Source organism: Bombus vancouverensis, unplaced genomic scaffold (genome assembly GCF_051014615.1).
Source record: "Bombus vancouverensis nearcticus unplaced genomic scaffold, iyBomVanc1_principal scaffold0018, whole genome shotgun sequence".
NCBI lineage: Eukaryota > Metazoa > Arthropoda > Insecta > Hymenoptera > Apidae > Bombus > Bombus vancouverensis.
The window spans coordinates 2,531,307-3,684,739 of record NW_027468910.1 but is presented as its reverse complement, the minus strand read 5'-3'; positions in this window follow the sequence as shown (position 1 = coordinate 3,684,739).

Below are 1,153,433 nucleotides of genomic sequence, written 5' to 3'. Positions count from 1 at the left end.
GTAATGCGTTATATGGTATGACGTTATAACGTCATAGGTTATACGGTATGACGTTATAACGTAATAGGTTATATGGCATGACGCTATAACGTAATACGTTATATGGTATGACGTTATAACGTAAATAGATTATATGGTATGACGTTATACCGTATTACGTTATATGGGATGACGTTATAACGCATTACGTAATATGGGATTACGTTATAACGTATTACGTTATGTGGGACGACGTTATAACGTATTGCGTTATATGGGATGACGTTATAACGTCTTACGTTATATGGGATGATGTTATAACGTATTACGTTATATGGGATGACGTTATAACGTAATAGGTTATATGGTATAACGTTATAACGTATTACGTTATATGGTATGACGTCAATACGTACAAAGGTTATATGGTATGACGTTATAACGTATTACGTTATATGGGATGACGTTATAACGTATTACGTTATATGGGATGACGTTATAACTTAATAGGTTATATCGTATGACGTTATACCGAATTACGTTATATGGTATGACGTTATAACGTAAATAGGTTATATGGTATGACGTTATACCGTATTACGTTAAATGGGATGACGTTATAACGTACTACGTAATATGGGATTACGTTATAACGTATTACGTTATGTGGGACGACGTTATAACGTATTGCGTTATATGGGATGACGTTATAACGTACTACGTTATATGGGATGACGTTATAACGTATTACGTTATGTGGGTCGACGTTATAACGTATTGCGTTATATGGGATGACGTTATAACGTACTACGTTATATGGGATGACGTTATAACGTACTACGTAATATGGGATTACGTTATAACGTATTACGTTATGTGGGACGACGTTATAACGTATTGCGTTATATGGGATGACGTTATAACGTCTTACGTTATATGGGATGATGTTATAACGTATTACGTTATATGGGATGACGTTATAACGTAATAGGTTATATGGTATAACGTTATAACGTATTACGTTATATGGTATGACGTCAATACGTACAAAGGTTATATGGTATGACGTTATAACGTATTACGTTATATGGGATGACGTTATAACGTATTACGTTATATGGGATGACGTTATAACTTAATAGGTTATATCGTATGACGTTATACCGAATTACGTTATATGGTATGACGTTATAACGTAAATAGATTATATGGTATGACATTATACCGTATTACGTTATATGGGATGACGTTATAACGCATTACGTAATATGGGATGACGTTATAACGTATTACGTTATGTGGGACGACGTTATAACGTATTGCGTTATATGGGATGACGTTATAACGTCTTACGTTATATGGGATGATGTTATAACGTATTACGTTATATGGGATGACGTTATAACGTAATAGGTTATATGGTATAACGTTATAACGTATTACGTTATATGGTATGACGTCAATACGTACAAAGGTTATATGGTATGACGTTATAACGTATTACGTTATATGGGATGACGTTATAACGTATTACGTTATATGGGATGACGTTATAACTTAATAGGTTATATCGTATGACGTTATACCGAATTACGTTATATGGTATGACGTTATAACGTAAATAGGTTATATGGTATGACGTTATACCGTATTACGTTAAATGGGATGACGTTATAACGTACTACGTAATATGGGATTACGTTATAACGTATTACGTTATGTGGGACGACGTTATAACGTATTGCGTTATATGGGATGACGTTATAACGTACTACGTTATATGGGATGACGTTATAACGTATTACGTTATGTGGGTCGACGTTATAACGTATTGCGTTATATGGGATGACGTTATAACGTACTACGTTATATGGGATGACGTTATAACGTACTACGTAATATGGGATTACGTTATAACGTATTACGTTATGTGGGACGACGTTATAACGTATTGCGTTAAATGGGATGACGTTATAACGTACTACGTAATATGGGATTACGTTATAACGTATTACGTTATGTGGGTCGACGTTATAACGTATTGCGTTATATGGGATGACGTTATAACGTACTACGTTATATGGGATGACGTTATAACGTATTACGTTATGTGGGTCGACGTTATAACGTATTGCGTTATATGGGATGACGTTATAACGTACTACGTTATATGGGATGACGTTATAACGTACTACGTAATATGGGATTACGTTATAACGTATTACGTTATGTGGGACGACGTTATAACGTATTGCGTTATATGGGATGACGTTATAACGTCTTACGTTATATGGGATGATGTTATAACGTATTACGTTATATGGGATGACGTTATAACGTAATAGGTTATATGGTATAACGTTATAACGTATTACGTTATATGGTATGACGTCAATACGTACAAAGGTTATATGGTATGACGTTATAACGTATTACGTTATATGGGATGACGTTATAACGTATTACGTTATATGGGATGACGTTATAACTTAATAGGTTATATCGTATGACGTTATACCGAATTACGTTATATGGTATGACGTTATAACGTAAATAGATTATATGGTATGACATTATACCGTATTACGTTATATGGGATGACGTTATAACGCATTACGTAATATGGGATGACGTTATAACGTATTACGTTATGTGGGACGACGTTATAACGTATTGCGTTATATGGGATGACGTTATAACGTAATAGGTTATATGGTATAACGTTATAACGTATTACGTTATATGGTATGACGTTATAACGTAATACGTTATATGGTATGACGTTATAACGTAAATAGGTTATATGGTATGACGTTATAACGTCTTACGTTATATGGGATGACGTTATAACGTATTACGTTATATGGGTTGACGTTATAACGTAATAGGTTATATGGTATAACGTTATAACGTATTACGTTATATGGTATGACGTTATAACGTGTTACGTTATGTGGGACGTCGTTATAACGTATTGCGTTATATGGGATGACGTTATAACGTACTACGTTATATGGGATGACGTTATAACGTATTACGTTATATGGGATGACGTTATAACGTAATAGGTTATATGGTATGACGTTATAAAGTAAATAGGTTATATGGTATGACGTTATACCGAATTACGTTATATGGTATGACATTATAACGTAAATAGCTTATATGGTATGACGTTATACCGTATTACGTTATATGGGATGACGTTATAACGTATTACGTTATTTCGGATGACGTTATAATTATTACGTTATATAGGATGACGTTATAACGTAAATAGGTTATATGGTATGACGTTATAACGTCTTACGTTATATGGGATGACGTTATAACGTATTACGTTATATGGGATGACGTTCTAACGTATTACGTTATATGGTATAACGTTATAACGTACTACGTTATGTGGGATGACGTTATAACGTATTACGTTATATGGGATGACGTTATAACGTAATAGGTTATATGGTATGACGTTATAAAGTAAATAGGTTATATGGTATGACGTTATACCGAATTACGTTATATGGTATGACATTATAACGTAAATAGCTTATATGGTATGACGTTATACCGTATTACGTTATATGGGATGACGTTATAACGTAATAGGTTATATGGTATGACGTTATAAAGTAAATAGGTTATATGGTATGACGTTATACCGAATTACGTTATATGGTATGACGTTATAACGTAAATAGGTTATATGGTATGACGTTATACCGTATTACGTTATATGGGATGACATTATAACGCATTACGTAATATGGGATGACGTTATAACGTATTACGTTATGTGGGACGACGTTAAGACGTATTGCGTTATATGGGATGACGTTATAACGTATTACGTTATATGGGATGACGTTATAACGTAATAGGTTATATGGTATAACGTTATAACGTATTGCGTTATATGGTATGACGTTATAACGTAATACGTTATATGGTATGACGTTATAACGTAATACGTTATATGGTATGACGTTATAACGTAAATAAGTTATATGGTATGACGTTATAACTTATTACGTTATGTGGGACGACGTTATAACGTATTGCGTTATATGGGATGACGTTATAACGTACTACGTTATATGGGATGACGTTATAACGTATTACGTTATATGGGATGACGTTATAACGTAATAGGTTATATGGTATGACGTTATAAAGTAAATAGGTTATATGGTATGACGTTATACCGAATTACGTTATATGGTATGACGTTATAACGTAAATAGGTTATATGGTATGACGTTATACCGTATTACGTTATATGGGATGACATTATAACGCATTACGTAATATGGGATGACGTTATAACGTATTACGTTATGTGGGACGACGTTAAGACGTATTGCGTTATATGGGATGACGTTACAACGTATTACGTTATATGGGATGACGTTATAACGTAATAGGTTATATGGTATAACGTTATAACGTATTACGTTGTATGGTATGACGTTATAACGTAATAGGTTATATGGCATGACGTTATAACGTAATACGTTATATGGTATGACGTTATAACGTAAATAGGTTATATGGTATGACGTTATAACGTAATAGGTTATATGGCATGACGCTATAGCGTAATACGTTATATGGTATGACGTTATAACTTATTACGTTATGTGGGACGACGTTATAACGTATTGCGTTATATGGGATGACGTTATAACGTACTACGTTATATGGGATGACGTTATAACGTCATAGGTTATACGGTATGACGTTATAACGTAATACGTCATATGGTATGACGTTATAACGTATTACGTAATATGGGACGACGTTATAACGCATTACGTTATGTGGGATGACGTTATAACGTATTACGTTATATGGAATACCGTTATAACGTATTAGGTTATATGGTATGACGCTATAACGTATTACGAAATATGGCATGACGTTATAACGTAATGCGTTATATGGTATGACGTTATAACGTCATAGGTTATACGGTATGACGTTATAACGTAATACGTCATATGGTATGACGTTATAACGTATTACGTAATATGGGACGACGTTATAACGCATTACGTTATGTGGGATGACGTTATAACGTATTACGTTATATGGGATGACGTTATAATGTAATAGGTTATATGGTATGACGTTATAAAGTAAATAGGTTATATGGTATGACGTTATACCGTATTACGTTATATGGTATGACGTTATAACGTCATAGGTTATACGGTATGACGTTATAACGTAATACGTCATATGGTATGACGTTATAACGTATTACGTAATATGGGACGACGTTATAACGCATTACGTTATGTGGGATGACGTTATAACGTATTACGTTATATGGAATACCGTTATAACGTATTAGGTTATATGGTATGACGCTATAACGTATTACGATATATGGCATGACGTTATAACGTAATGCGTTATATGGTATGACGTTATAACGTCATAGGTTATACGGTATGACGTTATAACGTAATAGGTTATATGGCATGACGCTATAACGTAATACGTTATATGGTATGACGTTATAACGTAAATAGATTATATGGTATGACGTTATACCGTATTACGTTATATGGGATGACGTTATAACGCATTACGTAATATGGGATTACGTTATAACGTATTACGTTATGTGGGACGACGTTATAACGTATTGCGTTATATGGGATGACGTTATAACGTCTTACGTTATATGGGATGATGTTATAACGTATTACGTTATATGGGATGACGTTATAACGTAATAGGTTATATGGTATAACGTTATAACGTATTACGTTATATGGTATGACGTCAATACGTACAAAGGTTATATGGTATGACGTTATAACGTATTACGTTATATGGGATGACGTTATAACGTATTACGTTATATGGGATGACGTTATAACTTAATAGGTTATATCGTATGACGTTATACCGAATTACGTTATATGGTATGACGTTATAACGTAAATAGGTTATATGGTATGACGTTATACCGTATTACGTTAAATGGGATGACGTTATAACGCATTACGTAATATGGGATGACGTTATAACGTATTACGTTATGTGGGTCGACGTTATAACGTATTGCGTTATATGGGATGACGTTATAACGTACTACGTTATATGGGATGACGTTATAACGTATTACGTTATATGGGAAGACGTTATAACGTATTGCGTTATATGGTATGACGTTATAACGTATTACGTTATATGGGATGACGTTATAACTTAATAGGTTATATCGTATGACGTTATACCGAATTACGTTATATGGTATGACGTTATAACGTAAATAGGTTATATGGTATGACGTTATACCGTATTACGTTATATGGGATGACGTTATAACGCATTACGTAATATGGGATGACGTTATAACGTATTACGTTATGTGGGTCGACGTTATAACGTATTGCGTTATATGGGATGACGTTATAACGTATTACGTTGTATGGGATGACGTTATAACGTATTACGTTATATGGGAAGACGTTATAACGTATTGCGTTATATGGTATGACGTTATAACGTATTACGTTATATGGGATGACGTTATAACGTATTGCGTTATATGGTATGACGTTATAACGTATTACGTTATATGGGATGACGTTATAACGTATTGCGTAATATGGGATGACGTTATAACGTATTACGTTATATGGGAAGACGTTATAACGTATTGCGTTATATGGTATGACGTTATAACGTATTACGTTATATGGGATGACGTTATAACGCATTACGTAATATGGGATGACGTTATAACGTATTACGTTATGTGGGTCGACGTTATAACGTATTGCGTTATATGGGATGACGTTATAACGTATTACGTTGTATGGGATGACGTTATAACGTATTACGTTATATGGGAAGACGTTATAACGTATTGCGTTATATGGTATGACGTTATAACGTATTACGTTATATGGGATGACGTTATAACGCATTACGTAATATGGGATGACGTTATAACGTATTACGTTATGTGGGTCGACGTTATAACGTATTGCGTTATATGGGATGACGTTATAACGTATTACGTTGTATGGGATGACGTTATAACGTATTACGTTATATGGGAAGACGTTATAACGTATTGCGTTATATGGTATGACGTTATAACGTATTACGTTATATGGGATGACGTTATAACGTAATACGTTATATGGTATGACGTTAATACGTAAATAGGTTATATGGTATGACGTTATACCGAATTACGTTATATGGTATGACATTATAACGTAAATAGGTTATATGGTATGACGTTATACCGTATTACGTTATATGGTATGACGTTATAACGTAAATAGGTTATATGGTATGACGTTATAACGTATTACGTAATATGGGACGACGTTATAACGCATTACGTTATATGGGATGACGTTATAACGTATTACGTTATATGGAATACCGTTATAACGTATTAGGTTATATGGTATGACGCTATAACGTATTACGTTATATGGCATTACGTTATAACGTAATACGTTATATGGTATGACGTTAATACGTAAATAGGTTATATGGTATGACGTTATACCGAATTACGTTATATGGTATGACATTATAACGTAAATAGGTTATATGGTATGACGTTATACCGTATTACGTTATATGGGATGACGTTATAACGTATTACGTTATATGGGATGACGTTATCATTATTACGTTATATGGGATGACGTCATAACGTAATAGGTTATATGGTATGGCGTTATAACTCAATAGGTTATATCGTATGACGTTATACCGAACTACGTTATATGGTATGACGTTATAACGTAAATAGGTTATATGGTATGACGTTATACCGTATTACGTTATATGGGATGACGTTATAACGCATTACGTAATATGGGATGACGTTATAACGTAATAGGTTATATGGTACAACGTTATAACGTATTACGTTATATGGTATGACGTTTAACGTAATACGTTATATGGTATGACGTTATAACGTAAATAGGTTATATGGTATGACGTTATAACGTCTTACGTTATATGGGATGACGTTATAACGTAATAGGTTATATGGTATAACCTTATAACGTATTACGTTATATGGTATGACGTTATAACGTAATACGTTATATGGTATGACGTTATAACGTAAATAAGTTATATGGTATGACGTTATAACGTGTTACGTTATGTGGGACGACGTTATAACGTATTGCGTTATGTGGGACGACGTTATAACGTATTGCGTTATATGGGATGACGTTATAACGTATTACGTTATATGGGATGACGTTATAACGTAATAGGTTATATGGTATAACGCTATAACGTATTACGTTGTATGGTATGACGTTATAACGTAATAGGTTATATGGTATGACGTTATAACGTAATACGTTATATGGTATGACGTTATAACGTAAATAGGTTATATGGTATGACGTTATACCGTATTACGTTATATGGTATGACGTTATAACGTCATAGGTTATACGGTATGACGTTATAACGTATTGCGTTATGTGGGACGACGTTATAACGTATTGCGTTATATGGGATGACGTTATAACGTATTACGTTATATGGGATGACGTTATAACGTAATAGGTTATATGGTATAACGCTATAACGTATTACGTTGTATGGTATGACGTTATAACGTAATAGGTTATATGGTATGACGTTATACCGTATTACGTTATATGGGATGACGTTATAACGTATTACGTTATATGGGATGACGTTATAATTATTACGTTATATGGGATGACGTTATAACGTAATAGGTTATATGGTATGACGTTATAACTTAATAGGTTATATCGTATGACGTTATACCGAATTACGTTATATGGTATGACGTTATAACGTAAATAGGTTATATGGTATGACATTATACCGTATTACGTTATATGGGATGACGTTATAACGCATTACGTAATATGGGATGACGTTATAACGTATTACGTTATGTGGGACGACGTTATAACGTAAATAAGTTATATGGTATGACGTTATAACGTGTTACGTAATGTGGGACGTCGTTATAACGTATTGCGTTATATGGGATGACGTTATAACGTACTACGTTATATGGGATGACGTTATAACGTATTACGTTATATGGGATGACGTTATAACGTAATAGGTTATATGGTATGACGTTATAAAGTAAATAGGTTATATGGTATGACGGTATACCGAATTACGTTATATGGTATGACATTATAACGTAAATAGGTTATATGGTATGACGTTATACCGTATTACGTTATATGGGATGACGTTATAACGTATTACGTTATATCGGATGACGTTATAATTATTACGTTATATGGGATGACGTTATAACGTAATAGGTTATATGGTATGACGTTATAACTTAATAGGTTATATCGTATGACGTTATACCGAACTACGTTATATGGTATGACGTTATAACGTAAATAGGTTATATGGTATGACGTTATAACGTCTTACGTTATATGGGATGACGTTATAACGTATTACGTTATATGGGATGACGTTATAACGTAATAGGTTATATGGTATAACGTTATAACGTATTGCGTTATATGGTATGACGTTATAACGTAATACGTTATATGGTATGACGTTATAACGTAAATAGGTTATATGGTATGACGTTATAACGTCTTACGTTATATGGGATGACGTTATAACGTATTACGTTATATGGGATGACGTTATAACGTAATAGGTTATATGGTATAACGTTATAACGTATTGCGTTATATGGTATGACGTTATAACGTAATACGTTATATGGTATGACGTTTTAACGTAAATAGGTTATATGGTATGACGTTATACCGTATTACGTTATATGGGATGACATTATAACGCATTACGTAATATGGGATGACGTTATAACTTATTACGTTATGTGGGACGACGTTAAGACGTATTGCGTTATATGGGATGACGTTATAACGTATTACGTTATATGGGATGACGTTATAACGTAATAGGTTATATGGTATAACGTTATAACGTATTGCGTTATATGGTACGACGTTATAACGTAATACGTTATATGGTATGACGTTATAACGTAATACGTTATATGGTATGACGTTATAACGTAAATAAGTTATATGGTATGACGTTATAACTTATTACGTTATGTGGGACGACGTTATAACGTATTGCGTTATATGGGATGACGTTATAACGTACTACGTTATATGGGATGACGTTATAACTTATTACGTTATGTGGGACGACGTTATAACGTATTGCGTTATATGGGATGACGTTATACCGAATTACGTTATATGGTATGACGTTATAACGTAAATAGGTTATATGGTATGACGTTATAACGTAATAGGTTATATGGCATGACGCTATAACGTAATACGTTATATGGTATGACGTTATAACTTATTACGTTATGTGGGACGACGTTATAACGTATTGCGTTATATGGGATGACGTTATAACGTACTACGTTATATGGGATGACGTTATAACGTATTATGTTATATGGGATGACGTTATAACGTAATAGGTTATATGGTATGACGTTATAAAGTAAATAGGTTATATGGTATGACGTTATACCGTATTACGTTATATGGTATGACGTTATAACGTAAATAGGTTATATGGTATGACGTTATAACGTAATAGGTTATATGGCATGACGCTATAACGTAATACGTTATACGGTATGACGTTATAACGTAATACGTCATATGGTATGACGTTATAACGTATTACGTAATATGGGACGACGTTATAACGCATTACGTTATGTGGGATGACGTTATAACGTATTACGTTATATGGAATACCGTTATAACGTATTAGGTTATATGTTATGACGCTATAACGTATTACGATATATGGCATGACGTTATAACGTAATGCGTTATATGGTATGACGTTATAACGTAATACGTTATATGGTATGACGTTATAACGTAAATAGATTATATGGTATGACGTTATACCGTATTACGTTATATGGGATGACGTTATAACGCATTACGTAATATGGGATTACGTTATAACGTATTACGTTATGTGGGACGACGTTATAACTTATTACGTTATGTGGGACGACGTTATAACGTATTGCGTTATATGGGATGACGTTATAACGTACTACGTTATATGGGATGACGTTATAACGTATTACGTTATATGGGATGACGTTATAACGTAATAGGTTATATGGTATGACGTTATAAAGTAAATAGGTTATATGGTATGACGTTATACCGTATTACGTTATATGGTATGACGTTATAACGTAAATAGGTTATATGGTATGACGTTATAACGTAATAGGTTATATGGCATGACGCTATAACGTAATACGTTATACGGTATGACGTTATAACGTAATACGTCATATGGTATGACGTTATAACGTATTACGTAATATGGGACGACGTTATAACGCATTACGTTATGTGGGATGACGTTATAACGTATTACGTTATATGGAATACCGTTATAACGTATTAGGTTATATGGTATGACGCTATAACGTATTACGATATATGGCATGACGTTATAACGTAATGCGTTATATGGTATGACGTTATAACGTAATACGTTATATGGTATGACGTTATAACGTAAATAGATTATATGGTATGACGTTATAACGTATTACGTTATATGGTATGACGTTATAACGTCATAGGTTATACGGTATGACGTTATAACGTAATACGTCATATGGTATGACGTTATAACGTATTACATAATATGGGACGGCGTTATAACGCATTACGTTATATGGGATGACGTTATAACGTATTACGTTATATGGAATACCGTTATAACGTATTAGGTTATATGGTATGACGCTATAACGTATTACGTTATATGGCATGACGTTATAACGTATTACGTTATATGGTATGACGTCAATACGTACATAGGTTATATGGTATGACGTTATAACGTATTACGTTATATGGGATGACGTTATAACGTATTACGTTATATGGGATGACGTTATAACTTAATAGGTTATATCGTATGACGTTATACCGAATTACGTTATATGGTATGACGTTATAACGTAAATAGGTTATATGGTATGACGTTATACCGTATTACGTTAAATGGGATGACGTTATAACGCATTACGTAATATGGGATGACGTTATAACGTATTACGTTATGTGGGTCGACGTTATAACCTATTGCGTTATATGGGATGACGTTATAACGTACTACGTTATATGGGATGACGTTATAACGTATTACGTTATATGGGAAGACGTTATAACGTATTGCGTTATATGGTATGACGTTATAACGTATTACGTTATATGGGATGACGTTATAACTTAATAGGTTATATCGTATGACGTTATACCGAATTACGTTATATGGTATGACGTTATAACGTAAATAGGTTATATGGTATTACGTTATACCGTATTACGTTATATGGGATGACGTTATAACGCATTACGTAATATGGGATGACGTTATAACGTATTACGTTATGTGGGTCGACGTTATAACGTATTGCGTTATATGGGATGACGTTATAACGTATTACGTTGTATGGGATGACGTTATAACGTATTACGTTATATGGGAAGACGTTATAACGTATTGCGTTATATGGTATGACGTTATAACGTATTACGTTATATGGGATGACGTTATAACGTATTGCGTTATATGGTATGACGTTATAACGTATTACGTTATATGGGATGACGTTATAACGTATTACGTAATATGGGATGACGTTATAACGTATTACGTTATATGGGATGACGTTATAACGTAATACGTTATATGGTATGACGTTAATACGTAAATAGGTTATATGGTATGACGTTATACCGAATTACGTTATATGGTATGACATTATAACGTAAATAGGTTATATGGTATGACGTTATACCGTATTACGTTATATGGTATGACGTTATAACGTATTGCGTTATATGGGATGACGTTATAACGTCTTACGTTATATGGGATGACGTTATAACGTATTACGTTATATGGGATGACGTTATAACGTAATAGGTTATATGGTATAACGTTATAACGTATTACGTTATATGGTATGACGTTATAACATAATACGTTATATGGTATGACGTTATAACGTAAATAGGTTATATGGTATGACGTTATAACGTATTACGTAATATGGGACGACGTTATAACGCATTACGTTATATGGGATGACGTTATAACGTATTACGTTATATGGAATACCGTTATAACGTATTAGGTTATATGGTATGACGCTATAACGTATTACGTTATATGGCATTACGTTATAACGTAATACGTTATATGGTATGACGTTAATACGTAAATAGGTTATATGGTATGACGTTATACCTAATTACGTTATATGGTATGACATTATAACGTAAATAGGTTATATGGTATGACGTTATACCGTATTACGTTATATGGGATGACGTTATAACGTATTACGTTATATGGGATGACGTTATAATTATTACGTTATATGGGATGACGTTATAACGTAATAGGTTATATGGTATGGCGTTATAACTTAATAGGTTATATCGTATGACGTTATACCGAACTACGTTATATGGTATGACGTTATAACGTAAATAGGTTATATGGTATGACGTTATACCGTATTACGTTATATGGGATGACGTTATAACGCATTACGTAATATGGGATGACGTTATAACGTAATAGGTTATATGGTATAACGTTATAACGTATTACGTTATATGGTATGGCGTTATAACGTAATACGTTATATGGTATGACGTTATAACGTAAATAGGTTATATGGTATGACGTTATAACGTCTTACGTTATATGGGATGACGTTATAACGTATTACGTTATATGGGATGACGTTATAACGTAATAGGTTATATGGTATAACCTTATAACGTATTACGTTATATGGTATGACGTTATAACGTAATACGTTATATGGTATGACGTTATAACGTAAATAAGTTATATGGTATGACGTTATAACGTGTTACGTTATGTGGGACGACGTTATAACGTATTGCGTTATGTGGGACGACGTTATAACGTATTGCGTTATATGGGATGACGTTATAACGTATTACGTTATATGGGATGACGTTATAACGTAATAGGTTATATGGTATAACGTTATAACGTATTACGTTGTATGGTACGACGTTATAACGTAATAGGTTATATAGTTTGACGTTATAACGTAATACGTTATATGGTATGACGTTATAACGTAAATAGGTTATATGGTATGACGTTATACCGTATTACGTTATATGGTATGACGTTATAACGTCATAGGTTATACGGTATGACGTTATAACGTAATACGTCATATGGTATGACGTTATAACGTAAATAGGTTATATGGTATGACGTTATACCGTATTACGTTATATGGTATGACGTTATAACGTAATACGTTATATGGTATGACGTTATAACGTAAATAGATTATATGGTATGACGTTATAACGTATTACGTTATATGGTATGACGTTATAACGTCATAGGTTATACGGTATGACGTTATAACGTAATACGTCATATGGTATGACGTTATAACGTATTACATAATATGGGACGGCGTTATAACGCATTACGTTATATGGGATGACGTTATAACGTATTACGTTATATGGAATACCGTTATAACGTATTAGGTTATATGGTATGACGCTATAACGTATTACGTTATATGGCATGACGTTATAACGTATTACGTTATATGGTATGACGTCAATACGTACATAGGTTATATGGTATGACGTTATAACGTATTACGTTATATGGGATGACGTTATAACGTATTACGTTATATGGGATGACGTTATAACTTAATAGGTTATATCGTATGACGTTATACCGAATTACGTTATATGGTATGACGTTATAACGTAAATAGGTTATATGGTATGACGTTATACCGTATTACGTTAAATGGGATGACGTTATAACGCATTACGTAATATGGGATGACGTTATAACGTATTACGTTATGTGGGTCGACGTTATAACGTATTGCGTTATATGGGATGACGTTATAACGTACTACGTTATATGGGATGACGTTATAACGTATTACGTTATATGGGAAGACGTTATAACGTATTGCGTTATATGGTATGACGTTATAACGTATTACGTTATATGGGATGACGTTATAACTTAATAGGTTATATCGTATGACGTTATACCGAATTACGTTATATGGTATGACGTTATAACGTAAATAGGTTATATGGTATGACGTTATACCGTATTACGTTATATGGGATGACGTTATAACGCATTACGTAATATGGGATGACGTTATAACGTATTACGTTATGTGGGTCGACGTTATAACGTATTGCGTTATATGGGATGACGTTATAACGTATTACGTTGTATGGGATGACGTTATAACGTATTACGTTATATGGGAAGACGTTATAACGTATTGCGTTATATGGTATGACGTTATAACGTATTACGTTATATGGGATGACGTTATAACGTATTGCGTTATATGGTATGACGTTATAACGTATTACGTTATATGGGATGACGTTATAACGTATTACGTAATATGGGATGACGTTATAACGTATTACGTTATATGGGATGACGTTATAACGTAATACGTTATATGGTATGACGTTAATACGTAAATAGGTTATATGGTATGACGTTATACCGAATTACGTTATATGGTATGACATTATAACGTAAATAGGTTATATGGTATGACGTTATACCGTATTACGTTATATGGTATGACGTTATAACGTATTGCGTTATATGGGATGACGTTATAACGTCTTACGTTATATGGGATGACGTTATAACGTATTACGTTATATGGGATGACGTTATAACGTAATAGGTTATATGGTATAACGTTATAACGTATTACGTTATATGGTATGACGTTATAACATAATACGTTATATGGTATGACGTTATAACGTAAATAGGTTATATGGTATGACGTTATAACGTATTACGTAATATGGGACGACGTTATAACGCATTACGTTATATGGGATGACGTTATAACGTATTACGTTATATGGAATACCGTTATAACGTATTAGGTTATATGGTATGACGCTATAACGTATTACGTTATATGGCATTACGTTATAACGTAATACGTTATATGGTATGACGTTAATACGTAAATAGGTTATATGGTATGACGTTATACCTAATTACGTTATATGGTATGACATTATAACGTAAATAGGTTATATGGTATGACGTTATACCGTATTACGTTATATGGGATGACGTTATAACGTATTACGTTATATGGGATGACGTTATAATTATTACGTTATATGGGATGACGTTATAACGTAATAGGTTATATGGTATGGCGTTATAACTTAATAGGTTATATCGTATGACGTTATACCGAACTACGTTATATGGTATGACGTTATAACGTAAATAGGTTATATGGTATGACGTTATACCGTATTACGTTATATGGGATGACGTTATAACGCATTACGTAATATGGGATGACGTTATAACGTAATAGGTTATATGGTATAACGTTATAACGTATTACGTTATATGGTATGGCGTTATAACGTAATACGTTATATGGTATGACGTTATAACGTAAATAGGTTATATGGTATGACGTTATAACGTCTTACGTTATATGGGATGACGTTATAACGTATTACGTTATATGGGATGACGTTATAACGTAATAGGTTATATGGTATAACCTTATAACGTATTACGTTATATGGTATGACGTTATAACGTAATACGTTATATGGTATGACGTTATAACGTAAATAAGTTATATGGTATGACGTTATAACGTGTTACGTTATGTGGGACGACGTTATAACGTATTGCGTTATGTGGGACGACGTTATAACGTATTGCGTTATATGGGATGACGTTATAACGTATTACGTTATATGGGATGACGTTATAACGTAATAGGTTATATGGTATAACGTTATAACGTATTACGTTGTATGGTACGACGTTATAACGTAATAGGTTATATAGTTTGACGTTATAACGTAATACGTTATATGGTATGACGTTATAACGTAAATAGGTTATATGGTATGACGTTATACCGTATTACGTTATATGGTATGACGTTATAACGTCATAGGTTATACGGTATGACGTTATAACGTAATACGTCATATGGTATGACGTTATAACGTAAATAGGTTATATGGTATGACGTTATACCGTATTACGTTATATGGTATGACGTTATAACGTAATACGTTATATGGTATGACGTTATAACGTAAATAGATTATATGGTATAACGTTATAACGTATTACGTTATATGGTATGACGTTATAACGTCATAGGTTATACGGTATGACGTTATAACGTAATACGTCATATGGTATGACGTTATAACGTATTACATAATATGGGACGGCGTTATAACGCATTACGTTATATGGGATGACGTTATAACGTATTACGTTATATGGAATACCGTTATAACGTATTAGGTTATATGGTATGACGCTATAACGTATTACGTTATATGGCATGACGTTATAACGTATTACGTTATATGGTATGACGTCAATACGTACATAGGTTATATGGTATGACGTTATAACGTATTACGTTATATGGGATGACGTTATAACGTATTACGTTATATGGGATGACGTTATAACTTAATAGGTTATATCGTATGACGTTATACCGAATTACGTTATATGGTATGACGTTATAACGTAAATAGGTTATATGGTATAACGTTATACCGTATTACGTTAAATGGGATGACGTTATAACGCATTACGTAATATGGGATGACGTTATAACGTATTACGTTATGTGGGTCGACGTTATAACGTATTGCGTTATATGGGATGACGTTATAACGTACTACGTTATATGGGATGACGTTATAACGTATTACGTTATATGGGAAGACGTTATAACGTATTGCGTTATATGGTATGACGTTATAACGTATTACGTTATATGGGATGACGTTATAACTTAATAGGTTATATCGTATGACGTTATACCGAATTACGTTATATGGTATGACGTTATAACGTAAATAGGTTATATGGTATGACGTTATACCGTATTACGTTATATGGGATGACGTTATAACGCATTACGTAATATGGGATGACGTTATAACGTATTACGTTATGTGGGTCGACGTTATAACGTATTGCGTTATATGGGATGACGTTATAACGTATTACGTTGTATGGGATGACGTTATAACGTATTACGTTATATGGGAAGACGTTATAACGTATTGCGTTATATGGTATGACGTTATAAGGTATTACGTTATATGGGATGACGTTATAACGTATTGCGTTATATGGTATGACGTTATAATGTATTACGTTATATGGGATGACGTTATAACGTATTACGTAATATGGGATGACGTTATAACGTATTACGTTATATGGGATGACGTTATAACGTAATACGTTATATGGTATGACGTTAATACGTAAATAGGTTATATGGTATGACGTTATACCGAATTACGTTATATGGTATGACATTATAACGTAAATAGGTTATATGGTATGACGTTATACCGTATTACGTTATATGGTATGACGTTATAACGTATTGCGTTATATGGGATGACGTTATAACGTCTTACGTTATATGGGATGACGTTATAACGTATTACGTTATATGGGATGACGTTATAACGTAATAGGTTATATGGTATAACGTTATAACGTATTACGTTATATGGTATGACGTTATAACATAATACGTTATATGGTATGACGTTATAACGTAAATAGGTTATATGGTATGACGTTATAACGTATTACGTAATATGGGACGACGTTATAACGCATTACGTTATATGGGATGACGTTATAACGTATTACGTTATATGGAATACCGTTATAACGTATTAGGTTATATGGTATGACGCTATAACGTATTACGTTATATGGCATTACGTAATAACGTAATACGTTATATGGTATGACGTTAATACGTAAATAGGTTATATGGTATGACGTTATACCGAATTACGTTATATGGTATGACATTATAACGTAAATAGGTTATATGGTATGACGTTATACCGTATTACGTTATATGGGATGACGTTATAACGTATTACGTTATATGGGATGACGTTATAATTATTACGTTATATGGGATGACGTTATAACGTAATAGGTTATATGGTATGGCGTTATAACTTAATAGGTTATATCGTATGACGTTATACCGAACTACGTTATATGGTATGACGTTATAACGTAAATAGGTTATATGGTATGACGTTATACCGTATTACGTTATATGGGATGACGTTATAACGCATTACGTAATATGGGATGACGTTATAACGTAATAGGTTATATGGTATAACGTTATAACGTATTACGTTATATGGTATGGCGTTATAACGTAATACGTTATATGGTATGACGTTATAACGTAAATAGGTTATATGGTATGACGTTATAACGTCTTACGTTATATGGGATGACGTTATAACGTATTACGTTATATGGGATGACGTTATAACGTAATAGGTTATATGGTATAACCTTATAACGTATTACGTTATATGGTATGACGTTATAACGTAATACGTTATATGGTATGACGTTATAACGTAAATAAGTTATATGGTATGACGTTATAACGTGTTACGTTATGTGGGACGACGTTATAACGTATTGCGTTATGTGGGACGACGTTATAACGTATTGCGTTATATGGGATGACGTTATAACGTATTACGTTATATGGGATGACGTTATAACGTAATAGGTTATATGGTATAACGTTATAACGTATTACGTTGTATGGTACGACGTTATAACGTAATAGGTTATATAGTTTGACGTTATAACGTAATACGTTATATGGTATGACGTTATAACGTAAATAGGTTATATGGTATGACGTTATACCGTATTACGTTATATGGTATGACGTTATAACGTCATAGGTTATACGGTATGACGTTATAACGTAATACGTCATATGGTATGACGTTATAACGTATTACGTAATATGGGACGACGTTATAACGCTTTACGTTATGTGGGATGACGTTATAACGCATTACGTTATATGGAATACCGTTATAACGTATTAGGTTATATGGTATGACGCTATAACTTATTACGTTATATGGCATGACGTTATAACGTAATACGTTATATGGTATGACGTTATAACGTAAATAGGTTATATGGTATGACGTTATAACGTCTTACGTTATATGGGATGACGTTATAACGTATTACGTTATATGGGATGACGTTATAACGTAATAGGTTATATGGTATAACGTTATAACGTATTACGTTATATGGTATGACGTTATAACGTAATACGTTATATGGTATGACGTTATAACGTAAATAAGTTATATGGTATGACGTTATAACGTGTTACGTTATGTGGGACGTCGTTATAACGTATTGCGTTATATGTGATGACGTTATAACGTACTACGTTATATGGGATGTCGTTATAACGTATTACGTTATATGGGATGACGTTATAACGTAATAGGTTATATGGTATGACGTTATAAAGTAAATAGGTTATATGGTATGACGTTATACCGAATTACGTTATATGGTATGACGTTATAAAGTAAATAGGTTATATGTTATGACGTTATAACGCATTACGTAATATGGGATGACGTTATAACGTATTACGTTATGTGGGACGACGTTATAACGTATTGCGTTATATGGGATGACGTTATAACGTATTACGTTATGTGGGATGACGTTATAACGTAATAGGTTATATGGTATAACGTTATAACGTATTTCGTTGTATGGTATGACGTTATAACGTAATAGGTTATATGGTATGACGTTATAACGTAATACGTTACATGGTATGACGTTATAACGTAAATAGGTTATATGGTATGACGTTATACCGTATTACGTTATATGGTATGACGTTATAACGTCATAGGTTATACGGTATGACGTTATAACGTAATACGTCATATGGCATGACGCTATAGCGTAATACGTTATATGGTATGACGTTATAACTTATTACGTTATGTGGGACGACGTTATAACGTATTGCGTTATATGGGATGACGTTATAACGTACTACGTTATATGGGATGACGTTATAACGTATTACGTTATATGGGATGACGTTATAATGTAATAGGTTATATGGTATGACGTTATAAAGTAAATAGGTTATATGGTATGACGTTATACCGTATTACGTTATATGGTATGACGTTATAACGTCATAGGTTATACGGTATGACGTTATAACGTAATACGTCATATGGTATGACGTTATAACGTATTACGTAATATGGGACGACGTTATAACGCATTACGTTATGTGGGATGACGCTATAACGTATTACGTTATATGGAATACCGTTATAACGTATTAGGTTATATGGTATGACGCTATAACGTATTACGATATATGGCATGACATTATAACGTAATGCGTTATATGGTATGACGTTATAACGTCATAGGTTATACGGTATGACGTTATAACGTAATAGGTTATATGGCATGACGCTATAACGTAATACGTTATATGGTATGACGTTATAACGTAAATAGATTATATGGTATGACGTTATACCGTATTACGTTATATGGGATGACGTTATAACGCATTACGTAATATGGGATTACGTTATAACGTATTACGTTATGTGGGACGACGTTATAACGTATTGCGTTATATGGGATGACGTTATAACGTCTTACGTTATATGGGATGATGTTATAACGTATTACGTTATATGGGATGACGTTATAACGTAATAGGTTATATGGTATAACGTTATAACGTATTACGTTATATGGTATGACGTTATAACGTAAATAGGTTATATGGTATGACGTTATAACGTATTACGTTATATGGGATGACGTCATAACGTATTACGTTATATGGGATGACGTTATAACTTAATAGGTTATATCGTATGACGTTATACCGAATTACGTTATATGGTATGACGTTATAACGTAAATAGGTTATATGGTATGACGTTATACCGTATTACGTTAAATGGGATGACGTTATAACGCATTACGTAATATGGGATGACGTTATAACGTATTACGTTATGTGGGTCGACGTTATAACGTATTGCGTTATATGGGATGACGTTATAACGTACTACGTTATATGGGATGACGTTATAACGTATTACGTTATATGGGAAGACGTTATAACGTATTGCGTTATATGGTATGACGTTATAACGTATTACGTTATATGGGATGACGTTATAACTTAATAGGTTATATCGTATGACGTTATACCGAATTACGTTATATGGTATGACGTTATAACGTAAATAGGTTATATGGTATGACGTTATACCGTATTACGTTATATGGGATGACGTTATAACGCATTACGTAATATGGGATGACGTTATAACGTATTACGTTATGTGGGTCGACGTTATAACGTATTGCGTTATATGGGATGACGTTATAACGTATTACGTTGTATGGGATGACGTTATAACGTATTACGTTATATGGGAAGACGTTATAACGTATTGCGTTATATGGTATGACGTTATAACGTATTACGTTATATGGGATGACGTTATAACGTATTGCGTTATATGGTATGACGTTATAACGTATTACGTTATATGGGATGACGTTATAACGTATTACGTAATATGGAATGACGTTATAACGTATTACGTTATATGGGATGACGTTATAACGTAATACGTTATATGGTATGACGTTAATACGTAAATAGGTTATATGGTATGACGTTATACCGAATTACGTTATATGGTATGACATTATAACGTAAATAGGTTATATGGTATGACGTTATACCGTATTACGTTATATGGTATGACGTTATAACGTAAATAGGTTATATGGTATGACGTTATAACGTATTACGTAATATGGGACGACGTTATAACGCATTACGTTATATGGGATGACGTTATAACGTATTACGTTATATGGAATACCGTTATAACGTATTAGGTTATATGGTATGACGCTATAACGTATTACGTTATATGGCATTACGTTATAACGTAATACGTTATATGGTATGACGTTAATACGTAAATAGGTTATATGGTATGACGTTATACCGAATTACGTTATATGGTATGACATTATAACGTAAATAGGTTATATGGTATGACGTTATACCGTATTACGTTATATGGGATGACGTTATAACGTATTACGTTATATGGGATGACGTTATAATTATTACGTTATATGGGATGACGTCATAACGTAATAGGTTATATGGTATGGCGTTATAACTTAATAGGTTACATCGTATGACGTTATACCGAACTACGTTATATGGTATGACGTTATAACGTAAATAGGTTATATGGTATGACGTTATACCGTATTACGTTATATGGGATGACGTTATAACGCATTACGTAATATGGGATGACGTTATAACGTAATAGGTTATATGGTACAACGTTATAACGTATTACGTTATATGGTATGACATTTAACGTAATACGTTATATGGTATGACGTTATAACGTAAATAGGTTATATGGTATGACGTTATAACGTCTTACGTTATATGGGATGACGTTATAACGTATTACGTTATATGGGATGACGTTATAACGTAATAGGTTATATGGTATAACGTTAAAACGTATTACGTTGTATGGTATGACGTTATAACGTAATAGGTTATATGGTATGACGTTATAACGTAATACGTTATATGGTATGACGTTATAACGTAAATAGGATATATCGTATGACGTTATACCGTATTACGTTATATGGTATGACGTTATAACGTCATAGGTTATACGGTATGACGTTATAACGTAATACGTCATATGGTATGACGTTATAACGTATTACGTAATATGGGGCGACGTTATAACGCTTTACGTTATGTGGGATGACGTTATAACGTATTACGTTATATGGAATACCGTTATAACGTATTAGGTTATATGGTATGACGCTATAACGTATTACGTTATATGGCATGACGTTATAACGTAATACGTTATATGGTATGACGTTAATACGTAAATAGGTTATATGGTATGACGTTATACCGAATTACGTTATATGGTATGACATTATAACGTAAATAGGTTATATGGTATGACGTTATACCGTATTACGTTATATGGGATGACGTTATAACGTATTACGTTATATGGGATGACGTTATAATTATTACGTTATATGGGATGACGTTATAACGTAATAGGTTATATGGTATGACGTTATAACTTAATAGGTTATATCGTATGACGTTATACCGAATTACGTTATATGGTATGACGTTATAACGTAAATAGGTTATATGGTATGACATTATACCGTATTATGTTATATGGGATGACGTTATAACGCATTACGTAATATGGGATGACGTTATAACGTATTACGTTATGTGGGATGACGTTATAACGTATTACGTTATATGGGATGACGTTATAACGTAATAGGTTATATGGTATGACGTTATAAAGTAAATAGGTTATATGGTATGACGTTATACCGAATTACGTTATATGGTATGACATTATAACGTAAATAGGTTATATGGTATGACGTTATACCGTATTACGTTATATGGGATGTCGTTATAACGTATTACGTTATATCGGATGACTTTATAATTATTACGTTATATGGGATGACGTTATAACGTAATAGGTTATATGGTATGACGTTATAACTTAATAGGTTATATCGTATGACGTTATACCGAACTACGTTATATGGTATGACGTTATAACGTAAATAGGTTATATGGTATGACGTTATAACGTCTTACGTTATATGGGATGACGTTATAACGTATTACGTTATATGGGATGACGTTATAACGTAATAGGTTATATGGTATAACGTTATAACGTATTGCGTTATATGGTATGACGTTATAACATAATACGTTATATGGTATGACGTTATAACGTAAATAAGTTATATGGTATGACGTTATAACTTATTACGTTATGTGGGACGACGTTATAACGTATTGCGTTATATGGGATGACGTTATAACGTACTACGTTATATGGGATGACGTTATAACGTATTACGTTATATGGGATGACGTTATAACGTAATAGGTTATATGGTATGACGTTATAAAGTAAATAGGTTATATGGTATGACGTTATACCGAATTACGTTATATGGTATGACGTTTTAACGTAAATAGGTTATATGGTATGACGTTATACCGTATTACGTTATATGGGATGACATTATAACGCATTACGTAATATGGGATGACGTTATAACGTATTACGTTATGTGGGACGACGTTAAGACGTATTGCGTTATATGGGATGACGTTATAACGTATTACGTTATATGGGATGACGTTATAACGTAATAGGTTATATGGTATAACGTTATAACGTATTGCGTTATATGGTACGACGTTATAACGTAATACGTTATATGGTATGACGTTATAACGTAATACGTTATATGGTATGACGTTATAACGTAAATAAGTTATATGGTATGACGTTATAACTTATTACGTTATGTGGGACGACGTTATAACGTATTGCGTTATATGGGATGACGTTATAACGTACTACGTTATATGGGATGACGTTATAACTTATTACGTTATGTGGGACGACGTTATAACGTATTGCGTTATATGGGATGACGTTATACCGAATTACGTTATATGGTATGACGTTATAACGTAAATAGGTTATATGGTATGACGTTATAACGTAATAGGTTATATGGCATGACGCTATAACGTAATACGTTATATGGTATGACGTTATAACTTATTACGTTATGTGGGACGACGTTATAACGTATTGCGTTATATGGGATGACGTTATAACGTACTACGTTATATGGGATGACGTTATAACGTATTACGTTATATGGGATGACGTTATAACGTAATAGGTTATATGGTATGACGTTATAAAGTAAATAGGTTATATGGTATGACGTTATACCGTATTACGTTATATGGTATGACGTTATAACGTCATAGGTTATACGGTATGACGTTATAACGTAATACGTCATATGGTATGACGTTATAACGTATTACGTAATATGGGACGACGTTATAACGCATTACGTTATGTGGGATGACGTTATAACGTATTACGTTATATGGAATACCGTTATAACGTATTAGGTTATATGGTATGACGCTATAACGTATTACGATATATGGCATGACGTTATAACGTAATGCGTTATATGGTATGACGTTATAACGTAATACGTTATATGGTATGACGTTATAACGTAAATAGATTATATGGTATGACGTTATACCGTATTACGTTATATGGGATGACGTTATAACGCATTACGTAATATGGGATGACGTTATAACGTATTACGTTATGTGGGTCGACGTTATAACGTATTGCGTTATATGGGATGACGTTATAACGTATTACGTTGTATGGGATGACGTTATAACGTATTACGTTATATGGGAAGACGTTATAACGTATTGCGTTATATGGTATGACGTTATAACGTAATACGTTATATGGTATGACGTTAATACGTAAATAGGTTATATGGTATGACGTTATACCGAATTACGTTATATGGTATGACATTATAACGTAAATAGGTTATATGGTATGACGTTATACCGTATTACGTTATATGGGATGACGTTATAACGTATTACGTTATATGGGATGACGTTATAATTATTACGTTATATGGGATGACGTTATAACGTAATAGGTTATATGGTATGACGTTATAACTTAATAGGTTATATCGTATGACGTTATACCGAATTACGTTATATGGTATGACGTTATAACGTAAATAGGTTATATGGTATGACATTATACCGTATTACGTTATATGGGATGACGTTATAACGCATTACGTAATATGGGATGACGTTATAACGTATTACGTTATGTGGGATGACGTTATAACGTATTACGTTATATGGGATGACGTTATAACGTAATAGGTTATATGGTATGACGTTATAAAGTAAATAGGTTATATGGTATGACGTTATACCGAATTACGTTATATGGTATGACATTATAACGTAAATAGGTTATATGGTATGACGTTATACCGTATTACGTTATATGGGATGACGTTATAACGTATTACGTTATATCGGATGACGTTATAATTATTACGTTATATGGGATGACGTTATAACGTAATAGGTTATATGGTATGACGTTATAACTTAATAGGTTATATCGTATGACGTTATACCGAACTACGTTATATGGTATGACGTTATAACGTAAATAGGTTATATGGTATGACGTTATAACGTCTTACGTTATATGGGATGACGTTATAACGTATTACGTTATATGGGATGACGTTATAACGTAATGGGTTATATGGTATAACGTTATAACGTATTGCGTTATATGGTATGACGTTATAACGTAATACGTTATATGGTATGACGTTATAACGTAAATAAGTTATATGGTATGACGTTATAACTTATTACGTTATGTGGGACGACGTTATAACGTATTGCGTTATATGGGATGACGTTATAACGTAATAGGTTATATGGTATGACGTTATAAAGTAAATAGGTTATATGGTATGACGTTATACCGAATTACGTTATATGGTATGACGTTTTAACGTAAATACGTTATATGGTATGACGTTATACCGTATTACGTTATATGGGATGACATTATAACGCATTACGTAATATGGGATGACGTTATAACGTATTACGTTATGTGGGACGACGTTAAGACGTATTGCGTTATATGGGATGACGTTATAACGTATTACGTTATATGGGAAGACGTTATAACGTAATAGGTTATATGGTATAACGTTATAACGTATTGCGTTATATGGTACGACGTTATAACGTAATACGTTATATGGTATGACGTTATAACGTAATACGTTATATGGTATGACGTTATAACCCAAATAAGTTATATGGTATGACGTTATAACTTATTACGTTATGTGGGACGACGTTATAACGTATTGCGTTATATGGGATGACGTTATAACGTACTAGGTTATATGGGATGACGTTATAACTTATTACGTTATGTGGGACGACGTTATAACGTATTGCGTTATATGGGATGACGTTATACCGAATTACGTTATATGGTATGACGTTATAACGTAAATAGGTTATATGGTATGACGTTATAACGTAATAGGTTATATGGCATGACGCTATAACGTAATACGTTATATGGTATGACGTTATAACTTATTACGTTATGTGGGACGACGTTATAACGTATTGCGTTATATGGGATGACGTTATAACGTACTACGTTATATGGGATGACGTTATAACGTATTACGTTATATGGGATGACGTTATAACGTAATAGGTTATATGGTATGACGTTATAAAGTAAATAGGTTATATGGTATGACGTTATACCGTATTACGTTATATGGTATGACGTTATAACGTCATAGGTTATACGGTATGACGTTATAACGTAATACGTCATATGGTATGACGTTATAACGTATTACGTAATATGGGACGACGTTATAACGCATTACGTTATGTGGGATGACGTTATAACGTATTACGTTATATGGAATACCGTTATAACGTATTAGGTTATATGGTATGACGCTATAACGTATTACGATATATGGCATGACGTTATAACGTAATGCGTTATATGTTATGACGTTATAACGTAATACGTTATATGGTATGACGTTATAACGTAAATAGATTATATGGTATGACGTTATACCGTATTACGTTATATGGGATGACGTTATAACGCATTACGTAATATGGGATGACGTTATAACGTATTACGTTATGTGGGTCGACGTTATAACGTATTGCGTTATATGGGATGACGTTATAACGTATTACGTTGTATGGGATGACGTTATAACGTATTACGTTATATGGGAAGACGTTATAACGTATTGCGTTATATGGTATGACGTTATAACGTATTACGTTATATGGGATGACGTTATAACGTATTGCGTTATATGGTATGACGTTATAACGTATTACGTTATATGGGATGACGTTATAACGTATTACGTAATATGGGATGACGTTATAACGTATTACGTTATATGGGATCACGTTATAACGTAATACGTTATATGGTATGACGTTAATACGTAAATAGGTTATATGGTATGACGTTATACCGAATTACGTTATATGGTATGACATTATAACGTAAATAGGTTATATGGTATGACGTTATACCGTATTACGTTGTATGGTATGACGTTATAACGTATTGCGTTATATGGGATGACGTTATAACGTCTTACGTTATATGGGATGACGTTATAACGTATTACGTTATATGGGATGACGTTATAACGTAATAGGTTATATGGTATAACGTTATAACGTATTACGTTATATGGTATGACGTTATAACGTAATACGTTATATGGTATGACGTTATAACGTAAATAGGTTATATGGTATGACGTTATAACGTATTACGTAATATGGGACGACGTTATAACGCATTACGTTATATGGGATGACGTTATAACGTATTACGTTATATGGAATACCGTTATAACGTATTAGGTTATATGGTATGACGCTATAACGTATTACGTTATATGGCATTACGTTATAACGTAATACGTTATATGGTATGACGTTAATACGTAAATAGGTTATATGGTATGACGTTATACCGAATTACGTTATATGGTATGACATTATAACGTAAATAGGTTATATGGTATGACGTTATACCGTATTACGTTATATGGGATGACGTTATAACGTATTACGTTATATGGGATGACGTTATAATTATTACGTTATATGTGATGACGTTATAACGTAATAGGTTATATGGTATGGCGTTATAACTTAATAGGTTATATCGTATGACGTTATACCGCACTACGTTATATGGGATGACGTTATAACGTATTACGTTATATGGGATGACGTTATAACGTATTACGTTATATGGGATGACGTTATAGCGTATTTCGTTATATGGGATGACGTTATAACGTATTACGTTATGTGGGACGACGTTATAACGTATCACGTTATATGGTATGACGTTATACCGAATTACGTTATATGGGATGAAGTTATAACGTATTACGTTATATGGGATGACGTTATAGCGTACTTCGTTATATGGGATGACGTTATAACGTATTACGTTATATGGGATGACGTTATAACGTATTACGTTATATGGGATGACGTTATAACGTATTACGTTATGTGAGACGACGTTATAACGTATTACGTTGTATGGTATAACTTTATAACGTATTAAGTTATATGGGATGACGTTATAACGTATTACGTTATATGGGATGACGTTATAAAGTAATACGTTATATGGTATGAGGTTATAACGTAATAGGTTATATGGTATGACGTTATACCGTATTACGTTATATGGGATGACGTTATAACGTATTACGTAATATGGGGTGACGTTATAACGTATTACGCTATGTGGGACGACGTAATAACGTATTGCGTTTCATGGGATGACGCTATAACGTATTACGTTATATGGGATGACGTTATAATGAAATAGGTTATATGGTATGACGTTATAACGTATTACGTTATATGGGATGACGTTATAGCGTACTTCGTTATATGGGATGACGTTATAACGTATTACGTTATATGGGATGACGTTATACCGAATTACGTTATATGGGATGACGTTATAACGTATTACGTTGTATGGGATGACGTTATAACGTATTTCGTTATATGGGAGGACGTTATAACATAATAGTTTATATGGTATGACGTTATACCGAATTACGTTATATGGGATGACGTTATAACGTATTACGTTATATGGGATGACGTTATAACGTATTTCGTTATATGGGAGGACGTTATAACGTATTACGTTATATGGTATAACTTTATAACGTATTAAGATATATGGGATGACGTTATAACGTATTACGTTATATGGGATGACGTTATAACGAAATACGTTATATGGCATGACGTTATAACATATTACGTTACAGGTGATGACGTTATAACGTAATAGGTTATAAGGTATGACGTTGTAACGTAATAGGTTACATGGTATTACGTTATACCGAATTACGTTATATGGTATGGCGTTATAACATATTACGTTAAATGGGATGACGTTATAACGTAATAGGTTATATGGTATGACGTTATAACGTAATAGGTTACATGGTATTGCGTTATACCGTATTACGTTATATGGGATGACGTTATAACGTAATACGTTATATGGTATGACGTTATAACATATTACGTTACATGGGATGACGTTATAACGTAATAGGTTATATGGTATGACGTTATAACGTAATAGGTTACATGGTATAACGTTATACCGAATTACGTTATATGGGATGACGTTATAACGTATTACGTTATATGGGATGACGTTATTCGAATTACGTAATATGGGATGACGTTATAACGTATTACGTTACATGGGATGACGTTATAACGTAATAGGTTATATGGTATGACGTTATAACGTAATACGTTATATGGTATGACGTTATAACGTAATAGGTTATATGGTATGACGTTATAACGTATTACGTTATATGGGATGTCGTTATGACGTATTTCGTTATATGGGATGACGTTATAACGAATTACGTAATATGGGATGACGTTATAACGTATTACGTTATGTGGGACGACGTTATAACGTATTACGTTATATGGTATAACTTTATAACGTATTAAGTTATATGGGATGACGTTATAACGTATTACGTTATATGGGATGACGTTATAACGTAATACGTTATATGGTATGACGTTATAACGTAATAGGTTATATGGTATGACGTTATACCGTATTACGTTATATGGGATGACGTTATAACGTATTACGTAATATGGGGTGACGTTATAACGTATTACGCTATGTGGGTCGACGTTATAACGTATTGCGTTATATGGTATAACTTTATAACGTATTAAGTTATATGGGATGACGTTATAACGTATTACGTTATATGGGATGACGTTATAACGTAATACGTTATATGGTATGACGTTATAACGTAATAGGTTATATGGTATGACGTTATAACGTATTACGTCATATGGGATGACGTTATAACGTATTACGTTATGTGGGACGACGTTATAACGAATTACGTAATATGGGATGACGTTATAACGTATTACGTTATGTGGGACGACGTTATAGCGTATTACGTTATATGGTATAACTTTATAACGTATTAAGTTATATGGAATGACGTTATAACGTTTTACGTTATATGGGATGACGTTATAACGTAATACGATATATGGTATGACGTTATAACGTAATACGTTATATGGTATGACGTTATACCGTAATAGGGTATATGGTATAACGTTATAACGTAAATAGGTTATATGGTATGACGTTATACCGTATTATGTTATATGGCATGATGTTATAACGTATTACGTTATGTGGTATGATCTTATAACGGAATAGGTTATATGGTATGACGTTATACCGAATTACGTTATATGGGATGTCGTTATGACGTATTTCGTTATATGGGATGACGTTATAACGAATTACGTAATATGGGATGACGTTATAACGTATTACGTTATGTGGGACGACGTTATAACGTATTACGTTATATGGTATAACTTTATAACGTATTAAGTTATATGGGATGACGTTATAACGAATTACGTAATATGGGATGACGTTATAACGTATTACGTTATGTGGGACGACGTTATAACGTATTACGTTATATGGTATAACTTTATAACGTATTAAGTTTTATGGAATGACGTTATAACGTTTTACGTTATATGGGATGACGTTATAACGTAATACGATATATGGTATGACGTTATAACGTATTACGTTATATGGTATGACGTTATAACGTAATAGGTTACATGGTATTACGTTATAACGAATTACGTTATATGGGATGACGTTATAACGTATTTCGTTATATGGGAGGACGTTATAACGTGTTACGTTGTATGGTATAACTTTATAACGTATTAAGTTATATGGGATGACGTTATAACGTATTACGTAATATGGTATGACGTTATAACGTAATAGGTTACATGGTATTACGTTATAACGAATTACGTTATATGGTATGACGTTATAACGTAATAGGTTATATGGTATGACGTTATACCGAATTACGTTATATGGGATGACGATATAACGTATTACGTTATATGGGAGGACGTTATACCGAATTACGTTATATGGGATGACGATATAACGTATTACGTAATATGGGATGACGTTATAGCGTATTTCGTTATATGGGATGACGTTATAACGTATTACGTAATATGGGATGACGTTATAACGTATTACGTTATATGGGCTGCCGTTATAACGTATTTCGTTATATGGGATGACGTTATAACGAATTACGTAATATGGGATGACGTTATAACGTATTACGTTATGTGGAACGACGCTATAACGTATTACGTTATATGGTATAACTTTATAACGTATTAAGTTATATGGGATGACGTTATAACGCATTACGTTATATGGGATGACGTTATAACGTAATACGTTATATGGTATGACGTTATAACGTAATAGGTTATATGGTATGACGTTATACCGTATTACGATATATGGGATGACGTTATAACGTATTACGTAATATGGGGTGACGTTATAACGTATTACGCTATGTGGGTCGACCTTATAACGTATTGCGTTTCATGGGATGACGCTATAACGTATTACGTTATATGGGATGACGTTATAACGAAATAGGGTATGTGGTATTACGTTATACCGAATTACGTTATATGGGATGACGTTATAACGTATTACGTTATATGGGATAACGTTATACCGAATTACGTTATATGGGATGAAGTTATAACATATTACGTTATATGAGATGACGTTATAGCGTACTTCGTTATATGGGATGACGTTATAACGTATTACGTTATATGGGATGTCGTTATGACGTATTTCGTTATATGGGATGACGTTATAACGAATTACGTAATATGGGATGACGTTATAACGTATTACGTTATGTGGGACGACGTTATAACGTATTACGTTATACGGTATAACTTTATAACGTATTAAGTTATATGGGATGACGTTATAACGTATTACGTTATATGGGATGACGTTATAACGTAATACGTTATATGGTATGACGTTATAACGTAATAGGTTATATGGTATGACGTTATACCGTATTACGTTATATGGGATGACGTTATAACGTATTACGTAATATGGGGTGACGTTATAACGTATTACGCTATGTGGGACGACGTTATAACGTATTGCGTTTCATGGGATGACGCTATAACGTATTACGTTATATGGGATGACGTTATAACGAAATAGGTTATATGGTATGACGTTATAACGTAATAGGTTATATGGTATGACGTTATAACGTAAGACGTTATATGGTATGACGTTATAACATATTACGTTACATGGGATGACTTTGTAACGTAATAGGTTATATGGTATGACGTTATAACGTAATAGGTAACATGGTATTACGTTATACCGAATTACGTTATATGGTATGAAGTTATAACGTATTACGTTATATGGGATGACGTTATAGCGTATTTCGTTATATGGGATGACGTTATAACGTATTACGTAATATGGGATGACGTTATAACCTATTACGTTATATGGGCTGCCGTTATAACGTATTTCGTTATATGGGATGACGTTATAACGAATTACGTAATATGGGATGACGTTATAACGTATTACGTTATGTGGAACGACGCTATAACGTATTACGTTATATGGTATAACTTTATAACGTATTAAGTTATATGGGATGACGTTATAACGCATTACGTTATATGGGATGACGTTATAACGTAATACGTTATATGGTATGACGTTATAACGTAATAGGTTATATGGTATGACGTTATACCGTATTACGTTATATGGGATGACGTTATAACGTATTACGTAATATGGGGTGACGTTATAACGTATTACGCTATGTGGGTCGACGTTATAACGTATTGCGTTTCATGGGATGACGCTATAACGTATTACGTTATATGGGATGACGTTATAACGAAATAGGTTATATGGTATGACGTTATAACGTAATAGGTTATATGGTATGACGTTATAACGTAAGACGTTATATGGGATGACGTTATAACGTATTACGTAATATGGGATGACGTTATAACGTATTACGTTATATGGGATGACGTTATAACGTAATACGTTATATGGTATGACGTTAATACGTAAATAGGTTATATGGTATGACGTTATACCGAATTACGTTATATGGTATGACATTATAACGTAAATAGGTTATATGGTATGACGTTATACCGTATTACGTTATATGGTATGACGTTATAACGTAAATAGGTTATATGGTATGACGTTATAACGTATTACGTAATATGGGACGACGTTATAACGCATTACGTTATATGGGATGACGTTATAACGTATTACGTTATATGGAATACCGTTATAACGTATTAGGTTATATGGTATGACGCTATAACGTATTACGTTATATGGCATTACGTTATAACGTAATACGTTATATGGTATGACGTTAATACGTAAATAGGTTATATGGTATGACGTTATACCGAATTACGTTATATGGTATGACATTATAACGTAAATAGGTTATATGGTATGACGTTATACCGTATTACGTTATATGGGATGACGTTATAACGTATTACGTTATATGGGATGACGTTATAATTATTACGTTATATGGGATGACGTCATAACGTAATAGGTTATATGGTATGGCGTTATAACTTAATAGGTTACATCGTATGACGTTATACCGAACTACGTTATATGGTATGACGTTATAACGTAAATAGGTTATATGGTATGACGTTATACCGTATTACGTTATATGGGATGACGTTATAACGCATTACGTAATATGGGATGACGTTATAACGTAATAGGTTATATGGTACAACGTTATAACGTATTACGTTATATGGTATGACATTTAACGTAATACGTTATATGGTATGACGTTATAACGTAAATAGGTTATATGGTATGACGTTATAACGTCTTACGTTATATGGGATGACGTTATAACGTATTACGTTATATGGGATGACGTTATAACGTAATAGGTTATATGGTATAACGTTAAAACGTATTACGTTGTATGGTATGACGTTATAACGTAATAGGTTATATGGTATGACGTTATAACGTAATACGTTATATGGTATGACGTTATAACGTAAATAGGATATATCGCATGACGTTATACCGTATTACGTTATATGGTATGACGTTATAACGTCATAGGTTATACGGTATGACGTTATAACGTAATACGTCATATGGTATGACGTTATAACGTATTACGTAATATGGGGCGACGTTATAACGCTTTACGTTATGTGGGATGACGTTATAACGTATTACGTTATATGGAATACCGTTATAACGTATTAGGTTATATGGTATGACGCTATAACGTATTACGTTATATGGCATGACGTTATAACGTAATACGTTATATGGTATGACGTTAATACGTAAATAGGTTATATGGTATGACGTTATACCGAATTACGTTATATGGTATGACATTATAACGTAAATAGGTTATATGGTATGACGTTATACCGTATTACGTTATATGGGATGACGTTATAACGTATTACGTTATATGGGATGACGTTATAATTATTACGTTATATGGGATGACGTTATAACGTAATAGGTTATATGGTATGACGTTATAACTTAATAGGTTATATCGTATGACGTTATACCGAATTACGTTATATGGTATGACGTTATAACGTAAATAGGTTATATGGTATGACATTATACCGTATTATGTTATATGGGATGACGTTATAACGCATTACGTAATATGGGATGACGTTATAACGTATTACGTTATGTGGGATGACGTTATAACGTATTACGTTATATGGGATGACGTTATAACGTAATAGGTTATATGGTATGACGTTATAAAGTAAATAGGTTATATGGTATGACGTTATACCGAATTACGTTATATGGTATAACATTATAACGTAAATAGGTTATATGGTATGACGTTATACCGTATTACGTTATATGGGATGACGTTATACCGTATTACGTTATATGGTATGACGTTATAACGTCATAGGTTATACGGTATGACGTTATAACGTAATACGTCATATGGTATGACGTTATAACGTATTACGTAATATGGGGCGACGTTATAACGCTTTACGTTATGTGGGATGACGTTATAACGTATTACGTTATATGGAATACCGTTATAACGTATTAGGTTATATGGTATGACGCTATAACGTATTACGTTATATGGCATGACGTTATAACGTAATACGTTATATGGTATGACGTTAATACGTAAATAGGTTATATGGTATGACGTTATACCGAATTACGTTATATGGTATGACATTATAACGTAAATAGGTTATATGGTATGACGTTATACCGTATTACGTTATATGGGATGACGTTATAACGTATTACGTTATATGGGATGACGTTATAATTATTACGTTATATGGGATGACGTTATAACGTAATAGGTTATATGGTATGACGTTATAACTTAATAGGTTATATCGTATGACGTTATACCGAATTACGTTATATGGTATGACGTTATAACGTAAATAGGTTATATGGTATGACATTATACCGTATTATGTTATATGGGATGACGTTATAACGCATTACGTAATATGGGATGACGTTATAACGTATTACGTTATGTGGGATGACGTTATAACGTATTACGTTATATGGGATGACGTTATAACGTAATAGGTTATATGGTATGACGTTATAAAGTAAATAGGTTATATGGTATGACGTTATACCGAATTACGTTATATGGTATGACATTATAACGTAAATAGGTTATATGGTATGACGTTATACCGTATTACGTTATATGGGATGTCGTTATAACGTATTACGTTATATCGGATGACTTTATAATTATTACGTTATATGGGATGACGTTATAACGTAATAGGTTATATGGTATGACGTTATAACTTAATAGGTTATATCGTATGACGTTATACCGAACTACGTTATATGGTATGACGTTATAACGTAAATAGGTTATATGGTATGACGTTATAACGTCTTACGTTATATGGGATGACGTTATAACGTATTACGTTATATGGGATGACGTTATAACGTAATAGGTTATATGGTATAACGTTATAACGTATTGCGTTATATGGTATGACGTTATAACATAATACGTTATATGGTATGACGTTATAACGTAAATAAGTTATATGGTATGACGTTATAACTTATTACGTTATGTGGGACGACGTTATAACGTATTGCGTTATATGGGATGACGTTATAACGTACTACGTTATATGGGATGACGTTATAACGTATTACGTTATATGGGATGACGTTATAACGTAATAGGTTATATGGTATGACGTTATAAAGTAAATAGGTTATATGGTATGACGTTATACCGAATTACGTTATATGGTATGACGTTTTAACGTAAATAGGTTATATGGTATGACGTTATACCGTATTACGTTATATGGGATGACATTATAACGCATTACGTAATATGGGATGACGTTATAACGTATTACGTTATGTGGGACGACGTTAAGACGTATTGCGTTATATGGGATGACGTTATAACGTATTACGTTATATGGGATGACGTTATAACGTAATAGGTTATATGGTATAACGTTATAACGTATTGCGTTATATGGTACGACGTTATAACGTAATACGTTATATGGTATGACGTTATAACGTAATACGTTATATGGTATGACGTTATAACGTAAATAAGTTATATGGTATGACGTTATAACTTATTACGTTATGTGGGACGACGTTATAACGTATTGCGTTATATGGGATGACGTTATAACGTACTACGTTATATGGGATGACGTTATAACTTATTACGTTATGTGGGACGACGTTATAACGTATTGCGTTATATGGGATGACGTTATACCGAATTACGTTATATGGTATGACGTTATAACGTAAATAGGTTATATGGTATGACGTTATAACGTAATAGGTTATATGGCATGACGCTATAACGTAATACGTTATATGGTATGACGTTATAACTTATTACGTTATGTGGGACGACGTTATAACGTATTGCGTTATATGGGATGACGTTATAACGTACTACGTTATATGGGATGACGTTATAACGTATTACGTTATATGGGATGACGTTATAACGTAATAGGTTATATGGTATGACGTTATAAAGTAAATAGGTTATATGGTATGACGTTATACCGTATTACGTTATATGGTATGACGTTATAACGTCATAGGTTATACGGTATGACGTTATAACGTAATACGTCATATGGTATGACGTTATAACGTATTACGTAATATGGGACGACGTTATAACGCATTACGTTATGTGGGATGACGTTATAACGTATTACGTTATATGGAATACCGTTATAACGTATTAGGTTATATGGTATGACGCTATAACGTATTACGATATATGGCATGACGTTATAACGTAATGCGTTATATGGTATGACGTTATAACGTAATACGTTATATGGTATGACGTTATAACGTAAATAGATTATATGGTATGACGTTATACCGTATTACGTTATATGGGATGACGTTATAACGCATTACGTAATATGGGATGACGTTATAACGTATTACGTTATGTGGGTCGACGTTATAACGTATTGCGTTATATGGGATGACGTTATAACGTATTACGTTGTATGGGATGACGTTATAACGTATTACGTTATATGGGAAGACGTTATAACGTATTGCGTTATATGGTATGACGTTATAACGTAATACGTTATATGGTATGACGTTAATACGTAAATAGGTTATATGGTATGACGTTATACCGAATTACGTTATATGGTATGACATTATAACGTAAATAGGTTATATGGTATGACGTTATACCGTATTACGTTATATGGGATGACGTTATAACGTATTACGTTATATGGGATGACGTTATAATTATTACGTTATATGGGATGACGTTATAACGTAATAGGTTATATGGTATGACGTTATAACTTAATAGGTTATATCGTATGACGTTATACCGAATTACGTTATATGGTATGACGTTATAACGTAAATAGGTTATATGGTATGACATTATACCGTATTACGTTATATGGGATGACGTTATAACGCATTACGTAATATGGGATGACGTTATAACGTATTACGTTATGTGGGATGACGTTATAACGTATTACGTTATATGGGATGACGTTATAACGTAATAGGTTATATGGTATGACGTTATAAAGTAAATAGGTTATATGGTATGACGTTATACCGAATTACGTTATATGGTATGACATTATAACGTAAATAGGTTATATGGTATGACGTTATACCGTATTACGTTATATGGGATGACGTTATAACGTATTACGTTATATCGGATGACGTTATAATTATTACGTTATATGGGATGACGTTATAACGTAATAGGTTATATGGTATGACGTTATAACTTAATAGGTTATATCGTATGACGTTATACCGAACTACGTTATATGGTATGACGTTATAACGTAAATAGGTTATATGGTATGACGTTATAACGTCTTACGTTATATGGGATGACGTTATAACGTATTACGTTATATGGGATGACGTTATAACGTAATGGGTTATATGGTATAACGTTATAACGTATTGCGTTATATGGTATGACGTTATAACGTAATACGTTATATGGTATGACGTTATAACGTAAATAAGTTATATGGTATGACGTTATAACTTATTACGTTATGTGGGACGACGTTATAACGTATTGCGTTATATGGGATGACGTTATAACGTAATAGGTTATATGGTATGACGTTATAAAGTAAATAGGTTATATGGTATGACGTTATACCGAATTACGTTATATGGTATGACGTTTTAACGTAAATACGTTATATGGTATGACGTTATACCGTATTACGTTATATGGGATGACATTATAACGCATTACGTAATATGGGATGACGTTATAACGTATTACGTTATGTGGGACGACGTTAAGACGTATTGCGTTATATGGGATGACGTTATAACGTATTACGTTATATGGGAAGACGTTATAACGTAATAGGTTATATGGTATAACGTTATAACGTATTGCGTTATATGGTACGACGTTATAACGTAATACGTTATATGGTATGACGTTATAACGTAATACGTTATATGGTATGACGTTATAACCCAAATAAGTTATATGGTATGACGTTATAACTTATTACGTTATGTGGGACGACGTTATAACGTATTGCGTTATATGGGATGACGTTATAACGTACTAGGTTATATGGGATGACGTTATAACTTATTACGTTATGTGGGACGACGTTATAACGTATTGCGTTATATGGGATGACGTTATACCGAATTACGTTATATGGTATGACGTTATAACGTAAATAGGTTATATGGTATGACGTTATAACGTAATAGGTTATATGGCATGACGCTATAACGTAATACGTTATATGGTATGACGTTATAACTTATTACGTTATGTGGGACGACGTTATAACGTATTGCGTTATATGGGATGACGTTATAACGTACTACGTTATATGGGATGACGTTATAACGTATTACGTTATATGGGATGACGTTATAACGTAATAGGTTATATGGTATGACGTTATAAAGTAAATAGGTTATATGGTATGACGTTATACCGTATTACGTTATATGGTATGACGTTATAACGTCATAGGTTATACGGTATGACGTTATAACGTAATACGTCATATGGTATGACGTTATAACGTATTACGTAATATGGGACGACGTTATAACGCATTACGTTATGTGGGATGACGTTATAACGTATTACGTTATATGGAATACCGTTATAACGTATTAGGTTATATGGTATGACGCTATAACGTATTACGATATATGGCATGACGTTATAACGTAATGCGTTATATGTTATGACGTTATAACGTAATACGTTATATGGTATGACGTTATAACGTAAATAGATTATATGGTATGACGTTATACCGTATTACGTTATATGGGATGACGTTATAACGCATTACGTAATATGGGATGACGTTATAACGTATTACGTTATGTGGGTCGACGTTATAACGTATTGCGTTATATGGGATGACGTTATAACGTATTACGTTGTATGGGATGACGTTATAACGTATTACGTTATATGGGAAGACGTTATAACGTATTGCGTTATATGGTATGACGTTATAACGTATTACGTTATATGGGATGACGTTATAACGTATTGCGTTATATGGTATGACGTTATAACGTATTACGTTATATGGGATGACGTTATAACGTATTACGTAATATGGGATGACGTTATAACGTATTACGTTATATGGGATCACGTTATAACGTAATACGTTATATGGTATGACGTTAATACGTAAATAGGTTATATGGTATGACGTTATACCGAATTACGTTATATGGTATGACATTATAACGTAAATAGGTTATATGGTATGACGTTATACCGTATTACGTTGTATGGTATGACGTTATAACGTATTGCGTTATATGGGATGACGTTATAACGTCTTACGTTATATGGGATGACGTTATAACGTATTACGTTATATGGGATGACGTTATAACGTAATAGGTTATATGGTATAACGTTATAACGTATTACGTTATATGGTATGACGTTATAACGTAATACGTTATATGGTATGACGTTATAACGTAAATAGGTTATATGGTATGACGTTATAACGTATTACGTAATATGGGACGACGTTATAACGCATTACGTTATATGGGATGACGTTATAACGTATTACGTTATATGGAATACCGTTATAACGTATTAGGTTATATGGTATGACGCTATAACGTATTACGTTATATGGCATTACGTTATAACGTAATACGTTATATGGTATGACGTTAATACGTAAATAGGTTATATGGTATGACGTTATACCGAATTACGTTATATGGTATGACATTATAACGTAAATAGGTTATATGGTATGACGTTATACCGTATTACGTTATATGGGATGACGTTATAACGTATTACGTTATATGGGATGACGTTATAATTATTACGTTATATGTGATGACGTTATAACGTAATAGGTTATATGGTATGGCGTTATAACTTAATAGGTTATATCGTATGACGTTATACCGCACTACGTTATATGGGATGACGTTATAACGTATTACGTTATATGGGATGACGTTATAACGTATTACGTTATATGGGATGACGTTATAGCGTATTTCGTTATATGGGATGACGTTATAACGTATTACGTTATGTGGGACGACGTTATAACGTATCACGTTATATGGTATGACGTTATACCGAATTACGTTATATGGGATGAAGTTATAACGTATTACGTTATATGGGATGACGTTATAGCGTACTTCGTTATATGGGATGACGTTATAACGTATTACGTTATATGGGATGACGTTATAACGTATTACGTTATATGGGATGACGTTATAACGTATTACGTTATGTGAGACGACGTTATAACGTATTACGTTGTATGGTATAACTTTATAACGTATTAAGTTATATGGGATGACGTTATAACGTATTACGTTATATGGGATGACGTTATAAAGTAATACGTTATATGGTATGAGGTTATAACGTAATAGGTTATATGGTATGACGTTATACCGTATTACGTTATATGGGATGACGTTATAACGTATTACGTAATATGGGGTGACGTTATAACGTATTACGCTATGTGGGACGACGTAATAACGTATTGCGTTTCATGGGATGACGCTATAACGTATTACGTTATATGGGATGACGTTATAATGAAATAGGTTATATGGTATGACGTTATAACGTATTACGTTATATGGGATGACGTTATAGCGTACTTCGTTATATGGGATGACGTTATAACGTATTACGTTATATGGGATGACGTTATACCGAATTACGTTATATGGGATGACGTTATAACGTATTACGTTGTATGGGATGACGTTATAACGTATTTCGTTATATGGGAGGACGTTATAACATAATAGTTTATATGGTATGACGTTATACCGAATTACGTTATATGGGATGACGTTATAACGTATTACGTTATATGGGATGACGTTATAACGTATTTCGTTATATGGGAGGACGTTATAACGTATTACGTTATATGGTATAACTTTATAACGTATTAAGATATATGGGATGACGTTATAACGTATTACGTTATATGGGATGACGTTATAACGAAATACGTTATATGGCATGACGTTATAACATATTACGTTACAGGTGATGACGTTATAACGTAATAGGTTATAAGGTATGACGTTGTAACGTAATAGGTTACATGGTATTACGTTATACCGAATTACGTTATATGGTATGGCGTTATAACATATTACGTTAAATGGGATGACGTTATAACGTAATAGGTTATATGGTATGACGTTATAACGTAATAGGTTACATGGTATTGCGTTATACCGTATTACGTTATATGGGATGACGTTATAACGTAATACGTTATATGGTATGACGTTATAACATATTACGTTACATGGGATGACGTTATAACGTAATAGGTTATATGGTATGACGTTATAACGTAATAGGTTACATGGTATAACGTTATACCGAATTACGTTATATGGGATGACGTTATAACGTATTACGTTATATGGGATGACGTTATTCGAATTACGTAATATGGGATGACGTTATAACGTATTACGTTACATGGGATGACGTTATAACGTAATAGGTTATATGGTATGACGTTATAACGTAATACGTTATATGGTATGACGTTATAACGTAATAGGTTATATGGTATGACGTTATAACGTATTACGTTATATGGGATGTCGTTATGACGTATTTCGTTATATGGGATGACGTTATAACGAATTACGTAATATGGGATGACGTTATAACGTATTACGTTATGTGGGACGACGTTATAACGTATTACGTTATATGGTATAACTTTATAACGTATTAAGTTATATGGGATGACGTTATAACGTATTACGTTATATGGGATGACGTTATAACGTAATACGTTATATGGTATGACGTTATAACGTAATAGGTTATATGGTATGACGTTATACCGTATTACGTTATATGGGATGACGTTATAACGTATTACGTAATATGGGGTGACGTTATAACGTATTACGCTATGTGGGTCGACGTTATAACGTATTGCGTTATATGGTATAACTTTATAACGTATTAAGTTATATGGGATGACGTTATAACGTATTACGTTATATGGGATGACGTTATAACGTAATACGTTATATGGTATGACGTTATAACGTAATAGGTTATATGGTATGACGTTATAACGTAATACGTTATATGGTATGACGTTATAACGTAATAGGTTATATGGTATGACGTTATAACGTATTACGTTATATGGGATGTCGTTATGACGTATTTCGTTATATGGGATGACGTTATAACGAATTACGTAATATGGGATGACGTTATAACGTATTACGTTATGTGGGACGACGTTATAACGTATTACGTTATATGGTATAACTTTATAACGTATTAAGTTATATGGGATGACGTTATAACGTATTACGTTATATGGGATGACGTTATAACGTAATACGTTATATGGTATGACGTTATAACGTAATAGGTTATATGGTATGACGTTATACCGTATTACGTTATATGGGATGACGTTATAACGTATTACGTAATATGGGGTGACGTTATAACGTATTACGCTATGTGGGTCGACGTTATAACGTATTGCGTTATATGGTATAACTTTATAACGTATTAAGTTATATGGGATGACGTTATAACGTATTACGTTATATGGGATGACGTTATAACGTAATACGTTATATGGTATGACGTTATAACGTAATAGGTTATATGGTATGACGTTATAACGTATTACGTCATATGGGATGACGTTATAACGTATTACGTTATGTGGGACGACGTTATAACGAATTACGTAATATGGGATGACGTTATAACGTATTACGTTATGTGGGACGACGTTATAGCGTATTACGTTATATGGTATAACTTTATAACGTATTAAGTTATATGGAATGACGTTATAACGTTTTACGTTATATGGGATGACGTTATAACGTAATACGATATATGGTATGACGTTATAACGTAATACGTTATATGGTATGACGTTATACCGTAATAGGGTATATGGTATAACGTTATAACGTAAATAGGTTATATGGTATGACGTTATACCGTATTATGTTATATGGCATGATGTTATAACGTATTACGTTATGTGGTATGATCTTATAACGGAATAGGTTATATGGTATGACGTTATACCGAATTACGTTATATGGGATGTCGTTATGACGTATTTCGTTATATGGGATGACGTTATAACGAATTACGTAATATGGGATGACGTTATAACGTATTACGTTATGTGGGACGACGTTATAACGTATTACGTTATATGGTATAACTTTATAACGTATTAAGTTATATGGGATGACGTTATAACGAATTACGTAATATGGGATGACGTTATAACGTATTACGTTATGTGGGACGACGTTATAACGTATTACGTTATATGGTATAACTTTATAACGTATTAAGTTTTATGGAATGACGTTATAACGTTTTACGTTATATGGGATGACGTTATAACGTAATACGATATATGGTATGACGTTATAACGTATTACGTTATATGGTATGACGTTATAACGTAATAGGTTACATGGTATTACGTTATAACGAATTACGTTATATGGGATGACGTTATAACGTATTTCGTTATATGGGAGGACGTTATAACGTGTTACGTTGTATGGTATAACTTTATAACGTATTAAGTTATATGGGATGACGTTATAACGTATTACGTAATATGGTATGACGTTATAACGTAATAGGTTACATGGTATTACGTTATAACGAATTACGTTATATGGTATGACGTTATAACGTAATAGGTTATATGGTATGACGTTATACCGAATTACGTTATATGGGATGACGATATAACGTATTACGTTATATGGGAGGACGTTATACCGAATTACGTTATATGGGATGACGATATAACGTATTACGTAATATGGGATGACGTTATAGCGTATTTCGTTATATGGGATGACGTTATAACGTATTACGTAATATGGGATGACGTTATAACGTATTACGTTATATGGGCTGCCGTTATAACGTATTTCGTTATATGGGATGACGTTATAACGAATTACGTAATATGGGATGACGTTATAACGTATTACGTTATGTGGAACGACGCTATAACGTATTACGTTATATGGTATAACTTTATAACGTATTAAGTTATATGGGATGACGTTATAACGCATTACGTTATATGGGATGACGTTATAACGTAATACGTTATATGGTATGACGTTATAACGTAATAGGTTATATGGTATGACGTTATACCGTATTACGATATATGGGATGACGTTATAACGTATTACGTAATATGGGGTGACGTTATAACGTATTACGCTATGTGGGTCGACCTTATAACGTATTGCGTTTCATGGGATGACGCTATAACGTATTACGTTATATGGGATGACGTTATAACGAAATAGGGTATGTGGTATTACGTTATACCGAATTACGTTATATGGGATGACGTTATAACGTATTACGTTATATGGGATAACGTTATACCGAATTACGTTATATGGGATGAAGTTATAACATATTACGTTATATGAGATGACGTTATAGCGTACTTCGTTATATGGGATGACGTTATAACGTATTACGTTATATGGGATGTCGTTATGACGTATTTCGTTATATGGGATGACGTTATAACGAATTACGTAATATGGGATGACGTTATAACGTATTACGTTATGTGGGACGACGTTATAACGTATTACGTTATACGGTATAACTTTATAACGTATTAAGTTATATGGGATGACGTTATAACGTATTACGTTATATGGGATGACGTTATAACGTAATACGTTATATGGTATGACGTTATAACGTAATAGGTTATGTGGTATGACGTTATACCGTATTACGTTATATGGGATGACGTTATAACGTATTACGTAATATGGGGTGACGTTATAACGTATTACGCTATGTGGGACGACGTTATAACGTATTGCGTTTCATGGGATGACGCTATAACGTATTACGTTATATGGGATGACGTTATAACGAAATAGGTTATATGGTATGACGTTATAACGTAATAGGTTATATGGTATGACGTTATAACGTAAGACGTTATATGGTATGACGTTATAACATATTACGTTACATGGGATGACTTTGTAACGTAATAGGTTATATGGTATGACGTTATAACGTAATAGGTAACATGGTATTACGTTATACCGAATTACGTTATATGGTATGAAGTTATAACGTATTACGTTATATGGGATGACGTTATAGCGTATTTCGTTATATGGGATGACGTTATAACGTATTACGTAATATGGGATGACGTTATAACCTATTACGTTATATGGGCTGCCGTTATAACGTATTTCGTTATATGGGATGACGTTATAACGAATTACGTAATATGGGATGACGTTATAACGTATTACGTTATGTGGAACGACGCTATAACGTATTACGTTATATGGTATAACTTTATAACGTATTAAGTTATATGGGATGACGTTATAACGCATTACGTTATATGGGATGACGTTATAACGTAATACGTTATATGGTATGACGTTATAACGTAATAGGTTATATGGTATGACGTTATACCGTATTACGTTATATGGGATGACGTTATAACGTATTACGTAATATGGGGTGACGTTATAACGTATTACGCTATGTGGGTCGACGTTATAACGTATTGCGTTTCATGGGATGACGCTATAACGTATTACGTTATATGGGATGACGTTATAACGAAATAGGTTATATGGTATGACGTTATAACGTAATAGGTTATATGGTATGACGTTATAACGTAAGACGTTATATGGTATGACGTTATAACATATTACGTTACATGGGATGACGTTATAACGTAATAGGTTATATGGTATGACGTTATAACGTAATAGGTAACATGGTATTACGTTATACCGAATTACGTTATATGGTATGAAGTTATAACGTATTACGTTATATGGGATGACGTTATAGCGTATTTCGTTATATGGGATGACGTTATAACGTATTACGTAATATGGGATGACGTTATAACCTATTACGTTATATGGGCTGCCGTTATAACGTATTTCGTTATATGGGATGACGTTATAACGAATTACGTAATATGGGATGACGTTATAACGTATTACGTTATGTGGAACGACGCTATAACGTATTACGTTATATGGTATAACTTTATAACGTATTAAGTTATATGGGATGACGTTATAACGCATTACGTTATATGGGATGACGTTATAACGTAATACGTTATATGGTATGACGTTATAACGTAATAGGTTATATGGTATGACGTTGTACCGTATTACGTTATATGGGATGACGTTATAACGTATTACGTAATATGGGGTGACGTTATAACGTATTACGCTATGTGGGTCGACGTTATAACGTATTGCGTCTCATGGGATGACGCTATAACGTATTACGTTATATGGGATGACGTTATAACGAAATAGGGTATATGGTATTACGTTATACCGAATTACGTTATATGGGATGACGTTATAACGTATTACGTTATATGGGATAACGTTATACCGAATTACGTTATATGGGATGAAGTTATAACATATTACGTTATATGGGATGACGTTATAGCGTACTTCGTTATATGGGATGACGTTATAACGTATTACGTTATATGGGATGACGTTATAACGTATTACGTTATATGGGATGTCGTTATGACGTATTTCGTTATATGGGATGACGTTATAACGAATTACGTAATATGGGATGACGTTATAACGTATTACGTTATGTGGGACGACGTTATAACGTATTACGTTATATGGTATAACTTTATAACGTATTAAGTTATATGGGATGACGTTATAACGTATTACGTTATATGGGATGACGTTATAACGTAATACGTTATATGGTATGACGTTATAACGTAATAGGTTATATGGTATGACGTTATACCGTATTACGTTATATGGGATGACGTTATAACGTATTACGTAATATGGGGTGACGTTATAACGTATTACGCTATGTGGGTCGACGTTATAACGTATTGCGTTTCATGGGATGACGCTATAACGTATTACGTTATATGGGATGACGTTATAACGAAATAGGTTATATGGTATGACGTTATAACGTAATAGGTTATATGGTATGACGTTATAACGTAAGACGTTATATGGTATGACGTTATAACATATTACGTTACATGGGATGACGTTATAACGTAATAGGTTATATGGTATGACGTTATAACGTAATAGGTAACATGGTATTACGTTATACCGAATTACGTTATATGGTATGAAGTTATAACGTATTACGTTATATGGGATGACGTTATAGCGTATTTCGTTATATGGGATGACGTTATAACGTATTACGTAATATGGGATGACGTTATAACCTATTACGTTATATGGGCTGCCGTTATAACGTATTTCGTTATATGGGATGACGTTATAACGAATTACGTAATATGGGATGACGTTATAACGTATTACGTTATGTGGAACGACGCTATAACGTATTACGTTATATGGTATAACTTTATAACGTATTAAGTTATATGGGATGACGTTATAACGCATTACGTTATATGGGATGACGTTATAACGAATTACGTAATATGGGATGACGTTATAACGTATTACGTTATGTGGAACGACGCTATAACGTATTACGTTATATGGTATAACTTTATAACGTATTAAGTTATATGGGATGACGTTATAACGCATTACGTTATATGGGATGACGTTATAACGTAATACGTTATATGGTATGACGTTATAACGTAATAGGTTATATGGTATGACGTTGTACCGTATTACGTTATATGGGATGACGTTATAACGTATTACGTAATATGGGGTGACGTTATAACGTATTACGCTATGTGGGTCGACGTTATAACGTATTGCGTTTCATGGGATGACGCTATAACGTATTACGTTATATGGGATGACGTTATAACGAAATAGGGTATATGGTATTACGTTATACCGAATTACGTTATATGGGATGACGTTATAACGTATTACGTTATATGGGATAACGTTATACCGAATTACGTTATATGGGATGAAGTTATAACATATTACGTTATATGGGATGACGTTATAGCGTACTTCGTTATATGGGATGACGTTATAACGTATTACGTTATATGGGATGACGTTATAACGTATTACGTTATATGGGATGTCGTTATGACGTATTTCGTTATATGGGATGACGTTATAACGAATTACGTAATATGGGATGACGTTATAACGTATTACGTTATGTGGGACGACGTTATAACGTATTACGTTATATGGTATAACTTTATAACGTATTAAGTTATATGGGATGACGTTATAACGTATTACGTTATATGGGATGACGTTATAACGTAATACGTTATATGGTATGACGTTATAACGTAATAGGTTATATGGTATGACGTTATACCGTATTACGTTATATGGGATGACGTTATAACGTATTACGTCATATGGGATGACGTTATAACGTATTTCGTTATATGGGATGACGTTATTCGAATTACGTAATATGGGATGACGTTATAACGTATTACGTTATGTGGGACGACGTTATAACGAATTACGTAATATGGGATGACGTTATAACGTATTACGTTATGTGGGACGACGTTATAGCGTATTACGTTATATGGTATAACTTTATAACGTATTAAGTTATATGGAATGACGTTATAACGTTTTACGTTATATGGGATGACGTTATAACGTAATACGATATATGGTATGACGTTATAACGTAATACGTTATATGGTATGACGTTATACCGTAATAGGGTATATGGTATAACGTTATAACGTAAATAGGTTATATGGTATGACGTTATACCGTATTATGTTATATGGCATGATGTTATAACGTATTACGTTATGTGGTATGACGTTATAACGGAATAGGTTATATGGTATGACGTTATACCGAATTACGTTATATGGGATGTCGTTATGACGTATTTCGTTATATGGGATGACGTTATAACGAATTACGTAATATGGGATGACGTTATAACGTATTACGTTATGTGGGACGACGTTATAACGTCTTACGTTATATGGTATAACTTTATAACGTATTAAGTTATATGGGATGACGTTATAACGTATTACGTTATATGGGATGACGTTATAACGTAATACGTTATATGGTATGACGTTATAACGAATTACGTAATATGGGATGACGTTATAACGTATTACGTTATGTGGGACGACGTTATAACGTATTACGTTATATGGTATAACTTTATAACGTATTAAGATATATGGAATAACGTTATAACGTTTTACGTTATATGGGATGACGTTATAACGTAATACGATATATGGTATGACGTTATAACGTATTACGTTATATGGTATGACGCTATAACGTAATAGGTTACATGGTATTACGTTATAACGAATTACGTTATATGGGATGACGTTATAACGTATTTCGTCATATGGGAGGACGTTATAACGTGTTACGTTGTATGGTATAACTTTATAACGTATTAAGTTATATGGGATGACGTTATAACGTATTACGTAATATGGTATGACGTTATAACGTAATAGGTTACATGGTATTACGTTATAACGAATTACGTTATATGGTATGACGTTATAACGTAATAGGTTATATGGTATGACGTTATACCGAATTACGTTATATGGGATGACGATATAACGTATTACGTTATATGGGATGACGTTATACCGAATTACGTTATATGGGATGACGATATAACGTATTACGTAATATGGGATGACGTTATAACGGATTACGTTATGTGGGACGACGTTATAACGTATTGCGCTATATGGGATGACGTTATAACGTATTACGTTATGTGGGACGACGTTATAACGTATTACGTTATATGGTATAACTTTATAACGTATTATGTTATATGGGATGACGTTATAACGTATTACGTTATATGGGATGACGTTATAACGTAATACGTTATATGGTATGACGCTATAACGTAATAGGTTATATGGTATGACGTTATACCGTATTACGTTATATGGGATGACGTTATAACGTATTACGTAATATGGGGTGACGTTATAACGTATTACGCTATGTGGGTCGACGTTATAACGTATTGCGTTTCATGGGGTGACGCTATAACGTATTACGTTATATGGGATGACGTTATAACGAAATAGGGCATATGGTATTACGTTATACCGAATTACGTTATATGGGATGACGTTATAACGTATTACGTTATATGGGATGACGCTATACCGAATTACGTTATGTGGGACGACGTTATAACGTATTACGTTATATGGTATAACTTTATAACGTACTAAGTTATATGGGATGACGTTATAACGTATTACGTTATATAGGATGACGTTATAACGTAATACGTTATATGGTATGACGTTATAACGAATTACGTAATATGGGATGACGTTATAACGTATTACGTTATGTGGGACGACGTTATAACGTATTACGTTATATGGTATAACTTTATAACGTATTAAGTTATATGGAATGACGTTATAACGTTTTACGTTATATGGGATGACGTTATAACGTAATACGATATATGGAATGACGTTATAACGTATTACGTTATATGGTATGACGTTATAACGTAATAGGTTACATGGTATTACGTTATAACGAATTACGTTATATGGGATGACGTTATAACGTATTACGTTATATGGGATGACGTTACAATGTATTGCGTTATATGGAATGACGTTATAACGCATTACGTTATATGGGATGACGTTATAACGAAATAGGTTATATGGTATGACGTTATAACGTAATAGGTTATATGGTATGACGTTATACCGAATTACGTTATATGGGATGACGTTATAACGTATTACGTTATATGGGATGACGTTATAACGTATTTCGTTATATGGGAGGACGTTATAACGTGTTACGTTATATGGTATAACTTTATAACGTATTAAGTTATATGGGATGACGTTATAACGTATTACGTAATATGGTATGACGTTATAACGTAATAGGTTACATGGTATTACGTTATAACGAATTACGTTATATGGTATGACGTTATAACGTAATAGGTTATATGGTATGACGTTATACCGAATTACGTTATATGGGATGACGATATAACGTATTACGTTATATGGGATGACGTTATAGCGTATTTCGTTATATGGGATGACGATATAACGTATTACGTAATATGGGATGACGTTATAACGGATTACGTTATGTGGGACGACGTTATAACGTATTGCGTTATATGGGATGACGTTATAACGTATTACGTTATATGGGATGACGTTATAACGTATTACGTTATATGGGATGTCGTTATGACGTATTTCGTTATATGGGATGACGTTATAACGAATTACGTAATATGGGATGACGTTATAACGTATTACGTTATGTGGGACGACGTTATAACGTATTACGTTATATGGTATAACTTTATAACGTATTAAGTTATATGGGATGACGTTATAACGTATTACGGTATATGGGATGACGTTATAACGTATTACGTAATATGGGGTGACGTTATAACGTATTACGCTATGTGGGTCGACGTTATAACGTATTGCGTTTCATGGGATGACGCTATAACGTATTACGTTATATGGGATGACGTTATAACGAAATAGGGTATATGGTATTACGTTATACCGAATTACGTTATATGGGATGACGTTATAACGTATTACGTTATATGGGATAACGCTATACCGAATTACGTTATATGGGATGAAGTTATAACATATTACGTTATATGGGATGAGGTTATAGCGTACTTCGTTATATGGGATGACGTTATAACGTATTACGTTATATGGGATGACGTTATAACGTATTACGTTATATGGGATGTCGTTATGACGTATTTCGTTATATGGGATGACGTTATAACGAATTACGTAATATGGGATGACGTTATAACGTATTACGTTATGTGGGACGACGTTATAACGTATTACGTTATATGGTATAACTTTATAACGTATTAAGTTATATGGGATGACGTTATAACGTATTACGTTATATGGGATGACGTTATAACGTAATACGTTATATGATATGACGTTATAACGTAATAGGTTATATGGTATGACGTTATACCGTATTACGTTATATGGGATGACGTTATAACGTATTACGTCATATGGGATGACGTTATAACGTATTTCGTTATATGGGATGACGTTATTCGAATTACGTAATATGGGATGACGTTATAACGTATTACGTTATGTGGGACGACGTTATAACGACTTACGTAATATGGGATGACGTTATAACGTATTACGTTATGTGGGACGACGTTATAGCGTATTACGTTATATGGTATAACTTTATAACGTATTAAGTTATATGGAATGACGTTATAACGTTTTACGTTATATGGGATGACGTTATAACGTAATACGATATATGGTATGACGTTATAACGTAATACGTTATATGGTATGACGTTATACCGTAATAGGGTATATGGTATAACGTTATAACGTAAATAGGTTATATGGTATGACGTTATACCGTATTATGTTATATGGCATGATGTTATAACGTATTACGTTATGTGGTATGACGTTATAACGGAATAGGTTATATGGTATGACGTTATACCGAATTACGTTATATGGGATGTCGTTATGACGTATTTCGTTATATGGGATGACGTTATAACGAATTACGTAATATGGGATGACGTTATAACGTATTACGTTATGTGGGACGACGTTATAACGTATTACGTTATATGGTATAACTTTATAACGTATTAAGTTATATGGGATGACGTTATAACGAATTACGTAATATGGGATGACGTTATAACGTATTACGTTATGTGGGACGACGTTATAACGTATTACGTTATATGGTATAACTTTATAACGTATTAAGTTATATGGAATGACGTTATAACGTTTTACGTTATATGGGATGACGTTATAACGTAATACGATATATGGTATGACGTTATAACGTATTACGTTATATGGTATGACGTTATAACGTAATAGGTTACATGGTATTACGTTATAACGAATTACGTTATATGGGATGACGCTATAACGTATTTCGTTATATGGGATGACGTTATTCGAATTACGTAATATGGGATGACGTTATAACGTATTACGTTATGTGGGACGACGTTATAACGACTTACGTAATATGGGATGACGTTATAACGTATTACGTTATGTGGGACGACGTTATAGCGTATTACGTTATATGGTATAACTTTATAACGTATTAAGTTATATGGAATGACGTTATAACGTTTTACGTTATATGGGATGACGTTATAACGTAATACGATATATGGTATGACGTTATAACGTAATACGTTATATGGTATGACGTTATACCGTAATAGGGTATATGGTATAACGTTATAACGTAAATAGGTTATATGGTATGACGTTATACCGTATTATGTTATATGGCATGATGTTATAACGTATTACGTTATGTGGTATGACGTTATAACGGAATAGGTTATATGGTATGACGTTATACCGAATTACGTTATATGGGATGTCGTTATGACGTATTTCGTTATATGGGATGACGTTATAACGAATTACGTAATATGGGATGACGTTATAACGTATTACGTTATGTGGGACGACGTTATAACGTATTACGTTATATGGTATAACTTTATAACGTATTAAGTTATATGGGATGACGTTATAACGAATTACGTAATATGGGATGACGTTATAACGTATTACGTTATGTGGGACGACGTTATAACGTATTACGTTATATGGTATAACTTTATAACGTATTAAGTTATATGGAATGACGTTATAACGTTTTACGTTATATGGGATGACGTTATAACGTAATACGATATATGGTATGACGTTATAACGTATTACGTTATATGGTATGACGTTATAACGTAATAGGTTACATGGTATTACGTTATAACGAATTACGTTATATGGGATGACGCTATAACGTATTTCGTTATATGGGAGGACGTTATAACGTGTTACGTTGTATGGTATAACTTTATAACGTATTAAGTTATATGGGATGACGTTATAACGTATTACGTAATATGGTATGACGTTATAACGTAATAGGTTACATGGTATTACGTTATAACGAATTACGTTATATGGTATGACGTTATAACGTAATAGGTTATATGGTATGACGTTATACCGAATTACGTTATATGGGATGACGATATAACGTATTACGTTATATGGGAGGACGTTATACCGAATTACGTTATATGGGATGACGATATAACGTATTACGTAATATGGGATGACGTTATAGCGTATTTCGTTATATGGGATGACGTTATAACGTATTACGTAATATGGGATGACGTTATAACGTATTACGTTATATGGGCTGCCGTTATAACGTATTTCGTTATATGGGATGACGTTATAACGAATTACGTAATATGGCATGACGTTATAACGTATTACGTTATGTGGAACGACGCCATAACGTATTACGTTATATGGTATAACTTTATAACGTATTAAGTTATATGGGATGACGTTATAACGCATTACGTTATATGGGATGACGTTATAACGTAATACGTTATATGGTATGACGTTATAACGTAATAGGTTATATGGTATGACGTTATACCGTATTACGTTATATGGGATGACGTTATAACGTATTACGTAATATGGGGTGACGTTATAACGTATTACGCTATGTGGGTCGACCTTATAACGTATTGCGTTTCATGGGATGACGCTATAACGTATTACGTTATATGGGATGACGTTATAACGAAATAGGGTATATGGTATTACGTTATACCGAATTACGTTATATGGGATGACGTTATAACGTATTACGTTATATGGGATGACGTTATACCGAATTACGTTATATGGGATGAAGTTATAACATATTACGTTATATGGGATGACGTTATAGCGTACTTCGTTATATGGGATGACGTTATAACGTATTACGTTATATGGGATGTCGTTATGACGTATTTCGTTATATTGGATGACGTTATAACGAATTACGTAATATGGGATGACGTTATAACGTATTACGTTATGTGGGACGACGTTATAACGTATTACGTTATACGGTATAACTTTATAACGTATTAAGTTATATGGAATGACGTTATAACGCATTACGTTATATGGGATGACGTTATAACGAAATAGGTTATATGGTATGACGTTATAACGTAATAGGTTATATGGTATGACGTTATACCGAATTACGTTATATGGGATGACGTTATAACGTATTACGTTATATGGGATGACGTTATAACGTATTTCGTTATATGGGAGGACGTTATAACGTGTTACGTTATATGGGAGGACGTTATAACGTATTACGTTATATTTTATAACTTTATAACGTATTAAGTTATATGGGATGACGTTATAACGTATTGCGTTATGTGGGAATGACGTTATAACGTAATACGTTATATGGCATGACGTTATAACATATTACGTTACAGGGGATGACGTTATAACGTAATAGGTTATATGGGACGACGTTATAACGTATTACGTTATATGGTATAACTTTATAACGTATTAAGTTATATGGGATGACGTTATAACGTATTACGTTATATAGGATGACGTTATAACGTAATACGTTATATGGTATGACGTTATAACGAATTACGTAATATGGGATGACGTTATAACGTATTACGTTATGTGGGACGACGTTATAACGTATTACGTTATATGGTATAACTTTATAACGTATTAAGTTATATGGGATGACGTTATAACGTATTACGTAATATGGTATGACGTTATAACGTAATAGGTTACATGGTATTACGTTATAACGAATTACGTTATATGGTATGACGTTATAACGTAATAGGTTATATGGTATGACGTTATACCGAATTACGTTATATGGGATGACGATATAACGTATTACGTTATATGGGATGAAGTTATAACGTATTACGTTATATGGGATGACGTTATAGTGTATTTCGTTATATGGGATGACGTTATAACGCATTACGTTATATGGGATGACGTTATAATGAAATAGGTTATATGGTATGACGTTATAACATAATAGGTTATATGGTATGACGTTATACCGAATTACGTTATATGGGATGACGTTATAACGTATTACGTTATATGGGATGACGTTATAACGTATTTCGTTATATGGGAGGACGTTATAACGTATTACGTTATATTTTATAACTTTATAACGTATTAAGTTATATGGGATGACGTTATAACGTATTACGTTATATGGGATGACGTTATAACGTAATACGTTATATGGCATGACGTTATAACATATTACGTTACAGGGGATGACGTTATAACGTAATAGGTTATATGGTATGACGTTATAACGTAATAGGTTACATGGTATTACGTTATACCGAATTACGTTATATGGTATGACGTTATAACATATTACGTTAAATGGGATGACGTTATAACGTAATAGGTTATATGGTATGACGTTATATCGAAATGGGTTACATGGTATTACGTTATATCGTATTACGTTATATGGGATGACGTTATAACGTAATACGTTATATGGTATGACGTTATAACATATTACGTTACATGGGATGACGTTATAACGTAATAGGTTATATGGTATGACGTTATAACGTAATAGGTTACATGGTATAACGTTATACCGAATTACGTTATATGGGATGACGTTATAACGTATTACGTTATATGGGATGACGTTATTCGAATTACGTAATATGGGATGACGTTACAACGTATTACGTTATATGGGATGACGTTATTCGAATTACGTAATATGGGATGACGTTATAACGTATTAAGTTATATGGATTGACGTTATAACGTATTACGTTATATGGGATGACGTTATAACGTATTTCGTTATATGGGAGGACGTTATAACGTATTACGTTATATGGTATAACTTTATAACGTATTAAGTTATATGGGATGACGTTATAACGTATTACGTTATATGGGATGACGTTATAACGTAATACGTTATATGGCATGACGTTATAACATATTACGTTACAGGGGATGACGTTATAACGTAATAGGTTATATGGTATGACGTTATAACGTAATAGGTTACATGGTATTACGTTATACCGAATTACGTTATATGGTATGACGTTATAACATATTACGTTAAATGGGATGACGTTATAACGTAATAGGTTATATGGTATGACGTTATATCGAAATGGGTTACATGGTATTACGCTATATCGTATTTCGCTATATGGGATGACGTTACACCGAATTACGTTATATGGGATGACGTTATAACGTATTACGTCATATGGGATGACGTTATAACGTATTTCGTTATATGGGATGACGTTATTCGAATTACGTAATATGGGATGACGTTATAACGTATTACGTTATGTGGGACGACGTTATAACGTATTACGTTATATGGTATAACTTTATAACGTATTAAGTTATATGGAATGACGTTATAACGTATTACGTTATATGGGATGACGTTATAACGTAATACGATATATGGTATGACGTTATAACGTAATACGTTATATGGTATGACGTTATACCGTAATAGGGTATATGGTATGACGTGATAACGTAAATAGGTTATATGGTATGACGTTTACCGTATTATGTTTTATGGCATGATGTTATAACATATTACGTTATATGGTATGACGTTATAACGTAATAGGTTATATGGTATGACGTTATACCGAATTACGTTATATGGGATGACGTTATAACGTATTACGTTATGTGGTATGACGTTATAACGTAATAGGTTATATGGCATTACGTTATACCGAATTACGTTATATGGGATGACGTTATAACGTATTACGTTATATGGGATGACGTTATAACGTATTGCGTTATATGGGATGACGTTATAACGCATTACGTTATATGGGATGACTTTATAACGAAATAGGTTATATGGTATGACGTTATAATGTAATAGGTTATATGGTATGACGTTATACCGAATTACGTTATATGGGATGAAGTTATAACGTATTACGTTATATGGGATGACGTTATAGCGTATTTCGTTATATGGGATGACGTTATAACGTATTACGTAATATGGGATGACGTTATAACGTATTACGTTATATGGGATGTCGTTATAACGTATTTCGTTATATGGGATGAGGTTATAACGAATTACGTAATATGGGATGACGTTATAACGTAATACGTTATATGGTATGACGTTATAACATATTACGTTACATGGGATGACGTTATAATGTAATAGGTTATATGGTATGACGTTATAACGTAATAGGTTACATGGTATTACGTTATACCGAATTACGTTATATGGGAAGACGTTATAACGTATTACGTTATATGGGATGACGTTATAACGTAATACGTTATATGGTATGACGTTATAACATATTACGTTACATGGGATGACGTTATAACGTAATAGGTTATATGGTATGACGTTATAACGTAATAGGTTACATGGTATAACGTTATACCGAATTACGTAATATGGGATGACGTTATAACGTATTACGTTATATGGGATGACGTTATTCGAATTACGTAATATGGGATGACGTTATAACGTATTAAGTTATATGGAATGACGTTATAACGTATTACGTTATATGGGATGACGTTATAACGTATTTCGTTATATGGGATGACGTTACACCGAATTACGTTATATGGGATGACGTTATAACGTATTACGTCATATGGGATGACGTTATAACGCATTTCGTTATATGGGATAACGTTATTCGAATTACGTAATATGGGATGACGTTATAACGTATTACGTTATGTGGGACGACGTTATAACGTATTACGTTATATGGTATAACTTTATAACGTATTAAGTTATATGGAATGACGTTATAACGTATTACGTTATATGGGAAGACGTTATAACGTAATACGATATATGGTATGACATTATAACGTAATACGTTATATGGTATGACGTTATACCGTAATAGGGTATATGGTATAACGTTATAACGTAAATAGGTTATATGGTATGACGTTATACCGTATTATGTTATATGGCATGATGTTATAACGTATCACGTTATGTGGTATGACGTTATAACGGAATAGGTTATATGGTATGACGTTATACCGAATTACGTTATATGGGATGACGTTACAACGTATTGCGTTATATGGCATGACGTTATAACATATTACGTTACAGGGGATGACGTTATAACGTAATAGGTTATATGGTATGACGTTATAACGTAATAGGTTATATGGTATGACGTTATACCGAATTACGTTATATGGGATGACGTTACAACGTATTGCGTTATATGGCATGACGTTATAACATATTACGTTATATGGTATGACGTTATACCGTAATAGGGTATATGGTATAACGTTATAACGTAATAGGTTATATGGTAAGACGTTATACGGAATTACGTTATATGGGATGACGTTATAACGTATCACGTTATATGGGATGACGTTATAACGTATTTCGTTATATGGGAGGACGTTATAACGTGTTACGTTATATGGTATAACTTTATAGCGTATTAAGTTATATGGGATGACGTGATAACGTATTACGTTATATGGGATGACGTTATAACGTAATACGTTATATGGTATGACGTTATAACATATTACGTTACATGGGATGACGTTATAACGTAATAGGTTATATGGTATGACGTTATAACGTATTACGTTATATGGTATAACTTTATAACGTATTAAGTTATATGGGATGACGTTATAACGTATTACGTTAAAAAATAATAGGTTACATGGTATGACGTTATAACGTAATAGGTTACATGGTATAACGTTATACCGAATTACGTTATATGGGATGACGTTATAACGTATTGCGTTTCATGGGATGACGCTATAACGTATTACGTTATATGGGATGACGTTATAACGAAATAGGTTATATGGTATGACGTTATAACGTAATAGGTTATATGGTATGACGTTATACCGAATTACGTTATATGGGATGACGTTATAACGTATTACGTTATATGGGATGACGTTATAACGTATTTCGTTATATGCGAGGACGTTATAACGTAATAGGTTACATGGAATTACGTTATACCGTATTACGTTATATGGGATGACGTTATAACGTAATACGTTATATGGTATGACGTTATAACATATTACGTTACATGGGATGACGTTATAACGTAATAGGTTATATGGTATGACGTTATAACGTAATAGGTTACATGGTATTACGTTATACCGAATTACGTTATATGGGATGAAGTTATAACGTATTACGTTATATGGGATGACGTTATAATGTATTTCGTTATATGGGATGACGTTATAACGCATTACGTTATATGGGATGACGTTATAATGAAATAGGTTATATGGTATGACGTTATAACATAATAGGTTATATGGTATGACGTTATACCGAATTACGTTATATGGGATGACGTTATAACGTATTACGTTATATGGGATGACGTTATAACGTATTTCGTTATATGGGAGGACGTTATAACGTATTACGTTATATGGTATAACTTTATAACGTATTAAGTTATATGGGATGACGTTATAACGTATTACGTTATATGGGATGACGTTATAACGTAATACGTTATATGGCATGACGTTATAACATATTACGTTACAGGGGATGACGTTATAACGTAATAGGTTATATGGTATGACGTTATAACGTAATAGGTTACATGGTATTACGTTATACCGAATTACGTTATATGGTATGACGTTATAACATATTACGTTAAATGGGATGACGTTATAACGTAATAGGTTATATGGTATGACGTTATATCGAAATGGGTTACATGGTATTACGTTATATCGTATTACGTTATATGGGATGACGTTATAACGTATTACGTTATATGGGAAGACGTTATAACGTATTACGTTATATGGGATGACGTTATAACGTAATAGGTTATATGGTATGACGTTATAACGTAATAGGTTACATGGTATAACGTTATACCGAATTACGTTATATGGGATGACGTTATAACGTATTACGTTATATGGGATGACGTTATTCGAATTACGTAATATGGGATGACGTTATAACGTATTACGTTATATGGGATGACGTTATTCGAATTACGTAATATGGGATGACGTTATAACGTATTAAGTTATATGGATTGACGTTATAACGTATTACGTTATATGGGATGACGTTATAACGTATTTCGTTATATGGGAGGACGTTATAACGTATTACGTTATATGGTATAACTTTATAACGTATTAAGTTATATGGGATGACGTTATAACGTATTACGTTATATGGGATGACGTTATAACGTAATACGTTATATGGCATGACGTTATAACATATTACGTTACAGGGGATGACGTTATAACGTAATAGGTTATATGGTATGACGTTATAACGTAATAGGTTACATGGTATTACGTTATACCGAATTACGTTATATGGTATGACGTTATAACGTAAATAGGTTATATGGTATGACATTATACCGTATTACGTTATATGGGATGACGTTATAACGCATTACGTAATATGGGATGACGTTATAACGTATTACGTTATGTGGGACGACGTTATAACGTAAATAAGTTATATGGTATGACGTTATAACGTGTTACGTAATATGGGATGACGTTATAACGTATTAAGTTATATGGAATGACGTTATAACGTATTACGTTATATGGGATGACGTTATAACATATTTCGTTATATGGGATGACGTTACACCGAATTACGTTATATGGGATGACGTTATAACGTATTACGTCATATGGGATGACGTTATAACGCATTTCGTTATATGGGATAACGTTATTCGAATTACGTAATATGGGATGACGTTATAACGTATTACGTTATGTGGGACGACGTTATAACGTATTACGTTATATGGTATAACTTTATAACGTATTAAGTTATATGGAATGACGTTATAACGTATTACGTTATATGGGAAGACGTTATAACGTAATACGATATATGGTATGACATTATAACGTAATACGTTATATGGTATGACGTTATACCGTAATAGGGTATATGGTATAACGTTATAACGTAAATAGGTTATATGGTATGACGTTATACCGTATTATGTTATATGGCATGATGTTATAACGTATTACGTTATGTGGTATGACGTTATAACGGAATAGGTTATATGGTATGACGTTATACCGAATTACGTTATATGGGATGACGTTACAACGTATTGCGTTATATGGGATGACGTTAAAACGCATTACGTTATATGGGATGACGTTATAACGAATTACGTTATATGGGATGACGTTATTACGTAATAGGTTATATGGTATGACGTTATACGGAATTACGTTATATGGGATGACGTTATAACGTATCACGTTATATGGGATGACGTTATAACGTATTTCGTTATATGGGAGGACGTTATAACGTGTTACGTTATATGGTATAACTTTATAGCGTATTAAGTTATATGGGATGACGTGATAACGTATTACGTTATATGGGATGACGTTATAACGTAATACGTTATATGGTATGACGTTATAACATATTACGTTACATGGGATGACGTTATAACGTAATAGGTTATATGGTATAACGTTATAACGTAAATAGGTTATATGGTATGACGTTATACCGTATTATGTTATATGGCATGATGTTATAACGTATTACGTTATGTGGTATGACGTTATAACGGAATAGGTTATATGGTATGACGTTATACCGAATTACGTTATATGGGATGACGTTACAACGTATTGCGTTATATGGGATGACGTTAAAACGCATTACGTTATATGGGATGACGTTATAACGAATTACGTTATATGGGATGACGTTATAACGTAATAGGTTATATGGTATGACGTTATACGGAATTACGTTATATGGGATGACGTTATAACGTATCACGTTATATGGGATGACGTTATAACGTATTTCGTTATATGGGAGGACGTTATAACGTGTTACGTTATATGGTATAACTTTATAGCGTATTAAGTTATATGGGATGACGTGATAACGTATTACGTTATATGGGATGACGTTATAACGTAATACGTTATATGGTATGACGTTATAACATATTACGTTACATGGGATGACGTTATAACGTAATAGGTTATATGGTATGACGTTATAACGTAATAGGTTACATGGTATTACGTTATACCGAATTACGTTATATGGTATGACGTTATAACATATTACGTTAAATGGGATGACGTTATAACGTAATAGGTTATATGGTATGACATTATAACGTAATACGTTATATGGTATGACGTTATACCGTAATAGGGTATATGGTATAACGTTATAACGTAAATAGGTTATATGGTATGACGTTATACCGTATTATGTTATATGGCATGATGTTATAACGTATTACGTTATGTGGTATGACGTTATAACGGAATAGGTTATATGGGATGACGTGATAACGTATTACGTTATATGGGATGACGTTATAACGTAATACGTTATATGGTATGACGTTATAACGTATTACGTTATATGGGATGACGTTATAACGTAATACGTTATATGGCATGACGTTATAACATATTACGTTACAGGGGATGACGTTATAACGTAATAGGTTATATGGTATGACGTTATAACGTAATAGGTTACATGGTATTACGTTATACCGAATTACGTTATATGGTATGACGTTATAACATATTACGTTAAATGGGATGACGTTATAACGTAATAGGTTATATGGTATGACGTTATATCGAAATGGGTTACATGGTATTACGTTATATCGTATTACGTTATATGGGATGACGTTATAACGTATTACGTTATATGGGAAGACGTTATAACGTATTACGTTATATGGGATGACGTTATAACGTAATAGGTTATATGGTATGACGTTATAACGTAATAGGTTACATGGTATAACGTTATACCGAATTACGTTATATGGGATGACGTTATAACGTATTACGTTATATGGGATGACGTTATTCGAATTACGTAATATGGGATGACGTTATAACGTATTACGTTATATGGGATGACGTTATTCGAATTACGTAATATGGGATGACGTTATAACGTATTAAGTTATATGGATTGACGTTATAACGTATTACGTTATATGGGATGACGTTATAACGTATTTCGTTATATGGGAGGACGTTATAACGTATTACGTTATATGGTATAACTTTATAACGTATTAAGTTATATGGGATGACGTTATAACGTATTACGTTATATGGGATGACGTTATAACGTAATACGTTATATGGCATGACGTTATAACATATTACGTTACAGGGGATGACGTTATAACGTAATAGGTTATATGGTATGACGTTATAACGTAATAGGTTACATGGTATTACGTTATACCGAATTACGTTATATGGTATGACGTTATAACGTAAATAGGTTATATGGTATGACATTATACCGTATTACGTTATATGGGATGACGTTATAACGCATTACGTAATATGGGATGACGTTATAACGTATTACGTTATGTGGGACGACGTTATAACGTAAATAAGTTATATGGTATGACGTTATAACGTGTTACGTAATATGGGATGACGTTATAACGTATTAAGTTATATGGAATGACGTTATAACGTATTACGTTATATGGGATGACGTTATAACATATTTCGTTATATGGGATGACGTTACACCGAATTACGTTATATGGGATGACGTTATAACGTATTACGTCATATGGGATGACGTTATAACGCATTTCGTTATATGGGATAACGTTATTCGAATTACGTAATATGGGATGACGTTATAACGTATTACGTTATGTGGGACGACGTTATAACGTATTACGTTATATGGTATAACTTTATAACGTATTAAGTTATATGGAATGACGTTATAACGTATTACGTTATATGGGAAGACGTTATAACGTAATACGATATATGGTATGACATTATAACGTAATACGTTATATGGTATGACGTTATACCGTAATAGGGTATATGGTATAACGTTATAACGTAAATAGGTTATATGGTATGACGTTATACCGTATTATGTTATATGGCATGATGTTATAACGTATTACGTTATGTGGTATGACGTTATAACGGAATAGGTTATATGGTATGACGTTATACCGAATTACGTTATATGGGATGACGTTACAACGTATTGCGTTATATGGGATGACGTTAAAACGCATTACGTTATATGGGATGACGTTATAACGAATTACGTTATATGGGATGACGTTATAACGTAATAGGTTATATGGTATGACGTTATACGGAATTACGTTATATGGGATGACGTTATAACGTATCACGTTATATGGGATGACGTTATAACGTATTTCGTTATATGGGAGGACGTTATAACGTGTTACGTTATATGGTATAACTTTATAGCGTATTAAGTTATATGGGATGACGTGATAACGTATTACGTTATATGGGATGACGTTATAACGTAATACGTTATATGGTATGACGTTATAACATATTACGTTACATGGGATGACGTTATAACGTAATAGGTTATATGGTATGACGTTATAACGTATTACGTTATATGGTATAACTTTATAACGTATTAAGTTATATGGGATGACGTTATAACGTATTACGTTAAAAAATAATAGGTTACATGGTATGACGTTATAACGTAATAGGTTACATGGTATAACGTTATACCGAATTACGTTATATGGGATGACGTTATAACGTATTGCGTTTCATGGGATGACGCTATAACGTATTACGTTATATGGGATGACGTTATAACGAAATAGGTTATATGGGATGACGTTATAACGTAATACGTTATATGGTATGACGTTATAACATATTACGTTACATGGGATGACGTTATAACGTAATAGGTTATATGGTATGACGTTATAACGTAATAGGTTACATGGTATTACGTTATACCGAATTACGTTATATGGTATGACGTTATAACATATTACGTTAAATGGGATGACGTTATAACGTAATAGGTTATATGGTATGACATTATAACGTAATACGTTATATGGTATGACGTTATACCGTAATAGGGTATATGGTATAACGTTATAACGTAAATAGGTTATATGGTATGACGTTATACCGTATTATGTTATATGGCATGATGTTATAACGTATTACGTTATGTGGTATGACGTTATAACGGAATAGGTTATATGGTATGACGTTATACCGAATTACGTTATATGGGATGACGTTACAACGTATTGCGTTATATGGGATGACGTTATAACGCATTACGTTATATGGGATGACGTTATAACGAATTACGTTATATGGGATGACGTTATAACGTAATAGGTTATATGGTATGACGTTATACGGAATTACGTTATATGGGATGACGTTATAACGTATCACGTTATATGGGATGACGTTATAACGTATTTCGTTATATGGGAGGACGTTATAACGTGTTACGTTATATGGTATAACTTTATAGCGTATTAAGTTATATGGGATGACGTGATAACGTATTACGTTATATGGGATGACGTTATAACGTAATACGTTATATGGTATGACGTTATAACATATTACGTTACATGGGATGACGTTATAACGTAATAGGTTATATGGTATGACGTTATAACGTATTACGTTATATGGTATAACTTTATAACGTATTAAGTTATATGGGATGACGTTATAACGTATTACGTTAAAAAATAATAGGTTACATGGTATGACGTTATAACGTAATAGGTTACATGGTATAACGTTATACCGAATTACGTTATATGGGATGATGTTATAACGTATTGCGTTTCATGGGATGACGCTATAACGTATTACGTTATATGGGATGACGTTATAACGAAATAGGTTGTATGGTATGACGTTATAACGTAATAGGTTATATGGTATGACGTTATACCGAATTACGTTATATGGGATGACGTTATAACGTATTACGTTATATGGGATGACGTTATAACGTATTTCGTTATATGCGAGGACGTTATAACGTAATAGGTTACATGGAATTACGTTATACCGTATTACGTTATATGGGATGACGTTATAACGTAATACGTTATATGGTATGACGTTATAACATATTACGTTACATGGGATGACGTTATAACGTAATAGGTTATATGGTATGACGTTATAACGTAATAGGTTACATGGTATTACGTTATACCGAATTACGTTATATGGGATGAAGTTATAACGTATTACGTTATATGGGATGACGTTATAATGTATTTCGTTATATGGGATGACGTTATAACGCATTACGTTATATGGGATGACGTTATAATGAAATAGGTTATATGGTATGACGTTATAACATAATAGGTTATATGGTATGACGTTATACCGAATTACGTTATATGGGATGACGTTATAACGTATTACGTTATATGGGATGACGTTATAACGTATTTCGTTATATGGGAGGACGTTATAACGTATTACGTTATATGGTATAACTTTATAACGTATTAAGTTATATGGGATGACGTCATAACGTATTACGTTATATGGGATGACGTTATAACGTAATACGTTATATGGCATGACGTTATAACATATTACGTTACAGGGGATGACGTTATAACGTAATAGGTTATATGGTATGACGTTATAACGTAATAGGTTACATGGTATTACGTTATACCGAATTACGTTATATGGTATGACGTTATAACATATTACGTTAAATGGGATGACGTTATAACGTAATAGGTTATATGGTATGACGTTATATCGAAATGGGTTACATGGTATTACGTTATATCGTATTACGTTATATGGGATGACGTTATAACGTATTACGTTATATGGGAAGACGTTATAACGTATTACGTTATATGGGATGACGTTATAACGTAATAGGTTATATGGTGTGACGTTATAACGTAATAGGTTACATGGTATAACGTTATACCGAATTACGTTATATGGGATGACGTTATAACGTATTACGTTATATGGGATGACGTTATTCGAATTACGTAATATGGGATGACGTTATAACGTATTACGTTATATGGGATGACGTTATTCGAATTACGTAATATGGGATGACGTTATAACGTATTAAGTTATATGGATTGACGTTATAACGTATTACGTTATATGGGATGACGTTATAACGTATTTCGTTATATGGGAGGACGTTATAACGTATTACGTTATATGGTATAACTTTATAACGTATTAAGTTATATGGGATGACGTTATAACGTATTACGTTATATGGGAAGACGTTATAACGTAATACGTTATATGGCATGACGTTATAACATATTACGTTACAGGGGATGACGTTATAACGTAATAGGTTATATGGTATGACGTTATAACGTAATAGGTTACATGGTATTACGTTATACCGAATTACGTTATATGGTATGACGTTATAACGTAAATAGGTTATATGGTATGACATTATACCGTATTACGTTATATGGGATGACGTTATAACGCATTACGTAATATGGGATGACGTTATAACGTATTACGTTATGTGGGACGACGTTATAACGTAAATAAGTTATATGGTATGACGTTATAACGTGTTACGTTATGTGGGACGTCGTTATAACGTATTGCGTTATATGGGATGACGTTATAACGTACTACGTTATATGGGATGACGTTATAACGTATTACGTTATATGGGATGACGTTATAACGTAATAGGTTATATGGTATGACGTTATAAAGTAAATAGGTTATATGGTATGACGTTATACCGAATTACGTTATATGGTATGACATTATAACGTAAATAGGTTATATGGTATGACGTTATACCGTATTACGTTATATGGGATGACGTTATAACGTATTACGTTATATCGGATGACGTTATAATTATTACGTTATATGGGATGACGTTATAACGTAATAGGTTATATGGTATGACGTTATAACTTAATAGGTTATATCGTATGACGTTATACCGAACTACGTTATATGGTATGACGTTATAACGTAAATAGGTTATATGGTATGACGTTATAACGTCTTACGTTATATGGGATGACGTTATAACGTATTACGTTATATGGGATGACGTTATAACGTAATAGGTTATATGGTATAACGTTATAACGTATTGCGTTATATGGTATGACGTTATAACGTAATACGTTATATGGTATGACGTTATAACGTAAATAAGTTATATGGTATGACGTTATAACTTATTACGTTATGTGGGACGACGTTATAACGTATTGCGTTATATGGGATGACGTTATAACGTACTACGTTATATGGGATGACGTTATAACGTATTACGTTATATGGGATGACGTTATAACGTAATAGGTTATATGGTATGACGTTATAAAGTAAATAGGTTATATGGTATGACGTTATACCGAATTACGTTATATGGTATGACGTTTTAACGTAAATAGGTTATATGGTATGACGTTATACCGTATTACGTTATATGGGATGACATTATAACGCATTACGTAATATGGGATGACGTTATAACGTATTACGTTATGTGGGACGACGTTAAGACGTATTGCGTTATATGGGATGACGTTATAACGTATTACGTTATATGGGATGACGTTATAACGTAATAGGTTATATGGTATAACGTTATAACGTATTGCGTTATATGGTACGACGTTATAACGTAATACGTTATATGGTATGACGTTATAACGTAATACGTTATATGGTATGACGTTATAAAGTAAATAAGTTATATGGTATGACGTTATAACTTATTACGTTATGTGGGACGACGTTATAACGTATTGCGTTATATGGGATGACGTTATAACGTACTACGTTATATGGGATGACGTTATAACTTATTACGTTATGTGGGACGACGTTATAACGTATTGCGTTATATGGGATGACGTTATACCGAATTACGTTATATGGTATGACGTTATAACGTAAATAGGTTATATGGTATGACGTTATAACGTAATAGGTTATATGGCATGACGCTATAACGTAATACGTTATATGGTATGACGTTATAACTTATTACGTTATGTGGGACGACGTTATAACGTATTGCGTTATATGGGATGACGTTATAACGTACTACGTTATATGGGATGACGTTATAACGTATTACGTTATATGGGATGACGTTATAACGTAATAGGTTATATGGTATGACGTTATACCGTATTACGTTATATGGTATGACGTTATAACGTCATAGGTTATACGGTATGACGTTATAACGTAATACGTCATATGGTATGACGTTATAACGTATTACGTAATATGGGACGACGTTATAACGCATTACGTTATGTGGGATGACGTTATAACGTATTACGTTATATGGAATACCGTTATAACGTATTAGGTTATATGGTATGACGCTATAACGTATTACGATATATGGCATGACGTTATAACGTAATGCGTTATATGGTATGACGTTATAACGTAATACGTTATATGGTATGACGTTATAACGTAAATAGATTATATGGTATGACGTTATACCGTATTACGTTATATGGGATGACGTTATAACGCATTACGTAATATGGGATTACGTTATAACGTATTACGTTATGTGGGACGACGTTATAACGTATTGCGTTATATGGGATGACGTTATAACGTCTTACGTTATATGGGATGATGTTATAACGTATTACGTTATATGGGATGACGTTATAACGTAATAGGTTATATGGTATAACGTTATAACGTATTACGTTATATGGTATGACGTTATAACGTCATAGGTTATACGGTATGACGTTATAACGTATTACGTTATATGGTATGACGTCAATACGTACATAGGTTATATGGTATGACGTTATAACGTATTACGTTATATGGTATGACGTCAATACGTACATAGGTTATATGGTATGACGTTATAACGTATTACGTTATATGGGATGACGTTATAACGCATTACGTAATATGGGATGACGTTATAACGTATTACGTTATGTGGGTCGACGTTATAACGTATTGCGTTATATGGGATGACGTTATAACGTACTACGTTATATGGGATGACGTTATAACGTATTACGTTATATGGGAAGACGTTATAACGTATTGCGTTATATGGTATGACGTTATAACGTATTACGTTATATGGGATGACGTTATAACTTAATAGGTTATATCGTATGACGTTATACCGAATTACGTTATATGGTATGACGTTATAACGTAAATAGGTTATATGGTATGACGTTATACCGTATTACGTTATATGGGATGACGTTATAACGCATTACGTAATATGGGATGACGTTATAACGTATTACGTTATGTGGGTCGACGTTATAACGTATTGCGTTATATGGGATGACGTTATAACGTATTACGTTGTATGGGATGACGTTATAACGTATTACGTTATATGGGAAGACGTTATAACGTATTGCGTTATATGGTATGACGTTATAACGTATTACGTTATATGGGATGACGTTATAACGTATTGCGTTATATGGTATGACGTTATAACGTATTACGTTATATGGGATGACGTTATAACGTATTACGTAATATGGGATGACGTTATAACGTATTACGTTATATGGGATGACGTTATAACGTAATACGTTATATGGTATGACGTTAATACGTAAATAGGTTATATGGTATGACGTTATACCGAATTACGTTATATGGTATGACATTATAACGTAAATAGGTTATATGGTATGACGTTATACCGTATTACGTTATATGGTATGACGTTATAACGTATTGCGTTATATGGGATGACGTTATAACGTCTTACGTTATATGGGATGACGTTATAACGTATTACGTTATATGGGATGACGTTATAACGTAATAGGTTATATGGTATAACGTTATAACGTATTACGTTATATGGTATGACGTTATAACGTAATACGTTATATGGTATGACGTTATAACGTAAATAGGTTATATGGTATGACGTTATAACGTATTACGTAATATGGGACGACGTTATAACGCATTACGTTATATGGGATGACGTTATAACGTATTACGTTATATGGAATACCGTTATAACGTATTAGGTTATATGGTATGACGCTATAACGTATTACGTTATATGGCATTACGTTATAACGTAATACGTTATATGGTATGACGTTAATACGTAAATAGGTTATATGGTATGACGTTATACCGAATTACGTTATATGGTATGACATTATAACGTAAATAGGTTATATGGTATGACGTTATACCGTATTACGTTATATGGGATGACGTTATAACGTATTACGTTATATGGGATGACGTTATAATTATTACGTTATATGGGATGACGTTATAACGTAATAGGTTATATGGTATGGCGTTATAACTTAATAGGTTATATCGTATGACGTTATACCGAACTACGTTATATGGTATGACGTTGTAACGTAAATAGGTTATATGGTATGACGTTATACCGTATTACGTTATATGGGATGACGTTATAACGCATTACGTAATATGGGATGACGTTATAACGTAATAGGTTATATGGTATAACGTTATAACGTATTACGTTATATGGTATGGCGTTATAACGTAATACGTTATATGGTATGACGTTATAACGTAAATAGGTTATATGGTATGACGTTATAACGTCTTACGTTATATGGGATGACGTTATAACGTATTACGTTATATGGGATGACGTTATAACGTAATAGGTTATATGGTATAACCTTATAACGTATTACGTTATATGGTATGACGTTATAACGTAAATAAGTTATATGGTATGACGTTATAACGTGTTACGTTATGTGGGACGACGTTATAACGTATTGCGTTATGTGGGACGACGTTATAACGTATTACGTTATATGGGATGACGTTATAATTATTACGTTATATGGGATGACGTTATAACGTAATAGGTTATATGGTATAACGTTATAACGTATTACGTTGTATGGTACGACGTTATAACGTAAATAGGTTATATGGTATGACGTTATAACGTCTTACGTTATATGGGATGACGTTATAACGTATTACGTTATATGGGACGACGTTATAACGTATTGCGTTATATGGGATGACGTTATAACGTTTTACGTTATGTGGGATGACGTTATAACGTAAATAAGTTATATGGTATGACGTTATAACGTAAATAGGTTATATGGTATGACGTTATAACGCATTACGTAATATGGGATGACGTTATAACGTAATAGGTTATATGGTATAACGTTATAACGTATCACGTTATATGGTATGGCGTTATAACGTAATACGTTATATGGTATGACGTTATAACGTAAATAGGTTATATGGTATGACGTTATAACGTCTTACGTTATATGGGATGACGTTATAACGTATTACGTTATGTGGGACGACGTTATAACGTATTGCGTTATATGGGATGACGTTATAACGTTTTACGTTATGTGGGATGACGTTATAACGTAATAGGTTATATGGTATAACGTTATAACGTATTACGTTGTATGGTATGACGTTATAACGTAATAGGTTATATGGTATGACGTTATAACGTAATACGTTACATGGTATGACGTTATAACGTAAATAGGTTATATGGTATGACGTTATACCGTATTACGTTATATGGTATGACGTTATAACGTCATAGGTTATACGGTATGACGTTATAACGTAATACGTCATATGGTATGACGTTATAACGTATTACGAAATATGGGACGACGTTATAACGCTTTACGTTATGTGGGATGACGTTATAACGTATTACGTTATATGGAATACCGTTATAACGTATTAGGTTATATGGTATGACGCTATAACGTATTACGTTATATGGCATGACGTTATAACGTAATACGTTATATGGTATGACGTTAATACGTAAATAGGTTATACGGTATGACGTTATACCGAATTACGTTATATGGTATGACATTATAACGTAAATAGGTTATATGGTATGACGTTATACCGTATTACGTTATATGGGATGACGTTATAACGTATTACGTTATATGGGATGACATTATAATTATTACGTTATATGGGATGACGTTATAACGTAATAGGTTATATGGTATGACGTTATAACTTAATAGGTTATATCGTATGACGTTATACCGAATTACGTTATATGGTATGACGTTATAACCTAAATAGGTTATATGGTATGACATTATACCGTATTACGTTATATGGGATGACGTTATAACGCATTACGTAATATGGGATGACGTTATAACGTATTACGTTATGTGGGACGACGTTATAACGTATTGCGTTATATGGGATGACGTTATAACGTACTACGTTATATGGGATGACGTTATAATTATTACGTTATATGGGATGACGTTATAACGTAATAGGTTATATGGTATGACGCTATAAATTAATAGGTTATATCGTATGACGTTATACCGAATTACGTTATATGGTATGACGTTATAACGTAAATAGGTTATATGGTATGACGTTATACCGTATTACGTTATATGGGATGACGTTATAACGCATTACGTAATATGGGATGACATTATAACGTATTACGTTATGTGGGACGACGTTATAACGTATTGCGTTATATGGGATGACGTTATAACGTATTACGTTATATGGGATGACGTTATAACGTAATAGGTTATATGGTATAACGTTATAACGTATTACGTTGTATGGTATGACATTATAACGTAATAGGTTATATGGTATGACGTTATAACGTAATACGTTATATGGTATGACGTTATAACGTAAATAGGTTATATGGTATGACGTTATACCGTATTACGTTATATGGGATGATGTTATAACGTATTACGTTATGTGGGACGACGTTATAACGTATTGCGTTATATGGGATGACGCTATAACGTATTACGTTATATGGCATGACGTTATAACGTAATACGTTATGTGGTATGACGTTATAACGTTAATAGGTTATATGGTATGACGTTATACCGAATTACGTTATATGGTATGACGTTATGACGTAAATAGGTTATATGGTATGACGTTATACCGTATTACGTTATATGGGATGACGTTATAACGCATTACGTAATATGGGATTACGTTATAACGGATTACGTTATATGGGAAGACGTTATAACGTAATAAGTTATATGGTATGACGTTATAACGTAATACGTTATATGGTATGACATTATAACGTAAATAGGTTATATGGAATGACGTTATACCGTATTACGTTATATGGGATGACGTTATAACGTATTAAGTAATATGGGATGACGTTATAACGTAATAGGTTATATGGTATGACGTTATACCGAATTACGTTATATGGTATGACGTTATGACGTAAATAGGTTATGGTATGACGTTATACCGTATTACGTTATATGGGATGACGTTATAACGCATTACGTAATATGGGATGACGTTATAACGTATTACGTTATATGGGATGACGTTATAACGTAATACGTTATATGGTATGACGTTATAACGTCATAGGTTATACGGTATGACGTTATAACGTAATAGGTTATATGGCATGCCGCTATAACGTAATACGTTATATGGTATGACGTTATAACGTAAATAGATTATATGGTATGACGTTATACCGTATTAGGTTATAATGGATGACGTTATAACGCATTACGTAATATGGGATGACGTTATAACGTATTACGTTATGTGCGACGACGTTATAACGTATTGCGTTATATGGGATGACGTTATAACGTCTTACGTTATATGGGATGACGTTATAACGTATTACGTTATATGGGATGACGTTATAACGTAATAGGTTATATGGTATAACGTTATAACGTATTAGGTTATATGGTATGACGCTATAACGTATTACGTTATATGGCATGACGTTATAACGTAATACGTTATATGGTATGACGTTATAACGTCATAGGTTATACGGTATGACGTTATAACGTAATAGGTTATATGGCATGACGCTATAACGTAATACGTTATATGGTATGACGTTATAACGTAAATAGATTATATGGTATGACGTTATACCGTATTAGGTTATATGGGATGACGTTATAACGCATTACGTAATATGGGATGACGTTATAACGTATTACGTTATGTGGGACGACGTTATAACGTATTGCGTTATATGGGATGACGTTATAACGTCTTACGTTATATGGGATGACGTTATAACGTATTACGTTATATGGGATGACGTTATAACGTAATAGGTTATATGGTATAACGTTATAACGTATTGCGTTATATGTTATGACGTTATAACGTCATAGGTTATACGGTATGACGTTATAACGTAACACGTCATATGGTATGACGTTATAACGTATTACGTAATATGGGACGACGTTATAACGCATTACGTTATATGGGATGACGTTATAACGTATTACGTTATATGGAATACCGTTATAACGTATTAGGTTATATGGTATGACGCTATAACGTATTACGTTATATGGCATGACGTTATAACGTAATACGTTATATGGTATGACGTTAATACGTAAATAGGTTATATGGTATGACGTTATACCGAATTACGTTATATGGTATGACGTTATAAAATAAATAGGTTATATGGTATGACGTTATAACGCAATACGTAATATGGGATGACGTTATAACGTATTACGTTATGTGGGACGACGTTATAACGTATTGCGTTATATGGGATGACGTTATAACGTATTACGTTATATGGGATGACGTTATAACGTAATAGGTTATATGGTATAACGTTATAACGTATTACGTTGTATGGTATGACGTTATAACGTAATAGGTTATATGGTATGACGTTATAACGTAATACGTTATATGGTATGACGTTATAACGTAAATAGGTTATATGGTATGACGTTATACCGTATTACGTTATATGGTATGACGTTATAACGTCATAGGTTATACGGTATGACGTTATAACGTAATACGTCATATGGTATGACGTTATAACGTATTACGAAATATGGGACGACGATATAACGCTTTACGTTATGTGGGATGACGTTATAACGTATTACGTTATATGGAATACCGTTATAACGTATTAGGTTATATGGTATGACGCTATAACGTATTACGTTATATGGCATGACGTTATAACGTATTACGTTATATGGGATGACGTTATAACGCATTACGTAATATGGGATGACGTTATAACGTATTACGTTATGTGGGTCGACGTTATAACGTAATGCGTTATATGGGATGACGTTATAACGTATTACGTTATATGGGAAGACGTTATAACGTATTGCGTTATATGGTATGACGTTATAACGTATTACGTTATATGGGATGACGTTATAACGTATTACGTTATATGGGATGACGTTATAACTTAATAGGTTATATCGTATGACGTTATACCGAATTACGTTATATGGTATGACGTTATAACGTAAATAGGTTATATGGTATGACGTTATACCGTATTACGTTATATGGGATGACGTTATAACGTATTACGTTATATGGGATGACGTTATAACGTATTACGTTATATGGGAAGACGTTATAACGTATTGCGTTATATGGTATGACGTTATAACGTATTACGTTATATGGGATGACGTTATAACGTATTACGTAATATGGGATGACGTTATAACGTATTACGTTATATGGGATTACGTTATAACGTAATACGTTATATGGTATGACGTTAATACGTAAATAGGTTATATGGTATGACGTTATACCGAATTACGTTATATGGTATGACATTATAACGTAAATAGGTTATATGGTATGACGTTATACCGTATTACGTTATATGGTATGACGTTATAACGTATTGCGTTATATGGGATGACGTTATAACGTCTTACGTTATATGGGATGACGTTATAACGTATTACGTTATATGTTATGACGTTATATCGTAATACGTTATATGGTATGACGTTATAACGTATATAGGTTATATGGTATGACGTTATAACGTATTACGTAATATGGGACGACGTTATAACGCATTACGTTATATGGGATGACGTTATAACGTATTACGTTATATGGAATACCGTTATAACGTATTAGGTTATATGGTATGACGCTATAACGTATTACGTTATATGGCATTACGTTATAACGTAATACGTTATATGGTATGACGTTAATACGTAAATAGGTTATATGGTATGACGTTATACCGAATTACGTTATATGGTATGACATTATAACGTAAATAGGTTATATGGTATGACGTTATACCGTATTACGTTATATGGGATGACGTTATAACGTATTACGTTATATGGGATGACGTTATAATTATTACGTTATATGGGATGACGTTATAACGTAATAGGTTATATGGTATGACGTTGTAACTTAATAGGTTGTATCGTATGACGTTATACCGAACTACGTTATATGGGATGACGTTATAACGTAAATTGGTTATATGGTATGACGTTATACCGTATTACGTTATATGGGATGACGTTATAACGCATTACGTAATATGGGATGACTTTATAACGTAATAGGTTATATGGTATAACGTTATAACGTATTACGTTATATGGTATGACGTTATAACGTAATGCGTTATATGGTGTGACGTTATAACGTAAATAGGTTATATGGTATGACGTTATAACGTCTTACGTTATATGGGATGACGTTATAACGTATTACGTTATATGGGATGACGTTATAACGTATTACGTTATATGGGATGACGTTATAATTATTACGTTATATGGGATGACGTTATAACGTAATAGGTTATATGGTATGACGCTATAAATTAATAGGTTATATCGTTTGACGTTATACCGAATTAAGTTATATGGTATGACGTTATAACGTATTACGTTATATGGGATGACGTTATAACGCATTACGTAATATGGGATGATTTTATAACGTAATAGGTTATATGGTATAACGTTATAACGTATTACGTTATGTGGGACGACGTTATAACGTATTGCGTTATATGGGATGACGTTATAACGTAATAGGTTATATGGTATGACGCTATAAATTAATAGGTTATATCGTTTGACGTTATACCGAATTACGTTATATGGTATGACGTTATAACGTATTACGTTATATGGGATGACGTTATAACGCATTACGTAATATGGGATGACGTTATAACGTATTACGTTATATGGGATGACGTTATAACGTAATAGGTTATATGGTATGACGTTATAAAGTAAATAGGTTATATGGTATGACGTTATACCGAATTACGTTATATGGTATGACGTTATAAAGTAAATAGGTTATATGGTATGACGTTATAAAGTAAATAGGTTATATGGTATGACGTTATAACGCATTACGTAATATGGGATGACGTTATAACGTAATACGTTATGTGGGACGACGTTATAACGTATTGCGTTATATGGGATGACGTTATAACGTATTACGTTATATGGGATGACGTTATAACGTAATAGGTTATATGGTATAACGTTATAACGTATTACGTTGTATGGTATGACGTTATAACGTAATAGGTTATATGGTATGACGTTATAACGTAATACGTTATATGGTATGACGTTATAACGTAAATAGGTTATATGGTATGACGTTATACCGTATTACGTTATATGGTATGACGTTATAACGTCATAGGTTATACGGTATGACGTTATAACGTAATACGTCATATGGTATGACGTTATAACGTATTACCAAATATGGGACGACGTTATAACGCTTTACGTTATGTGGGATGTCGTTATAACGTATTACGTTATATGGAATACCGTTATAACGTATTAGGTTATATGGTATGACGCTATAACGTATTACGTTATATGGCATGACGTTATAACGTAATACGTTATATGGTATGACGTTAATACGTAAATAGGTTATATGGTATGACGTTATACCGAATTACGTTATATGGTATGACATTATAACGTAAATAGGTTATATGGTATGACGTTATACCGTATTACGTTATATGGGATGACGTTATAACGTATTACGTTATATGGGATGACGTTATAATTATTACGTTATATGGGATGACGTTATAACGTAATAGGTTATATGGTATGACGTTATAACTTAATAGGTTATATCGTATGACGTTATACCAAATTACGTTATATGGTATGACGCTATAACGTAAATAGGTTATATGGTATGACATTATACCGTATTACGTTATATGGGATGACGTTATAACGCATTACGTAATATGGTATGACGTTATAACGTAATACGTTATATGGTATGACGTTATAACGTAAATAAGTTATATGGTATGACGTTATAACGTGTTACGTTATGTGGGACGACGTTATAACGTATTGCGTTATATGGGATGATGTTATAACGTACTACGTTATATGGGATGACGTTATAACGTATTACGTTATATGGGATGACGTTATAACGTAATAGGTTATATGGTTTGACGTTATAAAGTAAATAGGTTATATGGTATGACGTTATACCGAATTACGTTATATGGTATGACGTTATAAAATAAATAGGTTATATGGTATGACGTTATAACGCAATACGTAATATGGGATGACGTTATAACGTATTACGTTATGTGGGACGACGTTATAACGTATTGCGTTATATGGGATGACGTTATAACGTATTACGTTATATGGGATGACGTTATAACGTAATAGGTTATATGGTATAACGTTATAACGTATTACGTTGTATGGTATGACGTTATAACGTAATAGGTTATATGGTATGACGTTATAACGTAATACGTTATATGGTATGACGTTAATACGTAAATAGGTTATATGGTATGACGTTATACCGTATTACGTTATATGGTATGACGTTATAACGTCATAGGTTATACGGTATGACGTTATAACGTAATACGTCATATGGTATGACGTTATAACGTATTACGAAATATGGGACGACGATATAACGCTTTACGTTATGTGGGATGACGTTATAACGTATTACGTTATATGGAATACCGTTATAACGTATTAGGTTATATGGTATGACGCTATAACGTATTACGTTATATGGCATGACGTTATAACGTAATACGTTATATGGTATGACGTTAATACGTAAATAGGTTATATGGTATGACGTTATACCGAATTACCTTATATGGTATGACATTATAACGTAAATAGGTTATATGGTATGACGTTATACCGTATTACGTTATATGGGATGACGTTATAACGTATTACGTTATATGGGATGACGTTATAATTATTACGTTATATGGGATGACGTTATAACGTAATAGGTTATATGGTATGACGTTATAACTTAATAGGTTATATCGTATCACGTTATACCGAATTACGTTATATGGTATGACGCTATAACGTAAATAGGTTATATGGTATGACATTATACCGTATTACGTTATATGGGATGACGTTATAACGCATTACGTAATATGGGATGACGTTATAACGTATTACGTTATGTGGGACGACGTTATAACGTATTGCGTTATATGGGATGACGTTATAACGTACTACGTTATATGGGATGACGTTATAATTATTACGTTATACGGGATGACGTTATAACGTAATAGGTTATATGGTATGACGCTATAAATTAATAGGTTATATCGTATGACGTTATACCGAATTACGTTATATGGTATGACGTTATAACGTAAATAGGTTAAATGGTATGACGTTATAGCGTATTACGTTATATGGGATGACGTTATAACGCATTACGTAATATGGGATGACGTTATAACGTATTACGTTATGTGGGACGACGTTATAACGTATTGCTTTATATGGGATGACGTTATAACGTAATAGGTTATATGGGATGACGTTATAATTATTACGTTATATGGGATGACGTTATAACGTAATAGGTTATATGGTATGACGTTATACCGTATTACGTTATATGGGATGACGTTATAACGTATTACGTTATATGGGATGACGTTATAATTATTACGTTATATGGGATGACGTTATAACGTAATAGGTTATATGGTATGACGTTATAACTTAATAGGTTATATCGTATGACGTTATACCGAACTACGTTATATGGTATGACGTTATAACGTAAATAGGTTATATGGTATGACGTTATAACGTCTTACGTTATATGGGATGACGTTATAACGTATTACGTTATATGGGATGACGTTATAACGTAATAGGTTATATGGTATAACGTTATAACGTATTGCGTTATATGGTATGACGTTATAACGTAATACGTTATATGGTATGACGTTATAACGTAAATAAGTTATATGGTATGACGTTATAACGTAAATAGGTTATATGGTATGACGTTATAACGTCTTACGTTATATGGGATGACGTTATAACGTATTACGTTATATGGGATGACGTTATAACGTAATAGGTTATATGGTATAACGTTATAACGTATTGCGTTATATGGTATGACGTTATACCGTATTACGTTATATGGGATGACGTTATAACGCATTACGTAATATGGGATGACGTTATAACGTATTACGTTATGTGGGACGACGTTATAACGTATTGCGTTATATGGGATGACGTTATAACGTAATAGGTTATATGGGATGACGTTATAATTATTACGTTATATGGGATGACGTTATAACGTAATAGGTTATATGGTATGACGTTATACCGTATTACGTTATATGGGACGACGTTATAACGTATTGCGTTATATGGGATGACGTTGTAACGTACTACGTTATATGGGATGAAGTTATAACGTATTACGTTATATGGGATGACGTTATAACGTATTACGTTATATGGGATGACGTTATAAATTAAATAGGTTATATGGTATGACGTTATACCGAATTACGTTATATGGTAAGACGTTATAACGTAAATAGGTTATATGGTATGGCGTTATACCGTATTACGTTATATGGGATGACGTTATAACGCATTACGTAATATGGGATGACGTTATAACGTATTACGTTATGTGGGACGACGTTATGACGTATTGCGTTATATGGGATGACGTTACAACGTATTACGTTATATGGGATGACGTTATAACGTAATAGGTTATATGGTATAACGTTATAACGTATTACGTTGTATGGTATGACGTTATAACGTAATAGGTTATATGGCATGACGTTATAACGTAATACGTTATATGGTATGACGTTATAACGTAAATAGGTTATATGGTATGACGTTATACCGTATTACGTTATATGGTATGACGTTATAACGTCATAGGTTATACGGTATGACGTTATAACGTAATACGTCATATGGTATGACGTTATAACGTATTACGTAATATGGGACGACGTTATAACGCATTACGTTATGTGGGATGACGTTATAACGTATTACGTTATATGGAATACCGTTATAACGTATTAGGTTATATGGTATGACGCTATAACGTATTACGATATATGGCATGACGTTATAACGTAATGCGTTATATGGTATGACGTTATAACGTCATAGGTTATACGGTATGACGTTATAACGTAATAGGTTATATGGCATGACGCTATAACGTAATACGTTATATGGTATGACGTTATAACGTAAATAGATTATATGGTATGACGTTATACCGTATTACGTTATATGGGATGACGTTATAACGCATTACGTAATATGGGATTACGTCATAACGTATTACGTTATGTGGGACGACGTTATAACGTATTGCGTTATATGGGATGACGTTATAACGTATTACGTTATATGGGATGACGTTGTAACGTAATAGGTTATATGGTATAACGTTATAACGTATTACGTTGTATGGTATGACGTTATAACGTAATAGGTTATATGGTATGACGTTATAACGTAAATCGTTATATGGTATGACGTTATAACGTAAATAGGTTATATGGTATGACGTTATACCGTATTACGTTATATGGTATGACGTTATAACGTCATAGGTTATACGGTATGACGTTATTACGTAATACGTCATATGGTATGACGTTATAACGTATTACGTAATATGGGACGACGTTATAACGCATTACGTTATGTGGGATGACGTTATAACGTATTACGTTATATGGAATACCGTTATAACGTATTAGGTTATATGGGATGACGTTATAACGTAATAGGTTATATGGTATAACGTTATAACGTATTACGTTATATGGTATGACGTTATAACGTCATAGGTTATACGGTATGACGTTATAACGTAATACGTCATATGGTATGTCGTTATAACGTATTACGTTATATGGGATGACGTTATAACGTATTACGTAATATGGGATGACGTTATAACGTAATAGGTTATATGGTATAACGTTATAACGTATTACGTTATATGGTATGACGTCATAACGTAATAGTTTATATGGTATGACGTTATAACGTAATACCTTATATGGTATGACGTTATAACGTAAATAGGTAATATGGTACGACGTTATACCGTATTACGTTATATGGGATGACGTTATAACGCATTACGTAATATGGGATGACGTTATAACGTGATAGGTTATATGGTATGACGTTATACCGTATTACGTTATATGGGATGACGTTATAACGTATTACGTAATATGGGGTGACGTTATAACATAGTACGTTATATGGGCTGACGTTATAACGTATTGCGTTATATGGTATGACGTTATAACGTATTACGTTATATGGGATGACGTTATAACGTATTACGTTATATGGGATGACGTTATAACTTAATAGGGTATATCGTATGACGTTATACCGAATTACGTTATATGGTATGACGTTATAACGTAAATAGGTTATATGGTATGACGTTATACCGTATTACGTTATATGGGATGACGTTATAACGCATTACGTAATATGGGATGACGTTATCACGTATTACGTTATGTGGGTCGACGTTATTACGTATTGCGTTATATGGGATGACGTTATAACGTACTACGTTATATGGGATGACGTTATAACGTATTACGTTATATGGGAAGATGTTATAACGTAATAGGTTATATGGTATGACGTTATAAAGTAAATAGGTTATATGGTATGACGTTATACCGAATCACGTTATATGGTATGACGTTATAACGTAAATAGGTTATATGGTATGACGTTATATCGTATTACGTTATATGGGATGACGTTATAACGCATTACGTAATATGGGATGACGTTATAACGTATTACGTTATGTGGGACGACGTTATAACGTATTGCGTTATATGGGATGACGTTATAACCTATTGCGTTATATGGGATGACGCTATAACGTATTACGTTATATGGCATGACGTTATTACGTAATACGTTATGTGGTATGACGTTATAACGTTAATAGGGTATATGGTATGACGTTATACCGAATTACGTTATATGGTATGACGTTATAACGTAAATAGGTTATATGGTACGACGTTATACCGTATTACGTTATATGGGATGACGTTATAACGCATTACGTAATATGGGATTACGTTATAACGGATTACGTTATATGGGACGACGTTATAACTTATTGCGTTATATGGGATGACGTTATAACGTATTACGTTATATGGGATGACGTTATAACGTATTACGTTATATGGGAAGACGTTATAACGTATTGCGTTATATGGTATGACGTTATAACGTATTACGTTATATGGAATGACATTATAACGTATTACGTAATATGGGATGACGTTATAACGTAATACGTTATATGGTATGACGTTATAACGTAAACAAGTTATATGGTATGACGTTATAACGTGTTACGTTATGTGGGACGACGTTATAACGTATTGCGTCATACGGGATGACGTTATAACGTACTACGTTATATGGGATGACGTTATAATTATTACGTTATATGGGATGACGTTATAACGTATTACGTTATATGGGATGACGTTATAACGTAATAGGTTATATGGTATAACGTTATAACGTATTACGTTATATGGTATGACGTTATAACGTAATACGTTATATGGTATGACGTTATAACGTAAACAAGTTATATGGTATGACGTTATAACGTGTTACGTTATGTGGGACGACGTTATAACGTATTGCGTTATATGGGATGACGTTATAACGTACTACGTTATATGGGATGACGTTATAACGTATTACGTTATATGGGATGACGTTATAACGTAATAGGTTATATGGTTTGACGTTATAAAGTAAATAGGTTATATGGTATGACGTTATACCGAATTACGTTATATGGTATGACGTTATAAAATAAATAGGTTATATGGTATGACGTTATAACGCAATACGTAATATGGGATGACGTTATAACGTATTACGTTATGTGGGACGACGTTATAACGTATTGCGTTATATGGCATGACGTTATAACGTATTACGTTATATGGGATGACGTTATAACGTAATAGGTTATATGGTATAACGTTATAACGTATTACGTTGTATGGTATGACGTTATAACGTAATAGGTTATATGGTATGACGTTATAACGTAATACGTTATATGGTATGACGTTATAACGTAAATAGGTTATATGGTATGACGTTATACCGTATTACGTTATATGGTATGACGTTATAACGTCATAGGTTATACGGTATGACGTTATAACGTAATACGTCATATGGTATGACGTTATAACGTATTACGAAATATGGGACGACGATATAACGCTTTACGTTATGTGGGATGACGTTATAACGTATTACGTTATATGGAATACCGTTATAACGTATTAGGTTATATGGTATGACGCTATAACGTATTACGTTATATGGCATGACGTTATAACGTAATACGTTATATGGTATGACGTTAATACGTAAATAGGTTATATGGTATGACGTTATACCGAATTGCCTTATATGGTATGACATTATAACGTAAATAGGTTATATGGTATGACGTTATACCGTATTACGTTATATGGGATGACGTTATAACGTATTACGTTATATGGGATGACGTTATAATTATTACGTTATACAGGATGACGTTATAACGTAATAGGTTATATGGTATGACGCTATAAATTAATAGGTTATATCGTATGACGTTATACCGAATTACGTTATATGGTATGACGTTATAACGTAAATAGGTTAAATGGTATGACGTTATACCGTATTACGTTATATGGGATGACGTTATAACGCATTACGTAATATGGGATGACGTTATAACGTATTACGTTATGTGGGACGACGTTATAACGTATTGCTTTATATGGGATGACGTTATAACGTAATAGGTTATATGGGATGACGTTATAATTATTACGTTATATGGGATGACGTTATAACGTAATAGGTTATATGGTATGACGTTATACCGTATTACGTTATATGGGATGACGTTATAACGTATTACGTTATATGGGATGACGTTATAATTATTAAGTTATATGGGATGACGTTATAACGTAATAGGTTATATGGTATGACGTTATAACTTAATAGGTTATATCGTATGACGTTATACCGAACTACGTTATATGGTATGACGTTATAACGTAAATAGGTTATATGGTATGACGTTATAACGTCTTACGTTATATGGGATGACGTTATAACGTATTACGTTATATGGGATGACGTTATAACGTATTACGTTATATGGGATGACGTTATAAATTAAATAGGTTATATGGTATGACGTTATACCGAATTACGTTATATGGTATGACGTCATAACGTAAATAGGTTATATGGTATGACGTTATACCGTATTACGTAATATGGGATGACGTTATAACGCATTACGTAATATGGGATGACGTTATAACGTATTACGTTATGTGGGACGACGTTATAACGTATTGCGTTATATGGGATGACGTTATAACGTACTACGTTATATGGGATGACGTTATAACGTATTACGTTATATGGGATGACGTTATAACGTAATAGGTTATATGGTATGAAGTTATAAAGTAAATAGGTTATATGGTATGACGTTATACCGCATTACGTTATATGGTATGACGTTATAACGTATTACGTTATATGGGAAGACGTTATAACGTATTAGGTTATATGGTATGACGTTATAAAGTAAATAGGTTATATGGTATGACGTTATAACGTATTGCGTTATATGATATGACGTTATAACGTATTACGTTATATGGGATGACGTTATAACGTATTACGTAATATGGGATGACGTGATAACGTAATAGGTTATATGGTATAACGTTATAACTTATTACGTTATATGGGATGACGCTATAACGTATTACGTTATATGGGAAGACGTTATAACGTAATAGGTTATATGGTATATCGTTATAACGTATTACGTTGTATGGTATGACGTTATAACGTAATAGGTTATATGGTATGACGTTATAACGTAATACGTTATATGGTATGACGTTATAACGTAAATAGGTTATATGGTATGACGTTGTACCGTATTACGTTATATGGGATGACGTTATAACGCATTACGTAATATGGGATGACGTTATAACGTATTACGTTATGTGGGACGACGTTATAACGTAATGCGTTATATGGGATGACGTTATAACGTATTACGTTATATGGGGTGACGTTATAACGTATTACGTAATATGGGATGACGTTATAACGTAATAGGTTATATGGTATGACGATATAACGTATTAGGTTATATGGTATGACGCTATAACGTATTACGTTATATGGCATGACGTTATAACGTAATACGTTATATGGAATGACGTCATAACGTCATAGGTTATACGGTATGACGTTATAACGTAATAGGTTATATGGCATGACGCTATAACGTAATACGTTATATGGTTTTACGTTATAACGTAATACGTTATGTGGTATGACGTTATAACGTTAATAGGTTATATGGTATGACGTTATACCGAATTACGTTATATGGGATGACGTTATAACGCATTACGTAATATGGTATGACGTTATAACGTATTACGTAATATGGGACGACGTTATAACGCATTACGTTATATGGGATGACGTTATAACTTATTCCGTTATATGGGATGACGTTATAACGTATTACGTTATATGGGATGACGTTATAACGTATTACGTTATATGGGAAGACGTTATAACGTATTGCGTTATATGGTATGAGGTTATAACGTATTACGTTATATGGGATGACATTATAACGTATTACGTAATATGGGATGACGTTATAACGTAATAGGTTATATGGTATAACGTTATAACGTATTACGTTATATGGGATGACGTTATAACGTATTACGTTATATGGGATGACGTTATAACGTATTACGTTATATGGGAAGACGTTATAACGTATTGCGTTATATGGTATGACGTTATAACGTATTACGTTGTCTGGGATGACGTTATAACGTATTACGTTATGTGGGACGACGTTATAACGTATTGCGTTATATGGGATGACGTTATAACGTAAATAGGTTATATGGTATGACGTTATACCGTATTACGTTATATGGGATGACGTTATAATGTAATAGGTTATATGGTATAACGTTATAACGTATTACGTTATATGGGATGACGTTATAACGTATTACGTTATATGGGAAGACGTTATAACGTAATAGGCTATATGGTATAACGTTATAACGCATTACGTTATATGGTATGACGTTATAACGTCATAGGTTATACGGTATGACGTTATAACGTAATACGTCATATGGTATGACGTTATAACGTATTACGTAATATGGGACGACGTTATAACGCATTACGTTATATGGGATGACGTTATAACGTATTACGTTATATGGAATACCGTTATAACGTATTAGGTTATATGGGATGACGCTATAACGTATTACGTTATATGGCATGACGTTATAACGTAATACGTTATGTGGTATGACGTTATAACGTATTGCGTTATATGGTATGACGTTATAACGTATTACGTTATATGGGATGACATTATAACGTATTACGTAATATGGGATGACGTTATAACGTATTACGTAATATGGGATGACGTTATAACTTAAATAGGTTATATGGTATGACGTTATACCGTATTACGTTATATGGGATGACGTTATAACGCATTACGTAATATGGGATTACGTTATAACGGATTACGTTATGTGGGACGACGTTATAACTTATTCCGTTATATGGGATGACGTTATAACGTATTACGTTATATGGGATGACGTTATAACGTATTACGTTATATGGGAAGACGTTATAACGTATTGCGTTATATGGTATGACGTTATAACGTAATACGTTATATGGGATGACATTATAACGTATTACGTAATATGGGATGACGTTATAACGTAATAGGTTATATGGTATAACGTTATAACGTATTACGTTGTATGGCATGACGTTATAACGTAATAGGTTATATGGGAAGTCGTTATAACGTATTGCGTTATATGTTATGACGTTATAACGTATTACGTTATATGGGATGACGTTATATCGTATTACGTAATATGGGATGACGTTATAACGTAATAGGTTATATGGTATAACGTTATAACGTATTAGGTTATATGGTATGACGCTATAACGTATTACGTTATATGGCATGACGTTATAACGTAATGCGTTATATGGTATGACGTTATAACGTCATAGGTTATACGGTATGACGTTATAACGTAATAGGTTATATGGCATGACTCTATAACGTAATACGTTATATGGTATGACGTTATAACGTAAATAGATTATATGGTATGACGTTATACCGTATTACGTTATATGGGATGACGTTATAACGCATTACGTAATGTGGGATGACGTTATAACGTATTACGTTATGTGGGACGACGTTATAACGTATTGCGTTATATGGAATAACGTTATAACGTCTTACGTTATATGGGATGACGTTATAACGTATTACGTTATATGGGATGACGTTATAACGTAATAGGTTATATGGTATAACGTTACAACGTATTACGTTATATGGTATGACGTTATAACGTCATAGGTTATACGGTATGACGTTATAACGTAATAGGTTATATGGCATGACGTTATAACGTAATACGTTATATGGTATGACGTTAATACGTAAATAGGTTGTATGGTATGACGTTATACCGAATTACGTTATATGGGATGACGTTATAACGTAATAGGTTATATGGTATAACGTTATAACGTATTACGTAATATGGGATGACGTTATAACGTATTGCGTTATGTGGGACGACGTTATAACGTAATGCGTTATATGGGATGACGTTATAACGTAATGGGTTATATGGTATAACGTTATAACGCATTACGTTATATGGGATGACGTTATAACGTAAATAGGTTATATGGTATGACGTTATACCGTATTACGTTATATGGGATGACGTTATAACGCATTACGTAATATGGGATGACGTTATAACGTATTACGTTATGTGGGACGACGTTATAACGTAATGCGTTATATGGGATGACGTTATAACGTAATGGGTTATATGGTATAACGTTATAACGCATTACGTTATATGGTATGACGTTATAACGTCATAGGTTATACGGTATGACGTTATAACGTAATACGTCATATGGTATGACGTTATAACGTATTACGTAATATGGGACGACGTTATAACGCATTACGTTATATGGGATGACGTTATAACGTATTACGTTATATGGAATACCGTTATAACGTATTAGGTTATATGGGATGACGCTATAACGTATTACGTTATATGGCATGACGTTATAACGTATTGCGTTATATGGTATGACGTTATAACGTATTACGTTATATGGGATGACATTATAACGTATTACGTAATATGGGATGACGTTATAACGTATTACGTAATATGGGATGACGTTATAACTTAAATAGGTTATATGGTATGACGTTATACCGTATTACGTTATATGGGATGACGTTATAACGCATTACGTAATATGGGATTACGTTATAACGTATTGCGTTATATGGTATGACGTTATAACGTATTACGTTATATGGGATGACATTATAACGTATTACGTAATATGGGATGACGTTATAACGTATTACGTAATATGGGATGACGTTATAACTTAAATAGGTTATATGGTATGACGTTATACCGTAATACGTTATATGGGATGACGTTATAACGCATTACGTAATATGGGATTACGTTATAACGGATTACGTTATGTGGGACGACGTTATAACTTATTCCGTTATATGGGATGACGTTATAACGTATTACGTTATATGGCATGACGTTATAACGTAATACGTTATGTGGTATGACGTTATAACGTATTGCGTTATATGGTATGAAGTTATAACGTATTACGTTATATGGGATGACGTTATAACGTAAACAAGTTATATGGTATGACGTTATAACGTGTTACGTTATGTGGGACGACGTTATAACGTATTGCGTTATACGGGATGACGTTATAACGTACTACGTTATATGGGATGACGTTATAATTATTACGTTATATGGGAAGACGTTATAACGTATTGCGTTATATGGTATGACGTTATAACGTATTACGTTATATGGAATGACATTATAACGTATTACGTAATATGGGATGACGTTATAACGTAATACGTTATATGGTATGACGTTATAACGTAAACAAGTTATATGGTATGACGTTATAACGTGTTACGTTATGTGGGACGACGTTATAACGTATTGCGTTATACGGGATGACGTTATAACGTACTACGTTATATGGGATGACGTTATAATTATTACGTTATATGGGATGACGTTATAACGTATTACGTTATATGGGATGACGTTATAACGTAATAGGTTATATGGTATAACGTTATAACGTATTACGTTATATGGTATGACGTTATAACGTAATACGTTATATGGTATGACGTTATAACGTAAACAAGTTATATGGTATGACGTTATAACGTGTTACGTTATGTGGGACGACGTTATAACGTATTGCGTTATATGGGATGACGTTATAACGTACTACGTTATATGGGATGACGTTATAACGTATTACGTTGTATGGGATGACGTTATAACGTAATAGGTTATATGGTTTGGCGTTATAAAGTAAATAGGTTATATGGTATGACGTTATACCGAATTACGTTATATGGTATGACGTTATAAAATAAATAGGTTATATGGTATGACGTTATAACGCAATACGTAATATGGGATGACGTTATAACGTATTACGTTATGTGGGACGACGTTATAACGTATTGCGTTATATGGGATGACGTTATAACGTATTACGTTATATGGGATGACGTTATAACGTAATAGGTTATATGGTATAACGTTATAACGTATTACGTTGTATGGTATGACGTTATAACGTAATAGGTTATATGGTATGACGTTATAACGTAATACGTTATATGGTATGACGTTATAACGTAAATAGGTTATATGGTATGACGTTATACCGTATTACGTTATATGGTATGACGTTATAACGTCATAGGTTATACGGTATGACGTTATAACGTAATACGTCATATGGTATGACGTTATAACGTATTACGAAATATGGGACGACGATATAACGCTTTACGTTATGTGGGATGACGTTATAACGTATTACGTTATATGGAATACCGTTATAACGTATTAGGTTATATGGTATGACGCTATAACGTATTACGTTATATGGCATGACGTTATAACGTAATACGTTATATGGTATGACGTTAATACGTAAATAGGTTATATGGTATGACGTTATACCGAATTACCTTATATGGTATGACATTATAACGTAAATAGGTTATATGGTATGACGTTATACCGTATTACGTTATATGGGATAACGTTATAACGTATTACGTTATATGGGATGACGTTATAATTATTACGTTATATGGGATGACGTTATAACGTAATAGGTTATATGGTATGACGTTATAACGTACTACGTTATATGGGATGACGTTATAATTATTACGTTATACAGGATGACGTTATAACGTAATAGGTTATATGGTATGACGCTATAAATTAATAGGTTATATCGTATGACGTTATACCGAATTACGTTATATGGTATGACGTTATAACGTAAATAGGTTAAATGGTATGACGTTATACCGTATTACGTTATATGGGATGACGTTATAACGCATTACGTAATATGGGATGACGTTATAACGTATTACGTTATGTGGGACGACGTTATAACGTATTGCTTTATATGGGATGACGTTATAACGTAATAGGTTATATGGGATGACGTTATAATTATTACGTTATATGGGATGACGTTATAACGTAATAGGTTATATGGTATGACGTTATACCGTATTACGTTATATGGGATGACGTTATAACGTATTACGTTATATGGGATGACGTTATAATTATTAAGTTATATGGGATGACGTTATAACGTAATAGGTTATATGGTATGACGTTATAACTTAATAGGTTATATCGTATGACGTTATACCGAACTACGTTATATGGTATGACGTTATAACGTAAATAGGTTATATGGTATGACGTTATAACGTCTTACGTTATATGGGATGACGTTATAACGTATTACGTTATATGGGATGACGTTATAACGTATTACGTTATATGGGATGACGTTATAAATTAAATAGGTTATATGGTATGACGTTATACCGAATTACGTTATATGGTATGACGTCATAACGTAAATAGGTTATATGGTATGACGTTATACCGTATTACGTAATATGGGATGACGTTATAACGCATTACGTAATATGGGATGACGTTATAACGTATTACGTTATGTGGGACGACGTTATAACGTATTGCGTTATATGGGATGACGTTATAACGTACTACGTTATATGGGATGACGTTATAACGTATTACGTTATATGGGATGACGTTATAACGTAATAGGTTATATGGTATGAAGTTATAAAGTAAAAAGGTTATATGGTATGACGTTATACCGCATTACGTTATATGGTATGACGTTATAACGTATTACGTTATATGGGAAGACGTTATAACGTATTAGGTTATATGGTATGACGTTATAAAGTAAATAGGTTATATGGTATGACGTTATAACGTATTGCGTTATATGATATGACGTTATAACGTATTACGTTATATGGGATGACGTTATAACGTATTACGTAATATGGGATGACGTTATAACGTAATAGGTTATATGGTATAACGTTATAACTTATTACGTTATATGGGATGACGCTATAACGTATTACGTTATATGGGAAGACGTTATAACGTAATAGGTTATATGGTATATCGTTATAACGTATTACGTTGTATGGTATGACGTTATAACGTAATAGGTTATATGGTATGACGTTATAACGTAATACGTTATATGGTATGACGTTATAACGTAAATAGGTTATATGGTATGACGTTGTACCGTATTACGTTATATGGGATGACGTTATAACGCATTACGTAATATGGGATGACGTTATAACGTATTACGTTATGTGGGACGACGTTATAACGTAATGCGTTATATGGGATGACGTTATAACGTATTACGTTATATGGGGTGACGTTATAACGTATTACGTAATATGGGATGACGTTATAACGTAATAGGTTATATGGTATGACGATATAACGTATTAGGTTATATGGTATGACGCTATAACGTATTACGTTATATGGCATGACGTTATAACGTAATACGTTATATGGAATGACGTCATAACGTCATAGGTTATACGGTATGACGTTATAACGTAATAGGTTATATGGCATGACGCTATAACGTAATACGTTATATGGTTTTACGTTATAACGTAATACGTTATGTGGTATGACGTTATAACGTTAATAGGTTATATGGTATGACGTTATACCGAATTACGTTATATGGGATGACGTTATAACGCATTACGTAATATGGTATGACGTTATAACGTATTACGTAATATGGGACGACGTTATAACGCATTACGTTATATGGGATGACGTTATAACTTATTCCGTTATATGGGATGACGTTATAACGTATTACATTATATGGGATGACGTTATAACGTATTACGTTATATGGGAAGACGTTATAACGTATTGCGTTATATGGTATGAGGTTATAACGTATTACGTTATATGGGATGACATTATAACGTATTACGTAATATGGGATGACGTTATAACGTAATAGGTTATATGGTATAACGTTATAACGTATTACGTTATATGGGATGACGTTATAACGTATTACGTTATATGGGATGACGTTATAACGTATTACGTTATATGGGAAGACGTTATAACGTATTGCGTTATATGGTATGACGTTATAACGTATTACGTTATCTGGGATGACGTTATAACGTATTACGTTATGTGGGACGACGTTATAACGTATTGCGTTATATGGGATGACGTTATAACGTAAATAGGTTATATGGTATGACGTTATACCGTATTACGTTATATGGGATGACGTTATAATGTAATAGGTTATATGGTATAACGTTATAACGTATTACGTTATATGGGATGACGTTATAACGTATTACGTTATATGGGAAGACGTTATAACGTAATAGGTTATATGGTATAACGTTATAACGCATTACGTTATATGGTATGACGTTATAACGTCATAGGTTATACGGTATGACGTTATAACGTAATACGTCATATGGTATGACGTTATAACGTATTACGTAATATGGGACGACGTTATAACGCATTACGTTATATGGGATGACGTTATAACGTATTACGTTATATGGAATACCGTTATAACGTATTAGGTTATATGGGATGACGCTATAACGTATTACGTTATATGGCATGACGTTATAACGTAATACGTTATGTGGTATGACGTTATAACGTATTGCGTTATATGGTATGACGTTATAACGTATTACGTTATATGGGATGACATTATAACGTATTACGTAATATGGGATGACGTTATAACGTATTACGTTATATGGGATGACATTATAACGTATTACGTAATATGGGATGACGTTATAACGTATTACGTAATATGGGATGACGTTATAACGCATTACGTAATATGGGACTACGTTATAACGGATTACGTTATGTGGGACGACGTTATAACTTATTCCGTTATATGGGATGACGTTATAACGTATTACGTTATATGGGATGACGTTATAACGTATTACGTTATATGGGAAGACGTTATAACGTATTGCGTTATATGGTATGACGTTATAACGTAATACGTTATATGGGATGACATTATAACGTATTACGTAATATGGGATGACGTTATAACGTAATAGGTTATATGGTATAACGTTATAACGTATTACGTTGTATGGCATGACGTTATAACGTAATAGGTTATATGGGAAGACGTTATAACGTATTGCGTTATATGTTATGACGTTATAACGTATTACGTTATATGGGATGACGTTATAACGTATTACGTAATATGGGATGACGTTATAACGTAATAGGTTATATGGTATAACGTTATAACGTATTAGGTTATATGGTATGACGCTATAACGTATTACGTTATATGGCATGACGTTATAACGTAATACGTTATATGGTATGACGTTATAACGTCATAGGTTATACGGTATGACGTTATAACGTAATAGGTTATATGGCATGACTCTATAACGTAATACGTTATATGGTATGACGTTATAACGTAAATAGATTATATGGTATGACGTTATACCGTATTACGTTATATGGGATGACGTTATAACGCATTACGTAATGTGGGATGACGTTATAACGTGTTACGTTATGTGGGACGACGTTATAACGTATTGCGTTACATGGAATAACGTTATAACGTCTTACGTTATATGGGATGACGTTATAACGTATTACGTTATATGGGATGACGTTATAACGTAATAGGTTATATGGTATAACGTTATAACGTATTACGTTATATGGTATGACGTTATAACGTCATAGGTTATACGGTATGACGTTATAACGTAATAGGTTATATGGCATGACGTTATAACGTAATACGTTATATGGTATGACGTTAATACGTAAATAGGTTGTATGGTATGACGTTATACCGAATTACGTTATATGGGATGACGTTATAACGTAATAGGTTATATGGTATAACGTTATAACGTATTACGTAATATGGGATGACGTTATAACGTATTGCGTTATGTGGGACGACGTTATAACGTAATGCGTTATATGGGATGACGTTATAACGTAATGGGTTATATGGTATAACGTTATAACGCATTACGTTATATGGGATGACGTTATAACGTAAATAGGTTATATGGTATGACGTTATACCGTATTACGTTATATGGGATGACGTTATAACGCATTACGTAATATGGGATGACGTTATAACGTATTACGTTATGTGGGACGACGTTATAACGTAATGCGTTATATGGGATGACGTTATAACGTAATGGGTTATATGGTATAACGTTATAACGCATTACGTTATATGGTATGACGTTATAACGTCATAGGTTATACGGTATGACGTTATAACGTAATACGTCATATGGTATGACGTTATAACGTATTACGTAATATGGGACGACGTTATAACGCATTACGTTATATGGGATGACGTTATAACGTATTACGTTATATGGAATACCGTTATAACGTATTAGGTTATATGGGATGACGCTATAACGTATTACGTTATATGGCATGACGTTATAACGTATTGCGTTATATGGTATGACGTTATAACGTATTACGTTATATGGGATGACATTATAACGTATTACGTAATATGGGATGACGTTATAACGTATTACGTAATATGGGATGACGTTATAACTTAAATAGGTTATATGGTATGACGTTATACCGTATTACGTTATATGGGATGACGTTATAACGCATTACGTAATATGGGATTACGTTATAACGTATTGCGTTATATGGTATGACGTTATAACGTATTACGTTATATGGGATGACATTATAACGTATTACGTAATATGGGATGACGTTATAACGTATTACGTAATATGGGATGACGTTATAACTTAAATAGGTTATATGGTATGACGTTATACCGTAATACATTATATGGGATGACGTTATAACGCATTACGTAATATGGGATTACGTTATAACGGATTACGTTATGTGGGACGACGTTATAACTGATTCCGTTATATGGGATGACGTTATAACGTATTACGTTATATGGCATGACGTTATAACGTAATACGTTATGTGGTATGACGTTATAACGTATTGCGTTATATGGTATGAAGTTATAACGTATTACGTTATATGGGATGACATTATAACGTATTACGTAATATGGGATGACGTTATAACTTAAATAGGTTATATGGTATGACGTTATACCGTATTACGTTATATGGGATGACGTTATAACGCATTACGTAATATGGGATTACGTTATAACGGATTACGTTATGTGGGACGACGTTATAACTTATTCCGTTATATGGGATGACGTTATAACGTATTACGTTATATGGGATGACGTTATAACGTATTACGTTATATGGGAAGACGTTATAACGTATTGCGTTATATGGTATGACGTTATAACGTAATACGTTATATGGGATGACATTATAACGTATTACGTAATATGGGATGACGTTATAACGTAATAGGTTATATGGTATAACGTTATAACGTATTACGTTGTATGGCATGACGTTATAACGTAATAGGTTATATGGTATGACGTTATAACATAATACGTTATATGGTATGACGTTATAACGTAAATAGCTTATATGGTATGACGTTATACCGTATTACGTTACATGGGATGACGTTATAACGCATTACGTAATATAGGATGACGTTATAACGTATTACGTTATGTGGGACGACGTTATAACGTATTGCGCTATATGGGATGACGTTATAACGTATTACGTAATATGGGATGACGTTATAACGTAATAGGTTATATGGTATAACGTTATAACGTATTGCGTTATATGGGATGACGTTATAACGTACTACGTTATATGGGATGACGTTATAACGTATTACGTTATATGGGATGACGTTATAACGTAATAGGTTATATGGTATGAAGTTATAAAGTAAATAGGTTATATGGTATGACGTTATACCGCATTACGTTATATGGTATGACGTTATAACGTATTACGTTATATGGGAAGACGTTATAACGTATTAGGTTATATGGTATGACGTTATAAAGTAAATAGGTTATATGGTATGACGCTATAACGTATTGCGTTATATGGTATGACGTCATAACGTAATAGGTTATATGGTATGACGTTATAACGTAATACCTTATATGGCATGACGTTATAACGTAAATAGGTTATATGGTATGACGTTATACCGTATTACGTTATATGGGATGACGTTATAACGCATTACGTAATATGGGATGACGTTATATCGTAATAGGTTATATGGTATGACGGTATCACGTAATACGTTATATGGGATGACGTTATAACGTATTAGGTTATGTGGGATGACGTTATAACGTATTACGTTATGTTGGAAGACGTTATAACGTATTGCGTTATATGGTATGACGTTATAACGTATTACGTTATATGGGATGACGCTATAACGTATTACGTTATATGGGATAACGTTATAATTATTACGTTATATGGGATGACGTTATAACGTAATAGGTTATATGGTATGACGTTATAACTTAATAGGTTATATCGTATGACGTTATACCGAATTACGTTATATGGTATGACGTTATAACGTAAATAGGTTATATGGTATGACGTTATACCGTATTACGTAATATGGGATGACGTTATAACGCATTACGTAATATGGGATGACGTTATAACGTATTACGTTATGTGGGACGACGTTATAACGTATTGCGTTATATGGGATGACGTTATAACGTACTACGTTATATGGGATGACGTTATAACGTATTACGTTATATGGGATGACGTTATAACGTAATAGGTTATATGGTATGAAGTTATAAAGTAAATAGGTTATATGGTATGACGTTATACCGCATTACGTTATATGGTATGGCGTTATAACGTATTACGTTATATGGGAAGACGTTATAACGTATTAGGTTATATGGTATGACGTTATAAAGTAAATAGGTTATATGGTATGACGTTATAACGTATTGCGTTATATGATATGACGTTATAACGTATTACGTTATATGGGATGACGTTATAACGTATTACGTAATATGGGATGACGTTATAACGTAATAGGTTATATGGTATAACGTTATAACTTATTACGTTATATGGGATGACGCTATAACGTATTACGTTATATGGGAAGACGTTATAACGTAATAGGTTATATGGTATATCGTTATAACGTATTACGTTGTATGGTATGACGTTATAACGTAATAGGTTATATGGTATGACGTTATAACGTAATACGATATATGGTATGACGTTATAACGTAAATAGGTTATATGGTATGACGTTGTATCGTATTACGTTATATGGGATGACGTTATAACGCATTACGTAATATGGGATGACGTTATAACGTATTACGTTATGTGGGACGACGTTATAACGTAATGCGTTATATGGGATGACGTTATAACGTATTACGTTATATGGGGTGACGTTATAACGTATTACGTAATATGGGATGACGTTATAACGTAATAGGTTATATGGTATAACGTTATAACGCATTACGTTATATGGTATGACGTTATAACGTATTACGTTATATGGCATGACGTTATAACGTAATACGTTATATGGTATGACGTCATAACGTCATAGGTTATACGGTATGACGTTATAACGTAATAGGTTATATGGCATGACGCTATAACGTAATACGTTATATGGTTTTACGTTATAACGTAATACGTTATGTGGTATGACGTTATAACGTTAATAGGTTATATGGTATGACGTTATACCGAATTACGTTATATGGGATGACGTTATAACGCATTACGTAATATGGGATGACGTTATAACGTATTACGTTATGTGGGACGACGTTATAACGTATTGCGTTATATGGGATGACGTTATAACGTCTTACGTTATATGCGATGACGTTATAACGTATTACGTTATATGGGATGACGTTATAACGCATTACGTAATATGGGATGACGTTATAACGTATTACGTTATGTGGGACGACGTTATAACGTAATGCGTTATATGGGATGACGTTATAACGTATTACGTTATATGGGGTGACGTTATAACGTATTACGTAATATGGGATGACGTTATAACGTAATAGGTTATATGGTATAACGTTATAACGCATTACGTTATATGGTATGACGTTATAACGTATTACGTTATATGGCATGACGTTATAACGTAATACGTTATATGGTATGACGTCATAACGTCATAGGTTATACGGTATGACGTTATAACGTAATAGGTTATATGGCATGACGCTATAACGTAATACGTTATATGGTTTTACGTTATAACGTAATACGTTATGTGGTATGACGTTATAACGTTAATAGGTTATATGGTATGACGTTATACCGAATTACGTTATATGGGATGACGTTATAACGCATTACGTAATATGGGATGACGTTATAACGTATTACGTTATGTGGGACGACGTTATAACGTATTGCGTTATATGGGATGACGTTATAACGTCTTACGTTATATGCGATGACGTTATAACGTATTACGTTATATGGGATGACGTTATAACGTAATAGGTTATATGGCATAACGTTATAACGCATTACGTTATATGGTATGACGTTATAACGTCATAGGTTATACGGTATGACGTTATAACGTAATACGTCATATGGTATGACGTTATAACGTATTACGTAATATGGGATGACATTATAACGTATTACGTAATATGGGATGACGTTATAACGTAATAGGTTATATGGTATAACGTTATAACGTATTACGTTATATGGGATGACGTTATAACGTATTACGTTATATGGGATGACGTTATAACGTATTACGTTATATGGGAAGACGTTATAACGTATTGCGTTATATGGTATGACGTTATAACGTATTACGTTATATGGGATGACGTTATAACGTATTAGGTTATGTGGGACGACGTTATAACGTATTGCGTTATATGGGATGACGTTATAACGTAAATAGGTTATATGGTATGACGTTATACCGTATTACGTTATATGGGATGACGTTATAATGTAATAGGTTATATGGTATAACGTTATAACGTATTACGTTATATGGGATGACGTTATAACGTATTACGTTATATGGGAAGACGTTATAACGTAATAGGTTATATGGTATAACGTTATAACGCATTACGTTATATGGTATGACGTTATAACGTCATAGGTTATACGGTATGACGTTATAACGTAATACGTCATATGGTATGACGTTATAACGTATTACGTAATATGGGACGACGTTATAACGCATTACGTTATATGGGATGACGTTATAACGTATTACGTTATATGGAATACCGTTATAACGTATTAGGTTATATGGGATGACGCTATAACGTATTACGTTATATGGCATGACGTTATAACGTAATACGTTATGTGGTATGACGTTATAACGTATTGCGTTATATGGTATGACGTTATAACGTATTACGTTATATGGGATGACATTATAACGTATTACGTAATATGGGATGACGTTATAACGTATTACGTAATATGGGATGTCGTTATAACTTAAATAGGTTATATGGTATGACGTTATACCGTATTACGTTATATGGGATGACGTTATAACGCATTACGTAATATGGGATTACGTTATAACGGATTACGTTATGTGGGACGACGTTATAACTTATTCCGTTATATGGGATGACGTTATAACGTATTACGTTATATGGGATGACGTTATAACGTATTACGTTATATGGGAAGACGTTATAACGTATTGCGTTATATGGTATGACGTTATAACGTAATACGTTATATGGGATGACATTATAACGTATTACGTAATATGGGATGACGTTATAACGTAATAGGTTATATGGTATAACGTTATAACGTATTACGTTGTATGGCATGACGTTATAACGTAATAGGTTATATGGTATGACGTTATAACATAATACGTTATATGGTATGACGTTATAACGTAAATAGCTTATATGGTATGACGTTATACCGTATTACGTTATATGGGATGACGTTATAACGCATTACGTAATATAGGATGACGTTATAACGTATTACGTTATGTGGGACGACGTTATAACGTAATGCGTTATATGGGATGACGTTATAACGTATTACGTAATATGGGATGACGTTATAACGTAATAGGTTATATGGTATAACGTTATAACGTATTACGTTATATGGTATGACGTCATAACGTAATAGGTTATATGGTATGACGTTATAACGTAATACCTTATATGGCATGACGTTATAACGTAAATAGGTTATATGGTATGACGTTATACCGTATTACGTTATATGGGATGACGTTATAACGCATTACGTAATATGGGATGACGTTATATCGTAATAGGTTATATGGTATGACGGTATCACGTAATACGTTATATGGGATGACGTTATAACGTATTACGTTATATGGGATGACGTTATAACGTATTACGTTATGTGGGAAGACGTTATAACGTATTGCGTTATATGGTATGACGTTATAACGTATTACGTTATATGGGATGACGCTACAACGTATTACGTTATATGGGATGACGTTATAATTATTACGTTATATGGGACGACGTTATAACGTAATAGGTTATATGGTATGACGTTATAACTTAATAGGTTATATCGTATGACGTTATACCGAATTACGTTATATGGTATGACGTTATAACGTAAATAGGTTATATGGTATGACGTTATACCGTATTACGTAATATGGGATGACGTTATAACGCATTCCGTAATATGGGATGACGTTATAACGTATTACGTTATGTGGGACGACGTTATAACGTATTGCGTTATATGGGATGACGTTATAACGTACTACGTTATATGGGATGACGTTATAACGTATTACGTTATATGGGATGACGTTATAACGTAATAGGTTATATGGTATGAAGTTATAAAGTAAATAGGTTATATGGTATGACGTTATACCGCATTACGTTATATGGTATGACGTTATAACGTATTACGTTATATGGGAAGACGTTATAACGTAATAGGTTATATGGTATGACGTTATAAAGTAAATAGGTTATATGGTATGACGTTATAACGTATTGCGTTATATGATATGACGTTATAACGTATTACGTTATATGGGATGACGTTATAACGTATTACGTAATATGGGATGACGTTATAACGTAATAGGTTATATGGTATAACGTTATAACTTATTACGTTATATGGGATGACGCTATAATTTATTACGTTATATGGGAAGACGTTGTAACGTAATAAGTTATATGGTATATCGTTATAACGTATTACGTTGTATGGTATGACGTTACAACGTAATAGGTTATATGGTATGACGTTATAACGTAATACGTTATATGGTATGACGTTATAACGTAAATAGGTTATATGGTATGACGTTGTACCATATTACGTTATATGGGATGACGTTATAACGTATTACGTTATATGGGATGACGTTATAACGTAATAGGTTATATGGTATAACGTTATAACGCATTACGTTATATGGTATGACGTTATAACGTCATAGGTTATACGGTATGACGTTATAACGTAATACGTCATATGGTATGACGTTATAACGTATTACGTAATATGGGACGACGTTATAACGCATTACGTTATATGGGATGACGTTATAACTTATTCCGTTATATGGGATGACGTTATAACGTATTGCGTTATATGGGATGACGTTATAACGTAAGTAGGTTATATGGTATGACGTTATACCGTATTACGTGATATGGGATGACGTTATAACGTAATAGGTTATATGGTATAACGTTATAACGTATTACGTTATATGGGATGACGTTATAACGTATTACGTTATATCGGAAGACGCTATAACGTAATAGGTTATATGGTATGACGTTATACCGTATTACGTTATATGGGATGACGTTATAACGTAATAGGTTATATGGTATAACGTTATAACGTATTACGTTATATGGGATGACGTTATAACGTATTACGTTATATGGGAAGACGTTATAACGTAATAGGTTATATGGTATGACGTTATAACGTAATACGTTATATGGTATGACGTTATAACGTAAATAGGTTATATGGTATGACGTTGTACCGTATTGCGTTATATGGGATGACGTTATAACGTAAATAGGTTATATGGTATGACGTTATACCGTATTACCTTATATGGTATGACGTTACAAAGTAAATAGGTTATATGGTATGACGTTATAACGTATTACGTAATATGGGACGACGTTATAACGCATTACGTTATATGGGATGACGTTATAACGTATTACGTTATATGGAATACCGTTATAACGTATTAGGTTATATGGGATGACGCTATAACGTATTACGTTATATGGCATGACGTTATAACGTAATACGTTATGTGGTATGACGTTATAACGTATTGCGTTATATGATATGACGTTATAACGTATTACGTTATATGGGATGACGTTATAACGTATTACGTAATATGGGATGACGTTATAACGTAATAGGTTATATGGTATAACGTTATAACTTATTACGTTATATGGGATGACGCTATAACGTATTACGTTATATGGGAAGACGTTATAACGTAATAGGTTATATGGTATATCGTTATAACGTATTACGTTGTATGGTATGACGTTATAACGTAATAGGTTATATGGTATGACGTTATAACGTAATACGTTATATGGTATGACGTTATAACGTAAATAGGTTATATGGTATGACGTTGTACCGTATTACGTTATATGGGATGACGTTATAACGCATTACGTAATATGGGATGACGTTATAACGTATTACGTTATGTGGGACGACGTTATAACGTAATGCGTTATATGGGATGACGTTATAACGTATTACGTTATATGGGATGACGTTATAACGTATTACGTAATATGGGATGACGTTATAACGTAATAGGTTATATGGTATAACGTTATAACGTATTAGGTTATATGGTATGACGCTATAACGTATTACGTTATATGGCATGACGTTATAACGTAATACGTTATATGGTATGACGTTATAACGTCATAGGTTATACGGTATGACGTTATAACGTAATAGGTTATATGGCATGACGCTATAACGCAATACTATATATGGTATTACGTTATAACGTAATACGTTATGTGGTATGACGTTATAACGTTAATAGGTTATATGGTATGACGTTATACCGAATTACGTTATATGGGATGACGTTATAACGCATTACGTAATATGGGATGACGTTATAACGTATTACGTTATGTGGGACGACGTTATAACGTATTGCGTAATATGGGATGACGTTATAACGTCTTACGTTATATGGGATGACGTTATAACGTCATAGGTTATACGGTATGACGTTATAACGTAATACGTCATATGGTATGACGTTATAACGTATTACGTAATATGGGACGACGTTATAACGCATTACGTTATATGGGATGACGTTATAACTTATTCCGTTATATGGGATGACGTTATAACGTATTACGTTATATGGGATGACGTTATAACGTATTACGTTATATGGGAAGACGTTATAACGTATTGCGTTATATGGTATGACGTTATAACGTATTACGTTATATGGGATGACATTATAACGTATTACGTAATATGGGATGACGTTATAACGTAATAGGTTATATGGTATAACGTTATAACGTATTACGTTATATGGGATGACGTTATAACGTATTACGTTATATGGGATGACGTTATAACGTATTACGTTATATGGGAAGACGTTATAACGTATTGCGTTATATGGTATGACGTTATAACGTATTACGTTATATGGGATGACGTTATAACGTATTACGTTATGTAGGACGACGTTATAACGTATTACGTTATATGGGAAGACGTTATAACGTAATAGGTTATATGGTATAACGTTATGACGCATTACGTTATATGGTATGACGTTATAACGTCATAGGTTATACGGTATGACGTTATAACGTAATAAGTCATATGGTATGTCGTTATAACGTATTACGTAATATGGGACGACGTTATAACGCATTACGTTATATGGGATGACGTTATAACGTATTACGTTATATGGAATACCGTTATAACGTATTAGGTAATATGGGATGACGCTATAACGTATTACGTTATATGGGAAGACGTTATAACGTATTGCGTTATATGGTATGACGTTATAACGTAATACGTTATATGGGATGACATTATAACGTATTACGTAATATGGGATGACGTTATAACGTAATAGGTTATATGGTATAACGTTATAACGTATTACGTTGTATGGCATGACGTTATAACGTAATAGGTTATATGGTATGACGTTATAACATAATACGTTATATGGTATGACGTTATAACGTAAATAGCTTATATGGTATGACGTTATACCGTATTACGTTATATGGGATGACGTTATAACGCATTACGTAATATAGGATGACGTTATAACGTATTACGTTATGTGGGACGACGTTATAACGTAATGCGTTATATGGGATGACGTTATAACGTATTACGTAATATGGGATGACGTTATAACGTAATAGGTTATATGGTATAACGTTATAACGCATTACGTTATATGGTATGACGTCATAACGTAATAGGTTATATGGTATGACGTTATAACGTAATACCTTATATGGCATAACGTTATAACGTAAATAGGTTATATGGTATGACGTTATACCGTATTACGTTATATGGGATGACGTTATAACGCATTACGTAATATGGGATGACGTTATATCGTAATAGGTTATATTCTATGACGGTATCACGTAATACGTTATATGGGATGACGTTATAACGTATTACGTTATATAGGATGACGTTATAACGTATTACGTTATGTGGGACGACGTTATAACGTAATGCGTTATATGGGATGACGTTATAACGTATTACGTAATATGGGATGACGTTATAACGTAATAGGTTATATGGTATAACGTTATAACGCATTACGTTATATGGTATGACGTCATAACGTAATAGGTTATATGGTATGACGTTATAACGTAATACCTTATATGGCATGACGTTATAACGTAAATAGGTTATATGGTATGACGTTATACCGTATTACGTTATATGGGATGACGTTATAACGCATTACGTAATATGGGATGACGTTATATCGTAATAGGTTATATGGTATGACGGTATCACGTAATACGTTATATGGGATGACGTTATAACGTATTACGTTATATGGGATGACGTTATAACGTATTACGTTATGTGGGAAGACGTTATAACGTATTGCGTTATATGGTATGACGTTATAACGTATTACGTTATATGGGATGACGCTATAACGTATTACGTTATATGGGATGACGTTATAATTATTACGTTATATGGGATGACGTTATAACGTAATAGGTTATATGGTATGACGTTATAACTTAATAGGTTATATCGTATGACGTTATACCGAATTACGTTATATGGTATGACGTTATAACGTAAATAGGTTATATGGTATGACGTTATACCGTATTACGTAATATGGGATGACGTTATAACGCATTACGTAATATGGGATGACGTTATAACGTATTACGTTATGTGGGACGACGTTATAACGTATTGCGTTATATGTAATGACGTTATAACGTACTACGTTATATGGGATGACGTTATAACTTATTACGTTATATGGGATGACGTTATAACGTAATAGGTTATATGGTATGAAGTTATAAAGTAAATAGGTTATATGGTATGACGTTATACCGCATTACGTTATATGGTATGACGTTATAACGTATTACGTTATATGGGAAGACGTTATAACGTAATAGGTTTAATGGTATGACGTTATAAAGTAAATAGGTTATATGGTATGACGTTATAGAGTATTGCGTTATATGATATGACGTTATAACGTATTACGTTATATGGGATGACGTTATAACGTATTACGTAATATGGGATGACGTTATAACGTAATAGGTTATATGGTATAACGTTATAACTTATTACGTTATATGGGATGACGCTATAACGTATTACGTTATATGGGAAGACGTTATAACGTAATAGGTTATATGGTATATCGTTATAACGTATTACGTTGTATGGTATGACGTTATAACGTAATAGGTTATATGGTATGACGTTATATCGTAATACGTTATATGGTATGACGTTATAACGTAAATAGGTTATATGGTATGACGTTGTACCGTATTACGTTATATGGGATGACGTTATAACGCATTACGTAATATGGGATGACGTTATAACGTATTACGTTATGTGGGACGACGTTATAACGTAATGCGTTATATGGGATGACGTTATAACGTATTACGTTATATGGGATGACGTTATAACGTATTACGTAATATGGGATGACGTTATAACGTAATAGGTTATATGGTATAACGTTATAACGTATTAGGTTATATGGTATGACGCTATAACGTATTACGTTATATGGCATGACGTTATAACGTAATACGTTATATGGTATGACGTTATAACGTCATAGGTTATACGGTATGACGTTATAACGTAATAGGTTATATGGCATGACGCTATAACGTAATACGTTATATGGTATGACGTTATAACGTATTACGTTATATGGGATGACGCTATAACGTATTACGTTATATGGGATGACGTTATAATTATTACGTTATATGGGATGACGTTATAACGTAATAGGTTATATGGTATGACGTTATAACTTAATAGGTTATATCGTATGACGTTATACCGAATTACGTTATATGGTATGACGTTATAACGTAAATAGGTTATATGGTATGACGTTATACCGTATTACGTAATATGGGATGACGTTATAACGCATTACGTAATATGGGATGACGTTATAACGTATTACGTTATGTGGGACGACGTTATAACGTATTGCGTTATATGGGATGACGTTATAACGTACTACGTTATATGGGATGACGTTATAACTTATTACGTTATATGGGATGACGTTATGACGTAATAGGTTATATGGTATGAAGTTATAAAGTAAATAGGTTATATCTTATGACGTTATACCGCATTACGTTATATGGTATGACGTTATAACGTATTACGTTATATGAGAAGACGTTATAACGTAATAGGTTATATTGTATGACGTTATAAAGTAAATAGGTTATATGGTATGACGTTATAACGTATTGCGTTATATGATATGACGTTATAACGTATTACGTTATATGGGATGACGTTATAACGTATTACGTAATATGGGATGACGTTATAACGTAATAGGTTATATGGTATAACGTTATAACTTATTACGTTATATGGGATGACGCTATAACGTATTACGTTATATGGGAAGACGTTATAACGTAATAGGTTATATGGTATATCGTTATAACGTATTACGTTGTATGGTATGACGTTATAACGTAATAGGTTATATGGTATGACGTTATAACGTAATACGTTATATGGTATGACGTTATACCGTATTACGTTATATGGGATGACGTTATAACGCATTACGTAATATGGGATGACGTTATATCGTAATAGGTTATATGGTATGACGGTATCACGTAATACGTTATATGGGATGACGTTATAACGTATTACGTTATATGGGATGACGTTATAACGTATTACGTTATGTGGGAAGACGTTATAACGTATTGCGTTATATGGTATGACGTTATAACGTATTACGTTATATGGGATGACGCTATAACGTATTACGTTATATGGGATGACGTTATAATTATTACGTTATATGGGATGACGTTATAACGTAATAGGTTATATGGTATGACGTTATAACTTAATAGGTTATATCGTATGACGTTATACCGAATTACGTTATATGGTATGACGTTATAACGTAAATAGGTTATATGGTATGACGTTATACCGTATTACGTAATATGGGATGACGTTATAACGCATTACGTAATATGGGATGACGTTATAACGTATTACGTTATGTGGGACGACGTTATAACGTATTGCGTTATATGGGATGACGTTATAACGTACTACGTTATATGGGATGACGTTATAACGTATTACGTTATATGGGATGACGTTATAACGTAATAGGTTATATGGTATGAAGTTATAAAGTAAATAGGTTATATGGTATGACGTTATACCGCATTACGTTATATGGTATGACGTTATAACGTATTACGTTATATGGGAAGACGTTATAACGTAATAGGTTATATGGTATGACGTTATAAAGTAAATAGGTTATATGGTATGACGTTATAACGTATTGCGTTATATGATATGACGTTATAACGTATTACGTTATATGGGATGACGTTATAACGTATTACGTAATATGGGATGACGTTATAACGTAATAGGTTATATGGTATAACGTTATAACTTATTACGTTATATGGGATGACGCTATAACGTATTACGTTATATGGGAAGACGTTATAACGTAATAGGTTATATGGTATATCGTTATAACGTATTACGTTGTATGGTATGACGTTATAACGTAATAGGTTTTATGGTATGGCGTTATAACGTAATACGTTATATGGCATGACGTTATAACGTAAATAGGTTATATGGTATGACGTTGTACCGTATTACGTTATATGGGATGACGTTATAACGCATTACGTAATATGGGATGACGTTATAACGTACTACGTTATGTGGGACGACGTTATAACGTAATGCGTTATATGGGATGACGTTATAATGTATTACGTTATATGGGATGACGTTATAACGTATTACGTAATATGGGATGACGTTATAACGTAATAGGTTATATGGTATAACGTTATAACGTATTAGGTTATATGGTATGACGCTATAACGTATTACGTTATATGGCATGACGCTATAACGTAATACGTTAACTGGTATTACGTTATAACGTAATACGTTATGTGGTATGACGTTATAACGTTAATAGGTTATATGGTATGACGTTATACCGAATTACGTTATATGGGATGACGTTATAACGCATTACGTAATATGGGATGACGTTATAACGTATTACGTTATGTGGGACGACGTTATAACGTATTGCGTTATATGGGATGACGTTATAACGTCTTACGTTATGTGGGATGACGTTATAACGTATTACGTTATATGGGATGACGTTATAACGTAATAGGTTATATGGTATAACGTTATAACGCATTACGTTATATGGTATGACGTTATAACGTAATAGGTTATATGGTATAACGTTATAACGTATTAGGTTATATGGTATGACGCTATAAAATATTACGTTATATGGGATGACGTTATAACGTATTACGTAATATGGGATGACGTTATAACGTATTACGTTATATGGAATACCGTTATAACTTAAATAGGTTATATGGTATGACGTTATACCGTATTACGTTATATGGGATGACGTTATAACGCATTACGTAATATGGGATTACGTTATAACGGATTACGTTATGTGGGACGACGTTATAACTTATTCCGTTATATGGGATGACGTTATAACGTATTACGTTATATGGGATGACGTTATAACGTAATACGTTATATGGGAAGACGTTATAACGTATTGCGTTATATGGTATGACGTTATAACGTAATACGTTATATGGGATGACATTATAACGTATTACGTAATATGGGATGACGTTATAACGTAATAGGTTATATGGTATAACGTTATAACGTATTACGTTGTATGGCATGACGTTATAACGTAATAGGTTATATGGTATGACGTTATAACATAATACGTTACATGGTATGACGTTATAACGTAAATAGCTTATATGGTATGACGTTATACCGTATTACGTTATATGGGATGACGTTATAACGCATTACGTAATATAGGATGACGTTATAACGTATTACGTTATGTGGGACGACGTTATAACGTAATGCGTTATATGGGATGACGTTATAACGTATTACGTAATATGGGATGACGTTATAACTTAATAGGTTATATGGTATAACGTTATAACGCATTACGTTATATGGTATGACGTCATAACGTAATAGGTTATATGGTATGACGTTATAACGTAATACCTTATATGGCATGACGTTATAACGTAAATAGGTTATATGGTATGACGTTATACCGTATTACGTTATATGGGATGACGTTATAACGCATTACGTAATATGGGATGACGTTATATCGTAATAGGTTATATGGTATGACGGTATCACGTAATACGTTATATGGGATGACGTTATAACGTATTACGTTATATGGGATGACGTTATAACGTATTACGTTATGTGGGAAGACGTTATAACGTATTGCGTTATATGGTATGACGTTATAACGTATTACGTTATATGGGATGACGCTATAACGTATTACGTTATATGGGATGACGTTATAATTATTACGTTATATGGGATGACGTTATAACGTAATAGGTTATATGGTATGACGTTATAACTTAATAGGTTATATCGTATGACGTTATACCGAATTACGTTATATGGTATGACGTTATAACGTAAATAGGTTATATGGTATGACGTTATACCGTATTACGTAATATGGGATGACGTTATAACGCATTACGTAATATGGGATGACGTTATAACGTATTACGTTATGTGGGACGACGTTATAACGTATTGCGTTATATGGGATGACGTTATAACGTACTACGTTATATGGGATGACGTTATAACGTATTACGTTATATGGGATGACGTTATAACGTAATAGGTTATATGGTATGAAGTTATAAAGTAAATAGGTTATATGGTATGACGTTATACCGCATTACGTTATATGGTATGACGTTATAACGTATTACGTTATATGGGAAGACGTTATAACGTAATAGGTTATATGGTATGACGTTATAAAGTAAATAGGTTATATGGTATGACGTTATAACGTATTGCGTTATATGATATGACGTTATAACGTATTACGTTATATGGGATGACGTTATAACGTATTACGTAATATGGGATGACGTTATAACGTAATAGGTTATATGGTATAACGTTATAACTTATTACGTTATATGGGATGACGCTATAACGTATTACGTTATATGGGAAGACGTTATAACGTAATAGGTTATATGGTATATCGTTATAACGTATTACGTTGTATGGTATGACGTTATAACGTAATAGGTTTTATGGTATGGCGTTATAACGTAATACGTTATATGGCATGACGTTATAACGTAAATAGGTTATATGGTATGACGTTGTACCGTATTACGTTATATGGGATGACGTTATAACGCATTACGTAATATGGGATGACGTTATAACGTACTACGTTATGTGGGACGACGTTATAACGTAATGCGTTATATGGGCTGACGTTATAACGTATTACGTTATATGGGATGACGTTATAACGTATTACGTAATATGGGATGACGTTATAACGTAATAGGTTATATGGTATAACGTTATAACGTATTAGGTTATATGGTATGACGCTGTAACGTATTACGTTATATGGCATGACGTTATAACGTAATACGTTATATGGTATGACGTTATAACGTCATAGGTTATACGGTATGACGTTATAACGTAATAGGTTATATGGCATGACGCTATAACGTAATACGTTATATGGTATTACGTTATAACGTAATACGTTATGTGGTATGACGTTATAACGTTAATAGGTTATATGGTATGACGTTATACCGAATTACGTTATATGGGACGACGTTATAACGCATTACGTAATATGGGATGACGTTATAACGTATTACGTTATGTGGGACGACGTTATAACGTATTGCGTTATATGGGATGACGTTATAACGTCTTACGTTATGTGGGATGACGTTATAACGTATTACGTTATATGGGATGACGTTATAACGTAATAGGTTATATGGTATAACGTTATAACGCATTACGTTATATGGTATGACGTTATAACGTAATAGGTTATATGGTATAACGTTATAACGTATTAGGTTATATGGTATGACGCTATAAAATATTACGTTATATGGGATGACGTTATAACGTATTACGTAATATGGGATGACGTTATAACGTATTACGTTATATGGAATACCGTTATAACTTAAATAGGTTATATGGTATGACGTTATACCGTATTACGTTATATGGGATGACGTTATAACGCATTACGTAATATGGGATTACGTTATAACGGATTACGTTATGTGGGACGACGTTATAACTTATTCCGTTATATGGGATGACGTTATAACGTATTACGTTATATGGGATGACGTTATAACGTAATACGTTATATGGGAAGACGTTATAACGTATTGCGTTATATGGTATGACGTTATAACGTAATACGTTATATGGGATGACATTATAACGTATTACGTAATATGGGATGACGTTATAACGTAATAGGTTATATGGTATAACGTTATAACGTATTACGTTGTATGGCATGACGTTATAACGTAATAGGTTATATGGTATGACGTTATAACATAATACGTTACATGGTATGACGTTATAACGTAAATAGCTTATATGGTATGACGTTATACCGTATTACGTTATATGGGATGACGTTATAACGCATTACGTAATATAGGATGACGTTATAACGTATTACGTTATGTGGGACGACGTTATAACGTAATGCGTTATATGGGATGACGTTATAACGTATTACGTTATATGGAATACCGTTATAACTTAAATAGGTTATATGGTATGACGTTATACCGTATTACGTTATATGGGATGACGTTATAACGCATTACGTAATATGGGATTACGTTATAACGGATTACGTTATGTGGGACGACGTTATAACTTATTCCGTTATATGGGATGACGTTATAACGTATTACGTTATATGGGATGACATTATAACGTATTACGTGATATGGTATGACGTTATAACGTAAATAGCTTATATGGTATGACGTTATACCGTATTACGTTATATGGTATGACGTTATAACGTAATACGTTATATGGGATGACATTATAACGTATTACGTAATATGGGATGACGTTATAACGTAATAGGTTATATGGTATAACGTTATAACGTATTACGTTGTATGGCATGACGTTATAACGTAATAGGTTATATGGTATGACGTTATAACATAATACGTTACATGGTATGACGTTATAACGTAAATAGCTTATATGGTATGACGTTATAACGTAATACGTTATATGGGATGACGTTATAATTATTACGTTATATGGGATGACGATATAACGTAATAGGTTATATGGTATGACGTTATAACTTAATAGGTTATATCGTATGACGTTATACCGAATTACGTTATATGGTATGACGTTATAACGTAAATAGGTTATATGGTATGACGTTATACCGTATTACGTAATATGGGATGACGTTATAACGCATTACGTAATATGGGATGACGTTATAACGTATTACGTTATGTGGGACGACGTTATAACGTATTGCGTTATATGGGATGACGTTATAACGTACTACGTTATATGGGATGACGTTATAACGTATTACGTTGTATGGTATGACGTTATAACGTAATAGGTTTTATGGTATGAAGTTATAACGTAATACGTTATATGGTATGACGTTATAACGTAAATAGGTTATATGGTATGACGTTGTACCGTATTACGTTATATGGGATGACGTTATAACGCATTACGTAATATGGGATGACGTTATAACGTATTACGTTATGTGGGACGACGTTATAACGTAATGCGTTATATGGGATGACGTTATAACGTATTACGTTATATGGGATGACGTTATAACGTATTACGTAATATGGGATGACGTTATAACGTATTACGTTATATGGGCAGACGTTATAACGTAATAGGTAATATTGTATGACGTTATAAAGTAAATAGGTTATATGGTATGACGTTATAACGTATTGCGTTATATGATATGACGTTATAACGTATTACGTTATATGGGATGACGTTATAACGTATTACGTAATATGGGATGACGTTATAACGTAATAGGTTATATGGTATAACACTATAACTTATTACGTTATATGGGATGACGCTATAACGTATTACGTTATATGGGAAGACGTTATAACGTAATAGGTTATATGGTATATCGTTATAACGTATTACGTTGTATGGTATGACGTTATAACGTAATAGGTTATATGGTATGACGTTATAACGTAATACGTTATATGGAATGACGTTATAACGTAAATAGGTTATATGGTATGACGTTGTACCGTATTACGTTATATGGGATGACGTTATAACGCATTACGTAATATGGGATGACGTTATAACGTATTACGTTATGTGGGACGACGTTATAACGTAATGCGTTATATGGGATGACGTTATAACGTATTACGTTATATGGGATGACGTTATAACGTATTACGTAATATGGGATGACGTTATAACGTAATAGGTTATATGGTATAACGTTATAACGTATTAGGTTATATGGTATGACGCTATAACGTATTACGTTATATGGCATGACGTTATAACGTAATACGTTATATGGTATGACGTTATAACGTCATAGGTTATACGGTATGACGTTATAACGTAATAGGTTATATGGCATGTCGCTATAACGTAATACGTTATATGGTATTACGTTATAACGTAATACGTTATGTGGTATGACGTTATAACGTTAATAGGTTATATGGTATGACGTTATACAGAATTACGTTATATGGGATGACGTTATAACGCATTACGTAATATGGGATGACGTTATAACGTATTACGTTATGTGGGACGACGTTATAACGTATTGCGTTATATGGGATGACGTTATAACGTCTTACGTTATATGGGATGACGTTATAACGTATTACGTTATATGGGATGACGTTATAACGTAATAGGTTATATGGTATAACGTTATAACGCATTACGTTATATGGTATGACGTTATAACGTCATAGGTTATACGGTATGACGTTATAACGTAATACGTCATATGGTATGACGTTATAACGTATTACGTAATATGGGATGACGTTATAACGTATTACGTTATATGGGATGACGTTATAACGTATTACGTTATATGGGAAGACGTTATCACGTATTGCGTTATATGGTATGACGTTATAACGTATTACGTTATATGGGATGACATTATAACGTATTACGTAATATGGGATGACGTTATAACGTAATAGGTTATATGGCATAACGTTATAACGTATTACGTTATATGGGATGACGTTATAACGTATTACGTTATATGGGAAGACGTTATAACGTAATAGGTTATATGGTATAACGTTATAACGCATTACGTTATATGGTATGACCTTATAACGTCATAGGTTATACGGTATGACGTTATAACGTAATACGTCATATGGTATGACGTTATAACGTATTACGTAATATGGGACGACGTTATAACGCATTACGTTATATGGGATGACGTTATAACGTATTACGTTATATGGAATACCGTTATAACGTATTAGGTTATATGGGATGACGCTATAACGTATTACGTTATATGGCATGACGTTATAACGTAATACGTTATGTGGTATGACGTTATAACGTATTGCGTTATATGGTATGACGTTATAACGTATTACGTTATATGGGATGACATTATAACGTATTACGTAATATGGGATGACGTTATAACGTATTTCGTAATATGGGATGACGTTATAACTTAAATAGGTTATATGGTATGACGTTATACCGAATTACGTTATATGGTATGACGTTATAACGTAAATAGGTTATATGGTATGACGTTATACCGTATTACGTAATATGGGATGACGTTATAACGCATTACGTAATATGGGATGACGTTATAACGTATTACGTTATGTGGGACGACGTTATAACGTATTGCGTTATATGGGATGACCTTATAACGTACTACGTTATATGGGATGACGTTATAACGTATTACGTTGTATGGTATGACGTTATAACGTAATAGGTTTTATGGTATGAAGTTATAACGTAATACGTTATATGGTATGACGTTATAAAGTAAATAGGTTATATGGTATGACGTTATAACGTATTGCGTTATATGATATGACGTTATAACGTATTACGTTATATGGGATGACGTTATAACGTATTACGTAATATGGGATGACGTTATAACGTAATAGGTTATATGGTATAACGTTATAACTTATTACGTTATATGGGATGACGCTATAACGTATTACTTTATATGGGAAGACGTTATAACGTAATAGGTTATATGGTATATCGTTATAACGTATTACGTTGTATGGTATGACGTTATAACGTAATAGGTTTTATGGTATGACGTTATAACGTAATACGTTATATGGTATGACGTTATAACGTAAATAGGTTATATGGCATGACGTTGTACCGTATTACGTTATATGGGATGACGTTATAACGCATTACGTAATATGGGATGACGTTATAACGTATTACGTTATGTGGGACGACGTTATAACGTAATGCGTTATATGGGATGACGTTATAACGTATTACGTTATATGGGATGACGTTATAACGTATTACGTAATATGGGATGACGTTATAACGTAATAGGTTATATGGTATAACGTTATAACGTATTAGGTTATATGGTATGACGCTATAACGTATTACGTTATATGGCATGACGTTATAACGTAATACGTTATATGGTATGACGTTATAACGTCATAGGTTATACGGTATGACGTTATAACGTAATAGGTTATATGGCATGACGCTATAACGTAATACGTTATATGGTATTACGTTATAACGTAATACGTTATGTGGTATGACGTTATAACGTTAATAGGTTATATGGTATATCGTTATAACGTATTACGTTGTATGGTATGACGTTATAACGTAATAGGTTTTATGGTATGACGTTATAACGTAATACGTTATATGGTATGACGTTATAACGTAAATAGGTTATATGGTATGACGTTGTACCGTATTACGTTATATGGGATGACGTTATAACGCATTACGTAATATGGGATGACGTTATAACGTATTACGTTATGTGGGACGACGTTATAACGTAATGCGTTATATGGGATGACGTTATAACGCATTACGTAATATGGGATGACGTTATAACGTATTACGTTATGTGGGACGACGTTATAACGTATTGCGTTATATGGGATGACGTTATAACTTCTTACGTTATATGGGATGACGTTATAACGTATTACGTTATATGGGAAGACGTTATAACGTATTGCGTTATATGGTATGACGTTATAACGTATTACGTTATATGGGATGACGTTATAACGTATTACGTTATGTGGGACGACGTTATAACGTATTGCGTTATATGGGATGACGTTATAACGTATTACGTTATATGGGAAGACGTTATAACGTATTGCGTTATATGGTATGACGTTATAACGTATTACGTTATATGGGATGACATTATAACGTATTACGTAATATGGGATGACGTTATAACGTAATAGGTTATATGGTATAACGTTATAACGTATTACGTTATATGGGATAACGTTATAACGTATTACGTTATATGGGATGACGTTATAACGTATTACGTTATATGGGAAGACGTTATAACGTATTGCGTTATATGGTATGACGTTATAACGTATTACGTTATATGGGATGACGTTATAACGTATTACGTTATGTGGGACGACGTTATAACGTATTGCGTTATATGGGATGACGTTATAACGTAAATAGGTTATATGGTATGACGTTATACCGTATTACGTTATATGGGATGACGTTATAACGTAATAGGTTATATGGTATAACGTTATAACGTATTACGTTATATGGGATGACGTTATAACGTATTACGTTATATGGGAAGACGTTATAACGTAATAGGTTATATGGTATGACGTTACAAAGTAAATAGGTTATATGGTATGACGTTATAACGTATTGCGTTATATGGTATGACGTTATAACGTATTACGTTATATGGGATGACGTTATAACGTATTACGTAATATGGGATGACGTTATAACGTAATAGGTTATATGGTATAACGTTATAACGTATTACGTTATATGGGATGACGTTATAACGTATTACGTTATATGGGAAGACGTTATAACGTAATAGGTTATATGGTATATCGTTATAACGTATTACGTTGTATGGTATGACGTTATAACGTAATAGGCTATATGGTATGACGTTATAACGTAATACGTTATGTGGTATGACGTTATAACGTTAATAGGTTATATGGGATGACGTTATAACGTATTACGTTATGTGGGACGACGTTACAACGCATTGCGTTATATGGGATGACGTTATAACGTCTTACGTTATATGGGATGACGTTATAACGTATTGCGTTATATGGGATGACGTTATAACGTCTTACGTTATATGGGATGACGTTATAACGTATTACGTTATATGGGATGACGTTATAACGTAATAGGTTATATGGTATAACGTTATAACGCATTACGTTATATGGTATGACGTTATAACGTCATAGGTTATACGGTATGACGTTATAACGTAATACGTCATATGGTATGACGTTATAACGTATTACGTAATATGGGATGACGTTATAACGTATTACGTTATATGGGATGACGTTATAACGTATTACGTTATATGGGAAGACGTTATCACGTATTGCGTTATATGGTATGACGTTATAACGTATTACGTTATATGGGATGACATTATAACGTATTACGTAATATGGGATGACGTTATAACGTAATAGGTTATATGGCATAACGTTATAACGTATTACGTTATATGGGATGACGTTATAACGTATTACGTTATATGGGAAGACGTTATAACGTAATAGGTTATATGGTATAACGTTATAACGCATTACGTTATATGGTATGACCTTATAACGTCATAGGTTATACGGTATGACGTTATAACGTAATACGTCATATGGTATGACGTTATAACGTATTACGTAATATGGGACGACGTTATAACGCATTACGTTATATGGGATGACGTTATAACGTATTACGTTATATGGAATACCGTTATAACGTATTAGGTTATATGGGATGACGCTATAACGTATTACGTTATATGGCATGACGTTATAACGTAATACGTTATGTGGTATGACGTTATAACGTATTGCGTTATATGGTATGACGTTATAACGTATTACGTTATATGGGATGACATTATAACGTATTACGTAATATGGGATGACGTTATAACGTATTTCGTAATATGGGATGACGTTATAACTTAAATAGGTTATATGGTATGACGTTATGCCGAATTACGTTATATGGTATGACGTTATAACGTAAATAGGTTATATGGTATGACGTTATACCGTATTACGTAATATGGGATGACGTTATAACGCATTACGTAATATGGGATGACGTTATAACGTATTACGTTATGTGGGACGACGTTATAACGTATTGCGTTATATGGGATGACCTTATAACGTACTACGTTATATGGGATGACGTTATAACGTATTACGTTGTATGGTATGACGTTATAACGTAATAGGTTTTATGGTATGAAGTTATAACGTAATACGTTATATGGTATGACGTTATAAAGTAAATAGGTTATATGGTATGACGTTATAACGTATTGCGTTATATGATATGACGTTATAACGTATTACGTTATATGGGATGACGTTATAACGTATTACGTAATATGGGATGACGTTATAACGTAATAGGTTATATGGTATAACGTTATAACTTATTACGTTATATGGGATGACGCTATAACGTATTACTTTATATGGGAAGACGTTATAACGTAATAGGTTATATGGTATATCGTTATAACGTATTACGTTGTATGGTATGACGTTATAACGTAATAGGTTTTATGGTATGACGTTATAACGTAATACGTTATATGGTATGACGTTATAACGTAAATAGGTTATATGGCATGACGTTGTACCGTATTACGTTATATGGGATGACGTTATAACGCATTACGTAATATGGGATGACGTTATAACGTATTACGTTATGTGGGACGACGTTATAACGTAATGCGTTATATGGGATGACGTTATAACGTATTACGTTATATGGGATGACGTTATAACGTATTACGTAATATGGGATGACGTTATAACGTAATAGGTTATATGGTATAACGTTATAACGTATTAGGTTATATGGTATGACGTTATAACGTCTTACGTTATATGGGATGACGTTATAACGTATTACGTTATATGGGAAGACGTTATAACGTATTGCGTTATATGGTATGACGTTATAACGTATTACGTTATATGGGATGACGTTATAACGCATTACGTAATATGGGATGACGTTATAACGTATTACGTTATGTGGGACGACGTTATAACGTAATGCGTTATATGGGATGACGTTATAACGTATTACGTTATATGGGATGACGTTATAACGTATTACGTAATATGGGATGACGTTATAACGTCATAGGTTATACGGTATGACGTTATAACGTAATAGGTTATATGGCATGACGCTATAACGTAATACGTTATATGGCATGACGTTATAACGTAATACGTTATGTGGTATGACGTTATAACGTTAATAGGTTATATGGTATATCGTTATAACGTATTACGTTGTATGGTATGACGTTATAACGTAATAGGTTTTATGGTATGACGTTATAACGTAATACGTTATATGGTATGACGTTATAACGTAAATAGGTTATATGGTATGACGTTGTACCGTATTACGTTATATGGGATGACGTTATAACGCATTACGTAATATGGGATGACGTTATAACGTATTACGTTATGTGGGACGACGTTATAACGTAATGCGTTATATGGGATGACGTTATAACGCATTACGTAATATGGGATGACGTTATAACGTATTACGTTATGTGGGACGACGTTATAACGTATTGCGTTATATGGGATGACGTTATAACGTCTTACGTTATATGGGATGACGTTATAACGTATTACGTTATATGGGAAGACGTTATAACGTATTGCGTTATATGGTATGACGTTATAACGTATTACGTTATATGGGATGACGTTATAACGTATTACGTTATGTGGGACGACGTTATAACGTATTGCGTTATATGGGATGACGTTATAACGTATTACGTTATATGGGAAGACGTTATAACGTATTGCGTTATATGGTATGACGTTATAACGTATTACGTTATATGGGATGACATTATAACGTATTACGTAATATGGGATGACGTTATAACGTAATAGGTTATATGGTATAACGTTATAACGTATTACGTTATATGGGATAACGTTATAACGTATTACGTTATATGGGATGACGTTATAACGTATTACGTTATATGGGAAGACGTTATAACGTATTGCGTTATATGGTATGACGTTATAACGTATTACGTTATATGGGATGACGTTATAACGTATTACGTTATGTGGGACGACGTTATAACGTATTGCGTTATATGGGATGACGTTATAACGTAAATAGGTTATATGGTATGACGTTATACCGTATTACGTTATATGGGATGACGTTATAACGTAATAGGTTATATGGTATAACGTTATAACGTATTACGTTATATGGGATGACGTTATAACGTATTACGTTATATGGGAAGACGTTATAACGTAATAGGTTATATGGTATGACGTTACAAAGTAAATAGGTTATATGGTATGACGTTATAACGTATTGCGTTATATGGTATGACGTTATAACGTATTACGTTATATGGGATGACGTTATAACGTATTACGTAATATGGGATGACGTTATAACGTAATAGGTTATATGGTATAACGTTATAACGTATTACGTTATATGGGATGACGTTATAACGTATTACGTTATATGGGAAGACGTTATAACGTAATAGGTTATATGGTATATCGTTATAACGTATTACGTTGTATGGTATGACGTTATAACGTAATAGGTTATATGGTATGACGTTATAACGTAATACGTTATATGGTATGACGTTATAACGTAAATAGTTTATATGGTATGACGTTGTACCGTATTACGTTATATGGGATGACGTTATAACGCATTACGTAATATGGGATGACGTTATAACGTATTACGTTATGTGGGACGACGTTATAACGTAATGCGTTATATGGGATGACGTTATAACGTATTACGTTATATGGGATGACGTTATAACGTATTACGTTATATGGGATGACGTTATAACGTATTACGTTATATGGGATGACGTTATAACGTATTACGTAATATTGGATGACGTTATAACGTAATAGGTTATATGGTATAACGTTATAACGTATTAGGTTATATGGTATGAAGCTATAACGTATTACGTTATATGGCATGACGTTATAACGTAATACGTTATATGGTATGACGTTATAACGTCATAGGTTATACGGTATGACGTTATAACGTAATAGGTTATATGGCATGACGCTATAACGTAATACGTTATATGGTATTACGTTATAACGTAATACGTTATGTGGTATGACGTTATAACGTTAATAGGTTATATGGTATGACGCTATACCGAATTACGTTATATGGGATGACGTTATAACGCATTACGTAATATGGGATGACGTTATAACGTATTACGTTATGTGGGACGACGTTATAACGCATTGCGTTATATGGGATGACGTTATAACGTCTTACGTTATATGGGATGACGTTATAACGTATTACGTTATATGGGATGACGTTATAACGTAATAGGTTATATGGAATACCGTTATAACGTATTAGGTTATATGGGATGACGCTATAACGTGTTACGTTATATGGCATGACGTTATAACGTAACACGTTATGTGGTATGACGTTATAACGTATTGCGTTATATGGTATGACGTTATAACGTATTACGTTATATGGGATGACATTATAACGTATTACGTAATATGGGATGACGTTATAACGTATTACGTAATATGGGATGACGTTATAACGTAAATAGGTTATATGGTATGACGTTATACCGTATTACGTTATATGGGATGACGTTATAACGCATTACGTAATATGGGATTACGTTATAACGGATTACGTTATGTGGGACGACGTTATAACTTATTCCGTTACATGGGATGACGTTATAACGTATTACGTTATATGGGATGACGTTATAACGTATTACGTTATATGGGAAGACGTTATAACGTATTGCGTTATATGGTATGACGTTATAACTTATTCCGTTATATGGGATGACGTTATAACGTATTACGTTATATGGGATGACGTTATAACGTATTACGTTATATGGGAAGACGTTATAACGTATTACGTTATATGGGATGACGCTATAACGTATTACGTTATATGGCATGACGTTATAACGTAATACGTTATATGGTATGACGTTATAACGTCATAGGTTATACGGTATGACGTTATAACGTAATAGGTTATATGGCATGACGCTATATCGTAATACGTCATATGGTATGACGTTATAACGTAAATAGATTATATGGTATGACGTTATACCGTATTACGTTATATGGGATGACGTTATAACGCATTACGTAATGTGGGATGACGTTATAACGTATTACGTTATGTGGGACGTCGTTATAACGTATTGCGTTATATGGAATGACGTTATAACGTCTTACGTTATATGGGATTACGTTATAACGTATTACGTTATATGGGATGACGTTATAACGTAATAGGTTATATGGTATAACGTTATAACCTATTACGTTATACGGCATGACGTTATAACGTCATAGGTTATACGGTGTGACGTTATAACGTAATACGTCATATGGTATGACGTTATAACGTATTACGAAATATGGGACGACGTTATAACGCATTACGTTTATGGGATGACGTTATAACGTATTACGTTATATGGAATACCGTTATAACGTATTAGGTTATATGGTATGACGCTATAACGTATTACGTTATATGGCATGACGTTATAACGTAATACGTTATATGGTATGACGTTATAACGTCATAGGTTATACGGTAAGACGTTATAACGTCATAGGTTATATGGCATGACGCTATAACGTAATACGTTATATGGTATTACGTTATAACGTAATACGTTATGTGGTATGACGTTATAACGTTAATAGGTTATATGGTATGACGTTATACCGAATTACGTTATATGGGATGACGTTATAACGCATTACGTAATATGGGATGACGTTATAACGTATTACGTTATGTGGGACGACGTTATAACGTATTGCGTTATATGGGATGACGTTATAACGTCTTACGTTATATGGGATGACGTTATAACGTATTACGTTATATGGGATGACGTTATAACGTAATAGGTTATATGGTATAACGTTATAACGCATTACGTTATATGGTATGACGTTATAACGTCATAGGTTATACGGTATGACGTTATAACGTAATAGGTTATATGGCATGACGCTATATCGTAATACGTCATATGGTATGACGTTATAACGTAAATAGATTATATGGTATGACGTTATACCGTATTACGTTATATGGGATGACGTTATAACGCATTACGTAATGTGGGATGACGTTATAACGTATTACGTTATGTGGGAGGACGTTATAACGTAATGCGTTATATGGGATGACGTTATAACGTATTACGTAATATGGGATGACGTTATAACGTAATAGGTTATATGGTATAACGTTATAACGTATTACGTTATATGGTATGACGTCATAACGTAATAGGTTATATGGTATGACGTTATAACGTCATACCTTATATGGGATGACGTTATAACGTAAATAGGTTATATGGTATGACGTTATACCGTATTACGTTATATGGGATGACGTTATAACGCATTACGTAATATGGGATGACGTTATATCGTAATAGGTTATATGGTATGACGTTATAACGTCATACCTTATATGGGATGACGTTATAACGTAAATAGGTTATATGGTATGACGTTATAACGTAAATAGGTTATATGGTATGACGTTATACCGTATTACGTAATATGGGATGACGTTATAACGCATTACGTAATATGGGATGACGTTATAACGTATTACGTTATGTGGGACGACGTTATAACGTATTGCGTTATATGGGATGACCTTATAACGTACTACGTTATATGGGATGACGTTATAACGTATTACGTTGTATGGTATGACGTTATAACGTAATAGGTTTTATGGTATGATGTTATAACGTAATACGTTATATGGTACGACGTTATAAAGTAAATAGGTTATATGGTATGACGTTATAACGTATTGCGTTATATGATATGACGTTATAACGTATTGCGTTATATGGGATGACGTTATAACGTATTACGTAATATGGGATGACGTTATAACGTAATAGGTTATATGGTATAACGTTATAACTTATTACGTTATATGGGATGACGCTATAACGTATTACTTTATATGGGAAGACGTTATAACGTAATAGGTTATATGGTATATCGTTATAACGTATTACGTTGTATGGTATGACGTTATAACGTAATAGGTTTTATGGTATGACGTTATAACGTAATACGTTATATGGTATGACGTTATAACGTAAATAGGTTATATGGTATGACGTTGTACCGTATTACGTTATATGGGATGACGTTATAACGCATTACGTAATATGGGATGACGTTATAACGTATTACGTTATGTGGGACGACGTTATAACGTAATGCGTTATATGGGATGACGTTATAACGTATTACGTTATATGGGATGACGTTATAACGTATTACGTAATATGGGATGACGTTATAACGTAATAGGTTATATGGTATAACGTTATAACGTATTAGGTTATATGGTATGACGCTATAACGTATTACGTTATATGGCATGACGTTATAACGTAATACGTTATATGGTATGACGTTATAACGTCATAGGTTATACGGTATGACGTTATAACGTAATAGGTTATATGGCATGACGCTATAACGTAATACGTTATATGGTATTACGTTATAACGTAATACGTTATGTGGTATGACGTTATAACGTTAATAGGTTATATGGTATGACGTTATACCGAATTACGTTATATGGGATGACGTTATAACGCATTACGTAATATGGGATGACGTTATAACGTATTACGTTATGTGGGACGACGTTATAACGTATTGCGTTATATGGGATGACGTTATAACGTCTTACGTTATATGGGATGGCGTTATAACGTATTACGTTATATGGGATGACGTTATAACGTAATAGGTTATATGGTATAACGTTATAACGCATTACGTTATATGGTATGTCGTTATAACGTCATAGGTTATACGGTATGACGTTATAACGTAATACGTCATATGGTACGACGTTATAACGTATTACGTAATATGGGACGACGTTATAACGCATTACGTTATATGGGATGACGTTATAACTTATTCCGTTATATGGGATGACGTTATAACGTATTACGTTATATGGGATGACGTTATAACGTATTACGTTATATGGGAAGACGTTATAACGTATTGCGTTATATGGTATGACGTTATAACGTATTACGTTATATGGGATGACATTATAACGTATTACGTAATATGGGATGACGTTATAACGTAATAGGTTATATGGTATAACGTTATAACGTATTACGTTATATGGGATAACGTTATAACGTATTACGTTATATGGGATGACGTTATAACGTATTACGTTATATGGGAAGACGTTATAACGTATTGCGTTATATGGTATGACGTTATAACGTATTACGTTATATGGGATGACGTTATAACGTATTACGTTATGTGGGACGACGTTATAACGTATTGCGTTATATGGGATGACGTTATAACGTAAATAGGTTATATGGTATGACGTTATACCGTATTACGTTATATGGGATGACGTTATAACGTAATAGGTTATATGGTATAACGTTATAACGTATTGCGTTATATGGGATGACGTTATAACGTATTACGTTATATGGGAAGACGTTATAACGTAATAGGTTATATGGTATGACGTTACAAAGTAAATAGGTTATATGGTATGACGTTATAACGTATTGCGTTATATGGTATGACGTTATAACGTATTACGTTATATGGGATGACGTTATAACGTATTACGTAATATGGGATGACGTTATAACGTAATAGGTTATATGGTATAACGTTATAACGTATTACGTTATATGGGATGACGTTATAACGTATTACGTTATATGGGAAGACGTTATAACGTAATAGGTTATATGGTATATCGTTATAACGTATTACGTTGTATGGTATGACGTTATAACGTATTACGAAATATGGGACGACGTTATAACGCATTACGTTTATGGGATGACGTTATAACGTATTACGTTATATGGAATACCGTTATAACGTATTAGGTTATATGGTATGACGCTATAACGTATTACGTTATATGGCATGACGTTATAACGTAATACGTTATATGGTATGACGTTATAACGTCATAGGTTATACGGTAAGACGTTATAACGTCATAGGTTATATGGCATGACGCTATAACGTAATACGTTATATGGTATTACGTTATAACGTAATACGTTATGTGGTATGACGTTATAACGTTAATAGGTTATATGGTATGACGTTATACCGAATTACGTTATATGGGATGACGTTATAACGCATTACGTAATATGGGATGACGTTATAACGTATTACGTTATGTGGGACGACGTTATAACGTATTGCGTTATATGGGATGACGTTATAACGTCTTACGTTATATGGGATGACGTTATAACGTATTACGTTATATGGGATGACGTTATAACGTAATAGGTTATATGGTATAACGTTATAACGCATTACGTTATATGGTATGACGTTATAACGTCATAGGTTATACGGTATGACGTTATAACGTAATAGGTTATATGGCATGACGCTATATCGTAATACGTCATATGGTATGACGTTATAACGTAAATAGATTATATGGTATGACGTTATACCGTATTACGTTATATGGGATGACGTTATAACGCATTACGTAATGTGGGATGACGTTATAACGTATTACGTTATGTGGGAGGACGTTATAACGTAATGCGTTATATGGGATGACGTTATAACGTATTACGTAATATGGGATGACGTTATAACGTAATAGGTTATATGGTATAACGTTATAACGTATTACGTTATATGGTATGACGTCATAACGTAATAGGTTATATGGTATGACGTTATAACGTCATACCTTATATGGGATGACGTTATAACGTAAATAGGTTATATGGTATGACGTTATACCGTATTACGTTATATGGGATGACGTTATAACGCATTACGTAATATGGGATGACGTTATATCGTAATAGGTTATATGGTATGACGTTATAACGTCATACCTTATATGGGATGACGTTATAACGTAAATAGGTTATATGGTATGACGTTATAACGTAAATAGGTTATATGGTATGACGTTATACCGTATTACGTAATATGGGATGACGTTATAACGCATTACGTAATATGGGATGACGTTATAACGTATTACGTTATGTGGGACGACGTTATAACGTATTGCGTTATATGGGATGACATTATAACGTACTACGTTATATGGGATGACGTTATAACGTATTACGTTGTATGGTATGACGTTATAACGTAATAGGTTTTATGGTATGATGTTATAACGTAATACGTTATATGGTACGACGTTATAAAGTAAATAGGTTATATGGTATGACGTTATAACGTATTGCGTTATATGATATGACGTTATAACGTATTGCGTTATATGGGATGACGTTATAACGTATTACGTAATATGGGATGACGTTATAACGTAATAGGTTATATGGTATAACGTTATAACTTATTACGTTATATGGGATGACGCTATAACGTATTACTTTATATGGGAAGACGTTATAACGTAATAGGTTATATGGTATATCGTTATAACGTATTACGTTGTATGGTATGACGTTATAACGTAATAGGTTTTATGGTATGACGTTATAACGTAATACGTTATATGGTATGACGTTATAACGTAAATAGGTTATATGGTATGACGTTGTACCGTATTACGTTATATGGGATGACGTTATAACGCATTACGTAATATGGGATGACGTTATAACGTATTACGTTATGTGGGACGACGTTATAACGTATTGCGTTATATGGGATGACGTTATAACGTCTTACGTTATATGGGATGGCGTTATAACGTAATAGGTTATATGGTATAACGTTATAACGCATTACGTTATATGGTATGTCGTTATAACGTCATAGGTTATACGGTATGACGTTATAACGTAATACGTCATATGGTACGACGTTATAACGTATTACGTAATATGGGACGACGTTATAACGCATTACGTTATATGGGATGACGTTATAACTTATTCCGTTATATGGGATGACGTTATAACGTATTACGTTATATGGGATGACGTTATAACGTAATACGTTATATGGTATGACGTTATAACGTCATAGGTTATACGGTATGACGTTATAACGTAATAGGTTATATGGCATGACGCTATAACGTAATACGTTATATGGTATTACGTTATAACGTAATACGTTATGTGGTATGACGTTATAACGTTAATAGGTTATATGGTATGACGTTATACCGAATTACGTTATATGGGATGACGTTATAACGCATTACGTAATATGGGATGGCGTTATAACGTATTACGTTATATGGGATGACGTTATAACGTATTACGTAATATGGGATGACGTTATAACGTAATAGGTTATATGGTATAACGTTATAACGTATTAGGTTATATGGGATGACGTTATAACGTATTACGTAATATGGGATGACGTTATAACGTAATAGGTTATATGGTATAACGTTATAACGTATTAGGTTATATGGTATGACGCTATAACGTATTACGTTATATGGCATGACGTTATAACGTAATACGTTATATGGTATGACGTTATAACGTCATAGGTTATACGGTATGACGTTATAACGTAATAGGTTTTATGGCATGACGCTATAACGTAATACGTTATATGGTATTACGTTATAACGTAATACGTTATGTGGTATGACGTTATAACGTTAATAGGTTATATGGTATGACGTTATACCGAATTACGTTATATGGGATGACGTTATAACGCATTACGTAATATGGGATGACGTTATAACGTATTACGTTATGTGGGACGACGTTATAACGTATTGCGTTATATGGGATGACGTTATAACGTCTTACGTTATATGGGATGGCGTTATAACGTATTACGTTATATGGGATGACGTTATAACGTAATAGGTTATATGGTATAACGTTATAACGCATTACGTTATATGGTATGTCGTTATAACGTCATAGGTTATACGGTATGACGTTATAACGTAATACGTCATATGGTACGACGTTATAACGTATTACGTAATATGGGACGACGTTATAACGCATTACGTTATATGGGATGACGTTATAACTTATTCCGTTATATGGGATGACGTTATAACGTATCACGTTATATGGGATGACGTTATAACGCATTACGTAATATGGGATGACGTTATAACGTATTACGTTATATGGGAAGACGTTATAACGTATTGCGTTATATGGTATGACGTTATAACGTATTACGTTATATGGGATGACATTATAACGTATTACGTAATATGGGATGACGTTATAACGTAATAGGTTATATGGTATAACGTTATAACGTATTACGTTATATGGCATAACGTTATAACGTATTACGTTATATGGGATGACGTTATAACGTATTACGTTATATGGGAAGACGTTATAACGTCTTGCGTTATATGGTATGACGTTATAACGTATTACGTTATATGGGATGACGTTATAACGTATTACGTTATGTGGGACGACGTTATAACGTATTGCGTTATATGGGATGACGTTATAACGTAAATAGGTTATATGGTATGACGTTATACCGTATTACGTTATATGGGATGACGTTATAACGTAATAGGTTATATGGTATAACGTTATAACGTATTGCGTTATATGGGATGACGTTATAACGTATTACGTTATATGGGAAGACGTTATAACGTAATAGGTTATATGGTATGACGTTACAAAGTAAATAGGTTATATGGTATGACGTTATAACGTATTGCGTTATATGGTATGACGTTATAACGTATTACGTTATATGGGATGACGTTATAACGTATTACGTAATATGGGATGACGTTATAACGTAATAGGTTATATGGTATAACGTTATAACGTATTACGTTATATGGGATGACGTTATAACGTATTACGTTATATGGGAAGACGTTATAACGTAATAGGTTATATGGTATATCGTTATAACGTATTACGTTGTATGGTATGACGTTATAACGTAATAGGTTATATGGTATGACGTTATAACGTAATACGTTATATGGTATGACGTTATAACGTATTGCGATATATGGTATGACGTTATAACGTATTACGTTATATGGGATGACGTTATAACGTATTACGTTATATGGGAAGACGTTATAACGTATTGCGATATATGGTATGACGTTATAACGTATTACGTTATATGGGATGACGTTATAACGTATTACGTAATATGGGATGACGTTATAACGTAATAGGTTATATGGTATAACGTTATAACGTATTAGGTTATATGGTATGACGCTATAACGTATTACGTTATATGGCATGACGTTATAACGTAATACGTTATATGGTATGACGTTATAACGTCATAGGTTATACGGTATGACGTTATAACGTAATACGTTATATGGCATGACGCTATAACGTAATACGTTATATGGTATTACGTTATAACGTAATACGTTATGTGGTATGACGTTATAACGTTAATAGGATATATGGTATGACGCTATACCGAATTACGTTATATGGGATGACGTTATAACGCATTACGTAATATGGGATGACGTTATAACGTATTACGTTATGTGGGACGACGTTATAACGCATTGCGTTATATGGGATGACGTTATAACGTCTTACGTTATATGGGATGACGTTATAACGTATTACGTTATATGGGATGACGTTATAACGTAATAGGTTATATGAAATACCGTTATAACGTATTAGGTTATATGGGATGACGCTATAACGTATTACGTTATATGGCATGACGTTATAACGTAACACGTTATGTGGTATGACGTTATAACGTATTGCGTTATATGGTATGACGTTATAACGTATTACGTTATATGGGATGACATTATAACGTATTACGTAATATGGGATGACGTTATAACGTATTACGTAATATGGGATGACGTTATAACGCAAATAGGTTATATGGTATGACGTTATACCGTATTACGTTATATGGGATGACGTTATAACGCATTACGTAATATGGGATTACGTTATAACGGATTACGTTATGTGGGGCGACGTTATAACTTATTCCGTTACATGGGACGACGTTATAACGTATTACGTTATATGGGAAGACGTTATAACGTATTACGTTATATGGGATGACGCTATAACGTATTACGTTATATGGCATGACGTTATAACGTAATACGTTATATGGTATGACGTTATAACGTCATAGGTTATACGGTATGACGTTATAACGTAATAGGTTATATGGCATGACGCTATATCGTAATACGTCATATGGTATGACGTTATAACGTAAATAGATTATATGGTATGACGTTATACCGTTTTACGTTATATGGGATGACGTTATAACGCATTACGTAATGTGGGATGACGTTATAACGTATTACGTTATGTGGGACGTCGTTATAACGTATTGCGTTATATGGAATGACGTTATAACGTCTTACGTTATATGGGATGACGTTATAACGTATTACGTTATATGGGATGACGTTATAACGTAATAGGTTATATGGTATAACGTTATAACGTATTACGTTATATGGCATGACGTTATAACGTCATAGGTTATACGGTATGACGTTATAACGTAATACGTCATATGGTATGACGTTATTACGTATTACGAAATATGGGACGACGTTATAACTCATTACGTTTATGGAATGACGTTATAACGTATTACGTTATATGGAATACCGTTATAACGTATTAGGTTATATGGTATGACGCTATAACGTATTACGTTATATGGCATGACGTTATAACGTAATACGTTATATGGTATGACGTTATAACGTCATAGGTTATACGGTAAGACGTTATAACGTCATAGGTTATATGGCATGACGCTATAACGTAATACGTTATATGGTATTACGTTATAACGTAATACGTTATGTGGTATGACGTTATAACGTTAATAGGTTATATGGTATGACGTTATACCGAATTACGTTATATGGGATGACGTTATAACGCATTACGTAATATGGGATGACGTTATAACGTATTACGTTATGTGGGACGACGTTATAACGTATTGCGTTATATGGGATGACGTTGTAACGTCTTACGTTATATGGGATGACGTTATAACGTATTACGTTATATGGGATGACGTTATAACGTAATAGGTTATATGGTATGACGCTATAACGTATTACGTTATATGGCATGACGTTATAACGTAATACGTTATATGGTATGACGTTATAACGTCATAGGTTATACGGTATGACGTTATAACGTAATAGGTTATATGGCATGACGCTATAACGTAATACGTTATATGGTATTACGTTATAACGTAATACGTTATGTGGTATGACGTTATAACGTTAATAGGTTATATGGTATGACGTTATACCGAATTACGTTATATGGGATGACGTTATAACGCATTACGTAATATGGGATGACGTTATAACGTATTACGTTATGTGGGACGACGTTATAACGTATTGCGTTATATGGGATGACGTTATAACGTCTTACGTTATATGGGATGGCGTTATAACGTATTACGTTATATGGGATGACGTTATAACGTAATAGGTTATATGGTATAACGTTATAACGCATTACGTTATATGGTATGTCGTTATAACGTCATAGGTTATACGGTATGACGTTATAACGTAATACGTCATATGGTACGACGTTATAACGTATTACGTAATATGGGACGACGTTATAACGCATTACGTTATATGGGATGACGTTATAACTTATTCCGTTATATGGGATGACGTTATAACGTATTACGTTATATGGGATGACGTTATAACGTATTACGTTATATGGGAAGACGTTATAACGTATTGCGTTATATGGTATGACGTTATAACGTATTACGTTATATGGGATGACATTATAACGTATTACGTAATATGGGATGACGTTATAACGTAATAGGTTATATGGTATAACGTTATAACGTATTACGTTATATGGGATAACGTTATAACGTATTACGTTATATGGGATGACGTTATAACGTATTACGTTATATGGGAAGACGTTATAACGTATTGCGTTATATGGTATGACGTTATAACGTATTACGTTATATGGGATGACGTTATAACGTATTACGTTATGTGGGACGACGTTATAACGTATTGCGTTATATGGGATGACGTTATAACGTAAATAGGTTATATGGTATGACGTTATACCGTATTACGTTATATGGGATGACGTTATAACGTAATAGGTTATATGGTATAACGTTATAACGTATTGCGTTATATGGGATGACGTTATAACGTATTACGTTATATGGGAAGACGTTATAACGTAATAGGTTATATGGTATGACGTTACAAAGTAAATAGGTTATATGGTATGACGTTATTACGTATTGCGTTATATGGTATGACGTTATAACGTATTACGTTATATGGGATGACGTTATAACGTATTACGTAATATGGGATGACGTTATAACGTAATAGGTTATATGGTATAACGTTATAACGTATTACGTTATATGGGATGACGTTATAACGTATTACGATATATGGGAAGACGTTATAACGTAATAGGTTATATGGTATATCGTTATAACGTATTACGTTGTATGGTATGACGTTATAACGTAATAGGTTATATGGTATGACGTTATAACGTAATACGTTATATGGTATGACGTTATAACGTAAATAGTTTATATGGTATGACGTTGTACCGTATTACGTTATATGGGATGACGTTATAACGCATTACGTAATATGGGATGACGTTATAACGTATTACGTTATGTGGGACGACGTTATAACGTAATGCGTTATATGGGATGACGTTATAATGTATTACGTTATATGGGATGACGTTATAACGTATTACGTTATATGGGATGACGTTATAACGTATTACGTTATATGGGAAGACGTTATAACGTATTGCGATATATGGTATGACGTTATAACGTATTACGTTATATGGGATGACGTTATAACGTATTACGTAATATGGGATGACGTTATAACGTAATAGGTTATATGGTATAACGTTATAACGTATTAGGTTATATGGTATGACGCTATAACGTATTACGTTATATGGCATGACGTTATAACGTAATACGTTATATGGTATGACGTTATAACGTCATAGGTTATACGGTATGACGTTATAACGTAATAGGTTATATGGCATGACGCTATAACGTAATACGTTATATGGTATTACGTTATAACGTAATACGTTATGTGGTATGACGTTATAACGTTAATAGGTTATATGGTATGACGCTATACCGAATTACGTTATATGGGATGACGTTATAACGCATTACGTAATATGGGATGACGTTATAACGTATTACGTTATGTGGGACGACGTTATAACGCATTGCGTTATATGGGATGACGTTATAACGTCTTACGTTATATGGGATGACGTTATAACGTATTACGTTATATGGGATGACGTTATAACGTAATAGGTTATATGAAATACCGTTATAACGTATTAGGTTATATGGGATGACGCTATAACGTATTACGTTATATGGCATGACGTTATAACGTAACACGTTATGTGGTATGACGTTATAACGTATTGCGTTATATGGTATGACGTTATAACGTATTACGTTATATGGGATGACATTATAACGTATTACGTAATATGGGATGACGTTATAACGTATTACGTAATATGGGATGACGTTATAACGCAAATAGGTTATATGGTATGATGTTATACCGTATTACGTTATATGGGATGACGTTATAACGCATTACGTAATATGGGATTACGTTATAACGGATTACGTTATGTGGGACGACGTTATAACTTATTCCGTTACATGGGATGACGTTATAACGTATTACGTTATATGGGACGACGTTATAACGTATTACGTTATATGGGAAGACGTTATAACGTATTGCGTTATATGGTATGACGTTATAACTTATTCCGTTATATGGGATGACGTTATAACGTATTACGTTATATGGGATGACGTTATAACGTATTACGTTATATGGGAAGACGTTATAACGTATTACGTTATATGGGATGACGCTATAACGTATTACGTTATATGGCATGACGTTATAACGTAATACGTTATATGGTATGACGTTATAACGTCATAGGTTATACGGTATGACGTTATAACGTAATAGGTTATATGGCATGACGCTATATCGTAATACGTCATATGGTATGACGTTATAACGTAAATAGATTATATGGTATGACGTTATACCGTATTACGTTATATGGGATGACGTTATAACGCATTACGTAATGTGGGATGACGTTATAACGTATTACGTTATGTGGGACGTCGTTATAACGTATTGCGTTATATGGAATGACGTTATAACGTCTTACGTTATATGGGATGACGTTATAACGTATTACGTTATATGGGATGACGTTATAACGTAATAGGTTATATGGTATAACGTTATAACGTATTACGTTATATGGCATGACGTTATAACGTCATAGGTTATACGGTATGACGTTATAACGTAATACGTCATATGGTATGACGTTATAACGTATTACGAAATATGGGACGACGTTATAACGCATTACGTTTATGGAATGACGTTATAACGTATTACGTTATATGGAATACCGTTATAACGTATTAGGTTATATGGTATGACGCTATAACGTATTACGTTATATGGCATGACGTTATAACGTAATACGTTATATGGTATGACGTTATAACGTCATAGGTTATACGGTAAGACGTTATAACGTCATAGGTTATATGGCATGACGCTATAACGTAATACGTTATATGGTATTACGTTATAACGTAATACGTTATGTGGTATGACGTTATAACGTTAATAGGTTATATGGTATGACGTTATACCGAATTGCGTTATATGGGATGACGTTATAACGCATTACGTAATATGGGATGACGTTATAACGTATTACGTTATGTGGGACGACGTTATAACGTATTGCGTTATATGGGATGACGTTATAACGTCTTACGTTATATGGGATGACGTTATAACGTATTACGTTATATGGGATGACGTTATAACGTAATAGGTTATATGGTATAACGTTATAACGCATTACGTTATATGGTATGACGTTATAACGTCATAGGTTATACGGTATGACGTTATAACGTAATACGTCATATGGTATGACGTTATAACGTATTACGTAATATGGGACGACGTTATAACGCATTACCTTATATGGGATGACGTTATAACTTATTCCGTTATATGGGATGACGTTATAACGTATTACGTTATATGGGATGACGTTATAACGTATTACGTTATATGGGAAGACGTTATAACGTATTGCGTTATATGGTATGACGTTATAACGTATTACGTTATATGGGATGACATTATAACGTATTACGTAATATGGGATGACGTTATAACGTAATAGGTTATATGGTATAACGTTATAACGGATTACGTTATATGGGATGACGTTATAACGTATTACGTTATATGGGATGACGTTATAACGTATTACGTTATATGGGAAGACGTTATAACGTATTGCGTTATATGGTATGACGTTATAACGTATTACGTTATATGGGATGACGTTATAACGTATTACGTAATATGGGATGACGTTATAACGCATTACGTAATATGGGATGACGTTATAACGTATTACGTTATGTGGGACGACGTTATAACGTATTGCGTTATATGGGATGACGTTATAACGTAAATAGGTTATATGGTATGACGTTATACCGTATTACGTTATATGGGATGACGTTATAACGTAATAGGTTATATGGTATAACGTTATAACGTATTACGTTATATGGGATGACGTTATAACGTATTACGTTATATGGGAAGACGTTATAACGTAATAGGTTATATGGTATGACGTTACAAAGTAAATAGGTTATATGGTATGACGTTATAACGTATTGCGTTATATGGTATGACGTTATAACGTATTACGTTATATGGGATGACGTTATAACGTATTACGTAATATGGGATGACGTTATAACGTCTTACGTTATATGGGATGACGTTATAACGTATTACGTTATATGGGATGACGTTATAACGTAATAGGTTATATGGAATACCGTTATAACGTATTAGGTTATATGGGATGACGCTATAACGTATTACGTTATATGGCATGACGTTATAACGTAACACGTTATGTGGTATGACGTTATAACGTATTGCGTTATATGGTATGACGTTATAGCGTATTACGTTATATGGGATGACATTATAACGTATTACGTAATATGGGATGACGTTATAACGTATTACGTAATATGGGATGACGTTATAACGTAAATAGGTTATATGGTATGACGTTATACCGTATTACGTTATATGGGATGACGTTATAACGCATTACGTAATATGGGATTACGTTATAACGGATTACGTTATGTGGGACGACGTTATAACTTATTCCGTTATATGGGATGACGTTATAACGTATTACGTTATATGGGATGACGTTATAACGTATTACGTTATATGGGAAGACGTTATAACGTATTGCGTTATGTGGTATGACGTTATAACTTATTCCGTTATATGGGATGACGTTATAACGTATTACGTTATATGGGATGACGTTATGACGTATTACGTTATATGGGAAGACGTTATAACGTATTACGTTATATGGGATGACGCTATAACGTATTACGTTATATGGCATGACGTTATAACGTAATACGTTATATGGTATGACGTTATAACGTCATAGGTTATACGGTATGACGTTATAACGTAATAGGTTATATGGCATGACGCTATATCGTAATACGTCATATGGTATGACGTTATAACGTAAATAGATTATACGGTATGACGTTATACCGTATTACGTTATATGGGATGACGTTATAACGCATTACGTAATGTGGGATGACGTTATAACGTATTACGTTATGTGGGACGACGTTATAACGTATTGCGTTATATGGAATGACGTTATAACGTCTTACGTTATATGGGATGACGTTATAACGTATTACGTTATATGGGATGACGTTATAACGTAATAGGTTATATGGTATAACGTTATAACGTATTACGTTATATGGCATGACGTTATAACGTCATAGGTTATACGGTATGACGTTATAACGTAATACGTCATATGGTATGACGTTATAACGTATTACGTAATATGGGACGACGTTATAACGCATTACGTTATATGGGATGACGTTATAACGTATTACGTTATATGGGATGACGTTATAACGTAATAGGTTATATGGTATGACGTTATAACGTATTACGTTATATGGGATGACGTTATAACGTATTACGTAATATGGGATGACGTTATAACGTAATAGGTTATATGGTATAACGTTATAACGTATTAGGTTATATGGTATGACGCTATAACGTATTACGTTATATGGCATGACGTTATAACGTAATACGTTATATGGTATGACGTTATAACGTCATAGGTTATACGGTATGACGTTATAACGTAATAGGTTATATGGCATGACGCTATAACGTAATACGTTATATGGTATTACGTTATAACGTAATACGTTATGTGGTATGACGTTATAACGTTAATAGGTTATATGGTATGACGCTATACCGAATTACGTTATATGGGATGACGTTATAACGCATTACGTAATATGGGATGACGTTATAACGTATTACGTTATGTGGGACGACGTTATAACGCATTGCGTTATATGGGATGACGTTATAACGTCTTACGTTATATGGGATGACGTTATAACGTATTACGTTATATGGGATGACGTTATAACGTAATAGGTTATATGAAATACCGTTATAACGTATTAGGTTATATGGGATGACGCTATAACGTATTACGTTATATGGCATGACGTTATAACGTAACACGTTATGTGGTATGACGTTATAACGTATTGCGTTATATGGTATGACGTTATAACGTATTACGTTATATGGGATGACATTATAACGTATTACGTAATATGGGATGACGTTATAACGTATTACGTAATATGGGATGACGTTATAACGCAAATAGGTTATATGGTATGATGTTATACCGTATTACGTTATATGGGATGACGTTATAACGCATTACGTAATATGGGATTACGTTATAACGGATTACGTTATGTGGGACGACGTTATAACTTATTCCGTTACATGGGATGACGTTATAACGTATTACGTTATATGGGACGACGTTATAACGTATTACGTTATATGGGAAGACGTTATAACGTATTGCGTTATATGGTATGACGTTATAACTTATTCCGTTATATGGGATGACGTTATAACGTATTACGTTATATGGGATGACGTTATAACGTATTACGTTATATGGGAAGACGTTATAACGTATTACGTTATATGGGATGACGCTATAACGTATTACGTTATATGGCATGACGTTATAACGTAATACGTTATATGGTATGACGTTATAACGTCATAGGTTATACGGTATGACGTTATAACGTAATAGGTTATATGGCATGACGCTATATCGTAATACGTCATATGGTATGACGTTATAACGTAAATAGATTATATGGTATGACGTTATACCGTATTACGTTATATGGGATGACGTTATAACGCATTACGTAATGTGGGATGACGTTATAACGTATTACGTTATGTGGGACGTCGTTATAACGTATTGCGTTATATGGAATGACGTTATAACGTCTTACGTTATATGGGATGACGTTATAACGTATTACGTTATATGGGATGACGTTATATCGTAATAGGTTATATGGTATAACGTTATAACGTATTACGTTATATGGCATGACGTTATAACGTCATAGGTTATACGGTATGACGTTATAACGTAATACGTCATATGGTATGACGTTATAACGTATTACGAAATATGGGACGACGTTATAACGCATTACGTTTATGGAATGACGTTATAACGTATTACGTTATATGGAATACCGTTATAACGTATTAGGTTATATGGTATGACGCTATAACGTATTACGTTATATGGCATGACGTTATAACGTAATACGTTATATGGTATGACGTTATAACGTCATAGGTTATACGGTAAGACGTTATAACGTCATAGGTTATATGGCATGACGCTATAACGTAATACGTTATATGGTATTACGTTATAACGTAATACGTTATGTGGTATGACGTTATAACGTTAATAGGTTATATGGTATGACGTTATACCGAATTACGTTATATGGGATGACGTTATAACGCATTACGTAATATGGGATGACGTTATAACGTATTACGTTATGTGGGACGACGTTATAACGTATTGCGTTATATGGGATGACGTTATAACGTCTTACGTTATATGGGATGACGTTATAACGTATTACGTTATATGGGATGACGTTATAACGTAATAGGTTATATGGTATAACGTTATAACGCATTACGTTATATGGAATGACGTTATAACGTCATAGGTTATACGGTATGACGTTATAACGTAATACGTCATATGGTATGACGTTATAACGTATTACGTAATATGGGACGACGTTATAACGCATTACCTTATATGGGATGACGTTATAACTTATTCCGTTATATGGGATGACGTTATAACGTATTACGTTATATGGGATGACGTTATAACGTATTACGTTATATGGGAAGACGTTATAACGTATTGCGTTATATGGTATGACGTTATAACGTATTACGTTATATGGGATGACATTATAACGTATTACGTAATATGGGATGACGTTATAACGTAATAGGTTATATGGTATAACGTTATAACGGATTACGTTATATGGGATGACGTTATAACGTATTACGTTATATGGGATGACGTTATAACGTATTACGTTATATGGGAAGACGTTATAACGTATTGCGTTATATGGTATGACGTTATAACGTATTACGTTATATGGGATGACGTTATAACGTATTACGTAATATGGGATGACGTTATAACGCATTACGTAATATGGGATGACGTTATAACGTATTACGTTATGTGGGACGACGTTATAACGTATTGCGTTATATGGGATGACGTTATAACGTAAATAGGTTATATGGTATGACGTTATACCGTATTACGTTATATGGGATGACGTTATAACGTAATAGGTTATATGGTATAACGTTATAACGTATTACGTTATATGGGATGACGTTATAACGTATTACGTTATATGGGAAGACGTTATAACGTAATAGGTTATATGGTATGACGTTACAAAGTAAATAGGTTATATGGTATGACGTTATAACGTATTGCGTTATATGGTATGACGTTATAACGTATTACGTTATATGGGATGACGTTATAACGTATTACGTTATATGGGATGACGTTATAACGTAATAGGTTATATGGAATACCGTTATAACGTATTAGGTTATATGGGATGACGCTATAACGTATTACGTTATATGGCATGACGTTATAACGTAACACGTTATGTGGTATGACGTTATAACGTATTGCGTTATATGGTATGACGTTATAGCGTATTACGTTATATGGGATGACATTATAACGTATTACGTAATATGGGATGACGTTATAACGTATTACGTAATATGGGATGACGTTATAACGTAAATAGGTTATATGGTATGACGTTATACCGTATTACGTTATATGGGATGACGTTATAACGCATTACGTAATATGGGATTACGTTATAACGGATTACGTTATGTGGGACGACGTTATAACTTATTCCGTTATATGGGATGACGTTATAACGTATTACGTTATATGGGATGACGTTATAACGTATTACGTTATATGGGAAGACGTTATAACGTATTGCGTTATGTGGTATGACGTTATAACTTATTCCGTTATATGGGATGACGTTATAACGTATTACGTTATATGGGATGACGTTATGACGTATTACGTTATATAGGAAGACGTTATAACGTATTACGTTATATGGGATGACGCTATAACGTATTACGTTATATGGCATGACGTTATAACGTAATACGTTATATGGTATGACGTTATAACGTCATAGGTTATACGGTATGACGTTATAACGTAATAGGTTATATGGCATGACGCTATATCGTAATACGTCATATGGTATGACGTTATAACGTAAATAGATTATACGGTATGACGTTATACCGTATTACGTTATATGGGATGACGTTATAACGCATTACGTAATGTGGGATGACGTTATAACGTATTACGTTATGTGGGACGACGTTATAACGTATTGCGTTATATGGAATGACGTTATAACGTCTTACGTTATATGGGATGACGTTATAACGTATTACGTTATATGGGATGACGTTATAACGTAATAGGTTATATGGTATAACGTTATAACGTATTACGTTATATGGCATGACGTTATAACGTCATAGGTTATACGGTATGACGTTATAACGTAATACGTCATATGGTATGACGTTATAACGTATTACGTAATATGGGACGACGTTATAACGCATTACGTTATATGGGATGACGTTATAACGTATTACGTTATATGGAATACCGTTATAACGTATTAGGTTATATGGTATGACGCTATAACGTATTACGTAATATGGGATGACGTTATAACGTAATAGGTTATATGGTATAACGTTGTAACGTATTACGTTATATGGGATGACGTTATAACGTATTACGTAATATGGGATGACGTTATAACGTAATAGGTTATATGGTATAACGTTATAACGTATTAGGTTATATGGTATGACGTTATAACGTATTACGTTATATGGGATGACGTTATAACGTATTACGTTATATGGGATGACGTTATAACGTATTACGTTATATGGGATGACGTTATAACGTATTACGTAATATGGGATGACGTTATAACGTAATAGGTTATATGGTATAACGTTACAACGTATTACGTTATATGGGATGACGTTATAACGCATTACGTAATGTGGGATGACGTTATAACGTATTACGTTATGTGGGACGACGTTATAACGTATTGCGTTATATGGAATGACGTTATAACGTCTTACGTTATATGGGAAGACGTTATAACGTATTGCGATATATGGTATGACGTTATAACGTATTACGTTATATGGGATGACGTTATAACGCATTACGTAATATGGGATGACGTTATAACGTATTGCGTTATATGATATGACGTTATAACGTATTACGTTATATGGGATGACGTTATAACGTATTACGTAATATGGGATGACGTTATAACGTAATAGGTTATATGGTATAACGTTATAACGTATTACGTTATATGGGATGACGTTATAACGCATTACGTAATGTGGGAAGACGTTATAACGTATTGCGTTATATGGTATGACGTTATAACGTATTACGTTATATGGGATGACATTATAACGTATTACGTAATATGGGATGACGTTATAACGTAATAGGTTATATGGTATAACGTTATAACGTATTACGTTATATGGGATGACGTTATAACGTATTACGTTATATGGGATGACGTTATAACGTATTACGTTATATGGGAAGACGTTATAACGTATTGCGTTATATGGTATGACGTTATAACGTATTACGTTATATGGGATGACGTTATAACGTATTACGTTATGTGGGACGACGTTATAACGTATTACGTTATATGGGAAGACGTTATAACGTAATAGGTTATATGGTATAACGTTATAACGCATTACGTTATATGGTATGACGTTATAACGTCATAGGTTATACGGTATGACGTTATAACGTAATAAGTCATATGGTATGACGTTATAACGTATTACGTAATATGGGACGACGTTATAACGCATTACGTTATATGGGATGACGTTATAACGTATTACGTTATATGGAATACCGTTATAACGTATTAGGTTATATGGGATGACGCTATAACGTATTACGTTATATGGCATGACGTTATAACGTAATATGTTATGTGGTATGACGTTATAACGTATTGCGTTATATGGTATGACGTTATAACGTATTACGTTATATGGGATGACATTATAACGTATTACGTAATATGGGATGTCGTTATAACGTATTACGTAATATGGGATGACGTTATAACTTAAATAGGTTATATGGTATGACGTTATACCGTATTACGTTATATGGGATGACGTTATAACGCATTACGTAATATGGGATTACGTTATAACGGATTACGTTAAGTGGGACGACGTTATAACGTATTACGTTATATGGGAAGACGTTATAACGTATTGCCTTATATGGTATGACGTTATAACGTAATACGTTATATGGGATGACATTATAACGTATTACGTAATATGGGATGACGTTATAACGTAATAGGTTATATGGTATAACGTTATAACGTATTACGTTGTATGGCATGACGTTATAACGTAATAGGTTATATGGTATGACGTTATAACATAATACGTTATATGATATGACGTTATAACGTAAATAGCTTATATGGTATGACGTTATACCGTATTACGTTATATGGGATGACGTTATAACGCATTACGTAATATAGGATGACGTTATAACGTATTACGTTATGTGGGACGACGTTATAACGTAATGCGTTATATGGGATGACGTTATAACGTATTACGTATTATGGGATGACGTTATAACGTAATAGGTTATATGGTATAACGTTATAACGCATTACGTTATATGGTATGACGTCATAACGTAATAGGTTATATGGTATGACGTTATAACGTAATACCTTATATGGCATGACGTTATAACGTAAATAGGTTATATGGTATGACGTTATACCGTATTACGTTATATGGGATGACGTTATAACGCATTACGTAATATGGGATGACGTTATATCGTAATAGGTTATATGGTATGACGGTATCACGTAATACGTTATATGGGATGACGTTATAACGTATTACGTTATATGGGATGACGTTATAACGTATTACGTTATGTGGGAAGACGTTATAACGTATTGCGTTATATGGTATGACGTTATAACGTATTACGTTATATGGGATGACGCTATAACGTATTACGTTATATGGGATGACGTTATAATTATTACGTTATATGGGATGACGTTATAACGTAATAGGTTATATGGTATGACGTTATAACTTAATAGGTTATATCGTATGACGTTATACCGAATTACGTTATATGGTATGACGTTATAACGTAAATAGGTTATATGGTATGACGTTATACCGTATTACGTAATATGGGATGACGTTATAACGCATTACGTAATATGGGATGACGTTATAACGTATTACGTTATGTGGGACGACGTTATAACGTATTGCGTTATATGGAATGACGTTATAACGTACTACGTTATATGGGATGACGTTATAACTTATTAAGTTATATGGGATGACGTTATAACGTAATAGGTTATATGGTATGAAGTTATAAAGTAAATAGGTTATATGGTATGACGTTATACCGCATTACGTTATATGGTATGACGTTATAACGTATTACGTTATATGGGAAGACGTTATAACGTAATAGGTTATATGGTATGACGTTACAAAGTAAATAGGTTATATGGTATGACGTTATAACGTATTGCGTTATATGATATGACGTTATAACGTATTACGTTATATGGGATGACGTTATAACGTATTACGTAATATGGGATGACGTTATAACGTAATAGGTTATATGGTATAACGTTATAACTTATTACGTTATATGGGATAACGCTATAACGTATTACGTTATATGGGAAGACGTTATAACGTAATAGGTTATATGGTATATCGTTATAACGTATTACGTTGTATGGTATGACGTTATAACGTAATAGGTTATATGGTATGACGTTATAACGTAATACGTTATATGGTATGACGTTATAACGTAAATAGGTTATATGGTATGACGTTGTACCGTATTACGTTATATGGGATGACGTTATAACGCATTACGTAATATGGGATGACGTTATAACGTATTACGTTATGTGGGACGACGTTATAACGTAATGCGTTATATGGTATGACGTTATAACGTATTGCGTTATATGATATGACGTTATAACGTATTACGTTATATGGGATGACGTTATAACGTATTACGTAATATGGGAAGACGTTATAACGTATTGCGTTATATGGTATGACGTTATAACGAATTACGTTATATGGGATGACATTATAACGTATTACGTAATATGGGATGACGTTATAACGTAATAGGTTATATGGTATAACGTTATAACGTATTACGTTATATGGGATGACGTTATAACGTATTACGTTATATGGGAAGACGTTATAACGTAATAGGTTATATGGTATAACGTTATAACGTATTAGGTTATATGGTATGACGCTATAACGTATTACGTTATATGGCATGACGTTATAACGTAATACGTTATATGGGATGACGTTATAACTTATTCCGTTATATGGGATGACGTTATAACGTATTACGTTATATGGGATGACGTTATAACGTATTACGTTATATGGGAAGACGTTATAACGTATTGCGTTATATGGTATGACGTTATAACGTATTACGTTATATGGGATGACATTATAACGTATTACGTAATATGGGATGACGTTATAACGTAATAGGTTATATGGTATAACGTTATAACGTATTACGTTATATGGGATAACGTTATAACGTATTACGTTATATGGGATGACGTTATAACGTATTACGTTATATGGGAAGACGTTATAACGTATTGCGTTATATGGTATGACGTTATAACGTATTACGTTATATGGGATGACGTTATAACGTATTACGTTATGTGGGACGACGTTATAACGTATTGCGTTATATGGGATGACGTTATAACGTAAATAGGTTATATGGTATGACGTTATACCGTATTACGTTATATGGGATGACGTTATAACGTAATAGGTTATATGGTATAACGTTATAACGTATTGCGTTATATGGGATGACGTTATAACGTATTACGTTATATGGGAAGACGTTATAACGTAATAGGTTATATGGTATGACGTTACAAAGTAAATAGGTTATATGGTATGACGTTATAACGTATTGCGTTATATGGTATGACGTTATAACGTATTACGTTATATGGGATGACGTTATAACGTATTACGTAATATGGGATGACGTTATAACGTAATAGGTTATATGGTATAACGTTATAACGTATTACGTTAGATGGGATGACGTTATAACGTATTACGTTATATGGGAAGACGTTATAACGTAATAGGTTATATGGTATATCGTTATAACGTATTACGTTGTATGGTATGACGTTATAACGTAATAGGTTATATGGTATGACGTTATAACGTAATACGTTATATGGTATGACGTTATAACGTAAATAGTTTATATGGTATGACGTTGTACCGTATTACGTTATATGGGATGACGTTATAACGCATTACGTAATATGGGATGACGTTATAACGTATTACGTTATGTGGGACGACGTTATAACGTAATGCGTTATATGGGATGACGTTATAATGTATTACGTTATATGGGATGACGTTATAACGTATTACGTTATATGGGATGACGTTATAACGTATTACGTTATATGGGAAGACGTTATAACGTATTGCGATATATGGTATGACGTTATAACGTATTACGTTATATGGGATGACGTTATAACGTATTACGTAATATGGGATGACGTTATAACGTAATAGGTTATATGGTATAACGTTATAACGTATTAGGTTATATGGTATGACGCTATAACGTATTACGTTATATGGCATGACGTTATAACGTAATACGTTATATGGTATGACGTTATAACGTCATAGGTTATACGGTATGACGTTATAACGTAATAGGTTATATGGCATGACGCTATAACGTAATACGTTATATGGTATTACGTTATAACGTAATACGTTATGTGGTATGACGTTATAACGTTAATAGGTTATATGGTATGACGCTATACCGAATTACGTTATATGGGATGACGTTATAACGCATTACGTAATATGGGATGACGTTATAACGTATTACGTTATGTGGGACGACGTTATAACGCATTGCGTTATATGGGATGACGTTATAACGTCTTACGTTATATGGGATGACGTTATAACGTATTACGTTATATGGGATGACGTTATAACGTAATAGGTTATATGAAATACCGTTATAACGTATTAGGTTATATGGGATGACGCTATAACGTATTACGTTATATGGCATGACGTTATAACGTAACACGTTATGTGGTATGACGTTATAACGTATTGCGTTATATGGTATGACGTTATAACGTATTACGTTATATGGGATGACATTATAACGTATTACGTAATATGGGATGACGTTATAACGTATTACGTAATATGGGATGACGTTATAACGCAAATAGGTTATATGGTATGACGTTATACCGTATTACGTTATATGGGATGACGTTATAACGCATTACGTAATATGGGATTACGTTATAACGGATTACGTTATGTGGGACGACGTTATAACTTATTCCGTTACATGGGATGACGTTATAACGTATTACGTTATATGGGACGACGTTATAACGTATTACGTTATATGGGAAGACGTTATAACGTATTGCGTTATATGGTATGACGTTATAACTTATTCCGTTATATGGGATGACGTTATAACGTATTACGTTATATGGGATGACGTTATAACGTATTACGTTATATGGGAAGACGTTATAACGTATTACGTTATATGGGATGACGCTATAACGTATTACGTTATATGGCATGACGTTATAACGTAATACGTTATATGGTATGACGTTATAACGTCATAGGTTATACGGTATGACGTTATAACGTAATAGGTTATATGGCATGACGCTATATCGTAATACGTCATATGGTATGACGTTATAACGTAAATAGATTATATGGTATGACGTTATACCGTATTACGTTATATGGGATGACGTTATAACCCATTACGTAATGTGGGATGACGTTATAACGTATTACGTTATGTGGGACGTCGTTATAACGTATTGCGTTATATGGAATGACGTTATAACGTCTTACGTTATATGGGATGACGTTATAACGTATTACGTTATATGGGATGACGTTATAACGTAATAGGTTATATGGTATAACGTTATAACGTATTACGTTATATGGCATGACGTTATAACGTCATAGGTTATACGGTATGACGTTATAACGTAATACGTCATATGGTATGACGTTATAACGTATTACGAAATATGGGACGACGTTATAACGCATTACGTTTATGGAATGACGTTATAACGTATTACGTTATATGGAATACCGTTATAACGTATTAGGTTATATGGTATGACGCTATAACGTATTACGTTATATGGCATGACGTTATAACGTAATACGTTATATGGTATGACGTTATAACGTCATAGGTTATACGGTAAGACGTTATAACGTCATAGGTTATATGGCATGACGCTATAACGTAATACGTTATATGGTATTACGTTATAACGTAATACGTTATGTGGTATGACGTTATAACGTTAATAGGTTATATGGTATGACGTTATACCGAATTACGTTATATGGGATGACGTTATAACGCATTACGTAATATGGGATGACGTTATAACGTATTACGTTATGTGGGACGACGTTATAACGTATTGCGTTATATGGGATGACGTTATAACGTCTTACGTTATATGGGATGACGTTATAACGTATTACGTTATATGGGATGACGTTATAACGTAATAGGTTATATGGTATAACGTTATAACGCATTACGTTATATGGTATGACGTTATAACGTCATAGGTTATACGGTATGACGTTATAACGTAATACGTCATATGGTATGACGTTATAACGTATTACGTAATATGGGACGACGTTATAACGCATTACCTTATATGGGATGACGTTATAACTTATTCCGTTATATGGGATGACGTTATAACGTATTACGTTATATGGGATGACGTTATAACGTATTACGTTATATGGGAAGACGTTATAACGTATTGCGTTATATGGTATGACGTTATAACGTATTACGTTATATGGGATGACATTATAACGTATTACGTAATATGGGATGACGTTATAACGTAATAGGTTATATGGTATAACGTTATAACGGATTACGTTATATGGGATGACGTTATAACGTATTACGTTATATGGGATGACGTTATAACGTATTACGTTATATGGGAAGACGTTATAACGTATTGCGTTATATGGTATGACGTTATAACGTATTACGTTATATGGGATGACGTTATAACGTATTACGTAATATGGGATGACGTTATAACGCATTACGTAATATGGGATGACGTTATAACGTATTACGTTATGTGGGACGACGTTATAACGTATTGCGTTATATGGGATGACGTTATAACGTAAATAGGTTATATGGTATGACGTTATACCGTATTACGTTATATGGGATGACGTTATAACGTAATAGGTTATATGGTATAACGTTATCACGTATTACGTTATATGGGATGACGTTATAACGTATTACGTTATATGGGAAGACGTTATAACGTAATAGGTTATATGGTATGACGTTACAAAGTAAATAGGTTATATGGTATGACGTTATAACGTATTGCGTTATATGGTATGACGTTATAACGTATTACGTTATATTGGATGACGTTATAACGTATTACGTAATATGGGATGACGTTATAACGTCTTACGTTATATGGGATGACGTTATAACGTATTACGTTATATGGGATGACGTTATAACGTAATAGGTTATATGGAATACCGTTATAACGTATTAGGTTATATGGGATGACGCTATAACGTATTACGTTATATGGCATGACGTTATAACGTAACACGTTATGTGGTATGACGTTATAACGTATTGCGTTATATGGTATGACGTTATAGCGTATTACGTTATATGGGATGACATTATAACGTATTACGTAATATGGGATGACGTTATAACGTATTACGTAATATGGGATGACGTTATAACGTAAATAGGTTATATGGTATGACGTTATACCGTATTACGTTATATGGGATGACGTTATAACGCATTACGTAATATGGGATTACGTTATAACGGATTACGTTATGTGGGACGACGTTATAACTTATTCCGTTATATGGGATGACGTTATAACGTATTACGTTATATGGGATGACGTTATAACGTATTACGTTATATGGGAAGACGTTATAACGTATTGCGTTATGTGGTATGACGTTATAACTTATTCCGTTATATGGGATGACGTTATAACGTATTACGTTATATGGGATGACGTTATGACGTATTACGTTATATGGGAAGACGTTATAACGTATTACGTTATATGGGATGACGCTATAACGTATTACGTTATATGGCATGACGTTATAACGTAATACGTTATATGGTATGACGTTATAACGTCATAGGTTATACGGTATGACGTTATAACGTAATAGGTTATATGGCATGACGCTATATCGTAATACGTCATATGGTATGACGTTATAACGTAAATAGATTATACGGTATGACGTTATACCGTATTACGTTATATGGGATGACGTTATAACGCATTACGTAATGTGGGATGACGTTATAACGTATTACGTTATGTGGGACGACGTTATAACGTATTGCGTTATATGGAATGACGTTATAACGTCTTACGTTATATGGGATGACGTTATAACGTATTACGTTATATGGGATGACGTTATAACGTAATAGGTTATATGGTATAACGTTATAACGTATTACGTTATATGGCATGACGTTATAACGTCATAGGTTATACGGTATGACGTTATAACGTAATACGTCATATGGTATGACGTTATAACGTATTACGTAATATGGGACGACGTTATAACGCATTACGTTATATGGGATGACGTTATAACGTATTACGTTATATGGAATACCGTTATAACGTATTAGGTTATATGGTATGACGCTATAACGTATTACGTAATATGGGATGACGTTATAACGTAATAGGTTATATGGTATAACGTTGTAACGTATTACGTTATATGGGATGACGTTATAACGTATTACGTAATATGGGATGACGTTATAACGTAATAGGTTATATGGTATAACGTTATAACGTATTAGGTTATATGGTATGACGTTATAACGTATTACGTTATATGGGATGACGTTATAACGTATTACGTTATATGGGATGACGTTATAACGTATTACGTTATATGGGATGACGTTATAACGTATTACGTAATATGGGATGACGTTATAACGTAATAGGTTATATGGTATAACGTTACAACGTATTACGTTATATGGGATGACGTTATAACGTATTACGTTATATGGAATACCGTTATAACGTATTAGGTTATATGGTATGACGCTATAACGTATTACGTAATATGGGATGACGTTATAACGTAATAGGTTATATGGTATAACGTTGTAACGTATTACGTTATATGGGATGACGTTATAACGTATTACGTAATATGGGATGACGTTATAACGTAATAGGTTATATGGTATAACGTTATAACGTATTAGGTTATATGGTATGACGTTATAACGTATTACGTTATATGGGATGACGTTATAACGTATTACGTTATATGGGAAGACGTTATAACGTATTGCGATATATGGTATGACGTTATAACGTATTACGTTATATGGGATGACGTTATAACGCATTACGTAATATGGGATGACGTTATAACGTATTGCGTTATATGATATGACGTTATAACGTATTACGTTATATGGGATGACGTTATAACGTATTGCGTTATATGATATGACGTTATAACGTATTACGTTATATGGGATGACGTTATAACGTATTACGTAATATGGGATGACGTTATAACGTAATAGGTTATATGGTATAACGTTATAACGTATTACGTTATATGGGATGACGTTATAACGCATTACGTAATGTGGGAAGACGTTATAACGTATTGCGTTATATGGTATGACGTTATAACGTATTACGTTATATGGGATGACATTATAACGTATTACGTAATATGGGATGACGTTATAACGTAATAGGTTATATGGTATAACGTTATAACGTATTACGTTATATGGGATGACGTTATAACGTATTACGTTATATGGGAAGACGTTATAACGTATTGCGTTATATGGTATGACGTTATAACGTATTACGTTATATGGGATGACGTTATAACGTATTACGTTATGTGGGACGACGTTATAACGTATTACGTTATATGGGAAGACGTTATAACGTAATAGGTTATATGGTATAACGTTATAACGCATTACGTTATATGGTATGACGTTATAACGTCATAGGTTATACGGTATGACGTTATAACGTAATAAGTCATATGGTATGACGTTATAACGTATTACGTAATATGGGACGACGTTATAACGCATTACGTTATATGGGATGACGTTATAACGTATTACGTTATATGGAATACCGTTATAACGTATTAGGTTATATGGGATGACGCTATAACGTATTACGTTATATGGCATGACGTTATAACGTAATATGTTATGTGGTATGACGTTATAACGTATTGCGTTATATGGTATGACGTTATAACGTATTACGTTATATGGGATGACATTATAACGTATTACGTAATATGGGATGTCGTTATAACGTATTACGTAATATGGGATGACGTTATAACTTAAATAGGTTATATGGTATGACGTTATACCGTATTACGTTATATGGGATGACGTTATAACGCATTACGTAATATGGGATTACGTTATAACGGATTACGTTAAGTGGGACGACGTTATAACTTATTCCGTTATATGGGATGACGTTATAACGTATTACGTTATATGGGATGACGTTATAACGTATTACGTTATATGGGAAGACGTTATAACGTATTGCCTTATATGGTATGACGTTATAACGTAATACGTTATATGGGATGACATTATAACGTATTACGTAATATGGGATGACGTTATAACGTAATAGGTTATATGGTATAACGTTATAACGTATTACGTTGTATGGCATGACGTTATAACGTAATAGGTTATATGGTATGACGTTATAACATAATACGTTATATGGTATGACGTTATAACGTAAATAGCTTATATGGTATGACGTTATACCGTATTACGTTATATGGGATGACGTTATAACGCATTACGTAATATAGGATGACGTTATAACGTATTACGTTATGTGGGACGACGTTATAACGTAATGCGTTATATGGGATGACGTTATAACGTATTACGTATTATGGGATGACGTTATAACGTAATAGGTTATATGGTATAACGTTATAACGCATTACGTTATATGGTATGACGTCATAACGTAATAGGTTATATGGTATGACGTTATAACGTAATACCTTATATGGCATGACGTTATAACGTAAATAGGTTATATGGTATGACGTTATACCGTATTACGTTATATGGGATGACGTTATAACGCATTACGTAATATGGGATGACGTTATATCGTAATAGGTTATATGGTATGACGGTATCACGTAATACGTTATATGGGATGACGTTATAACGTATTACGTTATATGGGATGACGTTATAACGTATTACGTTATGTGGGAAGACGTTATAACGTATTGCGTTATATGGTATGACGTTATAACGTATTACGTTATATGGGATGACGCTATAACGTATTACGTTATATGGGACGACGTTATAACGTATTACGTTATATGGGAAGACGTTATAACGTATTGCGTTATATGGTATGACGTTATAACTTATTCCGTTATATGGGATGACGTTATAACGTATTACGTTATATGGGATGACGTTATAACGTATTACGTTATATGGGAAGACGTTATAACGTATTACGTTATATGGGATGACGCTATAACGTATTACGTTATATGGCATGACGTTATAACGTAATACGTTATATGGTATGACGTTATAACGTCATAGGTTATACGGTATGACGTTATAACGTAATAGGTTATATGGCATGACGCTATATCGTAATACGTCATATGGTATGACGTTATAACGTAAATAGATTATATGGTATGACGTTATACCGTATTACGTTATATGGGATGACGTTATAACCCATTACGTAATGTGGGATGACGTTATAACGTATTACGTTATGTGGGACGTCGTTATAACGTATTGCGTTATATGGAATGACGTTATAACGTCTTACGTTATATGGGATGACGTTATAACGTAATAGGTTATATGGTATAACGTTATAACGTATTACGTTATATGGCATGACGTTATAACGTCATAGGTTATACGGTATGACGTTATAACGTAATACGTCATATGGTATGACGTTATAACGTATTACGAAATATGGGACGACGTTATAACGCATTACGTTTATGGAATGACGTTATAACGTATTACGTTATATGGAATACCGTTATAACGTATTAGGTTATATGGTATGACGCTATAACGTATTACGTTATATGGCATGACGTTATAACGTAATACGTTATATGGTATGACGTTATAACGTCATAGGTTATACGGTAAGACGTTATAACGTCATAGGTTATATGGCATGACGCTATAACGTAATACGTTATATGGTATTACGTTATAACGTAATACGTTATGTGGTATGACGTTATAACGTTAATAGGTTATATGGTATGACGTTATACCGAATTACGTTATATGGGATGACGTTATAACGCATTACGTAATATGGGATGACGTTATAACGTATTACGTTATGTGGGACGACGTTATAACGTATTGCGTTATATGGGATGACGTTATAACGTCTTACGTTATATGGGATGACGTTATAACGTATTACGTTATATGGGATGACGTTATAACGTAATAGGTTATATGGTATAACGTTATAACGCATTACGTTATATGGTATGACGTTATAACGTCATAGGTTATACGGTATGACGTTATAACGTAATACGTCATATGGTATGACGTTATAACGTATTACGTAATATGGGACGACGTTATAACGCATTACCTTATATGGGATGACGTTATAACTTATTCCGTTATATGGGATGACGTTATAACGTATTACGTTATATGGGATGACGTTATAACGTATTACGTTATATGGGAAGACGTTATAACGTATTGCGTTATATGGTATGACGTTATAACGTATTACGTTATATGGGATGACATTATAACGTATTACGTAATATGGGATGACGTTATAACGTAATAGGTTATATGGTATAACGTTATAACGGATTACGTTATATGGGATGACGTTATAACGTATTACGTTATATGGGATGACGTTATAACGTATTACGTTATATGGGAAGACGTTATAACGTATTGCGTTATATGGTATGACGTTATAACGTATTACGTTATATGGGATGACGTTATAACGTATTACGTAATATGGGATGACGTTATAACGCATTACGTAATATGGGATGACGTTATAACGTATTACGTTATGTGGGACGACGTTATAACGTATTGCGTTATATGGGATGACGTTATAACGTAAATAGGTTATATGGTATGACGTTATACCGTATTACGTTATATGGGATGACGTTATAACGTAATAGGTTATATGGTATAACGTTATCACGTATTACGTTATATGGGATGACGTTATAACGTATTACGTTATATGGGAAGACGTTATAACGTAATAGGTTATATGGTATGACGTTACAAAGTAAATAGGTTATATGGTATGACGTTATAACGTATTGCGTTATATGGTATGACGTTATAACGTATTACGTTATATGGGATGACGTTATAACGTATTACGTAATATGGGATGACGTTATAACGTCTTACGTTATATGGGATGACGTTATAACGTATTACGTTATATGGGATGACGTTATAACGTAATAGGTTATATGGAATACCGTTATAACGTATTAGGTTATATGGGATGACGCTATAACGTATTACGTTATATGGCATGACGTTATAACGTAACACGTTATGTGGTATGACGTTATAACGTATTGCGTTATATGGTATGACGTTATAGCGTATTACGTTATATGGGATGACATTATAACGTATTACGTAATATGGGATGACGTTATAACGTATTACGTAATATGGGATGACGTTATAACGTAAATAGGTTATATGGTATGACGTTATACCGTATTACGTTATATGGGATGACGTTATAACGCATTACGTAATATGGGATTACGTTATAACGGATTACGTTATGTGGGACGACGTTATAACTTATTCCGTTATATGGGATGACGTTATAACGTATTACGTTATATGGGATGACGTTATAACGTATTACGTTATATGGGAAGACGTTATAACGTATTGCGTTATGTGGTATGACGTTATAACTTATTCCGTTATATGGGATGACGTTATAACGTATTACGTTATATGGGATGACGTTATGACGTATTCCGTTATATGGGAAGACGTTATAACGTATTACGTTATATGGGATGACGCTATAACGTATTACGTTATATGGCATGACGTTATAACGTAATACGTTATATGGTATGACGTTATAACGTCATAGGTTATACGGTATGACGTTATAACGTAATAGGTTATATGGCATGACGCTATGTCGTAATACGTCATATGGTATGACGTTATAACGTAAATAGATTATACGGTATGACGTTATACCGTATTACGTTATATGGGATGACGTTATAACGCATTACGTAATGTGGGATGACGTTATAACGTATTACGTTATGTGGGACGACGTTATAACGTATTGCGTTATATGGAATGACGTTATAACGTCTTACGTTATATGGGATGACGTTATAACGTATTACGTTATATGGGATGACGTTATAACGTAATAGGTTATATGGTATAACGTTATAACGTATTACGTTATATGGCATGACGTTATAACGTCATAGGTTATACGGTATGACGTTATAACGTAATACGTCATATGGTATGACGTTATAACGTATTACGTAATATGGGACGACGTTATAACGCATTACGTTATATGGGATGACGTTATAACGTATTACGTTATATGGAATACCGTTATAACGTATTAGGTTATATGGTATGACGCTATAACGTATTACGTAATATGGGATGACGTTATAACGTAATAGGTTATATGGTATAACGTTGTAACGTATTACGTTATATGGGATGACGTTATAACGTATTACGTAATATGGGATGACGTTATAACGTAATAGGTTATATGGTATAACGTTATAACGTATTAGGTTATATGGTATGACGTTATAACGTATTACGTTATATGGGATGACGTTATAACGTATTACGTTATATGGGATGACGTTATAACGTATTACGTTATATGGGATGACGTTATAACGTATTACGTAATATGGGATGACGTTATAACGTAATAGGTTATATGGTATAACGTTACAACGTATTACGTTATATGGGATGACGTTATAACGTATTACGTTATATGGAATACCGTTATAACGTATTAGGTTATATGGTATGACGCTATAACGTATTACGTAATATGGGATGACGTTATAACGTAATAGGTTATATGGTATAACGTTGTAACGTATTACGTTATATGGGATGACGTTATAACGTATTACGTAATATGGGATGACGTTATAACGTAATAGGTTATATGGTATAACGTTATAACGTATTAGGTTATATGGTATGACGTTATAACGTATTACGTTATATGGGATGACGTTATAACGTATTACGTTATATGGGAAGACGTTATAACGTATTGCGATATATGGTATGACGTTATAACGTATTACGTTATATGGGATGACGTTATAACGCATTACGTAATATGGGATGACGTTATAACGTATTGCGTTATATGATATGACGTTATAACGTATTACGTTATATGGGATGACGTTATAACGTATTACGTAATATGGGATGACGTTATAACGTAATAGGTTATATGGTATAACGTTATAACGTATTACGTTATATGGGATGACGTTATAACGCATTACGTAATGTGGGAAGACGTTATAACGTATTGCGTTATATGGTATGACGTTATAACGTATTACGTTATATGGGATGACATTATAACGTATTACGTAATATGGGATGACGTTATAACGTAATAGGTTATATGGTATAACGTTATAACGTATTACGTTATATGGGATGACGTTATAACGTATTACGTTATATGGGAAGACGTTATAACGTATTGCGTTATATGGTATGACGTTATAACGTATTACGTTATATGGGATGACGTTATAACGTATTACGTTATGTGGGACGACGTTATAACGTATTACGTTATATGGGAAGACGTTATAACGTAATAGGTTATATGGTATAACGTTATAACGCATTACGTTATATGGTATGACGTTATAACGTCATAGGTTATACGGTATGACGTTATAACGTAATAAGTCATATGGTATGACGTTATAACGTATTACGTAATATGGGACGACGTTATAACGCATTACGTTATATGGGATGACGTTATAACGTATTACGTTATATGGAATACCGTTATAACGTATTAGGTTATATGGGATGACGCTATAACGTATTACGTTATATGGCATGACGTTATAACGTAATATGTTATGTGGTATGACGTTATAACGTATTGCGTTATATGGTATGACGTTATAACGTATTACGTTATATGGGATGACATTATAACGTATTACGTAATATGGGATGTCGTTATAACGTATTACGTAATATGGGATGACGTTATAACTTAAATAGGTTATATGGTATGACGTTATACCGTATTACGTTATATGGGATGACGTTATAACGCATTACGTAATATGGGATTACGTTATAACGGATTACGTTAAGTGGGACGACGTTATAACTTATTCCGTTATATGGGATGACGTTATAACGTATTACGTTATATGGGATGACGTTATAACGTATTACGTTATATGGGAAGACGTTATAACGTATTGCCTTATATGGTATGACGTTATAACGTAATACGTTATATGGGATGACATTATAACGTATTACGTAATATGGGATGACGTTATAACGTAATAGGTTATATGGTATAACGTTATAACGTATTACGTTGTATGGCATGACGTTATAACGTAATAGGTTATATGGTATGACGTTATAACATAATACGTTATATGGTATGACGTTATAACGTAAATAGCTTATATGGTATGACGTTATACCGTATTACGTTATATGGGATGACGTTATAACGCATTACGTAATATAGGATGACGTTATAACGTATTACGTTATGTGGGACGACGTTATAACGTAATGCGTTATATGGGATGACGTTATAACGTATTACGTATTATGGGATGACGTTATAACGTAATAGGTTATATGGTATAACGTTATAACGCATTACGTTATATGGTATGACGTCATAACGTAATAGGTTATATGGTATGACGTTATAACGTAATACCTTATATGGCATGACGTTATAACGTAAATAGGTTATATGGTATGACGTTATACCGTATTACGTTATATGGGATGACGTTATAACGCATTACGTAATATGGGATGACGTTATATCGTAATAGGTTATATGGTATGACGGTATCACGTAATACGTTATATGGGATGACGTTATAACGTATTACGTTATATGGGATGACGTTATAACGTATTACGTTATGTGGGAAGACGTTATAACGTATTGCGTTATATGGTATGACGTTATAACGTATTACGTTATATGGGATGACGCTATAACGTATTACGTTATATGGGATGACGTTATAATTATTACGTTATATGGGATGACGTTATAACGTAATAGGTTATATGGTATGACGTTATAACTTAATAGGTTATATCGTATGACGTTATACCGAATTACGTTATATGGTATGACGTTATAACGTAAATAGGTTATATGGTATGACGTTATACCGTATTACGTAATATGGGATGACGTTATAACGCATTACGTAATATGGGATGACGTTATAACGTATTACGTTATGTGGGACGACGTTATAACGTATTGCGTTATATGGAATGACGTTATAACGTACTACGTTATATGGGATGACGTTATAACTTATTAAGTTATATGGGATGACGTTATAACGTAATAGGTTATATGGTATGAAGTTATAAAGTAAATAGGTTATATGGTATGACGTTATACCGCATTACGTTATATGGTATGACGTTATAACGTATTACGTTATATGGGAAGACGTTATAACGTAATAGGTTATATGGTATGACGTTACAAAGTAAATAGGTTATATGGTATGACGTTATAACGTATTGCGTTATATGATATGACGTTATAACGTATTACGTTATATGGGATGACGTTATAACGTATTACGTAATATGGGATGACGTTATAACGTAATAGGTTATATGGTATAACGTTATAACTTATTACGTTATATGGGATAACGCTATAACGTATTACGTTATATGGGAAGACGTTATAACGTAATAGGTTATATGGTATATCGTTATAACGTATTACGTTGTATGGTATGACGTTATAACGTAATAGGTTATATGGTATGACGTTATAACGTAATACGTTATATGGTATGACGTTATAACGTAAATAGGTTATATGGTATGACGTTGTACCGTATTACGTTATATGGGATGACGTTATAACGCATTACGTAATATGGGATGACGTTATAACGTATTACGTTATGTGGGACGACGTTATAACGTAATGCGTTATATGGTATGACGTTATAACGTATTGCGTTATATGATATGACGTTATAACGTATTACGTTATATGGGATGACGTTATAACGTATTACGTAATATGGGAAGACGTTATAACGTATTGCGTTATATGGTATGACGTTATAACGAATTACGTTATATGGGATGACATTATAACGTATTACGTAATATGGGATGACGTTATAACGTAATAGGTTATATGGTATAACGTTATAACGTATTACGTTATATGGGATGACGTTATAACGTATTACGTTATATGGGAAGACGTTATAACGTAATAGGTTATATGGTATAACGTTATAACGCATTACGTTATATGGTATGACGTTATAACGTCATAGGTTATACGGTATGACGTTATAACGTAATACGTCATATGGTATGACGTTATAACGTATTACGTAATATGGGACGACGTTATAACTCATTACGTTATATGGGATGACGTTATAACGTATTACGTTATATGGAATACCGTTATAACGTATTAGGTTATATGGGACGACGTTATAACGTAATGCGTTATATGGTATGACGTTATAACGTATTGCGTTATATGATATGACGTTATAACGTATTACGTTATATGGGATGACGTTATAACGTATTACGTAATATGGGAAGACGTTATAACGTATTGCGTTATATGGTATGACGTTATAACGAATTACGTTATATGGGATGACATTATAACGTATTACGTAATATGGGATGACGTTATAACGTATTACGTTATATGGGATGACGTTATAATTATTACGTTATATGGGATGACGTTATAACGTAATAGGTTATGTGGTATGACGTTATAACTTAATAGGTTATATCGTATGACGTTATACCGAATTACGTTGTATGGTATGACGTTATAACGTAAATAGGTTATATGGTATGACGTTATACCGTAATACGTTATATGGGATGACGTTATAACGTATTACGTTATTTGGGATGACGTTATAACGTATTACGTTATGTGGGAAGACGTTATAACGTATTACGTTATATGGGATGACATTATAACGTATTACGTAATATGGGATGACGTTATAACGTATTACGTAATATGGGATGACGTTATAACTTAAATAGGTTATATGGTATGACGTTATACCGTATTACGTTATATGGGATGACGTTATAACGCATTACGTAATATGGGATTACGTTATAACGGATTACGTTATGTGGGACGACGTTATAACTTATTCCGTTATATGGGATGATGTTATAACGTATTACGTTATATGGGATGACGTTATAACGTATTACGTTATATGGGAAGACGTTATAACGTATTGCGTTATATGGTATGACGTTATAACGTAATACGTTATATGGGATGACATTATAACGTATTACGTAATATGGGATGACGTTATAACGTAATAGGTTATATGGTATAACGTTATAACGTATTACGTTGTATGGCATGACGTTATAACGTAATAGGTTATATGGTATGACGTTATAACATAATACGTTATATGGTATGACGTTATAACGTAAATAGCTTATATGGTATGACGTTATACCGTATTACGTTATATGGGATGACGTTATAACGCATTACGTAATATAGGATGACGTTATAACGTATTACGTTATGTGGGACGACGTTATAACGTAATGCGTTATATGGGATGACGTTATAACGTATTACGTAATATGGGATGACGTTATAACGTAATAGGTTATATGGTATAACGTTATAACGTATTACGTTATATGGTATGACGTCATAACGTAATAGGTTATATGGTATGACGTTATAACGTCATACCTTATATGGCATGACGTTATAACGTAAATAGGTTATATGGAATGACGTTATACCGTATTACGTTATATGGGATGACGTTATAACGCATTACGTAATATGGGATGACGTTATATCGTAATAGGTTATATGGTATGACGGTATCACGTAATACGTTATATGGGATGACGTTATAACGTATTACGTTATATGGGATGACGTTATAACGTATTACGTTATGTGGGAAGGCGTTATAACGTATTGCGTTATATGGTATGACGTTATAACGTATTACGTTATATGGGATGACGCTATAACGTATTACGTTATATGGGATGACGTTATAATTATTACGTTATATGGGATGACGTTATAACGTAATAGGTTATATGGTATGACGTTATAACTTAATAGGTTATATCGTATGACGTTATACCGAATTACGTTATATGGTATGACGTTATAACGTAAATAGGTTATATGGTGTGACGTTATACCGTATTACGTAATATGGGATGACGTTATAACGCATTACGTAATATGGGATGACGTTATAACGTATTACGTTATGTGGGACGACGTTATAACGTATTGCGTTATATGGGATGACGTTATAACGTACTACGTTATATGGGATGACGTTATAACGTATTACGTTATATGGGATGACGTTATAACGTAATAGGTTATATGGTATGAAGTTATAAAGTAAATAGGTTATATGGTATGACGTTATACCGCATTACGTTATATGGTATGACGTTATAACGTATTACGTTATATGGGAAGACGTTATAACGTAATAGGTTATATGGTATGACGTTATAAAGTAAATAGGTTATATGGTATGACGTTATAACGTATTGCGTTATATGATATGACGTTATAACGTATTACGTTATATGGGATGACGTTATAACGTATTACGTAATATGGGATGACGTTATAACGTAATAGGTTATATGGTATAACGTTATAACTTATTACGTTATATGGGATGACGCTATAACGTATTACGTTATATGGGAAGACGTTATAACGTAATAGGTTATATGGTATACCGTTATAACGTATTACGTTGTATGGTATGACGTTATAACGTAATAGGTTTTATGGTATGACGTTATAACGTAATACGTTATATGGTATGACGTTATAACGTAAATAGGTTATATGGTATGACGTTGTACCGTATTACGTTATATGGGATGACGTTATAACGCATTACGTAATATGGGATGACGTTATAACGTATTACGTTATGTGGGACGACGTTATAACGTAATGCGTTATATGGGATGACGTTATAACGTATTACGTTATATGGGATGACGTTATAACGTATTACGTAATATGGGATGACGTTATAACGTAATAGGTTATATGGTATAACGTTATAACGTATTAGGTTATATGGTATGACGCTATAACGTATTACGTTATATGGCATGACGTTATAACGTAATACGTTATATGGTATGACGTTATAACGTCATAGGTTATACGGTATGACGTTATAACGTAATAGGTTATATGGCATGACGCTATAACGTAATACGTTATATGGTATTACGTTATAACGTAATACGTTATGTGGTATGACGTTATAACGTTAATAGGTTATATGGTATGACGTTATACCGAATTACGTTATATGGGATGACGTTATAACGCATTACGTAATATGGGATGACGTTATAACGTATTACGTTATGTGGGACGACGTTATAACGTATTGCGTTATATGGGATGACGTTATAACGTCTTACGTTATATGGGATGACGTTATAACGTATTACGTTATATGGGATGACGTTATAACGTATTACGTTACGTGGGACGACGTTATAACGTATTGCGTTATATGGGATGACGTTATAACGTCTTACGTTATATGGGATGACGTTATAACGTATTACGTTATATGGGATGACGTTATAACGTAATAGGTTATATGGTATAACGTTATAACGCATTACGTTATATGGTATGACGTTATAACGTAATAGGTTATATGGTATAACGTTATAACGCATTACGTTATATGGTATGACGTCATAACGTAATAGGTTATATGGTATGACGTAATAACGTAATACCTTATATGGCATGACGTTATAACGCATTACGTAATATGGGATGACGTTATAACGTATTACGTTATGTGGGACGACGTTATAACGTATTGCGTTATATGGAATGACGTTATAACGCACTACGTTATATGGTATGACGTTATAACGTATTGCGTTATATGATATGACGTTATAACGTATTACGTTATATGGGATGACGTTATAACGTATTACGTAATATGGGATGACGTTATAACGTAATAGGTTATATGGTATAACGTTATAACTTATTACGTTATATGGGATGACGTTATAACGTATTACGTTATGTGGGACGACGTTATAACGTATTGCGTTATATGGGATGACGTTATAACGTCTTACGTTATATGGGATGACGTTATAACGTATTACGTTATATGGGATGACGTTATAACGTATTACGTTATGTGGGACGACGTTATAACGTAATGCGTTATATGGGATGACGTTATAACGTATTACGTTATATGGGATGACGTTATAACGTATTACGTAATATGGGATGACGTTATAACGTAATAGGTTATATGGTATAACGTTATAACGTATTAGGTTATATGGTATGACGCTATAACGTATTACGTTATATGGCATGACGTTATAACGTAATACGTTATATGGTATGACGTTATAACGTCATAGGTTATACGGTATGACGTTATAACGTAATAGGTTATATGGCATGACGCTATAACGTAATACGTTATATGGTATTACGTTATAACGTAATACGTTATGTGGTATGACGTTATAACGTTAATAGGTTATATGGTATGACGTTATACCGAATTACGTTATATGGGATGACGTTATAACGCATTACGTAATATGGGATGACGTTATAACGTATTACGTTATGTGGGACGACGTTATAACTTATTCCGTTATATGGGATGACGTTATAACGTATTACGTTATATGGTATGACGTTATAACATAATACGTTATTTGGTATGACGTTATAACGTAAATAGCTTATATGGTATGACGTTATACCGTATTACGTTATATGGGATGACGTTATAACGCATTACGTAATATAGGATGACGTTATAACGTATTACGTTATGTGGGACGACGTTATAACGTAATGCGTTATATGGGATGACGTTATAACGTATTACGTTACGTGGGACGACGTTATAACGTATTGCGTTATATGGGATGACGTTATAACGTCTTACGTTATATGGGATGACGTTATAACGTATTACGTTATATGGGATGACGTTATAACGTAATAGGTTATATGGTATAACGTTATAACGCATTACGTTATATGGTATGACGTTATAACGTAATAGGTTATATGGTATAACGTTATAACGTATTAGGTTATATGGTATGACGCTATAAAGTATTACGTTATATGGGATGACGTTATAACGTATTACGTAATATGGGATGACGTTATAACGTATTACGTTATATGGAATACCGTTATAACGTATTAGGTTATATGGGATGACGCTATAACGTATTACGTTATATGGCATGACGTTATAACGTAATACGTCATGTGGTATGACGTTATAACGTATTGCGTTATATGGTATGACGTTATAACGTATTACGTTATATGGGATGACATTATAACGTATTACGTAATATGGGATGACGTTATAATGTATTACGTAATATGGGATGACGTTATAACTTAAATAGGTTATATGGTATGACGTTATACCGTATTACGTTATATGGGATGACGTTATAACGCATTACGTAATATGGGATTACGTTATAACGGATTACGTTATGTGGGACGACGTTATAACTTATTCCGTTATATGGGATGACGTTATAACGTATTACGTTATATGGTATGACGTTATAACATAATACGTTATATGGTATGACGTTATAACGTAAATAGCTTATATGGTATGACGTTATACCGTATTACGTTATATGGGATGACGTTATAACGCATTACGTAATATAGGATGACGTTATAACGTATTACGTTATGTGGGACGACGTTATAACGTAATGCGTTATATGGGATGACGTTATAACGTATTACGTAATATGGGATGACGTTATAACGTAATAGGTTATATGGTATAACGTTATAACGCATTACGTTATATGGTATGACGTCATAACGTAATAGGTTATATGGTATGACGTTATAACGTAATACCTTATATGGCATGACGTTATAACGTAATAGGTTATATGGTATGACGTTATAACATAATACGTTATATGGTATGACGTTATAACGTAAATAGCTTATATGGTATGACGTTATACCGTATTACGTTATATGGGATGACGTTATAACGCATTACGTAATATAGGATGACGTTATAACGTATTACGTTATGTGGGACGACGTTATAACGTAATGCGTTATATGGGATGACGTTATAACGTATTACGTAATATGGGATGACGTTATAACGTAATAGGTTATATGGTATAACGTTATAACGCATTACGTTATATGGTATGACGTCATAACGTAATAGGTTATATGGTATGACGTAATAACGTAATACCTTATATGGCATGACGTTATAACGCATTACGTAATATGGGATGACGTTATAACGTATTACGTTATGTGGGACGACGTTATAACGTATTGCGTTATATGGAATGACGTTATAACGCACTACGTTATATGGGATGACGTTATAACTTATTACGTTATATGGGATGACGTTATAACGTAATAGGTTATATGGTATGAAGTTATAAAGTAAATAGGTTATATGGTATGACGTTATACCGCATTACGTTATATGGTATGACGTTATAACGTATTACGTTATATGGGGAGACGTTATAACGTAATAGGTTATATGGTATGACGTTATAAAGTAAATAGGTTATATGGTATGACGTTATAAAGTAAATAGGTTATATGGTATGACGTTATAACGTATTGCGTTATATGATATGACGTTATAACGTATTACGTTATATGGGATGACGTTATAACGTATTACGTAATATGGGATGACGTTATAACGTAATAGGTTATATGGTATAACGTTATAACTTATTACGTTATATGGGATGACGCTATAACGTATTACGTTATATGGGAAGACGTTATAACGTAATAGGTTATATGGTATATCGTTATAACGTGTTACGTTGTATGGTATGACGTTATAACGTAATAGGTTATATGGTATGACGTTATAACGTAATACGTTATATGGTATGACGTTATAACGTAAATAGGTTATATGGTATGACGTTGTACCGTATTACGTTATATGGGATGACGTTATAACGCATTACGTAATATGGGATGACGTTATAACGTATTACGTTATGTGGGACGACGTTATAACGTAATGCGTTATATGGGATGACGTTATAACGTATTACGTTATATGGGATGACGTTATAACGTATTACGTAATATGGGATGACGTTATAACGTAATAGGTTATTTGGTATAACGTTATAACGTATTAGGTTATATGGTATGACGCTATAACGTATTACGTTATATGGCATGACGTTATAACGTAATACGTTATATGGTATGACGTTATAACGTCATAGGTTATACGGTATGACGTTATAACGTAATAGGTTATATGGCATGACGCTATAACGTAATACGTTATATGGTATGACGTTATAACGTATTACGTTATATGGGATGACGCTATAACGTATTACGTTATATGGGATGACGTTATAATTATTACGTTATATGGGATGACGTTATAACGTAATAGGTTATATGGTATGACGTTATAACTTAATAGGTTATATCGTATGACGTTATACCGAATTACGTTATATGGTATGACGTTATAACGTAAATAGGTTATATGGTATGACGTTATACCGTATTACGTAATATGGGATGACGTTATAACGCATTACGTAATATGGCATGACGCTATAACGTAATACGTTATATGGTATGACGTTATAACGTATTACGTTATATGGGATTACGTTATAACGGATTACGTTATGTGGGACGACGTTATAACTTATTCCGTTATATGGGATGACGTTATAACGTATTACGTTATATGGTATGACGTTATAACATAATACGTTATATGGTATGACGTTATAACGTAAATAGCTTATATGGTATGACGATATACCGTATTACGTTATATGGGATGACGTTATAACGCATTACGTAATATAGGATGACGTTATAACGTATTACGTTATGTGGGACGACGTTATAACGTAATGCGTTATATGGGATGACGTTATAACGTATTACGTAATATGGGATGACGTTATAACGTAATAGGTTATATGGTATAACGTTATAACGCATTACGTTATATGGTATGACGTCATAACGTAATAGGTTATATGGTATGACGTTATAACGTAATACCTTATATGGCATGACGTTATAACGTAATAGGTTATATGGTATGACGTTATAACATAATACGTTATATGGTATGACGTTATAACGTAAATAGCTTATATGGTATGACGTTATACCGTATTACGTTATATGGGATGACGTTATAACGTATTACGTTATGTGGGAAGACGTTATAACGTATTGCGTTATATGGTATGACGTTATAACGTATTACGTTATATGGGATGACGCTATAACGTATTACGTTATATGGGATGACGTTATAATTATTACGTTATATGGGATGACGTTATAACGTAATAGGTTATATGGTATGACGTTATAACTTAATAGGTTATATCGTATGACGTTATACCGAATTACGTTATATGGTATGACTTTATAACGTAAATAGGTTATATGGTATGACGTTATACCGTATTACGTTATATGGGATGACGTTATAACGCATTACGTAATATGGGATGACGTTATATCGTAATAGGTTATATGGTATGACGGTATCACGTAATACGTTATATGCGATGACGTTATAACGTATTACGTTATATGGGATGACGTTATAACGTATTACGTTATGTGGGAAGACGTTATAACGTATTGCGTTATATGGTATGACGTTATAACGTATTACGTTATATGGGATGACGCTATAACGTATTACGTTATATGGGATGACGTTATAATTATTACGTTATATGGGATGACGTTATAACGTAATAGGTTATATGGTATAACGTTATAACGCATTACGTTATATGGTATGACGTCATAACGTAATAGGTTATATGGTATGACGTTATAACGTAATACCTTATATGGCATGACGTTATAACGTAAATAGGTTATATGGTATGACGTTATACCGTATTACGTTATATGGGATGACGTTATAACGCATTACGTAATATGGGATGACGTTATATCGTAATAGGTTATATGGTATGACGGTATCACGTAATACGTTATATGCGATGACGTTATAACGTATTACGTTATATGGGATGACGTTATAACGTATTACGTTATGTGGGAAGACGTTATAACGTATTGCGTTATATGGTATGACGTTATAACGTATTACGTTATATGGGATGACGCTATAACGTATTACGTTATATGGGATGACGTTATAATTATTACGTTATATGGGATGACGTTATAACGTAATAGGTTATATGGTATGACGTTATAACTTAATAGGTTATATCGTATGACGTTATACCGAATTACGTTATATGGTATGACGTTATAACGTAAATAGGTTATATGGTATGACGTTATACCGTATTACGTAATATGGGATGACGTTATAAAGCATTACGTAATATGGGATGACGTTATAACGTATTACGTTATGTGGGACGACGTTATAACGTATTGCGTTATATGGAATGACGTTATAACGTACTACGTTATATGGGATGACGTTATAACTTATTACGTTATATGGGATGACGTTATAACGTAATAGGTTATATGGTATATCGTTATAACGTATTACGTTGTATGGTATGACGTTATAACGTAATAGGTTATATGGTATGACGTTATAACGTAATACGTTATATGGTATGACGTTATAACGTAAATAGGTTATATGGTATGACGTTGTACCGTATTACGTTATATGGGATGACGTTATAACGCATTACGTAATATGGGATGACGTTATAACGTATTACGTTATGTGGGACGACGTTATAACGTAATGCGTTATATGGGATGACGTTATAACGTATTACGTTATACGGGATGACGTTATAACGTATTACGTAATATGGGATGACGTTATAACGTAATAGGTAATTTGGTATAACGTTATAACGTATTAGGTTATATGGTATGACGCTATAACGTATTACGTTATACGGCATGACGTTATAACGTAATACGTTATATGGTATGACGTTATAACGTCATAGGTTATACGGTATGACGTTATAACGTAATAGGTTATATGGCATGACGCTATAACGTAATACGTTATATGGTATGACGTTATAACGTATTACGTTATATGGGATGACGCTATAACGTATTACGTTATATGGGATGACGTTATAATTATTACGTTATATGGGATGACGTTATAACGTAATAGGTTATATGGTATGACGTTATAACTTAATAGGTTATATCGTATGACGTTATACCGAATTACGTTATATGGTATGACGTTATAACGTAAATAGGTTATATGGTATGACGTTATACCGTATTACGTAATATGGGATGACGTTATAACGCATTACGTAATATGGGATGACGTTATAACGTATTACGTTATGTGGGACGACGTTATAACGTATTGCGTTATATGGGATGACGTTATAACGTACTACGTTATATGGGATGACGTTATAACTTATTACGTTATATGGGATGACGTTATAACGTAATAGGTTATATGGTATGAAGTTATAAAGTAAATAGGTTATATGGTATGACGTTATACCGCATTACGTTATATGGTATGACGTTATAACGTATTACGTTATATGGGAAGACGTTATAACGTAATAGGTTATATTGTATGACGTTATAAAGTAAATAGGTTATATGGTATGACGTTATAACGTATTGCGTTATATGATATGACGTTATAACGTATTACGTTATATGGGATGACGTTATAACGTATTACGTAATATGGGATGACGTTATAACGTAATAGGTTATATGGTATAACACTATAACTTATTACGTTATATGGGATGACGCTATAACGTATTACGTTATATGGGAAGACGTTATAACGTAATAGGTTATATGGTATATCGTTATAACGTATTACGTTGTATGGTATGACGGTATAACGTAATAGGTTATATGGTATGACGTTATAACGTAATACGTTATATGGTATGACGTTATAACGTAAATAGGTTATATGGTATGACGTTGTACCGTATTACGTTATATGGGATGACGTTATAACGCATTACGTAATATGGGATGACGTTATAACGTATTACGTTATGTGGGACGACGTTATAACGTAATGCGTTATATGGGAGGACGTTATAACGTATTACGTTATATGGGATGACGTTATAACGTATTACGTAATATGGGATGACGTTATAACGTAATAGGTTATATGGTATAACGTTATAACGTATTAGGTTATATGGTATGACGCTATAACGTATTACGTTATATGGCATGACGTTATAACGTAATACGTTATATGGTATGACGTTATAACGTCATAGGTTATACGGTATGACGTTATAACGTAATAGGTTATATGGCATGACGCTATAACGTAATACGTTATATGGTATTACGTTATAACGTAATACGTTATGTGGTATGAAGTTATAACGTTAATAGGTTATATGGTATGACGTTATACAGAATTACGTTATATGGGATGACGTTATAACGCATTACGTAATATGGGATGACGTTATAACGTATTACGTTATGTGGGACGACGTTATAACGTATTGCGTTATATGGGATGACGTTATAACGTCTTACGTTATATGGGATGACGTTATAACGTATTACGTTATATGGGATGACGTTATAACGTAATAGGTTATATGGTATAACGTTATAACGCATTACGTTATATGGTATGACGTTATAACGTCATAGGTTATACGGTATGACGTTATAACGTAATACGTCATATGGTATGACGTTATAACGTATTACGTAATATGGGATGACGTTATAACGTATTACGTTATATGGGATGACGTTATAACGTATTACGTTATATGGGAAGACGTTATAACGTATTGCGTTATATGGTATGACGTTATAACGTATTACGTTATATGGGATGACATTATAACGTATTACGTTATATGGTATGACCTTATAACGCATTACGTAATATGGGATGACGTTATATCGTAATAGGTTATATGGTATGACGGTATCACGTAATACGTTATATGGGATGACGTTATAACGTATTACGTTATATGGGATGACGTTATAACGTATTACGTTATATGGGAAGACGTTATAACGTAATAGGTTATATTGTATGACGTTATAAAGTAAATAGGTTATATGGTATGACGTTATAAAGTATTGCGTTATATGATATGACGTTATAACGTATTACGTTATATGGGATGACGTTATAACGTATTACGTAATATGGGATGACGTTATAACGTAATAGGTTATATGGTATAACGTTATAACTTATTACGTTATATGGGATGACGCTATAACGTATTACGTTATATGGGAAGACGTTATAACGTAATAGGTTATATGGTATATCGTTATAACGTGTTACGTTGTATGGTATGACGTTATAACGTAATAGGTTATATGGTATGACGTTATAACGTAATACGTTATATGGTATGACGTTATAACGTAAATAGGTTATATGGTATGACGTTGTACCGTATTACGTTGTATGGGATGACGTTATAACGCATTACGTAATATGGGATGACGTTATAACGTATTACGTTATGTGGGACGACGTTATAACGTAATGCGTTATATGGGATGACGTTATAACGTATTACGTTATATGGGATGACGTTATAACGTATTACGTAATATGGGATGACGTTATAACGTAATAGGTTATTTGGTATAACGTTATAACGTATTAGGTTATATGGTATGACGCTATAACGTATTACGTTATATGGCATGACGTTATAACGTAATACGTTATATGGTATGACGTTATAACGTCATAGGTTATACGGTATGACGTTATAACGTAATAGGTTATATGGCATGACGCTATAACGTAATACGTTATATGGTATGACGTTATAACGTATTACGTTATATGGGATGACGCTATAACGTATTACGTTATATGGGATGACGTTATAATTATTACGTTATATGGGATGACGTTATAACGTAATAGGTTATATGGTATGACGTTATAACTTAATAGGTTATATCGTATGACGTTATACCGAATTACGTTATATGGTATGACGTTATAACATAATACGTTATATGGTATGACGTTATAACGTAAATAGCTTATATGGTATGACGTTATACCGTTTTACGTTATATGGGATGACGTTATAACGCATTACGTAATATAGGATGACGTTATAAAGTATTGCGTTATATGATATGACGTTATAACCTATTACGTTATATGGGATGACGTTATAACGTATTACGTAATATGGGATGACGTTATAACGTAATAGGTTATATGGTATAACGTTATAACTTATTACGTTATATGGGATGACGCTATAACGTATTACGTTATATGGGAAGACGTTATAACGTAATAGGTTATATGGTATATCGTTATAACGTGTTACGTTGTATGGTATGACGTTATAACGTAATAGGTTATATGGTATGACGTTATAACGTAATACGTTATATGGTATGACGTTATAACGTAAATAGGTTATATGGTATGACGTTGTACCGTATTACGTTATATGGGATGACGTTATAACGCATTACGTAATATGGGATGACGTTATAACGTATTACGTTATGTGGGACGACGTTATAACGTAATGCGTTATATGGGATGACGTTATAACGTATTACGTTATATGGGATGACGTTATAACGTATTACGTAATATGGGATGACGTTATAACGTAATAGGTTATTTGGTATAACGTTATAACGTATTAGGTTATATGGTATGACGCTATAACGTATTACGTTATATGGCATGACGTTATAACGTAATACGTTATATGGTATGACGTTATAACGTCATAGGTTATACGGTATGACGTTATAACGTAATAGGTTATATGGCATGACGCTATAACGTAATACGTTATATGGTATGACGTTATAACGTATTACGTTATATGGGATGACGCTATAACGTATTACGTTATATGGGATGACGTTATAATTATTACGTTATATGGCATGACGCTATAACGTAATACGTTATATGGTATGACGTTATAACGTATTACGTTATATGGGATTACGTTATAACGGATTACGTTATGTGGGACGACGTTATAACTTATTCCGTTATATGGGATGACGTTATAACGTATTACGTTATATGGTATGACGTTATAACATAATACGTTATATGGTATGACGTTATAACGTAAATAGCTTATATGGTATGACGTTATACCGTATTACGTTATATGGGATGACGTTATAACGCATTACGTAATATAGGATGACGTTATAACGTATTACGTTATGTGGGACGACGTTATAACGTAATGCGTTATATGGGATGACGTTATAACGTATTACGTAATATGGGATGACGTTATAACGTAATAGGTTATATGGTATAACGTTATAACGCATTACGTTATATGGTATGACGTCATAACGTAATAGGTTATATGGTATGACGTTATAACGTAATACCTTATATGGCATGACGTTATAACGTAATAGGTTATATGGTAGACGTTATAACATAATACGTTATATGGTATGACGTTATAACGTAAATAGCTTATATGGTATGACGTTATACCGTATTACGTTATATGGGATGACGTTATAACGCATTACGTAATATAGGATGACGTTATAACGTATTACGTTATGTGGGACGACGTTATAACGTAATGCGTTATATGGGATGACGTTATAACGTATTACGTAATATGGGATGACGTTATAACGTAATAGGTTATATGGTATAACGTTATAACGCATTACGTTATATGGTATGACGTCATAACGTAATAGGTTATATGGTATGACGTTATAACGTAATACCTTATATGGCATGACGTTATAACGTAAATAGGTTATATGGTATGACGTTATACCGTATTACGTTATATGGGATGACGTTATAACGCATTACGTAATATGGGATGACGTTATATCGTAATAGGTTATATGGTATGACGGTATCACGTAATACGTTATATGCGATGACGTTATAACGTATTACGTTATATGGGATGACGTTATAACGTATTACGTTATGTGGGAAGACGTTATAACGTATTGCGTTATATGGTATGACGTTATAACGTATTACGTTATATGGGATGACGCTATAACGTATTACGTTATATGGGATGACGTTATAATTATTACGTTATATGGGATGACGTTATAACGTAATAGGTTATATGGTATGACGTTATAACTTAATAGGTTATATCGTATGACGTTATACCGAATTACGTTATATGGTATGACGTTATAACGTAAATAGGTTATATGGTATGACGTTATACCGTATTACGTAATATGGGATGACGTTATAAAGCATTACGTAATATGGGATGACGTTATAACGTATTACGTTATGTGGGACGACGTTATAACGTATTGCGTTATATGGAATGACGTTATAACGTACTACGTTATATGGGATGACGTTATAACTTATTACGTTATATGGGATGACGTTATAACGTAATAGGTTATATGGTATGAAGTTATAAAGTAAATAGGTTATATGGCATGACGTTATACCGCATTACGTTATATGGTATGACGTTATAACGTATTACGTTATATGGGGAGACGTTATAACGTAATAGGTTATATGGTATGACGTTATAAAGTAAATAGGTTATATGGTATGACGTTATAAAGTAAATAGGTTATATGGTATGACGTTATAACGTATTGCGTTATATGATATGACGTTATAACGTATTACGTTATATGGGATGACGTTATAACGTATTACGTAATATGGGATGACGTTATAGCGTAATAGGTTATATGGTATAACGTTATAACTTATTACGTTATATGGGATGACGCTATAACGTATTACGTTATATGGGAAGACGTTATAACGTAATAGGTTATATGGTATATCGTTATAACGTATTACGTTGTATGGTATGACGTTATAACGTAATAGGTTATATGGTATGACGTTATAACGTAATACGTTATATGGTATGACGTTATAACGTAAATAGGTTATATGGTATGACGTTGTACCGTATTACGTTATATGGGATGACGTTATAACGCATTACGTAATATGGGATGACGTTATAACGTATTACGTTATGTGGGACGACGTTATAACGTAATGCGTTATATGGGATGACGTTATAACGTATTACGTTATACGGGATGACGTTATAACGTATTACGTAATATGGGATGACGTTATAACGTAATAGGTAATTTGGTATAACGTTATAACGTATTAGGTTATATGGTATGACGCTATAACGTATTACGTTATACGGCATGACGTTATAACGTAATACGTTATATGGTATGACGTTATAACGTCATAGGTTATACGGTATGACGTTATAACGTAATAGGTTATATGGCATGACGCTATAACGTAATACGTTATATGGTATGACGTTATAACGTATTACGTTATATGGGATGACGCTATAACGTATTACGTTATATGGGATGACGTTATAATTATTACGTTATATGGGATGACGTTATAACGTAATAGGTTATATGGTATGACGTTATAACTTAATAGGTTATATCGTATGACGTTATACCGAATTACGTTATATGGTATGACGTTATAACGTAAATAGGTTATATGGTATGACGTTATACCGTATTACGTAATATGGGATGACGTTATAACGCATTACGTAATATGGGATGACGTTATAACGTATTACGTTATGTGGGACGACGTTATAACGTATTGCGTTATATGGGATGACGTTATAACGTACTACGTTATATGGGATGACGTTATAACTTATTACGTTATATGGGATGACGTTATAACGTAATAGGTTATATGGTATGAAGTTATAAAGTAAATAGGTTATATGGTATGACGTTATACCGCATTACGTTATATGGTATGACGTTATAACGTATTACGTTATATGGGAAGACGTTATAACGTAATAGGTTATATTGTATGACGTTATAAAGTAAATAGGTTATATGGTATGACGTTATAACGTATTGCGTTATATGATATGACGTTATAACGTATTACGTTATATGGGATGACGTTATAACGTATTACGTAATATGGGATGACGTTATAACGTAATAGGTTATATGGTATAACACTATAACTTATTACGTTATATGGGATGACGCTATAACGTATTACGTTATATGGGAAGACGTTATAACGTAATAGGTTATATGGTATATCGTTATAACGTATTACGTTGTATGGTATGACGGTATAACGTAATAGGTTATATGGTATGACGTTATAACGTAATACGTTATATGGTATGACGTTATAACGTAAATAGGTTATATGGTATGACGTTGTACCGTATTACGTTATATGGGATGACGTTATAACGCATTACGTAATATGGGATGACGTTATAACGTATTACGTTATGTGGGACGACGTTATAACGTAATGCGTTATATGGGAGGACGTTATAACGTATTACGTTATATGGGATGACGTTATAACGTATTACGTAATATGGGATGACGTTATAACGTAATAGGTTATATGGTATAACGTTATAACGTATTAGGTTATATGGTATGACGCTATAACGTATTACGTTATATGGCATGACGTTATAACGTAATACGTTATATGGTATGACGTTATAACGTCATAGGTTATACGGTATGACGTTATAACGTAATAGGTTATACGGTATGACGTTATAACGTAATACGTCATATGGTATGACGTTATAACGTATTACGTTATATGGGATGACGTTATAACGTCATAGGTTATACGGTATGACGTTATAACGTAATACGTCATATGGTATGACGTTATAACGTATTACGTAATATGGGATGAGGTTATAACGTATTACGTTATATGGGATGACGTTATAACGTATTACGTTATATGGGAAGACGTTATAACGTATTGCGTTATATGGTATGACGTTATAACGTATTACGTTATATGGGATGACATTATAACGTATTACGTTATATGGTATGACCTTATAACGCATTACGTAATATGGGATGACGTTATATCGTAATAGGTTATATGGTATGACGGTATCACGTAATACGTTATATGGGATGACGTTATAACGTATTACGTTATATGGGATGACGTTATAACGTATTACGTTATGTGGGAAGACGTTATAACGTATTGCGTTATATGGTATGACGTTATAACGTATTACGTTATATGGGATGACGCTATAACGTATTACGTTATATGGGATGACGTTATAATTATTACGTTATATGGGATGACGTTATAACGTAATAGGTTATATGGTATGACGTTATAACTTAATAGGTTATATCGTATGACGTTATACCGAATTACGTTATATGGTATGACGTTATAACGTAAATAGGTTATATGGTATGACGTTATACCGTATTACGTAATATGGGATGACGTTATAACGCATTACGTAATATGGGATGACGTTATAACGTATTACGTTATGTGGGACGACGTTATAACGTATTGCGTTATATGGGATGACGTTATAACGTACTACGTTATATGGGATGACGTTATAACTTATTACGTTATATGGGATGACGTTATAACGTAATAGGTTATATGGTATGAAGTTATAAAGTAAATAGGTTATATGGTATGACGTTATACCGCATTACGTTATATGGTATGACGTTATAACGTATTACGTTATATGGGAAGACGTTATAACGTAATAGGTTATATTGTATGACGTTATAAAGTAAATAGGTTATATGGTATGACGTTATAAAGTATTGCGTTATATGATATGACGTTATAACGTATTACGTTATATGGGATGACGTTATAACGTATTACGTAATATGGGATGACGTTATAACGTAATAGGTTATATGGTATAACACTATAACTTATTACGTTATATGGGATGACGCTATAACGTATTACGTTATATGGGAAGACGTTATAACGTAATAGGTTATATGGTATATCGTTATAACGTATTACGTTGTATGGTATGACGTTATAACGTAATAGGTTATATGGTATGACGTTATAACGTAATACGTTATATGGTATGACGTTATAACGTAAATAGGTTATATGGTATGACGTTGTACCGTATTACGTTATATGGGATGACGTTATAACGCATTACGTAATATGGGATGACGTTATAACGTATTACGTTATGTGGGACGACGTTATAACGTAATGCGTTATATGGGATGACGTTATAACGTATTACGTTATATGGGATGACGTTATAACGTATTACGTAATATGGGATGACGTTATAACGTAATAGGTTATATGGTATAACGTTATAACGTATTAGGTTATATGGTATGACGCTATAACGTATTACGTTATATGGCATGACGTTATAACGTAATACGTTATATGGTATGACGTTATAACGTCATAGGTTATACGGTATGACGTTATAACGTAATAGGTTATATGGCATGACGCTATAACGTAATACGTTATATGGTATTACGTTATAACGTAATACGTTATGTGGTATGAAGTTATAACGTTAATAGGTTATATGGTATGACGTTATACAGAATTACGTTATATGGGATGACGTTATAACGCATTACGTAATATGGGATGACGTTATAACGTATTACGTTATGTGGGACGACGTTATAACGTATTGCGTTATATGGGATGACGTTATAACGTCTTACGTTATATGGGATGACGTTATAACGTATTACGTTATATGGGATGACGTTATAACGTAATAGGTTATATGGTATAACGTTATAACGCATTACGTTATATGGTATGACGTTATAACGTCATAGGTTATACGGTATGACGTTATAACGTAATACGTCATATGGTATGACGTTATAACGTATTACGTAATATGGGATGACGTTATAACGTATTACGTTATATGGGATGACGTTATAACGTATTACGTTATATGGGAAGACGTTATAACGTATTGCGTTATATGGTATGACGTTATAACGTATTACGTTATATGGGATGACATTATAACGTATTACGTTATATGGTATGACCTAATAACGCATTACGTAATATGGTATGACGTTATATCGTAATAGGTTATATGGTATGACGGTATCACGTAATACGTTATATGGGATGACGTTATAACGTATTACGTTATATGGGATGACGTTATAACGTGTTACGTTATGTGGGAAGACGTTATAACGTATTGCGTTATATGGTATGACGTTATAACGTATTACGTTATATGGGATGACGCTATAACGTATTACGTTATATGGGATGACGTTATAATTATTACGTTATATGGGATGACGTTATAACGTAATAGGTTATATGGTATGACGTTATAACTTAATAGGTTATATCGTATGACGTTATACCGAATTACGTTATATGGTATGACGTTATAACGTAAATAGGTTATATGGTATGACGTTATACCGTATTACGTAATATGGGATGACGTTATAACGCATTACGTAATATGGGATGACGTTATAACGTATTACGTTATGTGGGACGACGTTATAACGTATTGCGTTATATGGAATGACGTTATAACGTACTACGTTATATGGGATGACGTTATAACTTATTACGTTATATGGGATGACGTTATAACGTAATAGGTTATATGGTATGAAGTTATAAAGTAAATAGGTTATATGGTATGACGTTATACCGCATTACGTTATATGGTGTGACGTTATAACGTATTACGTTATATGGGGAGACGTTATAACGTAATAGGTTATATGGTATGACGTTATAAAGTAAATAGGTTATATGGTATGACGTTATAAAGTAAATAGGTTATATGGTATGACGTTATAACGTATTGCGTTATATGATATGACGTTATAACGTATTACGTTATATGGGATGACGTTATAACGTATTACGTAATATGGGATGACGTTATAACGTAATAGGTTATATGGTATAACGTTATAACTTATTACGTTATATGGGATGACGCTATAACGTATTACGTTATATGGGAAGACGTTATAACGTAATAGGTTATATGGTATATCGTTATAACGTATTACGTTGTATGGTATGACGTTATAACGTGAATAGGTTATATGGTATGACGTTGTACCGTATTACGTTATATGGGATGACGTTATAACGCATTACGTAATATGGGATGACGTTATAACGTATTACGTTATGTGGGACGACGTTATAACGTAATGCGTTATATGGGATGACGTTATAACGTATTACGTTATACGGGATGACGTTATAACGTATTACGTAATATGGGATGACGTTATAACGTAATAGGTTATTTGGTATAACGTTATAACGTATTAGGTTATATGGTATGACGTTATAACGTCATAGGTTATACGGTATGACGTTATAACGTAATACGTCATATGGTATGACGTTATAACGTATTACGTAATATGGGATGACGTTATAACGTATTACGTTATATGGGATGACGTTATAACGTATTACGTTATATGGGAAGACGTTATAACGTATTGCGTTATATGGTATGACGTTATAACGTATTACGTTATATGGGATGACATTATAACGTATTACGTTATATGGTATGACCTTATAACGCATTACGTAATATGGGATGACGTTATATCGCAATAGGTTATATGGTATGACGGTATCACGTAATACGTTATATGGGATGACGTTATAACGTATTACGTTATATGGGATGACGTTATAACGTATTACGTTATGTGGGAAGACGTTATAACGTATTGCGTTATATGGTATGACGTTATAACGTATTACGTTATATGGGATGACGCTATAACGTATTACGTTATATGGGATGACGTTATAATTATTACGTTATATGGGATGACGTTATAACGTAATAGGTTATATGGTATGACGTTATAACTTAATAGGTTATATCGTATGACGTTATACCGAATTACGTTATATGGTATGACGTTATAAAGTAAATAGGTTATATGGTATGACGTTATAACGTATTGCGTTATATGATATGACGTTATAACGTATTACGTTATATGGGATGACGTTATAACGTATTACGTAATATGGGATGACGTTATAACGTAATAGGTTATATGGTATAACGTTATAACTTATTACGTTATATGGGATGACGCTATAACGTATTACGTTATATGGGAAGACGTTATAACGTAATAGGTTATATGGTATATCGTTATAACGTATTACGTTGTATGGTATGACGTTATAACGTAATAGGTTATATGGTATGACGTTATAACGTAATACGTTATATGGTATGACGTTATAACGTAAATAGGTTATATGGTATGACGTTGTACCGTATTACGTTATATGGGATGACGTTATAACGCATTACGTAATATGGGATGACGTTATAACGTATTACGTTATGTGGGACGACGTTATAACGTAATGCGTTATATGGGATGACGTTATAACGTATTACGTTATACGGGATGACGTTATAACGTATTACGTAATATGGGATGACGTTATAACGTAATAGGTTATTTGGTATAACGTTATAACGTATTAGGTTATATGGTATGACGCTATAACGTATTACGTTATATGGCATGACGTTATAACGTAATACGTTATATGGTATGACGTTATAACGTCATAGGTTATACGGTATGACGTTATAACGTAATAGGTTATATGGCATGACGCTATAACGTAATACGTTATATGGTATGACGTTATAACGTATTACGTTATATGGGATGACGCTATAACATATTACGTTATATGGGATGACGTTATAATTATTACGTTATATGGGATGACGTTATAACGTAATAGGTTATATGGTATGACGTTATAACTTAATAGGTTATATCGTATGACGTTATACCGAATTACGTTATATGGTATGACGTTATAACGTAAATATGTTATATGGTATGACGTTATACCGTATTACGTAATATGGGATGACGTTATAACGCATTACGTAATATGGGATGACGTTATAACGTATTACGTTATGTGGGACGACGTTATAACGTATTGCGTTATATGGGATGACGTTATAACTTATTACGTTATATGGGATGACGTTATAACGTAATAGGTTATATGGTATGAAGTTATAACTTATTACGTTATATGGGATGACGCTATAACGTATTACGTTATATGGGAAGACGTTATAACGTAATAGGTTATATGGTATATCGTTATAACGTATTACGTTGTATGGTATGACGTTATAACGTAATAGGTTATATGGTATGACGTTATAACGTAATACGTTATATGGTATGACGTTATAACGTAAATAGGTTATATGGTATGACGTTGTACCGTATTACGTTATATGGGATGACGTTATAACGTAAATAGGTTATATGGTATGACGTTATAACGCATTACGTAATATGGGATGACGTTATAACGTATTACGTTATGTGGGACGACGTTATAACGTATTGCGTTATATGGGATGACGTTATAACGTCTTACGTTATATGGGATGACGTTATAACGTATTACGTTATATGGGATGACGTTATAACGTAATAGGTTATATGGTATAACGTTATAACGCATTACGTTATATGGTATGACGTTATAACGTCATAGGTTATACGGTATGACGTTATAACGTAATACGTCATATGGTATGACGTTATAACGTATTACGTAATATGGGATGACGTTATAACGTATTACGTTATATGGGATGACGTTATAACGTATTACGTTATATGGGAAGACGTTATAACGTATTGCGTTATATGGTATGACGTTATAACGTATTACGTTATATGGGATGACATTATAACGTATTACGTTATATGGTATGACCTAATAACGCATTACGTAATATGGGATGACGTTATATCGTAATAGGTTATATGGTATGACGGTATCACGTAATACGTTATATGGGATGACGTTATAACGTATTACGTTATATGGGATGACGTTATAACGTGTTACGTTATGTGGGAAGACGTTATAACGTATTGCGTTATATGGTATGACGTTATAACGTATTACGTTATATGGGATGACGCTATAACGTATTACGTTATATGGGATGACGTTATAATTATTACGTTATATGGGATGACGTTATAACGTAATAGGTTATATGGTATGACGTTATAACTTAATAGGTTATATCGTATGACGTTATACCGAATTACGTTATATGGTATGACGTTATAACGTAAATAGGTTATATGGTATGACGTTATACCGTATTACGTAATATGGGATGACGTTATAACGCATTACGTAATATGGGATGACGTTATAACGTATTACGTTATGTGGGACGACGTTATAACGTATTGCGTTATATGGAATGACGTTATAACGTACTACGTTATATGGGATGACGTTATAACTTATTACGTTATATGGGATGACGTTATAACGTAATAGGTTATATGGTATGAAGTTATAAAGTAAATAGGTTATATGGGATGACGTTATACCGCATTACGTTATATGGTATGACGTTATAACGTATTACGTTATATGGGGAGACGTTATAACGTAATAGGTTGTATGGTATGACGTTATAAAGTAAATAGGTTATATGGTATGACGTTATAAAGTAAATAGGTTATATGGTATGACGTTATAACGTATTGCGTTATATGATATGACGTTATAACGTATTACGATATATGGGATGACGTTATAACGTATTACGTAATATGGGATGACGTTATAACGTAATAGGTTATATGGTATAACGTTATAACTTATTACGTTATATGGGATGACGCTATAACGTATTACGTTATATGGGAAGACGTTATAACGTAATAGGTTATATGGTATATCGTTATAACGTATTACGTTGTATGGTATGACGTTATAACGTAATAGGTTATATGGTATGACGTTATAACGTAATACGTTATATGGTATGACGTTATAACGTAAATAGGTTATATGGTATGACGTTGTACCGTATTACGTTATATGGGATGACGTTATAACGCATTACGTAATATGGGATGACGTTATAACGTATTACGTTATGTGGGACGACGTTATAACGTAATGCGTTATATGGGATGACGTTATAACGTATTACGTTATACGGGATGACGTTATAACGTATTACGTAATATGGGATGACGTTATAACGTAATAGGTTATTTGGTATAACGTTATAACGTATTAGGTTATATGGTATGACGTTATAACGTCATAGGTTATACGGTATGACGTTATAACGTAATACGTCATATGGTATGACGTTATAACGTATTACGTAATATGGGATGACGTTATAACGTATTACGTTATATGGGATGACGTTATAACGTATTACGTTATATGGGAAGACGTTATAACGTATTGCGTTATATGGTATGACGTTATAACGTATTACGTTATATGGGATGACATTATAACGTATTACGTTATATGGTATGACCTTATAACGCATTACGTAATATGGGATGACGTTATATCGTAATAGGTTATATGGTATGACGGTATCACGTAATACGTTATATGGGATGACGTTATAACGTATTACGTTATATGGGATGACGTTATAACGTATTACGTTATGTGGGAAGACGTTATAACGTATTGCGTTATATGGTATGACGTTATAACGTATTACGTTATATGGGATGACGCTATAACGTATTACGTTATATGGGATGACGTTATAATTATTACGTTATATGGGATGACGTTATAAGGTAATAGGTTATATGGTATGACGTTATAACTTAATAGGTTATATCGTATGACGTTATACCGAATTACGTTATATGGTATGACGTTATAACGTAAATAGGTTATATGGTATGACGTTGTACCGTATTACGTTATATGGGATGACGTTATAACACATTACGTAATATGGGATGACGTTATAACGTATTACGTTATGTGGGACGACGTTATAACGTAATGCGTTATATGGGATGACGTTATAACGTATTACGTTATACGGGATGACGTTATAACGTATTACGTAATATGGGATGACGTTATAACGTAATAGGTTATTTGGTATAACGTTATAACGTATTAGGTTATATGGTATGACGCTATAACGTATTACGTTATATGGCATGACGTTATAACGTAATACGTTATATGGTATGACGTTATAACGTCATAGGTTATACGGTATGACGTTATAACGTAATAGGTTATATGGCATGACGCTATAACGTAATACGTTATATGGTATGACGTTATAACGTATTACGTTATATGGGATGACGCTATAACGTATTACGTTATATGGGATGACGTTATAATTATTACGTTATATGGGATGACGTTATAACGTAATAGGTTATATGGTATGACGTTATAACTTAATAGGTTATATCGTATGACGTTATACCGAATTACGTTATATGGTATGACGTTATAACGTAAATAGGTTATATGGTATGACGTTATACCGTATTACGTAATATGGGATGACGTTATAACGCATTACGTAATATGGGATGACGTTATAACGTATTACGTTATGTGGGACGACGTTATAACGTATTGCGTTATATGGGATGACGTTATAACTTATTACGTTATATGGGATGACGTTATAACGTAATAGGTTATATGGTATGAAGTTATAAAGTAAATAGGTTATATGGTATGACGTTATACCGCATTACGTTATATGGTATGACGTTATAACGTATTACGTTATATGGGAAGACGTTATAACGTAATAGGTTATATTGTATGACGTTATAAAGTAAATAGGTTATATGGTATGACGTTATAACGTATTGCGTTATATGATATGACGTTATAACGTATTACGTTATATGGGATGACGTTATAACGTATTACGTAATATGGGATGACGTTATAACGTAATAGGTTATATGGTATAACACTATAACTTATTACGATATATGGGATGACGCTATAACGTATTACGTTATATGGGAAGACGTTATAACGTAATAGGTTATATGGTATATCGTTATAACGTATTACGTTGTATGGTATGACGTTATAACGTAATAGGTTATATGGTATGACGTTATAACGTAATACGTTATATGGTATGACGTTATAACGTAAATAGGTTATATGGTATGACGTTGTACCGTATTACGTTATATGGGATGACGTTATAACGCATTACGTAATATGGGATGACGTTATAACGTATTACGTTTTGTGGGACGACGTTATAACGTAATGCGTTATATGGGATGACGTTATAACGTATTACGTTATATGGGATGACGTTATAACGTATTACGTAATATGGGATGACGTTATAACGTAATAGGTTATATGGTATAACGTTATAACGTATTAGGTTATATGGTATGACGCTATAACGTATTACGTTATATGGCATGACGTTATAACGTAATACGTTATATGGTATGACGTTATAACGTCATAGGTTATACGGTATGACGTTATAACGTAATAGGTTATATGGCATGACGCTATAACGTAATACGTTATATGGTATTACGTTATAACGTAATACGTTATGTGGTATGAAGTTATAACGTTAATAGGTTATATGGTATGACGTTATACAGAATTACGTTATATGGGATGACGTTATAACGCATTACGTAATATGGGATGACGTTATAACGTATTACGTTATGTGGGACGACGTTATAACGTATTGCGTTATATGGGATGACGTTATAACGTCTTACGTTATATGGGATGACGTTATAACGTATTACGTTATATGGGATGACGTTATAACGTAATAGGTTATATGGTATAACGTTATAACGCATTACGTTATATGGTATGACGTTATAACGTCATAGGTTATACGGTATGACGTTATAACGTAATACGTCATATGGTATGACGTTATAACGTATTACGTAATATGGGATGACGTTATAACGTATTACGTTATATGGGATGACGTTATAACGTATTACGTTATATGGGAAGACGTTATAACGTATTGCGTTATATGGTATGACGTTATAACGTATTACGTTATATGGGATGACATTATAACGTATTACGTTATATGGTATGACCTTATAACGTCATAGGTTATACGGTATGACGTTATAACGTAATACGTCATATGGTATGACGTTATAACGTATTACGTAATATGGGACGACGTTATAACGCATTACGTTATATGGGATGACGTTATAACGTATTACGTTATATGGAATACCGTTATAACGTATTAGGTTATATGGGATGACGCTATAACGTATTACGTTATATGGCATGACGTTATAACGTAATACGTTATGTGGTATGACGTTATAACGTATTGCGTTATATGGTATGACGTTATAACGTATTACGTTATATGGGATGACATTATAACGTATTACGTAATATGGGATGACGTTATAACGTATTACGTAATATGGGATGACGTTATAACTTAAATAGGTTATATGGTATGACGTTATACCGTATTACGTTATATGGGATGACGTTATAACGCATTACGTAATATGGGATTACGTTATAAAGGATTACGTTATGTGGGACGACGTTATAACTTATTCCGTTATATGGGATGACGTCATAACGTATTACGTTATATGGGATGACGTTATAACGTATTACGTTATATGGGAAGACGTTATAACGTATTGCGTTATATGGTATGACGTTATAACGTAATACGTTATATGGGATGACATTATAACGTATTACGTAATATGGGATGACGTTATAACGTAATAGGTTATATGGTATAACGTTATAACGTATTACGTTGTATGGCATGACGTTATAACGTAATAGGTTATATGGTATGACGTTATAACATAATACGTTATATGGTATGACGTTATAACGTAAATAGCTTATATGGTATGACGTTATACCGTATTACGTTATATGGGATGACGTTATAACGCATTACGTAATATAGGATGACGTTATAACGTATTACGTTATGTGGGACGACGTTATAACGTAATGCGTTATATGGTATGACGTTATAACGTATTACGTTACATGGGATGACGCTATAACGTATTACGTTATATGGGATGACGTTATAATTATTACGTTATATGGGATGACGTTATAACGTAATAGGTTATATGGTATGACGTTATAACTTAATAGGTTATATCGTATGACGTTATACCGAATTACGTTATATGGTATGACGTTATAACGTAAATAGGTTATATGGTATGACGTTATACCGTATTACGTAATATGGGATGACGTTATAACGCATTACGTAATATGGGATGACGTTATAACGTATTACGTTATGTGGGACGACGTTATAACGTATTGCGTTATATGGGATGACGTTATAACGTACTACGTTATATGGGATGACGTTATAACGTATTACGTTGTATGGTATGACGTTATAACGTAATAGGTTTTATGGTATGAAGTTATAACGTAATACGTTATATGGTATGACGTTATAACGTAAATAGGTTATATGGTATGACGTTGTACCGTATTACGTTATATGGGATGACGTTATAACGCATTACGTAATATGGGATGACGTTATAACGTATTACGTTATGTGGGACGACGTTATAACGTAATGCGTTATATGGGATGACGTTATAACGTATTACGTTATATGGGATGACGTTATAACGTATTACGTAATATGGGATGACGTTATAACGTATTACCTTATATGGGAAGACGTTATAACGTAATAGGTTATATTGTATGACGTTATAAAGTAAATAGGTTATATGGTATGACGTTATAACGTATTGCGTTATATGATATGACGTTATAACGTATTACGTTATATGGGATGACGTTATAACCTATTACGTAATATGGGATGACGTTATAACGTAATAGGTTATATGGTATAACACTATAACTTATTACGTTATATGGGATGACGCTATAACGTATTACGTTATATGGGAAGACGTTATAACGTAATAGGTTATATGGTATATCGTTATAACGTATTACGTTGTATGGTATGACGTTATAACGTAATAGGTTATATGGTATGACGTTATAACGTAATACGTTATATGGTATGACGTTATAACGTAAATAGGTTATATGGTATGACGTTGTACCGTATTACGTTATATGGGATGACGTTATAACGCATTACGTAATATGGGATGACGTTATAACGTATTACGTTATGTGGGACGACGTTATAACCTAATGCGTTATATGGGATGACGTTATAACGTATTACGTTATATGGGATGACGTTATAACGTATTACGTAATATGGGATGACGTTATAACGTAATAGGTTATATGGTATAACGTTATAACGTATTAGGTTATATGGTATGACGCTATAACGTATTACGTTATATGGCATGACGTTATAACGTAATACGTTATATGGTATGACGTTATAACGTCATAGGTTATACGGTATGACGTTATAACGTAATAGGTTATATGGCATGACGCTATAACGTAATACGTTATATGGTATTACGTTATAACGTAATACGTTATGTGGTATGACGTTATAACGTTAATAGGTTATATGGTATGACGTTATACAGAATTACGTTATATGGGATGACGTTATAACGCATTACGTAATATGGGATGACATTATAACGTATTACGTTATGTGGGACGACGTTATAACGTGTTGCGTTATATGGGATGACGTTATAACGTCTTACGTTATATGGGATGACGTTATAACGTATTACGTTATATGGGATGACGTTATAACGTAATAGGTTATATGGTATAACGTTATAACGCATTACGTTATATGGTATGACGTTATAACGTCATAGGTTATATGGTATGACGTTATAACGTAATACGTCATATGGTATGACGTTATAACGTATTACGTAATATGGGATGACGTTATAACGTATTACGTTATATGGGATGACGTTATAACGTATTACGTTATATGGGAAGACGTTATAACGTATTGCGTTATATGGTATGACGTTATAACGTATTACGTTATATGGGATGACATTATAACGTATTACGTAATATGGGATGACGTTATAACGTAATAGGTTATATGGTATAACGTTATAACGTATTACGTTATATGGGATGACGTTATAACGTATTACGTTATATGGGAAGACGTTATAACGTAATAGGTTATATGGTATAACGTTATAACGCATTACGTTATATGGTATGACCTTATAACGTCATAGGTTATACGGTATGACGTTATAACGTAATACGTCATATGGTATGACGTTATAACGTATTACGTAATATGGGACGACGTTATAACGCATTACGTTATATGGGATGACGTTATAACGTATTACGTTATATGGAATACCGTTATAACGTATTAGGTTATATGGGATGACGCTATAACGTATTACGTTATATGGCATGACGTTATAACGTAATACGTTATGTGGTATGACGTTATAACGTATTGCGTTATATGGTATGACGTTATAACGTATTACGTTATATGGGATGACATTATAACGTATTACGTAATATGGGATGACGTTATAACGTATTACGTAATATGGGATGACGTTATAACTTAAATAGGTTATATAGTATGACGTTATACCGTATTACGTTATATGGGATGACGTTATAACGCATTACGTAATATGGGATTACGTTATAACGGATTACGTTATGTGGGACGACGTTATAACTTATTCCGTTATATGGGATGACGTCATAACGTATTACGTTATATGGGATGACGTTATAACGTATTACGTTATATGGGATGACGTTATAACGTAATAGGTTATATGGTATGAAGTTATAAAGTAAATAGGTTATATGGTATGACGTTATACCGCATTACGTTATATGGTATGACGTTATAACGTATTACGTTATATGGGAAGACGTTATAACGTAATAGGTTATATTGTATGACGTTATAAAGTAAATAGGTTATATGGTATGACGTTGTACCGTATTACGTTATATGGTATTACGTTATAACGTAATACGTTATGTGGTATGAAGTTATAACGTTAATAGGTTATATGGTATGACGTTATACAGAATTACGTTATATGGGATGACGTTATAACGCATTACGTAATATGGGATGACGTTATAACGTATTACGTTATGTGGGACGACGTTATAACGTATTGCGTTATATGGGATGACGTTATAACTTATTACGTTATATGGGATGACGTTATAACGTAATAGGTTATATGGTATGAAGTTATAAAGTAAATAGGTTATATGGTATGACGTTATACCGCATTACGTTATATGGTATGACGTTATAACGTATTACGTTATATGGGAAGACGTTATAACGTAATAGGTTATATTGTATGACGTTATAAAGTAAATAGGTTATATGGTATGACGTTATAACGTATTGCGTTATATGATATGACGTTATAACGTATTACGTTATATGGGATGACGTTATAACGTATTACGTAATATGGGATGACGTTATAACGTAATAGGTTATATGGTATAACACTATAACTTATTACGATATATGGGATGACGCTATAACGTATTACGTTATATGGGAAGACGTTATAACGTAATAGGTTATATGGTATATCGTTATAACGTATTACGTTGTATGGTATGACGTTATAACGTAATAGGTTATATGGTATGACGTTATAACGTAATACGTTATATGGTATGACGTTATAACGTAAATAGGTTATATGGTATGACGTTGTACCGTATTACGTTATATGGGATGACGTTATAACGCATTACGTAATATGGGATGACGTTATAACGTATTACGTTTTGTGGGACGACGTTATAACGTAATGCGTTATATGGGATGACGTTATAACGTATTACGTTATATGGGATGACGTTATAACGTATTACGTAATATGGGATGACGTTATAACGTAATAGGTTATATGGTATAACGTTATAACGTATTAGGTTATATGGTATGACGCTATAACGTATTACGTTATATGGCATGACGTTATAACGTAATACGTTATATGGTATGACGTTATAACGTCATAGGTTATACGGTATGACGTTATAACGTAATAGGTTATATGGCATGACGCTATAACGTAATACGTTATATGGTATTACGTTATAACGTAATACGTTATGTGGTATGAAGTTATAACGTTAATAGGTTATATGGTATGACGTTATACAGAATTACGTTATATGGGATGACGTTATAACGCATTACGTAATATGGGATGACGTTATAACGTATTACGTTATGTGGGACGACGTTATAACGTATTGCGTTATATGGGATGACGTTATAACGTCTTACGTTATATGGGATGACGTTATAACGTATTACGTTATATGGGATGACGTTATAACGTAATAGGTTATATGGTATAACGTTATAACGCATTACGTTATATGGTATGACGTTATAACGTCATAGGTTATACGGTATGACGTTATAACGTAATACGTCATATGGTATGACGTTATAACGTATTACGTAATATGGGATGACGTTATAACGTATTACGTTATATGGGATGACGTTATAACGTATTACGTTATATGGGAAGACGTTATAACGTATTGCGTTATATGGTATGACGTTATAACGTATTACGTTATATGGGATGACATTATAACGTATTACGTTATATGGTATGACCTTATAACGTCATAGGTTATACGGTATGACGTTATAACGTAATACGTCATATGGTATGACGTTATAACGTATTACGTAATATGGGACGACGTTATAACGCATTACGTTATATGGGATGACGTTATAACGTATTACGTTATATGGAATACCGTTATAACGTATTAGGTTATATGGGATGACGCTATAACGTATTACGTTATATGGCATGACGTTATAACGTAATACGTTATGTGGTATGACGTTATAACGTATTGCGTTATATGGTATGACGTTATAACGTATTACGTTATATGGGATGACATTATAACGTATTACGTAATATGGGATGACGTTATAACGTATTACGTAATATGGGATGACGTTATAACTTAAATAGGTTATATGGTATGACGTTATACCGTATTACGTTATATGGGATGACGTTATAACGCATTACGTAATATGGGATTACGTTATAAAGGATTACGTTATGTGGGACGACGTTATAACTTATTCCGTTATATGGGATGACGTCATAACGTATTACGTTATATGGGATGACGTTATAACGTATTACGTTATATGGGAAGACGTTATAACGTATTGCGTTATATGGTATGACGTTATAACGTAATACGTTATATGGGATGACATTATAACGTATTACGTAATATGGGATGACGTTATAACGTAATAGGTTATATGGTATAACGTTATAACGTATTACGTTGTATGGCATGACGTTATAACGTAATAGGTTATATGGTATGACGTTATAACATAATACGTTATATGGTATGACGTTATAACGTAAATAGCTTATATGGTATGACGTTATACCGTATTACGTTATATGGGATGACGTTATAACGCATTACGTAATATAGGATGACGTTATAACGTATTACGTTATGTGGGACGACGTTATAACGTAATGCGTTATATGGTATGACGTTATAACGTATTACGTTACATGGGATGACGCTATAACGTATTACGTTATATGGGATGACGTTATAATTATTACGTTATATGGGATGACGTTATAACGTAATAGGTTATATGGTATGACGTTATAACTTAATAGGTTATATCGTATGACGTTATACCGAATTACGTTATATGGTATGACGTTATAACGTAAATAGGTTATATGGTATGACGTTATACCGTATTACGTAATATGGGATGACGTTATAACGCATTACGTAATATGGGATGACGTTATAACGTATTACGTTATGTGGGACGACGTTATAACGTATTGCGTTATATGGGATGACGTTATAACGTACTACGTTATATGGGATGACGTTATAACGTATTACGTTGTATGGTATGACGTTATAACGTAATAGGTTTTATGGTATGAAGTTATAACGTAATACGTTATATGGTATGACGTTATAACGTAAATAGGTTATATGGTATGACGTTGTACCGTATTACGTTATATGGGATGACGTTATAACGCATTACGTAATATGGGATGACGTTATAACGTATTACGTTATGTGGGACGACGTTATAACGTAATGCGTTATATGGGATGACGTTATAACGTATTACGTTATATGGGATGACGTTATAACGTATTACGTAATATGGGATGACGTTATAACGTATTACCTTATATGGGAAGACGTTATAACGTAATAGGTTATATTGTATGACGTTATAAAGTAAATAGGTTATATGGTATGACGTTATAACGTATTGCGTTATATGATATGACGTTATAACGTATTACGTTATATGGGATGACGTTATAACCTATTACGTAATATGGGATGACGTTATAACGTAATAGGTTATATGGTATAACACTATAACTTATTACGTTATATGGGATGACGCTATAACGTATTACGTTATATGGGAAGACGTTATAACGTAATAGGTTATATGGTATATCGTTATAACGTATTACGTTGTATGGTATGACGTTATAACGTAATAGGTTATATGGTATGACGTTATAACGTAATACGTTATATGGTATGACGTTATAACGTAAATAGGTTATATGGTATGACGTTGTACCGTATTACGTTATATGGGATGACGTTATAACGCATTACGTAATATGGGATGACGTTATAACGTATTACGTTATGTGGGACGACGTTATAACCTAATGCGTTATATGGGATGACGTTATAACGTATTACGTTATATGGGATGACGTTATAACGTATTACGTAATATGGGATGACGTTATAACGTAATAGGTTATATGGTATAACGTTATAACGTATTAGGTTATATGGTATGACGCTATAACGTATTACGTTATATGGCATGACGTTATAACGTAATACGTTATATGGTATGACGTTATAACGTCATAGGTTATACGGTATGACGTTATAACGTAATAGGTTATATGGCATGACGCTATAACGTAATACGTTATATGGTATTACGTTATAACGTAATACGTTATGTGGTATGACGTTATAACGTTAATAGGTTATATGGTATGACGTTATACAGAATTACGTTATATGGGATGACGTTATAACGCATTACGTAATATGGGATGACATTATAACGTATTACGTTATGTGGGACGACGTTATAACGTGTTGCGTTATATGGGATGACGTTATAACGTCTTACGTTATATGGGATGACGTTATAACGTATTACGTTATATGGGATGACGTTATAACGTAATAGGTTATATGGTATAACGTTATAACGCATTACGTTATATGGTATGACGTTATAACGTCATAGGTTATATGGTATGACGTTATAACGTAATACGTCATATGGTATGACGTTATAACGTATTACGTAATATGGGATGACGTTATAACGTATTACGTTATATGGGATGACGTTATAACGTATTACGTTATATGGGAAGACGTTATAACGTATTGCGTTATATGGTATGACGTTATAACGTATTACGTTATATGGGATGACATTATAACGTATTACGTAATATGGGATGACGTTATAACGTAATAGGTTATATGGTATAACGTTATAACGTATTACGTTATATGGGATGACGTTATAACGTATTACGTTATATGGGAAGACGTTATAACGTAATAGGTTATATGGTATAACGTTATAACGCATTACGTTATATGGTATGACCTTATAACGTCATAGGTTATACGGTATGACGTTATAACGTAATACGTCATATGGTATGACGTTATAACGTATTACGTAATATGGGACGACGTTATAACGCATTACGTTATATGGGATGACGTTATAACGTATTACGTTATATGGAATACCGTTATAACGTATTAGGTTATATGGGATGACGCTATAACGTATTACGTTATATGGCATGACGTTATAACGTAATACGTTATGTGGTATGACGTTATAACGTATTGCGTTATATGGTATGACGTTATAACGTATTACGTTATATGGGATGACATTATAACGTATTACGTAATATGGGATGACGTTATAACGTATTACGTAATATGGGATGACGTTATAACTTAAATAGGTTATATAGTATGACGTTATACCGTATTACGTTATATGGGATGACGTTATAACGCATTACGTAATATGGGATTACGTTATAACGGATTACGTTATGTGGGACGACGTTATAACTTATTCCGTTATATGGGATGACGTCATAACGTATTACGTTATATGGGATGACGTTATAACGTATTACGTTATATGGGAAGACGTTATAACGTATTGCGTTATATGGTATGACGTTATAACGTAATACGTTATATGGGATGACATTATAACGTATTACGTAATATGGGATGACGTTATAACGTAATAGGTTATATGGTATAACGTTATAACGTATTACGTTGTATGGCATGACGTTATAACGTAATAGGTTATATGGTATGACGTTATAACATAATACGTTATATGGTATGACGTTATAACGTAAATAGCTTATATGGTATGACGTTATACCGTATTACGTTATATGGGATGACGTTATAACGCATTACGTAATATAGGATGACGTTATAACGTATTACGTTATGTGGGACGACGTTATAACGTAATGCGTTATATGGGATGACGTTATAACGTATTACGTAATATGGGATGACGTTATAACGTAATAGGTTATATGGTATAACGTTATAGCGTATTACGTTATATGGTATGACGTCATAACGTAATAGGTTATATGGTATAACGTTATAACGTATTACGTTATATGGGATGACGTTATAACGTATTACGTTATATGGGAAGACGTTATAACGTAATAGGTTATATGGTATAACGTTATAACGCATTACGTTATATGGTATGACCTTATAACGTCATAGGTTATACGGTATGACGTTATAACGTAATACGTCATATGGTATGACGTTATAACGTATTACGTAATATGGGACGACGTTATAACGCATTACGTTATATGGGATGACGTTATAACGTATTACGTTATATGGAATACCGTTATAACGTATTAGGTTATATGGGATGACGCTATAACGTATTACGTTATATGGCATGACGTTATAACGTAATACGTTATGTGGTATGACGTTATAACGTATTGCGTTATATGGTATGACGTTATAACGTATTACGTTATATGGGATGACATTATAACGTATTACGTAATATGGGATGACGTTATAACGTATTACGTAATATGGGATGACGTTATAACTTAAATAGGTTATATGGTATGACGTTATACCGTATTACGTTATATGGGATGACGTTATAACGCATTACGTAATATGGGATTACGTTATAACGGATTACGTTATGTGGGACGACGTTATAACTTATTCCGTTATATGGGATGACGTCATAACGTATTACGTTATATGGGATGACGTTATAACGTATTACGTTATATGGGAAGACGTTATAACGTATTGCGTTATATGGTATGACGTTATAACGTAATACGTTATATGGGATGACATTATAACGTATTACGTAATATGGGATGACGTTATAACGTAATAGGTTATATGGTATAACGTTATAACGTATTACGTTGTATGGCATGACGTTATAACGTAATAGGTTATATGGTATGACGTTATAACATAATACGTTATATGGTATGACGTTATAACGTAAATAGCTTATATGGTATGACGTTATACCGTATTACGTTATATGGGATGACGTTATAACGCATTACGTAATATAGGATGACGTTATAACGTATTACGTTATGTGGGACGACGTTATAACGTAATGCGTTATATGGGATGACGTTATAACGTATTACGTAATATGGGATGACGTTATAACGTAATAGGTTATATGGTATAACGTTATAGCGTATTACGTTATATGGTATGACGTCATAACGTAATAGGTTATATGGTATGACGTTATAACGTCATACCTTATATGGGATGACGTTATAACGTAAATAGGTTATATGGTATGACGTTATACCGTATTACGTTATATGGGATGACGTTATAACGCATTACGTAATATGGGATGACGTTATATCGTAATAGGTTATATGGGATGACGTTATAACGTATTACGTTATGTGGGAAGACGTTATAACGTATTGCGTTATATGGTATGACGTTATAACGTATTACGTTATATGGGATGACGCTATAACGTATTACGTTATATGGGATGACGTTATAATTATTACGTTATATGGGATGACGTTATAACGTAATAGGTTATATGGTATGACGTTATAACTTAATAGGTTATATCGTATGACGTTATACCGAATTACGTTATATGGTATGACGTTATAACGTAAATAGGTTATATGGTATGACGTTATACCGTATTACGTAATATGGGATGACGTTATAACGCATTACGTAATATGGGATGGCGTTATAACGTATTACGTTGTATAGTATGACGTTATAACGTAATAGGTTTTATGGTATGAAGTTATAACGTAATACGTTATATGGTATGACGTTATAAAGTAAATAGGTTATATGGTATGACGTTATAACGTATTGCGTTATATGATATGACGTTATAAAGTAAATAGGTTATATGGTATGACGTTATAACGTATTGCGTTATATGATATGACGTTATAACGTATTACGTTATATGGGATGACGTTATAACGTATTACGTAATATGGGATGACGTTATAACGTAATAGGTTATATGGTATGACGTTATAACTTAATAGGTTATATCGTATGACGTTATACCGAATTACGTTATATGGTATGACGTTATAACGTAAATAGGTTATATGGTATGACGTTATACCGTATTACGTTATATGGGATGACGTTATAACGCATTACGTAATATGGGATGACGTTATATCGTAATAGGTTATATGGTATGACGGTATCACGTAATACGTTATATGGGATGACGTTATAACGTATTACGTTATATGGGATGACGTTATAACGTATTACGTTATGTGGGAAGACGTTATAACGTATTGCGTTATATGGTATGACGTTATAACGTATTACGTTATATGGGATGACGCTATAACGTATTACGTTATATGGGATGACGTTATAATTATTACGTTATATGGGATGACGTTATAACGTAATAGGTTATATGGTATGACGTTATAACTTAATAGGTTATATCGTATGACGTTATACCGAATTACGTTATATGGTATGACGTTATAACGTAAATAGGTTATATGGTATGACGTTATACCGTATTACGTAATATGGGATGACGTTATAACGCATTACGTAATATGGTATGACGTTATAACGTATTACGTTGTATAGTATGACGTTATAACGTAATAGGTTTTATGGTATGAAGTTATAACGTAATACGTTATATGGTATGACGTTATAAAGTAAATAGGTTATATGGTATGACGTTATAACGTATTGCGTTATATGATATGACGTTATAAAGTAAATAGGTTATATGGTATGACGTTATAACGTATTGCGTTATATGATATGACGTTATAACGTATTACGTTATATGGGATGACGTTATAACGTATTACGTAATATGGGATGACGTTATAACGTAATAGGTTATATGGTATAACGTTATAACTTATTACGTTATATGGGATGACGCTATAACGTATTACTTTATATGGGAAGACGTTATAACGTAATAGGTTATATGGTATATCGTTATAACGTATTACGTTGTATGGTATGACGTTATAACGTAATAGGTTTTATGGTATGACGTTATAACGTAATACGTTATATGGTATGACGTTATAACGTAAATAGTTTATATGGTATGACGTTGTACCGTATTACGTTATATGGGATGACGTTATAACGCATTACGTAATATGGGATGACGTTATAACGTATTACGTTATGTGGGACGACGTTATAACGTAATGCGTTATATGGGATGACGTTATAACGTATTACGTTATATGGGATGACGTTATAACGTATTACGTAATGTGGGATGACGTTATAACATAATAGGTTATATGGTATAACGTTATAACGTATTAGGTTATATGGTATGACGCTATAACGTATTACGTTATATGGCATGACGTTATAACGTAATACGTTATATGGTATGACGTTATAACGTCATAGGTTATACGGTATGACGTTATAACGTAATAGGTTATATGGCATGACGCTATAACGTAATACGTTATATGGTATTACGTTATAACGTAATACGTTATGTGGTATGACGTTATAACGTTAATAGGTTATATGGTATGACGTTATACCGAATTACGTTATATGGGATGACGTTATAACGCATTACGTAATATGGGATGACGTTATAACGTATTACGTTATGTGGGACGACGTTATAACGTATTGCGTTATATGGGATGACGTTATAACGTCTTACGTTATATGGGATGACGTTATAACGTATTACGTTATATGGGATGACGTTATAACGTAATAGGTTATATGGTATAACGTTATAACGCATTACGTTATATGGTATGTCGTTATAACGTCATAGGTTATACGGTATGACGTTATAACGTAATACGTCATATGGTACGACGTTATAACGTATTACGTAATATGGGACGACGTTATAACGCATTACGTTATATGGGATGACGTTATAACTTATTCCGTTATATGGGATGACGTTATAACGTATTACGTTATATGGGATGACGTTATAACGTATTACGTTATATGGGAAGACGTTATAACGTATTGCGTTATATGGTATGACGTTATAACGTATTACGTTATATGGGATGACATTATAACGTATTACGTAATATGGGATGACGTTATAACGTAATAGGTTATATGCTATAACGTTATAACGTATTACGTTATATGGGATAACGTTATAACGTATTACGTTATATGGGATGACGTTATAACGTATTACGTTATATGGGAAGACGTTATAACGTATTGCGTTATATGGTATGACGTTATAACGTATTACGTTATATGGGATGACGTTATAACGTATTACGTTATGTGGGACGACGTTATAACGTATTGCGTTATATGGGATGACGTTATAACGTAAATAGGTTATATGGTATGACGTTATACCGTATTACGTTATATGGGATGACGTTATAACGTAATAGGTTATATGGTATAACGTTATAACGTATTACGTTATATGGGATGACGTTATAACGTATTACGTTATATGGGAAGACGTTATAACGTAATAGGTTATATGGTATGACGTTACAAAGTAAATAGGTTATATGGTATGACGTTATAACGTATTGCGTTATATGGTATGACGTTATAACGTATTACGTTATATGGGATGACGTTATAACGTATTACGTAATATGGGATGACGTTATAACGTAATAGGTTATATGGTATAACGTTATAACGTATTACGTTATATGGGATGACGTTATAACGTATTACGTTATATGGGAAGACGTTATAACGTAATAGGTTATATGGTATATCGTTATAACGTATTACGTTGTATGGTATGACGTTATAACGTAATAGGTTATATGGTGTGACGTTATAACGTAATACGTTATATGGTATGACGTTATAACGTAAATAGTTTATATGGTATGACGTTGTACCGTATTACGTTATATGGGATGACGTTATAACGCATTACGTAATATGGGATGACGTTATAACGTATTACGTTGTGTGGGATGACGTTATAACGTATTACGTTATATGGGATGACGTTATAACGTATTACGTTATATGGGAAGACGTTATAACGTATTGCGTTATATGGTATGACGTTATAACGTATTACGTTATATGGGATGACATTATAACGTATTACGTAATATGGGATGACGTTATAACGTAATAGGTTATATGGTATAACGTTATAACGTATTACGTTATATGGGATAACGTTATAACGTATTACGTTATATGGGATGACGTTATAACGTATTACGTTATATGGGAATACGTTATAACGTATTGCGTTATATGGTATGACGTTATAACGTATTACGTTATATGGGATGACGTTATAACGTATTACGTTATGTGGGACGACGTTATAACGTATTGCGTTATATGGGATGACGTTATAACGTAAATAGGTTATATGGTATGACGTTATACCGTATTACGTTATATGGGATGACGTCATAACGTAATAGGTTATATGGTATGACGTTATAACGTCATACCTTATATGGGATGACGTTATAACGTAAATAGGTTATATGGTATGACGTTATACCGTATTACGTTATATGGGATGACGTTATAACGCATTACGTAATATGCGATGACGTTATATCGTAATAGGTTATATGGTATGACGGTATCACGTAATACGTTATATGGGATGACGTTATAACGTATTACGTTATATGGGATGACGTTATAACGTATTACGTTATGTGGGAAGACGTTATAACGTATTGCGTTATATGGTATGACGTTATAACGTATTACGTTATATGGGATGACGCTATAACGTATTACGTTATATGGGATGACGTTATAATTATTACGTTATATGGGATGACGTTATAACGTAATAGGTTATATGGTATGACGTTATAACGTAATACGTTATATGGTATGACGTTATAAAGTAAATAGGTTATATGGTATGACGTTATAACGTATTGCGTTATATGATATGACGTTATAAAGTAAATAGGTTATATGGTATGACGTTATAACGTATTGCGTTATATGATATGACGTTATAACGTATTACGTTATATGGGATGACGTTATAACGTATTACGTAATATGGGATGACGTTATAACGTAATAGGTTATATGGTATAACACTATAACTTATTACGTTATATGGGATGACGCTATAACGTATTACGTTATATGGGAAGACGTTATAACGTAATAGGTTATATGGTATATCGTTATAACGTATTACGTTGTATGGTATGACGTTATAACGTAATAGGTTATATGGTATGACGTTATAACGTAATACGTTATATGGTATGACGTTATAACGTAAATAGGTTATATGGTATGACGTTGTACCGTATTACGTTATATGGGATGACGTTATAACGCATTACGTAATATGGGATGACGTTATAACGTATTACGTTATGTGGGACGACGTTATAACCTAATGCGTTATATGGGATGACGTTATAACGTATTACGTTATATGGGATGACGTTATAACGTATTACGTAATATGGGATGACGTTATAACGTAATAGGTTATATGGTATATCGTTATAACGTATTACGTTGTATGGTATGACGTTATAACGTAATAGGTTATATGGTATGACGTTATAACGTAATACGTTATATGGTATGACGTTATAACGTAAATAGGTTATATGGTATGACGTTGTACCGTATTACGTTATATGGGATGACGTTATAACGCATTACGTAATATGGGATGACGTTATAACGTATTACGTTATGTGGGACGACGTAATAACCTGATGCGTTATATGGGATGACGTTATAACGTATTACGTTATATGGGATGACGTTATAACGCATTACGTAATATGGGATGACGTTATATCGTAATAGGTTATATGGTATGACGGTATCACGTAATACGTTATATGGGATGACGTTATAACGTATTACGTTATATGGTATGACGTTATAACGTAAATAGGTTATATGGTATGACGTTATACCGTATTACGTAATATGGGATGACGTTATAACGCATTACGTAATATGGGATGACGTTATAACGTATTACGTTGTATAGTATGACGTTATAACGTAATAGGTTTTATGGTATGAAGTTATAACGTAATACGTTATATGGTATGACGTTATAAAGTAAATAGGTTATATGGTATGACGTTATAACGTATTGCGTTATATGATATGACGTTATAAAGTAAATAGGTTATATGGTATGACGTTATAACGTATTGCGTTATATGATATGACGTTATAACGTATTACGTTATATGGGATGACGTTATAACGTATTACGTAATATGGGATGACGTTATAACGTAATAGGTTATATGGTATGACGTTATACCGAATTACGTTATATGGGATGACGTTATAACGCATTACGTAATATGGGATGACGTTATAACGTATTACGTTATGTGGGACGACGTTATAACGTATTGCGTTATATGGGATGACGTTATAACGTCTTACGTTATATGGGATGACGTTATAACGTATTACGTTATATGGGATGACGTTATAACGTAATAGGTTATATGGTATAACGTTATAACGCATTACGTTATATGGTATGTCGTTATAACGTCATAGGTTATACGGTATGACGTTATAACGTAATACGTCATATGGTACGACGTTATAACGTATTACGTAATATGGGACGACGTTATAACGCATTACGTTATATGGGATGACGTTATAACTTATTCCGTTATATGGGATGACGTTATAACGTATTACGTTATATGGGATGACGTTATAACGTATTACGTTATATGGGAAGACGTTATAACGTATTGCGTTATATGGTATGACGTTATAACGTATTACGTTATATGGGATGACATTATAACGTATTACGTAATATGGGATGACGTTATAACGTAATAGGTTATATGGTATAACGTTATAACGTATTACGTTATATGGGATAACGTTATAACGTATTACGTTATATGGGATGACGTTATAACGTATTACGTTATATGGGAAGACGTTATAACGTATTGCGTTATATGGTATGACGTTATAACGTATTACGTTATATGGGATGACGTTATAACGTATTACGTTATGTGGGACGACGTTATAACGTATTGCGTTATATGGGATGACGTTATAACGTAAATAGGTTATATGGTATGACGTTATAACGTATTACGTAATATGGGACGACGTTATAACGCATTACCTTATATGGGATGACGTTATAACTTATTCCGTTATATGGGATGACGTTATAACGTATTACGTTATATGGGATGACGTTATAACGTATTACGTTATATGGGAAGACGTTATAACGTATTGCGTTATATGGTATGACGTTATAACGTATTACGTTATATGGGATGACATTATAACGTATTACGTAATATGGGATGACGTTATAACGTAATAGGTTATATGGTATAACGTTATAACGGATTACGTTATATGGGATGACGTTATAACGTATTACGTTATATGGGATGACGTTATAACGTATTACGTTATATGGGAAGACGTTATAACGTATTGCGTTATATGGTATGACGTTATAACGTATTACGTTATATGGGATGACGTTATAACGTATTACGTAATATGGGATGACGTTATAACGCATTACGTAATATGGGATGACGTTATAACGTATTGCGTTATATGGTATGACGTTATAACGTATTACGTTATGTGGGATGACGTTATAACGTATTACGTAATATGGGATGATGTTATAACGTCTTACGTTATATGGGATGACGTTATAACGTATTACGTTATATGGGATGACGTTATAACGTAATAGGTTATATGGAATACCGTTATAACGTATTAGGTTATATGGGATGACGCTATAACGTATTACGTTATATGGCATGACGTTATAACGTAACACGTTATGTGGTATGACGTTATAACGTATTGCGTTATATGGTATGACGTTATAACGTATTACGTTATATGGGATGACATTATAACGTATTACGTAATATGGGATGACGTTATAACGTATTACGTAATATGGGATGACGTTATAACGTAAATAGGTTATATGGTATGACGTTATACCGTATTACGTTATATGGGATGACGTTATAACGCATTACGTAATATGGGATTACGTTATAACGGATTACGTTATGTGGGACGACGTTATAACTTATTCCGTTATATGGGATGACGTTATAACGTATTACGTTATATGGGATGACGTTATAACGTATTACGTTATATGGGAAGACGTTATAACGTATTGCGTTATGTGGTATGACGTTATAACTTATTCCGTTATATGGGATGACGTTATAACGTATTACGTTATATGGGATGACGTTATAACGTATTACGTTATATGGGAAGACGTTATAACGTATTACGTTATATGGGATGACGCTATAACGTATTACGTTATATGGCATGACGTTATAACGTAATACGTTATATGGTATGACGTTATAACGTCATAGGTTATACGGTATGACGTTATAACGTAATAGGTTATATGGCATGACGCTATATCGTAATACGTCATATGGTATGACGTTATAACGTAAATAGATTATATGGTATGACGTTATACCGTATTACGTTATATGGGATGACGCTATAACGCATTACGTAATGTGGGATGACGTTATAACGTATTACGTTATGTGGGACGACGTTATAACGTATTGCGTTATATGGAATGACGTTATAACGTCTTACGTTATATGGGATGACGTTATAACGTATTACGTTATATGGGATGACGTTATAACGTAATAGGTTATATGGTATAACGTTATAACGTATTACGTTATATGGCATGACGTTATAACGTCATAGGTTATACGGTATGACGTTATAACGTAATACGTCATATGGTATGACGTTATAACGTATTACGTAATATGGGACGACGTTATAACGCATTACGTTATATGGGATGACGTTATAACGTATTACGTTATATGGAATACCGTTATAACGTATTAGGTTATATGGTATGACGCTATAACGTATTACGTTATATGGCATGACGTTATAACGTAATACGTTATATGGTATGACGTTAATACGTAAATCGGTTATATGGTATGACGTTATACCGAATTACATTATATGGGATGACGTTATAACGTAATAGGTTATATGGTATAACGTTATAACGCATTACGTAATATGGGATGACGTTATAACGTATTGCGTTATATGATATGACGTTATAACGTATTACGTTATATGGGATGACGTTATAACGTATTACGTAATATGGGATGACGTTATAACGTAATAGGTTATATGGTATAACGTTGTAACGTATTACGTTATATGGGATGACGTTATAACGTATTACGTAATATGGGATGACGTTATAACGTAATAGGTTATATGGTATAACGTTATAACGTATTAGGTTATATGGTATGACGTTATAACGTATTACGTTATATGGGATGACGTTATAACGTATTACGTTATATGGGATGACGTTATAACGTATTACGTTATATGGGATGACGTTATAACGTATTACGTAATATGGGATGACGTTATAACGTAATAGGTTATATGGTATAACGTTATAACGTATTACGTTATATGGGATGACGTTATAACGCATTACGTAATGTGGGATGACGTTATAACGTATTACGTTATGTGGGACGACGTTATAACGTATTGCGTTATATGGAATGACGTTATAACGTCTTACGTTATATGGGAAGACGTTATAACATATTGCGATATATGGTATGACGTTATAACGTATTACGTTATATGGGATGACGTTATAACGCATTACGTAATATGGGATGACGTTATAACGTATTGCGTAATATGATATGACGTTATAACGTATTACGTTATATGGGATGACGTTATAACGTATTACGTAATATGGGATGACGTTATAACGTAATAGGTTATATGGTATAACGTTATAACGTATTACGTTATATGGAATGACGTTATAACGTATTAAGTTATATGGGATGACGTTATAACGTATTACGTTATATGGGAAGACGTTATAACGTATTGCGTTATATGGTATGACGTTATAACTTATTCCGTTATATGGGATGACGTTATAACGTATTACGTTATATGGGATGACGTTATAACGTATTACGTTATATGGGAAGACGTTATAACGTATTACGTAATATGGGACGACGTTATAACGCATTACGTTATATGGGATGACGTTATAACGTATTACGTTATATGGAATACCGTTATAACGTATTAGGTTATATGGTATGACGCTATAACGTATTACGTTATATGGCATGACGTTATAACGTAATACGTTATATGGTATGACGTTAATACGTAAATCGGTTATATGGTATGACGTTATACCGAATTACGTTATATGGGATGACGTTATAACGTAATAGGTTATATGGTATATCGTTATAACGCATTACGTAATATGGGATGAAGTTATAACGTATTGCGTTATATGATATGACGTTATAACGTATTACGTTATATGGGATGACGTTATAACGTATTACGTAATATGGGATGACGTTATAACGTAATAGGTTATATGGTATAACGTTATAACGTATTACGTTATATGGGATGACGCTATAACGTATTACGTTATATGGGAAGACGTTATAACGTAATAGGTTATATGGTATATCGTTATAACGCATTACGTTATATGGTATGACGTTATAACGTAAACAGGTTATATGGTATGACGTTGTACCGTATTACGTTATATGGGATGACGTTATAACGCATTACGTAATATGGGATGACGTTATAACGTATTACGTTATCTGGGACGACGTTATAACGTAATGCGTTATATGGGATGACGTTATAACGTATTACGTTATATGGGATGACGTTATAACGTATTACGTAATATGGGATGACGTTATAACGTAATAGGTTATATGGTATAACGTTATAACGTATTAGGTTATATGGTATGACGTTATAACGTATTACGTTATATGGGATGACGTTATAACGTATTACGTTATATGGGATGACGTTATAACGTATTACGTTATATGGGATGACGTTATAACGTAATAGGTTATATGGCATGACGCTATAACGTAATACGTTATATGGTATTACGTTATAACGTAAAACGTTATGTGGTATGACGTTATAACGTTAATAGGTTATATGGTATGACGTTATACCGAATTACGTTATATGGGATGACGTTATAACGCATTACGTAATATGGGATGACGTTATAACGCATTACCTTATATGGGATGACGTTATAACTTATTCCGTTATATGGGATGACGTTATAACGTATTACGTTATATGGGATGACGTTATAACGTATTACGTTATATGGGAAGACGTTATAACGTATTGCGTTATATGGTATGACGTTATAACGTCATAGGTTATACGGTATGACGTTATAACGTAATACGTCATATGGTATGACGTTATAACGTATTACGTAATATGGGACGACGTTATAACGCATTACCTTATATGGGATGACGTTATAACTTATTCCGTTATATGGGATGACGTTATAACGTATTACGTTATATGGGATGACGTTATAACGTATTACGTTATATGGGAAGACGTTATAACGTATTGCGTTATATGGTATGACGTTATAACGTATTACGTTATATGGGATGACATTATAACGTATTACGTAATATGGGATGACGTTATAACGTAATAGGTTATATGGTATAACGTTATAACGGATTACGTTATATGGGATGACGTTATAACGTATTACGTTATATGGGATGACGTTATAACGTATTACGTTATATGGGAAGACGTTATAACGTATTGCGTTATATGGTATGACGTTATAACGTATTACGTTATATGGGATGACGTTATAACGTATTACGTAATATGGGATGACGTTATAACGCATTACGTAATATGGGATGACGTTATAACGTATTACGTTATGTGGGACGACGTTATAACGTATTGCGTTATATGGGATGACGTTATAACGTAAATAGGTTATATGGTATGACGTTATACCGTATTACGTTATATGGGATGACGTTATAACGTAATAGGTTATATGGTATAACGTTATAACGTATTACGTTATATGGGATGACGTTATAACGTATTACGTTATATGGGAAGACGTTATAACGTAATAGGTTATATGGTATGACGTTACAAAGTAAATAGGTTATATGGTATGACGTTATAACGTATTGCGTTATATGGTATGACGTTATAACGTATTGCGTTTCATGGGATGACGTTATAACGTAATACGATATATGGTATGACGTTATAACGTAATACGTTATATGGTATGACGTTATACAGCAATAGGGTATATGGTATGACGTTATAACGTAAATAGGTCATATTGTATGACGTTATACCGTATTATGTTATATGGGATGACGTTATAACGTATTACGTTATATGGGATGACGTTATTCGAATTACGTAATATGGGATGACGTTATAACGTATTACGTTATATGGGATGACGTTATTCGAATTACGTAATATGGGATGACATTATAACGTATTACGTTATATGGGATGACGTTATAACGTATTTCGTTATATGGGAGGACGTTATAACGTATTACGTTATATGGTATAACTTTATCCCGTATTAAGTTATATGGGATGACGTTATACCGTATTACGTTATATGGGATGACGTTATAACGTAATACGTTATATGGCATGACGTTATAACATATTACGTTACAGGGGATGACGTTATAACGTAATAGGTTATATGGTATGACGTTATAACGTAATAGGTTACATGGTATTACGTAATACCGAATTACGTTATATGGGATGACGTTATTGGAATTACGTAATATGGGATGACGTTATAACGTATTACGTTATGTGGGACGACGTTATAACGTATTACGTTATATGGTATAACTTTATAACGTATTAAGTTATATGGGATGACGTTATAACGTATTACGTTATATGGGATGACGTTATAACGTAATACGTTATATGGTATGACGTTATAACGTAATAGGTTATATGGTATGACGTTATACCGTATTATGTTATATGGGATGACATTATAACGTATTACGTAATATGGGGTGACGTTATAACGTATTTCGTTATATGGGATGACGTTATAACGTAATAGGTTATATGGTATGACGTTATAACGTAATAGGTTACATGGTATTATGTTATACCGAATTACGTTATATTGGATGACGTTATAACGTATTACGTTATATGGGATGACGTTATAATGTATTTCGTTATATGGGATGACGTTATAACGTATTACGTAATATGGGGTGACGTTATATCGTATTACGTTATATGGGATGACGTTATAACGTATTGCGTTATATGGGATGACGTTATAACGCATTACGTTATATGGGATGACGTTATAACGAAATTGGTTATGTGGTATGACGTTATAACGTAATAGGTTATATGGTATGACGTTACACCTAATTACGTTATATGGGATGATGTTATAACGTATTACGTTATATGGGATGACGTTATAACGTATTACGTTATATGGGATGACGTTATAACGTATTTCGTTATATGGGAGGACGTTATAACGTATTACGTTATATGGTATAACTTTATCCCGTATTAAGTTATATGGGATGACGTTATACCGTATTACGTTATATGGGATGACGTTATAACGTAATACGTTATATGGCATGACGTTATAACATATTACGTTACAGGGGATGACGTTATAACGTAATAGGTTATATGGTATGACGTTATAACGTAATAGGTTACATGGTATTACGTAATACCGAATTACGTTATATGGGATGACGTTATTGGAATTACGTAATATGGGATCACGTTATAACGTATTACGTTATGTGGGACGACGTTATAACGTATTACGTTATATGGTATAACTTTATAACGTATTAAGTTATATGGGATGACGTTATAACGTATTACGTTATATGGGATGACGTTATAACGTAATACGTTATATGGTATGACGTTATAACGTAATAGGTTATATGGTATGACGTTATACCGTATTATGTTATATGGGATGACATTATAACGTATTACGTAATATGGGGTGACGTTATAACGTATTTCGTTATATGGGATGACGTTATAACGTAATAGGTTATATGGTATGACGTTATAACGTAATAGGTTACATGGTATTACGTTATACCGAATTACGTTATATTGGATGACGTTATAACGTATTACGTTATATGGGATGACGTTATAATGTATTTCGTTATATGGGATGACGTTATAACGTATTACGTAATATGGGGTGACGTTATATCGTATTACGTTATATGGGATGACGTTATAACGTATTGCGTTATATGGGATGACGTTATAACGCATTACGTTATATGGGATGACGTTATAACGAAATTGGTTATGTGGTATGACGTTATAACGTAATAGGTTATATGGTATGACGTTACACCTAATTACGTTATATGGGATGATGTTATAACGTATTACGTTATATGGGATGACGTTATAGCGTATTTCCTTATATGGGATGACGTTATAAGGTATTACGTAATACGGGATGACGTTATAACGTATTACGTTATATGGGATGTCGTTATAACGTATTTCGTTATATGGGATGACGTTATAACGAATTACGTAATATGGGATGACGTTATAACGTATTACGTTATGTAGGACAACGTTATAACGTATTACGTTATATGGTATAACTTTATAACGTATTAAGTTATATGGGATGACGTTATAACGTATTACGTTATATGGGATGACGTTATAACGTAATACGTTATATGGTATGACGTTATAACGTAATAGGTTATATGGTATGACGTTATACCGTATTACGTTATATGGGATGACGTTATAACGTATTACGGAATATGGGGTGACGTTATAACGTATTACGCTATGTGGGACGACGTTATAACGTATTGCGTATCATGGGATGACGCTATAACGTATTACGTTATATGGGATGACGTTATAACGAAATAGGATATATGGTATGACGTTATAACGTAATAGGTTATATGGTATGACGTTATAACGTAATACGTTATATGGTATGACGTTATAACTTATTACGTTACATGGGATGACGTTGTAACGTAATAGGTTATATGGTATGACGTTATAACGTAATAGGTTACATGGTATTACGTTATACCGAATTACGTTATATGGTATAACTTTATAACGTATTAAGTTATATGGGATGACGTTATAACGTATTACGTTATATGGGATGACGTTATAACGTAATACGTTATATGGTATGATGTTATAACGTAATAGGTTATATGGTATGACATTATACCGTATTACGTTATATGGGATGACGTTATAACGTATTGCGTAATATGGGGTGACGTTATAACGTATTACGTTATGTGGGACGACGTTATAACGTATTGCGTTTCATGGGATGACGCTATAACGTATTACGTTATATGGGATGACGTTATAACGAAATAGGTTATATGGTATGACGTTATAACGTAATAGGTTATATGGTATGACGTTATTCCGAATTACGTTATATGGGATGACGTTATAACGTATTACGTTATATGGGAAGACGTTATAACGTATTTCGTTATATGGGAGGACGTTATAACGTATTACGTTATATGGTATAACTTTATAACGTATTAAGTTATATGGGATGACGTTATAACGTATTACGTTATATGGGATGACGTTATAACGTAATAGGTTATATGGTATGACGTTATAACGTAATAGGTTACATGGTATTACGTTATACCGAATTACGTTATATGGGATGACGTTAAAACGTATTACGTTATATGGGATGACGTTATAATGTATTTCGTTATATGGGATGACGTTATAACGCATTACGTTATATGGGATGACGTTATAATGAAATAGGTTATATGGCATGACGTTATAACATAATAGGTTATATGGTATGACGTTATACCGAATTACGTTATATGGGATGACATTATAACGTATTACGTTATATGGGATGACGTTATAACGTATTTCGTTATATGGGAGGACGTTATAACATATTACGTTACAGGGGATGACGTTACAACGTAATAGGTTATATGGTATGACGTTATAACGTAATAGGTTACATGGTATTACGTTATACCGAATTACGTTATATGGTATGACGTTATAACATATTACGTTACATGGGATGATGTTATAGCGTAATAGGTTATATGGTATGACGTTATAACGTAATAGGATACATGGTATTACGTTATACCGTATTACGTTATATGGGATGACGTTATAACGTAATACGTTATATGGTATGACGTTATAACATATTACGTTACATGGGATGACGTTATAACGTAATAGGTTATATGGTATGACGTTATAACGTAATAGGTTACATGGTATAACGTTATACCGAATTACGTTATATGGGATGACGTTATAACGTATTTCGTTATATGGGATGACGTTACACCGAATTACGTTATATGGGATGACGTTATAACGTATTACGTCATATGGGATGACGTTATAACGTATTTCGTTATATGGGATGACGTTATTCGAATTACGTAATATGGGATGACGTTATAACGTATTACGTTATGTGGGACGACGTTATAACGTATTACGTTATATAGTATAACTTTATAACGTATTAAGTTATATGGAATGACGTTATAACGTATTACGTTATATGGGATGACGTTATAACGTAATACGATATATGGTATGACGTTATAACGTAATACGTTATATGGTATGACGTTATACAGTAATAGGGTATATGGTATGACGTTATAACGTAAATAGGTTATATTGTATGACGTTATACCGAATTACATTATATGGGATGACGTTATTCGAATTACGTAATATGGGATGACGTTATAATGTATTAAGTTATATGGAGTGACGTTATAACGTATTACGTTATATGGGCTGACGTTATAACCTATTTCGTTATATGGGATGACGTTACACCGAATTACGTTATATGGGATGACGTTATAACGTATTACGTCATATGGGATGACGTTATAACGTATTTCGTTATATGGGATGACGTTATTCGAATTACGTAATATGGGATGACGTTATAACGTATTACGTTATGTGGGACGACGTTATAACGTATTACGTTATATAGTATAACTTTATAACGTATTAAGTTATATGGAATGACGTTATAACGTATTACGTTATATGGGATGACGTTGTAACGTAATACGATATATGGTATGACGTTATAACGTAATACGTTATATGGTATGACGTTATACAGTAATAGGGTATATGGTATGACGTTATGACGTAAATAGGTTATATTGTATGACGTTATACCGTATTATGTTATATGGGATGACGTTATAACGTATTACGTTATATGGGATGACGTTATTCGAATTACGTAATATGGGATGACGTTATAAAGTATTACGTTATATGGGATGACGTTATTCGAATTACGTAATATGGGATGACATTATAACGTATTACGTTATATGGGATGACGTTATAACGTATTACGTTACATGGGATGACGTTATAACGTATTGCGTTATATGGGATGACGTTATAACGCATTACGTTATATGGGATGACGTTATAACGAAATACGTTATATGGTATGACGTTATAACGTAATAGGTTATATGGTATGAGGTTATACCGAATTACGTGATATGGGATGAAGCTATAACGTATTACGTTATATGGGATGACGTTATAGCGTATTTCGTTATATGGGATGACGTTATAACGTATTTCGTAATATGGGATTACGTTATAACGTATTACGTTATATGGTATGTCGTTATAACGTATTTCGTTATATGGGATGACGTTATAACGAATTACGTAATATGGGATGACGTTATAGCGTATTACGTTATGTGGGACGACGTTATAACGTATTACGTTATATGGTATAACTTTATAGCGTATTAAGTTATATGGGATGACGTTATAACGTATTACGTTATATGGGATGACGTTATAACGTAATACGTTATATGTTATGACGCTATAACGTAATAGGTTATATGGTATGACGTTATACCGTATTACGTTATATGGGATGACGTTATAACGTATTACGTAATATGGGGTGACGTTATAACGTATTACGCTATATGGGACAACGTTATAACGTATTGCGTTTCATGGGATGACGCTATAACGTATTACGTTATATGGGATGACGTTATAACGAAATAGGTTATATGGTATGACGTTATAACGTAATAGGTTATATGGTATGACGTTATACCGAATTACGTTATATGGGATGACGTTATAACGTATTACGTTTTATGGGATGACGTTATAACGTATTACGTTATATGGGATGACGTTATAACGTAATACGTTATATGGTATGACGTTATAACATATTACGTTACATGGGATGACGTTATAACGTAATAGGTTATATGGTATGACGTTATAACGTAATAGGTTACATGGTATAACGTTATACCGAATTACGTTATATGGGATGACGTTATAACGTATTACGTTATATCTGATGACGTTATTCGAATTACGTAATATGGGATGACGTTATAACGTATTACGTTATATGGGATGACGTTATTCGAATTACGTAATATGGGATGTCGTTATAATGTATTAAGTTATATGGAGTGACGTTATAACGTATTACGTTATATGGGCTAACGTTATAACGTATTTCGTTATATGGGATGACGTTACACCGAATTACGTTATATGGGATGACTTTATAACGTATTACGTCATATGGGATGACGTTATAACGTATTTCGTTATATGGGATGACGTTATTCGAATTACGTAATATGGGATGACGGTATAACGTATTACGTTATGTGGGACGACGTTACAACGTATTACGTTATATAGTATAACTTTATAACGTATTAAGTTATATGGAATGACGTTATAACGTATTACGTTATATGGGATGACGTTATAACGTAATACGTTATATGGCATGACGTTATAACATATTACGTTACAGGGGATGACGTTATAACGTAATAGGTAATATGGTATGACGTTATAACGTAATAGGTTATATGGTATGTCGTTATAACGTAATAGGTTATATGGTATGACGTTATATCGAATTACGTTATATGGGATGACGTTATAACGTATTACGTTTTATGGGATGACGTTATAACGTATTTCGTTATATGGGATGACGTTATTCGAATTACGTAATATGGGATGACGGTATAACGTATTACGTTATGTGGGACGACGTTATAACGTATTACGTTATATGGGATGACGTTATAACGTAATACGTTATATGGCATGACGTTATAACATATTACGTTACAGGGGATGACGTTATAACGTAATAGGTAATATGGTATGACGTTATAACGTAATAGGTTACATGGTATTACGTTATACCGAATTACGTTATATGGTATGACGTTATAACATATTACGTTACATGGTATGACGTTATAACGTATTACGTTAAATGGGATGACGTTATAACGTAATACGTTATATGGCATGACGTTATAACATATTACGTTACAGGGGATGACGTTATAACGTAATAGGTAATATGGTATGACGTTATAACGTAATAGGTTACATGGTATTACGTTATACCGAATTACGTTATATGGTATGACGTTATAACATATTACGTTACATGGGATGACGTTATAACGTAATAGGTTATATGGTATGACATTATAACGTAATAGGATACATGGTATTACGTTATACCGTATTACGTTATATGGGATGACGTTATATCGTATTACGTTATATGGTATGACGTTATAACATATTACGTTACATGGGATGACGTTATAACGTAATAGGTTATATGGTATGACGTTATAACGTAATAGGTTACATGGTATAACGTTATACCGAATTACGTCATACGGGATGACGTTATAACGTATTTCGTTATATGGGATGACGTTATTCGAATTACGTAATATGGGATGACGTTATAACGTATTACGTTATGTGGGACGACGTTATAACGTATTACGTTATATGGTATAACTTTATAACGTATTAAGTTATATGGAATGACGTTATAACGTATTACGTTATATGGGATGACGTTATAACGTAATACGATATATGGTATGACGTTATAACGTAAATAGGTTATATGGTATGACGTTATACCGTATTATGTTATATGGCATGATGTTATAACGTATTACGTTATGTGGTATGACGTTATAACGTAATAGGTTATATGGTATGACGTTATACCGAATTACGTTTCATGGGATGACGTTATAACGTATTACGTTATATGGTATGACGTTATAACGTAATAGGTTATATGGTATTACGTTATACCGACTTTACGTTATATGGGATGACGTTATAACGTATTACGTTATATGGGATGACGTTATAACGTATTGCGTTATATGGGATGACGTTACACCGAATTACGTTATATGGGATGACGTTATAACGTATTACGTCATATGGGATGACGTTATAACGTATTTCGTTATATGGGATGACGTTATTCGAATTACGTAATATGGGATGACGTTATAACGCATTACGTTATGTGGGACGACGTTATAATGTATTACGTTATATGGGATGACGTTATAACGTATTTCGTAATATGGGATTACGTTATAAGGTATTACGTTATATGGAATGTCGTTATAACGTATTTCGTTATATGGGATGACGTTATAACGAATTACGTAATATGGGATGACGTTATAACGTATTACGTTATGTGGGACGACGTTATAACGTATTACGTTATATGGTATGACTTTATAACGTATTAAGTTATATGGGATGACGTTATAACGTATTACGTTATATCGGATGACGTTATAACGTAATACGTTATATGGTATGACGCTATAACGTAATAGGTTATATGGTATGACGTTATACCGTATTACGTTATATGGGATGACGTTATAACGTATTACGTAATATGGGGTGACGTTATAACGTATTACGCTATGTGGGACGACGTTATAACGTATTGCGTTTCATGGGATGACGCTATAACGTATAACGTTATATGGGATGACGTTATAACGAAATAGGTTATATGGTATGACGTTATAGCGTAATAGGTTATATGGTATGACGTTATACCGAATTACGTTATATGGGATGACGTTATAACGTATTACGTTTTATGGGATGACGTTATAACGTATTTCGTTATATGGGAGGACGTTATAACGTATTACGTTATATGGTATAACTTTATAACGCATTAAGTTATATGGGATGACGTTATAACGTATTACGTTATATGGTATAACTTTATAACGTATTAAGTTATATGGGATGACGTTATAACGTATTACGTTATATGGGATGACGTTATAACGTAATACGTTATATGGTATGACGCTATAACGTAATAGGTTATATGGTATGACGTTATACCGTATTACGTTATATGGGACGACGTTATAACGTATTACGTAATATGGGGTGACGTTATAACGTATTACGCTATGTGGGACAACGTTATAACGTATTGCGTTTCATGGGATGACGCTATAACGTATAACGTTATATGGGATGACGTTATAACGAAATAGGTTATATGGTATGACGTTATAACGTAATAGGTTATATGGTATGACGTTATACCGAATTACGTTATATGGGATGGCGTTATAACGTATTACGTTTTATGGGATGACGTTATAACGTATTACGTTATATGTGAAGACGTTATAACGTAATAGGTTATATGGTATGACGTTACAAAGTAAATAGGTTATATGGTATGACGTTATACCGAATTACGTTATATGGGATGGCGTTATAACGTATTACGTTTTATGGGATGACGTTATAACGTATTTCGTTATATGGGAGGACGTTATAACATATTACGTTATATGGTATAACTTTATAACGCATTAAGTTATATGGGATGACGTTATAACGTAATAGGTTATATGGTATAACGTTATAACGGATTACGTTATATGGGATGACGTTATAACGTATTACGTTATATGGGATGACGTTATAACGTATTACGTTATATGGGAAGACGTTATAACGTATTGCGTTATATGGTATGACGTTATAACGTATTACGTTATATGGGATGACGTTATAACGTATTACGTAATATGGGATGACGTTATAACGCATTACGTAATATGGGATGACGTTATAACGTATTACGTTATGTGGGACGACGTTATAACGTATTGCGTTATATGGGATGACGTTATAACGTAAATAGGTTATATGGTATGACGTTATACCGTATTACGTTATATGGGATGACGTTATAACGTAATAGGTTATATGGTATAACGTTATAACGTATTACGTTATATGGGATGACGTTATAACGTATTACGTTATATGGGAAGACGTTATAACGTAATAGGTTATATGGTATGACGTTACAAAGTAAATAGGTTATATGGTATGACGTTATAACGTATTGCGTTATATGGTATGACGTTATAACGTATTGCGTTTCATGGGATGACGTTATAACGTAATACGATATATGGTATGACGTTATAACGTAATACGTTATATGGTATGACGTTATACAGCAATAGGGTATATGGTATGACGTTATAACGTAAATAGGTCATATTGTATGACGTTATACCGTATTATGTTATATGGGATGACGTTATAACGTATTACGTTATATGGGATGACGTTATTCGAATTACGTAATATGGGATGACGTTATAACGTATTACGTTATATGGGATGACGTTATTCGAATTACGTAATATGGGATGACATTATAACGTATTACGTTATATGGGATGACGTTATAACGTATTTCGTTATATGGGAGGACGTTATAACGTATTACGTTATATGGTATAACTTTATCCCGTATTAAGTTATATGGGATGACGTTATACCGTATTACGTTATATGGGATGACGTTATAACGTAATACGTTATATGGCATGACGTTATAACATATTACGTTACAGGGGATGACGTTATAACGTAATAGGTTATATGGTATGACGTTATAACGTAATAGGTTACATGGTATTACGTAATACCGAATTACGTTATATGGGATGACGTTATTGGAATTACGTAATATGGGATGACGTTATAACGTATTACGTTATGTGGGACGACGTTATAACGTATTACGTTATATGGTATAACTTTATAACGTATTAAGTTATATGGGATGACGTTATAACGTATTACGTTATATGGGATGACGTTATAACGTAATACGTTATATGGTATGACGTTATAACGTAATAGGTTATATGGTATGACGTTATACCGTATTATGTTATATGGGATGACATTATAACGTATTACGTAATATGGGGTGACGTTATAACGTATTTCGTTATATGGGATGACGTTATAACGTAATAGGTTATATGGTATGACGTTATAACGTAATAGGTTACATGGTATTATGTTATACCGAATTACGTTATATTGGATGACGTTATAACGTATTACGTTATATGGGATGACGTTATAATGTATTTCGTTATATGGGATGACGTTATAACGTATTACGTAATATGGGGTGACGTTATATCGTATTACGTTATATGGGATGACGTTATAACGTATTGCGTTATATGGGATGACGTTATAACGCATTACGTTATATGGGATGACGTTATAACGAAATTGGTTATGTGGTATGACGTTATAACGTAATAGGTTATATGGTATGACGTTACACCTAATTACGTTATATGGGATGATGTTATAACGTATTACGTTATATGGGATGACGTTATAACGTATTACGTTATATGGGATGACGTTATAACGTATTTCGTTATATGGGAGGACGTTATAACGTATTACGTTATATGGTATAACTTTATCCCGTATTAAGTTATATGGGATGACGTTATACCGTATTACGTTATATGGGATGACGTTATAACGTAATACGTTATATGGCATGACGTTATAACATATTACGTTACAGGGGATGACGTTATAACGTAATAGGTTATATGGTATGACGTTATAACGTAATAGGTTACATGGTATTACGTAATACCGAATTACGTTATATGGGATGACGTTATTGGAATTACGTAATATGGGATCACGTTATAACGTATTACGTTATGTGGGACGACGTTATAACGTATTACGTTATATGGTATAACTTTATAACGTATTAAGTTATATGGGATGACGTTATAACGTATTACGTTATATGGGATGACGTTATAACGTAATACGTTATATGGTATGACGTTATAACGTAATAGGTTATATGGTATGACGTTATACCGTATTATGTTATATGGGATGACATTATAACGTATTACGTAATATGGGGTGACGTTATAACGTATTTCGTTATATGGGATGACGTTATAACGTAATAGGTTATATGGTATGACGTTATAACGTAATAGGTTACATGGTATTACGTTATACCGAATTACGTTATATTGGATGACGTTATAACGTATTACGTTATATGGGATGACGTTATAATGTATTTCGTTATATGGGATGACGTTATAACGTATTACGTAATATGGGGTGACGTTATATCGTATTACGTTATATGGGATGACGTTATAACGTATTGCGTTATATGGGATGACGTTATAACGCATTACGTTATATGGGATGACGTTATAACGAAATTGGTTATGTGGTATGACGTTATAACGTAATAGGTTATATGGTATGACGTTACACCTAATTACGTTATATGGGATGATGTTATAACGTATTACGTTATATGGGATGACGTTATAGCGTATTTCCATATATGGGATGACGTTATAAGGTATTACGTAATACGGGATGACGTTATAACGTATTACGTTATATGGGATGTCGTTATAACGTATTTCGTTATATGGGATGACGTTATAACGAATTACGTAATATGGGATGACGTTATAACGTATTACGTTATGTAGGACAACGTTATAACGTATTACGTTATATGGTATAACTTTATAACGTATTAAGTTATATGGGATGACGTTATAACGTATTACGTTATATGGGATGACGTTATAACGTAATACGTTATATGGTATGACGTTATAACGTAATAGGTTATATGGTATGACGTTATACCGTATTACGTTATATGGGATGACGTTATAACGTATTACGGAATATGGGGTGACGTTATAACGTATTACGCTATGTGGGACGACGTTATAACGTATTGCGTATCATGGGATGACGCTATAACGTATTACGTTATATGGGATGACGTTATAACGAAATAGGATATATGGTATGACGTTATAACGTAATAGGTTATATGGTATGACGTTATAACGTAATACGTTATATGGTATGACGTTATAACTTATTACGTTACATGGGATGACGTTGTAACGTAATAGGTTATATGGTATGACGTTATAACGTAATAGGTTACATGGTATTACGTTATACCGAATTACGTTATATGGTATAACTTTATAACGTATTAAGTTATATGGGATGACGTTATAACGTATTACGTTATATGGGATGACGTTATAACGTAATACGTTATATGGTATGATGTTATAACGTAATAGGTTATATGGTATGACGTTATACCGTATTACGTTATATGGGATGACGTTATAACGTATTGCGTAATATGGGGTGACGTTATAACGTATTACGTTATGTGGGACGACGTTATAACGTATTGCGTTTCATGGGATGACGCTATAACGTATTACGTTATATGGGATGACGTTATAACGAAATAGGTTATATGGTATGACGTTATAACGTAATAGGTTATATGGTATGACGTTATTCCGAATTACGTTATATGGGATGACGTTATAACGTATTACGTTATATGGGAAGACGTTATAACGTATTTCGTTATATGGGAGGACGTTATAACGTATTACGTTATATGGTATAACTTTATAACGTATTAAGTTATATGGGATGACGTTATAACGTATTACGTTATATGGGATGACGTTATAACGTAATAGGTTATATGGTATGACGTTATAACGTAATAGGTTACATGGTATTACGTTATACCGAATTACGTTATATGGGATGACGTTATAACGTATTACGTTATATGGGATGACGTTATAATGTATTTCGTTATATGGGATGACGTTATAACGCATTACGTTATATGGGATGACGTTATAATGAAATAGGTTATATGGCATGACGTTATAACATAATAGGTTATATGGTATGACGTTATACCGAATTACGTTATATGGGATGACATTATAACGTATTACGTTATATGGGATGACGTTATAACGTATTTCGTTATATGGGAGGACGTTATAACATATTACGTTACAGGGGATGACGTTACAACGTAATAGGTTATATGGTATGACGTTATAACGTAATAGGTTACATGGTATTACGTTATACCGAATTACGTTATATGGTATGACGTTATAACATATTACGTTACATGGGATGATGTTATAGCGTAATAGGTTATATGGTATGACGTTATAACGTAATAGGTTACATGGTATTACGTAATACCGAATTACGTTATATGGGATGACGTTATTGGAATTACGTAATATGGGATGACGTTATAACGTATTACGTTATGTGGGACGACGTTATAACGTATTACGTTATATGGTATAACTTTATAACGTATTAAGTTATATGGGATGACGTTATAACGTATTACGTTATATGGGATGACGTTATAACGTAATACGTTATATGGTATGACGTTATAACGTAATAGGTTACATGGTATTACGTTATACCGAATTACGTTATATGGGATGACGTTATAACGTATTACGTTATATGGGATGATGTTATAATGTATTTCGTTATATGGGATGACGTTATAACGCATTACGTTATATGGGATGACGTTATAATGAAATAGGTTATATGGCATGACGTTATAACATAATAGGTTATATGGTATGACGTTATACCGAATTACGTTATATGGGATGACATTATAACGTATTACGTTATATGGGATGACGTTATAACGTATTTCGTTATATGGGAGGACGTTATAACATATTACGTTACAGGGGATGACGTTACAACGTAATAGGTTATATGGTATGACGTTATAACGTAATAGGTTACATGGTATTACGTTATACCGAATTACGTTATATGGTATGACGTTATAACATATTACGTTACATGGGATGATGTTATAGCGTAATAGGTTATATGGTATGACGTTATAACGTAATAGGTTACATGGTATTACGTAATACCGAATTACGTTATATGGGATGACGTTATTGGAATTACGTAATATGGGATGACGTTATAACGTATTACGTTATGTGGGACGACGTTATAACGTATTACGTTATATGGTATAACTTTATAACGTATTAAGTTATATGGGATGACGTTATAACGTATTACGTTATATGGGATGACGTTATAACGTAATACGTTATATGGTATGACGTTATAACGTAATAGGTTACATGGTATTACGTTATACCGAATTACGTTATATGGGATGACGTTATAACGTATTACGTTATATGGGATGACGTTATAATGTATTTCGTTATATGGGATGACGTTATAACGCATTACGTTATATGGGATGACGTTATAATGAAATAGGTTATATGGCATGACGTTATAACATAATAGGTTATATGGTATGACGTTATACCGAATTACGTTATATGGGATGACATTATAACGTATTACGTTATATGGGATGACGTTATTCGAATTACGTAATATGGGATGACATTATAACGTATTACGTTATATGGGATGACGTTATAACGTATTTCGTTATATGGGAGGACGTTATAACGTATTACGTTATATGGTATAACTTTATCCCGTATTAAGTTATATGGGATGACGTTATACCGTATTACGTTATATGGGATGACGTTATAACGTAATACGTTATATGGCATGACGTTATAACATATTACGTTACAGGGGATGACGTTATAACGTAATAGGTTATATGGTATGACGTTATAACGTAATAGGTTACATGGTATTACGTAATACCGAATTACGTTATATGGGATGACGTTATTGGAATTACGTAATATGGGATGACGTTATAACGTATTACGTTATGTGGGACGACGTTATAACGTATTACGTTATATGGTATAACTTTATAACGTATTAAGTTATATGGGATGACGTTATAACGTATTACGTTATATGGGATGACGTTATAACGTAATACGTTATATGGTATGACGTTATAACGTAATAGGTTATATGGTATGACGTTATACCGTATTATGTTATATGGGATGACATTATAACGTATTACGTAATATGGGGTGACGTTATAACGTATTTCGTTATATGGGATGACGTTATAACGTAATAGGTTATATGGTATGACGTTATAACGTAATAGGTTACATGGTATTATGTTATACCGAATTACGTTATATTGGATGACGTTATAACGTATTACGTTATATGGGATGACGTTATAATGTATTTCGTTATATGGGATGACGTTATAACGTATTACGTAATATGGGGTGACGTTATATCGTATTACGTTATATGGGATGACGTTATAACGTATTGCGTTATATGGGATGACGTTATAACGCATTACGTTATATGGGATGACGTTATAACGAAATTGGTTATGTGGTATGACGTTATAACGTAATAGGTTATATGGTATGACGTTACACCTAATTACGTTATATGGGATGATGTTATAACGTATTACGTTATATGGGATGACGTTATAACGTATTACGTTATATGGGATGACGTTATAACGTATTTCGTTATATGGGAGGACGTTATAACGTATTACGTTATATGGTATAACTTTATCCCGTATTAAGTTATATGGGATGACGTTATACCGTATTACGTTATATGGGATGACGTTATAACGTAATACGTTATATGGCATGACGTTATAACATATTACGTTACAGGGGATGACGTTATAACGTAATAGGTTATATGGTATGACGTTATAACGTAATAGGTTACATGGTATTACGTAATACCGAATTACGTTATATGGGATGACGTTATTGGAATTACGTAATATGGGATCACGTTATAACGTATTACGTTATGTGGGACGACGTTATAACGTATTACGTTATATGGTATAACTTTATAACGTATTAAGTTATATGGGATGACGTTATAACGTATTACGTTATATGGGATGACGTTATAACGTAATACGTTATATGGTATGACGTTATAACGTAATAGGTTATATGGTATGACGTTATACCGTATTATGTTATATGGGATGACATTATAACGTATTACGTAATATGGGGTGACGTTATAACGTATTTCGTTATATGGGATGACGTTATAACGTAATAGGTTATATGGTATGACGTTATAACGTAATAGGTTACATGGTATTACGTTATACCGAATTACGTTATATTGGATGACGTTATAACGTATTACGTTATATGGGATGACGTTATAATGTATTTCGTTATATGGGATGACGTTATAACGTATTACGTAATATGGGGTGACGTTATATCGTATTACGTTATATGGGATGACGTTATAACGTATTGCGTTATATGGGATGACGTTATAACGCATTACGTTATATGGGATGACGTTATAACGAAATTGGTTATGTGGTATGACGTTATAACGTAATAGGTTATATGGTATGACGTTACACCTAATTACGTTATATGGGATGATGTTATAACGTATTACGTTATATGGGATGACGTTATAGCGTATTTCCTTATATGGGATGACGTTATAAGGTATTACGTAATACGGGATGACGTTATAACGTATTACGTTATATGGGATGTCGTTATAACGTATTTCGTTATATGGGATGACGTTATAACGAATTACGTAATATGGGATGACGTTATAACGTATTACGTTATGTAGGACAACGTTATAACGTATTACGTTATATGGTATAACTTTATAACGTATTAAGTTATATGGGATGACGTTATAACGTATTACGTTATATGGGATGACGTTATAACGTAATACGTTATATGGTATGACGTTATAACGTAATAGGTTATATGGTATGACGTTATACCGTATTACGTTATATGGGATGACGTTATAACGTATTACGGAATATGGGGTGACGTTATAACGTATTACGCTATGTGGGACGACGTTATAACGTATTGCGTATCATGGGATGACGCTATAACGTATTACGTTATATGGGATGACGTTATAACGAAATAGGATATATGGTATGACGTTATAACGTAATAGGTTATATGGTATGACGTTATAACGTAATACGTTATATGGTATGACGTTATAACTTATTACGTTACATGGGATGACGTTGTAACGTAATAGGTTATATGGTATGACGTTATAACGTAATAGGTTACATGGTATTACGTTATACCGAATTACGTTATATGGTATAACTTTATAACGTATTAAGTTATATGGGATGACGTTATAATGTATTACGTTATATGGGATGACGTTATAACGTAATACGTTATATGGTATGATGTTATAACGTAATAGGTTATATGGTATGACGTTATACCGTATTACGTTATATGGGATGACGTTATAACGTATTGCGTAATATGGGGTGACGTTATAACGTATTACGTTATGTGGGACGACGTTATAACGTATTGCGTTTCATGGGATGACGCTATAACGTATTACGTTATATGGGATGACGTTATAACGAAATAGGTTATATGGTATGACGTTATAACGTAATAGGTTATATGGTATGACGTTATTCCGAATTACGTTATATGGGATGACGTTATAACGTATTACGTTATATGGGAAGACGTTATAACGTATTTCGTTATATGGGAGGACGTTATAACGTATTACGTTATATGGTATAACTTTATAACGTATTAAGTTATATGGGATGACGTTATAACGTATTACGTTATATGGGATGACGTTATAACGTAATAGGTTATATGGTATGACGTTATAACGTAATAGGTTACATGGTATTACGTTATACCGAATTACGTTATATGGGATGACGTTATAACGTATTACGTTATATGGGATGACGTTATAATGTATTTCGTTATATGGGATGACGTTATAACGCATTACGTTATATGGGATGACGTTATAATGAAATAGGTTATATGGCATGACGTTATAACATAATAGGTTATATGGTATGACGTTATACCGAATTACGTTATATGGGATGACATTATAACGTATTACGTTATATGGGATGACGTTATAACGTATTTCGTTATATGGGAGGACGTTATAACATATTACGTTACAGGGGATGACGTTACAACGTAATAGGTTATATGGTATGACGTTATAACGTAATATGTTACATGGTATTACGTTATACCGAATTACGTTATATGGTATGACGTTATAACATATTACGTTACATGGGATGATGTTATAGCGTAATAGGTTATATGGTATGACGTTATAACGTAATAGGATACATGGTATTACGTTATACCGTATTACGTTATATGGGATGACGTTATAACGTAATACGTTATATGGTATGACGTTATAACATATTACGTTACATGGGATGACGTTATAACGTAATAGGTTATATGGTATGACGTTATAACGTAATAGGTTACATGGTATAACGTTATACCGAATTACGTTATATGGGATGACGTTATAACGTATTTCGTTATATGGGATGACGTTACACCGAATTACGTTATATGGGATGACGTTATAACGTATTACGTCATATGGGATGACGTTATAACGTATTTCGTTATATGGGATGACGTTATTCGAATTACGTAATATGGGATGACGTTATAACGTATTACGTTATGTGGGACGACGTTATAACGTATTACGTTATATAGTATAACTTTATAACGTATTAAGTTATATGGAATGACGTTATAACGTATTACGTTATATGGGATGACGTTATAACGTAATACGATATATGGTATGACGTTATAACGTAATACGTTATATGGTATGACGTTATACAGTAATAGGGTATATGGTATGACGTTATAACGTAAATAGGTTATATTGTATGACGTTATACCGAATTACATTATATGGGATGACGTTATTCGAATTACGTAATATGGGATGACGTTATAATGTATTAAGTTATATGGAGTGACGTTATAACGTATTACGTTATATGGGCTGACGTTATAACCTATTTCGTTATATGGGATGACGTTACACCGAATTACGTTATATGGGATGACGTTATAACGTATTACGTCATATGGGATGACGTTATAACGTATTTCGTTATATGGGATGACGTTATTCGAATTACGTAATATGGGATGACGTTATAACGTATTACGTTATGTGGGACGACGTTATAACGTATTACGTTATATAGTATAACTTTATAACGTATTAAGTTATATGGAATGACGTTATAACGTATTACGTTATATGGGATGACGTTGTAACGTAATACGATATATGGTATGACGTTATAACGTAATACGTTATATGGTATGACGTTATACAGTAATAGGGTATATGGTATGACGTTATGACGTAAATAGGTTATATTGTATGACGTTATACCGTATTATGTTATATGGGATGACGTTATAACGTATTACGTTATATGGGATGACGTTATTCGAATTACGTAATATGGGATGACGTTATAAAGTATTACGTTATATGGGATGACGTTATTCGAATTACGTAATATGGGATGACATTATAACGTATTACGTTATATGGGATGACGTTATAACGTATTACGTTACATGGGATGACGTTATAACGTATTGCGTTATATGGGATGACGTTATAACGCATTACGTTATATGGGATGACGTTATAACGAAATACGTTATATGGTATGACGTTATAACGTAATAGGTTATATGGTATGAGGTTATACCGAATTACGTGATATGGGATGAAGCTATAACGTATTACGTTATATGGGATGACGTTATAGCGTATTTCGTTATATGGGATGACGTTATAACGTATTTCGTAATATGGGATTACGTTATAACGTATTACGTTATATGGTATGTCGTTATAACGTATTTCGTTATATGGGATGACGTTATAACGAATTACGTAATATGGGATGACGTTATAGCGTATTACGTTATGTGGGACGACGTTATAACGTATTACGTTATATGGTATAACTTTATAGCGTATTAAGTTATATGGGATGACGTTATAACGTATTACGTTATATGGGATGACGTTATAACGTAATACGTTATATGTTATGACGCTATAACGTAATAGGTTATATGGTATGACGTTATACCGTATTACGTTATATGGGATGACGTTATAACGTATTACGTAATATGGGGTGACGTTATAACGTATTACGCTATATGGGACAACGTTATAACGTATTGCGTTTCATGGGATGACGCTATAACGTATTACGTTATATGGGATGACGTTATAACGAAATAGGTTATATGGTATGACGTTATAACGTAATAGGTTATATGGTATGACGTTATACCGAATTACGTTATATGGGATGACGTTATAACGTATTACGTTTTATGGGATGACGTTATAACGTATTACGTTATATGGGATGACGTTATAACGTAATACGTTATATGGTATGACGTTATAACATATTACGTTACATGGGATGACGTTATAACGTAATAGGTTATATGGTATGACGTTATAACGTAATAGGTTACATGGTATAACGTTATACCGAATTACGTTATATGGGATGACGTTATAACGTATTACGTTATATCTGATGACGTTATTCGAATTACGTAATATGGGATGACGTTATAACGTATTACGTTATATGGGATGACGTTATTCGAATTACGTAATATGGGATGACGTTATAATGTATTAAGTTATATGGAGTGACGTTATAACGTATTACGTTATATGGGCTAACGTTATAACGTATTTCGTTATATGGGATGACGTTACACCGAATTACGTTATATGGGATGACTTTATAACGTATTACGTCATATGGGATGACGTTATAACGTATTTCGTTATATGGGATGACGTTATTCGAATTACGTAATATGGGATGACGGTATAACGTATTACGTTATGTGGGACGACGTTATAACGTATTACGTTATATAGTATAACTTTATAACGTATTAAGTTATATGGAATGACGTTATAACGTATTACGTTATATGGGATGACGTTATAACGTAATACGTTATATGGCATGACGTTATAACATATTACGTTACAGGGGATGACGTTATAACGTAATAGGTAATATGGTATGACGTTATAACGTAATAGGTTATATGGTATGTCGTTATAACGTAATAGGTTATATGGTATGACGTTATATCGAATTACGTTATATGGGATGACGTTATAACGTATTACGTTTTATGGGATGACGTTATAACGTATTTCGTTATATGGGATGACGTTATTCGAATTACGTAATATGGGATGACGGTATAACGTATTACGTTATGTGGGACGACGTTATAACGTATTACGTTATATGGGATGACGTTATAACGTAATACGTTATATGGCATGACGTTATAACATATTACGTTACAGGGGATGACGTTATAACGTAATAGGTAATATGGTATGACGTTATAACGTAATAGGTTACATGGTATTACGTTATACCGAATTACGTTATATGGTATGACGTTATAACATATTACGTTACATGGTATGACGTTATAACGTATTACGTTATATGGGATGACGTTATTCGAATTACGTAATATGGGATGACATTATAACGTATTACGTTATATGGGATGACGTTATAACGTATTTCGTTATATGGGAGGACGTTATAACGTATTACGTTATATGGTATAACTTTATAACGTATTAAGTTATATGGGATGACGTTATAACGTATTACGTTAAATGGGATGACGTTATAACGTAATACGTTATATGGCATGACGTTATAACATATTACGTTACAGGGGATGACGTTATAACGTAATAGGTAATATGGTATGACGTTATAACGTAATAGGTTACATGGTATTACGTTATACCGAATTACGTTATATGGTATGACGTTATAACATATTACGTTACATGGGATGACGTTATAACGTAATAGGTTATATGGTATGACATTATAACGTAATAGGATACATGGTATTACGTTATACCGTATTACGTTATATGGGATGACGTTATATCGTATTACGTTATATGGTATGACGTTATAACATATTACGTTACATGGGATGACGTTATAACGTAATAGGTTATATGGTATGACGTTATAACGTAATAGGTTACATGGTATAACGTTATACCGAATTACGTCATACGGGATGACGTTATAACGTATTTCGTTATATGGGATGACGTTATTCGAATTACGTAATATGGGATGACGTTATAACGTATTACGTTATGTGGGACGACGTTATAACGTATTACGTTATATGGTATAACTTTATAACGTATTAAGTTATATGGAATGACGTTATAACGTATTACGTTATATGGGATGACGTTATAACGTAATACGATATATGGTATGACGTTATAACGTAAATAGGTTATATGGTATGACGTTATACCGTATTATGTTATATGGCATGATGTTATAACGTATTACGTTATGTGGTATGACGTTATAACGTAATAGGTTATATGGTATGACGTTATACCGAATTACGTTTCATGGGATGACGTTATAACGTATTACGTTATATGGTATGACGTTATAACGTAATAGGTTATATGGTATTACGTTATACCGACTTTACGTTATATGGGATGACGTTATGACGTATTACGTTATATGGGATGACGTTATAACGTATTGCGTTATATGGGATGACGTTACACCGAATTACGTTATATGGGATGACGTTATAACGTATTACGTCATATGGGATGACGTTATAACGTATTTCGTTATATGGGATGACGTTATTCGAATTACGTAATATGGGATGACGTTATAACGCATTACGTTATGTGGGACGACGTTATAACGTATTACGTTATATGGGATGACGTTATAACGTATTTCGTAATATGGGATTACGTTATAAGGTATTACGTTATATGGAATGTCGTTATAACGTATTTCGTTATATGGGATGACGTTATAACGAATTACGTAATATGGGATGACGTAATAACGTATTACGTTATGTGGGACGACGTTATAACGTATTACGTTATATGGTATGACTTTATAACGTATTAAGTTATATGGGATGACGTTATAACGTATTACGTTATATCGGATGACGTTATAACGTAATACGTTATATGGTATGACGCTATAACGTAATAGGTTATATGGTATGACGTTATACCGTATTACGTTATATGGGATGACGTTATAACGTATTACGTAATATGGGGTGACGTTATAACGTATTACGCTATGTGGGACGACGTTATAACGTATTGCGTTTCATGGGATGACGCTATAACGTATAACGTTATATGGGATGACGTTATAACGAAATAGGTTATATGGTATGACGTTATAGCGTAATAGGTTATATGGTATGACGTTATACCGAATTACGTTATATGGGATGACGTTATAACGTATTACGTTTTATGGGATGACGTTATAACGTATTTCGTTATATGGGGGGACGTTATAACGTATTACGTTATATGGTATAACTTTATAACGCATTAAGTTATATGGGATGACGTTATAACGTATTACGTTATATGGTATAACTTTATAACGTATTAAGTTATATGGGATGACGTTATAACGTATTACGTTATATGGGATGACGTTATAACGTAATACGTTATATGGTATGACGCTATAACGTAATAGGTTATATGGTATGACGTTATACCGTATTACGTTATATGGGACGACGTTATAACGTATTACGTAATATGGGGTGACGTTATAACGTATTACGCTATGTGGGACAACGTTATAACGTATTGCGTTTCATGGGATGACGCTATAACGTATAACGTTATATGGGATGACGTTATAACGAAATAGGTTATATGGTATGACGTTATAACGTAATAGGTTATATGGTATGACGTTATACCGAATTACGTTATATGGGATGGCGTTATAACGTATTACGTTTTATGGGATGACGTTATAACGTATTACGTTATATGGGATGACGTTATAACGTAATACGTTATATGGTATGACGTTATAACATATTACGTTACATGGGATGACGTTATAACGTAATAGGTTATATGGTATGACGTTATAACGTATTTCGTTATATGGGATGACGTTATTCGAATTACGTAATATGGGATGACGTTATAACGTATTACGTTATGTGGGACGACGTTATAACGTATTACGTTATATGGGATGACGTTATTCGAATTACGTAATATGGGATGACGTTATTCGAATTACGTAATATGGGATGACGTTATAACGTATTACGTTATATGGGATGACGTTATTCGAATTACGTAATATGGGATGACGTTATAACGTATTACGTTATATGGGGTGACGTTATAACGTAATACGTTATATGGTATGACGTTATAACATATTACGTTACATGGGATGACGTTATAACGTAATAGGTTATATGGTATGACGTTATAACGTAATAGGTTACATGGTATTACGTTATACCGAATTACGTTATATGGGATGACGTTATAACGTATTACGTTATATGGGATGACGTTATAATGTATTTCGTTATATGGGATGACGTTATAACGCATTACGTTATATGGGATGACGTTATAATGAAATAGGTTATATGGTATGACGTTATAACATAATAGGTTATATGGTATGACGTTATACCGAATTACGTTACATGGGATGACATTATAACGTATTACGTTATATGGGATGATGTTATAACGTATTTCGTTATATGGGAGGACGTTATAACGTATTACGTTATATGGTATAACTTTATAACGTATTAAGTTATATGGGATGACGTTATAACGTATTACGTTATATGGGATGACGTTACAAACGTAATACGTTATATGGCATGACGTTATAACATATTACGTTACAGGTTATGACGTTATAACGTAATAGGTTATATGGTATGACGTTATAACGTAATAGGTTACATGGTATTACGTTATACCGAATTACGTTATATAGTATGACGTTATAACATATTACGTAACATGGGATGACGTTATAACGTAATAGGTTATATGGTATGACGTTATAACGTAATAGGATACATGGTATTACGTTATACCGTATTACGTTATATGGGATGACGTTATAACGTAATACGTTATATGGTATGACGTTATAACATATTACGTTACATGGGATGACGTTATAACGTAATAGGTTATATGGTATGACGTTATAGCGTAATAGGTTACATGGTATAACGTTATACCGAATTACGTTATATGGGATGACGTTATAACGTATTACGTTATATGGGATGACGTTATTCGAATTACGTAATATGGGATGACGTTATAACGTATTACGTTATATGGGATGACGTTATTCGAATTACGTAATATGGGATGACGTTATAACGTACTAAGTTATATGGAGTGACGTTATAACGTATTACGTTATATGGGCTGACGTTATAACGTATTTCGTTATATGGGATGACGTTACACCGAATTACGTTATATGGGATGACGTTATAACGTATTACGTCATATGGGATGACGTTATAACGTATTTCGTTATATGGGATGACGTTATTCGAATTACGTAATATGGGATGACGTTATAACGTATTACGTTATGTGGGACGACGTTATAACGTATTACGTTATATGGTATAACTTTATAACGTATTAAGTTATATGGAATGACGTTATAACGTATTACGTTATATGGGATGACGTTATAACGTAATACGATAATGGTATGACGTTATAACGTAATACGTTATATGGTATGACGTTATACAGTAATAGGGTATATGGTATGACGTTATAACGTAAATAGGTTATATGGTATGACGTTATACCGTATTATGTTATATGGCATGATGTTATAACGTATTACGTTATGTGGTATGACGTTATAACGTAATAGGTTATATGGTATGACGTTATACCGAATTACGTTTCATGGGATGACGTTATAACGTATTACGTTATATGGTATGACGTTATAACGTAATAGGTTATATGGTATTACGTTATACCGACTTTACGTTATATGGGATGACGTTATAACGTATTACGCTATGTGAGACGACGTTATAACGTATTGCGTTTCATGGGATGACGCTATAACGTATAACGTTATATGGGACGACGTTATAACGTATTACGTTATATGGTATGACTTTATAACGTATTAAGTTATATGGGATGACGTTATAACGTATTACGTTATATGGGATGACGTTATAACGTAATACGTTATATGGTATGACGCTATAACGTAATAGGTTATATGGTATGACGTTATACCGTATAACGTTATATGGGATGACGTTATAACGTATTACGTAATATGGGGTGACGTTATAACGTATTACGCTATGTGGGACCACGTTATAACGTATTGCGTTTCATGGGATGACGCTATAACTTATAACGTTATATGGGATGACGTTATAACGAAATAGGTTATATGGTATGACGTTATAACGTAATAGGTTATATGGTATGACGTTATACCGAATTACGTTATATGGGATGACGTTATAACGTATTACGTTATATGGGATGACGTTATAACGTAATACGTTATATGGTATGACGTTATAACATATTACGTTACATGGGATGACGTTATAACGTAATAGGTTATATGGTATGACGTTATAACGTAATAGGTTACATGGTATAACGTTATACCGAATTACGCTACATGGGATGACGTTATAACGTATTACGTTATATGTGATGACGTTATTCGAATTACGTAATATGGGATGACGTTATAACGTATTACGTTATATGGGATGACGTTATTCGAATTACGTAATATGGGATGACGTTATAATGTATTAAGTTATATGGAGTGACGTTATAACGTATTACGTTATATGGGCTGACGTTATAACGTATTTCGTTATATGGGATGACGTTACACCGAATTACGTTATATGGGATGACGTTATAACGTATTACGTCATATGGGATGACGTTATAACGTATTTCGTTATATGGGATGACGTTATTCGAATTACGTAATATGGGATGACGTTATAACGTATTACGTTATGTGGGACGACGTTATAACGTATTACGTTATATGGGATGACGTTATTCGAATTACGTAATATGGGATGACGTTATTCGAATTACGTAATATGGGATGACGTTATAACGTATTACGTTATATGGGATGACGTTATTCGAATTACGTAATATGGGATGACGTTATAACGTATTACGTTATATGGGATGACGTTATAACGTAATACGTTATATGGTATGACGTTATAACATATTACGTTACATGGGATGACGTTATAACGTAATAGGTTATATGGTATGACGTTATAACGTAATAGGTTACATGGTATTACGTTATACCGAATTACGTTATATGGGATGACGTTATAACGTATTACGTTATATGGGATGACGTTATAATGTATTTCGTTATATGGGATGACGTTATAACGCATTACGTTATATGGGATGACGTTATAATGAAATAGGTTATATGGTATGACGTTATAACATAATAGGTTATATGGTATGACGTTATACCGAATTACGTTACATGGGATGACATTATAACGTATTACGTTATATGGGATGATGTTATAACGTATTTCGTTATATGGGAGGACGTTATAACGTATTACGTTATATGGTATAACTTTATAACGTATTAAGTTATATGGGATGACGTTATAACGTATTACGTTATATGGGATGACGTTACAAACGTAATACGTTATATGGCATGACGTTATAACATATTACGTTACAGGTTATGACGTTATAACGTAATAGGTTATATGGTATGACGTTATAACGTAATAGGTTACATGGAATTACGTTATACCGAATTACGTTATATAGTATGACGTTATAACATATTACGTAACATGGGATGACGTTATAACGTAATAGGTTATATGGTATGACGTTATAACGTAATAGGATACATGGTATTACGTTATACCGTATTACGTTATATGGGATGACGTTATAACGTAATACGTTATATGGTATGACGTTATAACATATTACGTTACATGGGATGACGTTATAACGTAATAGGTTATATGGTATGACGTTATAGCGTAATAGGTTACATGGTATAACGTTATACCGAATTACGTTATATGGGATGACGTTATAACGTATTACGTTATATGGGATGACGTTATTCGAATTACGTAATATGGGATGACGTTATAACGTATTACGTTATATGGGACGACGTTATTCGAATTACGTAATATGGGATGACGTTATAACGTACTAAGTTATATGGAGTGACGTTATAACGTATTACGTTATATGGGCTGACGTTATAACGTATTTCGTTATATGGGATGACGTTACACCGAATTACGTTATATGCGATGACGTTATAACGTATTACGTCATATGGGATGACGTTATAACGTATTTCGTTATATGGGATGACGTTATTCGAATTACGTAATATGGGATGACGTTATAACGTATTACGTTATGTGGGACGACGTTATAACGTATTGCGTTATATGGTATAACTTTATAACGTATTAAGTTATATGGAATGACGTTATAACGTATTACGTTATATGGGATGACGTTATAACGTAATACGATAATGGTATGACGTTATAACGTAATACGTTATATGGTATGACGTTATACAGTAATAGGGTATATGGTATGACGTTATAACGTAAATAGGTTATATGGTATGACGTTATACCGTATTATGTTATATGGCATGATGTTATAACGTATTACGTTATGTGGTATGACGTTATAACGTAATAGGTTATATGGTATGACGTTATACCGAATTACGTTTCATGGGATGACGTTATAACGTATTACGTTATATGGTATGACGTTATAACGTAATAGGTTATATGGTATTACGTTATACCGACTTTACGTTATATGGGATGACGTTATAACGTATTACGCTATGTGAGACGACGTTATAACGTATTGCGTTTCATGGGATGACGCTATAACGTATAACGTTATATGGGACGACGTTATAACGTATTACGTTATATGGTATGACTTTATAACGTATTAAGTTATATGGGATGACGTTATAACGTATTACGTTATATGGGATGACGTTATAACGTAATACGTTATATGGTATGACGCTATAACGTAATAGGTTATATGGTATGACGTTATACCGTATAACGTTATATGGGATGACGTTATAACGTATTACGTAATATGGGGTGACGTTATAACGTATTACGCTATGTGGGACCACGTTATAACGTATTGCGTTTCATGGGATGACGCTATAACTTATAACGTTATATGGGATGACGTTATAACGAAATAGGTTATATGGTATGACGTTATAACGTAATAGGTTATATGGTATGACGTTATACCGAATTACGTTATATGGGATGACGTTATAACGTATTACGTTATATGGGATGACGTTATAACGTAATACGTTATATGGTATGACGTTATAACATATTACGTTACATGGGATGACGTTATAACGTAATAGGTTATATGGTATGACGTTATAACGTAATAGGTTACATGGTATAACGTTATACCGAATTACGCTACATGGGATGACGTTATAACGTATTACGTTATATGTGATGACGTTATTCGAATTACGTAATATGGGATGACGTTATAACGTATTACGTTATATGGGATGACGTTATTCGAATTACGTAATATGGGATGACGTTATAATGTATTAAGTTATATGGAGTGACGTTATAACGTATTACGTTATATGGGCTGACGTTATAACGTATTTCGTTATATGGGATGACGTTACACCGAATTACGTTATATGGGATGACGTTATAACGTATTACGTCATATGGGATGACGTTATAACGTATTTCGTTATATGGGATGACGTTATTCGAATTACGTAATATGGGATGACGTTATAACGTATTACGTTATGTGGGACGACGTTATAACGTATTACGTTATATGGGATGACGTTATTCGAATTACGTAATATGGGATGACGTTATTCGAATTACGTAATATGGGATGACGTTATAACGTATTACGTTATATGGGATGACGTTATTCGAATTACGTAATATGGGATGACGTTATAACGTATTACGTTATATGGGATGACGTTATAACGTAATACGTTATATGGTATGACGTTATAACATATTACGTTACATGGGATGACGTTATAACGTAATAGGTTATATGGTATGACGTTATAACGTAATAGGTTACATGGTATTACGTTATACCGAATTACGTTATATGGGATGACGTTATAACGTATTACGTTATATGGGATGACGTTATAATGTATTTCGTTATATGGGATGACGTTATAACGCATTACGTTATATGGGATGACGTTATAATGAAATAGGTTATATGGTATGACGTTATAACATAATAGGTTATATGGTATGACGTTATACCGAATTACGTTACATGGGATGACATTATAACGTATTACGTTATATGGGATGATGTTATAACGTATTTCGTTATATGGGAGGACGTTATAACGTATTACGTTATATGGTATAACTTTATAACGTATTAAGTTATATGGGATGACGTTATAACGTATTACGTTATATGGGATGACGTTACAAACGTAATACGTTATATGGCATGACGTTATAACATATTACGTTACAGGTTATGACGTTATAACGTAATAGGTTATATGGTATGACGTTATAACGTAATAGGTTACATGGAATTACGTTATACCGAATTACGTTATATAGTATGACGTTATAACATATTACGTAACATGGGATGACGTTATAACGTAATAGGTTATATGGTATGACGTTATAACGTAATAGGATACATGGTATTACGTTATACCGTATTACGTTATATGGGATGACGTTATAACGTAATACGTTATATGGTATGACGTTATAACATATTACGTTACATGGGATGACGTTATAACGTAATAGGTTATATGGTATGACGTTATAGCGTAATAGGTTACATGGTATAACGTTATACCGAATTACGTTATATGGGATGACGTTATAACGTATTACGTTATATGGGATGACGTTATTCGAATTACGTAATATGGGATGACGTTATAACGTATTACGTTATATGGGACGACGTTATTCGAATTACGTAATATGGGATGACGTTATAACGTACTAAGTTATATGGAGTGACGTTATAACGTATTACGTTATATGGGCTGACGTTATAACGTATTTCGTTATATGGGATGACGTTACACCGAATTACGTTATATGCGATGACGTTATAACGTATTACGTCATATGGGATGACGTTATAACGTATTTCGTTATATGGGATGACGTTATTCGAATTACGTAATATGGGATGACGTTATAACGTATTACGTTATGTGGGACGACGTTATAACGTATTGCGTTATATGGTATAACTTTATAACGTATTAAGTTATATGGAATGACGTTATAACGTATTACGTTATATGGGATGACGTTATAACGTAATACGATAATGGTATGACGTTATAACGTAATACGTTATATGGTATGACGTTATACAGTAATAGGGTATATGGTATGACGTTATAACGTAAATAGGTTATATGGTATGACGTTATACCGTATTATGTTATATGGCATGATGTTATAACGTATTACGTTATGTGGTATGACGTTATAACGTAATAGGTTATATGGTATGACGTTATACCGAATTACGTTTCATGGGATGACGTTATAACGTATTACGTTATATGGTATGACGTTATAACGTAATAGGTTATATGGTATTACGTTATACCGACTTTACGTTATATGGGATGACGTTATAACGTATTACGCTATGTGAGACGACGTTATAACGTATTGCGTTTCATGGGATGACGCTATAACGTATAACGTTATATGGGACGACGTTATAACGTATTACGTTATATGGTATGACTTTATAACGTATTAAGTTATATGGGATGACGTTATAACGTATTACGTTATATGGGATGACGTTATAACGTAATACGTTATATGGTATGACGCTATAACGTAATAGGTTATATGGTATGACGTTATACCGTATAACGTTATATGGGATGACGTTATAACGTATTACGTAATATGGGGTGACGTTATAACGTATTACGCTATGTGGGACCACGTTATAACGTATTGCGTTTCATGGGATGACGCTATAACTTATAACGTTATATGGGATGACGTTATAACGAAATAGGTTATATGGTATGACGTTATAACGTAATAGGTTATATGGTATGACGTTATACCGAATTACGTTATATGGGATGACGTTATAACGTATTACGTTATATGGGATGACGTTATAACGTAATACGTTATATGGTATGACGTTATAACATATTACGTTACATGGGATGACGTTATAACGTAATAGGTTATATGGTATGACGTTATAACGTAATAGGTTACATGGTATAACGTTATACCGAATTACGCTATATGGGATGACGTTATAACGTATTACGTTATATGTGATGACGTTATTCGAATTACGTAATATGGGATGACGTTATAACGTATTACGTTATATGGGATGACGTTATTCGAATTACGTAATATGGGATGACGTTATAATGTATTAAGTTATATGGAGTGACGTTATAACGTATTACGTTATATGGGCTGACGTTATAACGTATTTCGTTATATGGGATGACGTTACACCGAATTACGTTATATGGGATGACGTTATAACGTATTACGTCATATGGGATGACGTTATAACGTATTTCGTTATATGGGATGACGTTATTCGAATTACGTAATATGGGATGACGTTATAACGTATTACGTTATGTGGGACGACGTTATAACGTATTACGTTATATGGGATGACGTTATTCGAATTACGTAATATGGGATGACGTTATTCGAATTACGTAATATGGGATGACGTTATAACGTATTACGTTATATGGGATGACGTTATTCGAATTACGTAATATGGGATGACGTTATAACGTATTACGTTATATGGGATGACGTTATAACGTAATACGTTATATGGTATGACGTTATAACATATTACGTTACATGGGATGACGTTATAACGTAATAGGTTATATGGTATGACGTTATAACGTAATAGGTTACATGGTATTACGTTATACCGAATTACGTTATATGGGATGACGTTATAACGTATTACGTTATATGGGATGACGTTATAATGTATTTCGTTATATGGGATGACGTTATAACGCATTACGTTATATGGGATGACGTTATAATGAAATAGGTTATATGGTATGACGTTATAACATAATAGGTTATATGGTATGACGTTATACCGAATTACGTTACATGGGATGACATTATAACGTATTACGTTATATGGGATGATGTTATAACGTATTTCGTTATATGGGAGGACGTTATAACGTATTACGTTATATGGTATAACTTTATAACGTATTAAGTTATATGGGATGACGTTATAACGTATTTCGTTATATGGGATGACGTTACACCGAATTACGTTATATGGGATGACGTTATAACGTATTACGTCATATGGGATGACGTTATAACGTATTTCGTTATATGGGATGACGTTATTCGAATTACGTAATATGGGATGACGTTATAACGTATTACGTTATGTGGGACGACGTTATAACGTATTACGTTATATGGTATAACTTTATAACGTATTAAGTTATATGGAATGACGTTATAACGTATTACGTTATATGGGATGACGTTATAACGTAATACGATAATGGTATGACGTTATAACGTAATACGTTATATGGTATGACGTTATACAGTAATAGGGTATATGGTATGACGTTATAACGTAAATAGGTTATATGGTATGACGTTATACCGTATTATGTTATATGGCATGATGTTATAACGTATTACGTTATGTGGTATGACGTTATAACGTAATAGGTTATATGGTATGACGTTATACCGAATTACGTTTCATGGGATGACGTTATAACGTATTACGTTATATGGTATGACGTTATAACGTAATAGGTTATATGGTATTACGTTATACCGACTTTACGTTATATGGGATGACGTTATAACGTATTACGCTATGTGAGACGACGTTATAACGTATTGCGTTTCATGGGATGACGCTATAACGTATAACGTTATATGGGACGACGTTATAACGTATTACGTTATATGGTATGACTTTATAACGTATTAAGTTATATGGGATGACGTTATAACGTATTACGTTATATGGGATGACGTTATAACGTAATACGTTATATGGTATGACGCTATAACGTAATAGGTTATATGGTATGACGTTATACCGTATAACGTTATATGGGATGACGTTATAACGTATTACGTAATATGGGGTGACGTTATAACGTAATAGGTTATATGGTATGACGTTATAACGTAATACGTTATATGGTATGACGTTATACAGTAATAGGGTATATGGTATGACGTTATAACGTAAATAGGTTATATGGTATGACGTTATACCGTATTATGTTATATGGCATGATGTTATAACGTATTACGTTATGTGGTATGACGTTATAACGTAATAGGTTATATGGTATGACGTTATACCGAATTACGTTTCATGGGATGACGTTATAACGTATTACGTTATATGGTATGACGTTATAACGTAATAGGTTATATGGTATTACGTTATACCGACTTTACGTTATATGGGATGACGTTATAACGTATTACGCTATGTGAGACGACGTTATAACGTATTGCGTTTCATGGGATGACGCTATAACGTATAACGTTATATGGGACGACGTTATAACGTATTACGTTATATGGTATGACTTTATAACGTATTAAGTTATATGGGATGACGTTATAACGTATTACGTTATATGGGATGACGTTATAACGTAATACGTTATATGGTATGACGCTATAACGTAATAGGTTATATGGTATGACGTTATACCGTATAACGTTATATGGGATGACGTTATAACGTATTACGTAATATGGGGTGACGTTATAACGTATTACGCTATGTGGGACCACGTTATAACGTATTGCGTTTCATGGGATGACGCTATAACTTATAACGTTATATGGGATGACGTTATAACGAAATAGGTTATATGGTATGACGTTATAACGTAATAGGTTATATGGTATGACGTTATACCGAATTACGTTATATGGGATGACGTTATAACGTATTACGTTATATGGGATGACGTTATAACGTAATACGTTATATGGTATGACGTTATAACATATTACGTTACATGGGATGACGTTATAACGTAATAGGTTATATGGTATGACGTTATAACGTAATAGGTTACATGGTATAACGTTATACCGAATTACGCTACATGGGATGACGTTATAACGTATTACGTTATATGTGATGACGTTATTCGAATTACGTAATATGGGATGACGTTATAACGTATTACGTTATATGGGATGACGTTATTCGAATTACGTAATATGGGATGACGTTATAATGTATTAAGTTATATGGAGTGACGTTATAACGTATTACGTTATATGGGCTGACGTTATAACGTATTTCGTTATATGGGATGACGTTACACCGAATTACGTTATATGGGATGACGTTATAACGTATTACGTCATATGGGATGACGTTATAACGTATTTCGTTATATGGGATGACGTTATTCGAATTACGTAATATGGGATGACGTTATAACGTATTACGTTATGTGGGACGACGTTATAACGTATTACGTTATATGGGATGACGTTATTCGAATTACGTAATATGGGATGACGTTATTCGAATTACGTAATATGGGATGACGTTATAACGTATTACGTTATATGGGATGACGTTATTCGAATTACGTAATATGGGATGACGTTATAACGTATTACGTTATATGGGATGACGTTATAACGTAATACGTTATATGGTATGACGTTATAACATATTACGTTACATGGGATGACGTTATAACGTAATAGGTTATATGGTATGACGTTATAACGTAATAGGTTACATGGTATTACGTTATACCGAATTACGTTATATGGGATGACGTTATAACGTATTACGTTATATGGGATGACGTTATAATGTATTTCGTTATATGGGATGACGTTATAACGCATTACGTTATATGGGATGACGTTATAATGAAATAGGTTATATGGTATGACGTTATAACATAATAGGTTATATGGTATGACGTTATACCGAATTACGTTACATGGGATGACATTATAACGTATTACGTTATATGGGATGATGTTATAACGTATTTCGTTATATGGGAGGACGTTATAACGTATTACGTTATATGGTATAACTTTATAACGTATTAAGTTATATGGGATGACGTTATAACGTATTACGTTATATGGGATGACGTTACAAACGTAATACGTTATATGGCATGACGTTATAACATATTACGTTACAGGTTATGACGTTATAACGTAATAGGTTATATGGTATGACGTTATAACGTAATAGGTTACATGGAATTACGTTATACCGAATTACGTTATATAGTATGACGTTATAACATATTACGTAACATGGGATGACGTTATAACGTAATAGGTTATATGGTATGACGTTATAACGTAATAGGATACATGGTATTACGTTATACCGTATTACGTTATATGGGATGACGTTATAACGTAATACGTTATATGGTATGACGTTATAACATATTACGTTACATGGGATGACGTTATAACGTAATAGGTTATATGGTATGACGTTATAGCGTAATAGGTTACATGGTATAACGTTATACCGAATTACGTTATATGGGATGACGTTATAACGTATTACGTTATATGGGATGACGTTATTCGAATTACGTAATATGGGATGACGTTATAACGTATTACGTTATATGGGACGACGTTATTCGAATTACGTAATATGGGATGACGTTATAACGTACTAAGTTATATGGAGTGACGTTATAACGTATTACGTTATATGGGCTGACGTTATAACGTATTTCGTTATATGGGATGACGTTACACCGAATTACGTTATATGCGATGACGTTATAACGTATTACGTCATATGGGATGACGTTATAACGTATTTCGTTATATGGGATGACGTTATTCGAATTACGTAATATGGGATGACGTTATAACGTATTACGTTATGTGGGACGACGTTATAACGTATTGCGTTATATGGTATAACTTTATAACGTATTAAGTTATATGGAATGACGTTATAACGTATTACGTTATATGGGATGACGTTATAACGTAATACGATAATGGTATGACGTTATAACGTAATACGTTATATGGTATGACGTTATACAGTAATAGGGTATATGGTATGACGTTATAACGTAAATAGGTTATATGGTATGACGTTATACCGTATTATGTTATATGGCATGATGTTATAACGTATTACGTTATGTGGTATGACGTTATAACGTAATAGGTTATATGGTATGACGTTATACCGAATTACGTTTCATGGGATGACGTTATAACGTATTACGTTATATGGTATGACGTTATAACGTAATAGGTTATATGGTATTACGTTATACCGACTTTACGTTATATGGGATGACGTTATAACGTATTACGCTATGTGAGACGACGTTATAACGTATTGCGTTTCATGGGATGACGCTATAACGTATAACGTTATATGGGACGACGTTATAACGTATTACGTTATATGGTATGACTTTATAACGTATTAAGTTATATGGGATGACGTTATAACGTATTACGTTATATGGGATGACGTTATAACGTAATACGTTATATGGTATGACGCTATAACGTAATAGGTTATATGGTATGACGTTATACCGTATAACGTTATATGGGATGACGTTATAACGTATTACGTAATATGGGGTGACGTTATAACGTATTACGCTATGTGGGACCACGTTATAACGTATTGCGTTTCATGGGATGACGCTATAACTTATAACGTTATATGGGATGACGTTATAACGAAATAGGTTATATGGTATGACGTTATAACGTAATAGGTTATATGGTATGACGTTATACCGAATTACGTTATATGGGATGACGTTATAACGTATTACGTTATATGGGATGACGTTATAACGTAATACGTTATATGGTATGACGTTATAACATATTACGTTACATGGGATGACGTTATAACGTAATAGGTTATATGGTATGACGTTATAACGTAATAGGTTACATGGTATAACGTTATACCGAATTACGCTATATGGGATGACGTTATAACGTATTACGTTATATGTGATGACGTTATTCGAATTACGTAATATGGGATGACGTTATAACGTATTACGTTATATGGGATGACGTTATTCGAATTACGTAATATGGGATGACGTTATAATGTATTAAGTTATATGGAGTGACGTTATAACGTATTACGTTATATGGGCTGACGTTATAACGTATTTCGTTATATGGGATGACGTTACACCGAATTACGTTATATGGGATGACGTTATAACGTATTACGTCATATGGGATGACGTTATAACGTATTTCGTTATATGGGATGACGTTATTCGAATTACGTAATATGGGATGACGTTATAACGTATTACGTTATGTGGGACGACGTTATAACGTATTACGTTATATGGGATGACGTTATTCGAATTACGTAATATGGGATGACGTTATTCGAATTACGTAATATGGGATGACGTTATAACGTATTACGTTATATGGGATGACGTTATTCGAATTACGTAATATGGGATGACGTTATAACGTATTACGTTATATGGGATGACGTTATAACGTAATACGTTATATGGTATGACGTTATAACATATTACGTTACATGGGATGACGTTATAACGTAATAGGTTATATGGTATGACGTTATAACGTAATAGGTTACATGGTATTACGTTATACCGAATTACGTTATATGGGATGACGTTATAACGTATTACGTTATATGGGATGACGTTATAATGTATTTCGTTATATGGGATGACGTTATAACGCATTACGTTATATGGGATGACGTTATAATGAAATAGGTTATATGGTATGACGTTATAACATAATAGGTTATATGGTATGACGTTATACCGAATTACGTTACATGGGATGACATTATAACGTATTACGTTATATGGGATGATGTTATAACGTATTTCGTTATATGGGAGGACGTTATAACGTATTACGTTATATGGTATAACTTTATAACGTATTAAGTTATATGGGATGACGTTATAACGTATTTCGTTATATGGGATGACGTTACACCGAATTACGTTATATGGGATGACGTTATAACGTATTACGTCATATGGGATGACGTTATAACGTATTTCGTTATATGGGATGACGTTATTCGAATTACGTAATATGGGATGACGTTATAACGTATTACGTTATGTGGGACGACGTTATAACGTATTACGTTATATGGTATAACTTTATAACGTATTAAGTTATATGGAATGACGTTATAACGTATTACGTTATATGGGATGACGTTATAACGTAATACGATAATGGTATGACGTTATAACGTAATACGTTATATGGTATGACGTTATACAGTAATAGGGTATATGGTATGACGTTATAACGTAAATAGGTTATATGGTATGACGTTATACCGTATTATGTTATATGGCATGATGTTATAACGTATTACGTTATGTGGTATGACGTTATAACGTAATAGGTTATATGGTATGACGTTATACCGAATTACGTTTCATGGGATGACGTTATAACGTATTACGTTATATGGTATGACGTTATAACGTAATAGGTTATATGGTATTACGTTATACCGACTTTACGTTATATGGGATGACGTTATAACGTATTACGCTATGTGAGACGACGTTATAACGTATTGCGTTTCATGGGATGACGCTATAACGTATAACGTTATATGGGACGACGTTATAACGTATTACGTTATATGGTATGACTTTATAACGTATTAAGTTATATGGGATGACGTTATAACGTATTACGTTATATGGGATGACGTTATAACGTAATACGTTATATGGTATGACGCTATAACGTAATAGGTTATATGGTATGACGTTATACCGTATAACGTTATATGGGATGACGTTATAACGTATTACGTAATATGGGGTGACGTTATAACGTATTACGCTATGTGGGACCACGTTATAACGTATTGCGTTTCATGGGATGACGCTATAACTTATAACGTTATATGGGATGACGTTATAACGAAATAGGTTATATGGTATGACGTTATAACGTAATAGGTTATATGGTATGACGTTATACCGAATTACGTTATATGGGATGACGTTATAACGTATTACGTAATATGGGGTGACGTTATAACGTATTACGCTATGTGGGACCACGTTATAACGTATTACGTTTTATGGGATGACGTTATAACGTATTACGTTATATGGGATGACGTTATAACGTAATACGTTATATGGTATGACGTTATAACTTATTACGTTACATGGGATGACGTTATAACGTAATAGGTTATATGGTATGACGTTATAACGTAATAGGTTACATGGTATAACGTTATACCGAATTACGTTATATGGGCTGACGTTATAACGTATTTCGTTATATGGGATGACGTTACACCGAATTACGTTATATGGGATGACGTTATAACGTATTACGTCATATGGGATGACGTTATAACGTATTTCGTTATATGGGATGACGTTATTCGAATTACGTAATATGGGATGACGTTATAACGTATTACGTCATATGGGATGACGTTATAACGTATTTCGTTATATGGGATGACGTTATTCGAATTACGTAATATGGGATGACGTTATAACGTATTACGCTATGTGGGACCACGTTATAACGTATTACGTTTTATGGGATGACGTTATAACGTATTACGTTATATGGTATGACGTTATAACTTATTACGTTACATGGGATGACGTTATAACGTAATAGGTTATATGGTATGACGTTATAACGTAATAGGTTATATGGTATGACGTTATACCGAATTACGTTATATGGGATGACGTTATAACGTATTACGTAATATGGGGTGACGTTATAACGTATTACGCTATGTGGGACCACGTTATAACGTATTACGTTTTATGGGATGACGTTATAACGTATTACGTTATATGGGATGACGTTATAACGTAATACGTTATATGGGATGACGTTATAACGTATTACGTTATATGGGATGACGTTATAACGTAATACGTTATATGGTATGACGCTATAACGTAATAGGTTATATGGTATGACGTTATACCGTATAACGTTATATGGGATGACGTTATAACGTATTACGTAATATGGGGTGACGTTATAACGTATTACGCTATGTGGGACCACGTTATAACGTATTGCGTTTCATGGGATGACGCTATAACTTATAACGTTATATGGGATGACGTTATAACGAAATAGGTTATATGGTATGACGTTATAACGTAATAGGTTATATGGTATGACGTTATACCGAATTACGTTATATGGGATGACGTTATAACGTATTACGTAATATGGGGTGACGTTATAACGTATTACGCTATGTGGGACCACGTTATAACGTATTACGTTTTATGGGATGACGTTATAACGTATTACGTTATATGGGATGACGTTATAACGTAATACGTTATATGGTATGACGTTATAACTTATTACGTTACATGGGATGACGTTATAACGTAATAGGTTATATGGTATGACGTTATAACGTAATAGGTTACATGGTATAACGTTATACCGAATTACGTTATATGGGCTGACGTTATAACGTATTTCGTTATATGGGATGACGTTACACCGAATTACGTTATATGGGATGACGTTATAACGTATTACGTCATATGGGATGACGTTATAACGTATTTCGTTATATGGGATGACGTTATTCGAATTACGTAATATGGGATGACGTTATAACGTATTACGTTATGTGGGACGACGTTATAACGTATTACGTTATATAGTATAACTTTATAACGTATTAAGTTATATGGAATGACGTTATAACGTATTACGTTATATGGGATGACGTTATAACGTAATACGATATATGGTATGACGTTATAACGTAAATAGGTTATATGGTATGACGTTATACCGTATTATGTTATATGGGATGACGTTATAACGTATTACGTTATATGGAATGACGTTATTCGAATTACGTAATATGGGATGACGTTCTAACGTATGACGTTATATGGGATGACGTTATTCGAATTACGTAATATGGGATGATATTATAACGTATTACGTTATATGGGATGACGTTATAACGTATTTCGTTATATGGGAGGACGTTATAACGTATTACGTTACATGGTATAACTTTATAACGTATTAAGTTATATGGGATGACGTTATAACGTATTACGTTATATGGGATGACGTTATAACGTAATACGTTATATGGCATGACGTTATAACATATTACGTTACAGGGGATGACGGTATAACGTAATAGGTAATATGGTATGACGTTATAACGTAATTGGTTACATGGTATTACGTTATACCGAATTACGTTATATGGTATGACGTTATAACATATTACGTTACATGGGATGACGTTATATCGTAATAGGTTATATGGTATGACATTATAACGTAATAGGATACATGGTATTACGTTATACCGTATTACGTTATATGGGATGACGTTATAACGTAATACGTTATATGGTATGACGTTATAACATATTACGTTACATGGGATGACGTTATAACGTAATAGGTTATATGGTATGACGTTATAACGTAATAGGTTACATGGTATAACGTTATACCGAATTACGTCATATGGGATGACGTTATAACGTATTACGTTATGTGGGACGACGTTATAACGTATTACGTTATATGGTATAACTTTATAACGTATTAAGTTATATGGAATGACGTTATAACGTATTACGTTATATGGGATGACGTTATAACGTAATACGATATATGGTATGACGTTATAACGTAATACGTTATATGGTATGACGTTATACAGTAATAGGGTATATGGTATGACGTTATAACGTAAATAGGTTATATGGTATGACGTTATACCATATTATGTTATATGGTATGATGTTATAACGTATTACGTTATGTGGTATGACGTTATAACGTAATAGGTTATATGGTATGACGTTATACCGAATTACGTTTCATGGGATGACGTTATAACGTATTACGTTATATGGTATGACGTTATAACGTAATAGGTTATATGGTATTACGTTATACCGACTTTACGTTATATGGGATGACGTTATAACGTATTAAGTTATATGGAATGACGTTATAACGTATTACGTTATATGGGATGACGTTATAACGTAATACGATATATGGTATGACGTTATAACGTAATACGTTATATGGTATGACGTTATACAGTAATAGGGTATATGGTATGACGTTATAACGTAAATAGGTTATATGGTATGACGTTATACCGTATTATGTTATATGGCATGATGTTATAACGTATTACGTTATGTGGTATGACGTTATAACGTAATAGGTTATATGGTATGACGTTATACCGAATTACGCTTCATGGGATGACGTTATAACGTATTACGTTATATGGTATGACGTTATAACGTAATAGGTTATATGGTATTACGTTATACCGACTTTACGTTATATGGGATGACGTTATGACGTATTACGTTATATGGGATGACGTTATAACGTATTGCGTTATATGGGATGACGTTATAAAGCATTACGTTATATGGGATGACGTTATAACGAAATAGGTTTTATGGTATGACGTTATAACGTAATAGGTTATATGGTATGACGTTATACCGAATTACGTGATATGGGATGAAGCTATAACGTATTACGTTATATGGGATGACGTTATAGCGTATTTCGTTATATGGGATGACGTTATAACGTATTTCGTAATATGGGATTACGTTATAACGTATTACGTTATATGGTATGTCGTTATAACGTATTTCGTTATATGGGATGACGTTATAACGAATTACGTAATATGGGATGACGTTATAACGTATTACGTTATGTGGGACGACGTTATAACGTATTACGTTATATGGTATAACTTTATAACGTATTAAGTTGTATGGGATGACGTTATAACGTATTACGTTATATGGGATGACGTTATAACGTAATACGTTATATGGTATGACGCTATAACGTAATAGGTTATATGGTATGACGTTATACCGTATTACGTTATATGGGATGACGTTATAACGTATTACGTAATATGGGGTGACGTTATAACGTATTACGCTATGTGGGACGACGTTATAACGTATTGCGTTTCATGGGATGACGCTATAACGTATAACGTTATATGGGATGACGTTATAACGAAATAGGTTATATGGTATGACGTTATAACGTAATAGGTTATATGGTATGACGTTATACCGAATTACGTTATATGGGATGACGCTATAACGTATTACGTTTTATGGGATGACGTTATAACGTATTTCGTTATATGGGAGGACGTTATAACGTATTACGTTATATGGTATAACTTTATAACATATTAAGTTATATGGGATGACGTTATAACGTATTACGTTATATGGGATGACGTTATAACGTAATACGTTATATGGTATGACGTTATAACATATTACGTTACATGGGATGACGTTATAACGTAATAGGTTATATGGTATGACGTTATAACGTAATAGGTTACATGGTATTACGTTATACCGAATTACGTTATATGGGATGACGTTATAACGTATTACGTTATATGGGATGACGTTATAATGTATTTCGTTATATGGGATGACGTTATAACGCATTACGTTATATGGGATGACGTTATAATGAAATAGGTTATATGGTATGACGTTATAACATAATAGGTTATATGGTATGACGTTATACCGAATACGTTATATGGGATGACATTATAACGTATTACGTTATATGGGATGATGTTATAACGTATTTCGTTATATGGGATGACGTTATAACGCATTACGTTATATGGGATGACGTTATAATGAAATAGGTTATATGGTATGACGTTATAACATAATAGGTTATATGGTATGACGTTATACCGAATACGTTATATGGTATGACGTTATACCGAATACGTTATATGGGATGATGTTATAACGTATTTCGTTATATGGGAGGACGTTATAACGTATTAGGTTATATGGGATGACGTTATAACGTAATAGGTTATATGGTATGGCGTTATAACGTAATAGGTTACATGGTATAACGTTATACCGAATTACGTTATATGGGATGACGTTATAACGTATTACGTTATATGGGATGACGTTATTCGAATTACGTAATATGGGTTGACGTTATAACGTATTACGTTATATGGGATGACGTTATTCGAATTACGTAATATGGGATGACGTTATAACGTATTAAGTTATATGGAGTGACGTTATAACGTATTACGTTATATGGGCTGACGTTATAACGTATTTCGTTATGTGGGATGACGTTACACCGAATTACGTTATATGGGATGACGTTATAACGTATTACGTCATATGGGATGACGTTATAACGTATTTCGTTATATGGGATGACGTTATTCGAATTGCGTAATATGGGATGACGTTATAACGTATTACGTTATGTGGGACGACGTTATAACGTATTACGTTATATGGTATAACTTTATAACGTATTAAGTTATATGGAATGACGTTATAACGTATTACGTTATATGGGATGACGTTATAACGTAATACGATATATGGTATGACGTTATACCGTAATACGTTATATGGTATGACGTTATACAGTAATAGGGTATATGGTATGACGTTATAACGTAAATAGGTTATATGGTATGACGTTATACCGTATTATGTTATATGGGATGACGTTATAACGTATTACGTTATATGGTATGACGTTATACAGTAATAGGGTATATGGTATGACGATATAACGTAAATAGGTTATATGGTATGACGTTATACCGTATTATGTTATATGGCATGATGTTATAACGTATTACGTTATGTGGTATGACGTTATAACGTAATAGGTTATATGGTATGACGTTATACCGAATTACGCTTCATGGGATGACGTTATAACGTATTACGTTATATGGTATGACGTTATAACGTAATAGGTTATATGGTATTACGTTATACCGACTTTACGTTATATGGGATGACGTTATGACGTATTACGTTATATGGGATGACGTTATAACGTATTGCGTTATATGGGATGACGTTATAAAGCATTACGTTATATGGGATGACGTTATAACGAAATAGGTTTTATGGTATGACGTTATAACGTAATAGGTTATATGGTATGACGTTATACCGAATTACGTGATATGGGATGAAGCTATAACGTATTACGTTATATGGGATGACGTTATAGCGTATTTCGTTATATGGGATGACGTTATAACGTATTTCGTAATATGGGATTACGTTATAACGTATTACGTTATATGGTATGTCGTTATAACGTATTTCGTTATATGGGATGACGTTATAACGAATTACGTAATATGGGATGACGTTATAACGTATTACGTTATGTGGGACGACGTTATAACGTATTACGTTATATGGTATAACTTTATAACGTATTAAGTTGTATGGGATGACGTTATAACGTATTACGTTATATGGGATGACGTTATAACGTAATACGTTATATGGTATGACGCTATAACGTAATAGGTTATATGGTATGACGTTATACCGTATTACGTTATATGGGATGACGTTATAACGTATTACGTAATATGGGGTGACGTTATAACGTATTACGCTATGTGGGACGACGTTATAACGTATTGCGTTTCATGGGATGACGCTATAACGTATAACGTTATATGGGATGACGTTATAACGAAATAGGTTATATGGTATGACGTTATAACGTAATAGGTTATATGGTATGACGTTATACCGAATTACGTTATATGGGATGACGCTATAACGTATTACGTTTTATGGGATGACGTTATAACGTATTTCGTTATATGGGAGGACGTTATAACGTATTACGTTATATGGTATAACTTTATAACATATTAAGTTATATGGGATGACGTTATAACGTATTACGTTATATGGGATGACGTTATAACGTAATACGTTATATGGTATGACGTTATAACATATTACGTTACATGGGATGACGTTATAACGTAATAGGTTATATGGTATGACGTTATAACGTAATAGGTTACATGGTATTACGTTATACCGAATTACGTTATATGGGATGACGTTATAACGTATTACGTTATATGGGATGACGTTATAATGTATTTCGTTATATGGGATGACGTTATAACGCATTACGTTATATGGGATGACGTTATAATGAAATAGGTTATATGGTATGACGTTATAACATAATAGGTTATATGGTATGACGTTATACCGAATACGTTATATGGGATGACATTATAACGTATTACGTTATATGGGATGATGTTATAACGTATTTCGTTATATGGGATGACGTTATAACGCATTACGTTATATGGGATGACGTTATAATGAAATAGGTTATATGGTATGACGTTATAACATAATAGGTTATATGGTATGACGTTATACCGAATACGTTATATGGTATGACGTTATACCGAATACGTTATATGGGATGATGTTATAACGTATTTCGTTATATGGGAGGACGTTATAACGTATTAGGTTATATGGGATGACGTTATAACGTAATAGGTTATATGGTATGGCGTTATAACGTAATAGGTTACATGGTATAACGTTATACCGAATTACGTTATATGGGATGACGTTATAACGTATTACGTTATATGGGATGACGTTATTCGAATTACGTAATATGGGTTGACGTTATAACGTATTACGTTATATGGGATGACGTTATTCGAATTACGTAATATGGGATGACGTTATAACGTATTAAGTTATATGGAGTGACGTTATAACGTATTACGTTATATGGGCTGACGTTATAACGTATTTCGTTATGTGGGATGACGTTACACCGAATTACGTTATATGGGATGACGTTATAACGTATTACGTCATATGGGATGACGTTATAACGTATTTCGTTATATGGGATGACGTTATTCGAATTGCGTAATATGGGATGACGTTATAACGTATTACGTTATGTGGGACGACGTTATAACGTATTACGTTATATGGTATAACTTTATAACGTATTAAGTTATATGGAATGACGTTATAACGTATTACGTTATATGGGATGACGTTATAACGTAATACGATATATGGTATGACGTTATACCGTAATACGTTATATGGTATGACGTTATACAGTAATAGGGTATATGGTATGACGTTATAACGTAAATAGGTTATATGGTATGACGTTATACCGTATTATGTTATATGGGATGACGTTATAACGTATTACGTTATATGGTATGACGTTATACAGTAATAGGGTATATGGTATGACGTTATAACGTAAATAGGTTATATGGTATGACGTTATACCGTATTATGTTATATGGCATGATGTTATAACGTATTACGTTATGTGGTATGACGTTATAACGTAATAGGTTATATGGTATGACGTTATACCGAATTACGCTTCATGGGATGACGTTATAACGTATTACGTTATATGGTATGACGTTATAACGTAATAGGTTATATGGTATTACGTTATACCGACTTTACGTTATATGGGATGACGTTATGACGTATTACGTTATATGGGATGACGTTATAACGTATTGCGTTATATGGGATGACGTTATAAAGCATTACGTTATATGGGATGACGTTATAACGAAATAGGTTTTATGGTATGACGTTATAACGTAATAGGTTATATGGTATGACGTTATACCGAATTACGTGATATGGGATGAAGCTATAACGTATTACGTTATATGGGATGACGTTATAGCGTATTTCGTTATATGGGATGACGTTATAACGTATTTCGTAATATGGGATTACGTTATAACGTATTACGTTATATGGTATGTCGTTATAACGTATTTCGTTATATGGGATGACGTTATAACGAATTACGTAATATGGGATGACGTTATAACGTATTACGTTATGTGGGACGACGTTATAACGTATTACGTTATATGGTATAACTTTATAACGTATTAAGTTGTATGGGATGACGTTATAACGTATTACGTTATATGGGATGACGTTATAACGTAATACGTTATATGGTATGACGCTATAACGTAATAGGTTATATGGTATGACGTTATACCGTATTACGTTATATGGGATGACGTTATAACGTATTACGTAATATGGGGTGACGTTATAACGTATTACGCTATGTGGGACGACGTTATAACGTATTGCGTTTCATGGGATGACGCTATAACGTATAACGTTATATGGGATGACGTTATAACGAAATAGGTTATATGGTATGACGTTATAACGTAATAGGTTATATGGTATGACGTTATACCGAATTACGTTATATGGGATGACGCTATAACGTATTACGTTTTATGGGATGACGTTATAACGTATTTCGTTATATGGGAGGACGTTATAACGTATTACGTTATATGGTATAACTTTATAACATATTAAGTTATATGGGATGACGTTATAACGTATTACGTTATATGGGATGACGTTATAACGTAATACGTTATATGGTATGACGTTATAACATATTACGTTACATGGGATGACGTTATAACGTAATAGGTTATATGGTATGACGTTATAACGTAATAGGTTACATGGTATTACGTTATACCGAATTACGTTATATGGGATGACGTTATAACGTATTACGTTATATGGGATGACGTTATAATGTATTTCGTTATATGGGATGACGTTATAACGCATTACGTTATATGGGATGACGTTATAATGAAATAGGTTATATGGTATGACGTTATAACATAATAGGTTATATGGTATGACGTTATACCGAATACGTTATATGGGATGACATTATAACGTATTACGTTATATGGGATGATGTTATAACGTATTTCGTTATATGGGATGACGTTATAACGCATTACGTTATATGGGATGACGTTATAATGAAATAGGTTATATGGTATGACGTTATAACATAATAGGTTATATGGTATGACGTTATACCGAATACGTTATATGGTATGACGTTATACCGAATACGTTATATGGGATGATGTTATAACGTATTTCGTTATATGGGAGGACGTTATAACGTATTAGGTTATATGGGATGACGTTATAACGTAATAGGTTATATGGTATGGCGTTATAACGTAATAGGTTACATGGTATAACGTTATACCGAATTACGTTATATGGGATGACGTTATAACGTATTACGTTATATGGGATGACGTTATTCGAATTACGTAATATGGGTTGACGTTATAACGTATTACGTTATATGGGATGACGTTATTCGAATTACGTAATATGGGATGACGTTATAACGTATTAAGTTATATGGAGTGACGTTATAACGTATTACGTTATATGGGCTGACGTTATAACGTATTTCGTTATGTGGGATGACGTTACACCGAATTACGTTATATGGGATGACGTTATAACGTATTACGTCATATGGGATGACGTTATAACGTATTTCGTTATATGGGATGACGTTATTCGAATTGCGTAATATGGGATGACGTTATAACGTATTACGTTATGTGGGACGACGTTATAACGTATTACGTTATATGGTATAACTTTATAACGTATTAAGTTATATGGAATGACGTTATAACGTATTACGTTATATGGGATGACGTTATAACGTAATACGATATATGGTATGACGTTATACCGTAATACGTTATATGGTATGACGTTATACAGTAATAGGGTATATGGTATGACGTTATAACGTAAATAGGTTATATGGTATGACGTTATACCGTATTATGTTATATGGGATGACGTTATAACGTATTACGTTATATGGTATGACGTTATTCGAATTACGTAATATGGGATGACATTATAACGTATTACGTTATATGGGATGACGTTATAACGTATTTCGTTATGTGGGAGGACGTTATAACGTATTACGTTATATGGTATAACTTTATAACGTATTAAGTTATATGGGATGATGTTATAACGTATTACGTTATATGGGATAACGTTATAACGTAATACTTTATATGGCATGACGTTATAACATATTACGTTACAGGGGATGACGTTATAACGTATTTCGTTATATGGGAGGACGTTATAACGTATTACGTTATATGGTATGACGTTATACAGTAATAGGGTATATGGTATGACGTTATAACGTAAATAGGTTATATGGTATGACGTTATACCGTATTATGTTATATGGCATGATGTTATAACGTATTACGTTATGTGGTATGACGTTATAACGTAATAGGTTATATGGTATGACGTTATACCGAATTACGTTTCATGGGATGACGTTATAACGTATTACGTTATATGGTATGACGTTATAACGTAATAGGTTATATGGTATTACGTTATACCGACTTTACGTTATATGGGATGACGTTATAACGTATTAAGTTATATGGAATGACGTTATAACGTATTACGTTATATGGGATGACGTTATAACGTAATACGATATATGGTATGACGTTATAACGTAATACGTTATATGGTATGACGTTATACAGTAATAGGGTATATGGTATGACGTTATAACGTAAATAGGTTATATGGTATGACGTTATACCGTATTATGTTATATGGCATGATGTTATAACGTATTACGTTATGTGGTATGACGTTATAACGTAATAGGTTATATGGTATGACGTTATACCGAATTACGTTTCATGGGATGACGTTATAACGTATTACGTTATATGGTATGACGTTATAACGTAATAGGTTATATGGTATTACGTTATACCGACTTTACGTTATATGGGATGACGTTATAACGTATTACGTTATATGGGATGACGTTATAACGTATTGCGTTATATGGGATGACGTTATAACGCATTACGTTATATGGGATGACGTTATAACGAAATAGGTTATATGGTATGGCGTTATAACGCAATAGGTTATATGGTATGACGTTATACCGAATTACGTGATATGGGATGAAGCTATAACGTATTACGTTATATGGGGTGACGTTATAGCGTATTTCGTTATATGGGATGACGTTATAACGTATTTCGTAATATGGGATTACGTTATAACGTATTACGTTATATGGTATGTCGTTATAACGTATTTCGTTATATGGGATGACGTTATAACGAATTACGTAATATGGGATGACGTTATAACGTATTACGTTATGTGGTATGACGTTATAACGTAATAGGTTATATGGTATGACGTTATACCGAATTACGTTTCATGGGATGACGTTATAACGTATTACGTTATATGGTATGACGTTATAACGTAATAGGTTATATGGTATTACGTTATACCGACTTTACGTTATATGGGATGACGTTATACAGTAATAGGGTATATGGTATGACGTTATAACGTAAATAGGTTATATGGTATGACGTTATACCGTATTATGTTATATGGCATGATGTTATAACGTATTACGTTATGTGGTATGACGTTATAACGTAATAGGTTATATGGTATGACGTTATACCGAATTACGTTTCATGGGATGACGTTATAACGTATTACATTATATGGTATGACGTTATAACGTAATAGGTTATATGGTATTACGTTATACCGACTTTACGTTATATGGGATGACGTTATAACGTATTAAGTTATATGGAATGACGTTATAACGTATTACGTTATATGGGATGACGTTATAACGTATTAGGTTATATGGGATGACGTTATAACGTAATAGGTTATATGGTATGACGTTATAACGTAATAGGTTACATGGTATAACGTTATACCGAATTACGTTATATGGGATGACGTTATAACGTATTACGTTATATGGGATGACGTTATTCGAATTACGTAATATGGGTTGACGTTATAACGTATTACGTTATATGGGATGACGTTATTCGAATTACGTAATATGGGATGACGTTATAACGTATTAAGTTATATGGAGTGACGTTATAACGTATTACGTTATATGGGCTGACGTTATAACGTATTTCGTTATGTGGGATGACGTTACACCGAATTACGTTATATGGGATGACGTTATAACGTATTACGTCATATGGGATGACGTTATAACGTATTTCGTTATATGGGATGACGTTATTCGAATTGCGTAATATGGGATGACGTTATAACGTATTACGTTATGTGGGACGACGTTATAACGTATTACGTTATATGGTATAACTTTATAACGTATTAAGTTATATGGAATGACGTTATAACGTATTACGTTATATGGGATGACGTTATAACGTATTACGTTATATGGTATGACGTTATTCGAATTACGTAATATGGGATGACATTATAACGTATTACGTTATATGGGATGACGTTATAACGTATTTCGTTATGTGGGAGGACGTTATAACGTATTACGTTATATGGTATAACTTTATAACGTATTAAGTTATATGGGATGATGTTATAACGTATTACGTTATATGGGATAACGTTATAACGTAATACTTTATATGGCATGACGTTATAACATATTACGTTACAGGGGATGACGTTATAACGTATTTCGTTATATGGGAGGACGTTATAACGTATTACGTTATATGGTATGACGTTATACAGTAATAGGGTATATGGTATGACGTTATAACGTAAATAGGTTATATGGTATGACGTTATACCGTATTATGTTATATGGCATGATGTTATAACGTGTTACGTTATGTGGTATGACGTTATAACGTATTACGTTATATGGGATGACGTTATAACGTAATACGTTATATGGAATGACGTTATACCATATTACGTTACATGGGATGACGTTATACCGTAATAGGTTATATGGTATGACGTTATGACGTAATAGGTTACATGGTATAACGTTATACCGAATTACGTTATATGGGATGACGTTATAACGTATTACGTTATATGGGATGACGTTATAATGTATTTCGTTATATGGGATGACGTTATAACGCATTACGTTATATGGGATGACGTAATAATGAAATAGGTTATATGGTATGACGTTATAACATAATAGGTTATATGGTATGACGTTATACCGAATACGTTATATGGGATGACATTATAACGTATTACGTTATATGGGATGATGTTATAACGTATTTCGTTATATGGGAGGACGTTATAACGTATTACGTTATATGGTATAACTTTATAACGTATTAAGTTATATGGGATGACGTTATAACGTATTACGTTATATGGGATGACGTTATAACGTATTACGTTATATGGGATGACGTTATAACGTAATACGATATATGGTATGACGTTATAACGTAATACGTTATATGGTATGACGTTATACAGTAATAGGGTATATGGTATGACGTTATAACGTAAATAGGTTATATGGTATGACGTTATACCGTATTATGTTATATGGCATGATGTTATAACGTATTACGTTATGTGGTATGACGTTATAACGTAATAGGTTATATGGTATGACGTTATACCGAATTACGTTTCATGGGATGACGTTATAACGTATTACGTTATATGGTATGACGTTATAACGTAATAGGTTATATGGTATTACGTTATACCGACTTTACGTTATATGGGATGACGTTATAACGTATTAAGTTATATGGAATGACGTTATAACGTATTACGTTATATGGGATGACGTTATAACGTAATACGATATATGGTATGACGTTATAACGTAATACGTTATATGGTATGACGTTATACAGTAATAGGGTATATGGTATGACGTTATAACGTAAATAGGTTATATGGTACGACGTTATACCGTATTATGTTATATGGCATGATGTTATAACGTATTACGTTATGTGGTATGACGTTATAACGTAATAGGTTATATGGTATGACGTTATACCGAATTACGTTTCATGGGATGACGTTATAACGTATTACGTTATATGGTATGACGTTATAACGTAATAGGTTATATGGTATTACGTTATACCGACTTTACGTTATATGGGATGACGTTATAACGTATTACGTTATATGGGATGACGTTATAACGTATTGCGTTATATGGGATGACGTTATAACGCATTACGTTATATGGGATGACGTTATAACGAAATAGGTTATATGGTATGACGTTATAACGTAATAGGTTATATGGTATGACGTTATACCGAATTACGTGATATGGGATGAAGCTATAACGTATTACGTTATATGGGGTGACGTTATAGCGTATTTCGTTATATGGGATGACGTTATAACGTATTTCGTAATATGGGATTACGTTATAACGTATTACGTTATATGGTATGTCGTTATAACGTATTTCGTTATATGGGATGACGTTATAACGAATTACGTAATATGGGATGACGTTATAACGTATTACGTTATGTGGTATGACGTTATAACGTAATATTTTATATGGTATGACGTTATACCGAATTACGTTTCATGGGATGACGTTATAACGTATTACGTTATATGGTATGACGTTATAACGTAATAGGTTATATGGTATTACGTTATACCGACTTTACGTTATATGGGATGACGTTATACAGTAATAGGGTATATGGTATGACGTTATAACGTAAATAGGTTATATGGTATGACGTTATACCGTATTATGTTATATGGCATGATGTTATAACGTATTACGTTATGTGGTATGACGTTATAACGTAATAGGTTATATGGTATGACGTTATACCGAATTACGTTTCATGGGATGACGTTATAACGTATTACATTATATGGTATGACGTTATAACGTAATAGGTTATATGGTATTACGTTATACCGACTTTACGTTATATGGGATGACGTTATAACGTATTAAGTTATATGGAATGATGTTATAACGTATTACGTTATATGGGATGACGTTATAACGTAATACGATATATGGTATGACGTTATAACGTAATACGTTATATGGTATGACGTTATACAGTAATAGGGTATATGGTATGACGTTATAACGTAAATAGGTTATATGGTATGACGTTATACCGTATTATGTTATATGGCATGATGTTATAACGTATTACGTTATGTGGTATGACGTTATAACGTAATAGGTTATATGGTATGACGTTATACCGAATTACGTTTCATGGGATGACGTTATAACGTATTACGTTATATGGTATGACGTTATAACGAAATAGGTTATATGGTATGACGTTATAACGTAATAGGTTATATGGTATGACGTTATACCGAATTACGTGATATGGGATGAAGCTATAACGTATTACGTTATATGGGGTGACGTTATAGCGTATTTCGTTATATGGGATGACGTTATAACGTATTTCGTAATATGGGATTACGTTATAACGTATTACGTTATATGGTATGTCGTTATAACGTATTTCGTTATATGGGATGACGTTATAACGAATTACGTAATATGGGATGACGTTATAACGTATTACGTTATGTGGGACGACGTTATAACGTATTACGTTATATGGTATAACTTTATAACGTATTAAGTTGTATGGGATGACGTTATAACGTATTACGTTATATGGGATGACGTTATAACGTAATACGTTATATGGTATGACGCTATAACGTAATAGGTTATATGGTATGACGTTATACCGTATTACGTTATATGGGATGACGTTATAACGTATTACGTAATATGGGGTGACGTTATAACGTATTACGCTATGTGGGACGACGTTATAACGTATTGCGTTTCATGGGATGACGCTATAACGTATAACGTTATATGGGATGACGTTATAACGAAATAGGTTATATGGTATGACGTTATAACGTAATAGGTTATATGGTATGACGTTATACCGAATTACGTTATATGGGATGACGTTATAACGTATTACGTTTTATGGGATGACGTTATAACGTATTTCGTTATATGGGAGGACGTTATAACGTATTACGTTATATGGTATAACTTTATAACATATTAAGTTATATGGGATGACGTTATAACGTATTACGTTATATGGGATGACGTTATAACGTAATACGTTATATTGTATGACGTTATAACATATTACGTTACATGGGATGACGTTATAACGTAATAGGTTATATGGTATGACGTTATAACGTAATAGGTTACATGGTATTACGTTATACCGAATTACGTTATATGGGAGGACGTTATAACGTATTACGTTATATGGGATGACGTTATAATGTATTTCGTTATATGGGATGACGTTATAACGCATTACGTTATATGGGATGACGTTATAATGAAATAGGTTATATGGTATGACGTTATAACATAATAGGTTATATGGTATGAGGTTATACCGAATACGTTATATGGGATGACATTATAACGTATTACGTTATATGGGATGATGTTATAACGTATTTCGTTATATGGGATGACGTTATAACGCATTACGTTTTATGGGATGACGTTATAATGAAATAGGTTATATGGTATGACGTTATAACATAATAGGTTATATGGTATGACGATATACCGAATACGTTATATGGTATGACGTTATACCGAATACGTTATATGGGATGATGTTATAACGTATTTCGTTATATGGGAGGACGTTATAACGTATTAGGTTATATGGGATGACGTTATAACGTAATAGGTTATATGGTATGACGTTATAACGTAATAGGTTACATGGTATAACGTTATACCGAATTACGTTATATGGGATGACGTTATAACGTATTACGTTATATGGGATGACGTTATTCGAATTACGTAATATGGGTTGACGTTATAACGTATTACGTTATATGGGATGACGTTATTCGAATTACGTAATATGGGATGACGTTATAACGTATTAAGTTATATGGAGCGACGTTATAACGTATTACGTTATATGGGCTGACGTTATAACGTATTTCGTTATATGGGATGACGTTACACCGAATTACGTTATATGGGATGACGTTATAACGTATTACGTCATATGGGATGACGTTATAACGTATTTCGTTATATGGGATGACGTTATTCGAATTACGTAATATGGGATGACGTTATAACGTATTACGTTATATGGGATGACGTTATAACGTAATACGTTATATGGTATGACGCTATAACGTAATAGGTTATATGGTATGATGCTATACCGTATTACGTTATATGGGATGACGTTATAACGTATTACGTAATATGGGGTGACGTTATAACGTATTACGCTATGTGGGACGACGTTATAACGTATTGCGTTTCATGGGATGACGCTATAACGTATAACGTTATATGGGATGACGTTATAACGAAATAGGTTATATGGTATGACGTTATAACGTAATAGGTTATATGGTATGACGTTATACCGAATTACGTTATATGGGATGACGTTATAACGTATTACGTTATATGGGATGACGTTATAACGTAATACGTTATATGGTATGACGTTATAACATATTACGTTACATGGGATGACGTTATAACGTAATAGGTTATATGGTATGACGTTATAACGTAATAGGTTACATGGTATTACGTTATACCGAATTACGTTATATGGGATGACGTTATAACGTATTACGTTATATGGGATGACGTTATAATGTATTTCGTTATATGGGATGACGTTATACCGAATTACGTTATATGGGATGACGTTATAACGAAATAGGTTATATGGTATGACGTTATAACGTAATAGGTTACATGGTATTACGTTATACCGAATTACGTTATATGGGAGGACGTTATAACGTATTACGTTATATGGGATGACGTTATAATGTATTTCGTTATATGGGATGACGTTATAACGCATTACGTTATATGGGATGACGTTATAATGAAATAGGTTATATGGTATGACGTTATAACATAATAGGTTATATGGTATGAGGTTATACCGAATACGTTATATGGGATGACATTATAACGTATTACGTTATATGGGATGATGTTATAACGTATTTCGTTATATGGGATGACGTTATAACGCATTACGTTTTATGGGATGACGTTATAATGAAATAGGTTATATGGTATGACGTTATAACATAATAGGTTATATGGTATGACGATATACCGAATACGTTATATGGTATGACGTTATACCGAATACGTTATATGGGATGATGTTATAACGTATTTCGTTATATGGGAGGACGTTATAACGTATTAGGTTATATGGGATGACGTTATAACGTAATAGGTTATATGGTATGACGTTATAACGTAATAGGTTACATGGTATAACGTTATACCGAATTACGTTATATGGGATGACGTTATAACGTATTACGTTATATGGGATGACGTTATTCGAATTACGTAATATGGGTTGACGTTATAACGTATTACGTTATATGGGATGACGTTATTCGAATTACGTAATATGGGATGACGTTATAACGTATTAAGTTATATGGAGCGACGTTATAACGTATTACGTTATATGGGCTGACGTTATAACGTATTTCGTTATATGGGATGACGTTACACCGAATTACGTTATATGGGATGACGTTATAACGTATTACGTCATATGGGATGACGTTATAACGTATTTCGTTATATGGGATGACGTTATTCGAATTACGTAATATGGGATGACGTTATAACGTATTACGTTATATGGGATGACGTTATAACGTAATACGTTATATGGTATGACGCTATAACGTAATAGGTTATATGGTATGATGTTATACCGTATTACGTTATATGGGATGACGTTATAACGTATTACGTAATATGGGGTGACGTTATAACGTATTACGCTATGTGGGACGACGTTATAACGTATTGCGTTTCATGGGATGACGCTATAACGTATAACGTTATATGGGATGACGTTATAACGAAATAGGTTATATGGTATGACGTTATAACGTAATAGGTTATATGGTATGACGTTATACCGAATTACGTTATATGGGATGACGTTATAACGTATTACGTTATATGGGATGACGTTATAACGTAATACGTTATATGGTATGACGTTATAACATATTACGTTACATGGGATGACGTTATAACGTAATAGGTTATATGGTATGACGTTATAACGTAATAGGTTACATGGTATTACGTTATACCGAATTACGTTATATGGGATGACGTTATAACGTATTACGTTATATGGGATGACGTTATAATGTATTTCGTTATATGGGATGACGTTATAACGCATTACGTTATATGGGATGACGTTATAATGAAATAGGTTATATGGTATGACGTTATAACATAATAGGTTATATGGTATGAGGTTATACCGAATACGTTATATGGGATGACATTATAACGTATTACGTTATATGGGATGATGTTATAACGTATTTCGTTATATGGGATGACGTTATAACGCATTACGTTATATGGGATGACGTTATAATGAAATAGGTTATATGGTATGACGTTATAACATAATAGGTTATATGGTATGACGATATACCGAATACGTTATATGGTATGACGTTATACCGAATACGTTATATGGGATGATGTTATAACGTATTTCGTTATATGGGAGGACGTTATAACGTATTAGGTTATATGGGATGACGTTATAACGTAATAGGTTATATGGGATAACGTTATAACGTAATACTTTATATGGCATGACGTTATAACATATTACGTTACAGGGGATGACGTTATAACGTATTTCGTTATATGGGAGGACGTTATAACGTATTGCGTTATATGGTATGACGTTATACAGTAATAGGGTATATGGTATGACGTTATAACGTAAATAGGTTATATGGTATGACGTTATACCGTATTATGTTATATGGCATGATGTTATAACGTATTACGTTATGTGGTATGACGTTATAACGTATTACGTTATATGGGATGACGTTATAACGTAATACGTTACATGGAATGACGTTATACCATATTACGTTACATGGGATGACGTTATACCGTAATAGGTTATATGGTATGACGTTATAACGTAATAGGTTACATGGTATAACGTTATACCGAGTTACGTTAAGATGGGATGACGTTATAACGTATTACGTTATATGGGATGACGTTATAATGTATTTCGTTATATGGGATGACGTTATAACGCATTACGTTATATGGGATGACGTAATAATGAAATAGGTTATATGGTATGACGTTATAACATAATAGGTTATATGGTATGACGTTATACCGAATACGTTATATGGGATGACATTATAACGTATTACGTTATATGGGATGATGTTATAACGTATTTCGTTATATGGGAGGACGTTATAACGTATTACGTTATATGGTATAACTTTATAACGTATTAAGTTATATGGGATGACGTTATAACGTATTACGTTATATGGGATGTCGTTATAACGTAATACGTTATATGGCATGACGTTATAACATATTACGTTACAGGGGATGACGTTATAACGTAATAGGTTATATGGTATGACGTTATAACGTAATAGGTTACATGGTATTACGTTATACCGAATTACGTTATATGGTATGACGTTATAACATATTACGTTACATGGGATGACGTTATAACGTAATAGGTTATACGGTATGACGTTATAACGTAATAGGATACATGGTATTACGTTATACCGTATTACGTTATATGGGATGACGTTATAACGTAATACGTTATATGGTATGACGTTATAACATATTACGTTACATGGGATGACGTTATAACGTAATAGGTTATATGGTATGACGTTATAACGTAATAGGTCACATGGTATAACGTTATACCGAATTACGTTATATGGGATGACGTTATAACGTATTACGTTATATGGGATGACGTTATTCGAATTACGTAATATGGGATGACGTTATAACGTATTACGTTATATGGGATGACGTTATTCGAATTACGTAATATGGGATGACGTTATAACGTATTAAGTTATATGGAGTGACGTTATAACGTATTACGTTATATGGGCAGACGTTATAACGTATTTCGTTATATGGGATGACGTTACACCGAATTACGTTATATGGGATGACGTTATAACGTATTACGTCATATGGGATGACGTTATAACGTATTTCGTTATATGGGATGGCGTTATTCGAATTACGTAATATGGGATGACGTTATAACGTATTACGTTATGTGGGACGACGTTATAACGTATTACGTTATATGGGATGACGTTATAACGTATTGCGTTATATGGGATGACGTTATAACGCATTTCGTTATATGGGATGACGTTATAACGAAATAGGTTATGTGGTATGACGTTATAACGTAATAGGTTATATGGTATGACGTTATACCGAATTACGTTTCATGGGATGACGTTATAACGTATTACGTTATATGGTATGACGTTATAACGTAATAGGTTATATGGTATTACGTTATACCGACTTTACGTTATATGGGATGACGTTATAACGTATTACGTTATATGGGATGACGTTATAACGTATTGCGTTATATGGGATGACGTTATAACGCATTACGTTATATGGGATGACGTTATAACGAAATAGGTTATATGGTATGACGTTATAACGTAATAGGTTATATGGTATGACGTTATACCGAATTACGTGATATGGGATGAAGCTATAACGTATTACGTTATATGGGATGACGTTATAGCGTATTTCGTTATATGGGATGACGTTATAACGTATTTCGTAATATGGGATTACGTTATAATGTATTACGTTATATGGTATGTCGTTATAACGTATTACGTTACATGGGATGACGTTATAACGTAATAGGTTATATGGTATGACGTTATAACGTAATAGGTTACATGGTATTACGTTATACCGAATTACGTTATATGGGATGACGTTATAACGTATTACGTTATATGGGATGACGTTATAATGTATTTCGTTATATGGGATGACGTTATAACGCATTACGTTATATGGGATGACGTTATAATGAAATAGGTTATATGGTATGACGTTATAACATAATAGGTTATATGGTATGAGGTTATACCGAATACGTTATATGGGATGACATTATAACGTATTACGTTATATGGGATGATGTTATAACGTATTTCGTTATATGGGATGACGTTATAACGCATTACGTTATATGGGATGACGTTATAATGAAATAGGTTATATGGTATGACGTTATAACATAATAGGTTATATGGTATGACGATATACCGAATACGTTATATGGTATGACGTTATACCGAATACGTTATATGGGATGATGTTATAACGTATTTCGTTATATGGGAGGACGTTATAACGTATTAGGTTATATGGGATGACGTTATAACGTAATAGGTTATATGGGATAACGTTATAACGTAATACTTTATATGGCATGACGTTATAACATATTGCGTTACATATGACGTTATAACGTATTTCGTTATATGGGAGGACGTTATAACGTATTGCGTTATATGGTATGACGTTATACAGTAATAGGGTATATGGTATGACGTTATAACGTAAATAGGTTATATGGTATGACGTTATACCGTATTATGTTATATGGCATGATGTTATAACGTATTACGTTATGTGGTATGACGTTATAACGTATTACGTTATATGGGATGACGTTATAACGTAATACGTTACATGGAATGACGTTATACCATATTACGTTACATGGGATGACGTTATACCGTAATAGGTTATATGGTATGACGTTATAACGTAATAGGTTACATGGTATAACGTTATACCGAGTTACGTTAAGATGGGATGACGTTATAACGTATTACGTTATATGGGATGACGTTATAATGTATTTCGTTATATGGGATGACGTTATAACGCATTACGTTATATGGGATGACGTAATAATGAAATAGGTTATATGGTATGACGTTATAACATAATAGGTTATATGGTATGACGTTATACCGAATACGTTATATGGGATGACATTATAACGTATTACGTTATATGGGATGATGTTATAACGTATTTCGTTATATGGGAGGACGTTATAACGTATTACGTTATATGGTATAACTTTATAACGTATTAAGTTATATGGGATGACGTTATAACGTATTACGTTATATGGGATGTCGTTATAACGTAATACGTTATATGGCATGACGTTATAACATATTACGTTACAGGGGATGACGTTATAACGTAATAGGTTATATGGTATGACGTTATAACGTAATAGGTTACATGGTATTACGTTATACCGAATTACGTTATATGGTATGACGTTATAACATATTACGTTACATGGGATGACGTTATAACGTAATAGGTTATACGGTATGACGTTATAACGTAATAGGATACATGGTATTACGTTATACCGTATTACGTTATATGGGATGACGTTATAACGTAATACGTTATATGGTATGACGTTATAACATATTACGTTACATGGGATGACGTTATAACGTAATAGGTTATATGGTATGACGTTATAACGTAATAGGTCACATGGTATAACGTTATACCGAATTACGTTATATGGGATGACGTTATAACGTATTACGTTATATGGGATGACGTTATTCGAATTACGTAATATGGGATGACGTTATAACGTATTACGTTATATGGGATGACGTTATTCGAATTACGTAATATGGGATGACGTTATAACGTATTAAGTTATATGGAGTGACGTTATAACGTATTACGTTATATGGGCAGACGTTATAACGTATTTCGTTATATGGGATGACGTTACACCGAATTACGTTATATGGGATGACGTTATAACGTATTACGTCATATGGGATGACGTTATAACGTATTTCGTTATATGGGATGGCGTTATTCGAATTACGTAATATGGGATGACGTTATAACGTATTACGTTATGTGGGACGACGTTATAACGTATTACGTTATATGGGATGACGTTATAACGTATTGCGTTATATGGGATGACGTTATAACGCATTTCGTTATATGGGATGACGTTATAACGAAATAGGTTATGTGGTATGACGTTATAACGTAATAGGTTATATGGTATGACGTTATACCGAATTACGTTTCATGGGATGACGTTATAACGTATTACGTTATATGGTATGACGTTATAACGTAATAGGTTATATGGTATTACGTTATACCGACTTTACGTTATATGGGATGACGTTATAACGTATTACGTTATATGGGATGACGTTATAACGTATTGCGTTATATGGGATGACGTTATAACGCATTACGTTATATGGGATGACGTTATAACGAAATAGGTTATATGGTATGACGTTATAACGTAATAGGTTATATGGTATGACGTTATACCGAATTACGTGATATGGGATGAAGCTATAACGTATTACGTTATATGGGATGACGTTATAGCGTATTTCGTTATATGGGATGACGTTATAACGTATTTCGTAATATGGGATTACGTTATAATGTATTACGTTATATGGTATGTCGTTATAACGTATTTCGTTATATGGGATGACGTTATAACGAATTACGTAATATGGGATGACGTTATAACGTATTACGTTATGTGGGACGACGTTATAACGTATTACGTTATATGGTATAACTTTATAACGTATTAAGTTGTATGGGATGACGTTATAACGTATTACGTTATATGGGATGACGTTATAACGTAATACGTTATATGGTATGACGCTATAACGTAATAGGTTATATGGTATGACGTTATACCGTATTACGTTATATGGGATGACGTTATAACGTATTACGTAATATGGGGTGACGTTATAACGTATTACGCTATGTGGGACGACGTTATAACGTATTGCGTTTCATGGGATGACGCTATAACGTATAACGTTATATGGGATGACGTTATAACGAAATAGGTTATATGGTATGACGTTATAACGTAATAGGTTATATGGTATGACGTTATACCGAATTACGTTATATGGGATGACGTTATAACGTATTACGTTTTATGGGATGACGTTATAACGTATTTCGTTATATGGGAGGACGTTATAACGTATTACGCTATATGGTATAACTTTATAACATATTAAGTTATATGGGATGACGTTATAACGTATTACGTTATATGGGATGACGTTATAACGTAATACGTTATATGGTATGACGTTATAACATATTACGTTACATGGGATGACGTTATAACGTAATAGGTTATATGGTATGACGTTATAACGTAATAGGTTACATGGTATTACGTTATACCGAATTACGTTATATGGGATGACGTTATAACGTATTACGTTATATGGGATGACGTTATAATGTATTTCGTTATATGGGATGACGTTATAACGCATTACGTTATATGGGATGACGTTGTAATGAAATAGGTTATATGGTATGACGTTATAACATAATAGGTTATATGGTATGAGGTTATACCGAATACGTTATATGGGATGACATTATAACGTATTACGTTATATGGGATGATGTTATAACGTATTTCGTTATATGGGATGACGTTATAACGCATTACGTTATATGGGATGACGTTATAATGAAATAGGTTATATGGTATGACGTTATAACATAATAGGTTATATGGTATGACGATATACCGAATACGTTATATGGTATGACGTTATACCGAATACGTTATATGGGATGATGTTATAACGTATTTCGTTATATGGGAGGACGTTATAACGTATTAGGTTATATGGGATGACGTTATAACGTAATAGGTTATATGGTATGACGTTATAACGTAATAGGTTACATGGTATAACGTTATACCGAATTACGTTATATGGGATGACGTTATAACGTATTACGTTATATGGGATGACGTTATTCGAATTACGTAATATGGGTTGACGTTATAACGTATTACGTTATATGGGATGACGTTATTCGAATTACGTAATATGGGATGACGTTATAACGTATTAAGTTATATGGAGTGACGTTATAACGTATTACGTTATATGGGCTGACGTTATAACGTATTTCGTTATATGGGATGACGTTACACCGAATTACGTTATATGGGATGACGTTATAACGTATTACGTCATATGGCATGACGTTATAACGTATTTCGTTATATGGGATGACGTTATTCGAATTACGTAATATGGGATGACGTTATAACGTATTACGTTATGTGGGACGACGTTATAACGTATTACGTTATATGGTATAACTTTATAACGTATTAAGTTATATGGAATGACGTTATAACGTATTACGTTATATGGGATGACGTTATAACGTAATACGATATATGGTATGACGTTATAACGTAATACGTTATATGGTATGACGTTATACAGTAATAGGGTATATGGTATGACGTTATAACGTAAATAGGTTATATGGTATGACGTTTTACCGTATTATGTTATATGGGATGACGTTATAACGTATTACGTTATATGGTATGACGTTATTCGAATTACGTAATATGGGATGACATTATAACGTATTACGTTATATGGGATGACGTTATAACGTATTTCGTTATGTGGGAGGACGTTATAACGTATTACGTTATATGGTATAACTTTATAACGTATTAAGTTATATGGGATGACGTTATAATGTATTTCGTTATATGGGATGACGTTATAACGCATTACGTTATATGGGATGACGTAATAATGAAATAGGTTATATGGTATGACGTTATAACATAATAGGTTATATGGTATGACGTTATACCGAATACGTTATATGGGATGACATTATAACGTATTACGTTATATGGGATGATGTTATAACGTATTTCGTTATATGGGAGGACGTTATAACGTATTACGTTATATGGTATAACTTTATAACGTATTAAGTTATATGGGATGACGTTATAACGTATTACGTTATATGGGATGTCGTTATAACGTAATACGTTATATGGCATGACGTTATAACATATTACGTTACAGGGGATGACGTTATAACGTAATAGGTTATATGGTATGACGTTATAACGTTATAGGTTACATGGTATTACGTTATACCGAATTACGTTATATGGTATGACGTTATAACATATTACGTTACATGGGATGACGTTATAACGTAATAGGTTATACGGTATGACGTTATAACGTAATAGGATACATGGTATTACGTTATACCGTATTACGTTATATGGGATGACGTTATAACGTAATACGTTATATGGTATGACGTTATAACATATTACGTTACATGGGATGACGTTATAACGTAATAGGTTATATGGTATGACGTTATAACGTAATAGGTCACATGGTATAACGTTATACCGAATTACGTTATATGGGATGACGTTATAACGTATTACGTTATATGGGATGACGTTATTCGAATTACGTAATATGGGATGACGTTATAACGTATTACGTTATATGGGATGACGTTATTCGAATTACGTAATATGGGATGACGTTATAACGTATTAAGTTATATGGAGTGACGTTATAACGTATTACGTTATATGGGCAGACGTTATAACGTATTTCGTTATATGGGATGACGTTACACCGAATTACGTTATATGGGATGACGTTATAACGTATTACGTCATATGGGATGACGTTATAACGTATTTCGTTATATGGGATGGCGTTATTCGAATTACGTAATATGGGATGACGTTATAACGTATTACGTTATGTGGGACGACGTTATAACGTATTACGTTATATGGGATGACGTTATAACGTATTGCGTTATATGGGATGACGTTATAACGCATTTCGTTATATGGGATGACGTTATAACGAAATAGGTTATGTGGTATGACGTTATAACGTAATAGGTTATATGGTATGACGTTATACCGAATTACGTTTCATGGGATGACGTTATAACGTATTACGTTATATGGTATGACGTTATAACGTAATAGGTTATATGGTATTACGTTATACCGACTTTACGTTATATGGGATGACGTTATAACGTATTACGTTATATGGGATGACGTTATAACGTATTGCGTTATATGGGATGACGTTATAACGCATTACGTTATATGGGATGACGTTATAACGAAATAGGTTATATGGTATGACGTTATAACGTAATAGGTTATATGGTATGACGTTATACCGAATTACGTGATATGGGATGAAGCTATAACGTATTACGTTATATGGGATGACGTTATAGCGTATTTCGTTATATGGGATGACGTTATAACGTATTTCGTAATATGGGATTACGTTATAATGTATTACGTTATATGGTATGTCGTTATAACGTATTTCGTTATATGGGATGACGTTATAACGAATTACGTAATATGGGATGACGTTATAACGTATTACGTTATGTGGGACGACGTTATAACGTATTACGTTATATGGGATGACGTTATAACGTATTACGTTATGTGGGACGACGTTATAACGTATTACGTTATATGGTATAACTTTATAACGTATTAAGTTATATGGAATGACGTTATAACGTATTACGTTATATGGGATGACGTTATAACGTAATACGATATATGGTATGACGTTATAACGTAATACGTTATATGGTATGACGTTATAACGTAATAGGTTATATGGTATGACGTTATACCGAATTACGTTATATGGGATGACGTTATAACGTATTACGTTTTATGGGATGACGTTATAACGTATTTCGTTATATGGGAGGACGTTATAACGTATTACGCTATATGGTATAACTTTATAACATATTAAGTTATATGGGATGACGTTATAACGTATTACGTTATATGGGATGACGTTATAACGTAATACGTTATATGGTATGACGTTATAACATATTACGTTACATGGGATGACGTTATAACGTAATAGGTTATATGGTATGACGTTATAACGTAATAGGTTACATGGTATTACGTTATACCGAATTACGTTATATGGGATGACGTTATAACGTATTACGTTATATGGGATGACGTTATAATGTATTTCGTTATATGGGATGACGTTATAACGCATTACGTTATATGGGATGACGTTGTAATGAAATAGGTTATATGGTATGACGTTATAACATAATAGGTTATATGGTATGAGGTTATACCGAATACGTTATATGGGATGACATTATAACGTATTACGTTATATGGGATGATGTTATAACGTATTTCGTTATATGGGATGACGTTATAACGCATTACGTTATATGGGATGACGTTATAATGAAATAGGTTATATAGTATGACGTTATAACATAATAGGTTATATGGTATGACGATATACCGAATACGTTATATGGTATGACGTTATACCGAATACGTTATATGGGATGATGTTATAACGTATTTCGTTATATGGGAGGACGTTATAACGTATTAGGTTATATGGGATGACGTTATAACGTAATAGGTTATATGGTATGACGTTATAACTTAATAGGTTACATGGTATAACGTTATACCGAATTACGTTATATGGGATGACGTTATAACGTATTACGTTATATGGGATGACGTTATTCGAATTACGTAATATGGGTTGACGTTATAACGTATTACGTTATATGGGATGACGTTATTCGAATTACGTAATATGGGATGACGTTATAACGTATTAAGTTATATGGAGTGACGTTATAACGTATTACGTTATATGGGCTGACGTTATAACGTATTTCGTTATATGGGATGACGTTACACCGAATTACGTTATATGGGATGACGTTATAACGTATTACGTCATATGGCATGACGTTATAACGTATTTCGTTATATGGGATGACGTTATTCGAATTACGTAATATGGGATGACGTTATAACGTATTACGTTATGTGGGACGACGTTATAACGTATTACGTTATATGGTATAACTTTATAACGTATTAAGTTATATGGAATGACGTTATAACGTATTACGTTATATGGGATGACGTTATAACGTAATACGATATATGGTATGACGTTATAACGTAATACGTTATATGGTATGACGTTATACAGTAATAGGGTATATGGTATGACGTTATAACGTAAATAGGTTATATGGTATGACGTTTTACCGTATTATGTTATATGGGATGACGTTATAACGTATTACGTTATATGGTATGACGTTATTCGAATTACGTAATATGGGATGACATTATAACGTATTACGTTATATGGGATGACGTTATAACGTATTTCGTTATGTGGGAGGACGTTATAACGTATTACGTTATATGGTATAACTTTATAACGTATTAAGTTATATGGGATGATGTTATAACGTATTACGTTATATGGGATAACGTTATAACGTAATACTTTATATGGCATGACGTTATAACATATTACGTTACAGGGGATGACGTTATAACGTATTTCGTTATATGGGAGGACGTTATAACGTATTGCGTTATATGGTATGACGTTATACAGTAATAGGGTATATGGTATGACGTTATAACGTAAATAGGTTATATGGTATGACGTTATACCGTATTATGTTATATGGCATGATGTTATAACGTATTACGTTATGTGGTATGACGTTATAACGTATTACGTTATATGGGATGACGTTATAACGTAATACGTTATATGGAATGACGTTATACCATATTACGTTACATGGGATGACGTTATACCGTAATAGGTTATATGGTATGACGTTATAACGTAATAGGTTACATGGTATAACGTTATACCGAATTACGTTAAGATGGGATGACGTTATAACGTATTACGTTATATGGGATGGCGTTATAATGTATTTCGTTATATGGGATGACGTTATAACGCATTACGTTATATGGGATGACGTAATAATGAAATAGGTTATATGGTATGACGTTATAACATAATAGGTTATATGGTATGACGTTATACCGAATACGTTATATGGGATGACATTATAACGTATTACGTTATATGGGATGATGTTATAACGTATTTCGTTATATGGGAGGACGTTATAACGTATTACGTTATATGGTATAACTTTATAACGTATTAAGTTATATGGGATGACGTTATAACGTATTACGTTATATGGGATGTCGTTATAACGTAATACGTTATATGGCATGACGTTATAACATATTACGTTACAGGGGATGACGTTATAACGTAATAGGTTATATGGTATGACGTTATAATGTAATAGGTTACATGGTATTACGTTATACCGAATTACGTTATATGGTATGACGTTATAACATATTACGTTACATGGGATGACGTTATAACGTAATAGGTTATACGGTATGACGTTATAACGTAATAGGATACATGGTATTACGTTATACCGTATTACGTTATATGGGATGACGTTATAACGTAATACGATATATGGTATGACGTTATAACATATTACGTTACATGGGATGACGTTATAACGTAATAGGTTATATGGTATGACGTTATAACGTAATAGGTCACATGGTATAACGTTATACCGAATTACGTTATATGGGATGACGTTATAACGTATTACGTTATATGGGATGACGTTATTCGAATTACGTAATATGGGATGACGTTATAACGTATTACGTTATATGGGATGACGTTATTCGAATTACGTAATATGGGATGACGTTATAACGTATTAAGTTATATGGAGTGACGTTATAACGTATTACGTTATATGGGCAGACGTTATAACGTATTTCGTTATATGGGATGACGTTACACCGAATTACGTTATATGGGATGACGTTATAACGTATTACGTCATATGGGATGACGTTATAACGTATTTCGTTATATGGGATGGCGTTATTCGAATTACGTAATATGGGATGACGTTATAACGTATTACGTTATGTGGGACGACGTTATAACGTATTACGTTATATGGGATGACGTTATAACGTATTGCGTTATATGGGATGACGTTATAACGCATTTCGTTATATGGGATGACGTTATAACGAAATAGGTTATATGGTATGACGTTATAACGTAATAGGTTATATGGTATGACGTTATACCGAATTACGTTTCATGGGATGACGTTATAACGTATTACGTTATATGGTATGACGTTATAACGTAATAGGTTATATGGTATTACGTTATACCGACTTTGCGTTATATGGGATGACGTTATAACGTATTACGTTATATGGGATGACGTTATAACGTATTGCGTTATATGGGATGACGTTATAACGCATTACGTTATATGGGATGACGTTATAACGAAATAGGTTATATGGTATGACGTTATAACGTAATAGGTTATATGGTATGACGTTATACCGAATTACGTGATATGGGATGAAGCTATAACGTATTACGTTATATGGGATGACGTTATAGCGTATTTCGTTATATGGGATGACGTTATAACGTATTACGTTATGTGGGACGACCTTATAACGTATTACGTTATATGGTATAACTTTATAACGTATTAAGTTGTATGGGATGACGTTATAACGTATTACGTTATATGGGATGACGTTATAACGTAATACGTTATATGGTATGACGCTATAACGTAATAGGTTATATGGTATGACGTTATACCGTATTACGTTATATGGGATGACGATATAACGTATTACGTAATATGGGGTGACGTTATAACGTATTACGTTATGTGGGACGACGTTATAACGTATTACGTTATATGGTATAACTTTATAACGTATTAAGTTGTATGGGATGACGTTATAACGTATTACGTTATATGGGATGACGTTATAACGTATTACGTTATATGGAATGACGTTCTTCGAATTACGTAATATGGGATGACGTTCTAACGTATGACGTTATATGGGATGACGTTATTCGAATTACGTAATATGGGATGATATTATAACGTATTACGTTATATGGGATGACGTTATAACGTATTTCGTTATATGGGAGGACGTTATAACGTATTACGTTATATGGTATAACTTTATAACGTATTAAGTTATATGGGATGACGTTATAACGTATTACGTTATATGGGATGACGTTATAACGTAATACGTTATATGGCATGACGTTATAACATATTACGTTACAGGGGATGACGGTATAACGTAATAGGTAATATGGTATGACGTTATAACGTAATTGGTTACATGGTATTACGTTATACCGAATTACGTTATATGGTATGACGTTATAACATATTACGTTACATGGGATGACGTTATATCGTAATAGGTTATATGGTATGACATTATAACGTAATAGGATACATGGTATTACGTTATACCGTATTACGTTATATGGGATGACGTTATAACGTAATACGTTATATGGTATGACGTTATAACATATTACGTTACATGGGATGACATTATAACGTAATAGGTTATATGGTATGACGTTATAACGTAATAGGTTACATGGTATAACGTTATACCGAATTACGTCATATGGGATGACGTTATAACGTATTACGTTATGTGGGACGACGTTATAACGTATTACGTTATATGGTATAACTTTATAACGTATTAAGTTATATGGAATGACGTTATAACGTATTACGTTATATGGGATGACGTTATAACGTAATACGATATATGGTATGACGTTATAACGTAATACGTTATATGGTATGACGTTATACAGTAATAGGGTATATGGTATGACGTTATAACGTAAATAGGTTATATGGTATGACGTTATACCGTATTATGTTATATGGCATGATGTTATAACGTATTACGTTATGTGGTATGATGTTAGAACGTAATAGGTTATATGGTATGACGTTATACCGAATTACGTTTCATGGGATGACGTTATAACGTATTACGTTATATGGTATGACGTTATAACGTAATAGGTTATATGGTATTACGTTATACCGACTTTACGTTATATGGGATGACGTTATAACGTATTAAGTTATATGGAATGACGTTATAACGTATTACGTTATATGGGATGACGTTATAACGTAATACGATATATGGTATGACGTTATATCGTAATACGTTATATGGTATGACGTTATACAGTAATAGGGTATATGGTATGACGTTATAACTTAAATAGGTTATATGGTATGACGTTATACCGTATTATGTTATATGGCATGATGTTATAACGTATTACGTTATGTGGTATGACGTTATAACGTAATAGGTAATATGGTATGACGTTATAACGTAATTGGTTACATGGTATAACGTTATACCGAATTACGTTATATGGTATGACGTTATAACATATTACGTTACATGGGATGACGTTATATCGTAATAGGTTATATGGTATGACATTATAACGTAATAGGATACATGGTATTACGTTATACCGTATTACGTTATATGGGATGACGTTATAACGTAATACGTTATATGGTATGACGTTATAACATATTACGTTACATGGGATGACGTTATAACGTAATAGGTTATATGGTATGACGTTATAACGTAATAGGTTACATGGTATAACGTTATACCGAATTACGTCATATGGGATGACGTTATAACGTATTACGTTATGTGGGACGACGTTATAACGTATTACGTTATATGGTATAACTTTATAACGTATTAAGTTATATGGAATGACGTTATAACGTATTACGTTATATGGGATGACGTTATAACGTAATACGATATATGGTATGACGTTATAACGTAATACGTTATATGGTATGACGTTATACAGTAATAGGGTATATGGTATGACGTTATAACGTAAATAGGTTATATGGTATGACGTTATACCGTATTATGTTATATGGCATGATGTTATAACGTATTACGTTATGTGGTATGATGTTAGAACGTAATAGGTTATATGGTATGACGTTATACCGAATTACGTTTCATGGGATGACGTTATAACGTATTACGTTATATGGTATGACGTTATAACGTAATAGGTTATATGGTATTACGTTATACCGACTTTACGTTATATGGGATGACGTTATAACGTATTAAGTTATATGGAATGACGTTATAACGTATTACGTTATATGGGATGACGTTATAACGTAATACGATATATGGTATGACGTTATAACGTAATACGTTATATGGTATGACGTTATACAGTAATAGGGTATATGGTATGACGTTATAACGTAAATAGGTTATATGGTATGACGTTATACCGTATTATGTTATATGGCATGATGTTATAACGTATTACGTTATGTGGTATGACGTTATAACGTAATAGGTAATATGGTATGACGTTATACCGAATTACGTTTCATGGGATGACGTTATAACGTATTACGTTATATGGTATGACGTTATAACGTAATAGGTTATATGGTATTACGTTATACCGACTTTACGTTATATGGGATGACGTTATAACGTATTACGTTATATGGGATGACGTTATAACGTATTGCGTTATATGGGATGACGTTATAACGCATTACGTTATATGGGATGACGTTATAACGAAATAGGTTATATGGTATGACGTTATAACGTAATAGGTTATATGGTATGACGTTATACCGTATTACGTTATATGGGATGACGTTATAACGTATTACGTAATATGGGGTGACGTTATAACGTATTACGCTATGTGGGACGACGTTATAACGTATTGCGTTTCATGGGATGACGCTATAACGTATAACGTTATATGGGATGACGTTATAACGAAATAGGTTATATGGTATGACGTTATAACGTAATAGGTTATATGGTATGACGTTATACCGAATTACGTTATATGGGATGACGCTATAACGTATTACGTTATATGGGAGGACGTTATAACGTATTAGGTTATATGGGATGACGTTATAACGTAATAGGTTATATGGTATGACGTTATAACGTAATAGGTTACATGGTATAACGTTATACCGAATTACGTTATATGGGATGACGTTATAACGTATTACGTTATATGGGATGACGTTATTCGAATTACGTAATATGGGTTGACGTTATAACGTATTACGTTATATGGGATGACGTTATTCGAATTACGTAATATGGGATGACGTTATAACGTATTAAGTTATATGGAGTAACGTTATAACGTATTACGTTATATGGGCTGACGTTATAACGTATTTCGTTATATGGGATGACGTTACACCGAATTACGTTATATGGGATGACGTTATAACGTATTACGTCATATGGAATGACGTTATAACGTATTTCGTTATATGGGATGACGTTATTCGAATTACGTAATATGGGATGACGTTATAACGTATTACGTTATGTGGGACGACGTTATAACGTATTACGTTATATGGTATAACTTTATAACGTATTAAGTTATATGGAATGACGTTATAACGTATTACGTTATATGGGATGACGTTATAACGTAATACGATATATGGTATGACGTTATAACGTAATACGTTATATGGTATGACGTTATACAGTAATAGGGTATATGGTATGACGTTATAACGTAAATAGGTTATATGGTATGACGTTTTACCGTATTATGTTATATGGGATGACGTTATAACGTATTACGTTATATGGTATGACGTTATTCGAATTACGTAATATGGGATGACATTATAACGTATTACGTTATATGGGATGACGTTATAACGTACTTCGTTATGTGGGAGGACGTTATAACGTATTACGTTATATGGTATAACTTTATAACGTATTAAGTTATATGGGATGATGTTATAACGTATTACGTTATATGGGATAACGTTATAACGTAATACTTTATATGGCATGACGTTATAACATATTACGTTACAGGGGATGACGTTATAACGTATTTCGTTATATGGGAGGACGTTATAACGTATTGCGTTATATGGTATGACGTTATACAGTAATAGGGTATATGGTATGACGTTATAACGTAAATAGTTTATATGGTATGACGTTATACCGTATTATGTTATATGGCATGATGTTATAACGTATTACGTTATGTGGTATGACGTTATAACGTATTACGTTATATGGGATGACGTTATAACGTAATACGTTATATGGAATGACGTTATACCATATTACGTTACATGGGATGACGTTATACCGTAATAGGTTATATGGTATGACGTTATAACGTAATAGGTTACATGGTATAACGTTATACCGAATTACGTTAAGATGGGATGACGTTATAACGTATTACGTTATATGGGATGACGTTATAATGTATTTCGTTATATGGGATGACGTTATAACGCATTACGTTATATGGGATGACGTAATAATGAAATAGGTTATATGGTATGACGTTATAACATAATAGGTTATATGGTATGACGTTATACCGAATACGTTATATGGGATGACATTATAACGTATTACGTTATATGGGATGATGTTATAACGTATTTCGTTATATGGGAGGACGTTATAACGTATTACGTTATATGGTATAACTTTATAACGTATTAAGTTATATGGGATGACGTTATAACGTATTACGTTATATGGGATGTCGTTATAACGTAATACGTTATATGGCATGACGTTATAACATATTACGTTACAGGGGATGACGTTATAACGTAATAGGTTATATGGTATGACGTTATAACGTAATAGGTTACATGGTATTACGTTATACCGAATTACGTTATATGGTATGACGTTATAACATATTACGTTACATGGGATGACGTTATAACGTAATAGGTTATACGGTATGACGTTATAACGTAATAGGATACATGGTATTACGTTATACCGTATTACGTTATATGGGATGACGTTATAACGTAATACGATATATGGTATGACGTTATAACATATTACGTTACATGGGATGACGTTATAACGTAATAGGTTATATGGTATGACGTTATAACGTAATAGGTCACATGGTATAACGTTATACCGAATTACGTTATATGGGATGACGTTATAACGTATTACGTTATATGGGATGACGTTATTCGAATTACGTAATATGGGATGACGTTATAACGTATTACGTTATATGGGATGACGTTATTCGAATTACGTAATATGGGATGGCGTTATAACGTATTAAGTTATATGGAGTGACGTTATAACGTATTACGTTATATGGGCAGACGTTATAACGTATTTCGTTATATGGGATGACGTTACACCGAATTACGTTATATGGGATGACGTTATAACGTATTACGTCATATGGGATGACGTTATAACGTATTTCGTTATATGGGATGGCGTTATTCGAATTACGTAATATGGGATGACGTTATAACGTATTACGTTATGTGGGACGACGTTATAACGTATTACGTTATATGGGATGACGTTATAACGTATTGCGTTATATGGGATGACGTTATAACGCATTTCGTTATATGGGATGACGTTATAACGAAATAGGTTATATGGTATGACGTTATAACGTAATAGGTTATATGGTATGACGTTATACCGAATTACGTTTCATGGGATGACGTTATAACGTATTACGTTATATGGTATGACGTTATAACGTAATAGGTTATATGGTATTACGTTATACCGACTTTACGTTATATGGGATGACGTTATAACGTATTACGTTATATGGGATGACGTTATAACGTATTGCGTTATATGGGATGACGTTATAACGCATTACGTTATATGGGATGACGTTATAACGAAATAGGTTATATGGTATGACGTTATAACGTAATAGGTTATATGGTATGACGTTATACCGAATTACGTGATATGGGATGAAGCTATAACGTATTACGTTATATGGGATGACGTTATAGCGTATTTAGTTATATGGGATGACGTTATAACGTATTTCGTAATATGGGATTACGTTATAACGTATTACGTTATATGGTATGTCGTTATAACGTATTTCGTTATATGGGATGACGTTATAACGAATTACGTAATATGGGATGACGTTATAACGTATTACGTTATGTGGGACGACGTTATAACGTTTTACGTTATATGGTATAACTTTATAACGTATTAAGTTGTATGGGATGACGTTATAACGTATTACGTTATATGGGATGACGTTATAACGTAATACGTTATATGGTATGACGCTATAACGTAATAGGTTATATGGTATGACGTTATACCGTATTACGTTATATGGGATGACGATATAACGTATTACGTAATATGGGGTGACGTTATAACGTATTACGTTATGTGGGACGACGTTATAACGTATTACGTTATATGGTATAACTTTATAACGTATTAAGTTGTATGGGATGACGTTATAACGTATTACGTTATATGGGATGACGTTATAACGTATTACGTTATATGGAATGACTTTCTTCGAATTACGTAATATGGGATGACGTTCTAACGTATGACGTTATATGGGATGACGTTATTCGAATTACGTAATATGGGATGATATTATAACGTATTACGTTATATGGGATGACGTTATAACGTATTTCGTTATATGGGAGGACGTTATAACGTATTACGTTATATGGTATAACTTTATAACGTATTAAGTTATATGGAATGACGTTATAACGTATTACGTTATATGGGATGACGTTATAACGTAATACGATATATGGTATGACGTTATACCGTATTACGTTATATGGGATGACGATATAACGTATTACGTAATATGGGGTGACGTTATAACGTATTACGTTATGTGGGACGACGTTATAACGTATTACGTTATATGGTATAACTTTATAACGTATTAAGTTGTATGGGATGACGTTATAACGTATTACGTTATATGGGATGACGTTATAACGTATTACGTTATATGGAATGACGTTCTTCGAATTACGTAATATGGGATGACGTTCTAACGTATGACGTTATATGGGATGACGTTATTCGAATTACGTAATATGGGATGATATTATAAGGTATTACGTTATATGGGATGACGTTATAACGTATTTCGTTATATGGGAGGACGTTATAACGTATTACGTTATATGGTATAACTTTATAACGTATTAAGTTATATGGGATGACGTTATAACGTATTACGTTATATGGGATGACGTTATAACGTAATACGTTATATGGCATGACGTTATAACATATTACGTTACAGGGGATGACGGTATAACGTAATAGGTAATATGGTATGACGTTATAACGTAATTGGTTACATGGTATTACGTTATACCGAATTACGTTATATGGTATGACGTTATAACATATTACGTTACATGGGATGACGTTATATCGTAATAGGTTATATGGTATGACATTATAACGTAATAGGATACATGGTATTACGTTATACCGTATTACGTTATATGGGATGACGTTATAACGTAATACGTTATATGGTATGACGTTATAACATATTACGTTACATGGGATGACGTTATAACGTAATAGGTTATATGGTATGACGTTATAACGTAATAGGTTACATGGTATAACGTTATACCGAATTACGTCATATGGGATGACGTTATAACGTATTACGTTATGTGGGACGACGTTATAACGTATTACGTTATATGGTATAACTTTATAACGTATTAAGTTATATGGAATGACGTTATAACGTATTACGTTATATGGGATGACGTTATAACGTAATACGATATATGGTATGACGTTATAACGTAATACGTTATATGGTATGACGTTATACAGTAATAGGGTATATGGTATGACGTTATAACGTAAATAGGTTATATGGTATGACGTTATACCGTATTATGTTATATGGCATGATGTTATAACGTATTACGTTATGTGGTATGATGTTAGAACGTAATAGGTTATATGGTATGACGTTATACCGAATTACGTTTCATGGGATGACGTTATAACGTATTACGTTATATGGTATGACGTTATAACGTAATAGGTTATATGGTATTACGTTATACCGACTTTACGTTATATGGGATGACGTTATAACGTATTAAGTTATATGGAATGACGTTATAACGTATTACGTTATATGGGATGACGTTATAACGTAATACGATATATGGTATGACGTTATAACGTAATACGTTATATGGTATGACGTTATACAGTAATAGGGTATATGGTATGACGTTATAACGTAAATAGGTTATATGGTATGACGTTATACCGTATTATGTTATATGGCATGATGTTATAACGTATTACGTTATGTGGTATGACGTTATAACGTAATAGGTAATATGGTATGACGTTATACCGAATTACGTTTCATGGGATGACGTTATAACGTATTACGTTATATGGTATGACGTTATAACGTAATAGGTTATATGGTATTACGTTATACCGACTTTACGTTATATGGGATGACGTTATAACGTATTACGTTATATGGGATGACGTTATAACGTATTGCGTTATATGGGATGACGTTATAACGCATTACGTTATATGGGATGACGTTATAACGAAATAGGTTATATGGTATGACGTTATAACGTAATAGGTTATATGGTATGACGTTATACCGAATTACGTGATATGGGATGAAGCTATAACGTATTACGTTATATGGGATGACGTTATAGCGTATTTCGTTATATGGGATGACGTTATAACGTATTTCGTAATATGGGATTACGTTATAACGTATTACGTTATATGGTATGTCGTTATAACGTATTTCGTTATATGGGATGACGTTATAACGAATTACGTAATATGGGATGACGTTATAACGTATTACGTTATGTGGGACGACGTTATAACGTATTACGTTATATGGTATAACTTTATAACGTATTAAGTTGTATGGGATGACGTTATAACGTATTACGTTATATGGGATGACGTTATAACGTAATACGTTATATGGTATGACGCTATAACGTAATAGGTTATATGGTATGACGTTATACCGTATTACGTTATATGGGATGACGTTATAACGTATTACGTAATATGGGGTGACGTTATAACGTATTACGCTATGTGGGACGACGTTATAACGTATTGCGTTTCATGGGATGACGCTATAACGTATAACGTTATATGGGATGACGTTATAACGAAATAGGTTATATGGTATGACGTTATAACGTAATAGGTTATATGGTATGACGTTATACCGAATTACGTTATATGGGATGACGCTATAACGTATTACGTTTTATGGGATGACGTTATAACGTATTTCGTTATATGGGAGGACGTTATAACGTATTACGTTATATGGTATAACTTTATAACATATTAAGTTATATGGGATGACGTTATAACGTATTACGTTGTATGGGATGACGTTATAACGTAATACGTTATATGGTATGACGTTATAACATATTACGTTACATGGGATGACGTTATAACGTAATAGGTTATATGGTATGACGTTATAACGTAATAGGTTACATGGTATTACGTTATACCGAATTACGTTATATGGGATGACGTTATAACGTATTACGTTATATGGGATGACGTTATAATGTATTTCGTTATATGGGATGACGTTATAACGCATTACGTTATATGGGATGACGTTATAATGAAATAGGTTATATGGTATGACGTTATAACATAATAGGTTATATGGTATGACGTTATACCGAATACGTTATATGGGATGACATTATAACGTATTACGTTATATGGGATGATGTTATAACGTATTTCGTTATATGGGATGACGTTATAACGCATTACGTTATATGGGATGACGTTATAACGTATTTCGTTATATGGGATGACGTTACACCGAATTACGTTATATGGGATGACGTTATAACGTATTACGTCATATGGGATGACGTTATAACGTATTTCGTTATATGGGATGGCGTTATTCGAATTACGTAATATGGGATGACGTTATAACGTATTACGTTATGTGGGACGACGTTATAACGTATTACGTTATATGGGATGACGTTATAACGCATTTCGTTATATGGGATGACGTTATAACGAAATAGGTTATATGGTATGACGTTATAACGTAATAGGTTATATGGTATGACGTTATACCGAATTACGTTTCATGGGATGACGTTATAACGTATTACGTTATATGGTATGACGTTATAACGTAATAGGTTATATGGTATTACGTTATACCGACTTTGCGTTATATGGGATGACGTTATAACGTATTACGTTATATGGGATGACGTTATAACGTATTGCGTTATATGGGATGACGTTATAACGCATTACGTTATATGGGATGACGTTATAACGAAATAGGTTAAATGGTATGACGTTATAACGTAATAGGTTATATGGTATGACGTTATACCGAATTACGTGATATGGGATGAAGCTATAACGTATTACGTTATATGGGATGACGTTATAGCGTATTTCGTTATATGGGATGACGTTATAACGTATTACGTTATGTGGGACGACCTTATAACGTATTACGTTATATGGTATAACTTTATAACGTATTAAGTTGTATGGGATGACGTTATAACGTATTACGTTATATGGGATGACGTTATAACGTAATACGTTATATGGTATGACGCTATAACGTAATAGGTTATATGGTATGACGTTATACCGTATTACGTTATATGGGATGACGATATAACGTATTACGTAATATGGGGTGACGTTATAACGTATTACGTTATGTGGGACGACGTTATAACGTATTACGTTATATGGTATAACTTTATAACGTATTAAGTTGTATGGGATGACGTTATAACGTATTACGTTATATGGGATGACGTTATAACGTATTACGTTATATGGAATGACGTTCTTCGAAATACGTAATATGGGATGACGTTCTAACGTATGACGTTATATGGGATGACGTTATTCGAATTACGTAATATGGGATGATATTATAACGTATTACGTTATATGGGATGACGTTATAACGCATTTCGTTATATGGGAGGACGTTATAACGTATTACGTTATATGGTATAACTTTATAACGTATTAAGTTATATGGGATGACGTTATAACGTATTACGTTATATGGGATGACGTTATAACGTAATACGTTATATGGCATGACGTTATAACATATTACGTTACAGGGGATGACGGTATAACGTAATAGGTAATATGGTATGACGTTATAACGTAATTGGTTACATGGTATTACGTTATACCGAATTACGTTATATGGTATGACGTTATAACATATTACGTTACATGGGATGACGTTATATCGTAATAGGTTATATGGTATGACATTATAACGTAATAGGATACATGGTATTACGTTATACCGTATTACGTTATATGGGATGACGTTATAACGTAATACGTTATATGGTATGACGTTATAACATATTACGTTACATGGGATGACATTATAACGTAATAGGTTATATGGTATGACGTTATAACGTAATAGGTTACATGGTATAACGTTATACCGCATTACGTCATATGGGATGACGTTATAACGTATTACGTTATGTGGGACGACGTTATAACGTATTACGTTATATGGTATAACTTTATAACGTATTAAGTTATATGGAATGACGTTATAACGTATTACGTTATATGGGATGACGTTATAACGTAATACGATATATGGTATGACGTTATAACGTAATACGTTATATGGTATGACGTTATACAGTAATAGGGTATATGGTATGACGTTATAACGTAAATAGGTTATATGGTATGACGTTATACCGTATTATGTTATATGGCATGATGTTATAACGTATTACGTTATGTGGTATGATGTTAGAACGTAATAGGTTATATGGTATGACGTTATACCGAATTACGTTTCATGGGATGACGTTATAACGTATTACGTTATATGGTATGACGTTATAACGTAATAGGTTATATGGTATTACGTTATACCGACTTTACGTTATATGGGATGACGTTATAACGTATTAAGTTATATGGAATGACGTTATAACGTATTACGTTATATGGGATGACGTTATAACGTAATACGATATATGGTATGACGTTATATCGTAATACGTTATATGGTATGACGTTATACAGTAATAGGGTATATGGTATGACGTTATAACTTAAATAGGTTATATGGTATGACGTTATACCGTATTATGTTATATGGCATGATGTTATAACGTATTACGTTATGTGGTATGACGTTATAACGTAATAGGTAATATGGTATGACGTTATAACGTAATTGGTTACATGGTATAACGTTATACCGAATTACGTTATATGGTATGACGTTATAACATATTACGTTACATGGGATGACGTTATATCGTAATAGGTTATATGGTATGACATTATAACGTAATAGGATACATGGTATTACGTTATACCGTATTACGTTATATGGGATGACGTTATAACGTAATATGTTATATGGTATGACGTTATAACATATTACGTTACATGGGATGACGTTATAACGTAATAGGTTATATGGTATGACGTTATAACGTAATAGGTTACATGGTATAACGTTATACCGAATTACGTCATATGGGATGACGTTATAACGTATTACGTTATGTGGGACGACGTTATAACGTATTACGTTATATGGTATAACTTTATAACGTATTAAGTTATATGGAATGACGTTATAACGTATTACGTTATATGGGATGACGTTATACCATATTACGTTACATGGGATGACGTTATACCGTAATAGGTTATATGGTATGACGTTATAACGTAATAGGTTACATGGTATAACGTTATACCGAATTACGTTAAGATGGGATGACGTTATAACGTATTACGTTATATGGGATGACGTTATAATGTATTTCGTTATATGGGATGACGTTATAACGCATTACGTTATATGGGATGACGTAATAATGAAATAGGTTATATGGTATGACGTTATAACATAATAGGTTATATGGTATGACGTTATACCGAATACGTTATATGGGATGACATTATAACGTATTACGTTATATGGGATGATGTTATAACGTATTTCGTTATATGGGAGGACGTTATAACGTATTACGTTATATGGTATAACTTTATAACGTATTAAGTTATATGGGATGACGTTATAACGTATTACGTTATATGGGATGTCGTTATAACGTAATACGTTATATGGCATGACGTTATAACATATTACGTTACAGGGGATGACGTTATAACGTAATAGGTTATATGGTATGACGTTATAACGTAATAGGTTACATGGTATTACGTTATACCGAATTACGTTATATGGTATGACGTTATAACATATTACGTTACATGGGATGACGTTATAACGTAATAGGTTATACGGTATGACGTTATAACGTAATAGGATACATGGTATTACGTTATACCGTATTACGTTATATGGGATGACGTTATAACGTAATACGATATATGGTATGACGTTATAACATATTACGTTACATGGGATGACGTTATAACGTAATAGGTTATATGGTATGACGTTATAACGTAATAGGTCACATGGTATAACGTTATACCGAATTACGTTATATGGGATGACGTTATAACGTATTACGTTATATGGGATGACGTTATTCGAATTACGTCATATGGGATGACGTTATAACGTATTACGTTATATGGGATGACGTTATTCGAATTACGTAATATGGGATGACGTTATAACGTATTAAGTTATATGGAGTGACGTTATAACGTATTACGTTATATGGGCAGACGTTATAACGTATTTCGTTATATGGGATGACGTTACACCGAATTACGTTATATGGGATGACGTTATAACGTATTACGTCATATGGGATGACGTTATAACGTATTTCGTTATATGGGATGGCGTTATTCGAATTACGTAATATGGGATGACGTTATAACGTATTACGTTATGTGGGACGACGTTATAACGTATTACGTTATATGGGATGACGTTATAACGTATTGCGTTATATGGGATGACGTTATAACGCATTTCGTTATATGGGATGACGTTATAACGAAATAGGTTATATGGTATGACGTTATAACGTAATAGGTTATATGGTATGACGTTATACCGAATTACGTTTCATGGGATGACGTTATAACGTATTACGTTATATGGTATGACGTTATAACGTAATAGGTTATATGGTATTACGTTATACCGACTTTACGTTATATGGGATGACGTTATAACGTATTACGTTATATGGGATGACGTTATAACGTATTGCGTTATATGGGATGACGTTATAACGCATTACGTTATATGGGATGACGTTATAACGAAATAGGTTATATGGTATGACGTTATAACGTAATCGGTTATATGGTATGACGTTATACCGAATTACGTGATATGGGATGAAGCTATAACGTATTACGTTATATGGGATGACGTTATAGCGTATTTAGTTATATGGGATGACGTTATAACGTATTTCGTAATATGGGATTACGTTATAACGTATTACGTTATATGGTATGTCGTTATAACGTATTTCGTTATATGGGATGACGTTATAACGAATTACGTAATATGGGATGACGTTATAACGTATTACGTTATGTGGGACGACGTTATAACGTATTACGTTATATGGTATAACTTTATAACGTATTAAGTTGTATGGGATGACGTTATAACGTATTACGTTATATGGGATGACGTTATAACGTAATACGTTATATGGTATGACGCTATAACGTAATAGGTTATATGGTATGACGTTATACCGTATTACGTTATATGGGATGACGATATAACGTATTACGTAATATGGGGTGACGTTATAACGTATTACGTTATGTGGGACGACGTTATAACGTATTACGTTATATGGTATAACTTTATAACGTATTAAGTTGTATGGGATGACGTTATAACGTATTACGTTATATGGGATGACGTTATAACGTATTACGTTATATGGAATGACGTTCTTCGAATTACGTAATATGGGATGACGTTCTAACGTATGACGTTATATGGGATGACGTTATTCGAATTACGTAATATGGGATGATATTATAACGTATTACGTTATATGGGATGACGTTATAACGTATTTCGTTATATGGGAGGACGTTATAACGTATTACGTTATATGGTATAACTTTATAACGTATTAAGTTATATGGAATGACGTTATAACGTATTACGTTATATGGGATGACGTTATAACGTAATACGATATATGGTATGACGTTATACCGTATTACGTTATATGGGATGACGATATAACGTATTACGTAATATGGGGTGACGTTATAACGTATTACGTTATGTGGGACGACGTTATAACGTATTACGTTATATGGTATAACTTTATAACGTATTAAGTTGTATGGGATGACGTTATAACGTATTACGTTATATGGGATGACGTTATAACGTATTACGTTATATGGAATGACGTTCTTCGAATTACGTAATATGGGATGACGTTCTAACGTATGACGTTATATGTGATGACGTTATTCGAATTACGTAATATGGGATGATATTATAACGTATTACGTTATATGGGATGACGTTATAACGTATTTCGTTATATGGGAGGACGTTATAACGTATTACGTTATATGGTATAACTTTATAACGTATTAAGTTATATGGGATGACGTTATAACGTATTACGTTATATGGGATGACGTTATAACGTAATACGTTATATGGCATGACGTTATAACATATTACGTTACAGGGGATGACGGTATAACGTAATAGGTAATATGGTATGACGTTATAACGTAATTGGTTACATGGTATTACGTTATACCGAATTACGTTATATGGTATGACGTTATAACATATTACGTTACATGGGATGACGTTATCTCGTAATAGGTTATATGGTATGACATTATAACGTAATAGGATACATGGTATTACGTTATACCGTATTACGTTATATGGGATGACGTTATAACGTAATACGTTATATGGTATGACGTTATAACATATTACGTTACATGGGATGACGTTATAACGTAATAGGTTATATGGTATGACGTTATAACGTAATAGGTTACATGGTATAACGTTATACCGAATTACGTCATATGGGATGACGTTATAACGTATTACGTTATGTGGGACGACGTTATAACGTATTACGTTATATGGTATAACTTTATAACGTATTAAGTTATATGGAATGACGTTATAACGTATTACGTTATATGGGATGACGTTATAACGTAATACGATATATGGTATGACGTTATAACGTAATACGTTATATGGTATGACGTTATACAGTAATAGGGTATATGGTATGACGTTATAACGTAAATAGGTTATATGGTATGACGTTATACCGTATTATGTTATATGGCATGATGTTATAACGTATTACGTTATGTGGTATGATGTTAGAACGTAATAGGTTATATGGTATGACGTTATACCGAATTACGTTTCATGGGATGACGTTATAACGTATTACGTTATATGGTATGACGTTATAACGTAATAGGTTATATGGTATTACGTTATACCGACTTTACGTTATATGGGATGACGTTATAACGTATTAAGTTATATGGAATGACGTTATAACGTATTACGTTATATGGGATGACGTTATAACGTAATACGATATATGGTATGACGTTATAACGTAATACGTTATATGGTATGACGTTATACAGTAATAGGGTATATGGTATGACGTTATAACGTAAATAGGTTATATGGTATGACGTTATACCGTATTATGTTATATGGCATGATGTTATAACGTATTACGTTATGTGGTATGACGTTATAACGTAATAGGTAATATGGTATGACGTTATACCGAATTACGTTTCATGGGATGACGTTATAACGTATTACGTTATATGGTATGACGTTATAACGTAATAGGTTATATGGTATTACGTTATACCGACTTTACGTTATATGGGATGACGTTATAACGTATTACGTTATATGGGATGACGTTATAACGTATTGCGTTATATGGGATGACGTTATAACGCATTACGTTATATGGGATGACGTTATAACGAAATAGGTTATATGGTATGACGTTATAACGTAATAGGTTATATGGTATGACGTTATACCGAATTACGTGATATGGGATGAAGCTATAACGTATTACGTTATATGGGATGACGTTATAGCGTATTTCGTTATATGGGATGACGTTATAACGTATTTCGTAATATGGGATTACGTTATAACGTATTACGTTATATGGTATGTCGTTATAACGTATTTCGTTATATGGGATGACGTTATAACGAATTACGTAATATGGGATGACGTTATAACGTATTACGTTATGTGGGACGACGTTATAACGTATTACGTTATATGGTATAACTTTATAACGTATTAAGTTGTATGGGATGACGTTATAACGTATTACGTTATATGGGATGACGTTATAACGTAATACGTTATATGGTATGACGCTATAACGTAATAGGTTATATGGTATGACGTTATACCGTATTACGTTATATGGGATGACGTTATAACGTATTACGTAATATGGGGTGACGTTATAACGTATTACGCTATGTGGGACGACGTTATAACGTATTGCGTTTCATGGGATGACGCTATAACGTATAACGTTATATGGGATGACGTTATAACGAAATAGGTTATATGGTATGACGTTATAACGTAATAGGTTATATGGTATGACGTTATACCGAATTACGTTATATGGGATGACGCTATAACGTATTACGTTTTATGGGATGACGTTATAACGTATTTCATTATATGGGAGGACGTTATAACGTATTACGTTATATGGTATAACTTTATAACATATTAAGTTATATGGGATGACGTTATAACGTATTACGTTATATGGGATGACGTTATAACGTAATACGTTATATGGTATGACGTTATAACATATTACGTTACATGGGATGACGTTATAACGTAATAGGTTATATGGTATGACGTTATAACGTAATAGGTTACATGGTATTACGTTATACCGAATTACGTTATATGGGATGACGTTATAACGTATTACGTTATATGGGATGACGTTATAATGTATTTCGTTATATGGGATGACGTTATAACGCATTACGTTATATGGGATGACGTTATAATGAAATAGGTTATATGGTATGACGTTATAACATAATAGGTTATATGGTATGACGTTATACCGAATACGTTATATGGGATGACATTATAACGTATTACGTTATATGGGATGATGTTATAACGTATTTCGTTATATGGGATGACGTTATAACGCATTACGTTATATGGGATGACGTTATAATGAAATAGGTTATATGGGATGACGTTATAACGTAATAGGTTATATGGTATGACGTTATAACGTAATAGGTTACATGGTATAACGTTATACCGAATTACGTTATATGGGATGACGTTATAACGTATTACGTTATATGGGATGACGTTATTCGAATTACGTAATATGGGTTGACGTTATAACGTATTACGTTATATGGGATGACGTTATTCGAATTACGTAATATGGGATGACGTTATAACGTATTAAGTTATATGGAGTGACGTTATAACGTATTACGTTATATGGGCTGACGTTATAACGTATTTCGTTATGTGGGATGACGTTACACCGAATTACGTTATATGGGATGACGTTATAACGTATTACGTCATATGGGATGACGTTATAACGTATTTCGTTATATGGGATGACGTTATTCGAATTACGTAATATGGGATGACGTTATAACGTATTACGTTATGTGGGACGACGTTATAACGTATTACGTTATATGGTATAACTTTATAACGTATTAAGTTATATGGAATGACGTTATAACGTATTACGTTATATGGGATGACGTTATAACGTAATACGATATATGGTATGACGTTATAACGTAATACGTTATATGGTATGACGTTATACAGTAATAGGGTATATGGTATGACGTTATAACGTAAATAGGTTATATGGTATGACGTTATACCGTATTATGTTATATGGGATGACGTTATAACGTATTACGTTATATGGTATGACGTTATTCGAATTACGTAATATGGGATGACATTATAACGTATTACGTTATATGGGATGACGTTATAACGTATTTCGTTATGTGGGAGGACGTTATAACGTATTACGTTATATGGTATAACTTTATAACGTATTAAGTTATATGGGATGATGTTATAACGTATTACGTTATATGGGATAACGTTATAACGTAATACTTTATATGGCATGACGTTATAACATATTACGTTACAGGGGATGACGTTTTAACGTATTTCGTTATATGGGAGGACGTTATAACGTATTGCGTTATATGGTATGACGTTATACAGTAATAGGGTATATGGTATGACGTTATAACGTAAATAGGTTATATGGTATGACGTTATACCGTATTATGTTATATGGCATGATGTTATAACGTATTACGTTATGTGGTATGACGTTATAACGTATTACGTTATATGGGATGACGTTATAACGTAATACGTTATATGGAATGACGTTATACCATATAACGTTACATGGGATGACGTTATACCGTAATAGGTTATATGGTATGACGTTATAACGTAATAGGTTACATGGTATAACGTTATACCGAATTACGTTAAGATGGGATGACGTTATAACGTATTACGTTATATGGGATGACGTTATAATGTATTTCGTTATATGGGATGACGTTATAACGCATTACGTTATATGGGATGACGTAATAATGAAATAGGTTATATGGTATGACGTTATAACATAATAGGTTATATGGTATGACGTTATACCGAATACGTTATATGGGATGACATTATAACGTATTACGTTATATGGGATGATGTTATAACGTATTTCGTTATATGGGAGGACGTTATAACGTATTACGTTATATGGTATAACTTTATAACGTATTAAGTTATATGGGATGACGTTATAACGTATTACGTTATATGGGATGTCGTTATAACGTAATACGTTATATGGCATGACGTTATAACATATTACGTTACAGGGGATGACGTTATAACGTAATAGGTTATATGGTATGACGTTATAACGTAATAGGTTACATGGTATTACGTTATACCGAATTACGTTATGTGGTATGACGTTATAACATATTACGTTACATGGGATGACGTTATAACGTAATAGGTTATACGGTATGACGTTATAACGTAATAGGATACATGGTATTACGTTATACCGTATTACGTTATATGGGATGACGTTATAACGTAATACGTTATATGGTATGACGTTATAACATATTACGTTACATGGGATGACGTTATAACGTAATAGGTTATATGGTATGACGTTATAACGTAATAGGTTACATGGTATAACGTTATACCGAATTACGTTATATGGGATGACGTTATAACGTATTACGTTATATGGGATGACGTTATTCGAATTACGTAATATGGGATGACGTTATAACGTATTACGTTATATGGGATGACGTTCATCGAATTACGTAATATGGGATGACGTTATAACGTATTAAGTTATATGGAGTGACGTTATAACGTATTACGTTATATGGGCAGACGTTATAACGTATTTCGTTATATGGGATGACGTTACACCGAATTACGTTATATGGGATGACGTTATAACGTATTACGTCATATGGGATGACGTTATAACGTATTTCGTTATATGGGATGGCGTTATTCGAATTACGTAATATGGGATGACGTTATAACGTATTACGTTATGTGGGACGACGTTATAACGTATTACGTTATATGGGATGACGTTATAACGTATTGCGTTATATGGGATGACGTTATAACGCATTACGTTATATGGGATGACGTTATAACGAAATAGGTTATATGGTATGACGTTATAACGTAATAGGTTATATGGTATGACGTTATACCGAATTACGATTCATGGGATGACGTTATAACGTATTACGTTATATGGTATGACGTTATAACGTAATAGGTTATATGGTATTACGTTATACCGACTTTACGTTATATGGGATGACGTTATAACGTATTACGTTATATGGGATGACGTTATAACGTATTGCGTTATATGGGATGACGTTATAACGCATTACGTTATATGGGATGACGTTATACCGTAATAGGGTATATGGTATGACGTTATAACGTAATAGGTTACATGGTATAACGTTATACCGAATTACGTTATATGGGATGACGTTATAACGTATTACGTTATATGGGATGACGTTATAATGTATTTCGTTATATGGGATGACGTTATAACGCATTACGTTATATGGGATGACGTAATAATGAAATAGGTTATATGGTATGACGTTATAACATAATAGGTTATATGGTATGACGTTATACCGAATACGTTATATGGGATGACATTATAACGTATTACGTTATATGGGATGATGTTATAACGTATTTCGTTATATGGGAGGACGTTATAACGTATTACGTTATATGGTATAACTTTATAACGTATTAAGTTATATGGGATGACGTTATAACGTATTACGTTATATGGGATGTCGTTATAACGTAATACGTTATATGGCATGACGTTATAACATATTACGTTACAGGGGATGACGTTATAACGTAATAGGTTATATGGTATGACGTTATAACGTAATAGGTTACATGGTATTACGTTATACCGAATTACGTTATATGGTATGACGTTATAACATATTACGTTACATGGGATGACGTTATAACGTAATAGGTTATACGGTATGACGTTATAACGTAATAGGATACATGGTATTACGTTATACCGTATTACGTTATATGGGATGACGTTATAACGTAATACGTTATATGGTATGACGTTATAACATATTACGTTACATGGGATGACGTTATAACGTAATAGGTTATATGGTATGACGTTATAACGTAATAGGTTACATGGTATAACGTTATACCGAATTACGTTATATGGGATGACGTTATAACGTATTACGTTATATGGGATGACGTTATTCGAATTACGTAATATGGGATGACGTTATAACGTATTACGATATATGGGATGACGTTATTCGAATTACGTAATATGGGATGACGTTATAACGTATTAAGTTATATGGAGTGACGTTATAACGTATTACGTTATATGGGCAGACGTTATAACGTATTTCGTTATATGGGATGACGTTACACCGAATTACGTTATATGGGATGACGTTATAACGTATAACGTCATATGGGATGACGTTATAACGTATTTCGTTATATGGGATGGCGTTATTCGAATTACGTAATATGGGATGACGTTATAACGTATTACGTTATGTGGGACGACGTTATAACGTATTACGTTATATGGTATAACTTTATAACGTATTAAGTTATATGGAATGACGTTATAACGTATTACGTTATATGGGATGACGTTATAACGTAATGCGATATATGGTATGACGTTATAACGGAATACGTTATATGGTATGACGTTATACAGTAATAGGGTATATGGTATGACGTTATAACGTAAATAGGTTATATGGTATGACGTTATGCCGTATTATGTTATATGGGATGACGTTATAACGTATTACGTTATATGGTATGACGTTATTCGAATTACGTAATATGGGATGACATTATAACGTATTACGTTATATGGGATGACGTTATAACGTATTTCGTTATGTGGAAGGTCGTTATAACGTATTACGTTATATGGTATAACTTTATAACGTATTAAGTTATATGGGATGATGTTATAACGTATTACGTTATATGGGATAACGTTATAACGTAATACTTTATATGGCATGACGTTATAACATATTACGTTACAGGGGATGATGTTATAACGTATTTCGTTATATGGGAGGACGTTATAACGTATTAGGTTATATGGGATGACGTTATAACGTAATAGGTTATATGGTATGACGTTATAACGTAATAGGTTACATGGTATAACGTTATACCGAATTACGTTATATGGGATGACGTTATAACGTATTACGTTATATGGGATGACGTTATTCGAATTACGTAATATGGGTTGACGTTATAACGTATTACGTTATATGGGATGACGTTATTCGAATTACGTAATATGGGATGACGTTATAACGTATTAAGTTATATGGAGTGACGTTATAACGTATTACGTTATATGGGATGACGTTATAACGTATTACGTCATATGGGATGACGTTATAACGTATTTCGTTATATGGGATGGCGTTATTCGAATTACGTAATATGGGATGACGTTATAACGTATTACGTTATGTGGGACGACGTTATAGCGTATTACGTTATATGGGATGACGTTATAACGTATTGCGTTATATGGGATGACGTTATAACGCATTACGTTATATGGGATGACGTTATAACGAAATAGGTTATATGGTATGACGTTATAACGTAATAGGTTATATGGTATGACGTTATACCGAATTACGTTTCATGGGATGACGTTATAACGTATTACGTTATATGGTATGACGTTATAACGTAATAGGTTATATGGTATTACGTTATACCGACTTTACGTTATATGGGATGACGTTATAACGTATTACGTTATATGGGATGACGTTATAACGTATTGCGTTATATGGGATGACGTTATAACGCATTACGTTATATGGGATGACGTTATAACGAAATAGGTTATATGGTATGACGTTATAACGTAATAGGTTATATGGTATGTCGTTATACCGAATTACGTGATATGGGATGAAGCTATAACGTATTACGTTATATGGGATGACGTTATAGCGTATTTCGTTATATGGGATGACGTTATAACGTATTTCGTAATATGGGATTACGTTATAACGTATTACGTTATATGGTATGTCGTTATAACGTATTTCGTTATATGGGATGACGTTATAACGAATTACGTTATATGGGATGACGTTATAACGTATTACGTTATGTGGGACGACGTTATAACGTATTACGTTATATGGTATAACTTTATAACGTATTAAGTTGTATGGGATGACGTTATAACGTATTACGTTATATGGGATGACGTTATAACGTAATACGTTATATGGTATGACGCTATAACGTAATAGGTTATATGGTATGACGTTATACCGTATTACGTTATATGGGATGACGTTATAACGTATTACGTAATATGGGGTGACGTTATAACGTATTACGCTATGTGGGACGACGTTATAACGTATTGCGTTTCATGGGATGACGCTATAACGTATAACGTTATATGGGATGACGTTATAACGAAATAGGTTATATGGTATGACGTTATAACGTAATAGGTTATATGGTATGACGTTATACCGAATTACGTTATATGGGATGACGTTATAACGTATTACGTTTTATGGGATGACGTTATAACGTATTTCGTTATATGGGAGGACGTTATAACGTATTACGTTATATGGTATAACTTTATAACATATTAAGTTATATGGGATGACGTTATAACGTATTACGTTATATGGGATGACGTTATAACGTAATACGTTATATGGTATGACGTTATAACATATTACGTTACATGGGATGACGTTATAACGTAATAGGTTATATGGTATGACGTTATAACGTAATAGGTTACATGGTATTACGTTATACCGAATTACGTTATATGGGATGACGTTATAACTTATTACGTTATATGGGATGACGTTATAATGTATTTCGTTATATGGGATGACGTTATAACGCATTACGTTATATGGGATGACGTTATAATGAAATAGGTTATATGGTATGACGTTATAACATAATAGGTTATATGGTATGACGTTATACCGAATACGTTATATGGGATGACATTATAACGTATTACGTTATATGGGATGATGTTATAACGTATTTCGTTATATGGGATGACGTTATAACGCATTACGTTATATGGGATGACGTTATAATGAAATAGGTTATATGGTATGACGTTATAACATAATAGGTTATATGGTATGACGCTATACCGAATACGTTATATGGTATGACGTTATACCGAATACGTTATATGGGATGATGTTATAACGTATTTCGTTATATGGGAGGACGTTATAACGTATTAGGTTATATGGGATGACGTTATAACGTAATAGGTTATATGGTATGACGTTATAACGTAATAGGTTACATGGTATAACGTTATACCGAATTACGTTATATGGGATGACGTTATAACGTATTACTTTATATGGGATGACGTTATTCGAATTACGTAATATGGGTTGACGTTATAACGTATTACGTTATATGGGATGACGTTATTCGAATTACGTAATATGGGATGACGTTATAACGTATTAAGTTATATGGAGTGACGTTATAACGTATTACGTTATATGGGCTGACGTTATAACGTATTTCGTTATATGGGATGACGTTACACCGAATTACGTTATATGGGATGACGTTATAACGTATTACGTCATATGGGATGACGTTATAACGTATTTCGTTATATGGGATGACGTTATTCGAATTACGTAATATGGGATGACGTTATAACGTATTACGTTATGTGGGACGACGTTATAACGTATTACGTTATATGGTATAACTTTATAACGTATTAAGTTATATGGAATGACGTTATAACGTATTACGTTATATGGGATGACGTTATAACGTATTAAGTTATATGGAGTGACGTTATAACGTATTACGTTATATGGGCTGACGTTATAACGTATTTCGTTATATGGGATGACGTTACACCGAATTACGTTATATGGGATGATGTTATAACGTATTACGTTATATGGGATAACGTTATAACGTAATACTTTATATGGCATGACGTTATAACATATTACGTTACAGGGGATGACGTTATAACGTATTTCGTTATATGGGAGGACGTTATAACGTATTGCGTTATATGGTATGACGTTATACAGTAATAGGGTATATGGTATGACGTTATAACGTAAATAGGTTATATGGTATGACGTTATACCGTATTATGTTATATGGCATGATGTTATAACGTATTACGTTATGTGGTATGACGTTATAACGTATTACGTTATATGGGATGACTTTATAACGTAATACGTTATATGGAATGACGTTATACCATATTACGTTACATGGGATGACGTTATACCGTAATAGGTTATATGGTATGACGTTATAACGTAATAGGTTACATGGTATAACGTTATACCGAATTACGTTATATGGGATGACGTTATAACGTATTACGTTATATGGGATGACGTTATAATGTATTTCGTTATATGGGATGACGTTATAACGCATTACGTTATATGGGATGACGTAATAATGAAATAGGTTATATGGTATGACGTTATAACATAATAGGTTATATGGTATGACGTTATACCGAATACGTTATATGGGATGACATTATAACGTATTACGTTATATGGGATTATGTTATAACGTATTTCGTTATATGGGAGGACGTTATAACGTATTACGTTATATGGTACAACTTTATAACGTATTAAGTTATATGGGATGACGTTATAACGTATTACGTTATATGGGATGTCGCTATAACGTAATACGTTATATGGCATGACGTTATAACATATTACGTTACAGGGGATGACGTTATAACGTAATAGGTTATATGGTATGACGTTATAACGTAATAGGTTACATGGTATTACGTTATACCGAATTACGTTATATGGTATGACGTTATAACATATTACGTTACATGGGATGACGTTATAACGTAATAGGTTATACGGTATGACGTTATAACGTTATAGGATACATGGTATTACGTTATACCGTATTTCGTTATATGGGATGACGTTATAACGTAATACGTTATATGGTATGACGTTATAACATATTACGTTACATGGGATGACGTTATAACGTAATAGGTTATATGGTATGACGTTATAACGTAATAGGTTACATGGTATAACGTTATACCGAATTACGTTATATGGGATGACGTTATAACGTATTACGTTATATGGGATGACGTTATTCGAATTACGTAATATGGGATGACGTTATAACGTATTACGTTATATGGGATGACGTTATTCGAATTACGTAATATGGGATGACGTTATAACGTATTAAGTTATATGGAGTGACGTTATAACGTATTACGTTATATGGGCAGACGTTATAACGTATTTCGTTATATGGGATGACGTTACACCGAATTACGTTATATGGGATGACGTTATAACGTATTACGTCATATGGGATGACGGTATAACGTATTTCGTTATATGGGATGGCGTTATTCGAATTACGTAATATGGGATGACGTTATAACGTATTACGTTATGTGGGACGACGTTATAACGTATTACGTTATATGGTATAACTTTATAACGTATTAAGTTATATGGAATGACGTTATAACGTATTACGTTATATGGGATGACGTTATAACGTAATGCGATATATGGTATGACGTTATAACGTAATACGTTATATGGTATGACGTTATACAGTAATAGGGTATATGGTATGACGTTATAACGTAAATAGGTTATATGGTATGACGTTATACCGTATTATGTTATATGGGATGACGTTATAACGTATTACGTTATATGGTATGACGTTATTCGAATTACGTAATATGGGATGACATTATAACGTATTACGTTATATGGGATGACGTTATAACGTATTTCGTTATGTGGAAGGACGTTATAACGTATTACGTTATATGGTATAACTTTATAACGTATTAAGTTATATGGGATGATGTTATAACGTATTACGTTATATGGGATAACGTTATAACGTAATACTTTATATGGCATGACGTTATAACATATTACGTTACAGGGGATGATGTTATAACGTATTTCGTTATATGGGAGGACGTTATAACGTATTAGGTTATATGGGATGACGTTATAACGTAATAGGTTATATGGTATGACGTTATAACGTAATAGGTTACATGGTATAACGTTATACCGAATTACGTTATATGGGATGACGTTATAACGTATTACGTTATATGGGATGACGTTATTCGAATTACGTAATATGGGTTGACGTTATAACGTATTACGTTATATGGGATGACGTTATTCGAATTACGTAATATGGGATGACGTTATAACGTATTAAGTTATATGGAGTGACGTTATAACGTATTACGTTATATGGGCTGACGTTATAACGTATTTCGTTATATGGGATGACGTTACACCGAATTACGTTATATGGGATGACGTTATAACGTATTACGTCATATGGGATGACGTTATAACGTATTTCGTTATATGGGATGACGTTATTCGAATTACGTAATATGGGTTGACGTTATAACGTATTACGTTATGTGGGACGACGTTATAACGTATTACGTTATATGGTATAACTTTATAACGTATTAAGTTATATGGAATGACGTTATAACGTATTACGTTATATGGGATGACGTTATAACGTAATACGATATATGGTATGACGTTATAACGTAATACGTTATATGGTATGACGTTATACAGTAATAGGGTATATGGTATGACGTTATAACGTAAATAGGTTATATGGTATGACGTTATACCGTATTATGTTATATGGGATGACGTTATAACGTATTACGTTATATGGTATGACGTTATTCGAATTACGTAATATGGGATGACATTATAACGTATTACGTTATATGGGATGACGTTATAACGTATTTCGTTATGTGGGAGGACGTTATAACGTATTACGTTATATGGTATAACTTTATAACGTATTAAGTTATATGGGATGATGTTATAACGTATTACGTTATATGGGATGACGTTATTCGAATTACGTAATATGGGATGACGTTATAACGTATTAAGTTATATGGAGTGACGTTATAACGTATTACGTTATATGGGCTGACGTTATAACGTATTTCGTTATATGGGATGACGTTACACCGAATTACGTTATATGGGAGGACGTTATAACGTATTGCGTTATATGGTATGACGTTATACAGTAATAGGGTATATGGTATGACGTTATAACGTAAATAGGTTATATGGTATGACGTTATACCGTATTATGTTATATGGCACGATGTTATAACGTATTACGTTATGTGGTATGACGTTATAACGTATTACGTTATATGGGATGACGTTATAACGTAATACGTTATATGGAATGACGTTATACCATATTACGTTACATGGGATGACGTTATACCGTAATAGGTTATATGGTATGACGTTATAACGTAATAGGTTACATGGTATAACGTTATACCGAATTACGTTATATGGGATGACGTTATAACGTATTACGTTATATGGGATGACGTTATAATGTATTTCGTTATATAGGATGACGTTATAACGCATTACGTTATATGGGATGACGTAATAATGAAATATGTTATATGGTATGACGTTATAACATAATAGGTTATATGGTATGACGTTATACCGAATACGTTATATGGGATGACATTATAACGTATTACGTTATATGGGATGATGTTATAACGTATTTCGTTATATGGGAGGACGTTATAACGTATTACGTTATATGGTATAACTTTATAACGTATTAAGTTATATGGGATGACGTTATAACGTAATACGTTATATGGTATGACGTTATAACATATTACGTTACATGGGATGACGTTATAACGTAATAGGTTATATGGTAAGACGTTATAACGTAATAGGTTACATGGTATAACGTTATACCGAATTACGTTATATGGGATGACGTTATAACGTATTACGTTATATGGGATGACGTTATTCGAATTACGTAATATGGGATGACGTTATAACGTATTACGTTATATGGGATGACGTTATTCGAATTACGTAATATGGGATGACGTTATAACGTATTAAGTTATATGGAGTGACGTTATAACGTACTACGTTATATGGGCAGACGTTATAACGTATTTCGTTATATGGGATGACGTTACACCGAATTACGTTATATGGGATGACGTTATAACGTATTACGTCATATGGGATGACGTTATAACGTATTTCGTTATATGGGATGGCGTTATTCGAATTACGTAATATGGGATGACGTTATAACGTATTACGTTATGTGGGACGACGTTATAACGTATTACGTTATATGGTATAACTTTATAACGTATTAAGTTATATGGAATGACGTTATAACGTATTACGTTATATGGGATGACGTTATAACGTAATGCGATATATGGTATGACGTTATAACGTAATACGTTATATGGTATGACGTTATACAGTAATAGGGTATATGGTATGACGTTATAACGTAAATAGGTTATATGGTATGACGTTATACCGTATTATGTTATATGGGATGACGTTATAACGTATTACGTTATATGGTATGACGTTATTCGAATTACGCAATATGGGATGACATTATAACGTATTACGTTATATGGGATGACGTTATAACGTATTTCGTTATGTGGAAGGACGTTATAACGTATTACGTTATATGGTATAACTTTATAACGTATTAAGTTATATGGGATGATGTTATAACGTATTACGTTATATGGGATAACGTTATAACGTAATACTTTATATGGCATGACGTTATAACATATTACGTTACAGGGGATGACGTTATAACGTATTTCGTTATATGGGAGGACGTTATAACGTATTGCGTTATATGGTATGACGTTATACAGTAATAGGGTATATGGTATGACGTTATAACGTAAATAGGTTATATGGTATGACGTTATACCGTATTATGTTATATGGCATGATGTTATAACGTATTACGTTATGTGGTATGACGTTATAACGTATTACGTTATATGGGATGACGTTATAACGTAATACGTTATATGGTATGACGTTATAACATATTACGTTACATGGGATGACGTTATAACGTAATAGGTTATATGGTATGACGTTATAACGTAATAGGTTACATGGTATTACGTTATACCGAATTACGTTATATGGTATAACTTTATAACGTATTAAGTTATATGGGATGACGTTATAACGTATTACGTAATATGGGGTGACGTTATAACGTATTACGCTATGTGGGACGACGTTATAACGTATTGCGTTTCATGGGATGACGCTATAACGTATAACGTTATATGGGATGACGTTATAACGAAATAGGTTATATGGTATGAGGTTATAACGTAATAGGTTATATGGCATGACGTTATACCGAATTACGTTATATGGGATGACGTTATAACGTATTACGTTTTATGGGATGACGTTATAACGTATTTCGTTATATGGGAGGACGTTATAACGTATTACGTTATATGGTATAACTTTATAACGTATTAAGTTATATGGGATGACGTTATAACGTATTACGTTATATGGGATGACGTTATAACGTAATACGTTATATGGTATGACGTTATAACATATTACGTTACATGGGATGACGTTATAACGTAATAGGTTATATGGTATGACGTTATAACGTAATAGGTTACATGGTATTACGTTATACCGAATTACGTTATATGGGATGACGTTATAACGTATTACGTTATATGGGATGACGTTATAACGTATTACGTTATATGGGATGACGTTATAATGTATTTCGTTATATGGGATGGCGTTATAACGCATTACGTTATATGGGATGACGTTATAATGAAATAGGTTATATGGTATGACGTTATAACATAATAGGTTATATGGTATGACGTTATACCGAATTACGTTATATGGGATGACATTATAACGTATTACGTTATATGGGATGATGTTATAACGTATTTCGTTATATGGGAGGACGTTATAACGTATTACGTTATATGGTATAACTTTATAACGTATTAAGTTATATGGAGTGACGTTATAACGTATTACGTTATATGGGCTGACGTTATAACGTATTTCGTTATATGGGATGACGTTACACCGAATTACGTTATATGGGATGACGTTATAACGTATTACGTCATATGGGATGACGTTATAACGTATTTCGTTATATGGGATGACGTTATTCGAATTACGTAATATGGGTTGACGTTATAACGTATTACGTTATGTGGGACGACGTTATAACGTATTACGTTATATGGTATAACTTTATAACGTATTAAGTTATATGGAATGACGTTATAACGTATTACGTTATATGGGATGACGTTATAACGTAATACGATATATGGTATGACGTTATAACGTAATACGTTATATGGTATGACGTTATACAGTAATAGGGTATATGGTATGACGTTATAACGTAAATAGGTTATATGGTATGACGTTATACCGTATTATGTTATATGGGATGACGTTATAACGTATTACGTTATATGGTATGACGTTATTCGAATTACGTAATATGGGATGACATTATAACGTATTACGTTATATGGGATGACGTTATAACGTATTTCGTTATGTGGGAGGACGTTATAACGTATTACGTTATATGGTATAACTTTATAACGTATTAAGTTATATGGGATGATGTTATAACGTATTTCGTTATATGGGATGACGTTATTCGAATTACGTAATATGGGTTGACGTTATAACGTATTACGTTATGTGGGACGACGTTATAACGTATTACGTTATATGGTATAACATTATAACGTATTAAGTTATATGGAATGACGTTATAACGTATTACGTTATATGGGATGACGTTATAACGTAATACGATATATGGTATGACGTTATAACGTAATACGTTATATGGTATGACGTTATACAGTAATAGGGTATATGGTATGACGTTATAACGTAAATAGGTTATATGGTATGACGTTATACCGTATTATGTTATATGGGATGACGTTATAACGTATTACGTTATATGGTATGACGTTATTCGAATTACGTAATATGGGATGACATTATAACGTATTACGTTATATGGGATGACGTTATAACGTATTTCGTTATGTGGGAGGACGTTATAACGTATTACGTTATATGGTATAACTTTATAACGTATTAAGTTATATGGGATGATGTTATAACGTATTACGTTATATGGGATGACGTTATTCGAATTACGTAATATGGGATGACGTTATAACGTATTAAGTTATATGGAGTGACGTTATAACGTATTACGTTATATGGGCTGACGTTATAACGTATTTCGTTATATGGGATGACGTTACACCGAATTACGTTATATGGGATGACGTTATAACGTATTACGTCATATGGGATGACGTTATAACGTATTTCGTTATATGGGATGGCGTTATTCGAATTACGTAATATGGGATGACGTTATAACGTATTACGTTATATGGGATGACGTTATAACGTAATGCGATATATGGTATGACGTTATAACGTAATACGTTATATGGTATGACGTTATACAGTAATAGGGTATAAGGTATGACGTTATAACGTAAATAGGTTATATGGTATGACGTTATACCGTATTATGTTATATGGGATGACGTTATAACGTATTACGTTATATGGTATGACGTTATTCGAATTACGTAATATGGGATGACATTATAACGTATTACGTTATATGGGATGACGTTATAACGTATTTCGTTATGTGGAAGGACGTTATAACGTATTACGTTATATGGTATAACTTTATAACGTATTAAGTTATATGGGATGATGTTATAACGTATTACGTTATATGGGATAACGTTATAACGTAATACTTTATATGGCATGACGTTATAACATATTACGTTACAGGGGATGACGTTATAACGTATTTCGTTATATGGGAGGACGTTATAACGTATTGCGTTATATGGTATGACGTTATACAGTAATAGGGTATATGGTATGACGTTATAACGTAAATAGGTTATATGGTATGACGTTATACCGTATTATGTTATATGGCATGATGTTATAACGTATTACGTTATGTGGTATGACGTTATAACGTATTACGTTATATGGGATGACGTTATAACGTAATACGTTATATGGTATGACGTTATAACATATTACGTTACATGGGATGACGTTATAACGTAATAGGTTATATGGTATGACGTTATAACGTAATAGGTTACATGGTATTACGTTATACCGAATTACGTTATATGGTATAACTTTATAACGTATTAAGTTATATGGGATGACGTTATAACGTATTACGTAGTATGGGGTGACGTTATAACGTATTACGCTATGTGGGACGACGTTATAACGTATTGCGTTTCATGGGATGACGCTATAACGTATAACGTTATATGGGATGACGTTATAACGAAATAGGTTATATGGTATGAGGTTATAACGTAATAGGTTATATGGCATGACGTTATACCGAATTACGTTATATGGGATGACGTTATAACGTATTACGTTTTATGGGATGACGTTATAACGTATTTCGTTATATGGGAGGACGTTATAACGTATTACGTTATATGGTATAACTTTATAACGTATTAAGTTATATGGGATGACGTTATAACGTATTACGTTATATGGGATGACGTTATAACGTAATACGTTATATGGTATGACGTTATAACATATTACGTTACATGGGATGACGTTATAACGTAATAGGTTATATGGTATGACGTTATAACGTAATAGGTTACATGGTATTACGTTATACCGAATTACGTTATATGGGATGACGTTATAACGTATTACGTTATATGGGATGACGTTATAATGTATTTCGTTATATGGGATGACGTTATAACGCATTACGTTATATGGGATGACGTTATAATGAAATAGGTTATATGGTATGACGTTATAACATAATAGGTTATATGGTATGACGTTATACCGAATTACGTTATATGGGATGACATTATAACGTATTACGTTATATGGGATGATGTTATAACGTATTTCGTTATATGGGAGGACGTTATAACGTATTACGTTATATGGTATAACTTTATAACGTATTAAGTTATATGGGATGACGTTATAACGTATTACGTTATATGGGATGACGTTATAACGTAATACGTTATATGGCATGACGTTATAACATATTACGTTACAGGAGATGACGTTATAACGTAATAGGTTATATGGTATGACGTTATAACGTAATAGGTTACATGGTATTACGTTATACCGAATTACGTTATATAGTATGACGTTATAACATATTACGTTACATGGGATGACGTTATAACGTAATAGGTTATATAGTATGACGTTATAACGTAATAGGATACATGGTATTACGTTATACCGTATTACGTTATATGGGATGACGTTATAACGTAATACGTTATATGGTATGACGTTATAACATATTACGTTACATGGGATGACGTTATAACGTAATGGGTTATATGGTATGACGTTATAGCGTAATAGGTTACATGGTATAACGTTATACCGAATTACGTTATATGGGATGACGTTATAACGTATTACGTTATATGGGATGACGTTATACCGTAATAGGTTATATGGTATGACGTTATAACGTAATAGGTTACATGGTATAACGTTATACCGAATTACGTTATATGGGATGACGTTATAACGTATTACGTTATATGGGATGACGTTATAATGTATTTCGTTATATGGGATGACGTTATAACGCATTACGTTATATGGGATGACGTAATAATGAAATAGGTTATATGGTATGACGTTATAACATAATATTTTATATGGTATGACGTTATACCGAATACGTTATATGGGATGACATTATAACGTATTACGTTATATGGGATGATGTTATAACGTATTTCGTTATATGGGAGGACGTTATAACGTATTACGTTATATGGTATAACTTTATAACGTATTAAGTTATATGGGATGACGTTATAACGTATTACGTTATATGGGATGTCGTTATAACGTAATACGATATATGGTATGACGTTATAACGTAATACGTTATATGGTATGACGTTATACAGTAATAGGGTATATGGTATGACGTTATAACGTAAATAGGTCATATGGTATGACGTTATACCGTATTATGTTATATGGGATGACGTTATAACGTATTACGTTATATGGGATGACGTTATTCGAATTACGTAATATGGGATGACGTTATAACGTATTACGTTATATGGGATGACGTTATTCGAATTACATAATATGGGGTGACATTATAACGTATTACGTTATATGGGATGACGTTATAACGTATTTCGTTATATGGGAGGACGTTATAACGTATTACGTTAGATGGTATAACTTTATAACGTATTAAGTTATATGGGATGATGTTATAACGTATTACGTTATATGGGATGACGTTATAACGTAATACTTTATATGGCATGACGTTATATCATATTACGTTACAGGGGATGACGTTATAACGTAATAGGTTATATGGTATGACGTTATAACGTAATAGGTTACATGGTATTACGTTATACCGAATTACGTTATATGGTATGACGTTATAACATATTACGTTACATGGGATGACGTTATAACGTAATAGGTTATATGGTATGACGTTATAACGTAATAGGATACATGGTATTACGTTATACCGTATTACGTTGTATGGGATGACGTTATAACGTAATACGTTATATGGTATGACGTTATAACATATTACGTTACATGGGATGACGTTATAACGTAATAGGTTATATGGTATGACGTTATAACGTAATAGGTTACATGGTATAACGTTATACCGAATTACGTTAGATGGGATGACGTTATAACGTATTACGTCATATGGGATGACGTTATTCGAATTACGTAATATGGGATGACGTTATAACGTATTACGTCATATGGGATGACGTTATAACGTATTTCGTTATATGGGATGACGTTATTCGAATTACGTAATATGGGATGACGTTATAACGTATTACGTTATGTGGGACGACGTTATAACGTATTACGTTATATGGTATAACTTTATAACGTATTAAGTTATATGGAATGACGTTATAACGTATTACGTTATATGGGATGACGTTATTCGAATTACGTAATATGGGATGACGTTATAACGTATTAAGTTATATGGAGTGACGTTATAACGTATTACGTTATATGGGCTGACGTTATAACGTATTTCGTTATATGGGATGACGTTACACCGAATTACGTTATATGGGATGACGTTATACCGAATTACGTTATATGGGATGACGTTATAACGTATTACGTTATATGGTATGACGTTATAACATATTACGTTACATGGGATGACGTTATAACGTAATAGGTTATATGGTATGACGTTATAACGTAATAGGTTACATGGTATTACGTTATACCGAATTACGTTATATGGTATAACTTTATAACGTATTAAGTTATATGGGATGACGTTATAACGTATTACGTAGTATGGGGTGACGTTATAACGTATTACGCTATGTGGGACGACGTTATAACGTATTGCGTTTCATGGGATGACGCTATAACGTATAACGTTATATGGGATGACGTTATAACGAAATAGGTTATATGGTATGAGGTTATAACGTAATAGGTTATATGGCATGACGTTATACCGAATTACGTTATATGGGATGACGTTATAACGTATTACGTTTTATGGGATGACGTTATAACGTATTTCGTTATATGGGAGGACGTTATAACGTATTACGTTATATGGTATAACTTTATAACGTATTAAGTTATATGGGATGACGTTATAACGTATTACGTTATATGGGATGACGTTATAACGTAATACGTTATATGGTATTACGTTATACCGTATTACGTTATATGGGATGACGTTATAACGTAATACGTTATATGGTATGACGTTATAACATATTACGTTACATGGGATGACGTTATAACGTAATGGGTTATATGGTATGACGTTATAGCGTAATAGGTTACATGGTATAACGTTATACCGAATTACGTTATATGGGATGACGTTATAACGTATTACGTTATATGGGATGACGTTATACCGTAATAGGTTATATGGTATGACGTTATAACGTAATAGGTTACATGGTATAACGTTATACCGAATTACGTTATATGGGATGACGTTATAACGTATTACGTTATATGGGATGACGTTATAATGTATTTCGTTATATGGGATGACGTTATAACGCATTACGTTATATGGGATGACGTAATAATGAAATAGGTTATATGGTATGACGTTATAACATAATAGGTTATATGGTATGACGTTATACCGAATACGTTATATGGGATGACATTATAACGTATTACGTTATATGGGATGATGTTATAACGTATTTCGTTATATGGGAGGACGTTATAACGTATTACGTTATATAGTATAACTTTATAACGTATTAAGTTATATGGGATGACGTTATAACGTATTACGTTATATGGGATGTCGTTATAACGTAATACGATATATGGTATGACGTTATAACGTAATACGTTATATGGTATGACGTTATAACATATTACGTTACATGGGATGACGTTATAACGTAATAGGTTATATGGTATGACGTTATAACGTAATAGGATACATGGTATTACGTTATACCGTATTACGTTATATGGGATGACGTTATAACGTAATACGTTATATGGTATGACGTTATAACATATTACGTTACATGGGATGACGTTATAACGTAATAGGTTATATGGTATGACGTTATAACGTAATAGGTTACATGGTATTACGTTATACCGAATTACGTTATATGGTATGACGTTATAACATATTACGTTACATGGGATGACGTTATAACGTAATAGGTTACATGGTATGACGTTATAACGTAATAGGATACATGGTATTACGTTATACCGTATTACGTTATATGGGATGACGTTATAACGTAATACGTTATATGGTATGACGTTATAACATATTACGTTACATGGGATGACGTTATAACGTAATGGGTTATATGGTATGACGTTATAGCGTAATAGGTTACATGGTATAACGTTATACCGAATTACGTTATATGGGATGACGTTATAACGTATTACGTTATATGGGATGACGTTATACCGTAATAGGTTATATGGTATGACGTTATAACGTAATAGGTTACATGGTATAACGTTATACCGAATTACGTTATATGGGATGACGTTATAACGTATTACGTTATATGGGATGACGTTATAATGTATTTCGTTATATGGGATGACGTTATAACGCATTACGTTATATGGGATGACGTAATAATGAAATAGGTTATATGGTATTACGTTATAACATAATAGGTTATATGGTATGACGTTATACCGAATACGTTATATGGGATGACATTATAACGTATTACGTTATATGGGATGATGTTATAACGTATTTCGTTATATGGGAGGACGTTATAACGTATTACGTTATATAGTATAACTTTATAACGTATTAAGTTATATGGGATGACGTTATAACGTATTACGTTATATGGGATGTCGTTATAACGTAATACGATATATGGTATGACGTTATAACGTAATACGTTATATGGTATGACGTTATACAGTAATAGGGTATATGGTATGACGTTATAACGTAAATAGGTCATATGGTATGACGTTATACCGTATTATGTTATATGGGATGACGTTATAACGTATTACGTTATATGGGATGACGTTATTCGAATTACGTAATATGGGATGACGTTATAACGTATTACGTTATATGGGATGACGTTATTCGAATTACATAATATGGGGTGACATTATAACGTATTACGTTATATGGGATGACGTTATAACGTATTTCGTTATATGGGAGGACGTTATAACGTATTACGTTAGATGGTATAACTTTATAACGTATTAAGTTATATGGGATGATGTTATAACGTATTACGTTATATGGGATGACGTTATAACGTAATACTTTATATGGCATGACGTTATATCATATTACGTTACAGGGGATGACGTTATAACGTAATAGGTTATATGGTATGACGTTATAACGTAATAGGTTACATGGTATTACGTTATACCGAATTACGTTATATGGTATGACGTTATAACATATTACGTTACATGGGATGACGTTATAACGTAATAGGTTATATGGTATGACGTTATAACGTAATAGGATACATGGTATTACGTTATACCGTATTACGTTATATGGGATGACGTTATAACGTAATACGTTATATGGTATGACGTTATAACATATTACGTTACATGGGATGACGTTATAACGTAATAGGTTATATGGTATGACGTTATAACGTAATAGGTTACATGGTATAACGTTATACCGAATTACGTTAGATGGGATGACGTTATAACGTATTACGTCATATGGGATGACGTTATTCGAATTACGTAATATGGGATGACGTTATAACGTATTACGTCATATGGGATGACGTTATAACGTATTTCGTTATATGGGATGACGTTATTCGAATTACGTAATATGGGATGACGTTATAACGTATTACGTTATGTGGGACGACGTTATAACGTATTACGTTATATGGTATAACTTTGTAACCTATTAAGTTATATGGAATGACGTTATAACGTATTACGTTATATGGGATGACGTTATTCGAATTACGTAATATGGGATGACGTTATAACGTATTAAGTTATATGGAGTGACGTTATAACGTATTACGTTATATGGGCTGACGTTATAACGTATTTCGTTATATGGGATGACGTTACACCGAATTACGTTATATGGGATGACGTTATACCGAATTACGTTATATGGGATGACGTTATAACGTATTACGTTATATGGTATGACGTTATAACGTAATAGGTTATATGGTATTACGTTATACCGAATTACGTTATATGGGATGACGTTATAACGTATTACGTTATATGGGATGACGTTATAACGTATTGCGTTATATGGGATGACGTTATAACGCATTACGTTATATGGGATGACGTTATAACGAAATAGGTTATATGGTATGACGTTATAACGTAATAGGTTATATGGTATGACGTTATACCGAATTTCGTGATATGGGATGAAGTTATAACGTATTACGTTATATGGGATGACGTTATAGCGTATTTCGTTATATGGGATCACGTTATAACGTATTACGTAATATGGGATTACGTTATAACGTATTACGTTATATGGTATGCCGTTATAACGTATTTCGTTATATGGGATGACGTTATAACGAATTGCGTAATATGGGATGACGTTATAACGTATTACGTTATGTGGGAAGACGTTATAACGTATTACGTTATATGGTATAACTTTATAACGTATTAAGTTATATGGGATGACGTTATTCGAATTACGTAATATGGGATGACGTTATAACGTATTAATTTATATGGAGTGACGTTATAACGTATTACGTTATATGGGCTGACGTTATAACGTATTTCGTTATATGGGATGACGTTACACCGAATTACGTTATATGGGATGACGTTATAACGTATTACGTCATATGGGATGACGTTATAACGTATTTCGTTATATGGGATGACGTTATTCGAATTACGTAATATGGGATGACGTTATAACGTATTACGTTATGTGGGACGACGTTATAACGTATTACGTTATATGGTATAACTTTATAACGTATTAATTTATATGGAATGACTTTGTAACGTATTACGTTATATGGGATGACGTTATAACGTAATACGATATATGGTATGACGTTATAACGTAATACGTTATATGGTATGACGTTATACAGTAATAGTGTATATGGTATGACGTTATAACGTAAATAGGTCATATGGTATGACGTTATACCGTATTATGTTATATGGGATGACGTTATAACGTATTACGTTATATGGGATGACGTTATTCGAATTACGTAATATGGGATGACGTTATAACGTATTACGTTATATGGGATGACGTTATTCGAATTACGTAATATGGTGTGACATTATAACGTATTACGTTATATGGGATGACGTTATAACGTATTTCGTTATATGGGAGGACGTTATAACGTATTACGTTATATGGTATAACTTTATAACGTATTAAGTTATATGGGATGATGTTATAACGTATTACGTTATATGGGATGACGTTATAACGTAATACTTTATATGGCATGACGTTATATCATATTACGTTACAGGGGATGACGTTATAACGTAATAGGTTATATGGTATGACGTTATAACGTAATCGGTTACATGGTATTACGTTATACCGAATTACGTTATATGGTATGACGTTATAACATATTACGTTACATGGGATGACGTTATAACGTAATAGGTTATATGGTATGACGTTATAACGTAATAGGATACATGGTATTACGTTATACCGTATTACGTTATATGGGATGACGTTATAACGTAATACGTTATATTGTATGACGTTATAACATATTACGTTACATGGGATGACGTTATAACGTAATAGGTTATATGGTATGACGTTATAACGTAATAGGTTACATGGTATAACGTTATACCGAATTACGTTAGATGGGATGACGTTATAACGTATTACGTTATATGGGATGACGTTATTCGAATTACGTAATATGGGATGACGTTATAACGTATTACGTCATATGGGATGACGTTATAACGTATTTCGTTATATGGGATGACGTTATTCGAATTACGTAATATGGGATGACGTTATAACGTATTACGTTATGTGGGACGACGTTATAACGTATTACGTTATATGGTATAACTTTGTAACGTATTAAGTTATATGGAGTGACGTTATAACGTATTACGTTATATGGGCTGACGTTATAACGTATTTCGTTATATGGGATGACGTTACACCGAATTACGTTATATGGGATGACGTTATAACGTAATACGTTATATGGTATGACGTTATACAGTAATAGGGTATATGGTATGACGTTATAACGTAAATAGGTTATATGGTACGACGTTATACCGTATTATGTTATATGGCATGATGTTATAACGTATTACGTTATGTGGTATGACGTTATAACGTAATAGGTTATATGGTATGACGTTATACCGAATTACGTTATATGGGATGACGTTATAACGTATTACGTTATATGGTATGACGTTATAACGTAATAGGTTATATGGTATTACGTTATACCGAATTACGTTATATGGGATGACGCTATAACGTATTACGTTATATGGGATGACGTTATAACGTATTGCGTTATATGGGATGACGTTATAACGCATTACGTTATATGGTATGACGTTATAACGTAATAGGTTATATGGTATGACGTTATACCGAATTACGTGATATGGGATGAAGTTATAACGTATTACGTTATATGGGATGACGTTATAGCGTATTTCGTTATATGGGATCACGTTATACCGTATTATGTTATATGGCATGATGTTATAACGTATTACGTTATGTGCTATGACGTTATAACGTATTACGTTATATGGGATGACGTTATAACGCAATACGTTATATGGTATGACGTTATAACATATTATGTTACATGGGATGACGTTATAACGTAATAGGTTATATGGTATGACGTTATAACGTAATAGGTTACATGGTATTACGTTATACCGAATTACGTTATATGGGATGACGTTATAACGTATTACGTTATATGGGATGACGTTATAATGTATTTCGTTATATGGTATGACGTTATAACGCATTACGTTATATGGGATGACGTAATAATGAAATAGGTTATATGGTATGACGTTATAACATAATAGGTTATATGGTATGACGTTATACCGAATACGTTATATGGGATGACATTATAACGTATTACGTTATATGGGATGATGTTATAACGTATTTCGTTATATGGGAGGACGTTATAACGTATTACGTTATATGGTATAACTTTATAACGTATTAAGTTATATGGGATGACGTTATAACGTATTACGTTATATGGGATGTCGTTATAACGTAATACGATATATGGTATGACGTTATAACGTAATACGTTATATGGTATGACGTTATACAGTAATAGGGTATATGGTATGACGTTATAACGTAAATAGGTCATATGGTATGACGTTATACCGTATTATGTTATATGGTATAACTTTATAACGTATTAAGTTATATGGGATGACGTTATAACGTATTACGTTATATGGGATGTCGTTATAACGTAATACGATATATGGTATGACGTTATAACGTAATACGTTATATGGTATGACGTTATACAGTAATAGGGTATATGGTATGACGTTATAACGTAAATAGGTCATATGGTATGACGTTATACCGTATTACGTTATATGGGATGACGTTATAACGTATTTCGTTATATGGGATGACGTTATTCGAATTACGTAATATGGGATGACGTTATAACGTATTACGTCATATGGGATGACGTTATAACGTATTTCGTTATATGGGATGACGTTATTCGAATTACGTAATATGGGATGACGTTATAACGTATTACGTTATGTGGGACGACGTTATAACGTATTACGTTATATGGTATAACTTTGTAACGTATTAAGTTATATGGAATGACGTTATAACGTATTACGTTATATGGGATGACGTTATTCGAATTACGTAATATGGGATGACGTTATAACGTATTAAGTTATATGGAGTGACGTTATAACGTATTACGTTATATGGGCTGACGTTATAACGTATTTCGTTATATGGGATGACGTTACACCGAATTACGTTATATGGGATGACGTTATACCGAATTACGTTATATGGGATGACGTTATAACGTATTACGTTATATGGTATGACGTTATAACGTAATAGGTTATATGGTATTACGTTATACCGAATTACGTTATATGGGATGACGTTATAACGTATTACGTTATATGGGATGACGTTATAACGTATTGCGTTATATGGGATGACGTTATAACGCATTACGTTATATGGGATGACGTTATAACGAAATAGGTTATATGGTATGACGTTATAACGTAATAGGTTATATGGTATGACGTTATACCGAATTTCGTGATATGGGATGAAGTTATAACGTATTACGTTATATGGGATGACGTTATAGCGTATTTCGTTATATGGGATCACGTTATAACGTATTACGTAATATGGGATTACGTTATAACGTATTACGTTATATGGTATGCCGTTATAACGTATTTCGTTATATGGGATGACGTTATAACGAATTGCGTAATATGGGATGACGTTATAACGTATTACGTTATGTGGGAAGACGTTATAACGTATTACGTTATATTGTATAACTTTATAACGTATTAAGTTATATGGGATGACGTTATTCGAATTACGTAATATGGGATGACGTTATAACGTATTAATTTATATGGAGTGACGTTATAACGTATTACGTTATATGGGCTGACGTTATAACGTATTTCGTTATATGGGATGACGTTACACCGAATTACGTTATATGGGATGACGTTATAACGTATTACGTCATATGGGATGACGTTATAACGTATTTCGTTATATGGGATGACGTTATTCGAATTACGTAATATGGGATGACGTTATAACGTATTACGTTATGTGGGACGACGTTATAACGTATTACGTTATATGGTATAACTTTATAACGTATTAATTTATATGGAATGACGTTGTAACGTATTACGTTATATGGGATGACGTTATAACGTAATACGATATATGGTATGACGTTATAACGTAATACGTTATATGGTATGACGTTATACAGTAATAGTGTATATGGTATGACGTTATAACGTAAATAGGTCATATGGTATGACGTTATACCGTATTATGTTATATGGGATGACGTTATAACGTATTACGTTATATGGGATGACGTTATTCGAATTACGTAATATGGGATGACGTTATAACGTATTACGTTATATGGGATGACGTTATTCGAATTACGTAATATGGTGTGACATTATAACGTATTACGTTATATGGGATGACGTTATAACGTATTTCGTTATATGGGAGGACGTTATAACGTATTACGTTATATGGTATAACTTTATAACGTATTAAGTTATATGGGATGATGTTATAACGTATTACGTTATATGGGATGACGTTATAACGTAATACTTTATATGGCATGACGTTATATCATATTACGTTACAGGGGATGACGTTATAACGTAATAGGTTATATGGTATGACGTTATAACGTAATCGGTTACATGGTATTACGTTATACCGAATTACGTTATATGGTATGACGTTATAACATATTACGTTACATGGGATGACGTTATAACGTAATAGGTTATATGGTATGACGTTATAACGTAATAGGATACATGGTATTACGTTATACCGTATTACGTTATATGGGATGACGTTATAACGTAATACGTTATATTGTATGACGTTATAACATATTACGTTACATGGGATGACGTTATAACGTAATAGGTTATATGGTATGACGTTATAACGTAATAGGTTACATGGTATAACGTTATACCGAATTACGTTAGATGGGATGACGTTATAACGTATTACGTTATATGGGATGACGTTATTCGAATTACGTAATATGGGATGACGTTATAACGTATTACGTCATATGGGATGACGTTATAACGTATTTCGTTATATGGGATGACGTTATTCGAATTACGTAATATGGGATGACGTTATAACGTATTACGTTATGTGGGACGACGTTATAACGTATTACGTTATATGGTATAACTTTGTAACGTATTAAGTTATATGGAGTGACGTTATAACGTATTACGTTATATGGGCTGACGTTATAACGTATTTCGTTATATGGGATGACGTTACACCGAATTACGTTATATGGGATGACGTTATAACGTAATACGTTATATGGTATGACGTTATACAGTAATAGGGTATATGGTATGACGTTATAACGTAAATAGGTTATATGGTACGACGTTATACCGTATTATGTTATATGGCATGATGTTATAACGTATTACGTTATGTGGTATGACGTTATAACGTAATAGGTTATATGGTATGACGTTATACCGAATTACGTTATATGGGATGACGTTATAACGTATTACGTTATATGGTATGACGTTATAACGTAATAGGTTATATGGTATTACGTTATACCGAATTACGTTATATGGGATGACGCTATAACGTATTACGTTATATGGGATGACGTTATAACGTATTGCGTTATATGGGATGACGTTATAACGCATTACGTTATATGGTATGACGTTATAACGTAATAGGTTATATGGTATGACGTTATACCGAATTACGTGATATGGGATGAAGTTATAACGTATTACGTTATATGGGATGACGTTATAGCGTATTTCGTTATATGGGATCACGTTATACCGTATTATGTTATATGGCATGATGTTATAACGTATTACGTTATGTGCTATGACGTTATAACGTATTACGTTATATGGGATGACGTTATAACGCAATACGTTATATGGTATGACGTTATAACATATTATGTTACATGGGATGACGTTATAACGTAATAGGTTATATGGTATGACGTTATAACGTAATAGGTTACATGGTATTACGTTATACCGAATTACGTTATATGGGATGACGTTATAACGTATTACGTTATATGGGATGACGTTATAATGTATTTCGTTATATGGTATGACGTTATAACGCATTACGTTATATGGGATGACGTAATAATGAAATAGGTTATATGGTATGACGTTATAACATAATAGGTTATATGGTATGACGTTATACCGAATACGTTATATGGGATGACATTATAACGTATTACGTTATATGGGATGATGTTATAACGTATTTCGTTATATGGGAGGACGTTATAACGTATTACGTTATATGGTATAACTTTATAACGTATTAAGTTATATGGGATGACGTTATAACGTATTACGTTATATGGGATGTCGTTATAACGTAATACGATATATGGTATGACGTTATAACGTAATACGTTATATGGTATGACGTTATACAGTAATAGGGTATATGGTATGACGTTATAACGTAAATAGGTCATATGGTATGACGTTATACCGTATTATGTTATATGGTATAACTTTATAACGTATTAAGTTATATGGGATGACGTTATAACGTATTACGTTATATGGGATGTCGTTATAACGTAATACGATATATGGTATGACGTTATAACGTAATACGTTATATGGTATGACGTTATACAGTAATAGGGTATATGGTATGACGTTATAACGTAAATAGGTCATATGGTATGACGTTATACCGTATTACGTTATATGGGATGACGTTATAACGTATTTCGTTATATGGGAGGACGTTATAACGTATTACGTTATATGGTATAACTTTATAACGTATTAAGTTATATGGGATGATGTTATAACGTATTACGTTATATGGGATGACGTTATAACGTAATAGGTTACATGGTATTACGTTATACCGAATTACGTTATATGGTATGACGTTATAACATATTACGTTACATGGGATGACGTTATAACGTAATAGGTTATATGGTATGACGTTATAACGTAATAGGATACATGGTATTACGTTATACCGTATTACGTTATATGGGATGACGTTATAACGTAATACGTTATATGGTATGACGTTATAACATATTACGTTACATGGGATGACGTTATAACGTAATAGGTTATATGGTATGACGTTATAACGTAATAGGTTACATGGTATAACGTTATACCGAATTACGTTAGATGAGATGACGTTATAACGTATTACGTTATATGGGATGACGTTATTCGAATTACGTAATATGGGATGACGTTATAACGTATTACGTCATATGGGATGACGTTATAACGTATTTTGTTATATGGGATGACGTTATTCGAATTACGTAATATGGGATGACGTTATAACGTATTACGTTATGTGGGACGACGTTATAACGTATTACGTTATATGGTATAACTTTGTAACGTATTAAGTTATATGGAATGACGTTATAACGTATTACGTTATATGGGATGACGTTATTCGAATTACGTAATATGGGATGACGTTATAACGTATTAAGTTATATGGAGTGACGTTATAACGTATTACGTTATATGGGCTGACGTTATAACGTATTTCGTTATATGGGATGACGTTACACCGAATTACGTTATATGGGATGACGTTATAACGTATTACGTCATATGGGATGACGTTATAACGTATTTCGTTATATGGGATGACGTTATTCGAATTACGTAATATGGGATGACGTTATAACGTATTACGTTATGTGGGACGACGTTATAACGTATTACGTTATATGGTATAACTTTATAAAGTATTAAGTTATATGGAATGACGTTATAACGTATTACGTTATATGGGATGACGTTATAACGTAATACGATATATGGTATGACGTTATAACGTAATACGTTATATGGTATGACGTTATACAGTAATAGGGTATATGGTATGACGTTATAACGTAAATAGGTTATATGGTATGACGTTATACCGTATTATGTTATATGGCATGATGTTATAACGTATTACGTTATGTGGTATGACGTTATAACGTAATAGGTTATATGGTATGACGTTATACCGAATTACGTTATATGGGATGACGTTATAACGTATTACGTTATATGGTATGACGTTATAACGTAATAGGTTATATGGTATTACGTTATACCGAATTACGTTATATGGGATGACGTTATAACGTATTACGTTATATGGGATGACGTTATAACGTATTGCGTTATATGGGATGACGTTATAACGCATTACGTTATATGGTATGACGTTATAACGTAATAGGTTATATGGTATGACGTTATACCGAATTACGTGATATGGGATGAAGTTATAACGTATTACGTTATATGGGATGACGTTATAGCGTATTTCGTTATATGGGATCACGTTATACCGTATTATGTTATATGGCATGATGTTATAACGTATTACGTTATGTGCTATGACGTTATAACGTATTACGTTATATGGGATGACGTTATAACGTAATACGTTATATGGTATGACGTTATAACATATTACGTTACATGGGATGACGTTATAACGTAATAGGTTATATGGTATGACGTTATAACGTAATAGGTTACATGATATTACGTTATACCGAATTACGTTATATGGTATAACTTTATAACGTATTAAGTTATATGGGATGACGTTATAACGTATTACGTAATATGGGGTGACGTTATAACGTATTACGCTATGTGGGACGACGTTATAACGTATTGCGTTTCATGGGATGACGCTATAACGTATAACGTTATATGGGATGACGTTATAACGAAATAGGTTATATGGTATGACGTTATAACGTAATAGGTTATATGGCATGACGTTATACCGAATTACGTTATATGGGATGACGTTATAACGTATTACGTTTTATGGGATGACGTTATAACGTATTTCGTTATATGGGAGGACGTTATAACGTATTACGTTATATGGTATAACTTTATAACGTATTAAGTTATATGGGATGACGTTATAACGTATTACGTTATATGGGATGACGTTATAACGTAATACGTTATATGGTATGACGTTATAACATATTACGTTACATGGGATGACGTTATAACGTAATAGGTTATATGGTATGACGTTATAACGTAATAGGTTACATGGTATTACGTTATACCGAATTACGTTATATGGGATGACGTTATAACGTATTACGTTATATGGGATGACGTTATAATGTATTTCGTTATATGGGATGACGTTATAACGCATTACGTTATATGGGATGACGTTATAATGAAATAGGTTATATGGTATGACGTTATAACATAATAGGTTATATGGTATGACGTTATACCGAATTACGTTATATGGGATGACATTATAACGTATTACGTTATATGGGATGATGTTATAACGTATTTCGTTATATGGGAGGACGTTATAACGTATTACGTTATATGGTATAACTTTATAACGTATTAAGTTATATGGGATGACGTTATAACGTATTACGTTATATGGGATGACGTTATAACGTAATACGTTATATGGCATGACGTTATAACATATTACGTTACAGGGGATGACGTTATAACGTAATAGGTTATATGTTATGACGTTATAACGTAATAGGTTACATGGTATTACGTTATACCGAATTACGTTATACAGTACGACGTTATAACATATTACGTTACATGGGATGACGTTATAACGTAATAGGTTATATGGTATGACGTTATAACGTAATAGGATACATGGTATTACGTTATACCGTATTACGTTATATGGGATGACGTTATAACGTAATACGTTATATGGTATGACGTTATAACATATTACGTTACATGGGATGACGTTATAACGTAATAGGTTATATGGTATGACGTTATAGCGTAATAGGTTACATGGTATAACGTTATACCGAATTACGTTATATGGGATGACGTTATAACGTATTACGTTATATGGGATGACGTTATAACGTAATACGTTATATGGTATGACGTTATAACATATTACGTTACATGGGATGACGTTATAACGTAATAGGTTATATGGTATGACGTTATAGCGTAATAGGTTACATGGTATAACGTTATACCGAATTACGTTATATGGGATGACGTTATAACGTATTACGTTATATGGGATGACGTTATACCGTAATAGGTTATATGGTATGACGTTATAACGTAATAGGTTACATGGTATAACGTTATACCGAATTACGTTATATGGGATGACGTTATAACGTATTACGTTATATGGGATGACGTTATAATGTATTTCGTTATATGGGATGACGTTATAACGCATTACGTTATATGGGATGACGTAATAATGAAATAGGTTATATGGTATGACGTTATAACATAATAGGTTATATGGTATGACGTTATACCGAATACGTTATATGGGATGACATTATAACGTATTACGTTATATGGGATGATGTTATAACGTATTTCGTTATATGGGAGGACGTTATAACGTATTACGTTATATGGTATAACTTTATAACGTATTAAGTTATATGGGATGACGTTATAACGTATTACGTTATATGGGATGTCGTTATAACGTAATACGATATATGGTATGACGTTATAACGTAATACGTTATATGGTATGACGTTATACAGTAATAGGGTATATGGTATGACGTTATAACGTAAATAGGTCATATGGTATGACGTTATACCGTATTATGTTATATGGGATGACGTTATAACGTATTACGTTATATGGGATGACGTTATTCGAATTACGTAATATGGGATGACGTTATAACGTATTACGTTATATGGGATGACGTTATTCGAATTACGTAATATGGGGTGACATTATAACGTATTACGTTATATGGGATGACGTTATAACGTATTTCGTTATATGGGAGGACGTTATAACGTATTACGTTATATGGGAGGACGTTATAACGTATTACGTTATATGGTATAACTTTATAACGTATTAAGTTATATGGGATGACGTTATTCGAATTACGTAATATGGGATGACGTTATAACGTATTACGTCATATTGGATGACGTTATAACGTATTTCGTTATATGGGATGACGTTATTCGAATTACGTAATATGGGATGACGTTATAACGTATTACGTTATGTGGGACGACGTTATAACGTATTACGTTATATGGTATAACTTTATAACGTATTAAGTTATATGGAATGACGTTATAACGTATTACGTTATATGGGATGACGTTATTCGAATTACGTAATATGGGGTGACATTATAACGTATTAAGTTATATGGGATGACGTTATTCGAATTACGTAATATGGGATGATGTTATAACGTATTTCGTTATATGGGAGGACGTTATAACGTATTACGTTATATGGTATAACTTTATAACGTATTAAGTTATATGGGATGACGTTATAACGTATTACGTTATATGGGATGTCGTTATAACGTAATACGATATATGGTATGACGTTATAACGTAATACGTTATATGGTATGACGTTATACAGTAATAGGGTATATGGTATGACGTTATAACGTAAATAGGTCATATGGTATGACGTTATACCGTATTATGTTATATGGTATAACTTTATAACGTATTAAGTTATATGGGATGACGTTATAACGTATTACGTTATATGGGATGTCGTTATAACGTAATACGATATATGGTATGACGTTATAACGTAATACGTTATATGGTATGACGTTATACAGTAATAGGGTATATGGTATGACGTTATAACGTAAATAGGTCATATGGTATGACGTTATACCGTATTACGTTATATGGGATGACGTTATAACGTATTTCGTTATATGGGAGGACGTTATAACGTATTACGTTATATGGTATAACTTTATAACGTATTAAGTTATATGGGATGATGTTATAACGTATTACGTTATATGGGATGACGTTATAACGTAATAGGTTACATGGTATTACGTTATACCGAATTACGTTATATGGTATGACGTTATAACATATTACGTTACATGGGATGACGTTATAACGTAATAGGTTATATGGTATGACGTTATAACGTAATAGGATACATGGTATTACGTTATACCGTATTACGTTATATGGGATGACGTTATAACGTAATACGTTATATGGTATGACGTTATAACATATTACGTTACATGGGATGACGTTATAACGTAATAGGTTATATGGTATGACGTTATAACGTAATAGGTTACATGGTATAACGTTATACCGAATTACGTTAGATGGGATGACGTTATAACGTATTACGTTATATGGGATGACGTTATTCGAATTACGTAATATGGGATGACGTTATAACGTATTACGTCATATGGGATGACGTTATAACGTATTTTGTTATATGGGATGACGTTATTCGAATTACGTAATATGGGATGACGTTATAACGTATTACGTTATGTGGGACGACGTTATAACGTATTACGTTATATGGTATAACTTTGTAACGTATTAAGTTATATGGAATGACGTTATAACGTATTACGTTATATGGGATGACGTTATTCGAATTACGTAATATGGGATGACGTTATAACGTATTAAGTTATATGGAGTGACGTTATAACGTATTACGTTATATGGGCTGACGTTATAACGTATTTCGTTATATGGGATGACGTTACACCGAATTACGTTATATGGGATGACGTTATAACGTATTACGTCATATGGGATGACGTTATAACGTATTTCGTTATATGGGATGACGTTATTCGAATTACGTAATATGGGATGACGTTATAACGTATTACGTTATGTGGGACGACGTTATAACGTATTACGTTATATGGTATAACTTTATAAAGTATTAAGTTATATGGAATGACGTTATAACGTATTACGTTATATGGGATGACGTTATAACGTAATACGATATATGGTATGACGTTATAACGTAATACGTTATATGGTATGACGTTATACAGTAATAGGGTATATGGTATGACGTTATAACGTAAATAGGTTATATGGTATGACGTTATACCGTATTATGTTATATGGCATGATGTTATAACGTATTACGTTATGTGGTATGACGTTATAACGTAATAGGTTATATGGTATGACGTTATACCGAATTACGTTATATGGGATGACGTTATAACGTATTACGTTATATGGTATGACGTTATAACGTAATAGGTTATATGGTATTACGTTATACCGAATTACGTTATATGGGATGACGTTATAACGTATTACGTTATATGGGATGACGTTATAACGTATTGCGTTATATGGGATGACGTTATAACGCATTACGTTATATGGTATGACGTTATAACGTAATAGGTTATATGGTATGACGTTATACCGAATTACGTGATATGGGATGAAGTTATAACGTATTACGTTATATGGGATGACGTTATAGCGTATTTCGTTATATGGGATCACGTTATACCGTATTATGTTATATGGCATGATGTTATAACGTATTACGTTATGTGCTATGACGTTATAACGTATTACGTTATATGGGATGACGTTATAACGTAATACGTTATATGGTATGACGTTATAACATATTACGTTACATGGGATGACGTTATAACGTAATAGGTTATATGGTATGACGTTATAACGTAATAGGTTACATGATATTACGTTATACCGAATTACGTTATATGGTATAACTTTATAACGTATTAAGTTATATGGGATGACGTTATAACGTATTACGTAATATGGGGTGACGTTATAACGTATTACGCTATGTGGGACGACGTTATAACGTATTGCGTTTCATGGGATGACGCTATAACGTATAACGTTATATGGGATGACGTTATAACGAAATAGGTTATATGGTATGACGTTATAACGTAATAGGTTATATGGCATGACGTTATACCGAATTACGTTATATGGGATGACGTTATAACGTATTACGTTTTATGGGATGACGTTATAACGTATTTCGTTATATGGGAGGACGTTATAACGTATTACGTTATATGGTATAACTTTATAACGTATTAAGTTATATGGGATGACGTTATAACGTATTACGTTATATGGGATGACGTTATAACGTAATACGTTATATGGTATGACGTTATAACATATTACGTTACATGGGATGACGTTATAACGTAATAGGTTATATGGTATGACGTTATAACGTAATAGGTTACATGGTATTACGTTATACCGAATTACGTTATATGGGATGACGTTATAACGTATTACGTTATATGGGATGACGTTATAATGTATTTCGTTATATGGGATGACGTTATAACGCATTACGTTATATGGGATGACGTTATAATGAAATAGGTTATATGGTATGACGTTATAACATAATAGGTTATATGGTATGACGTTATACCGAATTACGTTATATGGGATGACATTATAACGTATTACGTTATATGGGATGATGTTATAACGTATTTCGTTATATGGGAGGACGTTATAACGTATTACGTTATATGGTATAACTTTATAACGTATTAAGTTATATGGGATGACGTTATAACGTATTACGTTATATGGGATGACGTTATAACGTAATACGTTATATGGCATGACGTTATAACATATTACGTTACAGGGGATGACGTTATAACGTAATAGGTTATATGTTATGACGTTATAACGTAATAGGTTACATGGTATTACGTTATACCGAATTACGTTATACAGTACGACGTTATAACATATTACGTTACATGGGATGACGTTATAACGTAATAGGTTATATGGTATGACGTTATAACGTAATAGGATACATGGTATTACGTTATACCGTATTACGTTATATGGGATGACGTTATAACGTAATACGTTATATGGTATGACGTTATAACATATTACGTTACATGGGATGACGTTATAACGTAATAGGTTATATGGTATGACGTTATAGCGTAATAGGTTACATGGTATAACGTTATACCGAATTACGTTATATGGGATGACGTTATAACGTATTACGTTATATGGGATGACGTTATAACGTAATACGTTATATGGTATGACGTTATAACATATTACGTTACATGGGATGACGTTATAACGTAATAGGTTATATGGTATGACGTTATAGCGTAATAGGTTACATGGTATAACGTTATACCGAATTACGTTATATGGGATGACGTTATAACGTATTACGTTATATGGGATGACGTTATACCGTAATAGGTTATATGGTATGACGTTATAACGTAATAGGTTACATGGTATAACGTTATACCGAATTACGTTATATGGGATGACGTTATAACGTATTACGTTATATGGGATGACGTTATAATGTATTTCGTTATATGGGATGACGTTATAACGCATTACGTTATATGGGATGACGTAATAATGAAATAGGTTATATGGTATGACGTTATAACATAATAGGTTATATGGTATGACGTTATACCGAATACGTTATATGGGATGACATTATAACGTATTACGTTATATGGGATGATGTTATAACGTATTTCGTTATATGGGAGGACGTTATAACGTATTACGTTATATGGTATAACTTTAGAACGTATTAAGTTATATGGGATGACGTTATAACGTATTACGTTATATGGGATGTCGTTATAACGTAATACGATATATGGTATGACGTTATAACGTAATACGTTATATGGTATGACGTTATACAGTAATAGGGTATATGGTATGATGTTATAACGTAAATAGGTCATATGGTATGACGTTATACCGTATTATGTTATATGGGATGACGTTATAACGTATTACGTTATATGGGATGACGTTATTCGAATTACGTAATATGGGATGACGTTATAACGTATTACGTTATATGGGATGACGTTATTCGAATTACGTAATATGGGGTGACATTATAACGTATTACGTTATATGGGATGACGTTATAACGTATTTCGTTATATGGGAGGACGTTATAACGTATTACGTTATATGGGAGGACGTTATAACGTATTACGTTATATGGTATAACTTTATAACGTATTAAGTTATATGGGATGACGTTATTCGAATTACGTAATATGGGATGACGTTATAACGTATTACGTCATATTGGATGACGTTATAACGTATTTCGTTATATGGGATGACGTTATTCGAATTACGTAATATGGGATGACGTTATAACGTATTACGTTATGTGGGACGACGTTATAACGTATTACGTTATATGGTATAACTTTATAACGTATTAAGTTATATGGAATGACGTTATAACGTATTACGTTATATGGGATGACGTTATTCGAATTACGTAATATGGGATGACGTTATAACGTATTAAGTTATATGGAGTGACGTTATAACGTATTACGTTATATGGGATGACGTTATTCGAATTACGTAATATGGGATGACGTTATAACGTATTACGTTATGTGGAAGGACGTTATAACGTATTACGTTATATGGTATAACTTTATAACGTATTAAGTTATATGGGATGATGTTATAACGTATTACGTTATATGGGATAACGTTATAACGTAATACTTTATATGGCATGACGTTATAACATATTACGTTACAGGGGATGACGTTATAACGTATTTCGTTATATGGGAGGACGTTATAACGTATTGCGTTATATGGTATGACGTTATACAGTAATAGGGTATATGGTATGACGTTATAACGTAAATAGGTTATATGGTATGACGTTATACCGTATTATGTTATATGGCATGATGTTATAACGTATTACGTTATGTGGTATGACGTTATAACGTATTACGTTATATGGGATGACGTTATAACGTAATACGTTATATGGTATGACGTTATAACATATTACGTTACATGGGATGACGTTATAACGTAATAGGTTATATGGTATGACGTTATAACGTAATAGGTTACATGGTATTACGTTATACCGAATTACGTTATATGGTATAACTTTATAACGTATTAAGTTATATGGGATGACGTTATAACGTATTACGTAGTATGGGGTGACGTTATAACGTATTACGCTATGTGGGACGACGTTATAACGTATTGCGTTTCATGGGATGACGCTATAACGTATAACGTTATATGGGATGACGTTATAACGAAATAGGTTATATGGTATGAGGTTATAACGTAATAGGTTATATGGCATGACGTTATACCGAATTACGTTATATGGGATGACGTTATAACGTATTACGTTTTATGGGATGACGTTATAACGTATTTCGTTATATGGGAGGACGTTATAACGTATTACGTTATATGGTATAACTTTATAACGTATTAAGTTATATGGGATGACGTTATAACGTATTACGTTATATGGGATGACGTTATAACGTAATACGTTATATGGTATGACGTTATAACATATTACGTTACATGGGATGACGTTATAACGTAATAGGTTATATGGTATGACGTTATAACGTAATAGGTTACATGGTATTACGTTATACCGAATTACGTTATATGGGATGACGTTATAACGTATTACGTTATATGGGATGACGTTATAATGTATTTCGTTATATGGGATGACGTTATAACGCATTACGTTATATGGGATGACGTTATAATGAAATAGGTTATATGGTATGACGTTATAACGTAATAGGATACATGGTATTACGTTATACCGTATTACGTTATATGGGATGACGTTATAACGTAATACGTTATATGGTATGACGTTATAACATATTACGTTACATGGGATGACGTTATAACGTAATGGGTTATATGGTATGACGTTATAGCGTAATAGGTTACATGGTATAACGTTATACCGAATTACGTTATATGGGATGACGTTATAACGTATTACGTTATATGGGATGACGTTATACCGTAATAGGTTATATGGTATGACGTTATAACGTAATAGGTTACATGGTATAACGTTATACCGAATTACGTTATATGGGATGACGTTATAACGTATTACGTTATATGGGATGACGTTATAATGTATTTCGTTATATGGGATGACGTTATAACGCATTACGTTATATGGGATGACGTAATAATGAAATAGGTTATATGGTATGACGTTATAACATAATAGGTTATATGGTATGACGTTATACCGAATACGTTATATGGGATGACATTATAACGTATTACGTTATATGGGATGATGTTATAACGTATTTCGTTATATGGGAGGACGTTATAACGTATTACGTTATATGGTATAACTTTATAACGTATTAAGTTATATGGGATGACGTTATAACGTATTACGTTATATGGGATGTCGTTATAACGTAATACGATATATGGTATGACGTTATAACGTAATACGTTATATGGTATGACGTTATACAGTAATAGGGTATATGGTATGACGTTATAACGTAAATAGGTCATATGGTATGACGTTATACCGTATTATGTTATATGGGATGACGTTATAACGTATTACGTTATATGGGATGACGTTATTCGAATTACGTAATATGGGATGACGTTATAACGTATTACGTTATATGGGATGACGTTATTCGAATTACATAATATGGGGTGACATTATAACGTATTACGTTATATGGGATGACGTTATAACGTATTTCGTTATATGGGAGGACGTTATAACGTATTACGTTAGATGGTATAACTTTATAACGTATTAAGTTATATGGGATGATGTTATAACGTATTACGTTATATGGGATGACGTTATAACGTAATACTTTATATGGCATGACGTTATATCATATTACGTTACAGGGGATGACGTTATAACGTAATAGGTTATATGGTATGACGTTATAACGTAATAGGTTACATGGTATTACGTTATACCGAATTACGTTATATGGTATGACGTTATAACATATTACGTTACATGGGATGACGTTATAACGTAATAGGTTATATGGTATGACGTTATAACGTAATAGGATACATGGTATTACGTTATACCGTATTACGTTATATGGGATGACGTTATAACGTAATACGTTATATGGTATGACGTTATAACATATTACGTTACATGGGATGACGTTATAACGTAATAGGTTATATGGTATGACGTTATAACGTAATAGGTTACATGGTATAACGTTATACCGAATTACGTTAGATGGGATGACGTTATAACGTATTACGTCATATGGGATGACGTTATTCGAATTACGTAATATGGGATGACGTTATAACGTATTACGTCATATGGGATGACGTTATAACGTATTTCGTTATATGGGATGACGTTATTCGAATTACGTAATATGGGATGACGTCATAACGTATTACGTTATGTGGGACGACGTTATAACGTATTACGTTATATGGTATAACTTTATAACGTATTAAGTTATATGGAATGACGTTATAACGTATTACGTTATATGGGATGACGTTATTCGAATTACGTAATATGGGATGACGTTATAACGTATTAAGTTATATGGAGTGACGTTATAACGTATTACGTTATATGGGCTGACGTTATAACGTATTTCGTTATATGGGATGACGTTACACCGAATTACGTTATATGGGATGACGTTATACCGAATTACGTTAAATGGGATGACGTTATAACGTATTACGTTATATGGTATGACGTTATAACGTAATAGGTTATATGGTATTACGTTATACCGAATTACGTTATATGGGATGACGTTATAACGTATTACGTTATATGGGATGACGTTATAACGTATTGCGTTATATGGGATGACGTTATAACGCATTACGTTATATGGGATGACGTTATAACGAAATAGGTTATATGGTATGACGTTATAACGTAATAGGTTATATGGTATGACGTTATACCGAATTTCGTGATATGGGATGAAGTTATAACGTATTACGTTATATGGGATGACGTTATAGCGTATTTCGTTATATGGGATCACGTTATAACGTATTACGTAATATGGGATTACGTTATAACGTATTACGTTATATGGTATGCCGTTATAACGTATTTCGTTATATGGGATGACGTTATAACGAATTGCGTAATATGGGATGACGTTATAACGTATTACGTTATGTGGGACGACGTTATAACGTATTACGTTATATGGTATAACTTTATAACGTATTAAGTTATATGGGATGACGTTATTCGAATTACGTAATATGGGATGACGTTATAACGTATTAATTTATATGGAGTGACGTTATAACGTATTACGTTATATGGGCTGACGTTATAACGTATTTCGTTATATGGGATGACGTTACACCGAATTACGTTATATGGGATGACGTTATAACGTATTACGTCATATGGGATGACGTTATAACGTATTTCGTTATATGGGATGACGTTATTCGAATTACGTAATATGGGATGACGTTATAACGTATTACGTTATGTGGGACGACGTTATAACGTATTACGTTATATGGTATAACTTTATAACGTATTAATTTATATGGAATGACGTTGTAACGTATTACGTTATATGGGATGACGTTATAACGTAATACGATATATGGTATGACGTTATAACGTAATACGTTATATGGTATGACGTTATACAGTAATAGTGTATATGGTATGACGTTATAACGTAAATAGGTCATATGGTATGACGTTATACCGTATTATGTTATATGGGATGACGTTATAACGTATTACGTTATATGGGATGACGTTATTCGAATTACGTAATATGGGATGACGTTATAACGTATTACGTTATATGGGATGACGTTATTCGAATTACGTAATATGGTGTGACATTATAACGTATTACGTTATATGGGATGACGTTATAACGTATTTCGTTATATGGGAGGACGTTATAACGTATTACGTTATATGGTATAACTTTATAACGTATTAAGTTATATGGGATGATGTTATAACGTATTACGTTATATGGGATGACGTTATAACGTAATACTTTATATGGCATGACGTTATATCATATTACGTTACAGGGGATGACGTTATAACGTAATAGGTTATATGGTATGACGTTATAACGTAATAGGTTACATGGTATTACGTTATACCGAATTACGTTATATGGTATGACGTTATAACATATTACGTTACATGGGATGACGTTATAACGTAATAGGTTATATGGTATGACGTTATAACGTAATAGGATACATGGTATTACGTTATACCGTATTACGTTATATGGGATGACGTTATAACGTAATACGTTATATGGTATGACGTTATAACATATTACGTTACATGGGATGACGTTATAACGTAATAGGTTATATGGTATGACGTTATAACGTAATAGGTTACATGGTATAACGTTATACCGAATTACGTTAGATGGGATGACGTTATAACGTATTACGTTATATGGGATGACGTTATTCGAATTACGTAATATGGGATGACGTTATAACGTATTACGTCATATGGGATGACGTTATAACGTATTTCGTTATATGGGATGACGTTATTCGAATTACGTAATATGGGATGACGTTATAACGTATTACGTTATGTGGGACGACGTTATAACGTATTACGTTATATGGTATAACTTTGTAACGTATTAAGTTATATGGAATGACGTTATAACGTATTACGTTATATGGGATGACGTTATTCGAATTACGTAATATGGGATGACGTTATAACGTATTAAGTTATATGGAGTGACGTTATAACGTATTACGTTATATGGGCTGACGTTATAACGTATTTCGTTATATGGGATGACGTTACACCGAATTACGTTATATGGGATGACGTTATAACGTATTACGTCATATGGGATGACGTTATAACGTATTTCGTTATATGGGATGACGTTATTCGAATTACGTAATATGGGATGACGTTATAACGTATTACGTTATGTGGGACGACGTTATAACGTATTACGTTATATGGTATAACTTTATAAAGTATTAAGTTATATGGAATGACGTTATAACGTATTACGTTATATGGGATGACGTTATAACGTAATACGATATATGGTATGACGTTATAACGTAATACGTTATATGGTATGACGTTATACAGTAATAGGGTATATGGTATGACGTTATAACGTAAATAGGTTATATGGTATGACGTTATACCGTATTATGTTATATGGCATGATGTTATAACGTATTACGTTATGTGGTATGACGTTATAACGTAATAGGTTATATGGTATGACGTTATACCGAATTACTTTATATGGGATGACGTTATAACGTATTACGTTATATGGTATGACGTTATAACGTAATAGGTTATATGGTATTACGTTATACCGAATTACGTTATATGGGATGACGCTATAACGTATTACGTTATATGGGATGACGTTATAACGTATTGCGTTATATGGGATGACGTTATAACGCATTACGTTATATGGTATGACGTTATAACGTAATAGGTTATATGGTATGACGTTATACCGAATTACGTGATATGGGATGAAGTTATAACGTATTACGTTATATGGGATGACGTTATAGCGTATTTCGTTATATGGGATCACGTTATACCGTATTATGTTATATGGCATGATGTTATAACGTATTACGTTATGTGCTATGACGTTATAACGTATTACGTTATATGGGATGACGTTATAACGCAATACGTTATATGGTATGACGTTATAACATATTATGTTACATGGGATGACGTTATAACGTAATAGGTTATATGGTATGACGTTATAACGTAATAGGTTACATGGTATTACGTTATACCGAATTACGTTATATGGGATGACGTTATAACGTATTACGTTATATGGGATGACGTTATAATGTATTTCGTTATATGGGATGACGTTATAACGCATTACGTTATATGGGATGACGTAATAATGAAATAGGTTATATGGTATGACGTTATAACATAATAGGTTATATGGTATGACGATATACCGAATACGTTATATGGGATGACATTATAACGTATTACGTTATATGGGATGATGTTATAACGTATTTCGTTATATGGGAGGACGTTATAACGTATTACGTTATATGGTATAACTTTATAACGTATTAAGTTATATGGGATGACGTTATAACGTATTACGTTATATGGGATGTCGTTATAACGTAATACGATATATGGTATGACGTTATAACGTAATACGTTATATGGTATGACGTTATACAGTAATAGGGTATATGGTATGACGTTATAACGTAAATAGGTCATATGGTATGACGTTATACCGTATTATGTTATATGGTATAACTTTATAACGTATTAAGTTATATGGGATGACGTTATAACGTATTACGTTATATGGGATGTCGTTATAACGTAATACGATATATGGTATGACGTTATAACGTAATACGTTATATGGTATGACGTTATACAGTAATAGGGTATATGGTATGACGTTATAACGTAAATAGGTCATATGGTATGACGTTATACCGTATTACGTTATATGGGATGACGTTATAACGTATTTCGTTATATGGGAGGACGTTATAACGTATTACGTTACATGGTATAACTTTATAACGTATTAAGTTATATGGGATGATGTTATAACGTATTACGTTATATGGGATGACGTTATAACGTAATAGGTTACATGGTATTACGTTATACCGAATTACGTTATATGGTATGACGTTATAACATATTACGTTACATGGGATGACGTTATAACGTAATAGGTTATATGGTATGACGTTATAACGTAATAGGATACATGGTATTACGTTATACCGTATTACGTTATATGGGATCACGTTATAACGTAATACGTTATATGGTATGACGTTATAACATATTACGTTACATGGGATGACGTTATAACGTAATAGGTTATATGGTATGACGTTATAACGTAATAGGTTACATGGTATAACGTTATACCGAATTACGTTAGATGGGATGACGTTATAACGTATTACGTTATATGGGATGACGTTATTCGAATTACGTAATATGGGATGACGTTATAACGTATTACGTCATATGGGATGACGTTATAACGTATTTCGTTATATGGGATGACGTTATTCGAATTACGTAATATGGGATGACGTTATAACGTATTACGTTATGTGGGACGACGTTATAACGTATTACGTTATATGGTATAACTTTGTAACGTATTAAGTTATATGGAATGACGTTATAACGTATTACGTTATATGGGATGACGTTATTCGAATTACGTAATATGGGATGACGTTATAACGTATTAAGTTATATGGAGTGACGTTATAACGTATTACGTTATATGGTATAACTTTATAAAGTATTAAGTTATATGGAATGACGTTATAACGTATTACGTTATATGGGATGACGTTATAACGTAATACGATATATGGTATGACGTTATAACGTAATACGTTATATGGTATGACGTTATACAGTAATAGGGTATATGGTATGACGTTATAACGTAAATAGGTTATATGGTATGACGTTATACCGTATTATGTTATATGGCATGATGTTATAACGTATTACGTTATGTGGTATGACGTTATAACGTAATAGGTTATATGGTATGACGTTATACCGAATTACGTTATATGGGATGACGTTATAACGTATTACGTTATATGGTATGACGTTATAACGTAATAGGTTATATGGTATTACGTTATACCGAATTACGTTATATGGGATGACGTTATAACGTATTACGTTATATGGGATGACGTTATAACGTATTGCGTTATATGGGATGACGTTATAACGCATTACGTTATATGGTATGACGTTATAACGTAATAGGTTATATGGTATGACGTTATACCGAATTACGTGATATGGGATGAAGTTATAACGTATTACGTTATATGGGATGACGTTATAGCGTATTTCGTTATATGGGATCACGTTATACCGTATTATGTTATATGGCATGATGTTATAACGTATTACGTTATGTGCTATGACGTTATAACGTATTACGTTATATGGGATGACGTTATAACGTAATACGTTATATGGTATGACGTTATAACATATTACGTTACATGGGATGACGTTATAACGTAATAGGTTATATGGTATGACGTTATAACGTAATAGGTTACATGATATTACGTTATACCGAATTACGTTATATGGTATAACTTTATAACGTATTAAGTTATATGGGATGACGTTATAACGTATTACGTAATATGGGGTGACGTTATAACGTATTACGCTATGTGGGACGACGTTATAACTTATTGCGTTTCATGGGATGACGCTATAACGTATAACGTTATATGGGATGACGTTATAACGAAATAGGTTATATGGTATGACGTTATAACGTAATAGGTTATATGGCATGACGTTATACCGAATTACGTTATATGGGATGACGTTATAACGTATTACGTTTTATGGGATGACGTTATAACGTATTTCGTTATATGGGAGGACGTTATAACGTATTACGTTATATGGTATAACTTTATAACGTATTAAGTTATATGGGATGACGTTATAACGTATTACGTTATATGGGATGACGTTATACCGTAATAGGTTATATGGTATGACGTTATAACGTAATAGGTTACATGGTATAACGTTATACCGAATTACGTTATATGGGATGACGTTATAACGAATTACGTTATATGGGATGACGTTATAACGTAATACGTTATGTGGTATGACGTTATAACATATTACGTTACATGGGATGACGTTATAACGTAATAGGTTATATGGTATGACGTTATAGCGTAATAGGTTACATGGTATAACGTTATACCGAATTACGTTATATGGGATGACGTTATAACGTATTACGTTATATGGGATGACGTTATACCGTAATAGGTTATATGGTATGACGTTATAACGTAATAGGTTACATGGTATAACGTTATACCGAATTACGTTATATGGGATGACGTTATAACGTATTACGTTATATGGGATGACGTTATAATGTATTTCGTTATATGGGATGACGTTATAACGCATTACGTTATATGGGATGACGTAATAATGAAATAGGTTATATGGTATGACGTTATAACATAATAGGTTATATGGTATGACGTTATACCGAATACGTTATATGGGATGACATTATAACGTATTACGTTATATGGGATGATGTTATAACGTATTTCGTTATATGGGAGGACGTTATAACGTATTACGTTATATGGTATAACTTTATAACGTATTAAGTTATATGGGATGACGTTATAACGTATTACGTTATATGGGATGTCGTTATAACGTAATACGATATATGGTATGACGTTATAACGTAATACGTTATATGGTATGACGTTATACAGTAATAGGGTATATGGTATGACGTTATAACGTAAATAGGTCATATGGTATGACGTTATACCGTATTATGTTATATGGGATGACGTTATAACGTATTACGTTATATGGGATGACGTTATTCGAATTACGTAATATGGGATGACGTTATAACGTATTACGTTATATGGGATGACGTTATTCGAATTACGTAATATGGGGTGACATTATAACGTATTACGTTATATGGGATGACGTTATAACGTATTTCGTTATATGGGAGGACGTTATAACGTATTACGTTATATGGTATAACTTTATAACGTATTAAGTTATATGGGATGATGTTATAACGTATTACGTTATATGGGATGACGTTATAACGTAATACTTTATATGGCATGACGTTATATCATATTACGTTACAGGGGATGACGTTATAACGTAATAGGTTATATGGTATGACGTTATAACGTAATAGGATACATGGTATTACGTTATACCGTATTACGTTATATGGGATGACGTTATAACGTAATACGTTATATGGTATGACGTTATAACATATTACGTTACATGGGAAGACGTTATAACGTAATAGGTTATATGGTATGACGTTATAACGTAATAGGTTACATGGTATAACGTTATACCGAATTACGTTAGATGGGATAACGTTATAACGTATTACGTCATATGGGATGACGTTATTCGAATTACGTAATATGGGATGACGTTATAACGTATTACGTCATATTGGATGACGTTATAACGTATTTCGTTATATGGGATGACGTTATTCGAATTACGTAATATGGGATGACGTTATAACGTATTACGTTATGTGGGACGACGTTATAACGTATTACGTTATATGGTATAACTTTATAACGTATTAAGTTATATGGAATGACGTTATAACGTATTACGTTATATGGGATGACGTTATTCGAATTACGTAATATGGGATGACGTTATAACGTATTAAGTTATATGGAGTGACGTTATAACGTATTACGTTATATGGGCTGACGTTATAACGTATTTCGTTATATGGGATGACGTTACACCGAATTACGTTATATGGGATGACGTTATAACGTATTACGTCATATGGGATGACGTTATAACGGATTTCGTTATATGGGATGACGTTATTCGAATTACGTAATATGGGATGACGTTATAACGTATTACGTTATGTGGGACGACGTTATAACGTATTACGTTATATGGTATAACTTTATAACGTATTAAGTTATATGGAATGACGTTATAACGTATTACGTTATATGGGATGACGTTATAACGTAATACGATATATGGTATGACGTTATAACGTAATACGTTATATGGTATGACGTTATACAGTAATAGGGTATATGGTATGACGTTATAACGTAAATAGGTTATATGGTATGACGTTATACCGTATTATGTTATATGGCATGATGTTATAACGTATTACGTTATGTGGTATGACGTTATAACGTAATAGGTTATATGGTATGACGTTATACCGAATTACGTTATATGGGATGACGTTATAACGTATTACGTTATATGGTATGACGTTATAACGTAATAGGTTATATGGTATTACGTTATACCGAATTACGTTATATGGGATGACGTTATAACGTATTACGTTATATGGGATGACGTTATATCGTATTGCGTTATATGGGATGACGTTATAACGCATTACGTTATATGGGATGACGTTATAACGAAATATGTTATATGGTATGACGTTATAACGTAATAGGTTATATGGTATGACGTTATACCGAATTACGTGATATGGGATGAAGTTATAACGTATTACGTTATATGGGATGACGTTATAGCGTATTTCGTTATATGGGATCACGTTACACCGAATTACGTTATATGGGATGACGTTATAACGTATTACGTCATATGGGATGACGTTATAACGTATTTCGTTATATGGGATGACGTTATTCGAATTACGTAATATGGGATGACGTTATAACTTATTACGTTATGTGGGACGACGTTATAACGTATTACGTTATATGGTATAACTTTATAACGTATTAATTTATATGGAATGACGTTGTAACGTATTACGTTATATGGGATGACGTTATAACGTAATACGATATATGGTATGACGTTATAACGTAATACGTTATATGGTATGACGTTATACAGTAATAGTGTATATGGTATGACGTTATAACGTAAATAGGTCATATGGTATGACGTTATACCGTATTATGTTATATGGGATGACGTTATAACGTATTACGTTATATGGGATGACGTTATCCGAATTACGTAATATGGGATGACGTTATAACGTATTACGTTATATGGGATGACGTTATTCGAATTACGTAATATGGTGTGACATTATAACGTATTACGTTATATGGGATAACGTTATAACGTATTTCGTTATATGGGAGGACGTTATAACGTATTACGTTATATGGTTTAACTTTATAACCTATTAAGTTATATGGGATGATGTTATAACGTATTACGTTATATGGGATGACGTTATAACGTAATACTTTATATGGCATGACGTTATATCATATTACGTTACAGGGGATGACGTTATAACGTAATAGGTTATATGGTATGACGTTATAACGTAATAGGTTACATGGTATTACGTTATACCGAATTACGTTATATGGTATGACGTTATAACATATTACGTTACATGGGATGACGTTATAACGTAATAGGTTATATGGTATGACGTTATAACGTAATAGGATACATGGTATTACGTTATACCGTATTACGTTATATGGGATGACGTTATAACGTAATACGTTATATGGTATGACGTTATAACATATTACGTTACATGGGATGACGTTATAACGTAATAGGTTATATGGTATGACGTTAAACGTAATAGGTTACATGGTATAACGTTATACCGAATTACGTTAGATGGGATGACGTTATAACGTATTACGTTATATGGGACGACGTTATTCGAATTACGTAATATGGGATGACGTTATAACGTATTACGTCATATGGGATGACGTTATAACGAATTTCGTTATATGGGATGACGTTATTCGAATTACGTAATATGGGATGACGTTATAACGTATTAAGTTATATGGAGTGACGTTATAACGTATTACGTTATATGGGCTGACGTTATAACGTATTTCGTTATATGGGATGACGTTACACCGAATTACGTTATATGGGATGACGTTATAACGTATTACGTCATATGGGATGACGTTATAACGTATTTCGTTATATGGGATGACGTTATTCGAATTACGTAATATGGGATGACGTTATAACGTATTACGTTATGTGGGACGACGTTATAACGTATTGCGTTATATGGGATGACGTTATAACGCATTACGTTATATGGTATGACGTTATAACGTAATACGTTATATGGTATGTCGTTATACAGTAATAGGGTATATGGTATGACGTTATAACGTAAATAGGTTATATGGTATGACGTTATACCGTATTATGTTATATGGCATGATGTTATAACGTATTACGTTATGTGGTATGACGTTATAACGTAATAGGTTATATGGTATGACGTTATACCGAATTACGTTATATGGGATGACGTTATAACGTATTACGTTATATGGTATGACGTTATAACGTAATAGGTTATATGGTATTACGTTATACCGAATTACGTTATATGGGATGACGTTATAACGTATTACGTTATATGGGATGACGTTATAACGTATTGCGTTATATGGGATGACGTTATAACGCATTACGTTATATGGTATGACGTTATAACGTAATAGGTTATATGGTATGACGTTATACCGAATTACGTGATATGGGATGAAGTTATAACGTATTACGTTATATGGGATGACGTTATAGCGTATTTCGTTATATGGGATCACGTTATACCGTATTATGTTATATGGCATGATGTTATAACGTATTACGTTATGTGGTATGACGTTATAACGTATTACGTTATATGGGATGACGTTATAATGTAATACGTTATATGGTATGACGTTATAACATATTACGTTACATGGGATGACGTTATAACGTAATAGGTTATATGGTATGACGTTATAACGTAATAGGTTACATGGTATTACGTTATACCGAATTACGTTATATGGTATAACTTTATAACGTATTAAGTTATATGGGATGACGTTATAACGTATTACGTAATATGGGGTGACGTTATAACGTATTACGCTATGTGGGACGACGTTATAACGTATTGCGTTTCATGGGATGACGCTATAACGTATAACGTTATATGGGATGACGTTATAACGAAATAGGTTATATGGTATGACGTTATAACGTAATAGGTTATATGGCATGACGTTATACCGAATTACGTTATATGGGATGACGTTATAACGTATTACGTTTTATGGGATGACGTTATAACGTATTTCGTTATATGGGAGGACGTTATAACGTATTACGTTATATGGTATAACTTTATAACGTATTAAGTTATATGGGATGACGTTATAACGTATTACGTTATATGGGATGACGTTATAACGTAATACGTTATATGGTATGACGTTATAACATATTACGTTACATGGGATGGCGTTATAACGTAATAGGTTATATGGTATGACGTTATAACGTAATAGGTTACATGGTATTACGTTATACCGAATTACGTTATATGGGATGACGTTATAACGTATTACGTTATATGGGATGACGTTGTAATGTATTTCGTTATATGGGATGACGTTATAACGCATTACGTTGTATGGGATGACGTTATAATGAAATAGGTTATATGGTATGACGTTATAACATAATAGGTTATATGGTAGGACGTTATACCGAATTACGTTATATGGGATGACATTATAACATATTACGTTACATGGGATGACGTTATAACGTAATAGGTTATATGGTATGACGTTATAACGTAATAGGATACATGGTATTACGTTATACCGTATTACGTTATATGGGATGACGTTATAACGTAATACGTTATATGGGATGACGTTACTCGAATTACGTAATATGTTATGACGTTATAACGTAATAGGTTACATGGTATTACGTTATACCGAATTACGTTATATAGTATGACGTTATAACATATTACGTTACATGGGATGACGTTATAACGTAATAGGTTATATGGTATGACGTTATAACGTAATAGGATACATGGTATTACGTTATACCGTATTACGTTATATGGGATGACGTTATAACGTAATACGTTATATGGGATGACGTTACTCGAATTACGTAATATGTTATGACGTTATAACGTAATAGGTTACATGGTATTACGTTATACCGAATTACGTTATATAGTATGACGTTATAACATATTACGTTACATGGGATGACGTTATAACGTAATAGGTTATATGGTATGACGTTATAACGTAATAGGGTACATGGTATTACGTTATACCGTATTACGTTATATGGGATGACGTTATTCGAATTACGTAATATGGGATGACGTTATAACGTATTAAGTTATATGGAGTGACGTTATAACGTATTACGTTATATGGGCTGACGTTATAACGTATTTCGTTATATGGGATGACGTTACACCGAATTACGTTATATGGGATGACGTTATAACGTATTACGTCATATGGGATGACGTTATAACGTATTTCGTTATATGGGATGACGTTATTCGAATTACGTAATATGGGATGACGTTATAACGTATTACGTTATTTGGGACGACGTTATAACGTATTACGTTATATGGTATAACTTTATAACGTATTAAGTTATATGGAATGACGTTGTAACGTATTACGTTATATGGGATGACGTTATAACGTAATACGATATATGGTATGACGTTATAACGTAATACGTTATATGGTATGACGTTATACAGTAATAGGGTATATGGTATGACGTTATAACGTAAATAGGTCATATGGTATGACGTTATACCGTATTATGTTATATGGGATGACGTTATAACGTATTACGTTATATGGGATGACGTTATTCGAATTACGTAATATGGGATGACGTTATAACGTATTACGTTATATGGGATGACGTTATTCGAATTACGTAATATGGGGTGACATTATAACGTATTACGTTATATGGGATGACGTTATAACGTATTTCGTTATATGGGAGGACGTTATAACGTATTACGTTATATGGTATAACTTTATAACGTATTAAGTTATATGGGATGATGTTATAACGTATTACGTTATATGGGATGACGTTATAACGTCATACTTTATATGGCATGACGTTATATCATATTACGTTACAAGGGATGACGTTATAACGTAATAGGTTATATGGTATGACGTTATAACGTAATATTTTACATGGTATTACGTTATACCGAATTACGTTATATGGTATGACGTTATAACATATTACGTTACATGGGATGACGTTATAACGTAATAGGTTATATGGTATGACGTTATAACGTAATAGGATACATGGTATTACTTTATACCGTATTACGTTATATGGGATGACGTTATAACGTAATACGTTATATGGTATGACGTTATAACATATTACGTTACATGGGATGACGTTATAACGTAATAGGTTATATGGTATGACGTTATAACTTAATAGGTTACATGGTATAACGTTATACCGAATTACGTTAGATGGGATGACGTTATAACGTATTACGTTATATGGGATGACGTTATTCGAATTACGTAATATGGGATGACGTTATAACGTATTACGTCATATGGGATGACGTTATAACGTATTTCGTTATATGGGATGACGTTATTCGAATTACGTAATATGGGATGACGTTATAACGTATTACGTTATGCGGGACGACGTTATAACGTATTACGTTATATGGTATAACTTTATAACGTATTAAGTTATATGGAATGACGTTATAACGTATTACGTTATATGGGATGACGTTATTCGAATTACGTAATATGGGATGACGTTATAACGTATTAAGTTATATGGAGTGACGTTATAACGTATTACGTTATATGGGCTGACGTTATAACGTATTTCGTTATATGGGATGACGTTACACCGAATTACGTTATATGGGATGACGTTATAACGTATTACGTCATATGGGATGACGTTATAACGTATTTCGTTATATGGGATGACGTTATTCGAATTACGTAATATGGGATGACGTTATAACGTATTACGTTATGTGGGACGACGTTATAACGTATTACGTTATATGGTATAACTTTATAACGTATTAAGTTATATGGAATGACGTTATAACGTATTACGTTATATGGGATGACGTTATAACGTAATACGATATATGGTATGACGTTATAACGTAATACGTTATATGGTATGACGTTATACAGTAATAGGGTATATGGTATGACGTTATAACGTAAATAGGTTATATGGTATGACGTTATACCGTATTATGTTATATGGCATGATGTTATAACGTATTACGTTATGTGGTATGACGTTATAACGTATTACGTTATATGGGATGACGTTATAACGTAATACGTTATATGGTATGACGTTATAACATATTACGTTACATGGGATGACGTTATAACGTAATAGGTTATATGGTATGACGTTATAACGTAATAGGTTACATGGTATTACGTTATACCGAATTACGTTATATGGTATAACTTTATAACGTATTAAGTTATATGGGATGACGTTATAACGTATTACGTAATATGGGGTGAAGTTATAACGTATTACGCTATGTGGGACGACGTTATAACGTATTGCGTTTCATGGGATGACGCTATAACGTATAACGTTATATGGGATGACGTTATAACGAAATAGGTTATATGGTATGACGTTATAACGTAATAGGTTATATGGCATGACGTTATACCGAATTACGTTATATGGGATGACGTTATAACGTATTACGTTTTATGGGATGACGTTATAACGTATTTCGTTATATGGGAGGACGTTATAACGTATTACGTTATATGGTATAACTTTACAACGTATTAAGTTATATGGGATGACGTTATAACGTATTACGTTATATGGGATGACGTTATAACGTAATCCGTTATATGGTATGACGTTATAACATATTACGTTACATGGGATGACGTTATAACGTAATAGGTTATATGGTATGACGTTATAACGTAATAGGTTACATGGTATTACGTTATACCGAATTACGTTATATGGGATGACGTTATAACGTATTACGTTATATGGGATGACGTTATAATGTATTTCGTTATATGGGATGACGTTATAACGCATTACGTTATATGGGATGACGTTATAATGAAATAGGTTATATGGTATGACGTTATAACATATTAGGTTATATGGTATGACGTTATACCGAATTACGTTATATGGGATGACATTATAACGTATTACGTTATATGGGATGATGTTATAACGCATTTCGTTATATGGGAGGACGTTATAACGTATTACGTTATATGGTATAACTTTATAACGTATTAAGTTATATGGGATGACGTTATAACGTATTACGTTATATGGGATGACGTTATTACGTAATACGTTATATGGCATGACGTTATAACGTATTACGTTATGTGGGACGACGTTATAACGTATTACGTTATATGGTATAACTTTATAACGTATTAAGTTATATGGAATGACGTTATAACGTATTACGTTATATGGGATGACGTTATAACGTAATACGATATATGGTATGACGTTATAACGTAATACGTTATATGGTATGACGTTATACAGTAATAGGGTATATGGTATGACGTTATAACGTAAATAGGTTATATGGTATGACGTTATACCGTATTATGTTATATGGCATGATGTTATAACGTATTACGTTATGTGGTATGACGTTATAACGTAATAGGTTATATGGTATGACGTTATACCGAATTACGTTATATGGGATGACGTTATAACGTATTACGTTATATGGTATGACGTTATAACGTAATAGGTTATATGGTATTACGTTATACCGAATTACGTTATATGGGATGACGTTATAACGTATTACGTTATATGGGATGACGTTATATCGTATTGCGTTATATGGGATGACGTTATAACGCATTACGTTATATGGGATGACGTTATAACGAAATATGTTATATGGTATGACGTTATAACGTAATAGGTTATATGGTATGACGTTATACCGAATTACGTGATATGGGATGAAGTTATAACGTATTACGTTATATGGGATGACGTTATAGCGTATTTCGTTATATGGGATCACGTTACACCGAATTACGTTATATGGGATGACGTTATAACGTATTACGTCATATGGGATGACGTTATAACGTATTTCGTTATATGGGATGACGTTATTCGAATTACGTAATATGGGATGACGTTATAACTTATTACGTTATGTGGGACGACGTTATAACGTATTACGTTATATGGTATAACTTTATAACGTATTAATTTATATGGAATGACGTTGTAACGTATTACGTTATATGGGATGACGTTATAACGTAATACGATATATGGTATGACGTTATAACGTAATACGTTATATGGTATGACGTTATACAGTAATAGTGTATATGGTATGACGTTATAACGTAAATAGGTCATATGGTATGACGTTATACCGTATTATGTTATATGGGATGACGTTATAACGTATTACGTTATATGGGATGACGTTATCCGAATTACGTAATATGGGATGACGTTATAACGTATTACGTTATATGGGATGACGTTATTCGAATTACGTAATATGGTGTGACATTATAACGTATTACGTTATATGGGATAACGTTATAACGTATTTCGTTATATGGGAGGACGTTATAACGTATTACGTTATATGGTTTAACTTTATAACCTATTAAGTTATATGGGATGATGTTATAACGTATTACGTTATATGGGATGACGTTATAACGTAATACTTTATATGGCATGACGTTATATCATATTACGTTACAGGGGATGACGTTATAACGTAATAGGTTATATGGTATGACGTTATAACGTAATAGGTTACATGGTATTACGTTATACCGAATTACGTTATATGGTATGACGTTATAACATATTACGTTACATGGGATGACGTTATAACGTAATAGGTTATATGGTATGACGTTATAACGTAATAGGATACATGGTATTACGTTATACCGTATTACGTTATATGGGATGACGTTATAACGTAATACGTTATATGGTATGACGTTATAACATATTACGTTACATGGGATGACGTTATAACGTAATAGGTTATATGGTATGACGTTAAACGTAATAGGTTACATGGTATAACGTTATACCGAATTACGTTAGATGGGATGACGTTATAACGTATTACGTTATATGGGACGACGTTATTCGAATTACGTAATATGGGATGACGTTATAACGTATTACGTCATATGGGATGACGTTATAACGAATTTCGTTATATGGGATGACGTTATTCGAATTACGTAATATGGGATGACGTTATAACGTATTAAGTTATATGGAGTGACGTTATAACGTATTACGTTATATGGGCTGACGTTATAACGTATTTCGTTATATGGGATGACGTTACACCGAATTACGTTATATGGGATGACGTTATAACGTATTACGTCATATGGGATGACGTTATAACGTATTTCGTTATATGGGATGACGTTATTCGAATTACGTAATATGGGATGACGTTATAACGTATTACGTTATGTGGGACGACGTTATAACGTATTGCGTTATATGGGATGACGTTATAACGCATTACGTTATATGGTATGACGTTATAACGTAATACGTTATATGGTATGTCGTTATACAGTAATAGGGTATATGGTATGACGTTATAACGTAAATAGGTTATATGGTATGACGTTATACCGTATTATGTTATATGGCATGATGTTATAACGTATTACGTTATGTGGTATGACGTTATAACGTAATAGGTTATATGGTATGACGTTATACCGAATTACGTTATATGGGATGACGTTATAACGTATTACGTTATATGGTATGACGTTATAACGTAATAGGTTATATGGTATTACGTTATACCGAATTACGTTATATGGGATGACGTTATAACGTATTACGTTATATGGGATGACGTTATAACGTATTGCGTTATATGGGATGACGTTATAACGCATTACGTTATATGGTATGACGTTATAACGTAATAGGTTATATGGTATGACGTTATACCGAATTACGTGATATGGGATGAAGTTATAACGTATTACGTTATATGGGATGACGTTATAGCGTATTTCGTTATATGGGATCACGTTATACCGTATTATGTTATATGGCATGATGTTATAACGTATTACGTTATGTGGTATGACGTTATAACGTATTACGTTATATGGGATGACGTTATAATGTAATACGTTATATGGTATGACGTTATAACATATTACGTTACATGGGATGACGTTATAACGTAATAGGTTATATGGTATGACGTTATAACGTAATAGGTTACATGGTATTACGTTATACCGAATTACGTTATATGGTATAACTTTATAACGTATTAAGTTATATGGGATGACGTTATAACGTATTACGTAATATGGGGTGACGTTATAACGTATTACGCTATGTGGGACGACGTTATAACGTATTGCGTTTCATGGGATGACGCTATAACGTATAACGTTATATGGGATGACGTTATAACGAAATAGGTTATATGGTATGACGTTATAACGTAATAGGTTATATGGCATGACGTTATACCGAATTACGTTATATGGGATGACGTTATAACGTATTACGTTTTATGGGATGACGTTATAACGTATTTCGTTATATGGGAGGACGTTATAACGTATTACGTTATATGGTATAACTTTATAACGTATTAAGTTATATGGGATGACGTTATAACGTATTACGTTATATGGGATGACGTTATAACGTAATACGTTATATGGTATGACGTTATAACATATTACGTTACATGGGATGGCGTTATAACGTAATAGGTTATATGGTATGACGTTATAACGTAATAGGTTACATGGTATTACGTTATACCGAATTACGTTATATGGGATGACGTTATAACGTATTACGTTATATGGGATGACGTTGTAATGTATTTCGTTATATGGGATGACGTTATAACGCATTACGTTGTATGGGATGACGTTATAATGAAATAGGTTATATGGTATGACGTTATAACATAATAGGTTATATGGTAGGACGTTATACCGAATTACGTTATATGGGATGACATTATAACATATTACGTTACATGGGATGACGTTATAACGTAATAGGTTATATGGTATGACGTTATAACGTAATAGGATACATGGTATTACGTTATACCGTATTACGTTATATGGGATGACGTTATAACGTAATACGTTATATGGGATGACGTTACTCGAATTACGTAATATGTTATGACGTTATAACGTAATAGGTTACATGGTATTACGTTATACCGAATTACGTTATATAGTATGACGTTATAACATATTACGTTACATGGGATGACGTTATAACGTAATAGGTTATATGGTATGACGTTATAACGTAATAGGATACATGGTATTACGTTATACCGTATTACGTTATATGGGATGACGTTATAACGTAATACGTTATATGGGATGACGTTACTCGAATTACGTAATATGTTATGACGTTATAACGTAATAGGTTACATGGTATTACGTTATACCGAATTACGTTATATAGTATGACGTTATAACATATTACGTTACATGGGATGACGTTATAACGTAATAGGTTATATGGTATGACGTTATAACGTAATAGGGTACATGGTATTACGTTATACCGTATTACGTTATATGGGATGACGTTATTCGAATTACGTAATATGGGATGACGTTATAACGTATTAAGTTATATGGAGTGACGTTATAACGTATTACGTTATATGGGCTGACGTTATAACGTATTTCGTTATATGGGATGACGTTACACCGAATTACGTTATATGGGATGACGTTATAACGTATTACGTCATATGGGATGACGTTATAACGTATTTCGTTATATGGGATGACGTTATTCGAATTACGTAATATGGGATGACGTTATAACGTATTACGTTATTTGGGACGACGTTATAACGTATTACGTTATATGGTATAACTTTATAACGTATTAAGTTATATGGAATGACGTTGTAACGTATTACGTTATATGGGATGACGTTATAACGTAATACGATATATGGTATGACGTTATAACGTAATACGTTATATGGTATGACGTTATACAGTAATAGGGTATATGGTATGACGTTATAACGTAAATAGGTCATATGGTATGACGTTATACCGTATTATGTTATATGGGATGACGTTATAACGTATTACGTTATATGGGATGACGTTATTCGAATTACGTAATATGGGATGACGTTATAACGTATTACGTTATATGGGATGACGTTATTCGAATTACGTAATATGGGGTGACATTATAACGTATTACGTTATATGGGATGACGTTATAACGTATTTCGTTATATGGGAGGACGTTATAACGTATTACGTTATATGGTATAACTTTATAACGTATTAAGTTATATGGGATGATGTTATAACGTATTACGTTATATGGGATGACGTTATAACGTCATACTTTATATGGCATGACGTTATATCATATTACGTTACAAGGGATGACGTTATAACGTAATAGGTTATATGGTATGACGTTATAACGTAATATTTTACATGGTATTACGTTATACCGAATTACGTTATATGGTATGACGTTATAACATATTACGTTACATGGGATGACGTTATAACGTAATAGGTTATATGGTATGACGTTATAACGTAATAGGATACATGGTATTACTTTATACCGTATTACGTTATATGGGATGACGTTATAACGTAATACGTTATATGGTATGACGTTATAACATATTACGTTACATGGGATGACGTTATAACGTAATAGGTTATATGGTATGACGTTATAACTTAATAGGTTACATGGTATAACGTTATACCGAATTACGTTAGATGGGATGACGTTATAACGTATTACGTTATATGGGATGACGTTATTCGAATTACGTAATATGGGATGACGTTATAACGTATTACGTCATATGGGATGACGTTATAACGTATTTCGTTATATGGGATGACGTTATTCGAATTACGTAATATGGGATGACGTTATAACGTATTACGTTATGCGGGACGACGTTATAACGTATTACGTTATATGGTATAACTTTATAACGTATTAAGTTATATGGAATGACGTTATAACGTATTACGTTATATGGGATGACGTTATTCGAATTACGTAATATGGGATGACGTTATAACGTATTAAGTTATATGGAGTGACGTTATAACGTATTACGTTATATGGGCTGACGTTATAACGTATTTCGTTATATGGGATGACGTTACACCGAATTACGTTATATGGGATGACGTTATAACGTATTACGTCATATGGGATGACGTTATAACGTATTTCGTTATATGGGATGACGTTATTCGAATTACGTAATATGGGATGACGTTATAACGTATTACGTTATGTGGGACGACGTTATAACGTATTACGTTATATGGTATAACTTTATAACGTATTAAGTTATATGGAATGACGTTATAACGTATTACGTTATATGGGATGACGTTATAACGTAATACGATATATGGTATGACGTTATAACGTAATACGTTATATGGTATGACGTTATACAGTAATAGGGTATATGGTATGACGTTATAACGTAAATAGGTTATATGGTATGACGTTATACCGTATTATGTTATATGGCATGATGTTATAACGTATTACGTTATGTGGTATGACGTTATAACGTATTACGTTATATGGGATGACGTTATAACGTAATACGTTATATGGTATGACGTTATAACATATTACGTTACATGGGATGACGTTATAACGTAATAGGTTATATGGTATGACGTTATAACGTAATAGGTTACATGGTATTACGTTATACCGAATTACGTTATATGGTATAACTTTATAACGTATTAAGTTATATGGGATGACGTTATAACGTATTACGTAATATGGGGTGAAGTTATAACGTATTACGCTATGTGGGACGACGTTATAACGTATTGCGTTTCATGGGATGACGCTATAACGTATAACGTTATATGGGATGACGTTATAACGAAATAGGTTATATGGTATGACGTTATAACGTAATAGGTTATATGGCATGACGTTATACCGAATTACGTTATATGGGATGACGTTATAACGTATTACGTTTTATGGGATGACGTTATAACGTATTTCGTTATATGGGAGGACGTTATAACGTATTACGTTATATGGTATAACTTTACAACGTATTAAGTTATATGGGATGACGTTATAACGTATTACGTTATATGGGATGACGTTATAACGTAATCCGTTATATGGTATGACGTTATAACATATTACGTTACATGGGATGACGTTATAACGTAATAGGTTATATGGTATGACGTTATAACGTAATAGGTTACATGGTATTACGTTATACCGAATTACGTTATATGGGATGACGTTATAACGTATTACGTTATATGGGATGACGTTATAATGTATTTCGTTATATGGGATGACGTTATAACGCATTACGTTATATGGGATGACGTTATAATGAAATAGGTTATATGGTATGACGTTATAACATATTAGGTTATATGGTATGACGTTATACCGAATTACGTTATATGGGATGACATTATAACGTATTACGTTATATGGGATGATGTTATAACGCATTTCGTTATATGGGAGGACGTTATAACGTATTACGTTATATGGTATAACTTTATAACGTATTAAGTTATATGGGATGACGTTATAACGTATTACGTTATATGGGATGACGTTATTACGTAATACGTTATATGGCATGACGTTATAACATATTACGTTACAGGGGATGACGTTATAACGTAATAGGTTATATGTTATGACGTTATAACGTAATAGGTTACATGGTATTACGTTATACCGAATTACGTTATATAGTATGACGTTATAACATATTACGTTACATGGGATGACGTTATAACGTAATAGGTTATATGGTATGACGTTATAACGTAATAGGATACATGGTATTACGTTATACCGTATTACGTTATATGGGATGACGTTATAACGTAATACGTTATATGGTATGACGTTATAACATATTACGTTACATGGGATGACGTTATAACGTAATAGGTTATATGGTATGACGTTATAGCGTAATAGGTTACATGGTATAACGTTATACCGAATTACGTTATATGGGATGACGTTATAACGTATTACGTTATATGGGATGACGTTACTCGAATTACGTAATATGTTATGACGTTATAACGTAATAGGTTACATGGTATTACGTTATACCGAATTACGTTATATAGTATGACGTTATAACATATTACGTTACATGGGATGACGTTATAACGTAATAGGTTATATGGTATGACGTTATAACGTAATAGGATACATGGTATTACGTTATAACATATTACGTTACATGGGATGACGTTATAACGTAATAGGTTATACGGTATGACGTTATAACGTAATAGGTTACATGGTATTACGTTATACCGAATTACGTTATATGGTATAACTTTATAACGTATTAAGTTATATGGGATGACGTTATAACGTATTACGTAATATGGGGTGACGTTATAACGTATTACGCTATGTGGGACGACGTTATAACGTATTGCGTTTCATGGGATGACGCTATAACGTATAACGTTATATGGGATGACGTTATAACGAAATAGGTTATATGGTATGACGTTATAACGTAATAGGTTATATGGCATGACGTTATACCGAATTACGTTATATGGGATGACGTTATAACGTATTACGTTTTATGGGATGACGTTATAACGTATTTCGTTATATGGGAGGACGTTATAACGTATTACGTTATATGGTATAACTTTATAACGTATTAAGTTATATGGGATGACGTTATAACGTATTACGTTATATGGGATGACGTTATAACATAATACGTTATATGGTATGACGTTATAACATATTACGTTACATGGGATGGCGTTATAACGTAATAGGTTATATGGTATGACGTTATAACGTAATAGGTTACATGGTATTACGTTATACCGAATTACGTTATATGGGATGACGTTATAACGTATTACGTTATATGGGATGACGTTGTAATGTATTTCGTTATATGGGATGACGTTATAACGCATTACGTTGTATGGGATGACGTTATAATGAAATAGGTTATATGGTATGACGTTATAACATAATAGGTTATATGGTAGGACGTTATACCGAATTACGTTATATGGGATGACATTATAACGTATTACGTTATATGGGATGATGTTATAACGTATTTCGTTATATGGGAGGACGTTATAACGTATTACGTTATATGGTATAACTTTATAACGTATTAAGTTATATGGGATGACGTTATAACGTATTACGTTATATGGGATGACGTTATAACGTAATACGTTATATGGCATGACGTTATAACATATTACGTTACAGGGGATGACGTTATAACGTAATAGGTTATATGTTATGACGTTATAACGTAATAGGTTACATGGTATTACGTTATACCGAATTACGTTATATAGTATGACGTTATAACATATTACGTTACATGGGATGACGTTATAACGTAATAGGTTATATGGTATGACGTTATAACGTAATAGGATACATGGTATTACGTTATACCGTATTACGTTATATGGGATGACGTTATAACGTAATACGTTATATGGGATGACGTTACTCGAATTACGTAATATGTTATGACGTTATAACGTAATAGGTTACATGGTATTACGTTATACCGAATTACGTTATATAGTATGACGTTATAACATATTACGTTACATGGGATGACGTTATAACGTAATAGGTTATATGGTATGACGTTATAACGTAATAGGGTACATGGTATTACGTTATACCGTATTACGTTATATGGGATGACGTTATTCGAATTACGTAATATGGGATGACGTTATAACGTATTAAGTTATATGGAGTGACGTTATAACGTATTACGTTATATGGGCTGACGTTATAACGTATTTCGTTATATGGGATGACGTTACACCGAATTACGTTATATGGGATGACGTTATAACGTATTACGTCATATGGGATGACGTTATAACGTATTTCGTTATATGGTATAACTTTATAACGTATTAAGTTATATGGAATGACGTTGTAACGTATTACGTTATATGGGATGACGTTATAACGTAATACGATATATGGTATGACGTTATAACGAAATACGTTATATGGTATGACGTTATACAGTAATAGGGTATATGGTATGACGTTATAACGTAAATAGGTCATATGGTATGACGTTATACCGTATTATGTTATATGGGATGACGTTATAACGTATTACGTTATATGGGATGACGTTATTCGAATTACGTAATATGGGATGACGTTATAACGTATTACGTTATATGGGATGACGTTATTCGAATTACGTAATATGGGGTGACATTATAACGTATTACGTTATATGGGATGACGTTATAACGTATTTCGTTATATGGGAGGACGTTATAACGTATTACGTTATATGGTATAACTTTATAACGTATTAAGTTATATGGGATGATGTTATAACGTATTACGTTATATGGGATGACGTTATAACGTCATACTTTATATGGCATGACGTTATATCATATTACGTTACAAGGGATGACGTTATAACGTAATAGGTTATATGGTATGACGTTATAACGTAATATTTTACATGGTATTACGTTATACCGAATTACGTTATATGGTATGACGTTATAACATATTACGTTACATGGGATGACGTTATAACGTAATAGGTTATATGGTATGACGTTATAACGTAATAGGATACATGGTATTACTTTATACCGTATTACGTTATATGGGATGACGTTATAACGTAATACGTTATATGGTATGACGTTATAACATATTACGTTACATGGGATGACGTTATAACGTAATAGGTTATATGGTATGACGTTATAACGTAATAGGTTACATGGTATAACGTTATACCGAATTACGTTAGATGGGATGACGTTATAACGTATTACGTTATATGGGATGACGTTATTCGAATTACGTAATATGGGATGACGTTATAACGTATTACGTCATATGGGATGACGTTATAACGTATTTCGTTATATGGGATGACGTTATTCGAATTACGTAATATGGGATGACGTTATAACGTATTACGTTATGCGGGACGACGTTATAACGTATTACGTTATATGGTATAACTTTATAACGTATTAAGTTATATGGAATGACGTTATAACGTATTACGTTATATGGGATGACGTTATTCGAATTACGTAATATGGGATGACGTTATAACGTATTAAGTTATATGGAGTGACGTTATAACGTATTACGTTATATGGGCTGACGTTATAACGTATTTCGTTATATGGGATGACGTTACACCGAATTACGTTATATGGGATGACGTTATAACGTATTACGTCATATGGGATGACGTTATAACGTATTTCGTTATATGGGATGACGTTATTCGAATTACGTAATATGGGATGACGTTATAACGTATTACGTTATGTGGGACGACGTTATAACGTATTACGTTATATGGTATAACTTTATAACGTATTAAGTTATATGGAATGACGTTATAACGTATTACGTTATATGGGATGACGTTATAACGTAATACGATATATGGTATGACGTTATAACGTAATACGTTATATGGTATGACGTTATACAGTAATAGGGTATATGGTATGACGTTATAACGTAAATAGGTTATATGGTATGACGTTATACCGTATTATGTTATATGGCATGATGTTATAACGTATTACGTTATGTGGTATGACGTTATAACGTATTACGTTATATGGGATGACGTTATAACGTAATACGTTATATGGTATGACGTTATAACATATTACGTTACATGGGATGACGTTATAACGTAATAGGTTATATGGTATGACGTTATAACGTAATAGGTTACATGGTATTACGTTATACCGAATTACGTTATATGGTATAACTTTATAACGTATTAAGTTATATGGGATGACGTTATAACGTATTACGTAATATGGGGTGACGTTATAACGTATTACGCTATGTGGGACGACGTTATAACGTATTGCGTTTCATGGGATGACGCTATAACGTATAACGTTATATGGGATGACGTTATAACGAAATAGGTTATATGGTATGACGTTATAACGTAATAGGTTATATGGCATGACGTTATACCGAATTACGTTATATGGGATGACGTTATAACGTATTACGTTTTATGGGATGACGTTATAACGTATTTCGTTATATGGGAGGACGTTATAACGTATTACGTTATATGGTATAACTTTACAACGTATTAAGTTATATGGGATGACGTTATAACGTATTACGTTATATGGGATGACGTTATAACGTAATCCGTTATATGGTATGACGTTATAACATATTACGTTACATGGGATGACGTTATAACGTAATAGGTTATATGGTATGACGTTATAACGTAATAGGTTACATGGTATTACGTTATACCGAATTACGTTATATGGGATGACGTTATAACGTATTACGTTATATGGGATGACGTTATAATGTATTTCGTTATATGGGATGACGTTATAACGCATTACGTTATATGGGATGACGTTATAATGAAATAGGTTATATGGTATGACGTTATAACATATTAGGTTATATGGTATGACGTTATACCGAATTACGTTATATGGGATGACATTATAACGTATTACGTTATATGGGATGATGTTATAACGTATTTCGTTATATGGGAGGACGTTATAACGTATTACGTTATATGGTATAACTTTATAACGTATTAAGTTATATGGGATGACGTTATAACGTATTACGTTATATGGGATGACGTTATTACGTAATACGTTATATGGCATGACGTTATAACATATTACGTTACAGGGGATGACGTTATAACGTAATAGGTTATATGTTATGACGTTATAACGTAATAGGTTACATGGTATTACGTTATACCGAATTACGTTATATAGTATGACGTTATAACATATTACGTTACATGGGATGACGTTATAACGTAATAGGTTATATGGTATGACGTTATAACGTAATAGGATACATGGTATTACGTTATACCGTATTACGTTATATGGGATGACGTTATAACGTAATACGTTATATGGTATGACGTTATAACATATTACGTTACATGGGATGACGTTATAACGTAATAGGTTATATGGTATGACGTTATAGCGTAATAGGTTACATGGTATAACGTTATACCGAATTACGTTATATGGGATGACGTTATAACGTATTACGTTATATGGGATGACGTTACTCGAATTACGTAATATGTTATGACGTTATAACGTAATAGGTTACATGGTATTACGTTATACCGAATTACGTTATATAGTATGACGTTATAACATATTACGTTACATGGGATGACGTTATAACGTAATAGGTTATATGGTATGACGTTATAACGTAATAGGATACATGGTATTACGTTATACCGTATTACGTTATATGGGATGACGTTATTCGAATTACGTAATATGGGATGACGTTATAACGTATTAAGTTATATGGAGTGACGTTATAACGTATTACGTTATATGGGCTGACGTTATAACGTATTTCGTTATATGGGATGACGTTACACCGAATTACGTTATATGGGATGACGTTATAACGTATTACGTCATATGGGATGACGTTATAACGTATTTCGTTATATGGGATGACGTTATTCGAATTACGTAATATGGGATGACGTTATAACGTATTACGCTATTTGGGACGACGTTATAACGTATTACGTTATATGGTATAACTTTATAACGTATTAAGTTATATGGAATGACGTTGTAACGTATTACGTTATATGGGATGACGTTATAACGTAATACGATATATGGTATGACGTTATAACGTAATACGTTATATGGTATGACGTTATACAGTAATAGGGTATATGGTATGACGTTATAACGTAATAGGTTACATGGTATTACGTTATACCGAATTACGTTATATGGTATAACTTTATAACGTATTAAGTTATATGGGATGACGTTATAACGCATTACGTTATATGGGATGACGTTATAATGAAATAGGTTATATGGTATGACGTTATAACATAATAGGTTATATGGTATGACGTTATACCGAATTACGTTATATGGGATGACATTATAACGTATTACGTTATATGGGATGATGTTATAACGTATTTCGTTATATGGGAGGACGTTATAACGTATTACGTTATATGGTATAACTTTATAACGTATTAAGTTATATGGGATGACGTTATAACGTATTACGTTATATGGGATGACGTTATAACGTAATACGTTATATGGCATGACGTTATAGCATATTACGTTACAGGGGATGACGTTATAACGTAATAGGTTATATGTTATGACGTTATAACGTAATAGGTTACATGGTATTACGTTATACCGAATTACGTTATATAGTATGACGTTATAACATATTACGTTACATGGGATGACGTTATAACGTAATAGGTTATATGGTATGACGTTATAACGTAATAGGATACATGGTATTACGTTATACCGTATTACGTTATATGGGATGACGTTATAACGTAATACGTTATATGGTATGACGTTATAACATATTACGTTACATGGGATGACGTTATAACGTAATAGGTTATATGGTATGACGTTATAGCGTAATAGGTTACATGGTATAACGTTATACCGAATTACGTTATATGGGATGACGTTATAACGTATTACGTTATATGGGATGACGTTACTCGAATTACGTAATATGTTATGACGTTATAACGTAATAGGTTACATGGTATTACGTTATACCGAATTACGTTATATAGTATGACGTTATAACATATTACGTTACATGGGATGACGTTATAACGTAATAGGTTATATGGTATAACGTTATAACGTAATAGGATACATGGTATTACGTTATACCGTATTACGTTATATGGGATGACGTTATTCGAATTACGTAATATGGGATGACGTTATAACGTATTTCGTTATATGGGATGACGTTATAACGTATTACGTTATATGGGATGACGTTATAACGAAATAGGTTATATGGTATGACGTTATAACGTAATAGGTTATATGGTATGACGTTATACCGAATTACGTTATATGGGATGTCGTTATAACGTATTACGTTATATGGGATGACGTTATAACGTATTACGTTATATGGTATGACTTTATAACGTAATAGGTTATATGGTATGACGTTATACCGAATTACGTTATATGGGATGACTTTATAACGTATTACGTTATATGCGATGACGTTATAACGTATTTCGTTATATGGGATGATGTTATAACGTATTACGTAATATGGGATGACGTTATAACGTATTACGTTATGTGGGACGACGTTATAACGCATTGCGTTGTATGGTATGACGTTATAACGTATTACGTTATATGGGATGACGTTATAACGAAATAGGTTATATGGTATGACGTTATAACGTAATATGTTATATGGTATGACGTTATAACGTAATACGTTATATGGTATGACGCTATAACGTAAATAGGTTATATGGTATGACGTTATACCGTATTACGTTATATGGGATGACGTTATAACGTATTACGTTATATGGTATGACGCTATAACGTAAATAGGTTATATGGTATGACGTTATACCGTATTACGTTATGTGGGACGATGTTATAACGTATTACGTTATGTGGGACGACGTTATAACGTATTACGTTATATGGGATGACGTTATAACGCAATAGGTTATATGGAATGACGTTATACCGAATTACGTTATATGGGATGACGTTATAACGTATTACGTTACATGGGATGGCGTTATAACGTAATAAGTTATATGGTATGACGTTATAACGTAATAGGTTATATGGTATGACGTTATACCGAATTACGTTATATGGGATGACGTTATAACGTATTACGTTATATGGGATGACGTTATAACGTATTGCGTTGTATGGGATGACGTTATAACGTATTACGTTATATGGGATGACGTTATAACGAAATAGGTTATATGGTATGACGTTATTACGTAAACAGGTTATATGGTATGACGTTATACCGTATTACGTTCTATGGCATGATGTTATAACGTATTACGTTATGTGGTATGACGCTATAACGTATTACGTTATATGGTATGACGTTATAACGTAATAGGTTATATGGTATGACGTTATAACGTATTACGTTATGTGGGACGACGTTATAACGTATTGCGTTATATGGGATGACGTTATAACGTATTACGTTATATGGGATGACGTTATAACGTAATACGTTGTATGGTATGACGTTATAACATATTACGTTACATGGGATGACGCTATAACGTAATAGGTTATATGGTATGACGTTATAACGTAATAGGTTATATGGTATGACGTTATACCGAATTACGTTATATGGGATAACGTTATAACGTATAACGTTATATGGGATGACGTTATAACGTATTTCGTTAAATGGGATGACGTTACAACGTATTACGTTATATGGGATGACGTTATAACGAAATAGGTTATGTGGTATGACGTTACAACGCAATAGGTTATATGGTATGACGTTATAACGTATTACGTTATATGGGATGACGTTATAACGAAATAGGTTATGTGGTATGACGTTATAACGTAATAGGTTATATGGTATGACGTTATAACGTATTACGTTATGTGGGACGACGTTATAACGTATTACGTTATATGGGATGACGTTATAACGTATTACGTTGTGTGGGACGACGTTATAACGTATTGCGTTATATGGGATGACGTTATAACGTATTACGTTATATGGGATGACGTTATAACGTAATACGTTGTATGGTATGACGTTATAACGTATTGCGTTATATGGGATGACGTTATAACGTATTACGTTATATGGGATGACGTTATAACGTAATACGTTGTATGGTATGACGTTATAACATATTACGTTACATGGGATGACGCTATAACGTAATACGTTATGTGGGACGACGTTATAACGTATTGCGTTATATGGGATGACGTTATAACGTATTACGTTATATGGGATGACGTTATAACGTAATACGTTGTATGGTATGACGTTATAACGTAATAGGTTATATGGTATGACGTTATACCGAATTACGTTATATGGGATGACGTTATAACGTATTACGTTATATGGGATGACGTTATAACGTATTTCGTTAGATGGGATGACGTTATAACGTATTACGTTATATGGGATGACGTTATAACGAAATAGGTTATATGGTATGACGTTATAACGTAATAGGTTATATGGGATGACGTTATACCGAATTACGTTATATGGGATGACGTTATAACGTATTACGTTATATGGGATGACGTTATAACGTATTTCGTTTTATGGGATGACGTTATAACGTATTACGTTATATGGGATGACGTTATAACGAAATAGGTTATATGGTATGACCTTATAACGTAATAGGTTATATGGTATGACGTTATACCGAATTACGTTATATGGGATGACGTTATAACGTATTACGTTATATGGGATGACGTTATAACGTATTACGTTATATGGGATGACGTTATAACGAAATAGGTTATATGGTATGACGTTATAACGTAATAGGTTATATGGTATAACGTTATACCGAATTACGTTATATGGGATGACGTTATAACGTATTACGTTATATGGGATGACGTTATAACGAAATAGGTTATATGGTATGACGTTAGAACGTAATAGGTTATATGGTATAACGTTATACCGAATTACGTTATATGGGATGACGTTATAACGTATTACGTTATATGAGATGACGTTATAACGTATTACGTTATATGGGATGACGTTATAACGAAATAGGTTATATGGTATGACGTTATAACGTAACAGGTTATATGGTATGACGTTATACCGAATTACGTTATATGGGATGACGTTATAACGTATTACGTTATATGGGATGACGCTATAACGTATTACGTTATATGGGATGACGTTATAACGTATTACGTTATATGGGATGACGTTATAACGAAATAGGTTATATGGTATGACGTTATAACGTAATAGGTTATATGGTATAACGTTATACCGAATTACGTTATATGGGATGACGTTATAACGTATTACGTTATATGGGATGACGTTATAACGTAATAGGTTATATGGTATGACGTTATAACGTAATAGGTTATATGGTATGACGTTATACCGAATTACGTTATATGGGATGACGTTAAAACGTATTACGTTTTATGGGATGACGTTATAACGTATTTCGTTATATGGGATGACGTTATAACGTATTACGTTATATGGGATGACGTTATAACGAAATAGGTTATATGGTATGACGTTATAACGTAATAGGTTATATGGTATGACGTTATACCGAATTACGTTATATGGGATGTCGTTATAACGTATTACGTTATATGGGATGACGTTATAACGTATTACGTTATATGGTATGACTTTATAACGTAATAGGTTATATGGTATGACGTTATACCGAATTACGTTATATGGGATGACTTTATAACGTATTACGTTATATTGGATGACGTTATAACGTATTTCGTTATATGGGATGATGTTATAACGTATTACGTAATATGGGATGACGTTATAACGTATTACGTTATGTGGGACGACGTTATAACGCATTGCGTTGTATGGTATGACGTTATAACGTATTACGTTATATGGGATGACGTTATAACGAAATAGGTTATATGGTATGACGTTATAACGTAATACGTTATATGGTATGACGTTATAACGTAAATAGGTTATATGGTATGACGTTATACCGTATTACGTTATATGGGATGACGTTATAACGTATTACGTTATATGGTATGACGCTATAACGTAAATAGGTTATATGGTATGACGTTATACCGTATTACGTTATGTGGGACGATGTTATAACGTATTACGTTATGTGGGACGACGTTATAACGTATTACGTTATATGGGATGACGTTATAACGCAATAGGTTATATGGAATGACGTTATACCGAATTACGTTATATGGGATGACGTTATAACGTATTACGTACATGGGATGGCGTTATAACGTAATAGGTTATATGGTATGACGTTATAACGTAATAAGTTATATGCTATGACGTTATACCGAATTGCGTTATATGGGATGACGTTATAACGTATTACGTTATATGGGATGACGTTATAAAGTATTTCGTTATATGGGATGACGTTATAACGTATTTCGTTATATGGGATGACGTTATAACGTATTACGTTATATGGGATGACGTTATAACGAAATAGGTTATATGGTATAACGTTATAACGTAATAGGTTATATGGTATGACGTTATAACGTATTACGTTATATGGTATGGCGCTATAGCGTAAATAGGTTATATGGTATGACGTTATACCGTATTACGTAATATGGAATGACGTTACAACAAATTACGTTATATGGGATGACGTTATAACGTATTACGTTATATGGTATGACGTTATAACGTATTACGTTATATGGTATGACGTTATAACGTAATAGGTTATATGGTATGACGTTATACCGAATTACGTTATATGGGATGACGTTATAACGTATTACGTTATATGGGATGACGTTATAACGTATTGCGTTATATGGGATGACGTTACAACGTATTACGTTATATGGGATGACGTTATAACGTAATAGGTTATATGGTATGACGTTATAACGTAATAGGTTATATGGTATGACGTTATACCGAATTACGTTATATGGGATGACGTTATAACGTATTACGTTTTATGGGATGACGTTATAACGTATTTGGTTATATGGGATGACGTCATAACGTATTACGTTATATGGGATGACGTTATAACGAATTACGTTATATGGGATGACGTTATAACGTATTGCGGTGTATGGTATGACGTTATAACGTATTACGTTATATGGGATGACGCTATAACGAAATAGGTTATATGGTATGACGTTATAACGTAACAGGTTATATGGTATGACGTTATACCGTATTACGTCATATGGGATGACGTTATAACGTATTACGTTATACGGTATGACGCTATAACGTAAATAGGTTATATGGTATGACGTTATACCGTATTACGTAATATGGGATGACGTTATAACGTATTACGTTATGTGGGACGATGTTATAACGTATTACGTTATGTGGGACGACGTTATAACGTATTACGTTATATGGGATGACGTTATAACGCAATAGGTTATATGGAATGACGTTATACCGAATTACGTTATATGGGATGACGTTATAACGTATTACGTTACATGGGATGGCGTTATAACGTAATAGGTTATATGGTATGACGTTATAACGTAATAAGTTATATGATATGACGTTATACCGAATTGCGTTATATGGGATGACGTTATAACGTATTACGTTATATGGGATGACGTTATAACGTATTGCGTTGTATGGGATGACGTTATAACGTATTACGTTATATGGGATGACGTTATAACGAAATAGGTTATATGGTATGACGTTATTACGTAAACAGGTTATATGGTATGACGTTATACCGTATTACGTTCTATGGCATGATGTTATAACGTATTACGTTATGTGGCATGACGCTATAACATATTACGTTATATGGTATGACGTTACAACGTATTACGTTATATGGGATGACGTTATAACGAAATAGGTTATATGGTATGACGTTATAACGTTATAGGTTATATGGTATGACGTTATAACGTAATACGTTATATGGTATGACGTTATAACGTAAATAGGTTATATGGTATGACGTTATACCGAATTACGTTATATGGGATGACGTTATAACGTATTACGTTATATGGGATGACGTTATACCGAATTACGTTATATGGGATGACGTTATAACGTATTACGTTACATGGGATGGCGTTATAACGTAATAGGTTATATGGTATGACGTTATAACGTAATAAGTTATATGGTATGACGTTATACCGAATTGCGTTATATGGGATGACGTTATAACGTATTACGTTATATGGGATGACGTTATAACTTATTGCGTTGTATGGGATGACGTTATAACGTATTACGTTATATGGGATGACGTTATAACGAAATAGGTTATATGGTATGACGTTATAACGTTATAGGTTATATGGTATGACGTTATAACGTAATACGTTATATGGTATGACGTTATAACGTAAATAGGTTATATGGTATGACGTTATACCGAATTACGTTATATGCGATGACGTTATAACGTATTTCGTTATATGGGATGACGTTATAACGTATTGCGTTGTATGGGATGACGTTATAACGTATTACGTTATATGGGATGACGTTATAACGAAATAGGTTATATGGTATGACGTTATTACGTAAACAGGTTATATGGTATGACGTTATACCGTATTACGTTCTATGGCATGATGTTATAACGTATTACGTTATGTGGCATGACGCTATAACATATTACGTTATATGGTATGACGTTACAACGTATTACGTTATATGGGATGACGTTATAACGAAATAGGTTATATGGTATGACGTTATACCGAATTACGTTATATGGGATGACGTTATAACGTATTACGTTACATGGGATGGCGTTATAACGTAATAGGTTATATGGTATGACGTTATAACGTAATAAGTTATATGATATGACGTTATACCGAATTGCGTTATATGGGATGTCGTTATAACGTATTACGTTATATGGGATGACGTTATAACGTATTACGTTATATGGTATGACTTTATAACGTAATAGGTTATATGGTATGACGTTATACCGAATTACGTTATATGGGATGACTTTATAACGTATTACGTTATATTGGATGACGTTATAACGTATTTCGTTATATGGGATGATGTTATAACGTATTACGTAATATGGGATGACGTTATAACGTATTACGTTATGTGGGACGACGTTATAACGCATTGCGTTGTATGGTATGACGTTATAACGTATTACGTTATATGGGATGACGTTATAACGAAATAGGTTATATGGTATGACGTTATAACGTAATACGTTATATGGTATGACGTTATAACGTAAATAGGTTATATGGTATGACGTTATACCGTATTACGTTATATGGGATGACGTTATAACGTATTACGTTATATGGTATGACGCTATAACGTAAATAGGTTATATGGTATGACGTTATACCGTATTACGTTATGTGGGACGATGTTATAACGTATTACGTTATGTGGGACGACGTTATAACGTATTACGTTATATGGGATGACGTTATAACGCAATAGGTTATATGGAATGACGTTATACCGAATTACGTTATATGGGATGACGTTATAACGTATTACGTACATGGGATGGCGTTATAACGTAATAGGTTATATGGTATGACGTTATAACGTAATAAGTTATATGCTATGACGTTATACCGAATTGCGTTATATGGGATGACGTTATAACGTATTACGTTATATGGGATGACGTTATAAAGTATTTCGTTATATGGGATGACGTTATAACGTATTTCGTTATATGGGATGACGTTATAACGTATTACGTTATATGGGATGACGTTATAACGAAATAGGTTATATGGTATAACGTTATAACGTAATAGGTTATATGGTATGACGTTATAACGTATTACGTTATATGGTATGGCGCTATAGCGTAAATAGGTTATATGGTATGACGTTATACCGTATTACGTAATATGGAATGACGTTACAACAAATTACGTTATATGGGATGACGTTATAACGTATTACGTTATATGGTATGACGTTATAACGTATTACGTTATATGGTATGACGTTATAACGTAATAGGTTATATGGTATGACGTTATACCGAATTACGTTATATGGGATGACGTTATAACGTATTACGTTATATGGGATGACGTTATAACGTATTGCGTTATATGGGATGACGTTACAACGTATTACGTTATATGGGATGACGTTATAACGTAATAGGTTATATGGTATGACGTTATAACGTAATAGGTTATATGGTATGACGTTATACCGAATTACGTTATATGGGATGACGTTATAACGTATTACGTTTTATGGGATGACGTTATAACGTATTTGGTTATATGGGATGACGTCATAACGTATTACGTTATATGGGATGACGTTATAACGAATTACGTTATATGGGATGACGTTATAACGTATTGCGGTGTATGGTATGACGTTATAACGTATTACGTTATATGGGATGACGCTATAACGAAATAGGTTATATGGTATGACGTTATAACGTAACAGGTTATATGGTATGACGTTATACCGTATTACGTCATATGGGATGACGTTATAACGTATTACGTTATACGGTATGACGCTATAACGTAAATAGGTTATATGGTATGACGTTATACCGTATTACGTAATATGGGATGACGTTATAACGTATTACGTTATGTGGGACGATGTTATAACGTATTACGTTATGTGGGACGACGTTATAACGTATTACGTTATATGGGATGACGTTATAACGCAATAGGTTATATGGAATGACGTTATACCGAATTACGTTATATGGGATGACGTTATAACGTATTACGTTACATGGGATGGCGTTATAACGTAATAGGTTATATGGTATGACGTTATAACGTAATAAGTTATATGATATGACGTTATACCGAATTGCGTTATATGGGATGACGTTATAACGTATTACGTTATATGGGATGACGTTATAACGTATTGCGTTGTATGGGATGACGTTATAACGTATTACGTTATATGGGATGACGTTATAACGAAATAGGTTATATGGTATGACGTTATTACGTAAACAGGTTATATGGTATGACGTTATACCGTATTACGTTCTATGGCATGATGTTATAACGTATTACGTTATGTGGCATGACGCTATAACATATTACGTTATATGGTATGACGTTACAACGTATTACGTTATATGGGATGACGTTATAACGAAATAGGTTATATGGTATGACGTTATAACGTTATAGGTTATATGGTATGACGTTATAACGTAATACGTTATATGGTATGACGTTATAACGTAAATAGGTTATATGGTATGACGTTATACCGAATTACGTTATATGGGATGACGTTATAACGTATTACGTTATATGGGATGACGTTATACCGAATTACGTTATATGGGATGACGTTATAACGTATTACGTTACATGGGATGGCGTTATAACGTAATAGGTTATATGGTATGACGTTATAACGTAATAAGTTATATGGTATGACGTTATACCGAATTGCGTTATATGGGATGACGTTATAACGTATTACGTTATATGGGATGACGTTATAACTTATTGCGTTGTATGGGATGACGTTATAACGTATTACGTTATATGGGATGACGTTATAACGAAATAGGTTATATGGTATGACGTTATAACGTTATAGGTTATATGGTATGACGTTATAACGTAATACGTTATATGGTATGACGTTATAACGTAAATAGGTTATATGGTATGACGTTATACCGAATTACGTTATATGCGATGACGTTATAACGTATTTCGTTATATGGGATGACGTTATAACGTATTGCGTTGTATGGGATGACGTTATAACGTATTACGTTATATGGGATGACGTTATAACGAAATAGGTTATATGGTATGACGTTATTACGTAAACAGGTTATATGGTATGACGTTATACCGTATTACGTTCTATGGCATGATGTTATAACGTATTACGTTATGTGGCATGACGCTATAACATATTACGTTATATGGTATGACGTTACAACGTATTACGTTATATGGGATGACGTTATAACGAAATAGGTTATATGGTATGACGTTATAACGTTATAGGTTATATGGTATGACGTTATAACGTAATACGTTATATGGTATGACGTTATAACGTAAATAGGTTATATGGTATGACGTTATACCGAATTACGTTATATGGGATGACGTTATAACGTATTACGTTATATGGGATGACGTTATACCGAATTACGTTATATGGGATGACGTTATAACGTATTACGTTACATGGGATGGCGTTATAACGTAATAGGTTATATGGTATGACGTTATAACGTAATAAGTTATATGGTATGACGTTATACCGAATTGCGTTATATGGGATGACGTTATAACGTATTACGTTATATGGGATGACGTTATAACTTATTGCGTTGTATGGGATGACGTTATAACGTATTACGTTATATGGGATGACGTTATAACGAAATAGGTTATATGGTATGACGTTATTACGTAAACAGGTTATATGGTATGACGTTATACCGTATTACGTTCTATGGCATGATGTTATACCGTATTACGTTCTATGGCATGATGTTATAACGTATTACGTTATGTGGTATGACGCTATAACATATTACGTTATATGGTATGACGTTATACCGAATTACGTTATATGGGATGACTTTATAACGTATTACGTTATATGCGATGACGTTATAACGTATTTCGTTATATGGGATGATGTTATAACGTATTACGTAATATGGGATGACGTTATAACGTATTACGTTATGTGGGACGACGTTATAACGCATTGCGTTGTATGGTATGACGTTATAACGTATTACGTTATATGGGATGACGTTATAACGAAATAGGTTATATGGTATGACGTTATAACGTAATATGTTATATGGTATGACGTTATAACGTAATACGTTATATGGTATGACGCTATAACGTAAATAGGTTATATGGTATGACGTTATACCGTATTACGTTATATGGGATGACGTTATAACGTATTACGTTATATGGTATGACGCTATAACGTAAATAGGTTATATGGTATGACGTTATACCGTATTACGTTATGTGGGACGATGTTATAACGTATTACGTTATGTGGGACGACGTTATAACGTATTACGTTATATGGGATGACGTTATAACGCAATAGGTTATATGGAATGACGTTATACCGAATTACGTTATATGGGATGACGTTATAACGTATTACGTTACATGGGATGGCGTTATAACGTAATAAGTTATATGGTATGACGTTATAACGTAATAGGTTATATGGTATGACGATATACCGAATTACGTTATATGGGATGACGTTATAACGTATTACGTTATATGGGATGACGTTATAACGTATTGCGTTGTATGGGATGACGTTATAACGTATTACGTTATATGGGATGACGTTATAACGAAATAGATTATATGGTATGACGTTATTACGTAAACAGGTTATATGGTATGACGTTATACCGTATTACGTTCTATGGCATGATGTTATAACGTATTACGTTATGTGGTATGACGCTATAACGTATTACGTTATATGGTATGACGTTATAACGTAATAGGTTATATGGTATGACGTTATAACGTATTACGTTATGTGGGACGACGTTATAACGTATTGCGTTATATGGGATGACGTTATAACGTATTACGTTATATGGGATGACGTTATAACGTAATACGTTGTATGGTATGACGTTATAACATATTACGTTACATGGGATGACGCTATAACGTAATAGGTTATATGGTATGACGTTATAACGTAATAGGTTATATGGTATGACGTTATACCGAATTACGTTATATGGGATAACGTTATAACGTATAACGTTATATGGGATGACGTTATAACGTATTTCGTTAAATGGGATGACGTTACAACGTATTACGTTATATGGGATGACGTTATAACGAAATAGGTTATGTGGTATGACGTTACAACGTAATAGGTTATATGGTATGACGTTATAACGTATTACGTTATATGGGATGACGTTATAACGAAATAGGTTATGTGGTATGACGTTATAACGTAATAGGTTATATGGTATGACGTTATAACGTATTACGTTATGTGGGACGACGTTATAACGTATTGCGTTATATGGGATGACGTTATAACGTATTACGTTATATGGGATGACGTTATAACGTATTACGTTGTGTGGGACGACGTTATAACGTATTGCGTTATATGGGATGACGTTATAACGTATTACGTTATATGGGATGACGTTATAACGTAATACGTTGTATGGTATGACGTTATAACGTATTGCGTTATATGGGATGACGTTATAACGTATTACGTTATATGGGATGACGTTATAACGTAATACGTTGTATGGTATGACGTTATAACATATTACGTTACATGGGATGACGCTATAACGTAATACGTTATGTGGGACGACGTTATAACGTATTGCGTTATATGGGATGACGTTATAACGTATTACGTTATATGGGATGACGTTATAACGTAATACGTTGTATGGTATGACGTTATAACGTAATAGGTTATATGGTATGACGTTATACCGAATTACGTTATATGGGATGACGTTATAACGTATTACGTTATATGGGATGACGTTATAACGTATTTCGTTAGATGGGATGACGTTATAACGTATTACGTTATATGGGATGACGTTATAACGAAATAGGTTATATGGTATGACGTTATAACGTAATAGGTTATATGGGATGACGTTATACCGAATTACGTTATATGGGATGACGTTATAACGTATTACGTTATATGGGATTACGTTATAACATATTTCGTTTTATGGGATGACGTTATAACGTATTACGTTATATGGGATGACGTTATAACGAAATAGGTTATATGGTATGACCTTATAACGTAATAGGTTATATGGTATGACGTTATACCGAATTACGTTATATGGGATGACGTTATAACGTATTACGTTATATGGGATGACGTTATAACGTATTACGTTATATGGGATGACGTTATAACGAAATAGGTTATATGGTATGACGTTATAACGTAATAGGTTATATGGTATAACGTTATACCGAATTACGTTATATGGGATGACGTTATAACGTATTACGTTATATGGGATGACGTTATAACGAAATAGGTTATATGGTATGACGTTATAACGTAATAGGTTATATGGTATAACGTTATACCGAATTACGTTATATGGGATGACGTTATAACGTATTACGTTATATGAGATGACGTTATAACGTATTACGTTATATGGGATGACGTTATAACGAAATAGGTTATATGGTATGACGTTATAACGTAACAGGTTATATGGTATGACGTTATACCGAATTACGTTATATGGGATGACGTTATAACGTATTACGTTATATGGGATGACGCTATAACGTATTACGTTATATGGGATGACGTTATAACGTATTACGTTATATGGGATGACGTTATAACGAAATAGGTTATATGGTATGACGTTATAACGTAATAGGTTATATGGTATAACGTTATACCGAATTACGTTATATGGGATGACGTTATAACGTATTACGTTATATGGGATGACGTTATAACGTAATAGGTTATATGGTATGACGTTATAACGTAATAGGTTATATGGTATGACGTTATACCGAATTACGTTATATGGGATGACGTTAAAACGTATTACGTTTTATGGGATGACGTTATAACGTATTTCGTTATATGGGATGACGTTATAACGTATTACGTTATATGGGATGACGTTATAACGAAATAGGTTATATGGTATGACGTTATAACGTAATAGGTTATATGGTATGACGTTATACCGAATTACGTTATATGGGATGTCGTTATAACGTATTACGTTATATGGGATGACGTTATAACGTATTACGTTATATGGTATGACTTTATAACGTAATAGGTTATATGGTATGACGTTATACCGAATTACGTTATATGGGATGACTTTATAACGTATTACGTTATATTGGATGACGTTATAACGTATTTCGTTATATGGGATGATGTTATAACGTATTACGTAATATGGGATGACGTTATAACGTATTACGTTATGTGGGACGACGTTATAACGCATTGCGTTGTATGGTATGACGTTATAACGTATTACGTTATATGGGATGACGTTATAACGAAATAGGTTATATGGTATGACGTTATAACGTAATACGTTATATGGTATGACGTTATAACGTAAATAGGTTATATGGTATGACGTTATACCGTATTACGTTATATGGGATGACGTTATAACGTATTACGTTATATGGTATGACGCTATAACGTAAATAGGTTATATGGTATGACGTTATACCGTATTACGTTATGTGGGACGATGTTATAACGTATTACGTTATGTGGGACGACGTTATAACGTATTACGTTATATGGGATGACGTTATAACGCAATAGGTTATATGGAATGACGTTATACCGAATTACGTTATATGGGATGACGTTATAACGTATTACGTTACATGGGATGGCGTTATAACGTAATAGGTTATATGGTATGACGTTATAACGTAATAAGTTATATGCTATGACGTTATACCGAATTGCGTTATATGGGATGACGTTATAACGTATTACGTTATATGGGATGACGTTATAAAGTATTTCGTTATATGGGATGACGTTATAACGTATTTCGTTATATGGGATGACGTTATAACGTATTACGTTATATGGGATGACGTTATAACGAAATAGGTTATATGGTATAACGTTATAACGTAATAGGTTATATGGTATGACGTTATAACGTATTACGTTATATGGTATGGCGCTATAGCGTAAATAGGTTATATGGTATGACGTTATACCGTATTACGTAATATGGAATGACGTTACAACAAATTACGTTATATGGGATGACGTTATAACGTATTACGTTATATGGTATGACGTTATAACGTATTACGTTATATGGTATGACGTTATAACGTAATAGGTTATATGGTATGACGTTATACCGAATTACGTTATATGGGATGACGTTATAACGTATTACGTTATATGGGATGACGTTATAACGTATTGCGTTATATGGGATGACGTTACAACGTATTACGTTATATGGGATGACGTTATAACGTAATAGGTTATATGGTATGACGTTATAACGTAATAGGTTATATGGTATGACGTTATACCGAATTACGTTATATGGGATGACGTTATAACGTATTACGTTTTATGGGATGACGTTATAACGTATTTGGTTATATGGGATGACGTCATAACGTATTACGTTATATGGGATGACGTTATAACGAATTACGTTATATGGGATGACGTTATAACGTATTGCGGTGTATGGTATGACGTTATAACGTATTACGTTATATGGGATGACGCTATAACGAAATAGGTTATATGGTATGACGTTATAACGTAACAGGTTATATGGTATGACGTTATACCGTATTACGTCATATGGGATGACGTTATAACGTATTACGTTATACGGTATGACGCTATAACGTAAATAGGTTATATGGTATGACGTTATACCGTATTACGTAATATGGGATGACGTTATAACGTATTACGTTATGTGGGACGATGTTATAACGTATTACGTTATGTGGGACGACGTTATAACGTATTACGTTATATGGGATGACGTTATAACGCAATAGGTTATATGGAATGACGTTATACCGAATTACGTTATATGGGATGACGTTATAACGTATTACGTTACATGGGATGGCGTTATAACGTAATAGGTTATATGGTATGACGTTATAACGTAATAAGTTATATGATATGACGTTATACCGAATTGCGTTATATGGGATGACGTTATAACGTATTACGTTATATGGGATGACGTTATAACGTATTGCGTTGTATGGGATGACGTTATAACGTATTACGTTATATGGGATGACGTTATAACGAAATAGGTTATATGGTATGACGTTATTACGTAAACAGGTTATATGGTATGACGTTATACCGTATTACGTTCTATGGCATGATGTTATAACGTATTACGTTATGTGGTATGACGCTATAACATATTACGTTATATGGTATGACGTTACAACGTATTACGTTATATGGGATGACGTTATAACGAAATAGGTTATATGGTATGACGTTATAACGTTATAGGTTATATGGTATGACGTTATAACGTAATACGTTATATGGTATGACGTTATAACGTAAATAGGTTATATGGTATGACGTTATACCGAATTACGTTATATGGGATGACGTTATAACGTATTACGTTATATGGGATGACGTTATACCGAATTACGTTATATGGGATGACGTTATAACGTATTACGTTACATGGGATGGCGTTATAACGTAATAGGTTATATGGTATGACGTTATAACGTAATAAGTTATATGGTATGACGTTATACCGAATTGCGTTATATGGGATGACGTTATAACGTATTACGTTATATGGGATGACGTTATAACTTATTGCGTTGTATGGGATGACGTTATAACGTATTACGTTATATGGGATGACGTTATAACGAAATAGGTTATATGGTATGACGTTATTACGTAAACAGGTTATATGGTATGACGTTATACCGTATTACGTTCTATGGCATGATGTTATAACGTATTACGTTATGTGGTATGACGCTATAACATATTACGTTATATGGTATGACGTTACAACGTATTACGTTATATGGGATGACGTTATAACGAAATAGGTTATATGGTATGACGTTATAACGTTATAGGTTATATGGTATGACGTTATAACGTAATACGTTATATGGTATGACGTTATAACGTAAATAGGTTATATGGTATGACGTTATACCGAATTACGTTATATGCGATGACGTTATAACGTATTTCGTTATATGGGATGACGTTATAACGTATTACGTTATATGGGATGACGTTATACCGAATTACGTTATATGGGATGACGTTATAACGTATTACGTTATATGGGATGACGTTATACCGAATTACGTTATATGGGATGACGTTATAACGTATTACGTTACATGGGATGGCGTTATAACGTAATAGGTTATATGGTATGACGTTATAACGTAATAAGTTATATGGTATGACGTTATACCGAATTGCGTTATATGGGATGACGTTATAACGTATTACGTTATATGGGATGACGTTATAACGTATTGCGTTGTATGGGATGACGTTATAACGTATTACGTTATATGGGATGACGTTATAACGAAATAGGTTATATGGTATGACGTTATTACGTAAACAGGTTATATGGTATGACGTTATACCGTATTACGTTCTATGGCATGATGTTATAACGTATTACGTTATGTGGTATGACGCTATAACATATTACGTTATATGGTATGACGTTACAACGTATTACGTTATATGGGACGACGTTATAACGAAATAGGTTATATGGTATGACGTTGTAACGTTATAGGTTATATGGTATGACGTTATAACGTAATACGTTATATGGTATGACGTTATAACGTAAATAGGTTATATGGTATGACGTTATACCGAATTACGTTATATGGGATGACGTTATAACGTATTTCGTTATATGGTATGACGTTACAACGTATTACGTTATATGGGATGACGTTATAACGAAATAGGTTATATGGGATGACGTTATAACGTATTACGTAATATGGGTTGACGTTATAACGTATTACGTTATCTGGGACGACGTCATAACGTATTGCGTTGTATGGTATAACGTTATAACGTATTACGTTATATGGGATGACGTTATAACGAAATAGGTTATATGGTATGACGTTATAACGTAATAGATTATATGGTATGACGTTATAACGTAATACGTTATATGGTATGACGTTATAACGTAAATAGGTTTTATGGTATGACGTTATACCGTATTACGTTATATGGGATGACGTCATAACGTATTACGTTATCTGGTATGACGCTATAACGTAAATAGGTTATATGGTATGACGTTATACCGTATTACGTAATATGGGATGACGTTATAACGTATTACGTTATGTGGGACGATGTTATAACGTATTACGTTATGTGGGACGACGTTATAACGTATTACGTTATATGGGATGACGTTATAACGTAATAGGTTATATGGTATGACGTTATACCGAATTACGTTATATGGGATGACGTTATAACGTATTACGTTATATGGGATGACGTTATAACGTATTACGTTATATGGTATGACGTTATAACGTATTACGTTATATGGGATGACGTTATAACGAAATAGGTTGATGGTATGACGTTATAACGTAATAGGTTATATGGGATGACGTTATACCGAATTACGTTATATGGGATGACGTTATAACGTATTACGTTATATGGGATGACGTTATAACGTATTTCGTTATATGGGATGACGTTATAACGTATTACGTTATATGGGATGACGTTATAACGTATTGCGTTGTATGGGATGACGTTATAACGTATTACGTTATATGGGATGACGTTATAACGAAATAGGTTATATGGTATGACGTTATTACGTAAACAGGTTATATGGTATGACGTTATACCGTATTACGTTCTATGGCATGATGTTATAACGTATTACGTTATGTGGTATGACGCTATAACGTATTACGTTATATGGTATGACGTTATAACGTATTACGTTATATGGGATGACGTTATAACGAAATAGGTTATATGGTATGACGTTATAACGTAATAGGTTATATGGTATGACGTTATAACGTAATACGTTATATGGTATGACGTTATAACGTAAATAGGATATATGGTATGACGTTATACCGAATTACGTTATATGGGATGACGTTATAACGTATTACGTTATATGGGATGACGTTATAACGTATTTCGTTATATGGGATGACGTTATATCGTATTTCGTTATATGGGATGACGTTATAACGTAATAGTTTATATGGTATGACGTTATACCGAATTACGTTATATGGGATGACGTTATAACGTATTACGTTATATGGGATGACGTTATAACGTATTGCGTTATATGGGATGACGTTACAATGTATTACGTTATATGGGATGACGTTATAACGTAATAGGTTATATGGTATGACGTTATAACGTAATAGGTTATATGGTATGACGTTATACCGAATTACGTTATATGGGATGACGTTATAACGTATTACGTTTTATGGGATGACGTTATAACGTATTTGGTTATATGGTATGACGTCATAACGTATTACGTTATATGGGATGACGTTATAACGAATTACGTTATATGGGATGACGTTATAACGTATTGCGGTGTATGGTATGACGTTATAACGTATTACGTTATATGGGATGACGCTATAACGAAATAGGTTATATGGTATGACGTTATAACGTAACAGGTTATATGGTATGACGTTATACCGTATTACGTCATATGGGATGACGTTATAACGTATTACGTTATACGGTATGACGCTATAACGTAAATAGGTTATATGGTATGACGTTATACCGTATTACGTAATATGGGATGACGTTATAACGTATTACGTTATGTGGGACGATGTTATAACGTATTACGTTATGTGGGACGACGTTATAACGTATTACGTTATATGGGATGACGTTATAACGCAATAGGTTATATGGAATGACGTTATACCGAATTACGTTATATGGGATGACGTTATAACGTATTACGTTACATGGGATGGCGTTATAACGTAATAGGTTATATGGTATGACGTTATAACGTAATAAGTTATATGGTATGACGTTATACCGAATTGCGTTATATGGGATGACGTTATAACGTATTACGTTATATGGGATGACGTTATAACGTATTGCGTTGTATGGGATGACGTTATAACGTATTACGTTATATGGGATGACGTTATAACGAAATAGGTTATATGGTATGACGTTATTACGTAAACAGGTTATATGGTATGACGTTATACCGTATTACGTTCTATGGCATGACGTTATAACGTATTACGTTATGTGGTATGACGCTATAACATATTACGTTATATGGTATGACGTTACAACGTATTACGTTATATGGGATGACGTTATAACGAAATAGGTTATATGGTATGACGTTATAACGTTATAGGTTATATGGTATGACGTTATAACGTAATACGTTATATGGTATGACGTTATAACGTAAATAGGTTATATGGTATGACGTTATACCGAATTACGTTATATGGGATGACGTTATAACGTATTACGTTATATGGGATGACGTTATAACGTATTTCGTTATATGGTATGACGTTACAACGTATTACGTTATATGGGATGACGTTATAACGAAATAGGTTATATGGGATGACGTTATAACGTATTACGTAATATGGGTTGACGTTATAACGTATTACGTTATCTGGGACGACGTCATAACGTATTGCGTTGTATGGTATAACGTTATAACGTATTACGTTATATGGGATGACGTTATAACGAAATAGGTTATATGGTATGACGTTATAACGTAATAGATTATATGGTATGACGTTATAACGTAATACGTTATATGGTATGACGTTATAACGTAAATAGGTTATATGGTATGACGTTATACCGAATTACGTTATATGGGATGACGTTATAACGTATTACGTTATATGGGATGACGTTATACCGAATTACGTTATATGGGATGACGTTATAACGTATTACGTTACATGGGATGGCGTTATAACGTAATAGGTTATATGGTATGACGTTATAACGTAATAAGTTATATGGTATGACGTTATACCGAATTGCGTTATATGGGATGACGTTATAACGTATTACGTTATATGGGATGACGTTATAACTTATTGCGTTGTATGGGATGACGTTATAACGTATTACGTTATATGGGATGACGTTATAACGAAATAGGTTATATGGTATGACGTTATTACGTAAACAGGTTATATGGTATGACGTTATACCGTATTACGTTCTATGGCATGATGTTATAACGTATTACGTTATGTGGTATGACGCTATAACATATTACGTTATATGGTATGACGTTACAACGTATTACGTTATATGGGATGACGTTATAACGAAATAGGTTATATGGTATGACGTTATAACGTTATAGGTTATATGGTATGACGTTATAACGTAATACGTTATATGGTATGACGTTATAACGTAAATAGGTTATATGGTATGACGTTATACCGAATTACGTTATATGCGATGACGTTATAACGTATTTCGTTATATGGGATGACGTTATAACGTATTACGTTATATGGGATGACGTTATACCGAATTACGTTATATGGGATGACGTTATAACGTATTACGTTATATGGGATGACGTTATACCGAATTACGTTATATGGGATGACGTTATAACGTATTACGTTACATGGGATGGCGTTATAACGTAATAGGTTATATGGTATGACGTTATAACGTAATAAGTTATATGGTATGACGTTATACCGAATTGCGTTATATGGGATGACGTTATAACGTATTACGTTATATGGGATGACGTTATAACGTATTGCGTTGTATGGGATGACGTTATAACGTATTACGTTATATGGGATGACGTTATAACGAAATAGGTTATATGGTATGACGTTATTACGTAAACAGGTTATATGGTATGACGTTATACCGTATTACGTTCTATGGCATGATGTTATAACGTATTACGTTATGTGGTATGACGCTATAACATATTACGTTATATGGTATGACGTTACAACGTATTACGTTATATGGGACGACGTTATAACGAAATAGGTTATATGGTATGACGTTGTAACGTTATAGGTTATATGGTATGACGTTATAACGTAATACGTTATATGGTATGACGTTATAACGTAAATAGGTTATATGGTATGACGTTATACCGAATTACGTTATATGGGATGACGTTATAACGTATTTCGTTATATGGTATGACGTTACAACGTATTACGTTATATGGGATGACGTTATAACGAAATAGGTTATATGGGATGACGTTATAACGTATTACGTAATATGGGTTGACGTTATAACGTATTACGTTATCTGGGACGACGTCATAACGTATTGCGTTGTATGGTATAACGTTATAACGTATTACGTTATATGGGATGACGTTATAACGAAATAGGTTATATGGTATGACGTTATAACGTAATAGATTATATGGTATGACGTTATAACGTAATACGTTATATGGTATGACGTTATAACGTAAATAGGTTTTATGGTATGACGTTATACCGTATTACGTTATATGGGATGACGTCATAACGTATTACGTTATCTGGTATGACGCTATAACGTAAATAGGTTATATGGTATGACGTTATACCGTATTACGTAATATGGGATGACGTTATAACGTATTACGTTATGTGGGACGATGTTATAACGTATTACGTTATGTGGGACGACGTTATAACGTATTACGTTATATGGGATGACGTTATAACGTAATAGGTTATATGGTATGACGTTATACCGAATTACGTTATATGGGATGACGTTATAACGTATTACGTTATATGGGATGACGTTATAACGTATTACGTTATATGGTATGACGTTATAACGTATTACGTTATATGGGATGACGTTATAACGAAATAGGTTGATGGTATGACGTTATAACGTAATAGGTTATATGGGATGACGTTATACCGAATTACGTTATATGGGATGACGTTATAACGTATTACGTTATATGGGATGACGTTATAACGTATTTCGTTATATGGGATGACGTTATAACGTATTACGTTATATGGGATGACGTTATAACGTATTGCGTTGTATGGGATGACGTTATAACGTATTACGTTATATGGGATGACGTTATAACGAAATAGGTTATATGGTATGACGTTATTACGTAAACAGGTTATATGGTATGACGTTATACCGTATTACGTTCTATGGCATGATGTTATAACGTATTACGTTATGTGGTATGACGCTATAACGTATTACGTTATATGGTATGACGTTATAACGTATTACGTTATATGGGATGACGTTATAACGAAATAGGTTATATGGTATGACGTTATAACGTAATAGGTTATATGGTATGACGTTATAACGTAATACGTTATATGGTATGACGTTATAACGTAAATAGGATATATGGTATGACGTTATACCGAATTACGTTATATGGGATGACGTTATAACGTATTACGTTATATGGGATGACGTTATAACGTATTTCGTTATATGGGATGACGTTATATCGTATTTCGTTATATGGGATGACGTTATAACGTAATAGTTTATATGGTATGACGTTATACCGAATTACGTTATATGGGATGACGTTATAACGTATTACGTTATATGGGATGACGTTATAACGTATTGCGTTATATGGGATGACGTTACAATGTATTACGTTATATGGGATGACGTTATAACGTAATAGGTTATATGGTATGACGTTATAACGTAATAGGTTATATGGTATGACGTTATACCGAATTACGTTATATGGGATGACGTTATAACGTATTACGTTTTATGGGATGACGTTATAACGTATTTGGTTATATGGGATGACGTCATAACGTATTACGTTATATGGGATGACGTTATAACGAATTACGTTATATGGGATGACGTTATAACGTATTGCGGTGTATGGTATGACGTTATAACGTATTACGTTATATGGGATGACGCTATAACGAAATAGGTTATATGGTATGACGTTATAACGTAACAGGTTATATGGTATGACGTTATACCGTATTACGTCATATGGGATGACGTTATAACGTATTACGTTATACGGTATGACGCTATAACGTAAATAGGTTATATGGTATGACGTTATACCGTATTACGTAATATGGGATGACGTTATAACGTATTACGTTATGTGGGACGATGTTATAACGTATTACGTTATGTGGGACGACGTTATAACGTATTACGTTATATGGGATGACGTTATAACGCAATAGGTTATATGGAATGACGTTATACCGAATTACGTTATATGGGATGACGTTATAACGTATTACGTTACATGGGATGGCGTTATAACGTAATAGGTTATATGGTATGACGTTATAACGTAATAAGTTATATGGTATGACGTTATACCGAATTGCGTTATATGGGATGACGTTATAACGTATTACGTTATATGGGATGACGTTATAACGTATTGCGTTGTATGGGATGACGTTATAACGTATTACGTTATATGGGATGACGTTATAACGAAATAGGTTATATGGTATGACGTTATTACGTAAACAGGTTATATGGTATGACGTTATACCGTATTACGTTCTATGGCATGACGTTATAACGTATTACGTTATGTGGTATGACGCTATAACATATTACGTTATATGGTATGACGTTACAACGTATTACGTTATATGGGATGACGTTATAACGAAATAGGTTATATGGTATGACGTTATAACGTTATAGGTTATATGGTATGACGTTATAACGTAATACGTTATATGGTATGACGTTATAACGTAAATAGGTTATATGGTATGACGTTATACCGAATTACGTTATATGGGATGACGTTATAACGTATTACGTTATATGGGATGACGTTATAACGTATTTCGTTATATGGTATGACGTTACAACGTATTACGTTATATGGGATGACGTTATAACGAAATAGGTTATATGGGATGACGTTATAACGTATTACGTAATATGGGTTGACGTTATAACGTATTACGTTATCTGGGACGACGTCATAACGTATTGCGTTGTATGGTATAACGTTATAACGTATTACGTTATATGGGATGACGTTATAACGAAATAGGTTATATGTTATGACGTTATAACGTAATAGATTATATGGTATGACGTTATAACGTAATACGTTATATGGTATGACGTTATAACGTAAATAGGTTTTATGGTATGACGTTATACCGTATTACGTTATATGGGATGACGTCATAACGTATTACGTTATCTGGTATGACGCTATAACGTAAATAGGTTATATGGTATGACGTTATACCGTATTACGTAATATGGGATGACGTTATAACGTATTACGTTATGTGGGACGATGTTATAACGTATTACGTTATGTGGGACGACGTTATAACGTATTACGTTATATGGGATAACGTTATAACGAAATAGGTAATATGGTATGACGTTATAACGCAATAGGTTATATGGAATGACGTTATACCGAATTACGATATATGGGATGACGTTATAACGTATTACGTTATATGGTATGACGTTATAACGTATTACGTTATATGGGATGACGTTATAACGAAATAGGTTATATGGTATGACATTATAACGTAATAGGTTATATGGTATGACGTTATACCGAATTACGTTATATGGTATGACGTTATAACGTAAATAGGTTTTATGGTATGACGTTATACCGTATTACGTTATATGGGATGACGTCATAACGTATTACGTTATCTGGTATGACGCTATAACGTAAATAGGTTATATGGTATGACGTTATACCGTATTACGTAATATGGGATGACGTTATAACGTATTACGTTATGTGGGACGATGTTATAACGTATTACGTTATGTGGGACGATGTTATAACGTATTACGTTATATGGGATGACGTTATAACGTAATAGGTTATATGGTATGACGTTATACCGAATTACGTTATATGGGATGACGTTATAACGTATTACGTTATATGGGATGACGTTATAACGTATTACGTTATATGGTATGACGTTATAACGTATTACGTTATATGGGATGACGTTATAACGGAATAGGTTGATGGTATGACGTTATAACGTAATAGGTTATATGGGATGACGTTATACCGAATTACGTTATATGGGATGACGTTATAACGTATTACGTTATATGGGATGACGTTATAACGTATTTCGTTATATGGGATGACGTTATAACGTATTACGTTATATGGGATGACGTTATAACGAAATAGGTTATATGGTATGACGTTATAACGTAATAGGTTATATGGGATGACGTTATAACGTATTACGTTATATGGGATGACGTTATAACGAAATAGGTTATATGGTATGACGTTATAACGTATTGCGTTATATGGGATGACGTTATAACGTATTACGTTATATGGGATGACGTTATAACGTATTACGTTATGTGGGACGACGTCATAACGTATTACGTTATATGGGATGACGTTATAACGAAATAGGTTATATGGTATGACGTTACAACGTAATAGGTTATATGGTATGACGTTATAACGTATTACGTTATATGGGATGACGTTATAACGAAATAGGTTATGTGGTATGACGTTATAACGTAATAGGTTATATGGTATGACGTTATAACGTATTACGTTATGTGGGACGACGTTATAACGTATTGCGTTATATGGGATGACGTTATAACGTATTACGTTATATGGGATGACGTTATAACGTATTACGTTGTGTGGGACGACGTTATAACGTATTGCGTTATATGGGATGACGTTATAACGTATTACGTTATATGGGATGACGTTATAACGTAATACGTTGTATGGTATGACGTTATAACGTATTGCGTTATATGGGATGACGTTATAACGTATTACGTTATATGGGATGACGTTATAACGTATTACGTTATGTGGGACGACGTCATAACGTATTGCGTTATATGGGATGACGTTATAACGTATTACGTTATGTGGGACGACGTTATAACGTATTGCGTTATATGGGATGACGTTATAACGTATTACGTTATATGGGATGACGTTATAACGTAATACGTTGTATGGTATGACGTTATAACGTAATAGGTTATATAGTATGACGTTATACCGAATTACGTTATATGGGATGACGTTATAACGTATTACGTTATATGGGATGACGTTATAACGTATTTCGTTATATGGGATGACGTTATAACGTATTACGTTATATGGGATGACGTTATAACGAAATAGGTTATATGGTATGACGTTATAACGTAATAGGTTATATGGGATGACGTTATACCGAATTACGTTATATGGGATGACGTTATAACGTATTACGTTATATGGGATGACGTTATAACGTATTTCGTTTTATGGGATGACGTTATAACGTATTACGTTATATGGGATGACGTTATAACGAAATAGGTTATATGGTATGACGTTATAACGTAATAGGTTATATGGTATGACGTTATACCGAATTACGTTATATGGGATGACGTTATAACGTATTACGTTATATGGGATGACGTTATAACGTATTACGTTATATGGGATGACGTTATAACGTATTACGTTATATGGGATGACGTTATAACGAAATAGGTTATATGGTATGACGTTATAACGTAATAGGTTATATGGTATAACGTTATACCGAATTACGTTATATGGGATGACGTTATAACGTATTACGTTATATGGGATGACGTTATAACGAAATAGGTTATATGGTATGACGTTATAACGTAATAGGTTATATGGTATAACGTTATACCGAATTACGTTATATGGGATGACGTTATAACGTATTACGTTATATGGGATGACGTTATAACGTATTACGTTATATGGGATGACGTTATAACGAAATAGGTTATATGGTATGACGTTATAACGTAACAGGTTATATGGTATGACGTTATACCGAATTACGTTATATGGGATGACGTTATAACGTATTACGTTATATGGGATGACGTTATAACGTATTACGTTATATGGGATGTCGTTATAACGTATTACGTTATATGGGATGACGTTATAACGAAATAGGTTATATGGTATGACGTTATAACGTAATAGGTTATATGGTATAACGTTATACCGAATTACGTTATATGGGATGACGTTATAACGTATTACGTTATATGGGATGACGTTATAACGTAATAGGTTATATGGTATGACGTTATAACGTAATAGGTTATATGGTATGACGTTATACCGAATTACGTTATATGGGATGACGTTATAACGTATTACGTTTTATGGGATGACGTTATAACGTATTTCGTTATATGGGATGACGTTATAACGTATTACGTTATATGGGATGACGTTATAACGAAATAGGTTATATGGTATGACGTTATAACGTAATAGGTTATATGGTATGACGTTATACCGAATTACGTTATATGGGATGTCGTTATAACGTATTACGTTATATGGGATGACGTTATAACGTATTACGTTATATGGTATGACTTTATAACGTAATAGGTTATATGGTATGACGTTATACCGAATTACGTTATATGGGATGACTTTATAACGTATTACGTTATATTGGATGACGTTATAACGTATTTCGTTATATGGGATGATGTTATAACGTATTACGTAATATGGGATGACGTTATAACGTATTACGTTATGTGGGACGACGTTATAACGCATTGCGTTGTATGGTATGACGTTATAACGTATTACGTTATATGGGATGACGTTATAACGAAATAGGTTATATGGTATGACGTTATAACGTAATATGTTATATGGTATGACGTTATAACGTAATACGTTATATGGTATGACGTTATAACGTAAATAGGTTATATGGTATGACGTTATACCGTATTACGTTATATGGGATGACGTTATAACGTATTACGTTATATGGTATGACGCTATAACGTAAATAGGTTATATGGTATGACGTTATACCGTATTACGTTATGTGGGACGATGTTATAACGTATTACGTTATGTGGGACGACGTTATAACGTATTACGTTATATGGGATGACGTTATAACGCAATAGGTTATATGGAATGACGTTATACCGAATTACGTTATATGGGATGACGTTATAACGTATTACGTTACATGGGATGGCGTTATAACGTAATAAGTTATATGGTATGACGTTATAACGTAATAGGTTATATGGTATGACGTTATACCGAATTACGTTATATGGGATGACGTTATAACGTATTACGTTATATGGGATGACGTTATAACGTATTGCGTTGTATGGGATGACGTTATAACGTATTACGTTATATGGGATGACGTTATAACGAAATAGGTTATATGGTATGACGTTATTACGTAAACAGGTTATATGGTATGACGTTATACCGTATTACGTTCTATGGCATGATGTTATAACGTATTACGTTATGTGGTATGACGCTATAACGTATTACGTTATATGGTATGACGTTATAACGTATTACGTTATATGGGATGACGTTATAACGAAATAGGTTATATGGTATGACGTTATAACGTAATAGGTTATATGGTATGACGTTATAACGTAATACGTTATATGGTATGACGTTATAACGTAAATAGGATATATGGTATGACGTTATACCGAATTACGTTATATGGGATGACGTTATAACGTATTACGTTATATGGGATGACGTTATAACGTATTTCGTTATATGGGATGACGTTATAACGTATTTCGTTATATGGGATGACGTTATAACGTATTACGTTATATGGGATGACGTTATAACGAAATAGGTTATATGGTATGACGTTATTACGTAAACAGGTTATATGGTATGACGTTATACCGTATTACGTTCTATGGCATGATGTTATAACGTATTACGTTATGTGGTATGACGCTATAACGTATTACGTTATATGGTATGACGTTATAACGTATTACGTTATATGGGATGACGTTATAACGAAATAGGTTATATGGTATGACGTTATAACGTAATAGGTTATATGGTATGACGTTATAACGTAATACGTTATATGGTATGACGTTATAACGTAAATAGGATATATGGTATGACGTTATACCGAATTACGTTATATGGGATGACGTTATAACGTATTACGTTATATGGGATGACGTTATAACGTATTTCGTTATATGGGATGACGTTATAACGTATTACGTTATATGGGATGACGTTATAACGTATTTCGTTATATGGGATGACGTTATAACGTATTTCGTTATATGGGATGACGTTATAACGTATTTCGTTATATGGGATGACGTTATAACGTATTACGTTATATGGGATGACGTTATAACGTATTTCGTTATATGGGATGACGTTATAACGTATTTCGTTATATGGGATGACGTTATAACGTATTACGTTATATGGGATGACGTTATAACGAAATAGGTTATATGGTATAACGTTATAACGTAATAGGTTATATGGTATGACGTTATAACGTATTACGTTATATGGTATGACGCTATAACGTAAATAGGTTATATGGTATGACGTTATACCGTATTACGTAATATGGAATGACGTTACACCGAATTACGTTATATGGGATGACGTTATAACGTATTACGTTATATGGTATGACGTTATAACGTATTACGTTATATGGTATGACGTTATAACGTAATAGGTTATATGGTATGACGTTATACCGAATAACGTTAGATGGGATGACGTTATAACGTATTTCGTTATATGGGATGACGTTATAACGTATTTCGTTATATGGGATGACGTTATAACGTATTACGTTATATGGTACGACGTTATACCGTATTACGTAATATGGAATGACGTTACACCGAATTACGTTATATGGGATGACGTTATAACGTATTACGTTATATGGGATGACGTTATAACGTAATAGGTTATATGGTATGACGTTATAACGTAATAGGTTATATGGTATGACGTTATACCGAATTACGTTATATGGGATGACGTTATAACGTATTACGTTTTATGGGATGACGTTATAACGTATTTGGTTATATGGGATGACGTCATAACGTATTACGTTATATGGGATGACGTTATAACGAATAACGTTATATGGGATGACGTTATAACGTATTGCGGTGTATGTTATGACGTTATAACGTATTACGTTATATGGGATGACGCTATAACGAAATAGGTTATATGGTATGACGTTATAACGTAACAGGTTATATGGTATGACGTTATACCGTATTACGTCATATGGGATGACGTTATAACGTATTACGTTATACGGTATGACGCTATAACGTAAATAGGTTATATGGTATGACGTTATACCGTATTACGTAATATGGGATGACGTTATAACGTATTACGTTATGTGGGACGATGTTATAACGTATTACGTTATGTGGGACGACGTTATAACGTATTACGTTATATGGGATGACGTTATAACGCAATAGGTTATATGGAATGACGTTATACCGAATTACGTTATATGGGATGACGTTATAACGTATTACGTTACATGGGATGGCGTTATAACGTAATAGGTTATATGGTATGACGTTATAACGTAATAAGTTATATGGTATGACGTTATACCGAATTGCGTTATATGGGATGACGTTATAACGTATTACGTTATATGGGATGACGTTATAACGTATTGCGTTGTATGGGATGACGTTATAACGTATTACGTTATATGGGATGACGTTATAACGAAATAGGTTATATGGTATGACGTTATTACGTAAACAGGTTATATGGTATGACGTTATACCGTATTACGTTCTATGGCATGATGTTATAACGTATTACGTTATGTGGTATGACGCTATAACATATTACGTTATATGGTATGACGTTACAACGTATTACGTTATATGGGATGACGTTATAACGAAATAGGTTATATGGTATGACGTTATAACGTAATAGGTTATATGGTATGACGTTATAACGTAATACGTTATATGGTATGACGTTATAACGTAAATAGGTTATATGGTATGACGTTATACCGAATTACGTTATATGGGATGACGTTATAACGAATTACGTTATATGGGATGACGTTATAACGTATTTCGTTATATGGTATGACGTTACAACGTATTACGTTATATGGGATGACGTTATAACGAAATAGGTTATATGGGATGACGTTATAACGTATTACGTAATATGGGTTGACGTTATAACGTATTACGTTATCTGGGACGACGTCATAACGTATTGCGTTGTATGGTATAACGTTATAACGTATTACGTTATATGGGATGACGTTATAACGAAATAGGTTATATGGTATGACGTTATAACGTAATAGATTATATGGTATGACGTTATAACGTAATACGTTATATGGTATGACGTTATAACGTAAATAGGTTTTATGGTATGACGTTATACCGTATTACGTTATATGGGATGACGTCATAACGTATTACGTTATCTGGTATGACGCTATAACGTAAATAGGTTATATGGTATGACGTTATACCGTATTACGTAATATGGGATGACGTTATAACGTATTACGTTATGTGGGACGATGTTATAACGTATTACGTTATGTGGGACGACGTTATAACGTATTACGTTATATGGGATAACGTTATAACGAAATAGGTAATATGGTATGACGTTATAACGCAATAGGTTATATGGAATGACGTTATACCGAATTACGTTATATGGGATGACGTTATAACGTATTACGTTATATGGTATGACGTTATAACGTATTACGTTATATGGGATGACGTTATAACGAAATAGGTTATATGGTATGACATTATAACGTAATAGGTTATATGGTATGACGTTATACCGAATTACGTTATATGGTATGACGTTATAACGTAAATAGGTTTTATGGTATGACGTTATACCGTATTACGTTATATGGGATGACGTCATAACGTATTACGTTATCTGGTATGACGCTATAACGTAAATAGGTTATATGGTATGACGTTATACCGTATTACGTAATATGGGATGACGTTATAACGTATTACGTTATATGGTATGACGTTATAACGTATTACGTTATATGGGATGACGTTATAACGAAATAGGTTGATGGTATGACGTTATAACGCAATAGGTTATATGGGATGACGTTATACCGAATTACGTTATATGGGATGACGTTATAACGTATTACGTTATATGGGATGACGTTATACCGAATTACGTTATATGCGATGACGTTATAACGTATTACGTTATATGGGATGACGTTATAACGTATTTCGTTATATGGGATGACGTTATAACGTATTACGTTATGTGGGACGACGTCATAACGTATTGCGTTATATGGTATTACGTTATAACGAATTGCGTTATATGGTATGACGTTATAACGTATTACGTTATATGGGATGACGTTATACCGAATTACGTTATATGCGATGACGTTATAACGTATTACGTTATATGGGATGACGTTATAACGTATTTCGTTATATGGGATGACGTTATAACGTATTACGTAATATGCGATGACGTTATAACGAATTACGTTATGTGGGACGACTTTATAACGTATTACGTTATATGGGATGACGTCATAACGTATTACGTTTTATGGGGTGACGTTATAACATATTACGTTATATGGGCTGACGTTATAACGTAATAGGTTATATGGTATAACGTTATAACGTATTACGTTATATGGTGTGACGTTATAACATAATATTTTATATGGTATGACGGTATAACGTAATACTTTATATGGTATGACGTTATAACGTAAATAGGTTATATGATATGACGTTATACCGTATTACGTTATATGGTATGACGTTATACCGTACTACGTTATATGGGATGACGTTATAACGTATTTCGTTATATGGGATGACGTTATAACGTATTACGTAATATGGGATGACGTTATAACGTATTACGTTATGTGGGACGACTTTATAACGTATTACGTTATATGGGATGACGTTATAACGTATTACGTTATATGGTATGACGTTATAACGTATTACGTTATATGGGATGACGTTATAACGAAATAGGTTGATGGTATGACGTTATAACGCAATAGGTTATATGGGATGACGTTATACCGAATTACGTTATATGGGATGACGTTATAACGTATTACGTTATATGGGATGACGTATTAACGTATTTCGTTATATGGGATGACGTTATAACGTATTACGTAATATGGGATGACGTTATAACGTATTACGTTATGTGGGAAGACGTCATAACGTATTGCGTTATATGGTATTACGTTATAACGAATTGCGTTATATGGTACGACGTTATAACGTATTACGTTATATGGGATGACGTTATACCGAATTACGTTATATGCGATGACGTTATAACGTATTACGTTATATGGGATGACGTTATAACGTATTTCGTTATATGGGATGACGTTATAACGTACTACGTAATATGCGATGACGTTATAACGAATTACGTTATGTGGGACGACTTTATAACGTATTACGTTATATGGGATGACGTCATAACGTATTACGTTTTATGGGGTGACGTTATAACATATTACGTTATATGGGCTGACGTTATAACGTAATAGGTTATATGGTATAACGTTATAACGTATTACGTTATATGGTGTGACGTTATAACGTATTACGTTATATGGGATGACGTTATAACGTAATAGGTTATATGGTATGCCGTTATAACGTAATAGGTTAGATGGTATGACGTTATACCGAATTACGTTATATGGGATGACGTTATAACTTATTAAGTTATATGGGATGACGTATTAACGTATTTCGTTATATGGGATGACGTTATAACGTACTACGTAATATGCGATGACGTTATAACGAATTACGTTATGTGGGACGACTTTATAACGTATTACGTTATATGGGATGACGTCATAACGTATTTCGTTAAATGGGATGACGTTACAACGTATTACGTTATATGGGATGACGTTATAACGAAATAGGTTATATGGTATGACGTTACAACGTAATAGGTTATATGGTATGACGTTATAACGTATTACGTTATATGGGATGGCGTTATAACGAAATAGGTTATGTGGTATGACGTTATAACGTAATAGGTTATATGGTATGACGTTATAACGTATTACGTTATATGGGATGACGTTATAACGTAATAGGTTATATGGTATGCCGTTATAACGTAATAGGTTAGATGGTATGACGTTATACCGAATTACGTTATATGGGATGACGTTATAACTTATTAAGTTATATGGGATGACGTATTAACGTATTTCGTTATATGGGATGACGCTATAACGTATTACGTAATATGGGATGACGTTATAACGTATTACGTTATGTGGGACGGCGTTATAACGTATTGCGTTATATGGTATGACGTTATAACGTATTACGTTATATGGGATGACGTTATAACGAAATAGGTTACATGATATGACGTTATACCGAATTACGTTATATGGGATGACGTTATAACTTATTAAGTTATATGGGATGACGTATTAACGTATTTCGTTATATGGGATGACGTTATAACGTATTACGTTATGTGGGAAGACGTTATAACGTATTGCGTTATATGACATGATGTTATAACGTATTACGTTATGTGGTATGACGCTATAACGTATTAAGTTATATGGTATGACGTTATAACGTATTACGTTATATGGGATGACGTTATAACGAAATAGGTTATGTGGTATGACGTTATAACGTAATAGGTTATATGGTATGACGTTATAACGTATTACGTAATATGGGCTGACGTTATAACGTAATAGGTTATATGGTATAACGTTATAACGTATTACGTTGTATGGTGTGACGTTATAACATAATATTTTATATGGTATGACGTTATAACGTAATAGGTTATATGGTATAATGTTATAACGTATTACGTTATATGGTGTGACGTTATAACATATTATATTATATGGTATGACGGTATAACGTAATACGTTATATGGTATGACGTTATAACGTAATAGGTTATATGGTATGACGTTATAACATATTACGTTATATGGGATGACGTTATAACGTATTTCGTTTTATGGGGTGACGTTATAACGTATTACGTTATATGGTATGACGTTATAACATATTACGTTATATGGGATGACATTATAACGTATTTCGTTATATGGGATGACGTTATACCGTATTACGTTATATGGTATGACGTTATACCGTATTACGTTATATGGGATGACGTTATAACGTATTTCGTTATATGGGATGACGTTATAACTTATTAAGTTATATGGGATGACGTATTAACGTATTTCGTTATATGGGATGACGTTATAACGTATTACGTAATATGGGATGACGTTATAACGTATTACGTTATATGGGATGACGTTATACCGAATTACGTTATATGGGATGACGTTATAACGTATTACGTTATATGGGATGACGTTATAACGTATTTCGTTATATGGGATGACGTTATAACGTATTACGTAATATAGGATGACGTTATAACGAATTACGTTATGTGGGACGACTTTATAACGTATTACGTTATATGGGATGACGTCATAACGTATTACGTTTTATGGGGTGACGTTATAACATATTACGTTATATGGGCTGACGTTATAACGTAATAGGTTATATGGTATAACGTTATAACGTATTACGTTATATGGTGTGACGTTATAACATAATATTTTATATGGTATGACGGTATAACGTAATACGTTATATGGTATGACGTTATAACGTAAATAGGTTATATGATATGACGTTATACCGTATTACGTTATATGGTATGACGTTATACCGTATTACGTTATATGGGATGACGTTATAACGTATTTCGTTATATGGGATGACGTTATAACGTATTACGTAAAATGGGATGACGTTATAACGTATTTCGTTAAATGGGATGACGTTACAACGTATTACGTTATATGGGATGACGTTATAACGAAATAGGTTATATGGTATGACGTTACAACGTAATAGGTTATATGGTATGACGTTATAACGTATTACGTTATATGGGATGACGTTATAACGAAATAGGTTATGTGGTATGACGTTATAACGTAATAGGTTATATGGTATGACGTTATAACGTATTACGTTATATGGGATGACGTTATAACGTAACAGGTTATATGGAATGCCGTTATAACGCATTTCGTTATATGGGATGACGTTATAACGTATTACGTAATATGGGATGACGTTATAAGGAATTACGTTATGTGGGACGACTTTATAACGTATTACGTTATATGGGATGACGTCATAACGTATTACGTTTTATGGGGTGACGTTATAACATATTACGTTATATGCGCTGACGTTATAACGTAATAGGTTATATGGTATAACGTTATAACGTATTACGTTATATGGTGTGACGTTATAACATAATATTTTATATGGTATGACGGTATAACGTAATACGTTATATGGTATGACGTTATAACGTAAATAGGTTATATGATATGACGTTATACCGTATTACGTTATATGGTATGACGTTATACCGTATTACGTTATATGGGATGACGTTATAACGTATTTCGTTATATGGGATGACGTTATAACGTATTACGTAATATGGGATGACGTTATAACGTATTACGTTATATGGGATGACGTTATAACGTATTTCGTTAAATGGGATGACGTTACAACGTATTACGTTATATGGGATGACGTTATAACGAAATAGGTTATATGGTATGACGTTACAACGTAATAGGTTATATGGTATGACGTTATAACGTATTACGTTATATGGGATGACGTTATAACGAAATAGGTTATGTGGTATGACGTTATAACGTAATAGGTTATATGGTATGACGTTATAACGTATTACGTTATATGGGATGACGTTATAACGTAATAGGTTATATGGTATGCCGTTATAACATAATAGGTTAGATGGTATGACGTTATACCGAATTACGTTATATGGGATGACGTTATAACTTATTAAGTTATATGGGATGACGTATTAACGTATTTCGTTATATGGGATGACGTTATAACGTATTACGTTATATGGGATGACGTTATAACGTATTTCGTAGTATGGGATGACGTTATAACGTATTACGTTATATGGGATGACGTTATAACGAAATAGGTTATATGGTATGACGTTATAACGTAATAGGTTATATGGTCTGTCGTTATACCGAATTACGTTATATGGGATGACGTTATAACGTATTACGTTATATGGGATGACGTTATAACGTATTGCGTTGTATGGTGTAACGTTATAACGTATTACGTTATATGGGATGACGTTATAACGAAATAGGTTATATGGTATGACGTTATAACGTAAACAGGTTATATGGTATGACGTTATACCGTATTACGTTATATGGCATGATGTTATAACGTATTACGTTATGTGGTATGACGCTATAACTTATTTCGTTATATGGGATGACGTTATAACTTATTAAGTTATATGGGATGACGTATTAACGTATTTCGTTATATGGGATGACGTTATAACGTATTACGTAATATGGGATGACGTTATAACGTATTACGTTATGTGGGACGACGTCATAACGTATTGCGTTATATGGTATTACGTTATAACGAATTGCGTTATATGGTATGACGTTATAACGTATTACGTTATATGGGATGACGTTATACCGAATTACGTTATATGGGATGACGTTATAACGTATTACGTTATATGGGATGACGTTATAACGTATTTCGTTATATGGGATGACGTTATAACGTATTACGTAATATGGGATGACGTTATAACGAATTACGTTATGTGGGACGACTTTATAACGTATTACGTTATATGGGATGACGTCATAACGTATTACGTTTTATGGGGTGACGTTATAACATATTACGTTATATGGGCTGACGTTATAACGTAATAGGTTATATGGTATAACGTTATAACGTATTACGTTATATGGTGTGACGTTATAACATAATATTTTATATGGTATGACGGTATAACGTAATACGTTATATGGTATGACGTTATAACGTAAATAGGTTATATGATATGACGTTATACCGTATTACGTTATATGGTATGACGTTATACCGTATTACGTTATATGGGATGACGTTATAACTTATTAAGTTATATGGGATGACGTATTAACGTATTTCGTTATATGGGATGACGTTATAACGTATTACGTTATATGGGATGACGTTATAACGTATTTCGTAGTATGGGATGACGTTATAACGTATTACGTTATATGGGATGACGTTATAACGAAATAGGTTATATGGTATGACGTTATAACGTAATAGGTTATATGGTCTGTCGTTATACCGAATTACGTTATATGGGATGACGTTATAACGTATTACGTTATATGGGATGACGTTATAACGTATTGCGTTGTATGGTGTAACGTTATAACGTATTACGTTATATGGGATGACGTTATAACGAAATAGGTTATATGGTATGACGTTATAACGTAAACAGGTTATATGGTATGACGTTATACCGTATTACGTTATATGGCATGATGTTATAACGTATTACGTTATGTGGTATGACGCTATAACTTATTTCGTTATATGGGATGACGTTATAACTTATTAAGTTATATGGGATGACGTATTAACGTATTTCGTTATATGGGATGACGTTATAACGTATTACGTAATATGGGATGACGTTATAACGTATTACGTTATGTGGGACGACGTCATAACGTATTGCGTTATATGGTATTACGTTATAACGAATTGCGTTATATGGTATGACGTTATAACGTATTACGTTATATGGGATGACGTTATACCGAATTACGTTATATGGGATGACGTTATAACGTATTACGTTATATGGGATGACGTTATAACGTATTTCGTTATATGGGATGACGTTATAACGTATTACGTAATATGGGATGACGTTATAACGAATTACGTTATGTGGGACGACTTTATAACGTATTACGTTATATGGGATGACGTCATAACGTATTACGTTTTATGGGGTGACGTTATAACATATTACGTTATATGGGCTGACGTTATAACGTAATAGGTTATATGGTATAACGTTATAACGTATTACGTTATATGGTGTGACGTTATAACATAATATTTTATATGGTATGACGGTATAACGTAATAAGTTATATGGTATGACGTTATAACGTAAATAGGTTATATGATATGACGTTATACCGTATTACGTTATATGGTATGACGTTATACCGTATTACGTTATATGGGATGACGTTATAACGTATTTCGTTATATGGGATGACGTTATAACGTATTACGTAATATGGGATGACGTTATAACGTATTACGTTATATGGGATGACGTTATAACGTATTTCGTTAAATGGGATGACGTTACAACGTATTACGTTATATGGGATGACGTTATAACGAAATAGGTTATATGGTATGACGTTACAACGTAATAGGTTATATGGTATGACGTTATAACGTATTACGTTATATGGGATGACGTTATAACGAAATAGGTTATGTGGTATGACGTTATAACGTAATGGGTTATATGGTATGACGTTATAAGTATTACGTTATATGGGATGACGTTATAACGTAATAGGTTATATGGTATGCCGTTATAACGTAATAGGTTAGATGGTATGACGTTATACCGAATTACGTTATATGGGATGACGTTATAACTTATTAAGTTATATGGGATGACGTATTAACGTATTTCGTTATATGGGATGACGTTATAACGTATTACGTAATATGGGATGACGTTATAACGTATTACGTTATGTGGGACGACTTTATAACGTATTACGTTATATGGTATGACGTTATAACGTATTACGTTATATGGGATGACGTTATGACGAAATAGGTTATATGGTATGACGTTATACCGAAATACGTTATATGGGATGACGTTATAACTTATTAAGTTATATGGGGTGACGTATTAACGTATTTCGTTATATGGGATGACGTTATAACGTATTACGTTATGTGGGACGACGTTATAACGTATTGCGTTATATGGCATGATGTTATAACGTATTACGTTATGTGGTATGACGCTATAACGTATTAAGTTATATGGTATGACGTTATAACGTATTACGTTATATGGGATGACGTTATAACGAAATAGGTTATGTGGTATGACGTTATAACGTAATAGGTTATATGGTATGACGTTATAACGTATTACGTTATATGGTGTGACGTTATAACATAATATTTTATATGGTATGACGGTATAACGTAATACGTTATATGGTATGACGTTATAACGTAAATAGGTTATATGATATGACGTTATACCGCATTACGTTATATGGTATGACGTTATACCGTATTACGTTATATGGGATGACGTTATAACGTATTTCGTTATATGGGATGACGTTATAACGTATTACGTAATATGGGATGACGTTATAACGTATTACGTTATATGGGATGACGTTATAACGTATTTCGTTAAATGGGATGACGTTACAACGTATTACGTTATATGGGATGACGTTATAACGAAATAGGTTATATGGTATGACGTTACAACGTAATAGGTTATATGGTATGACGTTATAACGTATTACGTTATATGGGATGACGTTATAACGAAATAGGTTATGTGGTATGACGTTATAACGTAATAGGTTATATGGTATGACGTTATAACGTATTACGTTATATGGGATGACGTTATAACGTAATAGGTTATATGGTATGCCGTTATAACATAATAGGTTAGATGGTATGACGTTATACCGAATTACGTTATATGGGATGACGTTATAACTTATTAAGTTATATGGGATGACGTATTAACGTATTTCGTTATATGGGATGACGTTATAACGTATTACGTTATATGGGATGACGTTATAACGTATTTCGTAGTATGGGATGACGTTATAACGTATTACGTTATATGGGATGACGTTATAACGAAATAGGTTATATGGTATGACGTTATAACGTAATAGGTTATATGGTCTGTCGTTATACCGAATTACGTTATATGGGATGACGTTATAACGTATTACGTTATATGGGATGACGTTATAACGTATTGCGTTGTATGGTGTAACGTTATAACGTATTACGTTATATGGGATGACGTTATAACGAAATAGGTTATATGGTATGACGTTATAACGTAAACAGGTTATATGGTATGACGTTATACCGTATTACGTTATATGGCATGACGTTATAACGTATTACGTTATGTGGTATGACGCTATAACTTATTTCGTTATATGGGATGACGTTATAACTTATTAAGTTATATGGGATGACGTATTAACGTATTTCGTTATATGGGATGACGTTATAACGTATTACGTAATATGGGATGACGTTATAACGTATTACGTTATGTGGGACGACGTCATAACGTATTGCGTTATATGGTATTACGTTATAACGAATTGCGTTATATCGTATGACGTTATAACGTATTACGTTATATGGGATGACGTTATACCGAATTACGTTATATGGGATGACGTTATAACGTATTACGTTATATGGGATGACGTTATAACGTATTTCGTTATATGGGATGACGTTATAACGTATTACGTAATATGGGATGACGTTATAACGAATTACGTTATGTGGGACGACTTTATAACGTATTACGTTATATGGGATGACGTCATAACGTATTACGTTTTATGGGGTGACGTTATAACATATTACGTTATATGGACTGACGTTATAACGTAATAGGTTATATGGTATAACGTTATAACGTATTACGTTATATGGTGTGACGTTATAACATAATATTTTATATGGTATGACGGTATAACGTAATACGTTATATGGTATGACGTTATAACGTAAATAGGTTATATGATATGACGTTATACCGTATTACGTTATATGGTATGACGTTATACCGTATTACGTTATATGGGATGACGTTATAACTTATTAAGTTATATGGGATGACGTATTAACGTATTTCGTTATATGGGATGACGTTATAACGTATTACGTTATATGGGATGACGTTATAACGTATTTCGTAGTATGGGATGACGTTATAACGTATTACGTTATATGGGATGACGTTATAACGAAATAGGTTATATGGTATGACGTTATAACGTAATAGGTTATATGGTCTGTCGTTATACCGAATTACGTTATATGGGATGACGTTATAACGTATTACGTTATATGGGATGACGTCATAACGTATTACGTTTTATGGGGTGACGTTATAACATATTACGTTATATGGGCTGACGTTATAACGTAATAGGTTATATGGTATAACGTTATAACGTATTACGTTATATGGTGTGACGATATAACATAATATTTTATATGGTATGACGGTATAACGTAATACGTTATATGGTATGACGTTATAACGTAAATAGGTTATATGATATGACGTTATACCGTATTACGTTATATGGTATGACGTTATACCGTATTACGTTATATGGGATGACGTTATAACGTATTTCGTTATATGGGATGACGTTATAACGTATTACGTAATATGGGATGACGTTATAACGTATTACGTTATATGGGATGACGTTATAACGTATTTCGTTAAATGGGATGACGTTACAACGTATTACGTTATATGGGATGACGTTATAACGAAATAGGTTATATGGTATGACGTTACAACGTAATAGGTTATATGGTATGACGTTATAACGTATTACGTTATATGGGATGACGTTATAACGAAATAGGTTATGTGGTATGACGTTATAACGTAATAGGTTATATGGTATGACGTTATAACGTATTACGTTATATGGGATGACGTTATAACGTAATAGGTTATATGGTATGCCGTTATAACGTAATAGGTTAGATGGTATGACGTTATACCGAATTACGTTATATGGGATGACGTTATAACTTATTAAGTTATATGGGATGACGTATTAACGTATTTTGTTATATGGGATGACGTTATAACGTATTACGTAATATGGGATGACGTTATAACGTATTACGTTATGTGGGACGGCGTTATAACGTATTGCGTTATATGGTATGACGTTATAACGTATTACGTTATATGGGATGACGTTATGACGAAATAGGTTATATGGTATGACGTTATACCGAAATACGTTATATGGGATGACGTTATAACTTATTAAGTTATATGGGGTGACGTGTTAACGTATTTCGTTATATGGGATGACGTTATAACGTATTACGTTATGTGGGACGACGTTATAACGTATTGCGTTATATGGCATGATGTTATAACGTATTACGTTATGTGGTATGACGCTATAACGTATTAAGTTATATGGTATGACGTTATAACGTATTACGTTATATGGGATGACGTTATAACGAAATAGGTTATGTGGTATGACGTTATAACGTAATAGGTTATATGGTATGACGTTATAACGTATTACGTTATATGGTGTGACGTTATAACATAATATTTTATATGGTATGACGGTATAACGTAATACGTTATATGGTATGACGTTATAACGTAAATAGGTTATATGATATGACGTTATACCGTATTACGTTATATGGTATGACGTTATACCGTATTACGTTATATGGGATGACGTTATAACGTATTCCGTTATATGGGATGACGTTATAACGTATTACGTAATATGGGATGACGTTATAACGTATTACGTTATATGGGATGACGTTATAACGTATTTCGTTAAATGGGATGACGTTACAACGTACTACGTTATATGGGATGACGTTATAACGAAATAGGTTATATGGTATGACGTTACAACGTAATAGGTTATATGGTATGACGTTATAACGTATTACGTTATATGGGATGACGTTATAACGAAATAGGTTATGTGGTATGACGTTATAACGTAATAGGTTATATGGTATGACGTTATAACGTATTACGTTATATGGAATGACGTTATAACGTAATAGGTTATATGGTATGCCGTTATAACGTATTTCGTTATATGGGATGACGTTATAACGTATTACGTAATATGGGATGACGTTATAACGAATTACGTTATGTGGGACGACTTTATAACGTATTACGTTATATGGGATGACGTCATAACGTATTACGTTTTATGGGGTGACGTTATAACATATTACGTTATATGCGCTGACGTTATAACGTAATAGGTTATATGGTATAACGTTATAACGTATTACGTTATATGGTGTGACGTTATAACATAATATTTTATATGGTATGACGGTATAACGTAATACGATATATGGTATGACGTTATAACGTAAATAGGTTATATGATATGACGTTATACCGTATTACGTTATATGGTATGACGTTATACCGTATTACGTTATATGGGATGACGTTATAACTTATTAAGTTATATGGGATGACGTATTAACGTATTTCGTTATATGGGATGACGTTATAACGTATTACGTTATATGGGATGACGTTATAACGTATTTCGTAGTATGGGATGACGTTATAACGTATTACGTTATATGGGATGACGTTATAACGAAATAGGTTATATGGTATGACGTTATAACGTAATAGGTTATATGGTCTGTCGTTATACCGAATTACGTTATATGGGATGACGTTATAACGTATTACGTTATATGGGATGACGTTATAACGTATTGCGTTGTATGGTGTAACGTTATAACGTATTACGTTATATGGGATGACGTTATAACGAAATAGGTTATATGGTATGACGTTATAACGTAAACAGGTTATATGGTATGACGTTATACCGTATTACGTTATATGGCATGATGTTATAACGTATTACGTTATGTGGTATGACGCTATAACTTATTTCGTTATATGGGATGACGTTATAACTTATTAAGTTATATGGGATGACGTATTAACGTATTTCGTTATATGGGATGACGTTATAACGTATTACGTAATATGGGATGACGTTATAACGTATTACGTTATGTGGGACGACGTCATAATGTATTGCGTTATATGGTATTACGTTATAACGAATTGCGTTATATGGTATGACGTTATAACGTATTACGTTATATGGGATGACGTTATACCGAATTACGTTATATGGGATGACGTTATAACGTATTACGTTATATGGGATGACGTTATAACGTATTTCGTTATATGGGATGACGTTATAACGTATTACGTAATATGGGATGACGTTATAACGAATTACGTTATGTGGGACGACTTTATAACGTATTACGTTATATGGGATGACGTCATAACGTATTACGTTTTATGGGGTGACGTTATAACATATTACGTTATATGGGCTGACGTTATAACGTAATAGGTTATATGGTATAACGTTATAACGTATTACGTTATATGGTGTGACGATATAACATAATATTTTATATGGTATGACGGTATAACGTAATACGTTATATGGTATGACGTTATAACGTAAATAGGTTATATGATATGACGTTATACCGTATTACGTTATATGGTATGACGTTATACCGTATTACGTTATATGGGATGACGTTATAACGTATTTCGTTATATGGGATGACGTTATAACGTATTACGTAATATGGGATGACGTTATAACGTATTACGTTATATGGGATGACGTTAAAACGTATTTCGTTAAATGGGATGACGTTACAACGTATTACGTTATATGGGATGACGTTATAACGAAATAGGTTATATGGTATGACGTTACAACGTAATAGGTTATATGGTATGACGTTATAACGTATTACGTTATATGGGATGACGTTATAACGAAATAGGTTATGTGGTATGACGTTATAACGTAATAGGTTATATGGTATGACGTTATAACGTATTACGTTATATGGGATGACGTTATAACGTAATAGGTTATATGGTATGCCGTTATAACGTAATAGGTTAGATGGTATGACGTTATACCGAATTACGTTATATGGGATGACGTTATAACTTATTAAGTTATATGGGATGACGTATTAACGTATTTCGTTATATGGGATGACGTTATAACGTATTACGTAATATGGGATGACGTTATAACGTATTACGTTATGTGGGACGGCGTTATAACGTATTGCGTTATATGGTATGACGTTATAACGTATTACGTTATATGGGATGACTTTATGACGAAACAGGTTATATGGTATGACGTTATACCGAAATACGTTATATGGGATGACGTTATAACTTATTAAGTTATATGGGGTGACGTATTAACGTATTTCGTTATATGGGATGACGTTATAACGTATTACGTTATGTGGGACGACGTTATAACGTATTGCGTTATATGGCATGATGTTATAACGTATTACGTTATGTGGTATGACGCTATAACGTATTAAGTTATATGGTATGACGTTATAACGTATTACGTTATATGGGATGACGTTATAACGAAATAGGTTATGTGGTATGACGTTATAACGTAATAGGTTATATGGTATGACGTTATAACGTATTACGTTATATGGTGTGACGTTATAACATAATATTTTATATGGTATGACGGTATAACGTAATACGTTATATGGTATGACGTTATAACGTAAATAGGTTATATGATATGACGTTATACCGTATTACGTTATATGGTATGACGTTATACCGTATTACGTTATATGGGATGACGTTATAACGTATTCCGTTATATGGGATGACGTTATAACGTATTACGTAATATGGGATGACGTTATAACGTATTACGTTATATGGGATGACGTTATAACGTATTTCGTTAAATGGGATGACGTTACAACGTATTACGTTATATGGGATGACGTTATAACGAAATAGGTTATATGGTATGACGTTACAACGTAATAGGTTATATGGTATGACGTTATAACGTATTACGTTATATGGGATGACGTTATAACGAAATAGGTTATGTGGTATGACGTTATAACGTAATAGGTTATATGGTATGACGTTATAACGTATTACGTTATATGGGATGACGTTATAACGTAATAGGTTATATGGTATGCCGTTATAACGTAATAGGTTAGATGGTATGACGTTATACCGAATTACGTTATATGGGATGACGTTATAACTTATTAAGTTATATGGGATGACGTATTAACGTATTTCGTTATATGGGATGACGTTATAACGTATTACGTTATATGGGATGACGTTATAACGTATTTCGTAGTATGGGATGACGTTATAACGTATTACGTTATATGGGATGACGTTATAACAAAATAGGTTATATGGTATGACGTTATAACGTAATAGGTTATATGGTCTGTCGTTATACCGAATTACGTTATATGGGATGACGTTATAACGTATTACGTTATATGGGATGACGTTATAACGTATTGCGTTGTATGGTGTAACGTTATAACGTATTACGTTATATGGGATGACGTTATAACGTATTTCGTAGTATGGGATGACGTTATAACGTATTACGTTATATGGGATGACGTTATAACGAAATAGGTTATATGGCATGATGTTATAACGTATTACGTTATGTGGTATGACGCTATAACTTATTTCGTTATATGGGATGACGTTATAACTTATTAAGTTATATGGGATGACGTATTAACGTATTTCGTTATATGGGATGACGTTATAACGTATTACGTAATATGGGATGACGTTATAACGTATTACGTTATGTGGGACGACGTCATAACGTATTGCGTTATATGGTATTACGTTATAACGAATTGCGTTATATGGTATGACGTTATAACGTATTACGTTATATGGGATGACGTTATACCGAATTACGTTATATGGGATGACGTTATAACGTATTACGTTATATGGGATGACGTTATAACGTATTTCGTTATATGGGATGACGTTATAACGTAGTACGTAATATGGGATGACGTTATAACGAATTACGTTATGTGGGACGACTTTATAACGTATTACGTTATATGGGATGACGTCATAACGTATTACGTTTTATGGGGTGACGTTATAACATATTACGTTATATGGGCTGACGTTATAACGTAATAGGTTATATGGTATAACGTTATAACGTATTACGTTATATGGTGTGACGTTATAACATAATATTTTATATGGTATGACGGTATAACGTAATACGTTATATGGTATGACGTTATAACGTAAATAGGTTATATGATATGACGTTATACCGTATTACGTTATATGGTATGACGTTATACCGTATTACGTTATATGGGATGACGTTATAACGTATTTCGTTATATGGGATGACGTTATAACGTATTACGTAATATGGGATGACGTTATAACGCATTACGTTATATGGGATGACGTTATAACGTATTTCGTTAAATGGGATGACGTTACAACGTATTACGTTATATGGGATGACGTTATAGCGAAATAGGTTATATGGTATGACGTTACAACGTAATAGGTTATATGGTATGACGTTATAACGTATTACGTTATATGGGATGACGTTATAACGAAATAGGTTATGTGGTATGACGTTATAACGTAATAGGTTATATGGTATGACGTTATAACGTATTACGTTATATGGGATGACGTTATAACGTAATAGGTTATATGGTATGCCGTTATAACGTAATAGGTTAGATGGTATGACGTTATACCGAATTACGTTATATGGGATGACGTTATAACTTATTAAGTTATATGGGATGACGTATTAACGTATTTCGTTATATGGGATGACGTTATAACGTATTACGTAATATGGGATGACGTTATAACGTATTACGTTATGTGGGACGGCGTTATAACGTATTGCGTTATATGGTATGACGTTATAACGTATTACGTTATATGGGATGACGTTATGACGAAATAGGTTATATGGTATGACGTTATACCGAATTACGTTATATGGGATGACGTTATAACTTATTAAGTTATATGGGGTGACGTATTAACGTATTTCGTTATATGGGATGACGTTATAACGTATTACGTTATGTGGGACGACGTTATAACGTATTGCGTTATATGGCATGATGTTATAACGTATTACGTTATGTGGTATGACGCTATAACGTATTAAGTTATATGGTATGACGTTATAACGTATTACGTTATATGGGATGACGTTATAACGAAATAGGTTATGTGGTATGACGTTATAACGTAATAGGTTATATGGTATGACGTTATAACGTATTACGTTATATGGGATGACATTATAACGTATTTCGTTATATGGGATGACGTTATACCGTATTACGTTATATGGTATGACGTTATACCGTATTACGTTATATGGGATGACGTTATAACGTATTTCGTTATATGGGATGACGTTATAACTTATTAAGTTATATGGGATGACGTATTAACGTATTTCGTTATATGGGATGACGTTATAACGTATTACGTAATATGGGATGACGTTATAACGTATTACGTTATGTGGGACGACGTCATAACGTATTGCGTTATATGGTATGACGTTATAACGAATTGCGTTATATGGTATGACGTTATAACGTATTACGTTATATGGGATGACGTTATACCGAATTACGTTATATGGGATGACGTTATAACGTATTACGTTATATGGGATGACGTTATAACGTATTTCGTTATATGGGATGACGTTATAACGTATTACGTAATATGGGATGACGTTATAACGAATTACGTTATGTGGGACGACGTTATAACATATTACGTTATATGGGCTGACGTTATAACGTAATAGGTTATATGGTATAATGTTATAACGTATTACGTTATATGGTGTGACGTTATAACATATTATATTATATGGTATGACGGTATAACGTAATACGTTATATGGTATGACGTTATAACGTAATAGGTTATATGGTATGACGTTATAACATATTACGTTATATGGGATGACGTTATAACGTATTACGTTTTATGGGGTGACGTTATAACGTATTACGTTATATGGGATGACGTTGTAGCGTATTACGTAATATGGGATCACGTTATAACGTATTACGTTATGTGGGACGACGTTATAACGTATTGCGTTATATGGGATGACGTTATAACGTAATAGGTTATATGGTATAACGTTATAACGTATTACGTTATATGGTATGACGTTATACCGTATTACGTTATATGGGATGACGTTATAACGTATTACGTTATATGGGATGACGTTATAACGTAATAGGTTATATGGTATGCCGTTATAACGTATTTCGTTATATGGGATGACGTTATAACGTATTACGTAATATGGGATGACGTTATAACGAATTACGTTATGTGGGACGACTTTATAACGTATTACGTTATATGGGATGACGTCATAACGTATTACGTTTTATGGGGTGACGTTATAACATATTACGTTATATGGGCTGACGTTATAACGTAATAGGTTATATGGTATAACGTTATAACGTATTACGTTATATGGTGTGACGTTATAACATAATATTTTATATGGTATGACGGTATAACGTAATACGTTATATGGTATGACGTTATAACGTAAATAGGTTATATGATATGACGTTATACCGTATTACGTTATATGGTATGACGTTATACCGTATTACGTTATATGGGATGACGTTATAACGTATTTCGTTATATGGGATGACGTTATAACGTATTACGTAATATGGGATGACGTTATAACGTATTACGTTATATGGGATGACGTTATAACGTATTTCGTTAAATGGGATGACGTTACAACGTATTACGTTATATGGGATGACGTTATAACGAAATAGGTTATATGGTATGACGTTACAACGTAATAGGTTATATGGTATGACGTTATAACGTATTACGTTATATAGGATGACGTTATAACGAAATAGGTTATGTGGTATGACGTTATAACGTAATAGGTTATATGGTATGACGTTATAACGTATTACGTTATATGGGATGACGTTATAACGTAATAGGTTATATGGTATGCCGTTATAACGTAATAGGTTAGATGGTATGACGTTATACCGAATTACGTTATATGGGATGACGTTATAACTTATTAAGTTATATGGGATGACGTATTAACGTATTTCGTTATATGGGATGACGTTATAACGTATTACGTAATATGGGATGACGTTATAACGTATTACGTTATGTGGGACGGCGTTATAACGTATTGCGTTATATGGTATGACGTTATAACGTAAATAGGTTATATGATATGACGTTATACCGTATTACGTTATATGGTATGACGTTATACCGTATTACGTTATATGGGATGACGTTATAACGTATTTCGTTATATGGGATGACGTTATAACGTATTACGTAATATGGGATGACGTTATAACGTATTACGTTATATGGGATGACGTTATAACGTATTTCGTTAAATGGGATGACGTTACAACGTATTACGTTATATGGGATGACGTTATAACGAAATAGGTTATATGGTATGACGTTACAACGTAATAGGTTATATGGTATGACGTTATAACGTATTACGTTATATAGGATGACGTTATAACGAAATAGGTTATGTGGTATGACGTTATAACGTAATAGGTTATATGGTATGACGTTATAACGTATTACGTTATATGGGATGACGTTATAACGTAATAGGTTATATGGTATGCCGTTATAACGTAATAGGTTAGATGGTATGACGTTATACCGAATTACGTTATATGGGATGACGTTATAACTTATTAAGTTATATGGGATGACGTATTAACGTATTTCGTTATATGGGATGACGTTATAACGTATTACGTAATATGGGATGACGTTATAACGTATTACGTTATGTGGGACGGCGTTATAACGTATTGCGTTATATGGTATGACGTTATAACGTATTACGTTATATGGGATGACGTTATGACGAAATAGGTTATATGGTATGACGTTATACCGAATAACGTTATATGGGATGACGTTATAACTTATTAAGTTATATGGGATGACGTATTAACGTATTTCGTTATATGGGATGACGTTATAACGTATTACGTTATGTGGGACGACGTTATAACGTATTGCGTTATATGGCATGATGTTATAACGTATTACGTTATGTGGTATGACGCTATAACGTATTAAGTTATATGGTATGACGTTATAACGTATTTCGTTATATGGGATGACGTTATAACTTATTAAGTTATATGGGATGACGTATTAACGTATTTCGTTATATGGGATGACGTTATAACGTATTACGTAATATGGGATCACGTTATAACGTATTACGTTATGTGGGACGACGTCATAACGTATTGCGTTATATGGTATTACGTTATAACGAATTGCGTTATATGGTATGACGTTATAACGTATTACGTTATATGGGATGACGTTATACCGAATTACGTTATATGAGATGACGTTATAACGTATTACGTTATATGGGATGACGTTATAACGTATTTCGTTATATGGGATGACGTTATAACGTATTACGTAATATGGGATGACGTTATAACGAATTACGTTATGTGGGACGACTTTATAACGTATTACGTTATATGGGATGACGTCATAACGTATTACGTTTTATGGGGTGACGTTATAACATATTACGTTATATGGGCTGACGTTATAACGTAATAGGTTATATGGTATAACGTTATAACGTATTACGTTATATGGTGTGACGTTATAACATAATATTTTACATGGTATGACGGTATAACGTAATACGTTATATGGTATGACGTTATAACGTAAATAGGTTATATGATATGACGTTATACCGTATTACGTTATATGGTATGACGTTATACCGTATTACGTTATATGGGATGACGTTATAACGTATTTCGTTATATGGGATGACGTTATAACGTATTACGTAATATGGGATGACGTTATAACGTATTACGTTATATGGGATGACGTTATAACGTATTTCGTTAAATGGGATGACGTTACAACGTATTACGTAATATGGGATGACGTTATAACGTATTACGTTATGTGGGACGGCGTTATAACGTATTGCGTTATATGGTATGACGTTATAACGTATTACGTTATATGGGATGACGTTATGACGAAATAGGTTATATGGTATGACGTTATACCGAATTACGTTATATGGGATGACGTTATAACTTATTAAGTTATATGGGATGACGTATTAACGTATTTCGTTATATGGGATGACGTTATAACGTATTACGTAATATGGGATGACGTTATAACGTATTACGTTATGTGGGACGGCGTTATAACGTATTGCGTTATATGGTATGACGTTATAACGTATTACGTTATATGGGATGACGTTATGACGAAATAGGTTATATGGTATGACGTTATACCGAATAACGTTATATGGGATGACGTTATAACTTATTAAGTTATATGGGATGACGTATTAACGTATTTCGTTATATGGGATGACGTTATAACGTATTACGTTATGTGGGACGACGTTATAACGTATTGCGTTATATGGCATGATGTTATAACGTATTACGTTATGTGGTATGACGCTATAACGTATTAAGTTATATGGTATGACGTTATAACGTATTTCGTTATATGGGATGACGTTATAACTTATTAAGTTATATGGGATGACGTATTAACGTATTTCGTTATATGGGATGACGCTATAACGTATTACGTAATATGGGATCACGTTATAACGTATTACGTTATGTGGGACGACGTCATAACGTATTGCGTTATATGGTATTACGTTATAACGAATTGCGTTATATGGTATGACGTTATAACGTATTACGTTATATGGGATGACGTTATACCGAATTACGTTATATGAGATGACGTTATAACGTATTACGTTATATGGGATGACGTTATAACGTATTTCGTTATATGGGATGACGTTATAACGTATTACGTAATATGGGATGACGTTATAACGAATTACGTTATGTGGGACGACTTTATAACGTATTACGTTATATGGGATGACGTCATAACGTATTACGTTTTATGGGGTGACGTTATAACATATTACGTTATATGGGCTGACGTTATAACGTAATAGGTTATATGGTATAACGTTATAACGTATTACGTTATATGGTGTGACGTTATAACATAATATTTTACATGGTATGACGGTATAACGTAATACGTTATATGGTATGACGTTATAACGTAAATAGGTTATATGATATGACGTTATACCGTATTACGTTATATGGTATGACGTTATACCGTATTACGTTATATGGGATGACGTTATAACGTATTTCGTTATATGGGATGACGTTATAACGTATTACGTAATATGGGATGACGTTATAACGTATTACGTTATATGGGATGACGTTATAACGTATTTCGTTAAATGGGATGACGTTACAACGTATTACGCAATATGGGATGACGTTATAACGTATTACGTTATGTGGGACGGCGTTATAACGTATTGCGTTATATGGTATGACGTTATAACGTATTACGTTATATGGGATGACGTTATGACGAAATAGGTTATATGGTATGACGTTATACCGAATTACGTTATATGGGATGACGTTATAACTTATTAAGTTATATGGGATGACGTATTAACGTATTTCGTTATATGGGATGACGTTATAACGTATTACGTTATGTGGGACGACGTTATAACGTATTGCGTTATATGGCATGACGTTATAACGTATTACGTTATATGGGATGACGTTATAACGAAATAGGTTATGTGGTATGACGTTATAACGTAATAGGTTATATGGTATGACGGTATAACGTAATACGTTATATGGTATGACGTTATAACGTAAATAGGTTATATGATATGACGTTATACCGTATTACGTTATATGGTATGACGTTATACCGTATTACGTTATATGGGATGACGTTATAACGTATTTCGTTATATGGGATGACGTTATAACGTATTACGTAATATGGGATGACGTTATAACGTATTACGTTATGTGGGACGGCGTTATAACGTATTGCGTTATATGGTATGACGTTATAACGTATTACGTTATATGGGATGACGTTATGACGAAATAGGTTATATGGTATGACGTTATACCGAATTACGTTATATGGGATGACGTTATAACTTATTAAGTTATATGGGGTGACGTATTAACGTATTTCGTTATATGGGATGACGTTATAACGTATTACGTTATGTGGGACGACGTTATAACGTATTGCGTTATATGGCATGATGTTATAACGTATTACGTTATGTGGTATGACGCTATAACGTATTAAGTTATATGGTATGACGTTATAACGTATTACGTTATATGGGATGACGTTATAACGAAATAGGTTATGTGGTATGACGTTATAACGTAATAGGTTATATGGTATGACGTTATAACGTATTACGTTACATGGGATGACATTATAACGTATTTCGTTATATGGGATGACGTTATACCGTATTACGTTATATGGTATGACGTTATACCGTATTACGTTATATGGGATGACGTTATAACGTATTTCGTTATATGGGATGACGTTATAACTTATTAAGTTATATGGGATGACGTATTAACGTATTTCGTTATATGGGATGACGTTATAAGGTATTACGTAATATGGGATGACGTTATAACGTATTACGTTATGTGGGACGACGTCATAACGTATTGCGTTATATGGTATGACGTTATAACGAATTGCGTTATATGGTATGACGTTACAACGTATTACGTTATATGGGATGACGTTATACCGAATTACGTTATATGGGATGACGTTATAACGTATTACGTTATATGGGATGACGTTTAACGTATTTCGTTATATGGGATGACGTTATAACGTATTACGTAATATGGGATGACGTTATAACGAATTACGTTATGTGGGACGACGTTATAACATATTACGTTATATGGGCTGACGTTATAACGTAATAGGTTATATGGTATAATGTTATAACGTATTACGTTATATGGTGTGACGTTATAACATATTATATTATATGGTATGACGGTATAACGTAATACGTTATATGGTATGACGTTATAACGTAATAGGTTATATGGTATGACGTTATAACATATTACGTTATATGGGATGACGTTATAACGTATTACGTTTTATGGGGTGACGTTATAACGTATTACGTTATATGGGATGACGTTGTAGCGTATTACGTAATATGGGATGACGTTATAACGTATTACGTTATGTGGGACGACGTTATAACTTATTGCGTTATATGGGATGACGTTATAACGTAATAGGTTATATGGTATAACGTTATAACGTATTACGTTATATGGTATGACGTTATAACGTATTACGTTATACGGGATGACGTTATGACGAAATAGGTTATATGGTATGACGTTATACCGAATTACGTTATATGGGATGACGTTATAACTTATTAAGTTATATGGGATGACGTATTAACGTATTTCGTTATATGGGATGACGTTATAACGTATTACGTTATGTGGGACGACGTTATAACGTATTGCGTTATATGGCATGATGTTATAACGTATTACGTTATGTGGTATGACGCTATAACGTATTAAGTTATATGGTATGACGTTATAACGTATTTCGTTATATGGGATGACGTTATAACTTATTAAGTTATATGGGATGACGTATTAACGTATTTCGTTATATGGGATGACGTTATAACGTATTACGTAATATGGGATGACGTTATAACGTATTACGTTATGTGGGACGACGTCATAACGTATTGCGTTATATGGTATTACGTTATAACGAATTGCGTTATATGGTATGACGTTATAACGTATTACGTTATATGGGATGACGTTATACCGAATTACGTTATATGGGATGACGTTATAACGTATTACGTTATATGGGATGACGTTATAACGTATTTCGTTATATGGGATGACGTTATAACGTATTACGTAATATGGGATGACGTTATAACGAATTACGTTATGTGGGACGACTTTATAACGTATTACGTTATATGGGATGACGTCATAACGTATTACGTTTTATGGGGTGACGTTATAACATATTACGTTATATGGGCTGACGTTATAACGTAATAGGTTATATGGTATAACGTTATAACGTATTACGTTATATGGTGTGACGTTATAACATAATATTTTATATGGTATGACGGTATAACGTAATACGTTATATGGTATGACGTTATAACGTAAATAGGTTATATGATATGACGTTATACCGTATTACGTTATATGGTATGACGTTATACCGTATTACGTTATATGGGATGACGTTATAACGTATTTCGTTATATGGGATGACGTTATAACGTATTACGTAATATGGGATGACGTTATAACGTATTACGTTATATGGGATGACGTTATAACGTATTTCGTTAAATGGGATGACGTTACAACGTATTACGTTATATGGGATGACGTTATAACGAAATAGGTTATATGGTATGACGTTACAACGTAATAGGTTATATGGTATGACGTTATAACGTATTACGTTATATGGGATGACGTTATAACGAAATAGGTTATGTGGTATGACGTTATAACGTAATAGGTTATATGGTATGACGTTATAACGTATTACGTTATATGGGATGACATTATAACGTATTTCGTTATATGGGATGACGTTATACCGTATTACGTTATATGGTATGACGTTATACCGTATTACGTTATATGGGATGACGTTATAACGTATTTCGTTATATGGGATGACGTTATAACTTATTAAGTTATATGGGATGACGTATTAACGTATTTCGTTGTATGGGATGACGTTATAACGTATTACGTAATATGGGATGACGTTATAACGTATTACGTTATGTGGGACGACGTCATAACGTATTGCGTTATATGGTATGACGTTATATCGAATTGCGTTATATGGTATGACGTTATACCGTATTACGTTATATGGGATGACGTTATAACGTATTTCGTTATATGGGATGACGTTATAACTTATTAAGTTATATGGGATGACGTATTAACGTATTTCGTTATATGGGATGACGTTATAACGTATTACGTAATATGGGATGACGTTATAACGTATTACGTTATGTGGGACGACGTCATAACGTATTACGTTATATGGTATGACGTTATAACATATTACGTTATATGGGATGACATTATAACGTATTTCGTTATATGGGATGACGTTATAATGTATTACGTTATATGGGATGACGTTATAACGTATTACGTTTTATGGGGTGACGTTATAACGTATTACGTTATATGGGATGACGTTGTAGCGTATTACGTAATATGGGATGACGTTATAACGTATTACGTTATGTGGGACGACGTTATAACGTATTGCGTTATATGGGATGACGTTATAACGTAATAGGTTATATGGTATAACGTTATAACGTATTACGTTGTATGGTATGACGTTATAACGTAATAGGTTATATGGTATGACGTTATAACATATTACGTTATATGGGATGACGTTATAACGTATTACGTTTTATGGGGTGACGTTAGAACGTAATACGTTTTATGGGGTGACGTTCTAACGTATTACGTTATATGGGATGACGCTATAACGTATTACGTGATATGGGATGACGTTATAACGTATTACGTTTTATGGGGTGACGTTATAACGTATTACGTTATATGGTATGACGTTATAACATATTACGTTATATGGGATGGCATTATAACGTATTTCGTTATATGGGATGACGTTATAATGTATTACGTTATATGGGATGACGTTATAACGTACTACGTTTTATGGGGTGACGTTATAACGTATTACGTTATATGGGATGACGTTGTAGCGTATTACGTAATATGGGATGACGTTATAACGTATTACGTTATGTGGGACGACGTTATAACGTATTGCGTTATATGGGATGACGTTATAACGTAATAGGTTATATGGTATAACGTTATAACGTATTGCGTTATATGGGATGACGTTATAACGTAATAGGTTATATGGTATGACGTTATAACGTATTACGTTGTTTGGTATGACCTTATAACGTAATAGGTTATATGGTATGACGTTATAACATATTACGTTATATGGTATGACGTTATAACATATTACGTTACATGGGATGACGTTATAACGTAATAGGTTATATGGTATGACGTTATAACGTAATAGGTTATATGGTATGACGTTATACCGAATTACGTTATATGGGATGACGTTATAACGTATTAAGTTATATGGGATGACGTTATAACGTATTTCGTAGTATGGGATGACGTTATAACGTATTACGTTATATGGGATGACGTTATAACGAAATAGGTTATATGGTATGACGTTATAACGTAATAGGTTATATGGTATGTCGTTATACCGAATTACGTTATATGGGATGACGTTATTACGTATTACGTTATATGGGATGACGTTATAACGTATTGCGTTGTATGGTGTAACGTTATAACGTATTACGTTATATGGGATGACGTTATAACGAAATAGGTTATATGGTATGACGTTATAATGTAGACAGGTTATATGGTATGACGTTATACCGTATTACGTTATATGGCATGATGTTATAACGTATTACGTTATGTGGTATGACGCTATAACTTATTACGTTATATGGTATGACGTTATATCGTATTACGTTATATGGGATGACGTTATAACGAAATAGGTTATATGGTATGACGTTATAACTTAATAGGTTATATGGTATGGCGTTATAACGTAATACGTTATATGGTATGACGTTATAACGTATTACGTTATATGGTATGACGCTTTAACGTAAATAGGTTATATGGTATGACGTTATACCGTATTACGTAATATGGGATGACCTTATAACGTATTACGTTATGTGGGACGATGTTATAACGTATTACGTTATGTGGGACGACGTTATAACTTATTACGTTATATGGGATGAAGTTATAACGAAATAGGTTATATGGTATGACGTTATAACGCAATAGGTTATATGGAATGACGTTATACCGAATTACGTTATATGGGATGACGTTATAACGAAATAGGTTATGTGGTATGACGTTATAACGTAATAGGTTATATGGTATGCCGTTATAACGTAATAGGTTAGATGGTATAACGTTATACCGAATTACGTTATATGAGATGACGTTATAACTTATTAAGTTATATGGGATGTCGTATTAACGTATTTCGTTATATGGGATGACGTTATAACGTATTACGTAATATGGGATGACGTTATAACGTATTACGTTATGTGGGACGGCGTTATAACGTATTGCGTTATATGGTATGACGTTATAACGTATTACGTTATATGGGATGACGTTATAACGAAATAGGTTATATGGTATGACGTTATACCGAATTACGTTATATGGGATGACGTTATAACTTATTAAGTTATATGGGATGACGTATTAACGTATTTCGTTATATGGGATGACGTTATAACGTATTACGTTATGTGGGACGACGTTATAACGTATTACGTTATATGGGATGACGTTATAGCTTATTTCGTTATATGGGATGACGTTATAACGAAATAGGTTATATGGCATGATGTTATAACGTATTACGTTATGTGGTATGACGCTATAACGTATTAAGTTATATGGTATGACGTTATAACGTAATAGGTTATATGGTATGACGTTATAACGTATTACGTTATGTGGGACGACGTTATAACGTATTGCGTTATATGGGATGACGTTATAACGTATTACGTTATATGGGATGACGTTATAACGAAATAGGTTATATGGTATGACGTTATAACGTAATAGGTTATATGGTATGACGTTATACCGAATTACGTTATATGGGATGACGTTATAACGTATTACGTTATATGGGATGACGTTATAGCTTATTTCGTTATATGGGATGACGTTATAACGAAATAGGTTATATGGTATGACGTTATAACGGAATAGGTTATATGGAATGACGTTATACCGAATTACGTTATATGGGATGACGTTATAACGGAATAGGTTATATGGAATGACGTTATACCGAATTACGTTATATGGGATGACGTTATAACGTATTACGTTATATGGGATGACGTTATAACGAAATAGGTTATATGGTATGACGTTATAACGTAATAGGTTATATGGTATGACGTTATACCGAATTACGTTATATGGGATGACGTTATAACGTATTACGTTATATGGGATGACGTTATAGCTTATTTCGTTATATGGGATGACGTTATAACGAAATAGGTTATATGGTATGACGTTATAACGTAATAGGTTATATGGTATGACGTTATAACGTAATACGTTATATGGTATGACGTTATAACGTAAATAGGTTATATGGTATGACGTTATACCCTATTACGTTATATGGGATGACGTTATAACGTATTACGTTATATGGTATGACGCTATAACGTAAATAGGTTATATGGTATGACGTTATACCGTATTACGTAATATGGGATGACGTTATAACGTATTACGTTATGTGGGACGATGTTATAACGTATTACGTTATGTGGGACGACGTTATAACGTATTACGTTATATGGGATGACGTTATAACGAAATAGGTTATATGGTATGACGTTATAACGCAATAGGTTATATGGAATGACGTTATACCGAATTACGTTATATGGGATGTCGTTATAACGTATTACGTTATATGGTATGACGTTATAACGTATTACGTTATATGGTATGACGTTATAACGTAATAGGTTATATGGTATGACGTTATAACGTATTACGTTATGTGGGACGACGTTATAACGTATTGCGTTATATGGGATGACGTTATAACGTATTACGTTATATGGGATGACGTTATAACGTAATACGTTGTATGGTATGACGTTATAACATATTACGTTACATGGGATGACGCTATTACGTAATAGGTTATATGGTATGACGTTATAACGTAATAGGTTATATGGTATGACGTTATACCCTATTACGTTATATGGGATGACGTTATAACGTATTACGTTATATGGGATGACGTTATAACGTATTTCGTTAAATGGGATGACGTTACAACGTATTACGTTATATGGGATGACGTTATAACGTATTACGTTATGTGGGACGATGTTATAACGTATTACGTTATGTGGGACGACGTTATAACGTATTACGTTATATGGGATGACGTTATAACGAAATAGGTTATGTGGTATGACGTTATAACGTAATAGGTTATATGGTATGACGTTATAACGTATTACGTTATGTGGGACGACGTTATAACGTATTGCGTTATATGGGATGACGTTATAACGTATTACGTTATATGGGATGACGTTATAACGTATTACGTTATGTGGGACGACGTTATAACGTATTGCGTTATATGGGATGACGTTATAACGTATTACGTTATATGGGATGACGTTATAACGTAATACGTTGTATGGTATGACGTTATAACGTATTGCGTTATATGGGATGACGTTATAACGTATTACGTTATATGGGATGACGTTATAACGTATTACGTTATGTGGGACGACGTCATAACGTATTGCGTTATATGGGATGACGTTATAACGTATTACGTTATGTGGGACGACGTTATAACGTATTGCGTTATATGGGATGACGTTATAACGTATTACGTTATATGGGATGACGTTATAACGTAATACGTTGTATGGTATGACGTTATAACGTAATAGGTTATATGGTATGACGTTATACCGAATTACGTTATATGGGATGACGTTATAACGTATTACGTTATATGGGATGACGTTATAACGTATTTCGTTATATGGGATGACGTTATAACGTATTACGTTATATGGGATGACGTTATAACGTATTTCGTTTTATGGGATGACGTTATAACGTATTACGTTATATGGGATGACGTTATAACGAAATAGGTTATATGGTATGACGTTATAACGTAATAGGTTATATGGTATGACGTTATACCGAATTACGTTATATGGGATGACGTTATAACGTATTCCGTTATATGGGATAACGTTATAACGAAATAGGTTATATGGTATGACGTTATAACGCAATAGGTTATATGGAATGACGTTATACCGAATTACGTTATATGGGATGACGTTATAACGTATTACGTTATATGGGATGACGTTATAACGTATTTCGTTATATGGGATGACGTTATAACGTATTACGTTATATGGGATGACGTTATAACGAAATAGGTTGTATGGTATGACGTTATAACGTAATAGGTAATATGGTATGACGTTATACCGAATTACGTTATATGGGATGACGTTATAACGTATTACGTTATATGGGATGACGTTATAACGTATTACGTTATATGGGATGACGTTATAACGTATTACGTTATATGGGATGACGTTATAACGAAATAGGTTATATGGTATGACGTTATAACGTAATAGGTTATATGGTATAACGTTATACCGAATTACGTTATATGGGATGACGTTATAACGTATTACGTTATATGGGATGACGTTATAACGAAATAGGTTATATGGTATGACGTTATAACGTAATAGGTTATATGGTATAACGTTATACCGAATTACGTTATATGGGATGACGTTATAACGTATTACGTTATATGGGATGACGTTATAACGTATTACGTTATATGGGATGACGTTATAACGAAATAGGTTATATGGTATGACGTTATAACGTAACAGGTTATATGGTATGACGTTATACCGAATTACGTTATATGGGATGACGTTATAACGTATTATGTTATATGGGATGACGTTATAACGTATTACGTTATATGGGATGACGTTATAACGTATTACGTTATATGGGATGACGTTATAACGAAATAGGTTATATGGTATGACGTTATAACGTAATAGGTTATATGGTATAACGTTATACCGAATTACGTTATATGGGATGACGTTATAACGTATTACGTTATATGGGATGACGTTATAACGTAATAGGTTATATGGTATGACGTTATAACGTAATAGGTTATATGGTATGACGTTATACCGAATTACGTTATATGGGATGACGTTATAACGTATTACGTTTTATGGGATGACGTTATAACGTATTTCGTTATATGGGATGACGTTATAACGTATTACGTTATATGGGATGACGTTATAACTTATTAAGTTATATGGGATGACGTATTAACGTATTTCGTTATATGGGATGACGTTATAACGTATTACGTAATATGGGATGACGTTATAACGTATTACGTTATGTGGGACGATGTTATAACGTATTACGTTATGTGGGACGACGTTATAACGTATTACGTTATATGGGATGACGTTATAACGAAATAGGTTATATGGTATGACGTTATAACGTAATAGGTTATATGGTATAACGTTATACCGAATTACGTTATATGGGATGACGTTATAACGTATTACGTTATATGGGATGACGTTATAACGAAATATTTTATATGGTATGACGTTATAACGCAATAGGTTATATGGAATGACGTTATACCGAATTACGTTATATGGGATGTCGTTATAACGTATTACGTTATATGGTATAACGTTATAACGTATTACGTTATATGGTATGACGTTATAACGTAATAGGTTATATGGTATGACGTTATAACTTATTACGTTACATGGGATGACGTTATAACGAAATAGGTTATGTGGTATGACGTTATAACGTAATAGGTTATATGGTATGACGTTATAACGTATTACGTTATATGGGATGACGTTATAACGTAATAGGTTATATGGTATGCCGTTATAACGTAATAGGTTAGATGGTATGACGTTATACCGAATTACGTTATATGGGATGACGTTATAACTTATTAAGTTATATGGGATGACGTATTAACGTATTTCGTTATATGGGATGACGTTATAACGTATTACGTAATATGGGATGACGTTATAACGTATTACGTTATGTGGGACGGCGTTATAACGTATTGCGTTATATGGTATGACGTTATAACGTATTACGTTATATGGGATGACGTTATAACGAAATAGGTTATATGGTATGACGTTATACCGAATTACGTTATATGGGATGACGTTATAACTTATTAAGTTATATGGGATGACGTATTAACGTATTTCGTTATATGGGATGACGTTATAACGTATTACGTTATGTGGGACGACGTTATAACGTATTGCGTTATATGGCATGATGTTATAACGTATTACGTTATGTGGTATGACGCTATAACGTATTAAGTTATATGGTATGACGTTATAACGTAATAGGTTATATGGTATGACGTTATAACGTATTACGTTATGTGGGACGACGTTATAACGTATTGCGTTATATGGGATGACGTTATAACGTATTACGTTATATGGGATGACGTTATAACGAAATAGGTTATATGGTATGACGTTATAACGTAATAGGTTATATGGTATGACGTTATACCGAATTACGTTATATGGGATGACGTTATAACGTATTACGTTATATGGGATGACGTTATAGCTTATTTCGTTATATGGGATGACGTTATAACGAAATAGGTTATATGGTATGACGTTATAACGGAATAGGTTATATGGAATGACGCTATACCGAATTACGTTATATGGGATGACGTTATAACGCAATAGGTTATATGGAATGACGTTACAACCTAATAGGTTATATGGTATGACGTTATAACGTATTACGTTATATGGGATGACGTTATAACGAAATAGGTTATGTGGTATGACGTTATAACGTAATAGGTTATATGGTATGACGTTATAACGTATTACGTTATGTGGGACGACGTTATAACGTATTGCGTTATATGGGATGACGTTATAACGTATTACGTTATATGGGATGACGTTATAACGTATTACGTTATGTGGGACGACGTTATAACGTATTGCGTTATATGGGATGACGTTATAACGTATTACGTTATATGGGATGACTTTATAACGTAATACGTTGTATGGTATGACGTTATAACGTATTGCGTTATATGGGATGACGTTATAACGTATTACGTTATATGGGATGACGTTATAACGTATTACGTTATGTGGGACGACGTCATAACGTATTGCGTTATATGGGATGACGTTATAACGTATTACGTTATGTGGGACGACGTTATAACGTATTGCGTTATATGGGATGACGTTATAACGTATTACGTTATACGGGATGACGTTATAACGTAATACGTTGTATGGTATGACGTTATAACGTAATAGGTTATATGGTATGACGTTATACCGAATTACGTTATATGGGATGACGTTATAACGTATTACGTTATATGGGATGACGTTATAACGTATTTCGTTATATGGGATGACGTTATAACGTATTACGTTATATGGGATGACGTTATAACGTATTTCGTTTTATGGGATGACGTTATAACGTATTACGTTATATGGGATGACGTTATAACGAAATAGGTTATATGGTATGACGTTATAACGTAATAGGTTATATGGTATGACGTTATACCGAATTACGTTATATGGGATGACGTTATAACGTATTCCGTTATATGGGATAACGTTATAACGAAATAGGTTATATGGTATGACGTTATAACGCAATAGGTTATATGGAATGACGTTATACCGAATTACGTTATATGGGATGACGTTATAACGTATTACGTTATATGGGATGACGTTATAACGTATTTCGTTATATGGGATGACGTTATAACGTATTACGTTATATGGGATGACGTTATAACGAAATAGGTTATATGGTATGACGTTATAACGTAATAGGTAATATGGTATGACGTTATACCGAATTACGTTATATGGGATGACGTTATAACGTATTACGTTATATGGGATGACGTTATAACGTATTACGTTATATGGGATGACGTTATAACGTATTACGTTATATGGGATGACGTTATAACGAAATAGGTTATATGGTATGACGTTATAACGTAATAGGTTATATGGTATAACGTTATACCGAATTACGTTATATGGGATGACGTTATAACGTATTACGTTATGTGGGACGACGTCATAACGTATTGCGTTATATGGGATGACGTTATAACGTATTACGTTATGTGGGACGACGTTATAACGTATTGCGTTATATGGGATGACGTTATAACGTATTACGTTATACGGGATGACGTTATAACGTAATACGTTGTATGGTATGACGTTATAACGTAATAGGTTATATGGTATGACGTTATACCGAATTACGTTATATGGGATGACGTTATAACGTATTACGTTATATGGGATGACGTTATAACGTATTTCGTTATATGGGATGACGTTATAACGTATTACGTTATATGGGATGACGTTATAACGTATTTCGTTTTATGGGATGACGTTATAACGTATTACGTTATATGGGATGACGTTATAACGAAATAGGTTATATGGTATGACGTTATAACGTAATAGGTTATATGGTATGACGTTATACCGAATTACGTTATATGGGATGACGTTATAACGTATTCCGTTATATGGGATAACGTTATAACGAAATAGGTTATATGGTATGACGTTATAACGCAATAGGTTATATGGAATGACGTTATACCGAATTACGTTATATGGGATGACGTTATAACGTATTACGTTATATGGGATGACGTTATAACGTATTTCGTTATATGGGATGACGTTATAACGTATTACGTTATATGGGATGACGTTATAACGAAATAGGTTATATGGTATGACGTTATAACGTAATAGGTAATATGGTATGACGTTATACCGAATTACGTTATATGGGATGACGTTATAACGTATTACGTTATATGGGATGACGTTATAACGTATTACGTTATATGGGATGACGTTATAACGTATTACGTTATATGGGATGACGTTATAACGAAATAGGTTATATGGTATGACGTTATAACGTAATAGGTTATATGGTATAACGTTATACCGAATTACGTTATATGGGATGACGTTATAACGTATTACGTTATATGGGATGACGTTATAACGTATTACGTTATATGGGATGACGTTATAACGTATTACGTTATGTGGGACGACGTTATAACGTATTGCGTTATATGGGATGACGTTATAACGTATTACGTTATACGGGATGACGTTATAACGTAATACGTTGTATGGTATGACGTTATAACGTAATAGGTTATATGGTATGACGTTATACCGAATTACGTTATATGGGATGACGTTATAACGTATTACGTTATATGGGATGACGTTATAACGAAATAGGTTATATGGTATGACGTTATAACGTAATAGGTAATATGGTATGACGTTATACCGAATTACGTTATATGGGATGACGTTATAACGTATTACGTTATATGGGATGACGTTATAACGTATTACGTTATATGGGATGACGTTATAACGAAATAGGTTATATGGTATGACGTTATAACGTAATAGGTAATATGGTATGACGTTATACCGAATTACGTTATATGGGATGACGTTATAACGTATTCCGTTATATGGGATAACGTTATAACGAAATAGGTTATATGGTATGACGTTATAACGTAACAGGTTATATGGTATGACGTTATACCGAATTACGTTATATGGGATGACGTTATAACGTATTATGTTATATGGGATGACGTTACAACGTATTACGTTATATGGGATGACGTTATAACGTATTACGTTATATGGGATGACGTTATAACGAAATAGGTTATATGGTATGACGTTATAACGTAATAGGTAATATGGTATGACGTTATACCGAATTACGTTATATGGGATGACGTTATAACGTATTACGTTATATGGGATGACGTTATAACGTATTACGTTATATGGGATGACGTTATAACGTATTACGTTATATGGGATGACGTTATAACGAAATAGGTTATATGGTATGACGTTATAACGTAATAGGTTATATGGTATAACGTTATACCGAATTACGTTATATGGGATGACGTTATAACGTATTACGTTATGTGGGACGACGTCATAACGTATTGCGTTATATGGGATGACGTTATAACGTATTACGTTATGTGGGACGACGTTATAACGTATTGCGTTATATGGGATGACGTTATAACGTATTACGTTATACGGGATGACGTTATAACGTAATACGTTGTATGGTATGACGTTATAACGTAATAGGTTATATGGTATGACGTTATACCGAATTACGTTATATGGGATGACGTTATAACGTATTACGTTATATGGGATGACGTTATAACGTATTTCGTTATATGGGATGACGTTATAACGTATTACGTTATATGGGATGACGTTATAACGTATTTCGTTTTATGGGATGACGTTATAACGTATTACGTTATATGGGATGACGTTATAACGAAATAGGTTATATGGTATGACGTTATAACGTAATAGGTTATATGGTATGACGTTATACCGAATTACGTTATATGGGATGACGTTATAACGTATTCCGTTATATGGGATAACGTTATAACGAAATAGGTTATATGGTATGACGTTATAACGCAATAGGTTATATGGAATGACGTTATACCGAATTACGTTATATGGGATGACGTTATAACGTATTACGTTATATGGGATGACGTTATAACGTATTTCGTTATATGGGATGACGTTATAACGTATTACGTTATATGGGATGACGTTATAACGAAATAGGTTATATGGTATGACGTTATAACGTAATAGGTAATATGGTATGACGTTATACCGAATTACGTTATATGGGATGACGTTATAACGTATTACGTTATATGGGATGACGTTATAACGTATTACGTTATATGGGATGACGTTATAACGTATTACGTTATATGGGATGACGTTATAACGAAATAGGTTATATGGTATGACGTTATAACGTAATAGGTTATATGGTATAACGTTATACCGAATTACGTTATATGGGATGACGTTATAACGTATTACGTTATATGGGATGACGTTATAACGTATTACGTTATATGGGATGACGTTATAACGAAATAGGTTATATGGTATGACGTTATAACGTAACAGGTTATATGGTATGACGTTATACCGAATTACGTTATATGGGATGACGTTATAACGTATTATGTTATATGGGATGACGTTACAACGTATTACGTTATATGGGATGACGTTATAACGTATTACGTTATATGGGATGACGTTATAACGAAATAGGTTATATGGTATGACGTTATAACGTAATAGGTTATATGGTATAACGTTATACCGAATTACGTTATATGGGATGACGTTATAACGTATTACGTTATATGGGATGACGTTATAACGTATTACGTTATGTGGGACGACGTCATAACGTATTGCGTTATATGGGATGACGTTATAACGTATTACGTTATGTGGGACGACGTTATAACGTATTGCGTTATATGGGATGACGTTATAACGTATTACGTTATACGGGATGACGTTATAACGTAATACGTTGTATGGTATGACGTTATAACGTAATAGGTTATATGGTATGACGTTATACCGAATTACGTTATATGGGATGACGTTATAACGTATTACGTTATATGGGATGACGTTATAACGTATTTCGTTATATGGGATGACGTTATAACGTATTACGTTATATGGGATGACGTTATAACGTATTTCGTTTTATGGGATGACGTTATAACGTATTACGTTATATGGGATGACGTTATAACGAAATAGGTTATATGGTATGACGTTATAACGTAATAGGTTATATGGTATGACGTTATACCGAATTACGTTATATGGGATGACGTTATAACGTATTCCGTTATATGGGATAACGTTATAACGAAATAGGTTATATGGTATGACGTTATAACGCAATAGGTTATATGGAATGACGTTATACCGAATTACGTTATATGGGATGACGTTATAACGTATTACGTTATATGGGATGACGTTATAACGTATTTCGTTATATGGGATGACGTTATAACGTATTACGTTATATGGGATGACGTTATAACGAAATAGGTTATATGGTATGACGTTATAACGTAATAGGTAATATGGTATGACGTTATACCGAATTACGTTATATGGGATGACGTTATAACGTATTACGTTATATGGGATGACGTTATAACGTATTACGTTATATGGGATGACGTTATAACGTATTACGTTATATGGGATGACGTTATAACGAAATAGGTTATATGGTATGACGTTATAACGTAATAGGTTATATGGTATAACGTTATACCGAATTACGTTATATGGGATGACGTTATAACGTATTACGTTATATGGGATGACGTTATAACGTATTACGTTATATGGGATGACGTTATAACGAAATAGGTTATATGGTATGACGTTATAACGTAACAGGTTATATGGTATGACGTTATACCGAATTACGTTATATGGGATGACGTTATAACGTATTATGTTATATGGGATGACGTTACAACGTATTACGTTATATGGGATGACGTTATAACGTATTACGTTATATGGGATGACGTTATAACGAAATAGGTTATATGGTATGACGTTATAACGTAATAGGTAATATGGTATGACGTTATACCGAATTACGTTATATGGGATGACGTTATAACGTATTACGTTATATGGGATGACGTTATAACGTATTACGTTATATGGGATGACGTTATAACGTATTACGTTATATGGGATGACGTTATAACGAAATAGGTTATATGGTATGACGTTATAACGTAATAGGTTATATGGTATAACGTTATACCGAATTACGTTATATGGGATGACGTTATAACGTATTACGTTATGTGGGACGACGTCATAACGTATTGCGTTATATGGGATGACGTTATAACGTATTACGTTATGTGGGACGACGTTATAACGTATTGCGTTATATGGGATGACGTTATAACGTATTACGTTATACGGGATGACGTTATAACGTAATACGTTGTATGGTATGACGTTATAACGTAATAGGTTATATGGTATGACGTTATACCGAATTACGTTATATGGGATGACGTTATAACGTATTACGTTATATGGGATGACGTTATAACGTATTTCGTTATATGGGATGACGTTATAACGTATTACGTTATATGGGATGACGTTATAACGTATTTCGTTTTATGGGATGACGTTATAACGTATTACGTTATATGGGATGACGTTATAACGAAATAGGTTATATGGTATGACGTTATAACGTAATAGGTTATATGGTATGACGTTATACCGAATTACGTTATATGGGATGACGTTATAACGTATTCCGTTATATGGGATAACGTTATAACGAAATAGGTTATATGGTATGACGTTATAACGCAATAGGTTATATGGAATGACGTTATACCGAATTACGTTATATGGGATGACGTTATAACGTATTACGTTATATGGGATGACGTTATAACGTATTTCGTTATATGGGATGACGTTATAACGTATTACGTTATATGGGATGACGTTATAACGAAATAGGTTATATGGTATGACGTTATAACGTAATAGGTAATATGGTATGACGTTATACCGAATTACGTTATATGGGATGACGTTATAACGTATTACGTTATATGGGATGACGTTATAACGTATTACGTTATATGGGATGACGTTATAACGTATTACGTTATATGGGATGACGTTATAACGAAATAGGTTATATGGTATGACGTTATAACGTAATAGGTTATATGGTATAACGTTATACCGAATTACGTTATATGGGATGACGTTATAACGTATTACGTTATATGGGATGACGTTATAACGTATTACGTTATATGGGATGACGTTATAACGAAATAGGTTATATGGTATGACGTTATAACGTAACAGGTTATATGGTATGACGTTATACCGAATTACGTTATATGGGATGACGTTATAACGTATTATGTTATATGGGATGACGTTACAACGTATTACGTTATATGGGATGACGTTATAACGTATTACGTTATATGGGATGACGTTATAACGAAATAGGTTATATGGTATGACGTTATAACGTAATAGGTTATATGGTATAACGTTATACCGAATTACGTTATATGGGATGACGTTATAACGTATTACGTTATATGGGATGACGTTATAACGTAATAGGTTATATGGTATGACGTTATAACGTAATAGGTTATATGGTATGACGTTATACCGAATTACGTTATATGGGATGACGTTATAACGTATTACGTTTTATGGGATGACGTTATAACGTATTTCGTTATATGGGATGACGTTATAACGTATTACGTTATATGGGATGACGTTATAACGAAATAGGTTATATGGTATGACGTTATAACGTAATAGGTTATATGGTATGACGTTATACCGAATTACGTTATATGGGATGTCGTTATAACGTATTACGTTATGTGGGACGATGTTATAACGTATTACGTTATGTGGGACGACGTTATAACGTATTACGTTATATGGGATGACGTTATAACGAAATAGGTTATATGGTATGACGTTATAACGCAATAGGTTATATGGAATGACGTTATACCGAATTACGTTATATGGGATGTCGTTATAACGTATTACGTTATATGGTATGACGTTATAACGTAATAGGTTATATGGTATGACGTTATAACTTATTACGTTACATGGGATGACGTTATAACGAAATAGGTTATGTGGTATGACGTTATAACGTAATAGGTTATATGGTATGACGTTATAACGTATTACGTTATATGGGATGACGTTATAACGTAATAGGTTATATGGTATGCCGTTATAACGTAATAGGTTAGATGGTATGACGTTATACCGAATTACGTTATATGGGATGACGTTATAACTTATTAAGTTATATGGGATGACGTATTAACGTATTTCGTTATATGGGATGACGTTATAACGTATTACGTAATATGGGATGACGTTATAACGTATTACGTTATGTGGGACGGCGTTATAACGTATTGCGTTATATGGTATGACGTTATAACGTATTACGTTATATGGGATGACGTTATAACGAAATAGGTTATATGGTATGACGTTATACCGAATTACGTTATATGGGATGACGTTATAACTTATTAAGTTATATGGGATGACGTATTAACGTATTTCGTTATATGGGATGACGTTATAACGTATTACGTTATGTGGGACGACGTTATAACGTATTGCGTTATATGGCATGATGTTATAACGTATTACGTTATGTGGTATGACGCTATAACGTATTAAGTTATATGGTATGACGTTATAACGTAATAGGTTATATGGTATGACGTTATAACGTATTACGTTATGTGGGACGACGTTATAACGTATTGCGTTATATGGGATGACGTTATAACGTATTACGTTATATGGGATGACGTTATAACGAAATAGGTTATATGGTATGACGTTATAACGTAATAGGTTATATGGTATGACGTTATACCGAATTACGTTATATGGGATGACGTTATAACGTATTACGTTATATGGGATGACGTTATAGCTTATTTCGTTATATGGGATGACGTTATAACGAAATAGGTTATATGGTATGACGTTATAACGGAATAGGTTATATGGAATGACGTTATACCGAATTACGTTATATGGGATGACGTTATAACGCAATAGGTTATATGGAATGACGTTATACCGAATTACGTTATATGGGATGACGTTATAACGTATTATGTTATATGGGATGACGTTATAACGAAATAGGTTATATGGTATGACGTTATAACGTAATAGGTTATATGGTATGACGTTATACCGAATTACGTTATATGGGATGACGTTATAACGAAATAGGTTATATGGTATGACGTTATAACGTAATAGGTTATATGGTATGACGTTATACCGAATTACGTTATATGGGATGACGTTATAACGTATTTCGTTATATGGGATGACGTTATAGCTTATTTCATTATATGGGATGACGTTATAACGAAATAGGTTATATGGTATGACGTTATAACGTAAATAGGTTATATGGTATGACGTTATACCCTATTACGTTATATGGGATGACGTTATAACGTATTACGTTATATGGGATGACGTTATAACGAAATAGGTTATATGGTATGACGTTATAACGTAATAGGTTATATGGTATGACGTTATACCGAATTACGTTATATGGGATGACGTTATAACGTATTACGTTATATGGGATGATGTTATAACGTATTTCGTTTTATGGGATGACGTTATAACGAAATAGGTTATATGGTATGACGTTATAACGTAATAGGTTATATGGTATGACGTTATACCGAATTACGTTATATGGGATGACGTTATAACGTATTCCGTTATATGGGATAACGTTATAACGAAATAGGTTATATGGTATGACGTTATAACGCAATAGGTTATATGGAATGACGTTATACCGAATTACGTTATATGGGATGACGTTATAACGTATTACGTTATATGGGATGACGTTATAACGTATTTCGTTATATGGGATGACGTTATAACGTATTACGTTATATGGGATGACGTTATAACGAAATAGGTTATATGGTATGACGTTATAACGTAATAGGTTATATGGTATGACGTTATACCGAATTACGTTATATGGGATGACGTTATAACGTATTACGTTATATGGGATGACGTTATAACGTATTACGTTATATGGGATGACGTTATAACGTATTACGTTATATGGGATGACGTTATAACGAAATAGGTTATATGGTATGACGTTATAACGTAATAGGTTATATGGTATAACGTTATACCGAATTACGTTATATGGGATGACGTTATAACGTATTACGTTATATGGGATGACGTTATAACGAAATAGGTTATATGGTATGACGTTATAACGTAATAGGTTATATGGTATAACGTTATACCGAATTACGTTATATGGGATGACGTTATAACGTATTACGTTATATGGGATGACGTTATAACGTATTACGTTATATGGGATGACGTTATAACGAAATAGGTTATATGGTATGACGTTATAACGTAACAGGTTATATGGTATGACGTTATACCGAATTACGTTATATGGGATGACGTTATAACGTATTATGTTATATGGGATGACGTTATAACGTATTACGTTATATGGGATGACGTTATAACGTATTACGTTATATGGGATGACGTTATAACGAAATAGGTTATATGGTATGACGTTATAACGTAATAGGTTATATGGTATAACGTTATACCGAATTACGTTATATGGGATGACGTTATAACGTAATACGTTGTATGGTATGACGTTATAACGTAATAGGTTATATGGTATGACGTTATACCGAATTACGTTATATGGGATGACGTTATAACGTATTACGTTATATGGGATGACGTTATAACGTATTTCGTTATATGGGATGAAGTTATAACGTATTACGTTATATGGGATGACGTTATAACGAAATAGGTTATATGGTATGACGTTATAACGTAATAGGTTATATGGGATGACGTTATACCGAATTACGTTATATGGGATGACGTTATAACGTATTACGTTATATGGGATGACGTTATAACGTATTTCGTTTTATGGGATGACGTTATAACGTATTACGTTATATGGGATGACGTTATAACGAAATAGGTTATATGGTATGACGTTATAACGTAATAGGTTATATGGTATGACGTTATACCGAATTACGTTATATGGGATGACGTTATAACGTATTCCGTTATATGGGATAACGTTATAACGAAATAGGTTATATGGTATGACGTTATAACGCAATAGGTTATATGGAATGACGTTATACCGAATTACGTTATATGGGATGACGTTATAACGTATTACGTTATATGGGATGACGTTATAACGTATTTCGTTATATGGGATGACGTTATAACGTATTACGTTATATGGGATGACGTTATAACGAAATAGGTTATATGGTATGACGTTATAACGTAATAGGTTATATGGTATGACGTTATACCGAATTACGTTATATGGGATGACGTTATAACGTATTACGTTATATGGGATGACGTTATAACGTATTACGTTATATGGGATGACGTTATAACGTATTACGTTATATGGGATGACGTTATAACGAAATAGGTTATATGGTATGACGTTATAACGTAACAGGTTATATGGTATGACGTTATACCGAATTACGTTATATGGGATGACGTTATAACGTATTATGTTATATGGGATGACGTTACAACGTATTACGTTATATGGGATGACGTTATAACGTATTACGTTATATGGGATGACGTTATAACGAAATAGGTTATATGGTATGACGTTATAACGTAATAGGTAATATGGTATGACGTTATACCGAATTACGTTATATGGGATGACGTTATAACGTATTACGTTATATGGGATGACGTTATAACGTATTACGTTATATGGGATGACGTTATAACGTATTACGTTATATGGGATGACGTTATAACGAAATAGGTTATATGGTATGACGTTATAACGTAATAGGTTATATGGTATAACGTTATACCGAATTACGTTATATGGGATGACGTTATAACGTATTACGTTATGTGGGACGACGTCATAACGTATTGCGTTATATGGGATGACGTTATAACGTATTACGTTATGTGGGACGACGTTATAACGTATTGCGTTATATGGGATGACGTTATAACGTATTACGTTATACGGGATGACGTTATAACGTAATACGTTGTATGGTATGACGTTATAACGTAATAGGTTATATGGTATGACGTTATACCGAATTACGTTATATGGGATGACGTTATAACGTATTACGTTATATGGGATGACGTTATAACGTATTTCGTTATATGGGATGACGTTATAACGTATTACGTTATATGGGATGACGTTATAACGTATTTCGTTTTATGGGATGACGTTATAACGTATTACGTTATATGGGATGACGTTATAACGAAATAGGTTATATGGTATGACGTTATAACGTAATAGGTTATATGGTATGACGTTATACCGAATTACGTTATATGGGATGACGTTATAACGTATTCCGTTATATGGGATAACGTTATAACGAAATAGGTTATATGGTATGACGTTATAACGCAATAGGTTATATGGAATGACGTTATACCGAATTACGTTATATGGGATGACGTTATAACGTATTACGTTATATGGGATGACGTTATAACGTATTTCGTTATATGGGATGACGTTATAACGTATTACGTTATATGGGATGACGTTATAACGAAATAGGTTATATGGTATGACGTTATAACGTAATAGGTAATATGGTATGACGTTATACCGAATTACGTTATATGGGATGACGTTATAACGTATTACGTTATATGGGATGACGTTATAACGTATTACGTTATATGGGATGACGTTATAACGTATTACGTTATATGGGATGACGTTATAACGAAATAGGTTATATGGTATGACGTTATAACGTAATAGGTTATATGGTATAACGTTATACCGAATTACGTTATATGGGATGACGTTATAACGTATTACGTTATATGGGATGACGTTATAACGTATTACGTTATATGGGATGACGTTATAACGAAATAGGTTATATGGTATGACGTTATAACGTAACAGGTTATATGGTATGACGTTATACCGAATTACGTTATATGGGATGACGTTATAACGTATTATGTTATATGGGATGACGTTACAACGTATTACGTTATATGGGATGACGTTATAACGTATTACGTTATATGGGATGACGTTATAACGAAATAGGTTATATGGTATGACGTTATAACGTAATAGGTTATATGGTATAACGTTATACCGAATTACGTTATATGGGATGACGTTATAACGTATTACGTTATATGGGATGACGTTATAACGTAATAGGTTATATGGTATGACGTTATAACGTAATAGGTTATATGGTATGACGTTATACCGAATTACGTTATATGGGATGACGTTATAACGTATTACGTTTTATGGGATGACGTTATAACGTATTTCGTTATATGGGATGACGTTATAACGTATTACGTTATATGGGATGACGTTATAACGAAATAGGTTATATGGTATGACGTTATAACGTAATAGGTTATATGGTATGACGTTATACCGAATTACGTTATATGGGATGTCGTTATAACGTATTACGTTATGTGGGACGATGTTATAACGTATTACGTTATGTGGGACGACGTTATAACGTATTACGTTATATGGGATGACGTTATAACGAAATAGGTTATATGGTATGACGTTATAACGCAATAGGTTATATGGAATGACGTTATACCGAATTACGTTATATGGGATGTCGTTATAACGTATTACGTTATATGGTATGACGTTATAACGTAATAGGTTATATGGTATGACGTTATAACTTATTACGTTACATGGGATGACGTTATAACGAAATAGGTTATGTGGTATGACGTTATAACGTAATAGGTTATATGGTATGACGTTATAACGTATTACGTTATATGGGATGACGTTATAACGTAATAGGTTATATGGTATGCCGTTATAACGTAATAGGTTAGATGGTATGACGTTATACCGAATTACGTTATATGGGATGACGTTATAACTTATTAAGTTATATGGGATGACGTATTAACGTATTTCGTTATATGGGATGACGTTATAACGTATTACGTAATATGGGATGACGTTATAACGTATTACGTTATGTGGGACGGCGTTATAACGTATTGCGTTATATGGTATGACGTTATAACGTATTACGTTATATGGGATGACGTTATAACGAAATAGGTTATATGGTATGACGTTATACCGAATTACGTTATATGGGATGACGTTATAACTTATTAAGTTATATGGGATGACGTATTAACGTATTTCGTTATATGGGATGACGTTATAACGTATTACGTTATGTGGGACGACGTTATAACGTATTGCGTTATATGGCATGATGTTATAACGTATTACGTTATGTGGTATGACGCTATAACGTATTAAGTTATATGGTATGACGTTATAACGTAATAGGTTATATGGTATGACGTTATAACGTATTACGTTATGTGGGACGACGTTATAACGTATTGCGTTATATGGGATGACGTTATAACGTATTACGTTATATGGGATGACGTTATAACGAAATAGGTTATATGGTATGACGTTATAACGTAATAGGTTATATGGTATGACGTTATACCGAATTACGTTATATGGGATGACGTTATAACGTATTACGTTATATGGGATGACGTTATAGCTTATTTCGTTATATGGGATGACGTTATAACGAAATAGGTTATATGGTATGACGTTATAACGGAATAGGTTATATGGAATGACGTTATACCGAATTACGTTATATGGGATGACGTTATAACGCAATAGGTTATATGGAATGACGTTATACCGAATTACGTTATATGGGATGACGTTATAACGTATTATGTTATATGGGATGACGTTATAACGAAATAGGTTATATGGTATGACGTTATAACGTAATAGGTTATATGGTATGACGTTATACCGAATTACGTTATATGGGATGACGTTATAACGAAATAGGTTATATGGTATGACGTTATAACGTAATAGGTTATATGGTATGACGTTATACCGAATTACGTTATATGGGATGACGTTATAACGTATTTCGTTATATGGGATGACGTTATAGCTTATTTCATTATATGGGATGACGTTATAACGAAATAGGTTATATGGTATGACGTTATAACGTAATAGGGTATATGGTATGACGTTATAACGTAATACGTTATATGGTATGACGTTATAACGTAAATAGGTTATATGGTATGACGTTATACCCTATTACGTTATATGGGATGACGTTATAACGTATTACGTTATATGGGATGACGTTATAACGAAATAGGTTATATGGTATGACGTTATAACGTAATAGGTTATATGGTATGACGTTATACCGAATTACGTTATATGGGATGACGTTATAACGTATTACGTTATATGGGATGATGTTATAACGTATTTCGTTTTATGGGATGACGTTATAACGAAATAGGTTATATGGTATGACGTTATAACGTAATAGGTTATATGGTATGACGTTATACCGAATTACGTTATATGGGATGACGTTATAACGTATTCCGTTATATGGGATAACGTTATAACGAAATAGGTTATATGGTATGACGTTATAACGCAATAGGTTATATGGAATGACGTTATACCGAATTACGTTATATGGGATGACGTTATAACGTATTACGTTATATGGGATGACGTTATAACGTATTTCGTTATATGGGATGACGTTATAACGTATTACGTTATATGGGATGACGTTATAACGAAATAGGTTATATGGTATGACGTTATAACGTAATAGGTTATATGGTATGACGTTATACCGAATTACGTTATATGGGATGACGTTATAACGTATTACGTTATATGGGATGACGTTATAACGTATTACGTTATATGGGATGACGTTATAACGTATTACGTTATATGGGATGACGTTATAACGAAATAGGTTATATGGTATGACGTTATAACGTAATAGGTTATATGGTATAACGTTATACCGAATTACGTTATATGGGATGACGTTATAACGTATTACGTTATATGGGATGACGTTATAACGAAATAGGTTATATGGTATGACGTTATAACGTAATAGGTTATATGGTATAACGTTATACCGAATTACGTTATATGGGATGACGTTATAACGTATTACGTTATATGGGATGACGTTATAACGTATTACGTTATATGGGATGACGTTATAACGAAATAGGTTATATGGTATGACGTTATAACGTAACAGGTTATATGGTATGACGTTATACCGAATTACGTTATATGGGATGACGTTATAACGTATTATGTTATATGGGATGACGTTATAACGTATTACGTTATATGGGATGACGTTATAACGTATTACGTTATATGGGATGACGTTATAACGAAATAGGTTATATGGTATGACGTTATAACGTAATAGGTTATATGGTATAACGTTATACCGAATTACGTTATATGGGATGACGTTATAACGTAATACGTTGTATGGTATGACGTTATAACGTAATAGGTTATATGGTATGACGTTATACCGAATTACGTTATATGGGATGACGTTATAACGTATTACGTTATATGGGATGACGTTATAACGTATTTCGTTATATGGGATGAAGTTATAACGTATTACGTTATATGGGATGACGTTATAACGAAATAGGTTATATGGTATGACGTTATAACGTAATAGGTTATATGGGATGACGTTATACCGAATTACGTTATATGGGATGACGTTATAACGTATTACGTTATATGGGATGACGTTATAACGTATTTCGTTTTATGGGATGACGTTATAACGTATTACGTTATATGGGATGACGTTATAACGAAATAGGTTATATGGTATGACGTTATAACGTAATAGGTTATATGGTATGACGTTATACCGAATTACGTTATATGGGATGACGTTATAACGTATTCCGTTATATGGGATAACGTTATAACGAAATAGGTTATATGGTATGACGTTATAACGCAATAGGTTATATGGAATGACGTTATACCGAATTACGTTATATGGGATGACGTTATAACGTATTACGTTATATGGGATGACGTTATAACGTATTTCGTTATATGGGATGACGTTATAACGTATTACGTTATATGGGATGACGTTATAACGAAATAGGTTATATGGTATGACGTTATAACGTAATAGGTTATATGGTATGACGTTATACCGAATTACGTTATATGGGATGACGTTATAACGTATTACGTTATATGGGATGACGTTATAACGTATTACGTTATATGGGATGACGTTATAACGTATTACGTTATATGGGATGACGTTATAACGAAATAGGTTATATGGTATGACGTTATAACGTAATAGGTTATATGGTATAACGTTATACCGAATTACGTTATATGGGATGACGTTATAACGTATTACGTTATATGGGATGACGTTATAACGAAATAGGTTATATGGTATGACGTTATAACGTAATAGGTTATATGGTATAACGTTATACCGAATTACGTTATATGGGATGACGTTATAACGTATTACGTTATATGGGATGACGTTATAACGTATTACGTTATATGGGATGACGTTATAACGAAATAGGTTATATGGTATGACGTTATAACGTAACAGGTTATATGGTATGACGTTATACCGAATTACGTTATATGGGATGACGTTATAACGTATTATGTTATATGGGATGACGTTATAACGTATTACGTTATATGGGATGACGTTATAACGTATTACGTTATATGGGATGACGTTATAACGAAATAGGTTATATGGTATGACGTTATAACGTAATAGGTTATATGGTATAACGTTATACCGAATTACGTTATATGGGATGACGTTATAACGTATTACGTTATATGGGATGACGTTATAACGTAATAGGTTATATGGTATGACGTTATAACGTAATAGGTTATATGGTATGACGTTATACCGAATTACGTTATATGGGATGACGTTATAACGTATTACGTTTTATGGGATGACGTTATAACGTATTTCGTTATATGGAATGACGTTATAACGTATTACGTTATATGGGATGACGTTATAACGAAATAGGTTATATGGTATGACGTTATAACGTAATAGGTTATATGGTATGACGTTATACCGAATTACGTTATATGGGATGTCGTTATAACGTATTACGTTATATGGGATGACGTTATAACGTATTACGTTATATGGTATGACTTTATAACGTAATAGGTTATATGGTATGACGTTATACCGAATTACGTTATATGGGATGACTTTATAACGTATTACGTTATATGCGATGACGTTATAACGTATTTCGTTATATGGGATGATGTTATAACGTATTACGTAATATGGGATGACGTTATAACGTATTACGTTATGTGGGACGACGTTATAACGCATTGCGTTGTATGGTATGACGTTATAACGTATTACGTTATATGGGATGACGTTATAACGAAATAGGTTATATGGTATGACGTTATAACGTAATATGTTATATGGTATGACGTTATAACGTAATACGTTATATGGTATGACGCTATAACGTAAATAGGTTTTATGGTATGACGTTATACCGTATTACGTTATATGGGATGACGTTATAACGTATTACGTTATATGGTATGACGCTATAACGTAAATAGGTTATATGGTATGACGTTATACCGTATTACGTTATGTGGGACGATGTTATAACGTATTACGTTATGTGGGACGACGTTATAACGTATTACGTTATATGGGATGACGTTATAACGCAATAGGTTATATGGAATGACGTTATACCGAATTACGTTATATGGGATGACGTTATAACGTATTACGTTACATGGGATGACGCTATAACGAAATAGGTTATATGGTATGACGTTATAACGTAACAGGTTATATGGTATGACGTTATACCGTATTACGTCATATGGGATGACGTTATAACGTATTACGTTATACGGTATGACGCTATAACGTAAATAGGTTATATGGTATGACGTTATACCGTATTACGTAATATGGGATGACGTTATAACGTATTACGTTATGTGGGACGATGTTATAACGTATTACGTTATGTGGGACGACGTTATAACGTATTACGTTATATGGGATGACGTTATAACGCAATAGGTTATATGGAATGACGTTATACCGAATTACGTTATATGGGATGACGTTATAACGTATTACGTTACATGGGATGGCGTTATAACGTAATAGGTTATATGGTATGACGTTATAACGTAATAAGTTATATGGTATGACGTTATACCGAATTGCGTTATATGGGATGACGTTATAACGTATTACGTTATATGGGATGACGTTATAACGTATTGCGTTGTATGGGATGACGTTATAACGTATTACGTTATATGGGATGACGTTATAACGAAATAGGTTATATGGTACGACGTTATTACGTAAACAGGTTATATGGTATGACGTTATACCGTATTACGTTCTATGGCATGATGTTATAACGTATTACGTTATGTGGTATGACGCTATAACATATTACGTTATATGGTATGACGTTACAACGTATTACGTTATATGGGATGACGTTATAACGAAATAGGTTATATGGTATGACGTTATAACGTTATAGGTTATATGGTATGACGTTATAACGTAATACGTTATATGGTATGACGTTATAACGTAAATAGGTTATATGGTATGACGTTATACCGAATTACGTTATATGGGATGACGTTATAACGTATTACGTTATATGGGATGACGTTATACCGAATTACGTTATATGGGATGACGTTATAACGTATTACGTTACATGGGATGGCGTTATAACGTAATAGGTTATATGGTATGACGTTATAACGTAATAAGTTATATGGTATGACGTTATACCGAATTGCGTTATATGGGATGACGTTATAACGTATTACGTTATATGGGATGACGTTATAACGTATTGCGTTGTATGGGATGACGTTATAACGTATTACGTTATATGGGATGACGTTATAACGAAATAGGTTATATGGTATGACGTTATTACGTAAACATTTTATATGGTATGACGTTATACCGTATTACGTTCTATGGCATGATGTTATAACGTATTACGTTATGTGGTATGACACTATAACATATTACGTTATATGGTATGACGTTACAACGTATTACGTTATATGGGATGACGTTATAACGAAATAGGTTATATGGTATGACGTTATAACGTTATAGGTTATATTGTATGACGTTATAACGTAATACGTTATATGGTATGACGTTATAACGTAAATAGGTTATATGGTATGACGTTATACCGAATTACGTTATATGGGATGACGTTATAACGTATTTCGTTATATGGGATGACGTTATAACGTATTACGTTATATGGGATTACGTTATACCGAATTACGTTATATGGGATGACGTTATAACGTATTACGTTATATGGGATGACGTTATACCGAATTACGTTATATGGGATGACGTTATAACGTATTACGTTACATGGGATGGCGTTATAACGTAATAGGTTATATGGTATGACGTTATAACGTAATAAGTTATATGGTATGACGTTATACCGAATTGCGTTATATGGGATGACGTTATAACGTATTACGTTATATGGGATGACGTTATAACGTATTGCGTTGTATGGGATGACGTTATAACGAAATAGGTTATATGGTATGACGTTACAACCTAATAGGTTATATGGTATGACGTTATAACGTATTACGTTATATGGGATGACGTTATAACGAAATAGGTTATGTGGTATGACGTTATAACGTAATAGGTTATATGGTATGACGTTATAACGTATTACGTTATGTGGGACGACGTTATAACGTATTGCGTTATATGGGATGACGTTATAACGTATTACGTTATATGGGATGACGTTATAACGTATTACGTTATGTGGGACGACGTTATAACGTATTGCGTTATATGGGATGACGTTATAACGTATTACGTTATATGGGATGACGTTATAACGTAATACGTTGTATGGTATGACGTTATAACGTATTGCGTTATATGGGATGACGTTATAACGTATTACGTTATATGGGATGACGTTATAACGTATTACGTTATGTGGGACGACGTCATAACGTATTGCGTTATATGGGATGACGTTATAACGTATTACGTTATGTGGGACGACGTTATAACGTATTGCGTTATATGGGATGACGTTATAACGTATTACGTTATATGGGATGACGTTATAACGTAATACGTTGTATGGTATGACGTTATAACGTAATAGGTTATATGGTATGACGTTATACTGAATTACGTTATATGGGATGACGTTATAACGTATTACGTTATATGGGATGACGTTATAACGTATTTCGTTATATGGGATGACGTTATAACGTATTACGTTATATGGGATGACGTTATAACGTATTTCGTTTTATGGGATGACGTTATAACGTATTACGTTATATGGGATGACGTTATAACGAAATAGGTTATATGGTATGACGTTATAACGTAATAGGTTATATGGTATGACGTTATACCGAATTACGTTATATGGGATGACGTTATAACGTATTCCGTTATATGGGATAACGTTATAACGAAATAGGTTATATGGTATGACGTTATAACGCAATAGGTTATATGGAATGACGTTATACCGAATTACGTTATATGGGATGATGTTATAACGTACTACGTTATATGGGATGACGTTATAACGTATTTCGTTATATGGGATGACGTTATAACGTATTACGTTATATGGGATGACGTTATAACGAAATAGGTTATATGGTACGACGTTATAACGTAATAGGTTATATGGTATGACGTTATACCGAATTACGTTATATGGGATGATGTTATAACGTATTACGTTATATGGGATGACGTTATAACGTATTACGTTATATGGGATGACGTTATAACGTATTACGTTATATGGGATGACGTTATAACGAAATAGGTTATATGGTATGACGTTATAACGTAATAGGTTATATGGTATAACGTTATACCGAATTACGTTATATGGGATGACGTTATAACGTATTACGTTATATGGGATGACGTTATAACGAAATAGGTTATATGGTATGACGTTATAACGTAATAGGTTATATGGTATAACGTTATACCGAATTACGTTATATGGGATGACGTTATAACGTATTACGTTATATGGGATGACGTTATAACGAAATAGGTTATATGGTATGACGTTATAACGTAACAGGTTATATGGTATGACGTTATACCGAATTACGTTATATGGGATGACGTTATAACGTATTATGTTATATGGGATGACGTTATAACGTATTACGTTATATGGGATGACGTTATAACGTATTACGTTATATGGGATGACGTTATAACGAAATAGGTTATATGGTATGACGTTATAACGTAATAGGTTATATGGTATAACGTTATACCGAATTACGTTATATGGGATGACGTTATAACGTATTACGTTATATGGGATGACGTTATAACGTAATAGGTTATATGGTATGACGTTATAACGTAATAGGTTATATGGTATGACGTTATACCGAATTACGTTATATGGGATGACGTTATAACGTATTACGTTTTATGGGATGACGTTATAACGTATTTCGTTATATGGGATGACGTTATAACGTATTACGTTATATGGGATGACGTTATAACGAAATAGGTTATATGGTATGACGTTATAACGTAATAGGTTATATGGTATGACGTTATACCGAATTACGTTATATGGGATGTCGTTATAACGTATTACGTTATGTGGGACGATGTTATAACGTATTACGTTATGTGGGACGACGTTATAACGTATTACGTTATATGGGATGACGTTATAACGAAATAGGTTATATGGTATGACGTTATAACGCAATAGGTTATATGGAATGACGTTATACCGAATTACGTTATATGGGATGTCGTTATAACGTATTACGTTATATGGTATGACGTTATAACGTATTACGTTATATGGTATGACGTTATAACGTAATAGGTTATATGGTATGACGTTATAACGTATTACGTTACATGGGATGACGTTATAACGAAATAGGTTATGTGGTATAACGTTATAACGTAATAGGTTATATGGTATGACGTTATAACGTATTACGTTATATGGGATGACGTTATAACGTAATAGGTTATATGGTATGCCGTTATAACGTAATAGGTTAGATGGTATGACGTTATACCGAATTACGTTATATGGGATGACGTTATAACTTATTAAGTTATATGGGATGACGTATTAACGTATTTCGTTATATGGGATGACGTTATAACGTATTACGTAATATGGGATGACGTTATAACGTATTACGTTATGTGGGACGGCGTTATAACGTATTGCGTTATATGGTATGACGTTATAACGTATTACGTTATATGGGATGACGCTATAACGAAATAGGTTATATGGTATGACGTTATACCGAATTACGTTATATGGGATGACGTTATAACTTATTAAGTTATATGGGATGACGTATTAACGTATTTCGTTATATGGGATGACGTTATAACGTATTACGTTATGTGGGACGACGTTATAACGTATTGCGTTATATGGCATGATGTTATAACGTATTACGTTATGTGGTATGACGCTATAACGTATTAAGTTATATGGTATGACGTTATAACGTAATAGGTTATATGGTATGACGTTATAACGTATTACGTTATGTGGGACGACGTTATAACGTATTGCGTTATATGGGATGACGTTATAACGTATTACGTTATATGGGATGACGTTATAACGAAATAGGTTATATGGTATGACGTTATAACGTAATAGGTTATATGGTATGACGTTATACCGAATTACGTTATATGGGATGACGTTATAACGTATTGCGTTATATGGGATGACGTTATAGCTTATTTCGTTATATGGGATGACGTTATAACGAAATAGGTTATATGGTATGACGTTATAACGGAATAGGTTATATGGAATGACGTTATACCGAATTACGTTATATGGGATGACGTTATAACGCAATAGGTTATATGGAATGACGTTATACCGAATTACGTTATATGGGATGACGTTATAACGTATTACGTTATATGGGATGACGTTATAACGAAATAGGTTATATGGTATGACGTTATAACGTAATAGGTTATATGGTATGACGTTATACCGAATTACGTTATATGGGATGACGTTATAACGTATTACGTTATATGGGATGACGTTATAGCTTATTTCATTATATGGGATGACGTTATAACGAAATAGGTTATATGGTATGACGTTATAACGTAATAGGGTATATGGTATGACGTTATAACGTAATACGTTATATGGTATGACGTTATAACGTAAATAGGTTATATGGTATGACGTTATACCCTATTACGTTATATGGGATGACGTTATAACGTATTACGTTATATGGTATGACGCTATAACGTAAATAGGTTATATGGTATGACGTTATACCGTATTACGTAATATGGGATGACATTATAACGTATTACGTTATGTGGGACGATGTTATAACGTATTACGTTATGTGGGACGACGTTATAACGTATTACGTTATATGGGATGACGTTATAACGAAATAGGTTATATGGTATGACGTTATAACGCAATAGGTTATATGGAATGACGTTATACCGAATTACGTTATATGGGATGTCGTTATAACGTATTACGTTATATGGTATGACGTTATAACGTATTACGTTATATGGTATGACGTTATAACGTAATAGGTTATATGGTATGACGTTATACCGAATTACGTTATATGGGATGACGTTATAACGTATTACGTTATATGGGATGACGTCATAACGTATTTCGTTAAATGGGATGACGTTACAACGTATTACGTTATATGGGATGACGTTATAACGAAATAGGTTATATGGTATGACGTTACAACCTAATAGGTTATATGGTATGACGTTATAACGTATTACGTTATATGGGATGACGTTATAACGAAATAGGTTATGTGGTATGACGTTATAACGTAATAGGTTATATGGTATGACGTTATAACGTATTACGTTATGTGGGACGACGTTATAACGTATTGCGTTATATGGGATGACGTTATAACGTATTACGTTATATGGGATGACGTTATAACGTATTACGTTATGTGGGACGACGTTATAACGTATTGCGTTATATGGGATGACGTTATAACGTATTACGTTATATGGGATGACGTTATAACGTAATACGTTGTATGGTATGACGTTATAACGTATTGCGTTATATGGGATGACGTTATAACGTATTACGTTATATGGGATGACGTTATAACGTATTACGTTATGTGGGACGACGTCATAACGTATTGCGTTATATGGGATGACGTTATAACGTATTACGTTATGTGGGACGACGTTATAACGTATTGCGTTATATGGGATGACGTTATAACGTATTACGTTATATGGGATGACGTTATAACGTAATACGTTGTATGGTATGACGTTATAACGTAATAGGTTATATGGTATGACGTTATACCGAATTACGTTATATGGGATGACGTTATAACGTATTACGTTATATGGGATGACGTTATAACGTATTTCGTTATATGGGATGAAGTTATAACGTATTACGTTATATGGGATGACGTTATAACGAAATAGGTTATATGGTATGACGTTATAACGTAATAGGTTATATGGGATGACGTTATACCGAATTACGTTATATGGGATGACGTTATAACGTATTACGTTATATGGGATGACGTTATAACGTATTTCGTTTTATGGGATGACGTTATAACGTGTTACGTTATATGGGATGACGTTATAACGAAATAGGTTATATGGTATGACGTTATAACGTAATAGGTTATATGGTATGACGTTATACCGAATTACGTTATATGGGATGACGTTATAACGTATTCCGTTATATGGGATAACGTTATAACGAAATAGGTTATATGGTATGACGTTATAACGCAATAGGTTATATGGAATGACGTTATACCGAATTACGTTATATGGGATGACGTTATAACGTATTACGTTATATGGGATGACGTTATAACGTATTTCGTTATATGGGATGACGTTATAACGTATTACGTTATTTGGGATGACGTTATAACGAAATAGGTTATATGGTATGACGTTATAACGTAATAGGTTATATGGTATGACGTTATACCGAATTACGTTATATGGGATGACGTTATAACGTATTACGTTATATGGGATGACGTTATAACGTATTACGTTATATGGGATGACGTTATAACGTATTACGTTATATGGGATGACGTTATAACGAAATAGGTTATATGGTATGACGTTATAACGTAATAGGTTATATGGTATAACGTTATACCGAATTACGTTATATGGGATGACGTTATAACGTATTACGTTATATGGGATGACGTTATAACGAAATAGGTTATATGGTATGACGTTATAACGTAATAGGTTATATGGTATAACGTTATACCGAATTACGTTATATGGGATGACGTTATAACGTATTACGTTATATGGGATGACGTTATAACGTATTACGTTATATGGGATGACGTTATAACGAAATAGGTTATATGGTATGACGTTATAACGTAACAGGTTATATGGTATGACGTTATACCGAATTACGTTATATGGGATGACGTTATAACGTATTATGTTATATGGGATGACGTTATAACGTATTACGTTATATGGGATGACGTTATAACGTATTACGTTATATGGGATGACGTTATAACGAAATAGGTTATATGGTATGACGTTATAACGTAATAGGTTATATGGTATAACGTTATACCGAATTACGTTATATGGGATGACGTTATAACGTATTACGTTATATGGGATGACGTTATAACGTAATAGGTTATATGGTATGACGTTATAACGTAATAGGTTATATGGTATGACGTTATACCGAATTACGTTATATGGGATGACGTTATAACGTATTACGTTTTATGGGATGACGTTATAACGTATTTCGTTATATGGGATGACGTTATAACGTATTACGTTATATGGGATGACGTTATAACGAAATAGGTTATATGGTATGACGTTATAACGTAATAGGTTATATGGTATGACGTTATACCGAATTACGTTATATGGGATGTCGTTATAACGTATTACGTTATATGGGATGACGTTATAACGTATTACGTTATATGGTATGACTTTATAACGTAATAGGTTATATGGTATGACGTTATACCGAATTACGTTATATGGGATGACTTTATAACGTATTACGTTATATGCGATGACGTTATAACGTATTTCGTTATATGGGATGATGTTATAACGTATTACGTAATATGGGATGACGTTATAACGTATTACGTTATGTGGGACGACGTTATAACGCATTGCGTTGTATGGTATGACGTTATAACGTATTACGTTATATGGGATGACGTTATAACGAAATAGGTTATATGGTATGACGTTATAACGTAATATGTTATATGGTATGACGTTATAACGTAATACGTTATATGGTATGACGCTATAACGTAAATAGGTTATATGGTATGACGTTATACCGTATTACGTTATATGGGATGACGTTATAACGTATTACGTTATATGGTATGACGCTATAACGTAAATAGGTTATATGGTATGACGTTATACCGTATTACGTTATGTGGGACGATGTTATAACGTATTACGTTATGTGGGACGACGTTATAACGTATTACGTTATATGGGATGACGTTATAACGCAATAGGTTATATGGAATGACGTTATACCGAACTACGTTATATGGGATGACGTTATAACGTATTACGTTACATGGGATGGCGTTATAACGTAATAAGTTATATGGTATGACGTTATAACGTAATAGGTTATATGGTATGACGTTATACCGAATTACGTTATATGGGATGACGTTATAACGTATTACGTTATATGGGATGACGTTATAACGTATTGCGTTGTATGGGATGACGTTATAACGTATTACGTTATATGGGATGACGTTATAACGAAATAGGTTATATGGTATGACGTTATTACGTAAACAGGTTATATGGTATGACGTTATACCGTATTACGTTCTATGGCATGATGTTATAACGTATTACGTTATGTGGTATGACGCTATAACGTATTACGTTATATGGTATGACGTTATAACGTAATAGGTTATATGGTATGACGTTATAACGTATTACGTTATGTGGGACGACGTTATAACGTATTGCGTTATATGGGATGACGTTATAACGTATTACGTTATATGGGATGACGTTATAACGTAATACGTTGTATGGTATGACGTTATAACATATTACGTTACATGGGATGACGCTATAACGTAATAGGTTATATGGTATGACGTTATAACGTAATAGGTTATATGGTATGACGTTATACCGAATTACGTTATATGGGATAACGTTATAACGTATAACGTTATATGGGATGACGTTATAACGTATTTCGTTAAATGGGATGACGTTACAACGTATTACGTTATATGGGATGACGTTATAACGAAATAGGTTATATGGTATGACGTTACAACGTAATAGGTTATATGGTATGACGTTATAACGTATTACGTTATATGGGATGACGTTATAACGAAATAGGTTATGTGGTATGACGTTATAACGTAATAGGTTATATGGTATGACGTTATAACGTATTACGTTATGTGGGACGACGTTATAACGTATTGCGTTATATGGGATGACGTTATAACGTATTACGTTATATGGGATGACGTTATAACGTATTACGTTGTGTGGGACGACGTTATAACGTATTGCGTTATATGGGATGACGTTATAACGTATTACGTTATATGGGATGACGTTATAACGTAATACGTTGTATGGTATGACGTTATAACGTATTGCGTTATATGGGATGACGTTATAACGTATTACGTTATATGGGATGACGTTATAACGTAATACGTTGTATGGTATGACGTTATAACATATTACGTTACATGGGATGACGCTATAACGTAATACGTTATGTGGGACGACGTTATAACGTATTGCGTTATATGGGATGACGTTATAACGTATTACGTTATATGGGATGACGTTATAACGTAATACGTTGTATGGTATGACGTTATAACGTAATAGGTTATATGGTATGACGTTATACCGAATTACGTTATATGGGATGACGTTATAACGTATTACGTTATATGGGATGACGTTATAACGTATTTCGTTAGATGGGATGACGTTATAACGTATTACGTTATATGGGATGACGTTATAACGAAATAGGTTATATGGTATGACGTTATAACGTAATAGGTTATATGGGATGACGTTATACCGAATTACGTTATATGGGATGACGTTATAACGTATTACGTTATATGGGATGACGTTATAACGTATTTCGTTTTATGGGATGACGTTATAACGTATTACGTTATATGGGATGACGTTATAACGAAATAGGTTATATGGTATGACCTTATAACGTAATAGGTTATATGGTATGACGTTGTACCGAATTACGTTATATGGGATGACGTTATAACGTATTACGTTATATGGGATGACGTTATAACGTATTACGTTATATGGGATGACGTTATAACGAAATAGGTTATATGGTATGACGTTATAACGTAATAGGTTATATGGTATAACGTTATACCGAATTACGTTATATGGGATGACGTTATAACGTATTACGTTATATGGGATGACGTTATAACGAAATAGGTTATATGGTATGACGTTATAACGTAATAGGTTATATGGTATAACGTTATACCGAATTACGTTATATGGGATGACGTTATAACGTATTACGTTATATGAGATGACGTTATAACGTATTACGTTATATGGGATGACGTTATAACGAAATAGGTTATATGGTATGACGTTATAACGTAACAGGTTATATGGTATGACGTTATACCGAATTACGTTATATGGGATGACGTTATAACGTATTACGTTATATGGGATGACGTTATAACGTATTACGTTATATGGGATGACGTTATAACGTATTACGTTATATGGGATGACGTTATAACGAAATAGGTTATATGGTATGACGTTATAACGTAATAGGTTATATGGTATAACGTTATACCGAATTACGTTATATGGGATGACGTTATAACGTATTACGTTATATGGGATGACGTTATAACGTAATAGGTTATATGGTATGACGTTATAACGTAATAGGTTATATGGTATGACGTTATACCGAATTACGTTATATGGGATGACGTTAAAACGTATTACGTTTTATGGGATGACGTTATAACGTATTTCGTTATATGGGATGACGTTATAACGTATTACGTTATATGGGATGACGTTATAACGAAATAGGTTATATGGTATGACGTTATAACGTAATAGGTTATATGGTATGACGTTATACCGAATTACGTTATATGGGATGTCGTTATAACGTATTACGTTATATGGGATGACGTTATAACGTATTACGTTATATGGTATGACTTTATAACGTAATAGGTTATATGGTATGACGTTATACCGAATTACGTTATATGGGATGACTTTATAACGTATTACGTTATATTGGATGACGTTATAACGTATTTCGTTATATGGGATGATGTTATAACGTATTACGTAATATGGGATGACGTTATAACGTATTACGTTATGTGGGACGACGTTATAACGCATTGCGTTGTATGGTATGACGTTATAACGTATTACGTTATATGGGATGACGTTATAACGAAATAGGTTATATGGTATGACGTTATAACGTAATATGTTATATGGTATGACGTTATAACGTAATACGTTATATGGTATGACGTTATAACGTAAATAGGTTATATGGTATGACGTTATACCGTATTACGTTATATGGGATGACGTTATAACGTATTACGTTATATGGTATGACGCTATAACGTAAATAGGTTATATGGTATGACGTTATACCGTATTACGTTATGTGGGACGATGTTATAACGTATTACGTTATGTGGGACGACGTTATAACGTATTACGTTATATGGGATGACGTTATAACGCAATAGGTTATATGGAATGACGTTATACCGAATTACGTTATATGGGATGACGTTATAACGTATTACGTTACATGGGATGACGCTATAACGTAATACGTTATGTGGGACGACGTTATAACGTATTGCGTTATATGGGATGACGTTGTAACGTATTACGTTATATGGGATGACGTTATAACGTAATACGTTGTATGGTATGACGTTATAACGTAATAGGTTATATGGTATGACGTTATACCGAATTACGTTATATGGGATGACGTTATAACGTATTACGTTATATGGGATGACGTTATAACGTATTTCGTTAGATGGGATGACGTTATAACGTATTACGTTATATGGGATGACGTTATAACGAAATAGGTTATATGGTATGACGTTATAACGTAATAGGTTATATGGGATGACGTTATACCGAATTACGTTATATGGGATGACGTTATAACGTATTACGTTATATGGGATGACGTTATAACGTATTTCGTTTTATGGGATGACGTTATAACGTATTACGTTATATGGGATGACGTTATAACGAAATAGGTTATATGGGATGACGTTATAACGAAATAGGTTATATGGTATGACGTTATAACGTAATAGGTTATATGGGATGACGTTATACCGAATTACGTTATATGGGATGACGTTATAACGTATTACGTTATATGGGATGACGTTATAACGTATTACGTTATATGGGATGACGTTATAACGAAATAGGTTATATGGTATGACGTTATAACGTAATAGGTTATATGGTATAACGTTATACCGAATTACGTTATATGGGATGACGTTATAACGTATTACGTTATATGGGATGACGTTATAACGAAATAGGTTATATGGTATGACGTTATAACGTAATAGGTTATATGGTATAACGTTATACCGAATTACGTTATATGGGATGACGTTATAACGTATTACGTTATATGAGATGACGTTATAACGTATTACGTTATATGGGATGACGTTATAACGAAATAGGTTATATGGTATGACGTTATAACGTAACAGGTTATATGGTATGACGTTATACCGAATTACGTTATATGGGATGACGTTATAACGTATTACGTTATATGGGATGACGTTATAACGTATTACGTTATATGGGATGACGTTATAACGTATTACGTTATATGGGATGACGTTATAACGAAATAGGTTATATGGTATGACGTTATAACGTAATAGGTTATATGGTATAACGTTATACCGAATTACGTTATATGGGATGACGTTATAACGTATTACGTTATATGGGATGACGTTATAACGTAATAGGTTATATGGTATGACGTTATAACGTAATAGGTTATATGGTATGACGTTATACCGAATTACGTTATATGGGATGACGTTAAAACGTATTACGTTTTATGGGATGACGTTATAACGTATTTCGTTATATGGGATGACGTTATAACGTATTACGTTATATGGGATGACGTTATAACGAAATAGGTTATATGGTATGACGTTATAACGTAATAGGTTATATGGTATGACGTTATACCGAATTACGTTATATGGGATGTCGTTATAACGTATTACGTTATATGGGATGACGTTATAACGTATTACGTTATATGGTATGACTTTATAACGTAATAGGTTATATGGTATGACGTTATACCGAATTACGTTATATGGGATGACTTTATAACGTATTACGTTATATTGGATGACGTTATAACGTATTTCGTTATATGGGATGATGTTATAACGTATTACGTAATATGGGATGACGTTATAACGTATTACGTTATGTGGGACGACGTTATAACGCATTGCGTTGTATGGTATGACGTTATAACGTATTACGTTATATGGGATGACGTTATAACGAAATAGGTTATATGGTATGACGTTATAACGTAATATGTTATATGGTATGACGTTATAACGTAATACGTTATATGGTATGACGTTATAACGTAAATAGGTTATATGGTATGACGTTATACCGTATTACGTTATATGGGATGACGTTATAACGTATTACGTTATATGGTATGACGCTATAACGTAAATAGGTTATATGGTATGACGTTATACCGTATTACGTTATGTGGGACGATGTTATAACGTATTACGTTATGTGGGACGACGTTATAACGTATTACGTTATATGGGATGACGTTATAACGCAATAGGTTATATGGAATGACGTTATACCGAATTACGTTATATGGGATGACGTTATAACGTATTACGTTACATGGGATGGCGTTATAACGTAATAGGTTATATGGTATGACGTTATAACGTAATAAGTTATATGGTATGACGTTATACCGAATTGCGTTATATGGGATGACGTTATAACGTATTACGTTATATGGGATGACGATATAAAGTATTTCGTTATATGGGATGACGTTATAACGTATTTCGTTATATGGGATGACGTTATAACGTATTACGTTATATGGGATGACGTTATAACGAAATAGGTTATATGGTATAACGTTATAACGTAATAGGTTATATGGTATGACGTTATAACGTATTACGTTATATGGTATGGCGCTATAGCGTAAATAGGTTATATGATATGACGTTATACCGTATTACGTAATATGGAATGACGTTACAACAAATTACGTTATATGGGATGACGTTATAACGTATTACGTTATATGGTATGACGTTATAACGTATTACGTTATATGGTATGACGTTATAACGTAATAGGTTATATGGTATGACGTTATACCGAATTACGTTATATGGGATGACGTTATAACGTATTACGTTATATGGGATGACGTTATAACGTATTGCGTTATATGGGATGACGTTACAACGTATTACGTTATATGGGATGACGTTATAACGTAATAGGTTATATGGTATGACGTTATAACGTAATAGGTTATATGGTATGACGTTATACCGAATTACGTTATATGGGATGTCGTTATAACGTATTACGTTTTATGGGATGACGTTATAACGTATTTGGTTATATGGGATGACGTCATAACGTATTACGTTATATGGGATGACGTTATAACGAATTACGTTATATGGGATGACGTTATAACGTATTGCGTTGTATGGTATGACGTTATAACGTATTACGTTATATGGGATGACGCTATAACGAAATAGGTTATATGGTATGACGTTATAACATAACAGGTTATATGGTATGACGTTATACCGTATTACGTCATATGGGATGACGTTATAACGTATTACGTTATACGGTATGACGCTATAACGTAAATAGGTTATATGGTATGACGTTATACCGTATTACGTAATATGGGATGACGTTATAACGTATTACGTTATGTGGGACGATGTTATAACGTATTACGTTATGTGGGACGACGTTATAACGTATTACGTTATATGGGATGACGTTATAACGCAATAGGTTATATGGAATGACGTTATACCGAATTACGTTATATGGGATGACGTTATAACGTATTACGTTACATGGGATGGCGTTATAACGTAATAGGTTATATGGTATGACGTTATAACGTAATAAGTTATATGGTATGACGTTATACCGAATTGCGTTATATGGGATGACGTTATAACGTATTACGTTATATGGGATGACGTTATAACGTATTGCGTTGTATGGGATGACGTTATAACGTATTACGTTATATGGGATGACGTTATAACGAAATAGGTTATATGGTATGACGTTATTACGTAAACAGGTTATATGGTATGACGTTATACCGTATTACGTTCTATGGCATGATGTTATAACGTATTACGTTATGTGGTATGACGCTATAACATATTACGTTATATGGTATGACGTTACAACGTATTACGTTATATGGGATGACGTTATAACGAAATAGGTAATATGGTATGACGTTATAACGTTATAGGTTATATGGTATGACGTTATAACGTAATACGTTATATGGTATGACGTTATAACGTAAATAGGTTATATGGTATGACGTTATACCGAATTACGTTATATGGGATGACGTTATAACGTATTACGTTATATGGGATGACGTTATACCGAATTACGTTATATGGGATGACGTTATAACGTATTACGTTACATGGGATGGCGTTATAACGTAATAGGTTATATGGTATGACGTTATAACGTAATAAGTTATATGGTATGACGTTATACCGAATTGCGTTATATGGGATGACGTTATAACGTATTACGTTATATGGGATGACGTTATAACGTATTGCGTTGTATGGGATGACGTTATAACGTATTACGTTATATGGGATGACGTTATAACGAAATAGGTTATATGGTATGACGTTATTACGTAAACAGGTTATATGGTATGACGTTATACCGTATTACGTTCTATGGCATGATGTTATAACGTATTACGTTATGTGGTATGACGCTATAACATATTACGTTATATGGTATGACGTTACAACGTATTACGTTATATGGGATGACGTTATAACGAAATAGGTTATATGGTATGACGTTATAACGTTATAGGTTATATGGTATGACGTTATAACGTAATACGTTATATGGTATGACGTTATAACGTAAATAGGTTATATGGTATGACGTTATACCGAATTACGTTATATGGGATGACGTTATAACGTATTTCGTTATATGGTATGACGTTACAACGTATTACGTTATATGGGATGACGTTATAACGAAATAGGTTATATGGGATGACGTTATAACGTATTACGTAATATGGGTTGACGTTATAACGTATTACGTTATCTGGGACGACGTCATAACGTATTGCGTTGTATGGTATAACGTTATAACGTATTACGTTATATGGGATGACGTTATAACGAAATAGGTTATATGGTATGACGTTATAACGTAATAGATTATATGGTATGACGTTATAACGTAATACGTTATATGGTATGACGTTATAACGTAAATAGGTTTTATGGTATGACGTTATACCGTATTACGTTATATGGGATGACGTCATAACGTATTACGTTATCTGGTATGACGCTATAACGTAAATAGGTTATATGGTATGACGTTATACCGTATTACGTAATATGGGATGACGTTATAACGTATTACGTTATGTGGGACGATGTTATAACGTATTACGTTATGTGGGACGACGTTATAACGTATTACGTTATATGGGATGACGTTATAACGTAATAGGTTATATGGTATGACGTTATACCGAATTACGTTATATGGGATGACGTTATAACGTATTACGTTATATGGGATGACGTTATAACGTATTACGTTATATGGTATGACGTTATAACGTATTACGTTATATGGGATGACGTTATAACGAAATAGGTTGATGGTATGACGTTATAACGTAATAGGTTATATGGGATGACGTTATACCGAATTACGTTATATGGGATGACGTTATAACGTATTACGTTATATGGGATGACGTTATAACGTATTTCGTTATATGGGATGACGTTATAACGTATTACGTTATATGGGATGACGTTATAACGTATTGCGTTGTATGGGATGACGTTATAACGTATTACGTTATATGGGATGACGTTATAACGAAATAGGTTATATGGTATGACGTTATTACGTAAACAGGTTATATGGTATGACGTTATACCGTATTACGTTCTATGGCATGATGTTATAACGTATTACGTTATGTGGTATGACGCTATAACGTATTACGTTATATGGTTTGACGTTATAACGTATTACGTTATATGGGATGACGTTATAACGAAATAGGTTATATGGTATGACGTTATAACGTAATAGGTTATATGGTATGACGTTATAACGTAATACGTTATATGGTATGACGTTATAACGTAAATAGGATATATGGTATGACGTTATACCGAATTACGTTATATGGGATGACGTTATAACGTATTACGTTATATGGGATGACGTTATAACGTATTTCGTTATATGGGATGACGTTATATCGTATTTCGTTATATGGGATGACGTTATAACGTAATAGTTTATATGGTATGACGTTATACCGAATTACGTTATATGGGATGACGTTATAACGTATTACGTTATATGGGATGACGTTATAACGTATTGCGTTATATGGGATGACGTTACAACGTATTACGTTATATGGGATGACGTTATAACGTAATAGGTTATATGGTATGACGTTATAACGTAATAGGTTATATGGTATGACGTTATACCGAATTACGTTATATGGGATGACGTTATAACGTATTACGTTTTATGGGATGACGTTATAACGTATTTGGTTATATGGGATGACGTCATAACGTATTACGTTATATGGGATGACGTTATAACGAATTACGTTATATGGGATGACGTTATAACGTATTGCGGTGTATGGTATGACGTTATAACGTATTACGTTATATGGGATGACGCTATAACGAAATAGGTTATATGGTATGACGTTATAACGTAACAGGTTATATGGTATGACGTTATACCGTATTACGTCATATGGGATGACGTTATAACGTATTACGTTATACGGTATGACGCTATAACGTAAATAGGTTATATGGTATGACGTTATACCGTATTACGTAATATGGGATGACGTTATAACGTATTACGTTATGTGGGACGATGTTATAACGTATTACGTTATGTGGGACGACGTTATAACGTATTACGTTATATGGGATGACGTTATAACGCAATAGGTTATATGGAATGACGTTATACCGAATTACGTTATATGGGATGACGTTATAACGTATTACGTTACATGGGATGGCGTTATAACGTAATAGGTTATATGGTATGACGTTATACCGAATTACGTTATATGGTATGACGTTATAACGTAAATAGGTTTTATGGTATGACGTTATACCGAATTGCGTTATATGGGATGACGTTATAACGTATTACGTTATATGGGATGACGTTATAACGTATTGCGTTGTATGGGATGACGTTATAACGTATTACGTTATATGGGATGACGTTATAACGAAATAGGTTATATGGTATGACGTTATTACGTAAACAGGTTATATGGTATGACGTTATACCGTATTACGTTCTATGGCATGACGTTATAACGTATTACGTTATGTGGTATGACGCTATAACATATTACGTTATATGGTATGACGTTACAACGTATTACGTTATATGGGATGACGTTATAACGAAATAGGTTATATGGTATGACGTTATAACGTTATAGGTTATATGGTATGACGTTATAACGTAATACGTTATATGGTATGACGTTATAACGTAAATAGGTTATATGGTATGACGTTATACCGAATTACGTTATATGGGATGACGTTATAACGTATTACGTTATATGGGATGACGTTATAACGTATTTCGTTATATGGTATGACGTTACAACGTATTACGTTATATGGGATGACGTTATAACGAAATAGGTTATATGGGATGACGTTATAACGTATTACGTAATATGGGTTGACGTTATAACGTATTACGTTATCTGGGACGACGTCATAACGTATTGCGTTGTATGGTATAACGTTATAACGTATTACGTTATATGGGATGACGTTATAACGAAATAGGTTATATGGTATGACGTTATAACGTAATAGATTATATGGTATGACGTTATAACGTAATACGTTATATGGTATGACGTTATAACGTAAATAGGTTTTATGGTATGACGTTATACCGTATTACGTTATATGGGATGACGTCATAACGTATTACGTTATCTGGTATGACGCTATAACGTAAATAGGTTATATGGTATGACGTTATACCGTATTACGTAATATGGGATGACGTTATAACGTATTACGTTATGTGGGACGATGTTATAACGTATTACGTTATGTGGGACGACGTTATAACGTATTACGTTATATGGGATAACGTTATAACGAAATAGGTAATATGGTATGACGTTATAACGCAATAGGTTATATGGAATGACGTTATACCGAATTACGATATATGGGATGACGTTATAACGTATTACGTTATATGGTATGACGTTATAACGTATTACGTTATATGGGATGACGTTATAACGAAATAGGTTATATGGTATGACATTATAACGTAATAGGTTATATGGTATGACGTTATACCGAATTACGTTATATGGTATGACGTTATAACGTAAATAGGTTTTATGGTATGACGTTATACCGTATTACGTTATATGGGATGACGTCATAACGTATTACGTTATCTGGTATGACGCTATAACGTAAATAGGTTATATGGTATGACGTTATACCGTATTACGTAATATGGGATGACGTTATAACGTATTACGTTATGTGGGACGATGTTATAACGTATTACGTTATGTGGGACGACGTTATAACGTATTACGTTATATGGGATAACGTTATAACGAAATAGGTAATATGGTATGACGTTATAACGCAATAGGTTATATGGAATGACGTTATACCGAATTACGATATATGGGATGACGTTATAACGTATTACGTTATATGGTATGACGTTATAACGTATTACGTTATATGGGATGACGTTATAACGAAATAGGTTATATGGTATGACATTATAACGTAATAGGTTATATGGTATGACGTTATACCGAATTACGTTATATGGTATGACGTTATAACGTAAATAGGTTTTATGGTATGACGTTATACCGTATTACGTTATATGGGATGACGTCATAACGTATTACGTTATCTGGTATGACGCTATAACGTAAATAGGTTATATGGTATGACGTTATACCGTATTACGTAATATGGGATGACGTTATAACGTATTACGTTATGTGGGACGATGTTATAACGTATTACGTTATGTGGGACGATGTTATAACGTATTACGTTATATGGGATGACGTTATAACGTAATAGGTTATATGGTATGACGTTATACCGAATTACGTTATATGGGATGACGTTATAACGTATTACGTTATATGGGATGACGTTATAACGTATTACGTTATATGGTATGACGTTATAACGTATTACGTTATATGGGATGACGTTATAACGAAATAGGTTGATGGTATGACGTTATAACGTAATAGGTTATATGGGATGACGTTATACCGAATTACGTTATATGGGATGACGTTATAACGTATTACGTTATATGGGATGACGTTATAACGTATTTCGTTATATGGGATGACGTTATAACGTATTACGTTATATGGGATGACGTTATAACGAAATAGGTTATATGGTATGACGTTATAACGTAATAGGTTATATGGGATGACTTTATAACGTATTACGTTATATGGGATGACGTTATAACGAAATAGGTTATATGGTATGACGTTATAACGTATTGCGTTATATGGGATGACGTTATAACGTATTACGTTATATGGGATGACGTTATAACGTATTACGTTATGTGGGACGACGTCATAACGTATTACGTTATATGGGATGACGTTATAACGAAATAGGTTATATGGTATGACGTTACAACGTAATAGGTTATATGGTATGACGTTATAACGTATTACGTTATATGGGATGACGTTATAACGAAATAGGTTATGTGGTATGACGTTATAACGTAATAGGTTATATGGTATGACGTTATAACGTATTACGTTATGTGGGACGACGTTATAACGTATTGCGTTATATGGGATGACGTTATAACGTATTACGTTATATGGGATGACGTTATAACGTATTACGTTGTGTGGGACGACGTTATAACGTATTGCGTTATATGGGATGACGTTATAACGTATTACGTTATAGGGGATGACGTTATAACGTAATACGTTGTATGGTATGACGTTATAACGTATTGCGTTATATGGGATGACGTTATAACGTATTACGTTATATGGGATGACGTTATAACGTATTACGTTATGTGGGACGACGTCATAACGTATTGCGTTATATGGGATGACGTTATAACGTATTACGTTATGTGGGACGACGTTATAACGTATTGCGTTATATGGGATGACGTTATAACGTATTACGTTATATGGGATGACGTTATAACGTAATACGTTGTATGGTATGACGTTATAACGTAATAGGTTATATTGTATGACGTTATACCGAATTACGTTATATGGGATGACGTTGTAACGTATTACGTTATATGGGATGACGTTATAACGTATTTCGTTATATGGGATGACGTTATAACGTATTACGTTATATGGGATGACGTTATAACGAAATAGGTTATATGGTATGACGTTATAACGTAATAGGTTATATGGGATGACGTTATACCGAATTACGTTATATGGGATGACGTTATAACGTATTTCGTTATATGGGATGACGTTATAACGAAATAGGTTATATGGTATGACGTTATAACGTAATAGGTTATATGGTATGACGTTATACCGAATTACGTTATATGGGATGACGTTATAACGTATTACGTTATATGGGATGACGTTATAACGTATTACGTTATATGGGATGACGTTATAACGTATTACGTTATATGGGATGACGTTATAACGAAATAGGTTATATGGTATGACGTTATAACGTAATAGGTTATATGGTATAACGTTATACCGAATTACGTTATATGGGATGACGTTATAACGTATTACGTTATATGGGATGACGTTATAACGAAATAGGTTATATGGTATGACGTTATAACGTAATAGGTTATATGGTATAACGTTATACCGAATTACGTTATATGGGATGACGTTATAACGTATTACGTTATATGGGATGACGTTATAACGTATTACGTTATATGGGATGACGTTATAACGAAATAGGTTATATGGTATGACGTTATAACGTAACAGGTTATATGGTATGACGTTATACCGAATTACGTTATATGGGATGACGTTATAACGTATTACGTTATATGGGATGACGTTATAACGTATTACGTTATATGGGATGACGTTATAACGTATTACGTTATATGGGATGACGTTATAACGAAATAGGTTATATGGTATGACGTTATAACGTAATAGGTTATATGGTATAACGTTATACCGAATTACGTTATATGGGATGACGTTATAACGTATTACGTTATATGGGATGACGTTATAACGTAATAGGTTATATGGTATGACGTTATAACGTAATAGGTTATATGGTATGACGTTATACCGAATTACGTTATATGGGATGACGTTATAACGTATTACGTTTTATGGGATGACGTTATAACGTATTTCGTTATATGGGATGACGTTATAACGTATTACGTTATATGGGATGACGTTATAACGAAATAGGTTATATGGTATGACGTTATAACGTAATAGGTTATATGGTATGACGTTATACCGAATTACGTTATATGGGATGTCGTTATACCGTATTACGTTATATGGGATGACGTTATAACGTATTACGTTATATGGTATGACTTTATAACGTAATAGGTTATATGGTATGACGTTATACCGAATTACGTTATATGGGATGACTTTATAACGTATTACGTTATATTGGATGACGTTATAACGTATTTCGTTATATGGGATGATGTTATAACGTATTACGTAATATGGGATGACGTTATAACGTATTACGTTATGTGGGACGACGTTATAACGCATTGCGTTGTATGGTATGACGTTATAACGTATTACGTTATATGGGATGACGTTATAACGAAATAGGTTATATGGTATGACGTTATAACGTAATATGTTATATGGTATGACGTTATAACGTAATACGTTATATGGTATGACGTTATAACGTAAATAGGTTATATGGTATGACGTTATACCGTATTACGTTATATGGGATGACGTTATAACGTATTACGTTATATGGTATGACGCTATAACGTAAATAGGTTATATGGTATGACGTTATACCGTATTACGTTATGTGGGACGATGTTATAACGTATTACGTTATGTGGGACGACGTTATAACGTATTACGTTATATGGGATGACGTTATAACGCAATAGGTTATATGGAATGACGTTATACCGAATTACGTTATATGGGATGACGTTATAACGTATTACGTTACATGGGATGGCGTTATAACGTAATAAGTTATATGGTATGACGTTATAACGTAATAGGTTATATGGTATGACGTTATACCGAATTACGTTATATGGGATGACGTTATAACGTATTACGTTATATGGGATGACGTTATAACGTATTGCGTTGTATGGGATGACGTTATAACGTATTACGTTATATGGGATGACGTTATAACGAAATAGGTTATATGGTATGACGTTATTACGTAAACAGGTTATATGGTATGACGTTATACCGTATTACGTTCTATGGCATGATGTTATAACGTATTACGTTATGTGGTATGACGCTATAACGTATTACGTTATATGGTATGACGTTATAACGTATTACGTTATATGGGATGACGTTATAACGAAATAGGTTATATGGTATGACGTTATAACGTAATAGGTTATATGGTATGACGTTATAACGTAATACGTTATATGGTATGACGTTATAACGTAAATAGGATATATGGTATGACGTTATACCGAATTACGTTATATGGGATGACGTTATAACGTATTACGTTATATGGGATGACGTTATAACGTATTTCGTTATATGGGATGACGTTATAACGTATTTCGTTATATGGGATGACGTTATAACGTATTACGTTATATGGGATGACGTTATAACGAAATAGGTTATATGGTATGACGTTATTACGTAAACAGTTTATATGGTATGACGTTATACCGTATTACGTTCTATGGCATGATGTTATAACGTATTACGTTATGTGGTATGACGCTATAACGTATTACGTTATATGGTATGACGTTATAACGTATTACGTTATATGGGATGACGTTATAACGAAATAGGTTATATGGTATGACGTTATAACGTAATAGGTTATATGGTATGACGTTATAACGTAATACGTTATATGGTATGACGTTATAACGTAAATAGGATATATGGTATGACGTTATACCGAATTACGTTATATGGGATGACGTTATAACGTATTACGTTATATGGGATGACGTTATAACGTATTTCGTTATATGGGATGACGTTATAACGTATTACGTTATATGGGATGACGTTATAACGTATTTCGTTATATGGGATGACGTTATAACGTATTTCGTTATATGGGATGACGTTATAACGTATTTCGTTATATGGGATGACGTTATAACGTATTACGTTATATGGGATGACGTTATAACGTATTTCGTTATATGGGATGACGTTATAACGTATTTCGTTATATGGGATGACGTTATAACGTATTACGTTATATGGGATGACGTTATAACGAAATAGGTTATATGGTATAACGTTATAACGTAATAGGTTATATGGTATGACGTTATAACGTATTACGTTATATGGTATGACGCTATAACGTAAATAGGTTATATGGTATGACGTTATACCGTATTACGTAATATGGAATGACGTTACACCGAATTACGTTATATGGGATGACGTTATAACGTATTACGTTATATGGTATGACGTTATAACGTATTACGTTATATGGTATGACGTTATAACGTAATAGGTTATATGGTATGACGTTATACCGAATAACGTTATATGGGATGACGTTATAACGTATTTCGTTATATGGGATGACGTTATAACGTATTTCGTTATATGGGATGACGTTATAACGTATTACGTTATATGGTATGACGTTATACCGTATTACGTAATATGGAATGACGTTACACCGAATTACGTTATATGGGATGACGTTATAACGTATTACGTTATATGGGATGACGTTATAACGTAATAGGTTATTTGGTATGACGTTATAACGTAATAGGTTATATGGTATGACGTTATACCGAATTACGTTATATGGGATGACGTTATAACGTATTACGTTTTATGGGATGACGTTATAACGTATTTGGTTATATGGGATGACGTCATAACGTATTACGTTATATGGGATGACGTTATAACGAATTACGTTATATGGGATGACGTTATAACGTATTGCGGTGTATGTTATGACGTTATAACGTATTACGTTATATGGGATGACGCTATAACGAAATAGGTTATATGGTATGACGTTATAACGTAACAGGTTATATGGTATGACGTTATACCGTATTACGTCATATGGGATGACGTTATAACGTATTACGTTATACGGTATGACGCTATAACGTAAATAGGTTATATGGTATGACGTTATACCGTATTACGTAATATGGGATGACGTTATAACGTATTACGTTATGTGGGACGATGTTATAACGTATTACGTTATGTGGGACGACGTTATAACGTATTACGTTATATGGGATGACGTTATAACGCAATAGGTTATATGGAATGACGTTATACCGAATTACGTTATATGGGATGACTTTATAACGTATTACGTTACATGGGATGGCGTTATAACGTAATAGGTTATATGGTATGACGTTATAACGTAATAAGTTATATGGTATGACGTTATACCGAATTGCGTTATATGGGATGACGTTATAACGTATTACGTTATATGGGATGACGTTATAACGTATTGCGTTGTATGGGATGACGTTATAACGTATTACGTTATATGGGATGACGTTATAACGAAATAGGTTATATGGTATGACGTTATTACGTAAACAGGTTATATGGTATGACGTTATACCGTATTACGTTCTATGGCATGATGTTATAACGTATTACGTTATGTGGTATGACGCTATAACATATTACGTTATATGGTATGACGTTACAACGTATTACGTTATATGGGATGACGTTATAACGAAATAGGTTATATGGTATGACGTTATAACGTAATAGGTTATATGGTATGACGTTATAACGTAATACGTTATATGGTATGACGTTATAACGTAAATAGGTTATATGGTATGACGTTATACCGAATTACGTTATATGGGATGACGTTATAACGTATTACGTTATATGGGATGACGTTATAACGTATTTCGTTATATGGTATGACGTTACAACGTATTACGTTATATGGGATGACGTTATAACGAAATAGGTTATATGGGATGACGTTATAACGTATTACGTAATATGGGTTGACGTTATAACGTATTACGTTATCTGGGACGACGTCATAACGTATTGCGTTGTATGGTATAACGTTATAACGTATTACGTTATATGGGATGACGTTATAACGAAATAGGTTATATGGTATGACGTTATAACGTAATAGATTATATGGTATGACGTTATAACGTAATACGTTATATGGTATGACGTTATAACGTAAATAGGTTTTATGGTATGACGTTATACCGTGTTACGTTATATGGGATGACGTCATAACGTATTACGTTATCTGGTATGACGCTATAACGTAAATAGGTTATATGGTATGACGTTATACCGTATTACGTAATATGGGATGACGTTATAACGTATTACGTTATGTGGGACGATGTTATAACGTATTACGTTATGTGGGACGACGTTATAACGTATTACGTTATATGGGATAACGTTATAACGAAATAGGTAATATGGTATGACGTTATAACGCAATAGGTTATATGGAATGACGTTATACCGAATTACGTTATATGGGATGACGTTATAACGTATTACGTTATATGGTATGACGTTATAACGTATTACGTTATATGGGATGACGTTATAACGAAATAGGTTATATGGTATGACATTATAACGTAATAGGTTATATGGTATGACGTTATACCGAATTACGTTATATGGTATGACGTTATAACGTAAATAGGTTTTATGGTATGACGTTATACCGTATTACGTTATATGGGATGACGTCATAACGTATTACGTTATCTGGTATGACGCTATAACGTAAATAGGTTATATGGTATGACGTTATACCGTATTACGTAATATGGGATGACGTTATAACGTATTACGTTATATGGTATGACGTTATAACGTATTACGTTATATGGGATGACGTTATAACGAAATAGGTTGATGGTATGACGTTATAACGCAATAGGTTATATGGGATGACGTTATACCGAATTACGTTATATGGGATGACGTTATAACGTATTACGTTATATGGGATGACGTTATAACGTATTTCGTTATATGGGATGACGTTATAACGTATTACGTTATATGGGATGACGTTATAACGAAATAGGTTATATGGTATGACGTTATAACGTAATAGGTTATATGGTATGACGTTATACCGAATTACGTTATATGGGATGACGTTATAACGTATTACGTTATATGGGATGACGTTATAACGTATTACGTTATATGGTATGACGTTATAACGTATTACGTTATATGGGATGACGTTATAACGAAATAGGTTGATGGTATGACGTTATAACGTAATAGGTTATATGGGATGACGTTATACCGAATTACGTTATATGGGATGACGTTATAACGTATTACGTTATATGGGATGACGTTATAACGAAATAGGTTATATGGGATGACGTTATAACGTATTACGTAATATGGGTTGACGTTATAACGTATTACGTTATCTGGGACGACGTCATAACGTATTGCGTTGTATGGTATAACGTTATAACGTATTACGTTATATGGGATGACGTTATAACGAAATAGGTTATATGGTATGACGTTATAACGTAATAGGTTATATGGTATGACGTTATAACGTAATACGTTATATGGTATGACGTTATAACGTAAATAGGTTATATGGTATGACGTTATACCGAATTACGTTATATGGGATGACGTTATAACGTATTACGTTATATGGGATGACGTTATAACGTATTTCGTTATATGGTATGACGTTACAACGTATTACGTTATATGGGATGACGTTATAACGAAATAGGTTATATGGGATGACGTTATAACGTATTACGTAATATGGGTTGACGTTATAACGTATTACGTTATCTGGGACGACGTCATAACGTATTGCGTTGTATGGTATAACGTTATAACGTATTACGTTATATGGGATGACGTTATAACGAAATAGGTTATATGGTATGACGTTATAGCGTAATAGATTATATGGTATGACGTTATAACGTAATACGTTATATGGTATGACGTTATAACGTAAATAGGTTTTATGGTATGACGTTATACCGTGTTACGTTATATGGGATGACGTCATAACGTATTACGTTATCTGGTATGACGCTATAACGTAAATAGGTTATATGGTATGACGTTATACCGTATTACGTAATATGGGATGACGTTATAACGTATTACGTTATGTGGGACGATGTTATAACGTATTACGTTATGTGGGACGACGTTATAACGTATTACGTTATATGGGATAACGTTATAACGAAATAGGTAATATGGTATGACGTTATAACGCAATAGGTTATATGGAATGACGTTATACCGAATTACGTTATATGGGATGACGTTATAACGTATTACGTTATATGGTATGACGTTATAACGTATTACGTTATATGGGATGACGTTATAACGAAATAGGTTATATGGTATGACATTATAACGTAATAGGTTATATGGTATGACGTTATACCGAATTACGTTATATGGTATGACGTTATAACGTAAATAGGTTTTATGGTATGACGTTATACCGTATTACGTTATATGGGATGACGTCATAACGTATTACGTTATCTGGTATGACGCTATAACGTAAATAGGTTATATGGTATGACGTTATACCGTATTACGTAATATGGGATGACGTTATAACGTATTACGTTATATGGTATGACGTTATAACGTATTACGTTATATGGGATGACGTTATAACGAAATAGGTTGATGGTATGACGTTATAACGCAATAGGTTATATGGGATGACGTTATACCGAATTACGTTATATGGGATGACGTTATAACGTATTACGTTATATGGGATGACGTTATAACGTATTTCGTTATATGGGATGACGTTATAACGTATTACGTTATATGGGATGACGTTATAACGAAATAGGTTATATGGTATGACGTTATAACGTAATAGGTTATATGGTATGACGTTATACCGAATTACGTTATATGGGATGACGTTATAACGTATTACGTTATATGGGATGACGTTATAACGTATTACGTTATATGGTATGACGTTATAACGTATTACGTTATATGGGATGACGTTATAACGAAATAGGTTGATGGTATGACGTTATAACGTAATAGGTTATATGGGATGACGTTATACCGAATTACGTTATATGGGATGACGTTATAACGTATTACGTTATATGGGATGACGTTATAACGTATTTCGTTATATGGGATGACGTTATAACGTATTACGTTATATGCAATGACGTTATAACGAAATAGGTTATATGGTATGACGTTATAACGTAATAGGTTATATGGGATGACGTTATAACGTATTACGTTATATGGGATGACGTTATAACGAAATAGGTTATATGGTATGACGTTATAACGTAACAGGTTATATGGTATGACGTTATACCGAATTACGTTATATGGGATGACGTTATAACGTATTACGTTATATGGGATGACGTTATAACGTATTACGTTATATGGGATGACGTTATAACGTATTACGTTATATGGGATGACGTTATAACGAAATAGGTTATATGGTATAACGTTATACCGTATTACGTTCTATGGCATGATGTTATAACGTATTACGTTATATGGGATGACGTTATAACGTATTGCGTTGTATGGGATGACGTTATAACGTATTACGTTATATGGGATGACGTTATAACGAAATAGGTTACATGGTATGACGTTATTACGTAAACAGGTTATATGGTATGACGTTATACCGAATTACGTTATATGGGATGACGTTATAACGTATTACGTTATATGGGATGACGTTATAACGAAATAGGTTATATGGTATGACGTTATAACGTAATAGGTTATATGGTATAACGTTATACCGAATTACGTTATATGGGATGACGTTATAACGTATTACGTTATATGGGATGACGTTATAACGTATTACGTTATATGGGATGACGTTATAACGTATTACGTTATATGGGATGACGTTATAACGTATTACGTTATATGGGATGACGTTATAACGAAATAGGTTATATGGTATGACGTTATAACGTAATAGGTTGTATGGTATGACGTTATAACGTATTACGTTATGTGGGACGACGTTATAACGTATTGCGTTATATGGGATGACGTTATAACGTATTACGTTATATGGGATGACGTTATAACGTAATACGTTGTATGGTATGACGTTATAACATATTACGTTACATGGGATGACGCTATAACGTAATAGGTTATATGGTATGACGTTATAACGTAATAGGTTATATGGTATGACGTTATACCGAATTACGTTATATGGGATGACGTTATAACGTATTACGTTATATGGGATGACGTTATAACGTATTTCGTTAAATGGGATGACGTTACAACGTATTACGTTATATGTGATGACGTTATAACGAAATAGGTTATATGGTATGACGTTACAGCGTAATAGGTTATATGGTATGACGTTATAACGTATTACGTTATATGGGATGACGTTATAACGAAATAGGTTATGTGGTATGACGTTATAACGTAATAGGTTATATGGTATGACGTTATAACGTATTACGTTATGTGGGACGACGTTATAACGTATTGCGTTATATGGGATGACGTTATAACGTATTACGTTATATGGGATGACGTTATAACGTATTACGTTATGTGGGACGACGTTATAACGTATTGCGTTATATGGGATGACGTTATAACGTATTACGTTATATGGGATGACGTTATAACGTAATACGTTGTATGGTATGACGTTATAACGTATTGCGTTATATGGGATGACGTTATAACGTATTACGTTATATGGGATGACGTTATAACGTATTACGTTATGTGGGACGACGTCATAACGTATTGCGTTATATGGGATGACGTTATAACGTATTACGTTATGTGGGACGACGTTATAACGTGTTGCGTTATATGGGATGACGTTATAACGTATTACGTTATATGGGATGACGTTATAACGTAATACGTTGTATGGTATGACGTTATAACGTAATAGGTTATATGGTATGACGTTATACCGAATTACGTTATATGGGATGACGTTATAACGTATTACGTTATATGGGATGACGTTATAACGTATTTCGTTATATGGGATGACGTTATAACGTATTACGTTATATGGGATGACGTTATAACGAAATAGGTTATATGGTATGACGTTATAACGTAATAGGTTATATGGGATGACGTTATACCGAATTACGTTATATGGGATGACGTTATAACGTATTACGTTATATGGGATGACGTTATAACGTATTTCGTTTTATGGGATGACGTTATAACGTATTACGTTATATGGGATGACGTTATAACGAAATAGGTTATATGGTATGACGTTATAACGTAATAGGTTATATGGTATGACGTTATACCGAATTACGTTATATGGGATGACGTTATAACGTATTACGTTATATGGGATAACGTTATAACGAAATAGGTTATATGGTATGACGTTATAACGCAATAGGTTATATGGAATGACGTTATACCGAATTACGTTATATGGGATGACGTTATAACGTATTACGTTATATGGGATGACGTTATAACGTATTTCGTTATATGGGATGACGTTATAACGTATTACGTTATATGGGATGACGTTATAACGTATTTCGTTATATGGGATGACGTTATAACGTATTACGTTATATGGGATGACGTTATAACGAAATAGGTTATATGGTATGACGTTATAACGTAATAGGTTATATGGGATGACGTTATACCGAATTACGTTATATGGGATGACGTTATAACGTATTACGTTATATGGGATGACGTTATAACGTATTTCGTTTTATGGGATGACGTTATAACGTATTACGTTATATGGGATGACGTTATAACGAAATAGGTTATATGGTATGACGTTATAACGTAATAGGTTATATGGTATGACGTTATACCGAATTACGTTATATGGGATGACGTTATAACGAAATAGGTTATATGGTATGACGTTATAACGTAATAGGTTATATGGTATAACGTTATACCGAATTACGTTATATGGGATGACGTTATAACGTATTACGTTATATGGGATGACGTTATAACGTATTACGTTATATGGGATAACGTTATAACGTATTACGTTATATGGGATGACGTTATAACGTATTACGTTATATGGGATTACGTTATAACGAAATAGGTTATATGGTATGACGTTATAACGTAATAGGTTGTATGGTATGACGTTATAACGTATTACGTTATGTGGGACGACGTTATAACGTATTGCGTTATATGGGATGACGTTATAACGTATTACGTTATATGGGATGACGCTATAACGTAATACGTTGTATGGTATGACGTTATAACATATTACGTTACATGGGATGACGCTATAACGTAATAGGTTATATGGTATGACGTTATAACGTAATAGGTTATATGGTATGACGTTATACCGAATTACGTTATATGGGATGACGTTATAACGTATTACGTTATATGGGATGACGTTATAACGTATTTCGTTAAATGGGATGACGTTACAACGTATTACGTTATATGGGATGACGTTATAACGAAATAGGTTATATGGTATGACGTTACAGCGTAATAGGTTATATGGTATGACGTTATAACGTATTACGTTATATGGGATGACGTTATAACGAAATAGGTTATGTGGTATGACGTTATAACGTAATAGGTTATATGGTATGACGTTATAACGTATTACGTTATGTGGGACGACGTTATAACGTATTGCGTTATATGGGATGACGTTATAACGTATTACGTTATATGGGACGACGTTATAACGTATTACGTTATGTGGGACGACGTTATAACGTATTGCGTTATATGGGATGACGTTATAACGAAATAGGTTATATGGTATGACGTTATAACGTAATAGGTTATATGGGATGACGTTATACCGAATTACGTTATATGGGATGACGTTATAACGTATTACGTTATATGGGATGACGTTATAACGTATTTCGTTTTATGGGATGACGTTATAACGTATTACGTTATATGGGATGACGTTATAACGAAATAGGTTATATGGTATGACGTTATAACGTAATAGGTTATATGGTATGACGTTATACCGAATTACGTTATATGGGATGTCGTTATAACGTATTACGTTATATGGGATAACGTTATAACGAAATAGGTTATATGGGATGACGTTATAACGAAATAGGTTATATGGTATGACGTTATAACGTAATAGGTTATATGGGATGACGTTATACCGAATTACGTTATATGGGATGACGTTATAACGTATTACGTTATATGGGATGACGTTATAACGTATTTCGTTTTATGGGATGACGTTATAACGTATTACGTTATATGGGATGACGTTATAACGAAATAGGTTATATGGTATGACGTTATAACGTAATAGGTTATATGGTATGACGTTATACCGAATTACGTTATATGGGATGACGTTATAACGAAATAGGTTATATGGTATGACGTTATAACGTAATAGGTTATATGGTATAACGTTATACCGAATTACGTTATATGGGATGACGTTATAACGTATTACGTTATATGGGATGACGTTATAACGTATTACGTTATATGGGATGACGTTATAACGTATTACGTTATATGGGATGACGTTATAACGTATTACGTTATATGGGATGACGTTATAACGAAATAGGTTATATGGTATGACGTTATAACGTAATAGGTTGTATGGTATGACGTTATAACGTATTACGTTATGTGGGACGACGTTATAACGTATTGCGTTATATGGGATGACGTTATAACGTATTACGTTATATGGGATGACGTTATAACGTAATACGTTGTATGGTATGACGTTATAACATATTACGTTACATGGGATGACGCTATAACGTAATAGGTTATATGGTATGACGTTATAACGTAATAGGTTATATGGTATGACGTTATACCGAATTACGTTATATGGGATGACGTTATAACGTATTACGTTATATGGGATGACGTTATAACGTATTTCGTTAAATGGGATGACGTTACAACGTATTACGTTATATGGGATGACGTTATAACGAAATAGGTTATATGGTATGACGTTACAGCGTAATAGGTTATATGGTATGACGTTATAACGTATTACGTTATATGGGATGACGTTATAACGAAATAGGTTATGTGGTATGACGTTATAACGTAATAGGTTATATGGTATGACGTTATAACGTATTACGTTATGTGGGACGACGTTATAACGTATTGCGTTATATGGGATGACGTTATAACGTATTACGTTATATGGGACGACGTTATAACGTATTGCGTTATGTGGGACGACGTTATAACGTATTGCGTTATATGGGATGACGTTATAACGTATTACGTTATATGGGATGACGTTATAACGTATTACGTTATATGGGATGACGTTATAACGTAATACGTTGTATGGTATGACGTTATAACGTAATAGGTTATATGGTATGACGTTATACCGAATTACGTTATATGGGATGACGTTATAACGTATTACGTTATATGGGATGACGTTATAACGTATTTCGTTATATGGGATGACGTTATAACGTATTACGTTATATGGGATGACGTTATAACGAAATAGGTTATATGGTATGACGTTATAACGTAATAGGTTATATGGGATGACGTTATACCGAATTACGTTATATGGGATGACGTTATAACGTATTACGTTATATGGGATGACGTTATAACGTATTTCGTTTTATGGGATGACGTTATAACGTATTACGTTATATGGGATGACGTTATAACGAAATAGGTTATATGGTATGACGTTATAACGTAATAGGTTATATGGTATGACGTTATACCGAATTACGTTATATGGGATGTCGTTATAACGTATTACGTTATATGGGATAACGTTATAACGAAATAGGTTATATGGTATGACGTTATAACGCAATAGGTTATATGGAATGACGTTATACCGAATTACGTTATATGGGATGACGTTATAACGTATTACGTTATATGGGATGACGTTATAACGTATTTCGTTATATGGGATGACGTTATAACGTATTACGTTATATGGGATGACGTTATAACGAAATAGGTTGATGGTATGACGTTATAACGTAATAGGTTATATGGGATGACGTTATACCGAATTACGTTATATGGGATGACGTTATAACGTATTACGTTATATGGGATGACGTTATAACGTATTTCGTTATATGGGATGACGTTATAACGTATTACGTTATATGGGATGACGTTATAACGAAATAGGTTATATGGTATGACGTTATAACGTAATAGGTTATATGGTATGACGTTATACCGAATTACGTTATATGGGATGACGTTATAACGTATTACGTTATATGGGATAACGTTATAACGAAATAGGTTATATGGTATGACGTTATAACGCAATAGGTTATATGGAATGACGTTATACCGAATTACGTTATATGGGATGACGTTATAACGTATTACGTTATATGGGATGACGTTATAACGTATTTCGTTATATGGGATGACGTTATAACGTATTACGTTATATGGGATGACGTTATAACGAAATAGGTTATATGGTATGACGTTATAACGTAATAGGTTATATGGTATGACGTTATACCGAATTACGTTATATGGGAAGACGTTATAACGTATTACGTTACATGGGATGACGTTATAACGTATTACGTTATATGGGATGACGTTATAACGTATTACGTTATATGGGATGACGTTATAACGAAATAGGTTATATGGTAAGACGTTATAACGTAATAGGTTATATGGTATAACGTTATACCGAATTACGTTATATGGGATGACGTTATAACGTATTACGTTATATGGGATGACGTTATAACGAAATAGGTTATATGGTATGACGTTATAACGTAATAGGTTATATGGTATAACGTTATACCGAATTACGTTATATGGGATGACGTTATAACGTATTACGTTATATGGGATGACGTTATAACGTATTACCTTATATGGGATGACGTTATAACGAAATAGGTTATATGGTATGACGTTATAACGTAACAGGTTATATGGTATGACGTTATACCGAATTACGTTATATGGGATGACGTTATAACGTATTACGTTATATGAGATGACGTTATAACGTATTACGTTATATGGGATGACGTTATAACGTATTACGTTATATGGGATGACGTTATAACGAAATAGGTTATATGGTATGACGTTATAACGTAATAGGTTATATGGTATAACGTTATACCGTATTACGTTCTATGGCATGATGTTATAACGTATTACGATATATGGGATGACGTTATAACGTATTGCGTTGTATGGGATGACGTTATAACGTATTACGTTATATGGGATGACGTTATAACGAAATAGGTTGTATGGTATGACGTTATTACGTAAACAAGTTATATGGTATGACGTTATACCGAATTACGTTATATGGGATGACGTTATAACGTATTACGTTATATGGGATGACGTTATAACGAAATAGGTTATATGGTATGACGTTATAACGTAATAGGTTATATGGTATAACGTTATACCGAATTACGTTATATGGGATGACGTTATAACGTATTACGTTATATGGGATGACGTTATAACGTATTACGTTATATGGGATGACGTTATAACGTATTACGTTATATGGGATGACGTTATAACGTATTACGTTATATGGGATGACGTTATAACGAAATAGGTTATATGGTATGACGTTATAACGTAATAGGTTATATGGTATGACGTTATGACGTATTACTTTATGTGGGACGACGTTATAACGTATTGCGTTATATGGGATGACGTTATAACGTATTACGTTATATGGGATGACGTTATAACGTAATACGTTGTATGGTATGACGTTATAACATATTACGTTACATGGGATGACGCTATAACGTAATAGGTTATATGGTATGACGTTATAACGTAATAGGTTATATGGTATTACGTTATACCGAATTACGTTATATGGGATGACGTTATAACGTATTACGTTATATGGGATGACGTTATAACGTATTTCGTTAAATGGGATGACGTTACAACGTATTACGTTATATGGGATGACGTTATAACGTATTACGTTATATGGGATGACGTTATAACGTATTTCGTTAAATGGGATGACGTTACAACGTATTACGTTATATGGGATGACGTTATAACGAAATAGGTTATATGGTATGACGTTACAACGTAATAGGTTATATGGTATGACGTTATAACGTATTACGTTATATGGGATGACGTTATAACGAAATAGGTTATGTGGTATGACGTTATAACGTAATAGGTTATATGGTATGACGTTATAACGTAGTACGTTATGTGGGACGACGTTATAACGTATTGCGTTATATGGGATGACGTTATAACGTATTACGTTATATGGGATGACGTTATAACGTATTACGTTATGTGGGACGACGTTATAACGTATTGCGTTATATGGGATGACGTTATAACGTATTGCGTTATATGGGATGACGTTATAACGTATTACGTTATATGGGATGACGTTATAACGTATTACGTTATGTTTGACGACGTCATAACGTATTGCGTTATATGGGATGACGTTATAACGTATTACGTTATGTGGGACGACGTTATAACGTATTGCGTTATATGGGATGACGTTATAACGTATTACGTTATATGGGATGACGTTATAACGTAATACGTTGTATGGTATGACGTTATAACGTAATAGGTTATATGGTATGACGTTATACCGAATTACGTTATATGGGATGACGTTATAACGTATTACGTTATATGGGATGACGTTATAACGTATTTCGTTATATGGGATGACGTTATAACGTATTACGTTATATGGGATGACGTTATAACGAAATAGGTTATATGGTATGACGTTATAACGTAATAGGTTATATGGGATGACGTTATACCGAATTACGTTATATGGGATGACGTTATAACGTATTACGTTATATGGGATGACGTTATAACGTATTTCGTTTTATGGGATGACGTTATAACGTATTACGTTATATGGGATGACGTTATAACGAAATAGGTTATATGGTATGACGTTATAACGTAATAGGTTATATGGTATGACGTTATACCGAATTACGCTATATGGGATGACGTTATAACGTATTACGTTATATGGGATAACGTTATAACGAAATAGGTTATATGGTATGACGTTATAACGCAATAGGTTATATGGAATGACGTTATACCGAATTACGTTATATGGGATGACGTTATAACGTATTACGTTATATGGGATGACGTTATAACGTATTTCGTTATATGGGATGACGTTATAACGTATTACGTTATATGGGATGACGTTATAACGAAATAGGTTATATGGTATGACGTTATAACGTAATAGGTTATATGGTATGACGTTATACCGAATTACGTTATATGGGATGACGTTATAACGTATTACGTTATATGGGATGACGTTATAACGTATTACGTTATATGGGATGACGTTATAACGTATTACGTTATATGGGATGACGTTATAACGAAATAGGTTATATGGTATGACGTTATAACGTAATAGGTTATATGGTATAACGTTATACCGAATTACGTTATATGGGATGACGTTATAACGTATTACGTTATATGGGATGACGTTATAACGAAATAGGTTATATGGTATGACGTTATAACGTAATAGGTTATATGGTATAACGTTATACCGAATTACGTTATATGGGATGACGTTATAACGTATTACGTTATATGGGATGACGTTATAACGAAATAGGTTATATGGTATGACGTTATAACGTAACAGGTTATATGGTATGACGTTATACCGAATTACGTTATATGGGATGACGTTATAACGTATTACGTTATATGGGATGACGTTATAACGTATTACGTTATATGGGATGACGTTATAACGTATTACGTTATATGGGATGACGTTATAACGAAATAGGTTATATGGTATGACGCTATAACGTAATAGGTTATATGGTATAACGTTATACCGAATTACGTTATATGGGATGACGTTATAACGTATTACGTTATATGGGATGACGTTATAACGTAATAGGTTATATGGTATGACGTTATAACGTAATAGGTTATATGGTATGACGTTATACCGAATTACGTTATATGGGATGACGTTATAACGTATTACGTTTTATGGGATGACGTTATACCGAATTACGTTATATGGGATGACGTTATAACGTATTACGTTATATGGGATGACGTTATAACGAAATGGGTTATATGGTATGACGTTATAACGTAATAGGTTATATGGTATAACGTTATACCGAATTACGTTATATGGGATGACGTTATAACGTATTACGTTATATGGGATGACGTTATAACGTATTACCTTATATGGGATGACGTTATAACGAAATAGGTTATATGGTATGACGTTATAACGTAACAGGTTATATGGTATGACGTTATACCGAATTACGTTATATGGGATGACGTTATAACGTATTACGTTATATGGGATGACGTTATAACGTATTACGTTATATGGGATGACGTTATAACGTATTACGTTATATGGGATGACGTTATAACGAAATAGGTTATATGGTATGACGTTATAACGTAATAGGTTATATGGTATAACGTTATACCGTATTACGTTCTATGGCATGATGTTATAACGTATTACGTTATATGGGATGACGTTATAACGTATTGCGTTGTATGGGATGACGTTATAACGTATTACGTTATATGGGATGACGTTATAACGAAATAGGTTATATGGTATGACGTTATTACGTAAACAGGTTATATGGTATGACGTTATACCGAATTACGTTATATGGGATGACGTTATAACGTATTACGTTATATGGGATAACGTTATAACGAAATAGGTTATATGGTATGACGTTATAACGCAATAGGTTATATGGAATGACGTTATACCGAATTACGTTATATGGGATGACGTTATAACGTATTACGTTATATGGGATGACGTTATAACGTATTTCGTTATATGGGATGACGTTATAACGTATTACGTTATATGGGATGACGTTATAACGAAATAGGTTATATGGTATGACGTTATAACGTAATAGGTTATATGGTATGACGTTATACCGAATTACGTTATATGGGAAGACGTTATAACGTATTACGTTACATGGGATGACGTTATAACGTATTACGTTATATGGGATGACGTTATAACGTATTACGTTATATGGGATGACGTTATAACGAAATAGGTTATATGGTAAGACGTTATAACGTAATAGGTTATATGGTATAACGTTATACCGAATTACGTTATATGGGATGACGTTATAACGTATTACGTTATATGGGATGACGTTATAACGAAATAGGTTATATGGTATGACGTTATAACGTAATAGGTTATATGGTATAACGTTATACCGAATTACGTTATATGGGATGACGTTATAACGTATTACGTTATATGGGATGACGTTATAACGTATTACCTTATATGGGATGACGTTATAACGAAATAGGTTATATGGTATGACGTTATAACGTAACAGGTTATATGGTATGACGTTATACCGAATTACGTTATATGGGATGACGTTATAACGTATTACGTTATATGAGATGACGTTATAACGTATTACGTTATATGGGATGACGTTATAACGTATTACGTTATATGGGATGACGTTATAACGAAATAGGTTATATGGTATGACGTTATAACGTAATAGGTTATATGGTATAACGTTATACCGTATTACGTTCTATGGCATGATGTTATAACGTATTACGATATATGGGATGACGTTATAACGTATTGCGTTGTATGGGATGACGTTATAACGTATTACGTTATATGGGATGACGTTATAACGAAATAGGTTGTATGGTATGACGTTATTACGTAAACAAGTTATATGGTATGACGTTATACCGAATTACGTTATATGGGATGACGTTATAACGTATTACGTTATATGGGATGACGTTATAACGAAATAGGTTATATGGTATGACGTTATAACGTAATAGGTTATATGGTATAACGTTATACCGAATTACGTTATATGGGATGACGTTATAACGTATTACGTTATATGGGATGACGTTATAACGTATTACGTTATATGGGATGACGTTATAACGTATTACGTTATATGGGATGACGTTATAACGTATTACGTTATATGGGATGACGTTATAACGAAATAGGTTATATGGTATGACGTTATAACGTAATAGGTTATATGGTATGACGTTATGACGTATTACTTTATGTGGGACGACGTTATAACGTATTGCGTTATATGGGATGACGTTATAACGTATTACGTTATATGGGATGACGTTATAACGTAATACGTTGTATGGTATGACGTTATAACATATTACGTTACATGGGATGACGCTATAACGTAATAGGTTATATGGTATGACGTTATAACGTAATAGGTTATATGGTATTACGTTATACCGAATTACGTTATATGGGATGACGTTATAACGTATTACGTTATATGGGATGACGTTATAACGTATTTCGTTAAATGGGATGACGTTACAACGTATTACGTTATATGGGATGACGTTATAACGTATTACGTTATATGGGATGACGTTATAACGTATTTCGTTAAATGGGATGACGTTACAACGTATTACGTTATATGGGATGACGTTATAACGAAATAGGTTATATGGTATGACGTTACAACGTAATAGGTTATATGGTATGACGTTATAACGTATTACGTTATGTGGGATGACGTTATAACGAAATAGGTTATGTGGTATGACGTTATAACGTAATAGGTTATATGGTATGACGTTATAACGTAGTACGTTATGTGGGACGACGTTATAACGTATTGCGTTATATGGGATGACGTTATAACGTATTACGTTATATGGGATGACGTTATAACGTATTACGTTATGTGGGACGACGTTATAACGTATTGCGTTATATGGGATGACGTTATAACGTATTGCGTTATATGGGATGACGTTATAACGTATTACGTTATATGGGATGACGTTATAACGTATTACGTTATGTTTGACGACGTCATAACGTATTGCGTTATATGGGATGACGTTATAACGTATTACGTTATGTGGGACGACGTTATAACGTATTGCGTTATATGGGATGACGTTATAACGTATTACGTTATATGGGATGACGTTATAACGTAATACGTTGTATGGTATGACGTTATAACGTAATAGGTTATATGGTATGACGTTATACCGAATTACGTTATATGGGATGACGTTATAACGTATTACGTTATATGGGATGACGTTATAACGTATTTCGTTATATGGGATGACGTTATAACGTATTACGTTATATGGGATGACGTTATAACGAAATAGGTTATATGGTATGACGTTATAACGTAATAGGTTATATGGGATGACGTTATACCGAATTACGTTATATGGGATGACGTTATAACGTATTACGTTATATGGGATGACGTTATAACGTATTTCGTTTTATGGGATGACGTTATAACGTATTACGTTATATGGGATGACGTTATAACGAAATAGGTTATATGGTATGACGTTATAACGTAATAGGTTATATGGTATGACGTTATACCGAATTACGCTATATGGGATGACGTTATAACGTATTACGTTATATGGGATAACGTTATAACGAAATAGGTTATATGGTATGACGTTATAACGCAATAGGTTATATGGAATGACGTTATACCGAATTACGTTATATGGGATGACGTTATAACGTATTACGTTATATGGGATGACGTTATAACGTATTTCGTTATATGGGATGACGTTATAACGTATTACGTTATATGGGATGACGTTATAACGAAATAGGTTATATGGTATGACGTTATAACGTAATAGGTTATATGGTATGACGTTATACCGAATTACGTTATATGGGATGACGTTATAACGTATTACGTTATATGGGATGACGTTATAACGTATTACGTTATATGGGATGACGTTATAACGTATTACGTTATATGGGATGACGTTATAACGAAATAGGTTATATGGTATGACGTTATAACGTAATAGGTTATATGGTATAACGTTATACCGAATTACGTTATATGGGATGACGTTATAACGTATTACGTTATATGGGATGACGTTATAACGAAATAGGTTATATGGTATGACGTTATAACGTAATAGGTTATATGGTATAACGTTATACCGAATTACGTTATATGGGATGACGTTATAACGTATTACGTTATATGGGATGACGTTATAACGAAATAGGTTATATGGTATGACGTTATAACGTAACAGGTTATATGGTATGACGTTATACCGAATTACGTTATATGGGATGACGTTATAACGTATTACGTTATATGGGATGACGTTATAACGTATTACGTTATATGGGATGACGTTATAACGTATTACGTTATATGGGATGACGTTATAACGAAATAGGTTATATGGTATGACGCTATAACGTAATAGGTTATATGGTATAACGTTATACCGAATTACGTTATATGGGATGACGTTATAACGTATTACGTTATATGGGATGACGTTATAACGTAATAGGTTATATGGTATGACGTTATAACGTAATAGGTTATATGGTATGACGTTATACCGAATTACGTTATATGGGATGACGTTATAACGTATTACGTTTTATGGGATGACGTTATACCGAATTACGTTATATGGGATGACGTTATAACGTATTACGTTATATGGGATGACGTTATAACGAAATGGGTTATATGGTATGACGTTATAACGTAATAGGTTATATGGTATAACGTTATACCGAATTACGTTATATGGGATGACGTTATAACGTATTACGTTATATGGGATGACGTTATAACGTATTACCTTATATGGGATGACGTTATAACGAAATAGGTTATATGGTATGACGTTATAACGTAACAGGTTATATGGTATGACGTTATACCGAATTACGTTATATGGGATGACGTTATAACGTATTACGTTATATGGGATGACGTTATAACGTATTACGTTATATGGGATGACGTTATAACGTATTACGTTATATGGGATGACGTTATAACGAAATAGGTTATATGGTATGACGTTATAACGTAATAGGTTATATGGTATAACGTTATACCGTATTACGTTCTATGGCATGATGTTATAACGTATTACGTTATATGGGATGACGTTATAACGTATTGCGTTGTATGGGATGACGTTATAACGTATTACGTTATATGGGATGACGTTATAACGAAATAGGTTATATGGTATGACGTTATTACGTAAACAGGTTATATGGTATGACGTTATACCGAATTACGTTATATGGGATGACGTTATAACGTATTACGTTATATGGGATGACGTTATAACGAAATAGGTTATATGGTATGACGTTATAACGTAATAGGTTATATGGGATGACGTTATAACGTATTACGTTATATGGGATGACGTTATAACGTATTACGTTATATGGGATGACGTTATAACGTATTACGTTATATGGGATGACGTTATAACGTATTACGTTATATGGGATGACGTTATAACGAAATAGGTTATATGGTATGACGTTATAACGTAATAGGTTATATGGTATGACGTTATAACGTATTACGTTATGTGGGACGACGTTATAACGTATTGCGTTATATGGGATGACGTTATAACGTATTACGTTATATGGGATGACGTTATAACGAAATAGGTTATATGGTATGACGTTATAACGTAATAGGTTATATGGTATGACGTTATACCGAATTACGTTATATGGGATGACGTTATAACGTATTACGTTATATGGGATAACGTTATAACGAAATAGGTTATATGGTATGACGTTATAACGCAATAGGTTATATGGAATGACGTTATACCGAATTACGTTATATGGGATGACGTTATAACGTATTACGTTATATGGGATGACGTTATAACGTATTTCGTTATATGGGATGACGTTATAACGTATTACGTTATATGGGATGACGTTATAACGAAATAGGTTATATGGTATGACGTTATAACGTAATAGGTTATATGGTATGACGTTATACCGAATTACGTTATATGGAATGACGTTATAACGTATTACGTTATATGGGATGACGTTATAACGTATTACGTTATATGGGATGACGTTATAACGTATTACGTTATATGGGATGACGTTATAACGAAATAGGTTATATGGTATGACGTTATAACGTAATAGGTTATATGGTCTGACGTTATACCGAATTACGTTATATGGAATGACGTTATAACGTATTACGTTATATGGGATGACGTTATAACGAAATAGGTTATATGGTATGACGTTATAACGTAATAGGTTATATGGTATAACGTTATACCGAATTACGTTATATGGGATGACGTTATAACGTATTACGTTATATGGGATGACGTTATAACGTATTACGTTATATGGGATGACGTTATAACGAAATAGGTTATATGGTATGACGTTATAACGTAACAGGTTATATGGTATGACGTTATACCGAATTACGTTATATGGGATGACGTTATAACGTATTACGTTATATGGGATGACGTTATATCGTATTACGTTATATGGGATGACGTTATAACGTATTACGTTATATGGGATGACGTTATAACGAAATAGGTTATATGGTATGACGTTATAACGTAATAGGTTATATGGTATAACGTTATACCGAATTACGTTATATGGGATGACGTTATAACGTATTACGTTATATGGGATGACGTTATAACGTAATAGGTTATATGGTATGACGTTATAACGTAATAGGTTATATGGTATGACGTTATACCGAATTACGTTATATGGTATGACGTTATAACGTAATAGGTTATATGGTATAACGTTATACCGAATTACGTTATATGGGATGACGTTATAACGTATTACGTTATATGGGATGACGTTATAACGTATTACGTTATATGGGATGACGTTATAACGTATTACGTTATATGGGATGACGTTATAACGTATTACGTTATATGGGATGACGTTATAACGAAATAGGTTATATGGTATGACGTTATAACGTAATAGGTTATATGGTATGACGTTATGACGTATTACTTTATGTGGGACGACGTTATAACGTATTGCGTTATATGGGATGACGTTATAACGTATTACGTTATATGGGATGACGTTATAACGTAATACGTTGTATGGTATGACGTTATAACATATTACGTTACATGGGATGACGCTATAACGTAATAGGTTATATGGTATGACGTTATAACGTAATAGGTTATATGGTATTACGTTATACCGAATTACGTTATATGGGATGACGTTATAACGTATTACGTTATATGGGATGACGTTATAACGTATTTCGTTAAATGGGATGACGTTACAACGTATTACGTTATATGGGATGACGTTATAACGTATTACGTTATATGGGATGACGTTATAACGTATTTCGTTAAATGGGATGACGTTACAACGTATTACGTTATATGGGATGACGTTATAACGAAATAGGTTATATGGTATGACGTTACAACGTAATAGGTTATATGGTATGACGTTATAACGTATTACGTTATATGGGATGACGTTATAACGAAATAGGTTATGTGGTATGACGTTATAACGTAATAGGTTATATGGTATGACGTTATAACGTAGTACGTTATGTGGGACGACGTTATAACGTATTGCGTTATATGGGATGACGTTATAACGTATTACGTTATATGGGATGACGTTATAACGTATTACGTTATGTGGGACGACGTTATAACGTATTGCGTTATATGGGATGACGTTATAACGTATTGCGTTATATGGGATGACGTTATAACGTATTGCGTTATATGGGATGACGTTATAACGTATTACGTTATGTTTGACGACGTCATAACGTATTGCGTTATATGGGATGACGTTATAACGTATTACGTTATGTGGGACGACGTTATAACGTATTGCGTTATATGGGATGACGTTATAACGTATTACGTTATATGGGATGACGTTATAACGTAATACGTTGTATGGTATGACGTTATAACGTAATAGGTTATATGGTATGACGTTATACCGAATTACGTTATATGGGATGACGTTATAACGTATTACGTTATGTTTGACGACGTCATAACGTATTACGTTATGTGGGACGACGTTATAACGTATTGCGTTATATGGGATGACGTTATAACGTATTGCGTTATATGGGATGACGTTATAACGTATTACGTTATATGGGATGACGTTATAACGTATTACGTTATGTGGGACGACGTTATAACGTATTGCGTTATATGGGATGACGTTATAACGTATTACGTTATATGGGATGACGTTATAACGTAATACGTTGTATGGGATGACGTTATAACGTATTGCGTTATATGGGATGACGTTATAACGTATTGCGTTATATGGGATGACGTTATAACGTATTACGTTATGTTTGACGACGTCATAACGTATTACGTTATGTGGGACGACGTTATAACGTATTGCGTTATATGGGATGACGTTATAACGTATTGCGTTATATGGGATGACGTTATAACGTATTACGTTATATGGGATGACGTTATAACGTATTACGTTATATGGGATGACGTTATAACGAAATAGGTTATATGGTATGACGCTATAACGTAATAGGTTATATGGTATAACGTTATACCGAATTACGTTATATGGGATGACGTTATAACGTATTACGTTATATGGGATGACGTTATAACGTAATAGGTTATATGGTATGACGTTATAACGTAATAGGTTATATGGTATGACGTTATACCGAATTACGTTATATGGGATGACGTTATAACGTATTACGTTTTATGGGATGACGTTATACCGAATTACGTTATATGGGATGACGTTATAACGTATTACGTTATATGGGATGACGTTATAACGAAATGGGTTATATGGTATGACGTTATAACGTAATAGGTTATATGGTATAACGTTATACCGAATTACGTTATATGGGATGACGTTATAACGTATTACGTTATATGGGATGACGTTATAACGTATTACCTTATATGGGATGACGTTATAACGAAATAGGTTATATGGTATGACGTTATAACGTAACAGGTTATATGGTATGACGTTATACCGAATTACGTTATATGGGATGACGTTATAACGTATTACGTTATATGGGATGACGTTATAACGTATTACGTTATATGGGATGACGTTATAACGTATTACGTTATATGGGATGACGTTATAACGAAATAGGTTATATGGTATGACGTTATAACGTAATAGGTTATATGGTATAACGTTATACCGTATTACGTTCTATGGCATGATGTTATAACGTATTACGTTATATGGGATGACGTTATAACGTATTGCGTTGTATGGGATGACGTTATAACGTATTACGTTATATGGGATGACGTTATAACGAAATAGGTTATATGGTATGACGTTATTACGTAAACAGGTTATATGGTATGACGTTATACCGAATTACGTTATATGGGATGACGTTATAACGTATTACGTTATATGGGATGACGTTATAACGAAATAGGTTATATGGTATGACGTTATAACGTAATAGGTTATATGGTATAACGTTATACCGAATTACGTTATATGGGATGACGTTATAACGTATTACGTTATATGGGATGACGTTATAACGTATTTCGTTATATGGGATGACGTTATAACGTATTACGTTATATGGGATGACGTTATAACGTATTACGTTATATGGGATGACGTTATAACGAAATAGGTTATATGGTATGACGTTATAACGTAATAGGTTATATGGTATGACGTTATAACGTATTACGTTATGTGGGACGACGTTATAACGTATTGCGTTATATGGGATGACGTTATAACGTATTACGTTATATGGGATGACGTTATAACGAAATAGGTTATATGGTATGACGTTATAACGTAATAGGTTATATGGTATGACGTTATACCGAATTACGTTATATGGGATGACGTTATAACGTATTACGTTATATGGGATAACGTTATAACGAAATAGGTTATATGGTATGACGTTATAACGCAATAGGTTATATGGAATGACGTTATACCGAATTACGTTATATGGGATGACGTTATAACGTATTACGTTATATGGGATGACGTTATAACGTATTTCGTTATATGGGATGACGTTATAACGTATTACGTTATATGGGATGACGTTATAACGAAATAGGTTATATGGTATGACGTTATAACGTAATAGGTTATATGGTATGACGTTATACCGAATTACGTTATATGGAATGACGTTATAACGTATTACGTTATATGGGATGACGTTATAACGTATTACGTTATATGGGATGACGTTATAACGTATTACGTTATATGGGATGACGTTATAACGAAATAGGTTATATGGTATGACGTTATAACGTAATAGGTTATATGGTATGACGTTATACCGAATTACGTTATATGGAATGACGTTATAACGTATTACGTTATATGGGATGACGTTATAACGAAATAGGTTATATGGTATGACGTTATAACGTAATAGGTTATATGGTATAACGTTATACCGAATTACGTTATATGGGATGACGTTATAACGTATTACGTTATATGGGATGACGTTATAACGTATTACGTTATATGGGATGACGTTATAACGAAATAGGTTATATGGTATGACGTTATAACGTAACAGGTTATATGGTATGACGTTATACCGAATTACGTTATATGGGATGACGTTATAACGTATTACGTTATATGGGATGACGTTATAACGTATTACGTTATATGGGATGACGTTATAACGTATTACGTTATATGGGATGACGTTATAACGAAATAGGTTATATGGTATGACGTTATAACGTAATAGGTTATATGGTATAACGTTATACCGAATTACGTTATATGGGATGACGTTATAACGTATTACGTTATATGGGATGACGTTATAACGTAATAGGTTATATGGTATGACGTTATAACGTAATAGGTTATATGGTATGACGTTATACCGAATTACGTTATATGGTATGACGTTATAACGTAACAGGTTATATGGTATGACGTTATACCGAATTACGTTATATGGGATGACGTTATAACGTATTACGTTATATGGGATGACGTTATAACGTATTACGTTATATGGGATGACGTTATAACGTATTACGTTATATGGGATGACGTTATAACGAAATAGGTTATATGGTATGACGTTATAACGTAATAGGTTATATGGTATAACGTTATACCGAATTACGTTATATGGGATGACGTTATAACGTATTACGTTATATGGGATGACGTTATAACGTATTACGTTATATGGGATGACGTTATAACGAAATAGGTTATATGGTATGACGTTATACCGAATTACGTTATATGGGATGACGTTATAACGTATTACGTTATATGGGATGACGTTATAACGTATTACGTTATATGGGATGACGTTATAACGTATTACGTTATATGGGATGACGTTATAACGTATTACGTTATATGGGATGACGTTATAACGAAATAGGTTATATGGTATGACGTTATAACGTAATAGGTTATATGGTATGACGTTATGACGTATTACTTTATGTGGGACGACGTTATAACGTATTGCGTTATATGGGATGACGTTATAACGTATTACGTTATATGGGATGACGTTATAACGTAATACGTTGTATGGTATGACGTTATAACATATTACGTTACATGGGATGACGCTATAACGTAATAGGTTATATGGTATGACGTTATAACGTAATAGGTTATATGGTATTACGTTATACCGAATTACGTTATATGGGATGACGTTATAACGTATTACGTTATATGGGATGACGTTATAACGTATTTCGTTAAATGGGATGACGTTACAACGTATTACGTTATATGGGATGACGTTATAACGTATTACGTTATATGGGATGACGTTATAACGTATTTCGTTAAATGGGATGACGTTACAACGTATTACGTTATATGGGATGACGTTATAACGAAATAGGTTATATGGTATGACGTTACAACGTAATAGGTTATATGGTATGACGTTATAACGTATTACGTTATATGGGATGACGTTATAACGAAATAGGTTATGTGGTATGACGTTATAACGTAATAGGTTATATGGTATGACGTTATAACGTAGTACGTTATGTGGGACGACGTTATAACGTATTGCGTTATATGGGATGACGTTATAACGTATTACGTTATATGGGATGACGTTATAACGTATTACGTTATGTGGGACGACGTTATAACGTATTGCGTTATATGGGATGACGTTATAACGTATTGCGTTATATGGGATGACGTTATAACGTATTACGTTATATGGGATGACGTTATAACGTATTACGTTATGTTTGACGACGTCATAACGTATTGCGTTATATGGGATGACGTTATAACGTATTACGTTATGTGGGACGACGTTATAACGTATTGCGTTATATGGGATGACGTTATAACGTATTACGTTATATGGGATGACGTTATAACGTAATACGTTGTATGGTATGACGTTATAACGTAATAGATTATATGGTATGACGTTATACCGAATTACGTTATATGGGATGACGTTATAACGTATTACGTTATATGGGATGACGTTATAACGAAATAGGTTATATGGTATGACGTTATAACGTAATAGGTTATATGGGATGACGTTATACCGAATTACGTTATATGGGATGACGTTATAACGTATTACGTTATATGGGATGACGTTATAACGTATTTCGTTTTATGGGATGACGTTATAACGTATTACGTTATATGGGATGACGTTATAACGAAATAGGTTATATGGTATGACGTTATAACGTAATAGGTTATATGGTATGACGTTATACCGAATTACGCTATATGGGATGACGTTATAACGTATTACGTTATATGGGATAACGTTATAACGAAATAGGTTATATGGTATGACGTTATAACGCAATAGGTTATATGGAATGACGTTATACCGAATTACGTTATATGGGATGACGTTATAACGTATTACGTTATATGGGATGACGTTATAACGTATTTCGTTATATGGGATGACGTTATAACGTATTACGTTATATGGGATGACGTTATAACGAAATAGGTTATATGGTATGACGTTATAACGTAATAGGTTATATGGTATGACGTTATACCGAATTACGTTATATGGGATGACGTTATAACGTATTACGTTATATGGGATGACGTTATAACGTATTACGTTATATGGGATGACGTTATAACGTATTACGTTATATGGGATGACGTTATAACGAAATAGGTTATATGGTATGACGTTATAACGTAATAGGTTATATGGTATAACGTTATACCGAATTACGTTATATGGGATGACGTTATAACGTATTACGTTATATGGGATGACGTTATAACGAAATAGGTTATATGGTATGACGTTATAACGTAATAGGTTATATGGTATAACGTTATACCGAATTACGTTATATGGGATGACGTTATAACGTATTGCGTTATATGGGATGACGTTATAACGTATTACGTTATATGGGATGACGTTATAACGTATTACGTTATGTTTGACGACGTCATAACGTATTGCGTTATATGGGATGACGTTATAACGTATTACGTTATATGGGATGACGTTATAACGTATTTCGTTAAATGGGATGACGTTACAACGTATTACGTTATATGGGATGACGTTATAACGTATTACGTTATATGGGATGACGTTATAACGTATTTCGTTAAATGGGATGACGTTACAACGTATTACGTTATATGGGATGACGTTATAACGAAATAGGTTATATGGTATGACGTTACAACGTAATAGGTTATATGGTATGACGTTATAACGTATTACGTTATATGGGATGACGTTATAACGAAATAGGTTATGTGGTATGACGTTATAACGTAATAGGTTATATGGTATGACGTTATAACGTAGTACGTTATGTGGGACGACGTTATAACGTATTGCGTTATATGGGATGACGTTATAACGTATTACGTTATATGGGATGACGTTATAACGTATTACGTTATGTGGGACGACGTTATAACGTATTGCGTTATATGGGATGACGTTATAACGTATTGCGTTATATGGGATGACGTTATAACGTATTACGTTATATGGGATGACGTTATAACGTATTACGTTATGTTTGACGACGTCATAACGTATTGCGTTATATGGGATGACGTTATAACGTATTACGTTATGTGGGACGACGTTATAACATATTGCGTTATATGGGATGACGTTATAACGTATTACGTTATATGGGATGACGTTATAACGTAATACGTTGTATGGTATGACGTTATAACGTAATAGGTTATATGGTATGACGTTATACCGAATTACGTTATATGGGATGACGTTATAACGTATTACGTTATATGGGATGACGTTATAACGTATTTCGTTATATGGGATGACGTTATAACGTATTACGTTATATGGGATGACGTTATAACGAAATAGGTTATATGGTATGACGTTATAACGTAATAGGTTATATGGGATGACGTTATACCGAATTACGTTATATGGGATGACGTTATAACGTATTACGTTATATGGGATGACGTTATAACGTATTTCGTTTTATGGGATGACGTTATAACGTATTACGTTATATGGGATGACGTTATAACGAAATAGGTTATATGGTATGACGTTATAACGTAATAGGTTATATGGTATGACGTTATACCGAATTACGCTATATGGGATGACGTTATAACGTATTACGTTATATGGGATAACGTTATAACGAAATAGGTTATATGGTATGACGTTATAACGCAATAGGTTATATGGAATGACGTTATACCGAATTACGTTATATGGGATGACGTTATAACGTATTACGTTATATGGGATGACGTTATAACGTATTTCGTTATATGGGATGACGTTATAACGTATTACGTTATATGGGATGACGTTATAACGAAATAGGTTATATGGTATGACGTTATAACGTAATAGGTTATATGGTATGACGTTATACCGAATTACGTTATATGGGATGACGTTATAACGTATTACGTTATATGGGATGACGTTATAACGTATTACGTTATATGGGATGACGTTATAACGTATTACGTTATATGGGATGACGTTATAACGAAATAGGTTATATGGTATGACGTTATAACGTAATAGGTTATATGGTATAACGTTATACCGAATTACGTTATATGGGATGACGTTATAACGTATTACGTTATATGGGATGACGTTATAACGAAATAGGTTATATGGTATGACGTTATAACGTAATAGGTTATATGGTATAACGTTATACCGAATTACGTTATATGGGATGACGTTATAACGTATTACGTTATATGGGATGACGTTATAACGTATTACGTTATATGGGATGACGTTATAACGAAATAGGTTATATGGTATGACGTTATAACGTAACAGGTTATATGGTATGACGTTATACCGAATTACGTTATATGGGATGACGTTATAACGTATTACGTTATATGGGATGACGTTATAACGTATTACGTTATATGGGATGACGTTATAACGTATTACGTTATATGGGATGACGTTATAACGAAATAGGTTATATGGTATGACGCTATAACGTAATAGGTTATATGGTATAACGTTATACCGAATTACGTTATATGGGATGACGTTATAACGTATTACGTTATATGGGATGACGTTATAACGTAATAGGTTATATGGTATGACGTTATAACGTAATAGGTTATATGGTATGACGTTATACCGAATTACGTTATATGGGATGACGTTATAACGTATTACGTTTTATGGGATGACGTTATACCGAATTACGTTATATGGGATGACGTTATAACGTATTACGTTATATGGGATGACGTTATAACGAAATGGGTTATATGGTATGACGTTATAACGTAATAGGTTATATGGTATAACGTTATACCGAATTACGTTATATGGGATGACGTTATAACGTATTACGTTATATGGGATGACGTTATAACGTATTACCTTATATGGGATGACGTTATAACGAAATAGGTTATATGGTATGACGTTATAACGTAACAGGTTATATGGTATGACGTTATACCGAATTACGTTATATGGGATGACGTTATAACGTATTACGTTATATGGGATGACGTTATAACGTATTACGTTATATGGGATGACGTTATAACGTATTACGTTATATGGGATGACGTTATAACGAAATAGGTTATATGGTATGACGTTATAACGTAATAGGTTATATGGTATAACGTTATACCGTATTACGTTCTATGGCATGATGTTATAACGTATTACGTTATATGGGATGACGTTATAACGTATTGCGTTGTATGGGATGACGTTACAACGTATTACGTTATATGGGATGACGTTATAACGAAATAGGTTATATGGTATGACGTTATTACGTAAACAGGTTATATGGTATGACGTTATACCGAATTACGTTATATGGGATGACGTTATAACGTATTACGTTATATGGGATGACGTTATAACGAAATAGGTTATATGGTATGACGTTATAACGTAATAGGTTATATGGTATAACGTTATACCGAATTACGTTATATGGGATGACGTTATAACGTATTACGTTATATGGGATGACGTTATAACGTATTACGTTATATGGGATGACGTTATAACGTATTACGTTATATGGGATGACGTTATAACGTATTACGTTATATGGGATGACGTTATAACGAAATAGGTTATATGGTATGACGTTATAACGTAATAGGTTATATGGTATGACGTTATAACGTATTACGTTATGTGGGACGACGTTATAACGTATTGCGTTATATGGGATGACGTTATAACGTATTACGTTATATGGTATGACGTTATAACGTAATAGGTTATATGGTATAACGTTATACCGAATTACGTTATATGGGATGACGTTATAACGTATTACGTTATATGGGATGACGTTATAACGAAATAGGTTATATGGTATGACGTTATAACGTAATTGGTTATATGGTATAACGTTATACCGAATTACGTTATATGGGATGACGTTATAACGTATTACGTTATATGGGATGACGTTATAACGTATTACGTTATATGGGATGACGTTATAACGAAATAGGTTATATGGTATGACGTTATAACGTAACAGGTTATATGGTATGACGTTATACCGAATTACGTTATATGGGATGACGTTATAACGTATTACGTTATATGGGATGACGTTATAACGTATTACGTTATATGGGATGACGTTATAACGTATTACGTTATATGGGATGACGTTATAACGAAATAGGTTATATGGTATGACGCTATAACGTAATAGGTTATATGGTATAACGTTATACCGAATTACGTTATATGGGATGACGTTATAACGTATTACGTTATATGGGATGACGTTATAACGTAATAGGTTATATGGTATGACGTTATAACGTAATAGGTTATATGGTATGACGTTATACCGAATTACGTTATATGGGATGACGTTATAACGTATTACGTTTTATGGGATGACGTTATACCGAATTACGTTATATGGGATGACGTTATAACGTATTACGTTATATGGGATGACGTTATAACGAAATGGGTTATATGGTATGACGTTATAACGTAATAGGTTATATGGTATAACGTTATACCGAATTACGTTATATGGGATGACGTTATAACGTATTACGTTATATGGGATGACGTTATAACGTATTACCTTATATGGGATGACGTTATAACGAAATAGGTTATATGGTATGACGTTATAACGTAACAGGTTATATGGTATGACGTTATACCGAATTACGTTATATGGGATGACGTTATAACGTATTACGTTATATGGGATGACGTTATAACGTATTACGTTATATGGGATGACGTTATAACGTATTACGTTATATGGGATGACGTTATAACGAAATAGGTTATATGGTATGACGTTATAACGTAATAGGTTATATGGTATAACGTTATACCGTATTACGTTCTATGGCATGATGTTATAACGTATTACGTTATATGGGATGACGTTATAACGTATTGCGTTGTATGGGATGACGTTATAACGTATTACGTTATATGGGATGACGTTATAACGAAATAGGTTATATGGTATGACGTTATTACGTAAACAGGTTATATGGTATGACGTTATACCGAATTACGTTATATGGGATGACGTTATAACGTATTACGTTATATGGGATGACGTTATAACGAAATAGGTTATATGGTATGACGTTATAACGTAATAGGTTATATGGTATAACGTTATACCGAATTACGTTATATGGGATGACGTTATAACGTATTACGTTATATGGGATGACGTTATAACGTATTACGTTATATGGGATGACGTTATAACGTATTACGTTATATGGGATGACGTTATAACGTATTACGTTATATGGGATGACGTTATAACGAAATAGGTTATATGGTATGACGTTATAACGTAATAGGTTATATGGTATGACGTTATAACGTATTACGTTATGTTGGACGACGTTATAACGTATTGCGTTATATGGGATGACGTTATAACGTATTACGTTATATGGGATGACGTTATAACGAAATAGGTTATATGGTATGACGTTATAACGTAATAGGTTATATGGTATGACGTTATACCGAATTACGTTATATGGGATGACGTTATAACGTATTACGTTATATGGGATAACGTTATAACGAAATAGGTTATATGGTATGACGTTATAACGCAATAGGTTATATGGAATGACGTTATACCGAATTACGTTATATGGGATGACGTTATAACGTATTACGTTATATGGGATGACGTTATAACGTATTTCGTTATATGGGATGACGTTATAACGTATTACGTTATATGGGATGACGTTATAACGAAATAGGTTATATGGTATGACGTTATAACGTAATAGGTTATATGGTATGACGTTATACCGAATTACGTTATATGGGATGACGTTATAACGTATTACGTTATATGGGATGACGTTATAACGTATTACGTTATATGGGATGACGTTATAACGTATTACGTTATATGGGATGACGTTATAACGAAATAGGTTATATGGTATGACGTTATAACGTAATAGGTTATATGGTATAACGTTATACCGAATTACGTTATATGGGATGACGTTATAACGTATTACGTTATATGGGATGACGTTATAACGAAATAGGTTATATGGTATGACGTTATAACGTAATAGGTTATATGGTATAACGTTATACCGAATTACGTTATATGGGATGACGTTATAACGTATTACGTTATATGGGATGACGTTATAACGTATTACGTTATATGGGATGACGTTATAACGAAATAGGTTATATGGTATGACGTTATAACGTAACAGGTTATATGGTATGACGTTATACCGAATTACGTTATATGGGATGACGTTATAACGTATTACGTTATATGGGATGACGTTATAACGTATTACGTTATATGGCATGACGTTATAACGTATTACGTTATATGGGATGACGTTATAACGAAATAGGTTATATGGTATGACGTTATAACGTAATAGGTTATATGGTATAACGTTATACCGAATTACGTTATATGGGATGACGTTATAACGTATTACGTTATATGGGATGACGTTATAACGTAATAGGTTATATGGTATGACGTTATAACGTAATAGGTTATATGGTATGACGTTATACCGAATTACGTTATATGGGATGACGTTATAACGTATTACGTTTTATGGGATGACGTTATACCGAATTACGTTATATGGGATGACGTTATAACGTATTACGTTATATGGGATGACGTTATAACGAAATAGGTTATATGGTATGACGTTATAACGTAATAGGTTATATGGTATAACGTTATACCGAATTACGTTATATGGGATGACGTTATAACGTATTACGTTATATGGGATGACGTTATAACGTATTACCTTATATGGGATGACGTTATAACGAAATAGGTTATATGGTATGACGTTATAACGTAACAGGTTATATGGTATGACGTTATACCGAATTACGTTATATGGGATGACGTTATAACGTATTACGTTATATGGGATGACGTTATAACGTATCACGTTATATGGGATGACGTTATAACGTATTACGTTATATGGGATGACGTTATAACGAAATAGGTTATATGGTATGACGTTATAACGTAATAGGTTATATGGTATAACGTTATACCGTATTACGTTCTATGGCATGATGTTATAACGTATTACGTTATATGGGATGACGTTATAACGTATTGCGTTGTATGGGATGACGTTATAACGTATTACGTTATATGGGATGACGTTATAACGAAATAGGTTATATGGTATGACGTTATTACGTAAACAGGTTATATGGTATGACGTTATACCGAATTACGTTATATGGGATGACGTTATAACGTATTACGTTATATGGGATGACGTTATAACGAAATAGGTTATATGGTATGACGTTATAACGTAATAGGTTATATGGTATAACGTTATACCGAATTACGTTATATGGGATGACGTTATAACGTATTACGTTATATGGGATGACGTTATAACGTATTACGTTATATGGGATGACGTTATAACGTATTACGTTATATGGGATGACGTTATAACGTATTACGTTATATGGGATGACGTTATAACGAAATAGGTTATATGGTATGACGTTATAACGTAATAGGTTATATGGTATGACGTTATAACGTATTACGTTATGTGGGACGACGTTATAACGTATTGCGTTATATGGGATGACGTTATAACGTATTACGTTATATGGGATGACGTTATAACGTAATACGTTGTATGGTATGACGTTATAACATATTACGTTACATGGGATGACGCTATAACGTAATAGGTTATATGGTATGACGTTATAACGTATTACGTTATATGGGATGACGTTATAACGAAATAGGTTATGTGGTATGACGTTATAACGTAATAGGTTATATGGTATGACGTTATAACGTATTACGTTATGTGGCACGACGTTATAACGTATTGCGTTATATGGGATGACGTTATAACGTATTACGTTATATGGGATGACGTTATAACGTATTACGTTATGTGGGACGACGTTATAACGTATTGCGTTATATGGGATGACGTTATAACGTATTACGTTATATGGGATGACGTTATAACGTAATACGTTGTATGGTATGACGTTATAACGTATTGCGTTATATGGGATGACGTTATAACGTATTACGTTATATGGTATGACGTTATAACGTATTACGTTATATGGGATGACGTTATAACGAAATAGGTTATATGGTATGACGTTATAACGTAATATGTTATATGGTATGACGTTATAACGTAATACGTTATATGGTATGACGTTATAACGTAAATAGGTTATACGGTATGACGTTATACCGTATTACGTTATATGGGATGACGTTATAACGTATTACGTTATATGGTATGACGCTATAACGTAAATAGGTTATATGGTATGACGTTATACCGAATTACGTTATATGGGATGACGTTATAACGTATTACGTTACATGGGATGGCGTTATAACGTAATAAGTTATATGGTATGACGTTATAACGTAATAGGTTATATGGTATGACGTTATACCGAATTACGTTATATGGGATGACGTTATAACGTATTACGTTACATGGGATGGCGTTATAACGTAATAAGTTATATGGTATGACGTTATAACGTAATAGGTTATATGGTATGACGTTATACCGAATTACGTTATATGGGATGACGTTATAACGTATTACGTTATATGGGATGACGTTATAACGTATTGCGTTGTATGGCATGACGTTATAACGTATTACGTTATATGGGATGACGTTATAACGAAATCGGTTATATGGTATGACGTTATAACGTAAATAGGATATATGGTATGACGTTATACCGAATTACGTTATATGGGATGACGTTATAACGTATTACGTTATATGGGATGTCGTTATAACGTATTTCGTTATATGGGATGACGTTATAACGTATTTCGTTATATGGGATGACGTTATAACGTATTACGTTATATGGGATGACGTTATAACGAAATAGGTTATATGGTATGACGTTATTACGTAAACAGGTTATATGGTATGACGTTATACCGTATTACGTTCTATGGCATGATGTTATAACGTATTACGTTATGTGGTATGACGCTATAACGTATTACGTTATATGGTATGACGTTATAACGTATTACGTTATATGGGATGACGTTATAACGAAATAGGTTATATGGTATGACGTTATAACTTAATAGGTTATATGGTATGACGTTATAACGTAATACGTTATATGGTATGACGTTATAACGTAAATAGGATATATGGTATGACGTTATACCGAATTACGTTATATGGGATGACGTTATAACGTATTACGTTATATGGGATGACGTTATAACGTATTTCGTTATATGGGATGACGTTATAACGTATTTCGTTATATGGGATGACGTTATAACGTATTACGTTATATGGGATGACGTTATAACGAAATAGGTTATATGGTATAACGTTATAACGTAATAGATTATATGGTATGACGTTATAACGTATTACGTTATATGGTATGACGCTATAACGTAAATAGGTTATATGGTATGACGTTATACCGTATTACGTAATATGGAATGACGTTACACCGAATTACGTTATATGGGATGACGTTATAACGTATTACGTTATATGGTATGACGTTATAACGTATTACGTTATATGGTATGACGTTATAACGTAATAGGTTATATGGTATGACGTTATACCGAATTACGTTATATGGGATGACGTTATAACGTATTACGTTATATGGGATGACGTTATAACGTATTGCGTTATATGGGATGACGTTACAACGTATTACGTTATATGGGATGACGTTATAACGTAATAGGTTATATGGTATGACGTTATAACGTAATAGGTTATATGGTATGACGTTATAACGAATTACGTTATATGGGATGACGTTATAACGTATTGCGGTGTATGGTATGACGTTATAACGTATTACGTTATATGGGATGACGCTATAACGAAATAGGTTATATGGTATGACGTTATAACGTAACAGGTTATATGGTATGACGTTATACCGTATTACGTCATATGGGATGACGTTATAACGTATTACGTTATACGGTATGACGCTATAACGTAAATAGGTTATATGGTATGACGTTATACCGTATTACGTAATATGGGATGACGTTATAACGTATTACGTTATGTGGGACGATGTTATAACGTATTACGTTATGTGGGACGACGTTATAACGTATTACGTTATGTGGGATGACGTTATAACGCAATAGGTTATATGGAATGACGTTATACCGAATTACGTTATATGGGATGACGTTATAACGTATTACGTTACATGGGATGGCGTTATAACGCAATAGGTTATATGGTATGACGTTATAACGTAATAAGTTATATGGTATGACGTTATACCGAATTGCGTTATATGGGATGACGTTATAACGTATTACGTTATATGGGATGACGTTATAACGTATTGCGTTGTGTGTGATGACGTTATAACGTATTACGTTATATGGGATGACGTTATAACGAAATAGGTTATATGGTATGACGTTATTACGTAAACAGGTTATATGGTATGACGTTACACCGTATTACGTTCTATGGCATGACGTTATAACGTATTACGTTATATGGGATGACGTTATAACGAAATAGGTTATATGGTATAACGTTATAACGTAATAGGTTATATGGTATGACGTTATAACGTAATACGTTATATGGTATGACGTTATAACGTAAATAGGTTATATGGTATGACGTTATACCGAATTACGTTATATGGGATGACGTTATAACGTATTACGTTATATGGGATGACGTTATAACGTATTTCGTTATATGGTATGACGTTACAACGTATTACGTTATATGGGATGACGTTATAACGAAATAGGTTATATGGGATGACGTTATAACGTATTACGTTATGTGGGACGACGTTATAACGTATTACGTTATATGGGATGACGTTATAACGAAATAGGTTATATGGTATGACGTTATAACGTAATAGGTTATATGGTATGACGTTATACCGAATTACGTTATATGGGATGACGTTATAACGTATTACGTTATATGGGATGACGTTATAGCGTATTTCGTTATATGGGATGATGTTATAACGTATTACGTAATATGGGTTGACGTTATAACGTATTACGTTATCTGGGACGACGTCATAACGTATTGCGTTGTATGGTATAACGTTATAACGTATTACGTTATATGGGATGACGTTATAACGAAATAGGTTATATGGTATGACGTTATAACGTAATAGATTATATGGTATGACGTTATAACGTAATACGTTATATGGTATGACGTTATAACGTAAATAGGTTTTATGGTATGACGTTATACCGTATTACGTTATATGGGATGATGTCATAACGTATTACGTTATCTGGTATGACGCTATAACGTAAATAGGTTATATGGTATGACGTTATACCGTATTACGTAATATGGGATGACGTTATAACGTATTACGTTATGTAGGACGATGTTATAACGTATTACGTTATGTGGGACGACGTTATAACGTATTACGTTATATGGGATAACGTTATAACGAAATAGGTAATATGATATGACGTTATAACGCAATAGGTTATATGGAATGACGTTATACCGAATTACGTTATATGGGATGACGTTATAACGTATTACGTTATATGGGATGACGTTATAACGAAATAGGTTATATGGTATGACATTATAACGTAATAGGTTATATGGTATGACGTTATACCGAATTACGTTATATGGTATGACGTTATAACGTAAATAGGTTTTATGGTATGACGTTATACCGTATTACGTTATATGGGATGACGTCATAACGTATTACGTTATCTGGTATGACGCTATAACGTAAATAGGTTATATGGTATGACGTTATACCGTATTACGTAATATGGGATGACGTTATAACGTATTACGTTATGTGGGACGATGTTATAACGTATTACGTTATGTGGGACGACGTTATAACGTATTACGTTATATGGGATGACGTTATAACGTAATAGGTTATATGGTATGACGTTATACCGAATTACGTTATATGGGATGACGTTATAACGTATTACGTTATATGGGATGACGTTATAACGTATTACGTTATATGGTATGACGTTATAACGTATTACGTTATATGGTATGACGTTATAACGAAATAGGTTATATGGTATGACGTTATAACGTAATAGGTTATATGGTATGACGTTATACCGAATTACGTTATATGGTATGACGTTATACCGAATTACGTTATATGGGATGACGTTATAACGTATTACGTTACATGGGATGGCGTTATAACGTAATAGGTTATATGGTATGACGTTATAACGTAATAAGTTATATGGTATGACGTTATACCGAATTGCGTTATATGGGATGACGTTATAACATATTACGTTATATGGGATGACGTTATAACGTATTACGTTATATGGGATGACGTTATAACGTATTACGTTATATGGGATGACGTTATAACGAAATAGGTTATATGGTATGACGTTATAACGTAATAGGTTATATGGTATAACGTTATACCGTATTACGTTCTATGGCATGATGTTATAACGTATTACGTTATATGGGATGACGTTATAACGTATTGCGTTGTATGGGATGACGTTATAACGTATTACGTTATATGGGATGACGTTATAACGAAATAGGTTATATGGTATGACGTTATTACGTAAACAGGTTATATGGTATGACGTTATACCGAATTACGTAATATGGGTTGACGTTATAACGTATTACGTTATCTGGGACGACGTCATAACGTATTGCGTTGTATGGTATAACGTTATAACGTATTACGTTATATGGGATGACGTTATAACGAAATAGGTTATATGGTATGACGTTATAACGTAATAGATTATATGGTATGACGTTATAACGTAATACGTTATATGGTATGACGTTATAACGTAAATAGGTTTTATGGTATGACGTTATACCGTATTACGTTATATGGGATGACGTCATAACGTATTACGTTATCTGGTATGACGCTATAACGTAAATAGGTTATATGGTATGACGTTATACCGTATTACGTAATATGGGATGACGTTATAACGTATTACGTTATGTGGGAAGATGTTATAACGTATTACGTTATGTGGGACGACGTTATAACGTATTACGTTATATGGGATAACGTTATAACGAAATAGGTTTTATGGTATGACGCTATAACGTAAATAGGTTATATGGAATGACGTTATACCGAATTACGTTATATGGGATGACGTTATAACGTATTACGTTATATGGTATGACGTTATAACGTAATACGTTATATGGTATGACGTTATAACGTAAATAGGTTTTATGGTATGACGTTATACCGTATTACGTTATATGGGATGACGTCATAACGTATTACGTTATCTGGTATGACGCTATAACGTAAATAGGTTATATGGTATGACGTTATACCGTATTACGTAATATGGGATGACGTTATAACGTATTACGTTATGTGGGACGATGTTATAACGTATTACGTTATGTGGGACGACGTTATAACGTATTACGTTATATGGGATGACGTTATAACGAAATAGGTTATATGGTATGACGTTATAACGTAATAGGTTATATGGTATGACGTTATACCGAATTACGTTATATGGTATGACGTTATACCGAATTACGTTATATGGGATGACGTTATAACGTATTACGTTACATGGGATGACGTTATAACGTAATAGGTTATATGGTATGACGTTATAACGTAATAAGTTATATGGTATGACGTTATACCGAATTGCGTTATATGGGATGACGTTATAACGTATTACGTTATATGGGATGACGTTATAACGTATTGCGTTGTATGGGATGACGTTATAACGTATTACGTTATATGGGATGACGTTATAACGAAATAGGTTATATGGTATGACGTTATTACGTAAACAGGTTATATGGTATGACGTTATACCGTATTACGTTCTATGGCATGATGTTATAACGTATTACGTTATGTGGTATGACGCTATAACATATTACGTTATATGGTATGACGTTACAACGTATTACGTTATATGGGATGACGTTATAACGAAATAGGTTATATGGTATGACGTTATAACGTAATAGGTTATATGGTATGACGTTATAACGTAATACGTTATATGGTATGACGTTATAACGTAAATAGGTTATATGGTATGACGTTATACCGAATTACGTTATATGGGATGACGTTATAACGTATTACGTTATATGGGATGACGTTATAACGTAATAGGTTATATGGTATGACGTTATAACGTAATAGGTTATATGGTATGACGTTATACCGAATTACGTTATATGGGATGACGTTATAACGTATTACGTTTTATGGGATGACGTTATACCGAATTACGTTATATGGGATGACGTTATAACGTATTACGTTATATGGGATGACGTTATAACGAAATAGGTTATATGGTATGACATTATAACGTAATAGGTTATATGGTATAACGTTATACCGAATTACGTTATATGGGATGACGTTATAACGTATTACGTTATATGGGATGACGTTATAACGTATTACCTTATATGGGATGACGTTATAACGAAATAGGTTATATGGTATGACGTTATAACGTAACAGGTTATATGGTATGACGTTATACCGAATTACGTTATATGGGATGACGTTATAACGTATTACGTTATATGGGATGACGTTATAACGTATTACGTTATATGGGATGACGTTATAACGTATTACGTTATATGGGATGACGTTATAACGAAATAGGTTATATGGTATGACGTTATAACGTAATAGGTTATATGGTATAACGTTATACCGTATTACGTTCTATGGCATGATGTTATAACGTATTACGTTATATGGGATGACGTTATAACGTATTGCGTTGTATGGGATGACGTTATAACGTATTACGTTATATGGGATGACGTTATAACGAAATAGGTTATATGGTATGACATTATTACGTAAACAGGTTATATGGTATGACGTTATACCGAATTACGTTATATGGGATGACGTTATAACGTATTACGTTATATGGGATGACGTTATAACGAAATAGGTTATATGGTATGACGTTATAACGTAATAGGTTATATGGTATAACGTTATACCGAATTACGTTATATGGGATGACGTTATAACGTATTACGTTATATGGGATGACGTTATAACGTATTACGTTATATGGGATGACGTTATAACGTATTACGTTATATGGGATGACGTTATAACGTATTACGTTATATGGGATGACGTTATAACGAAATAGGTTATATGGTATGACGTTATAACGTAATAGGTTATATGGTATGACGTTATAACGTATTACGTTATGTGGGACGACGTTATAACGTATTGCGTTATATGGGATGACGTTATAACGTATTACGTTATATGGGATGACGTTATAACGTAATACGTTGTATGGTATGACGTTATAACATATTACGTTACATGGGATGACGCTATAACGTAATAGGTTATATGGTATGACGTTATAACGTAATAGGTTATATGGTATGACGTTATACCGAATTACGTTCTATGGGATGACGTTATAACGTATTACGTTATATGGGATGACGTTATAACGTATTTCGTTAAATGGGATGACGTTACAACGTATTACGTTATATGGGATGACGTTATAACGAAATAGGTTATATGGTATGACGTTACAACGTAATAGGTTATATGGTATGACGTTATAACGTATTACGTTATATGGGATGACGTTATAACGAAATAGGTTATGTGGTATGACGTTATAACGTAATAGGTTATATGGTATGACGTTATAACGTATTACGTTATGTGGCACGACGTTATAACGTATTGCGTTATATGGGATGACGTTATAACGTATTACGTTATATGGGATGACGTTATAACGTATTACGTTATGTGGGACGACGTTATAACGTATTGCGTTATATGGGATGACGTTATAACGTATTACGTTATATGGGATGACGTTATAACGTAATACGTTGTATGGTATGACGTTATAACGTATTGCGTTATATGGGATGACGTTATAACGTATTACGTTATATGGTATGACGTTATAACGTATTACGTTATATGGGATGACGTTATAACGAAATAGGTTATATGGTATGACGTTATAACGTAATATGTTATATGGTATGACGTTATAACGTAATACGTTATATGGTATGACGTTATAACGTAAATAGGTTATACGGTATGACGTTATACCGTATTACGTTATATGGGATGACGTTATAACGTATTACGTTATATGGTATGACGCTATAACGTAAATAGGTTATATGGTATGACGTTATACCGTATTACGTTATGTGGGACGATGTTATAACGTATTACGTTATGTGGGACGACGTTATAACGTATTACGTTATATGGGATGACGTTATAACGTATTGCGTTGTATGGGATGACGTTATAACGTATTACGTTATATGGGATGACGTTATAACGAAATAGGTTATATGGTATGACGTTATTACGTAAACAGGTTATATGGTATGACGTTATACCGTATTACGTTCTATGGCATGATGTTATAACGTATTACGTTATGTGGTATGACGCTATAACATATTACGTTATATGGTATGACGTTACAACGTATTACGTTATATGGGATGACGTTATAACGAAATAGGTTATATGGTATGACGTTATAACGTAATAGGTTATATGGTATGACGTTATAACGTAATACGTTATATGGTATGACGTTATAACGTAAATAGGTTATATGGTATGACGTTATACCGAATTACGTTATATGGGATGACGTTATAACGTATTACGTTATATGGGATGACGTTATAACGTAATAGGTTATATGGTATGACGTTATAACGTAATAGGTTATATGGTATGACGTTATACCGAATTACGTTATATGGGATGACGTTATAACGTATTACGTTTTATGGGATGACGTTATACCGAATTACGTTATATGGGATGACGTTATAACGTATTACGTTATATGGGATGACGTTATAACGAAATAGGTTATATGGTATGACATTATAACGTAATAGGTTATATGGTATAACGTTATACCGAATTACGTTATATGGGATGACGTTATAACGTATTACGTTATATGGGATGACGTTATAACGTATTACCTTATATGGGATGACGTTATAACGAAATAGGTTATATGGTATGACGTTATAACGTAACAGGTTATATGGTATGACGTTATACCGAATTACGTTATATGGGATGACGTTATAACGTATTACGTTATATGGGATGACGTTATAACGTATTACGTTATATGGGATGACGTTATAACGAAATAGGTTATATGGTATGACGTTATAACGTAATAGGTTATATGGTATAACGTTATACCGTATTACGTTCTATGGCATGATGTTATAACGTATTACGTTATATGGGATGACGTTATAACGTATTGCGTTGTATGGGATGACGTTATAACGTATTACGTTATATGGGATGACGTTATAACGAAATAGGTTATATGGTATGACATTATTACGTAAACAGGTTATATGGTATGACGTTATACCGAATTACGTTATATGGGATGACGTTATAACGTATTACGTTATATGGGATGACGTTATAACGAAATAGGTTATATGGTATGACGTTATAACGTAATAGGTTATATGGTATAACGTTATACCGAATTACGTTATATGGGATGACGTTATAACGTATTACGTTATATGGGATGACGTTATAACGTATTACGTTATATGGGATGACGTTATAACGTATTACGTTATATGGGATGACGTTATAACGTATTACGTTATATGGGATGACGTTATAACGAAATAGGTTATATGGTATGACGTTATAACGTAATAGGTTATATGGTATGACGTTATAACGTATTACGTTATGTGGGACGACGTTATAACGTATTGCGTTATATGGGATGACGTTATAACGTATTACGTTATATGGGATGACGTTATAACGTAATACGTTGTATGGTATGACGTTATAACATATTACGTTACATGGGATGACGCTATAACGTAATAGGTTATATGGTATGACGTTATAACGTAATAGGTTATATGGTATGACGTTATACCGAATTACGTTCTATGGGATGACGTTATAACGTATTACGTTATATGGGATGACGTTATAACGTATTTCGTTAAATGGGATGACGTTACAACGTATTACGTTATATGGGATGACGTTATAACGAAATAGGTTATATGGTATGACGTTACAACGTAATAGGTTATATGGTATGACGTTATAACGTATTACGTTATATGGGATGACGTTATAACGAAATAGGTTATGTGGTATGACGTTATAACGTAATAGGTTATATGGTATGACGTTATAACGTATTACGTTATGTGGCACGACGTTATAACGTATTGCGTTATATGGGATGACGTTATAACGTATTACGTTATATGGGATGACGTTATAACGTATTACGTTATGTGGGACGACGTTATAACGTATTGCGTTATATGGGATGACGTTATAACGTATTACGTTATATGGGATGACGTTATAACGTAATACGTTGTATGGTATGACGTTATAACGTATTGCGTTATATGGGATGACGTTATAACGTATTACGTTATATGGTATGACGTTATAACGTATTACGTTATATGGGATGACGTTATAACGAAATAGGTTATATGGTATGACATTATAACGTAATATGTTATATGGTATGACGTTATAACGTAATACGTTATATGGTATGACGTTATAACGTAAATAGGTTATACGGTATGACGTTATACCGTATTACGTTATATGGGATGACGTTATAACGTATTACGTTATATGGTATGACGCTATAACGTAAATAGGTTATATGGTATGACGTTATACCGTATTACGTTATGTGGGACGATGTTATAACGTATTACGTTATGTGGGACGACGTTATAACGTATTACGTTATATGGGATGACGTTATAACGCAATAGGTTATATGGAATGACGTTATACCGAATTACGTTATATGGGATGACGTTATAACGTATTACGTTACATGGGATGGCGTTATAACGTAATAAGTTATATGGTATGACGTTATAACGTAATAGGTTATATGGTATGACGTTATACCGAATTACGTTATATGGGATGACGTTATAACGTATTACGTTATATGGGATGACGTTATAACGTATTGCGTTGTATGGGATGACGTTATAACGTATTACGTTATATGGGATGACGTTATAACGAAATAGGTTATATGGTATGACGTTATTACGTAAACAGGTTATATGGTATGACGTTATACCGTATTACGTTCTATGGCATGATGTTATAACGTATTACGTTATGTGGTATGACGCTATAACGTATTACGTTATATGGTATGACGTTATAACGTATTACGTTATATGGGATGACGTTATAACGTATTACGTTATATGGGATGACGTTATAACGAAATAGGTTATATGGTATGACGTTATAACGTAATAGGTTATATGGTATGACGTTATATCGTATTACGTTATGTGGGACGACGTTATAACGTATTGCGTTATATGGGATGACGTTATAACGTATTACGTTATATGGGATGACGTTATAACGTAATACGTTGTATGGTATGACGTTATAACATATTACGTTACATGGGATGACGCTATAACGTAATAGGTTTTATGGTATGACGTTATAACGTAATAGGTTATATGGTATGACGTTATACCGAATTACGTTATATGGGATGACGTTATAACGTATTACGTTATATGGGATGACGTTATAACGTATTTCGTTAAATGGGATGACGTTACAACGTATTACGTTATATGGGATGACGTTATAACGAAATAGGTTATATGGTATGACGTTACAACGTAATAGGTTATATGGTATGACGTTATAACGTATTACGTTATATGGGATGACGTTATAACGAAATAGGTTATGTGGTATGACGTTATAACGTAATAGGTTATATGGTATGACGTTATAACGTATTACGTTATGTGGCACGACGTTATAACGTATTGCGTTATATGGGATGACGTTATAACGTATTACGTTATATGGGATGACGTTATAACGTATTACGTTATGTGGGACGACGTTATAACGTATTGCGTTATATGGGATGACGTTATAACGTATTACGTTATATGGGATGACGTTATAACGTAATACGTTGTATGGTATGACGTTATAACGTATTGCGTTATATGGGATGACGTTATGACGTATTACGTTATATGGTATGACGTTATAACGTATTACGTTATATGGGATGACGTTATAACGAAATAGGTTATATGGTATGACGTTATAACGTAATATGTTATATGGTATGACGTTATAACGTAATACGTTATATGGTATGACGTTATAACGTAAATAGGTTATACGGTATGACGTTATACCGTATTACGTTATATGGGATGACGTTATAACGTATTACGTTATATGGTATGACGCTATAACGTAAATAGGTTATATGGTATGACGTTATACCGTATTACGTTATGTGGGACGATGTTATAACGTATTACGTTATGTGGGACGACGTTATAACGTATTACGTTATATGGGATGACGTTATAACGCAATAGGTTATATGGAATGACGTTATACCGAATTACGTTATATGGGATGACGTTATAACGTATTACGTTACATGGGATGGCGTTATAACGTAATAAGTTATATGGTATGACGTTATAACGTAATAGGTTATATGGTATGACGTTATACCGAATTACGTTATATGGGATGACGTTATAACGTATTACGTTATATGGGATGACGTTATAACGTATTGCGTTGTATGGGATGACGTTATAACGTATTACGTTATATGGGATGACGTTATAACGAAATAGGTTATATGGTATGACGTTATTACGTAAACAGGTTATATGGTATGACGTTATACCGTATTACGTTCTATGGCATGATGTTATAACGTATTACGTTATGTGGTATGACGCTATAACGTATTACGTTATATGGCATGACGTTATAACGTATTACGTTATATGGGATGACGTTATAACGAAATAGGTTATATGGTATGACGTTATAACGTAATAGGTTATATGGTATGACGTTATAACGTAATACGTTATATGGTATGACGTTATAACGTAAATAGGATATATGGTATAACGTTATACCGAATTACGTTATATGGGATGACGTTATAACGTATTACGTTATATGGGATGTCGTTATAACGTATTTCGTTATATGGGATGACGTTATAACGTATTTCGTTATATGGGATGACGTTATAACGTATTACGTTATATGGGATGACGTTATAACGAAATAGGTTATATGGTATGACGTTATTACGTAAACAGGTTATATGGTATGACGTTATACCGTATTACGTTCTATGGCATGATGTTATAACGTATTACGTTATATGGTATGACGCTATAACGTATTACGTTATATGGTATGACGTTATAACGTATTACGTTATATGGGATGACGTTATAACGAAATAGGTTATATGGTATGACGTTATAACTTAATAGGTTATATGGTATGACGTTATAACGTAATACGTTATATGGTATGACGTTATAACGTAAATAGGATATATGGTATGACGTTATACCCAATTACGTTATATGGGATGACGTTATAACGTATTACGTTATATGGGATGACGTTATAACGTATTACGTTATATGGGATGACGTTATAACGTAATACGTTGTATGGTATGACGTTATAACATATTACGTTACATGGGATGACGCTATAACGTAATAGGTTATATGGTATGACGTTATAACGTAATAGGTTATATGGTATGACGTTATACCGAATTACGTTATATGGGATGACGTTATAACGTATTACGTTATATGGGATGACGTTATAACGTATTTCGTTAAATGGGATGACGTTACAACGTATTACGTTATATGGGATGACGTTATAACGAAATAGGTTATATGGTATGACGTTACAACGTAATAGGTTATATGGTATGACGTTATAACGTATTACGTTATATGGGATGACGTTATAACGAAATAGGTTATGTGGTATGACGTTATAACGTAATAGGTTATATGGTATGACGTTATAACGTATTACGTTATGTGGCACGACGTTATAACGTATTGCGTTATATGGGATGACGTTATAACGTATTACGTTATATGGGATGACGTTATAACGTATTACGTTATGTGGGACGACGTTATAACGTATTGCGTTATATGGGATGACGTTATAACGTATTACGTTATATGGGATGACGTTATAACGTAATACGTTGTATGGTATGACGTTATAACGTATTGCGTTATATGGGATGACGTTATAACGTATTACGTTATATGGTATGACGTTATAACGTATTACGTTATATGGGATGACGTTATAACGAAATAGGTTATATGGTATGACGTTATAACGTAATATGTTATATGGTATGACGTTATAACGTAATACGTTATATGGTATGACGTTATAACGTAAATAGGTTATACGGTATGACGTTATACCGTATTACGTTATATGGGATGACGTTATAACGTATTACGTTATATGGTATGACGCTATAACGTAAATAGGTTATATGGTATGACGTTATACCGTATTACGTTATGTGGGACGATGTTATAACGTATTACGTTATGTGGGACGACGTTATAACGTATTACGTTATATGGGATGACGTTATAACGCAATAGGTTATATGGAATGACGTTATACCGAATTACGTTATATGGGATGACGTTATAACGTATTACGTTACATGGGATGGCGTTATAACGTAATAAGTTATATGGTATGACGTTATAACGTAATAGGTTATATGGTATGACGTTATACCGAATTACGTTATATGGGATGACGTTATAACGTATTACTTTATATGGGATGACGTTATAACGTATTGCGTTGTATGGGATGACGTTATAACGTATTACGTTATATGGGATGACGTTATAACGAAATAGGTTATATGGTATGACGTTATTACGTAAACAGGTTATATGGTATGACGTTATACCGTATTACGTTCTATGGCATGATGTTATAACGTATTACGTTATGTGGTATGACGCTATAACGTATTACGTTATATGGTATGACGTTATAACGTATTACGTTATATGGGATGACGTTATAACGAAATAGGTTATATGGTATGACGTTATAACGTAATAGGTTATATGGTATGACGTTATAACGTAATACGTTATATGGTATGACGTTATAACGTAAATAGGATATATGGTATGACGTTATACCGAATTACGTTATATGGGATGACGTTATAACGTATTACGTTATATGGGATGACGTTATAACGTATTTCGTTATATGGGATGACGTTATAACGTATTTCGTTATATGGGATGACGTTATAACGTATTACGTTATATGGGATGACGTTATAACGAAATAGGTTATATGGTATGACGTTATTACGTAAACAGGTTATATGGTATGACGTTATACCGTATTACGTTCTATGGCATGATGTTATAACGTATTACGTTATATGGTATGACGCTATAACGTATTACGTTATATGGTATGACGTTATAACGTATTACGTTATATGGGATGACGTTATAACGAAATAGGTTATATGGTATGACGTTATAACTTAATAGGTTATATGGTATGACGTTATAACGTAATACGTTATATGGTATGACGTTATAACGTAAATAGGATATATGGTATGACGTTATACCGAATTACGTTATATGGGATGACGTTATAACGTATTACGTTATATGGGATGACGTTATAACGTATTTCGTTATATGGGATGACGTTATAACGTATTTCGTTATATGGGATGACGTTATAACGTATTACGTTATATGGGATGACGTTATAACGAAATAGGTTATATGGAATAACGTTATAACGTAATAGGTTATATGGTATGACGTTATAACGTATTACGTTATATGGTATGACGCTATAACGTAAATAGGTTATATGGTATGACGTTATACCGTATTACGTAATATGGAATGACGTTACACCGAATTACGTTATATGGGATGACGTTATAACGTATTACGTTATATGGTATGACGTTATAACGTATTACGTTATATGGTATGACGTTATAACGTAATAGGTTATATGGTATGACGTTATACCGAATTACGTTATATGGGATGACGTTATAACGTATTACGTTATATGGGATGACGTTATAACGTATTGCGTTATATGGGATGACGTTACAACGTATTACGTTATATGGGATGACGTTATAACGTAATAGGTTATATGGTATGACGTTATAACGTAATAGGTTATACGGTATGACGTTATACCGAATCACGTTATATGGGATGACGTTATAACGTATTACGTTTTATGGGATGACGTTATAACGTATTTGGTTATATGGGATGACGTCATAACGTATTACGTTATATGGGATGACGTTATAACGAATTACGTTATATGGGATGACGTTATAAGGTATTGCGGTGTATGGTATGACGTTATAACGTATTACGTTATATGGGATGACGCTATAACGAAATAGGTTATATGGTATGACGTTATAACGTAACAGGTTATATGGTATGACGTTATACCGTATTACGTCATATGGGATGACGTTATAACGTATTACGTTATACGGTATGACGCTATAACGTAAATAGGTTATATGGTATGACGTTATAACGTAATAGGTTATATGGTATGACGTTATAACGTAATACGTTATATGGTATGACGTTATAACGTAAATAGGATATATGGTATAACGTTATACCGAATTACGTTATATGGGATGACGTTATAACGTATTACGTTATATGGGATGACGTTATAACGTATTTCGTTATATGGGATGACGTTATAACGTATTTCGTTATATGGGATGACGTTATAACATATTACGTTATATGGGATGACGTTATAACGAAATAGGTTATATGGTATGACGTTATAACGTAATAGGTTATATGGTATGACGTTATAACGTAATACGTTATATGGTATGACGTTATAACGTAAATAGGATATATGGTATAACGTTATACCGAATTACGTTATATGGGATGACGTTATAACGTATTACGTTATATGGGATGACGTTATAACGTATTACGTTATATGGGATGACGTTATAACGTATTGCGTTATATGGGATGACGTTACAACGTATTACGTTATATGGGATGACGTTATAACGTAATAGGTTATATGGTATGACGTTATAACGTAATAGGTTATACGGTATGACGTTATACCGAATCACGTTATATGGGATGACGTTATAACGTATTACGTTTTATGGGATGACGTTATAACGTATTACGTTATATGGGATGACGTTATAACGAAATAGGTTATATGGTATGACGTTACAACGTAATAGGTTATATGGTATGACGTTATAACGTATTACGTTATATGGGATGACGTTATAACGAAATAGGTTATGTGGTATGACGTTATAACGTAATAGGTTATATGGAATGACGTTATACCGAATTACGTTATATGGGATGACGTTATAACGTATTACGTTACATGGGATGGCGTTATAACGTAATAAGTTATATGGTATGACGTTATAACGTAATAGGTTATATGGTATGACGTTATACCGAATTACGTTATATGGGATGACGTTATAACGTATTTCGTTAAATGGGATGACGTTACAACGTATTACGTTATATGGGATGACGTTATAACGAAATAGGTTATATGGTATGACGTTACAACGTAATAGGTTATATGGTATGACGTTATAACGTATTACGTTATATGGGATGACGTTATAACGAAATAGGTTATGTGGTATGACGTTATAACGTAATAGGTTATATGGTATGACGTTATAACGTATTACGTTATGTGGCACGACGTTATAACGTATTGCGTTATATGGGATGACGTTATAACGTATTACGTTATATGGGATGACGTTATAACGTATTACGTTATGTGGGACGACGTTATAACGTATTGCGTTATATGGGATGACGTTATAACGTATTACGTTATATGGGATGACGTTATAACGTAATACGTTGTATGGTATGACGTTATAACGTATTGCGTTATATGGGATGACGTTATAACGTATTACGTTATGTGGGACGACGTTATAACGTATTGCGTTATATGGGATGACGTTATAACGTATTACGTTATATGGGATGACGTTATAACGTAATACGTTGTATGGTATGACGTTATAACATATTACGTTACATGGGATGACGCTATAACGTAATAGGTTATATGGTATGACGTTATAACGTAATAGGTTATATGGTATGACGTTATAACGTATTACGTTATATGGGATGACGTTATAACGTATTACGTTATATGGGATGACGTTATAACGTATTTCGTTAAATGGGATGACGTTACAACGTATTACGTTATATGGGATGACGTTATAACGAAATAGGTTATATGGTATGACGTTACAACGTAATAGGTTATATGGTATGACGTTATAACGTATTACGTTATATGGGATGACGTTATAACGAAATAGGTTATGTGGTATGACGTTATAACGTAATAGGTTATATGGTATGACGTTATAACGTATTACGTTATGTGGCACGACGTTATAACGTATTGCGTTATATGGGATGACGTTATAACGTATTACGTTATATGGGATGACGTTATAACGTATTACGTTATGTGGGACGACGTTATAACGTATTGCGTTATATGGGATGACGTTATAACGTATTACGTTATATGGGATGACGTTATAACGTAATACGTTGTATGGTATGACGTTATAACGTATTGCGTTATATGGGATGACGTTATAACGTATTACGTTATATGGTATGACGTTATAACGTATTGCGTTATATGGGATGACGTTATAACGAAATAGGTTATATGGTATGACGTTATAACGTAATATGTTATATGGTATGACGTTATAACGTAATACGTTATATGGTATGACGTTATAACGTAAATAGGTTATACGGTATGACGTTATACCGTATTACGTTATATGGGATGACGTTATAACGTATTACGTTATATGGTATGACGCTATAACGTAAATAGGTTATATGGTATGACGTTATACCGTATTACGTTATGTGGGACGATGTTATAACGTATTACGTTATGTGGGACGACGTTATAACGTATTACGTTATATGGGATGACGTTATAACGCAATAGGTTATATGGAATGACGTTATACCGAATTACGTTATATGGGATGACGTTATAACGTATTACGTTACATGGGATGGCGTTATAACGTAATAAGTTATATGGTATGACGTTATAACGTAATAGGTTATATGGTATGACGTTATACCGAATTACGTTATATGGGATGACGTTATAACGTATAACGTTATATGGGATGACGTTATAACGTATTGCGTTGTATGGGATGACGTTATAACGTATTACGTTATATGGGATGACGTTATAACGAAATAGGTTATATGGTATGACGTTATTACGTAAACAGGTTATATGGTGTGACGTTATACCGTATTACGTTCTATGGCATGATGTTATAACGTATTACGTTATGTGGTATGACGCTATAACGTATTACGTTATATGGTATGACGTTATAACGTATTACGTTATATGGGATGACGTTATAACGAAATAGGTTATATGGTATGACGTTATAACGTAATAGGTTATATGGTATGACGTTATAACGTAATACGTTATATGGTATGACGTTATAACGTAAATAGGATATATGGTATGACGTTATACCGAATTACGTTATATGGGATGACGTTATAACGTATTACGTTATATGGGATGACGTTATAACGTATTTCGTTATATGGGATGACGTTATAACGTATTTCGTTATATGGGATGACGTTATAACGTATTACGTTATATGGGATGACGTTATAACGAAATAGGTTATATGGTATGACGTTATTACGTAAACAGGTTATATGGTATGACGTTATACCGTATTACGTTCTATTGCGTGATGTTATAACGTATTACGTTATATGGTATGACGCTATAACGTATTACGTTATATGGTATGACGTTATAACGTATTACGTTATATGGGATGACGTTATAACGAAATAGGTTATATGGTATGACGTTATAACTTAATAGGTTATATGGTATGACGTTATAACGTAATACGTTATATGGTATGACGTTATAACGTAAATAGGATATATGGTATGACGTTATACCGAATTACGTTATATGGGATGACGTTATAACGTATTACGTTATATGGGATGACGTTATAACGTATTTCGTTATATGGGATGACGTTATAACGTATTTCGTTATATGGGATGACGTTATAACGTATTACGTTATATGGGATGACGTTATAACGAAATAGGTTATATGGAATAACGTTATAACGTAATAGGTTATATGGTATGACGTTATAACGTATTACGTTATATGGTATGACGCTATAACGTAAATAGGTTATATGGTATGACGTTATACCGTATTACGTAATATGGAATGACGTTACACCGAATTACGTTATATGGGATGACGTTATAACGTATTACGTTATATGGTATGACGTTATAACGTATTACGTTATATGGTATGACGTTATAACGTAATAGGTTATATGGTATGACGTTATACCGAATTACGTTATATGGGATGACGTTATAACGTATTACGTTATATGGGATGACGTTATAACGTATTGCGTTATATGGGATGACGTTACAACGTATTACGTTATATGGGATGACGTTATAACGTAATAGGTTATATGGTATGACGTTATAACGTAATAGGTTATACGGTATGACGTTATACCGAATTACGTTATATGGGATGACGTTATAACGTATTACGTTTTATGGGATGACGTTATAACGTATTTGGTTATATGGGATGACGTCATAACGTATTACGTTATATGGGATGACGTTATAACGAATTACGTTATATGGGATGACGTTATAAGGTATTGCGGTGTATGGTATGACGTTATAACGTATTACGTTATATGGGATGACGCTATAACGAAATAGGTTATATGGTATGACGTTATAACGTAATAAGTTATATGGTATGACGTTATACCGAATTGCGTTATCTGGGATGACGTTATACCGTATTACGTTCTATGGCATGATGTTATAACGTATTACGTTATGTGGTATGACGCTATAACATATTACGTTATATGGTATGACGTTACAACGTATTACGTTATATGGGATGACGTTATAACGAAATAGGTTATATGGTATGACGTTATAACGTAAAAGGTTATATGGTATGACGTTATAACGTAATACGTTATATGGTATGACGTTATAACGTAAATAGGTTATATGGTATGACGTTATACCGAATTACGTTATATGGGATGACGTTATAACGTATTACGTTATATGGGATGACGTTATAGCGTATTTCGTTATATGGGATGATGTTATAACGTATTACGTAATATGGGTTGACGTTATAACGTATTACGTTATCTGGGACGACGTCATAACGTATTGCGTTGTATGGTATAACGTTATAACGTATTACGTTATATGGGATGACGTTATAACGAAATAGGTTATATGGTATGACGTTATAACGTAATAGATTATATGGTATGACGCTATAACGTAATACGTTATATGGTATGACGTTATAACGTAAATAGGTTTTATGGTATGACGTTATTCCGTATTACGTTATATGGGATGACGTCATAACGTATTACGTTATCTGGTATGACGCTATAACGTAAATAGGTTATATGGTATGACGTTATACCGTATTACGTAATATGGGATGACGTTATAACGTATTACGTTATGTGGGACGATGTTATAACGTATTACGTTATGTGGGACGACGATATAACGTATTACGTTATATGGGATAACGTTATAACGAAATAGGTAATATGGTATGACGTTATAACGCAATAGGTTATATGGAATGACGTTATACCGAATTACGTTATATGGGATGACGTTATTACGTATTACGTTATATGGTATGACGTTATAACGTATTACGTTATATGGGATGTCGTTATAACGAAATAGGTTATATGGTATGACATTATAACGTAATAGGTTATATGGTATGACGTTATACCGAATTACGTTATATGGTATGACGTTGTAACGTAAATAGGTTTTATGGTATGACGTTATACCGTATTACGTTATATGGGATGACGTCATAACGTATTACGTTATCTGGTATGACGCTATAACGTAAATAGGTTATATGGTATGACGTTATACCGTATTACGTAATATGGGATGACGTTATAACGTATTACGTTATGTGGGACGATGTTATAACGTATTACGTTATGTGGGACGACGTTATAACGTATTACGTTATATGGGATGACGTTATAACGTAATAGGTTATATGGTATGACGTTATACCGAATTACGTTATATGGGATGACGTTATAACGTATTACGTTATATGGGATGACGTTATAACGTATTACGTTATATGGTATGACGTTATAACGTATTACGTTATATGTGATGACGTTATAACGTATTACGTTATTTGGTATGACGTTATAACGTAATAGGTTATATGGTATGACGTTATACCGAATTACGTTATATGGGATGACGTTATAACGTATTACGTTATATGGGATGACGTTATAACGTATTACGTTATTTGGTATGACGTTATAACGTAATAGGTTATATGGTATGACGTTATACCGAATTACGTTATATGGGATGACGTTATAACGTATTACGTTATATGGGATGACGTTATAACGTATTTCGTTATATGGGATGACGTTATAACGTATTACGTTATATGGGATGACGTTATAACGAAATAGGTTATATGGTATGACGTTATAACGTAATAGGTTATATGGGATGACGTTATACCGAATTACGTTATATGGGATGACGTTATAACGTATTACGTTATATGGGATGACGTTATAACGTATTTCGTTATATGGCATGACGTTATAACGTATTACGTTATATGGGATGACGTTATAACGAAATAGGTTATATGGTATGACGTTATAACGTAATAGGTTATATGGTATGACGTTATACCGAATTACGTTATATGGGATGACGTTATAACGTATTACGTTATATGGGATAACGTTATAACGAAATAGGTTATATGGTATGACGTTATAACGCAATAGGTTATATGGAATGACGTTATACCGAATTACGTTATATGGGATGACGTTATAACGTATTACGTTATATGGGATGACGTTATAACGTATTTCGTTATATGGGATGACGTTATAACGTATTACGTTATATGGGATGACGTTATAACGAAATAGGTTATATGGTATGACGTTATAACGTAATAGGTTATATGGTATGACGTTATACCGAATTACGTTATATGGGATGACGTTATAACGTATCACGTTATATGGGATGACGTTATAACGTATTACGTTATATGGGATGACGTTATAACGTATTACGTTATATGGGATGACGTTATAACGAAATAGGTTATATGGTATGACGTTATAACGTAATAGCTTATATGGTATAACGTTATACCGAATTACGTTATATGGGATGACGTTATAACGTATTACGTTATATGGGATGACGTTATAACGAAATAGGTTATATGGTATGACGTTATAACGTAATAGGTTATATGGTATAACGTTATACCGAATTACGTTATATGGGATGACGTTATAACGTATTACGTTATATGGGATGACGTTATAACGTATTACCTTATATGGGATGACGTTATAACGAAATAGGTTATATGGTATGACGTTATAACGTAACAGGTTATATGGTATGACGTTATACCGAATTACGTTATATGGGATGACGTTATAACGTATTACGTTATATGGGATGACGTTATAACGTATTACGTTATATGGGATGTCGTTATAACGTATTACGTTATATGGGATGACGTTATAACGAAATAGGTTATATGGTATGACGTTATAACGTAATAGGTTATATGATATAACGTTATACCGAATTACGTTATATGGGATGACGTTATAACGTATTACGTTACATGGGATGGCGTTATAACGTAATAGGTTATATGGTATGACGTTATAGCGTAATAAGTTATATGGTATGACGTTATACCGAATTGCGATATATGGGATGACGTTATAACGTATTACGTTATATGGGATGACGTTATAACGTATTGCGTTGTATGGGATGACGTTATAACGTATTACGTTATATGGGATGACGTTATAACGAAATAGGTTATATGGTATGACGTTATTACGTAAACAGGTTATATGGTATGACGTTATACCGTATTACGTTCTATGGCATGATGTTATAACGTATTACGTTATGTGGTATGACGCTATAACATATTACGTTATATGGTATGACGTTACAACGTATTACGTTATATGGGATGACGTTATAACGAAATAGGTTATATGGTATGACGTTATAACGTAATAGGTTATATGGTATGACGTTATAACGTAATACGTTATATGGTATGACGTTATAACGTAAATAGGTTATATGGTATGACGTTATACCGAATTACGTTATATGGGATGACGTTATAACGTATTACGTTATATGGGATGACGTTATAACGTATTTCGTTATATGGTATGACGTTACAACGTATTACGTTATATGGGATGACGTTATAACGAAATAGGTTATATGGGATGACGTTATAACGTATTACGTTATGTGGGACGACGTTATAACGTATTACGTTATATGGGATGACGTTATAACGAAATAGGTTATATGGTATGACGTTATAACGTAATAGGTTATATGGTATGACGTTATACCGAATTACGTTATATGGGATGACGTTATAACGTATTACGTTATATGGGATGACGTTATAGCGTATTTCGTTATATGGGATGATGTTATAACGTATTACGTAATATGGGTTGACGTTATAACGTATTACGTTATCTGGGACGACGTCATAACGTATTGCGTTGTATGGTATAACGTTATAACGTATTACGTTATATGGGATGACGTTATAACGAAATAGGATATATGGTATGACGTTATAACGTAATAGATTATATGGTATGACGTTATAACGTAATACGTTGTATGGTATGACGTTATAACGTAAATAGGTTTTATGGTATGACGTTATACCGTATTACGTTATATGGGATGACGTCATAACGTATTACGTTATCTGGTATGACGCTATAACGTAAATAGGTTATATGGTATGACGTTATACCGTATTACGTAATATGGGATGACGTTATAACGTATTACGTTATGTGGGACGATGTTATAACGTATTACGTTATGTGGGACGACGTTATAACGTATTACGTTATATGGGATAACGTTATAACGAAATAGGTAATATGGTATGACGTTATAACGCAATAGGTTATATGGAATGACGTTATACCGAATTACGTTATATGGTATGACGTTGTAACGTAAATAGGTTTTATGGTATGAAGTTATACCGTATTACGTTATATGGGATGACGTCATAACGTATTACGTTATCTGGTATGACGCTATAACGTAAATAGGTTATATGGTATGACGTTATACCGTATTACGTAATATGGGATGACGTTATAACGTATTACGTTATGTGGGACGATGTTATAACGTATTACGTTATGTGGGACGACGTTATAACGTATTATGTTATATGGGTTGACGTTATAACGTAATAGGTTATATGGTATGACGTTATACCGAATTACGTTATATGGGATGACGTTATAACGTATTACGTTATATGGGATGACGTTATAACGTATTACGTTATATGGTATGACGTTATAACGTATTACGTTATATGGGATGACGTTATAACGAAATAGGTTATATGGTATGACGTTATAACGTAATAGGTTATATGGTATGACGTTATACCGAATTACGTTATATGGGATGACGTTATAACGTATTACGTTATATGGGATGACGTTATAACGTATTACGTTATTTGGTATGACGTTATAACGTAATAGGTTATATGGTATGACGTTATACCGAATTACGTTATATGGGATGACGTTATAACGTATTACGTTATATGGGAAGACGTTATAACGTATTTCGTTATATGGGATGACGTTATAACGTATTACGTTATATGGGATGACGTTATAACGAAATAGGTTATATGGTATGACGTTATAACGTAATAGGTTATATGGGATGACGTTATACCGAATTACGTTATATGGGATGACGTTATAACGTATTACGTTATATGGGATGACGTTATAACGTATTTCGTTATATGGCATGACGTTATAACGTATTACGTTATATGGGATGACGTTATAACGAAATAGGTTATATGGTATGACGTTATAACGTAATAGGTTATATGGTATGACGTTATACCGAATTACGTTATATGGGATGACGTTATAACGTATTACGTTATATGGGATAACGTTATAACGAAATAGGTTATATGGTATGACGTTATAACGCAATAGGTTATATGGAATGACGTTATACCGAATTACGTTATATGGGATGACGTTATAACGTATTACGTTATATGGGATGACGTTATAACGTATTTCGTTATATGGGATGACGTTATAACGTATTACGTTATATGGGATGACGTTATAACGAAATAGGTTATATGGTATGACGTTATAACGTAATAGGTTATATGGTATGACGTTATACCGAATTACGTTATATGGGATGACGTTATAACGTATTACGTTATATGGGATGACGTTATAACGTATTACGTTATATGGGATGACGTTATAACGTATTACGTTATATGGGATGACGTTATAACGAAATAGGTTATATGGTATGACGTTATAACGTAATAGGTTATATGGTATAACGTTATACCGAATTACGTTATATGGGATGACGTTATAACGTATTACGTTATATGGGATGACGTTATAACGAAATAGGTTATATGGTATGACGTTATAACGTAATAGGTTATATGGTATAACGTTATACCGAATTACGTTATATGGGATGACGTTATAACGTATTACGTTATATGGGATGACGTTATAACGTATTACCTTATATGGGATGACGTTATAACGAAATGGGTTATATGGTATGACGTTATAACGTAACAGGTTATATGGTATGACGTTATACCGAATTACGTTATATGGGATGACGTTATAACGTATTACGTTATATGGGATGACGTTATAACGTATTACGTTATATGGGATGACGTTATAACGAAATAGGTTATATGGTATGACGTTATAACGTAATAGGTTATATGGTATAACGTTACACCGAATTACGTTATATGGGATGACGTTATAACGTATTACGTTACATGGGATGGCGTTATAACGTAATAGGTTATATGGTATGACGTTATAACGTAATAAGTTATATGGTATGACGTTATACCGAATTGCGTTATATGGGATGACGTTATAACGTATTACGTTATATGGGATGACGTTATAACGTATTGCGTTGTATGGGATGACGTTATAACGTATTACGTTATATGGGATGACGTTATAACGTATTACGTTACATGGGATGGCGTTATAACGTAATAGGTTATATGGTATGACGTTATAACGTAATAGGTTATATGGTATAACGTTACACCGAATTACGTTATATGGGATGACGTTATAACGTATTACGTTACATGGGATGGCGTTATAACGTAATAGGTTATATGGTATGACGTTATAACGTAATAGGTTATATGGTATAACGTTATACCGAATTACGTTATATGGGATGACGTTATAACGTATTACGTTATATGGGATGACGTTATAACGTATTACGTTACATGGGATGGCGTTATAACGTAATAGGTTATATGGTATGACGTTATAACGTAATAGGTTATATGGTATAACGTTACACCGAATTACGTTATATGGGATGACGTTATAACGTATTACGTTACATGGGATGGCGTTATAACGTAATAGGTTATATGGTATGACGTTATAACGTAATAGGTTATATGGTATAACGTTATACCGAATTACGTTATATGGGATGACGTTATAACGTATTACGTTATATGGGATGACGTTATAACGTATTACCTTATATGGGATTACGTTATAACGAAATAGGTTATATGGTATGACGTTATAACGTAACAGGTTATATGGTATGACGTTATACCGAATTACGTTATATGGGATGACGTTATAACGTATTACGTTATATGGGATGACGTTATAACGTATTACGTTATATGGGATGACGTTATAACGAAATAGGTTATATGGTATGACGTTATAACGTAATAGGTTATATGGTATAACGTTACACCGAATTACGTTATATGGGATGACGTTATAACGTATTACGTTACATGGGATGGCGTTATAACGTAATAGGTTATATGGTATGACGTTATAACGTAATAAGTTATATGGTATGACGTTATACCGAATTGCGTTATATGGGATGACGTTATAACGTATTACGTTATATGGGATGACGTTATAACGTATTGCGTTGTATGGGATGACGTTATAACGTATTACGTTATATGGGATGACGTTATAACGAAATAGGTTATATGGTATGACGTTATTACGTAAACAGGTTATATGGTATGACGTTATACCGTATTACGTTCTATGGCATGATGTTATAACGTATTACGTTATGTGGTATGACGCTATAACATATTACGTTATATGGTATGACGTTACAACGTATTACGTTATATGGGAAGACGTTATAACGAAATAGGTTATATGGTATGACGTTATAACGTAATAGGTTATATGGTATGACGTTATAACGTAATACGTTATATGGTATGACGTTATAACGTAAATAGGTTATATGGTATGACGTTATACCGAATTACGTTATATGGGATGACGTTATAACGTATTACGTTATATGGGATGACGTTATAACGTATTTCGTTATATGGTATGACGTTACAACGTATTACGTTATATGGGATGACGTTATAACGAAATAGGTTATATGGGATGACGTTATAACGTATTACGTTATGTGGGACGACGTTATAACGTATTACGTTATATGGGATGACGTTATAACGTAATAGGTTATATGGTATAACGTTACACCGAATTACGTTATATGGGATGACGTTATAACGTATTACGTTACATGGGATGGCGTTATAACGTAATAGGTTATATGGTATGACGTTATAACGTAATAGGTTATATGGTATGACGTTATACCGAATTACGTTATATGGGATGACGTTATAACGTATTACGTTATATGGGATAACGTTATAACGAAATAGGTTATATGGTATGACGTTATAACGCAATAGGTTATATGGAATGACGTTATACCGAATTACGTTATATGGGATGACGTTATAACGTATTACGTTATATGGGATGACGTTATAACGTATTTCGTTATATGGGATGACGTTATAACGTATTACGTTATATGGGATGACGTTATAACGAAATAGGTTATATGGTATGACGTTATAACGTAATAGGTTATATGGTATGACGTTATACCGAATTACGTTATATGGGATGACGTTATAACGTATTACGTTATATGGGATGACGTTATAACGTATTACGTTATATGGGATGACGTTATAACGTATTACGTTATATGGGATGACGTTATAACGAAATAGGTTATATGGTATGACGTTATAACGTAATAGGTTATATGGTATAACGTTATACCGAATTACGTTATATGGGATGACGTTATAACGTATTACGTTATATGGGATGACGTTATAACGAAATAGGTTATATGGTATGACGTTATAACGTAATAGGTTATACGGTATAACGTTATACCGAATTACGTTATATGGGATGACGTTATAACGTATTACGTTATATGGGATGACGTTATAACGTATTACCTTATATGGGATGACGTTATAACGAAATGGGTTATATGGTATGACGTTATAACGTAACAGGTTATATGGTATGACGTTATACCGAATTACGTTATATGGGATGACGTTATAACGTATTACGTTATATGGGATGACGTTATAACGTATTACGTTATATGGGATGACGTTATAACGAAATAGGTTATATGGTATGACGTTATAACGTAATAGGTTATATGGTATAACGTTACACCGAATTACGTTATATGGGATGACGTTATAACGTATTACGTTACATGGGATGGCGTTATAACGTAATAGGTTATATGGTATGACGTTATAACGTAATAAGTTATATGGTATGACGTTATACCGAATTGCGTTATATGGGATGACGTTATAACGTATTACGTTATATGGGATGACGTTATAACGTATTGCGTTGTATGGGATGACGTTATAACGTATTACGTTATATGGGATGACGTTATAACGTATTACGTTACATGGGATGGCGTTATAACGTAATAGGTTATATGGTATGACGTTATAACGTAATAGGTTATATGGTATAACGTTACACCGAATTACGTTATATGGGATGACGTTATAACGTATTACGTTACATGGGATGGCGTTATAACGTAATAGGTTATATGGTATGACGTTATAACGTAATAGGTTATATGGTATAACGTTATACCGAATTACGTTATATGGGATGACGTTATAACGTATTACGTTATATGGGATGACGTTATAACGTATTACGTTACATGGGATGGCGTTATAACGTAATAGGTTATATGGTATGACGTTATAACGTAATAGGTTATATGGTATAACGTTACACCGAATTACGTTATATGGGATGACGTTATAACGTATTACGTTACATGGGATGGCGTTATAACGTAATAGGTTATATGGTATGACGTTATAACGTAATAGGTTATATGGTATAACGTTATACCGAATTACGTTATATGGGATGACGTTATAACGTATTACGTTATATGGGATGACGTTATAACGTATTACCTTATATGGGATTACGTTATAACGAAATAGGTTATATGGTATGACGTTATAACGTAACAGGTTATATGGTATGACGTTATACCGAATTACGTTATATGGGATGACGTTATAACGTATTACGTTATATGGGATGACGTTATAACGTATTACGTTATATGGGATGACGTTATAACGAAATAGGTTATATGGTATGACGTTATAACGTAATAGGTTATATGGTATAACGTTACACCGAATTACGTTATATGGGATGACGTTATAACGTATTACGTTACATGGGATGGCGTTATAACGTAATAGGTTATATGGTATGACGTTATAACGTAATAAGTTATATGGTATGACGTTATACCGAATTGCGTTATATGGGATGACGTTATAACGTATTACGTTATATGGGATGACGTTATAACGTATTGCGTTGTATGGGATGACGTTATAACGTATTACGTTATATGGGATGACGTTATAACGAAATAGGTTATATGGTATGACGTTATTACGTAAACAGGTTATATGGTATGACGTTATACCGTATTACGTTCTATGGCATGATGTTATAACGTATTACGTTATGTGGTATGACGCTATAACATATTACGTTATATGGTATGACGTTACAACGTATTACGTTATATGGGAAGACGTTATAACGAAATAGGTTATATGGTATGACGTTATAACGTAATAGGTTATATGGTATGACGTTATAACGTAATACGTTATATGGTATGACGTTATAACGTAAATAGGTTATATGGTATGACGTTATACCGAATTACGTTATATGGGATGACGTTATAACGTATTACGTTATATGGGATGACGTTATAACGTATTTCGTTATATGGTATGACGTTACAACGTATTACGTTATATGGGATGACGTTATAACGAAATAGGTTATATGGGATGACGTTATAACGTATTACGTTATGTGGGACGACGTTATAACGTATTACGTTATATGGGATGACGTTATAACGAAATAGGTTATATGGTATGACGTTATAACGTAATAGGTTATATGGTATGACGTTATACCGAATTACGTTATATGGGATGACGTTATAACGTATTACGTTATATGGGATGACGTTATAGCGTATTTCGTTATATGGGATGATGTTATAACGTATTACGTAATATGGGTTGACGTTATAACGTATTACGTTATCTGGGACGACGTCATAACGTATTGCGTTGTATGGTATAACGTTATAACGTATTACGTTATATGGGATGACGTTATAACGAAATAGGTTATATGGTATGACGTTATAACGTAATAGATTATATGGTATGACGTTATAACGTAATACGTTATATGGTATGACGTTATAACGTAAATAGGTTTTATGGTATGACGTTATACCGTATTACGTTATATGGGATGACGTCATAACGTATTACGTTATCTGGTATGACGCTATAACGTAAATAGGTTATATGGTATGACGTTATACCGTATTACGTAATATGGGATGACGTTATAACGTATTACGTTATGTGGGACGATGTTATAACGTATTACGTTATGTGGGACGACGTTATAACGTATTACGTTATATGGGATAACGTTATAACGAAATAGGTAATATGGTATGACGTTATAACGCAATAGGTTATATGGAATGACGTTATACCGAATTACGTTATATGGGATGACGTTATAACGTATTACGTTATATGGTATGACGTTATAACGTATTACGTTATATGGGATGACGTTATAACGTATTACGTTATGTGGGACGATGTTATAACGTATTACGTTATGTGGGACGACGTTATAACGTATTACGTTATATGGGATGACGTTATAACGTAATAGGTTATATGGTATGACGTTATACCGAATTACGTTATATGGGATGACGTTATAACGTATTACGTTATATGGGATGACGTTATAACGTATTACGTTATATGGTATGACGTTATAACGTATTACGTTATATGGGATGACGTTATAACGTATTACGTTATTTGGTATGACGTTATAACGTAATAGGTTATATGGTATGACGTTATACCGAATTACGTTATATGGGATGACGTTATAACGTATTACGTTATATGGGATGACGTTATAACGTATTACGATATTTGGTATGACGTTATAACGTAATAGGTTATATGGTATGACGTTATACCGAATTACGTTATATGGGATGACGTTATAACGTATTACGTTATATGGGATGACGTTATAACGTATTTCGTTATATGGGATGACGTTATAACGTATTACGTTATATGGGATGACGTTATAACGAAATAGGTTATATGGTTTGACGTTATAACGTAATAGGTTATATGGGATGACGTTATACCGAATTACGTTATATGGGATGACGTTATAACGTATTACGTTATATGGGATGACGTTATAACGTATTTCGTTATATGGCATGACGTTATAACGTATTACGTTATATGGGATGACGTTATAACGAAATAGGTTATATGGTATGACGTTATAACGTAATAGGTTATATGGTATGACGTTATACCGAATTACGTTATATGGGATGACGTTATAACGTATTACGTTATATGGGATAACGTTATAACGAAATAGGTTATATGGTATGACGTTATAACGCAATAGGTTATATGGAATGACGTTATACCGAATTACGTTATATGGTATGACGTTACAACGTATTACGTTATATGGGATGACGTTATAACGAAATAGGTTATATGGGATGACGTTATAACGTATTACGTTATGTGGGACGACGTTATAACGTATTACGTTATATGGGATGACGTTATAACGAAATAGGTTATATGGTATGACGTTATTACGTAAACAGGTTATATGGTATGACGTTATACCGTATTACGTTCTATGGCATGATGTTATAACGTATTACGTTATGTGGGATGACGTTATAACGTATTACGTTATATGGGATAACGTTATAACGAAATAGGTTAAATGGTATGACGTTATAACGCAATAGGTTATATGGAATGACGTTATACCGAATTACGTTATATGGGATGACGTTATAACGTAATACGTTATATGGTATGACGTTATAACGTAAATAGGTTATATGGTATGACGTTATACCGAATTACGTTATATGGGATGACGTTATAACGTATTACGTTATATGGGATGACGTTATAACGTATTTCGTTATATGGTATGACGTTACAACGTATTACGTTATATGGGATGACGTTATAACGAAATAGGTTATATGGGATGACGTTATAACGTATTACGTTATGTGGGACGACGTTATAACGTATTACGTTATATGGGATGACGTTATAACGAAATAGGTTATATGGTATGACGTTATAACGTAATAGGTTATATGGTATGACGTTATACCGAATTACGTTATATGGGATGACGTTATAACGTATTACGTTATATGGGATGACGTTATAACGTATTTCGTTATATGGTATGACGTTACAACGTATTACGTTATATGGGATGACGTTATAACGAAATAGGTTATATGGGATGACGTTATAACGTATTACGTTATGTGGGACGACGTTATAACGTATTACGTTATATGGGATGACGTTATAACGAAATAGGTTATATGGTATGACGTTATAACGTAATAGGTTATATGGTATGACGTTATACCGAATTACGTTATATGGGATGACGTTATAACGTATTACGTTATATGGGATGACGTTATAGCGTATTTCGTTATATGGGATGATGTTATAACGTATTACGTAATATGGGTTGACGTTATAACGTATTACGTTATCTGGGACGACGTCATAACGTATTGCGTTGTATGGTATAACGTTATAACGTATTACGTTATATGGGATGACGTTATAACGAAATAGGTTATATGGTATGACGTTATAACGTAATAGATTATATGGTATGACGTTATAACGTAATACGTTATATGGTATGACGTTATAACGTAAATAGGTTTTATGGTATGACGTTATACCGTATTACGTTATATGGGATGACGTCATAACGTATTACGTTATCTGGTATGACGCTATAACGTAAATAGGTTATATGGTATGACGTTATACCGTATTACGTAATATGGGATGACGTTATAACGTATTACGTTATGTGGGACGATGTTATAACGTATTACGTTATGTGGGACGACGTTATAACGTATTACGTTATATGGGATAACGTTATAACGAAATAGGTAATATGGTATGACGTTATAACGCAATAGGTTATATGGAATGACGTTATACCGAATTACGTTATATGGGATGACGTTATAACGTATTACGTTATATGGTATGACGTTATAACGTATTACGTTATATGGGATGACGTTATAACGTATTACGTTATGTGGGACGATGTTATAACGTATTACGTTATGTGGGACGACGTTATAACGTATTACGTTATATGGGATGACGTTATAACGTAATAGGTTATATGGTATGACGTTATACCGAATTACGTTATATGGGATGACGTTATAACGTATTACGTTATATGGGATGACGTTATAACGTATTACGTTATATGGTATGACGTTATAACGTATTACGTTATATGGGATGACGTTATAACGTATTACGTTATTTGGTATGACGTTATAACGTAATAGGTTATATGGTATGACGTTATACCGAATTACGTTATATGGGATGACGTTATAACGTATTACGTTATATGGGATGACGTTATAACGTATTACGTTATTTGGTATGACGTTATAACGTAATAGGTTATATGGTATGACGTTATACCGAATTACGTTATATGGGATGACGTTATAACGTATTACGTTATATGGGATGACGTTATAACGTATTTCGTTATATGGGATGACGTTATAACGTATTACGTTATATGGGATGACGTTATAACGAAATAGGTTATATGGTATGACGTTATAACGTAATAGGTTATATGGGATGACGTTATACCGAATTACGTTATATGGGATGACGTTATAACGTATTACGTTATATGGGATGACGTTATAACGTATTTCGTTATATGGCATGACGTTATAACGTATTACGTTATATGGGATGACGTTATAACGAAATAGGTTATATGGTATGACGTTATAACGTAATAGGTTATATGGTATGACGTTATACCGAATTACGTTATATGGGATGACGTTATAACGTATTACGTTATATGGGATAACGTTATAACGAAATAGGTTATATGGTATGACGTTATAACGCAATAGGTTATATGGAATGACGTTATACCGAATTACGTTATATGGGATGACGTTATAACGTATTACGTTATATGGGATGACGTTATAACGTATTTCGTTATATGGGATGACGTTATAACGTATTACGTTATATGGGATGACGTTATAACGAAATAGGTTATATGGTATGACGTTATAACGTAATAGGTTATATGGTATGACGTTATACCGAATTACGTTATATGGGATGACGTTATAACGTATCACGTTATATGGGATGACGTTATAACGTATTACGTTATATGGGATGACGTTATAACGTATTACGTTATATGGGATGACGTTATAACGAAATAGGTTATATGGTATGACGTTATAACGTAATAGCTTATATGGTATAACGTTATACCGAATTACGTTATATGGGATGACGTTATAACGTATTACGTTATATGGGATGACGTTATAACGAAATAGGTTATATGGTATGACGTTATAACGTAATAGGTTATATGGTATAACGTTATACCGAATTACGTTATATGGGATGACGTTATAACGTATTACGTTATATGGGATGACGTTATAACGTATTACCTTATATGGGATGACGTTATAACGAAATAGGTTATATGGTATGACGTTATAACGTAACAGGTTATATGGTATGACGTTATACCGAATTACGTTATATGGGATGACGTTATAACGTATTACGTTATATGGGATGACGTTATAACGTATTACGTTATATGGGATGACGTTATAACGTATTACGTTATATGGGATGACGTTATAACGAAATAGGTTATATGGTATGACGTTATAACGTAATAGGTTATATGATATAACGTTATACCGAATTACGTTATATGGGATGACGTTATAACGTATTACGTTACATGGGATGGCGTTATAACGTAATAGGTTATATGGTATGACGTTATAGCGTAATAAGTTATATGGTATGACGTTATACCGAATTGCGTTATATGGGATGACGTTATAACGTATTACGTTATATGGGATGACGTTATAACGTATTGCGTTGTATGGGATGACGTTATAACGTATTACGTTATATGGGATGACGTTATAACGAAATAGGTTATATGGTATGACGTTATTACGTAAACAGGTTATATGGTATGACGTTATACCGTATTACGTTCTATGGCATGATGTTATAACGTATTACGTTATGTGGTATGACGCTATAACATATTACGTTATATGGTATGACGTTACAACGTATTACGTTATATGGGATGACGTTATAACGAAATAGGTTATATGGTATGACGTTATAACGTAATAGGTTATATGGTATGACGTTATAACGTAATACGTTATATGGTATGACGTTATAACGTAAATAGGTTATATGGTATGACGTTATACCGAATTACGTTATATGGGATGACGTTATAACGTATTACGTTATATGGGATGACGTTATAACGTATTTCGTTATATGGTATGACGTTACAACGTATTACGTTATATGGGATGACGTTATAACGAAATAGGTTATATGGGATGACGTTATAACGTATTACGTTATGTGGGACGACGTTATAACGTATTACGTTATATGGGATGACGTTATAACGAAATAGGTTACATGGTATGACGTTATAACGTAATAGGTTATATGGTATGACGTTATACCGAATTACGTTATATGGGATGACGTTATAACGTATTACGTTATATGGGATGACGTTATAGCGTATTTCGTTATATGGGATGATGTTATAACGTATTACGTAATATGGGTTGACGTTATAACGTATTACGTTATCTGGGACGACGTCATTATGTATTGCGTTGTATGGTATAACGTTATAACGTATTACGTTATATGGGATGACGTTATAACGAAATAGGTTATATGGTATGACGTTATAACGTAATAGATTATATGGTATGACGTTATAACGTAATACGTTGTATGGTATGACGTTATAACGTAAATAGGTTTTATGGTATGACGTTATACCGTATTACGTTATATGGGATGACGTCATAACGTATTACGTTATCTGGTATGACGCTATAACGTAAATAGGTTATATGGTATGACGTTATACCGTATTACGTAATATGGGATGACGTTATAACGTATTACGTTATGTGGGACGATGTTATAACGTATTACGTTATGTGGGACGACGTTATAACGTATTACGTTATATGGGATAACGTTATAACGAAATAGGTAATATGGTATGACGTTATAACGCAATAGGTTATATGGAATGACGTTATACCGAATTACGTTATATGGGATGACGTTATAACGTATTACGTTATATGGTATGACGTTATAACGTATTACGTTATATGGGATGACGTTATAACGAAATAGGTTATATGGTATGACATTATAACGTAATAGGTTATATGGTATGACGTTATACCGAATTACGTTATATGGTATGACGTTGTAACGTAAATAGGTTTTATGGTATGACGTTATACCGTATTACGTTATATGGGATGACGTCATAACGTATTACGTTATCTGGTATGACGCTATAACGTAAATAGGTTATATGGTATGACGTTATACCGTATTACGTAATATGGGATGACGTTATAACGTATTACGTTATGTGGGACGATGTTATAACGTATTACGTTATGTGGGACGACGTTATAACGTATTACGTTATATGGGTTGACGTTATAACGTAATAGGTTATATGGTATGACGTTATACCGAATTACGTTATATGGGATGACGTTATAACGTATTACGTTATATGGGATGACGTTATAACGTATTACGTTATATGGTATGACGTTATAACGTATTACGTTATATGGGATGACGTTATAACGAAATAGGTTATATGGTATGACGTTATAACGTAATAGGTTATATGGGATGACGTTATACCGAATTACGTTATATGGGATGACGTTATAACGTATTACGTTATATGGGATGACGTTATAACGTATTTCGTTATATGGCATGACGTTATAACGTATTACGTTATATGGCATGACGTTATAACGAAATAGGTTATATGGTATGACGTTATAACGTAATAGGTTATATGGTATGACGTTATACCGAATTACGTTATATGGGATAACGTTATAACGTATTACGTTATATGGGATAACGTTATAACGAAATAGGTTATATGGTATGACGTTATAACGCAATAGGTTATATGGAATGACGTTATACCGAATTACGTTATATGGGATGACGTTATAACGTATTACGTTATATGGGATGACGTTATAACGTATTTCGTTATATGGGATGACGTTATAACGTATTACGTTATATGGGATGACGTTATAACGAAATAGGTTATATGGTATGACGTTATAACGTAATAGGTTATATGGTATGACGTTATACCGAATTACGTTATATGGGATGACGTTATAACGTATTACGTTATATGGGATGACGTTATAACGTATTACGTTATATGGGATGACGTTATAACGAAATAGGTTATATGGTATGACGTTATAACGTAATAGGTTATATGGTATAACGTTATACCGAATTACGTTATATGGGATGACGTTATAACGTATTACGTTATATGGGATGACGTTATAACGAAATAGGTTATATGGTATGACGTTATAACGTAATAGGTTATATGGTATAACGTTATACCGAATTACGTTATATGGGATGACGTTATAACGTATTACGTTATATGGGATGACGTTATAACGTATTACCTTATATGGGATGACGTTATAACGAAATGGGTTATATGGTATGACGTTATAACGTAACAGGTTATATGGTATGACGTTATACCGAATTACGTTATATGGGATGACGTTATAACGTATTACGTTATATGGGATGACGTTATAACGTATTACGTTATATGGGATGACGTTATAACGAAATAGGTTATATGGTATGACGTTATAACGTAATAGGTTATATGGTATAACGTTACACCGAATTACGTTATATGGGATGACGTTATAACGTATTACGTTACATGGGATGGCGTTATAACGTAATAGGTTATATGGTATGACGTTATAACGTAATAAGTTATATGGTATGACGTTATACCGAATTGCGTTATATGGGATGACGTTATAACGTATTACGTTATATGGGATGACGTTATAACGTATTGCGTTGTATGTGATGACGTTATAACGTATTACGTTATATGGGATGACGTTATAACGTATTACGTTACATGGGATGGCGTTATAACGTAATAGGTTATATGGTATGACGTTATAACGTAATAGGTTATATGGTATAACGTTACACCGAATTACGTTATATGGGATGACGTTATAACGTATTACGTTACATGGGATGGCGTTATAACGTAATAGGTTATATGGTATGACGTTATAACGTAATAGGTTATATGGTATAACGTTATACCGAATTACGTTATATGGGATGACGTTATAACGTATTACGTTATATGGGATGACGTTATAACGTATTACCTTATATGGGATGACGTTATAACGAAATAGGTTATATGGTATGACGTTATAACGTAACAGGTTATATGGTATGACGTTATACCGGATTACGTTATATGGGATGACGTTATAACGTATTACGTTATATGGGATGACGTTATAACGTATTACGTTATATTGGATGACGTTATAACGAAATAGGTTATATGGTATGACGTTATAACGTAATAGGTTATATGGTATAACGTTACACCGAATTACGTTATATGGGATGACGTTATAACGTATTACGTTACATGGGATGGCGTTATAACGTAATAGGTTATAGGGTATGACGTTATAACGTAATAAGTTATATGGTATGACGTTATACCGAATTGCGTTATATGGGATGACGTTATAACGTATTACGTTATATGGGATGACGTTATAACGTATTGCGTTGTATGGGATGACGTTATAACGTATTACGTTATATGGGATGACGTTATAACGAAATAGGTTATATGGTATGACGTTATTACGTAAACAGGTTATATGGTATGACGTTATACCGTATTACGTTCTATGGCATGATGTTATAACGTATTACGTTATGTGGTATGACGCTATAACATATTACGTTATATGGTATGACGTTACAACGTATTACGTTATATGGGAAGACGTTATAACGAAATAGGTTATATGGTATGACGTTATAACGTAATAGGTTATATGGTATGACGTTATAACGTAATACGTTATATGGTATGACGTTATAACGTAAATAGGTTATATGGTATGACGTTATACCGAATTACGTTATATGGGATGACGTTATAACGTATTACGTTATATGGGATGACGTTATAACGTATTTCGTTATATGGTATGACGTTACAACGTATTACGTTATATGGGATGACGTTATAACGAAATAGGTTATATGGGATGACGTTATAACGTATTACGTTATGTGGGACGACGTTATAACGTATTACGTTATATGGGATGACGTTATAACGAAATAGGTTATATGGTATGACGTTATAACGTAATAGGTTATATGGTATGACGTTATACCGAATTACGTTATATGGGATGACGTTATAACGTATTACGTTATATGGGATGACGTTATAGCGTATTTCGTTATATGGGATGATGTTATAACGTATTACGTAATATGGGTTGACGTTATACCGAATTACGTTATATGGGATGACGTTATAACGTATTACGTTATATGGTATGACGTTATAACGTATTACGTTATATGGGATGACGTTATAACGAAATAGGTTATATGGTGTGACATTATAACGTAATAGGTTATATGGTATGACGCTATACCGAATTACGTTATATGGTATGACGTTATAACGTAAATAGGTTTTATGGTATGACGTTATACCGTATTACGTTATATGGGATGACGTCATAACGAAATAGGTTATATGGTATGACATTATAACGTAATAGGTTATATGGTATGACGTTATACCGAATTACGTTATATGGTATGACGTTATAACGTAAATAGGTTTTATGGTATGACGTTATACCGTATTACGTTATATGGTATGACGTTACAACGTATTACGTTATATGGGATGACGTTATAACGAAATAGGTAATATGGTATGACGTTATAACGCAATAGGTTATATGGAATGACGTTATACCGAATTACGTTATATGGGATGACGTTATAACGTATTACGTTATATGGTATGACGTTATAACGTATTACGTTATATGGGATGACGTTATAACGAAATAGGTTATATGGTATGACATTATAACGTAATAGGTTATATGGTATGACGTTATACCGAATTACGTTATATGGTATGACGTTATAACGTAAATAGGTTTTATGGTATGACGTTATACCGTATTACGTTATATGGGATGACGTCATAACGTATTACGTTATCTGGTATGACGCTATAACGTAAATAGGTTATATGGTATGACGTTATACCGTATTACGTAATATGGGATGACGTTATAACGTATTACGTTATGTGGGACGATGTTATAACGTATTACGTTATGTGGGACGACGTTATAACGTATTACGTTATATGGGATGACGTTATAACGTAATAGGTTATATGGTATGACGTTATACCGAATTACGTTATATGGGATGACGTTATAACGTATTACCTTATATGGGATGACGTTATAACGTATTACGTTATATGGTATGACGTTATAACGTATTACGTTATATGGGATGACGTTATAGCGAAATAGGTTATATGGTATGACGTTATAACGTAATAGGTTATATGGTATGACGTTATACCGAATTACGTTATATGGGATGACGTTATAACGTATTACGTTATATGGGATGACGTTATAACGTATTTCGTTATTTGGTATGACGTTATAACGTAATAGGTTATATGGTATGACGTTATACCGAATTACGTTATATGGGATGACGTTATAACGTATTACGTTATATGGGATGACGTTATAACGTATTTCGTTATATGGGATGACGTTATAACGTATTACGTTATATGGGATGACGTTATAACGAAATAGGTTATATGGTATGACGTTATAACGTAATAGGTTATATGGGATGACGTTATACCGAATTACGTTATATGGGATGACGTTATAACGTATTACGTTATATGGGATGACGTTATAACGTATTTCGTTATATGGGATGACGTTATAACGTATTACGTTATATGGGATGACGTTATAACGAAATAGGTTATATGGTGTGACGTTATAACGTAATAGGTTATATGGTATGACGTTATACCGAATTACGTTATATGGGATGACGTTATAACGTATTACGTTATATGGGATAACGTTATAACGAAATAGGTTATATGGTATGACGTTATAACGCAATAGGTTATATGGAATGACGTTATACCGAATTACGTTATATGGGATGACGTTATAACGTATTACGTTATATGGGATGACGTTATAACGTATTACGTTATATGGGATGACGTTATAACGTATTACGTTATATGGGATGACGTTATAACGTATTACGTTATATGGGATGACGTTATAACGAAATAGGTTATATGGTATGACGTTATAACGTAATAGGTTATATGGTATAACGTTATACCGAATTACGTTATATGGGATGACGTTATAACGTATTACGTTATATGGGATGACGTTATAACGAAATAGGTTATATGGTATGACGTTATAACGTAATAGGTTATATGGTATAACGTTATACCGAATTACGTTATATGGGATGACGTTATAACGTATTACGTTATATGGGATGACGTTATAACGTATTACCTTATATGGGATGACGTTATAACGAAATAGGTTATATGGTATGACGTTATAACGTAACAGGTTATATGGTATGACGTTATACCGAATTACGTTATATGGGATGACGTTATAACGTATTACGCTATATGGGATGACGTTATAACGTATTACGTTATATGCGATGACGTTATAACGTATTACGTTATATGGGATGACGTTATAACGAAATAGGTTATCTGGTATGACGTTATAACGTAATAGGTTATATGGTATAACGTTATACCGAATTACGTTATATGGGATGACGTTATAACGTATTACGTTATATGGGATGACGTTATAACGTAATAGGTTATATGGTATGACGTTATAACGTAATAGGTTATATGGTACGACGTTATACCGAATTACGTTATATGGGATGACGTTATAACGTATTACGTTTTATGGGATGACGTTATAACGTATTTCGTTATATGGGATGACGTTATAACGTATTACGTTATATGGGATGACGTTATAACGAAATAGGTTATATGGTATGACGTTATAACGTAATAGGTTATATGGTATGACGTTATACCGAATTACGTTATATGGGATGTCGTTATAACGTATTACGTTATATGGGATGACGTTATAACGTATTACGTTATATGGTATGACTTTATAACGTAATAGGTTATATGGTATGACGTTATACCGAATTACGTTATATGGGATGACGTTATAACGTATTACGTTATATGGGATGACGTTATAACGTATTACCTTATATGGGATGACGTTATAACGAAATAGGTTATATGGTATGACGTTATAACGTAACAGGTTATATGGTATGACGTTATACCGAATTACGTTATATGGGATGACGTTATAACGTATTACGTTATATGGGATGACGTTATAACGTATTACGTTTTGTGGGATGACGTTATAACGTATTTCGTTATATGGGATGACGTTATAACGTATTACGTTATATGGGATGACGTTATAACGAAATAGGTTATATGGTATGACGTTATAACGTAATAGGTTATATGGTATGACGTTATACCGAATTACGTTATATGGGATGACGTTATAACGTATTACGTTATATGGGATGACGTTATAACGTATTACGTTATATGGGATGACGTTATAACGTATTACGTTATATGGGATGACGTTATAACGAAATAGGTTATATGGTATGACGTCATAACGTAATAGGTTATATGGTATAACGTTATACCGAATTACGTTATATGGGATGACGTTATAACGTATTACGTTATATGGGATGACGTTATAACGAAATAGGTTATATGGTATGACGTTATAACGTAATAGGTTATATGGTATAACGTTATACCGAATTACGTTATATGGGATGACGTTATAACGTATTACGTTATATGGGATGACGTTATAACGTATTACCTTATATGGGATGACGTTATAACGAAATAGGTTATATGGTATGACGTTATAACGTAACAGGTTATATGGTATGACGTTATACCGAATTACGTTATATGGGATGACGTTATAACGTATTACGTTATATGGGATGACGTTATAACGTATTATGTTATATGGGATGACGTTATAACGTATTTCGTTATATGGGATGACGTTATAACGTATTACGTTATATGGGATGACGTTATAACGAAATAGGTTATATGGTATGACGTTATAACGTAATAGGTTATATGGGATGACGTTATACCGAATTACGTTATATGGGATGACGTTATAACGTATTACGTTATATGGGATTACGTTATAACGTATTTCGTTATATGGGATGACGTTATTACGTATTACGTTATATGGGATGACGTTATAACGAAATAGGTTATATGGTATGACGTTATAACGTAATAGGTTATATGGTATGACGTTATACCGAATTACGTTATATGGGATGACGTTATAACGTATTACGTTATATGGGATAACGTTATAACGAAATAGGTTATATGGTATGACGTTATAACGCAATAGGTTATATGGAATGACGTTATACCGAATTACGTTATATGGGATGACGTTATAACGTATTACGTTATATGGGATGACGTTATAACGTATTTCGTTATATGGGATGACGTTATAACGTATTACGTTATATGGGATGACGTTATAACGAAATAGGTTATATGGTATGACGTTATAACGTAATAGGTTATATGGTATGACGTTATACCGAATTACGTTATATGGGATGACGTTATAACGTATTACGTTATATGGGATGACGTTATAACGTATTACGTTATATGGGATGACGTTATAACGTATTACGTTATATGGGATGACGTTATAACGAAATAGGTTATATGGTATGACGTTATAACGTAATAGGTTATATGGTATGACGTTATAACGTAATACGTTATATGGTATGACGTTATACCGAATTACGTTATACGGGATGACGTTATAACGTATTACGTTATATGGGATGACGTTATAACGTATTGCGTTGTATGGGATGACGTTATAACGTATTACGTTGTATGGGATGACGTTATAACGTATTACGTTATATGGGATGACGTTATAACGAAATAGGTTATATGGTATGACGTTATAACGTAATAGGTTATATGGTATGACGTTATAACGTAATACGTTATATGGTATGACGTTATACCGAATTACGTTATATGGGATGACGTTATAACGTATTACGTTATATGGGATGACGTTATAACGTATTTCGTTATATGGCATGACGTTATAACGTATTACGTTATATGGCATGACGTTATAACGAAATAGGTTATATGGTATGACGTTATAACGTAATAGGTTATATGGTATGACGTTATACCGAATTACGTTATATGGGATGACGTTATAACGTATTACGTTATATGGGATAACGTTATAACGAAATAGGTTATATGGTATGACGTTATAACGCAATAGGTTATATGGAATGACGTTATACCGAATTACGTTATATGGGATGACGTTATAACGTATTACGTTATATGGGATGACGTTATAACGTATTTCGTTATATGGGATGACGTTATAACGTATTACGTTATATGGGATGACGTTATAACGAAATAGGTTATATGGTATGACGTTATAACGTAATAGGTTATATGGTATGACGTTATACCGAATTACGTTATATGGGATGACGTTATAACGTATTACGTTATATGGGATGACGTTATAACGTATTACGTTATATGGGATGACGTTATAACGTATTACGTTATATGGGATGACGTTATAACGAAATAGGTTATATGGTATGACGTTATAACGTAATAGGTTATATGGTATAACGTTATACCGAATTACGTTATATGGGATGACGTTATAACGTATTACGTTATATGGGATGACGTTATAACGAAATAGGTTATATGGTATGACGTTATAACGTAATAGGTTATATGGTATAACGTTATACCGAATTACGTTATATGGGATGACGTTATAACGTATTACGTTATATGGGATGACGTTATAACGTATTACCTTATATGGGATGACGTTATAACGAAATGGGTTATATGGTATGACGTTATAACGTAACAGGTTATATGGTATGACGTTATACCGAATTACGTTATATGGGATGACGTTATAACGTATTACGTTATATGGGATGACGTTATAACGTATTACGTTATATGGGATGACGTTATAACGAAATAGGTTATATGGTATGACGTTATAACGTAATAGGTTATATGGTATAACGTTACACCGAATTACGTTATATGGGATGACGTTATAACGTATTACGTTACATGGGATGGCGTTATAACGTAATAGGTTATATGGTATGACGTTATAACGTAATAAGTTATATGGTATGACGTTATACCGAATTGCGTTATATGGGATGACGTTATAACGTATTACGTTATATGGGATGACGTTATAACGTATTGCGTTGTATGTGATGACGTTATAACGTATTACGTTATATGGGATGACGTTATAACGTATTACGTTACATGGGATGGCGTTATAACGTAATAGGTTATATGGTATGACGTTATAACGTAATAGGTTATATGGTATAACGTTACACCGAATTACGTTATATGGGATGACGTTATAACGTATTACGTTACATGGGATGGCGTTAAAACGTAATAGGTTATATGGTATGACGTTATAACGTAATAGGTTATATGGTATAACGTTATACCGAATTACGTTATATGGGATGACGTTATAACGTATTACGTTATATGGGATGACGTTATAACGTATTACCTTATATGGGATGACGTTATAACGAAATAGGTTATATGGTATGACGTTATAACGTAACAGGTTATATGGTATGACGTTATACCGAATTACGTTATATGGGATGACGTTATAACGTATTACGTTATATGGGATGACGTTATAACGTATTACGTTATATTGGATGACGTTATAACGAAATAGGTTATATGGTATGACGTTATAACGTAATAGGTTATATGGTATAACGTTACACCGAATTACGTTATATGGCATGACGTTATAACGTATTACGTTACATGGGATGGCGTTATAACGTAATAGGTTATAGGGTATGACGTTATAACGTAATAAGTTATATGGTATGACGTTATACCGAATTGCGTTATATGGGATGACGTTATAACGTATTACGTTATATGGGATGACGTTATAACGTATTGCGTTGTATGGGATGACGTTATAACGTATTACGTTATATGGGATGACGTTATAACGAAATAGGTTATATGGTATGACGTTATTACGTAAACAGGTTATATGGTATGACGTTATACCGTATTACGTTCTATGGCATGATGTTATAACGTATTACGTTATGTGGTATGACGCTATAACATATTACGTTATATGGTATGACGTTACAACGTATTACGTTATATGGGAAGACGTTATAACGAAATAGGTTATATGGTATGACGTTATAACGTAATAGGTTATATGGTATGACGTTATAACGTAATACGTTATATGGTATGACGTTATAACGTAAATAGGTTATATGGTATGACGTTATACCGAATTACGTTATATGGGATGACGTTATAACGTATTACGTTATATGGGATGACGTTATAACGTATTTCGTTATATGGTATGACGTTACAACGTATTACGTTATATGGGATGACGTTATAACGAAATAGGTTATATGGGATGACGTTATAACGTATTACGTTATGTGGGACGACGTTATAACGTATTACGTTATATGGGATGACGTTATAACGAAATAGGTTATATGGTATGACGTTATAACGTAATAGGTTATATGGTATGACGTTATACCGAATTACGTTATATGGGATGACGTTATAACGTATTACGTTATATGGGATGACGTTATAGCGTATTTCGTTATATGGGATGATGTTATAACGTATTACGTAATATGGGTTGACGTTATACCGAATTACGTTATATGGGATGACGTTATAACGTATTACGTTATATGGTATGACGTTATAACGTATTACGTTATATGGGATGACGTTATAACGAAATAGGTTATATGGTGTGACATTATAACGTAATAGGTTATATGGTATGACGCTATACCGAATTACGTTATATGGTATGACGTTATAACGTAAATAGGTTTTATGGTATGACGTTATACCGTATTACGTTATATGGGATGACGTCATAACGAAATAGGTTATATGGTATGACATTATAACGTAATAGGTTATATGGTATGACGTTATACCGAATTACGTTATATGGTATGACGTTATAACGTAAATAGGTTTTATGGTATGACGTTATACCGTATTACGTTATATGGTATGACGTTACAACGTATTACGTTATATGGGATGACGTTATAACGAAATAGGTAATATGGTATGACGTTATAACGCAATAGGTTATATGGAATGACGTTATACCGAATTACGTTATATGGGATGACGTTATAACGTATTACGTTATATGGTATGACGTTATAACGTATTACGTTATATGGGATGACGTTATAACGAAATAGGTTATATGGTATGACATTATAACGTAATAGGTTATATGGTATGACGTTATACCGAATTACGTTATATGGTATGACGTTATAACGTAAATAGGTTTTATGGTATGACGTTATACCGTATTACGTTATATGGGATGACGTCATAACGTATTACGTTATCTGGTATGACGCTATAACGTAAATAGGTTATATGGTATGACGTTATACCGTATTACGTAATATGGGATGACGTTATAACGTATTACGTTATGTGGGACGATGTTATAACGTATTACGTTATGTGGGACGACGTTATAACGTATTACGTTATATGGGATGACGTTATAACGTAATAGGTTATATGGTATGACGTTATACCGAATTACGTTATATGGGATGACGTTATAACGTATTACCTTATATGGGATGACGTTATAACGTATTACGTTATATGGTATGACGTTATAACGTATTACGTTATATGGGATGACGTTATAGCGAAATAGGTTATATGGTATGACGTTATAACGTAATAGGTTATATGGTATGACGTTATACCGAATTACGTTATATGGGATGACGTTATAACGTATTACGTTATATGGGATGACGTTATAACGTATTTCGTTATTTGGTATGACGTTATAGCGTAATAGGTTATATGGTATGACGTTATACCGAATTACGTTATATGGGATGACGTTATAACGTATTACGTTATATGGGATGACGTTATAACGTATTTCGTTATATGGGATGACGTTATAACGTATTACGTTATATGGGATGACGTTATAACGAAATAGGTTATATGGTATGACGTTATAACGTAATAGGTTATATGGGATGACGTTATACCGAATTACGTTATATGGGATGACGTTATAACGTATTACGTTATATGGGATGACGTTATAACGTATTTCGTTATATGGGATGACGTTATAACGTATTACGTTATATGGGATGACGTTATAACGAAATAGGTTATATGGTGTGACGTTATAACGTAATAGGTTATATGGTATGACGTTATACCGAATTACGTTATATGGGATGACGTTATAACGTATTACGTTATATGGGATAACGTTATAACGAAATAGGTTATATGGTATGACGTTATAACGCAATAGGTTATATGGAATGACGTTATACCGAATTACGTTATATGGGATGACGTTATAACGTATTACGTTATATGGGATGACGTTATAACGTATTACGTTATATGGGATGACGTTATAACGTATTACGTTATATGGGATGACGTTATAACGTATTACGTTATATGGGATGACGTTATAACGAAATAGGTTATATGGTATGACGTTATAACGTAATAGGTTATATGGTATAACGTTATACCGAATTACGTTATATGGGATGACGTTATAACGTATTACGTTATATGGGATGACGTTATAACGAAATAGGTTATATGGTATGACGTTATAACGTAATAGGTTATATGGTATAACGTTATACCGAATTACGTTATATGGGATGACGTTATAACGTATTACGTTATATGGGATGACGTTATAACGTATTACCTTATATGGGATGACGTTATAACGAAATAGGTTATATGGTATGACGTTATAACGTAACAGGTTATATGGTATGACGTTATACCGAATTACGTTATATGGGATGACGTTATAACGTATTACGCTATATGGGATGACGTTATAACGTATTACGTTATATGCGATGACGTTATAACGTATTACGTTATATGGGATGACGTTATAACGAAATAGGTTATCTGGTATGACGTTATAACGTAATAGGTTATATGGTATAACGTTATACCGAATTACGTTATATGGGATGACGTTATAACGTATTACGTTATATGGGATGACGTTATAACGTAATAGGTTATATGGTATGACGTTATAACGTAATAGGTTATATGGTACGACGTTATACCGAATTACGTTATATGGGATGACGTTATAACGTATTACGTTTTATGGGATGACGTTATAACGTATTTCGTTATATGGGATGACGTTATAACGTATTACGTTATATGGGATGACGTTATAACGAAATAGGTTATATGGTATGACGTTATAACGTAATAGGTTATATGGTATGACGTTATACCGAATTACGTTATATGGGATGTCGTTATAACGTATTACGTTATATGGGATGACGTTATAACGTATTACGTTATATGGTATGACTTTATAACGTAATAGGTTATATGGTATGACGTTATACCGAATTACGTTATATGGGATGACGTTATAACGTATTACGTTATATGGGATGACGTTATAACGTATTACCTTATATGGGATGACGTTATAACGAAATAGGTTATATGGTATGACGTTATAACGTAACAGGTTATATGGTATGACGTTATACCGAATTACGTTATATGGGATGACGTTATAACGTATTACGTTATATGGGATGACGTTATAACGTATTACGTTTTGTGGGATGACGTTATAACGTATTTCGTTATATGGGATGACGTTATAACGTATTACGTTATATGGGATGACGTTATAACGAAATAGGTTATATGGTATGACGTTATAACGTAATAGGTTATATGGTATGACGTTATACCGAATTACGTTATATGGGATGACGTTATAACGTATTACGTTATATGGGATGACGTTATAACGTATTACGTTATATGGGATGACGTTATAACGTATTACGTTATATGGGATGACGTTATAACGAAATAGGTTATATGGTATGACGTCATAACGTAATAGGTTATATGGTATAACGTTATACCGAATTACGTTATATGGGATGACGTTATAACGTATTACGTTATATGGGATGACGTTATAACGAAATAGGTTATATGGTATGACGTTATAACGTAATAGGTTATATGGTATAACGTTATACCGAATTACGTTATATGGGATGACGTTATAACGTATTACGTTATATGGGATGACGTTATAACGTATTACCTTATATGGGATGACGTTATAACGAAATAGGTTATATGGTATGACGTTATAACGTAACAGGTTATATGGTATGACGTTATACCGAATTACGTTATATGGGATGACGTTATAACGTATTACGTTATATGGGATGACGTTATAACGTATTATGTTATATGGGATGACGTTATAACGTATTTCGTTATATGGGATGACGTTATAACGTATTACGTTATATGGGATGACGTTATAACGAAATAGGTTATATGGTATGACGTTATAACGTAATAGGTTATATGGGATGACGTTATACCGAATTACGTTATATGGGATGACGTTATAACGTATTACGTTATATGGGATTACGTTATAACGTATTTCGTTATATGGGATGACGTTATTACGTATTACGTTATATGGGATGACGTTATAACGAAATAGGTTATATGGTATGACGTTATAACGTAATAGGTTATATGGTATGACGTTATACCGAATTACGTTATATGGGATGACGTTATAACGTATTACGTTATATGGGATAACGTTATAACGAAATAGGTTATATGGTATGACGTTATAACGCAATAGGTTATATGGAATGACGTTATACCGAATTACGTTATATGGGATGACGTTATAACGTATTACGTTATATGGGATGACGTTATAACGTATTTCGTTATATGGGATGACGTTATAACGTATTACGTTATATGGGATGACGTTATAACGAAATAGGTTATATGGTATGACGTTATAACGTAATAGGTTATATGGTATGACGTTATACCGAATTACGTTATATGGGATGACGTTATAACGTATTACGTTATATGGGATGACGTTATAACGTATTACGTTATATGGGATGACGTTATAACGTATTACGTTATATGGGATGACGTTATAACGAAATAGGTTATATGGTATGACGTTATAACGTAATAGGTTATATGGTATGACGTTATAACGTAATACGTTATATGGTATGACATTATACCGAATTACGTTATACGGGATGACGTTATAACGTATTACGTTATATGGGATGACGTTATAACGTATTGCGTTGTATGGGATGACGTTATAACGTATTACGTTGTATGGGATGACGTTATAACGTATTACGTTATATGGGATGACGTTATAACGAAATAGGTTATATGGTATGACGTTATAACGTAATAGGTTATATGGTATGACGTTATAACGTAATAGGTTATATGGGATGACGTTATACCGAATTACGTTATATGGGATGACGTTATAACGTATTACGTTATATGGGATGACGTTATAACGTATTGCGTTGTATGGGATGACGTTATAACGTAATAGGTTATATGGTATAACGTTATACCGAATTACGTTATATGGGATGACGTTATAACGTATTACGTTACATGGGATGGCGTTATAACGTAATAGGTTATATGGTATGACGTTATAACGTAATAAGTTATATGGTATGACGTTATACCGAATTGCGTTATATGGGATGACGTTATAACGTATTACGTTATATGGGATGACGTTATAACGTATTGCGTTGTATGGGATGACGTTATAACGTATTACGTTATATGGGATGACGTTATAACGAAATAGGTTATATGGTATGACGTTATTACGTAAACAGGTTATATGGTATGACGTTATACCGTATTACGTTCTATGGCATGATGTTATAACGTATTACGTTATGTGGTATGACGCTATAACATATTACGTTATATGGTATGACGTTACAACGTATTACGTTATATGGGATGACGTTATAACGAAATAGGTTATATGGTATGACGTTATAACGTAATAGGTTATATGGTATGACGTTATAACGTAATACGTTATATGGTATCACGTTATAACGTAAATAGGTTATATGGTATGACGTTATACCGAATTACGTTATATGGGATGACGTTATAACGTATTACGTTATATGGGATGACGTTATAACGTATTTCGTTATATGGTATGACGTTACAACGTATTACGTTATATGGGATGACGTTATAACGAAATAGGTTATATGGGATGACGTTATAACGTATTACGTTATGTGGGACGACGTTATAATGGAATTCCGTTATATGGGATGTCGTTATAACGAAATAGGTTATATGGTATGACGTTATAACGTAATAGGTTATATGGTATGACGTTATACCGAATTACGTTATATGGGATGACGTTATAACGTATTACGTTATATGGGATGACGTTATAGCGTATTTCGTTATATGGGATGATGTTATAACGTATTACGTAATATGGGTTGACGTTACAACGTATTACGTTATCTGGGACGACGTCATAACGTATTGCGTTGTATGGTATAACGTTATAACGTATTACGTTATATGGGATAACGTTATAACGAAATAGGTAATATGGTATGACGTTATAACGCAATAGGTTATATGGAATGACGTTATACCGAATTACGTTATATGGGATGACGTTATAACGTATTACGTTATATGGTATGACGTTATAACGTATTACGTTATATGGGATGACGTTATAACGAAATAGGTTATATGGTGTGACATTATAACGTAATAGGTTATATGGTATGACGCTATACCGAATTACGTTATATGGTATGACGTTATAACGTAAATAGGTTTTATGGTATGACGTTATACCGTATTACGTTATATGGGATGACGTCATAACGTATTACGTTATCTGGTATGACGCTATAACGTAAATAGGTTATATGGTATGACGTTATACCGTATTACGTAATATGGGATGACGTTATAACGTATTACGTTATGTGGGACGATGTTATAACGTATTACGTTATGTGGGACGACGTTATAACGTATTACGTTATATGGGATGACGTTATAACGTAATAGGTTATATGGTATGACGTTATACCGAATTACGTTATATGGGATGACGTTATAACGTATTACGTTATATGGGATGACGTTATAACGTATTACGTTATATGGTATGACGTTATAACGTATTACGTTATATGGGATGACGTTATAACGAAATAGGTTATATGGTATGACGCTATAACGTAATAGGTTATATGGTATGACGTTATACCGAATTACGTTATATGGGATGACGTTATAACGTATTACGTTATATGGGATGACGTTATAACGTATTACGTTATTTGGTATGACGTTATAACGTAATAGGTTATATGGTATGACGTTATACCGAATTACGTTATATGGGATGACGTTATAACGTATTACGTTATATGGGATGACGTTATAACGTATTTCGTTATATGGGATGACGTTATAACGTATTACGTTATATGGGATGACGTTATAACGAAATAGGTTATATGGTATGACGTTATAACGTAATAGGTTATATGGGATGACGTTATACCGAATTACGTTATATGGGATGACGTTATAACGTATTACGTTATATGGGATGACGTTATAACGTATTTCGTTATATGGGATGACGTTATAACGTATTACGTTATATGGGATGACGTTATAACGAAATAGGTTATATGGTATGACGTTATAACGTAATAGGTTATATGGTATGACGTTATACCGAATTACGTTATATGGGATGACGTTATAACGTATTACGTTATATGGGATAACGTTATAACGAAATAGGTTATATGGTATGACGTTATAACGCAATAGGTTATATGGAATGACGTTATACCGAATTACGTTATATGGGATGACGTTATAACGTATTACGTTATATGGGATGACGTTATAACGTATTACGTTATATGGGATGACGTTATAACGTATTACGTTATATGCGATGACGTTATAACGTATTACGTTATATGGGATGACGTTATAACGAAATAGGTTATATGGTATGACGTTATAACGTAATAGGTTATATGGTATAACGTTATACCGAATTACGTTATATGGGATGACGTTATAACGTATTACGTTATATGGGATGACGTTATAACGAAATAGGTTATATGGTATGACGTTATAACGTAATAGATTATATGGTATGACGCTATAACGTAATACGTTATATGGTATGACGTTATAACGTATTACGTAATATGGGATGACGTTATAACGTAATAGGTTATATGGTATGACGTTATACCGAATTACGTTATATGGGATGACGTTATAACGTATTACGTTATATGGGATGACGTTATAACGTATTACGTTATATGGTATGACGTTATAACGTATTACGTTATATGGGATGACGTTATAACGAAATAGGTTATATGGTATGACGCTATAACGTAATAGGTTATATGGTATGACGTTATACCGAATTACGTTATATGGGATGACGTTATAACGTATTACGTTATATGGGATGACGTTATAACGTATTACGTTATTTGGTATGACGTTATAACGTAATAGGTTATATGGTATGACGTTATACCGAATTACGATATATGGGATGACGTTATAACGTATTACGTTATATGGGATGACGTTATAACGTATTTCGTTATATGGGATGACGTTATAACGTATTACGTTATATGGGATGACGTTATAACGAAATAGGTTATATGGTATGACGTTATAACGTAATAGGTTATATGGGATGACGTTATACCGAATTACGTTATATGGGATGACGTTATAACGTATTACGTTATATGGGATGACGTTATAACGTATTTCGTTATATGGGATGACGTTATAACGTATTACGTTATATGGGATGACGTTATAACGAAATAGGTTATATGGTATGACGTTATAACGTAATAGGTTATATGGTATGACGTTATACCGAATTACGTTATATGGGATGACGTTATAACGTATTACGTTATATGGGATAACGTTATAACGAAATAGGTTATATGGTATGACGTTATAACGCAATAGGTTATATGGAATGACGTTATACCGAATTACGTTATATGGGATGACGTTATAACGTATTACGTTATATGGGATGACGTTATAACGTATTACGTTATATGGGATGACGTTATAACGTATTACGTTATATGCGATGACGTTATAACGTATTACGTTATATGGGATGACGTTATAACGAAATAGGTTATATGGTATGACGTTATAACGTAATAGGTTATATGGTATAACGTTATACCGAATTACGTTATATGGGATGACGTTATAACGTATTACGTTATATGGGATGACGTTATAACGAAATAGGTTATATGGTATGACGTTATAACGTAATAGATTATATGGTATGACGCTATAACGTAATACGTTATATGGTATGACGTTATAACGTAAATAGGTTATATGGTATGACGTTATACCGAATTACGTTATATGGGATGACGTTATAACGTATTACGTTATATGGGATGACGTTATAACGTATTTCGTTATATGGTATGACGTTACAACGTATTACGTTATATGGGATGACGTTATAACGAAATAGGTTATATGGGATGACGTTATAACGTATTACGTTATGTGGGACGACGTTATAACGTATTACGTTATATGGGATGACGTTATAACGAAATAGGTTATATGGTATGACGTTATAACGTAATAGGTTATATGGTATGACGTTATACCGAATTACGTTATATGGGATGACGTTATAACGTATTACGTTATATGGGATGACGTTATAGCGTATTTCGTTATATGGGATGATGTTATAACGTATTACGTAATATGGGTTGACGTTATAACGTATTACGTTATCTGGGACGACGTCATAACGTATTGCGTTGTATGGTATAACGTTATAACGTATTACGTTATATGGGATGACGTTATAACGAAATAGGTTATATGGTATGACGTTATAACGTAATAGATTATATGGTATGACGCTATAACGTAATACGTTATATGGTATGACGTTATAACGTAAATAGGTTTTATGGTATGACGTTATACCGTATTACGTTATATGGGATGACGTCATAACGTATTACGTTATCTGGTATGACGCTATAACGTAAATAGGTTATATGGTATGACGTTATACCGTATTACGTAATATGGGATGACGTTATAACGTATTACGTTATGTGGGACGATGTTATAACGTATTACGTTATGTGGGACGACGTTATAACGTATTACGTTATATGGGATAACGTTATAACGAAATAGGTAATATGGTATGACGTTATAACGCAATAGGTTATATGGAATGACGTTATACCGAATTACGTTATATGGGATGACGTTATAACGTATTACGTTATATGGTATGACGTTATAACGTATTACGTTATATGGGATGATGTTATAACGAAATAGGTTATATGGTATGACATTATAACGTAATAGGTTATATGGTATGACGTTATACCGAATTACGTTATATGGGATGACGTTATAACGTATTACGTTATATGGGATAACGTTATAACGAAATAGGTTATATGGTATGACGTTATAACGCAATAGGTTATATGGAATGACGTTATACCGAATTACGTTATATGGGATGACGTTATAACGTATTACGTTATATGGGATGACGTTATAACGTATTACGTTATATGGGATGACGTTATAACGTATTACGTTATATGCGATGACGTTATAACGTATTACGTTATATGGGATGACGTTATAACGAAATAGGTTATATGGTATGACGTTATAACGTAATAGGTTATATGGTATAACGTTATACCGAATTACGTTATATGGGATGACGTTATAACGTATTACGTTATATGGGATGACGTTATAACGAAATAGGTTATATGGTATGACGTTATAACGTAATAGATTATATGGTATGACGCTATAACGTAATACGTTATATGGTATGACGTTATAACGTAAATAGGTTATATGGTATGACGTTATACCGAATTACGTTATATGGGATGACGTTATAACGTATTACGTTATATGGGATGACGTTATAACGTATTTCGTTATATGGTATGACGTTACAACGTATTACGTTATATGGGATGACGTTATAACGAAATAGGTTATATGGTATGACGTTATAACGTAATAGGTTATATGGTATGACGTTATACCGAATTACGTTATATGGGATGACGTTATAACGTATTACGTTATATGGGATGACGTTATAGCGTATTTCGTTATATGGGATGATGTTATAACGTATTACGTAATATGGGTTGACGTTATATCGTATTACGTTATCTGGGACGACGTCATAACGTATTGCGTTGTATGGTATAACGTTATAACGTATTACGTTATATGGGATGACGTTATAACGAAATAGGTTTTATGGTATGACGTTATACCGTATTACGTTATATGGGATGACGTCATAACGTATTACGTTATCTGGTATGACGCTATAACGTAAATAGGTTATATGGTATGACGTTATACCGTATTACGTAATATGGGATGACGTTATAACGTATTACGTTATGTGGGACGATGTTATAACGTATTACGTTATGTGGGACGACGTTATAACGTATTACGTTATATGGGATAACGTTATAACGAAATAGGTAATATGGTATGACGTTATAACGCAATAGGTTATATGGAATGACGTTATACCGAATTACGTTATATGGGATGACGTTATAACGTATTACGTTATATGGTATGACGTTATAACGTATTACGTTATATGGGATGACGTTATAACGAAATAGGTTATATGGTATGACATTATAACGTAATAGGTTATATGGTATGACGTTATACCGAATTACTTTATATGGTATGACGTTATAACGTAAATAGGTTTTATGGTATGACGTTATACCGTATTACGTTATATGGGATGACGTCATAACGTATTACGTTATCTGGTATGACGCTATAACGTAAATAGGTTATATGGTATGACGTTATACCGTATTACGTAATATGGGATGACGTTATAACGTATTACGTTATGTGGGACGATGTTATAACGTATTACGTTATGTGGGACGACGTTATAACGTATTACGTTATATGGGATGACGTTATAACGTAATAGGTTATATGGTATGACGTTATACCGAATTACGTTATATGGGATGACGTTATAACGTATTACGTTATATGGGATGACGTTATAACGTATTACGTTATATGGTATGACGTTATAACGTATTACGTTATATGGGATGACGTTATAACGAAATAGGTTATATGGTATGACGTTATGACGTAATAGGTTATATGGTATGACGTTATACCGAATTACGTTATATGGGATGACGTTATAACGTATTACGTTATATGTAATGACGTTATAACGTATTACGTTATTTGGTATGACGTTATAACGTAATAGGTTATATGGTATGACGTTATACCGAATTACGTTATATGGGATGACGTTATAACGTATTACGTTATATGGGATGACGTTATAACGTATTTCGTTATATGGGATGACGTTATAACGTATTACGTTATATGGGATGACGTTATAACGAAATAGGTTATATGGTATGACGTTATAACGTAATAGGTTATATGGGATGACGTTATACCGAATTACGTTATATGGGATGACGTTATAACGTATTACGTTATATGGGATGACGTTATAACGTATTTCGTTATATGGCATGACGTTATAACGTATTACGTTATATGGGATGACGTTATAACGAAATAGGTTATATGGTATGACGTTATAACGTAATAGGTTATATGGTATGACGTTATACCGAATTACGTTATATGGGATGACGTTATAACGTATTACGTTATATGGGATAACGTTATAACGAAATAGGTTATATGGTATGACGTTATAACGCAATAGGTTATATGGAATGACGTTATACCGAATTACGTTATATGGGATGACGTTATAACGTATTACGTTATATGGGATGACGTTATAACGTATTTCGTTATATGGGATGACGTTATAACGTATTACGTTATATTTGATGACGTTATAACGAAATAGGTTATATGGTATGACGTTATAACGTAATAGGTTATATGGTATGACGTTATACCGAATTACGTTATATGGGATGACGTTATAACGTATTACGATATATGGGATGACGTTATAACGTATTACGTTATATGGGATGACGTTATAACGTATTACGTTATATGGGATGACGTTATAACGAAATAGGTTATATGGTATGACGTTATAACGTAATAGGTTATATGGTATAACGTTATACCGAATTACGTTATATGGGATGACGTTATAACGTATTACGTTATATGGGATGACGTTATAACGAAATAGGTTATATGGTATGACGTTATAACGTAATAGGTTATATGGTATAACGTTATACCGAATTACGTTATATGGGATGACGTTATAACGTATTACGTTATATGGGATGACGTTATAACGTATTACCTTATATGGGATGACGTTATAACGAAATAGGTTATATGGTATGACGTTATAACGTAACAGGTTATATGGTATGACGTTATACCGAATTACGTTATATGGGATGACGTTATAACGTATTACGTTATATGGGATGACGTTATAACGTATTACGTTATATGGGATGACGTTATAACGTATTACGTTATATGGGATGACGTTATAACGAAATAGGTTATATGGTATGACGTTATAACGTAATAGGTTATATGGTATAACGTTATACCGAATTACGTTATATGGGATGACGTTATAACGTATTACGTTACATGGGATGGCGTTATAACGTAATAGGTTATATGGTATGACGTTATAACGTAATAAGTTATATGGTATGACGTTATACCGAATTGCGTTATATGGGATGACGTTATAACGTATTACGTTATATGGGATGACGTTATAACGTATTGCGTTGTATGGGATGACGTTATAACGTATTACGTTATATGGGATGACGTTATAACGAAATAGGTTATATGGTATGACGTTATTACGTAAACAGGTTATATGGTATGACGTTATACCGTATTACGTTCTATGGCATGATGTTATAACGTATTACGTTATGTGGTATGACGCTATAACATATTACGTTATATGGTATGACGTTACAACGTATTACGTTATATGGGATGACGTTATAACGAAATAGGTTATATGGTATGACGTTATAACGTAACAGGTTATATGGTATGACGTTATAACGTAATACGTTATATGGTATGACGTTATAACGTAAATAGGTTATATGGTATGACGTTATACCGAATTACGTTATATGGGATGACGTTATAACGTATTACGTTATATGGGATGACGTTATAACGTATTTCGTTATATGGTATGACGTTACAACGTATTACGTTATATGGGATGACGTTATAACGAAATAGGTTATATGGGATGACGTTATAACGTATTACGTTATGTGGGACGACGTTATAACGTATTACGTTATATGGGATGACGTTATAACGAAATAGGTTATATGGTATGACGTTATAACGTAATAGGTTATATGGTATGACGTTATACCGAATTACGTTATATGGGATGACGTTATAACGTATTACGTTATATGGGATGACGTTATAGCGTATTTCGTTATATGGGATGATGTTATAACGTATTACGTAATATGGGTTGACGTTATAACGTATTACGTTATCTGGGACGACGTCATAACGTATTGCGTTGTATGGTATAACGTTATAACGTATTACGTTATATGGGATGACGTTATAACGAAATAGGTTATATGGTATGACGTTATAACGTAATAGGTTATATGGTATGACGTTATAACGTAAGAGGTTATATGGTATAACGTTATACCGAATTACGTTATATGGGATGACGTTATAACGTATTACGTTATATGGGATGACGTTATAACGAAATAGGTTATATGGTATGACGTTATAACGTAATAGGTTATATGGTATAACGTTATACCGAATTACGTTATATGGGATGACGTTATAACGTATTACGTTATATGGGATGACGTTATAACGAAATAGGTTATATGGTATGACGTTATAACGTAAGAGGTTATATGGTATAATGTTATACCGAATTACGTTATATGGGATGACGTTATAACGTATTACGTTATATGGGATGACGTTATAACGTATTACCTTATATGGGATGACGTTATAACGAAATAGGTTATATGGTATGACGTTATAACGTAACAGGTTATATGGTATGACGTTATACCGAATTACGTTATATGGGATGACGTTATAACGTATTACGTTATATGGGATGACGTTATAACGTATTACGTTATATGGGATGACGTTATAACGTATTACGTTATATGGGATGACGTTATAACGAAATAGGTTATATGGTATGACGTTATAACGTAATAGGTTATATGGTATAACGTTATACCGAATTACGTTATATGGGATGACGTTATAACGTATTACGTTACATGGGATGGCGTTATAACGTAATAGGTTATATGGTATGACGTTATAACGTAATAAGTTATATGGTATGACGTTATACCGAATTGCGTTATATGGGATGACGTTATAACGTATTACGTTATATGGGATGACGTTATAACGTATTGCGTTGTATGGGATGACGTTATAACGTATTACGTTATATGGGATGACGTTATAACGAAATAGGTTATATGGTATGACGTTATTACGTAAACAGGTTATATGGTATGACGTTATACCGTATTACGTTCTATGGCATGATGTTATAACGTATTACGTTATGTGGTATGACGCTATAACATATTACGTTATATGGTATGACGTTACAACGTATTACGTTATATGGGATGACGTTATAACGAAATAGGTTATATGGTATGACGTTATAACGTAATAGGTTATATGGTATGACGTTATAACGTAATACGTTATATGGTATGACGTTATAACGTAAATAGGTTATATGGTATGACGTTATACCGAATTACGTTATATGGGATGACGTTATAACGTATTACGTTATATGGGATGACGTTATAACGTATTTCGTTATATGGTATGACGTTACAACGTATTACGTTATATGGGATGACGTTATAACGAAATAGGTTATATGGGATGACGTTATAACGTATTACGTTATGTGGGACGACGTTATAACGTATTACGTTATATGGGATGACGTTATAACGAAATAGGTTATATGGTATGACGTTATAACGTAATAGGTTATATGGTATGACGTTATACCGAATTACGTTATATGGGATGACGTTATAACGTATTACGTTATATGGGATGACGTTATAGCGTATTTCGTTATATGGGATGATGTTATAACGTATTACGTAATATGGGTTGACGTTATAACGTATTACGTTATCTGGGACGACGTCATAACGTATTGCGTTGTATGGTATAACGTTATAACGTATTACGTTATATGGGATGACGTTATAACGAAATAGGTTATATGGTATGACGTTATAACGTAATAGATTATATGGTATGACGTTATAACGTAATACGTTATATGGTATGACGTTATAACGTAAATACTTTTTATGGTATGACGTTATACAGTATTACGTTATATGGGATGACGTCATAACGTATTACGTTATCTGGTATGACGCTATAACGTAAATAGGTTATATGGTACGACGTTATACCGTATTACGTAATATGGGATGACGTTATAACGAAATAGGTTATATGGTATGACGTTATAACGTAATAGATTATATGGTATGACGTTATAACGTAATACGTTATATGGTATGACGTTATAACGTAAATAGGTTATATGGTATGACGTTATAACGCAATAGGTTATATGGAATGACGTTATACCGAATTACGTTATATGGGATGACGTTATAACGTATTACGTTATATGGTATGACGTTATAACGTATTACGTTATATGGGATGACGTTATAACGAAATAGGTTATATGGTATGACATTATAACGTAATAGGTTATATGGTATGACGTTACAACGTATTACGTTATATGGGATGACGTTATAACGAAATAGGTTATATGGGATGACGTTATAACGTATTACGTTATGTGGGTCGACGTTATAACGTATTACGTTATATGGGATGACGTTATAACGTAATAGGTTATATGGTATGACGTTATACCGAATTACGTTATATGGGATGACGTTATAACGTATTACGTTATATGGGATGACGTTATAACGTATTACGTTATATGGTATGACGTTATAACGTATTACGTTATATGGGATGACGTTATAACGAAATAGGTTATATGGTATGACGTTATGACGTAATAGGTTATATGGTATGACGTTATACCGAATTACGTTATATGGGATGACGTTATAACGTATTACGTTATATGGGATGACGTTATAACGTATTACGTTATTTGGTATGACGTTATAACGTAATAGGTTATATGGTATGACGTTATACCGAATTACGTTATATGGGATGACGTTATAACGTATTACGTTATATGGGATGACGTTATAACGTATTTCGTTATATGGGATGACGTTATAACGTATTACGTTATATGGGATGACGTTATAACGAAATAGGTTATATGGTATGACGTTATAACGTAATAGGTTATATGGGATGACGTTATAACGAATTACGTTATATGGGATGACGTTATAACGTATTACGTTATATGGGATGACGTTATAACGTATTTCGTTATATGGCATGACATTATAACGTATTACGTTATATGGGATGACGTTATAACGAAATAGGTTATATGGTATGACGTTATAACGTAATAGGTTATATGGTATGACGTTATACCGAATTACGTTATATGGGATGACGTTATAACGTATTACGTTATATGGGATAACGTTATAACGAAATAGGTTATATGGTATGACGTTATAACGCAATAGGTTATATGGAATGACGTTATACCGAATTACGTTATATGGGATGACGTTATAACGTATTACGTTATATGGGATGACGTTATAACGTATTTCGTTATATGGGATGACGTTATAACGTATTACGTTATATGGGATGACGTTATAACGAAATAGGTTATATGGTATGACGTTATAACGTAATAGGTTATATGGTATGACGTTATACCGAATTACGTTATATGGGATGACGTTATAACGTATTACGTTATATGGGATGACGTTATAACGTATTACGTTATATGGGATGACGTTATAACGTATTACGTTATATGGGATGACGTTATAACGAAATAGGTTATATGGTATGACGTTATAACGTAATAGGTTATATGGTATAACGTTATACCGAATTACGTTATATGGGATGACGTTATAACGTATTACGTTATATGGGATGACGTTATAACGAAATAGGTTATATGGTATGACGTTATAACGTAATAGGTTATATGGTATAACGTTATACCGAATTACGTTATATGGGATGACGTTGTAACGTATTACGTTATATGGGATGACGTTATAACGTATTACGTTATATGGGATGACGTTATAACGAAATAGGTTATATGGTATGACGTTATAACGTAACAGGTTATATGGTATAACGTTATACCGAATTACGTTATATGGGATGACGTTATAACGTATTACGTTATATGGGATGACGTTATAACGTATTACGTTATATGGGATGACGTTATAACGTATTACGTTATATGGGATGACGTTATAACGAAATAGGTTATATGGTATGACGTTATAACGTAATAGGTTATATGGTATAACGTTATACCGAATTACGTTATATGGGATGACGTTATAACGTATTACGTTACATGGGATGGCGTTATAACGTAATAGGTTATATGGTATGACGTTATAACGTAATAAGTTATATGGTATGACGTTATACCGAATTGCGTTATATGGGATGACGTTATAACGTGTTACGTTATATGGGATGACGTTATAACGTATTGCGTTGTATGGGATGACGTTATAACGTATTACCTTATATGGGATGACGTTATAACGAAATAGGTTATATGGTATGACGTTATTACGTAAACAGGTTATATGGTATGACGTTATACCGTATTACGTTCTATGGCATGATGTTATAACGTATTACGTTATGTGGTATGACGCTATAACATATTACGTTATATGGTATGACGTTACAACGTATTACGTTATATGGGATGACGTTATAACGAAATAGGTTATATGGTATGACGTTATAACGTAATAGGTTATATGGTATGACGTTATAACGTAATACGTTATATGGTATGACGTTATAACGTAAATAGGTTATATGGTATGACGTTATACCGAATTACGTTATATGGGATGACGTTATAACGTATTACGTTATATGGGATGACGTTATAACGTATTTCGTTATATGGTATGACGTTACAACGTATTACGTTATATGGGATGACGTTATAACGAAATAGGTTATATGGGATGACGTTATAACGTATTACGTTATGTGGGACGACGTTATAACGTATTACGTTATATGGGATGACGTTATAACGAAATAGGTTATATGGTATGACGTTATAACGTAATAGGTTATATGGTATGACGTTATACCGAATTACGTTATATGGGATGACGTTATAACGTATTACGTTATATGGGATGACGTTATAGCGTATTTCGTTATATGGGATGATGTTATAACGTATTACGTAATATGGGTTGACGTTATAACGTATTACGTTATCTGGGACGACGTCATAACGTATTGCGTTGTATGGTATAACGTTATAACGTATTACGTTATATGGGATGACGTTATAACGAAATAGGTTATATGGTATGACGTTATAACGTAATAGATTATATGGTATGACGTTATACCGAATTACGTTATATGGGATGACGTTATAAAGTATTACGTTATATGGGATGACGTTATAACGTATTACGTTATATGGGATGACGTTATAACGTATTACGTTATATGGGATGACGTTATAACGAAATAGGTTATATGGTATGACGTTATAACGTAATAGGTTATATGGTATAACGTTATACCGAATTACGTTATATGGGATGACGTTATAACGTATTACGTTATATGGGATGACGTTATAACGAAATAGGTTATATGGTATGACGTTATAACGTAATAGGTTATATGGTATAACGTTATACCGAATTACGTTATATGGGATGACGTTATAACGTATTACGTTATATGGGATGACGTTATAACGTATTACCTTATATGGGATGACGTTATAACGAAATAGGTTATATGGTATGACGTTATAACGTAACAGGTTATATGGTATGACGTTATACCGAATTACGTTATATGGGATGACGTTATAACGTATTACGTTATATGGGATGACGTTATAACGTATTACGTTATATGGGATGACGTTATAACGTATTACGTTATATGGGATGACGTTATAACGAAATAGGTTATATGGTATGACGTTATAACGTAATAGGTTATATGGTATAACGTTATACCGAATTACGTTATATGGGATGACGTTATAACGTATTACGTTACATGGGATGGCGTTATAACGTAATAGGTTATATGGTATGACGTTATAACGTAATAAGTTATATGGTATGACGTTATACCGAATTGCGTTATATGGGATGACGTTATAACGTATTACGTTATATGGGATGATGTTATAACGTATTACGTTATGTGGTATGACGCTATAACATATTACGTTATATGGTATGACGTTACAACGTATTACGTTATATGGGATGACGTTATAACGAAATAGGTTATATGGTATGACGTTATAACGTAATAGGTTATATGGTATGACGTTATAACGTAATACGTTATATGGTATGACGTTATAACGTAAATAGGTTATATGGTATGACGTTATACCGAATTACGTTATATGGGATGACGTTATAACGTATTACGTTATATGGGATGACGTTATAACGTATTTCGTTATATGGTATGACGTTACAACGTATTACGTTATATGGGATGACGTTATAACGAAATAGGTTATATGGGATGACGTTATAACGTATTACGTTATGTGGGACGACGTTATAACGTATTACGTTATATGGGATGACGTTATAACGAAATAGGTTATATGGTATGACGTTATAACGTAATAGGTTATATGGTATGACGTTATACCGAATTACGTTATATGGGATGACGTTATAACGTATTACGTTATATGGGATGACGTTATAGCGTATTTCGTTATATGGGATGATGTTATAACGTATTACGTAATATGGGTTGACGTTATAACGTATTACGTTATCTGGGACGACGTCATAACGTATTGCGTTGTATGGTATAACGTTATAACGTATTACGTTATATGGGATGACGTTATAACGAAATAGGTTATATGGTATGACGTTATAACGTAATAGATTATATGGTATGACGTTATAACGTAATACGTTATATGGTATGACGTTATAACGTAAATAGGTTTTATGGTATGACGTTATACAGTATTACGTTATATGGGATGACGTCATAACGTATTACGTTATGTGGTATGCCGCTGTAACGTAAATAGGTTATATGGTATGACGTTATACCGTATTACGTAATATGGGATGACGTTATAACGTATTACGTTATGTGGGACGATGTTATAACGTATTACTTTATGTGGGACGACGTTATAACGTATTACGTTATATGGGATAACGTTATAACGAAATAGGTAATATGGTATGACGTTATAACGCAATAGGTTATATGGAATGACGTTATACCGAATTACGTTATATGGGATGACGTTATAACGTATTACGTTATATGGTATGACGTTATAACGTATTACGTTATATGGGATGACGTTATAACGAAATAGGTTATATGGTATGACATTATAACGTAATAGGTTATATGGTATGACGTTATACCGAATTACGTTATATGGTATGACGTTATAACGTAAATAGGTTTTATGGTATGACGTTATACCGTATTACGTTATATGGGATGACGTCATAACGTATTACGTTATCTGGTATGACGCTATAACGTAAATAGGTTATATGGTATGACGTTATACCGTATTACGTAATATGGGATGACGTTATAACGTATTACGTTATGTGGGACGATGTTATAACGTATTACGTTATGTGGGACGACGTTATAACGTATTACGTTATATGGGAAGACGTTATAACGTAATAGGTTATATGGTATGACGTTATACCGAATTACGTTATATGGGATGACGTTATAACGTATTACGTTATATGGGATGACGTTATAACGTATTACGTTATATGGTATGACGTTATAACGTATTACGTTATATGGGATGACGTTATAACGAAATAGGTTATATGGCATGACGTTATAACGTAATAGGTTATATGGTATGACGTTATACCGAATTACGTTATATGGGATGACGTTATAACGTATTACGTTATATGGGATGACGCTATAACGTATTTCGTTATTTGGTATGACGTTATAACGTAATAGGTTATATGGTATGACGTTATACCGAATTACGTTATATGGGATGACGTTATAACGTATTACGTTATATGGGATGACGTTATAACGTATTTCGTTATATGGGATGACGTTATAACGTATTACGTTATATGGGATGACGTTATAACGAAATAGGTTACATGGTATGACGTTATAACGTAATAGGTTATATGTAATGACGTTATACCGAATTACGTTATATGGGATGACGTTATAACGTATTACGTTATATGGGATGACGTTATAACGTATTTCGTTATATGGGATGACGTTATAACGTATTACGTTACATGGGATGACGTTATAACGAAATAGGTTATATGGTGTGACGTTATAACGTAATAGGTTATATGGTATGACGTTATACCGAATTACGTTATATGGGATGACGTTATAACGTATTACGTTATATGGGATAACGTTATAACGAAATAGGTTATATGGTATGACGTTATAACGCAATAGGTTATATGGAATGACGTTATACCGAATTACGTTATATGGGATGACGTTATAACGTATTACGTTATATGGGATGACGTTATAACGTATTACGTTATATGGGATGACGTTATAACGTATTACGTTATATGGGATGACGTTATAACGTATTACGTTATATGGGATGACGTTATAACGCAATAGGTTATATGGTATGACGTTATAACGTAATAGGTTATATGGTATAACGTTATACCGAGTTACGTTATATGGGATGACGTTATAACGTATTACGTTATATGGGATGACGTTATAACGAAATAGGTTATATGGTATGACGTTATAACGTAATAGGTTATATGGTATAACGTTATACCGAATTACGTTATATGGGATGACGTTATAACGTATTACGTTATATGGGATGACGTTATAACGTATTACCTTATATGGGATGACGTTATAACGAAATAGGTTATATGGTATGACGTTATAACGTAACAGGTTATATGGTATGACGTTATACCGAATTACGTTATATGGGATGATGTTATAACGTATTACGTTATATGGGATGACGTTATAACGTATTACGTTATATGGGATGACGTTATAACGTATTACGTTATATGGGATGACGTTATAACGAAATAGGTTATATGGTATGACGTTATAACGTAATAGGTTATATGGTATAACGTTATACCGAATTACGTTATATGGGATGACGTTATAACGTATTACGTTATATGGGATGACGTTATAACGTAATAGGTTATATGGTATGACGTTATAACGTAATAGGTTATATGGTATGACGTTATAACGTAATAGGTTATATGGTATGACGTTATACCGAATTACGTTATATGGGATGTCGTTATAACGTATTACGTTATATGGGATGACGTTATAACGTATTACGTTATATGGTATGACTTTATAACGTAATAGGTTATATGGTATGACGTTATACCGAATTACGTTATATGGGATGACGTTATAACGTATTACGTTATATGGGATGACGTTATAACGTATTACCTTATATGGGATGACGTTATAACGAAATAGGTTATATGGTATGACGTTATAACGTAACAGGTTATATGGTATGACGTTATACCGAATTACGTTATATGGGATGACGTTATAACGTATTACGTTATATGGGATGACGTTATAACGTATTACGTTTTATGGGATGACGTTATAACGTATTTCGTTATGTGGGATGACGTTATAACGTATTACGTTATATGGGATGACGTTATAACGAAATAGGTTATATGGTATGACGTTATAACGTAATAGGTTATATGGTATGACGTTATACCGAATTACGTTATATGGGATGACGTTATAACGTATTACGTTATATGGGATGACGTTATAACGTATTACCTTATATGGGATGACGTTATAACGAAATAGGTTATATGGTATGACGTTATAACGTAACAGGTTATATGGTATGACGTTATACCGAATTACGTTATATGGGATGACGTTATAACGTATTATGTTATATGGGATGACGTTATAACGTATTTCGTTATATGGGATGACGTTATAACGTATTACGTTATATGGGATGACGTTATAACGTATTTCGTTATATGGGATGACGTTATAACGTATTACGTTATATGGGATGCCGTTATAACGAAATAGGTTATATGGTATGACGTTATAACGTAATAGGTTATATGGGATGACGTTATACCGAATTACGTTATATGGGATGACGTTATAACGTATTACGTTATATGGGATTACGTTATAACGTATTTCGTTATATGGGATGACGTTATAACGTATTACGTTATATGGGATGACGTTATAACGAAATAGGTTATATGGTATGACGTTATAACGTAATAGGTTATATGGTATGACGTTATACCGAATTACGTTATATGGGATGACGTTATAACGTATTACGTTATATGGGATAACGTTATAACGAAATAGGTTATATGGTATGACGTTATAACGCAATAGGTTATATGGAATGACGTTATACCGAATTACGTTATATGGGATGACGTTATAACGTATTACGTTATATGGGATGACGTTATAACGTATTTCGTTATATGGGATGACGTTATAACGTATTACGTTATATGGGATGCCGTTATAACGAAATAGGTTATATGGTATGACGTTATAACGTAATAGGTTATATGGTATGACGTTATACCGAATTACGTTATATGGGATGACGTTATAACGTATTACGTTATATGGGATGACGTTATAACGTATTACGTTATATGGGATGACGTTATAACGTATTACGTTATATGGGATGACGTTATAACGAAATAGGTTTTATGGTATGACGTTATAACGTAATAGGTTATATGGTATGACGTTATAACGTAATACGTTATATGGTATGACGTTATACCGAATTACGTTATACGGGATGACGTTATAACGTATTACGTTATATGGGATGACGTTATAACGTATTGCGTTGTATGGGATGACGTTATAACGTATTACGTTGTATGGGATGACGTTATAACGTATTACGTTATATGGGATGACGTTATAACGAAATAGGTTATATGGTATGACGTTATAACGTAATAGGTTATATGGTATGACGTTATAACGTAATACGTTATATGGTATGACGTTATACCGAATTGCGTTATATGGGATGACGTTATAACGTATTACGTTATATGGGATGACGTTATAACGTATTGCGTTGTATGGGATGACGTTATAACGTATTACGTTGTATGGGATGACGTTATAACGAAATAGGTTATATGGTATGACGTTATTACGTAAACAGGTTATATGGTATGACGTTATACCGTATTACGTTCTATGGCATGATGTTATAACGTATTACGTTATGTGGTATGACGTTATACCGAATTACGTTATATGGGATGTCATTATAACGTATTACGTTATATGGGATGACGTTATAACGTATTACGTTATATGGTATGACTTTATAACGTAATAGGTTATATGGTATGACGTTATACCGAATTACGTTATATGGGATGACGTTATAACGTATTACGTTATATGGGATGACGTTATAACGTATTACCTTATATGGGATGACGTTATAACGAAATAGGTTATATGGTATGACGTTATAACGTAACAGGTTATATGGTATGACGTTATACCGAATTACGTTATATGGGATGACGTTATAACGTATTACGTTATATGGGATGACGTTATAACGTATTACGTTTTATGGGATGACGTTATAACGTATTTCGTTATATGGGATGACGTTATAACGTATTACGTTATATGGGATGACGTTATAACGAAATAGGTTATATGGTATGACGTTATAACGTAATAGGTTATATGGTATGACGTTATACCGAATTACGTTATATGGGACGACGTTATAACGTATTACGTTATATGGGATGACGTTATAACGTATTACGTTATATGGGATGACGTTATAACGTATTACGTTATATGGGATGACGTTATAACGTATTACGTTATATGGGATGACGTTATAACGAAATAGGTTATATGGTATGACGTTATAACGTAATAGGTTATATGGTATAACGTTATAACGTAATAGGTTATATGGTATAACGTTATACCGAATTACGTTATATGGGATGACGTTATAACGTATTACCTTATATGGGATGACGTTATAACGAAATAGGTTATATGGTATGACGTTATAACGTAACAGGTTATATGGTATGACGTTATACCGAATTACGTTATATGGGATGACGTTATAACGTATTACGTTATATGGGATGACGTTATAACGTATTACGTTATATGGGATGACGTTATAACGTATTTCGTTATATGGGATGACGTTATAACGTATTACGTTATATGGGATGACGTTATAACGAAATAGGTTATATGGTATGACGTTATAACGTAATAGGTTATATGGGATGATGTTATACCGAATTACGTTATATGGGATGACGTTATAACGTATTACGTTATATGGGATGACGTTATAACGTATTTCGTTATATGGGATGACGTTATAACGTATTACGTTATATGGGATGACGTTATAACGAAATAGGTTATATGGTATGACGTTATAACGTAATAGGTTATATGGGATGACGTTATAACGTATTACGTTATATGGGATAACGTTATAACGAAATAGGTTATATGGTATGACGTTATAACGCAATAGGTTATATGGAATGACGTTATACCGAATTACGTTATATGGGATGACGTTATAACGTATTACGTTATATGGGATGACGTTATAACGTATTTCGTTATATGGGATGACGTTATAACGTATTACGTTATATGGAATGACGTTATAACGAAATAGGTTATATGGTATGACGTTATAACGTAATAGGTTATATGGTATGACGTTATACCGAATTACGTTATATGGGATGACGTTATAACGTATTACGTTATATGGGATGACGTTATAACGTATTACGTTATATGGGATGACGTTATAACGTATTACGTTATATGGGATGACGTTATAACGAAATAGGTTATATGGTATGACGTTATAACGTAATAGGTTATATGGTATGACGTTATAACGTAATACGTTATATGGTATGACGTTATACCGAATTACGTTATATGGGATGACGTTATAACGTATTACGTTATATGGGATGACGTTATAACGTATTGCGTTGTATGGGATGACGTTATAACGTATTACGTTATATGGGATGACGTTATAACGAAATAGGTTATATGGTATGACGTTATTACGTAAACAGGTTATATGGTATGACGTTATACCGTATTACGTTCTATGGCATGATGTTATAACGTATTACGTTATGTGGTATGACGCTATAACGTATTATGTTATATGGTATGACGTTATAACGTATTACGTTATATGGGATGACGTTATAACGAAATAGGTTATATGGTATGACGTTATAGCGTAATAGGTTATATGGTATGACGTTATAACGTAATACGTTATATGGTATGACGTTATAACGTAAATAGGATATATGGTATGACGTTATACCGAATTACGTTATATGGGATGACGTTATAACGTATTACGTTATATGGGATGACGTTATAACGTATTTCGTTATATGGGATGACGTTATAACGTATTTCGTTATATGGGATGACGTTATAACGTATTACGTTATATGGCATGACGTTATACCGAATTACGTTATATGGGATGACGTTATAACGTATTACGTTATATGGGATGACGTTATAACGTATTACGTTATATGGGATGACGTTATAACGTATTACGTTATATGGGATGACGTTATAACGAAATAGGTTATATGGTATGACGTTATAACGTAATAGGTTATATGGTATAACGTTATACCGAATTATGTTATATGGGATGACGTTATAACGTATTACGTTATATGGGATGACGTTATACCGTATTACGTTATATGGGATGACGTTATAACGTATTACGTTATATGGTATGACGCTATAACGTAAATAGGTTATATGGTATGACGTTATACCGTATTACGTTATGTGGGACGATGTTATAACGTATTACGTTATGTGGGACGACGTTATAACGTATTACGTTATATGGGATGACGTTATAACGCAATAGGTTATATGGAATGACGTTATACCGAATTACGTTATATGGGATGACGTTATAACGTATTACGTTACATGGGATGGCGTTATAACGTAATAAGTTATATGGTATGACGTTATAACGTAATAGGTTATATGGTATGACGTTATACCGAATTACGTTATATGGGATGACGTTATAACGTATTACGTTATATGGGATGACCTTATAACGTATTGCGTTGTATGGGATGACGTTATAACGTATTACGTTATATGGGATGACGTTATAACGAAATAGGTTATATGGTATGACGTTATTACGTAAACAGGTTATATGGTATGACGTTATACCGTATTACGTTCTATGGCATGATGTTATAACGTATTACGTTATGTGGGATGACGTTATAACGTATTTCGTTATATGGGATGACGTTATAACGTATTACGTTATATGGGATGACGTTATAACGAAATAGGTTATATGGTATGACGTTATAACGTAATAGGTTATATGGGATGACGTTATACCGAATTACGTTATATGGGATGACGTTATAACGTATTACGTTATATGGGATGACGTTATAACGTATTTCGTTTTATGGGATGACGTTATAACGTATTACGTTATATGGGATGACGTTATAACGAAATAGGTTATATGGTATGACGTTACAACGTAATAGGTTATATGGTATGACGTTATAACGTATTACGTTATATGGGATGACGTTATAACGAAATAGGTTATGTGGTATGACGTTATAACGTAATAGGTTATATGGTATGACGTTATAACGTATTACGTTATGTGGGACGACGTTATAACGTATTGCGTTATATGGGATGACGTTATAACGTATTACGTTATATGGGATGACGTTATAACGTATTACGTTGTGTGGGACGACGTTATAACGTATTGCGTTATATGGGATGACGTTATAACGTATTACGTTATATGGGATGACGTTATAACGTAATACGTTGTATGGTATGACGTTATAACGTATTGCGTTATATGGGATGACGTTATAACGTATTACGTTATATGGGATGACGTTATAACGTATTACGTTATGTGGGACGACGTCATAACGTATTGCGTTACATGGGATGACGTTATAACGTATTACGTTATGTGGGACGACGTTATAACGTATTGCGTTATATGGGATGACGTTATAACGTATTACGTTATATGGGATGACGTTATAACGTAATACGTTGTATGGTATGACGTTATAACGTAATAGGTTATATGGTATGACGTTATACCGAATTACGTTATATGGGATGACGTTATAACGTATTACGTTATATGGGATGACGTTATAACGTATTTCGTTATATGGGATGACGTTATAACGTATTACGTTATATGGGATGACGTTATAACGAAATAGGTTATATGGTATGACGTTATAACGTAATAGGTTATATGGGATGACGTTATACCGAATTACGTTATATGGGATGACGTTATAACGTATTACGTTATATGGGATGACGTTATAACGTATTTCGTTTTAAGGGATGACGTTATAACGTATTACGTTATATGGGATGACGTTATAACGAAATAGGTTATATGGTATGACGTTATAACGTAATAGGTTATATGGTATGACGTTATACCGAATTACGTTATATGGGATGACGTTATAACGTATTACGTCATATGGGATGACGTTATAACGTATTACGTTATATGGGATGACGTTATAACGAAATAGGTTATATGGTATGACGTTATAACGTAATAGGTTATATGGTATAACGTTATACCGAATTACGTTATATGGGATGACGTTATAACGTATTACGTTATATGGGATGACGTTATAACGAAATAGGTTATATGGTATGACGTTATAACGTAATAGGTTATATGGTATAACGTTATACCGAATTACGTTATATGGGATGACGTTATAACGTATTACGTTATATGGGATGACGTTATAACGTATTTCGTTATATGGGATGACGTTATAACGTATTACGTTATATGGGATGACGTTATAACGAAATAGGTTATATGGTATGACGTTATAACGTAATAGGTTATATGGTATGACGTTATACCGAATTACGTTATATGGGATGTCGTTATAACGTATTACGTTATATGGGAGGACGTTATAACGTATTACGTTATATGGTATGACTTTATAACGTAATAGGTTATATGGTATGACGTTATACCGAATTACGTTATATGGGATGACTTTATAACGTATTACGTTATATTGGATGACGTTATAACGTATTTCGTTATATTTGATGATGTTATAACGTATTACGTAATATGGGATGACGTTATAACGTATTACGTTATGTGGGACGACGTTATAACGCATTGCGTTGTATGGTATGACGTTATAACGTATTACGTTATATGGGATGACGTTATAACGATATAGGTTATATGGTATGACGTTATAACGTAATATGTTATATGGTATGACGTTATAACGTAATACGTTATATGGTATGACGTTATAACGTAAATAGGTTATATGGTATGACGTTATACCGTATTACGTTATATGGGATGACGTTATAACGTATTACGTTATATGGTATGACGCTATAACGTAAATAGGTTATATGGTATGACGTTATACCGTATTACGTTATGTGGGACGATGTTATAACGTATTACGTTATGTGGGACGACGTTATAACGTATTACGTTATATGGGATGACGTTATAACGCAATAGGTTATATGGAATGACGTTATACCGAATTACGTTATATGGGATGACGTTATAACGTATTACGTTACATGGGATGGCGTTATAACGTAATAAGTTATATGGTATGACGTTATAACGTAATAGGTTATATGGTATGACGTTATACCGAATTACGTTATATGGGATGACGTTATAACGTATTACGTTATATGGGATGACGTTATAACGTATTGCGTTGTATGGGATGACGTTATAACGTATTACGTTATATGGGATGACGTTATAACGAAATAGGTTATATGGTATGACGTTATTACGTAAACAGGTTATATGGTATGACGTTATACCGTATTACGTTCTATGGCATGATGTTATAACGTATTACGTTATGTGGTATGACGCTATAACGTATTACGTTATATGGTATGACGTTATAACGTATTACGTTATATGGGATGACGTTATAACGAAATAGGTTATATGGTATGACGTTATAACGTAATAGGTTATATGGTATGACGTTATAACGTAATACGTTATATGGTATGACGTTATAACGTAAATAGGATATATGGTATGACGTTATACCGAATTACGTTATATGGGATGACGTTATAACGTATTACGTTATATGGGATGACGTTATAACGTATTTCGTTATATGGGATGACGTTATAACGTATTTCGTTATATGGGATGACGTTATAACGTATTACGTTATATGGGATGACGTTATAACGAAATAGGTTATATGGTATGACGTTATTACGTAAACAGGTTATATGGTATGACGTTATACCGTATTACGTTCTATGGCATGATGTTATAAGGTATTACGTTATGTGGTACGACGCTATAACGTATTACGTTATATGGTATGACGTTATAACGTATTACGTTATATGGGATGACGTTATAACGAAATAGGTTATATGGTATGACGTTATAACTTAATAGGTTATATGGTATGACGTTATAACGTAATACGTTATATGGTATGACGTTATAACGTAAATAGGATATATGGTATGACGTTATACCGAAATACGTTATATGGGATGACGTTATAACGTATTACGTTATATGGGATGACGTTATAACGTATTTCGTTATATGGGATGACGTTATAACGTATTTCGTTATATGGGATGACGTTATAACGTATTACGTTATATGGGATGACGTTATAACGAAATAGGTTATATGGTATAACGTTATAACGTAATAGGTTATATGGTATGACGTTATAACGTATTACGTTATATGGTATGACGCTATAACGTAAATAGGTTATATGGTATGACGTTATACCGTATTACGTAATATGGAATGACGTTACACCGAATTACGTTATATGGGATGACGTTATAACGTATTACGTTATATGGTATGACGTTATAACGTATTACGTTATATGGTATGACGCTATAACGTAATAGGTTATATGGTATGACGTTATACCGAATTACGTTATATGGGATGACGTTATAACGTATTACGTTATATGGGATGACGTTATAACGTATTGCGTTATATGGGATGACGTTACAACGTATTACGTTATATGGGATCACGTTATAACGTAATAGGTTATATGGTATGACGTTATAACGTAATAGGTTATATGGTATGACGTTATACCGAATTACGTTATATGGGATGACGTTATAACGTATTACGTTTTATGGGATGACGTTATAACGTATTTGGTTGTATGGGATGACGTCATAACGTATTACGTTATATGGGATGACGTTATAACGAATTACGTTATATGGGATGACGTTATAACGTATTGCGGTGTATGGTATGACGTTATAACGTATTACGTTATATGGGATGACGCTATAACGAAATAGGTTATATGGTATGACGTTATAACGTAACAGGTTATATGGTATGACGTTATACCGTATTACGTCATATGGGATGACGTTATAACGTATTACGTTATACGGTATGACGCTATAACGTAAATAGGTTATATGGTATGACGTTATACCGTATTACGTAATATGGGATGACGTTATAACGTATTACGTTATGTGGGACGATGTTATAACGTATTACGTTATGTGGGACGACGTTATAACGTATTACGTTATATGGGATGACGTTATAACGCAATAGGTTATATGGAATGACGTTATATCGAATTACGTTATATGGGATGACGTTATAACGTATTACGTTACATGGGATGGCGTTATAACGTAATAGGTTATATGGTATGACGTTATAACGTAATAAGTTATATGGTATGACGTTATACCGAATTGCGTTATATGGGATGACGTTATAACGTATTACGTTATATGGGATGACGTTATAACGTATTGCGTTGTATGGGATGACGTTATAACGTATTACGTTATATGGGATGACGTTATAACGAAATAGGTTATATGGTATGACGTTATTACGTAAACAGGTTATATGGTATGACGTTATACCGTATTACGTTCTATGGCATGATGTTATAACGTATTACGTTATGTGGTATGACGCTATAACATATTACGTTATATGGTATGACGTTACAACGTATTACGTTATATGGGATGACGTTATAACGAAATAGGTTATATGGTATGACGTTATAACGTAATAGGTTATATGGTATGACGTTATAACGTAATACGTTATATGGTATGACGTTATAACGTAAATAGGTTATATGGTATGACGTTATACCGAATTACGTTATATGGGATGACGTTATAACGTATTACGTTATATGGGATGACGTTATAACGTATTTCGTTATATGGTATGACGTTACATCGTATTACGTTATATGGGATGACGTTATAACGAAATAGGTTATATGGGATGACGTTATAACGTATTACGTTATGTGGGACGACGTTATAACGTATTACGTTATATGGGATGACGTTATAACGAAATAGGTTATATGGTATGACGTTATAACGTAATAGGTTATATGGTATGACGTTATACCGAATTACGTTATATGGGATGACGTTATAACGTATTACGTTATATGGGATGACGTTATAGCGTATTTCGTTATATGGGATGATGTTATAACGTATTACGTAATATGGGTTGACGTTATAACGTATTACGTTATCTGGGACGACGTCATAACGTATTGCGTTGTATGGTATAACGTTATAACGTATTACGTTATATGGGATGACGTTATAACGAAATAGGTTATATGGTATGACGTTATTACGTAATAGATTATATGGTATGACGTTATAACGTAATACGTTATATGGTATGACGTTATAACGTAAATAGGTTTTATGGTATGACGTTATACCGTATTACGTTGTATGGGATGACGTCATAACGTATTACGTTATCTGGTATGACGCTATAACGTAAATAGGTTATATGGTATGACGTTATACCGTATTACGTAATATGGGATGACGTTATAACGTATTACGTTATGTCGGACGATGTTATAACGTATTACGTTATGTGGGACGACGTTATAACGTATTACGTTATATGGGATAACGTTATAACGAAATAGGTAATATGGTATGACGTTATAACGCAATAGGTTATATGGAATGACGTTATACCGAATTACGTTATATGGGATGACGTTATAACGTATTACGTTATATGGTATGACGTTATAACGTATTACGTTATATGGGATGACGTTATAACGAAATAGGTTATATGGTATGACATTATAACGTAATAGGTTATATGGTATGACGTTATACCGAATTACGTTATATGGTATGACGTTATAACGTAAATAGGTTTTATGGTATGACGTTATACCGTATTACGTTATATGGGATGACGTCATAACGTATTACGTTATCTGGTATGACGCTATAACGTAAATAGGTTATATGGTATGACGTTATACCGTATTACGTAATATGGGATGACGTTATAACGTATTACGTTATATGGTATGACGTTATAACGTATTACGTTATATGGGATGACGTTATAACGAAATAGGTTGATGGTATGACGTTATAACGCAATAGGTTATATGGGATGACGTTATACCGAATTACGTTATATGGGATGACGTTATAACGTATTACGTTATATGGGATGACGTTATAACGTATTACGTTATATGGTATGACGTTATAACGTATTACGTTATATGGGATGACGTTATAACGAAATAGGTTGATGGTATGACGTTATAACGTAATAGGTTATATGGGATGACGTTATACCGAATTACGTTATATGGGATGACGTTATAACGTATTACGTTATATGGGATGACGTTATAACGTATTTCGTTATATGGGATGACGTTATAACGTATTACGTTATATGGGATGACGTTATAACGAAATAGGTTATATGGTATGACGTTATAACGTAATAGGTTATATGGGATGACGTTATAACGTATTACGTTATATGGGATGACGTTATAACGAAATAGGTTATATGGTATGACGTTATAACGTAACAGGTTATATGGTATGACGTTATACCGAATTACGTTATATGGGATGACGTTATAACGTATTACGTTATATGGGATGACGTTATAACGTATTACGTTATATGGGATGACGTTATAACGTATTACGTTATATGGGATGACGTTATAACGAAATAGGTTATATGGTATGACGTTATAACGTAATAGGTTATATGGTATAACGTTATACCGAATTACGTTATATGGGATGACGTTATAACGTATTACGTTATATGGGATGACGTTATAACGTATTACGTTATATGGGATGACGTTATAACGTATTACGTTATATGGGATGACGTTATAACGTATTACGTTATATGGGATGACGTTATAACGAAATAGGTTATATGGTATGACGTTATAACGTAATAGGTTATATGGTATGACGTTATAACGTATTACGTTATGTGGGACGACGTTACAACGTATTGCGTTATATGGGATGACGTTATAACGTATTACGTTATATGGGATGACGTTATAACGTAATACGTTGTATGGTATGACGTTATAACATATTACGTTACATGGGATGACGCTATAACGTAATAGGTTATATGGTATGACGTTATAACGTAATAGGTTATATGGTATGACGTTATACCGAATTACGTTATATGGGATGACGTTATAACGTATTACGTTATATGGGATGACGTTATAACGTATTTCGTTAAATGGGATGACGTTACAACGTATTACGTTATATGGGATGACGTTATAACGAAATAGGTTATATGGTATGACGTTACAACGTAATAGGTTATATGGTATGACGTTATAACGTATTACGTTATATGGGATGACGTTATAACGAAATAGGTTATGTGGTATGACGTTATAACGTAATAGGTTATATGGTATGACGTTATAACGTATTACGTTATGTGGGACGACGTTATAACGAAATAGGTTATATGGTATGACGTTATAACGTAATAGGTTATATGGTATGACGTTATACCGAATTACGTTATATGGGATGACGTTATAACGTATTACGTTATATGGGATGACGTTATAACGTATTACGTTATATGGGATGACGTTATAACGTATTACGTTATATGGGATGACGTTATAACGTATTACGTTATATGGGATGACGTTATAACGAAATAGGTTATATGGTATGACGTTATAACGTAATAGGTTATATGGTATGACGTTATAACGTATTACGTTATGTGGGACGACGTTACAACGTATTGCGTTATATGGGATGACGTTATAACGTATTACGTTATATGGGATGACGTTATAACGTAATACGTTGTATGGTATGACGTTATAACATATTACGTTACATGGGATGACGCTATAACGTAATAGGTTATATGGTATGACGTTATAACGTAATAGGTTATATGGTATGACGTTATACCGAATTACGTTATATGGGATGACGTTACAACGTATTACGTTATATGGGATGACGTTATAACGAAATAGGTTATATGGTATGACGTTACAACGTAATAGGTTATATGGTATGACGTTATAACGTATTACGTTATATGGGATGACGTTATAACGAAATAGGTTATGTGGTATGACGTTATAACGTAATAGGTTATATGGTATGACGTTATAACGTAATAGGTTATATGGTATGACGTTATAACGTAATACGTTATATGGTATGACGTTATAACGTAAATAGGTTATATGGTATGACGTTATACCGAATTACGTTATATGGGATGACGTTATAACGTATTACGTTATATGGGATGACGTTATAACGTATTTCGTTATATGGTATGACGTTACATCGTATTACGTTATATGGGATGACGTTATAACGAAATAGGTTATATGGGATGACGTTATAACGTATTACGTTATGTGGGACGACGTTATAACGTATTACGTTATATGGGATGACGTTATAACGAAATAGGTTATATGGTATGACGTTATAACGTAATAGGTTATATGGTATGACGTTATACCGAATTACGTTATATGGGATGACGTTATAACGTATTACGTTATATGGGATGACGTTATAGCGTATTTCGTTATATGGGATGATGTTATAACGTATTACGTAATATGGGTTGACGTTATAACGTATTACGTTATCTGGGACGACGTCATAACGTATTGCGTTGTATGGTATAACGTTATAACGTATTACGTTATATGGGATGACGTTATAACGAAATAGGTTATATGGTATGACGTTATTACGTAATAGATTATATGGTATGACGTTATAACGTAATACGTTATATGGTATGACGTTATAACGTAAATAGGTTTTATGGTATGACGTTATACCGTATTACGTTATATGGGATGACGTCATAACGTATTACGTTATCTGGTATGACGCTATAACGTAAATAGGTTATATGGTATGACGTTATACCGTATTACGTAATATGGGATGACGTTATAACGTATTACGTTATGTCGGACGATGTTATAACGTATTACGTTATGTGGGACGACGTTATAACGTATTACGTTATATGGGATAACGTTATAACGAAATAGGTAATATGGTATGACGTTATAACGCAATAGGTTATATGGAATGACGTTATACCGAATTACGTTATATGGGATGACGTTATAACGTATTACGTTATATGGTATGACGTTATAACGTATTACGTTATATGGGATGACGTTATAACGAAATAGGTTATATGGTATGACATTATAACGTAATAGGTTATATGGTATGACGTTATACCGAATTACGTTATATGGTATGACGTTATAACGTAAATAGGTTTTATGGTATGACGTTATACCGTATTACGTTATATGGGATGACGTCATAACGTATTACGTTATCTGGTATGACGCTATAACGTAAATAGGTTATATGGTATGACGTTATACCGTATTACGTAATATGGGATGACGTTATAACGTATTACGTTATATGGTATGACGTTATAACGTATTACGTTATATGGGATGACGTTATAACGAAATAGGTTGATGGTATGACGTTATAACGCAATAGGTTATATGGGATGACGTTATACCGAATTACGTTATATGGGATGACGTTATAACGTATTACGTTATATGGGATGACGTTATAACGTATTACGTTATATGGTATGACGTTATAACGTATTACGTTATATGGGATGACGTTATAACGAAATAGGTTGATGGTATGACGTTATAACGTAATAGGTTATATGGGATGACGTTATACCGAATTACGTTATATGGGATGACGTTATAACGTATTACGTTATATGGGATGACGTTATAACGTATTTCGTTATATGGGATGACGTTATAACGTATTACGTTATATGGGATGACGTTATAACGAAATAGGTTATATGGTATGACGTTATAACGTAATAGGTTATATGGGATGACGTTATAACGTATTACGTTATATGGGATGACGTTATAACGAAATAGGTTATATGGTATGACGTTATAACGTAACAGGTTATATGGTATGACGTTATACCGAATTACGTTATATGGGATGACGTTATAACGTATTACGTTATATGGGATGACGTTATAACGTATTACGTTATATGGGATGACGTTATAACGTATTACGTTATATGGGATGACGTTATAACGAAATAGGTTATATGGTATGACGTTATAACGTAATAGGTTATATGGTATAACGTTATACCGAATTACGTTATATGGGATGACGTTATAACGTATTACGTTATATGGGATGACGTTATAACGTATTACGTTATATGGGATGACGTTATAACGTATTACGTTATATGGGATGACGTTATAACGTATTACGTTATATGGGATGACGTTATAACGAAATAGGTTATATGGTATGACGTTATAACGTAATAGGTTATATGGTATGACGTTATAACGTATTACGTTATGTGGGACGACGTTACAACGTATTGCGTTATATGGGATGACGTTATAACGTATTACGTTATATGGGATGACGTTATAACGTAATACGTTGTATGGTATGACGTTATAACATATTACGTTACATGGGATGACGCTATAACGTAATAGGTTATATGGTATGACGTTATAACGTAATAGGTTATATGGTATGACGTTATACCGAATTACGTTATATGGGATGACGTTATAACGTATTACGTTATATGGGATGACGTTATAACGTATTTCGTTAAATGGGATGACGTTACAACGTATTACGTTATATGGGATGACGTTATAACGAAATAGGTTATATGGTATGACGTTACAACGTAATAGGTTATATGGTATGACGTTATAACGTATTACGTTATATGGGATGACGTTATAACGAAATAGGTTATGTGGTATGACGTTATAACGTAATAGGTTATATGGTATGACGTTATAACGTATTACGTTATGTGGGACGACGTTATAACGTATTGCGTTATATGGGATGACGTTATAACGTATTACGTTATATGGTATGACGTTATAACGTATTACGTTATGTGGGACGACGTTATAACGTATTGCGTTATATGGGATGACGGTATAACGTATTACGTTATATGGGATGACGTTATAACGTAATACGTTGTATGGTATGACGTTATAACGTATTGCGTTATATGGGATGACGTTATAACGTATTACGTTATATGGGATGACGTTATAACGTATTACGTTATGTGGGACGACGTCATAACGTATTGCGTTATATGGGATGACGTTATAACGTATTACGTTAGGTGGGACGACGTTATAACGTATTGCGTTATATGGGATGACGTTATAACGTATTACGTTATATGGGATGACGTTATAACGTAATACGTTGTATGGTATGACGTTATAACGTAATAGGTTATATGGTATGACGTTATACCGAATTACGTTATATGGGATGACGTTATAACGTATTACGTTATATGGGATGACGTTATAACGTATTTCGTTTTATGGGATGACGTTATAACGTATTACGTTATATGGGATGACGTTATAACGAAATAGGTTATATGGTATGACGTTATAACGTAATAGGTTATATGGTATGACGTTATACCGAATTACGTTATATGGGATGACGTTATAACGTATTACGTTATATGGGATAACGTTATAACGAAATAGGTTATATGGTATGACGTTATAACGCAATAGGTTATATGGAATGACGTTATACCGAATTACGTTATATGGGATGACGTTATAACGTATTACGTTATATGGGATGACGTTATAACGTATTTCGTTATATGGGATGACGTTATAACGTATTACGTTATATGGGATGACGTTATAACGAAATAGGTTGATGGTATGACGTTATAACGTAATAGGTTATAAGGGATGACGTTATACCGAATTACGTTATATGGGATGACGTTATAACGTATTACGTTATATGGGATGACGTTATAACGTATTTCGTTATATGGGATGACATTATAACGTATTACGTTATATGGGATGACGTTATAACAAAATAGGTTATATGGTATGACGTTATAACGTAATAGGTTATATGGTATGACGTTATACCGAATTACGTTATATGGGATGACGTTATAACGTATTACGTTATATGGGATAACGTTATAACGAAATAGGTTATATGGTATGACGTTATAACGCAATAGGTTATATGGAATGACGTTATACCGAATTACGTTATATGGGATGACGTTATAACGTATTACGTTATATGGGATGACGTTATAACGTATTTCGTTATATGGGATGACGTTATAACGTATTACGTTATATGGGATGACGTTATAACGAAATAGGTTATATGGTATGACGTTATAACGTAATAGGTTATATGGTATGACGTTATACCGAATTACGTTATATGGGATGACGTTATAACGTATTACGTTATATGGGATGACGTTATAACGTATTACGTTATATGGGATGACGTTATAACGTATTACGTTATATGGGATGACGTTATAACGAAATAGGTTATATGGTATGACGTTATAATGTAATAGGTTATATGGTATAACGTTATACCGAATTACGTTATATGGGATGACGTTATAACGTATTACGTTATATGGGATGACGTTATAACGAAATAGGTTATATGGTATGACGTTATAACGTAATAGGTTATATGGTATAACGTTATACCGAATTACGTTATATGGGATGACGTTATAACGTATTACGTTATATGGGATGACGTTATAACGTATTACCTTATATGGGATGACATTATAACGAAATAGGTTATATGGTATGACGTTATAACGTAACAGGTTATATGGTAAGACGTTATACCGAATTACGTTATATGGGATGACGTTATAACGTATTACGTTATATGGGATGACGTTATAACGTATTACGTTATATGGGATGACGTTATAACGTATTACGTTATATGGGATGACGTTATAACGAAATAGGTTATATGGTATGACGTTATAACGTAATAGGTTATATGGTATAACGTTATACCGTATTACGTTCTATGGCATGATGTTATAACGTATTACGATATATGGGATGACGTTATAACGTATTGCGTTGTATGGGATGACGTTATAACGTATTACGTTATATGGGATGACGTTATAACGAAATAGGTTGTATGGTATGACGTTATTACGTAAACAGGTTATATGGTATGACGTTATACCGAATTACGTTATATGGGATGACGTTATAACGTATTACGTTATATGGGATGACGTTATAACGAAATAGGTTATATGGTATGACGTTATAACGTAATAGGTTATATGGTATAACGTTATACCGAATTACGTTATATGGGATGACGTTATAACGTATTACGTTATATGGGATGACGTTATAACGTATTACGTTATATGGGATGACGTTATAACGTATTACGTTATATGGGATGACGTTATAACGTATTACGTTATATGGGATGACGTTATAACGAAATAGGTTATATGGTATGACGTTATAACGTAATAGGTTATATGGTATGACGTTATGACGTATTACGTTATGTGGGACGACGTTATAACGTATTGCGTTATATGGGATGACGTTATAACGTATTACGTTATATGGGATGACGTTATAACGTAATACGTTGTATGGTATGACGTTATAACATATTACGTTACATGGGATGACGCTATAACGTAATAGGTTATATGGTATGACGTTATAACGTAATAGGTTATATGGTATGACGTTATACCGAATTACGTTATATGGGATGACGTTATAACGTATTACGTTATATGGGATGACGTTATAACGTATTTCGTTAAATGGGATGACGTTACAACGTATTACGTTATATGGGATGACGTTATAACGTATTACGTTATATGGGATGACGTTATAACGTATTACGTTATATGGGGTGACGTTATAACGAAATAGGTTATATGGTATGACGTTATAACGTAATAGGTTATATGGTATAACGTTATACCGTATTACGTTCTATGGCATGATGTTATAACGTATTACGATATATGGGATGACGTTATAACGTATTGCGTTGTATGGGATGACGTTATAACGTATTACGTTATATGGGATGACGTTATAACGAAATAGGTTGTATGGTATGACGTTATTACGTAAACAGGTTATATGGTATGACGTTATACCGAATTACGTTATATGGGATGACGTTATAACGTATTACGTTATATGGGATGACGTTATAACGAAATAGGTTATATGGTATGACGTTATAACGTAATAGGTTATATGGTACAACGTTATACCGAATTACGTTATATGGGATGACGTTATAACGTATTACGTTATATGGGATGACGTTATAACGTATTACGTTATATGGGATGACGTTATAACGTATTACGTTATATGGGATGACGTTATAACGTATTACGTTATATGGGATGACGTTATAACGAAATAGGTTATATGGTATGACGTTATAACGTAATAGGTTATATGGTATGACGTTATGACGTATTACGTTATGTGGGACGACGTTATAACGTATTGCGTTATATGGGATGACGTTATAACGTATTACGTTATATGGGATGACGTTATAACGTAATACGTTGTATGGTATGACGTTATAACATATTACGTTACATGGGATGACGCTATAACGTAATAGGTTATATGGTATGACGTTATAACGTAATAGGTTATATGGTATGACGTTATACCGAATTACGTTATATGGGATGACGTTATAACGTATTACGTTATATGGGATGACGTTATAACGTATTTCGTTAAATGGGATGACGTTACAACGTATTACGTTATATGGGATGACGTTATAACGAAATAGGTTATATGGTATGACGTTACAACGTAATAGGTTATATGGTATGACGTTATAACGTATTACGTTATATGGGATGACGTTATAACGAAATAGGTTATGTGGTATGACGTTATAACGTAATAGGTTATATGGTATGACGTTATAACGTATTACGTTATGTGGGACGACGTTATAACGTATTGCGTTATATGGGATGACGTTATAACGTATTACGTTATATGGGATGACGTTATAACGTATTACGTTATGTGGGACGACGTTATAACGTATTGCGTTATATGGGATGACGTTATAACGTATTACGTTATATGGGATGACGTTATAACGTAATACGTTGTATGGTATGACGTTATAACGTATTGCGTTATATGGGATGACGTTATAACGTATTACGTTATATGGGATGACGTTATAACGTATTACGTTATGTGGGACGACGTCATAACGTATTGCGTTATATGGGATGACGTTATAACGTATTACGTTATGTGGGACGACGTTATAACGTATTGCGTTATATGGGATGACGTTATAACGTATTACGTTATATGGGATGACGTTATATCGTAATACGTTGTATGGTATGACGTTATAACGTAATAGGTTATATGGTATGACGTTATACCGAATTACGTTATATGGGATGACGTTATAACGTATTACGTTATATGGGATGACGTTATAACGTATTTCGTTATATGGGATGACGTTATAACGTATTACGTTATATGGGATGACGTTATAACGAAAGAGGTTATATGGTATGACGTTATAACGTAATAGGTTATATGGGATGACGTTATACCGAATTACGTTATATGGGATGACGTTATAACGTATTACGTTATATGGGATGACGTTATAACGTATTTCGTATTATGGGATGACGTTATAACGTATTACGTTATATGGGATGACGTTATAACGAAATAGGTTATATGGTATGACGTTATAACGTAATAGGTTATATGGTATGACGTTATACCGAATTACGTTATATGGGATGACGCTATAACGTATTACGTTATATGGGATAACGTTATAACGAAATAGGTTATATGGTATGACGTTATAACGCAATAGGTTATATGGAATGACGTTATACCGAATTACGTTATATGGGATGACGTTATAACGTATTACGCTATATGGGATGACGTTATAACGTATTTCGTTATATGGGATGACGTTATAACGTATTACGTTATATGGGATGACGTTATAACGAAATAGGTTATATGGTATGACGTTATAACGTAATAGGTTATATGGTATGACGTTATACCGAATTACGTTATATGGGATGACGTTATAACGTATTACGTTATATGGGATGACGTTATAACGTATTACGTTATATGGGATGACGTTATAACGTATTACGTTATATGGGATGACGTTATAACGAAATAGGTTATATGGTATGACGTTATAACGTAATAGGTTATATGGTATAACGTTATACCGAATTACGTTATATGGGATGACGTTATAACGTATTACGTTATATGGGATGACGTTATAACGAAATAGGTTATATGGTATGACGTTATAACGTAATAGGTTATATGGTATAACGTTATACCGAATTACGTTATATGGGATGACGTTATAACGTATTACGTTATATGGGATGACGTTATAACGTATTACGTTATATGGGATGACGTTATAACGAAATAGGTTATATGGTATGACGTTATAACGTAACAGGTTATATGGTATGACGTTATACCGAATTACGTTATATGGGATGACGTTATAACGTATTACGTTATATGGGATGACGTTATAACGTATTACGTTATATGGGATGACGTTATAACGTATTACGTTATATGGGATGACGTTATAACGAAATAGGTTATATGGTATGACGTTATAACGTAATAGGTTATATGGTATAACGTTATACCGAATTACGTTATATGGGATGACGTTATAACGTATTACGTTATATGGGATGACGTTATAACGTAATAGGTTATATGGTATGACGTTATAACGTAATAGGTTATATGGTATGACGTTATACCGAATTACGTTATATGGGATGACGTTATAACGTATTACGTTTTATGGGATGACGTTATACCGAATTACGTTATATGGGATGACGTTATAACGTATTACGTTATATGGGATGACGTTATAACGAAATAGGTTATATGGTATGACGTTATAACGTAATAGGTTATATGGTATAACGTTATACCGAATTACGTTATATGGGATGACGTTATAACGTATTACGTTATATGGGATGACGTTATAACGTATTACCTTATATGGGATGACGTTATAACGAAATAGGTTATATGGTATGACGTTATAACGTAACAGGTTATATGGTATGACGTTATACCGAATTACGTTATATGGGATGACGTTATAACGTATTACGTTATATGGGATGACGTTATAACGTATTACGTTATATGGGATGACGTTATAACGAAATAGGTTATATGGTATGACGTTATAACGTAATAGGTTATATGGTATAACGTTATACCGTATTACGTTCTATGGCATGATGTTATAACGTATTACGTTATATTGGATGACGTTATAACGTATTGCGTTGTATGGGATGACGTTATAACGTATTACGTTATATGGGATGACGTTATAACGAAATAGGTTATATGGTATGACGTTATTACGTAAACAGGTTATATGGTATGACGTTATACCGAATTACGTTATATGGGATGACGTTATAACGTATTACGTTACATGGGATGACGTTATAACGAAATAGGTTATATGGTATGACGTTATAACGTAATAGGTTATATGGTATAACGTTATACCGAATTACGTTATATGGGATGACGTTATAACGTATTACGTTATATGGGATGACGTTATAACGTATTACGTTATATGGGATGACGTTATAACGTATTACGTTATATGGGATGACGTTATAACGTATTACGTTATATGGGATGACGTTATAACGAAATAGGTTATATGGTATGACGTTATAACGTAATAGGTTATATGGTATGACGTTATGACGTATTACGTTATGTGGGACGACGTTATAACGTATTGCGTTATATGGGATGACGTTATAACGTATTACGTTATATGGGATGACGTTATAACGTAATACGTTGTATGGTATGACGTTATAACATATTACGTTACATGGGATGACGTTATAACGTATTACGTTATATGGGATGACGTTATAACGTATTACGTTATGTGGGACGACGTCATAACGTATTGCGTTATATGGGATGACGTTATAACGTATTACGTTATGTGGGACGACGTTATAACGTATTGCGTTATATGGGATGACGTTATAACGTATTACGTTATATGGGATGACGTTATAACGTAATACGTTGTATGGTATGACGTTATAACGTAATAGGTTATATGGTATGACGTTATACCGAATTACGTTATATGGGATGACGTTATAACGTATTACGTTATATGGGATGACGTTATAACGTATTTCGTTATATGGGATGACGTTATAACGTATTACGTTATATGGGATGACGTTATAACGTAATACGTTGTATGGTATGACGTTATAACGTAATAGGTTATATGGTATGACGTTATACAGAATTACGTTATATGGGATTACGTTATAACGTATTACGTTATATGGGATGACGTTATAACGTATTTCGTTATATGGGATGACGTTATAACGAAATAGGTTATATGGTATGACGTTATTACGTAAACAGGTTATATGGTATGACGTTATACCGAATTACGTTATATGGGATGACGTTATAACGTATTACGTTATATGGGATGACGTTATAACGAAATAGGTTATATGGTATGACGTTATAACGTAATAGGTTATATGGTATAACGTTATACCGAATTACGTTATATGGGATGACGTTATAACGTATTACGTTATATGGGATGACGTTATAACGTATTACGTTATATGGGATGACGTTATAACGTATTACGTTATATGGGATGACGTTATAACGAAATAGGTTATATGGTATGACGTTATAACGTAATAGGTTATATGGTATGACGTTATACCGAATTACGTTATATGGGATGACGTTATAACGTATTTCGTTATATGGGATGACGTTATAACGAAATAGGTTATATGGTATGACGTTATAACGTAATAGGTTATATGGTATAACGTTATAACGTAATAGGTTATAAGGGATGACGTTATACCGAATTACGTTATATGGGATGACGTTATAACGTATTACGTTATATGGGATGACGTTATAACGTATTTCGTTATATGGGATGACATTATAACGTATTACGTTATATGGGATGACGTTATAACGAAATAGGTTATATGGTATGACGTTATAACGTAATAGGTTATATGGTATGACGTTATACCGAATTACGTTATATGGGATGACGTTATAACGTATTACGTTATATGGGATAACGTTATAACGAAATAGGTTATATGGTATGACGTTATAACGCAATAGGTTATATGGAATGACGTTATACCGAATTACGTTATATGGGATGACGTTATAACGTATTACGTTATATGGGATGACGTTATAACGTATTTCGTTATATGGGATGACGTTATAACGTATTACGTTATATGGGATGACGTTATAACGAAATAGGTTATGTGGTATGACGTTATAACGTAATAGGTTATATGGTATGACGTTATAACGTATTACGTTATGTGGGACGACGTTATAACGTATTGCGTTATATGGGATGACGTTATAACGTATTACGTTACATGGGATGACGTTATAACGTATTACGTTATGTGGGACGACGTTATAACGTATTGCGTTATATGGGATGACGTTATAACGTATTACGTTATATGGGATGACGTTATAACGTAATACGTTGTATGGTATGACGTTATAACGTATTGCGTTATATGGGATGACGTTATAACGTATTACGTTATATGGGATGACGTTATAACGTATTACGTTATGTGGGACGACGTCATAACGTATTGCGTTATATGGGATGACGTTATAACGTATTACGTTATGTGGGACGACGTTATAACGTATTGCGTTATATGGGATGACGTTATAACGTATTACGTTATATGGGATGACGTTATAACGTAATACGTTGTATGGTATGACGTTATAACGTAATAGGTTATATGGTATGACGTTATACCGAATTACGTTATATGGGATGACGTTATAACGTATTACGTTATATGGGATGACGTTATAACGTATTACGTTATATGGGATGACGTTATAACGAAATAGGTTATATGGTATGACGTTATAATGTAATAGGTTATATGGTATAACGTTATACCGAATTACGTTATATGGGATGTCGTTATAACGTATTACGTTATATGGGATGACGTTATAACGAAATAGGTTATATGGTATGACGTTATAACGTAATAGGTTATATGGTATGACGTTATACCGAATTACGTTATATGGGATGACGTTATAACGTATTACGTTATATGGGATGACGTTATAACGAAATAGGTTATATGGTATGACGTTATAACGTAATAGGTTATATGGTATAACGTTATACCGAATTACGTTATATGGGATGACGTTATAACGTATTACGTTATATGGGATGACGTTATAACGTATTACGTTATATGGGATGACGTTATAACGTATTACGTTATATGGGATGACGTTATAACGAAATAGGTTATATGGTATGACGTTATAACGTAATAGGTTATATGGTATGACGTTATACCGAATTACGTTATATGGGATGACGTTATAACGTATTTCGTTATATGGGATGACGTTATAACGAAATAGGTTATATGGTATGACGTTATAACGTAATAGGTTATATGGTATAACGTTATAACGTAATAGGTTATAAGGGATGACGTTATACCGAATTACGTTATATGGGATGACGTTATAACGTATTACGTTATATGGGATGACGTTATAACGTATTTCGTTATATGGGATGACATTATAACGTATTACGTTATATGGGATGACGTTATAACGAAATAGGTTATATGGTATGACGTTATAACGTAATAGGTTATATGGTATGACGTTATACCGAATTACGTTATATGGGATGACGTTATAACGTATTACGTTATATGGGATAACGTTATAACGAAATAGGTTATATGGTATGACGTTATAACGCAATAGGTTATATGGAATGACGTTATACCGAATTACGTTATATGGGATGACGTTATAACGTATTACGTTATATGGGATGACGTTATAACGTATTTCGTTATATGGGATGACGTTATAACGTATTACGTTATATGGGATGACGTTATAACGAAATAGGTTATGTGGTATGACGTTATAACGTAATAGGTTATATGGTATGACGTTATAACGTATTACGTTATGTGGGACGACGTTATAACGTATTGCGTTATATGGGATGACGTTATAACGTATTACGTTACATGGGATGACGTTATAACGTATTACGTTATGTGGGACGACGTTATAACGTATTGCGTTATATGGGATGACGTTATAACGTATTACGTTATATGGGATGACGTTATAACGTAATACGTTGTATGGTATGACGTTATAACGTATTGCGTTATATGGGATGACGTTATAACGTATTACGTTATATGGGATGACGTTATAACGTATTACGTTATGTGGGACGACGTCATAACGTATTGCGTTATATGGGATGACGTTATAACGTATTACGTTATGTGGGACGACGTTATAACGTATTGCGTTATATGGGATGACGTTATAACGTATTACGTTATATGGGATGACGTTATAACGTAATACGTTGTATGGTATGACGTTATAACGTAATAGGTTATATGGTATGACGTTATACCGAATTACGTTATATGGGATGACGTTATAACGTATTACGTTATATGGGATGACGTTATAACGTATTACGTTATATGGGATGACGTTATAACGAAATAGGTTATATGGTATGACGTTATAATGTAATAGGTTATATGGTATAACGTTATACCGAATTACGTTATATGGGATGTCGTTATAACGTATTACGTTATATGGGATGACGTTATAACGAAATAGGTTATATGGTATGACGTTATAACGTAATAGGTTATATGGTATAACGTTATACCGAATTACGTTATATGGGATGACGTTATAACGTATTACGTTATATGGGATGACGTTATAACGTATTACCTTATATGGGATGACATTATAACGAAATAGGTTATATGGTATGACGTTATAACGTAACAGGTTATATGGTAAGACGTTATACCGAATTACGTTATATGGGATGACGTTATAACGTATTACGTTATATGGGATGACGTTATAACGTATTACGTTATATGGGATGACGTTATAACGTATTACGTTATATGGGATGACGTTATAACGAAATAGGTTATATGGTATGACGTTATAACGTAATAGGTTATATGGTATAACGTTATACCGTATTACGTTCTATGGCATGATGTTATAACGTATTACGATATATGGGATGACGTTATAACGTATTGCGTTGTATGGGATGACGTTATAACGTATTACGTTATATGGGATGACGTTATAACGAAATAGGTTGTATGGTATGACGTTATTACGTAAACAGGTTATATGGTATGACGTTATACCGAATTACGTTATATGGGATGACGTTATAACGTATTACGTTATATGGGATGACGTTATAACGAAATAGGTTATATGGTATGACGTTATAACGTAATAGGTTATATGGTATAACGTTATACCGAATTACGTTATATGGGATGACGTTATAACGTATTACGTTATATGGGATGACGTTATAACGTATTACGTTATATGGGATGACGTTATAACGTATTACGTTATATGGGATGACGTTATAACGTATTACGTTATATGGGATGACGTTATAACGAAATAGGTTATATGGTATGACGTTATAACGTAATAGGTTATATGGTATGACGTTATGACGTATTACGTTATGTGGGACGACGTTATAACGTATTGCGTTATATGGGATGACGTTATAACGTATTACGTTATATGGGATGACGTTATAACGTAATACGTTGTATGGTATGACGTTATAACATATTACGTTACATGGGATGACGCTATAACGTAATAGGTTATATGGTATGACGTTATAACGTAATAGGTTATATGGTATGACGTTATACCGAATTACGTTATATGGGATGACGTTATAACGTATTACGTTATATGGGATGACGTTATAACGTATTTCGTTAAATGGGATGACGTTACAACGTATTACGTTATATGGGATGACGTTATAACGAAATAGGTTATATGGTATGACGTTACAACGTAATAGGTTATATGGTATGACGTTATAACGTATTACGTTATATGGGATGACGTTATAACGAAATAGGTTATGTGGTATGACGTTATAACGTAATAGGTTATATGGTATGACGTTATAACGTATTACGTTATGTGGGACGACGTTATAACGTATTGCGTTATATGGGATGACGTTATAACGTATTACGTTATATGGGATGACGTTATAACGTATTACGTTATGTGGGACGACGTTATAACGTATTGCGTTATATGGGATGACGTTATAACGTATTACGTTATATGGGATGACGTTATAACGTAATACGTTGTATGGTATGACGTTATAACGTATTGCGTTATATGGGATGACGTTATAACGTATTACGTTATATGGGATGACGTTATAACGTATTACGTTATGTGGGACGACGTCATAACGTATTGCGTTATATGGGATGACGTTATAACGTATTACGTTATGTGGGACGACGTTATAACGTATTGCGTTATATGGGATGACGTTATAACGTATTACGTTATATGGGATGACGTTATAACGTAATACGTTGTATGGTATGACGTTATAACGTAATAGGTTATATGGTATGACGTTATACCGAATTACGTTATATGGGATGACGTTATAACGTATTACGTTATATGGGATGACGTTATAACGTATTTCGTTATATGGGATGACGTTATAACGTATTACGTTATATGGGATGACGTTATAACGAAAGAGGTTATATGGTATGACGTTATAACGTAATAGGTTATATGGGATGACGTTATACCGAATTACGTTATATGGGATGACGTTATAACGTATTACGTTATATGGGATGACGTTATAACGTATTTCGTATTATGGGATGACGTTATAACGTATTACGTTATATGGGATGACGTTATAACGAAATAGGTTATATGGTATGACGTTATAACGTAATAGGTTATATGGTATGACGTTATACCGAATTACGTTATATGGGATGACGCTATAACGTATTACGTTATATGGGATAACGTTATAACGAAATAGGTTATATGGTATGACGTTATAACGCAATAGGTTATATGGAATGACGTTATACCGAATTACGTTATATGGGATGACGTTATAACGTATTACGTTATATGGGATGACGTTATAACGTATTTCGTTATATGGGATGACGTTATAACGTATTACGTTATGTGGGATGACGTTATAACGAAATAGGTTATATGGTATGACGTTATAACGTAATAGGTTATATGGTATGACGTTATACCGAATTACGTTATATGGGATGACGTTATAACGTATTACGTTATATGGGATAACGTTATAACGTATTACGTTATATGGGATGACGTTATAACGTATTACGTTATATGGGATGACGTTATAACGAAATAGGTTATATGGTATGACGTTATAACGTAATAGGTTATATGGTATAACGTTATACCGAATTACGTTATATGGGATGACGTTATAACGTATTACGTTATATGGGATGACGTTATAACGAAATAGGTTATATGGTATGACGTTATAACGTAATAGGTTATATGGTATAACGTTATACCGAATTACGTTATATGGGATGACGTTATAACGTATTACGTTATATGGGATGACGTTATAACGTATTACGTTATATGGGATGACGTTATAACGAAATAGGTTATATGGTATGACGTTATAACGTAACAGGTTATATGGTATGACGTTATACCGAATTACGTTATATGGGATGACGTTATAACGTATTACGTTATATGGGATGACGTTATAACGTATTACGTTATATGGGATGACGTTATAACGTATTACGTTATATGGGATGACGTTATAACGAAATAGGTTATATGGTATGACGTTATAACGTAATAGGTTATATGGTATAACGTTATACCGAATTACGTTATATGGGATGACGTTATAACGTATTACGTTATATGGGATGACGTTATAACGTAATAGGTTATATGGTATGACGTTATAACGTAATAGGTTATATGGTATGACGTTATACCGAATTACGTTATATGGGATGACGTTATAACGTATTACGTTTTATGGGATGACGTTATACCGAATTACGTTATATGGGATGACGTTATAACGTATTACGTTATATGGGATGACGTTATAACGAAATAGGTTATATGGTATGACGTTATAACGTAATAGGTTATATGGTATAACGTTATACCGAATTACGTTATATGGGATGACGTTATAACGTATTACGTTATATGGGATGACGTTATAACGTATTACCTTATATGGGATGACGTTATAACGAAATAGGTTATATGGTATGACGTTATAACGTAACAGGTTATATGGTATGACGTTATACCGAATTACGTTATATGGGATGACGTTATAACGTATTACGTTATATGGGATGACGTTATAACGTATTACGTTATATGGGATGACGTTATAACGAAATAGGTTATATGGTGTGACGTTATAACGTAATAGGTTATATGGTATGACGTTATAACGTATTACGTTATATGGGATGACGTTATAACGTATTACGTTATATGGGATGACGTTATAACGAAATAGGTTATATGGTATGACGTTATAACGTAATAGGTTATATGGTATAACGTTATACCGTATTACGTTCTATGGCATGATGTTATAACGTATTACGTTATATTGGATGACGTTATAACGTATTGCGTTGTATGGGATGACGTTATAACGTATTACGTTATATGGGATGACGTTATAACGAAATAGGTTATATGGTATGACGTTATTACGTAAACAGGTTATATGGTATGACGTTATACCGAATTACGTTATATGGGATGACGTTATAACGTATTACGTTATATGGGATGACGTTATAACGAAATAGGTTATATGGTATGACGTTATAACGTAATAGGTTATATGGTATAACGTTATACCGAATTACGTTATATGGGATGACGTTATAACGTATTACGTTATATGGGATGACGTTATAACGTATTACGTTATATGGGATGACGTTATAACGTATTACGTTATATGGGATGACGTTATAACGTATTACGTTATATGGGATGACGTTATAACGAAATAGGTTATATGGTATGACGTTATAACGTAATAGGTTATATGGTATGACGTTATGACGTATTACGTTATGTGGGACGACGTTATAACGTATTGCGTTATATGGGATGACGTTATAACGTATTACGTTATATGGGATGACGTTATAACGTAATACGTTGTATGGTATGACGTTATAACATATTACGTTACATGGGATGACGCTATAACGTAATAGGTTATATGGTATGACGTTATAACGTAATAGGTTATATGGTATGACGTTATACCGAATTACGTTATATGGGATGACGTTATAACGTATTACGTTATATGGGATGACGTTATAACGTATTTCGTTAAATGGGATGACGTTACAACGTATTACGTTATATGGGATGACGTTATAACGAAATAGGTTATATGGTATGACGTTACAACGTAATAGGTTATATGGTATGACGTTATAACGTATTACGTTATATGGGATGACGTTATAACGAAATAGGTTATGTGGTATGACGTTATAACGTAATAGGTTATATGGTATGACGTTATAACGTATTACGTTATGTGGGACGACGTTATAACGTATTGCGTTATATGGGATGACGTTATAACGTAATAGGTTATATGGTATGACGTTATACAGAATTACGTTATATGGGATTACGTTATAACGTATTACGTTATATGGGATGACGTTATAACGTATTTCGTTATATGGGATGACGTTATAACGAAATAGGTTATATGGTATGACGTTATTACGTAAACAGGTTATATGGTATGACGTTATACCGAATTACGTTATATGGGATGACGTTATAACGTATTACGTTATATGGGATGACGTTATAACGAAATAGGTTATATGGTATGACGTTATAACGTAATAGGTTATATGGTATAACGTTATACCGAATTACGTTATATGGGATGACGTTACACCGAATTACGTTATATGGGATGACGTTATAACGTATTACGTTATATGGTATGACGTTATAACGTATTACGTTATATGGTATGACGTTATAACGTAATAGGTTATATGGTATAACGTTATACCGAATTACGTTATATGGGATGACGTTACACCGAATTACGTTATATGGGATGACGTTATAACGTATTACGTTATATGGTATGACGTTATAACGTATTACGTTATGTGGGACGACGTCATAACGTATTGCGTTATATGGGATGACGTTATAACGTATTACGTTATGTGGGACGACGTTATAACGTATTGCGTTATATGGGATGACGTTATAACGTATTACGTTATATGGGATGACGTTATAACGTAATACGTTGTATGGTATGACGTTATAACGTAATAGGTTATATGGTATGACGTTATACCGAATTACGTTATATGGGATGACGTTATAACGTATTACGTTATATGGGATGACGTTATAACGTATTTCGTTATATGGGATGACGTTATAACGTATTACGTTATATGGGATGACGTTATAACGTAATACGTTGTATGGTATGACGTTATAACGTAATAGGTTATATGGTATGACGTTATACAGAATTACGTTATATGGGATTACGTTATAACGTATTACGTTATATGGGATGACGTTATAACGTATTTCGTTATATGGGATGACGTTATAACGAAATAGGTTATATGGTATGACGTTATTACGTAAACAGGTTATATGGTATGACGTTATACCGAATTACGTTATATGGGATGACGTTATAACGTATTACGTTATATGGGATGACGTTATAACGAAATAGGTTATATGGTATGACGTTATAACGTAATAGGTTATATGGTATAACGTTATACCGAATTACGTTATATGGGATGACGTTATAACGTATTACGTTATATGGGATGACGTTATAACGTATTACGTTATATGGGATGACGTTATAACGTATTACGTTATATGGGATGACGTTATAACGAAATAGGTTATATGGTATGACGTTATAACGTAATAGGTTATATGGTATGACGTTATAACGTATTACGTTATATGGGATGACGTTATAACGTATTACGTTATATGGGATGACGTTATAACGAAATAGGTTATATGGTATGACGTTATAACGTAATAGGTTATATGGTATAACGTTATACCGTATTACGTTCTATGGCATGATGTTATAACGTATTACGTTATATTGGATGACGTTATAACGTATTGCGTTGTATGGGATGACGTTATAACGTTTTACGTTATATGGGATGACGTTATAACGAAATAGGTTATATGGTATGACGTTATTACGTAAACCGGTTATATGGTATGACGTTATACCGAATTACGTTATATGGGATGACGTTATAACGTATTACGTTATATGGGATGACGTTATAACGAAATAGGTTATATGGTATGACGTTATAACGTAATAGGTTATATGGTATAACGTTATACCGAATTACGTTATATGGGATGACGTTATAACGTATTACGTTATATGGGATGACGTTATAACGTATTACGTTATATGGGATGACGTTATAACGTATTACGTTATATGGGATGACGTTATAACGTATTACGTTATATGGGATGACGTTATAACGAAATAGGTTATATGGTATGACGTTATAACGTAATAGGTTATATGGTATGACGTTATAACGTATTACGTTATGTGGGACGACGTTATAACGTATTGCGTTATATGGGATGACGTTATAACGTATTACGTTATATGGGATGACGTTATAACGTAATACGTTGTATGGTATGACGTTATAACGTATTGCGTTATATGGGATGACGTTATAACGTATTACGTTATATGGGATGACGTTATAACGTATTACGTTATGTGGGACGACGTCATAACGTATTGCGTTATATGGGATGACGTTATAACGTATTACGTTATGTGGGACGACGTTATAACGTATTGCGTTATATGGGATGACGTTATAACGTATTACGTTATATGGGATGACGTTATAACGTAATACGTTGTATGGTATGACGTTATAACGTAATAGGTTATATGGTATGACGTTATACCGAATTACGTTATATGGGATGACGTTATAACGTATTACGTTATATGGGATGACGTTATAACGTATTTCGTTATATGGGATGACGTTATAACGTATTACGTTATATGGGATGACGTTATAACGTAATACGTTGTATGGTATGACGTTATAACGTAATAGGTTATATGGTATGACGTTATACAGAATTACGTTATATGGGATTACGTTATAACGTATTACGTTATATGGGATGACGTTATAACGTATTTCGTTATATGGGATGACGTTATAACGTATTACGTTATATGGGATGACGTTATAACGTATTACGTTATGTGGGACGACGTCATAACGTATTGCGTTATATGGGATGACGTTATAACGTATTACGTTATGTGGGACGACGTTATAACGTATTGCGTTATATGGTATGACGTTATACCGAATTACGTTATATGGGATGACGTTATAACGTATTACGTTATATGGGATAACGTTATAACGAAATAGGTTATATGGTATGACGTTATAACGAAATAGGTTATATGGTATGACGTTATAACGTAATAGGTTATATGGTATGACGTTATAACGTATTACGTTATATGGGATGACGTTATAACGTATTACGTTATATGGGATGACGTTATAACGAAATAGGTTATATGGTATGACGTTATAACGTAATAGGTTATATGGTATAACGTTATACCGTATTACGTTCTATGGCATGATGTTATAACGTATTACGTTATATGGGATGACGTTATAACGTATTGCGTTGTATGGGATGACGTTATAACGTATTACGTTATATGGGATGACGTTATAACGAAATAGGTTATATGGTATGACGTTATTACGTAAACAGGTTATATGGTATGACGTTATACCGAATTACGTTATATGGGATGACGTTATAACGTATTACGTTATATGGGATGACGTTATAACGAAATAGGTTATATGGTATGACGTTATAACGTAATAGGTTATATGGTATAACGTTATACCGAATTACGTTATATGGGATGACGTTATAACGTATTACGTTATATGGGATGACGTTATAACGTATTACGTTATATGGGATGACGTTATAACGTATTACGTTATATGGGATGACGTTATAACGTATTACGTTATATGGGATGACGTTATAACGAAATAGGTTATATGGTATGACGTTATAACGTAATAGGTTATATGGTATGACGTTATAACGTATTACGTTATGTGGGACGACGTTATAACGTATTGCGTTATATGGGATGACGTTATAACGTATTACGTTATATGGGATGACGTTATAACGTATTACGTTATGTGGGACGACGTCATAACGTACTGCGTTATATGGGATGACGTTATAACGTATTACGTTATGTGGGACGACGTTATAACGTATTGCGTTATATGGGATGACGTTATAACGTATTACGTTATATGGGATGACGTTATAACGTAATACGTTGTATGGTATGACGTTATAACGTAATAGGTTATATGGTATGACGTTATACCGAATTACGTTATATGGGATGACGTTATAACGTATTACGTTATATGGGATGACGTTATAACGTATTTCGTTATATGGGATGACGTTATAACGTATTACGTTATATGGGATGACGTTATAACGTAATACGTTGTATGGTATGACGTTATAACGTAATAGGTTATATGGTATGACGTTATACCGAATTACGTTATATGGGATTACGTTATAACGTATTACGTTATATGGGATGACGTTATAACGTATTTCGTTATATGGGATGACGTTATAACGTATTACGTTATATGGGATGACGTTATAACGTATTACGTTATGTGGGACGACGTCATAACGTATTGCGTTATATGGGATGACGTTATAACGTATTACGTTATGTGGGACGACGTTATAACGTATTGCGTTATATGGTATGACGTTATACCGAATTACGTTATATGGGATGACGTTATAACGTATTACGTTATATGGGATAACGTTATAACGAAATAGGTTATATGGTATGACGTTATAACGAAATAGGTTATATGGTATGACGTTATAACGTAACAGGTTATATGGTATGACGTTATACCGAATTACGTTATATGGGATGACGTTATAACGTATTACGTTATATGGGATGACGTTATAACGTATTACGTTATATGGGATGACGTTATAACGTATTACGTTATATGGGATGACGTTATAACGAAATAGGTTATATGGTATGACGTTATAACGTAATAGGTTATATGGTATAACGTTATACCGTATTACGTTCTATGGCATGATGTTATAACGTATTACGTTATATGGGATGACGTTATAACGTATTGCGTTGTATGGGATGACGTTATAACGTATTACGTTATATGGGATGACGTTATAACGAAATAGGTTATATGGTATGACGTTATTACGTAAACAGGTTATATGGTATGACGTTATACCGAATTACGTTATATGGGATGACGTTATAACGTATTACGTTATATGGGATGACGTTATAACGAAATAGGTTATATGGTATGACGTTATAACGTAATAGGTTATATGGTATAACGTTATACCGAATTACGTTATATGGGATGACGTTATAACGTATTACGTTATATGGGATGACTTTTTAACGTATTACGTTATATGGGATGACGTTATAACGAAATAGGTTATATGGTATGACGTTATAACGTAACAGGTTATATGGTATGACGTTATACCGAATTACGTTATATGGGATGACGTTATAACGTATGACGTTATATGGGATGACGTTATAACGTAATAGGTTATATGGTATGACGTTATAACGTAATAGGTTATATGGTATGACGTTATACCGAATTACGTTATATGGGATGACGTTATAACGTATTACGTTTTATGGGATGACGTTATACCGAATTACGTTATATGGGATGACGTTATAACGTATTACGTTATATGGGATGACGTTATAACGAAATAGGTTATATGGTATGACGTTATAACGTAATAGGTTATATGGTATAACGTTATACCGAATTACGTTATATGGGATGACGTTATAACGTATTACGTTATATGGGATGACGTTATAACGTATTACCTTATATGGGATGACGTTATAACGAAATAGGTTATATGGTATGACGTTATAACGTAACAGGTTATATGGTATGACGTTATACCGAATTACGTTATATGGGATGACGTTATAACGTATTACGTTATATGGGATGACGTTATAACGTATTACGTTATATGGGATGACGTTATAACGTATTACGTTATATGGGATGACGTTATAACGAAATAGGTTATATGGTATGACGTTATAACGTAATAGGTTATATGGTATGACGTTATAACGTATTACGTTATGTGGGACGACGTTATAACGTATTGCGTTATATGGGATGACGTTATAACGTATTACGTTATATGGGATGACGTTATAACGTAATACGTTGTATGGTATGACGTTATAACGTATTGCGTTATATGGGATGACGTTATAACGTATTACGTTATATGGGATGACGTTATAACGTATTACGTTATGTGGGACGACGTCATAACGTACTGCGTTATATGGGATGACGTTATAACGTATTACGTTATGTGGGACGACGTTATAACGTATTGCGTTATATGGGATGACGTTATAACGTATTACGTTATATGGGATGACGTTATAACGTAATACGTTGTATGGTATGATGTTATAACGTAATAGGTTATATGGTATGACGTTATACCGAATTACGTTATATGGGATGACGTTATAACGTATTACGTTATATGGGATGACGTTATAACGTATTTCGTTATATGGGATGACGTTATAACGTATTACGTTATATGGGATGACGTTATAACGTAATACGTTGTATGGTATGACGTTATAACGTAATAGGTTATATGGTATGACGTTATACCGAATTACGTTATATGGGATTACGTTATAACGTATTACGTTATATGGGATGACGTTATAACGTATTTCGTTATATGGGATGACGTTATAACGTATTACGTTATATGGGATGACGTTATAACGTATTACGTTATGTGGGACGACGTCATAACGTATTGCGTTATATGGGATGACGTTATAACGTATTACGTTATGTGGGACGACGTTATAACGTATTGCGTTATATGGTATGACGTTATACCGAATTACGTTATATGGGATGACGTTATAACGTATTACGTTATATGGGATAACGTTATAACGAAATAGGTTATATGGTATGACGTTATAACGAAATAGGTTATATGGTATGACGTTATAACGTAATAGGTTATATGGTATGACGTAATACCGAATTACGTTATATGGGATGACGTTATAACGTATTACGTTATATGGGATAACGTTATAACGAAATAGGTTATATGGTATGACGTTATAACGCAATAGGTTATATGGAATGACGTTATAACGAAATAGGTTATATGGTATGACGTTATAACGTAATAGGTTATATGGTATAACGTTATACCGAATTACGTTATATGGGATGACGTTATAACGTATTACGTTATATGGGATGACGTTATAACGAAATAGGTTATATGGTATGACGTTATAACGTAATAGGTTATATGGTATAACGTTATACCGAATTACGTTATATGGGATGACGTTATACCGTATTACGTTCTATGGCATGATGTTATAACGTATTACGTTATATGGGATGACGTTATAACGTATTGCGTTGTATGGGATGACGTTATAACGTATTACGTTATATGGGATGACGTTATAACGAAATAGGTTATATGGTATGACGTTATTACGTAAACAGATTATATGGTATGACGTTATACCGAATTACGTTATATGGGATGACGTTATAACGTATTACGTTATATGGGATGACGTTATAACGAAATAGGTTATATGGTATGACGTTATAACGTAATAGGTTATATGGTATAACGTTATAACGTATTACGTTATATGGGATGACGTTATAACGTATTGCGTTGTATGGGATGACGTTATAACGTATTGCGTTATATGGGATGACGTTATAACGTATTACGTTATATGGGATGACGTTATAACGTAATACGTTGTATGGTATGACGTTATAACGTATTGCGTTATATGGGATGACGTTATAACGTATTACGTTATATGGGATGACGTTATAACGTATTACGTTATGTGGGACGACGTCATAACGTATTGCGTTATATGGGATGACGTTATAACGTATTACGTTATGTGGGACGACGTTATAACGTATTGCGTTATATGGGATGACGTTATAACGTATTACGTTACATGGGATGACGCTGTAACGTAATAGGTTATATGGTATAACGTTATACCGAATTACGTTATATGTGATGACGTTATAACGTATTACGTTATATGGGATGACGTTATAACGTATTACGTTATATGGGATGACGTTATAACGTATTACGTTATATGGGATGACGTTATAACGAAATAGGTTATATGGTATGACGTTATAACGTAATAGGTTATATGGTATGACGTTATAACGTATTACGTTATGTGGGACGACGTTATAACGTATTGCGTTATATGGGATGACGTTATAACGTATTACGTTATATGGGATGACGTTATAACGTATTACGTTATGTGGGACGACGTTATAACGTATTGCGTTATATGGGATGACGTTATAACGTATTACGTTATATGGGATGACGTTATAACGTAATACGTTGTATGGTATGACGTTACAACGTATTGCGTTATATGGGATGACGTTATAACGTATTACGTTATATGGTATGACGTTATAACGTATTACGTTATATGGGATGACGTTATAACGTATTACGTTATATGGGATGACGTTATAACGAAATAGGTTATATGGTATGACGTTATAACGTAATAGGTTATATGGTATGACGTTATAACGTATTACGTTATGTGGGACGACGTTATAACGTATTGCGTTATATGGGACGACGTTATAACGTATTGCGTTATATGGGATGACGTTATAACGTATTACGTTATATGGGATGACGTTATAACGTAATACGTTGTATGGTATGACGTTATAACATATTACGTTACATGGGATGACGCTGTAACGTAATAGGTTATATGGTATAACGTTATACCGAATTACGTTATATGTGATGACGTTATAACGTATTACGTTATATGGGATGACGTTATAACGTATTACGCTATATGGGATGACGTTATAACGTATTACGTTATATGGGATGACGTTATAACGAAATAGGTTATATGGTATGACGTTATAACGTAATAGGTTATATGGTATGACGTTATAACGTATTACGTTATGTGGGACGACGTTATAACGTATTGCGTTATATGGGATGACGTTATAACGTATTACGTTATATGGGATGACGTTATAACGTATTACGTTATGTGGGACGACGTTATAACGTATTGCGTTATATGGGATGACGTTATAACGTATTACGTTATATGGGATGACGTTATAACGTAATACGTTGTATGGTATGACGTTACAACGTATTGCGTTATATGGGATGACGTTATAACGTATTACGTTATATGGTATGACGTTATAACGTATTACGTTATATGGGATGACGTTATAACGAAATAGGTTATATGGTATGACGTTATAACGTAATATGTTATATGGTATGACGTTATAACGTAATACGTTATATGGTATGACGTTATAACGTAAATAGGTTATACGGTATGACGTTATACCGTATTACGTTATATGGGATGACGTTATAACGTATTACGTTATATGGTATGACGCTATAACGTAAATAGGTTATATGGTATGACGTTATACCGTATTACGTTATGTGGGACGATGTTATAACGTATTACGTTATGTGGGACGACGTTATAACGTATTACGTTATATGGGATGACGTTATAACGCAATAGGTTATATGGAATGACGTTATACCGAATTACGTTATATGGGATGACGTTATAACGTATTACGTTACATGGGATGGCGTTATAACGTAATAAGTTATATGGTATGACGTGATAACGTAATAGGTTATATGGTGTGACGTTATACCGAATTACGTTATATGGGATGACGTTATAACGTATTACGTTATATGGGTTGACGTTATAACGTATTGCGTTGTATGGGATGACGTTATAACGTATTACGTTATATGGGATGACGTTATAACGAAATAGGTTATATGGTATGACGTTATTACGTAAACAGGTTATATGGTATGACGTTATACCGTATTACGTTCTATGGCATGATGTTATAACGTATTACGTTATGTGGTATGACGCTATAACGTATTACGTTATATGGTATGACGTTATAACGTATTACGTTATATGGGATGACGTTATAACGAAATAGGTTATATGGTATGACGTTATAACGTAATAGGTTATATGGTATGACGTTATAACGTAATACGTTATATGGTATGACGTTATAACGTAAATAGGATATATGGTATGACGTTATACCGAATTACGTTATATGGGATGACGTTATAACGTATTACGTTATATGGGATGACGTTATAACGTATTTCGTTATATGGGATGACGTTATAACGTATTTCGTTATATGGGATGACGTTATGACGTATTACGTTATATGGGATGACGTTATAACGAAATAGGTTATATGGTATGACGTTATTACGTAAACAGGTTATATGGTATGACGTTATACCGTATTACGTTCTATGGCATGATGTTATAACGTATTACGTTATGTGGTATGACGCTATAACGTATTACGTTATATGGTATGACGTTATAACGTATTACGTTATATGGGATGACGTTATAACGAAATAGGTTATATGGTATGACGTTATAACTTAATAGGTTATATGGTATGACGTTATAACGTAATACGTTATATGGTATGACGTTATAACGTAAATAGGATATATGGTATGACGTTATACCGAATTAGGTTATATGGGATGACGTTATAACGTATTACGTTATATGGGATGACGTTATAACGTATTTCGGTATATGGGATGACGTTATAACGTATTTCGTTATATGGGATGACGTTATAACGTATTACGTTATATGGGATGACGTTATAACGAAATAGGTTATATGGTATAACGTTATAACGTAATAGGTTATATGGTATGACGTTATAACGTATTACGTTATATGGTATGACGCTATAACGTAAATAGGTTATATGGTATGACGTTATACCGTATTACGTAATATGGAATGACGTTACACCGAATTACGTTATATGGGATGACGTTATAACGTATTACGTTATATGGTATGACGTTATAACGTATTACGTTATATGGTATGACGTTATAACGTAATAGGTTATATGGTATGACGTTATACCGAATTACGTTATATGGGATGACGTTATAACGTATTACGTTATATGGGATGACGTTATAACGTATTGCGTTATATGGGATGACGTTACAACGTATTACGTTATATGGGATGACGTTATAACGTAATAGGTTATATGGTATGACGTTATAACGTAATAGGTTATATGGTATGACGTTATACCGAATTACGTTATATGGGATGACGTTATAACGTATTACGTTTTATGGGATGACGTTATAACCTATTTGGTTATATGGGATGACGTCATAACGTATTACGTTATATGGGATGACGTTATAACGAATTACGTTATATGGGATGACGTTATAACGTATTGCGGTGTATGGTATGACGTTATAACGTATTACGTTATATGGGATGACGCTATAACGAAATAGGTTATATGGTATGACGTTATAACGTAACAGGTTATATGGTATGACGTTATACCGTATTACGTCATATGGGATGACGTTATAACGTATTACGTTATACGGTATGACGCTATAACGTAAATAGGTTATATGGTATGACGTTATACCGTATTACGTAATATGGGATGACGTTATAACGTATTACGTTATGTGGGACGATGTTATAACGTATTACGTTATGTGGGACGACGTTATAACGTATTACGTTATATGGGATGACGTTATAACGCAATAGGTTATATGGAATGACGTTATACCGAATTACGTTATATGGGATGACGTTATAACGTATTACGTTACATGGGATGGCGTTATAACGTAATAGGTTATATGGTATGACGTTATAACGTAATAAGTTATATGGTATGACGTTATACCGAATTGCGTTATATGGGATGACGTTATAACGTATTACGTTATATGGGATGACGTTATAACGTATTGCGTTGTATGGGATGACGTTATAACGTATTACGTTATATGGGATGACGTTATAACGAAATAGGTTATATGGTATGACGTTATTACGTAAACAGGTTATATGGTATGACGTTATACGGTATTACGTTCTATGGCATGATGTTATAACGTATTACGTTATGTGGTATGACGCTATAACATATTACGTTATATGGTATGACGTTACAACGTATTACGTTATATGGGATGACGTTATAACGAAATAGGTTATATGGTATGACGTTATAACGTAATAGGTTATATGGTATGACGTTATAACGTAATACGTTATATGGTATGACGTTATAACGTAAATAGGTTATATGGTATGACGTTATACCGAATTACGTTATATGGGATGACGTTATAACGTATTACGTTATATGGGATGACGTTATAACGTATTTCGTTATATGGTATGACGTTACAACGTATTACGTTATATGGGATGACGTTATAACGAAATAGGTTATATGGGATGACGTTATAACGTATTACGTTATGTGGGACGACGTTATAACGTATTACGTTATATGGGATGACGTTATAACGAAATAGGTTATATGGTATGACGTTATAACGTAATAGGTTGTATGGTATGACGTTATACCGAATTACGTTATATGGGATGACGTTATAACGTATTACGTTATATGGGATGACGTTATAGCGTATTTCGTTATATGGGATGATGTTATAACGTATTACGTAATATGGGTTGACGTTATAACGTATTACGTTATCTGGGACGACGTCATAACGTATTGCGTTGTATTGTATAACGTTATAACGTATTACGTTATATGGGATGACGTTATAACGAAATAGGTTATATGGTATGACGTTATAACGTAATAGATTATATGGTATGACGTTATAACGTAATACGTTATATGGTATGACGTTATAACGTAAATAGGTTTTATGGTATGACGTTATACCGTATTACGTTATATGGGATGACGTCATAACGTATTACGTTATCTGGTATGACGCTATAACGTAAATACTTTATATGGTATGACGTTATACCGTATTACGTAATATGGGATGACGTTATAACGTATTACGTTATGTGGGACGATGTTATAACGTATTACGTTATGTGGGACGACGTTATAACATATTACGTTATATGGGATAACGTTATAACGAAATAGGTAATATGGTATGACGTTATAACGCAATAGGTTATATGGAATGACGTTATACCGAATTACGTTATATGGGATGACGTTATAACGTATTACGTGATATGGTATGACGTTATAACGTATTACGTTATATGGGATGACGTTATAACGAAATAGGTTATATGGTATGACATTATAACGTAATAGGTTATATGGTATGACGTTATACCGAATTACGTTATATGGTATGACGTTATAACGTAAATAGGTTTTATGGTATGACGTTATACCGTATTACGTTATATGGGATGACGTCATAACGTATTACGTTATCTGGTATGACGCTATAACGTAAATAGGTTATATGGTATGACGTTATACCGTATTACGTAATATGGGATGACGTTACAACGTATTACGTTATGTGGGACGATGTTATAACGTATTACGTTATGTGGGACGACGTTATAACGTATTACGTTATATGGGATGACGTTATAACGTAATAGGTTATATGGTATGACGTTATAACGAATTACGTTATATGGGATGACGTTATAACGTATTACGTTATATGGGATGACGTTATAACGTATTACGTTATATGGTATGACGTTATAACGTATTACGTTATATGGGATGACGTTATAACGAAATAGGTTATATGGTATGACGTTATAACGTAATAGGTTATATGGTATGACGTTATACCGAATTACGTTATATGGTATGACGTTATACCGAATTACGTTATATGGGATGACGTTATAACGTAATAGGTTATATGGTATGACGTTATAACGAATTACGTTATATGGGATGACGTTATAACGTATTACGTTATATGGGATGACGTTATAACGTATTACGTTATATGGTATGACGTTATAACGTATTACGTTATCTGGGACGACGTCATAACGTATTGCGTTGTATTGTATAACGTTATAACGTATTACGTTATATGGGATGACGTTATAACGAAATAGGTTATATGGTATGACGTTATAACGTAATAGATTATATGGTATGACGTCATAACGTAATACGTTATATGGTATGACGTTATAAGGTAAATAGGTTTTATGGTATGACGTTATACCGTATTACGTTATATGGTATGACGTTATAACGTATTACGTTATATGGGATGACGTTATAACGAAATAGGTTATATGGTATGACATTATAACGTAATAGGTTATATGGTATGACGTTATACCGAATTACGTTATATGGTATGACGTTATAACGTAAATAGGTTTTATGGTATGACGTTATACCGTATTACGATATATGGGATGACGTCATAACGTATTACGTTATCTGGTATGACGCTATAACGTAAATAGGTTATATGGTATGACGTTATACCGTATTACGTAATATGGGATGACGTTACAACGTATTACGTTATGTGGGACGATGTTATAACGTATTACGTTATGTGGGACGACGTTATAACGTATTACGTTATATGGGATGACGTTATAACGTAATAGGTTATATGGTATGACGTTATAACGAATTACGTTATATGGGATGACGTTATAACGTATTACGTTATATGGGATGACGTTATAACGTATTACGTTATATGGTATGACGTTATAACGTATTACGTTATATGGGATGACGTTATAACGAAATAGGTTATATGGTATGACGTTATAACGTAATAGGTTATATGGTATGACGTTATACCGAATTACGTTATATGGTATGACGTTATAACGTAAATAGGTTTTATGGTATGACGTTATACCGTATTACGTTATATGGGATGACGTCATAACGTATTACGTTATCTGGTATGACGCTATAACGTAAATAGGTTATATGGTATGACGTTATACCGAATTACGTTATATGGGATGACGTTATAACGTATTACGTTATATGGGATGACGTTATAACGTATTTCGTTATATGGGATGACGTTATAACGTATTTCGTTATATGGGATGACGTTATAACGTATTACGTTATATGGGATGACGTTATAACGAAATAGGTTATATGGTATAACGTTATAACGTAATAGGTTATATGGTATGACATTATAACGTATTACGTTATATGGTATGACGCTATAACGTAAATAGGTTATATGGTATGACGTTATACCGTATTACGTAATATGGAATGACGTTACACCGAATTACGTTATATGGGATGACGTTATAACGTATTACGTTATATGGTATGACGTTATAACGTATTACGTTATATGGTATGACGTTATAACGTAATAGGTTATATGGTATGACGTTATACCGAATTACGTTATATGGGATGACGTTATAACGTATTACGTTATATGGGATGACGTTATAACGTATTGCGTTATATGGGATGACGTTACAACGTATTACGTTATATGGGATGACGTTATAACGTAATAGGTTATATGGTATGACGTTATAACGTAATAGGTTATATGGTATGACGTTATACCGAATTACGTTATATGGGATGACGTTATAACGTATTACGTTTTATGGGATGACGTTATAACGTATTTGGTTATATGGGATGACGTCATAACGTATTACGTTATATGGGATGACGTTATAACGAATTACGTTATATGGGATGACGTTATAACGTATTGCGGTGTATGGTATGACGTTATAACGTATTACGTTATATGGGATGACGCTATAACGAAATAGGTTATATGGTATGACGTTATAACGTAACAGGTTATATGGTATGACGTTATACCGTATTACGTCATATGGGATGACGTTATAACGTAATAGGTTATATGGTATGACGTTATAACGTAATACGTTATATGGTATGACGTTATAACGTAAATAGGTTATATGGTATGACGTTATACCGAATTACGTTATATGGGATGACGTTATAACGTATTACGTTATATGGGATGACGTTATAACGTATTTCGTTATATGGTATGACGTTACAACGTATTACGTTATATGGGATGACGTTATAACGAAATAGGTTATATGGGATGACGTTATAACGTATTACGTTATGTGGGACGACGTTATAACGTATTACGTTATATGGGATGACGTTATAACGAAATAGGTTATATGGTATGACGTTATAACGTAATAGGTTATATGGTATGACGTTATACCGAATTACGTTATATGGGATGACGTTATAACGTATTACGTTATATGGGATGACGTTATAGCGTATTTCGTTATATGGGATGATGTTATAACGTATTACGTAATATGGGTTGACGTTATAACGTATTACGTTATCTGGGACGACGTCATAACGTATTGCGTTGTATTGTATAACGTTATAACGTATTACGTTATATGGGATGACGTTATAACGAAATAGGTTATATGGTATGACGTTATAACGTAATAGATTATATGGTATGACGTTATAACGTAATACGTTATATGGTATGACGTTATAACGTAAATAGGTTTTATGGTATGACGTTATACCGTATTACGTTATATGGGATGACGTCATAACGTATTACGTTATCTGGTATGACGCTATAACGTAAATAGGTTATATGGTATGACGTTATACCGTATTACGTAATATGGGATGACGTTATAACGTATTACGTTATGTGGGACGATGTTATAACGTATTACGTTATGTGGGACGACGTTATAACGTATTACGTTATATGGGATAACGTTATAACGAAATAGGTAATATGGTATGACGTTATAACGCAATAGGTTATATGGAATGACGTTATACCGAATTACGTTATATGGGATGACGTTATAACGTATTACGTTATATGGTATGACGTTATAACGTATTACGTTATATGGGATGACGTTATAACGAAATAGGTTATATGGTATGACATTATAACGTAATAGGTTATATGGTATGACGTTATACCGAATTACGTTATATGGTATGACGTTATAACGTAAATAGGTTTTATGGTATGACGTTATACCGTATTACGTTATATGGGATGACGTCATAACGTATTACGTTATCTGGTATGACGCTATAACGTAAATAGGTTATATGGTATGACGTTATACCGTATTACGTAATATGGGATGATGTTACAACGTATTACGTTATGTGGGACGATGTTATAACGTATTACGTTATGTGGGACGACGTTATAACGTATTACGTTATATGGGATGACGTTATAACGTAATAGGTTATATGGTATGACGTTATAACGAATTACGTTATATGGGATGACGTTATAACGTATTACGTTATATGGGATGACGTTATAACGTATTACGTTATATGGTATGACGTTATAACGTATTACGTTATATGGGATGACGTTATAACGAAATAGGTTATATGGTATGACGTTATAACGTAATAGGTTATATGGTATGACGTTATACCGAATTACGTTATATGGTATGACGTTATACCGAATTACGTTATATGGGATGACGTTATAACGTAATAGGTTATATGGTATGACGTTATAACGAATTACGTTATATGGGATGACGTTATAACGTATTACGTTATATGGGATGACGTTATAACGTATTACGTTATATGGTATGACGTTATAACGTATTACGTTATCTGGGACGACGTCATAACGTATTGCGTTGTATTGTATAACGTTATAACGTATTACGTTATATGGGATGACGTTATAACGAAATAGGTTATATGGTATGACGTTATAACGTAATAGATTATATGGTATGACGTTATAACGTAATACGTTATATGGTATGACGTTATAACGTAAATAGGTTTTATGGTATGACGTTATACCGTATTACGTTATATGGGATGACGTCATAACGTATTACGTTATCTGGTATGACGCTATAACGTAAATAGGTTATATGGTATGACGTTATACCGTATTACGTAATATGGGATGACGTTATAACGTATTACGTTATGTGGGACGATGTTATAACGTATTACGTTATGTGGGACGACGTTATAACGTATTACGTTATATGGGATAACGTTATAACGAAATAGGTAATATGGTATGACGTTATAACGCAATAGGTTATATGGAATGACGTTATACCGAATTACGTTATATGGGATGACGTTATAACGTATTACGTTATATGGTATGACGTTATAACGTATTACGTTATATGGGATGACGTTATAACGAAATAGGTTATATGGTATGACATTATAACGTAATAGGTTATATGGTATGACGTTATACCGAATTACGTTATATGGTATGACGTTATAACGTAAATAGGTTTTATGGTATGACGTTATACCGTATTACGTTATATGGGATGACGTCATAACGTATTACGTTATCTGGTATGACGCTATAACGTAAATAGGTTATATGGTATGACGTTATACCGTATTACGTAATATGGGATGACGTTACAACGTATTACGTTATGTGGGACGATGTTATAACGTATTACGTTATATGGGATGACGTTATAACGTATTACGTTATATGGTATGACGTTATAACGTATTACGTTATATGGGATGACGTTATAACGAAATAGGTTATATGGTATGACGTTATAACGTAATAGGTTATATGGTATGACGTTATACCGAATTACGTTATATGGTATGACGTTATAACGTAAATAGGTTTTATGGTATGACGTTATACCGTATTACGTTATATGGGATGACGTCATAACGTATTACGTTATCTGGTATGACGCTATAACGTAAATAGGTTATATGGTATGACGTTATACCGAATTACGTTATATGGGATGACGTTATAACGTATTACGTTATATGGGATGACGTTATAACGTATTTCGTTATATGGGATGACGTTATAACGTATTTCGTTATATGGGATGACGTTATAACGTATTACGTTATATGGGATGACCTTATAACGAAATAGGTTATATGGTATAACGTTATAACGTAATAGGTTATATGGTATGACGTTATAACGTATTACGTTATATGGTATGACGCTATAACGTAAATAGGTTATATGGTATGACGTTATACCGTATTACGTAATATGGAATGACGTTACACCGAATTACGTTATATGGGATGACGTTATAACGTATTACGTTATATGGTATGACGTTATAACGTATTACGTTATATGGTATGACGTTATAACGTAATAGGTTATATGGTATGACGTTATACCGAATTACGTTATATGGGATGACGTTATAACGTATTACGTTATATGGGATGACGTTATAACGTATTGCGTTATATGGGATGACGTTACAACGTATTACGTTATATGGGATGACGTTATAACGTAATAGGTTATATGGTATGACGTTATAACGTAATAGGTTATATGGTATGACGTTATACCGAATTACGTTATATGGGATGACGTTATAACGTATTACGTTTTATGGGATGACGTTATAACGTATTTGGTTATATGGGATGACGTCATAACGTATTACGTTATATGGGATGACGTTATAACGAATTACGTTATATGGGATGACGTTATAACGTATTGCGGTGTATGGTATGACGTTATAACGTATTACGTTATATGGGATGACGCTATAACGAAATAGGTTATATGGTATGACGTTATAACGTAACAGGTTATATGGTATGACGTTATACCGTATTACGTCATATGGGATGACGTTATAACGTAATAGGTTATATGGTATGACGTTATAACGTAATACGTTATATGGTATGACGTTATAACGTAAATAGGTTATATGGTATGACGTTATACCGAATTACGTTATATGGGATGACGTTATAACGAATTACGTTATATGGGATGACGTTATAACGTATTGCGGTGTATGGTATGACGTTATAACGTATTACGTTATATGGGATGACGTTATAACGAAATAGGTTATATGGTATAACGTTATAACGTAATAGGTTATATGGTATGACGTTATAACGTATTACGTTATATGGTATGACGCTATAATGTAAATAGGTTATATGGTATGACGTTATACCGTATTACGTAATATGGAATGACGTTACACCGAATTACGTTATATGGGATGACGTTATAACGTATTACGTTATATGGTATGACGTTATAACGTATTACGTTATATGGTATGACGTTATAACGTAATAGGTTATATGGTATGACGTTATACCGAATTACGTTATATGGGATGACGTTATAACGTATTACGTTATATGGGATGACGTTATAACGTATTGCGTTATATGGGATGACGTTACAACGTATTACGTTATATGGGATGACGTTATAACGTAATAGGTTATATGGTATGACGTTATAACGTAATACGTTATATGGTATGACGTTATAACGTAAATAGGTTTTATGGTATGACGTTATACCGTATTACGTTATATGGGATGACGTCATAACGTATTACGTTATCTGGTATGACGCTATAACGTAAATAGGTTATATGGTATGACGTTATACCGTATTACGTAATATGGGATGACGTTATAACGTATTACGTTATGTGGGACGATGTTATAACGTATTACGTTATGTGGGACGACGTTATAACGTATTACGTTATATGGGATAACGTTATAACGAAATAGGTAATATGGTATGACGTTATAACGCAATAGGTTATATGGAATGACGTTATACCGAATTACGTTATATGGGATGACGTTATAACGTATTACGTTATATGGTATGACGTTATAACGTATTACGTTATATGGGATGACGTTATAACGAAATAGGTTATATGGTATGACATTATAACGTAATAGGTTATATGGTATGACGTTATACCGAATTACGTTATATGGTATGACGTTATAACGTAAATAGGTTTTATGGTATGACGTTATACCGTATTACGTTATGTGGGATGACGTCATAACGTATTACGTTATCTGGTATGACGCTATAACGTAAATAGGTTATATGGTATGACGTTATACCGTATTACGTAATATGGGATGACGTTACAACGTATTACGTTATGTGGGACGATGTTATAACGTATTACGTTATGTGGGACGACGTTATAACGTATTACGTTATATGGGATGACGTTATAACGTAATAGGTTATATGGTATGACGTTATAACGAATTACGTTATATGGGATGACGTTATAACGTATTACGTTATATGGGATGACGTTATAACGTATTACGTTATATGGTATGACGTTATAACGTATTACGTTATATGGGATGACGTTATAACGAAATAGGTTATATGGTATGACGTTATAACGTAATAGGTTATATGGTATGACGTTATACCGAATTACGTTATATGGTATGACGTTATACCGAATTACGTTATATGGGATGACGTTATAACGTAATAGGTTATATGGTATGACGTTATAACGAATTACGTTATATGGGATGACGTTATAACGTATTACGTTATATGGGATGACGTTATAACGTATTACGTTATATGGTATGACGTTATAACGTATTACGTTATCTGGGACGACGTCATAACGTATTGCGTTGTATTGTATAACGTTATAACGTATTACGTTATATGGGATGACGTTATAACGAAATAGGTTATATGGTATGACGTTATAACGTAATAGATTATATGGTATGACGTTATAACGTAATACGTTATATGGTATGACGTTATAACGTAAATAGGTTTTATGGTATGACGTTATACCGTATTACGTTATATGGGATGACGTCATAACGTATTACGTTATCTGGTATGACGCTATAACGTAAATAGGTTATATGGTATGACGTTATACCGTATTACGTAATATGGGATGACGTTATAACGTATTACGTTATGTGGGACGATGTTATAACGTATTACGTTATGTGGGACGACGTTATAACGTATTACGTTATATGGGATAACGTTATAACGAAATAGGTAATATGGTATGACGTTATAACGCAATAGGTTATATGGAATGACGTTATACCGAATTACGTTATATGGGATGACGTTATAACGTATTACGTTATATGGTATGACGTTATAACGTATTACGTTATATGGGATGACGTTATAACGAAATAGGTTATATGGTATGACATTATAACGTAATAGGTTATATGGTATGACGTTATACCGAATTACGTTATATGGTATGACGTTATAACGTAAATAGGTTTTATGGTATGACGTTATACCGTATTACGTTATATGGGATGACGTCATAACGTATTACGTTATCTGGTATGACGCTATAACGTAAATAGGTTATATGGTATGACGTTATACCGTATTACGTAATATGGGATGACGTTACAACGTATTACGTTATGTGGGACGATGTTATAACGTATTACGTTATGTGGGACGACGTTATAACGTATTACGTTATATGGGATGACGTTATAACGTAATAGGTTATATGGTATGACGTTATAACGAATTACGTTATATGGGATGACGTTATAACGTATTACGTTATATGGGATGACGTTATAACGTATTACGTTATATGGTATGACGTTATAACGTATTACGTTATATGGGATGACGTTATAACGAAATAGGTTATATGGTATGACGTTATAACGTAATAGGTTATATGGTATGACGTTATACCGAATTACGTTATATGGTATGACGTTATAACGTAAATAGGTTTTATGGTATGACGTTATACCGTATTACGTTATATGGGATGACGTCATAACGTATTACGTTATCTGGTATGACGCTATAACGTAAATAGGTTATATGGTATGACGTTATACCGAATTACGTTATATGGTATGACGTTATAACGTAAATAGGTTTTATGGTATGACGTTATACCGTATTACGTTATATGGGATGACGTCATAACGTATTACGTTATATGGGATGACGTTATAACGTATTACGTTATATGGTATGACGTTATAACGTATTACGTTATATGGGATGACGTTATAACGAAATAGGTTATATGGTATGACGTTATAACGTAATAGGTTATATGGTATGACGTTATACCGAATTACGTTATATGGTATGACGTTATAACGTAAATAGGTTTTATGGTATGACGTTATACCGTATTACGTTATATGGGATGACGTCATAACGTATTACGTTATCTGGTATGACGCTATAACGTAAATAGGTTATATGGTATGACGTTATACCGAATTACGTTATATGGGATGACGTTATAACGTATTACGTTATATGGGGTGACGTTATAACGTATTTCGTTATATGGGATGACGTTATAACGTATTTCGTTATATGGGATGACGTTATAACGTATTACGTTATATGGGATGACGTTATAACGAAATAGGTTATATGGTATAACGTTATAACGTAATAGGTTATATGGTATGACGTTATAACGTATTACGTTATATGGTATGACGCTATAATGTAAATAGGTTATATGGTATGACGTTATACCGTATTACGTAATATGGAATGACGTTACACCGAATTACGTTATATGGGATGACGTTATAACGTATTACGTTATATGGTATGACGTTATAACGTATTACGTTATATGGTATGACGTTATAACGTAATAGGTTATATGGTATGACGTTATACCGAATTACGTTATATGGGATGACGTTATAACGTATTACGTTATATGGGATGACGTTATAACGTATTGCGTTATATGGGATGACGTTACAACGTATTACGTTATATGGGATGACGTTATAACGTAATAGGTTATATGGTATGACGTTATAACGTAATAGGTTATATGGTATGACGTTATACCGAATTACGTTATATGGGATGACGTTATAACGTATTACGTTTTATGGGATGACGTTATAACGTATTTGGTTATATGGGATGTCGTCATAACGTATTACGTTATATGGGATGACGTTATAACGAATTACGTTATATGGGATGACGTTATAACGTATTGCGGTGTATGGTATGACGTTATAACGTATTACGTTATATGGGATGACGCTATAACGAAATAGGTTATATGGTATGACGTTATAACGTAACAGGTTATATGGTATGACGTTATACCGTATTACGTCATATGGGATGACGTTATAACGTATTACGTTATACGGTATGACGCTATAACGTAAATAGGTTATATGGTATGACGTTATACCGTATTACGTAATATGGGATGACGTTATAACGTATTACGTTATGTGGGACGATGTTATAACGTATTACGTTATGTGGGACGACGTTATAACGTATTACGTTATATGGGATGACGTTATAACGCAATAGGTTATATGGAATGACGTTATACCGAATTACGTTATATGGGATGACGTTATAACGTATTACGTTACATGGGATGGCGTTATAACGTAATAGGTTATATGGTATGACGTTATAACGTAATAAGTTATATGGTATGACGTTATACCGAATTGCGTTATATGGGATGACGTTATAACGTATTACGTTATATGGGATGACGTTATAACGTATTGCGTTGTATGGGATGACGTTATAACGTATTACGTTATATGGGATGACGTTATAACGAAATAGGTTATATGGTATGACGTTATTACGTAAACAGGTTATATGGTATGACGTTATACCGTATTACGTTCTATGGCATGATGTTATAACGTATTACGTTATGTGGTATGACGCTATAACATATTACGTTATATGGTATGACGTTACGACGTATTACGTTATATGGGATGACGTTATAACGAAATAGGTTATATGGTATGACGTTATAACGTAATAGGTTATATGGTATGACGTTATAACGTAATACGTTATATGGTATGACGTTATAACGTAAATAGGTTATATGGTATGACGTTATACCGAATTACGTTATATGGGATGACGTTATAACGTATTACGTTATATGGGATGACGTTACAACGTATTACGTTATATGGGATGACGTTATAACGAAATAGGTTATATGGTATGACGTTATAACGTAATAGGTTATATGGTATGACGTTATAACGTAATACGTTATAGGGTATGACGTTATAACGTAAATAGGTTATATGGAATGACGTTATACCGAATTACGTTATATGGGATGACGTTATAACGTATTACGTTATATGGTATGACGTTATAACGTATTACGTTATATGGGATGACGTTATAACGAAATAGGTTATATGGTATGACATTATAACGTAATAGGTTATATGGTATGACGTTATACCGAATTACGTTATATGGTATGACGTTATAACGTAAATAGGTTTTATGGTATGACGTTATACCGTATTACGTTATATGGGATGACGTCATAACGTATTACGTTATCTGGTATGACGCTATAACGTAAATAGGTTATATGGTATGACGTTATACCGTATTACGTAATATGGGATGACGTTACAACGTATTACGTTATGTGGGACGATGTTATAACGTATTACGTTATGTGGGACGACGTTATAACGTATTACGTTATATGGGATGACGTTATAACGTAATAGGTTATATGGTATGACGTTATAACGAATTACGTTATATGGGATGACGTTATAACGTATTACGTTATATGTGATGACGTTATAACGTATTACGTTATATGGTATGACGTTATAACGTATTACGTTATATGGCATGACGTTATAACGAAATAGGTTATATGGTATGACGTTATAACGTAATAGGTTATATGGTATGACGTTATACCGAATTACGTTATATGGTATGACGTTATACCGAATTACGTTATATGGGATGACGTTATAACGTAATAGGTTATATGGTATGACGTTATAACGAATTACGTTATATGGGATGACGTTATAACGTATTACGTTATATGGGATGACGTTATAACGTATTACGTTATATGGTATGACGTTATAACGTATTACGTTATCTGGGACGACGTCATAACGTATTGCGTTGTATTGTATAACGTTATAACGTATTACGTTATATGGGATGACGTTATAACGAAATAGGTTATATGGTATGACGTTATAACGTAATAGATTATATGGTATGACGTTATAACGTAATACGTTATATGGTATGACGTTATAACGTAAATAGGTTTTATGGTATGACGTTATACCGTATTACGTTATATGGGATGACGTCATAACGTATTACGTTATCTGGTATGACGCTATAACGTAAATAGGTTATATGGTATGACGTTATACCGTATTACGTAATATGGGATGACGTTATAACGTATTACGTTATGTGGGACGATGTTATAACGTATTACGTTATGTGGGACGACGTTATAACGTATTACGTTATATGGGATAACGTTATAACGAAATAGGTAATATGGTATGACGTTATAACGCAATAGGTTATATGGAATGACGTTATACCGAATTACGTTATATGGGATGACGTTATAACGTATTACGTTATATGGTATGACGTTATAACGTATTACGTTATATGGGATGACGTTATAACGAAATAGGTTATATGGTATGACATTATAACGTAATAGGTTATATGGTATGACGTTATACCGAATTACATTATATGGTATGACGTTATAACGTAAGTAGGTTTTATGGTATGACGTTATACCGTATTACGTTATATGGGATGACGTCATAACGTATTACGTTATCTGGTATGACGCTATAACGTAAATAGGTTATATGGTATGACGTTATACCGTATTACGTAATATGGGATGACGTTACAACGTATTACGTTATGTGGGACGATGTTATAACGTATTACGTTATGTGGGACGACGTTATAACGTATTACGTTATATGGGATGACGTTATAACGTAATAGGTTATATGGTATGACGTTATAACGAATTACGTTATATGGGATGACGTTATAACGTATTACGTTATATGGGATGACGTTATAACGTATTACGTTATATGGGATGACGTTATAACGAAATAGGTTATATGGTATAACGTTATAACGTAATAGGTTATATGGTATGACGTTATAACGTATTACGTTATATGGTATGACGCTATAACGTAAATAGGTTATATGGTATGACGTTATACCGTATTACGTAATATGGAATGACGTTACACCGAATTACGTTATATGGGATGACGTTATAACGTATTACGTTATATGGTATGACGTTATAACGTATTACGTTATATGGTATGACGTTATAACGTAATAGGTTATATGGTATGACGTTATACCGAATTACGTTATATGGGATGACGTTATAACGTATTACGTTATATGGGATGACGTTATAACGTATTGCGTTATATGGGATGACGTTACAACGTATTACGTTATATGGGATGACGTTATAACGTAATAGGTTATATGGTATGACGTTATAACGTAATAGGTTATATGGTATGACGTTATACCGAATTACGTTATATGGGATGACGTTATAACGTATTACGTTTTATGGGATGACGTTATAACGTATTTGGTTATATGGGATGACGTCATAACGTATTACGTTATATGGGATGACGTTATAACGAATTACGTTATATGGGATGACGTTATAACGTATTGCGGTGTATGGTATGACGTTATAACGTATTACGTTATATGGGATGACGCTATAACGAAATAGGTTATATGGTATGACGTTATAACGTAACAGGTTATATGGTATGACGTTATACCGTATTACGTCATATGGGATGACGTTATAACGTATTACGTTATACGGTATGACGCTATAACGTAAATAGGTTATATGGTATGACGTTATACCGTATTACGTAATATGGGATGACGTTATAACGTATTACGTTATGTGGGACGATGTTATAACGTATTACGTTATGTGGTACGACGTTATAACGTATTACGTTATATGGGATGACGTTATAACGCAATAGGTTATATGGAATGACGTTATACCGAATTACGTTATATGGGATGACGTTATAACGTATTACGTTACATGGGATGGCGTTATAACGTAATAGGTTATATGGTATGACGTTATAACGTAATAAGTTATATGGTATGACGTTATACCGAATTGCGTTATATGGGATGACGTTATAACGTATTACGTTATGTGGGATGACGTTATAACGTATTGCGTTGTATGGGATGACGTTATAACGTATTACGTTATATGGGATGACGTTATAACGAAATAGGTTATATGGTATGACGTTATTACGTAAACAGGTTATATGATATGACGTTATACCGTATTACGTTCTATGGCATGATGTTATAACGTATTACGTTATGTGGTATGACGCTATAACATATTACGTTATATGGTATGACGTTACAACGTATTACGTTATATGGGATGACGTTATAACGAAATAGGTTATATGGTATGACGTTATAACGTAATAGGTTATATGGTATGACATTATAACGTAATAGGTTATATGGTATGACGTTATACCGAATTACGTTATATGGTATGACGTTATAACGTAAATAGGTTTTATGGTATGACGTTATACCGTATTACGTTGTATGGGATGACGTTATAACGTATTACGTTATATGGGATGACGTTATAACGAAATAGGTTATATCGTATGACGTTATTACGTAAACAGGTTATATGGTATGACGTTATACCGTATTACGTTCTATGGCATGATGTTATAACGTATTACGTTATGTGGTATGACGCTATAACATATTACGTTATATGGTATGACGTTACAACGTATTACGTTATATGGGATGACGTTATAACGAAATAGGTTATATGGTATGACGTTATAACGTAATAGGTTATATGGTATGACGTTATAACGTAATACGTTATATGGTATGACGTTATAACGTAAATAGGTTATATGGTATGACGTTATACCGAATTACGTTATATGGGATGACGTTATAACGTATTACGTTATATGGGATGACGTTACAACGTATTACGTTATATGGGATGACGTTATAACGAAATAGGTTATATGGTATGACGTTATAACGTAATAGGTTCTATGGTATGACGTTATAACGTAATACGTTATATGGTATGACGTTATAACGTAAATAGGTTATATGGAATGACGTTATACCGAATTACGTTATATGGGATGACGTTATAACGTATTACGTTATATGGTATGACGTTATAACGTATTACGTTATATGGGATGACGTTATAACGAAATAGGTTATATGGTATGACATTATAACGTAATAGGTTATATGGTATGACGTTATACCGAATTACGGTATATGGTATGACGTTATAACGTAAATAGGTTTTATGGTATGACGTTATACCGTATTACGTTATATGGGATGACGTCATAACGTATTACGTTATCTGGTATGACGCTATAACGTAAATAGGTTATATGGTATGGCGTTATACCGTATTACGTAATATGGGATGACGTTACAACGTATTACGTTATGTGGGACGATGTTATAACGTACTACGTTATGTGGGACGACGTTATAACGTATTACGTTATATGGGATGACGTTATAACGTAGTAGGTTATATGGTATGACGTTATAACGAATTACGTTATATGGGATGACGTTATAACGTATTACGTTATATGGGATGACGTTATAACGTATTACGTTATATGGTATGACGTTATAACGTATTACGTTATATGGGATGACGTTATAACGAAATAGGTTATATGGTATGACGTTATAACGTAATAGGTTATATGGTATGACGTTATACCGAATTACGTTATATGGTATGACGTTATACCGAATTACGTTATATGGGATGACGTTATAACGTAATAGGTTATATGGTATGACGTTATAACGAATTACGTTATATGGGATGACGTTATAACGTATTACGTTATATGGGATGACGTTATAACGTATTACGTTATATGGTATGACGTTATAACGTATTACGTTATCTGGGACGACGTCATAACGTATTGCGTTGTATTGTATAACGTTATAACGTATTACGTTATATGGGATGACGTTATAACGAAATAGGTTATATGGTATGACGTTATAACGTAATAGATTAAATGGTATGACGTTATAACGTAATACGTTATATGGTATGACGTTATAACGTAAATAGGTTTTATGGTATGACGTTATACCGTATTACGTTATATGGGATGACGTCATAACGTATTACGTTATCTGGTATGACGCTATAACGTAAATAGGTTATATGGTATGGCGTTATACCGTATTACGTAATATGGGATGACGTTACAACGTATTACGTTATGTGGGACGATGTTATAACGTACTACGTTATGTGGGACGACGTTATAACGTATTACGTTATATGGGATGACGTTATAACGTAGTAGGTTATATGGTATGACGTTATAACGAATTACGTTATATGGGATGACGTTATAACGTATTACGTTATATGGGATGACGTTATAACGTATTACGTTATATGGTATGACGTTATAACGTATTACGTTATATGGGATGACGTTATAACGAAATAGGTTATATGGTATGACGTTATAACGTAATAGGTTATATGGTATGACGTTATACCGAATTACGTTATATGGTATGACGTTATACCGAATTACGTTATATGGGATGACGTTATAACGTAATAGGTTATATGGTATGACGTTATAACGAATTACGTTATATGGGATGACGTTATAACGTATTACGTTATATGGGATGACGTTATAACGTATTACGTTATATGGTATGACGTTATAACGTATTACGTTATCTGGGACGACGTCATAACGTATTGCGTTGTATTGTATAACGTTATAACGTATTACGTTATATGGGATGACGTTATAACGAAATAGGTTATATGGTATGACGTTATAACGTAATAGATTATATGGTATGACGTTATAACGTAATACGTTATATGGTATGACGTTATAACGTAAATAGGTTTTATGGTATGACGTTATACCGTATTACGTTATATGGGATGACGTCATAACGTATTACGTTATCTGGTATGACGCTATAACGTAAATAGGTTATATGGTATGACGTTATACCGTATTACGTAATATGGGATGACGTTATAACGTATTACGTTATGTGGGACGATGTTATAACGTATTACGTTATGTGGGACGACGTTATAACGTATTACGTTATATGGGATAACGTTATAACGAAATAGGTAATATGGTATGACGTTATAACGCAATAGGTTATATGGAATGACGTTATACCGAATTACGTTATATGGGATGACGTTATAACGTATTACGTTATATGGTATGACGTTATAACGTATTACGTTATATGGGATGACGTTATAACGAAATAGGTTATATGGTATGACATTATAACGTAATAGGTTATATGGTATGACGTTATACCGAATTACATTATATGGTATGACGTTATAACGTAAGTAGGTTTTATGGTATGACGTTATACCGTATTACGTTATATGGGATGACGTCATAACGTATTACGTTATCTGGTATGACGCTATAACGTAAATAGGTTATATGGTATGACGTTATACCGTATTACGTAATATGGGATGACGTTACAACGTATTACGTTATGTGGGACGATGTTATAACGTATTACGTTATGTGGGACGACGTTATAACGTATTACGTTATATGGGATGACGTTATAACGTAATAGGTTATATGGTATGACGTTATAACGAATTACGTTATATGGGATGACGTTATAACGTATTACGTTATATGGGATGACGTTATAACGTATTACGTTATATGGGATGACGTTATAACGAAATAGGTTATATGGTATAACGTTATAACGTAATAGGTTATATGGTATGACGTTATAACGTATTACGTTATATGGTATGACGCTATAACGTAAATAGGTTATATGGTATGACGTTATACCGTATTACGTAATATGGAATGACGTTACACCGAATTACGTTATATGGGATGACGTTATAACGTATTACGTTATATGGTATGACGTTATAACGTATTACGTTATATGGTATGACGTTATAACGTAATAGGTTATATGGTATGACGTTATACCGAATTACGTTATATGGGATGACGTTATAACGTATTACGTTATATGGGATGACGTTATAACGTATTGCGTTATATGGGATGACGTTACAACGTATTACGTTATATGGGATGACGTTATAACGTAATAGGTTATATGGTATGACGTTATAACGTAATAGGTTATATGGTATGACGTTATACCGAATTACGTTATATGGGATGACGTTATAACGTATTACGTTTTATGGGATGACGTTATAACGTATTTGGTTATATGGGATGACGTCATAACGTATTACGTTATATGGGATGACGTTATAACGAATTACGTTATATGGGATGACGTTATAACGTATTGCGGTGTATGGTATGACGTTATAACGTATTACGTTATATGGGATGACGCTATAACGAAATAGGTTATATGGTATGACGTTATAACGTAACAGGTTATATGGTATGACGTTATACCGTATTACGTCATATGGGATGACGTTATAACGTATTACGTTATACGGTATGACGCTATAACGTATTACGTTATATGGTATGACGTTATAACGTATTACGTTATCTGGGACGACGTCATAACGTATTGCGTTGTATTGTATAACGTTATAACGTATTACGTTATATGGGATGACGTTATAACGAAATAGGTTATATGGTATGACGTTATAACGTAATAGATTATATGGTATGACGTTATAACGTAATACGTTATATGGTATGACGTTATAACGTAAATAGGTTTTATGGTATGACGTTATACCGTATTACGTTATATGGGATGACGTCATAACGTATTACGTTATATGGTATGACGTTATAACGTATTACGTTATCTGGGACGACGTCATAACGTATTGCGTTGTATTGTATAACGTTATAACGTATTACGTTATATGGGATGACGTTATAACGAAATAGGTTATATGGTATGACGTTATAACGTAATAGATTATATGGTATGACGTTATAACGTAATACGTTATATGGTATGACGTTATAACGTAAATAGGTTTTATGGTATGACGTTATACCGTATTACGTTATATGGGATGACGTCATAACGTATTACGTTATCTGGTATGACGCTATAACGTAAATAGGTTATATGGTATGGCGTTATACCGTATTACGTAATATGGGATGACGTTACAACGTATTACGTTATGTGGGACGATGTTATAACGTACTACGTTATGTGGGACGACGTTATAACGTATTACGTTATATGGGATGACGTTATAACGTAGTAGGTTATATGGTATGACGTTATAACGAATTACGTTATATGGGATGACGTTATAACGTATTACGTTATATGGGATGACGTTATAACGTATTACGTTATATGGTATGACGTTATAACGTATTACGTTATATGGGATGACGTTATAACGAAATAGGTTATATGGTATGACGTTATAACGTAATAGGTTATATGGTATGACGTTATACCGAATTACGTTATATGGTATGACGTTATACCGAATTACGTTATATGGGATGACGTTATAACGTAATAGGTTATATGGTATGACGTTATAACGAATTACGTTATATGGGATGACGTTATAACGTATTACGTTATATGGGATGACGTTATAACGTATTACGTTATATGGTATGACGTTATAACGTATTACGTTATATGGGATAACGTTATAACGAAATAGGTAATATGGTATGACGTTATAACGCAATAGGTTATATGGAATGACGTTATACCGAATTACGTTATATGGGATGACGTTATAACGTATTACGTTATATGGTATGACGTTATAACGTATTACGTTATATGGGATGACGTTATAACGAAATAGGTTATATGGTATGACATTATAACGTAATAGGTTATATGGTATGACGTTATACCGAATTACGTTATATGGTATGACGTTATAACGTAAGTAGGTTTTATGGTATGACGTTATACCGTATTACGTTATATGGGATGACGTCATAACGTATTACGTTATCTGGTATGACGCTATAACGTAAATAGGTTATATGGTATGACGTTATACCGTATTACGTAATATGGGATGACGTTACAACGTATTACGTTATGTGGGACGATGTTATAACGTATTACGTTATGTGGGACGACGTTATAACGTATTACGTTATATGGGATGACGTTATAACGTAATAGGTTATATGGTATGACGTTATAACGAATTACGTTATATGGGATGACGTTATAACGTATTACGTTATATGGGATGACGTTATAACGTATTACGTTATATGGGATGACGTTATAACGAAATAGGTTATATGGTATAACGTTATAACGTAATAGGTTATATGGTATGACGTTATAACGTATTACGTTATATGGTATGACGCTATAACGTAAATAGGTTATATGGTATGACGTTATACCGTATTACGTAATATGGAATGACGTTACACCGAATTACGTTATATGGGATGACGTTATAACGTATTACGTTATATGGTATGACGTTATAACGTATTACGTTATATGGTATGACGTTATAACGTAATAGGTTATATGGTATGACGTTATACCGAATTACGTTATATGGGATGACGTTATAACGTATTACGTTATATGGGATGACGTTATAACGTATTGCGTTATATGGGATGACGTTACAACGTATTACGTTATATGGGATGACGTTATAACGTAATAGGTTATATGGTATGACGTTATAACGTAATAGGTTATATGGTATGACGTTATACCGAATTACGTTATATGGGATGACGTTATAACGTATTACGTTTTATGGGATGACGTTATAACGTATTTGGTTATATGGGATGACGTCATAACGTATTACGTTATATGGGATGACGTTATAACGAATTACGTTATATGGGATGACGTTATAACGTATTGCGGTGTATGGTATGACGTTATAACGTATTACGTTATATGGGATGACGCTATAACGAAATAGGTTATATGGTATGACGTTATAACGTAACAGGTTATATGGTATGACGTTATACCGTATTACGTCATATGGGATGACGTTATAACGTATTACGTTATACGGTATGACGCTATAACGTAAATAGGTTATATGGTATGACGTTATACCGTATTACGTAATATGGGATGACGTTATAACGTATTACGTTATGTGGGACGATGTTATAACGTATTACGTTATGTGGGACGACGTTATAACGTATTACGTTATATGGGATGACGTTATAACGCAATAGGTTATATGGAATGACGTTATACCGAATTACGTTATATGGGATGACGTTATAACGTATTACGTTACATGGGATGGCGTTATAACGTAATAGGTTATATGGTATGACGTTATAACGTAATAAGTTATATGGTATGACGTTATACCGAATTGCGTTATATGGGATGACGTTATAACGTATTACGTTATGTGGGATGACGTTATAACGTATTGCGTTGTATGGGATGACGTTATAACGTATTACGTTATATGGGATGACGTTATAACGAAATAGGTTATATGGTATGACGTTATTACGTAAACAGGTTATATGATATGACGTTATACCGTATTACGTTCTATGGCATGATGTTATAACGTATTACGTTATGTGGTATGACGCTATAACATATTACGTTATATGGTATGACGTTACAACGTATTACGTTATATGGGATGACGTTATAACGAAATAGGTTATATGGTATGACGTTATAACGTAAATAGGTTTTATGGTATGACGTTATACCGTATTACGTTGTATGGGATGACGTTATAACGTATTACGTTATATGGGATGACGTTATAACGAAATAGGTTATATCGTATGACGTTATTACGTAAACAGGTTATATGGTATGACGTTATAACGTATTACGTTATATGGGATGACGTTATAACGAAATAGGTTATATCGTATGACGTTATTACGTAAACAGGTTATATGGTATGACGTTATACCGTATTACGTTCTATGGCATGATGTTATAACGTATTACGTTATGTGGTATGACGCTATAACATATTACGTTATATGGTATGACGTTACAACGTATTACGTTATATGGGATGACGTTATAACGAAATAGGTTATATGGTATGACGTTATAACGTAATAGGTTATATGGTATGACGTTATAACGTAATACGTTATATGGTATGACGTTATAACGTAAATAGGTTATATGGTATGACGTTATACCGAATTACGTTATATGGGATGACGTTATAACGTATTACGTTATATGGGATGACGTTACAACGTATTACGTTATATGGGATGACGTTATAACGAAATAGGTTATATGGTATGACGTTATAACGTAATAGGTTCTATGGTATGACGTTATAACGTAATACGTTATATGGTATGACGTTATAACGTAAATAGGTTATATGGAATGACGTTATACCGAATTACGTTATATGGGATGACGTTATAACGTATTACGTTATATGGTATGACGTTATAACGTATTACGTTATATGGGATGACGTTATAACGAAATAGGTTATATGGTATGACATTATAACGTAATAGGTTATATGGTATGACGTTATATCGAATTACGTTATATGGTATGACGTTATAACGTAAATAGGTTTTATGGTATGACGTTATACCGTATTACGTTATATGGGATGACGTCATAACGTATTACGTTATCTGGTATGACGCTATAACGTAAATAGGTTATATGGTATGGCGTTATACCGTATTACGTAATATGGGATGACGTTACAACGTATTACGTTATGTGGGACGATGTTATAACGTACTACGTTATGTGGGACGACGTTATAACGTATTACGTTATATGGGATGACGTTATAACGTAATAGGTTATATGGTATGACGTTATAACGAATTACGTTATATGGGATGACGTTATAACGTATTACGTTATATGGGATGACGTTATAACGTATTACGTTATATGGTATGACGTTATAACGTATTACGTTATATGGGATGACGTTATAACGAAATAGGTTATATGGTATGACGTTATAACGTAATAGGTTATATGGTATGACGTTATACCGAATTACGTTATATGGTATGACGTTATACCGAATTACGTTATATGGGATGACGTTATAACGTAATAGGTTATATGGTATGACGTTATAACGAATTACGTTATATGGGATGACGTTATAACGTATTACGTTATATGGGATGACGTTATAACGTATTACGTTATATGGTATGACGTTATAACGTATTACGTTATCTGGGACGACGTCATAACGTATTGCGTTGTATTGTATAACGTTATAACGTATTACGTTATATGGGATGACGTTATAACGAAATAGGTTATATGGTATGACGTTATAACGTAATAGATTATATGGTATGACGTTATAACGTAATACGTTATATGGTATGACGTTATAACGTAAATAGGTTTTATGGTATGACGTTATACCGTATTACGTTATATGGGATGACGTCATAACGTATTACGTTATCTGGTATGACGCTATAACGTAAATAGGTTATATGGTATGACGTTATACCGTATTACGTAATATGGGATGACGTTATAACGTATTACGTTATGTGGGACGATGTTATAACGTATTACGTTATGTGGGACGACGTTATAACGTATTACGTTATATGGGATAACGTTATAACGAAATAGGTAATATGGTATGACGTTATAACGCAATAGGTTATATGGAATGACGTTATACCGAATTACGTTATATGGGATGACGTTATAACGTATTACGTTATATGGTATGACGTTATAACGTATTACGTTATATGGGATGACGTTATAACGAAATAGGTTATATGGTATGACATTATAACGTAATAGGTTATATGGTATGACGTTATACCGAATTACGTTATATGGTATGACGTTATAACGTAAGTAGGTTTTATGGTATGACGTTATACCGTATTACGTTATATGGGATGACGTCATAACGTATTACGTTATCTGGTATGACGCTATAACGTAAATAGGTTATATGGTATGACGTTATACCGTATTACGTAATATGGGATGACGTTACAACGTATTACGTTATGTGGGACGATGTTATAACGTATTACGTTATGTGGGACGACGTTATAACGTATTACGTTATATGGGATGACGTTATAACGTAATAGGTTATATGGTATGACGTTATAACGAATTACGTTATATGGGATGACGTTATAACGTATTACGTTATATGGGATGACGTTATAACGTATTACGTTATATGGGATGACGTTATAACGAAATAGGTTATATGGTATAACGTTATAACGTAATAGGTTATATGGTATGACGTTATAACGTATTACGTTATATGGTATGACGCTATAACGTAAATAGGTTATATGGTGTGACGTTATACCGTATTACGTAATATGGAATGACGTTACACCGAATTACGTTATATGGGATGACGTTATAACGTATTACGTTATATGGTATGACGTTATAACGTATTACGTTATATGGTATGACGTTATAACGTAATAGGTTATATGGTATGACGTTATACCGAATTACGTTATATGGGATGACGTTATAACGTATTACGTTATATGGGATGACGTTATAACGTATTGCGTTATATGGGATGACGTTACAACGTATTACGTTATATGGGATGACGTTATAACGTAATAGGTTATATGGTATGACGTTATAACGTAATAGGTTATATGGTATGACGTTATACCGAATTACGTTATATGGGATGACGTTATAACGTATTACGTTTTATGGGATGACGTTATAACGTATTTGGTAATATGGGATGACGTCATAACGTATTACGTTATATGGGATGACGTTATAACGAATTACGTTATATGGGATGACGTTATAACGTATTGCGGTGTATGGTATGACGTTATAACGTATTACGTTATATGGGATGACGCTATAACGAAATAGGTTATATGGTATGACGTTATAACGTAACAGGTTATATGGTATGACGTTATACCGTATTACGTCATATGGGATGACGTTATAACGTATTACGTTATACGGTATGACGCTATAACGTAAATAGGTTATATGGTATGACGTTATACCGTATTACGTAATATGGGATGACGTTATAACGTATTACGTTATGTGGGACGATGTTATAACGTATTACGTTATGTGGGACGACGTTATAACGTATTACGTTATATGGGATGACGTTATAACGCAATAGGTTATATGGAATGACGTTATACCGAATTACGTTATATGGGATGACGTTATAACGTATTACGTTACATGGGATGGCGTTATAACGTAATAGGTTATATGGTATGACGTTATAACGTAATAAGTTATATGGTATGACGTTATACCGAATTGCGTTATATGGGATGACGTTATAACGTATTACGTTATATGGGATGACGTTATAACGTATTGCGTTGTATGGGATGACGTTATAACTTATTACGTTATATGGGATGACGTTATAACGAAATAGGTTATATGGTATGACGTTATTACGTAAACAGGTTATATGGTATGACGTTATACCGTATTACGTTCTATGGCATGATGTTATAACGTATTACGTTATGTGGTATGACGCTATAACATATTACGTTATATGGTATGACGTTACAACGTATTACGTTATATGGGATGACGTTATAACGAAATAGGTTATATGGTATGACGTTATAACGTAATAGGTTATATGGTATGACGTTATAACGTAATACGTTATATGGTATGACGTTATAACGTAAATAGGTTATATGGTATGACGTTATACCGAATTACGTTATATGGGATGACGTTATAACGTATTACGTTATATGGGATGACGTTACAACGTATTACGTTATATGGGATGACGTTATAACGAAATAGGTTATATGGTATGACGTTATAACGTAATAGGTTATATGGTATGACGTTATAACGTAATACGTTATATGGTATGACGTTATAACGTAAATAGGTTATATGGAATGACGTTATACCGAATTACGTTATATGGGATGACGTTATAACGTATTACGTTATATGGTATGACGTTATAACGTATTACGTTATATGGGATGACGTTATAACGAAATAGGTTATATGGTATGACATTATAACGTAATAGGTTATATGGTATGACGTTATACCGAATTACGTTATATGGTATGACGTTATAACGTAAATAGGTGTTATGGTATGACGTTATACCGTATTACGTTATATGGGATGACGTCATAACGTATTACGTTATCTGGTATGACGCTATAACGTAAATAGGTTATATGGTATGACGTTATACCGTATTACGTAATATGGGATGACGTTACAACGTATTACGTTATGTGGGACGATGTTATAACGTATTACGTTATGTGGGACGACGTTATAACGTATTACGTTATATGGGATGACGTTATAACGTAATAGGTTATATGGTATGACGTTATAGCGAATTTCGTTATATGGGATGACGTTATAACGTATTACGTTATATGGGATGACGTTATAACGTATTACGTTATATGGTATGACGTTATAACGTATTACGTTATATGGGATGACGTTATAACGAAATAGGTTATATGGTATGACGTTATAACGTAATAGGTTATATGGTATGACGCTATACCGAATTACGTTATATGGTATGACGTTATACCGAATTACGTTATATGGGATGACGTTATAACGTAATAGGTTATATGGTATGACGTTATAACGAATTACGTTATATGGGATGACGTTATAACGTATTACGTTATATGGGATGACGTTATAACGTATTACGTTATATGGTATGACGTTATAACGTATTACGTTATCTGGGACGACGTCATAACGTATTGCGTTGTATTGTATAACGCTGTAACGTATTACGTTATATGGGATGACGTTATAACGAAATAGGTTATATGGTATGACGTTATAACGTAATAGATTATATGGTATGACGTTATAACGTAATACGTTATATGGTATGACGTTATAACGTAAATAGGTTTTATGGTATGACGTTATACCGTATTACGTTATATGGGATGACGTCATAACGTATTACGTTATCTGGTATGACGCTATAACGTAAATAGGTTATATGGTATGACGTTATACCGTATTACGTAATATGGGATGACGTTATAACGTATTACGTTATGTGGGACGATGTTATAACGTATTACGTTATGTGGGACGACGTTATAACGTATTACGTTATATGGGATAACGTTATAACGAAATAGGTAATATGGTATGACGTTATAACGCAATAGGTTATATGGAATGACGTTATACCGAATTACGTTATATGGGATGACGTCATAACGTATTACGTTATCTGGTATGACGCTATAACGTAAATAGGTTATATGGTATGACGTTATACCGTATTACGTAATATGGTATGACGTTATAACGTATTACGTTATATGGGATGACGTTATAACGAAATAGGTTATATGGTATGACATTATAACGTAATAGGTTATATGGTATGACGTTATACCGAATTACGTTATATGGTATGACGTTATAACGTAAGTAGGTTTTATGGTATGACGTTATACCGTATTACGTTATATGGGATGACGTCATAACGTATTACGTTATCTGGTATGACGCTATAACGTAAATAGGTTATATGGTATGACGTTATACCGTATTACGTAATATGGGATGACGTTACAACGTATTACGTTATGTGGGACGATGTTATAACGTATTACGTTATGTGGGACGACGTTATAACGTATTACGTTATATGGGATGACGTTATAACGTAATAGGTTATATGGTATGACGTTATAACGAATTACGTTATATGGGATGACGTTATAACGTATTACGTTATATGGGATGACGTTATAACGTATTACGTTATATGGTATGACGTTATAACGTATTACGTTATATGGGATGACGTTATAACGAAATAGGTTATATGGTATGACGTTATAACGTAATAGGTTATATGGTATGACGATATACCGAATTACGTTATATGGTATGACGTTATAACGTAAATAGGTTTTATGGTATGACGTTATACCGTATTACGTTATATGGGATGACGTCATAACGTATTACGTTATCTGGTATGACGCTATAACGTAAATAGGTTATATGGTATGACGTTATACCGAATTACGTTATATGGGATGACGTTATAACGTATTACGTTATATGGGATGACGTTATAACGTATTTCGTTATATGGGATGACGTTATAACGTATTTCGTTATATGGGATGACGTTATAACGTATTACGTTATATGGGATGACGTTATAACGAAATAGGTTATATGGTATAACGTTATAACGTAATAGGTTATATGGTATGACGTTATAACGTATTACGTTATATGGTATGACGCTATAACGTAAATAGGTTATATGGTATGACGTTATACCGTATTACGTAATATGGAATGACGTTACACCGAATTACGTTATATGGGATGACGTTATAACGTATTACGTTATATGGTATGACGTTATAACGTATTACGTTATATGGTATGACGTTATAACGTAATAGGTTATATGGTATGACGTTATACCGAATTACGTTATATGGGATGACGTTATAACGTATTACGTTATATGGGATGACGTTATAACGTATTGCGTTATATGGGATGACGTTACAACGTATTACGTTATATGGGATGACGTTATAACGTAATAGGTTATATGGTATGACGTTATAACGTAATAGGTTATATGGTATGACGTTATACCGAATTACGTTATATGGGATGACGTTATAACGTATTACGTTTTATGGGATGACGTTATAACGTATTTGGTTATATGGGATGACGTCATAACGTATTACGTTATATGGGATGACGTTATAACGAATTACGTTATATGGGATGACGTTATAACGTATTGCGGTGTATGGTATGACGTTATAACGTATTACGTTATATGGGATGACGCTATAACGAAATAGGTTATATGGTATGACGTTATAACGTAACAGGTTATATGGTATGACGTTATACCGTATTACGTCATATGGGATGACGTTATAACGTATTACGTTATACGGTATGACGCTATAACGTAAATAGGTTATATGGTATGACGTTATACCGTATTACGTAATATGGGATGACGTTATAACGTATTACGTTATGTGGGACGATGTTATAACGTATTACGTTATGTGGGACGACGTTATAACGTATTACGTTATATGGGATGACGTTATAACGCAATAGGTTATATGGAATGACGTTATACCGAATTACGTTATATGGGATGACGTTATAACGTATTACGTTACATGGGATGGCGTTATAACGTAATAGGTTATATGGTATGACGTTATAACTTAATAAGTTATATGGTATGACGTTATACCGAATTGCGTTATATGGGATGACGTTATAACGTATTACGTTATATGGGATGACGTTATAACGTATTGCGTTGTATGGGATGACGTTATAACGTATTACGTTATATGGGATGACGTTATAACGAAATAGGTTATATGGTATGACGTTATTACGTAAACAGGTTATATGGTATGACGTTATACCGTATTACGTTCTATGGCATGATGTTATAACGTATTACGTTATGTGGTATGACGCTATAACATATTACGTTATATGGTATGACGTTACAACGTATTACGTTATATGGGATGACGTTATAACGAAATAGGTTATATGGTATGACGTTAGAACGTAATAGGTTATATGGTATGACGTTATAACGTAATACGTTATATGGTATGACGTTATAACGTAAATAGGTTATATGGTATGACGTTATACCGAATTACGTTATATGGGATGACGTTATAACGTATTACGTTATATGGGATGACGTTATAACGTATTTCGTTATATGGTATGACGTTACAACGTATTACGTTATATGGGATGACGTTATAACGAAATAGGTTATATGGGATGACGTTATAACGTATTACGTTATGTGGGACGACGTTATAACGTATTACGTTATATGGGATGACGTTATAACGAAATAGGTTATATGGTATGACGTTATAACGTAATAGGTTATATGGTATGACGTTATACCGAATTACGTTATATGGGATGACGTTATAACGTATTACGTTATATGGGATGACGTTATAGCGTATTTCGTTATATGGGATGATGTTATAACGTATTACGTAATATGGGTTGACGTTATAACGTATTACGTTATCTGGGACGACATCATAACGTATTGCGTTGTATTGTATAACGTTATAACGTATTACGTTATATGGGATGACGTTATAACGAAATAGGTTATATGGTATGACGTTATAACGTAATAGATTATATGGTATGACGTTATAACGTAATACGTTATATGGTATGACGTTATAACGTAAATAGGTTTTATGGTATGACGTTATACCGTATTACGTTATATGGGATGACGTCATAACGTATTACGTTATCTGGTATGACGCTATAACGTAAATAGGTTATATGGTATGACGTTATACCGTATTACGTAATATGGGATGACGTTATAACGTATTACGTTATGTGGGACGATGTTATAACGTATTACGTTATGTGGGACGACGTTATAACGTATTACGTTATATGGGATAACGTTATAACGAAATAGGTAATATGGTATGACGTTATAACGCAATAGGTTATATGGAATGACGTTATACCGAATTACGTTATATGGGATGACGTTATAACGTATTACGTTATATGGTATGACGTTATAACGTATTACGTTATATGGGATGACGTTATAACGAAATAGGTTATATGGTATGACATTATAACGTAATAGGTTATATGGTATGACGTTATACCGAATTACGTTATATGGTATGACGTTATAACGTAAATAGGTTTTATGGTATGACGTTAAACCGTATTACGTTATATGGGATGACGTCATAACGTATTACGTTATCTGGTATGACGCTATAACGTAAATAGGTTACATGGTATGACGTTATACCGTATTACGTAATATGGGATGACGTTACAACGTATTACGTTATGTGGGACGATGTTATAACGTATTACGTTATGTGGGACGACGTTATAACGTATTACGTTATATGGGATGACGTTATAACGTAATAGGTTATATGGTATGACGTTATAACGAATTACGTTATATGGGATGACGTTATAACGTATTACGTTATATGGGATGACGTTATAACGTATTACGTTATATGGTATGACGTTATAACGTATTACGTTATATGGGATGACGTTATAACGAAATAGGTTATATGGTATGACGTTATAACGTAATAGGTTATATGGTATGACGTTATACCGAATTACGTTATATGGTATGACGTTATACCGAATTACGTTATATGGGATGACGTTATAACGTAATAGGTTATATGGTATGACGTTATAACGAATTACGTTATATGGGATGACGTTATAACGTATTACGTTATATGGGATGACGTTATAACGTATTACGTTATATGGTATGACGTTATAACGTATTACGTTATCTGGGACGACGTCATAACGTATTGCGTTGTATTGTATAACGTTATAACGTATTACGTTATATGGGATGACGTTATAACGAAATAGGTTATATGGTATGACGTTATAACGTAATAGATTATATGGTATGACGTTATAACGTAATACGTTATATGGTATGACGTTATAGCGTAAATAGGTTTTATGGTATGACGTTATACCGTATTACGTTATATGGGATGACGTCATAACGTATTACGTTATCTGGTATGACGCTATAACGTAAATAGGTTATATGGTATGACGTTATACCGTATTACGTAATATGGGATGACGTTATAACGTATTACGTTATGTGGGACGATGTTATAACGTATTACGTTATGTGGGACGACGTTATAACGTATTACGTTATATGGGATAACGTTATAACGAAATAGGTAATATGGTATGACGTTATAACGCAATAGGTTATATGGAATGACGTTATACCGAATTACGTTATATGGGATGACGTTATAACGTATTACGTTATATGGTATGACGTTATAACGTATTACGTTATATGGGATGACGTTATAACGAAATAGGTTATATGGTATGACATTATAACGTAATAGGTTATATGGTATGACGTTATACCGAATTACGTTATATGGTATGACGTTATAACGTAAATAGGTTTTATGGTATGACGTTATACCGTATTACGTTATATGGGATGACGTCATAACGTATTACGTTATCTGGTATGACGCTATAACGTAAATAGGTTATATGGTATGACGTTATACCGTATTACGTAATATGGGATGACGTTACAACGTATTACGTTATGTGGGACGATGTTATAACGTATTACGTTATGTGGGACGACGTTATAACGTATTACGTTATATGGGATGACGTTATAACGTAATAGGTTATATGGTATGACGTTATAACGAATTACGTTATATGGGATGACGTTATAACGTATTACGTTATATGGGATGACGTTATAACGTATTACGTTATATGGTATGACGTTATAACGTATTACGTTATATGGGATGACGTTATAACGAAATAGGTTATATGGTATGACGTTATAACGTAATAGGTTATATGGTATGACGTTATACCGAATTGCGTTATATGGGATGACGTTATAACGTATTACGTTATATGGGATGACGTTATAACGTATTGCGTTGTATGGGATGACGTTATAACGTATTACGTTATATGGGATGACGTTATAACGAAATAGGTTATATGGTATGACGTTATTACGTAAACAGGTTATATGGTATGACGTTATACCGTATTACGTTCTATGGCATGATGTTATAACGTATTACGTTATGTGGTATGACGCTATAACATATTACGTTATATGGTATGACGTTACAACGTATTACGTTATATGGGATGACGTTATAACGAAATAGGTTATATGGTATGACGTTATAACGTAATAGGTTATATGGTATGACGTTATAACGTAATACGTTATATGGTATGACGTTATAACGTAAATAGGTTATATGGTATGACGTTATACCGAATTACGTTATATGGGATGACGTTATAACGTATTACGTTATATGGGATGACGTTATAACGTAATAGGTTATATGGTATGACGTTATAACGTAATAGGTTATATAGTATGACGTTATACCGAATTACGTTATATGGGATGACGTTATAACGTATTACGTTTTATGGGATGACGTTATACCGAATGACGTTATATGGGATGACGTTATAACGTATTACGTTATATGGGATGACGTTATAACGAAATAGGTTATATGGTATGACGTTATAACGTAATAGGTTATATGTATAACGTTATACCGAATTACGTTATATGGGATGACGTTATAACGTATTACGTTATATGGGATGACGTTATAACGTATTACCTCATATGGGATGACGTTATAACGAAATAGGTTATATGGGATGACGTTATAACGAAATAGGTTATATGGTATGACGTTATAACGTAATAGGTTATATGGTATAACGTTATACCGTATTACGTTCTATGGCATGATGTTATAACGTATTACGTTATATGGGATGACGTTATAACGTATTGCGTTGTATGGGATGACGTTATAACGTATTACGTTATATGGGATGACGTTATAACGAAATAGGTTATATGGTATGACGTTATTACGTAAACAGGTTATATGGTATGACGTTATACCGAATTACGTTATATGGGATGACGTTATAACGTATTACGTTATATGGGATGACGTTATAACGAAATAGGTTATATGGTATGACGTTATAACGTAATAGGTTATATGGTATAACGTTATACCGAATTACGTTATATGGGATGACGTTATAACGTATTACGTTATATGGGATGACGTTATAACGTATTACGTTATATGGGATGACGTTATAACGTATTACGTTATATGGGATGACGTTATAACGTATTACGTTATATGGGATGACGTTATAACGAAATAGGTTATATGGTATGACGTTATAACGTAATAGGTTATATGGTATGACGTTATAACGTATTACGTTATGTGGGACGACGTTATAACGTATTGCGTTATATGGGATGACGTTATAACGTATTACGTTATATGGGATGACGTTATAACGTAATACGTTGTATGGTATGACGTTATAACATATTACGTTACATGGGATGACGCTATAACGTAATAGGTTATATGGTATGACGTTATAACGTAATAGGTTATATGGTATGACGTTATACCGAATTACGTTATATGGGATGACGTTATAACGTATTACGTTATATGGGATGACGTTATAACGTATTTCGTTAAATGGGATGACGTTACAACGTATTACGTTATATGGGATGACGTTATAACGAAATAGGTTATATGGTATGACGTTACAACGTAATAGGTTATATGGTATGACGTTATAACGTATTACGTTATATGGGATGACGTTATAACGAAATAGGTTATGTGGTATGACGTTATAACGTAATAGGTTATATGGTATGACGTTATAACGTATTACGTTATGTGGCACGACGTTATAACGTATTGCGTTATATGGGATGACGTTATAACGTATTACGTTATATGGGATGACGTTATAACTTATTACGTTATGTGGGACGACGTTATAACGTATTGCGTTATATGGGATGACGTTATAACGTATTACGTTATATGGGATGACGTTATAACGTAAAACGTTGTATGGTATAACGTTATAACGTATTGCGTTATATGGGATGACGTTATAACGTATTACGTTATATGGTATGACGTTATAACGTATTACGTTATATGGGATGACGTTATAACGAAATAGGTTATATGGTATGACGTTATAACGTAATATGTTATATGGTATGACGTTATAACGTAATACGTTATATGGTATGACGTTATAACGTAAATAGGTTATACGGTATGACGTTATACCGTATTACGTTATATGGGATGACGTTATAACGTATTACGTTATATGGTATGACGCTATAACGTAAATAGGTTATATGGTATGACGTTATACCGTATTACGTTATGTGGGACGATGTTATAACGTATTACGTTATGTGGGACGACGTTATAACGTATTACGTTATGTGGGATGACGTTATAACGCAATAGGTTATATGGAATGACGTTATACCGAATTACGTTATATGGGATGACGTTATAACGTATTACGTTACATGGGATGGCGTTATAACGTAATAAGTTATATGGTATGACGTTATAACGTAATAGGTTATATGGTATGACGTTATACCGAATTACGTTATATGGGATGACGTTATAACGTATTACGTTATATGGGATGACGTTATAACGTATTGCGTTGTATGGGATGACGTTATAACGTATTACGTTATATGGGATGACGTTATAACGAAATAGGTTATATGGTATGACGTTATTACGTAAACAGGTTATATGGTATGACGTTATACCGTATTACGTTCTATGGCATGATGTTATAACGTATTACGTTATGTGGTATGACGCTATAACGTATTACGTTATATGGTATGACGTTATAACGTATTACGTTATATGGGATGACGTTATAACGAAATAGGTTATATGGTATGACGTTATTACGTAAACAGGTTATATGGTATGACGTTATACCGTATTACGTTCTATGGCATGATGTTATAACGTATTACGTTATGTGGTATGACGCTATAACGTATTACGTTATATGGTATGACGTTATAACGTATTACGTTATATGGGATGACGTTATAACGAAATAGGTTATATGGTATGACGTTATAACTTAATAGGTTATATGGTATGACGTTATAACGTAATACGTTATATGGTATGACGTTATAACGTAAATAGGATATATGGTATGACGTTATACCGAATTACGTTATATGGGATGACGTTATAACGTATTACGTTATATGGGATGACGTTATAACGTATTTCGTTATATGGGATGACGTTATAACGTATTTCGTTATATGGGATGACGTTATAACGTATTACGTTATATGGGATGACTTTATAACGTATTTCGTTATATGGGATGACGTTATAACGTATTTCGTTATATGGGATGACGTTATAACGTATTACGTTATATGGGATGACGTTATAACGAAATAGGTTATATGGTATAACGTTATAACGTAATAGGTTATATGGTATGACGTTATAACGTATTACGTTATATTGTATGACGCTGTAACGTAAATAGGTTATATGGTATGACGTTATACCGTATTACGTAATATGGAATGACGTTACACCGAATTACGTTATATGGGATGACGTTATAACGTATTACGTTATATGGTATGACGTTATAACGTATTACGTTATATGGTATGACGTTATAACGTAATAGGTTATATGGTATGACGTTATACCGAATTACGTTATATGGGATGACGTTATAACGTATTACGTTATATGGGATGACGTTATAACGTATTGCGTTATATGGGATGACGTTACAACGTATTACGTTATATGGGATGACGTTATAACGTAATAGGTTATATGGTATGACGTTATAACGTAATAGGTTATATGGTATGACGTTATACCGAATTACGTTATATGGGATGACGTTATAACGTATTACGTTTTATGGGATGACGTTATAACGTATTTGGTTATATGGGATGACGTCATAACGTATTACGTTATATGGGATGACGTTATAACGAATTACGTTATATGGGATGACGTTATAACGTATTGCGGTGTATGGTATGACGTTATAACGTATTACGTTATATGGGATGACGCTATAACGAAATAGGTTATATGGTATGACGTTATAACGTAACAGGTTATATGGTATGACGTTATACCGTATTACGTAATATGGGATGACGTTATAACGTATTACGTTATACGGTATGACGCTATAACGTAAATAGGTTATATGGTATGACGTTATACCGTATTACGTAATATGGGATGACGTTATAACGTATTACGTTATGTGGGACGATGTTATAACGTATTACGTTATGTGGGACGACGTTATAACGTATTACGTTATATGGGATGACGTTATAACGCAATAGGTTATATGGAATGACGTTATACCGAATTACGTTATATGGGATGACGTTATAACGTATTACGTTACATGGGATGGCGTTATAACGTAATAGGTTATATGGTATGACGTTATAACGTAATAAGTTATATGGTATGACGTTATACCGAATTGCGTTATATGGGATGACGTTATAACGTATTACGTTATATGGGATGACGTTATAACGTATTGCGTTGTATGGGATGACGTTATAACGTATTACGTTATATGGGATGACGTTATAACGAAATAGGTTATATGGTATGACGCTATTACGTAAACAGGTTATATGGTATGACGTTATACCGTATTACGTTCTATGGCATGATGTTATAACGTATTACGTTATGTGGTATGACGCTATAACATATTACGTTATATGGTATGACGTTACAACGTATTACGTTATATGGGATGACGTTATAACGAAATAGGTTATATGGTATGACGTTATAACGTAATAGGTTATATGGTATGACGTTATAACGTAATACGTTATATGGTATGACGTTATAACGTAAATAGGTTATATGGTATGACATTATACCGAATTACGTTATATGGGATGACGTTATAACGTATTACGTTATATGGGATGACGTTATAACGTATTTCGTTATATGGTATGACGTTACAACGTATTACGTTATATGGGATGACGTTATAACGAAATAGGTTATATGGGATGACGTTATAACGTATTACGTTATGTGGGACGACGTTATAACGTATTACGTTATATGGGATGACGTTATAACGAAATAGGTTATATGGTATGACGTTATAACGTAATAGGTTATATGGTATGACGTTATACCGAATTACGTTATATGGGATGACGTTATAACGTATTACGTTATATGGGATGACGTTATAGCGTATTTCGTTATATGGGATGATGTTATAACGTATTACGTAATATGGGTTGACGTTATAACGTATTACGTTATCTGGGACGACGTCATAACGTATTGCGTTGTATTGTATAACGTTATAACGTATTACGTTATATGGGATGACGTTATAACGAAATAGGTTATATGGTATGACGTTATAACGTAATAGATTATATGGTATGACGTTATAACGTAATACGTTATATGGTATGACGTTATAACGTAAATAGGTTTTATGGTATGACGTTATACCGTATTACGTTATATGGGATGACGTCATAACGTATTACGTTATCTGGTATGACGCTATAACGTAAATAGGTTATATGGTATGACGTTATACCGTATTACGTTATATGGGATGACGTTATAACGTATTACGTTATGTGGGACGATGTTATAACGTATTACGTTATGTGGGACGACGTTATAACGTATTACGTTATATGGGATAACGTTATAACGAAATAGGTAATATGGTATGACGTTATAACGCAATAGGTTATATGGAATGACGTTATACCGAATTACGTTATATGGGATGACGTTATAACGTATTACGTTATATGGTATGACGTTATAACGTATTACGTTATATGGGATGACGTTATAACGAAATAGGTTATATGGTATGACATTATAACGTAATAGGTTATATGGTATGACGTTATACCGAATTACGTTATATGGTATGACGTTATAACGTAAATAGGTTTTATGGTATGACGTTATACCGTATTACGTTATATGGGATGACGTCATAACGTATTACGTTATCTGGTATGACGCTATAACGTAAATAGGTTATATGGTATGACGTTATACCGTATTACGTAATATGGGATGACGTTACAACGTATTACGTTATGTGGGACGATGTTATAACGTATTACGTTATGTGGGACGACGTTATAACGAAATAGGTTATATGGTATGACGTTATAACGTAATAGGTTATATGGTATGACGTTATAACGAATTACGTTATATGGGATGACGTTATAACGTATTACGTTATATGGGATGACGTTATAACGAATTACGTTATATGGGATGACGTTATAACGTATTACGTTATATGGGATGACGTTATAACGTATTACGTTATATGGTATGACGTTATAACGTATTACGTTATATGGGATGACGTTATAACGAAATAGGTTATATGGTATGACGTTACAACGTAATAGGTTATATGGTATGACGTTATACCGAATTACGTTATATGGTATGACGTTATACCGAATTACGTTATATGGGATGACGTTATAACGTATTACGTTACATGGGATGGCGTTATAACGTAATAGGTTATATGGTATGACGTTATAACGTAATAAGTTATATGGTATGACGTTATACCGAATTGCGTTATATGGGATGACGTTATAACGTATTACGTTATATGGGATGACGTTATAACGTATTGCGTTGTATGGGATGACGTTATAACGTATTACGTTATATGGGATGACGTTATAACGAAATAGGTTATATGGTATGACGTTATTACGTAAACAGGTTATATGGTATGACGTTATACCGTATTACGTTCTATGGCATGATGTTATAACGTATTACGTTATGTGGTATGACGCTATAACATATTACGTTATATGGTATGACGTTACAACGTATTACGTTATATGGGATGACGTTATAACGAAATAGGTTATATGGTATGACGTTATAACGTAATAGGTTATATGGTATGACGTTATAACGTAAAACGTTATATGGTATGACGTTATAACGTAAATAGGTTATATGGTATGACGTTATACCGAATTACGTTATATGGGATGACGTTATAACGTATTACGTTATATGGGATGACGTTATAACGTAATAGGTTATATGGTATGACGTTATAACGTAATAGGTTATATGGTATGACGTTATACCGAATTACGTTATATGGGATGACGTTATAACGTATTACGTTTTATGGGATGACGTTATACCGAATTACGTTATATGGGATGACGTTATAACGTATTACGTTATATGGGATGACGTTATAACGAAATAGGTTATATGGTATGACGTTATAACGTAATAGGTTATATGGTATAACGTTATACCGAATTACGTTATATGGGATGACGTTATAACGTATTACGTTATATGGGATGACGTTATAACGTATTACCTTATATGGGATGACGTTGTAACGAAATAGGTTATATGGTATGACGTTATAACGTAACAGGTTATATGGTATGACGTTATACCGAATTACGTTATATGGGATGACGTTATAACGTATTACGTTATATGGGATGACGTTATAACGTATTACGTTATATGGGATGACGTTATAACGTATTACGTTATATGGGATGACGTTATAACGAAATAGGTTATATGGTATGACGTTATAACGTAATAGGTTATATGGTATAACGTTATACCGTATTACGTTCTATGGCATGATGTTATAACGTATTACGTTAGATGGGATGACGTTATAACGTATTGCGGTGTATGGTATGACGTTATAACGTATTACGTTATATGGGATGACGCTATAACGAAATAGGTTATATGGTATGACGTTATAACGTAACAGGTTATATGGTATGACGTTATACCGTATTACGTAATATGGGATGACGTTATAACGTATTACGTTATACGGTATGACGCTATAACGTAAATAGGTTATATGGTATGACGTTATACCGTATTACGTAATATGGGATGACGTTATAACGTATTACGTTATGTGGGACGATGTTATAACGTATTACGTTATGTGGGACGACGTTATAACGTATTACGTTATATGGGATGACGTTATAACGCAATAGGTTATATGGAATGACGTTATACCGAATTACGTTATATGGGATGACGTTATAACGTATTACGTTATATGGGATGACGTTATAACGAAATAGGTTATATGGTATAACGTTATAACGTAATAGGTTATATGGTATGACGTTATAACGTATTACGTTATATGGTATGACGCTATAACGTAAATAGGTTATATGGTATGACGTTATACCGTATTACGTAATATGGAATGACGTTACACCGAATTACGTTATATGGGATGACGTTATAACGTATTACGTTATATGGTATGACGTTATAACGTATTACGTTATATGGTATGACGTTATAACGTAATAGGTTATATGGTATGACGTTATACCGAATTACGTTATATGGGATGACGTTATAACGTATTACGTTATATGGGATGACGTTATAACGTATTGCGTTATATGGGATGACGTTACAACGTATTACGTTATATGGGATGACGTTATAACGTAATAGGTTATATGGTATGACGTTATAACGTAATAGGTTATATGGTATGACGTTATACCGAATTACGTTATATGGGATGACGTTATAACGTATTACGTTTTATGGGATGACGTTATAACGTATTTGGTTATATGGGATGACGTCATAACGTATTACGTAATATGGGTTGACGTTATAACGTATTACGTTATCTGGGACGACGTCATAACGTATTGCGATGTATTGTATAACGTTATAACGTATTACGTTATATGGGATGATGTTATAACGTATTACGTAATATGGGTTGACGTTATAACGTATTACGTTATCTGGGACGACGTCATAACGTATTGCGATGTATTGTATAACGTTATAACGTATTACGTTATATGGGATGACGTTATAACGAAATAGGTTATATGGTATGACGTTATAACGTAATAGGTTATATGGTATGACGTTATACCGAATTACGTTATATGGGATGACGTTATAACGTATTACGTTATATGGGATGACGTTATAGCGTATTTCGTTATATGGGATGATGTTATAACGTATTACGTAATATGGGTTGACGTTATAACGTATTACGTTATCTGGGACGACGTCATAACGTATTGCGATGTATTGTATAACGTTATAACGTATTACGTTATATGGGATGACGTTATAACGAAATAGGTTATATGGTATGACGTTATAACGTAATAGATTATATGGTATGACGTTATAACGTAATACGTTATATGGTATGACGTTATAACGTAAATAGGTTTTATGGTATGACGTTATACCGTATTACGTTATATGGGATGACGTCATAACGTATTACGTTATCTGGTATGACGCTATAACGTAAATAGGTTATATGGTATGACGTTATACCGTATTACGTAATATGGGATGACGTTATAACGTATTACGTTATGTGGGACGATGTTATAACGTATTACGTTATGTGGGACGACGTTATAACGTATTACGTTATATGGGATAACGTTATAACGAAATAGGTAATATGGTATGACGTTATAACGCAATAGGTTATATGGAATGACGTTATACCGAATTACGTTATATGGGATGACGTTATAACGTATTACGTTATATGGTATGACGTTATAACGTATTACGTTATATGGGATGACGTTATAACGAAATAGGTTATATGGTATGACATTATAACGTAATAGGTTATATGGTATGACGTTATACCGAATTACGTTATATGGTATGACGTTATAACGTAAATAGGTTTTATGGTATGACGTTATACCGTATTACGTTATATGGGATGACGTCATAACGTATTACGTTATCTGGTATGACGCTATAACGTAAATAGGTTATATGGTATGACGTTATACCGTATTACGTAATATGGGATGACGTTACAACGTATTACGTTATGTGGGGCGATGTTATAACGTATTACGTTATGTGGGACGACGTTATAACGAAATAGGTTATATGGTATGACGTTATAACGTAATAGGTTATATGGTATGACGTTATAACGAATTACGTTATATGGGATGACGTTATAACGTATTACGTTATATGGGATGACGTTATAACGAATTACGTTATATGGGATGACGTTATAACGTATTACGTTATATGGGATGACGTTATAACGTATTACGTTATATGGTATGACGCTATAACGTATTACGTTATATGGGATGACGTTATAACGAAATAGGTTATATGGTATGACGTTATAACGTAATAGGTTATATGGTATGACGTTATACCGAATTACGTTATATGATATGACGTTATACCGAATTACGTTATATGGGATGACGTTATAACGTATTACGTTACATGGTATGGCGTTATAACGTAATAGGTTATATGGTATGACGTTATAACGTAATAAGTTATATGGTATGACGTTATACCGAATTGCGTTATATGGGATGACGTTATAACGTATTACGTTATATGGGATGACGTTATAATGTATTGCGTTGTATGGGATGACGTTATAACGTATTACGTTATATGGGATGACGTTATAACGAAATAGGTTATATGGTATGACGTTATACCGAATTACGTTATATGGGATGACGTTATAACGTTTTACGTTATATGGGATGACGTTATAACGTAATAGGTTATATGGTATGACGTTATAACGTAATAGGTTATATGGTATGACGTTATACCGAATTACGTTATATGGGATGACGTTATAACGTATTACGTTTTATGGGATGACGTTATACCGAATTACGTTATATGGGATGACGTTATAACGTATTACGTTATATGGGATGACGTTATAACGAAATAGGTTATATGGTATGACGTTATAACGTAATAGGTTATATAGTATAACGTTATACCGAATTACGTTATATGGGATGACGTTATAACGTATTACGTTATATGGGATGACGTTATAACGTATTACCTTATATGGGATGACGTTATAACAAAATAGGTTATATGGTATGACGTTATAACGTAACAGGTTATATGGTATGACGTTATACCGAATTACGTTATATGGGATGACGTTATAACGTATTACGTTATATGGGATGACGTTATAACGTATTACGTTATATGGGATGACGTTATAACGTATTACGTTATATGGGATGACGTTATAACGAAATAGGTTATATGGTATGACGTTATAACGTAATAGGTTATATGGTATAACGTTATACCGTATTACGTTCTATGGCATGATGTTATAACGTATTACGTTATATGGGATGACGTTATAACGTATTGCGTTGTATGGGATGACGTTATAACGTATTACGTTATATGGGATGACGTTATAACGAAATAGGTTATATGGTATGACGTTATTACGTAAACAGGTTATATGGTATGACGTTATACCGAATTACGTTATATGGGATGACGTTATAACGTATTACGTTATATGGGATGACGTTATAACGAAATAGGTTATATGGTATGACGTTATAACGTAATAGGTTATATGGTATAACGTTATACCGAATTACGTTATATGGGATGACGTTATAACGTATTACGTTATATGGGATGACGTTATAACGTATTACGTTATATGGGATGACGTTATAACGTATTACGTTATATGGGATGACGTTATAACGTATTACGTTTTATGGGATGACGTTATAACGAAATAGGTTATATGGTATGACGTTATAACGTAATAGATTATATGGTATGACGTTATAACGTATTACGTTATGTGGGACGACGTTATAACGTATTGCGTTATATGGGATGACGTTATAACGTATTACGTTATATGCGATGACGTTATAACGTAATACGTTGTATGGTATGACGTTATAACATATTACGTTACATGGGATGACGCTATAACGTAATAGGTTATATGGTATGACGTTATAACGTAATAGGTTATATGGTATGACGTTATACCGAATTACGTTATATGGGATGACGTTATAACGTATTACGTTATATGGGATGACGTTATAACGTATTTCGTTAAATGGGATGACGTTACAACGTATTACGTTATATGGGATGACGTTATAACGAAATAGGTTATATGGTATGACGTTACAACGTAATAGGTTATATGGTATGACGTTATAACGTATTACGTTATATGGGATGACGTTATAACGAAATAGGTTATGTGGTATGACGTTATAACGTAATAGGTTATATGGTATGACGTTATAACGTATTACGTTATGTGGCACGACGTTATAACGTATTGCGTTATATGGGATGACGTTATAACGTATTACGTTATATGGGATGACGTTATAACTTATTACGTTATGTGGGACGACGTTATAACGTATTGCGTTATATGGGATGACGTTATAACGTATTACGTTATATGGGATGACGTTATAACGTAAAACGTTGTATGGTATGACGTTATAACGTATTGCGTTATATGGGATGACGTTATAACGTATTACGTTATATGGTATGACGTTATAACGTATTACGTTATATGGGATGACGTTATAACGAAATAGGTTATATGGTATGACGTTATAACGTAATATGTTATATGGTATGACGTTATAACGTAATACGTTATATGGTATGACGTTATAACGTAAATAGGTTATACGGTATGACGTTATACAGTATTACGTTATATGGGATGACGTTATAACGTATTACGTTATATGGTATGACGCTATAACGTAAATAGGTTATATGGTATGACGTTATACCGTATTACGTTATGTGGGACGATGTTATAACGTATTACGTTATGTGGGACGACGTTATAACGTATTACGTTATATGGGATGACGTTATAACGCAATAGGTTATATGGAATGACGTTATACCGAATTACGTTATATGGGATGACGTTATAACGTATTACGTTACATGGGATGGCGTTATAACGTAATAAGTTATATGGTATGACGTTATAACGTGATAGGTTATATGGTATGACGTTATACCGAATTACGTTATATGGGATGACGTTATAACGTATTACGTTATATGGGATGACGTTATAACGTATTGCGTTGTATGGGATGACGTTATAACGTATTACGTTATATGGGATGACGTTATAACGAAATAGGTTATATGGTATGACGTTATTACGTAAACAGGTTATATGGTATGACGTTATACCGTATTACGTTCTATGGCATGATGTTATAACGTATTACGTTATGTGGTATGACGCTATAACGTATTACGTTATATGGTATGACGTTATAACGTATTACGTTATATGGGATGACGTTATAACGAAATAGGTTATATGGTATGACGTTATAACGTAATAGGTTATATGGTATGACGTTATAACGTAATACGTTATATGGTATGACGTTATAACGTAAATAGGATATATGGTATGACGTTATACCGAATTACGTTATATGGGATGACGTTATAACGTATTACGTTATATGGGATGACGTTATAACGTATTTCGTTATATGGGATGACGTTATAACGTATTTCGTTATATGGGATGACGTTATAACGTATTACGTTATATGGGATGACGTTATAACGAAATAGGTTATATGGTATGACGTTATTACGTAAACAGGTTATATGGTATGACGTTATACCGTATTACGTTCTATGGCATGATGTTATAACGTATTACGTTATGTGGTATGACGCTATAACGTATTACGTTATATGGTATGACGTTATAACGTATTACGTTATATGGGATGACGTTATAACGAAATAGGTTATATGGTATGACGTTATAACTTAATAGGTTATATGGTATGACGTTATAACGTAATACGTTATATGGTATGACGTTATAACGTAAATAGGATATATGGTATGACGTTATACCGAATTACGTTATATGGGATGACGTTATAACGTATTACGTTATATGGGATGACGTTATAACGTATTTCGTTATATGGGATGACGTTATAACGTATTTCGTTATATGGGATGACGTTATAACGTATTACGTTATATGGGATGACGTTATAACGAAATAGGTTATATGGTATAACGTTATAACGTAATAGGTTATATGGTATGACGTTATAACGTATTACGTTATATGGTATGACGCTATAACGTAAATAGGTTATATGGTATGACGTTATACCGTATTACGTAATATGGAATGACGTTACACCGAATTACGTTATATGGGATGACGTTATAACGTATTACGTTATATGGTATGACGTTATAACGTATTACGTTATATGGTATGACGTTATAACGTAATAGGTTATATGGTATGACGTTATACCGAATTACGTTATATGGGATGACGTTATAACGTATTACGTTATATGGGATGACGTTATAACGTATTGCGTTATATGGGATGACGTTACAACGTATTACGTTATATGGGATGACGTTATAACGTAATAGGTTATATGGTATGACGTTATAACGTAATAGGTTATATGGTATGACGTTATACCGAATTACGTTATATGGGATGACGTTATAACGTATTACGTTTTATGGGATGACGTTATAACGTATTTGGTTATATGGGATGACGTCATAACGTATTACGTTATATGGGATGACGTTATAACGAATTACGTTATATGGGATGACGTTATAACGTATTGCGGTGAATGGTATGACGTTATAACGTATTACGTTATATGGGATGACGTTATAACGTATTACGTTATACGGTATGACGCTATAACGTAAATAGGTTATATGGTATGACGTTATACCGTATTACGTAATATGGGATGACGTTATAACGTATTACGTTATGTGGGACGATGTTATAACGTATTACGTTATGTGGGACGACGTTATAACGTATTACGTTATATGGGATGACGTTATAACGCAATAGGTTATATGGAATGACGTTATACCGAATTACGTTATATGGGATGACGCTATAACGAAATAGGTTATATGGTATGACGTTATAACGTAACAGGTTATATGGTATGACGTTATACCGTATTACGTCATATGGGATGACGTTATAACGTATTACGTTATACGGTATGACGCTATAACGTAAATAGGTTATATGGTATGACGTTATACCGTATTACGTAATATGGGATGACGTTATAACGTATTACGTTATGTGGGACGATGTTATAACGTATTACGTTATGTGGGACGACGTTATAACGTATTACGTTATATGGGATGACGTTATAACGCAATAGGTTATATGGAATGACGTTATACCGAATTACGTTATATGGGATGACGTTATAACGTATTACGTTACATGGGATGGCGTTATAACGTAATAGGTTATATGGTATGACGTTATAACGTAATAAGTTATATGGTATGACGTTATACCGAATTGCGTTATATGGGATGACGTTATAACGTATTACGTTATATGGGATGACGTTATAACGTATTGCGTTGTATGGGATGACGTTATAACGTATTACGTTATGTGGGATGACGTTATAACGAAATAGGTTATATGGTATGACGTTATTACGTAAACAGGTTATATGGTATGACGTTATACCGTATTACGTTCTATGGCATGATGTTATAACGTATTACGTTATGTGGTATGACGCTATAACATATTACGTTATATGGTATGACGTTACAACGTATTACGTTATATGGGATGACGTTATAACGAAATAGGTTATATGGTATGACGTTATAACGTAATAGGTTATATGGTATGACGTTATAACGTAATACGTTATATGGTATGACGTTATAACGTAAATAGGTTATATGGTATGACGTTATACCGAATTACGTTATATGGGATGACGTTATAACGTATTACGTTATATGGGATGACGTTATAACGTATTTCGTTATACGGTATGACGTTACAACGTATTACGTTATATGGGATGACGTTATAACGAAATAGGTTATATGGGATGACGTTATAACGTATTACGTTATGTGGGACGACGTTATAACGTATTACGTTATATGGGATGACGTTATAACGTATTACGTTATATGGGATGACGTTATAGCGTATTTCGTTATATGGGATGATGTTATAACGTATTACGTAATATGGGTTGACGTTATAACGTATTACGTTATCTGGGACGACGTCATAACGTATTGCGTTGTATGGTATAACGTTATAACGTATTACGTTATATGGGATGACGTTATAACGAAATAGGTTATATGGTATGACGTTATAACGTAATAGATTATATGGTATGACGTTATAACGTAATACGTTATATGGTATGACGTTATAACGTAAATAGGTTTTATGGTATGACGTTATACCGTATTACGTTATATGGGATGACGTCATAACGTATTACGTTATCTGGTATGACGCTATAACGTAAATAGGTTATATGGTATGACGTTATACCGTATTACGTAATATGGGATGACGTTATAACGTATTACGTTATGTGGGACGATGTTATAACGTATTACGTTATGTGGGACGACGTTATAACGTATTACGTTATATGGGATAACGTTATAACGAAATAGGTAATATGGTATGACGTTATAACGCAATAGGTTATATGGAATGACGTTATACCGAATTACGTTATATGGGATGACGTTATAACGTATTACGTTATATGGTATGACGTTATAACGTATTACGTTATATGGGATGACGTTATAACGAAATAGGTTATATGGTATGACATTATAACGTAATAGGTTATATGGTATGACGTTATACCGAATTACGTTATATGGTATGACGTTATAACGTAAATAGGTTTTATGGTATGACGTTATACCGTATTACGTTATATGGGATGACGTCATAACGTATTACGTTATCTGGTATGACGCTATAACGTAAATAGGTTATATGGTATGACGTTATACCGTATTACGTAATATGGGATGACGTTATAACGTATTACGTTATGTGGGACGATGTTATAACGTATTACGTTATGTGGGACGACGTTATAACGTATTACGCTATATGGGATGACGTTATAACGTAATAGGTTATATGGTATGACGTTATACCGAATTACGTTATATGGGATGACGTTATAACGTATTACGTTATATGGGATGACGTTATAACGTATTACGTTAAATGGTATGACGTTATAACGTATTACGTTATATGGGATGACGTTATAACGAAATAGGTTATATGGTATGACGTTATAACGTAATAGGTTATATGGTATGACGTTATACCGAATTACGTTATATGGGATGACGTTATAACGTATTACGTTATATGGGATGACGTTATAACGTATTACGTTATTTGGTATGACGTTATAACGTAATAGGTTATATGGTATGACGTTATACCGAATTACGTTATATGGGATGACGTTATAACGTATTACGTTATATGGGATGACGTTATAACGTATTTCGTTATATGGGATGACGTTAGAACGTATTACGTTATATGGGATGACGTTATAACGAAATAGGTTATATGGTATGACGTTATAACGTAATAGGTTATATGGGATGACGTTATACCGAATTACGTTATATGGGATGACGTTATAACGTATTACGTTATATGGGATGACGTTATAACGTATTTCGTTATATGGGATGACGTTATAACGTATTACGTTATATGGGATGACGTTATAACGAAATAGGTTATATGGTATGACGTTATAACGTAATAGGTTATATGGTATGACGTTATACCGAATTACGTTATATGGGATGACGTTATAACGTATTACGTTATGTGGTATGACGCTATAACGTATTACGTTATATGGTATGACGTTATAACGTATTACGTTATATGGGATGACGTTATAACGAAATAGGTTGTATGGTATGACGTTATAACGTAATAGGTTATATGGTATGACGTTATAACGTAATACGTTATATGGTATGACGTTATAACGTAAATAGGATATATGGTATGACGTTATACCGAATTACGTTATATGGGATGACGTTATAACGTATTACGTTATATGGGATGACGTTATAACGTATTTCGTTATATGGGATGACGTTATAACGTATTTCGTTATATGGGATGATGTTATAACGTATTACGTTATATGGGATGACGTTATAACGAAATAGGTTATATGGTATGACGTTATTACGTAAACAGGTTATATGGTATGACGTTATACCGTATTACGTTCTATGGCATGATGTTATAACGTATTACGTTATGTGGTATGACGCTATAACGTATTACGTTATATGGTATGACGTTATAACGTATTACGTTATATGGGATGACGTTATAACGAAATAGGTTATATGGTATGACGTTATAACTTAATAGGTTATATGGTATGACGTTATAACGTAATACGTTATATGGTATGACGTTATAACGTAAATAGGATATATGGTATGACGTTATACCGAATTACGTTATATGGGATGACGTTATAACGTATTACGTTATATGGGATGACGTTATAACGTATTTCGTTATATGGGATGACGTTATAACGTATTTCGTTATATGGGATGACGTTATAACGTATTACGTTATATGGGATGACGTTATAACGAAATAGGTTATATGGTATAACGTTATAACGTAATAGGTTATATGGTATGACGTTATAACGTATTACGTTATATGGTATGACGCTATAACGTAAATAGGTTATATGGTATGACGTTATACCGTATTACGTAATATGGAATGACGTTACACCGAATTACGTTATATGGGATGACGTTATAACGTATTACGTTATATGGTATGACGTTATAACGTATTACGTTATATGGTATGACGTTATAACGTAATAGGTTATATGGTATGACGTTATACCGAATTACGTTATATGGGATGACGTTATAACGTATTACGTTATATGGGATGACGTTATAACGTATTGCGTTATATGGGATGACGTTACAACGTATTACGTTATATGGGATGACGTTATAACGTAATAGGTTATATGGTATGACGTTATAACGTAATAGGTTATATGGTATGACGTTATACCGAATTACGTTATATGGGATGACGTTATAACGTATTACGTTTTATGGGATGACGTTATAACGTATTTGGTTATATGGGATGACGTCATAACGTATTACGTTATATGGGATGACGTTATAACGAATTACGTTATATGGGATGACGTTATAACGTATTGCGGTGAATGGTATGACGTTATAACGTATTACGTTATATGGGATGACGTTATAACGTATTACGTTATACGGTATGACGCTATAACGTAAATAGGTTATATGGTATGACGTTATACCGTATTACGTAATATGGGATGACGTTATAACGTATTACGTTATGTGGGACGATGTTATAACGTATTACGTTATGTGGGACGACGTTATAACGTATTACGTTATATGGGATGACGTTATAACGCAATAGGTTATATGGAATGACGTTATACCGAATTACGTTATATGGGATGACGCTATAACGAAATAGGTTATATGGTATGACGTTATAACGTAACAGGTTATATGGTATGACGTTATACCGTATTACGTCATATGGGATGACGTTATAACGTATTACGTTATACGGTATGACGCTATAACGTAAATAGGTTATATGGTATGACGTTATACCGTATTACGTAATATGGGATGACGTTATAACGTATTACGTTATGTGGGACGATGTTATAACGTATTACGTTATGTGGGACGACGTTATAACGTATTACGTTATATGGGATGACGTTATAACGCAATAGGTTATATGGAATGACGTTATACCGAATTACGTTATATGGGATGACGTTATAACGTATTACGTTACATGGGATGGCGTTATAACGTAATAGGTTATATGGTATGACGTTATAACGTAATAAGTTATATGGTATGACGTTATACCGAATTGCGTTATATGGGATGACGTTATAACGTATTACGTTATATGGGATGACGTTATAACGTATTGCGTTGTATGGGATGACGTTATAACGTATTACGTTATGTGGGATGACGTTATAACGAAATAGGTTATATGGTATGACGTTATTACGTAAACAGGTTATATGGTATGACGTTATACCGTATTACGTTCTATGGCATGATGTTATAACGTAATACGTTATATGGTATGACGTTATAACGTAAATAGGTTATATGGTATGACGTTATACCGAATTACGTTATATGGGATGACGTTATAACGTATTACGTTATATGGGATGACGTTATAACGTATTTCGTTATACGGTATGACGTTACAACGTATTACGTTATATGGGATGACGTTATAACGAAATAGGTTATATGGGATGACGTTATAACGTATTACGTTATGTGGGACGACGTTATAACGTATTACGTTATATGGGATGACGTTATAACGTATTACGTTATATGGGATGACGTTATAGCGTATTTCGTTATATGGGATGATGTTATAACGTATTACGTAATATGGGTTGACGTTATAACGTATTACGTTATCTGGGACGACGTCATAACGTATTGCGTTGTATGGTATAACGTTATAACGTATTACGTTATATGGGATGACGTTATAACGAAATAGGTTATATGGTATGACGTTATAACGTAATAGATTATATGGTATGACGTTATAACGTAATACGTTATATGGTATGACGTTATAACGTAAATAGGTTTTATGGTATGACGTTATACCGTATTACGTTATATGGGATGACGTCATAACGTATTACGTTATCTGGTATGACGCTATAACGTAAATAGGTTATATGGTATGACGTTATACCGTATTACGTAATATGGGATGACGTTATAACGTATTACGTTATGTGGGACGATGTTATAACGTATTACGTTATGTGGGACGACGTTATAACGTATTACGTTATATGGGATAACGTTATAACGAAATAGGTAATATGGTATGACGTTATAACGCAATAGGTTATATGGAATGACGTTATACCGAATTACGTTATATGGGATGACGTTATAACGTATTACGTTATATGGTATGACGTTATAACGTATTACGTTATATGGGATGACGTTATAACGAAATAGGTTATATGGTATGACATTATAACGTAATAGGTTATATGGTATGACGTTATACCGAATTACGTTATATGGTATGACGTTATAACGTAAATAGGTTTTATGGTATGACGTTATACCGTATTACGTTATATGGGATGACGTCATAACGTATTACGTTATCTGGTATGACGCTATAACGTAAATAGGTTATATGGTATGACGTTATACCGTATTACGTAATATGGGATGACGTTATAACGTATTACGTTATGTGGGACGATGTTATAACGTATTACGTTATGTGGGACGACGTTATAACGTATTACGCTATATGGGATGACGTTATAACGTAATAGGTTATATGGTATGACGTTATACCGAATTACGTTATATGGGATGACGTTATAACGTATTACGTTATATGGGATGACGTTATAACGTATTACGTTAAATGGTATGACGTTATAACGTATTACGTTATATGGGATGACGTTATAACGAAATAGGTTATATGGTATGACGTTATAACGTAATAGGTTATATGGTATGACGTTATACCGAATTACGTTATATGGGATGACGTTATAACGTATTACGTTATATGGGATGACGTTATAACGTATTACGTTATTTGGTATGACGTTATAACGTAATAGGTTATATGGTATGACGTTATACCGAATTACGTTATATGGGATGACGTTATAACGTATTACGTTATATGGGATGACGTTATAACGTATTTCGTTATATGGGATGACGTTAGAACGTATTACGTTATATGGGATGACGTTATAACGAAATAGGTTATATGGTATGACGTTATAACGTAATAGGTTATATGGGATGACGTTATACCGAATTACGTTATATGGGATGACGTTATAACGTATTACGTTATATGGGATGACGTTATAACGTATTTCGTTATATGGGATGACGTTATAACGTATTACGTTATATGGGATGACGTTATAACGAAATAGGTTATATGGTATGACGTTATAACGTAATAGGTTATATGGTATGACGTTATACCGAATTACGTTATATGGGATGACGTTATAACGTATTACGTTATATGGGATAACGTTATAACGAAATAGGTTATATGGTATGACGTTATAACGCAATAGGTTATATGGAATGACGTTATACCGAATTACGTTATATGGGATGACGTTATAACGTATTACGTTATATGGGATGACGTTATAACGTATTTCGTTATATGGGATGACGTTATAACGTATTACGTTATATGGGATGACGTTATAACGAAATAGGTTATATGGTATGACGTTATAACGTAATAGGTTATATGGCATGACGTTATACCGAATTACGTTATATGGGATGACGTTATAACGTATTACGTTATATGGGATGACGTTATAACGTATTACGTTATATGGGATGACGTTATAACGTATTACGTTATATGGGATGACGTTATAACGAAATAGGTTATATGGTATGACGTTATAACGTAATAGGTTATATGGTATAACGTTATACCGAATTACGTTATATGGGATGACGTTATAACGTATTACGTTATATGGGATGACGTTATAACGAAATAGGTTATATGGTATGACGTTATAACGTAATAGGTTATATGGTATAACGTTATACCGAATTACGTTATATGGGATGACGTTATAACGTATTACGTTATATGGGATGACGTTATAACGTAACAGGTTATATGGTATGACGTTATACCGAATTACGTTATATGGGATGACGTTATAACGTATTACGTTATATGGGATGACGTTAAAACGTATTACGTTATATGGGATGACGTTATAACGTATTACGTTATATGGGATGACGTTATAACGAAATAGGTTATATGGTATGACGTTATAACGTAATAGGTTATATGGTATAACGTTATACCGAATTACGTTATATGGGATGACGTTATAACGTATTACGTTACATGGGATGGCGTTATAACGTAATAGGTTATATGGTATGACGTTATAACGTAATAAGTTATATGGTATGACGTTATACCGAATTGCGTTATATGGGATGACGTTATAACGTATTACGTTATATGGGATGACGTTATAACGTATTGCGTTGTATGGGATGACGTTATAACGTATTACGTTATATGGGATGACGTTATAACGAAATAGGTTATATGGTATGACGTTATTACGTTAACAGGTTATATGGTATGACGTTATACCGTATTACGTTCTATGGCATGATGTTATAACGTATTACGTTATGTGGTATGACGCTATAACATATTACGTTATATGGTATGACGTTACAACGTATTACGTTATATGGGATGACGTTATAACGAAATAGGTTATATGGTATGACGTTATAACGTAATAGGTTATATGGTATGACGTTATAACGTAACAGGTTATATGGTATGACGTTATACCGAATTACGTTATATGGGATGACGTTATAACGTATTACGTTATATGGGATGACGTTATAACGTATTACGTTATATGGGATGACGTTATAACGTATTACGTTATATGGGATGACGTTATAACGAAATAGGTTATATGGTATGACGTTATAACGTAATAGGTTATATGGTATAACGTTATACCGTATTACGTTCTATGGCATGATGTTATAACGTATTACGTTATATGGGATGACGTTATAACGTATCGCGTTGTATGGGATGACGTTATAACGTATTACGTTATATGGGATGACGTTATAACGAAATAGGTTATATGGTATGACGTTATTACGTAAACAGGTTATATGGTATGACGTTATACCGAATTACGTTATATGGGATGACGTTATAACGTATTACTTTATATGGGATGACGTTATAACGAAATAGGTTATATGGTATGACGTTATAACGTAATAGGTTATATGGTATAACGTTATACCGAATTACGTTATATGGGATGACGTTATAACGTATTACGTTATATGGGATGACGTTATAACGTATTACGTTATATGGGATGACGTTATAACGTATTACGTTATATGGGATGACGTTATAACGTATTACGTTATATGGGATGACGTTATAACGAAATAGGTTATATGGTATGACGTTATAACGTAATAGGTTATATGGTATGACGTTATAACGTATTACGTTATGTGGGACGACGTTATAACGTATTGCGTTATATGGGATGACGTTATAACGTATTACGTTATATGGGATGACGTTATAACGTAATACGTTGTATGGTATGACGTTATAACATATTACGTTACATGGGATGACGCTATAACGTAATAGGTTATATGGTATGACGTTATAACGTAATAGGTTATATGGTATGACGTTATACCGAATTACGTTATATGGGATGACGTTATAACGTATTACGTTATATGGGATGACGTTATAACGTATTTCGTTAAATGGGATGACGTTACAACGTATTACGTTATATGGGATGACGTTATAACGAAATAGGTTATATGGTATGACGTTACAACGTAATAGGTTATATGGTATGACGTTATAACGTATTACGTTATATGGGATGACGTTATAACGAAATAGGTTATGTGGTATGACGTTATAACGTAATAGGTTATATGGTATGACGTTATAACGTATTACGTTATGTGGCACGACGTTATAACGTATTGCGTTATATGGGATGACGTTATAACGTATTACGTTATATGGGATGACGTTATAACTTATTACGTTATGTGGGACGACGTTATAACGTATTGCGTTATATGGGATGACGTTATAACGTATTACGTTATATGGGATGACGTTATAACGTAAAACGTTGTATGGTATGACGTTATAACGTATTGCGTTATATGGGATGACGTTATAACGTATTACGTTATATGGTATGACGTTATAACGTATTACGTTATATGGGATGACGTTATAACGAAATAGGTTATATGGTATGACGTTATAACGTAATATGTTATATGGTATGACGTTATAACGTAATACGTTATATGGTATGACGTTATAACGTAAATAGGTTATACGGTATGACGTTATACCGTATTACGTTATATGGGATGACGTTATAACGTATTACGTTATATGGTATGACGCTATAACGTAAATAGGTTATATGGTATGACGTTATACCTTATTACGTTATGTGGGACGATGTTATAACGTATTACGTTATGTGGGACGACGTTATAACGTATTACGTTATGTGGGATGACGTTATAACGCAATAGGTTATATGGAATGACGTTATACCGAATTACGTTATATGGGATGACGTTATAACGTATTACGTTACATGGGATGGCGTTATAACGTAATAAGTTATATGGTATGACGTTATAACGTAATAGGTTATATGGTATGACGTTATACCGAATTACGTTATATGGGATGACGTTATAACGTATTACGTTATATGGGATGACGTTATAACGTATTGCGTTGTATGGGATGACGTTATAACGTATTACGTTATATGGGATGACGTTATAACGAAATAGGTTATATGGTATGACGTTATTACGTAAACAGGTTATATGGTATGACGTTATACCGTATTACGTTCTATGGCATGATGTTATAACGTATTACGTTATGTGGTATGACGCTATAACGTATTACGTTATATGGTATGACGTTATAACGTATTACGTTATATGGGATGACGTTATAACGAAATAGGTTATATGGTATGACGTTATAACGTAATAGGTTATATGGTATGACGTTATAACGTAATACGTTATATGGTATGACGTTATAACGTAAATAGGATATATGGTATGACGTTATACCGAATTACGTTATATGGGATGACGTTATAACGTATTACGTTATATGGGATGACGTTATAACGTATTTCGTTATATGGGATGACGTTATAACGTATTTCGTTATATGGGATGACGTTATAACGTATTACGTTATATGGGATGACGTTATAACGAAATAGGTTATATGGTATGACGTTATTACGTAAACAGGTTATATGGTATGACGTTATACCGTATTACGTTCTATGGCATGATGTTATAACGTATTACGTTATGTGGTATGACGCTATAACGTATTACGTTATATGGTATGACGTTATAACGTATTACGTTATATGGGATGACGTTATAACGAAATAGGTTATATGGTATGACGTTATAACTTAATAGGTTATATGGTATGACGTTATAACGTAATACGTTATATGGTATGACGTTATAACGTAAATAGGATATATGGTATGACGTTATACCGAATTACGTTATATGGGATGACGTTATAACGTATTACGTTATATGGGATGACGTTATAACGTATTTCGTTATATGGGATGACGTTATAACGTATTTCGTTATATGGGATGACGTTATAACGTATTACGTTATATGGGATGACGTTATAACGTATTTCGTTATATGGGATGACGTTATAACGTATTTCGTTATATGGGATGACGTTATAACGTATTACGTTATATGGGATGACGTTATAACGAAATAGGTTATATGGTATAACGTTATAACGTAATAGGTTATATGGTATGACGTTATAACGTATTACGTTATATTGTATGACGCTATAACGTAAATAGGTTATATGGTATGACGTTATACCGTATTACGTAATATGGAATGACGTTACACCGAATTACGTTATATGGGATGACGTTATAACGTATTACGTTATATGGTATGACGTTATAACGTATTACGTTATATGGTATGACGTTATAACGTAATAGGTTATATGGTATGACGTTATACCGAATTACGTTATATGGGATGACGTTATAACGTATTACGTTATATGGGATGACGTTATAACGTATTGCGTTATATGGGATGACGTTACAACGTATTACGTTATATGGGATGACGTTATAACGTAATAGGTTATATGGTATGACGTTATAACGTAATAGGTTATATGGTATGACGTTATACCGAATTACGTTATATGGGATGACGTTATAACGTATTACGTTTTATGGGATGACGTTATAACGTATTTGGTTATATGGGATGACGTCATAACGTATTACGTTATATGGGATGACGTTATAACGAATTACGTTATATGGGATGACGTTATAACGTATTGCGGTGTATGGTATGACGTTATAACGTATTACGTTATATGGGATGACGCTATAACGAAATAGGTTATATGGTATGACGTTATAACGTAACAGGTTATATGGTATGACGTTATACCGTATTACGTAATATGGGATGACGTTATAACGTATTACGTTATACGGTATGACGCTATAACGTAAATAGGTTATATGGTATGACGTTATACCGTATTACGTAATATGGGATGACGTTATAACGTATTACGTTATGTGGGACGATGTTATAACGTATTACGTTATGTGGGACGACGTTATAACGTATTACGTTATATGGGATGACGTTATAACGCAATAGGTTATATGGAATGGCGTTATACTGAATTACGTTATATGGGATGACGTTATAACGTATTACGTTACATGGGATGGCGTTATAACGTAATAGGTTATATGGTATGACGTTATAACGTAATAAGTTATATGGTATGACGTTATACCGAATTGCGTTATATGGGATGACGTTATAACGTATTACGTTATATGGGATGACGTTATAACGTATTGCGTTGTATGGGATGACGTTATAACGTATTACGTTATATGGGATGACCTTATAACGAAATAGGTTATATGGTATGACGTTATTACGTAAACAGGTTATATGGTATGACGTTATACCGTATTACGTTCTATGGCATGATGTTATAACGTATTACGTTATGTGGTATGACGCTATAACATATTACGTTATATGGTATGACGTTACAACGTATTACGTTATATGGGATGACGTTATAACGAAATAGGTTATATGGTATGACGTTATAACGTAATAGGTTATATGGTATGACGTTATAACGTAATACGTTATATGGTATGACGTTATAACGTAAATAGGTTATATGGTATGACATTATACCGAATTACGTTATATGGGATGACGTTATAACGTATTACGTTATATGGGATGACGTTATAACGTATTTCGTTATATGGTATGACGTTACAACGTATTACGTTATATGGGATGACGTTATAACGAAATAGGTTATATGGGATGACGTTATAACGTATTACGTTATGTGGGACGACGTTATAACGTATTACGTTATATGGGATGACGTTATAACGAAATAGGTTATATGGTATGACGTTATAACGTAATAGGTTATATGGTATGACGTTATACCGAATTACGTTATATGGGATGACGTTATAACGTATTACGTTATATGGGATGACGTTATAGCGTATTTCGTTATATGGGATGATGTTATAACGTATTACGTAATATGGGTTGACGTTATAACGTATTACGTTATCTGGGACGACGTCATAACGTATTGCGTTGTATTGTATAACGTTATAACGTATTACGTTATATGGGATGACGTTATAACGAAAAAGGTTATATGGTATGACGTTATAACGTAATAGATTATATGGTATGACGTTATAACGTAATACGTTATATGGTATGACGTTATAACGTAAATAGGTTTTATGGTATGACGTTATACCGTATTACGTTATATGGGATGACGTCATAACGTATTACGTTATCTGGTATGACGCTATAACGTAAATAGGTTATATGGTATGACGTTATACCGTATTACGTAATATGGGATGACGTTATAACGTATTACGTTATGTGGGACGATGTTATAACGTATTACGTTATGTGGGACGACGTTATAACGTATTACGTTATATGGGATAACGTTATAACGAAATAGGTAATATGGTATGACGTTATAACGCAATAGGTTATATGGAATGACGTTATACCGAATTACGTTATATGGGATGACGTTATAACGTATTACGTTATATGGTATGACGTTATAACGTATTACGTTATATGGGATGACGTTATAACGAAATAGGTTATATGGTATGACATTATAACGTAATAGGTTATATGGCATGACGTTATACCGAATTACGTTATATGGTATGACGTTATAACGTAAATAGGTTTTATGGTATGACGTTATACCGTATTACGTTATATGGGATGACGTCATAACGTATTACGTTATCTGGTATGACGCTATAACGTAAATAGGTTATATGGTATGACGTTATACCGTATTACGTAATATGGGATGACGTTACAACGTATTACGTTATGTGGGACGATGTTATAACGTATTACGTTATGTGGGACGACGTTATAACGAAATAGGTTATATGGTATGACGTTATAACGTAATAGGTTATATGGTATGACGTTATAACGAATTACGTTATATGGGATGACGTTATAACGTATTACGTTATATGGGATGACGTTATAACGAATTACGTTATATGGGATGACGTTATAACGTATTACGTTATATGGGATGACGTTATAACGTATTACGTTATATGGTATGACGTTATAACGTATTACGTTATATGGGATGACGTTATAACGAAATAGGTTATATGGTATGACGTTACAACGTAATAGGTTATATGGTATGACGTTATACCGAATTACGTTATATGGTATGACGTTATACCGAATTACGTTATATGGGATGACGTTATAACGTATTACGTTACATGGGATGGCGTTATAACGTAATAGGTTATATGGTATGACGTTATAACGTAATAAGTTATATGGTATGACGTTATACCGAATTGCGTTATATGGGATGACGTTATAACGTATTACGTTATATGGGATGACGTTATAACGTATTGCGTTGTATGGGATGACGTTATAACGTATTACGTTATATGGGATGACGTTATAACGAAATAGGTTATATGGTATGACGTTATTACGTAAACAGGTTATATGGTATGACGTTATACCGTATTACGTTCTATGGCATGATGTTATAACGTATTACGTTATGTGGTATGACGCTATAACATATTACGTTATATGGTATGACGTTACAACGTATTACGTTATATGGGATGACGTTATAACGAAATAGGTTATATGGTATGACGTTATAACGTAATAGGTTATATGGTATGACGTTATAACGTAATACGTTATATGGTATGACGTTATAACGTAAATAGGTTATATGGTATGACGTTATACCGAATTACGTTATATGGGATGACGTTATAACGTATTACGTTATATGGGATGACGTTATAACGTAATAGGTTATATGGTATGACGTTATAACGTAATAGGTTATATGGTATGACGTTATACCGAATTACGTTATATGGGATGACGTTATAACGTATTACGTTTTATGGGATGACGTTATACCGAATTACGTTATATGGGATGACGTTATAACGTATTACGTTATATGGGATGACGTTATAACGAAATAGGTTATATGGTATGACGTTATAACGTAATAGGTTATATGGTATAACGTTATACCGAATTACGTTATATGGGATGACGTTATAACGTATTACGTTATATGGGATGACGTTATAACGTATTACCTTATATGGGATGACGTTGTAACGAAATAGGTTATATGGTATGACGTTATAACGTAACAGGTTATATGGTATGACGTTATACCGAATTACGTTATATGGGATGACGTTATAACGTATTACGTTATATGGGATGACGTTATAACGTATTACGTTATATGGGATGACGTTATAACGTATTACGTTATATGGGATGATGTTATAACGAAATAGGTTATATGGTATGACGTTATAACGTAATAGGTTATATGGTATAACGTTATACCGTATTACGTTCTATGGCATGATGTTATAACGTATTACGTTATATGGGATGACGTTATAACGTATTGCGGTGTATGGTATGACGTTATAACGTATTACGTTATATGGGATGACGCTATAACGAAATAGGTTATATGGTATGACGTTATAACGTAACAGGTTATATGGTATGACGTTATACCGTATTACGTAATATGGGATGACGTTATAACGTATTACGTTATACGGTATGACGCTATAACGTAAATAGGTTATATGGTATGACGTTATACCGTATTACGTAATATGGGATGACGTTATAACGTATTACGTTATGTGGGACGATGTTATAACGTATTACGTTATGTGGGACGACGTTATAACGTATTACGTTATATGGGATGACGTTATAACGCAATAGGTTATATGGAATGACGTTATACCGAATTACGTTATATGGGATGACGTTATAACGTATTACGTTATATGGGATGACGTTATAACGAAATAGGTTATATGGTATAACGTTATAACGTAATAGGTTATATGGTATGACGTTATAACGTATTACGTTATATGGTATGACGCTATAACGTAAATAGGTTATATGGTATGACGTTATACCGTATTACGTAATATGGAATGACGTTACACCGAATTACGTTATATGGGATGACGTTATAACGTATTACGTTATATGGTATGACGTTATAACGTATTACGTTATATGGTATGACGTTATATCGTAATAGGTTATATGGTATGACGTTATACCGAATTACGTTATATGGGATGACGTTATAACGTATTACGTTATATGGGATGACGTTATAACGTATTGCGTTATATGGGATGACGTTACAACGTATTACGTTATATGGGATGACGTTATAACGTAATACGTTATATGGTATGACGTTATAACGTAAATAGGTTATATGGTATGACGTTATACCGAATTACGTTATATGGGATGACGTTATAACGTATTACGTTATATGGGATGACGTTATAACGTAATAGGTTATATGGTATGACGTTATAACGTAATAGGTTATATGGTATGACGTTATACCGAATTACGTTATATGGGATGACGTTATAACGTATTACGTTTTATGGGATGACGTTATACCGAATTACGTTATATGGGATGACGTTATAACGTATTACGTTATATGGGATGACGTTATAACGAAATAGGTTATATGGTATGACGTTATAACGTAATAGGTTATATGGTATAACGTTATACCGAATTACGTTATATGGGATGACGTTATAACGTATTACGTTATATGGGATGACGTTATAACGTATTACCTTATATGGGATGACGTTGTAACGAAATAGGTTATATGGTATGACGTTATAACGTAACAGGTTATATGGTATGACGTTATACCGAATTACGTTATATGGGATGACGTTATAACGTATTACGTTATATGGGATGACGTTATAACGTATTACGTTATATGGGATGACGTTATAACGTATTACGTTATATGGGATGACGTTATAACGAAATAGGTTATATGGTATGACGTTATAACGTAATAGGTTATATGGTATAACGTTATACCGTATTACGTTCTATGGCATGATGTTATAACGTATTACGTTATATGGGATGACGTTATAACGTATTGCGGTGTATGGTATGACGTTATAACGTATTACGTTATATGGGATGACGCTATAACGAAATAGGTTATATGGTATGACGTTATAACGTAACAGGTTATATGGTATGACGTTATACCGTATTACGTAATATGGGATGACGTTATAACGTATTACGTTATACGGTATGACCCTATAACGTAAATAGGTTATATGGTATGACGTTATACCGTATTACGTAATATGGGATGACGTTATAACGTATTACGTTATGTGGGACGATGTTATAACGTATTACGTTATGTGGGACGACGTTATAACGTATTACGTTATATGGGATGACGTTATAACGCAATAGGTTATATGGAATGACGTTATACCGAATTACGTTATATGGGATGACGTTATAACGTATTACGTTATATGGGATGACGTTATAACGAAATAGGTTATATGGTATAACGTTATAACGTAATAGGTTATATGGTATGACGTTATAACGTATTACGTTATATGGTATGACGCTATAACGTAAATAGGTTATATGGTATGACGTTATACCGTATTACGTAATATGGAATGACGTTACACCGAATTACGTTATATGGGATGACGTTATAACGTATTACGTTATATGGTATGACGTTATAACGTATTACGTTATATGGTATGACGTTATAACGTAATAGGTTATATGGTATGACGTTATACCGAATTACGTTATATGGGATGACGTTATAACGTATTACGTTATATGGGATGACGTTATAACGTATTGCGTTATATGGGATGACGTTACAACGTATTACGTTATATGGGATGACGTTATAACGTAATAGGTTATATGGTATGACGTTATAACGTAATAGGTTATATGGTATGACGTTATACCGAATTACGTTATATGGGATGACGTTATAACGTATTACGTTTTATGGGATGACGTTATAACGTATTTGGTTATATGGGATGACGTCATAACGTATTACGTTATATGGGATGACGTTATAACGAATTACGTTATATGGGATGACGTTATAACGAAATAGGTTATATGGGATGACGTTATAACGTATTACGTTATGTGGGACGACGTTATAACGTATTACGTTATATGGGATGACGTTATAACGAAATAGGTTATATGGTATGACGTTATAACGTAATAGGTTATATGGTATGACGTTATACCGAATTACGTTATATGGGATGACGTTATAACGTATTACGTTATATGGGATGACGTTATAGCGTATTTCGTTATATGGGATGATGTTATAACGTATTACGTAATATGGGTTGACGTTATAACGTATTACGTTATCTGGGACGACGTCATAACGTATTGCGTTGTATTGTATAACGTTATAACGTATTACGTTATATGGGATGACGTTATAACGAAATAGGTTATATGGTATGACGTTATAACGTAATAGATTATATGGTATGACGTTATAACGTAATACGTTATATGGTATGACGTTATAACGTAAATAGGTTTTATGGTATGACGTTATACCGTATTACGTTATATGGGATGACGTCATAACGTATTACGTTATCTGGTATGACGCTATAACGTAAATAGGTTATATGGTATGACGTTATACCGTATTACGTAATATGGGATGACGTTATAACGTATTACGTTATGTGGGACGATGTTATAACGTATTACGTTATGTGGGACGACGTTATAACGTATTACGTTATATGGGATAACGTTATAACGAAATAGGTAATATGGTATGACGTTATAACGCAATAGGTTATATGGAATGACGTTATACCGAATTACGTTATATGGGATGACGTTATAACGTATTACGTTATATGGTATGACGTTATAACGTATTACGTTATATGGGATGACGTTATAACGAAATAGGTTATATGGTATGACATTATAACGTAATAGGTTATATGGTATGACGTTATACCGAATTACGTTATATGGGATGACGTTATAACGTATTACGTTATATGGGATGACGTTATAACGAATTACGTTATATGGGATGACGTCATAACGTATTACGTTATCTGGTATGACGCTATAACGTAAATAGGTTATATGGTATGACGTTATACCGTATTACGTAATATGGGATGACGTTACAACGTATTACGTTATGTGGGGCGATGTTATAACGTATTACGTTATATGGGATGACGTTATAACGTATTACGTTATATGGTATGACGCTATAACGTATTACGTTATATGGGATGACGTTATAACGAAATAGGTTATATGGTATGACGTTATAACGTAATAGGTTATATGGTATGACGTTATACCGAATTACGTTATATGGTATGACGTTATACCGAATTACGTTATATGGGATGACGTTATAACGTATTACGTTACATGGGATGGCGTTATAACGTAATAGGTTATATGGTATGACGTTATAACGTAATAAGTTATATGGTATGACGTTATACCGAATTGCGTTATATGGGATGACGTTATAACGTATTACGTTATATGGGATGACGTTATAACGTATTGCGTTGTATGGGATGACGTTACAACGTATTACGTTATATGGGATGACGTTATAACGAAATAGGTTATATGGTATGACGTTATACCGAATTACGTTATATGGGATGACGTTATAACGTATTACGTTATATGGGATGACGTTATAACGTAATAGGTTATATGGTATGACGTTATAACGTAATAGGTTATATGGTATGACGTTATACCGAATTACGTTATATGGGATGACGTTATAACGTATTACGTTTTATGGGATGACGTTATACCGAATTACGTTATATGGGATGACGTTATAACGTATTACGTTATATGGGATGACGTTATAACGAAATAGGTTATATGGTATGACGTTATAACGTAATAGGTTATATAGTATAACGTTATACCGAATTACGTTATATGGGATGACGTTATAACGTATTACGTTATATGGGATGACGTTATAACGTATTACCTTATATGGGATGACGTTATAACGAAATAGGTTATATGGTATGACGTTATAACGTAACAGGTTATATGGTATGACGTTATACCGAATTACGTTATATGGGATGACGTTATAACGTATTACGTTATATGGGATGACGTTATAACGTATTACGTTATATGGGATGACGTTATAACGTATTACGTTATATGGGATGACGTTATAACGAAATAGGTTATATGGTATGACGTTATAACGTAATAGGTTATATGGTATAACGTTATACCGTATTACGTTCTATGGCATGATGTTATAACGTATTACGTTATATGGGATGACGTTATAACGTATTGCGTTGTATGGGATGACGTTATAACGTATTACGTTATATGGGATGACGTTATAACGAAATAGGTTATATGGTATGACGTTATTACGTAAACAGGTTATATGGTATGACGTTATACCGAATTACGTTATATGGGATGACGTTATAACGTATTACGTTATATGGGATGACGTTATAACGAAATAGGTTATATGGTATGACGTTATAACGTAATAGGTTATATGGTATAACGTTATACCGAATTACGTTATATGGGATGACGTTATAACGTATTACGTTATATGGGATGACGTTATAACGTATTACGTTATATGGGATGACGTTATAACGTATTACGTTATATGGGATGACGTTATAACGTATTACGTTTTATGGGATGACGTTATAACGAAATAGGTTATATGGTATGACGTTATAACGTAATAGGTTATATGGTATGACGTTATAACGTATTACGTTATGTGGGACGACGTTATAACGTATTGCGTTATATGGGATGACGTTATAACGTATTACGTTATATGGGATGACGTTATAACGTAATACGTTGTATGGTATGACGTTATAACATATTACGTTACATGGGATGACGCTATAACGTAATAGGTTATATGGTATGACGTTATAACGTAATAGGTTATATGGTATGACGTTATACCGAATTACGTTATATGGGATGACGTTATAACGTATTACGTTATATGGGATGACGTTATAACGTATTTCGTTAAATGGGATGACGTTACAACGTATTACGTTATATGGGATGACGTTATAACGAAATAGGTTATATGGTATGACGTTACAACGTAATAGGTTATATGGTATGACGTTATAACGTATTACGTTATATGGGATGACGTTATAACGAAATAGGTTATGTGGTATGACGTTATAACGTAATAGGTTATATGGTATGACGTTATAACGTATTACGTTATGTGGCACGACGTTATAACGTATTGCGTTATATGGGATGACGTTATAACGTATTACGTTATACGGGATGACGTTATAACTTATTACGTTATGTGGGACGACGTTATAACGTATTGCGTTATATGGGATGACGTTATAACGTATTACGTTATATGGGATGACGTTATAACGTAAAACGTTGTATGGTATGACGTTATAACGTATTGCGTTATATGGGATGACGTTATAACGTATTACGTTATATGGTATGACGTTATAACGTATTACGTTATATGGGATGACGTTATAACGAAATAGGTTATATGGTATGACGTTATAACGTAATATGTTATATGGTATGACGTTATAACGTAATACGTTATATGGTATGACGTTATAACGTAAATAGGTTATACGGTATGACGTTATACCGTATTACGTTATATGGGATGACGTTATAACGTATTACGTTATATGGGATGACGTTATAACGTATTGCGTTGTATGGGATGACGTTATAACGTATTACGTTATATGGGATGACGTTATAACGTATTGCGTTGTATGGGATGACGTTATAACGTATTACGTTATATGGGATGACGTTATAACGAAATAGGTTATATGGTATGACGTTATTACGTAAACAGGTTATATGGTATGACGTTATACCGTATTACGTTCTATGGCATGATGTTATAACGTATTACGTTATGTGGTATGACGCTATAACGTATTACGTTATATGGTATGACGTTATAACGTATTACGTTATATGGGATGACGTTATAACGAAATAGGTTATATGGTATGACGTTATAACGTAATAGGTTATATGGTATGACGTTATAACGTAATACGTTATATGGTATGACGTTATAACGTAAATAGGATATATGGTATGACGTTATACCGAATTACGTTATATGGGATGACGTTATAACGTATTACGTTATATGGGATGACGTTATAACGTATTTCGTTATATGGGATGACGTTATAACGTATTTCGTTATATGGGATGACGTTATAACGTATTACGTTATATGGGATGACGTTATAACGAAATAGGTTATATGGTATGACGTTACTACGTAAACAGGTTATATGGTATGACGTTATACCGTATTACGTTCTATGGCATGATGTTATAACGTATTACGTTATGTGGTATGACGCTATAACGTATTACGTTATATGGTATGACGTTATAACGTATTACGTTATATGGGATGACGTTATAACGAAATAGGTTATATGGTATGACGTTATAACTTAATAGGTTATATGGTATGACGTTATAACGTAATACGTTATATGGTATGACGTTATAACGTAAATAGGATATATGGTATGACGTTATACCGAATTACGTTATATGGGATGACGTTATAACGTATTACGTTATATGGGATGACGTTATAACGTATTTCGTTATATGGGATGACGTTATAACGTATTTCGTTATATGGGATGACGTTATAACGTATTACGTTATATGGGATGACGTTATAACGAAATAGGTTATATGGTATAACGTTATAACGTAATAGGTTATATGGTATGACGTTATAACGTATTACGTTATATGGTATGACGCTATAACGTAAATAGGTTATATGGTATGACGTTATACCGTATTACGTAATATGGAATGACGTTACACCGAATTACGTTATATGGGATGACGTTATAACGTATTACGTTATATGGTATGACGTTATAACGTATTACGTTATGTGGTATGACGTTATAACGTAATAGGTTATATGGTATGACGTTATACCGAATTACGTTATATGGGATGACGTTATAACGTATTACGTTATATGGGATGACGTTATAACGTATTGCGTTATATGGGATGACGTTACAACGTATTACGTTATATGGGATGACGTTATAACGTAATAGGTTATATGGTATGACGTTATAACGTAATAGGTTATATGGTATGACGTTATACCGAATTACGTTATATGGGATGACGTTATAACGTATTACGTTATATGGGATGACGTTATAACGTATTACGTTAAATGGTATGACGTTATAACGTATTACGTTATATGGGATGACGTTATAACGAAATAGGTTATATGGTATGACGTTATAACGTAATAGGTTATATGGTATGACGTTATACCGAATTACGTTATATGGGATGACGTTATAACGTATTACGTTATATGGGATGACGTTATAACGTATTACGTTATTTGGTATGACGTTATAACGTAATAGGTTATATGGTATGACGTTATACCGAATTACGTTATATGGGATGACGTTATAACGTATTACGTTATATGGGATGACGTTATAACGTATTTCGTTATATGGGATGACGTTAGAACGTATTACGTTATATGGGATGACGTTATAACGAAATAGGTTATATGGTATGACGTTATAACGTAATAGGTTATATGGGATGACGTTATACCGAATTACGTTATATGGGATGACGTTATAACGTATTACGTTATATGGGATGACGTTATAACGTATTTCGTTATATGGGATGACGTTATAACGTATTACGTTATATGGGATGACGTTATAACGAAATAGGTTATATGGTATGACGTTATAACGTAATAGGTTATATGGTATGACGTTATACCGAATTACGTTATATGGGATGACGTTATAACGTATTACGTTATATGGGATAACGTTATAACGAAATAGGTTATATGGTATGACGTTATAACGCGATAGGTTACATGGAATGACGTTATACCGAATTACGTTATATGGGATGACGTTATAACGTATTACGTTATATGGGATGACGTTATAACGTATTTCGTTATATGGGATGACGTTATAACGTATTACGTTATATGGGATGACGTTATAACGAAATAGGTTATATGGTATGACGTTATAACGTAATAGGTTATATGGCATGACGTTATACCGAATTACGTTATATGGGATGACGTTATAACGTATTACGTTATATGGGATGACGTTATAACGTATTACGTTATATGGGATGACGTTATAACGTATTACGTTATATGGGATGACGTTATAACGAAATAGGTTATATGGTATGACGTTATAACGTAATAGGTTATATGGTATAACGTTATACCGAATTACGTTATATGGGATGACGTTATAACGTATTACGTGTTATGGGATGACGTTATAACGAAATAGGTTATATGGTATGACGTTATAACGTAATAGGTTATATGGTATAACGTTATACCGAATTACGTTATATGGGATGACGTTATAACGTATTACGTTATATGGGATGACGTTATAACGTAACAGGTTATATGGTATGACGTTATACCGAATTACGTTATATGGGATGACGTTATAACGTATTACGTTATATGGGATGACGTTATAACGTATTACGTTATATGGGATGACGTTATAACGTATTACGTTATATGGGATGACGTTATAACGAAATAGGTTATATGGTATGACGTTATAACGTAATAGGTTATATGGTATGACGTTATACCGAATTACGTTATATGGGATGACGTTATAACGTATTACGTTACATGGGATGGCGTTATAACGTAATAGGTTATATGGTATGACGTTATAACGTAATAAGTTATATGGTATGACGTTATACCGAATTGCGTTATATGGGATGACGTTATAACGTATTACGTTATATGGGATGACGTTATAACGTATTGCGTTGTATGGGATGACGTTATAACGTATTACGTTATATGGGATGACGTTATAACGAAATAGGTTATATGGTATGACGTTATTACGTTAACAGGTTATATGGTATGACGTTATACCGTATTACGTTCTATGGCATGATGTTATAACGTATTACGTTATGTGGTATGACGCTATAACATATTACGTTATATGGTATGACGTTACAACGTATTACGTTATATGGGATGACGTTATAACGAAATAGGTTATATGGTATGACGTTATAACGTAATAGGTTATATGGTATGACGTTATAACGTAATACGTTATATGGTATGACGTTATAACGTAAATAGGTTATATGGTATGACGTTATACCGAATTACGTTATATGGGATGACGTTATAACGTATTACGTTATATGGGATGACGTTATAACGTATTTCGTTATATGGTATGACGTTACAACGTATTACGTTATATGGGATGACGTTATAACGAAATAGGTTATATGGGATGACGTTATAACGTATTACGTTATGTGGGACGACGTTATAACGTATTACGTTATATGGGATGACGTTATAACGAAATAGGTTATATGGTATGACGTTATAACGTAATAGGTTATATGGTATGACGTTATACCGAATTACGTTATATGGGATGACGTTATAACGCATTACGTTATATGGGATGACGTTATAGCGTATTTCGTTATATGGGATGATGTTATAACGTATTGCGTTGTATGGGATGACGTTATAACGTATTACGTTATATGGGATGACGTTATAACGAAATAGGTTATATGGTATGACGTTATTACGTTAACAGGTTATATGGTATGACGTTATACCGTATTACGTTCTATGGCATGATGTTATAACGTATTACGTTATGTGGTATGACGCTATAACATATTACGTTATATGGTATGACGTTACAACGTATTACGTTATATGGGATGACGTTATAACGAAATAGGTTATATGGGATGACGTTATAACGAAATAGGTTATATGGTATGACGTTATAACGTAATAGGTTATATGGTATAACGTTATACCGAATTACGTTATATGGGATGACGTTATAACGTATTACGTTACATGGGATGGCGTTATAACGTAATAGGTTATATGGTATGACGTTATAACGTAATAAGTTATATGGTATGACGTTATACCGAATTGCGTTATATGGGATGACGTTATAACGTATTACGTTATATGGGATGACGTTATAACGTATTGCGTTGTATGGGATGACGTTATAACGTATTACGTTATATGGGATGACGTTATAACGAAATAGGTTATATGGTATGACGTTATTACGTTAACAGGTTATATGGTATGACGTTATACCGTATTACGTTCTATGGCATGATGTTATAACGTATTAAGTTATGTGGTATGACGCTATAACATATTACGTTATATGGTATGACGTTACAACCTATTACGTTATATGGGATGACGTTATAACGAAATAGGTTATATGGTATGACGTTATAACGTAATAGGTTATATGGTATGACGTTATAACGTAATACGTTATATGGTATGACGTTATAACGTAAATAGGTTATATGGTATGACGTTATACCGAATTACGTTATATGGGATGACGTTATAACGTATTACGTTATATGGGATGACGTTATAACGTATTTCGTTATATGGTATGACGTTACAACGTATTACGTTATATGGGATGACGTTATAACGAAATAGGTTATATGGGATGACGTTATAACGTATTACGTTATGTGGGACGACGTTATAACGTATTACGTTATATGGGATGACGTTATAACGAAATAGGTTATATGGTATGACGTTATAACGTAATAGGTTATATGGTATGACGTTATACCGAATTACGTTATATGGGATGACGTTATAACGCATTACGTTATATGGGATGACGTTATAGCGTATTTCGTTATATGGGATGATGTTATAACGTATTACGTAATATGGGTTGACGTTATAACGTATTACGTTATCTGGGACGACGTCATAACGTATTGCGTTGTATGGTATAACGTTATAACGTATTACGTTATATGGGATGACGTCATAACGTATTACGTTATCTGGTATGACGCTATAACGTAAATAGGTTATATGGTATGACGTTATACCGTATTACGTTATATGGGATAACGTTATAACGAAATAGGTAATATGGTATGACGTTATAACGCAATAGGTTATATGGAATGACGTTATACCGAATTACGTTATATGGGATGACGTTATAACGTATTACGTTATATGGTATGACGTTATAACGTATTACGTTATATGGGATGACGTTATAACGAAATAGGTTATATGGTATGACATTATAACGTAATAGGTTATATGGTATGACGTTATACCGAATTACGTTATATGGTATGACGTTATAACGTAAATAGGTTTTATGGTATGACGTTATACCGTATTACGTTATATGGGATGACGTCATAACGTATTACGTTATCTGGTATGACGCTATAACGTAAATAGGTTATATGGTATGACGTTATACCGTATTACGTAATATGGGATGACGTTATAACGTATTACGTTATGTGGGACGATGTTATAACGTATTACGTTATGTGGGACGACGTTATAACGTATTACGTTATATGGGATGACGTTATAACGTAATAGGTTATATGGTATGACGTTATACCGAATTACGTTATATGGGATGACGTTATAACGTATTACGTTATATGGGATGACGTTATAACGTATTACGTTATATGGTATGACGTTATAACGTATTACGTTATATGGGATGACGTTATAACGAAATAGGTTGTATGGTATGACGTTATAACGTAATAGGTTATATGGTATGACGTTATACCGAATTACGTTATATGGGATGACGTTATAACGTATTACGTTATATGGGATGACGTTATAACGTATTACGTTATTTGGTATGACGTTATAACGTAATAGGTTATATGGTATGACGTTATACCGAATTACGTTATATGGGATGACGTTATAACGTATTACGTTATATGGGATGACGTTATAACGTATTTCGTTATATGGGATGACGTTATAACGTATTACGTTATATGGGATGACGTTATAACGAAATAGGTTATATGGTATGACGTTATAACGTAATAGGTTATATGGGATGGCGTTATACCGAATTACGTTATATGGGATGACGTTATAACGTATTACGTTATATGGTATGACGTTATAACGTAAATAGGTTATATGGTATGACGTTATACCGTATTACGTTCTATGGCATGATGTTATAACGTATTACGTTATATGGGATGACGTTATAACGTATTGCGTTGTATGGGATGACGTTATAACGTATTACGTTATATGGGATGACGTTATAACGAAATAGGTTATATGGTATGACGTTATTACGTAAACAGGTTATATGGTATGACGTTATACCGAATTACGTTATATGGGATGACGTTATAACGTATTACGTTATATGGGATGACGTTATAACGAAATAGGTTATATGGTATGACGTTATAACGTAATAGGTTATATGGTATAACGTTATACCGAATTACGTTATATGGGATGACGTTATAACGTATTACGTTATATGGGATGACGTTATAACGTATTACGTTATATGGGATGACGTTATAACGAAATAGGTTATATGGTATGACGTTATAACGTAATAGGTTATATGGGATGGCGTTATACCGAATTACGTTATATGGGATGACGTTATAACGTATTACGTTATATGGTATGACGTTATAACGTAAATAGGTTATATGGTATGACGTTATACCGTATTACGTTCTATGGCATGATGTTATAACGTATTACGTTATATGTGATGACGTTATAACGTATTGCGTTGTATGGGATGACGTTATAACGTATTACGTTATATGGGATGACGTTATAACGAAATAGGTTATATGGTATGACGTTATTACGTAAACAGGTTATATGGTATGACGTTATACCGAATTACGTTATATGGGATGACGTTATAACGTATTACGTTTTATGGGATGACGTTATACCGAATTACGTTATATGGGATGACGTTATAACGTATTACGTTATATGGGATGACGTTATAACGAAATAGGTTATATGGTATGACGTTATAACGTAATAGGTTATATAGTATAACGTTATACCGAATTACGTTATATGGGATGACGTTATAACGTATTACGTTATATGGGATGACGTTATAACGTATTACCTTATATGGGATGACGTTATAACGAAATAGGTTATATGGTATGACGTTATAACGTAACAGGTTATATGGTATGACGTTATACCGAATTACGTTATATGGGATGACGTTATAACGTATTACGTTATATGGGATGACGTTATAACGTATTACGTTATATGGGATGACGTTATAACGTATTACGTTATATGGGATGACGTTATAACGAAATAGGTTATATGGTATGACGTTATAACGTAATAGGTTATATGGTATAACGTTATACCGTATTACGTTCTATGGCATGATGTTATAACGTATTACGTTATATGGGATGACGTTATAACGTATTGCGTTGTATGGGATGACGTTATAACGTATTACGTTATATGGGATGACGTTATAACGAAATAGGTTATATGGTATGACGTTATTACGTAAACAGGTTATATGGTATGACGTTATACCGAATTACGTTATATGGGATGACGTTATAACGTATTACGTTATATGGGATGACGTTATAACGAAATAGGTTATATGGTATGACGTTATAACGTAATAGGTTATATGGTATAACGTTATACCGAATTACGTTATATGGGATGACGTTATAACGTATTACGTTATATGGGATGACGTTATAACGTATTACGTTATATGGGATGACGTTATAACGTATTACGTTATATGGGATGACGTTATAACGTGTTACGTTTTATGGGATGACGTTATAACGAAATAGGTTATATGGTATGACGTTATAACGTAATAGGTTATATGGTATGACGTTATAACGTATTACGTTATGTGGGACGACGTTATAACGTATTGCGTTATATGGGATGACGTTATAACGTATTACGTTATATGGGATGACGTTATAACGTAATACGTTGTATGGTATGACGTTATAACATATTACGTTACATGGGATGACTCTATAACGTAATAGGTTATATGGTATGACGTTATAACGTAATAGGTTATATGGTATGACGTTATACCGAATTACGTTATATGGGATGACGTTATAACGTATTACGTTATATGGGATGACGTTATAACGTATTTCGTTAAATGGGATGACGTTACAACGTATTACGTTATATGGGATGACGTTATAACGAAATAGGTTATGTGGTATGACGTTATAACGTAATAGGTTATATGGTATGACGTTATAACGTATTACGTTATGTGGCACGACGTTATAACGTATTGCGTTATATGGGATGACGTTATAACGTATTACGTTATATGGGATGACGTTATAACTTATTACGTTATGTGGGACGACGTTATAACGTATTGCGTTATATGGGATGACGTTATAACGTATTACGTTATATGGGATGACGTTATAACGTAAAACGTTGTATGGTATGACGTTATAACGTATTGCGTTATATGGGATGACGTTATAACGTATTACGTTATATGGTATGACGTTATAACGTATTACGTTATATGGGATGACGTTATAACGAAATAGGTTATATGGTATGACGTTATAACGTAATATGTTATATGGTATGACGTTATAACGTAATACGTTATATGGTATGACGTTATAACGTAAATAGGTTATACGGTATGACGTTATACCGTATTACGTTATATGGGATGACGTTATAACGTATTACGTTATATGGTATGACGCTATAACGTAAATAGGTTATATGGTATGACGTTATACCGTATTACGTTATGTGTGACTATGTTATAACGTATTACGTTATGTGGGACGACGTTATAACGTATTACGTTATATGGGATGACGTTATAACGCAATAGGTTATATGGAATGACGTTATACCGAATTACGTTATATGGGATGACGTTATAACGTATTACGTTACATGGGATGGCGTTATAACGTAATAAGTTATATGGTATGACGTTATAGCGTGATAGGTTATATGGTATGACGTTATACCGAATTACGTTATATGGGATGACGTTATAACGTATTACGTTATATGGGATGACGTTATAACGTATTGCGTTGTATGGGATGACGTTATAACGTATTACGTTATATGGGATGACGTTATAACGAAATAGGTTATATGGTATGACGTTATTACGTAAACAGGTTATATGGTATGACGTTATACCGTATTACGTTCTATGGCATGATGTTATAACGTATTACGTTATGTGGTATGACGCTATAACGTATTACGTTATATGGTATGACGTTATAACGTATTACGTTATATGGGATGACGTTATAACGAAATAGGTTATATGGTATGACGTTATAACGTAATAGGTTATATGGTATGACGTTATAACGTAATACGTTATATGGTATGACGTTATAACGTAAATAGGATATATGGTATGACGTTATACCGAATTACGTTATATGGGATGACGTTATAACGTATTACGTTATATGGGATGACGTTATAACGTATTTCGTTATATGGGATGACGTTATAACGTATTTCGTTATATGGGATGACGTTATAACGTATTACGTTATATGGGATGACGTTATAACGAAATAGGTTATATGGTATGACGTTATTACGTAAACAGGTTATATGGTATGACGTTATACCGTATTACGTTCTATGGCATGATGTTATAACGTATTACGTTATGTGGTATGACGCTATAACGTATTACGTTATATGGTATGACGTTATAACGTATTACGTTATATGGGATGACGTTATAACGAAATAGGTTATATGGTATGACGTTATAACTTAATAGGTTATATGGTATGACGTTATAACGTAATACGTTATATGGTATGACGTTATAACGTAAATAGGATATATGGTATGACGTTATACCGAATTACGTTATATGGGATGACGTTATAACGTATTACGTTATATGGGATGACGTTATAACGTATTTCGTTATATGGGATGACGTTATAACGTATTTCGTTATATGGGATGACGTTATAACGTATTACGTTATATGGGATGACGTTATAACGAAATAGGTTATATGGTATAACGTTATAACGTAATAGGTTATATGGTATGACGTTATAACGTATTACGTTATATGGTATGACGCTATAACGTAAATAGGTTATATGGTATGACGTTATACCGTATTACGTAATATGGAATGACGTTACACCGAATTACGTTATATGGGATGACGTTATAACGTATTACGTTATATGGTATGACGTTATAACGTATTACGTTATATGGTATGACGTTATAACGTAATAGGTTATATGGTATGACGTTATACCGAATTACGTTATATGGGATGACGTTATAACGTATTACGTTATATGGGATGACGTTATAACGTATTGCGTTATATGGGATGACGTTACAACGTATTACGTTATATGGGATGACGTTATAACGTAATAGGTTATATGGTATGACGTTATAACGTAATAGGTTATATGGTATGACGTTATACCGAATTACGTTATATGGGATGACGTTATAACGTATTACGTTTTATGGGATGACGTTATAACGTATTTGGTTATATGGGATGACGTCATAACGTATTACGTTATATGGGATGACGTTATAACGAATTACGTTATATGGGATGACGTTATAACGTATTGCGGTGAATGGTATGACGTTATAACGTATTACGTTATATGGGATGACGCTATAACGAAATAGGTTATATGGTATGACGTTATAACGTAACAGGTTATATGGTATGACGTTATACCGTATTACGTCATATGGGATGACGTTATAACGTATTACGTTATACGGTATGACGCTATAACGTAAATAGGTTATATGGTATGACGTTATACCGTATTACGTAATATGGGATGACGTTATAACGTATTACGTTATGTGGGACGATGTTATAACGTATTACGTTATGTGGGACGACGTTATAACGTATTACGTTATATGGGATGACGTTATAACGCAATAGGTTATATGGAATGACGTTATACCGAATTACGTTATATGGGATGACGTTATAACGTATTACGTTACATGGGATGGCGTTATAACGTAATAGGTTATATGGTATGACGTTATAACGTAATAAGTTATATGGTATGACGTTATACCGAATTGCGTTATATGGGATGACGTTATAACGTATTACGTTATATGGGATGACGTTATAACGTATTGCGTTGTATGGGATGACGTTATAACGTATTACGTTATGTGGGATGACGTTATAACGAAATAGGTTATATGGTATGACGTTATTACGTAAACAGGTTATATGGTATGACGTTATACCGTATTACGTTCTATGGCATGATGTTATAACGTATTACGTTATGTGGTATGACGCTATAACATATTACGTTATATGGTATGACGTTACAACGTATTACGTTATATGGGATGACGTTATAACGAAATAGGTTATATGGTATGACGTTATAACGTAATAGGTTATATGGTATGACGTTATAACGTAATACGTTATATGGTATGACGTTATAACGTAAATAGGTTATATGGGATGACGTTATACCGAATTACGTTATATGGGATGACGTTATAACGTATTACGTTATATGGGATGACGTTATAACGTATTTCGTTATATGGTATGACGTTACAACGTATTACGTTATATGGGATGACGTTATAACGAAATAGGTTATATGGGATGACGTTATAACGTATTACGTTATGTGGGACGACGTTATAACGTATTACGTTATATGGGATGACGTTATAACTTATTACGTTATATGGGATGACGTTATAGCGTATTTCGTTATATGGGATGATGTTATAACGTATTACGTAATATGGGTTGACGTTATAACGTATTACGTTATCTGGGACGACGTCATAACGTATTGCGTTGTATGGTATAACGTTATAACGTATTACGTTATATGGGATGACGTTATAACGAAATAGGTTATATGGTATGACGTTATAACGTAATAGATTATATGGTATGACGTTATAACGTAATACGTTATATGGTATGACGTTATAACGTAAATAGGTTTTATGGTATGACGTTATACCGTATTACGTTATATTTGATGACGTCATAACGTATTACGTTATCTGGTATGACGCTATAACGTAAATAGGTTATATTGTATGACGTTATACCGTATTACGTAATATGGGATGACGTTATAACGTATTACGTTATGTGGGACGATGTTATAACGTATTACGTTATGTGGGACGACGTTATAACGTATTACGTTATATGGGATAACGTTATAACGAAATAGGTAATATGGTATGACGTTATAACGCAATAGGTTATATGGAATGACGTTATACCGAATTACGTTATATGGGATGACGTTATAACGTATTACGTTATATGGTATGACGTTATAACGTATTACGTTATATGGGATGACGTTATAACGAAATAGGTTATATGGTATGACATTATAACGTAATAGGTTATATGGTATGACGTTATACCGAATTACGTTATATGGTATGACGTTATAACGTAAATAGGTTTTATGGTATGACGTTATACCGTATTACGTTATATGGGATGACGTCATAACGTATTACGTTATCTGGTATGACGCTATAACGTAAATAGGTTATATGGTATGACGTTATACCGTATTACGTAATATGGGATGACGTTATAACGTATTACGTTATGTGGGACGATGTTATAACGTATTACGTTATGTGGGACGACGTTATAACGTATTACGTTATATGGGATGACGTTATAACGTAATAGGTTATATGGTATGACGTTATACCGAATTACGTTATATGGGATGACGTTATAACGTATTACGTTATATGGGATGACGTTATAACGTATTACGTTATATGGTATGACGTTATAACGTATTACGTTATATGGGATGACGTTATAACGAAATAGGTTATATGGTATGACGTTATAACGTAATAGGTTATATGGTATGACGTTATACCGAATTACGTAATATGGGATGACGTTATAACGTACTACGTTATATGGGATGACGTTATAACGTATTACGTTATTTGGTATGACGTTATAACGTAATAGGTTATATGGTATGACGTTATACCGAATTACGTTATATGGGATGACGTTATAACGTATTACGTTATATGGGATGACGTTATAACGTATTTCGTTATATGGGATGACGTTAGAACGTATTACGTTATATGGGATGACGTTATAACGAAATAGGTTATATGGTATGACGTTATAACGTAATAGGTTATATGGGATGACGTTATACCGAATTACGTTATATGGGATGACGTTATAACGTATTACGTTATATGGGATGACGTTATAACGTATTTCGTTATATGGGATGACGTTATAACGTATTACGTTATATGGGATGACGTTATAACGAAATAGGGTATATGGTATGACGTTATAACGTAATAGGTTATATGGTATGACGTTATACCGAATTACGTTATATGGGATGACGTTATAACGTACTACGTTATATGGGATAACGTTATAACGAAATAGGTTATATGGTATGACGTTATAACGCAATAGGTTATATGGAATGACGTTATACCGAATTACGTTATATGGGATGACGTTATAACGTATTACGTTATATGGGATGACGTTATAACGTATTTCGTTATATGGGATGACGTTATAACGTATTACGTTATATGGGATGACGTTATAACGAAATAGGTTATATGGTATGACGTTATAACGTAATAGGTTATATGGCATGACGTTATACCGAATTACGTTATATGGGATGACGTTATAACGTATTACGTTATATGGGATGACGTTATAACGTATTACGTTATATGGGATGACGTTATAACGTATTACGTTATATGGGATGACGTTATAACGAAATAGGTTATATGGTATGACGTTATAACGTAATAGGTTATATGGTATAACGTTATACCGAATTACGTTATATGGGATGACGTTATAACGTATTACGTTATATGGGATGACGTTATAACGAAATAGGTTATATGGTATGACGTTATAACGTAATAGGTTATATGGTATAACGTTATACCGAATTACGTTATATGGGATGACGTTATAACGTATTACGTTATATGGGATGACGTTATAACGTAACAGGTTATATGGTATGACGTTATACCGAATTACGTTATATGGGATGACGTTATAACGTATTACGTTATATGGGATGACGTTATAACGTATTACGTTATATGGGATGACGTTATAACGTATTACGTTATATGGGATGACGTTATAACGAAATAGGTTATATGGTATGACGTTATAACGTAATAGGTTATATGGTATAACGTTATACCGAATTACGTTATATGGGATGACGTTATAACGTATTACGTTACATGGGATGGCGTTATAACGTAATAGGTTATATGGTATGACGTTATAACGTAATAAGTTATATGGTATGACGTTATACCGAATTGCGTTATATGGGATGACGTTATAACGTATTACGTTATATGGGATGACGTTATAACGTATTGCGTTGTATGGGATGACGTTATAACGTATTACGTTATATGGGATGACGTTATAACGAAATAGGTTATATGGTATGACGTTATTACGTTAACAGGTTATATGGTATGACGTTATACCGTATTACGTTCTATGGCATGATGTTATAACGTATTACGTTATGTGGTATGACGCTATAACATATTACGTTATATGGTATGACGTTACAACGTATTACGTTATATGGGATGACGTTATAACGAAATAGGTTATATGGTATGACGTTATAACGTAATAGGTTATATGGTATGACGTTATAACGTAATACGTTATATGGTATGACGTTATAACGTAAATAGGTTATATGGTATGACGTTATACCGAATTACGTTATATGGGACGACGTTATAACGTATTACGTTATATGGGATGACGTTATAACGTATTTCGTTATATGGTATGACGTTACAACGTATTACGTTATATGGGATGACGTTATAACGAAATAGGTTATATGGGATGACGTTATAACGTATTACGTTATGTGGGACGACGTTATAACGTATTACGTTATATGGGATGACGTTATAACGAAATAGGTTATATGGTATGACGTTATAACGTAATAGGTTATATGGTATGACGTTATACCGAATTACGTTATATGGGATGACGTTATAACGCATTACGTTATATGGGATGACGTTATAGCGTATTTCGTTATATGGGATGATGTTATAACGTATTGCGTTGTATGGGATGACGTTATAACGTATTACGTTATATGGGATGACGTTATAACGAAATAGGTTATATGGTATGACGTTATTACGTTAACAAGTTATATGGTATGACGTTATACCGTATTACGTTCTATGGCATGATGTTATAACGTATTACGTTATGTGGTATGACGCTATAACATATTACGTTATATGGTATGACGTTACAACGTATTACGTTATATGGGATGACGTTATAACGAAATAGGTTATATGGGATGACGTTATAACGAAATAGGTTATATGGTATGACGTTATAACGTAATAGGTTATATGGTATAACGTTATACCGAATTACGTTATATGGGATGACGTTATAACGTATTGCGTTACATGGGATGGCGTTATAACGTAATAGGTTATATGGTATGACGTTATAACGTAATAAGTTATATGGTATGACGTTATACCGAATTGCGTTATATGGGATGACGTTATAACGTATTACGTTATATGGGATGACGTTATAACGTATTGCGTTGTATGGGATGACGTTATAACGTATTACGTTATATGGGATGACGTTATAACGAAATAGGTTATATGGTATGACGTTATTACGTTAACAGGTTATATGGTATGACGTTATACCGTATTACGTTCTATGGCATGATGTTATAACGTATTACGTTATGTGGTGTGACGCTATAACATATTACGTTATATGGTATGACGTTACAACGTATTACGTTATATGGGATGACGTTATAACGAAATAGGTTATATGGTATGACGTTATAACGTAATAGGTTATATGGTATGACGTTATAACGTAATACGTTATATGGTATGACGTTATAACGTAAATAGGTTATATGGTATGACGTTATACCGAATTACGTTATATGGGATGACGTTATAACGTATTACGTTATATGGGATGACGTTATAACGTATTTCGTTATATGGTATGACGTTACAACGTATTACGTTATATGGGATGACGTTATAACGAAATAGGTTATATGGGATGACGTTATAACGTATTACGTTATGTGGGACGACGTTATAACGTATTACGTTATATGGGATGACGTTATAACGAAATAGGTTATATGGTATGACGTTATAACGTAATAGGTTATATGGTATGACGTTATACCGAATTACGTTATATGGGATGACGTTATAACGCATTACGTTATATGGGATGACGTTATAGCGTATTTCGTTATATGGGATGATGTTATAACGTATTACGTAATATGGGTTGACGTTATAACGTATTACGTTATCTGGGACGACGTCATAACGTATTGCGTTGTATGGTATAACGTTATAACGTATTACGTTATATGGGATGACGTTATAACGAAATAGGTTATATGGTATGACGTTATAACGTAATAGATTATATGGTATGACGTTATAACGTAATACGTTATATGGTATGACGTTATAACGTAAATAGGTTTTATGGTATGACGTTATACCGTATTACGTTATATGGGATGACGTCATAACGTATTACGTTATCTGGTATGACGCTATAACGTAAATAGGTTATATGGTATGACGTTATACCGTATTACGTAATATGGGATGACGTTATAACGTATTACGTTATGTGGGACGATGTTATAACGTATTACGTTATGTGGGACGACGTTATAACGAAATAGGTTATATGGTATGACGTTATAACGTAATAGGTTATATGGTATGACGTTATACCGAATTACGTTATATGGGATGACGTTATAACGCATTACGTTATATGGGATGACGTTATAGCGTATTTCGTTATATGGGATGATGTTATAACGTATTACGTAATATGGGTTGACGTTATAACGTATTACGTTATCTGGGACGACGTCATAACGTATTGCGTTGTATGGTATAACGTTATAACGTATTACGTTATATGGGATGACGTCATAACGTATTACGTTATCTGGTATGACGCTATAACGTAAATAGGTTATATGGTATGACGTTATACCGTATTACGTTATATGGGATAACGTTATAACGAAATAGGTAATATGGTATGACGTTATAACGCAATAGGTTATATGGAATGACGTTATACCGAATTACGTTATATGGGATGACGTTATAACGTATTACGTTATATGGTATGACGTTATAACGTATTACGTTATATGGGATGACGTTATAACGAAATAGGTTATATGGTATGACATTATAACGTAATAGGTTATATGGTATGACGTTATACCGAATTACGTTATATGGTATGACGTTATAACGTAAATAGGTTTTATGGTATGACGTTATACCGTATTACGTTATATGGGATGACGTCATAACGTATTACGTTATCTGGTATGACGCTATAACGTAAATAGGTTATATGGTATGACGTTATACCGTATTACGTAATATGGGATGACGTTATAACGTATTACGTTATGTGGGACGATGTTATAACGTATTACGTTATGTGGGACGACGTTATAACGTATTACGTTATATGGGATGACGTTATAACGTAATAGGTTATATGGTATGACGTTATACCGAATTACGTTATATGGGATGACGTTATAACGTATTACGTTATATGGGATGACGTTATAACGTATTACGTTATATGGTATGACGTTATAACGTATTACGTTATATGGGATGACGTTATAACGAAATAGGTTGTATGGTATGACGTTATAACGTAATAGGTTATATGGTATGACGTTATACCGAATTACGTTATATGGGATGACGTTATAACGTATTACGTTATATGGGATGACGTTATAACGTATTACGTTATTTGGTATGACGTTATAACGTAATAGGTTATATGGTATGACGTTATACCGAATTACGTTATATGGGATGACGTTATAACGTATTACGTTATATGGGATGACGTTATAACGTATTTCGTTATATGGGATGACGTTATAACGTATTACGTTATATGGGATGACGTTATAACGAAATAGGTTATATGGTATGACGTTATAACGTAATAGGTTATATGGGATGGCGCTTTACCGAATTACGTTATATGGGATGACGTTATAACGTATTACGTTATATGGGATGACGTTATAACGTATTTCGTTATATGGGATGACGTTATAACGTATTACGTTATATGGGATGACGTTATAACGAAATAGGTTATATGGTATGACGTTATAACGTAATAGGTTATATCGTATGACGTTATACCGAATTACGTTATATGGGATGACGTTATAACGTATTACGTTATATGGGATAACGTTATAACGAAATAGGTTATATGGTATGACGTTATAACGCAATAGGTTATATGGAATGACGTTATACCGAATTACGTTATATGGGATGACGTTATAACGTATTACGTTATATGGGATGACGTTATAACGAAATAGGTTATATGGTATGACGTTATAACGTAATAGGTTATATGGTATAACGTTATACCGAATTACGTTATATGGCATGACGTTATAACGTATTACGTTATATGGGATGACGTTATAACGTATTACCTTATATGGGATGACGTTATAACGAAATAGGTTATATGGTATGACGTTATAACGTAACAGGTTATATGGTATGACGTTATACCGAATTACGTTATATGGGATGACGTTATAACGTATTACGTTATATGGGATGACGTTATAACGTATTACGTTATATGGGATGACGTTATAACGTATTACGTTATATGGGATGACGTTATAACGAAATAGGTTATATGGTATGACGTTATAACGTAATAGGTTATATGGTATAACGTTATACCGAATTACGTTATATGGGATGACGTTATAACGTATTACGTTATATGGGATGACGTTATAACGTATTACCTTATATGGGATGACGTTATAACGAAATAGGTTATATGGTATGACGTTATAACGTAACAGGTTATATGGTATGACGTTATACCGAATTACGTTATATGGGATGACGTTATAACGTATTACGTTATATGGGATGACGTTATAACGTATTACGTTATATGGGATGACGTTATAACGTATTACGTTATATGGGATGACGTTGTAACGAAATAGGTTATATGGTATGACGTTATAACGTAATAGGTTATATGGTATAACGTTATACCGAATTACGTTATATGGGATGACGTTATAACGTATTACGTTATATGGGATGACGTTATAACGTAATAGGTTATATGGTATGACGTTATAACGTAATAGGTTATATGGTATGACGTTATACCGAATTACGTTATATGGGATGACGTTATAACGTATTACGTTTTATGGGATGACGTTATAACGTATTTCGTTATATGGGATGACGTTATAACGTATTACGTTATATGGGATGACGTTATAACGAAATAGGTTATATGGTATGACGTTATAACGTAATAGGTCATATGGTATGACGTTATACCGAATTACGTCATATGGGATGTCGTTATAACGTATTACGTTATATGGGATGACGTTATAACGTATTACGTTATGTGGGACGATGTTATAACGTATTACGTTATGTGGGACGACGTTATAACGTATTACGTTATATGGGATGACGTTATAACGCAATAGGTTATATGGAATGACGTTATACCGAATTACGTTATATGGGATGACGTCATAACGTATTACGTTATCTGGTATGACGCTATAACGTAAATAGGTTATATGGTATGACGTTATACCGTATTACGTTATATGGGATAACGTTATAACGAAATAGGTAATATGGTATGACGTTATAACGCAATAGGTTATATGGAATGACGTTATTCCGAATTACGTTATATGGGATGACGTTATAACGTATTACGTTATATGGTATGACGTTATAACGTATTACGTTATATGGGATGGCGTTATAACGAAATAGGTTATATGGTATGACATTATAACGTAATAGGTTATATGGTATGACGTTATACCGAATTACGTTATATGGTATGACGTTATAACGTAAATAGGTTTTATGGTATGACGTTATACCGTATTACGTTATATGGGATGACGTCATAACGTATTACGTTATCTGGTATGACGCTATAACGTAAATAGGTTATATGGTATGACGTTATACCGTATTACGTAATATGGGATGACGTTATAACGTATTACGTTATGTGGGACGATGTTATAACGTATTACGTTATGTGGGACGACGTTATAACGTATTACGTTATATGGGATGACGTTATAACGTAATAGGTTATATGGTATGACGTTATACCGAATTACGTTATATGGGATGACGTTATAACGTATTACGTTATATGGGATGACGTTATAACGTATTACGTTATATGGTATGACGTTATAACGTATTACGTTATATGGGATGACGTTATAACGAAATAGGTTGTATGGTATGACGTTATAACGTAATAGGTTATATGGTATGACGTTATACCGAATTACGTTATATGGGATGACGTTATAACGTATTACGTTATATGGGATGACGTTATAACGTATTACGTTATTTGGTATGACGTTATAACGTAATAGGTTATATGGTATGACGTTATACCGAATTACGTTATATGGGATGACGTTATAACGTATTACGTTATATGGGATGACGTTATAACGTATTTCGTTATATGGGATGACGTTATAACGTATTACGTTATATGGGATGACGTTATAACGAAATAGGTTATATGGTATGACGTTATAACGTAATAGGTTATATGGGATGGCGTTATACCGAATTACGTTATATGGGATGACGTTATAACGTATTACGTTATATGGGATGACGTTATAACGTATTTCGTTATATGGGATGACGTTATAACGTATTACGTTATATGGGATGACGTTATAACGAAATAGGTTATATGGTATGACGTTATAACGTAATAGGTTATATCGTATGACGTTATACCGAATTACGTTATATGGGATGACGTTATAACGTATTACGTTATATGGGATAACGTTATAACGAAATAGGTTATATGGTATGACGTCATAACGCAATAGGTTATATGGAATGACGTTATACCGAATTACGTTATATGGGATGACGTTATAACGTATTACGTTATATGGGATGACGTTATAACGAAATAGGTTATATGGTATGACGTTATAACGTAATAGGTTATATGGTATAACGTTATACCGAATTACGTTATATGGGATGACGTTATAACGTATTACGTTATATGGGATGACGTTATAACGTATTACCTTATATGGGATGACGTTATAACGAAATAGGTTATATGGTATGACGTTATAACGTAACAGGTTATATGGTATGACGTTATACCGAATTACGTTATATGGGATGACGTTATAACGTATTACGTTATATGGGATGACGTTATAACGTATTACGTTATATGGGATGACGTTATAACGTATTACGTTATATGGGATGACGTTATAACGAAATAGGTTTTATGGTATGACGTTATAACGTAATAGGTTATATGGTATAACGTTATACCGAATTACGTTATATGGGATGACGTTATAACGTATTACGTTATATGGGATGACGTTATAACGTAATAGGTTATATGGTATGACGTTATAACGTAATAGGTTATATGGTATGACGTTATACCGAATTACGTTATATGGGATGACGTTATAACGTATTACGTTTTATGGGATGACGTTATAACGTATTTCGTTATATGGGATGACGTTATAACGTATTACGTTATATGGGATGACGTTATAACGAAATAGGTTATATGGTATGACGTTATAACGTAATAGGTCATATGGTATGACGTTATACCGAATTACGTCATATGGGATGTCGTTATAACGTATTACGTTATATGGGATGACGTTATAACGTATTACGTTATGTGGGACGATGTTATAACGTATTACGTTATGTGGGACGACGTTATAACGTATTACGTTATATGGGATGACGTTATAACGCAATAGGTTATATGGAATGACGTTATACCGAATTACGTTATATGGGATGACGTCATAACGTATTACGTTATCTGGTATGACGCTATAACGTAAATAGGTTATATGGTATGACGTTATGCCGTATTACGTAATACGGGATGACGTTATAACGTATTACGTTATGTGGGACGATGTTATAACGTATTACGTTATGTGGGACGACGTTATAACGTATTACGTTATATGGGATAACGTTATAACGAAATAGGTAATATGGTATGACGTTATAACGCAATAGGTTATATGGAATGACGTTATACCGAATTACGTTATATGGGATGACGTTATAACGTATTACGTTATATGGTATGACGTTATAACGTATTACGTTATATGGGATGACGTTATAACGAAATAGGTTATATGGTATGACATTATAACGTAATAGGTTATATGGTATGACGTTATACCGAATTACGTTATATGGTATGACGTTATAACGTAAATAGGTTTTATGGTATGACGTTATACCGTATTACGTTATATGGGATGACGTCATAACGTATTACGTTATCTGGTATGACGCTATAACGTAAATAGGTTATATGGTATGACGTTATACCGTATTACGTAATATGGGATGACGTTATAACGTATTACGTTATGTGGGACGATGTTATAACGTATTACGTTATGTGGGACGACGTTATAACGTATTACGTTATATGGGATGACGTTATAACGTAATAGGTTATATGGTATGACGTTATACCGAATTACGTTATATGGGATGACGTTATAACGTATTACGTTATATGGGATGACGTTATAACGTATTACGTTATATGGTATGACGTTATAACGTAATAGGTTATATGGTATGACGTTATACCGAATTACGTAATATGGGATGACGTTATAACGTATTACGTTATGTGGGACGATGTTATAACGTATTACGTTATGTGGGACGACGTTATAACGTATTACGTTATATGGGATGACGTTATAACGTAATAGGTTATATGGTATGACGTTATACCGAATTACGTTATATGGGATGACGTTATAACGTATTACGTTATATGGGATGACGTTATAACGTATTACGTTATATGGTATGACGTTATAACGTATTACGTTATATGGGATGACGTTATAACGAAATAGGTTGTATGGTATGACGTTATAACGTAATAGGTTATATGGTATGACGTTATACCGAATTACGTTATATGGGATGACGTTATAACGTATTACGTTATATGGGATGACGTTATAACGTATTACGTTATTTGGTATGACGTTATAACGTAATAGGTTATATGGTATGACGTTATACCGAATTACGTTATATGGGATGACGTTATAACGTATTACGTTATATGGGATGACGTTATAACGTATTTCGTTATATGGGATGACGTTATAACGTATTACGTTATATGGGATGACGTTATAACGAAATAGGTTATATGGTATGACGTTATAACGTAATAGGTTATATGGGATGGCGTTATACCGAATTACGTTATATGGGATGACGTTATAACGTATTACGTTATATGGGATGACGTTATAACGTATTTCGTTATATGGGATGACGTTATAACGTATTACGTTATATGGGATGACGTTATAACGAAATAGGTTATATGGTATGACGTTATAACGTAATAGGTTATATCGTATGACGTTATACCGAATTACGTTATATGGGATGACGTTATAACGTATTACGTTATATGGGATAACGTTATAACGAAATAGGTTATATGGTATGACGTTATAACGCAATAGGTTATATGGAATGACGTTATACCGAATTACGTTATATGGGATGACGTTATAACGTATTACGTTATATGGGATGACGTTATAACGTATTACGTTATATGGGATGACGTTATAACGTATTACGTTATATGGGATGACGTTATAACGTATTACGTTATATGGGATGACGTTATAACGAAATAGGTTATATGGTATGACGTTATAACGTAATAGGTTATATGGTATAACGTTATACAGAATTACGTTATATGGGATGACGTTATAACGTATTACGTTATATGGGATGACGTTATAACGAAATAGGTTATATGGTATGACGTTATAACGTAATAGGTTATATGGTATAACGTTATACCGAATTACGTTATATGGGATGACGTTATAACGTATTACGTTATATGGGATGACGTTATAACGTATTACCTTATATGGGATGACGTTATAACGAAATAGGCTATATGGTATGACGTTATAACGTAACAGGTTATATGGTATGACGTTATACCGAATTACGTTATATGGGATGACGTTATAACGTAATAGGTTATATGGTATGACGTTATACCGAATTACGTTATATGGGATGACGTTATAACGTATTACGTTATATGGGATGACGTTATAACGTATTACGTTATTTGGTATGACGTTATAACGTAATAGGTTATATGGTATGACGTTATACCGAATTACGTTATATGGGATGACGTTATAACGTATTACGTTATATGGGATGACGTTATAACGTATTTCGTTATATGGGATGACGTTATAACGTATTACGTTATATGGGATGACGTTATAACGAAATAGGTTATATGGTATGACGTTATAACGTAATAGGTTATATGGGATGGCGTTATACCGAATTACGTTATATGGGATGACGTTATAACGTATTACGTTATATGGGATGACGTTATAACGTATTTCGTTATATGGGATGACGTTATAACGTATTACGTTATATGGGATGACGTTATAACGAAATAGGTTATATGGTATGACGTTATAACGTAATAGGTTATATCGTATGACGTTATACCGAATTACGTTATATGGGATGACGTTATAACGTATTACGTTATATGGGATAACGTTATAACGAAATAGGTTATATGGTATGACGTTATAACGCAATAGGTTATATGGAATGACGTTATACCGAATTACGTTATATGGGATGACGTTATAACGTATTACGTTATATGGGATGACGTTATAACGAAATAGGTTATATGGTATGACGTTATAACGTAATAGGTTATATGGTATAACGTTATACCGAATTACGTTATATGGGATGACGTTATAACGTATTACGTTATATGGGATGACGTTATAACGTATTACCTTATATGGGATGACGTTATAACGAAATAGGTTATATGGAATGACGTTATACCGAATTACGTTATATGGGATGACGTTATAACGTATTACGTTATATGGTATGACGTTATAACGTATTACGTTATATGGGATGACGTTATAACGAAATAGGTTATATGGTATGACATTATAACGTAATAGGTTATATGGTATGACGTTATACCGAATTACGTTATATGGTATGACGTTATAACGTAAATAGGTTTTATGGTATGACGTTATACCGTATTACGTTATATGGGATGACGTCATAACGTATTACGTTATCTGGTATGACGCTATAACGTAAATAGGTTATATGGTATGACGTTATACCGTATTACGTAATATGGGATGACGTTATACCGAATTACGTTATATGGGATGACGTTATAACGTATTACGTTTTATGGGATGACGTTATAACGTATTTCGTTATATGGGATGACGTTATAACGTATTACGTTATATGGGATGACGTTATAACGAAATAGGTTATATGGTATGACGTTATAACGTAATAGGTCATATGGTATGACGTTATACCGAATTACGTCATATGGGATGTCGTTATAACGTATTACGTTATATGGGATGACGTTATAACGTATTACGTTATGTGGGACGATGTTATAACGTATTACGTTATGTGGGACGACGTTATAACGTATTACGTTATATGGGATGACGTTATAACGCAATAGGTTATATGGAATGACGTTATACCGAATTACGTTATATGGGATGACGTCATAACGTATTACGTTATCTGGTATGACGCTATAACGTAAATAGGTTATATGGTATGACGTTATGCCGTATTACGTAATACGGGATGACGTTATAACGTATTACGTTATGTGGGACGATGTTATAACGTATTACGTTATGTGGGACGACGTTATAACGTATTACGTTATATGGGATAACGTTATAACGAAATAGGTAATATGGTATGACGTTATAACGCAATAGGTTATATGGAATGACGTTATACCGAATTACGTTATATGGGATGACGTTATAACGTATTACGTTATATGGTATGACGTTATAACGTATTACGTTATATGGGATGACGTTATAACGAAATAGGTTATATGGTATGACATTATAACGTAATAGGTTATATGGTATGACGTTATACCGAATTACGTTATATGGTATGACGTTATAACGTAAATAGGTTTTATGGTATGACGTTATACCGTATTACGTTATATGGGATGACGTCATAACGTATTACGTTATCTGGTATGACGCTATAACGTAAATAGGTTATATGGTATGACGTTATACCGTATTACGTAATATGGGATGACGTTATAACGTATTACGTTATGTGGGACGATGTTATAACGTATTACGTTATGTGGGACGACGTTATAACGTATTACGTTATATGGGATGACGTTATAACGTAATAGGTTATATGGTATGACGTTATACCGAATTACGTTATATGGGATGACGTTATAACGTATTACGTTATATGGGATGACGTTATAACGTATTACGTTATATGGTATGACGTTATAACGTAATAGGTTATATGGTATGACGTTATACCGAATTACGTAATATGGGATGACGTTATAACGTATTACGTTATGTGGGACGATGTTATAACGTATTACGTTATGTGGGACGACGTTATAACGTATTACGTTATATGGGATGACGTTATAACGTAATAGGTTATATGGTATGACGTTATACCGAATTACGTTATATGGGATGACGTTATAACGTATTACGTTATATGGGATGACGTTATAACGTATTACGTTATATGGGATGACGTTATAACGTATTACGTTATATGGGATGACGTTATAACGAAATAGGTTATATGGTATGACGTTATAACGTAATAGGTTATATGGTATAACGTTATACCGAATTACGTTATATGGGATGACGTTATAACGTATTACGTTATATGGGATGACGTTATAACGTAATAGGTTATATGGTATGACGTTATAACGTAATAGGTTATATGGTATGACGTTATACCGAATTACGTTATATGGGATGACGTTATAACGTATTACGTTTTATGGGATGACGTTATAACGTATTTCGTTATATGGGATGACGTTATAACGTATTACGTTATATGGGATGACGTTATAACGAAATAGGTTATATGGTATGACGTTATAACGTAATAGGTCATATGGTATGACGTTATACCGAATTACGTCATATGGGATGTCGTTATAACGTATTACGTTATATGGGATGACGTTATAACGTATTACGTTATGTGGGACGATGTTATAACGTATTACGTTATGTGGGACGACGTTATAACGTATTACGTTATATGGGATGACGTTATAACGCAATAGGTTATATGGAATGACGTTATACCGAATTACGTTATATGGGATGACGTCATAACGTATTACGTTATCTGGTATGACGCTATAACGTAAATAGGTTATATGGTATGACGTTATGCCGTATTACGTAATACGGGATGACGTTATAACGTATTACGTTATGTGGGACGATGTTATAACGTATTACGTTATGTGGGACGACGTTATAACGTATTACGTTATATGGGATAACGTTATAACGAAATAGGTAATATGGTATGACGTTATAACGCAATAGGTTATATGGAATGACGTTATACCGAATTACGTTATATGGGATGACGTTATAACGTATTACGTTATATGGTATGACGTTATAACGTATTACGTTATATGGGATGACGTTATAACGAAATAGGTTATATGGTATGACATTATAACGTAATAGGTTATATGGTATGACGTTATACCGAATTACGTTATATGGTATGACGTTATAACGTAAATAGGTTTTATGGTATGACGTTATACCGTATTACGTTATATGGGATGACGTCATAACGTATTACGTTATCTGGTATGACGCTATAACGTAAATAGGTTATATGGTATGACGTTATACCGTATTACGTAATATGGGATGACGTTATAACGTATTACGTTATGTGGGACGATGTTATAACGTATTACGTTATGTGGGACGACGTTATAACGTATTACGTTATATGGGATGACGTTATAACGTAATAGGTTATATGGTATGACGTTATACCGAATTACGTTATATGGGATGACGTTATAACGTATTACGTTATATGGGATGACGTTATAACGTATTACGTTATATGGTATGACGTTATAACGTAATAGGTTATATGGTATGACGTTATACCGAATTACGTAATATGGGATGACGTTATAACGTATTACGTTATGTGGGACGATGTTATAACGTATTACGTTATGTGGGACGACGTTATAACGTATTACGTTATATGGGATGACGTTATAACGTAATAGGTTATATGGTATGACGTTATACCGAATTACGTTATATGGGATGACGTTATAACGTATTACGTTATATGGGATGACGTTATAACGTATTACGTTATATGGTATGACGTTATAACGTATTACGTTATATGGGATGACGTTATAACGAAATAGGTTGTATGGTATGACGTTATAACGTAATAGGTTATATGGTATGACGTTATACCGAATTACGTTATATGGGATGACGTTATAACGTATTACGTTATATGGGATGACGTTATAACGTATTACGTTATTTGGTATGACGTTATAACGTAATAGGTTATATGGTATGACGTTATACCGAATTACGTTATATGGGATGACGTTATAACGTATTACGTTATATGGGATGACGTTATAACGTATTTCGTTATATGGGATGACGTTATAACGTATTACGTTATATGGGATGACGTTATAACGAAATAGGTTATATGGTATGACGTTATAACGTAATAGGTTATATGGGATGGCGTTATACCGAATTACGTTATATGGGATGACGTTATAACGTATTACGTTATATGGGATGACGTTATAACGTATTTCGTTATATGGGATGACGTTATAACGTATTACGTTATATGGGATGACGTTATAACGAAATAGGTTATATGGTATGACGTTATAACGTAATAGGTTATATCGTATGACGTTATACCGAATTACGTTATATGGGATGACGTTATAACGTATTACGTTATATGGGATAACGTTATAACGAAATAGGTTATATGGTATGACGTTATAACGCAATAGGTTATATGGAATGACGTTATACCGAATTACGTTATATGGGATGACGTTATAACGTATTACGTTATATGGGATGACGTTATAACGTATTACGTTATATGGGATGACGTTATAACGTATTACGTTATATGGGATGACGTTATAACGTATTACGTTATATGGGATGACGTTATAACGAAATAGGTTATATGGTATGACGTTATAACGTAATAGGTTATATGGTATAACGTTATACAGAATTACGTTATATGGGATGACGTTATAACGTATTACGTTATATGGGATGACGTTATAACGAAATAGGTTATATGGTATGACGTTATAACGTAATAGGTTATATGGTATAACGTTATACCGAATTACGTTATATGGGATGACGTTATAACGTATTACGTTATATGGGATGACGTTATAACGTATTACCTTATATGGGATGACGTTATAACGAAATAGGCTATATGGTATGACGTTATAACGTAACAGGTTATATGGTATGACGTTATACCGAATTACGTTATATGGGATGACGTTATAACGTAATAGGTTATATGGTATGACGTTATACCGAATTACGTTATATGGGATGACGTTATAACGTATTACGTTATATGGGATGACGTTATAACGTATTACGTTATTTGGTATGACGTTATAACGTAATAGGTTATATGGTATGACGTTATACCGAATTACGTTATATGGGATGACGTTATAACGTATTACGTTATATGGGATGACGTTATAACGTATTTCGTTATATGGGATGACGTTATAACGTATTACGTTATATGGGATGACGTTATAACGAAATAGGTTATATGGTATGACGTTATAACGTAATAGGTTATATGGGATGGCGTTATACCGAATTACGTTATATGGGATGACGTTATAACGTATTACGTTATATGGGATGACGTTATAACGTATTTCGTTATATGGGATGACGTTATAACGTATTACGTTATATGGGATGACGTTATAACGAAATAGGTTATATGGTATGACGTTATAACGTAATAGGTTATATCGTATGACGTTATACCGAATTACGTTATATGGGATGACGTTATAACGTATTACGTTATATGGGATAACGTTATAACGAAATAGGTTATATGGTATGACGTTATAACGCAATAGGTTATATGGAATGACGTTATACCGAATTACGTTATATGGGATGACGTTATAACGTATTACGTTATATGGGATGACGTTATAACGTATTACCTTATATGGGATGACGTTATAACGAAATAGGTTATATGGTATGACGTTATAACGTAACAGGTTATATGGTATGACGTTATACCGAATTACGTTATATGGGATGACGTTATAACGTATTACGTTATATGGGATGACGTTATAACGTATTACGTTATATGGGATGACGTTATAACGTATTACGTTATATGGGATGACGTTATAACGAAATAGGTTATATGGTATGACGTTATAACGTAATAGGTTATATGGTATAACGTTATACCGAATTACGTTATATGGGATGACGTTATAACGTATTACGTTATATGGGATGACGTTATAACGTAATAGGTTATATGGTATGACGTTATAACGTAATAGGTTATATGGTATGACGTTATACCGAATTACGTTATATGGGATGACGTTATAACGTATTACGTTTTATGGGATGACGTTATAACGTATTTCGTTATATGGGATGACGTTATAACGTATTACGTTATATGGGATGACGTTATAACGAAATAGGTTATATGGTATGACGTTATAACGTAATAGGTCATATGGTATGACGTTATACCGAATTACGTCATATGGGATGTCGTTATAACGTATTACGTTATATGGGATGACGTTATAACGTATTACGTTATGTGGGACGATGTTATAACGTATTACGTTATGTGGGACGACGTTATAACGTATTACGTTATATGGGATGACGTTATAACGCAATAGGTTATATGGAATGACGTTATACCGAATTACGTTATATGGGATGACGTCATAACGTATTACGTTATCTGGTATGACGCTATAACGTAAATAGGTTATATGGTATGACGTTATGCCGTATTACGTAATACGGGATGACGTTATAACGTATTACGTTATGTGGGACGATGTTATAACGTATTACGTTATGTGGGACGACGTTATAACGTATTACGTTATATGGGATAACGTTATAACGAAATAGGTAATATGGTATGACGTTATAACGCAATAGGTTATATGGAATGACGTTATACCGAATTACGTTATATGGGATGACGTTATAACGTATTACGTTATATGGTATGACGTTATAACGTATTACGTTATATGGGATGACGTTATAACGAAATAGGTTATATGGTATGACATTATAACGTAATAGGTTATATGGTATGACGTTATACCGAATTACGTTATATGGTATGACGTTATAACGTAAATAGGTTTTATGGTATGACGTTATACCGTATTACGTTATATGGGATGACGTCATAACGTATTACGTTATCTGGTATGACGCTATAACGTAAATAGGTTATATGGTATGACGTTATACCGTATTACGTAATATGGGATGACGTTATAACGTATTACGTTATGTGGGACGATGTTATAACGTATTACGTTATGTGGGACGACGTTATAACGTATTACGTTATATGGGATGACGTTATAACGTAATAGGTTATATGGTATGACGTTATACCGAATTACGTTATATGGGATGACGTTATAACGTATTACGTTATATGGGATGACGTTATAACGTATTACGTTATATGGTATGACGTTATAACGTAATAGGTTATATGGTATGACGTTATACCGAATTACGTAATATGGGATGACGTTATAACGTATTACGTTATGTGGGACGATGTTATAACGTATTACGTTATGTGGGACGACGTTATAACGTATTACGTTATATGGGATGACGTTATAACGTAATAGGTTATATGGTATGACGTTATACCGAATTACGTTATATGGGATGACGTTATAACGTATTACGTTATATGGGATGACGTTATAACGTATTACGTTATATGGTATGACGTTATAACGTATTACGTTATATGGGATGACGTTATAACGAAATAGGTTGTATGGTATGACGTTATAACGTAATAGGTTATATGGTATGACGTTATACCGAATTACGTTATATGGGATGACGTTATAACGTATTACGTTATATGGGATGACGTTATAACGTATTACGTTATTTGGTATGACGTTATAACGTAATAGGTTATATGGTATGACGTTATACCGAATTACGTTATATGGGATGACGTTATAACGTATTACGTTATATGGGATGACGTTATAACGTATTTCGTTATATGGGATGACGTTATAACGTATTACGTTATATGGGATGACGTTATAACGAAATAGGTTATATGGTATGACGTTATAACGTAATAGGTTATATCGTATGACGTTATACCGAATTACGTTATATGGGATGACGTTATAACGTATTACGTTATATGGGATAACGTTATAACGAAATAGGTTATATGGTATGACGTTATAACGCAATAGGTTATATGGAATGACGTTATACCGAATTACGTTATATGGGATGACGTTATAACGTATTACGTTATATGGGATGACGTTATAACGTATTACGTTATATGGGATGACGTTATAACGTATTACGTTATATGGGATGACGTTATAACGTATTACGTTATATGGGATGACGTTATAACGAAATAGGTTATATGGTATGACGTTATAACGTAATAGGTTATATGGTATAACGTTATACAGAATTACGTTATATGGGATGACGTTATAACGTATTACGTTATATGGGATGACGTTATAACGAAATAGGTTATATGGTATGACGTTATAACGTAATAGGTTATATGGTATAACGTTATACCGAATTACGTTATATGGGATGACGTTATAACGTATTACGTTATATGGGATGACGTTATAACGTATTACCTTATATGGGATGACGTTATAACGAAATAGGCTATATGGTATGACGTTATAACGTAACAGGTTATATGGTATGACGTTATACCGAATTACGTTATATGGGATGACGTTATAACGTATTACGTTATATGGGATGACGTTATAACGTATTACGTTATATGGGATGACGTTATAACGTATTACGTTATATGGGATGACGTTATAACGAAATAGGTTATATGGTATGACGTTATAACGTAATAGGTTATATGGTATAACGTTATACCGAATTACGTTATATGGGATGACGTTATAACGTATTACGTTATATGGGATGACGTTATAACGTAATAGGTTATATGGTATGACGTTATAACGTAATAGGTTATATGGTATGACGTTATACCGAATTACGTAATATGGGATGACGTTATAACGTATTACGTTATGTGGGACGATGTTATAACGTATTACGTTATGTGGGACGACGTTATAACGTATTACGTTATATGGGATGACGTTATAACGTAATAGGTTATATGGTATGACGTTATACCGAATTACGTTATATGGGATGACGTTATAACGTATTACGTTATATGGGATGACGTTATAACGTATTACGTTATATGGTATGACGTTATAACGTATTACGTTATATGGGATGACGTTATAACGAAATAGGTTGTATGGTATGACGTTATAACGTAATAGGTTATATGGTATGACGTTATACCGAATTACGTTATATGGGATGACGTTATAACGTATTACGTTATATGGGATGACGTTATAACGTATTACGTTATTTGGTATGACGTTATAACGTAATAGGTTATATGGTATGACGTTATACCGAATTACGTTATATGGGATGACGTTATAACGTATTACGTTATATGGGATGACGTTATAACGTATTTCGTTATATGGGATGACGTTATAACGTATTACGTTATATGGGATGACGTAATAACGAAATAGGTTATATGGTATGACGTTATAACGTAATAGGTTATATGGGATGGCGTTATACCGAATTACGTTATATGGGACGACGTTATAACGTATTACGTTATATGGGATGACGTTATAACGTATTTCGTTATATGGGATGACGTTATAACGTATTACGTTATATGGGATGACGTTATAACGAAATAGGTTATATGGTATGACGTTATAACGTAATAGGTTATATCGTATGACGTTATACCGAATTACGTTATATGGGATGACGTTATAACGTATTACGTTATATGGGATAACGTTATAACGAAATAGGTTATATGGTATGACGTTATAACGCAATAGGTTATATGGAATGACGTTATACCGAATTACGTTATATGGGATGACGTTATAACGTATTACGTTATATGGGATGACGTTATAACGTATTACGTTATATGGGATGACGTTATAACGTATTACGTTATATGGGATGACGTTATAACGTATTACGTTATATGGGATGACGTTATAACGAAATAGGTTATATGGTATGACGTTATAACGTAATAGGTTATATGGTATAACGTTATACCGAATTACGTTATATGGGATGACGTTATAACGTATTACGTTATATGGGATGACGTTATAACGTATTACCTTATATGGGATGACGTTATAACGAAATAGGTTATATGGTATGACGTTATAACGTAACAGGTTATATGGTATGACGTTATACCGAATTACGTTATATGGGATGACGTTATAACGTATTACGTTATATGGGATGACGTTATAACGTATTACGTTATATGGGATGACGTTATAACGTATTTCGTTATATGGGATGACGTTATAACGTATTACGTTATATGGGATGACGTTATAACGAAATAGGTTATATGGTATGACGTTATAACGTAATAGGTTATATGGGATGACGTTATACCGAATTACGTTATATGGGATGACGTTATAACGTATTACGTTATATGGGATGACGTTATAACGTATTTCGTTATATGGGATGACGTTATAACGTATTACGTTATATGGGATGACGTTATAACGTATTACGTTATATGGGATGACGTTATAACGAAATAGGTTATATGGTATGACGTTATAACGTAATAGGTTATATGGTATGACGTTATAACGCAATAGGTTATATGGAATGACGTTATACCGAATTACGTTATATGGGATGACGTTATAACGTATTACGTTATATGGGATGACGTTATAACGTATTTCATTATATGGGATGACGTTCTAACGTATTACGTTATATGGGATGACGTTATAACGAAATAGGTTATATGGTATGACGTTATAACGTAATAGGTTATATGGTATGACGTTATACCGAATTACGTTATATAGGATGACGTTATAACGTATTACGTTATATGGGATGACGTTATAACGTATTACGTTATATGGGATGACGTTATAACGTATTACGTTATATGGGATGACGTTATAACGAAATAGGTTATATGGTATGACGTTATAACGTAATAGGCTATATGGGATGACGTTATAACGTATTACGTTATATGGGATGACGTTATAACGTATTTCGTTATATGGTATGACGTTATAACGTAATAGGTTATATGGTATGACGTTATACCGAATTACGTTATATGGGATGACGTTATAACGTATTACGTTATATGGGATAACGTTATAACGAAATAGGTTATATGGTATGACGTTATAACGCAATAGGTTATATGGAATGACGTTATACCGAATTACGTTATATGGGATGACGTTATAACGTATTACGTTATATGGGATGACGTTATAACGTATTTCATTATATGGGATGACGTTATAACGTATTACGTTATATGGGATGACGTTATAACGAAATAGGTTATATGGTATGACGTTATAACGTAATAGGTTATATGGTATGACGTTATACCGAATTACGTTATATGGGATGACGTTATAACGTATTACGTTATATGGGATGACGTTATAACGTATTACGTTATATGGGATGACGTTATAACGTATTACGTTATATGGGATGACGTTATAACGAAATAGGTTATATGGTATGACGTTATAACGTAATAGGTTATATGGTATAACGTTATACCGAATTACGTTATATGGGATGACGTTATAACGTATTACGTTATATGGGATGACGTTATAACGAAATAGGTTATATGGTATGACGTTATAACGTAATAGGTTATATGGTATAACGTTATACCGAATTACGTTATATGGGATGACGTTATAACGTATTACGTTATGTGGGACGATGTTATAACGTATTACGTTATGTGGGACGACGTTATAACGTGTTACGTTATATGGGATGACGTTATAACGAAATAGGTTATATGGTCAGACGTTATAACGCAATAGGTTATATGGAATGACGTTACACCGAATTACGTTATATGGGATGACGTTATAACGTATTACGTTATATGGTATGACGTTATAACGTATTACGTTATATGGTATGACGTTATAACGTAATAGGTTATATGGTATGACGTTATACCGAATTACGTTATATGGGATGACGTTATAACGTATTACGTTATATGGGATGACGTTATAACGTATTGCGTTATATGGGATGACGTTACAACGTATTACGTTATATGGGATGACGTTATAACGTAATAGGTTATATGGTATGACGTTATAACGTAATAGGTTATATGGTATGACGTTATACCGAATTACGTTATATGGGATGACGTTATAACGTATTACGTTTTATGGGATGACGTTATAACGTATTTGGTTATATGGGATGACGTCATAACGTATTACGTTATATGGGATGACGTTATAACGAATTACGTTATATGGGATGACGTTATAACGTATTGCGGTGTATGGTATGACGTTATAACGTATTACGTTATATGGGATGACGCTATAACGAAATAGGTTATATGGTATGACGTTACAACGTAACAGGTTATATGGTATGACGTTATAACGTAATACGTTATATGGTATGACGTTATAACGTAAATAGGTTATATGGTATGACGTTATACCGTATTACGTCATATGGGATGACGTTATAACGTATTACGTTATACGGTATGACGCTATAACGTAAATAGGTTATATGGTATGACGTTATACCGTATTACGTAATATGGGATGACGTTATAACGTATTACGTTATGTGGGACGATGTTATAACGTATTACGTTATGTGGGACGACGTTATAACGTATTACGTTATATGGGATGACGTTATAACGTATTACGTTATGTGGGACGATGTTATAACGTATTACGTTATGTGGGAAGACGTTATAACGAAATAGGTTATATGGTATGACGTTATAACGTAATAGGTTATATGGTATGACGTTATACCGAATTACGTTATATGGGATGACGTTATAACGCATTACGTTATATGGGATGACGTTATAGCGTATTTCGTTATATGGGATGATGTTATAACGTATTACGTAATATGGGTTGACGTTATAACGTATTACGTTATCTGGGACGACGTCATAACGTATTGCGTTGTATGGTATAACGTTATAACGTATTACGTTATATGGGATGACGTCATAACGTATTACGTTATCTGGTATGACGCTATAACGTAAATAGGTTATATGGTATGACGTTATACCGTATTACGTTATATGGGATAACGTTATAACGAAATAGGTAATATGGTATGACGTTATAACGCAATAGGTTATATGGAATGACGTTATACCGAATTACGTTATATGGGATGACGTTATAACGTATTACGTTATATGGTATGACGTTATAACGTAAATAGGTTTTATGGTATGACGTTATACCGTATTACATTATATGGGATGACGTCATAACGTATTACGTTATCTGGTATGACGCTATAACGTAAATAGGTTATATGGTATGACGTTATACCGTATTACGTAATATGGGATGACGTTATAACGTATTACGTTATGTGGGACGATGTTATAACGTATTACGTTATGTGGGAAGACGTTATAACGAAATAGGTTATATGGTATGACGTTATAACGTAATAGGTTATATGGTATGACGTTATACCGAATTACGTTATATGGGATGACGTTATAACGCATTACGTTATATGGGATGACGTTATAGCGTATTTCGTTATATGGGATGATGTTATAACGTATTACGTAATATGGGTTGACGTTATAACGTATTACGTTATCTGGGACGACGTCATAACGTATTGCGTTGTATGGTATAACGTTATAACGTATTACGTTATATGGGATGACGTCATAACGTATTACGTTATCTGGTATGACGCTATAACGTAAATAGGTTATATGGTATGACGTTATACCGTATTACGTTATATGGGATAACGTTATAACGAAATAGGTAATATGGTATGACGTTATAACGCAATAGGTTATATGGAATGACGTTATACCGAATTACGTTATATGGGATGACGTTATAACGTATTACGTTATATGGTATGACGTTATAACGTATTACGTTATATGGGATGACGTTATAACGAAATAGGTTATATGGTATGACATTATAACGTAATAGGTTATATGGTATGACGTTATACCGAATTACGTTATATGGTATGACGTTATAACGTAAATAGGTTTTATGGTATGACGTTATACCGTATTACGTTATATGGGATGACGTCATAACGTATTACGTTATCTGGTATGACGCTATAACGTAAATAGGTTATATGGTATGACGTTATACCGTATTACGTAATATGGGATGACGTTATAACGTATTACGTTATGTGGGACGATGTTATAACGTATTACGTTATGTGGGACGACGTTATAACGTATTACGTTATATGGGATGACGTTATAACGTAATAGGTTATATGGTATGACGTTATACCGAATTACGTTATATGGGATGACGTTATAACGTATTACGTTATATGGGATGACGTTATAACGTATTACGTTATATGGTATGACGTTATAACGTATTACGTTATATGGGATGACGTTATAACGAAATAGGTTGTATGGTATGACGTTATAACGTAATAGGTTATATGGTATGACGTTATACCGAATTACGTTATATGGGATGACGTTATAACGTATTACGTTATATGGGATGACGTTATAACGTATTACGTTATTTGGTATGACGTTATAACGTAATAGGTTATATGGTATGACGTTATACCGAATTACGTTATATGGGATGACGTTATAACGTATTACGTTATATGGGATGACGTTATAACGCATTTCGTTATATGGGATGACGTTATAACGTATTACGTTATATGGGATGACGTTATAACGAAATAGGTTATATGGTATGACGTTATAACGTAATAGGTTATATGGGATGGCGTTATACCGAATTACGTTATATGGGATGACGTTATAACGTATTACGTTATATGGGATGACGTTATAACGTATTTCGTTATATGGGATGACGTTATAACGTATTACGTTATATGGGATGACGTTATAACGAAATAGGTTATATGGTATGACGTTATAACGTAATAGGTTATATCGTATGACGTTATACCGAATTACGTTATATGGGATGACGTTATAACGTATTACGTTATATGGGATAACGTTATAACGAAATAGGTTATATGGTATGACGTTATAACGCAATAGGTTATATGGAATGACGTTATACCGAATTACGTTATATGGGATGACGTTATAACGTATTACGTTATATGGGATGACGTTATAACGTATTACGTTATATGGGATGACGTTATAACGTATTACGTTATATGGGATGACGTTATAACGTATTACGTTATATGGGATGACGTTATAACGAAATAGGTTATATGGTATGACGTTATAACGTAATAGGTTATATGGTATAACGTTATACCGAATTACGTTATATGGGATGACGTTATAACGTATTACGTTATATGGGATGACGTTATAACGAAATAGGTTATATGGTATGACGTTATAACGTAATAGGTTATATGGTATAACGTTATACCGAATTACGTTATATGGGATGACGTTATAACGTATTACGTTATATGGGATGACGTTATAACGTATTACCTTATATGGGATGACGTTATAACGAAATAGGTTATATGGTATGACGTTATAACGTAACAGGTTATATGGTATGACGTTATACCGAATTACGTTATATGGGATGACGTTATAACGTATTACGTTATATGGGATGACGTTATAACGTATTACGTTATATGGGATGACGTTATAACGTATTACGTTATATGGGATGACGTTATAACGAAATAGGTTATATGGTATGACGTTATAACGTAATAGGTTATATGGTATAACGTTATACCGAATTACGTTATATGGGATGACGTTATAACGTATTACGTTATATGGGATGACGTTATAACGTAATAGGTTATATGGTATGACGTTATAACGTAATAGGTTATATGGTATGACGTTATACCGAATTACGTTATATGGGATGACGTTATAACGTATTACGTTTTATGGGATGACGTTATAACGTATTTCGTTATATGGGATGACGTTATAACGTATTACGTTATATGGGATGACGTTATAACGAAATAGGTTATATGGTATGACGTTATAACGTAATAGGTCATATGGTATGACGTTATACCGAATTACGTTATATGGGATGTCGTTATAACGTATTACGTTATATGGGATGACGTTATAACGTATTACGTTATGTGGGACGATGTTATAACGTATTACGTTATGTGGGACGACGTTATAACGTATTACGTTATATGGGATGACGTTATAACGCAATAGGTTATATGGAATGACGTTATACCGAATTACGTTATATGGGATGACGTCATAACGTATTACGTTATCTGGTATGACGCTATAACGTAAATAGGTTATATGGTATGACGTTATGCCGTATTACGTAATACGGGATGACGTTATAACGTATTACGTTATGTGGGACGATGTTATAACGTATTACGTTATGTGGGACGACGTTATAACGTATTACGTTATATGGGATAACGTTATAACGAAATAGGTAATATGGTATGACGTTATAACGCAATAGGTTATATGGAATGACGTTATACCGAATTACGTTATATGGGATGACGTTATAACGTATTACGTTATATGGTATGACGTTATAACGTATTACGTTATATGGGATGACGTTATAACGAAATAGGTTATATGGTATGACATTATAACGTAATAGGTTATATGGTATGACGTTATACCGAATTACGTTATATGGTATGACGTTATAACGTAAATAGGTTTTATGGTATGACGTTATACCGTATTACGTTATATGGGATGACGTCATAACGTATTACGTTATCTGGTATGACGCTATAACGTAAATAGGTTATATGGTATGACGTTATACCGTATTACGTAATATGGGATGACGTTATAACGTATTACGTTATGTGGGACGATGTTATAACGTATTACGTTATGTGGGACGACGTTATAACGTATTACGTTATATGGGATGACGTTATAACGTAATAGGTTATATGGTATGACGTTATACCGAATTACGTTATATGGGATGACGTTATAACGTATTACGTTATATGGGATGACGTTATAACGTATTACGTTATATGGTATGACGTTATAACGTAATAGGTTATATGGTATGACGTTATACCGAATTACGTAATATGGGATGACGTTATAACGTATTACGTTATGTGGGACGATGTTATAACTTATTACGTTATGTGGGACGACGTTATAACGTATTACGTTATATGGGATGACGTTATAACGTAATAGGTTATATGGTATGACGTTATACCGAATTACGTTATATGGGATGACGTTATAACGTATTACGTTATATGGGATGACGTTATAACGTATTACGTTATATGGTATGACGTTATAACGTATTACGTTATATGGGATGACGTTATAACGAAATAGGATGTATGGTATGACGTTATAACGTAATAGGTTATATGGTATGACGTTATACCGAATTACGTTATATGGGATGACGTTATAACGTATTACGTTATATGGGATGACGTTATAACGTATTACGTTATTTGGTATGACGTTATAACGTAATAGGTTATATGGTATGACGTTATACCGAATTACGTTATATGGGATGACGTTATAACGTATTACGTTATATGGGATGACGTTATAACGTATTACGTTATATGGGATAACGTTATAACGAAATAGGTTATATGGTATGACGTTATAACGCAATAGGTTATATGGAATGACGTTATACCGAATTACGTTATATGGGATGACGTTATAACGTATTACGTTATATGGGATGACGTTATAACGTATTACGTTATATGGGATGACGTTATAACGTATTACGTTATATGGGATGACGTTATAACGTATTACGTTATATGGGATAACGTTATAACGAAATAGGTTATATGGTATGACGTTATAACGCAATAGGTTATATGGAATGACGTTATACCGAATTACGTTATATGGGATGACGTTATAACGTATTACGTTATATGGGATGACGTTATAACGTATTACGTTATATGGTATGACGTTATAACGTATTACGTTATATGGGATGACGTTATAACGAAATAGGATGTATGGTATGACGTTATAACGTAATAGGTTATATGGTATGACGTTATACCGAATTACGTTATATGGGATGACGTTATAACGTATTACGTTATATGGGATGACGTTATAACGTATTACGTTATTTGGTATGACGTTATAACGTAATAGGTTATATGGTATGACGTTATACCGAATTACGTTATATGGGATGACGTTATAACGTATTACGTTATATGGGATGACGTTATAACGTATTTCGTTATATGGGATGACGTTATAACGTATTACGTTATATGCGATGACGTTATAACGAAATAGGTTATATGGTATGACGTTATAACGTAATAGGTTATATGGGATGGCGTTATACCGAATTACGTTATATGGGATGACGTTATAACGTATTACGTTATATGGGATGACGTTATAACGTATTTCGTTATATGGGATGACGTTATAACGTATTACGTTATATGGGATGACGTTATAACGAAATAGGTTATATGGTATGACGTTATAACGTAATAGGTTATATCGTATGACGTTATACCGAATTACGTTATATGGGATGACGTTATAACGTATTACGTTATATGGGATAACGTTATAACGAAATAGGTTATATGGTATGACGTTATAACGCAATAGGTTATATGGAATGACGTTATACCGAATTACGTTATATGGGATGACGTTATAACGTATTACGTTATATGGGATGACGTTATAACGTATTACGTTATATGGGATGACGTTATAACGTATTACGTTATATGGGATGACGTTATAACGTATTACGTTATATGGGATGACGTTATAACGAAATAGGTTATATGGTATGACGTTATACCGAATTACGTTATATGGGATGACGTTATAACGTATTACGTTATATGGGATGACGTTATAACGTATTGCGTTATATGGGATGACGTTACAACGTATTACGTTATATGGGATGACGTTATAACGTAATAGGTTATATGGTATGACGTTATAACGTAATAGGTTATATGGTATGACGTTATACCGAAATACGTTATATGGGATGACGTTATAACGTATTACGTTTTATGGGATGACGTTATAACGTATTTGGTTATATGGGATGACGTCATAACGTATTACGTTATATGGGATGACGTTATAACGAAATAGGTTATATGGTATGACGTTATACCGAATTACGTTATATGGGATGACGTTATAACGTATTACGTTATATGGGATGACGTTATAACGTATTGCGTTATATGGGATGACGTTACAACGTATTACGTTATATGGGATGACGTTATAACGAATTACGTTATATGGGATGACGTTATAACGTATTGCGGTGTATGGTATGACGTTATAACGTATTACGTTATATGGGATGACGCTATAACGAAATTGGTTATATGGTATGACGTTACAACGTAACAGGTTATATGGTATGACGTTATAACGTAATACGTTATATGGTATGACGTTATAACGTAAATAGGTTATATGGTATGACGTTATACCGTATTACGTCATATGGGATGACGTTATAACGTATTACGTTATACGGTATGACGCTATAACGTAAATAGGTTATATGGTATGACGTTATACCGTATTACGTAATATGGGATGACGTTATAACGTATTACGTTATGTGGGACGATGTTATAACGTATTACGTTATGTGGGACGACGTTGTAACGTATTACGTTATATGGGATGACGTTATAACGAAATAGGTTATATGGTATGACTGTTATAACGTAATAGGTTATATGGTATGACGTTATACCGAATTACGTTATATGGGATGACGTTATAACGCATTACGTTATATGGGATGACGTTATAGCGTATTTCGTTATATGGGATGATGTTATAACGTATTACGTAATATGGGTTGACGTTATAACGTATTACGTTATCTGGGACGACGTCATAACGTATTGCGTTGTATGGTATAACGTTATAACGTATTACGTTATATGGGATGACGTTATAACGAAATAGGTTATATGGTATGACGTTATAACGTAATAGATTATATGGTATGACGTTATAACGTAATACGTTATATGGTATGACGTTATAACGTAAATAGGTTTTATGGTATGACGTTATAGCGTATTTCGTTATATGGGATGATGTTATAACGTATTACGTAATATGGGTTGACGTTATAACGTATTACGTTATCTGGGACGACGTCATAACGTATTGCGTTGTATGGTATAACGTTATAACGTATTACGTTATATGGGATGACGTCATAACGTATTACGTTATCTGGTATGACGCTATAACGTAAATAGGTTATATGGTATGACGTTATACCGTATTACGTTATATGGGATAACGTTATAACGAAATAGGTAATATGGTATGACGTTATAACGCAATAGGTTATATAAAATGACGTTATACCGAATTACGTTATATGGGATGACGTTATAACGTATTACGTTATATGGTATGACGTTATAACGTATTACGTTATATGGGATGACGTTATAACGAAATAGGTTATATGGTATGACATTATAACGTAATAGGTTATATGGTATGACGTTATACCGAATTACGTTATATGGTATGACGTTATAACGTAAATAGGTTTTATGGTATGACGTTATACCGTATTACGTTATATGGGATGACGTCATAACGTATTACGTTATCTGGTATGACGCTATAACGTAAATAGGTTATATGGTATGACGTTAGACCGTATTACGTAATATGGGATGACGTTATAACGTATTACGTTATGTGGGACGATGTTATAACGTATTACGTTATGTGGGACGACGTTATAACGTATTACGTTATATGGGATGACGTTATAACGTAATAGGTTATATGGTATGACGTTATACCGAATTACGTTATATGGGATGACGTTATAACGTATTACGTTATATGGGATGACGTTATAACGTATTACGTTATATGGTATGACGTTATAACGTATTACGTTATATGGGATGACGTTATAACGAAATAGGTTGTATGGTATGACGTTATAACGTAATAGGTTATATGGTATGACGTTATACCGAATTACGTTATATGGGATGACGTTATAACGTATTACGTTATATGGGATGACGTTATAACGTATTACGTTATTTGGTATGACGTTATAACGTAATAGGTTATATGGTATGACGTTATACCGAATTACGTTATATGGGATGACGTTATAACGTATTACGTTATATGGGATGACGTTATAACGTATTTCGTTATATGGGATGACGTTATAACGTATTACGTTATATGGGATGACGTTATAACGAAATAGGTTATATGGTATGACGTTATAACGTAATAGGTTATATGGGATGGCGTTATACCGAATTACGTTATATGGGATGACGTTATAACGTATTACGTTATATGGGATGACGTTATAACGTATTTCGTTATATGGGATGACGTTATAACGTATTACGTTATATGGGATGACGTTATAACGAAATAGGTTATATGGTATGACGTTATAACGTAATAGGTTATATCGTATGACGTTATACCGAATTACGTTATATGGGATGACGTTATAACGTATTACGTTATATGGGATAACGTTATAACGAAATAGGTTATATGGTATGACGTTATAACGCAATAGGTTATATGGAATGACGTTATACCGAATTACGTTATATGGGATGACGTTATAACGTATTACGTTATATGGGATGACGTTATAACGTATTACGTTATATGGGATGACGTTATAACGTATTACGTTATATGGGATGACGTTATAACGTATTACGTTATATGGGATGACGTTATAACGAAATAGGTTATATGGTATGACGTTATAACGTAATAGGTTATATGGTATAACGTTATACCGAATTACGTTATATGGGATGACGTTATAACGTATTACGTTATATGGGATGACGTTATAACGAAATAGGTTATATGGTATGACGTTATAACGTAATAGGTTATATGGTATAACGTTATACCGAATTACGTTATATGGGATGACGTTATAACGTATTACGTTATATGGGATGACGTTATAACGTATTACCTTATATGGGATGACGTTATAACGAAATAGGTTATATGGTATGACGTTATAACGTAACAGGTTATATGGTATGACGTTATACCGAATTACGTTATATGGGATGACGTTATAACGTATTACGTTATATGGGATGACGTTATAACGTATTACGTTATATGGGATGACGTTATAACGTATTACGTTATATGGGATGACGTTATAACGAAATAGGTTATATGGTATGACGTTATAACGTAATAGGTTATATGGTATAACGTTATACCGAATTACGTTATATGGGATGACGTTATAACGTATTACGTTATATGGGATGACGTTATAACGTAATAGGTTATATGGTATGACGTTATAACGTAATAGGTTATATGGTATGACGTTATACCGAATTACGTTATATGGGATGACGTTATAACGTATTACGTTTTATGGGATGACGTTATAACGTATTTCGTTATATGGGATGACGTTATAACGTATTACGTTATATGGGATGACGTTATAACGAAATAGGTTATATGGTATGACGTTATAACGTAATAGGTCATATGGTATGACGTTATACCGAATTACGTTATATGGGATGTCGTTATAACGTATTACGTTATATGGGATGACGTTATAACGTATTACGTTATGTGGGACGATGTTATAACGTATTACGTTATGTGGGACGACGTTATAACGTATTACGTTATATGGGATGACGTTATAACGCAATAGGTTATATGGAATGACGTTATACCGAATTACGTTATATGGGATGACGTCATAACGTATTACGTTATCTGGTATGACGCTATAACGTAAATAGGTTATATGGTATGACGTTATGCCGTATTACGTAATACGGGATGACGTTATAACGTATTACGTTATGTGGGACGATGTTATAACGTATTACGTTATGTGGGACGACGTTATAACGTATTACGTTATATGGGATAACGTTATAACGAAATAGGTAATATGGTATGACGTTATAACGCAATAGGTTATATGGAATGACGTTATACCGAATTACGTTATATGGGATGACGTTATAACGTATTACGTTATATGGTATGACGTTATAACGTATTACGTTATATGGGATGACGTTATAACGAAATAGGTTATATGGTATGACATTATAACGTAATAGGTTATATGGTATGACGTTATACCGAATTACGTTATATGGTATGACGTTATAACGTAAATAGGTTTTATGGTATGACGTTATACCGTATTACGTTATATGGGATGACGTCATAACGTATTACGTTATCTGGTATGACGCTATAACGTAAATAGGTTATAGGGTATGACGTTATACCGTATTACGTAATATGGGATGACGTTATAACGTATTACGTTATGTGGGACGATGTTATAACGTATTACGTTATGTGGGACGACGTTATAACGTATTACGTTATATGGGATGACGTTATAACGTAATAGGTTATATGGTATGACGTTATACCGAATTACGTTATATGGGATGACGTTATAACGTATTACGTTATATGGGATGACGTTATAACGTATTACGTTATATGGTATGACGTTATAACGTAATAGGTTATATGGTATGACGTTATACCGAATTACGTAATATGGGATGACGTTATAACGTATTACGTTATGTGGGACGATGTTATAACTTATTACGTTATGTGGGACGACGTTATAACGTATTACGTTATATGGGATGACGTTATAACGTAATAGGTTATATGGTATGACGTTATACCGAATTACGTTATATGGGATGACGTTATAACGTATTACGTTATATGGGATGACGTTATAACGTATTACGTTATATGGTATGACGTTATAACGTATTACGTTATATGGGATTACGTTATAACGAAATAGGATGTATGGTATGACGTTATAACGTAATAGGTTATATGGTATGACGTTATACCGAATTACGTTATATGGGATGACGTTATAACGTATTACGTTATATGGGATGACGTTATGCCGTATTACGTTATTTGGTATGACGTTATAACGTAATAGGTTATATGGTATGACGTTATACCGAATTACGTTATATGGGATGACGTTATAACGTATTACGTTATATGGGATGACGTTATAACGTATTTCGTTATATGGGATGACGTTATAACGTATTACGTTATATGGGATGACGTTATAACGAAATAGGTTATATGGTATGACGTTATAACGTAATAGGTTATATGGGATGGCGTTATACCGAATTACGTTATATGGGATGACGTTATAACGTATTACGTTATATGGGATGACGTTATAACGTATTTCGTTATATGGGATGACGTTATAACGTATTACGTTATATGGGATGACGTTATAACGAAATAGGTTATATGGTATGACGTTATAACGTAATAGGTTATATCGTATGACGTTATACCGAATTACGTTATATGGGATGACGTTATAACGTATTACGTTATATGGGATAACGTTATAACGAAATAGGTTATATGGTATGACGTTATAACGCAATAGGTTATATGGAATGACGTTATACCGAATTACGTTATATGGGATGACGTTATAACGTATTACGTTATATGGGATGACGTTATAACGTATTACGTTATATGGGATGACGTTATAACGTATTACGTTATATGGGATGACGTTATAACGTATTACGTTATATGGGATGACGTTATAACGAAATAGGTTATATGGTATGACGTTATAACGTAATAGGTTATATGGTATAACGTTATACCGAATTACGTTATATGGGATGACGTTATAACGTATTACGTTATATGGGATGACGTTATAACGAAATAGGTTATATGGTATGACGTTATAACGTAATAGGTTATATGGTATAACGTTATACCGAATTACGTTATATGGGACGACGTTATAACGTATTACGTTATATGGGATGACGTTATAACGTATTACCTTATATGGGATGACGTTATAACGAAATAGGTTATATGGTATGACGTTATAACGTAACAGGTTATATGGTATGACGTTATACCGAATTACGTTATATGGGATGACGTTATAACGTATTACGTTATATGGGATGACGTTATAACGTATTACGTTATATGGGATGACGTTATAACGTATTACGTTATATGGGATGACGTTATAACGAAATAGGTTATATGGTATGACGTTATAACGTAATAGGTTATATGGTATAACGTTATACCGAATTACGTTATATGGGATGACGTTATAACGTATTACGTTATATGGGATGACGTTATAACGTAATAGGTTATATGGTATGACGTTATAACGTAATAGGTTATATGGTATGACGTTATACCGAATTACGTTATATGGGATGACGTTTTAACGTATTACGTTTTATGGGATGACGTTATAACGTATTTCGTTATATGGGATGATGTTATAACGTATTACGTTATATGGGATGACGTTATAACGAAATAGGTTATATGGTATGACGTTATAACGTAATAGGTCATATGGTATGACGTTATACCGAATTACGTTATATGGGATGTCGTTATAACGTATTACGTTATATGGGATGACGTTATAACGTATTACGTTATGTGGGACGATGTTATAACGTATTACGTTATGTGGGACGACGTTATAACGTATTACGTTATATGGGATGACGTTATAACGCAATAGGTTATATGGAATGACGTTATACCGAATTACGTTATATGGGATGACGTCATAACGTATTACGTTATCTGGTATGACGCTATAACGTAAATAGGTTATATGGTATGACGTTATGCCGTATTACGTAATACGGGATGACGTTATAACGTATTACGTTATGTGGGACGATGTTATAACGTATTGCGTTATATGGTATGACGTTATAACGTATTACGTTATATGGGATGACGTTATAACGAAATAGGTTGTATGGTATGACGTTATAACGTAATAGGTTATATGGTATGACGTTATACCGAATTACGTTATATGGGGTGACGTTATAACGTATTACGTTATATGGGATGACGTTATAACGTATTACGTTATTTGGTATGACGTTATAACGTAATAGGTTATATGGTATGACGTTATACCGAATTACGTTATATGGGATGACGTTATAACGTATTACGTTATGTGGGACGATGTTATAACGTATTACGTTATGTGGGACGATGTTATAACGTATTACGTTATGTGGGACGACGTTATAACGTATTACGTTATATGGGATGACGTTATAACGTAATAGGTTATATGGTATGACGTTATACCGAATTACGTTATATGGGATGACGTTATAACGTATTACGTTATATGGGATGACGTTATAACGTATTTCATTATATGGGATGACGTTATAACATATTACGTTATATGGGATGACGTTATAACGTATTACGTTATATGGGATGACGTTATAACGTATTACGTTATGTGGGACGATGTTATAACGTATTACGTTATGTGGGACGATGTTATAACGTATTACGTTATGTGGGACGACGTTATAACGTATTACGTTTTATGGGATGACGTTATAACGTATTTCGTTATATGGGATGACGTTATAACGTATTACGTTATATGGGATGACGTTATAACGAAATAGGTTATATGGTATGACGTTATAACGTAATAGGTCATATGGTATGACGTTATACCGAATTACGTTATATGGGATGTCGTTATAACGTATTACGTTATATGGGATGACGTTATAACGTATTACGTTATGTGGGACGATGTTATAACGTATTACGTTATGTGGGACGACGTTATAACGTATTACGTTATATGGGATGACGTTATAACGCAATAGGTTATATGGAATGACGTTATACCGAATTACGTTATATGGGATGACGTCATAACGTATTACGTTATCTGGTATGACGCTATAACGTAAATAGGTTATATGGTATGACGTTATGCCGTATTACGTAATACGGGATGACGTTATAACGTATTACGTTATGTGGGACGATGTTATAACGTATTACGTTATGTGGGACGACGTTATAACGTATTACGTTATATGGGATAACGTTATAACGAAATAGGTAATATGGTATGACGTTATAACGCAATAGGTTATATGGAATGACGTTATACCGAATTACGTTATATGGGATGACGTTATAACGTATTACGTTATATGGTATGACGTTATAACGTATTACGTCATATGGGATGACGTTATAACCTATTACGTTATACGGTATGACGCTATAACGTAAATAGGTTATATGGTATGACGTTATACCGTATTACGTAATATGGGATGACGTTATAACGTATTACGTTATGTGGGACGATGTTATAACGTATTACGTTATGTGGGACGACGTTATAACGTATTACGTTATATGGGATGACGTTATAACGAAATAGGTTATATGGTATGACGTTATAACGTAATAGGTTATATGGTATGACGTTATACCGAATTACGTTATATGGGATGACGTTATAACGCATTACGTTATATGGGATGACGTTATAGCGTATTTCGTTATATGGGATGATGTTATAACGTATTACGTAATATGGTATGACGTTATACCGTATTACGTTATATGGGATGACGTCATAACGTATTACGTTATCTGGTATGACGCTATAACGTAAATAGGTTATATGGTATGACGTTATACCGTATTACGTAATATGGGATGACGTTATAACGTATTACGTTATGTGGGACGATGTTATAACGTATTACGTTATGTGGGAAGACGTTATAACGAAATAGGTTATATGGTATGACGTTATAACGTAATAGGTTATATGGTATGACGTTATACCGAATTACGTTATATGGGATGACGTTATAACGCATTACGTTATATGGGATGACGTTATAGCGTATTTCGTTATATGGGATGATGTTATAACGTATTACGTAATATGGGTTGACGTTATAACGTATTACGTTATCTGGGACGACGTCATAACGTATTGCGTTGTATGGTATAACGTTATAACGTATTACGTTATATGGGATGACGTCATAACGTATTACGTTATCTGGTATGACGCTATAACGTAAATAGGTTATATGGTATGACGTTATACCGTATTACGTTATATGGGATAACGTTATAACGAAATAGGTAACATGGTATGACGTTATAACGCAATAGGTTATATAAAATGACGTTATACCGAATTACGTTATATGGGATGACGTTATAACGTATTACGTTATATGGTATGACGTTATAACGTATTACGTTATATGGGATGACGTTATAACGAAATAGGTTATATGGTATGACATTATAACGTAATAGGTTATATGGTATGACGTTATACCGAATTACGTTATATGGTATGACGTTATAACGTAAATAGGTTTTATGGTATGACGTTATACCGTATTACGTTATATGGGATGACGTCATAACGTATTACGTTATCTGGTATGACGCTATAACGTAAATAGGTTATATGGTATGACGTTATACCGTATTACGTAATATGGAATGACGTTATAACGTATTACGTTATGTGGGACGATGTTATAACGTATTACGTTATGTGGGACGACGTTATAACGTATTACGTTATATGGGATGACGTTATAACGTAATAGGTTATATGGTATGACGTTATACCGAATTACGTTATATGGGATGACGTTATAACGTATTACGTTATATGGGATGACGTTATAACGTATTACGTTATATGGTATGACGTTATAACGTATTACGTTATATGGGATGACGTTATAACGAAACAGGTTGTATGGTATGACGTTATAACGTAATAGTTTATATGGTATGACGTTATACCGAATTACGTTATATGGGATGACGTTATAACGTATTACGTTATATGGGATGACGTTATAACGTATTACGTTATTTGGTATGACGTTATAACGTAATAGGTTATATGGTATGACGTTATACCGAATTACGTTATATGGGATGACGTTATAACGTATTACGTTATATGGGATGACGTTATAACGTATTTCGTTATATGGGATGACGTTATAACGTATTTCGTTATATGGGATGACGTTATAACGAAATAGGTTATATGGTATGACGTTATAACGTAATAGGTTATATGGGATGGCGTTATACCGAATTACGTTATATGGGATGACGTTATAACGTATTGCGTTATATGGGATGACGTTATAACGTATTTCGTTATATGGGATGACGTTATAACGTATTACGTTATATGGGATGACGTTATAACGAAATAGGTTATATGGTATGACGTTATAACGTAATAGGTTATATCGTATGACGTTATACCGAATTACGTTATATGGGATGACGTTATAACGTATTACGTTATATGGGATAACGTTATAACGAAATAGGTTATATGGTATGACGTTATAACGCAATAGGTTATATGGAATGACGTTATACCGAATTACGTTATATGGGATGACGTTATAACGTATTACGTTATATGGGATGACGTTATAACGTATTACGTTATATGGGATGACGTTATAACGTATTACGTTATATGGGATGACGTTATAACGTATTACGTTATATGGGATGACGTTATAACGAAATAGGTTATATGGTATGACGTTATAACGTAATAGGTTATATGGTATAACGTTATACCGAATTACGTTATATGGGATGACGTTATAACGTATTACGTTATATGGGATGACGTTATAACGAAATAGGTTATATGGTATGACGTTATAACGTAATAGGTTATATGGTATAACGTTATACCGAATTACGTTATATGGGATGACGTTATAACGTATTACGTTATATGGGATGACGTTATAACGTATTACCTTATATGGGATGACGTTATAACGAAATAGGTTATATGGTATGACGTTATAACGTAACAGGTTATATGGTATGACGTTATACCGAATTACGTTATATGGGATGACGTTATAACGTATTACGTTATATGGGATGACGTTATAACGTAATAGGTTATATGGTATGACGTTATAACGTAATAGGTTATATGGTATGACGTTATACCGAATTACGTTATATGGGATGACATTATAACGTATTACGTTTTATGGGATGACGTTATAACGTATTTCGTTATATGGGATGACGTTATAACATATTACGTTATATGGGATGACGTTATAACGAAATAGGTTATATGGTATGACGTTATAACGTAATAGGTCATATGGTATGACGTTATACCGAATTACGTTATATGGGATGTCGTTATAACGTATTACGTTATATGGGATGACGTTATAACGTATTACGTTATGTGGGACGATGTTATAACGTATTACGTTATGTGGGACGACGTTATAACGTATTACGTTATATGGGATGACGTTATAACGCAATAGGTTATATGGAATGACGTTATACCGAATTACGTTATATGGGATGACGTCATAACGTATTACGTTATCTGGTATGACGCTATAACGTAAATAGGTTATATGGTATGACGTTATGCCGTATTACGTAATACGGGATGACGTTATAACGTATTACGTTATGTGGGACGATGTTATAACGTATTACGTTATGTGGGACGACGTTATAACGTATTACGTTATATGGGATAACGTTATAACGAAATAGGTAATATGGTATGACGTTATAACGCAATAGGTTATATGGAATGACGTTATACCGAATTACGTTATATGGGATGTCGTTATAACGTATTACGTTATATGGTATGACGTTATAACGTATTACGTTATATGGGATGACGTTATAACGAAATAGGTTATATGGTATGACATTATAACGTAATAGGTTATATGGTATGACGTTATACCGAATTACGTTATATGGTATGACGTTATAACGTAAATAGGTTTTATGGTATGACGTTATACCGTATTACGTTATATGGGATGACGTCATAACGTATTACGTTATCTGGTATGACGCTATAACGTAAATAGGTTATATGGTATGACGTTATACCGTATTACGTAATATGGGATGACGTTATAACGTATTACGTTATGTGGGACGATGTTATAACGTATTACGTTATGTGGGACGACGTTATAACGTATTACGTTATATGGGATGACGTTATAACGTAATAGGTTATATGGTATGACGTTATACCGAATTACGTTATATGGGATGACGTTATAACGTATTACGTTATATGGGATGACGTTATAACGTATTACGTTATATGGTATGACGTTATAACGTAATAGGTTATATGGTATGACGTTATACCGAATTACGTAATATGGGATGACGTTATAACGTATTACGTTATGTGGGACGATGTTATAACTTATTACGTTATGTGGGACGACGTTATAACGTATTACGTTATATGGGATGACGTTATAACGTAATAGGTTATATGGTATGACGTTATACCGAATTACGTTATATGGGATGACGTTATAACGTATTACGTTATATGGGATGACGTTATAACGTATTACGTTATATGGTATGACGTTATAACGTATTACGTTATATGGGATGACGTTATAACGAAATAGGATGTATGGTATGACGTTATAACGTAATAGGTTATATGGTATGACGTTATACCGAATTACGTTATATGGGATGACGTTATAACGTATTACGTTATATGGGATGACGTTATAACGTATTACGTTATTTGGTATGACGTTATAACGTAATAGGTTATATGGTATGACGTTATACCGAATTACGTTATATGGGATGACGTTATAACGTATTACGTTATATGGGATGACGTTATAACGTATTTCGTTATATGGGATGACGTTATAACGTATTACGTTATATGGGATGACGTTATAACGAAATAGGTTATATGGTATGACGTTATAACGTAATAGGTTATATGGGATGGCGTTATACCGAATTACGTTATATGGGATGACGTTATAACGTATTACGTTATATGGGATGACGTTATAACGTATTTCGTTATATGGGATGACGTTATAACGTATTACGTTATATGGGATGACGTTATAACGAAATAGGTTATATGGTATGACGTTATAACGTAATAGGTTATATCGTATGACGTTATACCGAATTACGTTATATGGGATGACGTTATAACGTATTACGTTATATGGGATAACGTTATAACGAAATAGGTTATATGGTATGACGTTATAACGCAATAGGTTATATGGAATGACGTTATACCGAATTACGTTATATGGGATGACGTTATAACGTATTACGTTATATGGGATGACGTTATAACGTATTACGTTATATGGGATGACGTTATAACGTATTACGTTATATGGGATGACGTTATAACGTATTACGTTATATGGGATGACGTTATAGCGAAATAGGTTATATGGTATGACGTTATAACGTAATAGGTTATATGGTATAACGTTATACCGAATTACGTTATATGGGATGACGTTATAACGTATTACGTTATATGGGATGACGTTATAACGAAATAGGTTATATGGTATGACGTTATAACGTAATAGGTTATATGGTATAACGTTATACCGAATTACGTTATATGGGATGACGTTATAACGTATTACGTTATATGGGATGACGTTATAACGTATTACCTTATATGGGATGACGTTATAACGAAATAGGTTATATGGTATGACGTTATAACGTAACAGGTTATATGGTATGACGTTATACCGAATTACGTTATATGGGATGACGTTATAACGTATTACGTTATATGGGATGACGTTATAACGTATTACGTTATATGGGATGACGTTATAACGTATTACGTTATATGGGATGACGTTATAACGAAATAGGTTATATGGTATGACGTTATAACGTAATAGGTTATATGGTATAACGTTATACCGAATTACGTTATATGGGATGACGTTATAACGTATTACGTTATATGGGATGACGTTATAACGTAATAGGTTATATGGTATGACGTTATAACGTAATAGGTTATATGGTATGACGTTATACCGAATTACGTTATATGGGATGACGTTTTAACGTATTACGTTTTATGGGATGACGTTATAACGTATTTCGTTATATGGGATGATGTTATAACGTATTACGTTATATGGGATGACGTTATAACGAAATAGGTTATATGGTATGACGTTATAACGTAATAGGTCATATGGTATGACGTTATACCGAATTACGTTATATGGGATGTCGTTATAACGTATTACGTTATATGGGATGACGTTATAACGTATTACGTTATGTGGGACGATGTTATAACGTATTACGTTATGTGGGACGACGTTATAACGTATTACGTTATATGGGATGACGTTATAACGCAATAGGTTATATGGAATGACGTTATACCGAATTACGTTATATGGGATGACGTCATAACGTATTACGTTATCTGGTATGACGCTATAACGTAAATAGGTTATATGGTATGACGTTATGCCGTATTACGTAATACGGGATGACGTTATAACGTATTACGTTATGTGGGACGATGTTATAACGTATTACGTTATGTGGGACGACGTTATAACGTATTACGTTATATGGGATGACGTTATAACGTAATAGGTTATATGGTATGACGTTATACCGAATTACGTTATATGGGATGACGTTATAACGTATTACGTTATATGGGATGACGTTATAACGTATTACGTTATATGGTATGACGTTATACCGAATTACGTTATATGGGATGACGTTATAACGTATTACGTTATATGGTATGACGTTATAACGTATTACGTTATATGGGATGACGTTATAACGAAATAGGTTATATGGTATGACATTATAACGTAATAGGTTATATGGTATGACGTTATACCGAATTACGTTATATGGTATGACGTTATAACGTAAATAGGTTTTATGGTATGACGTTATACCGTATTACGTTATATGGGATGACGTCATAACGTATTACGTTATCTGGTATGACGCTATAACGTAAATAGGTTATATGGTATGACGTTATACCGTATTACGTAATATGGGATGACGTTATAACGTATTACGTTATGTGGGACGATGTTATAACGTATTACGTTATGTGGGACGACGTTATAACGTATTACGTTATATGGGATGACGTTATAACGTAATAGGTTATATGGTATGACGTTATACCGAATTACGTTATATGGGATGACGTTATAACGTATTACGTTATATGGGATGACGTTATAACGTATTACGTTATATGGTATGACGTTATAACGTATTACGTTATATGGGATGACGTTATAACGAAATAGGTTGTATGGTATGACGTTATAACGTAATAGGTTATATGGTATGACGTTATACCGAATTACGTTATATGGGATGACGTTATAACGTATTACGTTATATGGGATGACGTTATAACGTATTACGTTATTTGGTATGACGTTATAACGTAATAGGTTATATGGTATGACGTTATACCGAATTACGTTATATGGGATGACGTTATAACGTATTACGTTATGTGGGACGATGTTATAACGTATTACGTTATGTGGGACGATGTTATAACGTATTACGTTATGTGGGACGACGTTATAACGTATTACGTTATATGGGATGACGTTATAACGTAATAGGTTATATGGTATGACGTTATACCGAATTACGTTATATGGGATGACGTTATAACGTATTACGTTATATGGGATGACGTTATAACGTATTACGTTATATGGTATGACGTTATACCGAATTACGTTATATGGGATGACGTTATAACGTATTACGTTATATGGGATGACGTTATAACGTATTACGTTATGTGGGACGATGTTATAACGTATTACGTTATGTGGGACGATGTTATAACGTATTACGTTATGTGGGACGACGTTATAACGTATTACGTTATATGGGATGACGTTATAACGTAATAGGTTATATGGTATGACGTTATACCGAATTACGTTATATGGGATGACGTTATAACGTATTACGTTATATGGTATGACGTTATAACGTAATAGGTCATATGGTATGACGTTATACCGAATTACGTTATATGGGATGTCGTTATAACGTATTACGTTATATGGGATGACGTTATAACGTATTACGTTATGTGGGACGATGTTATAACGTATTACGTTATGTGGGACGATGTTATAACGTATTACGTTATGTGGGACGACGTTATAACGTATTACGTTATATGGGATGACGTTATAACGTAATAGGTTATATGGTATGACGTTATACCGAATTACGTTATATGGGATGACGTTATAACGTATTACGTTATATGGGATGACGTTATAACGTATTACGTTATATGGTATGACGTTATACCGAATTACGTTATATGGGATGACGTTATAACGTATTTCGTTATATGGGATGACGTTATAACGTATTACGTTATATGGGATGACGTTATAACGAAATAGGTTATATGGTATGACGTTATAACGTAATAGGTTATATGGGATGACGTTATACCGAATTACGTTATATGGGATGACGTTATAACGTATTACGTTATATGGGATGACGTTATAACGTATTTCGTTATATGGGATGACGTTATAACGTATTACGTTATATGGGATGACGTTATAACGAAATAGGTTATATGGTATGACGTTATAACGTAATAGGTTATATGGTATGACGTTATACCGAATTACGTTATATGGGATGACGTTATAACGTATTACGTTATGTGGGACGATGTTATAACGTATTACGTTATGTGGGACGATGTTATAACGTATTACGTTATGTGGGACGACGTTATAACGTATTACGTTATATGGGATGACGTTATAACGTAATAGGTTATATGGTATGACGTTATACCGAATTACGTTATATGGGATGACGTTATAACGTATTACGTTATATGGGATAACGTTATAACGAAATAGGTTATATGGTATGATGTTATAACGCAATAGGTTATATGGAATGACGTTATACCGAATTACGTTATATGGGATGACGTTATAATGTATTACGTTATATGGGATGACGTTATAACGTATTACGTTATATGGGATGACGTTATAACGTATTACGTTATATGGGATGACGTTATAACGTATTACGTTATATGGGATGACGTTATAACGTATTACGTTATATGGGATGACGTTATAACGAAATAGGTTATATGGTATGACGTTATAACGTATTTCGTTATATGGGATGACGCTATAACTTATTACGTTATATGGGATGACGTTATAACGAAATAGGTTATATGGTATGACGTTATAACGTAATAGGTTATATCGTATGACGTTATACCGAATTACGTTATATGGGATGACGTTATAACGTATTACGTTATATGGGATAACGTTATAACGAAATAGGTTATATGGTATGATGTTATAACGCAATAGGTTATATGGAATGACGTTATACCGAATTACGTTATATGGGATGACGTTATAATGTATTACGTTATATGGGATGACGTTATAACGTATTACGTTATATGGGATGACGTTGTAACGTATTACGTTATATGGGATGACGTTATAACGTATTACGTTATATGGGATGACGTTATAACGTATTACGTTATATGGGATGACGTTATAACGAAATAGGTTATATGGTATGACGTTATAACGTAATAGGTTATATGGTATAACGTTATACCGAATTACGTTATATGGGATGACGTTATAACGTATTACGTTATATGGGATGACGTTATAACGAAATAGGTTATATGGTATGACGTTATAACGTAATAGGTTATATGGTATAACGTTATACCGAATTACGTTATATGGGATGACGTTATAACGTATTACGTTATATGGGATGACGTTATAACGTATTACCTTATATGGGATGACGTTATAACGAAATAGGTTATATGGTATGACGTTATAACGTAACAGGTTATATGGTATGACGTTATACCGAATTACGTTATATGGGATGACGTTATAACGTATTACGTTATATGGGATGACGTTATAACGTATTTCTTTATATGGGATGACGTTATAACGTATTACGTTATATGGGATGACGTTATAACGAAATAGGTTATATGGTATGACGTTATAACGTAATAGGTTATATCGTATGACGTTATACCGAATTACGTTATATGGGATGACGTTATAACGTATTACGTTATATGGGATGACGTTATAACGTATTACGTTATATGGGATGACGTTATAACGAAATAGGTTATATGGTATGACGTTATAACGTAATAGGTTATATGGGATGACGTTATAACGAAATAGGTTATATGGTATGACGTTATACCGAATTACGTTATATGGGATGACGTTATAACGTATTACGTTATATGGGATGACGTTATAACGTATTACGTTATATGGGATGACGTTATAACGTATTTCTTTATATGGGATGACGTTATAACGTATTACGTTATATGGGATGACGTTATAACGAAATAGGTTATATGGTATGACGTTATAACGTAATAGGTTATATCGTATGACGTTATACCGAATTACGTTATATGGTATAACGTTATACCGAATTACGTTATATGGGATGACGTTATAACGTATTACGTTATATGGGATGACGTTATAACGTATTACCTTATATGGGATGACGTTATAACGAAATAGGTTATATGGTATGACGTTATAACGTAACAGGTTATATGGTATGACGTTATACCGAATTACGTTATATGGGATGACGTTATAACGTATTACGTTATATGGGATGACGTTATAACGTATTACGTTATATTTGATGACGTTATAACGTATTTCGTTATATGGGATGACGTTATAACGTATTACGTTATATGGGATGACGTTATAACGAAATAGGTTATATGGTATGACGTTATAACGTAATAGGTTATATGGGATGACGTTATACCGAATTACGTTATATGGGATGACGTTATAACGTATTACGTTATATGGGATGACGTTATAACGTATTTCGTTATATGGGATGACGTTATAACGTATTACGTTATATGGGATGACGTTATAACGAAATAGGTTATATGGTATGACGTTATAACGTAATAGGTTATATGGTATGACGTTATACCGAATTACGTTATATGGGATGACGTTATAACGTATTACGTTATATGGGATAACGTTATAACGAAATAGGTTATATGGTATGACGTTATAACGCAATAGGTTATATGGAATGACGTTATACCGAATTACGTTATATGGGATGACGTTATAACGTATTACGTTATATGGGATGACGTTATAACGTATTTCATTATATGGGATGACGTTATAACGTATTACGTTATATGGGATGACGTTATAACGAAATAGGTTATATGGTATGACGTTATAACGTAATAGGTTATATGGTATGACGTTATACCGAATTACGTTATATGGGATGACGTTACAACGTATTACGTTATATGGGATGACGTTATAACGTATTACGTTATATGGGATGACGTTATAACGTATTACGTTATATGGGATGACGTTATAACGAAATAGGTTATATGGTATGACGTTAGAACGTAATAGGTTATATGGTATAACGTTATACCGAATTACGTTATATGGGATGACGTTATAACGTATTACGTTATATGGGATGACGTTATAACGAAATAGGTTATATGGTATGACGTTATAACGTAATAGGTTATATGGTATAACGTTATACCGAATTACGTTATATGGGATGACGTTATAACGTATTACGTTATGTGGGACGATGTTATAACGTATTACGTTATGTGGGACGACGTTATAACGTATTACGTTATATGGGATGACGTTATAACGAAATAGGTTATATGGTCAGACGTTATAACGCAATAGGTTATATGGAATGACGTTACACCGAATTACGTTATATGGGATGACGTTATAACGTATTACGTTATATGGTATGACGTTATAACGTATTACGTTATATGGTATGACGTTATAACGTAATAGGTTATATGGTATGACGTTATACCGAATTACGTTATATGGGATGACGTTATAACGTATTACGTTATATGGGATGACGTTATAACGTATTGCGTTATATGGGATGACGTTACAACGTATTACGTTATATGGGATGACGTTATAACGTAATAGGTTATATGGTATGACGTTATAACGTAATAGGTTATATGGTATGACGTTATACCGAATTACGTTATATGGGATGACGTTATAACGTATTACGTTTTATGGGATGACGTTATAACGTATTTGGTTATATGGGATGACGTCATAACGTATTACGTTATATGGGATGACGTTATAACGAATTACGTTATATGGGATGACGTTATAACGTATTGCGGTGTATGGTATGACGTTATAACGTATTACGTTATATGGGATGACGCTATAACGAAATAGGTTATATGGTATGACGTTACAACGTAACAGGTTATATGGTATGACGTTATAACGTAATACGTTATATGGTATGACGTTATAACGTAAATAGGTTATATGGTATGACGTTATACCGTATTACGTCATATGGGATGACGTTATAACGTATTACGTTATACGGTATGACGCTATAACGTAAATAGGTTATGTGGTATGACGTTATACCGTATTACGTAATATGGGATGACGTTATAACGTATTACGTTATGTGGGACGATGTTATAACGTATTACGTTATGTGGGACGACGTTATAACGTATTACGTTATATGGGATGACGTTATAACGCAATAGGTTATATGGAATGACGTTATACCGAATTACGTTATATGGGATGACGTTATAACGTATTACGTTACATGGGATGGCGTTATAACGTAATAGGTTATATGGTATGACGTTATAACGTAATAAGTTATATGGTATGACGTTATACCGAATTGCGTTATATGGGATGACGTTATAACGTATTACGTTATATGGGATGACGTTATAACGTATTGCGTTGTATGGGATGACGTTATAACGTATTACGTAATATGGGATGACGTTATAACGAAATATGTTATATGGTATGACGTTATTACGTAAACAGGTTATATGGTATGACGTTATACCGTATTACGTTCTATGGCATGATGTTATAACGTATTACGTTATGTGGTATGACGCTATAACATATTACGTTATATGGTATGACGTTACAACGTATTACGTTATATGGGATGACGTTATAACGAAATAGGTTATATGGTATGACGTTATAACGTAATAGGTTATATGGTATGACGTTATAACGTAATACGTTATATGGTATGACGTTATAACGTATTACGTTATATGGTATGACGTTATAACGTATTACGTTATATGGTATGACGTTATAACGTAATAGGTTATATGGTATGACGTTATACCGAATTACGTTATATGGGATGACGTTATAACGTATTACGTTATATGGGATGACGTTATAACGTATTGCGTTATATGGGATGACGTTACAACGTATTACGTTATATGGGATGACGTTATAACGTAATAGGTTATATGGTATGACGTTATAACGTAATAGGTTATATGGTATGACGTTATACCGAATTACGTTATATGGGATGACGTTATAACGTATTACGTTTTATGGGATGACGTTATAACGTATTTGGTTATATGGGATGACGTCATAACGTATTACGTTATATGGGATGACGTTATAACGAATTACGTTATATGGGATGACGTTATAACGTATTGCGGTGTATGGTATGACGTTATAACGTATTACGTTATATGGGATGACGCTATAACGAAATAGGTTATATGGTATGACGTTACAACGTAACAGGTTATATGGTATGACGTTATAACGTAATACGTTATATGGTATGACGTTATAACGTAAATAGGTTATATGGTATGACGTTATACCGTATTACGTCATATGGGATGACGTTATAACGTATTACGTTATACGGTATGACGCTATAACGTAAATAGGTTATGTGGTATGACGTTATACCGTATTACGTAATATGGGATGACGCTATAACGTATTACGTTATGTGGGACGATGTTATAACGTATTACGTTATGTGGGACGACGTTATAACGTATTACGTTATATGGGATGACGTTATAACGCAATAGGTTATATGGAATGACGTTATACCGAATTACGTTATATGGGATGACGTTATAACGTATTACGTTACATGGGATGGCGTTATAACGTAATAGGTTATATGGTATGACGTTATAACGTAATAAGTTATATGGTATGACGTTATACCGAATTGCGTTATATGGGATGACGTTATAACGTATTACGTTATATGGGATGACGTTATAACGTATTGCGTTGTATGGGATGACGTTATAACGTATTACGTTATATGGGATGACGTTATAACGAAATATGTTATATGGTATGACGTTATTACGTAAACAGGTTATATGGTATGACGTTATACCGTATTACGTTCTATGGCATGATGTTATAACGTATTGCGTTATGTGGTATGACTCTATAACATATTACGTTATATGGTATGACGTTACAACGTATTACGTTATATGGGATGACGTTATAACGAAATAGGTTATATGGTATGACGTTATAACGTAATAGGTTATATGGTATGACGTTATACCGAATTACGTTATATGGGATGACGTTATAACGTATTACGTTATATGGGATAACGTTATAACGAAATAGGTTATATGGTATGACGTTATAACGCAATAGGTTATATGGAATTACGTTATACCGAATTACGTTATATGGGATGACGTTATAACGTATTACGTTATATGGGATGACGTTATAACGTATTTCGATATATGGGATGACGTTATAACGTATTACGTTATATGGGATGACGTTATAACGAAATAGGTTATATGGTATGACGTTATAACGTAATAGGTTATATGGTATGACGTTATACCGAATTACGTTATATGGGATGACGTTATAACGTATTACGTTATATGGGATGACGTTATAACGTATTACGTTATATGGGATGACGTTATAACGTATTACGTTATATGGGATGACGTTATAACGAAATAGGTTATATGGTATGACGTTATAACGTAATAGGTTATATGGTATAACGTTATACCGAATTACGTTATATGGGATGACGTTATAACGTATTACGTTATATGGGATGACGTTATAACGAAATAGGTTATATGGTATGACGTTATAACGTAATAGGTTATATGGTATAACGTTATACCGAATTACGTTATATGGGATGACGTTATAACGTATTACGTTATATGGGATGACGTTATAACGTATTACCTTATATGGGATGACGTTATAACGAAATAGGTTATATGGTATGACGTTATAACGTAACAGGTTATATGGTATGACGTTATACCGAATTACGTTATATGGGATGACGTTATAACGTATTACGTTATATGGGATGACGTTATAACGTATTACGTTATATGGGATGACGTTATAACGTATTACGTTATATGGGATGACGTTATAACGTATTTCGTTATATGGGATGACGTTATAACGTATTACGTTATATGGGATGACGTTATAACGTATTTCGTTATATGGGATGACGTTATAACGTATTACGTTATATGGGATGACGTTATAACGAAATAGGTTATATGGGATGACGTTATAACGTATTACGTTATATGGGATGACGTTATAACGTATTTCGTTATATGGGATGACGTTATAACGTATTACGTTATATGGGATGACGTTATAACGTATTACCTTATATGGGATGACGTTATAACGAAATAGGTTATATGGTATGACGTTATAACGTAACAGGTTATATGGTATGACGTTATACCGAATTACGTTATATGGTATGACGTTATAACGTAATAGGTTATATGGTATAACGTTATACCGAATTACGTTATATGGGATGACGTTATAACGTATTACGTTATATGGGATGACGTTATAACGTATTTCGTTATATGGGATGACGTTCTAACGTATTACGTTATATGGGATGACGTTATAACGAAATAGGTTATATGGTATGACGTTATAACGTAATAGGTTATATGGGATGACGTTATACCGAATTACGTTATATGGGATGACGTTATAACGTATTACGTTATATGGGATGACGTTATAACGTATTTCGTTATATGGGATGACGTTATAACGTATTACGTTATATGGGATGACGTTATAACGAAATAGGTTATATGGTATGACGTTATAACGTAATAGGTTATATGGTATGACGTTATAACGTAATAGATTATATGGTATGACGTTATAACGTAATACGTTATATGGTATGACGTTATAACGTAAATAGGTTTTATGGTATGACGTTATACCGTATTACGTTATATGGGATGACGTCATAACGTATTACGTTATCTGGTATGACGCTATAACGTAAATAGGTTATATGGTATGACGTTATACCGTATTACGTAATATGGGATGACGTTATAACGTATTACGTTATGTGGGACGATGTTATAACGTATTACGTTATGTGGGACGACGTTATAACGTATTACGTTATATGGGATAACGTTATAACGAAATAGGTAATATGGTATGACGTTATAACGCAATAGGTTATATGGAATGACGTTATACCGAATTACGTTATATGGGATGACGTTATAACGTATTACGTTATATGGTATGACGTTATAACGTATTACGTTATATGGGATGACGTTATAACGAAATAGGTTATATGGTATGACATTATAACGTAATAGGTTATATGGTATGACGTTATACCGAATTACGTTATATGGTATGACGTTATAACGTAAATAGGTTTTATGGTATGACGTTATACCGTATTACGTTATATGGGATGACGTCATAACGTATTACGTTATCTGGTATGACGCTATAACGTAAATAGGTTATATGGTATGACGTTATACCGTATTACGTAATATGGGATGACGTTATAACGTATTACGTTATGTGGGACGATGTTATAACGTATTACGTTATGTGAGACGACGTTATAACGTATTACGTTATATGGGATGACGTTATAACGTAATAGGTTATATGGTATGACGTTATACCGAATTACGTTATATGGGATGACGTTATAACGTATTACGTTATATGGGATGACGTTATAACGTATTACGTTATATGGTATGACGTTATAACGTATTACGTTATATGGGATGACGTTATAACGAAATAGGTTATATGGTATGACGTTATAACGTAATAGGTTATATGGTATGACGTTATACCGAATTACGTTATATGGGATGACGTTATAACGTATTACGTTATATGGGATGACGTTATAACGTATTACGTTATTTGGTATGACGTTATAACGTAATAGGTTATATGGTATGACGTTATACCGAATTACGTTATATGGGATGACGTTATAACGTATTACGTTATATGGGATGACGTTATAACGTATTTCGTTATATGGGATGACGTTATAACGTATGACGTTATATGGGATGACGTTATAACGAAATAGGTTATATGGTATGACGTTATAACGTAATAGGTTATATGGGATGACGTTATACCGAATTACGTTATATGGGATGACGTTATAACGTATTACGTTATATGGGATGACGTTATAACGTATTTCGTTATATGGGATGACGTTATAACGTATTACGTTATATGGGATGACGTTATAACGAAATAGGTTATATGGTATGACGTTATAACGTAATAGGTTATATGGTATGACGTTATACCGAATTACGTTATATGGGATGACGTTATAACGTATTACGTTATATGGGATAACGTTATAACGAAATAGGTTATATGGTATGACGTTATAACGCAATAGGTTATATGGAATGACGTTATACCGAATTACGTTATATGGGATGACGTTATAACGTATTACCTTATATGGGATGACGTTATAACGTATTTCGTTATATGGGATGACGTTATAACGTATTACGTTATATGGGATGACGTTATAACGAAATAGGTTATATGGTATAACGTTATAACGTAATAGGTTATATGGTATGACGTTATACCGAATTACGTTATATGGGATGACGTTATAACGTATTACGTTATATGGGATGACGTTATAACGTATTACGTTATATGGGATGACGTTATAACGTATTACGTTATATGGGATGACGTTATAACGAAATAGGTTATATGGTATGACGTTATAACGTAATAGGTTATATGGTATAACGTTATACCGAATTACGTTATATGGGATGACGTTATAACGTATTACGTTATATGGGATGACGTTATAACGAAATAGGTTATATGGTCTGACGTTATAACGTAATAGGTTATATGGTATAACGTTATACCGAATTACGTTATATGGGATGACGTTATAACGTATTACGTTATATGGGATGACGTTATAACGTATTACCTTATATGGGATGACGTTATAACGAAATAGGTTATATGGCATGACGTTATAACGTAACAGGTTATATGGTATGACGTTATACCGAATTACGTTATATGGGATGACGTTATAACGTATTACGTTATATGGGATGACGTTATAACGTATTACGTTATATGGGATGACGTTATAACGTATTACGTTATATGGGATGACGTTATAACGAAATAGGTTATATGGTATGACGTTATAACGTAATAGGTTATATGGTATAACGTTATACCGAATTACGTTATATGGGATGACGTTATAACGTATTACGTTATATGGGATGACGTTATAACGTATTACCTTATATGGGATGACGTTATAACGAAATAGGTTATATGGTATGACGTTATAACGTAACAGGTTATATGGTATGACGTTATACCGAATTACGTTATATGGGATGATGTTATAACGTATTACGTTATATGGGATGACGTTATAACGTATTACGTTATATTTGATGACGTTATAACGTATTTCGTTATATGGGATGACGTTATAACGTATTACGTTATATGGGATGACGTTATAACGAAATAGGTTATATGGTATGACGTTATAACGTAATAGGTTATATGGGATGACGTTATACCGAATTACGTTATATGGGATGACGTTATAACGTATTACGTTATATGGGATGACGTTATAACGTATTTCGTTATATGGGATGACGTTATAACGTATTACGTTATATGGGATGACGTTATAACGAAATAGGTTATATGGTATGACGTTATAACGTAATAGGTTATATGGAATGACGTTATACCGAATTACGTTATATGGGATGACGTTATAACGTATTACGTTATATGGGATGACGTTATAACGTATTTCATTATATGGGATGACGTTATAACGTATTACGTTATATGGGATGACGTTATAACGAAATAGGTTATATGGTATGACGTTATAACGTAATAGGTTATATGGTATGACGTTATACCGAATTACGTTATATGGGATGACGTTACAACGTATTACGTTATATGGGATGACGTTATAACGTATTACGTTATATGGGATGACGTTATAACGTATTACGTTATATGGGATGACGTTATAACGAAATAGGTTATATGGTATGACGTTATAACGTAATAGGTTATATGGTATAACGTTATACCGAATTACGTTATATGGGATGACGTTATAACGTATTACGTTATATGGGATGACGTTATAACGAAATAGGTTATATGGTATGACGTTATAACGTAATAGGTTATATGGTATAACGTTATACCGAATTACGTTATATGGGATGACGTTATAACGTATTACGTTATGTGGGACGATGTTATAACGTATTACGTTATGTGGGACGACGTTATAACGTATTACGTTATATGGGATGACGTTATAACGAAATAGGTTATATGGTCAGACGTTATAACGCAATAGGTTATATGGAATGACGTTACACCGAATTACGTTATATGGGATGACGTTATAACGTATTACGTTATATGGTATGACGTTATAACGTATTACGTTATATGGTATGACGTTATAACGTAATAGGTTATATGGTATGACGTTATACCGAATTACGTTATATGGGATGACGTTATAACGTATTACGTTATATGGGATGACGTTATAACGTATTGCGTTATATGGGATGACGTTACAACGTATTACGTTATATGGGATGACGTTATAACGTAATAGGTTATATGGTATGACGTTATAACGTAATAGGTTATATGGTATGACGTTATACCGAATTACGTTATATGGGATGACGTTATAACGTATTACGTTTTATGGGATGACGTTATAACGTATTTGGTTATATGGGATGACGTCATAACGTATTACGTTATATGGGATGACGTTATAACGAATTACGTTATATGGGATGACGTTATAACGTATTGCGGTGTATGGTATGACGTTATAACGTATTACGTTATATGGGATGACGCTATAACGAAATAGGTTATATGGTATGACGTTACAACGTAACAGGTTATATGGTATGACGTTATAACGTAATACGTTATATGGTATGACGTTATAACGTAAATAGGTTATATGGTATGACGTTATACCGTATTACGTCATATGGGATGACGTTATAACGTATTACGTTATACGGTATGACGCTATAACGTAAATAGGTTATGTGGTATGACGTTATACCGTATTACGTAATATGGGATGACGTTATAACGTATTACGTTATGTGGGACGATGTTATAACGTATTACGTTATGTGGGACGACGTTATAACGTATTACGTTATATGGGATGACGTTATAACGCAATAGGTTATATGGAATGACGTTATACCGAATTACGTTATATGGGATGACGTTATAACGTATTACGTTACATGGGATGGCGTTATAACGTAATAGGTTATATGGTATGACGTTATAACGTAATAAGTTATATGGTATGACGTTATACCGAATTGCGTTATATGGGATGACGTTATAACGTATTACGTTATATGGGATGACGTTATAACGTATTGCGTTGTATGGGATGACGTTATAACGTATTACGTAATATGGGATGACGTTATAACGAAATATGTTATATGGTATGACGTTATTACGTAAACAGGTTATATGGTATGACGTTATACCGTATTACGTTCTATGGCATGATGTTATAACGTATTACGTTATGTGGTATGACGCTATAACATATTACGTTATATGGTATGACGTTACAACGTATTACGTTATATGGGATGACGTTATAACGAAATAGGTTATATGGTATGACGTTATAACGTAATAGGTTATATGGTATGACGTTATAACGTAATACGTTATATGGTATGACGTTATAACGTATTACGTTATATGGTATGACGTTATAACGTATTACGTTATATGGTATGACGTTATAACGTAATAGGTTATATGGTATGACGTTATACCGAATTACGTTATATGGGATGACGTTATAACGTATTACGTTATATGGGATGACGTTATAACGTATTGCGTTATATGGGATGACGTTACAACGTATTACGTTATATGGGATGACGTTATAACGTAATAGGTTATATGGTATGACGTTATAACGTAATAGGTTATATGGTATGACGTTATACCGAATTACGTTATATGGGATGACGTTATAACGTATTACGTTTTATGGGATGACGTTATAACGTATTTGGTTATATGGGATGACGTCATAACGTATTACGTTATATGGGATGACGTTATAACGAATTACGTTATATGGGATGACGTTATAACGTATTGCGGTGTATGGTATGACGTTATAACGTATTACGTTATATGGGATGACGCTATAACGAAATAGGTTATATGGTATGACGTTACAACGTAACAGGTTATATGGTATGACGTTATAACGTAATACGTTATATGGTATGACGTTATAACGTAAATAGGTTATATGGTATGACGTTATACCGTATTACGTCATATGGGATGACGTTATAACGTATTACGTTATACGGTATGACGCTATAACGTAAATAGGTTATGTGGTATGACGTTATACCGTATTACGTAATATGGGATGACGCTATAACGTATTACGTTATGTGGGACGATGTTATAACGTATTACGTTATGTGGGACGACGTTATAACGTATTACGTTATATGGGATGACGTTATAACGCAATAGGTTATATGGAATGACGTTATACCGAATTACGTTATATGGGATGACGTTATAACGTATTACGTTACATGGGATGGCGTTATAACGTAATAGGTTATATGGTATGACGTTATAACGTAATAAGTTATATGGTATGACGTTATACCGAATTGCGTTATATGGGATGACGTTATAACGTATTACGTTATATGGGATGACGTTATAACGTATTGCGTTGTATGGGATGACGTTATAACGTATTACGTTATATGGGATGACGTTATAACGAAATATGTTATATGGTATGACGTTATTACGTAAACAGGTTATATGGTATGACGTTATACCGTATTACGTTCTATGGCATGATGTTATAACGTATTACGTTATGTGGTATGACTCTATAACATATTACGTTATATGGTATGACGTTACAACGTATTACGTTATATGGGATGACGTTATAACGAAATAGGTTATATGGTATGACGTTATAACGTAATAGGTTATATGGTATGACGTTATACCGAATTACGTTATATGGGATGACGTTATAACGTATTACGTTATATGGGATAACGTTATAACGAAATAGGTTATATGGTATGACGTTATAACGCAATAGGTTACATGGAATGACGTTATACCGAATTACGTTATATGGGATGACGTTATAACGTATTACGTTATATGGGATGACGTTATAACGTATTTCGATATATGGGATGACGTTATAACGTATTACGTTATATGGGATGACGTTATAACGAAATAGGTTATATGGTATGACGTTATAACGTAATAGGTTATATGGTATGACGTTATACCGAATTACGTTATATGGGATGACGTTATAACGTATTACGTTATATGGGATGACGTTATAACGTATTACGTTATATGGGATGACGTTATAACGTATTACGTTATATGGGATGACGTTATAACGAAATAGGTTATATGGTATGACGTTATAACGTAATAGGTTATATGGTATAACGTTATACCGAATTACGTTATATGGGATGACGTTATAACGTATTACGTTATATGGGATGACGTTATAACGAAATAGGTTATATGGTATGACGTTATAACGTAATAGGTTATATGGTATAACGTTATACCGAATTACGTTATATGGGATGACGTTATAACGTATTACGTTATATGGGATGACGTTATAACGTATTACCTTATATGGGATGACGTTATAACGAAATAGGTTATATGGTATGACGTTATAACGTAACAGGTTATATGGTATGACGTTATACCGAATTACGTTATATGGGATGACGTTATAACGTATTACGTTATATGGGATGACGTTATAACGTATTACGTTATATGGGATGACGTTATAACGTATTACGTTATATGGGATGACGTTATAACGAAATAGGTTATATGGTATGACGTTATAACGTAATAGGTTATATGGTATAACGTTATACCGAATTACGTTATATGGGATGACGTTATAACGTATTACGTTATATGGGATGACGTTATAACGTATTTCGTTATATGGGATGACGTTATAACGTATTACGTTATATGGGATGACGTTATAACGAAATAGGTTATATGGTATGACGTTATAACGTAATAGGTTATATGGGATGACGTTATACCGAATTACGTTATATGGGATGACGTTATAACGTATTACGTTATATGGGATGACGTTATAACGTATTTCGTTATATGGGATGACGTTATAACGTATTACGTTATATGGGATGACGTTATAACGAAATAGGTTATATGGTATGACGTTATAACGTAATAGGTTATATGGTATGACGTTATAACGTAATAGATTATATGGTATGACGTTATAACGTAATACGTTATATGGTATGACGTTATAACGTAAATAGGTTTTATGGTATGACGTTATACCGTATTACGTTATATGGGATGACGTCATAACGTATTACGTTATCTGGTATGACGCTATAACGTAAATAGGTTATATGGTATGACGTTATACCGTATTACGTAATATGGGATGACGTTATAACGTATTACGTTATGTGGGACGATGTTATAACGTATTACGTTATGTGGGACGACGTTATAACGTATTACGTTATATGGGATAACGTTATAACGAAATAGGTAATATGGTATGACGTTATAACGCAATAGGTTATATGGAATGACGTTATACCGAATTACGTTATATGGGATGACGTTATAACGTATTACGTTATATGGTATGACGTTATAACGTATTACGTTATATGGGATGACGTTATAACGAAATAGGTTATATGGTATGACATTATAACGTAATAGGTTATATGGTATGACGTTATACCGAATTACGTTATATGGTATGACGTTATAACGTAAATAGGTTTTATGGTATGACGTTATACCGTATTACGTTATATGGGATGACGTCATAACGTATTACGTTATCTGGTATGACGCTATAACGTAAATAGGTTATATGGTATGACGTTATACCGTATTACGTAATATGGGATGACGTTATAACGTATTACGTTATGTGGGACGATGTTATAACGTATTACGTTATGTGAGACGACGTTATAACGTATTACGTTATATGGGATGACGTTATAACGTAATAGGTTATATGGTATGACGTTATACCGAATTACGTTATATGGGATGACGTTATAACGTATTACGTTATATGGGATGACGTTATAACGTATTACGTTATATGGTATGACGTTATAACGTATTACGTTATATGGGATGACGTTATAACGAAATAGGTTATATGGTATGACGTTATAACGTAATAGGTTATATGGTATGACGTTATACCGAATTACGTTATATGGGATGACGTTATAACGTATTACGTTATATGGGATGACGTTATAACGTATTACGTTATTTGGTATGACGTTATAACGTAATAGGTTATATGGTATGACGTTATACCGAATTACGTTATATGGGATGACGTTATAACGTATTACGTTATATGGGATGACGTTATAACGTATTTCGTTATATGGGATGACGTTATAACGTATTACGTTATATGGGATGACGTTATAACGAAATAGGTTATATGGTATGACGTTATAACGTAATAGGTTATATGGGATGACGTTATACCGAATTACGTTATATGGGATGACGTTATAACGTATTACGTTATATGGGATGACGTTATAACGTATTTCGTTATATGGGATGACGTTATAACGTATTACGTTATATGGGATGACGTTATAACGAAATAGGTTATATGGTATGACGTTATAACGTAATAGGTTATATGGTATGACGTTATACCGAATTACGTTATATGGGATGACGTTATAACGTATTACGTTATATGGGATAACGTTATAACGAAATAGGTTATATGGTATGACGTTATAACGCAATAGGTTATATGGAATGACGTTATACCGAATTACGTTATATGGGATGACGTTATAACGTATTACCTTATATGGGATGACGTTATAACGTATTTCGTTATATGGGATGACGTTATAACGTATTACGTTATATGGGATGACGTTATAACGAAATAGGTTATATGGTATAACGTTATAACGTAATAGGTTATATGGTATGACGTTATACCGAATTACGTTATATGGGATGACGTTATAACGTATTACGTTATATGGGATGACGTTATAACGTATTACGTTATATGGGATGACGTTATAACGTATTACGTTATATGGGATGACGTTATAACGAAATAGGTTATATGGTATGACGTTATAACGTAATAGGTTATATGGTATAACGTTATACCGAATTACGTTATATGGGATGACGTTATAACGTATTACGTTATATGGGATGACGTTATAACGAAATAGGTTATATGGTCTGACGTTATAACGTAATAGGTTATATGGTATAACGTTATACCGAATTACGTTATATGGGATGACGTTATAACGTATTACGTTATATGGGATGACGTTATAACGTATTACCTTATATGGGATGACGTTATAACGAAATAGGTTATATGGTATGACGTTATAACGTAACAGGTTATATGGTATGACGTTATACCGAATTACGTTATATGGGATGACGTTATAACGTATTACGTTATATGGGATGACATTATAACGTATTACGTTATATGGGATGACGTTATAACGTATTACGTTATATGGGATGACGTTATAACGAAATAGGTTATATGGTATGACGTTATAACGTAATAGGTTATATGGTATAACGTTATACCGAATTACGTTATATGGGATGACGTTATAACGTATTACGTTACATGGGATGGCGTTATAACGTAATAGGTTATATGGTATGACGTTATAACGTAATAAGTTATATGGTATGACGTTATACCGAATTGCGTTATATGGGATGACGTTATAACGTATTACGTTATATGGGATGACGTTATAACGTATTGCGTTGTATGGGATGACGTTATAACGTATTACGTTATATGGGATGACGTTATAACGAAATAGGTTATATGGTATGACGTTATTACGTAAACAGGTTATATGGTATGACGTTATACCGTATTACGTTCTATGGCATGATGTTATAACGTATTACGTTATGTGGTATGACGCTATAACATATTACGTTATATGGTATGACGTTACAACGTATTACGTTATATGGGATGACGTTATAACGAAATAGGTTATATGGTATGACGTTATAACGTAATAGGTTATATGGTATGACGTTATAACGTAATACGTTATATGGTATGACGTTATAACGTAAATAGGTTATATGGTATGACGTTATTCCGAATTACGTTATATGGGATGACGTTATAACGTATTACGTTATATGGGATGACGTTATAACGTATTTCGTTATATGGTATGACGTTACAACGTATTACGTTATATGGGATGACGTTATAACGAAATAGGTTATATGGGATGACGTTATAACGTATTACGTTATGTGGGACGACGTTATAACGTATTACGTTATATGGGATGACGTTATAACGAAATAGGTTATATGGTATGACGTTATAACGTAATAGGTTATATGGTATGACGTTATACCGAATTACGTTATATGGTATGACGTTATAACGTATTACGTTATATGGGATGACGTTATAGCGTATTTCGTTATATGGGATGATGTTATAACGTATTACGTAATATGGGTTGACGTTATAACGTATTACGTTATCTGGGACGACGTCATAACGTATTGCGTTGTATGGTATAACGTTATAACGTATTACGTTATATGGGATGACGTTATAACGAAATAGGTTATATGGTATGACGTTATAACGTAATAGATTATATGGTATGACGTTATATCGTAATACGTTATATGGTATGACGTTATAACGTAAATAGGTTTTATGGTATGACGTTATACCGTATTACGTTATATGGGATGACGTCATAACGTATTACGTTATCTGGTATGACGCTATAACGTAAATAGGTTATATGGTATGACGTTATACCGTATTACGTAATACGGGATGACGTTATAACGTATTACGTTATGTGGGACGATGTTATAACGTATTACGTTATGTGGGACGACGTTATAACGTATTACGTTATATGGGATAACGTTATAACGAAATAGGTAATATGGTATGACGTTATAACGCAATAGGTTATATGGAATGACGTTATACCGAATTACGTTATATGGGATGACGTTATAACGTATTACATTATATGGTATGACGTTATAACGTATTACGTTATATGGGATGACGTTATAACGTATTACGTTATATGGGATGACGTTATAACGAAATAGGTTATATGGTATGACATTATAACGTAATAGGTTATATGGTATGACGTTATACCGAATTACGTTATATGGTATGACGTTATAACGTAAATAGGTTTTATGGTATGACGTTATACCGTATTACGTTATATGGGATGACGTCATAACGTATTACGTTATCTGGTATGACGCTATAACGTAAATAGGTTATATGGTATGACGTTATACCGTATTACGTAATATGGGATGACGTTATAACGTATTACGTTATGTGGGACGATGTTATAACGTATTACGTTATGTGGGACGACGTTATAACGTATTACGTTATATGGGATGACGTTATAACGTAATAGGTTATATGGTATGACGTTATACCGAATTACGTTATATGGGATGACGTTATAACGTATTACGTTATATGGGATGACGTTATAACGTATTACGTTATATGGTATGACGTTATAACGTATTACGTTATATGGGATGACGTTATAACGAAATAGGTTATATGGTATGACGTTATAACGTAGTAGGTTATATGGTATGACGTTATACCGAATTACGTTATATGGGATGACGTTATAACGTATTACGTTATATGGGATGACGTTATAACGTATTACGTTATTTGGTATGACGTTATAACGTAATAGGTTATATGGTATGACGTTATACCGAATTACGTTATATGGGATGACGTTATAACGTATTACGTTATATGGGATGACGTTATAACGTATTTCGTTATATGGGATGACGTTATAACGTATTACGTTATATGGGATGACGTTATAACGAAATAGGTTATATGGTATGACGTTATAACGTAATAGGTTATATGGGATGACGTTATACCGAATTACGTTATATGGGATGACGTTATAACGTATTACGTTATATGGGATGACGTTATAACGTATTTCGTTATATGGGATGACGTTATAACGTATTACGTTATATGGGATGACGTTATAACGAAATAGGTTATATGGTATGACGTTATAACGTAATAGGTTATATGGTATGACGTTATACCGAATTACGTTATATGGGATGACGTTATAACGTATTACGTTATATGGGATAACGTTATAACGAAATAGGTTATATGGTATGACGTTATAACGCAATAGGTTATATGGAATGACTTTATACCGAATTACGTTATATGGGATGACGTTATAACGTATTACGTTATATGGGATGACGTTATAACGTATTTCGATATATGGGATGACGTTATAACGTATTACGTTATATGGGATGACGTTATAACGAAATAGGTTATATGGTATGACGTTATAACGAAATAGGTTATATGGTATGACGTTATACCGAATTACGTTATATGGGATGACGTTATAACGTATTACGTTATATGGGATGACGTTATAACGTATTACGTTATATGGGATGACGTTATAACGTATTACGTTATATGGGATGACGTTATAACGAAATAGGTTATATGGTATGACGTTATAACGTAATAGGTTATATGGTATAACGTTATACCGAATTACGTTATATGGGATGACGTTATAACGTATTACGTTATATGGGATGACGTTATAACGAAATAGGTTATATGGTATGACGTTATAACGTAATAGGTTATATGGTATAACGTTATACCGAATTACGTTATATGGGATGACGTTATAACGTATTACGTTATATGGGATGACGTTATAACGTATTACCTTATATGGGATGACGTTATAACGAAATAGGTTATATGGTATGACGTTATAACGTAACAGGTTATATGGTATGACGTTATACCGAATTACGTTATATGGGATGACGTTATAACGTATTACGTTATATGGGATGACGTTATAACGTATTACGTTATATGGGATGACGTTATAACGTATTACGTTATATGGGATGACGTTATAACGAAATAGGTTATATGGTATGACGTTATAACGTAATAGGTTATATGGTATGACGTTATAACGTAATAGATTATATGGTATGACGTTATAACGTAATACGTTATATGGTATGACGTTATAACGTAAATAGGTTTTATGGTATGACGTTATACCGTATTACGTTATATGGGATGACGCCATAACGTATTACGTTATCTGGTATGACGCTATAACGTAAATAGGTTATATGGTATGACGTTATACCGTATTACGTAATATGGGATGACGTTATAACGTATTACGTTATGTGGGACGATGTTATAACGTATTACGTTATGTGGGACGACGTTATAACGTATTACGTTATATGGGATAACGCTATAACGAAATAGGTAATATGGTATGACGTTATAACGCAATAGGTTATATGGAATGACGTTATACCGAATTACGTTATATGGGATGACGTTATAACGTATTACGTTATATGGTATGACGTTATAACGTATTACGTTATATGGGATGACGTTATAACGAAATAGGTTATATGGTATGACGTTATACCGAATTACGTTATGTGAGACGACGTTATAACGTATTACGTTATATGGGATGACGTTATAACGTAATAGGTTATATGGTATGACGTTATACCGAATTACGTTATGTGAGACGACGTTATAACGTATTACGTTATATGGGATGACGTTATAACGTAATAGGTTATATGGTATGACGTTATACCGAATTACGTTATATGGGATGACGTTATAACGTATTACGTTATATGGGATGACGTTATAACGTATTACGTTATATGGTATGACGTTATAACGTATTACGTTATATGGGATGACGTTATAACGAAATAGGTTATATGGGATGACGTTATAACGTATTACGTTATATGGGATGACGTTATAACGAAATAGGTTATATGGTATGACGTTATAACGTAATAGGTTATATGGGATGACGTTATACCGAATTACGTTATATGGGATGACGTTATAACGTATTACGTTATATGGTATGACGTTATACCGAATTACGTTATATGGGATGACGTTATAACGTATTACGTTATATGGGATGACGTTATAACGTATTACGTTATTTGGTATGACGTTATAACGTAATAGGTTATATGGTATGACGTTATACCGAATTACGTTATATGGGATGACGTTATAACGTATTACGTTATATGGGATGACGTTATAACGTATTTCGTTATATGGGATGACGTTATAACGTATTACGTTATATGGGATGACGTTATAACGAAATAGGTTATATGGTATGACGTTATAACGTAATAGGTTATATGGGATGACGTTATACCGAATTACGTTATATGGGATGACGTTATAACGTATTACGTTATATGGGATGACGTTATAACGTATTTCGTTATATGGGATGACGTTATAACGTATTACGTTATATGGGATGACGTTATAACGAAATAGGTTATATGGTATGACGTTATAACGTAATAGGTTATATGGTATGACGTTATACCGTATTACGTTATATGGGATGACGTTATAACGTATTACGTTATATGGGATAACGTTATAACGAAATAGGTTATATGGTATGACGTTATAACGCAATAGGTTATATGGAATGACGTTATACCGAATTACGTTATATGGGATGACGTTATAACGTATTACCTTATATGGGATGACGTTATAACGTATTTCGTTATATGGGATGACGTTATAACGTATTACGTTATATGGGATGACGTTATAACGAAATAGGTTATATGGTATAACGTTATAACGTAATAGGTTATATGGTATGACGTTATACCGAATTACGTTATATGGGATGACGTTATAACGTATTACGTTATATGGGATGACGTTATAACGTATTACGTTATATGGGATGACGTTATAACGTATTACGTTATATGGGATGACGTTATAACGAAATAGGTTATATGGTATGACGTTATAACGTAATAGGTTATATGGTATAACGTTATACCGAATTACGTTATATGGGATGACGTTATAACGTATTACGTTATATGGGATGACGTTATAACGAAATAGGTTATATGGTCTGACGTTATAACGTAATAGGTTATATGGTATAACGTTATACCGAATTACGTTATATGGGATGACGTTATAACGTATCACGTTATATGGGATGACGTTATAACGTATTACCTTATATGGGATGACGTTATAACGAAATAGGTTATATGGTATGACGTTATAACGTAACAGGTTATATGGTATGACGTTATACCGAATTACGTTATATGGGATGACGTTATAACGTATTACGTTATATGGGATGACATTATAACGTATTACGTTATATGGGATGACGTTATAACGTATTACGTTATATGGGATGACGTTATAACGAAATAGGTTATATGGTATGACGTTATAACGTAATAGGTTATATGGTATAACGTTATACCGAATTACGTTATATGGGATGACGTTATAACGTATTACGTTACATGGGATGGCGTTATAACGTAATAGGTTATATGGTATGACGTTATAACGTAATAAGTTATATGGTATGACGTTATACCGAATTGCGTTATATGGGATGACGTTATAACGTATTACGTTATATGGGATGACGTTATAACGTATTGCGTTGTATGGGATGACGTTATAACGTATTACGTTATGTGGGACGATGTTATAACGTATTACGTTATGTGGGACGACGTTATAACGTATTACGTTATATGGGATAACGTTATAACGAAATAGGTAATATGGTATGACGTTATAACGCAATAGGTTATATGGAATGACGTTATACCGAATTACGTTATATGGGATGACGTTATAACGTATTACATTATATGGTATGACGTTATAACGTATTACGTTATATGGGATGACGTTATAACGTATTACGTTATATGGGATGACGTTATAACGAAATAGGTTATATGGTATGACATTATAACGTAATAGGTTATATGGTATGACGTTATACCGAATTACGTTATATGGTATGACGTTATAACGTAAATAGGTTTTATGGTATGACGTTATACCGTATTACGTTATATGGGATGACGTCATAACGTATTACGTTATCTGGTATGACGCTATAACGTAAATAGGTTATATGGTATGACGTTATACCGTATTACGTAATATGGGATGACGTTATAACGTATTACGTTATGTGGGACGATGTTATAACGTATTACGTTATGTGGGACGACGTTATAACGTATTACGTTATATGGGATGACGTTATAACGTAATAGGTTATATGGTATGACGTTATACCGAATTACGTTATATGGGATGACGTTATAACGTATTACGTTATATGGGATGACGTTATAACGTATTACGTTATATGGTATGACGTTATAACGTATTACGTTATATGGGATGACGTTATAACGAAATAGGTTATATGGTATGACGTTATAACGTAATAGGTTATATGGTATGACGTTATACCGAATTACGTTATATGGGATGACGTTATAACGTATTACGTTATATGGGATGACGTTATAACGTATTACGTTATTTGGTATGACGTTATAACGTAATAGGTTATATGGTATGACGTTATACCGAATTACGTTATATGGGATGACGTTATAACGTATTACGTTATATGGGATGACGTTATAACGTATTTCGTTATATGGGATGACGTTATAACGTATTACGTTATATGGGATGACGTTATAACGAAATAGGTTATATGGTATGACGTTATAACGTAATAGGTTATATGGGATGACGTTATACCGAATTACGTTATATGGGATGACGTTATAACGTATTACGTTATATGGGATGACGTTATAACGTATTTCGTTATATGGGATGACGTTATAACGTATTACGTTATATGGGATGACGTTATAACGAAATAGGTTATATGGTATGACGTTATAACGTAATAGGTTATATGGTATGACGTTATACCGAATTACGTTATATGGGATGACGTTATAACGTATTACGTTATATGGGATAACGTTATAACGAAATAGGTTATATGGTATGACGTTATAACGCAATAGGTTATATGGAATGACGTTATACCGAATTACGTTATATGGGATGACGTTATAACGTATTACGTTATATGGGATGACGTTATAACGTATTTCGATATATGGGATGACGTTATAACGTATTACGTTATATGGGATGACGTTATAACGAAATAGGTTATATGGTATGACGTTATAACGAAATAGGTTATATGGTATGACGTTATACCGAATTACGTTATATGGGATGACGTTATAACGTATTACGTTATATGGGATGACGTTATAACGTATTACGTTATATGGGATGACGTTATAACGTATTACGTTATATGGGATGACGTTATAACGAAATAGGTTATATGGTATGACGTTATAACGTAATAGGTTATATGGTATAACGTTATACCGAATTACGTTATATGGGATGACGTTATAACGTATTACGTTATATGGGATGACGTTATAACGAAATAGGTTATATGGTATGACGTTATAACGTAATAGGTTATATGGTATAACGTTATACCGAATTACGTTATATGGGATGACGTTATAACGTATTACGTTATATGGGATGACGTTATAACGTATTACCTTATATGGGATGACGTTATAACGAAATAGGTTATATGGTATGACGTTATAACGTAACAGGTTATATGGTATGACGTTATACCGAATTACGTTATATGGGATGACGTTATAACGTATTACGTTATATGGGATGACGTTATAACGTATTACGTTATATGGGATGACGTTATAACGTATTACGTTATATGGGATGACGTTATAACGAAATAGGTTATATGGTATGACGTTATAACGTAATAGGTTATATGGTATGACGTTATAACGTAATAGATTATATGGTATGACGTTATAACGTAATACGTTATATGGTATGACGTTATAACGTAAATAGGTTTTATGGTATGACGTTATACCGTATTACGTTATATGGGATGACGCCATAACGTATTACGTTATCTGGTATGACGCTATAACGTAAATAGGTTATATGGGATGACGTTATAACGTATTACGTTATATGGGATGACGTTATAACGTATTTCGATATATGGGATGACGTTATAACGTATTACGTTATATGGGATGACGTTATAACGAAATAGGTTATATGGTATGACGTTATAACGTAATAGGTTATATGGTATGACGTTATACCGAATTACGTTATATGGGATGACGTTATAACGTATTACGTTATATGGGATGACGTTATAACGTATTACGTTATATGGGATGACGTTATAACGTATTACGTTATATGGGATGACGTTATAACGAAATAGGTTATATGGTATGACGTTATAACGTAATAGGTTATATGGTATAACGTTATACCGAATTACGTTATATGGGATGACGTTATAACGTATTACGTTATATGGGATGACGTTATAACGAAATAGGTTATATGGTATGACGTTATAACGTAATAGGTTATATGGTATAACGTTATACCGAATTACGTTATATGGGATGACGTTATAACGTATTACGTTATATGGGATGACGTTATAACGTATTACCTTATATGGGATGACGTTATAACGAAATAGGTTATATGGTATGACGTTATAACGTAACAGGTTATATGGTATGACGTTATACCGAATTACGTTATATGGGATGACGTTATAACGTATTACGTTATATGGGATGACGTTATAACGTATTACGTTATATGGGATGACGTTATAACGTATTACGTTATATGGGATGACGTTATAACGAAATAGGTTATATGGTATGACGTTATAACGTAATAGGTTATATGGTATAACGTTATACCGAATTACGTTATATGGGATGACGTTATAACGTATTACGTTATATGGGATGACGTTATAACGTATTTCGTTATATGGGATGACGTTATAACGTATTACGTTATATGGGATGACGTTATAACGAAATAGGTTATATGGTATGACGTTATAACGTAATAGGTTATATGGGATGACGTTATACCGAATTACGTTATATGGGATGACGTTATAACGTATTACGTTATATGGGATGACGTTATAACGTATTTCGTTATATGGGATGACGTTATAACGTATTACGTTATATGGGATGACGTTATAACGAAATAGGTTATATGGTATGACGTTTTAACGTAATAGGTTATATGGTATGACGTTATAACGTAATAGATTATATGGTATGACGTTATAACGTAATACGTTATATGGTATGACGTTATAACGTAAATAGGTTTTATGGTATGACGTTATACCGTATTACGTTATATGGGATGACGTCATAACGTATTACGTTATCTGGTATGACGCTATAACGTAAATAGGTTATATGGTATGACGTTATACCGTATTACGTAATATGGGATGACGTTATAACGTATTACGTTATGTGGGACGATGTTATAACGTATTACGTTATGTGGGACGACGTTATAACGTATTACGTTATATGGGATAACGTTATAACGAAATAGGTAATATGGTATGACGTTATAACGCAATAGGTTATATGGAATGACGTTATACCGAATTACGTTATATGGGATGACGTTATAACGTATTACGTTATATGGTATGACGTTATAACGTATTACGTTATATGGGATGACGTTATAACGAAATAGGTTATATGGTATGACATTATAACGTAATAGGTTATATGGTATGACGTTATACCGAATTACGTTATATGGTATGACGTTATAACGTAAATAGGTTTTATGGTATGACGTTATACCGTATTACGTTATATGGGATGACGTCATAACGTATTACGTTATCTGGTATGACGCTATAACGTAAATAGGTTATATGGTATGACGTTATACCGTATTACGTAATATGGGATGACGTTATAACGTATTACGTTATGTGGGACGATGTTATAACGTATTACGTTATGTGAGACGACGTTATAACGTATTACGTTATATGGGATGACGTTATAACGTAATAGGTTATATGGTATGACGTTATACCGAATTACGTTATATGGGATGACGTTATAACGTATTACGTTATATGGGATGACGTTATAACGTATTACGTTATATGGTATGACGTTATAACGTATTACGTTATATGGGATGACGTTATAACGAAATAGGTTATATGGTATGACGTTATAACGTAATAGGTTATATGGTATGACGTTATACCGAATTACGTTATATGGGATGACGTTATAACGTATTACGTTATATGGGATGACGTTATAACGTATTACGTTATTTGGTATGACGTTATAACGTAATAGGTTATATGGTATGACGTTATACCGAATTACGTTATATGGGATGACGTTATAACGTATTACGTTATATGGGATGACGTTATAACGTATTTCGTTATATGGGATGACGTTATAACGTATTACGTTATATGGGATGACGTTATAACGAAATAGGTTATATGGTATGACGTTATAACGTAATAGGTTATATGGGATGACGTTATACCGAATTACGTTATATGGGATGACGTTATAACGTATTACGTTATATGGGATGACGTTATAACGTATTTCGTTATATGGGATGACGTTATAACGTATTACGTTATATGGGATGACGTTATAACGAAATAGGTTATATGGTATGACGTTATAACGTAATAGGTTATATGGTATGACGTTATACCGAATTACGTTATATGGGATGACGTTATAACGTATTACGTTATATGGGATAACGTTATAACGAAATAGGTTATATGGTATGACGTTATAACGCAATAGGTTATATGGAATGACGTTATACCGAATTACGTTATATGGGATGACGTTATAACGTATTACCTTATATGGGATGACGTTATAACGTATTTCGTTATATGGGATGACGTTATAACGTATTACGTTATATGGGATGACGTTATAACGAAATAGGTTATATGGTATAACGTTATAACGTAATAGGTTATATGGTATGACGTTATACCGAATTACGTTATATGGGATGACGTTATAACGTATTACGTTATATGGGATGACGTTATAACGTATTACGTTATATGGGATGACGTTATAACGTATTACGTTATATGGGATGACGTTATAACGAAATAGGTTATATGGTATGACGTTATAACGTAATAGGTTATATGGTATATCGTTATACCGAATTACGTTATATGGGATGACGTTATAACGTATTACGTTATATGGGATGACGTTATAACGAAATAGGTTATATGGTCTGACGTTATAACGTAATAGGTTATATGGTATAACGTTATACCGAATTACGTTATATGGGATGACGTTATAACGTATTACGTTATATGGGATGACGTTATAACGTATTACCTTATATGGGATGACGTTATAACGAAATAGGTTATATGGTATGACGTTATAACGTAACAGGTTATATGGTATGACGTTATACCGAATTACGTTATATGGGATGACGTTATAACGTATTACGTTATATGGGATGACATTATAACGTATTACGTTATATGGGATGACGTTATAACGTATTACGTTATATGGGATGACGTTATAACGAAATAGGTTATATGGTATGACGTTATAACGTAATAGGTTATATGGTATAACGTTATACCGAATTACGTTATATGGGATGACGTTATAACGTATTACGTTACATGGGATGGCGTTATAACGTAATAGGTTATATAGTATGACGTTATAACGTAATAAGTTATATGGTATGACGTTATACCGAATTGCGTTATATGGGATGACGTTATAACGTATTACGTTATATGGGATGACGTTATAACGTATTGCGTTGTATGGGATGACGTTATAACGTATTACGTTATATGGGATGACGTTATAACGAAATAGGTTATATGGTATGACGTTATTACGTAAACAGGTTATATGGTATGACGTTATACCGTATTACGTTCTATGGCATGATGTTATAACGTATTACGTTATGTGGTATGACGCTATAACATATTACGTTATATGGTATGACGTTACAACGTATTACGTTATATGGGATGACGTTATAACGAAATAGGTTATATGGTATGACGTTATAACGTAATAGGTTATATGGTATGACGTTATAACGTAATACGTTATATGGTATGACGTTATAACGTAAATAGGTTATATGGTATGACGTTATTCCGAATTACGTTATATGGGATGACGTTATAACGTATTACGTTATATGGGATGACGTTATAACGTATTTCGTGATATGGTATGACGTTACAACGTATTACGTTATATGGGATGACGTTATAACGAAATAGGTTATATGGGATGACGTTATAACGTATTACGTTATGTGGGACGACGTTATAACGTATTACGTTATATGGGATGACGTTATAACGAAATAGGTTATATGGTATGACGTTATAACGTAATAGGTTATATGGTATGACGTTATACCGAATTACGTTATATGGTATGACGTTATAACGTATTACGTTATATGGGATGACGTTATAGCGTATTTCGTTATATGGGATGATGTTATAACGTATTACGTAATATGGGTTGACGTTATAACGTATTACGTTATCTGGGACGACGTCATAACGTATTGCGTTGTATGGTATAACGTTATAACGTATTACGTTATATGGGATGACGTTATAACGAAATAGGTTATATGGTATGACGTTATAACGTAATAGATTATATGGTATGACGTTATAACGTAATACGTTATATGGTATGACGTTATAACGTAAATAGGTTTTATGGTATGACGTTATACCGTATTACGTTATATGGGATGACGTCATAACGTATTACGTTATCTGGTATGACGCTATAACGTAAATAGGTTATATGGTATGACGTTATACCGTATTACGTAATACGGGATGACGTTATAACGTATTACGTTATGTGGGACGATGTTATAACGTATTACGTTATGTGGGACGACGTTATAACGTATTACGTTATATGGGATAACGTTATAACGAAATAGGTAATATGGTATGACGTTATAACGCAATAGGTTATATGGAATGACGTTATACCGAATTACGTTATATGGGATGACGTTATAACGTATTACATTATATGGTATGACGTTATAACGTATTACGTTATATGGGATGACGTTATAACGTATTACGTTATATGGGATGACGTTATAACGAAATAGGTTATATGGTATGACATTATAACGTAATAGGTTATATGGTATGACGTTATACCGAATTACGTTATATGGTATGACGTTATAACGTAAATAGGTTTTATGGTATGACGTTATACCGTATTACGTTATATGGGATGACGTCATAACGTATTACGTTATCTGGTATGACGCTATAACGTAAATAGGTTATATGGTATGACGTTATACCGTATTACGTTATATGGGATGACGTTATAACGTAATAGGTTATATGGTATGACGTTATAACGTAATAAGTTATATGGTATGACGTTATACCGAATTGCGTTATATGGGATGACGTTATAACGTATTACGTTATATGGGATGACGTTATAACGTATTGCGTTGTATGGGATGACGTTATAACGTATTACGTTATGTGGGACGATGTTATAACGTATTACGTTATGTGGGACGACGTTATAACGTATTACGTTATATGGGATAACGTTATAACGAAATAGGTAATATGGTATGACGTTATAACGCAATAGGTTATATGGAATGACGTTATACCGAATTACGTTATATGGGATGACGTTATAACGTATTACATTATATGGTATGACGTTATAACGTATTACGTTATATGGGATGACGTTATAACGTATTACGTTATATGGGATGACGTTATAACGAAATAGGTTATATGGTATGACATTATAACGTAATAGGTTATATGGTATGACGTTATACCGAATTACGTTATATGGTATGACGTTATAACGTAAATAGGTTTTATGGTATGACGTTATACCGTATTACGTTATATGGGATGACGTCATAACGTATTACGTTATCTGGTATGACGCTATAACGTAAATAGGTTATATGGTATGACGTTATACCGTATTACGTAATATGGGATGACGTTATAACGTATTACGTTATGTGGGACGATGTTATAACGTATTACGTTATGTGGGACGACGTTATAACGTATTACGTTATATGGGATGACGTTATAACGTAATAGGTTATATGGTATGACGTTATACCGAATTACGTTATATGGGATGACGTTATAACGTATTACGTTATATGGGATGACGTTATAACGTATTACGTTATATGGTATGACGTTATAACGTATTACGTTATATGGGATGACGTTATAACGAAATAGGTTATATGGTATGACGTTATAACGTAATAGGTTATATGGTATGACGTTATACCGAATTACGTTATATGGGATGACGTTATAACGTATTACGTTATATGGGATGACGTTATAACGTATTACGTTATTTGGTATGACGTTATAACGTAATAGGTTATATGGTATGACGTTATACCGAATTACGTTATATGGGATGACGTTATAACGTATTACGTTATATGGGATGACGTTATAACGTATTTCGTTATATGGGATGACGTTATAACGTATTACGTTATATGGGATGACGTTATAACGAAATAGGTTATATGGTATGACGTTATAACGTAATAGGTTATATGGGATGACGTTATACCGAATTACGTTATATGGGATGACGTTATAACGTATTACGTTATATGGGATGACGTTATAACGTATTTCGTTATATGGGATGACGTTATAACGTATTACGTTATATGGGATGACGTTATAACGAAATAGGTTATATGGTATGACGTTATAACGTAATAGGTTATATGGTATGACGTTATACCGAATTACGTTATATGGGATGACGTTATAACGTATTACGTTATATGGGATAACGTTATAACGAAATAGGTTATATGGTATGACGTTATAACGCAATAGGTTATATGGAATGACGTTATACCGAATTACGTTATATGGGATGACGTTATAACGTATTACGTTATATGGGATGACGTTATAACGTATTTCGATATATGGGATGACGTTATAACGTATTACGTTATATGGGATGACGTTATAACGAAATAGGTTATATGGTATGACGTTATAACGAAATAGGTTATATGGTATGACGTTATACCGAATTACGTTATATGGGATGACGTTATAACGTATTACGTTATATGGGATGACGTTATAACGTATTACGTTATATGGGATGACGTTATAACGTATTACGTTATATGGGATGACGTTATAACGAAATAGGTTATATGGTATGACGTTATAACGTAATAGGTTATATGGTATAACGTTATACCGAATTACGTTATATGGGATGACGTTATAACGTATTACGTTATATGGGATGACGTTATAACGAAATAGGTTATATGGTATGACGTTATAACGTAATAGGTTATATGGTATAACGTTATACCGAATTACGTTATATGGGATGACGTTATAACGTATTACGTTATATGGGATGACGTTATAACGTATTACCTTATATGGGATGACGTTATAACGAAATAGGTTATATGGTATGACGTTATAACGTAACAGGTTATATGGTATGACGTTATACCGAATTACGTTATATGGGATGACGTTATAACGTATTACGTTATATGGGATGACGTTATAACGTATTACGTTATATGGGATGACGTTATAACGTATTACGTTATATGGGATGACGTTATAACGAAATAGGTTATATGGTATGACGTTATAACGTAATAGGTTATATGGTATGACGTTATAACGTAATAGATTATATGGTATGACGTTATAACGTAATACGTTATATGGTATGACGTTATAACGTAAATAGGTTTTATGGTATGACGTTATACCGTATTACGTTATATGGGATGACGCCATAACGTATTACGTTATCTGGTATGACGCTATAACGTAAATAGGTTATATGGGATGACGTTATAACGTATTACGTTATATGGGATGACGTTATAACGTATTTCGATATATGGGATGACGTTATAACGTATTACGTTATATGGGATGACGTTATAACGAAATAGGTTATATGGTATGACGTTATAACGTAATAGGTTATATGGTATGACGTTATACCGAATTACGTTATATGGGATGACGTTATAACGTATTACGTTATATGGGATGACGTTATAACGTATTACGTTATATGGGATGACGTTATAACGTATTACGTTATATGGGATGACGTTATAACGAAATAGGTTATATGGTATGACGTTATAACGTAATAGGTTATATGGTATAACGTTATACCGAATTACGTTATATGGGATGACGTTATAACGTATTACGTTATATGGGATGACGTTATAACGAAATAGGTTATATGGTATGACGTTATAACGTAATAGGTTATATGGTATAACGTTATACCGAATTACGTTATATGGGATGACGTTATAACGTATTACGTTATATGGGATGACGTTATAACGTATTACCTTATATGGGATGACGTTATAACGAAATAGGTTATATGGTATGACGTTATAACGTAACAGGTTATATGGTATGACGTTATACCGAATTACGTTATATGGGATGACGTTATAACGTATTACGTTATATGGGATGACGTTATAACGTATTACGTTATATGGGATGACGTTATAACGTATTACGTTATATGGGATGACGTTATAACGAAATAGGTTATATGGTATGACGTTATAACGTAATAGGTTATATGGTATAACGTTATACCGAATTACGTTATATGGGATGACGTTATAACGTATTACGTTATATGGGATGACGTTATAACGTATTTCGTTATATGGGATGACGTTATAACGTATTACGTTATATGGGATGACGTTATAACGAAATAGGTTATATGGTATGACGTTATAACGTAATAGGTTATATGGGATGACGTTATACCGAATTACGTTATATGGGATGACGTTATAACGTATTACGTTATATGGGATGACGTTATAACGTATTTCGTTATATGGGATGACGTTATAACGTATTACGTTATATGGGATGACGTTATAACGAAATAGGTTATATGGTATGACGTTATAACGTAATAGGTTATATGGTATGACGTTATAACGTAATAGATTATATGGTATGACGTTATAACGTAATACGTTATATGGTATGACGTTATAACGTAAATAGGTTTTATGGTATGACGTTATACCGTATTACGTTATATGGGATGACGTCATAACGTATTACGTTATCTGGTATGACGCTATAACGTAAATAGGTTATATGGTATGACGTTATACCGTATTACGTAATATGGGATGACGTTATAACGTATTACGTTATGTGGGACGATGTTATAACGTATTACGTTATGTGGGACGACGTTATAACGTATTACGTTATATGGGATAACGTTATAACGAAATAGGTAATATGGTATGACGTTATAACGCAATAGGTTATATGGAATGACGTTATACCGAATTACGTTATATGGGATGACGTTATAACGTATTACGTTATATGGTATGACGTTATAACGTATTACGTTATATGGGATGACGTTATAACGAAATAGGTTATATGGTATGACATTATAACGTAATAGGTTATATGGTATGACGTTATACCGAATTACGTTATATGGTATGACGTTATAACGTAAATAGGTTTTATGGTATGACGTTATACCGTATTACGTTATATGGGATGACGTCATAACGTATTAGGTTATCTGGTATGACGCTATAACGTAAATAGGTTATATGGTATGACGTTATACCGTATTACGTAATATGGGATGACGTTATAACGTATTACGTTATGTGGGACGATGTTATAACGTATTACGTTATGTGAGACGACGTTATAACGTATTACGTTATATGGGATGACGTTATAACGTAATAGGTTATATGGTATGACGTTATACCGAATTACGTTATATGGGATGACGTTATAACGTATTACGTTATATGGGATGACGTTATAACGTATTACGTTATATGGTATGACGTTATAACGTATTACGTTATATGGGATGACGTTATAACGAAATAGGTTATATGGTATGACGTTATAACGTAATAGGTTATATGGTATGACGTTATACCGAATTACGTTATATGGGATGACGTTATAACGTATTACGTTATATGGGATGACGTTATAACGTATTACGTTATTTGGTATGACGTTATAACGTAATAGGTTATATGGTATGACGTTATACCGAATTACGTTATATGGGATGACGTTATAACGTATTACGTTATATGGGATGACGTTATAACGTATTTCGTTATATGGGATGACGTTATAACGTATTACGTTATATGGGATGACGTTATAACGAAATAGGTTATATGGTATGACGTTATAACGTAATAGGTTATATGGGATGACGTTATACCGAATTACGTTATATGGGATGACGTTATAACGTATTACGTTATATGGGATGACGTTATAACGTATTTCGTTATATGGGATGACGTTATAACGTATTACGTTATATGGGATGACGTTATAACGAAATAGGTTATATGGTATGACGTTATAACGTAATAGGTTATATGGTATGACGTTATACCGAATTACGTTATATGGGATGACGTTATAACGTATTACGTTATATGGGATAACGTTATAACGAAATAGGTTATATGGTATGACGTTATAACGCAATAGGTTATATGGAATGACGTTATACCGAATTACGTTATATGGGATGACGTTATAACGTATTACCTTATATGGGATGACGTTATAACGTATTTCGTTATATGGGATGACGTTATAACGTATTACGTTATATGGGATGACGTTATAACGAAATAGGTTATATGGTATAACGTTATAACGTAATAGGTTATATGGTATGACGTTATACCGAATTACGTTATATGGGATGACGTTATAACGTATTACGTTATATGGGATGACGTTATAACGTATTACGTTATATGGGATGACGTTATAACGTATTACGTTATATGGGATGACGTTATAACGAAATAGGTTATATGGTATGACGTTATAACGTAATAGGTTATATGGTATATCGTTATACCGAATTACGTTATATGGGATGACGTTATAACGTATTACGTTATATGGGATGACGTTATAACGAAATAGGTTATATGGTCTGACGTTATAACGTAATAGGTTATATGGTATAACGTTATACCGAATTACGTTATATGGGATGACGTTATAACGTATTACGTTATATGGGATGACGTTATAACGTATTACCTTATATGGGATGACGTTATAACGAAATAGGTTATATGGTATGACGTTATAACGTAACAGGTTATATGGTATGACGTTATACCGAATTACGTTATATGGGATGACGTTATAACGTATTACGTTATATGGGATGACATTATAACGTATTACGTTATATGGGATGACGTTATAACGTATTACGTTATATGGGATGACGTTATAACGAAATAGGTTATATGGTATGACGTTATAACGTAATAGGTTATATGGTATAACGTTATACCGAATTACGTTATATGGGATGACGTTATAACGTATTACGTTACATGGGATGGCGTTATAACGTAATAGGTTATATAGTATGACGTTATAACGTAATAAGTTATATGGTATGACGTTATACCGAATTGCGTTATATGGGATGACGTTATAACGTATTACGTTATATGGGATGACGTTATAACGTATTGCGTTGTATGGGATGACGTTATAACGTATTACGTTATATGGGATGACGTTATAACGAAATAGGTTATATGGTATGACGTTATTACGTAAACAGGTTATATGGTATGACGTTATACCGTATTACGTTCTATGGCATGATGTTATAACGTATTACGTTATGTGGTATGACGCTATAACATATTACGTTATATGGTATGACGTTACAACGTATTACGTTATATGGGATGACGTTATAACGAAATAGGTTATATGGTATGACGTTATAACGTAATAGGTTATATGGTATGACGTTATAACGTAATACGTTATATGGTATGACGTTATAACGTAAATAGGTTATATGGTATGACGTTATTCCGAATTACGTTATATGGGATGACGTTATAACGTATTACGTTATATGGGATGACGTTATAACGTATTTCGTGATATGGTATGACGTTACAACGTATTACGTTATATGGGATGACGTTATAACGAAATAGGTTATATGGGATGACGTTATAACGTATTACGTTATGTGGGACGACGTTATAACGTATTACGTTATATGGGATGACGTTATAACGAAATAGGTTATATGGTATGACGTTATAACGTAATAGGTTATATGGTATGACGTTATACCGAATTACGTTATATGGTATGACGTTATAACGTATTACGTTATATGGGATGACGTTATAGCGTATTTCGTTATATGGGATGATGTTATAACGTATTACGTAATATGGGTTGACGTTATAACGTATTACGTTATCTGGGACGACGTCATAACGTATTGCGTTGTATGGTATAACGTTATAACGTATTACGTTATATGGGATGACGTTATAACGAAATAGGTTATATGGTATGACGTTATAACGTAATAGATTATATGGTATGACGTTATAACGTAATACGTTATATGGTATGACGTTATAACGTAAATAGGTTTTATGGTATGACGTTATACCGTATTACGTTATATGGGATGACGTCATAACGTATTACGTTATCTGGTATGACGCTATAACGTAAATAGGTTATATGGTATGACGTTATACCGTATTACGTAATACGGGATGACGTTATAACGTATTACGTTATGTGGGACGATGTTATAACGTATTACGTTATGTGGGACGACGTTATAACGTATTACGTTATATGGGATAACGTTATAACGAAATAGGTAATATGGTATGACGTTATAACGCAATAGGTTATATGGAATGACGTTATACCGAATTACGTTATATGGGATGACGTTATAACGTATTACATTATATGGTATGACGTTATAACGTATTACGTTATATGGGATGACGTTATAACGTATTACGTTATATGGGATGACGTTATAACGAAATAGGTTATATGGTATGACATTATAACGTAATAGGTTATATGGTATGACGTTATACCGAATTACGTTATATGGTATGACGTTATAACGTAAATAGGTTTTATGGTATGACGTTATACCGTATTACGTTATATGGGATGACGTCATAACGTATTACGTTATCTGGTATGACGCTATAACGTAAATAGGTTATATGGTATGACGTTATACCGTATTACGTAATATGGGATGACGTTATAACGTATTACGTTATGTGGGACGATGTTATAACGTATTACGTTATGTGGGACGACGTTATAACGTATTACGTTATATGGGATGACGTTATAACGTAATAGGTTATATGGTATGACGTTATACCGAATTACGTTATATGGGATGACGTTATAACGTATTACGTTATATGGGATGACGTTATAACGTATTACGTTATATGGTATGACGTTATAACGTATTACGTTATATGGGATGACGTTATAACGAAATAGGTTATATGGTATGACGTTATAACGTAGTAGGTTATATGGTATGACGTTATACCGAATTACGTTATATGGGATGACGTTATAACGTATTACGTTATATGGGATGACGTTATAACGTATTACGTTATTTGGTATGACGTTATAACGTAATAGGTTATATGGTATGACGTTATACCGAATTACGTTATATGGGATGACGTTATAACGTATTACGTTATATGGGATGACGTTATAACGTATTTCGTTATATGGGATGACGTTATAACGTATTACGTTATATGGGATGACGTTATAACGAAATAGGTTATATGGTATGACGTTATAACGTAATAGGTTATATGGGATGACGTTATACCGAATTACGTTATATGGGATGACGTTATAACGTATTACGTTATATGGGATGACGTTATAACGTATTTCGTTATATGGGATGACGTTATAACGTATTACGTTATATGGGATGACGTTATAACGAAATAGGTTATATGGTATGACGTTATAACGTAATAGGTTATATGGTATGACGTTATACCGAATTACGTTATATGGGATGACGTTATAACGTATTACGTTATATGGGATAACGTTATAACGAAATAGGTTATATGGTATGACGTTATAACGCAATAGGTTATATGGAATGACTTTATACCGAATTACGTTATATGGGATGACGTTATAACGTATTACGTTATATGGGATGACGTTATAACGTATTTCGATATATGGGATGACGTTATAACGTATTACGTTATATGGGATGACGTTATAACGAAATAGGTTATATGGTATGACGTTATAACGAAATAGGTTATATGGTATGACGTTATACCGAATTACGTTATATGGGATGACGTTATAACGTATTACGTTATATGGGATGACGTTATAACGTATTACGTTATATGGGATGACGTTATAACGTATTACGTTATATGGGATGACGTTATAACGAAATAGGTTATATGGTATGACGTTATAACGTAATAGGTTATATGGTATAACGTTATACCGAATTACGTTATATGGGATGACGTTATAACGTATTACGTTATATGGGATGACGTTATAACGAAATAGGTTATATGGTATGACGTTATAACGTAATAGGTTATATGGTATAACGTTATACCGAATTACGTTATATGGGATGACGTTATAACGTATTACGTTATATGGGATGACGTTATAACGTATTACCTTATATGGGATGACGTTATAACGAAATAGGTTATATGGTATGACGTTATAACGTAACAGGTTATATGGTATGACGTTATACCGAATTACGTTATATGGGATGACGTTATAACGTATTACGTTATATGGGATGACGTTATAACGTATTACGTTATATGGGATGACGTTATAACGTATTACGTTATATGGGATGACGTTATAACGAAATAGGTTATATGGTATGACGTTATAACGTAATAGGTTATATGGTATGACGTTATAACGTAATAGATTATATGGTATGACGTTATAACGTAATACGTTATATGGTATGACGTTATAACGTAAATAGGTTTTATGGTATGACGTTATACCGTATTACGTTATATGGGATGACGCCATAACGTATTACGTTATCTGGTATGACGCTATAACGTAAATAGGTTATATGGTATGACGTTATACCGTATTACGTAATATGGGATGACGTTATAACGTATTACGTTATGTGGGACGATGTTATAACGTATTACGTTATGTGGGACGACGTTATAACGTATTACGTTATATGGGATAACGCTATAACGAAATAGGTAATATGGTATGACGTTATAACGCAATAGGTTATATGGAATGACGTTATACCGAATTACGTTATATGGGATGACGTTATAACGTATTACGTTATATGGTATGACGTTATAACGTATTACGTTATATGGGATGACGTTATAACGAAATAGGTTATATGGTATGACATTATAACGTAATAGGTTATATGGTATGACGTTATACCGAATTACGTTATATGGTATGACGTTATAACGTAAATAGGTTTTATGGTATGACGTTATACCGTATTACGTTATATGGGATGACGTCATAACGTATTACGTTATCTGGTATGACGCTATAACGTAAATAGGTTATATGGTATGACGTTATACCGTATTACGTAATATGGGATGACGTTATAACGTATTACGTTATGTGGGACGATGTTATAACGTATTACGTTATGTGAGACGACGTTATAACGTATTACGTTATATGGGATGACGTTATAACGTAATAGGTTATATGGTATGACGTTATACCGAATTACGTTATGTGAGACGACGTTATAACGTATTACGTTATATGGGATGACGTTATAACGTAATAGGATATATGGTATGACGTTATACCGAATTACGTTATATGGGATGACGTTATAACGTATTACGTTATATGGGATGACGTTATAACGTATTACGTTATATGGTATGACGTTATAACGTATTACGTTATATGGGATGACGTTATAACGAAATAGGTTATATGGGATGACGTTATAACGTATTACGTTATATGGGATGACGTTATAACGAAATAGGTTATATGGTATGACGTTATAACGTAATAGGTTATATGGGATGACGTTATACCGAATTACGTTATATGGGATGACGTTATAACGTATTACGTTATATGGTATGACGTTATACCGAATTACGTTATATGGGATGACGTTATAACGTATTACGTTATATGGGATGACGTTATAACGTATTACGTTATTTGGTATGACGTTATAACGTAATAGGTTATATGGTATGACGTTATACCGAATTACGTTATATGGGATGACGTTATAACGTATTACGTTATATGGGATGACGTTATAACGTATTTCGTTATATGGGATGACGTTATAACGTATTACGTTATATGGGATGACGTTATAACGAAATAGGTTATATGGTATGACGTTATAACGTAATAGGTTATATGGGATGACGTTATACCGAATTACGTTATATGGGATGACGTTATAACGTATTACGTTATATGGGATGACGTTATAACGTATTTCGTTATATGGGATGACGTTATAACGTATTACGTTATATGGGATGACGTTATAACGAAATAGGTTATATGGTATGACGTTATAACGTAATAGGTTATATGGTATGACGTTATACCGTATTACGTTATATGGGATGACGTTATAACGTATTACGTTATATGGGATAACGTTATAACGAAATAGGTTATATGGTATGACGTTATAACGCAATAGGTTATATGGAATGACGTTATACCGAATTACGTTATATGGGATGACGTTATAACGTATTACCTTATATGGGATGACGTTATAACGTATTTCGTTATATGGGATGACGTTATAACGTATTACGTTATATGGGATGACGTTATAACGAAATAGGTTATATGGTATAACGTTATAACGTAATAGGTTATATGGTATGACGTTATACCGAATTACGTTATATGGGATGACGTTATAACGTATTACGTTATATGGGATGACGTTATAACGTATTACGTTATATGGGATGACGTTATAACGTATTACGTTATATGGGATGACGTTATAACGAAATAGGTTATATGGTATGACGTTATAACGTAATAGGTTATATGGTATAACGTTATACCGAATTACGTTATATGGGATGACGTTATAACGTATTACGTTATATGGGATGACGTTATAACGAAATAGGTTATATGGTCTGACGTTATAACGTAATAGGTTATATGGTATAACGTTATACCGAATTACGTTATATGGGATGACGTTATAACGTATCACGTTATATGGGATGACGTTATAACGTATTACCTTATATGGGATGACGTTATAACGAAATAGGTTATATGGTATGACGTTATAACGTAACAGGTTATATGGTATGACGTTATACCGAATTACGTTATATGGGATGACGTTATAACGTATTACGTTATATGGGATGACATTATAACGTATTACGTTATATGGGATGACGTTATAACGTATTACGTTATATGGGATGACGTTATAACGAAATAGGTTATATGGTATGACGTTATAACGTAATAGGTTATATGGTATAACGTTATACCGAATTACGTTATATGGGATGACGTTATAACGTATTACGTTACATGGGATGGCGTTATAACGTAATAGGTTATATGGTATGACGTTATAACGTAATAAGTTATATGGTATGACGTTATACCGAATTGCGTTATATGGGATGACGTTATAACGTATTACGTTATATGGGATGACGTTATAACGTATTGCGTTGTATGGGATGACGTTATAACGTATTACGTTATGTGGGACGATGTTATAACGTATTACGTTATGTGGGACGACGTTATAACGTATTACGTTATATGGGATAACGTTATAACGAAATAGGTAATATGGTATGACGTTATAACGCAATAGGTTATATGGAATGACGTTATACCGAATTACGTTATATGGGATGACGTTATAACGTATTACATTATATGGTATGACGTTATAACGTATTACGTTATATGGGATGACGTTATAACGTATTACGTTATATGGGATGACGTTATAACGAAATAGGTTATATGGTATGACATTATAACGTAATAGGTTATATGGTATGACGTTATACCGAATTACGTTATATGGTATGACGTTATAACGTAAATAGGTTTTATGGTATGACGTTATACCGTATTACGTTATATGGGATGACGTCATAACGTATTACGTTATCTGGTATGACGCTATAACGTAAATAGGTTATATGGTATGACGTTATACCGTATTACGTAATATGGGATGACGTTATAACGTATTACGTTATGTGGGACGATGTTATAACGTATTACGTTATGTGGGACGACGTTATAACGTATTACGTTATATGGGATGACGTTATAACGTAATAGGTTATATGGTATGACGTTATACCGAATTACGTTATATGGGATGACGTTATAACGTATTACGTTATATGGGATGACGTTATAACGTATTACGTTATATGGTATGACGTTATAACGTATTACGTTATATGGGATGACGTTATAACGAAATAGGTTATATGGTATGACGTTATAACGTAATAGGTTATATGGTATGACGTTATACCGAATTACGTTATATGGGATGACGTTATAACGTATTACGTTATATGGGATGACGTTATAACGTATTACGTTATTTGGTATGACGTTATAACGTAATAGGTTATATGGTATGACGTTATACCGAATTACGTTATATGGGATGACGTTATAACGTATTACGTTATATGGGATGACGTTATAACGTATTTCGTTATATGGGATGACGTTATAACGTATTACGTTATATGGGATGACGTTATAACGAAATAGGTTATATGGTATGACGTTATAACGTAATAGGTTATATGGGATGACGTTATACCGAATTACGTTATATGGGATGACGTTATAACGTATTACGTTATATGGGATGACGTTATAACGTATTTCGTTATATGGGATGACGTTATAACGTATTACGTTATATGGGATGACGTTATAACGAAATAGGTTATATGGTATGACGTTATAACGTAATAGGTTATATGGTATGACGTTATACCGAATTACGTTATATGGGATGACGTTATAACGTATTACGTTATATGGGATAACGTTATAACGAAATAGGTTATATGGTATGACGTTATAACGCAATAGGTTATATGGAATGACGTTATACCGAATTACGTTATATGGGATGACGTTATAACGTATTACGTTATATGGGATGACGTTATAACGTATTTCGATATATGGGATGACGTTATAACGTATTACGTTATATGGGATGACGTTATAACGAAATAGGTTATATGGTATGACGTTATAACGAAATAGGTTATATGGTATGACGTTATACCGAATTACGTTATATGGGATGACGTTATAACGTATTACGTTATATGGGATGACGTTATAACGTATTACGTTATATGGGATGACGTTATAACGTATTACGTTATATGGGATGACGTTATAACGAAATAGGTTATATGGTATGACGTTATAACGTAATAGGTTATATGGTATAACGTTATACCGAATTACGTTATATGGGATGACGTTATAACGTATTACGTTATATGGGATGACGTTATAACGAAATAGGTTATATGGTATGACGTTATAACGTAATAGGTTATATGGTATAACGTTATACCGAATTACGTTATATGGGATGACGTTATAACGTATTACGTTATATGGGATGACGTTATAACGTATTACCTTATATGGGATGACGTTATAACGAAATAGGTTATATGGTATGACGTTATAACGTAACAGGTTATATGGTATGACGTTATACCGAATTACGTTATATGGGATGACGTTATAACGTATTACGTTATATGGGATGACGTTATAACGTATTACGTTATATGGGATGACGTTATAACGTATTACGTTATATGGGATGACGTTATAACGAAATAGGTTATATGGTATGACGTTATAACGTAATAGGTTATATGGTATGACGTTATAACGTAATAGATTATATGGTATGACGTTATAACGTAATACGTTATATGGTATGACGTTATAACGTAAATAGGTTTTATGGTATGACGTTATACCGTATTACGTTATATGGGATGACGCCATAACGTATTACGTTATCTGGTATGACGCTATAACGTAAATAGGTTATATGGTATGACGTTATACCGTATTACGTAATATGGGATGACGTTATAACGTATTACGTTATGTGGGACGATGTTATAACGTATTACGTTATGTGGGACGACGTTATAACGTATTACGTTATATGGGATAACGTTATAACGAAATAGGTAATATGGTATGACGTTATAACGCAATAGGTTATATGGAATGACGTTATACCGAATTACGTTATATGGGATGACGTTATAACGTATTACGTTATATGGTATGACGTTATAACGTATTACGTTATATGGGATGACGTTATAACGAAATAGGTTATATGGTATGACATTATAACGTAATAGGTTATATGGTATGACGTTATACCGAATTACGTTATATGGTATGACGTTATAACGTAAATAGGTTTTATGGTATGACGTTATACCGTATTACGTTATATGGGATGACGTCATAACGTATTACGTTATCTGGTATGACGCTATAACGTAAATAGGTTATATGGTATGACGTTATACCGTATTACGTAATATGGGATGACGTTATAACGTATTACGTTATGTGGGACGATGTTATAACGTATTACGTTATGTGAGACGACGTTATAACGTATTACGTTATATGGGATGACGTTATAACGTAATAGGTTATATGGTATGACGTTATACCGAATTACGTTATATGGGATGACGTTATAACGTATTACGTTATATGGGATGACGTTATAACGTATTACGTTATATGGTATGACGTTATAACGTATTACGTTATATGGGATGACGTTATAACGAAATAGGTTATATGGTATGACGTTATAACGTAATAGGTTATATGGGATGACGTTATACCGAATTACGTTATATGGGATGACGTTATAACGTATTACGTTATATGGGATGACGTTATAACGTATTTCGTTATATGGGATGACGTTATAACGTATTACGTTATATGGGATGACGTTATAACGTATTACGTTATATGGGATGACGTTATAACGTATTTCGTTATATGGGATGACGTTATAACGTATTACGTTATATGGGATGACGTTATAACGAAATAGGTTATATGGTATGACGTTATAACGTAATAGGTTATATGGGATGACGTTATACCGAATTACGTTATATGGGATGACGTTATAACGTATTACGTTATATGGTATGACGTTATACCGAATTACGTTATATGGGATGACGTTATAACGTATTACGTTATATGGGATGACGTTATAACGTATTACGTTATTTGGTATGACGTTATAACGTAATAGGTTATATGGTATGACGTTATACCGAATTACGTTATATGGGATGACGTTATAACGTATTACGTTATATGGGATGACGTTATAACGTATTTCGTTATATGGGATGACGTTATAACGTATTACGTTATATGGGATGACGTTATAACGAAATAGGTTATATGGTATGACGTTATAACGTAATAGGTTATATGGGATGACGTTATACCGAATTACGTTATATGGGATGACGTTATAACGTATTACGTTATATGGGATGACGTTATAACGTATTTCGTTATATGGGATGACGTTATAACGTATTACGTTATATGGGATGACGTTATAACGAAATAGGTTATATGGTATGACGTTATAACGTAATAGGTTATATGGTATGACGTTATACCGTATTACGTTATATGGGATGACGTTATAACGTATTACGTTATATGGGATAACGTTATAACGAAATAGGTTATATGGTATGACGTTATAACGCAATAGGTTATATGGAATGACGTTATACCGAATTACGTTATATGGGATGACGTTATAACGTATTACCTTATATGGGATGACGTTATAACGTATTTCGTTATATGGGATGACGTTATAACGTATTACGTTATATGGGATGACGTTATAACGAAATAGGTTATATGGTATAACGTTATAACGTAATAGGTTATATGGTATGACGTTATACCGAATTACGTTATATGGGATGACGTTATAACGTATTACGTTATATGGGATGACGTTATAACGTATTACGTTATATGGGATGACGTTATAACGTATTACGTTATATGGGATGACGTTATAACGAAATAGGTTATATGGTATGACGTTATAACGTAATAGGTTATATGGTATAACGTTATACCGAATTACGTTATATGGGATGACGTTATAACGTATTACGTTATATGGGATGACGTTATAACGAAATAGGTTATATGGTCTGACGTTATAACGTAATAGGTTATATGGTATAACGTTATACCGAATTACGTTATATGGGATGACGTTATAACGTATCACGTTATATGGGATGACGTTATAACGTATTACCTTATATGGGATGACGTTATAACGAAATAGGTTATATGGTATGACGTTATAACGTAACAGGTTATATGGTATGACGTTATACCGAATTACGTTATATGGGATGACGTTATAACGTATTACGTTATATGGGATGACATTATAACGTATTACGTTATATGGGATGACGTTATAACGTATTACGTTATATGGGATGACGTTATAACGAAATAGGTTATATGGTATGACGTTATAACGTAATAGGTTATATGGTATAACGTTATACCGAATTACGTTATATGGGATGACGTTATAACGTATTACGTTACATGGGATGGCGTTATAACGTAATAGGTTATATGGTATGACGTTATAACGTAATAAGTTATATGGTATGACGTTATACCGAATTGCGTTATATGGGATGACGTTATAACGTATTACGTTATATGGGATGACGTTATAACGTATTGCGTTGTATGGGATGACGTTATAACGTATTACGTTATATGGGATGACGTTATAACGAAATAGGTTATATGGTATGACGTTATTACGTAAACAGGTTATATGGTATGACGTTATACCGTATTACGTTCTATGGCATGATGTTATAACGTATTACGTTATGTGGTATGACGCTATAACATATTACGTTATATGGTATGACGTTACAACGTATTACGTTATATGGGATGACTTTATAACGAAATAGGTTATATGGTATGACGCTATAACGTAATAGGTTATATGGTATGACGTTATAACGTAATACGTTATATGGTATGACGTTATAACGTAAATAGGTTATATGGTATGACGTTATTCCGAATTACGTTATATGGGATGACGTTATAACGTATTACGTTATATGGGATGACGTTATAACGTATTTCGTTATATGGTATGACGTTACAACGTATTACGTTATATGGGATGACGTTATAACGAAATAGGTTATATGGGATGACGTTATAACGTATTACGTTATGTGGGACGACGTTATAACGTATTACGTTATATGGGATGACGTTATAACGAAATAGGTTATATGGTATGACGTTATAACGTAATAGGTTATATGGTATGACGTTATACCGAATTACGTTATATGGTATGACGTTATAACGTATTACGTTATATGGGATGACGTTATAGCGTATTTCGTTATATGGGATGATGTTATAACGTATTACGTAATATGGGTTGACGTTATAACGTATTACGTTATCTGGGACGACGTCATAACGTATTGCGTTGTATGGTATAACGTTATAACGTATTACGTTATATGGGATGACGTTATAACGAAATAGGTTATATGGTATGACGTTATAACGTAATAGATTATATGGTATGACGTTATAACGTAATACGTTATATGGTATGACGTTATAACGTAAATAGGTTTTATGGTATGACGTTATACCGTATTACGTTATATGGGATGACGTCATAACGTATTACGTTATCTGGTATGACGCTATAACGTAAATAGGTTATATGGTATGACGTTATACCGTATTACGTAATACGGGATGACGTTATAACGTATTACGTTATGTGGGACGATGTTATAACGTATTACGTTATGTGGGACGACGTTATAACGTATTACGTTATATGGGATAACGTTATAACGAAATAGGTAATATGGTATGACGTTATAACGCAATAGGTTATATGGAATGACGTTATACCGAATTACGTTATATGGGATGACGTTATAACGTATTACATTATATGGTATGACGTTATAACGTATTACGTTATATGGGATGACGTTATAACGTATTACGTTATATGGGATGACGTTATAACGAAATAGGTTATATGGTATGACATTATAACGTAATAGGTTATATGGTATGACGTTATACCGAATTACGTTATATGGTATGACGTTATAACGTAAATAGGTTTTATGGTATGACGTTATACCGTATTACGTTATATGGGATGACGTCATAACGTATTACGTTATCTGGTATGACGCTATAACGTAAATAGGTTATATGGTATGACGTTATACCGTATTACGTAATATGGGATGACGTTATAACGTATTACGTTATGTGGGACGATGTTATAACGTATTACGTTATGTGGGACGACGTTATAACGTATTACGTTATATGGGATGACGTTATAACGTAATAGGTTATATGGTATGACGCTATACCGAATTACGTTATATGGGATGACGTTATAACGTATTACGTTATATGGGATGACGTTATAACGTATTACGTTATATGGTATGACGTTATAACGTATTACGTTATATGGGATGACGTTATAACGAAATAGGTTATATGGTATGACGTTATAACGTAATAGGTTATATGGTATGACGTTATACCGAATTACGTTATATGGGATGACGTTATAACGTATTACGTTATATGGGATGACGTTATAACGTATTACGTTATTTGGTATGACGTTATAACGTAATAGGTTATATGGTATGACGTTATACCGAATTACGTTATATGGGATGACGTTATAACGTATTACGTTATATGGGATGACGTTATAACGTATTTCGTTATATGGGATGACGTTATAACGTATTACGTTATATGGGATGACGTTATAACGAAATAGGTTATATGGTATGACGTTATAACGTAATAGGTTATATGGGATGACGTTATACCGAATTACGTTATATGGGATGACGTTATAACGTATTACGTTATATGGGATGACGTTATAACGTATTTCGTTATATGGGATGACGTTATAACGTATTACGTTATATGGGATGACGTTATAACGAAATAGGTTATATGGTATGACGTTATAACGTAATAGGTTATATGGTATGACGTTATACCGAATTACGTTATATGGGATGACGTTATAACGTATTACGTTATATGGGATAACGTTATAACGAAATAGGTTATATGGTATGACGTTATAACGCAATAGGTTATATGGAATGACGTTATACCGAATTACGTTATATGGGATGACGTTATAACGTATTACGTTATATGGGATGACGTTATAACGTATTTCGATATATGGGATGACGTTATAACGTATTACGTTATATGGGATGACGTTATAACGAAATAGGTTATATGGTATGACGTTATAACGTAATAGGTTATATGGTATGACGTTATACCGAATTACGTTATATGGGATGACGTTATAACGTATTACGTTATATGGGATGACGTTATAACGTATTACGTTATATGGGATGACGTTATAACGTATTACGTTATATGGGATGACGTTATAACGAAATAGGTTATATGGTATGACGTTATAACGTAATAGGTTATATGGTATAACGTTATACCGAATTACGTTATATGGGATGACGTTATAACGTATTACGTTATATGGGATGACGTTATAACGAAATAGGTTATATGGTATGACGTTATAACGTAATAGGTTATATGGTATAACGTTATACCGAATTACGTTATATGGGATGACGTTATAACGTATTACGTTATATGGGATGACGTTATAACGTATTACCTTACATGGGATGACGTTATAACGAAATAGGTTATATGGTATGACGTTATAACGTAACAGGTTATATGGTATGACGTTATACCGAATTACGTTATATGGGATGACGTTATAACGTATTACGTTATATGGGATGACGTTATAACGTATTACGTTATATGGGATGACGTTATAACGTATTACGTTATATGGGATGACGTTATAACGAAATAGGTTATATGGTATGACGTTATAACGTAATAGGTTATATGGTATAACGGTATACCGAATTACGTTATATGGGATGACGTTATAACTTATTGCGTTATATGGGATGACGTTATAACGTATTTCGTTATATGGGATGACGTTATAACGTATTACGTTATATGGGATGACGTTATAACGAAATAGGTTATATGGTATGACGTTATAACGTAATAGGTTATATGGGATGACGTTATACCGAATTACGTTATATGGGATGACGTTATAACGTATTACGTTATATGGGATGACGTTATAACGTATTTCGTTATATGGGATGACGTTATAACGTATTACGTTATATGGGATGACGTTATAACGAAATAGGTTATATGGTATGACGTTATAACGTAATAGGTTATATGGTATGACGTTATAACGTAATAGATTATATGGTATGACGTTATAACGTAATACGTTATATGGTATGACGTTATAACGTAAATAGGTTTTATGGTATGACGTTATACCGTATTACGTTATATGGGATGACGTCATAACGTATTACGTTATCTGGTATGACGCTATAACGTAAATAGGTTATATGGTATGACGTTATACCGTATTACGTAATATGGGATGACGTTATAACGTATTACGTTATGTGGGACGATGTTATAACGTATTACGTTATGTGGGACGACGTTATAACGTATTGCGTTATATGGGAAGACGTTATAACGTATTACGTTATATGGTATGACGTTATAACGTAAATAGGTTATATGGTATGACGTTATAACGCAATAGGTTATATGGAATGACGTTATACCGAATTACGTTATATGGGATGACGTTATAACGTATTACGTTATATGGTATGACGTTATAACGTATTACGTTATATGGGATGACGTTATAACGAAATAGGTTATATGGTATGACATTATAACGTAATAGGTTATATGGTATGACGTTATACCGAATTACGTTATATGGTATGACGTTATAACGTAAATAGGTTTTATGGTATGACGTTATACCGTATTACGTTATATGGGATGACGTCATAACGTATTACGTTATCTGGTATGACGCTATAACGTAAATAGGTTATATGGTATGACGTTATACCGTATTACGTAATATGGGATGACGTTATAACGTATTACGTTATGTGGGACGATGTTATAACGTATTACGTTATGTGGGACGACGTTATAACGTATTACGTTATATGGGATGACGTTATAACGTAATAGGTTATATGGTATGACGTTATACCGAATTACGTTATATGGGATGACGTTATAACGTATTACGTTATATGGGATGACGTTATAACGTATTACGTTATATGGTATGACGTTATAACGTATTACGTTATATGGGATGACGTTATAACGAAATAGGTTATATGGTATGACGTTATAACGTAATAGGTTATATGGTATGACGTTATACCGAATTACGTTATATGGGATGACGTTATAACGTATTACGTTATATGGGATGACGTTATAACGTATTACGTTATTTGGTATGACGTTATAACGTAATAGGTTATATGGTATGACGTTATACCGAATTACGTTATATGGGATGACGTTATAACGTATTACGTTATATGGGATGACGTTATAACGTATTTCGTTATATGGGATGACGTTATAACGTATTACGTTATATGGGATGACGTTATAACGAAATAGGTTATATGGTATGACGTTATAACGTAATAGGTTATATGGGATGACGTTATACCGAATTACGTTATATGGGATGACGTTATAACGTATTACGTTATATGGGATGACGTTATAACGTATTTCGTTATATGGGATGACGTTATAACGTATTACGTTATATGGGATGACGTTATAACGAAATAGGTTATATGGTATGACGTTATAACGTAATAGGTTGTATGGTATGACGTTATACCGAATTACGTTATATGGGATGACGTTATAACGTATTACGTTATATGGGATAACGTTATAACGAAATAGGTTATATGGTATGACGTTATAACGTAATAGGTTATATGGTATAACGTTATACCGAATTACGTTATATGGGATGACGTTATAACGAAATAGGTTATATGGTATGACATTATAACGTAATAGGTTATATGGTATGACGTTATACCGAATTACGTTATATGGTATGACGTTATAACGTAAATAGGTTTTATGGTATGACGTTATACCGTATTACGTTATATGGGATGACGTCATAACGTATTACGTTATCTGGTATGACGCTATAACGTAAATAGGTTATATGGTATGACGTTATACCGTATTACGTAATATGGGATGACGTTATAACGTATTACGTTATGTGGGACGATGTTATAACGTATTACGTTATGTGGGACGACGTTATAACGTATTACGTTATATGGGATGACGTTATAACGTAATAGGTTATATGGTATGACGTTATACCGAATTACGTTATATGGGATGACGTTATAACGTATTACGTTATATGGGATGACGTTATAACGTATTACGTTATATGGTATGACGTTATAACGTATTACGTTATATGGGATGACGTTATAACGAAATAGGTTATATGGTATGACGTTATACCGAATTACGTTATATGGGATGACGTTATAACGTATTACGTTATATGGGATGACGTTATAACGTATTTCGTTATATGGGATGACGTTATAACGTATTACGTTATATGGGATGACGTTATAACGAAATAGGTTATATGGTATGACGTTATAACGTAATAGGTTATATGGGATGACGTTATACCGAATTACGTTATATGGGATGACGTTATAACGTATTACGTTATATGGGATGACGTTATAACGTATTACGTTATATGGGATGACGTTATAACGTATTGCGTTGTATGGGATGACGTTATAACGTATTACGTTATATGGGATGACGTTATAACGAAATAGGTTATATGGTATGACGTTATAACGTAATAGGTTATATGGGATGACGTTATACCGAATTACGTTATATGGGATGACGTTATAACGTATTACGTTATATGGGATGACGTTATAACGTATTACGTTATATGGGATGACGTTATAACGTATTGCGTTGTATGGGATGACGTTATAACGTATTACGTTATATGGGATGACGTTATAACGAAATAGGTTATATGGTATGACGTTATTACGTAAACAGGTTATATGGTATGACGTTATACCGTATTACGTTCTATGGCATGATGTTATAACGTATTACGTTATGTGGTATGACGCTATAACATATTACGTTATATGGTATGACGTTACAACGTATTACGTTATATGGGATGACGTTATAACGAAATAGGTTATATGGTATGACGTTATAACGTAATAGGTTATATGGTATGACGTTATAACGTAATACGTTATATGGTATGACGTTATAACGTAAATAGGTTATATGGTATGACGTTATTCCGAATTACGTTATATGGGATGACGTTATAACGTATTACGTTATATGGGATGACGTTATAACGTATTTCGTTATATGGTATGACGTTACAACGTATTACGTTATATGGGATGACGTTATAACGAAATAGGTTATATGGGATGACGTTATAACGTATTACGTTATGTGGGACGACGTTATAACGTATTACGTTATATGGGATGACGTTATAACGAAATAGGTTATATGGTATGACGTTATAACGTAATAGGTTATATGGTATGACGTTATACCGAATTACGTTATATGGTATGACGTTATAACGTATTACGTTATATGGGATGACGTTATAGCGTATTTCGTTATATGGGATGATGTTATAACGTATTACGTAATATGGGTTGACGTTATAACGTATTACGTTATCTGGGACGACGTCATAACGTATTGCGTTGTATGGTATAACGTTATAACGTATTACGTTATATGGGATGACGTTATAACGAAATAGGTTATATGGTATGACGTTATAACGTAATAGATTATATGGTATGACGTTATAACGTAATACGTTATATGGTATGACGTTATAACGTAAATAGGTTTTATGGTATGACGTTATACCGTATTACGTTATATGGGATGACGTCATAACGTATTACGTTATCTGGTATGACGCTATAACGTAAATAGGTTATATGGTATGACGTTATACCGTATTACGTAATACGGGATGACGTTATAACTTATTACGTTATGTGGGACGATGTTATAACGTATTACGTTATGTGGGACGACGTTATAACGTATTACGTTATATGGGATAACGTTATAACGAAATAGGTAATATGGTATGACGTTATAACGCAATAGGTTATATGGAATGACGTTATACCGAATTACGTTATATGGGATGACGTTATAACGTATTACATTATATGGTATGACGTTATAACGTATTACGTTATATGGGATGACGTTATAACGTATTACGTTATATGGGATGACGTTATAACGAAATAGGTTATATGGTATGACATTATAACGTAATAGGTTATATGGTATGACGTTATACCGAATTACGTTATATGGTATGACGTTATAACGTAAATAGGTTTTATGGTATGACGTTATACCGTATTACGTTATATGGGATGACGTCATAACGTATTACGTTATCTGGTATGACGCTATAACGTAAATAGGTTATATGGTATGACGTTATACCGTATTACGTAATATGGGATGACGTTATAACGTATTACGTTATGTGGGACGATGTTATAACGTATTACGTTATGTGGGACGACGTTATAACGTATTACGTTATATGGGATGACGTTATAACGTAATAGGTTATATGGTATGACGTTATACCGAATTACGTTATATGGGATGACGTTATAACGTATTACGTTATATGGGATGACGTTATAACGTATTACGTTATATGGTATGACGTTATAACGTATTACGTTATATGGGATGACGTTATAACGAAATAGGTTATATGGTATGACGTTATAACGTAATAGGTTATATGGTATGACGTTATACCGAATTACGTTATATGGGATGACGTTATAACGTATTACGTTATATGGGATGACGTTATAACGTATTACGTTATTTGGTATGACGTTATAACGTAATAGGTTATATGGTATGACGTTATACCGAATTACGTTATATGGGATGACGTTATAACGTATTACGTTATATGGGATGACGTTATAACGTATTTCGTTATATGGTTTGAAATTATAACGTATTACGTTATATGGGATGACGTTATAACGAAATAGGTTATATGGTATGACGTTATAACGTAATAGGTTATATGGGATGACGTTATACCGAATTACGTTATATGGGATGACGTTATAACGTATTACGTTATATGGGATGACGTTATAACGTATTTCGTTATATGGGATGACGTTATAACGTATTACGTTATATGGGATGACGTTATAACGTATTTCGATATATGGGATGACGTTATAACGTATTACGTTATATGGGATAACGTTATAACGAAATAGGTTATATGGTATGACGTTATAACGCAATAGGTTATATGGAATGACGTTATACCGAATTACGTTATATGGGATGACGTTATAACGTATTACCTTATATGGGATGACGTTATAACGAAATAGGTTATATGGTATGACGTTATAACGTAACAGGTTATATGGTATGACGTTATACCGAATTACGTTATATGGGATGACGTTATAACGTATTACGTTATATGGGATGACGTTATAACGTATTACGTTATATGGGATGACGTTATAACGTATTACGTTATATGGGATGACGTTATAACGAAATAGGTTATATGGTATGACGTTATAACGTAATAGGTTATATGGTATAACGGTATACCGGATTACGTTATATGGGATGACGTTATAACGTATTGCGTTATATGGGATGACGTTATAACGTATTTCGTTATATGGGATGACGTTATAACGTATTACGTTATATGGGATGACGTTATAACGAAATAGGTTATATGGTATGACGTTATAACGTAATAGGTTATATGGGATGACGTTATACCGAATTACGTTATATGGGATGACGTTATAACGTATTACGTTATATGGGATGACGTTATAACGTAATTCGTTATATGGGATGACGTTATAACGTATTACGTTATATGGGATGACGTTATAACGAAATAGGTTATATGGTATGACGTTATAACGTAAATAGGTTTTATGGTATGACGTTATACCGTATTACGTTATATGGGATGACGTCATAACGTATTACGTTATCTGGTATGACGCTATAACGTAAATAGGTTATATGGTATGACGTTATACCGTATTACGTAATATGGGATGACGTTATAACGTATTACGTTATGTGGGACGATGTTATAACGTATTACGTTATGTGGGACGACGTTATAACGTATTACGTTATATGGGATAACGTTATAACGAAATAGGTAATATGGTATGACGTTATAACGCAATAGGTTATATGGAATGACGTTATACCGAATTACGTTATATGGGATGACGTTATAACGTATTACGTTATATGGTATGACGTTATAACGTATTACGTAATATGGGATGACGTTATAACGAAATCGGTTATATGGTATGACATTATAACGTAATAGGTTATATGGTATGACGTTATACCGAATTACGTTATATGGTATGACGTTATAACGTAAATAGGTTTTATGGTATGACGTTATACCGTATTACGTTATATGGGATGACGTCATAACGTATTACGTTATCTGGTATGACGCTATAACGTAAATAGGTTATATGGTATGACGTTATACCGTATTACGTAATATGGGATGACGTTATAACGTATTACGTTATGTGGGACGATGTTATAACGTATTACGTTATGTGGGACGACGTTATAACGTATTTCGTTATATGGGATGACGTTATAACGTAATAGGTTATATGGTATGACGTTATACCGAATTACGTTATATGGGATGACGTTATAACGTATTACGTTATATGGGATGACGTTATAACGTATTACGTTATATGGTATGACGTTATAACGTATTACGTTATATGGGATGACGTTATAACGAAATAGGTTATATGGTATGACGTTATAACGTAATAGGTTATATGGTATGACGTTATACCGAATTACGTTATATGGGATGACGTTATAACGTATTACGTTATATGGGATGACGTTATAACGTATTACGTTATTTGGTATGACGTTATAACGTAATAGGTTATATGGTATGACGTTATACCGAATTACGTTATATGGGATGACGTTATAACGTATTACGTTATATGGGATGACGTTATAACGTATTTCGTTATATGGGATGACGTTATAACGTATTACGTTATATGGGATGACGTTATAACGAAATAGGTTATATGGTATGACGTTATAACGTAATAGGTTATATGGGATGACGTTATACCGAATTACGTTATATGGGATGACGTTATAACGTATTACGTTATATGGGATGACGTTATAACGTATTTCGTTATATGGGATGACGTTATAACGTATTACGTTATATGGGATGACGTTATAACGAAATAGGTTATATGGTATGACGTTATAACGTAATAGGTTGTATGGTATGACGTTATACCGAATTACGTTATATGGGATGACGTTATAACGTATTACGTTATATGGGATAACGTTATAACGAAATAGGTTATATGGTATGACGTTATAACGCAATAGGTTATATGGAATGACGTTATACCGAATTACGTTATATGGGATGACGTTATAACGTATTACGTTATATGGGATGACGTTATAACGTATTTCGTTATATGGGATGACGTTATAACGTATTACGTTATATGGGATGACGTTATAACGAAATAGGTTATATGGTATGACGTTATAACGTAATAGGTTATATGGTATGACGTTATACCGAATTACGTTATATGGGATGACGTTATAACGTATTACGTTATATGGGATGACGTTATAACGTATTACGTTATATGGGATGACGTTATAACGTATTACGTTATATGGGATGACGTTATAACGAAATAGGTTATATGGTATGACGTTATAACGTAATAGGTTATATGGTATAACGTTATACCGAATTACGTTATATGGGATGACGTTATAACGTATTACGTTATATGGGATGACGTTATAACGAAATAGGTTATATGGTATGACGTTATAACGTAATAGGTTATATGGTATAACGTTATACCGAATTACGTTATATGGGATGACGTTATAACGTATTACGTTATATGGGATGACGTTATAACGTATTACCTTATATGGGATGACGTTATAACGAAATAGGTTATATGGTATGACGTTATAACGTAACAGGTTATATGGTATGACGTTATACCGAATTACGTTATATGGGATGACGTTATAACGTATTACGTTATATGGGATGACGTTATAACGTATTACGTTATATGGGATGACGTTATAACGTATTACGTTATATGGGATGACGTTATAACGAAATAGGTTATATGGTATGACGTTATAACGTAATAGGTTATATGGTATAACGTTATACCGAATTACGTTATATGGGATGACGTTATAACGTATTACGTTACATGGGATGGCGTTATAACGTAATAGGTTATATGGTATGACGTTATAACGTAATAAGTTATATGGTATGACGTTATACCGAATTGCGTTATATGGGATGACGTTATAACGTATTACGTTATATGGGATGACGTTATAACGTATTGCGTTGTATGGGATGACGTTATAACGTATTACGTTATATGGGATGACGTTATAACGAAATAGGTTATATGGTATGACGTTATTACGTAAACAGGTTATATGGTATGACGTTATACCGTATTACGTTCTATGGCATGATGTTATAACGTATTACGTTATGTGGTATGACGCTATAACATATTACGTTATATGGTATGACGTTACAACGTATTACGTTATATGGGATGACGTTATAACGAAATAGGTTATATGGTATGACGTTATAACGTAATAGGTTATATGGTATGACGTTATAACGTAATACGTTATATGGTATGACGTTATAACGTAAATAGGTTATAAGGTATGACGTTATTCCGAATTACGTTATATGGGATGACGTTATAACGTATTACGTTATATGGGATGACGTTATAACGTATTTCGTTATATGGTATGACGTTACAACGTATTACGTTATATGGGATGACGTTATAACGAAATAGGTTATATGGGATGACGTTATAACGTATTACGTTATGTGGGACGACGTTATAACGTATTACGTTATATGGGATGACGTTATAACGAAATAGGTTATATGGTATGACGTTATTACGTAAACAGGTTATATGGTATGACGTTATACCGTATTACGTTCTATGGCATGATGTTATAACGTATTACGTTATGTGGTATGACGCTATAACATATTACGTTATATGGTATAACGTTATAACGTATTACGTTATATGGGATGACGTTATAACGAAATAGGTTATATGGTATGACGTTATAACGTAATAGATTATATGGTATGACGTTATAACGTAATACGTTATATGGTATGACGTTATAACGTAAATAGGTTTTATGGTATGACGTTATACCGTATTACGTTATATGGGATGACGTCATAACGTATTACGTTATCTGGTATGACGCTATAACGTAAATAGGTTATATGGTATGACGTTATACCGTATTACGTAATACGGGATGACGTTATAACGTATTACGTTATGTGGGACGATGTTATAACGTATTACGTTATGTGGGACGACGTTATAACGTATTACGTTATATGGGATAACGTTATAACGAAATAGGTAATATGGTATGACGTTATAACGCAATAGGTTATATGGAATGACGTTATACCGAATTACGTTATATGGGATGACGTTATAACGTATTACATTATATGGTATGACGTTATAACGTATTACGTTATATGGGATGACGTTATAACGAAATAGGTTATATGGTATGACATTATAACGTAATAGGTTATATGGTATGACGTTATACCGAATTACGTTATATGGTATGACGTTATAACGTAAATAGGTTTTATGGTATGACGTTATACCGTATTACGTTATATGGGATGACGTCATAACGTATTACGTTATATGGGATGACGCTATAACGTAAATAGGATATATGGTATGACGTTATACCGTATTACGTAATATGGGATGACGTTATAACGTATTACGTTATGTGGGACGATGTTATAACGTATTACGTTATGTGGGACGACGTTATAACGTATTACGTTATATGGGATGACGTTATAACGTAATAGGTTATATGGTATGACGTTATACCGAATTACGTTATATGGGATGACGTTATAACGTATTACGTTATATGGGATGACGTTATAACGTATTACGTTATATGGTATGACGTTATAACGTATTACGTTATATGGGATGACGTTATAACGAAATAGGTTGTATGGTATGACGTTATAACGTAATAGGTTATATGGTATGACGTTATACCGAATTACGTTATATGGGATGACGTTATAACGTATTACGTTATATGGGATGACGTTATAACGTATTACGTTATTTGGTATGACGTTATAACGTAATAGGTTATATGGTATGACGTTATACCGAATTACGTTATATGGGATGACGTTATAACGTATTACGTTATATGGGATGACGTTATAACGTATTTCGTTATATGGGATGACGTTATAACGTATTACGTTATATGGGATGACGTTATAACGAAATAGGTTATATGGTATGACGTTATAACGTAATAGGTTATATGGGATGACGTTATACCGAATTACGTTATATGGGATGACGTTATAACGTATTACGTTATATGGGATGACGTTATAACGTATTTCGTTATATGGGATGACGTTATAACGTATTACGTTATATGGGATGACGTTATAACGAAATAGGTTATATGGTATGACGTTATAACGTAATAGGTTATATCGTATGACGTTATACCGAATTACGTTATATGGGATGACGTTATAACGTATTACGTTATATGGGATAACGTTATAACGAAATAGGTTATATGGTATGACGTTATAACGCAATAGGTTATATGGAATGACGTTATACCGAATTACGTTATACGGGATGACGTTATAACGTATTACGTTATATGGGATGACGTTATAACGTATTACGTTATATGGGATGACGTTATAACGTATTACGTTATATGGGATGACGTTATAACGTATTACGTTATATGGGATGACGTTATAACGAAATAGGTTATATGGTATGACGTTATAACGTAATAGGTTATATGGTATAACGTTATACCGAATTACGTTATATGGGATGACGTTATAACGTATTACGTTATATGGGATGACGTTATAACGTAATAGGTTATATGGTATAACGTTATACCGAATTACGTTATATGGGATGACGTTATAACGTATTACGTTATATGGGATGACGTTATAACGTATTACGTTATATGGGATGACGTTATAACGTAATAGGTTATATGGTATGACGTTATAACGTAATAGGTTATATATTATGACGTTATACCGAATTACGTTATATGGGATGACGTTATAACGTATTACGTTTTATGGGATGACGTTATAACATATTTCGTTATATGGGATGACGTTATAACGTATTACGTTATATGGGATGACGTTATAACGAAATAGGTTATATGGTATGACGTTATAACGTAATAGGTTATATGGTATGACGTTATACCGAATTACGTTATATGGGATGTCGTTATAACGTATTACGTTATATGGGATGACGTTATAACGTATTACGTTATATGGTATGACTTTATAACGTAATAGGTTATATGGTATGACGTTATACCGAATTACGTTATATGGGATGACGTTATAACGTATTACGTTATATGGGATGACGTTATAACGTATTACCTTATATGGGATGACGTTATAACGAAATAGGTTATATGGTATGACGTTATAACGTAACAGGTTATATGGTATGACGTTATACCGAATTACGTTATATCGGATGACGTTATAACGTATTACGTTATATGGGATGACGTTATAACGTATTACGTTTTATGGGATGACGTTATAACGTATTTCGTTATATGGGATAACGTTATAACGTATTACGTTATATGGGATGACGTTATAACGAAATAGGTTATATGGTATGACGTTATAACGTAATAGGTTATATGGTATGACGTTATACCGAATTACGTTATATGGGATGACGTTATAACGTATTACGTTATATGGGATGACGTTATAACGTATTTCGTTATATGGGATGACGTTATAACGTATTACGTTATATGGGATGACGTTATAACGAAATAGGTTATATGGTATGACGTTATAACGTAATAGGTTATATGGGATGACGTTATACCGAATTACGTTATATGGGATGACGTTATAACGTATTACGTTATATGGGATGACGTTATAACGTATTTCGTTATATGGGATGACGTTATAACGTATTACGTTATATGGGATGACGTTATAACGAAATAGGTTATATGGTATGACGTTATAACGTAATAGGTTATATGGTATGACGTTATACCGAATTACGTTATATGGGATGTCGTTATAACGTATTACGTTATATGGGATAACGTTATAACGAAATAGGTTATATGGTATGACGTTATAACGCAATAGGTTATATGGAATGACGTTATACCGAATTACGTTATATGAGATGACGTTATAACGTATTACGTTATATGGGATGACGTTATAACGTATTTCATTATATGGGATGACGTTATAACGTATTACGTTATGTGGGACGATGTTATAACGTATTACGTTATGTGGGACGACGTTATAACGTATTACGTTATATGGGATGACGTTATAACGAAATAGGTTATATGGTCAGACGTTATAACGCAATAGGTTATATGGAATGACGTTACACCGAATTACGTTATATGGGATGACGTTATAACGTATTACGTTATATGGTATGACGTTATAACGTATTACGTTATATGGTATGACGTTATAACGTAATAGGTTATATGGTATGACGTTATACCGAATTACGTTATATGGGATGACGTTATAACGTATTACGTTATATGGGATGACGTTATAACGTATTGCGTTATATGGGATGACGTTACAACGTATTACGTTATATGGGATGACGTTATAACGTAATAGGTTATATGGTATGACGTTATAACGTAATAGGTTATATGGTATGACGTTATACCGAATTACGTTATATGGGATGACGTTATAACGTATTACGTTTTATGGGATGACGTTATAACGTATTTGGTTATATGGGATGACGTCATAACGTATTACGTTATATGGGATGACGTTATAACGAATTACGTTATATGGGATGACGTTATAACGTATTGCGGTGTATGGTATGACGTTATAACGTATTACGTTATATGGGATGACGCTATAACGAAATAGGTTATATGGTATGACGTTATAACGTAACAGGTTATATGGTATGACGTTATAACGTAATACGTTATATGGTATGACGTTATAACGTAAATAGGTTATATGGTATGACGTTATACCGTATTACGTCATATGGGATGACGTTATAACGTATTACGTTATACGGTATGACGCTATAACGTAAATAGGTTATATGGTATGACGTTATACCGTATTACGTAATATGGGATGACGTTATAATGTATTACGTTATGTGGGACGATGTTATAACGTATTACGTTATGTGGGACGACGTTATAACGTATTACGTTATATGGGATGACGTTATAACGCAATAGGTTATATGGAATGACGTTATACCGAATTACGTTATATGGGATGACGTTATAACGTATTACGTTACATGGGATGGCGTTATAACGTAATAGGTTATATGGTATGACGTTATAACGTAATAAGTTATATGGTATGACGTTATACCGAATTGCGTTATATGGGATGACGTTATAACGTATTACGTTATATGGGATGACGTTATAACGTATTGCGTTGTATGGGATGACGTTATAACGTATTACGTTATATGGGATGACGTTATAACGAAATCTGTTATATGGTATGACGTTATTACGTAAACAGGTTATATGGTATGACGTTATACCGTATTACGTTCTATGGCATGATGTTATAACGTATTACGTTATGTGGTATGACGCTATAACATATTACGTTATATGGTATGACGTTACAACGTATTACGTTATATGGGATGACGTTATAACGAAATAGGTTATATGGTATGACGTTATAACGTAATAGGTTATATGGTATGACGTTATAACGTAATACGTTATATGGTATGACGTTATAACGTAAATAGGTTATATGGTATGACGTTATACCGAATTACGTTATATGGGATGACGTTATAACGTATTACGTTATATGGGATGACGTTATAACGTATTTCGTTATATGGTATGACGTTAAAACGTATTACGTTATATGGGATGACGTTATAACGAAATAGGTTATATGGGATGACGTTATAACGTATTACGTTATGTGGGACGACGTTATAACGTATTACGTTATATGGGATGACGTTATAACGAAATAGGTTATATGGTATGACGTTATAACGTAATAGGTTATATGGTATGACGTTATACCGAATTACGTTATATGGGATGACGTTATAACGTATTACGTTATATGGGATGACGTTATAGCGTATTTCGTTATATGGGATGATGTTATAACGTATTACGTAATATGGGTTGACGTTATAACGTATTACGTTATCTGGGACGACGTTATAACGTATTGCGTTGTATGGTATAACGTTATAACGTATTACGTTATATGGGATGACGTTATAACGAAATAGGTTATATGGTATGACGTTATAACGTAATAGATTATATGGTATGACGTTATAACGTAATACGTTATATGGTATGACGTTATAACGTAAATAGGTTTTATGGTATGACGTTATACCGTATTACGTTATATGGGATCACGTCATAACGTATTACGTTATCTGGTATGACGCTATAACGTAAATAGGTTATATGGTATGACGTTATACCGTATTACGTAATATGGGATGACGTTATAACGTATTACGTTATGTGGGACGATGTTATAACGTATTACGTTATGTGGGACGACGTTATAACGAAATAGGTTATATGGTATGACGTTATAACGTAATAGGTTATATGGTATGACGTTATACCGAATTACGTTATATGGGATGACGTTATAACGTATTACGTTATATGGGATGACGTTATAACGTATTACGTTATATGGTATGACGCTATAACGTAATAGGTTATATGGTATGACGTTATACCGAATTACGTTATATGGGATGACGTTATAACGTATTACGTTATATGGGATGACGTTATAACGTATTTCGTTATATGGGATGACGTTATAACGTATTACGTTATATGGGATGACGTTATAACGAAATAGGTTATATGGTATGACGTTATAACGTAATAGGTTATATGGGATGACGTTATACCGAATTACGTTATATGGGATGACGTTATAACGTATTACGTTATATGGGATGACATTATAACGTATTACGTTATATGGGATGACGTTATAACGTATTACGTTATATGGGATGACGTTATAACGAAATAGGTTATATGGTATGACGTTATAACGTAATAGGTTATATGGGATGACGTTATAACGTATTTCGTTATATGGGATGACGTTATAACGTATTACGTTATATGGGATGACGTTATAACGAAATAGGTTATATGGTATGACGTTATAACGTAATAGGTTATATGGTACGACGTTATACCGAATTACGTTATATGGGATGACGTTATAACGTATTACGTTATATGGGATAACGTTATAACGAAATAGGTTATATGGAATGACGTTATAACGCAATAGGTTATATGGAATGACGTTATACCGAATTACGTTATATGGGATGACGTTATAACGTATTACGTAATGTGGGTTGACGTTATAACGTATTACGTTATCTGGGACGACGTTATAACGTATTGCGTTGTATGGTATAACGTTATAACGTATTACGTTATATGGGATGACGTTATAACGAAATAGGTTATATGGTATGACGTTATAACGTAATAGATTATATGGTATGACGTTATAACGTAATACGTTATATGGTATGACGTTATAACGTAAATAGGTTTTATGTTATGACGTTATACCGTATTACGTTATATGGGATGACGTCATAACGTATTACGTTATCTGGTATGACGCTATAACGTAAATAGGTTATATGGTATGACGTTATACCGTATTACGTAATATGGGATGACGTTATAACGTATTACGTTATGTGGGACGATGTTATAACGTATTACGTTATGTGGGACGACGTTATAACGTATTACGTTATATGGGATAACGTTATAACGAAATAGGTAATATGGTATGACGTTATAACGCAATAGGTTATATGGAATGACGTTATACCGAATTACGTTATATGGGATGACGTTATAACGTATTTCGTTATATGGGATGACGTTATAACGTATTACGTTATATGGGATGACGTTATAACGTATTACGTTATATGGTATGACGTTATAACGTATTACGTTATATGGGATGACGTTATAACGAAATAGGTTATACGGTATGTCGTTATAACGTAATAGGTTATATGGTATGACGTTATACCGAATTACGTTATATGGGATGACGTTATAACGTATTACGTTATATGGGATGACGTTATAACGTATTACGTTATATGGTATGACGTTATAACGTAATAGGTTATATGGTATGACGTTATACCGTATTACGTTATATGGGATGACGTTATAACGTATTACGTTATATGGGATGACGTTATAATGTATTACGTTATGTGGGACGATGTTATAACGTATTACGTTATGTGGGACGACGTTATAACGTATTACGTTATATGGGATGACGTTATAACGCAATAGGTTATATGGAATGACGTTATACCGAATTACGTTATATGGGATGACGTTATAACGTATTACGTTACATGGGATGGCGTTATAACGTAATAGGTTATATGGTATGACGTTATAACGTAATAAGTTATATGGTATGACGTTATACCGAATTGCGTTATATGGGATGACGTTATAACGTATTACGTTATATGGGATGACGTTATAACGTATTGCGTTGTATGGGATGACGTTATAACGTATTACGTTATATGGGATGACGTTATAACGAAATCTGTTATATGGTATGACGTTATTACGTAAACAGGTTATATGGTATGACGTTATACCGTATTACGTTCTATGGCATGATGTTATAACGTATTACGTTATGTGGTATGACGCTATAACATATTACGTTATATGGTATGACGTTACAACGTATTACGTTATATGGGATGACGTTATAACGAAATAGGTTATATGGTATGACGTTATAACGTAATAGGTTATATGGTATGACGTTATAACGTAATACGTTATATGGTATGACGTTATAACGTAAATAGGTTATATGGTATGACGTTATACCGAATTACGTTATATGGGATGACGTTATAACGTATTACGTTATATGGGATGACGTTATAACGTATTTCGTTATATGGTATGACGTTAAAACGTATTACGTTATATGGGATGACGTTATAACGAAATAGGTTATATGGGATGACGTTATAACGTATTACGTTATGTGGGACGACGTTATAACGTATTACGTTATATGGGATGACGTTATAACGAAATAGGTTATATGGTATGACGTTATAACGTAATAGGTTATATGGTATGACGTTATACCGAATTACGTTATATGGGATGACGTTATAACGTATTACGTTATATGGGATGACGTTATAGCGTATTTCGTTATATGGGATGATGTTATAACGTATTACGTAATATGGGTTGACGTTATAACGTATTACGTTATCTGGGACGACGTTATAACGTATTGCGTTGTATGGTATAACGTTATAACGTATTACGTTATATGGGATGACGTTATAACGAAATAGGTTATATGGTATGACGTTATAACGTAATAGATTATATGGTATGACGTTATAACGTAATACGTTATATGGTATGACGTTATAACGTAAATAGGTTTTATGGTATGACGTTATACCGTATTACGTTATATGGGATCACGTCATAACGTATTACGTTATCTGGTATGACGCTATAACGTAAATAGGTTATATGGTATGACGTTATACCGTATTACGTAATATGGGATGACGTTATAACGTATTACGTTATGTGGGACGATGTTATAACGTATTACGTTATGTGGGACGACGTTATAACGAAATAGGTTATATGGTATGACGTTATAACGTAATAGGTTATATGGTATGACGTTATACCGAATTACGTTATATGGGATGACGTTATAACGTATTACGTTATATGGGATGACGTTATAACGTATTACGTTATATGGTATGACGCTATAACGTAATAGGTTATATGGTATGACGTTATACCGAATTACGTTATATGGGATGACGTTATAACGTATTACGTTATATGGGATGACATTATAACGTATTTCGTTATATGGGATGACGTTATAACGTATTACGTTATATGGGATGACGTTATAACGAAATAGGTTATATGGTATGACGTTATAACGTAATAGGTTATATGGGATGACGTTATACCGAATTACGTTATATGGGATGACGTTATAACGTATTACGTTATATGGGATGACATTATAACGTATTACGTTATATGGGATGACGTTATAACGTATTACGTTATATGGGATGACGTTATAACGAAATAGGTTATATGGTATGACGTTATAACGTAATAGGTTATATGGGATGACGTTATAACGTATTTCGTTATATGGGATGACGTTATAACGTATTACGTTATATGGGATGACGTTATAACGAAATAGGTTATATGGTATGACGTTATAACGTAATAGGTTATATGGTATGACGTTATACCGAATTACGTTATATGGGATGACGTTATAACGTATTACGTTATATGGGATAACGTTATAACGAAATAGGTTATATGGAATGACGTTATAACGCAATAGGTTATATGGAATGACGTTATACCGAATTACGATATATGGGATGACGTTATAACGTATTACGTAATGTGGGTTGACGTTATAACGTATTACGTTATCTGGGACGACGTTATAACGTATTGCGTTGTATGGTATAACGTTATAACGTATTACGTTATATGGGATGACGTTATAACGAAATAGGTTATATGGTATGACGTTATAACGTAATAGATTATATGGTATGACGTTATAACGTAATACGTTATATGGTATGACGTTATAACGTAAATAGGTTTTATGTTATGACGTTATACCGTATTACGTTATATGGGATGACGTCATAACGTATTACGTTATCTGGTATGACGCTATAACGTAAATAGGTTATATGGTATGACGTTATACCGTATTACGTAATATGGGATGACGTTATAACGTATTACGTTATGTGGGACGATGTTATAACGTATTACGTTATGTGGGACGACGTTATAACGTATTACGTTATATGGGATAACGTTATAACGAAATAGGTAATATGGTATGACGTTATAACGCAATAGGTTATATGGAATGACGTTATACCGAATTACGTTATATGGGATGACGTTATAACGTATTTCGTTATATGGGATGACGTTATAACGTATTACGTTATATGGGATGACGTTATAACGTATTACGTTATATGGTATGACGTTATAACGTATTACGTTATATGGGATGACGTTATAACGAAATAGGTTATACGGTATGTCGTTATAACGTAATAGGTTATATGGTATGACGTTATACCGAATTACGTTATATGGGATGACGTTATAACGTATTACGTTATATGGGATGACGTTATAACGTATTACGTTATATGGTATGACGTTATAACGTAATAGGTTATATGGTATGACGTTATACCGTATTACGTTATATGGGATGACGTTATAACGTATTACGTTATATGGGATGACGTTATAACGTATTTCGTTATATGGGATGACGTTATAACGTATTACGTTATATGGGATGACGTTATAACGAAATAGGTTATATGGTATGACGTTATAACGTAATAGGTTATATGGGATGACGTTATACCGAATTACGTTATATGGGATGACGTTATAACGTATTACGTTATATGGGATGACGTTATAACGTATTTCGTTATATGGGATGACGTTATAACGTATTACGTTATATGGGATGACGTTATAACGAAATAGGTTATATGGTATGACGTTATAACGTAATAGGTTATATGGTATGACGTTATACCGAATTACGTTATATGGGATGACGTTATAACGTATTACGTTATATGGGATAACGTTATAACGAAATAGGTTATATGGTATGACGTTATAACGCAATAGGTTATATGGAATGACGTTATACCGAATTACGTTATATGGGATGACGTTATAACGTATTACGTAATATAGGATGACGTTATAACGAATTACGTTATGTGGGACGACGTTATAACGTATTACGTTATATGGGATGACGTTATAACGTATTACGTTTTATGGTATGACGTTATACCGAATTACGTTATATGGGATGACGTTATAACTTATTAAGTTATATGGGATGACGTATTAACGTATTTCTTTATATGGGATGACGTTATAACGTATTACGTAATATGGGGTGACGTTATAACGTATTGCGTTATAAGGTATGACGTTATAACGAATTGCGTTATATGGTATGACGTTATAACGTATTACGTTATATGGGATGACGTTATACCGAATTACGTTATATGGGATGACGTTATAACGTATTACGTAATATGCGATGACGTTATAACGTATTGCGTTATATGGTATGACGTTATAACATATTACGTTACATGGGATGACGTTATAACGTAATAGGTTATATGGTATGACGTTATAACGTAATAGGTTATAAGGTATGACGTTATAACGTAATAGGTTATATGGTATGACGTTATACCGAATTACGTTATATGGTATGACGTTATACCGAATTACGTTATATGGGATGACGTTATAACGTATTACGTTATGTGGGACGACGTTATAACTTATTACGTTATATGGGATGACGTTATAACGAAATAGGTTATATGGTATGACGTTATAACGTAATAGGTTATATGGTATGACGTTATACCGAATTACGTTATATGGGATGACGTTATAACGTATTACGTTATATGGGATGACGTTATAGCGTATTTCGTTATATGGGATGATGTTATAACGTATTACGTAATATGGGTTGACGTTATAACGTATTACGTTATCTGGGACGACGTTATAACGTATTGCGTTGTATGGTATAACGTTATAACGTATTACGTTATATGGGATGACGTTATAATGAAATAGGTTATATGGTATGACGTTATAACGTAATAGATTATATGGTATGACGTTATAACGTAATACGTTATATGGTATGACGTTATAACGTAAATAGGTTTTATGGTATGACGTTATACCGTATTACGTTATATGGGATGACGTCATAACGTATTACGTTATCTGGTATGACGCTATAACGTAAATAGGTTATATGGTATGACGTTATACCGTATTACGTAATATGGGATGACGTTATAACGTATTACGTTATGTGGGACGATGTTATAACGTATTACGTTATGTGGGACGACGTTATAACGTATTACGTTATATGGGATAACGTTATAACGAAATAGGTAATATGGTATGACGTTATAACGCAATAGGTTATATGGAATGACGTTATACCGAATTACGTTATATGGGATGACGTTATAACGTATTTCGTTATATGGGATGACGTTATAACGTATTACGTTATATGGGATGACGTTATAACGTATTACGTTATATGGTATGACGTTATAACGTATTACGTTATATGGGATGACGTTATAACGAAATAGGTTATACGGTATGTCGTTATAACGTAATAGGTTATATGGTATGACGTTATACCGAATTACGTTATATGGGATGACGTTATAACGTATTACGTTATATGGGATGACGTTATAACGTATTACGTTATATGGTATGACGTTATAACGTAATAGGTTATATGGTATGACGTTATACCGTATTACGTTATATGGGATGACGTTATAACGTATTACGTTATATGGGATGACGTTATAACGTATTTCGTTATATGGGATGACGTTATAACGTATTACGTTATATGGGATGACGTTATAACGAAATAGGTTATATGGTATGACGTTATAACGTAATAGGTTATATGGGATGACGTTATACCGAATTACGTTATATGGGATGACGTTATAACGTATTACGTTATATGGGATGACGTTATAACGTATTTCGTTATATGGGATGACGTTATAACGTATTACGTTATATGGGATGACGTTATAACGAAATAGGTTATATGGTATGACGTTATAACGTAATAGGTTATATGGTATGACGTTATACCGAATTACGTTATATGGGATGACGTTATAACGTATTACGTTATATGGGATAACGTTATAACGAAATAGGTTATATGGTATGACGTTATAACGCAATAGGTTATATGGAATGACGTTATACCGAATTACGTTATATGGGATGACGTTATAACGTATTACGTAATATAGGATGACGTTATAACGAATTACGTTATGTGGGACGACGTTATAACGTATTACGTTATATGGGATGACGTTATAACGTATTACGTTTTATGGTATGACGTTATACCGAATTACGTTATATGGGATGACGTTATAACTTATTAAGTTATATGGGATGACGTATTAACGTATTTCTTTATATGGGATGACGTTATAACGTATTACGTAATATGGGGTGACGTTATAACGTATTGCGTTATAAGGTATGACGTTATAACGAATTGCGTTATATGGTATGACGTTATAACGTATTACGTTATATGGGATGACGTTATACCGAATTACGTTATATGGGATGACGTTATAACGTATTACGTAATATGCGATGACGTTATAACGTATTGCGTTATATGGTATGACGTTATAACATATTACGTTACATGGGATGACGTTATAACGTAATAGGTTATATGGTATGACGTTATAACGTAATAGGTTATATGGTATGACGTTATAACGTAATAGGTTATATGGTATGACGTTATACCGAATTACGTTATATGGTATGACGTTATACCGAATTACGTTATATGGGATGACGTTATAACGTATTACGTTATATGGGATGACGTTATAGCGTATTTCGTTATATGGGATGATGTTATAACGTATTACGTAATATGGGTTGACGTTATAACGTATTACGTTATCTGGGACGACGTTATAACGTATTGCGTTGTATGGTATAACGTTATAACGTATTACGTTATATGGGATGACGTTATAACGAAATAGGTTATATGGTATGACGTTATAACGTAATAGATTATATGGTATGACGTTATAACGTAATACGTTATATGGTATGACGTTATAACGTAAATAGGTTTTATGGTATGACGTTATACCGTATTACGTTATATGGGATCACGTCATAACGTATTACGTTATCTGGTATGACGCTATAACGTAAATAGGTTATATGGTATGACGTTATACCGTATTACGTAATATGGTATGACGTTATACCGAATTACGTTATATGGGATGACGTTATAACGTATTACGTTATATGGGACGACGTTATAACGTATTGCGTTGTATGGTATGACGTTATAACGTATTGCGTTATATGGGATGACGTTATAACGAAATAGGTTATATGGTATGACGTTATAACGTAATAGGTTATATGGTATGACGTTATAACGTAATACGTTATATGGTATGACGTTATAACGTAAATACGTTATATGGTATGACGTTATACCGTATTACGTTATATGGGATGACGTTATAACGTATTACGTTATATGGTATGACGCTATAACGTAAATAGGTTATATGGTATGACGTTATACCGTATTACGTAATATGGGATGACGTTATAACGTATTACGTTATGTGGGACGATGTTATAACGTATTACGTTATGTGGGACGACGTTATAACGTATTACGTTATATGGGATAACGTTATAACGAAATAGGTAATATGGTATGACGTTATAACGTAAATAGGTTATATGGAATGACGTTATACCGAATTACGTTATATGGGATGACGTTATAACGTATTACGTTATATGGTATGACGTTATAACGTATTACGTTATATGGGATGACGTTATAACGTAATACGTTATATGGTATGACGTTATAACGTATTTCGTTATATGGGATGACGTTATAACGAATTACGTTATATGGGATGACGTTATAACGTAATAGGTTATATGGTATGACGTTATACCGAATTACGTTATATGGGATGACGTTATAACGTATTACGTTATATGGGATGACGTTATAACGTATTTCGTTATATGGGATGACGTTATAACGTATTACGTTATATAGGATGACGTTATAACGAAATAGGTTATATGGTATGACGTTATAACGTAATAGGTTATATGGTATGACGTTATACCGAATTACGTTATATGGGATGACGTTATAACGTATTACGTTATATGGGATGACGTTATAACGTATTACGTTATATGGTATGACGTTATAACGTAATAGGTTATATGGTATGACGTTATACCGAATTACGTTATATGGGATGACGTTATAACGTATTACGTTATATGGGATGACGTTATAACGTATTTCGTTATATGGGATGACGATATAACGTATTACGTTATATGGGATGACGTTATAACGTTTTACGTTATATGGTATGACGTTATAACGTAATAGGTTATATGGTATGACGTTATACCGAATTACGTTATATGGTATGACGTTATAACGTAATAGGTTATATGGTATGACGTTATACCGAATTACGTTATATGGGATGACGTTATAACGTATTACGTTATATAGGATGACGTTATAACGAAATAGGTTATATGGTATGACGTTATAACGTAATAGGTTATATGGAATGACGTTATACCGAATTACGTTATATGGGATGACGTTATAACGTATTACGTTATATGGTATGACGTTATAACGTATTTCGTTATATGGGATGACGTTATAACGTATTACGTTATATAGGATGACGTTATAACGAAATAGGTTATATGGTATGACGTTATAACGTAATAGGTTATATGGTATGACGTTATACCGAATTACGTTATATGGGATGACGTTATAACGTATTACGTTATATGGGATGACGTTATAACGTTTTACGTTATATGGTATGACGTTATAACGTAATAGGTTATATGGTATGACGTTATACCGAATTACGTTATATGGTATGACGTTATAACGTAATAGGTTATATGGTATGACGTTATACCGAATTACGTTATATGGGATGACGTTATAACGTATTACGTTATATGGGATGACGTTATAACGTATTTCGTTATATGGGATGACGATATAACGTATTACGTTATATGGGATGACGTTATAACGAAATAGGTTATATGGTATGACGTTATAACGTAATAGGTTATATGGAATGACGTTATACCGAATTACGTTATATGGGATGACGTTATAACGTATTACGTTATATGGTATGACGTTATAACGTATTACGTTATATGGGATGACGTTATAACGTAATACGTTATATGGTATGACGTTATAACATATTACGTTACATGGGATGACGTTATAACGTAATAGGTTATATGGTATGACGTTATAACGTAATAGGTTATATGGAATGACATTATACCGAATTACGTTATATGGGATGACGTTATAACGTATTACGTTATATGGTATGACGTTATAACGTATTACGTTATATGGGATGACGTTATAACGTAATACGTTATATGGTATGTCGTTATAACGTATTTCGTTATATGGGATGACGTTATAACGTATTACGTTATATGGGATGACGTTATAACGTAATAGGTTATATGGTATGACGTTATACCGAATTACGTTATATGGGATGACGTTATAACGTATTACGTTATATGGGATGACGTTATAACGTATTTCGTTATATGGGATGACGTTATAACGTATTACGTTTTATGGGATGACGTTATAACGTATTTCGTTATATGGGATGACGTTATAACGTATTACGTTATATGGGATGACGTTATAACGAAATAGGTTATATGGTATGACGTTATAACGTAATAGGTTATATGGTATGACGTTATACCGAATTACGTTATATGGGATGACGTTATAACGTATTACGTTATATGGGATGACGTTATAACGTATTACGTTATATGGTATGACGTTATAACGTAATAGGTTATATAGTATGACGTTATACCGAATTGCGTTATATGGGTTGACGTTTTAACGTAATACGTTATATGGTATGACGTTATAACGTACTTCGTTATATGGGATGACGTTATAACGTATTTCGTTATATGGGATGACGTTATAACGTATTACGTTATATGGGATGACGTTATAACGAATTACGTTATATGGGAAGACGTTATAACGTATTACGTTTTATGAGATGACGTTATAACGTATTTCGTTATATGGGATGACGTTATAACGTATTACGTTATATGGGATGACGTTATAACGAAATAGGTTATATGGTATGACGTTATAACGTAATAGGTTATATGGTATGACGTTATACCGAATTACGTTATATGGGATGACGTTATAACGTATTACGTTATGTGGGATGACGTTATAACGTATTACGTTATATGGTATGACGTTATAACGTAATAGGTTATATGGTATGACGTTATACCGAATTACGTTATATGGGATGACGTTATAACGTATTACGTTATATGGGATGACGTTATAACGTATTTCGTTATATGGGATGACGATATAACGTATTACGTTATATGGGATGACGTTATAACGAAATAGGTTATATGGTATGACGTTATAACGTAATAGGTTATATGGTATGACGTTATAACGTAATAGGTTATATGGTATGACGTTATACCGAATTACGTTATATGGGATGACGTTATAACGTATTACGTTATATGGGATGACGTTATAACGTATTTCGTTATATGGGATGACGATATAACGTATTACGTTATATGGGATGACGTAATAACGAAATAGGTTATATGGTATGACGTTATAACGTAATAGGTTATATGGAATGACGTTATAACGTATTTCGTTATATGGGATGACGTTATAACGTATTACGTTATATGGGATGACGTTATAACGTAATAGGTTATATGGTATGACGTTATACCGAATTACGTTATATGGGATGACGTTATAACGTAATACGTTATATGGTATGACGTTATAACGTAATACGTTATATGGTATGACGTTGTAACGTATCACGTTATATGGGATGACGTTATAACGAAATAGGTTATATGGTATGACGTTATACCGAATTACGTTATATGTGATGACGTTATAACGTATTACGTTATATGGGATGACGTTATAACGTATTTCGTTATATGGGAGGACGTTATAACGTATTACGTTATATGGTATAACTTTATAACGTGTTAAGTTATATGGGATGACGCTATAACGTAATAGGTTATATGGTATGACGTTATAACGTAATAGGTTATATGGTATGACGTTATAACGTATTACGTTATATGGGATGACGTTATAACGTATTACGTTATATGGGATGACGTTATAACGTAATACGTTGTATGGTATGACGTTATAACATATTACGTTAGATGGGATGACGCTATAACGTAATAGGTTATATGGTATGACGTTATAACGTAATAGGTTATGTGGTATGACGTTATAACGTATTACGTTATATGGGATGACGTTATAACGTAATACGTTATATGGTATGACGTTATAACGTAATACGTTATATGGTATGACGTTATAACATATTACGTTACATGGGGTGACGTTATAACGTAATAGGTTATATGGTATGACGTTATAACGTAATAGGTTATATGGTATGACGTTATACCATATTACGTTATATGGGAAGACGCTATAACGTATTACGTTAGATGGGATGACGCTATAACGTAATAGGTTATATGGTATGACGTTATAACGTAATAGGTTATATGGTATGACGTTATAACGTATTACGTTATATGGGATGACGTTATAACGTAATACGTTATATGGTATGACGTTATAACGTAATACGTTATATGGTATGACGTTGTAACGTATCACGTTATATGGGATGACGTTATAACGAAATAGGTTATATGGTATGCCGTTATAACGTAATAGGTTATATGGTATGACGTTATACCGAATTACGTTATATGGGATGACGTTATAACGTATTACGTTATATGGGATGACGTTATAACGTATTTCGTTATATGGGAGGACGTTATAACGTATTACGTTATATGGTATAACTTTATAACGTGTTAAGTTATATGGGATGACGTTATAACGTATTACGTTATATGGGATGACGTTATGACGTAATACGTTATATGGTATGACGCTATAACGTAATAGGTTATATTGTATGACGTTATAACATATTACGTTACATGGGATGACGTTATAACGTAATAGGTTATATGGCACGACGTTATAACGTAATAGGTTATATGGTATGACGTTATACCGAATTACGTTATGTGGGATGACGTTATAACGTATTACGTTATGTGGGACGACGTTGTAACGTATTGCGTTATATGGGATGACGTTATAACGTATTACGTTATATGGGATGACGTTATAACGTAATACGTTGTATGGTATGACGTTATAACATATTACGTTAGATGGGATGACGCTATAACGTAATAGGTTATATGGTATAACTTTATAACGTGTTAAGTTATATGGGATGACGTTATAACGTATTACGTTATATGGGATGACGTTATGACGTAATACGTTATATGGTATGACGCTATAACGTAATAGGTTATATTGTATGACGTTATAACATATTACGTTACATGGGATGACGTTATAACGTAATAGGTTATATGGCATGACGTTATAACGTAATAGGTTATATGGTATGACGTTATACCGAATTACGTTATGTGGGATGACGTTATAACGAAATATGTTATGTGGTTTGACGCTATAACGTATTAAGTTATATGGTATGACGTTATAACGTATTACGTTATATGGGATGACGTTATAACGAAATATGTTATGTGGTTTGACGCTATAACGTATTAAGTTATATGGTATGACGTTATAACGTATTACGTTATATGGGATGACGTTATAACGAAATAGGTTATGTGGTATGACGTTATAACGTAATAGGTAATATGGGATGACGTATTAACGTATTTCGTTATATAGGATGACGTTATAACGTATTACGTAATATGGGATGACGTTATAACGTATTACGTTATGTGGTACGGCGTTATAACGTATTGCGTTATATGGTATGACGTTATAACGTATTACGTTATATGGGATGACGTTATAACGAAATAGGTTATATGGTATGACGTTATACCGAATTACGTTATATGGGATGACGTTATAACTTATTAAGTTATATGGGATGACGTATTAACGTATTTCGTTCTATGGGATGACGTTATAACGTATTACGTTATGTGGGACGACGTTAGAACGTATTGCGTTATATGGCATGATGTTATAACGTATTACGTTATGTGGTATGACGCTATAACGTATTATGTTATATGGTATGACGTTATAACGTATTACGTTATATGGGATGACGTTATAACGAAATAGGTTATGTGGTATGACGTTATAACGTAATAGGTAATATGGTATGACGTTATAACGTATTACGTAATATGGGATGACGTTATAACGTATTACGTTATGTGGTACGGCGTTATAACGTATTGCGTTATATGGTATGACGTTATAACGTATTACGTTATATGGGCTGACGTTATAACGTAATAGGTTATATGGTATAACGTTATAACGTATTACGTTATATGGTGTGACGTTATAACATAATATTTTATGTGGTATGACGGTATAACGTAATACGCTATATGGTATGACGTTATAACGTAAATAGGTTATATGATATGACGTTATACCGTATTACGTTATGTGGTATGACGTTATACCGTATTACGTTATATGGGATGACGTTATAACGTATTTTGTTATATGGGATGACGTTATAACGTATTACGTAATATAGGATGACGTTATAACGAATTACGTTATGTGGGACGACGTTATAACGTATTACGTTATATGGGATGACGTTATAACGTATTACGTTTTATGGTATGACGTTATACCGAATTACGTTATATGGGATGACGTTATAACTTATTAAGTTATATGGGATGACGTATTAACGTATTTCTTTATATGGGATGACGTTATAACGTATTACGTAATATGGGGTGACGTTATAACGTATTACGTTATGTGGGACGACGTTATAACGTATTGCGTTATAAGGTATGACGTTATAACGAATTGCGTTATATGGTATGACGTTATAACGTATTACGTTATATGGGATGACGTTATACCGAATTACGTTATATGGGATGACGTTATAACGTATTACGTAATATGCGATGACGTTATAACGTATTGCGTTATATGGTATGACGTTATAACATATTACGTTACATGGGATGACGTTATAACGTAATAGGTTATATGGTATGACGTTATAACGTAATAGGGTATATGGTATGACGTTATAACGTAATAGGTTATATGGTATGACGTTATACCGAATTACGTTATATGGTATGACGTTATACCGAATTACGTTATATGGGATGACGTTATAACGTATTACGTTATATGGGATGACGTTATAACGAAATCTGTTATATGGTATGACGTTATTACGTAAACAGGTTATATGGTATGACGTTATACCGTATTACGTTCTATGGCATGATGTTATAACGTATTACGTTATGTGGTATGACGCTATAACATATTACGTTATATGGTATGACGTTACAACGTATTACGTTATATGGGATGACGTTATAACGAAATAGGTTATATGGTATGACGTTATAACGTAATAGGTTATATGGTATGACGTTATAACGTAATACGTTATATGGTATGACGTTATAACGTAAATAGGTTATATGGTATGACGTTATACCGAATTACGTTATATGGGATGACGTTATAACGTATTACGTTATATGGGATGACGTTATAACGTATTTCGTTATATGGTATGACGTTAAAACGTATTACGTTATATGGGATGACGTTATAACGAAATAGGTTATATGGGATGACGTTATAACGTATTACGTTATGTGGGACGACGTTATAACGTATTACGTTATATGGGATGACGTTATAACGAAATAGGTTATATGGTATGACGTTATAACGTAATAGGTTATATGGTATGACGTTATACCGAATTACGTTATATGGGATGACGTTATAACGTATTACGTTATATGGGATGACGTTATAGCGTATTTCGTTATATGGGATGATGTTATAACGTATTACGTAATATGGGTTGACGTTATAACGTATTACGTTATCTGGGACGACGTTATAACGTATTGCGTTGTATGGTATAACGTTATAACGTATTACGTTATATGGGATGACGTTATAACGAAATAGGTTATATGGTATGACGTTATAACGTAATAGATTATATGGTATGACGTTATAACGTAATACGTTATATGGTATGACGTTATAACGTAAATAGGTTTTATGGTATGACGTTATACCGTATTACGTTATATGGGATCACGTCATAACGTATTACGTTATCTGGTATGACGCTATAACGTAAATAGGTTATATGGTATGACGTTATACCGTATTACGTAATATGGGATGACGTTATAACGTATTACGTTATGTGGGACGATGTTATAACGTATTACGTTATGTGGGACGACGTTATAACGAAATAGGTTATATGGTATGACGTTATAACGTAATAGGTTATATGGTATGACGTTATACCGAATTACGTTATATGGGATGACGTTATAACGTATTACGTTATATGGGATGACGTTATAACGTATTACGTTATATGGTATGACGCTATAACGTAATAGGTTATATGGTATGACGTTATACCGAATTACGTTATATGGGATGACGTTATAACGTATTACGTTATATGGGATGACGTTATAACGTATTTCGTTATATGGGATGACGTTATAACGTATTACGTTATATGGGATGACGTTATAACGAAATAGGTTATATGGTATGACGTTATAACGTAATAGGTTATATGGGATGACGTTATACCGAATTACGTTATATGGGATGACGTTATAACGTATTACGTTATATGGGATGACGTTATAACGTATTTCGTTATATGGGATGACGTTATAACGTATTACGTTATATGGGATGACGTTATAACGAAATAGGTTATATGGTATGACGTTATAACGTAATAGGTTATATGGTATGACGTTATACCGAATTACGTTATATGGGATGACGTTATAACGTATTACGTTATATGGGATAACGTTATAACGAAATAGGTTATATGGAATGACGTTATAACGCAATAGGTTATATGGAATGACGTTATACCGAATTACGTTATATGGGATGACGTTATAACGTATTACGTTATATGGGATGACGTTATAACGTATTTCGTTATATGGGATGACGTTATAACGTATTACGTTATATGGGATGATGTTATAACGTATTACGTAATATGGGTTGACGTTATAACGTATTACGTTATCTGGGACGACGTTATAACGTATTGCGTTGTATGGTATAACGTTATAACGTATTACGTTATATGGGATGACGTTATAACGAAATAGGTTATATGGTATGACGTTATAACGTAATAGATTATATGGTATGACGTTATACCGAATTACGTTATATGGGATGACGTTATAACGTATTACGTTATATGGGATGACGTTATAACGTATTACGTTATCTGGGACGACGTTATAACGTATTGCGTTGTATGGTATAACGTTATAACGTATTACGTTATATGGGATGACGTTATAACGAAATAGGTTATATGGTATGACGTTATAACGTAATAGATTATATGGTATGACGTTATACCGAATTACGTTATATGGGATGACGTTATAACGTATTACGTTATATGGTATGACGTTATAACGTATTACGTTATATGGGATGACGTTATAACGTAATACGTTATATGGTATGACGTTATAACGTAATACGTTATATGGTATGACGTTATAACATATTACGTTACATGGGGTGACGTTATAACGTAATAGGTTATATGGTATGACGTTATAACGTAATAGGTTATATGGTATGACGTTATACCATATTACGTTATATGGGAAGACGCTATAACGTATTACGTTAGATGGGATGACGCTATAACGTAATAGGTTATATGGTATGACGTTATAACGTAATAGATTATATGGTATGACGTTATAACGTAATACGTTATATGGTATGACGTTATAACGTAAATAGGTTTTATGGTATGACGTTATACCGTATTACGTTATATGGGATCACGTCATAACGTATTACGTTATCTGGTATGACGCTATAACGTAAATAGGTTATATGGTATGACGTTATACCGTATTACGTAATATGGGATGACGTTATAACGTATTACGTTATGTGGGACGATGTTATAACGTATTACGTTATGTGGGACGACGTTATAACGAAATAGGTTATATGGTATGACGTTATACCGAATTACGTTATATGGGATGACGTTATAACTTATTAAGTTATATGGGATGACGTATTAACGTATTTCGTTCTATGGGATGACGTTATAACGTATTACGTTATGTGGGACGACGTTAGAACGTATTGCGTTATATGGCATGATGTTATAACGTATTACGTTATGTGGTATGACGCTATAACGTATTATGTTATATGGTATGACGTTATAACGTATTACGTTATATGGGATGACGTTATAACGAAATAGGTTATGTGGTATGACGTTATAACGTAATAGGTAATATGGTATGACGTTATAACGTATTACGTAATATGGGATGACGTTATAACGTATTACGTTATGTGGTACGGCGTTATAACGTATTGCGTTATATGGTATGACGTTATAACGTATTACGTTATATGGGCTGACGTTATAACGTAATAGGTTATATGGTATAACGTTATAACGTATTACGTTATATGGTGTGACGTTATAACATAATATTTTATGTGGTATGACGGTATAACGTAATACGCTATATGGTATGACGTTATAACGTAAATAGGTTATATGATATGACGTTATACCGTATTACGTTATGTGGTATGACGTTATACCGTATTACGTTATATGGGATGACGTTATAACGTATTTTGTTATATGGGATGACGTTATAACGTATTACGTAATATAGGATGACGTTATAACGAATTACGTTATGTGGGACGACGTTATAACGTATTACGTTATATGGGATGACGTTATAACGTATTACGTTTTATGGTATGACGTTATACCGAATTACGTTATATGGGATGACGTTATAACTTATTAAGTTATATGGGATGACGTATTAACGTATTTCTTTATATGGGATGACGTTATAACGTATTACGTAATATGGGGTGACGTTATAACGTATTACGTTATGTGGGACGACGTTATAACGTATTGCGTTATAAGGTATGACGTTATAACGAATTGCGTTATATGGTATGACGTTATAACGTATTACGTTATATGGGATGACGTTATACCGAATTACGTTATATGGGATGACGTTATAACGTATTACGTAATATGCGATGACGTTATAACGTATTGCGTTATATGGTATGACGTTATAACATATTACGTTACATGGGATGACGTTATAACGTAATAGGTTATATGGTATGACGTTATAACGTAATAGGGTATATGGTATGACGTTATAACGTAATAGGTTATATGGTATGACGTTATACCGAATTACGTTATATGGTATGACGTTATACCGAATTACGTTATATGGGATGACGTTATAACGTATTACGTTATATGGGATGACGTTATAACGAAATCTGTTATATGGTATGACGTTATTACGTAAACAGGTTATATGGTATGACGTTATACCGTATTACGTTCTATGGCATGATGTTATAACGTATTACGTTATGTGGTATGACGCTATAACATATTACGTTATATGGTATGACGTTACAACGTATTACGTTATATGGGATGACGTTATAACGAAATAGGTTATATGGTATGACGTTATAACGTAATAGGTTATATGGTATGACGTTATAACGTAATACGTTATATGGTATGACGTTATAACGTAAATAGGTTATATGGTATGACGTTATACCGAATTACGTTATATGGGATGACGTTATAACGTATTACGTTATATGGGATGACGTTATAACGTATTTCGTTATATGGTATGACGTTAAAACGTATTACGTTATATGGGATGACGTTATAACGAAATAGGTTATATGGGATGACGTTATAACGTATTACGTTATGTGGGACGACGTTATAACGTATTACGTTATATGGGATGACGTTATAACGAAATAGGTTATATGGTATGACGTTATAACGTAATAGGTTATATGGTATGACGTTATACCGAATTACGTTATATGGGATGACGTTATAACGTATTACGTTATATGGGATGACGTTATAGCGTATTTCGTTATATGGGATGATGTTATAACGTATTACGTAATATGGGTTGACGTTATAACGTATTACGTTATCTGGGACGACGTTATAACGTATTGCGTTGTATGGTATAACGTTATAACGTATTACGTTATATGGGATGACGTTATAACGAAATAGGTTATATGGTATGACGTTATAACGTAATAGATTATATGGTATGACGTTATAACGTAATACGTTATATGGTATGACGTTATAACGTAAATAGGTTTTATGGTATGACGTTATACCGTATTACGTTATATGGGATCACGTCATAACGTATTACGTTATCTGGTATGACGCTATAACGTAAATAGGTTATATGGTATGACGTTATACCGTATTACGTAATATGGGATGACGTTATAACGTATTACGTTATGTGGGACGATGTTATAACGTATTACGTTATGTGGGACGACGTTATAACGAAATAGGTTATATGGTATGACGTTATAACGTAATAGGTTATATGGTATGACGTTATACCGAATTACGTTATATGGGATGACGTTATAACGTATTACGTTATATGGGATGACGTTATAACGTATTACGTTATATGGTATGACGATATAACGTAATAGGTTATATGGTATGACGTTATACCGAATTACGTTATATGGGATTACGTTATAACGTATTACGTTATATGGGATGACGTTATAACGTATTTCGTTATATGGGATGACGTTATAACGTATTACGTTATATGGGATGACGTTATAACGAAATAGGTTATATGGTATGACGTTATAACGTAATAGGTTATATGGGATGACGTTATACCGAATTACGTTATATGGGATGACGTTATAACGTATTACGTTATATGGGATGACGTTATAACGTATTTCGTTATATGGGATGACGTTATAACGTATTACGTTATGTGGGACGACGTTATAACGAAATAGGTTATATGGTATGACGTTATAACGTAATAGGTTATATGGTATGACGTTATACCGAATTACGTTATATGGGATGACGTTATAACGTATTACGTTATATGGGATGACGTTATAACGTATTACGTTATATGGTATGACGATATAACGTAATAGGTTATATGGTATGACGTTATACCGAATTACGTAATATGGGTTGACGTTATAACGTATTACGTTATCTGGGACGACGTTATAACGTATTGCGTTGTATGGTATAACGTTATAACGTATTACGTTATATGGGATGACGTTATAACGAAATAGGTTATATGGTATGACGTTATAACGTAATAGATTATATGGTATGACGTTATACCGAATTACGTTATATGGGATGACGTTATAACGTATTACGTTATATGGGATGACGTTATAACGTATTTCGTTATATGGGATGACGTTATAACGTATTTCGTTATATGGGATGACGATATAACGTATTACGTTATATGGGATGACGTTATAACGAAATAGGTTATATGGTATGACGTTATAACGTAATAGGTTATATGGAATGACGTTATACCGAATTACGTTATATGGGATGACGTTATAACGTATTACGTTATATGGTATGACGTTATAACGTATTACGTTATATGGGATGACGTTATAACGTAATACGTTATATGGTATGACGTTATAACGTAATACGTTATATGGTATGACGTTATAACATATTACGTTACATGGGGTGACGTTATAACGTAATAGGTTATATGGTATGACGTTATAACGTAATAGGTTATATGGTATGACGTTATACCATATTACGTTATATGGGAAGACGCTATAACGTATTACGTTAGATGGGATGACGCTATAACGTAATAGGTTATATGGTATGACGTTATAACGTAATAGATTATATGGTATGACGTTATAACGTAATACGTTATATGGTATGACGTTATAACGTAAATAGGTTTTATGGTATGACGTTATACCGTATTACGTTATATGGGATCACGTCATAACGTATTACGTTATCTGGTATGACGCTATAACGTAAATAGGTTATATGGTATGACGTTATACCGTATTACGTAATATGGGATGACGTTATAACGTATTACGTTATGTGGGACGATGTTATAACGTATTACGTTATGTGGGACGACGTTATAACGAAATAGGTTATATGGTATGACGTTATAACGTAACAGGTTATATGGTATGACGTTATACCGAATTACGTTATATGGGATGACGTTATAACGTATTACGTTATATGGGATGACGTTATAACGTATTACGTTATATGGTATGACGCTATAACGTAATAGGTTATATGGTATGACGTTATACCGAATTACGTTATATGGGATGACGTTATAACGTATTACGTTATATGGGATGACGTTATAACGTATTTCGTTATATGGGATGACGTTATAACGTATTACGTTATATGGGATGACGTTATAACGAAATAGGTTATATGGTATGACGTTATAACGTAATAGGTTATATGGGATGACGTTATACCGAATTACGTTATATGGGATGACGTTATAACGTATTACGTTATATGGGATGACGTTATAACGTATTTCGTTATATGGGATGACGTTATAACGTATTACGTTATATGGGATGACGTTATAACGAAATAGGTTATATGGTATGACGTTATAACGTAATAGGTTATATGGTATGACGTTATACCGAATTACGTTATATGGGATGACGTTATAACGTATTACGTTATATGGGATAACGTTATAACGAAATAGGTTATATGGAATGACGTTATAACGCAATAGGTTATATGGAATGACGTTATACCGAATTACGTTATATGGGATGACGTTATAACGTATTACGTTATATGGGATGACGTTATAACGTATTTCGTTATATGGGATGACGTTATAACGTATTACGTTATATGGGATGATGTTATAACGTATTACGTAATATGGGTTGACGTTATAACGTATTACGTTATCTGGGACGACGTTATAACGTATTGCGTTGTATGGTATAACGTTATAACGTATTACGTTATATGGGATGACGTTATAACGAAATAGGTTACATGGTATGACGTTATAACGTAATAGATTATATGGTATGACGTTATACCGAATTACGTTATATGGGATGACGTTATAACGTATTACGTTATATGGGATGACGTTATAACGTATTTCGTTATATGGGATGACGTTATAACGTATTTCGTTATATGGGATGACGATATAACGTATTACGTTATATGGGATGACGTTATAACGAAATAGGTTATATGGTATGACGTTATAACGTAATAGGTTATATGGAATGACGTTATACCGAATTACGTTATATGGGATGACGTTATAACGTATTACGTTATATGGTATGACGTTATAACGTATTACGTTATATGGGATGACGTTATAACGTAATACGTTATATGGTATGACGTTATAACGTAATACGTTATATGGTATGACGTTATAACATATTACGTTACATGGGGTGACGTTATAACGTAATAGGTTATATGGTATGACGTTATAACGTAATAGGTTATATGGTATGACGTTATACCATATTACGTTATATGGGAAGACGCTATAACGTATTACGTTAGATGGGATGACGCTATAACGTAATAGGTTATATGGTATGACGTTATAACGTAATAGGTTATATGGTATGACGTTATAACGTATTACGTTATATGGGATGACGTTATAACGTAATACGTTATATGGTATGACGTTATAACGTAATACGTTATATGGTATGACGTTGTAACGTATCACGTTATATGGGATGACGTTATAACGAAATAGGTTATATGGTATGCCGTTATAACGTAATAGGTTATATGGTATGACGTTATACCGAATTACGTTATATGGGATGACGTTATAACGTATTACGTTATATGGGATGACGTTATAACGTATTTCGTTATATGGGAGGACGTTATAACGTATTACGTTATATGGTATAACTATATAACGTGTTAAGTTATATGGGATGACGTTATAACGTATTACGTTATATGGGATGACGTTATGACGTAATACGTTATATGGTATGACGCTATAACGTAATAGGTTATATTGTATGACGTCATAACATATTACGTTACATGGGATGACGTTATAACGTAATAGGTTATATGGCACGACGTTATAACGTAATAGGTTATATGGTATGACGTTATACCGAATTACGTTATGTGGGATGACGTTATAACGTATTACGTTATGTGGGACGACGTTATAACGTATTGCGTTATATGGGATGACGTTATAACGTATTACGTTATATGGGATGACGTTATAACGTAATACGTTGTATGGTATGACGTTATAACATATTACGTTAGATGGGATGACGCTATAACGTAATAGGTTATATGGTATAACTTTATAACGTGTTAAGTTATATGGGATGACGTTATAACGTATTACGTTATATGGGATGACGTTATGACGTAATACGTTATATGGTATGACGCTATAACGTAATAGGTTATATTGTATGACGTTATAACATATTACGTTACATTTGATGACGTTATAACGTAATAGGTTATATGGCATGACGTTATAACGTAATAGGTTATATGGTATGACGTTATACCGAATTACGTTATGTGGGATGACGTTATAACGAAATATGTTATGTGGTTTGACGCTATAACGTATTAAGTTATATGGTATGACGTTATAACGTATTACGTTATATGGGATTACGTTATAACGAAATATGTTATGTGGTTTGACGCTATAACGTATTAAGTTATATGGTATGACGTTATAACGTATTACGTTATATGGGATGACGTTATAACGAAATAGGTTATGTGGTATGACGTTATAACGTAATAGGTAATATGGGATGACGTATTAACGTATTTCGTTATATAGGATGACGTTATAACGTATTACGTAATATGGGATGACGTTATAACGTATTACGTTATGTGGTACGGCGTTATAACGTATTGCGTTATATGGTATGACCTTATAACGTATTACGTTATATGGGATGACGTTATAACGAAATAGGTTATATGGTATGACGTTATACCGAATTACGTTATATGGGATGACGTTATAACTTATTAAGTTATATGGGATGACGTATTAACGTATTTCGTTCTATGGGATGACGTTATAGCGTATTACGTTATGTGGGACGACGTTAGAACGTATTGCGTTATATGGCATGATGTTATAACGTATTACGTTATGTGGTATGACGCTATAACGTATTATGTTATATGGTATGACGTTATAACGTATTACGTTATATGGGATGACGTTATAACGAAATAGGTTATGTGGTATGACGTTATAACGTAATAGGTAATATGGTATGACGTTATAACGTATTACGTAATATGGGATGACGTTATAACGTATTACGTTATGTGGTACGGCGTTATAACGTATTGCGTTATATGGTATGATGTTATAACGTATTACGTTATATGGGCTGACGTTGTAACGTAATAGGTTATATGGTATAACGTTATAACGTATTACGTTATATGGTGTGACGTTATAACATAATATTTTATGTGGTATGACGGTATAACGTAATACGCTATATGGTATGACGTTATAACGTAAATAGGTTATATGATATGACGTTATACCGTATTACGTTATGTGGTATGACGTTATACCGTATTACGTTATATGGGATGACGTTATAACGTATTTTGTTATATGGGATGACGTTATAACGTATTACGTAATATAGGATGACGTTATAACGAATTACGTTATGTGGGACGACGTTATAACGTATTACGTTATATGGGATGACGTTATAACGTATTACGTTTTATGGTATGACGTTATACCGAATTACGTTATATGGGATGACGTTATAACTTATTAAGTTATATGGGATGACGTATTAACGTATTTCTTTATATGGGATGACGTTATAACGTATTACGTAATATGGGGTGACGTTATAACGTATTACGTTATGTGGGACGACGTTATAACGTATTGCGTTATAAGGTATGACGTTATAACGAATTGCGTTATATGGTATGACGTTATAACGTATTACGTTATATGGGATGACGTTATACCGAATTACGTTATATGGGATGACGTTATAACGTATTACGTAATATGCGATGACGTTATAACGTATTGCGTTATATGGTATGACGTTATAACATATTACGTTACATGGGATGACGTTATAACGTAATAGGTTATATGGTATGACGTTATAACGTAATAGGTTATATGGTATGACGTTATAACGTAATAGGTTATATGGTATGACGTTATACCGAATTACGTTATATGGTATGACGTTATACCGAATTACGTTATATGGGATGACGTTATAACTTATTAAGTTATATGGGATGACGTTATAACGTATTTCGTTATATGGGATGACGCTATAACGTAATAGGTTATATGGTATAACGTTATAACGTATTACGTTATATGGTGTGACGTTATAACATAATATTTTATATGGTATGACGGTATAACGTAATACGTTATATGGTATGACGTTATAACGTAAATAGGTTATATGATATGACGTTATACCGTATTACGTTATATGGTATGACGTTATACCGTATTACGTTATATGGTATGACGTTATAACGTTAATAGGTTATATGATATGACGTTATACCGTATTACGTTATATGGTATGGCGTTATACCGTATTACGTTATATGGGAAGACGTTATAACGTATTACGTTATATGGGACGACGTTACAACATATTACGTTTTATGGGCTGACGTTATAACGTAATAGGTTATATGGTATAACGTTATAACGTATTACGTTATATGGTGTGACGTTATAACATAATATTTTATATGGTATGACGGTATAACGTAATACGTTATATGGTATGACGTTATAACGTAAATAGGTTATATGATATGACGTTATACCGTATTACGTTATATGGTATGGCGTTATACCGTATTACGTTATATGGGAAGACGTTATAACGTATTACGTTATATGGGATGACGTTATAACGTATTACGTTTTATGGTATAACGTTATAACGTATTAAGCTATATGGGATGACGTTATAACGGATTACGTTATATGGTATGACGTTATAACATATTACGTTATATGGGATGACGTTATAACGTATTACGTTTTATGGGGTGACGTTATAACGTATTACGTTATATGGGCTGACGTTATAACGTAATAGGTTATATGGTATAACGTTATAACGTATTACGTTATATGGTGTGACGTTATAACATAATATTTTATATGGTATGACGGTATAACGTAATACGTTATACGGTATGACGTTATAACGTAGATAGGTTATATGATATGACGTTATACCGTATTACGTTATATGGTATGACGTTATACCGTATTTCGTTATATGGGATGACGTTATAACGTATTACGTTATATGGGATGACGTTATAACGTATTACGTTTTATGGGGTGACGTTATAACGTATTACGTTATATGGGATGACGTTATAACGTATTACGTAATATGCGATGACGTTATAACGTATTGCGTTATATGGTATGACGTTATAACATATTACGTTACATGGGATGACGTTATAACGTAATAGGTTATATGGTATGACGTTATAACGTAATAGGTTATATGGTATGACGTTATAACGTAATAGGTTATATGGTATGACGTTATACCGAATTACGTTATATGGGATGACGTTATAACGTATTACGTTATATGGTATAACTTTATAACGTGTTAAGTTATATGGGATGACGTTATAACGTATTACGTTATATGGGATGACGTTATGACGTAATACGTTATATGGTATGACGCTATAACGTAATAGGTTATATTGTATGACGTTATAACATATTACGTTACATGGGATGACGTTATAACGTAATAGGTTATATGGCATGACGTTATAACGTAATAGGTTATATGGTATGACGTTATACCGAATTACGTTATGTGGGATGACGTTATAACGTATTACGTTATGTGGGACGACGTTATAACGTACTGCGTTATATGGGATGACGTTATAACGTAAATAGGTTATATGATATGACGTTATACCGTATTACGTTATATGGTATGACGTTATACCGTATTACGTTATATGGTATGACGCTATAACGTTAATAGGTTATATGATATGACGTTATACCGTATTACGTTATATGGTATGGCGTTATACCGTATTACGTTATATGGGAAGACGTTATAACGTATTACGTTATATGGGACGACGTTATAACATATTACGTTTTATGGGCTGACGTTATAACGTAATAGGTTATATGGTATAACGTTATAACGTATTACGTTATATGGTGTGACGTTATAACATATTATTTTATATGGTATGAGGGTATAACGTAATACGTTATATGGTATGACGTTATAACGTAAATAGGTTATATGATATGACGTTATACCGTATTACGTTATATGGTATGGCGTTATACCGTATTACGTTATATGGGAAGACGTTATAACGTATTACGTTATATGGGATGACGTTATAACGTATTACGTTTTATGGTATAACGTTATAACGTATTAAGCTATATGGGATGACGTTATAACGGATTACGTTATATGGTATGACGTTATAACATATTACGTTATATGGGATGACGTTATAACGTATTACGTTTTATGGGGTGACGTTATAACGTATTACGTTATATGGGCTGACGTTATAACGTAATAGGTTATATGGTATAACGTTATAACGTATTACGTTATATGGTGTGACGTTATAACATAATATTTTATATGGTATGACGGTATAACGTAATACGTTATACGGTATGACGTTATAACGTAAATAGGTTATATGATATGACGTTATACCGTATTACGTTATATGGTATGACGTTATACCGTATTTCGTTATATGGGATGACGTTATAGCGTATTACGTTATATGGGATGACGTTATAACGTATTACGTTTTATGGGGTGACGTTATAACGTATTACGTTATATGGGATGACGTTATAACGTATTACGTAATATGCGATGACGTTATAACGTATTGCGTTATATGGTATGACGTTATAACATATTACGTTACATGGGATGACGTTATAACGTAATAGGTTATATGGTATGACGTTATAACGTAATAGGTTATATGGTATGACGTTATAACGTAATAGGTTATATGGTATGACGTTATACCGAATTACGTTATATGGGATGACGTTATAACGTATTACGTTATATGGTATAACTTTATAACGTGTTAAGTTATATGGGATGACGTTATAACGTATTACGTTATATGGGATGACGTTATGACGTAATACGTTATATGGTATGACGCTATAACGTAATAGGTTATATTGTATGACGTTATAACATATTACGTTACATGGGATGACGTTATAACGTAATAGGTTATATGGCATCACGTTATAACGTAATAGGTTATATGGTATGACGTTATACCGAATTACGTTATGTGGGATGACGTTATAACGTATTACGTTATGTGGGACGACGTTATAACGTATTGCGTTATATGGGATGACGTTATAACGTAAATAGGTTATATGATATGACGTTATACCGTATTACGTTATATGGTATGACGTTATACCGTATTACGTTATATGGTATGACGTTATAACGTTAATAGGTTATATGATATGACGTTATACCGTATTACGTTATATGGTATGGCGTTATACCGTATTACGTTATATGGGAAGACGTTATAACATATTACGTTTTATGGGCTGACGTTATAACGTAATAGGTTATATGGTATAACGTTATAACGTATTACGTTATATGGTGTGACGTTATAACATATTATTTTATATGGTATGACGGTATAACGTAATACGTTATATGGTATGACGTTATAACGTAAATAGGTTATATGATATGACGTTATACCGTATTACGTTATATGGTATGGCGTTATACCGTATTACGTTATATGGGAAGACGTTATAACGTATTACGTTATATGGGATGACGTTATAACGTATTACGTTTTATGGTATAACGTTATAACGTATTAAGCTATATGGGATGACGTTATAACGGATTACGTTATATGGTATGACGTTATAACATATTACGTTATATGGGATGACGTTATAACGTATTACGTTTTATGGGGTGACGTTATAACGTATTACGTTATATGGGCTGACGTTATAACGTAATAGGTTATATGGTATAACGTTATAACGTATTACGTTATATGGTGTGACGTTATAACATAATATTTTATATGGTATGACGGTATAACGTAATACGTTATACGGTATGACGTTATAACGTAAATAGGTTATATGATATGACGTTATACCGTATTACGTTATATGGTATGACGTTATACCGTATTTCGTTATATGGGATGACGTTATAACGTATTACGTTATATGGGATGACGTTATAACGTATTACGTTTTATGGGGTGACGTTATAACGTATTACGTTATATGGGATGACGTTATAACGTATTACGTAATATGGGATGACGTTATAACGTATTGCGTTATATGGTATGACGTTATAACATATTACGTTACATGGGATGACGTTATAACGTAATAGGTTATATGGTATAACGTTATAACGTATTACGTTGTATGGTATGACGTTATAACGTAATAGGTTATATGGTATGACGTTATAACATATTACGTTATATGGGATGACGTTATAACGTATTACGTTTTATGGGGTGACGTTATAACGTATTACGTTATATGGGATGACGTTATAACGTAACAGGTTATATGGGATGACGTTATAACGTATTACGTTGTATGGTATGACGTTATAATGTAATAGGTTATATGGAATGACGTTATAACATATTACGTTATATGGGATGAAGTTACAACGTATTACGTTATATGGTATAACGTTATAACGCATTACGTTATATGTGATAACGTAATAACGTAATACGTTATATGGGATGACGTTATAACATAATACGTTATATGGTTTGACGCTTTGACGTAATAGGTTATATGGTTTGACGCTTTGACGTAATAGGTTATATGGAATGACGTTATACCGTATTACGTTATATGGGATGACGTTATAACGCAATTCGTTATATGGGAGGACGTTATAACGTATTGCGTTATACGGTATAACTTTATAACGTATTAAGTTATATGGCATGATGTTATAACGTATTGCGTTATGTGGGACGATGTTATAACGTATTACGTTATGTGGGACGACGTTATAACGTATTACGTTATATGGGATGACGTTATAACGAAATAGGTTATATGGTATGACGTTATACCGCAATAGGTTATATGGAATGACGTTATACCGAATTACGTTATATGGTATGACGTTGTAACGTAACTAGGTTATATGGTATGACGTTATAACGTAATAGGTTATATGGTATGACGTTATACCGAATTACGTTATGTGGGATGACGTTATAACGAAATATGTTATGTGGTTTGACGCTATAACGTATTAAGTTATATGGTATGACGTTATAACGTATTACGTTATATGGGATTACGTTATAACGAAATATGTTATGTGGTTTGACGCTATAACGTATTAAGTTATATGGTATGACGTTATAACGTATTACGTTATATGGGATGACGTTATAACGAAATAGGTTATGTGGTATGACGTTATAACGTAATAGGTAATATGGGATGACGTATTAACGTATTTCGTTATATAGGATGACGTTATAACGTATTACGTAATATGGGATGACGTTATAACGTATTACGTTATGTGGTACGGCGTTATAACGTATTGCGTTATATGGTATGACGTTATAACGTATTACGTTATATGGGATGACGTTATAACGAAATAGGTTATATGGTATGACGTTATACCGAATTACGTTATATGGGATGACGTTATAACTTATTAAGTTATATGGGATGACGTATTAACGTATTTCGTTCTATGGGATGACGTTATAGCGTATTACGTTATGTGGGACGACGTTAGAACGTATTGCGTTATATGGCATGATGTTATAACGTATTACGTTATGTGGTATGACGTTATAACGTATTATGTTATATGGTATGACGTTATAACGTATTACGTTATATGGGATGACGTTATAACGAAATAGGTTATGTGGTATGACGTTATAACGTAATAGGTAATATGGTATGACGTTATAACGTATTACGTAATATGGGATGACGTTATAACGTATTACGTTATGTGGTACGGCGTTATAACGTATTGCGTTATATGGTATGATGTTATAACGTATTACGTTATATGGGCTGACGTTGTAACGTAATAGGTTATATGGTATAACGTTATAACGTATTACGTTATATGGTGTGACGTTATAACATAATATTTTATGTGGTATGACGGTATAACGTAATACGCTATATGGTATGACGTTATAACGTAAATAGGTTATATGATATGACGTTATACCGTATTACGTTATGTGGTATGACGTTATACCGTATTACGTTATATGGGATGACGTTATAACGTATTTTGTTATATGGGATGACGTTATAACGTATTACGTAATATAGGATGACGTTATAACGAATTACGTTATGTGGGACGACGTTATAACGTATTACGTTATATGGGATGACGTTATAACGTATTACGTTTTATGGTATGACGTTATACCGAATTACGTTATATGGGATGACGTTATAACTTATTAAGTTATATGGGATGACGTATTAACGTATTTCTTTATATGGGATGACGTTATAACGTATTACGTAATATGGGGTGACGTTATAACGTATTACGTTATGTGGGACGACGTTATAACGTATTGCGTTATAAGGTATGACGTTATAACGAATTGCGTTATATGGTATGACGTTATAACGTATTACGTTATATGGGATGACGTTATACCGAATTACGTTATATGGGATGACGTTATAACGTATTACGTAATATGCGATGACGTTATAACGTATTGCGTTATATGGTATGACGTTATAACATATTACGTTACATGGGATGACGTTATAACGTAATAGGTTATATGGTATGACGTTATAACGTAATAGGTTATATGGTATGACGTTATAACGTAATAGGTTATATGGTATGACGTTATACCGAATTACGTTATATGGTATGACGTTATACCGAATTACGTTATATGGGATGACGTTATAACTTATTAAGTTATATGGGATGACGTTATAACGTATTTCGTTATATGGGATGACGCTATAACGTAATAGGTTATATGGTATAACGTTATAACGTATTACGTTATATGGTGTGACGTTATAACATAATATTTTATATGGTATGACGGTATAACGTAATACGTTATATGGTATGACGTTATAACGTAAATAGGTTATATGATATGACGTTATACCGTATTACGTTATATGGTATGACGTTATACCGTATTACGTTATATGGTATGACGTTATAACGTTAATAGGTTATATGATATGACGTTATACCGTATTACGTTATATGGTATGGCGTTATACCGTATTACGTTATATGGGAAGACGTTATAACGTATTACGTTATATGGGACGACGTTACAACATATTACGTTTTATGGGCTGACGTTATAACGTAATAGGTTATATGGTATAACGTTATAACGTATTACGTTATATGGTGTGACGTTATAACATAATATTTTATATGGTATGACGGTATAACGTAATACGTTATATGGTATGACGTTATAACGTAAATAGGTTATATGATATGACGTTATACCGTATTACGTTATATGGTATGGCGTTATACCGTATTACGTTATATGGGAAGACGTTATAACGTATTACGTTATATGGGATGACGTTATAACGTATTACGTTTTATGGTATAACGTTATAACGTATTAAGCTATATGGGATGACGTTATAACGGATTACGTTATATGGTATGACGTTATAACATATTACGTTATATGGGATGACGTTATAACGTATTACGTTTTATGGGGTGACGTTATAACGTATTACGTTATATGGGCTGACGTTATAACGTAATAGGTTATATGGTATAACGTTATAACGTATTACGTTATATGGTGTGACGTTATAACATAATATTTTATATGGTATGACGGTATAACGTAATACGTTATACGGTATGACGTTATAACGTAGATAGGTTATATGATATGACGTTATACCGTATTACGTTATATGGTATGACGTTATACCGTATTTCGTTATATGGGATGACGTTATAACGTATTACGTTATATGGGATGACGTTATAACGTATTACGTTTTATGGGGTGACGTTATAACGTATTACGTTATATGGGATGACGTTATAACGTATTACGTAATATGCGATGACGTTATAACGTATTGCGTTATATGGTATGACGTTATAACATATTACGTTACATGGGATGACGTTATAACGTAATAGGTTATATGGTATGACGTTATAACGTAATAGGTTATATGGTATGACGTTATAACGTAATAGGTTATATGGTATGACGTTATACCGAATTACGTTATATGGGATGACGTTATAACGTATTACGTTATATGGTATAACTTTATAACGTGTTAAGTTATATGGGATGACGTTATAACGTATTACGTTATATGGGATGACGTTATGACGTAATACGTTATATGGTATGACGCTATAACGTAATAGGTTATATTGTATGACGTTATAACATATTACGTTACATGGGATGACGTTATAACGTAATAGGTTATATGGCATGACGTTATAACGTAATAGGTTATATGGTATGACGTTATACCGAATTACGTTATGTGGGATGACGTTATAACGTATTACGTTATGTGGGACGACGTTATAACGTACTGCGTTATATGGGATGACGTTATAACGTAAATAGGTTATATGATATGACGTTATACCGTATTACGTTATATGGTATGACGTTATACCGTATTACGTTATATGGTATGACGCTATAACGTTAATAGGTTATATGATATGACGTTATACCGTATTACGTTATATGGTATGGCGTTATACCGTATTACGTTATATGGGAAGACGTTATAACGTATTACGTTATATGGGACGACGTTATAACATATTACGTTTTATGGGCTGACGTTATAACGTAATAGGTTATATGGTATAACGTTATAACGTATTACGTTATATGGTGTGACGTTATAACATATTATTTTATATGGTATGAGGGTATAACGTAATACGTTATATGGTATGACGTTATAACGTAAATAGGTTATATGATATGACGTTATACCGTATTACGTTATATGGTATGGCGTTATACCGTATTACGTTATATGGGAAGACGTTATAACGTATTACGTTATATGGGATGACGTTATAACGTATTACGTTTTATGGTATAACGTTATAACGTATTAAGCTATATGGGATGACGTTATAACGGATTACGTTATATGGTATGACGTTATAACATATTACGTTATATGGGATGACGTTATAACGTATTACGTTTTATGGGGTGACGTTATAACGTATTACGTTATATGGGCTGACGTTATAACGTAATAGGTTATATGGTATAACGTTATAACGTATTACGTTATATGGTGTGACGTTATAACATAATATTTTATATGGTATGACGGTATAACGTAATACGTTATACGGTATGACGTTATAACGTAAATAGGTTATATGATATGACGTTATACCGTATTACGTTATATGGTATGACGTTATACCGTATTTCGTTATATGGGATGACGTTATAGCGTATTACGTTATATGGGATGACGTTATAACGTATTACGTTTTATGGGGTGACGTTATAACGTATTACGTTATATGGGATGACGTTATAACGTATTACGTAATATGCGATGACGTTATAACGTATTGCGTTATATGGTATGACGTTACAACATATTACGTTACATGGGATGACGTTATAACGTAATAGGTTATATGGTATGACGTTATAACGTAATAGGTTATATGGTATGACGTTATAACGTAATAGGTTATATGGTATGACGTTATACCGAATTACGTTATATGGGATGACGTTATAACGTATTACGTTATATGGTATAACTTTATAACGTGTTAAGTTATATGGGATGACGTTATAACGTATTACGTTATATGGGATGACGTTATGACGTAATACGTTATATGGTATGACGCTATAACGTAATAGGTTATATTGTATGACGTTATAACATATTACGTTACATGGGATGACGTTATAACGTAATAGGTTATATGGCATCACGTTATAACGTAATAGGTTATATGGTATGACGTTATACCGAATTACGTTATGTGGGATGACGTTATAACGTATTACGTTATGTGGGACGACGTTATAACGTATTGCGTTATATGGGATGACGTTATAACGTAAATAGGTTATATGATATGACGTTATACCGTATTACGTTATATGGTATGACGTTATACCGTATTACGTTATATGGTATGACGTTATAACGTTAATAGGTTATATGATATGACGTTATACCGTATTACGTTATATGGTATGGCGTTATACCGTATTACGTTATATGGGAAGACGTTATAACATATTACGTTTTATGGGCTGACGTTATAACGTAATAGGTTATATGGTATAACGTTATAACGTATTACGTTATATGGTGTGACGTTATAACATATTATTTTATATGGTATGACGGTATAACGTAATACGTTATATGGTATGACGTTATAACGTAAATAGGTTATATGATATGACGTTATACCGTATTACGTTATATGGTATGGCGTTATACCGTATTACGTTATATGGGAAGACGTTATAACGTATTACGTTATATGGGATGACGTTATAACGTATTACGTTTTATGGTATAACGTTATAACGTATTAAGCTATATGGGATGACGTTATAACGGATTACGTTATATGGTATGACGTTATAACATATTACGTTATATGGGATGACGTTATAACGTATTACGTTTTATGGGGTGACGTTATAACGTATTACGTTATATGGGCTGACGTTATAACGTAATAGGTTATATGGTATAACGTTATAACGTATTACGTTATATGGTGTGACGTTATAACATAATATTTTATATGGTATGACGGTATAACGTAATACGTTATACGGTATGACGTTATAACGTAAATAGGTTATATGATATGACGTTATACCGTATTACGTTATATGGTATGACGTTATACCGTATTTCGTTATATGGGATGACGTTATAACGTATTACGTTATATGGGATGACGTTATAACGTATTACGTTTTATGGGGTGACGTTATAACGTATTACGTTATATGGGATGACGTTATAACGTATTACGTAATATGGGATGACGTTATAACGTATTGCGTTATATGGTATGACGTTATAACATATTACGTTACATGGGATGACGTTATAACGTAATAGGTTATATGGTATAACGTTATAACGTATTACGTTGTATGGTATGACGTTATAACGTAATAGGTTATATGGTATGACGTTATAACATATTACGTTATATGGGATGACGTTATAACGTATTACGTTTTATGGGGTGACGTTATAACGTATTACGTTATATGGGATGACGTTATAACGTAACAGGTTATATGGGATGACGTTATAACGTATTACGTTGTATGGTATGACGTTATAATGTAATAGGTTATATGGAATGACGTTATAACATATTACGTTATATGGGATGAAGTTACAACGTATTACGTTATATGGTATAACGTTATAACGCATTACGTTATATGTGATAACGTAATAACGTAATACGTTATATGGGATGACGTTATAACATAATACGTTATATGGTTTGACGCTTTGACGTAATAGGTTATATGGTTTGACGCTTTGACGTAATAGGTTATATGGAATGACGTTATACCGTATTACGTTATATGGGATGACGTTATAACGCAATTCGTTATATGGGAGGACGTTATAACGTATTGCGTTATACGGTATAACTTTATAACGTATTAAGTTATATGGCATGATGTTATAACGTATTGCGTTATGTGGGACGATGTTATAACGTATTACGTTATGTGGGACGACGTTATAACGTATTACGTTATATGGGATGACGTTATAACGAAATAGGTTATATGGTATGACGTTATACCGCAATAGGTTATATGGAATGACGTTATACCGAATTACGTTATATGGTATGACGTTGTAACGTAACTAGGTTATATGGTATGACGTTATACCGTATTACGTAATATGGGATGACGTTATAACGTATTACGTTATGTGGGAAGACGTTATACCGTATTGCGTTATATGGGATGACTTTATAACGTATTACGTTATATGGGATGACGATATAACGTATTACGTTATATGGTGTGACGTTGTACCATATTACGTTATTTGGGAAGACGCTATAACGTATTACGTTATATGGGATGACGTTATAACGTATTACGTTTTATGGTATAACGTTATAACGTATTAAGTTATATGGGATGACGTTATAACGGATTACGTTTTATGGTATAACGTTATAACGTATTAAGTTATATGGGATGACGTTATAACGGATTACGTTATATGGTATGACGTTATAACATATTACGTTATATGGTATGACGTTATAACGCATTACGTTATATGGTATGACGTTGTAACGTATCACGTTATATGGGATGACGTTATAACGTAATAGGTTATATTGTATGACGTTATACCGTATTACGTTATATGGGATGACGTTATAACGTACTACGTAATATGGGGTGACGTTATAACGTATTACGTTATGTGGGACGACGTTATAACGTATTGCGTTATATGGGATGACGTTATAACGTATTACGTTATATGGGATGACGTTATAACGTAATACGTTGTATGGTATGACGTTATAACGTATTACGTTACATGGGATGACGTTATAACGTAATAGGTTATATGGCATGACGTTATAACGTAATAGGTTATATAGTATGACGTTATACCGAATTACGTTATATGGGATGACGTTATAACGTATTACGTTATGTGGGACGACGTTATAACGTATTGCGTTATATGGGATGACGTTATAACGTATTACGTTATATGGGATGACGTTATAACGTATTACGTTATGTGGGACGACGTTATAACGTATTGCGTTATATGGTATGACGTTATAACGTATTACGTTATATGGGATGACGTTATAACGTAATACGTTGTATGGTATGACGTTATAACATATTACGTTACATGGGATGACGCTATAACGTAATAGGTTATATGGTATGACGTTATAACGTAATAGGTTATATGGTATGACGTTATACCGAATTACGTTATATGGGATGACGTTATAACGTATTACGTTATATGGGATGACGTTATAACGTATTTCGTTAAATGGGATGACGTTACAACGTATTACGTTATATGGGATGACGTTATAACGAAATAGGTTATATGGTATGACGTTACAACGTAATAGGTTATATGGTATGACGTTATAACGTATTACGTTATATGGTATGACGTTATACCGAATTACGTTATATGGGATGACGTTATAACTTATTAAGTTATATGGGATGACGTATTAACGTATTTCGTTATATGGGATGACGTTATAACGTATTACGTAATATGGGATGACGTTATAACGTATTACGTTATATGGTATGACGTTGTAACGTATCACGTTATATGGGATGACGCCATAACGTATTAAGTTATATGGTATGACGTTATAACGTATTACGTTATATGGGATGACGTTATAACGAAATAGGTTATATGGTATGACGTTATACCGAATTACGTTATATGGGATGACGTTGTAACGTATTACGTTATATGGGACGGCGTTATACCGAATTACTTTATATGGGATGACGTTATAACTTATTAAGTTATATGGGATGACGTATTAACGTATTTCGTTATATGGGATGACGTTATAACGTATTACGTTATGTGGGTCGACGTTATAACGTATTGCGTTATATGGCATGATGTTATAACGTATTACGTTATGTGGTATGACGCTATAACGTATTAAGTTATATGGTATGACGTTATAACGTATTACGTTATATGGGATGACGTTATAACGAAATAGGTTATGTGGTATGACGTTATAACGTAATAGGTTATATGGTATGACGTTATAACGTATTACGTAATATGGGCTGACGTTGTAACGTAATAGGTTATATGGTATAACGTTATAACGTATTACGTTATATGGTGTGACGTTATAATATAATATTTTATATGGTATGACGGTATAACGTAATACGTTATATGGTATGACGTTATAACGTAAATAGGTTATATGATATGACGTTATAAGTATTACGTTATATGGTATGACGTTATACCGTATTACGTTATATGGGATGACGTTATAACGTATTTCGTTATATGGGATGACGCTATAACGTATTACGTAATATGGGATGACGTTATAACGAATTACGTTATGTGGGACGACGTTATAACGTATTACGTTATATGGGATGACGTTATAACGTATTACGTTTTATGGTTAGACGTTATACCGAATTACGTTATATGGGATGACGTTATAACTTATTAAGTTATATGGGATGACGTATTAACGTATTTCGTTATATGGGATGACGTTATAACGTATTACGTAATATGGGATGACGTTATAACGTATTACGTTATGTGGGACGACGTTATAACGTATTGCGTTATATGGGATGACGTTATAACGTAATAGGTTATATGGTATAACGTTATAACGTATTACGTTGTTTGGTATGACGTTATAACGTAATAGGTTATATGGTATGACGTTATAACATAATACGTTATATGGTATGACGTTATAACATATTACGTTACATGGGATGACGTTATAACGTAATAGGTTATATGGTATGACGTTATAACGTAATAGGTTATATGGTATGACGTTATACCGAATTACGTTATATGGGATGACGTTATAACGTATTACGTTATATGGGATGACGTTATAACGTATTTCGTAGTATGGGATGACGTTATAACGTATTACGTTATATGGGATGACGTTATAACGAAATAGGTTATATGGTATGACGTTATAACGTAATAGGTTGTATGGTATGTCGTTATACCGAATTACGTTATATGGGATGACGTTATAACGTATTACGTTATATGGGATGACGTTATAACGTATTGCGTTGTATGGTGTAACGTTATAACGTATTACGTTATATGGGATGACGTTATAACGAAATAGGTTATATGGTATGACGTTATAACGTAAACAGGTTATATGGTATGACGTTATACCGTATTACGTTATATGGCATGATGTTATAACGTATTACGTTATGTGGTATGACGCTATAACTTATTACGTTATATGGTATGACGTTATATCGTATTACGTTATATGGGATGACGTTATAACGAAATAGGTTATATGGTATGACGTTATAACGTAATAGGTTATATGGTATGACGTTATAACGTAATACGTTATATGGTATGACGTTATAACGTAAATAGGTTATATGGTATGACGTTATACCGTATTACGTTATATGGGATGACGTTATAACATATTACGTTATATGGTATGACGCTTTAACGTAAATAGGTTATATGGTATGACGTTATACCGTATTACGTAATATGGGATAACGTTATAACGTACTACGTTATGTGGGACGATGTTATAACGTATTACGTTATGTGGGACGACGTTATAACGTATTACGTTATATGGGATGAAGTTATAACGAAATAGGTTATATGGTATGACGTTATAACGTATTACGTTGTTTGGTATGACGTTATAACGTAATAGGTTATATGGTATGACGTTATAACATATTACGTTATATGGTATGACGTTATAACATATTACGTTACATGGGATGACGTTATAACGTAATAGGTTATATGGTATGACGTTATAACGTAATAGGTTATATGGTATGACGTTATACCGAATTACGTTATATGGGATGACGTTATAACGTATTACGTTATATGGGATGACGTTATAACGTATTTCGTAGTATGGGATGACGTTATAACGTATTACGTTATATGGGATGACGTTATAACGAAATAGGTTATATGGTATGACGTTATAACGTAATAGGTTATATGGTATGTCGTTATACCGAATTACGTTATATGGGATGACGTTATAACGTATTACGTTATATGGGATGACGTTATAACGTATTGCGTTGTATGGTGTAACGTTATAACGTATTACGTTATATGGGATGACGTTATAACGAAATAGGTTATATGGTATGACGTTATAACGTAAACAGGTTATATGGTATGACGTTATACCGTATTACGTTATATGGCATGAGGTTATAACGTATTACGTTATGTGGGATGACGTTATAACGAAATAGGTTATATGGTATGACGTTATATCGTATTACGTTATATGGGATGACGTTATAACGAAATGGGTTATATGGTATGACGTTATAACGTAATAGGTTATATGGTATGACGTTATATCGTATTACGTTATATGGGATGACGTTATAACGAAATAGGTTATATGGTATGACGTTATAACGTAATAGGTTATATGGTATGACGTTATAACGTAATACGTTATATGGTATGACGTTATAACGTAAATAGGTTATATGGTATGACGTTATACCGTATTACGTTATATGGGATGACGTTATAACGTATTACGTTATATGGTATGACGCTTTAACGTAAATAGGTTATATGGTATGACGTTATACCGTATTACGTAATATGGGATGACGTTATAACGTACTACGTTATGTGGGACGATGTTATAACGTATTACGTTATGTGGGACGACGTTATAACGTATTACGTTATATGGTGTGACGTTGTACCATATTACGTTATTTGGGAAGACGCTATAACGTATTACGTTATATGGGATGACGTTATAACGTATTACGTTTTATGGTATAACGTTATAACGTATTAAGTTATATGGGATGACGTTATAACGGATTACGTTTTATGGTATAACGTTATAACGTATTAAGTTATATGGGATGACGTTATAACGTATTACGTTTTATGGGGTGACGTTATAACGTATTACGTTATATGGGATGACGTTATAACGTAACAGGTTATATGGTATAACGTTATAACGTATTACGTTGTATGGTATGACGTTATAATTTAATAGGTTATATGGAATGACGTTATAACATATTACGTTATATGGGATGAAGTTACAACGTATTACGTTATATGGTATAACGTTATAACGCATTACGTTATATGTGATAACGTAATAACGTAATACGTTATATGGGATGACGTTATAACATAATACGTTATATGGTTTGACGCTTTGACGTAATAGGTTATATAGTTTGACGCTTTGACGTAATAGGTTATATGGAATGACGTTATACCGTATTACGTTATATGGGATGACGTTATAACGCAATTCGTTATATGGGAGGACGTTATAACGTATTGCGTTATACGGTATAACTTTATAACGTATTAAGTTATATGGCATGATGTTATAACGTATTGCGTTATGTGGGACGATGTTATAACGTATTACGTTATGTGGGACGACGTTATAACGTATTACGTTATATGGGATGACGTTATAACGAAATAGGTTATATGGTATGACGTTATACCGCAATAGGTTATATGGAATGACGTTATACCGAATTACGTTATATGGTATGACGTTGTAACGTAACTAGGTTATATGGTATGACGTTATACCGTATTACGTAATATGGGATGACGTTATAACGTATTACGTTATGTGGGAAGACGTTATACCGTATTGCGTTATATGGGATGACTTTATAACGTATTACGTTATATGGGATGACGATATAACGTATTACGTTATATGGTGTGACGTTGTACCATATTACGTTATTTGGGAAGACGCTATAACGTATTACGTTATATGGGATGACGTTATAACGTATTACGTTTTATGGTATAACGTTATAACGTATTAAGTTATATGGGATGACGTTATAACGGATTACGTTTTATGGTATAACGTTATAACGTATTAAGTTATATGGGATGACGTTATAACGGATTACGTTATATGGTATGACGTTATAACATATTACGTTATATGGTATGACGTTATAACGCATTACGTTATATGGTATGACGTTGTAACGTATCACGTTATATGGGATGACGTTATAACGTAATAGGTTATATTGTATGACGTTATACCGTATTACGTTATATGGGATGACGTTATAACGTACTACGTAATATGGGGTGACGTTATAACGTACTACGTTATGTGGGACGACGTTATAACGTATTGCGTTATATGGGATGACGTTATAACGTATTACGTTATATGGGATGACGTTATAACGTAATACGTTGTATGGTATGACGTTATAACGTATTACGTTACATGGGGTGACGTTATAACGTAATAGGTTATATGGCATGACGTTATAACGTAATAGGTTATATAGTATGACGTTATACCGAATTACGTTATATGGGATGACGTTATAACGTATTACGTTATGTGGGACGACGTTATAACGTATTGCGTTATATGGGATGACGTTATAACGTATTACGTTATATGGGATGACGTTATAACGTATTACGTTATGTGGGACGACGTTATAACGTATTGCGTTATATGGTATGACGTTATAACGTATTACGTTATATGGGATGACGTTATAACGTAATACGTTGTATGGTATGACGTTATAACATATTACGTTACATGGGATGACGCTATAACGTAATAGGTTATATGGTATGACGTTATAACGTAATAGGTTATATGGTATGACGTTATACCGAATTACGTTATATGGGATGACGTTATAACGAATTACGTTATATGGGATGACGTTATAACGTATTTCGTTAAATGGGATGACGTTACAACGTATTACGTTATATGGGATGACGTTATAACGAAATAGGTTATATGGTATGACGTTACAACGTAATAGGTTATATGGTATGACGTTATAACGTATTACGTTATATGGGATGACGTTATAACGAAATAGGTTATGTGGTATGACGTTATAACGTAATAGGTTATATGGTATGACGTTATAACGTATTACGTTATATGGGATGACGTTATAACGAAATAGGTTATGTGGTATGACGTTATAACGTAATAGGTTATATGGTATGACGTTATACCGAATTACGTTATATGGGATGACGTTATAACTTATTAAGTTATATGGGATGACGTATTAACGTATTTCGTTATATGGGATGACGTTATAACGTATTACGTAATATGGGATGACGTTATAACGTATTACGTTATATGGTATGACGTTGTAACGTATCACGTTATATGGGATGACGCCATAACGTATTAAGTTATATGGTATGACGTTATAACGTATTACGTTATATGGGATGACGTTATAACGAAATAGGTTATATGGTATGACGTTATACCGAATTACGTTATATGGGATGACGTTGTAACGTATTACGTTATATGGGACGGCGTTATACCGAATTACTTTATATGGGATGACGTTATAACTTATTAAGTTATATGGGATGACGTATTAACGTATTTCGTTATATGGGATGACGTTATAACGTATTACGTTATGTGGGACGACGTTATAACGTATTGCGTTATATGGCATGATGTTATAACGTATTACGTTATGTGGTATGACGCTATAACGTATTAAGTTATATGGTATGACGTTATAACGTATTACGTTATATGGGATGACGTTATAACGAAATAGGTTATGTGGTATGACGTTATAACGTAATAGGTTATATGGTATGACGTTATAACGTATTACGTAATATGGGCTGACGTTGTAACGTAATAGGTTATATGGTATAACGTTATAACGTATTACGTTATATGGTGTGACGTTATAATATAATATTTTATATGGTATGACGGTATAACGTAATACGTTATATGGTATGACGTTATAACGTAAATAGGTTATATGATATGACGTTATAAGTATTACGTTATATGGTATGACGTTATACCGTATTACGTTATATGGGATGACGTTATAACGTATTTCGTTATATGGGATGACGCTATAACGTATTACGTAATATGGGATGACGTTATAACGAATTACGTTATGTGGGACGACGTTATAACGTATTACGTTATATGGGATGACGTTATAACGTATTACGTTTTATGGTTAGACGTTATACCGAATTACGTTATATGGGATGACGTTATAACTTATTAAGTTATATGGGATGACGTATTAACGTATTTCGTTATATGGGATGACGTTATAACGTATTACGTAATATGGGATGACGTTATAACGTATTACGTTATGTGGGACGACGTCATAACGTATTGCGTTATATGGTATGACGTTATAACGAATTGCGTTATATGGTATGACGTTATAACGTATTACGTTATATGGGATGACGTTATACCGAATTACGTTATATGGGATGACGTTATAACGTATTACGTTATATGGGATGACGTTATAACGTATTTCGTTATATGGGATGACGTTATAACGTATTACGTAATATGGGATGACGTTATAACGAATTACGTTATGTGGGACGACTTTATAACGTATTACGTTATATGGGATGACGTCATAACGTATTACGTAATATGGGATGACGTTATAACGTATTACGTTATGTGGGACGACGTTATAACGTATTGCGTTATATGGGATGACGTTATAACGTAATAGGTTATATGGTATAACGTTATAACGTATTACGTTGTTTGGTATGACGTTATAACGTAATAGGTTATATGGTATGACGTTATAACATATTACGTTATATGGTATGACGTTATAACATATTACGTTACATGGGATGACGTTATAACGTAATAGGTTATATGGTATGACGTTATAACGTAATAGGTTATATGGTATGACGTTATACCGAATTACGTTATATGGGATGACGTTATAACGTATTACGTTATATGGGATGACGTTATAACGTATTTCGTAGTATGGGATGACGTTATAACGTATTACGTTATATGGGATGACGTTATAACGAAATAGGTTATATGGTATGACGTTATAACGTAATAGGTTATATGGTATGTCGTTATACCGAATTACGTTATATGGGATGACGTTATAACGTATTACGTTATATGGGATGACGTTATAACGTATTGCGTTGTATGGTGTAACGTTATAACGTATTACGTTATATGGGATGACGTTATAACGAAATAGGTTATATGGTATGACGTTATAACGTAAACAGGTTATATGGTATGACGTTATACCGTATTACGTTATATGGCATGATGTTATAACGTATTACGTTATGTGGTATGACGCTATAACTTATTACGTTATATGGTATGACGTTATATCGTATTACGTTATATGGGATGACGTTATAACGAAATGGGTTATATGGTATGACGTTATAACGTAATAGGTTATATGGTATGACGTTATAACGTAATACGTTATATGGTATGACGTTATAACGTAAATAGGTTATATGGTATGACGTTATACCGTATTACGTTATATGGGATGACGTTATAACGTATTACGTTATATGGTATGACGCTTTAACGTAAATAGGTTATATGGTATGACGTTATACCGTATTACGTAATATGGGATAACGTTATAACGTACTACGTTATGTGGGACGATGTTATAACGTATTACGTTATGTGGGACGACGTTATAACGTATTACGTTATATGGGATGAAGTTATAACGAAATAGGTTATATGGTATGACGTTATAACGTATTACGTTGTTTGGTATGACGTTATAACGTAATAGGTTATATGGTATGACGTTATAACATATTACGTTATATGGTATGACGTTATAACATATTACGTTACATGGGATGACGTTATAACGTAATAGGTTATATGGTATGACGTTATAACGTAATAGGTTATATGGTATGACGTTATACCGAATTACGTTATATGGGATGACGTTATAACGTATTACGTTATATGGGATGACGTTATAACGTATTTCGTAGTATGGGATGACGTTATAACGTATTACGTTATATGGGATGACGTTATAACGAAATAGGTTATATGGTATGACGTTATAACGTAATAGGTTATATGGTATGTCGTTATACCGAATTACGTTATATGGGATGACGTTATAACGTATTACGTTATATGGGATGACGTTATAACGTATTGCGTTGTATGGTGTAACGTTATAACGTATTACGTTATATGGGATGACGTTATAACGAAATAGGTTATATGGTATGACGTTATAACGTAAACAGGTTATATGGTATGACGTTATACCGTATTACGTTATATGGCATGAGGTTATAACGTATTACGTTATGTGGGATGACGTTATAACGAAATAGGTTATATGGTATGACGTTATATCGTATTACGTTATATGGGATGACGTTATAACGAAATAGGTTATATGGTATGACGTTATAACGTAATAGGTTATATGGTATGACGTTATATCGTATTACGTTATATGGGATGACGTTATAACGAAATAGGTTATATGGTATGACGTTATAACGTAATAGGTTATATGGTATGACGTTATAACGTAATACGTTATATGGTATGACGTTATAACGTAAATAGGTTATATGGTATGACGTTATACCGTATTACGTTATATGGGATGACGTTATAACGTATTACGTTATATGGTATGACGCTTTAACGTAAATAGGTTATATGGTATGACGTTATACCGTATTACGTAATATGGGATGACGTTATAACGTACTACGTTATGTGGGACGATGTTATAACGTATTACTTTATGTGGGACGACGTTATAACGTATTACGTTATATGGGATGAAGTTATAACGAAATAGGTTATATGGTATGACGTTATAACGCAATAGGTTATATGGAATGACGTTATACCGAATTACGTTATATGGAATGACGTTATAACGTATTACGTTATATGGGATGACGTTATAACGAAATAGGTTATATGGTATGACGTTATAACGTAATAGGTTATATGGTATGACGTTATAACGTAATACGTTATATGGTATGACGTTATAACGTAAATAGGTTATATGGTATGACGTTATACCCTATTACGTTATATGGGATGACGTTATAACGTATTACGTTATATGGTATGACGCTATAACGTAAATAGGTTATATGGTATGACGTTATACCGTATTACGTAATATGGGATGACGTTATAACGTATTACGTTATGTGGGACGATGTTATAACGTATTACGTTATGTGGGACGACGTTATAACGTATTACGTTATATGGGATGAGGTTATAACGAAATAGGTTATATGGTATGACGTTATAACGCAATAGGTTATATGGAATGACGTTATACCGAATTACGTTATATGGGATGTCGTTATAACGTATTACGTTATATGGTATGACGTTATAACGTATTACGTTATATGGTATGACGTTATAACGTAATAGGTTATATGGTATGACGTTATAACGTATTACGTTATGTGGGACGACGTTATAACGTATTGCGTTATATGGGATGACGTTATAACGTATTACGTTATATGGGATGGCGTTATAACGTAATACGTTGTATGGTATGACGTTATAACATATTACGTTACATGGGATGACGCTATAACGTAATAGGTTATATGGTATGACGTTATAACGTAATAGGTTATATGGTATGACGTTATACCGAATTACGTTATATGGGATGACGTTATAACGTATTACGTTATATGGGATGACGTTATAACGTATTTCGTTAAATGGGATGACGTTACAACGTATTACGTTATATGGGATGACGTTATAACGAAATAGGTTATATGGTATGACGTTATATCGTATTACGTTATATGGGATGACGTTATAACGAAATAGGTTATATGGTATGACGTTATAACGTAATAGGTTATATGGTATGACGTTATAACGTAATACGTTATATGGTATGACGTTATAACGTAAATAGGTTATATGGTATGACGTTATACCGTATTACGTTATATGGGATGACGTTATAACGTATTACGTTATATGGTATGACGCTTTAACGTAAATAGGTTATATGGTATGACGTTATACCGTATTACGTAATATGGGATGACGTTATAACGTATTACGTAATATGGGATGACGTTATAACGAATTACGTTATGTGGGACGACTTTATAACGTATTACGTTATATGGGATGACGTCATAACGTATTACGTTATATGGGATGACGTTATAACGAAATAGGTTATATGGTATGACGTTACAACGTAATAGGTTATATGGTATGACGTTATAACGTATTACGTTATATGGGATGACGTTATAACGAAATAGGTTATGTGTTATGACGTTATAACGTATTTCGTTATATGGGATGACGTTATAACGTATTACGTAATATGGGATGACGTTATAACGAATTACGTTATGTGGGACGACTTTATAACGTATTACGTTATATGGGATGACGTCATAACGTATTACGTTTTATGGGGTGACGTTATAACATATTACGTTATATGGGCTGACGTTATAACGTAATAGGTTATATGGTATAACGTTATAACGTATTACGTTATATGGTGTGACGTTATAACATAATATTTTATATGGTATGACGGTATAACGTAATACGTTATATGGTATGACGTTATAACGTAAATAGGTTATATGATTTGACGTTATACCGTATTACGTTATATGGTTTGACGTTATACCGTATTACGTTATATGGGATGACGTTATAACGTATTACGTTTTATGGGGTGACGTTATAACGTATTACGTTATATGGTATGACGTTATAACATATTACGTTATATGGGCTGACGTTATAACGTAATAGGTTATATGGTATAATGTTATAACGTATTACGTTATATGGTGTGACGTTATAACATATTATATTATATGGTATGACGGTATAACGTAATACGTAATATGGTATGACGTTATAACGTAATAGGTTATATGGTATGACGTTATAACATATTACGTTATATGGGATGACGTTATAACGTATTACGTTTTATGGGGTGACGTTATAACGTATTACGTTATATGGTATGACGTTATAACATATTACGTTATATGGGATGACATTATAACGTATTTCGTTATATGGGATGACGTTATAACGTATTACGTTATATGGGATGACGTTATAACGTATTACGTTTTATGGGGTGACGTTATAACGTATTACGTTATATGGGATGACGTTGTAGCGTATTACGTAATATGGGATGACGTTATAACGTATTACGTTATGTGGGACGACGTTATAACGTATTGCGTTATATGGGATGACGTTATAACGTAATAGGTTATATGGTATAACGTTATAACGTATTACGTTGTATGGTATGACGTTATAACGTAATAGGTTATATGGTATGACGTTATAACGTAATAGGTTATATGGTATGTCGTTATACCGAATTACGTTATATGGGATGACGTTATAACGTATTACGTTATATGGGATGACGTTATAACGTATTACGTTATATGGGATGACGTTATAACGTATTTCGTAGTATGGGATGACGTTATAACGTATTACGTTATATGGGATGACGTTATAACGAAATAGGTTATATGGTATGACGTTATAACGTAATAGGTTATATGGTATGTCGTTATACCGAATTACGTTATATGGGATGACGTTATAACGTATTACGTTATATGGGATGACGTTATAACGTATTGCGTTGTATGGTGTAACGTTATAACGTATTACGTTATATGGGATGACGTTATAACGAAATAGGTTATATGGTATGACGTTATAACGTAAACAGGTTATATGGTATGACGTTATACCGTATTACGTTATATGGCATGATGTTATAACGTATTACGTTATGTGGTATGACGCTATAACTTATTACGTTATATGGTATGACGTTATATCGTATTACGTTATATGGGATGACGTTATAACGAAATAGGTTTTATGGTATGACGTTATAACGTAATAGGTTATATGGTATGACGTTATAACGTAATACGTTATATGGTATGACGTTATAACGTAAATAGGTTATATGGTATGACGTTATACCGTATTACGTTATATGGGATGACGTTATAACGTATTACGTTATATGGTATGACGCTTTAACGTAAATAGGTTATATGGTATGACGTTATACCGTATTACGTAATATGGGATGACGTTATAACGTACTACGTTATGTGGGACGATGTTATAACGTATTACGTTATGTGGGACGACGTTATAACGTATTACGTTATATGGGATGAAGTTATAACGAAATAGGTTATATGGTATGACGTTATAACGCAATAGGTTATATGGAATGACGTTATACCGAATTACGTTATATGGGATGACGTTATAACGTATTACGTTATATGGGATGACGTTATAACGAAATAGGTTATATGGTATGACGTTATAACGTAATAGGTTATATGGTATGACGTTATAACGTAATACGTTATATGGTATGACGTTATAACGTAAATAGGTTATATGGTATGACGTTATACCCTATTACGTTATATGGGATGACGTTATAACGTATTACGTTATATGGTATGACGCTATAACGTAAATAGGTTATATGGTATGGCGTTATACCGTATTACGTAATATGGGATGACGTTATAACGTATTACGTTATGTGGGACGATGTTATAACGTATTACGTTATGTGGGACGACGTTATAACGTATTACGTTATATGGGATGACGTTATAACGAAATAGGTTATATGGTATGACGTTATAACGCAATAGGTTATATGGAATGACGTTATACCGAATTACGTTATATGGGATGTCGTTATAACGTATTACGTTATATGGTATGACGTTATAACGTATTACGTTATATGGTATGACGTTATAACGTAATAGGTTATATGGTATGACGTTATAACGTATTACGTTATGTGGGACGACGTTATAACGTATTGCGTTATATGGGATGACGTTATAACGTATTACGTTATATGGGATGACGTTATAACGTATTACGTTATATGGTATGACGCTTTAACGTAAATAGGTTATATGGTATGACGTTATACCGTATTACGTAATATGGGATGACGTTATAACGTACTACGTTATGTGGGACGATGTTATAACGTATTACGTTATGTGGGACGACGTTATAACGTATTACGTTATATGGGATGAAGTTATAACGAAATAGGTTATATGGTATGACGTTATAACGCAATAGGTTATATAGAATGACGTTATACCGAATTACGTTATATGGGATGACGTTATAACGTATTACGTTATATGGGATGACGTTATAACGAAATAGGTTATATGGTATGACGTTATAACGTAATAGGTTATATGGTATGACGTTATAACGTAATACGTTGTATGGTATGACGTTATAACATATTACGTTACATGGGATGACGCTATAACGTAATAGGTTATATGGTATGACGTTATAACGTAATAGGTTATATGGTATGACGTTATAACGTATTACGTTATATGGGATGACGTTATAACGTAATAGGTTATATGGTATGCCGTTATAACGTAATAGGTTAGATGGTATGACGTTATACCGAATTACGTTATATGGGATGACGTTATAACGTATTACGTTATATGGGATGACGTTGTAGCGTATTACGTAATATGGGATGACGTTATAACGTATTACGTTATGTGGGACGACGTTATAACGTATTGCGTTATATGGGATGACGTTATAACGTAATAGGTTATATGGTATAACGTTATAACGTATTACGTTGTATGGTATGACGTTATAACGTAATAGGTTATATGGTATGACGTTATAACGTAATAGGTTATATGGTATGTCGTTATACCGAATTACGTTATATGGGATGACGTTATAACGTATTACGTTATATGGGATGACGTTATAACGTATTACGTTATATGGGATGACGTTATAACGTATTTCGTAGTATGGGATGACGTTATAACGTATTACGTTATATGGGATGACGTTATAACGAAATAGGTTATATGGTATGACGTTATAACGTAATAGGTTATATGGTATGTCGTTATACCGAATTACGTTATATGGGATGACGTTATAACGTATTACGTTATATGGGATGACGTTATAACGTATTGCGTTGTATGGTGTAACGTTATAACGTATTACGTTATATGGGATGACGTTATAACGAAATAGGTTATATGGTATGACGTTATAACGTAAACAGGTTATATGGTATGACGTTATACCGTATTACGTTATATGGCATGATGTTATAACGTATTACGTTATGTGGTATGACGCTATAACTTATTACGTTATATGGTATGACGTTATATCGTATTACGTTATATGGGATGACGTTATAACGAAATAGGTTATATGGTATGACGTTATAACGTAATAGGTTATATGGTATGACGTTATAACGTAATACGTTATATGGTATGACGTTATAACGTAAATAGGTTATATGGTATGACGTTATACCGTATTACGTTATATGGGATGACGTTATAACGTATTACGTTATATGGTATGACGCTTTAACGTAAATAGGTTATATGGTATGACGTTATACCGTATTACGTAATATGGGATGACGTTATAACGTACTACGTTATGTGGGACGATGTTATAACGTATTACGTTATGTGGGACGACGTTATAACGTATTACGTTATATGGGATGAAGTTATAACGAAATAGGTTATATGGTATGACGTTATAACGCAATAGGTTATATGGAATGACGTTATACCGAATTACGTTATATGGGATGACGTTATAACGTATTACGTTATATGGGATGACGTTATAACGAAATAGGTTATATGGTATGACGTTATAACGTAATAGGTTATATGGTATGACGTTATAACGTAATACGTTATATGGTATGACGTTATAACGTAAATAGGTTATATGGTATGACGTTATACCCTATTACGTTATATGGGATGACGTTATAACGTATTACGTTATATGGTATGACGCTATAACGTAAATAGGTTATATGGTATGGCGTTATACCGTATTACGTAATATGGGATGACGTTATAACGTATTACGTTATGTGGGACGATGTTATAACGTATTACGTTATGTGGGACGACGTTATAACGTATTACGTTATATGGGATGACGTTATAACGAAATAGGTTATATGGTATGACGTTATAACGCAATAGGTTATATGGAATGACGTTATACCGAATTACGTTATATGGGATGTCGTTATAACGTATTACGTTATATGGTATGACGTTATAACGTATTACGTTATATGGTATGACGTTATAACGTAATAGGTTATATGGTATGACGTTATAACGTATTACGTTATGTGGGACGACGTTATAACGTATTGCGTTATATGGGATGACGTTATAACGTATTACGTTATATGGGATGACGTTATAACGTATTACGTTATATGGTATGACGCTTTAACGTAAATAGGTTATATGGTATGACGTTATACCGTATTACGTAATATGGGATGACGTTATAACGTACTACGTTATGTGGGACGATGTTATAACGTATTACGTTATGTGGGACGACGTTATAACGTATTACGTTATATGGGATGAAGTTATAACGAAATAGGTTATATGGTATGACGTTATAACGCAATAGGTTATATAGAATGACGTTATACCGAATTACGTTATATGGGATGACGTTATAACGTATTACGTTATATGGGATGACGTTATAACGAAATAGGTTATATGGTATGACGTTATAACGTAATAGGTTATATGGTATGACGTTATAACGTAATACGTTGTATGGTATGACGTTATAACATATTACGTTACATGGGATGACGCTATAACGTAATAGGTTATATGGTATGACGTTATAACGTAATAGGTTATATGGTATGACGTTATAACGTATTACGTTATATGGGATGACGTTATAACGTAATAGGTTATATGGTATGCCGTTATAACGTAATAGGTTAGATGGTATGACGTTATACCGAATTACGTTATATGGGATGACGTTATAACGTATTACGTTATATGGGATGACGTTGTAGCGTATTACGTAATATGGGATGACGTTATAACGTATTACGTTATGTGGGACGACGTTATAACGTATTGCGTTATATGGGATGACGTTATAACGTAATAGGTTATATGGTATAACGTTATAACGTATTACGTTGTATGGTATGACGTTATAACGTAATAGGTTATATGGTATGACGTTATAACGTAATAGGTTATATGGTATGTCGTTATACCGAATTACGTTATATGGGATGACGTTATAACGTATTACGTTATATGGGATGACGTTATAACGTATTACGTTATATGGGATGACGTTATAACGTATTTCGTAGTATGGGATGACGTTATAACGTATTACGTTATATGGGATGACGTTATAACGAAATAGGTTATATGGTATGACGTTATAACGTAATAGGTTATATGGTATGTCGTTATACCGAATTACGTTATATGGGATGACGTTATAACGTATTACGTTATATGGGATGACGTTATAACGTATTGCGTTGTATGGTGTAACGTTATAACGTATTACGTTATATGGGATGACGTTATAACGAAATAGGTTATATGGTATGACGTTATAACGTAAACAGGTTATATGGTATGACGTTATACCGTATTACGTTATATGGCATGATGTTATAACGTATTACGTTATGTGGTATGACGCTATAACTTATTACGTTATATGGTATGACGTTATATCGTATTACGTTATATGGTATGACGTTATAACGAAATAGGTTATATGGTATGACGTTATAACGTAATAGGTTATATGGTATGACGTTATAACGTAATACGTTATATGGTATGACGTTATAACGTAAATAGGTTATATGGTATGACGTTATACCGTATTACGTTATATGGGATGACGTTATAACGTATTACGTTATATGGTATGACGCTTTAACGTAAATAGGTTATATGGTATGACGTTATACCGTATTACGTAATATGGGATGACGTTATAACGTACTACGTTATGTGGGACGATGTTATAACGTATTACGTTATGTGGGACGACGTTATAACGTATTACGTTATATGGGATGAAGTTATAACGAAATAGGTTATATGGTATGACGTTATAACGCAATAGGTTATATAGAATGACGTTATACCGAATTACGTTATATGGGATGACGTTATAACGTATTACGTTATATGGGATGACGTTATAACGAAATAGGTTATATGGTATGACGTTATAACGTAATAGGTTATATGGTATGACGTTATAACGTAATACGTTGTATGGTATGACGTTATAACATATTACGTTACATGGGATGACGCTATAACGTAATAGGTTATATGGTACGACGTTATAACGTAATAGGTTATATGGTATGACGTTATACCGAATTACGTTATATGGGATGACGTTATAACGTATTACGTTATATGGGATGACGTTATAACGTATTTCGTTAAATGGGATGACGTTACAACGTATTACGTTATATGGGATGACGTTATAACGAAATAGGTTATGTGGTATGACGTTATAACGTAATAGGTTATATGGTATGACGTTATAACGTATTACGTTATATGGGATGACGTTATAACGTAATAGGTTATATGGTATGCCGTTATAACGTAATAGGTTAGATGGTATGACGTTATACCGAATTACGTTATATGGGATGACGTTATAACTTATTAAGTTATATGGGATGACGTATTAACGTATTTCGTTATATGGGATGACGTTATAACGTATTACGTTATATGGGATGACGTTGTAGCGTATTACGTAATATGGGATGACGTTATAACGTATTACGTTATGTGGGACGACGTTATAACGTATTGCGTTATATGGGATGACGTTATAACGTAATAGGTTATATGGTATAACGTTATAACGTATTACGTTGTATGGTATGACGTTATAACGTAATAGGTTATATGGTATGACGTTATAACGTAATAGGTTATATGGTATGTCGTTATACCGAATTACGTTATATGGGATGACGTTATAACGTATTACGTTATATGGGATGACGTTATAACGTATTACGTTATATGGGATGACGTTATAACGTATTACGTTATATGGGATGACGTTATAACGTATTTCGTAGTATGGGATGACGTTATAACGTATTACGTTATATGGGATGACGTTATAACGAAATAGGTTATATGGTATGACGTTATAACGTAATAGGTTATATGGTATGTCGTTATACCGAATTACGTTATATGGGATGACGTTATAACGTATTACGTTACATGGGATGACGTTATAACGTATTGCGTTGTATGGTGTAACGTTATAACGTATTACGTTATATGGGATGACGTTATAACGAAATAGGTTATATGGTATGACGCTATAACGTAAACAGGTTATATGGTATGACGTTATACCGTATTACGTTATATGGCATGATGTTATAACGTATTACGTTATGTGGTATGACGCTATAACTTATTACGTTATATGGTATGACGTTATATCGTATTACGTTATATGGGATGACGTTATAACGAAATAGGTTATATGGTATGACGTTATAACGTAATAGGTTATATGGTATGACGTTATAACGTAATACGTTATATGGTATGACGTTATAACGTAAATAGGTTATATGGTATGACGTTATACCGTATTACGTTATATGGGATGACGTTATAACGTATTACGTTATATGGTATGACGCTTTAACGTAAATAGGTTATATGGTATGACGTTATACCGTATTACGTAATATGGCATGACGTTATAACGTACTACGTTATGTGGGACGATGTTATAACGTATTACGTTATGTGGGACGACGTTATAACGTATTACGTTATATGGGATGAAGTTATAACGAAATAGGTTATATGGTATGACGTTATAACGCAATAGGTTATATGGAATGACGTTATACCGAATTACGTTATATGGGATGACGTTATAACGTATTACGTTATATGGGATGACGTTATAACGAAATAGGTTATATGGTATGACGTTATAACGTAATAGGTTATATGGTATGACGTTATAACGTAATACGTTATATGGTATGACGTTATAACGTAAATAGGTTATATGGTATGACGTTATACCCTATTACGTTATATGGGATGACGTTATAACGTATTACGTTATATGCTATGACGCTATAACGTAAATAGGTTATATGGTATGACGTTATACCGTATTACGTAATATGGGATGACGTTATAACGTATTACGTTATGTGGGACGATGTTATAACGTATTACGTTATGTGGGACGACGTTATAACGTATTACGTTATATGGGATGACGTTATAACGAAATAGGTTATATGGTATGACGTTATAACGCAATAGATTATATGGAATGACGTTATACCGAATTACGTTATATGGGATGTCGTTATAACGTATTACGTTATATGGTATGACGTTATAACGTATTACGTTATATGGTATGACGTTATAACGTAATAGGTTATATGGTATGACGTTATAACGTAATAGGTTATATGGTATGACGTTATACCGAATTACGTTATATGGGATGACGTTATAACGTATTTCGTTATATGGGATGACGTTATAACGTATTTCGTTAAATGGGATGACGTTACAACGTATTACGTTATATGGGATGACGTTATAACGAAATAGGTTATGTGGTATGACGTTATAACGTAATAGGTTATATGGTATGACGTTATAACGTATTACGTTATATGGGATGACGTTATAACGTAATAGGTTATATGGTATGCCGTTATAACGTAATAGGTTAGATGGCATGACGTTATACCGAATTACGTTATATGGGATGACGTTATAACTTATTAAGTTATATGGGATGACGTATTAACGTATTTCGTTATATGGGATGACGTTATAACGTATTACGTTATATGGGATGACGTTGTAGCGTATTACGTAGTATGGGATGACGTTATAACGTATTACGTTATGTGGGACGACGTTATAACGTATTGCGTTATATGGGATGACGTTATAACGTAATAGGTTATATGGTATAACGTTATAACGTATTACGTTGTATGGTATGACGTTATAACGTAATAGGTTATATGGTATGACGTTATAACGTAATAGGTTATATGGAATGACGTTATACCGAATTACGTTATATGGTATGACGTTATAACGTATTACGTTATATGGGATGACGTTATAACGAAATAGGTTATATGGTATGACGTTATAACGTAATAGGTTATATGGTATGACGTTATAACGTAATACGTTATATGGTATGACGTTATAACGTAAATAGGTTATATGGTATGACGTTATAGCCTATTAAGTTATATGGGATGACGTTATAACGTATTACGTTATATGCTATGACGCTATAACGTAAATAGGTTATATGGTATGACGTTATACCGTATTACGTAATACGGGATGACGTTATAACGTATTACGTTATGTGGGACGATGTTATAACGTATTACGTTATGTGGGACGACGTTATAACGTATTACGTTATATGGGATAACGTTATAACGAAATAGGTAATATGGTATGACGTTATAACGCAATAGGTTATATGGAATGACGTTATACCGAATTACGTTATATGGGATGACGTTATAACGTATTACGTTATATGGTATGACGTTATAACGTATTACGTTATATGGGATGACGTTATAACGAAATAGGTTATATGGTATGACATTATAACGTAATAGGTTATATGGTATGACGTTATACAGTATTACGTAATATGGGATGACGTTATAACGTATTACGTTATGTGGGACGATGTTATAACGTATTACGTTATGTGGGACGACGTTATAACGTATTACGTTATATGGGATGACGTTATAACGTAACAGGTTATATGGTATGACGTTATACCGAATTACGTTATATGGGATGACGTTATAACGTATTACGTTATATGGGATGACGTTATAACGTATTACGTTATATGGGATGACGTTATAACGTATTTCGTTATATGGGATGACGTTATAACGTATTACGTTATATGGGATGACGTTATAACGAAATAGGTTATATGGTATGACGTTATAACGTAATAGGTTATATGGGATGACGTTATACCGAATTACGTTATATGGGATGACGTTATAACGTATTACGTTATATGGGATGACGTTATAACGTATTACGTTATATGGGATGACGTTATAACGAAATAGGTTATATGGTATGACGTTATAACGTAATAGGTTATATGGTATGACGTTATACCGAATTACGTTATATGGGATGACGTTATAACGTATTACGTTATATGGGAAAACGTTACAACGAAATAGGTTATATGGTATGACGTTATAACGCAATAGGTTATATGGAATAACGTTATACCGAATTACGTTATATGGTATGACGTTATACCGAATTACGTTATATGGGATGACGTTATAACGTATTACGTTATATGGGATGACGTTATAACGTATTACGTTTTATGGGATGACGTTATAACGTATTTCGTTATATGGGATGACGTTATAACGTATTACGTTTTATGGTATGACGTTATACCGTATTACGTTATATGGGATGACGTCATAACGTATTACGTTATCTGGTATGACGCTATAACGTAAATAGGTTATATGGTATGACGTTATACCGTATTACGTAATATGGGATGACGTTATAACGTATTACGTTATGTGGGACGATGTTATAACGTATTACGTTATGTGGGACGACGTTATAACGTATTACGTTATATGGGATGACGTTATAACGTAATAGGTTATATGGTATGACGTTATACCGAATTACGTTATATGGGATGACGTTATAACGTATTACGTTATATGGGATGACGTTATAACGTATTACGTTATATGGTATGACGTTATAACGTATTACGTTATATGGGATGACGTTATAACGAAATAGGTTGTATGGTATGACGTTATAACGTAATAGGTTATATGGTATGACGTTATACCGAATTACGTGATATGGGATGACGTTATAACGTATTACGTTATATGGGATGACGTTATAACGTATTACGTTATTTGGTATGACGTTATAACGTAATAGGTTATATGGTACGACGTTATACCGAATTACGTTATATGGGATGACGTTATAACGTATTACGTTATATGGGATGACGTTATAACGTATTTCGTTATATGGGATGACGTTATAACGTATTACGTTATATGGGATGACGTTATAACGAAATAGGTTATATGGTATGACGTTATAACGTAATAGGTTATATGGAATGACGTTATACCGAATTACGTTATATGGGATGACGTTATAACGTATTACGTTATATGGGATGACGTTATAACGTATTACGTTATATGGGATGACGTTATAACGTATTACGTTATATGGGATGACGTTATAACGAAATAGGTTATATGGTATGACGTTATAACGTAATAGGTTATATGGTATAACGTTATACCGAATTACGTTATATGGGATGACGTTATAACGTATTACGTTATATGGGATGACGTTATAACGAAATAGGTTATATGGTATGACGCTATAACGTAATAGGTTATATGGTATAACGTTATACCGAATTACGTTATATGGGATGACGTTATAACGTATTACGTTATATGGGATGACGTTATGACGTATTACCTTATATGGGATGACGTTATAACGAAATAGGTTATATGGTATGACGTTATAACGTAACAGGTTATATGGTATGACGTTATACCGAATTACGTTATATGGGATGACGTTATAACGTATTACGTTATATGGGATGACGTTATAACGTATTACGTTATATGGGATGACGTTATAACGTATTACGTTATATGGGATGACGTTATAACGAAATAGGTTATATGGTATGACGTTATAACGTAATAGGTTATATGGTATAACGTTATACCGAATTACGTTATATGGGATGACGTTATAACGTATTACGTTATATGGGATGACGTTATAACGTAATAGGTTATATGGTATGACGTTATAACGTAATAGGTTATATATTATGACGTTATACCGAATTACGTTATATGGGATGACGTTATAACGTATTACGTTTTATGGGATGACGTTATAACGTATTTCGTTATATGGGATGACGTTATAACGTATTACGTTATATGGGATGACGTTATAACGAAATAGGTTATATGGTATGACGTTATAACGTAATAGGTTATATGGTATGACGTTATACCGAATTACGTTATATGGGATGTCGTTATAACGTATTACGTTATATGGGATTACGTTATAACGTATTACGTTATATGGTATGACTTTATAACGTAATAGGTTATATGGTATGACGTTATACCGAATTACGTTATATGGGATGACGTTATAACGTATTACGTTATATGGGATGACGTTATAACGTATTACCTTATATGGGATGACGTTATAACGAAATAGGTTATATGGTATGACGTTATAACGTAACAGGTTATATGGTATGACGTTATACCGAATTACGTTATATGGGATGACGTTATAACGTATTACGTTATATGGGATGACGTTATAACGTATTACGTTTTATGGGATGACGTTATAACGTATTTCGTTATATGGGATGACGTTATAACGTATTACGTTATATGGGATGACGTTATAACGAAATAGGTTATATGGTATGACGTTATAACGTAATAGGTTATATGGTATGACGTTATACCGAATTACGTTATATGGGATGACGTTATAACGTATTACGTTATATGGGATGACGTTATAACGTATTACGTTATATGGGATGACGTTATAAAGTATTACGTTATATGGGATGACGTTATAACGAAATAGGTTATATGGTATGACGTTATAACGTAATAGGTTATATGGTATAACGTTATACCGAATTACGTTATATGGGATGACGTTATAACGTATTACGTTATATGGGATGACGTTATAACGAAATAGGTTATATGGTATGACGTTATAACGTAATAGGTTATATGGTATAACGTTATACCGAATTACGTTATATGGGATGACGTTATAACGTATTACGTTATATGGGATGACGTTATAACGTATTACCTTATATGGGATGACGTTATAACGAAATAGGTTATATGGTATGACGTTATAACGTAACAGGTTATATGGTATGACGTTATACCGAATTACGTTATATGGGATGACGTTATAACGTATTACGTTATATGGGATGACGTTATAACGTATTACGTTATATGGGATGACGTTATAACGTATTTCGTTATATGGGATGACGTTATAACGTATTACGTTATATGGGATGACGTTATAACGAAATAGGTTATATGGTATGACGTTATAACGTAATAGGTTATATGGGATGACGTTATACCGAATTACGTTATATGGGATGACGTTATAACGTATTACGTTATATGGGATGACGTTATAACGTATTTCGTTATATGGGATGACGTTATAACGTATTACGTTATATGGGATGACGTTATAACGAAATAGGTTATATGGTATGACGTTATAACGTAATAGGTTATATGGTATGACGTTATACCGAATTACGTTATATGGGATGACGTTATAACGTATTACGTTTTATGGGATAACGTTATAACGAAATAGGTTATATGGTATGACGTTATAACGCAATAGGTTATATGGAATGACGTTATACCGAATTACGTTATATGGGATGACGTTATAGCGTATTACGTTATATGGGATGACGTTATAACGTATTTCATTATATGGGATGACGTTATAACGTATTACGTTATACGGGATGACGTTATAACGAAATAGGTTATATGGTATGACGTTATAACGTAATAGGTTATATGGTATGACGTTATACCGAATTACGTTATATGGGATGACGTTATAACGTATTACGTTATATGGGATGACGTTATAACGTATTACGTTATATGGGATGACGTTATAACGTATTACGTTATATGGGATGACGTTATAACGTATTACGTTATATGGGATGTCGTTATAACGAAATAGGTTATATGGTATGACGTTATAACGTAATAGGTTATATGGTATAACGTTATACCGAATTACGTTATATGGGATGACGTTATAACGTATTACGTTATATGGGATGACGTTATAACGAAATAGGTTATATGGTATGACGTTATAACGTAATAGGTTATATGGTATAACGTTATACCGAATTACGTTATATGGGATGACGTTATAACGTATTACGTTATGTGGGACGATGTTATAACGTATTACGTTATGTGGGACGACGTTATAACGTATTACGTTATATGGGATGACGTTATAACGAAATAGGTTATATGGTCAGACGTTATAACGCAATAGGTTATATGGAATGACGTTACACCGAATTACGTTATATGGGATGACGTTATAACGTATTACGTTATATGGTATGACGTTATAACGTAATAGGTTATATGGTATGACGTTATACCGAATTACGTTATATGGGATGACGTTATAACGTATTACGTTATATGGGATGACGTTATAACGTATTGCGTTATATGGGATGACGTTACAACGTATTACGTTATATGGGATGACGTTATAACGTAATAGGTTATATGGTATGACGTTATAACGTAATAGGTTATATGGTATGACGTTATACCGAATTACGTTATATGGGATGACGTTATAACGTATTACGTTTTATGGGATGACGTTATAACGTATTTGGTTATATGGGATGACGTCATAACGTATTACGTTATATGGGATGACGTTATAACGAATTACGTTATATGGGATGACGTTATAACGTATTGCGGTGTATGGCATGACGTTATAACGTATTACGTTATATGGGATGACGCTATAACGAAATAGGTTATATGGTATGACGTTATAACGTAACAGGTTATATGGTATGACGTTATAACGTAATACGTTATATGGTATGACGTTATAACGTAAATAGGTTATATGGTATGACGTTATACCGTATTACGTCATATGGGATGACGTTATAACGTATTACGTTATACGGTATGACGCTATAACGTAAATAGGTTATATGGTATGACGTTATACCGTATTACGTAATATGGGATGACGTTATACCGTATTACGTTATGTGGGACGATGTTATAACGTATTACGTTATGTGGGACGACGTTATAACGTATTACGTTATATGGGATGACGTTATGACGCAATAGGTTATATGGAATGACGTTATACCGAATTACGTTATATGGGATGACGTTATAACGTATTACGTTACATGGGATGGCGTTATAACGTAATAGGTTATATGGTATGACGTTATAACGTAATAAGTTATATGGTATGACGTTATACCGAATTGCGTTATATGGGATGACGTTATAACGTATTACGTTATATGGGATGACGTTATAACGTATTGCGTTGTATGGGATGACGTTATAACGTATTACGTTATATGGGATGACGTTATAACGAAATATGTTATATGGTATGACGTTATTACGTAAACAGGTTATATGGTATGACGTTATACCGTATTACGTTCTATGGCATGATGTTATAACGTATTACGTTATGTGGTATGACGCTATAACATATTACGTTATATGGTATGACGTTACAACGTATTACGTTATATGGGATGACGTTATAACGAAATAGGTTATATGGTATGACGTTATAACGTAATAGGTTATATGGTATGACGTTATAACGTAATACGTTATATGGTATGACGTTATAACGTAAATAGGTTATATGGTATGACGTTATACCGAATTACGTTATATGGGATGACGTTATAACGTATTACGTTATATGGGATGACGTTATAACGTATTTCGTTATATGGTATGACGTTAAAACGTATTACGTTATATGGGATGACGTTATAACGAAATAGGTTATATGGGATGACGTTATAACGTATTACGTTATGTGGGACGACGTTATAACGTATTACGTTATATGGGCTGACGTTATAACGAAATAGGTTATATGGTATGACGTTATAACGTAATAGGTTATATGGTATGACGTTATACCGAATTACGTTATATGGGATGACGTTATAACGTATTACGTTATATGGGATGACGTTATAGCGTATTTCGTTATATGGGATGATGTTATAACGTATTACGTAATATGGGTTGACGTTATAACGTATTACGTTATCTGGGACGACGTTATAACGTATTGCGTTGTATGGTATAACGTTATAACGTATTACGTTATATGGGATGACGTTATAACGAAATAGGTTATATGGTATGACGTTATAACGTAATAGATTATATGGTATGACGTTATAACGTAATACGTTATATGGTATGACGTTATAACGTAAATAGGTTTTATGGTATGACGTTATACCGTATTACGTTATATGGGATCACGTCATAACGTATTACGTTATCTGGTATGACGCTATAACGTAAATAGGTTATATGGTATGACGTTATACCGTATTACGTAATATGGGATGACGTTATAACGTATTACGTTATGTGGGACGATGTTATAACGTATTACGTTATGTGGGACGACGTTATAACGTATTACGTTATATGGGATAACGTTATAACGAAATAGGTAATATGGTATGACGTTATAACGCAATAGGTTATATGGAATGACGTTATACCGAATTACGTTATATGGGATGACGTTATAACGTATTACGTTATATGGTATGACGTTATAACGTATTACGTTATATGGGATGACGTTATAACGTAATACGTTATATGGTATGACGTTATAACGTATTTCGTTATATGGGATGACGTTATAACGTATTACGTTATATGGGATGACGTTATAACGTATTACGTTATATGGTATGACGTTATAACGTATTACGTTATATGGGATGACGTTATAACGAAATAGGTTATATGGTATGACGTTATAACGTAATAGGTTATATGGTATGACGTTATACCGAATTACGTTATATGGGATGACGTTATAACGTATTACGTTATATGGGATGACGTTATAACGTATTACGTTATATGGTATGACGTTATAACGTAATAGGTTATATGGTATGACGTTATACCGAATTGCGTTATATGGGATGACGTTATAACGTATTACGTTATATGGGATGACGTTATAACGTATTTCGTTATATGGGATGACGTTATAACGTATTACGTTATATGGGATGACGTTATAACGAAATAGGTTATATGGTATGACGTTATAACGTAATAGGTTATATGGGATGACGTTATACGGAATTACGTTATATGGGATGACGTTATAACGTATTACGTTATATGGGATGACGTTATAACGTATTTCGTTATATGGGATGACGTTATAACGTATTACGTTATATGGGATGACGTTATAACGAAATAGGTTATATGGTATGACGTTATAACGTAATAGGTTATATGGTATGACGTTATACCGAATTACGTTATATGGGATGACGTTATAACGTATTACGTTATATGGGGTAACGTTATAACGAAATAGGTTATATGGAATGACGTTATAACGCAATAGGTTATATGGAATGACGTTATACCGAATTACGTTATATGGGATGACGTTATAACGTATTACGTTATATGGGATGACGTTATAACGTATTTCGTTATATGGGATGACGTTATAACGTATTACGTTATATGGGATGATGTTATAACGTATTACGTAATATGGGTTGACGTTATAACGTATTACGTTATCTGGGACGACGTTATAACGTATTGCGTTGTATGGTATAACGTTATAACGTATTACGTTATATGGGATGACGTTATAACGAAATAGGTTATATGGTATGACGTTATAACGTAATAGATTATATGGTATGACGTTATAACGTAATACGTTATATGGTATGACGTTATAACGTAAATAGGTTTTATGGTATGACGTTATACCGTATTACGTTATATGGGATGACGTCATAACGTATTACGTTATCTGGTATGACGCTATAACGTAAATAGGTTATATGGTATGACGTTATACCGTATTACGTAATATGGGATGACGTTATAACGTATTACGTTATATGGGATGACGTTATAACGAAATATTTTATATGGTATGACGTTATAACGTATTACGTTATATGGGATGACGTTATAACGAAATAGGTTATATGGTATGACGTTATAACGTAATAGGTTATATGGTATGACGTTATAACGTAATACGTTATATGGTATGACGTTATAACGTAAATAGGTTATATGGTATGACGTTATACCGAATTACGTTATATGGGATGACGTTATAACGTATTACGTTATATGGTATGACGTTATAACGTAAATAGGTTATATGGTATGACGTTATACCGAATTACGTTATATGGGATGACGTTATAACGTATTACGTTATATGGTATGACGTTATACCGTATTACGTAATATGGGATGACGTTATAACGTATTACGTTATGTGGGACGATGTTATAACGTATTACGTTATGTGGGACGACGTTATAACGTATTACGTTATATGGGATGACGTTATAACGAAATAGGTTATATGGCATGACGTTATAACGCAATAGATTATATGGAATGACGTTATACCGAATTACGTTATATGGGATGTCGTTATAACGTATTACGTTATATGGTATGACGTTATAACGTATTACGTTATATGGTATGACGTTATAACGTAATAGGTTATATGGTATGAAGTTATAACGTATTACGTTATGTGGGACGACGTTATAACGTATTGCGTTATATGGGATGACGTTATAACGTATTACGTTATATGGGATGACGTTATAACGTAATACGTTGTATGGTATGACGTTATAACATATTACGTTACATGGGATGACGCTATAACGTAATAGGTTATATGGTATGACGTTATAACGTAATAGGTTATATGGTATGACGTTATACCGAATTACGTTATATGGGATGACGTTATAACGTATTACGTTCTATGGGATGACGTTATAACGTATTTCGTTAAATGGGATGACGTTACAACGTATTACGTTATATGGGATGACGTTATAACGAAATAGGTTATGTGGTATGACGTTATAACGTAATAGGTTATATGGTATGACGTTATAACGTATTACGTTATATGGGATGACGTTATAACGTAATAGGTTATATGGTATGCCGTTATATCGTAATAGGTTAGATGGTATGACGTTATACCGAATTACGTTATATGGGATGACGTTATAACTTATTAAGTTATATGGGATGACGTATTAACGTATTTCGTTATATGGGATGACGTTATAACGTATTACGTTATATGGGATGACGTTGTAGCGTATTACGTAATATGGGATGACGTTATAACGTATTACGTTATGTGGGACGACGTTATAACGTATTGCGTTATATGGGATGACGTTATAACGTAATAGGTTATATGGTATAACGTTATAACGTATTACGTTGTATGGTATGACGTTATAACGTAATAGGTTATATGGTATGACGTTATAACGTAATAGGTTATATGGAATGACGTTATACCGAATTACGTTATATGGGATGACGTTATAACGTATTACGTTATATGGGATGACGTTATAACGAAATAGGTTATATGGTATGACGTTATAACGTAATAGGTTATATGGTATGACGTTATAACGTAATACGTTATATGGTATGACGTTATAACGTAAATAGGTTATATGGTATGACGTTATAGCCTATTACGTTATATGGGATGACGTTATAACGTATTACGTTATATGCTATGACGCTATAACGTAAATAGGTTATATGGTATGACGTTATACCGTATTACGTAATACGGGATGACGTTATAACGTATTACGTTATGTGGGACTATGTTATAACGTATTACGTTATGTGGGACGACGTTATAACGTATTACGTTATATGGGATAACGTTATAACGAAATAGGTAATATGGTATGACGTTATAACGCAATAGGTTATATGGAATGACGTTATACCGAATTACGTTATATGGGATGACGTTATAACGTATTACGTTATATGGTATGACGTTATAACGTATTACGTTATATGGGATGACGTTATAACGAAATAGGTTATATGGTATGACATTATAACGTAATAGGTTATATGGTATGACGTTATACCGAATTACGTTATATGGTATGGCGTTATAACGTAAATAGGTTTTATGGTATGACGTTATACCGTATTACGTTATATGGGATGACGTCATAACGTATTACGTTATCTGGTATGACGCTATAACGTAAATAGGTTATATGGTATGACGTTATACCGTATTACGTAATATGGGATGACGTTATAACGTATTACGTTATGTGGGACGATGTTATAACGTATTACGTTATGTGGGACGACGTTATAACGTATTACGTTATATGGGATGACGTTATAACGTAATAGGTTATATGGTATGACGTTATACCGAATTATGTTATATGGGATGACGTTATAACGTATTACGTTATATGGGATGACGTTATAACGTATTACGTTATATGGTATGACGTTATAACGTATTACGTTATATGGGATGACGTTATAACGAAATAGGTTGTATGGTATGACGTTATAACGTAATAGGTTATATGGTATGACGTTATACCGAATTACGTTATATGGGATGACGTTATAACGTATTACGTTATATGGGATGACGTTATAACGTATTACGTTATTTGGTATGACGTTATAACGTAATAGGTTATATGGTATGACGTTATACCGAATTACGTTATATGGGATGACGTTATAACGTATTACGTTATATGGGATGACGTTATAACGTATTTCGTTATATGGGATGACGTTATAACGTATTACGTTATATGGGATGACGTTATAACGAAATAGGTTATATGGTATGACGTTATAACGTAATAGGTTATATGGGATGACGTTATACCGAATTACGTTATATGGGATGACGTTATAACGTATTACGTTATATGGGATGACGTTATAACGTATTTCGTTATATGGGATGACGTTATAACGTATTACGTTATATGGGATGACGTTATAACGAAATAGGTTATATGGTATGACGTTATAACGTAATAGGTTATATCGTATGACGTTATACCGAATTACGTTATATGGGATGACGTTATAACGTATTACGTTATATGGGATAACGTTATAACGAAATAGGTTATATGGTATGACGTTATAACGCAATAGGTTATATGGAATGACGTTATACCGAATTACGTTATATGGGATGACGTTATAACGTATTACGTTATATGGGATGACGTTATAACGTATTACGTTATATGGGATGACGTTATAACGTATTACGTTATATGGGATGACGTTATAACGTATTACGTTATATGGGATGACGTTATAACGAAATAGGTTATATGGTATGACGTTATAACGTAATAGGTTATATGGTATAACGTTATACCGAATTACGTTATATGGGATGACGTTATAACGTATTACGTTATATGGGATGACGTTATAACGAAATAGGTTATATGGTATGACGTTATAACGTAATAGGTTATATGGTATAACGTTATACCGAATTACGTTATATGGGATGACGTTATAACGTATTACGTTATATGGGATGACGTTATAACGTATTACCTTATATGGGATGACGTTATAACGAAATAGGTTATATGGTATGACGTTATAACGTAACAGGTTTTATGGTATGACGTTATACCGAATTACGTTATATGGGATGACGTTATAACGTATTACGTTATATGGGATGACGTTATAACGTAATAGGTTATATGGTATGACGTTATAACGTAATAGGTTATATGGTATGACGTTATAACGTAATAGGTTATATGGTATAACGTTATACCGAATTACGTTATATGGGATGACGTTATAACGTATTACGTTATATGGGATGACGTTATAACGTATTACGTTATATGGGATGACGTTATAACGTATTACGTTATATGGGATGACGTTATAACGAAATAGGTTATATGGTATGACGTTATAACGTAATAGGTTATATGGTATAACGTTATACCGAATTACGTTATATGGGATGACGTTATAACGTATAACGTTATATGGGATGACGTTATAACGTAATAGGTTATATGGTATGACCTTATAACGTAATAGGTTATATGGTATGACGTTATACCGAATTACGTTATATGGGATGACGTTATAACGTATTACGTTTTATGGGATGACGTTATAACGTATTTCGTTATATGGGATGACGTTATAACGTATTACGTTATATGGGATGACGTTATAACGAAATAGGTTATATGGTATGACGTTATAACGTAATAGGTTATATGGTATGACGTTATACCGAATTACGTTATATGGGATGTCGTTATAACGTATTACGTTATATGGGATGACGTTATAACGTATTACGTTATATGGTATGTCTTTATAACGTAATAGGTTATATGGTATGACGTTATACCGAATTACGTTATATGGGATGACGTTATAACGTATTACGTTATATGGGATGACGTTATAACGTATTACGTTATATGGTATGTCTTTATAACGTAATAGGTTATATGGTATGTCGTTATACCGAATTACGTTATATGGGATGACGTTATAACGTATTACGTTTTATGGGATGACGTTATAACGTATTTCGTTATATGGGATGACGTTATAACGTATTACGTTATATGGGATGACGTTATAACGAAATAGGTTATATGGTATGACGTTATAACGTAATAGGTTATATGGTATGACGTTATACCGAATTACGTTATATGGGATGACGTTATAACGTATTACGTTATATGGGATGACGTTATAACGTATTACGTTATATGGGATGACGTTATAACGTATTACGTTATATGGGATGACGTTATAACGAAATAGGTTATATGGTATGACGTTATAACGTAATAGGTTGTATGGTATAACGTTATACCGAATTACGTTATATGGGATGACGTTATAACGTATTACGTTATATGGGATGACGTTATAACGAAATAGGTTATATGGTATGACGTTATAACGTAATAGGTTATATGGTATAACGTTATACCGAATTACGTTATATGGGATGACGTTATAACGTATTACGTTATATGGGATGACGTTATAACGTATTACCTTATATGGGATGACGTTATAACGAAATAGGTTATATGGTATGACGTTATAACGTAACAGGTTATATGGTATGACGTTATACCGAATTACGTTATATGGGATGACGTTATAACGTATTACGTTATATGGGATGACGTTATAACGTATTACGTTATATGGGATGTCGTTATAACGTATTACGTTATATGGGATGACGTTATAACGTATTACGTTATATGGTATGTCTTTATAACGTAATAGGTTATATGGTATGACGTTATACCGAATTACGTTATATGGGATGACGTTATAACGTATTACGTTATATGGGATGACGTTATAACGTATTACGTTATATGGTATGTCTTTATAACGTAATAGGTTATATGGTATGTCGTTATACCGAATTACGTTATATGGGATGACGTTATAACGTATTACGTTTTATGGGATGACGTTATAACGTATTTCGTTATATGGGATGACGTTATAACGTATTACGTTATATGGGATGACGTTATAACGAAATAGGTTATATGGTATGACGTTATAACGTAATAGGTTATATGGTATGACGTTATACCGAATTACGTTATATGGGATGACGTTATAACGTATTACGTTATATGGGATGACGTTATAACGTATTACGTTATATGGGATGACGTTATAACGTATTACGTTATATGGGATGACGTTATAACGAAATAGGTTATATGGTATGACGTTATAACGTAATAGGTTATATGGTATAACGTTATACCGAATTACGTTATATGGGATGACGTTATAACGTATTACGTTATATGGGATGACGTCATAACGAAATAGGTTATATGGTATGACGTTATAACGTAATAGGTTATATGGTATAACGTTATACCGAATTACGTTATATGGGATGACGTTATAACGAAATAGGTTATATGGTATGACGTTATAACGTAATAGGTTATATGGTATGACGTTATACCGAATTACGTTATATGGGATGACGTTATAACGTATTACGTTATATGGGATGTCGTTATAACGTATTACGTTATATGGGATGACGTTATAACGTATTACGTTATATGGTATGTCTTTATAACGTAATAGGTTATATGGTATGACGTTATACCGAATTACGTTATATGGGATGACGTTATAACGTATTTCGTTATATGGGATGACGTTATAACGTATTACGTTATATGGGATGACGTTATAACGAAATAGGTTATATGGTATGACGTTATAACGTAATAGGTTATATGGTATGCCGTTATACCGAATTACGTTATATGGGATGACGTTATAACGTATTACGTTTTATGGGATGACGTTATAACGTATTTCGTTATATGGGATGACGTTATAACGTATTACGTTATATGGGATGACGTTATAACGTATTACGTTATATGGGATGACGTTATAACGAAATAGGTTATATGGTATGACGTTATAACGTAATAGGTTATATGGGATGACGTTATACCGAATTACGTTATATGGGATGACGTTATAACGTATTACGTTATATGGGATGACGTTATAACGTATTTCGTTATATGGGATGACGTTATAACGTATTACGTTATATGGGATGACGTTATAACGAAATAGGTTATATGGTATGACGTTATAACGTAATAGGTTATATGGTATGACGTTATACCGAATTACGTTATATGGGATGACGTTATAACGTATTACGTTATATGGGATGACGTTATAACGTATTACCTTATATGGGATGACGTTATAACGAAATAGGTTATATGGTATGACGTTATAACGTAACAGGTTATATGGTATGACGTTATACCGAATTACGTTATATGGGATGACGTTATACCGAATTACGTTATATGGGATGACGTTATAACGTATTACGTTATATGGGATGACGTTATAACGTATTACGTTATATGGGATGACGTTATAACGAAATAGGTTATATGGTATGACGTTATAACGTAATAGGTTATATGGGATGACGTTATACCGAATTACGTTATATGGGATGACGTTATAACGTATTACGTTATATGGGATGACGTTATAACGTATTTCGTTATATGGGATGACGTTATAACGTATTACGTTATATGGGATGACGTTATAACGAAATAGGTTATATGGTATGACGTTATAACGTAATAGGTTATATGGTATGACGTTATACCGAATTACGTTATATGGGATGACGTTATAACGTATTACGTTATATGGGATAACGTTACAACGAAATAGGTTATATGGTATGACGTTATAACGCAATAGGTTATATGGAATGACGTTATACCGAATTACGTTATATGGGATGACGTTATAACGTATTACGTTATATGGGATGACGTTATAACGTATTTCATTATATGGGATGACGTCATAACGTATTACGTTATATGGGATGACGTTATAACGAAATAGGTTATATGGTATGACATTATAACGTAATGGGTTATATGGTATGACGTTATACCGAATTACGTTATATGGTATGACGTTATAACGTAAATAGGTTTTATGGTATGACGTTATACCGTATTACGTTATATGGGATGACGTCATAACGTATTACGTTATCTGGTATGACGCTATAACGTAAATAGGTTATATGGTATGACGTTATACCGTATTACGTAATATGGGATGACGTTATAACGTATTACGTTATGTGGGACGATGTTATAACGTATTACGTTATGTGGGACGACGTTATAACGTATTACGTTATATGGGATGACGTTATAACGTAATAGGTTATATGGTATGACGTTATACCGAATTACGTTATATGGGATGACGTTATAACGTATTACGTTATATGGGATGACGTTATAACGTATTACGTTATATGGTATGACGTTATAACGTATTACGTTATATGGGATGACGTTATAACGAAATAGGTTGTATGGTATGACGTTATAACGTAATAGGTTATATGGTATGACGTTATACCGAATTACGTGATATGGGATGACGTTATAACGTATTACGTTATATGGGATGACGTTATAACGTATTACGTTATTTGGTATGACGTTATAACGTAATAGGTTATATGGTATGACGTTATACCGAATTACGTTATATGGGATGACGTTATAACGTATTACGTTATATGGGATGACGTTATAACGTATTTCGTTATATGGGATGACGTTATAACGTATTACGTTATATGGGATGACGTTATAACGAAATAGGTTATATGGTATGACGTTATAACGTAATAGGTTATATGGGATGACGTTATACCGAATTACGTTATATGGGATGACGTTATAACGTATTACGTTATATGGGATGACGTTATAACGTATTTCGTTATATGGGATGACGTTATAACGTATTACGTTATATGGGATGACGTTATAACGAAATAGGTTATATGGTATGACGTTATAACGTAATAGGTTATATCGTATGACGTTATACCGAATTACGTTATATGGGATGACGTTATAACGTATTACGTTATATGGGATAACGTTATAACGAAATAGGTTATATGGTATGACGTTATAACGCAATAGGTTATATGGAATGACGTTATACCGAATTACGTTATATGGGATGACGTTATAACGTATTACGTTATATGGGATGACGTTATAACGTATTACGTTATATGGGATGACGTTATAACGTATTACGTTATATGGGATGACGTTATAACGTATTACGTTATATGGGATGACGTTATAACGAAATAGGTTATATGGTATGACGTTATAACGTAATAGGTTATATGGTATAACGTTATACCGAATTACGTTATATGGGATGACGTTATAACGTATTACGTTATATGGGATGACGTTATAACGAAATAGGTTATATGGTATGACGTTATAACGTAATAGGTTATATGGTATAACGTTATACCGAATTACGTTATATGGGATGACGTTATAACGTATTACCTTATATGGGATGACGTTATAACGAAATAGGTTATATGGTATGACGTTATAACGTAACAGGTTATATGGTATGACGTTATACCGAATTACGTTATATGGGATGACGTTATAACGTATTACGTTATATGGGATGACGTTATAACGTATTACGTTATATGGGATGACGTTATAACGTATTACGTTATATGGGATGACGTTATAACGAAATAGGTTATATGGTATGACGTTATAACGTAATAGGTTATATGGTATAACGTTACACCGAATTACGTTATATGGGATGACGTTATAACGTACTACGTTATATGGGATGACGTTATAACGTAATAGGTTATATGGTATGACGTTATAACGTAATAGGTTATATATTATGACGTTATACCGAATTACGTTATATGGGATGACGTTATAACGTATTACGTTTTATGGGATGACGTTATAACGTATTTCGTTATATGGGATGACGTTATAACGTATTACGTTATATGGGATGACGTTATAACGAAATAGGTTATATGGTATGACGTTATAACGTAATAGGTTATATGGTATGACGTTATACCGAATTACGTTATATGGGATGTCGTTATAACGTATTACGTTATATGGGATGACGTTATAACGTATTACGTTATATGGTATGACTTTATAACGTAATAGGTTATATGGTATGACGTTATACCGAATTACGTTATATGGGATGACGTTATAACGTATTACGTTATATGGGATGACGCTATAACGTATTACCTTATATGGGATGACGTTATAACGAAATAGGTTATATGGTATGACGTTATAACGTAACAGGTTATATGGTATGACGTTATACCGAATTACGTTATATGGGATGACGTTATAACGTATTACGTTATATGGGATGACGTTATAACGTATTACGTTTTATGGGATGACGTTATAACGTATTTCGTTATATGGGATGACGTTATAACGTATTACGTTATATGGGATGACGTTATAACGAAATAGGTTATATGGTATGACGTTATAACGTAATAGGTTATATGGTATGACGTTATACCGAATTACGTTATATGGGATGACGTTATAACGTATTACGTTATATGGGATGACGTTATAACGTATTACGTTATATGGGATGACGTTATAACGTATTACGTTATATGGGATGACGTTATAACGAAATAGGTTATATGGTATGACGTTATAACGTAATAGGTTATATGGTATAACGTTATACCGAATTACGTTATATGGGATGACGTTATAACGTATTACGTTATATGGGATGACGTTATAACGAAATAGGTTATATGGTATGACGTTATAACGTAATAGGTTATATGGTATAACGTTATACCGAATTAAGTTATATGGGATGACGTTATAACGTATTACGTTATATGGGATGACGTTATAACGTATTACCTTATATGGGATGACGTTATAACGAAATAGGTTATATGGTATGACGTTATAACGTAACAGGTTATATGGTATGACGTTATACCGAATTACGTTATATGGGATGACGTTATAACGTATTACGTTATATGGGATGACGTTATAACGTATTACGTTATATGGGATGACGTTATAACGTATTTCGTTATATGGGATGACGTTATAACGTATTACGTTATATGGGATGACGTTATAACGAAATAGGTTATATGGTATGACGTTATAACGTAATAGGTTATATGGGATGACGTTATACGGAATTACGTTATATGGGATGACGTTATAACGTATTACGTTATATGGGATGACGTTATAACGTATTTCGTTATATGGGATGACGTTATAACGTATTACGTTATATGGGATGACGTTATAACGAAATAGGTTATATGGTATGACGTTATAACGTAATAGGTTATACCGTATGACGTTATACCGAATTACGTTATATGGGATGACGTTATAACGTATTACGTTTTATGGGATAACGTTATAACGAAATAGGTTATATGGTATGACGTTATAACGCAATAGGTTATATGGAATGACGTTATACCGAATTACGTTATATGGGATGACGTTATAACGTATTACGTTATATGGGATGACGTTATAACGTATTTCATTATATGGGATGACGTTATAACGTATTACGTTATATGGGATGACGTTATAACGAAATAGGTTATATGGTATGACGTTATAACGTAATAGGTTATATGGTATGACGTTATACCGAATTACGTTATATGGGATGACGTTATAACGTATTACGTTATATGGGATGACGTTATAACGTATTACGTTATATGGGATGACGTTATAACGTATTACGTTATATGGGATGTCGTTATAACGAAATAGGTTATATGGTATGACGTTATAACGTAATAGGTTATATGGTATAACGTTATACCGAATTACGTTATATGGGATGACGTTATAACGTATTACGTTATATGGGATGACGTTATAACGAAATAGGTTATATGGTATGACGTTATAACGTAATAGGTTATATGGTATAACGTTATACCGAATTACGTTATATGGGATGACGTTATAACGTATTACGTTATGTGGGACGATGTTATAACGTATTACGTTATGTGGGACGACGTTATAACGTATTACGTTATATGGGATGACGTTATAACGAAATAGGTTATATGGTCAGACGTTATAACGCAATAGGTTATATGGAATGACGTTACACCGAATTACGTTATATGGGATGACGTTATAACGTATTACGTTATATGGTATGCCGTTATAACGTAATAGGTTATATGGTATGACGTTATACCGAATTACGTTATATGGGATGACGTTATAACGTATTACGTTATATGGGATGACGTTATACCGAATTACGTTATATGGGATGACGTTATAACGTATTACGTTATATGGGATGACGTTATAACGTATTTCGTTATATGGGATGACGTTATAACGTATTACGTTATATGGGATGACGTTATAACGAAATAGGTTATATGGTATGACGTTATAACGTAATAGGTTATATGGGATGACGTTATACCGAATTACGTTATATGGGATGACGTTATAACGTATTACGTTATATGGGATGACGTTATAACGTATTTCGTTATATGGGATGACGTTATAACGTATTACGTTATATGGGATGACGTTATAACGAAATAGGTTATATGGTATGACGTTATAACGTAATAGCTTATATCGTATGACGTTATACCGAATTACGTTATATGGGATGACGTTATAACGTATTACGTTATATGGGATAACGTTATAACGAAATAGGTTATATGGTATGACGTTATAACGCAATAGGTTATATGGAATGACGTTATACCGAATTACGTTATATGGGATGACGTTATAACGTATTACGTTATATGGGATGACGTTATAACGTATTACGTTATATGGGATGACGTTATAACGTATTACGTTATATGGGATGACGTTATAACGTATTACGTTATATGGGATGACGTTATAACGAAATAGGTTATATGGTATGACGTTATAACGTAATAGGTTATATGGTATAACGTTATACCGAATTACGTTATATGGGATGACGTTATAACGTATTACGTTATATGGGATGACGTTATAACGAAATAGGTTATATGGTATGACGTTATAACGTAATAGGTTATATGGTATAACGTTATACCGAATTACGTTATATGGGATGACGTTATAACGTATTACGTTATATGGGATGACGTTATAACGTATTACCTTATATGGGATGACGTTATAACGAAATAGGTTATATTTTATGACGTTATAACGTAACAGGTTATATGGTATGACGTTATACCGAATTACGTTATATGGGATGACGTTATAACGTATTACGTTATATGGGATGACGTTATAACGTATTACGTTATATGGGATGACGTTATAACGTATTACGTTATATGGGATGACGTTATAACGAAATAGGTTATATGGTATGACGTTATAACGTAATAGGTTATATGGTATAACGTTATACCGAATTACGTTATATGGGATGACGTTATAACGTATTACGTTATATGGGATGACGTTATAACGTAATAGGTTATATGGTATGACGTTATAACGTAATAGGTTATATATTATGACGTTATACCGAATTACGTTATATGGGATGACGTTATAACGTATTACGTTTTATGGGATGACGTTATAACGTATTTCGTTATATGGGATGACGTTATAACGTATTACGTTATATGGGATGACGTTATAACGAAATAGGTTATATGGTATGACGTTATAACGTAATAGGTTATATGGTATGACGTTATACCGAATTACGTTATATGGGATGTCGTTATAACGTATTACGTTATATGGGATGACGTTATAACGTATTACGTTATATGGTATGACTTTATAACGTAATAGGTTATATGGTATGACGTTATACCGAATTACGTTATATGGGATGACGTTATAACGTATTACGTTATATGGGATGACGCTATAACGTATTACCTTATATGGGATGACGTTATAACGAAATAGGTTATATGGTATGACGTTATAACGTAACAGGTTATATGGTATGACGTTATACCGAATTACGTTATATGGGATGACGTTATATCGTATTACGTTATATGGGATGACGTTATAACGTATTACGTTTTATGGGATGACGTTATAACGTATTTCGTTATATGGGATGACGTTATAACGTATTACGTTATATGGGATGACGTTATAACGAAATAGGTTATATGGTATGACGTTATAACGTATTACGTTATATGGGATGACGTTATAACGTATTACGTTATATGGGATGACGTTATAACGTATTACGTTATATGGGATGACGTTATAACGAAATAGGTTATATGGTATGACGTTATAACGTAATAGGTTATATGGTATAACGTTATACCGAATTACGTTATATGGGATGACGTTATAACGTATTACGTTATATGGGATGACGTTATAACGAAATAGGTTATATGGTATGACGTTATAACGTAATAGGTTATATGGTATAACGTTATACCGAATTAAGTTATATGGGATGACGTTATAACGTATTACGTTATATGGGATGACGTTATAACGTATTACCTTATATGGGATGACGTTATAACGAAATAGGTTATATGGTATGACGTTATAACGTAACAGGTTATATGGTATGACGTTATACCGAATTACGTTATATGGGATGACGTTATAACGTATTACGTTATATGGGATGACGTTATAACGTATTACGTTATATGGGATGACGTTATAACGTATTTCGTTATATGGGATGACGTTATAACGTATTACGTTATATGGGATGACGTTATAACGAAATAGGTTATATGGTATGACGTTATAACGTAATAGGTTATATGGGATGACGTTATACGGAATTACGTTATATGGGATGACGTTATAACGTATTACGTTATATGGGATGACGTTATAACGTATTTCGTTATATGGGATGACGTTATAACGTATTACGTTATATGGGATGACGTTATAACGAAATAGGTTATATGGTATGACGTTATAACGTAATAGGTTATATCGTATGACGTTATACCGAATTACGTTATATGGGATGACGTTATAACGTATTATGTTTTATGGGATAACGTTATAACGAAATAGGTTATATGGTATGACGTTATAACGCAATAGGTTATATGGAATGACGTTATACCGAATTACGTTATATGGGATGACGTTATAACGTATTACGTTATATGGGATGACGTTATAACGTATTACGTTATATGGGATGACGTTATAACGTATTACGTTATATGGGATGACGTTATAACGAAATAGGTTATATGGTATGACGTTATAACGTAATAGGTTATATGGTATAACGTTATACCGAATTACGTTATATGGGATGACGTTATAACGTATTACGTTATATGGGATGACGTTATAACGAAATAGGTTATATGGTATGACGTTATAACGTAATAGGTTATATGGTATAACGTTATACCGAATTACGTTATATGGGATGACGTTATAACGTATTACCTTATATGGGATGACGTTATAACGAAATAGGTTATATGGTATGACGTTATAACGTAACAGGTTATATGGTATGACGTTATACCGAATTACGTTATATGGGATGACGTTATAACGTATTACGTTATATGGGATGACGTTATAACGTATTACGTTATATGGGATGACGTTATAACGTATTACGTTATATGGGATGACGTTATAACGAAATAGGTTATATGGTATGACGTTATAACGTAATAGGTTATATGGTATAACGTTATACCGAATTACGTTATATGGGATGACGTTATAACGTACTACGTTATATGGGATGACGTTATAACGTAATAGGTTATATGGTATGACGTTATAACGTAATAGGTTATATATTATGACGTTATACCGAATTACGTTATATGGGATGACGTTATAACGTATTACGTTTTATGGGATGACGTTATAACGTATTTCGTTATATGGGATGACGTTATAACGTATTACGTTATATGGGATGACGTTATAACGAAATAGGTTATATGGTATGACGTTATAACGTAATAGGTTATATGGTATGACGTTATACCGAATTACGTTATATGGGATGTCGTTATAACGTATTACGTTATATGGGATGACGTTATAACGTATTACGTTATATGGTATGACTTTATAACGTAATAGGTTATATGGTATGACGTTATACCGAATTACGTTATATGGGATGACGTTATAACGTATTACGTTATATGGGATGACGCTATAACGTATTACCTTATATGGGATGACGTTATAACGAAATAGGTTATATGGTATGACGTTATAACGTAACAGGTTATATGGTATGACGTTATACCGAATTACGTTATATGGGATGACGTTATAACGTATTACGTTATATGGGATGACGTTATAACGTATTACGTTTTATGGGATGACGTTATAACGTATTTCGTTATATGGGATGACGTTATAACGTATTACGTTATATGGGATGACGTTATAACGAAATAGGTTATATGGTATGACGTTATAACGTAATAGGTTATATGGTATGACGTTATACCGAATTACGTTATATGGGATGACGTTATAACGTATTACGTTATATGGGATGACGTTATAACGTATTACGTTATATGGGATGACGTTATAACGTATTACGTTATATGGGATGACGTTATAACGAAATAGGTTATATGGTATGACGTTATAACGTAATAGGTTATATGGTATAACGTTATACCGAATTACGTTATATGGGATGACGTTATAACGTATTACGTTATATGGGATGACGTTATAACGAAATAGGTTATATGGTATGACGTTATAACGTAATAGGTTATATGGTATAACGTTATACCGAATTAAGTTATATGGGATGACGTTATAACGTATTACGTTATATGGGATGACGTTATAACGTATTACCTTATATGGGATGACGTTATAACGAAATAGGTTATATGGTATGACGTTATAACGTAACAGGTTATATGGTATGACGTTATACCGAATTACGTTATATGGGATGACGTTATAACGTATTACGTTATATGGGATGACGTTATAACGTATTACGTTATATGGGATGACGTTATAACGTATTTCGTTATATGGGATGACGTTATAACGTATTACGTTATATGGGATGACGTTATAACGAAATAGGTTATATGGTATGACGTTATAACGTAATAGGTTATATGGGATGACGTTATACGGAATTACGTTATATGGGATGACGTTATAACGTATTACGTTATATGGGATGACGTTATAACGTATTTCGTTATATGGGATGACGTTATAACGTATTACGTTATATGGGATGACGTTATAACGAAATAGGTTATATGGTATGACGTTATAACGTAATAGGTTATATCGTATGACGTTATACCGAATTACGTTGTATGGGATGACGTTATAACGTATTACGTTTTATGGGATAACGTTATAACGAAATAGGTTATATGGTATGACGTTATAACGCAATAGGTTATATGGAATGACGTTATACCGAATTACGTTATATGGGATGACGTTATATCGTATTACGTTATATGGGATGACGTTATAACGTATTTCATTATATGGGATGACGTTATAACGTATTACGTTATATGGGATGACGTTATAACGAAATAGGTTATATGGTATGACGTTATAACGTAATAGGTTATATGGTATGACGTTATACCGAATTACGTTATATGGGATGACGTTATAACGTATTACGTTATATGGGATGACGTTATAACGTATTACGTTATATGGGATGACGTTATAACGTATTACGTTATATGGGATGTCGTTATAACGAAATAGGTTATATGGTATGACGTTATAACGTAATAGGTTATATGGTATAACGTTATACCGAATTACGTTATATGGGATGACGTTATAACGTATTACGTTATATGGGATGACGTTATAACGAAATAGGTTATATGGTATGACGTTATAACGTAATAGGTTATATGGTATAACGTTATACCGAATTACGTTATATGGGATGACGTTATAACGTATTACGTTATGTGGGACGATGTTATAACGTATTACGTTATGTGGGACGACGTTATAACGTATTACGTTATATGGGATGACGTTATAACGAAATAGGTTATATGGTCAGACGTTATAACGCAATAGGTTATATGGAATGACGTTACACCGAATTACGTTATATGGGATGACGTTATAACGTATTACGTTATATGGTATGCCGTTATAACGTAATAGGTTATATGGTATGACGTTATACCGAATTACGTTATATGGGATGACGTTATAACGTATTACGTTATATGGGATGACGTTATACCGAATTACGTTATATGGGATGACGTTATAACGTATTACGTTATATGGGATGACGTTATAACGTATTTCGTTATATGGGATGACGTTATAACGTATTACGTTATATGGGATGACGTTATAACGAAATAGGTTATATGGTATGACGTTATAACGTAATAGGTTATATGGGATGACGTTATACCGAATTACGTTATATGGGATGACGTTATAACGTATTACGTTATATGGGATGACGTTATAACGTATTTCGTTATATGGGATGACGTTATAACGTATTACGTTATATGGGATGACGTTATAACGAAATAGGTTATATGGTATGACGTTATAACGTAATAGCTTATATCGTATGACGTTATACCGAATTACGTTATATGGGATGACGTTATAACGTATTACGTTATATGGGATAACGTTATAACGAAATAGGTTATATGGTATGACGTTATAACGCAATAGGTTATATGGAATGACGTTATACCGAATTACGTTATATGGGATGACGTTATAACGTATTACGTTATATGGGATGACGTTATAACGTATTACGTTATATGGGATGACGTTATAACGTATTACGTTATATGGGATGACGTTATAACGTATTACGTTATATGGGATGACGTTATAACGAAATAGGTTATATGGTATGACGTTATAACGTAATAGGTTATATGGTATAACGTTATACCGAATTACGTTATATGGGATGACGTTATAACGTATTACGTTATATGGGATGACGTTATAACGAAATAGGTTATATGGTATGACGTTATAACGTAATAGGTTATATGGTATAACGTTATACCGAATTACGTTATATGGGATGACGTTATAACGTATTACGTTATATGGGATGACGTTATAACGTATTACCTTATATGGGATGACGTTATAACGAAATAGGTTATATTTTATGACGTTATAACGTAACAGGTTATATGGTATGACGTTATACCGAATTACGTTATATGGGATGACGTTATAACGTATTACGTTATATGGGATGACGTTATAACGTATTACGTTATATGGGATGACGTTATAACGTATTACGTTATATGGGATGACGTTATAACGAAATAGGTTATATGGTATGACGTTATAACGTAATAGGTTATATGGTATAACGTTATACCGAATTACGTTATATGGGATGACGTTATAACGTATTACGTTATATGGGATGACGTTATAACGTAATAGGTTATATGGTATGACGTTATAACGTAATAGGTTATATATTATGACGTTATACCGAATTACGTTATATGGGATGACGTTATAACGTATTACGTTTTATGGGATGACGTTATAACGTATTTCGTTATATGGGATGACGTTATAACGTATTACGTTATATGGGATGACGTTATAACGAAATAGGTTATATGGTATGACGTTATAACGTAATAGGTTATATGGTATGACGTTATACCGAATTACGTTATATGGGATGTCGTTATAACGTATTACGTTATATGGGATGACGTTATAACGTATTACGTTATATGGTATGACTTTATAACGTAATAGGTTATATGGTATGACGTTATACCGAATTACGTTATATGGGATGACGTTATAACGTATTACGTTATATGGGATGACGCTATAACGTATTACCTTATATGGGATGACGTTATAACGAAATAGGTTATATGGTATGACGTTATAACGTAACAGGTTATATGGTATGACGTTATACCGAATTACGTTATATGGGATGACGTTATATCGTATTACGTTATATGGGATGACGTTATAACGTATTACGTTTTATGGGATGACGTTATAACGTATTTCGTTATATGGGATGACGTTATAACGTATTACGTTATATGGGATGACGTTATAACGAAATAGGTTATATGGTATGACGTTATAACGTAATAGGTTATATGGTATGACGTTATACCGAATTACGTTATATGGGATGACGTTATAACGTATTACGTTATATGGGATGACGTTATAACGTATTACGTTATATGGGATGACGTTATAACGTATTACGTTATATGGGATGACGTTATAACGAAATAGGTTATATGGTATGACGTTATAACGTAATAGGTTATATGGTATAACGTTATACCGAATTACGTTATATGGGATGACGTTATAACGTATTACGTTATATGGGATGACGTTATAACGAAATAGGTTATATGGTATGACGTTATAACGTAATAGGTTATATGGTATAACGTTATACCGAATTACGTTATATGGGATGACGTTATAACGTATTACGTTATATGGGATGACGTTATAACGTATTACGTTATATGGGATGACGTTATAACGTATTACGTTATATGGGATGACGTTATAACGTATTTCGTTATATGGGATGACGTTATAACGTATTACGTTATATGGGATGACGTTATAACGAAATAGGTTATATGGTATGACGTTATAACGTAATAGGTTATATGGGATGACGTTATACGGAATTACGTTATATGGGATGACGTTATAACGTATTACGTTATATGGGATGACGTTATAACGTATTTCGTTATATGGGATGACGTTATAACGTATTACGTTATATGGGATGACGTTATAACGAAATAGGTTATATGGTATGACGTTATAACGTAATAGGTTATATCGTATGACGCTATACCGAATTACGTTATATGGGATGACGTTATAACGTATTACGTTTTATGGGATAACGTTATAACGAAATAGGTTATATGGTATGACGTTATAACGCAATAGGTTATATGGAATGACGTTATACCGAATTACGTTATATGGGATGACGTTATAACGTATTACGTTATATGGGATGACGTTATAACGTATTTCATTATATGGGATGACGTTATAACGTATTACGTTATATGGGATGACGTTATAACGAAATAGGTTATATGGTATGACGTTATAACGTAATAGGTTATATGGTATGACGTTATACCGAATTACGTTATATGGGATGACGTTATAACGTATTACGTTATATGGGATGACGTTATAACGTATTACGTTATATGGGATGACGTTATAACGTATTACGTTATATGGGATGTCGTTATAACGAAATAGGTTATATGGTATGACGTTATAACGTAATAGGTTATATGGTATAACGTTATACCGAATTACGTTATATGGGATGACGTTATAACGTATTACGTTATATGGGATGACGTTATAACGAAATAGGTTATATGGTATGACGTTATAACGTAATAGGTTATATGGTATAACGTTATACCGAATTACGTTATATGGGATGACGTTATAACGTATTACGTTATGTGGGACGATGTTATAACGTATTACGTTATGTGGGACGACGTTATAACGTATTACGTTATATGGGATGACGTTATAACGAAATAGGTTATATGGTCAGACGTTATAACGCAATAGGTTATATGGAATGACGTTACACCGAATTACGTTATATGGGATGACGTTATAACGTATTACGTTATATGGTATGCCGTTATAACGTAATAGGTTATATGGTATGACGTTATACCGAATTACGTTATATGGGATGACGTTATAACGTATTACGTTATATGGGATGACGTTATAACGTATTGCGTTATATGGGATGACGTTACAACGTATTACGTTATATGGGATGACGTTATAACGTAATAGGTTATATGGTATGACGTTATAACGTAATAGGTTATATGGTATGACGTTATACCGAATTACGTTATATGGGATGACGTTATAACGTATTACGTTTTATGGGATGACGTTATAACGTATTTGGTTATATGGGATGACGTCATAACGTATTACGTTATATGGGATGACGTTATAACGAATTACGTTATATGGGATGACGTTATAACGTATTGCGGTGTATGGCATGACGTTATAACGTATTACGTTATATGGGATGACGCTATAACGAAATAGGTTATATGGTATGACGTTATAACGTAACAGGTTATATGGTATGACGTTATAACGTAATACGTTATATGGTATGACGTTATTACGTAAACAGGTTATATGGTATGACGTTATACCGTATTACGTTCTATGGCATGATGTTATAACGTATTACGTTATGTGGTATGACGCTATAACATATTACGTTATATGTTATGACGTTACAACGTATTACGTTATATGGGATGACGTTATAACGAAATAGGTTATATGGTATGACGTTATAACGTAATAGGTTATATGGTATGACGTTATAACGTAATACGTTATATGGTATGACGTTATAACGTAAATAGGTTATATGGTATGACGTTATACCGAATTACGTTATATGGGATGACGTTATAACGTATTACGTTATATGGGATGACGTTATAACGTATTTCGTTATATGGTATGACGTTAAAACGTATTACGTTATATGGGATGACGTTATAACGAAATAGGTTATATGGGATGACGTTATAACGTATTACGTTATGTGGGACGACGTTATAACGTATTACGTTATATGGGATGACGTTATAACGAAATAGGTTATATGGTATGACGTTATAACGTAATAGATTATATGGTATGACGTTATAACGTAATACGTTATATGGTATGACGTTATAACGTAAATAGGTTTTATGGTATGACGTTATACCGTATTACGTTATATGGGATCACGTCATAACGTATTACGTTATCTGGTATGACGCTATAACGTAAATAGGTTATATGGTATGACGTTATACCGTATTACGTAATATGGGATGACGTTATAACGTATTACGTTATGTGGGACGATGTTATAACGTATTACGTTAAGTGGGACGACGTTATAACGTATTACGTTATATGGGATAACGTTATAACGAAATAGGTAATATGGTATGACGTTATAACGCAATAGGTTATATGGAATGACGTTATACCGAATTACGTTATATGGGATGACGTTATAACGTATTACGTTATATGGTATGACGTTATAACGTATTACGTTATATGGGATGACGTTATAACGTAATACGTTATATGGTATGACGTTATAACGTATTTCGTTATATGGGATGACGTTATAACGTAATACGTTATATGGTATGACGTTATTACGTAAACAGGTTATATGGTATGACGTTATACCGTATTACGTTCTATGGCATGATGTTATAACGTATTACGTTATGTGGTATGACGCTATAACATATTACGTTATATGGTATGACGTTACAACGTATTACGTTATATGGGATGACGTTATAACGAAATAGGTTATATGGTATGACGTTATAACGTAATAGGTTATATGGTATGACGTTATAACGTAATACGTTATATGGTATGACGTTATAACGTAAATAGGTTATATGGTATGACGTTATACCGAATTACGTTATATGGGATGACGTTATAACGTATTACGTTATATGGGATGACGTTATAACGTATTTCGTTATATGGTATGACGTTAAAACGTATTACGTTATATGGGATGACGTTATAACGAAATAGGTTATATGGGATGACGTTATAACGTATTACGTTATGTGGGACGACGTTATAACGTATTACGTTATATGGGATGACGTTATAACGAAATAGGTTATATGGTATGACGTTATAACGTAATAGATTATATGGTATGACGTTATAACGTAATACGTTATATGGTATGACGTTATAACGTAAATAGGTTTTATGGTATGACGTTATACCGTATTACGTTATATGGGATCACGTCATAACGTATTACGTTATCTGGTATGACGCTATAACGTAAATAGGTTATATGGTATGACGTTATACCGTATTACGTAATATGGGATGACGTTATAACGTATTACGTTATGTGGGACGATGTTATAACGTATTACGTTAAGTGGGACGACGTTATAACGTATTACGTTATATGGGATAACGTTATAACGAAATAGGTAATATGGTATGACGTTATAACGCAATAGGTTATATGGAATGACGTTATACCGAATTACGTTATATGGGATGACGTTATAACGTATTACGTTATATGGTATGACATTATAACGTATTACGTTATATGGGATGACGTTATAACGTAATACGTTATATGGTATGACGTTATAACGTATTTCGTTATATGGGATGACGTTATAACGTATTACGTTATATGGGATGACGTTATAACGTATTACGTTATATGGTATGACGTTATAACGTATTACGTTATATGGGATGACGTTATAACGAAATAGGTTATATGGTATGACGTTATAACGTAATAGGTTATATGGTATGACGTTATACCGAATTACGTTATATGGGATGACGTTATAACGTATTACGTTATATGGGATGACGTTATAACGTATTACGTTATATGGTATGACGTTATAACGTAATAGGTTATATGGTATGACGTTATACCGAATTACGTTATATGGGATGACGTTATAACGTATTACGTTATATGGGATGACGTTATAACGTATTTCGTTATATGGGATGACGTTATAACGTATTACGTTATATGGGATGACGTTATAACGAAATAGGTTATATGGTATGACGTTATAACGTAATAGGTTATATGGGATGACGTTATACGGAATTACGTTATATGGGATGACGTTATAACGTATTACGTTATATGGGATGACGTTATAACGTATTTCGTTATATGGGATGACGTTATAACGTATTACGTTATATGGGATGACGTTATAACGAAATAGGTTATATGGTATGACGTTATAACGTAATAGGTTATATGGTATGACGTTATACCGAATTACGTTATATGGGATGACGTTATAACGTATTACGTTATATGGGATAACGTTATAACGAAATAGGTTATATGGAATGACGTTATAACGCAATAGGTTATATGGAATGACGTTATACCGAATTACGTTATATGGGATGACGTTATAACGTATTACGTTATATGGGATGACGTTATAACGTATTTCGTTATATGGGATGACGTTATAACGTATTACGTTATATGGGATGATGTTATAACGTATTACGTAATATGGGTTGACGTTATAACGTATTACGTTATCTGGGACGACGTTATAACGTATTGCGTTGTATGGTATAACGTTATAACGTATTACGTTATATGGGATGACGTTATAACGAAATAGGTTATATGGTATGACGTTATAACGTAATAGATTATATGGTATGACGTTATAACGTAATACGTTATATGGTATGACGTTATAACGTAAATAGGTTTTATGGTATGACGTTATACCGTATTACGTTATATGGGATGACGTCATAACGTATTACGTTATCTGGTATGACGCTATAACGTAAATAGGTTATATGGTATGACGTTATACCGTATTACGTAATATGGGATGACGTTATAACGTATTACGTTATGTGGGACGATGTTATAACGTATTACGTTATGTGGGACGACGTTATAACGTATTACGTTATATGGGATAACGTTATAACGAAATAGGTAATATGGTATGACGTTATAACGCAATAGGTTATATGGAATGACGTTATACCGAATTACGTTATATGGGATGACGTTATAACGTATTTCGTTATATGGGATGACGTTATAACGTATTACGTTATATGGGATGACGTTATAACGTATTACGTTATATGGTATGACGTTATAACGTATTACGTTATATGGGATGACGTTATAACGAAATAGGTTATATGGTATGACGTTATAACGTAATAGGTTATATGGTATGACGTTATACCGAATTACGTTATATGGGATGACGTTATAACGTATTACGTTATATGGGATGACGTTATAACGTATTACGTTATATGGTATGACGTTATAACGTAATAGGTTATATGGTATGACGTTATACCGTATTACGTTATATGGGATGACGTTATAACGTATTACGTTATATGGGATGACGTTATAACGTATTTCGTTATATGGGATGACGTTATAACGTATTACGTTATATGGGATGACGTTATAACGAAATAGGTTATATGGTATGACGTTATAACGTAATAGGTTATATGGGATGACGTTATACCGAATTACGTTATATGGGATGACGTTATAACGTATTACGTTATATGGGATGACGTTATAACGTATTTCGTTATATGGGATGACGTTATAACGTATTACGTTATATGGGATGACGTTATAACGAAATAGGTTATATGGTATGACGTTATAACGTAATAGGTTATATGGTGTGACGTTATACCGAATTACGTTATATGGGATGACGTTATAACGTATTACGTTATATGGGATAACGTTATAACGAAATAGGTTATATGGTATGACGTTATAACGCAATAGGTTATATGGAATGACGTTATACCGAATTACGTTATATGGGATGACGTTATAACGTATTACGTTATATGGGATGATGTTATAACGTATTTCGTTATATGGGATGACGTTATAACGTATTACGTTATATGGGATGACGTTATAACGAAATAGGTTATATGGTATGACGTTATAACGTAATAGGTTATATGGTATGACGTTATACCGAATTACGTTATATGGGATGACGTTATAACGTATTACGTTATATGGGATGACGTTATAACGTATTACGTTATATGGGATGACGTTATAAAGTATTACGTTATATGGGATGACGTTATAACGAAATAGGTTATATGGTATGACGTTATAACGTAATAGGTTATATGGTATGACGTTATATCGAATTACGGTATATGGGATGACTTTATAACGTATTACGTTATATGGGATGACGTTATAACGTATTTCGTTATATGGGATGACGTTATAACGTATTACGTTATATGGGATGACGTTATCACGAAATAGGTTATATGGTATGACGTTATAACGTAATAGGTTATATGGTGTGACGTTATACCGAATTACGTTATATGGGATGACGTTATAACGTATTACGTTATATGGGATGACGTTATAGCGTATTTCGTTATATGGGATGATGTTATAACGTATTACGTAATATGGGATGACGTTATAACGTATTACGTTATGTGGGACGACGTTATAACGTATTGCGTTGTATGGTATGACGTTATAACGTATTACGTTATATGGGATGACGTTATAACGTATTACGTTATATGGTATGACGCTATAACGTAAATAGGTTATATGGTATGACGTTATACCGTATTACGTAATATGGGATGACGTTATAACGTATTACGTTATGTGGGACGATGTTATAACGTATTACGTTATGTGGGACGACGTTATAACGTATTACGTTATATGGGATAACGTTATAACGAAATAGGTAATATGGTATGACGTTATAACGTAAATAGGTTATATGGAATGACGTTATACCGAATTACGTTATATGGGATGACGTTATAACGTATTACGTTATATGGTATGACGTTATAACGTATTACGTTATATGGGATGACGTTATAACGTAATACGTTATATGGTATGACGTTATAACGTATTTCGTTATATGGGATGACGTTATAACGAATTACGTTATATGGGATGACGTTATAACGTAATAGGTTATATGGTATGACGTTATACCGAATTACGTTATATGGGATGACGTTATAACGTATTACGTTATATGGGATGACGTTATAACGTATTTCGTTATATGGGATGACGTTATAACGTATTACGTTATATAGGATGACGTTATAACGTAATAGGTTATATGGTATGACGTTATAACGTAATAGGTTATATGGTATGACGTTATACCGAATTACGTTATATGGGATGACGTTATAACGTATTACGTTTTATGGGATGACGTTATAACGTATTTCGTTATATGGGATGGCGTTATAACGTATTACGTTATATGGGATGACGTTATAACGAATTACGTTATATGGGATGACGTTATAACGTATTACGTTTTATGAGATGACGTTATAACGTATTTCGTTATATGGGATGACGTTATAACGTATTACGTTATATGGGATGACGTTATAACGAAATAGGTTATATGGTATGACGTTATAACGTAATAGGTTATATGGTATGACGTTATACCGAATTACGTTATATGGGATGACGTTATAACGTATTACGTTATATGGGATGACGTTATAACGTATTTCGTTATATGGGATGACGATATAACGTATTACGTTATATGGGATGACGTTATAACGAAATAGGTTATATGGTATGACGTTATAACGTAATAGGTTATATGGAATGACGTTATACCGAATTACGTTATATGGGATGACGTTATAACGTATTACGTTATATGGTATGACGTTATAACGTATTACGTTATATGGGATGACGTTATAACGTAATACGTTATATGGTATGACGTTATAACATATTACGTTACATGGGATGACGTTATAACGTAATAGGTTATATGGTATGACGTTATAACGTAATAGGTTATATGGAATGACATTATACCGAATTACGTTATATGGGATGACGTTATAACGTATTACGTTATATGGTATGACGTTATAACGTATTACGTTATATGGGATGACGTTATAACGTAATACGTTATATGGTATGACGTTATAACGTATTTCGTTATATGGGATGACGTTATAACGTATTACGTTATATGGGATGACGTTATAGCGTAATAGGTTATATGGTATGACGTTATACCGAATTACGTTATATGGGATGACGTTATAACGTATTACGTTATATGGGATGACGTTATAACGTATTTCGTTATATGGGATGACGTTATAACGTATTACGTTTTATGGGATGACGTTATAACGTATTTCGTTATATGGGATGACGTTATAACGTATTACGTTATATTGGATGACGTTATAACGAAATAGGTTATATGGTATGACGTTATAACGTAATAGGTTATATGGTATGACGTTATACCGAATTACGTTATATGGGATGACGTTATAACGTATTACGTTATATGGGATGACGTTATAACGTATTACGTTATATGGAATGACGTTATAACGTAATAGGTTATATAGTATGACGTTATACCGAATTACGTTATATGGGATGACGTTTTAACGTATTACGTTTTATGGGATGACGTTATAACGTATTTCGTTATATGGGATGACGATATAACGTATTACGTTATATGGGATGGCGTTATAACGAAATAGGTTATGTGGTATGACGTTATAACGTATTACGTTATATGGGATGACGTTATAACGTAATACGTTATATGGTATGACGTTATAACGTACTTCGTTATATGGGATGACGTTATAACGTATTTCGTTATATGGGATGACGTTATAACGTATTACGTTATATGGGATGACGTTATAACGAATTACGTTATATGGGATGACGTTGTAACGTATTACGTTTTATGAGATGACGTTATAACGTATTTCGTTATATGGGATGACGTTATAACGTATTACGTTATATGGGATGACGTTATAACGAAATAGGTTATATGGTATGACGTTATAACGTAATAGGTTATATGGGATGACGTTATAACGTATTACGTTATATGGGATGACGTTATAACGTATTACGTTATATGGAATGACGTTATAACGTAATAGGTTATATAGTATGACGTTATACCGAATTACGTTATATGGGATGACGTTTTAACGTATTACGTTATATGGGATGACGTTATAACGTATTTCGTTATATGGGATGACGATATAACGTATTACGTTATATGGGATGGCGTTATAACGAAATAGGTTATATGGTATGACGTTATAACGTATTACGTTATATGGGATGACGTTATAACGTAATACGTTATATGGTATGACGTTATAACGTACTTCGTTATATGGGATGACGTTATAACGTATTTCGTTATATGGGATGACGTTATAACGTATTACGTTATATGGGATGACGTTATAACGAATTACGTTATATGGGATGACGTTGTAACGTATTACGTTTTATGAGATGACGTTATAACGTATTTCGTTATATGGGATGACGTTATAACGTATTACGTTATATGGGATGACGTTATAACGAAATAGGTTATATGGTATGACGTTATAACGTAATAGGTTATATGGTATGACGTTATACCGAATTACGTTATATGGGATGACGTTATAACGTATTACGTTATATGGGATGGCGTTATAACAAAATAGGTTATATGGTATGACGTTATAACGTATTACGTTATATGGGATGACGTTATAACGTATTTCGTTATATGGGATGACGATATAACGTATTACGTTATATGGGATGACGTTATAACGAAATAGGTTATATGGTATGACGTTATAACGTAATAGGTTATATGGAATGACGTTATAACGTATTTCGTTATATGGGATGACGTTATAACGTATTACGTTATATGGGATGACGTTATAACGTAATAGGTTATATGGTATGACGTTATACCGAATTACGTTATATGGGATGACGTTATAACGTAATACGTTATATGGTATGACGTTATAACGTAATACGTTATATGGTATGACGTTATAACATATTACGTTACATGGGATGACGTTATAACGTAATAGGTTATATGGTATGACGTTATAACGTAATAGGTTATATGGTATGACGTTATACCATATTACGTTATATGGGAAAACGCTATAACGTATTACGTTATGTGGGATGACGTTATAACGTATTACGTTTTATGGTATAACGTTATAACGTATTAAGTTATATGGGATGACGTTATAACGGATTACGTTATATGGTATGACGTTATAACATATTACGTTATATGGTATGACGTTATAACGTATTACGTTATATGGTATGACGTAACGTATCACGTTATATGGGATGACGTTATAACGAAATAGGTTATATGGTATGCCGTTATAACGTAATAGGTTATATGGTATGACGTTATACCGAATTACGTTATATGTGATGACGTTATAACGTATTACGTTATATGGGATGACGTTATAACGTATTTCGTTATATGGGAGGACGTTATAACGTATTACGTTATATGGTATAACTTTATAACGTGTTAAGTTATATGGGATGACGCTATAACGTAATAGGTTATATGGTATGACGTTATAACGTAATAGGTTATATGGTATGACGTTATAACGTATTACGTTATATGCGATGACGTTATAACGTATTACGTTATATGGGATAACGTTATAACGTAATACGTTGTATGGTATGACGTTATAACATATTACGTTAGATGGGATGACGCTATAACGTAATAGGTTATATGGTATGACGTTATAACGTAATAGGTTATATGGTATGACGTTATAACGTATTACGTTATATGGGATGACGTTATAACGTAATACGTTATATGGTATGACGTTATAACGTAATACGTTATATGGTATGACGTTATAACATATTACGTTACATGGGGTGACGTTATAACGTAATAGGTTATATGGTTTGACGTTATAACGTAATAGGTTATATGGTATGACGTTATACCATATTACGTTATATGGGAAGACGCTATAACGTATTACGTTAGATGGGATGACGCTATAACGTAATAGGTTATATGGTATGACGTTATAACGTAATAGGTTATATGGTATGACGTTATAACGTATTACGTTATATGGGATGACGTTATAACGTAATACGTTATATGGTATGACGTTATAACGTAATACGTTATATGGTATGACGTTGTAACGTATCACGTTATATGGGATGACGTTATAACGAAATAGGTTATATGGTATGCCGTTATAACGTAATAGGTTATATGGTATGACGTTATACCGAATTACGTTATATGGGATGACGTTATAACGTATTACGTAATATGGGATGACGTTATAACGTAATACGTTATGTGGTACAGCGTTATAACGTATTGCGTTATATGGTATGACGTTATAACGTATTACGTTATATGGGATGACGTTATAACGAAATAGGTTATATGGTATGACGTTATAACGAATTACGTTATATGGGATGACGTTATAACTTATTAAGTTATATGGGATGACGTATTAACGTATTTCGTTCTATGGGATGACGTTATAACGTATTACGTTATGTGGGACGACGTTAGAACGTATTGCGTTATATGGCATGATGTTATAACGTATTACGTTATGTGGTATGACGCTATAACGTATTATGTTATATGGTATGACGTTATAACGTATTACGTTATATGGGATGACGTTATAACGAAATAGGTTATGTGGTATGACGTTATAACGTAATAGGTAATATGGTATGACGTTATAACGTATTACGTAATATGGGATGACGTTATAACGTATTACGTTATGTGGTACGGCGTTATAACGTATTGCGTTATATGGTATGACGTTATAACGTATTACGTTATATGGGCTGACGTTATAACGTAATAGGTTATATGGTATAACGTTATAACGTATTACGTTTTATGGTGTGACGTTATAACATAATATTTTATGTGGTATGACGGTATAACGTAATACGCTATATGGTATGACGTTATAACGTAAATAGGTTATATGATATGACGTTATACCGTATTACGTTATGTGGTATGACGTTATACCGTATTACGTTATATGGGATGACGTTATAACGTATTTTGTTATATGGGATGACGTTATAACGTATTACGTAATATAGGATGACGTTATAACGAATTACGTTATGTGCGACGACGTTATAACGTATTACGTTATATGGGATGACGTTATAACGTATTACGTTTTATGGTATGACGTTATACCGAATTACGTTATATGGGATGACGTTATAACTTATTAAGTTATATGGGATGACGTATTAACGTATTTCTTTATATGGGATGACGTTATAACGTATTACGTAATATGGGGTGACGTTATAACGTATTACGTTATGTGGGACGACGTTATAACGTATTGCGTTATAAGGTATGACGTTATAACGAATTGCGTTATATGGTATGACGTTATAACGTATTACGTTATATGGGATGACGTTATACCGAATTACGTTATATGGGATGACGTTATAACGTATTACGTAATATGCGATGACGTTATAACGTATTGCGTTATATGGTATGACGTTATAACATATTACGTTACATGGGATGACGTTATAACGTAATAGGTTATATGGTATGACGTTATAACGTAATAGGTTATATGGTATGACGTTATAACGTAATAGGTTATATGGTATGACGTTATAACGTAATAGGTTATATGGTATGACGTTATACCGAATTACGTTATATGGTATGACGTTATACCGAATTACGTTATATGGGATGACGTTATAACTTATTAAGTTATATGGGATGACGTTATAACGTATTTCGTTATATGGGATGACGTTATAACGTAATAGGTTATATGGTATAACGTTATAACGTATTACGTTATATGGTGTGACGTTATAACATAATATTTTATATGGTATGACGGTATAACGTAATACGTTATATGGTATGACGTTATAACGTAAATAGGTTATATGATATGACGTTATACCGTATTACGTTATATGGTATGACGTTATACCGTATTACGTTATATGGTATGACGTTATAACGTTAATAGGTTATATGATATGACGTTATACCGTATTACGTTATATGGTATGGCGTTATACCGTATTACGTTATATGGGAAGACGTTATAACGTATTACGTCATATGGGACGACGTTACAACATATTACGTTTTATGGGCTGACGTTATAACGTAATAGGTTATATGATATGACGTTATACCGTATTACGTTATATGGTATGGCGTTATACCGTATTACGTTATATGGGAAGGCGTTATAACGTATTACGTTATATGGGATGACGTTATAACGTATTACGTTTTATGGTATAACGTTATAACGTATTAAGCTATATGGGATGACGTTATAACGGATTACGTTATATGGTATGACGTTATAACATATTACGTTATATGGGATGACGTTATAACGTATTACGTTTTATGGGGTGACGTTATAACGTATTACGTTATATGGGCTGACGTTATAACGTAATAGGTTATATGGTATAACGTTATAACGTATTACGTTATATGGTGTGACGTTATAACATAATATTTTATATGGTATGACGGTATAACGTAATACGTTATACGGTATGACGTTATAACGTAAATAGGTTATATGATATGACGTTATACCGTATTACGTTATATGGTATGACGTTGTACCGTATTTCGTTATATGGGATGACGTTATAACGTATTACGTTATATGGGATGACGTTATAACGTATTACGTTTTATGGGTTGACGTTATAACGTATTACGTTATATGGGATGACGTTATAACGTATTACGTAATATGCGATGACGTTATAACGTATTGCGTTATATGGTATGACGTTATAACATATTACGTTACATGGGATGACGTTATAACGTAATAGGTTATATGGCATGACGTTATAACGTAATAGGTTATATGGTATGACGTTATAACGTAATAGGTTATATGGTATGACGTTATACCGAATTACGTTATATGGGATGACGTTATAACGTATTACGTTATATGGTATAACTTTATAACGTGTTAAGTTATATGGGATGACGTTATAACGTATTACGTTATATGGGATGACGTTATGACGTAATACGTTATATGGTATGACGCTATAACGTAATAGGTTATATTGTATGACGTTATAACATATTACGTTACATGGGATGACGTTATAACGTAATAGGTTATATGGCATGACGTTATAACGTAATAGGTTATATGGTATGACGTTATACCGAATTACGTTATGTGGGATGACGTTATAACGTATTACGTTATGTGGGACGACGTTATAACGTATTGCGTTATATGGGATGACGTTATAACGTAAATAGGTTATATGATATGACGTTATACCGTATTACGTTATATGGTATGACGTTATACCGTATTACGTTATATGGTATGACGTTATAACGTTAATAGGTTATATGATATGACGTTATACCGTATGACGTTATATGGTATGGCGTTATACCGTATTACGTTATATGGGAAGACGTTATAACGTATTACGTTATATGGGACGACGTTATAACATATTACGTTTTATGGGCTGACGTTATAACGTAATAGGTTATATGGTATAACGTTATAACGTATTACGTTATATGGTGTGACGTTATAACATATTATTTTATATGGTATGACGGTATAACGTAATACGTTATATGGTATGACGTTATAACGTAAATAGGTTATATGATATGACGTTATACCGTATTACGTTATATGGTATGGCGTTATACCGTATTACGTTATATGGGAAGACGTTATAACGTATTACGTTATATGGGATGACGTTATAACGTATTACGTTTTATGGTATAACGTTATAACGTATTAAGCTATATGGGATGACGTTATAACGGATTACGTTATATGGTATGACGTTATAACATATTACGTTATATGGGATGACGTTATAACGTATTACGTTTTATGGGGTGACGTTATAACGTATTACGTTATATGGGCTGACGTTATAACGTAATAGGTTATATGGTATAACGTTATAACGTATTACGTTATATGGTGTGACGTTATAACATAATATTTTATATGGTATGACGGTATAACGTAATACGTTATACGGTATGACGTTATAACGTAAATAGGTTATATGATATGACGTTATACCGTATTACGTTATATGGTATGATGTTATACCGTATTTCGTTATATGGGATGACGTTATAACGTATTACGTTATATGGGATGACGTTATAACGTATTACGTTTTATGGGGTGACGTTATAACGTATTACGTTATATGGGATGACGTTATAACGTATTACGTAATATGCGATGACGTTATAACGTATTGCGTTATATGGTATGACGTTATAACATATTACGTTACATGGGATGACGTTATAACGTAATAGGTTATATGGTATGACGTTATAACGTAATAGGTTATATGGTATGACGTTATACCGAATTACGTTATATGGGATGACGTTATAACGTATTACGTTATATGGTATAACTTTATAACGTGTTAAGTTATATGGGATGACGTTATAACGTATTACGTTATATGGGATGACGTTATGACGTAATACGTTATATGGTATGACGCTATAACGTAATAGGTTATATTGTATGACGTTATAACATATTACGTTACATGGGATGACGTTATAACGTAATAGGTTATATGGCATGACGTTATAACGTAATAGGTTATATGGTATGACGTTATACCGAATTACGTTATGTGGGATGACGTTATAACGTATTACGTTATGTGGGACGACGTTATAACGTATTGCGTTATATGGGATGACGTTATAACGTAAATAGGTTATATGATATGACGTTATACCGTATTACGTTATATGGTATGACGTTATACCGTATTACGTTATATGGTATGACGTTATAACGTTAATAGGTTATATGATATGACGTTATACCGTATGACGTTATATGGTATGGCGTTATACCGTATTACGTTATATGGGAAGACGTTATAACGTATTACGTTATATGGGACGACGTTATAACATATTACGTTTTATGGGCTGACGTTATAACGTAATAGGTTATATGGTATAACGTTATAACGTATTACGTTATATGGTGTGACGTTATAACATATTATTTTATATGGTATGACGGTATAACGTAATACGTTATATGGTATGACGTTATAACGTAAATAGGTTATATGATATGACGTTATACCGTATTACGTTATATGGTATGGCGTTATACCGTATTACGTTATATGGGAAGACGTTATAACGTATTACGTTATATGGGATGACGTTATAACGTATTACGTTTTATGGTATAACGTTATAACGTATTAAGCTATATGGGATGACGTTATAACGGATTACGTTATATGGTATGACGTTATAACATATTACGTTATATGGGATGACGTTATAACGTATTACGTTTTATGGGGTGACGTTATAACGTATTACGTTATATGGGCTGACGTTATAACGTAATAGGTTATATGGTATAACGTTATAACGTATTACGTTATATGGTGTGACGTTATAACATAATATTTTATATGGTATGACGGTATAACGTAATACGTTATACGGTATGACGTTATAACGTAAATAGGTTATATGATATGACGTTATACCGTATTACGTTATATGGTATGATGTTATACCGTATTTCGTTATATGGGATGACGTTATAACGTATTACGTTATATGGGATGACGTTATAACGTATTACGTTTTATGGGGTGACGTTATAACGTATTACGTTATATGGGATGACGTTATAACGTATTACGTAATATGCGATGACGTTATAACGTATTGCGTTATATGGTATGACGTTATAACATATTACGTTACATGGGATGACGTTATAACGTAATAGGTTATATGGTATGACGTTATAACGTATTACGTTGTATGGTATGACGTTATAACGTAATAGGTTATATGGTATGACGTTATAACATATTACGTTATATGGGGTGACGTTATAACGTATTACGTTATGTGGGACGACGTAATAACGTATTGCGTTATATGGGATGACGTTATAACGTATTACGTTATATGGGATGACGTTATAACGTAATACGTTGTATGGTATGACGTTATAACGTATTACGTTACATGGGATGACGTTATAACGTAATAGGTTATATGGCATGACGTTATAACGTAATAGGTTATATAGTATGACGTTATACCGAATTACGTTATATGGGATGACGTTATAACGTATTACGTTATGTGGGACGACGTTATAACGTATTGCGTTATATGGGATGACGTTATAACGTATTACGTTATATGGGATGACGTTATAACGTATTACGTTATGTGGGACGACGTTATAACGTATTGCGTTATATGGTATGACGTTATAACGTATTACGTTATATGGGATGACGTTATAACGTAATACGTTGTATGGTATGACGTTATAACATATTACGTTACATGGGATGACGCTATAACGTAATAGGTTATATGGTATGACGTTATAACGTAATAGGTTATATGGTATGACGTTATAACGAATTACGTTATATGGGATGACGTTATAACGTATTACGTTATATGGGATGACGTTATAACGTATTTCGTTAAATGGGATGACGTTACAACGTATTACGTTATATGGGATGACGTTATAACGAAATAGGTTATATGGTATGACGTTACAACGTAATAGGTTATATGGTATGACGTTATAACGTATTACGTTATATGGGATGACGTTATAACGAAATAGGTTATGTGGTATGACGTTATAACGTAATAGGTTATATGGTATGACGTTATAACGTATTACGTTATATGGGATGTCGTTATAACGTAATAGGTTATATGGCATGCCGTTATAACGTAATAGGTTAGATGGTATGACGTTATACCGAATTACGTTATATGGGATGACGTTATAACTTATTAAGTTATATGGGATGACGTATTAACGTATTTCGTTATATGGGATGACGTTATAACGTATTACGTAATATGGGATGACGTTATAACGTATTACGTTATATGGTATGACGTTGTAACGTATCACGTTATATGGGATGACGCCATAACGTATTAAGTTATATGGTATGACGTTATAACGTATTACGTTATATGGGATGACGTTATAACGAAATAGGTTATATGGTATGACGTTATACCGAATTACGTTATATGGGATGACGTTGTAACGTATTACGTTATATGGGACGGCGTTATACCGAATTACTATATATGTGATGACGTTATAACTTATTAAGTTATATGGGATGACGTATTAACGTATTTCGTTATATGGGATGACGTTATAACGTATTACGTTATGTGGGACGACGTTATAACGTATTGCGTTATATGGCATGATGTTATAACGTATTACGTTATGTGGTATGACGCTATAACGTATTAAGTTATATGGTATGACGTTATAACGTATTACGTTATATGGGATGACGTTATAACGAAATAGGTTATGTGGTATGACGTAATAACGTAATAGGTTATATGGTATGACGTTATAACGTATTACGTAATATGGGCTGACGTTGTAACGTAATAGGTTATATGGTATAACGTTATAACGTATTACGTTATATGGTGTGACGTTATAACATAATATTTTATATGGTATGACGTTATAACGTATTACGTTATATGGGATGACGTTATAACGAAATAGGTTATATGGTATGACGTTATACCGTATTACGTTATATGGTATGACGTTATACCGTATTACGTTATATGGGATGACGTTATAACGTATTTCGTTATATGGGATGACGTTATAACGTATTACGTAATATGGGATGACGTTATAACGAATTACGTTATGTGGGACGACGTTATAACGTATTACGTTATATGGGATGACGTTATAACGTATTACGTTTTATGGTTAGACGTTATACCGAATTACGTTATATGGGATGACGTTATAACTTATTAAGTTATATGGGATGACGTATTAACGTATTTCGTTATATGGGATGACGTTATAACGTATTACGTAATATGGGATGACGTTATAACGTATTACGTTATGTGGGACGACGTCATAACGTATTGCGTTATATGGTATGACGTTATAACGAATTGCGTTATATGGTATGACGTTATAACGTATTACGTTATATGGGATGACGTTATACCGAATTACGTTATATGGGATGACGTTATAACGTATTACGTTATATGGGATGACGTTATAACGTATTTCGTTATATGGGATGACGTTATAACGTATTACGTTATATGGTTTGACGTTATACCGTATTACGTTATATGGGATGACGTTATAACCTATTTCGTTATATGGGATGACGTTATAACGTATTACGTTATATGGGATGACGTTATAACGTATTACGTAATATGGGATGACGTTATAACGTATTACGTTATGTGGGACGACGTTATAACGTATTGCGTTATATGGGATGACGTTATAACGTAATAGGTTATATGGTATAACGTTATAACGTATTACGTTGTTTGGTATGACGTTATAACGTAATAGGTTATGTGGTATGACGTTATAACATATTACGTTATATGGTATGACGTTATAACATATTACGTTACATGGGATGACGTTATAACTTATTAAGTTATATGGGATGACGTTATAACGTATTTCGTTATATGGGATGACGTTATAACGTATTACGTTTTATGGTATAACGTTATAACGTATTAAGCTATATGGGATGACGTTATAACGGATTACGTTATATGGTATGACGTTATAACATATTACGTTATATGGGATGACGTTATAACGAAATAGGTTATATGGTATGACGTTATAACGTAATAGGTTATATGGTATGTCGTTATACCGAATTACGTTATATGGGATGACGTTATAACGTATTACGTTATATGGGATGACGTTATAACGTATTGCGTTGTATGGTGTAACGTTATAACGTATTACGTTATATGGGATGACGTTATAACGAAATAGGTTATATGGTATGACGTTATAACGTAAACAGGTTATATGGTATGACGTTATACCGTATTACGTTATATGGCATGATGTTATAACGTATTACGTTATGTGGTATGACGCTATAACTTATTACGTTATATGGTATGACGTTATATCGTATTACGTTATATGGGATGACGTTATAACGAAATAGGTTATATGGTATGACGTTATAACGTAATAGGTTATATGGTATGACGTTATAACGTAATACGTTATATGGTATGACGTTATAACGTAAATAGGTTATATGGTATGACGTTATACCGTATTACGTTATATGGGATGACGTTATAACGTATTTCGTTATATGGTATGACGCTTTAACGTAAATAGGTTATATGGTATGACGTTATACCGTATTACGTAATATGGGATAACGTTATAACGTACTACGTTATGTGGGACGATGTTATAACGTATTACGTTATGTGGGACGACGTTATAACGTATTACGTTATATGGGATGAAGTTATAACGAAATAGGTTATATGGTATGACGTTATAACGTATTACGTTGTTTGGTATGACGTTATAACGTAATAGGTTATATGGTATGACGTTATAACATATTACGTTATATGGTATGACGTTATAACATATTACGTTACATGGGATGACGTTATAACGTAATAGGTTATATGGTATGACGTTATAACGTAATAGGTTATATGGTATGACGTTATACCGAATTACGTTATATGGGATGACGTTATAACGTATTACGTTATATGGGATGACGTTATAACGTATTTCGTAGTATGGGATGACGTTATAACGTATTACGTTATATGGGATGACGTTATAACGAAATAGGTTATATGGTATGACGTTATAACGTAATAGGTTATATGGTATGTCGTTATACCGAACTACGTTATATGGGATGACGTTATAACGTATTACGTTATATGGGATGACGTTATAACGTATTGCGTTGTATGGTGTAACGTTATAACGTATTACGTTATATGGGATGACGTTATAACGAAATAGGTTATATGGTATGACGTTATAACGTAAACAGGTTATATGGTATGACGTTATACCGTATTACGTTATATGGCATGATGTTATAACGTATTACGTTATGTGGTATAACGCTATAACTTATTACGTTATATGGTATGACGTTATATCGTATTACGTTATATGGGATGACGTTATAACGAAATAGGTTATATGGTATGACGTTATAACGTAATAGGTTATATGGTATGACGTTATAACGTAATACGTTATATGGTATGACGTTATAACGTAAATAGGTTATATGGTATGACGTTATACCGTATTACGTTATATGGGATGACGTTATAACGTATTACGTTATATGGTATGACGCTTTAACGTAAATAGGTTATATGGTATGACGTTATACCGTATTACGTAATATGGGATGACGTTATAACGTACTACGTTATGTGGGACGATGTTATAACGTATTACGTTATGTGGGACGACGTTATAACGTATTACGTTATATGGGATGAAGTTATAACGAAATAGGTTATATGGTATGACGTTATAACGCAATAGGTTATATGGAATGACGTTATACCGAATTACGTTATATGGGATGACGTTATAACGTATTACGTTATATGGGATGACGTTATAACGAAATAGGTTATATGGTATGACGTTATAACGTAATAGGTTATATGGTATGACGTTATAACGTAATACGTTATATGGTATGACGTTATAACGTAAATAGGTTATATGGTATGACGTTATACCCTATTACGTTATATGGGATGACGTTATAACGTATTACGTTATATGGTATGACGTTGTACCGTATTTCGTTATATGGGATGACGTTATAACGTATTACGTTATATGGGATGACGTTATAACGTATTACGTTTTATGGGTTGACGTTATAACGTATTACGTTATATGGGATGACGTTATAACGTATTACGTAATATGCGATGACGTTATAACGTATTGCGTTATATGGTATGACGTTATAACATATTACGTTACATGGGATGACGTTATGACGTAATAGGTTATATGGTATGACGTTATAACGTAGTAGGTTATATGGTATGACGTTATAACGTAATAGGTTATATGGTATGACGTTATACCGAATTACGTTATATGGGATGACGTTATAACGTATTACGTTATATGGTATAACTTTATAACGTGTTAAGTTATATGGGATGACGTTATAACGTATTACTTTATATGGGATGACGTTATGACGTAATACGTTATATGGTATGACGCTATAACGTAATAGGTTATATTGTATGACGTTATAACATATTACGTTACATGGGATGACGTTATAACGTAATAGGTTATATGGCATGACGTTATAACGTAATAGGTTATATGGTATGACGTTATACCGAATTACGTTATGTGGGATGACGTTATAACGTATTACGTTATGTGGGACGACGTTATAAAGTATTGCGTTATATGGGATGACGTTATAACGTAAATAGGTTATATGATATGACGTTATACCGTATTACGTTATATGGTATGACGTTATACCGTATTACGTTATATGGTATGACGTTATAACGTTAATAGGTTATATGATATGACGTTATACCGTATTACGTTATATGGTATGGCGTTATACCGTATTACGTTATATGGGAAGACGTTATAACGTATTACGTTATATGGGACGACGTTATAACATATTACGTTTTATGGGCTGACGTTATAACGTAATAGGTTATATGGTATAACGTTATAACGTATTACGTTATATGGTGTGACGTTATAACATATTATTTTATATGGTATGACGGTATAACGTAATACGTTATATGGTATGACGTTATAACGTAAATAGGTTATATGATATGACGTTATACCGTATTACGTTATATGGTATGGCGTTACACCGTATTACGTTATATGGGAAGACGTTATAACGTATTACGTTATATGGGATGACGTTATAACGTATTACGTTTTATGGTATAACGTTATAACGTATTAAGCTATATGGGATGACGTTATAACGGATTACGTTATATGGTATGACGTTATAACATATTACGTTATATGGGATGACGTTATAACGTATTACGTTTTATGGGGTGACGTTATAACGTATTACGTTATATGGGCTGACGTTATAACGTAATAGGTTATATGGTATAACGTTATAACGTATTACGTTATATGGTGTGACGTTATAACATAATATTTTATATGGTATGACGGTATAACGTAATACGTTATACGGTATGACGTTATAACGTAAATAGGTTATATGATATGACGTTATACCGTATTACGTTATATGGTATGACGTTATACCGTATTTCGTTATATGGGATGACGTTATAACGTATTACGTTATATGGGATGACGTTATAACGTATTACGTTTTATGGGGTGACGTTATAACGTATTACGTTATATGGGATGACGTTATAACGTATTACGTAATATGCGATGACGTTATAACGTATTGCGTTATCTGGTATGACGTTATAACATATTACGTTACATGGGATGACGTTATAACGTAATAGGTTATATGGTATGACGTTATAACGTATTACGTTGTATGGTATGACGTTATAACGTAATAGGTTATATGGTATGACGTTATAACATATTACGTTATATGGGATGACGTTATAACGTATTACGTTTTATGGGGTGACGTTATAACGTATTACGTTATATGGGATGACGTTATAACGTAACAGGTTATATGGTATAACGTTATAACGTATTACGTTGTATGGTATGACGTTATAATGTAATAGGTTATATGGAATGACGTTATAACATATTACGTTATATGGGATGAAGTTACAACGTATTACGTTATATGGTATAACGTTATAACGCATTACGTTATATGTGATAACGTAATAACGTAATACGTTATATGGGATGACGTTATAACATAATACGTTATATGGTTTGACGCTTTGACGTAATAGGTTATATGGTTTGACGCTTTGACGTAATAGGTTATATGGAATGACGTTATACCGTATTACGTTATATGGGATGACGTTATAACGCAATTCGTTATATGGGATTACGTTATAACGTATTACGTTATATGGTGTGACGTTGTACCATATTACGTTATTTGGGAAGACGCTATAACGTATTACGTTATATCGGATGACGTTATAACGTATTACGTTTTATGGTATAACGTTATAACGTATTAAGTTATATGGGATGACGTTATAACGGATTACGTTTTATGGTATAACGTTATAACGTATTAAGTTATATGGGATGACGTTATAACGGATTACGTTATATGGTATGACGTTATAACATATTACGTTATATGGTATGACGTTATAACGCATTACGTTATATGGTATGACGTTGTAACGTATCACGTTATATGGGATGACGTTATAACGAAATAGGTTATATGGTATGCCGTTATAACGTAATAGGTTATATGGTATGACGTTATACCGTATTACGTAATATGGGATGACGTTATAACGTATTACGTTATATGGGATGACGTTATAACGTAATACGTTGTATGGTATGACGTTATAACGTATTACGTTACATGGGATGACGTTATAACGTAATAGGTTATATGGCATGACGTTATAACGTAATAGGTTATATAGTATGACGTTATACCGAATTACGTTATATGGGATGACGTTATAACGTATTACGTTATGTGGGACGACGTTATAACGTATTGCGTTATATGGGATGACGTTATAACGTATTACGTTATATGGGATGACGTTATAACGTATTACGTTATGTGGGACGACGTTATAACGTATTGCGTTATATGGTATGACGTTATAACGTATTACGTTATATGGGATGACGTTATAACGTAATACGTTGTATGGTATGACGTTATAACATATTACGTTACATGGGATGACGCTATAACGTAATAGGTTATATGGTATGACGTTATAACGTAATAGGTTATATGGTATGACGTAATACCGAATTACGTTATATGGGATGACGTTATAACGTATTACGTTATATGGGATGACGTTATAACGTATTTCGTTAAATGGGATGACGTTACAACGTATTACGTTATATGGGATGACGTTATAACGAAATAGGTTATATGGTATGACGTTACAACGTAATAGGTTATATGGTATGACGTTATAACGTATTACGTTATATGGGATGACGTTATAACGAAATAGGTTATGTGGTATGACGTTATAACGTAATAGGTTATATGGTATGACGTTATAACGTATTACGTTATATGGGATGACGTTATAACGTAATAGGTTATATGGCATGCCGTTATAACGTAATAGGTTAGATGGTATGACGTTATACCGAATTACGTTATATGGGATGACGTTATAACTTATTAAGTTATATGGGATGACGTATTAACGTATTTCGTTATATGGGATGACGTTATAACGTATTACGTAATATGGGATGACGTTATAACGCATTACGTTATATGGTATGACGTTGTAACGTATCACGTTATATGGGATGACGCCATAACGTATTAAGTTATATGGTATGACGTTATAACGTATTACGTTATATGGGATGACGTTATAACGAAATAGGTTATATGGTATGACGTTATACCGAATTACGTTATATGGGATGACGTTGTAACGTATTACGTTATATGGGACGGCGTTATACCGAATTACTTTATATGTGATGACGTTATAACTTATTAAGTTATATGGGATGACGTATTAACGTATTTCGTTATATGGGATGACGTTATAACGTATTACGTTATGTGGGACGACGTTATAACGTATTGCGTTATATGGCATGATGTTATAACGTATTACGTTATATGGTGTGACGTTATAACATAATATTTTATATGGTATGACGGTATAACGTAATACGTTATATGGTATGACGTTATAACGTAAATAGGTTATGTGGTATGACGTAATAACGTAATAGGTTATATGGTATGACGTTATAACGTATTACGTAATATGGGCTGACGTTGTAACGTAATAGGTTATATGGTATAACGTTATAACGTATTACGTTATATGGTGTGACGTTATAACATAATATTTTATATGGTATGACGGTATAACGTAATACGTTATATGGTATGACGTTATAACGTAAATAGGTTATATGATATGACGTTATACCGTATTACGTTATATGGTATGACGTTATACCGTATTACGTTATATGGGATGACGTTATAACGTATTTCGTTATATGGGATGACGTTATAACGTATTACGTAATATGGGATGACGTTATAACGAATTACGTTATGTGGGACGACGTTATAACGTATTACGTTATATGGGATGACGTTATAACGTATTACGTTTTATGGTTAGACGTTATACCGAATTACGTTATATGGGATGACGTTATAACTTATAAGTTATATGGGATGACGTATTAACGTATTTCGTTATATGGGATGACGTTATAACGTATTACGTAATATGGGATGACGTTATAACGTATTACGTTATGTGGGACGACGTCATAACGTATTGCGTTATATGGTATGACGTTATAACGAATTGCGTTATATGGTATGACGTTATAACGTATTACGTTATGTGGGACGACGTTATAACGTATTGCGTTATATGGGATGACGTTATAACGTATTACGTTATATGGGATGACGTTATAACGTATTACGTAATATGGGATGACGTTATAACGTATTACGTTATGTGGGACGACGTTATAACGTATTGCGTTATATGGGATGACGTTATAACGTAATAGGTTATATGGTATAACGTTATAACGTATTACGTTGTTTGGTATGACGTTATAACGTAATAGGTTATATGGTATGACGTTATAACATATTACGTTATATGGTATGACGTTATAACATATTAAGTTACATGGGATGACGTTATAACGTAATAGGTTATATGGTATGGCGTTATAACGTAATAGGTTATATGGTATGACGTTATACCGAATTACGTTATATGGGATGACGTTATAACGTATTACGTTATATGGGATGACGTTATAACGTATTTCGTAGTATGGGATGACGTTATAACGTATTACGTTATATGGGATGACGTTATAACGAAATAGGTTATATGGTATGACGTTATAACGTAATAGGTTATATGGTATGTCGTTATACCGAATTACGTTATATGGGATGACGTTATAACGTATTACGTTATATGGGATGACGTTATAACGTATTGCGTTGTATGGTGTAACGTTATAACGTATTACGTTATATGGGATGACGTTATAACGAAATAGGTTATATGGTATGACGTTATAACGTAAACAGGTTATATGGTATGACGTTATACCGTATTACGTTATATGGCATGATGTTATAACGTATTACGTTATGTGGTATGACGCTATAACTTATTACGTTATATGGTATGACGTTATATCGTATTACGTTATATGGGATGACGTTATAACGAAATAGGTTATATGGTATGACGTTATAACGTAATAGGTTATATGGTATGACGTTATAACGTAATACGTTATATGGTATGACGTTATAACGTAAATAGGTTATATGGTATGACGTTATACCGTATTACGTTATATGGGATGACGTTATAACGTAATAGGTTATATGGTATGTCGTTATACCGAATTACGTTATATGGGATGACGTTATAACGTATTACGTTATATGGGATGACGTTATAACGTATTACGTTATATGGGATGACGTTATAACGAAATAGGTTATATGGTATGACGTTATAACGTAAACAGGTTATATGGTATGACGTTATACCGTATTACGTTATATGGCATGATGTTATAACGTATTACGTTATGTGGTATGACGCTATAACTTATTACGTTATATGGTATGACGTTATATCGTATTACGTTATATGGGATGACGTTATAACGAAATAGGTTATATGGTATGACGTTATAACGTAATACGTTATATGGTATGACGTTATAACGTAAATAGGTTATATGGTATGACGTTATACCGTATTACGTTATATGGGATGACGTTATAACGTATTACGTTATATGGTATGACGCTTTAACGTAAATAGGTTATATGGTATGACGTTATACCGTATTACGTAATATGGGATAACGTTATAACGTACTACGTTATGTGGGACGATGTTATAACGTATTACGTTATGTGGGACGACGTTATAACGTATTACGTTATATGGGATGAAGTTATAACGAAATAGGTTATATGGTATGACGTTATAACGTATTACGTTGTTTGGTATGACGTTATAACGTAATAGATTATATGGTATGACGTTATAACATATTACGTTATATGGTATGACGTTATAACATATTACGTTACATGGGATGACGTTATAACGTAATAGGTTATATGGTATGACGTTATAACGTAATAGGTTATATGGTATGACGTTATACCGAATTACGTTATATGGGATGACGTTATAACGTATTACGTTATATGGGATGACGTTATAACGTATTTCGTAGTATGGGATGACGTTATAACGTATTACGTTATATGGGATGACGTTATAACGAAATAGGTTATATGGTATGACGTTATAACGTAATAGGTTATATGGTATGTCGTTATACCGAATTACGTTATATGGGATGACGTTATAACGTATTACGTTATATGGGATGACGTTATAACGTATTGCGTTGTATGGTGTAACGTTATAACGTATTACGTTATATGGGATGACGTTATAACGAAATAGGTTATATGGTATGACGTTATAACGTAAACAGGTTATATGGTATGACGTTATACCGTATTACGTTATATGGCATGATGTTATAACGTATTACGTTATGTGGTATAACGCTATAACTTATTACGTTATATGGTATGACGTTATATCGTATTACGTTATATGGGATGACGTTATAACGAAATAGGTTATATGGTATGACGTTATAACGTAATAGGTTATATGGTATGACGTTATAACGTAATACGTTATATGGTATGACGTTATAACGTAAATAGGTTATATGGTATGACGTTATACCGTATTACGTTATATGGGATGACGTTATAACGTATTACGTTATATGGTATGACGCTTTAACGTAAATAGGTTATATGGTATGACGTTATACCGTATTACGTAATATGGGATGACGTTATAACGTACTACGTTATGTGGGACGATGTTATAACGTATTACGTTATGTGGGACGACGTTATAACGTATTACGTTATATGGGATGAAGTTATAACGAAATAGGTTATATGGTATGACGTTATAACGCAATAGGTTATATGGAATGACGTTATACCGAATTACGTTATATGGGATGACGTTATAACGTATTACGTTATATGGGATGACGTTATAACGAAATAGGTTATATGGTATGATGTTATAACGTAATAGGTTATATGGTATGACGTTATAACGTAATACCTTATATGGTATGACGTTATAACGTAAATAGGTTATATGGTATGACGTTATACCCTATTACGTTATATGGGATGACGTTATAACGTATTACGTTATATGGTATGACGCTATAACGTAAATAGGTTATATGGTATGACGTTATACCGTATTACGTAATATGGGATGACGTTATAACGTATTACGTTATGTGGGACGATGTTATAACGTATTACGTTATGTGGGACGACGTTATAACGTATTACGTTATATGGGATGACGTTATAACGAAATAGGTTATATGGTATGACGTTATAACGCAATAGGTTATATGGAATGACGTTATACCGAATTACGTTATATGGGATGTCGTTATAACGTATTACGTTATATGGTATGACGTTATAACGTATTACGTTATATGGTATGACGTTATAACGTAATAGGTTATATGGTATGACGTTATAACGTATTACGTTATGTGGGACGACGTTATAACGTATTGCGTTATATGGGATGACGTTATAACGTATTACGTTATATGGGATGGCGTTATAACGTAATACGTTGTATGGTATGACGTTATAACATATTACGTTACATGGGATGACGCTATAACGTAATAGGTTATATGGTATGACGTTATAACGTAATAGGTTATATGGTATGTCGTTATACCGAATTACGTTATATGGGATGACGTTATAACGTATTACGTTATATGGGATGACGTTATAACGTATTGCGTTGTATGGTGTAACGTTATAACGTATTACGTTATATGGGATGACGTTATAACGAAATAGGTTATATGGTATGACGTTATAACGTAAACAGGTTATATGGTATGACGTTATACCGTATTACGTTATATGGCATGATGTTATAACGTATTACGTTATGTGGTATAACGCTATAACTTATTACGTTATATGGTATGACGTTATATCGTATTACGTTATATGGGATGACGTTATAACGAAATAGGTTATATGGTATGACGTTATAACGTAATAGGTTATATGGTATGACGTTATAACGTAATACGTTATATGGTATGACGTTATAACGTAAATAGGTTATATGGTATGACGTTATACCGTATTACGTTATATGGGATGACGTTATAACGTATTACGTTATATGGTATGACGCTTTAACGTAAATAGGTTATATGGTATGACGTTATACCGTATTACGTAATATGGGATGACGTTATAACGTACTACGTTATGTGGGACGATGTTATAACGTATTACGTTATGTGGGACGACGTTATAACGTATTACGTTATATGGGATGAAGTTATAACGAAATAGGTTATATGGTATGACGTTATAACGCAATAGGTTATATGGAATGACGTTATACCGAATTACGTTATATGGGATGACGTTATAACGTATTACGTTATATGGGATGACGTTATAACGAAATAGGTTATATGGTATGATGTTATAACGTAATAGGTTATATGGTATGACGTTATAACGTAATACCTTATATGGTATGACGTTATAACGTAAATAGGTTATATGGTATGACGTTATACCCTATTACGTTATATGGGATGACGTTATAACGTATTACGTTATATGGTATGACGCTATAACGTAAATAGGTTATATGGTATGACGTTATACCGTATTACGTAATATGGGATGACGTTATAACGTATTACGTTATGTGGGACGATGTTATAACGTATTACGTTATGTGGGACGACGTTATAACGTATTACGTTATATGGGATGACGTTATAACGAAATAGGTTATATGGTATGACGTTATAACGCAATAGGTTATATGGAATGACGTTATACCGAATTACGTTATATGGGATGTCGTTATAACGTATTACGTTATATGGTATGACGTTATAACGTATTACGTTATATGGTATGACGTTATAACGTAATAGGTTATATGGTATGACGTTATAACGTATTACGTTATGTGGGACGACGTTATAACGTATTGCGTTATATGGGATGACGTTATAACGTATTACGTTATATGGGATGACGTTATAACGAAATAGGTTATATGGGATGACGTTATATCGTATTACGTTATATGGGATGACGTTATAACGAAATAGGTTATATGGTATGACGTTATAACGTAATAGGTTATATGGTATGACGTTATAACGTAATACGTTATATGGTATGACGTTATAACGTAAATAGGTTATATGGTATGACGTTATACCGTATTACGTTATATGGGATGACGTTATAACGTATTACGTTATATGGTATGACGCTTTAACGTAAATAGGTTATATGGTATGACGTTATACCGTATTACGTAATATGGGATGACGTTATAACGTACTACGTTATGTGGGACGATGTTATAACGTATTACTTTATGTGGGACGACGTTATAACGTATTACGTTATATGGGATGACGTTATAACGAAATAGGTTATATGGTATGACGTTATAACGTAAACAGGTTATATGGTATGACGTTATACCGTATTACGTTATATGGCATGATGTTATAACGTATTACGTTATGTGGTATGACGCTATAACTTATTACGTTATATGGTATGACGTTATATCGTATTACGTTATATGGGATGACGTTATAACGAAATAGGTTATATGGTATGACGTTATAACGTAATAGGTTATATGGTATGACGTTATAACGTAATACGTTATATGGTATGACGTTATAACGTAAATAGGTTATATGGTATGACGTTATACCGTATTACGTTATATGGGATGACGTTATAACGTATTACGTTATATGGTATGACGCTTTAACGTAAATAGGTTATATGGTATGACGTTATACCGTATTACGTAATATGGGATAACGTTATAACGTACTACGTTATGTGGGACGATGTTATAACGTATTACGTTATGTGGGACGACGTTATAACGTATTACGTTATATGGGATGAAGTTATAACGAAATAGGTTATATGGTATGACGTTATAACGTATTACGTTGTTTGGTATGACGTTATAACGTAATAGATTATATGGTATGACGTTATAACATATTACGTTATATGGTATGACGTTATAACATATTACGTTACATGGGATGACGTTATAACGTAATAGGTTATATGGTATGACGTTATAACGTAATAGGTTATATGGTATGACGTTATACCGAATTACGTTATATGGGATGACGTTATAACGTATTACGTTATATGGGATAACGTTATAACGTATTTCGTAGTATGGGATGACGTTATAACGTATTACGTTATATGGGATGACGTTATAACGAAATAGGTTATATGGTATGACGTTATAACGTAATAGGTTATATGGTATGTCGTTATACCGAATTACGTTATATGGGATGACGTTATAACGTATTACGTTATATGGGATGACGTTATAACGTATTGCGTTGTATGGTGTAACGTTATAACGTATTACGTTATATGGGATGACGTTATAACGAAATAGGTTATATGGTATGACGTTATAACGTAAACAGGTTATATGGTATGACGTTATACCGTATTACGTTATATGGCATGATGTTATAACGTATTACGTTATGTGGTATAACGCTATAACTTATTACGTTATATGGTATGACGTTATATCGTATTACGTTATATGGGATGACGTTATAACGAAATAGGTTATATGGTATGACGTTATAACGTAATAGGTTATATGGTATGACGTTATAACGTAATACGTTATATGGTATGACGTTATAACGTAAATAGGTTATATGGTATGACGTTATACCGTATTACGTTATATGGGATGACGTTATAACGTATTACGTTATATGGTATGACGCTTTAACGTAAATAGGTTATATGGTATGACGTTATACCGTATTACGTAATATGGGATGACGTTATAACGTACTACGTTATGTGGGACGATGTTATAACGTATTACGTTATGTGGGACGACGTTATAACGTATTACGTTATATGGGATGAAGTTATAACGAAATAGGTTATATGGTATGACGTTATAACGCAATAGGTTATATGGAATGACGTTATACCGAATTACGTTATATGGGATGACGTTATAACGTATTACGTTATATGGGATGACGTTATAACGAAATAGGTTATATGGTATGATGTTATAACGTAATAGGTTATATGGTATGACGTTATAACGTAATACCTTATATGGTATGACGTTATAACGTAAATAGGTTATATGGTATGACGTTATACCCTATTACGTTATATGGGATGACGTTATAACGTATTACGTTATATGGTATGACGCTATAACGTAAATAGGTTATATGGTATGACGTTATACCGTATTACGTAATATGGGATGACGTTATAACGTATTACGTTATGTGGGACGATGTTATAACGTATTACGTTATGTGGGACGACGTTATAACGTATTACGTTATATGGGATGACGTTATAACGAAATAGGTTATATGGTATGACGTTATAACGCAATAGGTTATATGGAATGACGTTATACCGAATTACGTTATATGGGATGTCGTTATAACGTATTACGTTATATGGTATGACGTTATAACGTATTACGTTATATGGTATGACGTTATAACGTAATAGGTTATATGGTATGACGTTATAACGTATTACGTTATGTGGGACGACGTTATAACGTATTGCGTTATATGGGATGACGTTATAACGTATTACGTTATATGGGATGGCGTTATAACGTAATACGTTGTATGGTATGACGTTATAACATATTACGTTACATGGGATGACGCTATAACGTAATAGGTTATATGGTATGACGTTATAACGTAATAGGTTATATGGTATGACGTTATACCGAATTACGTTATATGGGATGACGTTATAACGTATTACGTTATATGAGATGACGTTATAACGTATTTCGTTAAATGGGATGACGTTACAACGTATTACGTTATATGGGATGACGTTATAACGAAATAGGTTATATGGGATGACGTTATATCGTATTACGTTATATGGGATGACGTTATAACGAAATAGGTTATATGGTATGACGTTATAACGTAATAGGTTATATGGTATGACGTTATAACGTAATACGTTATATGGTATGACGTTATAACGTAAATAGGTTATATGGTATGACGTTATACCGTATTACGTTATATGGGATGACGTTATAACGTATTACGTTATATGGTATGACGCTTTAACGTAAATAGGTTATATGGTATGACGTTATACCGTATTACGTAATATGGGATGACGTTATAACGTACTACGTTATGTGGGACGATGTTATAACGTATTACTTTATGTGGGACGACGTTATAACGTATTACGTTATATGGGATGAAGTTATAACGAAATAGGTTATATGGTATGACGTTATAACGCAATAGGTTATATGGAATGACGTTATACCGAATTACGTTATATGGGATGACGTTATAGCGTATTACGTTATATGGGATGACGTTATAACGAAATAGGTTATATGGTATGACGTTATAACGTAATAGGTTATATGGTATGACGTTATAACGTAATACGTTATATGGTATGACGTTATAACGTAAATAGGTTATATGGTATGACGTTATACCCTATTACGTTATATGGGATGACGTTATAACGTATTACGTAATATGGGATGACGTTATAACGAATTACGTTATGTGGGACGACTTTATAACGTATTACGTTATATGGGATGACGTCATAACGTATTACGTTTTATGGGGTGACGTTATAACATATTACGTTATATGGGCTGACGTTATAACGTAATAGGTTATATGGTATAACGTTATAACGTATTACGTTATATGGTGTGACGTTATAACATAATATTTTATATGGTATGACGGTATAACGTAATACGTTATATGGTATGACGTTATAACGTAAATAGGTTATATGATTTGACGTTATACCGTATTACGTTATATGGTTTGACGTTATACCGTATTACGTTATATGGGATGACGTTATAACGTATTTCGTTATATGGGATGACGTTATAACGTATTACGTAATATGGGATGACGTTATAACGAATTACGTTATGTGGGACGACGTTATAACATATTACGTTATATGGGCTGACGTTATAACGTAATAGGTTATATGGTATAATGTTATAACGTATTACGTTATATGGTGTGACGTTATAACTTATTATATTATATGGTATGACGGTATAACGTAATACGTAATATGGTATGACGTTATAACGTAATAGGTTATATGGTATGACGTTATAACATATTACGTTACATGGGATGACGTTATAACGTATTACGTTTTATGGGGTGACGTTATAACGTATTACGTTATATGGTATGACGTTATAACATATTACGTTATATGGGATGACATTATAACGTATTTCGTTATATGGGATGACGTTATAACGTATTACGTTATATGGGATGACGTTATAACGTATTACGTTTTATGGGGTGACGTTATAACGTATTACGTTATATGGGATGACGTTGTAGCGTATTACGTAATATGGGATGACGTTATAACGTATTATGTTATGTGGGACGACGTTATAACGTATTGCGTTATATGGGATGACGTTATAACGTAATAGGTTATATGGTATAACGTTATAACGTATTACGTTGTATGGTATGACGTTATAACGTAATAGGTTATATGGTATGACGTTATAACGTAATAGGTTATATGGTATGTCGTTATACCGAATTACGTTATATGGGATGACGTTATAACGTATTACGTTATATGGGATGACGTTATAACGTATTACGTTATATGGGATGACGTTATAACGTATTTCGTAGTATGGGATGACGTTATAACGTATTACGTTATATGGGATGACGTTATAACGAAATAGGTTATATGGTATGACGTTATAACGTAATAGGTTATATGGTATGTCGTTATACCGAATTACGTTATATGGGATGACGTTATAACGTATTACGTTATATGGGATGACGTTATAACGTATTGCGTTGTATGGTGTAACGTTATAACGTATTACGTTATATGGGATGACGTTATAACGAAATAGGTTATATGGTATGACGTTATAACGTAAACAGGTTATATGGTATGACGTTATACCGTATTACGTTATATGGCATGATGTTATAACGTATTACGTTATGTGGTATGACGCTATAACTTATTACGTTATATGGTATGACGTTATATCGTATTACGTTATATGGGATGACGTTATAACGAAATAGGTTTTATGGTATGACGTTATAACGTAATAGGTTATATGGTATGACGTTATAACGTAATACGTTATATGGTATGACGTTATAACGTAAATAGGTTATATGGTATGACGTTATACCGTATTACGTTATATGGGATGACGTTATAACGTATTACGTTATATGGGATGAAGTTATAACGAAATAGGTTATATGGTATGACGTTATAACGCAATAGGTTATATGGAATGACGTTATACCGAATTACGTTATATGGGATGACGTTATAACGTATTACGTTATATGGGATGACGTTATAACGAAATAGGTTATATGGTATGACGTTATAACGTAATAGGTTATATGGTATGACGTTATAACGTAATACGTTATATGGTATGACGTTATAACGTAAATAGGTTATATGGTATGACGTTATACCCTATTACGTTATATGGGATGACGTTATAACGTATTACGTTATATGGTATGACGCTATAACGTAAATAGGTTATATGGTATGGCGTTATACCGTATTACGTAATATGGGATGACGTTATAACGTATTACGTTATGTGGGACGATGTTATAACGTATTACGTTATGTGGGACGACGTTATAACGTATTACGTTATATGGGATGACGTTATAACGAAATAGGTTATATGGTATGACGTTATAACGCAATAGGTTATATGGAATGACGTTATACCGAATTACGTTATATGGGATGTCGTTATAACGTATTACGTTATATGATATGACGTTATAACGTATTACGTTATATGGTATGACGTTATAACGTAATAGGTTATATGGTATGACGTTATAACGTATTACGTTATGTGGGACGACGTTATAACGTATTGCGTTATATGGGATGACGTTATAACGTATTACGTTATATGGGATGACGTTATAACGTAATACGTTGTATGGTATGACGTTATAACATATTACGTTACATGGGATGACGCTATAACGTAATAGGTTATATGGTATGACGTTATAACGTAATAGGTTATATGGTATGACGTTATACCGAATTACGTTATATGGGATGACGTTATAACGTATTACGTTATATGGGATGACGTTATAACGTATTTCGTAGTATGGGATGACGTTATAACGTATTACGTTATATGGGATGACGTTATAACGAAATAGGTTATATGGTATGACGTTATAACGTAATAGGTTATATGGTATGTCGTTATACCGAATTACGTTATATGGGATGACGTTATAACGTATTACGTTATATGGGATGACGTTATAACGTATTGCGTTGTATGGTGTAACGTTATAACGTATTACGTTATATGGGATGACGTTATAACGAAATAGGTTATATGGTATGACGTTATAACGTAAACAGGTTATATGGTATGACGTTATACCGTATTACGTTATATGGCATGATGTTATAACGTATTACGTTATGTGGTATAACGCTATAACTTATTACGTTATATGGTATGACGTTATATCGTATTACGTTATATGGGATGACGTTATAACGAAATAGGTTATATGGTATGACGTTATAACGTAATAGGTTATATGGTATGACGTTATAACGTAATACGTTATATGGTATGACGTTATAACGTAAATAGGTTATATGGTATGACGTTATACCGTATTACGTTATATGGGATGACGTTATAACGTATTACGTTATATGGTATGACGCTTTAACGTAAATAGGTTATATGGTATGACGTTATACCGTATTACGTAATATGGGATGACGTTATAACGTACTACGTTATGTGGGACGATGTTATAACGTATTACGTTATGTGGGACGACGTTATAACGTATTACGTTATATGGGATGAAGTTATAACGAAATAGGTTATATGGTATGACGTTATAACGCAATAGGTTATATGGAATGACGTTATACCGAATTACGTTATATGGGATGACGTTATAACGTATTACGTTATATGGGATGACGTTATAACGAAATAGGTTATATGGTATGATGTTATAACGTAATAGGTTATATGGTATGACGTTATAACGTAATACCTTATATGGTATGACGTTATAACGTAAATAGGTTATATGGTATGACGTTATACCCTATTACGTTATATGGGATGACGTTATAACGTATTACGTTATATGGTATGACGCTATAACGTAAATAGGTTATATGGTATGACGTTATACCGTATTACGTAATATGGGATGACGTTATAACGTATTACGTTATGTGGGACGATGTTATAACGTATTACGTTATGTGGGACGACGTTATAACGTATTACGTTATATGGGATGACGTTATAACGAAATAGGTTATATGGTATGACGTTATAACGCAATAGGTTATATGGAATGACGTTATACCGAATTACGTTATATGGGATGTCGTTATAACGTATTACGTTATATGGTATGACGTTATAACGTATTACGTTATATGGTATGACGTTATAACGTAATAGGTTATATGGTATGACGTTATAACGTATTACGTTATGTGGGACGACGTTATAACGTATTGCGTTATATGGGATGACGTTATAACGTATTACGTTATATGGGATGGCGTTATAACGTAATACGTTGTATGGTATGACGTTATAACATATTACGTTACATGGGATGACGCTATAACGTAATAGGTTATATGGTATGACGTTATAACGTAATAGGTTATATGGTATGACGTTATACCGAATTACGTTATATGGGATGACGTTATAACGTATTACGTTATATGAGATGACGTTATAACGTATTTCGTTAAATGGGATGACGTTACAACGTATTACGTTATATGGGATGACGTTATAACGAAATAGGTTATATGGGATGACGTTATATCGTATTACGTTATATGGGATGACGTTATAACGAAATAGGTTATATGGTATGACGTTATAACGTAATAGGTTATATGGTATGACGTTATAACGTAATACGTTATATGGTATGACGTTATAACGTAAATAGGTTATATGGTATGACGTTATACCGTATTACGTTATATGGGATGACGTTATAACGTATTACGTTATATGGTATGACGCTTTAACGTAAATAGGTTATATGGTATGACGTTATACCGTATTACGTAATATGGGATGACGTTATAACGTACTACGTTATGTGGGACGATGTTATAACGTATTACTTTATGTGGGACGACGTTATAACGTATTACGTTATATGGGATGAAGTTATAACGAAATAGGTTATATGGTATGACGTTATAACGCAATAGGTTATATGGAATGACGTTATACCGAATTACGTTATATGGGATGACGTTATAGCGTATTACGTTATATGGGATGACGTTATAACGAAATAGGTTATATGGTATGACGTTATAACGTAATAGGTTATATGGTATGACGTTATAACGTAATACGTTATATGGTATGACGTTATAACGTAAATAGGTTATATGGTATGACGTTATACCCTATTACGTTATATGGGATGACGTTATAACGTATTACGTAATATGGGATGACGTTATAACGAATTACGTTATGTGGGACGACTTTATAACGTATTACGTTATATGGGATGACGTCATAACGTATTACGTTTTATGGGGTGACGTTATAACATATTACGTTATATGGGCTGACGTTATAACGTAATAGGTTATATGGTATAACGTTATAACGTATTACGTTATATGGTGTGACGTTATAACATAATATTTTATATGGTATGACGGTATAACGTAATACGTTATATGGTATGACGTTATAACGTAAATAGGTTATATGATTTGACGTTATACCGTATTACGTTATATGGTTTGACGTTATACCGTATTACGTTATATGGGATGACGTTATAACGTATTTCGTTATATGGGATGACGTTATAACGTATTACGTAATATGGGATGACGTTATAACGAATTACGTTATGTGGGACGACGTTATAACATATTACGTTATATGGGCTGACGTTATAACGTAATAGGTTATATGGTATAATGTTATAACGTATTACGTTATATGGTGTGACGTTATAACTTATTATATTATATGGTATGACGGTATAACGTAATACGTAATATGGTATGACGTTATAACGTAATAGGTTATATGGTATGACGTTATAACATATTACGTTACATGGGATGACGTTATAACGTATTACGTTTTATGGGGTGACGTTATAACGTATTACGTTATATGGTATGACGTTATAACATATTACGTTATATGGGATGACATTATAACGTATTTCGTTATATGGGATGACGTTATAACGTATTACGTTATATGGGATGACGTTATAACGTATTACGTTTTATGGGGTGACGTTATAACGTATTACGTTATATGGGATGACGTTGTAGCGTATTACGTAATATGGGATGACGTTATAACGTATTATGTTATGTGGGACGACGTTATAACGTATTGCGTTATATGGGATGACGTTATAACGTAATAGGTTATATGGTATAACGTTATAACGTATTACGTTGTATGGTATGACGTTATAACGTAATAGGTTATATGGTATGACGTTATAACGTAATAGGTTATATGGTATGTCGTTATACCGAATTACGTTATATGGGATGACGTTATAACGTATTACGTTATATGGGATGACGTTATAACGTATTACGTTATATGGGATGACGTTATAACGTATTTCGTAGTATGGGATGACGTTATAACGTATTACGTTATATGGGATGACGTTATAACGAAATAGGTTATATGGTATGACGTTATAACGTAATAGGTTATATGGTATGTCGTTATACCGAATTACGTTATATGGGATGACGTTATAACGTATTACGTTATATGGGATGACGTTATAACGTATTGCGTTGTATGGTGTAACGTTATAACGTATTACGTTATATGGGATGACGTTATAACGAAATAGGTTATATGGTATGACGTTATAACGTAAACAGGTTATATGGTATGACGTTATACCGTATTACGTTATATGGCATGATGTTATAACGTATTACGTTATGTGGTATGACGCTATAACTTATTACGTTATATGGTATGACGTTATATCGTATTACGTTATATGGGATGACGTTATAACGAAATAGGTTTTATGGTATGACGTTATAACGTAATAGGTTATATGGTATGACGTTATAACGTAATACGTTATATGGTATGACGTTATAACGTAAATAGGTTATATGGTATGACGTTATACCGTATTACGTTATATGGGATGACGTTATAACGTATTACGTTATATGGGATGAAGTTATAACGAAATAGGTTATATGGTATGACGTTATAACGCAATAGGTTATATGGAATGACGTTATACCGAATTACGTTATATGGGATGACGTTATAACGTATTACGTTATATGGGATGACGTTATAACGAAATAGGTTATATGGTATGACGTTATAACGTAATAGGTTATATGGTATGACGTTATAACGTAATACGTTATATGGTATGACGTTATAACGTAAATAGGTTATATGGTATGACGTTATACCCTATTACGTTATATGGGATGACGTTATAACGTATTACGTTATATGGTATGACGCTATAACGTAAATAGGTTATATGGTATGGCGTTATACCGTATTACGTAATATGGGATGACGTTATAACGTATTACGTTATGTGGGACGATGTTATAACGTATTACGTTATGTGGGACGACGTTATAACGTATTACGTTATATGGGATGACGTTATAACGAAATAGGTTATATGGTATGACGTTATAACGCAATAGGTTATATGGAATGACGTTATACCGAATTACGTTATATGGGATGTCGTTATAACGTATTACGTTATATGATATGACGTTATAACGTATTACGTTATATGGTATGACGTTATAACGTAATAGGTTATATGGTATGACGTTATAACGTATTACGTTATGTGGGACGACGTTATAACGTATTGCGTTATATGGGATGACGTTATAACGTATTACGTTATATGGGATGACGTTATAACGTAATACGTTGTATGGTATGACGTTATAACATATTACGTTACATGGGATGACGCTATAACGTAATAGGTTATATGGTATGACGTTATAACGTAATAGGTTATATGGTATGACGTTATACCGAATTACGTTATATGGGATGACGTTATAACGTATTACGTTATATGGGATGACGTTATAACGTATTTCGTTAAATGGGATGACGTTACAACGTATTACGTTATATGGGATGACGTTATAACGAAATAGGTTATGTGGTATGACGTTATAACGTAATAGGTTATATGGTATGACGTTATAACGTATTACGTTATATGGGATGACGTTATAACGTAATAGGTTATATGGTATGCCGTTATAACGTAATAGGTTAGATGGTATGACGTTATACCGAATTACGTTATATGGGATGACGTTATAACTTATTAAGTTATATGGGATGACGTATTAACGTATTTCGTTATATGGGATGACGTTATAACGTATTACGTTATATGGGATGACGTTGTAGCGTATTACGTAATATGGGATGACGTTATAACGTATTACGTTATGTGGGACGACGTTATAACGTATTGCGTTATATGGGATGACGTTATAACGTAATAGGTTATATGGTATAACGTTATAACGTATTACGTTGTATGGTATGACGTTATAACGTAATAGGTTATATGGTATGACGTTATAACGTAATAGGTTATATGGTATGTCGTTATACCGAATTACGTTATATGGGATGACGTTATAACGTATTACGTTATATGGGATGACGTTATAACGTATTACGTTATATGGGATGACGTTATAACTTATTTCGTAGTATGGGATGACGTTATAACGTATTACGTTATATGGGATGACGTTATAACGAAATAGGTTATATGGTATGACGTTATAACGTAATAGGTTATATGGTATGTCGTTATACCGAATTACTTTATATGGGATGACGTTATAACGTATTACGTTATATGGGATGACGTTATAACGTATTGCGTTGTATGGTGTAACGTTATAACGTATTACGTTATATGGGATGACGTTATAACGAAATAGGTTATATGGTATGACGTTATAACGTAAACAGGTTATATGGTATGACGTTATACCGTATTACGTTATATGGCATGATGTTATAACGTATTACGTTATGTGGTATGACGCTATAACTTATTACGTTATATGGTATGACGTTATATCGTATTACGTTATATGGGATGACGTTATAACGAAATAGGTTATATGGTATGACGTTATAACGTAATAGGTTATATGGTATGACGTTATAACGTAGTACGTTATATGGTATGACGTTATAACGTAAATAGGTTATATGGTATGACGTTATACCGTATTACGTTATATGGGATGACGTTATAACGTATTACGTTATATGGTATGACGCTTTAACGTAAATAGGTTATATGGTATGACGTTATACCGTATTACGTAGTATGGGATGACGTTATAACGTACTACGTTATGTGGGACGATGTTATAACGTATTACGTTATGTGGGACGACGTTATAACGTATTACGTTATATGGATGAAGTTATAACGAAATAGGTTATATGGTATGACGTTATAACGCAATAGGTTATATGGAATGACGTTATACCGAATTACGTTATATGGGATGACGTTATAACGTATTACGTTATATGGGATGACGTTATAACGAAATAGGTTATATGGTATGACGTTATAACGTAATAGGTTATATGGTATGACGTTATAACGTAATACGTTATATGGTATGACGTTATAACGTAAATAGGTTATATGGTATGACGTTATACCCTATTACGTTATATGGGATGACGTTATAACGTATTACGTTATATGCTATGACGCTATAACGTAAATAGGTTATATGGTATGACGTTATACCGTATTACGTAATATGGGATGACGTTATAACGTATTACGTTATGTGGGACGATGTTATAACGTATTACGTTATGTGGGACGACGTTATAACGTATTACGTTATATGGGATGACGTTATAACGAAATAGGTTATATGGTATGACGTTATAACGCAATAGGTTATATGGAATGACGTTATACCGTATTACGTTATATGGGATGTCGTTATAACGTATTACGTTATATGGTATGACGTTATAACGTATTACGTTATATGGTATGACGTTATAACGTAATAGGTTATATGGTATGACGTTATAACGTATTACGTTATGTGGGACGACGTTATAACGTATTGCGTTATATGGGATGACGTTATAACGTATTACGTTATATGGGATGACGTTATAACGTAATACGTTGTATGGTATGACGTTATAACATATTACGTTACATGGGATGACGCTATAACGTAATAGGTTATATGGTATGACGTTATAACGTAATAGGTTATATGGTATGACGTTATACCGAATTACGTTATATGGGATGACGTTATAACGTATTACGTTATATGGGATGACGTTATAACGTATTTCGTTAAATGGGATGACGTTACAACGTATTACGTTATATGGGATGACGTTATAACGAAATAGGTTATGTGGTATGACGTTATAACGTAATAGGTTATATGGTATGACGTTATAACGTATTACGTTATATGGGATGACGTTATAACGTAATAGGTTATATGGTATGCCGTTATAACGTAATAGGTTAGATGGTATGACGTTATACCGAATTACGTTATATGGGATGACGTTATAACTTATTAAGTTATATGGGATGACGTATTAACGTATTTCGTTATATGGGATGACGTTATAACGTATTACGTTATATGGGATGACGTTGTAGCGTATTACGTAATATGGGATGACGTTATAACGTATTACGTTATGTGGGACGACGTTATAACGTATTGCGTTATATGGGATGACGTTATAACGTAATAGGTTATATGGTAAAACGTTATAACGTATTACGTTGTATGGTATGACGTTATAACGTAATAGGTTATATGGTATGACGTTATAACGTAATAGGTTATATGGTATGTCGTTATACCGAATTACGTTATATGGGATGACGTTATAACGTATTACGTTATATGGGATGACGTTATAACGTATTACGTTATATGGGATGACGTTATAACGTATTTCGTAGTATGGGATGACGTTATAACGTATTACGTTATATGGGATGACGTTATAACGAAATAGGTTATATGGTATGACGTTATAACGTAATAGGTTATATGGTATGTCGTTATACCGAATTACGTTATATGGGATGACGTTATAACGTATTACGTTATATGGGATGACGTTATAACGTATTGCGTTGTATGGTGTAACGTTATAACGTATTACGTTATATGGGATGACGTTATAACGAAATAGGTTATATGGTATGACGTTATAACGTAAACAGGTTATATGGTATGACGTTATACCGTATTACGTTATATGGCATGATGTTATAACGTATTACGTTATGTGGTATGACGCTATAACTTATTACGTTATATGGTATGACGTTATATCGTATTACGTTATATGGGATGACGTTATAACGAAATAGGTTATATGGTATGACGTTATAACGTAATAGGTTATATGGTATGACGTTATAACGTAATACGTTATATGGTATGACGTTATAACGTAAATAGGTTATATGGTATGACGTTATACCGTATTACGTTATATGGGATGTCGTTATAACGTATTACGTTATATGGTATGACGCTTTAACGTAAATAGGTTATATGGTATGACGTTATACCGTATTACGTAATATGGGATGACGTTATAACGTACTACGTTATGTGGGACGATGTTATAACGTATTACGTTATGTGGGACGACGTTATAACGTATTACGTTATATGGGATGAAGTTATAACGAAATAGGTTATATGGTATGACGTTATAACGCAATAGGTTATATGGAATGACGTTATACCGAATTACGTTATATGGGATGACGTTATAACGTATTACGTTATATGGGATGACGTTATAACGAAATAGGTTATATGGTATGACGTTATAACGTAATAGGTTATATGGTATGACGTTATAACGTAATACGTTATATGGTATGACGTTATAACGTAAATAGGTTATATGGTATGACGTTATACCCTATTACGTTATATGGGATGACGTTATAACGTATTACGTTATATGGTATGACGCTATAACGTAAATAGGTTATATGGGATGACGTTGTAGCGTATTACGTAATATGGGATGACGTTATAACGTATTACGTTATGTGGGACGACGTTATAACGTATTGCGTTATATGGGATGACGTTATAACGTAATAGGTTATATGGTAAAACGTTATAACGTATTACGTTGTATGGTATGACGTTATAACGTAATAGGTTATATGGTATGTCGTTATAACGTAATAGGTTATATGGTATGTCGTTATACCGAATTACGTTATATGGGATGACGTTATAACGTATTACGTTATATGGGATGACGTTATAACGTATTACGTTATATGGGATGACGTTATAACGTATTTCGTAGTATGGGATGACGTTATAACGTATTACGTTATATGGGATGACGTTATAACGAAATAGGTTATATGGTATGACGTTATAACGTAATAGGTTATATGGTATGTCGTTATACCGAATTACGTTATATGGGATGACGTTATAACGTATTACGTTATATGGGATGACGTTATAACGTATTGCGTTGTATGGTGTAACGTTATAACGTATTACGTTATATGGGATGACGTTATAACGAAATAGGTTATATGGTATGACGTTATAACGTAAACAGGTTATATGGTATGACGTTATACCGTATTACGTTATATGGCATGATGTTATAACGTATTACGTTATGTGGTATGACGCTATAACTTATTACGTTATATGGTATGACGTTATATCGTATTACGTTATATGGGATGACGTTATAACGAAATAGGTTATATGGTATGACGTTATAACGTAATAGGTTATATGGTATGACGTTATAACGTAATACGTTATATGGTATGACGTTATAACGTAAATAGGTTATATGGTATGACGTTATACCGTATTACGTTATATGGGATGTCGTTATAACGTATTACGTTATATGGTATGACGCTTTAACGTAAATAGGTTATATGGTATGACGTTATACCGTATTACGTAATATGGGATGACGTTATAACGTACTACGTTATGTGGGACGATGTTATAACGTATTACGTTATGTGGGACGACGTTATAACGTATTACGTTATATGGGATGAAGTTATAACGAAATAGGTTATATGGTATGACGTTATAACGCAATAGGTTATATGGAATGACGTTATACCGAATTACGTTATATGGGATGACGTTATAACGTATTACGTTATATGGGATGACGTTATAACGAAATAGGTTATATGGTAGGACGTTATAACGTAATAGGTTATATGGTATGACGTTATAACGTAATACGTTATATGGTATGACGTTATAACGTAAATAGGTTATATGGTATGACGTTATACCCTATTACGTTATATGGGATGACGTTATAACGTATTACGTTATATGGTATGACGCTATAACGTAAATAGGTTATATGGTATGGCGTTATACCGCATTACGTAATATGGGATGACGTTATAACGTATTACGTTATGTGGGACGATGTTATAACGTATTACGTTATGTGGGACGACGTTATAACGTATTACGTTATATGGGATGACGTTATAACGAAATAGGTTATATGGTATGACGTTATAACGCAATAGGTTATATGGAATGACGTTATACCGAATTACGTTATATGGGATGACGTTATAACGTATTACGTTATATGGGATGACGTTATAACGAAATAGGTTATATGGTATGACGTTATAACGTAATAGGTTATATGGTATGACGTTATAACGTAATACGTTATATGGTATGACGTTATAACGTAAATAGGTTATATGGTATAACGTTATACCCTATTACGTTATATGGGATGACGTTATAACGTATTACGTTATATGGTATGACGCTATAACGTAAATAGGTTATATGGTATGGCGTTATACCGTATTACGTAATATGGGATGACGTTATAACGTATTACGTTATGTGGGACGATGTTATAACGTATTACGTTATGTGGGACGACGTTATAACGTATTACGTTATATGGGATGACGTTATAACGAAATAGGTTATATGGTATGACGTTATAACGCAATAGGTTATATGGAATGACGTTATACCGAATTACGTTATATGGGATGTCGTTATAACGTATTACGTTATATGGTATGACGTTATAACGTATTACGTTATATGGTATGACGTTATAACGTAATAGGTTATATGGTATGACGTTATAACGTATTACGTTATGTGGGACGACGTTATAACGTATTGCGTTATATGGGATGACGTTATAACGTATTACGTTATATGGGATGACGTTATAACGTAATACGTTGTATGGTATGACGTTATAACATATTACGTTACATGGGATGACGCTATAACGTAATAGGTTATATGGTATGACGTTATAACGTAATAGGTTATATGGTATGACGTTATACCGAATTACGTTATATGGGATGACGTTATAACGTATTACGTTATATGGGATGACGTTATAACGTATTTCGTTAAATGGGATGACGTTACAACGTATTACGTTATATGGGATGACGTTATAACGAAATAGGTTATGTGGTATGACGTTATAACGTAATAGGTTATATGGTATGACGTTATAACGTATTACGTTATATGGGATGACGTTATAACGTAATAGGTTATATGGTATGCCGTTATAACGTAATAGGTTAGATGGTATGACGTTATACCGAATTACGTTATATGGGATGACGTTATAACTTATTAAGTTATATGGGATGACGTATTAACGTATTTCGTTATATGGGATGACGTTATAACGTATTACGTTATATGGGATGACGTTGTAGCGTATTACGTATATGGGATGACGTTATAACGTATTACGTTATGTGGGACGACGTTATAACGTATTGCGTTATATGGGATGACGTTATAACGTAATAGGTTATATGGTATAACGTTATAACGTATTACGTTGTATGGTATGACGTTATAACGTAATAGGTTATATGGTATGACGTTATAACGTAATAGGTTATATGGTATGTCGTTATACCGAATTACGTTATATGGGATGACGTTATAACGTATTACGTTATATGGGATGACGTTATAACGTATTACGTTATATGGGATGACGTTATAACGTATTTCGTAGTATGGGATGACGTTATAACGTATTACGTTATATGGGATGACGTTATAACGAAATAGGTTATATGGTATGACGTTATAACGTAATAGGTTATATGGTATGTCGTTATACCGAATTACGTTATATGGGATGACGTTATAACGTATTACGTTATATGGGATGACGTTATAACGTATTGCGTTGTATGGTGTAACGTTATAAAGTATTACGTTATATGGGATGACGTTATAACGAAATAGGTTATATGGTATGACGTTATAACGTAAACAGGTTATATGGTATGACGTTATACCGTATTACGTTATATGGCATGATGTTATAACGTATTACGTTATGTGGTATGACGCTATAACTTATTACGTTATATGGTATGACGTTATATCGTATTACGTTATATGGGATGACGTTATAACGAAATAGGTTATATGGTATGACGTTATAACGTAATAGGTTATATGGTATGACGTTATAACGTAATACGTTATATGGTATGACGTTATAACGTAAATAGGTTATATGGTATAACGTTATACCCTATTACGTTATATGGGATGACGTTATAACGTATTACGTTATATGGTATGACGCTATAACGTAAATAGGTTATATGGTATGGCGTTATACCGTATTACGTAATATGGGATGACGTTATAACGTATTACGTTATGTGGGACGATGTTATAACGTATTACGTTATGTGGGACGACGTTATAACGTATTACGTTATATGGGATGACGTTATAACGAAATAGGTTATATGGTATGACGTTATAACGCAATAGGTTATATGGAATGACGTTATACCGAATTACGTTATATGGGATGTCGTTATAACGTATTACGTTATATGGTATGACGTTATAACGTATTACGTTATATGGTATGACGTTATAACGTAATAGGTTATATGGTATGACGTTATAACGTATTACGTTATGTGGGACGACGTTATAACGTATTGCGTTATATGGGATGACGTTATAACGTATTACGTTATATGGGATGACGTTATAACGTAATACGTTGTATGGTATGACGTTATAACATATTACGTTACATGGGATGACGCTATAACGTAATAGGTTATATGGTATGACGTTATAACGTAATAGGTTATATGGTATGACGTTATACCGAATTACGTTATATGGGATGACGTTATAACGTATTACGTTATATGGGATGACGTTATAACGTATTTCGTTAAATGGGATGACGTTACAACGTATTACGTTATATGGGATGACGTTATAACGAAATAGGTTATGTGGTATGACGTTATAACGTAATAGGTTATATGGTATGACGTTATAACGTATTACGTTATATGGGATGACGTTATAACGTAATAGGTTATATGGTATGCCGTTATAACGTAATAGGTTAGATGGTATGACGTTATACCGAATTACGTTATATGGGATGACGTTATAACTTATTAAGTTATATGGGATGACGTATTAACGTATTTCGTTATATGGGATGACGTTATAACGTATTACGTTATATGGGATGACGTTGTAGCGTATTACGTATATGGGATGACGTTATAACGTATTACGTTATGTGGGACGACGTTATAACGTATTGCGTTATATGGGATGACGTTATAACGTAATAGGTTATATGGTATAACGTTATAACGTATTACGTTATATGGGATGACGTTATAACGAAATAGGTTATATGGTATGACGTTATAACGTAATAGGTTATATGGAATGACGTTATACCGAATTACGTTATATGGGATGTCGTTATAACGTATTACGTTATATGGTATGACGTTATACCGTATTACGTTATATGGCATGATGTTATAACGTATTACGTTATGTGGTATGACGCTATAACTTATTACGTTATATGGTATGACGTTATATCGTATTACGTTATATGGGATGACGTTATAACGAAATAGGTTATATGGTATGACGTTATAACGTAATAGGTTATATGGTATGACGTTATAACGTAATACGTTATATGGTATGACGTTATAACGTAAATAGGTTATATGGTATGACGTTATACCGTATTACGTTATATGGGATGTCGTTATAACGTATTACGTTATATGGTATGACGCTTTAACGTAAATAGGTTATATGGTATGACGTTATACCGTATTACGTAATATGGGATGACGTTATAACGTACTACGTTATGTGGGGCGATGTTATAACGTATTACGTTATGTGGGACGACGTTATAACGTATTACGTTATATGGGATGAAGTTATAACGAAATAGGTTATATGGTATGACGTTATAACGCAATAGGTTATATGGAATGACGTTATACCGAATTACGTTATATGGGATGACGTTATAACGTATTACGTTATATGGGATGACGTTATAACGAAATAGGTTATATGGTATGACGTTATAACGTAATAGGTTATATGGTATGACGTTATAACGTAATACGTTATATGGTATGACGTTATAACGTAAATAGGTTATATGGTATGACGTTATACCCTATTACGTTATATGGGATGACGTTATAACGTATTACGTTATATGGTATGACGCTATAACGTAAATAGGTTATATGGGATGACGTTGTAGCGTATTACGTAATATGGGATGACGTTATAACGTATTACGTTATGTGGGACGACGTTATAACGTATTGCGTTATATGGGATGACGTTATAACGTAATAGGTTATATGGTAAAACGTTATAACGTATTACGTTGTATGGTATGACGTTATAACGTAATAGGTTATATGGTATGTCGTTATAACGTAATAGGTTATATGGTATGTCGTTATACCGAATTACGTTATATGGGATGACGTTATAACGTATTACGTTATATGGGATGACGTTATAACGTATTACGTTATATGGGATGACGTTATAACGTATTTCGTAGTATGGGATGACGTTATAACGTATTACGTTATATGGGATGACGTTATAACGAAATAGGTTATATGGTATGACGTTATAACGTAATAGGTTATATGGTATGTCGTTATACCGAATTACGTTATATGGGATGACGTTATAACGTATTACGTTATATGGGATGACGTTATAACGTATTGCGTTGTATGGTGTAACGTTATAACGTATTACGTTATATGGGATGACGTTATAACGAAATAGGTTATATGGTATGACGTTATAACGTAAACAGGTTATATGGTATGACGTTATACCGTATTACGTTATATGGCATGATGTTATAACGTATTACGTTATGTGGTATGACGCTATAACTTATTACGTTATATGGTATGACGTTATATCGTATTACGTTATATGGGATGACGTTATAACGAAATAGGTTATATGGTATGACGTTATAACGTAATAGGTTATATGGTATGACGTTATAACGTAATACGTTATATGGTATGACGTTATAACGTAAATAGGTTATATGGTATGACGTTATACCGTATTACGTTATATGGGATGTCGTTATAACGTATTACGTTATATGGTATGACGCTTTAACGTAAATAGGTTATATGGTATGACGTTATACCGTATTACGTAATATGGGATGACGTTATAACGTACTACGTTATGTGGGACGATGTTATAACGTATTACGTTATGTGGGACGACGTTATAACGTATTACGTTATATGGGATGAAGTTATAACGAAATAGGTTATATGGTATGACGTTATAACGCAATAGGTTATATGGAATGACGTTATACCGAATTACGTTATATGGGATGACGTTATAACGTATTACGTTATATGGGATGACGTTATAACGAAATAGGTTATATGGTAGGACGTTATAACGTAATAGGTTATATGGTATGACGTTATAACGTAATACGTTATATGGTATGACGTTATAACGTAAATAGGTTATATGGTATGACGTTATACCCTATTACGTTATATGGGATGACGTTATAACGTATTACGTTATATGGTATGACGCTATAACGTAAATAGGTTATATGGTATGGCGTTATACCGCATTACGTAATATGGGATGACGTTATAACGTATTACGTTATGTGGGACGATGTTATAACGTATTACGTTATGTGGGACGACGTTATAACGTATTACGTTATATGGGATGACGTTATAACGAAATAGGTTATATGGTATGACGTTATAACGCAATAGGTTATATGGAATGACGTTATACCGAATTACGTTATATGGGATGACGTTATAACGTATTACGTTATATGGGATGACGTTATAACGAAATAGGTTATATGGTATGACGTTATAACGTAATAGGTTATATGGTATGACGTTATAACGTAATACGTTATATGGTATGACGTTATAACGTAAATAGGTTATATGGTATAACGTTATACCCTATTACGTTATATGGGATGACGTTATAACGTATTACGTTATATGGTATGACGCTATAACGTAAATAGGTTATATGGTATGGCGTTATACCGTATTACGTAATATGGGATGACGTTATAACGTATTACGTTATGTGGGACGATGTTATAACGTATTACGTTATGTGGGACGACGTTATAACGTATTACGTTATATGGGATGACGTTATAACGAAATAGGTTATATGGTATGACGTTATAACGCAATAGGTTATATGGAATGACGTTATACCGAATTACGTTATATGGGATGTCGTTATAACGTATTACGTTATATGGTATGACGTTATAACGTATTACGTTATATGGTATGACGTTATAACGTAATAGGTTATATGGTATGACGTTATAACGTATTACGTTATGTGGGACGACGTTATAACGTATTGCGTTATATGGGATGACGTTATAACGTATTACGTTATATGGGATGACGTTATAACGTAATACGTTGTATGGTATGACGTTATAACATATTACGTTACATGGGATGACGCTATAACGTAATAGGTTATATGGTATGACGTTATAACGTAATAGGTTATATGGTATGACGTTATACCGAATTACGTTATATGGGATGACGTTATAACGTATTACGTTATATGGGATGACGTTATAACGTATTTCGTTAAATGGGATGACGTTACAACGTATTACGTTATATGGGATGACGTTATAACGAAATAGGTTATGTGGTATGACGTTATAACGTAATAGGTTATATGGTATGACGTTATAACGTATTACGTTATATGGGATGACGTTATAACGTAATAGGTTATATGGTATGCCGTTATAACGTAATAGGTTAGATGGTATGACGTTATACCGAATTACGTTATATGGGATGACGTTATAACTTATTAAGTTATATGGGATGACGTATTAACGTATTTCGTTATATGGGATGACGTTATAACGTATTACGTTATATGGGATGACGTTGTAGCGTATTACGTATATGGGATGACGTTATAACGTATTACGTTATGTGGGACGACGTTATAACGTATTGCGTTATATGGGATGACGTTATAACGTAATAGGTTATATGGTATAACGTTATAACGTATTACGTTGTATGGTATGACGTTATAACGTAATAGGTTATATGGTATGACGTTATAACGTAATAGGTTATATGGTATGTCGTTATACCGAATTACGTTATATGGGATGACGTTATAACGTATTACGTTATATGGGATGACGTTATAACGTATTACGTTATATGGGATGACGTTATAACGTATTTCGTAGTATGGGATGACGTTATAACGTATTACGTTATATGGGATGACGTTATAACGAAATAGGTTATATGGTATGACGTTATAACGTAATAGGTTATATGGTATGTCGTTATACCGAATTACGTTATATGGGATGACGTTATAACGTATTACGTTATATGGGATGACGTTATAACGTATTGCGTTGTATGGTGTAACGTTATAAAGTATTACGTTATATGGGATGACGTTATAACGAAATAGGTTATATGGTATGACGTTATAACGTAAACAGGTTATATGGTATGACGTTATACCGTATTACGTTATATGGCATGATGTTATAACGTATTACGTTATGTGGTATGACGCTATAACTTATTACGTTATATGGTATGACGTTATATCGTATTACGTTATATGGGATGACGTTATAACGAAATAGGTTATATGGTATGACGTTATAACGTAATAGGTTATATGGTATGACGTTATAACGTAATACGTTATATGGTATGACGTTATAACGTAAATAGGTTATATGGTATAACGTTATACCCTATTACGTTATATGGGATGACGTTATAACGTATTACGTTATATGGTATGACGCTATAACGTAAATAGGTTATATGGTATGGCGTTATACCGTATTACGTAATATGGGATGACGTTATAACGTATTACGTTATGTGGGACGATGTTATAACGTATTACGTTATGTGGGACGACGTTATAACGTATTACGTTATATGGGATGACGTTATAACGAAATAGGTTATATGGTATGACGTTATAACGCAATAGGTTATATGGAATGACGTTATACCGAATTACGTTATATGGGATGTCGTTATAACGTATTACGTTATATGGTATGACGTTATAACGTATTACGTTATATGGTATGACGTTATAACGTAATAGGTTATATGGTATGACGTTATAACGTATTACGTTATGTGGGACGACGTTATAACGTATTGCGTTATATGGGATGACGTTATAACGTATTACGTTATATGGGATGACGTTATAACGTAATACGTTGTATGGTATGACGTTATAACATATTACGTTACATGGGATGACGCTATAACGTAATAGGTTATATGGTATGACGTTATAACGTAATAGGTTATATGGTATGACGTTATACCGAATTACGTTATATGGGATGACGTTATAACGTATTACGTTATATGGGATGACGTTATAACGTATTTCGTTAAATGGGATGACGTTACAACGTATTACGTTATATGGGATGACGTTATAACGAAATAGGTTATGTGGTATGACGTTATAACGTAATAGGTTATATGGTATGACGTTATAACGTATTACGTTATATGGGATGACGTTATAACGTAATAGGTTATATGGTATGCCGTTATAACGTAATAGGTTAGATGGTATGACGTTATACCGAATTACGTTATATGGGATGACGTTATAACTTATTAAGTTATATGGGATGACGTATTAACGTATTTCGTTATATGGGATGACGTTATAACGTATTACGTTATATGGGATGACGTTGTAGCGTATTACGTATATGGGATGACGTTATAACGTATTACGTTATGTGGGACGACGTTATAACGTATTGCGTTATATGGGATGACGTTATAACGTAATAGGTTATATGGTATAACGTTATAACGTATTACGTTGTATGGTATGACGTTATAACGTAATAGGTTATATGGTATGACGTTATAACGTAATAGGTTATATGGTATGTCGTTATACCGAATTACGTTATATGGGATGACGTTATAACGTATTACGTTATATGGGATGACGTTATAACGTATTACGTTATATGGGATGACGTTATAACGTATTTCGTAGTATGGGATGACGTTATAACGTATTACGTTATATGGGATGACGTTATAACGAAATAGGTTATATGGTATGACGTTATAACGTAATAGGTTATATGGTATGTCGTTATACCGAATTACGTTATATGGGATGACGTTATAACGTATTACGTTATATGGGATGACGTTATAACGTATTGCGTTGTATGGTGTAACGTTATAAAGTATTACGTTATATGGGATGACGTTATAACGAAATAGGTTATATGGTATGACGTTATAACGTAAACAGGTTATATGGTATGACGTTATACCGTATTACGTTATATGGCATGATGTTATAACGTATTACGTTATGTGGTATGACGCTATAACTTATTACGTTATATGGTATGACGTTATATCGTATTACGTTATATGGGATGACGTTATAACGAAATAGGTTATATGGTATGACGTTATAACGTAATAGGTTATATGGTATGACGTTATAACGTAATACGTTATATGGTATGACGTTATAACGTAAATAGGTTATATGGTATGACGTTATACCGTATTACGTTATATGGGATGACGTTATAACGTATTACGTTATATGGTATGACGCTTTAACGTAAATAGGTTATATGGTATGACGTTATACCGTATTACGTAATATGGGATGACGTTATAACGTACTACGTTATGTGGGACGATGTCATAACGTATTACGTTATGTGGGACGACGTTATAACGTATTACGTTATATGGGATGAAGTTATAACGAAATAGGTTATATGGTATGACGTTATAACGCAATAGGTTATATGGAATGACGTTATACCGAATTACGTTATATGGGATGACGTTATAACGTATTACGTTATATGGGATGACGTTATAACGAAATAGGTTATATGGTATGACGTTATAACGTAATAGGTTATATGGTATGACGTTATAACGTAATACGTTATATGGTATGACGTTATAACGTAAATAGGTTATATGGTATGACGTTATACCCTATTACGTTATATGGGATGACGTTATAACGTATTACGTTATATGCTATGACGCTATAACGTAAATAGGTTATATGGTATGACGTTATACCGTATTACGTAATATGGGATGACGTTATAACGTATTACGTTATGTGGGACGATGTTATAACGTATTACGTTATGTGGGACGACGTTATAACGTATTACGTTATATGGGATGACGTTATAACGAAATAGGTTATATGGTATGACGTTATAACGTAATAGGTTATATGGTATGACGTTATAACGTAATACGTTATATGGTATAACGTTATAACGTAAATAGGTTATATGGAATGACGTTATACCGAATTACGTTATATGGGATGTCGTTATAACGTATTACGTTATATGGTATGACGTTATAACGTATTACGTTATATGGTATGACGTTATAACGAAATAGGTTATATGGTATGACGTTATAACGTAATAGGTTATATGGTATGTCGTTATACCGAATTACGTTATATGGGATGACGTTATAACGTATTACGTTATATGGGATGACGTTATAACGTATTGCGTTGTATGGTGTAACGTTATAACGTATTACGTTATATGGGATGACGTTATAACGAAATAGGTTATATGGTATGACGTTATAACGTAAACAGGTTATATGGTATGACGTTATACCGTATTACGTTATATGGCATGATGTTATAACGTATTACGTTATGTGGTATGACGCTATAACTTATTACGTTATATGGTATGACGTTATATCGTATTACGTTATATGGGATGACGTTATAACGAAATAGGTTATATGGTATGACGTTATAACGTAATAGGTTATATGGTATGACGTTATAACGTAATACGTTATATGGTATGACGTTATAACGTAAATAGGTTATATGGTATGACGTTATACCGTATTACGTTATATGGGATGACGTTATAACGTATTACGTTATATGGTATGACGCTTTAACGTAAATAGGTTATATGGTATGACGTTATACCGTATTACGTAATATGGGATGACGTTATAACGTACTACGTTATGTGGGACGATGTTATAACGTATTACGTTATGTGGGACGACGTTATAACGTATTACGTTATATGGGATGAAGTTATAAAGAAATAGGTTATATGGTATGACGTTATAACGCAATAGGTTATATGGAATGACGTTATACCGAATTACGTTATATGGGATGACGTTATAACGTATTACGTTATATGGGATGACGTTATAACGAAATAGGTTATATGGTATGACGTTATAACGTAATAGGTTATATGGTATGACGTTATAACGTAATACGTTATATGGTATGACGTTATAACGTAAATAGGTTATATGGTATGACGTTATACCCTATTACGTTATATGGGATGACGTTATAACGTATTACGTTATATGCTATGACGCTATAACGTAAATAGGTTATATGGTATGACGTTATACCGTATTACGTAATATGGGATGACGTTATAACGTATTACGTTATGTGGGACGATGTTATAACGTATTACGTTATGTGGGACGACGTTATAACGTATTACGTTATATGGGATGACGTTATAACGAAATAGGTTATATGGTATGACGTTATAACGTAATAGGTTATATGGTATGACGTTATAACGTAATACGTTATATGGTATGACGTTATAACGTAAATAGGTTATATGGAATGACGTTATACCGAATTACGTTATATGGGATGTCGTTATAACGTATTACGTTATATGGTATGACGTTATAACGTATTACGTTATATGGTATGACGTTATAACGTAATAGGTTATATGGTATGACGTTATAACGTATTACGTTATGTGGGACGACGTTATAACGTATTGCGTTATATGGGATGACGTTATAACGTATTACGTTATATGGGATGACGTTATAACGTAATACGTTGTATGGTATGACGTTATAACGTAATAGGTTATATGGTATGACGTTATACCGAATTACGTTATATGGGATGACGTTATAACGTATTACGTTATATGGGATGACGTTATAACGTATTTCGTTAAATGGGATGACGTTACAACGTATTACGTTATATGGGATGACGTTATAACGAAATAGGTTATGTGGTATGACGTTATAACGTAATAGGTTATATGGTATGACGTTATAACGTATTACGTTATATGGGATGACGTTATAACGTAATAGGTTATATGGTATGCCGTTATAACGTAATAGGTTAGATGGTATGACGTTATACCGAATTACGTTATATGGGATGACGTTATAACTTATTAAGTTATATGGGATGACGTATTAACGTATTTCGTTATATGGGATGACGTTATAACGTATTACGTTATATGGGATGACGTTGTAGCGTATTACGTAATATGGGATGACGTTATAACGTATTACGTTATGTGGGACGACGTTATAACGTATTGCGTTATATGGGATGACGTTATAACGTAATAGGTTATATGGTATAACGTTATAACGTATTACGTTGTATGGTATGACGTTATAACGTAATAGGTTATATGGTATGACGTTATAACGTAATAGGTTATATGGTATGTCGTTATACCGAATTACGTTATATGGGATGACGTTATAACGTATTACGTTATATGGGATGACGTTATAACGTATTACGTTATATGGGATGACGTTATAACGTATTTCGTAGTATGGGATGACGTTATAACGTATTACGTTATATGGGATGACGTTATAACGAAATAGGTTATATGGTATGACGTTATAACGTAATAGGTTATATGCTATGACGTTATAAAGTAATACGTTATATGGTATGACGTTATAACGTAAATAGGTTATATGGTATGACGTTATACCGTATTACGTTATATGGGATGACGTTATAACGTATTACGTTATATGGTATGACGCTTTAACGTAAATAGGTTATATGGTATGACGTTATACCGTATTACGTAATATGGGATGACGTTATAACGTACTACGTTATGTGGGACGATGTTATAACGTATTACGTTATGTGGGACGACGTTATAACGTATTACGTTATATGGGATGAAGTTATAACGAAATAGGTTATATGGTATGACGTTATAACGCATTAGGTTATATGGAATGACGTTATACCGAATTACGTTATATGGGATGACGTTATAACGTATTACGTTATATGGGATGACGTTATAACGAAATAGGTTATATGGTATGACGTTATAACGTAATAGTTTATATGGTATGACGTTATAACGTAATACGTTATATGGTATGACGTTATAACGTAAACAGGTTATATGGTATGACGTTATACCGTATTACGTTATATGGCATGATGTTATAACGTATTACGTTATGTGGTATGACGCTATAACTTATTACGTTATATGGTATGACGTTATATCGTATTACGTAATATGGGATGACGTTATAACGTATTACGTTATGTGGGACGATGTTATAACGTATTACGTTATGTGGGACGACGTTATAACGTATTACGTTATATGGGATGACGTTATAACGAAATAGGTTATATGGTATGACGTTATAACGTAATAGGTTATATGGTATGACGTTATAACGTAATACGTTATATGGTATAACGTTATAACGTAAATAGGTTATATGGAATGACGTTATACCGAATTACGTTATATGGGATGTCGTTATAACGTATTACGTTATATGGTATGACGTTATAACGTATTACGTTATATGGTATGACGTTATAACGAAATAGGTTATATGGTATGACGTTATAACGTAATAGGTTATATGGTATGTCGTTATACCGAATTACGTTATATGGGATGACGTTATAACGTATTACGTTATATGGGATGACGTTATAACGTATTGCGTTGTATGGTGTAACGTTATAACGTATTACGTTATATGGGATGACGTTATAACGAAATAGGTTATATGGTATGACGTTATAACGTAAACAGGTTATATGGTATGACGTTATACCGTATTACGTTATATGGCATGATGTTATAACGTATTACGTTATGTGGTATGACGCTATAACTTATTACGTTATATGGTATGACGTTATATCGTATTACGTTATATGGGATGACGTTATAACGAAATAGGTTATATGGTATGACGTTATAACGTAATAGGCTTATATAGTATGACGTTATAACGTAATACGTTATATGGTATGACGTTATAACGTAAATAGGATATATGGTATGACGTTATACCGTATTACGTTATATGGGATGACGTTATAACGTATTACGTTATATGGTATGACGCTTTAACGTAAATAGGTTATATGGTATGACGTTATACCGTATTACGTAATATGGGATGACGTTATAACGTACTACGTTATGTGGGACGATGTTATAACGTATTACGTTATGTGGGACGACGTTATAACGTATTACGTTATATGGGATGAAGTTATAACGAAATAGGTTATATGGTATGACGTTATAACGCAATAGGTTATATGGAATGACGTTATACCGAATTACGTTATATGGGATGACGTTATAACGTATTACGTTATATGGGATGACGTTATAACGAAATAGGTTATATGGTATGACGTTATAACGTAATAGGTTATATGGTATGACGTTATAACGTAATACGTTATATGGTATGACGTTATAACGTAAATAGGTTATATGGTATGACGTTATACCCTATTACGTTATATGGGATGACGTTATAACGTATTACGTTATATGCTATGACGCTATAACGTAAATAGGTTATATGGTATGACGTTATACCGTATTACGTAATATGGGATGACGTTATAACGTATTACGTTATGTGGGACGATGTTATAACGTATTACGTTATGTGGGACGACGTTATAACGTATTACGTTATATGGGATGACGTTATAACGAAATAGGTTATATGGTATGACGTTATAACGTAATAGGTTATATGGTATGACGTTATAACGTAATACGTTATATGGTATGACGTTATAACGTAAATAGGTTATATGGAATGACGTTATACCGAATTACGTTATATGGGATGTCGTTATAACGTATTACGTTATATGGTATGACGTTATAACGTATTACGTTATATGGTATGACGTTATAACGTAATAGGTTATATGGTATGACGTTATAACGTATTACGTTATGTGGGACGACGTTATAACGTATTGCGTTATATGGGATGACGTTATAACGTATTACGTTATATGGGATGACGTTATAACGTAATACGTTGTATGGTATGACGTTATAACGTAATAGGTTATATGGTATGACGTTATACCGAATTACGTTATATGGGATGACGTTATAACGTATTACGTTATATGGGATGACGTTATAACGTATTTCGTTAAATGGGATGACGTTACAACGTATTACGTTATATGGGATGACGTTATAACGAAATAGGTTATGTGGTATGACGTTATAACGTAATAGGTTATATGGTATGACGTTATAACGTATTACGTTATATGGGATGACGTTATAACGTAATAGGTTATATGGTATGCCGTTATAACGTAATAGGTTAGATGGTATGACGTTATACCGAATTACGTTATATGGGATGACGTTATAACTTATTAAGTTATATGGGATGACGTATTAACGTATTTCGTTATATGGGATGACGTTATAACGTATTACGTTATATGGGATGACGTTGTAGCGTATTACGTAATATGGGATGACGTTATAACGTATTACGTTATGTGGGACGACGTTATAACGTATTGCGTTATATGGGATGACGTTATAACGTAATAGGTTATATGGTATAACGTTATAACGTATTACGTTGTATGGTATGACGTTATAACGTAATAGGTTATATGGTATGACGTTATAACGTAATAGGTTATATGGTATGTCGTTATACCGAATTACGTTATATGGGATGACGTTATAACGTATTACGTTATATGGGATGACGTTATAACGTATTACGTTATATGGGATGACGTTATAACGTATTTCGTAGTATGGGATGACGTTATAACGTATTACGTTATATGGGATGACGTTATAACGAAATAGGTTATATGGTATGACGTTATAACGTAATAGGTTATATGCTATGACGTTATAACGTAATACGTTATATGGTATGACGTTATAACGTAAATAGGTTATATGGTATGACGTTATACCGTATTACGTTATATGGGATGACGTTATAACGTATTACGTTATATGGTATGACGCTTTAACGTAAATAGGTTATATGGTATGACGTTATACCGTATTACGTAATATGGGATGACGTTATAACGTACTACGTTATGTGGGACGATGTTATAACGTATTACGTTATGTGGGACGACGTTATAACGTATTACGTTATATGGGATGAAGTTATAACGAAATAGGTTATATGGTATGACGTTATAACGCAATAGGTTATATGGAATGACGTTATACCGAATTACGTTATATGGGATGACGTTATAACGTATTACGTTATATGGGATGACGTTATAACGAAATAGGTTATATGGTATGACGTTATAACGTAATAGTTTATATGGTATGACGTTATAACGTAATACGTTATATGGTATGACGTTATAACGTAAACAGGTTATATGGTATGACGTTATACCGTATTACGTTATATGGCATGATGTTATAACGTATTACGTTATGTGGTATGACGCTATAACTTATTACGTTATATGGTATGACGTTATATCGTATTACGTTATATGGGATGACGTTATAACGAAATAGGTTATATGGTATGACGTTATAACGTAATAGGTTATATGGTATGACGTTATAACGTAATACGTTATATGGTATGACGTTATAACGTAAATAGGTTATATGGTATGACGTTATACCGTATTACGTTATATGGGATGACGTTATAACGTATTACGTTATATGGTATGACGCTTTAACGTAAATAGGTTATATGGTATGACGTTATACCGTATTACGTAATATGGGATGACGTTATAACGTACTACGTTATGTGGGACGATGTTATAACGTATTACGTTATGTGGGACGACGTTATAACGTATTACGTTATATGGGATGAAGTTATAACGAAATAGGTTATATGGTATGACGTTATAACGCAATAGGTTATATGGAATGACGTTATACCGAATTACGTTATATGGGATGACGTTATAACGTATTACGTTATATGGGATGACGTTATAACGAAATAGGTTATATGGTATGACGTTATAACGTAATAGGTTATATGGTATGACGTTATAACGTAATACGTTATATGGTATGACGTTATAACGTAAATAGGTTATATGGTATGACGTTATACCCTATTACGTTATATGGGATGACGTTATAACGTATTACGTTATATGCTATGACGCTATAACGTAAATAGGTTATATGGTATGACGTTATACCGTATTACGTAATATGGGATGACGTTATAACGTATTACGTTATGTGGGACGATGTTATAACGTATTACGTTATGTGGGACGACGTTATAACGTATTACGTTATATGGGATGACGTTATAACGAAATAGGTTATATGGTATGACGTTATAACGTAATAGGTTATATGGTATGACGTTATAACGTAATACGTTATATGGTATGACGTTATAACGTAAATAGGTTATATGGAATGACGTTATACCGAATTACGTTATATGGGATGTCGTTATAACGTATTACGTTATATGGTATGACGTTATAACGTATTACGTTATATGGTATGACGTTATAACGTAATAGGTTATATGGTATGACGTTATAACGTATTACGTTATGTGGGACGACGTTATAACGTATTGCGTTATATGGGATGACGTTATAACGTATTACGTTATATGGGATGACGTTATAACGTAATACGTTGTATGGTATGACGTTATAACGTATTACGTTATATGGGATGACGTTATAACGAAATAGGTTATATGGTATGACGTTATAACGTAATAGGTTATATGGTATGACGTTATAACGTAATACGTTATATGGTATGACGTTATAACGTAAATAGGTTATATGGAATGACGTTATACCGAATTACGTTATATGGGATGTCGTTATAACGTATTACGTTATATGGTATGACGTTATAACGTATTACGTTATATGGTATGACGTTATAACGTAATAGGTTATATGGTATGACGTTATAACGTATTACGTTATGTGGTATGACGTTATAACGTAATAGGTTATATGGTATGACGTTATAACGTATTACGTTATATGGGATGACGTTATAACGTAATAGGTTATATGGTATGCCGTTATAACGTAATAGGTTAGATGGTATGACGTTATACCGAATTACGTTATATGGGATGACGTTATAACTTATTAAGTTATATGGGATGACGTATTAACGTATTTCGTTATATGGGATGACGTTATAACGTATTACGTTATATGGGATGACGTTGTAGCGTATTACGTAATATGGGATGACGTTATAACGTATTACGTTATGTGGGACGACGTTATAACGTATTGCGTTATATGGGATGACGTTATAACGTAATAGGTTATATGGTATAACGTTATAACGTATTACGTTGTATGGTATGACGTTATAACGTAATAGGTTATATGGTATGACGTTATAACGTAATAGGTTATATGGTATGTCGTTATACCGAATTACGTTATATGGGATGACGTTATAACGTATTACGTTATATGGGATGAAGTTATAACGTATTACGTTATATGGGATGACGTTATAACGTATTTCGTAGTATGGGATGACGTTATAACGTATTACGTTATATGGGATGACGTTATAACGAAATAGGTTATATGGTATGACGTTATAACGTAATAGGTTATATGGTATGTCGTTATACCGAATTACGTTATATGGGATGACGTTATAACGTATTACGTTATATGGGATGACGTTATAACGTATTGCGTTGTATGGTGTAACGTTATAACGTATTACGTTATATGGGATGACGTTATAACGAAATAGGTTATATGGTATGACGTTATAACGTAAACAGGTTATATGGTATGACGTTATACCGTATTACGTTATATGGCATGATGTTATAACGTATTACGTTATGTGGTATGACGCTATAACTTATTACGTTATATGGTATGACGTTATATCGTATTACGTTATATGGGATGACGTTATAACGAAATAGGTTATATGGTATGACGTTATAACGTAATAGGTTATATGCTATGACGTTATAACGTAATACGTTATATGGTATGACGTTATAACGTAAATAGGTTATATGGTATGACGTTATACCGTATTACGTTATATGGGATGCCGTTATAACGAAATAGGTTATATGGGATGAAGTTATAACGTATTACGTTATATGGGATGACGTTATAACGTATTTCGTAGTATGGGATGACGTTATAACGTATTACGTTATATGGGATGACGTTATAACGTATTGCGTTGTATGGTGTAACGTTATAACGTATTACGTTATATGGGATGACGTTATAACGAAATAGGTTATATGGGATGAAGTTATAACGTATTACGTTATATGGGATGACGTTATAACGTATTTCGTAGTATGGGATGACGTTATAACGTATTACGTTATATGGTATGACGCTTTAACGTAAATAGGTTATATGGTATGACGTTATACCGTATTACGTAATATGGGATGACGTTATAACGTACTACGTTATGTGGGACGATGTTATAACGTATTACGTTATGTGGGACGACGATATAACGTATTACGTTATATGGGATGAAGTTATAACGAAATAGGTTATATGGTATGACGTTATAACGCAATAGGTTATATGGAATGACGTTATACCGAATTACGTTATATGGGATGACGTTATAACGTATTACGTTATATGGGATGACGTTATAACGAAATAGGTTATATGGTATGACGTTATGACGTAATAGTTTATATGGTATGACGTTATAACGTAATACGTTATATGGTATGACGTTATAACGTAAATAGGTTATATGGTATGACGTTATACCCTATTACGTTATATGGGATGACGTTATAACGTATTACGTTATATGCTATGACGCTATAACGTAAATAGGTTATATGGTATGACGTTATACCGTATTACGTAATATGGGATGACGTTATAACGTATTACGTTATGTGGGACGATGTTATAACGTATTACGTTATGTGGGACGACGTTATAACGTATTACGTTATATGGGATGACGTTATAACGAAATAGGTTATATGGTATGACGTTATAACGCAATAGGTTATATGGAATGACGTTATACCGAATTACGTTATAAGGGATGTCGTTATAACGTATTACGTTATATGGTATGACGTTATAACGTATTACGTTATATGGTATGACGTTATAACGTAATAGGTTATATGGTATGACGTTATAACGTATTACGTTATGTGGGACGACGTTATAACGTATTGCGTTATATGGGATGACGTTATAACGTATTACGTTATATGGGATGACGTTATAACGTAATACGTTGTATGGTATGACGTTATAACATATTACGTTACATGGGATGACGCTATAACGTAATAGGTTATATGGTATGACGTTATAACGTAATAGGTTATATGGTATGACGTTATACCGAATTACGTTATATGGGATGACGTTATAACGTATTACGTTATATGGGATGACGTTATAACGTATTTCGTTAAATGGGATGACGTTACAACGTATTACGTTATATGGGATGACGTTATAACGAAATAGGTTATGTGGTATGACGTTATAACGTAATAGGTTATATGGTATGACGTTATAACGTATTACGTTATATGGGATGACGTTATAACGTAATAGGTTATATGGTATGCCGTTATAACGTAATAGGTTAGATGGTATGACGTTATACCGAATTACGTTATATGGGATGACGTTATAACTTATTAAGTTATATGGGATGACGTATTAACGTATTTCGTTATATGGGATGACGTTATAACGTATTACGTAATATGGGATGACGTTATAACGTATTACGTTATGTGGGACGGCGTTATAACGTATTGCGTTATATGGTATGACGTTATAACGTATTACGTTATATGGGATGACGTTATAACGAAATAGGTTATATGGTATGACGTTATACCGAATTACGTTATATGGGATGACGTTATAACTTATTAAGTTATATGGGATGACGTATTAACGTATTTCGTTATATGGGATGACGTTATAACGTATTACGTTATGTGGGACGACGTTATAACGTATTGCGTTATATGACATGATGTTATAACGTATTACGTTATGTGGTATGACGCTATAACGTATTAAGTTATATGGTATGACGTTATAACGTATTACGTTATATGGGATGACGTTATAACGAAATAGGTTATGTGGTATGACGTTATAACGTAATAGGTTATATGGTATGACGTTATAACGTATTACGTTATATGGGATGACGTTATAACGTAATAGGTTATATGGTATGCCGTTATAACGTAATAGGTTAGATGGTATGACGTTATACCGAATTACGTTATATGGGATGACGTTATAACTTATTAAGTTATATGGGATGACGTATTAACGTATTTCGTTATATGGGATGACGTTATAACGTATTACGTAATATGGGATGACGTTATAACGTATTACGTTATGTGGGACGGCGTTATAACGTATTGCGTTATATGGTATGACGTTATAACGTATTACGTTATATGGGATGACGTTATAACGAAATAGGTTATATGGTATGACGTTATACCGAATTACGTTATATGGGATGACGTTATAACTTATTAAGTTATATGGGATGACGTATTAACGTATTTCGTTATATGGGATGACGTTATAACGTATTACGTTATGTGGGACGACGTTATAACGTATTGCGTTATATGACATGATGTTATAACGTATTACGTTATGTGGTATGACGCTATAACGTATTAAGTTATATGGTATGACGTTATAACGTATTACGTTATATGGGATGACGTTATAACGAAATAGGTTATGTGGTATGACGTTATAACGTAATAGGTTATATGGTATGACGTTATAACGTATTACGTAATATGGGCTGACGTTATAACGTAATAGGTTATATGGTATAACGTTATAACGTATTACGTTATATGGTGTGACGTTATAACATAATATTTTATATGGTATGACGTTATAACGTAATAGGTTATATGGTATAATGTTATAACGTATTACGTTATATGGTGTGACGTTATAACATATTATATTATATGGTATGACGGTATAACGTAATACGTTATATGGTATGACGTTATAACGTAATAGGTTATATGGTATGACGTTATAACATATTACGTTATATGGGATGACGTTATAACGTATTTCGTTTTATGGGGTGACGTTATAACGTATTACGTTATATGGTATGACGTTATAACATATTACGTTATATGGGATGACATTATAACGTATTTCGTTATATGGGATGACGTTATACCGTATTACGTTATATGGTATGACGTTATACCGTATTACGTTATATGGGATGACGTTATAACGTATTTCGTTATATGGGATGACGTTATAACTTATTAAGTTATATGGGATGACGTATTAACGTATTTCGTTATATGGGATGACGTTATAACGTATTACGTAATATGGGATGACGTTATAACGTATTACGTTATGTGGGACGACGTCATAACGTATTGCGTTATATGGTATTACGTTATAACGAATTGCGTTATATGGTATGACGTTATAACGTATTACGTTATATGGGATGACGTTATACCGAATTACGTTATATGGGATGACGTTATAACGTATTACGTTATATGGGATGACGTTATAACGTATTTCGTTATATGGGATGACGTTATAACGTATTACGTAATATGGGATGACGTTATAACGAATTACGTTATGTGGGACGATTTTATAACGTATTACGTTATATGGGATGACGTCATAACGTATTACGTTTTATGGGGTGACGTTATAACATATTACGTTATATGGGCTGACGTTATAACGTAATAGGTTATATGGTATAACGTTATAACGTATTACGTTATATGGTGTGACGTTATAACATAATATTTTATATGGTATGACGGTATAACGTAATACGTTATATGGTATGACGTTATAACGTAAATAGGTTATATGATATGACGTTATACCGTATTACGTTATATGGTATGACGTTATACCGTATTACGTTATATGGGATGACGTTATAACGTATTTCGTTATATGGGATGACGTTATAACGTATTACGTAATATGGGATGACGTTATAACGTATTACGTTATATGGGATGACGTTATAACGTATTTCGTTAAATGGGATGACGTTACAACGTATTACGTTATATGGGATGACGTTATAACGAAATAGGTTATATGGTATGACGTTACAACGTAATAGGTTATATGGTATGACGGTATAACGTATTACGTTATATGGGATGACGTTATAACGAAATAGGTTATGTGGTATGACGTTATAACGTAATAGGTTATATGGTATGACGTTGTAACGTATTACGTTATATGGGATGACGTTATAACGTAATAGGTTATATGGTATGCCGTTATAACGTAATAGGTTAGATGGTATGACGTTATACCGAATTACGTTATATGGGATGACGTTATAACTTATTAAGTTATATGGGATGACGTATTAACGTATTTCGTTATATGGGATGACGTTATAACGTATTACGTAATATGGGATGACGTTATAACGTATTACGTTATGTGGGACGGCGTTATAACGTATTGCGTTATATGGTATGACGTTATAACGTATTACGTTATATGGGATGACGTTATAACGAAATAGGTTATATTATATGACGTTATCCCGAATTACGTTATATGGGATGACGTTATAACTTATTAAGTTATATGGGATGACGTATTAACGTATTTCGTTATATGGGATGACGTTATAACGTATTACGTTATGTGGGACGACGTTATAACGTATTGCGTTATATGACATGATGTTATAACGTATTACGTTATGTGGTATGACGCTATAACGTATTAAGTTATATGGTATGACGTTATAACGTATTACGTTATATGGGATGACGTTATAACGAAATAGGTTATGTGGTATGACGTTATAACGTAATAGGTTATATGGTATGACGTTATAACGTATTACGTAATATGGGCTGACGTTATAACGTAATAGGTTATATGGTATAACGTTATAACGTATTACGTTATATGGTATGACGTTATAACGTATTACGTTATATGGTATGACGTTATAACGTAATAGGTTATATGGTATGACGTTATAACGTATTACGTTATGTGGGACGACGTTATAACGTATTGCGTTATATGGGATGACGTTATAACGTATTACGTTATATGGGATGGCGTTATAACGTAATACGTTGTATGGTATGACGTTATAACATATTACGTTACATGGGATGACGCTATAACGTAATAGGTTATATGGTATGACGTTATAACGTAATAGGTTATATGGTATGACGTTATACCGAATTACGTTATATGGGATGACGTTATAACGTATCACGTTATATGGGATGACGTTATAACGTATTTCGTTAAATGGGATGACGTTACAACGTATTACGTTATATGGGATGACGTTATAACGAAATAGGTTATATGGTATGACGTTACAACGTAATAGGTTATATGGTATGACGTTATAACGTATTACGTTATATGGGATGACGTTATAACGAAATAGGTTATGTGTTATGACGTTATAACGTATTTCGTTATATGGGATGACGTTATAACGTATTACGTAATATGGGATGACGTTATAACGAATTACGTTATGTGGGACGACTTTATAACGTATTACGTTATATGGGATGACGTCATAACGAATTACGTTATGTGGGACGACGTTATAACATATTACGTTATATGGGCTGACGTTATAACGTAATAGGTTATATGGTATAATGTTATAACGTATTACGTTATATGGTGTGACGTTATAACATATTATATTATATGGTATGACGGTATAACGTAATACGTAATATGGTATGACGTTATAACGTAATAGGTTATATGGTATGACGTTATAACATATTACGTTATATGGGATGACGTTATAACGTATTACGTTTTATGGGGTGACGATATAACGTATTACGTTATATGGTATGACGTTATAACATATTACGTTATATGGGATGACATTATAACGTATTTCGTTATATGGGATGACGTTATAACGTATTACGTTATATGGGATGACGTTATAACGTATTACGTTTTATGGAGTGACGTTATAACGTATTACGTTATATGGGATGACGTTGTAGCGTATTACGTAATATGGGATGACGTTATAACGTATTACGTTATGTGGGACGACGTTATAACGTATTGCGTTATATGGGATGACGTTATAACGTAATAGGTTATATGGTATGCCGTTATAGCGTAATAGGTTAGATGGTATGACGTTATAACGTAATAGGTTATATGGTATGACGTTATAACATATTACGTTATATGGGATGACGTTATAACGTATTACGTTTTATGGGGTGACGTTAGAACGTAATACGTTTTATGGGGTGACGTTATAACGTATTACGTTATATGGGATGACGCTATAACGTATTACGTGATATGGGATGACGTTATAACGTATTACGTTTTATGGGGTGACGTTATAACGCATTACGTTATATGGGATGACGTTATAACGTATTACGTAATATGGGATGACGTTATAACGTATTACGTTATGTGGGACGACGTTATAACGTATTGCGTTATATGGGATGACGTTATAACGTAATAGGTTATATGGTATAACGTTATAACGTATTACGTTGTTTGGTATGACCTTATAACGTAATAGGTTATATGGTATGACGTTAAAACATATTACGTTATATGGTATGACGTTATAACATATTACGTTACATGGGATGACGTTATAACGTAATAGGTTATATGGTATGACGTTATAACGTAATAGGTTATATGGTATGACGTTATACCGAATTACGTTATATGGGATGACGTTATAACGTATTACGTTATATGGGATGACGTTATAACGTATTTCGTAGTATGGGATGACGTTATAACGTATTACGTTATATGGGATGACGTTATAACGAAATAGGTTATATGGTATGACGTTATAACGTAATAGGTTATATGGTATGTCGTTATACCGAATTACGTTATACGGGATGACGTTATAACGTATTACGTTATATGGGATGACGCTATAACGTATTGCGTTGTATGGTGTAACGTTATAACGTATTACGTTATATGGGATGACGTTATAACGAAATAGGTTATATGGTATGACGTTATAACGTAAACAGGTTATATGGTATGACGTTATACCGTATTACGTTATATGGCATGATGTTATAACGTATTACGTTATGTGGTATGACGCTATAACTTATTACGTTATATGGTATGACGTTATATCGTATTACGTTATATGGGATGACGTTATAACGAAATAGGTTATATGGTATGACGTTATAACGTAATAGGTTATATGGTATGGCGTTATAACGTAATACGTTATATGGTATGACGTTATAACGTATTACGTTATATGGTATGACGCTTTAACGTAAATAGGTTATATGGTATGACGTTATACCGTATTACGTAATATGGGATGACGTTATAACGTATTACGTTATGTGGGACGATGTTATAACGTATTACGTTATGTGGGACGACGTTATAACGTATTACGTTATATGGGATGAAGTTATAACGAAATAGGTTATATGGTATGACGTTATAACGCAATAGGTTATATGGAATGACGTTATACCGAATTACGTTATATGGGATGACGTTATAACGAAATAGGTTATGTGGTATGACGTTATAACGTAATAGGTTATATGGTATGACGTTATAACGTAATAGGTTATATGGTATGACGTTATAACGTATTACGTTATATGGGATGACGTTATAACGTAATAGGTTATATGGTATGCCGTTATAACGTAATAGGTTAGATGGTATGACGTTATACCGAATTACGTTATATGGGATGACGTTATAACTTATTAAGTTATATGGGATGACGTATTAACGTATTTCGTTATATGGGATGACGTTATAACGTATTACGTAATATGGGATGACGTTATAACGTATTACGTTATGTGGGACGGCGTTATAACGTATTGCGTTATATGGTATGACGTTATAACGTATTACGTTATATGGGATGACGTTATAACGAAATAGGTTATATGGTATGACGTTATACCGAATTACGTTATATGGGATGACGTTATAACTTATTAAGTTATATGGGATGACGTATTAACGTATTTCGTTATATGGGATGACGTTATAACGTATTACGTTATGTGGGACGACGTTATAACGTATTGCGTTATATGACATGATGTTATAACGTATTACGTTATGTGGTATGACGCTATAACGTATTAAGTTATATGGTATGACGTTATAACGTATTACGTTATATGGGATGACGTTATAACGAAATAGGTTATGTGGTATGACGTTATAACGTAATAGGTTATATGGTATGACGTTATAACGTATTACGTAATATGGGCTGACGTTATAACGTAATAGGTTATATGGTATAACGTTATAACGTATTACGTTATATGGTGTGACGTTATAACATAATATTTTATATGGTATGACGTTATAACGTAATAGGTTATATGGTATAATGTTATAACGTATTACGTTATATGGTGTGACGTTATAACATATTATATTATATGGTATGACGGTATAACGTAATACGTTATATGGTATGACGTTATAACGTAATAGGTTATATGGTATGACGTTATAACATATTACGTTATATGGGATGACGTTATAACGTATTTCGTTTTATGGGGTGACGTTATAACGTATTACGTTATATGGTATGACGCTATAACATATTACGTTATATGGGATGACATTATAACGTATTTCGTTATATGGGATGACGTTATACCGTATTACGTTATATGGTATGACGTTATAACGTATTACGTTATGTGGGACGACGTCATAACGTATTGCGTTATATGGTATTACGTTATAACGAATTGCGTTATATGGTATGACGTTATAACGTATTACGTTATATGGGATGACGTTATACCGAATTACGTTATATGGGATGACGTTATAACGTATTACGTTATATGGGATGACGTTATAACGTATTTCGTTATATGGGATGACGTTATAACGTATTACGTAATATGGGATGACGTTATAACGAATTACGTTATGTGGGACGATTTTATAACGTATTACGTTATATGGGATGACGTCATAACGTATTACGTTTTATGGGGTGACGTTATAACATATTACGTTATATGGGCTGACGTTATAACGTAATAGGTTATATGGTATAACGTTATAACGTATTACGTTATATGGTGTGACGTTATAACATAATATTTTATATGGTATGACGGTATAACGTAATACGTTATATGGTATGACGTTATAACGTAAATAGGTTATATGATATGACGTTATACCGTATTACGTTATATGGGATGACGTTATAACGTATTTCGTTATATGGGATGACGTTATAACGTATTACGTAATATGGGATGACGTTATAACGTATTACGTTATATGGGATGACGTTATAACGTATTTCGTTAAATGGGATGACGTTACAACGTATTACGTTATATGGGATGACGTTATAACGAAATAGGTTATATGGTATGACGTTACAACGTAATAGGTTATATGGTATGACGGTATAACGTATTACGTTATATGGTATGCCGTTATAACGTAATAGGTTAGATGGTATGACGTTATACCGAATTACGTTATATGGGATGACGTTATAACTTATTAAGTTATATGGGATGACGTTATAACGTATTACGTTATATGGGATGACGTTATAACGTAATAGGTTATATGGTATGCCGTTATAACGTAATAGGTTAGATGGTATGACGTTATACCGAATTACGTTATATGGGATGACGTTATAACTTATTAAGTTATATGGGATGACGTATTAACGTATTTCGTTATATGGGATGACGTTATAACGTATTACGTAATATGGGATGACGTTATAACGTATTACGTTATGTGGGACGGCGTTATAACGTGTTGCGTTATATGGTATGACGTTATAACGTATTACGTTATATGGGATGACGTTATAACGAAATAGGTTATATTATATGACGTTATCCCGAATTACGTTATATGGGATGACGTTATAACTTATTAAGTTATATGGGATGACGTATTAACGTATTTCGTTATATGGGATGACGTTATAACGTATTACGTTATGTGGGACGACGTTATAACGTATTGCGTTATATGACATGATGTTATAACGTATTACGTTATGTGGTATGACGCTATAACGTATTAAGTTATATGGTATGACGTTATAACGTATTACGTTATATGGGATGACGTTATAACGAAATAGGTTATGTGGTATGACGTTATAACGTAATAGGTTATATGGTATGACGTTATAACGTATTACGTAATATGGGCTGACGTTATAACGTAATAGGTTATATGGTATAACGTTATAACGTATTACGTTATATGGTATGACGTTATAACGTATTACGTTATATGGTATGACGTTATAACGTAATAGGTTATATGGTATGACGTTATAACGTATTACGTTATGTGGGACGACGTTATAACGTATTGCGTTATATGGGATGACGTTATAACGTATTACGTTATATGGGATGGCGTTATAACGTAATACGTTGTATGGTATGACGTTATAACATATTACGTTACATGGGATGACGCTATAACGTAATAGGTTATATGGTATGACGTTATAACGTAATAGGTTATATGGTATGACGTTATACCGAATTACGTTATATGGGATGACGTTATAACGTATTACGTTATATGGGATGACGTTATAACGTATTTCGTTAAATGGGATGACGTTACAACGTATTACGTTATATGGGATGACGTTATAACGAAATAGGTTATATGGTATGACGTTACAACGTAATAGGTTATATGGTATGACGTTATAACGTATTACGTTATATGGGATGACGTTATAACGAAATAGGTTATGTGTTATGACGTTATAACGTATTTCGTTATATGGGATGACGTTATAACGTATTACGTAATATGGGATGACGTTATAACGAATTACGTTATGTGGGACGACTTTATAACGTATTACGTTATATGGGATGACGTCATAACGAATTACGTTATGTGGGACGACGTTATAACATATTACGTTATATGGGCTGACGTTATAACGTAATAGGTTATATGGTATAATGTTATAACGTATTACGTTATATGGTGTGACGTTATAACATATTATATTATATGGTATGACGGTATAACGTAATACGTAATATGGTATGACGTTATAACGTAATAGGTTATATGGTATGACGTTATAACATATTACGTTATATGGGATGACGTTATAACGTATTACGTTTTATGGGGTGACGATATAACGTATTACGTTATATGGTATGACGTTATAACATATTACGTTATATGGGATGACATTATAACGTATTTCGTTATATGGGATGACGTTATAACGTATTACGTTATATGGGATGACGTTATAACGTATTACGTTTTATGGAGTGACGTTATAACGTATTACGTTATATGGGATGACGTTGTAGCGTATTACGTAATATGGGATGACGTTATAACGTATTACGTTATGTGGGACGACGTTATAACGTATTGCGTTATATGGGATGACGTTATAACGTAATAGGTTATATGGTATGCCGTTATAGCGTAATAGGTTAGATGGTATGACGTTATAACGTAATAGGTTATATGGTATGACGTTATAACATATTACGTTATATGGGATGACGTTATAACGTATTACGTTTTATGGGGTGACGTTAGAACGTAATACGTTTTATGGGGTGACGTTATAACGTATTACGTTATATGGGATGACGCTATAACGTATTACGTGATATGGGATGACGTTATAACGTATTACGTTTTATGGGGTGACGTTATAACGCATTGCGTTATATGGGATGACGTTATAACGTATTACGTAATATGGGATGACGTTATAACGTATTACGTTATGTGGGACGACGTTATAACGTATTGCGTTATATGGGATGACGTTATAACGTAATAGGTTATATGGTATAACGTTATAACGTATTACGTTGTTTGGTATGACCTTATAACGTAATAGGTTATATGGTATGACGTTAAAACATATTACGTTATATGGTATGACGTTATAACATATTACGTTACATGGGATGACGTTATAACGTAATAGGTTATATGGTATGACGTTATAACGTAATAGGTTATATGGTATGACGTTATACCGAATTACGTTATATGGGATGACGTTATAACGTATTACGTTATATGGGATGACGTTATAACGTATTTCGTAGTATGGGATGACGTTATAACGTATTACGTTATATGGGATGACGTTATAACGAAATAGGTTATATGGTATGACGTTATAACGTAATAGGTTATATGGTATGTCGTTATACCGAATTACGTTATACGGGATGACGTTATAACGTATTACGTTATATGGGATGACGCTATAACGTATTGCGTTGTATGGTGTAACGTTATAACGTATTACGTTATATGGGATGACGTTATAACGAAATAGGTTATATGGTATGACGTTATAACGTAAACAGGTTATATGGTATGACGTTATACCGTATTACGTTATATGGCATGATGTTATAACGTATTACGTTATGTGGTATGACGCTATAACTTATTACGTTATATGGTATGACGTTATATCGTATTACGTTATATGGGATGACGTTATAACGAAATAGGTTATATGGTATGACGTTATAACGTAATAGGTTATATGGTATGGCGTTATAACGTAATACGTTATATGGTATGACGTTATAACGTATTACGTTATATGGTATGACGCTTTAACGTAAATAGGTTATATGGTATGACGTTATACCGTATTACGTAATATGGGATGACGTTATAACGTATTACGTTATGTGGGACGATGTTATAACGTATTACGTTATGTGGGACGACGTTATAACGTATTACGTTATATGGGATGAAGTTATAACGAAATACGTTATATGGTATGACGTTATAACGCAATAGGTTATATGGAATGACGTTATACCGAATTACGTTATATGGGATGACGTTATAACGAAATAGGTTATGTGGTATGACGTTATAACGTAATAGGTTATATGGTATGACGTTATAACGTATTACGTTATATGGTATGACGTTATAACGTAAATAGGTTATATGATATGACGTTATACCGTATTACGTTATATGGTTTGACGTTATACCGTATTACGTTATATGGGATGACGTTATAACGTATTTCGTTATATGGGATGACGTTATAACGTATTACGTAATATGGGATGACGTTATAACGAATTACGTTATGTGGGACGACGTTATAACATATTACGTTATATGGGCTGACGTTATAACATAATAGGTTATATGGTATAATGTTATAACGTATTACGTTATATGGTGTGACGTTATAACATATTATATTATATGGTATGACGGTATAACGTAATACGTAATATGGTATGACGTTATAACGTAATAGGTTATATGGTATGACGTTATAACATATTACGTTATATGGGATGACGTTATAACGTATTACGTTTTATGGGGTGACGTTATAACGTATTACGTTATATGGTATGACGTTATAACATATTACGTTATATGGGATGAAATTATAACGTATTTCGTTATATGGGATGACGTTATAACGAAATAGGTTATATGGTATGACGTTATAACGTAATAGGTTATATGGTATGACGTTATACCGAATTACGTTATATGGGATGACGTTATAACGTATTACGTTATATGGGATGACGTTATAACGTATTTCGATATATGGGATGACGTTATAACGTATTACGTTATATGGGATGACGTTATAACGAAATAGGTTATATGGTATGACGTTATAACGTAATAGGTTATATGGGATGACGTTATACCGAATTACGTTATATGGGATGACGTTATAACGTATTACGTTATATGGGATGACGTTATAACGTATTTCGTTTTATGGGATGACGTTATAACGTATTACGTTATATGGGATGACGTTATAACGAAATAGGTTATATGGTATGACGTTATAACGTAATAGGTTATATGGTATGACGTTATACCGAATTACGTTATATGGGATGACGTTATAACGTATTACGTTATATGGGATAACGTTATAACGAAATAGGTTATATGGTATGACGTTATAACGCAATAGGTTATATGGAATGACGTTATACCGAATTACGTTATATGGGATGACGTTATAACGTATTACGTTATATGGGATGACGTTATAACGTATTTCGTTATATGGGATGACGTTATAACGTATTACGTTATATGGGATGACGTTATAACGAAATAGGTTATATGGTATGACGTTATAACGTAATAGGTTATATGGTATGACGTTATACCGAATTACGTTATATGGGATGACGTTATAACGTATTACGTTATATGGGATGACGTTATAACGTATTACGTTATATGGGATGACGTTATAACGTATTACGTTATATGGGATGACGTTATAACGAAATAGGTTATATGGTATGACGTTATAACGTAATAGGTTATATGGTATAACGTTATACCGAATTACGTTATATGGGATGACGTTATAACGTATTACGTTATATGGGATGACGTTATAACGAAATAGGTTATATGGTATGACGTTATAACGTAATAGGTTATATGGTATAACGTTATACCGAATTACGTTATATGGGATGACGTTATAACGTATTACGTTATATGGGATGACGTTATAACGTATTACGTTATATGGGATGACGTTATAACGAAATAGGTTATATGGTATGACGTTATAACGTAACAGGTTATATGGTATGACGTTATACCGAATTACGTTATATGGGATGACGTTATAACGTATTATGTTATATGGGATGACGTTATAACGTATTACGTTATATGGGATGACGTTATAACGTATTACGTTATATGGGATGACGTTATAACGAAATAGGTTATATGGTATGACGTTATAACGTAATAGGTTATATGGTATAACGTTATACCGAATTACGTTATATGGGATGACGTTATAACGTATTACGTTATATGGGATGACGTTATAACGTAATAGGTTATATGGTATGACGTTATAACGTAATAGGTTATATGGTATGACGTTATACCGAATTACGTTATATGGGATGACGTTATAACGTATTACGTTTTATGGGATGACGTTATAACGTATTTCGTTATATGGGATGACGTTATAACGTATTACGTTATATGGGATGACGTTATAACGAAATAGGTTATATGGTATGACGTTATAACGTAATAGGTTATATGGTATGACGTTATACCGAATTACGATATATGGGATGTCGTTATAACGTATTACGTTATATGGGATGACGTTATAACGTATTACGTTATATGGTATGACTTTATAACGTAATAGGTTATATGGTATGACGTTATACCGAATTACGTTATATGGGATGACTTTATAACGTATTACGTTATATGGGATGACGTTATAACGTATTTCGTTATATGGGATGATGTTATAACGTATTACGTAATATGGGATGACGTTATAACGTATTACGTTATGTGGGACGACGTTATAACGCATTGCGTTGTATGGTATGACGTTATAACGTATTACGTTATATGGGATGACGTTATAACGAAATAGGTTATATGGTATGACGTTATAACGTAATATGTTATATCGTATGACGTTATAACGTAATACGTTATATGGTATGGCGTTATAACGTAAATAGGTTATATGGTATGACGTTATACCGTATTACGTTATATGGGATGACGTTATAACGTATTACGTTATATGGTATGACGCTATAACGTAATAGGTTATATGGTATGACGTTATACCGAATTACGATATATGGGATGTCGTTATAACGTATTACGTTATATGGGATGACGTTATAACGTATTACGTTATATGGTATGACTTTATAACGTAATAGGTTATATGGTATGACGTTATACCGAATTACGTTATATGGGATGACTTTATAACGTATTACGTTATATGGGATGACGTTATAACGTATTTCGTTATATGGGATGATGTTATAACGTATTACGTAATATGGGATGACGTTATAACGTATTACGTTATGTGGGACGACGTTATAACGCATTGCGTTGTATGGTATGACGTTATAACGTAATACGTTATATGGTATGACGTTATAACGTAAATAGGATATATGGTATGACGTTATACCGAATTACGTTATAAGGGATGACGTTATAACGTATTACGTTATATGGGATGACGTTATAACGTATTTCGTTATATGGGATGACGTTATAACGTATTTCGTTATATGGGATGACGTTATAACGTATTACGTTATATGGGATGACGTTATACCGAATTACGTTATATGGGATGACGTTATAACGTATTACGTTATATGGGATGACGTTATAACGTATTACGTTATATGGGATGACGCTATAACGTATTACGTTATATGGGATGACGTTATAACGAAATAGGTTATATGATATGACGTTATAACGTAATAGGTTATATGGTATAACGTTATACCGAATTACGTTATATGGGATGACGTTATAACGTATTACGTTATATGGGATGACGTTATACCGTATTACGTTATATGGGATGACGTTATAACGTAATAGGTTATATGGTATGACGTTATAACGTATTACGTTATGTGGGACGATGTTATAACGTATTACGTTATATGGGATGACGTTATACCGAATTACGTTATATGGGATGACGTTATAACGTATTACGTTATATGGGATGACGTTATAACGTATTACGTTATATGGGATGACGTTATAACGTATTACGTTATATGGGATGACGTTATAACGAAATAGGTTATATGGTATGACGTTATAACGTAATAGGTTATATGGTATAACGTTATACCGAATTACGTTATATGGGATGACGTTATAACGTATTACGTTATATGGGATGACGTTATACCGTATTACGTTATATGGGATGACGTTATAACGTATTACGTTATATGGTATGACGCTATAACGTAAATAGGTTATATGGTATGACGTTATACCGTATTACGTTATGTGGGACGATGTTATAACGTATTACGTTATGTGGGACGACGTTATAACGTATTACGTTATATGGGATGACGTTATAACGCAATAGGTTATATGGAATGACGTTATACCGAATTACGTTATATGGGATGACGTTATAACGTATTACGTTACATGGGATGGCGTTATAACGTAATAAGTTATATGGTATGACGTTATAACGTAATAGGTTATATGGTATGACGTTATACCGAATTACGTTATATGGGATGACGTTATAACGTATTACGTTATATGGGATGACCTTATAACGTATTGCGTTGTATGGGATGACGTTATAACGTATTACGTTATATGGGATGACGTTATAACGAAATAGGTTATATGGTATGACGTTATTACGTAAACAGGTTATATGGTATGACGTTATACCGTATTACGTTCTATGGCATGATGTTATAACGTATTACGTTATGTGGTATGACGCTATAACGTATTACGTTATATGGTATGACGTTATAACGTAATAGGTTATATGGTATGACGTTATAACGTATTACGTTATGTGGGACGACGTTATAACGTATTGCGTTATATGGGATGACGTTATAACGTATTACGTTATATGGGATGACGTTATAACGTAATACGTTGTATGGTATGACGTTATAACATATTACGTTACATGGGATGACGCTATAACCTAATAGGTTATATGGTATGACGTTATAACGTAATTGGTTATATGGTATGACGTTATAACGTATTGCGTTATATGGGATGACGTTATAACGTATTACGTTATATGGGATGACGTCATAACGTATTGCGTTATATGGGATGACGTCATAACGTATTACGTTATATGGGATGACGTTATAACGAAATAGGTTATATGGTATGACGTTATAACGTAATAGGTTATATGGGATGACGTTATACCGAATTACGTTATATGGGATGACGTTATAACGTATTACGTTATATGGGATGACGTTATAACGTATTTCGTTTTATGGGATGACGTTATAACGTATTTCGTTAAACGGGATGACGTTACAACGTATTACGTTATATGGGATGACGTTATAACGAAATAGGTTATATGGTATGACGTTACAACGTAATAGGTTATATGGTATGACGTAATAACGTATTACGTTATATGGGATGACGTTATAACGAAATAGGTTATGTGGTATGACGTTATAACGTAATAGGTTATATGGTATGACGTTATAACGTATTACGTTATGTGGGACGACGTTATAACGTATTGCGTTATATGGGATGACGTTATAACGTATTACGTTATATGGGATGACGTTATAACGTATTACGTTATGTGGGACGACGTTATAACGTATTGCGTTATATGGGATGACGTTATAACGTATTACGTTATATGGGATGACGTTATAACGTATTTCGATATATGGGATGACGTTATAACGTATTACGTTATATGGGATGACGTTATAACGAAATAGGTTATATGGTATGACGTTATAACGTAATAGGTTATATGGGATGACGTTATACCGAATTACGTTATATGGGATGACGTTATAACGTATTACGTTATATGGGATGACGTTATAACGTATTTCGTTTTATGGGATGACGTTATAACGTATTACGTTATATGGGATGACGTTATAACGAAATAGGTTATATGGTATGACGTTATAACGTAATAGGTTATATGGTATGACGTTATACCGAATTACGTTATATGGGATGACGTTATAACGTATTACGTTATATGGGATAACGTTATAACGAAATAGGTTATATGGTATGACGTTATAACGCAATAGGTTATATGGAATGACGTTATACCGAATTACGTTATATGGGATGACGTTATAACGTATTACGTTATATGGGATGACGTTATAACGTATTTCGTTATATGGGATGACGTTATAACGTATTACGTTATATGGGATGACGTTATAACGAAATAGGTTATATGGTATGACGTTATAACGTAATAGGTTATATGGTATGACGTTATACCGAATTACGTTATATGGGATGACGTTATAACGTATTACGTTATATGGGATGACGTTATAACGTATTACGTTATATGGGATGACGTTATAACGTATTACGTTATATGGGATGACGTTATAACGAAATAGGTTATATGGTATGACGTTATAACGTAATAGGTTATATGGTATAACGTTATACCGAATTACGTTATATGGGATGACGTTATAACGTATTACGTTATATGGGATGACGTTATAACGAAATAGGTTATATGGTATGACGTTATAACGTAATAGGTTATATGGTATAACGTTATACCGAATTACGTTATATGGGATGACGTTATAACGTATTACGTTATATGGGATGACGTTATAACGTATTACGTTATATGGGATGACGTTATAACGAAATAGGTTATATGGTATGACGTTATAACGTAACAGGTTATATGGTATGACGTTATACCGAATTACGTTATATGGGATGACGTTATAACGTATTATGTTATATGGGATGACGTTATAACGTATTACGTTATATGGGATGACGTTATAACGTATTACGTTATATGGGATGACGTTATAACGAAATAGGTTATATGGTATGACGTTATAACGTAATAGGTTATATGGTATAACGTTATACCGAATTACGTTATATGGGATGACGTTATAACGTATTACGTTATATGGGATGACGTTATAACGTAATAGGTTATATGGTATGACGTTATAACGTAATAGGTTATATGGTATGACGTTATACCGAATTACGTTATATGGGATGACGTTATAACGTATTACGTTTTATGGGATGACGTTATAACGTATTTCGTTATATGGGATGACGTTATAACGTATTACGTTATATGGGATGACGTTATAACGAAATAGGTTATATGGTATGACGTTATAACGTAATAGGTTATATGGTATGACGTTATACCGAATTACGTTATATGGGATGTCGTTATAACGTATTACGTTATATGGGATGACGTTATAACGTATTACGTTATATGGTATGACTTTATAACGTAATAGGTTATATGGTATGACGTTATACCGAATTACGTTATATGGGATGACTTTATAACGTATTACGTTATATGGGATGACGTTATAACGTATTTCGTTATATGGGATGATGTTATAACGTATTACGTAATATGGGATGACGTTATAACGTATTACGTTATGTGGGACGACGTTATAACGCATTGCGTTGTATGGTATGACGTTATAACGTATTACGTTATATGGGATGACGTTATAACGAAATAGGTTATATGGTATGACGTTATAACGTAATATGTTATATCGTATGACGTTATAACGTAATACGTTATATGGTATGGCGTTATAACGTAAATAGGTTATATGGTATGACGTTATACCGTATTACGTTATATGGGATGACGTTATAACGTATTACGTTATATGGTATGACGCTATAACGTAAATAGGTTATATGGTATGACGTTATACCGTATTACGTTATGTGGGACGATGTTATAACGTATTACGTTATGTGGGACGACGTTATAACGTATTACGTTATATGGGATGACGTTATAACGCAATAGGTTATATGGAATGACGTTATACCGAATTACGTTATATGGGATGACGTTATAACGTATTACGTTACATGGGATGGCGTTATAACGTAATAAGTTATATGGTATGACGTTATAACGTAATAGGTTATATGGTATGACGTTATACCGAATTACGTTATATGGGATGACGTTATAACGTATTACGTTATATGGGATGACGTTATAACGTATTGCGTTGTATGGGATGACGTTATAACGTATTACGTTATATGGGATGACGTTATAACGAAATAGGTTATATGGTATGACGTTATTACGTAAACAGGTTATATGGTATGACGTTATACCGTATTACGTTCTATGGCATGATGTTATAACGTATTACGTTATGTGGTATGACGCTATAACGTATTACGTTATATGGTATGACGTTATAACGTATTACGTTATATGGGATGACGTTATAACGAAATAGGTTATATGGTATGACGTTATAACGTAATAGGTTATATGGTATGACGTTATAACGTAATACGTTATATGGTATGACGTTATAACGTAAATAGGATATATGGTATGACGTTATACCGAATTACGTTATAAGGGATGACGTTATAACGTATTACGTTATATGGGATGACGTTATAACGTATTTCGTTATATGGGATGACGTTATAACGTATTTCGTTATATGGGATGACGTTATAACGTATTACGTTATATGGGATGACGTTATACCGAATTACGTTATATGGGATGACGTTATAACGTATTACGTTATATGGGATGACGTTATAACGTATTACGTTATATGGGATGACGCTATAACGTATTACGTTATATGGGATGACGTTATAACGAAATAGGTTATATGGTATGACGTTATAACGTAATAGGTTATATGGTATAACGTTATACCGAATTACGTTATATGGGATGACGTTATAACGTATTACGTTATATGGGATGACGTTATACCGTATTACGTTATATGGGATGACGTTATAACGTAATAGGTTATATGGTATGACGTTATAACGTATTACGTTATGTGGGACGATGTTATAACGTATTACGTTATATGGGATGACGTTATACCGAATTACGTTATATGGGATGACGTTATAACGTATTACGTTATATGGGATGACGTTATAACGTATTACGTTATATGGGATGACGTTATAACGTATTACGTTATATGGGATGACGTTATAACGAAATAGGTTATATGGTATGACGTTATAACGTAATAGGTTATATGGTATAACGTTATACCGAATTACGTTATATGGGATGACGTTATAACGTATTACGTTATATGGGATGACGTTATACCGTATTACGTTATATGGGATGACGTTATAACGTATTACGTTATATGGTATGACGCTATAACGTAAATAGGTTATATGGTATGACGTTATACCGTATTACGTTATGTGGGACGATGTTATAACGTATTACGTTATGTGGGACGACGTTATAACGTATTACGTTATATGGGATGACGTTATAACGCAATAGGTTATATGGAATGACGTTATACCGAATTACGTTATATGGGATGACGTTATAACGTATTACGTTACATGGGATGGCGTTATAACGTAATAAGTTATATGGTATGACGTTATAACGTAATAGGTTATATGGTATGACGTTATACCGAATTACGTTATATGGGATGACGTTATAACGTATTACGTTATATGGGATGACCTTATAACGTATTGCGTTGTATGGGATGACGTTATAACGTATTACGTTATATGGGATGACGTTATAACGAAATAGGTTATATGGTATGACGTTATTACGTAAACAGGTTATATGGTATGACGTTATACCGTATTACGTTCTATGGCATGATGTTATAACGTATTACGTTATGTGGTATGACGCTATAACGTATTACGTTATATGGTATGACGTTATAACGTAATAGGTTATATGGTATGACGTTATAACGTATTACGTTATGTGGGACGACGTTATAACGTATTGCGTTATATGGGATGACGTTATAACGTATTACGTTATATGGGATGACGTTATAACGTAATACGTTGTATGGTATGACGTTATAACATATTACGTTACATGGGATGACGCTATAACCTAATAGGTTATATGGTATGACGTTATAACGTAATAGGTTATATGGTATGACGTTATAACGTATTGCGTTATATGGGATGACGTTATAACGTATTACGTTATATGGGATGACGTCATAACGTATTGCGTTATATGGGATGACGTCATAACGTATTACGTTATATGGGATGACGTTATAACGAAATAGGTTATATGGTATGACGTTATAACGTAATAGGTTATATGGGATGACGTTATACCGAATTACGTTATATGGGATGACGTTATAACGTATTACGTTATATGGGATGACGTTATAACGTATTTCGTTTTATGGGATGACGTTATAACGTATTTCGTTAAACGGGATGACGTTACAACGTATTACGTTATATGGGATGACGTTATAACGAAATAGGTTATATGGTATGACGTTACAACGTAATAGGTTATATGGTATGACGTAATAACGTATTACGTTATATGGGATGACGTTATAACGAAATAGGTTATGTGGTATGACGTTATAACGTAATAGGTTATATGGTATGACGTTATAACGTATTACGTTATGTGGGACGACGTTATAACGTATTGCGTTATATGGGATGACGTTATAACGTATTACGTTATATGGGATGACGTTATAACGTATTACGTTATGTGGGACGACGTTATAACGTATTGCGTTATATGGGATGACGTTATAACGTATTACGTTATATGGGATGACGTTATAACGTAATAAGTTGTATGGTATGACGTTATAACGTATTGCGTTATATGGGATGACGTTATAACGTATTACGTTATATGGTATGACGTTATAACGTAATAGGTTATATGGTATGACGTTATAACGTATTACGTTATGTGGGACGACGTTATAACGTATTGCGTTATATGGGATGACGTTATAACGTATTACGTTATATGGGATGACGTTATAACGTAATACGTTGTATGGTATGACGTTATAACATATTACGTTACATGGGATGACGCTATAACCTAATAGGTTATATGGTATGACGTTATAACGTAATAGGTTATATGGTATGACGTTATAACGTATTGCGTTATATGGGATGACGTTATAACGTATTACGTTATATGGGATGACGTCATAACGTATTGCGTTATATGGGATGACGTCATAACGTATTACGTTATATGGGATGACGTTATAACGAAATAGGTTATATGGTATGACGTTATAACGTAATAGGTTATATGGGATGACGTTATACCGAATTACGTTATATGGGATGACGTTATAACGTATTACGTTATATGGGATGACGTTATAACGTATTTCGTTTTATGGGATGACGTTATAACGTATTTCGTTAAACGGGATGACGTTACAACGTATTACGTTATATGGGATGACGTTATAACGAAATAGGTTATATGGTATGACGTTACAACGTAATAGGTTATATGGTATGACGTTATAACGTATTACGTTATATGGGATGACGTTATAACGAAATAGGTTATGTGGTATGACGTTATAACGTAATAGGTTATATGGTATGACGTTATAACGTATTACGTTATGTGGGACGACGTTATAACGTATTGCGTTATATGGGATGACGTTATAACGTATTACGTTATATGGGATGACGTTATAACGTATTACGTTATGTGGGACGACGTTATAACGTATTGCGTTATATGGGATGACGTTATAACGTATTACGTTATATGGGATGACGTTATAACGAAATAGGTTATGTGGTATGACGTTATAACGTAATAGGTTATATGGTATGACGTTATAACGTATTACGTTATGTGGGACGACGTTATAACGTATTGCGTTATATGGGACGATGTTATAACGTATTACGTTATGTGGGACGACGTTATAACGTATTACGTTATATGGGATGACGTTATAACGCAATAGGTTATATGGAATGACGTTATACCGAATTACGTTATATGGGATGACGTTATAACGTATTACGTTACATGGGATGGCGTTATAACGTAATAAGTTATATGGTATGACGTTATAACGTAATAGGTTATATGGTATGACGTTATACCGAATTACGTTATATGGGATGACGTTATAACGTATTACGTTATATGGGATGACCTTATAACGTATTGCGTTGTATGGGATGACGTTATAACGTATTACGTTATATGGGATGACGTTATAACGAAATAGGTTATATGGTATGACGTTATTACGTAAACAGGTTATATGGTATGACGTTATACCGTATTACGTTCTATGGCATGATGTTATAACGTATTACGTTATGTGGTATGACGCTATAACGTATTACGTTATATGGTATGACGTTATAACGTAATAGGTTATATGGTATGACGTTATAACGTATTACGTTATGTGGGACGACGTTATAACGTATTGCGTTATATGGGATGACGTTATAACGTATTACGTTATATGGGATGACGTTATAACGTAATACGTTGTATGGTATGACGTTATAACATATTACGTTACATGGGATGACGCTATAACCTAATAGGTTATATGGTATGACGTTATAACGTAATAGGTTATATGGTATGACGTTATAACGTATTGCGTTATATGGGATGACGTTATAACGTATTACGTTATATGGGATGACGTCATAACGTATTGCGTTATATGGGATGACGTCATAACGTATTACGTTATATGGGATGACGTTATAACGAAATAGGTTATATGGTATGACGTTATAACGTAATAGGTTATATGGGATGACGTTATACCGAATTACGTTATATGGGATGACGTTATAACGTATTACGTTATATGGGATGACGTTATAACGTATTTCGTTTTATGGGATGACGTTATAACGTATTTCGTTAAACGGGATGACGTTACAACGTATTACGTTATATGGGATGACGTTATAACGAAATAGGTTATATGGTATGACGTTACAACGTAATAGGTTATATGGTATGACGTTATAACGTATTACGTTATATGGGATGACGTTATAACGAAATAGGATATGTGGTATGACGTTATAACGTAATAGGTTATATGGTATGACGTTATAACGTATTACGTTATGTGGGACGACGTTATAACGTATTGCGTTATATGGGATGACGTTATAACGTATTACGTTATATGGGATGACGTTATAACGTATTACGTTATGTGGGACGACGTTATAACGTATTGCGTTATATGGGATGACGTTATAACGTATTACGTTATATGGGATGACGTTATAACGTAATAAGTTGTATGGTATGACGTTATAACGTATTGCGTTATATGGGATGACGTTATAACGTATTACGTTATATGGGATGACGTTATAACGTATTACGTTATGTGGGACGAGGTCATAACGTATTGCGTTATATGGGATGACGTTATAACGTATTACGTTATATGGGATGACGTTATAACGAAATAGGTTATATGGTATGACGTTATAACGTAATAGGTTATATGGGATGACGTTATACCGAATTACGTTATATGGGATGACGTTATAACGTATTACGTTATATGGGATGACGTTATAACGTATTTCGTTTTATGGGATGACGTTATGACGTATTACGTTATATGGGATGACGTTATAACGAAATAGGTTATATGGTATGACGTTATAACGTAATAGGTTATATGGTATGACGTTATACCGAATTACGTTATATGGGATGACGTTATAACGTATTACGTTATATGGGATGACGTTATAACGTATTACGTTATATGGGATGACGTTATAACGTATTACGTTATATGGGATGACGTTATAACGAAATAGGTTATATGGTATGACGTTATAACGTAATAGGTTATATGGTATAACGTTATACCGAATTACGTTATATGGGATGACGTTATAACGTATTACGTTATATGGGATGACGTTATAACGAAATAGGTTATATGGTATGACGTTATAACGTAATAGGTTATATGGTATAACGTTATACCGAATTACGTTATATGGGATGACGTTATAACGTATTACGTTATATGGGATGACGTTATAACGTATTACGTTATATGGTATGACGCTTTAACGTAAATAGGTTATATGGTATGACGTTATACCGTATTACGTAATATGGGATGACGTTATAACGTATTACGTTATGTGGGACGATGTTATAACGTATTACGTTATGTGGGACGACGTTATAACGTATTACGTTATATGGGATGAAGTTATAACGAAATAGGTTATATGGTATGACGTTATAACGCAATAGGTTATATGGTATGGCGTTATAACGTAATACGTTATATGGTATGACGTTATAACGTATTACGTTATATGGTATGACGCTTTAACGTAAATAGGTTATATGGTATGACGTTATACCGTATTACGTAATATGGGATGACGTTATAACGTATTACGTTATGTGGGACGATGTTATAACGTATTACGTTATGTGGGACGACGTTATAACGTATTACGTTATATGGGATGAAGTTATAACGAAATAGGTTATATGGTATGACGTTATAACGCAATAGGTTATATGGAATGACGTTATACCGAATTACGTTATATGGGATGACGTTATAACGAAATAGGTTATGTGGTATGACGTTATAACGTAATAGGTTATATGGTATGACGTTATAACGTATTACGTTATATGGTATGACGTTATAACGTAAATAGGTTATATGATATGACGTTATACCGTATTACGTTATATGGTTTGACGTTATACCGTATTACGTTATATGGGATGACGTTATAACGTATTTCGTTATATGGGATGACGTTATAACGTATTACGTAATATGGGATGACGTTATAACGAATTACGTTATGTGGGACGACGTTATAACATATTACGTTATATGGGCTGACGTTATAACATAATAGGTTATATGGTATAATGTTATAACGTATTACGTTATATGGTGTGACGTTATAACATATTATATTATATGGTATGACGGTATAACGTAATACGTAATATGGTATGACGTTATAACGTAATAGGTTATATGGTATGACGTTATAACATATTACGTTATATGGGATGACGTTATAACGTATTACGTTTTATGGGGTGACGTTATAACGTATTACGTTATATGGTATGACGTTATAACATATTACGTTATATGGGATGAAATTATAACGTATTTCGTTATATGGGATGACGTTATAACGAAATAGGTTATATGGTATGACGTTATAACGTAATAGGTTATATGGTATGACGTTATACCGAATTACGTTATATGGGATGACGTTATAACGTATTACGTTATATGGGATGACGTTATAACGTATTTCGTTATATGGGATGACGTTATAACGTATTACGTTATATGGGATGACGTTATAACGAAATAGGTTATATGGTATGACGTTATAACGTAATAGGTTATATGGGATGACGTTATACCGAATTACGTTATATGGGATGACGTTATAACGTATTACGTTATATGGGATGACGTTATAACGTATTTCGTTTTATGGGATGACGTTATAACGTATTACGTTATATGGGATGACGTTATAACGAAATAGGTTATATGGTATGACGTTATAACGTAATAGGTTATATGGTATGACGTTATACCGAATTACGTTATATGGGATGACGTTATAACGTATTACGTTATATGGGATAACGTTATAACGAAATAGGTTATATGGTATGACGTTATAACGCAATAGGTTATATGGAATGACGTTATACCGAATTACGTTATATGGGATGACGTTATAACGTATTACGTTATATGGGATGACGTTATAACGTATTTCGTTATATGGGATGACGTTATAACGTATTACGTTATATGGGATGACGTTATAACGAAATAGGTTATATGGTATGACGTTATAACGTAATAGGTTATGTGGTATGACGTTATACCGAATTACGTTATATGGGATGACGTTATAACGTATTACGTTATATGGGATGACGTTATAACGTATTACGTTATATGGGATGACGTTATAACGTATTACGTTATATGGGATGACGTTATAACGAAATAGGTTATATGGTATGACGTTATAACGTAATAGGTTATATGGTATAACGTTATACCGAATTACGTTATATGGGATGACGTTATAACGTATTACGTTATATGGGATGACGTTATAACGAAATAGGTTATATGGTATGACGTTATAACGTAATAGGTTATATGGTATAACGTTATACCGAATTACGTTATATGGGATGACGTTATAACGTATTACGTTATATGGGATGACGTTATAACGTATTACGTTATATGGGATGACGTTATAACGAAATAGGTTATATGGTATGACGTTATAACGTAACAGGTTATATGGTATGACGTTATACCGAATTACGTTATATGGGATGACGTTATAACGTATTATGTTATATGGGATGACGTTATAACGTATTACGTTATATGGGATGACGTTATAACGTATTACGTTATATGGGATGACGTTATAACGAAATAGGTTATATGGTATGACGTTATAACGTAATAGGTTATATGGTATAACGTTATACCGAATTACGTTATATGGGATGACGTTATAACGTATTACGTTATATGGGATGACGTTATAACGTAATAGGTTATATGGTATGACGTTATAACGTAATAGGTTATATGGTATGACGTTATACCGAATTACGTTATATGGGATGACGTTATAACGTATTACGTTTTATGGGATGACGTTATAACGTATTTCGTTATATGGGATGACGTTATAACGTATTACGTTATATGGGATGACGTTATAACGAAATAGGTTATATGGTATGACGTTATAACGTAATAGGTTATATGGTATGACGTTATACCGAATTACGTTATATGGGATGTCGTTATAACGTATTACGTTATATGGGATGACGTTATAACGTATTACGTTATATGGTATGACTTTATAACGTAATAGGTTATATGGTATGACGTTATACCGAATTACGTTATATGGGATGACTTTATAACGTATTACGTTATATGGGATGACGTTATAACGTATTTCGTTATATGGGATGATGTTATAACGTATTACGTAATATGGGATGACGTTATAACGTATTACGTTATGTGGGACGACGTTATAACGCATTGCGTTGTATGGTATGACGTTATAACGTATTACGTTATATGGGATGACGTTATAACGAAATAGGTTATATGGTATGACGTTATAACGTAATATGTTATATCGTATGACGTTATAACGTAATACGTTATATGGTATGACGTTATAACGTAAATAGGTTATATGGTATGACGTTATACCGTATTACGTTATATGGGATGACGTTATAACGTATTACGTTATATGGTATGACGCTATAACGTAAATAGGTTATATGGTATGACGTTATACCGTATTACGTTATGTGGGACGATGTTATAACGTATTACGTTATGTGGGACGACGTTATAACGTATTACGTTATATGGGATGACGTTATAACGCAATAGGTTATATGGAATGACGTTATACCGAATTACGTTATATGGGATGACGTTATAACGTATTACGTTACATGGGATGGCGTTATAACGTAATAAGTTATATGGTATGACGTTATAACGTAATAGGTTATATGGTATGACGTTATACCGAATTACGTTATATGGGATGACGTTATAACGTATTACGTTATATGGGATGACGTTATAACGTATTGCGTTGTATGGGATGACGTTATAACGTATTACGTTATATGGGATGACGTTATAACGAAATAGGTTATATGGTATGACGTTATTACGTAAACAGGTTATATGGTATGACGTTATACCGTATTACGTTCTATGGCATGATGTTATAACGTATTACGTTATGTGGTATGACGCTATAACGTATTACGTTATATGGTATGACGTTATAACGTATTACGTTATATGGGATGACGTTATAACGAAATAGGTTATATGGTATGACGTTATAACGTAATAGGTTATATGGTATGACGTTATAACGTAATACGTTATATGGTATGACGTTATAACGTAAATAGGATATATGGTATGACGTTATACCGAATTACGTTATAAGGGATGACGTTATAACGTATTACGTTATATGGGATGACGTTATAACGTATTTCGTTATATGGGATGACGTTATAACGTATTTCGTTATATGGGATGACGTTATAACGTATTACGTTATATGGGATGACGTTATACCGAATTACGTTATATGGGATGACGTTATAACGTATTACGTTATATGGGATGACGTTATAACGTATTACGTTATATGGGATGACGTTATAACGTATTACGTTATATGGGATGACGTTATAACGAAATAGGTTATATGGTATGACGTTATAACGTAATAGGTTATATGGTATAACGTTATACCGAATTACGTTATATGGGATGACGTTATAACGTATTACGTTATATGGGATGACGTTATACCGTATTACGTTATATGGGATGACGTTATAACGTAATAGGTTATATGGTATGACGTTATAACGTATTACGTTATGTGGGACGATGTTATAACGTATTACGTTATATGGGATGACGTTATACCGAATTACGTTATATGGGATGACGTTATAACGTATTACGTTATATGGGATGACGTTATAACGTATTACGTTATATGGGATGACGTTATAACGTATTACGTTATATGGGATGACGTTATAACGAAATAGGTTATATGGTATGACGTTATAACGTAATAGGTTATATGGTATAACGTTATACCGAATTACGTTATATGGGATGACGTTATAACGTATTACGTTATATGGGATGACGTTATACCGTATTACGTTATATGGGATGACGTTATAACGTATTACGTTATATGGTATGACGCTATAACGTAAATAGGTTATATGGTATGACGTTATACCGTATTACGTTATGTGGGACGATGTTATAACGTATTACGTTATGTGGGACGACGTTATAACGTATTACGTTATATGGGATGACGTTATAACGCAATAGGTTATATGGAATGACGTTATACCGAATTACGTTATATGGGATGACGTTATAACGTATTACGTTACATGGGATGGCGTTATAACGTATTGCGTTGTATGGGATGACGTTATAACGTATTACGTTATATGGGATGACGTTATAACGAAATAGGTTATATGGTATGACGTTATTACGTAAACAGGTTATATGGTATGACGTTATACCGTATTACGTTCTATGGCATGATGTTATAACGTATTACGTTATGTGGTATGACGCTATAACGTATTACGTTATATGGTATGACGTTATAACGTAATAGGTTATATGGTATGACGTTATAACGTATTACGTTATGTGGGACGACGTTATAACGTATTGCGTTATATGGGATGACGTTATAACGTATTACGTTATATGGGATGACGTTATAACGTAATACGTTGTATGGTATGACGTTATAACATATTACGTTACATGGGATGACGCTATAACCTAATAGGTTATATGGTATGACGTTATAACGTAATAGGTTATATGGTATGACGTTATAACGTATTGCGTTATATGGGATGACGTTATAACGTATTACGTTATATGGGATGACGTCATAACGTATTGCGTTATATGGGATGACGTCATAACGTATTACGTTATATGGGATGACGTTATAACGAAATAGGTTATATGGTATGACGTTATAACGTAATAGGTTATATGGGATGACGTTATACCGAATTACGTTATATGGGATGACGTTATAACGTATTACGTTATATGGGATGACGTTATAACGTATTTCGTTTTATGGGATGACGTTATAACGTATTTCGTTAAACGGGATGACGTTACAACGTATTACGTTATATGGGATGACGTTATAACGAAATAGGTTATATGGTATGACGTTACAACGTAATAGGTTATATGGTATGACGTAATAACGTATTACGTTATATGGGATGACGTTATAACGAAATAGGTTATGTGGTATGACGTTATAACGTAATAGGTTATATGGTATGACGTTATAACGTATTACGTTATGTGGGACGACGTTATAACGTATTGCGTTATATGGGATGACGTTATAACGTATTACGTTATATGGGATGACGTTATAACGTATTACGTTATGTGGGACGACGTTATAACGTATTGCGTTATATGGGATGACGTTATAACGTATTACGTTATATGGGATGACGTTATAACGTAATAAGTTGTATGGTATGACGTTATAACGTATTGCGTTATATGGGATGACGTTATAACGTATTACGTTATATGGTATGACGTTATAACGTAATAGGTTATATGGTATGACGTTATAACGTATTACGTTATGTGGGACGACGTTATAACGTATTGCGTTATATGGGATGACGTTATAACGTATTACGTTATATGGGATGACGTTATAACGTAATACGTTGTATGGTATGACGTTATAACATATTACGTTACATGGGATGACGCTATAACCTAATAGGTTATATGGTATGACGTTATAACGTAATAGGTTATATGGTATGACGTTATAACGTATTGCGTTATATGGGATGACGTTATAACGTATTACGTTATATGGGATGACGTCATAACGTATTGCGTTATATGGGATGACGTCATAACGTATTACGTTATATGGGATGACGTTATAACGAAATAGGTTATATGGTATGACGTTATAACGTAATAGGTTATATGGGATGACGTTATACCGAATTACGTTATATGGGATGACGTTATAACGTATTACGTTATATGGGATGACGTTATAACGTATTTCGTTTTATGGGATGACGTTATAACGTATTTCGTTAAACGGGATGACGTTACAACGTATTACGTTATATGGGATGACGTTATAACGAAATAGGTTATATGGTATGACGTTACAACGTAATAGGTTATATGGTATGACGTTATAACGTATTACGTTATATGGGATGACGTTATAACGAAATAGGTTATGTGGTATGACGTTATAACGTAATAGGTTATATGGTATGACGTTATAACGTATTACGTTATGTGGGACGACGTTATAACGTATTGCGTTATATGGGATGACGTTATAACGTATTACGTTATATGGGATGACGTTATAACGTATTACGTTATGTGGGACGACGTTATAACGTATTGCGTTATATGGGATGACGTTATAACGTATTACGTTATATGGGATGACGTTATAACGAAATAGGTTATGTGGTATGACGTTATAACGTAATAGGTTATATGGTATGACGTTATAACGTATTACGTTATGTGGGACGACGTTATAACGTATTGCGTTATATGGGACGATGTTATAACGTATTACGTTATGTGGGACGACGTTATAACGTATTACGTTATATGGGATGACGTTATAACGCAATAGGTTATATGGAATGACGTTATACCGAATTACGTTATATGGGATGACGTTATAACGTATTACGTTACATGGGATGGCGTTATAACGTAATAAGTTATATGGTATGACGTTATAACGTAATAGGTTATATGGTATGACGTTATACCGAATTACGTTATATGGGATGACCTTATAACGTATTACGTTATATGGGATGACCTTATAACGTATTGCGTTGTATGGGATGACGTTATAACGTATTACGTTATATGGGATGACGTTATAACGAAATAGGTTATATGGTATGACGTTATTACGTAAACAGGTTATATGGTATGACGTTATACCGTATTACGTTCTATGGCATGATGTTATAACGTATTACGTTATGTGGTATGACGCTATAACGTATTACGTTATATGGTATGACGTTATAACGTAATAGGTTATATGGTATGACGTTATAACGTATTACGTTATGTGGGACGACGTTATAACGTATTGCGTTATATGGGATGACGTTATAACGTATTACGTTATATGGGATGACGTTATAACGTAATACGTTGTATGGTATGACGTTATAACATATTACGTTACATGGGATGACGCTATAACCTAATAGGTTATATGGTATGACGTTATAACGTAATAGGTTATATGGTATGACGTTATAACGTATTGCGTTATATGGGATGACGTTATAACGTATTACGTTATATGGGATGACGTCATAACGTATTGCGTTATATGGGATGACGTCATAACGTATTACGTTATATGGGATGACGTTATAACGAAATAGGTTATATGGTATGACGTTATAACGTAATAGGTTATATGGGATGACGTTATACCGAATTACGTTATATGGGATGACGTTATAACGTATTACGTTATATGGGATGACGTTATAACGTATTTCGTTTTATGGGATGACGTTATAACGTATTTCGTTAAACGGGATGACGTTACAACGTATTACGTTATATGGGATGACGTTATAACGAAATAGGTTATATGGTATGACGTTACAACGTAATAGGTTATATGGTATGACGTTATAACGTATTACGTTATATGGGATGACGTTATAACGAAATAGGTTATGTGGTATGACGTTATAACGTAATAGGTTATATGGTATGACGTTATAACGTATTACGTTATGTGGGACGACGTTATAACGTATTGCGTTATATGGGATGACGTTATAACGTATTACGTTATATGGGATGACGTTATAACGTATTACGTTATGTGGGACGACGTTATAACGTATTGCGTTATATGGGATGACGTTATAACGTATTACGTTATATGGGATGACGTTATAACGTAATAAGTTGTATGGTATGACGTTATAACGTATTGCGTTATATGGGATGACGTTATAACGTATTACGTTATATGGGATGACGTTATAACGTATTACGTTATGTGGGACGACGTCATAACGTATTGCGTTATATGGGATGACGTTATAACGTATTACGTTATATGGGATGACGTTATAACGAAATAGGTTATATGGTATGACGTTATAACGTAATAGGTTATATGCGATGACGTTATACCGAATTACGTTATATGGGATGACGTTATAACGTATTACGTTATATGGGATGACGTTATAACGTATTTCGTTTTATGGGATGACGTTATGACGTATTACGTTATATGTGATGACGTTATAACGAAATAGGTTATATGGTATGACGTTATAACGTAATAGGTTATATGGTATGACGTTATACCGAATTAAGTTATATGGGATGACGTTATAACGTATTACGTTATATGGGATGACGTTATAACGTATTACGTTATATGGGATGACGTTATAACGTATTACGTTATATGGGATGACGTTATAACGAAATAGGTTATATGGTATGACGTTATAACGTAATAGGTTATATGGTATAACGTTATACCGAATTACGTTATATGGGATGACGTTATAACGTATTACGTTATATGGGATGACGTTATAACGAAATAGGTTATATGGTATGACGTTATAACGTAATAGGTTATATGGTATAACGTTATACCGAATTACGTTATATGGGATGACGTTATAACGTATTACGTTATATGGGATGACGTTATAACGTATTACGTTATATAGGATGACGTTATAACGAAATAGGTTATATGGTATGACGTTATAACGTAATAGGTTATATGGTATAACGTTATACCGAATTACGTTATATGGGATGACGTTATAACGTATTACGTTATATGGGATGACGCTATAACGTAATAGGTTATATGGTATGACGTTATAACGTAATAGGTTATATGGTATGACGTTATACCGAATTACGTTATATGGGATGACGTTATAACGTATTACGTTTTATGGGATGACGTTATAACGTATTTCGTTATATGGGATGACGTTATAACGTATTACGTTATATGGGATGACGTTATAACGAAATAGGTTATATGGTATGACGTTATAACGTAATAGGTTATATGGTATGACGTTATACCGAATTACGTTATATGGGATGTCGTTATAACGTATTACGTTATATGGGATGACGTTATAACGTATTACGTTATATGGTATGACTTTATAACGTAATAGGTTATATGGTATGACGTTATACCGAATTACGTTATATGGGATGACTTTATAACGTATTACGTTATATGGGATGACGTTATAACGTATTTCGTTATATGGGATGATGTTATAACGTATTACGTAATATGGGATGACGTTATAACGTATTACGTTATGTGGGACGACGTTATAACGCATTGCGTTGTATGGTATGACGTTATAACGTATTACGTTATATGGGATGACGTTATAACGAAATAGGTTATATGGTATGACGTTATAACGTAATATGTTATATGGTATGACGTTATAACGTAATACGTTATATGGTATGACGTTATAACGTAAATAGGTTATATGGTATGACGTTATACCGTATTACGTTATATGGGATGACGTTATAACGTATTACGTTATATGGTATGACGCTATAACGTAAATAGGTTATATGGTATGACGTTATACCGTATTACGTTATGTGGGACGATGTTATAACGTATTACGTTATGTGGGACGACGTTATAACGTATTACGTTATATGGGATGACGTTATAACGCAATAGGTTATATGGAATGACGTTATACCGTATTACGTTATATGGGATGACGTTATAACGTATTACGTTACATGGGATGGCGTTATAACGTAATAAGTTATATGGTATGACGTTATAACGAAATAGGTTATATGGTATGACGTTATAACGAAATAGGTTATATGGTATGACGTTATTACGTAAACAGGTTATATGGTATGACGTTATACCGTATTACGTTCTATGGCATGATGTTATAACGTATTACGTTATGTGGTATGACGCTATAACGTATTATGTTATATGGTATGACGTTATAACGTATTACGTTATATGGGATGACGTTATAACGAAATAGGTTATATGGTATGACGTTATAACGTAATAGGTTATATGGTATGACGTTATAACGTAATACGTTATATGGTATGACGTTATAACGTAAATAGGATATATGGTATGACGTTATACCGAATTACGTTATATGGGATGACGTTATAACGTATTACGTTATATGGGATGACGTTATAACGTATTTCGTTATATGGGATGACGTTATAACGTATTTCGTTATATGGGATGACGTTATAACGTATTACGTTACATGGGATGACGTTATAACGAAATAGGTTATATGGTATGACGTTATTACGTAAACAGGTTATATGGTATGACGTTATACCGTATTACGTTCTATGGCATGATGTTATAACGTATTACGTTATGTGGTATGACGCTATAACGTATTACGTTATATGGTATGACGTTATAACGTATTACGTTATATGGGATGACGTTATAACGAAATAGGTTATATGGTATGACGTTATAACTTAATAGGTTATATGGTATGACGTTATAACGTAATACGTTATATGGTATGACGTTATAACGTAAATAGGATATATGGTATGACGTTATACCGAATTACGTTATATGGGATGACGTTATAACGTATTACGTTATATGGGATGACGTTATAACGTAATAAGTTGTATGGTATGACGTTATAACGTATTGCGTTATATGGGATGACGTTATAACGTATTACGTTATATGGGATGACGTTATAACGTATTACGTTATGTGGGACGACGTCATAACGTATTGCGTTATATGGGATGACGTTATAACGTAATAAGTTGTATGGTATGACGTTATAACGTATTGCGTTATATGGGATGACGTTATAACGTATTACGTTATATGGGATGACGTTATAACGTATTACGTTATGTGGGACGACGTCATAACGTATTGCGTTATATGGGATGACGTTATAACGTATTACGTTATATGGGATGACGTTATAACGAAATAGGTTATATGGTATGACGTTATAACGTAATAGGTTATATGGGATGACGTTATACCGAATTACGTTATATGGGATGACGTTATAACGTATTACGTTATATGGGATGACGTTATAACGTATTTCGTTTTATGGGATGACGTTATAACGTATTACGTTATATGGGATGACGTTATAACGAAATAGGTTATATGGTATGACGTTATAACGGAATAGGTTATATGGGATGACGTTATACCGAATTACGTTATATGGGATGACGTTATAACGTATTACGTTATATGGGATGACGTTATAACGTATTACGTTATATGGGATGACGTTATAACGTATTACGTTATATGGGATGACGTTATAACGTATTACGTTATATGGGATGACGTTATAACGAAATAGGTTATATGGTATGACGTTATAACGTAATAGGTTATATGGTATAACGTTATACCGAATTACGTTATATGGGATGACGTTATAACGTATTACGTTATATGGGATGACGTTATAACGAAATAGGTTATATGGTATGACGTTATAACGTAATAGGTTATATGGTATAACGTTATACCGAATTACGTTATATGGGATGACGTTATAACGTATTACGTTATATGGGATGACGTTATAACGTATTACGTTATATAGGATGACGTTATAACGAAATAGGTTATGTGGTATGACGTTATAACGTAATAGGTTATATGGTATGACGTTATAACGTATTACGTTATATGGGATGACGTTATAACGTAATAGGTTATATGGTATGCCGTTATAACGTAATAGGTTAGATGGTATGACGTTATACCGAATTACGTTATATGGGATGACGTTATAACTTATTAAGTTATATGGGATGACGTATTAACGTATTTCGTTATATGGGATGACGTTATAACGTATTACGTTATATGGGATGACGTTGTAGCGTATTACGTAATATGGGATGACGTTATAACGTATTACGTTATGTGGGACGACGTTATAACGTATTGCGTTATATGGGATGACGTTATAACGTAATAGGTTATATGGTATAACGTTATAACGTATTACGTTGTATGGTATGACGTTATAACGTAATAGGTTATATGGTATGACGTTATAACGTAATAGGTTATATGGTATGTCGTTATACCGAATTACGTTATATGGGACGACGTTATAACGTATTACTTTATATGGGATGACGTTATAACGTATTACGTTATATGGGATGACGTTATAACGTATTTCGTAGTATGGGATGACGTTATAACGTATTACGTTATATGGGATGACGTTATAACGAAATAGGTTATATGGTATGACGTTATAACGTAATAGGTTATATGGTATGTCGTTATACCGAATTACGTTATATGGGATGACGTTATAACGTATTACGTTATATGGGATGACGTTATAACGTATTGCGTTGTATGGTGTAACGTTATAACGTATTACGTTATATGGGATGACGTTATAACGAAATAGGTTATATGGTATGACGTTATAACGTAAACAGGTTATATGGTATGACGTTATAACGTATTACGTTATATGGCATGATGTTATAACGTATTACGTTATGTGGTATGACGCTATAACTTATTACGTTATATGGTATGACGTTATATCGTATTACGTTATATGGGATGACGTTATAACGAAATAGGTTATATGGTATGACGTTATAACGTAATAGGTTATATGCTATGACGTTATAACGTAATACGTTATATGGTATGACGTTATAACGTAAATAGGTTATATGGTATGACGTTATACCGTATTACGTTATATGGGATGACGTTATAACGTATTACGTTATATGGTATGACGCTTTAACGTAAATAGGTTATATGGTATGACGTTATACCGTATTACGTAATATGGGATGACGTTATAACGTACTACGTTATGTGGGACGATGTTATAACGTATTACGTTATGTGGGACGACGTTATAACGTATTACGTTATATGGGATGAAGTTATAACGAAATAGGTTATATGGTATGACGTTATAACGCAATAGGTTATATGGAATGACGTTATACCGAATTACGTTATATGGGATGACGTTATAACGTATTACGTTATATGGGATGACGTTATAACGAAATAGGTTATATGGTATGACGTTATAACGTAATAGTTTATATGGTATGACGTTATAACGTAATACGTTATATGGTATGACGTTATAACGTAAATAGGTTATATGGTATGACGTTATACCCTATTACGTTATATGGGATGACGTTATAACGTATTACGTTATATGCTATGACGCTATAACGTAAATAGGTTATATGGTATGACGTTATACCGTATTACGTAATAAGGGATGACGTTATAACGTATTACGTTATGTGGGACGATGTTATAACGTATTACGTTATGTGGGACGACGTTATAACGTATTACGTTATATGGGATGACGTTATAACGAAATAGGTTATATGGTATGACGTTATAACGCAATAGGTTATATGGAATGACGTTATACCGAATTACGTTATATGGGATGTCGTTATAACGTATTACGTTATATGGTATGACGTTATAACGTATTACGTTATATGGTATGACGTTATAACGTAATAGGTTATATGGTATGACGTTATAACGTATTACGTTATGTGGGACGACGTTATAACGTATTGCGTTATATGGGATGACGTTATAACGTATTACGTTATACGGGATGACGTTATAACGTATTACGTTATATAGGATGACGTTATAACGAAATAGGTTATGTGGTATGACGTTATAACGTAATAGGTTATATGGTATAACGTTATACCGAATTACGTTATATGGGATGACGTTATAACGTATTACGTTATATGGGATGACGTTATAACGAAATAGGTTATATGGTATGACGTTATAACGTAATAGGTTATATGGTATAACGTTATACCGAATTACGTTATATGGGATGACGTTATAACGTATTACGTTATATGGGATGACGTTATAACGTAATACGTTATATGGTATGACGTTATAACGTAAATAGGATATATGGTATGACGTTATACCGAATTACGTTATATGGGATGACGTTATAACGTATTACGTTATATGGGATGACGTTATAACGTAATAAGTTGTATGGTATGACGTTATAACGTATTGCGTTATATGGGATGACGTTATAACGTATTACGTTATATGGGATGACGTTATAACGTATTACGTTATGTGGGACGACGTCATAACGTATTGCGTTATATGGGATGACGTTATAACGTAATAAGTTGTATGGTATGACGTTATAACGTATTGCGTTATATGGGATGACGTTATAACGTATTACGTTATATGGGATGACGTTATAACGTATTACGTTATGTGGGACGACGTCATAACGTATTGCGTTATATGGGATGACGTTATAACGTATTACGTTATATGGGATGACGTTATAACGAAATAGGTTATATGGTATGACGTTATAACGTAATAGGTTATATGGGATGACGTTATACCGAATTACGTTATATGGGATGACGTTATAACGTATTACGTTATATGGGATGACGTTATAACGTATTTCGTTTTATGGGATGACGTTATAACGTATTACGTTATATGGGATGACGTTATAACGAAATAGGTTATATGGTATGACGTTATAACGGAATAGGTTATATGGGATGACGTTATACCGAATTACGTTATATGGGATGACGTTATAACGTATTACGTTATATGGGATGACGTTATAACGTATTACGTTATATGGGATGACGTTATAACGTATTACGTTATATGGGATGACGTTATAACGTATTACGTTATATGGGATGACGTTATAACGAAATAGGTTATATGGTATGACGTTATAACGTAATAGGTTATATGGTATAACGTTATACCGAATTACGTTATATGGGATGACGTTATAACGTATTACGTTATATGGGATGACGTTATAACGAAATAGGTTATATGGTATGACGTTATAACGTAATAGGTTATATGGTATAACGTTATACCGAATTACGTTATATGGGATGACGTTATAACGTATTACGTTATATGGGATGACGTTATAACGTATTACGTTATATAGGATGACGTTATAACGAAATAGGTTATGTGGTATGACGTTATAACGTAATAGGTTATATGGTATGACGTTATAACGTATTACGTTATATGGGATGACGTTATAACGTAATAGGTTATATGGTATGCCGTTATAACGTAATAGGTTAGATGGTATGACGTTATACCGAATTACGTTATATGGGATGACGTTATAACTTATTAAGTTATATGGGATGACGTATTAACGTATTTCGTTATATGGGATGACGTTATAACGTATTACGTTATATGGGATGACGTTGTAGCGTATTACGTAATATGGGATGACGTTATAACGTATTACGTTATGTGGGACGACGTTATAACGTATTGCGTTATATGGGATGACGTTATAACGTAATAGGTTATATGGTATAACGTTATAACGTATTACGTTGTATGGTATGACGTTATAACGTAATAGGTTATATGGTATGACGTTATAACGTAATAGGTTATATGGTATGTCGTTATACCGAATTACGTTATATGGGATGACGTTATAACGTATTACTTTATATGGGATGACGTTATAACGTATTACGTTATATGGGATGACGTTATAACGTATTTCGTAGTATGGGATGACGTTATAACGTATTACGTTATATGGGATGACGTTATAACGAAATAGGTTATATGGTATGACGTTATAACGTAATAGGTTATATGGTATGTCGTTATACCGAATTACGTTATATGGGATGACGTTATAACGTATTACGTTATATGGGATGACGTTATAACGTATTGCGTTGTATGGTGTAACGTTATAACGTATTACGTTATATGGGATGACGTTATAACGAAATAGGTTATATGGTATGACGTTATAACGTAAACAGGTTATATGGTATGACGTTATAACGTATTACGTTATATGGCATGATGTTATAACGTATTACGTTATGTGGTATGACGCTATAACTTATTACGTTATATGGTATGACGTTATATCGTATTACGTTATATGGGATGACGTTATAACGAAATAGGTTATATGGTATGACGTTATAACGTAATAGGTTATATGCTATGACGTTATAACGTAATACGTTATATGGTATGACGTTATAACGTAAATAGGTTATATGGTATGACGTTATACCGTATTACGTTATATGGGATGACGTTATAACGTATTACGTTATATGGTATGACGCTTTAACGTAAATAGGTTATATGGTATGACGTTATACCGTATTACGTAATATGGGATGACGTTATAACGTACTACGTTATGTGGGACGATGTTATAACGTATTACGTTATGTGGGACGACGTTATAACGTATTACGTTATATGGGATGAAGTTATAACGAAATAGGTTATATGGTATGACGTTATAACGCAATAGGTTATATGGAATGACGTTATACCGAATTACGTTATATGGGATGACGTTATAACGTATTACGTTATATGGGATGACGTTATAACGAAATAGGTTATATGGTATGACGTTATAACGTAATAGTTTATATGGTATGACGTTATAACGTAATACGTTATATGGTATGACGTTATAACGTAAATAGGTTATATGGTATGACGTTATACCCTATTACGTTATATGGGATGACGTTATAACGTATTACGTTATATGCTATGACGCTATAACGTAAATAGGTTATATGGTATGACGTTATACCGTATTACGTAATAAGGGATGACGTTATAACGTATTACGTTATGTGGGACGATGTTATAACGTATTACGTTATGTGGGACGACGTTATAACGTATTACGTTATATGGGATGACGTTATAACGAAATAGGTTATATGGTATGACGTTATAACGCAATAGGTTATATGGAATGACGTTATACCGAATTACGTTATATGGGATGTCGTTATAACGTATTACGTTATATGGTATGACGTTATAACGTATTACGTTATATGGTATGACGTTATAACGTAATAGGTTATATGGTATGACGTTATAACGTATTACGTTATGTGGGACGACGTTATAACGTATTGCGTTATATGGGATGACGTTATAACGTATTACGTTATATGGGATGACGTTATAACGTATTACGTTATATAGGATGACGTTATAACGAAATAGGTTATGTGGTATGACGTTATAACGTAATAGGTTATATGGTATAACGTTATACCGAATTACGTTATATGGGATGACGTTATAACGTATTACGTTATATGGGATGACGTTATAACGAAATAGGTTATATGGTATGACGTTATAACGTAATAGGTTATATGGTATAACGTTATACCGAATTACGTCATATGGGATGACGTTATAACGTGTTACGTTATATGGGATGACGTTATAACGTATTACGTTATATAGGATGACGTTATAACGAAATAGGTTATGTGGTATGACGTTATAACGTAATAGGTTATATGGTATGACGTTATAACGTATTACGTTATATGGGATGACGTTATAACGTAATAGGTTATATGGTATGCCGTTATAACGTAATAGGTTAGATGGTATGACGTTATACCGAATTACGTTATATGGGATGACGTTATAACTTATTAAGTTATATGGGATGACGTATTAACGTATTTCGTTATATGGGATGACGTTATAACGTATTACGTTATATGGGATGACGTTGTAGCGTATTACGTAATATGGGATGACGTTATAACGTATTACGTTATGTGGGACGACGTTATAACGTATTGCGTTATATGGGATGACGTTATAACGTAATAGGTTATATGGTATAACGTTATAACGTATTACGTTGTATGGTATGACGTTATAACGTAATAGGTTATATGGTATGACGTTATAACGTAATAGGTTATATGGTATGTCGTTATACCGAATTACGTTATATGGGATGACGTTATAACGTATTACGTTATATGGGATGACGTTATAACGTATTACGTTATATGGGATGACGTTATAACGTATTTCGTAGTATGGGATGACGTTATAACGTACTACGTTATATGGGATGACGTTATAACGAAATAGGTTATATGGTATGACGTTATAACGTAATAGGTTATATGGTATGTCGTTATACCGAATTACGTTATATGGGATGACGTTATAACGTATTACGTTATATGGGATGACGTTATAACGTATTGCGTTGTATGGTGTAACGTTATAACGTATTACGTTATATGGGATGACGTTATAACGAAATAGGTTATATGGTATGACGTTATAACGTAAACAGGTTATATGGTATGACGTTATACCGTATTACGTTATATGGCATGATGTTATAACGTATTACGTTATGTGGTATGACGCTATAACTTATTACATTATATGGTATGACGTTATATCGTATTACGTTATATGGGATGACGTTATAACGAAATAGGTTATATGGTATGACGTTATAACGTAATAGGTTATATGCTATGACGTTATAACGTAATACGTTATATGGTATGACGTTATAACGTAAATAGGTTATATGGTATGACGTTATACCGTATTACGTTATATGGGATGACGTTATAACGTATTACGTTATATGGTATGACGCTTTAACGTAAATAGGTTATATGGTATGACGTTATACCGTATTACGTAATATGGGATGACGTTATAACGTACTACGTTATGTGGGACGATGTTATAACGTATTACGTTATGTGGGACGACGTTATAACGTATTACGTTATATGGGATGACGTTATAACGAAATAGGTTGTATGGTATGACGTTATAACGCAATAGGTTATATGGAATGACGTTATACCGAATTACGTTATATGGGATGTCGTTATAACGTATTACGTTATATGGTATGACGTTATAACGTATTACGTTATATGGTATGACGTTATAACGTAATAGGTTATATGGTATGACGTTATAACGTATTACGTTATGTGGGACGACGTTATAACGTATTGCGTTATATGGGATGACGTTATAACGTATTACGTTATATGGGATGACGTTATAACGTAATACGTTGTATGGTATGACGTTATAACATATTACGTTACATGGGATGACGCTATAACGTAATAGGTTATATGGTATGACGTTATAACGTAATAGGTTATATGGTATGACGTTATACCGAATTACGTTATATGGGATGACGTTATAACGTATTACGTTATATGGGATGACGTTATAACGTATTTCGTTAAATGGGATGACGTTACAACGTATTACGTTATATGGGATGACGTTATAACGAAATAGGTTATGTGGTATGACGTTATAACGTAATAGGTTATATGGTATGACGTTATAACGTATTACGTTATATGGGATGACGTTATAACGTAATAGGTTATATGGTATGCCGTTATAACGTAATAGGTTAGATGGTATGACGTTATACCGAATTACGTTATATGGGATGACGTTATAACTTATTAAGTTATATGGGATGACGTATTAACGTATTTCGTTATATGGGATGACGTTATAACGTATTACGTAATATGGGATGACGTTATAACGTATTACGTTATGTGGGACGGCGTTATAACGTATTGCGTTATATGGTATGACGTTATAACGTATTACGTTATATGGGATGACGTTATAACGAAATAGGTTATATGGTATGACGTTATACCGAATTACGTTATATGGGATGACGTTATAACTTATTAAGTTATATGGGATGACGTATTAACGTATTTCGTTATATGGGATGACGTTATAACGTATTACGTTATGTGGGACGACGTTATAACGTATTGCGTTATATGACATGATGTTATAACGTATTACGTTATGTGGTATGACGCTATAACGTATTAAGTTATATGGTATGACGTTATAACGTATTACGTTATATGGGATGACGTTATAACGAAATAGGTTATGTGGTATGACGTTATAACGTAATAGGTTATATGGTATGACGTTATAACGTATTACGTAATATGGGCTGACGTTATAACGTAATAGGTTATATGGTATAACGTTATAACGTATTACGTTATATGGTGTGACGTTATAACATAATATTTTATATGGTATGACGTTATAACGTAATAGGTTATATGGTATAATGTTATAACGTATTACGTTATATGGTGTGACGTTATAACATATTATATTATATGGTATGACGGTATAACGTAATACGTTATATGGTATGACGTTATAACGTAATAGGTTATATGGTATGACGTTATAACATATTACGTTATATGGGATGACGTTATAACGTATTTCGTTTTATGGGGTGACGTTATAACGTATTACGTTATATGGTATGACGTTATAACATATTACGTTATATGGGATGACATTATAACGTATTTCGTTATATGGGATGACGTTATACCGTATTACGTTATATGGTATGACGTTATACCGTATTACGTTATATGGGATGACGTTATAACGTATTTCGTTATATGGGATGACGTTATAACTTATTAAGTTATATGGGATGACGTATTAACGTATTTCGTTATATGGGATGACGTTATAACGTATTACGTAATATGGGATGACGTTATAACGTATTACGTTATGTGGGACGACGTCATAACGTATTGCGTTATATGGTATTACGTTATAACGAATTGCGTTATATGGTATGACGTTATAACGTATTACGTTATATGGGATGACGTTATACCGAATTACGTTATATGGGATGACGTTATAACGTATTACGTTATATGGGATGACGTTATAACGTATTTCGTTATATGGGATGACGTTATAACGTATTACGTAATATGGGATGACGTTATAACGAATTACGTTATGTGGGACGACTTTATAACGTATTACGTTATATGGGATGACGTCATAACGTATTACGTTTTATGGGGTGACGTTATAACATATTACGTTATATGGGCTGACGTTATAACGTAATAGGTTATATGGTATAACGTTATAACGTATTACGTTATATGGTGTGACGTTATAACATAATATTTTATATGGTATGACGGTATAACGTAATACGTTATATGGTATGACGTTATAACGTAAATAGGTTATATGATATGACGTTATACCGTATTACGTTATATGGTATGACGTTATACCGTATTACGTTATATGGGATGACGTTATAACGTATTTCTTTATATGGGATGACGTTATAACGTATTACGTAATATGGGATGACGTTATAACGTATTACGTTATATGGGATGACGTTATAACGTATTTCGTTAAATGGGATGACGTTACAACGTATTACGTTATATGGGATGACGTTATAACGAAATAGGTTATATGGTATGACGTTACAACGTAATAGGTTATATGGTATGACGGTATAACGTATTACGTTATATGGGATGACGTTATAACGAAATAGGTTATGTGGTATGACGTTATAACGTAATAGGTTATATGGTATGACGTTATAACGTATTACGTTATATGGGATGACGTTATAACGTAATAGGTTATATGGTATGCCGTTATAACGTAATAGGTTAGATGGTATGACGTTATACCGAATTACGTTATATGGGATGACGTTATAACTTATTAAGTTATATGGGATGACGTATTAACGTATTTCGTTATATGGGATGACGTTGTAGCGTATTACGTAATATGGGATGACGTTATAACGTATTACGTTATGTGGGACGACGTTATAACGTATTGCGTTATATGGGATGACGTTATAACGTAATAGGTTATATGGTATAACGTTATAACGTATTACGTTGTATGGTATGACGTTATAACGTAATAGGTTATATGGTATGACGTTATAACGTAATAGGTTATATGGTATGTCGTTATACCGAATTACGTTATATGGGATGACGTTATAACGTATTACGTTATATGGGATGACGTTATAACGTATTACGTTATATGGGATGACGTTATAACGTATTTCGTAGTATGGGATGACGTTATAACGTATTACGTTATATGGGATGACGTTATAACGAAATAGGTTATATGGTATGACGTTATAACGTAATAGGTTATATGGTATGTCGTTATACCGAATTACGTTATATGGGATGACGTTATAACGTATTACGTTATATGGGATGACGTTATAACGTATTGCGTTGTATGGTGTAACGTTATAACGTATTACGTTATATGGGATGACGTTATAACGAAATAGGTTATATGGTATGACGTTATAACGTAAACAGGTTATATGGTATGACGTTATACCGTATTACGTTATATGGCATGATGTTATAACGTATTACGTTATGTGGTATGACGCTATAACTTATTACGTTATATGGTATGACGTTATATCGTATTACGTTATATGGGATGACGTTATAACGAAATAGGTTATATGGTATGACGTTATAACGTAATAGGTTATATGCTATGACGTTATAACGTAATACGTTATATGGTATGACGTTATAACGTAAATAGGTTATATGGTATGACGTTATACCGTATTACGTTATATGGGATGACGTTATAACGTATTACGTTATATGGTATGACGCTTTAACGTAAATAGGTTATATGGTATGACGTTATACCGTATTACGTAATATGGGATGACGTTATAACGTACTACGTTATGTGGGACGATGTTATAACGTATTACGTTATGTGGGACGACGTTATAACGTATTACGTTATATGGGATGAAGTTATAACGAAATAGGTTATATGGTATGACGTTATAACGCAATAGGTTATATGGAATGACGTTATACCGAATTACGTTATATGGGATGACGTTATAACGTATTACGTTATATGGGATGACGTTATAACGAAATAGGTTATATGGTATGACGTTATAACGTAATAGTTTATATGGTATGACGTTATAACGTAATACGTTATATGGTATGACGTTATAACGTAAATAGGTTATATGGTATGACGTTATACCCTATTACGTTATATGGGATGACGTTATAACGTATTACGTTATATGCTATGACGCTATAACGTAAATAGGTTATATGGTATGACGTTATACCGTATTACGTAATAAGGGATGACGTTATAACGTATTACGTTATGTGGGACGATGTTATAACGTATTACGTTATGTGGGACGACGTTATAACGTATTACGTTATATGGGATGACGTTATAACGAAATAGGTTATATGGTATGACGTTATAACGCAATAGGTTATATGGAATGACGTTATACCGAATTACGTTATATGGGATGTCGTTATAACGTATTACGTTATATGGTATGACGTTATAACGTATTACGTTATATGGTATGACGTTATAACGTAATAGGTTATATGGTATGACGTTATAACGTATTACGTTATGTGGGACGACGTTATAACGTATTGCGTTATATGGGATGACGTTATAACGTATTACGTTATATGGGATGACGTTATAACGTATTACGTTATATAGGATGACGTTATAACGAAATAGGTTATGTGGTATGACGTTATAACGTAATAGGTTATATGGTATAACGTTATACCGAATTACGTTATATGGGATGACGTTATAACGTATTACGTTATATGGGATGACGTTATAACGAAATAGGTTATATGGTATGACGTTATAACGTAATAGGTTATATGGTATAACGTTATACCGAATTACGTTATATGGGATGACGTTATAACGTATTACGTTATATGGGATGACGTTATAACGTATTACGTTATATAGGATGACGTTATAACGAAATAGGTTATGTGGTATGACGTTATAACGTAATAGGTTATATGGTATGACGTTATAACGTATTACGTTATATGGGATGACGTTATAACGTAATAGGTTATATGGTATGCCGTTATAACGTAATAGGTTAGATGGTATGACGTTATACCGAATTACGTTATATGGGATGACGTTATAACTTATTAAGTTATATGGGATGACGTATTAACGTATTTCGTTATATGGGATGACGTTATAACGTATTACGTTATATGGGATGACGTTGTAGCGTATTACGTAATATGGGATGACGTTATAACGTATTACGTTATGTGGGACGACGTTATAACGTATTGCGTTATATGGGATGACGTTATAACGTAATAGGTTATATGGTATAACGTTATAACGTATTACGTTGTATGGTATGACGTTATAACGTAATAGGTTATATGGTATGACGTTATAACGTATTACGTTATGTGGGACGACGTTATAACGTATTGCGTTATATGGGATGACGTTATAACGTATTACGTTATATGGGATGACGTTATAACGTAATACGTTGTATGGTATGACGTTATAACATATTACGTTACATGGGATGACGCTATAACGTAATAGGTTATATGGTATGACGTTATAACGTAATAGGTTATATGGTATGACGTTATACCGAATTACGTTATATGGGATGACGTTATAACGTATTACGTTATATGGGATGACGTTATAACGTATTTCGTTAAATGGGATGACGTTACAACGTATTACGTTATATGGGATGACGTTATAACGAAATAGGTTATGTGGTATGACGTTATAACGTAATAGGTTATATGGTATGACGTTATAACGTATTACGTTATATGGGATGACGTTATAACGTAATAGGTTATATGGTATGCCGTTATAACGTAATAGGTTAGATGGTATGACGTTATAACGTAATAGGTTATATGGTATGACGTTATAACGTATTACGTTATGTGGGACGACGTTATAACGTATTGCGTTATATGGGATGACGTTATAACGTATTACGTTATATGGGATGACGTTATAACGTAATACGTTGTATGGTATGACGTTATAACATATTACGTTACATGGGATGACGCTATAACGTAATAGGTTATATGGTATGACGTTATAACGTAATAGGTTATATGGTATGACGTTATACCGAATTACGTTATATGGGATGACGTTATAACGTATTACGTTATATGGGATGACGTTATAACGTATTTCGTTAAATGGGATGACGTTACAACGTATTACGTTATATGGGATGACGTTATAACGAAATAGGTTATGTGGTATGACGTTATAACGTAATAGGTTATATGGTATGACGTTATAACGTATTACGTTATATGGGATGACGTTATAACGTAATAGGTTATATGGTATGCCGTTATAACGTAATAGGTTAGATGGTATGACGTTATACCGAATTACGTTATATGGGATGACGTTATAACTTATTAAGTTATATGGGATGACGTATTAACGTATTTCGTTATATGGGATGACGTTATAACGTATTACGTAATATGGGATGACGTTATAACGTATTACGTTATGTGGGACGGCGTTATAACGTATTGCGTTATATGGTATGACGTTATAACGTATTACGTTATATGGGATGACGTTATAACGAAATAGGTTATATGGTATGACGTTATACCGAATTACGTTATATGGGATGACGTTATAACTTATTAAGTTATATGGGATGACGTATTAACGTATTTCGTTATATGGGATGACGTTATAACGTATTACGTTATGTGGGACGACGTTATAACGTATTGCGTTATATGACATGATGTTATAACGTATTACGTTATGTGGTATGACGCTATAACGTATTAAGTTATATGGTATGACGTTATAACGTATTACGTTATATGGGATGACGTTATAACGAAATAGGTTATGTGGTATGACGTTATAACGTAATAGGTTATATGGTATGACGTTATAACGTATTACGTAATATGGGCTGACGTTATAACGTAATAGGTTATATGGTATAACGTTATAACGTATTACGTTATATGGTGTGACGTTATAACATAATATTTTATATGGTATGACGTTATAACGTAATAGGTTATATGGTATAATGTTATAACGTATTACGTTATATGGTGTGACGTTATAACATATTATATTATATGGTATGACGGTATAACGTAATACGTTATATGGTATGACGTTATAACGTAATAGGTTATATGGTATGACGTTATAACATATTACGTTATATGGGATGACGTTATAACGTATTTCGTTTTATGGGGTGACGTTATAACGTATTACGTTATATGGTATGACGTTATAACATATTACGTTATATGGGATGACATTATAACGTATTTCGTTATATGGGATGACGTTATACCGTATTACGTTATATGGTATGACGTTATACCGTATTACGTTATATGGGATGACGTTATAACGTATTTCGTTATATGGGATGACGTTATAACTTATTAAGTTATATGGGATGACGTATTAACGTATTTCGTTATATGGGATGACGTTATAACGTATTACGTAATATGGGATGACGTTATAACGTATTACGTTATGTGGGACGACGTCATAACGTATTGCGTTATATGGTATTACGTTATAACGAATTGCGTTATATGGTATGACGTTATAACGTATTACGTTATATGGGATGACGTTATACCGAATTACGTTATATGGGATGACGTTATAACGTATTACGTTATATGGGATGACGTTATAACGTATTTCGTTATATGGGATGACGTTATAACGTATTACGTAATATGGGATGACGTTATAACGAATTACGTTATGTGGGACGACTTTATAACGTATTACGTTATATGGGATGACGTCATAACGTATTACGTTTTATGGGGTGACGTTATAACATATTACGTTATATGGGCTGACGTTATAACGTAATAGGTTATATGGTATAACGTTATAACGTATTACGTTATATGGTGTGACGTTATAACATAATATTTTATATGGTATGACGGTATAACGTAATACGTTATATGGTATGACGTTATAACGTAAATAGGTTATATGATATGACGTTATACCGTATTACGTTATATGGTATGACGTTATACCGTATTACGTTATATGGGATGACGTTATAACGTATTTCTTTATATGGGATGACGTTATAACGTATTACGTAATATGGGATGACGTTATAACGTATTACGTTATATGGGATGACGTTATAACGTATTTCGTTAAATGGGATGACGTTACAACGTATTACGTTATATGGGATGACGTTATAACGAAATAGGTTATATGGTATGACGTTACAACGTAATAGGTTATATGGTATGACGGTATAACGTATTACGTTATATGGGATGACGTTATAACGAAATAGGTTATGTGGTATGACGTTATAACGTAATAGGTTATATGGTATGACGTTATAACGTATTACGTTATATGGGATGACGTTATAACGTAATAGGTTATATGGTATGCCGTTATAACGTAATAGGTTAGATGGTATGACGTTATACCGAATTACGTTATATGGGATGACGTTATAACTTATTAAGTTATATGGGATGACGTATTAACGTATTTCGTTATATGGGATGACGTTGTAGCGTATTACGTAATATGGGATGACGTTATAACGTATTACGTTATGTGGGACGACGTTATAACGTATTGCGTTATATGGGATGACGTTATAACGTAATAGGTTATATGGTATAACGTTATAACGTATTACGTTGTATGGTATGACGTTATAACGTAATAGGTTATATGGTATGACGTTATAACGTAATAGGTTATATGGTATGTCGTTATACCGAATTACGTTATATGGGATGACGTTATAACGTATTACGTTATATGGGATGACGTTATAACGTATTACGTTATATGGGATGACGTTATAACGTATTTCGTAGTATGGGATGACGTTATAACGTATTACGTTATATGGGATGACGTTATAACGAAATAGGTTATATGGTATGACGTTATAACGTAATAGGTTATATGGTATGTCGTTATACCGAATTACGTTATATGGGATGACGTTATAACGTATTACGTTATATGGGATGACGTTATAACGTATTGCGTTGTATGGTGTAACGTTATAACGTATTACGTTATATGGGATGACGTTATAACGAAATAGGTTATATGGTATGACGTTATAACGTAAACAGGTTATATGGTATGACGTTATACCGTATTACGTTATATGGCATGATGTTATAACGTATTACGTTATGTGGTATGACGCTATAACTTATTACGTTATATGGTATGACGTTATATCGTATTACGTTATATGGGATGACGTTATAACGAAATAGGTTATATGGTATGACGTTATAACGTAATAGGTTATATGCTATGACGTTATAACGTAATACGTTATATGGTATGACGTTATAACGTAAATAGGTTATATGGTATGACGTTATACCGTATTACGTTATATGGGATGACGTTATAACGTATTACGTTATATGGTATGACGCTTTAACGTAAATAGGTTATATGGTATGACGTTATACCGTATTACGTAATATGGGATGACGTTATAACGTACTACGTTATGTGGGACGATGTTATAACGTATTACGTTATGTGGGACGACGTTATAACGTATTACGTTATATGGGATGAAGTTATAACGAAATAGGTTATATGGTATGACGTTATAACGCAATAGGTTATATGGAATGACGTTATACCGAATTACGTTATATGGGATGACGTTATAACGTATTACGTTATATGGGATGACGTTATAACGAAATAGGTTATATGGTATGACGTTATAACGTAATAGTTTATATGGTATGACGTTATAACGTAATACGTTATATGGTATGACGTTATAACGTAAATAGGTTATATGGTATGACGTTATACCCTATTACGTTATATGGGATGACGTTATAACGTATTACGTTATATGCTATGACGCTATAACGTAAATAGGTTATATGGTATGACGTTATACCGTATTACGTAATAAGGGATGACGTTATAACGTATTACGTTATGTGGGACGATGTTATAACGTATTACGTTATGTGGGACGACGTTATAACGTATTACGTTATATGGGATGACGTTATAACGAAATAGGTTATATGGTATGACGTTATAACGCAATAGGTTATATGGAATGACGTTATACCGAATTACGTTATATGGGATGTCGTTATAACGTATTACGTTATATGGTATGACGTTATAACGTATTACGTTATATGGTATGACGTTATAACGTAATAGGTTATATGGTATGACGTTATAACGTATTACGTTATGTGGGACGACGTTATAACGTATTGCGTTATATGGGATGACGTTATAACGTATTACGTTATATGGGATGACGTTATAACGTATTACGTTATATAGGATGACGTTATAACGAAATAGGTTATGTGGTATGACGTTATAACGTAATAGGTTATATGGTATAACGTTATACCGAATTACGTTATATGGGATGACGTTATAACGTATTACGTTATATGGGATGACGTTATAACGAAATAGGTTATATGGTATGACGTTATAACGTAATAGGTTATATGGTATAACGTTATACCGAATTACGTTATATGGGATGACGTTATAACGTATTACGTTATATGGGATGACGTTATAACGTATTACGTTATATAGGATGACGTTATAACGAAATAGGTTATGTGGTATGACGTTATAACGTAATAGGTTATATGGTATGACGTTATAACGTATTACGTTATATGGGATGACGTTATAACGTAATAGGTTATATGGTATGCCGTTATAACGTAATAGGTTAGATGGTATGACGTTATACCGAATTACGTTATATGGGATGACGTTATAACTTATTAAGTTATATGGGATGACGTATTAACGTATTTCGTTATATGGGATGACGTTATAACGTATTACGTTATATGGGATGACGTTGTAGCGTATTACGTAATATGGGATGACGTTATAACGTATTACGTTATGTGGGACGACGTTATAACGTATTGCGTTATATGGGATGACGTTATAACGTAATAGGTTATATGGTATAACGTTATAACGTATTACGTTGTATGGTATGACGTTATAACGTAATAGGTTATATGGTATGACGTTATAACGTAATAGGTTATATGGTATGTCGTTATACCGAATTACGTTATATGGGATGACGTTATAACGTATTACGTTATATGGGATGACGTTATAACGTATTACGTTATATGGGATGACGTTATAACGTATTTCGTAGTATGGGATGACGTTATAACGTATTACGTTATATGGGATGACGTTATAACGTAATAGGTTATATGGTATGCCGTTATAACGTAATAGGTTAGATGGTATGACGTTATACCGAATTACGTTATATGGGATGACGTTATAACTTATTAAGTTATATGGGATGACGTTATAACGTATTGCGTTGTATGGTGTAACGTTATAACGTATTACGTTATATGGGATGACGTTATAACGAAATAGGTTATATGGTATGACGTTATAACGTAAACAGGTTATATGGTATGACGTTATACCGTATTACGTTATATGGCATGATGTTATAACGTATTACGTTATGTGGTATGACGCTATAACTTATTACGTTATATGGTATGACGTTATATCGTATTACGTTATATGGGATGACGTTATAACGAAATAGGTTATATGGTATGACGTTATAACGTAATAGGTTATATGCTATGACGTTATAACGTAATACGTTATATGGTATGACGTTATAACGTAAATAGGTTATATGGTATGACGTTATACCGTATTACGTTATATGGGATGACGTTATAACGTATTACGTTATATGGTATGACGCTTTAACGTAAATAGGTTATATGGTATGACGTTATACCGTATTACGTAATATGGGATGACGTTATAACGTACTACGTTATGTGGGACGATGTTATAACGTATTACGTTATGTGGGACGACGTTATAACGTATTACGTTATATGGGATGAAGTTATAACGAAATAGGTTATATGGTATGACGTTATAACGCAATAGGTTATATGGAATGACGTTATACCGAATTACGTTATATGGGATGACGTTATAACGTATTACGTTATATGGGATGACGTTATAACGAAATAGGTTATATGGTATGACGTTATAACGTAATAGTTTATATGGTATGACGTTATAACGTAATACGTTATATGGTATGACGTTATAACGTAAATAGGTTATATGGTATGACGTTATACCCTATTACGTTATATGGGATGACGTTATAACGTATTACGTTATATGCTATGACGCTATAACGTAAATAGGTTATATGGTATGACGTTATACCGTATTACGTAATATGGGATGACGTTATAACGTATTACGTTATGTGGGACGATGTTATAACGTATTACGTTATGTGGGACGACGTTATAACGTATTACGTTATATGGGATGACGTTATAACGAAATAGGTTATATGGTATGACGTTATAACGCAATAGGTTATATGGAATGACGTTATACCGAATTACGTTATATGGGATGTCGTTATAACGTATTACGTTATATGGTATGACGTTATAACGTATTACGTTATATGGTATGACGTTATAACGTAATAGGTTATATGGTATGACGTTATAACGTATTACGTTATGTGGGACGACGTTATAACGTATTGCGTTATATGGGATGACGTTATAACGTATTACGTTATATGGGATGACGTTATAACGTAATACGTTGTATGGTATGACGTTATAACATATTACGTTACATGGGATGACGCTATAACGTAATAGGTTATATGGTATGACGTTATAACGTAATAGGTTATATGGTATGACGTTATACCGAATTACGTTATATGGGATGACGTTATAACGTATTACGTTATATGGGATGACGTTATAACGTATTTCGTTAAATGGGATGACGTTACAACGTATTACGTTATATGGGATGACGTTATAACGAAATAGGTTATGTGGTATGACGTTATAACGTAATAGGTTATATGGTATGACGTTATAACGTATTACGTTATGTGGGACGACGTTATAACGTATTGCGTTATATGGGATGACGTTATAACGTATTACGTTATATGGGATGACGTTATAACGTAATACGTTGTATGGTATGACGTTATAACATATTACGTTACATGGGATGACGCTATAACGTAATAGGTTATATGGTATGACGTTATAACGTAATAGGTTAGATGGTATGACGTTATACCGAATTACGTTATATGGGATGACGTTATAACTTATTAAGTTATATGGGATGACGTATTAACGTATTTCGTTATATGGGATGACGTTATAACGTATTACGTAATATGGGATGACGTTATAACGTATTACGTTATGTGGGACGGCGTTATAACGTATTTCGTTATATGGGATGACGTTATAACGTATTACGTTATGTGGGACGACGTTATAACGTATTGCGTTATATGACATGATGTTATAACGTATTACGTTATGTGGTATGACGCTATAACGTATTAAGTTATATGGTATGACGTTATAACGTATTACGTTATATGGGATGACGTTATAACGAAATAGGTTATGTGGTATGACGTTATAACGTAATAGGTTATATGGTATGACGTTATAACGTATTACGTAATATGGGCTGACGTTATAACGTAATAGGTTATATGGTATAACGTTATAACGTATTACGTTATATGGTGTGACGTTATAACATAATATTTTATATGGTATGACGTTATAACGTAATAGGTTATATGGTATAATGTTATAACGTATTACGTTATATGGTGTGACGTTATAACATATTATATTATATGGTATGACGGTATAACGTAATACGTTATATGGTATGACGTTATAACGTAATAGGTTATATGGTATGACGTTATAACATATTACGTTATATGGGATGACGTTATAACGTATTTCGTTTTATGGGGTGACGTTATAACGTATTACGTTATATGGTATGACGTTATAACATATTACGTTATATGGGATGACATTATAACGTATTTCGTTATATGGGATGACGTTATACCGTATTACGTTATATGGTATGACGTTATACCGTATTACGTTATATGGGATGACGTTATAACGTATTTCGTTATATGGGATGACGTTATAACTTATTAAGTTATATGGGATGACGTATTAACGTATTTCGTTATATGGGATGACGTTATAACGTATTACGTAATATGGGATGACGTTATAACGTATTACGTTATGTGGGACGACGTCATAACGTATTGCGTTATATGGTATTACGTTATAACGAATTGCGTTATATGGTATGACGTTATAACGTATTACGTTATATGGGATGACGTTATACCGAATTACGTTATATGGGATGACGTTATAACGTATTACGTTATATGGGATGACGTTATAACGTATTTCGTTATATGGGATGACGTTATAACGTATTACGTAATATGGGATGACGTTATAACGAATTACGTTATGTGGGACGACTTTATAACGTATTACGTTATATGGGATGACGTCATAACGTATTACGTTTTATGGGGTGACGTTATAACATATTACGTTATATGGGCTGACGTTATAACGTAATAGGTTATATGGTATAACGTTATAACGTATTACGTTATATGGTGTGACGTTATAACATAATATTTTATATGGTATGACGGTATAACGTAATACGTTATATGGTATGACGTTATAACGTAAATAGGTTATATGATATGACGTTATACCGTATTACGTTATATGGTATGACGTTATACCGTATTACGTTATATGGGATGACGTTATAACGTATTTCGTTATATGGGATGACGTTATAACGTATTACGTAATATGGGATGACGTTATAACGTATTACGTTATATGGGATGACGTTATAACGTATTTCGTTAAATGGGATGACGTTACAACGTATTACGTTATATGGGATGACGTTATAACGAAATAGGTTATATGGTATGACGTTACAACGTAATAGGTTATATGGTATGACGGTATAACGTATTACGTTATATGGGATGACGTTATAACGAAATAGGTTATGTGGTATGACGTTATAACGTAATAGGTTATATGGTATGACGTTATAACGTATTACGTTATATGGGATGACGTTATAACGTAATAGGTTATATGGTATGCCGTTATAACGTAATAGGTTAGATGGTATGACGTTATACCGAATTACGTTATATGGGATGACGTTATAACTTATTAAGTTATATGGGATGACGTATTAACGTATTTCGTTATATGGGATGACGTTATAACGTATTACGTAATATGGGATGACGTTATAACGTATTACGTTATGTGGGACGGCGTTATAACGTATTGCGTTATATGGTATGACGTTATAACGTATTACGTTATATGGGATGACGTTATAACGAAATAGGTTATATTATATGACGTTATCCCGAATTACGTTATATGGGATGACGTTATAACTTATTAAGTTATATGGGAAGACGTATTAACGTATTTAGTTATATGGGATGACATTATAACGTATTACGTTATGTGGGACGACGTTATAACGTATTGCGTTATATGACATGATGTTATAACGTATTACGTTATGTGGTATGACGCTATAACGTATTAAGTTATATGGTATGACGTTATAACGTATTACGTTATATGGGATGACGTTATAACGAAATAGGTTATGTGGTAAGACGTTATAACGTAATAGGTTATATGGTATGACGTTATAACGTATTACGTAATATGGGCTGACGTTATAACGTAATAGGTTATATGGTATAACGTTATAACGTATTACGTTATATGGTATGACGTTATAACGTATTACGTTATATGGTATGACGTTATAACGTAATAGGTTATATGGTATGACGTTATAACGTATTACGTTATGTGGGACGACGTTATAACGTATTGCGTTATATGGGATGACGTTATAACGTATTACGTTATATGGGATGGCGTTATAACGTAATACGTTGTATGGTATGACGTTATAACATATTACGTTACATGGGATGACGCTATAACGTAATAGGTTATATGGTATGACGTTATAACGTAATAGGTTATATGGTATGACGTTATACCGAATTACGTTATATGGGATGACGTTATAACGTATTACGTTATATGGGATGACGTTATAACGTATTTCGTTAAATGGGATGACGTTACAACGTATTACGTTATATGGGATGACGTTATAACGAAATAGGTTATATGGTATGACGTTACAACGTAATAGGTTATATGGTATGACGTTATAACGTATTACGTTATATGGGATGACGTTATAACGAAATAGGTTATGTGTTATGACGTTATAACGTATTTCGTTATATGGGATGACGTTATAACGTATTACGTAATATGGGATGACGTTATAACGAATTACGTTATGTGGGACGACTTTATAACGTATTACGTTATATGGGATGACGTCATAACGAATTACGTTATGTGGGACGACGTTATAACATATTACGTTATATGGGCTGACGTTATAACGTAATAGGTTATATGGTATAATGTTATAACGTATTACGTTATATGGTGTGACGTTATAACATATTATATTATATGGTATGACGGTATAACGTAATACGTAATATGGTATGACGTTATAACGTAATAGGTTATATGGTATGACGTTATAACATATTACGTTATATGGGATGACGTTATAACGTATTACGTTTTATGGGGTGACGATATAACGTATTACGTTATATGGTATGACGTTATAACATATTACGTTATATGGGATGACATTATAACGTATTTCGTTATATGGGATGACGTTATAACGTATTACGTTATATGGGATGACGTTATAACGTATTACGTTTTATGGAGTGACGTTATAACGTATTACGTTATATGGGATGACGTTGTAGCGTATTACGTAATATGGGATGACGTTATAACGTATTACGTTATGTGGGACGACGTTATAACGTATTGCGTTATATGGGATGACGTTATAACGTAGTAGGTTATATGGTATGCCGTTATAGCGTAATAGGTTAGATGGTATGACGTTATAACGTAATAGGTTATATGGTATGACGTTATAACATATTACGTTATATGGGATGACGTTATAACGTATTACGTTTTATGGGGTGACGTTAGAACGTAATACGTTTTATGGGGTGACGTTATAACGTATTACGTTATATGGGATGACGCTATAACGTATTACGTGATATGGGATGACGTTATAACGTATTACGTTTTATGGGGTGACGTTATAACGCATTACGTTATATGGGATGACGTTATAACGTATTACGTAATATGGGATGACGTTATAACGTATTACGTTATGTGGGACGACGTTATAACGTATTGCGTTATATGGGATGACGTTATAACGTAATAGGTTATATGGTATAACGTTATAACGTATTACGTTGTTTGGTATGACCTTATAACGTAATAGGTTATATGGTATGACGTTAAAACATATTACGTTATATGGTATGACGTTATAACATATTACGTTACATGGGATGACGTTATAACGTAATAGGTTATATGGTATGACGTTATAACGTAATAGGTTATATGGTATGACGTTATACCGAATTACGTTATATGGGATGACGTTATAACGTATTACGTTATATGGGATGACGTTATAACGTATTTCGTAGTATGGGATGACGTTATAACGTATTACGTTATATGTTATGACGTTATAACGAAATAGGTTATATGGTATGACGTTATAACGTAATAGGTTATATGGTATGTCGTTATACCGAATTACGTTATACGGGATGACGTTATAACGTATTACGTTATATGGGATGACGCTATAACGTATTGCGTTGTATGGTGTAACGTTATAACGTATTACGTTATATGGGATGACGTTATAACGAAATAGGTTATATGGTATGACGTTATAACGTAAACAGGTTATATGGTATGACGTTATACCGTATTACGTTATATGGCATGATGTTATAACGTATTACGTTATGTGGTATGACGCTATAACTTATTACGTTATATGGTATGACGTTATATCGTATTACGTTATATGGGATGACGTTATAACGAAATAGGTTATATGGTATGACGTTATAACGTAATAGGTTATATGGTATGGCGTTATAACGTAATACGTTATATGGTATGACGTTATAACGTATTACGTTATATGGTATGACGCTTTAACGTAAATAGGTTATATGGTATGACGTTATACCGTATTACGTAATGTGGGATGACGTTATAACGTATTACGTTATGTGGGACGATGTTATAACGTATTACGTTATGTGGGACGACGTTATAACGTATTACGTTATATGGGATGAAGTTATAACGAAATAGGTTATATGGTATGACGTTATAACGCAATAGGTTATATGGAATGACGTTATACCGAATTACGTTATATGGGATGACGTTATAACGAAATAGGTTATGTGGTATGACGTTATAACGTAATAGGTTATATGGTATGACGTTATAACGTATTACGTTATATGGTATGACGTTATAACGTAAATAGGTTATATGATATGACGTTATACCGTATTACGTTATATGGTTTGACGTTATACCGTATTACGTTATATAGGATGACGTTATAACGTATTTCGTTATATGGGATGACGTTATAACGTATTACGTAATATGGGATGACGTTATAACGAATTACGTTATGTGGGACGACGTTATAACATATTACGTTATATGGGCTGACGTTATAACATAATAGGTTATATGGTATAATGTTATAACGTATTACGTTATATGGTGTGACGTTATAACATATTATATTATATGGTATGACGGTATAACGTAATACGTAATATGGTATGACGTTATAACGTAATAGGTTATATGGTATGACGTTATAACATATTACGTTATATGGGATGACGTTATAACGTATTTCGTTTTATGGGGTGACGTTATAACGTATTACGTTATATGGTATGACGTTATAACATATTACGTTATATGGGATGACGTTATAACGTATTACGTTATATGGGATGACGTTATAACGTATTTCGTTTTATGGGATGACGTTATAACGTATTACGTTATATGGGATGACGTTATAACGAAATAGGTTATATGGTATGACGTTATAACGTAATAGGTTATATGGTATGACGTTATACCGAATTACGTTATATGGGATGACGTTATAACGTATTACGTTATATGGGATAACGTTATAACGAAATAGGTTATATGGTATGACGTTATAACGCAATAGGTTATATGGAATGACGTTATACCGAATTACGTTATATGGGATGACGTTATAACGTATTACGTTATATGGGATGACGTTATAACGTATTTCGTTATATGGGATGACGTTATAACGTATTACGTTATATGGGATGACGTTATAACGAAATAGGTTATATGGTATGACGTTATAACGTAATAGGTTATATGGTATGACGTTATACCGAATTACGTTATATGGGATGACGTTATAACGTATTACGTTATATGGGATGACGTTATAACGTATTACGTTATATGGGATGACGTTATAACGTATTACGTTATATGGGATGACGTTATAACGAAATAGGTTATATGGTATGACGTTATAACGTAATAGGTTATATGGTATAACGTTATACCGAATTACGTTATATGGGATGACGTTATAACGTATTACGTTATATGGGATGACGTTATAACGAAATAGGTTATATGGTATGACGTTATAACGTAATAGGTTATATGGTATAACGTTATACCGAATTACGTTATATGGGATGACGTTATAACGTATTACGTTATATGGGATGACGTTATAACGTATTACGTTATATGGGATGACGTTATAACGAAATAGGTTATATGGTATGACGTTATAACGTAACAGGTTATATGGTATGACGTTATACCGAATTACGTTATATGGGATGACGTTATAACGTATTATGTTATATGGGATGACGTTATAACGTATTACGTTATATGGGATGACGTTATAACGTATTACGTTATATGGGATGACGTTATAACGAAATAGGTTATATGGTATGACGTTATAACGTAATAGGTTATATGGTATAACGTTATACCGAATTACGTTATATGGGATGACGTTATAACGTATTACGTTATATGGGGTGACGTTATAACGTAATAGGTTATATGGTATGACGTTATAACGTAATAGGTTATATGGTATGACGTTATACCGAATTACGTTATATGGGATGACGTTATAACGTATTACGTTTTATGGGATGACGTTATAACGTATTTCGTTATATGGGATGACGTTATAACGTATTACGTTATATGGGATGACGTTATAACGAAATAGGTTATATGGTATGACGTTATAACGTAATAGGTTATATGGTATGACGTTATACCGAATTACGTTATATGGGATGTCGTTATAACGTATTACGTTATATGGGATGACGTTATAACGTATTACGTTATATGGTATGACTTTATAACGTAATAGGTTATATGGTATGACGTTATACCGAATTACGTTATATGGGATGACTTTATAACGTATTACGTTATATGGGATGACGTTATAACGTATTTCGTTATATGGGATGATGTTATAACGTATTACGTAATATGGGATGACGTTATAACGTATTACGTTATGTGGGACGACGTTATAACGCATTGCGTTGTATGGTATGACGTTATAACGTATTACGTTATATGGGATGACGTTATAACGAAATAGGTTATATGGTATGACGTTATAACGTAATATGTTATATGGTATGACGTTATAACGTAATACGTTATATGGTATGACGTTATAACGTAAATAGGTTATATGGTATGACGTTATACCGTATTACGTTATATGGGATGACGTTATAACGTATTACGTTATATGGTATGACGCTATAACGTAAATAGGTTATATGGTATGACGTTATACCGTATTACGTTATGTGGGACGATGTTATAACGTATTACGTTATGTGGGACGACGTTATAACGTATTACGTTATATGGGATGACGTTATAACGCAATAGGTTATATGGAATGACGTTATACCGAATTACGTTATATGGGATGACGTTATAACGTATTACGTTACATGGGATGGCGTTATAACGTAATAAGCTATATGGTATGACGTTATAACGTAATAGGTTATATGGTATGACGTTATACCGAATTACGTTATATGGGATGACGTTATAACGTATTACGTTATATGGGATGACGTTATAACGTATTGCGTTGTATGGGATGACGTTATAACGTATTACGTTATATGGGATGACGTTATAACGAAATAGGTTATATGGTATGACGTTATTACGTAAACAGGTTATATGGTATGACGTTATACCGTATTACGTTCTATGGCATGATGTTATAACGTATTACGTTATGTGGTATGACGCTATAACGTATTACGTTATATGGTATGACGTTATAACGTATTACGTTATATGGGATGACGTTATAACGAAATAGGTTATATGGTATGACGTTATAACGTAATAGGTTATATGGTATGACGTTATAACGTAATACGTTATATGGTATGACGTTATAACGTAAATAGGATATATGGTATGACGTTATACCGAATTACGTTATAAGGGATGACGTTATAACGTATTACGTTATATGGGATGACGTTATAACGTATTTCGTTATATGGGATGACGTTATAACGTATTTCGTTATATGGGATGACGTTATAACGTATTACGTTATATGGGATGACGTTATACCGAATTACGTTATATGGGATGACGTTATAACGTATTACGTTATATGGGATGACGTTATAACGTATTACGTTATATGGGATGACGTTATAACGTATTACGTTATATGGGATGACGTTATAACGAAATAGGTTATATGGTATGACGTTATAACGTAATAGGTTATATGGTATAACGTTATACCGAATTACGTTATATGGGATGACGTTATAACGTATTACGTTATATGGGATGACGTTATACCGTATTACGTTATATGGGATGACGTTATAACGTAATAGGTTATATGGTATGACGTTATAACGTATTACGTTATGTGGGACGATGTTATAACGTATTACGTTATATGGGATGACGTTATACCGAATTACGTTATATGGGATGACGTTATAACGTATTACGTTATATGGGATGACGTTATAACGTATTACGTTATATGGGATGACGTTATAACGTATTACGTTATATGGGATGACGTTATAACGAAATAGGTTATATGGTATGACGTTATAACGTAATAGGTTATATGGTATAACGTTATACCGAATTACGTTATATGGGATGACGTTATAACGTATTACGTTATATGGGATGACGTTATACCGTATTACGTTATATGGGATGACGTTATAACGTATTACGTTATATGGTATGACGCTATAACGTAAATAGGTTATATGGTATGACGTTATACCGTATTACGTTATGTGGGACGATGTTATAACGTATTACGTTATGTGGGACGACGTTATAACGTATTACGTTATATGGGATGACGTTATAACGCAATAGGTTATATGGAATGACGTTATACCGAATTACGTTATATGGGATGACGTTATAACGTATTACGTTACATGGGATGGCGTTATAACGTAATAAGTTATATGGTATGACGTTATAACGTAATAGGTTATATGGTATGACGTTATACCGAATTACGTTATATGGGATGACGTTATAACGTATTACGTTATATGGGATGACCTTATAACGTATTGCGTTGTATGGGATGACGTTATAACGTATTACGTTATATGGGATGACGTTATAACGAAATAGGTTATATGGTATGACGTTATTACGTAAACAGGTTATATGGTATGACGTTATACCGTATTACGTTCTATGGCATGATGTTATAACGTATTACGTTATGTGGTATGACGCTATAACGTATTACGTTATATGGTATGACGTTATAACGTAATAGGTTATATGGTATGACGTTATAACGTATTACGTTATGTGGGACGACGTTATAACGTATTGCGTTATATGGGATGACGTTATAACGTATTACGTTATATGGGATGACGTTATAACGTAATACGTTGTATGGTATGACGTTATAACATATTACGTTACATGGGATGACGCTATAACCTAATAGGTTATATGGTATGACGTTATAACGTAATAGGTTATATGGTATGACGTTATAACGTATTGCGTTATATGGGATGACGTTATAACGTATTTCGTTATATGGGATGACGTTATAACGTATTACGTTATATGGGATGACGTTATAACGAAATAGGTTATATGGTATGACGTTATAACGTAATAGGTTATATGGGATGACGTTATACCGAATTACGTTATATGGGATGACGTTATAACGTATTACGTTATATGGGATGACGTTATAACGTATTTCGTTTTATGGGATGACGTTATAACGTATTACGTTATATGGGATGACGTTATAACGAAATAGGTTATATGGTATGACGTTATAACGTAATAGGTTATATGGTATGACGTTATACCGAATTACGTTATATGGGATGACGTTATAACGTATTACGTTATATGGGATAACGTTATAACGAAATAGGTTATATGGTATGACGTTATAACGCAATAGGTTATATGGAATGACGTTATACCGAATTACGTTATATGGGATGACGTTATAACGTATTACGTTATATGGGATGACGTTATAACGTATTTCGTTATATGGGATGACGTTATAACGTATTACGTTATATGGGATGACGTTATAACGAAATAGGTTATATGGTATGACGTTATAACGTAATAGGTTATATGGTATGACGTTATACCGAATTACGTTATATGGGATGACGTTATAACGTATTACGTTATATGGGATGACGTTATAACGTATTACGTTATATGGGATGACGTTATAACGTATTACGTTATATGGGATGACGTTATAACGAAATAGGTTATATGGTATGACGTTATAACGTAATAGGTTATATGGTATAACGTTATACCGAATTACGTTATATGGGATGACGTTATAACGTATTACGTTATATGGGATGACGTTATAACGAAATAGGTTATATGGTATGACGTTATAACGTAATAGGTTATATGGTATAACGTTATACCGAATTACGTTATATGGGATGACGTTATAACGTATTACGTTATATGGGATGACGTTATAACGTATTACGTTATATGGGATGACGTTATAACGAAATAGGTTATATGGTATGACGTTATAACGTAACAGGTTATATGGTATGACGTTATACCGAATTACGTTATATGGGATGACGTTATAACGTATTATGTTATATGGGATGACGTTATAACGTATTACGTTATATGGGATGACGTTATAACGTATTACGTTATATGGGATGACGTTATAACGAAATAGGTTATATGGTATGACGTTATAACGTAATAGGTTATATGGTATAACGTTATACCGAATTACGTTATATGGGATGACGTTATAACGTATTACGTTATATGGGATGACGTTATAACGTAATAGGTTATATGGTATGACGTTATAACGTAATAGGTTATATGGTATGACGTTATACCGAATTACGTTATATGGGATGACGTTATAACGTATTACGTTTTATGGGATGACGTTATAACGTATTTCGTTATATGGGATGACGTTATAACGTATTACGTTATATGGGATGACGTTATAACGAAATAGGTTATATGGTATGACGTTATAACGTAATAGGTTATATGGTATGACGTTATACCGAATTACGTTATATGGGATGTCGTTATAACGTATTACGTTATATGGGATGACGTTATAACGTATTACGTTATATGGTATGACTTTATAACGTAATAGGTTATATGGTATGACGTTATACCGAATTACGTTATATGGGATGACTTTATAACGTATTACGTTATATGGGATGACGTTATAACGTATTTCGTTATATGGAATGATGTTATAGCGTATTACGTAATATGGGATGACGTTATAACGTATTACGTTATGTGGGACGACGTTATAACGCATTGCGTTGTATGGTATGACGTTATAACGTATTACGTTATATGGGATGACGTTATAACGAAATAGGTTATATGGTATGACGTTATAACGTAATATGTTATATGGTATGACGTTATAACGTAATACGTTATATGGTATGACGTTATAACGTAAATAGGTTATATGGTATGACGTTATACCGTATTACGTTATATGGGATGACGTTATAACGTATTACGTTATATGGTATGACGCTATAACGTAAATAGGTTATATGGTATGACGTTATACCGTATTACGTTATGTGGGACGATGTTATAACGTATTACGTTATGTGGGACGACGTTATAACGTATTACGTTATATGGGATGACGTTATAACGCAATAGGTTATATGGAATGACGTTATACCGAATTACGTTATATGGGATGACGTTATAACGTATTACGTTACATGGGATGGCGTTATAACGTAATAAGTTATATGGTATGACGTTATAACGTAATAGGTTATATGGTATGACGTTATACCGAATTACGTTATATGGGATGACGTTATAACGTATTACGTTATATGGGATGACGTTATAACGTATTGCGTTGTATGGGATGACGTTATAACGTATTACGTTATATGGGATGACGTTATAACGAAATAGGTTATATGGTATGACGTTATTACGTAAACAGGTTATATGGTATGACGTTATACCGTATTACGTTCTATGGCATGACGTTATAACGTATTACGTTATATGGTATGACGCTATAACGTAAATAGGTTATATGGTATGACGTTATACCGAATTACGTTATATGGGATGACGTTATAACGTATTACGTTATATGGGATGACGTTATAACGTATTGCGTTGTATGGGATGACGTTATAACGTATTACGTTATATGGGATGACGTTATAACGTATTTCGTTATATGGGATGACGTTATAACGTATTACGTTATATGGGATGACGTTATAACGAAATAGGTTATATGGTATGACGTTATAACGTAATAGGTTATATGGTATGACGTTATACCGAATTACGTTATATGGGATGACGTTATAACGTATTACGTTATATGGGATGACGTTATAACGTATTACGTTATATGGGATGACGTTATAACGTATTACGTTATATGGGATGACGTTATAACGAAATAGGTTATATGGTATGACGTTATAACGTAATAGGTTATATGGTATAACGTTATACCGAATTACGTTATATGGGATGACGTTATAACGTATTACGTTATATGGGATGACGTTATAACGAAATAGGTTATATGGTATGACGTTATAACGTAATAGGTTATATGGTATAACGTTATACCGAATTACGTTATATGGGATGACGTTATAACGTATTACGTTATATGGGATGACGTTATAACGTATTACGTTATATGGGATGACGTTATAACGAAATAGGTTATATGGTATGACGTTATAACGTAACAGGTTATATGGTATGACGTTATACCGAATTACGTTATATGGGATGACGTTATAACGTATTATGTTATATGGGATGACGTTATAACGTATTACGTTATATGGGATGACGTTATAACGTATTACGTTATATGGGATGACGTTATAACGAAATAGGTTATATGGTATGACGTTATAACGTAATAGGTTATATGGTATAACGTTATACCGAATTACGTTATATGGGATGACGTTATAACGTATTACGTTATATGGGATGACGTTATAACGTAATAGGTTATATGGTATGACGTTATAACGTAATAGGTTATATGGTATGACGTTATACCGAATTACGTTATATGGGATGACGTTATAACGTATTACGTTTTATGGGATGACGTTATAACGTATTTCGTTATATGGGATGACGTTATAACGTATTACGTTATATGGGATGACGTTATAACGAAATAGGTTATATGGTATGACGTTATAACGTAATAGGTTATATGGTATGACGTTATACCGAATTACGTTATATGGGATGTCGTTATAACGTATTACGTTATATGGGATGACGTTATAACGTATTACGTTATATGGTATGACTTTATAACGTAATAGGTTATATGGTATGACGTTATACCGAATTACGTTATATGGGATGACTTTATAACGTATTACGTTATATGGGATGACGTTATAACGTATTTCGTTATATGGAATGATGTTATAACGTATTACGTAATATGGGATGACGTTATAACGTATTACGTTATGTGGGACGACATTATAACGCATTGCGTTGTATGGTATGACGTTATAACGTATTACGTTATATGGGATGACGTTATAACGAAATAGGTTATATGGTATGACGTTATAACGTAATATGTTATATGGTATGACGTTATAACGTAATACGTTATATGGTATGACGTTATAACGTAAATAGGTTATATGGTATGACGTTATACCGTATTACGTTATATGGGATGACGTTATAACGTATTACGTTATATGGTATGACGCTATAACGTAAATAGGTTATATGGTATGACGTTATACCGTATTACGTTATGTGGGACGATGTTATAACGTATTACGTTATGTGGGACGACGTTATAACGTATTACGTTATATGGGATGACGTTATAACGCAATAGGTTATATGGAATGACGTTATACCGAATTACGTTATATGGGATGACGTTATAACGTATTACGTTACATGGGATGGCGTTATAACGTAATAAGTTATATGGTATGACGTTATAACGTAATAGGTTATATGGTATGACGTTATACCGAATTACGTTATATGGGATGACGTTATAACGTATTACGTTATATGGGATGACGTTATAACGTATTGCGTTGTATGGGATGACGTTATAACGTATTACGTTATATGGGATGACGTTATAACGAAATAGGTTATATGGTATGACGTTATTACGTAAACAGGTTATATGGTATGACGTTATACCGTATTACGTTCTATGGCATGATGTTATAACGTATTACGTTATGTGGTATGACGCTATAACGTATTACGTTATATGGTATGACGTTATAACGTATTACGTTATATGGGATGACGTTATAACGAAATAGGTTATATGGTATGACGTTATAACGTAATAGGTTATATGGTATGACGTTATAACGTAATACGTTATATGGTATGACGTTATAACGTAAATAGGATATATGGTATGACGTTATACCGAATTACGTTATAAGGGATGACGTTATAACGTATTACGTTATATGGGATGACGTTATAACGTATTTCGTTATATGGGATGACGTTATAACGTATTTCGTTATATGGGATGACGTTATAACGTATTACGTTATATGGGATGACGTTATACCGAATTACGTTATATGGGATGACGTTATAACGTATTACGTTATATGGGATGACGTTATAACGTATTACGTTATATGGGATGACGTTATAACGTATTACGTTATATGGGATGACGTTATAACGAAATAGGTTATATGGTATGACGTTATAACGTAATAGGTTATATGGTATAACGTTATACCGAATTACGTTATATGGGATGACGTTATAACGTATTACGTTATATGGGATGACGTTATACCGTATTACGTTATATGGGATGACGTTATAACGTAATAGGTTATATGGTATGACGTTATAACGTATTACGTTATGTGGGACGATGTTATAACGTATTACGTTATATGGGATGACGTTATACCGAATTACGTTATATGGGATGACGTTATAACGTATTACGTTATATGGGATGACGTTATAACGTATTACGTTATATGGGATGACGTTATAACGTATTACGTTATATGGGATGACGTTATAACGAAATAGGTTATATGGTATGACGTTATAACGTAATAGGTTATATGGTATAACGTTATACCGAATTACGTTATATGGGATGACGTTATAACGTATTACGTTATATGGGATGACGTTATACCGTATTACGTTATATGGGATGACGTTATAACGTATTACGTTATATGGTATGACGCTATAACGTAAATAGGTTATATGGTATGACGTTATACCGTATTACGTTATGTGGGACGATGTTATAACGTATTACGTTATGTGGGACGACGTTATAACGTATTACGTTATATGGGATGACGTTATAACGCAATAGGTTATATGGAATGACGTTATACCGAATTACGTTGTATGGGATGACGTTATAACGTATTACGTTATATGGGATGACGTTATGACGAAATAGGTTATATGGTATGACGTTATTACGTAAACAGGTTATATGGTATGACGTTATACCGTATTACGTTCTATGGCATGATGTTATAACGTATTACGTTATGTGGTATGACGCTATAACTTATTACGTTATATGGTATGACGTTATAACGTAATAGGTTATATGGTATGACGTTATAACGTATTACGTTATGTGGGACGACGTTATAACGTATTGCGTTATATGGGATGACGTTATAACGTATTACGTTATATGGGATGACGTTATAACGTAATACGTTGTATGGTATGACGTTATAACATATTACGTTACATGGGATGACGCTATAACCTAATAGGTTATATGGTATGACGTTATAACGTAATAGGTTATATGGTATGACGTTATAACGTATTGCGTTATATGGGATGACGTTATAACGTATTACGTTATATGGGATGACGTCATAACGTATTGCGTTATATGGGATGACGTTATAACGTATTACGTTATATGGGATGACGTTATAACGAAATAGGTTATATGGTATGACGTTATAACGTATTACGTTATGTGGGACGACGTTATAACGTATTGCGTTATATGGGATGACGTTATAACGTATTACGTTATATGGGATGACGTTATAACGTATTACGTTATGTGGGACGACGTTATAACGTATTGCGTTATATGGGATGACGTTATAACGTATTACGTTACATGGGATGACGTTATAACGTAATAAGTTGTATGGTATGACGTTATAACGTATTGCGTTATATGGGATGACGTTATAACGTATTACGTTATATGGGATGACGTTATAACGTATTACGTTATGTGGGACGACGTCATAACGTATTGCGTTATATGGGATGACGTTATAACGTATTACGTTATATGGGATGACGTTATAACGAAATAGGTTATATGGTATGACGTTATAACGTAATAGGTTATATGGGATGACGTTATACCGAATTACGTTATATGGGATGACGTTATAACGTATTACGTTATATGGGATGACGTTATAACGTATTTCGTTTTATGGGATGACGTTATGACGTATTACGTTATATGGGATGACGTTATAACGAAATAGGTTATATGGTATGACGTTATAACGTAATAGGTTATATGGTATGACGTTATACCGAATTACGTTATATGGGATGACGTTATAACGTATTACGTTATATGGGATGACGTTATAACGTATTACGTTATATGGGATGACGTTATAACATATTACGTTATATGGGATGACGTTATAACGAAATAGGTTATATGGTATGACGTTATAACGTAATAGGTTATATGGTATAACGTTATACCGAATTACGTTATATGGGATGACGTTATAACGTATTACGTTATATGGGATGACGTTATAACGAAATAGGTTATATGGTATGACGTTATAACGTAATAGGTTATATGGTATAACGTTATACCGAATTACGTTATATGGGATGACGTTATAACGTATTACGTTATATGGGATGTCGTTATAACGTATTACGTTATATGGGATGACGTTATAACGTATTACGTTATATGGTATGACTTTATAACGTAATAGGTTATATGGTATGACGTTATACCGAATTACGTTATATGGGATGACTTTATAACGTATTACGTTATATGGGATGACGTTATAACGTATTTCGTTATATGGGATGATGTTATAACGTATTACGTAATATGGGATGACGTTATAACGTATTACGTTATGTGGGACGACGCTTTATCACGCATTGCGTTGTATGGTATGACGTTATAACGTATTACGTTATATGGGATGACGTTATAACGAAATAGGTTATATGGTATGACGTTATAACGTAATATGTTATATGGTATGACGTTATAACGTAATACGTTATATGGTATGACGTTATAACGTAAATAGGTTATATGGTATGACGTTATACCGTATTACGTTATATGGGATGACGTTATAACGTATTACGTTATATGGTATGACGCTATAACGTAAATAGGTTATATGGTATGACGTTATACCGTATTACGTTATGTGGGACGATGTTATAACGTATTACGTTATGTGGGACGACGTTATAACGTATTACGTTATATGGGATGACGTTATAACGCAATAGGTTATATGGAATGACGTTATACCGTATTACGTTATATGGGATGACGTTATAACGTATTACGTTACATGGGATGGCGTTATAACGTAATAAGTTATATGGTATGACGTTATAACGTAATAGGTTATATGGTATGACGTTATACCGAATTACGTCATGTGGGATGACGTTATAACGTATTACGTTATATGGGATGACGTTATAACGTATTGCGTTGTATGGGATGTCGTTATAACGTATTACGTTATATGGGATGACGTTATAACGAAATAGGTTATATGGTATGACGTTATTACGTAAACAGGTTATATGGTATGACGTTATACCGTATTACGTTCTATGGCATGATGTTATAACGTATTACGTTATGTGGTATGACGCTATAACGTATTATGTTATATGGTATGACGTTATAACGTATTACGTTATATGGGATGACGTTATAACGAAATAGGTTATATGGTATGACGTTATAACGTAATAGGTTATATGGTATGACGTTATAACGTAATACGTTATATGGTATGACGTTATAACGTAAATAGGATATATGGTATGACGTTATACCGAATTACGTTATATGGGATGACGTTATAACGTATTACGTTATATGGGATGACGTTATAACGTATTTCGTTTTATGGGATGACGTTATAACGTATTACGTTATATGGGATGACGTTATAACGAAATAGGTTATATGGTATGACGTTATAACGTAATAGGTTATATGGGATGACGTTATACCGAATTACGTTATATGGGATGACGTTATAACGTATTACGTTATATGGGATGACGTTATAACGTATTACGTTATATGGGATGACGTTATAACGTATTACGTTATATGGGATGACGTTATAACGTATTACGTTATATGGGATGACGTTATAACGAAATAGGTTATATGGTATGACGTTATAACGTAATAGGTTATATGGTATAACGTTATACCGAATTACGTTATATGGGATGACGTTATAACGTATTACGTTATATGGGATGACGTTATAACGAAATAGGTTATATGGTATGACGTTATAACGTAATAGGTTATATGGTATAACGTTATACCGAATTACGTTATATGTGATGACGTTATAACGTATTACGTTATATGGGATGACGTTATAACGTATTACGTTATATAGGATGACGTTATAACGAAATAGGTTATATGGTATGACGTTATAACGTAATAGGTTATATGGTATAACGTTATACCGAATTACGTTATATGGGATGACGTTATAACGTATTACGTTATATGGGATGACGCTATAACGTAATAGGTTATATGGTATGACGTTATAACGTAATAGGTTATATGGTATGACGTTATACCGAATTACGTTATATGGGATGACGTTATAACGTGTTACGTTTTATGGGATGACGTTATAACGTATTTCGTTATATGGGATGACGTTATAACGTATTACGTTATATGGGATGACGTTATAACGAAATAGGTTATATGGTATGACGTTATAACGTAATAGGTTATATGGTATGACGTTATACCGAATTACGTTATATGGGATGTCGTTATAACGTATTACGTTATATGGGATGACGTTATAACGTATTACGTTATATGGTATGACTTTATAACGTAATAGGTTATATGGTATGACGTTATACCGAATTACGTTATATGGGATGACTTTATAACGTATTACGTTATATGGGATGACGTTATAACGTATTTCGTTATATGGGATGATGTTATAACGTATTACGTAATATGGGATGACGTTATAACGTATTACGTTATGTGGGACGACGCTTTATCACGCATTGCGTTGTATGGTATGACGTTATAACGTATTACGTTATATGGGATGACGTTATAACGAAATAGGTTATATGGTATGACGTTATAACGTAATATGTTATATGGTATGACGTTATAACGTAATACGTTATATGGTATGACGTTATAACGTAAATAGGTTATATGGTATGACGTTATACCGTATTACGTTATATGGGATGACGTTATAACGTATTACGTTATATGGTATGACGCTATAACGTAAATAGGTTATATGGTATGACGTTATACCGTATTACGTTATGTGGGACGATGTTATAACGTATTACGTTATGTGGGACGACGTTATAACGTATTACGTTATATGGGATGACGTTATAACGCAATAGGTTATATGGAATGACGTTATACCGTATTACGTTATATGGGATGACGTTATAACGTATTACGTTACATGGGATGGCGTTATAACGTAATAAGTTATATGGTATGACGTTATAACGTAATAGGTTATATGGTATGACGTTATACCGAATTACGTCATGTGGGATGACGTTATAACGTATTACGTTATATGGGATGACGTTATAACGTATTGCGTTGTATGGGATGTCGTTATAACGTATTACGTTATATGGGATGACGTTATAACGAAATAGGTTATATGGTATGACGTTATTACGTAAACAGGTTATATGGTATGACGTTATACCGTATTACGTTCTATGGCATGATGTTATAACGTATTACGTTATGTGGTATGACGCTATAACGTATTATGTTATATGGTATGACGTTATAACGTATTACGTTATATGGGATGACGTTATAACGAAATAGGTTATATGGTATGACGTTATAACGTAATAGGTTATATGGTATGACGTTATAACGTAATACGTTATATGGTATGACGTTATAACGTAAATAGGATATATGGTATGACGTTATACCGAATTACGTTATATGGGATGACGTTATAACGTATTACGTTATATGGGATGACGTTATAACGTATTTCGTTTTATGGGATGACGTTATAACGTATTACGTTATATGGGATGACGTTATAACGAAATAGGTTATATGGTATGACGTTATAACGTAATAGGTTATATGGGATGACGTTATACCGAATTACGTTATATGGGATGACGTTATAACGTATTACGTTATATGGGATGACGTTATAACGTATTACGTTATATGGGATGACGTTATAACGTATTACGTTATATGGGATGACGTTATAACGTATTACGTTATATGGGATGACGTTATAACGAAATAGGTTATATGGTATGACGTTATAACGTAATAGGTTATATGGTATAACGTTATACCGAATTACGTTATATGGGATGACGTTATAACGTATTACGTTATATGGGATGACGTTATAACGAAATAGGTTATATGGTATGACGTTATAACGTAATAGGTTATATGGTATAACGTTATACCGAATTACGTTATATGTGATGACGTTATAACGTATTACGTTATATGGGATGACGTTATAACGTATTACGTTATATAGGATGACGTTATAACGAAATAGGTTATATGGTATGACGTTATAACGTAATAGGTTATATGGTATAACGTTATACCGAATTACGTTATATGGGATGACGTTATAACGTATTACGTTATATGGGATGACGCTATAACGTAATAGGTTATATGGTATGACGTTATAACGTAATAGGTTATATGGTATGACGTTATACCGAATTACGTTATATGGGATGACGTTATAACGTGTTACGTTTTATGGGATGACGTTATAACGTATTTCGTTATATGGGATGACGTTATAACGTATTACGTTATATGGGATGACGTTATAACGAAATAGGTTATATGGTATGACGTTATAACGTAATAGGTTATATGGTATGACGTTATACCGAATTACGTTATATGGGATGTCGTTATAACGTATTACGTTATATGGGATGACGTTATAACGTATTACGTTATATGGTATGACTTTATAACGTAATAGGTTATATGGTATGACGTTATACCGAATTACGTTATATGGGATGACTTTATAACGTATTACGTTATATGGGATGACGTTATAACGTATTTCGTTATATGGGATGATGTTATAACGTATTACGTAATATGGGATGACGTTATAACGTATTACGTTATGTGGGACGACGTTATAACGCATTGCGTTGTATGGTATGACGTTATAACGTATTACGTTATATGGGATGACGTTATAACGAAATAGGTTATATGGTATGACGTTATAACGTAATATGTTATATGGTATGACGTTATAACGTAATACGTTATATGGTATGACGTTATAACGTAAATAGGTTATATGGTATGACGTTATACCGTATTACGTTATATGGGATGACGTTATAACGTATTACGTTATATGGTATGACGCTATAACGTAAATAGGTTATATGGTATGACGTTATACCGTATTACGTTATGTGGGACGATGTTATAACGTATTACGTTATGTGGGACGACGTTATAACGTATTACGTTATATGGGATGACGTTATAACGCAATAGGTTATATGGAATGACGTTATACCGAATTACGTTATATGGGATGACGTTATAACGTATTACGTTACATGGGATGGCGTTATAACGTAATAAGTTATATGGTATGACGTTATAACGTAATAGGTTATATGGTATGACGTTATACCGAATTACGTTATATGGGATGACGTTATAACGTATTACGTTATATGGGATGACGTTATAACGTATTGCGTTGTATGGGATGTCGTTATAACGTATTACGTTATATGGGATGACGTTATAACGAAATAGGTTATATGGTATGACGTTATTACGTAAACAGGTTATATGGTATGACGTTATACCGTATTACGTTCTATGGCATGATGTTATAACGTATTACGTTATGTGGTATGACGCTATAACGTATTATGTTATATGGTATGACGTTATAACGTATTACGTTATATGGGATGACGTTATAACGAAATAGGTTATATGGTATGACGTTATAACGTAATAGGTTATATGGTATGACGTTATAACGTAATACGTTATATGGTATGACGTTATAACGTAAATAGGATATGTGGTATGACGTTATACCGAATTACGTTATATGGGATGACGTTATAACGTATTACGTTATATGGGATGACGTTATAACGTATTTCGTTATATGGGATGACGTTATAACGTATTTCGTTATATGGGATGACGTTATAACGTATTACGTTACATGGGATGACGTTATAACGAAATAGGTTATATGGTATGACGTTATTACGTAAACAGGTTATATGGTATGACGTTATACCGTATTACGTTCTATGGCATGATGTTATAACGTATTACGTTATGTGGTATGACGCTATAACGTATTACGTTATATGGTATGACGTTATAACGTATTACGTTATATGGGATGACGTTATAACGAAATAGGTTATATGGTATGACGTTATAACTTAATAGGTTATATGGTATGACGTTATAACGTAATACGTTATATGGTATGACGTTATAACGTAAATAGGATATATGGTATGACGTTATACCGAATTACGTTATATGGGATGACGTTATAACGTATTACGTTATATGGGATGACGTTATAACGTATTTCGTTATATGGGATGACGTTATAACGTATTTCGTTATATGGGATGACGTTATAACGTATTACGTTATATGGGATGACGTTATAACGAAATAGGTTATATGGTATAACGTTATAACGTAATAGGTTATATGGTATGACGTTATAACGTATTACGTTATATGGTATGACGCTATAACGTAAATAGGTTATATGGTATGGCGTTATACCGTATTACGTAATATGGAATGACGTTACACCGAATTACGTTATATGGGATGACGTTATAACGTATTACGTTATATGGTATGACGTTATAACGTATTACGTTATATGGTATGACGTTATAACGTAATAGGTTATATGGTATGACGTTATACCGAATTACGTTATATGGGATGACGTTATAACGTATTACGTTATATGGGATGACGTTATAACGTATTGCGTTATATGGGATGACGTTACAACGTATTACGTTATATGGGATGACGTTATAACGTAATAGGTTATATGGTATGACGTTATAACGTAATAGGTTATATGGTATGACGTTATACCGAATTACGTTATATGGGATGACGTTATAACGTATTACGTTTTATGGGATGACGTTATAACGTATTTGGTTATATGGGATGACGTCATAACGTATTACGTTATATGGGATGACGTTATAACGAATTACGTTATATGGGATGACGTTATAACGTATTGCGGTGTATGGTATGACGTTATAACGTATTACGTTATATGGGATGACGCTATAACGAAATAGGTTATATGGTATGACGTTATAACGTAACAGGTTATATGGTATGACGTTATACCGTATTACGTCATATGGGATGACGTTATAACGTATTACGTTATACCGTATGACGCTATAACGTAAATAGGTTATATGGTATGACGTTATACCGTATTACGTAATATGGGATGACGTTATAACGTATTACGTTATGTGGGACGATGTTATAACGTATTACGTTATGTGGGACGACGTTATAACGTATTACGTTATATGGGATGACGTTATAACGCAATAGGTTATATGGAATGACGTTATACCGAATTACGTTATATGGGATGACGTTATAACGTATTACGTTACATGGGATGGCGTTATAACGTAATAGGTTATATGGTATGACGTTATAACGTAATAAGTTATATGGTATGACGTTATACCGAATTGCGTTATATGGGATGACGTTATAAAGTATTACGTTATATGGGATGACGTTATAACGTATTGTGTTGTATGGGATGACGTTATAACGTATTACGTTATATGGGATGACGTTATAACGAAATAGGTTATATGGTATGACGTTATTACGTAAACAGGTTATATGGTATGACGTTATACCGTATTACGTTCTATGGCATGATGTTATAACGTATTACGTTATGTGGTATGACGCTATAACATATTACGTTATATGGTATGACGTTACAACGTATTACGTTATATGGGATGACGTTATAACGAAATAGGTTATATGGTATGACGTTATAACGTAATAGGTTATATGGTATGACGTTATAACGTAATACGTTATATGGTATGACGTTATAACGTAAATAGGTTATATGGTATGACGTTATACCGAATTTCGTTATATGGGATGACGTTATAACGTATTACGTTATATGGGATGACGTTATAACGTATTTCGTTATATGGTATGACGTTACAACGTATTACGTTATATGGGATGACGTTATAACGAAATAGGTTATATGGGATGACGTTATAACGTATTACGTTATGTGGGACGACGTTATAACGTGTTACGTTATATGGGATGACGTTATAACGAAATAGGTTATATGGTATGACGTTATAACGTAATAGGTTATATGGTATGACGTTATACCGAATTACGTTATATGGGATGACGTTATAACGTATTACGTTATATGGGATGACGTTATAGCGTATTTCGTTATATGGGATGATGTTATAACGTATTACGTAATATGGGTTGACGTTATAACGTATTACGTTATCTGGGACGACGTCATAACGTATTGCGTTGTATGGTATAACGTTATAACGTATTACGTTATATGGTATGACGTTATAACGAAATAGGTTATATGGTATGACGTTATAACGTAATAGATTATATGGTATGACGTTATAACGTAATACGTTATATGGTATGACGTTATAACGTAAATAGGTTTTATGGTATGACGTTATACCGTATTACGTTATATGGGATGACGTCATAACGTATTACGTTATCTGGTATGACGCTATAACGTAAATAGGTTATATGGTATGACGTTATACCGTATTACGTAATATGGGATGACGTTATAACGTATTACGTTATCTGGGACGATGTTATAACGTATTACGTTATGTGGGACGACGTTATAACGTATTACGTTATATGGGATAACGTTATAACGAAATAGGTAATATGGTATGACGTTATAACGCAATAGGTTATATGGAATGACGTTATACCGAATTACGTTATATGGGATGACGTTATAACGTATTACGTTATATGGTATGACGTTATAACGTATTACGTTATATGGGATGACGTTATAACGAAATAGGTTATATGGTATGACATTATAACGTAATAGGTTATATGGTATGACGTTATACCGAATTACGTTATATGGTATGACGTTATAACGTAAATAGGTTTTATGGTATGACGTTATACCGTATTACGTTATATGGGATGACGTCATAACGTATTACGTTATCTGGTATGACGCTATAACGTAAATAGGTTATATGGTATGACGTTATACCGCATTACGTAATATGGGATGACGTTATAACGTATTACGTTATGTGGGACGATGTTATAACGTATTACGTTATGTGGGACGACGTTATAACGTATTACGTTATATGGGATGACGTTATAACGTAATAGGTTATATGGTATGACGTTATACCGAATTACGTTATATGGGATGACGTTATAACGTATTACGTTATATGGGATGACGTTATAACGTATTACGTTATATGGTATGACGTTATAACGTATTACGTTATATGGGATGACGTTATAACGAAATAGGTTATATGGTATGACGTTATAACGTAATAGGTTATATGGGATGACGTTATACCGAATTACGTTATATGGGATGACGTTATAACGTATTACGTTATATGGGATGACGTTATAACGTATTTCGTTATATGGGATGACGTTATAACGTATTACGTTATATGGGATGACGTTATAACGAAATAGGTTGATGGTATGACGTTATAACGTAATAGGTTATATGGGATGACGTTATACCGAATTACGTTATATGGGATGACGTTATAACGTATTACGTTATATGGGATGACGTTATAACGTATTTCATTATATGGGATGACGTTATAACGTATTACGTTATATGGGATGACGTTATAACGAAATAGGTTATATGTTATGACGTTATAACGTAATAGGTTATATGGTATGACGTTATACCGAATTACGTTATATGGGATGACGTTATAACGTATTACGTTATATGGGATAACGTTATAACGAAATAGGTTATATGGTATGACGTTATAACGCAATAGGTTATATGGAATGACGTTATACCGAATTACGTTATATGGGATGACGTTATAACGTATTACGTTATATGGGATGACGTTATAACGTATTTCGTTATATGGGATGACGTTATAACGTATTACGTTATATGGGATGACGTTATAACGAAATAGGTTATATGGTATGACGTTATAACGTAATAGGTTATATGGTATGACGTTATACCGAATTACGTTATATGTGATGACGTTATAACGTATTACGTTATATGGGATGACGTTATAACGTATTACGTTATATGGGATGACGTTATAACGTATTACCTTATATGGGATGACGTTATAACGAAATAGGTTATATGGTATGACGTTATAACGTAACAGGTTATATGGTATGACGTTATACCGAATTACGTTATATGGGATGACGTTATAACGTATTACGTTATATGGGATGACGTTATAACGTATTACGTTATATGGGATGACGTTATAACGTATTACGTTATATGGGATGACGTTATAACGAAATAGGTTATATGGTATGACGTTATAACGTAATAGGTTATATGGTATAACGTTATACCGTATTACGTTCTATGGCATGATGTTATAACGTATTACGTTATATGGGATGACGTTATAACGTATTGCGTTGTATGGGATGACGTTATAACGTATTACGTTATATGGGATGACGTTATAACGAAATAGGTTATATGGTATGACGTTATTACGTTAACAGGTTATATGGTATGACGTTATACCGAATTACGTTATATGGGATGACGTTATAACGTAATACGTTGTATGGTATGACGTTATAACGTAATAGGTTATATGGTATAACGTTATACCGAATTACGTTATATGGGATGACGTTATAACGTATTACGTTATATGGGATGACGTTATACCGAATTACGTTATATGGGATGACGTTATAACGTATTACGTTATATGGGATGACGTTATAACGTATTTCGTTATATGGGATGACGTTATAACGTATTACGTTATATGGGATGACGTTATAACGAAATAGGTTATATGGTATGACGTTATAACGTAATAGGTTATATGGTATGACGTTATACCGAATTACGTTATATGGGATGACTTTATAACGTATTACGTTATATGGGATGACGTTATAACGTATTTCGTTATATGGGATGATGTTATAACGTATTACGTAATATGGGATGACGTTATAACGTATTACGTTATGTGGGACGACGTTATAACGCATTGCGTTGTATGGTATGACGTTATAACGTATTACGTTATATGGGATGACGTTATAACGAAATAGGTTATATGGTATGACGTTATAACGTAATATGTTATATGGTATGACGTTATAACGTAATACGTTATATGGTATGACGTTATAACGTAAATAGGTTATATGGTATGACGTTATACCGTATTACGTTATATGGGATGACGTTATAACGTATTACGTTATATGGTATGACGCTATAACGTAAATAGGTTATATGGTATGACGTTATACCGTATTACGTTATGTGGGACGATGTTATAACGTATTACGTTATGTGGGACGACGTTATAACGTATTACGTTATATGGGATGACGTTATAACGCAATAGGTTATAAGGAATGACGTTATACCGAATTACGTTATATGGGATGACGTTATAACGTATTACGTTACATGGGATGGCGTTATAACGTAATAAGTTATATGGTATGACGTTATAACGTAATAGGTTATATGGTATGACGTTATACCGAATTACGTTATATGGGATGACGTTATAACGTATTACGTTATATGGGATGACGTTATAACGTATTGCGTTGTATGGGATGTCGTTATAACGTATTACGTTATATGGGATGACGTTATAACGAAATAGGTTATATGGTATGACGTTATTACGTAAACAGGTTATATGGTATGACGTTATACCGTATTACGTTCTATGGCATGATGTTATAACGTATTACGTTATGTGGTATGACGCTATAACGTATTATGTTATATGGTATGACGTTATAACGTATTACGTTATATGGGATGACGTTATAACGAAATAGGTTATATGGTATGACGTTATAACGTAATAGGTTATATGGTATGACGTTATAACGTAATACGTTATATGGTATGACGTTATAACGTAAATAGGATATATGGTATGACGTTATACCGAATTACGTTATATGGGATGACGTTATAACGTATTACGTTATATGGGATGACGTTATAACGTATTTCGTTATATGGGATGACGTTATAACGTATTTCGTTATATGGGATGACGTTATAACGTATTACGTTACATGGGATGACGTTATAACGAAATAGGTTATATGGTATGACGTTATTACGTAAACAGGTTATATGGTATGACGTTATACCGTATTACGTTCTATGGCATGATGTTATAACGTATTACGTTATGTGGTATGACGCTATAACGTATTACGTTATATGGTATGACGTTATAACGTATTACGTTATATGGGATGACGTTATAACGAAATAGGTTATATGGTATGACGTTATAACTTAATAGGTTATATGGTATGACGTTATAACGTAATACGTTATATGGTATGACGTTATAACGTAAATAGGATATATGGTATGACGTTATACCGAATTACGTTATATGGGATGACGTTATAACGTATTACGTTATATGGGATGACGTTATAACGTATTTCGTTATATGGGATGACGTTATAACGTATTTCGTTATATGGGATGACGTTATAACGTATTACGTTATATGGGATGACGTTATAACGAAATAGGTTATATGGTATAACGTTATAACGTAATAGGTTATATGGTATGACGTTATAACGTATTACGTTATATGGTATGACGCTATAACGTAAATAGGTTATATGGTATGACGTTATACCGTATTACGTAATATGGAATGACGTTACACCGAATTACGTTATATGGGATGACGTTATAACGTATTACGTTATATGGTATGACGTTATAACGTATTACGTTATATGGTATGACGTTATAACGTAATAGGTTATATGGTATGACGTTATACCGAATTACGTTATATGGGATGACGTTATAACGTATTACGTTATATGGGATGACGTTATAACGTATTGCGTTATATGGGATGACGTTACAACGTATTACGTTATATGGGATGACGTTATAACGTAATAGGTTATATGGTATGACGTTATAACGTAATAGGTTATATGGTATGACGTTATACCGAATTACGTTATATGGGATGACGTTATAACGTATTACGTTTTATGGGATGACGTTATAACGTATTTGGTTATATGGGATGACGTCATAACGTATTACGTTATATGGGATGACGTTATAACGAATTACGTTATATGGGATGACGTTATAACGTATTGCGGTGTATGGTATGACGTTATAACGTATTACGTTATATGGGATGACGCTATAACGAAATAGGTTATATGGTATGACGTTATAACGTAACAGGTTATATGGTATGACGTTATACCGTATTACGTCATATGGGATGACGTTATAACGTATTACGTTATACCGTATGACGCTATAACGTAAATAGGTTATATGGTATGACGTTATACCGTATTACGTAATATGGGATGACGTTATAACGTATTACGTTATGTGGGACGATGTTATAACGTATTACGTTATGTGGGACGACGTTATAACGTATTACGTTATATGGGATGACGTTATAACGCAATAGGTTATATGGAATGACGTTATACCGAATTACGTTATATGGGATGACGTTATAACGTATTACGTTACATGGGATGGCGTTATAACGTAATAGGTTATATGGTATGACGTTATAACGTAATAAGTTATATGGTATGACGTTATACCGAATTGCGTTATATGGGATGACGTTATAAAGTATTACGTTATATGGGATGACGTTATAACGTATTGCGTTGTATGGGATGACGTTATAACGTATTACGTTATATGGGATGACGTTATAACGAAATTGGTTATATGGTATGACGTTATTACGTAAACAGGTTATATGGTATGACGTTATACCGTATTACGTTCTATGGCATGATGTTATAACGTATTACGTTATGTGGTATGACGCTATAACATATTACGTTATATGGTATGACGTTACAACGTATTACGTTATATGGGATGACGTTATAACGAAATAGGTTATATGGTATGACGTTATAACGTAATAGGTTATATGGTATGACGTTATAACGTAATACGTTATATGGTATGACGTTATAACGTAAATAGGTTATATGGTATGACGTTATACCGAATTTCGTTATATGGGATGACGTTATAACGTATTACGTTATATGGGATGACGTTATAACGTATTTCGTTATATGGTATGACGTTACAACGTATTACGTTATATGGGATGACGTTATAACGAAATAGGTTATATGGGATGACGTTATAACGTATTACGTTATGTGGGACGACGTTATAACGTGTTACGTTATATGGGATGACGTTATAACGAAATAGGTTATATGGTATGACGTTATAACGTAATAGATTATATGGTATGACGTTATAACGTAATACGTTATATGGTATGACGTTATAACGTAAATAGGTTTTATGGTATGACGTTATACCGTATTACGTTATATGGGATGACGTCATAACGTATTACGTTATCTGGTATGACGCTATAACGTAAATAGGTTATATGGTATGACGTTATACCGTATTACGTAATATGGGATGACGTTATAACGTATTACGTTATGTGGGACGATGTTATAACGTATTACGTTATGTGGGACGACGTTATAACGTATTACGTTATATGGGATAACGTTATAACGAAATAGGTAATATGGTATGACGTTATAACGCAATAGGTTATATGGAATGACGTTATACCGAATTACGTTATATGGGATGACGTTATAACGTATTACGTTATATGGGATGACGTTATAACGTATTACGTTATATGGGATGACGTTATAACGAAATAGGTTATATGGTATGACGTTATAACGTAATAGGTTATATGGTATAACGTTATACCGTATTACGTTCTATGGCATGATGTTATAACGTATTACGTTATATGGGATGACGTTATAACGTATTGCGTTGTATGGGATGACGTTATAACGTATTACGTTATATGGGATGACGTTATAACGAAATAGGTTATATGGTATGACGTTATTACGTTAACAGGTTATATGGTATGACGTTATACCGAATTACGTTATATGGGATGACGTTATAACGTAATACGTTGTATGGTATGACGTTATAACGTAATAGGTTATATGGTATAACGTTATACCGAATTACGTTATATGGGATGACGTTATAACGTATTACGTTATATGGGATGACGTTATACCGAATTACGTTATATGGGATGACGTTATAACGTATTACGTTATATGGGATGACGTTATAACGTATTTCGTTATATGGGATGACGTTATAACGTATTACGTTATATGGGATGACGTTATAACGAAATAGGTTATATGGTATGACGTTATAACGTAATAGGTTATATGGTATGACGTTATACCGAATTACGTTATATGGGATGACTTTATAACGTATTACGTTATATGGGATGACGTTATAACGTATTTCGTTATATGGGATGATGTTATAACGTATTACGTAATATGGGATGACGTTATAACGTATTACGTTATGTGGGACGACGTTATAACGCATTGCGTTGTATGGTATGACGTTATAACGTATTACGTTATATGGGATGACGTTATAACGAAATAGGTTATATGGTATGACGTTATAACGTAATATGTTATATGGTATGACGTTATAACGTAATACGTTATATGGTATGACGTTATAACGTAAATAGGTTATATGGTATGACGTTATACCGTATTACGTTATATGGGATGACGTTATAACGTATTACGTTATATGGTATGACGCTATAACGTAAATAGGTTATATGGTATGACGTTATACCGTATTACGTTATGTGGGACGATGTTATAACGTATTACGTTATGTGGGACGACGTTATAACGTATTACGTTATATGGGATGACGTTATAACGCAATAGGTTATATGGAATGACGTTATACCGAATTACGTTATATGGGATGACGTTATAACGTATTACGTTACATGGGATGGCGTTATAACGTAATAAGTTATATGGTATGACGTTATAACGTAATAGGTTATATGGTATGACGTTATACCGAATTACGTTATATGGGATGACGTTATAACGTATTACGTTATATGGGATGACGTTATAACGTATTGCGTTGTATGGGATGTCGTTATAACGTATTACGTTATATGGGATGACGTTATAACGAAATAGGTTATATGGTATGACGTTATTACGTAAACAGGTTATATGGTATGACGTTATACCGTATTACGTTCTATGGCATGATGTTATAACGTATTACGTTATGTGGTATGACGCTATAACGTATTATGTTATATGGTATGACGTTATAACGTATTACGTTATATGGGATGACGTTATAACGAAATAGGTTATATGGTATGACGTTATAACGTAATAGGTTATATGGTATGACGTTATAACGTAATACGTTATATGGTATGACGTTATAACGTAAATAGGATATATGGTATGACGTTATACCGAATTACGTTATATGGGATGACGTTATAACGTATTACGTTATATGGGATGACGTTATAACGTATTTCGTTATATGGGATGACGTTATAACGTATTTCGTTATATGGGATGACGTTATAACGTATTACGTTACATGGGATGACGTTATAACGAAATAGGTTATATGGTATGACGTTATTACGTAAACAGGTTATATGGTATGACGTTATACCGTATTACGTTCTATGGCATGATGTTATAACGTATTACGTTATGTGGTATGACGCTATAACGTATTACGTTATATGGTATGACGTTATAACGTATTACGTTATATGGGATGACGTTATAACGAAATAGGTTATATGGTATGACGTTATAACTTAATAGGTTATATGGTATGACGTTATAACGTAATACGTTATATGGTATGACGTTATAACGTAAATAGGATATATGGTATGACGTTATACCGAATTACGTTATATGGGATGACGTTATAACGTATTACGTTATATGGGATGACGTTATAACGTATTTCGTTATATGGGATGACGTTATAACGTATTTCGTTATATGGGATGACGTTATAACGTATTACGTTATATGGGATGACGTTATAACGAAATAGGTTATATGGTATAACGTTATAACGTAATAGGTTATATGGTATGACGTTATAACGTATTACGTTATATGGTATGACGCTATAACGTAAATAGGTTATATGGTATGACGTTATACCGTATTACGTAATATGGAATGACGTTACACCGAATTACGTTATATGGGATGACGTTATAACGTATTACGTTATATGGTATGACGTTATAACGTATTACGTTATATGGTATGACGTTATAACGTAATAGGTTATATGGTATGACGTTATACCGAATTACGTTATATGGGATGACGTTATAACGTATTACGTTATATGGGATGACGTTATAACGTATTGCGTTATATGGGATGACGTTACAACGTATTACGTTATATGGGATGACGTTATAACGTAATAGGTTATATGGTATGACGTTATAACGTAATAGGTTATATGGTATGACGTTATACCGAATTACGTTATATGGGATGACGTTATAACGTATTACGTTTTATGGGATGACGTTATAACGTATTTGGTTATATGGGATGACGTCATAACGTATTACGTTATATGGGATGACGTTATAACGAATTACGTTATATGGGATGACGTTATAACGTATTGCGGTGTATGGTATGACGTTATAACGTATTACGTTATATGGGATGACGCTATAACGAAATAGGTTATATGGTATGACGTTATAACGTAACAGGTTATATGGTATGACGTTATACCGTATTACGTCATATGGGATGACGTTATAACGTATTACGTTATACCGTATGACGCTATAACGTAAATAGGTTATATGGTATGACGTTATACCGTATTACGTAATATGGGATGACGTTATAACGTATTACGTTATGTGGGACGATGTTATAACGTATTACGTTATGTGGGACGACGTTATAACGTATTACGTTATATGGGATGACGTTATAACGCAATAGGTTATATGGAATGACGTTATACCGAATTACGTTATATGGGATGACGTTATAACGTATTACGTTACATGGGATGGCGTTATAACGTAATAGGTTATATGGTATGACGTTATAACGTAATAAGTTATATGGTATGACGTTATACCGAATTGCGTTATATGGGATGACGTTATAAAGTATTACGTTATATGGGATGACGTTATAACGTATTGCGTTGTATGGGATGACGTTATAACGTATTACGTTATATGGGATGACGTTATAACGAAATAGGTTATATGGTATGACGTTATTACGTAAACAGGTTATATGGTATGACGTTATACCGTATTACGTTCTATGGCATGATGTTATAACGTATTACGTTATGTGGTATGACGCTATAACATATTACGTTATATGGTATGACGTTACAACGTATTACGTTATATGGGATGACGTTATAACGAAATAGGTTATATGGTATGACGTTATAACGTAATAGGTTATATGGTATGACGTTATAACGTAATACGTTATATGGTATGACGTTATAACGTAAATAGGTTATATGGTATGACGTTATACCGAATTTCGTTATATGGGATGACGTTATAACGTATTACGTTATATGGGATGACGTTATAACGTATTTCGTTATATGGTATGACGTTACAACGTATTACGTTATATGGGATGACGTTATAACGAAATAGGTTATATGGGATGACGTTATAACGTATTACGTTATGTGGGACGACGTTATAACGTGTTACGTTATATGGGATGACGTTATAACGAAATAGGTTATATGGTATGACGTTATAACGTAATAGATTATATGGTATGACGTTATAACGTAATACGTTATATGGTATGACGTTATAACGTAAATAGGTTTTATGGTATGACGTTATACCGTATTACGTTATATGGGATGACGTCATAACGTATTACGTTATCTGGTATGACGCTATAACGTAAATAGGTTATATGGTATGACGTTATACCGTATTACGTAATATGGGATGACGTTATAACGTATTACGTTATGTGGGACGATGTTATAACGTATTACGTTATGTGGGACGACGTTATAACGTATTACGTTATATGGGATAACGTTATAACGAAATAGGTAATATGGTATGACGTTATAACGCAATAGGTTATATGGAATGACGTTATACCGAATTACGTTATATGGGATGACGTTATAACGTATTACGTTATATGGTATGACGTTATAACGTATTACGTTATATGGGATGACGTTATAACGAAATAGGTTATATGGTATGACATTATAACGTAATAGGTTATATGGTATGACGTTATACCGAATTACGTTATATGGTATGACGTTATAACGTAAATAGGTTTTATGGTATGACGTTATACCGTATTACGTTATATGGGATGACGTCATAACGTATTACGTTATCTGGTATGACGCTATAACGTAAATAGGTTATATGGTATGACGTTATACCGCATTACGTAATATGGGATGACGTTATAACGTATTACGTTATGTGGGACGATGTTATAACGTATTACGTTATGTGGGACGACGTTATAACGTATTACGTTATATGGGATGACGTTATAACGTAATAGGTTATAGGGTATGACGTTATACCGAATTACGTTATATGGGATGACGTTATAACGTATTACGTTATATGGGATGACGTTATAACGTATTACGTTATATGGTATGACGTTATAACGTATTACGTTATATGGGATGACGTTATAACGAAATAGGTTATATGGTATGACGTTATAACGTAATAGGTTATATGGGATGACGTTATACCGAATTACGTTATATGGGATGACGTTATAACGTATTACGTTATATGGGATGACGTTATAACGTATTTCGTTATATGGGATGACGTTATAACGTATTACGTTATATGGGATGACGTTATAACGAAATAGGTTGATTGTATGACGTTATAACGTAATAGGTTATATGGGATGACGTTATACCGAATTACGTTATATGGGATGACGTTATAACGTATTACGTTATATGGGATGACGTTATAACGTATTTCATTATATGGGATGACGTTATAACGTATTACGTTATATGGGATGACGTTATAACGAAATAGGTTATATGTTATGACGTTATAACGTAATAGGTTATATGGTATGACGTTATACCGAATTACGTTATATGGGATGACGTTATAACGTATTACGTTATATGGGATAACGTTATAACGAAATAGGTTATATGGTATGACGTTATAACGCAATAGGTTATATGGAATGACGTTATACCGAATTACGTTATATCGGATGACGTTATAACGTATTACGTTATATGGGATGACGTTATAACGTATTTCGTTATATGGGATGACGTTATAACGTATTACGTTATATGGGATGACGTTATAACGAAATAGGTTATATGGTATGACGTTATAACGTAATAGGTTATATGGTATGACGTTATACCGAATTACGTTATATGTGATGACGTTATAACGTATTACGTTATATGGGATGACGTTATAACGTATTACGTTATATGGGATGACGTTATAACGTATTACCTTATATGGGATGACGTTATAACGAAATAGGTTATATGGTATGACGTTATAACGTAACAGGTTATATGGTATGACGTTATACCGAATTACGTTATATGTGATGACGTTATAACGTATTACGTTATATGGGATGACGTTATAACGTATTACGTTATATGGGATGACGTTATAACGTATTTCGTTATATGGTATGACGTTACAACGTATTACGTTATATGGGATGACGTTATAACGAAATAGGTTATATGGGATGACGTTATAACGTATTACGTTATGTGGGACGACGTTATAACGTGTTACGTTATATGGGATGACGTTATAACGAAATAGGTTATATGGTATGACGTTATAACGTAATAGATTATATGGTATGACGTTATAACGTAATACGTTATATGGTATGACGTTATAACGTAAATAGGTTTTATGGTATGACGTTATACCGTATTACGTTATATGGGATGACGTCATAACGTATTACGTTATCTGGTATGACGCTATAACGTAAATAGGTTATATGGTATGACGTTATACCGTATTACGTAATATGGGATGACGTTATAACGTATTACGTTATGTGGGACGATGTTATAACGTATTACGTTATGTGGGACGACGTTATAACGTATTACGTTATATGGGATAACGTTATAACGAAATAGGTAATATGGTATGACGTTATAACGCAATAGGTTATATGGAATGACGTTATACCGAATTACGTTATATGGGATGACGTTATAACGTATTACGTTATATGGGATGACGTTATAACGTATTACGTTATATGGGATGACGTTATAACGAAATAGGTTATATGGTATGACGTTATAACGTAATAGGTTATATGGTATAACGTTATACCGTATTACGTTCTATGGCATGATGTTATAACGTATTACGTTATATGGGATGACGTTATAACGTATTGCGTTGTATGGGATGACGTTATAACGTATTACGTTATATGGGATGACGTTATAACGAAATAGGTTATATGGTATGACGTTATTACGTTAACAGGTTATATGGTATGACGTTATACCGAATTACGTTATATGGGATGACGTTATAACGTAATACGTTGTATGGTATGACGTTATAACGTAATAGGTTATATGGTATAACGTTATACCGAATTACGTTATATGGGATGACGTTATAACGTATTACGTTATATGGGATGACGTTATACCGAATTACGTTATATGGGATGACGTTATAACGTATTACGTTATATGGGATGACGTTATAACGTATTTCGTTATATGGGATGACGTTATAACGTATTACGTTATATGGGATGACGTTATAACGAAATAGGTTATATGGTATGACGTTATAACGTAATAGGTTATATGGTATGACGTTATACCGAATTACGTTATATGGGATGACTTTATAACGTATTACGTTATATGGGATGACGTTATAACGTATTTCGTTATATGGGATGATGTTATAACGTATTACGTAATATGGGATGACGTTATAACGTATTACGTTATGTGGGACGACGTTATAACGCATTGCGTTGTATGGTATGACGTTATAACGTATTACGTTATATGGGATGACGTTATAACGAAATAGGTTATATGGTATGACGTTATAACGTAATATGTTATATGGTATGACGTTATAACGTAATACGTTATATGGTATGACGTTATAACGTAAATAGGTTATATGGTATGACGTTATACCGTATTACGTTATATGGGATGACGTTATAACGTATTACGTTATATGGTATGACGCTATAACGTAAATAGGTTATATGGTATGACGTTATACCGTATTACGTTATGTGGGACGATGTTATAACGTATTACGTTATGTGGGACGACGTTATAACGTATTACGTTATATGGGATGACGTTATAACGCAATAGGTTATATGGAATGACGTTATACCGAATTACGTTATATGGGATGACGTTATAACGTATTACGTTACATGGGATGGCGTTATAACGTAATAAGTTATATGGTATGACGTTATAACGTAATAGGTTATATGGTATGACGTTATACCGAATTACGTTATATGGGATGACGTTATAACGTATTACGTTATATGGGATGACGTTATAACGTATTGCGTTGTATGGGATGTCGTTATAACGTATTACGTTATATGGGATGACGTTATAACGAAATAGGTTATATGGTATGACGTTATTACGTAAACAGGTTATATGGTATGACGTTATACCGTATTACGTTCTATGGCATGATGTTATAACGTATTACGTTATGTGGTATGACGCTATAACGTATTATGTTATATGGTATGACGTTATAACGTATTACGTTATATGGGATGACGTTATAACGAAATAGGTTATATGGTATGACGTTATAACGTAATAGGTTATATGGTATGACGTTATAACGTAATACGTTATATGGTATGACGTTATAACGTAAATAGGATATATGGTATGACGTTATACCGAATTACGTTATATGGGATGACGTTATAACGTATTACGTTATATGGGATGACGTTATAACGTATTTCGTTATATGGGATGACGTTATAACGTATTTCGTTATATGGGATGACGTTATAACGTATTACGTTACATGGGATGACGTTATAACGAAATAGGTTATATGGTATGACGTTATTACGTAAACAGGTTATATGGTATGACGTTATACCGTATTACGTTCTATGGCATGATGTTATAACGTATTACGTTATGTGGTATGACGCTATAACGTATTACGTTATATGGTATGACGTTATAACGTATTACGTTATATGGGATGACGTTATAACGAAATAGGTTATATGGTATGACGTTATAACTTAATAGGTTATATGGTATGACGTTATAACGTAATACGTTATATGGTATGACGTTATAACGTAAATAGGATATATGGTATGACGTTATACCGAATTACGTTATATGGGATGACGTTATAACGTATTACGTTATATGGGATGACGTTATAACGTATTTCGTTATATGGGATGACGTTATAACGTATTTCGTTATATGGGATGACGTTATAACGTATTACGTTATATGGGATGACGTTATAACGAAATAGGTTATATGGTATAACGTTATAACGTAATAGGTTATATGGTATGACGTTATAACGTATTACGTTATATGGTATGACGCTATAACGTAAATAGGTTATATGGTATGACGTTATACCGTATTACGTAATATGGAATGACGTTACACCGAATTACGTTATATGGGATGACGTTATAACGTATTACGTTATATGGTATGACGTTATAACGTATTACGTTATATGGTATGACGTTATAACGTAATAGGTTATATGGTATGACGTTATACCGAATTACGTTATATGGGATGACGTTATAACGTATTACGTTATATGGGATGACGTTATAACGTATTGCGTTATATGGGATGACGTTACAACGTATTACGTTATATGGGATGACGTTATAACGTAATAGGTTATATGGTATGACGTTATAACGTAATAGGTTATATGGTATGACGTTATACCGAATTACGTTATATGGGATGACGTTATAACGTATTACGTTTTATGGGATGACGTTATAACGTATTTGGTTATATGGGATGACGTCATAACGTATTACGTTATATGGGATGACGTTATAACGAATTACGTTATATGGGATGACGTTATAACGTATTGCGGTGTATGGTATGACGTTATAACGTATTACGTTATATGGGATGACGCTATAACGAAATAGGTTATATGGTATGACGTTATAACGTAACAGGTTATATGGTATGACGTTATACCGTATTACGTCATATGGGATGACGTTATAACGTATTACGTTATACCGTATGACGCTATAACGTAAATAGGTTATATGGTATGACGTTATACCGTATTACGTAATATGGGATGACGTTATAACGTATTACGTTATGTGGGACGATGTTATAACGTATTACGTTATGTGGGACGACGTTATAACGTATTACGTTATATGGGATGACGTTATAACGCAATAGGTTATATGGAATGACGTTATACCGAATTACGTTATATGGGATGACGTTATAACGTATTACGTTACATGGGATGGCGTTATAACGTAATAGGTTATATGGTATGACGTTATAACGTAATAAGTTATATGGTATGACGTTATACCGAATTGCGTTATATGGGATGACGTTATAAAGTATTACGTTATATGGGATGACGTTATAACGTATTGCGTTGTATGGGATGACGTTATAACGTATTACGTTATATGGGATGACGTTATAACGAAATAGGTTATATGGTATGACGTTATTACGTAAACAGGTTATATGGTATGACGTTATACCGTATTACGTTCTATGGCATGATGTTATAACGTATTACGTTATGTGGTATGACGCTATAACATATTACGTTATATGGTATGACGTTACAACGTATTACGTTATATGGGATGACGTTATAACGAAATAGGTTATATGGTATGACGTTATAACGTAATAGGTTATATGGTATGACGTTATAACGTAATACGTTATATGGTATGACGTTATAACGTAAATAGGTTATATGGTATGACGTTATACCGAATTTCGTTATATGGGATGACGTTATAACGTATTACGTTATATGGGATGACGTTATAACGTATTTCGTTATATGGTATGACGTTACAACGTATTACGTTATATGGGATGACGTTATAACGAAATAGGTTATATGGGATGACGTTATAACGTATTACGTTATGTGGGACGACGTTATAACGTGTTACGTTATATGGGATGACGTTATAACGAAATAGGTTATATGGTATGACGTTATAACGTAATAGATTATATGGTATGACGTTATAACGTAATACGTTATATGGTATGACGTTATAACGTAAATAGGTTTTATGGTATGACGTTATACCGTATTACGTTATATGGGATGACGTCATAACGTATTACGTTATCTGGTATGACGCTATAACGTAAATAGGTTATATGGTATGACGTTATACCGTATTACGTAATATGGGATGACGTTATAACGTATTACGTTATGTGGGACGATGTTATAACGTATTACGTTATGTGGGACGACGTTATAACGTATTACGTTATATGGGATAACGTTATAACGAAATAGGTAATATGGTATGACGTTATAACGCAATAGGTTATATGGAATGACGTTATACCGAATTACGTTATATGGGATGACGTTATAACGTATTACGTTATATGGTATGACGTTATAACGTATTACGTTATATGGGATGACGTTATAACGAAATAGGTTATATGGTATGACATTATAACGTAATAGGTTATATGGTATGACGTTATACCGAATTACGTTATATGGAATGACGTTATAACGTAAATAGGTTTTATGGTATGACGTTATACCGTATTACGTTATATGGGATGACGTCATAACGTATTACGTTATCTGGTATGACGCTATAACGTAAATAGGTTATATGGTATGACGTTATACCGCATTACGTAATATGGGATGACGTTATAACGTATTACGTTATGTGGGACGATGTTATAACGTATTACGTTATGTGGGACGACGTTATAACGTATTACGTTATATGGGATGACGTTATAACGTAATAGGTTATAGGGTATGACGTTATACCGAATTACGTTATATGGGATGACGTTATAACGTATTACGTTATATGGGATGACGTTATAACGTATTACGTTATATGGTATGACGTTATAACGTATTACGTTATATGGGATGACGTTATAACGAAATAGGTTATATGGTATGACGTTATAACGTAATAGGTTATATGGGATGACGTTATACCGAATTACGTTATATGGGATGACGTTATAACGTATTACGTTATATGGGATGACGTTATAACGTATTTCGTTATATGGGATGACGTTATAACGTATTACGTTATATGGGATGACGTTATAACGAAATAGGTTGATGGTATGACGTTATAACGTAATAGGTTATATGGGATGACGTTATACCGAATTACGTTATATGGGATGACGTTATAACGTATTACGTTATATGGGATGACGTTATAACGTATTTCATTATATGGGATGACGTTATAACGTATTACGTTATATGGGATGACGTTATAACGAAATAGGTTATATGTTATGACGTTATAACGTAATAGGTTATATGGTATGACGTTATACCGAATTACGTTATATGGGATGACGTTATAACGTATTACGTTATATGGGATAACGTTATAACGAAATAGGTTATATGGTATGACGTTATAACGCAATAGGTTATATGGAATGACGTTATACCGAATTACGTTATATGGGATGACGTTATAACGTATTACGTTATATGGGATGACGTTATAACGTATTTCGTTATATGGGATGACGTTATAACGTATTACGTTATATGGGATGACGTTATAACGAAATAGGTTATATGGTATGACGTTATAACGTAATAGGTTATATGGTATGACGTTATACCGAATTACGTTATATGTGATGACGTTATAACGTATTACGTTATATGGGATGACGTTATAACGTATTACGTTATATGGGATGACGTTATAACGTATTACCTTATATGGGATGACGTTATAACGAAATAGATTATATGGTATGACGTTATAACGTAACAGGTTATATGGTATGACGTTATACCGAATTACGTTATATGGGATGACGTTATAACGTATTACGTTATATGGGATGACGTTATAACGTATTACGTTATATGGGATGACGTTATAACGTATTACGTTATATGGGATGACGTTATAACGAAATAGGTTATATGGTATGACGTTATAACGTAATAGGTTATATGGTATAACGTTATACCGTATTACGTTCTATGGCATGATGTTATAACGTATTACGTTATATGGGATGACGTTATAACGTATTGCGTTGTATGGGATGACGTTATAACGTATTACGTTATATGGGATGACGTTATAACGAAATAGGTTATATGGTATGACGTTATTACGTAAACAGGTTATATGGTATGACGTTATACCGAATTACGTTATATGGGATGACGTTATAACGTAATACGTTGTATGGTATGACGTTATAACGTAATAGGTTATATGGTATAACGTTATACCGAATTACGTTATATGGGATGACGTTATAACGTATTACGTTATATGGGATGACGTTATAACGTATTACGTTATATGGGATGACGTTATAACGTATTACGTTATATGGGATGACGTTATAACGTATTACGTTATATGGGATGACGTTATAACGAAATAGGTTATATGGTATGACGTTATAACGTAATAGGTTATATGGTATGACGTTATAACGTATTACGTTATGTGGGACGACGTTATAACGTATTGCGTTATATGGGATGACGTTATAACGTATTACGTTATATGGGATGACGTTATAACGTAATACGTTGTATGGTATGACGTTATAACATATTACGTTACATGGGATGACGCTATAACGTAATAGGTTATATGGTATGACGTTATAACGTAATAGGTTATATGGTATGACGTTATACCGAATTACGTTATATGGGATGACGTTATAACGTATTACGTTATATGGGATGACGTTATAACGTATTTCGTTAAATGGGATGACGTTACAACGTATTACGTTATATGGGATGACGTTATAACGAAATAGGTTATATGGTATGACGTTACAACGTAATAGGTTATATGGTATGACGTTATAACGTATTACGTTATATGGGATGACGTTATAACGAAATAGGTTATGTGGTATGACGTTATAACGTAATAGGTTATATGGTATGACGTTATAACGTATTACGTTATGTGGGACGACGTTATAACGTATTGCGTTATATGGGATGACGTTATAACGTATTACGTTATATGGGATGACGTTATAACGTATTACGTTATGTGGGACGACGTTATAACGTATTGCGTTATATGGGATGACGTTATAACGTATTACGTTATATGGGATAACGTTATAACGTAATACGTTGTATGGTATGACGTTATAACGTAATAGGTTATATGGTATGACGTTATACCGAATTACGTTATATGGGATGACGTTATAACGTATTACGTTATATGGGATGACGTTATAACGTATTTCGTTATATGGGATGACGTTATAACGTATTACGTTATATGGGATGACGTTATAACGAAATAGGTTATATGGTATGACGTTATAACGTAATAGGTTATATGGGATGACGTTATACCGAATTACGTTATATGGGATGACGTTATAACGTATTACGTTATATGGGATGACGTTATAACGTATTTCGTTTTATGGGATGACGTTATAACGTATTACGTTATATGGGATGACGTTATAACGAAATAGGTTATATGGTATGACGTTATAACGTAATAGGTTATATGGTATGACGTTATACCGAATTACGTTATATGGGATGACGTTATAACGTATTACGTTATATGGGATAACGTTATAACGAAATAGGTTATATGGTATGACGTTATAACGCAATAGGTTATATGGAATGACGTTATACCGAATTACGTTATATGGGATGACGTTATAACGTATTACGTTATATGGGATGACGTTATAACGTATTTCGTTATATGGGATGACGTTATAACGTATTACGTTATATGGGATGACGTTATAACGAAATAGGTTGATGGTATGACGTTATAACGTAATAGGTTATATGGGATGACGTTATACCGAATTACGTTATATGGGATGACGTTATAACGTATTACGTTATATGGGATGACGTTATAACGAAATAGGTTATATGGTATGACGTTATAACGTAATAGGTTATATGGTATAACGTTATACCGAATTACGTTATATGGGATGACGTTATAACGTATTACGTTATATGGGATGACGTTATAACGTATTACGTTATATGGGATGACGTTATAACGTATTACGTTATATGGGATGACGTTATAACGTATTACGTTATATGGGATGACGTTATAACGAAATAGGTTATATGGTATGACGTTATAACGTAATAGGTTATATGGTATGACGTTATAACGTATTACGTTATGTGGGACGACGTTATAACGTATTGCGTTATATGGGATGACGTTATAACGTATTACGTTATATGGGATGACGTTATAACGTAATACGTTGTATGGTATGACATTATAACATATTACGTTACATGGGATGACGCTATAACGTAATAGGTTATATGGTATGACGTTATAACGTAATAGGTTATATGGTATGACGTTATACCGAATTACGTTATATTAGATGACGTTATAACGTATTACGTTATATGGGATGACGTTATAACGTATTTCGTTAAATGGGATGACGTTACAACGTATTACGTTATATGGGATGACGTTATAACGAAATAGGTTATGTGGTATGACGTTATAACGTAATAGGTTATATGGTATGACGTTATAACGTATTACGTTATGTGGGACGACGTTATAACGTATTGCGTTATATGGGATGACGTTATAACGTATTACGTTATATGGGATGACGTTATAACGTATTACGTTATGTGGGACGACGTTATAACGTATTGCGTTATATGGGATGACGTTATAACGTATTACGTTATATGGGATGACGTTATAACGAAATAGGTTATATGGTATGACGTTATAACGTAATAGGTTATATGGTATAACGTTATACCGAATTACGTTATATGGGATGACGTTATAACGTATTACGTTATATGGGATGACGTTATAACGTATTACGTTATATGGGATGACGTTATAACGTATTACGTTATATGGGATGACGTTATAACGTATTACGTTATATGGGATGACGTTATAACGAAATAGGTTATATGGTATGACGTTATAACGTAATAGGTTATATGGTATGACGTTATAACGTATTACGTTATGTGGGACGACGTTATAACGTATTGCGTTATATGGGATGACGTTATAACGTATTACGTTATATGGGATGACGTTATAACGTAATACGTTGTATGGTATGACATTATAACATATTACGTTACATGGGATGACGCTATAACGTAATAGGTTATATGGTATGACGTTATAACGTAATAGGTTATATGGTATGACGTTATACCGAATTACGTTATATTAGATGACGTTATAACGTATTACGTTATATGGGATGACGTTATAACGTATTTCGTTAAATGGGATGACGTTACAACGTATTACGTTATATGGGATGACGTTATAACGAAATAGGTTATGTGGTATGACGTTATAACGTAATAGGTTATATGGTATGACGTTATAACGTATTACGTTATGTGGGACGACGTTATAACGTATTGCGTTATATGGGATGACGTTATAACGTATTACGTTATATGGGATGACGTTATAACGTATTACGTTATGTGGGACGACGTTATAACGTATTGCGTTATATGGGATGACGTTATAACGTATTACGTTATATGGGATGACGTTATAACGTAATACGTTGTATGGTATGACGTTATAACGTAATAGGTTATATGGTATGACGTTATACCGAATTACGTTATATGGGATGACGTTATAACGTATTACGTTATATGGGATGACGTTATAACGTATTTCGTTATATGGGATGACGTTATAACGTATTACGTTATATGGGATGACGTTATAACGAAATAGGTTATATGGTATGACGTTATAACGTAATAGGTTATATGGGATGACGTTATACCGAATTACGTTATATGGGATGACGTTATAACGTATTACGTTATATGGGATGACGTTATAACGTATTTCGTTTTATGGGATGACGTTATAACGTATTACGTTATATGGGATGACGTTATAACGAAATAGGTTATATGGTATGACGTTATAACGTAATAGGTTATATGGTATGACGTTATACCGAATTACGTTATATGGGATGACGTTATAACGTATTACGTTATATGGGATAACGTTATAACGAAATAGGTTATATGGTATGACGTTATAACGCAATAGGTTATATGGAATGACGTTATACCGAATTACGTTATATGGGATGACGTTATAACGTATTACGTTATATGGGATGACGTTATAACGTATTTCGTTATATGGGATGACGTTATAACGTATTACGTTATATGGGATGACGTTATAACGAAATAGGTTGATGGTATGACGTTATAACGTAATAGGTTATATGGGATGACGTTATACCGAATTACGTTATATGGGATGACGTTATAACTTATTACGTTATATGGGATGACGTTATAACGAAATAGGTTATATGGTATGACGTTATAACGTAATAGGTTATATGGTATAACGTTATACCGAATTACGTTATATGGGATGACGTTATAACGTATTACGTTATATGGGATGACGTTATAACGTATTACGTTATATGGGATGACGTTATAACGTATTACGTTATATGGGATGACGTTATAACGTATTACGTTATATGGGATGACGTTATAACGAAATAGGTTATATGGTATGACGTTATCACGTAATAGGTTATATGGTATGACGTTATAACGTATTACGTTATGTGGGACGACGTTATAACGTATTGCGTTATATGGGATGACGTTATAACGTATTACGTTATATGGGATGACGTTATAACGTAATACGTTGTATGGTATGACATTATAACATATTACGTTACATGGGATGACGCTATAACGTAATAGGTTATATGGTATGACGTTATAACGTAATAGGTTATATGGTATGACGTTATACCGAATTACGTTATATTAGATGACGTTATAACGTATTACGTTATATGGGATGACGTTATAACGTATTTCGTTAAATGGGATGACGTTACAACGTATTACGTTATATGGGATGACGTTATAACGAAATAGGTTATATGGTATGACGTTACAACGTAATAGGTTATATGGTATGACGTTATAACGTATTACGTTATATGGGATGACGTTATAACGAAATAGGTTATGTGGTATGACGTTATAACGTAATAGGTTATATGGTATGACGTTATAACGTATTACGTTATGTGGGACGACGTTATAACGTATTGCGTTATATGGGATGACGTTATAACGTATTACGTTATATGGGATGACGTTATAACGTATTACGTTATGTGGGACGACGTTATAACGTATTGCGTTATATGGGATGACGTTATAACGTATTACGTTATATGGGATGACGTTATAACGTAATACGTTGTATGGTATGACGTTATAACGTAATAGGTTATATGGTATGACGTTATACCGAATTACGTTATATGGGATGACGTTATAACGTATTACGTTATATGGGATGACGTTATAACGTATTTCGTTATATGGGATGACGTTATAACGTATTTCGTTTTATGGGATGACGTTATAACGTATTACGTTATATGGGATGACGTTATAACGAAATAGGTTATATGGTATGACGTTATAACGTAATAGGTTATATGGTATGACGTTATACCGAATTACGTTATATGGGATGACGTTATAACGTATTACGTTATATGGGATAACGTTATAACGAAATAGGTTATATGGTATGACGTTATAACGCAATAGGTTATATGGAATGACGTTATACCGAATTACGTTATATGGGATGACGTTATAACGTATTACGTTATATGGGATGACGTTATAACGTATTTCGTTATATGGGATGACGTTATAACGTATTACGTTATATGGGATGACGTTATAACGAAATAGGTTGATGGTATGACGTTATAACGTAATAGGTTATATGGGATGACGTTATACCGAATTACGTTATATGGGATGACGTTATAACGTATTACGTTATATGGGATGACGTTATAACGAAATAGGTTATATGGTATGACGTTATAACGTAATAGGTTATATGGTATAACGTTATACCGAATTACGTTATATGGGATGAAGTTATAACGTATTACGTTATATGGGATGACGTTATAACGTATTACGTTATATGGGATGACGTTATAACGTATTACGTTATATGGGATGACGTTATAACGTATTACGTTATATGGGATGACGTTATAACGAAATAGGTTATATGGTATGACGTTATAACGTAATAGGTTATATGGTATGACGTTATAACGTATTACGTTATGTGGGACGACGTTATAACGTATTGCGTTATATGGGATGACGTTATAACGTATTACGTTATATGGGATGACGTTATAACGAAATAGGTTATATGGTATGACGTTATAACGTAATAGGTTATATGGTATGACGTTATACCGAATTACGTTATATGGGATGACGTTATAACGTATTACGTTATATGGGATAACGTTATAACGAAATAGGTTATATGGTATGACGTTATAACGCAATAGGTTATATGGAATGACGTTATACCGAATTACGTTATATGGGATGACGTTATAACGTATTACGTTATATGGGATGACGTTATAACGTATTTCGTTATATGGGATGACGTTATAACGTATTACGTTATATGGGATGACGTTATAACGAAATAGGTTATATGGTATGACGTTATAACGTAATAGGTTATATGCTATGACGTTATACCGAATTACGTTATATGGGATGACGTTATATCGTATTACGTTATATGGGATGACGTTATAACGTATTACGTTATATGGGATGACGTTATAACGTATTACGTTATATGGGATGACGTTATAACGAAATAGGTTATATGGTATGACGTTATAACGTAATAGGTTATATGGTATAACGTTATACCGAATTACGTTATATGGGATGACGTTATAACGTATTACGTTATATGGGATGACGTTATAACGAAATAGGTTATATGGTATGACGTTATAACGTAATAGGTTATATGGTATAACGTTATACCGAATTACGTTATATGGGATGACGTTATAACGTATTACGTTATATGGGATGACGTTATAACGTATTACCTTATATGGGATGACGTTATAACGAAATAGGTTATATGGTATGACGTTATAACGTAACAGGTTATATGGTATGACGTTATACCGAATTACGTTATATGGGATGACGTTATAACGTAATAGGTTATATGGTATAACGTTATACCGTATTACGTTCTATGGCATGATGTTATAACGTGTTACGTTATATGGGATGACGTTATAACGTATTGCGTTGTATGGGATGACGTTATAACGTATTACGTTATATGGGATGACGTTATAACGAAATAGGTTATATGGTATGACGTTATTACGTAAACAGGTTATATGGTATGACGTTATACCGAATTACGTTATATGGGATGACGTTATAACGTATTACGTTATATGGGATGACGTTATAACGAAATAGGTTATATGGTATGACGTTATAACGTAATAGGTTATATGGTATAACGTTATACCGAATTACGTTATATGGGATGACGTTATAACGTATTACGTTATATGGGATGACGTTATAACGTATTACGTTATATGGGATGACGTTATAACGTATTACGTTATATGGGATGACGTTATAACGTATTACGTTATATGGGATGACGTTATAACGTATTACGTTATATGGGATGACGTTATAACGAAATAGGTTATATGGTATGACGTTATAACGTAATAGGTTATATGGTATGACGTTATAACGTATTACGTTATGTGGGACGACGTTATAACGTATTGCGTTATATGGGATGACGTTATAACGTATTACGTTATATGGGATGACGTTATAACGTAATACGTTGTATGGTATGACGTTATAACATATTACGTTACATGGGATGACGCTATAACGTAATAGGTTATATGGCATGACGTTATAACGTAATAGGTTATATGGTATGACGTTATACCGAATTACGTTATATGGGATGACGTTATAACGTATTACGTTATATGGGATGACGTTATAACGTATTTCGTTATATGGGATGACGTTATAACGTATTTCGTTTTATGGGATGACGTTATAACGTATTACGTTATATGGGATGACGTTATAACGAAATAGGTTATATGGTATGACGTTATAACGTAATAGGTTATATGGTATGACGTTATACCGAATTACGTTATATGGGATGACGTTATAACGTATTACGTTATATGGGATAACGTTATAACGAAATAGGTTATATGGTATGACGTTATAACGCAATAGGTTATATGGAATGACGTTATACCGAATTACGTTATATGGGATGACGTCTTAACGTATTACGTTATATGGGATGACGTTATAACGTATTTCGTTATATGGGATGACGTTATAACGTATTACGTTATATGGGATGACGTTATAACGAAATAGGTTGATGGTATGACGTTATAACGTAATAGGTTATATGGGATGACGTTATACCGAATTACGTTATATGGGATGACGTTATAACGTATTACGTTATATGGGATGACGTTATAACGAAATAGGTTATATGGTATGACGTTATAACGTAATAGGTTATATGGTATAACGTTATACCGAATTACGTTATATGGGATGACGTTATAGCGTATTACGTTATATGGGATGACGTTATAACGTATTACGTTATATGGGATGACGTTATAACGTATTACGTTATATGGGATGACGTTATAACGTATTACGTTATATGGGATGACGTTATAACGAAATAGGTTATATGGTATGACGTTATAACGTAATAGGTTATATGGTATGACGTTATAACGTATTACGTTATGTGGGACGACGTTATAACGTATTGCGATATATGGGATGACGTTATAACGTATTACGTTATATGGGATGACGTTATAACGAAATAGGTTATATGGTATGACGTTATAACGTAATAGGTTATATGGTATGACGTTATACCGAATTACGTTATATGGGATGACGTTATAACGTATTACGTTATATGGGATAACGTTATAACGAAATAGGTTATATGGTATGACGTTATAACGCAATAGGTTATATGGAATGACGTTATACCGAATTACGTTATATGGGATGACGTTATAACGTATTACGTTATATGGGATGACGTTATAACGTATTTCGTTATATGGGATGACGTTATAACGTATTACGTTATATGGGATGACGTTATAACGAAATAGGTTATATGGTATGACGTTATAACGTAATAGGTTATATGCTATGACGTTATACCGAATTACGTTATATGGGATGACGTTATAACGTATTACGTTATATGGGATGACGTTATAACGTATTACGTTATATGGGATGACGTTATAACGTATTACGTTATATGGGATGACGTTATAACGAAATAGGTTATATGGTATGACGTTATAACGTAATAGGTTATATGGTATAACGTTATACCGAATTACGTTATATGGGATGACGTTATAACGTATTACGTTATATGGGATGACGTTATAACGAAATAGGTTATATGGTATGACGTTATAACGTAATAGGTTATATGGTATAACGTTATACCGAATTACGTTATATGGGATGACGTTATAACGTATTACGTTATATGGGATGACGTTATAACGTATTACCTTATATGGGATGACGTTATAACGTATTACGTTATATGGGATGACGTTATAACGTATTTCGTTAAATGGGATGACGTTACAACGTATTACGTTATATGGGATGACGTTATAACGAAATAGGTTATATGGTATGACGTTACAACGTAATAGGTTATATGGTATGACGTTATAACGTATTACGTTATATGGGATGACGTTATAACGAAATAGGTTATATGGTATGACGTTATAACGTAATAGGTTATATGGTATGACGTTATACCGAATTACGTTATATGGGATGACGTTATAACGTATTACGTTATATGGGATGACGTTATAACGTATTTCGTTAAATGGGATGACGTTACAACGTATTACGTTATATGGGATGACGTTATAACGAAATAGGTTATATGGTATGACGTTACAACGTAATAGGTTATATGGTATGACGTTATAACGTATTACGTTATATGGGATGACGTTATAACGAAATAGGTTATGTGGTATGACGTTATAACGTAATAGGTTATATGGTATGACGTTATAACGTATTACGTTATGTGGGACGACGTTATAACGTATTGCGTTATATGGGATGACGTTATAACGTATTACGTTATATGGGATGACGTTATAACGTATTACGTTATGTGGGACGACGTTATAACGTATTGCGTTATATGGGATGACGTTATAACGTATTACGTTATATGGGATGACGTTATAACGTAATACGTTGTATGGTATGACGTTATAACGTATTGCGTTATATGGGATGACGTTATAACGTATTACGTTATATGGGATGACGTTATAACGTATTACGTTATGTGGGACGACGTCATAACGTATTGCGTTATATGGGATGACGTTATAACGTATTACGTTATGTGGGACGACGTTATAACGTATTGCGTTATATGGGATGACGTTATAACGTATTACGTTATATGGGATGACGTTATAACGTAATACGTTGTATGGTATGACGTTATAACGTAATAGGTTATATGGTATGACGTTATACCGAATTACGTTATATGGGATGACGTTATAACGTATTACGTTATATGGGATGACGTTATAACGTATTTCGTTATATGGGATGACGTTATAACGTATTACGTTATATGGGATGACGTTATAACGAAATAGGTTATATGGTATGACGTTATAACGTAATAGGTTATATGGGATGACGTTATACCGAATTACGTTATATGGGATGACGTTATAACTTATTACGTTATATGGGATGACGTTATAACGTATTTCGTTTTATGGGATGACGTTATAACGTATTACGTTATATGGGATGACGTTATAACGAAATAGGTTATATGGTATGACGTTATAACGTAATAGGTTATATGGTATGACGTTATACCGAATTACGTTATATGGGATGACGTTATAACGTATTACGTTATATGGGATAACGTTATAACGAAATAGGTTATATGGTATGACGTTATAACGCAATAGGTTATATGGAATGACGTTATACCGAATTACGTTATATGGGATGACGTTATAACGTATTACGTTATATGGGATGACGTTATAACGTATTTCGTTATATGGGATGACGTTATAACGTATTACGTTATATGGGATGACGTTATAACGAAATAGGTTATATGGTATGACGTTATAACGTAATAGGTTATATGGTATGACGTTATACCGAATTACGTTATATGGGATAACGTTATAACGAAATAGGTTATATGGTATGACGTTATAACGTAACAGGTTATATGGTATGACGTTATTACGTAAACAGGTTATATGGTACGACGTTACACCGAATTACGTTATATGGGATGACGTTATAACGTATTACGTTATATGGGATGACGTTATAACGAAATAGGTTATATGGTATGACGTTATAACGTAATAGGTTATATGGAATGACGTTATACCGAATTACGTTATATGGGATGACGTTATAACGTATTACGTTATATGGGATGACGTTATAACGTATTTCGTTATATGGGATGACGTTATAACGTATTACGTTATATGGGATGACGTTATAACGAAATAGGTTATATGGTATGACGTTATAACGTAATAGGTTATATGCTATGACGTTATACCGAATTACGTTATATGGGATGACGTTATAACGTATTACGTTATATGGGATGACGTTATAACGTATTACGTTATATGGGATGACGTTATAACGTATTACGTTATATGGGATGACGTTATAACGAAATAGGTTATATGGTATGACGTTATAACGTAATAGGTTATATGGTATAACGTTATACCGAATTACGTTATATGGGATGACGTTATAACGTATTACGTTATATGGGATGACGTTATAACGAAATAGGTTATATGGTATGACGTTATAACGTAATAGGTTATATGGTATAACGTTATACCGAATTACGTTATATGGGATGACGTTATAACGTATTACGTTATATGGGATGACGTTATAACGTATTACCTTATATGGGATGACGTTATAACGAAATAGGTTATATGGTATGACGTTATAACGTAACAGGTTATATGGTATGACGTTATACCGAATTACGTTATATGGGATGACGTTATAACGTAATAGGTTATATGGTATAACGTTATACCGTATTACGTTCTATGGCATGATGTTATAACGTGTTACGTTATATGGGATGACGTTATAACGTATTGCGTTGTATGGGATGACGTTATAACGAAATAGGTTATATGGTATGACGTTATTACGTAAACAGGTTATATGGTATGACGTTATACCGAATTACGTTATATGGGATGACGTTATAACGTATTACGTTATATGGGATGACGTTATAACGAAATAGGTTATATGGTATGACGTTATAACGTAATAGGTTATATGGTATAACGTTATACCGAATTACGTTATATGGGATGACGTTATAACGTATTACGTTATGTGGGACGACGTTATAACGTATTGCGTTATATGGGATGACGTTATAACGTATTACGTTATATGGGATGACGTTATAACGTAATACGTTGTATGGTATGACGTTATAACATATTACGTTACATGGGATGACGCTATAACGTAATAGGTTATATGGTATGACGTTATAACGTAATAGGTTATATGGTATGACGTTATACCGAATTACGTTATATGGGATGACGTTATAACGTATTACGTTATATGGGATGACGTTATAACGTATTTCGTTAAATGGGATGACGTTACAACGTATTACGTTATATGGGATGACGTTATAACGAAATAGGTTATATGGTATGACGTTACAACGTAATAGGTTATATGGTATGACGTTATAACGTATTACGTTATATGGGATGACGTTATAACGAAATAGGTTATGTGGTATGACGTTATAACGTAATAGGTTATATGGTATGACGTTATAACGTATTACGTTATGTGGGACGACGTTATAACGTATTGCGTTATATGGGATGACGTTATAACGTATTACGTTATATGGGATGACGTTATAACGTATTACGTTATGTGGGACGACGTTATAACGTATTGCGTTATATGGGATGACGTTATAACGTATTACGTTATATGGGATGACGTTATAACGTAATACGTTGTATGGTATGACGTTATAACGTATTGCGTTATATGGGATGACGTTATAACGTATTACGTTATATGGGATGACGTTATAACGTATTACGTTATGTGGGACGACGTCATAACGTATTGCGTTATATGGGATGACGTTATAACGTATTACGTTATGTGGGACGACGTTATAACGTATTGCGTTATATGGGATGACGTTATAACGTATTACGTTATATGGGATGACGTTATAACGTAATACGTTGTATGGTATGACGTTATAACGTAATAGGTTATATGGTATGACGTTATACCGAATTACGTTATATGGGATGACGTTATAACGTATTACGTTATATGGGATGACGTTATAACGTATTTCGTTATATGGGATGACGTTATAACGTATTACGTTATATGGGATGACGTTATAACGAAATAGGTTATATGGTATGACGTTATAACGTAATAGGTTATATGGGATGACGTTATACCGAATTACGTTATATGGGATGACGTTATAACTTATTACGTTATATGGGATGACGTTATAACGTATTTCGTTTTATGGGATGACGTTATAACGTATTACGTTATATGGGATGACGTTATAACGAAATAGGTTATATGGTATGACGTTATAACGTAATAGGTTATATGGTATGACGTTATACCGAATTACGTTATATGGGATGACGTTATAACGTATTACGTTATATGGGATAACGTTATAACGAAATAGGTTATATGGTATGACGTTATAACGCAATAGGTTATATGGAATGACGTTATACCGAATTACGTTATATGGGATGACGTTATAACGTATTACGTTATATGGGATGACGTTATAACGTATTTCGTTATATGGGATGACGTTATAACGTATTACGTTATATGGGATGACGTTATAACGAAATAGGTTATATGGTATGACGTTATAACGTAATAGGTTATATGGTATGACGTTATACCGAATTACGTTATATGGGATAACGTTATAACGAAATAGGTTATATGGTATGACGTTATAACGTAACAGGTTATATGGTATGACGTTATACCGTATTACGTCATATGGGATGACGTTATAACGTATTACGTTATACGGTATGACGCTATAACGTAAATAGGTTATATGGTATGACGTTATACCGTATTACGTAATATGGGATGACGTTATAACGTATTACGTTATGTGGGACGATGTTATAACGTATTACGTTATGTGGGACGACGTTATAACGTATTACGTTATATGGGATGACGTTATAACGCAATAGGTTATATGGAATGACGTTATACCGAATTACGTTATATGGGATGACGTTATAACGTATTACGTTACATGGGATGGCGTTATAACGTAATAGGTTATATGGTATGACGTTATAACGTAATAAGTTATATGGTATGACGTTATACCGAATTGCGTTATATGGGATGACGTTATAAAGTATTACGTTATATGGGATGACGTTATAACGTATTGCGTTGTATGGGATGACGTTATAACGTATTACGTTATATGGGATGACGTTATAACGTATTACGTTATGTGGGACGACGTTATAACGTGTTACGTTATATGGGATGACGTTATAACGAAATAGGTTATATGGTATGACGTTATAACGTAATAGGTTATATGGTATGACGTTATACCGAATTACGTTATATGGGATGACGTTATAACGTATTACGTTATATGGGATGACGTTATAGCGTATTTCGTTATATGGGATGATGTTATAACGTATTACGTAATATGGGTTGACGTTATAACGTATTACGTTATCTGGTATGACGCTATAACGTAAATAGGTTATATGGTATGACGTTATACCGTATTACGTAATATGGGATGACGTTATAACGTATTACGTTATGTGGGACGATGTTATAACGTATTACGTTATGTGGGACGATGTTATAACGTATTACGTTATGTGGGACGACGTTATAACGTATTACGTTATATGGGATAACGTTATAACGAAATAGGTAATATGGTATGACGTTATAACGCAATAGGTTATATGGAATGACGTTATACCGAATTACGTTATATGGGATGACGTTATAACGTATTACGTTATATGGTATGACGTTATAACGTATTACGTTATATGGGATGACGTTATAACGAAATAGGTTATATGGTATGACATTATAACGTAATAGGTTATATGGTATGACGTTATACCGAATTACGTTATGTGGTATGACGTTATAACGTAAATAGGTTTTATGGTATGACGTTATACCGTATTACGTTATATGGGATGACGTCATAACGTATTACGATATCTGGTATGACGCTATAACGTAAATAGGTTATATGGTATGACGTTATACCGTATTACGTAATATGGGATGACGTTATAACGTATTACGTTATGTGGGACGATGTTATAACGTATTACGTTATGTGGGACGACGTTATAACGTATTACGTTATATGGGATGACGTTATAACGTAATAGGTTATATGGTATGACGTTATACCGAATTACGTTATATGGGATGTCGTTATAACGTATTACGTTATATGGTATGACGTTATAACGTATTACGTTATATGGGATGACGTTATAACGAAATAGGTTATATGGTATGACGTTATACCGAATTACGTTATATGGGATGACGTTATAACGTATTACGTTATATGGGATGACGTTATAACGTATTTCGTTATATGGGATGACGTTATAACGTATTACGTTATATGGGATGACGTTATAACGAAATAGGTTGATGCTATGACGTTATAACGTAATAGGTTATATGGGATGACGTTATACCGAATTACGTTATATGGGATGACGTTATAACGTATTACGTTATATGGGATGACGTTATAACGTATTTCGTTATATGGGATGACGTTATAACGTATTACGTTATATGGGATGACGTTATAACGAAATAGGTTATATGTTATGACGTTATAACGTAATAGGTTATATGGTATGACGTTATACCGAATTACGTTATGTGGGACGATGTTATAACGTATTACGTTATGTGGGACGACGTTATAACGTATTACGTTATATGGGATGACGTTATAACGTAATAGGTTATATGGTATGACGTTATACCGAATTACGTTATATGGGATGTCGTTATAACGTATTACGTTATATGGTATGACGTTATAACGTATTACGTTATATGGGATGACGTTATAACGAAATAGGTTATATGGTATGACGTTATACCGAATTACGTTATATGGGATGACGTTATAACGTATTACGTTATATGGGATGACGTTATAACGTATTTCGTTATATGGGATGACGTTATAACGTATTACGTTATATGGGATGACGTTATAACGAAATAGGTTGATGCTATGACGTTATAACGTAATAGGTTATATGGGATGATGTTATACCGAATTACGTTATATGGGATGACGTTATAACGTATTACGTTATATGGGATGACGTTATAACGTATTTCGTTATATGGGATGACGTTATAACGTATTACGTTATATGGGATGACGTTATAACGAAATAGGTTATATGTTATGACGTTATAACGTAATAGGTTATATGGTATGACGTTATACCGAATTACGTTATATGGGATGACGTTATAACGTATTACGTTATATGGGATAACGTTATAACGAAATAGGTTATATGGTATGACGTTATAACGCAATAGGTTATATGGAATGACGTTATACCGAATTACGTTATATGGGATGACGTTATAACGTATTACGTTATATGGGATGACGTTATAACGTATTTCGTTATATGGGATGACGTTATAACGTATTACGTTATATGGGATGACGTTATAACGAAATAGGTCATATGGTATGACGTTATAACGTAATAGGTTATATGGTATGACGTTATACCGAATTACGTTATATGGGATGACGTTATAACGTATTACGTTATATGGGATGACGTTATAACGTATTACCTTATATGGGATGACGTTATAACGTATTACCTTATATGGGATGACGTTATAACGAAATAGGTTATATGGTATGACGTTATAACGTAACAGGTTGTATGGTATGACGTTATACCGAATTACGTTATATGGGATGACGTTATAACGTATTACGTTATATGGGATGACGTTATAACGTATTACGTTATATGGGATGACGTTATAACGTATTACGTTATATGGGATGACGTTATAACGAAATAGGTTATATGGTATGACGTTATAACGTAATAGGTTATATGGTATAACGTTATACCGTATTACGTTCTATGGCATGATGTTATAACGTATTACGTTATATGGGATGACGTTATAACGTATTGCGTTGTATGGGATGACGTTATAACGTAATAGGTTATATGGTATAACGTCATAACGTATTACGTTATATGGGATGACGTTATAACGTAATAGGTTATATGGGATGACGTTATAACGTAATAGGTTATATGGGATGACGTTATAACGTATTACGTTGTATGGTATGACGTTATAACGTAATAGGTTATACGGTATGACGTTATAACGTAATACGTTATATGGTATGACGTTATAACGTATTACGTTATATGGGATGATGTTATAACGCATTACGTAATATGGGATGACGTTATAACGTATTACGTTATATGGGATGACGTTATAACGTATTACGTTATATGGTATGACGTCATAACGTATTACGTTGTATGGTATGACGTTATAACGTAATAGGTTATACGGTATGACGTTATAACGTAATACGTTATATGGTATGACGTTATAACGTATTACGTTATATGGGATGATGTTATAACGCATTACGTAATATGGGATGACGTTATAACGTATTACGTTATATGGTATGACGTTATAACGTATTACGTTATGTGGGACGACGTTATAACGTATTGCGTTATATGGGATGACGTTATAACGTATTACGTTATATGGGATGACGTTATAACGTAATAGGTTATATGGGATGACGTTATAACGTAATAGGTTATATGGTATAACGTCATAACGTATTACGTTATATGATATGACGTTATAACGTAATACGTTATACGGTATGACGTTATAACGTAATACGTTATACGGTAAGACGTTATAACGTAATACGTTATATGGTATAACGTTATAACGTATTACGTAATATGGGACGACGTTATAACGTATTACGTTATATGGAATACCGTTATAACGTATTAGGTTATATGGTATGACGTTATAACGTATTACGTTATATGGGATGACGATATAACGTAATAGGTTATATGGGATGACGTTATAACGTAATAGGTTATATGGTATAACGTCATAACGTATTACGTTATATGGTATGACGTTATAACGTAATACGTTATACGGTATGACGTTATAACGTATTACGTTATATGGGATGACGTTATAACACATTACGTTATATGGGATGACGTTATAACGTAATAGGTTATATGGCATAACGTCATAAAGTATTACGTTATATGGTATGACGTTATAACGTAATAGGTTATACGGTATGACGTTATAACGTAATACGTTATATGGTATGACGTTATAACGTATTACGTTATGTGGGATGACGTTATAACGTATTACGTTATATGGGATGACGTTATAACGTAATAGGTTATACGGTATGACGTTATAACGTATTACGTAATATGGGTGACGTTATAACGTAATAGGTTATATGGTACAACGTTATAACGTATTACGTTATATGGTATGACCTTATAACGTAATAGGTTATATGGTATGACGTTATAACGTAATACGTTATACGGTATGACGTTATAACTTAATACGTTATATGGTATAACGTTATAACGTATTACGTAATATGGGACGACGTTATAACGCATTACGTAATATGGGATGACGTTATAACGTACTTCCTTATATGGGATGACGTTATAACGTATTACGTAATATGGGATGACGTTATAACGTATTACGTTATGTGGGACGACGTTATAACGTATTGCGTTATATGGGATGACGTTATAACGTAATACGTTACATAGTATGACGTTATAACGTATTAGGTTATATGGTATGACGTCATAACGTATTACGTTATATGGTATGACAATATAACGTATTACGTTATGTGGGACGACGTTATAACGTATTGCGTTATATGGTACGACGTAATAACGTATTACGTAATATGGGATGACGTTATAACGTATTACGTTATATGGTATGACGTTATAACGTATTACGTTATGTGGGACGACGTTATAACGTATTGCGTTATATGGTACGACGTAATAACGTATTACGTTATGTGGGACGACGTTATAACGTATTGCGTTATATGGGACGACGTTATAACGTATTGCGTTATATGGTACGACGTAATAACGTATTACGTAATATGGGATGACCTTATAACGTATTACGTTATATGGTATGACGTTATAACGTATTACGTTATGTGGGACGACGTTATAACGTATTGCGTTATATGGTACGACGTAATAACGTATTACGTTATGTGGGACGACGTTATAACGTATTGCGTTATATGGGATGACGTTATAACGTAATAGGTTATTTGGTATAACGTTATAACGTATTACGTTATATGGTATGACGTTATAACGTAATAGGTTATATGGCATAACGTTATAACGCATTACGTTATATGGGATGACGTTATAACGTATTACGTTATATGGAATACCGTTATATCGTATTATTTTATATGGTATAACGTTATAACGTATTACGTAATATGGGACGACGTTATAACGCATAACGTTATATGGGATGACGTTATAACGTATTACGTTATATGGGATGACGTTATAACGTATTTCGCTGTATGGGATGACGTTATAACGTATTACGTTATATGGGATGACGTTATAACGTATTACGTTATATGGGATGACGTTATAACGTAATAGGTTATATGGTATAACGTCATAACGTATTACGTTATATGGTATGACGTTATAACGTATTACGTTATGTGGGGCGACGTTATAACGTATTGCGTTATATGGGATGACGTTATAACGTAATAGGTTATATGGCATGACGTTATAACGGATTACGTTATATGGGATGACGTTATAACGTATTTCGATGTATGGGATGACGTTATAACGTATTACGTAATATGGTATAACGTTATAACGTATTACGTAATATGGGGCGACGTTATAACGCATAACGTTATATGGGATGACGTTATAACGTATTACGTTATATGGGATGACGTTATAACGTATTTCGCTGTATGGGATGACGTTATAACGTATTACGTTATGTGGGACGACGTTATAACGTATTTCGTTATATGGGATGACGTTATAACGTATTACGTAATATGGGATGACGTTATAACGTATTACGTTATGTGGGACGACGTTATAACGTTTTGCGTTATATGGTATGACGTTATAACGTATTACGTTATATGGTATGTCGTTATAACGTAATAGGTTATATGGCATGACGTTATAACGGATTACGTTATATGGGATGACGTTATAACGTATTTCGATGTATGGGATGACGTTATAACGTATTACGTAATATGGGATGACGTTATAACGTATTACGTAATATGGGATGACGTTATAACGTAATAGGTTATTTGGTATAACGTTATAACGTTTTACGTTATATGGTATGACGTTATAACGTATTACGTTATATGGGTTGACGATATAACGTATTACGTTATATGGGATTACGTTATAACGTATTACGTTATATGGGATGACGTTATAACGTAATAGGTTATATGGTATAACGTCATAACGTATTACGTTATATGGTATAACGTTATAACGTATTACGTAATATGGGACGACGTTATAACGCATAACGTTATATGGGATGACGTTATAACGTAATAGGTTATTTGGTATAACGTTATAACGTATTACGTTATATGGGATGACGATATAACGTATTACGTTATATGGGATGACGTTATAACGTATTACGTTATATGGTATGACGTTATAACGTATTACGTTATATGGGATGACGATATAACGTATTACGTTATATGGGATGACGTTATAACGTATTACGTTATATGGGATGACGTTATAACGTAATAGGTTATTTGGTATAACGTCATAACGTATTACGTTATATGATATGACGTTATAACGTAATACGTTATACGGTATGACGTTATAACGTAATACGTTATACGGTAAGACGTTATAACGTAATACGTTATATGGTATAACGTTATAACGTATTACGTAATATGGGACGACGTTATAACGTATTACGTTATATGGAATACCGTTATAACGTATTAGGTTATATGGTATGACGTTATAACGTATTACGTTATATGGGATGACGATATAACGTAATAGGTTATATGGGATGACGTTATAACGTAATAGGTTATATGGTATAACGTCATAACGTATTACGTTATATGGTATGACGTTATAACGTAATACGTTATACGGTATGACGTTATAACGTATTACGTTATATGGGATGACGTTATAACACATTACGTTATATGGGATGACGTTATAACGTAATAGGTTATATGGCATAACGTCATAAAGTATTACGTTATATGGTATGACGTTATAACGTAATAGGTTATACGGTATGACGTTATAACGTAATACGTTATATGGTATGACGTTATAACGTATTACGTTATGTGGGATGACGTTATAACGTATTACGTTATATGGGATGACGTTATAACGTAATAGGTTATACGGTATGACGTTATAACGTATTACGTAATATGGGTGACGTTATAACGTAATAGGTTATATGGTACAACGTTATAACGTATTACGTTATATGGTATGACCTTATAACGTAATAGGTTATATGGTATGACGTTATAACGTAATACGTTATACGGTATGACGTTATAACTTAATACGTTATATGGTATAACGTTATAACGTATTACGTAATATGGGACGACGTTATAACGCATTACGTAATATGGGATGACGTTATAACGTACTTCCTTATATGGGATGACGTTATAACGTATTACGTAATATGGGATGACGTTATAACGTATTACGTTATGTGGGACGACGTTATAACGTATTGCGTTATATGGGATGACGTTATAACGTAATACGTTACATAGTATGACGTTATAACGTATTAGGTTATATGGTATGACGTCATAACGTATTACGTTATATGGTATGACAATATAACGTATTACGTTATGTGGGACGACGTTATAACGTATTGCGTTATATGGTACGACGTAATAACGTATTACGTAATATGGGATGACGTTATAACGTATTACGTTATATGGTATGACGTTATAACGTATTACGTTATGTGGGACGACGTTATAACGTATTGCGTTATATGGTACGACGTAATAACGTATTACGTTATGTGGGACGACGTTATAACGTATTGCGTTATATGGGACGACGTTATAACGTATTGCGTTATATGGTACGACGTAATAACGTATTACGTAATATGGGATGACGTTATAACGTATTACGTTATATGGTATGACGTTATAACGTATTACGTTATGTGGGACGACGTTATAACGTATTGCGTTATATGGTACGACGTAATAACGTATTACGTTATGTGGGACGACGTTATAACGTATTGCGTTATATGGGATGACGTTATAACGTAATAGGTTATTTGGTATAACGTTATAACGTATTACGTTATATGGTATGACGTTATAACGTAATAGGTTATATGGCATAACGTTATAACGCATTACGTTATATGGGATGACGTTATAACGTATTACGTTATATGGAATACCGTTATATCGTATTATTTTATATGGTATAACGTTATAACGTATTACGTAATATGGGACGACGTTATAACGCATAACGTTATATGGGATGACGTTATAACGTATTACGTTATATGGGATGACGTTATAACGTATTTCGCTGTATGGGATGACGTTATAACGTATTACGTTATATGGGATGACGTTATAACGTATTACGTTATATGGGATGACGTTATAACGTAATAGGTTATATGGTATAACGTCATAACGTATTACGTTATATGGTATGACGTTATAACGTATTACGTTATGTGGGGCGACGTTATAACGTATTGCGTTATATGGGATGACGTTATATCGTAATAGGTTATATGGCATGACGTTATAACGGATTACGTTATATGGGATGACGTTATAACGTATTTCGATGTATGGGATGACGTTATAACGTATTACGTAATATGGTATAACGTTATAACGTATTACGTAATATGGGGCGACGTTATAACGCATAACGTTATATGGGATGACGTTATAACGTATTACGTTATATGGGATGACGTTATAACGTATTTCGCTGTATGGGATGACGTTATAACGTATTACGTTATGTGGGACGACGTTATAACGTATTTCGTTATATGGGATGACGTTATAACGTATTACGTAATATGGGATGACGTTATAACGTATTACGTTATGTGGGACGACGTTATAACGTTTTGCGTTATATGGTATGACGTTATAACGTATTACGTTATATGGTATGTCGTTATAACGTAATAGGTTATATGGCATGACGTTATAACGGATTACGTTATATGGGATGACGTTATAACGTATTTCGATGTATGGGATGACGTTATAACGTATTACGTAATATGGGATGACGTTATAACGTATTACGTAATATGGGATGACGTTATAACGTAATAGGTTATTTGGTATAACGTTATAACGTTTTACGTTATATGGTATGACGTTATAACGTATTACGTTATATGGGATGACGATATAACGTATTACGTTATATGGGATTACGTTATAACGTATTACGTTATATGGGATGACGTTATAACGTAATAGGTTATATGGTATAACGTCATAACGTATTACGTTATATGGTATAACGTTATAACGTATTACGTAATATGGGACGACGTTATAACGCATAACGTTATATGGGATGACGTTATAACGTAATAGGTTATTTGGTATAACGTTATAACGTATTACGTTATATGGGATGACGATATAACGTATTACGTTATATGGGATGACGTTATAACGTATTACGTTATATGGTATGACGTTATAACGTATTACGTTATATGGGATGACGATATAACGTATTACGTTATATGGGATGACGTTATAACGTATTACGTTATATGGGATGACGTTATAACGTAATAGGTTATTTGGTATAACGTTATAACGTATTACGTTATATGGTATGACGTTATAACGTATTACGTTATATGGGATGACGATATAACGTATTTCGCTGTATGGGATGACGTTATAACGTATTACGTTATGTGGGACGACGTTATAACGTATTTCGATGTATGGGATGACGTTATAACGTATTACGTAATATGGGATGACGTTATAACGTATTACGTAATATGGGATGACGTTATAACGTAATAGGTTATTTGGTATAACGTTATAACGTATTACGTTATATGGTATGACGTTATAACGTATTACGTTATATGGGATGACGTTATAACGTATTACGTTATACGGGATGACGTTATAACGTATTTCGCTGTATGGGATGACGTTATAACGTATTACGTAATATGGGATGACGTTATAACGTAATACGTAATATGGGATGATGTTATAACGTAATAGGTTATTTGGTATAACGTTATAACGTATTACGTTATATGGTATGACGTTATAACGTAATAGGTTATATGGCATGACGTTATAACGTATTACGTTATATGGGATGACGTTATAACGTAATAGGTTATATGGTATAACGTCATAACGTATTACGTTATATGGGATGACGATATAACGTATTACGTTATATGGGATGACGTTATAACGTATTACGTTATATGGGATGACGTTATAACGTAATAGGTTATTTGGTATAACGTTATAACGTATTACGTTATATGGTATGACGTTATAACGTATTACGTTATATGGGATGACGATATAACGTATTTCGCTGTATGGGATGACGTTATAACGTATTACGTTATGTGGGACGACGTTATAACGTATTTCGATGTATGGGATGACGTTATAACGTATTACGTAATATGGGATGACGTTATAACGTATTACGTAATATGGGATGACGTTATAACGTAATAGGTTATTTGGTATAACGTTATAACGTATTACGTTATATGGTATGACGTTATAACGTATTACGTTATATGGGACGACGTTATAACGTATTACGTTATATGGAATACCGTTATATCGTATTAGGTTATATGGTATAACGTTATAACGTATTACGTAATATGGGACGACGTTATAACGCATAACGTTATATGGGATGACGTTATAACGTATTACGTTATATGGGATGACGTTATAACGTATTTCGCTGTATGGGATGACGTTATAACGTATTACGTTATATGGGATGACGTTATAACGTATTACGTTATATGGAATGACGTTATAACGTAATAGGTTATATGGTATAACGTCATAACGTATTACGTTATATGGTATGACGTTATAACGTATTACGTTATGTGGGGCGACGTTATAACGTATTGCGTTATATGGGATGACGTTATAACGTAATACGTTATATGGTATAACGTTATAACGTATTACGTAATATGGGACGACGTTATAACGTATTACGTTATATGGAATACCGTTATAACGTATTAGGTTATATGGTATGACGTTATAACGTATTACGTTATATGGGATTACGTTATAACGTAATAGGTTATATGGGATGACGTTATAACGTAATAGGTTATATGGTATAACGTCATAACGTATTACGTTATATGGGATGACGTTATAACGTAATAGGTTATATGGTATGACGTCATAACGTATTACGTTATATGGTATGACGTTATAACGTAATAGGTTATACGGTATGACGTTATAACGTAATACGTTATATGGTATAACGTTATAACGTATTACGTAATATGGGACGACGTTATAACGTATTACGTTATATGGAATACCGTTATAACGTATTAGGTTATATGGTATGACGTTATAACGTATTACGTTATATGGGATTACGTTATAACGTAATAGGTTATATGGGATGACGTTATAACGTAATAGGTTATATGGCATGACGTTATAACGGATTACGTTATATGGGATGACGTTATAACGTATTTCCATGTATGGGATGACGTTATAACGTATTACGTAATATGGGATGACGTTATAACGTATTACGTAATATGGGATGACGTTATAACGTAATAGGTTATTTGGTATAACGTTATAACGTATTACGTTATATGGTATGACGTTATAACGTATTACGTTATATGGGATGACGATATAACGTATTACGTTATATGGGACGACGTTATAACGTATTACGTTATATGGGATGACGTTATAACGTAATAGGTTATATGGTATAACGTCATAACGTATTACGTTATATGGTATAACGTTATAACGTATTACGTAATATGGGACGACGTTATAACGCATAACGTTATATGGGATGACGTTATAACGTAATAGGTTATTTGGTATAACGTTATAACGTATTACGTTATATGGGATGACGATATAACGTATTACGTTATATGGGATGACGTTATAACGTATTACGTTATATGGTATGACGTTATAACGTATTACGTTATATGGGATGACGATATAACGTATTACGTTATATGGGATGACGTTATAACGTATTACGTTATATGGGATGACGTTATAACGTAATAGGTTATTTGGTATAACGTTATAACGTATTACGTTATATGGTATGACGTTATAACGTATTACGTTATATGGGATGACGATATAACGTATTTCGCTGTATGGGATGACGTTATAACGTATTACGTTATGTGGGACGACGTTATAACGTATTTCGATGTATGGGATGACGTTATAACGTATTACGTAATATGGGATGACGTTATAACGTATTACGTAATATGGGATGACGTTATAACGTAATAGGTTATTTGGTATAACGTTATAACGTATTACGTTATATGGTATGACGTTATAACGTATTACGTTATATGGGATGACGTTATAACGTATTACGTTATACGGGATGACGTTATAACGTATTTCGCTGTATGGGATGACGTTATAACGTATTACGTAATATGGGATGACGTTATAACGTATTACGTAATATGGGATGACGTTATAACGTAATAGGTTATTTGGTATAACGTTATAACGTATTACGTTATATGGTATGACGTTATAACGTAATAGGTTATATGGCATGACGTTATAACGCATTACGTTATATGGGACGACGTTATAACGTATTACGTTATATGGAATACCGTTATATCGTATTAGGTTATATGGTATAACGTTATAACGTATTACGTAATATGGGACGACGTTATAACGCATAACGTTATATGGGATGACGTTATAACGTATTACGTTATATGGGATGACGTTATAACGTATTTCGCTGTATGGGATGACGTTATAACGTATTACGTTATATGGGATGACGTTATAACGTATTTCGTTATATGGGATGACGTTATAACGTAATAGGTTATATGGTATAACGTCATAACGTATTACGTTATATGGTATGACGTTATAACGTATTACGTTATGTGGGGCGACGTTATAACGTATTGCGTTATATGGGATGACGTTATAACGTAATACGTTATATGGTATAACGTTATAACGTATTACGTAATATGGGACGACGTTATAACGTATTACGTTATATGGAATACCGTTATAACGTATTAGGTTATATGGTATGACGTTATAACGTATTACGTTATATGGGATTACGTTATAACGTAATAGGTTATATGGGATGACGTTATAACGTAATAGGTTATATGGTATAACGTCATAACGTATTACGTTATATGGGATGACGTTATAACGTAATAGGTTATATGGTATGACGTCATAACGTATTACGTTATATGGTATGACGTTATAACGTAATAGGTTATATGGTATGACGTCATAACGTATTACGTTATATGGTATGACGTTATAACGTAATAGGTTATACGGTATGACGTTATAACGTAATACGTTATATGGTATGACGTTATAACGTATTACGTTATATGGGATGATGTTATAACGCATTACGTAATATGGGATGACGTTATAACGTATTACGTTATATGGAATACCGTTATAACGTATTAGGTTATATGGTATGACGTTATAACGTATTACGTTATATGGGATTACGTTATAACGTAATAGGTTATATGGGATGACGTTATAACGTAATAGGTTATATGGTATAACGTCATAACGTATTACGTTATATGGGATGACGTTATAACGTAATAGGTTATATGGTATGACGTCATAACGTATTACGTTATATGGTATGACGTTATAACGTAATAGGTTATACGGTATGACGTTATAACGTAATACGTTATATGGTATGACGTTATAACGTATTACGTTATATGGGATGATGTTATAACGCATTACGTAATATGGGATGACGTTATAACGTATTACGTTATATGGTATGACGTTATAACGTATTACGTTATGTGGGACGACGTTATAACGTATTGCGTTATATGGGATGACGTTATAACGTATTACGTTATATGGGATGACGTTATAACGTAATAGGTTATATGGGATGACGTTATAACGTAATAGGTTATATGGTATAACGTCATAACGTATTACGTTATATGATATGACGTTATAACGTAATACGTTATACGGTATGACGTTATAACGTAATACGTTATACGGTAAGACGTTATAACGTAATACGTTATATGGTATAACGTTATAACGTATTACGTAATATGGGACGACGTTATAACGTATTACGTTATATGGAATACCGTTATAACGTATTAGGTTATATGGTATGACGTTATAACGTATTACGTTATATGGGATGACGTTATAACGTAATAGGTTATATGGGATGACGTTATAACGTAATAGGTTATATGGTATAACGTCATAACGTATTACGTTATATGGTATGACGTTATAACGTAATACGTTATACGGTATGACGTTATAACGTATTACGTTATATGGGATGACGTTATAACGTATTACGTTATATGGGATGACGTTATAACGTAATAGGTTATATGGCATAACCTCATAAAGTATTACGTTATATGGTATGACGTTATAACGTAATAGGTTATACGGTATGACGTTATAACGTAATACGTTATATGGTATGACGTTATAACGTATTACGTTATGTGGGATGACGTTATAACGTATTACGTTATATGGGATGACGTTATAACGTAACAGGTTATACGGTATGACGGTATAACGTATTACGTAATATGGGTGACGTTATAACGTAATAGGTTATATGGTACAACGTTATAACGTATTACGTTATATGGTATGACCTTATAACGTAATAGGTTATATGGTATGACGTTAAAACGTAATACGTTATACGGTATGACGTTATAACTTAATACGTTATATGGTATGACGTTATAACGTATTACGTAATATGGGACGACGTTATAACGCATTACGTAATATGGGATGACGTTATAACGTATTTCCTTATATGGGATGACGTTATAACGTATTACGTAATATGGGATGACGTTATAACGTATTACGTTATGTGGGACGACGTTATAACGTATTGCGTTATATGGGATGACGTTATAACGTAATACGTTACATGGTATGACGTTATAACGTATTAGGTTATATGGTATGACGTCATAACGTATTACGTTATATGGTATGACGTTATAACGTATTACGTTATGTGGGACGACGTTATAACGTATTGCGTTATATGGTACGACGTAATAACGTATTACGTAATATGGGATGACGTTATAACGTATTACGTTATATGGTATGACGTTATATCGTATTACGTTATGTGGGACGACGTTATAACGTATTGCGTTATATGGTACGACGTAATAACGTATTACGTTATGTGGGACGACGTTATAACGTATTGCGTTATATGGGATGACGTTATAACGTATTACGTTATATGGGATGACGTTATAACGTAATACGTTATACGGTATGACGTTATAACGCAATACGTTACATGGTATGACGTTATAACTTATTACGTTATATGGGATGACGTTATAACGTATTACGTTATATGGGATGACGTTATAACGCATTACGTAATATGGCATGACGTTATAACGTATTTCCTTATATGGGATGACGTTATAACGTATTACGTAATATGGGATGACGTTATAACGTATTACGTTATGTGGGACGACGTTATAACGTATTGCGTTATATGAGATGACGTTATAACGTAGTAGGTTATATGGTATAACGTCATAACGTATTACGTTATATGGTATGACTTTATAACGTAATACGTTATACGGTATGACGTTATAATGTAATACGTTATATGGTATGACGTTATAACGTAAATAGGTTATATGGTATGACGTTGTACCGTATTACGTTATATGGGATGACGTTATAACGCATTACGTAATATGGGATGACGTTATAACGTATTACGTTATATGGAATACCGTTATAACGTATTAGGTTATATGGTATGACGTTATAACGTATTACGTTATATGGGATTACGTTATAACGTAATAGGTTATATGGGATGACGTTATAACGTAATAGGTTATATGGCATGACGTTATAACGGATTACGTTATATGGGATGACGTTATAACGTATTTCGATGTATGGGATGACGTTATAACGTATTACGTAATATGGGATGATGTTATAACGTATTACGTAATATGGGATGACATTATAGCGTAATAGGTTATTTGGTATAACGTTATAACGAATTACGTTATATGGTATGACGTTATAACGTATTACGTTATATGGGATGACGATATAACGTATTACGTTATATGGGATGACGTTATAACGTATTACGTTATATGGGATGACGTTATAACGTAATAGGTTATATGGTATAACGTCATAACGTATTACGTTATATGGTATAACGTTATAACGTATTACGTAATATGGGACGACGTTATAACGCATAACGTTATATGGGATGACGTTATAACGTAATAGGTTATTTGGTATAACGTTATAACGTATTACGTTATATGGGATGACGATATAACGTATTACGTTATATGGGATGACGTTATAACGTATTACGTTATATGGTATGACGTTATAACGTATTACGTTATATGGGATGACGATATAACGTATTACGTTATATGGGATGACGTTATAACGTATTACGTTATATGGGATGACGTTATAACGTAATAGGTTATTTGGTATAACGTTATAACGTATTACGTTATATGGTATGACGTTATAACGTATTACGTTATATGGGATGACGATATAACGTATTTCGCTGTATGGGATGACGTTATAACGTATTACGTTATGTGGGACGACGTTATAACGTATTTCGATGTATGGGATGACGTTATAACGTATTACGTAATATGGGATGACGTTATAACGTATTACGTAATATGGGATGACGTTATAACGCATAACGTTATATGGGATGACGTTATAACGTAATAGGTTATTTGGTATAACGTTATAACGTATTACGTTATATGGGATGACGATATAACGTATTACGTTATATGGGATGACGTTATAACGTATTACGTTATATGGTATGACGTTATAACGTATTACGTTATATGGGATGACGATATAACGTATTACGTTATTTGGTATAACGTTATAACGTATTACGTTATATGGTATGACGTTATAACGTATTACGTTATATGGGATGACGTTATAACGTATTACGTTATACGGGATGACGTTATAACGTATTTCGCTGTATGGGATGACGTTATAACGTATTTCGCTGTATGGGATGACGTTATAACGTATTACGTAATATGGGATGACGTTATAACGTATTACGTAATATGGGATGACGTTATAACGTAATAGGTTATTTGGTATAACGTTATAACGTATTACGTTATATGGTATGACGTTATAACGTAAGAGGTTATATGGCATGACGTTATAACGTAATAGGTTATATGGCATGACGTTATAACGCATTACGTTATATGGGACGACGTTATAACGTATTACGTTATATGGAATACCGTTATATCGTATTAGGTTATATGGTATAACGTTATAACGTATTACGTAATATGGGACGACGTTATAACGCATAACGTTATATGGGATGACGTTATAACGTATTACGTTATATGGGATGACGTTATAACGTATTTCGCTGTATGGGATGACGTTATAACGTATTACGTTATATGGGATGACGTTATAACGTATTACGTAATATGGGATGACGTTATAACGTAATAGGTTATATGGTATAACGTCATAACGTATTACGTTATATGGTATGACGTTATAACGTATTACGTTATGTGGGGCGACGTTATAACGTATTGCGTTATATGGGATGACGTTATAACGTAATACGTTATATGGTATAACGTTATAACGTATTACGTAATATGGGACGACGTTATAACGTATTACGTTATATGGAATACCGTTATAACGTATTAGGTTATATGGTATGACGTTATAACGTATTACGTTATATGGGATTACGTTATAACGTAATATGTTATATGGGATGACGTTATAACGTAATAGGTTATATGGTATAACGTCATAACGTATTACGTTATATGGGATGACGTTATAACGTAATAGGTTATATGGTATGACGTCATAACGTATTACGTTATATGGTATGACGTTATAACGTAATAGGTTATACGGTATGACGTTATAACGTAATACGTTATATGGTATGACGTTATAACGTATTACGTTATATGGGATGATGTTATAACGCATTACGTAATATGGGATGACGTTATAACGTATTACGTTATATGGTATGACGTTATAACGTATTACGTTATGTGGGACGACGTTATAACGTATTGCGTTATATGGGATGACGTTATAACGTATTACGTTATATGGGATGACGTTATAACGCATTACGTAATATGGCATGACGTTATAACGTATTTCCTTATATGGGATGACGTTATAACGTATTACGTAATATGGGATGACGTTATAACGTATTACGTTATGTGGGACGACGTTATAACGTATTGCGTTATATGAGATGACGTTATAACGTAGTAGGTTATATGGTATAACGTCATAACGTATTACGTTATATGGTATGACTTTATAACGTAATACGTTATACGGTATGACGTTATAATGTAATACGTTATATGGTATGACGTTATAACGTAAATAGGTTATATGGTATGACGTTGTACCGTATTACGTTATATGGGATGACGTTATAACGCATTACGTAATATGGGATGACGTTATAACGTATTACGTTATATGGTATGACGTTATAACGTATTACGTTATATGGAATACCGTTATAACGTATTAGGTTATATGGTATGACGTTATAACGTATTACGTTATATGGGATTGCGTTATAACGTAATAGGTTATATGGGATGACGTTATAACGTAATAGGTTATATGGCATGACGTTATAACGGATTACGTTATATGGGATGACGTTATAACGTATTTCGATGTATGGGATGACGTTATAACGTATTACGTAATATGGGATGACGTTATAACGTATTACGTAATATGGGATGACATTATAACGTAATAGGTTATTTGGTATAACGTTATAACGTATTACGTTATATGGTATGACGTTATAACGTATTACGTTATATGGGATGACGATATAACGTATTACGTTATATGGGATGACGTTATAACGTATTACGTTATATGGGATGACGTTATAACGTAATAGGTTATATGGTATAACGTCATAACGTATTACGTTATATGGTATAACGTTATAACGTATTACGTAATATGGGACGACGTTATAACGCATAACGTTATATGGGATGACGTTATAACGTAATAGGTTATTTGGTATAACGTTATAACGTATTACGTTATATGGGATGACGATATAACGTATTACGTTATATGGGATGACGTTATAATGTATTACGTTATATGGTATGACGTTATAACGTATTACGTTATATGGGATGACGATATAACGTATTACGTTATATGGGATGACGTTATCACGTATTACGTTATATGGGATGACGTTATAACGTAATAGGTTATTTGGTATAACGTTATAACGTATTACGTTATATGGTATGACGTTATAACGTATTACGTTATATGGGATGACGATATAACGTATTTCGCTGTATGGGATGACGTTATAACGTATTACGTTATGTGGGACGACGTTATAACGTATTTCGATGTATGGGATGACGTTATAACGTATTACGTAATATGGGATGACGTTATAACGTATTACGTAATATGGGATGACGTTATAACGCATAACGTTATATGGGATGACGTTATAACGTAATAGGTTATTTGGTATAACGTTATAACGTATTACGTTATATGGGATGACGATATAACGTATTACGTTATATGGGATGACGTTATAACGTATTACGTTATATGGTATGACGTTATAACGTATTACGTTATATGGGATGACGATATAACGTATTACGTTATTTGGTATAACGTTATAACGTATTACGTTATATGGTATGACGTTATAACGTATTACGTTATATGGGATGACGTTATAACGTATTACGTTATACGGGATGACGTTATAACGTATTTCGCTGTATGGGATGACGTTATAACGTATTACGTAATATGGGATGACGTTATAACGTATTACGTAATATGGGATGACGTTATAACGTAATAGGTTATTTGGTATAACGTTATAACGTATTACGTTATATGGTATGACGTTATAACGTAATAGGTTATATGGCATGACGTTATAACGCATTACGTTATATGGGACGACGTTATAACGTATTACGTTATATGGAATACCGTTATATCGTATTAGGTTATATGGTATAACGTTATAACGTATTACGTAATATGGGACGACGTTATAACGCATAACGTTATATGGGATGACGTTATAACGTATTACGTTATATGGGATGACGTTATAACGTATTTCGCTGTATGGGATGACGTTATAACGTATTACGTTATATGGGATGACGTTATAACGTATTACGTTATATGGGATGACGTTATAACGTAATAGGTTATATGGTATAACGTCATAACGTATTACGTTATATGGTATGACGTTATAACGTATTACGTTATGTGGGGCGACGTTATAACGTATTGCGTTATATGGGATGACGTTATAACGTAATACGTTATATGGTATAACGTTATAACGTATTACGTAATATGGGACGACGTTATAACGTATTACGTTATATGGAATACCGTTATAACGTATTAGGTTATATGGTATGACGTTATAACGTATTACGTTATATGGGATTACGTTATAACGTAATAGGTTATATGGGATGACGTTATAACGTAATAGGTTATATGGTATAACATCATAACGTATTACGTTATATGGGATGACGTTATAACGTAATAGGTTATATGGTATGACGTCATAACGTATTACGTTATATGGTATGACGTTATAACGTAATAGGTTATACGGTATGACGTTATAACGTAATACGTTATATGGTATGACGTTATAACGTATTACGTTATATGGGATGATGTTATAACGCATTACGTAATATGGGAAGACGTTATAACGTATTACGTTATATGGTATGACGTTATAACGTATTACGTTATGTGGGACGACGTTATAACGTATTGCGTTATATGGGATGACGTTATAACGTATTACGTTATATGGGATGACGTTATAACGTAATAGGTTATATGGGATGACGTTATAACGTAATAGGTTATATGGTATAACGTCATAACGTATTACGTTATATGATATGACGTTATAACGTAATACGTTATACGGTATGACGTTATAACGTAATACGTTATACGGTAAGACGTTATAACGTAATACGTTATATGGTATAACGTTATAACGTATTACGTAATATGGGACGACGTTATAACGTATTACGTTATATGGAATACCGTTATAACGTATTAGGTTATATGGTATGACGTTATAACGTATTACGTTATATGGGATGACGTTATAACGTAATAGGTTATATGGGATGACGTTATAACGTAATAGGTTATATGGTATAACGTCATAACGTATTACGTTATATGGTATGACGTTATAACGTAATACGTTATACGGTATGACGTTATAACGTATTACGTTATATGGGATGACGTTATAACGTATTACGTTATATGGGATGACGTTATAACGTAATAGGTTATATGGCATAACGTCATAAAGTATTACGTTATATGGTATGACGTTATAACGTAATAGGTTATACGGTATGACGTTATAACGTAATACGTTATATGGTATGACGTTATAACGTATTACGTTATGTGGGATGACGTTATAACGTATTACGTTATATGGGATGACGTTATAACGTAATAGGTTATACGGTATGACGGTATAACGTATTACGTAATATGGGTGACGTTATAACGTAATAGGTTATATGGTACAACGTTATAACGTATTACGTTATATGGTATGACCTTATAACGTAATAGGTTATATGGTATGACGTTATAACGTAATACGTTATACGGTATGACGTTATAACTTAATACGTTATATGGTATGACGTTATAACGTATTACGTAATATGGGACGACGTTATAACGCATTACGTAATATGGGATGACGTTATAACGTATTTCCTTATATGGGATGACGTTATAACGTATTACGTAATATGGGATGACGTTATAACGTATTACGTTATGTGGGACGACGTTATAACGTATTGCGTTATATGGGATGACGTTATAACGTAATACGTTACATGGTATGACGTTATAACGTATTAGGTTATATGGTATGACGTCATAACGTATTACGTTATATGGTATGACGTTATAACGTATTACGTTATGTGGGACGACGTTATAACGTATTGCGTTATATGGTACGACGTAATAACGTATTACGTAATATGGGATGACGTTATAACGTATTACGTTATATGGTATGACGTTATATCGTATTACGTTATGTGGGACGACGTTATAACGTATTGCGTTATATGGTACGACGTAATAACGTATTACGTTATGTGGGACGACGTTATAACGTATTGCGTTATATGGGATGACGTTATAACGTATTACGTTATATGGGATGACGTTATAACGTAATACGTTATACGGTATGACGTTATAACGCAACACGTTACATGGTATGACGTTATAACTTATTACGTTATATGGGATGACGTTATAACGTATTACGTTATATGGGATGACGTTATAACGTATTACGTTATATGGTATGACGTTATAACGTATTACGTTATATGGGATGACGTTATAACGTATTACGTTATACGGGATGACGTTATAACGTATTTCGCTGTATGGGATGACGTTATAACGTATTACGTAATATGGGATGACGTTATAACGTATTACGTAATATGGGATGACGTTATAACGCAATAGGTTATTTGGTATAACGTTATAACGTATTACGTTATATGGTATGACGTTATAACGTAATAGGTTATATGGCATGACGTTATAACGCATTACGTTATATGGGACGACGTTATAACGTATTACGTTATATGGAATACCGTTATATCGTATTAGGTTATATGGTATAACGTTATAACGTATTACGTAATATGGGACGACGTTATAACGCATAACGTTATATGGGATGACGTTATAACGTATTACGTTATATGGTATGACGTTATAACGTATTACGTTATATGGGATGACGTTATAACGTATTACGTTATACGGGATGACGTTATAACGTATTTCGCTGTATGGGATGACGTTATAACGTATTACGTTATATGGTATAACGTTATAACGTATTACGTAATATGGGACGACGTTATAACGCATAACGTTATATGGGATGACGTTATAACGTATTACGTTATATGGGATGACGTTATAACGTATTTCGCTGTATGGGATGACGTTATAACGTATTACGTTATGTGGGACGACGTTATAACGTATTTCGATGTATGGGATGACGTTATAACGTATTACGTAATATGGGATGACGTTATAACGTATTACGTAATATGGGATGACGTTATAACGTAATAGGTTATTTGGTATAACGTTATAACGTATTACGTTATATGGTATGACGTTATAACGTATTACGTTATATGGGATGACGTTATAACGTATTACGTTATACGGGATGACGTTATAACGTATTTCGCTGTATGGGATGACGTTATAACGTATTACGTAATATGGGATGACGTTATAACGTATTACGTTATGTGGGACGACGTTATAACGTATTACGTTATATGGTATGACGTTATAACGTATTACGTTATATGGGATGACGATATAACGTATTTCGCTGTATGGGATGACGTTATAACGTATTACGTTATGTGGGACGACGTTATAACGTATTTCGATGTATGGGATGACGTTATAACGTATTACGTAATATGGGATGACGTTATAACGTATTACGTAATATGGGATGACGTTATAACGTAATAGGTTATTTGGTATAACGTTATAACGTATTACGTTATATGGTATGACGTTATAACGTATTACGTTATATGGGATGACGTTATAACGTATTACGTTATACGGGATGACGTTATAACGTATTTCGCTGTATGGGATGACGTTATAACGTATTACGTAATATGGGATGACGTTATAACGTATTACGTTATGTGGGACGACGTTATAACGTATTACGTTATATGGTATGACGTTATAACGTATTACGTTATATGGGATGACGATATAACGTATTTCGCTGTATGGGATGACGTTATAACGTATTACGTTATATGGTATGACGTTATAACGTATTACGTTATATGGGACGACGTTATAACGTATTGCGTTATATGGTACGACGTAATAACGTATTACGTAATATGGGATGACGTTATAACGTATTACGTTATATGGTATGACGTTATATCGTATTACGTTATGTGGGACGACGTTATAACGTATTACGTTATATGGTATGACGTTATAACGTATTACGTTATATGGGATGACGATATAACGTATTTCGCTGTATGGGATGACGTTATAACGTATTACGTTATGTGGGACGACGTTATAACGTATTTCGATGTATGGGATGACGTTATAACGTATTACGTAATATGGGATGACGTTATAACGTATTACGTAATATGGGATGACGTTATAACGTAATAGGTTATTTGGTATAACGTTATAACGTATTACGTTATATGGTATGACGTTATAACGTATTACGTTATATGGGATGACGTTATAACGTATTACGTTATACGGGATGACGTTATAACGTATTTCGCTGTATGGGATGACGTTATAACGTATTACGTAATATAGGATGACGTTATAACGTATTACGTAATATGGGATGACGTTATAACGTAATAGGTTATTTGGTATAACGTTATAACGTATTACGTTATATGGTATGACGTTATAACGTATTACGTAATATAGGATGACGTTATAACGTATTACGTAATATGGGATGACGTTATAACGTATTACGTTATATGGAATGACGTTATAACGTAATAGGTTATATGGTATAACGTCATAACGTATTACGTTATATGGTATGACGTTATAACGTATTACGTTATGTGGGGCGACGTTATAACGTATTGCATTATATGGGATGACGTTATAACGTAATACGTTATATGGTATAACGTTATAACGTAGTACGTAATATGGGACGACGTTATAACGTATTACGTTATATGGAATACCGTTATAACGTATTAGGTTATATGGTATGACGTTATAACGTATTACGTTATATGGGATTACGTTATAACGTAATAGGTTATATGGGATGACGTTATAACGTAATAGGTTATATGGTATAACGTCATAACGTATTACGTTATATGGGATGACGTTATAACGTAATAGGTTATACGGTATGACGGTATAACGTATTACGTAATATGGGTGACGTTATAACGTAATAGGTTATACGGTATGACGTTATAACGTATTACGTTATATGGTATGACCTTATAACGTAATAGGTTATATGGTATGACGTTATAACGTAATACGTTATACGGTATGACGTTATAACTTAATACGTTATATGGTATGACGTTATAACGTATTACGTAATATGGGACGACGTTATAACGCATTACGTAATATGGGATGACGTTATAACGTATTTCCTTATATGGGATGACGTTATAACGTATTACGTAATATGGGATGACGTTATAACGTATTACGTTATGTGGGACGACGTTATAACGTATTGCGTTATATGGGATGACGTTATAACGTAATACGTTACATGGTATGACGTTATAACGTATTAGGTTATATGGTATGACGTCATAACGTATTACGTTATATGGTATGACGTCATAACGTATTACGTTATGTGGGACGACGTTATAACGTATTGCGTTATATGGTACGACGTAATAACGTATTACGTAATATGGGATGACGTTATAACGTATTACGTTATATGGTATGACGTTATATCGTATTACGTTATGTGGGACGACGTTATAACGTATTGCGTTATATGGTACGACGTAATAACGTATTACGTTATGTGGGACGACGTTATAACGTATTGCGTTATATGGGATGACGTTATAACGTATTACGTTATATGGGATGACGTTATAACGTAATACGTTATACGGTATGACGTTATAACGCAACACGTTACATGGTATGACGTTATAACTTATTACGTTATATGGGATGACGTTATAACGTATTACGTTATATGGGATGACGTTATAACGTATTACGTTATATGGGATGACGTTATAACGTATTACGTTATATGGGATGACGTTATAACGTATTACGTTATATGGGATGACGTTATAACGTAATACGTTATACGGTATGACGTTATAACGTAATACGTTACATGGTATGACGTTATAACGTATTACGTTATATGGGATGACGTTATAACGTATTACGTTATATGGGATGACGTTATAACGTATTACGTTATATGGGATGACGTTATAACGTATTACGTTATGTGGGACGACGTTATAACGTATTTCGTTATATGGGATAACGTTATAACGTATTTCGTAATATGGGATGACGTTATAACGTATTACGTTATGTGGGACGACGTTATAACGTTTTGCGTTATATGGTATGACGTTATAACGTATTACGTTATATGGTATGACGTTATAACGTATTACGTTATATGTGATGACGTTATAACGTATTACGTTATATGGGATGACGTTATAACGTATTACGTTATATGGGATGACGTTATAACGTAATAGGTTATATGGTATAACGTCATAACGTATTACGTTATATGGTATAACGTTATAACGTATTACGTAATATGGGACGACGTTATAACGCATTACGTTATATGGGATGACGTTATAACGCATTACGTAATATGGGATGACGTTATAACGTATTACGTTATATGGTATGACGTTATAACGTATTACGTTATGTGGGACGACGTTATAACGTATTGCGTTATATGGGATGACGTTAAAACGTATTACGTTATATGGGATGACGTTATAACGTAATAGCTTATATGGAATACCGTTATAACGTATTAGGTTATATGGTACGACGTTATAACGTATTACGTTATATGGGATGACGTTATAACGTATTACGTTATATGGGATGACGTTATAACGTATTACGTTATATGGGATGACGTTATAACGTAATAGGTTATATGGTATAACGTCATAACGTATTACGTTATATGATATGACTTTATAACGTAATAGGTTATACGGTATGACGTTATAACGTAATACGTTATATGGTATGACGTTATAACGTATTACGTTATATGGGATGACGTTATAACGTAATAGGATATATGGTATAACGTCATAACGTATTACGTTATATGATATGACTTTATAACGTAATAGGTTATACGGTATGACGTTATAACGTAATACGTTATACGGTATGACGTTATAACGTAATACGTTATATGGTATGACGTTATAACGTATTACGTTATATGGCATGCCGTTATAACGTATTACGTTATATGAAATACCGTTATAACGTATTAGGTTACATGGTATGACGTTATAACGTATTACGTTATATGGGATGACGTTATAACGTATTACGTTATATGGGATGACGTTATAACGTAATAGGTTATATGGTATAACGTCATAACGTATTACGATATATGATATGACGTTATAACGTAATACGTTATACGGTATGACGTTATAACGTAATACGTTATACGGTATGACGTTATAACGTAATACGTTATATGGTATGACGTTATAACGTATTACGTTATATGGAATACCGTTATAACGTATTAGGTTATATGGTATGATGTTATAACGTATTACGTTATATGGGATGACGTTATAACGTAATACGTTATATGGTATGACGTTATAACGTATTACGTTATATGGCATGCCGTTATAACGTATTACGTTATATGAAATACCGTTATAACGTATTAGGTTACATGGTATGACGTTATAACGTATTACGTTATACGGTATGACGTTATAACGTAATACGTTATATGGTATGACGTTATAACGTAAATAGGTTATATGGTATGACGTTGTACCGTATTACGTTATATGGGATGACGTTATAACGCATTACGTAATATGGGATGACGTTATAACGTATTACGTTGTATGGTATGACGTTATAACGTATTACGTTATGTGGGACGACGTTATAACGTATTGCGTTATATGGTACGACGTAATAACGTATTACGTTATGTGGGACGACGTTATAACGTATTGCGTTATATGGGATGACGTTATAACGTATTACGTTATACGGGATGACGTTATAACGTATTACGTTATACGGGATGACGTTATAACGTAATACGTTATACGGTATGACGTTATAACGTAATACGTTATATGGTATGACGTTATAACGCATTACGTAATATGGGATGACGTTATAACGTATTACGTTATATGGGATGACGTTATAACGTATTACGTTATATGGGATGACGTTATAACGTAATAGGTTATATGGTATAACGTCATAACGTATTACGTTATAGGATATGACTTTATAACGTAATAGGTTATACGGTATGACGTTATAACGTAATACGTTATATGGTATGACGTTATAACGTAAATAGGTTATATGGTATGACGTTGTACCGTATTACGTTATATGGGATGACGTTATAACGCATTACGTAATATGGGACGACGTTATAACGTATTACGTTATACGGGATGACGTTATAACGTAATACGTTATACGGTACGACGTTATAACGTAATACGTTATATGGTATGACGTTATAACGTATTACGTTATATGGGATGACGTTATAACGTATTACGTTATATGAAATACCGTTATAACGTATTAGGTTACATGGTATGACGTTATAACGTATTACGTTATATGGGATGACGTTATAACGTATTACGTTATATGGGATGACGTTATAACGTAATAGGTTATATTGTATAACGTCATAACGTATTACGTTATATGATATGACTTTATAACGTAATAGGTTATACGGTATGACGTTATAACGTAATACGTTATATGGTATGACGTTATAACGTAAATAGGTTATATGGTATGACGTTGTACCGTATTACGTTATGTGGGACGACGTTATAACGTATTACGTTATATGGGATGACGTTATAACGTATTACGTTATATGGAATACCGTTATAACGTATTAGGTTACATGCTATGACGTTATAACGTATTACGTTATATGGGATGACGTTATAACGTATTACGTTATATGGGATGACGTTATATCGTATTACGTTATATGGGATGACGTTATAACGTATTACGTTGTATGGTATGACGTTGTAACGTATTACGTTATGTGGGACGACGTTATAACGTATTGCGTTATATGGTACGACGTAATAACGTATTACGTTATGTGGGACGACGTTATACCGTATTGCGTTATATGGGATGACGTTATAACGTATTACGTTATACGGGATGACGTTATAACGTAATACGTTATACGGTATGACGTTATAACGTAATACGTTATATGGTATGACGTTATAACGTATTACGTTATATGGCATGCCGTTATAACGTATTACGTTATATGAAATACCGTTATAACGTATTAGGTTACATGGTATGACGTTATAACGTATTACGTTATATGGGATGACGTTATAACGTATTACGTTATATGGGATGACGTTATAACGTAATAGGTTATATGGTATAACGTCATAACGTATTACGATATATGATATGACGTTATAACGTAATACGTTATACGGTATGACGTTATAACGTAATACGTTATACGGTATGACGTTATAACGTAATACGTTATATGGTATGACGTTATAACGTATTACGTTATATGGAATACCGTTATAACGTATTAGGTTATATGGTATGATGTTATAACGTATTACGTTATATGGGATGACGTTATAACGTATTACGTTATATGGGATGACGTTATAACGCATTACGTAATATGGGATGACGTTATAACGTATTACGTTGTATGGTATGACGTTATAACGTATTACGTTATGTGGGACGACGTTATAACGTATTGCGTTATATGGTACGACGTAATAACGTATTACGTTATGTAGGACGACGTTATAACGTATTGCGTTATATGGGATGACGTTATAACGTAATAGGTTATATGGTATAACGTCATAACGTATTACGTTATATGATATGACTTTATAACGTAATAGGTTATACGGTATGACGTTATAACGTAATACGTTATATGGGATGACGTTATAACGTAATAGGTTATATGGTATAACGTCATAACGTATTACGTTATATGATATGACTTTATAACGTAATAGGTTATAAGGTATGACGTTATAACGTAATACGTTATATGGTATGACGTTATAACGTAAATAGGTTATATGGTATGACGTTGTACCGTATTACGTTATATGGGATGACGTTATAACGCATTACGTAATATGGGATGACGTTATAACGTATTACGTTGTATGGTATGACGTTATAACGTATTACGTTATGTGGGACGACGTTATAACGTATTGCGTTATATGGTACGACGTAATAACGTATTACGTTATGTGGGACGACGTTATAACGTATTGCGTTATATGGGATGACGTTATAACGTATTACGTTATACGGGATGACGTTATAACGTATTACGTTATACGGGATGACGTTATAACGTAATACGTTATACGGTATGACGTTATAACGTAATACGTTATATGGTATGACGTTATAACGTATTACGTTATATGGGATGACGTTATAACGTATTACGTAATATGGGATGACGTTATAAAGTAATACGTTATACGGTAAGACGTTATAACGTAATACGTTATATGGTATAACGTTATAACGTATTACGTAATATGGGACGACGTTATATGGAATACCGTTATAACTTATTAGGTTATATGGTATGACGTTATAACGTATTACGTTATATGGGATGACGTTATAACGTATTACGTTATATGGGATGACGTTATAACGTATTACGTTATATGGGATGACGTTATAACGTAATAGGTTATATGGTATAACGTCATAACGTATTACGTTATATGATATGACTTTATAACGTAATAGGTTATACGGTATGACGTTATAACGTAATACGTTATATGGTATGACGTTATAACGTAAATAGGTTATATGGTATGACGTTGTACCGTATTACGTTATATGGTATGACGTTATAACGCATTACGTAATATGGGATGACGTTATAACGTATTACGTTGTATGGTATGACGTTATAACGTATTACGTTATGTGGGACGACGTTATAACGTATTGCGTTATATGGTACGACGTAATAACGTATTAGGTTATATGGGACGACGTTATAACGTATTGCGTTATATGGGATGACGTTATAACGTATTACGTTATACGGGATGACGTTATAACGTAATAGGTTATATGGTATAACGTCATAACGTATTACGTTATATGGTATGACGTTATAACGTAATACGTTATACGGTATGACGTTATAACGTATTACGTTATATGGGATGACGTTATAACGTATTACGTTATATGGGATGACGTTATAACGTAATAGGTTATATGGTATAACGTCATAACGTATTACGTTATATGGTATGACGTTATAACGTAGTAGGTTATACGGTATGACGTTATAACGTAATACGTTATATGGTATGACGTTATAACGTATTACGTTATG